This window comes from Tenrec ecaudatus, chromosome 7, assembly GCF_050624435.1.
Source record: "Tenrec ecaudatus isolate mTenEca1 chromosome 7, mTenEca1.hap1, whole genome shotgun sequence".
In the NCBI taxonomy this organism is placed as follows: domain Eukaryota; kingdom Metazoa; phylum Chordata; class Mammalia; order Afrosoricida; family Tenrecidae; genus Tenrec; species Tenrec ecaudatus.
In genome coordinates, this window is record NC_134536.1 from 111,778,462 (window position 1) to 112,931,894 (window position 1,153,433).

General features: G+C 39.2%; 1 protein-coding gene, 3 non-coding genes and 2 pseudogenes across 5 annotated transcripts; 5 read left to right on the forward strand and 1 right to left on the reverse strand.

Moving 5' to 3' along the window:
- The first annotated feature begins 140,653 nt into the window (after positions 1–140,653).
- KHDRBS2 (KH RNA binding domain containing, signal transduction associated 2) lies at positions 140,654–787,100 on the forward strand. Of its 2 annotated transcripts, XM_075554046.1 has the most exons (12): positions 140,654–140,744; positions 252,325–252,452; positions 361,346–361,462; positions 447,078–447,224; positions 538,538–538,665; positions 553,834–554,038; positions 571,395–571,407; positions 635,074–635,084; positions 637,285–637,305; positions 711,331–711,413; positions 758,914–758,972; positions 787,003–787,100. In XM_075554046.1, the coding sequence occupies exons 1-12, from the start codon at positions 140,654–140,656 to the stop codon at positions 787,098–787,100; spliced, it is 1,101 nt and encodes a 366-aa protein (XP_075410161.1). The 2 variants fall into 2 exon arrangements, with proteins under 2 accessions (XP_075410161.1, XP_075410162.1); XM_075554047.1 differs by lacking the exons at positions 571,395–571,407; positions 635,074–635,084; positions 637,285–637,305 and having other exon boundaries at positions 553,834–554,032.
- On the forward strand, positions 223,328–223,417 carry LOC142453952 (U6 spliceosomal RNA; annotated as a pseudogene).
- LOC142454051 (small nucleolar RNA SNORA42/SNORA80 family) lies at positions 374,606–374,739 on the reverse strand. Its single transcript, XR_012785582.1, has one exon. It is a non-coding gene; the product is annotated as a small nucleolar RNA SNORA42/SNORA80 family (small nucleolar RNA).
- Positions 467,065–467,199, forward strand: LOC142454071 (small nucleolar RNA SNORA2/SNORA34 family). Its single transcript, XR_012785601.1, has one exon. It is a non-coding gene; the product is annotated as a small nucleolar RNA SNORA2/SNORA34 family (small nucleolar RNA).
- LOC142453103 (stomatin-like protein 2, mitochondrial pseudogene) lies at positions 544,655–545,553 on the forward strand (annotated as a pseudogene).
- Positions 787,101–847,014: 59,914 nt separating the features above from the next.
- On the forward strand, positions 847,015–847,177 carry LOC142453854 (U1 spliceosomal RNA). The gene has a single exon (XR_012785437.1). It is a non-coding gene; the product is annotated as a U1 spliceosomal RNA (small nuclear RNA).
- The last annotated feature ends 306,256 nt before the right edge of the window (positions 847,178–1,153,433 follow it).

The following is a 1,153,433-nucleotide window of genomic DNA, read 5'->3' on the forward strand; positions in this document are numbered from 1 at the left end:
ATGCCTTTTATTGCAAGTAAGGATTCAACATGAGCACAATGAGATGTTCTGGAATAAACATTCTTCTCAATGTTGTCCACCATTTGCTAATAAAATGCCTCTATATAATAATAATTTTAAAAGCTTGCATTTTTATGGTATTTTCCACTTTGGGACAAGATCCATCTGATGTGAGCTGCCATATCCCTCATACCATATTTTCCTGTGAATCTGACTTGAATTTCTAGAAGCTCTCTGTAAATTAATTAAAGTCACAATATGATACTGCTACATACTCATTAAAATAACTAAAATGAAAAATGGCATATTAATTAGTATGTTCACAAACTGGAAAGTGCATATTAATATAAAGTCTATGAACCTTTTTACCACTTTAAAAGCAGTTTTAATATTTCTTATAAGATTAAAATTACAAACTTGATGCTAGCCTCAGGGAAATATAAACGTATGTTTATATAAAGATTTATATATCCCAAAGTAGAAATAAAGAGAACAATAAAGGAAGGAAGGAAAAAAGAACAAACGAGGAAGGAGGGAAAGAAGGAAGGAAGGCAATGAAGACAAGCAAAATTCCTTGTACTACTGAGGGTTCTCTAGGGAAGCAACCAGTGATACATATGTAAGACGTTTACATTTTAAAAGTGGCCCCCACAGTTGTAGTCGTGGGTAAGCCTATTTCAGACCAGGTCTGTGAGTCAGAAGTGCAGCTGGTGGGTTTTCCTGACTCATGTAGCTCTCTGGACTAACAAACCAAGAAACAAGAAGACAGAGCAGGAAGACTGTGACAGGTGGATGCAGAGGTGGATATATCTAACATTGGCAGGTCAGATTGGCACATTCTGTTGGGTCTGAGGGTTGGCGAGCAATATGGCAGGCAATTGGGGTGAGTTCCAAAAACTAGAGGTGTATGAATCAGATGCAGAATCCAGACAAATATGAAGAAGCCGTCCTCATTTACTTGTATATGAAGTCACATACACACACAGCCAAAAAATCATCAGAACATGATTAAAAGGTTGCAGTGAGCCCTAATCTTCCACAAACTACTTGGCTGCTCATAGTAGAACCCATTATGGAGTTGCTTACAGTATGTAAGATCACCTCATGGAGAGTCCCACTGCCAAACTACGGAGACTCTGGACTCAATCAAATTGACACAAAACTTAATATCATATCTACAAATAAATGAGTGATCAGACAAGTCCTGTTATATTTTAACAATGGATGCTATTGAAAAATAAAAATAATGAATACATTTCTATGCAACAACTTTAGTAGACTTGAAAAAATATTAAGAAAGAAATAATCAAGGTATATAAGAGTTCATACTGTTCATACACATATATATTAAAATATGTAGGGCAGAATAATCTAGTGTGAAAGTAGATGAATAGTTTACCTTGTAATAGATATGAGCATAGTGATTATTTATAAAAGAGCACAAAATAATTACACATTGAAATGAAATAAATTCCATTTATTCATTGTGATGCTATTTGTTTACATTGATATACAATTCAAAATATACATTTCATATAAGTATACTCTATCATATTTAAAAGAGTCCCAGCAATAATTAAGTATACAGCTTCCAACCCTAGTCAGCAATTAGACACAATATAATCAATTAAGCATAAAATATCAAGGATGGTGTCCTGTATGCTGATTGTAGGTTGTTTGCTGTATTTATTCTTTAACCAATGAATTCCCTTTATATATTTTTGTAGGGTCAGTGTTTACAAAATTTTAAAGTTGTTCCTTGTCTAGAATATCTTCATAATCCCTTATATTTGAGGAATATTTTTACTAGATATAAGATTCTTCATTGGTAGTTTTTTTTCTTTTTCTTTTTCTTTCAAGCTTTTGTGTATATCATTCCATTACCTTCTTGCCTGAATCAGTTTAATTTAAAAAATCTGAGCATGCTCTTTTTTGTACATTTGTATAAATGATGAACTTTTTTGTGGTTCCATGGAGAAATGGCCTGGTCATGTTTTATAAAGTTGAAAGTACTATCTCGTTTACTCCCATGAAGCTTATAATCTAGGAAACCCTGAGGGATAGTTCTGCTCTATCAAACTGAGTTGGAATCGATTTGATTGTACATAATATTACATTTAAATTATGATTCATAAAACTGATTTTAAGAAAAAAAGAGAATTCCCAATTTCAATTTGGAAATAATTCAGTTTATGGAAGACGGTTGAACTGATAAAGAAGATTCCAGAAATGTGAGTCCCATGAAACTCTGACTTTTGTAATATTTTTGTGGAACACAGAAAAACTCATTTATCAATATATTGTTATGTTACTTTTGTGTTCAAATAGGATTGCTGAACATTTCTTACTGAGACCAGATAGTCCATAGAGTATAAAATAACTGTTATTATTTTATTATCCTAGGAAAATGTATTAGCCATTTCTGTAAGAGGGCTTCTCTAGCATCCCTATATTTTCTGATTTTAAAATGAAATATGTGATGATGGTTTAGTGAATAGTGTGTGACTCTTGATGATATAACTTCTGGAATAAGGTACTTCAATTTTGTTTCCTGGCTGTGACGATGTATGTAGACTTGGCAGGTTACTTAATCTCCATCTTCGAATGCTCTATCTTTAAAATGAGGACTATAATAGTAGCTACCTTATCGAGATGTTGTCAGGATTCATATCGTCAACATCCCAAGGGAGGCCTGGTGGCAAGGTCAGCTATTCAGACCCACTATTCGCTCGGCCACCATTTTTCTGTTACTTTGTTGTACTGCGGTGGCTTTTGTGTTTCTCTGATACTGGAAGCTATTTTAACTGGCACTTCAAGGGCAGCAGGGCTACCCAAAGTGAACGGGTTTCAGCAGAGCCCCCAGATGAATAACAGCCAAAGTATGGTCTTGAGTAAATCCACATGAATCTTGAGAACAACTCCAGAACAGATTTGATGCATTGAACACTAACGACAGAAGCCCCGATTAAAAATACAATCCTGTGGAAGGACATCAAGATCATCATTTATGAAGAAAACTGAAGATCATTAAAAACTAAAGATCAGAAAAGAAAGGAAACATCAAAGTGGATGTCAGAAGAGACTCTGAAACTTTCCTTAATCATGGAATAACTTGATGGTGCCAGCTATCAAAATATATAGCATCTGGGGGTTTAAAGGCTGAAAGATAAACAAACAGCCATCTAGCTGAGAAGGAACAAAGCCCACATGGATAAAGCACACCAGCCTGTGTGATCATTAGATATCTATGGGATCAAGTATTAGGCATCAAAGATTCAGAACAAAAAAAACATATCAATGTGAATGAGGGGGATGGTGCAGTGGAGACCCAGGATGGCAAGGAGAAGGTGGGGGGGAAAGGGGCACCAATCAAAATGATGAACATATAACCCCCTCCCAGGGGGACAGACAACAGAAAAGTAAGTAAAGAGAGACAGGGGTCAGTGTAAGACTTGAAAAAATATATATATAAATTAACAATGGTTCATGAGGGGGAAGGGTGGGTCGGGGGAAATGAGCTGATACCAAGGGCTCAAGTAAAAAGCAAATGTTTTGAGAATGGTGATGGCAACATATGTACAAATGTGTTTGACACGATGGATGGATACATGAATTGTGATAAGAGTTGTAAGAGACCCCAATAAAATGATTTTTTAATATTATAGAATAGCTAAAGCAAATAGAAGAAAAGATGAAGTCAAAATAGCTGAATAGAAAATATTTCAAGTGTAACTTGAGAAAAGAGTTCACTCAAAGTAGGTTCATGAAATGTGCGAAGACCTGGAGTTAGAAAACAAGAAGGGAGAGCACACTTTTCCTATCTGAAACTAAAGGAATTCAAGAGACTATTCAAGCTTCGAGTTTTAGTATTGAAAGATTCTATGGGCAATATTTTGCATGTTGCAGGAAACATAGGGGGAAATATGGAAAGAACACTCAAAGTCACTGTACAGAAAAGGACTAGTCGACATTCTACCATTGTAGTATGTAGCATAGGAGCAAGAACCAATGTTGCTGAATGAATTATTCCAGAGGTAGTTAGAATAATTCCACTACCTTTTAATTGTCTGTGTTCACAAAGTTTTTGACTTTCAAGCTCACACTGAAAGCATTAACCAAAAAAACAGGACTCTAGGAGTTGATGAAATAACAAGTGAAATGATTCCATAACTCAATGAAGCACTGGATGCACTTGTTTATTCCAGTAAATGTGGAAGACAGCTACTCGGTCAATTGACTAGAAAAGATCCATATCTGTCGCCATTCCAGAAAAGGTAACCCTTAGAGAATGCTCCACCTATAGCACACTATCATTGATATCACATGCATGTAAAATTTTGCTGAACATCATGCAGCAATATTTGCAGCAATACATTGACAATGAGCTGCCAGAGGTTTAGGGCCGATTCAGAAGAAGACGTGGGACATTGGTGATGCCAATAGATCTTGGCTCAAAGTAGAGAATACCAGGATAATATTTGCCAAGTAAGAACATGCTAAATGGGAGTGGGGGTGGAGTGAGAGTTGTCAAGGGTTTTGTCTTTCTTGTGTCCACTATCAATGCTCGCTCCTGAAGGCAGCAGTCAAGCCATCAACAACCATATTGCATCAGGTTCATCTGTAGCAGAGGGCCTCTTTAGAGTGCTGAAAAGCAAGGATGTTGCTATGAAGAGTAAGATGTGACAAAGCCAGCCATGTTATTTTCAGTGGCCTCGTATGCATGTGAAAGTTGAATATTGAATAAAGAAAACCGAGCAAGAATTGGTGCATTTGACTTGTGGTGCTTGAGAAGAATACTGAAAGGAATATGGATGATAAAATCACAGACTGATCTGTCCTAGAAGAAGTATGGGCAGAGGGCCCCTCAGGGCAAGAATGGAAAGACTTCATCTTACATACTTTGAACACGTCCCTGAACAGGGCCATTGTGCTTGGTAAAGTGAAGGGGCAAGAAAAAAGAGTTGTGTTAACACCGTGGCTGCAACAATGGGCTCAGACACAGGAACAATTGTGAGGATGGCACAGGACCGGGCAGGGTTTCTTTCTGTCTTGCATAGTGTTGTTATGGCTCGGAACAGATTTGATGATATCTAACAACAACAATAACAGCAGCTTTTCAGAAGAGATCTAAGGTTGTCTCTTCCTGTAAAGATTGTCTGTCTCTGAACCCTTATGTAGAGACACTTTGACACACTGAGTAAGTTCCACGGTGGTGTGACTGAAGTGGGAATATCATCATCATTGTTGTAATATCATGGTTAAAATCAGTTTTGTAAAATATCATGAAATAATTCCACTACCTTTTAAATGTCTGTGTTCACAAACGTTTTGAAGCCCGCTCAAGAAATAGGAGAACTAAAATTTTGAAATAAAATGTGTATTAAAATGTGTTATAAATATGACGAGAAAGAATAAGGCATAGAATTAAACTATGGTTTTATATTTAATATAATAGTTAAGCAGACATTACTTATGGTGGAGTGAAATTCCTTTTTTTTTTTTTGTAATGCCTACCAAATGATTGGTTGGGAATATGCTAATGGGGCGTGTGTCACACTGATAGAAAGAACTGGTCTGTTTTCCTTACCATCGCCCCGGTGATAAGGATAGCCATCTTTGAAGCAGAGTAGAGGGAGAAGCCCAAGGACCTTGGAAGAGCACTGTCCGAAGTGGCAGAGGCAGCAGAGGATGGCATGGAGACCGGGAGAGGCAGTGCTCAAACTGCCGAGTGCCTTCTCCTCATCTGACCTCACTCATCTGACAGAGGGACAGGCAGGCTGGCTTCCTTGCCAATGGAGGCAAAATCCCAGGATCATGTGACTGAGAGACAGAAGGTCAGGGAGATCGTGGGTTCTAACTTGGGAGGCCAATGACAGTTTCCTCGCTATTTTCTGATCCTAACTTGTGGGCTGCTATCGACTTCCCTCCCCAACTGTAATAGTGAGTAGTGTCTGTGAGTTCTATGTAGCCATTGCCATGAATGATCAAACCCAGCATAGACCGAGTGGGTGAGGAGTGGTTTGTGTCAGATTAGATAACGAAGGATGGAGCCTGGAGGCACACCTCATGGCATTAGGAAAATCAGAGAGGATCAGATATGTTCACCTCCATGACCATTTAACAGAGGAAGGATTGAAGTCGTGAGGGATTTCATCTTGCTTGAGTCCACACTCATACTAATGGAAGCTGTAGTCCAGAGATCAAGAATGCATTAAATTGGCTTAATCTGCTCCACAAGAACTCTTGAAGGTTTTGAAACCCACAGATGTTACTATAAGGACTAGAGGAAATCCAGCCAAGCCATGGCATTCTCAATGATCTCACACGCATGTGAAAGTTGGTCATCGAATATGGAAGACTGAAGAAGAATTGATGACTTCTAATTACAGTGCCAGTAAAGACTATTGAAAGTATCATTGTGTTAGTGTGGGTAGACTAGAGAAACAAAATTATAGACACTCGTGTGTATAAGAAAGAGCTTTACATGAAGAGTAACCGTGCATTAGGAAAGCATCCCAGGCCCGTACAGATCAAGTCCGTAAGTCCGATATTAACCATTATGTCCGATACCAATCTATAAAGTCCTCTCCAGACTCATGAAACACATGCAATGACGCTAATTGCGGGAAGACCACAGGCCAGTGGGTGGGAAGTCTTGTGGATCCAGTGGCTTTATAGGAATCTCAGTGCTGGCAGGAGTCTCCGCATGGATTCTCCAGCCCCAAGGCTCTGGCTGCCATCCACCTGTCTCCATGTGGCTTGTCAATGAGGATGTCTTGTAGGGACTAAGTGTGTGTCCCACCTCACGCGAACTATTTATCTCCTTAGCACCTCCAAATGAGGTCATCAAGCTGCCATCTGATTGACAGGCTAACCTCCACTCCTTCACTCTTTATCTTCTCAAATTGACAACAGATTATGCAACTACCACAGTCCTGGACTATTAAAAGAACAAAGAAATCTGCCTTGGAGAAAATACAGTCCGAGTGCTCCTTAGAAGCAAGGATGGCGAGACTCCATGTCACATATTTGGAAAATATTATCAGGAGAGACCAGTCCCTGGTACAGGATATCTGGGTTGGTAAAGTAACAGGGCTTTGAAAAGTAAGACTCTCAACAAAAGGTATTAACACAGTGGCTGCAATCATGGGTTCTAACATAAGACCAATTTTAGCCTTGGGCAGGACCTGCTGTGTTATGTTCTGTGTGCATAGGGCTGCTATGAGTCAGAACTGGCTCTATGGCACTTAGCAGCAATGACAACAACAACAACAACAACAAATCTAAAAGTATTTTCCTCTCTGTAATTTATTTTGCTACCAAAATGATAAGTGAACTCAAATTTCCAAATAGAGTTTTGAAACAGTTAATATTTTTTAAGTGATAAGAGGTATGTTCTGCTTTTCTTAGTAAAGGACATAGATGTCTCCCCATTTTCTGTTTTAATATTTCCTACTCAAATTCCCGGGAAGAGAATTTTCCATACAATTCCTTGTGTTCATAGAAGATGGTAATTGTTCATTTAAAAACTAATTCAAAGAAGGCTGCTCATCATATGAAATTAATCGTCCACGGTAAAGCTTCATCCTAAAATTGTTACCCACGTGGGAGCACAATGTGCCTTCTTTCTATATTCCTGCTTGGATAGTAAGAACATATTCATATAGATTTTCAACAGTCAAAGCCATGGTAACATATGAGTGTTCACTGTTTCGTATAAAACAATTACACTTAGAAATAATCTTTTGAGAAAACTAGAAGGCATTGAGGTGAATGTATCTCAGAGTGTAATGTTCTGTGCTAATGAAAAAAGTAAGTGACCGATGCTTATACTCTCAAAAATAATGTGTGTAGTAAAATTAGAAATATCTTTAATATTCTGATAGTTGTTCACTGATGGCAAAAAAACACAGATAGCACATATTTCCTATGTATGCCTTAAGCAGACACTGAAACCATATGGAATGACTGCTATGAAGATTAAAATGGGAATAGGTTGCAATAGATGGCAATTCGTTATTTGAAAGTACCAACAAATCTGTGTGAGAGAGATGAGAGAAATAGGATCGTCAGTTAGAGCCTATCAGTAATGGACATTGAAATTGACTCTTGGTACTTTTTTATTTTATAGAGAATTTGAAGAATATTCTAGAATAAATCACTTTAATTGGAACACATTATCTGTAAATCACTGTCACAAATTATTAATTAAAGAAGCAATCATTAGTATAATCACTAATAGAGTAGTAAGATAAAAGTATATCTTATCATTGCTAATTATCTTTTCACACCTTTAGCTTCCAGATAACTCAAGATAATAAATATCTCAATCTTGAGGGTGTGTGTGTGTGTGTGTGTGTGTGTGTGTGTGTGTGTGTGTGTGTGTGAGTGTGTTTGCAGTGCTTTGAGATGTATGAAGAGCTATTAGCTGCAAAGTGTTAGGTTACCTTTCTGTAATTCTGGAATGTTCATTCTTTTCCCTTTTGTCGTAACAGATAAAGTCATGCCTGTCTATGGACCTTAGAATTTTCCTGTTTCCAATATCCCCTACTCCAAAATTCTCCTTTGAAAGCAATCTCCTTAGCTCTGTTTCTCAGCTGTTTATCTGTTCTCTGGCTACTGAACAACGCTTTCTAGTCTATATTATTCTAACCACTATGCTTTTCAACCTTCTTGACTTCTCCCTGGAAAACCTAAGAATTTCCCCCAGTTTGCTCTTTTTTCATTTTTGGGTTTGGTTTTAATCTGGAGCTCCCCAAATTTCTTGCTATCACCATGAAATCAATGCTGTATTTTGATTTTAAAAAACTATCTTCTTCACATTCTTTTTAAACTCTGCATGGCTTTCTATTATACTGTTCACTGTGATTTTACAGGACCCCGCTAACAACAGTAATAATAATGGAAGAACATTCCATAGCATTCACCATGTTCCAGATACTTTATGGACTTATGGGAACTCATTTCATCCCCTTAAGAAGTCAAAGGTGTTTTCCTATAAGGAAGTTAGCTTAAAACGGCAGACAGATAAAGTATTCATCATTTTTAATTTGACTTGATGGCAATAAGTTACTTATTTTCGTTTGTTTGAGTGTGATTTTTGACTCAATTTTTCAGATTTGACTATTTCTATACAGTCAATTTTCTTGCATTAGTCCCATTCAATGAAACTTTTAAAGAACATCTTTCCTGGGTACTTGAGACTTCCTTTGTTTCTTGGAATTCTAATACTCCATTAATTTTCTTCTTATTTTCCAAACATTTAAACTCTTCTCATTCTCCTTTCTTGCATACAAAATGTTGATATCTAAGAAATCTTTGTGCTTAGACCCACTGGATTATAGCAGCCATCTCTCATAACCATTCCCATGCACTTGGTCCACCTCTAACTTCAGTGTGCCTCCTGGTGGACAGTTCAGGCTCACCTTGACTGCCAGTGTCCCACTTCAGTGCTTACTGCCTTTCAGCATTCTGCCGCAGGGCATTTCCTGGTCTGTGTCTAGTTTACTCAGCACAGGAATTTATGGAGAGTTAACCTGTGGGTAATACTGTAATAGTGGGGTGTAGAAACTGGAGGTTAAATGGTCTTGTTTTTGATTATTAGGTGGACATGTGTAAAAGGTAATTTTTGTGCTTCTTAAAATTCCTGGAATGTTTGAACTTCACTGATAATAGCAGCAACCTTGATAACACAATCTTACATTGGCATTCTCTTCTTCCCTGTCTGGCTCCCCTGCTCCCTCTCTTGGTTCCCTAGGGTCTGCACCTAAATGAATGACATGTACTAATTTTCACTGGACTGCTTTCAGGAAAATGGAAACTAAAATAAGGGGTGTATGCTTTGTGGGACCTGGCACTTATACAGGTTAAGAAGGGCTCTTTAAAAAATGAATCAGCTTTGTAAAATCTATTAAATCATTAACTTCTCAGTCTATGTGTGTATCCATAATCTACTTCTGTCTTTATAATTTCTTTCTTAGCTATTATAGCTTCATGAAATGTATCTGATTTTGACCCACCTATCTACATAAATAATTGTGAATTGGAAAATCAGATCTTGGTGCCCTCTGGAGATTTCAAGCATGAGGAGCCCAAATGAGGCACATTTTATTTCTCAGGTTCTCTTCCCAATATATTTTTAACATGTAATTATTTTTACAGATTTTTGAATGACTCATCCTAAGCCCAGGCTTGTTCATCTAGAATAAATTGCTTAGTACCTTTTACCTAGATTTTTAAAATATCCCTAAATAGTGGCTATATATTGCTTAAGATGATGTAGGGGAGAAAATAAATATCCCAAATATAATGAAATGTAATGAATATATATAAAACTAAAATATAATTATAGAGATGCATTTATTAAGCCTTAAATAGGACAAAGACACATTACCTAGATGAGGAATACCATAGGTATGAGACCATAATGGTGTCCAAGGGTTTATAGAAAGATGGACACTTACAGGGAACTACAAGGGAAACTGATAAAAGCATGATTTATGATCGATCACTCCATCAAACTTGCAGGTGGAACTACAGAGAAAGTAAAGGGACCATGATTGGAATGTGCCCATTATTCTAGAGATAAACGTTTGCAAGATTTGTGTAGGGCCTTCTGACTATGGCAGTCAGGATACGGCCCATAATCATGTGCACCCCAGTGCCCCAAATTCCATTAAGGGCCCACCTAGGGAAGTCCTTGAGAGATAGTGAGTCAGCAAGGATTTTTCAGAGTTGAGTCTTATGGCATATTCTTTCCGTTTTTCTTGTCCAGGAAGACTCTTACCCCACAGACTATCTTAATAGACAGTTGGGCAGTGTAGAGTATTCTTCAGTTGGTATTTATTTTCCTTTCATCTTTCAGCAGATGTTACTTCACTATCTCCTTCTCCTTATGGTATCTGCTGATAGGTCTGAGCATATTCTTACCTGAGCGCTGTATGTGACCACCTTTTTATCTCTTGCTGCTATTAAAATTTTGTTTTTTCCTCGAAGTTCAAACATTTCACTATTATGTGCCTTGGTGAGTTCTTCCTGAGGTTTAGTCTAATTTGTTTCCCCTCTGCAGTCTGTATGAATGTGTGATACACGTTCCTTAGAGTGCAGAAGTTTGCTTCCAGTAATTCCTTCACTACTTTAGCTGTTGATTTCTTCATTGTCTTTTTCTGGTAGACCACTTATTCAAATATTGTCCATATTCATAGCATCTGTCCTTGTTCTCAGGTTTACTTTTGCCTTTTGATTATCTTGTTTGACTATCTTTCCTGTTTTTTGAAGTCTGCCTGATTTCCCTTGAGATCGCTGGTATGATTCTCTGCTTCTTCTCGTCTGGTGGTGAGGTCTGCTTTGCTTGTTTTGCTTCAGTTACCCCTTCTATTCCTTCTTATATTTCCATTTGGTGCATGGGCTTCATCCTTTCTATCATAGACTTCATTTGGTGCATGGGCTTCATCCCCTCTATCATAGACTTCATCTGCTCTATAATAGCATCTTTAGTCTGCATTTCTTCTCTCAGATCCTGTATCACTCCAAGTATTATTCTGAAGACCTCTTTTTATGGCAGATCAACCTCTATTTCTTCTAAGAGTGTTATTAGGTTTAGGACTTCTGTTGTTGTGTTTTTCTTGTTGAGGGTGTTTGAGGTATGTTGCTGTTTGTGTGTTGTTTTGGAGGAACTTGGCACCATATTTCTGGGAGACTGAGGGGCCCTGAGCTCTTTCTCTGTGAGACTATTAAATGGTTTTGGTTTGGGGGACTACCTGTGTCCTACTGTGGTAGTGGTTTGAAATACTGTGTGGGTGAGGTGCCACAGCAACTCAATGGCAGGTGTTGGAGGGGGACCTCAGAGGGTGGGCTGTGGCTAGCAGCTATATTTATGCCAATGGGCCGGGTGGGGGTGTACATGGGACAGGAGTGGACTGCCTTGCCCCTATTCACAGTCTTTCAAACCCTTTCTGTGAAGCCCCAAACTGGTAGCGCCAGTGCTGTGCTCCAGGAATTTGGGTTCTGCCTCTCCTGTTAGGGTAATTCTATGTTAATGAACCAGGTTTCTGGTGTCTTAAATTGAAATTTACACATAAGAACATAGCCTGGGGTTGAAAGCATTTGTTTTGTTTTTAATAATGGGCTTGTGGGGTGACCTGGTATCAGAGCTGTACCACACTAATCCCCAGGAAGGTAGACCAGATTAGCCAAGAGGGTCTGGGGAAAACTGAATCTGAATTCCACCTCCTTCCTCCCCCCTCCCCCCACCAACTGCACTCCTATGTCACTCCCAGCTCTCTCTTGCACATCTCTGCAGACTGTACTCCGGCGATCTGAATTCTGTCACATGCAAATATCCAAGGGGCTCTGTAATTCCTGCAAATTAGTGTTTAATTATTTATTGTTACCCATGCTGGAAGGCTCTGGGCTGGGGAGAGGGTAAAGGGGATAGCCGATATAGTCATTTCTTTCCTGCCAGGGGAGGGGAGAGGCAAAACCTGAGAATGAAGGAGCGGGCAGGTTAACAGAGAGTCGAGCTCCTGGGTGTGTTCTTATGGCTAGTTCTCACAGGCTGTCTATGGGCCCGAGACTATGACCACCTTTAGACTGCAGCCTGGGGAAATTATTACACACTGCGAGTCTTGGATCTTGGGCAAAGGAATGGCTGGTGCATGCTGTCCCACTGAACCTGGTGAGGGATTAGTGGAGCCCATGTGCAGACACAGTGAACCTAGAGCATTTCAGTGACTTCTTGAATTGTTCCATGGGTGAAAATTTCAAGGGGATGTCTGAACCAGATTTCAGTACATTGAATCTATTTTTAGCACCCAACCTCCCAATATTGGCCTCCTTACCTCTTAATTTTCTGCTTTAACAATAGGAGCACTGGGAGGGTGATTTTACCCGGAAGCCATTGTGTTTCCTCCCCCATATTATTCATTTGTATATATATCTTTAGGTCTTTTCCCTGACTGAATTTATTTATATATTTACATAAATTCAAATGCAAAGCTGAACTGAAAGAAGAAGTAAAACATAATGAAGCATGCAAAGAAAATGAAAGGTTGACTCCAAGAAGATTAAGTATTTTCTAGAAGACCCCAAGATTAGTAAGAAGATTTAGGTTTAATCAGGGCATGTTATCTGGGAAGGAGTACTCTTCACTCTTGTGCCAATTTTCCATAAATGCCATTAAAAAGAGTTAACTATTTAGGAATTACACATAAATAAATTATATAAAAGGTATGGTACTGAGACATACAGGAAAAACATACATGTTAGTGCCTGAATCTAAAAGCATTTCTTTGGCCTGCAGTTTGAATTCTACCCTAACACTGAAAATGAATGGCTTCTTGAGTGCTTAATCCCCATACTTCTAATCATTGAACTGCCAAAAAAAATCCCAAGGAGATGGGGAGTACCCCGTATCTATCTCCCTGAGAAGTTTAGAAAGGCAGAAATGGACAGTTTGAGAAAGGCAGGTAGGTTTATTGAAATAAACACACAAAAAAGAGTTAGGATGTTTGTTTTAAGGGTGTTTGTTTTAAGGGTGTCTTCCTCCACACACACAAAAAAATCCCTTTTGTTTTTACCATAGAACTCATCTCAAAGAGTTGGATAAGTAATTGCTACTATTTAAATTGTCCATAGGAATGATCTAACAGGTTATGTATACAGACCATTTTTCTTTTATTGTTCTTTGGATTTAGACATACATACAGACAAACGTGACAGCATATCAGTCTGCCTCCCATCTCTTTTTATCCTTATCACAAAAGCCAAAAATGTTTTTGTTTTTCCCACATTATTATAACTTCCTGATCCTTTCCCCCTTGGATACATATTAAGGAGAAATCTCACAATTTCACCAATGCTGTACCAGCAATAACTTGTTCTTTGGTTTTGTGCACTTAAGGATTAGAGCTTCAATTCTGAGCACTGGGCTTATAGAGAAGGCTACCGATTGCACTGAAAGTCTAAAATTAATTTGCAGTGTCCCCCTGTGGATTAAGCCTCTGTTGAATTTCTTCTGACTATGAACTCAGGCAGCGTGCACTAGAAAGTGAAGTACTACCACCACCCCTAACCAGTTCAGGGACGGCGAATCTCCGTTAGGTGTTTGTATGGGTGCGTCCTTGTTGAAGATTACCATGTTGGGGGTGCATGGTCATGAGTTATGCCCTGATTGGTCAGAAAGCCCTAGGTCAATCTTACTGGCTCTTCTGTCTACCATAATATAAGTTTCCCAATCATGGTTGAATTTCCTTTTCTATGGTCCTGCCTACAACTTTGCATATTGTTCTGCCATTAATCATGCTCGGTGACAGCTTCCTTTGTCCACATTTGTTCTAGTTAAGCCTCCAATTCACCATAAACCTATGGATACCATTAAGAGTTGGTGGAATTTGTTTCAATCAGGATTATATGTCTTTGTCTAATCTTTTCCTTTTTAAGACATATGCAATGTTTTCTTTAAATTATATTTGAGATTTGGAGTCTTTATTCTTTGTATACTAAATCACTTCTGGTAAAAATTTGCAGTGCATCTTTAGTCTGAGAATAGATATATTTTATGGGCATGCTGTGTGTTTGGAGAAGTTAGGGGGACTTACGGTAGTGGCGCTCAATTCCACCAAGGGACTGTCAAAATGTGATTATTTGACTGATTGCTTGAGCATGGCAGTGAAGAAGAGTTATCACTGCATTGGCATGACTTATCTACTTTGCCTAGGCAAAAATACTTCACAGTTTTCCTTGAATCAGAGGTAGGTCATGCAGGATGGAAAGAAGACTTGGAGAGTTAAAATCCTGCCTGAAGAGATTGCCTGAGGGGAAGGAAAACTTAAAATGTGAAGTGAAATGATTTATAAAAAGACCCAAGGAAAAAGCATGTGCTGTGTTACATTACGTGCAATAAAATATTACTGGTGGAGGTCTCCAAAGAATATTTGAAAATATCTGCGGGGGCATAATTTTTTATTATTTTTCAATCCCAAAGTGCACAAATCCATCTTATGCCCAAATTTAGCAATCAGTGTAAAAATGTTCCTCCTAGTTTAACTATATTTCCTCTCCTTATTTGACTAAAAATTCAAATTTACTTCCATAGAATGAATTCCACTCACAGCAACATTACAGAACAGGGTGGAACTGCCCCTGTAAATTCTGAGACTGTAACTCATTATGGGAGTAGAAAACTTCATCTGGTTAGAAGCCATGGATATCAAGCTTAGAAAGAAAAAGAGAACTAGGGACACAACTTGGTCACCAAGCGACCAAGAGAAAGAAAGATGGGATTATTCAAACAGATTCAGTTTTGATTATCATTAGAACTGTATATTTTCAATTACTCCTTTGAGACTGTGTTGAGTTTTACTAACTACTCCACTGCCATCAAGTCAATTCTCATTCATACTAACATATATAGGCTTTCCAAGGCAATAATATTTATGGGAGAAAGATAGCCTCCTCCTCCTCCCAGAATCAGTAGGTAGGTTTGAACCACCAGCCTTGAGTTTAGCTGTCCAATATTTACCCAATAGTGCCAATAGATAGGTCTTACTATAGTATAACATTGAAGGAACCCTAGTGTCCCTGTGGGTTAGGGACACTAATGTGTGTCCCATTCAGTTTCTAACTTAAAGATTGATGATTCAAACCCATTGGCTGCCCTTCAGGGAAAAAAGGAAATTGTTTGCACCATAAATATTTACCATCTTGTTAATCCCGTAAACAGTTACTGTGAGTCAGAATCAACTCCATGGCAGTGAGTTGTTTATTTAACATTCATTTGAAAAGTCATAATATCTAAATTAGGGATACCAGGAAACAAGATGAAGTCCTTTTTATGAATAAACCTTATGGTGTCTTACGTAAAATGATAATTCTATATAAACATCTGATTTTCAGTTTTGCATATTTAACTTGTATCCTAAAATATATTCATTCATTCTACTGCATAATTATATATCCAAGATGTTTCTACGTTGACTTGAAAAATAAGAATCTTCTTTTGTCTGGCAACTAGTAATTTTCTTTTGTATGATTGAGGCAAATATCGTCATATGTCCATCTCTGAACCAATACAATTATTTAGGAGAATGTCAAGCACTGATTTGCCTAAATTTGAAATCCGGTATATGGCAAACCATATGTTATTAAAACTAATTGATAGCTACTCCTAAAATTGAAAATCGACCCAACTTCCCAGTGAATCAGATGGGCAATTCAAAAGTGATAAGTATCTAATCAAAGCATCATTATAACATAAGACTTGCTGTTTGGGTTATCATGTAGACTACTCTTACTCATGGTGACCCCATGTGTTGTAGAGTGAAACTATGTTTTTAATTGGAAGCAGCTTGTCAGGTTTACCTACAGGGGCTCCTCTGCATGAGTTCAAAGTGCTTTTGGTTAATAATCATATCTTATAACATAGAGGGCTAATGAAATGGATGCAGGATTTACTCACTCTCTTTTGTCCACTTTGGATCCATTAGAAGTTCTGTTCACTTTCCCATCAGTTGCTTTTGTTGCTGATGTTAGTTGTCATCAAGCTGGTTCCGATTGATAATAACCCCATGTGTTTTAGTGTACAGCTCCTCAAAAGGAAATTGTTGGCTGTCTTATGGATATACATTGGGCTGCTAAGGTAGGCTGATAACTCTAAGGTCAGCAGTTTGAACCTGCCACCATCTATTCAGGAGGACGAAGAGGTCTTCTATCCTGTAAAGAGTTACCATCTCACTGAAGTACGGAAAGCAACCACTCACCTATGGCAAGAGTTTGAAGAGAGCTCCTCAGTGAACAGAAATGGAAGAAATCCACATTGTGTCCATCCAAAGAAAGGGAATCCAATAGCATCTGGAAATAATCAAAGGCTATCATTAATATCACATGAAAGTAAATTTTTTTGAAAATAATTTCAAAAAGAACCACAACCGTAATTGGAGAGGAAACTGTCAGAAATTCAAGTTGTATTGAGAAGAGGAGGTAGAAGGGAAGCTGTCATTGGTGACATCTTATGAATCATGGCTGAAAGCAGAAAATTCCAGAAGATATTTACTTATCTTCTGTTGAAAATGCAACGATATTCAACTGTGTGACTCATAAGAAACAAAGGACCGAAGAAGGGAATTCCAGAACCCTTTGTGGTGCTTTTGGAGATGCTGGGACAGGACTTCAAACAAAACAAGGGGACACTGTATGGGGTAAGGGAAGATGTGCGCCCACCATACCACTCCTTACCCACCAGCTACGCAATGTCAGGTCTCAATGTCCCTCTATCTTTTCAATCACAATTCAGAGTATTTGACACCTTTTCCACACAATTTTTGCACTGAGATTATACTATCTTCCCACTCTGCTACATTAAAGTGAATCTTTTCTCATTTTGCTATATTTGATAAACTCAATGCAAGTAAAGAAAATTAAAGAATCCTTGTGCAGCAAAAATGGTCAATGCACTTGGCAGCTAGCCACAGGTCGAAAGTTCAAATTTATCTAGAGTTATTCAAAGGAAAATCATGGTGATCTCACTCTGAAAAATCCAGTCATTTAAAACGCTCTGGACCCCATTCTACTCTGTCCCAAATGAGGTCGTTATGAGCTAGAATTAACTCCATGGCAACAAGTACTGGTTAGTCCAAAGAGAAACAAATTTCAGAGTATTTAACACCTTTTCAACACAATTTGTGCACTGAGATTGCCATCAAGTCCATGCTGACTCACAGCCACCCTGGAGGACAGGGTCGAACTGCCTTTTTGGGGTTTTCAAGACTTTAACTCTTTATGAGAGTAGAAAGACCTACCTTTCTCCCACACGGTGGGTTATGGTTTTGAAAGACTGACCTTTCTGGTTCCAACCAATGCATAACCACTCTACCACCAGGTTAGAGAAAATCAAAGCACCATCCCTTTGTCAAGTTTCCACTTCCATTTGTATAATACATAGCTGATGATTATCATGTGCTACAGTACTAGTTAAACAACCAGAGGAATCTGATTATAACCATATATAATACTCAGACCTGTAGAAAATTTCATTTCTCTAATTAAAATCTATATGGACCTAATTACTTTGAGTGTCAATTAATAAAAATGCTTTTCTTCAATGCTGTGTTCTATCTTCATAGATATCACATCCCAGTGTCTCAGATAAAATACTACCTAGGAAGTTGTGCTGAAATTTTGGCTTCAAAATCTATTTCTCCCCTTCTTTTTTAAAGGTCTTTCCTTGAAGATGTATTTACTTGGCTAAAATATGACTAGAGATTTACAGCTAATTCATGCAGGAAAATGTGTAGACTAGCTTTATAAATATTCAAGAGAGTAATAAAGAGAAGAAATATAGAGAAAACCTTATATTTCATTAGTGGTCAGTGGTTCCTTTTTACGTTATGCTGTAGATTAAATCCCTTACAGTAGACACAGAAAGAATAGGTTGTTTCCTTTGCATAAGTATAAACTGAATCCTAATGTTTCCATAATCTACATTTTTATATATTTCTCATGCTCTTGGGATTTATATTGAGTAAATGACATGTTCCAATTTTGACAAGTAGGGCTTATTTAAATATTTTGAATTTCCATGTCCCAGACATCTGACAAAGCTTCCACTTAACAGCATTTTTACTTTTTTACACACCATGGGTTTCTAAATTTAAAATGCAAAAAAACCCTTGAAATTTAACTTAGTATATATTAGTGTCTTATTTTAGTATACATTTTTATTGCTCTTTAAAATATGTAGTGTTTTTTGTAAAAGTACATCCATGGGCGATAAATTAATAATCTAATAATCTACCTCAATTATTTTGTTATAACATAGTCTCAGTTTATGGATTCAAAAGCATAGTAAACTCTTGTGTGACTCCTGTTTAATGATGAAGCTTTTGTTGAATACAACTATTAAAATATTATATCCATCAGGGCTTCCTTCCTGCCCATAAAGGAGGATGTATGCCTGGTTTATGTTTACAGACTTGTCCTGCTTACAGCTCAACTTCATCCTTTTACATGAGGGGCAGGGAACTTCCCCACCTACACTCTGGTCATCACAGTAGAGGTGATTTACTTAAATGTTGAACAAATATAACAGGCTAATTTCTGTTGATAATTTTGCATGGTCTGATACAAATATCCTTGGTGAAAAAAATCACCCACCCATCCCTGCGTTACAAGGATCATCCCATCTCAGATTACTAACCTGCCAGCTTCCTCTGCCTTGTTGCTATGGTTTCCTAGCAATCATTGGCTAGGCCCTGATGCTTGAAATTATGCTTAGGCATGTACTCATAGAATTTCATTTTTCCAGCGTGGTTTTGGCAGTTTTCCGTTTCACATAGAGTTGTCATTCAGGGACCCTTTGTAAATAACTCCTGAGTTCAATTGACTGAATTTATATGACTGCAGCCAATTTGAACGAATCCTACACTTTTATTTAGATCAGGATTTATAGAGGCCTGAGTCTTTAATAGCAGACTCTAGTCTTATCAAATCCTAGCTGTCCATGAAGTTGAACAAATCGCATGCTACCCGGGTCTGTTTCGCCATCTTCATGAGTCTGTGATATACTGTTTACCCGATATATTCCAATTGCTTTGAAGTTGTTGGTTTCATCTAAGGGCTTACTTGTTGTTCATTGTGGCACGGTGGAAGTACTGATATTTAGAGTGGCATCTGTGGAAATTGGGGCCTCATCGTCATATTATAAATTGTGCATTACCACCATTCCGTGGGCTATTAGCTTAGCGGGGAACACTGTGCTCTGTGGGTGTTACATTTTGTCAGACAGTCTTTCCGGAAACATGAGAACTTTCGTTCGTTTGTTCGCTGTTTCCTGAATGGCATGCTGTTTACTGATACTCTTCCAAAATAGTAAAATTCAATAATCAATTTTTATTTTTCCATCTCCAGTGACGGTGGATGTGATGATTCAGGCTCTCACCTAAGTTGACGTCAGACTCATAATTATTGTCAACATCATGGAACAATTTCTAAACTTTCATTAACAGAAAATCTACTTCCAAGAGAAGTACAAAATCCAAAGCAAAGTGAATATTTTGATTTGATGTTTAAAATGACATTATTTGTTTTTGACTCGTATTTTTTTCTCCTCAAAGTTAATTTTCACATGATATTCTTCAAAGTAATAGATACTAAACAACAGAGGACACAAGGGGAAATAATTCCAGCTCACCAATGGTCTGCTTAATTTCTCTGAAACAGTCAATTCTTTATGAAGCTATACATGAGCATGCTTTACACATAGCTACTCATTCAACAGATTAAAAACATAGAATTGATTGAAAATTTCCCCTTTCTCTCAAGGATGTCTACCTCCAATTTAGTCTTAGACAAACAACAAATATCTTGGAATTAAATTTACAAGCAAAATTTAGATGTTTAAAACTCGTCTTGCTCATTCTGTCGAGATGTTTGCATGCAGACATGTAGAAAGAAGTTAGCAAATATTAACGTATTAAGTTTTCTGTTAAATCTAAATGTATCTGTCTCTGGGCACTATAAAGGTGAAGCTCTATCTAATTTCATTTCTTAATATAGGAAAAACATTTACCTAGAATAGTGAAAGATTAAAGATTGTTGATTTGTAAGATGTGTATTGTAATCTCTAAAGGACATTTATGAGATAACATTAACTAGAGTATTTATTTTGGAAACCATATTTATTCCACTAATGTTTTAAACATTGCTTCTCTACATGGTAAATTTTACACTATGAATTCCTTTCATTGTAATGAGCCCAAACTGTATAAAAGGGCATTGTGGAATTTTTATCAAGTAGGAGCATTGCTAAAACCCGATTTCTTCTCCTAAAATATAATTTCTAGTAAGCTAAAGAGACAGGTAAAATAAAGCTAGCCTTGAAAATGATACTGGTTCTCGGTTTATCATCATACAGGGCTCTGGGAACTGCACAAAGGGCGCTAACAGAGAACCATCGTTAGACACAAAATCTCAGCATTGAAACAGTTATTTTTAATAAATTCCTGTCAAGAGTGCTGCCTTTTTTATGTGTACCAATTTGTTTTATTTTATATATAATATATTCTGGGTATCTTATATCCACGACTACAGTTTTCATTTCTTTGCTACTTTGAGTCTATTAGATGTGTCACACAAAGTTTGAAGTAAGAGTCATTGGATTGTAGTCTGACTCAACTGCTTACTGACGCCAAAAAAAACAAAAAACACCCGAAAACAAACAAAAAAACCCACTGCCATTGAGTCGACTACAACTCCTAGTACCCTATAGGGCAGAGTAGAACTTCCCCCTTTGGGTTTCTCAGACAGTAATTCTATGAGAGGAGAATGTCTCCTCGTTTACCTGCCGCCTGGCTGGTAATTTTTATAGTTAGCAGTGCAACGTGTAAGCTCTATACCACCGGGGCTCCTACTGCCTCCTCAGTGACTACTAATAAGTTACTTTTATTTCCTGATTTTTCATCTGATAAATCAGGAGCCAATTTCTGACAGTCAAATGGCAAAAAATGTTTGACAAAGTTTTAAACTGTTAAATGGTGACAAAATGTTAATTATTAATGGTGTTTGTTGGGTTTTCTGAGAATAGCATGTGTTTTAGAGTTGAAAGTAATTTTTACAAGAACATAATACCACATTTACTTTAAAATAAACTTAGGTAACATTCTTGTAATCACTACAGAAAATTAAGATTGGAAATATAATGATTTTAAGAGGAAATTGAATATTTTCTTTAATTTTTTTTCTTATTTGCAATCCATTTTTTTCTTTACTTCAAGGTTCCCAATGTAGCATGGGATTTTAAACATTTTAAATGATTTCACCTGAAAATAATTCTGTTCCTGAGAGAATCCAAGTCATCCTTCTAACAAAATGTCCAAAAATGTAAAAGATGTTGCAAAATTATTAAAGGTGGAAGAATTTAGCTGCTAACCGCAAACTTATTAGTTCCAACTTACAGTCTGCTCTTTGAGAGAAAGATGTGGCCGTCCGTTTCTGCGGAAACGTGCAGTTTTAGAAACACAGTGGGCATCCTGTCCCATGCAGTCCATACAAATTGCGCTGGGTGCTAGGCCAACGGCTCATGCTGGTGTTGCAGTTCAGAGTAGGGTCTAGAGAGCTAATTTACCTGAGTTCAGTTAAGAAACTTAGATTTTACTTCATATATTGAAATTCCATTTGTTAGGCTGAAGAGGTAGTGATAGGATCCATATAATATTTCATATGATTATTCTGGCTGTTGTGCAGAGAGAAGATCAGAGAATTCATAGGAGAAAAAGTAGATGATTGACTAATTAGGAGTAATTCTAATATCCTGAGTAATAAATTATGAATGCACGATTTTATCTTCTTACCAAAGAAAATATGCTTCTGTTACAAAATAACAGAACACTGAAAAATAATTTATAAATATGCTGAATAATCGATATACTGAAGGCTCAATTTGCCAAATTTACCAGTTTACTGGAAATTTTTATTTATTCATGAGTTTTACAGATATTCAGAATGAAATGGATGATTTTAATAAACTTTGAAGATGTCTGAGATATTTTAACCAAGCAGTTTATGTCTTAAATTTATCTATTTTTATGTTCAGTTTATTTTTTATTTATTATCAACCATTTCATTCTGGCAAGTCAAACCTATTGTATTCCTGATTTTTAAAAAATATTTTGTTATTGGGTATGTGAATGAAAATGTCTTCTGCATTTCTTGGGCATATAATTAAAAGAGAAGACTGCAAAACATAAAAGTTCCTTTCTACCTTCCAAAGGCTGTCATTGATTTGATTTAAGGTCTAAAATGTAAATTAAACGTATGGAATTTGCACTTAAATGAACTGCGCTGTTACAAACAGGACATCTGTGATACCCAAGGCAACAGTTTCATCCTGTTGTTGTTGTTTTTTTGGGGGGGAGGCTTAGGCATATCTCAGTCCTCAAAATGGCCTTTTTGCTTTTAATGTGTTGTTTTTGTTTAATTTAATAAATCTTTTTATTGGGGCTCATACAACTCTTATCACAATCCATACTACATCAATTTAGTAAAGCGCCCTTATACATTCGTTGTCCTCGTCATTCTCAAAATTCACCTTCCACTTGGGTTCCTGAAATCAGCTCGTTTTCCCTTTTTTACCCTCCCTCTCCCTCCCCGCTCCCCCCTTCCCCCTGCACCCTTAATAGTTTATAAATAATTATTTTATCTTATCTTACACTGTCTGGCGTCTCCCCTCACCCACCTTCCCATTGACCATCTCCCAGAGAGGAGGTTACACATAGATCTCCAAGATCGGTTCTCCCTTTCTACACCCCCTTCCCTCTCGATGTTGCCACTTCCAGGAGGGGTTCATCTGTCCTAGATTCCCTGTGCTTCCAGATCCCATTCTGGTTTATGGGGTGACTATGAGTCTGAATTGACTCACTTGCAGTGAGGCTTTTTAAAAAAATTGTTATGTGTGAATGGAATCCTGTCTGAAAATAGGGGTTTTGAAGCAATGCGAATGATCAGGGCAGAGTGTGTCCTAAGGCGATTTACTTCTGGGTTGACATAATCAGCATAACACAAAGACAAGAAGCACAACTAGAGGAAGCTAAATGCCACCCAAGATTCCTGAAGAATCAGGAGCACCAAGTCTACGGAAACTGACACAATGATCTCAGAGCTCACAGTACGTGAACTGTCCCCCATTCTCAGGGCGATGAATTCAGACTTCTCACTGCCTAACTGTGAAAATGTAAATTTCTGATTTGCATTTCCACCAACTTGAAGTGTTTCTATTGCTACCCAAACATGAACAAACTCACCTGTCCATGCTGACTCCTCCTGACCTCCTGTGGATTTCTGAGACTGTTTCCAGGAAGAGAAAGCCCAGTCTTTCTCCCTGGGCCCTGCTGGTGGCCTCACCCTGCAGACCAGGCAGATAACGGTCCAGGGTGCAACCAGCACACCACCAGGGCCCCATTTCTATTACAGCAACAATAAATTTAATGTAAACTGCTGGAGTAAGTAAGATTAACTGGTGTTAAGATTATTCTGAAGCAACTCGTTTTCAGCAAGCTACAAACTCTTCCAAGTTTGCATGTTAAATATTTTATAAATATGAATGTATTTTAGTGCATTTGCCTTTTGGTAATTAGGTTTTGATGAATTGATTTTTAGACAATCTTTGTTTTACCTAATTTATTTTTTTAAAGGAAACAAGTTTTGGTAAGCTGATTATTTATTTGAAATTCAATAAATTGGCTAGTTAGTGAATTTATTAGTTGCTGAATTCACCATAGTATAGCTATTTGATTTTTAAAAGTTAAAACAATAGTAATGATTTTTTTGCCTACTGGACATAAGCAAACCCTTTTTATGAACTGCTATCAGTAAATTATCTACTGGGGACTTGAACTTTGGTGGTGCCAACACATGGGAGGGGACTTCAAAAAGTTCATGGCAAAAGTAGAATGAAAAGAGACTGGATTTTCAAGCAGAATCCTTGCAGCCTCCTTGTACAGGTGCGCACATACATAGTCTGTACTGTCTGCATGTGTGATTAGGTCGCGATTGCACTACAGCCTTAATGGAGAACTTCTTCAGGGACGCCACTTTGTCGTTCATGTTTGCATTGCTCGTCTCGGCATGATGCCTGGGAAATTCACAGTACACAGAAGTAATTGTTACACTGTGTCTGTACGTTTGCCATATTATTTACAGTAAATTATTTTCACATCACCAGTAAGGTAGAAATACAAATATTGAGGGAACATGTAAGTGAGTCTTCTATATTCAAGTGATAAAAGCATATGATGTCATCCTTACTAGACATTTTAATCTTTGTATCACTTTTTGCTAAGAAGCATATAATACTTGTTTCCCCAACATTTTATGAACCAATCTTGGAACCACATAGTTAAACCACAAATGCTGATCTCAGAGCAGAAAATTTGCAAAAAGACGTCTTTTTTTTAATACCAGCTACTGATCTGAAGCTGTAACCTGCACCTGTAGTGCTTAAATTGATTCTACTCATCTTTGCATATGTCATCAAGATCAGCATGCATTTTAAACCATTACTGAGGATTTTGTTATGAAATGTGGAAGTTGCAGTCTGTGAGAGTTACTGGTTTCTGAAAAGCTTCTCTGCTCATTTGCACATAGACACAAACCACGTGTGAGCTGCTTAACAAAGCCACAAACTTGACATCATGCCATTGAACAAGCAAACTCCTAGAGATCTGTCTATTCCCGAGATTGGAATAGTCACTGAAATAATGGGATGAGATGAGTTCCATTTTGTAAACTAACATAGAGCAATAATAGGATAACACAGCAGAGTATACGGGAGTATAATTTTAGCATGGAATACTAGTGAATCTCAAAGATAAGTAAGCATAAGTCAAAGGATTCATGCTTAAACTGGCCTTAAACATCAAGCTATACACAATAGATTCTCTGGCATTTAAATGTATTGTTCAGGCTTATGATCAAACAATGACAGAATCTTAGTATTGGAATTTTAGAGGTCACTTACCCAAACGTCTACAGTAGCAACAATGTCCTCCGCACGATATCCACAATGATCCTTTGGATTTGATGAGGAGGATGATAGTCATTTTACCTGGTAACCAGGAGGAAAGGTGTTCATTTCTGTGGACTAAAAATGTCTTCATGTTTCTACTCATCAAATCTGCACTTGGCTTATGAAGTCACATGCAAAAAATAGCTTCGTTTTACATAGTGAAATTTGAACTCATTAAGTTAGTTCTTCTCAAACTCTCTTGTTGGGGTGCCGTGTGTTCTAATATTTTAGCCCAACACAGACACTCTGAAGTCTTATTTTTGCTTGCGCCTAAAACTCTGCTGTCTATTGCAGTGGTGGTTACTAGCCATCTAAGTTATTGAATAGTTGCTTGTGCAAGGGAATGCCTGAATTTTAATTTAATTTTGATTTTATATTTATATCTTCTGTACATTTCAGGAAATATCGATACACCTCCAGGACTTCTTATTAAAACTTTCCATCAGAGGAGTTATAAGTGAAAACTGCATACTGAAATGCAACTATCTGATTGATCTTATTTTCTATTGGCTACATGAAAGAAATTATTTGGAAATATTGGTTTAAATAAAATATATTTACCTGCAGGGCTTTTGGAAAATAGTGATCTCAGAGTGAAATCATCTGACTCGCATTACTAGATTTCACCGTTTCCATATTTTTCTGTTGCATATAGATTTATGTGTAAAGTCAGTTTAAACATTTATTTTTCTTTCCTACTTGGCTTTTGGATTTAAGTCACCTCAATCTACCATGAAGGCATTTCTAAATGTAAATCTCTCTCAACTACTTCTAGACTTCTTCAGGGACTCAGGGAACATTCCCAAACTGTGCTGTATTAAACAAGAGGACTCTATTGGGATGTATGTTATTTCCCTAGCCTCTCCAGGCTGCTATTTCTTCTCTAGAAAACTGCTTTGCCTCTCAGGGTCTCTATGAAGAGTCAGCACAAATTCTCGATAAATCGTAAACTGAAAGAAAATTCTCTTTCCCTTGTTCCGCTCCCTAAGGGAGCCCTAATCTGGTGAAAATTCTGCTTTCAGTGGTAGGTGATTATTTACCCCCCCCCCCCACCGCCCCATCATTACTATAATCTCCCCCTTCCCCACACAGACTGTTTACTCCCGTTTCAGAGCGGGGATATTTGCCCTCTCTCTTCTTCATGCTTCTTCTCTGTTGTCGCTGTGCGTGTCTCCGGGTATGTCGGTCTCCTGGCGCTCAGGCTTTGGAGACGTAAGAACAGAAGAATTTACTCCATGTGCACAGTCGGTCTTCTTCTGCTTCATCTCTTGAGATAATGACAATGTTTGAGTCAATTTTGGAGGGAAGGAGTAGGGAAACCTGTGTCCATATTTCAACTTAGTGACAATACTAGTATTTATTACATGAAGACCTACATTTTACTCAAAATTCAGGTCACAAAAGTTCCCATTTATTTGACACTGCCATGTATGATACAACTGAAAATGGCCACATATCAGCCTAATATTTAAATTATTTTGCATTGTTTAGATGCACACTGAGAGAAAAGTGCCAAGAGCACATTGTTGAGAATTAAAAATTAACATTATGAAGCTTACTGTCCATATGCAATATCATTTCTCAAACCCAAACCCACTGCTATCCTGTCATTTCTAACTCCCAGATGTTTGAGACTACAAATCTTTCAGGAAGAGACAGCCTCATCTCTCTCCCATGGAGCGGCTGGTGGATTTGAATCACCAGCCTTTCAGTAAGTAGCCCGAAGCCTAACCCAGAGTACCAGTACTCCTTGATTTCACATACGGTTATATTTTAAATATCTGAAGTGATTGAAATGAATTCCTCTTCTTTATCTATGAATTTGGTGAAAGAAAAAGGATAGATTCATTCAAAGTGGACAAAATAAAATATGACTTTCAGTTTATTATTTTTTAAATATGAAAAATCTATAATAACTCCCATTATCATGGATGGAAAGTTGCATGTAATAAGTCTCTTGGTACCTGGATCATATACCACAGCTCTTCTAAATGGTCTGGTGCTTTCACTCCTGGGTCTTTCAGAAGTGCTAAGCCATCAGATGAAATGTTCCTGCGGAGGAAGAGAAAGATAATTAGTGTATCTCCAGTTTTCAGTCAGCTTATCGCAATAATATTCATGCCTTAATGCCTCTCTACAATTGCAATCCAGGAAAATACATGGAAGGGAAAAAATTCATATATACTTATATATATGTATTTCCCATATGTATTTATGTTATTTATACTATATATAATTCATATAATATATCTATTTATATATTATATATTCAATATAATATATTAATGTGTTATATAATATATTGTTTAACTATATACAAATATCAACTCATAAGTAATTAATTTGAGATATGTGATATTAGGTATTGTGTCAACTTAACCTGACTGAAATTATCTGGTTTGGTTACAATCTAATAACTTCTCCTTGGAAGTGTGGTCTCTTTGATATCTATAAAAGAGACTCTGTGGAGAACCAGCCTTCTCTCTCCATTCTACTGGACTGGATCCTATGTATAGTTTTTTGGGATGTGCATCAGTGATCCACCATATTGCCTGCCTAGCCTGGGAGTTATACATGATCTGCCACAATGTCTGATCTGCCAGTCCACCTCTGCCTACAAGGCCTCTGATCTTCTGACTTCCCAGCATCATAGCTGAGGCAACCAAGAAAATCAGGAATAGCCTTCAATGTAATATATGACAGTCAAATAGGCACACTTGCTTCTGTAATTTTCTGAGCTATTTTTCTTGACATAAACTTCTCTCTTTATATACATGAGCATCACTGGCATGCTGCACCAGACAATCTACCCTAACACAATATGAGAAGACATGTTTGTGTGTGTGAGTGACAGCTATCAGGTGTTCAGCTTACAAACATTAGCTTGGTAAGTTCCAACTTCCCCCACTATTCCGAAGCTCTAGAGAGTTACATCTATCATACATGTGTATGTATGGTTGTGTTTAATTTCATAGATACGAGGGCTTGTAGACTAAGGATTACTTCACCAGGAATGGAAAATTGCAGAGAGAACATGTACAATTCATCACTTAAAATAATGCCTCCAGATCTATCTTGAATGGTGTTTTTGATAGATTGGTATCGATACAGCTTCAAGGAAGGAGGGTTAACTCAGCTACTATTCAAATTCATGTGCTAACCACTAAAGTCAGTGATGAAGAAATGAAAGAATTCTACCGCCTTCTTCAGAGTCCTAGTGACATAGTGGTTATGTGTTGGGCTGCCAACCACCAGGTTAGAAGTTTGAAACCACCAGCAGCTCAGAAACCTGCAGGGGCAGTTCTGTTATGTCCTGTAGGATTTCTATGACTCAGAAATGACTCAGTGGTGGTGAGTTTTTAACTTTGACTAATTTCTTCAGTCTTAAATTACTAAAATGTGAAATCAAGATGCATTGATAATTACTGCTGATTGAAATATGGACATTAGAAATGAAGACCAAGGATAAGTGTAAAATTGGCCTTGGTCATGGGACACTAAGCTAGAAATCACAAAGTAGACTTGCAAAACCAATAACTTCTTTATTGCAATTACCAGGTTTCAACAACGTAAATGGCACCAGATGGGATAACTTAGCACATCCGTGGGAAGGATGCTAAAGTAAGTCAATACAGTCGCCAAAACAAAGCCGGCAGAAACCAAAACACATTATCAGTTGCATATATGAAAGTTTAGATTGGAGACAAAAAACCCAAACTCAAAGCTATTGAATCGCTTCCAACTCATAGTGGCCCATTAAGACAAAGCAAAACAATTTCTAGGACCATAAATCTTGTGTGTGTATGAAAAATCTTAAATCATTTTATTGGGGGCGTATACAACTCTTATCAAAATACATCCATCCATCCATTGTGTCAAGCACATTTGTATATTTGTTGCCATCATCATTATCAAACCATTTTTTCCCTACTTGAGCCCTTGGTATCAGCTCCCCATTCCCCCCCTCTCTCCTGCACTCTCCCTCCCTCACAAACCATTGATAATTTATAAATTTTTATTATTATTATTTCATGTCTTCCTTCACCCACTTTTCTGTTGTCCACCCCCCAGGGAAGGGGTTATGTGTAGATCCTTGAGATTGGTTTCCCCTTTCTACCCCATCATCCCCTTCACCTGCCGGAATGGCTACTGTCATTATTGGTCCTGAGGGGTGTACATCCTCTGGTCTAGCCTGATTTGTAATGTAGAATTGGGATCATGATAGTGGAGGGGAGGAAGCATTAAAGAACTAGAGGAAAATTGTATGTTTTATCAGTGCTATATGGCACCCTGACTGGCTTGTCTCCTCTCCGCTATCCTTCTGTAAGGGGATGTCCAGTTGAGTACAGATGGGCTTTGGGTCTCTGCTCCGCAGGCCCCCCACCTCATTATAAATGCTTGGGACTATAAATCTTTAAAAGAGCAGCAAACTTCATCTTTCTCAAGTGGGTGCTTGTGGTTTCAGAATAATAATTTAACGGTTAGTCATCCAATATATAGCCCACTCTGCAGGAGGTTGAAGAAGAAAATTAAAACAAGTCTACATGAGGAGAATAATAGGTTGAGTTTATCCCACCTACCTGAATTCAGAGACCACTTGAAGAACAGATGTAACACATACAACACTAGTTGTCAAACAAAATAATTAATATCACATGTAAGTAAACTTCTGTTGAAGATCATTCAGCAATGGCTGTCGAAGTATATTAATAGGGAGCTAAGAACTACAGCAGGCTTCAGAAGAGCACATGGAGGCGAGATATGTGCCTGTCATCACGTTAATCTTCACTGAAAGAAGAGAATGCCAGAAAGATGTTTGTGTTTGGTGGGCTATGCAAAAGTATTTGGTGAATCATAACAGATTATGGATAACATCGAAAAGAATGGGAATTCCAGAACCCTTTGGGCTCACATAGAAGTTGTTTGTGGAGCAAGAAGGAGTCATTAGACCAAATAACAACAAAACACTGTATATTGACATCCAGGTGAAGGGGGCATAAGTGCGTGCATCCTTCACCTTAGCTGTTGACGAGGCTGTCTACTCCTACAGAGAATTAAAACGTGGGGAACCCACACGGGCAGTTTACCCTTTGGGGTCACTAAGAGTGAGAATTGACTCAATGGCAGTGAGGTTTGATGTGTCATCTAAGCAAATCATCTGAAACCTGATGGTTCACAACCTGTGATTTGCGGAGGACACAACCGAGAAGTACTTAGTAGTGAATACCCCAAGCCACAACTCAATGTAAAGAAATTATAAAATAATCCACACAACTAGATTAATAGACAACATTATGATAAACCAAGAAGAGTTTGAAATTGTCAAGGATTTCATTTTACTTGACTCCATAATCAGCCCTCACAGAAGCATCTGTCAAGATATAAAACAATATGCTGCATTGAGAAAATTGATTGCAACAGACCTTTCTTAAGCATTAAAAAGCAAATATCTTACTGTGAGGATTACGGGGTGCCAGCCCAAGCCATGGTATTTTCTATCACTTCATATGAACGTGAATGTTTGATAAAGAATAAGGAAGATCAGAGAAGAAATGATGCATTTGAATGATGATGTTGTTGAAGAATATTGAAAATAATACAGAATGACAAAAGAAAACACCAATTTGTCTTAGAAGAAGTATAGCCAGAGTATTTCTGAGAAGCGAGGATGGCAAGATTTATTCTTTTGTGTTTAGGACATGCAATCAGAAAAGACTAGTCCCTGGGAAAGGAAATTGTGCTTGGTGAAGTAGAGGTTCAGTGGGGAAAGAGGAACACCTTCAGTGAGATTGATTGACACAGTGTCAGCAAAAATGGGCTCACACTCTGTGACAATGGCACAGGATTGGGCAGTGATTTATTCTGTGGTTTACAGAGTCCCCTAAAAACAAAGGTTTTACATTTTTTCTTCTTTATTTACATTGAGCATGGTTTCAGTTTAGTGGTGTCTGTCATAGTCCATACTTAACTGTTTCATTTTTTCTCAATCTCCAGAGGTATTATTCTGTGATAAATCACATAAAACAGCACTATTATATACAAAATTAGATCATAACATCTATTTCTATTGGACAATAGTTTTTTCTAGTAATTACACATTACTTTTATTCATGAACTTAATGAATCTGCATCTGGACTTCTAATCTTTTCTGACAAGTCTATCTGTTTTATAAACTTCTTCAATATAGCACCTCAATTCCTCTGATCAAGATTGAGTAACTTAAATATGAAATATTACATTTGAATAACAGTCCTAGATTAGAATAATTTGCTGATACCTTATATCACAGCTCAAAACCAATGACAGAATGGTGAAAATGTAACACTGATGAATCAACAATGAAATAATTTAAAACAATAATTGTGGGTTTGGATGGCGTGCATCTGGTAGAAATTTCTGACAAAATCAAACACTTTTAAAAGTAACCTCATGGTGGCCTATGTACATATATTTATTTGGAAATATACTGAGGAAGTAGACAGACTTTGGGACTCTGTTCAAGGCCCTTCTCAACACAAGAACACTTTGTTGTAACGACCTGGCATCCTGTGACACTCACAATCGCTGATGATAAAATGGGTGAATAAGTAAATATGGTGAAGAAAGCAGATGGTGCCTGGATATCAAAAGATACAGTGTCTGGGTTCTTAAAGGCTTGAAGTTAAACAAATGGCCATCTAGCAGAGCATCATCAAGCCCACATGGAAGAAGCACCCCACCTTGTGATCATGAGGTATTGATGGGACAAGGTAACAGATATCAGAAGACTCAAAACAAAAAGAAAACATATTGCTGAGCCCGAGGGAGGTCGGAGCAGAGACTTCAAACCCACCTGTAGACAACAGGACCTCCTCTCACAGAAGGGTCACAAGGAAGGGATGTTAACCAGGGTGAAGTATAGTACCAATCAGACATACCATATTTCTCTGGTTCTTTGAGACTTCCTCACCCCCCACCATCGTGACCCCATCATATCTTTCAGTTCTGGCTATATCAGAGCACGCCTTCTGGTACAGATAAGAACTATGACACACGTAATGCAGGTCAGATGAACCTCCCAGGAACATAAATGGGAGTAGCGATACCAGGAGGGTAGGAAGAGGGTGGAGGAAGAAGGGTGGAAAGGGGAACCAATTACAGTAATCGATGACTCATTACCCTGCTCCAACCACTCCCAACCCCAGGAGAACTTACGAACAACAGAAATGTGGGTGAAGGGAGACAGTGGTCAGTGTAAGATATGAAAATAATAATAATAATAATATATAATTTATCAAGGGCTCATTCAAGGGAGGGTGAAGGAAGGAGGGGAAAAGGGGGGACTCAAATAGAAAGTAAATGTTTAGAAAATGATGATGGCAACATATGTACAATTATGCTTGATTCAATTGATGTATGGATTGTTATAAGAACTGTAATAGCCCCCAATAAAATGATATTAAAAAAAGGTAACCTCACCTTTTTATAATTTGCTTAGTGAGCATATAGAAAAAAGAAAGGTTTTGTTACCAATTAAAATACATATTTATAAGTCCACCCTTGCCATCATTCTGTAACTCATTGTGCTTCATCAAAGCACACAAAATTACGGATCTGTACTCATTTTGATAGATGTGAAAAATAGATAACAGCTATTATAGGGTGTATGGATTTAAACGGGAATTATATGTTAAGTAGTGATGTTAAACAGGGTAGTTAGCATTTGAGTACTTAACTAAGAAGTCCCTAGCTAAATAGAATTGGGTTCTGCGTTGGGCTGCTAACCTCAATGTCAGCAGCAAACCACCGGCCACTGCAAGAGACAGACGAGGCTCTGTAGAAAATATTTACAGACTCAGAAACACAAAGCAGCAGTTCTACTCTGTCCCGTGGACTCCCTATTAGTAAGAATCAACTCCAAATCGACACTGATTTGGTTTTTTTTGTTTTCTAAATAAAGAAGGTGTGATTGTTGGGGGTTTTACTTGTTTATTTGTTTTGCTATTTGGGGCCAGCACCCCCCTCCCCTTAAGAATATGTGGGTGGCATGTAGTCTGTCAATCAGGTCACAGCTTGATGAGCTCATTCGGCGGAACCTCCAAGGCTTTCTGGAGGTGAGCCACTAACTCTGCTTCACCTTCCTGCTGGTGAGCCACTTGGAAACCTGCGGGAGACCTACCAGACTCTTGGAGATTCATCCACTATCACTGGATCCACAAGACTTTTCACCACTGGAGTGTGATCTTCCTGCACTCCGCATCATTACAGGGGGCTGGGTGGGTGTGAAGACGGATTTATAGACTAGCATCGGATTTACTGGATTAGCTTCAGACTTATGGACGTGCTCTGGACTGGGCTGGGATGTTTGCTTGATATAAAGCTCCTTCTTATACTTACAGCAGTGTCTTCAGATTTGTTTCTCAAGCCAACCCAGACTGACACAAAAGATAATTAGAGATCATATGTGGAGTCTTACTTTCCTTAAGCAAATTAACACATTCACACATATTAGGGATTGTGTTCATTGTACTACTTTTCAAAGCACCATTTATGAGAAATTTTACTTGGTGTTGATAAGTAAAATGAATTTATCTGTGATTATTGGTAGATATTTTATGTACATATATGTTTAAATAAAGTTATTTGTTTCCCCATTAACCAGCTAATTAAAGGGTTTAAAATAAACGGGCTGTAATAGACTTATCTTAATTGGCATTTTATTTACATACTCACAGATTTTAAATATGTTAATGAGAGCAAAATGCTATTGCATGCATTTATACGGCAAGCAAAACTTTTTTGTAGAAAAATCACCCTTCAGAATTAGCATTCTGTCTACGGCCATATCACCCTGAACGCGCCCGATCTCGTCTGATCTTGGAAGCAAAGCAGGGTCGAGCCTGGTTAGTACTCAGATGGGAGAATTAGCATTCTACACAATACATTTTTAGCGTCCGATGTCAGTGGTATGCCAGTGTCATTTTTCTAGAAGCAAAATTTATTTTTTCAATAACATTTCATATTTTAAATGTATATTCATAAAAACATAAAGTAAAGTAACAAAGTTACAATCCAAAATAAGCCATCTCCTGGATTATCCATGAGGATTTATGAAGATAAAACATAAATAATATTAGAAAAATTATTAAATGAACAGTAAAATCCTCTGTCACCTAAAACTATACATCTTTACTCTTTCAAACATAACCTTTTAAAAAATTTCTTACAGACTCATATTTAGGCACGATATTGTATATTTATTTGACTCATTTTGACTTAGTCATCTAGCTGTTTCATACGTTTCAAATGAATGCATTCTATTATTTGATTTTTATTATAAAATGTTTTGAGATTTTCCTAGGTGAGCAGACACAATTTATATTCAGATTATAAAACCACTATATGAATGTGATAGTTTTTGTCTGGTCATCTATTGATGAAAATTTATGATCCTTTTTGTTACTGCAACTTTTATAAGTGTATCTTTTTATATGTATATGTACAAATCCATAGTTAAGCTCCTAATAGTATATCAAATTATGCACATTATAAATGTTTATAGACACTCTGAAATTGGCCATCAAAATAGTTGCCATATTTTACACTGCCACAGTCATGAGAAAAAGCTCCCCGCAAATCTTTGCTTGAACTGAGTATCATATATGATAAATATCAGTTTATTTTCTGTACTTGAGATTGAACATTTTTATAAATCTATTATTCTTATTTTGATTTCTTTTTAACTATATTGTCTATTCACCAAGTTTTCTTTGATTATTTACAAGTTATTGACTTGTAAAACTTATTGATTTGTATACTTTCTTATAAATTAGGGCACTTGATTCTACATTATATTTTTTGTTTTTCCTTTTGAGTTTTCTCATGGTATTTACTGATAAAATGTTAATATTATCGATTAATCTTTCATTTTAGTATTTTGGGTTCCTTTTTACATTTATGTTGCCTACTAAAGAGATACTTCATGGTTAGAATTTTTAATATTTGCCTCAGATCTACAAAGAGATCCCGGTAGTGTAAACTTAGTACCTTAAACCATAACTTTGACACAAATTAGAAAGAATAATACATTAAAAGAAAAGACTCAAGGAAAAAGAAATAAGTAAAAATGCCATATGGATACACTCATTGCCCTTGAGTTGGTCCCAATTCTTGTCCTTGTTAGGCTACATCGAGTTCCTTCTGAAGCATAGCAATTGTGTGTGCAAAGAACAAAACCCTGCAGGCGTCTACACCATCTTTACAACAGTTAGTTTGTGTCCATTGTTGCAGACATTGTGTGGATTCATCTCCTTGAAAGTCTTCCTCTTTTTCAATGCCCCTTCATCCTACCAAATAAGATATTCTTTCCCGGGTACTGGTCTCTCCTGACAACATGTCTGCATTAAACGAGACAGAATCTCAACATCCTCACATCTAAGAAGCATCGTGGCCCTACTTTTTCTAAAACAGATCTGTTGTTTTCGAGATCCACAGTAATTTCAATATTCTGGACAAACATCATAATGTAACTGCATCAATTCTCCCCAGGTCTCCCTAATGCACTTACGTTTTTATGTATATGAAGGGATTGAAATATTATGACTAAAGCCAGGCACTGAGTCCACAAAGTAACATGTTAGCCCACAAAGTGACATGTTGATCTTCAATAATTTAAACAAATCTTGTGCTGTCAGTTTGCCCAATAGAACACATTGTTGGATTCCTTTGCAGTTGCTTCCATGAATTTTGACTTAGATATGAGCAAGATGAAATTCTTGATTGCCTAATTGCTTTCTGTTTATATTATATATTATATTATTATTGATATATTGATCTAGTTGTGAGAATTTTGGTCTTCTTTCCATGGAGTTGTAATCGGTACTGAAGGCCGTTGCTGTTGTGGTTAGATGCTGTGGACTCACTTGCAAGTCACGGTGACCCGGTGCATGATTGAGTGAAACACTGCCTGGTTCTGTGGCTCCTCACCATTGTTCTCATGTTTGAGCCCTAAGTACAGCTACTGGGCCAGTCCAGCTCAGGAAAGGTCTTCCTGTTGTTGACTGTCTGCTACTGTAGCAGGCGTATACCAGGGGCTCTTCTCTGTTGAAAGGCACAATAGTGAAACTCAATATCAGTGCTGGAGGCAGCAGTCCTTCATGTACACCAGCAAATGCTTCAAGTTCTCCTGGTTTAAAGCAAGCACGGTTGTGGCATCTGCATATCATGGGTTCTTAACAAGCTTTTATCTAATCCAGATTCTTTGTTCTTCTACATATAGTCCGGTTTCTCAGATTATTTGCTCAGAATACTGATTGAATTACTATGGTGAAATAATATGATACTAGAAAAATTATGCATTGCATATCTTTCATGATTTTAAATCATGGAGAATTCTATTGTTCTGTTTTTCCTCTTGTTCTGTGTGAGCACATATAATATTCTGGAATTCCCATTCTTCTCGGTGTTATCCATGGTTTTTAATAATCCACACAGTCAAATACCTTTGCACAGTCTAAAAGAAAAAAAAGGAAATATCCTTCTTACACCTTAGCTTTGAGCCATGATCCATCAGACATCAGCAATATCACGTGCCCCATGTTCTCCTCTGGAAGCAATTGAGTCCCACATTCTCTTCCAAATGCAGCTATAGGAAGACGAGGCAGAAAGGTGATACTGGATGCAGGGAGACCACAGGCCCGTAGGTGCCATCATTTGGATCCAAGTTTGGTGGAAACATGGCAGGGCAGCAACAGCTCCCTGGGCTGGGTAGCCCTCAAGGCCGGCAGATTCCCAGTAAGCAGGAAGGCAAAGGGCAGAAAGAGAGGGAGAATTTCTTGGTTTCTCTCTTATAAAAAGGCACAACCTCAATTGTTTGATAGGTTGAACTTCACCTCTAAACTTTCATACAAATTCAAGTTGATAAAAAATATCCAATTAACACAGATTATTAACACATTCTTTTGTGCTACCCTTATTTGGGTATGAAAAAAACGGAACTTTTCCAGTGGATTAACCTGATACCTATCGTCCAAATTTCTTGGCAGAGATGAGTATTCCACTACCTGTTCTATGTAACACTACTTACCATAAACGGATGATTTTTCTACAATTGAACTTTTCATAATTTTCCATTTTTTGTAAATCAACATAATTTTGTAAATCATCCACTTTTTGAAACATTTCCATTGGTATTCTGAAGATTCCTGAAGCCTTGTTTTCCCCTAAAGCCTCCAGCACAGCTTGGACTTCTTCCTGCAGTTTAATTGATTCTTGACCATGTGCGACCTTTTGAAATGGCTGAATGTTGAGCAGTTCTTTTGGGTACAGTGACTGATGCATTTCTTCTTTTTGATGCTCTTAAATGATTCAATATTTGCCCATATAATCTTTGAATATTTCAATTTGACACCTGAGTTTTTCGTCAGCTTTCTGTATGCAGCACATGTTTTCTTCTCTTTATAATTCCAAATGGCCACATATTTCATTATAATACTTTACTTTGTCTTCTTGAACTGCTATTGATAGTTTCTGTTCAGCTCTTTTTCTTTAGCATTCGTTTCCATTTGTTTTTTTGCTACTCTAACTGCATGAGCAAATCTCAGAATCTCTCCTGATAGCCACCTTAAACTTTTCTTTCTTTTTTGTCTTTTAAATAACCTTTTGCTTCCTTCATAGATGATGTTCTTGGTGTCATTTCACAGGTTGCTAGGTCTTCTGTAACTAGACTTTAATATGTCAAATCTGTTCTTGAGATGTCCCAGTTCAGGCGAGAGACACTCATGCTCATATTTTGACTTTTGTGGATCTGTTTTATTTTTTTTCAACTTCGATCTAAATTTTCATGCGAGCAGTGGACAGTCTGTTCCATAGTCAGCCCTGGCCTTGTTGGGGCTGACAGTATTGGGGTTCTCTAGAGTATCTTCCCAGCGATGTCATCACTCTTGATTCCTGTGTATTTTGTCCTTCGGAGGTCCATGTGTACAGTCACCTTTTATGGTGTTTAGAAAGGTATATGCAATGAAAAAATTGTCAGTCTTCCAAAATCCTGTCATCCATTTTCTGACTTTTTTTTAAAAAACAATTTATTAGGGGCTCATAAAAGGCCTATCACAGTCCATACATATACATACATCAATTGTATAAAGCACATCTGTACATTCTTTGCCCTAATCATTTTCTTTTTTTTTCCCCTCTTTTCTTTTTTTACATTTTATTAGGGACTCATACAACTCTTATCACAATCCCTACATATACATACATCAATTGTATAAAGCACATCCGCACATTCCCTGCCCCAATCATTCTCAAAGCATTTGCTTTCCACTTAAGCCCTTTGCATCAGGTCCTCTTTCCCCCCCCCCCCTCCCTCATGTGCCCTTGGTAATTTATACATCATTATTTTGTCATATCTTGCCCTATCCAGAGTCTCCCTCCCCCCCCCCCTTCCCTGCCGTCCCTCTCCCAGGAAGGAGGTCATATTTGGGTCCTTGTAATCAGTTCCCCCTTTCCAACCCACTCACCCTCCACTCTCCCAGCATCACCCCTCGCACCCTTGGTCCTGAAGGTATCATCCACCCTAGATACCTTGCAGGGCTGGATATGGCAGAGGTTGTACACTGGTACATTTTCTGACTTTTATTCTGTCACCAAGGTCCTGTTTTCCAACTGTTTATTGTTCCTTCTTTGTTGGTTCCAACTTGTGTATTAACTCACTATTAATTAAAAGTGCATCTTGACTACATGTTAGATTTCTGATAGAAAAAGTTGGTAGAGTTTTTTTTTAATTTCCTCATCCCTAGCTTGAATATTTGGTGCATAGATTTGAATAAGAGTCATATTAGCCAGCGTTCCTTGTATTCAAAGAGATGTCCTATCAAAGACAGTAATGCTCTTCTAGATCATGCATTATTCTTTTCTATAATGAACGGATCACCAATCCTCCTTAATTTGTTATTCCTGGCATAGTAAATCATATGACTGCCTAGTTCATAGCAGCCCAACTCAGCTCAGTAATGACTAGGGCATCTATCTCTAGACATTCCACTTCATTTCATTTCTGAAAACTTCCAATAGTCCTGAATTTTATACTTTGTACCTTCAATGTTCCATTTATGAATGGTTTTCTGAAGCTGTTTCTTCTCATTTCTAAATCATACTTCATCAATAAATGAGTAAAACGAAAGTTTTACTCCATCTACATCATTACAGTGGACTTCATTTTGAGGATACAGCTCTTTGCCAGTAATATTTTGAGTGTCTTCCAAGTTGAGCAGGTCATTATCTGGCTCTGTATTTGATAATATTCCCCTGCTATTCAAAAGGTTTTCGCTTGATAGTCCCACAGAAGTGAGCAGACTATTCCTTATGTGTAATCTGTTCTTAGTCTGGAGGCTCTGCTGAAACATGTTCACCGTGGGTGATGCTGCTGATATTTAAAATCTCAGTGACATCGCTTCCAACATCACAGGAACCTGCAAGCCACCACAGCATGACAGACTGACAGATAACTAGTGAATTCTATTTCATATGTAAAGAAAGAATATGACCCATATTCTTTCTTTACATATTAAGCTCTCAGTTCCTGGAAATCATGTTGGGAATAGTAGCATGATTCTTCATGATATTTTTGAAGCTCTAAGTCTTGTGGAGAACAGAGACAGCCTAATCAGAATCAGATCAGAGATGCCAGTAAGTAGACATAAGAAGTACAGATAATGAGCTAAGAGGAGGGGAACACACTAAATTGCACGACTGTTTAACTGTTCACCTTCTTTCTGACAGCTCCTAGTCACTGGTATCCTAACTAAAATCCCAGCCACTCTCATCTACAAAGTACTAGTGGGGGACATTGGCAGCCAGGAGTCAGACGAAGGAGATTATCCACGCTGTGAGGTAACGTCTGGGTGACTGAGACTAGGTGGTTTTATGTTTCTGTTTTTAATTCCAAAGGAAAATCTTCAGAGAATGCAAACATCATATAGCTCAGCCTTGAAATGAAGTTCAAAATATGGACCTGTATTTGCAAGAATACAAAGCTTTCTATTTATACTATAGATATTTCATTAATAATTAGAAATAAAATAGAATGATGTGAAATACCCATACTTTTTCTTCAGTGTTTGGTAGCATTATTCTTATGTGTGTTTCATATAGCAACAAATGAGACTAATAATCTTCATTTCTTGAAATAGTTTTTATATCATTTCCAATAGTTTTATAGTTTGTCTTTCTAAAAATCTAGGATATCAAGTAAATTAATTCTGTAAATTACTTTAAGCTCTTCAAATGTACTATCTAAACATATTCTTACTGACCACCCAGGTTCTTTCAATAGTTTACATAAATTAATGTTTCTTACCTTTTGTCATATATACTTGTGGATGAAAATATAAAAGAATACAAATGAATATAAATAATCTGAGTGTTTTGTTTCATAAAATTGAATACTTCCCTCTCTCATCAATTCTTAAGCATTGACTGTAAGCAAGAAACTTGGTAAATTCTATGACATATAAAAATTATACAGTCAATGTAGCCCCTTTTCATAAAACACATTGCCACTAATCTCGTAGTGGCATCTGTTTAAACTTGACTGTTATTGTAATTGTGTAACTGCTCTTCCTGCAACTCCAACCTATTTTGAAACAATCTGAGCTTGGATGTCACCCCTTTCAAAATGTTTCTGTGGTTTCTCATCTCTTAGCCCTCAATTTCACAGCATGCTGTCCAAAATGTCACAGTGTAATTCTAGGCTACTTCTTTAGCTTTACTTTACAAAATACTTGTCTCCCATTATACTACGCATCTACAATACTCTAAAAATTTCTCCATAAAATTGTTTGACTTGTTAATATTCCCTTGACTATATCGCCCTTATCAATTTATAAAAAATCGTATTGTCCATTTCATTCAAATTCAAAGTCCACCTCTTCCAAAAAGGTTTCCCTCATGTTTTCCTAGCTTGTTAAAATATTTGCACGACAGAGGCATCTGATTATCTCTTCTAGAGGCGGAAACAGAATCACCATCAGCATCAGCCCAAGTTGATTCCTATGCATTCGGGAAAAAGACTTCCCAGTAGGATGCACCAAGTTAGCCCCCTTCTCAGCTTCCCTCTCCCGGCTCTCCAAACTAGACCTTGACTCTTCCGAGATGTCTCCAAAGTCTGCCAGCCCAATTAGCAAGAAGTGTACATTACCTTGTAAGACCTCGAATTACTACCTGCAGCTGAATTGTTCCCCTCAAACCCCATTCCCTGCCAACCTAATACTAATGTAACTGCGAGCTGGAGATCCCGAGCAGGCCGCAGATCCATGAGCAGGCCGCAGATCCATGAGCAGGCCGCAGATCCATGAGCAGGCCGCAGATCCATGAGCAGGCCAGAGATCCATGAGCAGGCTGCAGATCCATGAGCAGGCTGGAGATCCCGAGCAGGCCGCAGATCCGGAGCAGAGTGCTTGTCTTCCCGTGGCTGTGGATCCCGAGCTAAGGCTGTTTCTGAGCACACCCTCAGCGGATGGCAGCAGAATGGGCACACTGCAGGCCCTTGCATCCCCTTCCAACCCCAAATATCAGCAATGCAGCCAGTGGGAACCTGAACAACAAAAGAATTATGTGCAAAATGTCCATAATTTCTCTGTACTGATCCTCAAAACAACCAGTAAAATACCAGATACCAAAGGGAAAAATCAGAATTCAGATGTGTCCTCTCTCCATCTCCTCCACCAGTTTTGACACCAACTGCTCTTCTCACAGTAGGCTTGCTGGTTCAATAGTTTGTAGGAAAGACGGCACAGAACTCAGAGAAATAACTCATGAGTATGAAGCTTACGAAGGATGGACAAGGTTATACTTCAAGTTCAGCAATTACTCAGGATGCAATTCTTCAATCAACACAACCTCTTTTCTACTGTTCTGGAGGGAGCCTGTTGACTTTCTGGCCCTTGGCTCCTCACTTAGCTCTGCCTTGCTCTGTCGAATTTTAGCTCCACTCAAAATTTTAGCTCCACTCATAAACCCAGAAGCACCCCACTCTCCTTATACGCCTTGCTCCAAGTGCTCAGCGCTCTCCAGTGGGATGAGTCAGAATGAAGCCGGGGTCTACAGCAGTGAACCCACTGCCGTCACGACCCCTTCCAAAGATCAGTAAGGAAGCCAACAGCACTGTCTCCTGTTGGCATTCTTATTTTAATGATTAAACAATATGGAGATGAATAAATATTTTCCCCTTCAGATTTGACTTTGCATAAAGTAAGGGACCATTTACAAATTATCTGTAATTTAATCAATAAATGTATAATGACTAAATTCAGGGGCAATATAAATTGTTCTGAAAGCCAATTGTCTTCAAAAATTACTTCTTAAGGAATTTTAATTATGAAAGGAGAAAACCTGAGGTGTGTTATGCAGCTTTGTATCGACAACAGAAACCTTTCAAATAATAAATCACTCTGGATGTTTCATGTTTTGTTGAATATAATTTATATTTCATATTAGAAGGGTAGTTTCTGTAAGAACATGAATAATTTCTGATGAAATCAAAATTTTATTAAAGAAAATATTGATTTTATAAAGGAATCAAAAGTTATTTAATCTTTAGTACTTTTGCATGATTATTATGAGTTCTGGCTCATAAGTAAGAAATTAGAAGAGAAAAAGGAAGGAGCACAATTGTATACCAGGCCTTGAGAAATATCATACATAAATGAGTCCTGTTCTTTATCAAGGTGAATATTTCTAGTTCACTTTATGCAGGAACATTTCCAAGGATGATATAATGGTTTTCCATGAAAATAATTTTATAAATATGTTTATGCCATTTGATCACTTTTCATGTACCCATATATATTTCAAATATTTTGAACTTATTAGTATTTTTATTTTGTATTGCAACTTTATCATATTCCACATAGTTATTCCAAGCAAATAAAGTTGAAATAATTTATCAAGTATGTGGATAAACTCGCTTCTATGATGACCATTGATATGCAAAGGCTTATCATTACCTCTGTTTTTAATAAAATGGGCTAATCTAAACAGACCACTAGGAAAGAATGTGGAGAAAGAGAAGCAATTTTACATGCAAAGAGTCACAGTAACCCAAAGGAGTGCTAAGCCTCCTGCTGGGGCTGGAGAGAATTTTCGACTGGAACTAAAATCGATGTGAAAACGTGGGGTTAAATTATGGTTAATAGTGGATGACGACAGAGAGATAAGTGGAAATTCCATACAGAGGAGAAAAATATAACTGAAAGCATGAATTAGCAGTGCTGAAACCACAAGCAGTTCAGGGTTGCTAAGCATTAAGCCATTATGAAGTGGCAGCAAAGAATAAACGGTATTCCTTACGGATTAGAAATAGATGAATGCAGCTACATTTTATGGATTTTTATGTTGAGTCAGATGTTCTTATTTTTTAAAATGAAGTTTTAAAACTGCAGCCATAGTAATTACAATAATCACGACTAACATTTGTTGAATATTGTAGGTCAAGTATTGCACTAAGCACTTTTCACTTGTCATCCAAGTTTATCCTCACAAAGTCACTGAAAAAGGTACAAAACAAACCCCAGTGTGCAGACTAAGGAAATACAATTCAATAAATAAATTTACTTGTCTAAGTTCGTATTGTCACCAATTGTTAAATAAAAATACGTTTAGATGCCATCTCTGAACACTTTAAGATTCTATCGTTTTGAGATAATAATCAACCTTCACTAATTGCATTTTCAAGTGAAGAACTTTTTAAGTGACACATTTTTAGTTACTTGAAATTGCTTGTCACTTGCTCTGTTATCTAAAATAAAGAGAAATTGTCTTTGAAAAATATAACAATTTAACTTTTTCTTGATAAATATATATATTTGGTACCCAGTGATCTTTAACTCGCTTCTTCATCTTTTTTTATTTACTAAATTGCCATTATCCATCCATCACTCAGTAGCACATTATGGCTATCAGTTTTGTAATCCTTCTTGTATTTCTTTTTTGAATTAGAAAGTTTCCAAAAATGGCTGCCTTTTTTTATCTCTGCTTTTTAAGCAGATGACCTGTCTAATATGAAGTCATCATCTTGATTCCATAGCCTCGATTAAATTAACTCTCTAATGTAAAACTTCCCTGTATGTTATTTCTTCCTTGAGTTCAGCCAAAATTAAGTGTTCATTTGTTTTGGCTTCAACTTGTACTCTCATTATTTAATCTTTGAATTGTATTCTGAAGTTTAATGAGAAAATGATAGCAACAATATAAGCAATATCTCTTTGATGTCTTATAATTAATTATTCCCATTCTACCCTAAATTACTTCCTTTTCTACTTAAACCATTACTTCATTTAATCAAAAATATTTATAATGTTTCAAGACCATAACTTATGTTATTTTGCATGCCGTTTAGTTGATTCAGATCACGACAACCATGAAGAACAGATTAGAACTATGTGACACGGTGTCCCAGGTTGAACCCTTGATAGAAGTGGATTCCCAGGAACTTTGCCCCAATGAATTTGAACTGTCAACCTTTTGGTTAGCAGCTGCCCCTTTACCACACTGCCAATGGAATACTTTACCTTATGTTATGAGTATATACTTTCGTAAAGCACTTTCATATTAAAACTTCAAAATAATTTATTTTCATTAATATAAACCAAGACATTACAGTGTAAAATTTTCACCCATATATTGGCATTATGGTGTAAAATACAGTCAGTTGAGTATAAAAATAGTCACTCCATAACTTTTTCTAACCCAAATCCCCATGTGGGGGAGTAACATAATTTCATGTCCACTTGAAGATATATGAGTGTAGGAGTGGAGTTTAGCCTGTCAACCAGGTCACAGCTTGATGGCGACTCCTGGTGGGTGAGGCCTTCTCATAAGGAGGGCCATGGGGACTTCCCCCTCCCTGCCTCACCTTCCCTTTGGCTGACCCTGTTGGCTGCAAGCCCTCTGATGTGGCCAACATTATTGCATCCACAAGACTCTTCACCTACTAGTCTGCAATCTTACTGCATTCTGCATCATTGAGTGTGGCTGTGTAAGTCTGAAGAGGGACTTATGGATTAATATTAGACTTAAGGACTTGATCTGGACTGGGCGGGAATGTTTCCGATATATCATTGCTTCTTCATATGAAGCTCTTTCTTTTACATATGTACATGTCTCTGGATTTGTGTCTCTAGTCAAACTGCCTTAACACATCATGTAGCATACTAGTAATCTGTATCAGCTGTCTTTTTAACTTTAATTCTTAATTGTGTGAAAAATGAGCATTGAAATAATTCACTAAATGAATATTATCTAATCCTACACTTGAAGTCTTGGATATTATATTAAAAACTTATATTTGTAATATATTTCTGATACAGAGAGTCTTAATGTAACAATTTGATTAACTCTTAGCCAATGAATTGTAATTAGATATGTTATTTGGAATTTCTGAGAAGTGTACTTAGAGGGAGTTTAGTAAGCTTGGAAATATTTGCCTGACATTATTTTACATATTTCCGTCTCTGCCTTCAATGGAGCTATCTAGAATTCCAGTAATCATTTCTTATAACATATTTCATGAGAAAGAAATAACGTGCTTGCCTAGAATAAAATATGGATTCATTGTGCCCTGGTGGCACAGTGAAGCCACAATGATATCCTTGGATTGACTGGTTGTCATCAGGCACTTTTAGAATGAGAGATTTCCATGTGATTAAGCTGTTTTTGAGAAGCAGATGTTTGCTGAAAGTAGTCAAACATCCCTCCAGTTTAAACGGCTAGTGGGGGCTAGAGTAGCACCGAGAATGGGGTGGTCTCTTTGACACTGTTGATATTGTTAGCCCTCACGACTTTCAGCTTTCCTTTTAGAGCCTGCTAACTTTGATCATATCCATAACTTCAATCCAACAAATTTATTTTATTTTTTAACTTCCTATCCTCCCCTGTTCAGAATTCCTGGTAAGCATTAAACTCTTTAAATCATCTCTCCTTGAAATATATAAAGTTTTTTTTCAAGAAAGAATAATTACTGTAGAACGTTTTGTCTGTCAGAATATCTGCAAATGCTATGCTTTCACAAAGCTGTGGAATTACCAAATAATCCAAATATGCAACATTATGAAAATAACAACAACTTAATAAAGACAGGATAAAACTACGAAAACAGGAGAAAATATAGTCATATACATGAATGAATAAACATTGTTAACAGGTAGGTGATCATTTTCAAATCGTGCTCCACCTGACCTGACATTATCCTTTTAACTGTAGATAGGGTTTAGTGACGGTAACAACAGGGGGGAGACTCACTATATATTTATCAAATGTAGCCCACTACAGCCAATTATTTTACAAGACTTTACTCCATTCTTCTGATGGCCAAGGGATTCAATATCCAAATGGCTAACATTTCTAAATGAAGAATGACTAAATGGCTCTAAAATTAATGTATGTCCCCGAATAGAGACAGTAAGATGATGGAATTCACCTGTAGAAGAAGCCCAGCAGTATCTTAACTATCTCTTACCAATTATGAGAAATGTGCAAGTAAACTATCAAAGATGATTGAACTGTTTGAGTAGTCAAGAATCCTGGTTTAGTCACGTTTTTTACTCTCCCATCCCAGTGATTACCAGATGACGGCTCAATTATGGAACTTCTGTCTGTGACCCTGGTACAATGAAAAGTACAAAGCAAGAGAAAAACTTATACTTGTTTGCGAAGAATGTCCTCTTGGTTAGAGACGCTGCATGGTCTTGGTACATACTACCTAGTGAGATGAGATGACCACGTATCTCCTGTTTCGGGTAGTGTGGCTTCATAAACAGCTCTACCTGCAGCAGAAAGAGCCTGTGACTTAGTGGTTAAGGTCAGTGGTTCCGACTCACCAGTTCAGGAAGAAAGATCTGGTATCCTATCCCAGAATTATTGCAGCCAAGAAAACTCTCTGAAATCCTTCTGCTCTGTTCTCTCGAATCAGTATGAGTCAGAATCTTTTTGATGATAACAGATGTGTGTACATGCCAGGATGTAAACATTTCTTAATTCACACTGTCTTAAAGAAAATCAACAGATAAATAATATCAGTTATATAACAAGTAAGATCTATCATAAGAAAGTGCCGGGAATGGGTGTGAGGTCAAGATTTACAAGTTAACTTAGAACATAATTAAATCACTTTTTAAAATAAAATGATTTATTTTTACATATTATTCCGCACTCTTAGTTGTAATGTGCGTGGGGGTTAAATGAACTGTGCTAACCAAAGATGAAGCCTTCCACTCCTGTAAAACGACCGTCTCTCACGTGACCAAGTGGGATTCTTTCCTGGGATGCAGGGATGGTTCAACGTACAAAAGACCATTAGTAATATTCGTCACATTGACAGGAAAAATGATAAGAACCAAATGATAATATCTGTAGATGTGGAAAAGCATTCGACAACATCTAACACCCATTCCTGCTTAAGACGCTCAAGATGACAGGAATAGGAGGAAAATTCCTCAATAAAACGAGTCTCAGAAGCCCACAGAGGCACTTCTAGTCTCATAAGGTCTCCATATAATCACAATTGACTCAAAAGCAGTCAGTTTAGATAAACATTACCTAACCAAAGAAAAAGGTATTCATTTTCTCACCATCTTGTAAAGAAAGAAAATTAATTGAAAATTATTTTTAAAGAATTTTAATTTCCTTATGGAAAATAATTTTTGGCTGGTGCATGTTGAAATGTTAATGATATCAGGTTAAATATAACAGTTTTGTTGAGGGAAGGAGGAGGAGAGAGAAAAAAGAACCCCAATTATGGGGGTTTCCATGAGATACTATTCCTGTTTGATGAATTTGGCTGGGCAACTCCGCAGAATGTGTTCTTCCCAAACCAAAATAAATAATAGAGTTAATTTTTGAAAAAGAGGAACAATAATTGAACTAATGAATTATAGTACATGTGTATTACATGTCAAGTGGAGAGAGAGAGAGAGAGAGAGAGAGAGAGACTGAGAGACTCACAGTCTTAAAAAAAAACCCCGATTCCTTTCCCTGGGATCCAAACATTGGTCTGAGTGACCATAAAAGGAGGAAAAGAAAAGCTGTGTGGACAAATAAGGTCATTGCAAACAAACATACAAAAGCATATCTTGTTAACTTTTTAGTTTTTCCTCCTTTATATTAAAACGATTACTTTTGATATCAAGATGGACTTAAAAGTTTGCCTACTTATATAAGATAGGCATGGGAAGCAGGTTTGGGGAGAAAACAGCAGGATCAGTGGTCCTAGAGGGACTTGGGGAGAAGGAGGCTGGGAAGGGAGTGGTTAGCAAACAGCGCCATTGACAGGGGAACAACTAGGTAATTTAAATCAACAACAGGGAGGACATAGAGATCCTGGGGGTGTTGAAGAAACAACCATCTAACTGACAGGAATTACTAGGAGGTGGAAGTAGGGTGAACATGATGGCGGGGCAGGAGGAAGGTAAAAGGAAACAGAGGAACAATATAGGAAGAGAAGCTATGGATAAAGGTTCAAGCATAGGTGTGTACATATGTAAATACATTAATTTGTAAAAGTAGAAGTATTGGACTAAGTAAATATATTTATATGGCAATACACTGAGGTAGTGGATGGATTTAGGGCCTCTGCTCCTACCCTCCCTCAATGCAAGAATACTTTGTCATAACAAACTGTCATCCTGTGATGCTCACCCTCCCAGCACAATAGCTGAAGACAAAATGGTGCATAAGCAAAAGTGGTGAAGAAAGGGGATAGTGCCCGGCTATCAAAAGGTATAGCATTTGGGGTCTTAAAGGCTTGAGGTTAAACAAGCAGCCATCTAGCAGAGAAGCAACAAGCCCATATGGAAGGACACCAGCCTGTGTGATCATGAGGTGTCTTCGGGACAGGGTAACAGGCATCAGAAGACCACAAACAAACAAACAAAACCATAGTTTTGAGAATGATGGGGAGTTCAGAGCAGAGACCCAAAATACATTTGTAGACAATGGAACATCCTTTCACATAAAGGTGACAAGGAAGGGATGAGTCAACCAGGGTGCAATATAGCACAGATGAAACACACAATATTCCTGTTTCCTTGAGGCTTCCTCACCCCCGCTACCATGTGACCCCAGTACTGCCTTCACTGCTGGCGAGCCCGGAGCATGTGCAGAGGTACAGAGAAGAGATATGAGCTCACGACACACAGAATCCAGGAACGGGAATGGGAGTAGCAATCCTGGAAAATGAATGAGGGGGGTGGGAGAAGGGAGGGAGGGAAGGGGAGGAAGGGGGAACTGATTGCAATGATCAACACCCAACCACAAACACACCTTCTCCAGGGGTCAGACAACAGAAACCGTGCAGGAAGATAGGTCACGAGGGTGGGGGGAGGAAAAAAGAGGAGCTCATACCAAGCATTCAATAGAAAGTAAATGTCTAGAAAATAATGATGGCAACATATGTACAAATATGCTCCATACATTTGATGTATGGATTATTATAAGAGCTGTAAGAGCTTAATGATCTTTTAATTTAAAAAGAGGATGGATTTATTTTTACCCAATATTTTGCAAGCAAAAAATTATAGCACATATGTAAAAATGTTAGAGGCTAATGTATAGGTCATTTTATGGATTATTTTGAACAAGTATGCAGTGTTGACGTTCTCATCAATAAAATACCAATGTACAACCTATTTTACAGTGTAATTTGAGATGAAGTATGAAGGGAAAACATGATGTGTATTGTGGCTAGGTGCCATCGACACAGTTCTGACTCACATAAACCTGTGCAACACAGAACAAAACACTTCCTGGTTCTGTTCCACCCACACAATCCTTGTTGAAGCCCATAGTTTCAAACACTGGGTCAATTCATTTCCTTGATAATCATCTTCTTTTTAATGATCTTCTACTTTACCATCAGAATGTACTAAATTACCTATCTATAAATTTTCCCCCCAAGAAATCTGGGGGATTATGACTCAGCTAATATCACATTTGACTTGAATTTTTTTTGACTCTGAATGCATAAAATAACATTCACGATTCTTAAGACTAGTGGTTTTCTTACTAGCTAAAAACATTTCAGTCACTAAAATTTTTACAAAGCATTTTCCAGAAGTGTTTCTTATATTTATTAAATATCACTTGATTTAATAAATGGTGAATGTATTTTTTATTTTATTTCCTTTTTAAGGGAAAATTATCTGGTAATAGTCTTACATTTATGGAAAAGTTACAAAGATAACAAAGTTACAAAGATAACAAAAATAGCTATTATATATCCCCATACTCAGACATTCCTATCATTAGTATTTTATATTACCATCATACACTTGTCAAAATAAAAAGCAAATATAAAAACCAAATTGGCCCAGTGTTATTAATTGAGTACCAGATTATATTTTAATTTCACCATTTTAAAATTTAATTTTAATTTTTTACGAATGCCTTCTTTCTTTTCCAAGATGCATCTCGAGGTAGTGCCTTGCATTGAGTTACTATGTTGACTTATTCACTGGACTGGAACACTTTCTCTGCATTCCTTGATGTACAGGGCTTCACAGTTTGTAGAATACCGGCCAGGTAGCCTATAGAGCATGTTTCAATCATGGTTTTATGATGTTTTTGTGATGATTACTTAGCTTTTGGAAATAATAGCCCAGAGGCGGGTGCCTTCCAGACATACCATATCAGGGAAGCACACTATTGATATTTAAGCACCTAGTACCTTAGTCTCAATGACTCCTTAAGGCAATGTTTTTCCAGGTTTCTCCAGTAGCAAACTCCTGTATTTCACTGTATCTGCATTGATATCACATGCAAATAAAGTTTGCTTAAGAACATCCAACGATGGTTACAGCAGCACATTGACAAGGAGCTACTAGATGTTCAGGACAGATTCAGAAAAGGATGTGAAACCAGGGATTTCATTTCTGATGTGAGATGAATTTTGGCTGAAAGTAGAAAATACCAGAAATGCAGCCACTTGTATTTTATTTACTACGCCAGGCGTTTTGACGGTGTGGGTCATAGCTGGTCATGGGAAGGATGAGAATAGGAGAGCAGTGCGTTGTGCTCAATTGCAACTTGTACATGGATCACAAGGCAGTTGGGCATAATGAACGAAAGGGCATACTGCATGGTTTGAAATCAGGAAAGGGAACGTTGGGGCTGCGTCCTCTCACAATACTTACTCCGTCATCAGAGAAGCTAGCTTAGATGAAGAAGAATGTGGTATCTGGATTGGAGAAGGCTAATTCACAACCTGCTACATGCATGACACACTTCTGCTTGCTGAAAGGAGGGCTTGAGGCACGTGTGGATAAAAATTAAGGATCGCATCATTCAATATGAATTGCACTCAATACGATGAAGAGCAAAATCCTCACAACCGGACCACGAGGTAAGGTCATGATAAAAGGAGAAAAGGTTGAAGCCATCAAGGATTGTGTTTTGCTTGGATCCATAATCATGGCTCATAGAAGCAGCAGTAGCGAGATCACAAGACAAGTTGCGTTGGGTAAATTGCTGATCAAGACCTCTTTAGGGTATTGAAAATCAAAAATGTTACTTTGAGAAGTCAGGTGTGTCTGTGTGTGACCCAAGTCAGGGCCTTTTCCTTTTCCTCTTATGCATAAAAATGTTGGACATTGAACAGGGAAGACCAAGGAAGAATCCATGCATTTGAATTGCGATGCTAAGAGAAGAATATTAACGGTACCATGGACTTCTAAAGGGCCAAACTGATCTGTCATGGAAGAAAGACTGCCAGGGGGCTCCTTGAGCCAAAGATGGCAAGACTTCCTCTCAAGTACTTTGGTCGTGTTGTCAGAAGAGACCAGTTCCCAGGGAAGGACATCGTGCTTGGTAAAGTAGAGGGACATCAGAAGCGAGGCAGACCCCAACAAGGTGGACTGACCCAGGCGCTGCAATATGAGTGCACGCAGAGGAGCCATTGTGAGGAGGGCCCACGGCCAGGCAGCGTTTCCTTCTGCTGTGCCTGGGGTTGGTGTGGGTCAGACTGACGCCACGCCACCTCACAGTAACTGCTCTTTAAAGCCACACAGTACCTGCAGTACCTGCACACAGTTTTTGAAATCTTTCTGTGAAGAAGATGTATATGTTCTCCATTTACTTATTTATCCAATGTAAATATTTTATTAATGGTTTGAATTTACCTTCCGCTTATATAAGAAGGAACTTCAAACAGTTATGGAAAACTAACCATATATACTTGAATATCAGGCGAGGCACCTAATTTTACCACAAAATCTGCATAAAACTTATGCTGAAAAACTTGCTTATACACGAGTATATAGGGTAACTGCACTTTGAAATATTATAGTATTAAACTATTGTTATAAGGACTAGGCATTATATTTTTATTGATTCAGGAAGACCTGAGCACTAGAGATTTATTTTCTTTTTGAAGCAAACTGAAGTCAATTTTATTTTCTATCAGTTATTCTTTATATAAACGATCAATTAAGTTGTGTGGCACCATATAACAATGACTATATTTTTCCAAAAAAAGAAAAACATTTTAAAAATGCTAGTCTAGCAAAAGCAAAAACAACTGTTTCCACAAAGATGAGACTGAAACTGAGACTTGAGTTCAAGTAATGTGTTTGGGAATGTGCTGAGAGGAAAGGAGGACGTAAGGGTGCGAGCCTTTGCTTATGAACATGGTCACTGCTACGGATGTTGGAAGGAAACTCAAACCTTCTGAAGAACTTGAGGAAATGTGTTTCAGAGTTGACTTCCAGTCTCTACCCATCTGCTGACAGAAAATTCATACACTTCCTTTTCACAATGACCACATACATTTCCAGACTCCGGGAGCAGGATGTGGGAGGATCCTTCTAGGCTTCAGATGAGGCACAATCAAGAGTACCTTCCAGAAGCGAGTCAAGTCTGTGGAGGAACTAACAAATCAAAGGCTGGAGTTAGGACGAGCGGGGAGAGAGCAGGATGGAGTTGTCATGAGGTGTCCAGACCAGACCGCATTCCTCAGTTGCGTGATTATGTTGCCTAGCATCATCATTGTTTACTTTGATGCCAATTGAAAAACAGTGTAGTTGAAAATACTCTACTTCTCATAGGCAAGCATTAATTTTCTTATTAGCTTTATTACAGGGTGACTTCAAGAAGCTAATGGAAAAATGAAATGGAAAGATAATGGATTGTTTTCATAAACTTTTGGAAGGTGCCTCATAGTCCCTGAATGAAAAAGAGATTCACTTTACAAATGATAATAAAAATAGGAAATAATTTACTCTTAGATGTTTGAGACTTTATTGTTTTGTTCTAATAGTCCCAAGATGGGCAATACCATTCTCTGGTGTGTGTATGTGGGAGGGCACTGGAATGATTCAGGGAGGCAGCAAGAGCAGAAACTTATACTTTATCCTGGATAATGGGCTACAGCACAAAACATTTTAATACCTGGGTGCACTGTTAGCATCTATCTAGCTATCATCTAGCTAGCCAGCTGTTCTGATGAGGAGGTGGCAGACCAAATAAGTTTGAGGACCTATGTTCTGTAACATGGCTTCCTTATTAAGGCACTGACATCAAGTCAATGCTGACCCGTAGCGACCCCCTGTGGTTTTCTGAGACTGTAACTGTTTAAGGAGTAGAACGTTCCGTCGTTCTACCTTGGAGCTGGTGGTAGTTTTGAACTGCTGACCCTGCGGATTACAGCCCAATGTATAACTATTATACCACCTGGGCTCCTTATTTCCTTATTAAGGCTCTCCTGCCCAATACCGGTTGCCATTTGCTGTTATAGGAATATTTTTGTTCTTCTCCTTTTGAGCAAACCGCTGCATCTATGGCAGCATTTTTAGGAACATTGGATATACTTTTGAGCCTTAGTACACAGCTTTCAGCATTTGGATGATTCCCAGAACTTACTCACAAGCCCGTATGGTTCCTTTCTCTGAGGTAGAAATTATTCGTTTTATTTCTCTGATATGTTTGTTGGTAATTCCTTTGATCTATTGACTGACTGAAAATTTAAAAATGAAACCCATGCCATTGAGTCAGTTCTGTTTTATAGAGACCCTGTAAATCTTTAAAGAAGCAGACAGTCTCATCTTTCTCCTGCAGAGTGAGTGAGTGGGGGTTTGAACTATAAACTTAAGAGTTAGCAGCCCAATGCCTAAACCACATCACTAGCTGGGATCCTTGTTGACCCTAATTACCTCAGTATTATACAATTTCAAAATAATTAACTATCATGACATTTCAGCATGAGCCATTGGTCAGAAATGCATTCTGGTTACATTTATATTTTCACTCAAGAAAATTAGATTTTCTGTGGCAAATAACACTCAAAGTGAACACTGTAAGCAACTTGCGCAGAATGGAGGATGAACAGCTGTGAACTAGCTTTAAATAATACTGCAAAAGCATGAACGGAAGCTAGTTCTTTCCTTGATTTTTCACCTGTTGGGAAAACTTTCCTTGATCTCTTTTAATTTTGTTTACTAGTCCATCAGGGGTTAATCGCAACAATCCTGCATTTGGGGGGACATTTGCCATCATTTTGAGACAATTGATTAATAGTGACAGGAAAATCCATTGTGCCCCTACTCTCTGCTGGACATTATGCTAATGTCACACACACATTACCTCACTCAATTCTCATGAAGACTCAGTAAATAGGGTAATTGAAGCTTGGACTTAGCTTGTCATGTAGTCAATTAATAAGATAAAATAGAGTTTTTTCTGTGTCCATAATCAGAGAGATACATTTAAGCATGGAACATTCAGAAACTGACAGCCTCCATCTAGAAATGGGTGCTTTCATTTGTTTGGTATGAATCACATTTTCCTTTTCCAAATGCATTTATTACATCACGACTTCTAAACTATACAGTTTAGAAATAACTCTGTAACTTTGGTCCACACTACATTGATGTCTCTCTAATTTAAATGTTCAGTCTTCTTTTTCCCACCTGAGTGGAAAATAGTAATTTTTGAACCTATGAATTTAATGTATTACCACCACCCTACCTCTTAGGTATCCTGCCTCTTCAGTACCCTGTTGAATCCTGCTCTTTCTCACTGATAGGCCTAATTATTTCCCTTCTCCACCAATTATTTATTTCCCACATAAACACAACTTTAACCACCTTCTACCTTTTTTGAAAAGGCATTTTATAACAGATATTTCCTTAAAAACCTATAGACTCTTTTTAAGAGTTGAAGGTAAGTAATCCTCTTTCCTATCATTGGTCCCAGCTGTACAGAGCTGATAAGGCCTGAGGCTGAGGAAATAAAATTTAGATTAATCTAGTAAAGGAAAGGGTATTCTATATTGGGAAACAAAATGGATAAAGGAAGAATGGTCCTGGAAAGTCCAGTGAATAATAAAATCATTAGCCTTGATAGGTCAAAAGAGAGCAATTGAGCTTAGTTTATGGAGAATTTCAAATTCCATACTGAGGGGATTTCATTTCAAACACCTGGGAGAGCTATGCTAGGTCCGTGGTGAGGTGGCAGAGAAGTAAAATGTTGAACCTGAAAATGTTTTAGGTGAGTAGGAGAAAGGAGAAAATCAAGAGGCAGGTGGTATAATGGCTTATGAGTTAGGTTGCTAACTGAAAGGTTACCAATTTGAAAGTCAAGTCACTCCACTAAAGAAAGATAAGATTTCATAATCCTGTAAAGATTTACAACCTTGGAAACCCCCGGGAAGTTATCCACTATTCTGTTGGGTCACTGTGAGTCTGAATCCATTGGATGGCAGTGACTCCATTTGGGATTTAGGAGGATTGAGAACCTGGTGGCATTGTCGGAGAACCATTGTTTTGTTAACATCAAGTCAGTGCTTCAAACACGACAGCCTCTCAGCAAGAGAAAGATGAAGTTGTCTACTACCGGAAAAAGATTTACAAACCACTCCGTGTGTGATCTGTAAAGATTTACAAAACTAAATTCCATGTGAGTTTTTGGTTTGGGTTGAGTTTAAATCTTTTCTTGAAATGTTGATGAAATAGTGAGGCCAGGCTTGTAAATATTGAAATCAAGTTAATATATATTGATATTAGACATAGGGCTATGTAGGTTTGGAGGATAATTACACAATTCTAATGTATTCTTGATGGTTCTTATGAGGTGGCATGATTTTGTTGAAATCACATCCCTGAAAACTAATGAAAACATTTCTCAATTTCTTAGAAACAATAAAAATTTGGTATTCAAAAATCGGGGTTTCATTATATGTTTACAATTAAAGTTTTAGGGCACACATACTAAAATGTGAAAATTATCTTATGTGGTAATACATCTGAAACTCTTTAATTTGAGAAAATCACTTGTGTAATCAAATGCAGGATATTCTGTGAATCAATCAATAATTTCAAGGTTGTCCTTTAATATCGACTTTCATTTGCTAGGTATCAAATTTCAGCTTTCCTATCAAATCATTTTTGTTAAGTTCTTAAAAGATTTTTTAGAAGTTCTTTAAAAGTCCTTAAAAATTATTCTATGGAAATTAAAATAAGTTGAATCTTGATGTCTGCTACTTACATATTTATTTTTTCATTAGATGTAATACTGACCCAACGTCTTACCTTGACCACTGAATTAATAGAACCAATGTTTAAGTAACTGATATAGAACTATACCAACACATCTATGAACTCTCTTCTTATCTTGGCTAAATATAAATGTCCTCATTTGATATGGAACCCTGTAGCAATGTTTACATACACCTCTTCTTAATGCATCACTTACTGGTTACTTAAGAGGTGCTAGCGTTGGGGACAGGGCAGTAAGCATGTGCTTTTCAAGGTTGTACTTTAATGGGTAGAAGCTGACAAAAATTAGATAACAATTATGTTATGCAATTTTGAGCAATGCTATACAAGAAGTGAATCAGGTACTATCATACAGAGGGAGAAAAGTCTAGAATGGTCATCAAAGACATTTCTGAAGACAGGATTTTTAAGAGTAAATACATGAATTTCATAGAAAACAGATTTCATAGAATCGATTTTCATAGAGGTCCCTTTTCTTTTATTTTTAAAGGATCAGGTGAAAGCTAATGAAATTCACAATGATTCATTTCAGGAAAAAAAAATGTTAGATGCCATTGAGTTTGACCCCGTCTCATGGAGCTTCTATTTAAACAGAATGAAGCGCTTCCTGGAACTGCAGCCATCCTCATCCGAATGCTGATGTCTGAGCCATTCTTGCAGCCAATGTGTTAGTGTAACTTGTGAGAGTTTTCCTCTTCTTGCCTCCCCAAGTACATTATCAAGCATGATGCCATTCTCCAGGGCCTAATCTCCTCTAATATGTCCAAAGTACTTGAGATGACGTCTTCTCACTCTTGCCTATAGGGGCCATTTCGGTTGTATTTCATCCACCACATATTTGTTATATTGCTGAAGATCATTCTACAATGCATGCAGTAGGATCTAGACGGGTTGCCGCTGTTGTTGAATGCTGTTGAGAGAGCTTGGACTGGCAGTTATTCTATGCATGCCAGAATGGAAATCTGCTGGGCTTGTGCCATGCTCACACTTGTTCTTGTGTTTGTGCCCGTCCCGTTCAGCTTCTGTGTCCACCCATCTTATGAAGGTTCTCCTTTTTCACTGTCCCACTACTTCACCAAGCACGATGTCCTTCTCCAGGGACGATGTCCTTCTCCACGATGTCCTTCTCCTGATAATATTCCCAAAGCACTTGAGGCAAAGTCTTGCCATCCTTGCATCTTAGGAGCATCTTTGGCTGTACATCTTCCAAGACAGACTTCCTTGTACTTTAGGACGTTCACAGTTGGAAGTGCAATATTCTTCACCAGCACCATAATTCAAACGTATAGCTGCTTCTCCTCTCTTCCTAGTTGAATGTCCAACTTCCATGTCCGTGTGAAGCAATGGAAAATACCATGACTTGAGTCAGCTACATGTTCATTCTAAAGTAACATCCTTGTTCTTCATTGTTCCAAAGTGGTCTTGTGCAGCAGATTTAACCAACACTATGCTTCCCTTGATCTCTTGACTGCTGCTTCCAGGCCTTTGACTATGACTACAAGCAAGATAATCCATGAGAATTTCAATGTCTTTCCACTTATCACATAACAATATGTGGGGTCAGTAGTAGGGATTTTGGTTTTCTTTATTTTGATTTGTAATCTGTACTGAAGGCTTTAATATTTACTCTTCATCAGCAAATGTTTCAAGTCCTCCTCACTTTCAGAAAGCAAGGTTATGTTATCTGCATATCAAAGACTGTTAATAAGACATTTTTCAAACTTGATGTCCCATTCTTCTTCATATAAGCCAGCTTGTCTGATGAGTTGCTCAGCATATAGATTGAATAAGTATGGCAAGAGGATACACTCCTAATGCACATGTGCCTTGATTTGAAACTACATAGTTTCAAGTGCCCTAGTTCTGTTTTCACAACTACTCTCAACCCATGTTCCGACTCCATGTGTACACAATAAAGACTTATGGAACTCCCATTCTCCTCAAGCCTACCCATAGTTTATTATGATCCACATGGTTGAATGCCCTAATATAGTCAAAACACAAGTAAACATCTTTCTAATATACTCGATTGTCAGCCAAGGTCAAGTCATCAGCCATGAAATCCCTTGTTCCAAGTACTCTTCTGAATCCAGCCTTCACCTCTGGCAGCTTCTGTCATTGTGATGCTACAACCTTTGTTAGATGATCTTCAGCAACTTGTACTGGCATGTGATATTGATATTCTTCTATAATTTGCACATTGTGTTTGCTCATCTTTCTTTGTAATGGGTACAAATATGAACCTCTGTCAGTCAATTGGCCAAATAGCTAACTTCTGAATTTCCTGCCATAGACAAGTGAGTGCTTCTAGTAGTTCATCATGTTCATTCAATATTTTCACTGATATTCCATTAATACCTATAGCCTTGTTTTTGGCTACTAGTTTCACTGTAGAGTGAATTTCCTTCAGTAACATTGGTTCTTGCTCATATGCTACTTCTTGAAATGGTTGAAGGTGGACTAGTTCTTTTAGGTACAGTGACTCTGTGTATTCTTTCCATTTTCTTTTTTCCCTCTCATAATGGTCAATATTTTGACGATGAAATCTTTCAATATTACAACTCAACTCTTGATTTTTTTCTTGAGTTCTTTTAGCTTAAGAGATACTGATTGTGGTTTTTTTTGTTTTTATTTTCTAACTCTACTGATTTGCACAGTTCATTATAAATTTGGCTTTCTCTTCTAAAGTTGACTGTTAAAATGTTTTGTTTGGGTCTTCTGTTTCACCCTTTCTTCCGTTCCCCTTAGCTACTCTATGATTATGAGCAGATTTCAGAGTTTCTTCTGACATCCACACTGATATATATTTTTTCTTCCTGTCTTTTAATGACCCTTTGCTTTATTTGTATATGATGTTCTTGCTATCATTCAACATGTCCTCCAGTCTTCTGACATTAGTGCTCAGTGTATCAAATCTATTTTTGAGATGTTCTCGAAATTCATATGGGATAGACTCACAGTCGTACTTTGGCTCATATGAAGTCGTTTCCTTTTCTTCAACTTCAACTTACATGGGAACAATTGATGATCTGTCTACAGTAAACCTCTGGTCTTTTTTTAGCTGCTGATGTTGAGCTTCTCCATCATCTCTTTTCACCCAATCAAAAAAGCAAACTCACTGCCAGTATAAATTCTGAGTCATAGGACTCCTATAGAGCAGGGCATAACTGCTCCCGTGGGTTTCTGAGACAGTAATGCTTTACAGGAATAAAATATCTCATCTTCCTTCCATGGAGGATCTGGTGATCTCCACTTCCTTCCTTCTGATTAGCAGCCAGACACACAACCTCTCTGCCGCCAGGGTTCAAGGCTCTTTCCACAGGTTAGCCAGTTTGACCACACGTGTTTTTCAGTTTGTGGTACTGTGGTAGTTTGTATGTTTCTGTGATGCTAGAAGCTTTGTCACCAATATTTTGATTACCAGCCTGGTCTCCCAAGTGAACAGGTTTTAGCAGAGCTTTATTAAGAACAGACTATGTCAATCAATAGACTGTCCAGTTCTGAGGAGTTAGCCATAGAAAATCTTATGGACAGAATAGAAACATTGTCAGATAGTGAAGCGCCCATGTAAGAGAGCTGAACACCTTCCAATATAGTGCCTAAGATAAGAGCCAGAAGGACATTTCAAGGTATATCTCAAAGCACAATGCTGTCTGTTATAAGACAATATCTATCCAACTACAAAGAAATTCAATTGACATGATACATTAGGTGGGAAGGCACTCAAAATATAATTGGAGAAGATGAAAGTGGTATCGAGTGTCATGACTCAGATGTAGTGAAGCCTGTGGGAGTGAAGCCTACGGGTCTTCTGTTTGCTGACGCATCATGGCTGAAAAAGAACAGGCTGCAGACATCACTTAGTAATGGGAACCTGTCATGTAAAAATTATGAAAAACTGGAAGTTGTAAAAAATCAGATTTATATTCTAGGTTTTACTTAGCTGAAATGGACTAGCATTGGCTATTTTGTATCTAGCAATCATAGGATCTCCTATACCAGGGATGACAGATTCCAAAGGAATAACAGCATTCGCTGTGAAAGAAAGATATTTCAAGGATATTCACATCCAACAACTCTGGTCAGAAGGGATTCATCAGTGGTTTGATCCATGTGGGGACCCTGCAAATAAATTGTGGGCTTCCCTTATCATTCAAAGACTTATGAATATTGGATGTTCGCAATTTAATGTCTGATACCATTCACTCCTTTAGATTGAATTTATTATATATCATCCTAGGATCACACAGGCTAGTGTGCTTCTTTGATGTGGACTTAACTAACTAAGATGGCTAACTAACTCCTAACTGAGATGGATGGTTTTTTTGGGGTTTTTTTGGAGACCAGGCTCAAAGTCCCCAGACACTCTTCAGGCCAGGAGCCAGGTACCATATGGTTTCTTCACCACACTTGGTGATAGTGCCCATGTCTTCATGAAGGCAAGATTCCATAAGGATCATCATAGAGGAATGTGCACAGCCTACCTATCAGACAGAGAATATTGTCAATTATGACATATTTAGTTAAATTTAATATATGATACCTTATAATTCAGTCTTCCTTTCAATCCATTCTAAAACAGTTTCAGTTTGTAATAGTTTCTCCTTTCTTTTGACTGAGCTTTTCCTATATTTTGTCTAATCAGTTATATTTATGTTTGTTTGCTTCCTGTTTGTGTGTTTATGATTTTCTACATAGGAAATCCAGCATAAGCATTATCTCTACGGCAACTGTACTGATAATTGCTTAGGGTCCTGGCAAGAGAGGACCAGGTGAAACGGGGAGCTAACAAAGAGTATGCTATGAAAATATCTAAAATTGATTGTGGTGATAAACGCACAGATACTCTTAATATGATGGAACAATTAAATTGTATGAAATATGTGTCAATGAAACTATTTTAAAATAAAGTTAAAAATAAGGACATTTCAGGGTATATTTCAAAGTACAATGCTGTCTGTTATAAGATAATATCTATCCAAATACAAATACATTTGATTAATATAACTATCATTCAAATTTATGTAACAAAAGTTAGTGATGAAGAAATTGAAGAATTCTACCAATGTCTTCAAGTCTGAAATTGATCAAACTTGCAACCAAGATACATTGATATTGGCCATTTGAATGTACAATTTGGAAATAAAGAGAAAGTAACAATAGTTAAAAAATAGAGCTTTGGTGACATCAATGACACCAGAGATGACATGACAGAATTTTGCAACACTAAAGACCTCTTTACTGCAAATTACTTTTTGTAACAACATAAAAAATGACTATAGATCTTGACTTCTTCAGATGGAATACACAGAAATCAAACTGACTACATAAGTGAGGAGAGACCAAGGCAGAGCTCAAGATCAGCAGCTAAAACCAGGCCTGGGACTAACTGTGGAAAGGAAAATGGATTGTTCTTATGTAACTTCAGGTTCAAGTTCAAGAAAATGTAAAACAACTCCATGGTCTGTCACATCTGAATTTAAAAAACATCTCAAGAACAGATGCATTGGAACCTACTGACATAAGCATTGAAGAGCTTTGGGAGAGCATCAATAATATTATACATGAAGAAAATAAAAGGTTATTAAAAATACAGGAAAGAAAATATTATCAGAGTGCATGCCAGAGGAGATTCTGAAACTTTATCTGAAATGATAAAGTAGTTATGACCTATGGAAGAAATGGTGTAGTCAAAAAGCTGAACAGAAAATTGTAAAGGTCATCTTGAGAAGACAAAGTCAAATATTCTATAAAATGTGCAAAGATCTAGAGTTAGAAACCAAAAGGTAAGGAAACAGCCAGTATGCCTTTTTTTTCTTCTTTCAAACCACTCTTTAGTGCCTAACCAAGACATCATACCATTCCATAGTTCAATCATATCAAGCAATGTTGTACAATTGCTGCCACAAATGTTTCAAAACATATTCTTCCTTCTTATCCCTATATCTTGTCCCTATAGATTCATCCATCCTGGGGTTCATGCACCAAATCAAGATAGAAAAATACATAACGGAGTATCAACAAAAATACCAAAAATGACAAAATACCACTGGGATAAACCCTAACATGAAAAAATACGGAAAATATTAAAACCTAGATCAAGCACAAAGTGTATCAAAAGGGAGATCAAATGACTAAGTTTTAACCATTTGAGTCAGATTTATCATTTTAATCGACTATAATTGTCATTTCAATATTCTCTGTCTGATAACCAGGCTATTCCCATCCCTGAATTATAGTCAGAGAGCAATCGCCTGAGGCTTATTCCCTGCGTAGATCCTGCAAATGTATTTTGGGATTCCCCAGTCATCCATAGCACACCAGAATCCCACCATTTAAGCTCTGATACTATTACTGAAAGACCTAAATGAACCATTCAAGCCTCCAGTTACAATATTGAAAGATTCTATGGGCAAAATACTGAACCACACAGGAAGCATTGAAAGAAAATGGAACAAATGCCCAGTTACTGTACCAGAAAGAACTGGTCAGCATTCCACTAATGGTATTGAAGGGAAAAAATTCAAACTGCACTGAAAGCATCAGCCAAAAACAGATCTTCAGGACTGATGGGTTACTCAGTGAGATGTTTCCAAAAGCTGATGAAACACTCATTTGTTTATGCCAGAAGGTTTGAAAGACATCTGCTTGGCCAACTCCCTGGAAAGGCCCCCTTTCTGTACCCATTCCAAAGAAGATGACCCAAGAGGATGTTCAAATTATAAAGCAATATACTGATATTACATAGAAGAAAAATTTTGGTAAAGATCACCCAACAAAGGCTGCGGTAGAACATTGAAAAGGGGTTGCCAGATGTTCAGGCTAGAATCAGAAGAGTACTTGACACTAGGAAGATCATTGCTAATGTCAGATGTATCTTAGCTCAAAGCAAAGACTATCAGAAATATGTTTACTTGTGCTTTATTGACCATATCAAGACATTCGGCTGCGTGGATCATAACAACTTATGGATAGTCATGTGAAGAATGGGACCCTTAGAACATTATATTACACTCATGTAGAGTTTTTACATGGATTAAGAGATGGTTGTTCATACTGAAAAAGGCATACTACTTGGCTTAAAATCAGGAATGGTGTGTGTCAGGGTTGTATCTTCACACGTAATGGTTCTCACTGTATGCTGAGCAAATAATCAGAGAAGCTGGATTATATGAAGAAGGGTTCAAGTAAGTGTTATTGACAACCTATGATAAGAAGAAGACACAACCTTACTTGTTGAAAGTGAGGAGGGCTTGACATACTTGTGGAATTTCAAGAACAGCAACTTTCAGAAAGGATTAAATATTAGTGTAAGGAAAACCAAAAATTCTCACAACTGGGACCATATGTAACATCATGATAAATGGAGAAAAGATTTAAGTTGCCAAGGATTTCAACTTGCTTGCTTCCACAACCAATGCTCATGGAAGCAGCAGCCAAGAGAACAAGCAACGCACTGCATTGGATAAACCTGCTGTGCAGTACTCTTTAAAGTGTTGAAAAGTAAGCATAGTACATTGAGGAATAAACTGCACTTGAACTGAGCCATGATATTTTTAGCCACCTAATATGCATGTGAAAGTTGGACATTGAATAAGGAATACCCAAGAAGAATCCATATATTTGAATCATTGTGCTTGTGGGGAAATATTAAAAGTTCTATGGACATCCAAAAGAATGAACACATCTGTCTCGCCAGAACACTGCTTACAGGCAAAGATGGCAAGACTTCATCTTACATACTTCTGTAATATTGTCCAGAGAGACCAGTCCCTGGAGAAGGACATCATGATTGCTAAGCACTCTGGTTAATCTTCTGACAGTGGTTCTCAACCTGTGGGTCTCGACCCCTTTAGAGGTTGAACAACCTTTTCACAGGGGTCTCCCAATTCATAACAATATCAAAATTACAGTTATGAAGTAGAAATGAAAATAATTGTATGGTTGGGGGAGGGTCACCACAACATGAGGACCTGTGTTAAAGGGTCTTGGAATTAGGAAGGTTGAGAACCACTGTTCTAAGACATATCATTTTGTCCTTTTATCAGTGCATGGTACTCTCAATATTCTTCTGGAATATTTTCAGCTACCGGTTATGTCATCTGCCTACCAAAGGTTGTTAATAAGCCTTCACCCAATCCTGATGCCACCTTCTGTGATGATTTGCTCAGCATGCAGATTGAAAAGGTTTGGTGAGATGAAGCAACCTTGTCACCCACCTTTTCTGATTTTAATCTATGCATAGTCACTTGTTCAGTATTCATAACTGTCTCTTGACCCATGTACAAGTTCTGCATGAGCACAATAAAGTGTTCTGGAATTCCCACTCTTCTCAAAGCTATCAACAGTTTGTTATGATCCACACAGTCAAATGCTTCGGCATAATCCATAAAATAAAGTAAATACATTACTGGCATTCCCTATTTTCAGTCACTATCTATCTGAATCAGCAATGATATTCCTGGTTTCTGTTCTCTTTTGATTCCAGCCCAGACTTCAGTTAATGCAACTGTTGTTGGATGATCCTTAGCAAAATGTTACTTTCAAATGATATTGTATTCTGGCTTGAGCATTCTGCTGGGTCACTGTCCTTGGAATAGGTAAAATATGAATTGTTTCTGGTCAGTTGACCAGATAGCAGCATTCCAAATTTCCTGGACTAGACGAGTAAGTGCTTCTGATACTCAATCAACCTGTTGAAACATTTCAGTGTGTATTCCATTAATTCTTAGAGCATCGCTTTTAACTAATGCTTTCACTGCAGTTTGAGTTTCTCCCTTATCAGCATTGCCTCTTGGTCATATGCTACCTCCTGAAATGGTGGAATGTCAACTACTTATTTTTGGTTCAGTTGATCTTTCCATCTGCTTTTAATTCTGCCTGCATCATTCATTGTTTTACCCAAATCATCTTTCAATATTGCAATTAGAGGCTTGAGATTTTTCTTCATTTCTTTCAGTGTGTGTCTTTCTAAATCTAGATCTTTGAGCATCTCCTTATAATATTTTACTTGTCTTCTTGATCTGCCCTTTGAAATTTTCTATTTAGCTCTTTTCATTTCTTCCATTTACTTTAGCTACAATGAAGAATAAGTTAGAGAATCTCTTCTGACATTTACATTGATTCTTTCTTTCTTTCTTTCTTCCTTGTCTTTCTAAGGACCTTTTACTTTCTTAATGAGTTATCTTCTGGATGTTCTCCCACAATTCATCGCATCTTCTGTCATCAATGTTCAATGCATCAAGTTTGTTTCTGAGATGTTCTCAAAACTCAGCTGAGCTACAAGGGGGTAACTACCTCCCACCAAAAGAACCTGAAAAAAGTTCTGCTAGACAGAGCTTTTTTTGGCATACATTTTTCCTGCGTAAGTGAGCATCCAGCAACTCACTCCATTCCTGCATCAATTCTTTTTTGGTTGCTTTAACTTAGGAGTAAATGCCCAGGGTATCCCATTCCTTAGTTCAATCACATCAAACAGAATTGCGCAATCGCTGCCATAATCAGTCTCCAAGCATACTTTTCCTTCCTCAACTCCTTGACAATATCTCAGTTTCATCTCCTTCTCCCCTCTACATCCCACCTTCCCCGAGACCCTTGTTCTCTTTGCTTTCCCTATAAGCTCAGTGTCCCTGAGTTTCGTTTCCCCCAAACCAGAAAAACGAATAACAACTTCCAGAGAATGACCCCCACAATGGCAAAGTCCCTCTAAGTTACACCCTGTGGTAGTTATATAAGCCACTGTAAATTTGAAAGGGTGAAGAGTGAAGGGGTGGAGTTTAGCCTGTCAATTAGGTCACAGCTGGATGACATCATTTGGGGGTGCTAAAGAGATAAATAGCTCATTGGAGGTGGGACACACACACACAGTCCCTGTGAGACATTCTTGTTGATAAACTACATGGAGACAGGCTGATGGCAGCCAGAACCTCAGAATCGGAAAAGCCACATTGAGACCCCTGCCAGCTGAGATGCTTACAATGCCACTGGGTTCACAAGACTTCCCACCCACTGGCCTGTGATCTTCCTGCACTCGGCACCATTGCATGTATTTTGTGAGTCTAAAGAGGACTTCATAGGGTGTTATCAGACATATCGGCTAATATCAGACTTATGGACTTGATCTGGACTGGGCTGGGATGTTTTATGTATGTACAATTACTCTTTATATAAAGCTCTCATACACATATGAGTGTGTCTATGAATTTGTTTCTTTAGTCCACCCAGACTAACACAACCCTAATATGAAAAAGCATAAAGTAAAACAGAATGGCCATTACAGGGTTGTCAGAATAATAGGTATCTTAATACAATATGTAGGGCGATGATGTAGCAAGATTTTGTTTGTCTGCCAACCTGTCTTGGTACAGCTGTCTTCTGCTTTTTCAGACACCGTGTATTTTTCGACGTAAGTCCTCAGGTTCCAAATGTGTCTGAGGTAGAGGCCAGTTCACTCAGTGGAGCTCCTGCATGGGATCTCAACAATGCAGCACTGAAGCATTCTGTGCATCCTGAAGATGCAGGATTCAGTGTCCCAGTGTTTCACAGCTCCCAGCCTGGGTTTCCAGGATACCCCCAGATTCCCTAGTTCATTGTTGCCCTTTCACACCACGCCTCTAAAAACAATCCCCATTTAATGTTCCCCAAAGCATCCTCAATAACTCCCCCCCCAACCCCCACCTTCCTACCTGGAGGTTAGCCCTTCCTCCCTGCTCCCCAACAGACAGGCACCTATGTACCTTGAAATGTGATTGTTCCCCCACTCCCCTCTCTTATGCTGTCGCTCCCATCAGTAAGCCTTATCCCTGGCAGGGCCTCCCCCCTCTCCATGGGGACTCACCCCTGATCCACATGGCAACCTCTCCGAAGACAGCATCTCCCCAGCCCTTCTCCGAGGAACATTCAATCCCAACTATAGTGAGACCAACGGTGTATGGTAAATTGGCCCTGGTCTTCCTCTTTACCAGACTTCAAGGTCCCTGGCAGAAGACTGGATGGCTCGCAAGTCTGAGCTTGTGCCCCTATTCCTGTTCCTACCACAGGGGACTCATGCAGTAGTTGTCCTTCTGTGCCACACTAACTTCACTCAGCATAACAGACCCCAGATCCCTCCACGTCTTGAGGGGTTTCATCATTGTTTTTTAGGGATGTGTATTGTGGGTATGTACCAGAATTTTGGTTTTTAAATCCAGTTTTCTATTGATGGGAATTTAGGCTATTTCCAACTGCTTGCCATTATGAACTGTGCTACAATGGATATGTGAATCAAACATCTGTTCATGATCCGTTTCTTATTTCTTGGGTATATGCCCAGTAATGGTAGTGTTGGATTATATGGTATTTCAATTGCCATCTGTTTTAGTTGTCGTCAAATCGCTTTCTACAGTGGCTGTTCATATTTTTAAGTCCACCAGCAGTGGATAAGGGTTCCTATCTCACCAGACCCTCTCTAACATTTGTTGGCTCAGTTATTATTCTAAATTGGGCTACACTTATGGGCGTTAGGTGGTATCCCATGGTTGTTTTGTTTTGACTTGTGTTTCCCGATTAGTGGCTACGATCATTTCCTCATGTTTATTAGCCACTTGAGTGTCATCCTCTGTGAATCTTCTGTTCAAGCCTTTTGCCCACCTTCTCAAAGGGTTATTAGTTTTTTCTTGTTGTAGGCTTACAAAATAATGTAGATTGTAGTCCTTTGTCTATTATGTCATTATTAAATATATTTTCTCAGTCTGCTGGCTGTCTTTTTACCCTTTCAATGAAATCTTTCAATGTGTACAAGTGTTTTATTATTAACAGGCACTATTCATCGATTTTATCTTCCACAGAGTGAGTTTGCTTTGTTATTTCTGATAGTCCATGTATTCCCTGCGCTAGGGCTCCCAATTTCCTAATAGATGACCCTGAAAAATGTGGGGTTTATATTTAGGTCTTTGATCCTCCTTGGGTTTGTTTTTCTTCATGGAGTGAGATATGGGTCTTGGTTCATTCTTCTGTATGTGAATATCTAGATTTTGCAAACACCATTTATTGAAGAGGGCATCTGTTTCTCATTTAATGCTTTTTGGGCCTTTGTCAAGCATCAATTGTCTGTATGCAGTTGTTTTTATTTCTGTGTGTTTTTTGGTACTTGTCTGAGATAGTTAGGTTTATTGTGCCAACCTGGCCAATAAGCACATGTGGGATTTGCTGACGGGCAGAGAAATAAGTGGCTCAGTGAGCCTTACCTTTCTAGTTCTTAGGTCTCTTGCTTCCTGATAGTTGGACCAGGGTGCAGCTGCCTTAGCCAATTCCCTGCTTTAGCTGGCAAGGCTCACTTCTTATGAGACATCCCTGAGGAGAAGCCACATGGACCTACCCTGATGCAGCCCTGGGTGCTGGAGGAGCCATGTGGAGACCCCTGCCAGCATTGAGATGCTTACATGCTTACTGATTTGGCTTTCCTTCTGCATTTGGCACCATTGCATGAGTTTTGTGAAATTGAGGAGAACTTTGTAGATATGTATTGGACATATGGGCTAATGTTGGACTATGGCCTTGGACAGCACTGGGTTGGGATGTTTTCTTAATGGATACTTACCCTTTATTTTAAAAAAATTCTCTCATACATATGAGTTTCTGTAGATTTGTTTCCCTAGTTTACACAGACTAACACGTTTTTTTGTTTTGTTTTGTTTTAGATTTATCTTAGGTATTTCAAATTTTGTGTTTTTATTATGAATGGTACTGATTCCTTGATATATTTTTCTGTATTCCAATCACTGGTATATGGGAATCCAATTGATTTCTGTTTGTTAATCTTGTATCCTGCTACTCTGCTAAGCTCCCCTATTGTTTCCTGCAAACCTATTGTGGACCCCTTAGGATTCTCAATATGTAAAATCATATCATCTATAAATAGCTAAATTTTCACTTATTAACCCAATTGTATATATTTGATATCTTGCCATTGTCTATGGTATTAGGTAGAACTTCTAGCACAATGTTGAATAGAAATGGGTTAAGGGACATCCTTTTTGGGGTTCTTTTATTTAGTGAAAATATTTTGAGCTTTTCTCCACTGCATGTAATACTACCTGTTGCTTTTCATATATAGCTTTTATTGTATTGAGAATTTTCCCCCTCTAATCCTATCTTCTTGAAAATCTTTATAAGGAATAAGTGTTGGATTTAATCAAATGCCTTTTCTGCATCAATTAATATGATCATATGGTTTTTATCGTTTACCTTTTTGATGTGGTGGATTATGTTGATTGCTTTTTGAATGTTGAACCACCCCTGCCCCCATAGTATGAATCCTACTTGGTAATTATTTATTATTTTTTATGTTGTTGGATTCTATTGGCCATAACTTTGTTAATGACTTTTGCATCATCTATGTTCATGAGAGCTATAAGTCTGAAATTCTCTGTCTTTGTGGGGTGTTTGTCTGGTTTTACTATCAGGGTTGGTTATGCTGGCTTCATAGAATGAATTTGGGAGTTAGCTATACCTCTGAATGCTTTGTAGATTCTCCTGCGAAGGTTTCCTGATCTGCATGAGGTTTCTTGATGACCTTATCTATTTCTTCTTTTGCTATGGGTCTGTCCAAATCCTTAATGCCCATATGTGTTAATATGAGAGCTATATTCCAGGTATTTGTCCACATCCTCAAATTACTGAATTTGTTGGAATACAGTCTTTTGTAGTACAACTTAATGAATCTTTTTTATTTCATTGAGGTCTGTTGTGACTTCCCATTTCACCCCTAATTCTAGATTTTGACATTTGCTTCTTCGTTTCCTTTGTTTGCTCGTGGTTTGTTGACCTTTTCAAAGACCCAACTTTATGATTTGTTGATTTTTTCCATTGTTCTTCTGTTCCCCAGTTCATTTATTTCTGCTCTAATTTTCTTATTTCTTTTCTTTTTTGTGGTAAGAATTATGCTGTTGACCATTCTAGCTGCAGGAGGTACTGTGTAGGTGTTGACAATAATCTCTCCTTTTTTCAAGTGCTCATTTATTTCAACAAAGTGAACTCTGATTACTGCCTTTGCTGCATTCCATTGGTTTGGGTATGTTGTATTGTCATTCTCATTGATTTCTAGGGCCTTCCTAAATTCCTCTCTAATTTTGGCTCTTACCCATTCTTTGTGAGAAGTTTGTTATTGAGTATTCAAGTATTCGTTGATTTCCAGTTTTATGGTGCTGTGGTCAAAGAATATGGTTTGAATTATCTCTGTGTTTGAATTTTCTCTAGCTTGCCTTGTGTCCCAGCAGGTGGTCTATTTTCCAAAATGAGGCATGCACATTGGAGAAGAATGTGTAGTTTTTGCCATTCATTGGAGAGCTCGGAAAATGTCTAAAAGGTTGAGTTGTACAATTATGTTGTTTAACTCTTCTATTTCTTTATTCAGTTTTTTACATGTTGATCTGTCTTTCATTGAGAGTGATGTATTGAAATCACCTACTATAATTGTCTATCCAGTGATTTCTCTTTTCATCTCTGAGGATTTGGTTGACAAATTTCAAGGGTCTTTCTTTTGGCACATAAAGGTATATTATATTTATGGGTTCTTGTTCTATCAATCCCTTGAGCATTATGTAATAGCCATTCTTACCTCTGCTCTCATCATCATCATGTACCTTGAGGTCTATTTTGTCAGAGATTAGTACTGACAGCTTGCTTTTTTTTTTAATTGCCATTTTCTTGGTAAATTTTTCATCATCCTTTGACGATCAGTATATTTTTGTCTGTGAGTTTGAGATATGTCTCTTGAAGGCAACAGATTGATAGGTTGGGTTGCCTAGTCCAATCTACTACTCCTTATCTTCGAAGAGATGTAGTTATATCATTAACATTCAGTGTAATTAAATCTATACATAGATTACTTGCTGTCATACTATTTGTGTTTGATATTTTCCTTTCTTCCCGTGTATAGGGTGGTTGTGGTGGCAGTGTGTGTTTGTGTGTGCTCTGTGTGTGTGTGTGTGTTAGGAGTTTATTCTTGTCTTTGTTTCTCCATTGGATTTGTAAGTTTTGGGTTTTGTTTTCAGTATGTTGGTTCTGGATGGTGTTACACCCTGTGGTGGTCTCATATTGTGTGCTGTGGTTGTTGCTTTTCTGCATAAAGAACCAGTATTTTTTGGAATGCTGGTTTTGTTTTTACAAACTCTGTAAAACTTTCCTTATTTGAGGATAAGTTTATTTCTCCTTCACATGTGATGGAGAGATTTGCTGGATGTAGGATTCTTGGATTTCAGTTGTTGTCTTTCCACTTTCAGAATACATTGCTCCCGTTTCTTCTTTCTTGCATGGGCTCTGCAGAGAGATCTGAACCTATTATTATCTGTTTCTTTATATATGATAGCTTTATTCTCTTTACCTGCTCTGATTCTTTCTTTTCCCTTGAAATTGTATAATTTGACTATGATCTGTCTTGAAGTGTTTTTATTTTTTTGGTGGGGGGGTTAATTTAATTGTTTTTCTATGTGATTCCTGAATAGTTATTGTCTCCTTCTTAGTGATATTGGGGAAATCGCCCCCCCCAAGAATTACCTTACTATTTTAAATGTGCATTTAGTTATTTCTTCCTGTTTAGACAACCCAAAAATGCAAGTATTGCTTCACTTCATAGAATCCCACATCATCCTCAGGCTTTCTTCATATTAATTTGCTTTTTTGTTTTATTGTTCCTGTTATTTTCTGAATTCTGCTTGATTTTCTTTGGGATTGCTGGTTCCGTTTTAGATTTCTTCCATTCTATTGGTGATCTTCCATTTTAAATAATTTCTGTTATGTTATTTATTAACTCGTGGATTTCACATCCGTATGGGGATTCTAGTACCTCTATTTTTCATTATTTTTCATGATCTATCCTTTAATTTTGTGTATGGATTCTTTCTCTGGCAATTCAAGGGCTGCTTCTTTTGTGTAAACCAGTGGTGCTCATACTTTTCAGCATGTGAGCTACTTATAAAATGATCAAGTCAAAATGATCTATCAACTACAACAATGAAAAACATATATATATTACATTTATTCATAAATGCATCGAGAATTCTTTATATGTACAATGTGTGTTTATGTACCTTGCATAACTGCAGGAGTCCATATTTCACAACACAACACAATTAACTATGCACATTTTTTTGTCATTACCTGAGTTTACTCTGATGGCTTACACTGAATGGAAGCAGCCAGGATGCAGAATCAGGACAGTGGGTGCTGACAGCCAGCCTCAAGCACACTTCCAAATGATCATCAGTCGTGGTGGAACGGTACTTGGACTTAATGATCTTTATGTGGGAGAAGGCTGACTCACATAAACAAGTAGGTCTGAATCATGCAGTCAAGGAGGCAGCACATGGTCTCCTGTTTGGGTGCTTTCCCTCTGCGAGTAAGTTCCAGAACTGTTCATGCGCTCTGGACTTCAGCTGAATGTCGGCTTGTAGTGTCAAAATATCCAAGTCCATATGAAAGTGATACGTTTTTGTCTTCTTACTTGGTCCAGAAGTTATGGTGGTTGGGGTAATTGAGGGGTATGCTGCACCTATGCGCCTACCAGAGTGCCTTATCCACCCTGCATACTATATAGAGTGCAGTCCTTCCATTATTGTACTCAAAGGAACATAGGACCAAGTCTAGCAACCTCTTGGAGCCCACTGTGCTGCATTTTCCAGCCACACCTCTGTCCCAGATCGCTTTCCAGCTAGCTGTGGTTATCTTTCTGTGGATTCCAGTGTACCCCTACCACCAAGGAAGGGAAATGAGCCTTGGCTAAGGACTATCACCAATGGGAACTGTACTCTGCTGGCTGGTACAAGTTCCAGCATTCAGGACCTCCAGGATTCCTCATTGGCTTCCATGGGATGTTCCTGAGGTGGTAGACCATCTTATGCCAACTTCCCATACTGGTAAGCCACCATCCCACACTGCCTAATCATCAAACTTGGTAGGGTGGAGAGGGGAAGTTTCCATTGGTAAGGGAGGCAAGACGGGGGTGGGTATTGTGAAACAGGAATGCATGGGCAGGGTTAAAAGCATGATTTGGACAGCTGCACTCCCCATGGAAGAACTGACACAAGGACCTGGGATGGTGTAAGACCTGGTCTCAAGTCTCAGTGCCCCAATTCGTTATCCTCAACCATACATCTGGGGATCACACAGAAAGCTCTCCGTGCCACCCAGGATGCTAGTTATGAGCATAGTTCTACCACCATAGTTTTACTCCTCCCACTGCCGTTTCGAATGGAGGAGTGCAAGCAGAGTCAGCTCCAGTTTAAGTTCCCAGCATTCCCTCATGCCCAGGAGTGTTTGGGTGTCTTTTTTAATGAATTGTGAAGATGTTGAGTCATAAGAGTGACTCAAAATGTAAGATTTTATCTATTAATGACATCATGTGCTTTATTGTAAACAGAGTATACAATGACAAAACTTTTCAATAATATAAGTATGTAAGATCACATAAAAATGAGACCAATTCATGAGATTCTACTTTGTCTGAGTTTTCTATTATAGTATGATAAATAAATATATAAAAATCTTATCAAATTATTTTTCACATGTTTTCTGTCTCCAGACATATAAAATATTGGTACCAAATAATTTTGTCTCTAATAACTTAATTTTTCTCTCATTATACTCTGAGACAACAAGCATTATAAATATTACTGAATTACTTCATGGTTTAATCCCAGAGGAAATAAGAGATTCAAATTCCCACTTAAGATTTTATTAAAATATATAAAAATATGTGTGAAAATGGATAGTATAAAAATAATTTTAGTATACTGTTTATTAGTTTCATTAAATAAGACATGTAATACACCATTGTCCAAATAGCAGATGTCATAGAAATAAAGGTTGACCATAACTAAAATAATCACACATGGCCCAAAGACTAGGAGTTTATTGATTTGTTTATAATGAGATTTTCTGCAATGAATAGCACAGTCTAAGCAAGTTTTCTTTTTTTTTTTTTTGGTCTTTGTGTATCATTATTTGTCTATCTGCAAACTTATTCTGCTCTAGTTGCAGATTGCCTTTCACTTGCTAATGACCTGTTTAAATTGAACGGTAAAGGGGAGAAGAAGCAAAAGGCAAGGTTAGCTTTTTCAAAACTTTGTTGCTTTGGGATTTGGTGAGTGCTAAGCAAGAAGTAATTATCTTTTGGTTTTTCTGACACGTACCAGCAGCATGGCCACTGCCTCCTGGGACAACTGCCCAAGCACCAAGAGCAGTGTGAGTACACATACGTGATATGCACAGATCACCCCAAAGAGGTCATTGTCACTCTTATCACTTATAAACCAATCTACTGGAAAAGGTAAGGCCAGAGTACTCTTTAGAAGCCAGGATAGCAAGATTTCTCTTACATACTTTGACTACATTACCAGGAGAGACCAGTCCCTGGAGGTAGACTTTGTGTTTGGTAAAGTGGAGGGAAGGCAAAAGAGAGGAAGACTCTCGAGGAAATAGACTGACACAGCAACTGCATAAATGGGCTCAGACATAGGAACGATTGTGAGGATGGCACAGGTCGGACCGGGCAGTGTTTCTGTGGTAGTTACATAACCTGTTGTCAATTTGAGATTTAGGAGTAAAGGGGTGGAGTTTACCTGTCAATCAGGTCACAGCTTGATGACCTCTTTTGGAGGTGCTAAGGAGATAAATAGCTCACTGGAGGTGGGACACACACTCAGTCCCTGCGAGGCATTCTTGTTGACACACCACACGGAGACAGGCTGAGGACAGCCAGAGTCTGGAAGCTGGAGAAGTCACATGGAGAGTCCTGCCATCACTGAGATTCTTACACTGCTAGTGGATTCACAAAATTTTCCACCCACTTGCCTGTGATGACATCATTTGACATCATTGCATGTTTTTCGTGAGTCTGAAGAAGAATTTATAGATTGGTATCTGACACATGGGCTAATAGTGGACTTATGGACTTGATCTGGACTGGGCTGGAATGTTTTCTTAATATTCAATTGTTCTTATATATAAAGCTCTTTTTATACACATATGAGTATCTATGAATTTGTTTCTCTAGTCAACCCAGCTAACACAGTTTCCTTCTGCTGTGCATAGGGTTGTATGAGTTGGGGCCAATGCAAGAGCAACTATCAACAACAACAGCATCTACTAGAATAGGTAAAGGAGCTCTAGTGGAATAGGTGGTATTTGGCTGCTAACCACAGGGTGAGCAGTTTGAAACCACTAGCTTTCTCTGTTCAGGAAAAATGAGGCTTTCTTTCTACTTTCTTTGCAAACTCAGAATCCCACAGGGGCCATGCTACTCTGTCATATCGAGCCACTCTGAGTTGGAATCGACTTAGTTACAGTGATGTTTTTGAGTTAGAATACTTGCTTTCTTCTTCCTGCCTTTCTGGTGTGTGTGTGTGTGTGTGTGTGTGTGTGTGTGTGTGTGTGTGTGTGTGTTTAGAGTCATTTCAATTCAAAGACTGGGTATGAGTTTTTCCCATTGTGATTCCTTTGGAATAGAGTGAAATTCCACCCAAACCAAATTTTGCATCGATGTAGACATTGATCTAGGGGGAAAAGACCCTCAGGTCAAATATAGTTTATTCGAAACACTTTATTAAGTCAAACACAAGACAATGACAAACATGAATTATCCAGATAAGGAGCACCGTCAGCATGAGACCTCAGTGGTATGTGCCTACTTATAGCTGGAAATTGAGTAGGCTTGATGTCAGCTGTCTTTGACTGTTTGGCAGAATTTCCCATTGGACCCACTTAGTACTGGGATATTTGTGGTTGTTGTTGCAGTTGGCAGTTTTAAAATTACCTCTTGGACTTCTTCTTTTGTAATGGGTCTGCTTAAATTCTCTACCTCTTTTAGTGTTCGTTTGAGAAGTGTGAGAGTTAGATTTTATTCCAACATCATGGTACCTGTGTGGAAGAGGAGGTAAAGTTCAGTCTATCAATCAGGTCACAGCTTGAGTATGGCCACTGGAGATGTGACATTTTTATAAAAGAAGCAGAACTTTTCAGTGTTCTCCTTCTTGCCTCTTTTCACTTTCCTGCCTGCTTGGAATTTGGGTCTGACTCTAGGTTGGCACCCTGTGCAGCCTGCTACCCTGGGGAGCTGTGGGGCCCTGCAATGTTCCTGTGGACCTTGCATCCAGGAGACTCGGCACCTACAGCCTGTGATCTCCCAGCTTTTGGCTTTTCCCTCCTGCTTCAACCACCAGTGACTGCTAGAGTTGAATGCGGTTCCAGCCACCACTAGATCCCTGGACTGGAGTTGCCTTGAGTTGGAGCACTTTTGTCCTTTTTAATATGTTGCTTCTTTATGTCTAAAGTGAGTTTTTATAGACAAAAAATGGAACAATAATATTTATTTGTTTTATTTTTATCCATTCTGCCACTCCCTGCTTTCGTTTCAAAAGAGAACCTTTACTTGTAAGGTGATTACCGAAAATGAAGTGCCTACCTCACGCATTTGGCTTTGAGTGCTTCACACCTCCTTTGTCTGCTCCTATTGTCTGGCTTTGTTCTAAGTCGCTGTTTGCTTGTGATGAGCTTTTGTTATTCTCCTTTTCGTCATTCTTGGTGTGTTCTTAGTGTTTGCCTTATATGTTACATTACACAACTTGTAATTACAACATAGTTTAACATATAAACATTTAACAAACAACTTTAACATAATGAATCTATTCCTGATCTATTTCTCCGTCCCTCGATTCTATTGGCATGTTTCTATTAACCTCAATATACACCTTACATTTGATACATTTGCTTTGTTTTTATTTCTTAAAAACGCGATGCTGTATGGTTGGCAGGATTTAATTATTGAGTTTATTCCTGTAACTGCCATATGCTTAGCCCTCCGCTCTGGTACAATAGTGGGAGAGGAGATGAACTACTGAGCATCGAGAAACGACCAGCAGCTCCTCTGGAGAAAAGGATGCTTCTGCTTTGATGAAGATTTACAGCCTCAGAAATGGTTTGGCTGATGGATGTGATCATAGTAAAAAACACACATGGTAGCATCCCTTGTTTGTGTTTCTAGAATATCACTGCTTTCTTTCTGCATTTAAATCAAGTCAGCTTCAAATAAAAAGATGGCCTCTAGGAACTGCTAGCATTCAACCTAACTGGGTTGTCAACACAATGCTAGTCCTTTTACTTTGTCTGGCATAAGAGTTTTGTGTTAACAGGGCATTGGGAACATCATTATGTTAATGAGGAACAAAGAAAAGGGGGTATAATTTGCACATATATCTCCTCTGTTCCTGAGCTTTCTCCATTGTACCTTTGGATGTCACATATAAAACAAGTTGCAAAATGATATTATTAAGAATTTCCAGATGGTGAAAGGAGTCCACTAAAGCCTAGTGTAGGACCCTATGCGATTATGCAGCTGCTGTGCCTGCGAAGCTGACTGGGACTTAGATCCCCCATCCCTTTCCTGGAAAGAGTGCCTCAGGGTCACCCATCATTCACTGAACACATATTTTGTATTGCTTGCTAGCTACTTTAATATCTGCCACATGAAGAAGAAAGGTGGAGCAAGTAGATCATGGATGAAGCTGCTGATTAAATACTTTCTTCTTTCACTCATAATTTCTAACTTTGAATCTTTCATTTCTTACTCAAGGTAGACTTATTCCATATTAATATAACCTAAGAGACTTGATGTAGTGAATTTCTCATTTCTAAATGCTATCTTATTTCCAAAGACACTTTGAGTTTCAAAAATATTATAGATAGAACTTTAATTTTAAATTGTCTGCAATTTAAGTTGGGATAAATGAAAGTGTGAAGTATATACTTTCTCACAAATAGTCAAATGTTTCAAAAAGCTTGTGGACAAATTTCATGATCGTTTCTTTAAACTTTATAAAACACTTGATGATTTAAAACATTCTCCAGGCTGATGGCCATAGTTAGGAAATTACATCCAATCAGAGACTGCTTCAAACAATTCAGTAGTATTTTCTTTTTAGTCTGTGTAACTCATAAACTAAAACCCCAAATCGAAACCATTCTGTCAAGTTGACGGCAACTTATGGGGTTCCTATAGGACAAACTGCAACTGCCCCATAAACTTTCCAAGCCTGGGATCTTTAGGGGAACAGATTGACACATCTTTCTCCCAGGGCTTTGGGGGATTTGAGCTTTGGTCAGCAACTAAGCATTTAAGCACTATGACTAAGAACTGGATAAGATGTATGAAAAACCGAAAGTACTAAAATATCTACCTTTTAAACTTAAAAAAAATAGCTAGGCAAAACAAATTTTCAAGACAAAAGGCATATGTACCATCCTAGTAAAAGAGTTCAACAAGATGCGTCTGATATCAGAGGCTATTAAATACATGTTTTCCATTTGAATCGGGGCTGGAGGACTCATCTATAAAGCAAGATATTACTTGTTTTATTCAGAGCACTAGGCATGCAGGAGCTTTCTGAAAATCGATACCAGGAAATATTAAGATTAAAAAAAAGATAATGTTGGCAAAAATGATCAGGATCCTGTAGTAAAAGAACAGTTCACGTTTCCAACCCCAGGATATTGGAATATTCAATGAACATGACCTTTGGAAAGCTATTCTTTTGGATTGCTTTGATTATTATCCTGACCTCACAAAACTCAAATAAATGTTGATCATCCACTGACATATTTAGCCATAAATAATACTGTTTTCTTCCCTTCTTTTCGCCAAGCGTGCATAAGAAGCTCTCTCCATCTTACTGCGTGTTAGCCAGCAAGGGCATAATTACTTCCAACAACCCAACTACAAGCAGAAAAGTTAGTGTAAGCCACAGTGAATTATTTCCCAATTCCATTTTAAACATATTGCTTCAGAAACTCTGCTCAATTAACCATATTTCTTGGATCTGCTCTAGCCTGTCTGATACTTCCTAATCTACTATATTTTCTGGAGATTGTTATTCCTGAGATACACAGAAATGTGGTCTTTCATGCATCAGTACCCCATTTTTCCTACAAATGATTATATTCCTCTATCCTGCGTATTCCTTTGTTGTGAAATTTCCCAAGAACCTGTCTGTGCTCAGATAGTAGACATATAGTACATAGGCATACTATGTAGTCATTTTTATTTGAGTATATACTTTTATGTAGCATTTATAGAATACAAAATTGACCAAACCAGAGCACCCATTTTGATAAAACCCAAAACTGTTTAAACAGACATAAGAACCCTGACTTGGTAAATGATTCCAGGTAACTCTCTGTGTGTGTGTGTGTGTGTGTGTGTGTTTATGCATGTGTGAGAGAGGTATAAGGAGAAAGCTTAAAGGAAATGTAGAAAGAGCAAGAGAAACATAGTGACAGAGTAGGGAGACATTAGAGGGCAGGCCCAGAGTAAGGATAGAGAGTTACCTTCCATGTTTAGCTTAGTAGAGTGGTTTTCAACCTGTGAGTTACGACCCCTTTGGGGGTCGAACGAACCTTTCACAGGGGTTGCCTAAGATCATCGGAAAACACATATTTCTGATGGTCTTAGGAACCAAGACATCGCTCATCCATCTGTCTCCAACCAGGTCCGCCCACATGCATGCAGATATGCCCACATATGAATACCCAGGGTGAAGTCTGTTACCCATGCTACACCTTGCTTCAAGACAAAATTTCATGTATTTGTAATTAGAAATAAAATATTTCACACTATACAATTACATATTGTTTTTGTGACTAATCACTATGTTTCATTATGTTCAACTTGTCACAATGAAAATACATCCTGAATATCAGATATTTACATTACAGTTCATAACAGTAGCAAAATTACATTTATGAAATAGCAACAAAAATAATTTTATGTTTGGGGTCACCACAACATGAAGGACTATATTAAAGTGCTGTGGCATTAGGAAGGTTGAGAACCCCTGGCTTGGAACAAACAGATACAGAGACCTCATGGAGGGCCTGACAAAGTATGCCTGCCCTTTTCCTAAAGATTCTAGAACACTGGGACTCATTCTAGAACTAAATGAGGACTTATTAGGAAAAATAGACTAAAAACATAAATAAACAGATTCCAGGGGTCAACTGTTAGAATACCAGATAAATTTCCTCTCAGTGTGATTAGTAAAAGGAAGTGCTGGATAATTTACTGAGAGCAGGTTAGCAAGAACAGGAAATAGAGAAGTCTAGAAGGAATTGAACTAGGAGGGTACTTTTCTTTTGTACATGGAGGATGTCATGTCCATAGTTACATTCAGAATTCTCCAAGCGCCTTTTAGAATGGCATCCTTTCCTTATTTGTAGTCACCTTATCCTTTCTTATAATGGTGTATTTTAGGTAATTTGGAAAAGAAATGAATGAAGGTATAGATTTCCCATCAGCTTTTATCTAGAGGGAATCAATGAGAGAGGGAAATGGAGAGGGAAGAAGAAAGAGAGGGTGAGGCAAAAGTAGAAGAAGGGAGGGAAGATGTGGAGGGAGGGAAAGGAAGGGACAGATATTTACACGTGTGTGGCTAGATAGACAGATGATAGCTAGCTAGATAGATTGATAGATAGAGATATTAAAAGAGAAAATGGATGGTCCGCTAAATAATGATTATTGTCACGAGCAGTGTGGTCTTCGGATCAGTGTGAAAGTGGAAGGCATATTTGGTGCTGAGGACTAACTAGGGTAGATGAACAGAAAAGAAATATGGGCTCATCCTCCACAAAGCCAATATAAAGAAAGGTGATCTTGCAGGGGTGTCGAGCATCTTGAGGCATGGCATCTGAAATTTGGGTAGACTAATATTATATAAGTAATTGACTGAGACTTAAATAACTTGCGATCTTAACTCCAAAGCTCCTAATTCCAAAAGAAAGATTATATACAAGTGTCCCTGGGGCAAATTTCTGTGTGCCTCGTAGATGTATCCTGATAGTTTATCATCCTGCCGGCATAGAGGGTATTGCAATGTGAGTCAGCTTATCTGAAAAACACTCATTTCCACAGTGGCTCACTCTGGAGAAGTGACATAGTGGCGGGAACAGGGGACGGGGCATTGCGAAAGCACATTTGTCACCTCTAGACTACAGCTCTGCGGATTCTACGGTACACCTAGGTACACGGGATGAATCAACTTATAGGTGGGCAGAATTTCCTCCTTCAAGGTCTCCATTTTCAATACATTCTATGCCTCATATTGAGAGTGAAAGGCAGTATAACGTACTTTGTTGGTAAAAGATCTGTATTAATTGTTCAGGGGCATGTACTGAGTATGTAGATAATGCAATATTGAATCAACATTACGTACAAAGCTAGGATGGTGGTCCCTTGAGAAATGAAAGAATAATAAAGCCTTGCATTTGTGTTGCATTTGATAAATTACTACGCACGCTCATATGGCTGAGCTCATTTAATCTTCACGGCAACCCTCGAGGAGAAGCCAAGTGCTTCACTATTCTAAACTCCCTGTCCTTGGCCCTTGGGTCAAAAGAAGCCATGTGTCAACACTTACTAAATAAACAAGCATGACCTTATTGACTAAAACCCCAGCCTGGGTTCATCGTACCACTGCTGATCCTGTAGTAGGTAGACAGAAATGGAGAAAAGTGCTGTATTCATCACGAGACTAGCACAAAGCTCACGGGCTACAAGCACAAAGCTCGCGGGCTCTCCACAGCAGTTTTTCTGTTTGCATGTAGTAGGGTTTTATTTAAGCAGCAACAGCTGGGAGAGTACTCTGCTCTAAAATATTCCGGATCTGTCACCAGAATTCTGATAACAAAATAGAATGCCCTGATATTTTGTTTACATTTAGAACATCCACAGATATGGTCATATATAAACCGCTAGAATTGAATCTGAATGGCAACAGCCAGTATTGATATTAGGCTTTCTGTAACTTAAATTGACTTTCTGTGGTTATGGGACTTCATAAAATCATCCTCAATTAATTAGTTAATCAGTGTATGTATTTAACTTTTGTTGTTTTCCCATAATTGAATATAAATAAATGAAAATCTCAACATTGAAATGTAACCTTCATTAGTAATTCATTTCGAATCAATATTCAGATACCAATTTATAGGTGCTCTGGAGTCCCTAATAAATGTGTTTTACATATTCCAATAACAGATTAAGGAGCTGCGCTAGTGCAATGGTTAAAGCATTCCACACCTAACCAAGACGCCAGGTTCAATGTACAGTCATAAAGCGCCAGTCTTTATGGCGCTCTGGTGGCACAGGAGTTCAATATTGGACTGTTTCTGTACAAATGTATACTTTGGAAGTGTGTTAGAATCAGCACACATGTGGTCGCTGTGGGTTGGAATGACCAGATTACAACCACCAACACTGCAGTCATTTCTTAAGTCTGTTATTGTTGCTGGGTGTCTTTGACTCCATTCCTGCAGAGAGCGAGCCTGTAGAACACAGTAGAACGACCTCAGCGAGCTTGCTAGCCTGGTTTCTTTCTGAGAGAACTCTCTCTTCATCCACAGAGCAACTTGTGAGGTTTCTTTAAACTGACATTTTAGAAGCAGTCGAGGACTTAACCACTGCTCTATCAGGGTGACTTCATTCAAATATCTTATTGGGATATGCAAATTAGGTTCATTTAATTTCTATAACTTAGGAGGTTTTTTATTTGCATGTAAATATAATGGTAACAAATGCTATGAATTTATAGTCTTTGCTGGGTCATTAAATTTCAGAATTAAAAGTTTACCTTAACAATATATCTTAGGATTAGCACAATATTGATTTTTAGAGACATTTAGAAGGCCAGGAGCATATTAGATGTTACTTCTTAGAAATAGAACCATGCCTTTGATATATTTGTAGTCCTAGTATTGAACACAATAAATGTTTTATAAATTGAATTAAAAAGGCAATGAATTACCATGTTTAAGAGGTTAGAGGTATGATTTTAGATTATGAGAATTATAGCACCCTGGCGAAGAATAAATCCAGAACCAAGACCACAGAATAAATACTCAATAGTAGTTAACACTATATTGCCATATATCTGTCTAAATGCACCCTTGCCTTTAAAGTCGCAACTTGAAAAGTGCATTACAGTTGTTCAAATCCTATTGAAAAAGTACATTTAATCCAGTTATCATTATGCATTATGCATTGGACAGTGAGTTTCTTAATACTAAGAATTGAAAATTACTCTTATTTGGAGTGTGCTCAAATAGCAAATTATATTTCCCACCATTTGTTATGACGTGGAATAAGCAATTGTTCATCACTGACGTAGTTACACACTAAACTCCAAGAAGATAAGGAGTTAGTGTCTCTATATGAAAGGCTTGCACATATTGGCACACAACAGACATGTGACAGAATTATAGAATATCAAAATTACAACAATATTAATAGTTATTTATAATTTGGCATTTTATGAAATCTAATAAAATATGGTGCATCAATAGTAAAATAGTACATTACACTACTTATTGAGCCATCATTTTGTGTTGAAATTGAACAGTACACTTGGAATCAAAACAAAACAATTATTTTATATTGAACTTAAAGCACATGGGATTACTTAACTGATTCATTTGGCCACATGTTTTGCCATTTGCTAAACATAATGTAAATAGATTCTTTTCCCTTACTACTTTTCAACATGACTGATTGCGATGAGAGGACCCAGATGAATCATTTCTCAGATTCTAGAGTTTTATTTGTGTTGACACCTACTTTCATGCTTTGATGCACTCACTTATTCTTGGGGCATTCTTTAGTCAGAATATGTTGTTGTTGTTGTTGTTGTTGTTGTTGTTGTTGTTGTTAGGAGCCGTTGAATCCGTCTGACGCGCAGGGATTCCATGTATAACAGAGTGAAACACTATTGGCTCTTGTACCAGCTTCACAGTTGTTCTTATGTTTGAGCTCATCAATGCAGCTACTGTGCCACTAAATCTTATTGAAGATCTTCTTCTTTTCTGTTGCCCTGATACTTTCCCACGCATGATCTACTTCTCCAGGGACTGGTACCTCCTGACATTGTGTCCATAGGCCATGAGACCAAGTCTAGGCATCTTTGCTTCTAAGAAGCCTTCTGGGTGTACTTCATCCAAGCTAGATTTGTTTGTCCTGTAGGCAGTTCATGGTACTTTCAATATTCTTCTCCAGCACCATAATTTGAATGGATAGATTCTTCAACGGTATTCCTTATTCAGTGTCCAAGTCTCACATGCGATGAGGCAATTGAAAATAGCCTGGCTTGTGTCATGCTTTTCCATATCCCAAGGAGATCTTCTGCAGCAAGTTGATCTGTGCAATGTGTGTTTTGATCTTTTGACAGCTGCTCCAGGCACATTGGTTTTGGATCCAGGCAAGAAGAAAACCTTGACAATTTCAATCTTTTCTCTGAGTCAGAATTTGAAATTTTTTCTTTGTTATTTTTATTCCTTTTTCCTTCCACTTCAGATCTGAAAACAATCAACAATAAGTACAAATAAAAGCTTTTGTATTTCTGTCCTGTAGTTGGAGTTTGCTTGGAGACACTGACTCTTTGAGAATCTTCCAGAAGAGGACGTTCTGTTGGGGATAACTCCTAACTCAGGCATATCAGCAATGCCCAAGTGCAGGAGTTGATTCCATGCGATCCAGTAATCTATTTTCTCACTTAGGGCTTAGAAGAAAATGAATCAAAGAGATATATCAAGATAGAAAAAAGAAGTGATCATTATCAACACATTAGCATTTCTATAATATACAAATGTTCCGTGAAATGGTACAGAACAAACAATACAACCAACTAAATAAAAAATGTTGCTTAAATAGGTAGTATTAAAATACAAGAAAAAATCTTAACAATAACTGTAGAAGATCAAGAAGATGGCAGCAGGATTTTACAATGTCTGAGGAATCTTGGTGACTCAAGGTTGAGTGGTTGGCTGCTAACAGAAGTGCTGGTGGCTTGAACCCACAGCTCTTTGCGGGATAAAGGCAAGCCAACCTGCTCCTATAGTGATTAAAGTCTTGGAAATTTTATGGGGTAGTTTTACTCTGTCCCATAGGGTTGATATGAGTCACAATCAACTCAATATTCATGGTTTTTTTTTAAATTTGATAATTGAACTACAACCCTAAGGTGACTATCTATAGATAACAGACTATGAACTTATAGATAAGTCCTTCTAGGTAAGGACGCTAAGTTTCTTCTGAGAATGAATAAAAACCAAACATTTTTCATAAAGCAAATCCCCCAAACCAAGAGAACAGGCAAATAAATTAAAAAACCAAAGTAGCCAGAATGAAAAGGAATATCATGAGCGCATCACTTTAGCTAACCTCCGAAAAATAAATGTTTCAGACTTTATTTCTAGAGCTCTAAATATCACTCTGAAAATAAGAACTATCAATAAAACCAATGATATAGAATGTTTAAGTAAAGGAAAGAGCAAGCTATACGAATGGTATATATGAGATTCTTTTCCAACACCATAATGCAAAGGGATCACTTCATAGTTACTCCTCCTGACTCCTTTGCAAATGCATGCAAGGTGACCTCGGTCCTTAATGTAACACCGATGCTTTCCAAACTCGGAAGATATCATGTGGAGCAGATTTGCTCAATGAAATTAGACATCATTTGATTTCTTGACTGTTGTTTCCAACCAATGGTACTAATTGTGGATGAAGTAAAATAAAATCTTTGCCAATTTCAATCACTTCTCCATTAATCATGGTATTGTTTATTGGTGTAGTGGTGAGATTTTTGTTTTACATCCAGGTCTAATACAGACTGATCTTAGTGAGTGCTTCAAGCCATCTTCCCTTTCAGTAAGCAAAGTTGCGCCCTCTGAATATCACAGATTAATGAAACATCCTCTAATTCGGTTGCTGAATTTTTATTCATGCAGTTAAGTTTCTCAGATTATTTGTCCAGTAGAATGATTGAATAACTATGGCAAATGTATCCAACCCTCATAAACATACACACACACACACACACACACCTACCTTTCCTGATTTTAAACTAGTCATTACCCCACTGCTGTGTTTAAATGACCGCCTCTTGACCTACAGCTAAAGTTCATTCATCTGATATCGCTTGGTCCATATGGTCTGTCTTTTACATCTGACCTGAATTTCTGGCAACTCTGTATACATCCCCAACTGCAGCAACTTTTAAATTATCTTTTAAAAATGTTATTTGTATGTGATATTATTCGATAATGTCCATATTCTGTTGGCTCACTTTTCTTTAAAATGGGCACAAATATGTATTTCTTCCAGCTTAGCTGTTTTCATATTCCTTTGCATGGATGTGAGCGCTTTCAGTGTCGCATCCCTTTGGTGAAACGAATCAATTGGCATGCCATCAATTCCTGGAGACTTGATTTTCACCAATGTCTTCAGCTTGAGTTGGACTTTTCATTTAATATCATTAGTTTTGGAACATATGCTAACCCTTAATGTGATTAAATATCAAAATTTTTTATACAGTGACTGTGTATTACTTCCATTTTCTTATGATGATTTTTGCATAATTTGGTACTTTACCCTTAAAGTTCTTCAATACTGTACTTCAAAGATTATACACTTCCTTCTTTCCTTTCAGTTGGAGAAATGGCAAGCAAGTTCTTCCCTTTTGGTTTTCTACTCTAGCTCTTTGCACATTAAATTATAGTATTTTGTCTTCTTCATCTGCTTTTTGAACTCCTTTCTTCAGTTTGTTTACTTTATTAATTTTTCCTTATGCATTAGCTACTCTATGTTCCATTTTGGTTTTTTTTTCTTCTTTTCCGTCTTTTAATGAACTTTTGCTGTCTTCATAGATGGTACCCTTTATCGCATCTGGTCTTCACCATTAGGGTTCAGTGGGTTAAATCTATTTTTGATTTAATCTCTAAATTCAGGGGGAGAATCTCAAGGTCACATATACTTGCACAACATAACTGCCTGTCATCCTGTCTACGAATACCATAGGTGTTCAGATTAGCAATGCACCTGATGATTGCATCACTTTATAGAATGGTAGAAAAACACTACACTGATATTCATGGCATAGCTGTTAGCATACACTTTTGGGTGACACAAGATAACTCATACAACAATCTTTAGAAATAAAACCAAAGCTCTTTAATGGATTATAACTCATCAGGGACATACAGAGATTTACCAAGACTATAAATCTTGAAATATTGTTTTTTAATTATCTTACTGGGGACTCATACAATTGCCATCAGCATTCTCAAAACATTTGAGCCCTTGGTATCAGCTCCACATTTTTCCATTCCCCACTCCCCCATGAACACTTGATAATTTATAAATTATTATTTTATCATATCTTACACTGCCCGACATCTCCCTTTACCAACTTTACTGTTGTCCATCCCCCAGAGGGGAGATTGTATGTAGATCCTTGTAATTTAGTTCCCCCTTTCTTCCCCACCTTCCCTCCACCCTTCCAGTATCACCACTCTCACCACTGGCCCTGAAAGGGTTATCTGTCCTGGATTCCCTGTTTCCAGTTCCTATCTTCACCAGTGTACATCCTATGGTCTAGCCTGGCTTGTAAGTTAGAATTGGGATCATGATAGTGGTGGGGGAGGAGGAAGCTTTTAAGAACTAAAGGAAAGTTGTGTATTTCATCCATGCTACACTGCACCCTGAGTGACTTGTCTCCTCCCCACTACCTCTCAGCAAAGGGATGCCAAGTTGCCTACAGATGGGTCTTGGGTCACCAACCTGCACTCCCCCTTCATTCACGATGATATAATCTTTTGTTCTTTAGTGCTTGATACCTAATCCCTTCAACACCTCATGATCACAAAGGCAGATGTGCTTCTTCCATGTGGGCTTTGTTGCTTCTCAGCTAGATGGCCTCTTGTTTACCTTCAAGCCTTTAAGGCTCCAGACACTATATCTCTTGATAGCCGGGCACCATCAGCCTTCTTCACCACACTTGCTTATGCACACATTTGTCTTCAGCGATTATGTCAGGAAGGTGAATATCATGCAACATCTGTTTAAAAGAACAAAGTGTTCTTGTATGGAGAGAGTACTTGAGTGGAGGCCCAACGTCCATCTGCTACCTTAATACTAAACCTATAAATATATGCAGATAGATCCATTTCCACATCATCATATATAAATACATTTATATATGTACATGCCTGTATTTAGGCCTCTATAGATGCCCTTTGCCTCCTAGTTATTTCCTCTATTTCCTTTTACTTTCCTCTTGTCCCGCTATCATGCTCAGCCTTCATTTGGGTTTCAGGAATTTCTCTTGCATACATTGCCCTTGATCACTCCTTACCAGTCCTCCCACTCCCTCCTTGCCACTAGTTTTGAATCACTTGTTGTTCCCTTGTCCCTGGGTTGGTTAACACCACTCCCTTTCCCCCACCTCCCACTCTCCCATGTCCCTCTGGAACCATCAGTCCTGTCGTTTTCTTCTCCAAATTGTTTATCCAGCCTATATTATCTAGATAGACCTCCAGAGATAATAATATAAAAACAAGACAGCACCAAACAAAGTGGCACAGAAAAACAAAAAGGCGACAGCAACAACAACAAAGAAAGCCTATGCCATACAAAATGAAAAAAAAAAAGAAGAAGAACCTATTGATAGTTCAAAATCTGTTTGTTGACCTTTAAGAGCCTTTAAGTAGGCCCCAAAGTCTACCTTTGGCATTTCCTCAGGACTTCCTTGTTCTGCTCCCCTTGCTATTCTGTTGCACGACCTTAGTATTTCCCCTCGGTGAGGTGGGATCAGCTTGATATTTACGGGAACAGATAGCCTCATCTTTCTACTCGGGAGTGATTAAAAATATTAATATTAAAAGACATATTTTCAACCTCCATTTTAGTAATTTCCCAATTGCTAATTATCCAATACAGAGATTATAGCATACTTTTTTCATTATACAAATTTTTAAAATATATACTGTATATGCTCCACTGGTTTATATGCAATACTTTACAATGTGAAGCACAGGGAATCACATTTGGAGAAAGAAAATGAACAGTCCTTAGACCTGGGACTAATATATGACAATATATTTATTCTACAGAGAATAAACATCATCACAGAACCTATTACTAGAAAAATATTAACTGGAAAAGAGAAAAAAAATCTTGAAAAGAACACTGGGCCTAGGATGTCTATTTGAATTGATATATTAAAGATTAATTAAGGATATGGAGTAAGGCATCCTCTGGGGAAATATTCATTATAAAAACTATTCTAATTATGGCACAGTAACTATCACTGGAATTATTTTTTAGTCCAGATTTTTAGGATTTGGTGTACCCCATAGAGATAGTGCTGTCTTTGAGAGAGCAAACTCTGAAAGATCAGTATCATTGACACATCATCAAGTATGTGAGAGTTATGTTTTATATAAACGTAAGGGGCCAGGCATCCCCATGATACTAAGAGAGTGTAGTTGCATCCCTGATGAGATCTTCTGTGATGAACTCAGCAATTGTGAGAAGGTAGAGTACCACTTCCTTAATCTGGCCACAGACTTGATACAATTGATGAAGTTTCATTCAGTGTGTGGTCTACTCATCCTACAGATCGATCGACACTGAGTGGAAACTAGCTCCCTTCTTCTGGACCTGGGACTTCTCTCTAGTGAATCAACCTCCTGTTACATCACCCGCTGATCCCAGGAACCATCAGCGGACGGCTGACCTTGCATTCATTCAGCTCTGTATCCACCAGCCTGTGGTCTTCCTGCTTCACCTTTGTGCTTCCTATTTACAACATCTGCAGCTACGGTAGTCATGAGAAGCCTCTAGCTTGCATCGTCAATTGGACTATGCATACCCACTCCCACAACAGGGTAAGTTATTTCTTAACACAAATCTATTCCTATATGCTTATATATATTTATACATATGTCTGTCACTGGTTTTATTTCTCTAGAGAACCTAGCCTAACAAAATACGAAAGGAAAGATCTCAGTTCCTTCTATTCATTGTGCGAACAGAGTCACATAAATGCAGTTGTATTGTTTTTGACATTAATAAAAAATTACTTATCAGTCAACAAAATAGATACGGCAGTAAAACATTTACATGTTCACAAGGAAACTGAGAGGATTAAGTTATGAATCACACATGAGAGTATAATTTAGAAGGAAAACTTAAGGGAGGGGTTGAGGTGTAAGAATCCCTTATTAGTGAGACTTTTATTTATTAGAGATGTATTCTTTCTCAAGATTTCAGTTACTTGGTCTCGTGGTGCAATTTATGTCCTTGGTTTGCAAACTGGTTTCTCACTGTGTGTTAACTGGCCTACCTAGGGGACCTCTTGTACCTTGAAATCAGTATCTATAGACCCAAATTTATTATTTAATCTCCAGAATAATCATAAACGTCTAGTGACTTCATGCTTTTATTAATGATAATTGCTGTCTAGAACTTTTTCAGATTGAAGCTTCTGAAACATCCTGGTCTCATTTCTACATTTCTCCTGATAAGTTTCAAAATCCTCATTTACCTCAACAATGCTGCTATATTCTGATTTCCATTTTCATTTTAGGTAGTAATATTGATGATGAAAATACGAGGGAATTTTTCAAAGTTGCTAGAAAAATACTATCACTTTAACACTGTTGTTTTTCCCCATAAATTTTTGTAGCTCCTCATATTTTTTTTCATCAAAGTCATCTGCCAACATGTAGGCACACTCAATTTTCATTTATCCTGACCTACACTGTCAGAAAAGATGTCTGACTCAAATGATGATACTCTTGCATAATACATTCAATGGCTATCGTGGTCTTTATAATTTGGTATGATTCTATCCTTTGGAAATACAAGCTTTTGTTTTTTAACTATATTCTGAGGTGATTACATTATTTTTCTTGCATAATAATTCCTAGAGCCTGTGTACATTTTCAGATCCATAGCTTAGTCTCTATTATACCTTATCCCTTGATCATCACACTGTTGGCTTCCTTCCTGCAATCCTTGGCTATTAAAAGATAGAGTATCTGGGGTCTTAAAGTCTTAAAGGTAAACAAGCGGCCATCTAGCTCAGAAGCAACAAAGTCCACATAGAAGAAGCACATCAGCCTGTGTGACCACGAGCTGTCAAAGGGATCAGGTATCAAGCATCAAAGAACAAAAAATCATATCATTGTAAATGTGGGTGAGTGCTGAGTGGAGACTCAAAGCCCATTGGTAGGCAACCAGATACTCCCTTACTGAAGAGTTGTGAGGAGGAGATGAGTGAGTCAGGGTACAGGGTAGCAATGATGAAACATATAACTTTCCTCTAGTTCTTAAATGCCCCTGCCCCAACACTCATGATCCAATTCTACCTTACAAATCTGGCTAGACCAGAGGATGTACATTGGTACAGATAGGAACTGGAAACACAGGGTATCCAGCATAGATGACTCCTTCAGGACCAGTGGTGAGAGTGGCAATGCCTGGAGGGTGGAGGGAATGTGGGGTAGAGAGGGGGAACTGATTACAAGAATCTACGTATAACCTCCTCCCTGGGGGATGGACAGCAGAGAAGAGGATGAGGGGAGACATCGGACAGTGTAATACATGACAAAATAATAATAATTTATGAATTATGAAGGTTGCATGAGTTAGGGGGGAGTGGGGAGGGAGGGGGAAAATGAGCAACCGATATTAAGGGCTTATGTAGAAGGCAACTATTTTAAGAATGATGATGGCAACAAATGTATATATGTGCTTGACACAATGGATATATGTATGGATTGTGATAAGAATTGTATGAGCCCCCAATAAAATGATTAAAAAATAATAATAAAAAGAAATACTATTTTAAACCAAATCTTAACAATTACTAAATAAGGAGGTTTCAAAAAGTTATAGAAACATGTATTTTCCCCATGAATTTTCCCATGAACTTAATGTATCCCACAGCAGATTTGGGGGGAGCATCTCACTGTGTAAGTCCACACATCCCCCAAATCCTCAGTTGTTGCACAGTAGTCAATTGTGTACAGGGGCTGTTCAAATTATCATGGAGCAAAGTCCAAAGCACGGGAGCTCAGTTCAACTCAGCATTCCAAATTTTATTTTATTCATTAATTAGGATAATTAACTATTTGATTATATAATGAATTGCCCTGGACTGGGCAACAGAAAGGGAAGGGGAATGTGTTTAATGTGAGAAATAAATAATCAAAAGGGAAGTACCTCAGGATCAAGGAAAAATCATAAAAGGAAAAGAAATAATGAAAGTCACTCAGTGGTACAAACAATGGATACACTCAGCTGTTAAACTTTAAATTCTTAATTGAGAGACATATTGGAATAAAGATCTGGTGAGGTACTTAAAAATAAAAGTAATCATTAAAGACATTGTGAGATGTTTCTCTTTTGACACAGAGTCAACATGAGTCAAAATTGACCCCATAATAACTGATAGTAAAGAAAATGATAGAGAAATAAGGAATATGGGCCCCAAAACAGACAAGGGCAGGACAGATGGGCAGCACTATCATATTGAGAAGATTGTGGACCATGTCTGCCTTAGACTGGGAGAGAAGCAGAAATACTGAGTGATGCTTTTGAGACTGTGGCTGTGTAGATGGTGTTAAGAGAGAGGAGTTTTGAGGGAATGGACAGAAATATGTGAACGTCATATTTGATGGCTCAAATTTATGATAAATTGACAAAAAATCATCTTCTGGTATAGAAAAAGAATCAGCAAGATGATGATTGAAAGAAAATAAAATGAGTTCATAATATTTCTGATAAGAAAGTGGATAAGCGGTGCATAAGCAAATGTGGTGAAGAAAGCTGGTGGTGCTTGGCCATTAAAAGATATAGTGTCTGGGGTCGTAAAGGCTTGAATATAAACCATGGCCAGCTAATTGAGAATCAACAAAGTCCACATGGAAGAAGCACACCAGCCTGTGTGATCATTAGGTGTCGACAGGATCAGGTATCAGTCATCAAACACCCAGAACAAAAATCAAATTGATGTGAATGAGGTGGGGGGGGGGGGAGCAGAGTGGAGACCCAAAGCCCATCTGTAGACAATTGGACATCCCCTTTGAGAAGGGTCACAAGGAAGAGATGAGCCAGTCAGGGTGCAGTATAGCACTGACGAAAGATACAACTTTCCTCTAGTTCTTTAATGCTTCCTCCCCACCACCCACCCCCACTATCATGACCCCAATTCTACCTTAAAAATCTGGCTAGACCAGAGCATGTACAATGGGACAGATAAGAACTCCCAACACAGGAAATCCAGGACAGAGAAACCCCTAAGGACCAATAATGAGAGTAGTGATGCCAGGAGGGTGGGGGAAGGTGGAGGGACCAAGAGGGAAGCGATCACAATGATTAACATATAACCCCCTCTCAGGGGGACAGACAACAGAAAATTGGGTGAAGGGAGATAGCAGACATTGTAAGAAATGAAAAAAATAATTTATGAATTATCAAAGGTTCATGAGGAAATGGGTGAAGGGAAAATGAGATGATACCAAGGGCTCAAGAAGAATGAAAATGATGATGGCAGTGTGTGTACAAATGTGCTTGACAAAATGGATGGATGTATGGATTATGATAAAAGCTGTAAGAGGCCTCAAGAAAACGATTTAATTTTTATAAGTGGATAAGAACTCAAAAAAAAGGGGTGTGTGTGAAAATACTGCTATACTGCAATGAGACCCAGCTAAAAAGAAGTTGCAAGGATTTAAGTGACCTTGTTATTATGATTTTCCTTGTTTTATGCACAATACTTACTTATCTGGGTAATTAAGACATTAATTACTTATACAATATTAGAGAAAAATTAAATATAAACAGTACTGAATCTAATGATTAACATTATGCTTATCTACAAATGCACACATATGTTGTTATATATTTAAGTTACATTATAAGTAAATTATAATATAAATGTATTATTATAATATTTATTCTTTTACTAGTAGTTTTATTTATATGTTTTCTATCCATTTTCTTCTTGTTTGCTCTAGAATTTACAATCCAAGTCAATATTGTCTTCAGATTTATACTGATTTGGTTCTAGTGAGATATAGAAATTTTATTCCTAAATAACTCCATTTTTTCCCACACTGCTCTTGTGTTACTGATTTTAGTTATTTTTATTTGTGTGTGTTACTGATATTGTACATAAAATATCTGTGTGTGTAACAAACATAGCAGAATGTTCCTTTAAATTTTATTTTATATAATCACATGAATTCTAAAGAAGGTGAAGAGGAGAGCAAGTATGTACTCACAGTGCTTTTATATGCAAATTATTTATCAGCTCTCATATTCTAACTTTTAAGAAGTAGCAGTTATTTTGAAATTTGTAATTGTTTATAGAAAATGTATGCAGAATAGCAAGTCTAATATGAAGCCATTAATGAACTATTTTAATTTTAAGGGTTTTATTAAAATGATTCATGTACTATACAGTTCAATGGTTTAATATGTTGAAAAGAGATGCACAATCATCATCACATTCAATTTTAGAACATTTTCTTCATTTTTGTACTCATTATTATTAACTCCCCATTTCACCTAATTCCCTCTGCCATAACCCTAGGAGACAATTTGTCTCAAAAGATTTACCTATCCTGGATTGCATCTAAGGAAAATCATATACCCCAAAGAGATCCTAATTGCAACAACAAATAAAACACAGAAAAATCTCAATCCAAATTAAATTGAAAAATTTTAGAAATAGAACAAGTTAAAAATGAGACAAAAGAGAAAACAAATGACAAGGTGTCAAATTTTAACCTAAGTCTACCTGCATTGCTTCACTTTCTGATGCACTATGCTTGCCACCCCTGGTCAATGACCCAAACAATTAAATGGAAGCTCCTGGGCACTCTGCAAATTAATGTTTTGGCTTTTGCTGTCATCAATAGCATTCTACAAGCTGTGTGCTCAGATTCTAAGCTCTAATACAATCCCCTCCACTGACTCAGTGACCGTATAAGTCAGAGGTTCTCGACCTGTGTGTCACGACCCCTTTGGGGATCAAACGACCCTCTCACAAATATTTCACAATATATAATTACATAATGTTTTGTGATCAATCACAATGCTTTAATTATGTTTAATTATGTTCAATTTATAACAATGAAAATACATTCTGCATATCGGATATTTACATTATGATTCATAATGGTAGAAAATTTACAGCTATGAAGTAGCAATGAAAATAATGTTATGGTTGGGGGGTCACCACAACATGAGGAACTGTATGAAAGGGTCATGGCACTAGGAAGGTTGAGGACCACTGCTACAAGTGCACAGTAGAACTGCCTCTGAGTTTCAGAGACTGTAACTATTTATAGAAATGGAAAGCCTCGCCTTTCTCCTGAGGAGCAGCGAGTGGCTTAGAACTTGGATTTTAGAATTATAATACATGTTGTTGTAGTTCTTATTTTTGTTAGGTGCCATTGAGTTGATTACAACTCATAGCGACAATATGCACAACAGAAAAAATACTGCACTACCTTGCACCATCTTTACAATGTCCCCATGTCTGAGCCCATTGTTGCAACCACAGTGTCAGTCCTTCTCGATGAAGGCCCTCCTCTTTGTCACTGCCCCTCCACATTACCAAGCACGATGCCCTTCGCCAGGGACTGATATCTTCTGTCAGTACGTTCAAAGTATGCAAGATGAGTCTAGCCGTCTTCACTTCTGACTATAGTTCTTCCATGAGAGATCGGTTTGTCCTTTTAGCAGTCCATGGTATTTCCAATATTCTTTCTAGCACCACAATTCAAACACATTGATTTTGCTTGAACTTCCTCATTCAATGTCCAACTTTCACATGAATACAAGGCAATTGAAAATGCATGGCTTGGGTCGGGTACACTTTAGTTCTCAAAGTAACATACTTGCTTTTCAATATTCTAGAGAGATCTTGTACAGTAGATTACAGAGTACAACACATCTTTTGATTTTTGACTGCTGCTTCCATGAGCACTGATTGTAAATGCAAGCAAGACAAAATCCTTGGAAACTTCAACCTTTTCCCCACTTATCATGATGCTACCTCTTGATCCAGGTGTGAGGATTTTGATCTCCTTTACACTGGGTAATAATTCATACTGAAGGCTGCAATCCTTGATCTCCATCAACAAGTGCTCCAAGTCTTCCTGGTTTTCAACAAAGAATGTGTGTCATCTGCATACTGCAGGTTGTTATTAAGCCTTCATCCAATCTGGATACTACATTCTTCTTCATATAATCCAGCTTCTCTGATGATTTTCCAGCATGCAAATTGAACAAGTATGGTGAGAGGAAACAACCCTGATTTTAAATGAGGTAGTGGTTCCCTGTTCTGTTTCCATGGCTGACCCTTGATCAATGTTAAAATTCTTCATGAGTGCAATGAAGTGTTCTCAAATTCCCATTTTCTCAATATAGTCGAACACTTTTGCATAGTCAGTAAAGCATTTCCATGTCCTCTTCTGAATCCTGGCTGAACCTCTTGCAGTTCCCAGTTAATGTCTTGCTCCAACTGTTGTTGGATGATCTTCAGCAACATTTTAATTGCACGCAATAGTAATAATGTTGTTTTATAGTTTGAGCATTCGGTTAGGTCACTTTTCTTTGGAAGGAGTACATATATCAATCACTTCTAGTCAGTTGGCTATGTGGCTGTCTTCCACATTTATTGGTATAGGCTATTGAGTGCTTCCAGGGCTTTGTTAGCTTGCTGAAACATTTCAATTGGTATGCCATCAATTACTGAAGCCTTGTTTTTTGTTGTTGTTGTTGTAGAAGCCTTGTTTTTGGCTAATGCATTTAGTGCCTTTTGAACTTCTTTCTTGACTACATTGGTTTTTGCTTAAATGCTACCTCTGGAAATGGTGGACTGTCAACTAGATCCTTTAAGTACAGTGACTCTGTGTATGCTTTCCACATTCTCTTGGTGCTTCCTGCACTGTTCAATATTTTTTCCCATAAAATCTTTCAAGATTGCAACTTGAAGCAATCCATGGTTTGGTAATAATTTCTTTCCAAAGAATTACTATCAGACTAGTCTCAAGGAGTGGGAGATTAATAATGTTCCAAATGTCCAACTCTTCCAAGATGTTATTCAACTCCTTTCTCCCACCCACTTCTCCTGCCATTCCTCCCTTGAGTATAGTCCATCACATGATTGATAGAAATGATTATTGGGAAGTATGAAAATAGAGAGTTTATAAGCCTTGCCTTCAGGTTTTAAATTTTGAATCATTAAATGGTTTTAGGGCAGGCCTACAAAGAAGGCTCTGAAAAGAGAAGGCCCACCCAGTGTCTTGAGTGCTCAGGACATTCAAAGGTGAAGAGACTTACCTAGCGGACTCTGGACAGATAGAAAATAAAATAAAATAGTAACTCCTGGTTTTGTTTCTCTAGAGAACCCTGCTTGACACAAAAACATAGTTACCTTCCAAATGTAATTTGCTTCCGTAATGATTACATTCCTGGAAACCTTTGGGTGAAGGTCTATTCTCTTTTATTAGGTTGTTTTGTGTCAAAATCAACTCAATTATATAAAATAACAATAACCAAACTCACTGCCATCGAGTCAATTTTGACTTACGGTGATCCTATAGAGCAGGTTAGAGCTGGCCCGGTAGGTTTCCAAGACTGTAACTCTTTATAGGAGCAGAAAACCCATCTTTCTCCTGTGAGCAATAATAGCATGTATGTAATGCTCAATTGTATGTTTTATTTCTTTCAAAAGTCATAACCCTGTATTACTTGCTTTATAAGTCTTCAATAGTTTTTATGCCTTTGTAAAATATGTAGCTTGAATAGCTATTTAGCATGAGAGAGTTATAATTCCAGCCAACCAGTTACAGGTATCTATGGAAATGATTTCTCATTCCCCCCAAGTTTCTGCCTTGCTCATTCCTTCTAGAATCCACAAAGATTTCCCCCCTTAAGTTCCATGGCAGGCTTTGAAATGTTCTTTCTCCGATACAAAATTTTGGATCATTTTCTATTGCTTATTTCCAGACCCTGATATTGTGCACTATCTGCATTTCCACCCATCCCCCAAATCCACCTCTAGTAAACCCAGAAGCCTTGCCAGGACCTCCTGTTTTTATCTCCTCTGGTTTTCTCACATTACCATATCCTTTCCTAACCCAAAGTATCTCTCTATGGATCACATTCTGTTTCCTCTAAATCTCTGAAATGCATTATTAATTAAGCATTTTCCATGTTATCTGCCTTATGAGGAAGCTTTTTGATACTTTAAAACTTAACTTCCTAGAAAGGATGAGCTTGCCTTATTTGAAATTGAGGCTAATAGCAAAATGCATAGCCAACTTTTCTATTGCATAAGTTACATGCAGCATATATCTAACTTAATTGACAAGAAGCACTTAAGTGAAATCGAGGAAGTAGATTCAGCTTGCTGAGGAAGGAGAAATGAGGAGGAAGTCAAAAAAGGTTGAGTATAGCTAACTATAGATTTTTTTTCTGTGAAGTATAGGAAAGAAATGTTATCAGATTAAGCACTGATTCCTCAATGGATTTGTTTATGACTTTTCCCCTTGACTTAACTTAATGACTGTGTATTGAGCACCAATATATCCAGAACTAGGGAATTGTATTGGGGACTGGGGGTATCTTAAGGATTTGCCTTCATGGAACTTAGTTGGAGTAGAAGAAGAAAGAAAGATAAATAAGTACACATTGAATAACTATTTGATGAAATAGTGAGATAAGTGAGTTAGTGAGGTCTTTGGTGGAGCAAAGCATTTGTTGTCCAGGAGCTCAAGTTTACTAATTGACCTCAAGGAAGGTACAGCCTGAACCACTTGTATTTGCTTTTATAGTAATAAAAAGGGATGCTTGTTTACTGAGGTCTATATCACAAACAGTGCTCTAAGTTTTTAAAGTATGTTAACTTATTTATTTCTCACAACATCATTCTGAGGAAGAAGCTACTCGTGTTTTACAGATGAGAAAATTAAGGTCCAAATACGAATTAGTTTAAGGCAGCAGGACAATTAAGTGGCAGAACAGACGAAGACACAGATATTACAGAAATTAATACATTTTGAAAAGGTGGAGTAATAATATGAAAGTCATGCAGAGGGAGATTTCAGTGAAAAGGGAAATGACAAGGAACTGGATATTTTATAATTACTCTTCATCAATTTACCTATTTACTTCTAAACACAGCAAATGACTTCCATGTGTAGTTCTAGTTTTATTTAGACAAATGCGGTGTCATTTGAACAATATTGCCTTATGTTTTACCCAAGTTTCAAAAAATAGCTCTAATGTATTTTCTGAAGCTAAGACTTTTAAAATGCTATATGTATATAAGATGCTATATAAAGTGTTTCATTGTTCACATAAAATAAAAATTGGATTAGGAACTGAATTAAGTGATGGTTCACTAAGTAATAAAGCGAATTAAATATTGATCCTGTATACTTTTAGAATAAAAAATACTGTCATGTCTGAAGGTGATATTCAGTATTCCTGACCCTATAGGACACATAAACTAGGATTTATCTAAAATAAATAATACAAAGAAAATACATTTTATATCTTAATGTGATGAGTGTTAAAAATACATCAATTTGCTGCTATAGAAAACCTGTCATGTATCCACTGTTGAGAAACGGTAAGCTGGCAATAAAGTGATGTAGACATTTGAGTGATTAGGAAATCAGGGTGGCAGCAGATGAGTGTGTGAAGGATCCCACTTTACATTTTATATTTGATTGTGATTCCCTCTTGCTCAAGGTGCTGACAGTGGTAGAAGCCAGAAAATACATAGTTTTGGAGAGATGATCACACATTGGAAAATCTAAAGTTGAATAATGTCAAATGAGGTTTTAACTATAAAAGAAAACTGCTCTTTTTTAATGAATAGATAAACGGAAGAGGAGGCAGTACAAGTGGGAGTCCAGGATATTATATGGGTCAGGAGATTATTTCAACATGTAATTGAAGATGACGTCATTAATTAAGAGAGCAGCAAATAAAAACATATGAAAAAACTAAACCTGTAGAATGGGGACCATATGGTTGTGAGTGGATGAAGAGCATGAAGGACTGAGTTAGTGCAATATCACCAAAAAGTATATTGTGATTGACATTTTCTGTATCTTCCGCAAATCTACCCTGTTCTGTTCTCTGTGTTTACCGACTTTAGCTGTCCAGTCATGCGGAAATGGCATGGGGTCAATGTCTGAACTCCTCTGACTTCAGTAGGGAGAAAAAGGAGAATCCAACTCCAAACCAGCCCAAGACCAGTTCCACAAGACAGACACCAGACATGCCTCGGCCCTTCCCCCTTCTTTCTTCTGACACAGACTTTTCCTCCAGGGCATCCTACAGCTCTGCTGGGGTGGACAATCGTTACAGTGGCAACATGGAACTCAGCCAATGCTCATCACCAGTCAGGATCAGAATGGGTTCCAGCTAGAATCTTTTGCCTAAAGTAGTCCTTCTTCTCAGACAGCCCGCAGACCTCTTGCTCTGGTCCCCAGCCTCTCAGCCATGTGGTCCCTTGGCCCCTGCCTTGCATTCTGTCTGGAAGTCCACTGTTCTACTTCATGATCTCACGGTGGCTTCTCTGCTCTGTGTCTAGTTTGAACTTGGACTGACCTGCGGTACCTTTCCTACTTCCATGAATTTGGACAGGGATCTCACACAGGCCCTATTGGTCGCTTTTATTTCTTGATGATTGTGGAATTCCCTGTTTTCTGTTTCTGATTTCAAAACAAAGTCAAGAAATCAAATGGCAAATCTCTTATACTCAGAGGAATGGCAAAACTGGCCAATCCCCCAGTTCGAGTCGTCTACACTTTATTTGCATGCTCTCACCCTAGTGATCCAAATTCAACTGTATGGAATATAACAAACCGTGGGTAGCATTGAGAGGAGTGTGAATCCTGGAACGTTTACTTGTGCTCCTGGGGAATCAGTGTATGGATCAAGAGGCAGTCATTTGAACAAAGGAAGGGGATACAGAATGGCTTAAAATAAAGAAAGGTGTGCATTAAAGCTGTATCCTTCTCTTATATTTATTTAATCTAGACGCTGAGCAGATAACACAAGACACTGGGAGATATGAAGAAGAATTCAGCGTGAGAATTAGAGTAAAGTTTATTAACAACTGCTAATGACAAAGTTGAATGTTCAAGACTACCAGCTTCTCTGTGGTAGAAAGCTGAGGTTTTCTATTCCCATTAAGAGTTATAGTCTTGAGATGTACACTGGTGCAGACAGGAACTGGAAACACAGGGAATCCAGGGTGGATGATCCCTTCAGGACCAGTGGTATGAGTGGCAATACTGGGAGGATGGGTTGGAAAGGAGGAACCAATTACAAGGATCTACATATAACCTTCTCCCTGGGGGATGGACAACAGAAAAGTGGGTGAAGGGAGATGTTGGACAGTGCAGGATATGACAAAATAATAATTTATAAATTATCAAAATTTCATGAGGGAGTGGGGAGTGGGGATGGGGGGAAAATGAGGACCTGATGTTAGGGGCTTAAGTGGAGAACAAACATTTTGAGAAAGATGAGGGCAATGAATGTACAAATGTGCTTTGCACAATTGATGTATATATGGATTGTAATACGAGTTGTTTGAGTCCCTAATAAAATGATTAAAAAAACAAACAAAGAAACAAAAAAGAGTTATAGTCTTGAAAACCCACAGGTGCTGTTTTACACTGTCCTTTAGGGTCTTTATGAATCTTCTGTTACGCCAGGGCAGTGAGTTAGTTTGTTGTGTTGTTTGTTGTTGTTGTTGTTGTTGGATATGCAGGTAACACAACCTTGCTTGGTGAAAGCAAGGAGTACAGGAAGCACTTGCTAATGAAGATTAATGACTGCAGTCTTCAGTATGGTATGCAATTCATATTGCATTAAAAACTAAAAATACTCAAAAAAGGTTAAAATCATGATAAACTGAGAAAAGACTGAAGTTGTCAAAGACTTCATCTTGCTTAGACTGATCATCAGTGCTCATGGAAACAGCAGTCAAGAGATCTAATGACATGAATTGCATTGGGCTATTAGGCTGCGCAAGCCCTCTTTAAAGTGTTGAAGAGCAAAGAATTTACTTTGAGGGCTAAGGTAAGCCATGGCACTTTGAATCATTTCACATACATGTGAAAGCTGGACATTGAATAAGGATGAACCAAGAAAAATTGATACATTTGGACTATGTTTTTGGAGAAGACTATTGACAGTAACTTGGATTGCAGAAAGAACAAGCACAATTATTTTGGAAGAAGTACATCCACAGTGCTCCTTGGAACTAAGGATAGTGAGACTTCTGCTGTATTTTGGATATGTTATCAGGAGAGACTAGTCCCTTGAGAAGCCATCATGCTTAGTAAAGTGGAAGGGCAGTGAGAAAGAAGACTGAATACCTTGGATTAGATACATTGACACAGTGGTTGCAACAATGGGCTCAAACACAATCGCATTAGGTAGCTGCACAGGACCAGGCAATGCTTCCTTCCACTGGGCACAGGGATGCTGTGAGCCTGCACTAACTTGAGGTTTCCTAGCAGCAATTCATCACTGGGTGGGCATTACAGAGGCTTTAGATTGAAGAATCAGGCTAAATGATTGCATTCACTGCAGGTAGGCTTCCCTGTCATTTGCCTTCTTGGTTTCTGCTTCATACCTAGGCTAAAGAAAAGAAGAAAGGAAACGGGTTACTTTGTTTCTGAATTCCTCTCCACAGAGTTGATTTACATCATGACTCTCTCAAGACATCCTCATCAGCTGGACTGTCTCCTTCAGGGATCTAGTAAGCATCTTTGTCCTAGGTCCAAAAGGGTTAATGCTGGTAACAGTCTTCTGCCAATATTCTCGGGTTACTATACTATGACTTATTGCCTCTCTATATTGTACCAAACTTCAATTGTTTCTAGTCTTTGATTATTTTAATATCAGGATCCTTAGAAATGTTATGTTCAAGGTTTTAAAAAATATTTTAACTCTAAATTTTGTCTTTTCAAAAGATAATCAATGACTCAACTTACCTTCCTGCAACTCAACTTCCTTCATGAAACTTTGTTTTTAAAAGGCAGTGACACCATGGGACAGACATACCTAACCTCCTCTGATTTGCTTATTGCCACAAGGCAGAAGTCAGCCATGCCTCCACCCTCCATTACTTCTTTATTAATTTTGACACCAACCATTCCTCCCATGGCACTGCTTCTGTGGTGGGTTCCACAGTCCGTTGCAATGAGCACACAGAGCTCATAGACAACACTCACAATTAAGGAGGTTTATCAGGAAATGAATAGGTCACCATAAGTCAGGCTCAGAAAACAGTACATTTATAGTCATTAGTCCAGAGCTATGCTTCTCCTCAACCAGCCATCAAGCAGCTCTGGTTCTCAGACTCTTAGCCCCTTGTCATTGGCCTCCCTGAGTCAGGACATCAACCTGCGTGTTGATGTGTCTCAGAGTTCTCTAGTCTCAGGCTACATGAGCAGAAGGTACTCCCTACTCTAAGCCTTCTTTCATAGTCTCTGCTGCATCTGGTCTTGACGCTCTCCACCACTTCAGAGAGACATCTTGGAATACTCTTTCAGTGGTCCCAGGATTTCCGTCTGTGTCCCAGAAGGCTCTTATACACTGAGGTAGGCTTTGATAGAACTGTGGTTTTTGTCTTTTAACTTAACATACCCACAAGAGAAACAAAGGATGGAGTCTTAAGTCACACTCTCTAGTGAAGTAGTATTAAAGATGCCCCCAAGGAAACAGAGTATGTGAACCAAGTCTACAAAGATCAGAACTTAACTCCATTGTCAGGCTGTAACAAACAATCCCAACAAAATGGGATCATATCTGGAGGAACAGAGTCCAGAATTGTAATACATTACATAGAGAATTATGGCTAAAAGGATCATATGAATTGATTATATCTCACTAATGACCCCCTTGGAATTGTTGTGCTTGTTGGGTTCTCTCAAGTAGATTCTGCAACAAAGCAACGCTATGAACACGTTGAGAAATCGGCCGGTCTGACATTCTCACCACTATTGCTTTGTTTGAACTCAGTGTTGAAGTCACTTTATCTATCCTTCTTATTGCGGGTCTTCTTGTTCACCAGCACTAAACTTTAAAACCTTTAAGAAGAAAGGAAAGAAAGAACCAACCAAAGTGGCCGTCAGAAGAAGCTCTGAAACTCATTCATAGAGCAGCGACATCAAATGGAAGAAATGATGATGCAAAAGAGATGGACAGAAAATTTCAAAAGGAAGCTCAAGAAAGCAAAGTAAATATTATAATGAAATGTGCAAAGACCTAGAATTATAAACTCAATGAAATGGTGCAGGCAGCACCAAGAGAAGATGGAGAGAATACACAGAGTCCCTGCACCAAAAAGAACTAGTCCACATTCAACCATTTCGGGAGATAGCACATGAACATGAACCAATGGTTCAGAAGAAAGAAGTTCAAGATTCACTGAAAGCAATGGACAAAATAAGGCTTCAGAAATGGATGGAATATGAATTGAAGTGTTTCAAAGAACTGATGAAGCACTGAAAGCACTTACTTATCTCTACCAGGATATGTGAAAGATAGTTACTTGGCTAACTGGAAGAGATCCATATTTATACCTATTTCAAAAAAAAGGGGGAGGCAACAGGATGCTGAAATTTTAGAACAGTGTCATTGATATCACACGCAAGTGTGATTTTCCTGAAGTTGCTTCTTCGATGGATTTAACACTACATGGACAGGGAGCCGCCAGAGCGTCAGGCCAGATTCAGAAGAGACCACAATAAAGGGATATCATTGGTGAGGTCAGCTGGATCTTGAAAGCAGAGGATACCTGAAAACTGCTTACTTTTATTTTGTTGATTATGCTAAAGCATCTGATCACATGAATCAAAACAAATTATGGACATCCTTGAGAAGAATGGGAATTCCAGAATACTTCATTGTGTTCAACTTTTACATAGATCAAGATGCAGTTGTGAAAACAGAGCAAGGGAGTCCAACAATAGTTTTAAATTAGGAACAGTGTGTGTCAGGTTTATATCCTCTCATCATACTTAGTCAAACTGGATGCTGAGCAAATCATCAGAGAAGCTGTCTTACATGGAGAACAATATGGCATTGGAATTGGAGGAAGGCTTATTCACAACCTGCTATCTGCAGATGAAACCATCCTGTTTGCTGAAAGTCAATAGAACTTGAAGCACTTGATGGAGAAGATAAAGGATTGCAGCCTTCAGTGTGGATTACAACTCAATGTAAAGAAAATGAAAATCCTCACAACATCACGATGCATGCAGAAAAGGTTAAAATTGTCAAAGAAGTTGTCTTGCTTGGATCCAAAATTAATGCTCATGGAAGCAGCAGGCAAGAGATCAAAAGACACAAAGCATTCAGCAAATCTGCTGCACACGAAGCCATCTCTAGAGCTTTAAAAAGCCAGGAAGTCACTTTGAGGCCTAATGTGCACCAGATTCAATCCAGGGTGTTTTCAGTTGCCTCATATGCATGAGAGAAACGGGCATTGGGAAGGAAGATAGAGAATGAATGAATATGTTTGAATGTGGTACCAGGGAAGAATGTTGAAAAGTATCCTGACCTGCCAAAAGCACAAACAAATGTCCTGGGAGAAGTCTGGCCAGAGGACTGCTTAGGTGTAAGGATAGTGAGGTTTCATCTTACAAACCTTAGGAGAGATCATTTGACAAAGAATGACATCATGCTTCGTAAAGGAGAAGGGCAACAAAAAGAGGAAGGCCTCCAATTGACCTCCAGGAGATCAATTGAAGTAGTACCCTCAGCAAGAAGCTCAAGCACAGGAACTATTGTGAAGCTGCTAGAGGACTGGGGTGTTTTCTTCTCTTATGCACAGGGTTTTATGGTTCAAATAGACTCAATGGCGCTCAACAATGACAAACTTTAGAAAACTGGGATTGATACCATCTGATAACATGCCCAAAATACATGATATACAATCATGTCATCCTCTTTGTGGTAGTTATTTAATCTAATCGTTTGTCAATTTGAGAGGATCAAGAGTGAGGAGGTGGAGTCTTGCCTGCCAATCAGGTCATAACCAATGAGGTCTCTGTGTGTGCGTGGCCTCCTGAGGACAAAGTATAGCATTTGGGTGAGGAGAAGTGGTTCCACCAAATGATGACCACTGTTCTAATTGTACAGTAGGCAGTTGAAGAGAACCTTAATGTGGAGTTAAAAATAATTGGTTTGTCTTCATTCAACACTAAGATAGATCCACTGAATATAAATTGACCATTTATAAAGGCAAATGATGTCTTTATGTGATAAATTATTGTTCACTCCTCTGGCATAAGCATTAGCAATGAACTAAATATGTTCTAAAGCAAAGAAACTTGTTTTGTGCGATTTAAAAACATACAACATAAACATAAGGATAACATTTTCTTGAATATATTTATTTGTGCCCTATGTATGACTTCCACTAGGATGTGACTTCTTGAGGTCATAAAACACAAATTTTTCTTTTGGATCCACTTATTAACCCACTATATACCTTTTCAAGTAATGGGTTCTCAATAACTAGAAGTACAATATAGCTTGTGTCTTTATAGCTCTTTACGTTTAGATAAACTAAGCTCGGCAGTGTGCTTCATGGTGCAATCTGTGTAGGCAGGAACTGCCTATAAGTGGACTCAACTCTCAGGAGCCCTGGAGGTGCAGTGATTCCACATCTGTCTGTGAGCTACATGGTCAGAGGACTGAAGGCACCAGTGTTCCCACAGGAGAGAGACAGAGCTTTCGACTCCTGTAAACAGACTGTCAGAAACCCACACGGTGGTTGCTATGAGCTGGCATCTGGATTGGTTTGGGAGATAGGAGAAAATGATACATTAATGAGAGGCAGGGAATTTTAAAAAGAAAGAATTGAGGGAAAATAACTTTATGTGCTGTTAAGTTATTATTTTTTTCTATAAAAAATATATTCCAGCCTTCTTCCCAATGGACACATTGCAATTTCTCCTGGAATTGGCAGTCCCCTTTTATTTACTTCCCTGACTTCTCATTTAAATATCATATACTAAATGATCATTCTCAATTTTACTACTTTTTACTGCCTATGGGCTTTTTTAAAACTCATTTAAAAAGCATTATGGTTTGGTAATGGACTGTCTGAGGATGGAACTGAATTATAATTTTTTTTAAAACTTCAATTTAATCAATGCCAGAGGCTACCCAGAGACACAAGGTTTCTCACAAGAAGTTCTCCTCAACTTGAACTCTCTATGAATTGTTCTTTATTGGAAAAAAAATTCAAAGTGTATACATATGAATGTGTGTGGATAAATATGTAAATATATTTGCATGTGTAATTTTTCATGAATAATTAACATAATGACAGTATCGAGGAATCTTCACCAGTAAAAATGCAGCAGATTTAGCATTGAATCTTCTTCTGCCTTTTCCTTGCTAGGGAACCTCGGTGATGTTACATCACTTTGTTGAGGTACCTATCCGGAAAATGATGAAAAGTCCTACAACTAAACATGATAAAGGAGCTCAAAAACATTAGAATTTCTCTTAAAGGAAAATGAGAAATGTAAAATAAAATAAATAAAATTCCTCGTTGTTATATTTTCACCCTAGAACCCAAAACAACCTAAAGAAAATAATATATTTGTACAGTAACTTATGCTACTTATGTGTATCATCAAAGGAAATACAAGCAAATAGATTTAGTCAGAATTGATTGTAGTATTTTGAAAAATTATATTTAATTATGGTTTTGTTTATATACATGTATAAATTTAGCACAGGGTTAAAACAACAAAATATTCAAAATTTCTGAAAAGATAATAAAGTGAACTATTTATTTTCCTTAAATTCTGTTCCTCTCCAATCTTTCCCTTTCAGCATTTATGATGCCAGTGACCAAATGATTACTCAAACTGCATAGTTCGAATTAATTGTGGCATTTTCTTTCGCTGTCCCTCTTAAAAATCCATTGTTTTTGAAAGTTTAACGGTTTCCTAAGGTAAAATAAATGAAGAGGTAGGTTGATTCTTTAAAATTGCCAAAGGATTACTATTAAGTCATATGGGGTTAATGTCCACAATAGGCCTTAACTCTGTCCTCTTCTCAATAGATTGTAACTATGGTACAAACCACTGTTATCTCCCATTAAGGCTATTACATAGGTCTCCTGGATTAAACATTAGCTTCAGTCAAAGAACCATCCAAAACGGCCTTTGCTTTTGAATAGCTAGTTTCTAAAAGAAAATAAACAAAGAGGTAGGTAGGTTCTATAAAGTTGTCAAAGAAGTGTGCAAGCTCACCACTGTCATGTGATTGTTCTGCTAAGGATTCATGATGGCTGCAGGTGATCCACCTGTCTGGGCAGCAGCATGGAAGAAGGACAAACGGATGTGCTCGCTTCCTTTCAGGGGGCAACCAAAAAGTACAGGAGGTACTTCAATTTACATCGTCTAAAAAATAATCACATGGCCTAGCAAGTTATAATAGGGAATGGAAAATACCTTTAATTCAATATCTATAATTAACAAAGGTAGTTCTGTTTTTATTCGGGCCTAATAGAAAACAATATAACACCCTGTTGCAGTAAGTTCCCCATTTGCTTGGAATGCTTCCGTTCTTAAGCTACGTAAGTCCTCCGAAAGGATCAGTCCCTGGAGAAGGTCATCGTGCTTGGGAAAGTAGAGGTTCAGCCCAACAAAAGCCTTTCAAGCGGTCATTGACTCAATAGCTGTAACAGTGAGCTCCGAAAATAGCAACACTTGTGAGGCTGGCGTAGGACTGGGCTGTGTTGCTTTCTGTTGAACGTGGGGTTGCTATGGGTCAAAACCTAACAGGATTTAAGTATAAACTGCTGGATGTCCCACTTCATGATTTTAGTACATTCTACTTGCTCCTCCGTTGTCGTTGTAAGGTGTCATGTTTTAGGTGCTGACTCCTGGTGACCTTAGGTACAACAGAGGAAACACTGCCCGGTCCTCAACCCTCCTCACAGTGGTCAGTCCCAGCTGTTTACTGCAGCCACGTGGGGTCTGTCCATCTTGTTGGGAATCTTCTTTTTTAACTGACCCTGCACTTGACCGACCATGCTGCGCTGTTCCACGGACAGGCCTTTCCTGCGTGCAAAGAATGGGAGAGGAAGTCTTGCCATCTTCATTTCTTATTTTATTTGTTTGTTTGTTTTTGCCATCCTCATTTCTAAGGACCTTTCTGGAAGTACTTCTTCAAGACAGATTTGTCTGTTTTCTGGCAGTCGGGTATTTTCAATATTCTTTGCCAAGACCATCTTTCAAAAGCAGTCATTCTTTTGCAGCCTCTCTAATTTACTGTGCAGCTTTCACATGAACCCGAGGGGTTTTGAGGTCCTTGTTCCCTAGCTTCTCCATTCGTACCTTTTGAATTTTCCTTTTAAAGCGTTCCCTTGGTTAAGTGCTCTGTGATATTGCAACCAGATCCTGCTTCCTCCCAGAATCCAATCCAATGTTGCTCCTTGTCCTCCCTCCAGGGATACCTCTTTTCACAGAAAGTTCCTAATGTGTCAGTGGGCCCGTGTGTTATTCACTACAAGTGGAGTGTTCTTGTTTGCTTGTTCTTACGCTTATCTGACTTCTGTTTACCTGCTTGTCTGGTCTATAAGATTAAGGACCGTGGCTGGTATATAATCAAATGGCCTATTCATGGAGTGGACTTCAACTCATGAAAACCACATGTGTTCGCACCTCTACTCAAGCACTTCCTTAAAGCAAGAACATTTTATTCTAACAACCTGGCATCCTGTGATGCTCACCCTCCTGACACAATCACTGAAGATAAAATGGGTGCATAAGCAAATGTGGTGAAGAAAACTGATGGCACCTGAGTATCAAAAGATATAGCCTCTGGGGTCTTAAAGACATGAAGATAAACAATCGGCCATCCAGCAGAGAAGCAACAAGTCCACCTGGAAGAAGCACACCACTTTGTGATCATGAAGTGTTTACAGGACCAAGTAACAGGCAACATCAGAAGGCACAAAAACAAAAACAAAAAAACCACATATTGTTGAGAACACGTGGGTTCAGAGCAGAGACCCAAAACCCATTTATAGACAATAAGACATCCCCTCACAGAATGACTTCAAGGAAGGGGAGAGGCAGCCAGGGTGCAGTATAGCACCCTGATGATGAAAGACACAATATTCCTCTGGTTTTTTGGGGCTTCCCTAGCTCCCCCCACCTCCCACCACCGCATATCAGGGTCCCGGTCCTGCATTTCCACTCTTGCTGGACGGGGGGCATGTGCACTGGTACAGATATGAGCTCGTGACACACGCAGTCCAAGTGAGGTCAAACCCTCAGGAATACAAATTGGAGTAGTGACACCAGGAGGGGAGGGGGAATATGGAGGGAGGAAAGGAGGAGTGGGGACACAATCCCAATGATGGGGGCATACTTCCCACCAGCCCCAGGGGGACAAACAACAGAAACGTGGGTGAATGGAGACAGCGGTCCGTGTAAGATATGAAAATAATCATAATTTCTCATTTATCAAGGGTTCACGAGGGTGGGAGGTTGGAGGATGGATGGAAAAAAGAGGAGTTGATACCAAGTGTTCAAATAGAAAGTAAATGTTTAGAAATGATGATGGTAGTATATGTACAAATATGCTCGATTCAATTGATTGATTGCTATAAGAGATGTAAGAGCCCCCAATAAAATGATCTTAAAATATTAAAGAAATAAAGAAATTTCATAAGATTAAAAATAATAATAATGAATAAGACCATATATGTGTCAGAGTAGAACTCCACTCCATTGGTTTTTCAATGGCTGAATTCTCCCAGATGAGAATTCCCATGCCTTCCTTCTTTATTGTGGGTGGAATCAACCAGCAAGCTTTAAATGAAAAGCCAAGCACAAACAATTTGCACCACTAGATGCCTGATAAACATGAAAGGAGACAGAAAGGAAGAAAGTAAAAGAAGGTGGTAAGGAAGAAAGTATGAAAATATTGGAATTCTTTTAAAGTTTAAAATGCTAACATATTTTATGTTTTGAATGATGGTTTTATTTTCACCTTCCTCTACATATACTTGCATTATCTTTGTCTTGCAACTAAGATTCAGGAAAAAATGTATTAAATTCAACCAATATTCACTGAGTATTCAATTTAATCTTAAATATAAAAATGATCAGCATTGATCTTACAATGTTTTATTTTGAAGCAATGGTTTGAAAGGAAACCCTGCCAGGTAACATTGAAGCACACAGAATATATCCAAATTTTTTCATCATTTTAAGCCATTGCCTGCTGAGCAAATGTCCTAAAAAGCTTTTGGAATAAAGCTCAGGGCCAAAGGTTAACATACTTCTCTGTAAGTCTCGTCCCCCAAAAAAATACATATAGGGATGAAATTAATGAATGCCTTATAAACTGCCCAGTATGCTACTGCAATTGTTTGTAAGGAAGTAAAGAAACATTAAAAGACCATTTGCCTGTACGGTAATGACTATAAAGATGTTCCACTGCCCACAAAGTCACTTCTTTCCCTTAGAAATCAATCCAATTGGATTAAGTGTCCCTGAGTACCTTGTAAAAGTTTGTCAGTTCTAAGCATCTCTCTTAAATTTGCTTTGTGTTCAACTGTCAATAGCCATTTCTTCATTTTGCCTTTCCCTAAATGACACTTTCACTGTCAGTAATGAGTATTAAAAACTAATTGAAACCAATGTTCATCTTGAATAGTATTAGATTATTCTCAGTGTTCTAAGCCATTCTAGTCTATACTTTGATTAGTTATATTTAAAGATTTGCTGTCATACGATATTGGTGTGCCATTTAAAGATGTCTCTTTTTGAAGTCATCAATCTGCTTTCTTTAGCTTGTCCTATGCTTTGTCTTCCAGGGAAGGTAAATTCCCTTTCATTTTACTTACCATAGGCCATCTTTTAAATACTAGTGCCTTAAAAACAGCCAAACGAGGCTCTATCAACATCGATGAAACAGTGTTCTTCTGGCGATACTTTTAGCTGAGATATATTTTATTTTTAATGAAAGGATGTATTAGTATTCATGAGAGAATATTATATATTTTTAACACAGTCACGTTTCCATTTGGCTGCTTTGTAGAAATATATTTCCCACCTATGGAGAATTTATCAGAGAAGCAGGAACAAACAAATACCAAGGGGTGGGGGGTGCTTTTGAGAGCCATTACCCTGACACTAGCAAGTGAATATAGTGATGCAATGGCCCTCATCACAGGTAAATATTATTTTCACTTTAATAGAAGCCAATTCTTCACTAGCGTTTACAATTTTAGGAGTTCAGACTTAGTGTAATTTATTTGTCTAAAACACGAATATTGATATGGACTAATAGCCACCCAAATTATCCACATCTGAAACCCTTGAGCCAGTGGTGACTGTGAAAGTTTCATTGTATTAGTTTCCTCTGGTTCCTGTAACAAGTTATCACGGAACCAGTAACACAAAATAATAGAAATTGATTATTTTATAATTCTCAACGTTAGAGGTCTAAAATGAAAGATTCCCAGCAACTTGGCACAGTAGATCGACAATCTCTCCAAATGCTCTACAACAGTATGAACAACCAAACGGAACACATATGGATGATAATCCTGGAGCCCTCATATTCAAATGAAAGGATGAAAATTAGATCAAATACCAACTGGAAGAAGGAAATGAATGAAAAATAGCAAACAAACAAAGCCCACATGGAAGCAGCACACCGACATGGTGATCATGAAGGGCCGAGAGGACCAGGTTTCAAGCAACAAAGGAGGGGGCAAAATCATATCATCATGAATGAATGGAGTGCATGATGGGGATCCAATGCCCATCTGTAGACAACTGGACATCTCTTGCAGAGCGGTAGTGGAGAGGAGATGAGTCACTCAGGATTCAGTGTAGCAATAATGAAACTCAAAACCTTCCTCTAGTTCTTAAATTCTTCCTCCCCCCCAATTATCATGATCCCAATTCTACCTTGCAAACCTGGTTAGACCAGAGTATGCACAGCGGTACAGTTGGGATCTGGAAACACAGGGTTTCTAGGACAGATGACCCCCTCAGGACCAAGGGTGAGAGTGGTGATACCGGGAGGGAAGGGGGGGTAGAAGGGGGGAACCGATCTCGGGGATCTATATATAACCTCCTCTCTGGGGGATGGGCAGCGGGAAAGTGGGTGAAGGGAGATGCCAGGCAGTGTAAGATAAGATAAAATAATAAATTATTAAGGGTTCACAAGGGAGGGGGGAGCGGGAAGGGAGGGAGAGGGAAAAAAGGAAAATAAGCTGATTCCAGGAACCCAAGCAGAAGATGAACTTTGAGAATGATGAGGGCAATGAACATATAAGGGTGCTTTACTCAATTGATGTATGTATGGATTGTCATAAGAGTTGTACAAACCCCAATAAAATTATTTTAAAAAGAAAAATAGCTAATAAGGAGGCCAGCAGAACTATGAATTGTGCACGAGTCTGACACAGAGCTGTCATTTTAAATTTTGCAAGCAGTATCTTGTTTGGTTCTGCTAAACCAGGATTACCCCAGCAGCACACCATACCTGGCAACAAGAAAGCAACTGTATCTCTACTGCCCAGCCACGTCTACCTCTGCTGTAGATGCATCCATTGGTGAAGGGTTGCCACATGCTCCTGTACCATCTGATCTGACGGTGGACAGCAATAGCTCCACCAGCCAGGGTAGACAATAAACTGGGATTAACACACATGATATGAACCCTAAACAAACCCTGAAATAAAAGCATCGGAAGAGGAAGAAATCTATGAAACCAAAACTAGGGAAATGATGCACCCATTTGTAAATGAGGGTAACTACTAAACAGACGGTGGGGATGAATAAGGTAGTGCACAACTTCCTGAGGAAAGGGAAGTCAAATAGATTTTAATGTAGAGCAGGCTATTTTAAAATTGTTCAAAATATTAATAAATTACAGAGTAACCTCAAAGAAAATTAATAAGCTTTCTCAACAAAATAAAAAGAAAAACTATATCATTTTAGCAAACACTAAAATATCAGGATTGAAAGTCATGATAACAAAATTCTTAAGCAGCATGATCTCAGGGCAGAAAATATATGGAAAATAAAAGCTTTGGAATAAAGAAGCAACAACTTAAACACACACACACACGCACACACACACACACATAGAGCAATGCAACAGTAAATCCATCCTTATCAGTGATTACACTGAAAGTAGATGGATGCAATGTACCAGGCAAGAGACAGAGAGGACCAATATGGATAAGAAAACAGGACCCATCAACATATTGCCTACAAAAGTTGGTTTCAACACATAGCAACCCTACGTATACTGCTACAACACACCAACCTATCGATCGTGCAGGGCCCTCCCATCGTGAGGTTGGGATCCAGTGTTGCAGTCTTGGTGTCAATCCCTCTCCTTGAGTGCCTTCCTCTGTTTCATTGCCCTCCTGCTTTACCAAGCACGATGTCTCGTCCAGGGACTGCTCTCTCTTGGTAAAAGGTCCAAAGTACACAAGGCAGTTTCGTCATCATGCTTGCTTCAAAGTAGCATGCCGGCTGGACTCTAATTTCCTTTCTCAGAAGGAAATTTGTAAAACATCATTTAAAATAGCCATCCAAAATATTAAATGCTTAGGAATGAATCTAACCAGAAAAACAAAAGACGTTAAAAATGTACAAACACTATAAGAAACCTACAGAAATGGAAGAAGTTTCTGTGTTTATGTATATATTGGAAGACAATATTATGAAAATGTCAATACTTCTCAATGTAATCTATGCATATAATGTAATTCTGATTCTTTGAATTCCACAATTCTACAAAAATGAAGAAAAAAGAGACAAAATTTATGTGCAAAGGAAAAATACCCAGGACAAGCAAAACACCATTAACGAAGGACAAGTAGGAGGGTTCAACTTTCTGATTTGAAACACGATTATACAACCACCATCGTCAAAGCAACCCATTATTGAAACAAAGGCAGATACCTAAATTAATGCAAAAGAAGCAAATCCATTCACCTGTGGAGACCTGATCTTTTTAAAAAGGGCTGAAATTCATAAAATAGGGAAACAATAACCTCTGTAGCACATAGTGATGGCAAACTGGATACCCATTTGTAGAAAAATGAGAAGAGACACATACTTTACACCAAAGCTAATTCATGGTGGGTCAAAAACTTATAAGTAAAACCTAAAACTATGCGGAATCTATTCTTAAATTAGGGACACATCTAGGAGTCAATACATGTCATAAATACATTATCAAGCAGAACTAAAATGCACAAAGAATATAATACAACCTAGATGACTGGCATTTCCTAATGATTCGATTTTTATGCCCACCAAAATATTTCTTCATAAAAGTAATCCAAAGTGCTCACTTTCCTGACAACATGATCGCTGAAGACAAAATGAGTTCATAAGCAAATGTGGTGAAGAAAACTTATGGTGCCTGGCTATCAAAAGATATAGTATCTGGGGTCTTAAAGACTTGACAAGCAGTCATCTAGCTGAGAAGCAAGAAAGCTCACATGGAAGAAGCACACCAGCTGGTGGGATCATGTGGTGATGATGGGATCAGGTATCAGGTATCTAAGACTCAGAACAAAATTATACCTAAAGTGAATGGGGGAGAGGCTCTCATGGAGTGGAGACCCAATGCCCATCTGTAGAAAATTGGGCATCCTCTCATAAACAGTCATGAGGAAGAGATGACCCTGTCAGGGTGCAGTATACCACTGATAAAACACACAACTTTCCTCTAGTTCTTTGGCGCATCCTCCTCCCACTATCATGACTTCAATTCTACTTTAAGATATAGATTAGACCAAAACATGCACACTGCTACAGATAAGAGCCCACATCACAGGGAATCCAGGATAGATACACTCCCCAGGGCCAACAATGAAAGTAGAGATACCAGGAGGATTAGGGGAAAGTAGGGGGAGAAAGGGGGAATCGATCACAAGGATCAACCAATACCCACCTCTCAGGGGGATGAACAATGGAAAAGTGGATGAGGGGCAATGGAGGACTATGTAAGATTTGAAAATAATAATCTGTAACTTATCAAGGGTTCATGAGGGAGGATGGGTGGGGAGGGAGGGAAAAGAAATGGGGGAGTTGATATCAGGGTCTCAAGTGGGAAGAGAATGCTTTGAAAATGATGATGGCAACATATGTGCAAATGTGCTTGACACACTGGATGAATGTATGGACTGTGATAAGATATATGAGCCCCTAATAAAAGTATTTAATAATAATAAAAAAGTAATCCACAGCACGAGGAAAAAAATTTGGCAAGGACATAATAGACAAGATTAATCTCTAAATTTTACAGAAAACATCATTATCTCAACAACAAAAAGACAAATAATCAAATTTAAAAATAGGTGGAGGACAAGACTAGACATTTCACAAAAGAAGGCATTTGGGTGTCAACAAACATGCAGAAATAATCACAATTATTGGCTATTAGAGAAATGCAAATCTCAACAATGAAATATCATCTGACCACTGTATTAACAATATGTTTTCAAAAGAAAACAATAAATTCTGGTGATGCTGTGGAGAGTTTGTAACCCTCCCCCACTGCTGGTGGCATTGTAAAATGTGATAACCACTGTAAGCAACAATATGGTGCTTCCTTTGAAAACTGGAAGTGGTACTATCACATGATCCAGCACCGCCACTACTAGGTAGACATGCTAGAGAAATAAGAGCCATGACAGAGTTAGATACATGCACAGCCATGTTCATCGCACCATGATTCACAATAGCAAACACATAGATATAACTTAAATGCTATCAACAGATGGATGTATAAAAAAGTAAGGTATCTATACCCAATAGAATATTATGTTCAAGAATTAAGATAAATCAGAGAAACAACGTTAATGAACCAGGGAGACCTCATTCTGCCTGAAATTAATCACAAAGGACAAATATCATATGAGCACACCATTTTATAAATTTAAGAAAAAGTTTTCTTTTTTTTTAAGGAAAAGTTTTTCACACACACAAAAAAGTCCTTTGATGGTTGCCATAGTGAGGGAAGAAAAGAGGATACATTACTCACTAGAGAACAGACACATAGTAACTTAGACAAAGGGGAAGCAAAATACAAGAAAATGCAAACATACAAAAGCCAATGTTCAGTAAAAGATTTCGGAAGACAAAGAAGACACGGTAAGAAGCACAGGCATGAGAGGCAGCAGAGATAAGCACTAGAATGTACACAGACCTGGGGTAACAGGAATCATCTTTGCTCCAGCAGTCTTATTTGAAAATAATTGAATTATCGCATCATTCAATAGCTCAATCATTAGGTCATATCAGGGAGAGTTGCGCAATCACGCCCTTATCAATTTGAGAACCTTCCCCTCCCCCACAGTGAAAGGGCCTTAAGAGGATTCATGCAATTACAATCTATTCTAGCGCTCCCTCCCCTCTCCAGTCTCCACTAGTTACTCCTGAAATCCCCTTTCCCTCCCTGTCTCCCCAACGCCACCTCTGGATTCTCTAAATCCCCTGCTCCTCATGTACAAATGGAGACCTAGAGAAACACACAAACCGAGTGCGTGTGGAAAAGAAAAGGGCATAAAGTCGGGGACCTATTTGAGGGCCATCACTCACAGTTGCATGGAAGTTAGATTTCTCTTCAGCTAACTGCACCATAAAGACATTAGTCTGGATTGTCCGATTAAGATTAGATGCAATCAAAAGGGTCTTTGAAGTCGACAAGGGAGATCAGAGTGCTGGCTTAGCGAAGCTTCTTGTTATTGGTTTTCCAGATAAAGGAGTGATCCAAAAACCAGTGACTGCTGACCGCCTCTCCTAACTGTACAGGGCGAGACAAGAGACTCCTCAGGAAAGAATACGTCCTTGCTGGCAGCTTGATTTAAATTTCCAAACAAAACCAAACTCACGTCCATTGAGTCAACTCACAGCGACCCCCCTGTGGGTGTCCCAGAGACTTTAACTGTTTACAGGAGGGAAACAGCCAGTCTTTCTCCAGAGGAGCTGCTGGTGGTTTGGAATTGAAGCCTACCAAGGTGATCACGGCCCAGAGCATAACCAGGACACCACCAGGGCTCATGACTTAAATTCAGTACAATTTAAATCTGACCAAAATGAAAATAGGATTGTTATTTATTTATTAATTAGGCCATTGAAATATCTTTTCAATCTGAAAAGAGACTTCTTGAATTTATGGGATTGTGTTAATGATCATCGTCAGGCTTTAATTAACATTCAAGGAGAATATATCATCTATGAAACTGATTTCACTTGATATTTTTCAGGCATATTTAACCAGAAGTTCATAACTTTTGAATTGGTATTAAAATCCCAGGGAAGCAGAGAAAATTTCTGTTTCTAAATTTCACTGATATTCTGAAATAGTTAAATATATTTAAAGAACTAGACTGTAAACCAAAAAAGAACATATCTTTCTCTTATATGGTACATTTAAAATATTTTTTAAAGTATAGCCTGTATGTCTTTTGACTTGTACTAATGCTTAACAACTTAGACTGTGAACATGGGTAATATGTTTTATTTTAAAATAGGTTATTACAAAGAAGTGACCTTTAAGATAACACTGGCTGTAGGTGATTTGAAAAAGGTTTGCATTTTCAGAAGTACTGGTTCTGTAATTTATTAACATCAAATAGTTCTTAAGTGGATAGACTATATGTGTTCTGATACCAAGTCTTCCAAACATCAGCCTTGAGACTTTGTGAAAATGACCTAACATTCTCATGCCTTCATTTCTCGCCTTTTGCTTTAGAGGTGTTGGTGTTGGTAATAGTCCCCACTTCAAAGGAAATTCAGTGATCGCTAAGAGGACTCACAGCATCTCTGCCTCCGCATATTAGTATCGCCATCAGTTCTGGAAGTACTGCCCATGTCCAATCCTTAGATGTGGCAGGGTCACATGTGTAGTCACTGACCTCCATTTGCACCATTAGATTATGATGGTTTATCAGAGAGGGGTGGCGAGGGAGAAGAGAGAAGGGGAGGGAACCATTAGGGAGAGGAAGAAGGAGAAGACAGGGACAAAGAAACCGAGAAGGTCAGTCCTTGGGGTTTCTTTGTGGTGACACACAAAAAGGTCCAGTGAGTCACCTGGGGAGCAAGGCTTGTCTAAAGTCAAAGTGAGAAATAGTCTGGGTTATTTGGTACATAATGAATGCTCTTCCCTCGAAAAGAATGGGCCAGTGCCTATTAAAATATCTCTATCAAAGAACAATAGTATCACCTTTAACAACACAGTGTTCTTCTTGTGGTATTTATCCACCACATCACACTATCTCATTTATTTCTCCTAGTAATTATTGAGAGGAATCCTGGTGGATCAGGGTAAACCTTGGTCTACTAACCAAAAGGTTGGCAGTTCGATTCTACCAGTTGCTCTAAGAGTGAAAAGTGAGTCCATCCCCTCTAAGAAATACTCGCTGTCTGGAAAACATTGTGTAGTTTCTTTCCTTTGGCAGTGGAATGGTTACTATTAGGCTAACTTTTTAGATATGCTTGCTATCTATGAGACCTGTTTCAGCTAAATTTTATGAATTAAGAATAGTATTCTTTTTTTCTTTTGAAAGGAGCCCTGTTGGGATTGTGGGTCTGTCCCTTCCTTATGACCCTCTGTGAGGGAACATTCAATTGTCTACAGATGGGTTTCGGGTCTCCATTCTGACCCCCTTCATTCACATCAAAATGGTGGTTTGGGGTCTTCTGATGCCTGATATCTGACACATCGACACCTCATGATCACATGGCTTGGTGTGCTTCTTCCATGTTGGCTTTGTTGCTTCCCTGCTATATGGCCACTTGTTTAAGACCCCAAGATGCTATATCTTGTAATAGCCGGGCACCATCAGCTTTCTTCACCACACTAGCTTTAGCACCCATTTTGTCTTCAGCGATCCTGTTGGAAAGGTGAGCAACACAGAATGCCAGGTTATTAGAACAAATTGTTCTTATGTTGAGGAGGACTTTAGTAGAGACTCAGTGTCCATCTACTACCTTAATAATTAACCTATAATAATATCTACATAGACCTATATCCCTATTATCATAGATTAATATATTTATATGTGTACATGCCCATGTGTGTACCTCTATAAATGTTTCTGCCTCCTAGTTCTTTCTTCCATATCCTTTTACTCTCCTCCTGCTCACTATCCTGTTCATCCTTCATTCGGCTATCTGTGCTTTCTTCTCATCTATATCGCATTTGATCGAACCCCACAATGCATTCTATGCCTCCTTCGCCATCGATTTTAAATCTCTTGCTGTTCCCTTGTCCCTGGGTTTGTTGGTTCCCCTCTCTTTCCCCCCTACCTCCTCTTCTCCTTTGCCCCCTGGAACCATCAGTCCTCTTGTTTTCTCCTTGTGATTGTTTATCCTGCCTATCTTATATAGATAGACATGAAACAAAAAGGGGGGATAGCCTATGGACAGTTCCAGGTCTGTCTGCTGACCCTCGTGAATGTTTTATGATCAGGTGTGATGCAATGCCATGCCCCTGCTCCCCAGAGTCTTCAGAATTTCTCAGGGACTTTCTTGCTTTGCTCCCCTTGCTGCTCTGTTGCACTTCCTTCATGTTATGTCCTGGTGTATATGTGTGTGTGTGTGTGTGTGTGTGTGTGTGTGTGTGTGTGTGTACGTAGGGGGCGTGCGTCAGACCAGACACAATTCTCACAAGATGTCTCAGGTGCTTCTCCCCACAGCGCTGTGGGTCAGTAAGGGGGCACTGTATCTGTGGTGAGGCTGACCTGTGGTCCTCTCTGTACGTTGGCCACTCTGAGTGGAATGGCATCCTTGAAGTTTGCTAGGCCAGGATGCTTCTCTCTCTCTCTCTCTCTCTCTCTCTCTCTCCCTCTCCCCCTCCCTCCCTCCCTCCCTCCCTCCCTCCATCCCTCTTAGTTTGCTGCCAGGTGGTCTGGCACTCTCCCCAGGCTGTATGTTCAGTGCTGTCCTCTGTAGTGCATTCTTCTGGGGAGGGGGCCAGTGTAGCCAGCGCAGCTGTGATAGGGACCAGCCCAGCCGGGTCTCACAGATCTCTCTGTTAGTTCACTGCTTCATGTTAGTTCAACCTTCATGAAGCAGGTTTTTCCTTTTGAATCTACTCTGAATTACTGACATTAGTTTGTACACATAAACACCCATACACACACGTACACACATTTATGTCAGTTCTGTGCTTAGAGTTCACCAATGGATGTTATCCCACTCCTTCAGGTTAATGTTTGAGCTATCTCTTCATCTGCTATGCAAGATATGTTTTAAGTGAACATCGATCTAGTTTTATCTGCTGCTATGAGCTAATTTATATATTTTGTTTTATAAAATGTTCACAAACTTGTATATTCTCTTATTTCTCAACGACACCTTTCACAATGCTCTTCCTACAGCCTATAATAACGTGCTCACCTGCAGCACACCTAGTCAGTGTCCAAGCATGAGAGAAACTGGTTCTGAGACAAGTGGTGAAATCTGAGAATAAAGGGAATAAGAAGAGGAGATGACCCTGGCTATCAGTCTAAGGCTGTCACAAAGGATAGTCTGAGTTGGGAGTTGAGGCTCCTTGTCTGGGCAGTGCAACTCAGCTACACTACAACATGCACATGATTTGAAGTATGTCTTGTCCGGTAAACATATCTCATAAATTTCTTTGCTTGTCCCCCCCACTTTGCCACGCCCTACCCTGCTGAAATGGTGAACACGTGTGGGTGATTGCAAGCCTGGTGTGCACGGTTCCTGTTACATTTAATGTCAAACTCCAGAGTGGATGCATTAAGGATTCGGTGTTTTGCGAAAATATGTTATTTAATTGTCACGCAGGGAAAATGAATTTGAGAAACTATTAATAAGGCAGGAAAATAAGGTTAGGTTCAGAAATCTTCTTGAGCATCTAATTGTGGTGAAAGGAACTTCAAAACTTCCCGGCTGGTGATTTGCTGAGTAATTAATACGTGTGGGCAAGGTTTCCAAAGATATCACATTTAGCAAAAATTATGGTCTTAAAGAATCTTTCTCCTCACAATTGAGGACTAATTAGAAATATAATTCAAAGTATTAATTGCCATATAGATAGTATTTGTGATTATTTTTCATTTAAATGATATTGATTCAAAAACTCCTAACGTTAATACAGGGTGACTACAAGATTGGCTAGATGTCTAAAACATTCCCAATCCCTTGTAAGTTTGAGAATCTCATGCAGCGTTCTGGATTTTTTACATGACACTGTTTCAGAATATGTGAAGCCTTCTGAGCTCTTTCCTATAACTAGCGAGCATAGCTTGATGCCATAAGGGCACAAAGCCCAGCCCTTTTTTTCCATATAGGAATAGCTAGGCCTCACAGATGTTTGGCTATATGTGCAAGCATAATTTTAACTAAGTAAAATTCTGTATCTGCTATGACTGAAAAAGCAATCTGAGTAAATGATAAAGAACAACTGCATAAAAAACAAAACAAACATAAACAACTGAATATGGCCCCAGAAATCTGAGAATGTATAATAAGCAAAGTTCTGACTGTTCTCAAACGTAGGCACTGTCATTTCAAAGTGATCTTACAGGACAGGGCAGAGTTTCCCTTGTGGGGTTCTGCGACTGTGATTGTTTGCAGAAGTAGAAAGCTTTGCCTTTCTGCTGTGTAGCAGCTGGTGGTTGCGAACTATTGACCTTGTTGTTAGCAGCCTAATGTGTAACCCACTGTTCCACTAGGACTCTGTTTGAGTTAGAATCAACTCTATGGCAAAGAGTTTGGTTTTTTTGTTTGTTTGTTTTATTGTTTATGATACTACAGCAGCACATTCTGTTCTTAAACACGTACCACAATACATCAGCATCTTTTGCTTCTAAACTTTTGCCACAATAATAAATGTTTACCTCAATAATAAGACAATAATAATTCCTTTACCGTATTACTCATGCCCTCCTTTGCTTCTGAACCAGCCAACTAAATGTATGCCAGGGGATAGAGCGTACATCACAATGCAAAGAAGCATGCTCTGTGTCCATGCTGTCTGACCAATTACATGTACACGGTAGAACCCGAGAGGCAGGTATAGCTTGAAACACTGGCGACCCAAGGTCACATGCAAGAAGCACACAAGCTAAAGGTTTCTTAGAATCTTTCCTTTGGTCATTAAAATAGAGCTGCCGTTATTTCTGGACCCCAGAATTCTAAACGAAACTCTTGCTGGAATTAATTATAAAACCTTGATCCTGTTTTCTCATTTTGTCATCATTTTTACAAATGATTAGTATTTGTAAGAATTCTTTATACAGTCAGAATACATAATTAGTGTTTCCTACCTGGCGATATTATTTTTAGAATATTAAAAGTACCATGAATTGCTCAAAGAATAAACAAATCTGTTTTGGAAGAAGTGCAACCAGAATGCTCCTTAGAAGCCAGGAGAGCGAGACTTCATCTCACATATTCGGGGCATGTTATCAGGAGAGACAGGTCCTCAGAAAAGGACATCATCCTTGGTAAAGTGGGAGGCAGAGAATAAGCGGCAGACCCTCGATAAAATGGGTGAATGCCGTGGCTGCAACAATTGGCTCCAACATACGATCGATTTTAGGGCAGCCCAGGACCGGCAGTGATTGGTTCTGTTGTGTAATGGGCTGTTATGAGTCAGAACTGACTCAATGGACCCAACACCAATAAGAAGAACAACCTGGCCATATTATTTAATATGAGAGATCAGAATTACAAAAGTGACGTCAAACTACACACTGCAGCATTTGAAATCTTTGAATAGGATGATACTCTCTTAATATGTTATTTCAATATTAACTAACCCTTCCTCCATGGTTGGCCATGGTTGTGATTGTTAACGACGCCAAGTCAGTTCCAGCCCATAGTGATCTATGGACAACAGAACAAAACACTTCCTGCGGCTGTGCCAGCCTCACAATTGCTCCGTGTTTGAAACCATTGCTGCGTTCACTGTGTTAATCCATCTGGCAGAGAGCCTTCCTCTCTATATGGACCCTGTACCCAGCGTGATGCTCTTCTCCAGAGTGTTCACACCTGATAACATACCCAAAGTGCATAACAGGAAGTCTTGCCGATCTCGCTTCTGAAAAGGGGGTACTTCATCGTGCTGCACCTGTGTTACCAGACATATGTTTATTCTTCTGGTCCTCTCTGGCACATTGCATGTTCTTCGACAGCACTATAATTCGAAGGTGTCTGTTAGTCGTGCTCTTTGCTATTCCTTGGTCAACTTCCAGGTGCATATGAGGAGTAAAAAGTGCCATGGATTTGGCTGAGCACACGTTAGTTTTCAAAGTGATGTCTTTCCTTGATGACACTTGAAGAGGTCTCCTGAGGCTGATTTGCCCAATGCAATGTGTCGCTTGATTTTCTTGATGTAGTCCTCCATGGACATTGATGGTGGATCAAATGAAATTAAATCCCTGACAACTTCAAACTTTTCCCACTTATCATGATGCTGCTGTTGCTCCGATTGTGAAGATAATTATTTTCTTTATGTTGAGCTGTAACCCATCCTGGAGGCTGTAGTCTTTGATCTTCATCTGCCAGGGTTTCAAGTCCTCTTTGCTTCAGGAAGCAAGGTTGTGTTATCTGTGTATCACGGATTGTTAATAAGTCTTCCCCCGATTCTGGCACCACATTATTCTTCATCTAGCCCAGCTTCTCAGATAGGTTGCTCAGTATACAGAGTAAATAAATAGACTGAAAAGATAAAATGTGACACACACTTTTCCTCGTTTTAAAGTACAGTCTTCTAGTTCTGTTACAACTATTTCTTATTAAATGCATAGAATCCATAGGAACAGAAGTAAACATTCGGCAATTCCATTTTTCACAATGCTATCCATAGTTTGTTATGATCTGCACAGTTGAAAACCTTTATATCAGAGGTTCTGAATCTGTGGGTCGTGACCCCTTGTGGGTCGAACGACCCTTTCATGGGGTCGCTCAATTCATAACTGTAGCAAAATTACAATAATGCAGTAACAACGAAAATCATTTAATGCTTGGGGGAGTCACCACAACTTGAGCCACTGCTTTATATAGCCAATGAAACACAAGTAAACATATTTCGGGTGTTCTCTGCTTCATCTAGGGGCCGTCTGAAGGGTGTTCTACCTCATTGCACGGCCTCCATTGAATCCAGCTTGCATTTGTGACAGTGCAGTGGTATTAAATAAACTTGCATTACGTGGAATTACCTTTCCTTGAATGTGCACAAATGTGGATCTATTTCAGTTGCTTGGACAGGTAGTTGTCTTCCAAATTTCTTGGAGTCGACAACTGAGAACCTCTAGTTTTTATTGAAACATTTCAATTAGGGCTCCACCAATTCCTAGAACCTTATTTTTCTTTATCAAATTGTCAGTGTGCCTTGGCTTCTCCCTTCCTTTCTGCTTCCCTTCAGAAATGGTTGATTGTTTATGTGTTCCTTCTACCCTCTTTAGAGTTTCTGCATCATGCAATACTTTTATCCATAGACTCTTTTAATATTACATCTCAAGGTTTACTATTTTTCTTCAGTTCTTTCAGCATGAGAAATGCCAATCAATTGCTACCTTTGGATTTCTGATTCCAAGTCTTTGCACATTATAATATTTAACATTTTCTCCTCAAGGTATCTTTTGAAATCTCTGTTCAGTGCTTTTACTTCATCATTCTTTTGATCTTGTAAACTCCTCTACATTTTAGAGCACGTTTCAGAGTCTCATATTCATCTGGATCTTTTCTTTTTTACTTGTCTTTTTATGACCTTTTGCTTTCTTCAAATATGATTTTTTGGATGTCATTCCACAACTTGTCTGGTTTGGAGACATTAGTGTTCCAGGTGTCTAATCTCTTCTTGAATGAGCTCTAAAATCAAGTAAGATATACCCAAGGTCCCATTAAAGCTTTCATGATTATTTGGTCAATTTCAAGTTAGTAAAGAACTTTAACTTCCTCTTCTTTGAACAATTCTCCTATTAGCAGGTATATGGTGAATAGTATTAAATAAAATGTAATATTTAATGTGAGGTGTGTGCACGACAGTTGGGAGTGTTTGGGGCTAATGTCCAAATAATTTGTAAATATTTTTATTCCAAAATAATATCAGGTTTACAGAAAAGTTACACAAATAATTTTAAAAATTCCAATAGATTCTTCATCTAAGTTCTTCAAATGATACCACTTTTTTACCACATTTCCTGTATCATTTTGTCATCTCTCCTTTTTTATATTTTATTTTAGATTATTCTTTCCTATTGAAATGTAATTAAAGCTCCCTTCCCTGGTTTTCATATCTGTTTAAGTTGCAAAAATTTTAATGTATTTCAAGATTGTTTTTTTTTTTTTTTTAGTGATTTTATTTTATTTTATTTATTTATTTATTTATTTATTTATTTTTTTTACACATTTTATTAGGGGCTCATACAACACTTATCACAATCCATACATAGACATACATCAATTGTATAAAGCACATCTGTACATATTTTGCCCTAATCATTTTCTTTTTTTTTTTTTTTCTTCTTTTACATTTTATTAGGGACTCCAACAACTCTTACCACAATCCATACATATACATACATCAATTGTACAAAGCACACCCATACACTCCCTGTCCCAATCACTCTCAAGGCATTTGCTCTTCACCTAAGCCCCTTGCATCAGGTCCTCCTTTTTTTCCCCCCCTCCCTCCCTTTTCCCCCCTCCCTCATATGCCCTTGGTAATTTATACCTCGTTATTTTGTCATATCTTGCCCTATTCGGGGTCTCCCTTCCCCTCTTCTCTGCTGTCCCTCTCCCAGGGAAGAGGTCACATGTGGCTCCTTGTAATCAGTTTCCCCTTTCCAACCCACTCACCCTCCACTCTCCCAGCATCGTCCCTCACTCCCTTGGTCCTGGAGGTATCATCCACCCTGGATTCCCTGTATCTCCAACCCTCCTATGTACCAGTGTACAGCCTCTGTCCTATCCAGCCCTGCAAGGTAGAATTCGGATCATGGTAGTTGGGGGGAGGAAGCATCCAGGATCTGGGGGAAAGCTGTGTTCTTCATCGATACTACCTCACACCCTAATTAACCCATCTCCTCTCCTAAGCCCCTCTATGAGGGGATCTCCATTGGCTGACACTTGGGCCTTGGGTCTCCACTCTGCACTTCCCCCTTCATTTAATATAATATATATATACACATACATATATACATATACACATAAATACACATACATACACACACTTATATCTTTTTTTTTTTTTTTGCATGATGCCTTATATCTGGTCCCTTGGGCACCTCGTGATCGCACTGGCCGGTGTGCTTCTTCCATGTGGGCTTATTTGTTTCTGAGCGAGATGGCCGCTTGTTCACCTTCAAGCCTTTAAGACCCCAGACACTATCTCTTTTGATAGCCGGGCACCATCAGCTTTCTTCACCACATTTGCTTATGCTCCCATTTGTCTTCAGCGATCCTATCATGGAGGTGTGCAGTCAATGATATGATTTTTTGTTCTTTGATGCCTGGTAACTGATCCCTTTGGGACCACTCGATCACACAGGCTGGTGTGTTCTTCCATGTGGACTTTGTTGCTTCTGAGCTAGATGGCCGCTTGTTTATCTTCAAGCCTTTAAGACCCCAGTCACTATCTCTTTTGATAGCCGGGCACCATCAGCTTTCTTCACCACATTTACTTGTTCACCCATGTTGGCTCCAGCTGTTGTGTCGGGAGAGTGAGCATCATAGAGTTCCAATTTAATAAAAGAAGGTATTCATGCATAGAGGGAGTGTTTGAGTAGAGGCCCAAGGTCCTTCCGCCACCTTAATACTTGACCTATAAATATAGACACAAAGATCTATTTCCCCAACCTCCTATATATATTTGCATGTACATGTCTTTGTCTAGACCTCCATGAATGCCCTTTGACTCCTAGCTCTTTCCTCCATCTCCCTTGACCTTCCTCCTGCCCTACTACCATGCTTCATTGCCACCTGGGCTAGAGTATACCTCTTCTCTAAGCAACCTTACCCTTGATCATTTCCCACCAGGCCTGCCACTCCCCCTTCTCTACCCTTTGGTGTCCCATGTTTTTCCCTTGTCCCTGGGTTTGTTAACACCACTTCCTTACCCCCCCTGCCCCCCACCCCAAGTCCCCCCGGAACTGTCGGTCCCGTTGTTTTTCCTCCAGATAGTTCATCCAGCCTGTCCTATTCAGACAGACCTGTGGAGTCACTAACATGCACGAAAACTAGACAGAGGGACACAAAGCAACAGTATATAACCGGACAACAAAACAACCAAAACAAACCACTGAAAAAGAACAGAACAAAACAGTTCACAAGAGAAAAGCTTGTAGTTAGTTCAGGGATCTTTGCTGGCCCTTAGGAGCGTTTTCCAGTCCAGTCTGTTGGGGCACCACGCCCTGGCCCCAAAGTCCACTTTCAGCATTCCCTGGGGACCTTGCCACTCCATTCCCTTGCTGTTCCGCTGCACTCCCCCAGTGCATTGCCTCGGTGTGGTGGGATCAGGTCAGGTGCAATTCCCACACTGTGTCTCCGGTTCAAGATTGTTTTTATTGAAGCATCTCTTAGCCATCATTCCCTTATTTTATTTTTAAATCGTTTTATTGGGAGCTCATACAATTCTTATCTATTCCCTTATTTTATATGGAGTACAGAAGATATCACCATTTCACTTGTGAATAAAAAATATGATATTATACTGTTTTACACTTCATTCACACTTCAGTTACACTTTAATTACACTTCAAAAATTCATGGATTGAATTTTAGGGAGAGAGCCTCTAACTTTCACCCTGGAGCAATGGCTTCATTCTCTTCCCCACTAAGTAGGAACTGCTTCTCCAGCACCGTCAGAGAAAGATGAAGCTGTCTACTGTGAAGACTGAAAGTCACAGGTACCCACAGGGGCAGTTCCATTCTGCCCCATAGGTTCTCTGTCAGCGGGAAGTAATTAAATGTCAGTGAGTTTGGGTTTGGGGGAGCTCCCCAGCATTGCTGACCAAAATGTATTCATGAAGTGATTGATCACAGAGATACAATGAAGTGAGCTTGCTTATATGTTAAAATATAGATGATTTCAACATCAGAAATTATCTACATGGGTTGATAGGTTGCTTTGATATTAAGATCAACCTTTCATCTTTACAGTTGGGAGAATTCAGAATAGCAGTTGCCCAAAGAATGTCAGTCCTTTCCCTCTGTCCCTCTTCAATTATTCTTTAATTAGACATTTATATTATTGCTAAGGGAGTGAATGCATGAGATTAGCAAAATTCATGCAAACTTTAAGGTTTCCGATCAGAAAACGTAATTTTCATTTTTGTATGTGGACTGGCTGTGAGTGGTAGATACGCATTGTTTTAGGACATATGAATAGATAGCATACATTTAACTATAAACACATTTCTTATGAGAGATTTCTTATTGTCTACGTTAGTACTGCTGGTTAGAAGGTACATGCCATCCTCGTTGCTCTTTCTTCTCTTGTGCTCCTAATGTATATTATGAAAGCTAAAAAAGAAGCCAAAATAGATCTCATTTCTCTGATTAATGAGAATAAAATAAATAAAAATATTAAAAGTGTACCTTCTATATAATTGGCTCTGTCAGACCACACAAAAACCTTTTTTTCGTTGCTATCAGTTTGATTCTAACTTATGGTGAGCCCAAAAGAAGCAGAGTGTAGCTGCCCCATCGCATTTTCCTGAATATCATCATAATTGAAGCAATCGTCAGCCATTAGCCTAGCAGATGGACATACATCATTTGTACAACCTAGGGATAGAATGGGGCCACTCAGTTCTTCTATGTTTAATTATAATAGGTCCCAGACACAGAGTAAGTAGAGGGTCAAATACATATTGGAAAGTTACTTCTCTTATAATTAGTATATATTTTTAAAAAGATTGGATTGCTCTAATTTTGATAACACATGATTCTTGTTGTGAGTGGCTTATACTAAATCCCTGGCATAGACAGGTCAGGCAAGCAAGGTGTTCTTTTTCTTCTTTTTAATCATTTTATTGTGACCTATTACAGATATCATAACATCCCATTGTTCAGTTACATCAAACAGTATTGTACAATTGCTACCACATCAGTTTCAAAACATTTTCTTTTATATTGACCTCCTTGATATCAGCTCCCCTTTATCTCCTGCCTCCCCCACCATACCACTTAGAAACCCTTGCTGTTGTTTTTTGTATAATAGATTTTTTCTCTTAAGTGTTCTTAAAGTGGGTAAGCACTCTGAAATAAATGGACACTGCATAATGTGTTTGATTATTTCTTATTTTTGATCATTTGTAATATATATAGATAGACCCAATTGTATTCCTTTAAATTTGTCTTTCTTGCAAGAGTTATATGAAAGTATTGAACACTCATTTTTGTGTATTAAGCACATAATATATTCTATAGTGTAAGATCTCAAAAATAAACAATAAAACAACCTTTGGGACACGAACTAATGCTGAAAGTAAGATACAACTTTAAGTTTGACAAACCAATTAAAATGGATTTTGATTATGTAAACGATTAAAAGAGGTGGGCTATCCTTTGTGTATAGTCAAAAAGTGTACATTAGTCAACAACTATATGTAGAGGGCTCTCAATTTATTTACCTTCATGTTTTTAAAACATCTGCAAATGTCGGTTGGATCTGAGAATGTTCAGGTACTTAAAACATATTTATATATAAGATAAATAGGGACCACTTATGACATAGAACCACCTGCTGAAAACAGATTAATTTGATGTTAGATACTTATGTTTGAAAGGACATTAGAGAGATTGTCAGTATTTAATCCTATTCTGTCTAATGAAAGGCATCCTTTCCTATGTCAGTTCTAAAGCACACTCATTATTAAGAGTCACAAAAATTTTCATTAAAAAAATTTATTATTTTATGGGTCATTGGTTTTCTTTTTTGTTGTCATCGTTGTGTTATTTTATCGCTTTGTCTTGTTTTTTTGGTACATATTATTATCTTTGCAGATCTATCTAGATAAGATAGACTGGATGAAGAGTCTGGAGGAGAAAACAACAGGACCGATGGTTCTGGGGGAACATGGGAGAGGGTAAGGCGGGGGTAAGGAGGAATATTGACTACCCAGGGACAAGGGAGCAACAAGTGACCCAAAATTAGTGTCAAGGAGGGTGTGAGCAGCCTGGTAGGGATTCAGCAAGGGCAATGTAACTGAGAGAAATTACTGAAACCCAACTGAAGGCTGAGCAGGATTGCGGGACAAGAGGAAAGTAAAAGGAAATAGAGGAAAGAACTAGGAGACAATAGGTATTTATAGAGGTCTAAATATAGGCATGTACATATGTATAGGCATGTACATATGTAAATATATTTATATAGAATGGTGGGAAAATAGATTTATGTGCATATATTTATAAGTTTAGTATTAAGGCAGCAGATGGACATTGGACCCCCACTCAAGTACTTACTCACTGCAAGAACACTTTGTTCTATTAAATTGGTATTCCATGATGCACACCTTCCCAACACGATCGCTGAAGACAAATGTTTGCATAAGCAAATGTGGTGAAGAAAGCTGATGATGCCCGGTTATTAAAAGATATAGCATCTGGGGTCTTAAAGGCTTTCTGGTAAACAAGCAGCCATATAGCTCAAGAGCAACAAAGCCCACATGAAGAAGCACACCAGCCTGTGTCACTACCAGGTGTAGAAGGGACCAAGTATCAGGCATCAAAGAACAAAAAAAATCATATCAGTGGGTGCCCACCTTCCTGATATGATCACTGAAGACAAATGTGTTCATAAGCAAATACGGTGAAGAAAGTTGATGGTGCCCGGCTTGAAGATAAACAAGCAGCCATCTAGTTCAGAAGCAACAAAGTCCACATGGAAGACGCACACCAGCCTGTATGATCACGAGGTGCTGAAGGGATCAGGTATCAGGCATCAAAGAACAAAAAAGCATATCATTGTAAATGAGGGTGAGTGCAGAATGGGAGACCCAAAGCCCATCTACAGGCAAATGGACACCCCCTTGCTAAAGGGTTGTGGGGAAGAGACGAGCCTGTCAGTTTGCAGAGTAGCAAAGATGAAACATACAACTTTCCTCTAGTTTTTAAATGCTTCCTCCCCACACTTTCATGATCCCAATTGGACCTTACAAATCTGGCTAGACCAGAGGATGTACATTGGTACAGATAGCAACTGGAAACACAGGGAATCCAGGACAGCTGACCCCTTCAGGACCAGTGGTGAGAGTGGCAATACCTGGAGGGTGGAAGGAGGGTGGGGCAGAAAGGTGGAACCGAATACAAGTATCTACATATAATTTCCTCCCTGGGGGAGGAGTGTAAGATGCGACAAAATAATGATAATTTATAAATTATCAAGGGTTCATGAGGGAGAGAGGAGTGGGGAGGGGGTGCAAATGAGGAGGTGATATTAAGGGCTCAAGTAGAAAGCAAATGTTTTGAGAATGATTTTGGCAAAAAATGTACAAATGTGCTTGACACAATGGATGCATGTATGGATTGTGATAAGAATTGTATAAGCCCCCAGTAAAATGATTTTTAAAAAGGGCTTTCTCTTGTATATATAATCATTTTTTTGTTTCCCTTTTTACAACCAGTCATCACCCATTCTTTTGTGTACTTGGTTTCAGTTGGTGTATTCCTTTAGGAAACAATTGTGTTAGACAGGGTTCTCTAGAGAGACAAAACCAGATTGCTAATAATTTTATATATATTTATGAAGAGAGATAGATATCTAACACAAGAAATGAACAGTTAAATTATATACAGATAGATATATAATACAAGAAATGATCTGAAGCAATGCTATGTGGGATGCCATGAGGCATTCTGTAAGTTCACAAATAGTAGTTTTGGCAGAAGCATTACGTGCCCGGAAGGAAAATTCATATCCAGAGTAGGTGTCTATTCCAGTAAGAACAGAACGCTGTCCCCTCCATGATGGAAGTGGCCCAATGTAATCAACCTGCCACCAAGTTGCTGGTTGATCTCCCCGAGGAATGGTCCCATATCTTGGACTTAATGTTTGTTTCTGCTGCTGGCAAATGGGGCACTCAGCAGTGGCAGTGGCCAAGTCAGCCTTGGTGAGTGGAAGTCCACGTTGCTGTGCACATGCATAACCTCCATCCCTGCCAGCATGTCCACTTTGTTCATGTGCCCATTGGGCGATAACAGGGGTGGCAGAGGAAAGAGGAGGACCAGTCTCCACAGTGTGTGTCATCTTATCCACTTGATTATTAAAGTCCTCCTCTTCAGAGGTAATCCTTTGGTGAGCGTTCACGTGAGATACAATTAACTTTACTTCCTTGGCCCATTCAGAGAGGTCTATCCACATACCTCTTCCCCACACCTTCTTGTCACCAATTTTCCAATCATGTTCCTTCCAAATCCCTGACCATCCAGCCAAGCCATTAGCCACAGCCCACGAATCAGTATATAATCTCACATCTGGCCATTTTTCCTTATACACAAACTGAATGGCCAGGTGCACTGTTTAAAGTTCTGCCCATTGGGAAGATTTCCCTTCACCACTGTCCTTTAGGGAGATCCCAGAAAGGGGCTGTAGTGCTGCTGCTGTCCACTTACGAGTGGCACCTGCATATCGTGCAGAGCCATCCATAATCCAAGCATGACTTTTTTGGTCTTCACTTGAAGTATGGTAAGGAACTCCCCAGGAGGCCATAGGTGCAGACTGAGAGAAAGGAGGCAATATGACAGGAGTGGCGACTGTGGGCATTTGGGCTACTTCTTCATGCAGCTTACTTGTTCCTTCAGGTCCTGCTTTGGCCCGATCTCATATGGAGTGTTGCTGCGCATGTCCAACTTTATGATTCTGTGGGTCAGACAATACCCAGTTCATGATAGGTAATTCAGGCCTCATGGTGACTTGGTGGCCCATGGTGAGGCGTTCAGTCTCCACCAAGGCCAAGTAACAGACTAACAGCTGTTTTTCAAAGGGGGAGTAGTTGTCTGCAGAGGATGGCAAGACTTTACTCCAAAATCCCAAAGGTCTATGCTGTGTTCACCAATAGGGGTCTGCCAGGAGTCTTTGGCAGACTCCACACTGCATCTTTATCTACAACTGACACCTCTAGCACCCTTTTAGCCGGATCATATGGTCCCAGTGGCAAAGCAGCTTGCATGGCAGCCTGAATCTGTTGAAGAGCCTTTTCTTGTTCTGGGTCCCACTCAAAATTGGGGGCTTTTCATGCCGCTCGATAAATAGGTCGAAGTAGAACACCCAAGTGAGGGATATGTTGCCTCCAAAATCTGAAGAGACCCACTAGGCATTGTGCCTTTTTAGTCATTGGGGGTGCCAAATGCAATAGCTTATCTTTCACTTTAGTAGGAATATCTCGACATGCCCCACACCACGGGACTCCTAGAAATTTTACTGAGGTGGAGTGTGCCTGAATCTTTGTTGGGTTAATTTCCCAACCTCTTGTACACAGATATTGTACCAATGAATCTAGAGTCTTTGTTACATCCTCCTTAGTGGGTCCAATGAGCATAATGTCATCAATATCATGAATCAGTGTGACATTTTGTGGAATGGACAGGTGATCAAGGTACCTTCAGACTAAATTATGGCACAGGGAAAAAGAGTTGATGTACGCCTACTGGGTGAAGGCAAACTGCTTCTGGTGGTTCTTCGAGACTGGTATTGAGAAGAAGGTATTAGCCAGATCAATAGCTGTGTACCAAGTACCAGGAGAAGTATTAATTTGCTCAAGCAATGAAATCACATCTGGAATGGAAGCTGCAATTGGAGTCACCACCTGGTTATGATTATTATAATCCACTGTCATTCTCCAAAATCCATCCGTCTTCTTTACAGGCCAAATAGGTGATTTAAATTGGGATGTAGAAGGAATCACCACCCCTGCATCTTTCAAGTCTTTGATGGTGGCACTGATCTCTGCAATCCCTCCAGGAATGCGGTACTGCTTTGGATTTGCTATTTTCCTAGGCAATGGCAGTTCTAATGATGTCCACTTGGCCTTTCCTAACATGCTAGCCCTTATTCCACATTTCAGGGATCCGATATGGGGGTTCTGCCAGTTACTAAGTATGTGTATTCCAATGATGCATCCTGGAACTGGGGAAATAACCACAGGATGGGCCCGGGGGCCCACTGGTCCCACAGTGAGGCGTACCAGAGCTAAAACTCCATTGATAACTTGACCTCCATAAGCCCCACTCTGACTGGTGGGCTTTCAAAACACTTTGGGTCTCCTGGAATTAGTGTCAGTTCCGAGCAAATGTCCAGTAATCCCTGAAAAGTTTGATTATTTCCTTTCCCCCAATGGACAATCATGCTTGTGAAAGGCCGAAGGTCCCTTTGGGGAAGGCTAGAAGAAAGTTCGGTGATGTAGCAGGGTCCTCCTTCAAAGGGACCCGGCCTTCCCCTCATTCCAAGGGGTGTGGATCTGTAAACTGTCTGAGGTCTGGGAATTGATTGAGCGATCGTGACTGTCTATTCTGCTGTCCACCTGATCTACCATTCTTCTGCCTGTATAGATCATGTAAATATTTAGTAGGTTTCCCATCTATCTCATTCTTAGGGACACCGTGGCTAAGTAGCCAATGCCAAAATTCCACACAAGACAGGTTGCTTTGATTACTACGGAAACCTTGTTGTCTATCATAATCACTCCCACACTGTCTCTGTTGATTCAGTGCTGACACCTGCCCTCTACCATCACAGGGACCAATCAGCCCCATTGTGGGCAAATGTCAGAGTTCGCTTAGGGCAGTGCCCACTGTTAATCCTGGTACACAAAATAGCAATTACAGGAGTCTAAGAGATGCTGGGGCCCACTTCACACACTTGTTCCTTATGGTTGTGGTAAAGGGTATATCCTCAGGACACCCCCTTTATGGGCCTATGGGAATATCCTGATAGATCCATCCCAACATACCAATTTCTCTAAGCTTTTAGATGCCTTCCTCTACAGTGTACCAAGGTAGGTCAGGTACTTCAAGTTGGTCTAATCTAGGCCATCTGGCAGTCCATGCTTCATTCAACCAAGCAAATAAAGACTTAGATCCTCTCTTAGCCTCTCTCGCAGAGTCTGTGCTTAGGGGTCCCATATCCAGAAACTCAGACTGGTCTAATATTACATTTTGTGCACCAGTATCTCACACCCTTAGTAACCATTCCCAGGGATATCCCCCAGCCTGCTGCTTGTACGCATTTGAAAACTTGAGATCTTTATGAGTATAGCATGCTTCTTCTTGAGTAATCATCTCAACCTCACCTTTATGAACTTTCTGAGACTTCATTTTAGTGACAGGTCTAGTGGAAATAATGGGTGGTGAAGGTGTTTCCTGGGTGCTCTCAGCAACATCTTGTAAGGCATCTCCCTCAGGCAATGCTACTGATGCAGCCCCACCTGGCATATCAGCTTGAATAGTTTGGCTAATCTGCTCAGGTGTGCTCAGGTTGTGAATGAATACTTTCAGCTGGGAGGGGTGGATCTATTGACTGGGGTGGGTCAATTGTTTCTAAGGGCGCAATATCCTCCTCTTCTGGATCATCAGCCCATATGTTCCCATCCCATGTTTCAATGTCCCAACTTTTCCCAATCAATGCCCTTACTTTGGTATCAGACACTGCTCTAGACCTGCAATTCAGCTGCCGTTGTATTTCAGCCACTCCTATAATGAGACTCTGGACCTGGTTCTCAGCAATGTCAGCTCTTTTACTAGAGGAGAGAAGGCTCTCCTTTGTAGCACAGATGGAAGCTTTCACATCTGTTAGTCTGCACCTGAGGGGCGCTTCTGAGGCTCTGAGACCATCCCTCTCCTTAATCACACTTTCCATTGTAAGAAGGAGCAACCAACCAGCTTCCTATACTTGTCATCCTTACAAAATTCCTGGAAAATATCAAACATATGATCACTCAGAGCCTCTCCTTTAACCAGCACCTCATCTATTGGTGGTGCTACTGTAGGTATTACCTTGCTATTTCACACCATGGATTAGTAATAGGAGCCGACTTCCATGCTTTGGGGTGTTGGAGTAGCATACTAGTGTTGAGAGTAATCAGGCTGGAGAGCCAATTTAAGAAGTCCATATTTATTATTTTATTTCTCTAGAAGCACTCCTGGTACCCACATGTGTTAGACAAGGTTCTCTAGAGAGACAAAAACCAGATTGTTAATAATATTATATATATTTAAATAGATAGATATATAACACAAGAAATCAACAGTTAAATTATAAAGCAGTACCAATGGCTCAATGCAACTCACTCCCGTGAGAGAGTTGTGAGACACTGGCGGTCCTTCAAGCCTCTGTAGAGAGAGTCAGGCTATCCCCGCAAAGGCAGCAAACAACAAGGCAGGTCACCAACAGTCAGCCAGGTCACTAACAGTCAGTCCCCAGCTCCAGAGATGTAAATTCCAATTGTGGGGTGAAGTAGGTCTTAAAGGGACCTCAAATTACAGTTACACAGTCCACAGGTTAGATGTCCACAGGTAGTGTAGTTTGAAAATTGAGGCACAGAACAAGCAAGGCAGCCACACAAAGAGCAAGGTCAAAGAATGAGAGACAAGAAAGAAGAGGCTTGCAGAGCCCTTTAGCTCTCTGCCCTTCAATTAATCCCACATGTGTTTATTGGCCAGGCTGGCACAATAAACTATCTCAACAATCTGCAAGATGACAGGGGATGAATGTGTGTACCTCTCACCCACCAGCGTTTTTCCAATTTCTAGAATGATCCCTAGACTCTTTGCAACATTCAATAATATCTATTGGATGCCTACACACATAAAGGATTGATGTACAAAAGGTACACTGAAATCGTATCATCTATGCAATATATTAATCTACATGCTACTAATCAGGTCTGAACTTTGAATTCAACTTCAGCAGAAATGACTGAGTTTTAGGTCAGTGAGTTCTGTCTCTACCTCAGCTTCCACATCTATGGGGACACATGGAGACAAAGACGCAAAAGCACTTGAAATTACTCAAACGTACTCACATTCAAGATAGTCTTCTGGATTGATCTTTTAAAAATGTAAGAGAAAGGGGGTCATGCAGTGTGAGAACTTGGCAAAGTTTCAGCACGGTTTATCTGTAGGGAAATGGACCCCTTGCTTCCCACAGCAAACATGCTGTGTCCCAAACCAAAATCAAATTCACTGCCATAAAGGGGGTTTCTACTCACAGAGAATTAAAAAAAAAAGTTCTTAGGATTAGAGAACCCAAGTCCATGGAAAGAAGGTTCTTTGCAATTGGAAGTACATGGGTGGGTTACATTTTAAGACCCTTGCTAAGGAAGAGTTGGTAAATTATTGTCCCCCAAAGAGCCATGGAAAAGCCCACCGAAACAAGTCAAGCCTGACAGCGATGGGGTCCCATGATTCAGGTAGACTGCATGGCAACTGGTTTTCTTTTTATAAGCAAAGGCTGAAGGATGGGCTGCGCCTCTGAGATTTAATACTGGGAGGATTTGACTCTCCCTTTAAATAGAGGTGGGAGAGATCTAAAGTAGCTCAGCAACAGTACCTGGTAAAAGAGACTGGCACATCTAAAATAAGGAAAAGAGGAACATAACACCAACTGTTTTGCCATTTTCGAGTCTTCTTTACTTCACATAGCTCCCCAATTCTTTCATAAACTGTGAGCGATTGATTGGGTCCCTTTTTTGCTTCTTGTTAAAAAATCCAGCCCTTCTCTTCCCAGCAATCTTTTCCAGGCACAGAAGAAGGCTGGGTGGGAAGGCACACACAACTAAATCAATAACCCAGTGATTGTACACTGGAAGCATGTTGCTTTACAACAATATCGCCCTTGAGCCGCTTTATTTGTTTATCAATGAACATCCTACTGCGTCGTCCCTGAGATGTAGGTCAGTCTCATTGAAAATCCCAGCCGCGGCTCACAGGCGGTCTTCAGCCTCTTTTCGACTCCGTGCGCCCTGATGTCTGTAAATGAGTGCGTCTGAGCCGCGTGAGAGGGGGAAGCCACCTGTGCCTTAGGGACTCAGGTGAAGTCCCAGCTCCATTCCTCAGACTTTCCCTGGCGCTTCCCCACCGCCTCCGGTGCTCACTTCGCATTCCAATTTCCCCTCCGCCTCAGACGGGAGCTGCTCTGTGCGACGGGCGTTTTTCCCGCCCCGCTCCATCGATACCCACCAGGAAGACGCAGAACTAGGCGCGTCTAAATACACCGGGCAGGCTCCGGCGGCCAGAAGAAAGCCTTTGCACCTTCTGCGCTTCCCTCCCCTCTGCAGCTGCCACCTGCCACTCAGGCGAGCCGACTAGCAGCGCGGCCCAATAAGGACCCGCTGCCTTCCCTGAGGCCACGCCTCCCCCGGCCTTCCTACCAATAGGAGCTCGGCGGAGGTGGGCCTCGCGCTGTGCCCGCCTCTCCAGTTAAGGCTGCTGCTGAGAGCCCCGGCGAGACGCGAGCGGGGCCCGGGGGCCGAGGGCAGGGACGGCAGGTGCCGGCGCGGGGCCGTGCAGCCCGACGGCGGAGTCGCAGGCGCCCGGGGCGCGGGCCCGTGAGGACGCGCGGGGACCCCCGCGCCGCTGCCGAGGCGGAGCCGCGCGGCAGCAGGGCGAGCCTGCGTCCGAGCGAGCGGCACCTCGCGCTTCGCCCGGGGCCGGTCGGAAGTCCGCGCTATGGAAGAGGAGAAATATTTGCCTGAGCTGATGGCCGAGAAGGACAGCCTGGATCCATCTTTTGTGCACGCGTCGCGCCTCTTGGCCGAAGGTAGGACTTGCCCCCGCCGAGGTGCAGGGGCCGGCCGCGTCGTCTCGCACGCAGCCGGGCTCGAGGAGCGAAGTTGGGGAGGGACGCGGGTCTCCACCTGCCAGGCCACTGTCCCCGGAATAAAGATGCTCCCTACGCCGCTCGGGCGGACGCTGCCCTCCCAGGAGTGGGCACCTGGGCTCTTTCTCCTCCGCGTCTTAATTTGGGGAAGACCAGCGCCGCGAGACCCATTGACAGCGGGGAGGTGACCTGTTAGGACCGTTGACAGAGAAACCATAAAGTGTGCCGCCGCGGTCTACTGGGACACGTTCACTTCTCAGGGGGAAGGGAAATCCATTTGCAAGTAAATGGTGATCAATGTAGTGTTTTAGGAGCTTTGTAGCAATAGATCAGCATCCCCCCGCCCCCCTGCATGTGGGAAGTGCTTTTGGTACCCTTTGATCTAATTACAGTTTTTCTTACGGAAAGTATGCATCTATATGAATCTCTGCCTGCTGGTGGATGGATGTGGATGTCGCAAGCCCAGGCGAACGTGCTTTTGAATTTATTTGAAGTGTGGTAATTGAGTATACTGGGAGATATTAGTCCCTGGGAACGGTCTACTCCACAATTGCCTAACTGTTTTACCAAGTGTGCATTTTCTTTTGTGCACCTGTAATGATACAGGAGATTCCATTCCCAGAATAAGTATGTCTTGTCTTTTACACTGCTTCGAAAGGTCGTCTAAAAAGACACACACACACACATCACACACACAACTACACAAGCACACGCACCTACTACACTTCTGCATGGAGACATATTAACCAAATGACTCCATTTGTCTTGAAATGCTTCCCTGTAAACTAAAGATTTCCACAACATCTGTGGTGATCTCTGGACACCTTAAAAAAAGGAGTACAGATTTTGGGGGGATGAAAGCTTCCTTAATAATGAATTGCTTCATCACCAAATTGGCTACAAGGCAAATTTGCAGCTTGAGTTGTTGTAGCCGTACCTATATTGCAAAACTAACAGTGACAACTTTCCTCTCAGTCCCCTCTACAGTAAAAGAAAGGTCACTTTTGAGACGTAGACATACAACTAAGGTCATTTTATTCTATGACTTCCTATATGATTCCAATAGACATTAGACTGATTTGAATATTTTATTGAGGGAGTACCTTTTAGAATAACAGTGAATTGTCTTCCATCTTTGCTTGGGAAAGATTTCCAATCACAACATGGAATGTATGATGAAACAAATGAACTATTTTTCAAGAAAAGGCAGGTTTTGTAAAGTGCTAGGGAAGGGAAAAATACAATTATGCTTACTACTTTCTTGGCTGCTGAATGGGAAACAAGAAAATACAAATTGGGAAGTAAAATCTATGAAAAATTAAACACTCTTTATACTTTATTGCAAAAATGGAGACAGGGACAGAAAATAAAAATATCAGAAAAGAATGAAGCTACAAATGTTCAGAATTGTTCAAAATGGGTTTATAATGCAATTAAGCCTCCTCAGCCAGCTTGCTCCAATATGTTTTCCAGAAGTGTCTTCATTTAACTAATAATGTCTTTCAAATGAAGTAAAAAGTTGCAAATTGATCTTTTCCTATGACCTGCTTATTGGAGTTTTCTTGGGACTGCAGCCTCAGTGATTAATTCATCCGTCGTTAATGAGATTTATTGTACTTTGAAAATTGTCAAACTAGAGTATTGCATGTGAGACCCCTAGCAGAGTGCACAGTACTTCCTTCAGCGACTGATAAAAAGAGCCCGAGGCTGCTATGCAATCGCTTCTTGAGCACTTTTTTCTCTTTCCCAGGAACTTGATTCTTGATACTTTAGAAACAAGGTCTGAGGTACTTTGTAATTTGACTTTTTCCCAGTAGGGGGAAGCATACCCTGCTTTTGTAAAGAAGAGAGAGGGGGGTGGGGGGGCAGATCACTGAAACAGGAGGAAAGCATCTAAGTAAGAAACAAAGAGGTGCCCAAATTTCAGAAAAAACAGAAAGAGGAAAAGAAAAACGGAAGAGGTGATGGTGATTATCTTGAGGTCTATGCAAACTTATGCCAAAAAATTCATAGGGCTTAAATTAGGTCTCTAATTGAAGCTAGGACTCTTTCTATGTATTTCATACAACCGAGTCAGAGTGTTGGTGGCGCAGTGGTTAAGTGCTCAGCTGCCTAGCAGAAAGGTCAATGACTCTAACCTACCGCCCTCTCCAAGGGCGAAATGGCAATCGGCTCCTTAAAGATCCCAGCTTTGGGGACCTTTTGGGTAGTTCTACTCTGTCCTCGAGGGTCTGCTAAGCATCAGAATTAACTCCATAGCAATGATTTTTGCTCTAGTTAGGGTATGAGATGATTGCATCCTGGAATCATAGATATTTCATTATGCTTCCAAAGGCTATTTGCCAGGGTTTCCAGGTTTTGTTTCAGAGCTCTATCCTATTGTTGAGATGATTTTATTTCCTATACCTGGAAATGCACTGATTGAAGGCAGTGGCTATAAATAAGCTTGGCATAGATATTCATTTGAAAGGAAGGTGCACACTGAGGTACATTTCAGTCCGGACTGTGCAGACAGCCTCAAGACGGAGTGAGTAATAAAAATGAGCCAGATGATTCGGTTCTTCGGAATGCTTTTCCGGAAGCAAGTGTATATAAAGGCAGCAATGCAAGCCAATGAGCTTTCAAAAAGATTTAGTTTGCTTTCTGATTGGTGATAGATGCAAATCAGGGCTCAACTGTAATGGCATCACTTAGAATTAAAGGCTAGGGAGTCAAAACTACTGGTCTATTGTTTTTTGATGATTTTTCTATAGTTTGTATTATCTCACTTCTTTTTGCTTTGTTTCAGTAGGATTGATTCTGAGAAAGCTATTGGAAAGCCCTATACACCTTAGGAATCTGATTATCGTTTCGGAAGGGAGTTGGATAAAATAATTTCAAGAGAGTTTGTAATATATTTGATTATTTAAAATATTTTTCTCATGATTATAATATTAATGATCTTTTTGCTATGGAAGGTACTTTTGAATATGATAAAGCAGCAAACTCAGCATGATCCTTAAAATTTCACTCAGCCTCTAAATTTGCTTTGCCAGATGAAATTAGATGAAGTTATTTATATCTATGCCACTTCTGGGAAGTGCACTAAATTGTGACTCCAGATACCTGGATTTTAATTTTGCTTTTGGCTAAACTGCATCTTGGGAAACTTCACTTCCCTGGGACCAGTTTTCTTGCCTCTGACACGGAGTTGGATTATAGGATGTAGAGGATCCTTTGCAATAATAAGTGCGTGCTGCGTTAATGCTGATACGAAGGGATAGTATTTGTGTCTTCAGAATTTGAAAAGTCAATAGTTGTACATTTCTGAAACTTTTTGCATTCCTACCTAGTTTAGTGATTGATAACATATTTAAAGCACTAAAATGTACCTTGGGTCATATACATTATTTTATGCACTGACACAAATTTATGTTCATAAGCTTATTGAGCAAAGACTTGCCCAGTAACAATGTACACACATGCAAATATTCCTGTTTGCACTTAGAAATGCCTGCCCAGTGACAGACATCGATCTTTTCATATTTATAGATTCGGTTACAGTTATTCCATTCTTTCATGAGTATTTTAAAGTGTTTAATAAATTCCTGTGCAAGTGAGAATGTTTTAAGTTCTCTGATAGGACTTCCTAACATGAATTCTTTACAAACATTGGTAATTCATCAGTTTTCATTGCTGCATCATAGGTTAAAATAAAATACTGCCAGATGTTCCAGCAGTTCAAATGCTTCTTGAGAAACCCCAGTGGTTATTTTCATAAATTTGTGAAAAGATTTTAGTTTGCCATCTAGGGTTGGCCTTCCTGTTTGCAGATAAATATGTGCTCTTAAAAACCGGAGGGAAACTGTGATTAATAATTATTATGAATACTGACTTGTAGTGAACTTAATTACCTTTAGATTCCCATTAAGAATTTGAATTTAGATTGTGTTCTTTATTTTCCATAAAACTTGGTGAGTTTTTCATCAAAGCAAAGTTTGACTTAATACCTTAAAATAGTTTCCGACATAAAGTAGGATTCATATGACTTTTAAAATAATTTCCCGTTTATTAGTATAATCTAATTTTTTCCCACTAAGAGACCCAGGGTAATCTTATATATTCTTCTTAAAAACAATTAAAACAAACAAAAATACACACTTAAATGCATATTGTCTTTGATCAGCAGTTAAAACAGTACAATGTAGTAGTGGAAAAATACTGGTGTCACAATCAAAACACTTGGGACTGAGAGCTGATGTGTCAACTACTGTGAAATATGGGTCATGTCATATTTTCCCTCCATGATGCTCTGCTCCTTTATATATGTAACAGGAAAAAGAACAACTGGTAGAGTTCTTATGAGGATTCAAAAATCTGTCTGTGCGAACACTATAAAAATATATGATGGAGCTTTTAAGGTGTTTTTTTAAAGCCCCAGTTTACTGTTTGAATCACTTGTGGGTGAAATTTGGACTGAAAAATAACCATGACTTAAATGTATTACAGAAAAGTGTTTCACCAGGGTTTTTAACTCTCCATAGTCCAATGGCGCTTCTCAGTCTTTGGTTTGGGCTTCAGTATCCCTGGCTCCCATTTCTCTCAAGGATCCTTCCAATCCTCCTTAGACTCCTCTTCAATCCCTTTCACTGACAGAATGTGGCCTTTTGGACTCTTTTATTGAGGGAGGGGAATGCATCTCTTATGATGTCCCGCAACCTTCCCACCACTAGAAACTTCTGTCACTATCCTCACTGTCTTTCATTCCTAGAATATCACATTGCTCAAGCTTGACTTGCCAACCAATGTTCACTTTATCTACTATGAACTCAAGCCACAGTTACATCCTTTCTCCCATACTTCCATTGTCTTCCTTATTATCTACTCCTTCCCTGCATTGGTCTCTAAATAGGAGCTGTTATTAACAAAGCATTCACTTCACTTGCCAAAACTAATGAAAATAAAACGTTTAGTGTTTGTTTTTTCCTAAAGACCAGCTCTCTCACTGGGTTTCTGAGTACCATACACGACTGGACGGGTATCGCTCTTCCTCCCAGAGGATGACCCTTACAGGCACCTCCTCCAACCCTCGCCCCTCCCCAGCACACTCTCTGTAGTTGGTGGGATCCATTCAGCTCAAAGTCAGCTTTTTAATAATTCCCAATGCCTATGAGGTATAAATCACAGTCCTTGACATGTGTAGAACATACTTACATCCCCCACAATCCTTGCTAACTTGTTTCTGCTTGTTTTGGATATACTAAACTGCTTGTAGCTCACTCCCTCTCCCTGCTTACTCCCATGACAAGATAGACATATGGAATATGTATTTTTCCTCTACCCTATCCCCATGATAGGAGCTATAGTGACATTGTCTTCGACTGCCAACCACATGTTTATTGGCTCTAAACCACTACCCTGTCCGACAGAGAACGTTGAGGCTATTTCTGTAAAGATTTACAGCCTTGGACGCCTCGTGTATGGTCATTCTCAGGCAGAATTAACTTGATGGTAATGGGCCTCCCCATGATGAACATCGCCAGACCATTTTATTTACAACTATCACTTTATCATTAGCATATTATATCTGCCTCTCTAACTGGATATTGAGCCCCTTAAGAACTGACCAAACAAACTCACTGCCATTGTGTCAGTGCTGTCTCATAGCGACCCTATAGGACAGGGTGGACCTGCCCATGTGGGTTTCTGAGACTCTATCTCTTTATGGGAGTAGAAAGCCTCATCTTTTGCAGTTTTCAGCCCAATGTGTAACCACTATGCCGCCAGGGCTCCTTTGAGTCTTAATCATGAGTAAATCAGTGTGTGTCATAGACACTGGTATATGGTGATACTCAGTAGGCACTTGAAAGTTTTTTCTTTTCTCCATCATCTTTCAGCATCTGGCCCTGTTGACTCTCTGTGACCTCTTCTTCCCGTGACACACACACACACACACACACACACACACCTTGGTTGCCTGCCCTTCTTGTCTCTAAACTTCTATGTACTGGGACCTTAGCCTGGAACGCCTCTTTTATAGCTTATTTCCCTAATTATGATTTTCTATTCTCAGCCATAACTGCGTTTGTCACTTTAAGAATATTTCCCTTAGTAGCTTCCTCATCTACCTCATTCTGGTTTACTTTCAACCACTTCATGACTGGAACAGAACAATGTACAACTCATTGGAACTCATCTGTCCCTCTGGGCTATCTTTGTTTCTTTTTAAGATGGGAGTAAAAGGACAGGCTCTCCACTAGGCATTTCCTGACATCACGTTGACTTGGAGGGCAGGAGGGACTTCCTTGTCAGATGAGGGTGAACAGTCGCTGTAAAGAGGTCTCCTCTGACATCACGTGTGAGGAAAGAGAAAGGATGTCTTAGTAAGCCACCTAATGACATGACGGGAGCTGTCCGGGGTTTCCAAATGGTTCCACTGATAGTTTGGAGGAGCACTTCCTTAATAAAGCTTCACTTCGCCATTTAGTCCTCTCTGACACTATCCCACTAACAGAGGGAGCTTCATTATTGCTGGGCAAGGTTGAAAATATACGCTTCCTATTAAGAGACCATTGAGGGGGTAACAGGTTTGCCTTGTTGTATGGCTCAGGAAGGGTAGGTTTTGTCTAAAAGATTTCTGTCTTGCTAGGCTTCCCTTTTCTTAAGTTTGTTGATAAGGAGCAGGCTTTACTTGGGATATATATATATATATATATGCTTCTGTTTATATTTCTACATTACCAGCTTGTCTAGTATTCAGTATTGCTTATAAGAGACACAAAGAAAATCTACAGAACTCATAGTCTTGCCATTCTTGGGTCCGGCAGTACTCACCATTCTGATTCTACATTCCACCTTTCAGGAAAAAAGACAGTGTGTTTCTTGAGAATTTATATGTTGTATGTTGACATTTCATTAACTAGTTATATAAAAACGAGTATGACCAAGATAAATTCATTCAGATAATGGGCACAATATTTTCTTCTTTCTATAAGGTTTCCAACCTCCAATTTACATACAACTCATAGCTAAGAACCAGTTCCCATAAAGCCGAATAAATTGAAATTGGGGGTATACACACTGATGTGGAATAGGAAATGAGAGCTATGTTGCAATATATATCAAAACATCATCATCACTGTACTACTACGTTAGAAATGTTTTAGCGTATCTGGAAGTATGTCTCTTTTTTATTCATTGGAAGATACACTGAGACAAACATTTGACTGATGCTATATACAAACTACACCTAAGTGTTCCAACTTACGTACAAACTGGGCGCGTAGATAGATGTAGTACCGGCACTCATCTGTAATCCAGGAACTGCTCGTATCTCATTTCAAGGGTATTTGTGGCAGTGTACCAAGTAGTGGGAATAAAGTGATGTCTGATTGCTATTTTGAGTTTTACTTTAAGCACCTGGTCTAAATTAAAGCTGATTGTTCCACCAGCACCTGTCAAAGCAGCACAGGTGATTTTCCAAGACAGTTTTAGAAACTCTTGGAAATAACTTCAGAGTGTCATCAGCTCCATTGGTTAAACACTTGATTTGATCTCTTTTTGGTCTGAATCTATATTAAGAGACAGTACATTTTAATTGCATTACATTATATACACACTGGCCTTATAAAACATCTAATAATAGGATCCCAAATTTCTGCGAAATCAGTTTTTCATTTTATAAGAGCTACTATACAGTGTCAAGATTTAATATATTCATAGACTGAAGTATGATCCTTTTCTGTGCAATAAAAGGATGAACCACAGGTGAATATTTACATAAATGTTGCTATTGAAATAGATTTTTAAAATACTGTATCTACTAATAGCTGATATCATTGACATCAACACTAATAGTAAAATTATGTTAATAAATGCCTACATTATATAACATTCTTATTTTGGAAAGCTCTATGATGGTTGCATATTTGTCAAATAATATTGAACCCAATATAAAATTAAGTGAGAGTCAGTGACCAAACTTTCTATTATTCCACATTATCATTATTTTTGGGGGGGGGAGGAAAACAAGTCATTTTTTAAATATCTTCTCCATTGCTCATATTTGACATATGATTATTATTTCCAAAGTAATTTTAGGCCAGAGAGAGACTAACCATTTAAGAACTCTTGGAGGAACCAAAGTTTTAGGCCATTTAATATATAAATCCCATTGTCATGGAGTCAATTCCGACGCACAGTAACAGGGTAGGTTAGAGGAGAGCTGCTCCACTGGGTTCCTGAGCTGTAAATCTTTAGGAAAGCAGACGGCACCTTACTTTCGCCTGTGGAACCACTGGTAATCCCCAGCTTACAAGCCTGTGTAACTGACTGTGCCACATTATAGTCGAGCTGCTGAGGGAGAGATAAAGCCCGCTGGGAGAGGATTTGACTACATCTGGCCAGGAGCTCACTCATGCTATGAAGTATGCGTTGGCAACATTTTCTACCATATGTGCTGTTGTCATAAGAAGACGTTTGAAATATTTAAGTCTAAAGGTTTATCATCTGTGGGGATAGAACAACATACATACCATGCAAAATCTCCTGGGAGAGTCGGCATTGTATTGAGCCAATAATAAAATAGAGGTTCAAAGACGAAGACCTTTGCTGGTCACTGTGCTACAGAATTCATATTCTTTCTCTTCGTTATCATCATTCCTGTTGACATCTGTTGAGTGTTTACTTTTTGCCAGCAGTGCGCTAGGTGTTTTACATGCATTGCTGCACTTATTTAACCTACTAATTTTATGAAATAGTTATTAGAATGATTAAAATATTACAAATGAGGAGATGTAAAGCATTAAGAAGCTAATTTATCTCTGATCATACAGTCAAAAAGCTGTAGAGCTGAAAACTCCAGGCGGCCTCCCTCAGAAGCCATTACCACTGTACCACACTACCTCTTGTGGAAGGGACTCAATTTCAGCGAGGCCTTGGAAAGGGGGCTGATGTTGATATGCAAAAATTGCCTGGGAGGTCAACATTGTATTGTTATGAAATTTTGAATGATGTTCTTGATTGCAAGATTTAGGTGAATTAATGCACTGTCACATCATCAGGCAAGCATAAGGTGTGTTGCCAAGTGAATTTATAAATGGGGACATTTTCCTCCATACAGAAATGGGTTAAGGATGATGCGGGCAGTCTAATTTTCTGAGTACCTTTTGCAAGGCAGCTTCACAGAATTTATGGGGAAAGTTCATCATTTTTCAAATTCCATTTTCCATGAATTTTTGAAGCCTTTTGCATCGACTATCGTGGCACAGAGGAATAGTCTAAGGCTTTTCTATTATTATTAGTCACAAAGGAATTGAAGAACATCTGTGATTAGCTGAAGCATTTTTCTTGCCATGTTTTTGGAGAGTGCTTACACTTGCTGAATTTTTCTACTAAGGAAGAAAAACTAGAGCCCATCCATAATGTCTTGAGGCATTACAGGCTTTGTTTAAAATTTGGAAGTGAACAAGTTTAACATTTGGCGAGAAACAGAAAACTTAGAAACATGGCTCGACTTAAATGCGTTACACGTGGGCTCTGAGCGTTTATGAGTTAATGACTTTGAAGCAGCTTGGTCTGTATTACTATTATCTGAATGATACAATCAATGCCCATTTCCTGAAAGACATTTATATATTAGACTTTGCTCTCTTAACAGAAAATGGAAGGAGCTTTCTCTGGAGTGTGGCTCGTAGTGCTGGAGGTTTAGATGGACTAATGAGGGACACTGGTTGTGGAAGGAGGGCTTGCCATTACGGGAAGGTCGCCGAGCGCCCGGAGAAGGAAACAGCATCTGTTCATTTTGAAAAGAAGAGAGTCGCGATTACAGTAACAGCTACCATTTATGGAACACGCACTCTGCTCAGCTTCTTATTTTATGTCCTCAGGCAGGCAATAGTGCCCCCAGATTAGGGGAAACCATAAGGGACAGATAGAAGGTTGGGATATCATTTTGGATATGTTAAAGGAATAAATCAGAGATAAGGTAAATGTTGATATTAAAGTGTAAATATGTCCAAAGCACCCATTAAACACCGAGACATTAAAGAATACTAAAGAACATTACTTGTTTAAAAAATATCAATATCTTGCTTTGGAAATCTTTTTCAAGGATTAAGTAACTGTTATCATAGAAGTTATTGTTTCCTTTAACGTAATACTCACTAGAAAACTTAAGCTTGCTTTTTAAATTTTTTTAGAACCTTGATTTGCATGCAGCACTGTTGTCAATGTGCAAGACTATTGAGTGGAAACAGTAAGTGAATTACTAAATAATAAAAGGTAGTAAGATGTTTAGGTATGCATGTATTACAAATGCGAGCATCTAAGTGTGAACACATCGGCTTAAATATCTCTGTCTCCAGACACTCTGAGCTTATTTTTCAGGGAGGCAAAAACTAAAAGTTCCTTTTCTCACTGATCCAAGACGTGGTGGAGTGAAGATTTTATGGAATTGTGCAAAGATGAGAGAATACTTGGTGTGCTGAGGCAGATGGTGTTTTATTAGATGCTTGTAGCTGTGCAGTAGAAGTCAGTATAATAGATGGCTGTATATTCAACTAGTATTTTAAAATTAGTAAAAGATTTGTGATTATATGGTACCCCTACAAAGAAAATCTGATAGAATAAGCACTGTGATAATTAAAAGCAGTTAACATAGTTAGATAAAGTATTAAGTGTACTGAATGAACTACAACCCATTTGTCTAGAATTTGGGGTGTGTGTGTATGTGTGTGTGTATTCAGAATCTCTCAGATGTTAAGCATTTCCTAAATAGAAGGACTCAGTGAGAAAAGAAATTACACACTTGATCTTGAGATCTGTGCTGCCCTTTCCCACATGGGACTTACATTTAGGAAGAGCAGAGGCTGGGGATACAGTCAATTCAATAAGTGCACTGCAAGAGAAGTAAAGATGTATTAGAAGTGCCGGATAGGAGACACAAAGAAATCTTGAGAGATCATAGGAGGCTTTCAGTAAAGTGTCAACTAAGTATATTATCTGAAATGTAACAGGTAAAGTAGGTGTTCTGTGATACACAGCTCTCTCTAGCTTTCCAGTTCTATACTATTCTGGGTTGCAATGACTACCCTGAACTCACACACAGTATTCACGATTCAAGGGTTTATACGGGAAGTTACTAGACTGCAATGCAAGTGAGACATAGAATACAGTTGTTCATCAGGACATGTTCCAAAACTCTTTCAGCGCTGGAAACAAATCACCAAAGGGGCATGCTACTCCACTGTCTCAAGCTAAAGGCATTCCGCTCCACTTCCTCCATGAGCCAGCAAGCTCAGCTCCTCCAATTAAGTACTCAACGGTGCCCAACTCCGCCAGACAGCTTGCTGCCCGGAAGCACTTGGTTTGATTGCTTTCTGGCCTGGGAAGTCCATCCGTCAGTTTCAGGCTCTGGTTCAGATATCTGCAACTGGTCCTCTGACGTCATTGCTAGCTTCTGGATCAAGAAGGTTCACTCTGCAGGACTCTCAGGGTCCAGAAGACACACCATCCTCCTGGCTCTTATTGGTAGTGAGATCCCACCCGCCCTTCCTGCTTCTCAGAGGACTCATTTCATACACAACAGGAGGGCAATCACAATATAGCCTGGTAGCTGTTACTCACACTGTCTTTCCAACCGTCTGCAGCAAACATTCATCTGGTGAACGTTACAGAGACTTTTGGCTGAAAGAGTCACACAAATAATTCCGTCTCTACAGTCGGATACGACCTGGATTAGTTGTGGAAGGAGCTATAATTTTGATAGATTTATACAATGGGTACCTCATACCACATATCCAAAGCCCAAGAAGGAAGAGAACATTTATCTGAATACTCAGATGTGAATTAAATGTAATTGTAAGGTGTAGTACACAGGGAAGAATCAACATCAGGCTAAAGACAAAGGTAAAGCCTTGTCACACATTTCCTATAAACTGTGTTAAGAAGTTTGAAGTTTACACCCCAAACAATGTAAGTCATTAAAAGAATTTAAAATGAACAGGAAGATATCAGAATTTTACTTTGAAAAATTGTGTCTGTGCTGTTGGAGAATGACTTTGACAAAAGATACAGACAAGCCTCTTAGAAACTAGAAAAGATAAGTCAGGAGAAACATTGCGGTGATCTGAATTCGCATTGTCATAGTGTAGTTGGGGATACGTGGGTAAATGTATTGGAAATTAGTACATCAAACGGAGACGTTTGGATTGGAAAAGGGGATAATCAATAAATTATGGTTAATTCCATTGTTTATGTTGCCCGTTGGTAGTTGATTTAAATTAAATGGTGTTGAAACACAGGGGAATTTATGGTGATTTCAGATTTTATGTACATTGAGGGGCCTGTGGGCTGTTCTAGTAAAAATGCAAAGGAGGCGCTGGGTCTGCAACTTGGGAGGAGGAATCCCGCTGCAGGTGGCAGTTTAGTCTTTTGTCGGCTTGTATGTGATTGTAGACCTCGAAATAGAAGAGATCATCTTAGGAAAGCAGATGGAATGAAAGAAGAATGATTTTAGGTCAGAATTCTGAAAAACAGCAGCAATTACAGGAAATGACAAAGGGTTTCTGCATATGTACACTAAAAAGAGTATTCCAGAATATAGACAGGAAAGATCTAGTGAGTTCAACCATCCCTGCTGTCATGGAGATAAATCCAATTCATGAGTTCTGTAGGATAATATCTGAGATTGTAAATATCCCACAGGAGCAGGCAGCCCCATCTCTTTTCCAGTGAGTCACTGGTGGGTTGAACTACCAACTTTTTGGTTAGTAACCCAATACGTATCTGACAGTTCCACTAGGGCCCCTCCCTAAATGAGTTCAATATTGGTTACAGAGGGCCTTTGAAGAGCAGTGGATCTGGACAGCATTTTCTGAAGGTACAGCTAGATCATGTAACACAGGCAGTCCTTTTCTCCAGGGTACATAGAGAGGATAAACAAACGGAGGTAATAGTGAATATAAATCCAGATTTTCAAGGATTGAGGAGAGAATCTGCAGTGAAGTCCTGATGAGAATGAGGTTACAAAGTTCTTTCAGGAACTTTTTTTGCACAGTGGAATAGAGCTAAGATTAATTAACATGTTGAACCATATGAAATGGATGATATTCAGTTATTCTGACAAACAAAAATAGCAATTTGGATGGCTGGACATATAGAATGGGTCAGGAGCATGAAGAGGCATTTTAGTTAAGTGATTAACAACATAAACACTGCAATTAGACTATCTAAATTTATATTTTCCCCTGGTGACTAATGAAGTTTATTAATATTGATACAATCTTGTTTGAAAGTGAGGAAGGCTTGAAGCACTTGCTAATGAAGATTAAAGATTGCAGCCTTTAGTATGGATCACAACTCAATGTGAAGAAAAGAAAAATAAAAATCCTGGCGTCTAGGCCAACAGATGACATGATCATAACACAGAATAGATTGATGCTGCCAAGGATTTTGTCTAGCTTCGATCCACAGGTAACACTCATGGAAGTAGCAGTGAGGCATCAAACGATGGGTTGCATTCGGTATAAACTGCTGCGTGAGATCCCTTTAGAGTGTTGAAAAGCGAGGATGTTGCTCTGTGCACGAGGTATTTTCAGTTACCTCAGATGCATATGAAAATTGGACACTGGATGTGGAAGACGAAGAACAACCCATGCATTTCAAGTATGCTGCTGGTGAAGAACACTGAAAGTACCATGGACTGTCAGTAAGAATAGCAAGACAGCATCTCAACTACTTTGAACCTGTTCTGAGGAAAGACCAGTCCCTCCAGAAGAACACCATGCTGGGTAAAGTGGAGGAGCAGCGAAAAAGAAGATGGATCGACACCGGGGCTGCAATAACGGGCTCAAACGTAAGAACAGTTGTGAGGATGGTCCAGGGTCAGGCTGTGTGTCCTGTTGTACATAGCGTCGCTGGGAGTTGGAACCGACCTGACAGCACCTAGAAACAACAACAACATTAATAGTAAGGGAGTTATGTCAACCTCTCTCTACCTATTTTTTCTCATCTGAGAAATGAAGACATTTTAGTTAGAATGAATTAGCAGTAAGTCAAGTAAGGTAATGAGAGTTGCCCATGGTCATTTATTTTGCTGACGTTAGCTTACAAAGACACTGCTGGAATCTGCACCATCATCTCTGCCTCTTTATTTCTTCCATCCCTCTCACTACCTCCATACCACATTCCGAGCATCTTTGCACAGAGCTTCCACTCAGATCAGAAAAGTAAACCTAGTTTCCTTTGTCCTTGACATTTTTTTCCTTTGTCCTTGAAATAGGCTTTGCTAATCCCGAATCCATTGTATGCCCCTATTTTTTGCTAAGAGACTTGTCGACACAAATTCCTTTTCTGAAAACTCTCTTCTTCATGTGTGTGCCCCTTGAATTTGGGTAGGATTGCACTACTTCCAGTGCTTCACAGTTAGTGTGAGGTGGGATGACTGCATTTGCTGTAGCCTTTGCGTTCTTGGAATTCTGGTGGTGTAGTGGTTACACATTGGGCTGTGATCCACATGGTCAGTAGTTCGCAGTCACCAGCAGCTCCGTGGAAGAATGGGCTTTCTACTCCAGTAAACAGTTCCACTCCCAGAAAACCACAGGGGTCACTATGGGTCAGCAGTGCTTTGGTTTTTAATATGTATGCTCTCAGATCATTAACATGTCTTGTAGTAGGAGCATTTCTCCATCTTGATGGCGATTAATATGAAAGGATTTATGTGTTATTTTTTAATATAATTTATCAATGCTGGTTTCTTTTACTACTTGAAGAAATGATTATATTGGACCTGAGAGCAGAACTGTGTCTATGTACGATTTTAACTGCACAGAGGGGCTTCAAGAATATTAATTTTATCGTACATTTTTACAATTCCAGGGTACTTAACTATAATTTCCCAGGGAGATTTAAATTACTGGAAGAGCGTGTTTTAATGATGGCTTAGGGTTGTTGAATGCAAGGTCAGCAGTCTGTAGCTAGCACCCATCCTCGAGAGACAGAGAAGACTCTCTGCTCTCACAGAGATTGACAAGCCTGAAAAGCCACAAGAGCAATTCTCCTCTGCTCTGAAGGGTCACTAAAAGCTGGAATTGACTAGATGGTAGTGAGGTGGTTGTTGTTTTTTAAATCAACCCCCCAACTAAATCTGCCTAAAAGTAATCTTATAGAACAGAGTAGAATCTCTCTGTGACTCTCCAAGGTTGTAATTCTTTCTGCGAGTAGAAAGCCTCCCCTCTCTTTTATGGAATTAATGATGAGTTCAAACTTCTGACCTTGTGCTTATTAGACCAATGTGTAAACTACTATGATATCAAGGCTCATAATTTAAAAAAAATCATTTTATTGGGGGCTCGTACAATTCTTATCACAATCCAAACATTCATCCATTGTGTCAGGAACATATGTACATTTGTTGCCATCATCATTCTCAAAACATTTGCATTCTACTTGAGCCCTTAATATCTGCTGCTCATTTTCCCCCTCCCTCCCCACTCCCCTCACTCCATGAACCCTTCATCATTCATATATCATTATTATTTTGTCATATATTACACTGTCTGACATTTCCCCCTGCCCTCTTCTCTGCTGTCCCTCCCCCAGGGAAGAGGCTATAAGTAGATTCCTGTAATCAGTTCCCCCTTTCTACCCCACATTCGCTCCACCCTCCAGGCATCGCCACTCTCATCACTGGTTCTGAGCAGTCATCTGTCCTGGATTCCCTGTGTTTCCAGTTGCTATCTGTACCAATGTACATCCTCTGGTCTAGCCAGATTTGCAAGGTAGTATTGGGATCATGATAGTGTTGGGGGGAGGGGGGAGGAAGCAATCAAGAACTAGAGGAAAGTTATATGTTTCATCGTTGCTACGCTGCACCCTGCCTGGTTCATGTCCTCCCCACAACCCCTCCGCAAGGGGAGTCCTGTTGGCTACCTTTGGGCTCTGAGTCTCCACTCTGCACTCACCCACATTTTCAATGGTATGATTTTATGTTCCTTGATACTTGATACCTGATCCCTTTGACAGCTCATGGTCACACAGGCTGGTGTGTTTCTTCCATGTGGGCTTTGTTGCTTCTGAGCTATATGACCACTTGTTTATCTTCAAGCATTTAAGACCCCAGAAGCTTTATCTTTTGATAGCTGGGAACCATCTGCTTTCTTCACCACATTTGCTTATGCACACATTTTGCTTCATTGATTGTATCAGGGAGGTGGGCACCCACCGATACGGTTTTTAGCTCTTTGATGTTTGATAACTGGTCCCTTCTGTACCTTGTGGTCAGACAGGCTTATTTGCTTCTTCCATGTGGGCTTTGATGCTTCTCAGCTAGATGGCCACTTGTTTATCTTCAAACTTTCAAGACCCTAGACGCTATGTCTTTTAATAGCCGGGCACCATTAGCTTTCTTCACCACATTTGCTTATGCACACGTTTGTCTTCAATGGTTGTGTCAGGAAGGTGAGCACCCACTGATATGGTTTTTAGCTCTTTGATGTCTGACAACTGGTCTCTTCTACACCTCATGTTCAGCCAAGCTGGTGTGCTTCTTCCATGTGGGCTTTGTTGCTTCTGAGCTAGATGGCTGCTTGTTTATCTTCAAGCCTTTAAGACCCCAGACGCTAGCTATAGCTTTTGGTAGCCGGGCACTGTCAGCTTTCTTCACCACATTTGCTTATGCACACATTTTTCTTCAACAATCATGTCGGGAAGGTGTGAATCACGGAATGCCAATTTATTAGAACAAAGTGTCCTTGCATTGAGTAAGTGCTTGAGTGGAGGTCCAATGTCCATCTGTTGTCAAGGCTCTTAATTTCATATTCACTTGAGGTGAAGAGAGAATAAAGTGTCTAGTATATCAAACTTTTACCATTTTGTCTGTGTCCATTAGAAACAACAACAAAAGAGTAGCACTTTCTTAAATGTAACTGCTGTTCTAAGCTCAAAGTAAAATGAAAGTTTTAGGGGATTCCCTAGCTTTGTTGAATTGATTTGTTATTGTTTGTTAACAGATTGTTGAATGTTACCTAATAAGGTTTTCTGGTCAGGCAATATTTATGAAAGCAGATCAAGCCTGTTTCTTCCAGGATTTTGAATAATAAGTTTGAGTGACCAATCTTTAGGTCACCTGCTGGACTGCTTTGCCCCCCTGGGGCCATTCTAAAGTTCATTTGGACCCTTACTCTCAAGGAGCCCTTGGCACCCTTCCCATCGCACTTGTGTCGCCCACCCTAATGCATCTGGCCTAGTGGAGCAGATCAGCCACCAGACTTTTCCTGTTTATAATTTGGCATTAGAACTAAGAGGAAGCCAACAAGTTTTGGTGGGTCCTTAATGCTGAGATGATGTGAACTCTGGAGTTATAAGGTAAGCGTCAAACAAATGCAAGAAAAGGTAGAGAGGAGAGAAGACAGAGAAGAGAAATCTCTGAACTTCCTCTAGCTTTTCAAGAACATTTTTCAAGGAGCTCAGCTGACCTTGATCTCATTAAAAACACCAACATTTCCCTAAGAAGCAACTTCTAGTGGATGTTGGGTTTATGGAACCAATTAGTTTGTATTATTTGTAAACAAAATAACAGGTATTCAGTAGAGGGCAATCTTTTGTAAAGTCTTAAATTGAGTTCCCTACAAGCAGAGCTTAAAATTTATGTTACAGCTAATTTCCAAATTAGTGAAACTAATTAAAATGGAAAAGTAAAAAAAATGGAAAAGTACCTTAATTAATGTTTAATATGGCCATTTTTATCTGTAAATATAATTATAATTTCATATAAATAAAAAATAGCTATTTCTAATATATATCCTTGTTAAAACTTTTCTTCCTACAAATTCAATTAATATTAAGGGATGGAAGATATAAGAACAAATACTTTAGCTATTCACCTTGCTCAGCTAAACGGTCATTCCATGATACCCACCTTCCCAACATGATCACTGAAGACAAACGTGTACATAAGCAAACGTGGTGAAGAAAGCTGATGATGCCCGGCTATCAAAAGATATAGTGTCTGGGGTCTTAAAGAGTTGAAGGCAAACAAGCGGCCATCTAGCTTGGAAGCAACAAAGTCCACAGAGAAGAAGCACAGAAGCCTGTGTGGTCACAAGGTGATGAAGGGATCAGGTAGCAGACATCAAAGAACAAAAACCATCATTGTGTGATCATCTTCCCCACATAAACACTGAAGACAAATGTGTGCATAAGGAAGTGTGGTGAAGAAGGCTTATTGTGCCCGGCTATCGAGAGATGTAGCATCTGGGGTCTTAAAGGCTTGAAAGTAAACAAGCGGCCATCTAGCCCAGAAGCAACAAAGCCCACATGGAAGCAGCACACTGACATGTGTGATCATGAATGGCCGAGGGGACCGGGTTTCAAGCACCAATGGTTGGGGCAGGTGGGGATCATCGTGAATGAGGGAAGTGCTGATGGGGACCCACTGCCCATCTGTAAACAACTGGACGTCCCTTGCAGAGGGGCAGTGGGGAGGAGATGAGTCACTCAGGGTGCAGTGTAGCAATAATGAAACTCACAACCTACCTGTAGTTCTTAAACGTTCCCTTCCCCCAACTATCATGGTCCCGATTCTACCTTGCAAACCTGGTGAGACCAGAGGATGCACAGCGGTACAGATGGGAACTGGAAACACAGGGAGTCCAGGACAGATGAACATCTCAGGACCAGCAGTGAGAGTGGTGATACTGAGAGGGAAGGGGGGTTAGAAAGGGGGAACCGATCACAATTATCTACATATAACCGCCTCCCTTAGGGATGGGCAACATAAAAGTGGGTGAAGGGACATACTGGGCAGTGTAAGATAAGATAAAATAATAATTTATAAATTATCAAGGGTTCATGGGGGAGGGGGGAGGAGGAGGGAGGGGAGGGGAATAAGGAAAATGAGCTGATTTCAGGAATCCAAGCGGAAAGCAAGTTTTGAGAATGATGAGGGCAACAAATGTTTAAGTGTGCTTTACACAATTGATATATGTATGGATTGTGATAAGAGTTGTATGAGCCCCAATAAAATTATTTATAAAAAAATACTATAGCTATTTGTGCAGAAGTTATTGCTGTTGCTAGATACTCTCAATCAGTGCTGAATCATAGCAACCCCATGTACAACCGAAGGAAAAACCATCCCATGAGTTCCTTAAAATTGTTGTTAGGTTTCAGTCCAGTGTTGCATCCTCTGTGTCAGTCATCTCATCAAGGATCACTCCTGCTGCATATGATGTCCTTCTCAATGGGCCGCTCTCTTCTGATAACATGTCCCAAATACTTGTTACAGCATCTACCATCCCCTTTTCTAAGGAATATTTTGGTTTTACTACTTCCAAGACAGATCTGTTTGTTCTTTTATCAGCCCACCGTACTTTCCGTACTCCTTACCAGCAACATAGTTAAAAGGCATTGATTATTCTTCAGTCTTCCTGATTCAATGTCCTACTTTCACATGCATGTGGGGCAATTGAAAGTCCCATGACTTGGGTCACGCGCACTTCAGTTCTCAAAGTAACATCCTTGATTTTCAACACTGTTAAGAGGTCTTGTATAGCAGATTTTTGCAATGCAAGGTGTCATTTGATCTCTTGACTGCTGCTTCCATGAGCATTGATTGTGTATCCAACCAGGTGACATCATTATTTTCTCCATTTATTCATGATGTTAACTATTGGTCTAGTTCTGAGATCCATATTTGTACCCATTCCAAAGAAAATGACCCCACAGAATGTTAAAGTTTCAACAATATCATTAATATCACAGGCAAATAAAATGTTGCTGACAATTCTTCAACAACAGTTACAGTAGTGAATTGAGCTGCCAATCATTAGGGTAAATAAACATTTCCTATTTACCCTGCCTTCACTTTGGATGGGATTGGGTTCAAATTATTTAGCAAATTATTTAGCATGTTGTGTTACATTTATCTCCAGAAGTAAACCATGAAATGAAAATTGGAGTTCAAGTGATTTATTTTGTAGATGATGCCAAGAAAGTAGGAAGTTGGACATGAAGGAAAAAGTGAAAGAACAAACTGTTTACTTTCCAAATAATTATGACTCTAGATAATGAATGTCTATGAGATAATTGGGAACCTCTGTACATAGGTACAAACTGAAGGATGGGGGAATTAGGGTATTCACAGTTAACTCTCTTAGCCATTAGTAGAGAGCTGCTTCTAAACCTAAAACCAGTCCCCTTCAAATTTAATTCCGATTCATGAGAATACTGACTTATGTCAAAGTAATACATTTATCTAGAGTTTTGGTGGTTAATTTTTCAAAAACAGATCAACAGGATTGATTTCGCGGTTGCTTTGGGTGGTCTAGAACCTCTAATCTTTCATTTAGTGGCCCAGAATTCTAAGATTTTGTACCACAGACTCCAAGAGAGCTGTTCTTGGGTAGTATTATTTTCTTGACACTTCATACTTGAAACTTAGTGGAGAAGCAAACTCTAAAAACGGCAGTCAGATGCTACCCTCAGGCAAGAGGTCTCTAGGCCTTGGCACTGGGCAGATCAGAATTGAAGTGGTAAGAATGAGGTGGTGAGTAGTCAGACACAGGCGCTGGTAGGCACAGGTCACAGTAGGATTACTTTGAGTTCTTTGGCTGTGCCGGGCAGCCAACCCAAGTGAGTATCCCTCAAGAGCTAGAAAAATGCCACTTAAATAGAGGTGAGGTTAATCTGTCTACCCCACCTCCTCCTGTCCCCATAGGCAATAAACAAGAATTAGTTTTGGGGAGCATCTCCTCTGAACTGTTTCTCTATGAATGAATTTAGAATAATGTTGCTTTTTATTGAGCTTGAGCTGAGGCAAAATATTGTAGCTGTCTGATAACAGCCTGCCACATTACAAATCCCACTCGCAGGTTACACAAGGTGCCTTTAGAAAATGCTGAATGAATTACTTCAAATAGTATGTTTGTATTCAAAAGGGAAATAGCTGCTAGTTTAGGAGTTGACAGTCTTTTCTTTGGCTTCAAAAACCCAATTACTATGCTCTGCCTTTCTATTTGCTGCGGGAGCTGAAAGCCTGTGGCGAACTGGTGACTAGAAGAGACTCCTATTAGAGCAAACAGAATAAGGAAAGACGTTTAGCGACAGGGTCACAAGGTCTCTTGTTCAGGTGGGTTAAAAATGAAATGCAATTGAAATTGATTCTTAGCTGATTTATTTTCTTAATCCTTCTTCTATGCGCTTCTTTTTATAAACACCTTTTACTCTTTCTTGTCCATTTAATTTAATAAATAATGATACATATCAAATAGACTGGGGGCTTCAAAAAGCTTGTGGGAAAATGAAATCAGGAGACAATAGAAATTTTCCATGAACCATTTGAAGTCTCTTCCTACATACCAGTTCCTGTAATCCTGCCATTTCTTCTATCAAGAGGGCAACTAATTAATTAATACAATTTGTAGTTGAGTGGAACCTCAGGTAGCACAGACGGTTAACCACTTAACAACGAGGTAAAGATTTGGGATTCAAATCTGTCCAAAGCTGTCTCAGAGAAAAACCTGGTGGTCTACTTTCAGAAGAGCACACCCATTCTAAGCTCTGTGGGACCCAGATCTAGTCTTAGACTCCTGACTTGGCCAGGAGTTGGTATGGTTTTTCTATGGTAGATGATAGTTATGCATGTCAGGTAGGAGACAGTTCTTCACAGTTATCTGATTTCTTTTGTGCTTCAATATTTAATGTCAGGATCAAATAATATTGCTTTTTTTTACATTTTATTAGGGGCTCGTACAACTCTTATAACAATCCATACATATACATACATCAATTGTATAAAGCACATCCGTACATTCTTTGCCCTAATCATTTTCAAAGCATTTGCTCTCCACTTAAGCCCTTTACATCAGGTCCTCTTTTTTTTTCCCCTCCCTCCCCGCGCCTCCCTCCCTCACGAGCCCTTGATAATTTATACATTGTTATTTTGTCATATCTTGCCCTATCTGGAGTCTCCCTTCACCCCCTTCTCTGCCGTCCATCTCTCAGGGAGGAGGTCACATGTAGATCCTTGTAATCAGTTCCCCCTTTCCAACCCACTCACCCTCCACTCTCCCAGCATCGCCCCTCACACCCCTGGTCCTGAAGGTCTCGTCCACCCTGGATTCCCTGTGCCTCCAGCTCCCATATGCACCAGTGTACAACCTCTTCCCTATCCAGCCCTGCAAGGTAGAATTCGGATCATGGTAGTTGGGGGGAGGAAGCATCCAGGATCTGGGGGAAAGCTGTGTTCTTCATGGGTATTACATCGCACCCTGACTGACCCATCTGTATAAGGCATCATGAAAAAAAAAGAAATATATGTATATATATATATATATATATATATATATATATACACACACACACACACACACACACACCATAGTGAATGGATGGGGAAGTGCAGAGTGGAGACCCAAGGCCCATTTGTCAGCCACTGGAGATCCCCTCACAGAGGGGTTTAGGAGAGGAGATGGGTCAAATAATATTTCTTGTATAAATATTATTTTTGTGTATATGTAAGTCAAAGTCAAAAAGTATTGATACTAGGCATTGGTCATTTTATCACATACTCCCTAGCTTGTTAATTAAAGAAACTATTTCTTCAGTAAAACAAGTCACTAGTTATACTATGAAACATTTGTAAGAAGATTTGAAAATTTTTTGTTGTAGTGTGCAATTAAAAACCTACATATTCATTGGTGAGCGGTGCCTCTTTGTTTTTACCAGGTAATGTGACAACAATATTTTCTAAGCCCATTTTGGAAACAATGAATAGTATCTATGCCAATTACAATTCGTATTTTGGTCTTCTTCAACATAAAAGTAGTATGTTGCAGTCATTGCAATGAAGCTTAATCCTATGCCAGTAAAATCTGGTAGAGAAAATATGCAGTCACTCTTATTTAAAATTACTCTCACAAGATTCAATTGACAATTTAAACTATTGAAAAATTGATCTGATATTACTATTGTCTGCTAGGCCATAAAAATGCTCAAGTGGAGCTATTAAAAATATTGTAAGTTCTGAAAGTCCAGCTTAATTATACAAGTACAGTATAAGAAAAAATTGATATATTTTTAGGGCTTACAGAAATAAATTTACTACTATTGGTATGGATAATTCAAATATATAATATGACAAGTTTGACTAAATTGCCCATTGTTTGAATTTTCTTGCCAATTACAGTATATAATAGTTTAAGAATATCATTTTTATACAATATTTTTGTTTTTATTTAAACTTAAATCCTTGCTTTTTGTGTGCTTGCCTTTAAGCTTTGAATGTTGGTGTGATTGAATGTCAGGGTGATATAGGAAAAATGAGCGAGGCTCCAAGTTTTCGATATTTTCCTTTTTAGAGAGACAATGTAGATTATATTTCTGTATATTTGTAGCCTATTTTCTGCTAAAGTGGATCTAGGAGGGGTACCCCCAAATGGATTTTTAAAGCTATGTATTTACATTTTTATACAAAACAACCTTCTTGTCTTCAAAGTACTCTCCATTAAGCTTAATACCTTTGTCAACTCTGCGAGTCCATTCTTGAGCACGTTTTCAAACTCATGTGTTTGGATGGCTGACAGCATCTCCTTTGGTCTTTCCTTCATCTCTTCTATGTCTCATGTCCCTGGCCTTTCATGTCCCTCTGCACTCGCCACACAGAGTGAGGTCAGGTGAGCAAGGTGCGGGGCGAAAGAGGCATGCTCTACTTTGCCAAAAACTGGCACACTGAGATGGCTGCGTGACGAGGTGCTTGGTCATGGTGGCAAAACCAGTCCCCATCGGCCACAAATCAGGCCTTTTTTGTGGCACACTGTTATGCAATCTTTTCAGAACCTCTAAACGGAAAGCTTGACTAACAGTCTGACCTGGTGGAACGAACTCCAAATGCACTAGCCCCCACACATCAAAAACAAAGGCAGTGAGCATCATCTTGAGCTTTGATTTCACTTGAGGAGCTTTATGTGTGCGAGGTGAAGATTGCGTCTTCCACTGGCGTGACTGATGCTTCCTTTCGGGGTGGGAATAGACCAGTTGCTGTCGCCAGTAACGACTTGCGGGGGAAGTCTTGTTTGCTTCGCTGGTCTTCTTTCAAAGCATGGCGCGTTTCCACTCGACTCTCTCTTCCCTGGTCTGTCAGAACCCAAAGTAAAAACTTCTCAGTGACCCTTCTCATTCCCAAATCTTCTGTTAAAATTCACTGAACACAGCTCCAAGATAGATAGCCCAGATAATGTCCCTATCTCTTCAATTGTACATCGTCGGTCTCCATCACAAGGGCATGCATTTTTTTCTGACAATTTTGTTCATTCTGCAAGTTGATGGACATCCAGAATGAGATTAGTCACCAATGGACAGTTCACCCTTTTTGAAACAAGAAAAACCCCTCATATACTTGAATTTTTCCCGCAGGGCTGTCCTTGTTCAACATCCCAACAATGTCTGCAGCATTTTCCCTGAGCAGGAAGCACAATTTCACAGTCGCACGCTGTTCTCTTAAATAAGCCACCATAAAAAACAAGGTTCGAGTTAAACTGCTTTTATGAAAAAATTCACCGTGACCAGAGAAAATCTTCCCAGGACCGCCCCTGGGTGCACTTTACTCAGAGCGAGCTGCTGAATTCTCACCAGAGAAACACGCCTACTATGACCGCTTGGCCAGGCAGAGCTGGTTTCCTTTCTTGGGTTGGCCCCTGGAGTTTTCTTTTCTTATTCTATACATGTGATTCTAGATACTGGGTGCATTGTCATCGCAATCTAATAATTCAGCAGCCTCTGCTAGATGCTGTGAAGCAAAGATGATCAAGCAATTCTTGCTGAATCCTCTAGGAAATGTACAGATATTTCAGTTTTTAGGTGAGAGCTCAGTTGTAGCTTCACAGGTTCCAATAAAATTTTGTGTGTTCAGACATTGATTTCAAACTTTAAGATATAATTTTGGGGGGGATTTTATCTTTTTCAGTCGGATTTTATTATGTAAATCCATAGGTTGATATGAAAATCCTTTATTTTGCCAGTAGTTATATGGTTATTTCTCAACTATACATAGCCTCAGATGGTATAGTTGACAAATGAGTTTTCAAGTTATTACACTTGACATTAGTTAAACCTGGTTTTATGCAAAAGGGAACTCTCTTTATAACATGATTGATAAGCTCCGATCCTAGAAAAGTACAGTGTTGTTTTCATTCCTGAAGTCTTGGACTCGTCTTTATTTTTGAGATCTGTAATAAAGAGTGCTGTGTTTGCATAGCTATTCCTGGCTGACTTTTAACTGCAAAGAAATACTAGGGTATGCCTCCTGATTTTTTTAAGATCATTTTATTGGGGGCTCTCCCAGCTCTTATAACAATCCTTACAGCTCCTCTTTTTGCCTCCTGATTTTTTGATAGACTACACAGATAATCGAGATAAGATCAATGGTAGTAGAAAATATGGACACAAAGGAGCTATAAAATGTGGGATTATATTACCCTAAATCCCCTTGTAGCATGGGCTCTCTTAATGAAATTCCAGAGCACTTTTGGTAATAAGAATCATAGATCTTAAAAGCAAAAGGATTACATTTCTTTAATTCTAATTAATTAAACAACTTTAGCACATTTATTGAGAGTCCCTACTGTTTTTCAAATCAAAAGATATCACTGTGAGTCAAATAAAGCATGTATGTCCATTTAGAAGCTCAGAATATATCTATATTGCCGTCACTGCATGACCTTCCTGACTGTTGTGTAGCCTAGTCATATAACTACAATGACAAGTAACAAATTACACCCAAATATAATGCTGACCAAGAATATTAGAAACTAGGGTTCCAGGAATGTGGCAGGAAAATAAACACTTTTTTCCTTGTCAAATTGTGAGGTAAAAACATGCCTTTAAAAACTAATTCTTGTTAGAATTTCTATTTGTGACTATATTAATATGGAAAAATTTTTCAGCACTGAGTGGTAGTGGCAATGATGTGTAGAAATATGCCTTAGGATAGTGTTTACTTTTTCCTTGTTCTAGGATCTAGTACCATAAAAATAGTCACAAAATATTCAAGTGGCTGGGTAACCATGTTAGTCCAGAAAAAATGTCTTCATTATTATTTATAGAGAAATGTGCATTTTACAGCATAGTTTATTGATTTATTCTCTCCTCTCCTTTTTTTGTTGGGGGGGTGTGAGTGACAATTTACAAGGAAAATCAGTTTTCCATTCAGCAATGCGCGCACACTTCTCTTAATAGCGTAGCTGCAGTTCCTGCAGTATCACAGCTCCCGTTTCCTGTCCGGTCCTGATGCTTCCTCATCCTCCTTTCCCGCCCATTCCTGCCTTCGGAACTTTCTTTCGGCAGGTGCTACCCTGTGGGCTCGTGGACAGAGTTCCTTCCTCTGAGGAGGGTGTCCCCCAGGAGTGTGACGAACAGTACACGTTGTAGGCCTGTCTGCTCTTTGGCTGGAAAGTGTTCCCACGGAGTGGACTCAGTTCCAGGACTGATGGGCGTCCAAAGGGCATAGGCTTGGGGCTTTCTCGGGTCTCTCGTAGAAAAATAAATGATTTGGGATTTGTTGTCTACATTTCCCTCCTTTTCTCTCCTGTACCTTCTGCGCTCCCAGTGAGAGTGGCCACTATTGGCAACTGGCCACCATCCAGCTCTTTTCTTCTCAGAGGAGAGGAGACTAGAGTCCACAGGGCTCATTAGTCCTTTGGGCTAAATGTTTCCTTGAATCATTTATTTTCTGACCTCTTCTTGCTTCCGGATGAGGACAGACCACTAGGGACATGTACATGGCTGGTCCCTAGCTTTGACGAGGCCACTTGGCGCTCACAGCATTGGGGTGCAGAGTCTTGTCTTTGTGAGCTACATCATGCTGACAGTTTTCTCCTAAGACTGTGCAGCCTCATTGCACAGATGTTTGGTTACGATGCAGGAGTTTTCACAAATTTCCCCCTGTTTTCTCTAATATACACGTGGATATATACATACCACGCATACAAATGTGAATGAGAACTGTCTTCTGCAGCACCTGTATATAGTCATGGGGGTTCCATTCACCTTCCCAGACCTAGTCAGCGTGCATGTGGTCAGTGGCGGTTTGCGGACCCATGGATCCACTCTCAGATGTTTGCCTCTTACTAGGGTTACGGCAGGACAGTGTTTGTAACACTCTCTTCCTTGCCTGTAAGTCTTCTGCTCCTCCCAGTGTCTTCCTTTGTCTTCATCAATTTGTGCAGACTTCCCTTCTACTGTAGTTCATCTTTCCCACAATCCAAGTTAATATTTGTCTGTCCTCTAGTTAGAGATTTTCGATCCTTGTCATTATTACTAAACAACAAAGAATGTTTATTTCTGGGTGTAAACCTTTTCTTGATGTTTTAAAATTGTGGTTATTTTCCTTTCATGATTGAATTATCGCACATAGCCTAATGCCATCCAGGTTCACCCACATTATATGAAGTGTTTTGTGCATTTGTTTGTTATTATGTAATGTTGAATAGCATTTCATCATGTGTATGTACCATAATTTGGTAGTTTCCATATTTTTGCTATTGTGAATAATGCTGAGGTAAACAGATATGCACTTTCTATATCTATTTCTGGTTCTCATTTTTCTATGATCTATACCTCACAGTGGGATTGTTGGTTCATGTAGGATATACTTTTATTTTAATTATTCAACCCTTCCCCCTTTGCTTTTCTAACTATACCAAATAAAGACAATGCTCTCAAAACCTATAACTTATATACAAGGATGTTCATCATATATGAAATGTAAACAATGGAAAGATAAATATCCAGTTGCCATATGATGCCCACCATTAATGGAGCCCACCAGTTGACTGTCCATTTGTTGTACTGTGCTGGCTTCTGTGTGGCTGTGAGATTGGAAACCTTGTCACTGGTATTTCAAAAGCCAACTGGGACACCCAGGCTAAAAACAGACCATGAAGAAAGAATTGACTGTCCACTGCTGAGGAATGAACTGCTGAAAGCTTTAGGGATAGCATCAAAACACTGCCAGGCGCTGGAAACCTAGTGACTAGGAGGAGCACCTTGTCGGAAAGTGGGTGCCTTAGGTCAGAAGGCACTCAAAATATGACTGAGGAAGAGCTGCCCTCTCGAAGTAGAGCCGGGCAGGTTGATGTGGATGGAGGAAAGCCTGCAGGAGGGACGCCTTTGGAACTTTCATTTGTTCACAGGACACCACTCAAAATGAGGTGAACAGCTTCAAACAATTAGGAATCAGAAGTTGGAAAGTGCAGAGGATGCATCTAGGAAAATTGTATGTCCTCAAAAATGAAATGGAGCACATAAAGATTGATGTCCTAGACAGTGGTAATTGAAAGGGATTAGTATTGGCCACTTTGAATCAGAAAATAATATGGTTTACTATGCTAGGAATTACAGCATCGAGAGGAATGGCATCACATTCATCATCCAAGAGGACATTTCAAGATTTGTCTTAATGTACCATGCTATCTGAGATAGGAAAATATCTACCAGCATACAAGGAAATCCAGTTAGTACATTCATTCTCTGAGTTAATGCACCAATTACTAAAGCTAGTGATGATGAAATTGAAGAACTCTACCAATGTCTTCAGTCTGAAATTGATCAAACATTCAGTCACTATGTATTGATAACTACGGGCAATTGGAATGCAAAAGTTGAAAAGAAGTTGATTTTATCTTCACAGGGAAAGAGGGACCAGACTTCATCCCAGTGCTCCAAGATGTGAATGCAACATACGGGCATGAAGCAGAGAACCAATAGAGAGGTCTGAAGGGCCGGCCCCAATCCCAACTACGTAGATAGCCCCCTATGTCCCCAGAAGAATTTACTTCAGAGGACAGCACTGAAGCTACAGCTCAGGGAGAGGGACATGTCTGATAGAGCACACAGGAGCAAGTGAAGGGGGAGGAAGAGAGAGTGGAGCACATCCTGGCCCATCAAGCCCTGAGGACGATATCCTGCTCAGGGGAGCCAATACACGGAGAGGACCATGGGGCTGGCCCCACTATGAGACACTTCCCTCACTGACCCATAGTGCTACACTATGAGGGACAACACTGGAGGCCCAGTGTAGGAAGTGTGCCCAATCTGACCCCACCACACCAAGGCAAAACACTAAGGGTATGCAACAGAACAGCATAGGGAACAGAGCAACGAAGTCCCCAGGGAATACCAAAAATAGACTTTGGTGCCAGGGCATGGCACCCCATCAGACTCAACCAGAAAACACCCCGAAAAGTTAACAAACAGACATTGAACTATTTATAGGCTTTTCCTTTTGTTGTCATTGTTGTTGTGTTTTCTTTGTTGCTTTGTTTTGCTCTCTCTCGTTTTTGTGCATATTATTATCTCTGCATGTCTACCTAGATAAATAGCTGGGATAAGCAATCGGGAGGAGAAAGCAATGGAAGCAGTGGTTCCGTGGGGTGGGAACATGGGAGAGAGGGAGGAAGTGGATGTTAACAAACCCACCCAGGGACAAGGGAACAACAAGTGATCCAAAATTGATGGCGAGCAGGGTGTAGGAGGTCTGGCAGGGCTTGATTGAGAGTAATGTAACCAAGAGGAATTACCGAAACCCAAATGAAGGGTGAACATGATAGTTGGGCCAGAGGAAAGTAAAAGGAAATAGAGGAAAGAGCTAGGAGGCAAAGGGTATTTATAGAAGTCTAATTACAAGCATGTACATATGTAAATATATTTTTATATGATGATGGGGAAATAGATCTATATACATATATTTATAGGTTTAGTAGTAAGGTAGCAGGTGGACATTGGACCTCTACTCAAGTACTCTCTCAACACAAGAACACTTTGTTCTATTAACCTGGCATTCCATGATGCTTACCTTCCTGACATGATCGCTGAAGACAAAATGGATGCATAAGCAAATGTGTAGAAGAAAGTTGCTGGTGCCTAGCTATCAAAAGATGTAGTTGTCTGGGATCTTAAAAGCTTGAAGATGCACTAGCGGCCACTGGCTGAGAAGCAACAAAGCCCACATGAAGGAAGCACACCAGCCTGTGTGATCATGAGGTGTTGATAGGATCAGGTATCAGGCATCAAAAACCCAGAACAAAAAAATCATATCATTGTGAATGAGGGGGAGTGCAGACACAAAGCTCATCTGTAGGCACCTGGACATCGCCTTACAGAAGGGTCAGAGGAGGAGAGGAGCCAGTCAGGGTGCTGTATAGCACTGATGAAATGTACAACTTTCCTCTAGTTCTATAATGCTCCCTTCTACTATTATCACCCCGATTCTACCTTAAAAATCTGACTAGATCAGAATATGTACATGGGTACAGTTAAGAACTGGAAACACAGGGAATCTAATACAGGGAAACCCTTCAGGATCAATATTGAGAGTAGCCATACTAGGAGGGGAATGGGGAGGTTGGGTAGAAAAGGGGATCCAATCACAATGATCTATCTATAACCTCCTCCAAGTGGGATGGACAACTGAAAAGTGGGTGAAGGCAGGTATTTGTCAGTGTAAGACATAAGAATAATAATTTATAAATTATCAAGGGTCCATGAGGGAGGGAGGGAGGAGGAAAAATGAGAAGCTGATACCAAGGGCTCAAGTAGAAAGAAAATGTTCTGAAAATGATGATGGCAACAAATGTACAAATGTGCTTGACACAATGCATGTATGTATGGATTGTGATAAGATTTATATGAGCCCCTAATAAAATGATTAAAAACTAAAAAAAAGAAAGATGAAGGAAGAGTGGTTGGAATATATAATCTTATTTATTGAAAGGAAGCTGGATGTTGCATGATAGAATTTTGCAGGACCAATGACTTCTTCATAACAAATCCTTTTAAATTTTTTTCACAACACAATTAGTGACTAAACTTGTATACTTCTCCAGATGGAATATAAAGACATCACATTGACTGCATCTGTGCGAAAGAAGAGATGACGGAGAAGCTCAATACCAGGAACTGAAGAAGGCCAAGGACCAACTGCTCATATTTTAGTTCAAGCTGAAGTTGAAAACAATTCAAATAAGTTCTTGAGAGCCAAAATACAGCCTTTAGTTTATCCCACCAGATTTCCAGAACATATCGAAACAGATTTGCTGCACTGAACACTAGTGACACAAAACCAGGTGAGTTGTGGCGTAATATCAAGAACAGCATACAGGAAGAAAGCAAATGGCCATCAAGAAGACAACAAATAATGATCAAATCGGATGTCAGTAGAGACTCTGGAATTTTCTCTGAACAGTAGAGTAGCTCAGTAAATGGGAGAAGGAATGAAGGAAAATGTTAACAGAAAAACCAAAGGGCAGCTTTGAAGACACAGTAAAATATTATAATCAAATGTCCAAAGAGCTAGAGTGGGAATGCCAAAAAGAAGAGCGCACACATATTTTAAATGTGGTCAATCTCAAGAGAACATGCAAGCCTCGGTTTGAAAAACTGAAAGATTCTGTGGACAAGATATTGAATGATGGAGTGCAAAAAGGATGAAAATAGTAGACAGTCATTGTACCCAAAAGAGCTAGTCAGCAACCCACCATTTCAGCCTGCACTTTATAAGTGAAAACAACCTTGCTGAAGGAAGACGTTGAAACTCCACTGAAGATCTTAGAGAAAAACAAGGCTCCAGGTATTGATGAATTACCGATTGAAATATTTCCACAGGTTGATTAAGCACTGGAAGTGCTTACTTTTCTATGTCAGGAAATTTGGAGGACAGCTACTTGACCAACTGACTGGAAAGGTCTCTGTTTGTACATATTCCAAAGAAAGCTTACCCAATAGTATGCTGAAGTCATCTAACAATATCATTGATCTTACATGCAAGTAAAATTGTGTTGAATATCACGCAACAGTGGATGCAGCCGTCTATTAACAGGGAGCTATCAGAGGTTGAGGCCAGATTCAGGAGAGGACATGGAACAAAGGATATCATTGTTGATGTCAGATGCATCTTGACTCAAAGCAGAAAATACCAGAAAGATGTTTGTGTTTTTTGACTATGATGAATTATTGAGCTCTGTGGATCATAATAAATTATAGATAATCTTGAGCATAATGGAAATTCCAGAACACATGATCGTGCTCCTGCTGAATTTGTACATAGACCAAGATGCAGTTGTGAAAAGAGAATAAAGGAAAACTGTCTGGTTTGTAATCAGGAAAGGTGTGCTTCCGGCTTGTATCCTCTCATCATAGTTGCTCAATGTGTGTGCTGAGCAAAGCATCAGAGACGTTGGATTACGTGAAGAAGAATGTGGCATTAGGATTGGAGGAAGGCTTATTCACAATCTGTGATATGCAGAAGACACAGCTTTGATTGAAGAAAGTGAGGCGGCCTTGTTGCACATGCTGATGGAGGTCAAATATTATAGCCTTCAGTATGAATTATGACTCAATATAAAAAAGATAAAAGTCATCACAATTGCACTGTGAGGTAACATCATGATAAATGGGGAGCATTTTGACATCGTTAAGAGTTTTGTCTTCCTTGGGTCCACTCGGTGCTCGTGGAAGCAACGGTCAGGATCAAATGATGGGCATGTTGAAAAGAATGTTGAAAAGCAAGGATGCTTCTTTGAGGACTTAAGATGCTCCTGACCCAAGCCATGGCCTTTTCCATTGCCCCACATGCATGTGAAAGTTGGATATTGAAGTGCTTAGAATAATGCTGGTTCTCCTTTCATATCCAATAGGTGGTGACACCATTGTTAATTTTCACCTTTATATTCTGTGGACTTACGGATACAATAACTGAAAACAGAGTTGATGTGTTCAGTAGATTACATAGCATTTGCTGGCCTACCATGAAAAAGTAATAACTGTTCACTGTTTGTATAAAAAACAATCTGTGCCACTCACAAGTTGAAAGATGATATATTTGTAGATTAGATACTACATGTTTTCTTTTTCTTATTTTTACAGTGCTGCCATCTGTGTTGATCACATTTGCATGACCTCAAAAGGAGTTTACTTTACCCTGCATCTCAGCAGAAGATCATGAAACTTAGATTTCATAACCCTTGGGCAAATAGTAATAATATTTTTAAATTATTGATATTTACTTAGGACTTGCAGTGCTCTTGGGACCATGTAACCTCTTAACACTTTAACCTCTTGACAGATAACCTCTTAACACTGCACCATCACAACAGAAACTGTATTGTCATTTATTATCTTTCTGTACTCTCTGGAATCCATTCTTTCAGCTGCTCTCAGAGGTTTCAGAAGTGATGTGATCTGTTATCAATTCTTTTCCAAACCTTCACTTGCCATTGCAATTAGGATGAACTACAAGTTTGTCATGCGCTGTTCTTTTGGTGTGACTCTCTATTTCTTAGACAGGCTCTTGGACCACTTGCGTTCTATTGCTGTTTGTTCCAGCAGTGTCGGTTTCTTATGCTTCCTTGCCTAGCTCCCAAGTCTTTCCAAAATGGGAGCCACTTCCACGTGTTTCCTTTGGTGGGAACGCATTACTTCTACATCTCTGATGTGTGTTCCATCCATAATTATTTTTAACAGTTTTATTGGCATGTAATTTACATATCACACAATTCAAGAGTTCAATCACATTACAGAGTGTTGTTCAATTACCATCACAGTCAGTTTAAAATGTTTTCTTCATTCTTGTACTGACTGTTTTTAATTTCCCATTTCCACCAACCTGCCATACCCCAAAGGAACCATTTGTACAACTATTGTTTCTATAGATTTATCTATCCTCAATTTCATATACCCAAAACCCATACATTTAAAGTGAAACAAAAAAAAACTAATAACAATAGCAAAGTAAAACAGATACAAATGTCATCCAATAGGAAAGCAGAAAACATTAAAAATTAGAAAAATTATAGATAGGTCATAAGGGAGCTCAAATGATAAGATATTAAATTTTAACCTAACTACATCAAGCAAGGCCATGTCATAAGAATTCATTGTTCTTAGATTGGATCTAGAATTAAGTGCAAGCCCCAAATGCATTCACATATCTATGGTTTATATTTGTGTCTGGTTCAGCTTAGAGCCATCATTATCATTTTATGCTAGGGGACATGATCAATGATGGATAATCATTATCAATGATCGATTTCCACTTCCACTGCCATTAAGACAATAGTAACCTATAGGGCAGGATAGAACTGGCCCTGTGAGGCTTCGAAATTGTCAGTCTTCATAGGAGAAAGCTTCATTAACCCCCTCTGAGCTGGCTGGTGGTGCCAATGTATCACAACTACTCATTGATAGTATCATTACTTTAGCCAACAGTGCCTAATTTAAACCACTGTTGAGAAAAAGAATTTATACTAGTATGGGCCTGCTATGAACTTCAATACATGAAGTGTTGGCTAGTAAAAATTAAACTTTTACATGACTGGACACTGTTTACACAACCAACGATGCTTGGTGAGAGGGCAAATCTAACAGTAATATTCACAACCATCCTGTCATTTTGACCTAACAAGAGTGGTCTCCATGGCCACTTGATACCAAGTATCCTCTTCATCTTCCTCTGTGCCATGATCTTTTTGTTCAAAACACATGACACTGGTTTAAATTTATTAACTTAAATACACCCTTGTTTCCTTTTTTCCTTTGACATGTCATCAATTCCATCACAGCAGGCCCCTTTGTTCCTCTGGTTCCCGTATCTAGAGGAGTACTTGGCACGTGTCACACCTTCAAACACTTGCTGGGGGCTGACCGTAGTTTAGAAAGGTTACACAAAGTGCCCGTCACGTCAGCTCGTCAAGTGGCAGACCTCTGTGTATGTGAATCGAAAGTCTCATGCTTTCTGACGTATCAGGGCACATAAAATGCATCAGCAGGAACTGGAACGAGGCTTGAAAAACACGTTATGATGTAACAGCTTTGTGACATTTGTTTTATTTTGTCAACCTTTCTGTGCAAAAGAAATGCCATGTTTTGCTTTCTGCTGCACCTTTACCTCCCACGGGAAGGAGTCTTTGTCAATAGTGCCACTCTGGGTCAGTCCTTCCTTCCACCTTTGTCAACAGGCAAAATGCGTGCCTGCGCTGTTCCCCACAGCTGCTGCCTAAAGAAAGAAACTACCAAAGAGAAGAACAGCTCTGGAATCGGGTCCCCAGGACCTGGAGTCCACGTTAATTCATGTCAGTTATGCTAGAAATAGCAAAGTCTTATTATTGAAGAGTGATTGTGCCAATTACAGTAGATTGTAAGTCTAACACTCAAGCAATTTAAGATCTTTTAAGGAAAGAACTAGTGAAACTATCAATTCCAGCGATCAGGAGTGATATCTTGCTGTCATCATTACTTGCTCTGCTTTCTCTTGCTCCTCCTCAGCTTTTGTATATGGGTTGCAAATTTATTCACCTTTACCTTCATTTAAATAATAAAAATGCCAACTGTATGTAAAGTCACTTAAACTTTATGAAACAATGGGACAAATTGAAAAAAAGTAAATAAATATTGAGCTCAAGCATCTACAGACTATTGGACAGGGTGATCAATGCAAATTCATCTGACATAGCCCCTGGCCTCATGGGAACCTTACTAAGCTGATTGGAAGTGTTAGAATATTTTCAGAATTTTTTTCACCTTTACAATGAGATGAAATAGTTCTTTAAGGAAATAGTAAGGTGGCTCTTAGTGCTCAGATTAGTGGAGAGTATATAATTGTTGTTGAAGGATTAGGAGAGAGGAGCAGTTATGTTACTCCTGCGTACATTTTGATGGAATGAAGGCAAGGCGACCCGGAGAGGACCGAACATTAATAGGAACCATGAAGTGTGAAATGCTCTCCTAGAATAAATCCAGTTCTTGTAACACTGAGTGTACCATCAAGCAATGAATATTATCTTCATTGTTTGTCTAAGCCTATTAAAAATAGCCAAACCTGAGGGAAAGAACAAATTACTAAGACATTTACTATACTTCTCCTCTTATAAATTCAGGCAATAAATATTATATAAAGTTCTATGCCAAGAATGGTCTCTTCCTTTTTTTTTTTTTTTTGTTTTTAACAATTTATTGGGGCTGATACAATTCTTTTCACAGTTCATACATATACATACATCAATTGTATAAAGCACATCTGTACAGTCTTTGCCCTAATCATTTTTTTCTCTTTTCTTCTTTTACATTTTATTAGGGACTCCAACACCTCTTACCACAATCCATACATATACATACATCAATTGTATAAAGCACACCCATACATTCCCTGTCCCAATCATTCTCAAGGCATTTGCTCTCCACTTAAGCCCCTTACATCAGGTCCTCTTTTTTTTCCCCCCCTCCCTCCCGTTTCCCCCCTCCCTCATATGCCCTTGGTAATTTATACCTCGTTATTTTGTCATATCTTGCCCTATTCGGGGTCTCCCTTCCCCCCTTCTCTGCTGTCCCTCTCCCAGGGAAGAGGTCACATGTGGCTCCTTGTAAACAGTTCCCCCTTTCCAACCCACTCACCCTCCACTCTCCCAGCATCGTCCCTCACGCCCTTGGTCCTGGAGGTATCATCCACCCTGGATTCCCTGTATCTCCAGCCCTCATATGTACCAGTGTACAGCCTCTGTCCTATCCAGCCCTGCAAGGTAGAATTCGGATCATGGTAGATGGGGGGAGGAAGCATCCAGGATCTGGGGGAAAGCTGTGTTCTTCATCGATACTACCTCACACCCTAATTAACCCATCTCCTCTCCTAAGCCCCTCTATGAGGGGATCTCCATTGGCCGACACTTGGGCCTTGGGTCTCCACTCTGCACTTCCCCCTTCATTTAATATAATATATATATACACATACATATATACATATACACATAAATACACATACATACACACACTTATATCTTTTTTTTTTTTTTTTGCATGATGCCTTATATCTGGTCCCTTGGGCACCTCGTGATCGCACTGGCCGGTGTGCTTCTTCCATGTGGGCTTATTTGTTTCTGAGCGAGATGGCCGCTTGTTCACCTTCAAGCCTTTAAGACCCCAGACACAATCTCTTTTGATAGCCGGGCACCATCAGCTTTCTTCACCACATTTGCTTGTGCACCCATTTGTCTTCAGCGATCCTATCATGGAGGTGTGCAGTCAATGATATGATTTTTTGTTCTTTGATGCCTGGTAACTGATCCCTTTGGGACCACTCGATCACACAGGCTGGTGTGTTCTTCCATGTGGACTTTGTTGCTTCTGAGCTAGATGGCCGCTTGTTTATCTTCAAGCCTTTAAGACCCCAGTCACTATCTCTTTTGATAGCCGGGCACCATCAGCTTTCTTCACCACATTTACTTGTTCACCCACTTTGGCTCCAGCCGTTGTGTCGGGAGAGTGAGCATCATAGAGTTCCAATTTAATAAAAGAAGGTATTCATGCATAGAGGGAGTGTTTGAGTAGAGGCCCAAGGTCCTTCCGCCACCTTAATACTTGACCTATAAATATCGACACAAAGATCTATTTCCCCAACCTCCTATATATATTTGCATGTACATGTCTTTGTCTAGACCTCCATGAATGCCCTTTGACTCCTAGCTCTTTCCTCCATCTCCCTTGACCTTCCTCCTGCCCTACTACCATGCTTCATCGCCACCTGGGCTAGAGTATACCTCTTCTCTAAGCAACCTTACCCTTGATCATTTCCCACCAGGCCTGCCACTCCCCCTTCTCTACCCTTTGGGGTCCCATGTTTTTCCCTTGTCCCTGGGTTTGTTAACACCACTTCCTTACCCCCCCTACCCCCCACCCCAAGTCCCCCCGGAACTGTCGGTCCCGTTGTTTTTCATCCAGATAGTTCATCCAGCCTGTCCTATTCAGACAGACCTGTGGAGTCACTAACATGCACGAAAACTAGACAGAGGAACACAAAGCAACAGTATACAACCAGACAACAAAACAACCAAAACAAACCACTGAAAAAGAACAGAACAAAACAGTTCACAAGAGAAAAGCTTGTAGTTAGTTCAGGGATCTTTGCTGGCCCTTAGGAGCGTTTTCCAGTCCAGTCTGTTGGGGCACCACGCCCTGGCCCCAAAGTCCACTTTCAGCATTCCCTGGGGACCTTGCCACTCCATTCCCTTGCTGTTCCGCTGCACTCCCCCAGTGCTTTGCCTCGGTGTGGTGGGATCAGGTCAGGTGCAATTCCCACACTGTGTCTCCGGTGCTGTCCCCTGTATCGCCCTTAGTCACTGAGGGGCATCATGTCTCATAGTAGGGCCAGCCATGTTGTTCTCTCTGTGGACTGGCTGCTCTACTCAGGAACATCATCATCACGGCCTGGTGGGCCAGGCTGTGCTCCACTCTCTCCTCCTGCCCCTTCATCTGCTCCCGTGTGCTCTGATCAAATATGTCCATATCCCATAGCTACAGGGTCAATGTCGTCCTTTGGAACAAGTTCTTTTCGGGGGAGGGGCAGGAATCCACTTAATTTATGGTGCTGGGGCCAGCCTCCCAGACCTCTCCACCGGTTCCGTCCTCCACGCCGGGATATTGCATTCATACCTTGCGACACTGGGTTGAAGTCTGGTCCCACTTTCCCTGTGGAGATATAAACCATACCCTCCCCTTGGGTGGATTAATGCCCCATTTCTGTCATGCTGATTGTACTTACCTCAGGGGACTCATGTTGTACCTGTCCCTTTGGGTCTGGCTTACCTCGCTTAACATAATTCCTTCCAGCTCTTCCCATGAAATAACGTGTTTCATGTGCTCATCGGTGCTTTTTAGTGCTGCATAATACTCCATTGTGTGTATGTGCCAAAGTTTGCTAATCCACTCGTCTATCGATGGAAACTTAGGCTGTTTCCAAGTCTTTGCTATTGTGAATTGTGCCGCAATAAACATTGGAGCGCATATGACTGGTCGTGTTTTATTTGCTGCTTCAACCGGGTATATGCCCAGTAGAGGGATGGCTGGGTCGTAAGGTAGATCAATTTCCATTTTCTTTAGGTATCGCCAGATTGCTTTCCACAGTGTCTGTACAAATCTGCACGACCACCAGCAGTGGAGGAGGGTTCCTATTTCACCACAGCCCCTCCAACACTTGTTGCTCTCTGATTTACTGATCTGGGCTAGCCTCAGGGGTGTTAGGTGGTATCTCATGGTTGTTTTGATTTGCATTTCTCTTATGGCAAGGGACTTCGAGCACTTTCTCATATATTTATTGGCCATATTGATCTCCTCTCTAGTGAAAGTTCTTCTCATTTCTTTTGCCCACTTCCTTAGGGGGTTAACTGTTTTCCTCTTTTTGCAGGTCATGATGGTGTTGTAGATTTTAGTAATGAGCCCTTTGTCTGACGTGTCATTACTAAAAATCTTCTCCCAGTCTGTGGGTTGCCTTGTCACCCTCTTGGCAAAGTCTTTCGAGGTGCACAGGTGTTTTATTCTTATTAGATCCCATTTGTCGATTTCCAGATCACCTGTGTGTGTCCCCTTCCCTGTTGCAGTGAGCCTATGTGCTCCCTGGGCCAGTGCTCTGAGATTAGTCCCGATTCCCTCCTTAATGGTCCTGATGGTTTGGGGTTTGACTTCTAGATCTGTGATCCACCTTGAGTGTATTCTTGTGCATGGGGTGAGGTAGACGTCTTGTTTCAACTTTCTACATGTGGATATCCATTGTTTCCAGCACCACTTATTAAAGAGGGCATCTGCTTCCCACTTGACGTTTTTGGGACCCTTGTCGAAGATCAGTTGTCTATATGCTGATGATTTTACTCCTGGGCTTTCTATTCTTTTCCACTGGTCTGAGTGTCTATCATTGTGCCAGTACCATGCTGTTTTGACCACTGTAGCTGTGTAGTAGGCATTAAAATCAGGCAGGGCGAGTCCTCCAATTGTGTCCTTCTTCTTGAGGAGTTCTCTGCTAATTCTGGGTTTCTTCCCTCTCCATATGAAGTTGGTGGTCAGTTTTTCCAATTCTTTGAAGAAGGTTGATGGTAATTGGATTGGTATAGCATTGAACTTGTAGAGTGCTTTAGGAAGAACTGTCATCTTTACTATGTTCAGCCTACCTAACCATGAGCAGGGGAGCTTCATCCATTTGTGAAGGTCACTTTTGGTTTCCTGTAATAGGGTTTTATAATTATGCTTATATAGGTCTTTAGTATTTTTTGTTAAGTATATTCCTAGGTATTTCAGTTTGTTCTTGGCTACTGTGAAGGGTACTTCCCTCTTAATCGCCTCTTCCATGGCCCTGTCCGATGTGTATAGAAACCCTACCGACTTCTGTTTATTGATCTTGTATCCTGCTACCCTTCCGTATTCCTCTATTGCTGTAAGTATTCCAACTGTGGAGTTTTGGGGGTCTTCAATGTATAGGATCATGTCATCTGCAAATAACGATAGTTTCACCTCCTCCTCTCCCAGCTGGATCCCTTTGATGTCCTTCCGCTGTCTTATGTTGTTAGCCAGAACCTCCAAAACGATATTGAATAGAAGAGGGGACAGGGGGCATCCTTGTCTTGTACCCTTTTTCAGTGGTATTGTTCTTGTCTTTTCTCCATTGACTATGATGTTGGCTGTTGGTCTTTCATAGATAGCTTGTATGAGCTTGAGGAACTTACCTTCCAATCCTATCTTCATGAGTGTTTTGATTAGGAATGGATGCTGGATGTTGTCAAATGCTTTTTCTGCATCTATGGATATTATCATATGGTTTTTATCCTTTTTCTTCTCGATGTGGTGTATGATATTGATGGATTTTCGGATGTTAAACCATCCCTGCATCGCTGGGATGAATCCTACTTGGTCGTGGTGAATGATATGTTTGATGTTCCTTTGTATTCTATTGGCCAATATTTTGTTAAGGATTTTTGCATCTATGTTCATTAGAGATATTGGTCTATAATTCTCTACACTTGTGGGGTCTTTTCCCTGTTTGGGTATCAAAGTAATGCTGGCTTCGTAAAATGAGTTTGGGAGCTTGCCGTTCTTTTCTATGTTATGGAATACTTTGTGGAGGATCGGTGTCAGCTCTTCCCTGAATGTTTGGTAAAATTCTGCTGTGTAGCCATCTGGCCCTGGGGCCTTTTTCCTTGGTAGGTTTTTGATGACACTCTCTATTTCTTCCTTCGCCATGGGTTTGTTGAGGTTCTTGATCTCTGTCTCAGATAATCTAGGGATAGATTATTTTTCTAAATATTTATCCATGTCTTCCAGGTTTCTGAATTCATTAGAATACAAACCTTCATAGTACTTTGTGATTATCCTTTTTATCTCATTGGGGTCTGTTGTTATTGCCCCCGATTCATCCCTTATCCTGGCTATTGATGATTGTTCCTTTCTATCTTTGGTAAGCTTTGCCAGGGGAGTGTCAATTTTATTAATTCGTTCATAAAACCAGCTTCTAGTTGCGTTAATCCTTTGCATTGTTCTTTAGTCTTCCCACTGGTTTAACTCCGCCCTGATTTTTATTATTTCTTTTCTCTTGCTATTGGAGGGGTAGTTCTGTTGACTCTGTTCTAGTTGTTGGAGGTTTTGTGTTAACATATCTGTCATACGCCTTTCTTCTTTTTTCATGTATGCATTCAGTGATATCAAGCTACCTCTGATAACTGCCTTTGCAGTGTCCCATAAGTTTTGATATGTTGTATGCTCGTTCTCATTAGTTTCTAGAAATTTCCTGATATCCTCTCTGATCTGGACCTTAACCCATTCATGTCGCAGGAGATCGTTGTTTATTCTCCAATTGGTGACCCTTGCTTTTCTGGGTGCCCTCCTATTAATCTCCAGCTTTATGGCATGGTGGTCTGAGAAAGACGTCTGGATAATATCTATGTGTTTGAATTTACTCAGGCTGGCCTTGTGCCCCAGCATGTGATCTATTCTTGAGAAAGATCCGTGTGGATTGGAGAAGAATGTGAAACCTTTTGCTTTGGGATGAAAGGCTCTATAGATGTCTATCAGGCCCTGTTGCCTAATTACATTGTTTAGCTCTCTGGCCTCTTTGCTGAGCTTCTTTCCCTGTGACCTGTCTTTCTCTGATAGTGGAGTGTTGAAGTCCCCCACTATTATTGTTGTTTCCGTGATTTCTTCTGTCATTTTTTTAATAGTTTGTTTGACGAAATTTGCCGCACCATTATTAGGTGCGTAAATATTCAGTATGCTTATTGCTTCCTGGTTTACTGAGCCTTTGAGCATTATGTAATGTCCCTCTGTGTCTCTTTTTATGTTTTGGATCTTGAGATCCATTTTGTCGGAAATTAAGATAGCCACTCCTGCCTTCTTGGAGTTACCATTTGCTTGGTAAACTTTCTGCCAGCCCTTTATTCTCAGCATATGCTTGTCTGCTTGCTTAAGGTGTGTCTCTTGCAGGCAGCAGATTGATGGGTTATGTTTTCTAATCCAATCCTCCAGCCTCTTTCTTTTAACATATGAATTGAGCCCATTTGTATTCAAAGTGATTATTACAATCTCTGGCTTCATGGTTGCCATATTCTGTTTTGTGATTTGGGTCTTTGCCTATCTTCCTTCATATCAGTGTACTGCGTTTGAGTGGAGGGTTTCTATCCTGTCCTCTTTTCCATCTGAGACCGTGTTGTCCTGGTACGTGTTGCTGGCATGTTGGCTTCTAGATGGAGATGGGCTATATGGTGGTCTCCTGGAGGTTCTAGTTGGAGCTTGATCTTCTGGCCATAGTGAGTCAGCCAGTATGTTCTGCAGGGTCGGGTGACTTGCAGTATATTTTTTGAGTTCTTCCTTGTCCTGGAAGACCCTTATCTTACCCTCTATCTTAATGGATAACTTGGCAGGGTATAGGATTCTGGGGGAGGCATTTTTATCTTTCAGTTTTTGGAAGATGTTGCTCCATTCTCTCCTCCTCTTCATGGTTTCAACTGATAAGTCTGAGCATAACCTTACCTGCGCTCCTTTGTATGTGACTGTCTTCCTTTCTCTTGATGCTCGTAGAATTTTCTCTTTTTCCTCTAAGTTGGATAATTTTACAATTATATGCCTTGGCGTGTTCTTCTTGGTGTTTAGCTTAGCCGGCGTCCTCTCTGCTTCCTGTATGAGAGTCGGATTCTCCTTTGTTAGGTTGGGGAAATTTTCTTCCAGGAATTCCTTTGCTATCTTGGCGGTTGATTTGTGTGTTATGTTGTGTTCCGGTAGACCGATTATTCGAATATTATTCCTCTTCATAGCATCTGTCATTGATCTCAGGCTGTCTTCTGTTTCTTTAATTTTCCTATCTGATTGTTTTTCTCGCTTGCTTCGTTTGGTTTGAGCGTCCTCGAGTTCACTGATACGGTTCTCAGCCTCCTCAAGCCTAGATATAGCTTCTGTGACCTTTTGTGTGGCCTCTGCTACCTCCTCTGTTAGTTTCTGCAGTTCCTTTTGGTGGATAGTATTCATCCCCTCTATTGTGGACTTCATCCCCTCTATTGTGCATTTCATCCCTTCTATCGTTGCATCCTTATTTTGGTTTGCTTCTCTTAGCTCCTGTATTACTGCAAGCAGAGTTCTGAAGATTTCCTTTTGTGGCTGATCTATATCTGTTTCTTCTATGAGTGACGTTAGGTCTGTTAAAGTGCCTCGTTTTTCTGATTTTTTTGTTGGGAGTGATGTGGTCTGTTGATTTTTCCTTGATCCTTTAATAGGCCCCATGCTTCTGGGAGACAGGAGTAACCTTATTGTGTGGAGGCTCAGGCCACTGTGCCGTCTCCTGGGGTGGCTGGGGCGGGCTGCGGCAGGCTTAGGGCTGGCATTGGGGACCCAACAGGGCCCCAGGTGGTGAGAGCTGGCTGGAGCTCACTGACGGCTCCTCAGGGACTGCAAAGTCGAGACCCAGGCTCCACTGCAGGTGGAGTGTTTGATCTGCCCGTTGGATAGCTGCGCAGGCAGCTGCGGGACACTGCAGGGAACAATGGGGTTCGCTCTCCGCCCTTTTGGCGCGAAACCGCAGGGGGTAATGGCGCCGGCAAAGGAGGCTTGGCGCGAAACCGCAGGGGGCAATGGTGCCCTTCCTCTGCTCAGGCTCAGAGTCGCGGCCGCCGGGGTCCCCGCAGCACCCTGGGGAGGGCACCTACTCTTGTGCCTTGCGCAGGGAGGGGCCCTTGGTGGGCAGACTCAGCAGCGCAGGGCGCGGCGCTCTGCGGAAGCTCAGGGTCCGGGACAGGCGCGGGTTGGGCTATGGCTCCTGTTGGCGGGAAGTGCTCAGCGCAGGGTCCCCGCCAGGAGTGGAGCTGGCGCTAGGCTGCCAGGGGCTGGCGGGGGCGGGCGGGGGTGGGAGGCCAGTGCACGGAGGGCAGGTGGAGAGGTCCGCGGCAGCGGTGCGGGCGGATGGTCCCCCGTGCGGGTCGCCAGACAATCCGCGGGTCCGCTCCCCTGAGTTTGGATGAATGGAGGGAGGGACGTGGGCCCGAGGGCAGATAGCTGCCCTGCGGGGAGAGGGGAACTGCGGGAGAGGAAAGCTTCTCTCCTAGTGGAGATCCGCGAGTGGGGAGTGGGGAGTGGGCCGCTGGAGTAGGCAGGGCAGGCAAGCGGCTCTGGGCTGGCGTCCGGTTTGGGGATGGAGCCTAAGCCGGTCGCCAGTGAGCTCACGGCAGCTTAGTGGCCAGAGATGTCCCACTAGTCCGGTCCTCTTTCACCTAGACCCCTGCTCCGGACAAATACGTGGGGTAGGACTGGGGTGCTGTCCCAGGGGGATATTTCACTCACCAGACTCTTACTATTCAGCTACCTGGTCGCCAATCCCGCTTTGTTTGGAGGAGCTCTCAGAGTATGCGGGTGTCCCTGTCGGCCATCTTCCCCCTCTCTCTCTCTTCCTTCTTAATAGGGAAGTTATTCATTCATGCTCAAAAATGCCTCAATTTGAGGTATTATAACTGGTTGTGCCATTCATTTTTACATAACTGTTAACATTTGGTATCTTTTAGAATCCTTACTACTCTGAAAAAAAATTAAACATCAGACATTTTCTTATCTTTTAAACTACATTTTCCCATCCATCCTAATAATTGTGCATCATCAGCAAAAGCATAATGTCATGCATGTCTGTAGAAAGAATCAACTCTTTAGTTGCTTTTAAAATTATTTCATAATACGTGTTTACATCAAATGTCAAACATTAAATCTACGTGTAGGTGGGTGTTTTAGTATCTGAAGATGTTATTAATTAGTCCTACTTTCATCACCTTTGGGATAATGGTACTGTTTCATTGCCATCATTTAAACACATATAAACTTCTCTGAATATTTTTGCAAAACTAGCATTCTATTGTAAAATCTGCTGCACACCTTTTTAGAGTACTGAAAAATAAGAATATTACTTTGAAGGCTAAAGTGCACCTGACCCAAGCCATTTTGAACATTTATGATATTTTCAATCCTCTCCTGTGCACGTGAAAATTGGACATTGAATAAAGAAGACCAAAGAAGAATTGAGGCATTTGATTGACTTGAGGTGCTGGTAAAGAAAATTGAAAGCACTGTGGACGCTCAAAAGGATAAACACATCTGTCTTGGAAGAAGTATGTCCAGGGTCTTTCTCAGAGGCAGGGTGGTGAGACTTGTCTTACATACTGTGGGCATGCTCTCAAGGGGGACCAGTCCCTGGAGAGGGCCATCATGCTTGGCAAAGTAGCGGGCAGCATTAAGGATGAAGGCCTTTGAGGAGCTGGATTGACCCCGCAGTTGCAACAATGGGCTCAAGCAGAGGAACGATGGGGGATGGTGCAGGCCTGGCAATGTGCTGTACGGGTGGGTGTTCACAGCACAGACGGAATTGGAACCTACTCAACGGCACCAGCAGCGACAACAAGAATAGCAACCACATTCTGTGTGTTTCATGAAACAGAATTGTCTTAAGATTAGGAACTTTGGGTCTAGGTTTACAAGGTCCCAATCCTGGTTTTACCAATGATGAGTAATTGGGTGTTCGCTGTATATCTCTTTGTGCTAGTTTCCTCAGTTTTTCAAAGAGCATACATATGACACAGGCGTGTTTTAAGAATTATATGAGTTAGTACATATATAGGTACTTGGAGCATCTTAGAACACATAGAAAACACTCCACATGTTTGTTAAATAAAACAAAATGCACAAAGTTGATAAAAGTGCTGAACTATATTCCTGAATTCTTTGGGTATATCACTGGAAATAATTTCATACTTTCAGAGGAATTATACAAAGAGAAAAAAAACAGTAAGTTAATTTTTATCCAGGTTCACATAATTTTACATATTTAATTTTTCTATGGGACAATTGAGGGTATGTTTTGTTCATAGTGATGTTTTACCCTTAGATAATTCAGTGGGCTATTCCAAAAAAGTAGGATAGACTTTTACATAACCACCATGCAGTTGTCAAATTCAGTAATTTATTATTTAGGCAAGAATTCTACCTAATTTACCATTCAAATATCATTATGTCTCTTGACACAAAAATGCCCTTTTAGCATTCTATCTTCTAGTGTAGGAAGATATCTTCTAGCATAGCAAGATTTGGGTGCAGTAATATGTGTGATTTGGGAAAAGCTTTTATTACAATTCAGTACATTTCTTTCGATGCTGACATTTAAATATAAAACTCTAAGTATTGTGTAGTGCTTTTGAAATATATGGTTTATAATATGAGCAATCCCTGTCTTATGAATTATTTCCATTCCTAAATCTGCTTGTCTCCAATATCAGTTATTTAAATGTTTGTCTTATTATATGTAATATACCCCTTTGTATGCATAGAAACATTTAAAACATTCTTGCAGATATACTAAGACATTTTAACGTAATACTACAGTAATGCTATTAATAAGTTCTTCATGTGTGCCGCAAAGCAACACCCATTTGTTAATAGGAGCCATTTTATGTACTTCACATTTTTAATACAATTGACTTTAAGGGGTTGGTTTGTAATATAAATTGTGGACGTTCATAACCTGGGACTGCCACTATACAGAATCTGGGGAAAACCTACAGATGCAACTTTACTTAAGGATTAATTTTTCTGTCTGATCACTGTGCCTACAAATAAGTGTATAATGGTGTATGAATATAGGCATCATTATATTATTTCATCTATGAGGCAATATCTTCACTGAGAAATTTTACATAAGTAGAAATGTGTAAATTACGTTAGAACATTGTAGATGTCAAGGTGGATACATGGGCAGGGGCAAAGGCTTTCTAGGAGCAGGTCTGGCTGGGAGAGAAAATATTTTTCATCACTAAGTGGCAAAAAACGTGTTATTTTTCTAGAAACACGTGTTTTTTGGCTAAATGTATGTGGTAGAAATGCTAAAATTATTTATTTGTAGGCTAATTTCGTTATAGCTTCTCTCACTACCCATGGCCCTTAAATTTAAATGTCTCCATTTTCTTTGCACAGCCCTTACGGATCTGTTTGGGGAGACTTCAGTTCTCAGGGGCTGTCTCTCCCTGTTTTCACCAGCAACGGTGTGCTATGTTGACTTTGTAATTATTTTGTAATATGTCTTTTGTCCTTTGGGGTTTTCCTCAAGGTAAAATCAGACAATTGAGCTCTGCTAGTCTTTTGAAGTTAACGACAAAGTGCTTTCCTTAAAAAGGAGATTGGACAAAATACTTTTTGTCACTTCCAAGTTTTTAAATATTAGCTGCCTTGATTTTTTCGATTAATTTTATGTAATTCACCAAGTTACCTATGCCCATTTGATAGTCACGACTGATGTGTCGGATTGTTTTTATCATAATGGCAATGGAAGGTAGCATAGACAAAACCATATTTTTATGATAATTCAATTAAACTTATCTCCGCTACAACCCCTCTGAGCAGAGGAGCTCATACCTCTCCTGGAGGCCGATACAGAGCATTGTTAATTTCCTGGTAACTCATTTCCCTGTTAGCAATCCAACTCAAAAATAGAGACCAGCTTGTGAAATGCTCATTTGTTTCAAAAGAGAAATGTAAATATAAGGATTGTAAAATTCACAGAACATTCTGCTACATCCCCACTGAAAATGTATTGAGTTTGAGAAATGGAGAGATCCTCAGCAGTGGCTGTCAAGGAGGGAAAATGACGTGCCTGCCTGTGGGAGAAACGGGAGGCTATGTGCTCCTGAAAGATGTACATCCTTAGAGACTCTGTGTAGGGGCCTCTGACTCGAGAGCAGTAGGTTTGTCTGGGATGCTCTCATTACTAGCAGGAGACATGACAGCATTAGTAACTCCGTGTTCTCATCACCTCCAGTTATAAGCCTATAGGACAGGGTGGAGCTGCTCCTGAGTCTGTGCAGTTGCCCTCTTTCTCCCGAGGTGGTTTCGAACTGGATGCTCGTTTCTGTGCAAAGATTCGTATTTCTTCTCATCACGATTTCCTGTGCAGTCAGAGTTACTGCTTGCTGTGTTACAAGAAAAGGGTCTGTGAGACTTAGTAAGCCTGAGAGAGCAGAGCTACTGAGTGGGAAAGCCGGGCTTAGAATCCAGGGTTATTGTCTAGACCTCCATGAATGCCCTTTGACTCCTAGCTCTTTCCTCCATCTCCCTTGACCTTCCTCCTGCCCTACTACCATGCTTCATCGCCACCTGGGCTAGAGTATACCTCTTCTCTAAGCAACCTTACCCTTGATCATTTCCCATCAGGCCTGCCACTCCCCCTTCTCTACCCTTTGGGGTCCCATGTTTTTCCCTTGTCCCTGGGTTTGTTAACACCACTTCCTTACCCCCCCTACCCCCCACCCCAAGTCCCCCCGGAACTGTCGGTCCCGTTGTTTTTCATCCAGATAGTTCATCCAGCCTGTCCTATTCAGACAGACCTGTGGAGTCACTAACATGCACGAAAACTAGACAGAGGAACACAAAGCAACAGTATACAACCAGACAACAAAACAACCAAAACAAACCACTGAAAAAGAACAGAACAAAACAGTTCACAAGAGAAAAGCTTGTAGTTAGTTCAGGGATCTTTGCTGGCCCTTAGGAGCGTTTTCCAGTCCAGTCTGTTGGGGCACCACGCCCTGGCCCCAAAGTCCACTTTCAGCATTCCCTGGGGACCTTGCCACTCCATTCCCTTGCTGTTCCGCTGCACTCCCCCAGTGCTTTGCCTCGGTGTGGTGGGATCAGGTCAGGTGCAATTCCCACACTGTGTCTCCGGTGCTGTCCCCTGTATCGCCCTTAGTCACTGAGGGGCATCATGTCTCATAGTAGGGCCAGCCATGTTGTTCTCTCTGTGGACTGGCTGCTCTACTCAGGAACATCATCATCACGGCCTGGTGGGCCAGGCTGTGCTCCACTCTCTCCTCCTGCCCCTTCATCTGCTCCCGTGTGCTCTGATCAAATATGTCCATATCCCATAGCTGCAGGGTCAATGTCGTCCTTTGGAACAAGTTCTTTTCGGGGGAGGGGCAGGAATCCACTTAATTTATGGTGCTGGGGCCAGCCTCCCAGACCTCTCCACCGGTTCCGTCCTCCACGCCGGGATATTGAAAAACAACGGGACCGACAGATCTGGGGGGACTTGGGGTGGGGGGTAGGGGGGGTAAGGAAGTGGTGTTAACAAACCCAGGGACAAGGGAAAAACATGGGACCCCAAAGGGTAGAGAAGGGGGAGTGGCAGGCCTGATGGGAAATGATCAAGGGTAAGGTTGCTTAGAGAAGAGGTATACTCTAGCCCAGGTGGCGATGAAGCATGGTAGTAGGGCAGGAGGAAGGTCAAGGGAGATGGAGGAAAGAGCTAGGAGTCAAAGGGCATTCATGGAGGTCTAGACAAAGACATGTACATGCAAATATATATAGGAGGTTGGGGAAATAGATCTTTGTGTCGATATTTATAGGTCAAGTATTAAGGTGGCGGAAGGACCTTGGGCCTCTACTCAAACACTCCCTCTATGCATGAATACCTTCTTTTATTAAATTGGAACTCTATGATGCTCACTCTCCCGACACAACGGCTGGAGCCAAAGTGGGTGAACAAGTAAATGTGGTGAAGAAAGCTGATGGTGCCCGGCTATCAAAAGAGATAGTGACTGGGGTCTTAAAGGCTTGAAGATAAACAAGCGGTCATCTAGCTCAGAAGCAACAAAGTCCACATGGAAGAACACACCAGCCTGTGTGATCGAGTGGTCCCAAAGGGATCAGTTACCAGGCATCAAAGAACAAAAAATCATATCATAGACTACACACCTCCATGATAGGATCGCTGAAGACAAATGGGTGCACAAGCAAATGTGGTGAAGAAAGCTGATGGTGCCCGGCTATCAAAAGAGATAGTGTCTGGGGTCTTAAAGGCTTGAAGGTGAACAAGCGGCCATCTCTCTCAGAAACAAATAAGCCCACATGGAAGAAGCACACCGGCCAGTGCGATCACGAGGTGCCCAAGGGACCAGATATAAGGCATCATGCAAAAAAAAAAAAAAGATATAAGTGTGTGTATGTATGTGTATATATGTGTATATGTATATATGTATGTGTATATATATATTATATTAAATGAAGGGGGAAGTGCAGAGTGGAGACCCAAGGCCCAAGTGTCGGCCAATGGAGATCCCCTCATAGAGGGGCTTAGGAGAGGAGATGGGTTAATTAGGGTGTGAGGTAGTATCGATGAAGAACACAGCTTTCCCCCAGATCCTGGATGCTTCCTCCCTCCAACTACCATGATCCGAATTCTACCTTGCAGGGCTGGATAGGACAGAGGCTGTACACTGGTACATATGAGGGTTGGAGGTACAGGGAATCCAGGGTGGATGATACCTTCAGGACCAAGGGCGTGAGGGACGATGCTGGGAGAGTGGAGGGTGAGTGGGTTGGAAAGGGGGAACTGATTACAAGGAGCCACATGTGACCTCTTCCCTGGGAGAGGGACAGCAGAGAAGGGGGGAAGGGAGACCCCGAATAGGGCAAGATATGACAAAATAACGAGGTATAAATTACCAAGGGCATATGAGGGAGTGGGGAAAGGGGAGGGAGGGGGGGAAAAAAAAAAGAGGACCTGATGCAAGGGGCTTAAGTGGAGAGCAAATGCCTTGAGAATGAATGGGGCAGGGAATGTATGGGTGTGCTTTATACAATTGATGTATGTATATGTATGGATTGTGGTAAGAGCTGTTGGAGTCCCTAATAAAATGTAAAAGAAAAAAAAATGTAAAAGAAGAAAAGAGAAAAAAATGATTAGGCCAAAGACTGTACAGATGTGCTTTATACAATTGATGTATGTATATGTATGAACTGTGAAAAGAATTGTATCAGCCCCAATAAATTGTTTCAAAAAAAAAAAAAAGAAAAGAAGAAAAAAGTTATATAAAACAAGAAAAAAAAAGAAAGATATTCTTCCTAAGAAACATGACTCTCTTTAGGACTGATGGTGAAGCCCTTTAGTCTTTGATCTATGTGTCTCTTCTTTATAATGATCCTTCATTGACTCCTTTTCCCTGTAATAGAACTGTAATCATATGACATAATACTTTCCTGATTACTGTGAATCATTCTAGTGAATTATAAAACTTAACAGAGAAAAAAAAAGAATCCAGGGTTAGTCCCCCCTTTACCCCGCACCATGTCCCCCACCCCCAAAAAGCCCGGGTTCTAATGACTGTTATACATCATGTAACATCTGTCACGATGTAGTACATTTGATTTTTCTATTGAACATGGCCTGTAGTGTTTGAAGGAGCCCTTGGAGCCCTGTGGGAGAAAGTTTAGGCTTTCTACTCCTGTACAGAGTGCAGTCTGAGACATCCACAGAAGCAGTTCAAACCTGTCAGTGGGTCAGAGCTGAGACTTGGTCTGCAGATGCACTGTGTACTAAGCATAGGGCTCACCGTAAAGTCAGCAGTTCAAATCCACCTGCCATACTACAGGAGAAAGATGAGATTGTCCACTCCTGTAAAAATATGTAATCTCTGAAACCCTGTATAAGGCCACAATTATGTCAGAATTAACTCAATTTCATGGCATAAGAGGGGTTATGTTATTTTAGGATAGCTCAGCATTTTTCCCTTCTTTTTTATATAGTTAGAAGTTTTATACTTGTATTAGTTATTTCAAATGGAAGCATGCGTTCTTGTTGATGTAATTTGTACTATAATATCTGTGTTACTTTGAGGACTAAGGTGAGCCTGATCCAGTACAGGGTATTTTCAACTGCCTCAAGCACACGCGAAACTTGGACATTGAATAAGAAAGATCAAAGAAGTATCATAGCATTTGAATTATGATGCTGGAGAAGAATATGGACAGAACCATGGACTGCCAAAAGAACAAACCAACCTGTCTTTGAAGCAGTTCAGCCAGAATGCTGCTTAGAGGCGAGGCTGGTAAGGCTTTGTCTCGTGGACTTTGGACAAGTTATCAGGAGAGACCAGTCACTCGAGAAGGACATTATGTTTGGAAAAGTAGTGAGGTAGCTAAAAAGGGGGGAAAATGATGATGGAGAGACAATGGCTGCATCGATGGGCTTAAACTTAAAGACAATTCTGAGGATGGCCTGGGACCAGGCAGTGTTTGGTTTGTTGTACAAGGGATCACTAGGAGTCCATAGCACCCAATAACAATTGCATCTATTGAGGCAGAACCTACAGTTCAGAATATAGCTTTGTGCTTGTTATAAGTCCTTTCATCCACGTCTAAGTTATTCCATGTGATTGGTCATAGCAAGTCAATTCCAAATGGCTCCAGAAACGTTCACAAAAATAAAGCTCATCAGCAGACTGAGGGCAAAGAGCAAAGACAACCATCACTTCCTTGACCTTCTTAAGTTATCTCCTTGCTTTCTCTCCATGTATTTGTGTTTGGGAATCAGTCAAAGAAGCGTTATCTCCGTAGTGCGTTATGTTTGGTGCTATGGACTGGGTTCCACTCGAAGCCATCCTATGGACAACAGAATGAAACACTGTCCAACCTCACAATCGTTGTTATGCATCAGTTTATCTCAGTGAGGGTTTTCCTTTTTGCTCACCCCCCACCACGGGAGAAAGGGCCTTTCTACTCCCAGGAAAAGTTAGTCTCAAGAAGCCATAGGGTTGTGGGTATGAGTCAGCATGGACTCAGTGGGAGGAAGCGCTACTCTACCAAGCATGCCATGCCAGCCTTCTCCAGGAACTGATTTCACCTGACATGTCCCAAGTAAGTGGATCACAGTCTGGTCAAGGAGCAATTGTAAGTAGTTGGTGAAAATCTTTCACTTTTCTTTTGGCCAAGGACTCAAAAAAGAGTGAAAAATTTCAGAAAACCTTATAATACACTTGTAAGTAGTCTTTCAATATTGGAATGTTTCATGTCTTCTCTACAGAATCCCAGTTTATTTCCTTAAGAAAAAGTAAAGAGCTTAATGTGCGATTGGAGTATTTGTTCAAAATTGAAATCAACCAGCGAGAGTTATAAAAGTATATATTTTGATTTGACAAACTAGATAAAATATTTTAAAAATCAGAAGTCACTAAGTTATATATGTATAGATATACTCCCCTGAAAGCTTCATTAAAGATTCATTTTTCTTTTTCGACTTGGTCAGCATTTGAAAATGCTTCTGTATCTGTGTTCTAAAAGATGACTTTGATTAAATGCTCTTAGTACTATGAAATGAAAACTTTCTTACCACTTCTGTTTTTTTTAAAGCAGGGCATTTAAAGTCTGTCTGCTTTAACTTGCAAAGCACTAGAACAGGACTCCCATTATAGACTCAACCAGTCAACCGAATAAGAAAATCTGGGAAAGCACATTTGAAAAATAACTGGCAGCAGTAGACAATAAAGGCGCGTATATCAGGTTTATTTTAGCAGAGGGGAAAAAAAGCCTTCTGATGTACACAATGGTGTGATTTCAGCTGGACTATCGACCTTGTTCAATAATTCCAATAGATCTTGCCCATAGAAGGGAGCACCTCACCCTGGCCCAAATCCTTGTTCTCTGGCAATTATGCTTTTATTCTCTTTTGGAGATGGTTCGCTATGACCAGAACCCCTTATTTTAGGGCAGATTTCTCCACTCTGATGTAACACCTCCATAGATGTAACACGATAAACATTCTCATCTAAGGGTAATTTTAAGATTGAGTTTTAAAAATATATTAAACAATGGATAGCAGGGGGTTTGGTGAGTGTACGCTTCCTAAAAATTGGAGAATATTGTATTTGGCATATACAGTCATCTGTGTGTATTTGCATGTAAAAGTTTTGAATATGATGTCCCTAGAGACCAGCAGATCCCGGGGGGGTTAAAATGTAACCTGCTTGGCTGCTAGTGGAAAGCAAGGTGTTTGAATTCCACCAAGAGAAACTTCAGAAAACAGGTCTGGCAATCTACGTCTGAAAATTCACCCCAAGAAAACCCAGTGGGGTTCAGTTTTACTCTACACTGAGGCTCACCAGGAACCAGAATCAGCTGCTCAGTTGATTTCCTCCTCCACCAGTCGGCCTTGACATACGCCATTTCTCTATTTCTCACTGAAAGCATGGATTGAATCATGTCGAGTGGTAAATATGCATTGTTTGAGCTCATTCTTGCCAGTAATTATTTCTGTAATCACATACACGTAGGCTAGCGCGCTGCTTTCAGTGGAAGGGAATCCAAGTGGAAACAGAAAGAAAATCAAATGTAATTATTTAATGTTGGGTTTTTGAATGATTTCAGTCACAGTTCTGAATTTAAAGGAATTACATTTAAAATGTTCAACAAAGTCAATTTTAGAGTGATAAAACTAAAATATTCTTTATGTAACATAAGTAGGGTTAAAACGTTAAATTAGGATTTACTTTCTAAGACATCTATAAAACAAGTAATTGTATTTATGGCTTGAAAATGTTTGAAAAGCAGCCAGAAAGAATGTGCTTAAAAGCAGTGAAGACCAGCCCAAAGGAAGAAGACACAGCATTTCTACAATGCAGGAGCTTTCTGAGCTGCATTCTCTGCATTGTGTTCAACTATTTAGTCAGCAGCTTCTAAAAGTCTTTTCTGCTGAATGAAATGTTGCCTGTGTTTTCATTTCTGCAGCTTATGGGGACCTTGAGGATAAGCTGTAACAATCATAAAGGGCTGTCATTCTCATTTCTCCTTAAGCAGAAAGTTGCCTTTACCTCATCAGTGTGTGCAAAGGGTGAACTCGTGCCTTTGCAGCCAGGTTGCTTTTTCCCATCTGTCCATGCCCAGTCTTCCATTTAATGGTCACAAGCAGCTACAGACCCAAGTCCTGACACATGGCAAGGCTCAGGCAAACTGCTCATTTCCAAAGAGATTGCATTTTAAAGAGGAGATTTGGATCCAAATGCCATTGCTCTGATTCTAGAATGAGGGTGATTAGAAAGAAATTAAAGCTATTGATTTAGTAGATCTTTGTACTTATCAAGCAACAGTGGCTCATCCCACAGATACGGTGGCATTTTCGTTTCTGGATGCTGTTGTAACGGAAATACCACAAATCAATGACTTGAAAGCGTAGAAATTTCTGTGCTCAGTGTTTCCGTCCCAATTCAAAGCACTGGCTATGTGAGACGGCACATCCTTACGAGGCTTAAGGGAGAGTTTCTTGTCTCAGCTTCTGTAGCCCTGAACTTTTCAGTTGTTGATCTCCACATGGGATCTCCTCCGCGCTCAAACCCTTGTTTGGACTTGCTCCTGTGTCTAATCTGGTCTTTCAGAAGTAAATAGTTAGAGGACAACTCGTGCTCTGTTTTGACCTCAACAACATAACAAATGAAACTTTATTTCCAAACAGAATGTTACCTACTAATGGAGGGATGAGGACTCTGCCACAGTTGGAAGAGCATGAGGGTGGGGGCTGATCATTGTTCAATCCGTAATACTTGATGACTCAACTTACTTACACAGATAAGAATGTTCCCAAAATCCAAAAGAATGCAAAATTCTTCCTTTGTGCCTGAACTGGGTATGCTTTCCCTCAGGACCTGCCCATTGACTTCAGGTTATTTTCCAAATATTTTTAATTGCCTCTTGACACTGCTCATACATTTTCTGCATTGCCTCATAATATGAAGGCTTGCTGACTTCTTTCTCTGTCTTCTTCCTCTTTGAAAGCGGGCCTGGGACTATGGGTGGACATAGGCAGGTGGATGTCTGCTTCCCAAACATGCAATTAAAAACTTAAAATTGCCTAACTGTGGACCAACAACAAACACCAAACCACAAAAGCGAACCCACTGCAGTGGACTTGATTCTCCCATAGAATAATCCTACAGGTAGGGCTTCTGAGCACACAGTCTCTATTGGAGCAGGAAGCCTCCTCTTTCTCTTGTGAAGAGGCTGATGGTTTAAATCAGCCATGTTGTAGCTGGCAGCCCAGTGCATAAACCTGTGACAGCAACACTGGTACCTAACGAAGGAACCAAACTAAAATCCAAAATCACTGCCACCAGGTTCATCCCGACTCATTGCCACCTTATAGGACAGGGTAGAACTGCTCCGGTGAGTTTCCAAGACTATCACTTTTCACCGAAATAGGAAACCTCATCTTCTTCTCTAGAAGATACTGGTGGTTTTGAACTGCTGACCTGGGGGTTAGCAGCTCAATGTGTAACCACTCTGACTCCAGGGCTCTTTAACAATAGAAAAATCCTTTAAGTAATATAGGCAAGTTGAATTCAAATTTTTGGAATTTTTGACATTTAGGATGTATCAATACTTTCAAAACAGAAAATTATGGAAATACTTAAACTTTCATTTAGAAGGACAAAAATAAACACACAAAAATTAAAGCATAGAAGACATAAGGAAAGCAATGTCATTTATAAATTTAGATGCAAAATACCTAAATAATGTATTAGCAAACTCAGCAGTCTTTTCAAAAGTAGCAGTCCACAGGAGCAAGCAATATTTTGCTTTGTTTTTGTTTTGTTCCCAGAATGACAGCATGACTCAATAGTTGGGTATATGATCTGTATAATTTATTCACACTGATTGATTAAAGGAAAAATAAGGCATAAGCTATTATTGAAAGCTTGAAAAATGCTTTTATTGAAAAGGAATCCAAGAAATTCTAATCGATTCCTAGTATGCTAACCATAAGATAGTACCTTAATCTCTTTGAGATTCATTGTTACTGTTTAGTGGCCATCTGCTGAGGCCCACTCTAGAATCACACAGCCCATACTTCTAGCCACTCATATGGCTGACAATGGAATTGTCCCATTGTAAAGACCGCCACGAGTATGGGCTCTGAACTAGGTTGTGAACTCAGAGGATCTGATCCCAAAGTCTGGGTATTCGCCTCTGCTTTTGAAAGGTATTATTTAGTCATTTAAGTTAATGTTTTCTATGCTACTTTCTATATTAAGTCCACTACATTTGATTGTATCTACTGAGCTGGAGTAAGAGTCAGCGATAGATGTTGACTTTGCAATTGATCCACACGCAACTTTAACTGCCAGGTAACATTCTTTTTGATCAGGTCAGCTGACTACTATAAAGGCATAGAGAAGCAGAGTATTTTCTGCCTTAGGATAAACTAAAAATTTAACAACAGACATGGTCTTAAGATGCTTATGGGTTCTCTTTCCTAACACCTGGCACTCTGTCCAAAGACACAGTGCTGAGTCCTAGATTCACCCATTCTGTCACTTCCCTTTAATTTCAAACTCAGAGAGAGAGACCGATGCAAAGCTCCCAACAGAAGGCATTTCTGAGAAAGTGATATTTCTCCCATACCTTTTGTCATTCTGAGAGGGTTCCGGTTGTGGCCTCTGACAAGCAAAGAAGCATGTCCTGCAGGTGTAATTGATGGGTCAGTTGGGATTGGATTTTAAATTATGTCAGTGCCATGAGGCCAGATGACTTTAAAGTAACAAGTAAAACATCGGTTCCTGGGGAGAGCACATCGTTCAGTGTTTTACTTGTGTTGATGTCATTTATAAAGAAATACATTTTTCTTTCTTCTTCTATCCTTTTGAGGTTGACTCTGTCTGGGTGCAGAATTGTTAGTTAACTCCAAGGAAAACAAGGTCTCTTTTCCTGGAGAATGAGCCACATGTACTGGAGTAAACGGTACAATGTGCTAGTTTGGAGTTGAGGGTTCTATAAATGTCTACTTGTTCTAGTTAATTTATACTAAATGTTATTGATTTTATTTGTAACTATTTTGCCCATCTTTGAAAGTGGTGTATTGAAATCTCTGTGATTTTAGAGCTATTTCTCTATACAGTTTTATTGGTATCAGTTTCATATATTTGGACGTTCCATTTGTAGATACAAGTTTATTTATAATTGTGACTTTTTTGGTTTATAATTCACATATTCACACACCATAAAATTCGATAATTCAATCACAGTAAGAAGAGTCATGCAATTATTTCCACAATAAATTTCAAAGTATGTTTTCTTTCTTGTAGTTATTGTTGTTAGCTCCCCATTCCTCCCATATCTCTCCTTTCCATGATCCGAGGTAATTATTAATCCAGTGATGTCTCTGTAGATTTACCTTTTTAGTGGTAAATTGATTCATCTTATAATTCTTAATGCCTTTGTTTCTTTTGGCATTTTTCATTTATTAATATTTAACCTCATATTAATATAGCCACCCTAGTTGTCTTTTCATGAACAAATATTTACATGAAATATATTTTCTGCCACCTGTTTTGCTTTTATAATGATTGTGACTTTCATTTAAAGTAAATCTCCTATACACAGCTTATGGATGAATCATATATATATATAGATATACGCTGCCTTTTGATTAAAGAATTTAAATATTTATATTTTGAGTGATTAATGGAAGGAAAAACATAATTCTTTCATTTTATGTTTCACTCTATATAGGTTCCTTGTCTCGCTTTACATGTATTTTGTCTATTGTTATATGTGCTTATAAGTTTTTTAATGAACTCTTGTACCTCTTACGTTAGGAGCAAGTTATTTGATCCTTATGGGGATATTCCAAATTTTTGAATGAATCTACTTAATTAAAATTTTGTCTCTAGAATATTGGAAGTGTTGTTTTATAGTCTATTTATGATAAATTGCATATTTTTACTCCCTGTGGGTAGTTGTATATTCTGCTTCTGATCATATTATTTTTAGTGTTAGGTGCCATCAGCAACATGGTGTTTTTTTTGTGGGGCATGAGTTCCCACTTACAGTGATGCAGAACACAGCAATGAGACTGCCTAGTCCTCTGGCTTTCTCCTTGCTGTGGACCTCTGCTGTATTTGAGCCCATTGTTGAAGCCAATTATTGAAGTTCTTCCTCCCTCTTCTTTTTTAAGGTAACTCTTTGCCAAGTAGATTTTTGTTTTTCTGTCTGTAGCTATTGGATACTTCTAATAAAATCTTCATAATATACGAGACAAAGTCTTACCATCCTAGATTCAAAGAATTCTGGCTGCACTTCTTCCAATACTGAGTTGTTCTTTTCACAGTACATGGTTTACTTAATATTCCTTATCTATACCTTAATTCAAAGTACTTATTTCCTCTATGGTATTCTCTATTTATTGTCCATGGGTTGGAACAGGTTTACCTTGGTCCTCAAAGAAACATCTTTATTTTTCAACACGTTTCAAAGGAATTCTGGAGCACATATACCGAATGTACTACTTTGTTTGGTTCTTGACTACTTCTCAAAATACTGATTGTGAATCCAAGTAAAGTTAAATATTTGACAACAACTTCTGATGTTTCAAACTTCATGATGTTTTTCATTGGTCCACTGTCTCTTCTCTTGTATATTGGCAGATATCCTGGGGCAAACATGAATTTTGGGCTTACTTCTCTGGATTTTACTCTTCTTTCAGATCTTGATCTGGTACTTCTAGTTACTTAAATTCTAATTTAAGGAGCAACCCTTGGTTACTTATAAAAGTAATTAACAGTATTAATCTTTGTAAATGGGTAACTTCAAAGCATAAACTCTTTGGATTTTTTAACATTGCCATCTGTGGTACGATACTACTGTATTTTTCCCTTTGGCAGTCATGGTACATATTTAAGGGTTTTTGTTTGTTTGTTTGTTTGTGTTTTAGGATCAGCTCATTCTAACCAAGATATTAACTTCTAGAAATTGTAGAGTAATTGCCATGTCTTTATCAGGCTATATTATAAAGAGTCTAATAAGATACTCTAGCTAAGCACCTTTTATTTTCTGTGCCCTTGGTATTTTCCAATTCTTCTCTTCATAGTCACTATACTTTAATGATAGTTATGCTTGAAAATCAGCTTCTTGATTAAAAATTAATATTGGTATTCTTAGGGTCTACCACAGAATTTGAAGTTCAGTAGACCAATGGCAAATGCTTTAAAAATATAGAAATACAACTTTTATATATAATCAGAAATTTTAGTTAAGAACCTGAAGAAAATACTTAATTTTTAATACAAAAATCACAAACTAGTTATTAAATGTTTCCTTTTATAGTTTATCTGTATTTATTTTTCATCTTGACTGATGTGCTTTACACAATGGATGGATGTATGGATTGTGACAAGAGTTCTATGAGCCCCCAATGAAATGATTTTTTTAAAAGAAGAAGAAAATTAGAAACTACCATGGTGGCAAAGAAAACCCTCCAAAATTTGTTTTAATAACATAATTCTAAAATTTGAAATATTCAACTTTCTTTTGAAAAAAGCATAGAGAAATGTTTACTGCATTAATGTGTTTATGCATTATCCTCATCAAATTGATTCAATATTTGGATTAAATAATAATGTAGCTGAGAATATGATCAGAATTTTCTTCTTTGACTCCACATTTAAAAATCAGATAATCTTTCAGAGGAGATCGGAGGACATCCAGGCCATGCGATGTATATCAGATAGCTGCTATTGACAGCAACCCCTAACTCTTGGCACAGGTCCTGGCTTCCGGTTTCAATAATAGTCCTGATTCGCCAAAGAAAGCCAAAGAGACCTGTGCGAATATTTACAGTGGCAAACTACACCCTTCCTTTGTTCAACTTTGCGTTAGGAATTTTGGCTTCAACTACTCCAATTGACACTTCTGTTGTGAAACTTCATCTTCCAAATCACCAAGCTGCTTTGAAAAGGAAGAAGAACAATGTTCAGATTCTGAGAAGTAGACCCGACTTAATCATTTGGTTTTCTTTTCGTTGTTTTTCAACACCACCACCATCTACCTCATTGCACCATTAAAAAAATCTGTGGAAATTCAGTGTCTGAGAAAACTTTAGGACACATGTCTTTTAAAGGCTTAGGTTTTCTGATTGAGCTACTACGGTTCACTAAACTTTCAATGCGCTATTGCTTTTATGGCATAGTGGACAGCTCTTTGAATTCTATATTTAAAACAAGTACATGATTCTCTGAGAGATTTTAAAGGTCCACAAAATAAATCATTTTGTTACAAATGTTATTGAGAAGTATCACCCAACTTTATTCTGTATTTTATGCTTTAATAAATATAAAAATACAACTTTTATTTATAAGCAGAAATTTTAGTTAAGAACTTGAATACAATGCTTATCTTTTGAATACAAAAATGGCAAACCAGTTATTAAAGTTTCTCTCTTATGGTTTACCCGTATTTATTTTCCCACTGGATGGCCTACTTGTGCCTAACATTTTTAATGCACAATGATCTTAGTACTTAAAAGTTATCTTTTATGAATTCACTGGAGATATAAACCATTAAAGATTTAAAATTTTCACAACTCATTCATATAGGTTAAGGCTAAACAAAATGAATAATATTGAGACTCATATTGACAGCTCATCATGTATGAATATAGTTTTATCTAATTTTCCTTGAAGGGTAGGTGTTTGGATTCTGAAATCTCATATTGGAAAACTCATTGGCTTTTGTACATACTAATTTTTTACTTTCATTTTACTTACACTTAATTACTTATTACTTATACTTTTGTTCTAGTATTTCTCAAACTTTTCTGAATTCTCATATGGAATTCTGCTATGATTGAATCCTCTAAAATATCAACACTAACTTTCAAAGAAAAGAGTTAAGTATAGAGCTAAATTTATATTTTGAATTTTTGAAAACACTATCACTGCCTTGATTTGTAAGTTTACCTCAGTCCTAAAGTTAACTGCATGAAAAAAGGCAATTGTGTAAGAAATAAAGATAACTGTGTAAGAAATGAGGCTGTTGGTCATTGTTGATGAGATAAAGCTTTCTGTTATTCAAATTTGAGAATGTAGTACTAAGTGTTAAAAAAGAGAAAATATATTGCCGTAATCTTATCAGTAGAGGGAAAGGTGTATGTTTATCTGTTGTTCACATTAGTTTTGCTTCTGGGAATAAGATGTGTTTTGTCATAGATACCCTTTGCTTGCTTCATGTATGGTAATCGTATCAGGTCTTTTAGAATTACGTTCAGGGTATCACATATGTTCTTGATGTGATCTCTAAATTCATGTGGATGGACTCTTGGTTGTATATGGATTTGCTTGGACTTGTTTTAATTTTAAAAAGCTATTTAAACTTGAACCTGCATTTGAACAATTGATGAACCGTTTCACACGTGGCCCCTGACTTAAGTTGGTAGATGAGATTGAGCTTCTCCTTTGTCTCTTCCCACCAAACCCCAAACCTCACTCACTGCCATCGTGGTGATGCTACCTCATGCTCCCTCTGAGTCTGCGGCTGTAAGTCTCAGCGGCTGTAACTCTCAGCCGGGCCTAGTGCAGCCCAGTGCTGACTTTGGCAGTCAGCAGCCCAACATGTCACCACCACTGGGTTCCTTGCCGTTCCCCCAGATACAGCTTGTGCATTCTATCTAGCAGCCCCAATGGCACAATAGCTATGCCTTGGGCTGTTAGCCACAAGGTCAACAGTTTGAAACTCCCAGCCAGTGCTCTGTGTGAGAAAGGTGGGGCTTTAACTCTTGTCTAGAGTTGGCTTTGGAAATCCACCAAGGCAGTTCCACACCATCCTAAAGGGTTTCTGTGAGTCAGCAGCGAGCGATGGCCGTGAGGGAGTGTTCTATCTGTGGAAGTCTGTTTAAACAGTAACCATTTATGTTGTTGAAAGCAGGTATTGGCAATGAAAGTCACTGGTCTTGCAAAATTCTATCATGCAATATCTAGCCTCCATTACTGTTCCTTCTTTGTTTCCAACCTTCAAATTCCAATCACCAATTAATAGTGATATGTTTTGATGACATGCTTTAACAATTTAAGGTTAAAGTATTTGTTAGAATTCTTCAGTTTCTTCATCATAGCTCTCATGGCTGGTGAGTAAATCGAATACTGGTTGTATTAGCTGGGTCCCTTGTTGGGCGAAAGACTACCATCTCCTATCGCAGACGAGCTAGGTCTTGAAATGTTCTTTTGATAATGTGCAGAATATAATTCCGCTGCAATTTGTCATTCTCAGAGAAGTAAACCATTTGTCTGACTCAATATGGCCCAAACCAGTCCATTGCAACCCACTGATACATAAAGATATTTACCTGTTATACTACATATTTTATGATGCCCAATTTTCCTAGATTCCTCAGAAGTGGACAGCCTATTCCTTCTTTGTGGCCTGCGCTTAGTCGGAAATACCCATGAAACTTGTTCACCGTACGTGACCTTGCTGGTGTTTGAACCATGAGTGGCACAGTTTCAGCATCCCAGCAGTGTGCTAGTCAGCACAGTGCAACCAACTGGCAGAGGAATGGTGGGGAGGCTTGGTAGATATTGTTAAATATATTTTATGTTCTGGGATATGCCGAAAAATCTACTCTTCCTTGTGATCTTTAGAAGTAGGTTGAGGTCTTCATTTAGCTCCTTCTTTAAAAAAAATTATATCCATTCTTTCTTATCTGAGAGACAGTCTGTCTTGCAATATTTTATTCAACCATTACTACAAAGTAGGTTTTAGCATGGTTTTATAGTTTACCCACCTCCCCCTCTGTAGTTGATCCCAATTAACAGCAACTCTGCCACAGAGAATATACCTGCTTCTTAGGGTTTAGAGACTGTAAATATTACAGACATTTGTAAATATTTCAGCCAGCTGCCTCCTCTTTCTCCTGAGGCGTTGCTGGTGGGTTTGAATCCCTGACTTCACCAATTGCGGTCTAATTCTTCACGCACTGTGTCACCAGTTGTTAGGTCCTGTAACTTCCCATTTTTAGTAAATTTTACCATTTGGGCACAGTTATATATGAACAGATTTCTATTTAATATTAAAAGAAACCCACAAGTCATTACAATATCACACTTACCTGGTGGCCCTAATTGATTTAATATATCTTTCTACATACAGAAGAGTGATATCAAATGTCTATAAAACCCATGGTCAAATTGATTGTGATTCACAGCTACCCTGTTGGAAGAAGGAAGTCTTGCAAGGCTGTAATTCTCTACAGAAGCAGACTGCCACATCTTTTACCAATGGAGTAGCTAGTGGGTTTGAACTTCTCACCTTTTGGTTAGTAAGTGGCTAATGGTTTTCTGTTACCATTGCACCCCAGGGTGACTAGTTGGATTAAAGAAATAAAGGGTCACAGCAGCAACAATATATTTTGTACAAGGGATGCTCTCCGTGAATGCATTTGCTGCAATTTAAATGCTGTCGCAGAGGTAAATAAGTTAAGTGACAAATGTCAGAAAGCAGATTTCAGAGGAACATCTGCAAGGGAGAGAAGGCAAAGCTGTTCTATTTTCTATGAACAAAATCTTGCTGTTTGATAGTAATTTTATAAATAAATTTCATATGTAAATGAAATGCCAAAGCATTTTATCATCATGTGTTTTCTCTTGGCGTGGCACCTAGTTGAGAAATCAACAGACAAAAGTATTGGAATAAGATATTGTAGGGGTTTTCATTCTGCATTTCAACAAGGATACTATTTCGTTTTCTTTTTTTTAACCTACAATCTGAATTTCACTTTCCCTATGATTTTACTAAACTTGTTCTATCAAACAAAGGCTGCCCTTTCAACATCCTCCATCTTAAACGCCTTTCCTACAGTGACTTTATAGTTTCCTTTTCTTTGTAATTGTATCTTTTCACAAGCTTTTATGCACTCCTCGTCTACATATATCAGGTAGGGTTTAACAGACCTCCATTTTCTGATACATTTTTTCCTTCGTATTCTTTTTATGTGACACAAACAAACCAACCCCCCTGCCATCAAGCTGTATCCTACTCACAGGAAGGAAACACAGAGCTTCCCAGATTGTAAGCCTTTGTTCCCTGTGGAGCAGTGGATGCTATTAACCCCATGCAAAGAGCAGCCTAATGCCTAACCCATAGTTGCCTCACACTCAATGGATGAAAAAATGACTTTAACATCTTTCCCCTCAAACTTGTTTCTGCTTCCATTTTCTCCAAAGACAAGAGTAATTAAAATTGAGAGGAGATTATTTTGATGTTCTACCCTTAAGATTCTATTGGTTGTTATTATCAAATAACACTCACTCCTTCTACCCTCTAGGACGGGCAAAGTAGCAGTACTTTTCCTTGCTGGACTATTGCAAGATTATCTAAACATGCTCTTTGAGACAAGCCTTTCATGTTTTACTAAACATTTTATTTATGTGCCAAAGTATCTTTAAATAGCTGATTTCCTAACACAGCACCTGATAGATATTATCTTTCTCTCTTTCTGTAGATATAAATGTATACCTTGTGTTGGTCTGGGTTGGCTAGAGAAACAAATCCAGACACACATATATATAAGAGAGAGTTTCGTATCAAAGAGCAATTATATATTGAGAAGCATCCCAGCCCAATACAGATAAAGTTCATAAGTCCGGTATTAGCCCATATGTCTGATACCAATCTATAAATTCCTCTTCAGACTCATGTCAAACATGCAAACACAGGTGGAAAGTCTTGTAGATACAGTGGCAGTGAAGACATCTCAGCACTGGCAAGGGTCTCCATATGGCTTCTCTAGCTCCAGGGCTCTAGCTTGCCTCCATGTGTCTTGTCAACAGGAATGTCTCGAAGGGAGTGTGGGTGTCCCTCCTCCAGTGAGCTATTTATCTCCTTAGTGCCTCCTAATGAGGTCATCAAGCTGTGACCTGTTTGACAGGCTAAAATCCACCCCTTCACTCTTAAGTCTCAAGTTGACACCAGACTCTGTAACTACCACACCTTGGTACACACACACAGATGTATATATAAACAGATATATTTTTATTTATACACACACACATAGGTGAATAAAGCAAACACATTTTGTCCATTTGAAGATTGCTACCAGCAGCATTGTGACTACCCACGTTGCATTTGATTTTATTTTTCCCTTGAAGAAATTAGCACACAGTAATACACCATTGGAACAGTTGTTTGTATCCGTCTTCATAGTTATCCCCATCATATAATGCTAGCACACTCACTGGCAAGGTAAATACCAGATACTTTCTGCTTATTCAATAAAGTATTTCATCTTTTATTCAACATCAGGCATGTAGTTCAAAATGATATCATAATGCTTCTTTTTAAAATATATATGTATTAACAAATGCATTATTGGTATACATGAGGGGTTATGCCAAAAAAGCTGAATTTTTTTCTCAAAGCTACGTATTTAATTTTTTTTAGAAACCAACTTTATCACCAACAAAGTGCTCTCCATTACGCTTAATACATTAGTCATATCTGAGATTCCACTCTTGGAATCAGTTTTCAAACTCATTCCTTTAGATGGCTGACAGCACCTCCCTCGTTCGCTTCACCTCTTCTATGTCGTCCAATCGTTGTCCTTTCATGTCCCTCTTCATTTACAGAAACGAAAGGAAGTCCCGTGGAGTGCGTCTCACCCTGAGATGGCTGTGTGAGCAGGTACACTGTCTTGGGGGGCAAAACCATACCCCCACCTGGTATAAACTGGGTCTTTTGGTTGCACACTGTTACACAATCTTTTCAAAACCTCTAAATAGATAGCTTGATTAACAGTCTGACCTGGTAGTGAAAAAAAAAAAATCTCCAAATGCACTATGAGTCGACATCTTCGTCCGTTCCGGAAGTTTATCGGCATCCAGAATGGCATTTGTCATCAATTGATATTTCACCTTTTTGGAAAAGAGAAAACCTCTCGCACACTTGAGTTCTTTCTATAGCGCTGTCCTTGTAAGCTGTGTTCAACATGACACCCGTTTCCGTGGCATTGTCCCCCAGCAGGAAACAACATTGCACAGCTGCGTGCTCTCCTTTTAAATTGGCCATCCCCCCAAAAAACAAGAATCGAGCAAACTGCTTTTATGAAAAAGTTCACTGTAGCCAGAGAGAACCTTCCCAGGCAACACCGTTGGGTGCACTGACTCAGAGTGAGTTGCTAGATGCGTGCGAAGCTGGAAAAATGCGTGCCATGAAAACTCCCCGCAGTGGAGTTTTCCTGCTTTGGGGTGGGCATCGCCTTTGTATTAAAATTATACTCCAAGTTTTCCTTTTCTGCATACCACTGGAGACTTTATACAAAAATTTAGGCAAGGAACTCAACTTGATACATGATCCCGTTCTTTGTTGTTATTACTGTGGTTTGTGCCCCGGTGTCAGTTCCAGCCCACACGGACGCTGTACAGGCAGAGCAAACACCGCTTGCTGGCACCGCCTCCCAATTGTCCCTGTGCGTGTGCACACTGCCTCCGCCGCATACTGAAGGGCCGCCCTCTCCTGCTGCCCCTCTCCTTGTCAAGCCTGCTGTCCTTCTCTAGGGAACACTGTTTTCCGACAAAATGTCCGACGTCTGTCTATACTTGACCTTACTCTCTACTCTTTTTTTTTTTTTAACGGAAGAATTCTGGGAGAGGTTCTTAACCTCATCTTTAAAATAATTGAAATAACGTCAGTGATTGTCTTATTTTCTATTGAATCAGAGTGCTAAAGCATTCATAGTCAGGTTCTTGTGACACATGGTGTTTGATCAAGAATTAAGTCTTAATAGGAAAATCACACAGAAATAAGACTTTTCTAGAAAATAGAGACTCTCTTTGCTGGGGACTTACAGACAAACAGGAGAACCTGTCTCTATGTTTCCCAGTGACTAGGAAGTTCTAAATTAGAACTTACGCAAGAAAAGCCTCTTTATAGTTTAGTGTTCTTCCTAATATAGAATTCTTTGATAATCCCTTTTATTACTAAATAAATAAAATACAACTACTTTCCAGTTTTTTTCTTGCTTAGACTAGATGGCACTTTGTATAGTATTCTCCATTTGTAATTATAGTGTGGTGGTAGCAATGTGTATGTTTTTGAGTCTGGAAATATTCCAATATATTTAACTACAAATATAGTATGTTAGAGCTTGTACAAGGCTTGGAAAAATGGGCTGCAGACCACCTACAATGTACTTTCACTAAATAAGATGCTCGGCCTCAATTTTCCTATTTGATTCTTTTCATACCATTTCCTTCCCTTACTTGTGTTTGTCACATATCAGGAAGAGAGCGGACAATAGCTGAAGTATTGAAAGTATTCTTCCTTCCAGGCTTTTCTAAGGAACCATTTACTACTTCATCCCGTCCAAAATCCAGTATCTCTCAAAACAAGCTTTGCCTGAAAGCTCATGGAAACAAAGAGATGGCATAATGCTTAGGCATGTGACAATCAATAGGGGTGACAGATGTCAAAAACAGCTCACCCTCGTGTAGTGATGTTTAGATCACAATCTAGAGCTTTGTGGATTTATTTCATGTTTTCTTGAATTTCTATCATGTGTATCTTTATTAATGACAAAGCTTCCATTGGATGTAAAATCCGCTTTCACAGGGAGTTTCACTGTGGGTTTAGAGAATTGATGAAATAATTTAGATTTTTCCCCTCACTCACCTTCAGGGCCAATAGCGGATAGATCCAGTTTCACTTATCACAAAAACCAAATTGACCTTCCAGCTTATGGAAAACTAGAGGACACAGCTTTGCTAACACATATTGGAGCGCTTATCTTGAATCAAATCAGAACCTTTAAGATTATTGAGTTTAGCCAGACTTGCAGGAGAGGATTCAGATCATGGTAATGTGGCTGCGGGGAGGGGCGAAGCATTTAGGATCTAGAGCAACGTTATATTTGTCATCGTTGCTACATTGCACCCTGACTGGCACTTCTCTTCCCCGAGACCCCTCTGAAAGGGGATCACCAGTGACCAACAAATGGGCTTTGGGTCTCCACTCTGCACCCCGCCCCCCACCCCCGTTCACTATGGTAGGATTTTTTGTTCTGATGATGCCTGATACCTGATCCCTTCGATACCTGGTGATCACACGGGCTGGTGTGCTTCTTCCATGTGGGCTTTGTTGCTTGAGTTAGATGGCCGCTTGTTTACCTTCAAGCTTTTAAGACCCCACACGCTATCTCTTTTGATAGCTGGGCACCATCAGCTTTCTTCACATTTGCTTATTCACCCTCTTTGCCTTCAGCGGTTGTGTCGGAAAGGTGAGCATCATAGAATGGCAGTTTAATGGACGAAAGCATTGTTGCATTGAGGGAGTACTTGAGTGGAGGCCCAAGGTCCTTCTGCTACCTTAATACTTAACCTATAAATATAGGCACATAGATGCATTTTCCTATCCTCATATGTAAATATATTTGCATATGTACGTGTCTTTATCTAGGCTTCTATAAATGCCCTTTGCCTCCCAGTTCTTTCCTCTATTTCCCTTGACTTTCCTTCTGTCCCACTATCATACTCATTCCCCACCAGGGTTTCAGCAATTCCTCTTGGTTACATTACCCTTAATTATGCCCTACCAGACCTCCCACACCCTCCTCATCACCAATTTGGATCACTTGTTGTTCCCTTGTCCCTGGGTTTGTTAACACCACTCCCTTACCCCCACGTCCCCCTCTCCCATGTTCCCCTGGAACCATCAGTCCCATTGTTTTCTCCTCCAGATTGTTCATCCAGCCTATCTTATTTAGACAGACATGCGGAGATAATAACATGCACAAAAACAAGACATAGCAAACCCAAGCAATAATATACAACAAAACAATAACAACAAAACAATGACAGAAAACAAAATAAAATGCAACAAGAAAGAAAAGCTTGTAGTTAGTTCAAGGATCATTTGTTGTCCTTTAGGAGTGTTTTACAGTCCAGTGTGTTGGGGCACCATGCCCTGGCCCCAAATTCAACCTTCAGGTTTCCCTGAGGACCTTGCCAATCCATTCCCTTTTTGTTCTGTTGCACCCCCTCAGTGTTTTGCCTCAGTGAAGCGGGATCAGATTTCGTGCAATTCCCACACTGTGTCTCCAGGGCAGATGAGCCCTTCAGGATGAGTGCTGTGAGTGTGGACACTAGGAGCATAGAGGGAGGGTGGGCTGGAAAGGGGGAACCTATTACAAGGATCTACATGTGACCTCCTCCCTGGGGGACAGACAACAGAAAAGTGAGTTAAGGGAGACATCAGACAGGGCAAGATATGACAAAATAATAATTTATAAATTATCAAGGTTTCATAAGGGAGGGGAGAGTGGGGAGGGAAGGTAAAAAATGAGGACCTGATGCAAGAGGCTTAAATGGAGAGCAAATGTTTTGAGAATGAAGGGGGCAACGAATGTATAAATGTGCTTCACACAATTGATGTATGTATGGATTATAAGAGTTGCATGAGCCCCTAATAAAATGATTTTAAAAGATTATTGAGTTTAATGTGTGAATGTGTAGGGTTCCACTGTGGCTGCTCATCACCGAGTCAAGGGTTTGAACCCACAAGCTGCTCCATGGCAGAAAGAGCCCTCTTTCTGCTCCAGTAAAAATTGCAGTCTTGGAAACCCACCAGGGACAGTTCCACCCTGCCTCCTAGTGTTGCTGTGAGTCAGAGCAGAAGGCAGGGCATTTGCTTTGTTTCTATGTGTGTGTGTGTGTGTACTCTAATTCTTGCATAAATTATTTAAAATATTTTTGATTTTGACCACACAGGTATGATTTTGGTTTTATAACAGTTTTGTTTATATTCTAACAGTATTAAACTTAAAGGTTGGACATGATTAAAGCAAACAATGAGACAAAATAGCTCACAAATAGGAAATGGTATAACTTGCATGGATACCTAACCCTGTGTCATTTAGTGTGGTGTCCTTTTATACATCGTGCTAAATCACGCATGCATGCATATGCATTAGACATGCACCCATAGATGTGTGCGGGAAACCAGACAATATGGTCAGTCTTTTATCCTTGAAAATTACTCAGAAGTTATGGATACCAGCCGAAACATGAAGCTTCTGGCTCAGAAACAACAGACTTTATTGCAAATATCAGTATCAGTAATCAGAGTTTAAGGGTTTGTGCCAATTCCCCAAGACCTGTTTCCACAGAGTAACATAAAAGGTCTAGGAGAAAAACCCCAAGACTGAGGAAACTGAGGCTTTGATAAAGCTATCAACTTTACCTTAAAGGGAGATTTTATCTTTTTATAGTAACTGAAGTACTAACAAACTATTCTGTGTCTCTGCTATCTAGGGCTGTTCCCAAGGCAAAGACCTTTGAAAAATTCGTTTAAAACTAAGGCAGTTAGTGTCTCTGTTCACAATTCATTCAGAAATGCGAGAGAATCGTGAAGATTTGTTTTGCATTAAATACTATATGGCATCATGCTTCTTTAAGTTAGAGAGTCAGCTAAAGTGGCAGCATTTAAGCAGACAGATTGTTCCAGTGTGTACGGCAGTGAACTCAAGCAGCAGTGCTTGTGAGGATGGTACAGGCCCATGAGTAGTTTGTTTTGTTGTGCACAGGGTCCAATTGAACTCAATGGCACCTAAATAAAAATATTCTAGCAGTTTTAAAGTTTTCTCCATGTATAGGATTATTTCTCAAAGATTTTATACATCTGTTTTTTGGTAAGCAAACCCATAGCTACTGCCTAATTTTTGATACTGAAATATTGTTTTTTGTGCCAACTGAACTTGCTGATGCTTCATTCCCTTGGAGCAAGTCCTCAGTAATTTACTGTTCCTTGGCACATGTTAAGTAAGGAGCCCTAGTGGGACAGAAGTTAACTGGAAGGCTGGTGATCTACCTTCAAAAAGTTTAGAGCCTTGGAAACCCTATGTAGTCATTGTACTTTCTCCTCTAAAGTCACTGTGGGTCAGAATCAACTTGATAGGGGATCACAGAGAGTGCCTCATTTTTGATGGTTGTTCTGATCTCTAACTTTTCCCATTAGAAATATAATCTTGTCATCTGTTCCCCCTTTCTCTCTCACCCTCTCTCCACCCTCCCAATATTGCCACTCTCACCACTGGTCCTGAGGGAGTCATCTGTCCTGGATTCCCTGTGTTTCCAGTTCCTATCTGTGCCACTGTACATCCTCCAGTCCAGCTGGATATGTAAGGTAGAATTGGGATCATGAGAGTGGGGGAGGAGGAAGCATGTGAGAAGTAGAGGAAAATTGTATATTTTATCGTTGCTACACTGCACGCAGACTGGCTTGTCACCTCCCTGCAGGCCTTCTGCAAAGTGATGTCCCATTTTCCCCCAGATGAGCCCTGGGTCCCCACTCTGCACTCCCCCTCATATACATATAACCTCCTCCCTGGGGGATGGACAGCGGAGAAGTGGGTTATGGGAGACGTCGGATGGTGTAAGATATGATAATAATAATTTGTAAATTATCAAGGGTTCAGGGGGAAGAGGAAGCAGGGAGGGAGGGAAATAATGAGGAGCTGATACCAAGGACTCAAGTAGAAAGCAGGTGTTTGGAGAATGATGCTGGCAACATATTATGAATATGCTGGACACAAATGTATGTATGGATTGTGAAAAGAGTTGTATGAGCCCCTAATAAAATGATTAAAAAATAAATATAATCTTGCCATATTCCTCCAATATTCCTTTTTAAACAGAACCTGTAAAGCCCTTCATGATCCTGTTGTGATCTACTGCTTCTGAAATCCAGATTTGCATGTGATCTCTACAAATGTCTGATGCAAATTTCCTGGTTACACACACAAACACGCATGCACGCACACACATCTCCTGGTCACCAATTTCAGCAAATTATGCAATTAACCAACTGTGCAAATAAGAAGTGTGGGACTCTTTTAATGTATCCTTTACATCGGTCTCAAATTTAGTTGCCGCCTGTTCATCCTAGTCGCTGCCATCTCTCTCTCACACAGGACTACAGCAGGGGCCTCTCTCTATGTATCATTTTTGCCCTTAGCCGTCTGTCCACATGTATTTCATTCTCCTAAAGATGATTTATTTGAAATTTAAATATGTTTATGTATACTTTTGCTAAAAATCTTTTATAATTTCTATTGCCATGTAGACTTAGAAAAAACTCCGTAAAGTGGTCTGTAAATCCTAGCAAGAGCTGTTTCCTGGTTTCCTTTCCACTTCATCTCACACGGTTCTTCTTGTTTTTCTCTTTCCCCTAACTACACTTTATTCATGGGGCTATGAAGTAAACAGAGATAGGAAATATCTAGGCCATCACAACTTGTATGCTATTTAAATCTGACAAACAAACATCAGAAGATATGATTTAGACTTCTATCTGCAATGTCAACAGTGTGAAACCACCAGGCACTCTGTGAGAGAAAGACAGGCTTTCTATTCCCTTATGAGTTAGAGCCGCAGAAACACACAGGGGGCAGTTGTACCCTGTCCTGTAGGGGTGCTGTGAGTAGGCATGTACTTGATGTCAGTGAGCTTCTGTTTGTTTGTTTGAATAATTGCTGTGATCATGTCTGCCCAAAGCTGGTTACACATGCATGCATGCACCACTCTCCTAGGAATGCATTTTCAAACTCCATCCGCACAATTACTTCCTCTATAAGTTCTCAGATCAAGCATCCTTTTCTTGGAGTAGCTTCTCCTGATGTAACAGATAAGATCCATTCTATTTAAGTTCTTTCAGAACCGTATACTTCTCTTTAAGTAGGACTCATCACAATTGTGACTTTATATAGATATGCTTAAAGTTAATATTACATCTTTCCTACCAAACTATAAGGAACCACTAAGGTTTTCTTGTTCATCATATAATGAGCCTACAAATAATATCACAAGCAAGGCTTTGCTTTGTTTTATTCATTTTTAGTGTCTCAAGCACTTTGAAAAGTGTTGTTGTGTTATATATTTGTTAAATGTGCAAAATTGTATTTCAAATAAGATTTAATTGATAAAAGTTTGGATACTAAAGAGCATATGATTATAATTGCTTATATATTATTACATTTTGCCAGTTAAATGTATATTACATTTATAATATTGATAGTTGACATGTGTGGAAAGATAGAAATTGATAGATAAATAGTTTATGGCTGGTTGGAAGTTCTTGGGCTTGATTTTTTAAATGGTTCATATTTTCAGTGCCTTGTCTTCGATGTCAGAACCTGGGGCAGACAGTCCAGTGAGTTAGGCATCTACATGAGTTAAGCAAAGCTACGCTACCAGTTTAGAGAAACCAAACTATTGGACTTAAGGCTGAGATGCCATATGGTGAGAAGAAACAGATGACCACTATTCCAATTTTATGGTTTGAAAGTCATTCGACTTGGGTTCACCTCTCTTCTTTGGAGGGTGCCCCATAAGTGGCAAATCAAGGCTGCCCTCTGTGTGCTCTGGCCAGAGTCTGTTTGCTGTTTTAAGATACACCTTACTTCAGGTGATGTCCCGCTGCCTTTGTGAAAGAGCGTTACTGAACGTCTGCCCAAGCTCCAACCCTCATTGCTTGTGTAAATAGTGTCCAGTCACTGAAGGATTTTTATCTATGTAGTCAGCAATCTCCATGTGTTTCAGTCTAAATATATGTCCTATATATTTGTTCTTTTGTTTTCTCAATAGTGTTCTATACTATTCTATACTATTGACTAAATTAATGACACTATCAATAGAACATTCAAATTATAGAACAATATTATTAATATTAATATCACACACACACGTATCATTTTATTGAAGATCGCCAAACAAGAGTTGCAGCACTGGATCCACAGGGAACTGCCAGGAGTTCTGGCAGGATTCGGAAGAGGACATGGAGCAAGACCTTTTTAAAGTGTTGAAATGCAAAGATGTTACTCTGAGGACTAAGGTGAACTTGACCCAAACATTGGTCTTTTAAATCGCCTCATATGCATGTGAAAGTTAGACATTGACTAAGGAAGACTGATGGAGAATTGAAGCATTTGCATTGTGGTGCTGGTGAAGAACATTGAAATGACCAAGGAATGCCAAAGAACAACAAGCTGTCCTGGAAGAAGTCCCCCAGGATGCTCATAGCGTCAAGGATGTTTAAACTTTGTCCCACAGTTTTGCCACTCTGTCAATCCAGCTTGTTGAGGTCTCCCTCTTTCTGGCTGATGACCTCCACTTTTCCCAGCATGATGACCTCCTCCAGAGACTAGTCTCTCCTTACAACCTCCCAACTGTAAGTGAGACACACGTTTATCACCTGGTCTCTAAAGCAGCCTCCTGGGGGGACTTCTTCCAGGGCAGCTTGTTGTTCTTTTGGCAGTCCTTGGTAATTTCAATGTTCTTCATCAGCACCTCAATGCAAATGCATCAATTCTTCTTTGGTCTTAGTGAATGACCAGCTCTTACTTGTAGATGAGGGGATGGAAAAGGCCATGGGGTGGGGGGAGGGATTTAGACCAGCTATCCAGCATCAAGCAGGGTTAGAACTGAGGCGTGTGGATAAACGGAAAAGAAAGAGCTATGTACAAAGCATGGGATCTGGAGGACTCCAATCTGATGGACTGAAGTCTCGAGTATATTTGAATCTTGGTTTATATACTCTTCTTACACAAGGGAATTGGTTTTACAAAACAAACATCAAAGAACTTAAACATTCCTAAACTCTTACCTATGCAAATGTTACTTAACTAGTCACAGTTTCTTAACTTTAGAATAACAAAAGCACTAGGTTCAAAGACAATCACAAAGATATGCAAGATTCATGAGAGTCTCAAAGAGATGGTAAATAGCTGAGTTATCTCTCAATGTTTTTAGCAGCAAAGTCACAAATAACAGTCAATTTGGAACGTTTTTGTCTGCAGAGACACAGAGGCTCAGGGGACTAAATAGTCACCCATTAGTAAACACCTTGATCAGCTGGATGCTTCCTACACCATGGTTTGGATCAGTCTCACCACACTCCTCAAAGTAACACCCTCACTTTTCCAACACTTTATGGAGGTCTTGCTCAGCAGATTTGACCAATGTGATGCATGGTTTCATCTTGACTGCTGCAATAATTGTGAGTCCAAGCAAGACACAATCCTTGACAATTTCAAGGTTTACTCCATTTGCCATGATGTTACCTACTCGTCCAGTAGTGAAAATTTTGATTTTCTGTATCTTGAGTTGTAATCCATACTGAGGGCTGTAGTCCTTTATATTCATTAACAAGTACTTCCAGCCCTCCTCACTTTCAGCGAACAAAGCCCTTTCATTTGTCTGTCTCAGGTTGTTAATAAGCCTTTCTCAAATCCTGATGTCTCATTCTTCTTCATATAATCTAGCTTCTTTAATTATTTGCTCAACCTGCTAGTCAATCCATCCCTTAAGAACTGAAGGTCCTGAGAACAAACCATATCAATGCAGTCATTTTTAGATAATACTAACTAAAGAAAATGGGCATCTTTAAAATATTTTATTAGTTTTAATAAAGAAAAAGAAAGCAGAAAACAAAAATCAAGCAGGTCCGATAAATGCTTAATTTCACATCAAAATTCTCCATCTTTGAATGAGAAGATGTGGGAAAGGACTCTCAGGTGAAATTTTTCCAGGTGTATCTCCATTAGAGCTTTTGTCATATATTTCAAACCACTCACAATAAACAGATGCTATCACTCTTTCCTTTAAAAAAAAAAAACAGTGGGAATGGTGGTGTGGTGGGTTACACTGGGCTGCTAATGGCAAGGTCAGCTGTTTGAAACAACCAGCTGATCTGATGGAGAAAAATGAGGCTTTCTGTAAAGGTTGACAGTCTCAGAAACCCAGAGGGACAATTCTTCTCCACTGCGTAGGGCCTGTGAGAGTTGGAATTGACTCCATGGTCATGTTTTGGGCCCTCTTGAGAGTCCATAAACAAAATGCCTGACCAAGCCCCAAACCTGTTATCCTTCCCTTTGTTCCTTTGCTCTTGCCCAACCCACTTCCTGCCACTCCTTGCTTTGGCTGGGCTTTGTCTTCAGAATTGCCATTTTACAATTCTTCAAAATAATAATTCAGGATGTTGATCTCATCACGTTAAAGTTCCTGGTGAAAGCTCTACCCTTGTCTGCAAGTGATCTGGGCATAAACATTTTGCATCCTTCATGCAAAAAATTGCCCAACTTTAATTTTTCGTTCAGAATTGTGTAAACTGAACCGACTGAGATGTCAGCGGTGTAGCCTGCTCTTCCTCCCGCTCTTGGTTGGTCTTCTCAGTGCATGCACACGCTTACATTTTCCCTGGCACCTGATTATGGCGGTTCTGCCACTGCAGGCTGCATATTCCGTTAGTCGTGCCCCTTCGTAAAATATTACCCATTTGTAAACTGATAATTTCTCCAAAACATTGTCCCCATAAACTTTTCATAGAGCATCGAAGATCTTATTTTCCTCTAGCTCAATGCCACCATAAAGGTGGTCTTTGTCTTGCTTTAGCTCTAAAGGAATCCATATTGCTCTGACAGGAGCGCCTCTCAAGCTGAGCTCTCATCAGTCTCAGGACCTCAAACTGGGCTCTGTCCAGGCATATTATAACATGTTTGTATAAGTTTATTTGGTTCAATTCTTTTTAATTCATGCCTACTTTCCACCACCACTCACACTTTCCATAATTGTTGTGTTCTTTTCAATAAAAATTTGTGTTAGTTAGAAATGTATAATTGAGATAAACATAAGCCCTAAATCTAATGATGCTTCTCTTTAATAAAATTGTTTTCAAATAGTTCATGGAAACTACATCTTAAAATATAGATAAATTAATATGTATTTAAGGAAAATGTGGAGTTTTCTTTTTGACCCTAAGTATTATTTGAAGATTCCCATTTTACATATCCATAAGAAAAAATATTTGGAAATTAAAGAGATAGATTATACATTTCCCTAATATTTAGCTCTAATTTTATAAAAGTGCATAACTTTAAAATGTGTAAGCTTGACATGACTAAACAACTATATTTTATAAGAATGATTTCTTCAATTACTAATTTTAGTAATTTTTGATAAGTAGCTTTATATTAGATACTTGTTTTAGATTTATGGCATAGAATATTTTATTCTACAATATTTTTCCAAAGTAAAAATGAAAGTTTTATACGCAGATTAGTTTACTTGTATTAGAAGCATGTGTTTTCTAATGTGTATCTTGTCTTCTATTATCTATATGAGCTGAATCCTATTTATGTGGTGTCTTAGAGTACCTTGGACATTTTAATATGAACTGCACGCTATTGTTCTAAGCATGCTTAAAAATTCACAACCCTTTCTTGCAACTTTCAAAATGTCTTTCAAATGTCTGCCACTACCGCCACATTTTAATTATACCTCTTCTGTTCTATTTTTATATATGCTTCTTTCATCTGTTTCTACAAGCATCAGAATTCTTATCCCTAGTCTAGAAATCAGTATTTATAAATTCATGGACTTTGTACTAGACACACAAGAGGGCTTTCATGTTTATTAGTCTGAAAGACTGGGCTCAAGCAAGCTCATTTTTAATGCTTAGTTGATAAATACTTGAATTGGTAAATATGTGTCTTACGAGAAGAGTAAACTCCTTCAGGACCCATTATCCTTAGAAGCAGTGTTCTTAGAGTAATCTTAAGAAACATTTTCTGTAAATGATTGGTGATGTATTGTATACAACACCATTTAGAATTCATGCTGATTTGATTTAACCACAGTTTTTCCTCAATACAATGCAGGTTTTAAGAAATACTGATTATCTATGCTTAAAGTTGAGTTTGCTGGTTTTACTCGATATTGTTGTACATGTCTTTAGCACATTTGGCTCAGGCTGTGATGCAACTTTAGGAACAAAATCAAAATTGTTAAATTTGCTTATATTTCCAAGAAGGATTTGAAAATACCTATATATGTCAACTTAATTTATTAAAATCTAAGACTATATTTACTGAAAAATTATTTATAATTCATTTTTAGGATTCCTGATGACACAAATAGCTAAGCATTCAGCTGTTAGCTGAAAGATTGGGTGTTAAAAGCTATCTTCGGATCCCACCTGTAAAAGATCTGGCAATCTGCTTCCATGGAGACCTCAGCTAAGAAAACCTTATGGTGTCGTTCTCCTCGGTCACAGGGTTTGGTATGAGTCAAATGTGCTGGCACCTAAAAACAACGAATCGTTGTTCTGAATGCTTTTCCCCATGTGAGAAAAAAACAACAACAACGTAAATAACTGCTTTATTGTACAGCGTCTGTTCTTGGTGACATTTTTATTGTACACAGTTAATGCACAAGAGGATAAAGTAGCTTATGGTAGGACCAAGGTACCAGGTAGCTGGACTTGATGGGATCTTATAGTGGTTTCTGTGCTGTACAGTTGCCTCTAAATGCTTTCTCTGGCCTTGTTTGCCCTTTGGGGCAAAATCATGACCATAACATTTGTAAGGTGCTTGTAGGGCCAAGCGGCTGTGTGGCAACAGAATCCCCTCTTCTGTTGTCTAGAACACACGCTAAGCACCAGTAATCTCTAAACCCCTGTGCACTTGGCTGTCACCTTCCTTCTAGAGCCTATTCAAGTCTGTTCTTTAGGTCCATCTTCCTAAGAGCAGACGTCAGTGCTGATTTCTCCTTATCTAGACCTGATGGGCCCAAGGACTGCCTGTTGTGGATGCATATTTAGGCTTCAGATGTGGACAGACCACACCACAGAGCATGGCAGTGCATGTCTCCATGTGGGGAACATGGTGGTGTGGGATGGATGTCTGCATGAATATGAGCATGATTTCTTGTAATGCTGTCTTGACATGAGTGGCTGTGATTCCTCACATACCCTGCTCTGGCCTCGAACTTAGAGGAGTCTAAGAAATCAACTATGTCAAGCGGTTATGCTGATCAAGCCTGTATATAAACTAAAGTCAGAAGGCCTATTTTCTTTGGTGAGAGATTAGAACTTATTTTATTTAACAGATTTTTTAACCTGCTTTAAAACTTGTAAATATTTAGAGTTACAGTATAGAGGCTTCCTTCTAATGACTGCCCAAGCCCTGGATATGTTAGATGTAGGCCGATAGACGCTCCAGCATTTATTTTTTTAAAAAGTATCTTCCAGAAATCAAATTGGGTTCTTCCTATAGAGTCCAAAAGTAACTTTAAGGGGTGATAGGGTTCCCTCACCCATCTCGATTAGAATCTATTAGATGATTATTCTGTCTCTCTTTTATACTTTTAAACACCAGAAATGCAATTACTTATAAAACGATGCTTCTAATTCATTACTTTTTAAAATTTAAAAATCACTTAAAATATTTGATCCTGTAATTTTCCCACAATTTGTTCTTATGAATTATGACTCATGGTGTTCAATGGTCAGACTAAACCAAAAATCAATGTTGCGGCTATCATTTCTGTACAGACATTTTCCCATGGATTCTCTTTTCTTAATGTTAAGCTACTTTGCATAGTTTTATATATTCTTTTCATTTTTACACTTACCCACTAAAGTTTTATGGAGAGTCTAATGTCCCAGAACTATGATCGTTCCACAACTCAGAGAATTCTTAAAGTGTTGTCATTGTTTTACATATTAATGTCAATTTTGCTATAATAAAATAATTTGTGTTTTATAAAAAATATACCACTTTTCTTAAAGAGAACATTTCAGCGATTTAAAATTCCTCATTTGGGTATTGCATCCTTTGGGTTATTATTAACATCTTTGTTGATTTAGAAGAAACTTCTAACAATATTTTCCCTTCCAACTAGTTCGTGGTGAGAAACAAGGTAGATGAATCATTAAGAAAATATAAATGTCAACATGTAATGAAGAGTACATTTCAGTGAAGCCTAAAGAAATACAGAACAAAAAAGCAAGTTCAGTAAATATTTGCAAGAACCAGTTAGATTTCTACACATCAGCAGTGAATAATCTGACAATGGAATTAAGGAAATAAATCCATTTCCAATACCAACAAAAAGAATAAAGTACTTAGGAATAAATTTAACAACATATGGGCAAGATTTATAAGCTGAAAATGAATGTCACTGGGAATGCATTAAAGAAGAACTAAATAAATAGAAAAGCATCCTGTACTCCTGGCTAACAAAGACCAAGTCTTGTTACAATAGCGGCACAGCCTTAATGAAGCTACAGATTCAATGCAATGTCTCTCAAAGTTCTAGCTGTGGAGGAATGTTGTTTTCCCCCCACAAATTGGCAAGCTAATCTTAACATTCTTATGGACGGAATCTCACGGATCCCAGTCCAGCAAAATCAAGCGTGAAAAACTGATGGACAAATACATTTTAGGACAGTTCTTATTTGAAAGCTTCCTAGAAAGACACAGTAATTAAGACAGTGTAGTACTCTCTTCCGAAGAGACAGCTAGGTGGTTGCTGCTAGATGCTGCTGAGTAACTTCTGATTGCCAGTCACTGGGCCTTCCAGAGAGTGAAACACCACCCCACCCTGCACCAGCCTTACAATGACGTTTACGTTTAGCCCAGAATTGCAACGAAAGACAGATTAATGGACTACAAGAACATGTCTATACATTAACCCTCATGTTTATGGTCAGTTCATTCAATTTATGGACAGACTCAAAGACAATTCAATGGGGAAATAATTGTTTTTTTTTAATTTTATTTCTGACAATTGGCTTTGGGACTATAGCATATACAAAGGCAAAATAAGGAAGTTGGACCCCTAACCTTACATTCCCAAACTAACACAAAATAGATTGAAGACTAAACTGCTAGACCTGAAATTATAAAGTGAGAAAACAAGTATACATCTTGATAGTTGTAGGTTAAGCAAAAGTTTCTTAGCTATGACACCAAAGTTAAGTGACAGAGAGATTAAAAAAAAGAAAATTTAAACTACAGGATTAGAACATTTTAGGGTATAAATAATGTCACCGAGCAATGAAAACACAACACACAAAATAAAATATTTTCAGTTTACTTACATTGTAAGAATTTGTAACCAGGATATATAATACAGTTTTATAACTCAGAAATACAGAGACTAATAACTCAAAAAAAGAAAAAAAAGAATAGACATTTATTCATACAAGATGTACAAATTGCCAATAAACACATTGAAAATGTTCAAAATTATTAGTTAGAGAAAAATGAAAATTAAAATCATAATGCGATACCATACCTACACAAAGTATATAAATACACTTATATCAAGAAAGTGGCTCCCACAATTGTAGGTCTTGTCTGGTTCCAATCTGCGGGTCATATGTCAGGCTCTGATGGCTTTAACAGTGGGCAGGCAATGAATTAGAGTCATGAGCCAGACCTGGGTGCAGTATTCCCCCAGATCCTCTAAGGAGGATTAGGCCACACCCTCCGGAGAAACTCCCTTTCAATTGCTTCTGGACTGTGATCTGAGTCAAGGGGCTGCCCTCCTCCCTAATGTCATTACAACTGCTTGACTGCCTACTAGATACCCCAGCATGTGGTTGATTGTACTTTTAGATCTCATCATGGGGGGTAATCTGCCCCAGTTGCTGAACCACTGAAAATCCTGGCCAAGCCATTGACACAAAACCCAACTATCACAGTAGTGAAAATATATTAATAACAAATATTGATGAGGATATGGAGATATTGCTGTTAAAATTTGAAACAGTGTGATCATTTGGAAACTATTGCATTTCCTTAGAAAGTTAAACCAGTGCTCGCTTCGGCAGCACATATACAGAGAAGATTAGTACGGCCCCTGCGCAAGGATGACACGCAAATTTGTGAAGCATTCCATATTAAAAAAAACAAACGTTAAAACAGATTTGTCTTATGGTCAAGTAGAAAAGTAATTCTACTTTTAGGTATCTTTCAAAGAAATTGTAAACAAATGTCCACACAAAGACTTGTACCCAAATGGATGTATCAGCATTATTCATAACATGCAAATTGTAGGTACAAGCCAAATGTCCATGAACTGATGGCTGGATAAACAAAATGAAGTCTATCCATGTAATGGGATGTTATATGACAATGAAATAAGTGAAATACCGATGCATTTTATAACATGGGTGGAGCTTAATATTATATGATTACATTTATGTGAAGTGTGCATCATAGGCAAATCTTGTGGGTACCAGGGTCTGGGGGAAGTGGAGAATGAGAAGGAATGCTCATTAAATAATGGTGATGGTTATGCAATTTTGAGTATACACTAAAAGCTCTTTAAGCAGTGAATTATATGTTCTCTGAATTATAGCTCAGTAAAGCTATTAATTAAAAAAATGACAAGGATATAACTCACTCATGCTGGAGCTTCATATACACAACTGTTCCTATGTTTGAGCCTATGATTTCATCCTCTGTGGCAATCCATCTTGTTGAGATTATCCCTCTTTTCCACTGATACTCTACCCCACCCAGCACGATATCTTTCTCCAGGTCCGGATCCCTTCTAATAACATGTCACAAGTACTGGGAATCAAGTCTCACCAATCTCAGTTCTAAGGAGCATTCAAGCTCTACCTCTTCCAAGACAATTGTTGGTTCTGCTGGTCCAGGGCCTAGTCCATGTTGTTTGCCAGGACTATAATTCAAATGCCTCAGTCCTTCTTCAGTCTTCTCTTTCACTGGACAATCGGGCTGTAAACAATAACAAAAGAAATCTAGAAAGTTAAATGTTAATCATGTACTCTATTTTTGTGCAAGAAATAATAAAATGTTACATGTGGTGTGTGTTTTGTGGAAATAAGTACAAAGTTTTAAATGTAGTTGTCTTCATTTCTTAGTGCTTCTAGAGCAGAGATACAAGTGAGTGACCTTAACTAAAATATTTTTATTTTCTCGCAGCTAAGGACCTAGAAGCCTGAACTCAGGGCATCAACTCAATGGGGAGGCTTTCTCAGCCCACACTCGTTGGGAATCCTTGTCTGAGCCTTTCTCTCCTCCTTCTTGCCATTCTCTGGAGAGCTCACCTTGGCATCCATGTTCCTCCCAGTTCAGCTTACTTACCTCTCTGCATAAGATGCTCATTTTACATCTCAAAAATCACTAGTTTAAACACAAGCTACATTGACATGTCCCCAATAACATGGCAAAGAAATAGTGCTTTCCAGAAATAAATGTGTCTCTGCAATTAATAACCTAGAGCCATTGTATTGGAAGCTACATAGATTATCTGAAAGTATCCTGTTAGCAAAAGGTTGTCTACTAAGCCTAAATTTGAATTCATACTTGAAATCATGTATTTTGATAACTACTGAGAATAAAAATAATAAATACAAGATACTTCTTGGCTTCAAATAAGTGACTATATAAAGAATAAAATATTTGTAAATACATACATTACCAAATTATAACAAGAACACCATGTGTGCTGTATTTAGGAGGATAAAGTGCTGAGGAGACCTGGGACTAGTGGATGATGTAAAATTAGTATTTGGACTGCAATGGCTTGAAACAAAGTATACTGTTTCAGGCAAAAGAACAAAAGTCATGCACAAAAGCTAGAGGACAAAATATGTTCAAGGAATCTCTGTGACTAGCATGCAGCACATTTGGTTCAATGTGGCACGAAATAAGGCTGGAATATGGCAGCAGGGGAGACTGTCATGGTTAACAAATTTTTAGTGACAAGGAAAAAGTTAAGAATCTAAACTTCAGGGAATTAAAGTCAGGCACAAAGCAGGATAGTGACATTTGTTTATCCAGCAAAGAATTCTGGTGTGTTTAATGGAGCCAGGCAATAAGCACGGTGCGACACTGCACACAAACACGAGACCAAAATATGTAATGCTCCTATCTGTGTTTTATAAAGGCAGCTGGGTGGGAAGATTTGTTATGTAGGGATTTCAGGTAATACGTTGAAAGGTGAAAAACTGAGAGGAAAGTGAGTTGGTGGAGCGTTGAGATTGATTTAATGACTACTGCATATGATGGCACCATGGTTGAAACACTTGTCAGAAACATGGGGCGGTCTACTCTAGAAATCCTTCATCTTTATAACTCTATGTCAGTTCTACTCTGACCTCGAGGGGCACAGTGTTGGAACGGACACTTTGACGAGGAGTTTGTTTTGAGGACCAGGGAACAGAGAATGGCCGTTGAATAAATGGCTAAGGTTGGAGTTTGAGGGCAGTTAAGGAAACGGTGATGCCATTCATTACAAAAGGAATAAAAGCTGTTAATAGATATTTAGTTAAACACGAACAGATTTGGAGAAAAAATGAATTCCAGCCTGAATTTATCATATCAGAACTTTTAGAATGCAAAGGTAGATGAAGAGTGGAAGAGATAAAAACCAAACAACTCAAGCAGATGGTTTGGACTGGATGTGCGATTTATGGAATTAGTGGATGAAATACGAAAGGTGGGTGTGAAAGTGGATCATATTACCTAAATAGACACTTAGCTCAGGTCACCTCAAGAAAGTGGTTTCATCTTAATGATGAATAAAATGCCCCGACTGGCATCAAGCCGATTCTGATCACAATGGCCATGTAGGACAGAGTAGCTCTTTAGGGTTTCTGGGGCTGTCAGTCTTGATAGGAGTAGACATCTTGATTTTTCTCTGACGACTATCTTGGGGGTTTGATTCATTGAGCTGGAATTTAAGAGCCCACTGCTTAAGACGATATGTCACCAGGACTACTTCAAGGATAGAAGGAAAGTGGCGTACAGTATAAGGCTGAACTAGTTCAATTGAAGATAGCCTTCTAAAAATTAAGGTTCCTCGAAGGCATGAGATAGAGGGAAGCATTACATTCAATCCTTTCAACTGTTCTCTATCAATGTTATTATAAACCCATTCTAATAAGTAACTTACTCATTCATATAAAGATCATAGTATACTGTATATATTCGTGTATAAGTTGAGTTTTTCAGCACATTAAAAAAATCATAATTATATATTTATTTAATTTAGCTCCAATTTCCTAATATTTTTCTGGCCTCCAAAGAGGGGTGATCTTTTTTTATAGAAAAATCTCCTAAGAACCTTTCTATTTATTCTTATGATGTTTCTTTCTTTTTTAAAAAAATCATTTTATTAGGGGCTCATACAACTCTTATCACAATCCATACATACATCAATTGTATAAAGCACATTTGTGCATTCATTGCCCTCATCATTCTCAAAACATTTGCTCTCCACTTAAGCCCCTGGCATCAGTTTTTCATTTTCCCCTCCCTCCCCATTCTCCCTTCCCTCACGAGCCCTTGATAATTTATAAATTATTATTTTGTCATATATTGCCCTGTCTGATGTGTCTCCCCACCCACTTTTCTGTTATCTGTCCCCCAGGGAGGAGGTCACATGTAGATCCTTGTAATCGGTTCCCCCTTTCCAACCCATTCTCCCTCTACCCTCCCAGTATCCACAATCACATCACTGGTCTTGAAGGGATCATCTGCCCTGGATTCCCTGTACCTCCAGCTCCTATCTGTACCAGTGTACATCCTCTGGTCTAGTCAGATTTGTAAGGTAGAATTCGGATCATATATTGGGCAGCGGGGGGGAGCATGTAGGAACTAGAGGAAAGTTGTATTTTTCCTCGTTGCTACATCTCACCCCAACTGGTGTGTCTCCTCCCCAAGACCCTTCTGTAAGGGGACGTCCAGTGGCTTACAAATGGGCTTTACATGGATTTGACATGATTTTCAAGAGGCCTGTTGACCCCATCATGAGTCTTTTGTGTGTAAGCTAAGAGACATACCTAAATTTCACATGTGCCTCTGCAAGGGGATCATTTTGTAAGGGGACGTCCAGTGGCTGTAAGGGGACGTCCAGTGGCTTACAAATGGGCTTTACATGGATTTGACATGATTTTCAAGAGGCCTGTTGACCCCATCATGAGTCTTTTGTGTGTAAGCTAAGAGACATACCTAAATTTCACATGTGCCTCTGCAAGGGGATCATTTTTATTGCAGTTTTTGTGGTAAAATTAGGTGCCTCGGCTGATATTTAGGTGGGCTATGCTTGAGTATATACAGTAGTCCATCTTACCAAGCCCAAAGGTTTAAATTTAGTATTCATTTAACTTACCTTCTAAGAAGGAGTGGCAGTTACAGAGCTTCACATCAACCTGAAGGTATATAAAACTATAGGGGTGATATTCAACCTGTCAATCAGGCCACAGCCAGAGTGCCTCATTGTGAGTGTGGTCTATTCAGAAGGAGGGCCATGGGATAGTCCTCTTTTCTATCTGTGCCTACACCTTCCTGTTTGCTGACCTTGACTGGCGCCAAAGCCCTGTAATATGTGCACCAGCACTGGATCTGCAAGCCTTTGCATCCACCAATCTGTGATATTCCTACATTCTGCCATCATTGCTTGTGACTGGATAAATCTCGAAAGGTACTTATGAAGTAGCACTGAACTTACGAACTTAAATGGTACTGGGCTGGGATGTTTTCTTGATCTATAATTACTTTATACAATACTCTCTCTTAAACATATATGTGTCTCTGAATTTTTCTCTCTGGTTAAACCAGCCTCCCACAGCAGGATTTGATTTTGATACCACTGTTTTTCCCTTAAGAAAAAAAAGTTTTTCAGCACATTAAATTAACCCATAAAAGTCCTAACAATGCGGTTTTCCTCTAACAAATTATAATGAAACACTCCCCCACCCAACGGAATACTTAACATTTGCAATTTAAAATTTAGTTAGTGAGATTTTAATAAATACAAAGCTATATCTTTACTGAAAGAAGAGAATAGCAGACAGTATTTACTTGTGTTTTATTGACTACACGAAAGCATTCAACTCTTTGGATCATAAAATCTATGGATACCCTTGAGAAGAATGGGATTCCAAAACACTTCTTTGGGATCAGTTGTTTGAACATCAGAAGGCTATAATCAGGAAAGGTGTGTATTGCATCATTTCACCAAACTTATTCAATGTATACTTTTATCAAATAATCTGAGAGCTATAGTCTGTAAAAAAGACCAGGGTATCCTGATTGGAGGAAGTTTTGTTAACAACTGGTGATATGCAGATGACATAATTTAACTTGCTGAAAGTAAAGAGGATTTGGAGCACTTGCTGATGAATATCAATGACAGCAGTCTTAAGTATGGATTGCGATTCAATGTAAAGAAAGCCAGAATTCTCATAAGTGGACCAATAGACAACATTATAATAAAGGGAGAAAAGATTGAAGTCGTCAAACATTTCATTTTGTTTGGATCCACAATCAATGTTCATGGAAGCCTCAGTCAAGAAATCAAATAAATGATTGCATTGAGCAAATCTATTGTAAAAGCTCTCTTTATGTTGAAGAGCAAGGATGTCTCTGAGGCCTAAGGTGAACCTGACTCAAGTCCTTGTATTTTCAGTTGCTTCGTGTACATGTAAAAGTTGGACAATGAAAAAAATACTGAAGTAGAACCAATGTAGTTTAATTGTGCTGTTGAATAATATTGAAACTACTGTGGACTTCCAGAAGAATCAACAGATCTGCTTTGGGGAGTATAGCAGAATTTTCCTTAGAAATGATGATGGTGAGATCTCACATACTTTAGACAGGTTATCAGGAGAGTCAAGTCTCAGAAAAAGCACATCCTGCTTTGTAAAGTAGAGAGGCAATGAAAAAGCAGAAGACCTTCAACAAGATGGATTGACCTGGTGACTGCAAAGATGGGCTGGAACACAACTGTGCGGGTGGCCTGGTACCTGGCAGTGTTTTTTCTTTTGTACAAAGGGTCACAATGAGATGGAAAAGACTTGATGATGCTTAATCACAATCGCATTTGCAACTCTTAAAGCATCTTTTTTTTCACTAAAAAATTTGATCTGCCTCCTGCTGGTTTCTTCTAGCTTCACTGGTTGGACCTTCTCTTTCAACTGGCTCCTCTCTGTGTGAATCTTCCTCCCCCCAAAGTCAATATGGAACTATCTTAAATAACCATCTTTTTTGGATTTTTGTCAGGTACTTAATATTTTCCATTATTATTTAAAACTCTTATAATCTAGTTTTGTGTACCTCTTTTTTGTTCTTATTGAAGTATCAACTGCATGCAATAATAAGCTAGATTTCTGTTTATCATTTTCTTATACTTAAAACTGTACTTAGGGCAGTGAACCAGTTGTTGAATCCTACACATGACTGAGCACTGGGTAGTCTACAATGTAGAAGTTAGAAAGAGTACATTGCTTCTTGATTGACATCCTTACCTTCAACATCTGTCGCTTTTATCCAACCCTTAGTGACTGTGTGATCTGTTCTTAACCATCTTTAACTGAGGAATAAGGCTACTCATCTTCAGAGGAAGGCCAATTAGACAATTGTCATTGCGCTTGATGTATTAGACACAATTAGGCCATTTCTCTTCTCTGGACATATTCTGTTCATCTTTGAAAAGCCCTCTTCCACTTCTGCTGACGTTGCAGCTATTGTTCTGTGAATATTTTTTTAGCATTTTAAACACTTTCAGGAATTGCATAATTCACTCATAATATCTTGTGGGAATTTGGGGCATGATGCAAAGCTAAAACTAATGACAGCATGTCACCCTCTGGGTGTTGGGCCCTTTTGCTCTTTACGTTATGTTTTTGTTTACTGAAGTAATGAATGCAGAGAAATAAAAAATGTAGGATTTCATCAAAAGTATGATTAGTTTTATGAAATGAATATATATTACCGGGATAGTTCTATAATTTTTATACCCATGGACAGAATGAATATTACTAGGGGTGCTCAGAATATGCTCTGGTGCAAATGAATGTTAAAAAAGATGAATATTTTAAAAATTGTTATTTCCATATAGGACAGCTGCCCAGTCACTCACCTTAGAGTGAACACTGATTACAAGTGCCATTTAACAACTACTTCATCAAACTCAACAAAAAAATTAGGTATTGGTTCTGTTGAACCAGTGTGAACTGGTTGAATCCTACCAGTGTGATCAATGTTTGGTACTCTTCCTTCTCCACTGTAACAAACCCCAGAGAATCAGGCCATTAGTCATATGCAGATGGCTCAACTTTCTATATCAAACTTCAGCTGTCCCCCTGGACTCCAGATTGTTTTATCCTTTCAGTTATTCTACATCTTCACTTAGTACCCCCTGCATATAACACTAATCAAATCATCATTTTACCTGATAATCCTGCTCTTTACCATTTTCAAACCAATACATGTTGAAAATGTTCACTCACTTAATCAAATTAAAAATATGAAATGCATTTCTGATTTGTCATTTATCTTAAACCTACATTTCAATCTACAGTTAATATCTACCTTCAGAATAATTCAACAATTTGACAAACCCTCATTTTTATTTCTTTTCCCTTTACAATTACTGTTCATTACCTCTTGTCTACCTGAGTGCAGTTGCCTCCAAACTGGTTTCCCTTACATGGAATTGCAAGAGTAATGCCTAGAGAACATCAAGCAATAGCAACAAAACTCCCTGCCTTCAAGTAAATAAATCCCAGTTTGTGACCATATAGGACAGGGTAGAACTGCCCCTCTGGGTTTCTGGGACTATCACTGTTGATGGGAGTAGAAAGCACTGTCTCTTCTGCGGGGGATTAGACCACCTATCCCCCATCAAGCTGGGTTCGAACTGAGGCGTGCGGATAATAGGAAAAGAAAGAGCTATGTACAAAGCATGGGACTCCAATCTCATAGACTGAAGTCTACAGTATATTTGAAGCTTGGTATATATACTCTTCTTACACAAGGGAATTGGTTACAAAACAAACATCAAAGAACTTAAACATTCCTAAACTCTTATCTATGCAAATGTTACTTAACTAGTCACAGTTTCTTAACCTTAGAATAATAAAAGCACTAGGTTCAAAGACAATCACAAGGATATGCAAGATTCAAGAGAGCCTCAAAGAGATCATAAATTACTGAGTTATCCCTCAATGCTTTTAGCAGCAAAGTCACAAATAACAGTCATTTTGCAATGCTTTTGTCTGCAGAGACACTGAGGCTCAGGGGACTAAATAGTCACCCATTAGTAAACACCTTGATCAGCCTGATGCTTCCTACACTCTTCAGAGAAACCACTGATGGTTTTGAACTGCTGTCCTTGCATTTAGCAGCTCCATGTGTAACCCAAAAGTCACCAGGGCCCACAGGTCAGATCAATATTAAACATTTAGTACAGAACTAGTCCACATTTTAGCATACATTCGCTGTGGAATTTTTCTACATTTTATCATCATAGAAGACAATTGGAAAGAACTTGTTCCAAAATATAACAATTTATAATGAGCAATGTCTCCAAAATGGGTAGAAGTTTAAGTGGAGGGTTCTGACTCAGAATTCCTCAAGAAGTTACATTCTCCTGAAAGATTTCCCTGGGTTAGAGGAACTATGTTTAGAGTGGCCTCTTCATATACTCTTAGCAGAAAGCTTTAGTTCTTAGCTATTGACAGTGGGCTTCAGTTCCTTACTCTGTGAACCTCTCTGTAGCACTGTCGAAGCATCTTCACCACATTGGAGATGATTTCCCCCATAGCTAGCGCTCGAAGACAACTAGCAAGGAGGATACCCCGATGCCTTTTAAGAACTCCCGCACCAATCTTTCTTCCATATTTTACCTATGAGAATTGAATGACAAAATCCATCCCATGCTCAAGGGAAGAGGAATTAAGATGCATCCCTTGAAGAAAAATGTTTCAAGGAGCTTATAGATTTGAAGACTTTACATGTAACACCGCTTACCTCTTTTACCTTATTATATGCATTTTCCCTCATTCACTCTACTCTAGGCACACTGGTTTTCTTGGGTAATTTCTTTGAATGAAATGAGAGGGGTGGTTCAAACATGGAGGATTGTGAGAATATAGAGAGTGAGTAGCAATGTAATTTTACTCTTTTTAAAAGGCATCGACTCTAAAATTTAAGACTTTATGTCAGCTACTTAGCACAGTTGAAAACAGACATACATTCTTCCTCCTTCCTGGTCTGCCCTTTGTGAAATATCACTGCTTAGATTTAAATGACAATTCTATTTAAAAAGGTAGGCCACGGGGTGATTTCTACAACTTTATTCAAATCCTATCAGTACCATCATTATAACCTAATTGTATTTTTCATTATTTTTCCAAATAATGATAACAACCTGGTAGAGGAAATATTGGAATCTAAGCCATAGCTTTGCCCAAAATAATTAACAATTACCTAGAGACAAGGCATATAACTAAGAAAAAGATGGCAATAAAATAGCATTGACTGCCATGATTTTTGGTGCCACACTGATGAAATAGACTCCTGTAAAGCATCAAGTACAGTCTCGAGTGGAATAAAATAAGATGATCATGTGTGATATTTATCATGCTCTTTATATATTCCAGGCACTGTCCTAAGTCCTTGGAATACTTGACTGATTTAATTCTCACAACAGCTCTCAGAAGTTTGGATCTCCATTTTGAAAGGGAGCAGTATGACAGAGAGAACAACTCCCTGGTACACAAGAAGATGCTTAGAAAACAATAGCAGTTATTGTTCTTATTGGCAAGGGTCAACTCAATGATAAATGACAGACCAATATGCCATTTGTATTCAGGAAGTCTATGATCCCAAGTATTATGATAGTATGACCTTCCTAAGACTGCTTTCCTGTTTTAGGATATATGTGGGTGTGGTGGTTGGATTTTATGCCAACTTGATGATTCCTGTATAGAGATAGGGGTGGAGTTCCACCTGTCAATCAAGGTGAGGCTTGGTGATGCATCCTTGGTATATGGTCTTTTAATAAGAGATACTATGAGAAGGTCTCTCTTTGGATCTTTGCCCTCAGCCTTGCTGGGATTTTGTGTCTGCATCCAGGGGTGGCCCTGAATAGGCTTCTGACCCTGGGAAGGGGTACCCCGCCAGGTTACGACCAACCTGTGAACCATGCAACTCAGCACACACTTGCCTGTGGTCTCTTTCCCTCTTGCTTCAACTTTTGGTTTCGTTGAAATGCAGTTAGGTGAGTCTGAAGAGGGCTCTGGTTAAGTTCTGGACTCCTGGACTTGAGATGGATGGGGCTTGGAGGCCTTATTAATATAAAATTACTTTTTGATAAAATGTTATTTCTTATCCATGTATGAGTGGCATTGGTTTTGTATCTCTACACAACCTAGCCTACCGCCATGGGTGAATGGGGTGGACAGCTAAAGTCTCGAATGTTAAATTGACTTGTCTCGGCTCACAGAGTTAGGGTGTAGCCTTGTGTTATGGTTGGTACCAAATAGAGAAAAACCTAAAGCCCACTGCTATTGAATGATTCTAACTCATAGCAAACCAATGCAGGTTTTATATGACATAAATCTTTACAGGAGCAGCCAGTCACATCCGTCTCCCTCATTTATGCTTAGGATATGGAAGCATTCTATTTCACTTGTAAGAACTTCTAGTTTTCCTAGAGACTAATATATTCCAAGTTGCAGTTAGCAATGGATGTTTGCAGCGGTCTACTTTTAGGAGGCCAGACTCCCCCAGTCCTATTTTGAGTGCCTTCTGAACTTCCTTCTCCTGTAAACAGTTACAGTCTCAGAAACCCACAGGGGTGACCCATAAGTGAGCACTCACTTGACTGAGTTTGGCTTGTTTTTCCCATCTGAGGACTCACATATTTTGGCACTATATCAGCAAGGTTCCATTGCCTTTCATTAGGTTTTCAGTGGCTGACCTTTCTGGAGTCTTCCTCCCTTCCTCATTCATAATCTGTTTTCCTGCTGAAACCTGATCCTCATGGGTGACCTGGCTACTCTCTGTTAACACCTGTGGCTTAGCTTCCAGCATACTCAAAACTCAAAACCAAATTCACCGTCATAATTTGATTCTGTGTTAGTCTGGGTAGACTAGAGAAACAAATTCATAGAAACTCATATGTGTATAAGAGAGAGTTTTCTATAAAAGTAAGTGTACATTAAGAAAGCATCCCAACCCAGCCCAGCCCAATCCTCTAAGTCCGATATTAGTCCATATGTTTGATATCAATCTATTAAGTCCTCTTCAGTCTCACAAAATACATGCAATGACCCTATAGGAGAGAGTAGAGTGCCCCTTTGGGTTGCTAGGATTAGGATTTTTATGGGAGCAGATTGTTCATCAGAGAGGGTGGTGGGTTTGAACCCCTGAGTTCGTGGTTAGCAGTTCAGTTCATAACCCACCCGCTATACAACCAGGCTCCTTTCCATCATCACAACATGCAGACTACCTCGGACAGGTGAGTGGTAGGAATGACTACATATTCTGTGTCAGTCATAAGATAAAGAAAAAGGGGAGTGGGGTTAGATTCCTAATATTTCCAAATATTTAGTAGTGATGTATTAATAATTCTGAAACAGTCGCTAATGTCTTCAAATTAAAAGGAAAATGTAATAGCATGTTCAAGAACAGCTTTTCATCCCTGAACTATTTTAGACTAAGATCTCTATCCAGTGTACAATTGCTGGCTGATTTGAGTTTACGGGAGTCAGTTGTCACAGCATAGTGTTTCTGATGTCACTAGTCATCCTTATTGTTTAGACTCTGTTTTGTAAGGCATCCCTCATTGCTTCCTCTTTGGCAGAAAACACTGATTTAGGCCATAGCCCCTCCCTCCAGTCTTTTCAGACACTGTTGTGCATACAAATCACCAGGTGATGAATAGAATAAACTTTCTGCTTTTGGACTACAATATGGAGAGCAACAGATGTGAAAGAATTATGTCAGAACAATATGAAATAAATGTTTAGAGGGCTACACATTGAATGGTAATTCTCATATTATCATTTGACAGAAGCTACTTTCTTTTAGAAATCTAAGGAGACTGAGGCTAATTCAATTACCCAAAATCTTGAAGCTAACAAGTTACCAAGCTGATATTAGCATCGAGATCTAGCTGGGAAATTCACATAATAGATCTCAAATTTTACAATAGTAGATATTATCAGATTAATTACAAATAATACAGTGTATAAGAAAATTTAAAAATAAAATGGGCGGAAGGACCTTGGGCCTCTACTCAAACACTCCCTCTATGCATGAATTCCTTCTTTTATTAAATTGGAACTCTATGATGCTCACTCTCCCGACACAACGGCTGGAGCCAAAGTGGGTGAAGAAGTAAATGTGGTGAAGAAAGCTGATGGCGCCCGGCTATCAAAAGAGATAGTGACTGGGGTCTTAAAGGCTTGATGATAAACAAGCGGCCATCTAGCTCAGAAGCAACAAAGTCCACATGGAAGAACACACCAGCCTGTGTGATCGAGTGATCCCAAAGGGATCAGTTACCAGGCATCAAAGAACAAAAAATCATATCATTGACTGCACACCTCCATGATAGGATCGCTGAAGACAAATGGGTGCACAAGCAAATGTGGTGAAGAAAGCTGATGGTGCCCGGCTATCAAAAGAGATAGTGTCTGGGGTCTTAAAGGCTTGAAGGTGAACAAGCGGCCATCTCGCTCAGAAACAAATAAGCCCACATGGAAGAAGCACACCGGCCAGCGCGATCACGAGGTGCCCAAGGGACCAGATATAAGGCATCATGCAAAAAAAAAAAGATATAAGTGTGTGTATGTATGTGTATATATGTGAATATGTATATATGTATGTGTATATATATATATTATATTAAATGAAGGGGGAAGTGCAGAGTGGAGACCCAAGGCCCAAGTGTCGGCCAATGGAGATCCCCTCATAGAGGGGCTTAGGAGAGGAGATGGGTTAATTAGGGTGTGAGGTAGTATCGATGAAGAACACAGCTTTCCCCCAGATCCTGGATGCTTCCTCCCCCCAACTACCATGATCCGAATTCTACCTTGCAGGACTGGACAGGGCAGAGGCTGTACACTGGTACATATGAGGGTTGGAGGTACAGGGAATCCAGGGTGGATGATACCTTCAGGACCAAGGGCGTGAGGGACGATGCTGGGAGAGTGGAGGGTGAGTGGGTTGGAAAGGGGGAACTGATTACAAGGAGCCACATGTGACTTCTTCCCTGGGAGAGGGACAGCAGAGAAGGGGGGAAGGGAGAGCCCGGATAGGGCAAGATATGACAAAATAACGAGGTATAAATTACCAAGGGCATATGAGGGAGGGGGGAAAGGGGAGGGGGGGGGAGAAGAGGACCTGATGCAAGGGGCTTAAGTGGAGAGTAAATGCCTTGAGAATGATTGGGGCAGGGAATGTATGGATGTGCTTTATACAATTGATGTATGTATATGTATGGATTGTGGTAAGAGTTGTTTGAGTCCCTAATAAAATGTAAAAGAAGAAAAGAGAAAAAAATGATTAGGGCAAAGACTGTACAGATGTGCTTTATACAATTGATGTATGTATATGTATGAACTGTGAAAAGAATTGTATCAGCCCCAATAAATTGTTAAAAAAAATAAATAAATAAAAGCTAACACGCTGAAAAAAAAAAAGGTACGTTTTGATCATTTATTTATTTCTTAAATAGATTTGAGGAATGTGTTATAATAAAGATGTGTAAAAATAACAATATTTTGATAAACAAACAAAAACATGCTTAAAATTTATTATTAATTGGAAATTAATGCATCTATCATATCATTCCATAGTTAAATCATATCAAGTAGTATTGTACAATTGCTAACACAATCAGTTGCCAAGCGTTCTTTCCATCCTGTACTCCTTGACCTGGTCTCCCTTTTATCCACCCCTCCCCCCCTACTCTGGACAAAGCCCTCCCCTCCCTCCCGTCCCCCTCCCCCCGCACGCCTGATACCCTTTTCTTACTGGCTGTCCTCTAGGTTCATCAATCCTGAGTTTCATATACTGAAAACATTAAAACACAACACTTCAAAAGGGTTACCCCCAGTGACACAACACTTTCTGAGATAGACCCCAATATGAATAAATGCAAAACAAAACAAAAATACAGAAAATATTGAAAACCAGATCAAGTCCAGCATGCACCAGAGGGACATGAACCGGCAATGTTTTAATTATTCAAGTCAGGTTTATCCCTCTGATCTTCTATCCCTTTGATCTTCTATACTCATCTCTCCAATGCACTCTGTCTCATAACCATTTTCCTCCGACCCTCAATTACGGATCGAAGATCAGTGGAGGCGTATTTCCTATGTGGTTCCCACACATGTATCTCGCGCTCCCACTGTCATCTACAGTTTTCTGCAAACTAGAGTCTCACAATTTAGGCTCTGATACTATTCCCTGCTTTGATTTCGGATCATCTGATTTACAATCCTTCATTGAGTGATGATGGTACGCTTCTTCTGTGTGGATTTAGATGACATCTCACTTAGATGCCTGCTTGTTTGGAGACAAGCCATTAAGACCCCAGATTTGAAAGCTCGGCACCATCTAATTCCTTTGACACATTTTGCCATAGCATTTACATCTTCTGTGTCCCTTCCTGAGTATCAAGCAGGGCCAGGAGGAAAAAACTAATTTTTTCTTAAGTTGGAGCTAAGATTTAGTGGAACCCCAAAATCATTCCTAGATTTATTATTTGTTCATTTTGTTTTTTTTTTTTTATCTGCCATTGGCTCTCTTTCAAAACCTCCTTGTTTATTTATTGTAGAGAGTCTTATCAATCATCCCCTTTGGGTATAACGATCTTCAGGTAATACTGTCTTTGATTAGCCTTGGGTAATAATTTTTTAAAGATCTGTGAGAGAGGCATATTGGACCAATGTAGGCTAACTCCATATTTCAGTACCTGAATTACTCACTTGTACAGAATCAATCCTTTTGTGGCTGGGTATATTTATAAAAACTATGGAGTTTAGTGTCAGGGAAATTTACAATGACAATGACTGAGAAGTTCAGTCACAGGTATCCTGAGATATTACCGATCTTAAGATAGCATATAAGACATTGATGTAGGAAGACTATATCCGTCCACCTACCAACAGATCAACCATCTTGGTATAGCTGTCTTCTGCCTCTATTTTCCAAATTAAGTCTTCAGATTACAAGTGTGTGAATTAGAGTCCTTTGTCCAAACAAAGTGTCTGCATCGGATCTCACTGATGCAGCTCTGGAGCATGGTGTGCTCCTTGAAGACCAGGATTCTGGGTCCCAGCCTTCCTCTGCATGCATCCTGGCTCTCCAGGATGCACTAAAGCCTGGGTCATGTGGCCCATTTGGTGAATACCGCCAAACATGCGACCCTCTTGAGTCCCCAACTGCATTTTCAATCATTCTTCCCCACAAGTGGAGGCCGGTCTTCCCTCTTTTCCTTCCAACATACATGCATCTGTGTTCCCGCAGATGTGTTTGCTCTCTTTCCTTCTGACTTGTTTTTCCTGTCAGTATTCCTCATCTCTCTGAGAAGGCTGTCTACCTGTCGGAGGACCCATCGTAGATTTGCATGGCAGCCATTTGGTAGACAGCATCTCCTTTCCCTCCCTAGACCTTTGATCCCAGGTGAAGTGAGACACCCTCCAGTCAAGTGACCTTCAAACCACTTACCTAGAGCAGATGGTGTATGGGTCATTGACACCAGCCCGGCTCTCTACCAGGCTGTGTGATGCCCCAGCCAGCAGACGGGATACCCTATAAGACTGAGCAGGTGCCTGTCCTGCTGCTTGTTCCTAGAGCAGTGGACTCATACAGTATTCGTCCTTTTGTGACTGACTCACTTCACTCCCTATAATGTCCCAGATTCCTCCACATCATGAGGTGTCCCATAGTTTCATAGCTTTTGTTTAAGGGATGCTTAATATTTCATTGTGTGTATATACCAGAGTTTTTTTTATCCAATCTTCTACTGATGGGAAGTTAGGCCGTTTCCAACTTCGTGCTGTTGTGCACTACGCTGCGATGACATTTTAAAGTTGGTAAAATAAATGGAATTGCACCTAAAATCCCTAGCTGAAGGGAGCTAGAGCTGCTTAATGTCACATCTAGTTCTGAGCTTCCTAGACTCAGTTCAGAAAAACAAAACCCTATTCACCATTTCCTGAAAAATATTTCATCCAAGGAGAGATTTCTAAAGGATATTTTAAAGACTGACTTATCATTTTTGTTCACAAACCTATATTGGGAACAGCTCTTATAATGTGAAGACTGTTTTCTAAGTCATTTTTTAAATTGCTTTCTCTGGTATGTAGTACATTATTTCTGTGAGATCTCGTGTCTTCATTTGAACAGTGAGATAATTGTCCCAGTTCCACTGGATTTTGATACTTAAAGATGCATACATCTTATCAAAGTTCCACTGCTATTTCCTCAGGAATGTTTTTCTTAATTAACATTAATAAAGTAAAATGTGTACAAAAGCATTTATTCATATTTTATGTCAAATATCATGACAAATAATTGCATTTTGTTGTGTGCATAGTTCTTTCAAATATATTGTATTATAGTGTACCAGTTGCTAAAATTTTATATGGGAGATTATATGGAATATGAAAATGATTCAATTATGCAAGTTTTAATCCTTTTAGCCTTAATCATTAGGGTTTGGTTGTTAATTCAAACAAACAAAAAATTGCTTTACTTAGTAACCAAAAGGGTATAATTTGAGTGCCAAAAATATGTATATAGGATAATCCTGACCCTGCTATATTAAATACATGTATTTCTTATGTTCCACTTATGAAAATGAGTTCTAATCACTGGTAGTTAATCATAGTTTGTGCTGCATTTAAAGTCCTTTCTAAAAGTTCTATATGCAAATTTGGGATTTGTCATGCTTTTTGCCGTTTAGACTTTTGTTAGGCTCCTTTGAATCAGTCTGACATAGTGCCCTATAGACAATAGAAGGGAATACCGGGAGGTTCTGCACCATCCTCATTATTGCTATGCTTCATCACAGACTGGTTTTCTAAGAGCATTCTGTAAACAAAACAAAACAAAAGATGAAACAGTCATAGGATACTGGCATCATTCTCTTGGTACATATAAAAATTCAAATTTTTATTTTTATTGATAACCCTTTTGATTTCAAAACTATATCCAATTTATTTCATTTTTTTTAAACTTGTGGTGTGCATATATATGGTAATGTTCTTTGTCACCCAAACCAAACTTTATACCATAGGGGGATTCTAGTCCTATAGGTCAGAGGAGAACTGCTCCCTTGATTTTCCTAAACTGTCGATCTTTCCAGGGTGTAGGAAACATCATTCCTTCACGGAGTGCCTGGTAGTTTTAAACGACTGACAACGCATAACCCACTATCCCTGGAGGGATCTTTACTGTCCTTAGCATGCCATCAAAAATAAAGTTTTCAACACTCCTTGATAACTATGCCCTGGCGGTATAATCACTGAAATGCCCAGTTGCTAATAGAAAAGTCCATGGTTCGAATCCATCAGCCAATCAAGGGAAAGGGTTGTGGCCCTCAGCTTCGGTAAGGAGGACAGGTTGGGAAACCCCGTGGGGGCAGCTCCACTCCATCCTATAAGACCTCTAGGAGTCAGCATCCCTTGACAACTATGTTTTTACTATTTGGCATTTTTGGGGGGGTTCTCTTCAGTGATTTTATTGTAACAGAGAAACAAGGCTGCACTAAGCCTAGTTAGTTATAATTTCCTAAACTAGAGCTTATTTATGTACCTACTTTAAAAGTTTATTTCTCAATTTTGTAGAGTTTAGAACTGAAAATTCCTGGAAGAGCATGCATTTTAGTCTCATGAAGTAATTTTAACATAATAAATTCCAAAAAATTAGTCCTGTGTTAGATCACATTTATTACTATTCAGAATATAATTCTAAAAAGACTTATTGTGATTTCATATTTAAGTAAATAAGTATACTCAGGATATGTATAACACCAGGAAGACAAAATGCTAACTAAATCAATAAAATGTCAAATATCAATTGCAAAAAGAAAAATGTGATTAGATGAATATTCAGGTCTCTCATATACACAACACAACACAACACAGAGACACACACTAACTTGCAAACGCCCATACCGGAGCCACTCTCTCTTCTTCCCTTCCTCTCTCTTCTTTCCTTAGGGCACTGTGCCTTCTCTTTAAGATTCATCCCACCTCGACGGCATAGGTTAACTTCTCTCCTTGTCTCCTGGCGCTTAACTCTAGCCTTCTATAATAGCTCCACACATGAGCTAGGTTTATAACTTAATATTTGCAGAGTTAATGAAAGAATAAATATCCTACTGGATTAAGGAGGATAGCAGAATAACGGGCACACATCACAACATGCAAAGTATGTGCTCTCGGAAACATCTGGGAAACATGTAATTTATTTTAGAAAACTTTACTTGAAATTTATAAATGCTCTACTTTATATTTGATCTGATGTTGTGAAATACGCAATTTGTAAGGTGGATTCCCTAGTGGTGCCAGATAATTTTTATTTTGTGTTTGCTTATGTATAATTATATATTTTAATAGCTATAATTATTATTTTGTAATAATACTTTTTTGTGTTTCCTTATGTATAATTATATGTTTTAATAGCTATAATTATTATTTTGTAATTTTAAAATATTCATTTTACATTTTAATAATTACATTTTATATTTAAAATAAGCAATCCAGAGGTGCTGTGGATAGTCACTGACCGGCTAACCACAAGGTCACTGAATCAAACCAGTAGAAGAAAGATAAAGTTATCTATACCCATAAAGCTTTACAGTCTCAGAAACTCCCCAAACGGAGTCTCTGTGTGCTGGAACTCACTTGATGGCTGTGGGGTATATTTTAAATGTGGATATTTAAAATATATTTTATTAAGAGAAACAAATTCAGTGACACTCATATGTGTATAAGAGAGTTCTATCAAAGAGCAATTCTATATTGAGAAAACATCCCAGCCCACACCAGATCAAGTCATAAGTCTGATATCAGCCATAAGTCTGATACTAGTCCATCCATTTCTCATCAGACTCACACAGCACATGCAATGATGCTGAATGCAGGAAGATCACAGGTCTGTGGGTGTAAATTCTTGTGACTCCAATGTTGGTAGAAGCATCTCAGAGCTGAATCCTCTGGCTATCTTAGGGTGGCTTCTCAAGAGGAAGGTGAAGCAGAGAGAGTGTGTGTGGCCTGCCTCCCAGGAAAAAGAAAGGAACTTCCCAGAATCCTCAGTAGAAGGCCACATCCACAAGGAACTGTTATTAGGCTGTGACCTGATTGATAGGCTAGACTCTACTGCTTCACTTTCAATTCTCAGGTTTCCACGAGATTCTGTAACTATCACAATGTGTTACAAAAGCAGACAAAACTGCTATGCTGCAATTTACGTGATGCATCAAGAAACAGTTGGAGCCAAACACAGAAATTTACTTTTTAAAACCATACAGTCACCTATGTTAATATTGTTAGATGCCATCACATTGAGTTAGATGCCATAAAAAAACTACGCCCAACGGAAAGAAACACTCCCCAGTCTGCACCGTCCTCACTATCATTCCGATGTTTGAACCCATTGAATCAATCCATCTCCTGGGGCCTTCTTTTCTGCTGCCCCTCTTCTTTACCAAGCAAAATGTCCTTCTTCAGGGCTGGTCCCTCCTGACAAATGTACGGAGGATGCAAGACAAAGTCCCGCCATTCTTGCCTTGAGAACACCCCCCTTACTTCTTTCAAGACAGGTTCAATATCCCTTGCCAGCACCACAGTTCCAACATATTGATTCTTCTTTGATGCTCCTATTCACTGTCCAGCGCTTGCATTCATATAGGTAATTGAAAATGCCAGCGAAGGGCCAGGTGCTCCGTAGCCCGCAAAGTAATCTCCTCACTTTTCGATCCTCTACACAGATCTCTACCCAGTGCAACACATATTTTGATCTCTTAAATGCTGCTTCCATGAGCATTGATTGTGGATCCAAGCAAGATTAAATCTGTGACAACGTACCCTTGTCTCCATTTCTCATGAGATGTTACCTGTTACTCCAGTTGTGAGGATCTTGAGCTTCTTTACATTGCATTGGGATCCATATGAAAGGCTGTACTCCTTGAGCTTCATCGGCAAGTGCTTCAAGTCCTCCTCACTTCCAGCAGGCAAGGTTTTGTCACCTACATACCGCAGGTTGTTAATAAGCCTTCCTCCAATCCTGATGCTCCATTCCTTTTCGGATCATCCAGCTTCTCTGAATTCTCTTAGAATACATGTTGACTAAATATGGTGAGATGATACAATCCTGACGCACAGCATTCTTGCACATTCCCTTTGTTTTGTTTGTACAATTGCCTCTCGGTACTTGCACCAGGTCCGCATGAACACAATAAAGTGTCTAAATTCCCATTCTTTTCAAGGCTAGGCATAGTTTATTGTAATGTCTTTGCACAGTCAATAAAATACAGGTAAACCTGTTTCTGCTATCCTCTGTTTTGAGCCAAGATCCATCTGACATTAGCAATGAAATCTTTTGTTCCAAGTCCTCTTCTGACTCCATCATGAACCTCTGGCAGTTCCCTATCAATGTGCTGCTGCAAACATTGTTAGATGATCTTCAACAGAATTTTACTGGCATAGGATATTGTTCTATAATTTGAGCTTTCTGTTGGGATGCCTTTCTTTGGAATGGGTGCCAATATGGGTCTCTTGCTGTCAGTTGTCCAAGTAGCCTGGCATAGGCGAATATGTGCTTCAAGGGCTTCCTCAGCTTGGTGAAGCACTTCAGCTGGTATCCATGGACTGGAGGCTTGTTTTTATTAGTGCTTCGCTAGCAGTTTAAATACCATTTTTTTCTTACTCACATGCTACCGCCTTAAATCATCGAATCTTTAATAGTCCTTTGTTGTACAGTGAATGTGTTTTCTTTCCACCTTATTTTGATGCGTCCTGCATAATTCAATAGTTTGCCTGTGTAATCCTTCAATATTGCAACTGGGGTTTGAATTTTTTTTCTTGAGTTCTTTCAGGTTCTCAAATATGCTGAGTGTGTTCTTCCCTTTTGCGTCTCTAACTCTCGGTCTTAGCACATTTCATTATAATATCTGTCTTCTCAAATGCTCCTTTGAAAATTCCTATTCGGTTATTTGACTTCATCAGTTCTTCCAGTTGCTTTAGCTGTTCTATGTTAAAGAGGAAATTTCAGTTTCTTCTGACATCCACTCTGATCTTTTCTTTTTCCTTCGCTCTTGTCTTTTTAATGACCGTTTGCTGTCTTCCTGGACAAAGGCCTTGCTGGCCTCCCACAGCTCATCAGGTCTCTGTCATCAGTGTTCAGTCCATCAAATCTGTCCCTGGGATGTTCTCAAAACTAAAATAAGATCTACTGAAGGCTTTACTTTGGCTCTGTGGACTTGTTTGGATTTTATTCAGCTTTAACCGGAACTTACATATGATCAGTGATGATCTGTTCCAGGGGCAGCCTCTGTCTGGCCTGGTTTTAGCTGCAGATATTGAGCTTCTTCGTCATGTCTTCCCACAGATGTAGTCAGTTTGATATCTGTGCATTCCATCTGGAGAAGTCCCTGTGCATATACACCTTTTTTGTTGTTGATAAAAAGGTATTAGTTGTGAACAAGTCATTGGTCTCGCAAAATTCTCTCATGTGGGCTCCAATTCTTTCTTTCACCAGGAAAATATTTTCTAACTACTATTCTTTCCTCTTTGTTTCCAATTTCTGTGTTCTAATCACCAGTAAATAATGATGTATCTTGATTACATGTTTGATCACTTTTAAACTAAAGATATTGGAAGTATTCTTTAATTTTTTTCATCACTAGCATTTGTGATTGTTGTACACATTTGAATAATAATTGTATTAATTAACTTTTCTTGAAGTCAAATAGATAATATCCTATTATGCTAGTCTGAGTAGACTAGAGAAACAAATCCATGGACACACAAGTGTATAAGGGGGAGGTATATATACAGGAGCAATTGAACATTAAGAAAACATCCCAACTCAGTCCAGTCCAAGGCCATAAGTCTGATATTAGCCCATATGTCCGATACCAACCTATAAATTCTTCTTCAGACTCATGAAACACATGAAATGAAGCCAAATGCAGGATGATCACTAGCCAGTTGGTAGAAAGTCTGGGTCCAGTGGTGTTGTAAGCATCTCAGTGATGGCAGAGGTCTCTCTGTGGCTTGTGCGGCTTCAGAGGTCTGGTTGCATCCATGTGGCTTGTCTGCCTCAGGATACTAGGGGAGTTACATGTGTCTCGTCACCTGCAATCTCTCCAAGGGAATGGCAGAGAGAGAAGTGTCTCCCAGCTCCAAGGAGGAAGTACCGGATTTCCCAAAATTCTCAGGAGAAGGCCATGCCCAGATAGAGGTCTCATTGGCTATGGTCTGATTGACAAGCTAGACTCCACCACTACACTCTTAGTCCTCAAATTGACAAACTATTGTATATCTACCACACCTATCACAGAAAGCATTGTACTTCAAGACAGACCTTAAATTGTCCTTTTTGACGGTGAATGCAATGCCATTCCTCTTGATTATCCACCCTGTAGAACAAACCATATGATGGCAGATGAAAATGGTCAACGCTTGGCCTCTTCAGATGACTAGCCCCTAGGATATGAACATTTATTTGTGCCATTTCACTTTTGAAGACTTCCAATTTTCCTAGATTCATCCTTTGGACATCCCAAATTCCAGTGATTAGTAGGTATTTGCAGCTGTTTCTCCTTACCTTGAGTTGCGCTCCATCAGCAAATGCATTTTCTACTGGCTCCACTTCCACAGATTTTCCCCCAAGCTTGTCATCGTGGTCGCCTCCACCTTGAGAAAGTAACAACTCCTGAGTCACATTCTGAGTACCTTCCGATCAGACAGGCCAATCCTGGGGCACTGTCTCTGACAATATTCTGCTTCTATTTGTTAGGCCTTCTGTATCTGTCAAGGTTTCCATGCTATGCATAAGGTTTCAGTGTCGACTTCCTCTGAATTGGGCAGTGGATTCCGTCAATGTAGTCTGTTCTTGAGCCAGGAAGTTCTGCGGAAACCTGTTAACTCTGGGTGACCCTGATGACATTTGAAATACCACTGACATGTCCTGTCACATCACAGCAGCACACAAGCTATGATAGTAAGATCAACATAAAGCACAGTGGTAGATTCTGACTCATAGCGAACCTATATTTCCAAGGCTATAAATCTTTACTTGAGTAAGTAAACTAAGCCTTCTGTGAATGAGCTGTGAGTATTAAAAACCAACACTTAACTGATAGCACCACCAGGCCTCCTACAGAATTTCATAGCAGATTAGTTACTCTAAAAAATGAAACAAACTCTTTTAAAAGTCAGGCATATACTAGATAGTAGTGTGTGGAAAAATCACAGTTAAATAATAAACACTTTTAAAGTAGGAAGTACTTCAGTATGATTTATCACAGAGGAAATCAAATGTGTTAAGAAAATGTGTTAACATGAACTTATGCCAAATAGAATCCCATTTAGTGAAGTTTTACACATTTTTAGAATTAGGGTTTATTTCCAAAATTTACATATTTTAGCACTACATATTTTTGATAAAATATACTGAAGTATAACCTAGGATATTTTGGGTATTTTTCCTTTAAATTATTAGCAAAATAAAGAACCATTCTTTATTATTAGAATTTTATAGTGCAACTCCTCAGTCTAGCTGATTACTCCTTCCATTTACCTATAATTCTTAATGTACAGATCAGTTTCTCACTTGTTCTTCAGTGAATTTTCTCCTGGTGGCTGTAGTTAAAATAACTCATAGTTTTTTATCAATAAAAATAATTCATACACTTTTTATCAATAAAAATAATTTTAAGCTTAGTTATGTTATGTACAAATTAAATAGCCGGTCACAAAAAGCAGAATTAATTAAATTATTTGGCAATAAGGAAAACAGAGAAGAGGTGAAGTAATCAAAATTTCCTCCATTCTTTCTATGAACTCCCTCTCACACATCTATGAAGTGGTTCAACGTGAATTCAGGTGTCACCAAAATTTGGCTTTGTTATCATCTCTACATCATTATAACACTGTAATGATGGAAACAAAAATTGATCCTGTTACATACAAGTTGGCACACAAAGTATCTCTGGAGGACAGAGTAGACCTACCCCATTGGGTTTCAGATATTGAAAGCAGAAGCAGATTTGCTATATCCTTTTTCTATAGAATTGCTGGTAAGTTTGAATTTGTCCTTTTAGTTAGCATCCTACTGCTTTAACCACAGTGTCATCAGTACTCCTAGTCACTAAAATGCACTCAGTGAATGCTAAAGTATACTAATGATTGGATATATGCCTAGTAAGTAAAATTGTTGGAGATCTGAAAATACTAAAATCCTTGGTATTTAGAGTTTTTTTTTAACAAGAGATAAGTCTATCGCGACATTTGGAACATAATTTCTCAATTATATGACAGCCAAATTTAAGTAGAAAATTTATTTTTTATACAATAGAAAAAAAGACTTGATGTGTCTTCCAGTACTATCCAGTGGTTGCTTAGTGATAATGTTAGATTTCCCAGGTGGGAAGTAGTCAATATTAGATTTCTCGGCTTAGTTTGGGTTGCCCCGGTGTACCACCCACCCGGTTTGAGTTTGACTTGGCGCATGCCCAGTAGTCTTTATGGCTGGCTAGGGGCTTGCCTGATTCTCTTCCCATCTCCTGTAGGGGAACCTTCAGCCATGGAGAGGAACAACCCTTGTCCCTGCTTGTAGCTACCTTACAATACTGTTATGGGTGGGCCTTTTAAAAAAACAATATTTATATGTTATAATACTTCCTTAAAAATCATACAACAATTATGAAATACAAAAAGAGATATTTCTAAATAAAGATGAAAGTAGGATAGGTGCTATATAAATTGGTGTCCCTGGTTTTAAATCCGGGCTAGTCTGGCACATGCCCTTTAGAGACTGCGCACTTGACAAACGTAATTACTCAGTTCTTAGTCCTGTAGATATGTCAGGAAAGAGGAGATAAACACCTTAAAGTATCAGAAGGGCAAATGAAGTGCCAAAATTAAAAGTGCAAAAGTGAATTGAAAAAGCACTGGGAATAATATTTCATTCATCCTTCTTTCAATGATAGGAGAGTTACTGAAATTAATCATTGATTTATCAAATTGCAAACCACTAAAAAGGCTAAAGTGGTAGCTGTGTGAGAAGTAAGTAATGCCAGACAGATTCAATTTCCTTTTATGAAAGAGTGACTAGGGAGAAGCCACACATATACTAGATTAGGAATTGGGAAGGCTTCTTCAGTTTGTTCCGCATTACAATAGCCTTGACCAGCCAGGAATTCCCACATTAGATAGATGCACATAGACAAAGGGCAGTCATAAACTTTCATTGTCAGTGTTAGAGAATAAAAGTCTTCCTACACTGTTGTGAGAGCCCTTAAGGGATTGCAAGCCTTGACTAGAGAATGCTACTCAATACATTAAAGTGACCTGTTAAATAATTTGCCCTAGGAAATTTAAGAATTTGGCTCAAGACCAAAGAACTAGAGGTTATAAGATGAAATTATAAACACATTACCTATAACTTGATTTTGACAGTTCAAGTTATTTTAGTATACTTGTCTTAAGGGAATTTTTAGCATATGGCTGATAAAATACCTATTCATAGCTTGGTGCAAATTAAGCAGTATAGCTTTTATTCAGGCATAATCTAAATAAAGTGATGTATTGCTACTTCAAGGGTGCTTTACATTTTGTACAGATCCAACAAATACTTTTGTAAAAGATTGCTTCTTGGAATATACGGAGTTCCAAATCCCAAGTCCATGAGTCAGTTGTCATATAGGAGATTTCTCCTGTGGGGGTGGTAGGAATGGTGTGGGGGTGGTGAACCTAAGAGCAGCAAGTCAAATGCCATGTTTCTGGGAGCAGAGAGAGTGAATCTAAATCGACAGGTCAGAGTAGGCTGCTGATGACGCCCTGAATGTATAGGCAATATAAGATGCTGCTGGCCCAAGACCAAAGAACTAGAGGTTACATGATGAGTCTGATGTGAGATGTTGATCCAGACATCAAGCTTCCCATAAAATCTTATGGAAACAGGCCACACCCTGAGAAGATCTAATTCTGGGGAATTACGGCTGAATGACTATGAATCTGGCCCAGCCTAGTTGACAGGAAAGTCTAAGTATAATAGCAATCCTTGATGGGCTGGACACCAGACAGGCAGCATCTTATTCCCTTGTGAACGTGCTACCATGAATTGTGGGCCTGCGCTATGGCAATCGACAACAGTACGAATGTGTCCAGTGACCGTTACTGCTTTCTCTCCACTCAGTGAGACAGAAACAGGTTTATTCACTCCAAAACAAACCTCAAAGATGGCACATTTTCATATTAATTTCATATTTAAAATTGCTCTATTTGTCCAAAGACAGAAAAATAAATGTCTGCAAGGAATTTTATGGTAATAATAGCTACCCAGTAGACACAAAGGAAATTAGTAATTAAAAAAAAATTCCTAAACCTACTTCATAAAATAAGTTCTATGAATTAACTGAAGTTATACACATGGCTCTCAACATCTCAGTTTCTACCATATCAGTACAAATAAGCATAATTATTCATCTAGATGATGTTGGTTGGTTTTCTTATTTGCTTGCTTTCTAACGTGATCAGTATTCATAATCAATATTATCTATACAATTGAAGCTCAGACCTAGTAAATTCTTTCCTTCACTCAGAACATACCAATGTCTTCTCGCTGTGTTGTTGCTGTTAGATAGCTTCAAGTTGGTTCTCAGTTATAACGAATGAAACATTGCATACTCTGTCACCGTCCTCACAATTGCTTTCATGTTTGAGCCCATTGTTGCAGCCAGTGCAAATCCAGCTCCCAATTCTTCCTCTCTTTCACTGACCTTACACGTTCTCAGTATAAACCTCAAAACCCAACCCACTACAGTCAAGTCAAATTCCACTCATCCTTCCCTTATAGTAAAGAATAGAACAGCCCCTTTGTGTTTCCAAGGCTATAAATCTAACTTAATAGAGTCACAGTGAAAAGCCAGGAACATCCTGGGGTTCAGTCTATTAACTACCTGTCTATCCATCTTCTCTTCTGCCACATAGGCTTTTTTGCTTCTTGCTACTCGAATAAGAAATCAAACTCTTTCTCCATGTAGAATTAGAGATCTTCTGATAGCTAACTTTTCTCATCATCTAGTTCTGTTTAAACATCATCCTACCAATGTAAAATAATGGCTTCATTCCTTGGCCCTGCTTTGTTTCATGCTTTTGTTTAATTATATGATCTATCCACATAGCTAATTATGTAAATATTATCACATATGTGTGTATATATATATATTTTTTAGCATTTGCCATTTTCCCCACAAAATATCTCAAACCAAAGCAAATCCATCGCTATCAATTCAATTTTGACCCACAGGCTTATAGACTATCGGGCAGGGTAGTACTGCTCCCATGGATTTCAGAAGCTGTTTTCTCTTTGTGGGAGTTAAAAAAAGCCTTGCCTTGTTCTCATGGAAGGAGCCCAGTGGTGTAGTGATTATGTACTGGCTGTGACCTGCAAAGTCAACATTTCAAAACCACCAGGTGCTAGCTGGGAGAAAGACAGGGCTTTCTACTCTCGTGAAGAGTTACAGAAGTTCCCATGGGACAGTTCTGTCCTGCCCTACAGGGTTGCTATGAATTGGCATCAATGGATAACAGCGAATTTTTGGTGTTTCTTTGTTTTTTTAAGTTTTCTCTCACAGAGTAGTTGGTGGCTTTGAACTGATGCCTTGTGGCTAGCGGCCCACCCATGACTATTACAGTTCATAGATGCCACACAAGCACAGATGTTTTCTCTGTTAAGTGTATGTTGAAGAGTAGATCATGCATCACTAACTCAAACACTAAAATGACGACCATTTCGTCAATTCTGACCCTAGAGGACAGAGTAGAACTGCTCCTTATGTTCCCAAAGCTGTAACACACCGGAAATAACTGACACCTCTCACTGCCATGAAGTCGATTCTCATTCATAGTGACCCTGTAGTGTCAAGGAGAACTGCCCCTGTGGGCGTCGATGACTGTAGACAGTCAGTCACAGGAGTAGAGAGCCTGATCCTTCCCCCTCGGGGTGACTGGTTGGTTTGAACTGCTGATCTTGCAGAAAGCACCCAACATGTAACTCACAACACCACCTGGGCTCCTTAGCACATCATAGACTTTCAATAATATTATTGAATAAAGGTTATAGGTTAATATAAGAAGAGTGTACAGCTTTTCAAAACAGACTATATGGGAACTGTCTCATAGGGTAAAATTAATAGCTTTTCTCAAACACCTAAAGAGATAAATTCATGTGTATGAATGTGAATGATAGCATTTACATAATTTCTCCTTAATATTTTCATTGGATTTTGTTTAATCACCTTTAAGTATGGATAAAAATATGAGATACCATGATATGCCTCTTTACTACTATGCTTTAGACAATTGAATGCTTTAGACAATTTCTGTTGTTTTTATTTTCCTAAGGATGATTCTGGTGAAAAATATAACATAACCTTATGTCATATGTCGTTTTCTATTCATTGCTTCCAGTTATGCTTGCTTAGGTGTTTTGAATAATCAAAGGACATATTTTTCTTTATACACGTTTTGAAGCTTTTTAAATTCACAAGCTGCCTTCTTTTGGTTTCACGGAAGACCCAGTCCAATCCTCACTTAGCACTGTGAATTTCAGTTGACAGAGGTCCCCTCTTGTCAAGTAGCAGTGCTCGCAAAACTGTTGAAAGCATGCTGTTTGAATTCTTTCAGCATGATTCTTCAAAATCTTGTATAAAAAGGCAGTAATTCATAAGAACTATCATGTATGATGATTTTTCTCTCATCTCACATACTGTCTTTGTTTCCTTGTGCTTCCTTTTAGAAATTGAAAAATTTCAAGGTTCTGATGGAAAAAAGGAAGATGAAGAAAAGAAATACCTTGATGTCATCAGCAACAAAAACATAAAGCTCTCAGAAAGGGTGTTGATCCCTGTCCGACAATACCCTAAGGTATTGTGTCCATGCTTTGTCCTCACACAGTTCAGAGCAGAGGGAGACAAAGACTTGCTTTTTAGTTAATTCCTTTTTATAAAACACATATTTAAAGTTTTAGCATATTAATAGTATAAGCACTTATGAAAAAGGTTGCTTTTCAAAATATTTTGAGAATATCTTTCAATCCATGCAATGGCATTTTTATCACATGAGCAAGAGAAACATTATTAGACATTGTTAGGTATTTATTTAATATATGAATGAATCATTTGTTTGTTAAACTATTGAGTTGTTGTGAATTAATATGATCCTTCTCGCCATAATTCCTTATGTGGTGTATTAAAGTTATACTTGAAGTTATAAACCCATTTTGGAGGGAGTTCTGTGCTACACTGTGGATAAGATTAAGGTGAGATTCAGTCTTTAACCTTAATAGAGGTGAGAGCCACATTGCACCCTTGGTTTCTGTGGGGGTAATGGTGTGTTGAAAGACAAAAAACATACCACCATCAAAGCCATTCCTGTCTATACGTGCCATCTCAGAATCACAGAGAAAATCTCAGTACCCTCAGACGAAGAGCCACCAGTCTATTCCAGGTCCTTGTCTGAAATGGTGGAGGCCCAGACCAGCAGCGTCCGAGGCTCCAGCATGGAGGCCATGGACGTAGCAAAGAGCCCAGCCCAGACCCGGGACCAACGCAAGAAGACCATGAGACAGAGCACATGAGTGGCATGGAGATGGAGACTATGAGATGAAGTGTCAGAGCAGGCAGACTGTCTGGCCCATAGAGGCAGAAGCCAAGGCACCACATAGCTGAGAGGCTGAGGAACAGAAAGGGATTTGGCTGCTATGTGATGAAATGACAATATTCTTAATGTTTACGGACTACCCATGCCCAACACACACACGTCATACAATTTAAGAGCTCAGTCATATTAAGAAGAGGTGTGCAGTCATCACCACGATTAATTTCAGAACATAGCTTATTTCTTGTCTCATTATTATTAGCTACTCATTTCCTTCCTATTTCCCGTGCCATGTCCCTAAGTTATTCTTAGTCCATTTACTGTCTATACATTTACCTATTATGGATTTCACATAGAGAAAATAATGCCAAACACAGACAAGAGAAAAACAATAATGATAATGGAAAACAAAACACAGAAATACTTCAAGAAAGCAGAAAATATTTAAAACTGAAACAACTTCAAAAGGGAGAGAAATGATAAGGTATTACATTTAAAAGGGAGAGAAAATGAACAGGTATTACTTTTAAACCTAATTATATCTACCATAATCGATTTTACAATGCTCTTTGTCTGATAGAAAATCTATTACTATTCCTTGACTATGGTCAGAGATGATCACTGGATGCTTAATCTTGTGGGGACCCTGCAAATGGACTTTTGTGCTTCCTCTGTCATCCATAGTGTTCCACAAATATGACGTTTAGGAGTTAAGCTCTGATACCATTCCCTCCTTTGGATTTGGATTTTATTGTTTGCAGTTCTTGAATCACATGGGCTGGTGTGCTGGTCTGCTTCTATGTGAACTGGATTGACTTCTCTTAAATAGTTGCTTGTTTCAAGACAATCCTTTAAGACTTCAAAAGCTATACTTTATGATAGCTGGAGCCATCAGGTCTCTCTGCCACACCTGGGGAGAGCACCCATATCTTCAGTGATGTCTTCATAAGGACAAGTGTTGGGGACGGCCATGTCATAAGTTCTTAGCTGAAGCCTACAATTAAAACTCATTTACATATTTATGGTTTACATATGTCTCAGGTTAACTTCAGAGACATTATTATTTTATGATAGAGAACATTATAGATCATACACCAGGAATATAAGATAATTCTCTTGATAATGAAATTAATTGATCAAAGCATTTAAAACACTGCTGAGTAAAGGAAATTATATATGTAGACTAACTTTTCAAACTGAAAAGTTTGAATTATTGATTATTGATTTAAACAGCTAAAATGCTTTAGTGACTAGACACCACATGAACAGTGAGTTTTGGGGATAGGGCAAAACTTCCAATAACAACTATATCTGCCAAACTAACACATGACAGAAAGAAAGCAAAACGAATACTAACATAGTAAATATATGGTAGTTCACTGGCCAATCCCATAATCTTAGGAGACGCATCATCTGCTTCTTCTCACACTAGGGTATTTCAGCCTTAAATCCAAGGTAGTAAGTATTTCAGCTTCTTCAGTCTATGACAGGTGAGTTTAAGGTAAAGCTCAGTTCACTTCGTGGGATTTCCACATTGAATCCTTCTGTTGTGGCCCACGAGGATTTCTGGGTGACTCACAGAGAATGAATTTTAAATACCAGTGGCATGTAGCACACGGCATGGATCACCAAGGGCTGGATAGAAACTGGGTCAAAGTATTCAATTAGGAAATTAGTATCAGGCATTTTTTTGTGGATGGTGGAATGTCCCTCCTAGCTTACCCACCAGCAGCCATGGAATCGCCTTCTCAGAAACAGATATGCTCAACACGACCCCCACCCAACATACCCCTCTTCTAGCTTGACTTAAGTTCCCAGTAATGTTTGCTTATCACGCCTGTAGAGGTATGTATTAATTTGGGGTGATTGTAGAACACTGTTGTATGGCAGCATTGATTGATCTTCTGACCACTGCTGAGGTGAGGCCGCCTCCGTGTAAGTCATTTTTAAGACATACCGCTAAAGAAGGGTTTATACTGTTCATGAGCTCTCTGCCTCATTGCTTAGGAGACCAGATTAGATGATTACTAGACCTGAAGCAGAAGCCTGTCTTCGTCGTGGTGTTTATGTTTGCTCATCTTGAAACGCGGCAACTTGTTAACTTTCCGAATAAATCCCATTCATCGTGCGTTCTGTCGGTATGTTCTGTGTGGCCATTGCAATGAAACATTGAGCAGATCTCTATAGAGGCCCATGGGAGCCACAATGTAAGAACAGGTGAAGAAAGATGGAGGGCACAGGCATATCTGCCTTATGGCAGTAAGGAAGCCGGGGGAAATATGTATGCAAACATGTACATCCAATTGATTATGATTTGGTTCCATTTACAGGTTTAATACAATGGTAAAAGGAGTAGAATGAAAGATACAAAATATGTAGTATTAACAGATCACAAGGGAATATCCAAGAAAGCAAAGTGGTTTTTATTAGACCCTTAGATTATGACCTTTAGCTTTCTGTATTAATATTTGACTTATGAAAATAATTATAATGTTCTTGGTATAATAACATTTCTCCTTAAACTAATTTTTTGGCTAGACATTCTGTAATCATATAAGATCCATATACTTTTATTCATTATAGTAATAAATTCCAAAAACATTTCTTCCTTTGCCCACAAACAATGAAAGGAACTAAAATAGAAAATTAAAGTTTCAAGCTGGTAATTTACTTTCTAAAGAGTGTAACTTAAACAAAAATCATGTAATTATCTTAATAATCCATATTACAGTAATAAATATTAGAGTTTCCCAGTTGGCTTCTAACGGTAAGTTTTAGAAAATATAATTAAGTAGAAGGTTGTGCTTAGAATTCTTTGAAATAGGCATGCGACTGTTGTGGCCCACCACAGCATAGAGTTAGTGTTCAGATATGGTTCCTTGCGTTGCATGAAAGATTGCAATTTTGTTTGTTTTCTGCTGGATATAATTACAAGAAAGGTGCATTCATATAATGGGTATATATTTTGATTCAACTTTACTGGGTTACTTTATAATCCCACACTTATTTTATAAATATTAAATTGGGCTGCCACAGAATACTTTTGCATAATAACTATTTGTGATAAAAATTTCACATAAAATTAAGAAAAATATACTTTTTTAAAAGAATGTGAAAAATTAACCAATGACAGTCTGGGGTTTAAAGTAATTTCTTTAAATCATGTAGATAGTCATGTATGATATTAACAGATATGATTGCCCAGAAACACATTTGCCTATTCTTTGGCTATCAGATAGCTAATGTTAGATTTGATCCCTATTTCTAAAATGCAATGTACCTCAATGTCTCTGATCAAATTAAGTTCAAAGATGGATCTAATCTAAAGTTTTGATTCCTTTTTAAGAGACAGCATAATGGTTTCATGTTGAGTATGACAAGAATCTATATTTAATCAATAATGTGGAACATTAAAACAAACTTAGATAATATTCTATAGTGTCAAATGGTTGTGTGAATTTTTTTCATCAATTTTTTTTTTCCTCTACTTGAAATGAGTTTTATTTATTTTTTTTTTAAATTTGTAATCATTATTTTATTTTATTTTATTTTAACAAATTATTGGGGCTGATAGAATTCTTTTCACAGTTCATACATATACATACATCAATTGTATAAAGCACATCTGTACAGTCTTTGCCCTAATCATTTTTTTCTCCTCTTTTCTTCATTTACATTTTATTAGGGACTCCAACAACTCTTACCACAATCCATACATATACATACATCAATTGTATAAAGCATACCCATACATTCCCTGTCCCAATCATTCTCAAGGCATTTGCTCTTCACTTAAGCCCCTTGCATCAGGTCCTCTTTTTTTTTCCCCCCCTCCCTCCCTTTTCCCCCCTCCCTCATATGCCCTTGGTAATTTATACCTCGTTATTTTGTCATATCTTGCCCTATTCGGGGTCTCCCTTCCCCCCTTCTCTGCTGTCCCTCTCCCAGGGAAGAGGTCACATGTGGCTCCTTGTAATCAGTTCCCCCTTTCCAACCCACTCACCCTCCACTCTCCCAGCATCGTCCCTCACGTCCAGGGAGGTATCATCCACCCTGGATTCCCTGTATCTCCAACCCTCATATGTACCAGTGCACAGCCTCTGTCCTATCCAGCCCTGCAAGGTAGAATTCGGATCATGGTAGTTGGGGGGAGGAAGCATCCAGGATCTGGGGGAAAGCTGTGTTCTTCATCGATACTACCTCACACCCTAATTAACCCATCTCCTTTCCTAAGCCCCTCTATGAGGGGATCTCCATTGGCCAACACTTGGGCCTTGGGTCTCCACTCTGCACTTCCCCCTTCATTTAATATAATATATATATACGCATACATATATACATATACACATATATACACATACATACACACACTTATATCTTTTTTTTTTTTTGCATGATGCCTTATATCTGGTCCCTTGGGCACCTCGTGATCGCACTGGCCGGTGTGCTTCTTCCATGTGGGCTTATTTGTTTCTGAGCGAGATGGCCGCTTGTTCACCTTCAAGCCTTTAAGACCCCAAACACTATCTCTTTTGATAGCCGGGCACCATTTATGAAGAAAATCAAATAATATAAATTCTCTTCCTTAATATAAGAGAAAAACTAAGCAAATTTATATCTGAGAAGTTTTAGAAACATGAAATGCTTATTCTCAAATTATTTGGATTTTATAAATCACAAAGTATATAAAACTTAAATGTTGCACATGAACTAGCCATGAGCTTATGAATTTCTGAAGGCCATATATTTGCTACAGAGTTTCTCAATATTTCGTTAGGTTGATTTTTGCCTAGATTCTTCTTTTATTGTGAACAAGACTTTTTTTTAGTTGATCATACTCATGAGTGTGTGTATTGTGTTTCATGTAAAATACGGAAAAACTCGAAACTTACTGCCAGCCAGTCAATTCCAACTCATCGAAACCATGTAGGACAGTGTAAAGCCCCTCCCTGGGTTTTCTGAGCCTGGAACTCTTTATGGGAGTAGAAAGCCTCACCTTTCTCCTTGGAGCAGGTGGTGGCTTCCACCTGCCGTCCTTCATAACGACTGCTCTGTGGAACATTCTCAGTGAAAAATCCTTGTTTGAGAACATTTATCATTTCATTGTTTGAGGAATCTAAACCCAACTGCTTTATTTTGGAAGAGAATCTTATTTTATACTTCTAGTTTTCACACAGAGGAGACCCAGACTCATTTTTTAGAAAAAGAAAGGATTATTGAAAAACAAAACCCACTGTATTTTGTTTTAAGCAACAAAGCCCACATGGAAGAACACACCAGCCTGTGTGATCACGTGGTTCCGAAGGGATCAGTTATCAGTCATCAAAGAACAAAAAATCATATCATTGGGTGCACACCTCCATGATATGATCACCAAGGACAAATGAGTGCATAAGCAAATGTGGTGAAGAAAGCTGATGGTGCCCGGCTATCCAAAGAGATAGTGTCTGGGGTCTTAAAGGCTTGAAGGTTTACAAGCGGCCATCTAGCTCAGAAGCAACAAAGCCCACCAGAAGCACACCACCAGCCTGTGCGATCACGAGGTGTCGAAGGGATCAGGTATAAGGCATTATCGTCATAAAAAAAAAAAGTCTTACCATAGTGAATGAAGGAGAAAGTACAGAGTGGAGACCCAAAGCCCATTTGTCAGCCATTGGAGATCCCCTCACAGAAGGGTCTAGAGGAAGAGATGAGTCAGTCAGGGTGCAACGTAGTACTGATGAAGAATACAGTTTTCCTCCAGTTCCTAAATGCTTACCCCCAACCCCACTACCATGATCCGAATTCTCCCTTTCAAGTCTGGATAGAGCAGAGGTTGTACACTGGTGCAGATAGGAGCTGTATACACAGGGAATCCAGGGTGGATGATACCTTCAGGACCAGGGGTGTGAGGGGCGATACTGGGAGAGTAGAGGGTGAGTGGGTTGTAAAAGGGGAACCAATTACAAGGATCTACATGTGACCTCCTCCCTGGGGGACCAACAACAGAAAAGGTGGTGAAGGGAGATGCTGGATAGGGCAGGATATTACAAAATAATAATTTATAAATTATCAAGAGCTCATGAGGGAGGGGGGAGCGGAGAGGGAAAAAAGGGGACTTGATGGAAAGGGCTTAAGTGGAGAGCAAATGCTTTGAAAATGATTAGGGCAAAGAATGTACAGATGTGCTTTTTACAATTGATGTATGTATATGTATGTATTGTGATAAGAGTTGAATGAGTCCCTAATAAAATGTTTAAAAATAATATAAAATAATTATAATCAATTTTTGACAGTCAACCCAACCATATTTTATTACACGAGTGGTGATGATTCTCATCTAATTGCTGATAATTGCCCACTTCTCGCAAAAGTGTAGATCAGGCTAAGATTATGATGAGTGTTTATGAGCCGTATTTGATGTACAATGTGGTGTTGTATGAGTCTTTGAGCTATTGACCCAACCATAGCAGTACTTATGGATTTACGGTGAATCTTGAGAATACAAATGTGAAGTGGTTTAGCAGTCAAGGGAGAACATGGGTGAAAGGCCTGCTCTTCACAACGTTCTCTCCCAGACACCCTTGTCTTGTTGCTTCCTGTCTGTTTGAACCAGCAATTAATGCCCTGGTGACATGACTGTTGGAATTCTCTGGAAATGACCTTATCACAACTTCACTAGGTGACCTTTATGGAGAGATTTTGTTTCAATTAATCACCAATTTCAAGTTAATTTGCTGACTTAGTTGATTACTATGAGGAATTGAACAAAGTTTAAGACTTTAAATTATGGAAATTATGAGAATGCTATTGAAGAGCATTAAGAATGATTTATCTAGCTTTTAGTATTTTATGTGGAATGATTTCATTCTGTGCAAATATGCCTGCCTTAAGCTGCGTTCTCTAGGGAAGCAAAGCAAGTAAAGCGCACAGGCGTGAGAGAGAGAGACAGACACAGAGAGAGAGAGATAAAGAGCAATGAGATTGAGATTAATCTCAAGGAAATAGTCTACACAGTCATTGACTGACAAGTCCAACATCTATGGATGAAAGATGACGCTTCTCCTGACTGAGAAAGTTTCCAGGGCTGATGAACCCAAATTGGCAGATCACATGATACCGGGTTTCTTCCTGGGGTTTTGAAAACTGGTACATGACAAAAATGGCAGTTCAGATAGCAGGCTACTAGTTCATGTCCTACAAACTAGAGTTCAGGTGATGATAAACTATATGCATTTATAGGATTCAGAGCTAAGACAGTGTTTCCAGAGAAACCATGTATGAAGGAGCTTCAAGAGTCCATGGAAAATGTTGATTAGCTTTTTATGCAAACTTCCTGAATCCCTCGTGTATATATATTAGGTTAATTATTCTTCAACTTTTCCCAATCACTACCCTTTTCACCGGCTAAATTTGTAACATGGCAAGCACTACCAGGGACACTTCAGATGCATTGCATGTTTGATTGTGAATTGATTGAGGTCATTGCATGTTCAGAAGCCTTTTACTATTGCCAGAGTTTTCTCAGCCCCCGGTTTTAGTTTTGTGACCCCGCATGATGTCAAGACCCATAGCTTAACAAACTTTGTATTAGATGCAGGTCACATCTCCAAGGTGACATCTCTTTACAGTATAGGTGTGATGTGGGAACTGAATAAGGTCTGACTTACATAGTGTCCCTTTTGAATCATGCCCTCTTTTAAGGCTGTGACTCAAGATACTAATCCTGTCTCAATATTATATTGAGGTTAAGATTTACCACAAAAAATGGAGGTGAATTATATGGTATCACAAAATGGAATCCTAGTCTAGGCAATTTGGTGCATACTTTCACAGTGTTGCTTCACTAATGAAAGAAAACAATGTCTTATTATGTGACAGTATTAGTAAAGTTGTGATGATTGTGCACTTTGTGAGAATTTGTAAAATTTTCAGAATCAGTGCAATTAGGTCTTGATGACAAGATCTCTAAGGAGTCTGTATGGAGCAGCACATTCCCACCAACTATGTGTGTAAATACTAGAAAGCCATACATCACCATAACATTATGTCTTTCTTCCAGTATTTTATAGAATACAAGATGTGATTTTTTTTTCACATTTAACATCTCTAGCTGGCATTGTGTTTGCCATTGTTTATTGTTACTCTCAATACACTTGCAAACTTGATCATGGGTTCTTATGTCAAACGAAAGAATTCAGTACCACAGCAGGGTAGTGAAATGGTTAACGCATTCAGCTGTTCACCCACAGGTTGGAGATTTGAGTTCATCCAAAGGTACATCAGGTGAAAGACTGACAATCTCCTTCTGAAAAGAATGAGCTATTGAAGACCCTGCAGATCACACAACTACTCAGATACTGAGGGTTGTCATACAATTGAATCCATGGCAACTGGTTTTAATTGGAGTTTTAGAACTATGCATATTGAGTTTAGTTACTGTTAAAATCTATATAGAAATAGCACCATGATTTAATGTTGACAGAAAAAGCCATTATACACACACACAAAGGAATCGAAACATATCCGAGGGTGTAAATTTTATTTTAATGAAGCCAATATTCATGCTTAGAGGAATGAAAACAATTCCAACATTTCTTGCATAGTAACAATTAAGTGTCTTACAGGCTCTATGAAACAAAGATATTCATAGTTGGCTGAAGCTGTCTTCCTGCTAGGCAGGAACAAGGACTTCTTATCACAACCTGGGACAACGAAGAGAGTGTTGGAGAATGACGAAAGTACCACTCCCATTTTCAAGAGAGTAGCTCTGGTTCCTGTACCTATTTGTCCACCTGGACAAGACAGCTTCTCATGATCTTTTAAAACTATCTTTTTGATATTGCTTTCAGAATTCTCTGAAATATATCAAACCTCTTCTTCAATTAAGTTTTCCCCGAAGCCTCTTTTTTTTCTTATTCAAGTTGAGTTACTGCCAACTTTTTAAAGCAATATATTGCCAGCAAGGTAAATCTGTCCCAAATTTGGCCATTTTAAGATCAAACACAGCCATGTTCCCCAGTGCTGCTTTTCAAATCAATTCCTTATGAAGGTTAATGCAGAAAATTAAAGTTCCAAAATGGGTTCAATAGCATTTCACGTGCTCTCTACTTCTCCTTATTCTATTCAGCCTTCAAGAGAGCATCTGCTTTCTAAATCTACCACTGAAAAATCAGCTATTGCAAACCCTATCACCAGGAGGCTGCTGTGACAGCGGAGGCTGCCCCGAGTTGGAATTCGTCTGGTTGCGTGTGGTTTCTTTATCCAGGTGCAGCCCGGCACATCATCTCCGGTAGCTGGTGCTCTCACCTTTAGTAATTATGAAGAGAAAATATGCAAATCAATCCCCTTGCTAAGTGTTGTTTTTTTAAACTCTCTAGGTAGTGAACTTACGTTTAGTAATATTTTAAAGACACCCAGAGTTGTATAACGTCAAAACTGACCACATTTTAGAAGTAAACATTATTACTTGTAATCTTGGAAGCCTCTCTCTCTCTCTCTCTCTCTCTCTCTCTCTCTCTCTTTCTCAGTGTGATTTTCCCAGAAGCCACTCAGTACTTTACAACTTAAGCCTATTTTGTTATTACAAGACAGAGACCACTGTACACTATTGCGTTTTCCTTTTTCTAAAACAAATGGAAGGAAGGATTGGCTGGGCAATTTATGATTTCAGTTTCATCCATATGAGATTTACAGTGTCTTGGTTATGAATATACATCACAGTGGGGAAAATGATATGACATGGAGATTCACATTTATAAGGAGTGGGGAAAAAGCCAAGTTCTTGTAGACTGCCTTTCCCTCCAAAGGATGGCATCTGAAATGAATAGGCCCATTTTCTAGAAAAACTTTATCATGGTATATTTAGAACTTGATAGTCGTATTATTTTAATACTTTCCTGAGGGTCCTTTCTTTTAAGTAATGCGCATCCCTTAAAAGTTTCATGTATCAATCTTATTTGCCCCATAATACTGAATGGCCTGTGCTTCTCTCTCCACCTTTCTTTTTTATGGGCTTCACACATCACCCACCACTCTTGTGTCACTTTTTCATACTGTTGTGGTGTCTTGCCCTGAAATACCTAGAAGCTGTGGACCACTTGGAACAGGATCACCAATTGTGGGTGGGTTTCAGCAGTGTCTTCACGTGAAGACAGAGGAGGAATGACAATAGTGGAACACTGTCTAATCCAAGCCCATGAGGTGAGCCCTCAGGGTGAAGTATCTTAAAATACAACGGGGCAAAAGCTGCTTCCTCCACACCTAGTCAGCGTTCATGACATGGATGGAGCAAAGCTTCTGAACTTTTATGTTACTGAGGTGACACAACTCCAAATCAAAGAAACAGCTAAGAAAACCATTATTAATCAGAATAATAAATGCATGAAGTATGCAGTCTATGAAAACTGGAAGTTGCCAAAAATGAATATCCTAGGTATTAGTCCACTGAAATGGACTAATATTAGTCTGAGGTATATTGCTAATGTCAGATTGATTTTAGCTAGAAGCAGAGACTACCAAAAGTATGTTTTCCTGTATTTTACTGATGATTCAAAGATAATTGATCTTAAGAAACCATGGATTCATTGTGGAGAATGGGGATCTCATAATACTTGATTGTGCTCATTTGGAAACCACGTATCAACTAACAGGCTATCGTTCGAACAGAACAAGGGATTAAAATCAGAAAAAGTGGTGTCTTTGCACCATAATTATTAAATATGTATGCTTAGAAAATAATCAGAACCTCTGTTATATATGGAATAATGAAGTTTGAAGAGTGAAAATCTGTGATATGTTACAAACTTGTGACACGATACAGATGTTTTTGCTAAGAGTGAAGAACACTTAAAAACTTACTTGCTAAAGATGAAAGAATACAGGCTCCAATATAGATTACATTGCAACATAGAGAAAAAAATCCTCATAACTGGAAAAATAAGGAACATAATATAGTGGAGATAATAATAAAATTGAACACCAGACAAATGGAGAAGACATTCAAGGCATGAAGGGTTTAATTTTACTTAGATCTATGGCTATGTAAACAGCAGTCAAAAGAAATCAAATGACTTATTGTATAGGACAAATCTCCTGTAGTGGACTGCTTTGATTTTTTAAAATGTGTAAACATTGCTTCATGGGTTAAGGTGCACCTGATCCAAGCCACAGTATTTTCAGTTGTTTCGCACATACTTGAGAGTTGAACAATGTATAAGGAAGACTGGGAAAGAACTGATGCACTTGAATTGTGTTGGTCGGGAATGTTGAGCACGTCATGGACTGTCAGAAGAAGGAACAAATCTGGCTTGGAAGAAGTAGAGTCAGAATATTCCTCGGGAGTCCGGTTGGAACTACTTTAGTTCTTGTAATGTGGATATCACAGTGATTCCTGCTACCATTGATACTTTCTTGCTGGCCTCTGTCTCTCTCCACTTTTCCCCATCACACACAGGAAGACTGTTCTTTTTCCATTTACTCCCAACTGGAAGACTGACTCAAAATGCTAGACAAGAGGATGTACACTGGCACAGATAGGAACTGGAAACACAGGGAATCCAGGACAGATGATCCCTTCAGGACTAGTGGTAAGAGTGGCAATACCAGGAGAGTGGAGGGAAGGTAGGGTAGAAAGGGGGAACGGATTACAAGAATCTACATATAACCCCCTCCCAGGGGGACGGACAACAGAAAAGTGAAAGAAGGGAGACAGTGTAAGACATGACAAAATAATAATAATTTATAAACTATCAAGGGTTTGTGACGGAAGGAGGAACATGGAGGGAGGGGGGGAAATGAGGAGTCAATATCAAGGGCTCAAGTAGAAAGCAAATATTTTGAGTCTGCTGATGGCAACAAATGTACAAATGTGCTTGAGACAATGGATGCATGCATGGATTATGATAAGAGGTATATGAGTCCCAGTTAAAATGATTAAATTTTAAAAATCCATAAACAAACAAAAAACCAAGTGCCATTTGAAGTGTGTCCAAATTTATATCCTCACGTAGAGACCCCAGGAAAGTAAAATCATGTTCCACCTCATGCCCCACTCTACAGTCTTGCCATTTTTGTTTGCTTACTTATTAATCTGTTTGTTAATTTAGTGAGTCTCTAGGGCTCAGGAGTCTCTTCTGTCATTTGTCTTATTGTTGCAGTATTGGTTAGCTCTCTGCCATGTCTTGTATTGTTGGAGTATTGGTTGGCTCTTTATCTAGACTCCAGATAAAGAGCTAGAGTGACTTTCAGAGAAAAATGAGGAAAGATCACTGTTAAAATTGAATAACACATTAGCAGATCAAAGGATTCCAAAAGGCTTTTAAATATGTAGAGCACGTGAGTTTAATAAATTTAATCATCAAATTTCTTTAAATTTTTGATATTGTTTTTTATTTTTATTAAAATATTATTCTTTTGAAGGCTGTTACAACTCTTATACAATGCACACATCAATTGTATCATGCATAGTTTAAAATATGTTGCCATCATTCTTTCCTAGATATTTACTTTCCATTGAGCACTGTTTTCCACTGTTTTCCTTCTCTCCCTATCCCCCTCGTGATCCCTTGATAAATCATAAATTTTTATTGTTTTCTTATACCAACCACTGTGCCCATTCCCCCATGGTTTCTGCTGTTTGTTCCCCTAGAAGCAGGGGACGAGGAGCGTTGTGTAGTTATGTGTTAATCAATGCGATTGGTTCCCACTTCCTTCAATTAAAAAAAAAAAACAACCAAACCCTGTGCTATTGAGTTTCGTTTTGACTCATGGCAACCCTGTAGGATGGGAGCGTTTGCCCCTGTGGGTTTCTCAGTCTAACTCATCATATGAGTAGAAAGTCCTATTTTTCCCTTGGGTAAATACTGCCTTTTTGATCTCAAATGGTGGATTATTCTAAGGTGTGCAAACCTCCCTAGTGTATAATTGCATGGTCTCTTTGCCTTATAAGATGCCAATTGACCTTGGTGTCCCTAAGTGTCTTGATCCCCAGGGCCAACAATTCATTCCCATGAGATATTTGGATATGTCCAAGACGTTTTAGTAACTTTGCTATTTGTATGCTCTACAAAGGTCAAGCCATTGTATAAATGTTTTCCGTTAAGCCTGTGTATATTTGTGAGTATGCACCCACTCTCCCTCCTACATCTGTTTGGCCTGCATGCCTGTCCTTACATCAACTCGCAGACCACCATTCTTGTAGGAATGTGGATATAGCAGTATTTACTTGTTGCTTTTTTAACTGTTGCACTTTTTGATTAGTCTCCCCCTGCCTCCATCATTTCTTTTGCTGACCTTTCTCTTACTGTATATTGCCTTCCCCGTGAGCCTTTAATACATGTGTGTACTCTCAATAGTACGGTACTCCCCCCACTGCTTTCCCCACTTTGGACAGCCATCAAAGAATGATTCTTTTGATGTGAAATCGTTTCTTGACATTTACAATTCTGTTCTCCTAAATATAGGTCCTTTTGTAATTGGCTAGTTCTGCGCAGCCTCATATTCTCCAGGTTCATTCATGTTGTGAGGTGTTGTTTTCATCATTATTCTTTAACATTACTTAGTATTCCATTGTGTGTATTTACTATGATGTTTTCAGTCATTGAGAGTAGAAATGTCCTTTGACTCATGAATCTCTTTACTTGGGATATATTCTAGAGAAATTAGAGCAGCAACTGGTATTCTTCCCACCTCACGTCTCTTCCACCCCAAGTCCACCGCATATCAATTCTTAGGAATCTCACCTGTCTTATGGATCAAACCAGAATTCTTGACTTCTCCTTACTCTTCTTGCTTTCTCACATCTTTTCCAACCTCCCAGGCAACCCTGGCGGTCTCACTTTCACAAATATTGAGAACTAAACAACCTTATTCCCACAAATGTTATTCTGTCCTGAGTCCTTATCCTCTGTGGCCTTCGTTACTGTGATAGCCTCTTTTCTGGTCTCCTTAGACTGTTTACAGTCTGTTTTCAACACAACCAAAGTCCTACTTTAACATGGAAACCAGGCCTTGTCATTATTCAGTTCAGCATGTGCAGTGCTTTCCTGTTTTACTCCGAGGAAATAATAGAGACGGAATATTGCCTACCAGGACCATCAAGATCTCGCTGCTCATTAACATCCCGACCTCCTCTCCCCACCCTACTGTTCACTCACTTCTTGCGGCCACTCTGACATGCTTGCTATCCCAAAACTTGCAAGCTGTGTTCCATCTGAGAGTATTTGCACCAGGGCTTTCTCAGTCCAGAATTTGCTTCTTGCAGACATCCAAAAGACTGGTTAATCTACTTAATATGTCTGTTTGCTTTAATAGCAATTTCTTAATGAGTTTTAACTTAAGCATCTTAATTATTAGAACATGTTCTCTAGCCACACTCAACTTCACATATCCTCTCATCCTTCTACACCTTTTCTGTCTTCATAAGCTTTATTATTTTAATAGTCTTTCTAGTTTGTGCTTTTTTATTGTCTCCTTATAGTAGAATGTTATGGAACACTAGTGGTGTAGTGCTTGCTCATTAAGTTGACCATGAGGTCAACAGTTCAAAACTGCCAGACACTCCAAGGGAGAAAGATGGGGCTTCTTATTCACGTAAAGAGTTATAATTCCAGAAATTCACAGGGGTACTTCTACCCTGCCCTGTACAGTCTCTGTGAGTTGGCATCGACTCAGTGGTAGCGAGTTTATTTTGTTGTTGTTGTTTATACTCAAGTGATAGCTATTGCAAAATATATATTTTTCTGTCAGTCATATTACAGTCATGTTCAATAAATCCTTACACATAATAAGTGGCCAATACATAGTTGATGAATGTAGATAGAATGATTTAAAAACTCCTTCTCTAAGATACTGTGACTGTAGGAAAGTCACTTACTGTAGGTTGCTTCTACAACAAGAATTTTCTGATTCTTATATTTTGCCCCTGTCTTGTAATATTTCCAAGAGAATGATCACAATTAAACAGAAGTGAGGTGAGTCTTTCTGGTCCTGGAAAGATTTGCCGTCTCTGAAACCACAGGGAACAGTTCATTCTACTTGATCTTTTAAAGTTGCTTTGAGTTGGAATCGGTCTGATGGCAGGGGGTTATTTATTTTTTCATTTAATTATATGCAATCACCACCGCAGTAGTGATATCACAAGTCTGCTCAAAAGAACCCCAGAGAAACTGTCCGTATTGAAGCCCCGTGCTTCTCTAACTTTGGCAGAGAGGTCAAGTTCAACAATAAGTCATTATTATGTTTGAGCTTTTATTTTTTTTAACTGTATTCTACTGCCAAGGTAATCATTTACTAAGCTTAACTTAAATATCTAATTAAACTGATGCTGAAAGGTTAATACAAGACTCCTTTTCAATTCATTACTGACTGTCAATGTTACCATGATTCTTATTTTTAATAAGGGCAATATATTGAATATTATTTGACCTTTTTACACAGAGGCCTCTCCATCATAAATATTAAATAGGATTCAGTCAGTCAGTTGTTCTAGAGATATTTCTTCGATTTCTGTGCTAGTTATCGAAGCCGTGATGCTGCGGTCTGCGAGGTCAGTGGTTAGAAACCTCCAGCAGCTCCTGAGAGAAAGACTGGGCTTCCTACTCCCTGGAACAGGCAGAGCCCCGGAGACCCACAGGGGGCGCGCAGAGTCAGCAGTGACCCAGCGGCAGTGCGTGTCTGAGTTTGATGATAGGCATTAGGCATTTGGCTCAGATAGACGGATTTTAAAAATGCTATCGTTGCTCTCAAGAACTCCTGCAGTATGCTGTAAGAATTGGCCTAATATAATTTATGGTATATTTTTCTGGTAATAAATATATCTGTAAGAATATATTAAGATGTAGAATTTCTTGAGATGTTCAATAGATTTATGGAAAGACAGTATTATACAATGTGAAAATAATAGATTTTGAATGAACTTATTTAGGTGCACTCGTAGCTCCACCATCATTTAACTATGACCAGTAAGTAGATCATTCCATTAACACCTTCATTCTCCATCTTCATTTTGTCCAGCTGTAAAGAGAATGTAGTCCTGTGTAATGAGGCTTTATCAAGACTGTATGTAAGCATTTTGCATGGCGTCAGCACAGGTGTCAGGTTAGAGCAGTGTAAGCTCTAAGTAAATACGAGAGGGCTTCAAAAGGTGGTGGAAACTCTTTTAATTCCATCCTTCTATATTCTTTTGTAACCCCCCTCTTTTAGTTCCTGTGTTTTGTTTTGCTTTTTCACTTTACAACTAAGAACTAAGGACTTTTTAAAAGTACCTACTCTGTGCCAAGTACTATATATTACGTGATTAAACAGATCATTGGGATTATTTATAAACAATTCTATAATGTCATTCTGGAGGAAAGAGAGCACAGTAGAAAAATTATTAAAATAGAATAAATAAGACAAAAGGGGGTAATGATTACATTAATGGCAATACAGTCATTTATTTGATATCATGTAGATATAAATTAAAGTACAGATAATTAAAATATCCAGTATTATGTAGACATTTGATCAGGATTTAGAATTAAAATGGAAAACCATCTATGTGTATTTAAATGCAATTGGAAATCATTCTTTGTCTTTACCATGCAAAGTTGTGCATATGGTGGGAAGTTGAAGCTCGTTGAAATTTGTGATGAATCATACATTGGAAAGTGAATATGCTGTGTATAATAATAAATTATGAGATGAACCAAAGTTAACATAAATATTGCTATTGTTATTGTATTTTTGTCTGTTAGTTTTTTATTAATATTGTCTATTAGGCTTTTGGATCACATAATTATTGATCATATTGTTTTAAAACATAGCATATACATCAACAGTATATCTTGTTTAGTCTCTGTGTTCCCATTTGAAGTCAGATATTTAAGAGCTAGGAATTGATGCTGCTCTCTATTAGCTGAGAGACTGGTTATTTTTTTTAAAAATATGTCTTAATAAAATAAGAGTTCAGTGAATATCCACAACTGCTTGAATGATACTCAAACTTTTAAATTATTTTAAATTATCGCTGTGCCAGTCATAGATTTTCTTCTTCGATCTGATACCAAAGCACAAACCCCATACTATTGCTTCAATTCTGCCTTACAGTGGCACTACTTAGAATTCCTGAGATTAGAAATCTCCATGACAGTAGACAGATTTATCTGTACCCTCAGGGCCGCTGGTGGGTCTGAACCCTGTGCATGTGACAGGCTATGTAAGATTGTATTAGAAATTAGAACTCATTGTCATGTGAGTATGACCTCATTCCATCCCTTTATCTCCTCTTTTTATAAAATACTGTATTTAATGGAAAGAGTTGTTGCTTGTATCTGTCATAAAATGCTGCAAAAATTTACCCTTGATATAAGAAAGTCTAGTAAACCTTGTTTGCTGGCTTAGCAGTAGAATCTGAGGGAAGAATACACAGAAGAACACTTTCTTGACGACGACTTGGCATAATATGGTTATTGAAATAGAATGCTAATGTTAGTCGAACGCACAATTTCTACTTTAAGCTAACGTTTCAATGAGGAAATATTATTTTCTGGAGCAGACAATAAATATTTTTACTTTCAACAACAAATAAATAAATAAAACTTAAATTCAGGATTATTTTTGCCTACATATTGGGATACATTTGAAAGTCTGGGAATGCTTTTTTCTAATTTTACATAGTTACTTTCTAATCATGAGGTTGGCTTTACTATAGACATTATAAAATGTATCTCATTATTTTATCTTGCTTCCGATCAATTTAAGTCTTATACACTTGTCATAGAAGTGTTTTATTATAAAATTTAATGTAGCCTTTAAAAGTTCTATATGAAACTGACAATTATCACTTCTTAGTAGAAATTAAAATATCAGGGAAAGTGCATAGTTCAGCAGGAACTGGAAAATACTTTTTGTATTTTTATTATTTTTATATTTGCACAACTTGATTTTAAGTTATGAACAACTCTTACATACAGCGTCTCTGTATCTAAACTATAAGGTGAATATTGATTGATTGCAATGATAAAAACATTTTATTTTTCAGTACCGACATAATTATTACAGGAATTCTTCCCCAGGTAATTTATATGAAGTCAATTTAATAAAAAGGCAAAATTCTGCTACCCAAAACTATGTTGTCCAATGAGACAAAGACATTGCTGCAGCGCTCTTCCCCACGCGAGACAGAGAATGAGCCCATTCGGTTGCTGCTTCTTATCTCTGACATTTTGATGGGATTTCCCTCAAGACACCCCAGGGGGTACCGTGTGTCAGTCCTCACAAAGTGGACATATTACGCAGACGTGTTCTAATTTTTTCCCATCTTCTTTCTTCTTACAAATGACTTTGCGAACGCTTGTGGAAGATAGATGGGAATCGCTTGTACTGTGCATGCTCAAACAACTATTTAAAGAAAATTGTTTCAGAGGACATGCCTGGTATTCATGCATTAAAGGGAATCAGTAGCTTAGTATTAGAACTGATTAAAATGATAAATGCATACTTGCTATGCCTTGGACAATGACAGGAGCAGAGTCAAATGAGTGGCCTTAAGATTTTCCACACCCTGGAAAGCCATGGTCATGGTCGCTTTCTCTTACTCAAATCTACTGCCAGGGAGCAAAAAACATTCCAAATATGTTCTTTCTTTAACTCTAGATTTATGTATCCACTAACTTAGTTGATAACTTCACTGGGTGTCTCTGAGGCAAGAAAAGCTGACAAATTGATTCTCTTTTCATTTAAATCTCCCTTCATCTTCTGCCATCATTACCGTGACTTCCATTTTTCCAGGTTGCACAGACACAAACCTGGGACTCATCTTTCGCACTTCTTTGGACATCCCAGTCACCCAATCCTACCCACCCTAATTCCTAAAAGCAGCGCACATCCATTCTCCTGTGTTCCTCTGACCCCGCTGCCACGCCACTAGTTCATGACGTGTCGATCTTGACATTTTTCTCCAGTGTTCTAAAGCTTTCTCTCTCTCCTTGTCATCTATCTTCATGTATGTTCTTAAATAAACATTTTAAATAAGGCCATTCTCTCACATAAGACTCTTCAATGCTTCTTCATAACCTTTCAGATTAAGTCTAATCTCTAGGACACAATTTATATGATTTGAATCACTCCATTCTTCCCCAGTCCTGTCATCAAGCAATTCTATATTGTGGCAGGAAAAGCTGAAATTTTTTAATTTTGGTGGGGTTTTATAATTAATATCAAAATAAAGATGTGTTGTATGGTACTTGGTAATATGAGCATTCAGTTCACCTTGTTCTTAACAATGATCATCTATGAACATCTTACTTTTTTTGTCTTCTCTGCACTTAGGAAATTCCATCCATAGGCATGCCACATATGCATGCCACTGAATCTGGGAACCCTTCCTTCCCATTTCTCTTTCTCTTATGCATTCTAACTCTGATATGGATAATACAAACCGAGGGGCTTTGAGAACATGACTCCTTCTGCCTACAGACAATCAATAGCTATTAAGAGGAGTAGATAAGTCTGAACCCTGCTTCTTTTTTAACATATAGTTTTAGAGCCAAGTTTATACTCCTTTTAAAAATTATTATTAAAATTTCATATAGCCTTCAAGTTTCTTGAGTAGAAAACTTACGAAAATTCAAGGCTTCTTAGTCCCTTTTGCCCATTTCCTTCTTCTTAAGATGATATGATCGTGGGTTCCATGTATGTGAATCTGAATATATATATATATATATATATATATATATATATATATATTCTTAACAAACCAGATTTTTATTTTACTATAAATCGACAATGTGGAATTTGGTCACTTGCTCAGCATTAGAAATCAATGAGCAAATTTGAAATTAGAATTTGATTCTGAAGCCTATTTGGTTTCAAATACTAAGCAGGGTGTTATTCCTTAATGTTCAATTCATTCATAGTTTATGGTAATGAATTTAGGCCTTGGAAGAGAGTGAAATAATCCTTGAGACATGACCTTAAAATATGAAGCCTGATATTTATCCCATTGAGCAGCCTACAAACTGTGAAATAATTTTTCAAAATCCAGAGTTACCCCTCCAAGCTCTGCATTCACATGCATAATCACTGGCAGGCTTCCCATGTGCCAAAGACCTGATGCTATTAGATGAATACAGGGCTTCCTGTCTTTACCCTGCTGTGTTCTTGGAATCCAAATATGCAATTTTAAGAGCCTGTAACCAGTCTAAGATATTCATTTGTTTATTTCAGATCTGAGTTCTATTCCCTGGGGTTGCTTGTCATGCACACACCCCTTCTCAGTCATTCCTGTGTGTGTCTGTGTGTGTGTGTGTGTGTGTGTGTGTGTGTGTGTGTGTGTGTGTGTGAATGACAGCCACCGAGAAGCCTAAGCCTATTTATGCCAGTCGTCTCCCTGGAGTGAGCAGGTGGCAAGGGGAAACATACACCGAAGGAGGAATTTAGTTCAGGTCAAGATTTGAATATGGATTTTCCATCATTGTCTGTCATAGTATTTTAGACAGTCTCCTACATACTTTAGTTTTTATACCTGTATATTAAATGAATACTCACCTATACTAAGAAGAGTTTTTAATATATATATTGATTACACACTTTGACATTCCTTGAGAATTGATGGATTATAAGGTAAATAAAACAATGCCTTTTCTGAAGCAAGGTATTTAGCACCTATTTAGCACCATTTGTGTACACACACACACACACGTACATGAACATTTCATGAATTCCTACTAAGTATCAGGAACTATTTGTATTATTGCAATTAAGCCTCTACATAAATTCGAACTGCTAAATAATGCTCCCGTTAAACAGATAGGACATGGAGGCATAGAGAAGGAAAGTCTATTGCCCAGTTGCAGTTATCAAGCTATGAATATAGGTCTCCAACCTAGAGAAGCTAACTTCGGACCATAGACTTATAACAATCTTTGTTCTACATGCATGAGTGAAAACTATTATTACAAGTCACAGAATAAATATACCAAAATATGACCCTAAAGTTTATTGACATATTCTCCATCTGGGTCTATGAACATCTGAAGTCAGTGTTTGCATCTCTGTAGCCCTTCCCTGAGGAGTTTTGCAATCCTCAATGTATACTATTTCATACTGGAAGTTTTGGATATATTCTAGGGAATCAAGTCACGTTCCTTTGAAATATTCTTTGAGTTTGGGGGAACTAAAAAATCCTGAAGGCACAAGAATAAGGCTGAAATATAGATGGATGGAGTTCCCCAAAGAAATTCTTGTCTCTTCTGAGCTTGTTTACCTTCAAGCCTTTAAGACCCTAGACACTATACCTTTTGATAGCTGGGCACCATCAACTTTCTTCGCCACATTTGCTTTTGCACCCATTTGTCCTCAGCAATCGTATCATGGAGGTGTGCACCCAATGATATGATTTTTGTTCTTTGATGCCTGATAACTGATCCCTTCGGCACCTCATGATCAGAACCCACATGGAAGAAGCACACCAGCCTGTGCAATCATGAGGTGTCGAAGGGGTCAGGTGTAAGGCATCATCAGAACAAAAAATCTTACCATAGTGAATGAAAGGGGGAGTGCAGAGTGGAGACCCAAAGCCCATTTGTTGGCCACTGGAAATCCCCTTGCTGAGGGGTCTAGGGGAGGAGATGAGCCAGTCAAGGTGCAAAGTAACACCGATGAAAAATACAACTTTCCTATAGTTCCTAAATGCTTCCCCATCCCCATCCCCTCCCACCCCCTACCCCCACTGTCATGATCCGAATTCTACCTTTCAAGTCTGGCTAGACCAGATGATGTACACTGGTACAGATAGGAACTTGAAACATGGGAATCCAGGGAGGATGATCCCTTCAGGACCAGGGGTGTGAGTGGCGATACTGGGAGGATAGAGAGAGAATGGGTTGGAAAGAGGGAACCGATTACAAGGATCTACATGTGACCTCCTCCCTGGAGGATGGACAACAGAAAAATGGATGAAGGGAGACATCGGACAGGGCAAGATATGACAAAATAATAATTTATAAATTATCAAGGGCTCATGGGAGGGGGTAGCGAGGAGGGAGGGGAAAATGAGGACCTGATGCCAAGGGCTTAATTGGAGAGCAAATGTTTTGATAATGATGAGGGCAATGAATGTACAGATGTGCTTTACACAATTGATGTATGTATGGATTGTGATAAGAGTTGTCTGAGCCCTTAATCAAACGATTTAAAAAAAGAAATTCTTGTCTTACTAACGTCAGGCATGAGCTCTGATGACATGAGAAGATAACTAGCACAGTGGAACAACTTTTTCGGCGTATTTCTCACCAATTTGTTTTTTGCATCTCATAAGACTTATTCATAATATGCTTCCATAATTGTCCTGTTTCCTGCAAGGAATTTGAACAAGATTACCAAATAATCATCATAACCTCTGAACTTACTTTTCTACCTTGAATTTATCTGGCCCAGGAGAATCCCTCAGAACCCACTCTTTGGGTTACACTTTTTTCTTGGTGGGGGGAGGGGAGGCATGTTAATGAGCCTAAGGTACATACATATGTGACTGAGAGCTTGTTGGAAGTCATCCACTAATTGTAGAACCATGTTTGGGAACATTTTGTTTGGAATAAACCTGTGCTTGTATGAACTAAAACCATAGGTTGTTTTCCTCGAATATACTATTATATATATAAATATATATATATCCTATTTTTCCATTTTTTACTCCTATGCTTTGTGTTTGCTGAATCTGATATATATTCTGTCATACAGTGCCTTTTGCGATCTCCCACTCATGATCTGTATTTGAAATTATATACCAGTGCTGATGCTTTGTTAGGATAGTCTACTGACACATTTGGGTTATATTATATTACCTGAAGTTCTAGCTCCATATGCATGTGTGTGGACCTTCTTTCTTCCTTTTCCGCTAATAGGGACTTCAGTTCACCACCCAGCAGCTTGAGTATCCTGCTGCCACTTCTTTCCCGGCTTATTTAGTGAACCTGTAGCTCCAAAATGTATATATCATTATCCGTCTTAACTTACACAGATTTGGAAAGAGTAAATTTCAATTTTTCTATTTTATAAGCATCAATAACTTCTTTTGTAACCTCATACATTTTAAAGGGAGCTGTATTTATCATTGAATAAGAAAATGTGGAACATAAAAACAACACTATTGTGTGCTATGTTTTCACTAAGAAGCAGTTCAGGAAAATCCCCAGAGAAGAACAGATTAATTCTGAGACTGTTATTGTGATGCATAGAAACAGATGGGTTTTATGTGACAGTATGTGAATTCAATTCACTTGCTTTACTGGAAGAAGGAAGAGATACTGTTATCTATTGATCGCCTAGAAGGAGCAAGCTCCTGTACAGTAAATTTTCACATCCACTTTAGAGATGAGGGAATTGAGGCTAAAGGAAATTAATAAATATCTCAGGACCTCATCAAGGGTTTATAGCTACATCAGAATTTGCGGGTTTTATTTTCAGAGTCCCTCCATGCCCTCAGCCCTTGCCCCACTGTTCCATAACCAAAAATGCAGTAACGATTTATGGAACCAAAACCCCAGTGACAGAGTGAAGCAGAAAGAAAGATTGTCCTTGGGGAACTGAGATCGAATTAAGATTGGGCATGAATTATAAAGAAGGATTACCTTTGGCTTTCTAACTGATGTAAGAACAAGATAAAGATCTTACAGCTGCTTGTCGAACTATACATTAAAATTGTTAACACATCTGCTTGATAACGCCTTTATAAATAGTCAGGGGATTCTGGGAATATAAAGACTTTTATATCACAGACCTCATCCCTAAAGGAGTGATGAACAATTTATCCATGGGTCAAAATATACAAATAAGTGATGAGAGAAGAACCACCATCATCATTTCGGTGCTTGGAAAGTTTTCCACTCTTTAGGATAAAATGTTTTTCTAAATAATTCTGATTTTAATCTTTAGTAGAATATTCAGGGAAAAAGACAGCTTCATGGTTTGGTGTTTGGACCCTGGAATGGAACTTCTCTAAATTTAATTGTCAAATGATCACGTTATGATTTACCTGACTTTATAAAGTTAATAGTACTCCTTAAGGGACTTCCAATCAGTGCACAGATATAAAATGGAGATGCAAATGGTACCAACCTTATGGAAGTTTTCCTTTCTTCTTGTTGTATGAATGAGAGGAGACAGATCAATGTTGATCACATTTTTTTTAGACTGTGATAAGCAAGTCCCCAAATTATGTTATGTATTTAAATAATCTAAGCAGGGCCCTTGTACCAACTGCCACCTGCCACATGGTGGCAGCAAACATATCGTGAGGGTCATTGCTGCCACCGTCCCAAGAAACAAAACCAAATTCAGTGCCATGGGTGGATGCTGAGCCATGGTGACCCTATGGGGCAGGCTAGAACTGCCTCCGTAAGTTTCTGAGACTGTACCTCCCTATTGGGGTAGAAAGCCCAAACTTTCCCCAGAGAATGACACTGAAATGTGGCAATGAGTGGACCAGCCCAACACAAAAGGAAGAGAAGGAAATGGGCATGGATTCCTCATCTGTCACGCCAGCCACAGGCCTAAATTATCTCCATATGTTCTATTGAATACCTGTATGATGTACATCTTCAAATCTTCTTCACACGTCAACAATGAATGAAGTTCAGTTGGATTAAGTCATTTGCTTTCTCTCAAGTGTTAGTTCATGTTGGATGTCAAGGGCTGGAACACAGCCCTTTCAACCCGGTTGGAAATTCAAATGATAGGTGTCCTCAAATCATCATCAAGGAGTGTATTTTACGGTGTCATATTTCTGATTTATCTTTGATGGGTGATACCTTTTCTATTTTCATTTTTGGATTTTATAGACTTACACTTAGTATTCTAAGTTCAAACACACCCCACCACAACAGACTTGACTTTAAAAGAATAAATGATGGTTGAATTTGTACAAAATTCTAGGCCCTGCACTAATTATATTTTCTCAGTTAATCTTCATAGCTGTTTTACCTAAATTTAATTTATATAATCAATCAATATTTGTTGAACAAATAACTCGCATCATCCTTTATGCCAGGAATAGGAATTGCAAACACTAAGAGTTGCTTTATGTTTGTTGGTCTTTTAAGGCTCATGTCCTTGAAACAGCTTTGCCTGGGAAGTGATGTGTCAGCAGACCACTAGCATACAGTAGGGGTAGAAGGACCTGCGGGTCAACTGTTGGTTAGCAGGGGAGCAGATGAGTGCGCCTCTGTTTTAAGATTTTAGAGTTAAGAAGGGTTTCTCTGAGGAACAGAAGGATATTTAAGAATTAGTATGTACAGGAGGAGGGATACAAATATATGAAAATAATAATAATTTATCATTTATCAAGGGTCCATGATGGAGGAAGAGGAAGAGAGGGAGGGAAAAATGAAGAGCTGATACCAAGGGCTCAAGTACTGAGAAAATATTTTGATGATGATGGTAACACATGTACAAAAGTACTTGACACATGGATGAATGGATGGATTGTGATAAGAGCTGTAAGAGCCCCCAATAAAGTGATTTAAAAAAAAACACAAGGCAAAACAAAAGGGTAGTGGTAAGGGTGATTCTCAGAGGCAGGCATTGGCAAATTTTCGAGACAGAAGAGTCATTCCTGTCCCTTACCACTATTTAAAAATTATTTAAGAACCATAAACATAAATTTACAAACAAATGATATCACTAATAGCTGAGTAGTATCCTTTATAAGTTTTCAATTTTATTTCAGAGCCACAAGTACATGCAGCTCAAGAGTCACAGTTGGCCGACCCATGGTCAAGGATATTAACAGAATGCCTCTGGGCCTTTAGATTGCTGCCAGGATGCTCTGAGCCAAATTGAGTCCAGATGAGGGAGCACTTGGTGCTTCCTGTTGTCCCGCTTGTTCCCGTTGTCTCAGTAAACCCTGTGCTAACGCATCTCATCAGCATTATCAGTCTGAACTATAATCCTGGCTTAATGGACAGTGTCTTATCTCTTAGACATAGGGGCTTATTGAGGCTAATGACTGTGTCTTACTACCATTTTCATCAGCTGACCCAGTGTCAAGCCCAGAATTCCAAAAATCCAACCAGCAGCCTTGGAGTCCATTCCAAGTGGTAGTAAGCTCCTGGGTGCTGCTTTCTAACGGCACGCCACATGCTCTCTAAGGCCATGTCGTTTCAGGGAGCAGTCAACTGGGCCTTTGCTTCCAGATAGGTGAGTCTGAATGAGCAACCTTTTGGTTAGTAGTTAAGCTCTTAAAAATTTGCATCATATAGGAACTTCTAAGCTCAAGATAGGAAACCAGAAACATGTGGGTAGATTAATTTATGTCCCTATTCCAGGGTTTTTTATTTTTCACAAATAAATAGTAGACCAGCTCAGTCTATTGTCAGAGAATGGAACATGCGTTGCTTAAAATGTGAGCAACATGACTTTGGTCTTATTTATACAGATGACCTACAATGAATTTTAAAATCTGGCCAAACATAATCTAGTTACAAATAACATTTTATCAATTTCCAAGTATATTCATGAATTCAGTCTGCTGTGGAAACATTAACATATAAATGTATCTCAACACCACTAGCTTGGCGAGTACTTTTTCAGTGTGTTGGCTTCAGAACATTAAAAAAAGAAAAGAAAGGGTTTATTTATTTATTTAACATTTGATGGAGGTTGGCATTATATATTTAGTCTTAATTCCAACATGGATAACACATGTGAAAGCCCTGTAGTGTCCTTGTGTGTGCAGGGTGTTTTTTGTTTGTTTTTTTTATGTTGAAATGAATGACATAGCCACTAGCTATTTGACCACCTCACACACCAGTGCCAATTGTAGAGAAAAGCAAGAAACTATTGGTGGAAAAGTAAAGTTAATATTATCAGCATTATCACACAGATACACAGGTGCTCTTAGCAAGATGCTTCACATACATATTTCCATGTTATTCCCAGACATTCTCGTAGAAAGTGTCCAGTTCCGGTATTTTAAATATTGTTTGAGTTCTTTCTTACTTTCCTTTTCTAGAGTGTTATCATTGTAAGGATTCTCTGAATTACAGCTACTCATGTCATATACTCATCGCCACAGACTCAACTTCTCTGGATCGAAAGTAATAGTAAATAGATAAATAAATAAATAGATAAATAAAATGCTGAAGGAAGGAACTGAATAAAGCAGGATTAACCAAGGTGCAATGTCCAAAGTCTCATGGGAAGTTGTATATTTTCTCTTTTTCTATTTAAGAGATACATTAGTAATGTAATTCATAAAATAAGAGAATCAGTGTGTGCTAAACATATTGTCAGTTTTCTGGCACATCTAAAGAAACTCTTCAGCTAAATACAGATTTTAAAAAAATCTTTGAATGTCTAAGATTGAATTCTCTTTGAAATTGATGCTACACCATAAACTATTAAACTTATAGAACTAGACAAGTTCAAATATCAGAATGTGAGGGTGTATGCCCCCCAAACAGATAAAGCTCAGCTGAGTGGAGCTTTCGTAGTAGACGTTTTACCCTATAGATGAGCATCCAGCGACTGCTCTGAGTAAGTGCATATTGTGGCATCCCCTGGGAAGGTACTCTCTTGGTTACAGTGAATTTTTTCATGAAATCAGGTTTTCATGCAAACCTAATTTTTTGTGATGACTGATTGTGAAATTGTTTCCTGCTCAGGAAAAATGTCACAGAAACGGTTGTGATGTTGAACACAGCTTACAAGGACAGCACTATGGGGAAAACGCAAGTGTATGAGTGATTTTCTTGTTTGAAAAGCGGTGAAATGTCAATTGATGATAAACCTTGTTCTGGTTGTCTGTCACCTTCTCAAATGGAGGAAACTGTAGACTTGTAGTGCATTTGAAGTTCATTCCACCAGATCAGACTGTGAATCAAGCTCTCTATTTAGAGGTCCAGAAACGATAGCATAAGAGTCTGTGACTGAAAAGGCCTGATTTGTGGCAGAAGGGGAACTGGTTAACCAACATGACCATCTACCTGCTCATGCAGCCATCTCAGTGCGCAAGTTTGGGGCCAGATTTGGCCATGTCTCTCTTGCCCTATGCATCTGACTCACCTGATCTTGCTCAGTGTGATGTCTTTTTGTTTCTGTGAATGAAGAGGGATATGAAAGGACAGTGATGACATAGAAGAGGTGAAGAAAAAAATGGGGAAGATGCTTTCAGTTCTCCAAAGAGATAAGTTTGAAAAACGTTTATAAGCAAATGTGGCGAAGAAAGCTGATGGTGACCGGCTATCAAAAGAGATAGTGTCTGGGGTCTTAAAGGCTTGAAGGTAAACAAGCGGCCATCTAGCTCAGAATCAACAAAGCCCACATGGAAGAACACCAGCCTGGGCGATCACGAGGCGTCAAAAGGATCAGGTATAAGGCATCATCATCAAAAAAAATCTTACCGCAGTGAATGAAGGGGAAAGTGCAGAGTGGAGACCCAAAGCCCATTTGTCAGCCACTGGATATCCCCTTGCAGAGGGGTCTAGGGGAGGAGATGAGTCAGTCAGGGTGTGATGTAGCACCAATGAAGAATAGTTTTCCTCTAGTTCCTAAATGCTTCCTGCCCCGCCAACTACCATGATCCGAATTCTACCTTGCAAGTCTGGATAGAGCAGAGGTTGTACACTGGTGCAGATAGGAGCTGAAGGCACAGGGAATCCAGGGCGGATGATCTCTTCAGGACCAGGGGTGTGAGGGGCGATACAGTGAGGGTAGAGGGTGAGTGGGTTGGAATGAGGGAACCGATTACAAGGATCTACATGTGACCCCCTCCCTGGGGGATGGACAACAGAAAAGGAGGTGAAGGGAGACACCAGACAGGGCAAGATATGACAAAATAATAATTTATAAATTATCAAGGGCTCATGAGGGAATGGGGAGCGGAGAGGGAGGGGAATAAGAGATGACCTGATGCCAAGGGCTTAAGTGGAGAGCAAATGCTTTGAAAATGATGAGGGCAAAGAATGTATAGATGTGCTTTACACAATTGATATATGTATGCATTGTGATAAGAGTTGTATGAGTCCCTAATAAAATGTTTTAAAATTTTTACCATAGTATAAACTGTTAGAAAGAAAAAAATAGAATGGAATCATAGATTTTACAAATATATTAAGTGTTATGGAGAGTACTTTGAAAGTGATAATGTTGTTTTGTAAAAAAAAATAAATGCATAGCTTTGAAAAACATTCAGTTTTCTTGGAGGGGATCCCCCTCATGTAACTAAGTGACACCCAGCGTTTCATTTCTTACAAAAAAATCCGAATGTTGAATGAGTGTGTGTGGGGACAAGTGAATGTTCTTCTGTGTATCATTTTTAAAATAATTATAACTGTGAAGTTTTATTTTGGGGGACTATTAAGAGTTTCATACAAATTGGAAATATAGCTTACTTAAAAAACAGATTACTGAATTCACTATGAAGGAGCAGAAATGCCACCAGTAAGATAAGGGTGGAGGGTGGGCTGGGTGGTTTCTGGGGCCTCCTTTATACCCACTGGCCTTTCTTATGCATTCGTGTAACCATTTTTTAAAAGGAAGAATTGTAAATAACTCACTCACTAGATGTAACTTGCAGGGTTGACCTCTTGAAGTGGGAAAATTTTGTATCCAATGCCATTGGGGGTGGAGCTCCTTGGTGCAAAAGTTACTCCCTTTTCCTAGTAGAGAACACTATCCTCACACATGTACAAAAGAACTGTATCCTCACATACATATTTTACTATTTACATATTTGAATATGTAAATACATCTACTGGTATATCCAAGTCTTTGAGCACTGCAGTTAATTCACTTAGCTTCTTAACAAACGGTTGTTTGTTTGGGTCCAGTCAAAAGTACCTTGGAAGAAAGGTCTAGCTGTCCACTTCTGAAGAATCAGGTAATGAAAACACAGTTCTACTCTTACACACATAAGCTGGCCAATAAGTGAAGGTAAATTTTCAGCAATAGGATTGGTAATTGATGTACTAAAAGCTGGCATTTGTCTTAAGTGTAGACTTATTATTTGTTCACCTTTGACTTGGAGATATAGCAGAGGAAATAAATCTGACTTTTCTGATTTTATCACATAGGACCATTGTCAGTCTTGTGCTTCATTGTGATAATCAAGTTGGAAATACTTATGAAAGAAAAAATATGATTTCGGAGACAGCTCTCTTTTAGTCACCTTACAAATGTGGGCACATTAATATAGTCTTAATGTACGTGTCTCCCTCTATTTTTCTTTTTAGGAAAATAATTTATTACTCTGAAGATAAGAGACCTTGACAGGAAATGAATCACATTGTCGTTAAAAATACACTTTACAGAAATGGGAATCAAGTTTATAGAAATATATATGAAAGACATACTTCTTAGTTGAAGAGTGTATAAGGGAATTTAGTTTATTTTGAATTTCAACTACACTGAAGCTCAATAAAAAAACAAGATTTAATGTAGTAAGAGAAATTGAAGAAAAAGTCAACAACTATTCACATTTTAAGTATTTTCCTTTGTTTTAATAAGTAGGGAAGTTGGTCGTTCAAGATGCAATCTTGAAAACTGTGTCAGTTCTGGGACACATCCTGCACACAGTGGAAAATGAGGAAAGCTCTAATTTACAACAGATTCTTTTTTTCTAGATGATATTAATCCATAATTGTCAATAATCTTCTGAAGGAGAAGTAAGCAGTTAGCCTGCTAAGCAGAAATTGCTTGGAAATGCTAAAGATAGGAAATGTGAAAATATCATCTCCGTGAGGTCAGTTAAGGCAGAACCCCAGGTGTGGGGGTGAGGGTGAGTGGGGTGGAGGTTGACTCTTGGGTTCTTTAATTCACTGACCCAATTGCCAAACCCCACTATCCCACTTGAGATCTTTTACTGCTGTGCAAATATGGAAACTACAGGAGAGATGAGTTCCTACCGTATTGTTCTTGTTGTCGGGTTCCATCGAGTTGAGTCTGCATTATCGAGCAAAACCCTGCCCAGTCCTGCGCCTTCATCACAGTCGTTCTTACGTTTGAGCCCACTGCTTCAGGCCCTGAGTCAGTCTATCTAGTTGACCTTCTTCTTCATCAAGCACAAAGCCCTTCTCCAGCAACTGTACGCTCCTAAAGGCATGTCCAAAGTCCATGTGATGAAGGCTGCCACCCTTGCCTCTCTGGAACATTCTGGCACTGTTTCTTCCAAGAGAGTTGTTTGCTTTTTGAAAGTCCACTGTACTGTAAATATTCTTTACTGGCACCATAATGGGAATGCATCAATTCTTCTTCAGTCTGCCCTTATTGAATGCATAACATATGCATGCATATGAGGTAACTGAAAATATCATGGCTTAAGTCAGGCTCACCTTAGTCCCCAAAGTAAGATACTTGCTTTTGAACATTTTTTTAAGTTTAGAATTTTTCTATTTCTAATTTCATATTATAATTTACGTACTCATAGGTTTTTGAAGGCTTTACAAAAATATCACAGCATATGAAATATCATAGAAACATAAATAATAATGTGTTTTAAGAACATTGCAGGATCTGATGTGATTGGAGAGCATATAAAAGTATACAAACATTTGCTTACTGGACAGTTAAATGAAGATTCAAGAATGAGTGTGAGATATAAATTTTGGAATTGTCAACTGGGTGGCTGCACTGTCTGATAGGCCCTAGATGGGTAGCCACAAGTTTGGTGGTTCAAACCCACCAGCTGCTCCATAGGGAAAAGATGCAGCTATCTGCTCCTATAAACACTTACTGCCTTGGAAACTCTATATAGTGTTGCTATGAGTTGGAATTGGTTCATTGACCCTGTTTGGGGTTTTTTTTGTGGACATTTTGAACATTTTAAAGAGATTTTGTGCAGCAGACTTACCTAATGCAATGTGTTTTTTGATATCTCCACTCCTGCTTGCATTAACACTAATTGTGGATCCAAGTAAAACGAAATCCTTGACAATGTCAATCTTTTTTCCATTTATTATAATGTTACCTACTGGTCCAGTTGTGAAGATTTTGGTATTTTATACATTGAATTGTAAATCATACTGAAGACTGCAATCCTTGGACTTCATCAGTAAAAGCTTCAAGTCTCCTCACTTTCAGCACACCAGGTTGTGTTACCTGCATATAGAAGATTGTTAATAAACCTTCCTCCAATCCTGGTGGCACATTTTTCATAGAATCCAGTCTCCCTGATTATTTGCTAACATACAGTTTAAATAAATATGGTGAGATGATACTACCCTGACACTTACTTCTCCTGATTTTAAGTCATTCAGCATCATCTTGTTGTGTTTGCATGATTACCTGTTGAAACATGTGCAAGTGCAGCAGAAGCAAAATTAAGGGCAAGTTCTGGAATTTTCATTCTTCTCCAGCATGATGTACATCATTGAATGCCTTTGCATTTTCAGTAAAACATAAGCTAATAGATTTCTGGTATTCTGTTTTGAGCCAAGATTCATTTGGTATCAGCAATTATATATTTTGTTCCATATCGTCTTCTGAAACTGCCCTGAATTTCTGGCAGCTTCCTGTCAAGGTGCAGCTGCTACCATTGTTGGATAATCATCAGCAAAATTTTACTTTTATGTGACATTAATGATATTGTTCTATAACTTGAGAATTCTTTGGGGTCACCTTTCTTTGGAATGGGTACAAATATGGATCTCTTCCAGTCAATTGGTCAAGTAGTCTTCCAAATTCCATTGTAAAAAATACTGTGTGCTTCCGGGGCTTCATCAACTAGTGGAAGCATTTCAATTGTTATTCTCTCAGTTCCTGGGCCCTTGTGTTTGGCTAATGATTTCGGTGAATCTTGAACTTCCTCCTTCAGTACCATTAGTATTACTCATATGCCACTTTCTAACATGGTAGAACCTTGATGAGTTCCTTTTGGCACAGTGATTCTATTTTTTCCGTCTGCTTTTGATACTGTCTGCATCACTCAGCATTTATCCCACAGAGTCTCTCGATGTTGCAACTCGAGGCTTGAATTTTTTTCCCTCAGTTCTTTCAGTTTAAGGTGTGCTGAGCTTGTTCTTCCTTTTGGGGGTTTTGATTCTAGGTCTTTGAACATAGAATATATAATGTTCATTATAATGCTTTACTTTGTCTTCTTGAACTGTGTTTGAAATTTTCGGTTGCACCCTTTGACTTCATCCTTTCTCCCATTCACCTCAGTGAATGGATGATTAAGAGAATGTTTCAGTCGCCTTGGAAATCCTCTGTGACCTTTTCTTTCTATCCTCTGACCTTTTGCTTTCTTCATGAACGATGCTTTTGATGTCTACCCGTAGATCTTCAGGTTCTCTCTCATTATGTACATTACATCACATCTGTTCTTGGGATGTTCTTTGAAATTCAGGTAGGATAGACTCAATCAAGGTCATATTTGGGCTCTCGTGGACTTGTTTTAATTTTCTTCAGCTTCAATCTGACCTTGAATATGAGCAACTACGTCTGTCCTGTAGTCTGTCCCTGCCCTGGTTTTAGCTGCTGATATTGAGTTTCTTCAACGTCTTTTTTCACAGACCGGTTTCTATGCATTCTGTTGGGAGAAGTCCATGTGCATAGTCAATGTTTGTGTTGTTGAAAAGGGGCATTTGTTATGAAGAAATTTTGGTCTTCAAAATTCTATCATACAATCTCCAGTTTCATTTCTATCATGTAGATCATATTTTCCAACTACTGTTCTTTCCTCTTTGCTTACAACTTTCATATTCCAGTGACTGGTGATTATTGATGCATCTTGACTATGTTTGATTCATTTCAGACTGAAGAAATTTAGAAAATTCTTCAATTCCTTCATCACTGGCTTTAGTGGGTGGTGCACAAATTTCAATAATGGTTGTATTGATTGGATTTTTTTTGAAACGGAATAGATATAATTCTATCACACAGATTTTGCAGTGTTCTTTTTGACAATGAATGAAATTCCATTCCTCTTGATTATCAACCCAGGATAGCAAATCATATGATTGCCTGAATCAGAATGACCAATACCGGTCCATTTTTGTTTGCTAATGCCTAGGATATCAGTATTAATGCCATCCATTTAGTTTTTGATGACTTTTGATTTTCCACCATTCATACTTTATATATCTCATTTGAATCTTGCTGTATCAGCAAATGGAGGTTCTGAAGGCTTTACTTCTTCAGTGTAACTCCATTCAATCATGACAGCCAACTCTACTTTGAGCACACATAGTCACCAGTCTTATTTTGTGTGTCGTCTGGCCTGAGGGCCTCATCTTCTGCCACTACTTCTTAAAATGTTCTAATTCAATCACTAGGCCTTCCGCATCTGACTGACTGTCTCCATACTGTGCATAAGGATATGAGCTGCTAATTCCCATGCAGTAGAGAGTTGATTCCTTCTTTGTAGTCTGTTCTCAGTCTGGAAGCTCTGCTGAAAACAGTTCACTTTGCTTGACCATGCTGGTATTTGAAATAGCAGTGACATAACTCCCAGCATCATGCCAGCCCATCAGCCACCACAGTGTAACAAAGTGACAGACAAGTGGTGGCAGTTCCTAGGTAGAATGGAAGAAATATTTTAAGCTTGAGTCCATAAGCCAGAATCAATTTAGTGTGAGGAAGCCTTGTATACCATGTTTGAAAGACAGAAGGCTGAACAAAAAAGTTGGAAACACAAAGGAAAAGAAACAGGTACTGTCTATTCTGCACGACATGTACTAGGTTTTTCACTCTGAAGACATCACAGCTATCTCCCACAATCCAGTTTCTTTTGAGACGTGCCAAGTGGAACAGAGGAGAAAGAGAGGGTTGGTGGTAATGCTAGCAAAAGTCTGTGCATTTATTAGAAATCATTAAATTGTGTCTCATGGACAGATGTTAAGGTTATGTAAGTTATTTTAAATAAATCTATTTGACAAATATCACGACAACTAACTCACACTGCATAAATTTGATGCAACTGTTACATAAAACTTTGGAGTTATAGTTAATATTTTTTGCACGTCAACCTCTGAAATAAGGTATACGTTTTTAAATTCCAGCTATAAAATAGCTACTTAAAACAATATTTAATGTAGAAGATATATTAGCTGAGGGAAGAAGCAACAACTGATAACTTTTCAATGTTTTCATTTGTTTGGACAATTAGGGAATCTGTGGTGCTAGCTTAAATACTGTGCCAGTTCTGGGGAAGATCTTAGATACAGGGAAATAGTGAGGAATGCTCTAAAACTCTGATTGGTATTCAGAACAGCAAGCAAAGGAAACAGAAGGAGAATGTGTGGTTTTTCTAATTAGTCAAGGGATATAATAAACAAGCAGTGTTCTGTAGGAAAAATCTCATTCTTGAAATGGATAGATTTTTAAAATTATAATTGTAATTACAGTTACAATTTTATTGATAATTTATTGATAATTTCAAATTATCAGAAGAATAGAAATATTATTCACAACTTTCATATGTATATGACATCATATTTGTTGCCATATGCATTAAAATAAACAGAATTCTAGATCATATCCACTAATGTCACTCAGTTTTTTACTCACCTTACAAGAGACATACTTTATGTACAGTGACCCATAAAGACCATTTATCAAGTAATAGGTACATAGTAACTTAGAGAAACAAAAATGAAAAGGCAATTTTAATTCAAGTTATTTAGTGAGCCTGTAGTTTATTATGTAAATAAAAATCAGATTAAAAGTGGATATATGTAATTACCATGGATTTTTATGCCCAGAACAATATAGCATCGAGGATATTCAGATATGAAAGAAACTAATAAACTGTAGGTATAGGGCACAGTTTTGGATTTCGTATAGCTTTTGACATCAAATGAAATAAGATGCAAATATTAAAAAATAACTGGAATTTTCATTGTTGCTGAAAATATATTGCAAAACTCACAGTAGTTCAATAATTTTACATTGTAAATTCAGCAACATTGATTCCAATCTTTAAATGGTGAAATCCTTCTTAACTTCCTTTTCTGAATTATTTCTACCATGTTAAATTCATATTTCTACCTAACTCTTTTGAGTTGCTCTGTTAATTTGTTCCCATACAGACAGTAATTCTTTAAAATAAAACTAATTTTTATTTCAAGATTGAAAATAATACTTTTGGTTTAGGGTTAGTTTACAGATTATTCTAAGACGTTTATGTCAGCGGATCATCCAGTCACAGTGCTGGATGATTATGCTGAATTCCATGAGAATTTTAAATTTATTTCCACATGTTTTTTTTGTTGGTCAGGGTTCTTCTATTTGCACACAACATTCAGTCATGGTTAATTTAGCGTCATCCTCTCTTGTGGTCAAGAGGAAATCCAGATGGTGCAGTGGTGCCCATTGGGCTGCGATCCCCATAGTCGGCTGTTTGAAACTACCAGAAGCTCCCTGGGAGAAAGATTTGGCTTCCCACTCCCCCAAACAGTTACTGCTTTGGAAACCCACAGGGCGTCACGAAGAGTCAGCACTGATCCTAAGGTAGGGGGATGGAAATGGGTTTAATGGCAAAGGCACTTGTTCATGGAGTTCAAATTAGCCACAGATTTCATCTCCTCCTCTTCTTCCAGGGGATGTTGCTTCTGTTAGATTCTGTTGAGTCACTCAGCTCTACACCATGGACATTAGATGACCACTTAACCTACCTGCGCCATCCTCGCAATTATTTGTCAGGTGGATAGTGACCACATGTTATGCTTTGGGGGACTCTTGCAGTCTTTTAAGGCCCAAGACAATGTGCAACAAAGTAGAATGTAGAACAGAGTATTGAAACACGATTAGGACAATTAAATGGATGTCTTATGAAATCATGACCACAAATCTGTAATCCAATCAACCGAATCCCATATGTTTGGTTGTACTTAAGCAGACACTAGTTTATGATGGTCACTCACGACCACACACTGACCACACACTGACAGAGGCTCCCTCCTAAGCCAGGATCTCCAGGGCAACAGGAAAGCAATGCAGTAAACCTCACATCCGTTCTTAAAATTCCTGAGCACCAGCAGCTTTTGGGTTCAGGTCACAGTTTACTGTCCAAAGTACGAAATAGCTCCAAGCTTCATTTCAAAGAAGTCAATGACTACGACCCTACCAAGTGCAGGAGAACAGGAATATTTCCAAACAACTCTAATGGCCAATACAAAAATACACCAAACCGAAACCAAACCGGCTGTCATTGAATCAATCTAGACTGGGGGTGGCCCTATTCAGATTGACCAAGGCTTTCCCAAGTTGAGCAATAGCTGGGGTCGGAAGTCGAATGGTTACCCTGTAGTGCCATCAGAGCACCACCCAAAACCTACAGATAGTGCAGAATGATAGAAAAATTGTCGAGCAGCTTTAATGAAGTAACAAACAACCCAATCCAAAAAATAAAAAGAAAGAAACCACTGGAAAAGGAAGCAATGTCTTAGGTTTCTCTGGGCAATGATCTACTCTGGTTGGTTGCATAATTTGTACGTAAGTTGCATGTAAAATACAGGCGTCCCTGAAGGTAGCACTGCCATTGGATTAACAGATAGCTATATAATTTGCATTCTCACCTAACTTATATCAAATGTGTATGCCTTGTACATTGTGCTCAGTGACAGGAGTCAGTAAATACTAAATTCCTCTTATCTGTGTGTAATTTCGATATTCCGCCAACTTCTTGCTAGTCTGCCTTTGTGTCTTTGTTGAATCAGCCTACAGACCAGAGTGTTAATGAAATGTTGTTGTAGAGGAGTTGTTGAGAATTGGTATATTATGCACGTATTCTATAAAATGTAATTAACAAAAATATACAATTATAAAAAATGAAGTAACAAGCATTAAACATCCATTTTTAATTTTACAAGCTCATTGTAGTTAAAATAAAGTTTGGTAAAATTATGAACAACTTGTATATTTATAAATGTTTAGGGAGAATGTAAATTATTTCAACTTTTGTCAGGCCATTCAGTAATACATACAAAAGTTATTCAATGTGGCTAAAGGTAATAACTAGATAAAGACAAAAAGATGGATGCATAAAGGCGGTCCATCACAATCTGTTATAAATTGAGGAAAAAATTAAAAATAAACAGGGATCAGTAAAATTGATAAATTAATATGAGTCCATTAAAAGGAAATTTAGAGTTAACAGATAACACTGAAGATACTGAATTCATACTAAAATCTCTATAATTGATTGAGAAAGATGATGACAATATACTTCCAAATGCAACTCATAGCTTACAATATTATATTTTTAATTATTACTAACAATCTGCTAACCATTTTACCACTTCTAAACTGTAAAACTAATTATCCAAAAGGTAACTAAATTTATTTACCTATTTAAAATGTCAAAACATTAAAATGTCAAAATTTATTTTTCCTTTTCTAACAACGCTTCTATACAATTTGTCCTTTTGTGACTTGAAAAACTTTGCTCAACACAGTGTCCTTCAATAATATCTTTCCGTTTCATCGTTATTCTTCAATGATATGTGTTATGTTAGTCCATTGCGTGTATGTGCCAAAATTCATTTATCCATTCTTCCACTGATGGGACCTTGGGTTGTTTCCATCTTTGGGATGGAGCCTGGATTCACATACGTCTGTGCGAGAGTTGGTTCCAGTTCTTACTACGTTGTGTTACAAGTCTTACTACTTTAGGGTGTGTGTGGTGTTTCCATCCCCAGTTGCTTGAGGAACTGCTCTGTTGCTTTCTACAGAGATTCCAAGGTTTCTGGACTCACCAGCCACGTATGAGGGCTCTCAGCTCCCTGCGCCCTCTCTAGCATTTGTGATTCTCGGGTTCTGTTTTTTTTTTTAAATTTTGTTATAACTGCTAAGTGTGACGTGATGTCTCATCATAGTTTTGATTTGCATCATGAAGTCTTGTCACACATCATCTCTTTTACAAAAAGTAGTCAGTGTCATCTTTTCCAAATAGAAACCATGAATTCTACTTAAATCATGAATTCTACTTAAAACAATTTAGTGGTTCCTAACTACTAAGAAAATGTTCCTAGTTCTTAAACAAGATCTTTTGCATGATCTCGCAACCTATCTTTAAGTACACACATTGTGTACATGCATTTCCATGTCAACCTTTCACTGCTATTGAGTCTATGCTGACTCATAGTCACATTGTAGGACAGGGAAGGGCTCTCCCTGCATGTGTTTCCAAGACTTTTTCATGGGAGAAGTGAGACCTGTCTTTGTTCAACAGACAGGCTGGTGGTTTTGAACTGCTGACCTGTGGTTAGCTTCCCATCCTATTAGCACTTCGCCATGAGGGCCACCAGGAGTCCTATACCTGTCTCCCTTACATATTATAAGTTTTCATCCAATGCACAACCTGGTATGTATGCTCAATCTTACCCAGAGCTCTCACATTTCCGGTGCCTTTCTGGGATGCTTTTATACTCACACTCAGAAATCAGACTCATGTCATTGAGTCGATTCTGACTCATAACAACCCTGTAGACCAGGGCAGAACTGCCCCCATGGCTTTCAGAAACTAGCCTTTATGGGAGTAGAAAGACTCATCTTTCGTGCATGGAGACACTGGTGGATCTGAACAGCTGACTTTGTGGTTAGAGCCCAATGGATAAACACTGTGCCACTAGGACGCCTCATTCTTTCTACTACATGGCTCTAAAAACAGATTATCCTTGAGATGTCAGCTTAAAACTATTTTTACAAAGGGGTTTTTGCTCTCCAAAACTCTAAACTCAATTAAGTAAAACTTCCCATTATTAAAAAAAAAAAAGCTGGAGTGACTATTGACTGATAAAATAAAACTTAGATCCAACAGGTTGAATACAATTGTAAAGAACACAGCTATTTCCCATGTGGTCTTGCCCCCTAGAGCCAATAGAGTAATTATTTCTCCAGGTCTTGAGGGAGCTTTGCAGTAAGATTATTGAAGCATGGTCGGTGTCCGTGGAGGAAAAGAAACATGAGTATCAGGAGCTGTTCTGAGATACTTGATATCGACAAATGTCTACTGATTTCTTCATACAACATAGGCAGATCGAGCTTTCAAACAGATGGGCTGACTTGCCATCATTCCTTTATGCTATTTTAAGAGTTTAGTTTAAAACATATTTTGTTAACATCGAAGTTCGAGGGAACAAAATGTGATTATGAGTAATTGGCATGGGTTTTCTAATTGTAAATCATGTCAAACTAGGTTTTTAGACAGGAAGTGTAGGATATTTAACATTCATTTTCAGCATTTACCAACTTCTTTAGTGTACATATAGACAGAGAAATATGGGACACATATCCAAGGGGACTTGTAAAAGTTAGTGGAAAAAATTCCATTATCTTTTCATTCTATTTTCCCATGATCTTTTTGAAGCTCTTCATGAAAACAAAGGTGGCTGATTGGAATAGCATAGTTGGGCTTAATTGTTTGTTTTCAAAGACCTGTTTGGTAGTTTGCTATAATTTTGTGGTCACTACTTTATCACTGGCTTGGATGAAACATTGGGGGCAAACTTAGTTTTTATTGTGATTCCCAACTATTGTGTGGGATAATTGAGTTATGACATATGATTTGTATCTAAAATTAAATATATATATATGTATGTATGCATATGTATACTACTGTATTTTTCCACCACATCTATTCAAAGTACTCCACCACAGGTAGGACTGTAATGTAGCAGCATGTAAATTAGAATAAATATGTCATTGGTACTCTTTGGTATTACTCAGGTTTTTAAAAGAACAGCATGTCCTGTTCTGAGCCTCACATTCTAAAATAGAGAGAGAAAAGTGAGAAGAATAAGAATAAACATCCCTGAGACGAAGCCAGGAGAGAATCACACTCAGCACGGGGGTGTTGAGCACAATCACCACCTTGCAAGAAGAGTGCGTAGAAGTGAAAATTTGTCTTGGAGAAGAGAAGACTGAATTACTACTGGAGAGTGGCTTTAACCCAGAGAACTGTGTTCTCTCACTGCCGAGAATACCAGAAGGGAGAGTGTAGGATGCTAGCTCCCAAATAAGGCTTTCCTTTCTGTTGACTCCGGACGAAGAAACTTGGTCCTTGGTTCCTTGATGATCTTCCTGTTTGGGGCATCTAACTTCCCCTGTCTCTGCTCTGGTGCTGGTTTATTTAATCTCTTTTGTACCTTTGGAGACATTGATTTAGGACATAGTGTGCATTAATATGTTCTAATTAACGTAATGAAAACAACTCATTTCCAAATGAGAATTTAACTATAATGTAATTAGCATTTATAATATGTATTTTGAGGAAACAACATTCAAGCCATAGTATCCATGAAATGGGAGAGCGGGGAGGCAGAATAGCAATCTTCAAGTTCTTTAGGATGATACTGTGTCATGGAATTGATGTGCTAATGTAAAACCTGTCAATAAGAGTGCTTAGTGGTTGGTTTTCAGGAATCTATTTGTGCCTTCTTTACAGGGTACCTCTCGGTGGTCTTGACAACGTTTCTGTTAGTAGTCAACTGATGGCCTTATGCATTCACCAGTTTTGTACTTCTAGGAACATATCTAAGATGGAGACAAAACCAAAATTGAATCAGTAACCATTAAGTTCATTTTCACTCATAGTGACCCTACTATTATGTCATTGAAATATATGTGAAGAATGTTGAAATGGAAAACGTTCCATTATATATGCATTTACCAGTTAAAAATAGAACAACACTGTAAATTTGACTTTTCAAGGGATATATGCAGAAATGTAAGAAAGAAACTAAATACCAATGAAGATGGTTTTGCATTTGGGGGCCTAAATTTTTACAATTTCAAATTATATTTCAAATCGAGTTCTCCTTGACACTTTTATCATTTATCTGAGAAGATCACTATCTGTTTCACATCAAATATGGGTTTTCCCTGTCTCTACTTTCAGGTAAAGAATCTTTCTTGTTTTGAAATCTGAACCCTGTGTATTTTTCAAAAAAGAAACAAGCAACAATAACAAAAAGAAGAGAGTCTTATCTACAGGAGGAATGGTCCCCAAAACTAGTGACAGCTTACAGTTTTTGATCACAGACAGAAAAAACAATAGTGAGAATCTTATCACCCTGCCTGAGATATAATAAAAAAAATGTTCCAGGTAGTTGAAGATAGCTAAAATATAGGTAGAAAAGCAACTGGAGCGTACACTGGTGGTAATCAGTGTATCCTTTTGAGATTTATTTGGACATTTCTTGAATAATAGGGGATTTCTCAAAATGGGAAATGAGGGAGTAGTATCATATACACAGCACATAGTACAAAGAATATTATGTATATTTCAGAGATCTTATGACTTTTCAAGTCATTAAGTGGCTATTTGGTTAAAAGCCCTTATTTATCTTCTGTCTTTAGCTACACATTGATGACCCCGAAGTTTAATTTTATAGGTTTCCTGCAAAGTTCTACCATGCGTTCTCCATCTCATTCTGTGCTCAAGGGCCGTGCTCCTCATGCTCTGCCTGCTACATATTTCTCTTGCCTCAACAATTGTTATCTCCTGACTGTAAATGTATTTTTTCCTTTCATGGGGAATGCACTGTATCACTTATTTCACCTCATTTGTCTTATTTAATTAATCTAAATTTTTGCATTATTTTCTATATTATTCCTAAATGATTTCAAGTCCTTAATGAACATCACAAAAAATCAAGGTGTTCAGATTAAATATGTTATTATTAGGTGCCACCGAGTTTATTCCTTACTGTGGTGACTTTATGCACGACAGGAGGCAACCCCGCTGTGTGGAGCCGCTGCTGCAAGGAAGTGTCAATCCGTCTCCTGGAGAGCCTGCCCACGCTCTCTGCCCTCTGCTTTAGCAAGCACCATGTCCCTCTCCAAGGATCGGTCTCCCTGACAATGTGTCCAAAATTGGTCTTGTGGAAGGGGAATAATATTAGAGGCAAAATGTCCTGGAAAACTTTGTTAGATCTTTAAATTATGTAATAAGATTAGTAGATCATAGAATTGTGGTAAATTTTCCTTATATCCACATTATAAATAATACTCCAAGCAGTTACTTGTAAAATACAAAAGTCAACTAAGTGGAGGGAGAGTGATGGTAAAGATGAAATCTGGCACAATCTGAAGGTTGAATTGGCATTAGAGGGCATTAGAGGGCAGCAACAGAGCATCAAACCACTGCCTGGAATTCTGATCTTAAAAGAATTGAGTTAGCTTCTTGAGTTCTCACCAAAACGTCAGTGGTTAAAATCCACCAGTCACTGAGGGAAAAAGGTGAAGCTGTCTGCTCCAATGGAAACCAGGAGGAATATTTCTACACACAGGTCACTCTGAGTCAGACTGACATGAGGAAGGAGCCCTCAGACTTGATTGTCTTATAATGAATGATTATCTCTTGACATTCTGGTTTAAAAGTCATTGACCTTCTCATTGTTCTCGTCCGTATCTCAGATCTCTGAATAAGTATCTATCAGTGTTTCCCACAGTGGGTGATACTGCGCTGGGGCTCAGGGGTTGGAGTGGGCGGGTGCTGGAACACTTATAGTTAATATGTTTCTGATATAGCTCCCTAATGAGAACTAAGTCAATTTGATAAGTATTTAGGATATGATGCAACATAAATGGCAATCTTCCTACTCTGTAATTATATATAAATAATAAAGTAACCTATTATCACAGTGGCCAAAGTGTGTGCCTGGAAATGGAAATGTTAATGATTTGAACACACCAACCAGAAAAATATGTGTCAATCTATCTCTGAAAGATCACACTCTTGAAAACCCAATGGGGCAGTTCTACTCTGCCCTTTTATAAAGGGTCTTTATTAGTATAAAGAAATTCATTCAAGGACAATGAGTTTTTATGGGGATGTATATAAATGACAACCTTCCCCTCTCCCCACTCACAATTTTCTATTGGTATTTCAGAAAGGAATGTTAGAAAAGAATTGTAATGTTAGGATGTATTTTCATATATTCTTATTTCATCCTTACGTAAAAGAAATAACATCTCACTGATATTAAATCAATGCTGCCGACTCTTGATGACCCTATGGGACAGGGTAGAATTGCTCCCATGAGTACCCAAAATTGTATATTTTTATGGTAGTTGAAAGCCTCATATTTCTCCTACAGAGTGGTTAGTTGTTTTGAACTGCTGACCTCACTATTAGCAGCTGAGTAACCACTACTCCTATAAGACTTCTTATATAGAAATGATTAAATTAAAAACAAAACTCCAAAGATTTTGTTTTTCCACTGCCTTCCACTGAAACTTGTTTTTCCCTTAAAATGTGTATTGATGGTTTTTGGAAAGTAATACAATTTGATAATATAAGTTTCAAAATTCTATGTTCTATTTTATATGTTAAAAACCTTCAAGTGATTTTTGCCTGACATTGCCCATTTTGGAATAAAAAGAACAGCTTTGTATTTGCTAAAGGGAAAAAGCACATTGCAAACAATAGCTTTGACTTGCCAATGGCCATTTTCATACACTGTATTGGAATAATTTAAAATATCCAATTTTATACTTATCCTATAAAAACATGTTGGTAGCTTGCTAAAATAATACATTAAAGACATGGGTTTCTTTATGTTTAATACTACTTTATACTTTTTTGTGATAGCAACCTGTATAGTTTTGGGTGGCATCTCTATTTTCTTTACAATTGTCTTGAGGGAGTAATCCATGTAAGTCATCTCTGCAGAGAGTGATGGGTTCGTAAACTCTAGTTCACAGTCAATTTCACACTGAACTATCTCTAGGTTTAATCAACCTCCTAGATGCTCTTGACAAGCTTCAGTTATTTTGTTATTTCTATTGTTTGGTTACAGACTGCTATTTTAGGATTACGTGAAAATACAATAGGAGCAACTCACTGTAGAATCGCTTTTTCCCATCAACTTTTGAATAATCACAGTCATAGCAGATACCATTTTTGGTAATATTTTGCATAAGTGAAAATTTAGAAGCACACTTGCTTTACATATAACAAGAATCTCGGTTGATAGTATAATATTCTCCTGAAATACGGATCCGTCAAAATACCAAATGACTCTTCCTAATATTGGTTTTATTGCAGAAGTGGCACTGCATCTTCAAGTTCTCTGATTATTCAAAAGAGAAAATGCATTTCCAAGGGCACAACAGTTGAAACATGCTGGCAATTACAAGATAATTGAAGCTTGTCAAGATCACCGGGATGCCTGAAGAGGCGTCTATGATAACCCTTATGCATACAATATTTGGAATCACGAAGACAGAAGGTTATTGAGTGATTTTGCATGCAATTGCTTTGAACTCCAAGTCTGATTCAGAGCACAGTGATCAATCATGGCCATGCATCTAGATTTCAGAAGAGTCAGCCCACAAGTCGGTCATTAACATCTGTCAGTGGCGGAATTGGGTGATGAGGAAATCGGAAATGCACAAGTGAACAGACCAACAAAACAGCCATGCAAAGCATCAAACATGGAGGCACAACACGCTGTACAACTTCTGGTGTGATTCCAGAATCACAGCTAATTCTAATTAAATAGTAATTAAGGCAATTCAAGAAACTTCTGTTATTTAGTTGGGGGAACATCATGATCTGAACTCAGCCATTTGAAAGACTTAATGTATTTGTAAAGTGGTAGATGGCCTTGAGTAGCATAAGCAATCCTTGGAGTATTTTTTAAACAGCATATTATAGACAAGGGTTTCCCATAATTTCTTTGCTTTAAATATTGTTTATAAAATCAATTAGGAAATAAGGAAATATTGGGATGTCATAGCCAGAGGCTGTTAATCCATTGGTGGGAATTCAGTGACACTTGTCTTTCAGAGAACCATGGTGGCATAGGGGTGACAAGCTGGGCTTTGATCCACAGATGAGCAGTTTGACAACCAGCTGTCCCTCGGGAAAAAGATGGGGCTGTCTGGAGAAATATGGGGCTTCCTATTCCTGTCAAGAGTGACAGCCTGGGAGACTCACCGGGGTAGGTCAACTCTGTCACATGGAGTTGCTGTGTGTGGACATTGACTTGAAGGTAGTGGGTTTATTTTTGCTTTGGTCTTTCAATAGGACATGGCCTATGCAGTTTGTCTGCCATCACTCCTCCCGATTGTTCACTGGCACTGAGGCCAAGTGTCATTTGCCGTTTAATATAAATCTTGAATTTTAACACTAATATTTTATATTTCTATTCACTACCACTAGTGCATTGCCCTGTAATCCCTGGCTTAATCCCTGGATTAAAACAAAATTTAAATTTATATTCTCATAAGGAATGAACCTAGATGGCTAAAATTAAATACCAGAAGTTTAAACAGCAAAGTAATCTGGTATAGAATCTGAGAATCTCATTGCTTCAAGAAATATAATGGTCAATAGATGAACATGGTTATAGAATATTTTAAATCAGGATAAATTTATAGACTGTTCTTTCTCAGTGCATTTTTATTCCTCAAAGATACAGGAAGTCCTCAGGTTAGCCTTTATATTCCTAAATGTGAATTTAACTTGACGCTGTAAATAATGTGTGTGGGATTCCCAGGAGTCAGAATTGACCCCATGGATGTGATTTTTCGTTGCCTCTTTTTGCTTTTGCTTTTGTGAAAGAAAAGGATCGAGGTTTTTTGTTTTTTTCTATGAGTGAAAAGCTGTACCTGCAAGAAAAAGTAATTTTGAAGATTTTGCTAAGTCAGGGTGGGTTCAATGTCTGCAAAGTGAGGGAAGCTTAAGTAAAAATTCATGTCCAGTGCATGGAACAGGCATAAGGTTTCTTGGAATATTTTATAAATATCATATCATAATAAACATCTAGAATATTGTCTTTGTGGGATGATTAAAACTTACCTGTATCCTCCTGATTCTCCAGAGTGGTAGTCTCTTGACAATCAGCACAATGTTCTAGCCACTTGTGACGACCAAGCACTCAAAATGTGGCTGGTGATTAAGCTGCAGTTTTCTAAATTCAACAACGTAGTAACTTGGTTTGTTGAAGGTTGTGGTCTATATTGGGAGTCTAACTCAATTTTAGATCTTGGCATAACTCAGACTCCATTTGAATTCTTTCTGACATTTAATTATCAATATGATAAGTTTACCTAGTGGTTGAATGTAAATTATAACTCCAGATGAGACTATAAAGGTGCAGTTTTGCTCTCTGGGTGTGTTCTCAAAAATGACTTCGTGGTGTGTAAAATCTGTAATCCTGTTGGCTATGACTCAGGACTACCCGATCAGGTATCATAAGCCAACTGCCACATGTGCAGGTGATTGACTCTCCGGAACTAACCCTACAACTTTAAAACATCTACATTGTGTACATATCCCATTTGTGATCCTCTGCCAGCAGTCATGATCAGGTGGAGATTTTCCTTGACTCCCTAATCATATATATGGGATCGATCCCCTGGCTGTGAATCAGTGGATTCCGTTTTGCCCTCCTTGTGGTGTACATGCTGATGGTTTACATCATTCTAAGATAGGTATCTTTGCCTGGTCTTTATCCTGTTTAAGGCTCAACAAAAATGTTTCTATAGAAAGAATATATTTGAATGTGGGTAATATTTTCCCTTAAAATGGGACCAAGGAATTGCATGTTTATGTTATATCATTTAAATTAAGCTTAGTCATATTCACTACTCCATTAGGCAATTCTCAAAAACAAATAAAAATCAGGAAAAAAAAACCCTCTGGCATTGAGTCAATTCTGACTCAATGAGTCCTAGAAGGCACACTGCACAATATTCTTGCCATGGCATCTTTTGCTGAGATATTTTTAAAAGATTTCAAAATACGTGATTGAGTAGTGTTTAAAGTCAAAATGATGAAGCCTGTTAAGGCATTGAAAAAATTAGGTCTTTGTTATTTAGGCTCTCTTTCGATTGCTGCTTTAACTTAGCCAAGTGTCTTAGAAACATAGTCATTTATACCCTTATCTATATCTCATGCCTTATTTTCTTTGTTTAGCTGTTGTGTTGTTCCTAATGATGTTTTTTTCCACCTTGAAACTTTCGTCTCTGTGACTGTGATAGATGCTCCTGGGCCACTCTGATCTAGAAGCAATTCCTTATGAAATCATGGCATTTCACTATAAGAACACAATTCACTGTGTCTTCCAGAAATACTTAATCAAGTGCATAACTTTCTGTGGGGTTTTCGTAAAGTTGTAGACATAGGAAATGTAAAGCCATTATTGCAAACTGTTTTAATCCATAAAACATGGAGAAGTAGTTGTGGCTTTTTACATCTGCAGCAAAATAGAGTAATTTTAACAAGCGTTACAATAAATACATTGAATATGATACACATTATTCAGTTGAGTCTGACATCCAACTTCATGAATAAAATAGGTTCTATTTATCATGCAATGATAATCACAGAGATCATATTTATCGTGACTGTAAGGGGGTAAGCTAGTTCCTGAAACGCTGTTATGTTGCTACTTAGGAATTATATAATTATAACCATATTCTGTATGATTTATTTTAAATTTTATATTAATATGTATGTTTATTTGATATTGTTTTATTTTTTAATTAAATCATTTTACTGGGGGCTCATACAATTCTTATCACAATCCATACATACATCCATTGTGTCAAGAACATATGTACATTTGTTGCCATCATCATTCTCAAAACATTTGCCTTCTACTTGAGCCCTTAATATCTGCTGCTCATTTCCCCCTCCCTCCCCACTGCCCCCTCCCTCATGAACCCTTCATCATTCATAAATTATTATTATTTTGTCATATATTACACTGTCCAATGCCCCCCCCCCCGCCTTCTTCTCTGCTGTCCATCCCCCAAGGAGGAGGCTATACGTAGAGTCTTGTAATCAGTTCCCCCTTTCTACCCCACATTCTCTCCACCCTCCAGGCATCGCCACTCTCACCACTGGTCCTGAAGGAGTCGTCTGTCCTGGATTCCCTGTGTTTCCAGGTGCTCTCTATACCTATGTACATCCTCTGGTCTAGCCTGATAGTTTTAAATGTTAATGTCCTCATTATTATTGTTAGATGCCCTTTAATCAAATCCAAATCATAACATTCCTATATATTACATAAAAATAGAAAAAGCATAGGACAAAAACACTGTTCAATTCTATACCATCCTCATAATTGTGATTTAAGTCCATTTTTGCAGTCATTTCATTAATTGACAATCTTTCTCGTTTTCATGAACTTTCTACTTTACTAAGTCTGTTTAGTCTATTATGAAACATGCCTAAAATACTTGAGAATTCAGGCCATCTTCACTTCTAAGAAGTTTTCTAGTTTTACTTTCTTTAAGAGAGATTTGATGGTTCTTCTGGAAGTCTATGATATTTTCAACATTCTTCCCTGTACCCCATTTCAAATGTATCAATTCTTCTCCAGTATTCCCTTTTCATTGTCCAACCTTCCCACATATCTGAGGTGATTGAAAACCCTATGGCTTCTTGGGTTAGACACACCTAAGTCTTGTTAACAACCTCTGATATGCAGATAACACAATCTTGCTTACTGAAAGGGAGGAAGAATTGAAGTACCTGCTGATGAAGATCAAGGACGGCAGCCTTCAATATGGACTAAAAGTTAATGTAAAGAAAACAAAAATCCACATAACTGAACATGCTAAAGTTAGAAAATGTTGAAATTGTCAATGATTTTATTTTACACGAATCCTCAGCCATTGCCCATGGAAGTAGTCATGAACAAAGCAAATAAATAACTTATTGCCTTGGGCAAATATGCTTCAGAAGACCTCTTTTAAATGTTAAATGGCAAATAAAATATATCACTTTGAGCATTGAGATCACCCTGATCCAAGTCATGGTATTTTCATTCACCTCGTATGCATATGAACAATGGACAATAACTAGGAATAATGCAGAAGGAATTGCACAATGGAATTATGGTTTTGGCAAAGAATATTGAAAGTACCATGAACTGTCAGAAGAAGGTAATCTGTCTTGAAGAAAGAACAACCAGAATACTCCCTAAAATCAAGAAAGAAGAATTTGATTTCATGTTCTTTGGACATTTTATTGAGACCGGTCCTTGGAAAAGGACGACATTCTTGATAAAATAGAGTTTCAACATCAACGACAAAAACCAGAAGGCCCTCAAGACGATGAATTGGCCCAGGGTGGCTCCAAATGATCTGAAACTTAATAGTGGTTGTGATGAGTTGCCCCACCAGCCAGGGTTCCATTTTGTTGCCCATAGGATTGCTGCGCCCAACTGACTCGATGGCACCCAACAACCACAACAATGGCTAGGAGGACATCGATCGTGTGTGTTCCCTTTTATTTTGGGTGACTTTCCATTTTCCTATGCTCATATTCTGTTCACTCCACATACTGGTTTTTATCGAATGTTTGCAGTTGCTTTTCTCGATTTCAATAGCATTCCATCATGAACTGAGGTCTGAAAACGTTGCTCCTTCCTTGTAAAGTTCACCACTCTTATGGGGAGACAGCTCCTCCCCAGTCCTGTATGTGGATTGTCTTCCAGTCTCAGGGATTCCCTTCCTGTCACTGTACAGAGAATGTTTCACTGCGATTCATAAATCGTACAGGGGCTAGTCCCTCAGAAATGGAGGGCACATTTATTCCTCCCTGTCTTTCGTAGTCTGGAAGCATGACTGATCCAGCGTGGGTGGTCCACTATTTGAAATACAAGTGAACCAGCTTTCAACCTCATAACACTCACTGAGCAGCCCCATGCAGCAAAGTGATATGCGAGTGGTTTCTTATTCTCCTTAACGTGCCATAATTCTTTTCTTCCTGAGAAATGGGGTATTCACTCCGGCAAGTTTACAAATGTCCTTTAAACTCTGTTCTCAATTATATCCACCTTAATTTACTAAGCTATATGGAGTCACTCACCATCACTGACTTTAAAGACAATTATTATTTTAAGAGTGAGTGTTACTTCTCCATAAAATAGAAGAGCATTCAAGATTAACTCAAAGAACAGAAATAATTGAGAGTGTTGAAATATTTGGCTTAAATTATATCTGGGTCCTGATAATAATTTATTCAACCTTTCGCTTAATAAACTTGTTTAAACACATCCTTGAAGAAGAAAGGAGCCCTTTGACTTTATTTGCACATCTGTCACTTGATTTGGAGTGCCATGACATTATCTGAAGATTTCACATTGAGAGAGACGTAAGACTATTACCTCCCTTGATGGCAGAACACGTGTGAATATAAAGCAGATGATGTCACCATTCCTTTACGGTAGAAGCGCTCCAGTCCCCACAGTTCAGGGAGCCTCATTCACATAGTCCTCCAAGTACTCAACTCCTAACCAGATGGTCAGCGGTCCACATTCACCAGGCACTCGTGAGGAACAAGATTTGGCACTTGGCCTCCATAAAGAATACCTTGGAAAACATGTATAAATCGCACTGTGGAACATATATAACATGATCAATGGCTTGGTCAAGCAATGAATAAGAGGCATTACAGAAACTAATGCTAGTATATTGAAGTTCTTTTGAAATGTTGTAAGGACAGTAAAATTGGATACAAACTTAAAGATAATCTTCTTCCTAGTAAAATTCTTTGAAATATTTAAAGGTATAAAATATTTACTTTATATGTTCCAGAGGTTAAATGTAAGACAAATTACCAGAAATTAAAAGGCAGCAAATTTTGACACAAAATATGAAAGGCTTATTTAATGAGCTCCCATCTGTATCTTAATTTATGACATATAAGTAACATTAGGGCAGTAAAATTTTTTCTACTTTTCTAATTGTATAGATACAAAGTATCTCCTAAAGTCCATGGAAAACTTTAATTGATTTTTAATTCCATTTTTTCATAAACTTTTTGAAGCACCCCCTTATTTTAGGCTATCATTTGTAATATTTTAATATTAATATATTAATGGATTTTATAGTTATAGTTTTATTTGATCAATTTAGAGATAAGCTTAGCAAATTTTAAGTCTTTTGAATCATGTACCAAGATGTTTAAAACTGATTTCTTGTGAATAAGATTGAGTTTACTATTTTGAGAAATTGTTTTTATTTGTGTATGTCACATAGCTTGACAAATTGCTTATTGTTTCAAACATCTACATCTGTTCTAAGGAAGCTCAGAAAACCATTTAAAAGTAAATTAACTTATAAGCAAATGTGTTCTAAGTTTTGCTTGTGCTGCTTAATTATCACACTCACTAGCCATTGAGTCAATTCCAATTCATAGTGACCCTATAGGACAGAGTAGAAATGCCCCTGTGGGTTTGTGAGACTAAAAATCTACTCGAGACTAGGCAGCCTCTTTTGCCTTGCAGTTAGTAAGCCGTTCCATAGCCCACTACATTGCCAGGGTTCCTTCCAACTTGTCAGTGGCGACAGTGTAATCACTGATAATTGGGAAATCTGAATCCCAACGTTATTTGCCAAAGGTGGTTTCTTGTCTTACTTTTTTGGTGCTGCTGTACAAATTACAAGCAGATGTTTTTAAAGTACAGATATTTATCTTCTCGCAGTTTAAGAAGCTAAAATCCAAATTCAAAGGTTTTCTCTGAGACAGCCTTCTTGTCTATTTTAGCTTTCAGCTGAAATAGACAAATCGCTAGAGTCCCAGGTTCTCTGGATACTTATAAGCTCCTGTCCTCTGGTGTCTCTCAGTGTCTGCTCTACTCTGGATGATGTTTCAGACCCACCCTACCTGCGCATGGCCTCATGAACATAGCAAAATTAATTTATTTCCAAACAATACTACGTCGATCTATCTGACTCTAGTATCCAAGGCATGTATAGGTGGCGGTGAGAGAGAGGATTCCATCCATCACACCCATGGGCTGCCATAAAGGACTTAAAAACAAACAAAACAAATAAATTAAAACAACACCATCCAGCATTCCTTTAAAAACGCAAGTGATTAAAGGAGGCCCACTAATTACGTTGAAGATATAATGGTAAAATGTATTATCATATCTTTTGATTCTATTTCACCACTTGAATTTTGAGTCACAATATATATGAAAATAAGTTCCCATACTTTAGGAAATAGCGGTGCTAAAGCTCAGGTGAGGTTTGGAAAGTCCCCTCTCTAAGTGAGCGATCTTGGAAACAAGCACCCTCCCCACCCTCATAAATGTATGAAGCTGAAACAATCGGGTCTGAAAATAATAGAAAACTGTGTTGTGGGAAAACAAAAGTTGTTTATAGAAGATGCATTCTTCTTAGGAAGGAAATACAATATGCCAGAGACTTATAAATAGTAATTAGTTAATTAAACAATGCAAGTACCTAACGTTGTTGTGAAAGTGTTGGATTGTGTTGAATACTTTTGAATTATAAATAGAAATTTTATGAATCTGAAATGCAAGAGGGATGCAAAAGAAACCATTAGGCAAAAGCCCATTGATAGGTAACACACTAGAATAGCACAGTTATTTTAACCAAATTAAATTATTTATGGATATCATAGTTTATGTGGATATGAGTGTTTATATGACTCAGACATCAGTGCTAAAATTAAGCATCAGAGAAAATATTTATGACTGTGGAGCATCTTTTTGTCATAAGCAGGTGCCTGGGTGACACTCGGTACTAACTGAAAGGTTGGTTCTTTAAACCCATCCAGTACTGCCTGGAATTAACTTACATCCCATGGACTGCAGCTCTAGTGGACACAAATGGGGCACCATGAGTCAGAATCAATTCACCCGAAACTGTTTTGTTTTTCAATGCAATACCACTTAACTACATGCTTGGATAATGAGAAGCAATAAAAGCCCAGCCTGTGGCCTTCAAGGGCTTTCGGGAAGAGAAGGAGAGGGCCCGCATGCACAGTCAGGGTGCAGTCAGAGTGGTCCCCCGAGGATATTCAGGAGAAAAGAGCCATTTCTACATGGCGAGCTTAGGGAAGATTTCGCAGTAGAATCATCCTTAAATTGGGCATTTTTCGCATTAAATCAAGAGGAGGATAGTCCAGGAAGAAAGAAATATGTAAATAAACTACATTGTAAGTGGCTGGAAGTGTCATGTGGGCCCCCATCACTTCATGCAGACTGCCATCAGGTAAGAGAAAGAGAGAGGAAAGGGCAAGAGCCCGCCAGGACACACAAGAGCCAAGCCCCCATCTCCAAAGAGATTGCAATTTTTATTATAGACACACAGAGACATGGGTGACTGCCACCTGATAGCAAGTTGTGAATGATTGAGGTGAGTGCACAAAATTGCATCCTGGAGTACATATTTACTGGACAGTAAGTAGTTAAAGCCAAGGAAGTGAATGAAGCATGTCAGTCTGGAAGGACAAGAAAGTCACTCACGGGAAACCGACACATAGTCTTCATGGCTTTTGGCAAACAGTCAAGTCAGAGGAACAGAAAGTGTCCATCACAGTCAGTCATTTGGAAGTCACTTGCAACCTTTGCCAGAGCACTTCAAGCATACACATTTGAAAAGGGCAAGTATGTGGAAGCAGATCAATGCATCAGAGTGATATTGTTTTATCTATCCAGTATGGTATCAGGACTCCAAAGGGCAATTGTTTTTCACAGAGAGATGTCATGTGGTTGTGTTTTAAGTGATAAATGCAAACAGACAAACAATATTGAATGTAACAACAGCAACAAAAAGGAACCATGTGCCTAAATGTCCACATGACCTGATTAGATAATTTTATCAAATATTATCATTGAATGTACATACCTAAATACCTACCATACATCTCATTGAATCATGCCAATCGGTTCCAAATATTCTCTAATTTGTGAGCAAAAGAAAATGTAAGCACAGTTTTTTAGTAGAATTGGTTTATTGAGTGGTACACAATATAAGAAAAAGCAGTTTGAAACCACCAACAGCTTCCTTGGAAGAAAGGCCTTTCTATTCCCATAAACAGTTACAATCTCAGAAACCCACAGCGGTCGTTATGAGTCAGCATTGACAGTGAATTTGCATTTATTTTTTATTTGGAAATTGCTGCAACTTTACCAATAACTTGCAGAACGCAAGGCAGCAGGTTACATCAGCACACCACTTTCCTCTCTCATCAATTCAATTTCTGCTGAAAGACTGGGAACTACAAGACGAGTGAAAGTTATTGCGTTACTTAGGGGTGTGGGGTTTGTTTCACATTCTGTTTTCCCTTATCATTTGGTTGTCTGATGTTGGGAAACTCCTTTATCCTCTTACTCTCAATACATTCCTATCTGTAAAATAGACAGTAGCTCTTCTGCCTCACAACGTATTCTAACATCAGGTATAATAAGCCTAGGAATGAGGTAACTTTTATTCTCCTCTCTGTGACCTAATATTGTGTAGACACCAAAATCACTTGTGGTGCGTATTCATCCATGCTTCCCAGGGTTAAAACTAACTTTCAACAGAAGTGAAATGGAATTAAAAGTTTAGTTTTGGAATGGAGAATTTATATTCCTTTGTAGAAGTTTTTCAAGAAAGAGAGAGACTCTAGTAATTCAGAATAATCTCATTCCTCCAAAAAGAACCAGTCCTAAATAGATTGACAACGGATAAATAGTTTTAAACATCTTATATGATTTTTTCTATTAAATATTTATGTTCTTAATTCTTTTAAGTATATTGACTATTGACTGTCCTTCCTTCAATGGCTCCTGCCTTGCTGCTTTTTCCCAGTTTGTGTTTGAGATCTGCATACAGCATTTCAAACATTCCAGATTCTGACCTGCCGTTGATTCTTGAACTTTACTCAAGCTGACTGGGTTTCCTGTCTCACACACAGAAAGATTAAGTCTCCTCTTCATCCCCATGTCTGCATGGGAATCTGTACTCTTGTAGTGGAGTTCCTGGCTTTATCATTCTCACTGTGGAGTAAGTAAAGAGGAAGGAGGAAAATCTTCATTAAAATTTTATTTTGTTTTAAATTTTCTTTTGTTCTCTTCTCCTTTTTATTGAGAGAGACTGTGAATGGAGGAGGGGGGTATCCTGTTTCTGCAAGATCTATAGCTGCTGAAATCAGCTTTCCTGTTCATTAAATAAACTGTTTTTTTCACAAAAGTAAATAAAATAGTATTGTTATCCAGGGTTCTACATTTATTACAAACAAAAAATGTTTAAATATGTCTCTGCTATTGGTGGATGGCTGTGTTAGTCCGGGTAGACTAGAGAAACAAAGTCACAAACACACATAAGTGTATAAGAGACAGTTTTATATAAAGGGTAATTGTACATTAAGGAAACATCCCAACCAAGGTCAGTCCAAGCCCATAAGTCTGATTAGCCCATATGTCCAATACCAATCTATAATGTCCTCTTCAGACTCACAAAATGCATACGACACCATGTGTAGGACGATCACATGCCAGGGGGTACAAAATCTTTGGATCCAGTGGCGTTGTAAGCATCTCAATGCTGGCAGGGGTCTCCTCATGGCTATCCAAGTCCCCAGGGGTCTGGTTGCATCAGGAGAGTTCCATGTGGCTTCTCCAGCTCCCAGGGCATATAGCCATGAGTCTTGTCAGTAGAGCATCATCTCAGGGAGTGAGAAGAGATAGCAAAGTGTCTCCCGTCTCCAAGGAGAAAAAATACAGGAGTTCCCAGAATTCTCAGGAGAAGGCCATGTCCACACAGAGGTCTCATTGGCTATCTCCAGATTGACAGCCTAGATGCCACCCCTTCACTCTTACTTCTCAAATTGACACCAGATTCTGTAACTACTGCTGTGGCTATAGCCAAGGTCTTTCTGTAATGCACTTGTCTTGGTCTTGTTAGGGCGCCTTCAGATCAGAGGTCAATTACAAACTGTGGCTTCCTAGAGGATATTCTGGACCAGTTGAAGTTCAGTGGCATTACCTTGGGAAAGTCTTGGTGACTTGAGGGGCTTCAAAGACAAAATCTTTGATAGAGTTTCTCAAGGACAAGGGACAACCAAAAGGGGTTATGATGAAGTTTTAAGAAAATTGTAAATAGCATTTGTCAGAAATAGGACAAGACAGTTGTGTTGAGTACTGTTTTCTTGCACAACAACGTGCACGCCCATTTTCCAAGGGTAGCAAGGGATATCCTAGGAAAACTTGACGGGTCAACCTCACCCCACTTATCTGTCACCTCCACACCACTCTCTCAGACTCAGTTTGTTTTTCAAACACAAAGAACATTTAAAAGAAACAGTTTCTTCCTTTAAGAAAGTCCAAACAGCTTTTTTGATATAGTGTATATCAAAGAGGGCAGAATTTTTCAGGGAAAGGATAGAAATACTGTACTCAAATTTGTTTACATCTCAACATCAGAGAGAAACAATAGTTTTACATTTGGGAGTTTTTGTTCAGTGAATGTTTCTATGATGCATACAGTAGTTTTTTTTTCTTTTTCTAACCCTAACCCTAACCCTAACGCATACAGTAGTTTTTGAAGAACCCTTATACTTATAAATTCAGTGCTTCTGATTTATGATCCGTAATGAGTATAGTATGACAGCTACTGAGTTATAGATATGGTGTCTGGCACTGTCTTGTATGTGATATTGTTAGTTATCATTGTCATATTAATAATACTATGACATGCTGGCATCATTTTGGATATAATGCAAGTAGATGATGGCTGATGTTTGTACAGAAACGGGTTTTAAAACAAATTTATGTGTTTTATTCTAGTTAATATTCTTAACCTTACTATTAGTATTGTTATGATCCACTTGTTTTCAAACAAGCAGGCTCAGAAGGTATAATCATGTGCTAAACATCTGCAATACACTATTTCTTTTATGTGACACTTTGGAGCAATATTTTGAGATATTTTCCCTCTCAATTCTGAAGGATTGCCTGCACTCTAGTTTCCTTCCCCCTTAGGTTTTGTTACTTTGGTTCATATTGACTAACATTTCCTGGGTAAAATTTGCACAATTTGGTCTTGATCCAGTTTGTCTGCTCCTGGGCTGCCTCTGGCCTTGTGGTTGGAATGTGCCATTCAGGATTTGGCAGTAGCCAAGGAAAGTATCCAGCTGTAGTCCTAGCCATGACAGATGAAGGCTCAAGAGGAACCTGTTTTGAAGCAGTCAAAATGTTGGCGATGCTGGGAGGGTAAAGGGAAGGTGGGGGAGAAAGGAGGAACAGATTATAGGGATCTACATATGGCCTCCTTCCTGGGGGACAGATGGCAGAGACATCGGACACTGTAAGACATGACAAAATAATAATAATTTATAAATTATCAAGGGTTCTTGTGGGAGGGGGAATGGGGAGAGAGGGGGACAAATGAAGAGTGGATACCAGGGGCTCAGATAGAAAGCAAATGTTTTGAGAATAATGAGGGAAACAATTGTACAAATGTGATTGACACAATTGGATATATGTGCGGATTGTGAGAAGAACTGTACGAGCCCCTAATAAAATGATTTAAATAAAAAAACAATAAAAATTAACTGTAATTATAGAAGAAATATGTAAAAGAGTGGACTAAGTGGAAGACATTGCTGGGCTGGGGTGCTATAGCCAAACCTAATGTTCCTTAAAACTTTAACGATGCTCATACACTGAGAGGGACTCAGAGCAAGGCACAAATAAAGTAAATTTAGTTAAAGTCCAGAATGGAATCAGCCTTGGGCTGATCTTGATTCACATTATCCTTCCTGAGATTTCTCAGACAATATGGCTACTGCCTTCACCACCATTTTAAGATCATAAAACTCTTGCAGAAATAAGTCACTAAAACATTGTTTCTTCCTTTAGTCAATTCATAAGTGAAGTAATTTTCCTTATGACAAGTAAATGTTTCAGACAAGTGACACTGGATTTGGTCACTGAAGCATTTACAGGCCCTGATTAATTCCATAGAGCAAGAATCTTGCTGTCTTGTCAGCTCGTAAGAGTCCTTATCAACTTTGTGTATTGTGATAATGTGAGGGTTTGGGATTTGTAAATTCCCTGTTAGTGTATATAGTTTGTCACATTTCTGATCCTTACTGCTAACTTGTCAGGTAGCTCCTCTCAACTGATAAGTAGCATACAGGTATTTCACACATTTGAAAAAGTCTCTAGAGAGAGTCAGATGTCCAAAATATGACGCTTGTAATGAGCTCAAGAGCCAGGCAGTTGTTTTAAGATAACATTTGGGGAAATATGAAGGGTAATAAGGTTTATTATCTCCACAGAAAGGTAATGGTATGATGTATCTCTGCAAGATTTTAAAACAAAGAGAAATAAATATTTAAAAAGTATTTTTCTCTATTAAATAGGAAGCCAAAAACCATTTATCAAATTACCATTTTATAGTTTTTGTTTTATAAGTATTTATAATTATCTTTTTATCTACTTAAAATAAAGAATAAAGAAAAAGCCTGCCATGACAATTTAAACTCGACAGTAAATTTGTTGGTGCTGCCTTCAAGTCTGGTCTGCTCTGAATTTATATAAAATGAAAATCAGTGGCCATCCAGTCAGTTACAATGCACGTCCACCGTGTGCCGGAGCAGCACTGCGCTCCGTGTGGCTTCCAGGGAGACGCTTGAGGAAGCGATTGCCCACTGGGAAGTCTCCGACCTCCAACCACCAACAACTGAGCGTGTTCAGGGTTTACAAAGCCCGGGGACTGCTGAGTGTCAAGAGAAGTCCGTAGTGTCTCCACGTCTTTTGAACAGAAGCCTGAACAATGGTGACAGAATGTGTGCCTCGAGAACATGCATTCCTAATGAGAAGATTCTTCTAGGCTTTTTACTATGTGATGTGCGTGTTAGGACCATGGTAAGAATAGCTCGCATTAGTGAACATGAATTGACTCCATACCAATGACCAAAATACACGACTGGATGAGATATTTGAGGCAATCGAGAGAAGATATATATATATATATAGTGGTAGTTTACCTACGGAGATGGATAGATGGTTGGTAGATGGATGAACAAGTGAATGATGGCTTATGGATTCAGTTCTCACAATTTGGCTCGTGTTTGAGTACCTGTGAAATAGTTCCCAGGAAGTTCTCTGACTAAAGATACATTTCAATGCAACAGTTAGTTGCTCAATGTTTGTATTTCACCATTTTTCCACAGGCAAAAATCAATTGGATTATTGAGCAGACACTGATCTTTTTGGCACCTGCAAAGTATTTTACATTGGTGAGATAAAAGATACACAGGGAGCTTACCCAACAATTTAACATCTTCATTTGGTTTTTCATTACATAACTGCTTTTGTTTTTACAAAGGATCTTCTTATATATGATAGGAGATTGAGTTTATGACCACTTTCTATTAAGGCCTGCTCTCCTAGTTGACCCTCCTTCTCTTGGAACTCGTGGATAAATCCCAAAGGAGATTTCCTATTTATTTCATCTTGCCTAAAGCTTGTGTCCAAAGGGCTTCTCCTAGTTTCTTTGTTTGGCTGTGACGTTTTAAGATTCTTTGGGTAGTGATAGAGGTGGCTCTATTGTCAAAGAGGCCCAAGCACACAATAATCATTTGTCCCATTAAAATGGCTTTACTTGCTTCCTTTAACTTACTTCCATATGTGGAGATTCTAAAACTTTCCTTCCAATCAGGTGGAAAACATTAGGAACCGCCAATGTCAAATTTAAAAGCATTTGCTAAGTTCAAGTGCAGACTTGCAGGTTGTAATTGAGAAACATTATGAAGTGAGGGCAGGGGAGATTTGAAGTGAATAGCAGGGGCTTCCTCCAGAATTCTCTGTCTGTCAAGATATTACATTACTATTTCTGGGTTTAAATGATAACATTCATGATTCACATCGCTGTTAAAATGATTTCTAATACATTAGTGTGTTTCAAAATATGAGCCACCTGCCAGGAGCTTCAGCCTCAGTTAGGAACTTCCTATTGCCAGGTGTAATGTAGTTCCTTCTGCCCCGTAATCACCCTACAACCAACGCAACGCCACGCCGTCTGGTCCTGGACCATCCTTATACTCATTGCTTGTTTGAGTCCATTGTTGCAGCTATTGTTTCCGTCCATCTATTTAATAATCTTCTCTTTTTCACCGACTACTTTGGCAGGCATCATGTCCTTTGCCAGGGATTCTTCTCTCCTGAAAAGAGGTTAAATATCTCTATTAGACTGGATTGACTAGAGAAACAAATTAATTTGAACTTACATATGTGCAAGAAAGAGCTTTATATAAAAGAAGTAATTGAATATTAAGAAAGCATCCCATCCCAGTCCAAATCAAGACTGTAAGTACAATGCTAGTCCATAAATCTGATAATAGTCCACAAAGACCTCTTCAGACTCACACAGCCACAGTAATTGATGCAAAATGTAGGAAGATTACAAGCCAGTGGGTGCAAAGTCTTATGTACCCAATGGTGGTGGACACATTCTCAGGGCTCCAACAGGTCTCCAGCAAGTTTCTGAGTGGCTCACCAGCAGGTAGTTGAATGAGAGAGACAGACAGAGACAGATACACACACACACACACACAGAGAGAGAGAGAGAGAGAGAGAGAGAGAGAGAGAGAGAGAGAGAGCTGCCTCCAGCTATTTATCACAGCGGCACTACCAAAAATGGTCAGCAAGCTCCAACGACCTGATTGACATGCTAAAATCTACCCATATGTTCTTATGGGTGCCATGTTGTCACAAAAAAAACCACATCACAATACCCAAGAAGAAATCTCACAATCCTCTCTTCTTGGGAGCATTCTGGCTCTACTTCTTTCAAGATAAATATGTTTGTTCTTCTGGAAGTCCATTGTACTTGCTGTATCCTTTATCAACACCATAATTCTTCCTTACGCCTTGTCCAATTTTCACATGATTATGAAACTATTGAAAATCCCATATTTTGGGTCAAGTGGAACTTTGTCTACAAAGGGGCATCTTTGTTTTTCAACACTAGAGAGGTTTGTGTGGCAGATTTCCCCAGTGAAGTACATTGTATGGTTTCTTGACCTTGGCTTCCAATAGCATTGATTGTACACTCAAGCGAAAGGAAAACCTTGCCAACTTCCATCTTTTCTCCATTTATTGTGATGTTGGCTTTTGGTAGGTATAAGGATTTTGGTTTTCTTTACATTAATTGCAATCTATACTGAATCATTTAGTTCTTGATTTTTCATCAGCATGTGTTTCAAGCACTCTTATCTTTTCAGCAAGCAACATACTGACATCTATAATATGTTACTAAACCTATAATATGTTAAAATGTCTTCCTCCCATCCTAATGCCATATTCAGGAATTTCTTAGAAAGCAAATTCTCAAAATTGAGCCTTGACATCCTGATTCAGATATTCTCCAGGTTACTCTCATGCAATTCAAGTTTAAAATTAATTATAATAACCATTTAATTAAAAATGAAACGAACTCAAAAAGCCAAGCTACTGCCTGTCATTGAGCTGGTGCCCACTCGGAGGGACCTGATAGGTCAGGGCAGAACTGCCCCCTGAGAGCTTCTCAGACTCTTTACAGAAGTTACCAGCAGTTGATGGTTTCAACCAGGGACCTGGAGCTTAACAGTCCAATGCATAAACACTACACAGCCAGGGCTCCTGTGAATGAAACCAGAATTGTCGAAATTGCTAAACATACTGTCTAATTCCATAGAATGCTTGCTAGACTTTTCTTTCAAATTATTCTACATAAGTCATATCTATACAGAAGCAACCCACTGAGCAGGCAATCAACATATTTTGTTGAATAAATTAATGGATTCTGTGCAGCCTTACATACCTCATATAGATTAATAGTGGTATAATGATTTAAGATTTTTTTATAATTTGTAACATATTCAAATATTGCTATCTACATTTTAGAGAAGTGTTAATGCATTCTACATTTCCCCCAAAGTCTACTATATATAGATTATATTATGAGTTCTAGATGTTTTTGCTATTCTTTAACTTATAAAAGAAGCATAAAATATCTTCAAAGTAAATGGTATGAGAAAAATAATTAAATTTAAGTAATTAACATATTCCAGGCCTTTGTCATCACAGTGTATAAGCAATGATTTTCATTTCTTAGCTATCAGAGAAGTAGAAGACATTTGCTTCATATAATTAATGTAATTATTACTATAATTAAACTTCATAAAATTAATGTGATTATTATAAAAGTCCATCACACTTATAAACAAGTTCTAAATGTTAACGCATACAGCCTTAATACAGTAGACTATTAAAAATGCCCCCATACCATTTTATTTTATTTATTGCTTTTGATGTATGATTATGTATCTATTCTCCCTCTCTTTTGAGAGCAGTTTCCCCACTAACGTAAACTTCGTATCAAGCGTTGCAAGGTAAAGGTAACACACGCTATGTCACTAGGTGCCCTTGGATCCGTTTCCACTCCCAGCAACTCCGTGCTCAACAGAATGAAGACCCCTGCACCACCCAGCGTTAGGGTCATGGTTTGAGCCCACTGTGGCCACATGCAGGTCATCTCATTGAACTGAACCACCACCAAGCAAGGTGTCCTCTTCCAGGGATAGGTCTTTCGCTGAAAAGATTTCCAAGCTATGTGAGTTGAAGTCTCACCAGCCAGGCTTTTAAGAACTCTGTTTACACTTTTTCCAGGAGAGGTTTGTTTTTTTCTGACAGCCCATACAGTACTTTCAATACTGTTTGCCAACATCATAATGCAAACACACAAATTATTATTTACCTCTCCTGATTAGTTATCAGACTCGCACATGCATATGAGGCTTTTGATTAAAGATATCCTGACTTGGGCTAGGTTCTAGGAACGCTGGTGGCAATGTAGGGTAAGCACTGCTTTGCTAAGTGTGAGGTCAGGGGCTCAGACGCACCAGGGACCCTCAGAAGAAGCATGGGCTGCGTGCCCCTGTAAAGATGTGCATTCTGGAAACCCTGTATCATTGCTCTCAGTTGGAATTGATCTGATGTGAGTGGTTTGAGTAAGTTTAGTTCTGAAAGTGAAATTTTTGATCTTCAACACCTTAAAAGGTCTTGTGCTAAGCTTTCAAGTTGTTGAACACAAAACAGATCATCTAAATGCAAACACCACCTAATTCACCCATACATACAGGTTTTGTGCAGCGTATTTGTGCATTGCCATATTTTATTTGATTTCCTGATTGCTGCTTCTTCCATGAGCATTGATTATGGATCTAAGTAAAATTAAATCTTTAAAAACTTCAATATTTTCTCTATATTATGGTACTGTCTATTAGAACCTAGTGGCCAAGTGGTTGTTCATTGGGCTGTGATATAAAGGTCAGCCGTTGGAGGCCACCAGCCACTCCAAGGGAGAACTCCAGGGCTTTCTACTCCTGTAAACAGTTACAGACTCCGAAACGTAGAGAGGCAGGTCTACCCGGTGCTACAGGCTTGCTGTGTCTGCACTCAGGGGTCGTCAGACTTTTTAAACAGGAGGCCAGTTCACTGTACTTCAGACCCATTGAAGGGCCAGAGTAGATTTTGAAATAAAAAAACAAAGTTCAAAAACACCCCCGGGCTGGATAAATGTGTGGCCCGCAGGCCATATGTTGAGGACGCCTGGTCTGCATCAAATTGATTGCCTGGAGCCTATTGGTCCAGCTGAGAATGCTTGTTTTCTTTATGTTGAGTTACAATGCTGAATTCAAACATACTAATCTGCAGATAGAAGTATCTAGGAAGTATTGTGTCTGGTTAATTTTACTTATACACACATCAATGATACAGTGACTATAATTCAGATAATGACCATATCCATAGTCCACACAATGTTCCTATCAAAAATATTTTTTTGGTGGGTGATCCCTCACTCTTGCTTTTCTCCACCTACTAGATCCCCAGACAACCACAAATATATTTCAGTTACTATATGCTAGTTCGGATATCCTCAAATTTCACATAAGTGGAAATAAAAAGGAGTCATACAGTATGCACTCCCTGACCCCTTTGAGCTATTTTACTCCACATGGATTTTCTTTCTGAAATTTATTTGTATTGTATACATTAAAGCAAAACAAAACCTCACTGTCATAGAGTTGATGCAGACGCAGCAACCATTTAGGTTAGGGTAGACCTGCTCTTGTGAGTTTCTGAGGCTATCCATAGATAGGGAATTCATTTTAATTGTGGGTAGCAATCTATTTTATGGCTAAACCATGGGTTTTGTTTTCATTCACTTATTGAAGAACATGCAGACTGTTTCCACATCAGGCTATTACAAATAAAGATGCTAGGAACACAGACTACAAGTCATTGTTTGACCTCATTCATTCATTTATTTTGTGTACATTCCAATACTTGGAATGGCTGCATCATGTAATAAGTGGATGTTTGGCATGTCCTTTATCATGAAACCAGAAGTCTGTGTTGTTCTTGGGCTACTATTTCTGAGCATTTTAATCAAAGATTTCAGAGAAAAACCCTTAACCAAAGGGCTAAGATGCAGAAGACAATTTCATATTTCCATGGACTCTAGGCTTTATGGAACCAGAGATATTGGATGGATCTCTGAAACTATGCCCTTGAAATCATCTTCAAACCTTAAACCAACAATTTCACCTGGAGTGTTTTTAAAACCAAATAATATTTTAATGTACTTAATAAAAAAGTTTGCGTTGAGCATTATGATCTTTCAAAATCTGTGTATATGGTTCAAAGTGGCAACAGACATGGAGAGATGATAGAAACCTTGAGGGCAATGGGTTTATGTGAATGAGGGAGAACAATTCAAAAGAGGGGAGAGAATGCTTGCACCACTCAAAGAATGTAATCACTATATATTCTTAACAATAATAACAAAACCAAGCACATACTGATTTTCACAGTGGTTGTACAGTTAAACATTCCAATCATCAGTACAAATAACAACTCCAATCGTATACATCCTTACTAACACTTTGTATGGTTATATCTTTTAATTTATCCATAGATCTTGGTATTCCATTTTGACTTCACTTCTCATTTCTCAAACAATAAAAAATATTGACTGCATTTTCATATGCTTACTTGCCATCTATATATCTTCTTGATGTAACATCTTTTTCAAAGATTTTAGTCTTTACAATTATGTTGTTACTCTATTATTAAAATTTGAGTTTTTAATATGCATATTATGGATATAACTCATTTATTAGATTTATCCTTTGAAAATAGTTTATCCCAGTCTGTATCTTGTCATTTTGCTCTTTTGTCACTGTCTTTTGAGCAACATAAATTGAAATTTCGACGAAGTCCAGTTTTTCAGTGTTTTCTTTTCTGGATCATGTTTCTGCTTTCTTATTTTATATAGATTTTACATTAAAGCATGATCTAGGTTGATTAATTTTGTATGTGATGTGAAGTTTTACCTAGAATTTCTTCTTCATATAGATATAAAAATTTCCAGAATCATTTGTTGACAAGTCTATCTTTCTTCACTAAATTGCCTCAGATTTCATAAATATGTCATTCCCTTGCGTTCCCATGAAAACTTTAGAGTGTATTTTCCTATTTCTAAGCCCCCTCCAGGAAAACATAGAAATAAGATAACAACCATGATAAAAATAGGCAGTTTAATTGGTATTCCATTAAATTGTAGATAAATTTGGAGAAAATTGATATCTTAAAACATTATCTCCCAATTCAATATAGCTCCCCAGTATTTAAGTTTTTAATTTTCCTCCACAGGGTTTTATAGTTTCCTATGCCTATTTTCAATTTTGTACCTATGTAATTTATTATTTTGAATGTTCCTATAAATAGTACTTTGTAAATGTCAATTTTATATCATTTACTACTGCTAAAGATAGAAATTTATTTTTTTTAATCTCATGCAATGGAACCTTGCTCAACTCACTTATTTGTGTGATTTTGGACATTCCATTGAGATTTCTAAATTGCTGACCACTTCATCTGTGTATAAAAATAGTTTGTTTCTTTTAAACTCTGTGTGCAGTTTTTGTCATTTTCCTGATCTCACTGATTCAAACCCTAGTTCAATCATAAGTAGAATGATGAGACCAAGTCTCCTTATTTAAACCATCTTCTCCATTTATTATGATACTATTTGTCATATTTTAAGAGATACTAGTTATTAAAATTAATAATTATTTTTCCATTTACTGTTTGGTAAATAGATGAGTTATTTAGTGCTGCTATAACATAAATATCACAAGTGGTGAGTTTCAACAAACAGACATTTAATATCACACACTTAGTAAGGTAAAATTATCATTTAGGAATTTGAATTCACTATTGAAGTTATCTTGATTTTGAATTTATGAGATTATTTTTTAATCCAGTTCCTTGAATTGACATGGCTGTGTACATTATAAACTTCTTCTTACTAAGCCACGGTAATTTGCAATTTTCAAGATATTGGCCATTTCTTTGTTGCCAAATTTATAAGCATCGGTTTCCCTTGATATTTTATTATGTTTCATTTATTGCTTGAATTTATGCTGATGCCCCTTTTTCATTCTTGAAATTGATACATTTGTCTTCCTTTTCTTTTTCCTGATCTCCTTTGCTGGAAGCTTATCAGGTTTTTTTTCATATCTTCTTAGTACCATTTGTTTAGATTCATTCATATTTTACTTTATTTTTATTACATTGTGTTATTAATTTCAATTTAACTTTCCCCCCACTCTTTCTTCAGGTGTGACTCAGTTTGTCCACCCCTCTCCACCCCAGGTTCTTATACAGGAAGCTGAGATATTGAATTGAAGCCTTATTTCTTGTTTTTAAAAAAAATATAGGCCCTTGGTGCTATCAATATCTTCAGAAAAATTACTGTGGTGTCATCCCCATAATGCTGATATTTAGTATTTACTTCCATTGAGTTTACAATACTTCTTAATTTTCATGTTTTTTTGCCATTTTAACTCATAAGTTTTTTGGAAGTTTGTTATATGCTTTCAGAATATCTTTTTACACATAAATGGACTTGATTAAGGATCAAAGTAAGGTTTGTTTTGGTAAATAATCTATTATACTGGCAAAGAATGTGTATCTTGCTGTTGGATAATAAATACTTTATATAATTATCCTTTACAATTATCTTAATTTCTATGTAGATCCATATTTCCTTTAGTATCAGATTTTTTTAGCCAAAAGACTATTTATATTTTTATAGTAGAGATCTGCTATTAAAGAACACCCTTATCTTTGTGTGTCTGAAATGATTTTATTTCACCATAATTTTAAAATTGTTATTTCATTCTATACACAACTCCAGTTTAAAAGTTTTATTTTTTACAATATCTTGCTTAATTTATCTCACTTGCACTGTTTCTGATAAGAAATGCACTATTATCAACACTGTTTTTCCAATGTATGTTTAATGTGCAATTCCTTTTAACCTTTTCTTTTTCTCTATATCGTTCCAATTTTAGTTATGTTCTGCCGAAGCGAGCACTTAAACTTTTCTTGTTATCACTAGTTTATCAATTTAATTGACACATACTCGTATACTTTTCCTAATTTTTTGGTGTTGACCTGCATCTTTTGGTAAATAATTTCCATCAGATTTGAACAATGGTCTGCCATATTATCTTCTATTTTTTAATCCATCTCACTTAGGACTCCAATTACCTATATACTTGAGGCCTTAAAGCTATCCCACAGCTCACTATGTTTGTTTTTATTTACTTTTAACTTTTCTATTTGTTTTCATTTTAGGTAAGTTTCTCACCTTTTATTCTACAATGTTTACTCTGATGTTATCATCCAGTATATATAATTTTATGCCGGATATTGTAGCTTTCATTCCTAGGAGTTAAATTTGGTCCTTCAAAATGGTTTATGCTGCTTTCTTTTTTAAATATATGACATCCAGTTATAGAAACTATGTTTTCATATATTGCTTTGCCTAAATTTATTTGACTGATAATATTCATTGTGGATCATTCTTTCTTGCTTCCTTACCTACGGGGCAAGTCTTGATTTGATGCCAGCTTATAAATTCTACTCGCTGCTGGTTATTTTAATGTTTATTATTCTTGAGCTTCGTTTTGTATATTTACAGAGCTGTGGTTAAGCTATGTGGAGACAGTTTCAGCCTTTCAAGGTCGGCTTGTATGCAATGGTAGACACTCCCAGAGCAATTCTAAGTTCGTGGGCTAATTATTCACCATTACTGAGGCATAGCATTCCAGTATACTCTATCCCATGCTTGTGAATCTGTGTTTCTCTAGACGGACTGAGGAAAAGTACTACTCCCAGTCCTTTAGGAGTGCCGGACACTCTTTCCTTTAGTCCTTTTAAGTGTTTATTTTCCTAGCCTCAGGTCGTTTCCTTACATTTTTGTATGTGTGTACTGATCTATCTTATACTGAATCATGAAAAAATTCTCAAAAAATCCCTGAGGTTCTGTCTCAGTAGATCTCTCTCACTTCCTCCAATTCTCCCTTGTAATGAACCCTGCCTCAATAGATTGGTCTTCCCAGGGTCCGGTTTGTCTCTAAAAGTAGGGAGTGCATTGCATACTCCCTGGGACATATCCGACCCCACAGTCTAGATTCTGACAAGCAGTAAAAGAGGCTAATCTAGGTTTTCTATTTCTCTGGCTTTGCTGTCCTAGCCACTGAGTCAATTATGACTCATAGTGACCCTGTAAACGGTTTCTGTGGCTGTGAATGGTTACAGTTAGAACTGTTGACCTTGCAGGTATGGCGCCACACTTTCTGCGCATGGCCACATTAAGAATAAATCCCATCTTGACTTGATTCTAAAAAAAATAAACACCTCCCTGTATCTCTACCTTTTTCGCTAGGCTTTCCGTCCTGGTGGTGTTTTGTTCAATATGTAGGAAAACCAAGATAGTATGAGTCACCATATAATATGCTCTGCAAACAATTTAATGTTCTTCAAACCATTTTTGCATCACTAATTGTAGATTTCCTTGTGTTGTCCAGTAGGCATCATACTTGCCCAGTGTCACTGGATTAAGTGGATTTAAATGGCATAGCTCACAATTGCATTTCTTTCTCTCTCTTTTTTCAAACTATTTTATTAGGAGCTAATTCAGACATCATATCATTCCTTAATTCAAACTCTTCATACAGTATTGTACAATTGCTACTACCTTCAGTTTCAATACCCTTTATTCCTTCTTGAACCCCTTGAGATCAGTTCCCCTCCGCCATACACACACCTCCACAACCATACCACCCAACAACTGTTAATGAGGACTTTTATTTTTATTGGCATAAATAAAATAATTTAAATAGTCTATCTCAGTGAACAGTCTATATCATTTTAGTATATTGAGTATATAATATAGCTTAGTTCATATTATATTTTACAGGAAGGGGTTACAATTCTTGACTGGATAAATTTCGTTTAAAAACAGAAATGTTTTATAGCCCTTGTAGTACTGCAAGGTGCTCTGGAGGTAACAGTGGGTACATTTTGGGCTGTTAACCACAGGTCACCTGTTAAAAACAGCAGTCAGTCGTTCCACAGAAGAGAGGTGAAGCTTTCTGCTCACTTAATGAATTACAGTCTCATGAGCCCACAGAGGCGATTCTCCTCCGCCCTAAAGGGTTGCTATGAATCAGTAGCCGCATGATCGCAGTGAGTGAATGAGTAAGTGTGGGCATTGTGTTACCTTTGCCTTTAGTCCAATTATTGTATCTGAGGGTATGGAAGAAGTTTGAATATATTTGTTTTTAAAAATTATCTGTTGTTTCAAGGTAAAATTTCTAAAACTAAAAATGAAATGAATGTTTATGAAATCTTAACTATTCAATTATAAATATTCACTTACAGTGAATTCTTGAACATGTCTCCAAAATTTTAAAGCTATAAAAAGTATCAATTTAACTAATATATAAGGCTAAAGGATACTACATTTTTAGAGCCAATTATGTAATTAGTGAAGTGTATATAAGAATGTTACACTGCATCATTATCAGTTTGTGAACATATTTGGAAAAACACAGGAAGGCAATTTTTTAATTTACTTTTTCTAATTAAAGAATTTTGCTGAGTATCTGAAACAGTGACCTAACGGGTGCATTTGTACATATTTCAAGTCTTATGGAGTCAGGGAAAAAAGTGAATTACTGTGAGTAAACATTATGGTATCCCTTTAGTGCTTGTATGTGCCTTTTAAAGAAGATCCAAATGCTTTGTTTTGTTTCTATGATTGTATTTTGTTTGTGATTTTTACTACTCTGGCATGTATGGAAAAAAAGAATGCTGCAGAGACCTGAAACAAAAGCCAAATGGTTCGTAGCCTGAATTTTAAAGGTCTTTCTAAATCACAAATGTCCTCCACAATGGTCTTTCCCATGTGAGCATTCGTATTTCCACATTAGCTAAGCTGGGGCTGCTGAATCTCCACTCCGTGGTTTGCATTCTCTCCTAAGTAGCCTTACTTAAGACACCGCACACTGTGCCAACTCGCTTCTTCCCACTACTCGGGACAAAAGAACTTGGGTCATTTTTTCAGGCGCTCCCTGGTATTCTTGATCAGAAAACACATCCAGCTCTGTGTACAGAACACATCTGGAATCCAATGGCTTTTGCACCAGGGCTGTGACCTTGCTTGATCCTCTATCATCTATCTCTTGCCTAGATTTTGGTAGTGGCACCTGAACCCAGGTCCTTGCTCCTCTCTTTTTCTCCCTACATCTACACTCAAAAAAGCAGCCAAAAAGATTCTTTTGAGAGTGGACCATACCCTTCCTCTGCTAAAAAAAACTATAGTGGTTCTGAAACAAAATTGCTTAGAAAGTTGTAAGATTATTCCAATCCTTTAAGGTCATTGTGTCAGAAATATGATTGTTGATTTTTGTACAGCTTCGCATTGGCCACTACATCCAAGAGCATACATTTTAAGAGGGCATTATCTACGTTATTTATTTGGTGGTTTTTATTGTAGAAACCCAGATTTTCATGCTTTGGATGATCCATTTCCCCTGTATTTTAAATACAATCCAACTATCTGAATCTTTTAAACTCAAGGCCACATTATGAATTACCTATAGTTCTCCTCATCCTGCAAAAATGATTTTAAAAGTCATATTCTTTTATTCACTAGAGACAGATTTTTCTGTCTGTGAAACTATTGGAAGACTGCTCTGAATAGCAAGTTTCTATGCTCACATTCCTGTATCCAATAAAGACAGCAATTAGTGACTACGTGAATATTTAGTAATATCTCCTGATCAGATGAAGAGCACATTCAGATTAATATGAGGGGGTTTATCATGGGCACCTGTTTTATTTAGAAGGTCAAAAATAATTTCTCTGCATAAATGAGATTTGAACTGAGATCTGAAATATGAGAAGAATATAACTGCGACACTCAGAAAAGTGAGAAAGGCAGATAACAGTGGCTGCAGAAGCCCTGCCGCGGGAAGACCAACAGGCACTGCAGAGAAGCTAGTGTGGCAGAAGAAAGGGCATGGGCACGGGCGGAGAGCTCGGCAAGAATGGAAGTGTGTAGACAGATAAAGGGACATGTTGAGGCCTCATAGGCCACGTACAATGTGAAGTCCTTCTTCATATTACACTGAGAGACATTTCTTTATGGGAAGGATACCATATTATTTCTACTTAAAGTAAAACAAGAATGTCACTCAGAAAGCCAGGCGCACTACACTAAATTAAAAAGAAAAATAATGAAAGTGATCAAGAAGATAATTCAAGTAGTAGCCCAGCTTAGAATTTGGGTAGTGGCAATACAGATGGATAAAACTGAGAAAAGAGATTTTAAAAATTTAAGCAAGGTGTTGGGCAGGGTTGAGTTGGGTATGGCTGAAAAAGAGAGAAATATTTCAAGAGCCCGTGCTTGTTTGCTTTTTAACATGCTCAACTGCTTGTAGAGGTGGGCCATTGACTGCGTCAGAGAACATTGGAGGGGAATCTGTGTGAGCCAATATATTGACAGATGGATATTTTTTTCTGACTTTTCGAGAAACCTTTGTTGAAGACATAAATTTGGAGGTTGTCATGTTCTATTGCTGTTAGGTGCCATTGAGTGGGTTCCAAACCCTGTGTACAACAGACTGAAGCATTGTCTTCTTGTTAACAAGATACATGGAGCTACAATAGACCTGGAGCTGAATGAGCCACATGGAGTCTCCTACCAGTGCTGAGATGCTTCCACTGTCACTAGATCCATAAGACTTTCCACCCACTGCCCTGTGATCTTCCTGGATTTGGTGACATTGCATGTTTTACATGAGTCTGAAGAGGAATTTTTAGATTGGTATAGGACATATGGGCTTATATCGGACTTATGGACTTGATCTGAACTGGGCTGGGATGTTTTCTTAATATACAATTACTCTTCATATAAAGCTCTTTCTTATACATATATAAGTGTCTATGGATTTGTTTCTCTAGTCAACCCAGACTAACATGCATGGCTTGGGTCAGGTGCACCTTATTCCTCAAAGTAACATCCTTGCTTTTCAATACATTTTAAAAAAATCCTTTTATTGGGGGGTCATACAGCTCTTATCACAATCTATACATGCATCCACTGTGTCAAGCACATTTGTAATTTGTTGCCCTCATCACTCTCAAAACATTTGCTTTCTACTTGAACCCTAGGTATCAGCTCCTCAATTTTCCCCTTCCTCCCCGCTCCCATCTCCCTCATGAACCCTTGATAATTTATAAATTATTATTATTTTGTCATATCTTACACTGTCCAACGTCTTATGCAGCAAAGTTACCTAATGCAACATGTCTTGTGATTCCTTGACTGATGCTTCTATAAGCATAGGTTGTGGATCCACGCAAGACATAATCCTTCATAATATCAAGCTTTTCTCAACTGATCATGATGTTACCTATTGGTCCAGTTGTGAGGATTTTGATATTCTTTATATTGAGTTGTAATCCAAAAGAAGACTTCATTCATTTAGACTGTAATAGTTTCCAAGAAATTTCATTTATAAATAGCACGAACTGGAGGGTCTTTAAAAATTGAAATATATTTTCTCAGAGTGCAGGGGGTTTGTGTGGATTGTTTCTGAAGGTTCTGAAAGAGGAAGTTTCCTATCTCTCCTTGGAGCATCTGGTAAATGCCAGTGTCCCTTGTTCCTTTGATGTGTGTTTGCCACTGCCATCTCAATGACATGAGGCCCATCCCCCTGTTGTGTGTGCCTCTTTTTCTTGTTCATGCCTCCCTTGTTATAAAGCACCCTCACAAGAGTCACTATGAGTTGGACTGAATTTGATAGCATGATGTTCGGCTTGGTTTTGGTATTCAGTCATATTCCAGTATGACTTTATTTAATGTAAATCACAAAAAGAAAATCCCTGCTTCCAAGCAAGGTTGCATTCACATATGCACGTCAGCATATCTTTGGGGGGACATAATCTATAATTCAAATCTGAGGACATAATTCATATTGTAATTAGGTGAAATGTCTGAATACTAAGTAAAAATTGCTATGTACAAATTATACTGTATTTCATTTTAAATAAGAGAACTTTTTAAACTTTCCTTTCATAGGGCTGTTAACCATAAGATCGACAGTGCAAAACCACCCGCTGATGCACAGGGAAAGCCGAAGCTTTCTATTCCCATAAAGATTTACAATCTCAGAAACCCACCTCGGCAGCCCTATGCTGTCCTATAGGGTCACTATGAGTAAAATCAGCGTGGTGGCACTGAGTCGTGTTGCTGTTATTCATTTATACTTTATTTCAGTTATAGGAATTTTCCTTTTTAGTGGATTCTGACGATGAGCTTTCAAGAAAAATCCCTATCTGAGGACTCAGCCGTCATTGGGCATACCTCTTCTATTATTGAGGAGCCCCGGTGCACAGTGTTTACATATTGGGCTACTAACAGCAAAGTCTGTAGTTCGAAACAACCAGCTATCTCCTTGGAGAAAGATGAGGTTTTCTGCTCCTGTAAAGAGTTCATCAGAGAAACCCCAAGGAGAGTTCTGTCCTACCCTATGGCGTTTCCCTGGGTCAGAATTGACTTGATGGCAGTGAGAGAGCCATTCCACTACTGAATGGGATTGTCTGACTCTTCTGATAACATTCAGGAGAAATCGCTTAAGAATAACATTTACATGCTTGGGCAGTTCTATGATTTTGCCATGCCTTTATGGAATGGGGAAAAATTTGCAGGTGTAAGGTTGATTTGACAACAACTTTCCTAGGATAGTAAGTAATTCTCTTAAAATGTCAAGGAAATATGCAGCCTATAGAAAGACTTGAATTTTGTGCTGTTGTTGTTTATGGGAAGGAATGTGGATGTTACAGATAAAAGTATAATTCTTAGAAAACAAATGTTTTAGAATTTCTTGTTTTCTACGTGAACATCAGTGATTGATAAGATGGACAAGTGATCTACACATTCTTCCTTTATTCATTCATACTTACTATAAATACTGTATATATGTATATATATGCATAGTATATTTTTCCCATTTTGTGAATACAAATTTACCAAGAGCTTTAATATACAATTGGATCCACTCTTACTCAGAAAATCTCTTACATTTTCTGCTTTTATAATAGAATGTCGACCTTGTTCTGTATAATTGCTGCTGGTGTGTGTGTGTGTGTATGTGTGTGTGGTGTTCCCAGTTGATTGTGATCATATTGACCAACTGGGATAGAGTAGAACTGCTCTATAAGGTTTCCTAGACTGCATAATCTTAGAGGAGATTTCTTATCCAACTGCTTGTCAGATGTTATAAATTCAAATGCACTATCAGAAACCCAACAGATATATTTACAAAATTGTCTGAAGCTTGTCAATTAATGCAGGTGTTCTAAATTTTACATTTAGAGTTGAGGAATCTATCTGAGACTCCTGTTTGGTGTACTATTTTTTCTCTTACTTTAGCTAACTAAGACCAAGGTAATATATCCACTTCCTTATTTATCACCTATGCTATTATATATTCTGAAAACTGAATTTATTAATTTTTCATGAAGTTGTGCCTAATTAACTGAATACAAGATAGAAGTTCATACTTGTCTGATACCCATATTTGAATGGCATATGCAAATAGGTAAACAGATATGTACATAAAGCTGATCGGTATAAAGTGGCCGATTTTTCTATTTATTACCAAATATTAAGTAAACCAAAAGTGTAAAACTCTCCAAAATGACCCTTGTATGTTTCATCTCAATTACCACCAGAATTAAAACTAGAAAAAGAATTAATAATCCTTATTTTATCTTTATTTGGGACTTATACAAGTTATAAATAAAGTAGCAATCAACCTTAAAATTATGTTTTTATGACAGAATAAAGGACAGCTGACCCTTTTATTGTCTGTCACTCTTTTCACCTTAGCCAATGAATTTAGAGTCAGAGAAGAGTGGGTTATTGAGAAATTTATGTCTATTTTGGTGACAAAAGTGTTTTAGAAAAATATACAACAGGAGAATTACAATAAAATGTATTTGCCTCTTCACTCAGGTAGGCGGTTTCACTTAGCATACAATGTCTGTATGGCTGACAGACAGAGGCCGAAAGAGAATGGAGTAAAATGCAACACACATTCATTCCAAGAGCTGAGCATTGTTGGGGACATGTTTAGACTCCATTAAAGTTGTTTTATGGAACGTTTTTGACACTTGCTACATACAGCCCATCCTTTATGATGTCAATTGGAGCCTGGAGAAAACAATTGAAATGGATCACCTATTCTGAGATGTTTATTTCCTTAAAATGATGATCCATTTCTAAGTCATAGGTATTGACTCATTCTTAAGAATATGATTTTCTGGGTTTCCTTGTGGTTCCTGTAGTGTAGTAACTGCCCTTGCAGTGAGTTATGCAGTGGAGTGACAGATATCACCCCTCAAACCACGAGCATGGCATGGAGGAGAATGCATATGAATCTCAGGTTTGGGAATTCTAAAGGATGTTGGGAACAGAGAAGCAGACAAAAACCCCCGAAGAACACAAGAAACACAATTTAGAAAATGTGCAGTTGATAGAACTAGAGAAAAGTAACAATGAAGACTAGTTATTAAAAAAAACCAGAAACAACCCTCAACGACAATTAGTCGATTACAGCCCTAGCTTAGCTTTGTTTCTCCTGTCTGTGCTGGTTGGGAGGGGAACAAGCACACGGGCTGTGCGTCTGTCTGTCGTTGTTATTACTATTAGGTGCCATCAAGTTGGTTTTGAGTCATATCGACCCTATAAAACAATACCTGGTCCTGCACACCCTCATGATTGTTGCTGCCCTTGGAGCCATTATTACAACCACGGTGTCATTCCATCTTGGACCTCTTCTTTATGGAGAACGATGGCCCTTCCCAAGGTCTGTTCTCCACTGATAAGAGGTTTATGAGTGAGTGAGGTTAAGTTTTCACATCTTCCCTTGTAATGAGCATATGGCTATACCTCTTCCAAGACAGGTTTGTTTCTTCTTCTGGCGGACCTTGGTACTTTCACTGTGCCTGACCAACACTATTATCCAGTGGTTTTCCTTATTATTCTCTCACTTTCACATGCATATGAAGCAATTGAAAATATCATGGGTCAGGTGCCCTTGAATCTTCGATGTGACAACCTTGTACTTTAACACTTTAAAATGTCTTTTGCAATCAATTTATCCCATGCTTATATTGCTTGATATGTTTATTGCTGTTTCCTTGAGCATTGGTTGTAGACCTGAGTAAAATGAAATCCCTGACAATTGCAGTCTTTTCTGTGTTTTTTTTTATGATGGCTCAGATGTAAAGAAAATAAAAATTCTCACAATACATCCACTTATCAACTTCTTAATCTAGGCAGTTGTCATTAAAATAAAACCTGTTTAGTAATTACAATCAATATGCATTTAATACTTATCAGGTACCAGACACTATTCTAAATGTATGGTGAATAACTGTCACTGGAAATATCCTGATATTTACAACCTTAACTTGGTGAAAATATAATGGTGTAAGAAAATTAAGTCTTGGTCAAAAGACTTTTTTGTAAAAGAACAGAGATTGATTGCAAATATTCTTGCTACAGCTTCTATAAACTTCGCCTATTTTATATTTCCTAATAATCCTGAGATGATATATAGATGTTGAAACTTACTGATTGCTAATCCAGATAGCTGATTTATGTTACGAATTACAACCATATATAATTCAAAATATTTGGGAACAAATACAAAGGAATTTTTTAAAATGTCAGTAACTTCTATCATGATGGAATGAGATACTTAAGCCCATTAGTTTGGTAGCTTTCTATTAAAGGTGCAGCTAGAATTATTGCTTAGTATCATTACTATTATGGTCTGTTTTTAGAAATTAGCGGAACAATGATTAAAAAATTCTTGCTATTTCATACTAAGAAACTATTCAAATTTTAGGATTCTGTACCTACGTCACCACATAATTTAAGTAGAGACTGATGCAGTGATATTACATAGTAACATGTACGTGTTTGGAATAAGTGATCTTGAAGACCTCTTCTAATGTGAGATTACATACTCAGGTCATTAAGGTACTCACTCCAATAGGGTCATTGAAAAGCACTGTCAAGCAGGTTCAAGCTTATTGCAGCTCTGACCCATTGAGAGGGTTTCTGTGCTTCCAGTCATCCAGACAGGCGCCTACGTGCATTGAAAGTTCTTTGCCGTGGCAGAGGAACATCTGGGTTGCAGTGAAGGATACGACATCTTCTGCCATTCCCAATTACTGTGTTACCCATAGATTTGGGGAGAATATTGTGCTTGTGGTAAGTTTATTTCCCATAGCACAACCTGCCGCTTGCACCCTGCTGAGTGGTACTTAAAGAGCTTGTTATACAATATTCCTTGTGGCATTTGTTAACATCGTGTACCTAAATATACCTCAATACTATGATGATGTTTCTTCCTTCATGTAGGGAAACTGGAAATAAAATTGAAGTCGGTAACACAGAACTATGAGTTCTTTGGGAAAAAATATTTAAAGGCAGAGTAACATTTGAAATGTGCATTTCATTTTAGTACTTTTTAGACCCTAGAAAAATAAGAAATGGCCCCTCGACCCTCTCTGGTACCCAGACCTGTTCCGTTCTCTTTGGAGCATCGTGCATGACCACTGCTCGTTGAATGTTAAACAGCCGCTCGCCCACGACCACTGAGGGACACAAGCTTGTAAAACTTTGCACCTGTTCCTTTATTCAATTCATGCACCAGGAAGGGATTTACTTTGCAACCAAATTATCTGCCAATCTGATGCACTTATATGGCAAGGCAATGAATGGTTGACTAAATATATATTGGTTGGTAATAGTTGTTAATTTATTCTGCTTACCTGAGATAAATGAACAATATCTATCTTTAGAGCCATTCTCTCTCTCAAGACCTTAATAATTAGCAACAGTGAAAAGTGGAAAAGCCCATTGGCATTTTCCAACCTTCCCAAGGATCAATTTCTTGAATGCAATTGATGAGCTATTTACTTAGACAGTCCTTGTTCATGTCCATTCGATCTGCAATTTTTAGCTTTTATTACTCTTGGTATTATTGTTTTCTTTGTTAAAAAGTCACATTTTCATCTCTTATACCATCCTCGATCAGACCTAGGAGATAAAAACACATTTTCTGAGGAAAATCTCAAAGTAGAGGAATTTTGTCTGCACCACAATACTCACCGCTTTTGTAGAATATAATTTTGCTTAAGTTGATATCTCAGTCATCACCCAAACCTCTCAGTTCCAAGGCCATCACTATTTAGGAAAAACTGGTGCATTTTGAACTGTGATGTTGGAGAAGAACATTAAATATTCGGAGGCCTGATATAATAATGGATCATTTGGTTTTAGAAGAAATAACCCAAGAATGTTCCTCAGAAGTGAGGATGGTAAGACTTTAGCTGCGTAATTTTGATATCATCAGGAAAGACTAATCATTAAAGAAGGCACCATTGTTGTTAGTGAGACGGCAACAATGAGATAAATCCTCAGTAAGATAGATCGACACAACCACAACCGTTGCAACAAGAGTTTTAAAGGAACCAATAATTACAAAGATGTCACCAGATTCAGCGGGACTTTTTTGTTGTACACAAACACCACGAGGCAGAGCCAACTTAATGGCAAATAACAATGGCATGTTGGTATACACGTTTTTCTGTGTTTATCCAGAGGGTCAATGAAAAAAGCACACATGTTGACCTTGATGGAGTGGCGCAATAGCTGCGACAAAGGTCGTAAACCAGCAAAAAGTGTGGCGCGAGAGCGAACTCTGTTTCCTTCTGTTGTGTGTAGGGATGTTAAATATCAGAAACGACTGTATGGAGCCTTTGCAACAAAAACAATGTGTGTGTGCATGGTGTGTGTTTGTGTATAACATATAGGAAATTAATATTGTGAGACAGACCCTTGAAATTACCATCCACTTACAGCAAGACGATTATACCCAAACTCTAAGTATGCCATCTCACACAAAATCAAGTGCCTCCTGCTCAAATTAACAACTATCCTATCACTGATAGCAATTTTTGTTTCCTATTTTGACATTCTTATACTTCTGGATCAGAGCTGGTGGTGGAGTGCTTACACATTGGGTTTTGATCTGAATGGTTGCCAGTTTGAAACCACCAACAGCTCCATGGAAGAAAGACTGGGCTTTCTACTCCAGTCAAAATTAAAGTCTTTGAAAACCACAGGGGGTCGCTATGAGTCATCATTGACTCCATGGCCATGAGATATTTTTCATTACATTATTAACTTTAAAATGTTAAATCCATGACCTTAAAGTTTACCTTGGCCCATGATATTTATTGTAACCCCCCCCCCCTTCTTTTTTTTTAGTGATTTATCTACTGGGGGAAGCATTTGATTATAGAGTCAGTTCCAGCCACAAAGATTTACTTGATTTCCTGTCCCTGGTGCTGTGCAGTGCATTTCCCTGACCCTTCGATTTGTACTCGGTATCAGCTGGATTCCCAGACATTCTCAGACTCAGGAGCATCCTTCGGTAGTGTAGCTGATTCTGCTTTTATGGCTTGTATTTGTTGATGGCCAATGTCTGGATTTCTTAATGTTCCATATTCTCAATAACTACTTTTTAACTGCTTTTACACCATGAACGTTTACGTCAGCTACAGATTTTCGAATGGCTCTACCTCTTCCTATTTTTTCCAGTTTCTGTGTGCTTTACTATTAAACCAAAATAACGGGATTAATCAATCCCCTTAAATTATTCAATAGAATTGTCAAGTACCTAGTTTCCTTTTCCCGAAAAATTCCTGTCAAAGTCCTTCCATTCTTCCGTTTCCTTGCATGTATCTACCAGGCATACTGAAGATTGACAACTTGATTTGAGAATTAAATTTGAGTCTTATGTCATTTATCTTATTTGTCTTCATTTGCTTTCCCCATTCAAGTTTCTCCTTTGTTGTTGCTGAGGTACATTTTACTCATCATGGTCTTGTGTACAACAGAATGAAACACTGCCAGGTCCTGTGCCAGCTTCTCTATTTTAATTATGTTTCATCCTTGTAGCCTCTATGTCAATCTATGTTTCCAGACCACGTGCCTGTCAGTTTGTTGTACTTTGCTGGTGTGTGTGTGTGTGTGTGTGTGTGTGTGTGTGATATTGGCAGCAATATCGCTTATATCTCAAATACCTGTAGCACCACCAAGAGAGAATAGGTTTCTGTGGAGCTTCGAGAATAAGAACAGTCTACAAAGAAGGAATGGATTTCCACTTCAGAGAAATTAGTCACTGGAAACCCTATCAAAACCTTGTCAGCCACTGAAAATCTAATTAATAGAAGCAGAACAACAACACAAAAAAGAAACAGAACATTGTCAGAGTTAGTGCCAGAGGCTGAGCGACTTGGGTCAGAAGGTAAAGGAAACACGACTGAGGAAGAATTGCTTTCTCAAGGAGGAGTCTGCCATCATGGTGCGGGTGGTGTAAAGCCTGTTGGAGTAGAGCCTGTAGGACTTTACTCGTGCTGATGAGCATGAGTCACACTGAGAAGAAACAGCTGCAAACATCAATGAATAATTAGAACTTGGAATGCATAAAGTATGAAGCCCCTCCTTAGCAAAACCAAACTTATCTCATCTTCCAAAGATCTGTAGCCATTTCTCTCAACCTTTAGTAGATCTCCATTTGCACTAATTTTGATATAAAATATAGACTTTGTTAAATTTTTTTCTCAATTCCAAATATTTAATTCTCAATTATGTCTTCTCAATTCTAATTCTAAACTTATTGTAGTAAATTCTTTCTTCCTCCCCATGTCTTCTTTCCAATGACCCTTTTACATTGCTTTTTTCAATAAAAATTTTTCGTAACCATGAAACCTTTCAATTAACATAAAAATCTATGATATTCAGTCAGTCCTTCTATATTTCCATTCAGCCATCAACCCAAACCTACAAGGTCTTTGCCTGCCTTAAGTCTGATGAAATTACATCCCTGTTACTCTCTAATGTTATCTCTGGTCAAGGATTTTTTCCTCTAGAACAATTTGTCTTTAAAGCAAGGTTTTATTTTATTGATTACATTAATTTGTTGTTGTGTAGAGGCTGATTTTGGACAGACTCTCGATTGCTTATTTTAGAACACATCAATGAAAGTCAAAATATGAACTTGTGTATATCTTAACTGAATTTGGAGACCAGTTTAAGATTAGCTGTGATGCACTGAGCACTAATGGGGTAAGAGCAGGTGCAATGAAGGATGATATGAAGAAGGCAAAAGTCATTAAAAAGTGTGTGAGAGGCGGGGAAACCAAAGCAAGGGTCAGAAGAAACTGTGGAGCTTGCTCTTCAATGCATAGGAAGAAGTGATGAAGAAAAAGAGATGAACGAGATGTCCATGGGTGGTCAGAGAAGATAAGGTATGATGAGAAGTGCTCTAACCTGTTATTGGAAAACCCAATGAGAAACAGCTAGCGTTTCTCAACCTGAAAGTACCACAGGAAAATGTCAGCCTTGAATTGCAATGCTGAAGGATTTTAGGAACAAAATCCTGAATATGGCACAAAAAACATCAGAAGATGAAAAGAATGCAGTTACTGTACAAAAAATAATTTGTCATCGTGCCTCCGTTTCAGGTGCTACCATGATCAAGAATGGGTGGTCTTGAAATATGTTCAAACTACCTTGAGGACTTTGGGGAAAAGCAAAACTTTAGTAACTGACATAGCTCCAAATTGAAATCTTTGAGCAAGTTCATGTAACACTAAAAGAATTCACTCATTATTGTCAAGAAATTTGGCATGCATGAATTTATCTGGCCAACTGATTGATAAATATCAATGTATTCCTATTCCAAACAAAGACAAACAGATGGAATGTGGGTATTTTAATTAATGCAACTAATAATATAATTAATATAATATACAAGTAAACTCATGCTGAAGATAATTAAAAATTGGTTACAGTAGCATATCTACAGAGAATTACTAAGCATTGAAACCGTGTGCAGAAGGCACCTGGAATGAGGGTTCTTGCTGATGTTAGATGGATTTTGGCTGAATCAAAAGAATACCATAAAGTTGTTTACCTATGTTTTACCCACTATGAAAAGGCATTCAACTGTGCATATCATAAGAAATTATGGATACCTATATTAAGAATGAGAATTTCAGAGCCTGCAATTGTGCTCATTTAGAATCAGTACACATCCAAGAGGCATCCATTTGAACAGAGCAAGGGGATATCGATAGATTAAATCACAAAAGTAGGGGATCAAGCTTGTGTCTCCTTGCCATACGTGTTCAATCTGCATTCTTAATCCATCGCTGCAGAAGCTGAGTGTATAAGGAGGACAATGCGTGAAGACTGAAGGAATGCTCATTAGCAACCTGCAGCCTACAAATGACACATCCTTGTTTGCTGCAAGCCAATGGTACATGCTACAAGCCAAGAAGGTTTGCTGCGAGCCAAGCAGTCCTACTGATGAAGATCAAGGAATGCCACCTTCAATATACGTTGCATCTCAACACAAAGAAAGCGACAGCCCTCACAACCGGACCAATAAGTAACAATATTTAAAACAGAGAATAGAGTGAATTGTATAAGGCTTTAAGTTTACTTGAATACACAATCCATGATCATAGAAACAGAAGTAGAGACAAATCTACAAATTTGCACAAGCTAATAAAAGACCGATTTAAAATGCTAAACAACAAAATGTCACTTAACACTACAGTATGCCTGATCGTAACCATGGTATTTTTCAATTGTCTCATATGCATGCAAAGGCTAGACAATAAGTAGATCAAACAAAAAATAATGCATTTTAATTATGCCATTGACAGTGAATGTTGACTATACCATGTACTTCAGAAGAATGAACAATTATGTTTGGGGCCAGCCATCTGAGGCCAAGAATCTGAAGGTGACAGGTCAAAGGACAGGTTGCTATAGCTCCTAGAATCCTCAGGGTGCCTGTTAGAAGTGAGAATTCATATAAGTTCCTCTCATGTATTTTGGACTTAGGATCAGGAGGGACTGGTCCCTGGAGAAGAACGTGATACTTGGTAAAAGATTGGTGGAAAAGAGGACGTGCCTCCATGGCACAAGAGTGGGCTCATAATATGAGTGATTGTGAGCACAGTGCATGACTGAGCAGCTTTCCCATCAGTTGTCTATTGTGTTGCTATGAGTCTCCCCTGAATGGATGACACCCAGCAACCACAAACATTAAGGTTATGGAGTATTTGGAAAATGATCATTTCATTCACTTGCACATTTTTGTTTTGTCTTGAGACACTCTGCTTCCTTCACTGCAATATCTCCTACTCTTTTCAGTTAATGATGCTTCTCTTCCACTGATTAACGCTCAGCTTTTGGTGACTATCTGTATTCTTTCCAATGATTGTTTCTCACTCTACTTATTCTTCCTGAGTTATCCATTGAATTTATGTCAGTTTTCTATACCATTTTTTCATTTCCTTAATTCAGAACTTGATTTTCTCTGGCTCACAGTATTTTACCTAACAACTACCTGTATCTCAAAAGAATATGACTGTTGATTGTTCAACATAATGTTTCTAGTGTCTCAAACACACAGCTCCCCTTAATAGCATGAGTAGTCACCTAAAAGTACTGCTTTAAGATATTAAAGAAGGGAGTATTGTTTAAGTTTAATGTTTAGGCACTTCAGATAATTTTACAAGGTCACTTTCTAGCTGGGAACTGCCTGGATGGAATTCTTATAAACACTAGCATATGTAGAGTCACCAAGAGTCAGCACTGACACCATGGCAACTAACAACAAGGAAGTCCTCATTTACAAGTGAGAGAATTCACACGTGCATTCTCATACCCCATGCAAATGAGTCACTTATCTTTCTGGAAAGAAGAGGAAAATAGTTCTAATTTAATTTGTCATGAAAAACATGTTTCTGCAATAGGCAAAATAAATTTAATGAACTATTTAATGGGAGTGTTTTTCCTAAGCGAAGAACATTTTGAGAAATGTGAGGAATCATGATTATAAATCCACACAATACTTCATTAAGACTGTTTACAGAAAACACATTTTTCATCTCTAATGGTGCAGCATGAATGATGTCATGAATCTTTTCTTGAATCTTTGTCATTCTATGGAAGAAAGCGGACTTGCTGCCACAGAATTGTTTCTGACTCACAGCAACCCCAGAGAGCATGGTAAAATTGCCCCCATGCATTTCCAACACTGGAAACCCTTTTCAGGGGTAGAAAACTTGATCTTTCTCCCATCTTTGGAATTAGTTCAGAATGAACGTATTATTTAAAGAAAAAAATAAACAAATAGTATACTTTTCATGTCTTGTAAGAGTCATTTATAATCCTGTTGTCTTAGACTGTTTTTTCTAGTGAATGAAAACCAGTGATGCTTATTTATGCATCTATACAGATATATCAAGAAAATGGCTTACCTGGTTGTAGAAACGATAAGTAGGTGTCCTGCATGTTGCAAGTAACTGGGTCAGAGATTAGGTTGGAGGCATCCCTTAACTCCAGTAATTGTACGGACCTTGTAGGAAGACCACAGGCTGCTGGCTGCAGAGGAAGGCACATCAAGATCAATAGGTCAAGAGATAGAGGCTTGAAATCTAAAGTTGACAGATCTAATGCAGGTTGCTGATACTCCCGGACTCATCAGTCAGTGGGACAGGGCATTGGCTCAAGTCCAAAGAAGCAGAGGTTGCTAAAGCAAATGCAGGATTCAGACACAGTAAAAAGCAAGCATGCTTTTTCAGTGTCCACTTATATAGGAAGTGGGCCACACCAAAGAAGGAAATGTAATTGCATCAGAATTGTGACTTGATAAGGGTTTGCATTTCACCCAAAACATCCCATTATGGCAGCTTGCATTATGATGGTGTGGGATTGCCCTGTATTAGGTTAGGTCATCGGGAACTAGTGGGTGTTAAATTCCAAGCCATTGAGAATCCTGGCCCAGCCAAGGTGACACAAAACCCAACTATCATGTCACAGAAGCAACTGTATGCTGTCAAATCCTTTCTGAAGTGTGAGAGTCGCATGCATGATGGAGTAGAACTTTGCTCTACAGTGTTTCCATCAGCGTATGCTTTGGGCGCAAGTCGCAATACATTCCTTTTGAGTTGCCTCTGGGTAGACTTGAACCGCCCCCTCTGTTGTTTCCAAGCCAAGCAGATATCCGTAGTATTTTAAGAACGAGACTCTGAGTTCAGGTATGCAAATATTCTTGGCATCGTTGTTCCTCTGGACTCATGCTAATTTCCAAAGAGTTTTCTCTCCCGTGTACCCAGAGCACTTTTCTCCCAGCTCGATCCCTTCTTGGGCCTCTGCTTGATTCCACCTGTAAACACTGAAAAGGTCTGTCTCCAAAACTGATGGGGCCTCTTCACCAAGACTCTCTAGTCTCATGACATAACCTAAAATTAAAAAGAAAGCATTATCTCTGATTTTTGCTTGTAGTCTTTTGCTCTTCAGATGCTAAAATTCATCCCATGAAGATAAGTAGGGCCAGACTTTACACATTCTCCTTCATTTTCTCCCTGTGGCCGAACACCATGTAAATATGAATCAGCGGTGACAGCCGGCTTTTCAGGCCCTCGTATCCGTTTATCTTTAAGGCCTCCCCTTATGGAACTAATCACCACAGAGATCTGTTTCATCAGAGGAATACAAGAAAGCAGTAAAGCATATTTGGTTTAATGTCCATCTTTAACATATAGGGATTAAAAAATGCAGTTGATTTAGTATCATTTTTACATGATCGCATTTAGTATTGCCATATTTCATGATGGTATCTAATTTTATCTCACAATGGTTTCCAGTTGTGCCATTAAATTTAACAAGCTACTGATTTGATTGTTTTGTTGGTAGACAGCTTATCACAAACCTGTAAAATATGAAACCTGAATAAAAGAATATTTTATTCTTTATTTGTCAAAATTAGTTAATTGAAAATGACAGAAATTCAAACAGAGCTATCTTAATCAAAGGGAGGATTCATAGATTCTGTGGGCATGTCATACAATTGACAATCAGGTTTGGAATCCAGCAAGGCCTAAAAAATATGATGAGACTGTAACAATAGGAGCACTCCCCTGTGTGTGTTTTTGCTTGGTTTTGTCTTAGTTTAAGCTTCATTTTCTGTTATTAATGCAAATAATTCATGGTTATAATAATCTAACACATTGTTGACTCTGAATTTTATCTTTATATCTTATACCAGTTTAAACATAAAGAACCTGTTTGGCATGAATCGATTCAAGTGTCAAATTATGAACCATTCAAATGAGGGAAGGTCAGGGATATGAAATGGGTTCCACCAAAATAAAAGTTACAATGTTAAATACAAAGAGACAATAGTTTCTCTTAAGCGTTCTAAATATCTATCCTTTCCTTCTTTAAAACTAGATAACAGCAAAAGGAACTTATGAATAAATGCATAGAAAAACTTTTTCTACCAAATTTTCTGTAATTGTTAAACTTTTGTGCTTGCACTCATCCACATGCCACATGTGCAGCATACATGGAACACACACACACGCACACGCACACGCACGCACACACGCACACATTCTGCATTAGCTCCCTAAATAACCTAAGGGAGTTTTGGGCTCATTAGCCAGCCTGAAGATTGATTTTAATCATCGTTAATGATTTGTTTGGTAATTTTTCTTTGTCTCAGATTCACATTGGGCAATAATGCAACACGAGTCTTGGAATTCCAATAGTTCCATTTTACGAGGGGAGTCTGCCTTTGGCTCACTCTTCTCCTAAAGTGACTCTTTAATGATGAATTACCAGTTCCCACTGGCCAAACAACAATTTCCTTCCTTCTAAATTCTTCAATGCATCCCCTCTGGTATTTGTGATGCATTGCAATATTGCAATTTAATTTCTTGAGTTATTTCCAACAATGGAAACAGCAGTTTCTATTTATTCTTGACATTATGCTTATACTAGGAAAAATTGTCTGGCTCTCCAGAGATAAAAGGTAAAAATACAAATGATATTTTCAATATATTGTTATTTTTTAAATTTTCTTGACCACGTGCAGATCAAATTTCATGAACACATATATTTTAGCAGTAAAATAGAAAAAAAATTTAAAAACATTAATGACTGTATACAGAGATGAACAATGGAACAATTTAATTGGAGAGGTTTATTTATCCTATGAAATTTACATAAATGCATTGTCTGAGTTAGGATATTTTTGTGGAACAAATTACCATTGCATATATTTTACTCATTTCTGAGGGCCCGTCCCTTTCTGGATCTGATCTGTCACACCATTTGATTTCATCATCCTGGTTCAAGTTTAGTTTAAAACAGTTCCACTTAAGCAGCTTCAGTAAATTACGGCCCGCCATATTTTCTTCCTTTGACAGCCTATGCATTCGGACATTTCAAATTTCTTGGGCTGCTTAGTTTCAACTTTAGTCTCCAAAATGTATGATTTCCTATTAGAGACTACGCTTGTTTTGTTAGCGGCCAAGGAGAGGCTCTGTTTCACACGTACCCTATGTCCAACAGCATGTGTCAATCTCAAGGCCTGTGTCCACGTCACAGCTGTGTTTAAATTCAGGGTGGCAGCCACTGTGTCGAATTCATCTTTCTGAGGGTCTTTCTCTTTTCACTGCCCCTCTGCTTTACCTCCCAGGCTACCCTGCTCCAAGGCCTGATTTCTGCTGGAAACATGTCCGAAGGATATGAGAAGTCTTTGTATCTCAGGACCTTCCTGGTTGTTCTTATCCCAAGACAGAGTAGATTTGTCCGTGGTGGTCCATAGCACTTTCACTATTCGTCACCAGCACCATAAATCAAGTGCATTGTATTTCTTGGTCTTCCTTATCCAATATCCAATTTTTATATGCAGATGATGTGATTAAAAATCCCATGGCTTCAGTAAGGCACACCATGGTCCTCAAAGTAGCCTCCTTGCTTTTCAGCATTGTAAAGAAATCTTGTGCAGTGGATTTAACCAATGAGTCATGTCATTTGGCCCCCTAACTGATGCTACCATGAATATTGATGGTGGACCAAAAGCAGGATGGAATCCTGACAACAATCTTGTCTCATTGTATCATGCTACCTCTTGGTCTAGGTGTGGGGATTGTGGTTTCCTTTACTCAGGGTTCCAATCTGTACTTAAAGCTGTAATCACTGATCTGCATTATCAAGCGCTTCAATTCCTCCTCACTTTCAGCAAGCAACATTGTCCCAGCTACATACTGAAGGTAGTGATAAGCCTTTCTTCAAACCTGTTGCCATGTTCTGTTCCAAATCGTCCGGCTTCTTGGATTATTTGCTCAAAGTACAGAGTGAATAAGTCTGGTGAGAGAATACAACCGTGACACACACGTTTCCTGATTTTAAACTGTGCATTTTTCCCTTTTCCTATTTGCAAAACTGCTTCTTGATCCATGCACAAGTTCTGCGTGAACACAGTAAAATTTCTGGAATTCCCATTTTCTCCAAGCTATTAATAATTCGTTCTGACCAACAAAGTTAAATACATTTGCATAATCAATGAAACTCAAGTAAACTTTCTTTCATTTTTTACTTTCAGTCAAGATCTGTCTGACATCAATAATGTTATCCTTTTTCCCACGTCCTCTTGTGAATCTACCTTCAGTTTCTGGTTCCCTCTCATTGTACTGCTGCAACTGATTTTGAATGATCTTAGCACAGTTTTATTTGTATGTAGGATCCATGACATTGTTCCATTTGTTGGGTTACCTTTTCATGGAACGGGTGCAGGCACAGCTCTGCCGTGGCTTATGCGAGCGAGTGTCTCCCGTGCTTCAGCAGCTTGTTGAGTTATTTCCGTTAGTATCCCATCATTCCGTTTCATTTGGATCACCAAGCCTATATTTTCTAATTGCTGTTGCTTCCTCTTTGGTTCAAACTTTGGCATGCTAATAGCCAGTAATTATCATGAAGTTTTATTGCATGCTTTATCAATTTCCAATAGAAGAAACCTTCAAAGCTCCTGGTAGAATTTTTCAATTTTTTCATCATTAGTTTTAGTGGATGGTACATTAATTTGAGTAATGGTTGTATTATTTGGATTTCTTTATATGTAGATATATATATTATATTATCGCAGATTGCTTCGTACTTCCAGGTAGATCTTTAAATGTCCTTATTGATGCTGCATGTTGTGTCATTCCTCTTGAATTTCTCATCCTAGCATAGTAAATCATATGACTGTCTGATTCAAAATGGCCAATACCAGTTCTTTTCAGCTCACTGATGCCTAAGATATTGACCTTTATCAATTCCATTTTATTTGTGATGATGTCTAATTTTCCTAGTATGTCTAATTTACTTATGTTTCATGCCCCAAGTATTAATAAGTGTTTATAGGTGTTTCCTCTAATTTGCATATTAGAAAAACTTTTGAATCATCTCTATTCTTTAGGTTATGGTTGAAACACTATTTTACCTAAAAATCTTTCAAAAGATCACCACCTAGTATGATCTTGTTTATAGTTTCCTTTTATCCCAGTGTACTCTATTTTTAAATTCCTTTAGTAATAATTGTAGCTAAAATTAGCATGGCCTTCTATTAGTTAACGCAGCTTTTAGGATTCTTCAATTTCACAAAATGTTTCATTGTATAATAAATGGTTTAAAGGCTTTATTTGTCACTCTTGCAAAAGGAAATTGATGGTATATGCAAAGCAACATTAAAAACAACCAAACAAAAACACTAACAATGAAATTTCTATCCTTACTGACATGGAGTCAATGCTGACATGTAGTGATACCTTTGGGTTTCTGAGACTGTAACTGTTTACCAGCGTGGAAAACCCACTCTTTCTCCTGAGGAGCTGCTGGTGGTTTAGAACTGCTGATCATGCCAATCTCAAGGTTCAACACAGAATCATTACACTGCTAGGGCTTCTACTGGGATAGCTTTATGACACATAAGCCTAAAGGGTCAAGAGGAGAGGGAGGAGAAGTCAGTCACTATAGAAGAGGGTGGTCAAAGAGAAGGTGCTATTTAACACATTCAGTGCCAAAGAGGAGACCAGCGAGAATGGACCCAGGATGTCGTGGGTTTTCTCACTACACAGCTTTCCTTGCATTTAGGCTATTAGAGTGTTCACAGGCAATGCAGTAATTCATATCTCAACAACAAAGTACATCTCAGTTCCCACGTCTTCAGTTTACGGGAACTCCTGCATTTAGTGATTTGATACAATGAGGAGAGTAATAAAAATATATATGAGCATATCTTCCAACTTGTATTGTAGCTATGTGTGTCATTGTGAAATTGGAATGTCTGACTTATCTTTGTCTCTTAAAGCACAGTAATATTTGTCAAATTGAGTGTGTATCTCTCAGTTCTGTGACACGAATTCCCATTCTTTGTTGTCAAACCCCATGGGAATGGAAGCTTGAGCCAGCTCAGGGTGCATTTGCACCGGTTTCAGTGAGAATATATTTTTTTTAATTTTTAAGCTTCAAATTCAGCAAATAAATCCTGTACCATTAACAATATTATGGAATGATGTATGCTGCTTTTCTATAACAATGCAGGCAGAATTAAATTGGTCTTAAAATGCTTGATACTGAAAATAATAATAAAACACAATTGAAACCTTAATTCTTAATAAATATTACTATATGATCTCAGTAAGTGTTAGTGTTAAGTCTGTACTAGCTGCTGCAAAATTCCTAGCTCACATTCCACATATGATTAATTAAAGGAAAGCCAATCTTACTTTAATGACAATATTTAACAAAAATAGTAAATAGTGTGTTAATCTGAAAATAATAGTAGTTCCTCTATTAATGAGATTAACATGTTCTATATAATTTTTTTCAGAATAATAACATAGCATACTAAATAGAGACATAATGAAACCCATATATTTACACAAATAAACCCAAGATCTATTTTACCACAGTGGACAGACAGTTATGGATTATAGTGAATTATAGTTTCTATTTAGTACACAATTAAGAGCAGTTGTTTTCAAATCTGCTGCAGTAATTTTTCTAGTACACTTGTCACATGGGTTGATGTCCCTTTGTAAGACAGTTCGAAATACATTGCTCACATGGAGATGCAAGGTATTATAATAAAGAATTTGAAAAGAAATTATTTTAAAATATAACAGGCCCTTTCTCAAACTCTCTCAATGATGACACGCAAAGTGCATTCTATTTTAGTAGCAGATACAGAAATTGTTGTTGATAAAGTATGTAATTTGCCATTTTGCTTCAAAGTACTTTGAAGCCTTTTAACACCATGGAAGTAGAAACTAAAGTACTTTAATTTTACTCCTGTAATATACTTTTTGGTAGAATATTAGATCTTAGGTAGAAAATAATTATGACATTTTATATATGCCTCTGTTAATTTAGTAGAATTTATTTTCACATACCATGACTTTGATGGTATATATAAGCACAAAAGAATCTTTTTTCTCAATCTTATCTACATTAAATGATGCGTTACACTTATATTCTTGAGAAATTAGTTCTACAATCAACAGTTTCACTTTTGTTTGTAGGATAAAGATCATAAAGCTCTACCTATCTATAGATGAAGTGGTATTTAGGAGTCGCTACTGTAATTAAAGCCATTGAGTCCATTGTGGCCCAGTGTAGAACAGAGCGAAGTGCTGCCCTGCCTTGGTCCATCCTCACGGTTGTTCCCATGCTTGAGCCCATTGCTGCAGCCACTGTGTCCATCTCATTGAGGGCCTTCCTCTCTTCCGCTGTCCCTCTGCTTTACCAAACATGATGTCCTCTAGAGACAGCTCTCCTAAAAACCTGCCCAGAGTTCATGAAAGGAAGTTCGAACACCCTTGCCTCTGAGGAGCACTCTGGCCTGGCTTCTTCCCAGACAGATGTGTTTGTCTTTTAGAAGTTCATGGTACTTTCAATATTCTTCGCTAGATCAAAATTCAAACGCATCAATTCTTCAGTCTTCCTTATTCAGTGTACAACTTTCATAGGCCTATGAGGAAATGGAAACCAACTTCGCTTGGGCCTGTCACAATTTAATCCTCAAAGAAAATCCTTGCTTTTGAATACTCTAAAGAAGTCTTGTGTAGATTACCTGATGCAACTTGTCTTTCGTTGTCTTGACAGCTGCTTTCATGAGCATTGATTGTGAATCCACGCAAGACAATCCCCTTAACAATGTCCATCTTTTTCCCATTCACTATGATGTGACCTATTGGTCCAGTTGTGAGGATTTGAGTCTTCTTTATATTGAGTTGCAATCCATACTGAAGGCTGCAATCCTTGATCTTCATAAGTGAATGCCTCAAATTCTGCTTACTTTAAGCAAAAGTGTGTCATCTACATATCTCAAGTTGATCGTAAACCTTTCTCCTAAACTGATGCCACATTCTTCTTTATGTAATCCATGTTCAATGATCATTTGCTCAGCACACATATTGAACAAATATGGTGAGAGAATACAACCCTGATGCACACCTTCCTAATTTTAAACCATGCAGGATTCTCAAGTTCTGCTTGACAATTGCCTCTTGATCCATGTACAAATTCTGCATGAGCAAAGTAAAGGGTTCTGGAATTCCCATTCTTCTCAAGATTATACATAGTTTGTTCTGATCCACACATTCAAATGCTTGGGCATATTCCATTAAATGCATGTATACATAATTCTATTCTCTGCTTTCAACAAAGATCTATATGATCTCAGCAACATTATCAATGTTTCATGCCTTCTTTAGCTGTTCTGAACTTTTGATAGCACCCTGTCAATGTGCTGGTGAAATCTCTGTTGGAGGATCTTCAGCAAAATTTTACTTGCATGTAATGCAAACCATCTTGTTTTATAGTTTGTGAATTCTGTTGGGTCATTTTTATTTGGAATAGGTACAAATCTGGATCTCTTTAGTCAGTTGGTCAAGTAAGTGTCTTCAGATTTCCTGGTATAGACATTAGGTCCTTCCATTTCTTCATCAGCCTCTTGAACCATGTCGGTGGGTATCCATTCATTCCTGGAGCTAAAGTTTCTGGCTAATGCATTCAGTGCGGCTGGAATTTCTTCCCTCAGCACCACTGATTCTTGCTCAGATGCCACCTTAATATTTGAGAGGTGACTAGTTCTTTCTTACATAGTGACTCTGTATACTGTGCCTCTTTCCATGCCTCCTGCATCTTTAAATGTTTTGCCCATTGACTCTCACTGTTGCAATTTGAGGCTTGAATTTTTCTTTAGTTCTGTCGGTTTAAGATATGCTGAGTGTTTTCTACTTTTTGGTTTTCTAATTCAAGTCTTTACACCTTCCAATATAATATTTGACTTTGTCTTTGGAGCTGCCTCTTGGAATTTCCTATTGATTTCCTTGACTTCGTCATCCTCCCACTTGCGTTAGATACACTATGATTAACGAGCAGATGGCAGAGTCCCTTCTGGCATCAACTTTGATAAGTCCTCTCGTCACTGTATTTTTATTGACCATTTTCTTTGCACGATGTTCTTGATGTGATCCCACAGCTCAGCAGGCCCTCTGTCAATCGTGTCTATCACTTTTCTGTCAGTTTGTCATAATGTCGTGGTTTGTGTTTTGCTATGATGCCGAAGGCTGTGTCACTGGTACCTCTCTCACATGCCGGCAGGGTCAGCCACAGTGAGCAGGTTTCATCGGAGCTGCCACACTAAGTACAGATGATGAAGAAGAAATCCACTGCCCATTTCCAAGGAAGTAGACACGGAAAACCTTACCACCTTCTTATGGGGAGTAGAACTTGAGCATTCAAAGCCAAAGTACCTTAACTACTTACTATAATAAATATTTTCTTAATCCTGTGATAATGTTGTATCCAAACTGTTAAGTAGCTTGAGAAATAAAAAGAACACATAGGAACACACATTTTCAAATATGTACATACACATATGCAATCAAAAATATTATTATCTCATAGTTTGTCATTAATTTTGCATTTGTTTGTATCAATCATTTAGGCACTTCCAGACATTTCTCAATCACTTGGAATTTATATTTAGGGTCTCTTTATGTTTATAAAATGAACCAAGGCATTATGTGGTCAGAGTTTATTACAAAACTGCTGGAGAATACAATAAATTATTTTTCAAATAAAGTGATTTTTTTTACTCAGCAGCATTAAATGACTTTGAAAACAACAGAAACCCGACTGAAATTAAGCTACATGTGCATCACCAAATGCATAGAATAGAATACAATTTTCTTTACATAATAACGGTACTTAGAAATATAAATGTGCTTTTAAATACTTCCAATTTCAGAGGACATTTGGACAAGTCTAATGTATGCTATGTGTCCAGTCTCATATTGTCTTATAAGATGTTATTCTCCTTACTATATTACCACTCATTCATTCATTCATTTGTTCAATTTAACTAATAGAGCACCTTACTGTGTGAAGTGGCTGTAACATGTTAACAAGTGCTGTATATTTTGAGGCTCTTTAGGAATAAAATTTTGGAAAACCCTTTTTTTTAAACAAAACCTAAAGAATATTCTCCAATGACAAATTATGTAAGTGATATTAGTGGTGTTGTAATATCTTCAAGCAAATCTTTCTTTGCATGTTTATTTGTTTACTCATGATGCAAACAGCAATTAAGCACCTGATATAATTTGGTTCCCATATCAGAGCCTGGAAAGATAAAAACAAATAAAATAAATATCATTTCTAGTTTAAACCTACTTAAACTAGAAGTTCATAAAGCTCCAAAAATAAAAATTAATCAAACATTTAATGAGGCTATCAAATACCTCAGTTGTATGAACTAACCCTAAATTTGTAGCCATAAAGAACTCAATGAACTTCTGAAGGCAACCCGGTCCCACACGCCACCAAAGTCCCCATGACATTTCATGGTCTGGTCCATATGGAAGGTCTGTTTTATGTACTGTGGTTCTCTTGAACCTTTCATGAATAGCTACATAATTCTCAGCCTGACATTTAGACACATGTATTCATTTTCAAACCGCTCAGCCAAGAACGGTAAATAAAGTTTATCCAGAAAGGGATGGAATAAGGGAAACTATCCCTATTTGCAAATTACATTATCCCAGTAATGGCATAAGAAAGTTACAGCACATTATGGTATTAACTCCACAAGAAAGGGATTGGAGCTAATAGAGCGATTCAGTGATATAGACTAGTGGCAGGATAGAAAATCAACGCAAACATATCATTAGGTTCTTCAACACCAAAAAGAAGAACTCTATAAAGTAAATCAAAAGAACCAGACCATTTACAGTAGCCACTCAAATGGAAAAATACTTTGGGATTAATATAACCAAGCATGCAAGCAACTTATACAAAAGTACTAAATAAAATATTACTATAAGGAAATAAAAGAAAACTTCATGATTAGAAAAACTTTCTATGCTCATGGATTGTAAGACAACTTGTGAAAATACCGACACTACTTAAAGTGATATAAAAATACAATGCAGTCTAAATCCCAGTCCTTCTGTTGATTTTCAGGATTGGTTTGCTGCATGAGAGGAGTTGGGATTAGAGTCGCACGTGAAGGTTAATCAAATATTTGATAAATGACTGAGTATTGCAATTTTACAAGTGGCCGTTCAAATTATAATTATAACTACAGTTCACTACTTTTCTGGAGAAAAAGAGAAGCCAAAATCAAAAGGCTCAAAGGAGACTCAAGACCACAGGACCAATAGCCCACATCAACCACTATTTTTCCTAACCTGAAACCAGAAGACCTAGATGGTCCCCATATGCTATTAATGAGAACACAATGTAAAATTGTGGAGACAATATGAGAGAAAAGATTAGCAAAATTCAAATCACTTAAAAAACAAAAACAGCAACAACAAACAGGCCTACTTGAATGTAGAAGCTAAGCGAAATTCTGAGTTCATTGTTCTAAGATACATTTTAAACTTGGAATCTAAACTACACTGACATGTGATCTTTCAGCCACCTGATAGATTGACTCATAAAATAATAAACAATAACACTCCTAAGCAAAGTACCCTCTTAAACATTTGATTATGTGAGACAAAACAGTCAACATTCACCCAGAAGCAATACTGAAAAGGCAATAAGGAGAAAGAAAGAGGAAAAGAAACACAGCAAAGAGACTAGAAATTATGAGACAGCCAACCCATTGGAAAAATTGTAATCAGTGGTACAAAACAATATGCATAGAAATTGCTAAAGGAAGCTTAATTTTTTTTAGGTAAATGCTTTTCAAAAGCAAAAATATATAAGCTAAGAAAATGTTTCACAATGTTTAATTTTACTTTTAAAAAAAGAGAAAAACTAAATAGTCAAATAAGTATTGATGCCCTCAATATTGATGACAATTTCAACCTACATTTCCAAGCTATGCTGTGAACTACCCTTAGGACAATCAGAATGAAATGTAAAACCGAACCCACTGCCATCGTGTGGTCCAGACTCATAGTCACCATATCAATATGGTTCTCTGAGACTGTAAATTTTTACACGGCAGATAACCTCATCTTTCTCCTGCACAGCAAATCGTAGATTTGAACTGCTTACCTTCAGGTTAACCTAATGCTTACCTGACAATGACACCAGGCCACATTAATTACAAAATGTTGAAAAAATTCAAAACAATTTTAAAAAGTAAACATACGTATACTCTTTAATAAAATGAAACATGGAAGACTGGCAGGGATGAAGTGTGCTGAAGATAAAAACAACTGAAAACGTAAAGGAATCTTGTGCAAAAATTGTCTTTCAAAATGAAGGTAAAATTGAAGAATTCATAAATAAAAGTATATTTTACATTCATAGGCCTGACTTACAAGAACTACTAAAGGGACATTTTCAGGCTGACTTCAAGTGATGCTAGGAAAGAATTAAAAAACACACATGCACACGAGGCACTGATAAAGATAAATATGCAGATAGTTTGAGATCATATAATTGCATATTTATTCTCTTTCTCTTAAATAGCTTAAAAAGAACTTTCATAAAACATAAGTAATTTTATTCTTGGGATTGTAATTTTCTACATATGTAGTACTTAGGAAAGTACTGGTAATCAGGGAATTATTGGCTACCTTGGGCTATTAACCGAAAGGTCAGCGGTTCAAATCATCAGCTGCCCCTGGGAGAAAGGGGAGACATTCTCCTCTGGGAGAGTTACAGTCTCTGAGCTCTCGGGGACGGCGCTGCTCTGTCCTGCAGGGTTCCTAAGCATCAGAATTGACTCAGTGTCAGTGAGGTTGGTTTTGAGTTTATAGTACCTGAGATACCAATTTATCAGTAGAGGAAGACAAATGTGACGTGGGTTTTTGTTGGTTTTTTGGAGGGGCAGGGGGTGCATTCTCAGGTAAAACTGTCAATCGTTCAGTATTGGTCAAAAAATGGGGACAACTAGCAGCTAAATAGGTTGCATTTTTCAAAACTTCAGCATGAATCCTTACATGCTTTGATACTGTGATGGAACTAGCAAAGAAGGAAATGGAATCATATTTCAAAGCGCAAATCCTTTTTCATTTCAGTGTAGTGGTATCAGGAAAATATGAGAGGTGCTAAATAGTTGAAGGGACATGAAACTCACTGGCTTTTCTGCTTGAGCTTGCTTCCTTTGAGAGATTGGACCCCATACAAACTAGACGTGGTGGTGAGGCTCCCACTGATACATGAGAACTTTCCATTGTTACCCGGACCTCACTTTACAATGTGTTCCTCCAAAGATACCTTCAACTATTGAATCTGTTACACTGCTTTTAGTGACGCAGTCTATACTTACCTGTTTAAACCACATGATTTATTTTCGTATATGCTCAGTGCTGTTGAACCCATCACTCAAATATATTTTTAACTTTCATTTCTCTATAAAAGATACCCCACAAGCATCAATTATCGCTCCCTAATTCATTCCCACACTGAGGAAACGGCAGATAATCCTGGATTGTGAACATTTGACTCACATACAAACCATAGTTCTGAAAAAAGCCACATAAAATTTATTCTATTAAACTTCCAGGATGCATTCATAAAGCGAAACAAGACAAAAGCTCACGTTGCTTCTTTCGCTTGGCATGATGTTTCTGAGATTTATCTACGTTGTAGCATGGGTCAGGACTCCATTGCTTTCATGAAAGCATATGGGTTGTGTGAATGTATAGCATTTTTAAAATTCACTCAATAGTTGATGGACATTTCAGTTGTTCCACTCTTGGACTTGGATCATTAATGCTGCTGTGCACACTTGTTTGAAACATCTTATTAGACACGTCCCCCTCCCCTGGTGTACAGGTAGGAGTGGAAGTGTAATGTTAAATAGAGCATTTGGAAGGACCACCAACATTTTTCCAGAGTCCCTATGACATTCTGTTTAGTTTCTCTTTGAATTCTCATAGCACCTGTTTCCTCCTATGTTACATTTCCTCTCTTTTATGTTCCTCTTAGCACTTCATATGCATACTTTTATTTCTTCAATGGAGCATTCCGTTTTCTAGAAGAAGAAAAGCAGCATTAATGTCTCTCTGGCAGTGTTGCGGGTTACAGAGTTAGGTTGTGAACCACAAAGGTAGCAGTTCAAAACCAAGGGTGCTCTGCAGGAAGAAGTTGAGGCTTTCTACTCCCATAAACACCGACAGGCTGAGGAACCCACAGAGGCAGTTCTATAGAGTCACTTTTTGTTTTTGTTTAATTCCATCTACTTACATGGACGGTCTATATATTAAACACATATATTCCAAAGTTATCAAATTGATTCAACACTTGATTTCATATAAATATATTGCAGAATAAAATTTGGTTTATTGTAGTATAACTTTAATCATTTTAATGGCTAGTTCTAGAATATTCTATTTGCTTCCCTGTGTTCTTGAACACATCATATTGTCAAATTAGTAAAATTGGGAGTGATTTTCTGTGGTACAGTCCTCTGTAAATTTTAAAAGAAATTATTTACTTTTATAGGTTAGCTTAATGTTTTTTCAATTAGATAAAACACTGTGCCTATTCTCTTTCTAAAACCAATGTTCTTTGGTAATTGCAAAGATGAGTACCTGATGGGCCATGTTTTCCTCTATAAGAAAAAAATATCTGTTGAATTTCAGTTATGATCATGGCTTGTGCAATCTGCCCAAATTAGCTTTACTTTGTTTTAATAGCAGCAAACACAAGGATAAGCTATTAAAAGTGTATTTAATATTGAGTTCCTGAATCACAGAGCAATAACTCTATGAAGAAGAAGATGACTTCCAAATTTTGGAATGGGATGGAATGAAAATCGGATTCAAGTGTTGTCAAGTGTGTCAAGAGGAATTCGATGATCAGGAACAGGGAAGGTCACTTGTGCCATATGAAAGGAAACATGAAGTGAGACAAATGATTGAATCAGGCAACGTGGGGATTTTACACAAGTACCACTAGTGACCAACATTGACCGCTCATCACAGCACTGATAGAATCTAAGATACCAACAAAGAGAAATAAGAATAGATCAGTTGCTTCTCCTATTAGAAGAAACATGGTTTCTGAAATTACTTATAGATATTTGCTCTTGCAAAATATGACATGAGAAACAAACAAAAAGAGGTTTGCTTCACATGGTAATAATGACTGTTTATTAATGGCATTAAGGAGCAAAAAGTAAAAGGTGGGAGGCAAGAAATAAGGAATTCTGAAATGTCTTATATTTGAAAAATGATTTGGTAAAATTTGAAATATTTAAAACTAAAAATATCAAAGTTTGTGACCCAATGTCAAACTGCAGTTAGACTCCTAACATTAAAAATGTTCCTTTTTTCTTAAATTAAAAAAAAAACTATATTTTTTAGCATTTTCAATAACAAATTAAATAACTAGGTTTTTTTGTTCTGTATTTTTTAAATTGGTGTTTGGGTGAAATTTAAAAATGCAAATTAGTTTTCCATTCAGCAGTTTTATATGCATTTTATTTTGTGGCTTTGGTTATTATCTCCTCACTGTAAAAGCACAATGTGATTCCACTTCCTGCCTCAGTTCCCTGTGCCATTCTTCCGCTTTCCATGCTTCTTCGGCTCCTAGGTCTCACATGGTTGATTGCATTGAGAAGTATATTCTCTTCTTGTGAAATTATTCACTTTATAGGCCTACTCGTTGTTTACTTGAAAATTGCTTCCAAGGTATGGATTAAGTATAGGCTATGGTCCACAGCCTTAGGGTTTCCACCCTTTTCTGTCACACCAGTAAGTCTAGTATTTTTTAGAAACTCAATTATGTTCTACAATATTTTTATCCTTTCTATCCGGTCCAGCCCTTTCTATAGTGGTCCTAATTAGAGTTGTCAGCAGCAGTAACTGCGCACCATAGTTCCATCGGTCTCAGAGTATGGTAGCTAACAAACTAGATTTTTAAAAAACTTTTAAAATTATGAATTAAGTGAAAGTGTACAGAACAGGCATCGATTTCCATGTAATAAGTAATACATATTTTGTTTCATCTCACTGATTGCAAGCTCCTCAAGATACCCACTTCCTCCCTGTGTGTCTTATTTCCCATCCTCATTCTTAGTCCTTCTGTACTTGGTCCTCAGTCCTTCTGTACTAGGTCCTCAGTCCTTCTGTACTTGGTCCTCAGTCCTTCTGTACTTGGTCCTCAGTACTTCTGTACTTGGTCCTTAGTCCTTCTGTACTTGGTCCTCAGTCCTTCTGTACTAGGTCCTCAGTCCTTCTGTACTTGGTCCTTAGTCCTTCTGTACTTGGTCCTTAGTCCTTCTGTACTTGGTCCTCAGTCCTTCTGTACTTGGTCCTCAGTCCTTCTGTACTTGGTCCTTAGTCCTTCTGTACTTGGTCCTCAGTCCTTCTGTACTTGGTCCTCAGTCCTTCTGTACTTGGTCCTTAGTCCTTCTGTACTTGGTCCTTACTCCTTCTGTACTTGGTCCTTGCATAAATGAGTGAGTTCAGGGTAGAGGCCATTGTTGTACAAAGGCAATCAACCACGAGTTACCACCACATCCCAGCATCAATTGAGAAATTCACAACAACAAACAAACTCAGGGAGCAGCAACTCCTAGAAGGAATTTGGAGAGAATAGAACCATCATCAAACTCTGATGGAAGAATAAAATGGTTCCACCACTGTGAGAAGTAGTATGATACTTTTCAAAAAGTTTTGGACAAAAATACCCTGTGACACAGAAATTATATATATGTATATGTATGTATATATATATATATATATAATTTACAATAACAAAGAGTTGGAGAAACCTAAATATGCCCATAGTGGAAGAATAGACAACCTGAACATTTGATAAGTATTTAATTTGCTACAAATTAAATCACATTTCAAGTCAGAATATTGTAATGGATTACTTTGCTTAATTTAACTGTGGGCAAAATTTAAATGATGGCTTTTAAAAATTTAATATATTAGCAAAATCACTCAAGATATTTCTTGAATATTAACATTATTACAAAGCAACTTTTCAAGGACTTAAGCAAAAATTAGAGTTGTGAAAAAATTAGATGGTGCCCAAGTACAGGTAAAATATTGTCTGGGGTCTTCAAAGCTTGTTTCCAAACACAGCGCCATCTAAGTGAGATGTCAGCTAAGTATACACAAAAGAAGCACGCCCACATCAGTCACTGAAGGCTTGATTGTCTAAGTCGAAGGAGTGAAAAGTATCAGAGCCTAAATTGTGAGAATCTGGTTTGCCAAAGGCTATGGATGACAGTGGGAGCCCGAGAATATATTTGTGAGACCGACACAGGAAATAAGCCTCCCGTGAGCCCCTCTAGCTGTAACAGAGGGACGGAAGGAAAGTGGTTACTTAATAGTGTATTGGAGAGATAACTATAGAAGATCAAAATGATAAACCGAAATTGAATGGTTATAACCTTGTCAGTCGACGTCCCACCACCACCCGCCCCTCCAGTACATATTATCTCTGATCTGGTTTTCAACATTTTCTGTATTTCAGTTTGTTTGTTTGTATTGGGGGTTTATCTCAGATGCCTTATGTCATTGGGGGGTCACTCTTCAATTCGTATTATGTTTTTATGTTTTTCAGTCTATGAAACGCAGGATTGATGAACCTACATATCCATCCAGCAGAATAAGGGTTTATGGGGGGTACAGTGGTGGGTGGGAGCAAAATGGAGCTGATGTCGAGGATCTCAGGAAGGAAAAGGATGTTTTAAAACTGCTTGTGGTAGCAATTGTACTATACTGGTTAAAGTGATGGAATGATGGACTGATATATCTGTTTTAACTCCCAACAAAATGGTTTTAAAAAGTAAAACAAAGTAGCCATTTTCTGTAATTCTCAACCTAAAAAATACATTTGCACTTAAATATGTAATTTCTTTAAAGCGTGTGGATAGAATATTTCAAAAAACTTGAAGATATTTAACATGTCAAAAACAGCTGTGTTCATTTTATTCAGTCTTAATCTTAGAGAGTTTCAAGTTAGTAAATTATGACTAAATATACATTAAAGAAATTGCTGAAATGTTTGACATATTTTATATGTTTAAAATAAGTTTGTATTTAAGAAAAGTTAGAACATTTTTCTCTTTAATAACACTTAATTCCATACGTTATTATAGCTTTATTATCTAGAAACCTAGGTCATTTTACTGATTTATGTATATTAAAAAGAACCAAAACAATTGGTTTATTGAAATACAAGGGGGTAGCCCCCAAAACTGGATGAAAGGTGGAGCTTTCATGGTATGTATTTTTGCCACTAGGCAATCATCCAGCTACTTGCTCTGAGTTGGTGTATCCAGTGGTGTCACCTGGGAAGTCTCTCTCTGGTCACAGTGAATACAGTCGTAAAAGCAGTGTGCTCCAACCTAATTTTTTGTGATGGTCAATTTAAGAGAACAGCATGCAGCTGTGAAATTTTATTTCCTGCTCAGGAAAATTGTCACAGACACTGTTGTGGTGGTGAATACAGCTTATAAGGACAACAATATGGGGGGAAATCAAGTGTATGAGTGGTTTTCTCATTTCAAAAAAAGTAAGAAATTGATTGATCACTGTGGTAGTTATATAATCTGCTGTCAATTTGGGACTTGAGAGGATTACTAGTGAAGGGGTGGAGTCTAATTTATCCATCATATCGTAGTCAATGAGGCCTCTGTGTGGCCATGGACTTCTCCTGAGAATTCTGGGAATTCCTGGATTTTCATGTTGGACACAGGAGACAGACTCTCTCTGGGCTCACTCGCGTGGAGACTCTAGCGACAATGCTTACTCCCTGAATGACGCTCTACTGACGAGACACATGTCGCTATGCTGAGAGACCCCACACCCTAGGAACTGGAGAAGCCACATGGGGACCCCTGCCAGCGTTAACATGCTTACAATGCCACTAGATCCACAATACTCCCACCTACTGGCCTGGGATCTTCCTGCATTCGGGGACATTGCATGTGTCTCATGAGTCTGAAGGGGACTTTAAGGATTAGTATCAGACATATGGGCTAATGTCGGATTTATGGACTTAATCTGAACTAGGCTGGGCTGTTTTCTCAATATTCAGCTGCTCTTGTATAGAAAGCTCTGTCTTATACACGTATGAATTTGTTTCTCTTTTCAACCCAGACTAACACAGATAGCAAACCACATTGTGGACATCTCTCCCCTTCCGGAACAATAGAAAATGTCCACTCATAGTGCAGTTGGCATTCATTCTAGTTTGGTCTACCAGGTCAGCCTGTTAATCAAGCTTTCTATTTAGAGGTTCAGAAAAGACTGAGTAACTGGGTGTGACAAAAAAGGCCTGATTTATGGCAGAAAGGGGACTGCTTTGCCACCACCACCGCACACCTGCTCACGCAGCTCTCTCGGCGCACCCGTTTCTGGCAAAATAAAGCATGCTTCTCTTACCCACACACCTGACTGGCCTGACCTTGCTCTGTGCAACGTCTTTTTGTTTCTTCAAATGAAGAGGGACACGACAGGACAAGGATGTGAGGATGCAGAAGAGGTGAAGAGGGAGGTGCTGGCAGCCATCCAAATAGATGACTTTGAAGAATGTTTCCAATAATGGAATTGAAGATGAGACAAATGTATTAAGTGTAATGGAGAGTACTTTGAAGGTGATAGTTTTTTTAATTAAATACAATGTTTTTGGAAAAAAATTTCCATTTTGGGGTGTACCCCTGGTATAGTTAACATAGCATATAAGTCAATGTTGTAAACATATTAAAAAGATTTGTGCAGTCATCATCACAGCCAGTTTTATTGTGTTTTCCTCCTCCTTGTCATCATTGTCACTAGCTCCCTATTTCCCCTCAACCTCCTGTGCCATAACCTTAAGAAATTATCAGTCTAGTTACTGTCTCTATAGGTAATCTATCTTTAATTTCATATAAAGAAAAATGTACCAAAGAGGCAAACAGCAACAATAACAATATACAACACAGAAACACCTCCATCCAAAAGAGAACAGATTCCTATAATTGCATTAACATAACTGACCTGCCATAATTATGTCTATTGATTTCGTTTGGGGATTGGGAGGAGGAAATAAATGTGTTGGGTGCTACAACAATCTATATGCTGGATGTCTTCAGAGACATTTTTAAAATAAAATTTCAGTCACTAATCACAGTATCCCAAGTATATAAATGGTACTTGAATTACTTCTTATGTTTACCTTATCAAGTGAAAATGCTACAATTCAGCGATGACTTCTACACGCCAGTGTTGATGTTATTATGTAGGTGCTATTAAATCGATTCCAACTCAGAGCAACCTTATATACAACACAGCATTCCATTCCAGGTCCTGCCCATCCTCAGAATTGTTCCTAAGGTTAAGCCCATGGCTGCAACAACTGTGTCAGGGCATCCTGTCAGACTGATGTGCTGCTGCCCCTCTACTTTCCCAACCACGGTGTCTTCCATCAGGAACTGGTCTCTCCTGACATGTCCAAACACATAAGAGGAGTTCTTACCCGCCGTGCCCACAGCGCATCCTATCCCAATGGCTTCTAAGACAAATCTGTTTACTCTTTGGCCGACCGTAATCTTTCAAGATTCTTCACTAGCATCGTAATTGAAATGTCTCTTGTCACGATGAATGCAATACCATTAATCTTGAATCTATCATTCCTGACCTAAAAATGCGTAGGATTTTCTGATTCAAGTGGCCAATGCCCTTTCATTTCAGCTCACTAACACCTAGGCTAGTGATCTGTATGCATTATATTTCTGTTTTGATGACTTCTAACTCTCTGAGTTCTGATTATTAATAGATTTTTGAAGCTTTATTTTCCCTCCCATTTTGAGTTTGGTCCAATCAGTAAATGAAGGTCCTGAAGGCTTTACTCTGATGAACTTTGCTTCATTTGGGTCATTAGGGCCCAAACCACAGTTCCTTCATCATGTTTGAGTGCCTTCTGGCCTCAGAGGCTCATCTCCTATCGCTGACACTTTCTGCTTCTGTTCATTAGACTTTTGATAGCTCTCAAAGTTATAATGTCATCCATAAGGTTTTCAGTGGCTAATTCCCCTGAAGTGGATATCCTATTATATCCTCGGAGTCCGTTCCTATGCTGGAAACTCTTTGAAACCTGTTCACTTTGCCTGATTCTGTGGATATTTGAAATACCAGTGATAGAGATTTCTGCATCACAGCATTGAGTGTGCCAGCGACCACACTAAAACATGCTGATGGACATGTGCTGCAAACCTTAGAAATTACCAGAGTGACACTATCACATACTCACACACAAGTAGACACTAGGAGGACAGAACCTTTCTTTTGGTAGATTGTAGAAAGTGATTGGAGCAGTCAAGACAATGCAGAAATGGACAGTGTTTTGTTCTGCTATATGTCAGAGCAACGCAATGGCACCTAGGAACAGTAAAAGCAGACAACTATATATTTGCAAATCACACCCATTGGCAAGGATATTTACTTATATAATGAAATAATGTTAAAATAATGTGATGTAAGAGACACATTTTCTTCGTTTGGAAAATTAAACCTCTGAGTACATAACATCTTCATTCTTTGGGATTCGGGGGGTTTATTTTAAAAGGTGGCCTTGGTGAAATAATTAAAGGGGAGCTGTCTCATACTTCAAGGCAAGTCATTTTCAAATACGATGTCAATTTAAAATGAAGCTAGTGTATTGAAATTAAGAGCTAGGAAGTGTATCTGCCACAATAATCAAGACAGAAGAAGAAAACATTCTGAGTGTCTCCATCTGTTAATAACCGACCCAAATGAAGATTGTGTGACACGCTGTTCTTCTTCTCAAGTCAAAACATTCCTCGTGGATTCACACTGAGTGCTTGTGTGACACAGCCATTAAGCGTGTGCCCGTGTCCACGCGTTAGACCCACTGTCAGCTTCGTCAAAGAGAACATGGCAGATGGCTTCCGTAAACCCCTTCTTGGTGTGGAAAAGAAGAGCCGGAAGAAGAGGATCCTGCCTTAGAGAGTGCTGACCCGAGCACTCTCCAATAATTGCTTAATTTTGTGCCCCCTGCTCCAATTTAGTTCCTCACATTCCAGCCCTTTGTGTTTTTAAATCTCATTTAATGGAGGATGATATGAAAGACAAATTGAGACATTTAGGGAGAAAATAGTATTAGAAATATTAAATATACTAAACGGATTTGTTCTAATTCACTCTTGTAATGTTTACTTATTTTATAAGTGTTTAAAGCTTCATTAAACATATTATTCACAGAAAACCACAGAGGGTCACTGTGAGGCAGCATTGACTCAATGGTACTGAATAGTTTGGTGTCTAATATATGCAGTGACATTTTGTTATATATGCAAGCTGATTTTAGGGAAAACAATGTGATTTTTTTAATTAATAGGATTTTATCTACCATAGTTAAGTTTTACTACTAATGATGATTAGGCCCTGATGCAGACAGACTATAGCCCATGGAAAATCAAGTTGCTCATTTCATAGTTGCCCTTTGACAATGTTGTTATTTTATTTTGGAATTAGGAGCAGATATTCTGGGGGAAATGGGTGCCGTAGACTGTAGGTGTCTGAAACATGTTTGTTTATATATGAACGGCATAACATAATTCCCAATAGTAAATTTGGAAGAAACCCATCAATTATGGTTGATGCGAGTCACCCCCTATCCCACCTTATTATTCTATTGATTTTGTTTCCTAGTTCAATTTTGTCGGGAAATTGCTTGGTCCAAGAGGAAATTCCTTGAAGAGACTACAGGAAGAAACAGGGGCAAAAATGTCTATCCTAGGCAAAGGATCAATGAGAGATAAAGCCAAGGTAATAAACTTTGATTTTGATATCTGACATATACAAGCGGTTACCTGTAATGCTGATGGTCAAGTGTGTAAGCACATTTTAACTACTCCCCTGCCATTCCCTGCCTGTCTCCTCTGGGATACCCATGTCACACTCTGATGTTATCACCGTCCTCATAAAAGTTCATTATTGGCCTTTCCCCAGCACATAAAGTTCTGCGTTTTTATGCATTTTGTTGCTTTGTGTAAGTTACTAACAGATCTTTTTTTCCCTTCTGTATCCTCTACTGGGTGTTTCCTTGTGTGCTCATTTTCTTTAGTTCCCTAACTGAATCCCTTTTCTTCTATAATATCACCTACTCATGTCCATTGTCTCATGTCCTGATTGTATCTCTCTGCTCTATTTCATTTTTATCCTCTTACAGAAGGAATGTCAAATCCCTATCTACAAATGTAAATAGTTATAACTATTAGAAGACATTCATTCATAAATATTGTTTAAATTATTGAAAGGGGGTAGAAGTCTTATGTAGTACCAGTTGGTCAGGCCATACGTATGTTTTGATTTAATATGATACCAGATAAAATTATATATTTTCCTTAGAATTTTGTCCCTGAAGTATTATTGATCTGTCTTGCATAAAGGAATGTATAATGAGTCATGTCACTGAGCTAGTGGATAATCATGAAAACATACTTTTGTTATTGTAATGTGTCTATATTTGTACTCTAAGGACTTTATTCATTCACCACTGGTACAGTAGAGGCTTTCTCCCATGGAGCGGCTAGCAGGTTCCAAATGCTTACTTTGGGTCGCGGTCGTCCGCCGTGTAACCCACGTGTCACCAGTGCTTGTAGATGTGTTCTTACACTGACTGGGCCAACAGTCAACTCTCTGAGTTACACTAGGGGAAACTTTTGACAACTTAAAAAAATTTCAGGTAATCTTTGAATACTCAACTGTGCCTTTTCAGAAATAACTACCATCTTGCTAAGCCTTACTTCCTTTAGTTTCTTTGACAAAAAGAAGAAATGTTTGAAAGCTGGTAACACAGGCACCTACACATTACAAAAGGTGTGTTTTCCTGTTCTCACAAACCAGCTTAGATTTTCCTTGATGGATAAGGAGAAAATGACATACAATAACTCAAAATTGTATGTTCCAATATTGTTGACTAGTGTGTTTGCTATACTCATTTCTCATATTCTCACAACACAACCTTGTAGTGCATGCTTTTATACATTAATGCATTCTGCAAAATAAGGGTTCCGTCAGGCATCGTCTCACCAGCAATGTTTCATGAACCCCGAGAAGAGGCTAAAGCTCCTCATATCACATATTCAACAAAAAGCGCTAAATGCATGTCTTAGTCAGCGTTGCACCGAAATACTTTGCCTCTACTTAGTCTCTGCATATTTTAAAGGCAGATAGTTATATATTTTTCATCCCATATATTTGTGAATTTTCCCCTAGTCATAAGATTTTAATTGGGTTACTATTTACTTGGAAGCTTGAAAGATGAACACTTGAATATCTAGTGGGAAATGAATTTGATGCTATTAAAATTACATTAAATTTCATTTGCTGATATTACCTGTTACCTAAAGCCTGTATTTCATTGGTTAGTTTTCTGGTGGGAAGTGTGGTATGGCTATATTTTGTGTATTTTCAGATATTTTTCTTTTCAAGATAAAGCGAAATAAATATTTGAGCCTTTTGCTACAAATAAAGTGTCAGTCCATCTCACGGAGGGTATTTCTCGTTTTCACGGGCCTTTTCCATGTCAAGCATGATTTCTCTGTCCAGGGACTGACCTCTGCTCATAACACACTCAAAGTCTATGAAGTGAAGTCTAATCATCCCAGCTTCTAATTTTGATTTTTGGTTTCATTTATTCTTTTATTTTTAAAAAAGTTTATTGGCATATAATTCATGTGCCATTGCAATTCAGTGGCTTAAATGAATTTTTAATTATGTAATCATCACCGCAATAAATTTTATAACATTTTTTTAATTATTAGCTCCCCATCCCCCACAACCTGCCATGTCTATTTACTGTCTCTGCAGATGTACCTACCTTGAATGTCCTATAAAGAAAATGCCACTACCATCCTCCAAAACTCCAACAGCAACAAAATAAAAATCCTCCTTACATTATAAAGCAGAAAATAATAAAAGCTAGAACAAATTTTAAAAAGAAATCATTTGGGTATAATGCTTCCAAAATAGATGCATTTGTTATTACAGCAGCCCATGGTACTGTCAGCATTCTTCACCAGCACCGCTATTCGAATGCAGCCATTCTTCTTGGATCTTTCTAGTAACTGCTATCTACAAGAGCGGCAGTTCTAAACCATCAGTTACCCCTTCAGAGAAAGAGAAGGCTTTCTACTCCCATAAATGTTTACCGCCTTGGGAACGCACAGAAGCAGTTCTACTCTGTTCTAGAGAGTTTCCTGGAGTCCTGAACGAACTCAATTGCAGTGAGCTTGGATTTGGGTTTTGACTAATTGCGGTCTTTGGTGATAAGCCCTAATAGAATCTCCTTTCTAGGAAGTAGAAACATGAGTTATTTTTCTGTGTTGTACCTGTTGTGAAGTCACTACAGAAGGTGCGCCTTTCACGTGCCCTTTGAAAACCAAATCCACCGCGTGGAATTGATTCTGGGTCCGCAAGACCGTAGAGGACAGAGTACCACGGCCCCCACAGTTTACACGGCTGTATCTTCCCAGAAGCAGATTGCTGCCAGTGTGTTTGAACCTGCAACCTTTCAGTTATCAGGCAAACACTTACCACTGTGCTGCTTCACTTAGTCTACCTCATGATACAAACGTATTGAGAGAGTTGTGTGTGAAATAGCATCTCAGAGAGACTTGCTTCAGATATGCTTTGTGTTCAACATCACATTACATTTTATGAAGGGGAGGAAATAACAAATAGACAAAACCCAAGCCTCAGAAAGCTTGTAATTGAATGGAGCATGATGATATATTACACATTGTCTTTAAAAGAAATTTTACAACAATATATCATTTGTATTGGTATAGAAGCTAGCATACATAGTTGTCTTTGGTTTTTAAATTTTTATCAGAAACTGCTGGTTAAAAGGACAGCCCTGGTAGTTCAATCATTAAGTCCCCGGAGTCACCCAGCGACTCCACACGCGAAAGTCTTAGGGTGTCTGTTCCCATAAAGGTGACAACCTAGAACATCCTATTGATCAGTCTACTCTGTCGTATCAAATCAGTATGAGCCAAAATCGAATGGATGGCGCCCAACAAAAAAAACAATATGGAACATTTCAAATGAAATTTTTTTATTTGATAGTTTCATTTGTTCTTTTCGGTTTGGGTAGTAGTGGGAAGAGATTCCTTTAGTGCTTCGTCAATAAGCCATAATGTGAATAAATAAAAAATTGGAAGAAAAATCATATAAAAAATGAAAACATAGTAATGCAAAATTAACATCAGTAGCAAAATCCGACTTTACACCTAAGATTTCACTCCCATATTGCGAGACTATATTGCCTCGCATTTGTCCCCATACTGTCCAGGAATGCTCAAAATGATCCTAATTTTTAAATGGGAAGGATAAAAGGTAGTCTCAAAGAAACCTACAAAAGGATCTCTATTATATGGTTGTAATGTTTCTCAACACCTCAGGCACTTGTAGTATTTCTTTAAAGTCTAAGCCTTCCGGACACCATATGGTCGGCCTGTTCTAAAGAGCCAAGCAGCTGTCGGCTTCACCAGCCATTGCTCTCGAAGCAATCTTCAGGAGCCGCTTACTGTAGCTTCTGATAGTCTTACTATTTTTAGTCGCGCTGATGGCAAAGCCTGGTGAGGGAGAACAGAGGAGGCAGTGGTTACACAGGCTGATCTTTAAAAAGGGTTAAGAACAAATGTGGTATCCACTCCTACCCCTCAAATAAAAACATTAAAGATGGAAGAGAAATTCTGAATGCGACAGAACACGCAGATGCGTCTCCATGAGAAAGTAGCAGGCGAGCATGGAGGTAAAGCTATCAGAAATGTTTGCATATTCCTTACATGGAAATTGCAATGCTGTATATACGTGACGGTAAATAAACTATATTTTGCACTTTTACTAATAAGCCTGTTTAAAATGATGGAAGAGGTGGTTTTAAAGCATGTTAGTAATTTCATGTTAAAAGTAAAGTGCTTTTTGGTGGAGTTTTATTTAAATGTGCCATAATTCTCAAGGGAAGCTTTGCCCCTTTGATGTGCTAATATCAGGTGCTGTTTCTATTTTGTAATATATCTCCTGTACTTGGTAATGGCCACTTCAGTGAACCTTTTCTGATTTCATGGCATGACTGATTTTCATCAACAACCAAAAATCAAGCAAAACACTTCAAAGCAATGTGACTGCCGGATGGGCAAGTGAGTGTGTGAATCCTGCAGCCGTTACCAGTGTCTCATTTTGCTTCTGGGCTTTGCCCAACATCAAACAGCACAGCAGTCTCTCAAATCCTGGAGGGATGTACCTGTGCTGCTGCTTGTCAATCAGGCTGTAATTGGTTACATAAACTCCTGTTTCAACTGTTTAATATCCTGGGCACCAAAGCAATTTGTAATCTTACAAAATCAGACCTCAGTCATTCTCAGTTTATTTTCGCTCTACCCCGCATCAACTGCACAGTAAATAAAAAATAGTTCCAACTTATAGTGACCGTACGTGACATGAACTGGCCTTTGGGGTTCCCAAGGGTATAAGTTATAGGGGAGCAGAAGGTCTCATCTTTCTCCCACAGAGTGGCCAGTGGGTTCACACATCTAAAGTGGCAGTGAGCAGCCTCACACATAACCTATTGCACCGCAAGTGATACAGCTAAGTACAATAGTTCACTGCATGAAGGCCAAGGAACACTTCATTAATACAAGATAGGTGAGGGTTTGTGCACTACATTCATTTTTTTCCCTGATCTAAATTTTGAGGAACAAGAATAACACACTAAAGATTCCCATCTGAACAGTGGCAAATATATTTTGAATCAGAGTGTAAAAAATCAAACACAGTCTGGTGTCAGTTCAAATTCATGATGTGTTTTGTAAAATAAGATGCTTTAGATGTGTTGAACAACCATGTTTAAATATCAAGAAATAGCATTTACTGATTTTTTTAGCTCTATCTTGTTTAATAAAGTTTTGTGTCACTTGGCAAAAATACATAGATTCTAGCTCAGTCACTGATATCAGGTCCACACGGATTCATAGCAACCCTGTCTAGGACAGGGCAGAACAGTCCCAGGGGATTTCAGAGACTTACTATTTAGGGGAGTTTAAAACTCAGTCTTTATCCAGAAGAGTGGCTTGTGGTTTTGAACTGCTGACCTTGTGGTTAGCAGCCCAACATGTAACTACCTGTATTAACTAGCCAAAATATTGGGACAATATTGTGTTTCACCTAATGTGCCTATCAAGGCATTGTAGGGGTTAAGTAGGAACATAGTGTATAATACTGTCTATGTGCCATATTAATACACTATAACTATATACTACTGTATGCATAGGTTAATATATAATCTGAATTTCCTACAAGTGAAGCCTCTGGGCTAACAGCACATTCGGTGAATAAGGAGGCTATTGTGTAAGACATCAAACTAACAGTGACTTACTGTCTATGCACTGTTTAGCTCTAAGGACTACAATGCTTTCCTTATTTTATTTCTATAAACTAAATTTAGTCAACTTTGTAAATGTTTTCTTATTTTTGAACTGATGCATTTAGAAGTTTATTTTAAAATTTTACTTTTCTTTCACATTCTAAACTCTTACATAAAGATTTAGGTAGGCAATATCACACACAAGTTAAAAAGAGGGTCAGAATCACCCACGTCGGGGTGCTTAACTTGCTCATCTCACGGTGTCCCCTGGAAGAGCTTCGGGCAGACAGCCCTCCAGTGATGAGCTACCTATGGCTCACAGCAATGATACGACCCTTCCGGGAATGCTAGCACACCCTGCTGAGGCTCTTTGGTGGAGGTGTTGGTTTCCTTCAGAAATATTTCCAGAGCTGTTTGCCTAATTTGCTTTTTGTTTCCTCATATATGTTTTTATATCCGGCAAACACTGCCTCAGCATTTCTTTGCATCAGTAGAAAGCACTCAGAGTCAGGATCCATCACTGTTGACCCTCTTCAGCAACCTGTCAAGGTCTAGTGAGGATTTCGTTGGCCCTTAAAGTTAGCACCTGTTCTCCTCCAGTTATTTCCTTTCCTTTGCCTCTTCTTCAGTTATTCCATCTGGCTATAGCTCTAGCAATTCTTTATGTGTTGCTCACCTCAGGAAGGTTTTCACTGCTTTCGTCTTCTATGCTTCTGTTTAGTTTGTGGCTTACCATGTCAGCAATAGTCCTCTTCATCCTTGAAATATTATCAGACTTTTCGCATCCTTCTGTGGGCCGTTCATGCACCCTTTGGTCACATCATTTTAAACCAAAACCAGGCTCTTCATTCAGTAGTAAAAACAGTCATCCTTCCAAATTCCAAGACATCAGTGTCATTCAAGTGTCATTTGTTTCAGAATGACCTGGAAAAAGGTCTTCATATAATAGGCCTTGAAGGTTGCAATAGCACTTGGTCCACTGGCTAGACTAGAGAGGTGATGATGCTTAATGAGAAGAACATATTTTGATGTCACGATGGAGCTCACCAATAAAAGGAGGTGTCCTGGAACATTGTCTACAATTGTCAAAATTGTGAAAGGTATGACTTCTTCCCACCACGATTTATCCATTTGAGTGCAACGATATTGAACTGGGCACCACATAACAGCACATATGCCATTCAGGACTTATTCTTGCACCTGTGATAAACTGGGAAGGTGTATTTGTGAATGTTCTTGAACACCCTGAGATTTTCACTGTGTCCAAGAACAAATGACTTCCTTGTAGTCACCAAAACAACACTGCCCCCTGATTTTCCACCTTCATGTTGTTTAACACTGTCACTCTGTCTTAAACCCTGAAATCCTGGGGTTGAATTGGCCTCCTTAGAGAGGAGTGTCCTTTCCGACACTCCACAATGAGGAGTTTTGACCATATTAACAATTTGCTGGTCAAATAGCCAACCTCTACACCAAGGTTGTTCTCTTTCACATCAGCGCTTGCAGACTCATCAGTCAGTTTGATACTATGTGCAAAATGTGTTGTTTAAAATACTTGAAGCACCCAGAGATAGAGGTGACCACATTGCTATAGTCTGGTCTTGCTTTTTCTTTAATCATCTCCAATGGTATTTGTGCCTTATCAGTGAAAGTACTGAGAGAGCTTCACTTCTGGGTTTCTCCATATCTGATATAGGTCCCTCTCGTGGGCTTATTAACCTCGTAGGTTTTAGTGGACCTGAACCTTTAACACCTTGGACAGAAATGTTGTCCTTTTAGGATCATTGTGTAATAGACCCAAATCACAAGCCACATACTTACTAGTTTTCCACCTTCATTTTGTTTTAACATTTTGCTTCACTTCCGACTTCTCCTTTGCCTCCTGCTTCTACCACGAGCACTGGTTTTGCTTCCTTGGGGAAATGTGGTTCACTTCACAGCAGGATTTTCAATAGATTAAAGAGAGAAGGTGTATATGCTGCAATGGATGGTGCCGCTCTTTTCAAGTTGAAGCATTTAATTTTTATGTGGTAAATATTTTACTTATCACTCTGAAAGGCTCACATTAAAATACTAATAGGAAGTGCCATACACGCGCATATAGCTAATAACATAGGAGCTTGTTGTGACTATCTGCATGCATTGTATAGCTTACAGCTGTACTACTTACACTCAATCAATCCTTATAGAAGAACCCTGAGATACCAGTACTGTATGGGGAAACGCCCTTGCATTTCATGAAGATGCTACATTGCTGTATCCCATTCCCTAGTGAGGATTTTGGGATGGAGTCATACTCTTATGGGACCTCAGACATATGTCAGATGCTGCCTGCACATATATTATGTGGTATATCACTGTATGTATTTTGTGAGGAGACAAGGAACCATGTGTCTCATTTTATAAATAAAAAATTATTTCAGGTTATGATATAGTTGGACATTGAAGTGACCAATTAAAGAGAAATATATTACTTTGTGCTTCAGAAGTGATTTTGCATTCACATCTTCATTCCTATTATGAATATTAATAATGTGTCTATAAGCACAGGGTGCTGTGATCTTATTTGAAGATCAAACGACCAAAGAGAAAAGCAAGCAAGCAAAGCAGAAGCCCCAAAGCCATACATCTATCGAGGCTCCTTTCTTAAAATACTTTGATGAGCGATCTTGTGATGGTAATGGTTGATGTGTTGCAGATCTAAGTTACGTATTAACTTAAATCATTCTATCTCGTAGGCTGAGAATATTCACAGCTAAATAGAGTTGTTTACATTTTAAAAATTAAGATGTATTCTTTGAGCACTTTCACAGATCCAACGTTGCAACCATAAGCGAAAGTGTACATATCTTTCTTAAGAGAGACTAAATGCTACTGGCGGGAATAAACAACAACAAAAGCAACAAAGCCCACACTTCCATCCATCTAATTCTTAGAGTGTTTTATACATTGTTGGTTTTACTAGCTATTTGGAGTGGACGCCTGTTATCTGCAAGAAGTGAAATGAGAGTATCACAAAGTCTGAATCTCGCTACCTTGCTTCAGGAAACATTTTGGTAGGCTATTGAGGAAATAAATGAATGAAAACAGAAATTTCTAACAAGCATTTTATAACTTAGGACTACAGTAGTGTGTCCCTTTCTACCATTGAGGAAAGCCTGCCCTGTTTGCATTGAGTGATGCTATCTTAAAACATTACCACCCAAATCCAAATGAAATATGTCCTCATCTTTAGGAAAACACATCCCCCAGCCCTGCATCCTCATCATGGACATTGGTGCAGTTAAGCCCATTGCTGTGTTATTGTGTAGTGCCTTCCAATAGAAGATACGCATCTTTCAGAACTAATCTGCCAATGCTCCTGTAGCAATTTTTTTCAAATATTTTTATTGGGGGCTCTTACTTCTCTTACCACAATCCATACAGTCATCGAGTGTGTCAAGCAGGTTTGTATACATGTTGACATCATCATTTTCATTCGACTTGAGCCCTTGATATTAGTTCCTCATTTCTACCCTTTCCTCCTCATCCCTCCCTCCCCCATGACCCCCTGATAAATCATAGATCACTATTTTCATAGGCTTCCATCGTCCTCTGTCACCCTTCACCCACTCTCCTCTTGTTTGTCCCCCTGAGATTGGATTATATGTCGGTCCTCGGAGGGGCAGTACTTACTATGCGGTACAATTATACTTCCCTTCTAGAATCCATCTAGAACTTCTGATAAAATGCAGAGACTTTTTATTTCTGACTTAACAGTGTTCAGAATTCTTACAGAGAAATTAGAATTTCCTAGCCAAGTGACCTTGAATCGCACCAGTCATCCACAGGTAAAGAGGAGCCATTTCCACCCCGTCAGGTGTGCGTTGGAGTGCTAAACCTCCAGCTGGTCTTTCAAGGAGTCAGTCATTATGTGGAAGATGGATGACTCCCTCTGCCCCGATAAAGATTTACAGAGCCTCAAACCCCAACCTAAGGGCTCTCTGATTGGAATGGACTTGATGGCAGTGATTTTGTTTTTGTATGAATTTATATAAGGGAAGAATTTTAAGCACAATTCTGAGGTGACTCAGTTTGTTAATATATACTAATGTATTAATGGTATACTTTATAGTATTTAAAGGTTTTGTATATCTGTGTGCATGTATATTGATACACAATACACAAAATCATATGTGTGTATGTACATATATATATATACATACACACATATAAACTCAAACTCGCTGTCATCAAGTCACTTCTGGCTCACAGTGACCTTACATAGGGTTTTTGAGACTATAAATCTTTATGGGAACATATAGTCAACAAATTGCCCTGTCTGGGTCTTGCACTGGTGAGTTTGAACTGCTGACCTTTCGGTTAGTAGCTCAATGCCTAACCCACAGCTCCACATAAATATACATATGCCCATTTATGCATATATATGTATGCATAGTATTTCATTTAATTCATTCATAAGCATTATTTAACAAATAAAAGTATTCTTTCTACTTATATGGTAAACAACTATAGAACTAATGTAATTTCTTTTAGATGTTCTATATTTAATCCTTAAAAATATGAACATTTAATTCATTACTTTATTTTGAAACTTTTTTTTTCTTTTGCTCAGAATCTTAGTAAACAAATAGCACCAGACCTCCAGGAATGTGTCATTGTTCTATTCAGGGAATTACTTATTAGCAAATTTGGTAAATATACTTTGCTTCACATGAGATTTATTGTATTTTGTTACATTTTGAATTATTATAATGTCAAGTTAAAGGAAATGGTTATCTCAAAGTGAAACAATAATATTTGATTTCTGAAAAATGTTTTCATTGAAAGTTTTATTTTTATGTTTTGAGAAAGATGCTGTTAAAGGATTTTGGTGAACATTTGAAACTTGACCACACTATGAGCTGTGTTCTTTGAAGAGAAATTGGACAGCTTGGTCTAGCACAGCTGGGGGAGTTGGAGGTACAGTTTGGAGGAGGATGGGCCCAGAATGTGAATGCTAAAGAGAAAAATTCTGCACTTAGCACAGTGCCCCATCAGCACTAATTGAGATTGTGAATTTCATTAGTTGCCGTGATGTTTGTTTGACTCAGTATTCTCTTTTCTCCTTGCCTGTTTGTGGGTTTTTGGTAACTTCATAAACCATTCAAGAGCTAAATGGCAATTTAGTGTGACCTTTCCTTATTATCTGTATCTTTTCTTAGCTTTGTAAAATTTTCATGAATGGCGGAAAATTTGTTTGGCTCTTGACAACCCTTGGTTAAAATAAATAAATAAAATGTTATTGTTAGTCCAACAAATGATGCCTGACTCATGGCAATTTTCTGGTTCTGCTTACTGTTGCTGTAGAGCCCAGAGGAAAACAGACGTCACCAGCCCCAGGCCAGTGGCTAACATTACTGACCTCACTTTCCCTGTTTAGATGTGTACTGCTTCACCTACAAGGAGGTAAAAAACGCTGAGGAACATCAGAGGGCCTAGGCACAAAAGAGGAATATGCCATATTTTGCTAAACACATAATTGACTGATCCATTTGCCCCTTTGCAGTCAGCACAGAATTCTGTACTCTTTCAAAGATGCCATTTATGAAACTTTCTATGTGAATGGTGCCCCAGAATTACCCAACTGACTAATACTTAAGGTATCAGAGCAAGCACACTAAATACCAATAATCGAAATGTGCGTAGCAGTTTATATTTTCATATATACATACATATATATGAAATCAATAGCAATATTGATAACTACATTTATTTCCCAAATGCTCCCAGTAATGAAATTTATTAGTTTGAATATGTTGATTTATAACAGTATTCTATTTCCATTTTGGACATCATGGCATTTAAATCTCTACTGTCTCAAGTCCCAGAGAGTTTTAGATGACTGGAAGCTGTTCTGCCAGAGCTTTTGCCTGTTGTTATTTTTCCACCTCTAAGCTGTGGGCACATAATTACCAACGTCGACCATCTAGCATCCCTGTGGCAGGGAGGGAGCAAGCACAACGTGGTCCTTGATGCAGAGAACTTGGAAGCCTCCAGAAGCAGGAGGGTTTTCATTTCTGCGCCACAAATGCCCTCCCTGTGCTGCTTCCTTCTCCCCAGTAGTGGGCGTTCTTCTCGCGTTCTCTTCCTTTTGGCCATTATGTATGTTGCCCAAGATCGTGTTCCATCAGCCACTTCTCTTTTTCACCATGTGCTATGCTGGTCTGAACTTTTAATAGAGAACCTAAACAGTATGCATTTCTGAAGTATCATTTTCTCCAGTTTTAACAGCATCACACGTAGCAATACTGAGGGCATCCTCCTGTGCTTGCTAGTGTTCCGTAGGGGTCCTAGTACTGTGAGTTAAATGTTCTACACTGCTTTCTTAGTTTTCTTCCTTTATCCTGTTCATCTTTAAGTTGCAATTTAAGTACTATAATTAAAAAGATAGAAACCAATTTGTTTTTTTTTCCTCTAGAAGTTGAAACCCTGAATAATGTTCATTTTTCTTTTCTTGAATACTACTAGACTGTGTTTGGGATATTTATCTCTGTGGGAGCACCACAAATATATTTATTAAAAAAATTAAATCAAAAGTCAACACCCTTCAATTGGTGCATAAAGAATTAAAAGTAGGATGCTAAGCGGTAAACTGAATAAACATGTACTAAGGAGCCCTGATTACATAGTGACTACTTAGGAAGTACTTTATAATGTACTTCCCCTAAAAATATTACGACTATAGGACCCTTATAAAAAGAAATAACACCAGTGGGCAAGTATATTGCAGATAATCTTATTGTGTAAATTGCTCCTATATGTAAATTCAACCATCTATTTGAAAAGCTAAAATATGATTGATGAAGCAACAAAACACTGAGCAAAGGCTCTTAGCACAAAACCATTATATGATGGGGGTGCTCATCTTAGGCAAAACAAATCTTCAAAGATTAATCTTGATCAAAAAGTGGGATAAGTAAGCAAATCTGCGCCTCTTCTGTTACGGAGCAGGACTTTCTATGTGGTGTATTTGTACTTACCTAACTAGTATCCGGTGAAAGGTCAGCAGTTTGAACCTGCATTCACTCTTCAGGATAAAAATGGGTTTTCTACTCCCATAAAGAGTTACAGTCTCAGAAACTCACAGGGCAGGTTCTGCCCTGCCTATAGGATCACTATGAATGGTCTTCTACTCGATGGCAGTAAGTAGCAAAAGTACCTGTGTTGAGTCAATATGTTTTGGTATCCTAGTTCTTTGAAATAGAGATAAAATGTTTATATCTATATTTATTTAGTCACTACGATCATCATCATCTGAAATAAGTTATGCAACCATTGTCAACAATCTTCTTGTGCTCGTCTTAGGAAGGTTCCGGTATTATAAGAAAGACACAGCTGTGTTCTGCTGGCAGCTGCGTAGCTTTAGCATGGCAATTCAACTTGAGCAATCTCCTTTCATCTCAGATCATGAGGAGGGTAACTCAGGGTTATGTAAATGTTCATCCAACTGACCTGCCCTCTTGCTACTATACATATAGTGCATTTTTAAAAAATTTCATTGTGCAACCCGCTTCAGTGCCTTAAGCCCACCAGGTAAAACCAGGCAATGGTTTGGGGTGACAGTTTGCTTTGGCATGGGACACTGTGAGAGGCCCATGGGATCGGACCTGCCACAAATCCAAACCCATGCATCATAGTGCATTTTTATATACAATTTTAGACTTGGCAAGAATGTTAAAAGTTATTAGTTCAATTTATTAGTTTTTATTTCTAGAAATAAAATTGCTGAGAAATTTAGTAAGATGTACTTAATTACCAAGCATAGAAAAAAGAAAATAAAATGTATAGTTTTAACCATTTGTGAATATATATTATAATTGTATACTCATATGCAACAAAATATTTGATATTTACAAAATTCTGATAGGTAAATTTCAGTGACATTAATTATATTCATCCTGTTTTTATTCTTTATGTTATTTTATAATGATTATCACACAAAAAGAATAAAATGCATCCAAATTTAAAAAATATTTCTTGATAAGATTGCATATGAGATATGTAATTTTATATCAGTATCATCTGCTAATTTTAGGAAAAACCTTCTGTAGTAGTCCATTTCTGTACACAGCAAATAATCATTTCTAACTCGTGTTCAGGTGAATATTTTTTTCTAGAAATTCCCTAAGAAGATTCCAAAATGTAGGAATAAATGAGATTTTGCTTCCCTACTCAAACAGTGTCTGAGAAATGAAGCCAGCTGCATCCGTTTAAATAGTTCCAACAAATTGACTTGTGGAGTGCCTAATATTTCCATGTAATTAGCTGTGGCATTTTCAAAACTCTATAACCCGGAGGAAAATTTAACCTTCTCTGAAGAATTGCACACTCAGGATGGATACTTTAGAAAATTCTATTGTTCTAAGGGAATACTCACAAAAGAATTACATCAGACTTTGAACAGATGCTACAAGATCCCTGCTTTATTACTGGCGCAGCGGAGTGGGGATATTAAAAGTCTTCATCTCCTCCCTCGCATCTGATGTTAACGCAGATTTCCCATTTCTCAGCTCTGACAGTTTAGCGGTGAATCTCTTGTGGCTGTTCCCCAAAATTCTGCTTTCTCTTTTCTTTTCTTCTGTATTGTTAAATTAGACCCTGCTCGTTATGTTCCATATAGGTTTTTTTATTGAGACTCTAAGGAGTAATTCTTTTTTCCTAATGGAAGGTATCAAGCTTACGCCAGATGATAATATCTGTTTTCCTCCCATCAAAATTTTATTTCTTAGTAAAGGGGTTTATGTCTACATATGCACATTCTTTTAAAAATAAATAAAAATGCAGTCTCTGTGTGAATATTAATAGAATTTTATGTATGTCATTGTAATCCATGAAGTTCACATCTCACATAATTGCATTACTTGAGGGAAATCATGGAGATGGATTTGTTATGAAATCCACAGAACTGTTAATATGCCTTGCTCAATTTTATTTTATTTTTGCCTGTAAGACTTCTGCTCATTCTCTTTTTTGTACTTTGTTACTGATGCTGAATGTAGATGAATCACTCAGCTGGCTTATGTAATGGAGGGTCGGCATGTTTAGATAATTGATTTGCACCAACTCTTCCACAGCCTATTACTGCGTGAAAATTAGAAATTAATTCTTGAAGCTAGCTGTTTCTGCTCATATCACATATATCTTGGACATTTATAAAGATGATAACCCACTTAACCAACTGCTATCCAGTGGACTCTTATTTGTGGTGACCCTTTAGAATTGAGCATAACTACCATTCAAAAGATTAGAACCTTTATGGGGAAGTTCTACACTATGAGTTGGAATGTCTCAATGGTGGGAAGTTTGGATTAATACTTACTTAAGCAGAAAGAGTTCATATTAAACAAGCAGTTCATTTTTAACTTAATCAGGCAATCAGAACGAGGTTAAATCATTTCATGTACATGGAACTTTAAGTATTGGGTTTTCAAATATTTTTATTGACATACACTACAAAAAGTCAATAGATATAGCATTAGACTAAGTACACATCTTACCAGCACCTAATAACAATTAGCATAATACTCCTCAGTGCCAACTCCTTACATAAATAACCCATCTAGTTTTGATCGCTCATTCAATTGAAACTGAGATTAGAGGAAAGAAATAATCCAATAGACTATATATTTCCAAAGTGAGTGGTTAGGTGAGCGGTTCCAATGTGATAGACAGTTCTGTGGTATCTGATATTCTAGATTAGTCTATAATTTATTTATATTTTATAAACATACATTGGATACTTTATATAATAAGTAGTTTATATATGCTATTCATAGAGCAGTTAATTTTTAAATAAGTAAAAATTCCATAATTAGAATTAGAGTTTACCCTCTCTTTGAAATTTGAACATCAAATGAGATAAAATTAGAAACATGTATTTGTATGTATATAACATTGCATATAAGAAGATAGACACTGTATATAAATAGAATAAATAATATAGCAAAATTAAAAGTATTTATTAACAAAATAACTTCCATACTTGAACTAAGTGACTTAGTCTCCACAAATCCTAAAAATATAGGTGTGTGTGGATAAACCACTGACAGGTGTAAGATCCATGTGCATCACCATAGTGTTTGGTGTCCCATGAGTCAGTGGACATTATGGCAGAACACTGAGAAGGATTTCCTTAGATTTCCTTAGATTTGATGCCTGAGTTTGGTCAGTAGGTCAATATTAGGATTTGAAGGTTCTGGAGAATCTAGGTCCTGCAAAGTCTTTACACTCCCAGGATAAGGCCAAGCAGTGTAAGAAACTACTAGTCCTAATAGAAAACTGAGACAAAAGGGTGGAGACAGGTTCAAAGTAAGGGAAGGATTAGCATGAAATGGGGCCAAATTTTTATTCATTTGAATAACCACCAAAAATAAAGGACTTGTGTTCAGGACAATGAAAACAAATGCAGGAAATCTCATTTCACTGAAAATTAGCAACAGAAAAGGATTGCTGATAAAGCTCACAGGGAAAAAAAGCTCACAGAAAGCAATTTTAATAAAAATTTTGAAGGAGCAAAGAGAATATTTTTAAAAGCAGGTACAAAAACAAATTTAAGATGAACATCTATGGCAAGCTAAAAGTAAAGTAGCAGGAGTACTGAAACAACATCAGAAAAAGAAAATTTCAGAACTATATTTGGATAGAAACAATATTTGCAAAGAAATGTAACAGTATTAATATGTAAATAAAAGAAAAACTACTTCAAAAACAAAGGTTAAATTTAGAGCAACAAAAAGCAACTAAACACAAATGTTCATGTCTTAAAATTAATGGGAGGTGAAAAGATTTGAAATATAAATTAAGAAATTGCTGATAGGATTTGAGGAAAAGTCTGATGGATATAGGAAACCGTATGGACAGTTGGTTCTCTAAAGAATACCAAAGCAAGGTAATAGAATAAACACTTAACACTTTTATGGAATAAACATTTCCCAAAATTGAAAATAGACCTGTAAATTACTTATAGCAGATGCTCAACATGTATGTAAAGAAATTGACCAAAAAGTACTAGACATCGCCCAGTACATCAATTAGACTTGGATGTTTTGTTTTGTTTTTTAGTATGCAGGTAAAGATATGAAAACCTTTTTGTGTGGGGGAGAATAAAACACTCTCAATCATCTTTCTTTCAAAAGACAATCAAGTAACTTATAGAAGATACTTAAATAAAACAATGTGGATCACTAATTGCATAATGATCTAATCTTCATATATCAAATCTTTGGATGGTTGTTAAAGTGGAAAAACTCAGGTGATATTGTTTTCTGCAATCCTTTCAGAAGAGTTCACTGAAGAATGAGTGTCAATTAACCCACATATCTACAAAGAGAATGAGAGGCCTGGCAAACCCATTGCCATCATGTCCATTGTGATTCATAGCTGCGCCAGAGAGGGCGGCCACGGCTGTTAAATATTAAAGAGGAGAGAGCCTCATCTTTACCCGGAACCTAAGACGGAATGAATGCTCTCATATGCTGGACAAACTTAAATTAGCTGGAGCAGGGGCCATGATAATGGTGAGAACAACTGGAAAGTCAAACTCATTTCTGAATGGCTTTTAATTATGACCCTCCCACTGCCAAGGAGTCGGTTCCAGCCATAGCTGCCTTATTTGACATAGTAGAATTTCTCCATGGCATTTCTGGGACAGTCATTTTTTTTTCTTTCCAAAACAACTTTATTGGGAGTTAATACAGTCATCATATAATTGTACGGTCAATCCCATCAAGCAGTTTGTACAGTTGCTACCACAATCCGCTTCACAACAGTATTGTCCTTCTTGAACTCCTTGACATCAGCTCCCTTTACCTCCCTCACTACGACCACCAACAGTGTACCCACAAGCCCTTCTTCTGCTAGGGGTCCTCTAGGTTCACCAAGCCCAAGTTAGTTTACTGAAAACATGAAAATTCAAGAGGGGGACCCCAATTACGTAACACATTGGAGGTAATCCCCAATATAAACAAACAAAAACAAATAATATATAGAAAATGTTGAACATCAGATCAGGCCCAAAGTGCATCAGAGCGGTGTATCAACTGACAAGGTTTTAACCCTTCAAGTCAGGTTTGTCTTTTTGATCTGTAGTCATCCTTCCAATGCACTCTGCTTAGTAAACACTTTCCTCCAATCCATCTATTGTGGATAGAGGCTCATTTCCTGTGTAGATCCCACAAATGTATCTTGGGCTCCCACTGTCAGCCATAGCCTTCTGCAAACCAGATTCTCACAAATTAGACTTTGATACGAGTCCTTCCTTTGACTTTGGATGATATGATTTACAGTCTATTGATAACTGATGATGGTGTGCTTCTTCCACATGGAGTTAGTTGACTCTTTACTATATATTAGCAAGCAGGTGCTGAAAGGGAGCCAAATGCAGATAAAAACAAAACCAAAACAAACAAACAAAGGGGAGAGCAAATGCTTTGAGAATGATTGGGGCAGGGAATGTACGGATGTGCTTTATACAATTGATGTATGTATGGGTATGGATTGTGGTAAGAGTTGTATGAGCCCCTAATAAAATGTAAAAAAAGAAAAGAGAAAAAAAAAGAAAATGATTGGGCAAAGAATGTACAGATGTGCTTTATACAATTGATGTATGTATATGTATGGATTGTGATAAGAGTTGTATGAGCCCCTAATAAAATGTTTTAAAAAAAAACAAGCAAAACTATAGACTTAGGAGTGGATTTTAAGCTTGCTCTAAATCCTAGCTTGATTTTAAGAATAATTAGTTGTTAGACCACTGCCCAGCTCGATATTCACCCTCAGGAAGGGAACACAGAAGACATGGGTGCTGTATCAAAGTGTGGTGAAGAAATTAGATGGTGCCCAGCTTTCAAGTAAACTAGTTGCTGGATGGTTACCATTTAAGTAACCATCTAAGTGAGATGGTATCTTTATGGAAGCATCTAGATCCATCTCTCTAGAGCAATGACTGGGTTTGAACTGCCAAACTTGTGCTTAGCAGCTCAATGTCTAACCCACTGTATTACCAGGCCTCTTTATAATTATTAAGAATATATAAAATAAATAGAACCTAATATGATGGGTTACTATCAGCAAACCAGTTGTTAGCGAGTTAATTCTGACTTATATGAATCATAGTCAATGTGTATTACTCATGTGTCTCAAAGGAGAATTGCATTCCTTGAAATGGTCAATTGTTGCTTATGCATCCTTTCAGTTTGCTTGCTGTTTGGACCACAAGGGCCTCAAAAAGTGAATAATAACTAAATTTTCTATTCATATACTAGAAGTACAGTGAGCTATTTACAAAAAAATTGTAGAAATGGGGGCTGAGACTTTTGGTATAAGTTTATAAAAATAAGAGTAAAATTATTTTTATAAGGCTAAAATAATCTATAATTAAAAAAAGAAAAATATATGAAAAAGTTATATAATTGACAGAAAAAAACTACAGAGGAAATTCCTGGATGAATAATGAGTTTTAGTCATAAATCTGTCTTTAAATCAAATGTATTCATAAATCAGAACTATCCGGCACAGTTCATATCTAACAAAATGTTTTGATCATACCATATCAAAGGTTTGTCTAAGCATACATAATATATCTTTTGTGAATGAAAATTAATAGAACCCTTATGATAAGATGAATTATTAGGATATAGTTTGAGCTTGAGAAACGTTATATAAGTGACTAGAGCCAGATCCAAAGATCTCAGGGACTATCCAGAAGTGTCTCCCTCTCTCTGAAGACAAGATCTATGAAATATCAGAAAAAACTACTGAGCATCCCAAAGGATCTTTTCAATGTATAAAATATTTTACATTTTATAGCAAAGGCACACAATGAAAGATACCTACTAATTTTCCTGAATCCAGATATTAGATATAATTATAAATGCAATTTCAATATAAAATAAATAAATAGATGAGAGCATCATTTTAACTCTCCTACAAATGTTTGCAATCTGCAACACCTAGGGGACCAGTTCTACTCTGTCTTCTCTTTTTGCTAAGTGTCAGAATTGATAAGTTTGTCATTCCAGAGTTGAAAAGAAGCCAGTAACTTTAGCATTACTTTCATGGAATCTTAAAGATTATGATTGGAAACTAGTAATGAAATGAAATCACTAAATTTGAGAAAATTGAAATAGTGGAAAACATATAAAAGTAAAAATCACATTCTGAGACAAAATGTAAATCACCATGAGTAAAGTATTTTCAGAATGGCATGCCAGAGCCACGCTGTCCATTTGGGTTTGATACTGTGATAGCGCCTATCAAAATTAAGTGCTGGTTTCATTAAGTCAGTGAGTTTGAAAATAATGGTGCAGTGGTGACACGTTGGGCCGCTAACTGCAAGGTCAAGGTCAGCAGCTCAAACATCAGCTCCCTCTGTGCGTGGGAGAAAGACTTATACCATGGAAACCCCCAGGTGCAGGTCTACCCTGTCCTAGCTGGTCACGATTACTTTGGAATTGACCAGATGGCAGTGGATTTGATTTGGTTTGGAACACATTTAAAGAAACTAAGTGTTCATTGGAATAATTTTCTTTAAATTTTTATATCTAAAATAATTTAATGTTATTAACTTATGTAAAATATAGTTTTTTACTTAACTCCTATTTTAATTGCTTTTGTTCTGGCTGTTTTACATGTAGACAAATGGAGAGAGAGTATTCTGAATTATTTCTACTGATTATGTATCCCAATTTTCTATTCTTTGTGTTATTGGTACTCATGAGGATCATGATAAATACTTTTAATATACTTTAATGGGTTGTTGTTAGAAGAAATTTTGCATTGCCACAATAGAGACAGTGTTTACATTAAATTAAATTACAGGGCTTACAATTAAATAGAATGATGAAAAAAATAAAAGCTCATAGCAACAATTCTTTGGAGTCTAGAGAAATTAGATTCCTAGATAAGCAATTTGCAAAGATGATAAACAGGTTTTAGATAACTAAAAAAAACCCAAACATTTTTTCTGTAATATCACTATCAAAGATTAATGATCCCTTGTTTAAAGATATTGGTAAGTCTATAAATTATTTTATTTTGATGAATTGCAAGAGTAATATATTTTGTATCAATGAATATCTATGGTGAACCATTTCAATTTTGAAGTTATGATTTTAGATAGGTTCATGAATGAAAATAAACTGGAATAATTTATTGTATTCTTTAAAAATTAGGTATTTCAAGATACTGTGCTTGAGCTGACTTGAGTATGCTTAGGAGTAAACATGTCATAATATATTTTAATATTATGAAATAAATCTCACGTTACAAAAATGAAATGTCTATGTTTCAAGTAAGTATTTAGAGACATTGATGCTTTCTACTCCCATAAAGAGTAGATGGCAGTGAGTTTGTTTGTTGGTTTGTTTGTTTGCTTGCTTGCTTTGCTTTGGTTGATGAATTATTAAATAATAGATTTGGTTGTTTTGTTTCTGAAAAGTGTACACATACCTGTGCTCACTCTCAGTTAAAAAAAACTGAGCCACAGATGTTCAAATTAGAACACAAAGCTCAAAACCAATTATGAAATATGTATCCTACATATTTCAATTATTGATTATAGTCATGATAGCTACAAAAATATTTAAATAGCACTTGTTGAGATTAAGATTACCATGTCCAGGATGTAAATCAGAGCATGTGGGAGTAATGTGACATTAGGCATTACCAAGGGAGCATGTGAGTGAATTTCATGGCAGAAAATTGGAATGATTTAAAATAATGTACACAGTGAAAACCAAATAGAAAATTCAGAGTTGTGAAACAAACTTAGAGATCAAATATAGACATAACTGAAGTTGATCAGAAAGGAAAGTTGAATGTAGAGGCAGATCTAGAAAAAGGGCTCTCGTTGCTGGTCTGGATGACGCTTGGCTGAGGGCAGGGCATGTCAGATAGCTGTTCACTCGTGTTTTACTGAGGAACAATGACCATCATCTGGGTGGCTCAAAGCGAACTCTGACAACATTATGCAAAATGGAAACCCTAGAAAAGCATGTGGGCCTGTACCGAGACCAAGATGAAATATTGCAGATCGAGAGGGTGACTGCGTTCCAGAGGGCTGAACATCAGGAAAGGGCTGTGTCAGGGTGGGCGGCTCCCCAGCTCATGTTGAACACATCATCTGAGCAGGTGGACTCCGGGAAGAAACATGAGGTCTCAGTTTGGGAGGAGGGATCCTTAACAGCTTATCGCCTCGTAAGCAGATGGCGCGAACTTGCTTGCTGAGAGTGAAGAGAAGTTGAAGAATTTACTCATGACGATGAAAGAGTACCCGTCTTCAGTGTGGAATACAACATGTTAGGCTGTAATCCCTAGAGAAGCAAAACCGGTAACATACATGGAAAGCAAAGAAAAAGAGAAGTTTATAACTAGAAAAACGACTCACCGAGTTATAGAAGCAGAGAAGCGAGAAGGTCAAAGACCAGTGGAGGAAGAAATGGGTTGGTAGAACACATGTAATGGACAGCCTCCCAGTATCGCCAGACAATGTTTCAGGCCGCTGGCACACAGTCTAAGAGTCTAGTTGCAGGATCCATGCTGACAGGATGCAAAGGAGAGAGAAAGAACGTTATCCTGGTACATCTTTTATAGATTTCAAATAGGCCACATTCACAAGGAGATGTCATCAAGCTGTGAGGTTTTGGTGGATTTACTGCCATATAGAGAGTCCCAGCAGACCATGATGACACAGAATCTACCACCCAATTTAATGTGAAGACAACCCAAATCCTCACAACTAAACATGATCATGTTAAATGGAGAAATATTTGACATTTTGAAGGTCGTCATTTTACTCATATTCACAATCCAATCAATACTCATGGAAGTAGTATCAGACAATCAAATACACTGTTGCATTGAACCCAAGAACTCATTGAAGCGTTGAAGAGTAAACACGTCACTTTGTGGACAAAGGTGTGCCTGACTCAAGTCATGGAATTTTCAGTTGATTCACATGCATGTGAAAGTTAGACAATGAATAAAGAAACCCATAGAACACAATGTATTCGAATTATAGTGTTAGCAAGACTATTGAAAGTACCAAAAGAACAAAATTCTGTCTTAGAGCAAGTATATCCAGACTGATCCTCATTAGAAAGGATGGTGGACTTTGTCTTCTTTGGACATGTTATCAGGGGAAAGGAGTTCTGTTAGTCTGGGTAGACAAGAGAAACAAATCCAGGGAGACTCACATGTGTGTAAAAGAGACCTTATAAACAAACCTCCAAGAAAACCTCCAAGCCCAGTCCAGATCAAGTCCACAAGTGCAATTTTAGCCCATATGTCTGAAACCAATTTATTAGGTCCTCTTCAGACTCACAAACGCATGCAATGATGCCGAATGTAGGAAGATCACAGGCCAGAGGGTTGGAAGTCTTGTGGACCCAGTGGTGTTGTAAGCACTGGCAGGTGTCTCCATGTGGCTTCTCTGGCTCCCAGGGCACAGGGTCTATCAGCGTAGTGCCATGTGTCTTGTCAGTAGAACATCTCTCAGGTTGTAAGCAGAGAGAGCATCTCCCACCTCCAAGGAGGAAAAACCAGAGTTCCCAGAATCCTCCGGAGAAGGCCATGCCCACATAGAGGCCTCATTGGTTATGACCCAATTTGCATATTAGACTCCACCCCTTCATTCTTAATTCTCTCAAACTGACAAATGATTATATAACTACTCCATACATCTCAGGAAAGTGCCTCCTGGGAAAACTAGTAAAACAAAAGAAAACAGGAATTAAATATGTCCATGAGCTACAGAAACATGTGGGGTATCGCATGACCTGCTTTGACTGCTCAAGGAAGAAGAATTCAGTTCCACACTAGCCCAAGGCCAATTTCCACATGCCTCCATCCTCCACCCTTCTTTACCTATCCTGACACCAATTTTACCTGGGCCCTCTACTTCTCTCTTGAGTTTAGTAATCCATTAGCGTAACCACACAATCACAGACAAGATCCGTGTTTGGGGGATTTTTTTTAGGGATGTTAAAAGTTCACTACAAGTCAAGTCAGAAAACATTGATCCAATCAGTTGTCCACAGTACTACCTCTTTTTGACCGTGTGCTGTGGACCTCAACCACACTACCTCTTGCTCTCTGCCTTGCTTCGTGGGTCAGAAAGTCCTTATGGTCTTGGTGCTGAAACTCTGGGGCCTCTGTCCCTGCAGACCGTATGATAGATTTCATTCGATTTGGCTGCACCAAGATTCTCCGTAGGTAAAAAATTAAGACCTAGCAATCCTGAAAATGCAGCCTAATCAAATATAATCCCTTCCATAATGGCCGGTATAAGCAGCCTATCAGTTGTAAGAATCGCTTACTAATTTATGCTAAGATCACTTAAAATTTTTCATTGCTACTACACTGTATCATTCACTAATTTACCCACTAAGTATTGAACATTGAAGAGCCTAAATTGTTATCATTCAGTTGTTGTTTTATTAATATAAGTTGTTGGGTGGCCGAGATAACTTTTGACCACTTTTGTATGACTTTCTAATGTACTTTGCCAAATACTATATATTTTTTCTAAATTTCAAAAAATATTTTATCTCTGACATTCCTGAGTTTCAGAAATGAAGACATAATAACTTATGCTAAATCAGCAGTAATAAATAATCCATTGTAATGTAAATCACATATTGTTGCATTGAAAATACTGATCCAGTTTTACATTTATTTTCTTTTGTATAACTCTGATGCTTTTAGTGGAACAGAGTACTAGCATTTTAAGCAGACTTATTTTGTGGGGATTAGTAATTTTCTAATAAAAAAAATTGTGCCTCTTCAGTAGCTTGCAGTGGTAAAGAAGGTTTAATGTTATAATTATAAGAATTGAATTAATATATTAAAGGTGCTATAATTTTGCCCCATTTTAATAATTCAGATTACTATTCTGAATTTATGCTTTGAATCTGTCTGCTGTTTTTCTACACATGCACCTTTTTAAAAAGAAAAAAGTTTATAATATAAATTTCTATCTAAATTTTAGGGCTATTCATCTCAATATATACAAATATTTCTGCACATTAAGAAATATTCATATTGTTATCTACAAATTTCCTTTCAGTAAAATTAAAACAAATTAATACTGTAGTAATTCTTTTTTTATTTTTAATTAAACGTCTGCCATTCTTGTTGATAGAGATAGATATTGCCATATCAGAATATAGTTTTAAAGAATCCACCCCCCCCTTATAAGATCCACCTTTGCTTCAGAGTTTTATGAAATTTATTAAATAAATTTCTTCTACTCTTGTTCTTAAAGAATTCATCAAATTTTGGTGGAAATCTGATTTTTCTATTTTGATTGTCATTAGATCAGTGCTGTATAGAGTAGGTTTTACCATTCCTAGTGGTGTAGTGATGACAAATTGGGCTTCTGTCCAATCTCCATGCTCAGCAGTTCAAAACGACCAGCCACTCCAAGGGAGAAAGACAGAGCTTCTTATTTCTGTTAACAGTTATGGAGTAAGAAAGTCATGACAGGTGCTGTACCCTGTCCTATAGGCTGAATTTGCATCCACTTGATGGCAGTAAGAATTTCAAGGTGGTAATGAAATTCACTATTTATATGTGATTTTGACATAACTTCTTACAGGTGTAAGGCATCCCGAGGACGCACGCTACTCCTATCTCTGTTAGTAAAATTCCTTGCTCCTGCTTCTCAGCATGCTCATTTTGTGCCCAGCGAGATGGCAGTCACTTGAGTCCTGTTAAGAATTACTCATAAGTGAATCCTCTCAGTGTCTGTCCCACATTGTTACCCAGAATGACTATTGAGAAAAAGATTGTTAGTGGGAATTAGAGTGACTTTGGGTAGAAGACCCATGTTAAATAATTCACTGCCTGTGCAGGGAGGTGATTCTCTCACGTAGTAAAAGGAGAATAAGAGAAATGAAGACTTCACATATCTGTCATGATGAGATGGGAGACAGGTGCTTACAAGTGAAGACATGGTATTGAGTCTAGCATCGAATGGAAATGCGGGCGACAGGGAGCATCTCTTTGATTGCTCAGTTCCCAGCAACATTTAGTTGGTACACATGACAGATTTATATCATTACCCATGTTGTATTAATTCTCTAATACTAAATGCTATTCTTTTTTTTTAAGTTTTTTTTTTTTACTAAATGCCATTCTTCATCAGATACCCAAGCTGTGGCATATCAGCTAGATAAATTCTTTGCTTGCATATACACCTGCGCATGAGTAGCTCATAACAAAACATGAAAACAATTCAAAACATAAGAATGCCAGAATACTGGATTGTGCTGATGTGGATTCTGTAGGAAAACCAGGAGGCATCCTTTCAAACAACAAGTGAGGGTTGGGTTTTAAAAAAAGAAAGAGTGTACTTCAGGATTATAAACGTCATCATACTTGTTAAAATGTAAAATGAGAAATAATCCCATAATCTCGACTATAAGAAAAAGAATTCCCCATCAAGGTGGGAGAACGACATTAACAACCTGCACTGTGAGGCTAGCAGTGGCATGGCTGGTGAGAGCGAAAAACTCAAAGCATTTGCTGGTCAAGTTCAAAGGCTGCAGACTTCAATTTGAACTGGAATTGAAAAAAATTAAATCCTTACAACTGAACTAATAAGCAGCATGAAGAAAATTGACATTACCAATGATTTTACTTTAGTTGGATCCACTGTCAATTAAATGACCTATTACATTGGGGAAATCTGCTGCAAAATACCTATTATTAATGTTAAAGAGCAAAGATGTCCGAAGTTTCAGCATATACATGACCCACGCCATTTTATTTCCTTTGTTTTGTATACATGCAAAGGGTAGACAAAGAATGAAAATCACTGAAGAAGAACTGATTCCTTTTGAATTATGAGGTTGGCCAAGAATATTATTTATAAATATACTTTGGACTACCAGAAGAATGAACAATTCCATGTAGGAAGAAATACAGCCAGAAGTCTCCTTAGAAACAAAGATGGCAATGTTTTTGTCTCTTAACAGGAGGTACTAGTCTAGGAGAACATCATGCTTCATTAACGAGAGAGCCAGACAAAATGAGGAAGACCTTCTGTAAGCTGTGCTGATGTAGTTACTGTGACATTGTGCTCAAACGTAGCAATGCTCCCGAGGACTGCACAGGACCAGGCAATGCTTCGTTCCGTTGTATGTAGGTTTGCTCAGAGTTGGAACCCTCTACCAGCGGCTCTCAACCTGTGGGTCACAACCCCTTTGGGGGTCAAACAACGCTTTCCCAAGGATCACCCAATTCATAACAGTTGCAAAATGACAGTTATGAAATAGCAAGGAAAATAATTTTATGGTTGGGAGGGTCACCAACATATGGGGAAAATTAAATGTTTCATGTGTAATCTCATGAAATCACTATAAAAATAAATTTCTAAAGGTGCAGGGAATTTAAATGGAGAAAAATATAGCCTTTATAATTGTCACTATCTGTGTTTCTTCTTTCTTAACCTGTCTCATGATATTTAATTCTTATTTTAAAACTATAAGCCAACTTGAGAAGAAATATTAATGACTCTATATGTAAATGGCACCATTTATGATGACAATAGAATGAAATTATTAAAATCAACAGAGCAAGAAGAACAATCATTAAACTATGTAGCCTTTGTGATTAAGAGGGAATATTAATAAAGAGAAATCCAGAAATGTCATTAAATCTATCTAATTTTCTGATCTGAGTTTTGTCTAGAACTTTGGAACTTGTCCCTATGGTAAAAGGAAATCATAGGACCTTTGAGTGAAAGGCTGTTTTTTTAATAGACTTATAATGATTAGGACTTTTTTAAAAATAAGGATTAGGTAGATATATTAGACCAGATAGACAAGAGAAAACAAACCCCAGGGCACTCACATATGTGCAAGAGAAAACTTTATCATCAGAAGTAATTATTTATCAATCAAACATCGCAGTCTAGTTCTGTTTAGGTCCATAACTCCAAAACTACTCCATAAATCTGATACTAGTCCATCAGTCCCTTTGCTAACTCATACACAATGATACAGAATGCAGGAAGAACATAGGCTGGTGGGTGCAAAGTCTTGTAAATCCAATGATGTTAATCCAGTTCAATGAATTGACAGGCTAAACAGTGCCTGCATGTTGCTAAGGGAGCCATGTTGACACACAAAACTATCGGTAGAACTGCATATTGATGAGTTAGAGCACAGTGGCTGACTTGTGAGCAGGCTGCAGCACCTTGAACCATATTCCTACGACTCCATCAAATTTTCTTGACTCTTAGGAATCAAAGAAGAGCAGGAAGTGGGTTCTAGGCTCACCCCAACTATTTCAAGATGGACAACTTTTAGCGAATCTCTTCATATTATTGGGCTGCTGTTACTTATCTGCAAAACCCAAATAGTATAAACTGTATAAATGTTCTTGTAACATATGCTCTATAAGTATTAGTCTGGTCATATATGTTCTATCTGTATTATAGCACTTTAGAGTATTAAAAAGTTAATATGTATGTACTCATGTAATTTGGAAGGTAAAAGTTTAAACAAGAATATGATTTGTCTTCATAAATGTCCCCAATCTTTCCTTTGTGCATTTCAAATGCGTTTTGCCAAAGCAAGAGACCATCAGTAACAAGACCAAGGTTGGTAAGTGAAAGTAAAATAGATTTGTAGATGTATTTTTGTAAATTATTAGGATATTACTAAATGAAGTCAGATTCTTATTGCTTTCTTATAGAATATGATTTACACAATTCATTAAATATATGGCATTTTTATGACCAACGGTCAAAAATAATTATATTGGAAAAAAATATATCTAATATTATACACCTAGACAAAAATAAAATCTAAGACTTTTCATTTCAGTGAAGAATTTATTTTCAAATCCACATCATGTGTTGAATATTATTTAAGACTAAGGGATTATCTTGTTAATATTTGTCATGCGAGAAAATTAGGTAGATTTCATGTTACTTAAATTACAGTTTTATGTCTTTCATTACCGATATGAATTAAATTATCTTCTCCTCCCCCACCCATCACACATACTCTCTAGTCAATAATGTTATAAAACATTAAAAGAAAATGAGATAAAGCAATTTGTTATGTCTAGACTTCTAGGTAACTTAATTGCCATTTAGTTATTTAGAGAACAATTTGGAACTTGCATTTTGACAAATTATAGAACTCTCTTGATAAAGCTAGTATCTTAATTAAAAGATTCAGCTAAAAAGTCTAGGTAGGAAACACCCTTCTAAGTCTTGGAAAATGTGAAACAAAATCTTCAACACATTTATCCCATATTTAGGAGAAGCTAGGAGAGACAAATAAGAATTATTGGTTCTTAATAAATATCTATTAAACCAAAAATTTGGAAATTGGGGGAAAATATATGAGATCTTATTCAAAGCAAACATGCCACCTATGAAATATATGGAGAAATGAGCAATGCTTAAATTATTTCAAAAGATTTTCTACTCTTAGTGTCATAGTGGTTGATAAAAGCGTGGTCCATTAGTCCTTTGGAGTATTTATTTCCATGCCTCTTAGATTCCTTAACCCTTCGTTCCATTGGCTAATGAGATATCAGTTGTTAGTAGATGATGCCAGGCTACACTAGCAAATGCTGTGCCAGAGATCACATTAGAAGGTCCTGGATAGAGTGGGAGAAAACATGGAACAAAGCTCAAAATCAGAAAAATGTGTAGGCCTACTGGTTGGCTTGAGACTTGTGGAACCCCCAATCCTAGGGTATTTATTCACCATTCAGGTGTGGAATTGATTTCACCCCCATGGCTCAGTTTTTAGCTAACAAGTAGACTGATCTGTACGGGGAACAGTGAAACTAATGAGGTACATACAGCCTAGCATAGACAGCTATTTTAAATCAAAGTACAGCATTCACACATGGATGAAATTTAGAAGAGGTGGGGAAAATGCCAACTGGAAACACAGGGAGGAAGACTACAATGAATGAGATGAAATAAAATAAGAATTGCTGACTGTAAAATTACAATATGTTCTGAAAATCTCCAGCCAATTTACAATAAATTAAAAGAAAATATTTTATAGGATACACACAACAGATTTAATCCATGGAAATATTAACAATGAGTAGTATGGTAGAGCGAAATTTGTTAATACCCTGTTTCCCTGAAAATAAGACAGTGTCATATGAATTTTTGCTCCCAAAGATGTGCTAGGTCTTATTTTCAGGGGACTTCTTATTTTTCCATGAAGAAGAATGTGGTACACATTTATTGTTGAACAACAAAAAAGGAAACTAGTCAACTGTAGACGGTACGGCAGTAGTTGTCATCACAAACCAGCACCACCAGACAAACTGTGAAACCTACAGTATTGAGAATTTCTTGTTACCACCATTATTCCCATGTACAGCAATCTATGGGACATTTACTCATAATCTATGATACATTTACTCATAATCTATGGGACATGTACTCATAATCTATGGGACATGTACTCATAATCTATGGTACATGTACTCGCACTTCCTGTCTGCTCCGGCTGTGCTGCAGCCAACATTGAGCTGTGCGGCGGGGCCACGACTATAGTCCAGAGTTGCTTCAGGAGGCCTTATGTTTGGGGAGGTCTTATTCTGGGGGGATGCCTTATATTTCAGTGAGAGGCAAAACTATAAGTGGTTTTATTTTTGGGGGGATGTCTTACTTTCGGGGAAACATGGTATGGTTCTTCTATCTGAGTCTCTGTGACTCCCATCACATCTTAGGTGGGTGCCAATAGGGTGTGTGCCAATAGGGTGTGTGCAACACTGATAGAGGGGATTGACCAGTTTTCACTACCCACCCACCCTTCCCCTGCCACATCCACAACCCCCACACCCCCAATTAATAGGATGCATCATCTTTGAAACAGCTGTAGAGCAGAGAGAAACCCCAAGGACCTTGGAACAATATATTCAAGATCTCTGAAATGACAGAGGAAGCAGAGAACAGATACAGCATCAATTGTTCAGATCCATCCATCCAAACCCTCTAATAGCATTCTGGGCATCTATAACAGTATGTTCATGCAGGGAACAAGTCTAGCTGTGTGGGACAGTGTGAAACACTTCTTCCCTTGTTGTTGAACAATGCTCTGACCTGTTCCTGGTTTGGGAATCCTGGTCTGCAACTTATTCATGAATTTTGGTAAAAGGTTTATTCCCATTGTGCTCATAAAGACAAGAGTACTTGCTAGTTTATGTGAAAGGTAGTCCAACCTCATCAGTTATTATAGGATTCAAATAAGCTAAATGTGTGAAAATCCAGAGAACGGTGTCTGGCTAAGAGTAGGGACATAATCAAAATTGTCATTGTTGATGATGTTTTCCTTATGATATCCAGAAGTTTGGACACTGGAAATAATAGGACAGGAGACATAGCATCCGGTTAGCAAGGTCTAGCATTATATATATATATATATATTTTTTTTTCTCGTCAGCTTTTTGAGTTCCAAGTTCAATCAAAAAGTAAAAAAAAAAAGTTTGAAATGTGTTGTCTCAGAACTATTTGAAATATTTTTGTGAAGAAAAAAGAAAGCAGTTTTTATTGCAAGAGCCTCAGTGATCTTATAGTCCTAAGTCTAAACAAAACCAATGTTTGATTTTGAATTTTATCTGCTAAGGGGAAGATTGGGAAAATACAGCAGACTCTAGTATGTTGGCCCCTCTATACCCAGCTCTGCTGCACTCTACTCTGACAGCTGGGAGCTCACTTTTGAACTAAGCCAAGACTCTCTTGCAGCTTGGAATGTGAGCACAAATTACCATATATACTCGAATATAAGCCGACCTGAGTATAAGCCGAGGTACCTAATTATTACCTGGGAAACCAGAAACACTGATTGAGTCGGGTAGAAGCCTAGGGTGGAAAATGCAGAAGCTATTGGTGAGTTTCAATAATCAAAACAAATGAAAATAAAATTACTAAAGATTGAGACCTCAGTGGGGTAATGTATTTAAATATTTATTTTAAATAAAAACATAAATAAAGGGACAACAAGTCATTTAACATTAGTAAACCAGCACAGTAAGTGGAAAATAGGTTCAACAAAAGCAATAAGGTATCAACAATGAGACCTTAAGAGGACTATTCCCTGAGCTCAATCAGCAACCAAGCTGAAATGTAAAGAGTTAAAATCCTTCAAAACTGGATTCCTCATCATCATCCGTATCCCAATGCAGAGCTTCAGCTGGTGTGAGGTCATCATAGACACTGTCCTCACTGAGATCGCCGTCATCACCATCACTGCTGTCATTTTCATAGAAAGCGCAGTCTTCACTGCCATCCATAGCATTACTAATACTACATTTCTGGAAGGCACATCGCACCATGTCTTCTGGAATGTCTTCCCATGGATCTCGAACCCACTTTGCTATTAACTCTATGTCAAGCTTCATGAGATTTCCTCCTTTTGTTAGTTGAGCTTGACCAGATGACATCCATTCATGGCACATCCTTCGCACACGGTCTTTAAAAAGCTGATTCAAAGATACACGTCATAGGACAGCTCTGATTTGTTAGATGTGAGTTAACAAACGTGCAAAGCCCTGCAGTGTCAGCGGGGCTTTGAATGAACTGCGTAGAAATGGCAATCACTCGCAAGATAACAGGGCGCTCGTCCCATTACCTCGCTGGGGTACCACCCGTGTATAAGCCGAACCCAAAACTCGGTTTATACACGAGTATATACGGTACACTCCCATGAACTCAGTGTGAAAAAGTAGCTTTGGAGATGTAGCCTCGTGGGGTGGGGAGGTTGCTGGGCTTTGGAGGATGGCAGTGAAGTTTCTGTCAAAGCCTTGTGAGTGTCAGTGCTCAGTGCTGGAGCCAGTAGCAGCTTCACCACAACAACTGAGCGGCGGCCAGCCTTGTTCCTTGCTGTGGCATTTCACCGGTTCTCTGCTCTCCTTCAGACTAAAAACTCCCTGTCATCAAGTTGATTCAGACTCAGTATCCCTGTGCGTTTCGGAGATTTTAACTCTTTGTGGGAATAGGCAGCCTTGTCCTTCCCCCTCCAAGCAGCTGGTGATTTCAAACTCCTGGGCTGTGGTCAGCAGGGATTATAGAACCACTGGGTCACCAGGGCGTTTTCTCCGAGGACCTTCAAGTAGTTAACAATGTTGTAATCCCACCCCCAGAACCACCTGCAACCTTGATAGTAGCTAGCTGACAAGCTGACATGGTGGCATATAAGCATGCACACACACACACACACGAGAGAGAGAGAGCACAAAATTAAACGTTGTGTTGTCAACTTAAATTTAAGCTCCGTGTGTGAAAAAAGGTATTTTCAGAGCAAATCAACACCTGATTCTATTAATGTTTCAATTCATTGCATTTAGTATTAATGTTTACTCAATATGGCAATAAAATAAATTTTGTTAAAGAAAAGAGATCCCCCTGAACAAGCTTAATGTGATGCATGGAAAAAACAATTTCAGTTGCTTACTGGCTGTATCATGTTTTTGTTTGTTGTCATTTAAATATTTTTGTTTTCTTTTAGTGGAATTATTAAGATTATGTGAATGAATTCTTTGACCCAAAAACTGGCTAGATAGAGCTTCAACTCTAAGTAATCAGTTAAATCAAGATGCTATGTTTCACAAAACAAGTTTATTACAATAATGCTTAGTTAAACCTATTCATTAAATAATGTCCTAATAGTAAATTAATTTAAAAACCAATCATGGAGTCCACCATGCGTTAGAGCAGCAGCTCTGCATATCAGAGTAAATGCTGATTCATCAAGTGTTCAATGATTAGTTTGAGGGAAATAGTAAATCAGGAAGCATTTCTTCTTCTTGGTGTTGACTTAAACCTCCAAACTATTGGCTGCCAATCAAGTGCATTCACCATTTTCAACAATTCAGGGACTCGAATAATATGAACTACATTCTATTCAGGACTTCTCTCACCAAAATGTTCACCATTTGAACCCACGCACCAGTTCTGTGGAAGCAAGGACCTACTTGTCCCCAAAAAGAACTTCTGGAAGGCAGGGACATCCTGTGGAGCAGTGCTGCCCTGTAAAACTTGGGCCGCCAGGATGCCAGGGTTGAGTGCCAGGCAGCCAACAACAGCAACACTGCATACGTGCCGGAGTCATTTATAAAATTGTACATGTGATCTAGTTTAATCTTCACCACTTGATGTAAAATGCCTCTAACTTACAGAGGAGAAACGCTGGACCTTAAATACCATAGAAAAGTTAACCATGGCCTCTGGGATTGCTAGACTTTGTGTGAACTTGTGTAGGCCAGGATTCTAACTGGTTTGGACATCAAAATCCCAAACCAAAAGCAACTGATATCTACTTGATTCCTATGTATCATGACTCTTAGGGTTTCTGAGGCCATAAATCTATAGGAGTAGATAGCCTCAATTTTCTCCTGCAGAGTAGTGGGTACGAACGACTGACCTTGCAGATAGCTATCTAAAACTTACCCAGCAAAGCCACCAGGGTTTGACACTTATCCAAAACAAACAAACAGATAAACAAACTCACTGATATGGTGTCAATTTTGGCTCATAGCAGCCTTACAGGACAGGGTAGAATTGCCCCTGCATGATCAAGAGACTGTAATGCTTTCAGGGTTTAGAAAGCTTCCCTTTCTCCCGAGGAGCAGCTGATGGTTTCAAACTGCTTACCTTGAAGGCACCTGACAAACTGGACAATGCTCTGGCCCCCATGTGGGACCTGTATGAACATCCCATCAATTTTAAGATAAGGGTGGGATACATTACCCTTGGTCCATTCACAGTTCTGATGTAATCAATTAAAAGGGAGTTTTCTCAGGAGTCTAGCTTGCTTCTATTCTAAGTGCACCTGTGGAAAGTCCAGTTGTTTTTTGCTGGCTCTGGATCCTGTGGCTGGCTCCTCTTTGTACATGAGCCAAGAGCTTGCCATTTTGCTGCCTACTGCTGCATCTTCAGTGGCCTCTCATCTGATCTACCAAGCTTGGATTCATCCTTCTCTGCAGCCACCAGCTGATTATCTTCTTTCTGATTTTGGCCTCATCAGCCCATGCAGGCATACCAGTCAGGGGATGTCACCAGCTTAACATCCTACTTACAGAATGGGATCTTGTCTGGACTTGGACTTACTGTTTCATAACTATGTGAGCCACATTTTAATATAAACATAAATACAAATACATATATATATATATACATGCACCTAAGCAATATGCTTTAAAATAATAAAATAACACAATGATAATTATCATGGTAATCTGAATAAAATACATTTGAGTATGATTTTAAATTGTGATAAACAGATCATGTTTGAACAACAGTACAATGATAAATATCTTTGGGGGTAAAATTTAATTCTATTATGATTTAATTTATATTGAATTAATATTTTGAGAACTTAAAATAACATGCTTTCAGTGGAATTTGATCATATTTTATCAATAATAATTTATTTAAGTTCTACTCTATTTGAAATAATTTAACTAGCTTGTCAATTGATTTTGAAAAAATCTATTCAAGTTGGGGAAGTTCTTTGGATAAGTTGTATTCAAATTTGTGACGACTTAGAAATTGTATTTCCTAAGTTTGGTTTGTGTCTTATAGCTTTCCCTTATGGGTGCTGGAGGGTATGAACAACATTTCTGTGAGTTCACAGATAATGAAATCTTAGCAAATTTATCAATTAAATTAATTCTATACATTCTTCTGGATATTAAAGGTTGTCATTCACCTTTCAGCTCTGTAACAAACTTATTTTCTAAATTAATGAAAATGGGCCCAATTCTGTCATTTCAGTTTCCAGTCCTTGTTCTGTCTCCCCATCCATTAACTCTTTCAGCCGACATTCATCAACAACCAGCCATGCTGCAGAACTGTTGTAAAATGTAGGTACTTAAGATAAAACCCGGACAAAGCAAAAGCCTTCCCTGCTTTCACTCAACTGAAAGTTTAGTTTGAGTTGGAGTACAATAAACAGGAAGCACACCAGAAAAAATCAAATTGTAATAAGCGTCATCATGTTACTAGTTTTGAGTTGACTCGGACTCATGAAACTTTGTTTGCCAGAATGAAACATTGACAAGCTCTATGCCATCTTTAGATCATGGATATGCTATATATGAGTCTGTTGTTGTACCCTTTTAATCAATCCATCCCATAGAGAGTTAGTTCAGCTAATTGTTGATGGCCCTCTATCAAACATAATATCCCTGACTAACAATCCGTCTTTTCTAATGGCATGTCCAATGTAAGTTAGGAGATGTCTCACCATGTCCATTTGTAAGAAGATTCTGATCATATTTAAGACTGGTATGCATATTCCACTACATGTTCAGTGTTTATAACCGACACTACAATTGGAAAGGTGAGTTCCATGTTGGGAACACAACTAAGATGAGGTGATAGGAAAGACTCCCCCAGATGCTGTAGTGGTTGTTAAGGTGCCATCACATCAGTTATGACCCAGTTGACCCTATGAGCACCAGAAAGAAGTGCCACTTGCTCCTGCACCACCTCACAATTGTGATGTTTGAGCCTCTTGTCACAGCCACTGTATCAGTTCCTGTCATTGAGAGCCTTCCTCTTTACCGTCCCTCAAGCAAACCCAGCCTCATCTTCTTTCACAGGGACTGGGGTGTCTTGTTCGCAGGTCCAAAGTTAGCGAGACAGAAGTGTAGCCAGCCTCACTTCCAAGGAGCTTTCTGGCTGCACTTCTTCCAGGACAGATTTGATTATTCTTCTGCTAGTCCGCGGTACGATCAATGTGCTTCCCTGGCTCCACAATTCAAGGGCATCCATTCTGCTTCGGTTTTCCTTATTCAGAGCCATGCCAGCTTTCACCCGCTATGAAACAATTGACAATACCATGACTTTGATGAAGCGCAATTTAGTCTTCAAAGGGGCATCTTTGATTTTCAACATTTTAAGGACGTCTTTTGTTGCAGATTTGTCCAATGTAGTGCTCCCTTTATGCCATGGCTGCTACGTCCATGGACATTGTTGCAGACTTAGCCAAAAGTAAATAAATCCTTGATCACGGACATCTTTCTCTATTTGTTATGATCTTATTCAGGTGCAAGGAGTTTGGTTTTCTTTACATTAACTTGGCTATAATGAAGGCTGTAGTTATAGATCTTCTTCAACAAGTACTTCAAGTCCTCCCCACTCTCAGCACGCAAAGTTGTGTATCTGCATTTCATCGTGTTGTACCATCATCACTACCATCTGCTTTCCAATTGTTCGATCATTGCTATAAGATGTTCAAAACCATCTAGGAAAGAACTCACTCTATTTTGGGCACATGATAACTGTATTTCTCCATTGAGTATGATGCATATAACGTATATACTCGTGTATAAGCCAAGTGTTTCAGCACATTTTAATTCAGTTTTTGTGGTAAAATTAGGTGACTTGGCTGATATTCACTTGGCTTATACTCAAGTATATATGGTAAATACTGTTCAGAAGGGGGAGTGGAAGAAGTATATATGCTAGCAAGAATAATTTAAATTTTATTGTATTTGAACCCATTGGAAAACTAACTTTCTTAAAATAATTTGGTATGGATTTTGCAGTAAAAGAATGACTATCATTTCCTCCAGGAAGATTTGTCACCCTTTATACAAGACCAAGCCCCATTGCCCGTTACCCATTGAGTTGCTACCACAAAGCCAGCCGTTCAAAACTACCAGCCACCCCTCAGAATTAAGACAAGGCTTTTTTGCGCTTTGGAAAGCCACAGGGACGGCTTTATTTTGTCCTATAAGGTTGCCATTTTAGTTCTTTTTAAAACAAGTATATAATTTATCATTTAAAAATACTTCTAGTTTGTAGGTTCTAATATCCATTTTTCCACCTCAAAGGCAAAGAAGGAAACCGTTTACTGGAAGCCTCACCTAACTCTCAAACTTTCTCAGTACACACTGGCACTGGCTCCTACAGTTTCAAAGGCTCGTCATAGCGTGGCTGGTGGATTCAAACAGCCAACCTTGAGGTTAGCAGATGAGCTCAACGAGTGCACCAGTAAGGCCTCACAGCTCTCATGTGATTAACCAGAGCTAACCCTATGACTTATACATAATTAACTCAATAAATATTGTTCAGCCTGTGTTCATATGACAAAATGATTAATTATGCACTTACATGCCTTCCTTTTCATTGCTTTCCCCGGAAACCAGTGAAAATCTATCAATTACTTTATCTCCTTTTACTATGATATGGTGGCATGAGGAATGAAAAAATGATTGGGAAGGTTGACTAAAAAATAATTTTAATTATTTCACGATACAATTTATTTAACATGGAATTTAAATGTGAATAAAAACCTTATTTTCACCTGATAAACAATTAAGTTAAACATGCACTGTTTCTATCATTATGTGTTTGGCACTGAATGTCATAAAACTATATAATTGTTTATTTTCAGTTTATCTCCATGTTTATTGTGCTATTGTTTTGTGCTGTTGATTTTAATTTGGTGTTCATGTTTGCCAACAATGTCATTTGATGTAAATTTATGATGAGTGGGTTAGCGGTGCAGGAAGAATTCTCAAGCTGGCTCTACCTGTTCGTCCTGCCTTCCAGGAGCTCTTGACCAGCATTTGCAATTCTGAACAGATGGCAGATCAATTCTAATAATTTTCTTCACACCAGCCTGGTTGTACATTTTTAGAGGAAGTGTAAATTATCAAAATGTTGCTGTCATTATGTGTCTGCTTGTTATTTGATTAGAAACCACAAAGTGAAAACCCGTGTGGGCAAATAAAAAACACACAGCACTTTAAAGTGTGAATGAGAAAGAAGAGGAAGGGATGTGTTTGGTTTGGGAATAGTAGAGGTGGTACGTTCAGGCCTCCTTTCTTGTTGCTGTAAAAAGGTTTCTCCTCTTTCCTTTTGAAAGTTGAAAATAAAAAGGCAAACATTTTGGAGATCCATAATGTCATCATCCACTTAATTAAAATTCATGGATTAATTCTTTAATGAAGATTTCTAAGAACTTCCAAATGAAGATTATTAAAGGTTATCTTATGCTTTTCTATGATTAAAATTCATGGATTAATTCTTTAATGAAGATTTCTAAGAACTACCAAATGAAGATTAATAAAGGTTATCTTTCGCTTTGCTATGTTGTCGTATGTGTTTTCTTAGTGTTTGTAAAATATAGTGTTTGATTTAAATTTAATTTATATGTTGGGTGATTTTCCATTTTGCATGTGTATGCTTAGGAATAAGATACATTCAAATTTCATTTTCAAAGATTTGGATTATGTTTTACAGGTTATCTAAATGTGATATAAAATTAATTACTATCAGGTTTAAAATATAGAAACTCTAGTCTGTATTTTAATAATGCCATATATTTTTCTTAATACATAATGATTCATGTAATTAATCTGAAATAATTTTGAGGAAAGATTTTATGGAGTCAGAAGTCCTCAAACACACCTGTGGACAGGTGACATTCCAAGAGTAGGCGCTTCCCGATGTTCATGCTCCTCCTCTCTACCTCAGCTTACACCTCAGAAATATTTCCCAACAACCGCAGGCTCTAATCTTTCCATTAAGCTTTCTCAAATATTTAATTAATTTTTATTTCTATTTAAATTTCCTTATAGTAGCTAGCAAAACAATTAGCACTGAAAATAATTTATGTATAGAAATTAGTGCCCTAATTACATTTGCCATGTTGTAAACCTTGTCAACTATCCATTTACAAACACGTTTCATCATGTTAAACAGAAACTCAATACCCCTGAAAAAATCAACTCCTTTTCACTTTCTCTCGCTCTCTTCAGTTCCCGGTAATCTGCTTGCATTTTTGTTTTCTAATTATTCCATTATTTCTAAATATTCCATTGTTCTATGTGAAATCATACACTGTATTTGTCTTTTTGTTCTGTAATGCAATGCATTATTTTAGGTAGTTTTTCCAATCATAGTCTCTGTAATTCCCAGCAAACTACCCTTTCTACCTTTTCCTGGTGGATCTGGTTATGAGAAGGTGGGAGAATATACAACTGAAATTCAGCAATGAATACGTGTTAATCAGATTCATTGTGATTGCCATCCTGCTTGGTATAAAATGAACTATCTCAGAAGCAGTGAGAGTAGATTTCACTGCTTACAAGAGAAAAGAGTCAGAGGGAGACCTCATCATTGGCATCCCGAAACCCCCATGTATTGAAACACCTTGATCCAGTAGACAGTTTTGAATCACAGGGGACAGATCATAAGACAAAGGCTGGTTTGTGGAGTAGTGTACCTCTGGGTACTTTATTGGGGTGGGGGGTGTGTTTGCTGACTCATACAGGTAGAGCTGAGTGCCATTGAATTGAGAATTATAGAGGAACGGCATGTCTCCTGGAAATTATTGGCAATCCTCTCTAACCCCCACTCCCTTCAAAAGCAATGTAACATTGCACAAGCAGGGCAGAGGTCAGGCCAAGGGGCTGAGGACCAAAAATGGATTCCTGCCTATAGTCCTGAGCATTTCTCACCTATATTGAAACTTATTAACATAACTATTCACTAATAAACCCCACAATCATGATTATTGTCTAGGATCTGGATGACAGTTGCAATGAACTATCAAGATTTATTCGTGTATCAGAACGGAATTTCTCTATGTCTTAGGAATAGTCCATTTTTCAACTCTAACACACCCACTCCTCTACTGATGGACACTTGAATGATATCTGAAGTATTTGTTTGACTTGCTGCTCTTAAGTTTTTTATAGCTTCCAGTGATTATTGCCCCTCAATATGAATAACTACATTTAGTATTCCATCAAAGTGGGAAAACCTGATGCATTTAATGTTTAAACCTTGCTGAGGCAAGTTATACTAAGTTTATATTTTATCTATATTAGAAGACTTTGAAGGCAAATAATATTATTTCATAACTGAAAACTCTTCAATAATATTGTGCAGCATTTCAATCATACTTTTTGCCACTGCGTTTATGGGGAGGGTCCTATGTTTACAGATGGTCAATTCTGGTTAGTTTTAATATGCAAATTGAGAAAGTCTCTTGTGTTTAGTATTTTAATAACTGTTTCAGGTTGTTAACTAGTTTTTTTATAACAATGAAATATAGTGACCTTAACATATAGATTCCACTCTTATTGTTTGTTAACCTCAAATATGCTTTATATTTTCTTTATAGAGACATGAAGATATAAAATAGAAAAAAATAAAACTCAATGTATTTTAATATTGAATTAAAAGAAAACCACTAGTTTACAGACATCAGACTTTCTGATGTTGAATCTTAAGTTATCGTCCCTAAGGAGTGGAGCATATAATACATGTTTTCTCCTTATTAACAGTTTGGGGGATGCTAGTTATACTTTAAATTTTGCTTTCTATTTTTGAGAGTTACAAATTAATTCAACAACTTACAATTTGGATGATAATATAACCATAAATAAACTGGGGTCTTGGAATCCGTTTTTGTACATTTTTGTTTGAGAGTGATTCCAAGTCCCAGTGAAGGAAGTGAGAGCATCAAACTAAGTCTATTTTGAAATCTATTACCCTAGCTATGGAAGTTCGATTCTGTTGAAAATCACTTGTCACCCCTTTTCTTTAATTTTCTTCAATTTACTTTACTTCAAATTTACTTCAAACCTTTTTATATCCCTATACTGTAATCAAGAGAAAGACAAGGTTTATACTGCTGTAAAAGGTTACAGGAGCAGCTCTGCTCTGTCCTAGAGGGGCTGCATGTCAACGAGGTTGCTGTGATGTGTGAGTTTTGTTTTCTTGTGTGTATCAAAAGGAAGTCACGTTTTTTTTAATGGATTCAGCAAAGAGATGTAATTACACAACAAATAAAAAACAACCAGATAAAATAATAATGCATATATGTCAAATAATCAAAAGGTAAAAGAATTGTGAACAAAAACCAGAAATTTTTCAGTAACTTTGAAAAATGAAGCCAGAGTAAAACGACTATGAAAGCCTTCCACAGCTATTGATTATAAAATTCTGAGCCAAGTGTTTCTGTTTGTTTCATTTTTATTTAAGCTAAATTAAAAACACTAGGAAGTATTTAAAAATGAGCATGTTGCCTTCTTGTTTGAAAAGTCTCCTCAATTTCAGTGAAGCAAGTAGTATTCTAAAACTAAACTATTCGTACTACAATAAACATAGCTATGCAAGTTTTGTTTAGGTTAAATTGACTTATTATAATATTTTCTATTTTTTTTACTTTGAATATTTTATATACATATGTTATAACCTCATTTTTCATTTGTAAATAACAAAAAGCTATAATCCAAGAAAATCTGCTTTATAAGGTAGGATTTCATATGTATGTTTATTTAGATATTTAAGCATGCTACCGCTATCTTTTTTAGTTAGCTCAATTTTTTCCCCTTATTACATATATTTTGTTCCCTTTCTTTGAATTTATTGAATTTTACTACCTTCGTTAAATGTTAGAAAGTTAAATATTCTATGTCATATTTTATTAACAGATATTTAAGCATTCATATAAAAGATAAAGTAAGTTGTTATTTTAATCCTCCCATTAGAAATAAAAATATATATATATATATATATATTTCTGAGCCCTCCAATTGAGGCTGCTTTATAGCATCTAGGTGAACTAATAACAGACTTCATACTGAAAGGATGAGACCCAAGATAAGCAAAACAATATCAAAAACGATATACAAAGTAAAATGATTCACATGTCCTGGCCTAAAAGACAAATATCCCACTATACAACTACAGTAATCTAGGTAGCATGATGCTGTACATTGAAACAATGCATAGATAAATGTGGAAAATGAAAATCTAGAAGTAAAGCCTCCTTTCTATAGACAGCTGTTCGCTGTAAAACAGCCAAAAATCTATTAAATGATGAGGTGATCGTTTCTCTAACTGCAGTGCAAAGCTGCACATCCACTTTCTGTAAAATGAAAGAAGATCCATATTTCTCATCATAAAAAACTGGGGGAGATGAAAACTAATTATAAAACCTAAAACTGTAAAGATCACTAATGTAAAAAATAGGAGTAAACTTCCATATAACTAAACTTACTAAATAGGAAGGACGTACTACACGACATGACTACACTATGACACCTAGCTGCAAATGCACAGACAACAGAAGCAAACCTTGGTGACAAGGGCCTCCTACCGATTATCTACTCCATATATATCCAGAGATCTCACCCAGTGAGCAAACATAAAACTCAAAGACAACAGATAATTTTTTGTTGTTGTTGGACAAGGTCTTAGCCTCCAAATTTCACATAAAAGTTCCATATCTTACCAAGGAAAAGACACTCCCACCACCAGTCCCGCAAAAAAAAAAATGCAGTTTAAAAAGGGGCAGAGGAAATAGTCAGAAACTTCAATCAAGAAGATATGCCGGCAGCCAACAAACACATGAAGAAATACCCTCATATACTAGCCATGAAAGTCATGCAATTGAAAACAATAAGGAAATAGCATGTAATTCCAGCTTTAATTGGAAAGTTTAAGAAAGCCCAGGAAGGATATTGGAACGGTGATGAGAAACACTCCTGTACTGTGAGTGGGTGGAAAGTGGAACACCCACCATTAGGAAATGGGGTTGCACTTCTTTAGAAAGTTGAAAATAGATGTACTGTACGATCCCCCAAACCCTTATTATGTACATGTATACGTCCTAGAGGTTTACGAGCCATGACAGAAATAGATACACACGTGTCTGCTTATTGCAGCAGTACTCACAATGGAGGGAAGATGGAAACAACCTAAGGGCTCATCAATAGTTGAATGGCTCAACAGATTCAGACGTACGCACAATAGAATGCTCGGCCAAGTTGGAGAACAGCGATGGCTCTCATAGCAGGGATCAACCTGGACGATATCTTGCCGATTGTAAATAATCACATGCAACACTTAGGAGCCCGCTATAGTACAAAGTCAAAAATTATTTCACACAGGGATTTTTCAAGGGCAGACGCGGGGAGGAAGTGGGGCTGGCTGGGTAAAGCATTAATGAGAGGGTAAACACATAGTAACTGGGATGGAAGTAAAGGCAATATTTAATAAGGCTAGTTCACACCTCAGTGATAAAGATGGAGGGGGGATAGTGGGAGGAGCACAAGAGTTTAAGGCAACAAAGGAGAATGTTATTAGCTACACAACCTGTCAATAAAAGAAGTACCAGGAATCTACCAGCACACGTAGCATTCCGCAAACCAGTGTTCACAATGTAAGCTCTGATACCATGCCATTATCATTTGCAACACTTAATTACACAAGCTGATGAGCTTCTTCCACGTGGACTGAGCTGGTGTTTCACTCCCACCCAGGAGCCATTCTTTGAATGAGCCAGGCACCGTCACACTTTCTCCTAGCAAGCCTATCTCCAGGAATCTCTCCAGGAGGGTGGGTACCAGTTTCCAGAGATTTTCAGTTTTTAGAATGCTCGTCATTCTCTCTTTTTTTTTCCTATGAAAACTTTAATAGAGCATACACCCCTTTTTAGTCTACATTTTAACTAATTTCCCTTAATTCTGCTATAAATCCTTTATCTTGTATATTTGTGTAGCATTAGTATAACTTTTGTGCCTTGTTATCTCTTAAACACTTTTTTATTGCTAGATTGTCCTATTGAGTTTCAAATATCACTTTATTTATTTTTTATTTTTATTCATCATTAGTTGGGAGCTCTTACAGATATCATAGCATTCCATAGTTCCATCACCTTAAGCAGTATTGTACAATTGCTACCCACAATCAGTTCCCAAACATTTTCTTTCTTCTTTTTTTTAAAATCATTTTTGGGGGCTCGCACAACTCTTATCACAATCCATATATCGATTGAATCAAGCGTGTTTGTACATCTTTTGCCTTCATTCTTTTCTAGACATTTACTTTCTGTTGGGACCTTGGTATCAGCTCCTCTTTTTCTCTCTCCCCTGCCCCCCAGAGTCCCCTCATAGATTGTACATTGTTATTACTTTCTTCTCTCACAGGACCGCTATCTTCCTTCCCCCATATTTTCTGTTGTTCTTCCCCCTGTAGAGAGGTGTATGGTTATGTGTCAATCATTGCGATTGGTTCCCCCCTTCTCCCTACCTCCCCCTCTCTTCCCCCTACCGTTCTGGTATCACTATTCCCACTCCTATTCCTGGTTTCAGTGCATTATGAGATCCCATCTATTACCTACACCTGTGTACATGTTCTGGTCTAGTCTGAATTGGGAAGAAGCTCTGGGGTCATGGTAGTGGGGGTGAGGAAGCCTCAAGGAACCAGAGGAATATAGTGTGTTTCATCAATGCTTTACTGCACTCTGGTGACTCATCCCTTTCCCGGGGCCCGTCTGTGGGGAAATTGTTCCATTGTCTACAGATGGGCTTTGGATATCGGCTCTAGCCCCCCTCATTCTCAGCAATATGTTTTTGTTTGTTATGTATCTGCTGATGCCTATTACCCAGTCCCTATGACTCCTCATGATCGCACCGGCCATGTGCTTCTTCCATGTGGACTCGTGGCTTCACTGCTAAATGGTGGCTTGTGTAACATCAAGCCTTTAAAACCCCAGATGCTATAGCTGGGCACCATCCACCTTCTTCATCACATTTGCTTCTGCAACTGTCTTGTCTTCTGTGATTGTGTGGGAAGGTGAACATCTCAGACTTCTGATTTATTAGAACAAAGTGTTCTTGTATTGAGGGATGGTATGCGCAGAGGCACAAAGTCCATCCCCTACCTCAGTGAATTTCTGTATAAATATATGTACATGGGCCAATACCTCTATTTTTGTGGATAATGTACTTACATATGTACACCACCATATTTAGACCTCTGTCCATTGTTTTGCTTCCCAGGTCCTTCATCTGCTTTTTTTTTACCTTCCTCCTGCCCCACTGTCACTTTCCCCTTATTTCTGCCTTTGGGTACCTGTTCTTAGCTAGTTTGCTATTGCTCCAACCCCTCTCCCACACACACTTCAGTTCCCCATCTACTCCTTGTTATTGGCTCCAACACCCCAGTTGTTCCCCTGTTCATGGCTCTGCCTGCTTACTGTCCCCTTCCCCCACCCCCCTCACCTCCCAGGTCTCCCTGGACCATTGGTTCTGCTCTTTTATATAGGGAGGTACACTGTCTATGACATATCCCAAACGGATATAAAAAATGATAATAGTAAATAAGAAAAAAATATTTTTTACAAGGGTGAGAAGAAGCATACTAAAATCCTGGATCTGTTCACTGGCCTTCAAGACTGTCCAGTAGCTGCCCCTCCCAGTCTGGAGCTTCCCCTTGGGGGTTCCTCAGGGCCTTTGTAGCTCTGCCTTGCTCCAGCTGCTGGTCTGGTATGCCCCCTTCTTGGTTCAGACCCCACTGCCTCCCCACCATGTGACCTCAGAAATGTCATCTGTCAAAGTCTGCTCCATAAGGGGACAGCCTGACATGTTTTGTTGTCTCTTACCCAGTCCCCTCTGTGTCCCATTAGCTCCCACAGGGACATCATCCTCAGAGTCTGCTGTACCAGCTTGGGGTCCAGTCTGGCTCTCTTTCTCTTCCTTCCTCCTGTCTCTACCCTCCCCCCCACCATCAACCCCACAGGGGTGTGGCATGCTGGCCCCTCTCCCCAACCAGTAGGTTCAGTGGCACTCTCCACCACCCCCACTTCCAGGGAGGGCGTCAGTTGGCTCTGGTTGGGGCCAACCCTGTAACTCTCTCTTTTCAAGCAGTCTTCTTTGTGGCCACGCTGTCATCATGGTTTGGTGCATCATGGTAGGGTATGCATGTCCACTCCTGATTCTGTGGAGACAAGACCAGTGCTCTCCCCCTTGGTGGGTTAGTGCCCCGCTCCCTCCGTCACTATTTAATTTATTTTTTAAGTTCTAGTTTGTATTTTTAAAAGCTGCTTTGTCAGTTTTTTCTTCATTTTTACATTTAGAAAATTAACTATATAGTTATTTATATTCTATGATGATTATTTGAAGATCAAGATACATTGAATTCTGTATACATACCTCAATTTAAAAATTCACTCACAATGCATTATTTTCCTGAACACTTATCAATATTTAGTTATGGGTGACTTTTGTAAAGTTGCCTTTCTTTCTAATAAGTCAAGAAATGCAGTAAAGAGCAATCCATGTGCATATTTTGAGAAAATAATTCTTCAAATTATAATAATCACGATAGCAGGTGTTGTTGCTGTTTATAATCTCTGCTGAATCCATTATGACTCTGAGAAATCCTCCGTTAACCAGAGGGAACTTGGCCTAGTTTGAGCCCTGTTCCTACCCATTGATGTTTGACCCCACTGTGTCAGCTAACATGCCAACTCCTCTCTTGTTTTCCTCGTTTTCCCTGAACCTCAACTTTGTTACGAATGCTGTTCTTCTCCATATACTGGTCCTTCTTGATAACACGCCCACAATGAGGGCTAGGGAGTCTCACAACCCCTGATTCCAACTAGACTTCTTCTGAGACAGAGTTATTCATTCTTCCAACACCATAATTTCAAAGGCAACAGGTGTTCTTTGGTCCCTTTTCATTGCCAGCTTCCCTTCTCATAGTTTGTGACTATAAACCTCAAGGCTGGTGTTAGATACACCTTTGTTCTCAAAATGTTTGGCTGCTTGTAGCATACTTCAGAGCTATTTTGTAGCAGTTTTGTCCTGTGTAAATACATTGCTCAATTTCTTGTTTCCATGGTAGCGGTAGAAATAAACATTAAAACTTAAGGGTTAATAATAACAATAGTGTTATTTATTTGCATATGTAACTTATTCTCTCTTGAAGTAGCCCATTTGCAAAATTATTTTATTTATTACAAGAGCAATGGCTTAATAAACAGCACACTACATTTCTATACATATCTTATAGTTTACTAACAATTAATAAAATATTTATAGACCAAGGATATCAAGAAATTGTATTCAGAGTTTCAAATATATTAAGTAAACTTTAGAATGCACGTTTGCTTTTGTCTATAATAAAAAGATGTAAGCATCTTTTAGTTTAGCTATCAAGAATAATTTTCAATTGAATAAATTATTTTTATGCACAATATATTTGTGAGTACAAATTTATTAACTGAAATTGAAATAGCTATATTTTATAGAGTGTTCATAATGATTCTATTTTGATAATACTGATTTAATGAAAATATAATAGGATTGTAACATAGGAACAATTAGTAATGTATTCTAGTAATGAATGCTACATATTATAACTAGTGCATTTTTATAAATTGAAGAACTTCAGAAAGCATTAATTCAATGAATGTTGCGTTTGTTGTCTATTTCTTATTTGTGGAGTATTTTAAATCAAAGTTATGCATTATATCTATTTCCATATTTATATGAGAATTTTTAGTATAATTTGGTTATGAAGAGAAAATGCAAATGGAATAGGGTTGGTGTCATGAATGCTCCACAGATGATAAATATTTATAAATATAAATGTTAACTCAATGAATCTGCGAAAATGTCTATTATTTTAATCACTGACAACATCTGGAAATATATCATTCTCTCTAGGGTGAAATTCTGTGTTAAATGAGTCTGTTACTCATGAAACTAAAGGAATATTCTAACATCCTAATATCTGAAGACTAGTTAAAAATGGCAGTGGAGTAGGAAAAAGAAAAAGTGACCTAATAAAACTATCAAGATACATGTTCTTCATTCTTTTCTTCCATCAAGATTGGAAAGTTTCTTATTAAATATTCATTTGGTTTTATTATTTTCTCTTTTAGTATTTGCAATGCATTTTAACAATTCATTCAACAGATATTTGAAGGGACTCATCATGTAGAGAGTATGCTATTTTTGTTTAATTCTAGTTATTAGGTTGTTTTTGTTGAGAATTTAAACAGCAAAACATTGACCAACTGAATAGATTTTGTATACAACATTCAGTGATACTGATTACATTATTCTTATTGTGAAATTTTTTTAATCCTCATTTCTGGATTGTTGAGTCCCACTAATATAAAGTCACGACCCTTTAATGTTCTTATCTAAACTTTCAACTTACTGTTGTCAATTTGATCACATGTAGCATTCTTATAAGAGCATAATTTTCAAAGCAGACACCTTTAACTACACTATAAATTGGTTTTAAGACTATTTCAAAGGTTGTTTTTAAAAAATTTTATTTAAAGTCTAATATTTTCTGAGATAGTAGTCTCAAAGGTTTTTCCAGCCTCCATGGCTCCAGAGAGGCTGAGGTTCATGATAACTTGAATTTTGTTCTACGTGTTCCCTCACTGATGCAGATTGTGCCATACCATCTTTGATCCCAGTGTTCAGTGATGGTCCAGACATTCTCGTCCCAGGGAGGCAAGAAAGCACATATTCATTATTTACTTGCTATTTCTGACTCTCCTTCCTGTATTGCTTCAGGCAAGAAGAAACCAATTGTTGTCCCTTGGATGGTAGCTTGCAAGATTTTAAGAGCTAGACATCAAACTAGGAAGTAAATAAAATATAAAACTGTGAGTCGGAACCAAGTCAAGGGCACTTCACAACAAACACCAGCCATGGTTTCAAACTCTATCCACATTCTAGCGGATAGCCACACTTCATTTTCCTTCCTGGTTGAATAGGATTCCATTGTAAGTATGTCCCACAATATATTTATGCATTTGTCTGTTGATGGACATTTAAGTTATTTCCAGCTTTGGGTTATTTCCTCAGTTTGCTAAATTGAATAAGCATTATCAGAAACTTATCTGATAGTATCCTACATTTAAAGTTGATAATATATACTCACTGCATGAAGTCAATGCCAACTCAAAGTGATCCTGTAGGACAGCTAGAACTGTCCTTATGGGTTCCTGAGAATGTAACTCTTCACAGGAGTAGAACTCTAGTTAAGCATTTTTAAAGATGATATATAGAATACAGTAATGATTATCAAGAATTAATTTAATGACACTTTAAGAAATGTAATCAATATATGTGTTGGGCTGCTAACCATAGGTCAGCAGTTGAAACCACCAATCGCTCCGTGGGAGAAAATGAGGTTTTCTAATCCTGTAAACAATTATAGTCTTAGAAAGCCAGAGGGCCAGTTCTACCCTGTCCTATAGGATTGCTATGAATCAGCATCAACTCAATGTCAGTGAGTTAATCAGACTGAAATAGAATTATTAAAACAAAATAGATTGAGATTTTTTAAAGTCATTACAGTTTCTTTTTTTTGTAATTTCTATTGATTCAGTGAAAAAATAAAATAATTGTGATTATTGTTTGAATATTAAATAGCATTTTCCAGGTAAATAATTTTAAATTAAAATGATAGCTGTAAGGAAATAGAGGAAAGAACTAGGTGACAAAGGGTATTTACAGGGGTCTAAAGACTGGAATGTACATATATAAATATATTAATATAAGAGTATAGGGAAACAGATCTATGTGCATATATTTATAGATTTAGTACTAAGGCAGCAGCAGATGGACATTGGGCCTCCACTCAAGCACTTACTCAATGCAAGCACACGTTGTTCAATTAAATTGGCATTCCAGGATGCACACCTTCCCAACACAATTGCTGAAGAAAAATGTGTGAATAAGCAAATGTGGTGAAGAAAGCTAATGGTGCCTGGATATCAAAAGATATAGCATCTGGGGTCTTAATGGCTTTAAGATAAACAAGCGGCCATCTAGCTCAGAAGCAACAAAGCCCACGTGGAAGAAGCACACCAGCCTGTCTGACCATGAGGTATATACGGGACCAGTTAGCAGACATCAAAGAACTAAAAATCATATCAGTGGGTGCCCACCTTCCTGATACGATCAATGAAGACAAATGTGTGCATAAGCAAATGTGGTGAAGAAAACTGATTGTTCCCAGCTATCAAAAGATATAGTGTCTGGAGTCTTGGAGGCTCGAGGATAAACATATACCCATCTATTTCAGAAGCAACAAAGCCCACATGGAAGAAATACACCAGCCTGTGTGACTGCAAATTGTCAAATGGACCAGGTATCAAGCATCAAGGAACAAAAAATCATATCATTGTAAATGTGGGTGAGTGCAGAGTGGAGACTCAAAGCCCATCGGTAGCCCACCGGAGACCCCCTTACTGAAGGGTTGTGGGGAGGAGATAAGCCAGGGTAGCAACAATAAAACATATAACTTTCCTCTAGTTCTTAAATACTTCCTCCCCCACACTATTCATGATCCCAATTCTACCTTACAAATCCGGATAGACCAGAGGATGTACATTGGTACAGATAGCAACTGGAAACACAGGGAATCCAAGACAGATGACTCCTCCAGGACCAGTGGTAGGAGTGGCGATGCCTGGAGGGTAGAGGGAATGTGGGGTAGAAAGGGTGAACTGAATACAAGAATCTATGTATAGCCTCCTCCCTGGAGGATGGACAGCAGAGAAGAGGTCAGGGGGAGACGTCGGACAGTGTAATATATGACAAAATAATAATAATTTATGAATTATGAAGGTGCATGAGATAGAGGTGAGTAGGGAGGAAGGGAGAAAACAAGCAGCTGATATTAAGGGCTCAAGTGGAAGGCAAATGTTTTGAGAATGATGATGGCAACCAATGTACATATGTGCTTGACACAATGGATGTATATATGGATAGTGATAAGAACTGTATGAGTCTCTCATAAAAATGATTTTAATGATAGCTATATAATTTTAATTTCATGTAAAATATTTATGTAAAATTGTGTATTAAAATAGACTTATGATATTCTATAAATATAATACTGATTTTTAATACCAAAAATGGTAGAGCTGGTAATAATGATAATACTAAGTTGGACTGGAAGAATCATTGTATCAGAAACATTCCCCAATGTCAGTTGATTATAGATATATCCTAAATAAATCAGTTTAGTTTCTAGCTTACTATATCTAACCGTAACAATGTGACAAGATAAGCACTAATATTCAGTATGACCATTTTATTTTATGATGGTACATCTTTCAAAACAGAAAATTTTGGAGACTCATGAAAAATATTAAACCATCGATTGAATTTTAAAATATTATGATGAAGACTGTTTTTTATTTGAGAAATTGAAGCTGAAATGGTAAAACTGAATGACTTCAATAGCACTCACTTTCTGATTGATTATTCAAAGGAAGTACTCGAACCATTCAGAGAAAGGCTTGCAGAATTCTAGGGGTCTTACACCTGCCTTGCTTCATCAGAATGAAGACACTCTCATAAAGTGCTGAAATTTAATGTTCCCTTTCATCTGTTTTGCAAGTTCACTTGCTTCTTTCAAAGAATTTCTCGGATAACATTTTTTCTTTAAAAGCTCTGCAAGATAATCCACTTCTCTTCAACCTGCAGATGAAATCGATGTGTCAGTAGTAAGCACAAAGAAAATTGAATCAGAAATCCAATAACTTTTCACCTCTGAGATTTGTTCACCTCAACATTGTTAGTTCATCTTTTATATGTATCATTAATATTTGTACAGACCCTGACAATTGTGTTTCATGGAGAGACCAAATTATTCCATTTGATATTTATCCAATTGAAAAGGTAATACCATCAGGGTCTACGAGTGACTTGTATTAAGATTCAGAAATGAATGTATTTCCTGAGTGTCAGAGTATTAATCTTATTAAGATTTGGTCCCTGCTACTCTCACTAAAGTGAACTTGATATTACTGTTGTAGATCTTGGTTTTCTATATTTTTGTCTCACCCTGAGGATTTTTAAATTAGCTTTTATTATCTCAAATATGTCTTGAAGAAATATTAATTTTAAATAATTTTGGTGTGTTTAACATTGTATAATTGTAAAGATACATCTAATTAAATCACCGTAAGCCTTTCAATTCTATGTATCTTATTTACATCGTCAACTTAGAAAAGAGATTTTCTTATTGATCATCTACTCATAGAAAATTAGTTCATGCTTAATTTGTTGATGAAGCTGGGTATATCTGAGGGTTTTGAAACTTTAAAAGAGTGATTAGTCACCCATTAACTCCACAATAAAGCAAGAGCCTGATTTACATGCTTCTTAAGGTCTTTGCCCTGGCGTTGCTTGTCCACTTTAACATTTCACTAATCATTTAGATTGCCCTCGGGTAAGGTAGCCGAAATATACTGTCCCGCCGTACTCGCATGTTCTGACTGATTCAGAACGGAAGGGCTGCCTCACTCTCAGGCGCTGACTCTTCTCAGACACTTCATGTTTTTTGCAGCTTACATTTGTGTTAATAAGTTTTCGTTTAACATTTGGTATGTTTGATTGTATACTGAATGTTCTGCTAAAATTTAGGTTGAAATAATAGTCATTAATAATACAATTTTTTCAATAAGACCCTTGTTCATTTTTTTATATTGAAAGCCTGTACGTTCTCAATTTGAAATCACTTGACAATCATTCTAAACCTGTACTGTTTACAGATCTCATCATACAACCTCCCCTTCCAGCACGAGTTCGCGCGATGACGCTTGTCCTTCCCTGTCTTTCTATCGCCGTTACTCAACCCACGATTTTAACAAGTAGTCTCTCAGCTTACTTCTAAAGACCATTGTCTAGTTTTTTAAACAACTGTGAACTAATGAATATTTGTAAAAACCGTCCCACGTCTAAATCCAATTTATATTCTGTCGGAATTTGTAATTAAAAAAATCTGAGTTTGTATCTGAAGTTAGCAAAAAAAGGGGGAGGCTAGCTTTCATTGCCCTACATAACGTGACTATTATTGAGTCTTAATAGGTGTTTCTGATTGTTTTTAGCACGTCTTAGTAGATGTCATTTTACATCATGACCCCACATACGGCGTGTCGCATGCATGCTCTCACTCACGGCACATCCCCAAAGATATCCATGTCTTAGAATTTGTGCTACTGCTACTTTAACGGGGTAAAGGATATTTTTACAAATTGCATTATGTTTAATATTTTGAGATGGGAAGAGTATCCTGGATGATCTAGGTGGAGCCTGTGCTTACAAGCAGTCTCATAAGAGGGAGCCAGGAGGATCAGCATCAGAAAAAGGAGACGTGAAAGTGGAAGCTGAAGTTGATTTGATGTACTTTGAAGACTGAGGAGTAAATGCAGCTTTTAGAAGCTGGAAAGTATTAGAAAATGGATTTCTCCCCTGAAATCTTCATAAGGAATAATGTTCCCTGCTGGTACATTGATTTTAGACTTCTGGCTTCCAAAAGTGTAAGAGAATAAATTCATACTATTTTCAGCCACTGAATTTGTGGTAATGGACTACAGCAGCAGTAGTAAATTAAATGACATTATGAAATTGAAACAAATTATATCAGACAATATTTAACCTAACTACATGACATGCTCTTTGTTATTTTTATTCTATCATGGTTCATTCTGTTTTACTTATTTAAATGCAGAAAAGGGAAGTCTTTCACTTCCTTGCAGTGGGTCTTGACCTTGATCTTGACAAAATAATGTATTGAGTCCTGGAATTGATTTAGACATACATCTAAATCTTCTATTTTTATTTTTGCTATAAAAATGAAAATGTAAGAAATGCTATTTTATGGAAAACTTTTTAAACATCCAGTATGACTTAGTAACCGTGTGAGGTTTCTCAGAATTTAGTGCTATATTGCTCTACCAGTTTATATGTATGATAATATTTTGATACTCCTTAAAAGGCTTTATAGTTTGCCACAAACTTCCTTCCAAAGTCAAAATCAACTAAATATATTGAAGAGAAAATATATCCCATTTAACACTATTATGTACACAATAATTAAGCTCCTCTATGTTTATTCATACCTTTAATTCAAATTTTAGAATATATTATAATTGTTGCATTCCTATACCAATGTAGTTGCCATGTTGAGTATCAGTAATTTAAATACATAAATTATTGTGGACATTAGTTTCAAATCTGTGTTTAAACCCTTTTTCCAATAGAACTTAGCTAAAGCCTACATACTGGACAAGGAAGAATTAAGTTGGGAAGATATTCATGAGAATAATTCTGCAGGCAGATGCCTATCTTTATATCCTAAAGGGCTTTTTTGAAATGAGGAGAATTTATACTTGGATGAACCATCAAAGTGCTAATTTAATAGATTCATGTAAGGCTCTAAATTGAGGCAAGATCATTACTTCAGTGGACTTAGATGGGAAGGTCAATAGCATGCTCGCCAAATACGCACAGATAGAGAGAGAGAACTCAGAAAGAGATGTTTCAAACAAACGTAAACAGATATGGAAGGTGAGCTGCATTGAGCTGGTTCTTTCAATTAAAAATTTAACAGCTAATTTCCAAATATCAATGAGATTACTTGTCAATATTCAACCATACATATGAAGTAGTCCTAGAGGTCTTTATTGACTATAAATTAAAGAGTAGTCCAGGCTAGGATGCTCTATGTTAACTGTTATTAATGTAACTTTCACCACAAACCAATAGAATGTTAATTACCTTTCACCCTAATGTGATAAGAAACAAAGAATCATCATTTTTAAAAGTTACACTTTAAGAGGAATAATAGCACAAGGGTCCATAAAAATGAAAGAGACCAGGAAAGTTGTGTGAAAACATGGTTTAACTTAGGAAAATCAGTGATGCAAAATGGTGTAGCTTTAAAATTTTGTGTTTGTCTTTTTACTATTGGAAAACTTGTCATCGTGAATAATTAGGTAGCTGAAGAGAGCAATGAAAGCAACAGGTAGAAAAAGAAACCAAACACTAACTTCACCGGCATGGAGTCACGCTAATTCACAAAGACCTTATAGGGCAGCATCACAGGATGGATCTATCCCTGTGAATTTCCAAGCCTGTGTCTCTTGGTAGGAGTAGCAAGCCTTATCTTTCTCCAGTGGAATGACAGGTGGTTTTAAATTGCTGTCCTTAAGTTTAGCATCCTAATACTTACAAAAACAAAACAAACTCCATTTCCTATGCTTGTTGTTGTTTTTTCATTCTGGTCCTATTATATACCTAGGAGGACTTAAAAGATGCAGAAATGGACATGCTCCCTCCCTCAAAAGCAACCCACTCAATCTCTGTGTCTTTATAATATAGCTCTCTAAATTAAGTTAAACTCGAGAACATTTCAGTTCTGTCAATTATTTTCCTTGCTCTATTGTCCTTAAGGCAGTTTAATGGAGATAGAATACCTTTTAAAAGTGGGATGACACTTCTATGGAACACATATGTAATAAAGGAAATATGTCAAAAATAGATTTTTTAAAAAAGGTAAGAACAACAAAAAACCAACCCTGTTGGGAAAATGTCAAAAATGCTGAACAGAAATGTCACCAATAAGATGACATATGGCAACTAAGTACCTGGGGAAAAAATAAAAAAGCCCAATACTACAAATCACTAAGAAATTATACATACAAACAATAAGGGCTGCAAGTGCACACCTATTACAATGCCTTAAGCCCAAAACGCCTTCAGCACACAGATGTGGAGCTTTTGGTGTGGAATTTCAGGCAAGATGTGGGAATTAAAAATGATAGAGTCACTTTTGAAGATAGGCAGTTTTTCTTGAAGCCAACACACAGACATACCATATTATCCTGCATTGTGCTCCAAATCTTTAACTAATGAGATAGAAACCAAAGCCCACATAAGATCAGGTGAAGAAATAGATATACAGAGTTTCATAAACATATCAAATATTCATAATTTTGTTCAAGCCTTTATTCATAATTGCGACAAAATTAAAGTAAACAGGATATTCTTTAATAAATGAATGAATTATAGTACATCAATACTGTGATAATCTTGTGTCCACTTCATTAGTTGTTTAATCAAACACTAGTTTAGATATTATTATAGTTGTAGTTTATGAGGATTTTAGTTATTATTTTGGTTTGTTGTTATTATAGGGGTACTTGTATGGGATTAAATCAGTTGGGCGAAGTAAGTAGATTATCATCCATAATGTGGGTAGACTTCCCCCAGTCAGTAGAAGAACTTATGATGACAAAGGGGATTTTCGTCGGGAATATCCTACTTTCAAATAATAAATAGAACTCTGTCATCACCTGCTATGCTAATATTGGAACACAAAACTGTCACAATTTTCAGTTTATCACTTCAACAACATATCTTGGATTTTCCAGCCTAAATATTGTGAGCCAATTACTTACTCCACAATAAATCTACCTACTTAATCTCTCTACCCATCCATCACCAACCTGTCTTACTGCTTCAGGTCTTCTGGAGAACAATGAGGCACATACTGTGGAATATTATTACCAATAAAAATGTGGGCAAATGGAGACAATGGATGGTGTATGATGTGAAAATAGTAATAATTTATAATATACCTGGGGTCCAGAAGGGGGGCATGGGGGATGGAGGGAAAAAGGAGCTGATATCAAGGGCTCAAGCAGATAGAAAAAGTTTTGAAAATGATAATGGCGACATATGTACAAATGTGCTTGAGATAATTGATGAATGGATCCTTATAAGAGCCCCCAATAAAATGATTTATTATTTATAAATAAGTAAATATATTTAACAATTACTAAAAAAAAAATAAGAACCTTAAGTCACTATTTGAAAGGGTACAAAGCTAGATTGAAAGGCTACAGACTCTGCAGTTCTAAGTCATTGACTTCCTGGAAAAGAGAATTACAAGGACAGTAAAAATATCAATGGTTCTGCCAGGGTGGTAGGGCTAGTGAGAACCGAGTTGGCGGAGCACAGGGCATTTGAAGGACAGAGCAGCTATTCTGTATGATACTGCAATGGTACAGTCTCTTATATGACCTCATGGATGAGCAAAAATCCAAAGGGCTGGGTAAAATGAAAAGAGAACCTTAATGTACTGTATATGATGTTGTTTACAGTACATTACAGTTAAGGGCGGGGCTCTCATTCCAGTTTAGTACAGAATGCTTAAGTCTGTCAAGTCGGTTCGGACTCACAGTGACCCTACGTACAACAGACCAGAACACTGCCGATCCTGTGGCATCCTCATAATGGTTGCAGTGCTTGAGCCTATGATGGCAGCCACTGTGTCAATCTCCCTGTTGAGGCTCTTCCTCTTGTACGCTCCCCTCGACTTTACCAAGTATGGTGTCCTTTTCTAGGGACTGACCTCTCCTGACAACATCCCCAAAGTCTCACCGACCTTCCTTCTAAGGAGCCGTCCGACTAGATTTCTTCCGAGACAAGCTTGTTTGTTCTTTGGCAATTCATGGGACTTTCAATCTTCTCCATTCGCACCTTAATTCAAATGCACCAGTCATCTCTATTCCATTTCCAACTTCTATATCCATAAGAAGTGATTGGATGTACTATACTTTAGTTAATTGTAATGTATAAATATTAGTTTACCTATAATATCAATGTACCACAGAAGGGCAAGGTGTTAATAATAGGAGAAAAGTGTGCACTATTTTAGGTAATTTTAAAACTCCTATAAAAAAACAATGGGTCTAACCAAATAGAACATGCTTTATGTCTTTGAATTCTCCACATGTGCGCCTATATGAGTTTAGTAGCTCCTCTACTTCAGATCTGCTTCTACTTTCTACATTATTCTGTATACTCAGACCACACTAGCTTGCTTTTTATTCTTGAAGCATCCACATTATTTTTTCATACCTTAATGCATTTGTTCTTGATTTTCTTCTCCCCTCTCTGCTCTCCATCACCACAGGCTCCCTGCTGCTACATACCTTCTCCCTCTTTAGTACTAAGAACACGCCCGGATGCCCTAATCAAATAATAATCTCTCTCTCCTGGATTTCCTTTGTTTCTTTTATCACACTTACAATGCTGTGGTAGAATATAAAAGCACATATAATTTTTCATCCACTTATTATTTGTCTCCTTCCACTATAACTTGGAAAACAAAGTTTCCTTGTTGACTGATGAAGCTCCATGTTGAATGACCACTCGCACAGAAGAGAACTTCAATAAAGATTGCATGGACCCATGAATAAACTCCCTCGAACTCTGATGTGTGTCCTCCAGCAGAACCCATTGCACATGCCTTTCCATGTAGAAGATGAACACTCTACTTTCAGGGTGCACTGCCAAAACGAACAGCCAAGTTGTCATATGAAAGTGGATGTTAATGCTTACTAGATGAATAGTTTAACATACAAGTGACTAGGACATAGCCATTCATGTAAATTTTCAGTTTTTCATTTTTCAGACAAGTTCCTGTGGTCTTGAAAAGAAATGGCTAAAAGAGTTTTTAAAATGTGATAAGATTTCTTATGATTAATGTCTGCCTCTGGAATAAAACTAATCTTCTGTCGATCCAGGAGGATATTTAGATGTGAGTTTTACGGAAATGCCTACACTCTTTGCAAATGGACTGGATCTGAAAGATGGAGGTCACCATAACCTTGGATCACACTTTGCAGAAATCCCCCCTTGTGAACCAAATGCTTATTAGGATTCTTGTGAATTCTGCGAATGGGGAAGTTGTCGCTTTTCTTGTGATGTACACTTGACTCACTAAGAGACTTGTTGGTACAGCGATCGCCATGACAGTCACTCCAGCCAGCACCCCTCATAGATGGCAGTGAGGTAAAAACTTACAACCAAGGTGCCTTGAAACTTGAAATACAGCCTCGGGCTTGAGTTTACTATCTATTTTGCGATACGGAGTAAGATATAATTATCAGCTGTGGGATTGGCAGTTGTCATTCACACAAACATTTGAGCTAATCAATTTCTTTTCTTTCTTCTTTAAATAATAAATCATTTTTGGTGACTCTTACAGGTCTTATAGCAATTCATATATCAAGGTCAAAGAAACATCATTTTGTTTACAAATTTTAATGGTGACACTATTAACCTGTTTAAACTTTCAACAAAAACAGAAGTGAGAAGAAAATCTAGAATAGTCCTATCTAACATATTTTGTGTATCGTCAATATATATGGTGTTATGAAATCAAAGGAAAAGACACCAGTCATAGCTCTTTATCTTTGGAATTTGTTCTCTAATATGTTGGTCACTGTTATTTAACCATAACCATGAACATGCTTGCCATTGAAGCCAGCAGTGGCCTGGAGACGGGGGCAGGGGTGGGGCGGTGGTATGTATAATGTTGAAAAAAGGTTCTATTAGAAGCCATGGTGGCATAGTGGTTCTCATAGACCTGTTAAATACAGAGTGGCCAGTTCAAAACTACAAGCCCATCCTCCGGAGAAATATGAGGCTTTCCTCTGGCATACACGCTCACAGTCCCAGAAACCCACAGAAGCAAATCTACCCTCTCATCTGACAGTGAGTTTTGGTTTTGTTTGTTTGTTTTTAATTATAAGATGTACAACATCAAAATATTTGATGTTGGGCAAAACATCTGTTACCTTAAACTCTATGGTTCCGCATCCCCTTTCTGTTAATATAACAGTCAAGGGCCCTTGCGGTCCCGGGAAGATAGATGGGGCGTTCTGAGAGAGTTTTCTGGTGGCATGGTGAAAATGAGAAACACTCTTCAGGGTTAGGGGGGAGAAAGTTTCTCGACTGAAAAGCCATTTTAGGGGCCATGGGAAGCAAGATGAAGCCACAAATACCATGAGCCCCAGTGAGACCCATTCCAAAACCTCAAGTAACCTCCCTCTTCTGCCTTACACTATTCTCGCCCCCAAAACACCGAAGCAGGATTGTCAACAACTTTTAAGGAGGCATTTTTACTCAAAGAATAGTTTGTCGCAGCCCCGTGTCATCTGCCCGCGCTGAGCTTGCTCTTGAGCAAGGACGCGAGATTTAAGGAGAGTGGGGTACAAGAAGGCTCTCTTTCTGACTGCACTCTAACTCTTGGATTTCTCTGAGACTGAGATGGTGTTTTCTAGTGTTGAGAGAACATATTGGAAACAAGCCTACAGAAATACTAAACGGAGAAAAGCTTGATGGAAAAATACTTTCAGAATCTTAATATTCTCTTAATGCAACTTTTGTTTTCCACAGGCAATCTATTTCTTTGAAAATGGAAAAAATTTCGATATTCCCCTCAATGCTTTATCAAGGGTTTGTGAGAAACTTGCCTCTTGATAATTCTGATGTGGGGAGGGGCAGGGACTTTTACATGACAAGAGATCACTGTTTTTAAAAGATCTAACCATCCCTCCCATCTTTCATACTCATCCTGGGAAGTGCTTATTATCCAGGGAACTGAAATCTTAACTGTTGTTTGTTTTTTCATTAAAATAAGCAATACTAATGTATTTGGGGATGAGATCTTTAATAAAACTGTTTCATGAACACATAATCCACCGATCATAAACTTCAATAGTTCTGTCTAATCAGGAAGACTTGTGCAAGTGGCGCCACAATCAGTTTTAGAACATTTTCCTCTGCTCATCGTTATTAGCTTCATATCTCTACTCAACCTTCCCTGTCATTCCCAGGAGAAGCCTGAATCCAGTTACTGCCTCTAGAGGTTTGCCTCTCCTGGATTCCATATGCAGCAAAGCCTACAGAAACAGCAGCAGCAACCAAACTAACAACAGTAAAAAAGTAAAATAGAGAAAAACCTCAAATGAAAAGAAAGTTGAAGGTATTAAAAACTAGATATCTTATTGACAAGTTGGTTATTATCAAAAAGGCACCACTAACTCTATATGGTGTTTTGATGTCTTTCTTCATTGTCTTGCACCTCTCCCTGTCTCATTCAGGTCTCCCTCCTCCTTCTCCTGTCTTCTCACTTCTAGCTCCCCCTCCTCCCTCTCCTCCTTTTTCTTGTTCTTCCCTTACTCTCTGTTATTCACACACGCACACACACACACACACACACACACATACACACACACACATTATGGAGGGCATACATCAACAGTAAAAACATATTCCCTGCTTAAGAGCATCTCGGGGTCAAATATTGGAATGTGAAAATTTCCCTATTTGTAATATAATAATACCTCTCTTACATTCCAGAAAATGTTACATTTAAGGTTCTATAGGGCTAAACCAGAAAAATAGTTTCAGGCATTCATTCAGATTCCATGTCTACACCAAATCTGAATTCCATGTGAATTTTACATCATGTTCTGAATTTCCCCCCTTTAATCCCGGCTTCTGCTACAGAATCTTTGATCAAAAGGATCACTGAGGATATCCAGACACCATCCAGCTCCACTAGTCTCAGGACAAAAGGGGCTCATCCATTTCTTCCTTCTGGTCCCGGTGTTTCTTCTTACCATCTTGCTGCAGTAAAACAGAGACCAATTGTTATCCCTTCCATGACCATTTGCAATCTAATAAGACTTTACACTAAGCAATATTCTCAAACCCAAACCAAATTCACTTCCATATACTCAATTCTGACTCATAGCCTCCCTGTAGGACAGGGTAGAACTGCCCCCTGTGGGTTTCCAAGACTAACTCTTAAGGAAGACTAGAAAACCTCATCTTTCTCCCTCAGAGAGGCTGGTAGTTTTGAACTGCTGACCTTGAGACTGGCAGACAAATGTGTAACCCTTTATTCTGTTATGGAGCAAAAGCACTAAATATATTGTTAGTGCAATTAATTGGAATGACCCTTGAAATCATGACTTAAAACTCAAAACCAAACCAGATTTCATGTGGCATTGATTATACATAAGCACCTCTACAACTTCCCCTTCCATAATTGCAAATACATCCTATAACTTTAAAGCCGAGTACTTTAAACATTAAAGGAAGTCTGCCTTGAGCATAATGTTCTTTTAATATCTACCTATGTGGGATAAACTAACCACAGCATCTAGGACGATTACATAGAGACTTTAAGGAGCGGCAAAAGTAAGACCAAACAAACAAACTTTCTACCCCCGACTTAGTTCCAATTCACAGTAACCCCGTAGGACGGAGTAGAATTGCCCCTTATGGGTTTCTGAGACTACGGTTTTAAGGGAGTAGAATCTCCTCTTTCTCCTGGAGGAACTTTATAGATGTGTTAATAGGGGAAAACAACAGAAAAGGAGGGGGACAATGATTGCAATTCTCGAAAAATATCGAATCACTGCCACTGATCTGTACATGTAGAAGCCATTGAATTGGTGTACGGTTTGCTGTGTATGTTCTCGACGTCAACAAAAATAAATTACATCTAAAATGATTGTCCCCATCGAGCAGTCGTTTCACAGTGCTGGCGGTGTGGGTTCTAGGTAAATAAATATGATATGATGATTGAAAGAAGAGGAAAGATCCAAGGAATTTGAAAGAGCACGGTAATTGCAAAGAAAAGGGAGCATTTTCTTATAATTAGGAAAGAATCTCTGCAAAGGGAAAGCAGAAGATGAACTGGTGAGTGAGCCAGTACTGTGTTAAAAGGTTCTTGAATGCACTGTTGGGATTTTTGAAATTTAGGCAAACAGAATGTCAGCTGGATGCTTGTAAGCAGGAATTACTATAATTGAATATTATGTCCAGAAAACTAAAATTAGCAACATTATAGGTTCAATTTTTCTTCTCATAGCAGCTATGGACTTTGAGTACAGGCTATAAATTTGGATACTTTTCACACAGATTCCAAATATATTCTAGTCGGTGGTTAGCCACTGTATTGGCCCTAATGGCATTTTCTTTTCAGTCTGGTTGCCTGATGAGCAGCATAATCCATTCGTTCAAAGTGAAGCACTCACATCTTGTCACCAAGGGCCACATTGATGTCTCTGCTGCCATTGCATTCCCAGGGCAAAGCATCTGCGCAACTTTGCCGGGTCATCTTGCAGTTTGTGGCTTGATTCTGTTCTTGTTCCTCCTTCCCTGGCCTCGTCCCTGCACCACAGCATGCTGGGCCAGTGCTGTTTGATATCCTTCTATTGTCTCCTCCACATGTCTGGTTGTGCAAAATATCCTCCCACAACGGCTATTCTAGTTCTCATTTTGCTTTCAGGACCTAGCCCTTGGCCTGTTGCTCCCTGTCAACTGGGACTCACTAGGGTTTGCTTGTTTCATTTTTGCTTTGCAGTGATGATTTGCCCTTTCAACAACATGAAATTCAGCCTCAATTCTGCCAAGATCTATCCGGTTAAAGATTATTGCTATCCCCTCACCCAGCTTACTTGCCTTCTTCACTTCTTAATTGGTTCGCAGGCTTTTATTTTAAGCACGCCTTTCTTCCTGGGTTACATGACAAACTCAAAAGCTGCCTGACTCCGATTTTATTAAGGCCTTTCTTTCTGGAAGATGCCTCTGCTTGAAATGGAAGACAGAATTCAGGTATCTTAAAAACTAGCATCCTACATAAAGTAATTTATAAAATAATGTCTATGATTACTCATGTCCTCACCCAACATCTTTTGTTTCACTTATTGTTTTGTGTGTATTCACTAAGTTCATTCAAATTCACATCAATTCTAAATTAATGAGCCTTCTTGGAAGAAGGTCTCTATTTTTGGTATGAATGAGAAAACTTCAAGAGGCATACAACTATGCAATCTAAACATTATATATATTGGAGGAGCAATTTTAAGCACTCTAATTGAGTGTGGAATGGTTGACATAATGAAATAGCATCATAGTGAAGCACAGATACGCATTTCACTGGGAACTCTGAAGTTTTACATTTCTCAGTGCTTTGCAAGTGTTTTTGAGTGGTCCGCATCATTGTTGAAACAATACATAAAATTAAACTTGTTAATCACTCAGCACAGAGCCTTGAAATACCAAAGTACTTATCTTATTGTTTATTTTCATATTCAGTTTTTTACACAAATTCAAAATTTTGTAGATGAAATATCTAAAGGCAGTCTGAATTCCGCGCCTTACCCCCACCCTCCCACCACCTCTAGGTAATGTAATTCTTTCTGTCTGGAAACTTGTAAGACTTTGTTTGTTGGCTTGTTTGACTGACATTTTCTTGGTGCAATTTACTTAAATTATAGTATTTTACAGACATATACTCCAGTGTGGGGATTTTCAGTTCAGGATGAAATTAAGTGAGCTATTTTTAATCTGAGGACTAGGTAAAATTTTCTTCTGTTATTTTGTCTTCTGTTATCTTTGTTCCACTTTTTGTGAAATTTCTCCAATGGGGAGCCTTCAAAAAATTCATGGAAAAATCCCATTTACTCTCAATGTTGCTTTTCCAAGAACTATATTAACCCCCTTGTTGCTTACCTATTAGTTTTCCTGAACCCATCCTACAAGTCTCTGACATTTCCTTCTTGATCTTTATTTACTCAATTATTTTATTGCATTTAATCTTTCTGCCCTCTCCCCTTTCATACCTCCATACCCCCAAATGTGATTCCCACCACCTTCTCCTTCATTTAATTTAGACTGGCCCTGTGGGGTAGGTGTTGGGCTGCCAGCTGCAAGATCACAGTTCAAAACCACCATCTGGTCCTTGGGAGGAAATGAGGCTATGTGCTAATGTACAGTTTCAGAAATCCCACAGAGAGAGGCTAAGAGTCAACGTCTGCTTGATGATCATGGGTTTGTTGCAGTAGGCGGTTTGAGTAATGGTCCCCCATGACACCCGCAAAACACAACTATGGGTTGTTTTTTTTTTGGATAGAGATGCCCTGTAACCCCTTTGGAAAAATGAGGCAGTAAAACAACAACATTAAGGAAATCAATAAAGCATGCATTCACTGACAAGTCTAAACTGTGAACTCCTGGAGCTTCATCCCACTGAAGCACCCCGAGAAAGGAGTAGCTGTAGGTTAGCGCACCCCAGATGGAGTGAGACGGTGTATAAGTGCATGGTGGTTTCTAATCTCAAGGTTGGCTATTTGAATGCAGGGGACTCTGTCTGAGAAGAAATGAGGCCATGGACTTCCATAAACACTGTAGCCCTGGAAATGCGACAGAGCAATTCTGCTCTGTTTTCCTGGGCTGCTATGAGTCAGAACAACTTACTGGCAGTGTGTATGTAATTTTTAAGGAAGCAGACTGCCATACCTTTCTGGTATAAAACCACTGGTACATTCAAACCGCCAAGCACGGGTTGGCCTCCTGATCTTTTTCTCCCACACTCTCACTGCCAATGAGTCTATTTCAACCCATAGCAACCCTACATAGAGATTCTGATGCTGTAAATCTTTACTGGAGCCTGAGCCTCATCTCTCTCCTGCAGAGTAGCTGGTGGGTTTGAACTTGGAGTTAGCAGTCTAACATGGACACTTACCAGCGTCAGGTCCAGTGCACACTACCGAAAGAATGCATTGTAATTGAGTCAGCTTAAACTCCTAGCAACCCCGTAGGACAGAACTGGCCCTTTGAGTTTTATGAGGCTACGTATCTTCATGGGAACAGTGACTTTATATTGTGGAGCAGTAAGTGCTGGGTGTAGGGAGACATTAAGACAATCGTGGGAAGAATTACCCAATAAACAGATAAACACAGGCCAATTTATGCCTACTTTTTAGTCTGTAGTTAACATTATATTTTTTAACTAGAAGACATGGTTAAAAAAAGTGAAACAATTCACTACAAATTAATAAGTAAACATAAATAAGTTTGTGTTTGCCCTGCTTGCTGGACACTTGGTCTGTATCAGGATGTGTAAATTTGAATTGGGGCTTTGATTCTGTTAGAAGGTTCTGTGGGGGCAGTGAGAGACACATGCCAGCCATACCTAAAATCAGAATCTTTGATTTGATGAAAAAATATAAATTTGTTCGCTACTGAATAGTAAGTAAAATACTAAAAGTAAACCTGGGTTTACCTTGCTTACTGGGTTATCTGACAATGGGATATGGGTACTCTATAGTTTCTATTCTCATTTTGTTAAATAAGAAATCACGTTTTTAACATTGTAAAGAAACTTGCTTCTATTATTTTTTATTTCACTAAGTGTATGCAGTATGAGGGAATACATTCTGCAAACTCTGGTAGCTAGAGACTCGCCCTTCATTGAGTTCTTTCTGAATGTTGACTGGCAAAATAAAAAGATTTGGCCTTCCTTTGGTTAATAATCTGGTGCTCAACTTTGTGTTACTCTGTGACATTTTTCCTTTGAAAAGTGATATAGCCTTTTTACTTACTGTATTGATACACCCTCCTCATTTTATCAGACACCAACAAAAAACAAGACACTTTTGAGAAGCTAGCCCATATTTAACATAACGTGCTGTGTGCCTTCCATTGAATGAAGTCTAGCTCTCCCAAGTCTGAAAGCTAGAGTAGAACTGCCCATGTGATGTAAAAGTGTGTTCTTTGGACGAGCGTATTCTGCCGATTGTCCCGTCTTTTTATCCTGTGCCCAGCGATTAAAGCGCTTGGCTGTTCAGTGACAGGTTGAGCACTTTGAGCCCACCAGCCACTGGATGGACGAAAGATAAGAGTGGCAGCCTCCTTCTGTAAAGATTCCAGTCTTGGAAATCCTGTGGGGTAGTTCTGTTCTGTCTGTAAAGTCCATCTGAGTTGGAGCTGACTCAATGGCATTGGGTTTGGTTCCTGTTTTCTCCTGTACAGCAGCTTCTGGTGCATAGAAACCAGCTGACATTAGTGAGCTTCAGACCGTGGTGCCACCAGAGCGCCTTGCGTGCGATCCCAGGGCAGGAATCCGAGGGCAGTGCCGCTCTCCTCTGGTCAGTTGTTCACGATGAGTGGGGATTCACTTCATGGCGGGAAACAGCCACAGCACATGTTCACAGGAGCAGATTACCCTTTTCTGTTTGTTTGTTTGTTTTATTTGCTGGAGCAGTTGGTGGGTCTAAGCATTTGTCAGCCATCTGCTGTAACCATTGTGTGACACTAACTGCATTACCTCCCAAATCAAGCTCATGCAATCCTGAGCCACTCTGTCTGTAACATCATTTTTGTCCCCGATGATGCTTCAGGTCGCGTACTCTGTAGGAATATTAGAGGGGTGGGAATACTAGGAATGTGAAAGTTATCCCATTACTGATCATTGATTAGAATACGAGAGACCTTAACCAAGATCTTTTGCCACATTCAGGTTAAGAGAAGGTGAATTTGATGAAAACTTGAGACACTGTAGAGGATCTATGATGATTTTATGTCCATCCATTTGTACAAAACACCTTGTGTGTGGACAAACTAAGTGCAAGTCATTTATACAGGCATAAAACAATCCCCACATATGCCTGCTTTAAAATGCTTTTACATTCAGAAATTCAGATGAATCCTCTTCAGGCCAAGGTATAAATAATAAATGTGTTCTTGTTTGGATTTTTGATGGTGGGGAAAAAAACTATGTAGACAATAGACTTATTTTTTTCTGAAGAGAATTTATGCTTAAAGAAAATCTCCTGGGGCACTAAGAAGAAAAAGACAGCAGAAAGCACTCTAGTAAATTATAAGTCTGAGGATAAAATATGATGATAATAATTGCTAAAGTAAAGCCCTATAAAACTTGCATGTGCTTTATGTTATGATTTTCCAACTTGTTATTATCTAGTTTATTCCTGTCACAGAATAGCTACTCTGGGAGATTAATTGGAGCATCTGAATGCATTAAATCTTTTCTTTCATGTATAATTTAATACATAATATTGAATGTGTACTTTTTACTACAATAATATTTAGTAATAGTATTATTTGATTAATGCTTACTGTGTGAACGCTATTAAAACTATCTCTATTTTTCAGACGAGGAATTCAAAGCCCTAAATAGTGAGATTACTCACCTGCATTTATAGGAGGGGGAACCCCCAAAATTGTGTGCTCATTTGATCTGTGAAACAAGGGAATGTACATTTGGAGTTTGTTTCACCAGGTCAGACTGGTGATCAAGCTTTCTATTTAGAGCTTCTGAAAAGATTGTGTAACAGTGTGAGACAAAAAAAAGCCTTGGTTTGTGGCAGACTGGGGGATCTGGTTTTACCACCACGCCAATGCACCTGCCTTTGCAGCCATCTCAATGCGCCAGTTTTTGGCAAAAAATAGCATGCCTCTCTTGCCCCACACACCTTATGCACCTGATCTTGCGCTGTGCAACTTTGTTTCGTTTCCATGAATGAAGATGAACGTGAAAGGACAGCGATTTGACAACATAGCAGAGGTGAAGGAAAAAAGGAGGGAGGTGCTATCAGCCATCCAAACAGATGAGTCTGAAAAGTGTTTCCAAGAATGGAGTCACAGATTTGACAAATAAATGAAGTACAATGGAACGTACTTTGAAGATGATAAGGTTGTTTGGTAAAAATATTTAAATATATAACTTTAAAAAATTCTATTTTGGGTGGGTACCCCTTGTACAATACTAAGTGAAAGAGCTGGAATTTTAATAGTAGCCAAATAGAACCTGGGCCTTTAACTACCACATGCATGGGCTTTGAATGTTATATGGTGCATGACATACGGTAGACAATAACCGTTAAAGGTCCCTTTGACACTTCCACAATCAAGACAATGTAAGTGATGTTAATTATTTCTTTTATTTCTATAAAACACTTGATATTTTGACTTAGAATATTTGTCAAGTACAGGTACTCTCTAAATTACAACATATTCAAGTTACAATGAGAAGCACTTATAACTGCCTGGTTTATGTACATCTAATCATTAGTAATATGTACTGCATACAATGATAAATCACATCAGTAAGTTTATATATAATGTTTCCAACCCCCACAGATAAAAAAATCAGATTTATGACAGCACTGATAAGAAAATACAATAGTAGTAAAAAAGAAAGTAGTACTGATTTTTTTTGAAAAATCATTTTATTGGTGCTCGTACAATTCTTATCACAATCCATACATGCATCCATTGTGTGTCAAGCACAATTGTCCATTTGTTGCCATCATCAGTCTCAAAACATTTGCTTTCTACTTGAGCCCATGATAGCAGCTCCTCATTCCCCCCCCCCTCCCTATTCCCCCTCCCTCATGAACCCTTGATGATTTATAAATTATTATTATTTTGTCATATCTTGCACTGTCCAATGTTTCCATTCACCCACATTACTGTTGTCCATCCCTCAGGGAGGAGGTTATATGTAGACCATTGTAATTATTTCCCCCTTTATACCCCACCTTCCTCCACCCTCCAGCGTCATTCTACCACTGGTCCTAAAGGGATCATCTGTCCTGGATTCCCTGTTTCCAGTTCCTATCTGTACCAGTGTACATCCTCTGGTCTAGCCAGATTTATAAGGTAGAATTGGGATCATCATAGTGAGGGGAGGAAGCATTTAAAAACTAGAGGAAAGTTATGTTTCATCATTGCTACCTTTCACCCTGACTGGCTCGTCTCCTCCCTATGATCCTTCAGTAAGGGGGTATCTAGTTGCCTATAGATGGGCTTTGGGTCCCCACTCTGCACTCCCCCTCATTCACAACGATATGATTTTTTGTTCTTTGATGCCTGATACCTTATCCCTTCGAAACCTTGTGATCACACAGGCTGGTGTGCTTCTTCCATGTGGGCTTTGTTACTTCTGAGCTAGATGGCCACTTGTTTACCTTTAAGCCTTTAAGACCCAAGATGCTATATCTTTTGATTGCCAGGTACCATTAGCTTTCTTCATCACATTTGCTTATGTACACATTGTCGTCAGTGATAATATCGGAAAGGTGGGCACCCACTGATATGATTTTTTGTGCTGATTTTTATCAGGACCAATTCACCAGGAAACCCACCATAACTCAGGGACTAACTATGTATGTTCTCTTTGTGTACAATTACACATTTACATTAAATTAGTAATAATTAAACCAGCAAAAATGGGTGCATTTTTTATTACCTCAAGGCAGCATTTTACCTGAAATGTTTGTAGTCATATCATGGTATGTGATTTTCATGTTCTTACAAGCACCTGTTCACATAAGAGTGTTTGGATTTAGGCAAGTAGAATTGAAATGTCATATCTGCATATTCCTAACCAAATTTCTCATTTATGAGAAAAAAACTCACATTTTCTCAGTGTACAGAGTGTGCAAGGCACTGGGTTTGTGATTTAGCTATTTCTACCTCTATATTTCTACCTCTAGATCTCTATCATCTCTCTCTCACTTTAGATGATAGATAGACTGATAGATTATAGATAAAGAATAGATACACAGTTGGATGTGTAACCCCCCCCATAAAAAACGATGCTGATTTGAGATTTGATATGAGGAGATAGTGCATTCGGAGTTTGTTTCACCAGGTCAGACTGTTGATCAAGCTTTCTATTTAAAGGTTCTGAAAAGATTGTGTAAGACTGCAACCAAAAAAAGCCTGATTTGTGGCAAGCAGGGTCTGGTTTTGCCACCACGACAATGTACCTGCTCAGGCAGCCATCTCAGTGTGTCAGTTTTTGGCAAAAATCAGCATGCCTCTCTTTCCCCATGCCCTTACTCACCTGACATTGTTCTGTTGGCTTCTCTTTCTTTCTGTGAATGAGGAGGGACTTGAAAGGACAAATACTTAATGACATAGAAGAGGTGAATAAAAAACAGATGAGTTAGATAAATGTGTCCAAGAATGGAGTCGCAGAGTTGATATATGTATTAGGTGTATTGCAGAGTATTTTAAAGGTTTTTTTAAAAAAGTTAAATACATATTTTGTGGGGGAATGTAGTTTGGGGGTTCCCCCCTCATTTATATTTGTATATATTCCCTTATGTGATATTTACATGAGACCTAGAGTTTCCTATTTGTAGAGTAAGAGTCTAATGCATAAATTAAGTGATAACTGCCTCAACAAATATAGGAAATAAACATCAGAATTGTTGATTAATTCTGGATTTCTAGGAATCTAAATCTTTTTATTTTATGTTCTCTTCATTCCACTGCTCTCAAAGCTCACCTAAGGGTTCCATAAAGATTAAATGATATAACATGTATAATATCTCTGCTCCATTCAAGGTGCTCAAGGATTAAAAAGAAGGTATGCTTAATTTTAAATTTCCTGATACTACATCTTAGAAGAGAGTCTGTTTGAAATAGCAGACTTTCTTAAATTAAAGCTCTAACTTGTAGAAAGCCTATAATGGAAATTCATATGATATATTATAAAATTGGAATGCGATTAGAATCCATAATTATCATCTTGTCTACTATTGTCTTGTTTTTTACTTTCCTGAGTTTTTATGTCAGCTTCTTCTTACTTGGCATTTTGATATCTATCCAGCACCAAGTTGAACTGATACGATGGAATGGAAGAGTGCTAAGCTCTTTTTAATTCAAGTTGATTCCTAAGGTACCTTTCAGGAAATCAGTAGCTCCAAGGAGCACCATTTGAAAACAGTATCTTTAGAAATGCTTTTTCTTTTTGCATTTGAAGGTACGAAGGGTCACAAGAGCCAAATAATTTCCTGCACTTGGTGCAGCTAGTCAATAGTGGAGCTGTGATTAAAAGGGCCATAATGTTATGTCCCCAAGTCTTGCTGCTATAGGCATGTGAGAGCTGGACAATGAGTGGGGAAGAGGGGAGAGTCATTTGAATTATGGTATTGGTAAAGAATGTTGAATTTTTTCCCCTTGAGAGAATTACATCTAGAATACCCCTTCGAATCAAAGATGGTAAGATTTCATGTTAGTTTGGACACATTATCAGGTCAAGATACAGCAGTCCCTGGAGAAGGACACAATGTTGGTAAATGATCAGCCAAAAGAGGGCATAATACGTGGTAAAGTATAGGAGACAGGTTGACATAGTGGCTGCAACAACGGGCTTAAGCATAACAACAGTTGGGGGGATGTCACAGTCCTCGGCAGTGTTTGTCTGTGACACATAGGACCATAGTGAGTTGGAGCTCATTCTAGGGCAATTCTTGCCCTGGAGTCTAGACTACATCAGAGTGTCTACAACAAAGCACTGGTTAGTATTTTATTCTAGGATATTAACATATTGTTTTTTATAAACCGATTGCCACTGGGAAAATTTCAACCCATATTGACCCAATATTGCAGAGGCGAATTTCCCCATAGGATTTCCAAGGCTGTCACCTGACAGTAGCAAATAGCCTGGTCTTTTCTCTGGTGAAGTTGCTGGAAAGTTCAAACTCCAGACCTTTAGGTTATCAGGTAAGCACGTAGAGATCCTAATTATTCCTCTACATCGCAGTGTTTCCCGGAGTGGAAGACAATATCCCCGGGAGGGCGCTGGGATATTTAAAGGTGCTGCAAAAGCAGATACCTACGCTGTATCCCGAATCGTGGACTGAGTTTCCAATTGTCAGGGGCACTGAGTTTTGTTTTTGTGTCTCTGAAAAGGGAATAGTAAGTCAACTGAGACTAGGAGCAGGTGCCATCTGTAGTCATTGGGGTCACCCCTTTGAAGTTGAGGTATATGCTTTTTGTTTGGGGAGGTATGGAAACGAGGACTGATGAACCTATAGAGTCAACAAGTGGAATAAGGGTACTGGGGGAAGGAGGACACAGAGGTAACACAGCAAGCTGAAGGGGTGGTGACATCATGAGGTCCATACAGGAAAAGAATGTTTGGAAACTGGTAGCAAAGGTACACTTCTGCTGGACATGATTGAAATAGGGAATGATTTAATACATGTATTAAGCCCAATTAACACTAAAGATAAATAAAATAAGCTACCAAGACTGGAAAAAAAGAATTTTAATCTTTAGGATGTGGGAGTTTTTTCTAAACTGTCATAATACAGTACAGTGTCCAGTCATTGCGACCCTTTGTCTAACTTCATAGGCTCTGGGATAGATTCCTGACAGGTGCAAAAGATCACAGCTCTTTTTACACATCTATTGATTAACCTGAAGCCTCGGTGGCATAGTGGTCATGTCAACCAAAAGGTCAGCAATTCAAATCGACAAGTCACTCCTCTGGAGAAAGTTGAGGCTGTATACTCTCATATAGAGCAGGGAGGGAGGGGGGAAATGAGGGGCTAATGCCAGGGGCTTAAGGGGAGAGCAAATGTTTTGAGAATGATGAGGCCAACGAATGTATAACTGTGCTTTAAAAAATTGATGTATGTATGGATTGCGATGAGAGTTGTATGAGCCCCCAATAAAAGAATTTTTTTAAAAAGAGTTCTAGTCTCAGAAACCCACAGGGAAGTTATACCTTGTCCTGTAGGGGCTCTGTGAGTCAACTTTGACTTGATAGCTGTGAGAATAAGAACGATAAACTGTCATTCTCCTTATCCTGTTATTTCATAAAATAACAATCCATACCAAATCAAGCAAAGAAACAAATTGCCATTAAGTCAGTGCTGACTCATAACTACCCCCCTGTGGTTTTCAAAGAAGGTAGCTGTTTACAGAAGTAGAAAGCCCAATCTCTCACCCTCAGATGTGCTGGTGGTTTCAAACTGCCAACCATGTGGATCATAGTCCAACTCATAACTACAACACCAGCAGGGAGGGCTCCAAGGAGAGTCCAAATAGGAAAGACTATGAGGAATATGCTTGTTTCTCTTGGCTAGTTTACGAGCACAGAAATAACCTGAATCACAAGCTTCTGGTGTTTTGTTTAGTTAAATAACCGCAGATAATTGTATTCACAGATTTGATGTAGTACATGTTACACTTGCATCATTACTTGATTTCAACATGAAGTAGCCCTGAATATGCATTTATGTATTAGAAATGTATACATGATTCTTCATGTCTCGTGAGACATAGTAAATGAACTAATAATTTGACAAGTTTTCTTAAACTAAAAACATTATTAATATTAAGCCCAGCTCATTCCATTCCAAGATTTGAAGTTATCAATGGCTGAACAGTTGAAGACAATCACATAATCAATAAGTTAAAGATACATTTTGATGCTAGAATTTTTCTTCAATAAGAATACCTGGACTATTATCTATGCAACTTAGCAGCCGCATCGTATATGAGATAATATACCATTGGGGTCTACAAAAGAGATGAACTAGAAACATAATAAAAGAAAGGATCTTAAAATAATATGATAATGCTGATACAGATGTAGGAACAAAAGATTGTGGAAAAAGCATATGAAGGAATTCTTAATATAACTACAGAGCAATGTGTAAATAAATTATATGTCTTGTAACCTACATTATTTGTGTCTGAAAGCTTTTGTATAATGAATTGATAATTGAAAAGATAAGTATAAAGCATGATAAAATATAATATGGAGTACAAACGCAACTGGTCTAAGCAGGTCTGGGAAAAAAGATCTCTTAGTAAGTACAATTTAAGTGGTGACGGCCAAAAGAGCTGGTGACAATAGAGCATCAGGGACTAACTTGAGCAGCAACGTCGTCTTAGACCATTTTGAGAAATTTTACTAGATGGATAAACATTTGGTTAATCTGATTAAGTAAGTAGGTATCAGTTAAGAATAATTTTACTCTAAGTATATATTGAGAAAACTATATTGTATGTGTGTTGCATGTTGACAATTTCCATTCAAGTAGCACATATATATTATTTCTTGCATTACGAGTATGTCTATATGAATAAACGTGTGTTTCCAAGGTGGTGGGGAGAGCATCAACTGTCAGGGCATGGCGTTCCTTCTGATGGGGTGATGGTGGCAGTACGAGTCTTACAGGAGAAAATAGAAGTTCACATGTCCGACTCTGGAGTCGAGCAAGTAGGAATCCCTAGTGTGGGTCGCCTTTGGAACAATTCATGAAACCTTATTTAAAAAAATCCCAAAGTAGGTGGCTGCCATTTTTAATTTGGCAAAATGGAAGCATTATTTTATTAGAATCCCTCTAAAAAGAATAGTCTTTGTGTATGTATATATAAAATCTTAGAAACTTTGCTTAAAGATGGAGATATGACTCCAAACTTTTACAAGTCACAAGTGATAGTCTCCTAAAGAGAGTAACTCCAATTAATTGAAGTCCCTCTTTTTCGCTGAGCTCCATAGCCAGCTGGTCTGGTCGAGCTAGTCTGGTTGGGTAAGCCTGAAAAGTCGCACTGAATAACTAAATTACTCTGTGTCATTGAGGTGAGAGGAATTTGAACTTACCTGGGAAATTCCAGGTGGTAGAATAGAATAAAATTAGGGAAAGGAGAGAGAGAAGTAACAGAAGGTAATGAAGAAGCGAAGGCCTTTCAGAAAATAGAATAAGAATTTTATTTTGACATGTATACAAGGGGTTATCAATGTAAACCCTTTATATCTCTTATTTATTTTATTTTTTATGTTAACAGTTTTATTGGCATCTAATTCACATATTATACAAGTTAATAGTTTAATCATATTAAGAAGAGCTGTGGGACAATTGCCACATCATTTTAGAACATTTTATTCTTTATCGTATTCATTGTTACTACTAGCTCCCCATTTCCTCCCAACCTCTTCTGCCATACCCCTAAGAAACCATTAATTCTGTCACTTTCTCCTGTCTCTATTGATTTATCTATCCTGAATTTCATATACAGAAACGCACACACAAAAGAAAACATTAGCATGAGACAAAAAACACAACAATAACCAAGTAAACAGCAAAAATCTCCAATAAAAAAGAAAGCAGAAAATCTGAAAAACTAGAAAAAAATTAAAAATGAGACTAATGGAAAATCAAATGATAAGGTGTTGAATTTTACCTTACCTGCATCTGATTGCACTTCGTGTACTAGCCAGGCTGCTCACATCCCTGGCCTAAGGTCAGGGGGATTCGCCAGACGCTTAGCCACCTTCACTTAAAAAAAAAAAAAAAGCTGAAACAACTTTAGAATGGGTCAAAAGGGAGATTAAGTGATCAGATGTGGCATTTTAGCTTAACAAAGTCTACCATGATGACTTTACAGTGCTCTTTGCCTGATAACACAGCTATTCCCATCCCTGAGCTCTAGTCACAGGGAATTCACCTGAGGATTTTCCAGCCTGTGGACCCTTCAAATGCATTTTGGGCCTACACTGTCATCCACATCTTCAGAGTTTAAATTCTGATACCATTTTCTCAGCTTTGGATATTTTTAATTTGCAATGATTGGATCTCATAAACTGGTGTTCTTCTTTCATGTGGCCTTAGAGCAGCACTTTACAACCGGTGGGTCACGACCCCTTTGGGGGTCCAACCACCCTTTCATAAGGGTTGGCTGATTCCTAACAGTAGGAAAATTACAGTGATGAAGTAGCAGTGAAGTTAATTTTATGGCTGGAGGGTTACTACAACATGAGGAACTGTATTAAAGGGTCATGGCATGAGGACTGGGAACCACTGCCTTAGAGGATGTCTCACTAAAATGGCTGTTTGTTTGAAGAAAGGCCTTTAAAAACCCAGATGTTATTCTTTCTGACAGCTGTGCACCATCTAGATTCATTGACACACTTTGCTACCACACCCATATCATCAGCAATCTCTTCATGATGTCTAGCATCAAGAAAGGCCATGCTATAAGAGCTAATTGTTCTTAGTTTGGAGCAGGAATGACATGTAAGCCCACAATCCACTCATATATGTACGGCATAAATAGATAGACATATAGATATAGATATGTAGATATATATATAGATATTGATAGAGATAGATATCCTTAGAGACATCATTGCCATTTTATGTAGAGAATATTATCAATATTCCCCCTAGGGCATAATGTAATTCTTTTGATAATGACATTCACTTAGCCAATGGTATAGAATTTAAAACACTCTTAGGAAAATGAAACTATACAAATATAGGTCAACCATGAACCTCGTTGCATGAACTGTTGACTTGTACAGATTAAACTAAGTGACTGAACAATGGCAGTTGGTAATAGGACAATAGTTTCAATAATATTTATTCACAATGGCAGAACCACACCTCCCAGATTAATCCATGTCACGAAAGCAAGGAAGGCATGACAATTCATATGGACCTCAAGGAAAGAGATCTGATCCAAAGACCAATGACTGCCAGGCCTATACCCTTCAGAGAGCAATGAAGTCAATATAACTCCTAAATAATTCAGTGTGAGTAGATCTTTGGAAGTATTTTCATTTTGGGGGCAGTTGTTTATGTCCAAATTTATAATTAATCAATCTAATGACCAAATTACCATACCCAGAAGCCAGGCTACAAGGCATCATATGGTGCTGTTTCACATTTTGGGAGATTTGTTTTCAATCACATGAGATGAGGTGAAGGACCAGGTTATGATCTGACTTGAGTTCTCACTCCAGGACATAATTGACAGGATGGAGGGGAAGGATCCTAACTACTCTCAGAGAGGATGACCCGGGACGAAACAAACAGTTTGAAGAATAAAACTTGCACATTTAAGAGAAATCGTGAACTCAGATCAACCATAAACATGTATGAAGGAAAGAGATATAAGACAGGTCACCTTGAAAAATGCTACTTTCACGCATTGGCCAAGGGGCACACAGGCTAGAGAGGAATGAGAGTCTTTTGCAGGAAGAGAAAGGAATCTCGTGACTGATGTGCTGGGTGAATAAACGCCCGCGAGCTGCTACAGGAAGCTCCAGAGACCATAATGCTTCGTGGGACTGGATCCTGACACACTGCTAGCGAAGGGAGCGCAGAAATGATACATGGCTTTGGAGACTATTCCAGTCTCTATAACAAGTTTACATATACTTAATGATCTTTAGGAGCCCTGGTGGGGTAGTGGTTACAGGTTGGGCCACTAGCCACAAGGTCTACAGTTCAAAACTCCCTCTGTGGTAGAAAGATAGGGCTTTCTACTCCTGTAAAGAGTTTCAATTTCAGAAACGCACAGGGGCAGTTCTACTGCATCTTACAGGGTCGCTATGAGTTGGCATCACCTTGACGCCAGGGAGTTTGGTTAGTGTGTTTGGTTTCTGCCAGTCTACACATGATCATTAGCAGCTTGAGCTGTAGGATTAAGTCACCCGGACTTTAAGACAGCTCTATACTTTATAGTTTAGTTCTCAAAAAGATGATCTGTTTTGGAGATCTTACAGAAGCGAGGAATAACATTATCGGGCATAATGTGTAATTATGCAGATAAAATGAGACAATCTGTGGGAAGTACTTTGCATCCTCGTCACCAAAGAAACAATACAAAGAGTCCGCCATGTTATTGTTTTATTATAAAACAAGTGACAAGAAGAAAGTGCCCCCAAGTGGCATGTGTGAGTCTAAGTTCAGGATCACTTGTTTCTTTAATCTTTGTACTAGGATGTTTCTTTTTTCTGTTCTCCATGATCAGTGAATATGCAATTTGAATTGAGGAGGAAATTTCATAATTGTCCTTTTTAAAGTCAAAGCATTATTTTGTGGAATGTAATTGACAAATGATAATTCCTAAGAAAATGTTTCCTTTAAGCAACACCAAATACTTTAATGTAACCCAAATTAGACTCTCTTTAGTGCCACACTAACTCTGTATTAAAACTGAATAAAATTTTTATGTTGCCCCTAAATTTTACTTTAGTGTCTAAACCTGGGGTTGAATATTTAGGGTTATACAAAGTCACACTTGAAGTTCCCTAGTGACTTTATCTAGAGTTTCTTATGTTTTATGTTTAGCAATTAATAATTTTAATTAAAAGATAATAATTAGGCTCCAATTCATTTCACGTTGTAGTGCCAAGACAATCATTTGCCTGAAACTCAGTAGTTGAAGCAGATAGTCTCAGTGAAATACCTTTTACATGTCAGATTAAATAATTTAAACCGTGTAATCCTTTAAACAAAATTTTGCATTATTTCAAGTATATTCGACTTCAGTTAAGTGTGTCTTATATTATTTTGATGTACTACCCATTAGTATAGTTCTGTGGCTATCTTAAACGGAGCTACTGCTGGAGTAGCATTAACTTTGGAACGATTCATTTCAATTTTCACACAAGATGCTTTTAACACTTTAAATCATTTACAATTTTTTGAAACTCTTCCTGCTATTTTGCCTCCAGCTCTATATGGTCTAACATTTCAGGGAATTGTGTATGACCTTTATTAGAAAACATGAGAAAAATCATTGGACATAGCTTGATTTTGATACTAAATATCAACATTAGAACCTTAAGACCCCATCCGCAATCAAGTGATTAGATAATGCATTTCTTATCAAGATAAGTCCCACCCTCAACGATGTATGTGGAACTCACATTTAAGGAACATATCAAGATTAAATTAAATTACTAAAAATCTACTTGTTGAGGCATTTGTGATTTTTTTTTTTTGGTGAGGCCACAATATCTGGACACTGCCATACAAACAGTGGAGCATAATTCAATATGACAAACTGAATGTTATAGTATTGCTTTTGAAAAGAAAACCTGGCTATTTTGGCAGATACCCACCAGCTGTTATTTACCAAAATGAGATTCAATAGGCAAGTGTCTTTTCAAAGAGCTCCAAATGAGAGCTGAATGACAGAGGCCTCTCACTGTTCTGCAGAGTCTCCTCTCCCTTGTCACGGTCAGCATGGCAGCCCAGGCTGTAAATAGACTGGTCAGCCTCAGACTACCATCACAACTTCCTTTTCAAAAGGGCCACTGTTTGCTATGTTCTTGCCAAAGGACGTGAGCAGAAGTCAGGTGTAGAACCTCTGGCAGGCTCCTTGAATCGAAGTAGGCCTTGCCATGTACTTTGCTTTTCCTGTTCCCTTGGAGTGGAATTTCCAAGGGAAGGTGGGCTGCTTTCTTCATCAACTCAGAGGAGTGTAACCTCCCAGGGACGGTTCAATCTAAATGCAAGGAGTGACTTGAACTCTGATTTAGATTTCAGAGAAGAGCTACCCACCCTGCCCCCCCACACACACACTTTTCTAGCTTCTACATTTCTTTCCTGAGAGGGAAACAGCTCTGCTCCTATTGAAGCCACATTTACACAAGCAAAGAAAGAAACAGAACAGTTTCTACTGAGTTGATTTGGGGGGTGTATGGGAACCCAGCGTGTATCAAAGTAGAAGGGTATTCAATCGGGTTGTTAAGATATGCTGTTAGATGCCTTTGTGTCAGTCCAAACTCATCTGTACCCTTCCTACAATGGAATGAAAAAAAGTCTGGTGCTGCATTGTCCTCCTCATTGTTGCTCAGCTTGAGCCATAGTTGTACCCATTGTGTCCCTCCAAGGCCTGTAATTCTTCCTCCTTTGCCATGGCCCTCTACTTTCCCAAGCATAACAGAATGAATGACTGTTGCTCTATTGGAGACCATGGTTGTAGTCATTGTGTAAATCCATCTCACTTCCGTACTTCTACTTTTTCAGTTAACCTCTACTTTCCCAAGCATGACTGGCCTCTCCGTAGTATCTCAGGTAGTTTATTGTGGCAGCCTGGCCGATGAACACATGTGGGGTTAATTGAAGGACAGAAAGATAAATGGTTCTATGAGCCTTGCCTCTAGTTGTCCGGTCTCTTGCTTTCTGATGGTCAGACTAGGGTACAGCTGCCTTAGCCAGTTCCCTGCTTCAGCTTGCAAGGCTCACTTCTTGCAAGATATCCCTCAGGAGAAGCCACATAGACCTACCCCAATGCAGCACTGGGTGCTGGAGCAGCAGTATGGAGACCCCTGCCAGCGCTGAGATGCTTACACACTCACTGATTCTGCTTTCCTCCTGAAGTCAGCATCATAGTGTCTGTTTTGTGAGATGGAGGAAGACTTTGTGGATTGGTGTCAGACATACAGGCTAATGTTGGACTTGTGGACTTGGGCAGAACTAGGTTGGGATGTTTCCGTGGTGTGCACTTACCCTTTATATAAAACTCTCTCTTATACATGAGTTTCTGTGGATTTATTTCTATAAAATACCTAGAGTAAGTCATATATACCAGCGATGAAGTATCCAACTTTATTTAAATAATATATTATTAAGTGAAATACATTATTAAACTTAATTTTTGAAATATAGTAACAGAAGATCTTCAACTTAACATTTGGGGAGCTGCTCGTTTGAAGGATAATTGGGAAAGAAATGGAAGCGACCGCATCTTAAAGTGGCACAGCCTGTGTTCATGGGCATTAGCTCCTTGGCTCAACTCCTGGGTGCTATTTGGATGATTTGATGGAAAATCTATATAATAATTGTTTCCAATCTTTAATTGACTCCTGTGCATCATCTTCTGTGGCATTGACAGGATTTGGCTATCACGTGACTAGCCAGAACCCTGCTTAGGAAGGGTCAGTGTCCAGAATCCTCTGATTCAACTGCCCCAGCATCTTGCTCAAAGTTGCTGGCCTCAGAATTATCATGCAGCTTGCATCCCAGCCAGATCAAAAGAGGAAAGAGATGTTTACACTCCCCCATGGGTGCATTTCATTCAATCAAGTGCTGCTTCTCTTCCCCAAACTGAAAATTGCACACTAAAAAACCCTTTTGAGTAAAAAGCCCTACTTAATGATAGAAAATACTCTTGCAGAAATGAGTGAATTCTACATTGAAAACTCCAAACTCACAGTCTTCCTCTCAACACCCATTCATAGAGACCCAATAGGACAAAGCAGAACTGCCCATTGGGTTTCTGAGCTTCATTCTTCTCTGTCACAGACAGCCCCATCCTTTCCCTGGGGAGTGGCTGGGGGTTTGCGTTGCTAACTTTGGGGTTGACTGCCCAATGCACAACCCACTGTGCCACCTGAGCTCCTTTTTACATTGGAAGGCACTGCTATTAAAGAGAGTTGAGCAGGGAATGCTGTAGAGGAAAGCATGGGCAACACCGTCTTTTCTTTTGTTTGAATGGAGACTCTAGTGAGAAACGTGAAGCATTTCTAATCAGATCAACACACATTAGCATGGGCCATGCATTTGACCCATATAAAATCAATTGAAAATTTATTTTGGTTCAGCCAATTGAGATCTAGTCATGTTACTAAATCATCACATCAAACTGACAAATATTTGTTTATTTTTGTCCTTTGTGAATGACTGTTAATTTTTTGGAAGGAGGAGATTCAAAAAGGTAAAATTTTATTAATAGTATTAATATTAGCTTTTCAAATATATTTTGAAACTTGGACATTATACACTGAAATTCTAGCTGAAATATAAAAGACACTGGTTGTGAAATCAGAATTATTTATGTATGGATCACATTGCTGAAATCCCTTTTAAAATGGTGTGTATGTGTGCATAAGGTTACAGATGACAGATTTACGTTCAACAATTCAGAAACAATTCTGTTTCGACTCATCCACTGCAGTGTCCTCACCATGCCTCACTTGCACTACTTTCTCTCTGTGTTTTGTTTTCGCTCCCCCTGCTTTCCTAACCCTCTGAACTTTGCCTTTGAGTAAATGCTGCCTCTTAAAACTCTTAAATGACTGGTTCAAATGAGGGTCAAACATGATACTGGGACAAGAAGAAAGTGAAAGGAAATAAATGAAAGAACTAGGGGAAAATACATTTACAGAGGTATAAATGTAGGTGTGTATATAGGTAAATTTATTAATATATATTGATAGGGATATGCCTATGTACATATATTTATATGTTAAGTATCAAGGTAGCAGACAGACATTGGGCCTCTACTCAAGTCCTTTCTCAATGCAAGAACACTTTGTTCTAATAACCTGGCATTCTGTGATGCTCACCTTCCCAACATGATCACTGAAATCAAAATGGGTGCATAAGCAAATGTGGGAAAGAGAGCTGATGGTGTCCGGCTATTAAAAGACACAGCATCTGGGGTCTTAAAGGCTTGACGTTTAACAAGAGGACATCTAGCAGGGAAGCAACAGAGCCCAAATTTAAGAATTACACCAGCCTCTGTGATCCCAAAGTGTTAACAGGAGCATGTATCAGGCATCATAAGGCCCCAATCAAATAATCATATTCTTGGGAACGAAGGATATCAGAGTGGAGACCCAAAGTCTATCCATAGACAATTGGAAATCCCCTCAGAAGGGACACAAGGAAGGGACTAGTCATTCAGGGTGCAATATAGCACCAATGAAACACACAACATTTCTCTAGTTTTTTAATGCCTCTCCCCACACCCCCACTACCATGACTCCAGTTCTACCTTACTGATTGTGCTAGGCCAGAGTATGTACACTGGTAGAGATAAGAGTTCTTGACACACGGTATCCAGGACAGAGAACCCCCTCAGGAATAATAATTGGAGTAGCAATACAATGAGGGTGGGGAAGGTAGAGGTAGAAATGGGGAACCAATCACAATGATTGGTGTATACTACCTCTCCCCATCCCCATATGGGACAAACAACAGAAACATGTGTGAAGGGAGACAGTGGATGATGTAAGATATGGAAATAATAATAATTTTTAATTTATCAAGGGGTTATGGTGGTGGGAGGCTGGGGGAGGAAGGGAATAAAGAGGAGCTGATACCAAGGGCTCAAGTAGAAAGAAAATGTTTGAAAATGATGATATACAAATATGCTTGATACTTTGATGTATGTTTGTTATAAAAGCTATAAGAGCTCCCAAAAATGATTTTTAAAATTTGATTATTCTAACTTGGGTTCAATTCCAGACCTGCAGGGTGACCAAGGATCAACATCTTGGTGGTCTCACCAGTATCTATTTGATCAGTAAGTTAGGTCTCTTTTATGATTCTGACTTGGGTTGCAAACTTCCCCATTCCATCAAGGAGCTTCTAATGCGATCCCTTACAGAGCAGTTGGTAGGGGTAGCCCAACACCACCTAGATTGTGTTTTTGGTCTTGGTCTTGGGGTTGTAGAGGCTGATTTTTGTGGGAGGCATTAGTCAATTGGACTAATACTTTCTGTACTTCTTTCAATTCCCATGTTTTTCTTTCTTCTGGACAGGAAGAGATGAATACTTGTATTTTAGAGGGAATTCACAGGTTTTTGGTGTGTTAGTTTGTTTTTAAAATCCCAGCCTTACTAATTTTCAAAGTAGAGTATAGAACATTATTTCTGTTGACTGTATTATGCCAACTGACTTTAGTATCATCTGAGACCATAGACCAAATGCTCCAAAGCAAGAATTCATTCTTTTAAGGTGTTTGGTAATATCTAGCAGTGTGTTAGTCTGTGTAAACTAGAAAAACAAATCCACAGAAACTCATATATGGATAAGAGACAGTTTTCTATAAAGGGTAAGTGTATATTAAGAAAGCATCCCACCCCAGTGCTGTCCAAGCCCATAAGTCCAACCTTAGTCCGTATGTCCGACACTGATCTACAAAGTCCTCTTCAATCTCACAAAACACATGCAATGATGCCGACTGCAGGAGGAAAGTCGAATCAGTGAGCATCTAAGCATCTCAGCGCTGGCAGGGCTGCATCAGGGTAGGTCTATGTGGCTTCTCCTCAGGGATGTCGCACAGGAAGTGAGCCTTGCAAGCTGAAGCAGGGAACTGGCTAAGGCAGCTGCACCGTGGTCCAACCATCACAAAGCAATGGACCTGAGAGCTAGAAAGGCGAGGCTCACCAATCCATTACCTCTCTGGCCTTCAATTAATTTCACATGTATTTATTGGCCAGATTGGCACAATAAACCTTGATGATCTCAAGCAGTTTTTATAACTTTTCCACCTTTTGCTACACCACATTCATGGATGTATTGAAGCAAAGGTAAATACACAAATACAAGTATGCTCTGTCAAACCTACATATAAATATTGGATTATATACTCCCATTTCCCCTCCCATACTTGTTAAATCTGCATATGTATCCAAACCTCCGTTCATAGGTCATATACAAAATTTTGCATATAAGAATAATTATTTGTTGCCTTTACTTCTAATTCTTGCAAGCCTCTGATTGTCTTTTCCTGCCTCCATAATTTTTTGCAAATGTTCACTTACTGTTGGCTAAGTAGAAGAGATATAGATTAAGGAAATCCATTGTCAATATTATGATTAAGGGCCATGCCTGCTGTACATTCTTGTTGACCAAAAAGTGAACAAATTGTATGAGGTGCCATAATCTGGGTCAGTGGAAACCTAGCCTGAGAGAGTGTGTCATGGTTTATAGACTTATAATCATCAACAAAGGACCTTTTCACAGATGCTGAAAAAGTACCTGAGAACACCCTGGTTTTTCTTAAAGAGCGCAGGAGTAATCTTGGGTTTAATCTCTGAAAAAAACATGCTCATCAGACACACAGATTAATTATTTTTCAGAATACAGTTGTGTGCACTAGCTTCCAGAAGTTAGTTGTGTGCTAGATATTCATGACATTTCTATTTTTCCCCACTGGAATTTAGCTCTCTTCTTTTTCTGATTAGTGTCTGTTGTACATTATAATTAAGACATTAAAAATGCAATGCTTAAAATGATTTTAAAATCTTTAAATGGTTTGTAACAGAATTTTATTTCTCAAAGGGTTTCTACTTAGGTAAAATCTGCTTAGATTGTGCCCTTTTGTCATATGCTTGGTAAATGTTAAATCAATGCAAAATGAGTAGATTTGTATTTCTAAAAATAACCTCTTTCACAGGAAGAAGAACTAAGGAAGAGTGGGGAAGCCAAATACGCACACTTGAGTGATGAACTTCATGTATTAATTGAAGTGTTTGCTCCGCCTGGGGAGGCTTATTCACGTATGAGTCATGCGTTAGAAGAGATTAAAAAATTCCTGGTTCCCGTAAGTGCTTTATACTTTTTATAAATGCGTTTCTCATCCATTTCTATTAAAATATGATTTTGATTAGCTTTTTGGAGTTAGTATCTATTTATATGGTTGATATAAAGCTGAAATAGAACAGGATATACAAGATGCTTAATCTGTGTTTGACAGCAGTCTGTGTCTTCAGTATATTAAATGTCTTGTTCTAGTTCACAGCCGTGAAGTAAAATACAATAAACTATCTAAATACAAATAGAAAATTGAAATTGTACACTTTTTTCTGTTTCCTAATCACTGGATAGTTGACATATATATATATATATATTAGTAGCAGTTGGTAATTAATAGAGAAAGCATTTTCAAATAAAGTGGGAAAATAAAGAGATTAAATTTGTAGTATTTGCAATAAGACAATGCTAAAATCATACTGGGTAAAGTAAGGTGTTCAGTGAGATGGACTGACCCAGTGGCTTAACAATGGGCTCATCCTTAATACTAATCGTGTGGAAGGAGCAGGACCAGGCAGTGTTTTTTTCTCTAGTACATAGCTTAGCTGTGTGTTGGAACTCTATGGCCCCTAACCATCACAGTAGTATTATTTAAAAATATAAAATCATTGTTTATATGGTATTCTGTGAGGGTCCCTATTTTTAGGGTCCCTGGAGTTATTGACCAGTTCAAATGCACAGAACCCTAGAGGTTTGGGGGTGTTCAAGGTCAGCAGTTCAAAACCCCAAATCACTCTGAGGCAAAAAGATGAGGCTTTCTGCTCCAGGAGAGACTCGTAGCCTGAGAAACCGTCAGAGGCAGCCCTGTTCTGTGCTATGGGGTGGTTATGAGTTGAAATTGACTTCATGGCACTAATTTTAAAATCATCTGTATTAATAGGTGCAAATATTTTATTGGAAAATCAGCCGTTGCATTCTAAAGTGACAAAGAATGTTCAGTCTAAGATAGAAAATTCAGGATTTAATATTTAATAAAATTCTCTTCTGAATTTCTAAGAAAAATAAAAGAAGGTTGGATGAATAAAGTTTCCCTAGGTGTTGACACGTGAGCATTCTAGGAAGAGGCCATTCAAATGGATCTCTGGGCACCAGTGTTGGAGATGGGGATATGATCGTTAGAAGAGAATGCTCAGTAAGGTTTTCTGGAAGGCCTGGCTAGAAATATTGGGCATGAAGAGAGAAAGGGGGAGGGATTCGCTAAAATTAGTCTATGCAATGAAGAAGCATCACAGATAACGAAACTCAGCAATAAACTCAAAGGAAAGGGTCATTTGATTGGCAAAAAAAAAAAAGTTACTTATTTGGTAGTGGTTTGGAGCATGATAAAGGAAAAACAAGTTTAGGGAAATGTCAGAATATAATATTATGACCTAGACAGATAATCTGTTTATGTGTAGAGTTTAAAATTAACTACTGTCAAGACAAGGTTCTAGAATAATCTGATATCACTAATTATCCTCTACCTTCATATGGACAATTGATTACCTGGTGCTTATCTGAGCACCTCCTTAAATAGGCTGCATATTTCTTAAGAATGAGGATGTTATGTTCTTTCTTCCTTTGCCTCCAAACGAAATGCTTTTAGCTGTTGGGTAAAGAGTTTTACTATATTTAGCTCAAAGCAGACATCTAGGATTGCCTACATTACTAACTCATTTCCTGACTGTAGACAAGTCATTTAAATTTTCAGAGCTTCAGCTTATTCCTCTTTAAAATGAATATAACTATAAATGACCTCTCTTACAACTATTATGAATATCATTAGGCGGTAGATAAATCACTTGGAACATTATCAAGTACTATATGTATATATAGATACATATATGTGTGCATATGTACAGATATAGAGGCATACATGTGGAGGGTTTTTAATCTATGCTAATATTATAGTTCATAGAATATTGGAATGATTGTGTGGAGGGATAACATAGAACACAAAATAATATTTCATTGTTGCCTAACCTAGGACCAAGGCTCCAGGAGAGGTTAGTTCTCCTTTATTATAAATGTCAAAGATGCATTTCACATATCACTTTTTAGACCTCAGGATACTTATGACAATTTTATTTAGCCTCCATGGCAGTGAGTTTATTTTCTTTTTCGAGTACTGAAATAGATACTCAGTGTGGGCATGATTGGCTATGTCCCACCTAGTCAACCCTGCACCCCGTCATTTAGCCTGGCACCCGACACAGTAAGCATTTAGCAGACTGGCTGCTGCAATACTTGGCTAAAGTTGGCAGGTGTGATGCAGAGGGAGAAAGCAGATATCGGGGTAAAATTTCGATGTGGTGGCACAAAGATTGCATGGTCGGCAGCTAGCTGAACTCACCTGTGTCTCTGCAGGAGACAATCTACTTCCATAACAAAAAGACAGCCTTGGAAACCCACTGGGTTAATGTACACTGCCTTATAGCTCCTCTGAGCTCGAATGGTCTTGGCGGTGGGAAGTTAGGCTTGGGTTTTTGACTCAACTGTCAAGAAGGTTCAGTGGTGCAAATGTGTCAGCTGCTAATCAAAAGTTTGGCAGTTCCAACCTAACCAATGGCTTCATGGGAATCAGACCTGACAATAAACTTCAATTAAAGATTACAGTTAAGAATGCACCATGAGATAGTCCTCCTACAGGAAGTGACTAGAAATTGAAACTGATTCATCGGCACCTAACTACAGCAACACACAACAACCAAGATGCACTGCAGACACAGGCACGGTTGGAAATTACAACTATGGGTCAGACTTAGGAGCCACAGCGATGCAGTTGTTAAACGCTCAACCTCTAACTCTAGAGTTAGCTGTTCAACTGCAGGTTGGCTGGTTCAGCCTGATCCTGCCTAGCTGTGTAAGTTTATTCTGTGGAATTAATCATTCAATATGTTACAAACATGCTGGCCTTGGGCTCACTCCTCCCTAAGACTCTATAATTTTCCCCCAAAATATTAATATAGTGTATGTGTTGCCTAAGGCTGCTATAGCAAAACTATCATAAATGGCTTTCAAGAACAGAAATTTAATCTCATTTCTGGAGGCTAGCAGTTCGAATTTAGGGTGTTGGCTAACATCAATTCCTCTCGTGCTTACTGTCATTGTCATGTCCCTTTGAATCAATTCTGACTATAAAGACCTCATGTAACAGAGGAGAACTACAGTACAGAGTCTCCTAGGCTGCAATCGTTACTGAAGCAGGTCCTTCTCCTGAGGAGCCACTGCGTGGGTCCAACCAACAACCTCTCAGTGAATAGCCAAGTGCTTTCACCGTAGCTGCAATGCCTGGCGTTTCTGAGCTAGGAGCTTTCATCTGCCTCAATCATCACTTAGTGCCACATTTGCTTGTCTCTTTGCCTATGCCGTCCTAATGAAGAAGAGATTAGGTTTCAGATGCACCCTAAATTTTTATGTCCTCATTAATATTCAAAAACAAATAAATGAAAGACCCCCCAACCAACTGGAACACAGGTCCATTCAAAGATATAAGGGTTAGTGTTCTAACACAGTACAATTCATAAAGCATAGCTATCCATCTCATTGTCGTCCAGTACTAACCTCACAGATGTCGGCATGATAGGAAATTCTTCCCCAACTACATAATCTAAAGTATTTCCTGTCCTCTCATTGTCACCTATCATTCACTCCTGTTGGATTGTGTCCAGGTTTTTACTGACCATTTATTTAAGATTGCAAATTATTATAGGATCGCTCACTCACCTCTAGATTGCTCTACTAATTTATTTTATCCAGAGCTCTCATCCCTCTCAGATATATGAAGGAGCTTCAGAAAGTTTAGAGAAAAATGGAACTAAAAGATAACATTTTACTTCCTCCCCCTTCTGTCCAAAGCTTGTGTGTCTTAAACTGCAGACTTTGAAACCTGAAGCTCCTCATGAGAAATCTTAATGTTTTAGGATGTGGGGAAACAACAAAGTTTTAGCACTTTAAATAAATTGTCAAAACAAATGAATTATTATTGCCCAGGATGAAAAATTCTGGTATCTATTCAATCCCTAATATCTTACCAAAACAAGAAAAAAATCACCCTCTCCAACCTACATCCTACCCTTCCCTGGTAGAATTAATAATTTTGGACTTCTATGCATTTTCTAATTTTCTATGAGATTATATACTTTCCTTCTGTGAATGGCGTTTCACTCAGCACATTGCGTTCAAGGATCATCTCTGTTTTTGCAGGCGTTGGGACTTCGCTTCTCTAGATGCTGGAGTAGCACATCTCAGTGTCAGTTACCATTTGGACAGGCATTTTTATTTGCAGCAATTATAAAAATACCTGCTCTCTATTTTGTACATTAAAAACGTAAACCTGACAGTACCATCACTGAGGTGCGAGGTGACTGTAAGTGACAGTAGCACTGGTTGTGCCAGTTAAGTTTATATGTCAACTGACTGTGCCATGATTTTTGGTACTTCGGCAATTATCTAATGGCATCATTTTGCAGTGGTTTAACGAAGTCGTTGTCAACTATGCGTTACTTTGTGATCATCTTACATTTGCACCACAATGCTAGCTTTAAAATAGCTATCTGGTTACTGGACCCGAACTATGTTGACAAGTGAGGAGTGAGTGTACAACTTTTGTTTATCCGTGTTCTTTATTTCCAGTGATTCTCCAGTTTGCTGTTATAGAATAACCTGTGGTGGATCTTATTATAGAAGGGGTCGATTTGTGTTCCAGTGTTCCCTCTTTGTGTGGGTCCATTCCTAAGACAGGGATTGGTAGTGACACAATATTTAAATGCTTTGCTGCTAAAGGTCAGCAATTCAAACTTACTCAGTGTCACCAAAAGAAAAGGAGCTAACAGTAGCCTCGTGTAAACGTTACTGTCTAGAAACCGTGCGGGGCAGTTCTACTCTGCCACCTGGGGTATACAGAGTCCAAAAAGACAACTCAGGGCCACCCAACAGTAGCGAGATAGGACTTACATAGTAACCATTTTGAATCACCATCAAACTGTTTCCTGAGGTGGCTGTACCATTGTACATTTTCAGTGGTTTCTCCACACCCTAACCAACACTTGTTTCACTTTATTAATGATCACCCTTCTAATAGATGAGCATAGTATCGTGTTGTGGCTTTGGTTTGCATCTCGCTAATGGAGAATAAAGGAGCCCTAGTGGTAATGTTGGGTAAACCTGGGACTTTGAACAGCCAGGTGGGCAGTTCACGCTCACCAGCTGCTCCACGAGAGCAGAGGAGAGCCCCAGCGCAGGTAAAGGCTTGCAGCCTCAGAAGCCCAGCGAGAGTGGTTCAGAGTTAGAATCAACTCAATGCCATGACTGTCGCCATGGTCACTGTTGTTAAAAGCCATCAGGTCCCTTGTGATTCCTAGTGCTCCTACACACAGTATAAGACTTCCCTGTTTTCCGCTGCCCTTCTCCAAGGACTAGTCTCTCCAAAGAATGTGAAACAGAATTTCCCCAGGTTTTCCTCTATGGAGCTCTCTGGCTAGATTTCGGCACAAATGTGTCTGTCTTTCTGGCAGTCGCTGCTCCTCAACAGTCTTTTCCAACACCACAGTTCAAATGTATTGATTTTCATAGACCTCCCTTACTTTCACATGCATATTAGCTATTGAACATGCCAGGGTTTGGGTCAGCCATACGTCAATCCTCAAACCAACATCCTTGTTTTTCAACACTTTAGAGAGTCCTTGTGTAGCATATTTAGCTAAAGTAATAGTAGGTTGGGTGGGTATTGGGTTTTGTTGTTAGGTGCCACCAAGCGGTTATGGCCATCTTCACAACGGTGCCTACGCATGAGCCCACGGTTGCAGCCATTGGGTCAATCCGTCACTGCCCCTCCACTTTACCAGGCAGCATGTCCTTCACCAGGGACTGATCTCTTCTGACAATATGCACAAACTCTGTAAGACTAAGTCCTGCCATTCTTTCATCTCAGGAGCACTGTGGCCCTATTTCTTCCAAGACAGATTAGTTTGTCCTTTTAGCAGGCCCTGGTCCTTTCTATACAGTTTTTTCCCAGCACCACAACTCAAATGCATTGATTCTTCTTTGTTCTTCCTTAGTCAATGTCCAAATTTCACGTGTATTTGAGGTGATGGGCAATATCATTGCTTGAGTAAGATGTGCCTTAGGCCTTAAACAAATAGCTTTGCTTTTTAGTACTCTACATAGATTCTGTGTAGCAGATTTACCTAATTTAATGTGTCTTTGGATCCCTTAACTGCTGCTTACATGAGCATTGATTGTGGATAAAAGCAAGGCAAAATCCTCGACAATTTCTACCTCTTCTCCATTTATCATAATGGTACCTATTAGTCCAGCTTCTCTGATGATTTGCTCAGCATCAAGATTGAACAAGTACAGTGAGGAGACACCACACCTTTCCTGGTTTTAAATCACTCAGCATGGCCTTGTTCTGTTCCACGACTATCTTGATCCACATACAAGGTCCTCATGTGCACAGTGAGGTGTTCTGCAGTCCCCATTCTTCAGAAGAATGTCAGTAGTTCAGTATGGTCCACACAACCGAACGCCTTTGCATAGTCAATAAAGCACAAGGAAACATCTTGTTGGTATTCTCTGCTTTGAGCCAAATCCATCTGATATGGACTATAACATGCCTTGTTCCACCTTCTCTTCTTAAGCTGGCCTGAACTGGCAACATGCCTCATTCCACCTTCTCTTCTTAAGCTGGTCTGAACTGGCAGTCCTTTATCATTGTACTGCTGCAAACACTTTTGTATCAGTTTGTCAGACGGTGGTGGCTTGTGTGCTTCTGTGACGCATTGTGCTAGTTGTGCATTAGCCAGATCACGTCAAGTGAACAGGTTTCAGTGGAGTTTCTAGGAAAAGGACAATGAAGAAGGACTCAGGCTGCGGCTTTGAAGAACGTGGCACTGAAAACATGTAGCATTTCAACACACAGTCAGGTGCTGAATGCCTGAAGTTGCAAACCGAACATGGTTGGCAATGGGTAGCGGCAAGTTCATTGCTGCATGGGGGATACAGTGGGCTGAGTGTTGAGTTACTCACTGAAATGTTGTTGGTTCAAACCCACCAGCTGATCCTGGAAATTAGTTGAAGTTCTGTGCTCCCATAAAGGAGTACAGTAGAAAAACCCCTCTGGAGCCGTAAGCGCTATCTCAGGGTCAACATGAGTTCGAATCAACTTGACTCCCATGGGAAATGTAATGGCTAATTCCAGTGAGTATCTCTGCATATGCTTGATGATGAATTCATTAGCCATTTTGGTGAAATGTCTGCTCACACCCTTTGCTCATGCTTTGATTGGGTCTTTTGTCTTTTTGGTTAAGTAATCATAGTATCTCATGTACTGGGCTTCTAGACCCATTTCAGATATATGATTCCTGAAAACTTTCTCATAAGATATAGGCTTCTTTCACTTTTTGCCACATTTTTTGATGAACGAAAGTACCTAATGTGTATGAGGTTACATTTATCTGTTTTTTCTTTTACTACTTATACATTTTTTGTCCTATATTATATCCAATTCTTAAAAATTAGATCCTGTAGCCAATATTCATGTCTTTTATAGTTCAGGGAGCAAAATATGACTTGCAGGTTGTCTGCTTGTGAATGCTACTCTGTAGGGTTCTCTTAATATAACTTACCTATTCCAGCCCAAGATAAGAGAAGCACTGAAAATAATGATATTGTTTACTTTTCCTAAATTAGGCTTACTCTCATATTCAATTAATCGTTTCATTAACATTTACCAACTCATGATTGAAGCATAACGTTTTTCATAATGACAAATTTTGCAGTATCCAGCAAAACTATATTATTTGAATGTATGCTTATATACACTTTTATTTTTTACAAAAATTAAAGGAGGAATTTTCATAGAATAAGTTTTACTTGGGGCAGGGATATAAATATATTACTTAAATTCCCCCCTTAAAAATAGTAGTTGTTATAACTTAGAAATCTTAATACTTCTTTCACACAAACTGTCATGGTCCAGAAACTTTTACAACATGGCTGTATAAGTAATCATAATTGATAAAACTTGAAAACTATTTGTCATGCCTTGAGTCTCTAATGATCATTAGAAGTCAATATTGTTTAAAATTGATGGTCATATACCTAGAAGGTAGATATTATATATTAGTGATATATATGGCTGTACATGTATACATGCACTTGTATCCATCAGACTCATATAAAATTTTAAATCAATTCAACACATAAAGTGAATCCTCTAAGTTGTTTATTTTTTCCTGCGTTAGATATTTTCTTGTTGAGAGAAATTATTCTTGAAGTAGGGATAATTAGAGCATATTGTATCATATGGCATTTAGATATTGAAATCTCCCTTAGAAAGTCTACCAAAAATCTGACTATGATGGGAAAGTAACAGTTTTCCCCTTTATGATAAAAGCAAATAAACACATTCTGACTTTTCAGGCTTCAAAGACTCTAATCCTAGCTCTGAAATGGGAAAATGGCACTGATTGGTAAGAGAAACCACCCAGATAAGTAGGTTGATGAAAGAAAATGAAAAAGGAATTTTTTCAGTCTAGGAAATAGAAGAGAATTTATATGTTTATACATAGAACATTTTATGAATATATTCAAAGATAATAAACATAAAACATGTTCCTGAAATCCATGCTATAATCCTAGAAAAGGTGTTTGTTTGGTGAAAATCTCTTATGCAGATGAATATGTAGGAAAACAATATGTTAAACAAAACTTATCAGGAAAAATAGCCACTACAAAAGGCAGGCAATGGCAGGAACACTGTGGCTGCTTAAGGCAGGACTCCCTCATATTACTATCTTCAAAACCAATTCATTCCCTGTTCTTCCCTACAATTAACCATATTCTAATAGTGTGGTAGCTAATGGCAGTGATCACAAAGCCACATGTATTTATGCAATTGGTGCTTGCTCAAAATGTTTCCTGTATTGCTGTAGGGCTACAATCAGATGAAGATTTTATTTCAGAAACTTGAAAACATCCAAATGGAGTGCTCCATCTTTTCAGATGAGTAGCAATGTGGTGAGCGGCAATAGATAATCCATCCCTGTTTCTTACAACTTACTTCTCTTGGGCCCATTCTATCTCCTAGTGAACCTCCAGGACACTGTAGAACTGCTTCCTCCTGTGGGTTTCCCAGACTGGAACTCTACCTTCTGAGACTGTAACTCTTTACTAGAATACAAAGCCATGTCCTTCTCCTTCGGAGGGGCTGGAGAAAGACATTGTGCTTGATAAACTGCAGGGGTAGCAGCAAGAAAGAAGGCCCGCACTGAGATGGACGGCCACAGTGGCTGCAGCAATGGGCTCAAACAGAAGAACGATCGTGGGCAATCCAGGTGCAGGTCTGGCATGGTCTCCATCTGTTGGATATAAGCTACCTTGCGTCCGACCCACCTTGATTGTACCTTATGATAACTTATCTTAACACTCAACTAAATGCACTTAGTAAATAATAATAATCACTTTTACTTTTTATCAGTACTATTTGATGATTGTTTTTGTTGTTGCCTTGTTTTTAAAATAATTTTATTGGGGGCTCTTACAACTCTTATCACAATCCATACGTACATCCATTGTGTCATGTACATTTATACATTTGTTGCCATCATCAATCTCAAAACATTTGCTTTCTACTTGAGTCTTTGGTATCAGCTCCTCATTTTCTCCCCTCCAGCACTTCCTCTTCCCTTCCTCATTAACCCTTGAAAATGTATAAATTATTTTTTTCGTGTCTTACACTTTCCGATTATATGTAGATCCTTGTGATAGGTCCCCCGTTCTACTCCACCCTCCCCTTTCCATCCTGGTATTGCTCTTCTCATTGTTGGTCCTGAGAGGTTTATCTGCCCTGGAATCCCTGTGTTTCCAGTTCTTATCTGTATCAGTGGACATCTTCTGGTCTAGCTGGATTTGTAAGGTAGAATTGGGATCATGAGAGTGTGTGGGAGGGATGGGGTTGGGGGCAAACATTAAAGAACTAGAGGAAAATGATATTTTTCATTGGTGCTATAATTCACTCTTTCTGGCTCATCTCCTCCCTTGACCCTTCCTTTCTAATATGGGATATTCAGTTGCCTACAGATGGGCTTTGAATCTCCACTCCACACTTCCCTTATTCACAATGATATATGTTTTTGTTCTTTGATGCCTGGTACCTGTTTCCATTGACACTCATGATCACACCAGCTGGTATACTTCTTCCATGAGGGCTGTGTTGCTTAACATCATGTTAATACTATACCTATTAATATATGCACATAGATCTATTTCCCTATCATCACATAAAAATTATTTACATATGTGCATGCCTGTATTTAGACCTTTTTAAGGTCCCTTTTCGTCCTAGTTCTTTCCTCTATTTCATTTTACTTTCCTCTTGTCCCATTATGATGCTCAGGCTTCATTTGGGTTTCAGTAATTCCTCTCAGTTACATTGCCCTTGATCAAGCCCTCACCATGGATTTTGGATCACTTGTTGGTCCCTTGTCCCTGGGTTTCTTAACACTCACTTTGTTTTCCCGCTTGCTCTTCTCCCATGTCCCCCATAACTTTGGTCCCATTGTTTTCTCCTCAAAGATAAACTATCCTGCCTATCTTATCTAGATAGCCCCGCAGAGATAATAGCATGCACAAAAAACAAGACAAAGAAAAACAAAGCAACAAAAGAAAACAAAACAACAGTAACAACTATGACCCCCCCAAAAAAGAAAGGCCTATAAATAGTTCAAGGTCTATTTGTTGACCTTTAGGAGTGTTTTCCAGTCAAACCTGATGGGGTGCCACGCCCTGGAACCAAAGTCTTTTTGGAAGGCAGCTGTGCTCACCACTATACCACCAACACTCAGTCTATTTTTGTACTCCCTCAGGACTTCCTTGGTTTGCTCCCCTTGCTGTTCTGTTGCAAGTCCTTAGTTTTTTGCCTCGGTGTGGTGGGTTCAGGTCTGGCACCATTCCCTCATTGTTTCTCCAGTGTTGTTCCCTGTAGGGCTATGGGTTTGTGATGAATGTTCTGTCTCACAGTAAGGCTGGCCTTATGGTCCTCCCTGTGCATTGGCTGCTCTGAGCAGAAATATTGTCCTCAAGGCTTGGTGGGGCAGGATGTGCTCCACTCTCTCTTCCTCCCTCTTTATTTGCTCCTGTGTGCTCTGATCAGACATGTACCTCACCCTGAACTGTAGCTTCGGGGCTGTCCTCTGGAGTAAATTCTTCTGGGGAGTGGGGTGGCTGTCCACGTAGTTGGGATTAGGGCCAGCCCCTCAGACCTCTCTGTTGGTTTCCTGCTTCATGCCTGTATGTTGCATTCACAACTTGGAGCACTGGGCTGAAGTCTGGTCCTTATTTCCCTGTGGAGATGTAAACAATAAACATCTCCTTGGGTGGGTTAGTGCCATGTTCCCCACCCTTTGTGGTTGTTTTTGTGAGTTAAAGGCCCACAAACTAAAATCTCCAATGCCATTCTGACTCATAGCAACCAGAACTATACCCTTGTCAATTTCTGGGCCTGTACATATTTATATGAGTAAAAAATCCCATTGGTCTTTTGGATCAACTGGTGGTTTCTAACTGGTAGCAACGAGGTTAGCAACCTAACTTGCAACACATTATGCTACCAGGTTGCCTTGTTGTTATAAAGCGAAAATACTCATTGCCATTGAGTAGATTCCTACTCCTCATGGCACAGTAAAAGGGTCCCTGAGTTTCCAAAGCTGCAGCTCTTTACAGGAAAGTGAGCCTCATCTTTGTCCTGTGGCGTGGCTGGTGGGTGTGATCTGCTGACCTTGGAGTTAGCAATGCAGCGTATAAGCCCTGTGCCACCAGAGCTTCTTGTTGTTGTTTATAGTAGTCATTATGATGATGAGTGACATGCAAAACCACACTGATCTAGCTGAGTAGCTGACATAGCCTGCGATACAGATGGAAAGGGGCGATAACCATGACTTACTGCAAACCCTCAAGACTCCTCACCGCTCTCCTTTGGAGATAATCACTGAACTAAGAGTTATGGTGCATCAGACGACTGTACGTTCAGGATGTGATTGTCTGCTTCCCAATTTACAGAACAAATGATCACTAATTATATCTGATCCCATTTGCTGACAGAAATTTAAATTCTCCAAAGAAACTCTTGCCAGGATCTTCTACTGCTCTTTCGGTGTTCTGCATCATTTCCCCATCTCTACTAACATCTTGATTTCTTCTTGATGAGTTCCTTTTCCCCACTAACTAACATTATAATCAAAGGAAATGCTTTTGCAATTCATAGAGTGTCTTAATAGCATGAAGGCTTAGTGGCATATCTAACAAGTTGTCTGTGACATTAAAGATCTCTGAAACCTAAGAATACAGGTTTATTCTTCAAGAAAAGGACCTCACCTCTAAATTGTATTAAATTCTAGTGTAAAAAAAACCCAAAGTGGCTAAATAGATATTTTATACATACTCAAAATATATTCTCAATATTAAATATCAGTATTTACACAAACTGATAAATACTATAAACAATGACTACAGGTACTTTTGTATTTGGAAGAAACAAACAAAAAAATCACGATTTTTGAAAAATATTATACAACATGAAACACTAAGGATTGAAAAAAATTAATTAATACTCACAATCTGTTAATATATACTTTTGTAATGAGTACAGAACTTAAAATAAGTTTAATAAAATGAATACTAATTAATGTAATGGGAAATCTTTATTTCAGTTAAATTCAACAAATATTTTCAGCCACCCACAGAGGAATTCTACTCTGTCCTGTAGGGTCTCTCTGAGTAGAAAGCACTTCACGGAAATGAGTTTGTAATAATTTTCATTTGGGCATTAAAAAGGCCAAACCCACTTCCATGGAGTCAATTCTAACTCCTAGCAACACTGTATCGACTTCTGAGGCTGTGCGCCCTTGTGGAACCCTTTAACTCCAACTTTCTTCCATGGAGCTGTTCTCAGATATGGGCTGCACAAAAAGGCAAGCAGATCAAAGGTGCACACAGGTGTTTATGGACTGGAGGATAGAGACCTGCAGTAAAAGCCTACAAGGGGGATGTCACAGAAACCCGTGTCTCCATGCGTTAAAAAGTTAGCTACTTTTAAGACTGGTGACTTTGTCAAGAATAGGTCTGTCTCTTGTGGCAAGGTTTCTCCTTTCGTCAGTTTGTGCAGTCATTTGGGTGTTTGTTTGTTTTGTTTACATGCTCTTTCATTGGGCACGTGCTCATCCTTGGTCCAAGTTGGAACAGGAGGATTCACAATGGAGTCGGTAGCAACAACACCTGGGTACTTAGCATCGCTGCTTGGACATGTGCACAACTCCAGTATTCTTAGATGAAGTCCAGCCTTACAGCCGGAACCGTCATTTTCCATTACTTAGTGATCACAAGTGTTTTTCCATTGCATGCCTCTTAAACGAGTTGAGCTGGGTCTTTTAGGAAGAGGAATTTTAATCACAAAGAACACTGAAGTATAGATTTTAGAGATTTCATGAGCTGTTTTACAAAGTCACATTGATCATCCTGCTCCTGCTAGTTTTTGTTACACTCGCTTTATGACATTGGTTCTGAACCCTGTGTTTTCTCCAGATATTGCGCATTTTCATTGGTTAATTTAATTTGTATAGTCATTATTTCCTCTGCATAGTGTATGCTTTCTTCAACAGCTGGTGGGTTTGAACTGCCCACCTTGTGGCTAGCAAGTCCCAAGTTTTCCTCAGGCTTCGGCTGGAGAGTAGAGGACATTCTTGTACTGCTGTCTTCTAGCGTCCACTATTGTGGAAAATATTTGTTCCTAATAAAATGTAAAAAAAGAAAAGAGGGGGGAAAAGAAAATGATTAGGGCAAAGAATGTACAGATGTGCTTTATACAATTGATGTATGTATGTATGTATTGTGATAAGAGTTGTATGAGACCCTAATAAAATGTTTTTTTAAAAAAGATTTGTTCTGGGTACCTAACCTGTCCTTCCTCTCTAAGAATGTGAAGATTATGTTATCCATCCTCAATCTGACATCTTATATGTCAGAGTAGAACAACTCCACAGGATTTCCAGTGGCTACTTTTTCAGAAGCGGATCTGTTGGCTTTTCTCATGAGGCTGTACAGGGTGGACTTTAACCACTGCCCTCACTTAGCAGCCCAGCACTTAATTGCTTTTGCCACCCAAGAGACCACCTCGCCTTTTGTGTTCAAGAAATTGACTATACATACTATGCTGATGCCTAGCACTTTCTCAGTACCCCAGCCTGAAATAAGCGAGCCTTTACAAATGACAGCATAAGGTCTTCTATTATTTGTCTAAATAGTTTCTCTTCTGCATAATTTCCTGTTTCTCCTTTTGTCACTCCTGTTACTAATGAGAAGCTCCTGGATCTATTGTCCAGTTATCTTTTTCTGACCATTCTCACTCATCTCCTTTTCATTTTCCTGGGGACACACGCTCTCAGTGCAAGCTCATGGTCATTGCAACCAGAAAAAGCCAAGACTTAGTAGTTTGAGTTGTTTAAATTGTTACTGTGCATGCCTTTTATGTTGTATTTGTTTTGTTGGTTTGCTTCTTCTGAAAGTACTGTAAATGAATAGTGTTTGATGTTTCTCTTGTTTTTCTATCCCAGTTGTTTTCTGCTCTTTCTGGCAGATTTATTTCCCTGGGCCATTTTATGATTTCTCTCACTTGCTCTGGCTGTTCTTCCCTCTGTGTGTGCCTTGTATTTTCTTTCTTCGTTCTAATCTATTTGGGTGGATGGAGGTACCTTGAGCTACCAGTCTTTCAAATGGTATACAGTAAAATAATCTTCTCTGTCTGGGTAAATAATACAAAAAAAAGCAATCATTTAGAGAGAAACCTGAAAAACTCCATTTGTTTGTCAATCTCCTTCTATCCTCCCAGCCTTGAGGACAAAGAAAATAAACCATTCATGTCCTGCTTGGTCTTTCAGTGCAAGCCGAATAGGCATTCTGTGGGTGATTGGTAGATGTTATCTTTTGTTATTATCACAAATCTGAGAAGGATGTGTTATGCTTAGGGCACACTCACTGCCACAGAAGAGATGCCAACCCATAGCAAGTCTGCAGGACAGGGTAGAACTGCTCCTTGAGTTTCTGACACTGTAACTGCTATGGGAGTAGAAAGCCATGTATTTCTCCCACGGACCAGTCAGTGGATTTGAAATGCTTGCTTTTGAATAAGTAAGTGATTTTGAACTGCTTATTTTTAGATCTCAGCCTAACATGTAATTATTACACCTTAGTTCAGAAAATTTAAGGTAAGACTGAGTGATGACATTAAGTAGAATCTCAAAGATTACACATTATAGCATTCTGACCTTAAAGTCTGTAGTTTTCTCACAATAGCATGCTTTGATCCACACTGGTCAATAGAAAGGAGCCCTGGTGTCAGGGGAGCCAGCCCCTAACAAATCATCACAGGCCTGGCAGGCACAATTGTAGGTGATAATATATAAAGATTAGAGTAAAGTCACAGAGAACAAAAGAGATCGAAGAGAGAATAAAATGAAGGAGTCAGGCACATTTCATGGTAGCATGCTACCTTCAGCCCCTCTTGGTGGTCCACATGTGGACATGGACGGTGGGAATGGCAGGGGAATAAAGGGGAAGAGTGGACAGGGGAGAGGGAGACCTAGGAGAAGGGCCTGAGCAGAGGGGATTGGGGAGAGAGCTTCTTTAGGTTTGGGGGCTATTCTTAGGTAGTTATAAGACATATAGATTCAGTGGTTACATGAGTCATAAGGTAGGTGGTAATCACAGTAAAGTCCCTGAGCTCACAGGTGAGGAAACCTTGTAACTGCATTGGGGGAAGGCCATGAGTGGGGTGGGTAGCTCCCATGGGAGGAGACAGTGAAGGACTGTCTGCCTCTACAGGGAGACAGAATCAGCCATGGGCTCTCTTTACCCCCAACTTCAAGAGTTCAAAATCACCAGCCACTCCTGGGGAGAAAGATGAGGCTTTCTATTCCTGTAGGGAGTTAAATTATTGGAAACACTTAGGGACAGTTCTACCCTGCCCTACAGGGTTGCTATGAGTCAGAATAGACTTCATGGCAGTGGGTTTCATTTGGTTTAATCGAGTCAAAATCAACTCAATGACTGTTGTTTTCTTTTTTTGTTTGTTTGTTTTGGTATTAGAAGAAAATTGGTTGGCTGAATTAGAAATTTACATTTAATTCCAGGGCTGTTGATAAATGACACAGATTCAGTCAGAATAAAAATGAGAAAATATCACCTTTGTATATTTCCATTTTGTGTTTTCCAAGTGAAGTTTGAGTTTTCCTTCTGTTTAGAGATAAGCTTGATCAGTAATTGATATCAGAGGATCATTATTTACCAATGGAAGAATGATATTACTGATTGCTTTTTTTAAAGTCTAGTTATATCTCCTGGAGTTATGTAATCTATGAAACTAGACATTTTAGAAAAATTAGTTATGCTGATATTTCTCTTACTGATTACCTTTTCTTCATTATTTCATTTTATAGTTACTTTTGTTTTCAAATAAGATATTTTTGCATCAATAAATTTCACTTGAAATAAAGCAAATTAAATATAGGACAATCAATAATGAAACAAGTAGGTAGGAGTTAAGAGTTCTAATTTAATTAATTAAATCATTCTGTATTCAACAATAGACAGTAGATTTTGGCATGCAGAGTGTAAAAATATTAAATATTTCACTAGCTTTATCTTTGTTTTATCCCATGAGATTAATAAAGAATAATAATGTTAGTGAGGATTGCTTAAAATGTCAGTAAGATATACTGAAACTATGGAGTTGTTTTTTGATTAGTCAGATCTTTATTTGGGAATAAGGGAAAAAAATCTCTAAATAAGTCAATCAAGTAATTTTGGAATGAATGTTTGAATTATTGCTAAAGGATAATGGTATTACTTTTTGTTTTTGAATAGTTAATAGTTCTCTAAGGGCTGATGAATTATATTAGTATGAAATCATCATTTATTGGTATTACTATTCACAACATAAGTCAATTTTTCATTTATGTTAATTAAGTTTTGAAATGCTTCCTTTTCAGTGTGAAGTTCTATTATGGTTCTTGGAAACCTGTTTTCTAAAGACTACTGTGTTTGTTTGGGTTTTTTTGGTTGTCTCATGTGTCTTCATTCTCAATTTTGGAGTTTAAATTTGGAGTTTTTAGAGGTTGACTTCTATAACATGAACATTTATACACTCATATAAATATAACAGAAAATTAGAATTTTAAGAGACTATTTTTATCCTGCTAACCAGACTACTGTCAAGCAGGAGTCTACATTCTCCAATTATTAATTAACTTGGTTTAAGTAAATATAAGTGGAGAACACATGGTTTGGCAGTTACATAATCTGTCAACTTGTGAAGGGCTAGAGTCTAGCATGTCAATCAGATAACAGCCAATGAGGCCCCTGTGTGGGCATGGCCTTCTCTTGAGGATTCTGGGAACTCCTTTCTTCCTCCCGGGATGAAACACATGGAAACTCTACATTGTCTTTCCTGCTGACAAGCCACATGGGACATACTGATGGACCCAGAGCCCAGGAACTGGAGGAGCCACATGGTGACCCACGCCAACACTGAGATCCTCGCGCCACCACTGGATCCACAAGACTTTTCACCCACTGGCCTGTGATCTTTCTGCATTTGGAATCATTGCATGGCTGCATGTGTCTAAAGAGGAATTTGTGGACTAGTATATGGGCTAATGTTGGACTTATGGACTTGATCTGGGTGGAGCTAGGATATTTCTCAATATATAATTGTTCTTTTATATACAGCTCTTTCTTATACACATATGAGTCTCCCTGGATTCATTTCTCTAATCATCCTAGAGTCATACACATCATCTGCCATCAAAAGTATGGAGATAGACATCCCTACTTCCTCTGACTTTCCTATTACCATTAAGCAAGAATAAGACACATCCCATTCAGGCTACATTATATTTATGCTAGGTTTCATAATTCATTGAAATGACCACACAGAGCTAATACACAAATCTCACAATTAAAGAGATTTATTAGGGAATTTAAAGGTTTTCACAAGCCAAGTTCTGAAAACAAGACTCAACATGACTCTAGAATTCCCTCTTTGGACTTCCAAGGCTGTAAATCTTAACTGGAGCACATTTCTTCCACAGAGAAGCTAGGAGGTTCAAAATGCTGACTTTGCAGATAGCCGCCCAGTGCATAAATACCAGTATGCCAACACTGAGTCAGCAAACATCCTTGGTCTTCTCAGCCAGCAGCCACCTCTCTCTCTGTTCCGCCATCTCTCAGACTTGACCTCATAAGCCTGCCTGCCACTCTGTTCCTTCCACAGTTCCATAGTTTCTGGCCAGATGGGGACAAGTTTCTGGCCAGAGGGGGACTCTACCCAGAGTCTCAGCATTGCCCCTCTGATTTTTCATGCCGCATCTCTGGTGCATCTGGTCTCAGTGGCCTCCTCCACTCAGACAAAGATCTTGAACATTCTCTTCCAAGGTCCTTGGGGTTTCTCCCTATGCCCTTGCTTCAAGGATTATTCTTCCTTATCGCTGCAAGGAAGGTAAGAAAAACGGACCAGTCCCCCTACTAGTGTTGCACGCACTTTGTTTGCACAATACCACACATTCATTTTGGTGGGAGTAACAGAGACTTGAGTAGAAGAGCTATACTATAAAATTTCACTCGACCACACAATTCTTTGCAAAAATCACACCCAAGCTCACTGAAACCATTGGCATGTTTTAGCATGGTCTGAATTCACCCCACACCATCACAAAGCAAAGACCTGGTGATCTGCTTTCATTAAGATCAAAGCCACGCAAAGCCAATTGAACTTGAGCGTTCTCAGACAGCTCGATGCTGCAACACATGGGATCACCATGAGGCAGAATGAGCAGCAATGCATTTGTCTTTGTTTGGGGTTTGGCACATTTTCCTCCATTAGAAAAACAAACAAACAAACAAACACACTGCCATTGAGTCGATACTGACTCGTAGCAACCGCATGTAGGTTTCCCAGACTGACTTGTTTCCAGGAGTAGAAAGCCTCGTCTTCCTCCCGAGGAGGAAAGGAGCTAATGGTGGGTTGATCATGCGGATCCCACAGCCCAAGACGTAACCACTATCCCACCACGGCTCCTTTTACTTACCTTGAATTTTCTTCTTGTCTGGCCTTGTTAGTCTGAATATACTTTTTATCTGAGAAGTTGGGAGAGCTTTAAAAAGCAACTTATAAGGAAGGATGAATGTGAGAACATGTATAGCTATTCTCCTTCTTATATTCACAAACAAACAAACAATCTACAGGAAGGACAAGATTTCAATTAACTACAGTTCTGGTGCAAAGTATAGTCATCATCTTATCTCAGACATATTTTCAAATGCAAAAGAAAGAAAAAATAAAAAACACTGTATAACGTGTGCTTTAAAATGGATGTGGTCATGATTGTACAATTCTCCTTGATATGACTGAGCCATTGAACTATTGAATTGTATTTATAAGGTATGTGCCTGTAAAACTGTTGGAGGAAAAACAGAGTATATGTATGTGCTTGTGTATACACACTGAATTGGGGGGGGGGGGTAATGCATAGCTAACAAGTCATCAGGAAGTCTGGTGCCACAGTGGGTCGTGCATTGGGCCTCTCACTGCAAAGCCAGCACTTTGGACCTCCTAGCTGCTCCATAGAACAATTGTGAGGCTTTTGATTCATTTAAGATTTACAGCTTTGGAAACCCAAAGGGGGAGTTCTAGAGACACAATGAGTTGGAATTGACAAGATTGCAGTGAGATTTGGTTTTTATTTTTGGATTAAATGGACAAGTTTATGTTTTAAGGAGAATATTTCATTCCAGGATTATGTATCGTTATCAAAAGGTGGTAAGCCCTGAATCAAGACCAATGGTTTGCAGTAGCTTTTGGTTTCAAACAGGAGCCAAGAGCCATGTCTTCCTGTGGTCTGTTGGCTATTCCGTACCCCAGAGGGGAGTGGCCAGTTCTGTTGGAAGAAACAGTCTATAGAATAAATGCCTTTTTGTTTGTTAAAAAAATGGTGTCTAAGCACATATCATATTTGTAAAAATCTCAATGTTGACCTTATTGGTTCTACAGGCAAAGGTAAACTTAGATATTCTGCTACCCTGACATTAGATCCAGCCCTCTTTGTCACAGAAAATAATTTCCAGGTTAAGACTTTTTATATAGACTCATTCATACAATGATAGACTTATAAGGAATGTTTAAACTCCAAATAATTAGTAGGTTTCTAGGATAATTTATATCTTTATGATTAGGGAGAAATATTTCATTTTTGACAATCCTTAAAGAATTTCCAGAGTTCCCGATTCAGAGAGTAGTTTGAAAACTGTTGGGGGGACTACAACCCTTGTTTTCCCAAAGAAGAACCACAAAAATGGTATGGTTTTCTGAACTGCCTGACATCAGGATAAGTAACAGTTCCCCTCATCAGGAGCGTTAGGAAAAAAATATGGACTCCCAGATGCTAGAGCCTCTCTCATCCTGTGTGCGGGAGCACTGAGCAAGTTAACCACAGTGATGATTATTGTGTAATTCTCATTGTGATACTCCGTATGGAGAGCTCATATAATGCCTCTTTCTCATCACATAGACAGTCCTGGACTTACGATCTTTAAATAAGCTTTTTGCCAATAGTCTTTTTGCAGGTAAGGCAGGTGCAGTTTTCTTGCTTTTCCTGAAACATTCTTTTTTTTCTCTAATAAATCAATAAGAAGTCTGTTCCATTTGGGGACATCTTGTATGCTTTCCTGCTTTTATTTTCATGGTAAAAAGGAATTATATACCCTGAGGGGAAAACACTTCACAGTTGTTTTAAACCAAAGTAAAAACTGTGTCACTGACTTCTATGGTTCCAGGATACATAATAAAGTAGCATATTCTGGAATTTCACATTTCTACTAAACATTCTAAGGAAAAGCAAGGCTTTTCTAAAAGTAAGTTGATGCCTCTTAGACTACACTGTGTTATTTCTCTCAGTAAATAGTAACAGTACAACACTCAGGTGAAAAACAAAATTCATTTACATGGAATTAATTCCAACTCACAGTCAATCCCAGTGCCCTCTATGGGGTTCTTACTAGAGCAGACAGACTTATCTGTCTCTGAGCCTTAGTTGTGCAACTGCCAACACACAGGACCATTAGGATTCCTTATTTAGAAATGAGACTGCACAAGAAAAATAGACTGTCACAATAAAAAGTGCATACGTTGGTAGTCTCAGGAATAATTCAAAACAAAACACTATCAACTTTAAATTGCCATTTTGGAATTTCAGGGTTCTCTTAATGAGCAACCCACACACTATGACAACTTATTCTGTTTTACTTAGACCCTTTTGTTTCCAATGTAAAAGGAATCATTTACACGGGATCACAGAAGCATGTGTTGTACAAACAGGCACGTACGTGTATATAGAGGGAGAGAGTTAGAGGAAAGGAAGACCGAGGAGAGAGAGAGAGAGAGAGAGAGAGAGAGAGAGAGAGAGAGAGAGAGAGAGAGAGAGAGAGAGAGGAGAATGCTGTTGGAAAATGTTAAACTAAGAAGAACGGTAAGGCAGGGTCTCGTTGAAAACTGTGTCGTTGGTCCCTGTGTGTGTATGGAATCTGAAAAGTAGTGAATGTGGTATAACCCGGATGCTTCGATGTGAAAATGATCCACCTTTCTCTGTGCGTTTGTTCAGGTCTCCATTTTTTCCTACTGACCTCCTTATGCCCCGCTCTTGTTATCGGCCATGCCCCCACTTCCCCAGTCTCTGCCTCTGATCTCCCTCATCCTTTCATGGCGCCTCGAGGTCTCTCGTTCTGTACAGTACCCACTGCTGCCTCTTCTCATCCTTCAATGTTTCTATGACCATTGATCCCAGGAAACAGCTTGGAAAGTTGATTATATATATTTCAAAGCACTTTCAAATGAATCTAATTATTATCTACCTAGTATTTTACTGATAAATTGTTGCTTTTCTATAGTACTGCCCATTGATTTAATGAATGTATATTTGAATTTAAGTAACAAAATATCCAAATATAGTCAAGTTATTTCAATTAACTTGATTCCTAGAAATTTAATAACTAAATGACATTTGGTGATTGGCGGGGGATGGGGGTAGATTGTTTTAAAACAGAATGAAGAGAAACATAAAAAATGTGTCTGACTAAAAAATGTTCTCCTTATTCCAATGGTTTAATGGAATCTCAGGACCCTCAAATTTCACCATACAAGAAAACGAAGCCAGGGTTCAAATAGTTACGGAGTATTATTGAATGTTGTATGGCTACACTATAGGGAAGCTTTAGAAAATCCATGTAAAAATGGAATATAAAGATCATGGAATTTTTCCATGAACTTTTTGAATACCTCTCTTCTTAGGAATAGGACTTCCGCATTCCATCGTGGCGTAAAAGCTTTCACTTTTTGAAGTAGTGTACCATTCTTCTTTTCTACCGTCAGACTTCATCGCATTAAGATTGCTGGTTGCTCTGAGAATCAGATCGAGCCTCCAGATACTCAGCGCAGAACAGAAGTGCACAATCACATTAGCATTTTCCACAGGACAGGCGGTTCACGCTTATCAATCCCAGAGTAAAAAGCCATCCAATCCAAATACCAAACTCTTACTATGAAAGAAGGCAATATGAAACGGCATGATTGAATCTACCTTAAAATGCTAAATGTTTTCTATATTAGAAAATGAAATGATTGATATTGGAAAGCCGAGGTCATTTTGCCTCAAACTAAATGAAGATGCGTATAACATAAAAGTGAGTTTTCTTACCATTGTCTTCTTAAATGAATGCATATTTTATCCAACCACGAGGTGATTTTACCACCAAACTCTAATTCGTTACTTTCCAGCACAATTCCCACTTTAAATTTCACTGTAAGCATGTTACAAATGCTATATCAATTATAGCACATTTAGAATGTATTTCACTCAGAGATTTCCTTTCCCCCATATCAGTCAGAAGATTTGGTCTGACGGGGCAGGAATAAAAGTCGGAACACTCTGAATAAATATGAGGCTTTAATGTCTATTGCTGATTGACCCTCTAACTTCATATCTAAGTAATAAAATCAGGGAATATAGCCCATTCTGAAATAAAGACTCAAGGGTAAAAAAACTGGACTTTTGGCTGCCTGATACAGACTCAATTACTGCAGTCACTCAAACGTCCACTTCCAAATGAACTGATTCCCCAAACATGAACCATCAAAATAGTGTTAGTGCCATTTCTCTCTCTGGTCTCTTGAAGAAAAATACTTTAATGCTTCCTCTAAAATAGGAAAACTTTACCACAGTTAAAATGCATAGATTTTTAATTTTTTCATATTTTTCTGAATTTTTGAGAATAAAAAAATAATTGTATTATAGAATCTAAGAAATGTTAATTAGTGGCCAGAGTGATTTTTTAAGGATGTCGTATTTTCCACTCCTTCACATCTACCCCATCTTGGAATTTTGGATCTCCTCTAATTTTTGACTCCCGCATGAGTTATAGGAGAAAAACGTAAATCACAGCAGAAAATACAATGTTGACGTGAAAGCCAAACCTATTTTAAAATCCCACTGGACTTTTATTATGTGAGGCCAAACCCTTACATCAGGAAAGGGCAGGGAGCCTAATCCTTTGTCTTCTTCCTCTGTATAGGTTAGGCCAATCCGCAGGCATTCTGGAAGCCAGGGCTTTGTCTCTTGTCAACACTTTCCCTACTCATAAGGGCCATTACTGAGTGGGGGACTCAAATTTCTAAGTGTTCTGAAACTGATTCCTGGCACATGATAACCCCTAAGCCTTCACAGAGGGAAGCAGGAAAACCTCTGGGCTTTTGACTTGATTTCAACATGTCTTTATTCTTTCCATTTCAACTCTAGGAAGCTAACCTAAAGTGGCCTTTTCCAAACAGCAATAAACTTCACTTACATTCATGCCAGAGCTAGGCTCCTAACTTCTTCCTAATTCTTATGTGGAAAGCATAAATGTGACATAACGCAGACTATTAAGATATCCAAATATGTCTAGGTTTCCAGATGTTTACTCATTTATAGAACAAAATATACAGGTTCTTAGACATATTTTTTTCTTCTTATTGACAGACTCTGTTTTTTGCCTAAACACCTGTGTGGAAATCTGCTTAAGTGGTTTTCATGAGAATCACATTTCTACCACTACTGTTTGGCTCATTCATCTGTTATTTATGTAACAACTCAAATGTCAGAATCATTTTGAAGTTAGAGCAAGAAATAGCTCCTTTATGTTTGTTAAACCTCAATGACTATAAATCATAATTTCTAATTATATTCATCCGAAAAATTTTAAATGAAATTAAAAATAGTCGCTGCAAATGATAATACACCGTTACTCTCAAGGAGAAGGAAAACAATGAACTGTTGGACATTGTCATGGTGCATTCAGAAATGAAAAACATGTATCTCCGTGCCAGCAGCCTTGGCGATACAGTGGTTAAAAGCACACGGCAACTCAGCAAAGAGCGGTGGTTGGAAATGACCACCTGTCTGTGAGAGGAAGGTGTGACAGCGTGCCCTGTAAAGATCACAGACTTGGAACTGTTGTTGTGCAGCTCTCGCTCCTCCCAGAGGATCAGATCAGTGTGAAGCAGAATCACCTCACCTGCTGCGGGTTTGGCTCGGTGTACGAAGGGCAGACCTACTGTGGAGCGTGGCTTGAGAAAGTAGGCAATGCTATTTGCATATGTGTCTACCAAGTTTCCCTCACGAACCCCAGGTCCTCGAAGTCAGGAATCAGAGCGACATCATATTTTATAAGTCCATGCTGCTTGACACTACTACATATCTGTTAGTCTCAATACATATTGATTGATTGAAATAGCCTCTACAATGTGCAAAGGTTAAGCATGCTTACCTGAATTTTTGACTTTGTCAGAATCTCGTCAAACACATGGAGTATATGTACATAGAGATGTGTCGATTTCTGAAGCACCGTGATTTGTCGGAGTTGGTGCTGTTTTTTAATAGCACCAAATTTGATATGCTGAATTAGATGTTTTAGATCATTTAGCTTCATCTGAGATACTTCCTGCTAGTGAATTGATGTGGTAATGAATTGCTACAGGGGATTCAATATATTGTGTTGCTGTGGATTCCTGGGGGGGGGGTTATAGGGGGGGGTGATATTCGCAGACCGATAGCCTTCCATTGTAGCCCTGGTGGCATAGCAGTTACATTTTGGCCGCTAACTGCGAGGACAGCAGTGTGAAACCACCGACTAACTCCTCCTCCTCTGGAGAAAGACAGGCTGTCTGATCTCATGAAGAGTTACCATGTTGGAAATCCACTGGGGACATGCTACTCTGTCCTATGGGGCCAATGGGAGGCAGAACCAACTTGATGAGAGTGAGCTTTTCCTTGTTTTTGTTTTGAGCCATCAATGACATGTTATTGAGTTTTATGTCAACTTGAAAAGCAATTAAAGTAGATATTCTTAAAATATTGTCTTTTTAATAGAAAGACTGATACAGTTAAGAATAAAGAAGCCCTTTTCTACAGTCTTATTTTTAAATGCTGCTAAGAAATAATTCTAATATACAGATACCAGTACAAATGACAAGAAGCAGCCTTTCATGTGGATTTATCAGTGAAAGCATAAAAGCTTTCACATAAAGAATGAGAGTCAAGGACAGCTTCTAAAGTTCTATAAGCTATATGCTACAATTAGATTACATTAGGGACTTTATTTCATTTAGATTAGCTTAAAGTATCATTTTTCAACTTATTCTGTGGAATATTCCTTTCACATAATGGTCTGTGGCCAGGGTGGTTCCTGTGTTCATTTATGTGAAGAACATGATGCCTTCAAGATTTTATTCTTAGAAAAAAAATTTATTCTTACAGTTTTAGAGCACAGGTTACGACTTTTAAGATCTGAGCTTTCCTAAGACAAAGATACAGCAAGATATCAGGTTATGTAGAATCAAATTCTTAAAGCAATGCTGTGCACTTTGTCCTGAAATTTCTTTGTCCCTTGTGTTCTGTAAGATTATTAAATACCTTAATTAATTTGCTCATATCGGTTTATATAATATTAAGTTTCTTAATTTCTAATTTTATTAATCCATCATTCATCTCATCCTCAGAACATTACTAGGTTCCTGAATTAACATGATGTCTTATTTCTCTTCCGATAGCATGTTCAAAGCATGTGAGACAAAGTCTCACCAACCTAGCTATGAAACATTCTGGCTGGCTTCTGCCAAGGCGGATTTGTTTGTTCTCAGGCAAAGCAAGGAACTTTTAATACTCCTCCACCAGTACTGCTACTCACATAAATCAGTTTTTGTTCATTCTTCTTTATACATTGTCCAGCTTTCACATGGATATGAGGTGGTTGAAAATATCATGGCTTGAGTCAGGTTACCCTTAATCCTCAAAGTCGTACTTTGCACCTTTGCAAATTAAAGACTAAAGAGATAGAAATACAACCCTCAATAGCTTACAGTCATAGAAAAAACATCAAGAAACAATAGCTTTATGTTTTATTATATAAAGGCTTCAGTGATTTTTGTAGAAATTCTTTTTACTTACCGTTGTGTAGCACTTAATTTCTTGTCTGTTGCTTCCAAGTGCATGATTGCATTTGGAACTAAATTAAAATTTAATTAAATATTTGACTATATCAATCCTTTCTCCGTTTACCATGACCTTGTTTATTAGTCCACTTATGAAGATCTTTATTTCCTTTTTGTTGACGTGTAATCCACCATGAAGGGTACAGTTTTTGATCTTCATCAGTGTCCCAAGTCTTCCCTCCAAGGAAGAAAGGTTAAATCATTTACATATCACAGACTGTTCCGGAGTCTTCTGCCAATCCTGCTGCTCTCTGCTTTATATAATCCATTTTGTGGGATTATTTGTTCAGTGTAGACATTTAATAGGCATGGAGAAAGGATTAGATCCTGATTTACACCTTCTCGATGTGAAAACATGCAGCATTCCCGTATTCTCTTTAGATGACTGCCTCTTGGCTTGTGTTGAAATTTCTTATAAATCCAAAAGATGTTCTGGAACTCTCACAGCTTACACTGCTGTCCATGCTTTATTGTCACGCAAAAGTTGAATGCCTTTGCACAAAGAAATGCAGGAAACATCGTTCCTTTCAGCCCTTGTCCATCTGCCATCCGCAGTGAGAGCATACATTCTGGTCCTTCCTCTTAATTCAACTGAAATCCTTGCTGGTTGCCTTTCAATATATTGCTTCAACTGTATTTGAGCCAGCTTCGGTAAAAAACAAAACAAAACAAAAACCTCTAGATCTTTCTGTCAGGGCAATTTCTTCCATGAAGTTTCTACTTCTCCCTTTAATGCCATGGGTTCTTGATTGTGGTATACTTCTCTGAAAAACTTAAAAACTAAAAGTTATTCTTGGCACCATGATTCTGTTTATTCTTTACACTTTGTTTTTATGTGTCTTATGTCATTTAATATTGTGCCTATAGGATTCTGTAGTACTGCAACTTGAAGCTTGGCATTGTCTTTAGTTCTTTGAGCTTGAGAAATGCTGAGCATGTTCCTCCCTTATAGTTTTCTAATTCCAGGTCTTTTTATATTTTACTACAGTATTTTACTTCAGCCTCTAGAGCAGTGGTTCTCAACCTGTGGGTCGCGACCCATTTGGGGGTTGAAAATCCTTTTCATAGGGGTCGCCTGATTCATAACAGTTGCAAAATTATAGTGGTGAAATAGCAACGAAAATAATTTGATGGTTGGGGGTCATCACCACATGAGGAACTCTGTGAAAGGGTCGTGGCATGAGGAAAGTTGAGAGCCACTGAGCTAGAACCCTACTTTATCATCTCTGTTAAGCTATTTTATGTTATCATCTCTTGCCTTTGCTTTAACTACTCTATTATCAAGAGCAAGTTTCAGAGTCTCTTTTGACATCCATTTTTTTAAAACATTTTATTAGGGGCTCATACAACTCTTACCACAATCCATACATAAATTGTATAAAGAACATCCGTACATTCTTTGCCCTTATCCATTCTTTCTTTCCTGCTCTAATAATGACTTTTGGTTTCTTCATGTATGATGTTCTTAATGTCATGCCACACATCATCTGGTGTTCAGTATACCCAATCTAGTTTTGAATGGGTTTCTAAGTGTCAGTGCCTTTTTCGTAGACCACACAGCAGTGGTTGATACTCAAGGTATACCTTCACTCTGGTAGATATGCTTTAATTTTCTCAGCTCCGACTTCACTTTGTATATTAGCAAGTAATGGTCTGCTCTGCAGTCATCCTCTAACTTGTTCTGACTGAATCTCATGGTCTCTTTCCACTGTTGTACCCATTTGAATTCTGTGTATCCCATCTGATGAAATCCATGTGTAGTCCATGGATTGGTGTTGAAATATGAGTTTGCAAGAACTAAGGCATTAGTCTTGCAAACTTCTACTCATGCAACCTCTGGAGTCATTTCTATAACCAAGGCCACATCCCAACAATTGATTCTTCTTTATTTGCAATTTTCATGGTTCAGTCATCATCAATATATATTGGCTTTATCTTCAGTAAATTTGAAACTGCATAAGTTGGTTAAAAAAAGAGCACAACTTCAATTACCTCCTCTGTGGCATAAGGAGTTAGTGCATATATTTGGATAAGTTTTAACCAATCTTCCTTGTAGTCAGTTGGATATTATCCTATCAGGAATGGAGTGGTACTCCAGGATATATCTTACAATGTTCTTTTTGCATGAATGTAATCAAATCCTTTTACAATTTGTCATTTCGGGCATAGTAGACTATATGATTATATGACCCCAAATGGCCAATGGCAGTCTTCTTTTTTGCTTTATTAATTCACTAATGCTTAAGGTGAGGAGCCCTGGTGCCATAGTGGTTACCTGTTGGGCTGCCACCTCACGGTCTGCATTTCAAAACCACCTGCAGTCAGGGAGAGACAGACAGGTTTGCTGCTCCCTTAGACAGTGACACTCTCAGAACTCTACAGGGCTCCCTGTGTGTCACCACGGACACTGTGGCAGTGAGAAAATGCCTAGGCTATTGATCTCTGTGTGCTCCATTTCATTTTTAATTATTTACACTTTTCCTAGATTCGTATTTTAGATATGCCATATTCTCTTATTAATAGGTGTTTGCAGCTGTTTGTTCTTAGTTTGAATCATGCATATACAAGTACTTATCACCATTCAAATCACTATATATATATATAAGTTATAAGTCATTTTTCTTCTTCTTAATTTATCACTGGGTACCTCTAACTAAAATTTAAGTTCTGGGAATATCTGTCTGTTTTATTCATTGATGTATCTATAATTAGAGCAAATAAATTGCGTAGTTCATAATAAGCATTTTGTAAAAAGCAGTTGCATTAATCATTGAATAAGAGTGGACTGTAAGGCTCTTACTGAATCATAGAATAATGCTACCTTATTGAAAATTCACAATATTTTTTCTCAGGCTACGTTCTCCACTTCAGTGTCCATTCCAGGATATAGACTACCTGCAGATGCAGGAAAAAATTATGATATTTCTAATCTTATTTTTTTAATTATGGGCTTATGCCTCAAACTGCCTGCTATGTTTAAAGTTCTGTTGTTGTTGATTTCAAATCATGACAATCTTCTATGACAATAGAACTGCCTTCTAAATTGCCTTGGCTGGAATCTGGATCAGAGCATAGCTCCAGGTCCGTTCCTAGAGGTACAGTTCTAATCGAAACCGGAAATAATTGCTCGTGCATGTTATTTATGCATTTAGTGGAGAAATGGCATGAGCGTGCTTATTTCATCTTAACTTGAACTTGAACCTCCCTGGCTATTCACGACTTACAACCTACCTGCCATTGAGTAGATGCCAAATCATAGTAACCCAGCAGGTTTCTGAGACTGTAACTTTCTATGGAAGAAGAAAGCCTTCTTAGTCCCCCATGAATCGGCTGGTGGTTTCGAACTGCTAGCCTCCTGGTTAGGCAGCCCGACTTGTAATGAGTTGTGTAGTTTCAGCACTTTGAAACCACCAGCTGATCCATAGAGAAGGATGAAGTTTTCTACTCCCATAAATAGTTAACATCTCAGAAACCATCAGTGGAGATTAGTTCTGGCCGATCCTGTGCAGCCATTATGAATCAGAATCACCTTATGGCAGCAACACTGAATTGGTTCCACAGGAGACTCAGTTTTTCATTGTCAAATTTGCTGCCAAATGTATGTAACTCTGATGAAAAGTTTATACAGTGAGAAGAAAATAGACCAATTTTAATCTCTTCATAAGTACAATCTATAAACATGCTTAGAATAGTTTTATCTGTAACTGATTTTCTAGGTAGTACATGGAGCGATATCTGTTGAAATGTCTTTTGGGTTTATTTTTGAAACTCATCAGTGCTAAGTTATTTATATTTTAATTGCTGTAAGTTTTAGTAGCCTTGTTCTTCTGAATCATGCTGCTTTATTTTGGCCATTGAATATGGAAAAGTGTGAAATCGGGTACAATTGTGATTGTTAATAATTGGTTAAAATAAAAACCTTACTGCCATTGAATTGGTTTAAATTCATGCATAGTTGAGTTGAAAATGTTTTCCTCATTAGATAGACTTTTCCTATGTTGCTTCACAAATATAAATTGGAAATGTCTTTTTATATTCTTATTTTTAATCATATCAAACACAGTAAAAGTGTAGCAATGATCTTTTAAACAGTCTTTACATATTACTCTTTGAGACTTTACACACAGACAATTTCCCAATGATTTATTTTTCTTCTTCATATCGTATCATTTCATGATATAAGGATTATGGGACTTCTGTGTGATTTTTTTTGTCAATGGATAGCTTTCTCATAACAATCTCAAAGTCTTTAGAACTTGTGTACCTAATTAATTACCTCTTTGAAATTACATGCAGCAAAATGATTTCCACATTATTTTAACTCTGAATTTGACTGAGCAAAGAGTTCAGCTTTTTCAGAATGATGACCTCTAAGATGGTTGTCCAATATTATATGTCCAAAGCTTAAGATGTGTTGTGTTGTGGGGAAAAGATGTGTTGTGAAAAGAAAATTAATACATATATGAAAATGGTCTCTATCAATTGTACTAATATTATTTTCATCCATTTTAATTTTTCATCAATTTTCCAAAAGTTATGTTATTTGCCTTTTAAAATATTACCTGAGCTTTTCTTCCATTTGTGTGATTTAATAGGAAACAATGCATTTCCTTTATTATGAAATTTTACTATAGTAAAAAAGAAGCCTTCTGTTAGGCTTGTCTTTGTTAGCTAGTGCTGCAATTATTTCCCAGCTCTCTTTCCTCTGTTTTTATTTCTAAGAAGATAAAGAGGAAATATAAGTCACACCCCACGGAAGTTCCTATTGTATTATATCAAGGCTGTTACATAATTCAGAGTGTAAAAATCTCACCCTAAACCCCTTACTTCCTAATTTGCATTATTCCATAATGCCAAGCCATTCAGACCCATTGCCCAGCCAAGGTAACATATATCATAGGGTACCCAATTCAGTCTATGACATTTGAATGTACTGGAAACATGGTTCTAATTTGCATATATTCTGTCTTACCTTTATGTACATTTTATTTGGTGTCTGTTGTTTATCCTAGGTTACTACTTTAGGCAACAGTACCATAAATCCTGTCTGGATTTGGGTAGCTCTTGCTAGTTGCCTCAACAGTGATAGCATGAGACAATTATGGAGAGACCAGGGGCATAAAGAAGAATGGACTTTATATATCTAAGATTTAAGAAGCCAAGAGAAATGTATACCCATAAACATGAAGAGAGTGATGGAAAGGGGACAGATGCCCTAAACCTAGCGGAAAGGGACTGTGTGCAAGGGACAAGAGAGCAACAGAAATAGAGTGTACTAAAAAGATATTTTAAAGAGGATGCCTGCTAAGCTCTGGAAGTCATGCAAAGAATGATGGATCCAGGCAATGTGCCTGAAGAATACAGCAAAATATTGGGTAACAAAGTCACAAAAACTAAGCAAAATGACTACTATTGGACAATCTTGATACCAACAAAACTGTTTTCTGGGACAAGAACTCCTCTTTTTTCTTCTCTTTCTTTCCTTGTAAAACAAAATCAGAAGTTAGCGTTGAGTGGATTAAAAAGGTAAAGATGTAAACTGCAATAAGGAAATACAGAGGCAAGGTCCGAAGCAATTCCTTAGAGGCACGTAAATCTATTTAGTATATCAATATACAGCTCAGATTTTCTCTTTAAGGGAACGGTCCCTTCGAATTTTTCTACACGTATGACAGCAGTTGAACACAAACTTGCGTTTGTGTTGCATTTTCCCTATCCAATTACTACCTTCCTATTGTTGCTTGCTCTTGGCAAGGTCTACTTTCGATTACATTTTCATTTTATTCTTAGTCCTGCTATATAATTAAGAACAGTAGAAGTATTAAGGAGCTAGACTGTATAATCTCATGAAACCCCTAATTGACTTTCCTATTAACTTTTCCAATTTCCCTGCAGAAATTGTTTCTATCGATATTTTAATTTCATGTGAGCCGAATGACAGGAAGTAAAGAGATTTCAGCAGATGGTTGCCACAATCTACATACTACATTTTAGAATTGGTCTACAAAACACTGCAGCTTGGCAGTGTGTGGTGGATCATTTTACTGCCTGTTAATGCCAAGAGAAATCTGGCTGAAATGTGTGTGTTTTTCCATTTAATTTATTCCCTGACTTTATTAAGAGCTACCAGACTTGATTTACTTGCATCTGACGTACCCATAAAATTTAAATTCAAGAAGTTTCTCATGTGAATGTTCTCCATTTGCATTACTGGTAACTGAAATTCATGGAATCTTTCCCTTTGCTTGTATATGTAAGGTAAGCGCAGATGAATATCTGGGTTTGCATGTGCAGTATTGAAAAAAAGAAAAAGAGGACCTGATGCAGAGGGCTTAAGTGGAAAGCAAATGCTTTGAGAGTGATTAGGGCAAAGAATGTACGGATGTGCTTTATACAATTGATGTATGTATATGTGTGGATTGTGATAAGAGTTGTATGAGCCCCTAGTAAAATGTAAAAAAAGAAAATGATTAGGGAAAAGAATGTACAGATGTGCTTTACACAATTGATGGATGTATATGTATGGATTGTGATAAGAGTTGTATGAGCCCCTAATAAAATGTTTAAATAAATATATATATATGTATATATATACACACACACATAGTTAAGTGTGAATGTGTATGTGCTGTATATAAGCAGGTATTTTAAAAGCACATGGGGGAACATAGTTATGGACATTTGCTAGACATAACCCAAAACCTCACACTATTATGCTACTAGGTTTGCATGTTTAGAACTGTAAGCTGGGGAGGCAATTCGATGAATTGGCAGACCATTGCTCAGGAAGATAATGCTCTTCATCCTAGCCCCTGGGGCCTTTAACATGTGTAAGCAATGTTTAATAAAGAACGATTGACCACAATGGTGGGAAGACAAAGAAACCCATAGGCTCACAGAAGAATCTACTCTGAGGGATTAATCCACAAAACCAAACTCACTGCCATCTAGTCCATGCTGATTGATAGCAACCCCATGTGGCCTTTCTGAGGCTGTAACTGTTTAGGGGGGGTCCAAAAGTCAGTCTTTCTCCCTCAGAGTTCCTGGTGGTTCTGAACTGCCGACCATGTGGATCACGGTCTAACTCATAACACTACACCGCCACCATTTTTCTCCTGTTCACCTGTTGCAAGGATTTCAACTGTGTCCACCTTTTGGCTTTTGTGAAAAGTGCAGCAATGAATCTCAGAGCACACGCTTGTTTGCAATCTTGACTTCACTTCAGAATATAATGAGAATCGCCACTGATGAGTTAATTCTCCCTTTATTAGTCTAGCTTACTTCTCTCCCTTTATTTTCTCATCTTTAGTCTAGGGTAAATGTGGGCCTTTAAGACTCATTAAAAAAATTTTTTTTACAGAAACACGGTATTCATATGTGATATTTAATGGTCTACATAAAGTACAGCCTTACCTACCTTGAAACCATATCAAAATAAGATAGCTGGCTATCACGACTTACCATTCCAACCAGGGACATAATCTGTAGTCCTGAGTGTAATAGGAGAAAAACAGAACATAACTCAAATTCCTAAAAATCCAGAGTCACTGCACCAGTAGAGACTGGAAGAACCTCTGAGCCTTTCACCCTGGGACACTCATTAAACCTGGGTTGAAAGTGCGCCCAGCAGCCATCTCTCAGCCGAAAGACGGAGTGGCTCATAAAGTAGATATCACACATCAGTAGTATGTTCTGTAAACAGTCATTTAAATGAGACCTAATGGCCCCATTTAGCCTCTGCCGGGGATGAGAAAATAAAGAGAGATGCGAAAGCCAGGCTAATGATCACAGAATCGCCAGAATGGAAATCATGAGAATGGTGACTAAAGAATGTGCCAATGTCACTCAATATAATGTACAGAAATTGTTCAATGAAAATCATATTTTAATTCAAATGTGCTCCCCAAACAAAATTAATTATTTCAAGGAATCATTAAAGAAACAGATAGCATTAAATCTACCTTTTACATTTTTCATTCAGCTGGACATATTATGGAGGCTAAGATAAAGTTCAACTCTACCCAGAGTTGAGGCTTGCATCCAAAGGTTTGTTGTCTGAATAAAGAGCCAAGATAACAGAAGGCATTTTCAAGAGCATGGTTTGAGTTATAGAGTATATGATCAAGCTCAACAGAGAAGCAATTAAAAAAAAGAAGACAGGTTAAAAGAATAAATTATATGTAATAAGGGTATTGTATCAAAACCAGAACAGATGGATGGGTAAAAATACTTAAAGAGTAACAACAACATTATGAAGCAGGATTGGAGTACTTAACTGGACAATGTCAGAGGTGAAGCCATTTTAGCTGATTCAAAGGTCAAGAGTGTGAACTCTGAAATGGGTCACTGAAGTGGCATAGGAATAAATGCATTCTAGAATAGGGCTAGGAAAATGGACCGGCTTTCCCTGTGACCCTTTGAAATCTTGTGATAATAGTCTGCTAGAATAAATCACATTTTAGTGAAAAAAAATTGTATCACAGAGGTTTACAGACCACAAGATGAAGAAGGGCTCTATCGATACAAGTTTAAATAAACAAACAAACAAAAAACCTCTGAAATAGGGAAGCAAGGGTTTGGAAATTACTTTGACGAGAAGGCAAGGAATCTATTCCCTTTTTTGACCTTCAGAAATTTGAGAAGCAGCCTTGCAGAGAGGAGAGAGGTGGCCAACGATTAGGAAAACGGGCGCTTTATTTGCCACGAGATGCAGATCTAGGGGATTTCGCTTTGTGGTGTCATGTTTTAGAACCTGAGTGGGAGTACAAAGATAGAGAGCCTGGGAAGAGCAGAGATGAAAGCAGGGATCAAGGTGGGTGGCAGTAATGCTGCTGAGGATGCGAAAAGAAACACCAACTGCTGGATGTAGGTGCCAGGGATTCTGCTAAGTAGCTTAACCGAGGCCCCAGAACAACCAGATGAGGTCTTAATTTTTCGATGTAAACATACGGTTGCACACCTGGAGGCACAGAGAGCTTGAGAGCCTTCAATCCCAAGCCAATAAGATTAGGATTTCCTTTTGCTCAGTCGTGAAGCATGCAGGGACCTGTAGTGAATTTACCTGGTCCTGGGAGCACAAGCAAACGGTACTCTCATATTAACCTCAGGTGCATGGAGAGGTTGAGCCGGAGGGGATGGAGCTGGGTGATCACTATGCTGCACACCGATCCTCTCACCACAGAAGAAGTAGCAAAGGATGAACAAGTTGTTGTTGGAGATGACTAAATAAAAAAGCCGTACCTGGGACCCATGAACGCATGGACGAGAGAGAGAGAGAGAGAGAGAGAGATTGAATTTATTATTTTTATTCCAATTTCATGAGCCAACTATATAATGTTTAGCAGTTTATATCTGATGTTGTCCTCGAAATGTACTGGTTATTGGTGCACCGAAAAAGCCAATACCGTAATCCATGAGAATCAGGGTTAGTATACTGGGAAAACAATAAAACATTCCATACACTGACCCCGTGTGCTTTTAACACATGAAGAGTGTGACATGTAAAACCAGACTGCCTGCGTTTAATTCCCTGCTACTTCGCTTACCTGCTGTCACTGTTGGCAATGTGAACTGCTCTGGGCCTTGCCTGTCTCTTCTGGACAAGTGAGCATAACTACAGACTCGTGTCCAGAGGATCTTTCTGAACGTTCCTGTAGGTGCTGACTAACACTTAGAAGTACACCAAATGTACGTAATTGTCACTAAAATTGGTGTACGTTTATCAAGAAATGTAAGTGCCTAGGTAAGCGCATACGCACAGATGCGTACAGCCAAGCACAGATGCACAGGTTGCCTGCAGTGTGACTTCTACATGCTGAGTTCTGACACTGTGGTCATAAGTGAACACTGAAGACAGGGCCAGCACTTGGCAGGTATTTCTGGAATCTGTGACAGATCACTGAAGCGTGCTCCTCAGTGTCATGCCTGGCAGCGCTCTGAGATGCCTGTGAAGTTCCCTCTGCCAGAATATTTCTCTGTTACTATTTGACAGACCTGGATTTTATGGCAACTTTGTTTTGATGTCTTGTTTATTTACTTGTGGTCTTTCCTTTGTCATCTGTTTCCTTTCCCGGCTGTATTGTTACCCCCTCCCCAACACCACCAATCTAGAAATGTGTTTAAGTCGCTGCCTGTCTTGTTGACTGGCTGCTAAGTTAACCATAATACTTCGCTTGGGTTTTACTTGCTTGTGGCCCATGGCCTTCCCCTCACTCTTTCTGAATCAGCCTCTAAATTTGTTCTGTCTGGGGCTGACTTCTATCTTCTTAAGTGGGCAGAGAGGTCGTGGCCCTCTATCTCTCCAATACCAGCACCAAATTGCTTTGATTTCTAGAGCATGGACTGGTCATATGCTTTTTTTGTTTTCCTACAGACGAATGGATTTATTTCATGAACACCGAGAGAGAGAGAGAGAGTTTCTTTCTGTTCTTTCTTTTTTTTTTTTTCCTACGCTGTGGCTGAGAGTAGTTCTGAGTGGTTCTGGGCGCCAGCCCTGCTTTTTCAGTTGGTGGCTGAAGGGCATGATTGTCATGAGATACAAAGCTGTGTGAAAATGCTCGCCACGCTAAGTGGGGTTCTGCGCTTTCTGGAAGAGCTGAGGAGGCATAACTGGATCTACCCTCAGACAACTACATCTTACAAATTTTAATGATGCGCCTACATTCAATTTACCTTTTCCACTTTAGATGATCTGAGGTGGGTTTAGCTACGAGAGAGAGAAAGAGAGAGGGAAAAGAGACAGAGCTTGAAGTATTAACCCCTGGGAGGTAACTGTGGTTGTGGCCTTGTGTGAAAATACGGCTTTTGCAGATGGACTTAGTTAATGTGAGGTCACATTGGAACCAAGTTTCTCTAACCCAGTATGTCCCATGCCCTTTCAAAGAGAAGGGACACACAGAGAGAGACAAATAGAAAGAAGGCCGTGTGGAAAGGCAGGAGGGGGTAGGAGTTGCATTGCAGCAAAACAAAGGACACCTGGCCCTCCAGGACTGGACAGAGGCAAAGAAAGCTCTTCCCTTAGCCTAGACCCTTCAGAGAGCATGGTCCTGCCAACACAGTGAGACAACCATTGTCTGTTTTTCTGGGCTAAGAAATGACTGTAGATGGTTCCAGCTTGCACGCTGATTAGTGTACGTATGAACAGGCATAGGGCAATTGCAAAATCCCTCGCCACTCTAAGGTTTCTTTGTCTGGTGTGCATACATGTGCATACCAAAGATTTCTTCTCCTTTGAAAATCACAGCACATTGTTTTGGAGCAGTCCGTCACACTGGACTGGTTGGAGGTGTCTTGCCTGAGTGGCGTCATTTAGACCCTGACTTCCTCTTCTTGGAAAACAACCAGCACGACAATGAATTCGCAACCGGTCGCTAGATCCTGGTGAAGCTCTGATTTTCTCCCATACATGAACGTGCTTGTAAGCCCAGAAGCACAATATAAATAAAAAGGGGTGGTTAGCAATGGGATGCGGAACACAATTTGGGACCTGTCTAAATCTGTTTGGACAGGTTTTCTTAACAGTTTTTTGCTTTCTTTTAAACTTTGAGTTAATTTCGCTTTGAGTCAGTATCATTGATATATTCAACTTATTTACAAACATCACAAAAGGAAGTGACTTCCAAAATATGTACCCTAGGATAGATATGAACATGACCTTGCTGCAGTACCCCCGTTCCTCTCTGGACAGCGCGCGGATGGAGAAGAGAGGCAGCCATCCACACTGATGTTGTCAGGAGCAGTCTGGCAAAGCCCTCGTGCAGGGTAGAGTGTGTGTTTTATTTGTTTTGTTCAGTGTTACAAGTGGCAATTATGAGTCCTGATGACTGTAGGCACCTGTATAGTGGACTTGGTCTATTCCTCGTCGCTGTTGTCCTGGCATGCGGTCCTTGTCAATGTTGACTTACAGTGACCCCCCCCCCACCTGACAGAACAATACCACTCTATCGAATTTTCTAATGTGCAATCGTTAGACTCGGATCGGCACATTAACAGGTCTTTCTCTTATTGAGCTTCAAGGTAGATTCAAACGACCAACCTTCCATTTAGGAGCAGAGAATGTAACCAATGTGTTACAGATCTATTGATCTACCAAAAAAAAAATGGTTGTAAAGCATACCTGTATACTTTTTAATATTTATTATTTTCCACTTAGAAGACTGTAGCTGGTAAAAGAAAGTTATTTGTAGAATATTGAAGATGGATGTCAGTCATGGGATAATGTGTTAGTTTATAAAAGAAAACATGCTGCCATGTGGTATTTATTGTGAATGTATATTTTTTGCCCTTCCTTACTGGATGGTTTCAAAGGCAAAATTGGAAAAATAAAGACATAATTGTGATAAGATTATCACCCTGAAATATTTTGTGACCCCCGTCTTTGTAGAGTCAATGGCATATTGCTGCCAGAGCCCTGTGCCCGGCCCTGTCCCCTTCTCTGTGATGCTGACTGGTTCACAGCCTTGCAAGTCTGTTCTTCCAAGATTAAGCACTTTACTTGAAAATCTCTAATTAATTAAAAAATAGTTTTAATCCTAACTCAAATTTGAAAAAATAATGGAATAAAATGGCCCCTATATATTGTTCTTCTTAGTTACAAGTAAAAATATATGTTACTAGATCGTTTAATATTATTACCTTGCCTTAGTTATGATCATCAATATATATATATATATATATATATATATATATATATATTCCCTGATGGCAGTTATATTGTTATTCCACAATCCAATACTGAGTAGGATTACAGAATTCTGGTAAACAGTTGTTTTATTGGTCTAAGGAGTGGTTTTCTTTGATTGTAGAGATAATGTTTTATTTCACTTTAGCAAGGCAATTTAAACTGCCATCGCTATAATTATAGAGCCTTTGTAATGTGTTTTTTGAACTCTGATAGTGTGCCAAAAATAAAAATTAAAAATGCATCCTCAACAAGAGAGTGACAGATTACTTACGCAGACACTGATGTGATAAACACTTTTATTCACTTCAGGTTAAATTGAGCATTTTCAATATGGCTGAAATAGCTCTGCCAAGGCCACTTTACGGCCACTACCTCCAAGATCATGCATCCTACAAAGTGTTTAGTAATTTACACTGTATGTTGATTTTCCACACTTGTTTTTCAGTGTTTTCAGTACCTTTCCTGACAGGCTAATATATTTACAAGAACTGGGTGGGTGAACAATCAAGACATATCAGCTGGGCAGAGTGTTGAACCAATGCCCTATATGCCTGACCATTATGTGAGGAGACAGACTGGTAGTGTCATCATAAGAAATGCTTGTGATTAAAAAAGATAATCAGAGTACTAGACCGTAGTATATTACTCAGAATAATTTACTTTTAAAGAGCTAAAATATGCTGTCTCACATAGATTTGAAAACAACAACAACAATAAAAACCCCATTGTTCTCAACCCCATATGTTAACCCTATGGCCAGCCTATGTTACGGAGCAGAACTGAGCTCCTGGAGTTGTTGCCCTAACCATGTGGACTCCGGTCACCAGCCCTTTCTTCTGTGGTCCCACCAGACCTTAATAAGCAAACAATTGCTGAGCAAACTCTATATTCGAAAACCTCTCTACATCCAGCCCAGGAACTCCATCCTCAGAGACTCACTGCCTGTTCCCACATGGAGCCTCTTGCCAGTTTCAAGTCACCTTTGCAGAGCAGAAAAGCCCCACCATGCTTGTAGCAAGTGTGTGGCTCTCGATGGCTTCCCTATGTCAAGAAAAGCTTCTCTCGCCTAAATGTTCGTCCTGGTCTGGCGCAGCTTTGGTCCAGCTGGGGAGAGGGTGATGGTACCACATCAGTGCTACGCCCAGTTCAGACTAGACCGAGATGCGTACACAGGCATAGAAAGGGATGGGAACTCACGGCACATGGAATCCAGGAACCGGAGTGAGAACGGTGATACCAGAAGGGCAGGGGAAGAGGGTGAGAAGTAGGGAGAAAGAGGGAACCGATCACAGTGATCGACACATACCCATACACCCCTCTACAGGGGGGGAACAACAGAAAACACGGGGGAAGGGAGCCAGCGGTCCGTGTGAGAGATGAAAGCAATAACAACGTACAGTCTATCGGGGGTGGGAGCGAGGGGGAATGAGCTGATACCGAGGGCTCATTGGAAAGTGAATGTCTAGAAGAGAATGAGGGCAACATATGCACAAACATGCCTGATTCAACGGATGTATGGATTGTGATAAGAGTTGTATGAGCCCCAATAAAATGATTTTAAAAATTAAAAGGAAGAAAAAGAAAGGTTCCCTCTTATTCCTTCTAAACAAATTTTGAACAAAGTTTACTGTCTTGTTCCAAGAAAAGAACTACAGAGTGAAATTGTCAAGCAGTCTCCTTGTCACGTCATGCCCCTTATTCTCGGGGTGAAGAAATCCAAAGCACATGGATTACTAACCGTAGGGCATTTACCTAGCCTGATGACATTATCAATTACCCCAGATGTGTGTTTAGTAAGATTGTTCCCTAATGCTGAAAAATAATATGAATCCTGGAAGGTGATCATTTATTCCAAGGAGCAGCCCCCAAATCTTTCAAGTCCCTAGCACAGTATACCTATAGACAAAGGACCACCACCACACAAAACATGAAAATGGAGCGCAGATCACTTGTCTTTTTGAAGGGGAAATTGACAGTCAGCCTGCCCTCAAGGAAAAAAATCAGCTAAAAGGACAATGTCACTTAAAACCCTCCAAGGATAGATTGTCTTACACATTCTAAATCTAAGTAAAGAATAATACTCCCACTCTGGGGAGGGTGATACACCACAAGTCAGCACAGATGAGAGAAATAAGTCAATATTGTCATATCATTCTAAGTAAGTGGTGTACAATACCAAGAATCAAGAATCATACCAACACCATTGATTGGGGAAACAGAAGGTAACTCAAACTATATGAAGGGGGAAAAAAAGGAAAATCTGGGACTGAAAAAGTCTTGGAACATCTGGAATGCTAACTTACAGTGAGCATTTTAACACTCCACTGTCTTACCTCACGAAATTCATTTCCTAGCATCTGTTTCAGAGGGAAGTTGGTGATATCAGTTGTGATTACTACACAATCGTTTGCACTAAAGTAATATATTGAGTTTTCAGCATCAGCACTTACTGTTAAATAGCAAGCCATTCAAGTCTTGGAGTTGTACTGTATCCAAGGGATGGAAATTAAGATGCAACAAAATAGCAGTTTTACAGAGTCTTTTCTGACAGCAGATCAGCTGTCATCCTCCAAGCTTGCCAAAGACAGCTATTTGCCAACACACAGGGCTTTCAGTCACACAGCCTCCCACTTTCTTGTTGATTCTGTTATTAGTCTTTCTTCAAAGAAATAACATCAACAACAACCAGTGTATTTGATTTCTTTCAGAACCCCCAACTATAATAAAATACCACATATTAGTTTTAAATGTGATGCTCATAAATTTCTGCTGACTCAAAATAAACATCTCATTGAGTTTCAACAAGTAAACTAACTATAGGTATAATATTGTCTGTTTTCATTCCATATTTAAACACGAGGTAAAAGAAAATGGCAGGGAAGTACAGAAATCTATATGAATTTTTGCCATTAGGGAGGATATTATATATGGAAAATCTTTACAGCTGAGAATATAAATTACCTTTTGGGAGGAAGAGTTATTCTTTTAAAATTAAATCTGGATGATGCTTATGTAAATAAGCAAAACTATCTTTCCCATAAATGTGCATCTACACGTATATTGCAATCGAAAGTAAATACTTGAAGTGTTATTTGATTTCTGGCTGTTACTACTTAACAAAGACAAAACTAATGATTTAAGAAGCAACAATATCTTAAGAAAATTTTAAAAGTATATTTGCCTTAAAATGATAATGTTTGCTAATGTTAACAAGGATGGGTGCCATTTGTTTTATTGAATATATGTAGAAATGCCTAATTGTGAGATATTCCCTATCACGTTATAACAGCCCGATGGCAGCTATATCCTTCTGTGTCTAACTAAGGGTGACTATTCTTTAAGGTGGACAATGCAATATGTAATGGCCGTAGCACTGGACAAACTTAATTACCACACTGTTGACAAACTTAAGACCCAAGTAAATAAGCTTTCCTTCTCCTTCTGAGTTCAGCACTTATTGAGAATCAAGTCACATATCAAAATAGAACCAGTTTTATTGAAGATACACTGAGCCACTTTAAGTCTTTAACCAAAGGGGTTTGATAACATTCGCCTCTAATTAAACAGAATTGCAGCCCAATTAGTGGGGGAATCAGGGGCCTCCCCTGCTGGCCCCTCTCCTGGACAGTTACAGCAGGGGAACACGAGATAGGCCTCCTGGAGAAAGGGTGGTTCAATAAAAGAAAATAGAACAAAGAAAAACCCGGAACCGGAAAGAAGAGGCTGACCAAATAGTCTCATTTCTTCTCACAAATCTACTGAGTCCTTCTCCCCTCCTCAGGCATGTTCATAGTCTGTGAAACCCTCCCTTCCATGTGGAAAGGACAACACCAGGGCTGGCTCCCTCATGCTCTCCTTCTCGCCACTCCCACCAAAGCCATCCATTTATAAGGAGTTTAATCTGTGACCCCCAACCATCGGTTAAGATCGCTGGACTGTGGTAGTTTGCATACTGCTAGGAGCTGGAAGCTGTACTATCAGTATTTCAAATAGCACCAGGGTCCAGCTCGGCAGCTAGATTCATTGGAAGGACAAAGTCATGGAGAACAAGGTGATCATCGCCAATGAAAATCTATAGCTAATGATGGAATGTTGTCCAGGATGGGATTGCGAGTGAAGTTCCAAAGGTTCAGAAGACACTCAAAGGACCCAGTGGTCTGAACGATGGACCCATATATCAAACAATTATGAAGATGGCGCGGGACTGGACAATATTTTATTATGATACACGGACACTCACCCTGGGTGAGAGCTGTCGCGATAGCAACTAACAACAATAATGTGTGAAGTATGAACCGCCTACTCTGAGTGGTTTCTCATGTACTCCTTCAATTGACACTTCATGACCAGAAGTATTGTTTGTATTTCACAAGAAAAATATTGGTTGACAGAGAAGTTATGTCACTTATTTGTTCAGGGAAACACAGATGATATGCTAGACTCATCCCTTCCGGAATTATTAGATAATGCTTCTGTCATTTAAAGAGGTGGTTGTTAATTGATAACATTGTCTGTCTATTAATATTGAATGCAGTTTTAACAATAGAGGAGAATTCTGGATTTTAAATCATCCTTCCAATGCCATTATTACTGGCCATACAACAGAACACGATGGCGGAGGCTCTGGGGCGGGGAACAAGGAGTACAAGAAAGAAGAAAATATCCTGAAACTGATTGTGGTGGTGATTGCACAACTCTTTAATATGTTTAAACCAATGAATTGTATGTGATGTTTATTAGCTCTCGATAAAACTGCTAAAAATTTAAAAACTGATCATACGCATCACACAGATAAGTTAATAAGTGGTAAAGAATTTTAAAGTTAGAACCAAAAGCCATTTTGCTGTACCTGTACACTGTTTGGGTTTTTGTATAAATTGCACTTCTTATGGGCATCTACCTTCCCAGAATCATTTCCTCCTCAAATATATTTGTAATATGAAAATTAACTGAAATTTCAACCTTCATCGGTTTTGTTTTACAACCCTTCTTGGGACGTATTAGCAAGTTCATTTCTTTTCTTAAAAAGCTTCCTGTGGTTTTTCTCTGCGAGTATCATTAGTCTTCATTTTCTTATTTTTTTCCACGCTGACACGAAGTTATTTTTTAAAATAGCTGGAATAAAGGGGATACCCATCCAACTGGCATTCTGTTAATGCGAGCTTCTGCTAGTGAACCTGATTCATGGTGGTCTCCTACATAATGGGGTCGGGCTATGGCGATCCACAATATTTTTTTACTAGTTAATTTTTGCTAGAAATTGACTAGAAAAATTTTACTAGTTAATTTTCAGAAGTAGCTCGTGAAGTCTTTCTTCCTAGTCTCACTTGCTCTGAAAGCCCCGGTGCTGCTGGGAACCCCTGTCCGAGGAGGTGGCTGCACAATTGAGCTGGATGCTCCTCAGTCAGTTGATGCGGATTGGCACAGGGGCTAACAGAGCACAACCACCGCTAAAGCATCACTTGGAATGGACGGCACGGGATGATCTAATTTCACTATTAAAGACGTGTCTGAATCTTTACACAATTCCATTGACATTCATTTCCAGAGTTTCTGTTTCTGGCACTGTCCCAGCATAGATGAATCACTCGCTAAATAGTTCCTGAAGTGAATTCACAGCTGTCGTAGATGGGTAGTTTTCAAAAATTTGAATGGAGAGGAAGGTAACTGAGAGAAATTACTGAAACCCAAATGAAGGCTGAGCATGATAGTGGGACAAGAGGAAAGTAAAAGGAAATAGAGGAAAGAACTAGGTGACAAAGGGTATTTAGAGAGGTCTAAAGACTAGAATGTACATATGTGAATACATTTATATAAGAGTGTGGGGAAACAGATCTATGTGCATATATTTATAGGTTTAGTATTAAGGCAGCAGATGGACATTGGGCCTCCACTCAAGCACTTACTCAATGCAAGAACACATTGTTTTATTAAATTGGCATTCCACGATGCACACCTTCCCGACATGATTGCTGAAGAAAAATGAGTGCAGAAGCAAATGTGGTGAAGAAAGCTGATGGTGCCCGGCTATCAAAAGATATAGCATCTGGAGTCTTAAAGGACTGAAGATAAACAAGCGGCCATCTAGCTGAGAAGCATCAAAGCTCACATGGAAGAAGCAAACAAGCCTTGTCTGACCACAAGGTGCAGAAGGGACAAGTTATCACACATTAAAGAACTAAAAATCATAACAGTGGTGCCCACCCTCCTGATACTATCAATGAAGACAAACTTGTGCATAACCAAATGTAGTAAAGAACGTTGACGGTGCCTGGCTATCAAAAGATATAGCATCTAGGGTCTTAAAGATTTCAAGATAAACAAGTGTCCATCTTGTTTAGAAGCAACAAAGCCCACATGGTAGAAACACATCAACCTATGTGATTTCGAGCTGTTGAAGAGATCAGGTATCAAGCATCAAGGAACAAAAAATCATATCATTGTAAATGTGGGTGAGTGCAGAGTGGAGACTCAAAGTCCATCGGTAGCCAACTGGACACCCCCTTGCTGAAGGGTTGTGGGGAGATGAACCAGTCAGGGTGCAGGGTAGCAACGATGAAACATATAACTTTCCTCTAGTTCTTAAATACTTCCTCCACCCCACTATCATGATCCCAATTCTAGCTTACAAATCTGGCTATGCCAGAGGATGTACACTGGTACAGATAGCAACTGGAAACACAGGGAATCCAGGACAGATAACTCCTTCAGGACCAGTGGTGAGAGTGGCGATGCCTGGAGGGTGGAGGGAATGTGGGGTAGAAAGGGGGAACTGATTACAAGAATCTATGTGTAGCCTCCTCCCTGGGGGATGGTCAGCAGAGAAGAAGACTGGGGAGACTTTGGACAATATAACATATGACAAAATAATAATAATTTATAAATTATGAAGGGTTCATGATGCAGGCGGTAGTGGGGAGAGAGGGGGAAAAGGAGCAGCCAATCTTAAGGGCTCAAGTAGAAGGTAAATGTTTTGAGAATGTTGCTCGCAACAAATGTACATATGTGCTTGACACAATGGATGTACGTATGGATTGTGATAAGAATTTTATGAGCCTCCAATAAAAATGATTTTTAAAAAGATAGGCATTTTATAATGTGATTTAGTACAGACCCATCTATATGAAGCAAAAGTTTCACAATACCTGTGCTGACTTCTTGTGCAGAACATTGAAAATTATCATTCCGTGTTTCCCCTTTAAATTTCTTTTTTAAAGGGCTCTTCAACACACATCAACTGATGTGATACGGTGGTTACCCATGATGCCTGTGGCCCTTAACAAGACTTTCTGAATTTCTCGGCAGGACTCCTCGGCCTTTCTGTCCTCTCTTGTCTTGCCCCCTTCATCATAGAACTCAGTTCTTCTTAAGAGTACAGAACATCCCCCTACAGCATTCCGCTCAGGAAGTACTCAGGGACCTCAGCCTCGTTATTGTGAGTATGCCAGGGCAGACCGTATGCAAGTGAATACCTACAGAACTCTGTAACGTGCAGGCAGTGTCTTCAACAGTGAAATTGGATCGCCTCGTGCAGTCTTTTACAATATGGGGGAGAGACTTGGGGATGGTTGTGCTCTCTTGGTCTTTTTCGTTGTCAATCCACAGCAACGGGCTGATGAGCACTTACTTCAGTTTAGCAGATGTCTTACAGTGGTTTCAGGTACAGGTGCTTGTCAGTTGTCTAGTGCCAGTGGATGAGATATGAAAGCCAAAATTGACAAACAGTTTTAGATAAGAGCTTTGGTCAAATCTTCCTTCTTGATTTTTACTCCCTTGATTTTGTATAATTATAGTGAGAGATAGAACGGTGACACATATGCATGTACATGGTGCCAACTCTTTATGTATGGTAGAGAACATTGGTTCTGTGATCGATGAGCTGCTGTCTAGATCACATTTGGTGACTCTCCCTGGTACCTTTACCTACCTAGTTTATTTCCTAGTGCACGTGTAAAAGCATGAGCATCATCTCACCTCTCTTCACCTTTTCTCTGGCTCTCTCTCTCGCAGACACAATGTGTACACATACATATGCATATAAAGACCCATACTCATAGAAGGGTAATACATTCTTGTGATTTATAGGGACGGAATTATCCATTCTTTATTCATCTGGATTTCAGTATTCTGCATGTAATTTTAGTACTTTTTCCAACCAGGACCTCATATTTGTATGAATAAGTACTTGTTATGAATGGATCATACATGGATTTTGTGTAGCAATGTAACTATTCTTGGAAACCTGTCTCATTGATTTTTGTGGTTTATGTTTAACAGTTTTAATTCTCTTTTTTATACCTAATGAATTTGTACTTATTGTAAAAAGGTGTTATTTGGCTAAATTTATGCAGCAATAATGGAAGGAAAATTAAAATCAGGTGCAAGGAAATCTGGTTTCTAAGGAACATGTGTTCCCCTTTCCAAACTAACAAACAAAGACTTTGAAATAAATAAAATTTTACGTGAAAAGATTTTTAATGCACTTGGGTATTAAAATAAGTCAAACATGCAGATGGCATTCACATTTCTCTCATAATTTGCTACCAAATAGAAATAAAGTCCATAAGGATGGAGAGACTAGTAGCGATGGAGAAGTGGTAATGGAGTCTGCCTTCCGGCTATGCTTAGCACATTGTTTTGTAAACTAAATATTTGAACAAAATGATTTACTTGTAAAATATGTTTAACAAAGTATTCTCTACATAAAGTGTTCCTATTTTCATTTCACAAAAGTTTTTCATTTTAAAAATAGGATTTTAAAGAATTGCGATGTTATTTATTGAGAATATTTTTATTACTAATAAAACATACCTATTAAAGATAAACTTGAACAAGAAGAGTTTTGTTCTTACCTTTCTATGCTGAGTTGTATGAAAATTCATGGAGCAAACCCGCTTTCAATTCACCCTTTTGGGTAGGTGTCATTATTTGTCGTTCCCACAAGGTGACATCACTTATCTCACCTCTGTTCTGTATCTCAGGGTCTCTTTCTTGCTGAATCCTTCTGAACTTAAGACCAGCCTTTTCATGTTTAGTCAAATAATATGTCCCAGTCCATGTCTGGGTGTTGCAGTGCAGTGGTTCGTTATTAACGTGCTGCTAATCGACAGCGAGGTGACTGAATTCCGTGTGCTTCTGTGAAAGTGCGCCACCTTGGGAACCACGAGGCCATTGACTCAGCTCTTCAGGGTGCTAACAAGTCCGAATCAACTCGGTGGTACTTCTTTATTTCACTACATCCCATATAGGTTGTTGATGATGGTTAACACACCTGTTTTTTGGAACATCCACTTACTATTACACAATTATCAGACTTTTCTACTACAAATATTATATATCAATCCTTGATTAAATCTATTTTAATTAATACTTTGCTAACAAGTGTGTTTTAAATGATTTAGGTAAAGGCTTCATAAATTTGAATGTGTGAAAGCCTATTTTGGGAAATAATATGGCCCTTAGTTTATGAACCTAATAGGATTGTGACCAATACCATGTGTGACTAAAAATGTGTACATCTTCAAAGAAATTGACACTGGAGGAAACGTGTGGATTTTGAGAAGGTTGAATGTCATGAAATTAAAGTATTCTTCTAACATTTTTTTGGAAAAATATAGAAAAGTGCAGAAGTGCTAGAAAATTGACATGTGTTTAGCTAAAAAATTGTGTAGCCTGGATTGTATAGCTATGTGTAGTTTTTGAATAATGTTATCACCTTCCAAATATCTAGTGAACTTATATATCTTACAATTATTTTAGATACTGTTTTATATGATGATTTGTAGCATTAAAGAGTTCCATCACATTTGTTCTTTAAAAATAAGTATAACCTTGGAATCTAAAACTCAACTTTTTAAAAATTTTCAAAAATATATCAGAAAGATAATGTAGCCATATCTCCTCTACTGTTCCCTAAGTTTATTAATTTCTAGTTGTTAACGATTTTAGATTACTAGAAATCTGTATGTTTCTGACTGACAATTAGCATTCCTAAGTATTTAACTTCCACTGATTTGGTGATGAGAAATGTCTTTTAGCAGATTTACAATGATCCCTGAGCTGATTACGTTTGTGCAGTAGCTAGAGTCAGGGCGAGGGGGGCGGTTTAAAGAAAGAAGATAAAAATAATCACGGTAAATAAGCACTCTAAATTTGAAATAAAAGTAAGAAATTTTTACTTTGATAAGTACGCTGTATTATGGTGTGTTGGCTATGCAACTCATTAGACTACGTTGAATGTCATGCTCCGTAATTTTACTGTATCAATGTATTTCAAGAAAATGGTAGAGCAAGTGTAATTTTTGCTTCCCTGAGAAACAATTGGGTAGACACAGTCCATTATATTAATCAATGTACATTAGCACATCTCAAGTCCAGCCCTACCTATTGACATTTGGGCCCGATAAAATCTTTGCTATGCGGACTTTCCTGTGCCTTATTGGAGAGTTAGCAGAATTATTTGCCTCTACCCACTAGAAGCCATCACTTATCCATCTGTATGTCATACTGTACCGTGAATAGTTCCAGGAACCATGTCACTGGTATTTTCAATATCAGCAAGGTCACTAAAGTGAACAGGTCTCAGCAGAGCTTGCAGAGTAAGAACATAGGAACAAGAAGCAAAAGGTTGCCCACTTTGAGGGATTAGCCATAGAAAACCTTATGAAAGTAACAGAACATGATCAGGCATAGTGCCACAAGATGAGCCCCTCCTTGAGGGGCACTCAAAACTCCACTGAGGAAGAGCTGTCTATCAGTGACCATACTGATGTGGATGGAATAAAGCGCTCAGGGCATCCATCTGTCGATGGGAACAACTTAAAATGAGAAAAAGGAACAAAAAGCATTCATTAATAATTTTAATATAGAATGTATGAAGCATGACCTTAGGAAAACTGAAAGTCATTTAAAGCATTACTTCCACTAGAATTTCCATGGACAGAATTCATTTACAGACTATCATCTTACCTCTAAAGAAAACACACAAAAAATAGTATTTTGAGAGTCGAGAAAGAGAAAATCGATGCAGCAATGCCTCCCAAGTCTCTCCGTTTGGGGTCCTGTGGTGACTCGCACATCCTACAGGTATTTCAGATACTAGTGGCATCACCTAAGGTGTGCAGGGATCTGAGGAGGTTGCAGACTAAGAACAGGCGATCAAGTACAGTTGTGCACTTGTGAGGAATTAGCCACTACAATCTATGGTCGGCTCAGAAGAGAAGACCAGTGAAGAGTTGCCTCCCCAAGGTAGAGTTTCCCTTAATGATGTCAACGGGGCAAAGCTGTCAGGACCTTCATTTGCTGATGGAGCAAATGTTTTTGCTCACATGTTACTTACAAAGAGTAACAAAATGGCAAACACTTATTAATAATAAGAATATGGAATATATCAACTATGAATGTAGGAAAATTTGAAATTGTCATGAATGACATGGAATGCATAAAGATTGAGACCTGGGTATCAGTGACTGGAAATGGACTGATCTTGGTCATTTTGAGTCACAACCATTTGGTTTGCAATGATGGAAATTATAAATTTAAGTGAAATAGAGTCACCTATATCATCAAAAAACATTCAAGCTCTGTCTAAAGCAGAATGATGACTGAGAGGGTAATGTCTCTCCACGTACAGGGAAGCTGCATTCACGCAGCCGTTACAGCCACTCACTGAACTGTTCACAAGAGACACTTAAGCCAGTGATGAAGAAGTCGGAGTATTTACCAACTTCTTCCGTCTGAAATATATCACATATGCAATCAGATACATTGATAATTACTAGAGACTGGAATGCAAAATTTGGAAACAAAGAGTTGGAAAACATGACCTTAGTGATAGAATGGAAGATGGAGATCAAGTGATAGAATTTGACAAGACCAAAAACTCCTCCATTGCAAATACATTTTTTCAGCAACATAAATGGCAACTGTATGGACCCTTTCCTGAAATGGATGCCCAGAAATCAAATTAAGTATACCTCTGAGAAGAGATGATAGAGAAACTCAGCATCTTCAGCCGATATTAGGCCAGTGGCTGACTGTAAAGAAAAATCAAATAAGCCCATGAGAAACAAAATATGACCTTGAGTATATGCCACCAACATTTCAAGAACCTCTCAAGAACAGATTTGATTCATTGAACACTGTATTCCCAGATGATCTGGTGAGCTGTAGTAAGATCTCAAGAACATCATATGTAAAGAAAGCAAATATTCATTAAAAAGACAGGAAAGAAAAAGGACTACAGTGTATGCCAAGATATTCTTAAACATATTTATAAACAAAGAGTAGCTAAAACAAATGGAAAAATGATGAAGCACATGAATTAAATGGAAATTTCAAAGTGCAGCTTGAGAAGGTGAAGTAAAATATATATTCACATATGAAAAGACCTGCAGTCCAAAAGCCAAAGAAGAAGAAAATGCACAGACTGTCTCAGGCTGAAAGAAATGAAGAAAAGCATTCAGGCCTCAGCTGCTATTTTGAAGAAATATGGGGAAAACACTAAGTGATGCAGGAGTTATCAAAGGATGTTGAAAGTAATACACAGAGACACGGTAGCAAAAAGTACATTCACCTATTTTAAGAGGTGGAATATTATCAAGAACAAATGTAACTGGAGGAAGAAATCCAAGCTGTACTGGCGGCACTAGATAAAACAAGGTTTCCCAAATTGACAGAAACCTATTAACACGTTTCAACAAGCTGATTCAATATGGGGAGCGTTCACTCATCTATGCCAAGAAATTGGGAACCTGACAAATTGACTTGAAGAGATCCATGTTTGTACGCATTCCAAAGACAGGTGACCACACATAATGTAGAAATTACAGAACACTAGCAATATCACACAAATGTAAACTTTTGCAGAAAACAATTCAACCACAGTTGCAGCAATACCTAGATTGGTAGCAGACAGAAATTCTGGCACATGGGATATCATTGCTGATGTCAGATGGATCTTGACTGAAATTGAAGAATACTGAAAATATGTTTATTTTTGCTTGCTCATCTGTGGAAAAGTATTCATTCGTTTGAATCATAACAAATTATGGATAGCATTGAGAAGAGCAGAAATTCCAGAACACTAACTGTGGAACCTTTACATAGAGCAGTGCTTTGAACAAAGCAAGAGGCTATTGCGTGGTTTACAATCAGGAAAGCTTCTCATCAGGGTTGGATGCTCTCTCCATACTTACTCAGTGTGTATACTGAGGAAATGATCCAAGAAACTGAGCTATATGAAGAACAAAGTATCAGGGTTGGAGGATGCTTGATTAACACCCTTGTTTGTGAGGTGATACAACCTTGCATGCTGAAAGCTAGAGACACCTGAAGCACTTGCCTGGGAAGAGAGAGGATTCCCGCCTTCAGTTTGAATTAAATTTAAAGTACAGAAAACCAACATTTTCACAACTGGACCAGTAGACAGCATCATGATAAATGGAGGAAAAAATTAAGGTGAAAATGATTTCATTTTGCTTGGATCCACAATCAATGCCTATGGAAGCAGTAGTAAAAATAATCATTTATATTGGACATAAAATGACTATAAAATTTCTTTAAAGTGTTGAGGAGCAAGGATACCACTTTGAGGACCATGTAAGCAAATTACATAAACCCAGTAGAGACAAAATATGACCTTGAGGATATGACACCAGAATTTCAAGGACATTTCAAGAACAGATTTGACTCATTGAACACTAATGACAGAAAATCTGATGAGCTGTAGGCAAACATCAAGAATATCATACATTGTGTTAGTCTGGGTACTTTAGAGAAACAAATCCACAGAAACTCATGTATAAGAGAGAGTTTTATATACAGGTTAAGTGCACATCAAGAAAACATCCCAACCCAGTGCTGCCCAAGCCCACAAGTCCAACATTAACCCATATGTCTAACACCAATCCACAAGCCCTCCTCCATCTCACAAAACAGATGCAGTGATGCCGACTGCAGGAGGAAAGCTGAATCAGTGAACGTGTAATCATCTCAGCACTGGCAGGGGTCTCCACACGGGTGCTCCAGCACCCAGGGTTGCACCCGGGTAGGTCCATGTGGCTTCTCCTCAGGGATGTCTTGCAGGAAGTAAGCCTTGCCTGCTAAAGCAGGGACCTGGATCAGGCAGCTGCACCCTGGTCTGACCATCAGAAAGCAAGAGACCTGAGAACCAGAAAGGTGAGGCTCCCCGGACCATTTGTTTCTCCACCCTTCAATTAACCCCACGTGTATTTTGGCCAGATTGGCACAATAAAATTTTAGCAACTCATACATAAAGCAAATGGTCATTAAAAAGATGGGAAAGAAAGAAAGGGCAAAAGTGAATGCCTTTCTACTTGGTGTACCTGACCAACGCTTTGGTATTTAGATGGAATACCCCATATGGATGGAAAAGTTGGATGATAAATGAAGAAGACAGAAGAAGAATTGATATGGAGTTATAGTGTACTGGAAGACTATTGAAAGCACACCATCGATTTCTAGAAGAACAAGCAAATCTGGTCAGAATGCTCTGTGGAAGTAAGGACAGAAAGGTGTATCTCCAGTATGTTGGACACCTAGGCAGCGGGGGTCGTCATGCTCGATAAGGTAGAAGGTGAGCAAGAAAGAGAGGAAGCTCTTCACTTAGGTGGGTCGATACAGCGCCTGCACCATGAGTACAAACAGGACAATTGTGAGGCTGGCCCAGGATCGGGCAGTGCTCAGTTCGATTGTACAGAAGGTCATTATAAGTTAGACCTGACCCTAGGACACCCAACCACCACTCACTGGAACTCCCTCTCCTTATTGTGCCAAACAAATGTAGCCCTAGACAAAAGTTCCCCGGGGCAAGATGTCACTGAGTTGAAAATCATTAATGAACATGATCCTTGATCCTCCCCCCAAATATAGGATTAGAAAAGCTCTACCTGTTTGGGTAGGACACTGCCCATGTCTTTGTGTGTGCATTACCTGGTGGGGTCCCCAGTCCATAACAACAATAATCCTGTGTACTTACTCTTTCTACCATCCCATCTTGTGTGTATACATTTTTTTGTTGTGGTTGTTCTGAGAGAGATCCCAAGTCCTTTTGAAAAGAGCTGCATTTAGGTACATTCTGCTGCCTCTGTCAGATTACCTGTTGGTTTATACTTTCATTCCCCGTCTACCTGTTTGAGCCCTCACCCATGCTCAGTTACTTTTGCAGTGGCCTTCTTGCCTCGGTTCCCCTGTGCCGTGTTGTTGATACTGCCAGACTAACCTTCTCACAGCAAGCATTTCATGACAATACTCCTACTTTAAACGTCCTCAGTAAATAAAGTTCAGACTTTCAAATAACGTTCTTTCAAATCTGATTCAGGTCTATTGCCTCCAATATACTTATTCTAGAAAATGCAGTAATAATCACTATGCCCTCCACCTTCCAATAATTTACTCCTTTCCACACTGCCCTTTTTTAATGCTTTATTGACATATAACTCACATGTCCTACAATTTAATAATTCAGCCACATCAAGAAGAGTTGTACAATCATCACCACAAACACTTTCTTCATTCTAGTACTCTCTATTAGCTGCTGCCAATCCCACAACCCCTCCGCCCCACCTCCCTGCCATGCTTCCAAAGAACCACTGATCATGTTACTTTCTTTGTAGATTTTCCTATCCTGGATTTCACATATAGAAAACATTTTTAAAAAACAAAGAGGAATAACAAAATCAAAAATATAAAAGCCTAAATCAAAAAGAAAGCAGAAAATATTAAAAGCTAGAACAATTTTAAATGGATCATAAGGAAGATCAAATGATAGCATACCCTCTTTTTGTTGACTAGGGACATTTCTAACTGTAACATCCCTCCATCGATATAAATTTATAAGAAGTTCAAGTTTTAACTCTACCATGAAACAACCATATGCCATTCAATCAAAGCGATGCGTCACCTCCTGAATAGCCATACGTTTTACTAGAGAATTGTTTAATTGATTTTGTGATTAATATACTTGATCTTATTTAACTGACTCCGAGATGATAAATTTACTGGAGAAGAGCAGAAAACCTTGTTTCCCTTTATGCATCAGTTTACAGACTCTGCTTTTGTAATTGCCAACTCTCTGTCACTCTGTCATACTGTACTGACTTGTAAATTGAGGTGGTGATGGAAATGATCATCATATCTTCCAGTAGGGTCACCCACAGTGAATGTGTATCAGCAGAGCTTCTAGCCTGCCGAATTACAAAGGCCTGATAATCTACTTCTAAAATATAGTCAGCAAAAATCTTCAGCATCCTAAAAGAATACTCTCAAATACAGTTCGGAAAAGCCAGCCTCCCCTCCGGTTGAAAGACAACAATGAACTCAAGGATGGGGTGATCCCGAGGATGGAGAGCCGCGGCAGCATTCTGATCTATTACACCGGTGGTCTCCGAGAATGAGTCAGTTGGATGGCAACTAAAAACAACAGCATGTGTAAAATATTGAGAACATGGAATAAATGGTTGGTGGTTTCAGCTGCTTGCTTGCACTTACGGAAAGGATGCTAGAGGACCTCTGGGGAAGAAGACAAATGCGTTGAAAAGGAAACAGCCACTCATGTTCCTCTCCCATAGAAAAATTAACCTGAATAATTAGACGTAACACAAAATTTAAAGTAAGAAAATTAAATCTTCCAAAAATTAAGAGGAAATTTATAGCAGAATGTAGGAGTGGGGCCACATATATCATGAGTACAAAGCTATTTCTATTGAAACCTTAGGGGATTGTGTTTAATTGTGCTTGGGAAGGGAATAGATTCTACAAGCCTCTTGCATGAAACCATTACTGAATCTGGGTTTCCTTTATGAACTCAGTTACAGGATAAAGGAAGTCCCTGTGGGAAACTTCAACCCATTGCCCCAAGGCTGTGAATTCAGAATCAAATGGAAAAACTGTGATTTCTAGCCTTACAATTAACATAAGTGTGTGACCTAAATTCACATCTGGCAGAAATCCCCAAAGAAGGAATTAACAAAATCTGGTCCAAAATGGGTGCTCTCAGTAAATTCAACAATAATAATTCAACAATAAAACTTTACAAGTAAAATAGAGAAATAAGAAATTCAGTGACATCATGCAAAAGTACAGATATTCTGATTTTAAACCACACTTAAAACGCTCCAGATTTGTTTGTTCAATATATCTTTTCATTAGTAATATGTATAACATAGAGCATAGCGGCCATAAGTGCTGATGTTCTCATTCTCAAATGTAATGGTCCCATGTCCTGATGAAAAATAAAACAGAAGCCAATAACTAAAACTTAAATAATTAGACGTATGACTTATATCATGATCTGTGTAGGATGGAAGCATCAGAATAATACTCCAAGGTGCACTGGGATCATCTATAATAACAGTTAAGAAACTTTGTTGTTTAGTTAAGAACTTAGATAAGAACTTAGTTAAGAACTAAGAAACTTAGTTTCTTAGTTAAGAAACTTAGGACTCTGACAGGGACTTGATATTTTTCAGGAATACAAATAATAAGAATTTATTAGTAGCCGTCTTTTACTGATGGAACTATAAGAATACACTTTATCTGAAAGAAAAATAAACATCTAAAATGATAGACTATAAGACACAAGGATGAGGAGTTAAAAATTGCTAAAACATGCTGGTCAAATTTACAATATATTGAATTAGAGGAAGGTGGCATGAAGTCTGTCCACAGCTGAAATCTGAAAAGCTGAGGCTGTTGGGAAATCTGAGCGGTCTGGGGAGTAAGGTCGTCCAGTGGGTGCCAGGACCATGAACACGTACGGCCTTCGTAAGTGCTGCATGGCGAGCCCTGTGTGGGCCCGCTGAAAACCCGTCATCCTGATTGAGCTCAAACTACAGGAGCGGAGGGAGTGTTCAAGGATTCTGACATTGACAGGCAGCTGATGGTGGGACACTCAGAGACAGTAGCAGAGAGCCAGAATACCGCTGCTGAATCTATATCTGAAACAACCGCCTTGAAGGTGTGGTCTTCGGCAGCAGTGAATGTCCTTTCAGGGTGGTTTTGCCTTGCTAGAGAAGGTACCTCATGTGTCGTCCAAGCATTTTGACAGGCCGTGCTGGTCAGAGGATCTCTATGTGCCACTTAAGATATATCAGAACTCCCAAGCAGGTGACCATGAGCTTAAAGTGCAGATTGGACTACCTGAAGCCAGAATCACTGTGTCCACCACAGAGTCTCCATAAGAAGGGAGTGATAAGCTATCTAATATAATATTCAAGTACTAGGAACACAGTCTACAGATGGAAAATGAGAGCTTCCCATTGGTTCCAAACAGCTCAGCAATTATTTCAATAATTGCGAACGTATTCATTGCATGCATGTATATTTGACATATTTAGGGACCAACTGAAAACAAACTCTCAGTGACTCCTACAGCATAAGCTACTGAATTAAAAAATAACCCTGAGAACACTTGGGACAATAACTAAAACAAGGCAGAACTAACATATAACACTTTGATGATAAATAAAAATTGCACTTCAGTACAGGAATAAAGTCCAAATTTTATTATCAGAGAGTTCATTGAGCACTGTGATGCCCAAAGGAACAGGCTGCAAATATTCATAAGGATTAACCTCTATTGGAGCATTGAGCCCATTTACAAGTTAAAAATATGTAATTATGATAGTATCTAAATTATTATAATGCAAAAAATGAACTTGAACTACATAATAAAAGGCTAAAAAGAATGGTTCCATGTACAAAACTGTATCAACCAGTGTAGGTAGAACTTTAAAAACGATGCTGAATGAAAACAGCAATTGACTAAATGATTAGGAGAATATGTGTTGTTTTATATCAACCTACTATAGACAGATGAAAAACCACACATTAAAAATTTTAAAACAAAGCTGGTTAGAAGTGCTCCTCATCTGACTCTAGAAAAGGAAGACATATGTAGATTTGAAGAAACTGAAATTTTCTACTTTAACAGTATTATGTAAACTAACTAAAATCAGCATAACAAGAGACAAATGGAGAATGTTCTAGAGTTCTTGGTTCTTAATTTAAAAAAAAACAAAAGAAATTGCATTGTGAATTAGGTGAGGTTTACATCTCGATCATCACTTTTTATATTCAACAACTTAAACTACTTGTCAGACTCTAAGTCCCCTCATCTCTTACCTGCCCTGCCTACCCCCCCCCCCCCCCGGTTTTCTCCTCCCCTTTGGCAGAGGCCCAGTCCCTTGCTCCAAAAAAAACACATCCCCCCATCCTACCCTCTAGCCTGTAGGCCATCTGTTTCTTGGGGATCAGTCTTTGCCTTCATTCTTCTCCCCTTTGAGACAGTGATTTCAGGTAATGTTTGGCCTTACAGGGTTGCCTGATTTCACTCCTTCTTCTATTGGTGAATCTGGTTTCCCAACTAATATGAGGAGTGATCCACTGTCATTCTGGTAAATGGCCATCTACCTTACTGGTCCTCGAGGTTCATCCATTTTAAAATCTGTAAGTTGCCCTAAATTGTCTCAAATTAGGCTCATTCAGTCCTAACACACTGTGCAAAATATAAATAATATTGTGGACCGAGCAACATTGAGAAAAGTGCTTTCACTAAGGGGAACTTGCACCCCATTTGAAGAAAATGTCACGTAATTTCTATTATAGCATGGTAGGACCTCGGCTCATATACTCGGAGACTGTAATTTTCTAGGTAATAATGTATTAAGTCTTCATTCTGACTGTCTTTAACACAGGGTGGTGTGCACAATGCCCGCTGAAGAACTCCCTGGCTGAGAGTGTAATCTCCCTTCTCAAGTTGCCCCTGGGCTGGCTCTTGCCACTGTTTGCTGCTCCTTCTGCTTCCTGGGTACCCTTTAGCCATTATCTCCATTCTCCCTTTACCCTATTTTAATCCCTCAGAGAAGAGAGTGTGGCAGAAATAGCAATAAGGAAGTAGGAAATGTGAACTTTAAACATATCTTACTCTAAATACATTTTTGCTGTTGCTAAGTCTTTGAGCCACCTTTTCAGCCTTACTCTCCTTGGATGGGCGATCCGGGGAGCATTGCTCTGTGGCCAGAGTGAGGGTACAGGTTTCCAGTGGAAACTTCTCTTTTTGTCACCTTTTAGATAGCATGATATTGGTTTAAAGGAGAGTGACAGAGAAAATGTTACTATAACAGTGTAACCCTGTTATAACTTTTCAAGTAAAAAGAAAAGTTGAATTGGTCTAAAAGTAGAAATAGCAAGAAAAAGAGGAATAAGAAATTAAGTAGTTCCATTTTTTTAAATAGTTGATCAGAAGACTGAGGAAACCCAGATAAAGACAAGCTTAAGATCATGCAAAAAAGTGGTAAAGATAATGATTTTACTCGATCTCATTGAAGATATTGTGTATCTAGCTATGATTAATGTATTCATTTCCCTCTGTTACTCAGTTAAAGATTTGTTTAAGTGCAAATATGTACTCTTGGCCTTTTAGTTTCCTGCTTGTCACCAAACTGGGATTCATCGAGTGATTTTTGTTACATTTCCGGTTAATGTTAAAGGATGAAATCACATCATGGAGTCCTGCTAAATGTATCCATCTTGTCCCTCCCTGGTGACACAGTAGTTCTGAGTTACTAGCCCCAGTGCCCTCAGCTTTCTGGTCCCATCAAAGGTCAGGTCTCTGAAACCCAAAAGGGCAGGTAGTTCTCCCCTGTCCTATAGAATCCCTGTGAGTCAGAATCGACTCGATGGTCCGGGACTTGGAGTGTGGTGTTACATTCAAACTTACTGAAACATTTCGTGTATCTCTCCATACCACCCCGACTCCCCACTGCACAGCAAATAGAAAGTGAGTGGTTTGAGGGATCTTAATACACTGTAGGTGTCCAGATGGTAGGACATGCCTTTAGGCAGACTCACATTATGTTCCTACTAAGATGACTAAGTGATGAAAATTAGGTGCTGTGGAAAATTTTCCTCAAGCTAACTTCATGCAGATAGAAGAAGTGCTGCTCCTTTGATTTTGTCTCCACCCACACCTGTTCAAGATAACTGAATCAGTCTGAGTATTTTGATTTAAGGTGCAGCCACCAGCCAAGTGAGAATCTTCCTCTGAAAGTGTTTTGCTGGTCATTACAGAAAGGGAAGAGGCTCCATGATCTTCAGACTCCAGCAGACAGGACATCAAGTGAGCACGCTTCTCTGAGCATCAGAGATTATTTTAAACACTTATTCTTTAGCATTAAAAAATATCAAACCGTTGGGTATTGCAAATGAAGAATAAGACGTCCAAAGGTCAAAGGGAAACAAATGTCACTGTCATCTAGAATTATACCACTATACAAAAGTTTGATGCAGTGAAGCTGGCCAAACTACTACTATTATAGAATAATAATACTTACCTGCTTAAAAGGAGAGGAGACACTTAAGGTTGACAGGGACTTTGGGATTGAATTTTTAAGAAAAACTTTTATAAATAAATACAGTGAAACATTATCATTCACTGAAGTACAAGTTGGTGACAGACGGGGCAGTTGTTGCTCACGCAGGCTCTGAACTGACTCTTGTTAGTCTCAACTGATAAACACCTGCATTCTAATTTCTAATCCCCCTTCACTATTGCTTTATGGTTTCCCACATGAACTCTTCTTTCCGCTTTGTTTTCTGGCTATGTTGGGGACCACACAGGGGCAATAATGTACTGCATTTAACAATTTCGAACACTGATCCTGTGTGACCTTCTGTCAACCAGTTGTGAAGATGATATGCATGTAAAAGCTTCCAATTTGTTCTTAATTGCTTAAATATATTTGAAAAGTAGTGATACCATTGGCTTTCAAACTTCACTACCAAAAAACTGCCAGTGGTCTTAAAAACATAATGATAGAAATGGAAAAAAGGAATAGAAATAAATCGATGTAATCCTCCCCTAAACCTTGCTTTCATTATCTTTCCATAGTATCATGGAATCTAATTTTTCATACAAACATAGAGTCTCGATAATAAATTATCTTTAGGCCTGTAGGCAGAAATGATAAGCATGATAAAACCTAAGAAAATATATATGCTCTGTAAAAACAATTGTTCTTTCATTAAAAGTAATGATCAGACTATAGTTCTCTTTTGATACTGTGTTACATAGCATTGCTCACTAAAGCGAATATTTGTGTTGAAATCACTTTAAAACATGCTGGAAAGTATATTGTGAATACTGCTGGAGTAAATATATAAATTAAGTAATTGTAGGAGGCTTTTGATCACGCTGAATAACAATACCAGTAATTTAGAACCTAAAATACTCAGGCTTCTACAGAATCATACAAATAATAGGCTCATGTTTCCTTTTCACTAACCTGTTTCCACAAAGCGATTTTATAATTTTACCATAAAAATGGTGTTTTTCTCCTGTGAGTACTGGAGAATTGCAAATAAAGAGGTGGGATAGGAATGATTTGCTCTTGAATTCATTCAGCTTTCACTTAGTACTTTACACTACAAAAATTCTAGTGGCTACAATTACTAAGAATGTATAAATTTGAAGGTATATGCCCAAAAGAATCACTGTATTAGATATTCAATTCACAAAGACAATAAAAAATGTGGATTTATAACAGCAGCAAGGTTTTCTAAAGGAAACTTTAGTTTGTCTTGGCGAGTTCTTAGCATCTTCTTTAATGCAGTACATTCACAAACATGATTTGCTCACCTGTGCTATCAATGGGTAGCCAATGTTGCCCCAGCAACAGATGCACTTCAAGTATAGGAAGTTTCCAACACTGTTGCTCTCTTTCTCTGCAACCAAACTTCAAGACCTGTCTGCTCTTGTAACCTGTCTGCTCTTGATACAAACCTATTAGACGTGATAATTTTATTGCGAACTGAAAAATTCCACAATAACGTTTAAAATGAATATCTCTGTATTTTCCAGTTTCTGTGCTGCAGCTGCGCATTATACAGTAGTATGGATGCTAACATACTTTCATTTGTGCATTAGGAATTGTGTCAACCTGTGTTTTCAGCAATGGGTTATAAATTTGGTCACCTGACCCCCTTTGAGCGCACAATGTGTCAGTGTGTTCAAGAATTAGATTGGGGAGTTAGAGCAATTAATTATTTTCTTTAAGAATTTAACTGAATTTAACTTTTGAGTTGGGAGAATGGTAGCAAATTTATTTAAAAAGTGAGTAGAAACCTGACATGAGTTGGCTGGAGATGTAGGGAAAGCAGCTGTTGGCTGATTCTGTATAACCCGCGTTGCTACGGAATTATGAACACCTACTTGAGAGCGTGGGTCCATGGTGGACTGCGTCCCTGCTGTGGGCACACCTGGGTTCAGTTCTTGGCCATTGTAACTCAGCAGCAGCCACTGTGCATGTTGCTAGGAAGCTGAGCCGATTTCAGGGGACCTCCGAGTTTTATAGGGAAGTCTGTGAGCATGAAGTTAGCAGGAGTCAGGGCTTACGTCCATGCCAACTACAGAGGTGAGAGGGCTGGTCTTACTGTTAGGGTCCGTGGGGCCCATTTCTACTCAGAACAAACTCATGACAAAAAGTATAATTGCCCCCTATGGTTTGCCAGGTTGTAATCTTTATGGAAGCAAATTGTCAGTTCTTGTCTCCATGCAGCCACTGGTGATTTTGAACCACTGAATGCTTAATCACTGCACCACGAGGAAGCCTTGAACTTAGAGTATCTTCAACTATTTATGACTACCTTTGGTTTGATGTTCTCTATGTTCCACGGTGTTCTGTGGTGCCTTTGGCTCTCAAGCATTCCTGTCAGGAGCAAAGCCTTTGTCACCCTTCTGAGTCACCTTGCTGTGCTTTTCACAACTTGATGACAACTGATACCTCCAACTTCAAGTTACCTTCCTGAGCTTTAATGCACAATCTCCTTATCTCTTTCACTCCACAGGATGCTAAGAATATCCACTCCACCCCTAGTAATCACTTTCCCTTGCTGACTCACTGAGATGCCTTACACAATCACAGTTGTGTTTTCTGTAGTCCCTTGAGTGCTATGAAACCCTGGCCAGCAGGCCATCGCTCTGCTTTGGGTTTCAGTCGTCAAAATTCTACTCTGAACCAGCCCTTGCTTGCTTTCCATATTTCAGCATGTTTTAGTTTTGACCTAAGGATAGAATTTGGTGAGCTTTCAATCTATTCTTTCCCTTTACACTACGTATAATCCACACACACAAAATCAACATAAGCCCTTTGCCCACAAGATCCATTTTAGCTCCTAAGCATGACTTTTACACAATCTGCTTAAAACTGCTTTGCCGAACTCATCTCTCCCCACAACCTCCTAAGCTCACCCACACCCACACCCACACCACTAACCACTCTGTAGCTGTGACTAACACTTCTTACATAATTACATTTAAAAAATAGTTTTACTGTTGCATATGCAGATCTTTAAGCTAGTCATGTTTTGTGGCCTCCTTTCTGTCTCCCCAAATCCTTCACACATGCTTTTCATCAAATACAGCTTTTATATGCCCTCAGGCCTCATTCTATAATACAAGAGTGCATTTTCTCTAACACCAAAGCCTTTTCATCATTATTTCTACACAAGTGATCATGGCAAAAATTAAAATTATAATCATTTTACTTGCAGACCTATTATTTGTTTTAAATGTCAGTTCTGTAGTTCTTAAAATGAGAATAATATCACCAACAAAACATACAACGTTCCTCTAGTTCTTCAATGCTTTCTCCCCACCACTATCATGACCCCAGTTCTACCTTACAAATCTGGCTAGACCAGAGAATGGACACTGGTACAGATATGAGCTTTCAACACATGGTATCCAGGACAGATAAACCTCCTCAGGAATGGTAATTGCAGTAGCGATACCATGAGGGTAGGGAGAAAGTGTGGGGAGAAAAGGGGGAGCTGAGCGCACTGATTGACGTGTAGCACCCCACCTCCACGCCCCAGAGTGAAGAGCAAAAGAGACACAGGTGAAAGGAGACAGTGGAGGGTGTAAGATAAGAAAACAATAATAATTTCTAATTTATCAAGGGTTCACAAGGGTGAGAGGGTGGGCGAGGGAGGGAAAAAGAAGAGCTGATACCAAGGGCTCAAGTAGAAAGAAAAGGTTTTGAGAATGATGATGGCAACATATGTACAAATGTGCTTGACACAATGGATGTATGGATGGTTATAAGAGCTGTAAGAATCCCCAATAAAATGATTTACTAGAGAAAAATGACAATAATAAAGATAGGAAGGTTAGAGTTATAACAAATACAAAGCAACATGCCTAGTGCTAATAAGTTTTCAAAAATTACTAATATACTTAGTATAATATTTAAGCAATGGATATTTTTCAGGAAAATAATATCTTATTTAACTTCATAACTAATTAAGAGCCTATGATAATTATGAGCACATAGTTCATATAATTAGTCTCCTGTTATACCTGAACATCTCCAATAATTGGAAAAAATTCAGTATCATCCCTTTAAATGACAAAAAATGAGAATAATTTGGAATGTAGGTGGAAGACTTCTCAATAAAATAATTTAAAATCAATTGTAATGGTGTATATAAAATGAGCTTCAAAAATTCATGGAGAAGGTATATTATAAAAAATAAAAACTATTGATGATTTCAAATGTTTTGGACCAAAATTTACTCATAATAATTCGTTGCAGCATATCTGAACAGGATCTAATTTGAGGCAGTAAGCAGGATAGGAGAGCCATCAGTTTATAAAGAGACTATAAAAGCAACATGGTTTATCCTAAAATTTAAGTAAAGGCAAATATCAAATTTATGATGAAGCTTGGATGGAAGAAGAATGAAATAATTAAAACCTTATTAAAATATGGGGATAATTCCCCAATGAAATTAGCAGTTTACAAATGGATAGCGTATTTTAAGGAAGTATGAGACAATGTTGAAAATGAAGTCCAAAGCAGATGACTATCCCTGTGAATTTGCTAAGAAATAATTCATCTTTTCCAAGACCTGCTTGAAGAGGACCAATGATTAACACCAGAACTGATAACTAATGCGATAGACATTTTAATTGGTTTAATTTACACAATCTGACTAAAATCTGTACTTGACAGGTGCCCAAATGACTGCAAACAGATCAGTGCAGGGCAAAGCTTTCAATAGAAATGGCAACACAAGTGAGAGAAAGACCCTGAAGCATTTCTTCAGTGAATTTCAACAGGAGATGAAACATGGAGTTACCAGTACAATCCTCAGGGGAACACAATAGCTTTCGAGTGGAGGGAGTGGTCTAGTCCAAGTGGGCCAGTCCAGAGGGCAGGTCACAGCTGCAGTTTGGGGGTATTCAAGGCATTTTGCTTTATGAATCTCGGAAGAGTCCACAAACAACTTCTGCTTACTATGAACGTATTTTGAGAAAGCCAAACTTTAGCAGAAGAACGCATGGGGATCTTCACAAGACAGGGCTTCTCCACCGTAGCAAGGCTCCCCTGCCAATTCTTTTCATCAAGCAAGGGCAATTTTGTGAGAATTTCTCTGAGAAATCATTAGGCATCCACCTAACATTCTCGATTTGGCTCCTGACTATTATTTGTTTTCTAATCTTAAACATTTTCCTCAGTGAATATTGTGAAAAAAAATACACTTCCCAGGCCCCTCCATTATTTAGGAATGAACTAAACTGCTGATATCCTTACTTACAAAATTTTCTTGACTTTTATGGATCTTGTGTGGAGAAATAAAGATTTTATTCAAGTTTTTTAACTTCCATACCATTTTAATGAATGTTTAACGTATTCTGATGTATACCATGACCAAGTGGGATTTACCCCAAGAGTAGAAGAATGGTGACCACAAGAAAATCAATGTAATGACCCACATTAATAGAACAAAGGAAAACAAACTATATGGTCATCTTAATCTGACACAACCCATCACTCGTTCATGGTAAAAGTAATCAACGGATTGGTTTGTTTTGCTTTCGCTATTGTTGTTCGTTTTGCCTGCTTTGTGTACATTTGTCTGTGTATGAAATCCAGGATGGGGAAATCTATAGAGACAGTAACTGGATGAATGGTTTCTTGGGGGTGTGCTGGAAAATTGGAAGGATTTAGGAGCTAATAACCAGGAGTGCAACAAAGAAGAAAATATAAAATTGATTCTGGTAGTGATGGCACAACTCTTTTTAAGATGGCTGAACTATTGAATTGTATCATATGTGGATTATATGCCAATAAAGCTTTTTTTGTTGTTTTTTTAAAGTACTCAACTAGGAATAGAAGGGATATTCTTCAACATGATAAAAGGCACTTATAAAAACATACAGTCAATGGCCTCGTCAAGACCGAGAGGCTGAAACCTTGCTCCTAAGGACAGGAAAAGGAGAGTAATGCCCTCTCTCATCATTGCTGTTTAAAATGAACCTGTAATTCCTAACTAAAGTAGCTAGGCAAGAAAAAGAACTCTTAACATAACAAAATATTTGATCAAGAACAATACAACAAATGACATAGGGTGGCGGTGCTTGGCTATCACGTATTTAATAAAGCTCTATGTACAAAATATAAAAAATAAATCCTACAGCACAACAGAAAGATAATTAATTCAATTTTAAGATGGACATAATATCTGAAGAGACATTTCTCTAAAAGATATGTACAACTTCCCAATATGCATGAGAAATGATGCTTAACATCATGAGTTATTAAACCCATTGCTATCAAGTATATTTCAACTGGCAGAAACCCTATATGACAGCATAGACCTGCTCCATAGGGCTTCTGAACCTTTACATGCTTACAGAAGCAGACTTCTTCATCTCTGTCCTGCAGAGTGGCAGGTTGATTTGAACTACTGGCCTTTGGGTTAGCAGTCCTTAGGGATATGCAAAGCCAAACAATGAGATACCATTCAACTCTCAGTAGGATAGCTAATATTAGAGAAAAAAATCACAAATGCTTCTGATAGTGTGTAGAAATTGGAACACTCCTGCTTTGCTGGTAGGAATGAAGATGGTGTAGCCTTGGTGGAAAACAGAGAGCTCTTCAAAATGTTGAGCAGATAAATACCATATGGCCCAGGAGTGTTACTCCTCATGATATGCCCTAAAGACTTGAGGTAAGAAATCAAGCACGTACTTACACACCATTCCCTCACTTAATACATACAAGTTTTTCTCCTCCCTGTTTGATTTATTTCTCTGCATCTGATTTTTCTGGACACCATTCTCATGGGCTCAATATAAACAGGTTATTATAATTACCTAATAATTGTTCTTCCTGCTTCTGCCTGTTCTGCTTGCCCACAGCCAGTTATCAATATAGCAGTAGAACCAGGGTGGGGCTTTTAAACCATCTGTCATGTGACTCTCCTGTTCTAAACTCTCCTCCACTGAGAAAAAGACCCGAGGCTGCCCAAGTCCCTTTGGGCACGCTGATATTTCACAAACAGGACAGGCACATTCCTACCACAAGCCCTTCGTTTGGTTCACCTGCTTTAGGCTTTCGCTCCCAAGTAACCTCCTGAGGATCCTCCTGGCTCACCCCATTTAAAATTGAAATTCCTATCACCTCCAGAATTTCCTAGTTTTTTCCCATAGTTATTTATTTTAAAACAGCACATTTTATCACCTGATACACTTTTGATTCTGCTTTATTTGTTCTCTATGACTTTTTCAGGACTAAAAGTTGAGCTCAGTTTAGGCTAAGATTTTTCTCATGATGGTTCACCCTTGGAGCCTCATTGGTGATACGTTCTTGGCATTCAAATGCACAGAGCCACTGCCATTGAGTCAATTCCTTTAGACAGTAACCTCTAGAAAAGACTAGAGCTGCTCCTTAAGATTTCCAAGACCACCAGCACTATCTGTCAACCACAGAGGGGCTGGTGAGCTAGACCTGATGACCTCAGAAACCTCCATGAGTAAAAGGATGGCTGAATCTGCGAACCTGGTCTCACTGACTTTGAAAAGTGCCCGTCATCTGTTCCTCATTTAAAAGACCAACTTGCCAAGAGACATAGACAATATAACAAAATGCTTACTTCCCTTTAAAATTAGAAGGAAACGAGCATGCAGCCAGTAAAGGATCAGAGCGCCCAGTGTGGACTACGCATGTTTTTGGAGCTGAGTATTGCTTTTCTTTTAAACTTTTCTTTGGTGCCCTATGTTGGCATAACCAGTTAAATGCCGGACTACTTGCCAAAAGGTTGGCAGTTCAAACTCACCTAGAGGGACCTCAGAATACAGCCCTGACAATTGGCTACTCGGAGTGAGTGTAAAAGGCAAGTGGTGAAGTTAAAAATTAACTCAGAAGTGAGGTGTAATTCATTCAAAGACATTTCTGTTGACTTCTGTGCCCTTCAAAGATCTAGAGTTCATCCAAGACGGACCCTAATCATTAAAAAAAAGATTAAGTAACCCTTCTGTATAGCAGCTGCCAGGAGAAGAGTGTTGAAACATTCTTTTCCCTCCTTTAGATGAGGTATAAGAAAAAAGAAATTCGGTGGTGTGGTTGAACTTGTGTTTAAGAAAGCCGTGAGTGACCCTACGTTCTAGAACACCGAAGAGGAAAAAGGGTCCGAGCCCAGTAACACGGTGGGGAAGTTCTCTGCACACACGCCTTCACCAGGAGGAGGGTGTCCCTGAAGGCAACTAACAGCAATGGCAGCACTCTTTTCTCCCTCGTTTTAGTTTCGTTTTTGTTATAAAATTCCTGTTTTCAAATCAACAATATCCCTGCCCACTCAGTAAAATAGATAGTCAGCGGAAAGGGAGAAGACCTGCAATGAGTGGCTGCAACAGTGGCCTCAAACAGCACATTTTGTGAGGATAGCCCTGGACAAGGTAATACTTTGCTCTGTCAGCCAGTGCATGGCTAGAAATGGAAACTGATTCGGTGGCACATGGCAGCAGTCCCCTGCATAGCGACTTTAGCATAGACTGGCCTTGGACTGGTTTCTGCTTTTATGGAGCAATTTCCATGAATCTTCCATTTCTTCGTGACTTTCAATTTACTTTCTAACCCAGCTGCATGACTGCAAATCCTTCTTTTGAAAGGCAGTGTTTGCATGTGATTGGTCATCCACTGATCTACACATCCTAGTATGAAATTAGGATCACTAAATTGGAATTTTCCCAGACTTCAAACTCTTCGATGGGATTTTTCCCAACCACTCAGGTCAGAATAGCTTCAGACGTGGCTGCTGGGGAACTGTCCTCTGCAAAGGATCAGCCGCAATTCTTCCTGACGTCATCAAAGAATTAGGTTCCTGTGTCATGTTCTCCTCTGTGACCTTAAACTTTCTGGGATAGATAACTAAAAATGTTCTTTTTCCTCACATTTTGTAATTTACTGAGTCCTCACATTCTCTCCCAATTTAGATAAATATAACTACATATACTTAACACTTCAGGATTACCCTTTTGCTAAAATTCATCCCCCCAAAAACCCAAATTACCAAGCTTACTGAATCATTTTGAATAGTTGGTATGTCAGAATAAGGAACTCATCCAATGTGTAATACCATATGGAAATAATTCTTAATGTTTATCAGTGCAGAGAATGTCTCAGACACCATCTTAAGTGTTTTGCATATGTTTAATTTTGAAATTGTCATGGCAGTCATACTGTTTTATTTATTACTAATATTATTTTCAGCTATAGATAAGAAAATTCAAATCCCAGATGGATTAGTATAAGCAGAGAGATACTAAATGTCAGTTCTGGCATGTGATCCAAGCAGTATAACCACAGAGCTATGTTCAGAGTTGATAAATTATTCTGCCTCTCCTGAGTCTATCAGATAATTTTTATTTTTAGCTTATAATTAAAAAAAATTAACTCTTCTTCAAATTGACATGAGACGTGCTAAAATTTTATCATGAGATTAAGCAACCTATAAGTTACTATTATATATTTACTTCTTGTAAATTTGGGGGGATTCTGTGCCATTGTTAATAGTTGATTTCTATTACAACCCCAAATACCTAAACATGGTTTCTCACTCTAGTTTTGGAGTTGCGGAGGGAAGGAGACAACATCCAGGTGATTCTGCACTCCCTGCGCCCTGGGACAGCCCGTTGGTTCAGGGTGATGTTTCTTCTGTTGTATACATGGTGGATCATCGGGGGCAAAAGATCACTGTCATTGAGTCAATTCTAACTCATAGTGATCTTATAAGACAGGAAAAAGACAGGCTAGAACTGCCCCTGTGGATTTCTGCGACTATAATTCTTTCTGAGAGTGGAAAGCTCATCTTTCTCCCTCTGAGCGGTGGGTGATTTAGAACTGCCGACCTTGTGGTTAGCCGTCCAACCACTCTGCCACCAGGGTTCCTCACAAAGGGTGGCTAAAAGTCAGACAATAGAACTCAGGATTTTACAATTCCCCATAAGGGTCTGGCGGAATGCTTGTATTCCACTTAGAATACCCTCCCCGATTTCCAGCCTAGGAGTCTCACGCGTGACACCAGCCCTCAGTCGGTGGAGGTTCGTGTGGTAGCATGATGCTGAGCAGGTTTGTTATCATCCTGCTAGGAAGGAGGATCTGGCGATCTACTTTGAACACTCAGCCCGTGATCCGCCTGGAGATCACTGTCCAATACACAACTGATCATGGGTATGGAGCAGGGCAGCAAGTGTGTCATTGTTTTGTGACCGGGTTAACATTGAATCTGGTGGTTTTCAATATGTGAAACGTTCTGATGGGTTGACAGTTCTTCTAAGATTGTAAGAAACAGCAGTCAACATGGTCAAAAAAAGTTTCAAATGGGGAATTTAGATGAATGAATGCCTTTCAGAAAAGAGACTGACAGAAAGATCATGCTTCAGCTATGTTTCTTCAGAGAGATGTTATGAAAAAGATATGTAGCCAATATAGCACAGCTAAAAGAAAAAAATATGGTCTTAGGAGCCAGCTGGTTTACATGAATAATTTTGGCATAACAGTTTCAGCTAATCACGCTCAGAATTTAGATCTCATCAAGCTTTGTACAGTCAATTTCCAACGTACAAATAAATGACCATAAATGACCGTGTTGTCATTTATTGCCCATTTTCTTATCATGTGAGCTACTCAACCCTATTTCTCTTGTGCCTTGGTCACACTTCCATTGCTGTTGTTAACCCTTTTCTGATACCCCAAGTTTTCTTTTTTTTCTGGAATCACACGTTTCATATCAATCCCACTTGGTTGCAAGTCCAATTTTCTTTGTACCCGATCCTAACCATCAATTTTCATTTTCTTTCTTAGTATTGTGAATTCAAATATGCATAAATGTAAATGCCTGAGAATGATATGTGTTTACCAAGAGACTTTCAGTTAGCCAAATAGTATAGTTTCCTTTCGCATCCTATCTCCAAAAAGCCGACTCAGGTCTAGCTTAACTCCATTTTCTGAAAGGAGGCTGGGTGGCATAGTGGTTATGTTTTAGGCTATGATCAGAAAAAGGTCAGCAGTTCAAAATCACCAGCTGCTCCTCAAGAGAAAGACAGGGCTTTCTACTCCAGGAGAGAGCCAATCCTGGGAAACTCACAGGGACATTTCGACCCCCATCCTGTCAGGTCTCTATGAGTTGGCATTGACTCAATGGTGATAGGATAGTAGAGAGTGCAGAGAAGAAAGATGTACTGTCACACAGTCAGACTCTAAATTAGAATGTAGCATTCCTGTCTCTAAGCCTAGAAAGTAGTCTAATTCTACATCTGCTTGCCTTTTCTTAATTAATGTGTAAAACTGCTGAATTACACACAGGTTAAACAGATGTCAAACATACATGCATAGACGTCACCTATAACAGCAGAGATACAAAGTTAGCAACAAGGAAAATGTGATAACCTTTGATTTCCTTTTCTTTTTCTCAGCAAGAACACATTCATTCCTAAAAATAAGTCCCAGGAAGCCTCTTGTTACGTATTGAGTAACGGCATTTGAGCTCTGTTTCAGGAATCTGCCCTCTTTGGATTCTAGTTTGTTTGATTTCTGGATAGCGCTAGACTAACAATGTCAGAACAATAGGAAAATAAAAAACGAATAGATTACCTGGGATAAAAATGAAAAATGCATGTCATTTAAAATGTTTTCAACCTGCAGATCCCGGCTTGTGATTTATCTCATGTTCATCACTTAACATGAGAGTCCATAAATGGCGGTAATAATCTTCCAACCCTTCATCTTTCAACAGGGTGCCATAAAGATGAATTGAGCTGGTTCATGGTGCACTTGGGGCTCCTAGAAAATCGGCAGTGCATATGGATGAAGTTTCATTAGACCTCCTATCCTAGATGATGAACAAAGTACTTATGCCACACCATCATTTTTTTAAGTTTCAGTAGGTTGTTTGAACTTGATGAGAATGTTCTTTGTCTGATAGCACCATGCTATCAAATTTATAACCTGATTAATATTCTGATTTAATCTGCTTTCATATAACATAATATGTGAAAGCAAATATATATAAGGCAGGGCTTATATGTATATATATTACTTTTAAGGCAGTATTTGCAGTGATAGCGATGGTGGCCATACTTAAACTGCTTGTTGGGCCTTCTAAGACTGCACATTTTGTGGGGATCAGGTCACTCATCTTTCTCCCTTAGAGTGGCTGGTTGGCTTGAATGACCTGCCTGGTGGTTAGCAGCCCAGTGTTCACCTCATAGTGCCACCAGGGTAGGAGTGAGAATCTTCACTTACACACTTTACCTGCACAAAGATCAACAGCTTAAGATAAGAGAAGTTCATAGGCTAAGAAGATTTTCCAGATGTATTTCTACTGTTTCAGGACAAAAACTGAGTTTCAAGCCTCACAATGGTTGATTTTCAGACATCAGGAGAATTAAATGTAGAATTAATTTTTCTCTAGCCACCTTGGAAAAGCAAATCCCCTAGAAAAAATGTGTTTCTGAATTATAAAAGAAAAATCGGGGTATGTATACCTAATCTATAACGTATCTGGAGGGTAAGAGAGGCAGAAGAACCATAGATCTGTTCTGTACTTACTGATAGTTTAGAAGTAATTTCCGTGATAGCGGAGAAGACCGCCAATTAATGGCTTTGGTGGTTTGCTAAATGCCTGAGTAAAATTGAGGTGTTTTATAACCACAAAAGCCCTTCACTGCCAATAGATGCCTCACACTCCAATCACAATTCATATTCCATACCAGCATTAAAACTGTAACAAAAAATGAAAGAGAGAACTGTCTTTTCAAAGAACATTCTCTTTCTTTTGAGGAGGGTTTGTTGGTCTTAGGTTTTTCCTGAAGTCAAACTGTATCTCAAGTGAGAAAATAAAGTAAGCGCAATGTAACTCATTTTAGTTTCAAGCGTCCTCTCCATAAGGAGATGAGGACCACTCAGAGTGGGGTACTCACCTGCAAAGGACTGCTCATCCTGGGAGCCCTGCAGGGTTGGGCTGGGGGCCCGGGAGCGGGAGCCGACCTCTGCAGCAGAAGGACTGGGGAAAGTATATGGAATCATTCCAACAGTGGCCCTCTACCTTCGTCATGCTGCCACCCTTTAATACGGATCCTCGTGTTGTGGTGCCCCCCCCCAACCATAAAATTATTTTTATTGATACTTCGTAACTGTGATTTTGCTACTGCTATGGATCAGGTGACCCCTGTGAAAGGGTTGTTAGACACCCCCCAAAGGGATTGTGACCCACAGGTTAAGAACCACTGATCTATAACATCATAGAAAAAGTGGTGTGTGCACAAAAAAGAAATGAGGCAAATAGACTTGACAGTAGGCACGATGGGAGATAACTAGAAGGGTTTAAAAAGAATAGACTACCTGGCATTTATAAAAAAGCATCTTAAATTGTTAGAAAGCATATATTTTTATCATTTATTACGGGCTCATACAACTCTTATCACAATCCATACATACATCAATTGTATCAAGCACATTTGTACATATGTTGCCATCATCATTCCCAAGACACCTGCTTTCCACTTGAGCCCTTGGTATCAGCTCCTCATTTTCCCCTCCCTCCCCGCTTCCCCCTCCCCCTAAACTTTTGATAATTTATAAATTATTATTATTTTGTCATATCTTACACCATATGACATCTCCCTTCACCCACTTCTCCACTGTCCGCCCCCCAGGGAGGAGGTTATATGTACACTTTGTATTCTGTTCCCCTTTCTACCCCACCTTCCCTCCACCCTCCCAATATCGCCACTCTCACCACTGGTCCTGAGGGGTTCATCTGTACTGGATTCCCTGTATTTCCAGTTCCTATCAGTACCAGTGTACATCCTATAGTCTAGTCATATTTGTAAGGTAGAATTGGGATCATGATAGTGGGGGGAGGGAGGAAGTATTAAAGAACTAAAGGAAAATTGAATATTTCATCATTGCTTCACTGTACCCTGACTGGCTCATCTCCTCCCCACAGCCCTTCTGCAAGGGGATGTCCAATTTCCCATAGATGGGCCCTGGGTCCCCACTCCCCCTCATTCATAATACTATGGTTTTGTTTTTTTTTTAGTGGTAGCGGGGGGTTGATACCTGATCCTTTCGATGCCTTGTGATCTCACAGGCTGGTGTGCTTCTTCCATGTGGGCTTTGTTTTTTTCCCAGTTAGATGGCCCCTCATTTATCTTCCAGCCTATAGGACCCCAGATTCTATATCTTTTGACAGCCGGGTACCATCAACGTTCTTCACCGTATTTGCTTATGAACCCGCTTTGTCTTCAGCGTTTGTGTTGGAGTAGGTTGATGTGCTTCTTCCATGTGGGCTTTGTTGTTTCTTAGCTAGATGGCCTTGTGTTTATCTTCAAGCCTTTAAGACTTCAGATGTTATATCATTTGATAGCTGGGCACCATCAGCTTTCTTCACTACTTTTGCTTATGCACCCACTTTGTCTTCAGCAATCGAGTCGGGACAGACTGGTGTGCTTCTTCCATGTGGGTTTTGTTGTTTCTCAGCTAGATGGCTGCTTGTTTATCTTCAGGTCTTTGAGACTTTAGATGCTATATCTGTTGGTAGTCAGGCACCATCAGTTTTCTTCACCATATTTGTTTGTGCACCCATTGTCTTCAGCAATCGTGCCAGGAAAGTGAGCATCTCAGACTGCCAAATTGTTAGAACAAAGTGTTCTTGTGTTGAGGGAGTACTTGAGCAGGGGCCCACTGTCCATCTGTTATCTTAATACTCAACCTATTAAATATATGTACATAGATCTATTTCCCCCTCGTCATATAAATATATTTACACCTTAATATGCCTGCATTTAAATCTCTATGACTATCCTTTGCCTCCTAGTTCTTTCCTCTATTTCTTTGTACTTTCCTCTTGTCCCACTATCATGTTCTGCCTTCATTTGGGTTTTACGAGTTCCTCTTGGTTACATTGCCCTTGATCCATCCCTCCCAGACCTCTTACACCCTCCTAGCCACTGATTTTGGATCACTTGTTGTTCCCTTGTCCCTGGGTTGCCTAACACCCACTTCCTTTCCCCGCCTCCCCTACTCCCATGTCCCCTGGAACTGTCATCCCATTGTTCTCTTTTCTGGCTTGTTTATCCTGCCTATCTCTTCCAGGTAGACATGCTATGTACCATCACAAGACAGTACAAGGAAGCAACAATAGAAAGTAAAATAATAGCTACAATGACAACACACAAAACACAATATAAGTAGTTCAGGGTCTATTTGTTGTCCTTCATGGGTGCTTTCAGGTCAAGTCTGATGGGGTGCCATGCCCTGGCACCACCTCTATCCCTGGGGACTTCATTGTTCTGCTTCCCCCGCTGCTCTGCTGCATGCCCCCAGGGGCTGGCTTCAGCGGTCGTGAGCTCATGGAGGGTTTTATGTAACTTTTAGTGTCTACACAGAAATATCTTTAAAATAATTAAATCACAATGAGTTACTAGTTAAGAGATACCAGTGCATTATGGATGTTTGTGTGTATTATGTAAAAAACTCTTGATACTATTTTTTTCATTTTGTTTTTATTTTCCTTAAAGATTTTGCAGCCAAGAAATACATTAAACCGTGGTCTTTAAGGCAATGCGTTTTTGTGAGTGGGTTTTGTGATGTCATGACTTAATAAGCAGGCAAAAGTCACATTTCTTTGTGCACATTGCTCCCTAATCACTTTTGTTTCACAATCACAATAAGAAAGCACAAACCCAATCGCCTTTCTTCCACTTAATATTTACAGTAGCAGTTTTCATAAGAGTGCCTTGGGAAGACACCTTGGGTGTTATTTAGTTAGTTCATATCATAGTGCCTTCTCATTTTTTCAGACTTGGAAATGAATCTAGGGAAAAACAACATGTCCAAAGAGGTGCAACTAACAATGAGCAGAACATGATACTGGCTGTCAATTAAGCTTTTTGTTTTTTCTTAGCTTGCCTTCTAAAATAATTTTCTACAGAACTGGGTATACCCAAATAAAATAACTGAGTGAAATCTTCCAGCACCTCCTCTTTGTTCTCATATTTCTGAAAGGGACCCTTCCTAAGCCCATTCTCCACCATGCCAGTCTGTGAGCATTGATTGTCCTGAGAATGAGCCCCAGACCAGTCTGTGAGCATTGATTGTCTTGAGAATGAGAGCCCCAGTCTCTGGATTGGTGTTCCATTTACACAACTACTTTCTGCCTACCTTAGGCACAATATGATTAGAAAAATTGAGTTATTAAACCTAACCAATTCTCTATCAGATCACACTTGTATAATACCTCCCGGATTTTACTCATAGAAAAAAACAAATGGATTGTTATTGTTCCCCTTTAACCAAAATTTTCCAACATGTCTTCAATTTCTAGACATCTACATACAAAGTGCTTTCACTTTCCTTTCCAGGATGCATATGAATGCGTTCTTAGGCTAGAGTCTCACGTGGAAGAGCCATATCCAGGAGACAGACAACACAGAAAAGAATATGTCACAAATGAAAATATTAAATTAGAAAGACTTAGTGTTTTCAGATCATACTTGATGTTACTTTAAAAAATAACAGGCAACATTTTGTCAATCAGAATAGTGATCACATATCATTGGTGCTCTTATTTGCATTTCTCTAATGATCATGAATACTTCTTTCTATGTTAGTTGGGCACCCTGATGCTGAATTTGGTGAACTTTCTGTTCATATTTTCTGTACATTCTTTATTGGATTATTTATAGTTTTGTTGTTGGTGTGTTGACATTTTCTATATATCTCATGATATTGCCAATTTTCCTTAAAAATTTTGAAATATAAATACTATAGGTCCCAACCCTTGTTCTACTTGGTCTATTGCCTAGAGAAAGAATTGTTCTACTTGGTCTATAGCCTAGAGAAAGAAAGAAATATATGACCAGCCATGTTTATTGTAGCACTATTAAAAATAGCAACAAAACAAAGAAAGTTGGAAATGACTTAAATGCCCATCGATGGTGTAGTTGTTAAGCGCTGTCCACTTAAGTGACCCTATGTACAACAGAAGGACATACTGCCCAATCCTGTGCCACCCTCACGATTGGTATGGTCGAGCACGTTGTTCCCTTCATTGTGTCAATCCATCTCCTTGAGGCTCTTCCCCTTTTGATTTTGCCCTCCCGTTTTACCATGTATGACGCCCTTTCCTAGGGATTGGGCTCTCCTGATAACAAAGGCCGAGTAAGTGAGATGAAGTCTGGCCACACTCGACTACGAGGAGCCTTGTGGCTGCATTTCTCTGAAGACAGATTGATTTGATCATATTTGATCATTGCTTGATCATATTTATTTCACAGTTCTTTCGATATTATTTGCTGGCACCATAATTCAAATGAATCAGTTCTTCCTCGGTCTTTCTTATTCAAATTCAAATGACAAATGCATATCAAGCAATTGAAAGTGCCTCACTTGGGTCAGGTGCATATTAGTCCTCAAAATGGCATTGTTGCTCTTAAGTCCTTTGAAGAGATTTTGTGCAGCAGATTTGCCCACTTCAATGTGTCTTTGATTTTTGGTCTGCTGAGTCAATTGGCATTGATCATAAATCCAAGAAAGATGAAGTAATTGCTAAATTCTATATTTTCTCTGTTTTTCATGATGGTACCTATTGATCCAGTTGGAAGGATTTTTATTTTCTTTCCACTGAGTTGTAATCCACTTAGTCGGCTGCATTCTTTGATCTTCTGCAACAAGTTCCCACACTCAGCAAGCAAAGTTGTGCCATCTGCATATCGCAGGTTGATAATAAGACTTCTTTCAATGCTGATACCGTGTTCTTCAGAAAATCTCATACAGATTGAATAAGTATGGCGATAGGATACAACCCTGATACACTTTTTCTAATTCTTTTGCATGCAGCACTTCCTTGTTTTGGTCACAAGTCTGTTTCTTGATCCATATATAAGTTCTGCATGAGCCCAAAACAGTGTTTTATAACGCCCAGTATTTAAAATACCCACACAATCAAATGCCTTGGCATAGTCGGTAAACCATAAATAAACATTTTTCTTGTATTCTCTGCTTTCATCCAAGAGCCACCTGACATCAGCTATGAAATCCCTTGTCCCATATGCTGTTCTGATTTCTGAATTTCTGACAGCTCCCTGTTGATATACAGCTGAAATCATCATTGAGGATAGGTCACCTGTATTTGAAACAAGTGCAAATCTCTTCCAAATAGTTGGCAAGGTAACTGTCTTCTAAATTTCTTTGCATAGATGAGTAAATTCTTCCAGTGCTTTGTCAGCTTGTTGAACTATTTCAGTTGTATTCTGCTAATTCCTGACGTCTTGTTTCTCAGTAATGCCTTCAATAAAGCAGAGTCTTCTTTCTTCGGTACTATAGCTGGTTGATCTTATTCTACTTCTTGAAATGATTGAATATTGACTAATGTCTTTCTTGCCAAAACAAGTGAATAAAAAAGCAGAACAAGAAAACCACAAGTACTAACCACTAAAATTATGCTGATACTATTAGTAATACATGGAATAGTTTTATATAGAAAAAACAATCAAAGCTAGGTCACACATGCATTGATGCAGGAAGTATTAAGTTGCCCTTTATCCTTAATAAGATATTTATGGAAATATTGTTTCAATTAATGCTTATGATTAATTTTCGTTAGCAAGTGTAGGAATTGCTTAATCTACACGTAAGGGACCTCCATTGACTCAGGGGCTTTTCTCCACTGTATCCCACCTCCTGGTGTAGTGCTTGGCGCTTGTACTCTGCTCACAAATATATGGAATATTAAGTGCAAGGATGATTTATTAGCAGAATTCCTCTAGTCACTTAAAAACTATGGCTAGTTGTGCCCGTTAATATCTTGCGTATATAAAATTTCCATGTCCAAAGAAAAGTGTAGAACTGCAAGGTGATTAAAGTCATCCGCAAGAGTCATACCCCATCGACCTTTTCCAGCACAGAATGTGCATAGTCTACTTTAACTGGATCTTATCCGCCAGGGTGCATGTAATGATGGTGCCATCCTTGAGAGGAGGTTGAGCCCAGAGATGAGTGTACCCTCAACCTTCAGAAAATGATATTTCAACCAATAATTCATTTTATATACATACCAATCGAGGTGCCTATTTTTATGCCACAGTTTTAAATCAACAACCTCATTTGACTTAAAGCATGGGTAGAGCTCCTGAATAATATCTACCATAAGTCGTTAAGAAAATTCACTGGCTAAATTGTATTCATTTTGATTCTACCTTGACAAATGGAACTTGATATGTTTAGAATAATAGCTCAAATCTGTCATTGGCCATTACAGAAATATATACCACTACTCGGAGCCTACCCTGGGGGTAGTGCCTGATTTTTCAGGTTAAAATAGGTAAAGATATAAAACCTAATGCATGAGTCTTTGCTGCTCATTCCAAAATTATTGATTTCGGATCTTGTATTTAGATATATAGTACTAATTACATAAAAATACATTCCCACAATTCTGCCAAATAGACAATACCTGTTATAAATCTTATTTTCCGATTATGTTTTTATAGTGGGAAACATGAATTTAATATTACGGGGTGAGGAAAACACCCTTACCTTCTAGCTGGTCAAGACACAAAGGCCATCATATTTTGACTCTGATACTCGGTCTCCTTTGATGCATAAGCCTCACAACGTCTTTATAGAACCAATATTCAGAGTCATAATAAATCTTAATAAATAATCCTAATTGACAACTTTTGTTTGAGTTTTTTTGGTTGTTGTTCCAAGCCAGAGCGGATTAAAACATCCTGTTTTGGCTCATAGATGCTAGTTGACAGCTTAAGATACTCCGTTAACTAATATCCTGCACAGCACACAAATAGCTCCCTACCAGTCCAATTCTGTTCCCGTTTGATACTGACATACAACCCACTATCTACCATCCTTTGTTGCTTATTACAGTGCCCTAACCTAACTATGTGATGGAGCCAAAGAAAGCCCAAGGGTTTTGACATGACTCAGATAGGTTAGGGTCTGTGTCTCATTCTTCCGTGAACTCTTTGGCATTGGCAGAGCCAAGTGTATGTCTGTGTGATACCAGTAGTAATAATCACAGTTTTAAATGTGCGGTAGCAGTTCCTCTCAGAGGCTCTGAAGAAGGACGTTGGCAGGAAAATGGTCCCTCACTGTGTCCCCAAGAAGCCCTGTTCACACCTGTCATTACCTGGCATCTATACACATGTGAAATAATCTCAATTTGTATTTGGGCAAGATGCCGTCTTAACAGATGGACTGAGTGTATGGAACTGGGAAATCGTGCGTATACATTAAGTCTGGAGACTATGAGCATGGGTCCTTTCTGAGAGCATCTGATCATCTGTGCCCTCGGTGTTTCGTGTCTGTAGTTCACCCCTAACCCGTCCCGTGGGGGGCCTTATACCAGAGGCAAAAGGAAGCACTTGGGAATTTCACGGAAAATATTTCAAAGGCTACATTTGCCTCATTGTGGGCAAGAGGAGTCCATAAAAGGTCTGTGAATATAGTTGTTTTTATTTTAAAATTAGCAATTGTAGTCACCATTTTGAGCAACAGAAAAGCAAAATATGTAAATATTACAGAAACCAAATCTGATGAATTTTAATAATGCCCATGTATGGCATACATGCCTGATTTAGGTTTGCTGGATTCAGTTAAAGCTTGGAGATTACTTACTTAAATCTTTTCTTTCTTAAACCCAAGATGTAAATCAAGCCAATCAACATTTTTAAAGAAACTCGATATCTCGCCTTGCTAAGCTACTATAAATTCCGAGACTTAAAATCTTATGGAATAGTTTTAGTATGTGTATGTTGTGTTCACTTTAGACATATCCCAACATAGTAAACCGTTGTTTGATGTATGAAATTTTTTGTAATTTAGAATTATGCTAGGGTTTACCCATAAATATAGTAAAATTGTGCTCACTGATAGATGCTAGTAAACAGCTCAATACGCAGAATCATCATCTTGATAAGGACTGTCCTGATTTTTGAAATGTTTCGAATATTCCAAAGTGTGAATAAAAACTAAAAACATGCAAAATCATCTTTTCTTACTGATCCATTTTAGAGATGACCCTAAATGAATTTTCTCCCATTATATTTATTTTGAATAATCGTAACTTTTCCTTGGTGTTTAAGTACTTTTTCACATATTTTGCTGTTTCTGAGATGAGTTTTCAAGGCTGTTTTGATTCTAGCGTGATATGCAATATTAATGTGTGAAAACGAAATTTTATCATTAGTTATTAATAAAATTAAGGAGCCTAGTGATGTGGCGGGTTTCAATTGGACTGATTACAGAAAGAGCAGCCGTCAGAACCCCATATTCATCCCACTGAAGAAAGGCGGCGCTTTCACAAACCCCACAGGAGAAGTTCCACTGGGCCCTGCTGCTGCTATTGTTCGGTGCAGAAGGGTCCGTTCCCACGCATAGCAATTAACCCGACGCACAGCAGAAGCAAACGCTGCCCAGTCTCGCTCTGTCCGCATAGCTGTGCGGGTGCTGAAGCCCATCCTTACAGCCGTGCTGTCAACCCATCTCGTTGATGGACTTCTTCCTTTTCTCTGCCAAGCATGTCCTTCTCCAGGTCGACGTGTCCAAAGGCAAAATACATGCCTCGAAGGAGGATTCTGGCTCTACTTCTTCCAAGACAGATTGGTTGGCTCTTTTGGCAACCCAGGGTACTTTTAATATTTTTTGCCTGCACCATAAATTCAAACTCATTGTTTCTTCGCTGAAACCACTAGCTTTTCAGACTGAAATGAACATACAGGGTACCTGCTTCCATTACGATCTGCAGTCAGTACTCCCTACGGCGTCGGTCTGTGCTGTGGGAAGGATCACGGTGGTTGGCATATACTCAGTGGCTTTGGGTCTGACTTACTCAGAGCCCAACTTTCACATGACTATGAGGTGATTGAAAGCACCATGACTTGGACACGGCACAACTGTGTCCTTAAAGTAACCTCCCTGCTTTACAACACTCTTAAGTTTGTGCAGCAGATTTATCTAAAGCAATGCATACTCTGCCATGTAAGAGCACTGTGGGACAGAATCAACTTGATGGCACCGAGAGCTGGAGATTTCTAAACCTGTGTATTTACTTTTCAATGAGTAACCATTTTAGCAAATTGGGCTTTAAAAGGATATATGTTCTAAGACTAAGACAATCATTTAGATATAAAATTATTACGTGACTCCAGAGTCTTAGAAAGGTTACTTATGATGCAGTGGGTTTTCCATGGACTTGTCTCTCTTGATAATATGTCCAAATTATGTAAGATAAAGTCTTGATCTCCATGCGTTTAAGGAACACCCTGACTGTACTTCTTCCAATACAGACCGGTCAGTCCATTTAGCAGTCCATGGGACTGTCAATATTCTTCCCAAGCACCACAACTGAAGTGCTTCAACTCTTCTTCTAAAGTCTTTCTTATTCAATGCCCAACTTTCACATGTGTATGATACAAAGGAGAATACCTTGGCTTGGGTAAGGCGCACCTTAATCCTCAAAGTAGCATCCTTGCTCTTCAACACTCTAGAGTCCTGTGCAGCAGATTCGCCTAATGCAATGCATCCTTTGATCTCTTGACTACTGTTTCTATGAGCATTGATTGTGGATTCAGGTAAGACAGAATTCTTGACCGCTTCAACTTTCTCTCTGTGTACCTATTGGTCCAGTTTGAGGATTTGGGTATCTCTTAGAATGAGTTGCAATCCACATTCAAGGCTACAATCCTTGATTCTATAAGTAAAATATTGAATGATCCAGGAAGGATCCACAAGAGAGAAAAAAAATACACAGTCATCATACCAAAAAGGATTAGTCAGCATTTACTATTCCGTGATGTAGCACACGATTAAGATCTAATGGTGCTGAAGGAATAAGTTAAAACTTCACTGAATGCTTAGACTAAAATAAGGTCCCTGGAATTGCAGGGATACCTATTGAAATGTTTCAGGAAGCTGTGTAAGCATTGGAAGCACTCACTCGTCTATGTCATGAAATTTGGAAGACAGCTACTTGACCAACTGACTGGCAGAGATCCATATTTGTGCCCATTCCAAAGAAAGATGACAGAACAGAATGTTAAAACTATAGAATGATATTGATATTATACGCAAATAGAACTTTGCTTAAAACCATTCAACAATGATGGCAGCAGTACACTACAGGGAATTTCCAGAAGTTCAGGCCAGATTTAGAGAAGGGCGTGGAAAAAGGGGTATCACTTCTATTCAAATGGATCTTCGTTCAAAGCAGAGATTCCCAGAATTGATGTTTCCCCGTGCTTCATTGACTGTGCAAGGGTATTTTATTGGGTGGACCAGTATTCAATCGTTCAGACTATTGGGAAGAATGGAAATTCCACTTCATTATGCACCATCAGAACTTGTACATGGATCAAGATATAGTTGGGTGAACAATATAAGGGAATCGTGCATGATTTAAAATGAGGAAAAGTGAGTGTCGGGGCTGGATACTCTCACTATACTTATTCAATGTGTATGCTGAGAAAATCCTCAGAGAAACGGGATTATATGATGAAGAGTGTTGCATCAGAACTACAGGAAGACTTTTTAAGAAAATTATTAATTGGGAGTTAATACATGTATCCTATCATTCCAAAGTTCAATCAGGTCAAGGAGTTTTGTACAATTGCTACCACAGTCAGTTTTCAAATATTTTTTTCCTTCCTGGACTCCTTGACATCAGCTCCCTTTTCTACCACCCCACAGAACCACCACCACTGTACCTCCCCCCCCAAAACCCTTATTCTACTCATTGTTTCTATAGGTTCATCAATCCTGGGTTTCACACACACAAAAAAAACCCAGAAACATACAACACAGCTTCACGTGGGTGCCCCCCCCCCACAATGGCATGATACCTCTGAGGTAAACCCTAATATGAACAACAACTAAACCCCAAAACAAAACAAAAATACAGATAATGTTGAAACCAGATCAGGTCCAGCGTGCATCAGAGGGGGATCCACAGAAGAAGTATTAATGTTCAAGTCAGGGTTATCCCTTTTCTCTTCTCTACTCATCTCCCAAAGCACTCTGTTCAGTCACCACTTTCCTCCCAGCCTCCATTGTGGAGAGAGGGAGTTTGCCAGAAGATTAGTCCCTATGTTGTTCCCACAAATGTATTTTGGGTTCCCACTGTCATCCATAGCCTTCTGCAAACCTGATGCTCACAGTTTAGGCTCTTCTAGGACTGCCTGCTTTGACTTGGGATTATATGATTTACAGTCTTTTGGTGACTGATGCTGGCGTGCTTCTTCCATGTGAATTTACTTGAATCCTCCTTTACATGGTTGCTTGTTCATAGACAAGACTTTATCATTCCAAATCAATCACATCAAGCAGTATTATACAATTGATACCATAATCAATTTCAAAATATTCTCTTCCTCTTTGAACTTCTTGTTATCAGTTCCCCCTTACCCCCTACCTTGTCCCATAACTCTTATTCTACTTGCTGTCTCTATAGGTTGATCAATCCTGAGTTTCATACACAGGATTTTTCATATATGAAATATATATATAAATATATTTAAAAAAAAAGAAAAATATATAACTAAATTTCAAGAGGGTCACCCCCAATTAAAAATACATCTGAAGTAAACCCCAATATCTAAAAGAAAACAACAATCAGAAAATGTTGAAAGCCAGATCTGGCCCAACATGCATTAGAGGGGGAATCAATTGACCAGGTTTTGACTGTTCAAGTCAGGTTATTTATTGATCTCCTCTAGTCACCTCTCCAGTGCATTCTGTTTGGTTACCAGTTTCTTCCAATGATCTATTAATGGATAGAAGGAACTCAGCACAGGACAGTGCCCTATGTACATCTCACAAATTTTGGGGCTTCCAGTTTCATCCATAGCCTTCAGCAAACCAGATTCTCACAATTTAAGCTCTGATACTAATCTCTCCTTAGATTTAGGTTTATATGGTTTACAATCCTTCCTTGACTGATGTTGGTGTGCTTCCTCCATGTGGACTTCATTGACAACTCACTTAGATGGCTGCTTGTTTGGAAACAAGCCTTAAAGACCGCAGATACTATTTTATCTGATAGCTAAACCATCTAATTTCTTCACTGTTTACTATAGCACTCATATAGTCCCCTTGTGAAGGACAAGTATCCAGCAGGGCCATGATGTAAAAACTAATTGTTAAATTAAAGCTATGATTTAGTGCCAGCCCAATGTCAATCCCTGGATCTATGTTATTGTAATCTGCTTTGGGCTCCCTTTAGAGCCAGGAGGAAGGCTCACTAACAACCTGCAATATGCAGATGGCACAATCGTGCTGGCTGAAAGTGAGGAAGAATTGAAGCACTTGCTGGTGAAGATCAAGTTACACTTGGAATACTTGATTACTTGTATCTTTAAGAGTTAACAATACAAACAGCCATGTGTACAACAGTTAAATATTCTACAGGAGATATAGTTTTACTAGCTTCATGTACTAATAAAAAATAAGCACTGCAGAACAATTTGTAGACTTTAGGGTTTAGGAAATTTGTATTTATGTTCTAATAAACGCTTAAAAACAAACACTACTGTCAAATTGATCTTAATTCCTAGCAACCCTATCTAGGGTTTTGGTGACTGTAAATCCATACTAGAAAAAAAAAATCCATTCTAGAGCAGACAGCCTAATTTTTCTCCCACAGAGTGGCTAGTGGGTTAGAACTGCTGACCTTCAAGTTAGCAGCTCAGTACTTATTTCATAGCACCACCAGATCTTCTCGTATGTCCCTCTCATTGAGCACTTAGAAAAGTTGTTTTCAAACATTTAAATGGCTCATTGCTATACATAATACTGACATATTCTGCAGCTGAGCAGTATCTCATTAGAAAAACTCATCTTTAAAGACCTGGTCCTTTATCACTGAATGGTGAAAAGACTGCAATTACTGAGTCAATTGTTTTCATATTATCTTTGACTATACACATTTTTCATGTAAAAATTAATAGGATTTTTTCACCTGTACCTGGTTGTTATTTTTCTCCTTCAGTTTTCACAATTGCATATGACACTCAAATTTACTGTTCCCCAAACTCAAATCTGAATTTCTAAGATACCCCTCAAAATCTCCCTAGCTCTTTAACTTTTGACGATCAAGTATATAATCCTCAGCGCTAAACAGTTTTATTCTTGTGTTTCCCCCCTTATTTAACAAAGTCATATTCATAATCATTTCTGCACCTAAAAAACCCTTTTATTCCTAACTATAGCAATCACAACACAGATTTCTCACGACAGCACTCGTAAGACTCCATGTGGCTTCCCGTCTTGTCTCTCAATGGCACACCCCCATGACAGGCAGAAGCACACGAGACTTGTCACCGTTGTCACAGTTCCTCTGGGGGAAGCAAAGTGTTATAATCTCTGGCCCTAAATATAGTGTATACTTACCCACCTGTATGAATTTTAAAAATATTTTCTTATTAACTTGTTTTCTATGAAGTGTTTTCTCACTTCTGGAATCTATTCTACCAATATAATTTATTTATTTATCTTTGGGTCATTGGCAGCAAGCAGCACAATTTCATCCACATAGATATGTTTTTGATTAGCAAACATTTAGTCTGAATTTTAATGAACAATACATATTATCTATTAATAAATGGATATTAATTAAATTAGACACATGAAAATTTATTTTCTTAAAAAACATTGTTTCATGATTAACTACCCATACCTCCTTTTAACTGAGTGAATAGAAAATTGCATAATTTAACCTTTAAATCAGAACCTTTGCTGTTGAGTAGATTGAAATTAAGCTTACCTTGAAGTAATGAATGGTTACTGGTTAGGCTGCTACTGAAAGATCATCAGTTCAAACCACCAGGCACTATGCAGGAGAAAAACAGGGCTTTCTACTCCTATAAAAAGTTATAGTCTTGGAAACACATGAACAGTTATACCCTCCCTGATAGGGTCCCTATGAGTGGGCATTGACTCGATGTCAGCGAGGTTGGTTTTGAGATGTTTGTCATCTCAGATATTCATACGAACAGGAGTAGCAGCCGCTCCCCTTGTGGGAATTCTTATTAAAGGAGCTGAGTTCCAATTCGCAATTGGCTCGGTGATCTTGCACTCTGAGCAAAGCTTTCAGTAGACAGTGCAAACTTTAATGATGTAGGTTGTGACATTTTATTAGCTGCACCTATATGTTTAGACTACCCAAGGCCCCACTAAATGCCTGGCAACACACACCAGATGTCTGGGAGGTATCATGACTGCAGTCTCCTCTCTTCGGGTTTTCACACTGTAAGGCGAGCCGGGAAAGCATTTTTGAAGTCTCTGTTTTTGTGAACTTTGTTGTCTTACTGACTAAGGCAAATTACATGATCAAACCAGCGCCAGTATGTTAAGAATTTCCCAAGGACGTGCAGACAGGTAAACCTGAACAAATCGGAATCATTACCACCTCATCGTCCAGTTAGTGCTCTCTCCACCCTTCCCTTCCTCCTCCTCCTCCTCCTCCTTCTCTTTCTACTTCGTTTTTAAAAATCGTTTAAAGTTATTTGAATAAAGTTTTCAGTGGCTATTTTTTTTAAAGTAGCTTGCCAGCCCCTTCTTCCAGGCAATAGAATTCCCCGCCTTTTATGGCATACTGCTTGTGTTAGCCATTTGTACCACACAGGGACTCCGCTTTTACATGTATTTTACTTTATCTGCAATATATTGATTTATGCTTTAGCTTTCAAATGTTGCCAAAAATAACAATAGTCCTATGTTTTACAAATTATAAGACCCAGAGTATAAATAGGTTTCCTTAGATAAATAACCAAAACAGATGGTCTTTTCGAGTTTGGAATATGACATGGGATTCATTTTACATTTTTATATTGGCTGGTCACGTCACACATAGGTAGCAGGTCACCATATCCCTAATTCAAATCAGTAGTAAACATGTTTATTCTTTAGCTTAGTTGTTGCTTGAAAGTAAGAATTAGAAGGTAGAATTGGAATAGTATTTAATTTGGTAGAAACTGTAGTTTTCTACAGTTCGGCTTTTCTGTGCACCAACTGTGTCGGACCGAGGACCATTATTATCCACAATCAGGTCCCCAAGAGATAAACATGAAAGAAACATTTGAAAGTAAGGACATAAATGCTTTGAAGTGACTTTTGCTTGTAATCAGGGTGGTTTCTGGCACATGAAGCGTTGATGTGCTATAAATCAATCTAGGCTGGAAACATCCCTTCCATTTCCTAGACAGAGATGTATGGGTGAATGTGCCCGGCCATTGTTTGGTATTATCGTTGTGTCCATAGGTAGAGCAGACTAGCATCAGAAGAAGCAGATGATGTGCTATTTTTAGGGACTACACATTATTGCTGTTGGTGTGCCCTCTACAACTACTAGTATTGACCTGTAGACCTCTCTTATGCACTAGAAAATTTCCATCCTAAGAAAATGATTTCAGGACCACTTTATTAATAAAGTTAATTTGCAACTTTGTGCATAGGAAGTGTTTGCTTGTGAAACTCATTCTTCCTTTAAAATTAACACAATTTAAAGATCAATTTGGGATAGGCCTATAAGAGACACACTGAACCTTAAAAATCATAACTGAAAGTAGCTTATTATACTCCTCATGTACTCAAGCTATCTTGATGAATATGTAATCGGTTTTTTAAATGATTATATGAAGTCTTTAATACAGCATTTTCATTGCTTTATATTTCTACAGCTTTCCATGTTTGAACAAGCCAAAGGAGATGGTGATCATTTATTCTGGCACATTTAATATTTCATTATATGACTGCCCTTGAAATTATGGATGGCAGAAATATACCAACTCGTGTTTGTCACATGAAGTTTTTTTAAAAATTGCTTGTTATTATTGTTTAGGTCACAGGCTTCTTCAAGAATTACTTTCCGAACTTAAGTTTTCCAGTAAAGGACCACTACGAGCATTATTCCATTTCTTGGTAAATTTCATGGATCTCATTCTCTCTTCTCTGTGCCCGAGATCCTGGTTTTGCTGATGAAATTGCATTTCATTCTTGGGGTTCTTTTATGTAGTCAACCACTATATCTGTACATCGTTACCCATGCCCACAATGTGTACTCTATTACCTGTGCTGGAAACTTCCCATCTAACTCTGGACCACACGATTTCCTGAAGACCCTTAACTACTAAACTCCCAAATCAAAAGAAATTAAGTTTCTTGTATGCATATCTCTTTTCTCCTCAAATGTAAGTTTCTTAAGGATGGAGCTTTGTCTACTTATTCTCTACCCCTTTATGGTATAATGCAACACCAATTATCTGCTTGCTCCTGGGTGACTGTTTATTGAAATAAATGCACAGTGGCCAGAAATAATCACTCTTCAAACTTTAAGTTCTGTGTTTGGCTGCGCAAGTCAGTGTGCAGCAGACATTGGCGACTTAGTATCCAGAGTATTGGTGATTCCATTGCTGATCAGAACCAATCAGAAATATGCCCACAAATAACTTTAAATATAATGAGCCACTTGGTTGTCACTGTATTTTTCTGTTCATTAAAATAAGGTCAATCCATAGTCTTCCTTTCTTTCCGCAAGGATTTACTTGTTAAACGAGGGGAGTGTATATGTCATGATATAAATCTGTGCTCCAACAAACTCACTCGGTACTCTCCAATCCATTCATCAAACCGTACCAAAGTCAATAGCCAAAAGAGGTAGATCACTGTAACCACCCATGCAGTCCCATTGAGAGTTGTTGAATTTTCCTTCGTAACTCATTTTGTAACCAAGTTAAGTATATTGTACTGTCAAAATCAACGGATGAATTTCACTTGAAATTATGTTTAGAAAAGCATAAACAGATCAGTCATCTGGCAAAAATAATGTTCCATGATTTTGTACTATTCAACCAGGTACGTTTTTGTTTGTCCCCAAGACGTACTCCTGACTATATTTGTAAAAGAAATAGCAGACTAAGCTGGTATTTACATTTTGAAGATAGCGTTTAACTTAGTGAGCAGATCGACTTGTTTGGACATATTCGACCGGCTGTTATATTTTTGCACTGATGTTTGCTAGAGATAGTGGCCTTGACTTTCAACCTCTGGTGTGGTTATTCCAGTGAACGTCAACTCCTGGCCTAGCTTTCGTTTTCTGTCAACCCAATGAAAGGGTGCAGAGAGGAACCTCTGTCTATATCTGTTGCCCATTAGGTTGGATTTCATAGTTTCCTGATTGTCTGAATCAGTGCTGTTTATCGTCTGTATATCATTATAGTTTTAACTGGAGTTTTAATTGCATCTACCTGAGCCTTGCGAGGTTGATTTTTTGAAAGCTGCTGAGATTTCGAGCCGTCCTTCGTTTTCTGCACATATTCATCTCAGTAGGTCCTTCTTTCAGTAACCCTCATATCACCATCACAGCCGTGGTATTTTCCAGGCTCTTGTTTCTTATTGTTATCTCCTCATGGCTAACGCATGAAATGATATCCCACGGAATCTAATCTGGTTCCTGCTGAGTAAATAGCACAATGGCAAAATAAGCAACTTCAATTTTTATTCATGCAAATGGATATGAAAATATATGCAACTATACACTTTCAGATTTTTGTATGTAAGACCCCAGAAAAATAAATGTGTCTTCTATATCTATAACTTTTTAATTCCCATGAAACCCATGCTCCAGTGTCATTAACCGAGGCTATTTTTAATTCTAGGATTACAATGACGAAATTCGTCAGGAACAACTTCGTGAGTTATCTTACTTAAATGGTTCCGAAGACTCTGGTCGCGGCCGAGGGATCAGAGGCAGAGGGATCAGAATAGCTCCTACAACTCCTTCAAGGTACATTCATTCTGGATTTAAATTAACAGCAAACAATGGCGTCCAGTCTTATCTGCCTTATTCAGTGCCAAGTTCATAGTTTGAAATAAAGAGAAATAAGGAAAATAAACGCAAAATGAATGCTTAGATAGTATGTAAGAACTTTAAAAATGTTAACACATTTAATTCTAAATTAAAATGTTAACACATTTAATTCTAAACCCCCTTAGGAGGAAATTATTATTTACAGGTGATAAGTCAAGGTGCAGAAAGGTAAAAGGAGTTTGTCTAAGGCCTTTGTCTAAATCCTAAATTCTGGCTTCACCATTTGAGACTTTAGCAACTTCCCTAAGAAAATTAACATCAGGAAATCTGAGACTTCCTGCTTTTAGTTCTAGATCAAGACTAAATCACATAGATGATATAATCTCTGCCTCATTGAACCAAGATGACCTTATAAAAAGTTATGAATTTTGTCTCTGCCCTAAGTGACCTTTGAATTCCTAGGAAATAAGTAAGTAGGTAGATAGATAGAGAGATAGAAAGAGAGAGAGGATAGATAGAGAGATTAGATAGATAGACAGACGTGAATGATGAGTGATATGATGTCTAAATTATTTCCTAATAAAATAGTTTAGGAAAAAAAACAGAAACAAAAACAAAGCCACTGCCATTTAGTTGATTCTGACTCACAACAACGTATGTGTGTTTTTTGTGGCTGCAAATCTGCATGCGAGCAGATGATCTCATCTTTCTTCCTCACCAGACTGATGGGTTTGAGCCACTGTGCAATTAGCAGTGCAATTTCCTAACATAATCAAGGAAAATTACACAGAAGATGTTTAAAAAAATCATCATACAAATGAATGAGGAACTAAAATAGGGTCCAATAAACAACGGCATATATAATTACCCAGAATGACTGTGATAAACTGTTTCATAACTATTGAATACTTATAAGAAAATGAAAAAGTTTCACCTTAAAACAAATGGGAATTGTATTCAGCCTCCCATGTATTCCCTCTGAACATAGACCAGGGAGGTGGATGGTTTTGCTATCATGCAGAGAGAGGGCAATGGGAAGTGGGATTATAGCAGATGTAGCTAGGTTAAAATTTAGCCCCTTATCATTTGATCTCCCTTTTGACTTATCTTAAAATAGTTCTCTTTTTAAATAAAGTCTGCTTCCTTTTTGATTGAGGTTTTACTGTACTTTGTTGTTGTTTCTAGCTTTGCTTGTTTCTTGTGTGTGTGTGTGTGGGTGGGTGTGTTTATTTTTCACTACATACGGAGACAGTCACAGGATCAATGGTTCCTGGGCATCTGGCAGAGGAGGCTGGGTAGAAATAAGGAGCTAATAACAGGGAGTACAAGAAAGAAGAAAATGTTTGCAAATTGGTTGTGACAATGATTACACACTCTTCTGCATTTAGTAATTGAACGAGTTAATTGTATGATGTGTGGATTATGTCCTGATAAAACTGTTCATACAAAACAAGCCCATTGCCATGCTACTATATGTCTTCTCTGCAGCCTGGCTGATAGGTTCCACCCCCGGCCTTTGGCTTAGCAGAGTGTGGTTCCTACTGTGCCCCAGGACTTTCAGGTAGATAGTATCTAGGCCTCAGAGAGCAGGATGCACACTTCTTTCACGACTGTTGATGAAAGTATTTAAAGTTAGGATGCATTTGACATTGAACTTTCATTGGTGATGAAAGTAGTGATTGATGTTTATTAATCTTTGCAAAGACATTAAAATCTTTTGGATCAAATTTGTTTTATAGGACTCCAAACTTGTCAAATTTTTATCAGAAACCTTGCCTTCAACATAGATTATGTGACTCAGTCACTCTATTCACCCAATTTCAGTAGGACTTTATATCTTTAGGAACATAGATCTAGAATATTATTTCACATATAACATATAAATGATGTTAAAATTATTGAGATAGATTTTAGATTAAATTTGATCTTTTTAAAACTTAAGTCCCAAATATTTTCAACCTCTACTGTCAAAATACCACTATTTTTAACATTAAGCCATAGCCAACTCAAGTTTCACGCTTGTCAGAATTAAGAATGACACATTTTCAAATGAAAAGCCTTAATTTAAATATCTAGTCTGTTTAATAATTTAATAAGGAAGTGAGTATTTAAATATAGCCTATTGAAATTCTGGAAATTAGTTTTGACTAAAAGAAAAAGTTCAGAAACTCTTCTAGACATATTTTATATATTTAATTTTAAGGAATAAGAGATAAAATGTAATGCTATTAAGTGGCTAATATTTATTGCTAAGAATTAATATAGGCATTCTGTTCTGTGGAATTAGACGTTTATGAAATCTTACACATTTCTAACATCTTTATGATCAATTATGAATTGTATCATTTCTGGCAAACTAAAATGCTTTGTATCACATAGGTTGAATAACACGAAATGCCAGTTTTATAGTTCAAAGACTGACTTGGAAGTTCCATGTGGTGAAGACTCAATATTGATGATACTTGTAGAAGAGTTGGGTTTGTTATATTTTATGTTCCTTGGATTTTTGACGAATCCTTTTCCATTAAGACATATAAATGCGTTTGAAAGTACAAACGCATGGTTTTGGTGTCTTTTGTTTAGCTGTTACTGTTCCAAAATGTGCCATTGAATTGACCATATTTGAATGGTCCTTATAAGATTTGCATTTCAGTAGTGCTTTACTTTACATATTCCAGCTGTTTAACAACTTAATAAGCAATCGTTAGTTGTAGCCTGCATTTTAAGTCACACCCCCGTCTGTCACTTCGTCATACTGTGGTGGCTTGGGTGTTGCTTTGATGCTTGAGGTTTTGACACTGACTTTGGAAATCTCCGTGAGTCACCAAAGTGAACAGGTTTGAGCAGTTTCCTGACTGAAAACAGACTATGAAGAGGAATAGGCCATTCACCTCTGAGGAATTAACCACTAAATATCAGCAGTTAAGCCCTGGCCATCATAAAGACAGCCATTCTAGGTGTTATGACCTGAAATTGACTCGCATTGGGCATTTTTTAATCAGCATATTGCCTGGTTTACTATTCTTAGAATGACAGTTTCAATAGGAATTATTTGGCATTCATCATCTAAAAAGGATATTTCTTTTTTTTTTTTTATTAAAAAATTTTTTTTTTATTTTAACAATTTATTGGGGCTCATACAATTCTTTTCACAGTTCATATATATACATACATCAATTGTATAAAGCACATCTGTACAGTCTTTCCCCTAATCATTTTTTTCTCTTTTCTTCTTTTACATTTTATTAGGAACTCATACAACTCTTACCACAATCCATACATATACATACATCAATTGTATAAAGCACATCCATACATTCCCTGCCCCAATCATTCTCAAGGCATTTGCTCTCCACTTAAGCCCCTTGCATCAGGTCCTCTTTTTTTTTCTAAAAAGGATATTTCAAGACCATTCTGTCTGTGATAAAATAAAATCTGCCCACATACAAGGAAGCCTTGTCACCTATTGTGTAAAGCTAGTGATGCAGATATTAAATAAGTCTACCATCTTCAGTTGAAATTGGTCAAATGTGCAAACAAGATACATGGACAATTTTTGGATATTGGAATGCAAAAGTTAGAAGCAGAGAGGAAGGAAGAGTAGCTAGGAAATATATTCTTGGGGACAGAAATAAAGCTGGAGACCGAATACTAGAATTTTGAAAGATCAATGAATTGTTTATAACAAATATATTTTTTGACTATATAAAAGGCAACTTATACATTAGCGTGTCCATGTGGACTACACAGAAATCAAATTGACTACTTTTGTGGAAACACGTGATGGAGAGAAGCAATATCAGCAGCTAAAACCTGACCAAGAGCCAACTGCGGCACAGAGAATTAATTGCTCACATATAAGGTCAGGTTAAAGCTGAAGAAAATTAAAACAAATTATTGAAAACCAAAATATAAATTTGAGTATATCCCACCCAAAATTTTAGTACATCTTAAAAACAAATGAGGAGCTGATTCGAGGAACCCAAGCGGAGAGCGAATTTGGAAAATGTCGAGGGCAACGAATGTATAAGGGTGCTTTACACAATGATGTATGTGTGGATTGTGAGAAGAGTTGTATGAGCCCCAATAAAATGATTTTAACAAAAGAGTACTAAACCTATAAAAGAAAATTTGCTGCATTGAAAAGACATGGGTTTTGAGGTGAAAATTTTTAAAAATCACATATAAAGAATGCCAAAGGTCATTCAAAAGAGAGGAAGGAAGGAAAAGGTCAAAGTAGATGTAAGAAGAAAGTGAAACTTGCTCTTACATGACAGGCAGCTAAGGATGAAGTCAAAGAGCTGAGCAGAAAATGTTAAAGGGCAGCTCACGAAGACCAGGTCAAGTACTATAATGAAATATGCAAAGACCTTGAGTTAGAAATCCCAAAGAAAAGAACATGCTTGGTATAAGCTACACTGAAAGAATGGCAGACAACATTTTAACCTGGAGTTGCAATAGTGAAAGGTTCACTGGCTAAAATATCAACTGATACAAGGAGCATCAAAATCATATGGAACGAATATATCGTCACTGTATCAAAATGAACTATTTCAAGAGGCAGCATATGAGCAAGAAGCTGCCGTAGGAAGAAGTTCAAGCTGAGCTGAAAGAATTAGACAAAAGCCAGGCTCCAGGAATTGATGGGGCGCCAATTGAAAGGTTTCAGCAACCCAAAGAAGCACTGGAAACACTCACTCACTGGTCTCTGTCAGGAAATTTGGAGGATAGCTACTTGGCCAACTGACTGGAAGAAATCCATATTTGTACCTATTCCGAAGAAAAGTGACCCAACAGGATGCTGAAACTGTAGAACAATGTCACAGACATCACACACAGGTAAAATGTTGTGTATGATCATCTAACAATGGCTTCACCAGTCCATTGACAGGAAACCACCAGAAGTTCAGGCCAGCGTCAAGAGGATGAGGTTGGATCTTAGTTCAGATCAGAGAATGCCAGAAAGATGTTTACTTGTGTTTCATTGATTATGCAAAGGCATTCAACTGGGTGGACCATAGTAAACTATGTATAACCTTGGGAAGAATGGGGATTACAGAGCCCTTCATTGCGCTCATTCATAACTTTTACATGGATCAGGAGGTAGCTGTAAGAACAGAACAAGGTATAACTGTATCATTTAAAATCAGTGAATGTGTGCATCAGAGTTGCATTCTCTCACCATACTTGTTCAATCTATGTGCTGAGCAGACCAGCAGAGAATCTTGATTATATGAAGAAAAAGGTCACATTAGGATTGGAGGACAGCTAATTGACAACATGTGGTATGACGTAACCTTGTTTACTAAAAAGCTAGGAGGAATTGAAACACTTGCTGATGAAGATCAAGGATTGTAGCCTTCAGTGTGGATTACAACTCAGACCAAGGAAGCCCAAAATCTTAACAACTAGACCAATAATCATGATAGAAGAAGTGCTCAAGGATTATGTCTTGCTTGGATCCACATTCCGTGCTTATGAAAGCAGCAGTCAAGAGAGCAAAAGACACATTGCATTAGGTAAATCTGTTGAACAAGAGTATTGCAGAGCAAAGATGCTGCTTTGAGGACTAAGTGCACCTGCCCCAAGCAATGGGATCCCCCAGTGCATCCTATGCACGTGGAAGTTGGACATTAAATAAGGAAAACTTTAGAAGAATCCATGCTTTTGTATTGCGGTGCTGCTAAAAATATTCAAAGTACCATGGAGTGCTGAAAGAACAAACCAATCAGTATTGGAGTAAGTAAGGCTGAATGTTCCTTACAGACAGGGATGGCAAGACTTTAGCTTACGTATTTTGGACATGTGTGGTAAGGTGAAGCGGATACCAAAAAAAAGGAAGCCCTTTAATATGATGGATTGCCACAGAGTTCTGGAAGCCTCGGCCGCCTTAGGAAATGCTGGCGTGTGTGGCATGGGAGACTGTGGTGTTTTACTGAGGGGATTTCTGTGGGCTCCCTTGGTACTGTTCCTGCCACTGCAGGAGCCCTGGGAGGTATAGCAAATGGGCAGGTTCCACTGGATCCTAGAGCCAAGCTCCCTGTTTTGGGACCGAATCTGATATATATGCAGACTCTCAAGGAGATAGTCATCAATGAACCTGAGCAGTTGACCATGACTCTGCAGAGCAATGGAGTCTTATACCTGTGCATCACGGACACTTACTAGGCAAGCTATGGTGGGGAAGACCCTGAATATACTGTCACCCAACTAGCTCAGACGGCCATGAGATCAGGATTTGGCAGTCTCTCCCTGGGAGCGGGGGTCCCTGAATTCCAACACGGGATGCCATCAACCAGGCTGCTGACTCCTGGGGCATCCCCGCTGCCTCCGTTATGAAATCAAGGATACCCTTGTGCTGCCCCAGTGAAAGAGCCCATGCAGATGCAGACGGAGGTGGAGCAGGGGAAACGGGCCTTTCTAGAATCTGAGGGGACCCGAGATTCGCCCTTCAGTGTGGCAGAGGAAGAAGAAAGCCCAGATCCTGGCATGTGGGGCAGGAAAAGGCTGAGCAAATTAACCAGGCTGCAGGAGAGGCCAATGCAGTTCTGACCATGTCCAAGGTGAAGGCCGAAGCTATTCTAGTCCTCACTTACAGTTCTGACACAACACAATGGAGATGCAGTGGCCTCACTGACTGTGGCTGAGCAGTTTGTCAGTGCCTTCTCCAAACTGACCAAGGACTCCAACCCCCTCCTCCTTCCCTCCAATCATGGTGATGTCACCAGTCTAGTGTCCCAGGCCATGGGTGTTTATGTAGCCCTCACCAAAGCCCCAGGACCGAGTTTCCCTGGAGAGCACAGATATGCCCAGGCCACAGATGCACATCTTAAGGAGGATCTCGGTCAAGCCAAACTGAATTAATGATGCTGGCTGGGTTTAGCCATGGAGACTGGTGATCAGAAAGTGGCACTGCCAGACTTTGGCTTTGTCCTCCCTGCCAGAATGTTTATTTATTATATTTTTTATTTGAACTGTAATCGTGTAATAAAGACACCATGGCAAACCAGAAAGAAAGGATGGATTGACACAGCAGCCGTATCAATGAGCTTGGGCACAGGAACACTTGTGAGTATGGGGAGGACCGTACAGTGCTCATTCGGTTGTATTTAGTGTTGCCATGAGAAAGAGCTATGGCACCAAACAACAAGCAAGTACGTTTTTGTAGAATCTCATCTAACCATAGTTGCAACAGTACATTGACAGGGAGCTGACTAAGGTTATAGCCAAGTTCAGATGAGAAAATGGATCAAGGATTTCACTGTTTATGAAGTCATCCTATTCTCATTTGCATCCTGTGCATGTGAAAGTCAGACATTGGATTAAGAAAACCATATGCATATGAATTATGGTTCCCAGGAGGAATACTGAAAGTACCATAGACTGCCAACCACAACAACAAATCTATTTTGGAAGAACATCCAGATTGCTCCTTCTAGACATAGGTGGTTGAAACTGACTCTCATATGTTGGACAGAGTGTCGGGAGAGACTAGTCCCTGTCCCTGGAGAAGTCTGACTCTCATATGTTGGACACATTGTCGGGAGAGACTCATCCCTGTCCCTGGAGAAGTATATTGGGCTTGGTGAAAAAAAAGAAGGGCCACTGCAGAATGGATTGACATGATGACTGCAACAATAGCCTAAAACATGAGACCAATGGGAGGATGGTGCAGGAAGCAGCCTTGCTTGGCTGTGTTGTCCAGGGGTCGCCATAAGTCAACACTGACTTGACGTCATCCAACAATGATAACATCTTAAATATGTAATAAGAATGTTGGCCTTATGATCCAATATATAATAGACATATAATAGTATGTGCAGTAAAAAGAATAGAAAGCATTAACAGTCAAAGCACGCCGTTCATGCACGTATATATCTCATTTATGGAATGAAAAGGACTAGGCAACGAATGGAGCAGACGCTGTTGTTTTCCATTTCAAACTACATGTAAGACTATATCATAAGGAAGATCATATTGATTACAAATCTGGAAAGCATGAGCTCATATTATGCTAATATGTCCGTATTGAGCCCTCGTGGCTCAGTAGTTGAATTGTTTGGACATTAATTGAAAGACTAGCAATTTGACCCAAGAAAAAAGATGTGGCAGTCTACTTCTGTAAAAATTTATAGCCTATTGCCAGTTTTACTTTCCCCCCATGTATTTATTGTTTTTAATTTTGGCAAAAGTATATGCATCAAAACATCCTCCATTTCAACAGCTTCTACATATATAATACAGTGCCATTGTTGCACAACTTTATTAATATCCTTTTTCATATTATTTCACCACCGTTAGCATAAGATCAATGCAGTTTTACTTCTTCCTATATGGTTGGTATAAGTCAGAAACAAATCAAATGGATGGCAGTGAGTTTGTTTTTCTGGATTAGAATTTACACATAATATGTATAAAATATGTATAAAATGATTCTATTACATTATTCAATTACACTTGTTAAAAAAGAATGGTCCCTGGAACACTTTAATCCTCTGTTGGGTAAACATTTGGCAGGTAACCACAAGGTCAGTGGTTCAAACCCAATCAGTTCCCAAATAAATTTATAGCCTCAGAAACCCTATATGGCTTTGATATGAGTTGTATTGACTTGGTAGCAATGGACTTATAAAATTTTATTGAAAAATGTTGATTTAAAGGAATTTAAATGTAAATAAAATATATCTGATAACTATCAAATGTCTTCATTATAAACAATTATAAATTAGAAAAAACATCATGAATATTTAGTAATTTCTATCACATAGTTATATAAATAATATACATGAAATATAATATATACATGTTGTAGCATGCTTACTCAGTACATTGAGTAGATAATTTGAGAAGCTGAAACATGTAAACAAGAACAGAGCCCGAGAATTGGAAGAAAGCTCATTAACTGCCTGAAAGTGCTAAAAATACAACCTTGTTTGTGTAAGCAAAGAAGACTTGAGGCACTTACTGATGAAGATCAGAGACTGCAGATTCCCATATGGATTATAACTATTTGTAAGGAACACAAAATCTCCACATCTGGACCGATAGGCAGCATCGTGATAGATGGGATATCACTGAAAGTGTCAAGGATTTCCTTTCCTTCGATAGCATTCAACATTCATAGAAGTACTCGTAGAAATCAAAGGACCTATTGCAATTGAAAAAATCTACTATAGAATGTCTACTTAAAAGGTTAAAAAACAAAGATTGAACTTTGGGTACTAAGGTGTGTCTGACGCACATCACAGTATTTTCAGTCACCTCATCTGCATGTGAAAATGGAAGAAAGTTCGAAGAAGAAGGGAGAACTGTTGCGTGTGAATGAAGGAATTGTCCAAGAATACTGAAAATAGCACGAGCTTCCATTGAACAGAACATGTCTTGGAGGGATGGCCGGAGTGCACGCATATCTACTGTGTTGTCAGAAAGTGGGAGAGTCTGGAAAAGAGCATCATGATCGCTTAGGTCGATGGGAAGTGGAACAAAGACCCTCAATGAGGTGAAGCGACACTGGCTGGAACAATGTGGTCAAGCACGAATGACAGAGAACTGGGCAGTGCCGCTCCGTTGTCTACAGGGTCACGTTGAGTTGTAAGGGACTTGATACTTGATGGACTCCAGCAACAACAACGGCATAATCATTGCAGCGAGGGGGGGTGGGAGGAGTAAAACACTAGTGGCAATTTTTAAATACCATTGTTTATTAGCACCACACACTAAATCTAAACACACTACAAAAGCCATGTCTGACTCAGACAGATCCTATAGGACAGGGTAGAACTGCTCCATAAGGTTTCTGAGACTATAAATATTTATGGTAGCAGATATAGTCCACTTCCTTCTATGTAGCTGCTGGTGGGTTTGAACTGCAGAGCTTATGAGTAACAGCCCACACCTAACTACAGTGCCATCATGGTACCCACGGGAAGAACTACTGTAAGGAATGAGTGGTGTTTGTTAAGAATAGGCATAAATGAGATCGGACTCTAGGAACGAGCTTCTAAATTGCCATTGAGATAGAAGAGAATTAAAGTGTTAGAATGATAAAGTGACAGGTGAGAGACTTGACTCATGGCAGGGAAGACAATGAAAAGTCAAGATATACCAAAGATAACCATGAACCCTTTTGGGTCTTGCTAATGAGTGTCAAGTTGTAGGAACAGATTCAAGCACAACCAAACTCACTACTGTCAAGTTGATTCTTCCTCAGAGCCACCCCGTAGCACAGAGTAGAACTGCCCTTGTGGGGGTCTGAGACTGTGCCTCTACAGGACAAGAATGTCTCCTTCTCCTGGGGATTGACTGGTGGTTTCAAACTGCTGGCCTTGCAAGTAGCAGCCCAACCTGCAACCTGCCATGCCAAGGGGGCTCCTAAGAAGAGATTAGCGATGGGCATTTATAGGAATTAGAATTAATTTTCTTCTTCTTTTTTGGCTCTATCAATTAGATACTGAAGAAAAAAGATTGACTTATAAGATAAAGATAACTTGCCTAGTAAGGGATTGATGGTACCATCACCTATAATTAGATGATGTATCACTTTAAATTAAGAAATTAATTATTCCTATAATTCATTCTGATAAATTCCCAAGGTGACCTTGGGCAGGTGATTTGTACTTTCAATGCCTTGTTTTCTCAAACTGTAAAACAATCTAAAATTACATACGTAGCTCATTTTTTGAGATTTTTTAAATAGATGATGCATATAAGCACTGTTTCCCATACTTTCACATGGAAATTCCCAGAGGCCTTTGAACCATTGGTGCCCGTGTCCCTCTTGCAGTGATTGTGGTTTAATTCCTGTCGCGTGGTCAGAGGGTTGGGAGTTTGAACCCACCAGCTGTTTTATGGGAAACAAATGTGGCAGTTTACTTGCAAAAGGGTTAGGGAAGAACTAGGAAGTAAAAACTATATTTATAGGTATAAATATAGATATGTAAATATTGGGTATATTTATCAGTATATATACATATGTAAATACAATACAAAAGCAGACGGACTTTGAGTCTCTACTAAAACCTTACCTCAGTACAAGAATGATTTGTTCTGATATTGTGGCAAAGTATAACAATCACCTACCTGATACCATCGCTGAAGACAAAATTGGTGCATAAGCAAATGTGATGAAGAAAGCTGATGGCCCCAGCTATTAAAAAATATAGTGCCTGGTGTCTTAAAGCCTTCAAGTTAAACAAGTGTCCATCTAGCAGGGAAACAAAAAAGCCCACATGGAAGAAGGACACAAGCCTCTGTGATCATGAAGTGTTGATGGGAACAGGTATCAGAAGTTAAAAAACAAGCAAGCACATTGATGGGAAAGAGTGTGAACAAAGTGGAGACCAAAAGCCTCCTGTAAGATAAGTGGATAGTCCTTCACAGAATGACCACATGGAAGGGGTGATATACCCATGGTGCAGTACAGCCCTGATGAAACACATAACTTTCCTCTAGTTCTTTAATATTCACCCCTCACACTATTATGGCCTTTGCTTTGCCTCACTAATCTGGCTAGACCTGCATATGAATACTTGTACAATCAAGATTTTTAGTTGCACGAAATCCAAGATAGACAAACCCCTTAGAAACAGTAGTGGGGGTTAAGATTTCCTGAGGGCATGGGAAGAGTGTGGGGGAAGTGGAAACTGATAGCAATGATGAATGGATAACCCCACTCGAGAGGAACATACAACAGAATTGTAGGTGAATGGATATAGTACATGTTGTCTGATATGGCAAAAAAAATCATATATAATATATTAAGGGTCCATAGGGATGGTAGGATGGGGGAGGGAGGGGATAAAAGGGAGCTAATATAGAGAGTTCAAGACGAAAGAAAATATATTAAAATAATGATGACAGCAATTATACAATTATGCTTGATCCAATGGAACTATGGATTGTAACAATATCTGTAGAGCTCCTAATAAAATGTTAAAGAAAGACAGAATAGGGAATGTAAAACATAAATACAGGCATAGGAGCTCTATAAGGCAGTTCTACTCTATTCTATATGGTCAAATTGAGTGGAAATCCACTCAACAGCAACGATTTCAGACCTTTAATTTTTTTTTAGTTTTAATTTTATTATTATTTTTTTTTTTTAGAATGTGGCCTGGGTTTTTAAGATACCCATAGATGACTCTATTATGTAGACAATCTAGGGAACTTTGATATAAAACATATACCCAGAGCAAGAGATGTATTGGAAAGGAAACAGATAGGGACTGCAGGGTTCAACCAGGAGAAAGAGGATCAAGTGGAAAATGATGACACCATCATTCCAAAGCTGACCAATGAGCAGAAGCCAGGAAGAGCATGGGGAGAGAGAGGGAAGGAGAAAAGGAGGGAAATCAAAGCCTTAAAAGTACTGAAAAGGTCTCTTCCAGACGTGGACGATGGGTAGTACATAGTGTTCAATAGCACATCAGAAGCGCAGGCAAAAGTTGGTGTCCAGGAGCTCAAGAAGGAAAAGAGAATTTTGAAACTGACTGTTATAGCAATTTACGAGTATTACTTGATGTGGTTGAACTATGGAAGGGTATGACATCTGTATTAAACCCCAGTAATATGGTTTTGACAAACAAATTAAATTAAAATGATTCACGGATAGAGGTACAAAAAACTGTTCGTGCTAGGTGTCATCACATTAATTTCTATTCAGAGTAACAGATTAGAACTCCCTTCTGGAGTTTTCTGGGCTATAACCTTTGAAGAAAGAGCCTTCCTGGTACAGAGGTCAGCTTGTACCTCTTGCCCTAAAGGTCAGTTTTCAGAAACCACCAATCGCTATGAAAGAAAGATGTGGCAATCAGATTCTGTAAAGATTTATAGCCCTGGACCTTACCTGTTGCTATTCTGCCCTAACGGGTTGCTATGAGCCAGAATCAGTTCAACAGCGATTGTTTTGAGTTTGATCTTTACAAGAGCAGATCACCAAGTCCACTTGTTCTCCCACAAAAGAGGCTGAGTGGCTTGAATCCTCATCTTTTCATTTAATAGCCAAATGCTTGACCATTGACCCACTAGGGTTCTCGGACTACACAGAAAACTTTAGATTTGAACATAAGTCAGCCCTCAATGATCTCAGCAAGAGCATTTTTGATAGAATGGTGAAGATACTGGACCACATTCAGTTGTAAATGAGTAGGAAGTGAAACAATAAAGATGAAAACGTTTCTTTCAAGACATCAGGGAAGTAGAGGAAAGAGTTTTGTAGTGAATTTAGGCAGGGATAGTCTTCCAAATAGTTGAAGTAAACCTTGAGTTTAGTGGACGAAGGAAAAACAAGTCTGGACGCAGGCTGTAGCATATAGGAAGTAATGAGTTAGATGCAAGAGTCCCTGGTGATACAGTGGGCTAAGCCTTGGGCTGCTAACCAAAATGTTGGTGGATTTGAACCCATAGCTCAGAAACCTTCCCAAGCAGTTCTACTCTGTCTTTTAGGATTGCTATTGACTCAGTGGCAGTGGTTTGTTTGTTTGTTTTTGAGCTAGGGTCAGGAGGCAGATTTGCTGAGGCTATGTCTTGAGGTCAGTTGATGAAGAAACAGATGAGAAATTGGTTTTGGTGGCTGTATTACATAATTTTAGGAAAGAAAAATTCTGAAAGATTTATAAGTATTATTTTACTGTTTAAAGAAAACAAACTCAAAACATACCACAAGTTTAGCAAGTTACTGTGCTTCCCCATATATTTCATTGGTAGGGAATTTAATTTAGAGTAGGATGACCATAATTCCATTATCCACACATGGATCTGTTTCAGAGTGGCAAGACACTAACACAGAAAATGCTAGGACAACACCTGTAAACCAGAAGGATTCTAAACAAACCTGGACATATGGTCCTTCTGCTATGAGCACACAAATAGGGGTTTGGAGGGCGGGTACAATTTTGCTTCGCTTTGTCAGTCCACAGATATGTTTTATGTAACTGTAATAATTCAGAATATTGTGCTTCTAACCGTCATAGTCAAAGCTAGCACTAAACCTTTGAGGTCTTTTGCTTTTCACCTTCTCCCAACCTAAGAGTGCTTGTCTGTACACATTAGACTCACAACAAGTTCACACCGAAGAAATCTCTGAAATTTTTCTATTCATCATCTCTGTAATCTATTTAAAACTTTAAAAGCTTCACCAGCACTCTCGCTGTTCACTTGTAAAAGCTCATTTTCTGCAAGCAATAAAGAACCAGCTGACTGCTATTCATAGCAGGAAGCATAACCTACATCCCCCATATGTGGGCACAGCCAAAAAGTGTGATTGTTGACATCCCAATGATCATCATTTTCTCCAAAGCCTTAGTGTTCTGCTGAAAGCAGTGCTTTCGGGAGGCCAACCTTTCAGACATAAGAAAAAGTGACATAGCTGTGCTGCTGCCCACAGACTTCACACAAACACTCAGCCTTTCCAGAAGCCTCGGAATCCCTGAAAAGTTGGCTGCAACCATTTGATATTATGCTTTCAGTGCTAGGTACCTTTGTGTCAAGCACTGCAATACAAAAGATTCCGTCTATTCTTTTTATTACAGAGTACTAATGCATTCCACTAGAGCCACGGTGACCAGAGGAAAATATGCTGGGCATTGTCCCCACTCATGGGGTTACATCCATGACAATAAATCTGTGATTTCAAGTGACTTGAAGCATAAGATACAATAATAAACAGGATGAAATGGCCCTGGTTAGAGTTCCACATTTCATTAAAGGGCAGACAGATCATTTTTTTTGGAGATGACAGCATTGCACATCACCGTCAATAACTCCCAGTGCTGAAGGGAGATTGACATACAGCAGCTCCGCTTTGTGGATGGTCCATTGCGTCACAGATCAGATGATCTGTACTTTATTGGCAAGTTTGGAGCAAAATAATATGTATTTTATTTTAATGTCTTGCATTGGGTTTTAGATTTATCTATGAAAATAAAAACTTTTCTTGGTTTTCAAGCACACTAAATCATAGTACGTATTTGTGAATGTTGTTTAGCTGTAGAGGTCAGAACATTTTACACTCTAAGTGATATCAGACATGTATGTGCCTAAATCAACTCGGATTCCTTCCCATTGTATGTGAAATGGGAGCTTTATCTAGTATCGTCCCCTTCTCTCTTATTTGTTTTTCATGTATATATAATCTATCTCCTCTAGGGGTCGTGGGGGTGCCATCCCTCCTCCCCCACCACCTGGAAGAGGCGTCCTCACCCCTCGAGGGACCACTGTGACCCGTGGAGCACTCCCAGCGGCCCCTGTGGCAAGAGGGGTCCCTGCCCCAAGGGCTCGAGGAGCCCCAGCTGTACCTGGATACAGGGCGCCGCCTCCTCCAGCCCACGAGGCCTATGAAGAATATGTAAGTGTCCTCAAGGAGGAGAGCCATTGAAAAAAGAAATGATATCTAGCTGTCTAAGAGTTCAATAGATTTATTAGCAAGCTAAATTCTATATATACATATATATATACATACATACACACACACACTATAAGCACAGATATAGGTGGATATATACAAGGAGCACAGAAAAAAACGTTCCTGAGAAAAACAAATGCAACCAGCTTTAGAGCAGTGCATTTAAGTGGAAGCATTTTGAGAAAACGCTTCACTGTGCAGAGGTGGTTGCTGCTGTGAAAAGCAAACTCCAGAGACTTCCGAGTCAGGTGCGACTCACAGTGACTCCATGGCACGGGGTGGCCTGCTCCTGGGGGTCACTGACGGGAGTTCCTAGTGAAAGAGCCCGCTCCTGCTTTCTGATGCCAGGCTGCTGGTGATTGCAACGGCTGACCTTGCAGTTAGCAGCCCAACGCTGATCCACGAGTAAAATGGCCTGAATTTAAGAATCAGAGGGTCATGGATTCCATGTTGTGCTGCTAAGCGGAAAGTCAGCAGTTCAAACCCACCAACTGCTCTTTGGGACAAAGAGGCGACTTTCTACTCTCATTCACAGTTCCAATTTCAGAAATCAATAAGGGAAGTTCTACCCTGTTGTCTGCGGTCACTATGAGTAAGATCTGACTGGATGGCAGCATTTTTCTTATCTGTATCTGAGAAATTCAGAATCTGTAGTTCAGACAACAGCCTGTGAATTCTTCCAGTCTAATGTCCCCAAATCCACAGGTAACAACAACAACAACCAAAAAAGGTAAGCAACTTCTGGCAAAATGTCTTATTTATAGTCTGAAGGTCATAAGTTGACATTGTAAAGAACCCTACCTGTTTGCTCTTAAGGCCTTCAACTAATTGGATGACGCCCATCCATACTGTGGAGAGTAGTCAATGAGTATTGCTTAAGACCCACTGTGTCAATCCCGTATAACTACTTCATCACATAACCTAGGCCATGTTGGAAGGAACAACATGCCACCCCAACCCAGCTATATTGACACCTAATATTAACCATGATACCATGCAGTATGAGTTTTCCCCTTCTGTTTTAAGTACTTATTCTAATTGACCTATGCTAAGCCTCTGTCATATCTCAGGCGCTGTGCTGAAGATCTGAGGAATATAGCTCTAAACATAATATAAAGCTAATATCATAGCATGAAAAGACAAAAAAACAAGAGTAGCAATAAAAATATATGAGTAAAATCATTTCCTAGAGAAATGGAGAAAGGTCACTGCTGGAACGTGGGAAGTTGGAGGAAGTCGCGCTGCAGCAGAACCTTTTCAGCCCAGGGCTGAATACCGTGAAGGTCTAGGCTCCTCTGTGAAGAGCATCTCTAGTAGAGGAAATCGCAAGTGAAATGCACTGACACTATCAGGGGATTGTGAATAACATCTGAAACCTGGAGCAGGGAGTGTGGGGAGGCGGAGGGGGTAAAGTGAGGGCGGTTTGGGGTGCTGTGTCCGGGCTTGGGGCAGTGGGTAAGATGATAAGGTGTATGCTTAAAACGTTGACTTCCTGTTGTGTTGACGATCAGACACGGAGAGTGGACTTGACTCTGCCACACCGGCAGGGAGTCCACAGTACAATCCATTTCAATATGATGATTTAGAGCAGGGGTTCTCAACCTTCCTAATGCCGTGACCCTGCAATACAGTTCCTCATGTGCCTGTGACCGCCCCCCAACCATAAAATTATTTTTGTTCCTACTTCATAACTGTAATTTTGCTACTCTTATGAATCAGGCGACCCCGTGAAAGTGTCGTTGGAGCCCCAAAGTGGTCACGACGTACAGGTTGAGAACCGCTGATTTAGAGGGATGAGAGGGTCGGATCCTGAGTACACTGAGAAGATAGATCGGTAAGGAACTGATGTCAGGGGTTCAAGTGGAAAGAAAATGCTTTGAGAATGATGATGGCAGCATATGTACAAATGTGCCTGACACATGGATGATTGTATGGATTGTGGTAAGACATGTAAGAGTCCCCAATGAAAGTATGTAATTAAAAAAGAGATTTGATCATTGAATGGGATTGGAGTGGGGGGGCGGGGGGAAGAGAGCAAATATGTGAAAAAGAGAAGGATCGTTTTAAGGCTTTGTTTGATTAAACTGAGTAATTTGAGATTTCATTTATCGAAATGATAACTGAGGCTGAAGAGTTGCAGGTTTAGTTTCAGATTCTATTGAACATGTTAAGCTGTCTCTTACACAGCAGCCCGGGCAGAATGTATGCCTTGTCAACAGAAACATTCTGCCCCAGGTTTGAACCTTAGCTCTGTCACTGGCTGTGCATAAACTGCTTTGAGGCTGGGTTTCTCTGCTGTAAAATGATGATAATCTTTTCAGGCTTACAAGATAGTACTGAATATTAGGAGTGAATAAATATGCACAGGCACTTAAAACCGAAGAAAACATCAATACCTAGAACATTGTAGGCAATAAATAAAAAGGTAATTATGGTACTATTTCATCACCTCATATATAGTATATTTCTTTTAATTTCTTCCCAGAATAAACTGTGAATCTACTGAAATCACAGGCATCTTTGCCTACATTTGTGGATTAATCAGGCATTAATTGATTGCAATTACAGATGGCATTTGAACTTACTGTAAAATTAAAGAAACATTGGGGCCAAGAGATGGTATGTAAATATTGTTGATAATGATGATCAAGTCAGTGCTGACCTCTGGAGACCAGGTGCGCAGAATCCAAATCCCGTGTATAGTTTTCCAGGCTATGAACTGTGGGGAAGAGATAACCAGGCCTGGGGTCTAATGCACCTCCCTCCGCCTTTCAAGTAGCAGTCAAATGCTTTACGATATTCTCCACCCTTGGAGTTCTTCTTAAACAAAGAGATCCATGGAGGCCAGTACTAGGAAGCCATCAAGCTTAAGAAATGCCTGGCCCAAGGAACCAGCAGTGGTATCTTGGTCCTTTCCTCTATCTCATTGCTCTTTCTATGTTTGAATTTTAGCCACACATTTTTTGTGTGTAGCATTTTTTATTCACATGGCTCAACATATGGCGGAACATGGTCACCTGGAGCTGCTAAGTTTATGTAGGTCATGTCTAACAAATGACACAGAATGACTGGCTGGCTGACTCGCAGGGTTCATCCAATCCCCAGGTGAGAGAATAGCATTCAGCCAGGCTTGTCAGTCTTCTAGCACGACTTAGTCACCTGAGGGTACACAGCAGGAGGCATTGGAAATTAGGTCTGAGATCTACTGCTCAACAGTTACCGAAGGCAGGGATAGGGAAGATGAAGTGTGACACAATACAGAGGCAGCTATTGAGAACCGACCCCTAAAGATAATATAAGGTGACACCGGTGTCTAGAAATTGAAAAGGAATATGGGCAAGGCAAACCAAATCAAACCAAACCACAGCCATAACCCCCAGTGCTTCAGAGTAGAGCTGAGTTCTGTACAGCTTCTTAGCTATAGTCATTGTGGAAGCAGATCACCAACCCTTTCTTACGGGCACCCCTAGGATGGAATGAAACGCTTATCTTTTGGTTTGTAGACAAGAGCAAACCATTCATATTGCCCAGGGGACACTACAGTTGCAGAAACCCCAATTTTTATCAATTATAACATTATTAATAATATGAAAAATGGTACAGATACTGCTTTTAAAGACACTTAAACTTTATGACAAAATAGACATTTCATATTTTACTTAATCTTTCCATTAATACATCTAGCATCTAAAATGTGGATGCTAAACTGCAAGTGGCAATCTCTGGAAACATCAGTGCCAAACTCAGATTAATACTCAAGAGGTGCTTCTCTCTGCTCAAAGTTTAGGTTATCGATTCCCCTGTAAGGGGTAAGAAAAAAGTTAAAGTGTCTCAGTAACAAAATAATAACACCACGCTGAGTTAATGGTGAGAATCTCAAAGGAGTTCTTTGCTTTCAGATGAAATTTCTAGAGAAGGGTCCCTTTGTTATAAATGACACTTGGAACCAATTCATTCTGTAGACTTTTCTTCCCCATCTACTGAGTCTCAGCATTAGGCTTCTGACCACATAGAGCGTTTATAGGTAATCTAAGCCATGCCTTGCAGTCTGCCTGACAGGAAACAGTTTACTGTAAATGAAATTGCTGCTTAAAACCCTCATGAGTGTTAGCTAAGTCTTAAAAAAAATGGGGGGGGGCTGTCATAGTTTAATTGTTACACATTCTAATTCAGACTTAAAATCTTTTAAAATGCGTTTTCACTGGTCTTCTGCTAAGAAGCATACATTGATATTGTATAGATCCATCATCCTGACTGAAGTAGATTTGGAGAATTGGAAAGTAGATTTCAGAAAACCTGCCAAGCAACTCAATGTTATCACACACACACCCCGTCCCAGTGGATAATGTATATAAACTCAAACTAAAAGATTTGAATCCCTAATGGGTCTCAGTTACTTTATTTGAATCCATGTAATCCTACATTAACACCACAAACTAGTTGTTCATTCGATTAACCCCCAATTTTCTGTATCTTTGGTACATTGGGTTTCTTTTCAATAAAGAAGTATAGCATGATGTCCTAAATCATGCTTGTCTCACAGAGAATTCACATCCTCAACTCCAGGTCATGTTCACTCCATACCTGCCGAACAGCTGAGCCTCCAGCTACCTCCAACTAGAGAGCGCAATCCCTTCAGGACCTGATATTGGGAATATAAAAATGTGCATAACCAGACGCCATCTCTACTCTCACACGTATGCCATCAAGGGGGGAAAAGGGGAGTTCTTCAGAAAATTAACATACGGAGGATAATTGTTCTGTAGCCTCTTTTTGTACTCTAGCCTATAAGCCATGTTTGCTTTGATCTCCTCTCACTGATAGCTCACAGACCCTCAAAGCAGAAAGTGTTTCTTGGATTTATTTATACCTTTGCAGTTCTTAGTGGGGTGCTTGGGAATAGCAACGTGGTTGAAGCGACTTGTGAGAGTGTGGCTGTGGCAGTGTGCGGATACACATTCGCACCCAGTGCTGGTGGTGCAGTGGTTGGTTAAAGCCCCGGCTGTGAGCCTAAAGGCCAACAGTTCAAACCCACCAGCCTCTCTGTGGGAGAAGGCTGGGCAGTCTGTCTCTAAAAAGGGTCTAGCCTGGGAAACTATACAGTTCTACTCTTGCCCATGGTCATGGATGAACTGAAACGGACAGGACAACAGTGGCCTTGGTTTGAATATAAATAAACAGATGACCATAAAAGTTCCATATTGCTAGAGAGCTGCAACCGTCTTGGGGGGAAAGCCCTTATCTTTCAGGTCCATTATCCAGGAAATGTGGAGGCTCTGTATAAGGGCCAAATTGAGACTATCTGTACTACAGTGAAGGGAATCATAGTGATGGCTGTTTCCTAGAAACCTCTACAAGGAGAGAGAAACATCGTCACCAGGCCAAGAGGAGTTGGGTAGCTGAGAAGCAGAGAGAACCAGGAGGCTACCACGCTGAGCCACTGAGAAGAGCAACGGCGAGTGACGGGACCTGTAGGGCAAACCCAAAGAATCTAGGGCAAGAACGGAGTGAGCCAGAGAGGAATGTTTAAAGAAAACACTGAGAAAGTGCAGAAGGACAGATACTCCCCTGGCAGGTGAGCGGTCCACTTCCTAGAGCCAAAAGCCAATGGAAAGCTTGGGAGAAGATCAATGTTTGGGGAACTTTTATGAAACTCATTCGCCTGTGGTGGGTTGGAGAAGTGAGTAAGGGTAGGGTAGAAGGTTTGCAGAGTTCATGACGTGGTGGAGGCTCACCCAGATGTGCTCTCAATAATGAGGACCACAGGAGGGGTGAAAGCGAGAGGGGCTGATGACAAGTGCGTGGAGGAGCAGGAAAGGCGTTGAGGCTCATTCAGGGGTACCCGTTTGGAGAGCAAGGACCACAGAGAAGACAGAAGCTAGCAGGGAAATGTTACCCTGGAAGCTTTCAAAGACTCTGGCAAAAGTCTTATAAATGTGAGCACGTGGTCATTGTCAGATCTTTATTGCAAACATAAGACAGTTTACCTGTCATCAGTTGAGAGCTCCATCTTTTTGCATTTTCATGACCCCTCCCCCCACCTCCACACAGCCACACCACGCGCCTATTGTTTCTCCCCTTGTGCCAAGCAGTGCTAGAGGGACGATTGGAGACTGAATTGTATCCCTCATCCTGCAAATAGGTTTTGACGGGCCATTCATGACCTTTGAATGTGGTTCTGTGTGAAAATAGGGTTTTCTTTATGCTGAGTAAGTCACAGCAGAGCAAACCTAATCTCCTCGGAGTTATGAAAAGAACCAACTAGACTCAGAATGCCACGGCACTCCAGGGACTACCAGGGAGGAAGAATCCCCACTCGCCCCCGGCCTACTGCTATGCTCTGATTGTCAGACGTTTAGCTTCCAGAACTGTGAGGAAATCAGTGCTTGTTCTGTAAGGCCATGCACTGATGTTTTATTGCGGTCATCCTTGTTCATATACCAACACTAGGTCACCCAAGACAGTAGACCTGCTGTGTATGACAAGTGAAGTTCCCCTTAGAAATTCATTTCCTGGATTTTTAGTAGAAATTTTTCCTAGGTGCAAGTCAGGCCTCTCTGTGGAGAACCCAGTGAAGCACTCCACTAATAGCCAAAGAGAACAGACCTAGCAGTGCCTTGGAAGATGGGTGTGGTGATATGCTTCTGACAGATCAGGCCTTAGAAGACCCGCCGGCCCACTTCTGCCCTGCGCCTATGGGGTTTCCACTAGTCAGGATCACCTAACAACAATGTTTTGTTTCCATGGTTATTTCAGAAAGACTCTTAGCATATCCCCTGGTATTGTGACACGACTATTTACGGTCGAAAGCCTTCCTGCTATTTAATTGTGACCTACAACATTGACATTTAAAGTGTTATTAACCCACTGCTCCCTGATCCCTATATGGTTTCAGAGGCTGAAACTCTTTCCAGAAGACTGCCTCAACTTCAACCCTAGGAACTAGTAGTGGGTTTAAAGCATGAGCCTATTGGACAGCTGCCCAAATATCAATGCAGTGTGCCTCCAGAGCTCCTGTAGGATGCTGTCAGTGGGGAGGAGAGACTGACTGCTTTGGACGGGACCAGGCTCTAGGCTGTAGCATGCTCTTCTATGTCATCCATCTAAGTTATCAAAGAAATTCAGCAATGGGTTCCTCAGCTTTGTCATCTGGGAAAACACTACTAACAACCTATAATGTGATTGTAGTATATTTTAAAGGTAAAAGGAATATATCAAAATGATCAATTGCATATTTTTCTAGCAACCACCCTAGAGGAAAAAATAAAATCTCAAGTTCTTTCATTTTTTTAAAACCATTTTTGGGAGGCCCATATAGCTCTTATCAATCCATTGTGTCAAGCACATTTGCACATATGTTGCCATGATCATTTTCAAAACATTTTCTTTCTACTTGAGCAGTTGGTCCAGCTCATCCCCCACCCCACACCACCTCCCTCATGAACTCTGGATAATTTATAAAAAATTGTCATGTCTTACACTGACCACTGTCTCCCTTTATGTACTTTTCTGTTTTTCATCCCCCTGGGAAGGGGTTATAAGTCTAGCTTTGTGATTGGTTCCCCCCTTTTGCCCCCACCTTCCCCCTACTCTCTTGGAATCACTACTCTCAGTATTGGGTCCTAAAGGGTTTATCTGTCCTGGATTCCCTATGTTGAAAGCTCTTATCTTTACCAGTGTATGTGCTCTGATCTAGCCAGATTTGTAAGGTAGAACTGGGAAGCATTAAAGAATTAGAGAAAAGTTGTATGTTTTAATGGTACTATGCTGCACCCTGACTGACTCTTCTCTTACTTGTGACCCTTCTGTAAGGGATGTCCAATTTTCTCCAGATGGGCTTTGGGTCTCCACTCCGAACTCCCCCTCATTCACATCAATATGATTTTTGTTCTTGATCTTTGATTCCTGATACCTGATCCCATCTACACCTCATGATCAAACAGCCTGATATACTTCTTTCCTGTGGGTTTTGTTGCTTCTCAGCTAGATGGTCATTTGTTTATCTTCAAGCCTTTCAGAACCCAGATGCTATATCTTTTGTTAGCCAGGCACCATCAGCTTTCTTTACCACATTTGCTTATGCACCCATTTTGTATTCAGTGATTGTGTCCGGAAGGTGAGCATCACAGAATGCCAGGTTATTAGGATAAAGTATTTTTGCATTGAGGGAGTTCAAGTTCCTTTCTTATCTTAAAAACAAACAAACAAAAAACCTTATAAAATTATTGTCATGTTAATATGTAATAAAATAGTTTGCCTTCACCAATATAAAGGGAAATAAAATATAGGAGTGTGTCAAGCACTTGGGACCCAAGTGCTGCTGTGGGTTAAGCTTTGGACTGCTAATTGTGAGATCAGTGGTACAAACCTATCAGCTATGCTAAAGGAGAAAGATACATATTCTCAGAAATCACATAGAAGATTTCTATGAGTTAGAATCAGCTCGATGGCAGTAGGTTTTTATTTGTTTGCTTTTGTCAAGCAATTGATATAAAAAAATTATGCTTTTCTACATTTTGTGATCATAGTATTTATAGCTTTTTAAAAGTTCCAGTTGATCTTAAAAGGAAATGTACTGTATGCCCTGACTTATATGAAATAAACAAATATATGGAAAGCAATATATATGGATGAGAGATAAGGAGAAAGGGAGGATTTGTCTAAATAAACAATCTAAACAGAAAGGGAGGATTTGTCTAAATAAACAATCTAAACAGTCTCCTGTAGCCCATATATTGGTGTCCTTAAAAATAAAATAAAAGCAACACACACACGGGGTGGGAGACATGGGGGAGTGGACTTGCAGGTACATAGGTATGCAAAGCAATTTCTAGTTTCCAAAGGCATAGGTCCAATTTACTTTTAAATTACCCCATATTACTTTTAAATTACCTCATATTCTCCCCAGCAGTTAGTATCAAATATCAATGACACATACCTCATTGCAACAATACAAGAAGAAATGTAATTAAAATTCAGCTCAAGGCTACATGAGAAAATTTGTCCTAGTATAATCAATCATGTTAACCTAATTTATAAAATTAATTTGACATATTTTAAAGAGATTTTTCTTTTCATCAGTCTTAACTATTCCTATCAACATTCCAGCCCATCCTATCATCTAATTCAGACTCTGAGGCAACCTTCTAGTAACAAGAGAGAACTAGAAAATTTGCTGGTAAATCAATAGTCCTTAGAAGTTTCATAAATGAGTTCAGCCTGCCAACCTTCAGTTTCAGGTGTATGGAACATTTTTTTGACAGGAGAGGGAAATAAGTATTAAATGATAATTGAAATCAATTCTTGCACCATTTTTGTGGAAGGAAAGATTATGAGCCTGATCTATAATGCATTTTGAGGGGAGCTCTATACTGTGGCTTTCTGTGTAATGCCCAAGAGCTATCACCCAAATAAGAGAATCTTTTATTAGAGTTTCTAGATTGGATATTTGTCTTCCATTAAACATTCTTGTTTGTGTTTCATGCTCAAGTCTCCACTTAGTAGAGACTGATTTACCACAATGTGTTGCAGGGCTTGGTTTATGGGCATACAGTTCATATTTCATCGAACCAAACCATGTGGGGTTAATGAGTGGTATTTAAGTACTGTTAATATATTAAAGTATTTCTCTAATGAATTTCAGATGATATCTTTAAAATAATGTGTATTTTTCTCTGATGTTCAAGTTGGAATAAATAATCCTTCCTCTGGCAACATGGTAGGGTTTTTTTTGTTTTTGTTTTGTTGTTGTTGTTGTTGTTGTTTTAATTTTAAGTCCATTTAGAACAGATGCAGAATCTCCTGTTGGCCACAACACTCAGGCTTGTATCCAAACCTGTGCTTGATAATTGCTATGATGACTAATGGCTTTTGTGACACTTAGTAGGATGAAAGTAGGTTCGCTCTATGTGCCTTTTTCAGATGACTGCTGGCTCTGGGACTGGTATACCCTAAAAGCATTTCCAGAGGTCCACATTCTATTGGAAGGGGTCGTGATCTCTCGGCAGTTGTTGCCATAGACACAAGGAGGAGGAGCGTGGTGGCAAGTGTGCCTCTACTTTCCATCCCAGCCGTGGAGGGTGCCACCATTCTTTATCTCTCACAGGGTTAAGTTACACGCTTTTAAAGCCCGATGTCTGTGTACACGACGAGTGCTTCAAACCACTGGAAAGTGAAATCTAAAGCCCTTTGTTTACATTCCTACTTATTGAATAACATAGCTTAAATGTTGGCCTTCAGACTCAAAACTGAACCTCACTGCCATTGACCTGATGCTGACTCAGAACTGGCCCTGTGGGTCCAAGACTGTGCATCTTCCGAGGAGTTGAAGCCTCATCTTTCTCCCGTGGTCTTCATCAGTCCGGGTCACAACCCACTATGGCAAAAGGCTCCAAAACCGTGCACCATGAATAACTAATCAGAGTAGTAACCCAAAATCACTGCCATCGAGTTAATTCCGACACAGTGATCCCGTAGGACAGACTAGAACTGCCTCTGTGGGGTTTTGAGGCCGTGAATCTTTATAGGACTAGAAAGCCCTGTGGAGTAGCTGGTGGTTTTGACCTGCTGACATACTGTGAATCCGAGGGAGATGGATGGCAGGCAGCCTGACGTGTAGCTGGTTCAGCCGTATGGAACCAGGTTTCAAGCTTTCCGTAAATTTATAAGGAGTAGATGGAAAACATGGCTATGTAATGATATTGAAGTTCTCAGCACAGGAGGATCACAACTGAGGTTTGTGTGGTCGAGATTTCTTCTATTATCTTGTAAGAGACTGACAACAATCCAAATCACACACACACCATGCATACACACGTGCACACATGCACACAAACATGCCCTTTCAATTTCACTGTTTTAATGATCTCTGCTCCCAATGAAGCCCCTGGTACTGCGGCGGGCTTAAGCACTGGGGTCCTAACAGTTCGAATCCACGAGCTGCTTCTAAAGAAGTAAGAAAATAAAAGCAATCTATTTCCATAAAGATGTACAGTCTGGGAACCCTGATGGAACAATTTGGACTTGACCCCACAGTCATGGATTCTGCTTTGTGTTGGTTCCCAAGTTAATGAGTGTTTGATCAGAGCAGATCCATTGTGGACACAGAATTTGTGTCAATTGTGTAACTAGACCCTTTTCCCAGGTGTCTCTTACCTACTTCTTTGGAAAACGGCATTTAGCAGTAAAGTATTACAACTGCAAGCACATGAAAATTGTTTACTATAATGTAGAAAACATATCGTGAGGTCGGAAAAGTCTTCAAAAAATAACTCTAGAAATTTAATAGGGATGAAAATGGATATTTACTCATTAAGCCAGAAATGTCCCCGTCCATGTTTGAAACTGGGGTCTTGGTCAAGGCGTCTATTCTGTTTTATAACCCAAGCATACGTTTGTCTTGTAAGCAATAAATAAATTTGCCAGAAACCACAATTGCATTAATAAAGTTCTAAATGTTAGGAAGCAAAAGACATCAGTTAAGATGTTTTGTTTTGCAAAAGATTGTATATGCATGCACTTGTTGTGGGTCAACAGGTTAATTATAATGTTTTCACATCAAATATTGAAATCACACTTGATTCTTTCGTTAGGCTGATCGCCAAATTCAGATAAAATTCTAAATATCTCTCTCCATTGTTAAGAAAACAATCTCTCTTCCTTTGCCCACATAAAATTTAAGCTTTTTGATTTTATATATGTGAGTTTAGGAAGACAACGATAGTTTTAAGAGTCTCTGTTAACAAATGATATGTTCAATAGCTTCGCATGCAGGTGAAACAGGAGAGAGTGGAAAACAGCCTGATACAGTCTAAGTCAAGAAGACTGGAGAAGGAGCGAAGCATTTGAACTTTAGTGTTGGCAAAGAGTGTTGAAAACACTATGATTACCCGTGGGAACAAGCCAATCTGAAGGCAGGCAGAGAAGTAAAGCGAGGGAGACTTCATCTTACGTATTTCGAACATGTTATCAGGAGAGAGCAGTCTCAGAAAAGCACATCATGGTTGCTAAGGAAGAGAGTCCCTGAAAAAGAGAAAGAGTCTCCATGACACAGATTGATGCAGCCGCTCCTACGGAAGGTTCAAGCATAACCTCACTGTTGAGGATGGCACAGGTCTGGGCAGTGTTCTGTCCTACTGCACACAGAGTCAAAGATGACGCACTGACATCTAACAACAATGTAATAGATTAGCAAATATATTCCATTCTCAAATGAGAATTTGACCAAGAATAAAAAGAAAGTAGATGCACAAGGTAACACTTCCTAATTACTTATAGCCAAAGCAGGCAACAGTAACCTTGCTGTTTTAACATATGAAAACATATTACACAATCTTATTCCACTTGATTTAATATTTATTGAAGTTCTAGTCCATGTGTTTTTTTATGGACAAATAATGAAAGTTAATAAAATTGTCACATGTATTAATTGCCTGGTATCCACTAAGCTTTTATATCCATAATTTTACAACAGCAATGAGGAGCAAGAGGTATAACCCTTACGGTTTTCATTAAAATATTGTGGGCTGTACGAGATAAAGACCTTCGCCGTGTATCTGATTTCACTGCCAGATCAGCCTTTCTTTAAAGCTAACAACTTGGTGGACATAAAGATATCGAAATCTCTAAAATCAAAAGGGTCACAAGTCAGACACCTGGGAAAATACAAATCTCTGAAGTACCGGCAGGAGACAGTTTGTGAAGAGGAACCCCAGACTTTTTTATTAGACACATGTAGATGCTTAATGGAGCCTAAAATCGCATCTTATATGTAGTCTATAATTGGCACGTGCCATTGGAGGGTTGCTATGAGTTAGAACCGACTAGACAGGAACCACAACTGCAACAACGGCCCCTATTGTAAATCCAGTTTAATAGTACACATCTGTAATGTCTTTAACTGGCTTTCCTTCCTCTCAGAAAATGTACTGACGATATCATTGCTACTTATTTGAGATAGCAGAGTATAGAAATTCTGGGAGAAAAAAGCAATAAATAATCTTCAATTTTTTTAAGAAGAAGGCATTTTATTTATTTATTTATTTTTAATAATCATTTTATTGGGGGCTTGAACAACTCTTATCACAATCCATGCACAAATGCATTGTGTGTCAAGCACATTTGTATATGTGTAGCCCTATCATTCTCAAAAGAGGTGCTTTCTACTTGAGTCCTTGGTATCACCTCCTCATTTTTTCCTTCCCTCTCCACTTCCCACTCCCTCAAGAACCCTTGATAATTTATAAATTATTATTTTGTCATATCTCTCAGTGTTCGATGTCTCCCCTCACCAACTTTTCTGTTGTCCATCCCCCATGGAGGAGGTTATATGTAGATTCTTGTAATCTGTTTCCCCTTTCTACCCCCACCTTCCTTCGATCCTCCCAGTATCGCCACTCTCACCACTGGTCCTGAAAGGGTCATCTGTCCTGGATTCCCTGTGTTTCCAGTTCCCTGGACCAGTGTACCTCCTCTGGTCTAACCGGATTTATAAGGTAGAGTTGGGGTCATGATAGTGGTGGGGGGGGAAGCATTTCAGAACTAAAGGAAAATTGTATGTTTCATTGTTGCTACGCTGCACCCTGACTGATGCATCTCTTCCCTGTGACCCTTCTGTAAGGGGATGTCCAGTTGCCTACAGATGGGCTTTGGGTCCCCAATCTGCACTCCCCCTCATTCCCAATGATATTATTTTTGTCCTTTGATGCTTGATACCTGATCCCTTCGAAAACCTCATGATCATACAGGATGGTGTGCTTCTTCCATGTGTGCTTAGTTGCTTCTGAACTAGGTAACCGCTTGTTTTACCTTCAAGCCTTTAAGTCCCCAGACACTATATCTTTCGATAGATGGGAACCATTGGCTTTCTTCACCACCTTTGCTTCTGCACCCATGTTGTCTTCAGCAATTGTGTCAGGAAGGAGAATCATGGAATGCCAATTTTATAGAACAGAGTGTTCTTTTTTTAAAATCATTTTATTGGGGGCTCTTACAACTCTTACCACAATCCATACACACATCCATTATGTGTCAAGAACATTTGTACATTTGTTGCCATCATCATTCTCAAAACATTTGCTTTCTACTTGATCCCTTGATATCAGCTCATTTTCCCCCTCCCTCCTTGCTCCTCCCTCCTTCAAGAACCCTTGATAATTTATAAATTATTATTATTTTGTCATATCTTAACTTGGCCGATGTCTCCCTTCACCCACTTTTCTGTTGTCCATCCTCCAGGGAGGGGGGTATGTGTAGATCCTTGTTATCAGTTCCCCCTTTCTACCCCACCTCCCATCCACCCTCCTGGTATCACCACTCACACCACTGGTCCTAAAGGGATCATCTGTCCTGGGTTCCCTGTGTTTCCAGTTCCTATTTGTACCAGTGTACATCCACTGGTCTAGCCATATTTATAAGGTAGAATTGGGATCATGTTAGTGGGGGTAGGAAGCATTTAAGAAGTAGAGGACAGTTGTATGTTCATTGTTGCTACCCTGCACCCTGACTGGCTTGTTTCCTCCCAGCGACCCCCTCAGTAAGGGGGTGTCCAGTTGCCTGCAGATGGGCTTTTCATCTCCACTCTGCACTCCCCCTCATTTACAATGATATGAGTGGTTTTTTTTGACGTCTGATACCTGATCCCTTTGACAACTCCTAGTCACACAGGCTGGTGTGCTTCCATGTGGGCTTTGTAGCTTCTGAGCTAGATAGCTGCTTGTTCACCTTCAAGCATTTAAGACCCTAGATGCTATTTCTTTTGATAGCTGTGCCCCAATGTCCATCAGCTACCTTAATACTAAACCTATAAATATATACACATAGATCTATTTCCCATCCTCATATATAAATATAATGACTGAAGTCGCTAGATACATACTCAAGTTTGTTGAAAGGCTTGAATGTTTTTTAAAAGGAACTGAAATAATAATGATTCTAGCAATAATAGTGCTAGTTTTTAAAAAGTGTAACATTAATTGAATTCCTACTATGAGTCAGACACATGCAAAGTTATTTACTTCCAAAATTTAATTTTCCTACAATCTGTTTATATTGATTTTTGCCCACTTTAAAATTGAAGACACTGGGGTTTAAAGAGATTTGCAACCAACTCCATAACTCTTTTTATTCCTGGTCAAGTGTAAGTGTAAGTTGCAGAGCCAATATTGTTAAATTTTATTTCAAGGGCAGCATTCATAGTCCCTCAGCTATAGCAATGCCGTGTTTAATTCGTGGCATGAGCTTGTGTAAGCACTTTACACATATGGACTCAAGTTCTCCTCTGGGCCCCTCTGTGAGTTAAGTACTATTACTATCATCAGCATTCCCATTCTATACTTAAGGACGTTTATATACAGAGGGATGAAGTGGCTCCACCGACATCATTCACGGAATTCGCTACAGAGTTGGAATTCAAGCCTGGGTCCAGTGGCCCCACTCTGGTTTCAATCCACCCTACTCTGAGGCTATCCGAAGGATCGTTCAGGTAGTCAGTCCCAGATGGTAATGGTGCAGAAGAAATACACGAAACACTTCAAGGCATCATTTAGGAAGTCTACCTGGACTGCAGCACACAAGTATAAACAAGGACGCAGTTTGGACAGATGAGTTGGGGAAAAGGATAGAATGGGTTGTGAAAACAGAAAGAGCTGAGGAGGAGTTAATGACATTGCTTGGTCTTGGGCAGTGGGTGAGTGGTTCTGAGAGGACTGAGGAGAACTTTGCTTCATGAAGATTAATGTGGCCATTCACAGCAGCAGGGGTAGGGTGGATAGGAAACAGAGGCAGGAAAGAGTGTTGAAAGTACATGGGAAAGTTGACATGGAAGCTGAATCAGGCAGTTCAACAAAGGGATGCACAATGGAAAACGTAATAACTGAACTGGACAACTTTCTGGAAGTCATTGCAGCATTGCGGTCATTGTGAAAAACATTTTATGTGATCTAAAAATAGATGTACTTCAATACAGTTTCTCTATCATACTTCCTTTTTCACTGAAATTCTTGCCAATGTGTCTACTTTTATAATGCAGTCTTTCTGGGGAAATATTGGAGGCAATTGGTTATGAAAACTGCGATCTTTACATAAGATGTAAGGAAAAGCTTTAGATGGAAAAATAATATCCCCTAATCTTGACTTATATGAATATAGGACTCTTTATAGCCAAATATTTCAACCATTTTCTAAAGAGATTGTTTTAGGCATAATGTTATTAGAAGCTGCAGCACAATGGTTTGTACACTGGTTTTTTTTTAGAGGCACCTACCTGTCAAAGGCAATTTTAGCCCTTGTTCCACTTGCACGATAGCAAGGAACAGTATATATATATATATATATATATATATATATATATATATATATATATATATACACACACACCACATATATATATATACACACACACCATATATATATATATATACACACACATATATACATATAAAATGTCTTTATTCTTTCTTAGAACTAGCTTCCCTCTTTTCAGGATCTCTGCAGCATCTTGAGAGAGCAGTAGAGACCTGTGTACCGCACCGAGCCAAAAGGAGAACGGGCTTCAAATGCAATTAGAGTAAGACAGAAAGCAAGAAAACCAGTACTTTCTGATTACAAAGAAATAACTGCTTCCTCTACCGTTAACCTATTGCTAAATTGTCTATTACCACTACCAGAAAGGTGCTAAACTTTTGAAAATGTAACTCTTCATTGTCCCTTAGGTGAAAGCTGACAAAGCGCCCTGGTGCAGTCTGTTTCCTACCCTTGGTTGCAATGGTCTCCCTCTTGCAGCAGCCCTCCCCGCTTCTTTCTGGGGTTCACTGTTGCCGTTCACTCTCCTTTCCTGCCTCTTCTTTTCGTTAGAGCTTTACCCCTAGACGGATGCTACTCTTTCCATCTTCAGCGGCTGGTTGCCCTGAGGAACACATCCTCCCCTCGTGTGACCATTCGCCTTATCTAGCTGTCTATTGTGTGGCTAAAAGTTGATCCACAGAGTAAATTCTGCTCCAGGCTTGAAGGAAGAATAAAGATGATAATTTAGAGTTCCACTAGTCTCTCTCAGGATGGTAAGCCTGGTCTTTTCTTATGATTTTGATTTTTGTCCACCTTTTTTTTCTCACTCTGACACAGCCTTCAACCGTGACTCTTTTAAGAATGATCCATAATTGCATCTGCACAGCATCTGGTCTCAGCCATAGACTGAGGTGTGCTTCGTTCATTATTCCTTTTGACTCATTGATGTTGCATGCCTCTTTGCATCAGACTGGGAGACACCGAGAGCTGCACGTGAAACTTCTCACAAGCTTTAAGATCCCAGCTGCCTCTATCAAGTCGTGCCTTTGTGACCTCTTGTGCCAATTGGCTTTGCTGCCCCTTGAGGCCCTAGGCAACCACGTCATCCCATGAGTCATTCCATCAGAGTGTTGGTTATGGCTAGGAGGTTTGTATAATTTTGATGCCCGTGTGCTGTTAGATGCATGGATCTATGTGCAGTACTTATACATACATGTGTAGAAACAGCGCCTGTTAAGCCGATAGGCATTTGGGGCTAGAGTCCCATTCACCTCCCCACACCTGCTCAGCTGCGTGCTGTCTAATGGTCTGTTCAGAGATGACTATGACCTTGACCGCAGGGTTGTGTGGGATGAGCATTCACTGTGTTTTCCTTAATTCTTGTGCTCTTGTTAGCGTCTTCCTTCGCCTCGATCCTACGAAAGGCATTTAAATGACGTATTAGGAGAAGCCGTGTGATTTTTTTCCCCACCCAACATATTTTCTGGATGACTTGATCCTTCCGGCTGTCGTCTGTCAGCGTGGTCCTTCAGTCAGATCAGAGGCAGGCCGTGCACATAGCATAGCAGACTGCTGGTCGGCTGCAGGCTCAGCGAACATTTCCTGCACTTAGTCAGCACGTTGGCTGTGTGGGCAACGAAACTTCTGTCATTACGAGGAAACGCTGCCAATAGCTGAAAAGCAGCCACGGATAATAATCCAGCGAATGCAAGTGACCATCTTCCAAGAAAACTTTACTTACAAAAACAGGTGGAGGGGCAGATTTGGCACAAAGGGCTTAGTTTAATGACTCGTGGCCTAATATGTAGCATCCCCTGCATTTTGGTCTCATGACAGATACCAAAACAATGGCAAAAAATATTCCGGGGTTTTAAATTCTGTAAAATTGCTCAGCTCACTTATTCTCTTTCCTTCGGTAGCTGTGCATCAAAGGGGAGGGGGAAACATTACAGAAAGCCTTGTTGACTTGAGTGTATCGGGTCTCAGAGAGGGCAGTCTGTGTAGAATTATTTTCATAACAAACCCCTTTGATTTATAGATATGTATTTGATACAGCAAATTTGCTCAATACAATAGGTGGATCTCTTTAAAGTAAAAAAAAAAAACAACTCATTTCAGCAGAGCCTCCGAAGGCTGGGTAAAGAAGGCACTGTACAGGAGTGTCTGGCTAAATGATAAATGAACTTGGATCCTCATATTTTTTAGAAGAATGTAGGTACAGTAATACCAATATTCTATAAAACTACCTACTTCTGATGATGAATTCTCCCGTGTCACCTCACTGGTAGTACTCCGTTGCTGCCATTTGTAATAATCTAGTATTGTGAGCCACTGTCAGATAAATATTCACACAAGTACACTACTTGTTTTCTTCTCAAAGAACCTGTTAGCTATCCTGCTTTAGACAGACTCAAATTTAATGCATCCTTTAAAAAATGTATCTGGCAATAAAAATGTTGTGGAAATTGATCTTGTTATAAAATTTAGCACCTTAGATTTGACGTTAAGGCCACTTAGAGACTTCAGCAATCAGTAAAGCAGAGAGGGAACAACTGAATTTCAAGGTAATGGCTTGGAGGCCATAAAGTGAGAAATTGAAACACGTTACAAAACCTAATATTTCAAGTTGGTCATTTATTTGTCAGCTACGCCTGCTGCAGGATACTTCAAGTACACCAAACCCAGACCAAACCTATTGTCATTGACTGTATCCCTACTCATCCTCACCCTTTAAAAACAGAGTCAAACTGGCTCGTTGGCTTACCAAGGCCACTAGACAATATAAGTGCAGCACAGGATGAATACCTGGTGGGTTCAAACTGCTGACCTTTAGGTTAGTAAGTGGGTTGCTTCATATAGTATGTAAATGAATAAATAATGTTTTATTTTTATCATTTTTTAAAACTCTGTGGAGGAATACACCCAAATATTTTGAGATGACTCCATCTTCACATGAGATCCACAGGAAAAATTAGAAGCATGCTGAAAATTACATCCCAAAAGAAGATCATGTTGTTTTGGAACAAACACAAATAATAAAGTAATTATGATTAAACTAAAAGTTAGGGAGCAAATGATGACTACATAGCTAGTTTTGCCTCAAAATAAAGTAATTTAGCATCACTGAGTCACTCACTGCCACTGGGTCATTGCTGGCTCACAGCAGCCCTCTGAGTATGGAATGGAATGGCCTCGTTGGGTTTCTGTGGCTGTAAATCTTTACATTCGCAGAAAGCCTAATCTTTCCCCTGTGGAATATCTGGTGCGTTAGAACTGCTGACCTTGTGGTTGGTGGCCCATTGAGTAACCCACTGTGCCAGCAGGGATCCTTAGAATTAAATCATAAGGGCATGCAAAGTAAAAAAAAAATATCAAGTTAACAAAAAATGTGAAGCCAGTGCCTGCTGGAGGTGATGCCTCCTAGAAGCGTGAATGGCATTACCTGGGTAATGGTTGTGGCACCATTCAATAGTAGATATAATATTTCATCAAATTGTGTGAAGTTCCTTGTTCAAGGCTCCCTCTGATCTATGAAGGATGGAGAGTTAGGGAGAGAGAATTGCAACTGATTTTTCAGTGTTAAACATGAATCAGTCTTGACAATGTAGATTGACCTATCTCTTGAAAAGCATCACTTTCAGACAAGAGTGGGACTGAGTGAAGCTGATTAAAGGAGTCCACCTATTTTCCACTGAAACATGCTTATCAGATTTTGGTTCCTCCCCCTCTGCACTTGGCTTCGAAGGTGAACTTGATGTTATGCTCTTTTCCTTCCATGAATCCTGGTTGCATGCACTCTATCTGACAGTGCTCTGATATCGTGTATATTTTCATATCACCTTACATTTGCCCCACATGCAATTCATTTTACTATTTAACCAGTTTCTCTCTGTCCTTCTGTCTCTCTCTCTCCCCATCTCCATTTTGACCTCTCCTCTCCCTGGATAGAAACAACCTTTCAGGTTCCCAAATCAGAATTTATGCTGCCTTTCCATACAGCCAAGTAGAGCTCATCTGCCTCCAATATAGCTCTCAGAGCCATGGAGTTGAACCTGACCCGCAGCCACCCTACAGGGCAGCTCAAACTGTGCCTGTAGGGTTGGCAGACTGCAAATCTTTACCAGAGTTGAAAGCCTCATCTTTCTCCCAAGAGGGACTGCTGATGGTCTCCAATTTCAGACATTGTGATTAGCAGCCAACACGCAATGCCCTCTGCCACTAGGGCTCTGTGGCGCCACACTATTCTGACTCTTGTGCTCAACTGGAAATGCTGTTGAGGGCAGGCTGGGATGACTTTAGCAGTCTAGCCAACCAGCTCAAATAAGATAGGGAATTTTTGCATGGAATCATTTTAAGAAATCTGGAGACTACTTTGAATCATGGCATGAGGAGTTCTGACTGCTTACCACCCTCCCCCAGCCCCTCCATGAGAGAGGTAAGGGGGCAAAGATTGTGTGGTCAGAGGCACCGAGGCTAACTCCCACTTAGGTTCAGAGTTGATTGTTCAGATTTATGTGATTCTGGTTGCTGAAATCTCCAGAAGCATTCAGCTGTGGTGCTTCTCACGCATACTGAGCTGGATATTCTTGTAACATGGCTTTCTGTACTAGGATCCACATTGCTATGGAGACAGAAGGATTCAAAGGAAACCTAAATATATATTGACATACTGATTAGGTAAATAAAATATTTACTTTGTAATAATTACTGGTTTGGTGGAAAGGGGGAAAAATACATGTACACATCATTAAGTAGGAGGTAGCTAAAGAGTAATCAATTAATTCCTGATCTAAATTAGAGACTACTTTTGTGCTGGTTCGGCTAGATGTTCTGTTTAAATAGTATGGGTTCTTAAGGGGTATTGAGAAATATTCTGAGTAAGGTATTGTCTGAAAATAAAAGAATGGGTAAAATACACCATTACTTAAAAGTGATTTAAATCCTCACCATTTATTTTTGTGGACATTTATTATTAGAGTTATTTTGTGTGTGTATGTATAATAGCTGTTATTATTTATGTGAAAATTGATAAATTCCTCTGCTACTTCATATGGATGTAAGGTGATGCAGCTAAAAACAATGTTCAAATACTAAAAGTTCAATAATCTCCTTTTTTTCCATAAACAAGCCACTCCCATCCCCATTGGGTTGATTCTCGCAGAGAGCAGCCCTTACTTCCGGTGCCCAAGACTGTACGCCTTGCCAGGAGCAGATGGCCTTGGCTTCTGCCCCAGTATTAGCTCACGGGCACCAACTGCAGACTTCTCAGTAACAGGTCAGTGTCGAAGCCAGGCAGTCACTGAACTCACTGCCATCAATTGCTGTGACTCATAGTGACCCAGTAAGACAGGGACGAGCTGTCCATGTGCCTTCCTGGGGCTGCAAACCCTCCCAGGAGCTGAAGCTGCACTTGTCTCCGAATGAGTGAGTGACAGCTGGGTTTGAACTGCGAGCAGTCCTTGCAGTCCTGACTGCTGCTTCTGGTCATTGTTCTTTATTACTATGAAAAAAGCCACACATATAGGATGTTATGGCATTAGTGAGTACAACTTTTAGTATATTAATATTTATGAAGTTAGCATACACAAAGCATTCTGAAAATAAACCATTGCAAGCCTGAAAGCCTCCATTCTTTGTACTGTTTTTTCCCCCAATTTATCTACTCTCAAATAGAAGATCCCAAACTGAATGATAATCACTATCTTGTTTTCTTTTTCATTTTAAAACATACTTATGTATCTCAAACAGCATTTTCTTTAGTTTCGCTTGTTTTTCAACTTCATATAAAAATATTCCGATGATATGTAGTATTCATTTGAACAGTTGTCCTACTGATTCATGTAACTACAGTCTTAATTTTCACATCTGATGGAATACATTAGAATCGGTAGTACCCATTTTGCTGCAGATCTGCATTTGAGCCATTTCTCCCGCCTTGCCCTCCTGAGAATGCTTCCATGGACCTCCTTGCGCCTGTTCCCTCACGCGTCAGCATGTACCGGGAGAATGCAGAACTTTTCCAAATAAATTCTTTTTCCAAGTAGATATACTAAATGACCTAGTACATTATAGTTCTTATTACTCCAGGTTCTTGTCAACTAATCAAATGTGAAATCAAATTGTATTGTGTTTTTTATTCGCATTGTCAATTTTATTATCCTTTCATTTATTTCTTGGTTGCTTCTAGATGCTCTTGTAGGAAATGTTTGGGTGTCTTTTACCTCTTTTTCTATTGGTTTGTCTTTTGTATTTATTTCCAAGAAGTCTATATATTAAACTATTAATTATTTGTCATATATATATTCAACTGGCTTGTGATTCTTGCTTCTACTTTTTACAATTTTTGGCCATTAGATATTAACAAATACAGTAAAATATATCAGTTTTCCTCCTACAGAACATAATTTTTAACACTCATTTAAGAAAATCTTTTCTGACCTGAGGTCGTAAAAAGTCTCCTAAATTCATACTTTTGCCTTTCCCTATTAATCCACCTGGAACTAATCACACATGGGTGCAAGATATTTAAAACAGATTTAAGTTTCACTATTTCCCCAGCATGAACTATCAAATACATTTCAATGTATTGAATGGACTATTCTTTCCCGACAAATGTGTAATACAAAGTTCTTTCTAATGTATCAAGCACTTTTTACCTGTAATACAACAGCAGTCTAGTTTTCCTACTTTTTGTATTGAAAGTTGATAGCTGATTGAGTAAGAATTTGTGGACCTTCTTCTCCCTCAGAACTGTGTTGACTCTGCTTAGCCCTGTGTTCCTTCATGCACAACAAACCCCTGTGTGATTTGGGACTGAAGTAGCAACTTCCTGTTAACCACTTTCCCTATCATTTCATAGGACTTATTACTCTATTTAATTTTCCTTTAATTGACCTAAATAAGGTACATATTTTTCTATGTGGATATCTACCATGTTCAGGCCTGTGTTTCATATTACACATTGCTTTAATATATAGCACATGTTACAACTTAGTTATTCCAAAATTTTATATATTTTTCCATAACCTTACATTAAATTTTATATGTGAAATAATGTCTGGCAACAGGCTACAGCTTCCTAATTCCCACACCTTGTCAGGAGATGTTTTTGGCCTTCCCTTGTACGCAGTCTTATAAAAGTAACATCCTGTGAGGATGGCATGCCTTTTCTTCATAAGTCAGCTTCTTGGATTGAATCTTCAGCGTATCGATTACATAAGGATGGGAAAAGGATGCAACCCCGACCAACAACTTCGCTGATTTTAAGTGGCCTGGTGTCTACTCATCTGTTCCAATAATTGGCTCTTGGTCCATCAGCAGGTTTCTCAAGAGCACAATGAGGTGTTCTACCAGTCCCCTCCTTTGAAAAGTCAGCATGATGTCTTATGATCCACACGGTTGGTTCGATGTAGCTGCATAATCAAAAATGCATAGTAGCACCTTTCTGCTGAGCCATTGGGCCTGGTCAACGACATCTCAGATTCCAAGTCCTTTTCTGAATCCAGCTTTAATTTCTTGAAGTTCTTTATTAATGTACGGCTGGAACGGCTTTTGAGTTACCTTCACAGATTTTACCTGCATGTGTTGTTGTTGATGTTGTTCAACAAGGTCCACATTCTATTAGATCCCTTTTCTTTAGAATGGGGACAGGTGTATTTTCTTACAGCCTGCGAGTCAGGTGGATCCCTTTTACATTTTGGCAGAGATGAGTGGGGGCTTCCCTCGGTGCGCTGTTGGCTGAAGCAGCTCGGTCGGCATTCCGTAGATTGTTGTTTGGCCAGACCCTCCAGTGCAGTTTGGACATCTTCCTTCAATGCCACTGATTCGTGATGAGATGGTGCTACTGGAGTGCATATTAAAAATCCCCCACTTGTACTAGTAGTCCGTTATACTTAAACATACAAGTTTTTCATCTATTTAATAAATAGAACATTTTATAACATATAATTTATTCATTGGGATTTAATACATATATCATATCATTCCGTAGCTAAACCACACCCAGCAGAATTGTGTAATTTTACGACAATCAGTATCCAAACATTATTTTTCTATATGGACTCCTTGACCTGATCTCCCCTTCACCCCCACCAACACTGTGCCCTCCCCCCCTGCCCCCTCGTAACCCTTATTCTATTTGTTGTCTCTACAGGTTTATCAATCCTGGATTTCATATACCCCAAATGTTAAACTGTATAGCACAAATGTTAACATACATAACAAAAATATATGACATGCCACCTCTGAGATACACCCCCACATTCTGTTCTTTGTGTACCAATTAAAAAGTTATATCCTCTTTTACCTATAGCCCTACAAAGGTAGACATGAAGGGAGTGCATTTAATGTAACAAAATATATAACCTATCAATAATTTTAAATACTTTCCCTAATAACACAAGGAAAGCAGAATGCTTTAATTCTAATATCTGTTATATTGTTTTGCCTTCTCAATTTCAGAGGAGATTCTTGGAAATAAAATATTAAGTCTCTTAGTTTCAAATGATTATCAAAGGGAATGTACAACAATTAATAAAGTGAGTGTTTCTGATATACTAACTTGCTTGTGTCAATGATAGAAAACCAACCTTGTAAGCCCAGTTGTTTGTCAATATAGCTAATGTGAGCCTATTTTTGATGCCAATCTTGAATACATTTAGTTACCAAAGTCAGTCCTTATTTCTTGACCCATGAGTGTTTGTTGCTTTCAAAGTATTTCAGATGTCATATAAATAAAAGAGATATAATATATAATATATGATAAATAACAGAGCTATCAAGTTGCAAAGATTTTTCATGGACACAGAACAGCACCACTATCAGTGAGAAATTTCCAATATGTTGTATTCTATCTTTCAGTGAAAGAGGTTATTGGATACCATGAATTTCAGGGTATTACAGAAAGCAAGGGTTGCCAGGGATGATCTATAATCACACCAGCCTTGCCCTGCTGGAGGCTTATGAGATCATACTGCTCAATCAATTCTGAAACACTAGGAAGGGGAGCTCATGTATAGAACTGGCTGAGGTTCACTTTGGCAACAATAGCCACATGTAATGAACCTGGCGATTAAAAAAAGGATACTATGATGATTTGTTGTGTTGTTTCTGTTGTCTTTAATGTGTGAGTAATAAGTACATTCTTTGCTATGTAGGGGAAGATTCAATGTAGGTTCTATCAGAATCCAGAGATTAATTTAAATGGGCATGGGAAGGAAACAAAATTCTTATATTAACCTTTTCTTTAAAATTGTACTTTGTTTCTCTATAGTACATAATCAATTCCTTATCATAACTATGACTTGACAATTCATGACATATTTTAGCTGAAAGCTAAAGTAGAATGGGTGACTTACACAACAGCATGCAGGCACTTACATTTATAATCTTACAAAAAGGACTCTCATAAGAAAATCAGGAAATTTTAAGATAATTAATAATTCTTTGAAGTTACAATTTTAACTTCTTTTTTAGACATAGACAATTTAAGAATATATCAAAGATTTATCCAACATATAATTTTCCATTAATCTCTGAAATGTGCAATTTCAAAAATTACTGAAATGGATGCCTGTAGAAAAGGAAAAGACAAGAAAAATGAGCACTGACTACTTGAGGAAAGTCTCCTTCATCCTGTTATTGCAGCAATTACTGTATTATATCAGGAGTAAGTGTGCCCCAAAGCAAAACTAGTCTCTTTACATGGACTCTGTACGTTGCAGCTGCACTCAGCTGTACAAAATTTCAGGAGCGCAGCCTCCTGTCTTTCTCTAGTATCCCTGGCAAAGAAACTCTTGCTTCACAAATTGTTCCACCAAAATTATGTGAACACATGCAGGAGGATTAACAAAACGATTGAATTATAGAGCTTGCTCCCCTCTCCCTTCAGCAGTTCCAGGAGCATGTGCCAGTTAAGTGCCTTTAAATCTTTAAAATCATTGCTTTGAAGGCTTAGCAGGAAAATACTCATAAATCCACTGCCAACAAGTACGTTCTGACCAACCGTGACCCTAGAAGACTGAGTAGAACCGGCCTGTAGGGCTTCCCAGGATGTCAACTTTGGGGAAGCAGACCATCACAACTTCCTCCCACAGTGTCACCGGTGAGTTTGAATTGCCAACCTTTCTGTTAGCAGACGAGTGCTTCGCCATGCTGCCGCCAGGGTTTGTTACAGGAAAATATACTCAGGGAAAAGCAGAGGAGACATGAAGACAGCTTCACAGCCTAGCACAGCACAGGCTCACTTAAGAAGAATCCTTCCAAATCTACCTTCTTTCAAAACCGAGGCAGCAAGAGGGGTTTCCAAAATAGAGCTCACCTCTAAAATAAGAAATACTTCACAATTGCCTTTTAGAATCAAGAGTCTGGAGCATGAGCTTTGTAATATTTCCAACAGCTTGATTCTATTTTCAGGTAAATTTTAAAATATGGCATATCTATACAGGTGTATGAAGACATGGCGTAACTTTCTTCAAACTCAGCCATCTGCCTTAGGTAAAAATAAATTGATTATTACAAAAGAAGTAAAAGTAAAAAGGACTTTGTTTCTGCTATTAGTGGGTGAATATTTTAGCCAGGTTAATACTGTACGTTCTCCACTGTGCTAGTCTCAGCTGCGTCAGTGGGCTCAAACATGTCACAAATTGTGAGACTGTAACAGGAACGGGCGACATTTCATTATGTCATACATGGGGTTGCTATGACAACACAAAAGCTCCTGACAACAACAACAAACCCTGCCTGTGAAGTGAGACAGGGACTCCTTTGCTGATACTGGTTGTGATAAGAGGAAGAGGTGAGAGATTAATTTAAGTATCAAAATATAGAATAAAAGAGGAAGCCAAAGGCCACTATGGAATGAATCCGGAGATGATAGTGAAAAGTGATAGACAAAAAAGCCCAGGTGTATATAGTAGTAGTAAGATTTGCCTTAGTTATTTTCCTGTCAGCAACGGGGCCTGATACAAATAAACTGGTCACAGTTTATTTAAGTGGTGATTTCAAGGACCAACATTTAGGGAGTAATCTGATGGAACAGAAAAAAGGCAGAAACCCAGTAAGGTGTATGCTAATGAGCTGCAAGTTCTTGAGAAACTTGAGCTCAGTCCCCCTGGGGATCCTCTAAGGAATTTTGTGGAAGCCACCTTCAAAGTGTCCCACAGAAGGACAGGAAGACTAAGACTTTTGTCTAGGAACTTCTGGCCTCCAGGACATAAATGCCCCTTGATTCTGTGTGGGGTACCTGTGAGCATGGAGTAGGGGTCCCAGGTTTCAGGAAAGAGGCGCACCATCAAACCAGCACTTTGGTGGTGGGGCCTTGCCTGGACCAGCGATGGCAGCTGGTCTGAGGTCAGCTGGGCCACGTTTGTGGTTTCCTGTGTCTAATATGTGATGAGCAGAAATGAATGTGGGTTCGTCCTTAAAGGACGTGATTATCTCCATTTTCCAGAGATGGAGGTTCAGGTATGTAGCCAATGAAGTACACAGAACACAGTCCTTAATTTGTGAAGGATAAAACAGTGACTGACACAGGTAGGATTTGAAAGAAAATAATCATTTCCCACCATCTCTAAACTTACTCCTTACTTATTAACTGTCCCTTAAAAACTCACCGAAATCAAATGCTCCCAAGTCATTTTATAAATTTAGAGTATGGAGTTAGTTTCCCTTCGGGAAATGGCAACTCACACAAGAATGTCTACTGACTGGCAGGACCAAGCTTAGAGAGAAGAAGGGCACATCCCCATTTCAACACACGGCAGCCGTTGGATGAAAAATGAATGAGTGCTGTCTTATTTATGCTTGCTAAGAGACACTTTATTTATCTTTTAAAGAATGTGAAGATGAATGCAGAAGACGATCACTGTCATTTCATTGGGAGTTTTATCAGTCCTACATGTAAATACAAGTTAACTCCTATGGGAACTGTTGTTTCCCTTTAGATTGCTTCCTGTCCTTTCACATTAGTAGCAGCGTTGGTACATGGCCTTCCAGGGTCTCCTGTACTAATAATCTAAAACCAGGAAGGGGTGGTCCACCATTTAAGATTTATTCAAGTTATAACAAGTCATACTTAGGAGCCAACTGACCCTTCGGGGGTTTGTGGTTTGTTTTGTTTTGTCTTTTTGTATGTCTTGTCATTAGTAATAAGGAGCCTATATAAGTAGGCCTACCTGTAAGGAGGCATTGAACTACTAACCACAAAGTCCATGATTCAAAGACAGTGGTTACTCAAAGATGAGGCTCACTACTTCCGTAGAGATATGCATTCTGTGAAGGCCTACATAGGATCTCTGTGAATCAGAATCGATTTAACGGCTGTAAGCATGTTTCATTTTTCTTATTCTTTAGTAATGATATGCACCACTTACAATGTTAAAATATATCTTAAAATTTATGTCTAGTGTTTCCAAACCACAGAGGAATTATAATCAGATTTATAAAGATATTGATCATAAAAGGCAATGATAATGAAACAAAATTAAAACTGATACCAAGGATTCAGGTAGAAAGGAAATGTTTTGAAAATGATGATGGCAAATGTGCTTGACACAATGTGTGTATGTATTGTGAGAAGAGCTGTATGATCTCCCAATAAATCCTTAAAAAGAAATAAAGACATTTTATTTAACATAGAATGGGCTATGATGGAATCAGCAGAACAGAATCCAGTACCACTTGTGTACATGTGCCAGTGATTTATACAACTACTGGGCTCTGTCTTAAGACAGCAATGGTTTTCAAAGACTAAGTTAAATTACTTGACTACTTTAATCCAAGAAAATTATTTTTTCATCTAAATATTTTCAGAACATTTTATTATGAGTTCATCTTGAAAGAAAATAATGTTCTAAACACCTTTGGTATTGTTATTAGAAACTTAGCATCTAAAATCTGAATATTTTAAAAAGAAGAGAGAAAATCAGATTTTGATTAACAGAAGTTGTTTAAGTGAAAGTGTGAGGTGTGACAGACTTAGTGGGAAGTTAACTTTGATCCTATAATGTGTCAATTCAGCTGATTGAGGGTCTGGGTCTTTTTCATTGCTAAGCAAGATATCTTTGTCCAGGAACGGGTGTCTCTTGACAGTATGTCAAAAGTGCAAAGAGACAAAGTCTCCTCATCCTGGCCTCCAAGGAGCTTCCTCGCTCTATTTCTCCCTGGACACATTTGTTTGTTCTTTGGATAGTCCGTGGCACTTTCCATATTCTTTGCCAGCAACATAATCCAAATACATTGGTTCTTCCTCAGTCTTCCTTGTCCACTGGCTTCCCTTCATAAGCGTACGAGGAATTTCACATATAGTGGCTTGGGTCAGGTGTACTTTACCCTCAAATTGACATGCTTGCACTTCAGTGAGGTCTTGTACATTAAACAGATTTACTTAAGGCAACGTGTCTTTTGATCTCTTGGCTGATGCTTCTGTGAGCATTGATTGTGGATCCAAGAAAGACAAAATCCATTTTATCATGATGTTATCTATTGGTCCGGTTGTGAGGATTGTTGTGTTCTTTACATTGCGATATAATCTAACCTGAAGGCTGCAGCCCTTGAGTGTCATCAAGTTCTTTAATTCCACACTCACAACAAACAAGGTTTGTCATTTGCATACAGCTGGTTGTTAATAAACCTTCCCCCAGTCCTGATGCTACATTCTTCTTAATACAATATAGTTACTCTGCTTAATAGCGCACCCTGCAGATGTAATAAGTATTGTGAGAGGATACAACTCCAAAGCACACCGTTCCTGATTTTAATTCATGAAGTAGTCCCTTGTTCTATCTCCTGATCCATGTACAGCTTCTTCACGAGCACAACAAAATGTTCTGGAATTCCATTCTTCTCAAGCCTCTCCATAGTTTGTTATGATCTACAGAGTTGTATGCCTTTGCATAGTTAATGCAAGAATGCAAGTAAACATCTTTCTGGTGTTCTCTGCTTTCTGCCAAATCGACGTGATATCAACAATTGTATGAAATTCTGCTCCCTTAACAATGAAATAGTTCAAGTCCACCACATACTCCATGGGAGAAAGATGAGGCTTTCTGCTGCCATAAATATTTACAGTCTTGGAAACCCTAAGGGACAGTTATATCCTTCCCCTGTGGTAGTGGCTTTCGTGTTCGGTTTGGTGGCCTATGTACTGGTTGTGGGGGTCATTTAAGAGATGGTTTTATAGGCACTTGCTACAACAAAGATTCTCATGGTGTGTATGTGGAGGGGGAGGGGGAGTGTTGGGGTGTTGGTAGGGGGAGATGGGGATTGTAGGGGCAGGTCTAGTTCTAAATTTTCCCTGTTATCCTGCTGTTCCCTTAGGACCATATGCTTTCCACTACAACTCTCTTAGAAGCATTGCCTCTGCCTGAGCTCAACGGCAGGAATGTACTAGGTAATTGTCCATTTGAAATCAGACTAGTGCCTAAAATGTTAATAATTCCAATTGAACAGTGTTTTAAATAAATTTTGTGTCAAATGACCCATACAATTGGCTCCAAACTTTCTAGAAAGCAGGTGTTAAAATGTTTACAGAAAATTTTATTGGTATAAATTATGAATAATTATTTTAATCGCCTCTACAGATTCTAAACCAACACTTGACCAGTTAAACTGGAAAAATTAAGAGGAATCTTCATTTGTTGTAAACTAATTTGTCACAAGTAAATTTCTCCTTGATTATTATTTACCCACAATAAATACAAATTTCTTTCCCAATGATCTAAAAGTAAATGAATATTTTTTTTCTAAATATTAGCTATTTACATAGTCTAAGGGTGTTGCAAACACCCAAATGCTCCACCACTAGCTGAGAGGCTGGCACCTCAGAAGAGTCCTGGCCACCTGCTTCTGAAAGGTCCTCTCCTTGAAAAGCCGATGGCACACTTCTATTTCAGGAGAACTCACTGGGTCTCCATTAGTCTGAGTCAACTCGATGGCAACTAAAAACAACAGGTATTGCAGTGAAATAAAAATAGAGATTAAGTGTTGTCCCCCAAAAAAGCAGATGTTAAAGGAGTTTGTAAAAGAATCACCCAGCTACATTCAAAGTCTGACTCGTAGACTGGGCTTTGGATCAGGTGCTTTTACCTGCCGTTCGCAGTACAGTTGATCCCGCTCACAGCAGCCCGACGTGTGGGAAGTGTAACTGTGCTCCTGTGTGGGGCTTTCGTCAGCTGTGACCTTTGGGAAAGCCTTTCTTCGGACTATTTGTGGGTGGCCTCAACCTCTAACTGTATTCATCAACCATATGCACACCCAGCGGCTCCAGTGTCGGTGTGAGTTTTCTTATTTTACCCTGTAATAAAGTCAATAAAATGCAGACTTCTCTCGCCAACCTACCTGTTAGGTTACAGGAGGATGACAAGTTAATAAAGCAAGACCTGGATTTGTCCAAATCGCTACATTCCAAAACCTGATTTCCTTCTACTGTGGGACTTCCGTTCTAGAAAACATTGCTGCAAACTATTACCTTCTTTTATATTTCAAAATTCTGGCAGTTTAAGTTAACTAAAATGATTACAAATTAATTGAAATTTGCATGGTCAAAAATAGGGTTGTGTTGCTTCATTCTTTTAAGTGAACCATAAGATCCATTTTCTGGGATGCCTTTTACTGACAGCTGAGCATCAGGCTATTCCCTGTCTCTGCCATAAGGTTAAGATTAGTTCTCATAAACCTTTCTGCACAAGGGAAATCTTAAAGGATCCTTATCCACAGTAAAATTTCTACTGAGGCTTAATCATGGTCTGTAGTTCATTTTAATAGTGTTTTATGAATCTCATTGAAAGCTCCTTCTGTGTCTTTGGGAAAGATTTAGTTGGGAAAAAAAATAGTCTTTCTCAGAGGGACACCTCTCATCAGACTACAGAAATCAAAGGCAGTGCTAAGGACAGATGCATTTGCTTAGACTTAGCAAATGATTGTTAAATTACTTTTTATCGATAATAAAAAGAAGGTTTCAGCATATATATTTTAACAGTCATTATCCAGAGTTTTAGTTGTGCGCCTATTTATTTTTATTAGAGAAAGGTTTACATATGACAAAACGTTTGGTACTATGCACATTATCTCTAAGGGCTGTTTTGAAACCACAAATGGTTCTTTTAATAATAAAACCTTGGATAAAACTTTTGCTTTGAAATACACAAAATCATTATCACCTTTGGGCAAATATTGCAGGAATCTGTCTCCAAGATTCTTTCACTTATTAGTTAATAGGGATAGCAGTGGGCCCAGTGGCAGTGATTAAAGGATTCACATTCCAATCAAAAAGTCAGTGGTTCGAGCCCACTATTGCTCCACAAGAAAGAGACGTAGCAGTTGCTTCCACCTAGATTTCTGCCCTTGAGATCAACAGCAACGAGCAGGAGAAGAAAATGTTCTGAATGTATTGTAGTGGCCATGGCACAAATCCTCTTAATGTGATTTAATGATTAAATTGTAAGATATGTGAAGTGTATGCCAGTAAAACTTTTTTAAAAGGATTTATAACTTGGCAACCCTATGGATGCATTTTCCTCTCTTCCCTAAGAGAGCTCTGTGTTGGAATCTACTTGATGCCAGTGGATCTTTGGTGAGATCCACTATTATCAGTTCAAGGAGCATTAAGGAAATTTGAGTATTTATAGGCAATTTCAACAAGATATGTTAGGATAGAATACAAGCTGGTTAGCTACAAAATGGTTAATATTGAATAGGCTATTGAACTCTAAAGTCAACTGTTTCATCAGACAAAGAGCCTGATGATGCAGTAGGTCTAAGTGCTTGGCTGCAAATGGAAAGGCTGCATGTTAGACCCATCGCAGTTTCCGCCCGAGAAAGCTCTGGCAGTCTGCTTCCATAGAGATCACAGTCCTGAGGACGCACGGGAGCAGTTCCACTCTGTCTTACAGAATCCCTGAGAGCTGAAACCGACTCCATAGCAACGAGTTCAGGTTTCATTCCTTTTTGTTGTTCCACCAGATTATATTTGCATTTCTATTAGACAAAGCCCACAAGGAAACAAGTGGCTTTACTAAATCTGAAGCATTTAATGGAGAGCAAACTAAATACACACCAGAGGCGATCCTTGGCACCTCTGCCCTGATAGGATTTTAGAAGAGTGAACTGCACATTTTCCTCCAGTATTACAAATTGTGGAATAATATTTCTGGCAATAAATGCTTAAATTGAAATGTCTGTGAAGATACTTTTCAAAATGATAGATCTTATGCCTGCTCTTCAACTCAACACAGAGTCAAAATATAGACAATAAGTGTCCCCTGATGTCAAATTACATGCAATATAAAGGAAAGGGAATAAACACATTTACATAGCATGAGAAATATGAAAAAGAGATATAAATAAGTGAAGTGATTGGGGCTTTCCAGTTGTGATGATCAGGGATATTGTATTACTTAGAGAGACCATCTGAGTTATAGTGAATTACAGAACACATAGACTATATCTCACTTTCTTCAAGTAAACCTACATGTACTTTCAAATCCCTGCAGGTGCATATCCTCCTATTTTCCATCCTAGGTAGGTGACATGGACAAGTAGAAATCAGTATACAGGCAAAAGGCAATATCCCTTGTCGCTTGCATGTATCTTAAACTAGGAATTAGGACAGAGAAGAAAATGGAGACAATGTAGTCAATTTTAAAAAATGATATTCCATAAAATGTGAGCTACTGTCCACCTATATCCAAATTTGGAGACTTGTTTTAAATAGATCTATGTGTCTATATTTATAGGTTTAGTATTAAGGTGACGGAAGGACCTTGGGCCTCTACTCAAGCATGAATACATTCTTCTATTAAATTGGCATTCAATGATGCTCACCCTCCCGACACAACTGCTGAAGCCAAAGCGGGTGAACAAGTAAATGTGGTGAAGAAAGCTGATGGTGCCCGGCTATCAAAAGAGATAGCGTCTGGGGTCTTAAAAGCTTGAAGATAAACAAGCCACCATCTAGCTCAGAAGCAACAAAGCCCACATGGAAGAACACACCAGCCTGTGTGATCGTGTGGTTCCGAAGGGATCGGTTAGCAGGCATCAAAGAACAAAAAAACATATCATTGGCTGCACACCTCCATGATACGATCACAGAGAACAAGCAGGTGCATAAGCAAATGTGGTGAAGAAAGCTGATGGTGCCCGGCTATCATAAGAGATAGTGTCTGGGGTCTTAAAGGCTTGAAGGTGAACAAGCGGCCATCTAGCTCAGCAGCAACAAAGTCCACATGGAAGAAGCACACCAGCCTGTGTGATCACGAGGTGCCAAAGGGATCAGATATAAGGCATCATAAAAAAAAAATCTTACCATAGTGAATGAAGGGGTAAGTGCAGCGTGGAGACCCAAAGCCCATTTGTTGGCTACTGGAGACCCCCTCACCGATGATTCTAGGGGAGATGAGTCAGTGAGGGTGCGATGTAGCACCGATGAAGAATACAGCTTTCCCCCAGATCCTGGATGCTTCCTCCCCACCAACTACCATGATCCGAATTCTACCTGAAGGGCTGGATAGGGCAGAGGTTGTACACTGGTACATATGGGAGCTGGAGGCACAGGGAATCCAGGGTGGATGATACCTTCAGGACCAGGGGTGTGAGGGGCGATACTGGGAGAGTAGAGGGTGAGTGGGTTGGAAAGGGGGAATCAATTGCAAGGATCTACATGTGACTTCCTCCCTGGGGGATGGACAACAGAAAAGAGGGTGAAAGGAGACTTCGGATAGGGCAAGATATGGCAAAATAATAATCTATAAATTATCAAGGTCTCATGAGGGAGGGGGGAGTGGGGAGGGAGGGGATAAAAAAAGGAGGACCTGATGCAAAGGGCTTAAGTAGAGAGCAAATGCTTTGAAAATGATTAGGGCAAAGAATGTACAGATGTGCTTTATACAATTGATGTATGTCTATGTATGGATTGTGATAAGAGTTGTATGAGCCCCTAATAAAATGTTTTTAAAAAAAATAGTGACTGGGGTTGGGGAGGGAGGGAAGAAATGAGCTGATACCAAGGGCTCAAGTAAAAAGATATGTTTTGAAAATGATGATGGCAATAAATGTATCAATGATAAGAGCTGTATGAGCCCCCAATAAAGTGATTTAAAAACAATGAACTTACAAATGTAAGTAAAATGGCAGCAAAACTTTAATTTTAAAAGTACTTTAAAAGTATGATATATGGATTATATCTCAATAAAAGTGGTGTTTAAAAGTTAAAAAAAAAGGTAGGCTCCTGAGGTAATGATCTTGTCTTGCACCTTCAGCATCTGTGTCACGTGGCATGTGCTGTGTGATACTCAAGCAATTGTTGGTGAAACTGAGTAACAGGAGCTAGGAGAGTAGCATACCGAGTTGCTTGAGGAATTGGTGATTAAAAAGCATGCGCAGTCAATAAGCCAGCCCGAGGAATGCAGAAGTGTGCACAAAGTACCAGTGACGGGTAGCAGTGGCGTATCTACTTTAAGATGCTACGAGAAATGGGCGATGCAAAGTGGAAGTCGTATTTTTAAATGACTCCAGGTTGCTGACTACAAGGTTAGCAGTTAAACTGACCAGCCCATAGAAAGGGGGATTCCTGCTCTCTGAAAGAGTCGCAGCCTCAGGAACCCAGGGGGGAAGCTCTACTCTGCTAGAGGGCCAGGAGGAGTCTGAAATGAGTCCTTGATGGTGCGTTTTAAGTGCATAGCTGCTATGGCCCAACCCACGGCAAGTTCGGTCCGTGGAGCAGAACCGCCCTCCATAGTGCAACAAATCTCTTGGCCTGTTTTCAGAGGCCCCTCAAGATGGGTTTGAACAGCCAACCTTTCATTTAGTTAACTAGTATTTAGCCATTTGTGGCACCCAGGGCCACCATGTTAAGTTTCAACCGGCCAGATAAATATGATTCATTGAAAACAGTTATGGCACTGAAATTACTTATCTAGAGTTAATAACTTACATATACAAGGTAAGCATCCAGAGAATCTTTGTGTAATCTCATAAAATGGACTACTTTCTTCATCTGAGTAAGTTTTGTGGTTGATATGAAATGCCCATAATACATTCTACATAAAATGAAATTTTTACTCATCAATGCTTGAAACTAAAGTACAGCTTTCAGGGTGAAAGAGTGTGCTGACTATAGCTTACTTACTCATTGGCTCTCCGACATGAAAGAGTCATCCTACCTGAATTGCCTAGCATGATTTCACTTGAACAGAATAATATTTTTATGTGTTTATAGGGAACGAAGAAGAAATTATTGTAAATGTAATTTTAAAAATGTTTTACACAACAAATTATTCAAAAATAGTCTAGGTGTTTTGTTTTTTGCATGCGTGTGTTTTTGTTTTTTGCAAGGCATTCTCTGATATTTTTAGAACCCTTAAAATTTGCAATGTGTGCAATTTAGAGTTCTTTCCTTATGCAACTAAAGCCCTAGAAGGAATGTCAACTAGTTTTTAGATGAACTGAATTATAAATCTCTAATTATTACAGCAGAGGGAATTGAACCAAATATATGCACAAATAATGTGTGACCAGTATAATTTCATGTAACATACAACCATACTGTAATATCTTAAATGTAAATATTCTCAAAGCAGTTTTAATGGCAAAACCCAACATTGAGTAGACTCTTTCTTCTGAGCTCATTTTCAGTAAGCGGACATCAGCCTTACACCAAGAAGTCAGTATAACATGACATGGGATTTGTCCACGTCACTCTACAGAAATTGTAGCTGTTTGGGGAGAAGGGGTAGAATCTATGGTTTAGATTCTCAATTATATCAAGTAAAATTTACAAATAAATGACTCCCCATGTATAATATCTTTTGATCAATAGTCTGTAATCTGGATAGTTTACCCGTATCTAGAAATGGTAGCGTCATAGAGTAAGGAAAGGTGATGTACACCTTCCAGGAGACCCCACTGTGCCTTGGAATAAGTGATGGATGCAAAGGCTGTCTCGCAGTTCGAGGCACACTTCTACCACTTCACAACCTCTCAGCATCATAGCTGGTGGTTAGTGAGAAATGCTCCTCCTTTGGATCATCTTTGTCCCACAGGAAACAATATCTGTCTCCGTCACTGAATTGGAATGGAGTAGTGATCGCTTCTGCTATTACATACTATTTTTAAGATAGGAAAATGATTAAATTATGTCTATTTGGCTTTAAAAGCCATATGTATATATATATATGTGTGTGTGTGTATATATACATATATATCTGTAAGACAATAGACCAATCACACTTGTTTTTCCCACCTTCATGCATCTACTGGATTCTGACTCATATGGACCCTTTCCCAGGTTTCCAAGACTGTAAACCTTTATAGGAGCACACAACCTCACCTTTCTCCTGCAGAGTGGCTTCTGGGTTTGAACTGCTGACCATGCCATTAGCAGTTCAGTACTTACCAGCCACTTCACAAGAGCTCCTTATAGAAGAACAAAAATCCAAACCAATTCCACTGCCGTAGAATCAATTCTGAATCATAGAGTCACCATAGAACAAAGTAGAAATGTTCCTGAAGATTTCTGAAAGTGTAAATCGAGCAGATAACCTCATCTTTCCTCCACAACTCAGCTTGTAGGTTTGAGCTGCTGACATTTGGGTTGCAGCCTCACCATATGGGGTTCCTCTCCACAGAGATAGTCAATAAAAATCCAAAGTAGCCAAACAAATCTGTTATATATACAATTCTGATTTAAAACTAAACAATTAAAATACCTAGAATTTACCTTGTGCATTCTCAAGATTTTATCTCTATAAACATGTGGAAATTATGTATTCTGTCAGGCAAAAAGCAAAAAAAACAAAGCAGATACAATATTTAAAGTAAAAATATTGTTCTCTGTTGATTAACTCCAATAGGGACAGGAGATTACAAAATACAGTATTAGAAGGTACAGGAAATAAGCAAAAAAAAAACCACAAGGGAAATGTGTTAAATATTTAAAAACAAAAATATTCAGAAATATGTGTAAATGGAAAGCATTTTTCTATGATTTTATAAGAAGAGAATATTTCAGTATCAGAAAAATTTTATAGAAGCTATTACTTCCCTTATTTTACTATAAATTATTTTTTATTACTTATCTATTTACTGAGCTTCCACTCTTTGCCAAATACTGTTGTACTCACTGAGATTAAACTATGTAACAAGACAAAATTATATGTGACATATTTGTGGCATAATTGACATGCACCTTCATACATAAACAGAATGTCTGCCCAGTTGCTGTTGATTTGCCCTGTTTTTCAGGGTAGAAATGTACTCCTCAAAAACTCTAATGGTTGTTTTTTTGCAAGTGGATCACCATGCCCTTCTTTCTAGTCACTTGTAGACGAACTTGTGGATGAACCAGAGAGCACACTAACAATCTGTACTGTCCAGGGCATGTTCACAGTAGTGTGCACAGAGAATTCCCATGTGGTGAGAAATCACCAGAATCACAGCAACAGTGTGTGGCAAAATAAGAAATAAGAAGGAATCTACTAGAATCCACAGTGCGCCTATGAATTAATGGGGTATGGGGTGGGAAAGCTAGACATACCATCCTGAAAACACTAGTAAGATCGGTAGGGAAGTGATATTTATTGAAGGATTTTTGAGGTGAGGCTCATGTAACAAAGTGTACTTTAGTTCAGATTAAATGTGTTGGATACATTTGAGAGGTCAAGTCGGATGTTGGGGAGTCCATTTAAGAAATCATTTTTATAGACCCATGAAAGGCAACAAAGTATCTGCAATCATGAGATAGATTGGAGAACAATAGTCATTTGAAGGCTTTAAATTGTGTTTATTTTTGTCAGAGGGACAAAAGTGGCATATCCAGTAGTCTTCTCGGCATAAACCCCAGAGTAGAAATAGCTTCCTTCTCTTCCTAGGTCCCTGACAGGTGGTTGGAGAGTTAAAGAAAATACCTTAAATATCGCATGGTTGCAAATATAAGTGATGGGCTAATTCCTATTATTGAAGCAGAAAATGATTCTCATGTTAAGAAATTCAAACAAAGAAAAGTAAGGGTTCATTTAGTAAAAAGAAAGTTCAGATTTATAGAATGTGATACATCAAATAACAATTAGATACATCAACAATTTTATTTAAAACTGACTCCTGGATTTTATGACAACGATGTAGAATAATCAATTCCTTCTTAAGAGACATTAATCCAATTAAAGATTTTTTCTTCACACGTGGAAAAATAATAGCTTGCTGATGCCCGCTGCTTGAATTGCGGCGTTGAAACAATTATTATAAATACAGTGGTCTGCCAGAAGAAAAACAACAAAAATCTGTCTGGAAGAAGTATAATTATAATGCTCCTTAGGAGCCGGATTAGCAGGATGTCTTCTCCTGTATATTGGGCCTGTTACAGGCAGAGCCCAATACCGGAAAAAAGACATCTCGCTTAGTTGACTAGCCGGTCAGCCAAAGTGGGGACCCTCCCAGAGATGGATGGACACAGTGGCTGGGACCATGATCTCAAACCAGACAGGGTGAGGTCGGCGCGGGGACAGGCCGTGTTTTATTACATGGAGGTTGCCAATCCATGGTACCCAATTAACAACAGAAATTCCTAGTTCGAGGATGCCTTTCGCAAGAAAATATCAATAATATCATGTATATTTTAGGACAATTTATATTCCATATAATCACCCCTGTAGATCGGACAATTCAGTAGTTATTCAGCATGTTCAAAATCCGTGCAACCCTCTGCACAATTTAATTCTACAATAGTTATTTAATCGTCATAAAAATAAACCTTAAACGCATCAGCAATCATTCTCCATTCCTCCCTCCCGCAGCCTCTGACAAACACAAATCTCCTTTGTTTCTGTGGAGCCTCCTCATCCAGACCTTTCTCATTAATAGAATCAGAGAGTCTCTGAGCGGTTGACTGTGGCTTTTTTTTAACTCAGCATCGTTTTTTTAAAGTTCATTCATAACACAGCATGTACTTCGTTCCTTATATTGACTGAACACTCTTCTCTTGTTGTATAGTCCTCGCTGTGTTTTCCTGCTTATTGGATGACGGGCAGTGGGGTTGTTTCTGTTATTTGGCCTGCTCTGACTAGGACTGCTATAAAAATCCACGTCCGAATTTGGTGTGGATACATTTTGAGATCTTGTGAGTATAGTCTCAGGAACTTTCAGGGGTTGTTCTGCCTTGTTCTATAAGGTTCTATAAGTGACTCTTTAAGTTGGTTTGGTGAGTATATGTAGAGGGTATTACCTAGTAAGCCAAGAAAGCACAAACTGACTTGTGGTTACGTCCTAATCTGTAGTGAAGAGTTTCACGTGTTTTTCATTTGTCTGTTAACCACGCCATGAAAACCATGTGAAACTACTCACTGCAGATTGGTAAGTAATCACAGCTAAGCCTGTGCTTACCTTGTTTTCTAGGCACTCTAGCCCTCTCAGGGGCTGTCAATTTAAACGGAGGCTTTGATTCTGGAGGAATGTGCTGTGGAGCTGGGAGACAGATAAATGGCAGCCCTCCCTGAAAAGGGCATCTTGGAGACAGGGGCGCAGGGAAGTTCGCCCGCCCGCGCGCCCGGCCCGCGCGCCCGGCCCGCGCTTGCTGTAGTTCTGGGCCCGCTGACACTGGATAAAGTCCGGAGTGACATGGGCGGGCGGGCGGCCACAGCGTCACTCTGTGCTCAATGTGTGCAGGAATCACCAGACTGGTTTCCAGAGTGGCTGCACCGTCGCCCCGGTCCACCCTCACTGTGTGAGTATCGCGCTTTCTGCACGGCCTCGCCACTCTGTCCCTGTCTCTCTGATAGGCGGCTTTTTGGGAGCAAATTCAGGAGCACACAAATGCTGTTTCCCGTTGTGGCATTTCAGCTCGGAAAATACGGGCAGTGTTTCAAATCTTTCCCCTTGTCTGGGGGGATTTGTGTCAGACAGGAAAAGGTCATATAGATTGTCATTATTCAAGACGGGTTCTGAATGTGAATGTGTAGGTCTCGTGGAGTAATGAAAACGTGTCGCACAGTGAGGATGGCACGCCGTGTCAGGCTACGCACCAGTAACAAGTTTGCTCTGCAGTACATGTCCCTGAAATACTGCGTACGTAGTAGATATCAGATTCCCGTTCCGAATTAGTGTTCTGACCTTATGTTGTCAAAGCTGGGAGCAGAAAGAGCCTTAGCAGTTTCCAGGGGGGGTAGTAGGTAAACAGTGCTTTCCGTTAAGATGCAGCAGGAAAGTAAAAAGGCAGCGATTTCGGATGCCATCGAAGGCAAGGACACGGAGGGTGAGGTGCATTTTCTTTACGCAGCTATGAATATAAAGGACAGATAGTCTTCATCTGTCAGCTCACCGAGGAAGAAGCAAAAAATGGTTTAGCATTGCTTAAAACTCATAAGCTGCAAGCATAAATCTGCAAAGTAGTTAATGATTGCCCCTGGGTAGTGATACATGATGGAAAACAAATGAGGAAAGGTACTCAAGCATTGCACATGGTAGCTACTGAAAAAATTAAAGTTCCATCTTCATAAAGAAAACTGTTTCAAGGCTGTTATAAAGGACTGTGCCCTCATAGCAGAACAATTACTGTTTCAAATGAGTATGTTTTATAATAAATGCGACCACATCAGCTGAGCTTTTCGGCGCTAACTGTTGTAAATGATTCATTCTGTTCCCAGGAAGATGCAGTTTGGGGCTCACGTGGGAAGATACAGTCAATCCGATTTTAGCAGGCTGCGTAGAAATAGCAAGTGTTTGATCCACAGTACCAGACAAGGGCCATGTCATCAGTGAACACACAATAAATATGTATTAATGAGGCTGTTAATATTATCAGAGAGTAACATTAATCTTGGTAAAGCCAAATTAATCTTCTGGATCTTGTTTACTTTCTGCTTTTACGTTATAGCTTTATTTTAAACCTAATGAAGGGATTTTAAAAGTTTATAATCTTTCATATTATAAATGTATTCAAGAAGTATTTATCAAATGTTTTCCATATGCAAAACGCCCCTGGAGGAAAAGAGAGAAATTTAAACATGAGGGGCTTGCCCTCGGAGAGTTTAGAGTCCAGTAGACTGCAAAACAGTGCTGAGAGCTTCTAGGGTCTTAACCCTCCCCCGAGTAGACAAGTACGTAAGTGGCAGTGAGGAGAGTCTGTTGAATGCTTCAACTGTGGCCGCTTGATTCCACGTAGGGCTTGTTAGATGCGTGGTTTACTTTTTTTCAGAAATGCACAAACTACCATTTCTTTTGATGAGTGTTAGCAGAATGCCAATACCCTGAGATGATAGAATCTTACATAGACTTAAAGAGCACTTAAAGTTATAAATTTAAATTTCTTTTGATAAAAGTCTAAACTCTAAAATTTAATTCCAGAGCATAATATGCTGGCAAGAAAAACCGATGGCCCCCAGTGGTCCGCAGCCCATTTGGACTGGGCATCTCCATTTCAGTTTATGAGGATCATTGCTGGGTGATGAGGGAATGAAATATGAGGGCCTAGGAGAGGTAGAGGGCTATTTTTCTCCTCCCCCATAGACGTAGGTAAGAATTTCATTTCTCCTTGGGTTAAACCTCAGAGGAGCATAGGGAGGTTAATTGGGATGCCAGCATGGGGGATTCGCATAGACTGAGGCCAGAGCAGGGACCTCAGTCATGTCCTGTGCTGCAATTTGCCACCCTCCAGGCCCCTTCAGAGGTGAACGGTGACTGCCCCTATGTCTCCGTGGACTCCTGTAGCTATTCTGCTCGGCAAAGCTGCACAGGATTTCTAAGACTGTTTTGTATAAGCTGTTCCTAGTCTTGTTGTCAGTTGTTGTATCTTTGTGATATTTGGTTTCAGGATGCACCTTGTCAAAGAACTAAAAGGGGCTTGAACGGTTATTTGTAGTGTATTGATTATTGAGAAAAAGGCGCTGTTCTTCTGTGGCATTCAATAATACTGTTACGTTTATCTGTGGGCTATAACTGAATCTTCACTCACCACCAGGGAGTCAACTCAGACTCAGAAGGACGCTGTAGGCCAGGGGGGAACTACCCGTGTGGGCTTTTGAAACTCTCACTCTTTGCATGAGTTCAGGGCCTCATATTTCTCCAAGGGAGATGCTGGTGGTTTAAAACTACTGACATACAGTGGATGGATGGATGAATTGTGATAAGAGTTGTACAAGCTCCCAATAACATGATTTAAAAAAAGATACGAATCATATACTTGGGCAAGACCTGAAAGTCAATATGCAAACATGACATTGTGTTGGGTAGTAAAATTAAAGGGAATGTTCCTTGTTTTAAGACTAAACAAACAAAAACTGACCTTGCTGTTTGCCAGTGCATAGCCCACCATACTATCAACACTCCTCTTAGATGAATTAAGTCTTAGAATTTGAGTGTGATGTTGAAAGCAGCTAAGCAAAATGATTCTACAAAATTAAAAGTTATTTCTGTTGTTGTTTACTTCTTGGTATTTAACTTTTTTACTTCAATTAGGTCCAATTACTTGGTTACAGAACAGTCCATCAGTTTTTCCTGCGACCGTTCATAAGACATTTTGTTTGATCGGTCCATTGTATAAATCATCACTTAGCTCACTTCCTCCAGGTGTTCCCTGTCTCCAATCCACCTTCTTCCTTAACCTTTTATCTTCTGTCCTTAGATAAACGATGCCCTTCGGATCTGAAATCATTGATTATGCTATCACAGGGTGAGTTCGGTTCCAGAACTGAAACCTAACTAAAGGACACATAGTCTTAGGGGACCCAAAATTCTCTATAACACCAGAAAGATCTCATTTAGGATTTGGGCTTTTATTCCACATTTTCCTTACCTTATATTCAAGACCTTTTGATTTAATCCTTTCTAGAGCAGTTGTTATGGACACCGTCCAATTCTTGTGGTCTTAGGGTTGTGGAGATTAATCTTTGTGTGGTCTCTTAGTCCATTGGACTAACTGTTTTTATAAGTTCTTTAATTTTCATCACTTTCCTCTAGATCAGTGGTTCTCAACCTGTGGGTCATGACCCCTTTGGGGTCGAACAACCCTTTCACAGGGGTTGCCCATTCATAACAGTAGCAAAGTTACAGTTATGATGTAGCCACAAAGATTATTTTATGTCTGGGGGTCCCCACAACATGAGGAAATGTATCAAAGGGTCATGGCATTAGGAAGGTTGAGCACCACTGCTCTAGATGAAGAGAGAGCAATTGTTGTGCCTTAGATGACTGCTCATAGCTTTTAAGAGTCCAGTCAATACTCACAAAAGTAGGCTGAAGAACATTACCATTGTTAATTATGTTGTGTCAGTTAACTTTTGTTCCCTCTCCATCCGCTTCCTCAATCTGCAGGACTATGGTCCTGATCCCCTAGGCCCACCAATTCATTCCCTCAAGGTGTCTGGTAATAATACCTAAGAAGTTTTTATAATGTTGCCCCTGGATGTTCCACATTCAGGGATATATTTGAAATCAAGGTAAATGTGCATAAATAAATATTCTTGGTCAAATCAACATATATTTGTGGGTGTTTTCCCAATCTTCCTCCCACACCTATTTAGTTTGCTTTTCTATCCATTTATCTGTTGGATATTGTATTATTGTGTACTTCTGTTGCCTTTAACTCTTGCAAGACTCCCAATGTCTTGCATTGCTTCCACTATTTTTGCTGACCTACTTCTTACTGTATGTTGCCTTCCGTTTCACCCACATTAACACTTTGCTGCTTATCCTGTGAGGTTCACCAACACTGTTAGTGGTGAACGTTTTATAATAGTGGCTTCATACAATACTTGTCCTTTTGTGATTGACTAATTTCACTCAGCAAAATGTCCTCCAAATTCTTCAATATTGTGTTATTTCCAGGTTGATTGTTATTCTTTCACATTGTGTACCATTCTATTGCTTGTGTGTACCATTGTGTTAGGCTGGTTTTTCTTGAGAAAAAACAGTGTTGCTCATGTATGTGTAAAAGAATTTTATATCAAGAAAATGTTTTATGTCAAGAAAAGTGCCCCAAACCAGTCCAGCTCAAGTCTATGGGTCTGATGATAGCCAGGGCCCTCTGCAGACTCACACATCTACTGGAGGATGAAGTCGGAAGGTCGAGCAGGGAGCTGAGAGATCAGAGAGTGATGGGCGTAGAGTTAGTAGATCCAAGCTACCAGGGTCAGCAGGCCCCAGGGAGTTTCTCTGAGGCAGCTGTGCAATGAGGTAAGCAAGAAGGGGGAAAGTGCAAAAAAGCAAAGTTCCCAATTCCTCTCTTATGAAAAGACATACCACCAAGGAAGCCTTGTCAGGCGTGTCCTGACTGAGAGTCTGTACTCTACCCCTACCTCCTCACAGTTACCATCAAGGTAACATGGAATCCAGCCATTCGTTCCTCCATCGATGGGGATGGGGATGGGGATGGGGATGGGGATGGGGATGGGGATGGGGATGGGGATGGGGATGGGGATGGGGATGGGGATGGGGATGGGGATGACGCTGCCTCCATCATTTTGTGAATGCGAATAGTAAATATATACCACATGGAGGACTGACTGTGCCGTATGATATTTCATCCCAAGCTTTGTCAGGAAGGTGCCATACTGCTCTCCAGCGTACGCGTTCCATTTTGCAATCCCATCAGCAGTGGGGGAGAGTTGAAGCCCCTCCGTGCTCTGGCCAGCATGTGCTGCCATCTGCTTTTGCACTTTGCTACTCATGCTGCAGTGAAGTCGGAGCTCATCAGTTTTCGTTGGCTTCGCTGAAAAAACTAAGGATAGCAAGCATTTCTCCATCTGTTTATTGACCTCCTGGCTGTTTTCCTTCAAGTACCTGTTCATGTTCTCTGCCCATTTTTTAATTGGGGTATTTGTCTTTTTCTTCTTGAGGTGATGAATTTTTCTGTGCATTTAGAGTCCCTTGCTGCTAGGTCACTGCCAACTTCCTTTCAAGTCTGTGGTTTCTCTTTTCAGTCTTGGTGAAATATGTTTTATGCATAAAAGGATCCAATTTTTAGGAGACCCCAGTCACTTATTTTTCTTATAATGTCTGTTTTCCGTTATGTTGGATAATGTATTCCTACCTTATACCAATCTCTAGGCCTGCCCTTGTATTTTTATTGATGATCTTTCTAGTTCTAGGTTTTACATTTAGATCTTTGATTCATCTTGAGTTAATTTTTGTATGTAGTGTGAAATAAGGGTTCTGTTTCATTCCTCTGCAGATATATATCCATTTTCCAGTGCCATCTATTAAAGAGACTATTTCTTTGCCATTTTATGTGCTATGGCCTTCATATCCATTCCCTGTAGGAGGATGGATTTATCTCTGAGTTCCCAATTCTGTAACATTTGTCAATGGATGTATTCTTGTACCAACACTAGATTGTTTTATCTAGCTTTGAGATGAGGAAATGAGAAGTCTCCTACTTTGTTTTTTTTTACTAGTAATCCATTTATCTGGGGTCTCCATCCTTTCCATACAAAGTTGGTGATTAATTTTTCCATCTCTATAAATAATGATATTTGTGGGTGATTAGACCAGCTATCCCGCATCAAGCTGTGTCTGAAATGAGGCGTGCGGATGAGAGGAAAAGAAAGAGACATGTACAAAGCATTGGATTGGGAGGACAAGTCTGATGGACTGAAGTACCGAGTATATTTCAAAGCTTGGTTTTTATACTATTCTTACAAGGGAATGGTTACAAAAAAAACATCAAAGAAGTTGCTTTAAAAAACATTCTGAACCTCTTATCTATGCACATATTACTGAACTAGGCACACTTTCTAAACACTTGAATAATAACAGCACTGTATTCTAAGATAAGCACAGGACATGCAAGTTTCAAAAGAATCTTAAAGAGATCTTCAAGAACTGAGTTATCTCACACTGCTTTTAGCTGCAAGGTAAACAGGCACAGGGGACTAATTAGTCACCCACCAAGAAACACCTGGACTAGCCTATGGTCTCCTACAGATATTGATCTCTGAGTCAGGATTATATTTATTGTTGTGTAGTATTCACATTTTCACCATGTTCAGCTTTCCTATCCATGAACATGATGCATGTTTCCATTTACATAGGCCTCTCTCTGTGTCCCTCTTTTTTGTAGTTCTCTGGTTCTTTTTTTATACAAATCTTCTGTGTCTCTGGTTATATAAATTCCAAGTATTTCATCTTTTGTGTTGCTATTATTATGGTATAATTTTGCTGATTGAGTTTTCAGAACTCTATTAGTATAAAGGAATCTGTCCAATTTTTGTAAGTTGTTTGTGGACTCTGCCACTTTGCTGAATCACTGAATTAATCCTAACAATTTTCTTGACAAGTCTTAGGGATTTTCTCTACATAGAAACATATAATATGCAAATAGAATTTTATTTTTTTCTTTAACAGCTTGGAAGCCTTTAATTTCCTTTACTTGACTGATACCGCTGGCCGAGACTCCCAGCACAACATTGAACATTGTCTGATTCCTGTTCAATGGATATTAAAAGCTTTCATTTTTTTTTACATTTTATTAGGGGCTCATACAATTCTTATCATAATCCATACATATACATACATCAATTGTATAAAGCACATCCATACATTCCCCGCCCCAATCATTCTCAAAGCATTCGCTCTCCACTTAAGCCCTTTGCATCAGGTCCTCTTTTTTTGTTCCCCTCCCTCCAGCTTTCATTTTTTTAATGATGTAAGAAAATAAATAAATAAAATATCTCCCACTAGTAGTTTGTCACAGAAAATTAACATGTTTTAAATATATGCAGTGATAATATCAAGGAGCCCTTAAGTGGTTAGTGCTGGGCTACTTCAAGGCCATCAGCTTGAACCCATGAGAAGCTATGTGGGATACAGTTAATGCATACTGCTCCCATAAAAATTTACAGGCTCAAAAATCCTAAAGGAAAGTCCTATTGTATACAATAGTATCACTATGAATCAGATTTGACTTGATGGCATTGTGTGAGTGTCGATATCATATTTAAATGCCATTTTTTTGTTTCAAGTTTCAATTCAGTTGAATTGGGAATCATTTTGTGAAAGACCTTTGGAAGTTCCTTTAAAATGACTCTTTATTTGAATGCATGCAAATTTCTTTTTTCCACTTGTGGTAATTTAAGATGAATCTTATTATATAAAGGTAAGGAAAAATGAACATTTTATTTTCACTGGAAACATGGTACACAATCATTAATGCACAAAAATCTTTGTATACTTTCATTCTAAAGCATTTACCCTCTGGGAAAGGCATGGCAAAGCTAGGAGCAATTAATCACTAACATCTACAGTTGTCATTACTCCTCCATATTATTCTATCTTTCCCCCATGCCTCCTTTATTTGATATTATCATATTTTTTCCTCTTCTCTGGAGAAATCATTGATGCTTTTTTTTAAGTCTGACTCAACTTGATGGCAGGGGGGTTGGGTTCGGGTTTGGGTATGGTTTTCTGTTCCCCATAAATGTGCCAAGCAAAGCAGAGGAAACAATCATGGAGTGGAGTGATATAGAAATTCCATGAAGAATTACAGAAATAAATGCGTAGCTATAAGCTATAATCCATTTTCTATTTGAGAATATAGGAAGAGAAAAGTTTGCCATGAGACAATATTAGGTTAGCACCACTTTGGGACTGAAAGGAAGGACATAAAAAGGACATCGGAAGAGCACGAAGAGACAGCTCAGTATTAAACAGCAGGGTCACAGCATTCTAGTGAAAAGGAAGACCATCTTCATTGTCTCTGAGGGGAGGAAAGCATTGGCTGATTAATCGAAATCTTCATTTTCTTGGGCATTCGTATTCTGGAAGGAGTGAAATTTACCCTGGAAAATTGCCCTGAAGAACTAGTTATTTTTCAAACTTTAGACCACAGTATTTTTTTAAACCTTAAGTAATAGGAAATCTTTGAAATTTTTAATAAAAGGACTGTATGACCCCATTTCTACCTTTAAAAAAAAACTGGCTTATGTTTAGCATAGGGAATGAATTAAAGATGAGACATTGAAGAAATAGGGACAAGTCAGGATTCCACTCTATTAGTACAAGTGAAATATGATAGTTGTCTGCCTTCCTGTGGTGATGATGAGATACAGGAAGAGAGTTTTAAGGTGTATTTCTATTTACAATCAATAACAAGAGATTAGATAAATCATAAATATTTCCTGGGCTTTGGGATTTCCTTTATATCTTTCTTGGACACTATTTTGCAAAGAGGATGAAAAAGTTAAAGTAAATTAAGGAGCTTTGATTTCTAAGAAAAACTATGGAATTTCTAACATTGCATTATAAAAATGATATCCACAAATATTTTTCAGATAAACTGTATGTGGAAGAAATATTTCTAAGAGCACGAGCATAGCCAATTCCCAGATTATGAATGAGAGCCATTCATAACTAGCACTTTAAGTCTGTAAGTGGCATTTGTAGCTGAGTTGAACCAGGTTCAAACCATTCTCATTTAGCTTTATCCTCGTACAAGAAAAGGTTTTGGAAGCCTTTTCAATTATTTAAAAACTACACGTAAAGCAAGTGAATGTGATTTTGATGGAGAATTTTTGGCAAACATGAATTGGTTCACGGAACCCTGATGGCCCTGGGGGTTAAGCTATGGGCTGCTAAACAGAAGGTCAGGAGTTGGAACCCAGCCACCATGCCCGGAACAGAACACGAACATGTCCGAATAGGATTCTAATTAGTCAGAATCTCTTTCGTGGCAGTGCAGTTGCTTTGGGGGCTGTTTCAATGAGTTCAAAGTTATGGAAATTTAACTTAAAATTAAATTAGGGCAACTGTGACTTGTTCAATTCCATGAACTGCCTTTCTGAAATGAGAGCAGAACTGTGTGGTGCCTGGATACCATTACCAAGCATTATGATCTATGGTTTTTTAGTGAAATTGATGTCAAATGCTCATGGACTTCCAAATTTCTACAGCCATGCAGGGTTGTTGAATCTCCGAAACTATTGCCCTAAGCTAATCTTTAAACCTTAAATTAAATTATCGCCTTGAGTCTTAAAACTAAATAATACTGTACCTTAACTAGTAAAAGCTATCTGATAAAAAAATTATGCTCTGTTAAGAATTATCTAAGAGGTATCAAATTAACACTAAACACTCTAAATGTTCTGATAGAAATCTTAGACTGCAGTGACTACATTAACGAGAGCGGAATTACACAGAACGGGAGGGGAGCGATTGCACAACTGGAAGAATGTAATCAGTAGCATTGAATTATACATGTAGGAACAGTTGAGTTAGAATATATTTTCCTGTGTATTTTCAGAACAATAACAAAACACATTTTTTAAAAAGGATAAGTCTTACCACAATCTTCATTTGTAGAAAGATAAAATATACGTAGTAAGTGATAGAATTCTATTTTTTCTTTATTTTTGTATATATAACCTTAGGCGTGGACTCTACTATAAGTGTAACTTAATTTGAGGATAGTTTTATTTGGAATGCTCAGAAATTTAGATATACAAAGTACTTGTATATATGACTACATAAGCTTTTTAAAACAAAACTGAAAATGAATTCCCAACTTTTTGACCTCACAAGCTATATGTAGCTTGCATTTTAAAGAACCATTATATGACAACTCTGAACGCAGAGTACCTTTTATTAGGCCCTAAGGAAAGTTTGCGAGGCCCTGATGGTGTAATGGGTTCAATATGAAATTGTTTACCAACCACAAGTTCTGAAGTTCGAGTCCACTCACTACTCTTTGGCAGAAAGGTGAGGCTCACTGCTCCTCAAAAGATGTACAGCCTCAGAAACCCAAAGGGATAGTTTTATTCCATCCTGTAGGGAGACTATGTCCTAGAGGGACAATTTGATGTCAGTGTTTTTGTGATTATGGGAAATTTTACAGGATTAATTTAATAACAGTATCCTTCTTTGGTGCATTCCCCAAATTGGTTTTCTTCATTGTATACAATTCTGAAATGAAGATGGTTATTGTTTGTTTCTGAACCAACTCCTACTCATGACACCACTACCAGGTAGAGCAAAATTGTCCCATAGGGTTTGCAAGACCGTACTCTATTGAAGGCCACTGCCACATCGTTCTGCAAAATGGTTGATGGGCTCAAACGGCTGACCTTTCGGTTATCAGTCAAGTGCTTTGCCACTGCACCCCGAGGGCTTCTTTAAGATGTTTGCTGCTTTTAATGTCTTTCTGATTTTCATCCCTCTCCTAGAAGTTGGTTTGTGTTGTCACTGTCTTGGCTGGATGGACGTCTACAGGTAGAAGGGGCATCTGCACACTTCGACAGGTTGCCTCTTCGCCTCCTGTCTGACTTGGGAAGTGGGAGAGGTGGTAGACGTTTCCTGAACCGAGTTCCAAGAAGTTGATCAAATTAGGTGTTCTTATACAAAAACAAGGTTCTGCTACATTTTATTGATTGTTTGTCTTTCCCAGTCAAAACTTGAATGGTAACTGATCATACACTCAGTTTCCATATCATTCCTATTGCTGGAAAAAAAAAAAAGTGACAGGAGGCCTTTGACTCTAGTATGCTTTGAGTCTGAGGTAGTTCGTTTATTGTGCCAACCTGCCAATAAAAACATGTAGGTTAATTGAAAGGCAGGGGGATAAATTGCTTGGTGAGCCTCACCTTTCTAAATCTCGGGTCTCTTTGTGATGGTCAGACCAGGGTGCAGCTGCCTTAGCTCACTTCCTGCAAGACATCCCTGAGTAGAAGCCCCATGGACCTACCCCAATGCAGCCCTGGGTGCTGGAACAGCCATGTGGAGACCCCTACCAGCGCTGAGATGCGTACACACTCACTGACTCGGCTTTCCTCCTGCAGTTGGCATCATTGTGTGTGTTTTGTGAGATGGAGGAGGACTTTGCGGATTGCTGTCAGACATATGGGTTAATGTTGGACTTGTGGGCTTGGGCAGCACTGGGTTGGGATGTTTCCTTGATGTGCACTTACCCCTTATATGAAACTCTCTCTTATACATGAGTTTCTGTGGATTTGTTTCTCTAAAGTTCCCAGACTAACACAGAGTTAGAGACCTAACATTCCTCACTTAAGTTCACCTACCATGTCATGAAATCAATGGTGCCCAAGGGAGAAAAGGCAGGAATACTTAATCTAAAATTAAGCCTTTGACCTTTGAATATTTGCATCTTACAATCCTTTTGTATTTAATATTCACAAACCCCTGCTTTAAAATTTTTGTTTTGCTGTGACTCTCTCCCTCACCAAACAATATTTGACTCATGTCTAGCTGTTAGTACCTATAGAAGGGATATCCGTCAGAATGAAAGCTCGCTGATCACATATGTATAATGTCTTGTAGAAACATGTTACAATGTTTTCCTGTCGATGATTATTGTAGTTACTAGTAAAACATGGGACTGTAGTATGTACTCTGACAGATATGTGGCACAGCAGGAGTAATACCTTGTATTCACTTAATAATGTGATGAGATACGTATTGACTTGTGAATTATAGTGAATTATTTAGCTTTATAAAACTTTCAATAGTAGCAACATAGATTGGTTAGAGTTAAATGAACAGTACAGTCTTTAGTGCACCTTATTTTATATTTAAGATCTTTGTGATGACCCTTTATCCACCTGATCTAGGAATACTATATCACAGAAGAATGAATGTTGCTGCTCCTAGTGATCAAAATACAAATGTTTATATTTCACATAATTTATTCTCTAGTGTATAAATGCTTAAAGGAAACATAGCATCCTATTTGCACAGCATGATGGAGGGTTTCTGCTTAGTCTCTTGTGACTCCCAACTAATTGAAGCTTAATAATGATCTCCTAAAAGGAATACAGCGATTTAGTGTTACTTAACCTTTCATTTTTTAATTTATTATATATATATATGTTTTATGTGCTTATATGCATTTCTATATATGCATATATATATATATATCACCTTGGATTTCTATCTAGTAGATGTAACACTAAGGACAGCCACAGTGTCATTACTTTTAAGCAATTGACACTTCATCCTTACTAAATAATTGAAGAGACGTCCTAGACATTCGTTTTATTTCTCTAGTTAGTTATATCACTGATGTCTGAATGCAAATTAGATTCATCTGTTGCACGTAACACAAAGCAGTCAAAGGATTTGTCAGGCTGCAGGCACATTTTTCTTCTATATTAGGACCAATAAAATATGTCCCACCTAATTGTATCCTAGTAGATAGACAATAAACATGAAAAATTTGATAAAGTTCAGAGAGAGAGAGAGAGAGGGAGTAGGGCGCCTACAAGGTCTTCCTGTAATTTTGGCAGCTATTCAACCAACCCAAACCCATAAGGCATGTGTCTTTCACATGGAATTGAAGTCTGTCCATAAGGGATGTCTGAGAATGCACGTGGGACATATGAATTAGCACTACTCTACTGATTTCCAATGGAGCTACATAGGGAGAAAACTGGTTCAGAATAGTTTGAATAGCAACTGGAGCTCAAACAAAATGGTGGTAATGATCAGGCAATGCTAATTTATTTTGGGGGACCAGTCACATAAATTCTCAAATTAGTTATAATCTCTGTCAGTAAAAAGTAGTTATAATCTCTTTGAGTACATCGTGGAAGGGAAATGAGAAAACACAGTTATTCTAGCTCTGATCCTGATGAGTTAGGTAACCTTGCGGGCAGCATGTAATCCTTCTTGAAGTTCTCAGCCTTTTGTCTTAAAAACTAAGGTGAGAAGCTTGACAAAAATGATTTACTAGATTTGCTCATAAGGTGTGTCAACCTGTAACGCATACATGCCAAAGAGTAAAATATTGAACAACACATGCTCCTGCATCCAATGCTGAAGAAATAAACAATTGTTCTGAAAATTGTAAAACTGTAGTTTACTAATAAGATTTCACCATATTCTTAATTTTATTAGTACCTTAAATATTTCTATTGAAATTCATCCATGGAGTGTCTTATATGTTAGGTGTGAGGACTAAAATTATGCTCATATATGCATTGTTGAATTCTAGAAACAGGAAATTGGGAATAATAATTATTTTAGGACTGAAACAATTCAGTGGTTTGGGAAGATGTTATGGACATGCTGTGTTGAAATAATAATAATCCTTGGCCTTTCGACAGTACCCTGTGCTGTTCCAAGCTGCTTCGTAACTATTCTCGATTTAGATCTTGGCAGTGACACTGAGATGGCTCATGCCGATGGGTGTTAGCTCTGTCTATGAAAGAAAGCAATGACACTATGATGAATAGCTGTGTCCACAATTCACACAACACAACTGCTTAATGAAATGCCCCCGGCACTTAGTCCCAAGCTCTTTCTAAACCTCACTGTTGCTGCAATGAAAAGGCATCAATAAGAAACATTTAACGCAGAATTACTTCCTAGGAGTGACAAGTCTTAAGGAACCTTCCGCACGTGTCAGTCTGAGTTGTCATCTTCTTCTGCATTAGTCAAACTCCCAGCTGCGGGATTTGGCTGCACCCCTACAAACTTTGCTAATCTAATTAGAAAACTTAAAACCCTGGAGACAGTAAGAGAAGTCATCAGGGAGGTGTCAGCATGGCAGAAGAATTCCGGTTACAGCGTCTGAAAGTGCACTTCATATCCCTTTGCTCTCCTTGGAGTGGGTGGGGTAGAAAGAAGGAAGGAGGCACCACAAATGCAGGAAGGAAGAAAAACAGGATCAGCAAGAGGAGGAAAGAAATGGTGGGAGGAAGGGAAAGATGAATGACAGAAACCCACCGTTACCTAGAAGAGGCTTGTACAGTCTTCTAAAGAATTATCCTTTTACCAAAATAATATACCTATGCATTAAGATGTTCTCTACCTTAGACTGCTTCCTTAGGAAATGAGATTTGTGTTCAGCATATCTGTTATGGATTAAATTACGTTCTGTAACATGTGGAGGAACCTATTGTGATCCCCGTGGATATAATTTTGTTTGAAAATGGGCCTTTCAATGTTACGTTCATTAGGTTGTACTCAAGCAAATGGGTTCTAAATCTAATTGTTGACATATTAAAAGAATACACTAGATAGGGGAGCGGTGTGAATAAATGCCAAGTGAGGCTCACCAAGGAACACCTGGTGCTACCCTCTGGGAAGGAATGGCTACACCTGAATTCTGATTGAGTTTTGAGCCTCTGGAATTTTGTGAAAATAAATGTGTTCTTTAACGTCATCTACTATTTGCAATTGGTACTGAGGAGGCAGAGCTAGGACACAGGTAGTACCTTTCCAAAGACCGGACATTCGTGGTAAATCCACTAACTGTCACAGGAAAGCAACCAAATCTCCCTCGATTCCCATACCTCGGTGTGTTGGCACCGTGACGGCTTTACCTTGGCTTCTAGTGGAAGAAACATGTTTTAATGCAAATAAAGTAGATGCCCTTAAACCAAACAAATTAGCTTTAGAGAGCATTCTTTATTCCAATTATGATGAAGAAAATTAAACCAGAATAAGAACTACCAAAGGTGAAAGAACTCATCCTCCCTGCTGTTAATTAGTTTCAGAATGCTAAGTGATTGCATTTACATGTTCACTTCATTATGTGGTTTCATTGTATCTTATATTTCATATGCTGATTAAACCTCTATTTTTGTTTTAACTAACAAAATTGAAGAAAATAGGTGGTGGGGGGACTTTGGTCTTTGAGTTCCAAATACTAGGAAAGTACATTGGGAGGCTCAAAATAGGACTCTTTATTTGATTAATTCCAGGTAATAGTGTTTGTTTCTTAGAAGTTATTAATATTTAGTAATATGCACTGAAATGATATGCAGGGCTATAAATAAAAGCAAAATAGAAACACTGCAGTAAATAGGAGTGTACATGTAGACTATGTTGCCATTAAGAAATGAAAGTAACTGTCTCAAACAGTTAAAACCGTGTCACTTGATTCCTCCTCTAATATGCTTAGGGCCCGATCTGGTTTTCAGTGTTTTCTTTGTGTGTTGTGTGTTGTGTTTGTTTTTTTCATATTGGGACTTTTCTCTGTTTATGTTGCCATTGTGGGTAGCCCTCTCAAATCCTTATGTGCTTTTCCGTATATGAAGCCTAGGATTGATGAACCCATAGAGACAAGTAGAATGATGGTTCATGGGGGGGGTATGGGGAGGGTGGTAAAGAGGAGCTGAGATCCAGGATTTCAGGAAGGAAGAAAATATTTTAAAACTGTGGTAACATTTGTACAATATTGTTTGATATGCTTGAACTATGGAATATCTGTTTATTAGTTCTTATTAAAATTTTCAAAATAATAAATGAAGGTAAAGTGATTTCCCCTTTTGAAAATTCTAATAGTACATAAATGCACATCAGGGTTTTAGCCTCTCACCACGCTCACTCAGTCTGCTGCTGAGTAAATAATCTGAGAAGCTACATTACACGAAGAATATGGCATCAAGAGGAGCACACATTAACAACCTGCAGTGTAGTGTGCAAATAAGGACACACACTGCCTGCTAGAAGTGAGGCGGTTCTGAAGCATTTGCTGTTGATCAAGGATTACAGCCTTCAATATGGATTACAACTCAGTGTAATCCTCACAACTGGACCAATAGGCAGCAATGAAAAGGGGACAGACTGAGGTTGTCAAGGATTTCATCTTGCTTGGGTCCACCATCGATGCTTACGGAGGCCAAGCCAAAGCCACACTCACTGCCCCTGTGCAAATACCACTCCTCACAGCCCTACAGAACAGGGTAGAATTGCTCTGGGCGGCTTCCAAGACTGCAAATCTTTATGTTTGTTGTTTGTTTGTTTTGGATCATTGAGTGATGGGGTGCTTTTATTTCCCCCCCAACAGTTTTATTGGCATGTAACTCACATTTCATATAATGCAATCGTTCAATCACATCAGGAAGAGCTATACAATCATCACCCCAATCCGTTTTAGAACTTTTTTCTTCATTCTTGTACTCCTCGTTATTAGCTCCACTCCCCCACCCTCCAGTGCCAGATCCTGAAGGAACCAGTAACTCTTCATGGGAATGGAGAGTTACCCCATCTTTCTCCCTCAGAGCAGCTAGTGGTCGTGAAGTGGAGATCTTGCTGTTCTCAGCCCAACAGAGGCAGCAGTCAGGAAGTCAAACACCACATTGCATCGTGTGACTTTGTTGCACAGGAGCTTTCCGAAGTATTGAAGAACAAGAATGTAAGTGTGAGGACCAAGGTTCACTTGACCCAGCCAGGGTACTTTTGAACAGCCTCCTGTGCGTATGAGAGTTGGATATTGCAAAGGCGGGGCCAGGAAGAACCAGTGCATGATTGAACTGATGCCAATCAAGGCATCGTTGATGTGAGTGATTATGCTGGTGAAAATAGTGAAGGCATCATGAACTGCCAAAAGAACAAATGCAAGTGTCTTGGAAGACATACAGCCAGAGTGCTCTTTCAAACAAGATGGACAGATTCGTCTCACATCCTTTGGACACATTAACAGGAGAGACCAATTCTCGAAAGTGTATCATACTTGGTAAAGCAGAGGGACAGTAAAAAATGGAAGACCCTCCGCAAGATGAACTGACAAGTGGCTACAATAATGAACTCAAATATAACATTGGGAGGATGGAGCAGGACTTGGTAGTGTTTCTTTCTGTTGCATTTGGGGTCTCTGTGAGTTGGATTTGCTGAAGGACACATTACAAGAGCTAATACAAATCACCTCTGGAATGTGTATATTTAAATATTCAGCTTAAATCTATTTATAGAAATACTTGTAAAAGAGTCATTTGAGAACAATTCAAGTGAAGGACAGAGGTAAAGAGGTGAATGGGAAGAAGAGGGAAACAGAGTGAGAACATACTTTTTCATCTGAAAGAAATTGACAAAAGTGTTTAGCAATTTTGTGTTATGCAAAGTTCTCTAGAGAAATGAAACCAGGACATAATTAGATAGATGGATAGATAGATAGATGATAGGTCTGTACAGCGAGAAGGAATAAAACAGTTAATTAGTCCACACAGCAGTACAGAGGGTTCAGTTCAACTCAGTTCTGTAGAACTGTTAATATACTGGAAGTCCTTCAACTCATGTGGGCTGTAGGGTCCAAGGTCAATGAAGCAGACAGCAGAGTAGACAAGGCAAGATAGACAAGGCAAGGAAGCAGACAGCAGACAGACAAGGCAAGTAGAGTCTGCCCACAGGCAGTAAGCAGGTGGGTTGGTCACCAACAGTCAGTGAGGCATCCGAATGGGATGTCGAACCCAAGCAATGCAAGGCAACAGAATCCACTAGCCACAAGCTCAAGTGATGGAAGTGCCAGCAGTTTGGCAAAACAGGTCTCAAAGGGGCCTCGAGCTCTAGTGACATGATCGACGGATTGGCCTGGCCCACAGGTAGTGGAGCTCACAGGCTGAGGCAGAGAACTGACTCTAGCACACTCCATTATGTTCCAGCATGCACTGATCACGAGAGGGTGAGAGAAACAGGTAGGGCCTTGCAGAACCATTTATCTCGCCCTCCAATCCAAGTGTGACCTGATTAATCCCACATGTTCCTATTGGCCAGGTTGGCACAATAGACCTACCTATCACAGAGTTTATGATCTTTCTGTAGGTTTTTTTTTTTCGCACAGTTTCAGAAATATATTTTGCTGGAGAGAAACTGAGCAAAAGTTCATTGTAACTATAGTATTTTTTTCACACCACAATACTCGGAACTGCATTTGCCCAAGCTTTTCATGGCATTAAAACCTGTCTTTTCCAACCACCTCGGATGATGCATGATAGAGAAGTATAGGCTGGGGTTTCATTTAATTTGTATCTAGAAAGAATGTTATATAGCCCATGACCAAATGGCTTCCCAGTAAACACCTTGATGACTGATGTGACGCATTATGAGACAGAAGGTTTCTTGAATTAGGAATATATGATAGAAGCTGAACATATGGTTCTATATAGGAAAAGAAGCTCTTCCAGAATGTGTGAATGAAATAGCATTTTCAAATCTATTTAGGAAAATATTACATTTTGGAGATGTTAGCAATTGCCTGGCCTAGAATTTAATCAACAGCAAGAGCTTTGAAAAAACTCCAGGACACAGAATGTAGGTAATGTGAAAAATGTCACTCAGGCCAGAAATCGTTGCTGACAAATTGGTATGACTCTGCTACAGACATCATTCATATCAATGTCAATAATGGCCCCACAAACTAATTTCATAGATATGCTGAGATATAGCTAATGTAAAACACCTGCCTATTTTCTCCTTTAAGCATCTGTTCTGGAAAAGCACTTTTAAACCTCTTAAAAGAAGCCCTGTTTTACAAGAAGGTGGTAAGAAAAAGAATTTGTCCAATTGTGACTATTGTTTGTGATGAAGATTAGCATAAATTACATCTGTTGAGTCCAGAGGAAATTAATAATTTGTTCATATTTTCATGAAAATTTAATTTTAACCAATTAAGTAAGTTTAAAAATGTTAAAATATGGAAACTTAATCAGGAGCCATATTGGCATTGTAGCTTGGACGTTGAGCTGCTTACTGAAAGGGTAGTGGTTCAAACACACCAGTTACTCCATGGGTGAAAGATGAGGCTTCTCCCATAAATATTTAAATCTCAGGAACCCTATAAAGAGTAGCTGTGAGTTGGAATCTGCTCAATGGCAACTTGTGAGTTTTTTCTGAGGGGAGTGTTATATTTATATTTTAGATTTCTGCAGTCATAAAGGTAGTCACAATTAAATCAGTACCATCTCATTTAGATACCAAGAATGATAATCCAACCATTTTGATGTCTTTCCAGTTCTAGACATACAAGAATCATCAGAGCCAAGTCATGCCTGTGAGCAAACTACTGTATTTTTCCATTTAGACTATTGTTTGGATGTTTGTTTATCAGTCAACAAAAACCAGAAAAATAAAACCCGACCTCTATTCCAACTTGTAGTCTTAATAACAGCCCAGTAGGTTAAAGTACAACAGCCACATGGAGTTTCATGGAAGCAGACTACTACATCGTTCTTTCTCAGTGACTAATGGGTTTGAACTGTTGGCCTTTTGGTTAGCAACTGAGCTCTTTAACAACCGCGCCATCAAGTCTCCTCTGATTAGTAATAGCTCCTCAAACTAAAAAACGAACACAAAACAAAACCCATTGCCATCTTGTTGATGCCAACTCACAGCGACTCCACAGGACCTGGCAGAACTGCCCCTGTTTGTATCTGAGACTGTAACTCTTTACAGGAATAGAAAGCCTGGTCTTTCTCTCATGGAGGGCCTAGTAGTTTCAAACTGCCGACCTTCCAGTTATGAGACCAGGGCATCACCACTACACCACTATGGCTCTGAGGGGGCTCCTACTCCTAGGGAATGCTATTAACAAACTATGGTACGCTATAGTTTAACATAGCTTCTTGAAAGCATATTCTTATTTATTGCTCCTAGACATCGAAGGTATTTTAATCAAACTATCTCACTTGAAGAAATCAAGGCCACGGATTACCCAGAAGTGGGAGCTTGATTCAGATTTTCAGAATTAAACTGCAGTCTTGATCTACTTAATCATATTAACTCTTTTGAAACTATTTGAAGCTTTTGAGAGGCTCTTAAAAGCCCAACATTTTTAGATTAAACCATACATAGGTCAAAGGTCAAATCGCTACGGTGACCAGAATTCTAAAACTCGTCCTAAGCATATTGTCTATTCATTGTAATGCTTGGAAGCAATTAGTACATTAGCAATTTTCTTATTTTTATTAATTTATAAATATTTTCACTTTATCTTATTATTTAATATCCCTACTATTTCTTAGAGTATGGTTACAATTTATTGAAGCAAACAGTCCCCTTGGAAATTTTTATGAAAAATACTCATGTAATTAAGTTATTCTTTAAGTTATTTCATATTGCTATGTTTTCAATAGCTAGATAATTTCATTTCTGTTGATCCATAAAGAATTTAATTACACTATCACTAAGATTTATAAATATTTTTGAGAAATTACAGATAAGTCTATTATTGGCTATGTTTTATACATTTAACATCCAGCAAATATATTCCTGATATTCATGAGCTACAGAAAGCCCACAGCTTCAATGTGGACTATGTCTTAAATTCATGTTGCAGTTAGTTATTTTGCTTGGATTCAATTTTCCTCAGGAAAATTATGATATAAATATTGACTAGGAATTCAAATACCCTTTGAATGTCTGCTTAACTCACAATATCGCCATAAGTTTCAATGGATTTTTTGGGGAACTAAAGGAAATATGTAGGCAGCAATAATAATATGAAAAACAATTTATTGTTAATTATAACTCGTGGTACATTCTAAACTCTGATTCAAAGGAACAATGTACAGACAGTTTTCTTCTGTGCCTTCAAGTATGCTTTGCTATTACAGGAAGGGTAAATAAATATGCTACATTTGTATCATTTGTGGGTTTTTGGTTCATAATATAATAGACTATTGACAACTGGCCATTATCCTTTGATAATTTTCCTAAATGAACCACCAAACAGCTCGTGACCGATGGCCTTTAAGTCTATCAGTTCCTTTGATACACAAACTATTTTCTTACAGAGATTTAAGGATCCTCCATGCTAATAATAGAAATTTACCAACTTTAAAGAGAAAAAGCGGCTGACCTGCCATTGTTTGCTCAGTGAACTTTTTTTTTAGTATCAGGAGTAAGAATAATCTAATACAATTGAACTTTTTCTCAAATTCTCAGAAAAAGAGATTTAAGGATTCATTTGGAGGCCTTGGTTTTTCCCTCACTGAAATTTTCAGCCAGGAGCCTCGCTGGTCTCACGGGGAAAGCATGGTGCTTCTCCCGCAAAACTGGCTGTTCAAGCTCACCAGCCACTGCGAGGCGGAGACAGGATCAGGCCAGGGCTTAAACGAAAGATGCTGTAGATATTTACTCATGGTAAACCTAGGTAGCAGTCTTCTCTGCCCGACAGGATTCCTAGGAGTCAAAGTCAACTAATAAGCAATGAGGTTTTTGATAGCATAGGAAAACTCTCTCTGGCACTGGGTGCATGTGGGGATGCTAACTGGAAGGTTGACAGTTCAAACCCACTAACACTTGCAGGAGAAAGTCGAGGTTATCTGCCCCCCTAAAGATTAGCAATCTGAGAATTCCTACATGGGGACCCAAGTGGTAGAGTGGGTTATGACCTTTTGCCAATCCCAAGGTCATTGGTTCAAAATCACCAGACACTCTAAAGGAGAAAGATGGGGCTTTCTACTCCCATAAAGATTTACAGTCTTGGGAACCCACAAGGACAATTCTCCCCTGTTCTACAGGGTTACTGTAAGTATGACTCTCCTCCACAGCAGGAAGTGCTTGAGATAAGTCAGAATCCACTGATTAGCAGTGGGTTTGGTAGGTTAGGTTTTTCTTATCATTAAGCAAAATAAAATGTTATCAAATGTCCAGTTTATCCACATCTCTCATAGCATTTCCATTTTATTATGGTGATTAATTTAAAATTTTAGTGTGTATTGTTACCAATTAACTCAAGCATGTAATCAGCTTCTACTTTACCTTTGGCTCAAATGTTGAATGGCAAGCTAGCTTTTACTGGGACCCAGGCCATGACATTAAGCCTACACACGAGAAGCCAAAGATAGACATGCCAAGTTAAAGCAGACAGATTCATGAGGAAAGAGTAGACTGCCAGCCTTTTTTGTTGGGGAGAGGAAGGGAAAGGGAATTAAAAATTTCATAAATTCTGCTTAAGGAATGCAGAAATGCAAATTAAAGAATTATCGTGATTTCAACATGAATTTCTACCACGTCAGGAAAAGTTGCAGATGGGCTGCCAGTTTTCTGCTGTGCACTAATGAGTCTTTCCAATTTCTTCTCATAAATAGAGAATTTGGAGTAGATTAATCTGGAGAAGACTTAAACAGAGGTTGAAACAATTCTCTAACAATTTTTGAGTATATAATTCTCCCTCTGTGATACCATTTTCAACTCTGGATTTTCCCTAAACAAAGGGGAAATTCAAAACCACTCAAATCATGAGGAGGCTGTACAATGAGTCTACATTTCTTTATCATGGGAAGTGGTTCCACCCACAACGATACACCCTCAACCTTCTTGTATTATGTGCTTCACACATTTAATTGGAAAGGATGAGGGAGGAGAACTTCCCTTGTTCAACATCCTGCATCTCCTTTTCTTAAGGCTTCTCAAAACTTATCTATTTTTTTCCCCTCCAACTTATTCTAGACTAGATTCACATTAGTAAACAACTTGAGTGGGAATTGGAAGGAAGCCCCTTGAAATTATTCTAAACATTTATGGGTGAGCACAGGAAAAAACAAAAATAGATTTTAAAATTTGGTTTCTTGTCTCCATACTGCTTTCCAGCGAGATCCTTCCTGTTCCAACTCTGGTTCTCCCACTCGAGGAGAGCTCTCGCTAGATCATGCATCATGGGTCCCAATATGTGTCCTGACCACTTAAGCTGCACTAAAGACTCAACCTGCAGCTCTGGTGGAATAGTGCTTACACATTGGTCTGTTAACCTCAAGGTCAGCAGTTCAAAACCACCAGCCACTCCTCGGGAGGACGATGAGGCTGTCTGCCCCAGTGAAGGCTCACAAAGGCAGTTCTTCCCTGCTGTATTGGGTTACTCTGAGTCAGAATTGACTCAGCATTTTGTTTTAATATTATTTTTTATTTTCAAAGGCTTAACACTCTGTGTATCTATTTTTAAATGGATGCCTTGCTATTAGATTTTGTGAAAATTATTTGGTATGTGAGTTTATGGGAATCATTTCCCACTTTATTACTACTGTTACCTTAATTCATTATGTAACTATTTTACTCAGAGTCCTTAATAAATCTGTAAATAAATAGATTTGATTGGTCTTATTCACCCAAGATATCACTTTTCTTTTATTTAAATACTTTAAAAAGGTTGGTTGAAATTGATTAAAATTGTTATTTATTTGGGAAATAGATACATAGCATCACTTATATCCCAAGTATAAAAGATGAAAAAGTAAATAAAAATATATAAAACCAAATGAAAAAACAAAGTTAAATAAAACACCATCTAACACAAAGGCCCTAAAAGTCAGCAAGAAGGCAGAGAGTCAGTGTGATAGAGCTGTAGCACAGTCATATCCTGAGATGAAGAAAAGGATAGCTTACTGAATTATGGAGTTGGTCACTTCCTATCCCTGGGGAGAAAGCTGAGGCGTGTAGAAGAGAAACCATTAGAGCTAAAATGTGAAGAATGAGTAATACTTTTAGAGACTTATATTTGGTAGTGTTCATTTTGTTGCTAAGTTAATAAATATTGTTATCAAATGTGCTAATAAATGAAATGGAATTGATAAAATATAACTGTACAAAATATAATCAAAGAGAATTTATCAAACAAAAACAGTATTTTAAACTTTAAAAAACAACCGTTATCCCAAGCCATAACAGTCAGTTAAACCTGAATTTATTTGGTATGCTGATACTAATCTTGAAGCCACCTTCTCACAGAAGCCTTCTCTGTCACCTAAATGTCGATTGGCCCCATTTGATACACTCCTAAGATATCCTGCACCTTTTCTTCACAGTGTTTTTCTTAATTTGTAATTGGATGATATTGTGTGCCTGCACAGGTACTGCCCCCTCATTGGATGGTTGAGCTAACACTTAAAAAAACATACTCAAATTGGATCCATGAGCCAGAGATTATACCTAGCATGAAGGTTTACCCACAATTTCAAGGATCCATATAATTCAGTCGTCAGGTAAAATGTAGAGAGATTTGGGATAGGGAAGGAAGCGCCTTATCTTTCTTCCCATCTCAGAGAGACACATTTAATCTTTAAGTATGCTGCCCTGGAGAACCTTACAGAGCAGGGAACATTTAAATTATGAAACCTCTTCATTCTATGCCCTGAGATAGTCGTCAGTTATGTGACCATCTGCAGAGAACCAGGCCTCTCCACTGACTCTGGATTTTCTAACTACATATAAGGAGCTTTTAGCCTAGCCCTTCCCATAGACCAGATCCTCTTCTCCCAGCAAGGAGGTGTCTACTCAGCTGAGTCTTGTAGACAAAGGAAATAAACCAGGTCTCCTTGATTCTTCTCTTTCCTCACTGATAAAACCAACAATCAAACAATGAGAGAAAGAGACCACATACTTTCTCCCAACTGTCCCCTTGATGGAGACAGGGACTTGCCCATTTTGTCCAAAAGAGCATTGAACATTACCCAGCACAGTTACTCATGGAAGAAATAAATCCGCAGGCTTGCGTGAAGCTATAAGATACAAGGGCGCCTTTTAATGTTCATGCAAAATGGTATTAAAAGACGGAGGGTTTTTCCACTAACTTTTTGAAGTCCACTTGTTTGTGTTAAATAAGCTTTTCTGATCTCCTGAGAGGTATACTCTATCACCTGTACTTCGCAATTAAATTTATCAATGAATTGACTCTCCTGTTTTTTCTAATGAAGTAAGCAAATGGCTTGATTTTATGTAGCCCCAGTTATGCCTTTCCTGAAATTGAGCTCTGGTTGATGTAGAAACAAGGAAAGAGCCCAAGTTCTCGTGGTCTTTCTCTGACAGGCATTTCCTCCATAGCATCCTATGATGGCCACACTTTTGAGATTACCTTGGATTCTGTGACTCGCATCTTGAAAACTCTGCTTCTGAAATACTTGCCAAATTTTACGCCAAGGGTATATACGAAAGCAAAATGTATTTTGAGAACAACTGCATGTTAAGTAAAATCATGTTCAAAGGCAGTGGGAAAGAGTACATTATCCTATTCTTTGGAAACTTCCGCTTCAGGCAGGTCCCGGAGGTTCAGATGTATAACGTTTGATGAGTTCAATTTGTACAGGACGTGTTATGGACATTACATACAGAAGCCACTGAAGAGTACTCTCTATGTGGACTATATCAACAAGGGATGATGGAGCAGCAAGTGTGTAGTCCCACCAGAAAAAAAGTAAATCCTTTCCTTGCATGGCCAAGCAGAAGTCATGGATTGAGAAAGCAGTCGTGTGAGAGAGTGACTGTCCTGTGCTGCTGTTGTTGTTGTTGTTGCTAGGTTCCATCAAGTCAGTTCCTACTCAGAGACCCTAGCACAACAGAGCAAAGTCCTACCCCGCCCATGGTACTTGCACCCTTATTCACCAGCACCGTCATTAAAATGCATCTGTTATCCTTTAGTCTTCCTATTGAGTGTCCAACAAACGTGGACATGCTTATGAGGCAATTGAAACTATGGCTTGGCTCAGATGCACCTTCGTCCTCAAGGTAACACCCTTTCTTTCTTTCCGACACTTTAAAGAAATCCTGTGAAGCTGCTTCACCCAATGCGATGCTTCCTTTGATCTCTTGACTGCCACTCCCATTAGCATCCAATGTGGATTCAAGCAAGAGGAAATTCTTGAAGGTTTTAAGTCATTTATGCTGATGTTACCTATTGGTCCACTCTGATAACATTGACTTACAGAAGAGAGAAGAGATGGCACTGTGGGCAAACATGAAATGAAATATAAGTCATCTCTCTCTATTTCTTCCCTGCAGTTTCAGACAATGACTTCCCTGACCTTACTTTGAGAACCATAGGTGGCCAGGGAGTCTGAGTGAGAGAATCTAAGATCATCCTCCTGAGCTTAGAGTAAAGCTGGCTCAAGCAAAAGGACCAGAAAACAATGATTATAAAACCCCTAATTAATGTCACATCTGACATGAAAGTCTGGGAAAAAGTCAGGGGACAAATAACATTAAAGAACAACAACAGCAATTGTCTTTAACCATTTGCAATACAAAGCAATCTTAACATTTATTTTGTCACATACGGATGTTCTATTTTTATAAGGGAAAGAAATCTCTCCATTAAACCAGTCTTGTGACCCAGTGCTTACCCGTTGGGCTGCTAACCAAAGGGCCAGCAGTTTGAAACCACCAAAAGCTCTGGGGAGAAAGAGGCTTTCTGCTAGCATCAAGAGTTACAGTGTCAGTAACTGACAGGGGCAGTTCTTCCCTGTCCTCGAAGGTCATTCTGTGTCGGCATTGATCCTATGACACTAGGTTTTCTTTTTTGTTTAATCTCACACTGTTCCTTCAAATATTATTTGATAATCAGTTTTATAGAGACAGATGTTGCTCTAAAATGTTGACAAATCCTGATTTGCTCATTTATATAGCCTCCATAGTATGAAATAGATTCCATTCTACTCCCTCTTGTTCAATGTTTGAGGAAACTGACACCCAGAGGTGAAGTGACGCCATGATTTTTATAGACATTTTGTGCAAATGTAGGTGGTTGGGTGTTATGCCAACATTTGGATGAAAATGTTGGGGCTACGGTGTATAAGCGCCAAACCAGGTGTCACCTCTTTCAATTGGGTTGGCTGGTTCGATGACCATATTTTCCAGTACAAATAAACTTTAAAATTCTGACATGTGATCATATCAGGAATAGTTATTTCTTTCCATAAATTTTCACAACTCTCTTACTTCAAGGAATTTTAAATAGGATGCAGTTCCTAATCATAATCAAACCAAATACAAAAATCATTCATGATAATTTTGGTGTAACTATACATGGGTTGGGGTGCTATTTGTCATAGCTAAAGTTTTAGAGGTATATTAGGGGATTAAGTCTTATTAGAGGCTACAGAATTATGGCAGATATTTCTGCGATGAAATCCTGTATGTATATCATCAATCCCCAAGACTTAAAATGTGTCTGTGAAAGCACTATTTTAAATTGATAATTCATTTTATTTTCATAATAAATAAAAATTTGCACATTATCAAATGAGAATTATTTGACAAATATAATATTTAAAAGATATCATATAATTTTATGGAAATATCCTTTTAACATACATAAATTCAATTTTCAGAATCCAGATTATAGCTATTTTACTTGCTTAAACCTAATGAAATAATTTATTCTTTGATTTCAGCTAAAATAAAATGAATATTAAAATGAGTACTAAATGATATGACTATTAAAATTTTTAAATTAGAAATTACATATATTTAAACTGCTGTCACAATAAATTTGCTTAATTTTAATAATTATGACTACTGGGAAAGTGGACACCTATTTGCACTATACAACTATGACTTGTGCACTAATAACATTTTAAAATATGTTATAAATTTGATTGCTAGGAAGTGTTTGATTCCCAATAAATGCCTGGCAAGTGTTCATAAGCAGACATTTTCAATCTACTTTACAACCAGATTTGTACCACATCATGGCACCATCAAAACTGGACAGAAAGGATTTACTTCCTTATTATTAAAAGTAAAATAAAACATTTTCCCAGTTGTGTGTATTGCATAGAAGTTTCAAGGAACTTTAATATTCCAGAGGAATTGTACTTAAAATTCCAAGATCTATGTCTTCTAGATATTCTAGGAAGAATTTAGAATCCTATGCTTCCAATAGTGGTTAACTGGAAAGATGATGGAGCCCTGGTAGCGTAACAGTTAAGTGCCTGACTTTTAACTAAATGTTGGTGGTTCAAACTCACACAGTAACGTCACAGGAGAAAGATCTGGCAAACCGCACCTGTAAAGATGCTGCTCTATTTTGTCACCTCGGGACACGATGAGCTGAAATTGAGCAGCAAAATTTTAGGTCCTAAAAGCAACCGACTGGATGAACAAAATATAGTAGACTAATATTTACTACATAGGGTTTTGTCTGCCTTACACACGAGTGCTTAATGATGCTACAGTTCTACTTGAACTTTTAAAAGTGTATATTACTTGTATTTTTCAAATTAGATTAAAAAAACTGTCTTCTGGGGAAACTCCGAAGATAAAACTAAATGTGTGTGTTTTTTTTTTCACATCACCATATTAAGAACAGATTGATAGTAAACATTTCTACATTATTTAACTTATATTACAGATCTGATGTTATGTAGCATGCTATTTCAGGCACTATTTCTTCATTAGGAGATTCATATGCTTGCTTTATTAGTCCCTCGTTTCTCAGTTTTAATTCCATACTCTTCAAAATTTGCAAGAGCGATATGTTTTTGAAGACTACACATTTGAGCAACCTTTACTCTCAACTTAAAGTCATTCAAAGCACACGTAAATATTCCATCAGCCGAGTGTGTTACAGGAAAGGACGATTAATCAATACCTCTCAATAGGCAGGAATAGAAATAATGAGAACCATTTTGAGGTAATCACCAAACTGAGGGGGGGGGAATCATAAAATTAAACTAATTTGTTTATAATATACTTCACCACCTCAGAGGAATAACCCAACATTCTAGAAGGGATATCTTATGTTTGAGTTTATTTACTTGGGACACTGGATCTTTGACCTATAACTGCCAAGCAAATCGACTCTCTGTATAATGCTTTTTAAATTTTATTAAGAATAGGAGCTTTATTAAGAATGATAGTTTGGACAATAAACTAAAGCCACTTGCTTTTATGAGAACAAAGTCAAACTCACTGCCAGCAGGTCCAGGCCGAATCCTCAGACACCATAGGGCATGGTAGACCAGCCTCTGTGACTTTCCAAGACCAAAAGGCTTTGGTAGTAGAAAGCGTCATCTTTCTTCTTTAGAGTTACTGGTGGCTTTGATCTGCTAACCTTGTGGTTAAGAAGCTCAATGTGTAACACACTATGCCACCAGGGCTCTTATGATTAAGATAACAAGATTTATGTTATTGTTTTTTTTTCCTTTTTCTTAGTGATTTCTTTTTTTTTTGCATTTTTCTTTTTCTAATCAGTTTATTGGGGGCTCATACAACTCCTATCACAATCCATCCATTGTATGTCAAACACATTGTACATATGTTGCCATCATCATTTTAAAAACATTTGCTTTCTACTTGAGTCCTTGGTATCCGCTCCTCATCTTTCCCCTCCCTCCCCTCTTCCCTCATGAATCCTTGAAAGTTCATAAATTATTATTATGTTGCCATATCTTACACTGTCTGATGTCTCCCTTTACCCACTTCCCTGTTGTCTGTCTCCCAGGGAGGAAATCATATGTAGATCCTTGTAATCGGTTCCCGCTTTCTACCCCACCTTCCCTCCACATTTTTAGATATGTTAAACTAATATTTTAAAATGTATACAATTCCTGTGAAGGGTTCTAATGTAAGCTCTCGATGTCACTGTGCTAAAAAGCTGAAGGGGACCTCGGGTGAGAGGGAAGGGATAACAGCAAGGTGACACAAGTCTCATTCAACCTGAATTCTTTACGATGGTCTCATGGCTATTGAGCCACTCTACCTCATTGAAACCTAGAGGACAAGGTAGAACTTCCCCCTGTGAATTTCCAAGATGGTCATTATTTAGGGGACGAGAAAGCCTTATCTTTCTTCTACCAAGAAGATGGTGAGCTTGAACGACGGGCCCTGATAGTAGCAGCTAGCCTAGAACAGTTATGCCAGCAGGGCTCCTCCAGAACATGGTCACACCCACTGCCCTTGAGTCAGTGCTGACTCAAGGACATGGTGTAGAAGATAGCCGGTGGCCTCGATCGATCTTGAACATGGACACCTTGTGGTTCGCAGTGCAACTCCTAGCCCACTGCATCACCACGGTGGCTAAATTAACCTATTTCTTGTATTTTCAAGATTTGTAATGAGAAAAAATATTACAAAAATATATCATTGCTGTAGGAAAACCTTCCATCTCCTATCACTGTAGCAACTTACAGAGTAGGAGCATGATCAAGTTGAGATGGAAAGAGTTAACGTGTCAATAAAATTTTCCCCTTTCCTTCACAAATAGCTAATCTGAAGGTGCCATTTAACCTTTCGTGTGCACTCATCATTTGGGAATCATTGAACCTCATTGAAAAGCTTAAGCTGGATCAGGCTGTGGCCTCATTTCTACCCTAAGTCCATTAATGAGACAACTGTATGCTAACTGGTCTATTGACTGGAGGATGTTGGCCTATGGACTGGAAAAGACCCCTATTTATATATTTTCCAAAGAAAGGTGACCCATAGGAATGTGCAAATTAAAGAACAATATCAGTACTGTCACATGCAAGTAAATTGTTGCTGAAGATCATCAAATAATGGTTGCAGCAGAGCATTGACAATAAACTTCCCGAAATTAAGGCAAGATCCAGAAGAAGATCTGGAACAAGGGATAGCATTGCTGTCCTCAGATAGATACTGGAGCAAAGCGGAGAATACGAGAAAGATGTTTCCTTATGTTTTATTTACTATGAAAAGGCATTTGGCTGTGTGGACAATAACAAATTAGGGACAGCTTGGAGAGACATGGAATTCCAGGGCACTTTATTGTGCTCATGAGGAACCTGTGCATCGAATGAGAGGCAAAAAGAATAAGGAGACGCTGCAAGGTTTAACATAAAGAAAGATGTGTGTCGGTTGTATCTTCTCAGCATCTTTACTCAATCCGTATGCTGAACAAATAATTAGGGAATTGAATGACATGAAGATGAATGTGGTATCAGCTTGGGAAGAAGGCTTATTAATAGCCTGTGGTATGCAGAAGGTACGACCTTCCTTCTGAAAGTGAGGACTTGACCCACTTGGTAATGAAGATGCAGGACTGCAACCTTCAACACGGATTACAACTCAATGTAAAGAAAACTGAAATCCTCATAACTGGATAACCAGTTAATATCATGGTTCAGAAAATATTTTTCTTGCTTGGATCCATAATTAGTGCCCTTAAAAGCATCAGTCAAGAGACCAAATGAAGCACTGCACTGGGGAAATCTGTTGCCCAAGATCTCATTAGGTGTGGAAAAACCAGATGGTATGTTGAGGAACAAGGTACAACTGACCTAAGCCATGGTATCTTCAATTGCCTAATGGACATTTGAAAGTGTTACATTGACTAAGGAAGTCTAGTGAAGAATGGATGTATTTGGACTAAGGTGCTGGTAAAGAATATTGATAGTATCATGGACTGCCAAAAGAACAGACCAATCTATTTTGGAAGAAGTACCGCCAAAATGCTCCTTAGAAGCCAGAAGCATGGTGAGATCACAGAGCTCACATACTTGGGCATGTTATCAGGAGAAACCCGTGTCCGGGGAAGGACATCTTTCGTAGCAAGGCAGAGCTGCTTTGAACAAGAGGAGGCTCCTTGACAAGATGGATTGACACAATGGCTGCAACGAGGAACTCAAACCTAAGAATCATTTTGGGGACGTCTTGGGACTGGGCTGTGTTTCATTCTGTTGTACATAACTAGTTACATGAGGAGGCTTACGTTTCCAGTGACCTTGTGGTTGTTTCCATCGTCCACTGTCAAAATCTTCTCGTGGCTATTGAGCAGCAGCTATATAAACTATGCAGTCTTGAAGTGTATCTCACCTCATTGTCCACCATCCAGTGAGCAGATCCAAGTTTCCCATGTGGTTTTCTGGCCTGTAATCTTTAGAGGGCGCTTTTCTCTTGTCAAGCAACTAGTTTGTCCAAAGAATAAACTTTCTGGTTAGTAGCTGAGTGCTTAAGTATTATGCAACCAAGATCCTCGTACTTCATCTATATCACCCCCAAAATCAAACTGCTAACTAGTCAATCCCTGAATATAGTAGGGATATAGATATCCCTACTAGATACACACTATACACACACACATGCATGCCTATAGGTCAAAGAAGAACTGTACCATAGGTTGTCTAAAACTGTAATTTGTATAGAAGTAGACTGGAGCATCTTAAACCTGTTGAGCAACTGATGGATTTGAACCTCCAACCTTTAATTCTAAGTGTCTTCTCACTGCTTTACCCACTGACCTACAAGACCACCTTTGCAATTTATTTCTAACTAAATTCACCATGATTGAGTCAATTCTATCTCATCATAGAACTGAATGCAACTGTCCCTTTGGGTTTCTGAGACTTTTAATCTTTACAGAAAGATACAACTTTTGCTAGGGGTTATAGAGGAAGTAGGCTGGAGGTGGGAATAAGGAGGGTGAGGGGAGGTGGGAAGTAAACAATGCAGGATTTGGGATGGAGCACTAGAACTGAATGTGATTACACAACTCGTTTTAAAGACAATTTAACCATGACCCCCAAAAAAGATGTTATAAAATTGATTGTTATAATGATTGTACAATCAATTCTTCTCAATATGATTGAAATGTATGGCATGTGGATTATGTGCCAATAAAACAGAGAGAGAAAGAGAGAGAACATTTCATCCTTCTTCCTAGGACCAACCTCATAGTAAGGAAGCATCCAGTTCTCTCTGCAGGCTCTCCTTCTTCTCATCATCTTAGACTGTCATTGCAAAGTTCAATAGCCTTGTAAGTATGTCTAACATCCCTCTTTGTTTCATCTTTATTTCCCCTGACCCCTCTGGCCCATTGTCCCAGGCTTTCTCTTCACGATACATTCCCTACTTCACTTCTTATTTAACGATCAAAAGGTTTTTTCAGCCGCAGAGAGAAAAATGTCCCTTCTAAATTGGAACTGATGTGAAAAACAATAGTCTCATCTTATTTATCACAGTAGGTAGCATCTTAGAAAGTGGACTATGAAATAGCAACTGAAAATCCTATTGTTAGTTCGATGGCAATTTTAGGGATTTTCCTTGTGACTCAAGTTCCTGGGTTTGGAGATGGGGGAAGGGAGAGCATATTGCAAATTTTAATGGTTTTAATCTGTGGAAGTTGTCAATCAAAATCTAGGGCTCCACATAGATAGCCTTAAGCATATCAGCACCCTAATTACCGAAAGTCTGGCTCATCACAAATGTTTTAACACTTGATTTATTTCCTGTTCAATTTGTCCAATAGAGCCAGAGTTAATTGGTTTTCCAAATGAGAGTTAAAAAATGTAAAGATCTAGTTTCATTAGGTGGAGGCTGTACTTATATGCACTGGTGACTTCTAAGTCTATGGAAAGGTTAGTAGGGTGAGATTTGTGGGCATTGTGTACAAAACCACAGCTTGGACTTGGTCCTACTACAGTTGATAACCAATAAATATCCAAAACCACAATTGCTGCTAAAAAATTGAGAGGAATTATATTAAGGGAAAATCTTCTCCAAACCCAGTATGTTTTAAAGGCTACTTTAAAAGAATGGCTTTTCAAAAAATCTAATTTATTTTTTTTAGGAAGAGGTATTTAGATGTTCACTATAGATTAAAGGTTGTCGACATATATGAGTGACTGTCTAGCACACAGTGAGTTTTCTAATACAGTACTTAGAATTTCTATAATTATCATTCTTCTTTGGTACAGCAGGGCACTTGATGTGTTATTTTGACACCCTAAGAGACAAATGAAGGATAAAACAAGGAAAACGAATGCATAGAGGGATAGCTCTAGACTCCTACACAGGCAAAAGAAAATCATAAGGCAGCGATTTCCTTCTTATCATTTTCCAAAATGAGTGCTGTTTATTTTTTAACTTGAAACCATCATCAGTAATGCTGGTTTTCATTACTGTTAAATGTATTTTTAGAGAAATATCATCACAGCTCAGTCATCCTTCAGGGGGCTACATTTACATTCTTTGTAGAAAAACAAGAGGATTCGGTTTTTGTTTGGAAACCACTTTTCAGAGAAGCTGCTTATTAGCCAGATGAATAAATACTGATCTCACACCCTTGTGCCTCTACATAAGTTTCCAGCAGCCTGCACCACACCCCGTGTTTCCGGGGTCTGTGGGCTCATGATTAGGAATACAGTCATCAAGAGAAACGCCAGCGTAAGACTCTACTGACTTCTGGGTGCTTATCAATTGCAAAATGTGTGAGATTTCAGTTAGGACAGCCTCTATAGGTTGATGAGGAATGTTTTGCACACAAAATGTTAACATTTTAAAAAAGTAAGTGGAAGGGACCAAAATGTCACCTAATCAAAAAAGAATTTTTCATTTCATTACATAACATCCTACCCTCCCACTTTAATTGATTTGTAGAGTAAATTCACCTTGTTTTGGTGAGTTGAATTGCAAGATTGACTAACACTGTTTTGTACAAGTCTTAATAAACGATAAGCATTATGTGCAATTAGCAAACATAATTGTTTGGGGAATGGATAAGAAATCTGACAGGTACATCATAGCATCTCTCAATGAATGCATCTTTGGATGTAGGGGACTGAGACTGGATTAACTAAAGAGCATTTTATATTCATAAACAGCTTAGCAGAGCAATATGGTGAATGTGACAAGTACTTTCCAACCGGTTGGCAGGCTGAACCTACACGGTGGCTCTGCAGACACATACGGGATTAATTGAAGAGTGGAGAAACTGGCTCAGTGAGCCTCGCCTTGCTAGTTCTCAGGTCTCTTGCTTTCTGATGGTCAGACCAGGGTGCAGCTGCCTTAGCCATTTCCCTGCTTCAGCTGGCAAGGCTCACATTCTGTGAGATATCCCCAAGGAGAAGCCACATGGACCTACCCCAATGCAGCCCTAGGTGCTGGAGCAGCTGTGTGGAGACCCCTGCCAGCGCTGAGATGCTCACACACACACTGACTCGGCTTTCCCCTGGCAGTCGGTGTCCCTGCAGAAGACCTGGTGAACTGCTTTTGTAAAGATTCCATTCAAGAAAACCCTTTGAAGCAGTTCAACTCTGTACCATTTGAGGTTGCCAAAAGTTGGCAATATTTCCACATGCACTAACAACATGGTCGAAAACTCCTATTTTAATAATATATATGTCACGTCTTTACCAGTTTTCTAATGATAAGGTGATGGAATTGAACACCTCTGGACCAGGTTCTTTGTCTCAGGTCCATGGCTATTGACGCTAAGGCTAATTTCAGTCAGACTCCTGGCAATTGGGGAGTAAGTCATCAGGAACAGGTCAGAAAAGATCAGCAAGAACTCACAGCTGTTGCCAAAATTATAAATTACAATGTATATCTAGCTATTTATGGGAAGTAATGGCATTTGAAATGAAACAGTATTTTGTTGTATAATTTGTTGTTATTCACCACAGTCTCTTCAACTCAAGCAATCACAAATAAATGCAAATATTAGGCTAAGCTAAAAAATAAACCTTTCTATTCCCCAAATCTTAAAACCTTGGAAACCCAAAGGAGCAATTCTACCTTGTCCGATAGGGTTACTATGAGTCAGAATCAACTCTATTGCAACAAGTGTGTGTTTAAACTTTACTTAACACATGCACACACTGTGTTAGTCCGAGTAAACTAGGGAAACAAGTCCACAGAAACTCATATGTATAAGAGAGAGTTTTCTATAAATGGTAACTGTACATTCAGAAAGCATCCCAACCCAGTGTTGTCCAAGCCCATAAGTCCAACATTAGCCCATATGTTCCACACCGATCTACAAAGTCCTCCTCCATCTCACAAAACACATGCAATGACACCAACTGCAGGAGGAAAGTCAAATCATTGAGTGTGTAAGTATCTCAGCGCCAGCAGGAGTCTCCACACGGCTGCTCCAGCACCCAGGGCTGCATCTGGGTAGGTCCATGTGTCTTCTCCTCAGGGATGTCTTGCAGGAAGTGAGCTCTGTCAGCTGAAGCAGGGAACTGGCTAAGGCAACTGTACCCTGGTCTGACCATCAGAAAGCAAGAGACCCGAGAACTAGAAAGGTGAGGCTCACTGAGTCTAATTCATGGATACCCTATAGAACAGGTAGAACTCTCCCTTTGAGTTTTCTGGACTGTAATTCTTTATGGGAGTAGAAAGCTCTGTGCTGATGGTTTCAAACTGTTGACCTGTGGTTAGCCTCCCAATGCATAAACACTAAGCCACTAGGTCTCCTACTAAACCTTTAGCGCTGTGCATATAATTTCAATATTGCTCACTTCTCTCCGGTTGAGCTGGAGTGTGTTCATTTATTTGTCTTTCAATCACCATGAATTATTACATAATATTTAATAAGGCAAAAGATCTCAAAGTCCTGATTTTTCTTAAATAGGCAATTTTACCCTAAAGACTCTATTTGTCTTCTTGTTGATAAAGCTTCATATAATCATAGACTCTAGCATATGAATGGAATGTGAAGTTTTGCTAGGATACATTCATCCAGAGCTTCATACAGGAATGAATAGTTTCAGTGATCTTACTAGTGTTGATACAAACTAAAGCGAGGATCTAGCCCTTTGTTGTAGACATTGTGGCAGGGCAGGTGGTTGGAAAGATGTGGATTGTACTAGAATGAGGAAAGCAGGGCACAATTATAGAAGTGGAGTCACTAATGAGTGCCATAGTGTTAGCTCTCTGTGAGAATTGGAATAAATGCCTAATTGACCTCCTCTCACTTCCCTATTGCCAAGAGGAAGGGGAGAGCCATGCTGCCATACTCTATCCTTATTTGTCCATTCTTGTTTTCTCTTTTAAAATGCTTATTTGCCATATCTTCTTTTTTTAAAAAAATCATTCTATTGGGGACTCATACAAATGATCACAATCCACATATGCATCCATTGTGTCAAGCACATTTGTACATTTGTTGCCATCATCATTTTCACATTTTCTTTCTACTTGAGCCCTTGGTATCAGCTTCTCATTTTTTCCCCTCTCTCCCCACCCTCCCTCATGAACCCTTGATAATTCATAATTTTTTTTCATGTCTTACACTGACTGATGTCTTCTTTCACCCACTTTTCTGTTGTCCGCCCCCCTGGGAGGGGGTTATAGATACATCATTGTGATCGGTTCTCCCTTTTCTCCCCTCATCTTCCCCCTTAATCTGCTGGGATAGCTACTCACATTATTAGTCCTGAGGGCTTATCTATCCTGGACTCCCTGTGTTTCCAGCTCTTATCTTTATCCACGTACATGTTCTGGCCTAGCCAGATGTTTCAGGTAAAAGTTGGGGCTATAGGGGAGGAAGCATTAAAGCACTAGAGGAAAGTTGTATGTTTTAATGGTGCTATACTGAATCCTGACTGGCTCTTCTCTTCCTTGTGACCCTTCTGTAAGTGGACGTCCAGTTGACTACAGATAGGCTTTGGGTCTCCACTCCATTCTCCTCCTCATTCACATCAATATGATTTTTTGTTTGGGGTTTTTTGATGCCTGATACCTGTTCCTATCGACACATCATGATTGCACAGGCTGGTGTGCCTCTTCCATGTGGGCTTTGATGCTTCTCAGCTAGACGGCCGCTTGTTTGTCCTCAAGCCTTTAAGACCCCAGAAGCTATAACTTTTGATAGCCAGGCACTATCAGCTATGCACCCACTTTGTCTTCAGTGATCAAGTCAGGAAGTTGAGCATCTCAGAGAACCGGATTTCTAGAACAAAGTGTTGTGTTGAGGGAGTACTTGAGTAGAGGCCCAATGTCCATCTGCTACCTTAATACTAACTCTATTTCCCCATCATCATATATAAATATATTTACATATGTACATACCTGTATTTAGACCTCTCTAAATGTCCTTTGCCTCCTAGTTCTTTCCTCTATTTCCTTTTACTTTGTTCTTGTCCCACCATCATGTTCAGCCTTCATTTGGGTTTTAGTAATTTCTCTCAGTTACATTGCCCTTTGTCCAAGCCCTAACAGGCCTCTTAGACCTTATTTATATATGCTGACAACAACCATTCTTTCCCTGGCACTCTGTTGCCTTGCTGGGTTCAATAATTCATTGCAATGGTCACACAGAACTCACATAATTTACTCATGATTGATTTTACTCGGGAAGTGTATAGGTTGGCCCAAGTCAGGATCAGTGAACACTACAGTCCTTGACACAGAGCAGCGCCTTTCCTCGGCCAGAAATCCGCCAGTTTCTCTCTTGCCTTCAATCTCTCAGCCATGTGGCCCCTTGGCTTCTGTCTTTGTTGGCCAGGAAGACAATGCCCTGGTCACTCTGCCTCACAGCCCCATAGCCTCGGCACTGTTTCTGGTGCCCCTTCTCAGGCTCTGCCATGGCAGACAGAGATCTAAAATGTGCTCCTACAAGGGTCTTGGGCTTGAGCTCTCTACTCCTACTTCAAAGATGGTGCATCCTTTTCGACAGGAGTGGGTCGGGATAAGGTAATAAAAACTGACCAATTCTCTCTATTTGTATTACACACATCCTATTTTTATAGTCACACCCAACCATTTGGTGGGAATTACAGAGACGTGGTCAAAACTTCAAATTCACTGCTAATGAGTTGATTCCAACTCACAGGGGCAGTATAGAACAGGGAAGTGCTGTCCTGTGGGTCTCCAAGACGGTAGCTCTTTATAGGAGTAGAAAACCTCATCCTTTCCTCTGCTGAACAGCTGGTGATCTTAACCTACTATCCTTGTGGTGAGCAGCCCACTGAAGAACTACTGGGCCACCAGGACCTGCTAACCAACACATGAGCAGAAGAGCTATAGTAATACTTTTCTCTCTACCCACGAGGTCAGCAAAGAAGGACAAAATCTGCCTTCCTTATACTTAGGTGTGCTAGAGTTCATTGCTGAACCTGAGTTCATTTCATTTATCTCCTAGGGGATTTGACTACACCCATGTAGGTAAAGTAAAAGCAATTCTGTCGGTAGCTAGAATCTAAAAATGAAATTTCATATAGAAACTATACTTTTCAATATTACATTTCTTCACAAAACAGATAAACTGTTCTAAATGATGGTGTGCAAGGCATCTATCTAAACTAAGATTCTTTTAATGTCGCAGACTCACTTTACAAAATTTAGTTCCAACAATTCCAGCGTATACAGATGGTAGCTCCCTGGGTTTGTTTAACTCTAGCTAAATTCCTGGTGGGGAGAAAGCTCTGATACTATATTAGCAAAAATAATCACATACAAAGATTGCTGTAGTGTGGCCAGAGTTACACTTCCATCTAAATAAAGTCATCATTCACTCGAACCTTCTCATATTAGTTTTCTCTCCCTGTCTCCTGTGATCTTCATAATATGACAATGCCTTTGACATTCTAAGTATTTTATTTAGTCTCAGGTTTTATTTTATTTCTATTATATTTTCTTCTCTCTCAATTCTTTGTTCATGAAAATTTGATATTTAAGCATATACAAATATGTTTATTAGCACGCATGATACTAATCTACCCAAATCATCTTACAGGCACTATAGTAATATCCTTGGAGCAATTCTCTAGTGTGACTCAAGGTTATTTTTTTATTATTGTCGTCTATGAAATTTCCTCTCTATTATGAATTATTCTTTACAATGACAAACTAAAAATACCCAATGACTCATATTTTCTCCATGATTTATATGACTAAATATTAGTTAGAATATAAAAATTGTTGCCACTCTTTATTCACAGTCTCGCTGTGATTGAAAAGAAGAAAGTGTCAGAATAAGGTCTTGATAAGCATGTGTCAAAGGAGCCCCATCACATTTGTCATTTTTTGAGGTTGACATTTTCTGGGCACAATAGCTTCGCTTGACATCAGTTTGCAAAGCTTAATAAAAAGATTTTGTAAACCACATTCATTCAGGTATCAATAAAGCATTGGCTTTAGGTTTTATTATTGACTTGACATCAGCTCAGAACAAAGCAGGAATTTGAAGGTCAGTGTTTTCTTCGGGTACTTTTTCAAGTACCTGTAATAACTGGCTCGGCTATTGGAATAACAGTGTTTCATGACTGTGTGTAGTAATATCCTGTTACACGAACAAGTGCCCAAGTCACTGACTAACCAAATGTCAAAGCGCATAGTTGGGCAGTAAACTAATTGGTAGCAAACCTCATTAAGAATCTGGATGCAGTGATAGCTTTTCTTCAATTGCCTCTGCCTGTAATGAGAAGCAGAACAACAGAAGCCACCTTACTGGCCTGACAATTTGTTGTATTGATTTATATGCCTGCTGAACCACCATCTACATGAAGGGACTACCAACCATTAGAATGCTATTAGTACATTTTGACTTCTGGAAATATAATCAAATGAGGCTAGTTCCTAAATGTGATATCACTACTTAATAGTTTTCTTCTCAGTGAACTCCATTGGTTAAAATTTAAATAAGGAATGTGTATTTGGGAGATAATTATAACAATTTTTCCATTCTAGATATGAGAAAATAGAACTTGTAGATAAGAAATTGTTTTAAATATATCTTTGCAAAATTTCATTTCATTTTTGAATGTTCATCTTCTTATCATTCATTTTAAGGGAATGGAATTAGTATGTTACTCCAACCAAGAATGATAAAATCAAAAAGACAAAAATTTTAAAAACAGAATGTATGAAATGTCACCTGTTCTTTATATTCATGTAATTTCTCATTTTATTTAAAATCATGTATTTTTTATTCTCATTATAGTTGTAATAATAAAAATATAAATGTATACCATAATTCAAATCCAAAGTAAAGAAGTCCTATAGAAAATGCATTTCTAGCTTATGTATTTTTCAGTGTTTTCTCCTTAATGAGCATATCCTCCAAAAATGTAACTATGACAATGAGTCCTTTGGTGTCATTTGGCAAAGTTACAATTAGGAGAAAATAGATTGTGTCACTGAGAGAAATCTCCTTTGTCCTTTGATCGATATTTCTCTAGAAAATTTAATGCTGTAGCTCAATTTTATTGTAATTACGCTGCTTCAAGTGAAAAGCTTGTTGAATGGAGCTAGAACTAGAACACTGGATGCACGTTCTTGTTTATTACATAATAGCATCTAAAATATAAGTGTTCTACTTTGTTTTAAGACATATGAGAATTCAAAATTCATGCCAATAAATTAGTATCATTTTTGTGTCACTCTAAATATACAGAAACTGAGTAGTGTGATTGTCCTCTAGAAAATAACTCAAATCTCAAATATTTAATCTTAATTGTATACATTTAAAATTTGAAGAGTAATTAAACTTTAGCTCTCACATTATTACTTGACATATGTATACAATCATATGACTAAAAACAGTCAATCAAGCAATGATCAAACACATGTCTATTTTTGTTTTCAAGTCCTCTTTAAATTCTGTATTAAAAATTCAAGGTACATACAAGGGGCTACCCCAAAACTAATGTGTTTTCCAAATGTTCTTTTTCACGAAGACAACCTTAGTACCTTGAAAGTACTCTTCAACACACTTAATATATTTGTCAAATCTGTGATTCTATTCTTGGACACATTTTCAAACTCATCTCTGGATGGCTGGTAACACCTCCCTCATTTTGTTTTTCACCTCTTCTTTGCCATCAGTAACTGTCCTTTTTTGTCCCTCTCCATTCATGGAAACAAAAAGAAGTTGCACAGAGTGAGGTCAGGTGAGTAAGATGTGTGGGGCAAGAGAGGAATGCTATTTTTTTGCCAAAACTGGTGTAGTGAGATGGCTGCATGAGCAGGTGCATTGTTTTGCTGGGTGGCAAGCCTGTCCCCCTTTTGCTGGCAAAACAGGCCTTTTGTGCCTCACACTGCTACATAATCCTTTCAGAACTTCTAAATTGAAACCTTGATTAACTGTCTGACCTGGTGGAACAAACTCCAAATGCACGAGTTGACATTTTCATCCTTCCAGAAAGTTGACACACATCCAGAACGAGGTTTGTCATCAATTGACATTTCACCTTTTTTAAAATGAGAAAACCACTCATACACTTGAGTTTTTCCCATAGAGCTGTCCTTGTACATTGTGTTCAAGATCACAACATTCCTGTGGCATTTTTTCCCATGAATGAAACAAAATTTCACAGCCACATGCTGTTTACTTAAATTGGCCATCAAATTAAAAAAAAAGAGACAGGTTGAAGCAAAATTGCTTTCACAAAAAACTTTCATTGTGACCAGAGAGAACCTTCCCAGGTGACACCAGTGGGTGCACTAATTCTAAGTTGCTTGATGCTCGCCTAGCAGGAAAATTGTGTGCTATGACAGCTTTGTCCAGCGGAACTTTTTTCCTGTGTTTTTTTTTTGAGGGGGAGTAACCCCCTTATAAGGTGATTAATAATAGCAAAAAGGCATTATTTTTATTGCATATCAAGACAATATTGTGTTGAAGATTTTTTTCTTTCTTTTGATGTTTTTATGGATACAAAAGTACCCTATGTGCTATGACAAGTATTTGACTTACATATTAGATGGGAATCTTTCCTCATTGTTCCAATTAAGGTGAAAATTTGACTTGATGACAGATTTCAGAATGCAACTCATATGTAATGGAGGGATTGCCTGTTTATAAATATAGTGTTTAGAGAACATCCAAATCACATAAAGTCCTGTTCACACGCACATTGTGGACGTTAAATGACGCATAACTGTAGTTAAATTCATGTAGTAAGTTTGCCAGTGGGAATGGTCTTTCTCAAATAAGATGCCCACAGAGTTGATGAGATGGTGCCTACTGAGTAAGCATTCAAGCAGTTTCTTTATTTGCATGACTGAATGGGAATTTAATTTGTTTCTCAAAATTCCAGTAGCATGACAGTTGATCTAAAGTTGTTATCCAGGAGCCTGTGGCAGGATTATTCATAGTGCTCTGTGGTTTCTCACTCACAAAGTAGAGGACGTTTGACGCAAAAGATATTTTGCAGGAAAGTAGAGCATTTTTATCCTAAAGAAATGATTTGACATAGAACATAACAATTAGTAAATTATATTCATTAAAATGTTGGGATTTTAAATAAACGTTTTAAACTAGGCAATAAGGCACCTATAAAATAATTCTGTTTCCACATCAGCAAACAAGTTGATAAGTTACTTTGTTCCCAAGTCACACTTGTAATGGAAAACTAAAGACTTGCTGAAGAGGAGGTGGGGGAGGAAGCAGGGCAGCCTGATTCAGGAGAGACTCCTTCCTTGAAAGAACCTAAAGTGATGTTGACTGTCAAGACTGACACCATTGTTGTCATTTTAATTATCACAAACAAAAGAGGGACATTGACACCACACACAAGCCTATTTTAACTGAAAAAGTCAAATTGAGTACAGCCAACATCTTGGACCTGGGTGTTCATTGCTCATCCAGGGTCATTGTAAGGGAAAGAGACTGTGAAGCAGATGGATTGCCGCTGCAGCTGCAGCAATTGACTCAAACATAGCAATGAATTATGTGGATGACCAGGATGGGGCAATGTTTTATTTTGTTGTCCAGAGTGTCATTATGAGCCAGAACCGAGAAAGTGACCCTGAACAGTAACAACATTGACTCAAAAAATGAAATCTGAATCTGTGAAGCAAAGTGAAGATTTAAGTTAAATCAATAGAATAGGCATCCAAAAATGGTCATGAGAACTCTCCATTTTTCCTGCTTTGATCATTATATTTTGAGGGTTTCAATTCATACAAAAATTATTTTTACTGGTTTTTAGCAGGTTGGGATACCCATAGCTGTCTGTCTTTGTAACACATATTGTTGCTATCTCTGTATCCGCATACAACATGGCCATATATATCTAATGCACCTCTTACTCATTTTCTGTCTACTGTTGCAAAATGAGACAGGCAGTAGGACAAATGCAGCTATCCAGTGCTTCTCTTCAACACTTAGCCCGATTTTGACCTAAGGGGAAAGATCTTCCAGAGCTTTACAGAATCTTGCTACACAAGGTGGCTTAGTCTGGGTAGACTAGAGAAACAAATCAACAGGCACTCAAATGCGTATAAGAGAGAGTTTTATATAAAGGGAAATTATACATTAAGAAAGCATCCCAACCCAGTCCAGTCTAAGCCCTTAAGGCCAATATTAGTCCCTATGTCCAATACCAATGTATAAAGTCCTCTTCAGACTCCTGCAGTACATGCAGTGATGCTGAATGCAGTTGGTTAGAAATCTTGTGGATCCAGTGGTGGTGTAAGCATCTCAGCACTGGCAGGGGTCTCTACATGGCTTTTCCAGCTCCAGAGGTCTGGTTGCATCAGGGTAGATTGATGTGGCTTCATCAGCTCCCAGGGTGTAGCGCCATGTGTTTTTTCAGTAGTGTCTCCAAGGGAGTGTGCAGAGAGAGAGTCTCCTGCATCCAAGGAGGCAAGACAGGTGTTCCCAGAATTCTCGGGGGAAAGCCATGCCCACACAGAGTCTTCATTGACTATAACCTGATTGACAGACTAGACTCCACCCCTTCACTCTTAATCCTCAAATTGACTCAGATTATGTAACTACCACACAAAGTAATTAGAAAAATGTATAAAACTGCTTAGGAAAATTCTTAAGAAAGGAAATATATAACTTCTACTTCACCTTAAATGAAACTTGGAACAAATTCTAAATATTTCCTCATTCAAACTTATGTGGTTGTAGCATCTAGTTCCTCATTTCAGTACAGTCTATGTTCAGTATATGGTTGCAGACAGAGCTCATTCTCAGATCCCAGAAACACCCATATACCTTGCTATGTGAAATTTTCAGTCTTCAAAACCAGTGGCAATACCTTGAATTCTTTCATGTTTGGCTACATCTGAATAATTATTTATCAGATCTGTAAAGCCTGATTTATAAGACTGGTGTGATTATTCTAGGCTCTCAAATGTAATTTCCCTCGATTCAATACCTAGAAGAAAATATGAGAACACCAGGAATCAAGAATCTTGAGACCCTATCCACCGACCATAACAATCAAATGCGATCAAGCCTATGAAGCAATAAAACGACTTTAGCAAACTGCGTGAATTATGTAAACACACACATGGTGTTTACTATCATCACTATCACCATTGTCATCCTGCCATCATTGTAATCATCATAAACAAATGAGGAAATGTTGTCATACTTCAAGTCTGTTTTGACTGAAAAAGCCAAATTGATTACAGACAAAATTTTGCTCATGTGTGTTCCTTCTTTATCTCTAATGCCTGATACGTCCACATTATCTATCTAATGTGAAATCATGAGGCTTTGTTGGTGCAATAATTAAGTACGAGGCTATTGATTAAAAGGGTGCTGATTCTAATCCATCAGCTGCTCAGAGGAAAATACAATTGGCGATCCGCTCACAAGGAACTCTGTGGTGCAGTTCTACACTGTCCTATAAGATGAAAATGAACTTGTGGGCACCTGACGGCAGCCTCCAATGTGGAAGTGTTGTTCTTGTTGTTACGGGTCATCAAGTTGGTTCCAGCCATGGTGGCACAACAGAACAAAACACTGCACGATCCCACACCCTCCTCCCAACTGCCCCTATGCCTAAGCCCCTTTGTGCCCTCACTGTGTGAGTCCATCTCTCTGAAAGCCTTTCTCTTTTCGATACCCCAGTGCCCCTTCACTTTATCAAGCAGGACGTCCTTCCACAGAGACTCATCTCTTGACAAAATGACCAAAGTATGTAAGATGAAGTCCTGCCATCCTGTCCTCTAAGGAGCGCTCTGGCCTTACTTCTTTCGGGATGGACTGGTTTGTCCTTTTGGCGGTCCATGGTCCTTTCAATATTCGTCTCCAGCACCACCATTCACATGCATTGATTTTTCAGTCATGCAAATAAAGAAACTGCTTGAATGCTTACTCAGTAGGCACCATCTCATCAACTCAGTGGGTATCTTATTTGAGAAAGACCATTCCCACTGGCAAACTTACTACATGAATTTAACTACAGTTATGCGTCATTTTTCTTCCGTTTCCTTATTTAAAATCCAACTTTCACACGCATATGACATCATGGAAAATACCACGACTTGGGTCAGGTTGGTCCTCAAAGTAACATCCTTGTTTTTCAGTACTCTAAAGAGGTCTTGGGCAGCTGATTTGTTTCCACGAGTATTGATTGTGGATCTAAGCAAGACAAAATCCTTGACAGTGTCAGAATTTTCTCCATATAAAATGTTCTCTATTTTGGTTTTCTTCATATTGAGTCATAATCCACACGAAGACTGACATCCTTGATCTTCATCACCGAGTGTTTCCTGTTCTCCGCACTTTGGGCAAGCAAAGGTGTGTCATCTGCACATCTCAAGTAGATGACAAACCGTCCTCAATCCACATTCTTCTTCATATAATCCTGGCTCTCTGATTATTTGCTCAGCCTGACAGATTGACCAAGAATTTTGGGAAGATACAATCTTTCCTGATTTAAAACCATGCAGAATTCCCTTGCTCTGTTTGCACAACTGCCTCTTGTTCCATGTACATTCCTCATGAGCACAATGAAGTTATCTGGAATTCCCATTCATCTCAAGACTATCTGTATTTTATTATGATCTACACAGCCAAATGCCTTTACATAGTCAATAAAACACAGGTAAACATCTTTCTGGTATTCACTTCTTTGATTCAAGATCCACTTGACATCAGCAATGTTAGCCTTTGTTTCGTGTGCTCTTCTGAATCCCGCCTGAACTTCTGGCAGTTCCTTATCAATGCATTGCTGCATTGTTCTTGGATTCTCTTAAGCAAAATCCTACTTGCAATATGATATCAAGGATATTGTTAATATTAATTTTAATATTCACATATAATTATCAGTACTCATAACATATTTGTCATAACATATTTGAACCATAGTGGATTTATTGGAAAGTACTTAGATTAGGAGGTTGAGGTAAAAATAAAGAAAGAATTATCTTAAAAAAATTTTTTTAAACATTTTATTAGGGGCTCATACAACTCTTATCACAATCCATACATATACATACATCAATTGTATAAAGCACATCTGCACATTCCCTGCCCCAATCATTCTCAAAGCATTTGCTCTCCACTTAAGCCCTTTGCATCAGGTCCTCTTTTCTTTTTTCCCCTCCCTCCACGCTCCCCCCTCCCTCATGTGCCCTTGGTAATTTATACATTGTTATTTTGTGAAACAATTATCTTTCCAAGCTCTCTTTACTTATAAATATTGGATTAAAATGTTCTAAAATTTATGGTGGTGATTGTACAACTCTTCTTGACATAATGAAACCATTGAATTGTGTGATATGTGAATTATATGCCAATAAAATTGTTACCAAAAAATAGCACAACTAAACCATTAGATTAATACGTTCCATACCTGACCTGAAAGTATATGACAATATTCAGTATCATGCTAGCATTTTTGTTTTTTTAATGTCAAGGTATTTATTTGATAAACTCTCATTTTAAAGGGACTAAGTGAAAATAGTGTAAAAGAGCTGATTATGTACTTTAAAAGTTTTTGACTTTACATTAGAAAATTCTAACTCATCAGTTTGTTTCATTAAGATGCCATAATGATGACAATATTCCTTGATTATATTATTGAAGACATACGTTACTCGCAAAAACCATGAGCTACATAAGAAAAAAGACATCAAGATTAAAGATGAGAATACATTTTTTTCCTAGGTTAGAGCAGTAGGAACCTAAAATGAAAAAACCTCAATATATTGAAAATCATGAACACAAAGTAAAAAAGGACAGTTATATAGCTTATCTCTCTGCCTGCTAATATCCCTGACTGCCTATTTCGTCCTTTTTAGAAAAAAAATGTATAATATCTTAGAATAGAAACCTTGGGAACAAAAGCTACAATGTTAAAATCCTTTTTTTGATACCCATTTCAAATATCAAACCCTCTATTGTCAAGTCAATTTTGACTCATAGTAGCACTGCAGGACATGGGAGCTCGCCCCCAGGGTTTCCAAGGCTATAACTGTTTCTTCTTCCTTAGAGAGGTTGGTAGACTTCAACTACCAACCTTTGGGCCAGCAGTCAAGCGCTTTAACCATGGTGCCACCGCGGATTATCTTGGTACTTTTATTACACTGTAATTCAATGCTGCAGAATTACTTTTTCACCTGTTCATTTTGCTGCATTTTTAATGGCTATGAAATCTTTCCAAAATTATGGCTTAGATATCAGTTTTCATCATCAAATATCTTAACTTTTTATTCAGTTCCAATGTGTTTTAGCAACTAAATGTTATTGTTGTAAAATGATATATTGAGGGGTTTTTTTGGTTCTCATTCAAACTTTAATATATATAATGTGTAAATTTGTGTATATGTGTATGCAAATGCATTATATTTTACTCTAAAAATCTGCAGGTTTTTGTTCATGACAAAAGCCCTTTGTAGAATAATTTCACTAAAGGTATCTTTTTGAACTTTTCCCCTTAAGTATTAAATAAGTTTGAAAATACCTCATTACCCAAGACATGAACATTATAAGGAAAATATGATTATTTGTTTTTAGAGCTTGGTAATGACCAAGTGTAATAACTATAAACTTTATAATTAGAAGTCATTCTAGCATCTTAAAATTTTGAAGCTTTTTAAACATTACTTTGACATAAATGCATATATACTGAAAAATATTTATATCTGACTGTGTTAGTTCAGCTTGACTAGAGAAACAAAATCACAGACACTCATATGTGTATAAGAGAGACCTTTATATAAAGAGTACATTAAGAAAACATCTTTATATAAAGTGTACATTAAGAAAACTTAATGTTATATGAACATTAACAAAACATTAAGAGTACATTAAGAAAACATCCCAACCCAGTCCAGATCAAGTCTGTAAGCCCAATATTAGCCCATATTTCCAATACAATCTATACATTCCTCTTCAGATTCATGGAACACATGCAATGACACAAATGCAGGATGATCACAGGCCAGTGGGTGGGAAATCTTATGGGTCCAGTGGTAGTGTAAGCATATCAGCAGTGGCATGAGTCTCCAAGTGGCCTCTCGAGCTCAGGGCACTGGTGTAGTTCCATGTGACTTGTCAGCTGCAATGTCTCCCAGGGAGTATGTGTCCCACCTCCAGAGAGCTGTGTATCTCCTTAGAGCCTCCAAAATGAGTGTCAGGGGAAGCCAGCCCCTAACATATCATTATGGGTCCGGTAGGCGCAATTGTACAGCGATAATAAGTAAAGATCATAGTAGAGTTACTGAGAGCATGAGAGATAGAAGTATTGAAATAAATGGGAGTCAGACATGTTTCATGGTAGCATGCTCACCTCTGCCCCGCATGATGGTCCAAGTGGAGGGAGAGAGAGAGAGAGTTTAATGGTAGCCCTGGCCCCTTTTATGTTCTCTGGGGACATGCAAGCCCCCTAATTACAGGTGAGGACATACGTCACAGGAAGGGGTTGTACTATAGGTAATACAGTAATCAGAAGGGGTGGTCTACGGGCATACACACAATAGGAAGGGGAGGGATTGGGGTTATACATGTGACAAGATGGGCGGACCCTTGATTCAAGATGGCAGCCTAACCTTGGTCATCCTTGGGCGGGTTTAACCTCTGGGGCCTCCTACAAGGAAACAGACAACTACTATCCTTATCAGAAGGGAGTGGGCCCTGTTTGTTGTGGGATAAACAGTGGTGACTACTTGCTCTAGATGGCTGATAGCTCTCAGGGAGAATAACCCCTGACCTACTTCCGATGGCCTCCAAGTATAGTCATTCCCAAGCAGCTGTCTGGCATATATTTGGGGGAGACAGTTTGGGAGAAATCCTTCTGTATCCCACGGGTCAGCAAGCTACAACCTGATTGACAGACTAAACTCCACCCCTCACTCATAAATCTCAAATTGACAACAGATTATGTAACTATCACACTGATACTTACACATTCCCTTTAGTATTTTTTTACCAAACTAACCACAACTAACTGATCTTTTCCAATGAAGTTAAATGACTTTAAACAAATGCATTGGTACAGACTATGTCCTCGCATCCCACTGTTTAGCTTTGAATGTTAGAGCACAGATTAGGCACCTCCATGTTCAAGACCATTGAAAGTGAGATCATTCAAATTGCAGAAGAATCTTTGTTTCTGCAGCATTGTATTCCCTGCTGTTATTTGACAATGAGCTACACATGCAGCCTCAAAATACTGTGAACTGACATGCTCACTCTGCCTTGAGATGTTTTTCCCTACTGAGGAAGGAGATATTTATCCTTGGAGTCTACAGGCTGAAGGCATGGGGTGATAGCATATGCATATTTACCATCCCAAACAGCCGTGTTGGTAAAGTCTCTCAGTTATCCTCAGGGCAGAGGTGGTTGTGTGTTAGGAGTCCTGGCTTGCATGCCAGAGGGCCCAGGATATTTGGACAATGCCCGGCAAGCACATATCAGTGGAGGTTCCTGAGTTATTATGGTGCTGAGTAGTTTCAACAGAGTGTCTAGACTAAATTGGACCACAGGATGAGGCCTGGTGATGTACTTTCAAAAATCAGTCCAGGAAACTGATCCCTTTGTGCATAGGATTGCCATAGAGTTGGGGAGTGGCTTGATGGCAACTGTTAAGGAGAGTTGTGTGTGTGTTAGGAGACAGCTATGTTGAAGTGTGTGACTGTTGATGTTAGGTTACTGTGCATGGAACACATGCACAGAAGGTGGAACTTAATGGAGTTTCCTCAGAATGCCCTGTGTTTAATAAGTGTCTAATGAAATGCTGTGACATGAAAATGTTGAATCTTGAAGGTCAATTACCTTTCCCCCTTGTAACCAGACAATCACTCTCCTCTCATCTCTTGCCGGTTAAAGATTCTGATTTTTGGTGTTTTTGGTGATGAGGTTGGCCATGTGAATATCCCATAGAGGTTATGATTAATAATTAGGATAAGATACCTGACATACACGTTAGGCACTCTAAGATTCCTGTTTGCAAAGATGGGAAATCACATGACACAGGACTGTGGTTGGTACCCTAAGTCATATCATTCCTAATAAACATTTCCCTCTATTCTATTACTCCTTGTAAATGTTATATACATAATAGAATCCCTATTTTTTTTCTTCTACCTTTATGGTAAAAACAAAACATATTCAGCCAGGTAGAATTAGTGTCAGTTACTTGCTGATTTATATACTTGTTTCTCTTCAATTAAAAAGAAATTACTTAAGACTAAACTAGCATTGCTATGTTAAACTTATATCTATATTAAAAGGCTGCTTAATGTTATTCTTAATCACTTGCATAATATATAAATTGTTTAGTATATTTACATAGAAATAGCTTTCAGACTCATGTTTATTATCAGAATTTTATAAAATAATTTAAAATGCTCATTAAGTAGTGAGCAGTCTTCATACACCAGAACACCTTTTTTAAAGTAATCATATGTTCTCATAAACTATTACTGTAATAAACAGTCTCTGGAGTTAAATCATATCCTTTCAAATTGTACCAAAATCAGATATAAGTTTTCTTGTGAATGTATCTAATATACTTTTTTAATTATTAAGGAAATTCTATGCATACATGAACATTTGTGAGGATGGCGCTGGAGTAGACAGTGTTTCACTCTGTTTTGCATAAGGTGGTTATGGGTCTGAACCAGCTCGATGGCACCTAGCACCAAAAACAACAAAATGCATGAATGACGGCGCGAGGTTCAGAGTGCACACCCATAACCACTCCGAGGGAGACGCTTGAGACTGTGTGCTCCTGCAAAGATTCCCAATCTCAAAAAACCTTCGTAGGGTCACTGTGCGTCAGGATGGTTGACTGGCAGTGAGTTTGGTTTTAAGGAAGGGGGCATATGCATAAATAAGGGAGCCCTGGTGGCATCGTGGATTATCCATTGGGCTGCTACCTGCATGGTCAGCGGTTTGAAACCACCAGCAGCTCCGATGGAGAAAGGGCTCTCTGCACTGTATAGCGTTACGGTAAGAAACTCACAGACCCTTCAATGTAGGGTCTCTTTGAGTTGGCATCTATTGGATGGCAGTAAGCTTAGGTTTGGTTGGTTTAGGCTTAAATAAAGGCGCTTTGGTGGCACTGCCAGGTGAGCATTCGACTGCTAACTGCAAGCCGCAGAAACACTGCGTGTGGTCATTAAAAGTCAGAGCTGACTGAGTGACGGTAGGTTTTGGATACATAAGTAAAAGTGATATCCATACTGGGTAGTAAATAATTTTCAAGAACCCTAAGCATTTATGTAGATTACTGATCGTTTTGTACTATCTGAGTATTTTCAAATTGTATAGCTACTTTCTTTAAATGTAATCATTCACTAATAGTCTTCTAACTATTCACTAGTAGATGATTGACAATCAGGTAACATTTGTTGACTAAAAAATGAAACACTAACAGATATATGCAGAATTATATAGCTCATCTATTAATAAACATTATCTACTTTAAAATTATTTAGGCTCTTCAAATAAAACTAACTTTCAGTTACTTACATTAATACCAAAGTGCTGGAAAATTTTAAGTTTTATATTCACTTCAGATAATAATAACAAGGCCAAGCAATGAAGATATCATTCAATAGAGAAATAATGTTACTGTCCACCATGTTCCAGATAGTGAATTTTCATTTTAATTAGGTCTCAAAACAACCTTAATCTTATCCTCATTTTGTAAATGAGAAGCCAAATGTTTCTGAGATCCCACTGCTCAAAGCTACAACTGAAGTCCGTTCCACTTACACCAAAATTCCCAGTTTTTAACCAGTAGACTATATTATCCATCCCCTTTGGAAGTTCTAACAGTCGAGTATCCTATTATAACGTCTTCACTAACTCAAGAAAGACATACTCAAGTGTATTGGAAAATACAATTATTGAAGTAAATCAGGCCAAATAAAAACACTAATTTTTACTATTACTTACATTGTTTCAGAAGTAAAATTATTGGTAAGTGAATCATACATGAAACTAAAGGAAAAGAAATTAAAAAATAGAAGACAATAGCATCAAACATACGCACACATTAGTGAGAACTGATTTTTTTAAGAGAAAATTTATATCAATTAATTAATTGTGCTTGCCTCAATAAAGCAGTGCCTCAGAATGTGCGGTACTTGCACAAGCGCAGTTCTGAGCGGGCTCCGTCACGCTTGTATTGGTGCACTTTGTCCAACAGGAATGTACCGTTGTGGCTCCGGAGACAGGCCTCCCTTGTAGTGCATTTGCTTGGTTGGTGTTTCTGTTTCTTATGGTAGCGTCGATAGAGCTGCAGAATTGTAAAGCATGTCGAACCAATTTTTCCCTCAGAAGTTCCTAAGTGTGTACCCCTACTCTTGTGAGGACGGCACTGCTAATATGTATCTAACAAGAGAGAAGTAGGTGGATACAACTCGGAACAGAAAGCATGCAAAGGGGGAAGGGAATTAACCTTTTTCCCTTTGAGTCCTGGAAGTATTTGTCAGATTTATCAAAAAATCTCCTGAAACATTCTTCAGGGACAGACTTTTAAAAATGCATGTACTTGTGCCTACAACAAATTTCTAAAACATGTAAGGGCCTACTATGGTGAATTAGAGGAACTTGTGATGTGATTTCAAATTTTCAGTGGTTTCAGGATTTTTCAAGCTTCCACCGTTCTTATCCCATATTCTTTGCTATATTTTAATGAAGTCACAAATATATTAAAAATAAAACATGATTTCTAAAAAACATTGATTCATAGCGCCTCACCTAATTAAGTAAAAGATACTCTATTTACTGGGTTATTTTTAAATAATGCTAGATAAGAATTGGGTACCACTACAGCACTCAGATGCTGCAATAGAAAAACTGCAAGGGGCTAACCTGCCATAGAAAACATTGTTTTGTTTTCCTGGAGAATACAACTTGGTTGATAATCATAAATATTTTGTTAATTATCTGAACTTCAGAATAACATTGGGCTTCATTTGCCTGGAGCTACCGCCTACTCTGTTTCAGGTGCATTATGGAGCAGTAAGCCTTGGTTTCAGTATCAGTGAAATGGGTACTAATGTATCTCCAACCGTCTCTGTGCTTATTCAGGGGCATGGTAATATTTGGTACTATGATCCAGCATATAGCAACCAAACCAAACTCACTGCCATGAATTTCAACTCCCAGCGACCCTAGAGAACGAAGTAGACCTGCCCCGGTGGATTACCCACCCTGCAATTCTTGACAGGAGTAGAAAGCGTCACCTTTGTTTCCACCCTCCTCCCCTCCCCCATAAATAAATAAATAAACTCCCCGCCATCTAGCCCATGTTCACTCATAGTGACCCTGTAGGACAGAGCAGCACGGCCCCTGCTAGTGTCTGAGATTGTACCTGTTGGCGGGAATGAAAAGCCTCTTCTTTCTCCCGCGAAACAGCTAGTGGTTTTTCACTGCCTGCCTCGCACATCAGATCGCAGTCCCACTTATGACCCCTCCGCCCCAGGGCTCCTCCATTTCTCTCCCATCATACAGTAAAAACACACGAAAAATAATTCCCTACCCGCAGTCAACGCTGACGCAGAGTGACCTGTAGGACTCAGTACGTGGAGATTTCAATTTCTCTTAGTTTTACCCAAACTTTAATTATTCTTATTTGTATGCTTGTTTTTTAAAGTTTTATATACTGAAAATTTTCAACTATGTACATACTAAATTTGTGTTACTCTCCTGATGGCATGCCAAATTTGAATTATGAAGAAGTAATAAACTCATCACTTAGGTAAATTGCCCTTTCCTTATGAACTGTTCTTTTTGTAACATATAGAATTAACACTCTCATAATTCAAAGGTAATGCTATTGCTGTTGATGATTATCATCTTTTTATGAGGTAACATCTGGAAAAATCAGCATGCATGCACTAGGAACAAAAATATTGTATTCACGTAACCATTAAATAGTATTTGTTTGATTTAGTTTATGATATCTGGTAAGTTTTGTAAAATTGATCTGATTTATAGATTGATTTAAGGAGGATTAATATCTAAATCTCCCCACTTACATTTCCCTATTCATAATATTTTACATTAAATGTTCACATTTTTATTACTCCTAGTGACTTTTAAAATATTACAAGGGAAGTATTTTAAATATGTTATTATTTTTCTATTTTGTTGTTATCTTCCAACTTCTCATGAGGAACAATGAACTCCTAATGACACGAATAATTTTTTAAGTGACAAAATAAAGCATTGTTAATCTAGAATTACATACCAAAAGGACATAAATTAAATTCTATTAGCTTGCACCTCTGTTCGAATATAAACTGCAAGAGTAAAACTTCCTTCTCTGACCCTAACCACCAGAACCAGGCTACAAAGTCCACAGGCTTTCAGATGACCAGTGTGCCCAAGATTTCAGACACCAATTTCCAAATTTATAGAGAACAAAATTAAAATAGGAAAATTATTTTAAATAGAAAAAAAGAATGTGAAACACAACTTTAAAAAAGAAGGACATTAGATCTAATTTAAATCTAAATGAAAAATATATCAGTAATTACAATAATTCTGAATGGACTATATGATTGCCAAAGAATAAAAAATGCATGACAGAGTTCACAGAAGAAAATATATTTAGTCATGTCAATATCTGAGAAAAGTGAAAGTAGGTGAAAAAAATGAATTCTTCTACCCAAAATAGAGGGTAACATCATAAGGATAAAAGCCTCAATATACGTGTATATTGTAATGATTTCAAATGTTTTATGCACTTCACTGAACATCCATATAATCTCATTCTTTTAAATATGTAGAAAGTGTTTATAAAACTAGCAATAGCAATTGCAAAGTAAATGCATTACATGTGAAAAAAATGATTACACAGAAAGTATTTTTTCAAATATATTTAATCTCCAAATAAAAAAGAAACATGTTCTATATAATCAATGTATTTGGAAAAAAATCATAATAGAAATTAGAAAGTATTTATACTTTGTTGATAGTGAAAATGCTATATTAAAACTTGAGAAATATAGTTAAAGTAGCTCTCAAAAATAATTTGTAGCCTTTAAAGCATATTAAGAATATTGACTAAAATTTGATAAACTAAGTAAATATTTTAAGAACCTGAAGGAGAAAAAAAAGCCCCTAAAACAGGGTAAGAAAGTAGAGAAAACAGCCGAAACTGATGAAATAGAACCCAACACTCACTGAGAGGCTCACTAAAACTAGAATTTGATTCTTTTGAGACCTCATGATGCACATTAAAAGAAAAATCTATATCATAACTTTATACCAACAAATAATATTTTTAGATAAAAATAGGCAAATATATTCCCATAAAAATACAATATAGCAAAACAGATTCAAGGACTAGAAAATGCATGTGATCCCGTAACCATTAAAGAGACAGTGCTACTAGTCACCAATCTTTTCCATTTATGAAAAAGCTCATCCCAAATGTGATATTTGAAATATTCAAGGAGTAAATACATGTTCGCATGTATTTACAAATTATCCCCAGGTATATAGAAAAACAAAGTGAAAGAAAACACTCATGTACTCATGGTTTGAATCTACATAACTTGAACACCAAAACATGATAAAGACAAGGTGCAGACTCTCTCGTAATACCTGTCATAAGCATGAATGTAAAAATCAGAAAGTTTTAGTTAACTATATTTGGAAATCAACATAACAGCAACAAAAATGCCCCAAGGGCAAGTTAGGTTTATCCCAAGAGTAAAGAAAGGGGCAGTTTATTTTGAAAAGAAATAAAAGAACTCAACCAATGAAGAGAGTAAAGGAAACGAAAGTATTAAATTGGAGAGCATTTGAGGAGCAGGTGATCGGCTGCAACATTGGTGTTGAATAACTGTTCAGGAAATGGTTTTGCCTGGGATGCTTTTTTTTAGCCTGTGTAGTTACTCAAAGGATTCTAGGTAAGGCATATTGTGAAAGATTTGATTAATGTCCTTAGCAATTGCCGCTTTAAATTGCGTGCACTTAAGCATCTTTCAAATTTAATGGCTTGGAAATCTTGAAGAAGCAAAAGGGCAACTACTTCAAAATAAGAACAAGGAAAGGTAGAAGATGTACTAGTGATCATCTAATGAGGAAATCCTGGTGGTATTTTATTTGTACAGTTTTATTTATTTATTTATTATTCCTAATAAAGACATCTTTTGGAAAACACTCTTATTATAGGAAGTGCATTTCTCAGTTTGGTCAGTACAATCTATAGTCTTGTTCTGGATATAAAATGCCATTGATTTTACAAGTGGCTATATGCTTGAATCAATTGGGTAGCATCCACACCAAAATGAATAATAGACTCTTTATATCGCCTCTTTAGAAGACATCAATTTCAACTCAAACTTGCATAAGCACAAATTCTGCAGATGGTCTGCTGTGCAGGCAGCCCCTGGCCCTTTTCTGATTGATGATATCAAACTTCTCGAATTCTCTCTTTTCACAGAAGTAGCTAATTTCCATCCTATATATTTCAATCTGGTGAGATCCAAAAGTATAGTTCCCACTTAGGTTGCTAAAAAGGATATTTCCAATGAATAGGTCATTGGTCTTCTAAAACTCTATCGTTCTGTCTTATATATTGTTTCTATCACTAACATAAATTTGAATTAATCTGTCTTTGTTTCCAACTTGCACATTCCAATCATCAATACTATCTAAACTTGTTGAGCTCATGTTTGATCAATGTTATACCGTAGACTTTGTTCAAAATCTTCAATTTCATTATCTTTGTCATTTTTTTGTTGGTTTGTAAATTTGAATAACTGGACTTCCTGATTTGAAATGAGCTGGTATTGGCTATTCTTTATCAGCCAATGAAGGCCTAGAAAATGATGTATTCTATATTTTATTGCATGTTAACCTGGGCTCATCTTTTAGCACTGTATTATATAATGTTCTACTATAATGCATAAGGTTTTTCACTGGCTATTTTTTTCCCAAAATAGTTCATCAGATTCTTCCCCCCAATCTGTCATAGGCTGGGAGCTCCCCTGAGACCTAGCCACCATGGGCAAGCATGCTAGCATTTGAAATGTAGATTGCCTAGATATCACGTCGCAATAGCACACAAGGCACCATAGGATGGAAAGTGACAAGTTGAGACTTTGAGAGCAAAGTCCAACTGTTAGTCTGGGTTGACTAGAGAAACAAAACCTGAGACACTAGAATGTGTGTAAGAGAGAGCTTTAGATAGAAGAGCAATTGTATATTGAGAGAAAATCCCAGCCCGGTCCAGATCCAGTCCTTGAGTCCGATATCAGACCCATGACTTATATTAGTCCAGAAATTTCTCTTCATATTCATGCAGCACATGCAATGATGCTGAATGCAGAAGATCGCAGGCCTGTGCCTGTGGCTGAAAATTGTTGTGGATCCAATGGTAGTGGAAGCATCTCAGTGCCGGCGTGGATATCCACATGGCTCCTCCAGCTCTCTGAGTGTCTTAACACACAAATGTGAAGGAAAGAGAGAGAGTGGCCCACCTCCAGGGAGAGAGGGAAGTTCCCAGAATCCTCATGAGATGGCCATACCCACAGGGAGGCAAGGCATCATCAGTCTGTGACCGGATTGTCAGGCTAGGCTCCACCCCTTCACTGTTAATATCCTCAGGTTGACAGGAGATTATGTAACTACCACAACAACCTTGAGTATATCCCACCCATATTTATAAATCATCTCAAAAATGTATTTGACTCACTGAGCACTAATGGCAGAGGACCCAACAAGTTGTGGGATGACACCATTCATGCAGAAAGCAAGTAGAGAGAAAAGACCAAAATCAATATCAGAAGAGACTGTGAAACTTGTTTTTGAACAGAGCAGATAAAGCTGAATGAAGAAATGAATTAAAAGAATTGGACAGAAGATTTCAAAGAGCAGCCAAAAAAAGATAAAGTAATATAATGAAATGCTTAACGACCTGGAGTTAGAAAATCAAAAAGGAAAAAAAAAAAAACATTAGTCGGCATTTCAGTTAAAAAACTGAAGACTTCCCTACCCCCAGCCAGTCCTGGGACTTTGGAGCTTGGCTCAAGGGGAGTCCCTCTGGGACATGGGGGTACAACGAATGGTATGACCCTTTGCTGGGCATGCCTACACAGTAGGGTATGCTGGGCCCCCCTAGGGTTTCCCGTATGGGCTCCAATAAATTTCTTTCCTTTTGTTAAAAAAAAAGAAGAAAAAATATTCAAGCCCTGAATTACAATATTGAATGATGATGGGCAAAATCTTGAATGATACACAGAGCACCAAAACAAGATGGACGAAATGCAGCGTGGCTGTACTAGAAAGAACGGCTTGACACTCAGCGATTTCAGGAGGTAGTTTGCGATGAAGAACATTCCACATAGTTCCCTTCAACATAGCACTGAAGGGAACGTTTCAAATTCCACTGACGGCATTGGCGAAAAACAAGTCTTCAGAAACTACCAATTGAAATGTTTCAGCAGATGCAATGCTGGAAATGACCATCTGCTGGGCCAAGAAATTTGGAATATCCAAATTTGGTCCTGGCCAACTGACTTGGCGAGATTCATATTCATGCCCATGCCAAAGAAAAATAATCCAATAGAGTGCAGAAATTATCAAATAATTAAATTAATATTGTGCACCGTTTTTTTGCTGGAGATTAAAAATTGATTGCCATAGTATACCAACAGGGAATTGACAAAAACTCAAACCAAATTCAGGAGAGGAAATTTCTTAGTTAACCGTGCTGCCATAATAGAAGTATCGCAAATGGGTGCCGTTGCTTAGAAATAGATATTTATTCCCTCAGCATTTAGAAAGCTGTAAGTCTGAATTCATGACACCAATTCTAGGGGAAACTTTTGTTCTCTGTTGGCTCCCAGATAAAGGGAAAGATCCTCGTCTCCTTCCAGCATCTGTAGGCCCAGCATATCCAGAAGCTCCTTCTGTATCTTAGCATCAATCTTATTTTGCTTAGGAGGTTACCAGTTTGGGGACCTGATCCAATAGATGCACTCCATTCGTATCTCTACTTTCTTAGTGATAGTGGGGACCTCTGATCTCTGGTAGCTCCTGTCTTTATCTCTTATGAAATAAAAGGTGTTTCGAGTCACATCTCAGGGAAATTGCTCTTATTAATGATCAAAATTGTGAGGGGAGCGAAGAATGTTGGAAATTACTCTTAAACCTTTCACAAGTGATTAGTTCACCACATCAGACCACATAGGGATCATAACCCAAATGTCAAATTACATCATTGCATAACTGCCACCCTAGAGAATCATTATCCAGTCACGTTCGCACATATTTTGAGGGAACACAATTAAATCCATGACTGTATAGAATAAGCATGGTCTGCCCATGTGAGATGAGTTTTGTTGAAAGCAGAGAATACTAGAAAGCTGTGTTCCCTTGACTATTTTTCTAAACTGTTTTTTATGGACCGTTTAAAGATTTTTGACTATGCGGATCATAAAAATTATGAATAACTATTTGAAAAATGGAAATTCCATAACACTTAAGTTGTACACATGTAAAATTTGTGTGTAGGTCAAGAGACTGTTATTTAAACCTGCCAAGGGGATATTACCTGATTGAAAACCAGGACGAAATACTGTAGGAGGAACCAGCCTTTGACAGCATTGGAGGGGTCATGGGAGCAATTGTAAGGCAATAATATATAAAGATCATAGTAAAGTCATAAATAATAGGAAAGGTAGGAGAGAAGATAAAATAAAAGAGTCAGACACATTTTATATTAGCATGCTCACCTACCTCCTGGACGGCCATGATCTCAACAGCCAGGTCCAAGCCTGGAGAGTGGGAGGAGGAGGAGAGAAGGGTATATTTCTAACCAAGGGTTATATATACTTAGGAGCATGCAAGCCCCCCTGAATGCATGTAACCACATACATCACAGGAAGATGTTGTGCCTTAGGCAATGCAGCAATGGGAGGGGGACAATCTAGGGGTGAGCATGCAGTAGGAAGTGGAGGGATTAGGAGTATGCATGTGGATCCTAGATTCAAGATGACAGCCTAACCTTAGTTGTCCTTGAGTGGGCTTCACCTTTACTCTGGTAGCTCCAGGGAAACAATCACTATCATTATCAGTAGGGTGTCAGCCCCACCTAGGCTGCATAGACAATAGGGTGTGATTGCTCTACATGGTTGAATACCTTCAGGGAGGATATCTCCAAGCATCTGTCCTCTCACCGTGTGCTAGCAAGCAGCTTAGCATATATTTGGGGGAGACAACCTGGGGAAAAGCCTTTTTTGTATTCCACAACATACACCAGCATTTTATTTTTTCATCATGTTTCTTTAATCTTTATGCTGAGCATATGATATGAAAAGCTAGAAAGACTAACAAACTGACATAGACAGATGAAATAAGCTTTACTGCTGAAAGTGTTGAGGAATTGAATCTCTTACTGATTAAAGAGGAATCTTCAATGTGGGACTACAGCTCAACACAAAATAAGAAAGAAATCTTCACATCTGGATAGGATGTGATGCAATATTATAATGAACTGAGAAAAGATTGGTATTGTCAAAGATTTGACGTACTTGCCTGCTTAATCAAGAGTTGAAGAATCTTTAGCTGGCTCTCCTACCCATGCCTCCCACCACTCATCTATCAGTATCAAATAATTCCATCTTGGAAGGAGTGCTGTTCTTTAGAAGCAAGGATTGTGTTGAGTTGTATGAGCCCCCAAGACAATGATTAAAAAAGAAAACAAGCAAACAAAAAAGAAGCAAGGATAATGAGACTTTGTCTTACATACTTTGGACATGTTGTCAGAAGAGACTAGTCCCTGGAGAAGGATATCATGTTTGGTAAAATAGAGGCCAAAGAGGAAAACCCTCTACAAAATGGTAGACAAGGTGTCTGCATCAGTGGGCACAAGCATAGAATCCTAATGAGGATGGCCCAGGACCATGCAGTGTTTTGTTCTGTTGAAGCATGTTTTGAAGAAAATCATGATTGCGGCCCACGGTATGAATAACAATTCAATGTAAATATGACCAAGATTCTCACAACAGGGCCAATAGGTAACATCTTGATAAATGGAGAAACCGTCAAGGATTTACTCTTGTTTGGATCCACAATCAAGGTTCATAGAAGGAACGGACAAGAGGTCAAAAGACACATTGGGTAAATCTGCTGACCAGGACCTCTTCTGAGCATTGAAAAGCAAGGGCGTTTGAGGACTATGGTGAAAGTTGGACATTGAAAAAGGATGACCAAAGAAAAAATTAAAAACACACTTGAATTGTGGAGCTGGAGAAGCATGTTCAAAGTACCATGGACTGCTGAAAGGACACACAAATCCACCCTGGAAGAAGTGAATCCCGAGTGCACCTGAGAGGCAAGGACAGTGAGATTGTGTCTTACATAATTTGGACAGGTTGTCAGAAGAGACCAGTCCCTTGAGAAGGACATCATGTGTGATAAAGTAGAGGCATGGCTAAAAAGAAGAAACCCCTCTGTGAAATGGGTCCAGCCCCCCAGTGGAATGGTCCTGCTGAGTGACATGCACAGTTAAAGACAATGACAGACAGCAGAGGGCAGAGGACTCGACTTCCTTCTTGGGAGAGGTGAGAAGCAGAAGAGCTCTCTCTACGCATGCAGGCCTCTTGTAATACATACACATCAAACAAATAGGCAATTTATTAATCATGAGTATTCCAGGCCCCAAGGGGGGACTACTTCAAAGGAAATACCAAGCATTCATGAGACAAAAACACTCCTTAAGGTATGTCCTTTGACTGGGGATGTGAGGCGTCAGGTGTCTGTAGGAGACAGCTTTCTATTAGCATTGGCTGGAGGGGGAGAGGGAGAGGAAGGGTAGATGTGCTAAGGAGAAACAACCTCCCTGGAGATGTGAATTGCAGCACGTTTCCCATATTTTGGACTGCGGAGTCATGCCTCACACTAGGGCTAGCGTGCCGAGCTCTGCTGGAGGTCACCCACAGACATGTCCTCCCAGGTCCTCAGTTTCCTACAACCCTGTGGCTGCAACAATGGGCCCAAGCCTGGGACCATTGTGAGGATGGTGCAGGACCCTGTCATGTTTTATGTGACTGTACATGGGTCACTATGGGTGGGAACTGACTCAATGGTACCGAATAGCGCCCATGTCTTTGTAACTCCTATCAAATGAATGGTGGAGCTATGCAAATAGAGTGGATATAACACTAATAGAGGGGATTGGTCAGTTTTTATTACCACCCTAGGATACGCCAACTTTGGAGCAGGAGCAGAAAGAGAAAACCTAGTGGCTTAGGAGTGGAACACGCTGGATTTGTCTTCAGGAAGGGCAGGTCAAGAACAGGCACCAGAGACTGTGGCTCTGGGACACAGATGAGCAGCACCGAGTTTATGGGGCTCCTTTTTCTTAGCTCTGATACAGAACAACAGGTGGCCTTGCTGGTCCCTGGAGGCAGAGGACAAGGGGTCATGTGACCGAGAGGCTGAGGACTGAAGAGAAACGTGACTGCTGACTTAGGAGAGATGTTGCTATGGACCACTGACTCTATCCTTCATGCTTTATGACCCTGACTTGTGAGAACCTGTTAAGTTCACTAATCAATTCCCTTAACATGACTATGGTTTCTGAGGTCTATAGGGCCCTTACAATGTAGAGTGTTGTAAGAGGAACCATGAAGGGCAAAATAAAGTAAAGAACAATGGAGAGTGGAGGCATATCTGACCCTTGCCTGAAGAGGTCAGATAAGGGCATCTCCATTGCAATGCCCATGGCAGAAGCAGTCAAGCTAGCAAAACCTGTGTTATTGGGCAGATCTGCTGGCAAAGACTTTGAGAGCTAACCTAACCAAAGTCATGGTATGTCAATCACCCCGTATGCATCTCACAGATGGATATTGAATAATGAAGACTGATGCAGAAAATATACCTCTGAAGTATGATGTTGGTGAAGAATATTGAATAGGTCATGGACTTCCAAAGGAGGGAACAAATCTGTCTTGGAAAAATGGCAGTCAGAATACTCCTTAGACTGGAGAATCATCAGACTTGCTTTCTTGTATTTTGTGCGTTATTTGGAAGAACAAATCTATGAAGAAGAACATCATAATGAGTCAAATCGAGGATCAGAAAAAATGGGGCACATTCTCAGCAAGATGAATCAACACAGTGGCTGCAACGAGGGGCTCCAGCAAAGCACTGGCTGTGAGACTGGAGCAGGTAGTCTGTGCACATGGTCGCCATGACCAACTTGCTGTCTCCTAACCAGAGCGGTAGCATGACACATCAGATGTCATTTCCCGAGGGCTTCACACAACTTTCAAATAAGGTTCTCTTGGGACTTAACCATTCACAAATAATAATAGACACCACCCTTTGTTGTTTGAAAGTTGAATCGTTACTGGAGTCTTCTCGGCTTTTGTTTTCCGGTTTGAGCATTCCTCTCTTGGAGTTGGGTTACTGAGGTGCCTCCATTACCAGATATATATATATATACACTTTAATTTCAGATTAATAATGATTTTAGAACCTTTCAAGTGTTTTCTTCCCTTCTTCCATTTTCATTGTCCGAGATTTCTGTACTGCCTAGCATCTTTCTTGTGAGTATTATAAAGACCTTGTGATGTTCAAAGAAATGACTTCAAAGAAATAGCTTAGATGTCAACAGGCAGAGCTTCAAATCATTGCCTTTGCCATTTATGAGCTGATGAATTTTGAACACATAAAGAAAATAAATCGTGTTCCCAACAATAAAGTAAGCCTAATGGTGCCTTTGCTGGATTCTTGTGAAATGTAGATAAATGTATGTCAGGTGCTGGAAATGGTGCCTGGTGCATCCAGACATGCAACAGAGTGCACTGGGGAAAATGCAGCCTTTCTTTCTTCCAGCTTGCAAGTTTTCTATATGTTGATTTATGGTTTGAAGATTGACTATATCACATTTTCTTGTATTGTAGAAATACTGTAAGCTTTGGAGAACACAAACACATTTCCCTGGATTGTTCATATGCTACTCTAACGTCTGTGGTAGGTTTTTGCTGGTTACAAGTATAGCTGTGATCCAGCACCCATTACAGTTATTTCATATCCTAACCAAACTCTCAAACTTAAGTCCAAGGAGATATCGTGAAAAGTTGCTTCTCTGGTCACCACATACTTAAAAATTAAGAAAATTGGGCAATCCCAGCACCATGTTAAGAGACCAGTCTCAAAGCCTGGTCTTTAGGCTTTTAGAAGCCTATAAAACGTAATGTTATAAATATTATCTATCAGATATCTCATATTGTTTTTTATTTTTACTTTCTAACTACATCACATCAGTCTTTAATATTGAAACTACCAGGAAACACTTGAAAATGCAAATGCTGAAATGTGTTTTGTTGCTTTGTTTTTAGCTTTTAACTTTTTGTTTGTTTAGCCATTCCATTCTTTTAATTTTTCAATTCTCCACAATTAATAGTAACCTGTATTATAACATAATTTGATTTTTATTTCTGTCAATTGTTCCAATTACTTTTTCACGATACCACACTTTCCTCCTATTATTTTTTCTACCTTTGAGATACCAGATTTTCTCTTTACTCTTTCAGTTTGTTTTCACAAATATCTGATATTAGCATTTACTCTTCCAATGGATCCATAGAAGAAAGGCCTGGTAGCCTGATCTTAATAAATATTAATACGTAGGGAACCCAACGGGGCAACTCAGATCTGTTACGTAAGGTCACTGTGAGTAAAAAATGATCACATGTCATCCAGCAACCACAGCAGCAGTCTGCCATACATTGGACTTTCAATAGATATTAATTCATGACTGAAAGTATTACTTAAAAAAGTGAGGTATTATGAATATGTTATCAGGTTCCTGGTTAAAGTGAACAATTTGCTTTAGCAGCTAACCCAATAGTTAACAATTTGAATACGCCAAGAAGGGCCATCAAAGACAGACCTGGTGGGTGAACAGAAAAGTGGGTGAAGGGAGGCATCTGTCAGTGTAAGACATGAAAAAAAAATTATAAATTATCAAGGGTTCATGAGGGAGAGGGGGTGGGGGAAGGAAGGGGGAAATGAGGAGCTGATAACAAGGGCTCAAGTAGAAAGGAAATGTTTTGAAAATGATGATGGCAATAAATGTACAAATATGCTTGACACAATGGATGGATGGATGGATTGTGATGAGTTGTAGGAGCCCCAATAAAATGATTTAAAAAAAAAAGGCCAAACCTGGCGATCTGCTTCTGTCAGAATTAAAGCCGATCCAACGCAATGGAACAGCTCTACTCTGTAATCTAGGGTCATGATCTCGGTGCCGAAGAAGGATGTTGAAAGCCCCTGGGACTACTAAAAGGACAGCTAGTCGGTCTTGGAAGAAGGACAGCCAGTGTGCTCCTGAGAGGCAAGGATGGCAATGCTTCCACTCACATACTTTGGATAGATGGTCAGGAGAGACACACTCTTGGTAAAGTGGAGGGGCAGTAAAGGCAGGGAAGCCATCGGCAAGATGGACTGATGCAGTGGCTGCAACAATGGGCTCAGGTATTGAAACAATTGTGAAGATGTCATAGGACTTGCACTGTTTCCTTCTGTTGTGCATAGGGTTGCTATGGGCTGGAACCAATTCCAAACCTAATAACATAAATCATAACCAATTCTATGGCAACCAGCTAATTTTTATAATATGGTGTTACTATTTTTTTGAAAGCTTGTAAAGTTTTAAGCACTCTTCTCTTTTAAATCTATTGCACGTATTCTTATTCTAATCCTTTTACGGGTAAAAATGGAATTATAAAGGGTTTAAGAATGTGAACAAATCATTCAGTAGTACATTAGTGATTTGTGTTTAAGAATTTAGAGTACAAGCTGTATTGTTAACAACTTCACACAACTGTATCTCTAGTTTATTTTCATCATATTTATCAGAATACTTATATAAATATTAAATGATAGTTTTGTATGCATTTTTCAACTGTCAAGGTCTGTAATTTCCAAAAATGTAAATTATAGACTTTCCGTCAGCCTACATTGCATAAGTTTTAGTTGACTAGGTTTTAGCAAAATTTCTCATTCAAAAGTATTTGCCATGGAACAGCACCCTGGGGCACATTGACACACAGAAACACACACACACACACACATACAACCTTGGTAGGTTTCAGTAAAAATATAACTAGACTATCTATATTTACTCTGTAATATTATTTAGCTTAATTATATTTGAGCTGTCTATCTTTGAGTTGAGAACAAGGGGATATTATATTTGCATTGAATATGCAAAATATGTTTTAAAACATGTTTTAAAAATAGAGAAATATATGTGAGATATAAGATAAGTATCTCACAATTAGTTACAAAAACATAGTTACTATTTTTCTTCTCAAATTAATAGTTTGCACATGACTTAAAAAAATCATTGGATGTCCAGCTGGAGGGAAAAAGAAAAATTTTCCCAATGTGATTGCGATACAATGTTATTAAGCAATTGATATGTTTGAGATGACATTAAATGCACAAATAATCACCACTGAAACTTCCTCTACAAGCTGAAAGTGTATGCACTTTTAGTAATAGTGTTTCTGATATCTTTTCTTTAGTAATAGATGACAAGGCCAGAGTGAAAAAACCACACCAATATTTCACAACATAAAAGCAGCTGAGTAAGGTATTCTTTATCAATAATATTTAAGAGAGTATTTGTTTCTTAATAACTTATGAGGTCATTTGTTCATTTTTTAAATAGGAAGCAAAAAAAACATTGATCAATATTTTTTATAGCACATACTTAGAAAAATAATATTTCCAACAGGTATATTTTGAGAATTTAATTAAATATAACACTTAGGTAATGTATGAATGTGTTTCTGGCAAAACTATATGATGACAAATTGCTCACATATATGTGTTGCGATTCAGAAACCTAGCAACTCAATGGAGATAGGAGGCTTTCAGGAGATTTGCTTTGCAGATGTTGAGCTCAGCTGAGATTATGGTAAAGCCTTCCCTGCTAAATTCCAGTCTGCTTTTGAATACTCATCTGTACAATTAGCATTACAAAGTCATTTCCAAGTAAGAAAATAACTTTCTGAAATGCATATGGTACGACAAAAGCAGGAAATGTGCAATTATCCAAGTTGGCATTGGACCAGAATATAGGTTAAGACCTTGACATTAAAGAGGAATACCTGGCCTTTTAAAAATTAGAATGGGTCAGAACACTTACAAAAGGTTAGCAAAAAAACAAAACAAAACACCTTAATAAGAGAAATTATAAAGTGCTTAAAGGTAGGTTTGATTTTCTTTTCCTTGAAAGCAGTAGGTGATGCTGAGTAATCATTTTCTGGAGAAACAGACTATGGCTTTCATCTGTAACGAAAAACCACAAGAGTTAAACTGTGTAAATTATTCATCGTCTGTAACAGCATCTGTCATATAATATCCTCCAAAAAAGCAAGATTTAAACTGTAATTACAGTAAAGTCATAAAAATGCTCACTCATAACTTCTCATTAATAGAGATGGACACCCATTTGGAATTAATTTTGTCTCTAGAAATAGATCCTACTTCGTTAATGAAAAGAGAAGTCAAAGCTTTAGACACACGGGTGTTCATCACCGCACTGTTTGCAATGGCCAAATGCGGAGAGCAAGCTGAATGTCTAATAAAAAGGAACTAAATGCAGTAGGCCAGGAGGAGGCCCGGTGGTGTCCTGGTTAGGCATCGGGCTGGCGTCCGTCTGCAAGGTCAGCCGGTGGAAACTGCCAGCCCTCCACTGCAGAAAGTGCGCCCTCTCTAAGACCAGGAAAGAGTTACTGTATTGGAAACTCACAGGAGCAGTTCTACCCTTTCCTTGAGGGTCCCTTTGATTGGGTCTCCACTGGAAGACAGTGAGTGAAGAAAACATAGATCATTGTGGATCTGTAACTCTCCCATGAATCTCTGTAGGGTATGTAGGAATAAGGAATAAGAGGGCCAGTTAGTCGCCCTAGCATCATGGAGAAGAGACCACAGGCACGCTCTCAGGGTAGGACTGTCCTTTGTGGGGTTTCAAGGACTTTTTTTTGAAGTCGTTTGATAGGTCTTTCTTTCAAGGGACCCTCTGGTTAGAAGCCAGCCTCCACCTTTCTGTTAACAATCAAGAACATGCATAGTTTGTAACCATCAGTAAATATATACGTACAGGTTTCCAAAAGTATGTGGGAAAATTCCATTATCTCTAAATTCAAATTGCCACAATCTTTTTGATGCCCTTTATATATGATTTTAATTAAAATTTTAATCAAAAGGAAGCCAGGTATAAATTATTAGTGAATATATTTCCCCGATTCAGTTCAATTTAATAAAATTGGAAGAAAAAGAAAGAGAACAAAGCGAGCAAGAATGATTTACTCAGAGAGCCACATTAGGTACAGTGCACGGTCAGTGATGTAATTTAAAGACAAACGTGTCTATAATTTATTCTATTGTAAATCACAACTCCATCTTCATATGGAATTTTTCATCTTAAGGGATGCGCTAAGCATGGATAAAACATGGGAAATATTTCCAATGTAACTGAATATTTTAAAAGATAAAAAGCTTCTGAACCTAGGATCATATTTTTTCCATAAGTTTCTTCTTTAAATGATGTTAAGAGTAGAAGCCTCCAAGTTATTATCAACAAAACCTATTACATAAAATACGCTGTCAGTGAGTGTGTAGCAGAGCAGTGAGTATACGGCAGAGGCTGCAGGCAGAGGCCTTGGGACACAGCAAAGTAGCCACAATGAGAACAGAAGCTGAGTCAAAGAACCATAAACAGAGCAGAGGAGTAGCATCCAGACTGAGGTGGTGAGACAAAGCCAGAGCTGGTCTTCCTGGCTCACTGAGGCAGTGGAGAGGGGACCACGTGGTTGAGGGGCTGATGGATCAGAGAGAGATTTGGCTGCTGGCTGCGAAGAGGCACTGCATGAACAAATGACTGCCTCCTTACTGTTACTGATTCTGAACTCTGACCACCTGTTAAGATCTCTAAGAAGCCCCATACTCTTGAATATTGTTTGTGAGTTCTATGTAGCCATTGGAACCAATATCAATCCCAGCAGAGAGGTGGAGCACTGTGGGAGGAATGATGGATGTCGAAAGGAGGAGGTGTGTCTGACCTCTGTCTCCTGAAAGTTGGCCTTGGGCAGACTAGGAGTTGGATTCTTCTTCCCCTGCTGAAATCTGAGCAAGTCAGAAGTGGCCTCTGATGTTGACTCCAAAGTGTTTGTCTTTTGAATCTTTCACCACCTAGGGAGACTTCAATGGGTGAAAGATGGGGCTTGCTACTCTGGTGAAGATTTACAGGAAAAAAGCCTCATAAACCCACAAAGCAGTTTTACTCTGCCCTACGGGGTTTCTGTGGGTCAGGTCAACTCTATGGCACTAAGAGTGACAGTAACTTAACACATCCCCCTGCCCCCCCAAAAGAGGTCCAATTGTACCTTCACCTAAATATATTCATGGGCTAGAGTCCTATAAGTATATAAATATAAGGTAGGTATATTCTTAAATTTTGTCCAGTAACCCTTCAAAACAGTGTTTTTTAAAATGTAGTATCATACCTAAGAATAAGATTATTATTTTCCCAAACTTAACTGGCTGCCATCAAGCCAGTTCTGATGCATGGAAACCTGTAGGGTGAGGTAGCTTTGCACCCGTGGCCTTCCGAGACGGTGCATCTGCGTGGAAGTGGAAAGGGTCCTCTTTCTCTGGAGGCTGTGCCTCTAGGGCTCCACCCTGTCCTAGGTTTCGATTCATACTGAAAGGTTTTTCATTTGTGTGATTTGAAAGATAGTTTTCAAAGTGGTAGTCCATTTTTATTTTCAAACTGGTAGTCCATTTTTTTTTATATTGAAAAAGTTTATATTTAGCATTAGCCAGCTGGGCTCACTTTAGATGATTCCAATTTTGTTGGCAACATCTAAAGCGTCATAGTCAGGAGCCAGTCGAACATATGCCTTCTTCTCCCCGTCAGGCCTGATCAAGGTGTTGACCTTGGCTACATCAATGTCATAGAGCTTCTTCACAGCCTGTTTGACCTGGTGTTTGTTGGCTTTGACATCCACAATGAACACAAGTGTGTTGTTATCTTCGATCTTCTTCACGGCAGACTCTGTAGTCAAGGGGAACTTGATGATGGCATAATGGTCCAGCTTATTTCTCCTGGGGGCGCTCTTCCGAGGGTATTTGGGCTGCCTTCTTAGTCTCAAGGTCTTGGTCCGCCGGAAGGTGGGTGACGTGCGGATCTTTTTTTTTTGTGGCTGTGGACGCCTTTCAGCACGGCCTTCTTGGCTTTTAAAGCCTTTGCATTGGCTTCCATTTTGGGAGGGGCAGGAGCTTCCTTCTTTGCCTTCGGTGCCATCTTCGTGAAAAGGGTCCTGGTAGTCCATTTTTAATGCGCTGCATTTCTCTGAATATTTGATATTCTGAAGAGCATCTTTTCCTTTTCTGTTTTGTGTCTGTTGATTCGCAAAATTTTTTAATCTGATGAAAATGATAGGATAAAATCTTAATGTCAGTCATAATTAAAAAGTGGAGTACTAAAATTCATATATGAAGACCTCTGATGATTTTATCTATTAGGTTGAAGCATGTAAACTAACCATTTTACACATGAAAAAAAATTGTGTTACCAATTCCAGTTGGGTGGGCCCAATATATCCAACTGTTTACACTCTTCATGCATTTGTGCATTTAATTGCATTTAGTGTACATATATATATCACATATCACTCTAATTTCTAGATTTAATTAATTTATAAGATGAAATTAATTTATGGTAAAACGAAATCACATTCTGGAACGCTGCACATTTACTCATATTTTGACTTATGTCTCCAACACACTGTATTCTTGATAGTGATAGTTGTTACCCCTTCAGTGATTGAAGACTATAACCTTCATAGAATTATTTAATAACAAGATGAACTTCTTGAAAAATGCAAAAGTGAAATAAGTATTTTTAAAACTATAATACATAATTTCATTATCAATGACTATATTTCATGATCAGTTACTATAATCATTAAAGTCAATAATTTTTCAGATCCTTAATGAGAAGCTGTATCCCTGACCATGAGGTAAAAATTGCGAAAACACTGAAAATCTTTGGGGATATAAGTATTTTCAAATTAAATAATTCATATTTTAATAAGTCCCTGGTACCAAGTAAGAAAGTGATTTGGCTTTGGTTATCATTTTCAAAAATTATTCCTAGCTGAGTAGTTTATACTTATTTCTAGATTTAATTTCCTGTTGGCATTTTTCTTTCTTTTTAACAGAATGAAAGGAAACCTTTGATAGTCCTTGTAAGGTTTGTTTTCATACTTCTTTAATGAGAACCGAGTGCTGTGATTTAATTGCTCCAGTGATTCACATTTTGTAATTTTAAAAGGGTGATGTCTAATATTATCAAGTAATCCTTAACAGCCATTCATAATATTAAATGTTGTATAGAACTTCCATAGCAGCAGTTCCATAGTTTACATGTGATTAACAACAAAGCACGGACAAGTACAGGTAATGGCTACTCATTAATTTTCTATACATTTTATGTTTCTGCGGAAAATAAAAATGTAATTTATTTATGAAACAAAACAAATACATTGCTTTAAAGGCGATAAAAGGGTGCTAATTTTTAAATGGTTAATCTACTGAATTATGAGATTTTTATTTCAGCAAGAACATGTTTGAAGTTATAATTCAAATTCCTTTGTATAAAATTATTGCACAGATATGAAATTTTAGTGCTTGGAATAAGAGCTTTGAAGGCAGGAACTATAGCTCTTTTTCCTTTGTTTTCACTTCTTTTCCTTCTTCAGTAAATACATAATGAGCACTTGCTATGCATTAGCTGCAGAGGTACAAGAGACCCAAAAGAGCTCGTAGCTTTCAAAGACTAACATAGATCATTTAAATGCAACAGCAAAGGTGCTGGGCTGGGGGAGAGTGTAATGAGATTTTGTCTCCAGGAAAGAGATGTTGAAGTCTTAACTTTCTGTGCCTGTGAATAGGAACTTATTTGGAAATATCGTCTTTAGAGGAGTTGTCTGTTAACATAAGTCAGACTGGAATCAGATGGATCCTAATCCCCTATCAGGAATATTATGGATTCATATGGTGACCACAAAAGGCTCAAACATAGCAACACTTGTGAGAATGGCCCAGGACCAGGAAGTGTTCCATTCCGTGGTCCATAGGTTCCCTGTAAATTGGAACTGACTTGGGGGCCCCTACCAAGAACAAGAAGGAAGAGGCATAGGAGGACTGATGAAGGAATGTCTCCCTGTGGCACAGTTACGTTGTAGCCGCCAGCCCAGGAGCACTGGAGTCTACCAGAAGTAAAAAGGATGAGAGTCTAAAGAGGATTGTTCTCTAGAGTCTTCAGAGTCAATGGACCAGAACCACAAATCAATAAACGCCTTATCTTGTAAGTCACCCATGTTGTGGGATTTTATAGCAGCAGCTCTAGAAAATAAATGCATGTGTACATGACCCCCAATAAGAAATGCCTAATAACTCTTCTTATATCCTGATGCTTACAGTGGGTTGAAAGAATAATAGAGATGTATTGGGTTAACAAAGATAAACAAAGCATTCTAGAAGAAACAATGATAATAAATGGGAAATGGATATATATAACAGTTGACTACAAAAATATTGTAGGATATAAAGAAGGCAATTCTTTTAAACAATGTGATTTTTTGTTGTTAAAAGTTCCGTTTAGCTCCCAAGTGGTAGTTTTGGGTGTTATTATGTGACGTTTCATCAAGTCATTTCTGACCATGGAAACCCATGTAGAACCGAATGAAACACTGCTTGGTCCTCTGCCACCTTCCCAATTGTTACTGTGTTTGAGCCCAGTGTTGCAGCCACTGCCAATCAATAGTGTTGAAGGTTTTGCTCCATTTCTTTACCGGTCTACTTCACCAAGTGTGGTAGTTATATAATCTGGTGTCAATTTGGAACTTGAGAGGATTAAGAGTGAAGGGGTGGAGTCTAGTCTGTTACTCAGGTCAAAGCCTATGAGGCCTCTGTGTGGGTATGGCCTTCTCCTGAGAATTCTGGGAATTCCTGTTTTTGCTCCTTGGCGGCGGGAGACACCTTCTTCTCTTGGTTCACTCCCTGTGAGACATCCCTGTGAAGAAAATGCATGGGGCAAGGTTGTTGGAGCCCGAGCTCTGGAGCCAGAGAAGCCACGTGAAAGCCTTGCCAGTGCGGAGATGCTTACCACACCACTGGATCTGTAAGACTTCCAACTCACTGGCCTGTGATCTTCCTGCATTCGGTGTCATTCCATGTGTTTCCTGAGTCTAAAGAGGACTTTATAGATTGATATAGGACATATGGGCTAATATCTGATTTACGGACTAGATCTGGACTGGGCTGGGATGTTTTCTCAATGTTCAATTGCTCTTGTATATAAACCGCTTTCTTACATACATATGTGTATTTATAAATTTGTTTCTTGAGTCTACCCAGGCTAACAAACCAAGCATGTTGTCTTTTTCCATGGACTGGCCTCTACTGATACCATGTCTAAAGTACTCGAGTCAAAGCACCATCCTTGATTCCAAGGCACATTCTGGTTGTACTTCATCCAAATAGATTTGCTTGTCTTTTGGCACTTCATGGTACTTTGAGTATATTTTTTTTTGCCAGTACCACAATTCAAGTGCAACAGTTTTTCTTCAGCCTTCCTTTCAATGTCCAACTTCCACATGCATATGAGACAATTGAAAATATCATGATTTGAGCAGGCAAACATTAGTAACATCATTGTAACATCATTGCTTTTCCAAACTTTCAATAGGTTGTATGCATCACAGCTATCCAATGCGATGCATCACCATGATCTCGACTGGGGCTTCCATGAGCATTGCTTGAGGATCCAAGCAAGATGAAATCCTTCACACAGTTAACCTTTTCTCCTCTCACTGTGATTTTACTGATTGGTCTATTTGTGAGGAGTTTTCTTTATATTAAGTTTTAATCCATATTGAAGTCTGCAATTCTTGATCATCAGTAAGTGCTTCAAGTCCTCCTCACTTTCAGCAAGCAAGGTCGTATAATCTTCATAGTGATAGTTATTCATGGGTCTTCCTTCAATCCCGATGTCTCATTCTTCTTCATATAGTCCAGCTTTTTATTATTTGCTTAGAATACAGATTGAATTAATGTGCTGAGGGGATAAAACCCTGACGGACACCTTTCCTGATTGTAAGATAGGCAGTGTTCCCGTGTTCTGTTTGCACAACTGCCCCGACCATGTACAAGTTCCACAGGAGCACAATGAAGTGTTCTGGAATTCCCATTCTGCTCAAGGTTCCCATTGTTTGTTATGATCCACACAGTTGAATGCCTTGGCATAGTGAATAAAACACAGTGAATACCACCCTGGTATTCTTTGCATTCAGCCAAGATCCATCTGATATCAGTAATGATTTCCTTTGTTCAACAGCCTCTTCTCAATTCAGTTTTAACTTCCGGCAGCTCCCTATCAATGCATGTTTTCAACCATTATTAATGAATGATCTTCAGGGAGATTTTACTTGTATGTGCTATCAGTGCACTATATTGTTACATAATTTGCACATTCTGTTCTATCACCTTTCTTTGGAATGAGTATAACTATGGATGTCTTCTGACAGTTGACTAAGTAGCTCTCTGATAGGTTTCCTGCCAGAGCTGATCGAGTGCTTTCTGAAATTCACCAACTTGTGAAAACATTAGTTGGTATTCCACCAATTCCTGGAGCCTTGTTTTCACTAATGTTTCAGTGCAGGTTGGGCTCCTTCCTCCAGTGTCTTGCTCTTAAAATTGCTGAATCTTAATAGTTCTTTTTGGGATAGTGACTCTTTATAAAGCCCCATATTCTTTGGGGGCTTCCTGTATCGTTCAATATTTTTCTGATAGTATCATTCAAGATTGCAATTTGAGATTTATCCCCCCCCCATTGGTTATTTCAGTATAAGATACGCTGAGCATGGGCTTCTTTTTGGTTTTTTAACTCCATGTGTCTGCACATTTCACTATAATATTTTACTTTGCCTTCTGGAGCTGCCCTGTGGAATGTTCTGTTCAGCTCTTTGACTTCATCCTTTCTTCCATTTGCCTCAGTCACTCTACAAGGATGAGGAAGCTTCAGAGTCTCTTTGACATCCACCTGATCTTTGCTTTCTTTCCTGTCTTTTTAATGGTCTCTTGCTTTCATCATGGATGATGGTCTTGATGTGTCCCCGCGGCTCACTGTGTCGTCTGTCATTAGTGTTCAATGTGCCAAATCTGTTCTTGAGATCGTCTCAACATTCAAGTGGCATGTATTCAAGGTTATATTTCGGCTTTTGTGGATTTGTTTTCATATTGTGCTTGTTTAATTTTCTTCCGTTTCAATCAGCATCAGAGCAAGTCCACATTTGACCCTTGGTTTGGTTTTAGCAGTTGCTATTTAGCTTCTCCATTGTCTCTTTACAGAGATGTAGTCAATTTGATATCCGTGTATTCCATCAGGAGAAGTCAACTTGTATAGTCTCTGCTGGTCTTGTTATACTAATAAGTTATGCTAATTTATTATTTTGTAATCCAGATTTAAATATGAGAAGAATTCAGACCCAAAAATTCCAGGATAAGGCAAAAAGGGTAGGAAATATCTGAAAAAGAATTAGGCACGAGGGACTTCCAAGGAAAGCTGTCTGTGGAGCCATGGGGGTTAATTGGTTTTCCATTAGCTGCTAATTGCAAGGTTAATGTTTTGAACCCACCAGTCACTCTGTACCCTTTCAAAGATTTACAGGCTTGGAAATCCAAAGGTGCAGTTCTTCTCCGTCCTGCAGAGTCACTGCACGGTAGAATCAATTAGAGGGCAGTGATTTTTCTTTTTGGTGCGGGAGTGTCTGTACTATATACGGAAGCTGTATGTTGGATGCTGCAAAGCCAGAACACAGCTTGAGGAAAGTGAAAAATAAAATTGAAAAGGCATATATATGGAAGGTGTGAAAGCAATTTAGAGTGTCAGCAATGTAAGACTTCATAACAATTTGCATAAAATATTTTGAAGATTAAATTTCTTCCTTAAATTTAACATTTCAGAACACATTTGAATATATAAGTCAATGGATATTTCAGTTAAATGTTTCAGATGTGAAGCTGACTCCAAGATTCTGTCTAAGGAAAATTATAACTTTTCTTTGAAGACCTTCGGTGTACAAGTGGCAAAGTTGTGCCATCTTATCACAAGATTGGAACATATTGATTATAATAAAGGATTTGGACTCTGACAGACATGTTTGGGATCTCAGAACATTTGAATCTATTTATTGTACCAAACTCACTACTAGTTGATTATGACTCTTTGTGACCCTGTCAGGGAGAGTGGAACTTCTGTAGATTTGAGTCAGTAAATCTCTGTGGGATCAAAGAGTCTCATTTTTCTTTTGCAGAGTGGCTGATGGCCTTGAATTGATGACCTTGTGCTTAGCACATAACCCACTAGGTTATTAGATTTCTTTATTTATGATATAAAAGCCAAAATTCTGGTCCTTTTTTAAGATAACAAATTCAAACTTCCTGCTATTCAGTTAATAAAAAAGGTGAAGTGATAATTGGGGAAAATTCCAAGTTCACTTAATTTGCATTAATCAAATATATATTTGGATCAAAGGAAACCATGTGAAGTATAGCTTGACCTAAATATTTAATACAATATAAACAACTTTAAAGACAATCCAGCATGCATTTCCATAATCTCATGCTAACAAACAGTACATTAAAATATGCTGACATATTTGTTATGGCTCATGATTGTGAAGAGCGTTATACAGCATCTGACTTTTATCCTACCAAGTAGACCTGAGAGGGGAAACTGGTGCCGCTTTTGGAATCTGCAGGTCAAAAGTCCTCCGAAACAAGTCTAACGTAAAAATGTGTGTCCTCCAGTGTAATCGACGCATCTTGACTGCACATTTGGTCAAATTCTTCAATGTCTGCATCACCACCTCTGGAGGTTGGCGGTACCTCTAGTTCAATTGTTTGGCGGTCCCTCTCTTAGATTTGGAAATGGTGTCGTCATTCGGAATCTTTCCCATCAGCAAGGGAAGGCCTTGAAGGCTTTCCTCCTGGACATTCGAGGTCACCCGTGTCAGTATGGCCACGCCCGCTGGAGAAGGCAGCCCTTCCTCAGTCGCACTTGCAGTGCCCGCCACCCTGGGGCGCTCCTCTTCTGGCGCGTGGTTGGACCGCACTCTGCTGCTCTTCAGGGGGTTTCAGCATCTGAGGATGTCACCCTGATACTCACAACTTTTCCGTCACCAATTCCTCCGAAGTGGACGGGCTGCTGCCTCTTAGTAGTCTGTTCTTATTCTAGAAGCTCTGCTGAAACCTGCTCCTTTTAGTAACCCTGTAGGTATCAGAAATAGCTTCCAATGAGCTGCCAATTGCTATGCCAAATAGCTATGCCGAGCTTCCAATGTCCCAGCAAGATGAAAGGCAGCACAGTAGGGCAAACAGGCCAATTGCGGTAGTTTGACATGCAACTGTGCCCTGCCATTTAGTAGTCTTTAATGCATATGATGTGGTGGCCAGCATGTACATTTTTTTTTACCATGTACATTTTTACCCTTTGCTTAGTCATGTTCCTTGTTTTGGTCAAGAGAATGTGGCTGTGGGCCACAGAGTTGATTTTTCTACTCAGACTGACCCCATTTGAAAAAGCAAAATGAGCGCTAGGGTGTTTAGGTAGCAGTTTTTGCATCAGCAGAGCGCCATGTTGTTCTCCTGTAGAATATCAGGGCACAGCTATCCATGTTGCTAACCTCTTAGATATCAGCTAACCACTAATGTGTAGTGCAGCCAGGGCTCTGGAACAGGTGCGAGTGTACACAGAACAGGAAAAGCCACGAGGTGTGCGTAAGTTCTCTTCTACTTCTGCCTTGCAATGCCAAGAATGTGGGTGAATCTTTAGTCCAATAAATGTAAGACATGTGAATGAAGCCCTCAAGTGATGTCAGGCCAGCTTAGACTAAGTCTGCCTAATCTCAGACACCTGCAAGATGCAGGACTGAAACCACATGATTCTTGCTGTATGCTACTGCGATTTTATGATGTTCGTGTGCACTAATAGTTGACTGATATGTAATTTTGTATATAAATGGTCAGTGGAAATTTGTTGAAAGGAGGAATAAATATGATTCATCTGTTATAGCTGTGTAGGAATTGGATTTATACAGACTTGAATACCATGTCAAACAATAACAAGATTCCTCTGGAATTGTAAAAACAAATATTCTAGAGCAGAAATATATTTGAGGTCTACATAAGTGGCATATCATAGTTTATAACAGAACCATCAAAGTACCAGCTCAAATCAATTGATCAATCTTAAAATATTTTTCAAAAATGCTCTGGAGTTTACTCTAACTCACAGTGGTCTTAAAGGGCAGAGTGGAACTCTCCCTTAAGGATTGCAAGGCTGTAAACACGCAAGCAGAGGACACATCTTTCCATGTGAAGCAGGTCAGGGGTGCCAATGACCCACCTTTCAATGAACATCCAAGTACTTAACTATTTTGCCACTAGGACTTTTTCCTTAAACTCCTGGAGATGGCAAACCCTGGCGTAGATGAAATCAGAAGACAGGGAGGCACACCTGAATACTGCTAACACCATGATTCAAGTTGAGGTGCATTGTTTATACAGCAACTCGTCTATGTAGGAAAAATAAATACATCTAGCTCATTGTCTGTACCACACCTGACCCATCAGCTATCTCCCCGGACCACTTGTTACAGTTCGGAGCAGCTAGAGATTATGGCTTTCGAATGTGTGGATGAAACTGAATTTTCAGCTCATTCTAATTTCTCTTCCTGCTCATGTTTCCTTCAATCTGCCCTTTCCCTTGACCAACTTTTGTCCGAAATATTTAATTGGTCACGGCTGTCGTCCCCCAAATATTGGTCACATGAAACTGCTAGTGTTTCATTTTGCTTTGCTGGAAATACATTTCTCCCAGGACACAATTATTTGAAATATTCTGCTCACACACCTCCTCTTCTTGGAAGCCAAAATCTAGTCAACTAGTTCTCTTGTTATGTTTCTTCGCCCTCCCTGTGTCCCACGGTTAGTAGTCTCTGTGTTGGTCAAGGTTCGTTTTGCTTTTTATAGCTCTCCTGTTAGAGTGAGCGGTCTGGGGAGGGAATGGGGCACACAGGACAGTGGAAGGGATATATATCTTTTTTATCATTTTATCATTTTTGTTCATTTTATTATAACCCATACATCAATTGGACCAGCATGTTTCTGCATGTGCTGCCATCATTCTTTTCTAGACAATTACCTTCTATTCCTCTTTTCCCACCCACACACTCGTGAACTTTTGATAGATTATAAATTATTATTATTTTCATATCTCACACCGACCACTGTCTCCCTTCCCCCATGATTTCGGTTGTTTTTTTCCCCTGGAGGGGTGTGGATGCTTATGTGTTGATCATTTTGATTGGTTCCCCCTCCACTCCCAGGGATGTGTATCTTAAAGAGATTTTTTTCTAGATATGAGAGTGTACCCTCCCCCCACAAAATGGATTCTTTCTCAAAGCTATGTATTTTAAATGTTTTACAAAACAATTTTATCACCTTCAAAGTACTCTCCATTACACTTAATACTTTTGTCAAATCTGTGATTCTGTTCTTGAGAACATTTTTCAATCTCATCTGTTTGGATGGCTGACAGCACCTCCCTCCTTTTTTCTTCACTTCTTCTATGTCATCAAATCGCTGTCCTTTCATGTTCCTCTTCATTCGTGGAAACAAAAAGTCACATGGAGCGAGATCATTTGAGTCAGGTGTGTGGAGCAAGAGAGGCATACTGTTTGTTGCCCAAAACTGGCGCACTGAGATGGCTGTGGGAGCAGGTGCAGTGTCCTGGTGGTAAAACCATTCCCCTGCCTGCAACAAATCAGGTCGTTTTTTTGTGGAACAGTGTCATGTAATCTTTTCTGAACCTCTAAATAGAAAGCTTGATTAACAGTTGGACCTGGTAGAACAAACTCCAAATACACTACAAGTGAATATTTTTGTCCATTAGGGAAGTTGATGTACATCCAGAATGAGGTTTGTCTTCAATCGATTGACACTTCGCCTTTTTTGAAATGACAAAACTACTTGTACACTTGAGGTTTCCCTGCAGTGCTGCCCTTGTAAGCTGTGTTCAACATCAGAGCAGTTTCTGCTCATTTTTCCCAAGTAGGAAACAAAATTCCATAGCTGCTCGCTCTTCTCTTAAGTCAGCCATCACAAAAAAAAAAAAAAAAGAGCTTCCACTGAAACTGCTTTTGCGAAAACACTCACTGTGACCAGAGAGAACCTTCCCAGGCCGCACCACTGGGTGTGCTCACTCAGAGGGAGTTGCTCAATGCGCACCTAGCGGAAAAATGTACACTACAAAAATTCTCCACCTAGTGTAATTCCGGGTGTTGTTTCTTTTTTTGGGGGGGGCCTGTTATCCCCTCGTATAGTTCATTAATATTTCTGTTATGCAAATGCATTCAGTTTGGGACCATAAAGAGGACTGAAGGACATATCATAATAAAATTCCTCTTTCTTTCCTTCTTCCTTCCTTCCTTCTTATACCAGGAGCATCTGCAGTCTGGTTTTAAAGGTTTGGGTTAAACAACAATGATAAGAGGAAATTTCTAATATGGAAAATACTACATTGGCTCATTTGTCTGTTCACCTATGTATATCTTTACTTACAGTTGCTTTTAAGTAATAAGTTTCATTGATAGCCTAGAGGCATCTATGCTTCATGTCATTTTAAAAAGAAACTTACAGGAAAATATTATTCTGGGTTCATAAGCTTGTTTTCCCCCACCATTCTTTTTTATGTTTTAAAATAGAGATGCAGGTACATTGAGACTATTGCACATATTGTATCAGTGTGTCCCTAATTGCAGATTCTGAAAAAGTATTTCCTGTAAACATGGAGTTATGAGTTACTGTGGAATAAATTATAGACAAATTTGCTTTAATATGTGATCACTGATTGTACAATGCAGGGAGCTACTTAATGTGGCCCTTTGGGCTGTCTTTGTAACTGTCATGCAATATGGGCTGCACCTATGCAAATAAGGTGCTTGTCGCCAACCAAAGAGATTGGACAACTGGCTGATAATGCAAATAGCATGTACTTGTTCAGGTTGTGGGTAATATTGACTGGAATATTGTTTTTAGTGGTTAATCTAATTAAAATTCATTTTGGGATGTGTTTTAAATTCTACCCAGTATGTCTATGATTATGGTCCCATTGGGGACTAAGATGTCCATTACATTACTAAAAATGCATTAGGGATTAGGATGTATCTTAGGTTCTACCTTACTAGAGGAAAGGGTATGACTCCAAACTCCCCTTACCCCTGCCACTACACAGACCTCCCTTATTCACTTCCTTGCAATGCTGGGAGACATGGCTAGATGTGATACTCAAGGAAAGGATGTTTCCTTGAGGACTTAATCTACATCTAATAATATGAGTACTCTGGCAAAGCGCTCTCTTTCTCTGGATCTGCATGTCACCATCTGACCTATGATTCTTGAGCCAACCATCTGCTCTGATTTACCAGCTTCTGCAGCCTGGTGAGTCAGCAGCTTTTCTTTTGACCTGCCTATTTGTGTTGTCATCCTCTACAACCACGAGTCTGGAAAAGTCTCTTTCTTGAGCCAGACCCACAGATTTGGAACATGCTAGCTTCCAGCAGTGTGCGAGCCCTTTGGTTGATGGCGTGTATGTTCTTTGGGAAGTTGCAGTGATCCATGAAACCACAAGGTGGAAAGGTACTGAGAAGAGAAAAGATACTTGGTAATAGAGATTATAGAGTGGTACAGCAGCTGAGACAATGTGGACATTGGAACATTTTTCATCTCCACCTTGTAGGAAGCAGCTTTGTACTGATTCTTCTAACATAATTTTTCCATTCAAATGTCTATAGATAGAACAAAAGGGATGTTGATCTATATAAAATAAATTGAATTTCTGTGTTATTAGATCCTGAAAAATGTATTGTACATATTTTTTCTCAAATTTGGAACATATGTTTTGGATGTTCTGGTTTAAAATGTTGCTTCATAGCTTACTCGGTTGTCACTTCAGGAACTTTACCAGGTGCCTCAAAGTATATTGCTAACATCTGCAATAAATGACACTTAAATCTGCAATAAATGAGACTAATATACAGGGAGAGGCCGAAATGCCTGCTAAACCGGGGAGATGTATGAAGAAAATATCGAGAAAACAAGCTGGTTCCAGAATGAAGCATCCACCCCACAGAGAAGCTCCCAAAGGCAGACACCCCGCTGGCGTGTGATTGCTTCCCACGTGGGGCCTCGGGAGCGCATAGCAACAGGCGTTCACTTCTGGAAAATGTTTGTTCTTCTCCTACAGAGCTGACTGTTTCAGAAAAAAAGATTTGTAAGTATCTTTAAAATGAATACTCTTCATTAGAAGGGAATTACTAAAGAGACATGTCTAAATGCACTGAGGGATAAAATTGATCCTCAATGGATTCAGTAATTCAACAGCAGGAATATAAGGCACGTGTGGTAGAATTTAATGTTAAAAAATTTCAAAATCAGCAGGTGTTGTGCATTTTTATAATGAAGGTTTTTTAATTTTAACATTTTGTATTGAAATTTTTACTTTAAAAATTTTGTTATTTATAATTGACATATCACACGATTCAATCCTTCAGTCATTTCAAGAAGAGCTGTGAAGTCGGCACCATAATCAACTTTTGAATCTTTTCTACCTTCTTTTACACACTGATATTGACTCCTCAGTTTCTCACACCCTCCCCTTCCATGACCCCAGGTAATCAGCAGTCCAGTTATTCTCTTTGTAAATCCACCCATCGTGATTAGTACACAAGATGAAGGCAGACAGCAAACAAGGATCCATCAACAGTGACTAGATAAAGCCTATAGAAACCTCAATCTAAGAGAAAATAGTAACTAATACAAATTTAGGGGGAAAATTTCTTATTAGGTCCAAATGACAAGGATATTTAATTGCCAAAATCCACGTTATCATGCTCTTTGTCTTGTATCTGGGCAGTTGGATAGGTTGCTGATAATACACACAGTGTGATCCAGACGTGAATCTCAGTATTAGCTCTCTTTAGATCACGCGGTGGGTGGGCTTCCTCCGTGTGACGTAGCTGAGTCCTCACTTAGCTTGCTGCCAGTTTTGAGACAAGCCTTTCAAACTCTGGGCATGTTTCCATGGCAGCCAGACCCCAGGGTTCATTACCACATTAGGCACACATGTCTTCAGGGGTCTTCTCCGGAGGAGGAGTGCGAGGAAGGACCATGTTGGGAGAACTAATTGTTCTTATGTTCGGACAACTATCAAGTGAATGCGCATATGCCATTCTTAAAACCATTGTTTCTCTAAGTCCCTGGTTCAATCTTAGGAATAAAGTTGCATAATATCATAAATTATCACACACACCCCGGGTTTTAAAGTGACTCCATTATCTAGTATCATCATTTTGGTTAATAACATAGCATTGTTCAGCGAAGAACATCATACATGTGTAGAAGTTATCAGACTACATGAACAGTTAACTGGCATCTCTCCGAGACATGGGTGGCTGACTGGATGCTAGTTGTGAGGGTTGGGGATACGGCAGTCCTTTTACTACCCCTCATCAGTGAGGGCAGAAGCCTGTAGGGTCGACTAACCCTGTCATATAAAGGCAGAGGAGGAGGTGGGGGTGGGGGCGGGGGCGGCCAATCTATATCGGTCCTGAATCATCATTTGATAGGCACCTTCAGAGTAATAGGTCCCAACCCACCCAGGGACCACTTGCTCCTTAACCCTGGGAGAGTGAGCGAGCATCTGCTTCATCTTCCACTAGGACATCTCAGTTTAAAGTTCCAGGGGGATATTTCCATTCTTGCATTTGGAAGATTTATATCTCTTAAATGTTCACTATTAAACAAATATGCTAGTTATTACCTGATCCCTCTTACATAATTGAGCCCTGTCGTGGGTTCCAAGTGGGCCCGCCAGCAGTAAGGGCGGCGGATTAGAAATATCAGTTCCTTTGGGGGAAAGAGGTGAGTCTCAGAACCTCCCCCCACCGGGCGGGAGGGAAGGGGGCATTCTACTCTCCCAGCGGTTCTCAGCCTGTGGGTCACCACCCTTCAGGGGTCGAACGACCCTTTCACAGGGGTCACCGATTCATAACAGAAACAAAAGTACGTTATGAAGTAGCAACGAAGAAAATGATTTGACGGTTGGGGGGTCACCCCAACAGGAGGAGCTGTATTAAAGGGTCGTGGCATTAGGACTGGTGAGAACCACAGAACCACGAGTCTCCGAGAGTCAGATGCAGAGAGTTTGGTTTGGATATATTGCGTAGATGAAAACGCGCTGAGACTACCTCACATTTTAGAAGCACCTCGATTAGGTAATAATTCTCAGTTTTTCCGGACAGCATTCTTGTACTGAAATGTATGCTGGGGCGGGGCGGGGGATGGAATGAGTGTAATTTAGTGAGTTTCTTTTATTTGCACAGTGTTTTATCATTTTTTGTACTTTCTTACCCTTTAAGCAATAATACTTAGAACCAGACAGAATCGTCTGGTTCTTAATTCCAAGCTTGACACACACTAGCTGTGTAATACTGAACTCTGTTTCAGTTTTTGCATCAGTACAGTGGGGACGAACATGACCTACTTCGTGCTCTCGTACTCAGAGTAGGGACTGTTAATGTCAAATAAGTATCATAGTCCTACAACAAGGCACGCATGGAATGGTGGCTTTTATTAGAATTAGAATAATGGGTCAATTTAACCAGCTTATTTTATCTGCTCCCATATTTTCTGAGAGGGTTATTATATGAATGGGCGGTTTAAAACACTAAGCATTTTACACACGTTTTGGTCAAACTTTGTGCTTGGTTACTCTTTCATTTCTTTTCTAATTTAATCCATTCAAGAAAAATATCACTTGGTAGTATCTTCCACAGCTCAGCCTCCATCTTTCTTCTTATGTTAATTAAAATTGTAGTGAACCACACATTTCAAAACAGCCTTTTAATCCAACTGTTTCCATACTGTCTTCATATATATATTATTGCCACATCCATTAAGACAAATGTCTAGCTTTCACCATTGTATTGTCCCACACCATAGGCATTCAAGGGCATAGGTTACTGAAACTTCTCATGGGAGTAAAGTCCTGAGTTGAGGAAATTCAGATATTTATAGAAAAAAATAAGAGTTTAACCCAACATTCATTTTGTACATTTTTCATTTCATTAAGTTAAGTAAAAATTGTTATACTATATATATTTAAATTTGTACTGCATAAGTCCTATTTGATAGTCTTATTGAATAGACTAATGCCAAGATAAAGGATGCTTAGTTTAAAAGCTAGGCTTAGGTTAGAGAAAATATCTCACAGTACCCAAAACTGTCCAATATCCTAAGTGTTCTGTTTCATCTCTATAAATCAATCAGAAACTTGAGTACATTTGGAGAATGACTTTAATAGAGAGAAAGGAAACATCAGTGTGGAAATTCATTTGACACTCAGGGTAGGCAAGGAATGAGGGTTGGATATTCAGTGAGTAAAATATCAAAATCTAAGTATCCAGACGTAAAAAGAAAGAATAAATTCAAAGGGTTTGGTATTGAGACAGAAGAGTTGAGCCTCCAGTCAATAGTCAGTCTGTTCTTTCTGACACATTGCCCTTATTACTTGCTGAACAAAGAGGTCAAAAAATCCAGGCACTCCCCTTATCTGTTGGGACACCAAGAGAATAAAGAAAGAAAGAAAAACCTCAAGGCCATCATCCTGTAACTGGTAAAGCCCAGTCTGCCTCCCACAGAGCTGCTGGTGGTTTTGAACTGTTTACAATGAGGATCGCAGCCTAATGCGAAATCTCTACATCTCCACCAGGTTCCTTTATCAGTGTAGAATAGGCTCCAAACTGCCCAGAGGATGCCTGAAGCCACAGAATTTTAAACCTTACATGTGCTATACTTTTCCCTGAGCATACATAGCAATAATAGTTTACTTTATAAGTTGGGCACAGTAATAGATTAAACAATGTATAATGGGTATAGAAGATCAAAGCATCAATCTGACCTGAACAGTTACAATTTGTCAGCACATCCCCCTGATGCATCATAGGGTGCATCGACTCTACATACTACTATACATCAAAGGGGGGTCTGCTGGACCTGAGCAGGCGTCTTAATTTTCTGTATTTTGGGTTTGTGTTGTTTGTTCATATTAGGGTATTTCAGAGGTATCGTGTCCGTAGAAGTCACCCTCTTGTAGATCTGCTATATGCTTTTCCATTATTGGTTATATGAAATCCAGGATTGAGGAACCTATAGGGACAGCAAGTAGAATAAAGGGTTCAGGGGGAGGAGGTAGAGCCACAGGGGAGACAGGGGGTGTGGTGGGCAGTAAAAGAGAGAGGACATCAAGGAGTTCCTGTAGAAAAAGAATGTTTGGAAGCGGATTATGGTTGCAATTACACAATTCCACCTGATGTGATTATAATATGGAATGGTATATGTATTAGATCCCAAAAACTATCACAAACAAAAGGAATTATCATCATCATCATAATAAAATTCCATGCCATTGAGTCTATGTTGATTCATAGCAACCCTATATAGCAAGATAGAACTACTCTTATGGGTTTCTTAGACCTTAAGTCCTTACGGGAATAGAAAGCCCCATCTTTCTTCCTGGGAAGGACTGGTGGTTTCCAGCTGCTGACCTTGCACTTAGAACCCACTTCATAACCACCACAGCAAAAGTTACAGACATGTGCTCTTACAAACTCAGCATAGGACTTTATTCCCCATTTCTGATTAGATGGAGAACTTTTTTCCTTTTCGAGTATAGAAAATAATTTAGGATGTGGGTGGTGGGGTGGCTATCTGATTGCCATTATCACTACCCTTGTACTTTGATACTAAATAGAATAAAGGTTACTTGAACTGTTGATCTGATAACATAGGTTGCTAAAGGTCTAAAGGGAGGTTTTAGCATGTACACTGATGATATGTGGACCCAAAAAAAGAAGAAAAAAATGGTGATTCATGTACCAGGCAGGATGAAGCAGTATAGCATGAGATCTCATCATGCTACTCACAATAGCATTTTCTAATAATAATAATATAAAAAACTCACTGCCATCAAGCTGATTCCTATGCATAGTGGCCCTATAGGACAGAGTAAAACTGCCCTGTGCATTTCTGAAACAATTTTTTTAACTTAGCTTAGAGTATAAAAGGAAGTAGAAAGCCTCATCTTTCTTCCATAGACGAAGATTTCTCGTGGTGTAGTGGTTTTGCATTCGTCTGCTAGCCAAAAGGTTTACAGATCAAAACCACTAGCTGTTCCACAGTAGAAAGACGAGGCTCTCTACTCTCTTCTACAGTCTAGGAACGCCACAAGGGCAGTTCTACCCTGAATCGACTGGATGCAGCGAGTTTGGTTTAGGTTTGTCTGTTAACGCGGGGCCTCTGTGAGTCTTGAACTCTTGGCATAACCCCTACTGCACCAGAGCTGCTGCCCTTTTCATGTGCCTGTATTTTAAACTGCACAGAGAGAGATTGCTGACATGGGAAACCACTTGACTGTCAGCTTGTCGTACTGTTGTGGCTTCAGTGTCTCTGGATGCCGGGAGCTAACTCACTGGTATTTCAGAGTGAACAGGTTTCATCGGAGCCTCCAAACTAAGACCAGACTACTAAGGCGGACTCTGCTGCTCACCTGGAGGATGCAGCCCCTGAAAACCTTACGCACAGCTTCCAAACACTGTCAGGTACAGAAGTTCTACTGAATGGAAGCAAACATTATTGAAGAGAGTGCCAGAGACGGGCCCCTGAGATCAAAGGGCACATATAATGTGACTGAGCAGAAGCTTCTTTCTGAAATAGAGTCACCCATGGTGACCTGACTTGAGAGAAGCCTCTGAGGGGAACCTTCAGGGTCTTTATTTGTGGGTGGGGCACGACTCAACATAAGAAGACACAGATGAAAAAAATCTACCAGTAATCAGAACCTGAATGTACAAAGTATGCCTCTGTGCAAATTGGAAGTCATGGAAATGGAATGGAATACAGATCGATGTCCTCGGCATTAGTGAATTGAAATGAATTGGTACTGGTCATTATGAATCAGGAACTCATAGGGTTTGCTGGACACCGTCAAGAAGAACAACGTTGCATTCATCTTCAAATAGAACATTTCAAAATCTTTCTTGAGGAGAAGTGCTGTCTATGTTTGGGTTGAGTCTATCTGCCTTCAAGGAAATCCAATCAATACAACGATTATTCATATTTATGCACCCACCATGAAAGCTAGTGCTGAAGAAAATGAAAGAATTCTACCAGTATCTCCAATCTGAAATGGATCGAACATACAATCAAGACGTGTTGGTAATTGTTGGTGATTGGAACACAACCGTTGGAAACAGAGGAAGGAATAGTAGTTGGAAAATATTGTCTTGCTGATGATCGAAATGAAGCTGGAGATTGCATGATAGAATTTTGCAAAAGCAATTACATTTTCATAGCCAATACCTTTTCCCAACAACATGAAAGGGAATGGTGGTAGTCACCTAATCTGGTGTCAATTTAAGAATTGAGAGTGGAGGGGTGGAGTCTGGGCTGTCAATCTGGAGATAGCCAATGAGACTTCTGGGAGCATGGCCTTCTGAGAATTCTGGGAAATCTGGTACTTCCTCCTTGAAGGTGGAAGACACCTCTCTCTCTCTCTCTCTCTCTCTCTCTCTCTCTCTCTCTCTCTCTCTCTCTCTCTCTCTCTCTCTGCTATTCCCTGGGAGACATTGCAGAAGACAGACCTCTGAAGCCAGAGAAACCACAGAGAGACCCTTGCTAGTGCTGAGATGCTTACAATGGCACTGGACCCAAAGACATCCTACTTACTGACTTGGGATCGTCCTGCATTTGGTTTCATTTCATGTGTTTTGTGAGTCTGAAGAGGACTTTAGAGATTGGTATCAGACATATGGGCTAATATCAGACTTATGGACCTGATCTGGACTGAGCTGGGATGTTTTCTCAATGTTCAACTGCTCTTGTATATAAATCTCTTTCTTATACACATATGTGTGTCCATGGATTTGTTTCTCTAGTCTACCCAGGCTAATACAGGGACTATTCACAAGGACTTCTCCAGATGGGATTTCTGTGGAGAAATCAATTTAATTACATCTGTGAAAAGAGACCATAGATAAGCTCAATATCTGCAGCTAAAATCAGGCCAGATTCTAACTGTGGAACAGACCATCAATTGCTCATATGTAAGTTCAAGTTGAAGCTGACAAGAAATGAAACAAGTCCATGAAAGTCAATATCCTACCTTGAATCTATCCCACCTGAATGTAGAGAACAGCTTAAGAACATATTAGATGCATTTAACACAAATGGCAGAAGACCTGATGATCTGTGGAAAGGCATCAAGAACATCATCCATCAAGAAAGGGGAAAAAAGTCACTAACAATATAGGAAAGAAAGAAACAAAATCAAAACAGAGGTCAGAAGAGACTCTGAAACTTGCTCTACATCCTAAAGTTGCTGTTAGGTGCCATGAAGTCCTCTCCAACTCGCAGTGATGCCCAGCACCACAGAAAGAAGCCCTGCCGGGTCCTACACTAGCTTCACAATTGCTCCCATGCCTGAGCCCATTGATGCAGCGCTGTAGCAATCGGCTCTGTTGAGGGCCTCCCCATTTTCCCTGCCTACCTCCACTTTATCAAATATGATATCCTTCTCCAGGAACTGGTTTTCCCGATAACATGTCCAAAGTGTTGGAAAATATAGCCTTGCCAACCTTTCTGCTCAGGAGCATTATGGGCGTACCTCTTCAGCACAGATTAATTTCTCCTTTTAGCTGTCCATGATCCAACATTCTTCACCAGCACCACATGTCAAAAACATCAGTTCTCCTACAACCTTTCTTATTCAATGTCCAACTTTTACATGTAAGTCTTGTGCAGCAGATTTAGCTAATGCAGCACGACTTCTGATCTCCTGACTGCTGCTTCCATGGACATTCATTATGGATCCAAGCAAGACAACATCCTTGACAATGTTGACCTTTATCATGCTGTCAGGTTGTGCAATCCTTGATCGCCAGCAACAAGTACTTTAAGTCCTCTGCCCTTTCAGCAAGTAAAGCTGTGTCACCTGCATATTTTTCTAAAACAGCTCAATGGGTGTTCAAGCGGAAGAACATGATTGGCATATCTTAAACTTAAAACCCTCAAGAAAAAATTCAAGCCTCAAATCAGGTGTCCCTGACCCAAGCCTTCCTATTTTCAAACACCTAATGTGCCTATGAAAGTTGGCTATTGAGGAAGGAAGACTTTGGAAGAATTGAAAAGACACCGTGCTTGGTAGAGCAGAGGGGCAGCGAAAGAGAGGCCCTCAGGGAGATGGACTGACACACAGGCTACAACAATGAGCTGAATACAGGGTCACCGTGTTGAAACCGACTGCACTTCACAACAACAACACAGTGGACACAATGAGTGAAGTCCTGCGAACTGAAAGATGGCCAGTTGGAACTCACCAGCCTCTGTTTATGAAAAAGATGTCCAAGTTTGCTTCGATAAAGACTTACAGACTTGGAAACCCCGTGGGGGCGGTTCTCCTCTGGACTATGGGACCTCTGGGAGAGTAGCTTCAAGTGAGTCCTCATGGACTCTCAGAGTGAGTGGGGATAATCTGATGCTACCTCAGTAGGTTTGGCATAGATCCTTTAGGACTGACTGTGATGAATGAAGAAATAACAGAAGCTACAGTTTACAAAACATAAAACTGATGGGAAAATGGCACTGTTTCAGCAAAGAGAATTTGTCTATGCTTTGTCCAACTTTAGAAGTTATACTTTATGGTTGTCCAGGATACTTCTATCCTTATCATCTTGCTTTTGACCTTTTATTCTTAACTGTTTATTTTATAATATTACTCTACTTAAATCACATTTAGTGTGGTTGGGAGCTCTCTGTTTTGGAAGAAGCCCTGCATGGTGGAAATTGTTAACGTTCTCAGATGCTAACCAAATGTTTGGAGGTTGGAGACCACCCAGACCTTCCTCTATATACTTTGTAAAAACCTGTTATTGGAAACCCAGCGGAGCACAAATCTGTGCTGTCAGAGATGGGTTCATTATGATAGATCACTCACTTCACAGCAGCCAGTTTTGTTCTGTCTGGAGAACGGTGTGGTACCTGAATTTGCGGTCAGATAAATGAGCTGTGTTTTACTGGGTAAAGTATCATCACTTCTCAATTTCTTCAGCTGTAATGTGTTGGAGACATGCTTATTTCTTCATGCTTTGGGAAGATCAAGAATGAGATTGCATCTAGCACAGATCTGGGCGTAATAGACATTGTCACCTCGACTCAAACGCCACAGAGTGAGCTCTGTGGTGACCCCTCACTCACTGCTGCTGAGTTGATTCCAAGTCATAGTGACTCCCTGGAGCAAGGTAGAATGGCTCCTTGGGTGTTTCCGAGACAGTGACCCTTGACTGGTGGGGATAGGCTGGTCTTTATATCCTGAGCACCTGGTGCTTCCAAATGCTGACCTTGCAAACAGCAGGAAACAATAAGCACTTTGTCACCAGGCCTCCTTGTGGTAAGTAACCCAAGGCGTGAAATAAATCCTCAAAGGCCTGCCACTTGGGGCTAGCAGTAATGTATTGTATTAGTGTCTCACTGTCTCAGAGACATGCCCTGGTAAATGGTTGTTGCTCAACAGTTTGATGGCTGAAATTATATTAAAATCCTACAAATCTTTCTTTTTAGAGTTATATGATATTATTTCATACCCTGAAGATAAGAGTGCTGGAATCCTGGAAAGATACCAGACATATGTTATTATACTCTTTCCCACATTAAAGAGGTTATTGCCTCTTACGTTTCCATCACCAGCAGACATAGATCTTCTGGGATGTTGTTGCTCGTGTGTTTGTTTTCTTTCTATCTCTCTACACTTTGAGGTGTTTGATACGCTCATTGTTGTATCACTTTATGATTTCACTACCATTTTTCCCAAATGAGTAAGTAATGGTTAGAATGATTTTTTAAAGTATTTCCCCCAGGGTTTCTTGCATTCCAGTCAATGTTCTTTTGCAAATAAGAAACATAATAACTTCATTACTCTTTTTCCATATTGGCAACAGCCCCAAATGTTGCTGGCTCTTGTCAGTGGATTCATATAGCACAGAGCGGCAAATTAAACTTATTTTCTCCTTTACTTGGGGCCTCTTCTATGAATAAAAACTGGGAATTTAGACTTTCAGTCAAAACCTTTGTAATTATTTCGGTCATTAATGTTTTTCAGAAACCTCCATTTAACATCAACCTAACATAATTAAATGTCCAAGTAATTATACAGTGTCCTTATTCTAAATAAAAATCTATAAAGACTGGCTAGAAATCAGAGAAGGCAAGTAATATGATTTATTTACAGATACATTATGAATTAATAAAGAATTTAAGGTACATCCTGTAGTTTGAATCAAATTTTTAAACCATAATTCACTGCTTTGTTATTTGTAGCAATTTTTAAAAATTTAGAATCATCTCTAATATCTCTTTTTTCAATCCATCTGCATGATAAAGTTTTAAAATAATTTAATCTATATTTTTAAGGTTTTGAAAAAATTTAAATGTAAATTAAGATATACCAGAAATATAAGAAAGAAATATTAACGAAGAGGTAGTTCTTATATACTTAATTAATAATTTCCGCTGGCCTTGGAAGAACAATCATTAAATAAGCTGGGGTTTATAGATAAGTTCAAGGCAGTAACAGTCTCATACACTTTTGGTGGAAAAGATGTGCCACTCTATTGGTATTGGTTTCATTTTAGTATTGCTTAATTTTTCATTTGTTTTTATTTTGTAAAAGTAGATTGCCCTAGTTCTTGTTGTTTTTGTTTTGTATTTTTAACACACATGTCCCATTTTTTTAACAGTGAACAGGCTACTAGCAATCTCATATATCACTAGTCATGGGCTCATATTTAAAACCAATTTAGTTACACATACTTACTCTTGGCCAGAACAAATTCTCCAGGAAATTTTGGCTTCCCATTGAACTTATATCCCCCTTCCATCTGTGTTCAGACAGTTATTAGAATAATAAAATCAGAGAGACCTGCATATATTCTACCAAATAAATAGCAGTTGAAGACACAAGAATGTTGGGAATCAAATGTTAATTCATCCAATTATTTATGTACTCAATAAACATTGATTGAGCACACTTCGTATGCCAGTTCCAAGTAGAGTAGAATACATTAGAGAATGCAAACACCTCGGCCGTCCTGGGCCAGCCAGCTCTCCGTCTCCACTCCCATAGCTAGCAAGTTCCTTGGATTGCCCTGGTCCACCGCGGTCTAATTGTGCCAGAGGTCGTGAAGGAAAGTGGCAGAATTTACACTCATATATTAAGAATAAAACAGCGCGGAATTACTCATGAAAGAGTAGATAGACTTGTGTCCGAGAGCAGACTATGGAGAGAGGAAAAGACAAGGAAGAAGTGAGAAACAACACCTCCCCAATTTCTAACCCCACCACTGACTTACATGTTTGAGCAGTTTGGTGAAGGGAAAAAAGATGAAGCTGCCTTATGATTTAAAAGCTTTGTGAAAAGAGCTAGATAACCAGGGTTCAGAATAACTTTCTTCTCTGTGATATATAACCTCCAATTCTACCTGTTTGAGAAATATTTAATGTATCCTGGTGTTTAATAATAGGTGCGTGATAGCTCCCAGTCAAGGTATCTTCTGCAGAGCCACCACCTACCCATCGGGCAGTGAGCGTGTGTGTTACTATGAGCCTGAACTAATTTTAGCAGTGCCTCTTAACTAAGGCAGACTAACAAGGAAGACCATGCAATCTACTATGTTAAATTAATAAGTGAGAGCCATATGACTCACACCAATCCAATTTTCAAGTGGCCAGGATTGGGCAAGTGTTTTGTTCCATTGTGTTTGGGACTACTTAGTGTTGTGGTTAACATAGCTAACAATAAAGCTCTCCCAGGCTGTTGACATTGAACCCATGCTTCTACTTCTGTGTCATCAGCGTAAGACCTATAAATCGTCAGCTGTGCTTTGGTTGGAAAGTGCAAGTTCACAAAGAACTCTGTCTAGGCTAAAACTAAAAAAATTGAGGTGAAAAAATTACTTGACTGATTCCTCAACTCTTAGATGAACTCCATGGTACTGTGTTGGGTTTGTTTTTACATTTATCTTATCAATGAGAAATGATTATGGAGAGGTTGTGCCAAATTTCATAATTCCAGAGCCTTTTGCCAAAGAACTCAATTCCTGCCATTATTATAAATTGTGTCCTTGATCTATGGTAACTGAATTTATGAAATTAGCTTAAATCACCCCCTTTTCAGTTTAAACAACTTGGTACTGTAAAATTTCTATTTTACAATGAAGACTACTTAGACTATCCTGCTTATTGCCTTCATATCAAGATAAATCTATGCTTTATTTGTATTATCATATTCCATACTTTATATTATATGGAATCTAATATTTTTATACTAATAAATCTTAAAGAAAAATCTTTTTAAGTCAACAGAACAAAATGATTATAGAAAAATTAATTTTATTGAAATTTAATGGTATTAGTGGAAGCAGGATTGGAGAAAGACTTATTACCAACCTGCGATACACAAATGATACAAGCTTGCTTTCTGAACGCTGGGAGACTTTAAGCACTTGGTGATGAAGATCAAGGACTTCATTCTTCAGTGTGGAAGAATACAAAAGGAACTCAGTGCTCACCACTGGGCTAAGGCATATAGCATTATGACCAATGGAGACAAGATGGAAGTTGTTACGGGTTTCTTCCTGTTTAGATCCACAATCAGTGCTCATGGAAGCAGTTGTCATGAAATCAAAGAATGCATTGCATTGGGGCAGGATCGGGCAGTGAACATAGTGCAATATTCTAAAAAATTGAAGAGCAATTATGATGTTTTGAGAACTAAGATATGCCTGATCCAAGCACTGGTGTTTTCAATCACCGCCTATACATGTGGAAGTTGGACAATGCATAAGGAAGACCAAAGAAGACTCTGTATATCTAAATTAGGGTGTTGTGAAAAGAACACTGAAAGTCTCATAGACTGCAAGTAGAACAGACATCTGTCTTGGGAGAAGGTCACCCAGAATGCTCCTTAGAAGCCCGGGTGGTCGAACTTCATGTCATGTACTTTGGATAGGTTTATAGGACACACACTAGTTTCTGGAAAAGGACATCATATTTGTGAAAGCAGAAGGGCAGGGAAGAAGTAGAAGGCCTTCAAGGAGATGGACTGACTCAGGGCTATACATGGGTTCAGATATGACAGTACCCGTGAGCATGAGGCAGGGCCACACAGTGGTTCTGTTTGTTGAGCATGGGGTCGGTAGGGAAGGGAGCCTCCTCTATACTAACTAACAACAACAACAACAGCGGAGGATACCTATCTAGTAGTGCAGATTGATCTGAACACCCAACCCCTCCTCCCAAGACATACATCGCAAAATAAGACAGTGTTACATCTAAAACCCTCCTCAGTGTTTATCTGATGTCAACGTCCATAGGTTTGTGCTGCGTCGCATCGTGCCTCACAAAGTTGTTTTTCAATATGCACATGCAATGGCAATTCCACTTAGTACATATGCATTTATGTCATAGAATTTTCACCAGCAGGCTTAAAGAGCCTGTGCTAGGTGATGTTTATTTGACATTTATGGTCCCAGTCGCCAGACAAATTATACCAAATGCCTTCATGTAATGGTCTGCAATTCCATTTTGTAAATATTCAGGAGCATATTAGTTGGTGTATACAAAAAATCTTCTAGATTAAAATGAACCATTAGAATTTCATAAGCTGATATCACTAGCATGTTATTATTATAATGGAAAACATAAACAAATGCTGGTGTCAGTGGCACAAAATCAAATAGGTGTCTATCGGAATTGCTAAGCAGATGTCCTTGTTTTCCAAACTGAAACAGTCAATGTGTCAGTGAAATTCAAACCCAGCCACTCTGATTAATTCAAAAGGAGGCCAATCTCTGTGACTGACATCCGTTTTCTCTAATCTTCACCCTCATTTGCATAATACAGACATTACACCTCTTCACTCAACACACATTTTTAAAGCTTAAAAACAGTTTCTCTGGAAAATCTTATCTAAAACCCAACAGAAATAGCTGTTCCTTTAGCATATGAAAGTATCTACTAAAATGCTACAGGGAAAATATTCTGGAAGCCAAGCTGTTGAAATTGCACTGTCGACACCTTTGAGTGCTATGTACTACCATTAAATTAATCTTTAATTTTAGCAATAAGATGTGGAGTAAATGCAATTGCCTTTGCAACTCCATATTTTAGGGAATTTTCAAAGCTATTTATGTTTTTTCTTAGAATTTCCGGAAGTATCATATAATAATCCCTCTTGTGTTACATTGTTATGTCAGTATGTTGGTTTTTTGTTGTTAGATGTTTGTCCATTCCAATCTATAGAGACTCTGTGCCCAACAGAATTAGACACTGCTCATTCCTGTACCATCTTCACAACAGTTACAATTGAGCCAATGTTCCAGCCACCGTGCCCATCCATCTGGTTGAGTGCCTTCCAACTATCGCTGCCTCTCTATGGAGCAGAGAGTCCTTTTCCTGGGGGTCTCCTGATAACACGTTCCAACTATTTGAGAGAAAGCTTTGCCATACTCTGGTTTTCTGGAAATCCAGGCTACTTTCAATATCCTTTGCCAACACCATAAATCAAATGCATCGATTATTCTACTGTCTTCCTTATTGATTGTCCAACCTTCACTTGCATATGAGGCCATTGTAAATACCATGATTTGTGTCACATGCACTTTAGTCCTCAAATTAACATCTTTGCTCTTTAACACTTTCAAGAAAGAGGACTTGTGCAGCACATTTGCCCGACATAATACGTCGCTGGATTCCTTGACTGCTGCTACGATGTGTGCTGATTGTGAATCCAAAGAAAATGAAATTATTGAGGATTGCAAGGTTGGCTCTTTTTAGCATGACATTAATGATCTGTCAGTAGACTTGGGCTTTATAATGAGTATAAAAGTGCTCTACCAATATATCGCTTTTCTGAAAACTTTAGCGATTGCCTGTTTTTATTTTATATAAACTAAACCAAGAGTGTGATGAAATGTTGCCGAGGTTTATCATTCTCTACTCTGGTCATTGCTTCCCTTCTGTACATGGTCATATCCAGAGCTCTATTTGGCTTTCTGGTATCAAGAATAGTTCTTTTGTTTCTAAATTGCCTACGAGAACAATACAAATACACTTTTAAAACAATTTCACATGTATTGAATTTTCTCTTGGGCTACTAACCACAAACTTAGCAGTTTGAAACCACCACCTGCCCCACAGGAGGGAGAAGGGCTTTCTACTCCCAGAGAGACATGCAGTCAGTGAAACTCACTACAATAGCTCTACCTTGTCCTCTTGGGTCACTATGAGTCAACATAGGTTTGATGGCAGTAGATTTCTTTTACATAATATCTTCAAAATGGTTAGGAAGACCATGAATAATTCATTCATTCAAATAAGATAACATACATTTGGTGGCGTGGGGTGGTCATACTTTTTGTTTTTGTTTAAGATGAAAGCCCACATTAGGATTTTTAAAAACTAAAACCAAACACTTTCATTGCCATCAAGTGGATTCTCATTCATAGTAACCCTAAAGACAGGGTACCCATGTCCCTGTGAGTTTCCAAGACCATTACTCTTTATGGGAGTTAGAAAGCCCCATTTATCCCTGTCAGAGCTGTGGTTTTGAGCTACTGACCTTGTGGTTAACTACCCTCCATGTAACCACTAAAGCTCCTTTTTTTAAAGCTAAAATATAGCTTGTTTATTTTTGTTTTGTTTTTCCTTCATGAAGTTATTGGGTGAATAATGAACAAATACATGTTACCAGAATTCCCTAGAAAAGAAAATTTGCCATTTTGTGCCTGCCCAAAGGCCCAGACCTTTAAAAAATCTGGTGGCCAGACTTAAAAGGCAGCAAGTTCTAGGCAAAGACTAAAGTGAATTAAACCTGAAAGAGCAATCCTTTGCACACATTCTTGCTCCTTTAGGCTGCTGGTGATCCTTAAACTTTTGATTAGCCAAATCCCGTCATTATGATGCCCGTCAGTTATATCAGACAGATCACCAGCTCACTTTAACTTAAAGCCAAAACGTGCTAATGGGGGAAACGAGATAACTAAATCCTTTCCAATGTAGTTTGGTGTTTGATATCTATGATCATTTATCATTTCAACAGTCTGTGTGTATACAGTTCATTGGCATAGTTACATTCATCATGTTCCTCGACCATTACCATTGTCCATTTACAACTTTCACCACCACTCTTAGCAAAAACGTAATGTCTCCTAAGCAGTAAGTCATCACTTTTCTCTTCCTCCAAGCCACCCATGAGAACAAACTAATAAACTTTAGCCACTGTGGCCTTTGGCAATTGATTTTAACCCTTGTGTGTTAGAGAAATGCATAAAGGATTGGGTAGCAAACCAGCTGTTGGACTTAAAGCAACACAATAATATATACACTTTTGTGTAAAATTGGTAGCTAGCTCATGCTTTTTTATCTCCCATAGCATGCACCATAGGTAATCTGCATACATGATGCCTAGCTAAGAAAATTGGTTTTACTTTAGTGCTCTTTCTAGGATTTTTAGTGTTAATTCTTTTAAAAGATTAGAGTCATCTCAAGATAAAACTTTCTATGTGTGAAGTTATAGTTTGCATTTCTATTAGAGACACCCCCGGTGGAAATAATTAGGGCATATGGATACCACAGATGTGGGTATCATAGAATATAATTCACCAATAAAGATGGAATTTCATATACACCCAAACATGGATGAATCTCTAAATAAATTAGGCTGAGTGAATAAAAATAAGTGAAAAACAGTACCTACTGTGTGATTCCATTCACATAAATTTCCACAAAATACCAAATATTCCGTGATGATACAAAACAGTCTGGGAATAATGATGAATCTGCTCATTAACTGCGTTGATGGCTTCACTAATGCTTACCTCGGTCAAACACTATCGCATTGTACTCGACAACTATGTATTTGACGTTTACCATACAGTCACCTTAAGCTGCAAAATGTTCAATAACAAGATTTTAGAGTAATAGGAAGAATATATAATTATTTAATAACTTACTGTTTATAGGCTCCCATTTCAATAAAGTGCATTGTTGTTTATTTATTAGCTGGTGTATTCAGTTTTGCATTATTTGGTAATGAGCGGTGGTCAGGAAATGTTATGCGACAAACCCGAGCTATCCAAGAGTTCAAGAGACATATAGTAAGGGAGTAATAAATATTTGATGAATGAAAATTAGTCCCTAATCATTTAGCATATTCTGTTTTCTCTGTAATTCTATTCATACTTGTCAAAACTATGTGTCTGGTTTAGAAAATGGGTCATGCATAAACTTACTTGGCAAAAGCTACTGTAATGCACTAGTAAATAGTGATATGTTAAAGACTATAATTTATCTCATTAATATAGATGGCACCCTTACAAATGTTCCTCCTGAGGGCAATGCATTAACCAGAAGATGTAGCTTATGCAACTTAGAGATGAAATATCTCAGGACATGGTCTAATTTTCAAATCACAGCATTGATGGTCCCTAAGTCCTCCTATTGGCCCTGTGAATATTTATTGGGCCATAACCATTCCCTCATTTGTTCCAATTGACATTGCAAGAAAAACTAATTAGTTCGCCATATCTTTCTGCGGTGTGTATATTAAATCTAATGCTGAATATGCATATATTCCAGTTGATGGCCTCTGAGAGGTTCTAGGATTCCATCGCTTTTCAATTTTCTTCTACAACGTGGTTTTTGTAGACAAGTTTTGTGGATTTCTTAGTCTTATTAATAATTGTCTTCCATAGTCTGCTCTAAGGCAGTGGTCTCCAGCCTGACTTTTCATTAGTGTAATCTGTGCAATTTTAAGAATGTAACCATGTATACTTCCCAGTACGGATGAGTTAAATAAAGATCTCTGAGGATGGTGACCAGGGAGAATACAAAGAGATTTCATTAAATAATTCATTTTGCCATTTGATTTCTAAAACACTTGTTTAAAAATTCTTTATACTTGCTCTCTGTTCTATTTGCACACATCCTCCAATTCAGAAATATTAAGCCTCTTCCTGTCAGACTTGATCAGAGAAGGAGGTACCTGAAAGCCACCTTTATATGATTCCATGATATAGAGATTGTTCTATGTTTAAGAGATAGGTGTTGACATCAAAAGTGTAATGAGAATTTCTAGAGGAAAAACTTGGCATTGAAAATCTTCCATCCATTAACTATATACGTTGAAAATCACTGCTATTATTTCCATTTAGACAGAGAAATACCTTCAGATTTACAGTTTCAAAAACGTTTTCCTAAATTTATGTGCATTTGTTACTCATTTCTGTATTCTTTTGCTTTGGCTTGAATCCATTTCAAGATCAGTAAGTACACTCCACTATCAAGGCTGCATTGCTTTATAGAAGTAATTAAGAAGGTTTGTTAAAATTTTGTATCTGGAACTTCATGAAGTGGGGAGGGGGGCTGATCTCAAGACACTTACGGCAGGATTGATACCCTTAAAGAAAGTCTCTTTATGATCTCATGGAATCCTGATTTCTGTAACCAGGTCTCAGTTCTCAAATGTGTGTCATAATTTACAGAGAAACAAAAATACCTGGAAGCAGTAATCGGTTCACTTGCTCGCTTATGGAACTTTAAGTCTGCAGACCCTCTAGTGCCACCCACCCACTGCCTCAGAGTAGGTGCCAGCTCATAGTGACCCTAACGTTGGGTTTCTGGGGCCCTATATCTTGGCCATTACACATAACTTTATCGTTCTCTCAAGGAGCGGCTGGTGGGTTTGAACTCCTGGACTCAAGTTTAGCAACCCACTGCTTACCCATCAGCACCAGCAGGGTTCCTTAAAACTGAATATCTCTAAGCTCTCACACCTGTGGTGTTCTGCTCCATAGTCATGAACAATGGGGTAGGTTATGCTCCATTTCTTGGGGTTCCATTGATGCCCTGGATAAATTGCTTCATTTTAATGCAGGTACTGTTGGGTTCACAATTTGCTGAAAAATCCAGTTAAATTGATACCCTTTTGCATTTCTCCATTTGTATCAGTTTCCTATGACCACTATAACAAATTACTATAAATAATACAAATTACTATGTATTAATGATAAGAAATATATTCTCTGATAATTGTTGAGACTAGAAATGTGGAGGCAAATTGTAGGCAGCCCATGCTCCTTAAAGAGCCTCCAGGGCAGAATCTGTCTTGACCTCTTTCAGCTCCTGTCCACATACCTTCATCTTGACTACCTCTCTCCAACCTCTGGTTCGTTCTACGTGTCCTCTTTTCTCTGTGTATGTCTAACTTAGGTATGCCTCTGCTGTGTAAAGACACATGTGATAGCATTCAATTCAAGCAGATAATTGAGTATTCTCATGGCAATATCCTAATTTAATTACATTTTCAAAGATCTTTTTTCTAAGAAAAGGAAAGAGGTAACATTCACACATTTCTCGGTTTAAGACATGGAAACATCATTTTACAACACCTTAATTATAGCGATAACTGAGAGTTGAAACCTTTTCTGCCATGCCATATGCTGCCACATTTCCACCCTCTCCCCATTGTCAATAGTTTCTGGAAGGGAAAAAATTCCAGCACTACACACGTATAAACAAAAGATGCAAAGTGTGTTCAGTGTAGCCCTCATTGACTCAGCCAGTGGGGCTCATTTTCAGTTACATTCCAGTGTACTGGTCTGCGTACTTTAGAGAAACAAATCCACAGAAACTCATGTATAAGAGAGTTTTATATAAAGGTTAAGTGCACATCAAGAAAACTTCCCAACCCAGTGCTCTCCAATCCCATAAGTCCAACATTAGCCCATATGTCTGACACAAATCCACAAAGTCCTCCTCCATCTCACAAAAGAGATGCATTGATGCCGACCGCAGGAGGAAAGCCCAGTCAGTGAACTGTAAGCATCTCAGTGCTGGCAGGGGTCTCCACATGGCTGCTCCAGCACCCAGGACTGCATCAGAGTAGGTCCATGTGGCTTCTCTTTGGGTATATCTTGCAGGAAGTGAGCCTTGCCAGCTGAAGCAGAGAACTGACTAAGGCAACTGCACCCTGGTCCGACCATCACAAAGCAAGAGACCCAAGAACTAGAAAGGCTAGTATTTCTCCCGCAGGACTGCTGGTGGTTTCAAACTGAGTACCTGGAGGATCAAAGCCCACAGTGAATCCACTGTATTTCCAGGATGCTTAGAGTATCCCGGTTCCTTCTCCATTCATCTCCTTCTCTCAAACAGGATTCCCTCTAGCTCCTCTTTGCCGAAGGAACTCTCCATCAGAGGATGCCAATTCGGCTAATCCTCCTTCACGTTTGTCCGGAGGAAATCCAGCGCCACTCAGCATCTAGGTGTTGGGCTAGTGAGAAAATGGCCCATGCTCTAACGCATCTCAGTTTAGGCTGTGTCACTCAGCGATGGTCCAGTGCTTCTTTCCCCATTTCTACTCCGGGTGTAAAGTTTAGAATCTAGCAGTATGATACGACTTCCTATAAGTCACCCCTAAGAAATGCATTGAACCCCCAAGAAGTATCGCTTTGTCATGAATAGACTTTCTGCCAAATTGAATGAACTTCCTGAGACCCTGAAACTCCAGTGAAGAAAAGCTCAGGCTCCTTATCACTCACTCTTTCCATTCCACAAGAGCAGGGAGGCCTGCCCCCGGAGATTCAGAGACTGTCACTTTTTTACAAAGAGCGGCGTTCGAGCAATAAATTAAATAATGTATGTAAAGCGTGTAGCACAAATCATATAATGTACCATTCAGTTCCATTTTGTGGTATACTACGAAAGTAGGTATGGTTTTTGTATAGTGCTAGCATTTATTAACACCATGATAGTTAGCAGTTTATTTTGTTCGTGATATAGGCATAGCATGACTTTTATGCACACCACTCAATATAAATTCAGCCACCTAGACATCCAGCCTTGGAAGGGACTACACCACTGATCAAAGTTGACTCCCCAGGTGATGACGGCTTGCCTCTTACCTCTTTTGTAAACTCGTGCATGAGAAAAAGAGAGAAAGAGTTCATCTCTGGGTGCACAGCGAGCAAAAGTGAGAAGACCTGCCAGGTGCAGGCACAGACTCCGGACTTGGAAACGTCTGGGGGCACCCAGAGGTGGTGAGCAGAGCATCCCTGTGAAGTCCCCAACCGAAGTGTATAACTGGCAGTGCCTGTGCATATGAGTCAAGACTGTGATGTTTCCAGAACAGCAGAGTCCAGAAAGGCAATGCCTACTGTGTGTGAAGTGTTCAGACGTGTCTAAGCCAGGGAGGCTAAGACAGATATAAACTGGTTTATTCCCCTAGTTGATCTCTGTATTGGCCAGTCATTGTACAGAGCACAGCACCATCATTCTGCTCCGTTCATTTCCATTACCACCTGCCATGGGAATAAAAATCATCTTTCATGGAGGAGCCTCAGATGTGTCCGTAACACCAGTTAAAAACAGAAAAGAAAAAGATTATTCTTTCTCTTTAGGCTCTTTTCAGCCTTTGCTTTCCTCTGTCTTCAAGACCTTCTTGTGGTAACAATGCTGTTCTGTCATTTTTGCTGCTTTAAAAGAACATGAATTCTAGTCCATAAATAGTTCTGCTATCTTCCCGGGTCTCCACGCAGCAAGCTTAAATATTTTAAAAACAGTTCCTTATCATTAATTCTGAGAGTGCCGAAGGGCCATCAGTGTAAAATCCAGCCGCCATGCTGCTAGTATCAAAAGAAATCCTAATAAAGAATGTAGCAAAAATGGCCACTCTAAAATAGCAGTCTTTAAATCATCCAAGATTTGAACACACGACGCAATTTCGTCTTTTGTTGATTCTTTAACATGATTTAAAAAGAACGTATGTATAGGATCATGAAATATTTCTCATCTTTCTTAAACACACTGCTCTTTTGCTGTTTGTTCTTTGTATGTTTGAAAATCAAAAATTTCCCAGAAGTATCAGAGATGAACCCATCCACCCACAGCCAATTTTGATCAGAGCAAGAAGCTGGCGTTTTGCTCCCTGAGGGGGGTTGTGTGTCTGAACCTGCTCACATTGTGGTTAGCAGCCTAACGTGGGACTGACCACACCACCGGGGACCTTTTTAAACAAAGATAATTATGTCATTCAGAATTTCTTCAGTTTATTACGTGTGTAATCCTCAAAAAGGAAGACTTGCACTCCATTTCACTCAGTGCAGAGTAAATCTGCCCTTATAATTACAAAGGAGGAAATGGAGAGCTATTTCCACAATGGGATGAGAAAAGATGTGTGGGGAAGGGACAGTGGGTTCCAAAATATGTCTGTACTTTTACAACTAAAAGCTGTCATTCAAAAAATCCAACTTCATTGTCTTTTTCTAACCCTATGGAATAAGTTTGAACTAATAAAGAAAACAGATAATAAAAACACATCTGGTTAAAATAGTATAGAAATCTAGGAGACAATGCCTTTCACTGTCATCCAGTTGATTCCATTCATAGTGACCCCATAGTACAGAGTAGAACTGTCCTTGTGGGTTTTAGAGACTTAAATAAAGTCTCATCTTTCTGCCAAGGAGGGGCTGGTGGGTTTGAACTGCTAACCATGCAGTAGCAGCTCCACTCTGAACCCACTATGCCACTAGGGCTCCTAGTAGGAATGTGGATGCATAATAAAAAAGACAAGGCACATTAACATTTGCAGAAGAGATCCAATTAAATATACAGATTATCGTCTGCTTGCTTAAAGTCATCAGCTATAAAATAACTCAAGTACGTGTGTAAAATTGTGAATTCTATAGAATGATATAATATTTGTTTATAGAAGTAAACAAAGAAACAATAACACCAGAAACCCTTTCTTGATTCCTGTAAACCAGTTTGGAAGAAAGTGAGGATCGTATGTATTTTGCCAATTTATGTTTGGTCCATGTTTCCTAGAGATCACTTAATTTTTTTTTTCCTGGATGTGCCAAGAATGCCAGGCCCTGATCCTTCTTCAAGGGAACCGTTTCTCAAGACTGATGATGCAGCTGGGAATCTTGAGACGCTCCATCCTCAATGTGCCAGCCCTGTAATTAAATGTACTGAATGTGTAGACAGATCCCTGGACTTGACTAGCATGGGGACACACAGGAACCTGCACAAACCAATATAAAATTCTGGGTATTTCTGTCAGGAACTTTAAAATCCTTTTTCTCTGAGCCTCATAGAACCTTCAAGTTAGCATCCCACTTCTGCTCAGTTATAGGCGTTTGTATTTTTTAAATACCACATATTATCAAGGCTACTACACAAACCTAACAAAATCATAACCTACATTTTTAAGGGACTGTCTTTGAGTCTTCAAAATATTTCCACCTTTCCATATTCATACTTAAACAAATATGTGTCTGGCTTGCCTGTCGACCGCACGACACACACGTCTCAATTTATGGACACTGACGACAGAACAACACGGTTCTCTTCCTGTCTCCTGTAGACAAGTTTTCTTTTTCATCAGATTGTCTAACGTTTTGTTATCATTTCTTTTCTCCCCAAAGTTTCCCTCCTGATGCTCCTGAGAAAGTGTAATTGCTGTCTTTGTGCATATAAATAACAAGCAACCTTTGAGGTTTCTCAGGCTCTGTAGGTAGTGGGCTCTGGAGATTGCTTGCTTTCAAACTTCACTTCTACTGCTTGTTTATTACCTCATCTTGGACAAGTTACTTAACAACCCTGGGTCCTAGTTTCCTCATCTGCATAATTCATTGGTTTCAAAATATGATAACTTACAGATGTACAAGTATAGTGGTACATTTAGATGGTTGGCCTTTAACAACAGCTCAATATATTTTAAATGCCATCAATTTAGACTCTGCCTCTTCTCTTTCTTCTGCCATTTACAAAGCCTCATTCCCACCACGGGGACCTGTTTCCAGCACGAGAGCATCTCACTGTAATCAAGTCAATTCTGATTCACAGTGACCCTATAGGACAGGATAGCAGCGTCCCCATGAGTTTATGAGACTGTGTACTTGAGCAGAAGGCCCCATCATTCCCCCATGGAGCTGCGGGTTGTGTCGAACTGCTGACCTTTCAGATTGCGGTCCAATGTGTAACCACCAGGGCACCTCCCAAAAGGAGGTGTAAAGAAGTGTAAATCTGGCATTGTTCAGCTTTGCCATCGCGCTGAGTGAATATAAAGTGAGCGACTTCAGAAGAGGAAATTCAGCACTGTCAAGAAGGAGCCAAGTGCTCAGCAGAGGACCTAAGAGTTCCCTGCCGGAAGCCTGGGCTGCAGCAACGGAGAGCCCAGAGCTCGAAGCACCAGGACCCCATGAAATGAATGCAGTTGAGTGCCTTCAGGCAGGAGGCTAGATGACAGAGTGGGGTACCTTTCGGGTTTTAAGAAAATACTTTTATTGGGGGCTCTTACATCTCTTATCACTATCCGTGCATTCATCCATTGTGTCAAGTACACTTGTCTATGTGCTGCCATCATAATTTCCAGAGCATTTTCTTTCTACTTGAGCCCTTGAGCTCAGCTTCTTATTTCCCCCCCTCCCACCCCTGCCTGCCCTCTCTCATGAGCCCTTGATAGCTTATAGATTATTATTTTCACATCTTACCTTGTCCTTTTAGCCCTTGGGCTTTGTATCAGTGCAAACGGAGCTCACACCAGGCCTAGATGAAGGACCCCAGTGGCGGAGAGTCTGAAAGCCAGAGATATGCCTGCAGGCAGGGGCAGCAAGAAACTGTTTCTGCAGACAAAAGGATTGTGTTCTTCTAATGTTTGTAGATCCTGACTTCTGAGTTGTTAACTTCCAGAATTAACCACCGTAATCACCAGTGTTTTCCCTGTGCGTTCTGTGTGGCCAATAGAACAGAAGAATAATAGAGTGCTGTAGGAGGGGTGATTGGTGTCACATCTGCCTTATGGCAGTCAACCTTGAGCTAGGTTCTCATTACATCTTTTGTAGCCAGAGGTCAGATGTGTCCTTTCCACCTCAGTACTGTAATAGCTAATACCTTGTGTTAGTCCAGGTGGACTAGAGAAACAAATCCATTGAAACTCATATGTGTATAAGAGAGAATTTTATATAAAGGGTAATTGTATAGTAGGAAAGCATACCAATCCAGTCCAGTTCAAGCCCATATGTCTGATACCAATTTATAAAGTCCTCTTCAGACCCATTAAACACATGTAATGACTCCAATCACAGGACAATCACAGACCATTGGGTAGAAAGTCTTTGGATCCAGTGGTGGTGTAAGCAGCTCAGTTGCTGGTCGAGGTCTCCACAAGGCTTCTCAAGTTCCCAGGACATGAGGTCTATCAGCTATCAGCATAGTTCCATGTGTCTTGTCAGTATAACATCTTTCAGGGAGTGAGCATTGTCAGTAGAGGGTCTCCATGGGAGTGAGCAGAAAAAGAGGGGGGGAGAGAGAGTCTCCCACCACCAGGAATTCCCAGAATTCTCAGGAGACCATTCCCACACAGAGGCCTCATTGGCTATGATTTGATTGAAAGACTAGACTCCACCCCTTCACTCAATCCTCTCAAATCCCAAATTGACACCAGATTATATAACTACCCAAAGTGTAATTTTATTACATACAAAAATTATGCAACTCCAAATACTTCACAATAATCATGAGAATTGTGTTCTACCATTAGTGATTTAGGCTTTCAGTAAAAATAACCAGAGAATAAGATTTTAAGTAAGAAACTGTCAAAAACTGATATATTTATGTCCTCTTGAAAGCTATTTAACTCAGTTTCTTAATCTGTAAAATAGTTATGGTTCTGCAAATATAGATTTATATATAGTCAATGTATATAAATAGATTAGATCAGTCTATGTAGATCAGTCTATCAATGTGGATTTCTAATGAAACATTGTAATCATAATCATATCAGATAACGCATTTGGTGCTCATTGTCTATGAATCGTAATGTCTCTCTCAAGAAAGCAGTCCATTAATTTCATATTTGAATATATACGACTTATAAATGCCCCTGCTCTAGTTTGTTATTCAATTTTACCGGATTAATTTAAAAGTTAGAAGTAGCTTCCCCTGAGCGTAATTTTGTGTCATAGAATTTTGGGTTGCATAGCATGGCTATCAAAAATGGCCTTGTGGGTTCTTGGAGCATTTAATTTCCAAAGCGGCTAGATCTCTGAACTATTTTGGCATCAAGTATGCACATATATAGTGAATCTGTTTAAAATCCCAAATTATATCAGATATAGAAATATTATAGAATAGAGCGCTTCATTCATTTCTTAGAAAATTTCAAAAATGCAAGTGTCTCTTTGCAGCAGACTTAGACTGTTTTGTGTAGTGACCCCACTACCACTCTGTGGACCTTTATTTTGTAGGATGGTTCTGAACACAAAATGACTCCCCACATCAATACAATAGCTTCACACTCGGGGATACCCACTGCCCTGCTACTCCAAACTCACCAGCACTTAATCATAGACTGCTATTCTTTCAGTGAGAATAAGGGGTATTCTTTCAGTGAGATAAGGGGATGGAAGAAACTTTAAAATTATATTTACAAGAAATTCAGCTATGCTACATCAAGTAGAAAATGTGTGATCAACATGTAGGGGCATATTCACATAAAAATAGAACTTTTAACAAAAGAAATATTTGAAAATATGAATGCCCACAGCCAAGTGGACACTGGACATAGCATATACATTGATGACGTTACACTCTAATGGAATAGTGACTAATAAAATATTGGCATTCTAGGTTTAGTTTTGTTACAATGATGTTTCAAGATCTGTATTGTATTGATACTGACATTGGTTTCCATTATTATCATGAAGTGTTTGTAGTAATAAGAAATAGTGTATGAAGTGGACATTCTACATATTGTATGGCTTAAATCATTAAGAAAGTGAACATATGTTTAATAATTAACCACACTTCATAAAGTAAGTTAAATATCAAGCTCACATCTGACCTGCTAATTATATTTAATAACAGTAAAGGGCAGCATTTGCAAATTGCTTCTTGCCTAGCATTTTAGTGTTTGGTGACAAATTTATGATCTTGACCCTCATAAAAAATTACTTAATTCTAGAATGCTTTATGGTTCTTGATTATTATTGCATACTTGACTTTATTTTTATTTTGTCTCAATTATAATAGGAAAATCACATTATATCCTTTTATCTATACATTTTCTACTTACACTCACTGGCCTTTCACAGAAAATAAAACCCGACATGAGAATATTAGCAGAACCATAAATCTGTCACAGACACCTGTTAAACATCTTTGAAGTAAACGGTGGTATACCTGTATGGTCAGAGTGATTTTTAAAATTCCCAAATAATTTTTCTGGAAGTCAAAAAAATCATTTACCAACCTCACAGCATTTTGATTTCTTCTTAATTGACAAATCCATGTGCATTTAATAATTTGTAATATTAGCATTAGGCTAAATCATAAGGTAATAAAATTTGAGCATTTTGATGAAGAAAAGATGGCATTTTCTTATGATTTAACTTCACTTTTATATAATACATTTGTTACTACAAACCGTTGACCTATTTTCAATAATATAAAACAAGATTTGGAAACACTGATTTTGAGAAGTATGTGGTAAGAGAATCTTCTAAAATATTTTGTGCGATGACTAGCATTTCTGAGTTCCTAGAAGTCTTAAAAAAGATCACCTCAGCAAATTGATGGTAATTAGACAGAGTTTTGCATTTATACAAAAGAAATATGTTCAGATGTGTAAGAAATTTTGGATTTGGGGTATAATTTACACAAAAGGGAAGTGAAAAATTCTCATCGGTTCATGTTAAGAAAAAAACATTCACTTGGGATTTTATGACAAATACTTTATATACTCGTGTATAAGCAAGAAATGTGCTGAAAAACTGGTGTTCGGCTTATACACGGGTGAGTGGTACCCCAGCAAGGTGTAACATCTAGCAGATGATTGCCTTTCCTCCACTGTTCATTCAAAGCCCTGCTGACACTGCAGGGCTTTGATGTTTGTTTACTCACATCTCACCAATCAGAGCCATTCGATGACGTGGACAGCTCAAATACTCAGAAGCACCCATAGTGATTCACTTATGCCAGTAGCTGAACTGGTAAGGATGTGTCTATGGCTGCGCTCCGTCTCTCCCCTCTGGCCTCTGTGTTAATTCACATCCTGCATTTCCCACCCTAGGCTTACACTCGAGTCAATCAGATTTTTCTGGTTTCCCAGGTAATAATTAGGTACCTCAGCTTATGTTCTGGTCGGCTTATATTTGAGTATACACGGTAATCTTTTCCAGAAATTAAAAGTTTGTTTTTTTTATAAATCTAAGGTGGGTTTTCTTATGAATGTAGGAATTTCAAAACATTCATGAAAAGATTGAATTGAAAGATAATGGAATTTCTCCATGAACTTTTTGAAGCCCCTCTTGTCATGAGATCTTCTTGTAGAAAACATGGTTATACTTCCTACAAGTGGTGTTTGAATCTTCATATGCTAGTGAGATAAAGACCAATTAGATTGGAGCAATGTGATCTGTGTTCTTGTGCAAAGCTTCTTACACTGGTGAGCTCATTGTCATGTAAGATTTTATAACTGTGTGAGGATAGGGAGAGATTTGGCAACAGTAAAATATTTCCGACTGCACAACGACCAAAAATTAATTAAAAATAATACTCGTAATCGACGTGGCCTATGAATCTGGCAGCGCTGGTCTGTGTTGCAAAGTTCTCAGGCAAAAAGGGGTTGAGGGGTGGAAAAGTTTAAGAAGCTTCATGAACATAGTGTTGTAGACTACGTTTTTCTTTGTAGACAAAAATCTTTGCGTGATAATTATTATTGCAATAAAGTTATAGCTTGAGGCCAAATTTCCTTAGCTCAGGTCTCTGGACCCAAACCAAACCAAAATTGTATCTAGGTGATTTATTGTCCTTGTAACTGCCTGTTAGAAGAGTTACTTAAGCTCTGTCTAGGCTTCTGGACTGGGAGATCTTCGTTCTTGCTTTGCTGCACTGAAAGAATCCATGCAGCATGTTGTAATCCAAGCGACTTTCAGGAGGAACGTGGAAGTTTCGGATATTACCATCTCAAAAAGTATACGCTGTTTCTGTAAGGTGACCAGATTTTAACATTGGCAAAGTGGGACACTATTGATCAGGGGTGGTGGCGGTGGCGGTGGTGGTGTTCTTGATTAAAGATCATTAAAACTCTTGATTAAGAATTCTAACTGATCAACAATGCGGACTTTGATAAGCAGTTCTCGATAATCAGTTCTCAACAATTATTTGTTATTATTAAAGCTTCACATTATAAAATTAACAAAAAATAATATAAAACTCATATCCTGGTGAAATAGACACGTGGCAGCCGAAAACTGTATATTCCCTTCCTGTTCTCCCGCCGTTCCCTAGCTTGTGCATTCTTTCCAAAAATCGGGACTTTTTTAAAATGCCGTGGGACGGAGGACCAATTGTTGAAAATCAGGACTGTCTGGTCATCTTATGTTTCTGGAAAGGCTGTGTGGGCGTTCGCAAGTGAATGCAAAAATCCACATGGAAGGAAGACAGGAATAGGAGCACAAATCCATGCTTGTGGAACCAGGAATCCCAGGGTTCAAGAGCAGGTGCAGGGCTGTGAGCCCTGTCTTATTCCCTCCTCCCACACTGACTGACTGTGTGATGTCATGGAACTAGGTTGAGGCTAGCTTTGGTTTCACCTGCGCTTAGGTGGTCCTAGTCTGTGCATGCTCAGTTTGGATCTTTCCATAGATGTTTAATGGGTGCTTAATCTTCTACCCCTCCCACCCTCCTTAGCCTTTACTCCCTATTCTGACTACATAGAATTAAAAATTACCTTTGTAATTCTTTTAAACCATTTTCTATTTGTTATTTGGATTGCTTGAGCCTTTGTTAGTGTGCTAAAATTGAGTCTTGCTGGCTGATGAAAGCCCAGTATGCTTTGTTAAAGAATTTTCTGTACTGTTGCTAAAAGTTATTGTTAAAAATTAAATTATCTAAACAAAATAAATTAATGACAATTGAAAATACTAAAAAATTCATCACAATCGAATTATTCTATTACAGTCTATTCTCTGTAGTTGATTCATGCCTGCTGTACGGAGCCCTGTCAACACTATAGGTTATGTGATGTCCTGCTAATCAAGAAGTTGGTGGTTCAAATCTACCAGTCTATCCCTGGTAGAAAGCAGAGACGTCCCACTTGTGAAGATTTAGTTTTGGAAACCCAAAGATGCAGTCCTATTTTTCACTCCAGGGTCACTGTGAATCAGAATTGACTCAAAGACCATTTATTTTCTTTGTTTTGCTTGGTCTTGGTAGTGGAATAACGTATAGTAGTGTGCTTCTCCTCATGATGTTCAACTGAAGGTTGAAGATCAAGAGGAGGACCTCTTGATCTTGTTTTGAAGATATAAATCGTTCAGTACTATTTTTATATAATAAGCATATAACACTTTTTAATGGCTGCATTTGCATTTTAAAACCTTTTGTTGTGAATTAGGAGAGTTTTACATTCTTCACACAATCAACATTGTAAATTACTTATCAAACTTCCCCAATCGACAACTTCCCCTATCCCATGTTTTTTTCTTCTCCCTCTTGTTGAATACCATCCTTACCTTGATATCCATTAACCTTCTGCTTTCCCTTCCCTTTTTTTTCCTTCCTACCGCATTATAACCTGATCTGTTTCCTTGGGTATGAAGACCTTTGACTTGATTTACACATAGTCACTGATATCATACAAAACTGTATATCTCTGTGATTGACTAGTTTTACTCACCAACGTGTTCTCAAAATCCTTACCAGGAGATGTTTCACAGGGCTGCCATTATTATTGGGGGATGTGTAGTATTCCACGGTGTGTAAGCATCAAAGCTTGGTTACCCATTCTTCCACTGCTGATCACTTAAGTTGTTTCCATCTTCTTGCAATTGTGAATAGTGCCGTGATGACCATGGGTGTGCATTTATCTCTTCATGCTATGGCTATTACTTCTTGCAGGCGTATATCAAGTAAAGGATCGCTGGGTCATATGTTATTTCTTTCTCTAGTTTGAGGAAGTGCTATTTTTCACAGTGATTTACAGTCTCGGTAGTAGTGTATGGGTGTTCTGCTGGTTCACACCCTTTTAGATATGTGCTAACTTCAGTTTCGTTGTTGTTTTCCTTAACTTTGCTGTGAATGCCTTCATAGGTTTGTTAGCCGTCTGGTTATCTGTTCATGTCCTCTGTCAGGTTTCTTATGGATTATTGATCTTTTCCTTTTGGAATATTGCAATTTTCTTTACAATTTAGAAATATGGCCCTTGTCCAAGGCATTATTGCCAAAAAGATTTTTTTCCCAGTCTGTGAGTTCTTTTATTTCTCTGTGATGAAACACTTTGATTTCCATAAGAGTCTCATTTTTAAGGAGTCCCATTCATTGATTTTGTATTCTGCTGTGTGTTGTGTTGTTTGTTATGTCTCAGAGTGTGTTGTGTCATGAATTAGAGCAGTGTTTAATACTTTTATAAGTATAAAGATTTACTTTAAAATATTTTTAATATTCACACATCATAAAAATCACTGCTCAAAATCCAATTAGGGCTATCGATGTTCAAATGGGAAAATTATCCTATACCGTGGATCAAATGTATGATAAAATAGAAATTATAAATGAAAAACCCGAAGATGGAAGTTAGACCCTGGAAATTTAATATATAAATGAAAGAATCACAGGTGGCATAAAATAGTAGATCGAGGGGCAATGAAGAATTGAGAGCAGTACAAAAGAGTTTCTTTGAGTTAATGAAAACTTTAACCTTCAAATTAAATCAAATTAAATGGAATTAAAGTTAGGCAAGATTAAGCAGATATTTTTTGCTTAACTATCTGAATAAGATGAAGATAGAGATTAATACGACTCCAGACTGTGAGGACGTCATGGATTGCTGGAGCGGGAGTGGCAGTGAATTCCATAGAAAGAGCTACTATGAAAGGTCCACAAGGAAAACAAAACCAAACCTAAAGATTTGTCCAGAAGTTGGGAGTAATCTAGATAGATGGACAAGGCTTAGAATGAAGTCAGTGGCCACAAGGAAATAAAGCTAAATCCCTCACATCGTGATTGATAAAGTACACAGTTGCTACCCTGCTTCTACATTTACCATTGACAAATCTGCATTGTTTTTGTAGCAGATAACACAACTCACAACATGTATTAGTCTGGATACTTTAGAGAAACAAATCCACAGAAACTCATGTATAAAAGAGAGTTTTACATAAATGTTAGTGCACATCAAAGAAAACATCCCAACCCAGTGCTGCCCAAATCCACAAGTCCACCTTTAACCCATATGTCCAACACCAATCCACCAAGTCCTCCTCCATCTCATAAAGCAGATGCAAAGATGCCGACTGCAGGAGGAAAGCCAATTCAGTGAATGTGTAAGCATCTCAGTTTTGGCAGGGGTCTCCATATGGCTGCTCCAGCACCCAGGGTTGCATCGGGGCAGGTCCATGTGGCTTCTCCTCAGGGATGTCTTGCAGGAAGTGAGCTTTGCCAGTTGAATCAGGGAACTGGCTAAGGCAGCTACACCCTGGTTTGTCCATCACGAAGCAGAAGACCTGGGAACTAGAAAGGGTACGGTTCACAGAGCCATTTATCCCTCTGCCCTTCAATTAATCCCACATGTTTATTTGCCAGGTTGGCACAATAAACTAACTCACAACACAACATTATTTACATGATATAAAGTCATAAAACACACAACAAAGTAAGTTACTTATGTCATGTCTTTCTTTTATACTTATTTTTTTAGTAATGATTACATCTTCTTAAAAATTAACAAGTGCAAAGGACTTAAGTGGAGAGCAAATGCTTTGAAAATGATTAGGGCAAAGAATGTACAGATGTGCTTTATACAATTGATGTATGTATATGTATGGATTGTGATAAGAGTTGTATGAACCCCTAATAAAATGTTTTTTAAAAAATTAAGTTTCCAACTCTCTGTGATAGGGACAATTCTGACTTGTCGGCAATAATTTAGAGATCCTGAATTTCATAATTTCAGTCTTAACATAGAGTCTTATTAGAGACAGAAAAAGCTCCCAATGAAATTTAAAAATAAGTGTCAGAACTAAAAGGTCCTCACAAATACAAATGTTCTTATCTACTCATAATATCTCCAAGAGAAAAAAAATTTTTGCAATAGTCTTCATTAGTATATATCAACACTCAAAATAAACCTAATGTTACTACATATTTTGATGATGTGCTGAGTTTGAAGAACAAATATTAATATCTGATCCATGAACTATTATTACTCATGATAATGTGGGAATTACTCATGTATAAAATATAATGCAGCCTAACTAAACATAAAAGTAAAGCAATGTCCTAGTGTGTAACAAAAAAAAAAAATCCATGCACCAAAACCAGATCAAATTTCATTAGGTTGATTGCTAATAAGTTTTTGTACCATTTTCTGCCTCAGGGGTATGATGACAGCTATGGGGGTGAATATGATGACCAGACTTACGAGGCTTATGACAACAGTTATGCGACCCAAACACAAAGGTAAGGCATTTGCTGTCTACAGCCTCCTTCCCGGAATTGTCTCTGAGCCTGATACTTCATGTCTTGACCCTGAATTTCAGTCTTGTAAATTTCTAGTAGTGTTTCTTCTTCATTATCTTTCCGAATGATCAAACCTGTTACTACACTGTGTGAGTTAAATGATAGTGCTCTTGCAATGGCTAACAATGAAATAATAGTGATGAAGTATCATTTTAAGATTGGGTGATTGTAATGAGTTTTATAACCAACGACTCGTTTTCAAAAGCGTATATTTAAATAATGACTCGTTGTTGTGTGCTGAGGGTGCAGTGGAACTGCTCCTGGGGGTGGGGGGTAGGGGGAGACAGGCTTTCTACTCCCAGGAAGAGCTAGTCTCTGAAACGCATAGAGCAGTCCACCCTGTACTCTGGGGTTGCCTGAAGTCAGCATCGACTCGATGGCAGTGAGCTCTGTTTTGGTGTTTGGTCTGGTTATGTTTGGTGACTCGGTAATCCAGAGGTGGAGTGGGATGTGCTTGGCTTCCAGCAGAAAGGAGGTTCAGACCAGCGAGGCACACAAGGGAGAGCGTGGTGGCGGTCTGCTTCTCTAAAGGTTCACACTTTAGACGCCTACGTAGCAGTTCCGCTCTGTGCTGCGGGGTCTCTGAGTTGTAATAGACTCAGTGGCAGTGGTTTAATTTCTGGCTTTGGGAATAATTCGGACACAGTGAAACAAAGCACTAAGTTATTTTGACTTTTTTCCCCCTGAAAAACATAATTTTCATTTATAAACAAACAAAAAGAAAACCCTATGGGTACTTTGAAAAGAGACAAGTTCTTACAGAAATATTTTAAATTCTCTTTTTTTCATAATGGATTTCTTAAAATTACTGAGTATGCTTTTTAGATTGGTCCCAAACTTGAGACCAATGTGTTTGCTTTTTTAAAGTCAGATTATATCGATGCATTATTTATGTGCAGTAAACTTTGTATGAGTCTGGCAGATCCATACCGTCATAAAACCATAACCCAAATCAACTGATAGAACATCCCAAAACATTCCTCTGTGGCCCTCTGTAGTCAGCTCATCCTCTGCCTTCAGGCCCTAGAAACAATGATCTGAAATTGTGTCCCTGTATTTTGCTTTTTCTAGAACGTCATATTAATGAAACCAATATAGTACCCAGCTGCTTGTGCCTGACTTCTTTCACTCAGTATACTGCAGTTGCTATTCATTCACCTATCACTACGTGATGTCGTTTTATCACAGTTATACTTTCTTCTGTGAGTGAAATACAGGCCGTGTCTTTGTTCACAAGTTAAAAGACATTTGAGTTGTCTCTATTTATTTATTTATTTATTTATTTATTTATTTATTTATGCCTATATGAATGAACATGCTATAAAGTAAATGTAAACTTTTAGAAAAAACAACCACCCAGATGTCATACCGGAAGTTACAAATGTAATAGGAATATAAGTTGATCCCCTTGTCAGTTAATTAATCCTTTGATGTGAGTGGCAGGAACCATTTGCAAGGAATCACAGAGAAATCCTTATAGCATTGAGAGTTGACTGCTAGGCCTTCTTGGCACCCAGAGATTCTTAAATGCTGAGGGAGTGAGATCTGAGGAGCTAAGAGGAGGGCAAAGAAAGAAACGACTTTCAAGTGATCTGTGGAGTAGAGAATAGCTGCATCTACTGCATCAGTGCAGATTTTTCATGACCTGAGGAGCTGCCTGGTAAAAGCGTTGAAAATAATTTCTATGTATAGAGAATACTTTGGGCAATTAGGATAAAGATAAATGTGAACTGATAGGTTTTAAACTAAGCACAACTTGTGTTAGTGCCATGGAAATAAACATCCTCAACTTTGAGTAATTACTCAAGAGGTTAAGTAGAGAACCTTCATTAGCCAAGAGCTTCCGCTGTGGGCAATATCTTAATTGTCCCAATCGCATATTGAAACACAGCTTACACAGTTATTTAAGATAATGAGGATGCACTTTTGCCTCACATCGTAGTCACTAAACAATTTGTTTATGTAAATCGGGCATATATGAATAACATCTGCTAATATTTCCAATCCAATTTCATCCCTGAAGTCAAAAAGTATCGATACGAAGGTCCCAGTTTATACATGCATGGACTTTTCCCAAATAAAAATGTTTAAATCGGTCTCCGTGATACACGAAGAGCTGCAACTAAGTCCCCGCTGGAATACTGCTGTCTTGGGCTCAGCAGAGAGCTTGCACCAAGAAAATTCTCCAAAAGAAAGAATGGCTTTCAAAGGGCTCTTTGAAAGGGCCAGGTACGTTCAAGGCAGAGAGGTCCACTCGGGAAATTATGGGGGCTGTTTCCTTGGGGATTCTAATGGGCTAATATCGATGTACTGTCTCAAAGGGCAGAGACAGCTCATGAGAACGTATTAGGAAGAAATGTTGACAAAATTGTAAACTGCGATGGTGAAAGAAGAGGAAAATGAAGCCAAGGAAAACGTTTCTGTCAGATGCACCTGTTCGTTCTTCAAGGGTACCACGGGCTGTCCTGGGAAAGCTTCCTCCACCCACCCTCCTGTCCTGAGCTTGCCCCTTCAGACTTCCTGTTGCCACCCAAACTCTAAGAACAGGAAAAAGGAACAAGATTTGAGTTCATTGAGAATGGCCAAACTGCCATTGTGCCAGGGCGTCAAACAGTCAGACTCTTAGAGGAAAGGACGGGAACACTGCCTGCAGTGAGGTGTAGACCTGGATGTGGAATATGTTGAGAAGCAACAGCTTTCCATTTTGATATTTTTGTTTAATTTTTTTAAAGCCTGTCTCATAATGGTTACTCATTTAGCTACTGACCACAAGGGCAACACTTTGAACCCCCCCACCCCCACCCTCCGGCTGTTCTGTGAGAGAAAGACTTGGCTTTCTTTCTACCCAATAGCAAATGTCACAGTCTCAGAATCCCACCGGGGCTATCAGTCTCTGCCTTTTAGAGTGAGCGACTCTCAGTCGACATTGACTCGATAACCGTGCGTTTGGTTTTTGCTTTGTTTAACAAAGGTTTCTGTGATGTTTTAGCTATGCTTTTTAACTTACTCTAGCACACTAGGACACAAAAAGTGATTAAAAAATTATCTATCACTTATTTCAGAAACCCTTGAGTGAAAACCCAATCACTATCAACTCAAATACAACTAGGATAAAATAAAATAATTCCCTCATGGAGTTTGTACAGCATATTTAACTCAGTAATGACAATATGGAGTAATTTGGGAAAATAGTTATTTGCTATCATGGCATGTAGGCGATATATAAATGCAGATGTTTTTTTCACTTCTGTTGTATTTCCTTTGTCCTTTCTTATTACTTAATATTCCTATTCTTTCAGAGGCATAATCGAACCTGTTCTTCAAAGGAAAAACAAAAATCTCTTTCATCTTTTATTTGGATTAACCTGTTCTTCTCTGAATACAACAGCATCTTATCTTTACTTCTCGAAGACACCTTTCCCTTGCCTTGATGTTGGGATTGTTTGTGGACACATATCCCTGTCATCCTTAAGAGCTGTTCAAAATTGTTTTCTGATATACCCGATGTCCTTCCCATTGCCTAGTATTGGATTTTCATGGCGTCAGTGCTAATGGTTGAATACATTAATGTCACAAAATAAAAATCTCATCCCTCAAAAAGAATACAATCTGGAATATATTATATCTGCTGGAAAAATATGTATGCTTTCTTGGATAATTTGATGCTAAACTAGAATGACTAAGGAAACAAGCCATATGATTATTCGCTGTGTTAGTCTGGGTAGACTACAGAAACAAATTCATAGACACTCACATGTGAGTAAGAGAAACTTTATATCAAAGAGCAATTTAAAATTAAGAAAACATCCCATCCTAGTCCAGATCAAATTCATAAGTCTGATATTAGCCCATATATCGATACTAGTCCATACATCCCTCTTTACACTCACACAGCCATGCGTATAATGCAGGAAGATCATAGGCCAATGGGTGGAAAGTCTTGTGGATCCAACGGTGGTGGAAGCATCTCAGCAGTAGCATAGGTCTCCATGTGGCTCCTCCAGCTCCAGGGCTCTGGCTCCATCTGTGGAGCTCCATGTGGCTTGTCAGCAGGAAGACAAAGCATAGAAAGTGCCTCCCACCTCCAGAAAGGAAGATAGGTGTTCCCAGAATACTAAAGAGAAAGCCATGCCCACACAGAGACCTCATTGGCTAAGACCTAATTGACAAGCTAGACTCCAGCCCTTTGCAAATTGACAGGAGATTATGTAACTATCACAGTCATAATGTAAATATTCTATTGTACAATCATTATAAAATATAGATTTTGGTGAAAATAATGATCTCGATACTAAAATCAGAAGGTTTGGGGGGGAAATGTCAATGTCTTTTTATCCATTTTACTACAAACCTTTTAAAAGTCCCATATATAATGTTTGTAACACTATAGGTTCTCAATAAAAATTTGTTGAGTAAATTAATGAAAATAAACTAACTCATTAATAAATTAATGAAATTACAATTATTGTAGAAAATTGTAAGAATAATTGTTTAATGTAATAAAGATGCATTAAGAAATTGATAAGCCCTTAAAATATTAATAGATCAATATGTCAAATCCATGTCTTTAAGTTTCTGTGGATCCAACTTTGACTGCAGAATTTAGGGTATATAAATATTAAATTTATTAAATTAAATTAATGCAATGGGTGATTACATGAGACAAGTAGTAAAGTATACTAACTGCAGAGCAACAATATTTTATTTTCTTATATATTTGAATATTGAATATCGACAGTTTGATGAGAAGACCTTTGCAAAATGTATGTTTATTTAAATAAATGTGTCTCAAGTGAAACAACTAGAAGATAAGAAAGTGCTTAGAAATTGAGAGGTAGCTAATTTTCTGTAAAAGTCATCTAGAAGTGTCTATTTTAAGAAAAGGCTCTTTGAACTTTAAAAAGTAAGATTTAGGTTGATGGAGTGAGGAGATATTATTAAAAAGAAATAGAATAAAGGGTAACTTAAAAGCATACATTTCTTTCTCCATTTACAAATACTACAGATACTACTTGATATTGCCTGGGTTTGTTGCAGTCTAAATCAGAAGAAATGCTCCTTTCAAAATCTTGAATTCTAAAAAACAGACTATGTGTGATTTAGCATAATTGAGATAAAAGATAAAAATCTTTGGACTAGCGAAGCAATCATTAATTGACTCATTGGTGAGCATGGGCGAATATAGAATTTGTAGACATCTGAAAGTCGTAGGTGGAGGGTGCCTATGTGGAATAATTGTTTCATCCTCAGTAAAGATTCTGAGCTAGTTCACAAGGTAACAACTCTGCCCAGGGTCACCTGGGGTTCAGAAGCTATAACAACTTGAATGTGTCCCCAGGTGTCTTGTAAGGTACCATTAGTTCTGGGAAATTTCAAGTGAAAGAATAAAGGGCTTCTCTAAAAATTCCTCAGCAGTGAGCTCAACTGAATGACACATTAATGGTGGGCAAAGATGACAATGAACAGGAGAGTATCCAGCCACATTTTCCCTTGCTCCATGCCTATGGGGAGTAAAAACCAAGAAATAATTTCCTGATTTTATTATACAGGTTTCTAATTATGAAATGAATATTGGCGGCTTTAGGGAACTGAACTCCTTGAAATCTTTGGCTGAAGGCACATTACAGCTTATGATTCACAGCTTTAACTGAGCTGCCTCACTGTTAATGTCGTCCTCAGTGGCGTTAACATTTCCAGACAGCGATCTTTCGAAATCACACACATTGATAGGTCTGGTCAACCTTTTCAATGCTCAAATTTTAGCTAAATATTCACACTAACTAAATCAGAGATGGAGAAAATGTAGCGCTCTTTGTTATGGTTGTGAGTTATCGGGTTAATCCAGACTTACTGTGACTCCACAGCTCAAGAGCAGACCTGCTGCGCCCATTGGCCATTGGGGTTCCTAGCTTGTGTCTTCATGGGAGCTGATGGCCAGGTCTCTTCTCCCACAAAGATGTTAGTAGGTTCAAACTGCCAATCTCCAGCTAGTAGTCACTTAGCCATTGTGCAGCCATGACTTCTTAATTCTCATTTACTTAATTACAAATTATAATCTTGAAAGTGAAGGTCAACAGATCAATTCTGATGGTGAGCTCTAGTGGAAATTTAGTTTGCAAGTGAAATGTTAAGAATCTATCATTTCCCTGTAAAATTGTGGCTGCAGATGGGCACAAGGGACAAACAAATGTGAATGGAAGGTTTTGCTTACCTCGGAGTGAAAATCAGAGAAGAAACTCACACAACCTCAGAAAAGATACCTTTCTGTGATTACTTAAGAAATGTAAGGGGTGTTCAAAGGCACAGCTCCTTCTATTAAGTAGGGTAGTAGTTATCAATAGTTTCTAAAATACAAACTTTTGGAATATTTCTAATTTGGAGAAGCGTTCCATAAAGCAACTGTTTTCAGTGACAGGTCAAGGGCAACCACAGAACAGAATGCAGTCCCCTGGGTTGAGTGTCCCTGAGGCTAGGTGCTCTGCCATGGAAACGAAAACTGAAAGGGAAACAGAGCAGTGAGTGGTCACTGGCAAGAGCTGAGCCTATTGATGCCAAAAGGCGGGGCCACCACACAGGAAGCTGCTGAGGGAGTTACCGGTTGGACCTCATTCTCCTTCCTCCAGGTCTCCCCCTGTTGTGCCTTACTGGGAAACATCCTTAGAGTAGAGGGCAAGAGACCTAAAAGATGCAGTCTCCATGGGGCAGATTTGGGCGGGGAGAAGGAAGGTAGGATGGCACATGAAAAAGTCTAGCCCCACATCCACAAATGTATTCACACCTCAAAACCCAGTACTTGTCCATGTATCAATTGTTTGCATACATAAATAATGACATAGTGTTACTATGGAAACGGTAGTGCTTTTACTTACGTTTGTGTTTTGTTACTGAGAGTTGCATCTACATGGTAAAAAAGAAGGTCAGAATATGCTGCATGAGGGCTTGGTGAACAAGTGGATTCTCAGTTGTTTGGTAGGGATCCTCAGATCCCTAATAGAACTTCTTAGCTCCTGAAGAATCAGCACCCACAAGATGGTAACTTCATCTCTGTTGTTCAGTGACTGCCTGCGTCTAATGGCACTCAGTAACTAGCATTAATTTTGTGTCAGATTCTATGCGTTTGGAGCACCTTATCTTATTACACTCACCCAGCTATTGTTGGAAGGTCCTGTTGTGTCTCCCATTTACAGAGAGAAACATTGAAATATAGAATTCTAAGTTCATCCAAGTAGTATTGGGTTTGAATTCACATCAGCTGACCAGAGGCCTTAGACATACAGACTAATAAATGTCATCAAATCAACGGACCTCTGTTACGTACTTACCTTGGCCAAGTGGAGCATGCATTTACTATAATAAAAATGTGGAAATTGTCTAGCAATATTATTAACATAAAATGCAAGTAAAAGTTTGATGAAGATCATTCAATAGCAGCTACAACAGTGTATTGACAGGGAGCAGCCAGAAATTCAAGTTGAGTTCAGAAAAGGATGTGGCACAAGGGATATCATGACTGATATTAGCTGCATCTTGGATAAAAGCAGAGAATACCAGAGAGGGGTTTACTTGTGTTTCATTGACTACGCAAAGTCATGTGATTGGGTGGATAGTAACAAACTATGGATAACCTTGAACAGAATGGAAATTCCAGAACACTTCATTGTGCTCATGTAGAAACTGATCATGGAACAAGAGGCAGTCATTTGAACAGAACAAGGGAGTGCTGCTCAAACAAGGGCTTAAAACCAAAAAAGATGTATGAGGAGTGTATCTTCTCACTATATTTATTTAATCTATAAGCAAATAACCTGAGACACTAGACTATATGAACAAGAATTTGGCATTAGGCTGGGAGGAAGGCCTAAAGGTTTTGATGGCCCAACCTGCTTGCTGGATGTGAGGAAGAATTGAATCACTTGCCAATGGAGATCAAGGAGTGAAACCTTCAGTGTGGATTACACCTCAAGGTAAAGCAAACCAAAAGCCTCACAAGTGGACTAATAGGTAAAATTATGAAAATGGAGGAAAGGTAGAAGCTGTCAAGATGTTCAGTTTGCTTGGAACCATAATGCTTGCTCATGGAAGCAGAAGTCAAGAAATGAAAGGACATATTGCTTGGGGAAAATTTGCTGCACGATGCTGGTGATTAGACCAGCTATCCCGCATCAAGCTGCATCTGAAATGAGATGTGCGGATGAGAGGAAAAGAAAGAGACATGTACAAGCATGGGATTAGTAGGACAACAGTCTGATGGACAGAAGTCCCGAGTATAAAGGTTGGTTTTTATACTCTTCTTACAAGGGGATGGTTACAAAACAAACATCAAAGAACTGTAAAAACATTCCTAAACTCTTATCTATGCAAATGTTACTTAACCAGTCACACTTTCTTAACATTTGAATAATGAAAGCACCAGGTTCTAAGACAAGCACAGGGATGTGCAAGATTCAAGAGAATCTTAAAGAGGTCGTCAATGACTGAGTTATCTCTCAGTAGTTTTAGCTGCAAGGTCATAAAGAACTGAGTTATCTTGAAATGGTTTTAGCTGTAAGGTCATAAAGAACTGAGTTATTTTGCTATGCTTTTGTCTGCAAAGACACAGAGGCACAGGGGACTAATTGGTCACCCATCAATAAACACCTTGATCAGCCCAGGCCTCCAATAGCACAAGATCTCTTTAAAGTCTTAAAGAGCAGGACCTTGAAGACTAACCTGCATGTGACCAAAGCCATGGTATCTTTGGTCTCTTGGTGTGCATATGGAAGTTGGACAGTGCATACGGAAGCTACATTTTAATTATGGTGTTGAAAGTTCCACGGACTGGCAGAAGAGCCAAACCTGTTGTGCAAGAAGTACAGTCAGATGCTTCTTGAAAGTTAAGGTAGTCAGACTTCATCTCATGTACTTAGGACAAATTATCAAGTGAGACTAGTCCCTAGAACAGGAGATCATTCGTGTGAAAGCAGACAGTCAATGAAAAGAAGAAAGCCAAGCAGCAAGAAGGACAGAGGCAGTGGCTACAACCAGGAGCTCAAACATGATTGTGAGAACGACGCAGGGCCAAGCAGTGTTCACTATGAAGGGTTGCTATAAGCAATGCCACGGCGCCGAACAGCAATGACATAATCAGAAGGAAGGAATCCTGGTGGCACTGTGGGTTAGGCATTGGACTGCTAACCACAAGGTCAGTAGTTCAAAACCATTAGGTGACCCATGGAAGAGTTATCAAGCTGTCTGCTCCCCCAGAGAATTAACAACCTCTGGAACCCTATGCAGATTCTCTTTGAGTTGGTGTGGACACAAATGGCAGTGGGTATAAAAAAACGTAAAGAATTATTTGTATGCATTTGAAAAGGTTCTAATCAAAGGGTTCATCTAAGTAAGAAATAAGAAATTATTTAGCAATTATTTTCAGTTATGCACTTAATGTGGGCTCTTGTGTGGTGTGACCCATGAGAACCAGAGCTCAACAGGACTGCCATATTTTTGAGGTCTCAAATGTTTTCCTCCTTAGACTGGGTGCAGTATTATTTTAGTGAAAAATATTTGAGTTTTCCTTCTCTGACATGTTACCTCCTTACATAATGTTCACCTTCCACCAATTTTACTGAATCTGGCAATAGAAGGCTACAGAACCCCGTCTAATGAAAATGTAGATGAAGGCTTTATAATTTAATAAATGTTATAATATTAAGCTTGTCCTATTAATTTGTGTCGCTATTTTCTATAAAGTGACTCACCGTCATTTTATAGTTCAACAATGTTGTCTCTCTTTTTCAATGTTGAGATTGCATTTACAGAAGTGGATTGGATTTGAATACTTTCCTATAGTTATTCTACATGTTACGTCTTTTTATTCATTCTATATGTTGCAAAGACATCACATTCAATATTGTTTGAATTTATCTCAACAGAATTAAAATCTACCTACAGATACTCACGTAAAATTATACTTTTTTAGTCCTCCTTTGACATATGCATTGTAAGCAATGAGGATAACTGCTGTTAGTTTTAGAAGGAAAAATGTGTTTCCTCAAATTAATCATTGCATACCCCTTGTATTTGTTAATGATTTTTGATAGCTAAATCACTTTCCTGACTAGTCTATTTATTTTGAAAAACATGTCATTGCTACATTTTACATTTTAAAACTCTATTTAGAAGAGTTAGAATAACAATTTCCTAGTAATAAATGATGAGTCTCCCAAGGGAGCCTATGAAAATGGTAAGTTAAACTTGTCTGATCATTTCTTGAGGTCAGAGCATGTCAGTGTGCCAATCATGTCTCGGCAGCGGATGAGTTTAAAATTGGAGGCGTCCTCAGACAGGCGCTGGGTAAATCATGCATAAACAGAGTTGCAGGGAAGAGTTTTATAGTGTTTCAGAAATTGATAAGTTACCCAAAGGCCAGTGGTAAGGTCAGATAAAGAACTTAAGATGAAATCTTGGCTTCAGTTTTAAATGTAGAAATTTAGATCTGCCATTGGAAAGAACCTTATTTAGTGTCTAATAAATCCCTTACTAGGGGTCAGGTAATATTCTTGACTGTATGGTTGTCAAGGTATAGTTAGTAAGGGACGTTAGAATATAAGGCAAATCAAAAGTGGACATCTGTTTAAAGCAACAATCTTTTCAGCTTTAGGGTATTGTTGCCATGTAGTTCATTTATGATAAGAGATCTGGTATACTAGATTATTTGCTCATATTTTTCCAAAGAAATGCTGGGAAGTATAAGTTTTCTGGTTAATACTATTGCATGACAAGCCACCCAAAATCTCAGGGACATAAAACAACCTCTCTACTATGCTTTCGGATTCTATGAAACATCAAAGCAGGAACAAGCTCATGAACAACCCAAGTCAAACCAAATGCACTGCCTTCAAATCGATGCTGACCCACAGCAACCCCGTCGGACAGGTAGAACTGCCTCTGTGAGTTGCAGAGACAATAGCTCTTTATGAGTAGAAATCACTCTTTCTCCCGCAGAGGGGCTGGTGGTTTCAAACTGCTGACTTTTCAGAGCATGGCCCAATCATAACCACTACTCCACCAGGGCTCTTAAGTTTATAGCCAGATAATTCATACTTTAAATTATTTAAATTTTATAAAGGCAATAGAATTCATATACTGTATGATTTATTTCACACCCAAGTAGTCCCTGGGCCAAAAATATAGTAACATGAATCTGATGAAACATATACAAATATGCACTAAGTGGGTGGGGTAAATAAGTCAACTCCAGCCAGCTCACTATCATGGAGTTGCTTCTGACCCATAGAGGTCCTATTTAGAGTTTTCAAGCCTGTGAATCTTTATGGGTGAAGATAGCCTCATCTTTCTCCCTTGGTGCCACTGGAGGATTTGAACTGCTGAACTTGTGGTTTGGCAGTCCAATGCTGTAGCTTCCTAGTAATGAAATAAAGGCATATGGATACTTTTTTTTTATCACTTTGGGTCAGACTTTGAGAATAAGTGATGTGGACTTGTATTATGTAATACGCAGTTAAGATTGAATAGCAGGCGATGGGTCAAGAAAGATTGAAATAATAGAGGAGGTCAAAGGAGTAGGCAGAGAACATGAACCCTCGCCAAGAGTAGCAAGCTTATCATAATAAGATACTGAGTGATACTGAATATTTTCGAAGAGTCCCTGCTGGTACAGCGGTTACACATTCACACGCTCATACCAAAGCCAGTGATTTGAATTAACCAGATATTCCATGAGATAAAGAAGTAGCTACCTGCTTCTGTAGAGACTTACAGCTGTGGAAACCCCATGGGACAGTCTTATTCTGTCCCATGGGGTCATTATGAGTCATAGTCAACTCAGTGGCAACAGTTGTTTGTTTGTTTTTGAGATGCTAGTATTTTCTTTGTGATTGTAGCATTTTCTATGTGCCAGATATAAACACTGATAAATATTACCTCATGCAAAAATATCCCCACTTTACTGTAAGAGAAACTAGCATTCAATGTATATTGCCTACGTGTGTGTTGTACAGTATGGAACAGTGATATTGTGGTATGTTGTACCGGATGAGGGTTGTTGAGTGCAAAGAAGTGTGACTGTTACATCTTGCCACAAAGCCCTTCAGTACAATCAGACTGTATGGTTTTCTTAAGTGTCTGTGTCACATAATTGGATTTTATTGAACTTGTTTTCAGTGGAAAACCTAGGTCATTTTAAAATGAACTCCTGTCAGGCTGTTCTAACGCCATGCTGCATCTTTGCCATTGATTTTTTGACCTAAATGTAGAAATGTACATTTATCTCTGTGACATTTTACCTTCTTGTTTAGGCCTTGTAGTATTGAATTTGGAGCTATCTTTTGAATACTAAATTCTTGAAGCAAGTTCAGTGGTTACATGTCCTAGTTTATAGAAGATTTCATAAGGACATCTTAGATTTCTTTATTTAGGATTAATTTATTTTGGTAAAACAGTGAATACCAAGGACAGAATTTATTAGCAATCTTTAAGTTGGGATTGATCACTGATTAAAATTATGTGAGGACAATTGCAGACGTAACCACAAACCCACGGTGCTGTGATGTCAGTCAAGTTACAACTTAGTCACAAGAAATCATGAACTATTTTAAAGTCATCTGCTCATTTATTCAATAAACAATTAATACATATCATCCTTTAGGACCTATGTATATATACATGAAGAAGCCTAGCCAGAATGTTAACTTATTAACAGTCTGCCCATTTTTATGTATTCATATGTCTGATGCAGTTGCTTCTTGGTCGGTAGCTTTGTTGTTGTTTTACAAAGTGTGAACCGGGGCCTCTGCATTAGAAGCAAAGGGAATTGCAGGTTTCTGGGCCCTGCTGAGACCAGCTGAATCTGCAGCCAAAGGCTGAGAAGCAGTAATCTGCATTTCTCACACAGCACCCTTGTAATAATTATGCTCACTACATGTTGAGAATCGTTCTGCTGGCAAACGAGATGTAAAGATGAAGAGGGAGCTCCGGAAAACCAGAGGCGCTCTCCGTGAAGGGTTTGGCAAAGACATCAGGAGGCAAGCGTGAGGCTAGCACCTTGCCTCCGAAGACGGGAGCAAGCTTTCCTGAAAAGCTGGCCCTTGAGCTGGTTCTCAGCAGGAGAGGACATTCTCCTGAGGACAGAAGATTGCCACGGTCACTGGCATCATGAAAGAATTTGGACCATTCAGAGACATCCTCCTTTGTACAGGTGTAGGGTGTGCAATAGAAGAGTGATGGAAAGAAGGCTGGGTGGGCAATTACAAAGTAGACTGGAAAGGGACTTGGATAATCGTCTAAGAATTAGGGGTGGGCATAGTGGGTTAGGCATTGGGCTGGGCACCACAAGGTCAGAGATTGGACCCCTCCAGGGCTTTCTGCTCTTGTAAAGATGTACTGTCCCAGAACTCCACAGGGGCAGTTCTCCTCGGTCTCAAAAGCTAGCTAGAAGCCAGAGTCCCTCTCTCTATCTGGCAACCCATCGCCATTCACGTTTAGCAACAAGCAGCTTGTATAATGTGTCTAAGCACAAAATAGTTAAAACTGTTCCTGAAGTAAGTTACTTGCTGAGAGGTCCCCAGTAAACCCAGCCTCTCATAGAGAGCGTCCTTCTTAAAATGGAATCTTTGCTATCAATTCATACATTCCTTATTCAAATTTCTAAAGACTGGTGTATGGTTGTCAACCTTGAACAAGTAATGAGTACTTTGGAACCGTGCAAAGCAGGTGAGATTCCAATTGTGTTTAGAACGAGGAAGAATATAAATCACGGTTAACATGTTGCCATAGTTCATCTTGCACCAATGAATTCAGACTCAAAGTCAACTAGATGAGAGTATTGAAATAATTACAAATTATATTGATGTTTACAACTCTGAAATCTTACTGTTACTGATGAATTATGACGCTGCCAAGGAAATATGTGTATCCAGTTAAAATTATGGCCATTCTGAAATAGGGTTCAATAATTTTTATGTATTTGTACCAGAGGCATGTAACAGTTCATTTAATCATGTCATGTACCACTGAACCTAATTAATCAGTCAGTTGAAGGTCTTATTTATAGAAAATAATTGCTATGTTCTGATGATAATTCCATGCAATAAAACAGAAGATTAATGTTTTTGTTATAAAATTGCTCACCCCTCATTTATGTAATGAAGGGTCAAAGTAAGCAAAATTGCAAGCTGGATTAAAAATATGTTATGAAGAGTGCCTAGAAATAGAAATATTTGCAGAAATATATGCACAGAGTTGAATCTGGAAGACAAAAGCGTGCCAGCTATATCGCTCTCTCATTGGGGGCACGCGCTTCCATTTTCAAAACATCCATTTTCTGCAAAGAGGATCATTGCAAAGCTGATCATAATTCTACTCTAGATGCCTTCTATAGATCATCTATCTTGATCCTTAAGCTATGAGCAGAACAAACATGTCACTCTCCTCATGAATAATCAGCCGATATTTCATCCTGCAAACATTAAATACCCTCAACTGAAACTTAAGTGGGCATGTATGGTTGCTTCGTGCCTCAGAATAATTCAAGAAGATGAAATCTATACCAGTACTCTAACCTTCACAAATATGAAAAAGAGGAGCTTTCTGTCTATATCACCATTGATTGGATGATGGCAGATTATTAATATTTATTGAGGACCTGCTATGTACTAGGCCCTCATCATGGTGCCATCACAAGCCATCTCATTAACCCGAGGCAGATATTATTATTGCCTTATGATGGTAAAGAAGCTGCAATGCAAAGCGCTTCAGTGGTTTGGCCCCCACCTTCAGTGACATGATCACAAAGGCACACATTATCAGCTCTAGGTTTTAATTTAGGTAACTCTTTGTAGTTGTTTTGTGTATCATTTTCAGGAGAGATGTGATTTTTTGCTACAAATGGATTAGAGCAGTGGTTCTCTACCTTCCTAATGCCGTGACCCTTCAATACAGTTCCTCATGTGGTGGTGACCCCCAACCATAAATTATTTTCATTGCTACTTCATAACTGTCATTGTGCTAGTGTTAGGAAACGGGCGACCCTGTGAAAGGGTTCTTCGACCCCAAAAGGGGTCCTGATCTCGAGGTTGAGAGCCGCTGGATTAGAGGAGGGAGACTTCCTTGCTCTTCCCCGTGGAGAGTGGAGACAGTGGTGAGTTATGGGTGAGTGGGAAGATTGCGTCTTTGACCTTGCAAAGCCTCACTGGCCAAACAGCTGCTGGAAGGGACTGGGTTACTTTTCTCTCAACCTATTTGTGCCTTTAGCTAAATCTAGTATATGTAATCGGCCAATTAATTTTGGTAAATCAAAGTTATATTTATAAACAAACATGGCTACTCTAGAATTTGATGCTATCTATGAAATTCTAAGCAATAAATGTTATAAATCAATGGATTCATAAATGCAATAAAAAGTGGTAAAAATATTTTTAAATGATTTATGCAGTCTTGTAGGATTAAAAGAGACTATTTTGGAGCTCTCTTATACTATCTGAAACATGGGCCTTATCCTTTGTCCAAGTTCTGTTACGTCACGGATATTAACATAACAAAGGATATAAGCTTTTTATTGAAACGTACACACCATAGACAACGAGGTCATTTAATATTTTAACTACATATATATAAAAATTTTAATAACGTATTTAAGGGTTGAATGTCTTAATGTCCATTTTGATTATTTCCTTACTTAAATATATAAAAGTTATATAGAAGTGCTTAGGGTTCATTGTCATATTTCAGACTTTCATCAGGTTTTACTTACTAATGTTGCATTAATAGCAAACTCTCAACAATACAGTGATAGCATACGTGAACACTAATAGCTACTTATCAGAAAATTTAACTTGCTTGGTTCAGTTTTCTGATTGTCTTCAGAATAAAGGCCGGGTTTTAACTGGTAAAAAATTTGGATGCAAAAGGAGATGTTTAAACTATGTAGAGACAGCATGTTGTATGTTGGACTGCTAATCTTCAAGGTCAGCAGTTTAAATCCACTAGCTGCTCCCGGGGGGAAAGATGAGGCTTCTGAGACTCCCATAAGACTCAGTTTTATTCTGTCTTATAATGTTGCTGGGAGTCAGAATCAATTCAGTGATAGTTGGTTTGTCTTTGTTTTGAATTTTTTTGGTAATTGTAGAGGTATATATTTTTCATATTTAAACCTCTACATCATTTTGACATTTATAAGTATTCATTTTGTCAAAAAGATGAGATTATTTAAGAATTTTAGAATATACATGAATTCATCAATAATTAGCAGTTGTGTACAGTATGTGTTTTCTTTCCAATGCCTTTCTGTTATAACTGAATATATCATATTTGAGTTTTACACCCATTCCTTTTTAATGATTCAAAGTAGTTCACTTCGAAACCCTTGAAATTAATCAAGAGTGGTCCCGTAAATATATGAAAGTTCACTGCTCTCTCCTTAAAGCATTAATCATCGGAGTGCACGCAGAAGCCACCACCCGTTTAGACAATTTAGTCATCAAAATCTAACATTATTTTGCTTTCAAATAAATTAACACTTTATCTAAATGATGCTGTTACTTTACATTTAACGAAACTAATTAGCTTAGAATCCTTGGACGAAAAGAATGTATTTTTTAACCTTGACAATCTTATAATTAGTAATTTGACAAAATAATTATATTTGACATTAACTTGGGGCACTGTTGGGTTAGCATTGGACTGGTAACTACTAGATCCAGGGTTCAGAGCCACCAGCCTCTCACAGGGAGAAAGTTGAGGGTATCAGCTCCTATGAAAATGCATAATGTCCGAAACCCCCCACGGGGTCTTTTGCTCAGAGATTTTTACAACTGTTATTTTCATATTGGGGATTTATTCATTGACGTTATCTAATGTGTTATGAAAGCCTGAATAGATATGACATAAAAAGAACAGGTAAAGAGCATAGAGAAATTGGGAAGTTAGCTTAAGACACACCTTTGAGAGTGACTACACTTAGGTATGTACCCTGGTGGGGCAGAGGGTGATGCATTGGGCTGCTTCGTTCAAGGTCAGCAGTTTGAACCCAGCAGCTGCTCCACAGGAGAAAGACTGGCTTTCTGATCCAATAAAAATGTACAGCCTCACAGCCGCAAAGGGGCAGCTCGACTGTGTGCTGTGGCGTTGCTGTCAGTCAGAACTGACTCGTGGCAATGATTCTGGCACTCGGGGTGAGAAAGGGAGAGAGTCTTGTCTCACCCGCCTCGTGAACTCATCTCCTGCCCCTCTTCCCCCGAGCTTCCTCGGTTCTGACACTCTGGCTTCTTGTCACTAGTTGACTACCGTAACCACACGACGTATTCAACTCTTGCATTTCTGTTCCTTTTGCTTGCTTGTGATCAAGAAACACCAGTCAAATTCCCAAGGCCTGCTCCTTTATCTCTTCCAGGATTCTGTTCAATATCACATTAGCAATAAAACCTTTCTAGATCATTTTTGACATAATTTTGAGCCCTAGCTGGTGTTTTCTGATAAGCTTTGAACTACTAATAAAAAATTGTTTATTCAAAACACCAATTGGTGCTCAGGAGAAAGATGGACTGTCTGCTTCCATAAAGATTTACATTTGGAAGCCCTCTGTAGGGTCTCTATTAGATAAAATCAACTTGAAGTTTATCCAAGTTCACGATACCCGATGCAGTTTCAAAATGTTCCTTAGCTTTTCTCAGTATTTAACTTAATCTATATTTGAATCCACCATGTGTCTGTCAGTTTGTACTCCTGTGGTGGCTTGTGTGTTGCTGCGAAGCTGAGAGCTATGTCTTGGGTGTTCCAAATACCAGCAACATCACCATGAGGGAACATTTCAATGGAGCTTCCAGGCAAGGAACAGACGCCCAAAAAGGAATGTGCTATTCATGTCAGAGGAATTAGCCACGGAACACTGCACGGATGTCACACACACAAGGCCAGTAACTGAAAACACAAGGAACAGAAGCAGAGCATGGTTAGACAGTACCAGAAGATGAGCCCCTGAGGTCAGAAGGCTCTCAAATTATGATGGAGAACTATCTTCTCAAAGCCGAGCCCACCATGTTGACATAGGTGGAGTCAATAAGGCCTTGGGGACCTTCATGTACTGATGGGACACAGCTCAAATGAGAGGAATCAACTGCAAATAGCAGTTAATAATTGGCAGTTGGAATGTAAGAAGTATGAATTTAGGAAAATTGAAAGTCTTTAAAAATGAAACAGAACACAAAAAGATCGATATGCTAGACACTGGTGAGCTGAAATTAACTGGTATAGGCTACGCGGAAACAGAATATCAGACAGTTTACAGTGCCAAGAATAGCACAAACAAGAGGAATTGCTTTGCTTTCATTGTCAAAAATGATACTTAATGATCTATCTGGAAGTACTATACTGTCTGTATTGCACAGTTCATATAAGGAAATTCAATCACTACAAATATTCAAATGTATGCACCAACCATAAAAGCTAGTGATGCAGAAATTTAAAAAATTTAACACCTTCAGTCTGAAATTAATCAAACATGCAATCAAGATGCATTGACAACTACTGGTGATTGTAATACAAAAGTTGGAAACAAAAAAGAAGGGATAGCAGTTAGAAAATATGGTCTTGAAGATATAAAGTTGGAGATCGCATGATAGAATTTTGCAAGAGCAATGAGCTGTTCAAAGCAAATATATCTTTCAACGCCACAAAAGGCAACTATATTCATAGTCTTCTCCAGATGGACTACACAGAAATCAAATTGACTACATCTGTGGGACGAAATGGTGGAGAAGCTCAATATCAGCAACTAAAACCAAGCCAGAGGTTACTATGGAACAGACCATCAGCTGCTCCTATATAAGTTCAGGCTGAAGCTGAAGGAAATTAGAATGAGTCCACAAGAGCCAAGTCTTGGAATTGTACAGGGGCACTTCTACTTTGTCCTGTAAGATTTCTATGAAGTTCAGATTACCTAAATTATGTGGAATAAATTATGAAGTCTAAGGGTTGAACAGAAACTTTTAAAGAGCAGCTCAAGAAGACAAATTAAAATATTATAATGTAATGTTAAAAGATCTGGAGTTAGAAAACAAAAAGTAAAGAATAGGCTCAGCATGTCTTAAACTAAAAGGAGTTTTAAAAAATTAAGTCTTACATTGCAGTAGTTAAATATTTTATGGGTAAAATGTCGAGTAATTCAGGAAGCCTCTAAAGAAGAAAGAAAGAATACACAGAATAGCTGTACCAGAAAGGATTCGCCAACATTCATTCATTTCAAGAAGTAGCATTTGAATAGGAACCAATTGTAATGAAGGGAGAAATTCAACCTGAAAGCATTAGTCAAAAACAAGGCTTCAGAAATTAATGGAAATGTTGCAACAAGTTGGAAGCACTCACTAATCTATGCCAGGAAATTTGGGGGGGGAATGATTTGGCAATTTCACATGTGTGCCCTTTTCAAAGAAAGGTGACCAAACAGAGTGTTCAAATCATAGAACAGTGTTATTGATAGCACACGTAAGTGACATTTTCTGAAGATCATTCAACAACTGCAGCAGCACACTGACCGTAAGCAGCCAGAGGTTGAGAAGAGGACATGGAACCAGGGATATTCACAATTTGTAGTGATCCACACAGTCAAACGCCTTGGAAGAATCAATCAAACACAAGTAAACTTCTTTCTGGCACCCTTTGCATTGAGCCAAGGTCCATCTGACGTCAGCAATGACATCCCTGCTTCCATGTCCTCTTCAGAAGGAGCTTGGCTGAATATAGAGAATGCCAGAAAGATGCTTACCTGGGTTTCATTGGCTCAGTCAAGCCATTTGACGATGTATATTATAACAAACTACAGATAGTCTTGTGATTGATTCCCCCTTTCTCCACCCCACCTTCCCCTTCCTCTCCTCATAGCTCTATTCTCATTATTTGTCCTGAGAGGTTTATCTGTCCTGGATTCACTGTGGTCTGGGCTCTTATCTGTAGCAGTCAGACTTGTAAGGAAGAATTGAGGTCACGATAGTGGAAGGAGAGGAAGCATTAAAGGGGAAAGTTGAATGGTTCATTGGTGCTATACGGTGTCCTGAATGGCTCATCTCTTCCTTGTGACTCTTCTATAAGGCGATGTCCAATTGTCTACAGATGGGCTCTGAGTCTCTACTCTGCGCTCCTCCCCCGTTTCACATTAGTATGATTTTTTTTCAGGGTTTTTGATGCCTGATAACCTGATCCCTTCAACACCTCTTAATCACACAAGCTGATATGCTTCTCCATGGGGGCTTTGTTGCATCCTAGCTAGATGATTGCTTGTTTATCTTCAAGCCTTTAAGTCCCCAGACACTATATGTTTTGATAGGGGGAACCATCAGCTTTCTTGACCACATTTGCTTATGCACCCGTTTTGTCTTCAGCAATCGTGTCAGGGAAGGTGAGCATCACAGAATGCCAGATTATTAGAACAAAGTGGTTTTGCATTGAGGGAGTACATGAGTCAAGGCCCAATGTCCATCTGCTACCTTAATACTTGACATATAAATATCAGTACATAGAGATATTTCCCTATCATTATATGTAAACATATTTACATATGCGCACGCCTGTCTTTAGGCCTCTACATCAATATAAATGTCATTTGCCTCCTCGTTCATTCCTGATCTTTCCGCTGTGCATGGCACTTTCAATGGTTTTCGCCAGCACCTTAGTTCCAATGCATCCATTTTTCTTTGGTCATCTTTATTCAATGTCCAACTTGCACATGCATATGAGACAGTTGAAAATACCATGGCGTGGGTCAGGCACACATTAGTCCTCAAAGTAAAGTCCTTGCATTTCAGCACTTTAAAGAATTCTTGGGCAACAGATTTACATAATGTCTTGCATCATTTGGTCTTTTAATTGCTGCTTCCATCAGCATTGACTCAGGATTCAAGAAAGGTGAAATTCTGGATATCTTCTGTCTTTTCTCTGTTTATGGACCTATTGGTCCATTGGATTTCTGTTTCCTTTAATTGAGTCGTAATCCACACTGAAGGCTGCAATCCTTGAAGACATCAAGTCGTTCAAATCCTTCTCATTTTCAGCAAACAAGATTAGGGATTCTCCATTCTCGGGTTGTACATAAATCTTTCTCTCCTTCTGACGCCTCATTCTTCTTCACACAATCCAACCACTCTGGTTATTTGTTGGTATGCAGATTCATTACACTTAGTAAGATACTACCCAGATGCAAACCTTTCCCAATTTAAAACTATGCACTATTCCCTTTGTTCTGGGTAAAGGGAAGGTGGGATGAGAAAGGAAGAACCAATCACAAGGATCAACATATAATAACCACCACCACCACCCCATGGCGATGAACAACAGAAAGTGGGTGAAGGGGCCCACTTTACAGCAGATGGTGTAAGATATGAAAATAATAATGTATAATTTATCAAGGGTTCAGGAGGGAGGGAGGGAGGGAGGGGGAAAGTGTGAAAAAATGAGGAGCTGATATCAAGGGCTCAAGTAGAAAGAAAATTCTTGGAAAACAATGATGGCAACATATGTAAAAATGTGCTTGACACAATGGATGGATGGATTGTGATAAGAGTTGGAAGATTCTCCAATAAGATGATTTAATAATAATAACAGAAGAAGAAGAAGAACAAACAGATCTGTCTTGGTAGAAGTATAGCCAGAATGTTCTTTAGGGGCAAGGATGACAAGACTTTATCTCGTGGACTTTGGAACAGTTATCAGAAGGATATCTTGCTCAGTCAGTGGAGGGGCAGCAAAAAGAAGGAAGAGCCATAACAAGATGGAGGGACACAGTGGCTGCAGCAATTGGTTCAAACGTCAAACAATTGTGAGGATGACGCAGGGCATGGTGGTGTTTTGTGCTCTTCCCCCTCATGTTGTTCTGAGTGGTAATCACCTGGCAGGTGCATAACAACAACAGCAACAACATAGTTTATGGGTTTTCAAAAAATATTTTATTGGGGCTCATACAACTCCTATCACAATCCATACATACAGCAATTGTGTAAAGCACACTTATACACTCGTTGCCCTCATCATTCTCAAAACTTGCTTTCCGCTTGAGTTCCTGGAATCAGCTCCTCCTTTTCCTTTTTTCCCTCCCTCTCCCTCCCGGCTCCCCTGCTCCCTCGCATAGTTTATGTTTTTATCTTTGCTGTTTGCCATGGGGTCATGGACCACGCACAGTGACCCCATATGTAACAGAGCAGCACTACTGTGCTCCTTGGGGCTTTTCAGAGTTGACACGCTGGTTTTTGGTTTGGGTTTTTCCCCAAACTCTAACCCTTTGACACTTTAGCAGCCGTCGCTGCCATTGACCATTGCCCTGCATTGATGGCATCAACCAAAGGAACAGACACATTGCTTTTGTGTGCTTTAGGTGTTTCTTCATTTACTTGTTAATTTAATGAAGTCAGGTTTTGTCTCTTTTGTTCATTTCTATACCCATAACACTTGAAATCGTGTCCAGAAAGCAGTAAATGTTCAATATATTTTGGTTGGATAAATAGAAAGAAGAAAAAGTATCCACGAGGGGGAAAGGAAGTGGGTGTTACCCAGGGACAAGGGGACAAGAAGTGACTGAAAATCAGTGACAAGGAGGGTGTAGGAGGTCTGGTAGGGCTTGATCAAGTGCAATGCAACCCAGAGGATTTGCTGAAACCCACATGAAGGCTGAACCTGAAAGTGGGACAAGAGGAAAGTAAAAGGAAATAGAGGAAAGATCCAGGAGGCAAAGGGCATTTATAGAGATCTAAATGCAGCCAGGTACATATGTAAATGTCTTTATAGATGACATATATTTATAGGTATAGGAAGCAGATGGACATTTGGCTTCTATTCAAGTACTCCCTCAACACAAGAACACTTTGTTCTAATAATCAGGCTCTCTGGGATGCTCACCTTCCCAACACAATCACTGAAGACAAAGTGGGTGCATAAGCAAATATAGTGAAGAATGGTGATGGTTCCCGGCTAGCAAAAGATATAGCATTTGGGGTCTTAAAGGCTTGACGACAAACAAGTGACCATCGGGCTGAGAAGCAACAAAACCCACATGGAAGAAGCACGCCAGCCTGTGTGATCATTAGGTGTTGATGGGATTAGGTATCAGGCATCAAAGACCCAGAGCAAAAAAATCATAATGTGAATGAAGGGGGAGTGCAGAGTGGAGGCCCAAAGCCAATCTGTAAGCAATTGAACATCCCCTTACAGCAGGGTCTCAGGAAGAAGACAGACCAGTCAGGGTGCTGTATAGCACCGATGAAACCTACAGCTCTCTTATGGTTCTTTAATGCTTCTCGCCCCCACTATCATGACCCTAATTCTGCCTTATAAATCTGGCTAGACCAGAGCATGTACACGGGTATAGATAATATCTGGAAACACAGGGGGAATCCAGGACAGATAAACCCCCCAGGACCAATATTGAGAGTAGCCATTCCAGGAGGGGAAGGAGAAGGTGGGAGGAGAAATGGGGAACCGATCACAATGATCTATCTATAACCCCCTCCCAGGGGGCTGGACAACAGACAAGGGGGGTAAAGGTAGACATCGGACAGTGCAAGACCTGAAGAAATAATAATTTATAAATTATTGAGTGTTCATGATGGAGGTAGGGAGGGAGAAAGAGTGGAAAATGAGGAGCTGATACCAAGGGCTCAAGTAGAAAGAAAATGCTTTGAGAATGATGATGACTACATATGTACAAATGTGCTTGACACAGTGGAGGTATGTATGGATTGTGATCAGAGGTGTACAAGCCCCCAATAAAATGATTTTAAAAAGTATCTGTACTATTTGTCTGCTTACTTTGCAAAACTATATTTTTATTATAATATACCTAAATTTTCTTTAATTCTGTGGTATATAGCCATTCCTCTTTGTATCCCCAAATGATAACTGGAATTCAATACATATTCACTGAATTATTTAAGTATTTAAGTGGTCACAATTCTTTAGGTGTGTAGGAGGCAAAGGTTATGATCCTTAGTCCCATGAGAAGTAGAAAAGGAGAATAATAAGCTTAAAATTTCTGTACTTTAAACTCAAGCCTCAGGGACCTGGCATAGTTTAAAAGCCTGCTGTCGACATCTCTCCTAGTCTATGCCCTACCTCTCTGCAGTTGAGTGATGTCGTGTGTGTGTGTGTGTGTGTGTGTGTGTGTGTGTGTGTGAGAGAGAGAGAGAGAGAGAGAGAGAGAGAGAGAGAGAGAGATTTGTCACCTAAGAGGTGGCTACCTAAATGCTAAATCAACTTTTCCTGATGCAAACATCTCAGAACCTTTAGATTTGTCTATGTACATTTTTGACAGTTTATATCGTTAATTTAATATAGTAGCTGACATTTATTTAAAATATTATTTGACAGTTTTGTTGATGGCTTTCTATTTGCTAGGAAGTATACATGGTGGGGTATTTTGTGAAAAAACATACAGATGTCAAATGCACACACACACACATATATATCAAAACAAGTTTACGATGTACAATTCAGTAACCCTGATTAATAAATGGATAGCCATGATATCCATCTATTTCTGAATTATTCCACTATCATTACTATAAAGTCAGTGCTCCTTAAGCAAAGACTTTTCCCCTTTTCTCTCCCTAAAAATATTTGGTCTCTATACATTTCATTATTTCATACGCCTATTTCATATAAGATCATACTTTATTAGTGGTGGCATGATGGCTACATATTTGGCTGTTGACTGCAAAGTCAGCAGTTCAAGACCACCGGCTGATCCTCGAGAGAAGAAGTAGGCTTTCTGCTCTTTTAAACAGTCTCAGAAACGCACAGGGGGTCGCTATAGGCCAGCACCGACGATGGCAGTGTGGAAAGACCTGCAGTCTGGGAAACACAGAGCACTTGTCCTCCGTGCCACAGGATCGCTGTGAGTTGGGATTCACTCAATGGCCGTGAAATTGGGTTTTTGTTGCTGTCTTCTTTCACGCTGCACAATGCTTTCAAGATTCATCCTGTGGCATGGGTCTGGACTCCGTTTACCTTGAAGGCCAAGTAATAGTCCATTGCCCAATACATTTTGAAGCATAGTACGAGAGTTGGCATTGAAGCTAAGGGACAGAGTAGTCCAGCAAATGGGTACAGGAAAATGGGAAACTAAATTCAAGGAAACTGAATTTTTCAGGGCTGTTAGCAGGAAATGACATTGGACACCCCAAGTAGAAAGGTGAGCCGAGGTGAGAATATGTAAAGATCTCTGAATGGTAATCAATTCAGTGAATCTCGGAATGTGCCTGCAGCTTAGATAATGAGATTTCAAATGAAAATAAAGAGCAACAATTTCATACTCACTTATTTGATTGATCTTTGTTGAGCATCTATTATGCGCCAATTCCTGAGAATCTTATGACAAGGGAAATTGCACTATTTTAGGAAAAGTAATATTTTAATTTTGAAGGGAGACTAGTAAATAAAAACATAAAAGTAAAATTACCACAGCAAAGTGCCTTATATGGGACATAGGAAGCATTGTGGGGACTCACTTTACGGCTCTTTGAATTCTGAAAAGACTTCCTGAGGACAAAACTGAAAAGGATGAGAGGACCTTGAGAATTGTTTATTTTTGCACCGGGCCCTTGCTCTTGATGGCGGTTGTGGTTTTTCTGAGAGTGTAGAGCAGAGCTCTGCTGATCTTCCTAATCACAATTCACCCATGATCATATGGACTTAAAGTGCTACTTTTCTCATCTTTCACTTAGTATTATCCAACTAGAATTGAGACAGATAATTTGGATACATATAATGGACCAGATAAATCATAGGTTGTCCATCTATTATCGGGTGTATCAGATTTCAGATCCTAGCTCCAACACAAAATAGTTTGGTAACCTACAGCAAATAATTGAATTTTAGTAAATCATACGGAGCTCTGCTGGTGTAGTGGTTATGATCTGTGATATACTGGGCTGTGCTCCACGTGGTCGGCAGTTCAAAACCAGCAACAACTTTGTGGTAATCCCGTTACAATCTCAGCAACCCTCAGGGGGTTGCTATTAGCCATTATTGGCTTCATGGCAGTGAGTGAGAGAAATAGCTATTTGCCCTTTTGTATTTGGACTAATTCTAGCAACTCAAAAAGTGTTATCATAATTAAATAAAACAAGGTATGTATTCATGTAAGTGTTGTTTGGTATGCAGTAAGTGCAAGAGAAGTATTAAATATTTACCTTGTGGTTATTATTATATCTAGGAGGAAAGAAAATAGGAAAGAATTTCAGAGACCAATGATTTAATACCTTGTCTAAGGTACCTGACCATTTTAAGCCTCTCAATTCTAAAAATATAAGGTAGTAGAGAAACTCCTAAGGAGGAAGGATGAAATATTCAAATCAATAAGGGTATAACATTTAATACATGTGGATTCTGATTTTCAGTACAAGTCTCTCCAAAGCATTGCTTTTGTTGTTGGGTGCCATGAAATCTTTCCAGCTCATAGTGAGCCCTTACATCCTACAGAACAGAATATTGCCCTGTCCTGTACCCCCTCACCATTGATGTGATATATGACACGATTGTTACAACTAATTATTTCAACCATGGTTGTAGGCAATCGATGTCGCTGAAGGTCTTCCTTTTTGTTGCTCTCCTTCTACTTTCCCAAGCATAATGTCCTTCTCCAAGACTGCTCTCATTAATACATGCCCAAAGTACTTAAGACAAAGTCTGATTGTCATGGCTTCAAACGAGTATTCTGACTGTATTTCTTCCAAGACTGATTTTTCCTTCTTTCATTCCACAGTATGGTTAATAATCTTCAAGAGAGCCATGATTCAAATGCATATATTCTTCTTCTTTGGTCCTCCTAGTCAATCAATGTCCATCTTTCTTGTGTGAATAAAAATACCCTGGCTAGTGAGGTGAACCATAGTCCTCAAAATGCCATAGCTGATCTTCAGTACTGTAAAGATGTCTTATGCAGCAGATTCACACAAAGTAAGGCATGAATTGATTTCTTGTTGCTGCTTTCATGAGCACTGCTTGTGGATCCAAGTAAAAGGAAGTCCTTGACCATGCCAGTCTTGTCTTAGTTTACCTTGATGTCTATTAATCCAGGTGTGAAGATTTGGTTTTCTTTTCTTTGAGTTGCCATCCAAAGTAAAGGCTGAGGCCTTTGATCTTCATCAGTATGATGATCATATCTTTTAGATTGATGAGTACTAGATTAGTCCCAAGGAGGTTGATATTAATGATTTCATAAACGTCAAATGTGTCTAAGATGTTAGACAGCTCCATGTTCCCTGATGTTAGCCCCCACTCCTCCGCTTAGCATTTTCACTCACATTCCTCTCTGGACTTTGTCATTCACTGCAAAGCCTGACAAAGCTCATGCAACTTTAGGCAAATGGCTCATGTGATTTCAAGTGCTGTTATTTCTCATAGGCAAAGTTGAAACATTTGTCTGCAGGAGCCTTTCTCCCATAACACTGTGGAATCTGGTGAAAGCAGACCAAGGGATAGCCTAGGAACCAAGGAATATACACAGGCGAGCCATATTCAAGGTCCAGAGCCAGGAGCCCCAAATGTCCAAAAGTCAAGACACGTCTTCTTGCTTCTACCAAAACTCAGTCTGGAAGTGGAGGTCACCAAAAGGAAGGTTTAGCTGAAGGTGTTTTGTTGGGTTTTTTTGGTCGGCATCCCTGGTGGCTTTTAACCCTAAAGTCAGAAGTTCAACGTTACTAGTCAGCCATTCCATGAAAGAAAGACTAAACTTTCTCCTCCCCCAAATAGTTACTCTCTCAGAAACCCTGTCCTGTCCTATAGGGTCACTGGGCGTCAGAATCAATTCAACCGCAGTGAGTGTTAAGATTTTTAATGTTTTGTTGTTGTTGTGTCCCAGCAGAAAAGGCACACAAAGAATACAAAGGGTGGTGACATGAGTCACACATTCTCATAAGGTGGAGACTCAGAATATATTCGCCTTAATTCCGTAACCAAAAGATGTAGCTTATATTCAACCATTTCAAGAGGTATCCTATGAGCAGGAACCAAAAGTACTGAAGAAAGAAGTCGAAAGTGTATTCAAAGCATTAGCCAAAAACAAGGCTTCAGGGACTGATGGAATGCCGATTGAAATGTTTCAATAAGCTGGTGAAGGGCTGGAAGCTCTCAATGGTCTATACCAAAAAATTCAGAAGCCAGCACTTGGAAGCCAACTGACTGGAAGAGATCCATAGTTGTACTGATTCCAAGGAAAGGTTACCTAATACAATACATAAAATATAGAACAATGTCATTGATATCAATGCAAGTACAATTTTGCTGACAATCAGTCAACAACAGTGGACAGGGAGCAGTACATTGACAGGGAGTGACCAGAGATTCAGGTTGAAGTCAGAAGAGGACACAGGATATCACTGCTGACATTTGATGGATCCTGTCTGAACAGGGGGTGTGAGAAAAATGCTCGCAAGGGTTGCATTGACTATGCAGAAGCATTCGACTGTGTGCATAAAAATGAACTATGAATAGTCATGAGGAGAACAGGAAGTGCAGACACTTTATTGTGCTCATGTGGAACCGATGCATGGATCAGGAAGCAGCTGTGTGAACAGAAAAATTGAAGGATGCATGGTTTAAAATTGGGAAAGGTGTGCTTCAGGTTTTACCTTCTCATGCTTATTCAATCTGTATGCTGAGCAAATAACCAAGAAACTGAACTTATATGCAGAAGAACACAGCATCAGAATTGGAGGAAGGCTTATTAAAAACCTGTGGTAAGCAGATGACACAGCCTTGCTTGCTGAAAGTGAGGATTTCAAGGGCTTACTGCTGAAGATCAAGGATTGCAGCCTTCATTATGAATTACAACTCAGTGCAAAGAAAAAAAAAACTTCTCACAACTGGACAAACAGATAACATGATCATAAATGGAGAAAAATATTGAAGTTGTCAAGGATTTCATCTTGCTTGGAACCACAGTCAAACTGTAGTCAAGACATTATTGTGTTAGGTAAATCTGCTGCACAAAACCTCTTCTTTAAAGCATTTAAAAGTGATGAAGTTACTTTGAAGACTAAGGTGTGCCTGACCAAAGCCATAGTATTTTAAATTGTCTCATATGCATGTGAAAGTTGGACACTTAATAAGGAAGACCAAAGAAAAATTGATGCATTTGAACTATAGTGTTGGTGAGGAATTGAAAGTACCATGAACAGCCAAAATAACAAACAGGTTCATCTGAAGACGTACAGACAGAATGCTCCTTCAAGGCAAGAATAGGAAGATCTCATCTTGAAGATGTTACCAAAAGAGACTAATCCCTGGCAAAGGACATCATGCTTGGGAAAGTGGAGGGGCAGCAAAAAAGAGGAATGATGGTACTGTTACGAATCAGGTGCAACAATTGGCTAGAACATAACATCAACTGCAAGTATGCCGCCACAGGACAGGAGGTATTTACTTCTTCTCTACATAAGAACGTTGTAAGACAGAACCAATTCAATGGCATGTAATAACAACAAGAAGACAAAGCTTGCAACAGAGAAGTCCCCTCAAAGTGGAATTATAAAGACAAGCATAGAGGCTAGAACTTACAATACATGAGAAGAAGGAGTATGGCTAGGAAGGTCATATTAAGTAAATGACTACATACTGGGTTATCCCCTGGTTCTTCTAGTCCAGTGGTCCCCAACCTGTGGGTCATGACCCCTTTGGAAGTTGAACGACCCTTTCACAGGGGTCACCCAATTCATAACAGTAGCAACATTACAGATATGAAGTAGCAACAAAAATAATGTTGTGGCTGGGGGGGGGGGCAGTCATCACAACATGAGGAACTGTATGAAAGGGTCACGGCATTAGGAAGGTGAGAGCCACTGCGTCCTTAAACCATTCACACAGTGGCATTCACTTCTCTCTTCAATTGATTTTTTAATCACAAACCAATTTATAATTTGTCCAACTGTTTGGCAAGGAATCCTTAGGACCTAGTTACGGAGGTGTCAGTGATTTACGTCTGGTGTAACTTTCCAGCATTCTGGTTGTGGTCGTCAAAAACTTCGCTCTATTTCACTCTTCCTGTCCCTTGATGAAATTTTTAAAAAAATCTTTTTATTGGGGCTCATAGGGCTCTTATCACAATCTGTACATACATCAATTGAGCAAAGCACCCTTATACATTCGTTGCACTCGTCACTCTCAAAATTCACCTTCCACTTGGGTTCCTGGAATCAGCTCGGTTTCCCTTTCCCCCCCCCATCCCCCTCCCTCCCCGATCCCACCCCTGGTCCCTTGATAGTTTATAAATAATTATTATATCTTATCTTACACTCCCCGGTGTCTCCCCTCACCCGCCTCCCCATTGCCCATCTCCCAGAGAGGAGGTTACACATAGATCTCCGAGATCGGTTCTCCCTTTCTACATGCCCTTCCCTCCTGGTGTCGCCACTCCCACCGCTGGTGTTGAGGGGTTCATCTGTCCTAGATTCCCTGTGCCTCCAGATCCCCACTGCACTACTGTACATCCTCTGGTATAACCAGGTCCGCAAGGCAAGGTAGGATTGGGGTCATGATGATTGGGAGGGGAGGAAGCGTTCAGGAACTAGAGGAAGGTTTTGAGTTTCATTGTTGCTACACTGAACCCTGAGTGGCCCATCTCCTCCTCACTACCCCTCTGGAAGGGGTGTCCAGCTGTCTACAGGTGGGCATTGGGTCCCCATCATGCACTCCCCCTCTTTCACGGTGATGTGATTCTCACCACCACCCCACCTTTGATGTTGGAGACCTGGTCTCCTCTGTCCTTCATGGTCACCTATGTTGGTGTGCTGCTTCCGTGTGGGCTCGGTTGCTTCTGGGCTAGATGGCCGCTTGTTTGCTTTCAAGCCTTTAAGTCCCCAGACACTATATCTCTCAGTAGCCGGGCACCATCCGCCTTCTTCACCACACTTGCTTATGCACACTTTCGTCTTCAGCCATTATGTGAGGAAGGTGATCACACAATGATTGTTTTTGTTCCTTTGTATCTGCTACATGGTCCATTCAACACCTTGTATTCGCTTAGGCCGTGTGCTTCTTCTCTGTGGGCTTTGTTGCTTCTGAGCTAGATGGCCGCTTATTTGCCTTCAAGCCTTTAAGACCCCAGACGCTATATCTTTTTTTGATAGCCGGGCACCATCAGCTTTCTTCACCACATTTGCTTACACACACGGCTGTCTTCAGTGATCATGTCGGGAAGATGGGTATCCTGCAATGGCTGCTTAGCCGGGCGAGGTGCTATTGTATTAGGGGATTATGCATGAGGAGGCCCAATGTCCATCTGCTACACTACTACTGAACCTATAAATATATGCATATGAATCTATTGCCCCCATAATCATAAATATATTTACATATGTACATGTCTGTATTTAGGCTTCTCTGTATGCACTTTGCCTCCTACTCCTTTCCTCTATTTCCTTTCGCTGTCCTCCCGACCCATTACCATGTTTAGCCTTCATTCTGGATTCAGTAGTTCCTCTCAATTACCTTGTTCTTGGTCACTCCCTTCCAGTCCTCCCCTCCCCTACCTCCTCTGGTTTTGAACCACTCGCTGTTCCCTTGTCCCTGTGTTGGGCGACACCTCCTCCCTTCCCCTACCTCCCACTCTCTCATGTCCCTCCAGGACCGTTGGTCCTGTTGTTTTCTTCTCTCATTATTTGTCCAGCCTATCTTGTCTAGGTGGACCCAAACCAGGTCTCTTTATAATTAATGCATTTGAAATTCGGCAACCAGAGCATCAGACTTAACAGATATATTTTCAATATCTTTATAACCTTCTAAAATTTTTAATTGCTCACAGTAGTCCAGAATGACCTATTCTTATCGTTTCATCTTACCCTTTTATCTCTGCAAAGTTGTGAAAAATACTTTTAACAGTTCAACCTTCAGATATTGAAAGCAACAGCTAATAAAAATGAAATGATGAGTTATGTTCATAAGTAATTTATCCCACTATGCAAAATTTTGACACACTGTTTTAATTTTACAAAAGCCCAATCTTCTAAAAAGGGAAATAGATATATTAAAGACTAAAGGTAGATAGTAATTATGAAAAGAACTATTCATTTATCAGTCGATTACTTACAATTTCATTTGTTCAATAAATAGTTATTGATACTGTCGTGAATTGAATTGCATCCCCCCCAAATGATGTGAAATCCCAACCCCTATTCCCATAAGTATGCCCTTGTGGGAGAATAGAAGCCTTCCTCTTCTTACATTTACGAGGCCACAGTGGAATAAAGGAAGTCCTAAACTTGATCATTTCTGAGTTACAAAAAGAGCACAAACAACCTAGCCAAGGACCCTCAAAAGGGTCTCCCTCGAGGGCCACACCTTTAATTTGGACATCCAACTCACTGAGAGGGAGAAAATAAATTCTTGCTTCCTAAAACTATCCTGTGTACTATTTGTGCTACCATAGCACCAAGTATTTAAGACAAGGACCTCTATGTGCTGGAGAGTGTGCCAGGTACTGAGGAGACAGCAGTGTAAATGAAAGTCACTACCAACAGAGTAAGCCATTGAAGGCAAAATATAATCATTTCTCTTCTCTTCTTCAATCCTTCCTCATCTCCAGACTCTACGGATAAAATGGAAACTGTTTTCAGCGTGTGTGTCTACAGCATGGTCCCTCAAGATTCCATTTCTGCTTCTTTCTCAAGACCCAGGGTTGAGTTCCTTTCCCCTTTATGCTAATCCCCCGGCCATTCCGCTGCCGCCCTTCTCCCTCTTGTCACTGTCTTCCAATGGTGACACCTTGCCGGTGACGTTCCTTTACTCTAGATTTCTTTGTGACCCTGACTTGTTTCAGAGCATAAGAATTTTATGAATTTAAAATAAAAATAAAGAATGAGTAAGGCACTATCAGTTGTTGAATGACTTCCCTGCTGGACTGCAATTTCCTATGGTAACCTGGTTTGTTTGGTTTTCCATGGTAGCCAAGTAGACTAATGTAGCCATTATGCTACAATTATTATTTAGAAAAGTACATAAGAGGGAAGATATTTGGGGGAGAGATAAAGGGTGAAAGATAATTGTAACTATTTTCTATGAGAAGGTAGTTTTTCCTATAGACGGCATAGACAAAGTAATCTTAAAGCCCTGTTTGTAAATAAGCCACAGTCTTAGGGTTCTCTAAAGAAAAAAATATATATATATATATACATATATGTGTGTGTGTGTTGTAAATAAGCCACAGTCTTAGGGTTCTCTAAAGAAAAAATGTGTATACATATACATGGGTGTGCGCACGCACACACACGCACACACAATGGGTTAATCATTGGCTGTTAATCGAAAGGTTTGTTGCTATGAACCCACCAGCTAGTCTGCAAAGATATAGCACTTTGCTTCCATAAATACCTATTGCCTCAAACACCCAATGGAGCTCTTTTACTCCCTCCTGTAGAAGAAGGGTGACATTTAAGGTTGTGTGTCTACTTAGCTGGGACAAGATTCTGTGGGTTGGTTGCTGTGATGTAGACCTCCTCTCATAGTGTAATTACCTCCATGATGTGTTTTCTTAAGAGCAATCAGTCAATTGAAAGGGAGTTTCCTCTAGTCGGTGGCTTTCTTCCAAGGTCATGCGGATGCATGGGCAATGCTTGCTTGCTTTGTACTGGATCAACTTCCTGCAATGGCTCAACACCCAATGGCTAGTTTTCTGGACTTGTACCAGAAATCTGCTTTATTGCTTGCCAATCAGGAACATGCTATCTTACCTGTTAACTTTGCATTCATTAGTTTCTTCAGCCAGGAGCCTGCCATTTGAGCTACCGATCTTGAGTTAATCAGCCTCTAAAGCTAGGTGACTCAAGAGAAGTCTCAAGCATACTCTGACTTGAACTTGTCATTGTTACAACTGAATAATGCATTTCATTGAGATAAATCTCTCTGTATGTGTACCCATATATGCTTCATTGATTTTGCTTCTGAAGAATCCACCCTAAGGTGGTTGCTATTCATTGAAATTGATTAAGTAGCAAGGGAATACATATCTATCTATCTATCTATAGACACACACCTATATATGTATGGAGAGATAGAGTTAGAGAGAAGAATAGATGATAGATAGAAGATAGATAGATAGATAGGAAACAAGACAGAGGAGAGAGATTTATTGATTGTTGGGAACTGACAAGATAACACAGACTGGGTGATAGGGAATATTATGAGTGACATCATTCTTGGAAAATGTACATTTATAGTCTGGAAATAAAATATGTCTTAGGGAAGCTATCTTTTTGTTCTTAGAGTCTTTAACTTTTGGGTGAAGCTCATCCACATTAAAGAAGGAAATCAGCTTTATTTAAGGTCAACTAGTTTAATCACATGCAACTACTTTAAAACAGCAACTAAACTAGTGTTTCAAAACATCTGAAACCAATTTGACATGCACTATTAACCATCACAAGCACATTTTTTCATTATGCTGATTTTGGTAGGTGAGGGCAAGTTGAGTCAGACTCATGGCAGCCTTATCCACAGCAGAACAAATCCCTGCTCGGCCCTAGCCATCCTCACAATTCTAATTATGTTTGAGTCCATTTTGGAAGTCACTATGTGAATTCATCTTTTGGAGGTCTTTTTATTAATTTTTGTGGCCCCTTTACCAAATATGGTGGCATAGTGAGTTATCTATTGGGGTTCTAACAGCAAGATTAATAATTCAAAACCATCACCCTGTCTGAAGTCTTGGACATGTTATCAGAAGAGACCAAAAGTTGTAAAAGTTACCAGAGATAATGGACTGCTTAAAAAGACACCAAACCTTGCTTCCAAGGAGCATTGTGACTTTACATTTCCTAAGACACCTTTCTTCGTTCTTTTGGCAGTCTGGTTACTTTCAATATTCTTCACCAGAATAATTAAAATGCTTCTGCTCTCTTCCCTATTCCATGTCCAAGCTTCACATGCACATGAGGAAATGGAAAATACCATGACTTGGGTCAGGCCCCTTAAATACTCAAAGTTAAATCCTTGCACTTCAAAACTTTAAAGAGCTCTTATCAGATCACAACACAGGGAATTCAGAGCAGATAAACCCCTCAGGACCAATAAGGGGAGCAAAGATACTAGGAGGGTAAGGGTAGGGGTTGGGGAATAAGGGAGAACCAATAACAATGATCAATGTTTGGCCCCACTTCCAGGGGGATGGACAGCAGAGAAGTGGGTGAAATGAGACTGTGGTTGGTGTAAGATATGGAGACGGGAATAATTTATAAATTATCAAGGGGACAAGCGGGCAAGAAGATGTGCGAGGGAAGGGGTGAAATGAGGAGCTAATGCCTGGGCCTCAAGTAGAAGGAAAATGTTTTGAAAAAGATGGTGACAATATATGTACAAATGTGTTTGGCATAATGGATATATGTATGGTTTGTGATAAGAGCTGTAAAAGCCCCTAATAAGATAATAAAAATAAATAAAGTGCTCTTGTAGAGGTAATTTACCCCATGCAATGTGTCTTTTTGTCTCTTGACTGCTGCTTCCATGAGCATGGATTGTGGCAGCAAACAAGAAAAAAATCTTTGACAACTTTCATCTTTTCTGTATTTATTGTGATATTTATTATTGAGAGATTGTGAGATCCAATTGTGAGATTCTTGGCTTACTCTATAATCCATATAAAGACTTTAGTTCTTGATCTTGATCAACAAGTGCTTCAAGTCCTTCCCACTTTCAGCAAAGGTGTGTCCTCTGCATATCACAGCTTCCACTCCTAATACCACATTCCTCTTCATATAACCAAGCTTCTCGAATTGTTTGCTCGTCCCACAGATTGAATAAGTATGGTGAGAGGATACCACCTCAATGCACACCTTTCCCGATTTAAGTCATGCACTATCTCTTCTATTCAGACAACTGCCTCTTGGTCAATGTACAGTTTTTGCATGAGCTCAATGCAGTGTTCTTGAATCCCCATTTTTCTCAAGGCTATATGTATCATTTGTTATGATTCATGCAGGCAAATATCTTTGTAGAATTATTGAAACACAACTAAACATATATCTGATATTCTCCGCTTTCACCCAAAGTCCAGCTGAGATCAGCAATGTTCTCCTTTGTTCCAAGTTTCTTTTGAAGGTGGCTTCAACTTCCGGCAGCTCCCTATCAATCTGCTGATGTTGAATAATTTCAACAAGTACTTACACATGATGTCAAGGTGTTATTCTGGAGTTTGAGCATTCTGTTGTCACATTTCCCTGGAACGGTTATAAATATCTCTTTCTCCAAGCCAGTTGACAGAATTCTTCCAGTGCTTCATCATCTTGTTGAAATATTTCCGTTGGTATATTCAGTCAATTCCTGTAGCCTAGTTTTCCCTAATTGTTTTAAGGCAGCTTGAATTTCCACCTTTGGTACCATGGGTTCTTGATCATACACGATGCCTTGAAATGGTAGAATATCAAGTAGTTCTTTTTAGCACAGTGACTCTGTATTTCTGCCATCCTTTTTTGATGCTTTCTTCACCGTTCAATATCTTGCCTGTAGAATCTTTTACTATTGTAATTTGCTAAGTAGGGGGGTGGGGGTGCAGTAAAAGGAGAAAGCCCCTCCTCGAGGCAGAGTGCCTCAGTGGCTGCAGCAATCAGCTCAGGCAGAGGAACGTTGTGATGGTGGTACTGGACTGGCCAGGGTTTCCTTCTGTTCTGCGTCACATCCCTGTGCGTTTGGACAGACGATGGCACCTAACAACAACCATAACATCATACCTTTATTTGCCTTTTCCAGCTGCCCTGTCCAACAAGGCATACCGTTTATCCTATGTGGTTTACCATCACTCTCCGTGCTGAAAATAATAGGAGAGTCCCCAGGGGAAATCCCAGTAATAACTATCAGAATTAATCGGTGATAATAAATAATATTGTGATTTGGAAAGAAGCTGTAGAGGATTGTGTAATTTGGTGAAGACACCATTTATCCATGACATCGCCATGTGGTTAAAGTCCTGAATAATATTGAGGGAGAATTGGTTCGTGCATTTCTTCATTGTGCTGATCAATTTGCATACTAGCGTTCCCGTTTGCAGATCGCAGTTCCATGGGGCTTTCTGAAATTTAACAGAAGAATCTGATCATTGTATAACCCATAGCCCACTCACTGCCATTGAGGTGAATCTGACTTGTAGCCAACCTGTAGGACAGAAACTTCTGCTTGTTAGCTTTTCTGATGCTGTAGATTGTTACAGGAGCAGACAGCCTCATCTTCCTCCAGCAGAGTGACCTGTAGGTTCGATCAGCTCACTTTTCCAAATGCCTCTTTGAAACTTCATGATGGGATCTGAGCTGAGAGTTTCTTATTTTTTTTAACAAGTATCACTATAAATGCAGTCTACCAAAGTTCCATTATAAATGCTTACGAGACCAATTTTTAAGAACATACATTTTAATGTTAAAAATAGTTGGGAAGTTATAGGCCTTCATATAATCAGATTTATCAGGTTTCTTTCCCCTCTCTTCAATTCAGAATATAACGAATAATGTTTTACCTGAATCTTACTCTCATTTATTTATGCACATGCCTTCAGCTTAGTGAAGATTCAGAAAAAGGTTGAAATGAAAAGCAGCGAGCCTGACACTGAATGCCACTGGAAATTCTGGATGTGGAAGCTTTGATAGGATCAGGGTCAGATCAAGGTGCAGTGTTCATTGTTATCTGGCTACTTGGAAAATTAAGCCATGTTTTCACTTTAACAAATTGTGCCATCTATGTTTTCTCCAGTTTATATCACTTTAAATGCTTTGACTTTATAAACATATCCTATAGGGATGTTTCCATTTATATTACTGCCAGTATTTCATTCTTTAATAATCAATCTCTAAATGTGCCTTCAATAAATTTATTTACTTTATGAACAAAGTTTCTTTGATTTCTGAGTAGGTCCACTACACTGTGGGGCTTCTCGTATCACTTTATGAACATGAGTGCTAAGTTATGAAGCACTGGATAAATCTAAGTGGATGATGTCACAGGTGAATAATGTGTCCACAATAATCAAGCTTGGTAAAAGAGTTTATAGTGGATGCATTATTTCATTTCTTAGAAACCAGCTTTCATCTGTTTTTTTTCTGTATGTTTATGTTCATTTAGTCAGGTGCTTTGGGGTAAAATTCCCCCCTCCAAAAAATATAACTGAAAATTTTCATCTTTGATTTATTTATAGTTTAATACAATACAATTAATACACTCATAATTTTTCTTCTTTTTATCACTTATTTGTTTGTATGTTTGCCTTCAAATATTTAATTGTAGTGACGGTCTTTATGTAGAGTAGCCAAATGCTCTGAAGAATTTTACTAAAAATGAGTTCTTGTGTAGTGAGTATATCTAGCTAACACGTTATATCCTGATTTATTGATGTGTCAGTTCCTGGAAAATTATATCTGCTATAACCACCTGAGTAATTAAGTTCCAAATAGCTGATAATTGTCATAATTTTAATTAACACCTCTGTAATTATAATGGTGTGTTTAGGAAACTGTAATCACTGTATTTTCTAAAATATCAGGTGGAGCAACAGTACATTGAAAACTAAGTAACCAGGTGGTATTTATACTGAATTCATGTGTCCACTCTTTAGCTTGATGAACATGAGTGAAATCTAATGGAATAGGAGCTTTCTAAAATAATGACATGAAAGCCACAGAGTATCATTATCTACTCTTTATAACTCTTTATTACATGCTTAACATGTAATAATTTATGTATTTTTTAATTTACAAAGGAATGTGAAAATATAAAAAAATATACCTGCTGTGTTCAGATACATTATTTTTAAACTTTTAAGCTGAATTTAATATATACCAGAAGGTGAATGCCTGAAATACAAGTAAGTAGACACATCTTATGAAGGATACATCAAACACTATATAGATATTGTTAGCAAAAAGCATGGTCATATAAAATGATCTCTCCTTTCATTCTTCCTGTACTCAATAATTTATGCATTCAATTAATAAATATTTTCTGGATTTCTACAAACTTCAGGAAATTATCAACTGTGTTACACAGGGTATGGACTAAGTCTGTGTAATTAGAAGACAGGAAACCTCTGTAAGTCAGTGGCTTAACCCATGTGAAAGTATGTTTCTTCCACATTCATGAATAGAATTGGTCGTTATACTCTTCTCCATAATGCCATTCAAGGACACAGGCTAGTGGGATGCCAGATTTCAAAGTGGCTTTATTCATTGTGATTTCTAGCCATTGTTTGGATGACAGGAAGGAAATGGAGAACAAGAAATTGACTTTCAATCAAATCATAAATAGTATAGATATTCATATATATCCATATATATGCACATATATCACTTCTACACGTGTGCATATTCAAGTGAAAGAGAGTGTGGACAAGATATTCTTGAGCTGGTTAGCCTCTCTTGTGGCTCAAGGGACAAAATAAATTTGACAGGAGGCAACTTGAAGTCTTCCTTAGTCCTATCCTCTAGTCACTCACATAGGAGTAAATATCTTCCTGTCCACTAAAAACAAACAAGCAAACAGAACCTACCTTCTCCCCTATAGAGTACAGCAAATTTCTCTTTTTATTACCACCACCATCTCAAAATCCAAGATCTCTGGGAAATATGTCCACCTCATTAGATCTTGATGTGGTTGGCTGCAGTTTGGTAACGTGTAAACATGCAGGTCATCTGTCTCACTCGCAGGGCCCTCCAACCTCCACACAACATAACCAATAAAAATGGTAGAAAGTGAACAGGAAAACCGCCCTAGTCACTGCCTTCGGGGAAAAGGAGACAAAGGCCAATATGGTCACGCGATCATGCTGTGACAAGGTTATCACGGCGCCTTGCAACAGCAGTGACATAAGTTTCTCCATTAGTGAATCTGGCCACCTTCATTCTTTATTCTGTATATCTGTACACCAGATTTACTGGAAGGTTCTCCTTTATTCTCTATCACTCCTGACCACATCTAAATGGCACAAGGTGGAGACCATCTTCATTGGAGACTTCGCAGCGAGTTCTGGCTGACACGTGCTTGAAGGCGGAGCATGGCTCCAGGGAGCACATCTGGTAGCGAGGGCTGACGAGACGGGGTGAGGAGGGCTGGACGCCACACTCATCTTCTCCTGATCTTTGAATCTGGAAGCAATGGACTTTCCTACATCTTGGAAGTCCCAAATTCGAGGCCCTCTATCAATTTAAATTCTAGAACTGAGATGTGAACCAGGCACAGGCAGCCTCATAGCAAAATTCCCTTTTCCTTCTTATTTTCTTACAACTTAGCTTGTATTTCCACTTACATCTCTTGCTGTGGTTTCTAAGCCAAACTCACGGGCACTCGGGCCTCTTCCCACATTTCCCCATAGCTGCCTCGGCTGTACCCTGCAGTGGCCCAGCAAAGGTCTTCTGGTGACCACTTTCCAGTCACTGTTCCCCTTGCATGCTCTATCCTGAGACCAAATTAATACCGCTTATATTTAATGCCAGCTCCACACTTCTAAATACTCACTTCTGTGTTCGACTAACCTGTTATTAGAGATTCAGACTTCTATAATTCAGTTAAAATTAAAAATTCATTTCTTCAGTGCTATACTGTACCCTGACTGGCTCATTTCTTCCCTGTGACCCCTCTATAGGGGGATGTCCAATTGTCAACACATGGGCATTGGGTCTCTACTCCATGTCCCCTTTCCCCCCATTCACCTTGGGTATGATTTTGTTCTGGGTCTTAGATGCCTGGTACCTGATCTCATTGATGCCTCATGATCACACAGGCTGGTGTGCTTCTTCCATGTGGGCTTTTGCTTGTTTACCTTCAAGCTTTTAAGACCCCAGATGCTATACCTTTCGATAGCCGGGCACCATTAGCTTTCTTCACCACACTTAACTTTTGGACCCTTTTTGTCTTCAACGATTGTATCGGGAAGGTGAGCATCACAGAATGTCAGATTGTTAGAACAAAGTGTTCTTGTGTTGAGGGAGTACTTGAGTCGAGGTACAATGTCCAACTGCCACCGTAATCCTTAACTATAGAAACACACAACTTTCCTCTAGCTCTTTGGTGCTTCCTTCCCCCCACTATCATGACCTCATTTTTACAAATCATATTGCAGTCAGACATACACACCGCCACAGACAAGAGCCTGCAATACAGGAAATCCAGCATAGACAAACCCCCAGGGCCAGCAATGAGAGTGGAGATACCAGGAGGATTAGGGGAGGGTGGGGGGAGGAAGGGGGAATTGATCACAAGGATCAACCTATAGCCCCTTCTTAGGGGGACTAACAATGGAAAAGTGGGTGAGGGAAGACAGAGGATCATGTAAGATATGAAAATAACAATCTAACTTATCAAGAGTTTGTGAGGGAGGGTTGGCAAGAAAGGAAGGGGGAAGAAATGGGGAGCTGATATCAGGGGCTCAGGTGGGAAGAGAATGCTTTGAAAATGAAGATGACAGCATATGTGCAAATGTGCTTGACATACTGGATGAATCTATGGATTGTGATAAGATAATGTAAGAGCCCCAATAAAAGTATTTAATAAAAAATTATTTTTCTTGCTTAACAATTCCAGAGATAGAAGTATAGAATAAGGAAGAGATCATTTAGAGACAGTTGGCTCCCATGATGCCATTTTATGACTTTCTGCAGTATCAGTATTTGCTCAGTAAAAGCAAACCCAACCTAGTGCCAGCCAATTGATTGTGAGTCCTCGGGACCCTGTATAAGGTTTCCGAGTGTCAATCCTTACAGGAGCAGACAGTCTGCCTCATCTTTCTCCCACGGAGCGCCTGGTGAGTTGTGCTACCTATCATGAAGTTAGCAGCCGCGTGATGACCGACCCCACAGTGCCCCCAGGGTTTCTTCCATTGACACTGACTGATGCTCGATCGGCACTGCATCCACATGTTGCCAATGTAGGAGGGAAAGAGGCAAAATCCAAGGATAGCAGCTTGTTTTTAAGTTGGAAATGACCTAAGGTTGCCCTATTCGTTGCGGCTGATACCCTGTGCTCCGCAGGTTAATCATAGGGGCTGCCGGGGCAACTTGGTGATGTACTTCCTGGCTGTGCAGCCATTTTCCAAATACATTGTTTCCTTTGCAAGTGACGTGAAGTGATAGTTGAATGAGTTAAAGATACAGAGTCTGACAGAGTCCATTATGATTATCACTTGTTGTTAGCAAATATGTTGTGTCTCATGTTTCCATTTTCAGAGTTCTGAAAGGTAAAATTCCCTCTTGGTGTGTGTGTAGAACATTTATGATAGACAGTGACTGGAGCTACTTTATTATGGTCTCAGTACTATTTGTTTGCTCTCCCTTGTCTCGCTCAAATGAAATGAAGATTGTCACCCAGTGAGAAACATGGTGTATCCAGAAGACAGTGCTCTGTACGGCTGTCTTCATGCAGTGTGCCTCGAGAAGTATAATCAGAGGCTCACACACAGCAAAATTGATGTGCCAAAGGCAGGGAAAAGCCTCTGCGAAGGCAAGCATTTTTCTTGACATCCCCTAAACATGGGCGTACCATTTGTCAAATCATATTGCATAATTCATAACTGGCATTTCTTGATGATCCAGGGAATCAATGTAACAACTTTCAGGACCGTGCTATATGTGGGTTCTGAATCAGATTGAATCACTTCTATTAATATAAGTGCATGAAAAAGAGACACTTCCAGGTCCTTATATAACTCATATTCTATTGGCTTAGAATTAAGTTTCTGCAAATCTCAATTGAAAGGATGAGGAGAAAACATCTCACTATACTTTTTCTCCAAGATAGATTGTATGTAAATACCCTGGACAATGAAAGCTGAGCTACGTAGTGGTTTCTCTAGTGTCCTTACTCTAAACTGAAGTCAGTACCTATATGTTAGTCTGGGTACTTTAGAGAATCAAATCCACAGAAACTCATATGTATAAGAGAGAGTTTTATGTCAAGGGTTAATGTGCATCAAAAAAACATCCCAACCCAGTGCTGCCCAACCCACAAGTCCAAGATTATCCCATATGTCCAACACCAATCCACAAAGTCCTCCTCCATCTCACAAAACAGATGCAGTGATGCCGACTGCAGGAGGAAAGCTGAATCAGTGAACGTGTAAGCATCTCAGTGTTGGCAGGGGTCTCCACACTGATGCTCCAGAACACAGGGCTGCATCGGGGTAGGTCCATGTGTCTTCTCCTTGGGGATGTCTTGCAGGAAGTGAGCCTTGTCAGTTGAAGCATGGAACTGGCTAAGGCAACTTCACCCTGGTCCGACCATCATAAAGCAAGAGACCCGAGAAGTAGAAAGGCGAGACTCACCGAGCCATTTATCCCTCTGCCCTTCAATTAACCCCACATGTGTTTATTGGCCAGGTTCGCACAATAAACTAGCTACGTCAACCTATTTTGTTGCCCAAGAAGATAAAAATACCTAAAGTCTGTCTCTAACTCTTTTCATGTCTATTATATGTTCACACATTTTTACTCTCTTCCTTGGTTCTCTTACCTGGCTGTCAATGAGATTCCAAGAGCTTCATACAATGGTACCTATGCAATACTGTGAAGGATGATGGCCATGGCATCCAAAGAAACATATCACTTTGTTTCTACTGTCTTTTGTTCCGACCTAACACCGGCATGTATAAAATTCAATAGTTGATATTAATTCATATTACTACAGACTTCTATGTACCTAACAGTAATTTAAAATCTTGGGATAATTTATAAACTAGAATTACAGTAGAGCACAATGGTTGCCTGCATAAGGCTGGGTTTATGGAGAAGTACAGCTAGTGCCCTTATATTTGGATGTGTATGGAAACAGATTTATGTAAAGAAATGGCTCAAACTGTTGTAGAATCATGTAAGTACACTTACAAAAATTTTTGTTAGTGTACTCTTTTTCAAGTCCATGGTCCAGATGAATAGCTGGAGGGTTCTCTTGACACAGACAGCTGGGAGGCTGATGAAGCAGGAAGCTGGGAGACAAACCTGAAAGGCCAGGAGCTCGGGAATGTAGAGTCTTAGGAATCTAAGGTTGGCAGGGCACTGATGGCTCCTGGGATCAGCAGGCACTATGGCAGGAGGTTGACAAACCAGATGCAGGATCCGTGTTGAAGATGAGTGATGAGCTTTCCCAAGGAGTCTATTGAAAAAGGAGTAGACAACAGACCCTGAGAAGTCTTTCTTGAAATTGGATCAAGACTCTGACCTAATCAAAGGGACTTCTTTCACCACAATGACTAGCTGCTCACAGTTGATCACAGTATATTTGATGCCATCATGGAATTGATTACAAGAACCCCGGTGCAGCCAAGTTCACATTAAAACCTCACTAACATGGCCTGTCAACAAAAGAATTGAACTTGAGGAAAACATTTATATGTATTCAAAGTTTATAGATTTCCAAGTAAGATTTTAAAATGAATTTACCACCTAACTACTAAGTCAAATTAAAGTAATTTTCATTTTTCATACTGTTGTTAGGTGCTATTGTGGGCCTGCGTACAACAGAACAAAATACTGCTCCATCCTGTGCCGGCCTCACTGTGGTTACTCTGTGTAGTAGGATAAGAAATTATGTCTATTATTGTAGACCAGTCATTTTAATGTCACCCAAACTTCCTCTTCGCAATTTATTTTTATTTTTTCTTTATAACTTTATTGTGATTTGGGTGAAAGTTTACAAATTTTTCCGCTTTCAACAATTCATATACGTTTGATTCATGGCACTGATTGTGGTCTTCGCCATGGAAAATCACTTTTCCCTCATCTTCCTTGGCTTGTTATTTCCCTTTGTCCTTTTGTCCATCCCTTTCTGCCTTCTGAGGGTTATCGCAGGGTAAACGCTGCCTTTTGCGTGTTGCATGATTGGTTTTTAATGGGTGTGTATCATCTCACTGGTCTTATCATTCACTTTATTGACCTATTTGTTCATTGACAAAATGCTGAGCCACAGGGTTGAGTTGGGATCCTCGTTTGAAGGGTTTCTAAGGGCCATAGCCTCCCCAAACCTCATTGCTACTGAGTCAATTCTGACTCGCAGCAACCCTGTGAAACAGAATATAACTGCCTCATAGGAGTCCCGAGGTTGTCAGATGAATCAGGCAGCCCTGTTTTTCTCCCACAGAGAATTGGATTCAACCCACTGAGACGTTGTTGTTGATAGTAATTGAATACTGAGCCACTGCAAACTGAGGTCTCCTAATTGATGAATAGCTAGCTTGCATAAGTGATCTGAGGGAAAGACCTCTGAAGTGCCATGACATTCTAAAACAAAGTCATAAGTCATGTCATAAAGTGTCATGATGTTCTAAACAAATGAGAGAAGTGCAATTGGAGATTTAGGTAAAGCAAGTACCAGGCAGCTGGAAAATCAAATGACAAGGCCTTACACCAGTGATGTGTTCGATATATTCAAGGAGCAGTGGGGAAAAGAGTGGTCGCTAAGCATAGTGGGCTAATGGAAAGTGGAAGATGATGAGATCTGAGGAATATTAAGAGTCCAGATTGTGTAGGCAATTTCAGATTTTCCCCTAAAAGATATGAGAATGTTAGAAGGACTTAGATTAATGTCTATATTTTACAATAGAAGTGAAGCAATTTTCTGTTGAATTAAACATTAGGTGTGAGAAAAGGGGGGAGACTCCAGTGCTTTAACATGAAAAATACTAATTAATTCATGTATTCCTATCAGGAAAATAGCAAAAATTCATAATTTATTCAAGTATTCCTATCAGGAAAATAGAGAAAATTCACAATGAAAAGTTAGAAGTAAAGGAAAATCAATTTTTTGTAGTCAAAATGTTAATGTTGTCATGAAAATGGAAATGTCCAGTAATCAGCGGATACCAGAGTATAGTGCAGATGCCAAGGGAAGGACTCTAATTTCCAGGACAACAGAAGAGAGACGGCACTAGCTCCACAGGATCCAATGTAATTGCCTGTGGTGTGAGTGGATTAGAACAGAGAAGGCTTCCAATAACTGAGTCTATGTGGTGTTAAAAGCTGAGAAAGCGAAAAAGCTACCAACAGAAAAGAGTGAGAAAAATAAATAAGTTAAGAGAATTTCTTATCAAGATCTGGAGGCAAATGAAGTGCTTGCAATGGCCAGGGATGATCAGTGGGCTAAGTGTTCCTAAGAGAATGAGAAAAATGAGTACCAAGAATTGACAAGTAGACTTGAAATGGTTGAGGTCTTGACTTGGAGAAATGGGGATCAATTGACTGGTTGGGATGTGTTCAAGAACGTATGGAAGGAGAGAAGCGAACAAAGTAGAGTCACTTCAAGAAATTTTTCTGTAGTAGGTTAGAGACAGCAGCTGGAAGTCTGTGGCATTAAGACTATGAGACACACAGTATGTCTGAGTAATCATCCACAGAGCCCCGGTGGCGTAGGCATTATGCCTTGGGCTGCTAACTGGAAGGTCAGCAATTCAAAACCCCCAGGGACACTGCTGGAGAAAGATGGGCCTTTCTATTCCCATAAAGAATTATAATCTTGGGACTGCAAAGGGGCAATTCTAGCCAGTAGTATAGGTCAATATAATCAGAATTGGCTCAATGGCAGTGCATCTGATTTTTTGGTTTTGATATTAATCCACTTTCTCTTAAAAGGGATTTTTAATGCTTCAAGATAAAATTAGTGTAATGAGAGGAGAAATTAAAACTGGCCACCTTGAACAAATTATACTAGCCTCAATGTTTAGGAGCCCTGGAGGTGTAGAGGTTACCTGTCGGGCTGTGATCTGAAAGGTCAACAGTTGGAAAACACCAGCCACTCCAAGGCTTTCTACTCCCGTAAAGAGTTACAGTCTCAGAAACCCACAGGGGCAGTTCTAACCTGTATGGTCACAGTGAGCCAGAATTGACTCGGTAGAACTGTGTTTGGTTTGGTTTGAGTTTCTCAATGTTTACAGTCCTGGATTTTTATTAAAATAATACCAAGGGCACTTTGTTTATCTAGTGCCATCTTTCTTGAGTAAGAAATGTAGGGGAAATGGCTTTTTGTAGAGTTACTGAAGTGCAGAAGAAGCATCTAACAAAATACTGGGTCAAGTGAAATAGCACATATATTTTGGAAGGGTAGAGGGTACTGTAAATATCATTTTAATGTTAGAAAGTAAAGGTGAAATTGATACACACTTTGTAAAGCAACTGCGTTAAAGAGTCAGACGCGATTGACCAGATTGTCATCTTATGTTGTACTTATTCTTGCAAATGGACCTTTTATAACTCATCTGTTGACAACTTTTGGAGTATTTTACTTGTGTTTTAGGGGAAATTTGATTTATAAAGATGAGGTATGGAGAGAAAGAAGTCCTAAAGTAGTGCGAGGAAATCGTAGCACTACTTTTTCATAACCTGTATTATTCGTACTGAAGATTCACTTAGGATTGTGTTTCATGCCTAGAATGTCCCACAATGTGCCTTCAGGGTCCGTATGCGTTGCTGGGTTGCTGCTTCCTGGTTGCGGTCCCATTGACTGCTGTCTAAATCTGTTGCAGTGTGCCTGAATACTGTGACTACGGTCATGGAGTCAGTGAGGAGACCTATGACGGCTACGGTAAGACCTTTACTTTACTAACCTGTGAAATCAGAACATCCATCAGTCCCTGACAACTCCGAAATTACTTCTATCTTTCTCTCCCCGGATTTTACAGAAGTCCAGACTAAATTGATTTATGTAATTCCAGGGTAAGATTTGACTTACAGAACCAGGGCCAGAAAATTGGACAGATCAATTTTGATCAAAACTTCAAAAGCCATTAATCGCAATCATAGATCACGTTCAATGGCAACAGTGAGAGGTTTGAATACTGTTGTAAATGTTGCGCTTTGTTCATTGCCTCAGTCATTTATTTAGCAACCATGCTGTATCTTTGTCGGCTCTCAGATTTGCCATCAGCATTATATAAATTTAAAATACTTTAATATTGTTAAAGGGCAGAAATTGTGTGCCTTGGGTTATTTATTTGCTGCCCAGACCGTAGAGTGGCGCAAATGAGTAAGTGCTTAACTACTAGGGAAGAATTGCAGTTTGACTCACTCAGCACATTCTTCTTTTTTTAAATAATCATTTTATTGGGGACACTTAAAGCTCTTGTTACAAACCATACATCAATTGTATCCAGCATATCCGAACGTGTATTCCATTGTTCTTTTCTACTTGAAGGATAGGCCTGGTAATCGGCTTCCAAAAGTTCCCCATGGTTTGAATGAACTCAGTGGCCATTAACAGCAACATCATTCTTAAAAGTGCCTCCCAAATTCTTAACTCACTACATTTCATAATCAAGTTTTAAAATACACTGTTTTTTTTTAAAATACCACTTAACATGACTTGGAATACAGTTCCGACAGATTCATTGAATGCCTAGGTCATATCAACACAGTACCTCACTGTTGAGGTTGCTTCTGGTTCTTAAAAACACATATGGACTCACATTCAAATACATGTGAATACATTTTTTACCACCCCGAAAACCATTGGACTACTCTCAGTGTTTAGGAGCCCTGGAGTGTGGAGGTTACTTGTCGGGCTGTGATCTGAAAGGTCAACAGTTAGAAACCACCAGCCACTCCAAGGGTGAAAGATGAGGCTTTCTACTCCCGTAAAGAGTTACAGTCTCAGAAACCCACAGGGGCAGTTCTAACCTGTATGGTCACAATGAGTCAGAATTGACTTGTTAGAACTGTGTTTGGTTTGGTTTGAGTTTCTCAGTGTTTACAGTCCTGGATTTTTATTAAAATAATACCAAGGGCACTCTATTTATCTTCATGGGGAGCAGTACAGGAGACAAGGCAGGTTGGCGGTATTGATATGCCACAGGATGAAGACATACTGCCCTCTCAGGTCGGAGAAAGGAAGGCGCGGGTCTGGATGTGAGCAACCATCCTCCAGCTCCTCTGGATGGGCTATCTTGAAGTCAGCTTGCTACACTGAAATATCAACCGCCAGCAGCATTCTCATCCATAAGCTGGTTGCTTACATATATATTGTTCCAGTAACTTCTTTATAGTAAATCAAAATATGATGTATTTTATCTTCATTTCATAATGAAGATAATGAGAAACAAAGGCCAAGTCAGCATGAAGGCATAACTGGTGAGGTTCAACTTTTGTTTGGAAACTCTTATCAATGACTGGAATATTAACACTAGTTGCTACCACACATGAAATACTTAATGTAGTTCTGAACCAAACAACTTATGTTGAAGGCTAGACTGTAGAAATAATCCTTCTTAGAAACTATTGTACAATTATATAATCTAATCCCTATTAGAATTCTACAGTCTAAATAGTCATATTGTCATCTGTATTTTGTAGATGAGGAATGTAAGTCTAAAAGTATTAAGTAAATTACTTCAATTCAATAATTTACAAAGGACAAATTAGAATTTGAAGTCAGGGTGTCTAATTGGTCTTATTTGTTTGTTTTTAGTTTTATTTCTTTGGGGTTTTGTTTATTTGTTTATTATTTGCATTTTTGATAGGTGAGGGAACCCTGGGAAAAAGATGAGGACCAAGTACTATAAATCTGAATTTGTTGATGATATTTTATAGAAAGACAGCACAGAAAGTCAATTCCAAATAAGCACCAGGTCCTCTCTTTGCCAGACGGACCCACTCCATGCCAAATCTGCTGCCATGAAGTCAGTCGTGACCCTAGGGCTTCCTGGGCTAGAATTCTAAAGAAACAGACAGCTTCATCTTTCTCCCAAGGAATGGCTAGCAGGTTTGAACCACTGACCTTGCAGTTAGCAACCCAAAGTCTAGCCAACAGGCCATCAGGACTCTCCTACCTTGCTTTCCCAGCCCCAGTCAAATTAGCCTACTCTTTCACTGCTGTAGCAAATAAGAACATTTCCTGACTATATTTCCAGAGATTTTTTTTCACAAGAAAAATATGATCAGCAAATGTACACAGACCTGGCTCAGTTGGTAAGTTGACATAAAAAGTGTAGCTTTAATTTTGTTATTTATAGATTTTTCACTTGTTGAAAGGAGGACATAGAAGCATCATGTGGTATTTAAGATGCATAATTATAACCAAATACTTTGAAAGCCATCTCAGTAAATCAGTTAGGCCAGGAGAAAAAGATACCTTGACCTCCCAGGACACCCACACCCACACCCACAGTCCTCTTTGTTTATAGCACAGTGGCATTTCTGTTCCTCCAAGCATATTCTTAACCAAACAAGAGTCAAACCACATGCCCTGTACTATTATTTACTGTAGCTGATAGTTGAATAAGATGTAATCCAATCGTCTCTTTAAATTTATTCAGATTTCTGCACATAGATGGCTTTAGAAATATGATAGTATCCAAGGTAGGCATCGCCTCTTCCTGGCCCCTGTTTGTCTACTGTGGAGAGATTTTTGTCTATGTACATTTTAAATTCTGAACGTTGTAAAAGATTTGATACAATAGTTGTAAAATGTTCAGAGACCATGACTCATTTAACAGATACCTATTTAATGATTAAAACATGAAAGCCATCTTTCTCAATCCTGGAGCAATCTCTTGGTACACACAATCTAATCAGAAGTTGTATTATTATTTATAAATCACTTAGAAAGATAGAATTTCCATTTGCACGATCCATCCATTATTTTTTACCCTAGACATAAGTTTGAAGAAAATCACACTGATGAACTTTACTGCACATCATTTCATGCACTGAAATCAATGCCAGAGATATATTTTATATTTAACTGGGTAGCTGTTAATAATAGATGAGATTTCTGTTTCTCAATTATTTTTATTTACAGTGTTAAGACCATGTTCATCAATCGATAAGAGTGTGTGCATGTAAACTGCTGTTTCTCAGAACTTCCAGGGGAGATTTAGAATCAGAAAAGTCCGGAGTGCAACTCCATCACGCCAGGCATCTTAGTGGACTCTGATTGTCCTGGTCTCTTGTTGCAAGTGCTAGAGGGAAAGCGTTTGCCTTGGGAATTCACACCTGCCCACACCATCAGCTTTGGGGTTGTTGATTTTTTTTTGGTTTTTTGTTTTTCATTTTTATTCTGGGCCAATTTCCAATTACCAGCAAGGAATTTATTGCACACAGAAAACAACTGATAAATCCTTTCAGTAAGAAATGAAGAAAATGCTACAAAGGTTTTGGCTACCTGGGCTAAGTAAATCTGATACAGTCAGGCAGCAATCTTTACTTATTAATAGTTTATAGTAGTCAGAATATTCTTGGCAATTATAAATGTTGTACTATATAGCCCCTAATCTAGGCGAAAGCAATAGGCATTTTCTTTTGAAGCTCCCCTGCATCATTCCAGTTCCCCACTAGGGGCAGTAGCACTCCTTTTGGTAAACACCTGATTAGACCAAACTATGGTCTAGGGCCAAAAATCTTTATTTAGCCACTAGTATTGGCTGTAATTTACTAGCATCTTTGTGTAAATATTCATTCAAAAATATACTTCACATTTAGGATATCTTTACTCTTTATTTTAAAATGTAGCTATGTCAATCTTTGATCAATTTTACTCTGGGATATATTTCTTGATTTTCACATCAGACAGAACCATAATGATTCAGGACAGACTTTATGGACTTACTTTGTTGGGATCAAGAATTGAAGCAAAGAGAACTAATATTTTTCAAGCTTTTTCATGATACACATCTCATCATAAGTAGCATAAAGGAGTTGTTGGCAGAGATTCCAGATCCCAGCAGCCTGATGCCCTTCCTTCTCCCCATAATCCTCCAGGCATACCAGAGGTCAGCACTGGACCACAGAACAGGAGCTCGGGACTCTGAACAAAAGCACCTACATTTTGTTGTTGATATCCTATAACTGTAATTGACATGCATCAATTAAATAGTTTCTCTATGTACCATCAGTGACAGTGATCACATTATTTGAGTTGTGCATTTTACCCTCCTTTTATGAGCTGTTCCTTCCTCATAAACATCAATGCATTGCGAATTGAGGTTCTTGTCCATTGTTTTTTAAATTTTCAATTTGATCAAATACTTTTTCCAAAAGCAGACTTTTTTTTCATTTTTGCTGATTAAACTAACCTATTTTGTGATTATAAGATGATTTCAGGAGATTCGATTCATCCAATCATCATGACTCCAGTAAGTCTATACTATATTCCATGAGAATTGTCAATTTTGTTCTCATTTTCCCTCTTTTGATCACGATTCTCCTATGGAATCTTCTATCAAAATATTCATTAATGGTAGTTGGGTTCCATTCAATTCCAGTCTCGGGGGTGGATTGTTCAGGGAGAGAATTAACTAGTCAATGCACACCATCTTCCTAGGTAGCCTCTTTTTCCTTCGTTGCTCCAGGACATCAAGGCCAGGGCTGCTTACAAGATTTTTAGACCCTTGGAAATACACACTAAACTAAGAAGTAGAATTTAAGCACTAAATATGTTTTTAAGGCAACAGGCCAGTGTGTCCATCAATTCATGACCCTAAGCCTCCAAAAAGGGAACCAAATCCCACAACGTCTTAACTGTGCCTCGCTTCAGCAGCTACCTTGTTTGTGTTTGCCAGTTCAAGCTTTCAGGCACGTCAGAACCCAGCTTGAATCTCTGGCCATTTCCTATACCACTATAACCATTGTTGAGAGATCCTTAGCAAAATTTTGCTTGCCTGTGATATTAATGATTTCTTCTATCATTTATGCATTTAATTGGGTCACCTTTCTTGGTGATTTTTACAAATATGGATCGCTTCATGCACTTGACCAAGTATCTTGGTATTAATAAGTGCTTCTTCAACGTGGTGAAATATTTACATCCCTATTCCATCAATTCCTGGAGTCTTGCGGTATTTGGTTTGTTTTGTTTTGCCAATACTTTCGGTACAAGTTGGACTTCTTCCCCCAGTACCAGTGATGCTTCATCTTAATATTTGAATGTTGCCTCCTCTTTTTGCTGCAGTGACTGAAATCCTTCCTTTGTCTTCTGACGCTCCCAGTATCATGCAGTATTTTGCCATAGAATCTCTCTGTATTGCAAATCAAGGCTTGAGATTTCCCTTCAGTTCTTTTTGCTTAAGATATGCTGAGTAGATTCTTCCTTTTCGGTTTTCTAACTTTGGGTATTTGCACTATTTCATTTTAACAACTGACCTTTTCTTCTTGAACTTCCCTTAGTAATTTTCTGTTCAACCCTTTTCCATTTGTCTTAGGTACTCTATGATGAAGAGTATGTTCTCGAGTAGTTTGACATTGACTTTGACCTTTCTTTCTCTCCTATCTTTTTAATGAGTGTTTGCTTTCTTCGTGCACGATGCTCCTGGTGTGCTCCCACAGCTTGTCTGGTCTTCTGTCATTAGTGTTCAATGAGCCAAACCTATTGTTGAGAGGTTCTCAAATTCAGGTGATACGTACTCAGATTCATATTTTGGATGAATTTGAACAAACTCAATGCTTGCTACTTTATTCTGCTGAGCTTGTTTTTATTTTCCTCAACTTCAACTTGCATATGCAGAATGGATGGTCTATTCCACAGCCAGCCCCGGGCCTTGCTTTTGCTGCTGAAGAACTTCCACATTATCTCTTCCCACAGATATCGTCAACTTGATGGCTGTGCAGTACATCTAGACGTGTCGATGTGTATAGGCTCCATGTATGTTATTGTAAAGGTGTTTGTGATGAAGATCCCTATTGTAGCATGTATCAATATGTGTTCTTTTACTGGCTAAGTAGTATGAAGTCATGTAAGTAATACCATTTTCCTTATGAACTCATTTCTTAATGAACACTTAGGTTGTTTCCACCTTTTAGCTGCTGTGACTAGTCCAACAACGAACACTGGTTTATAATTCTCTGCATCTCTGCTTTTAAGCCTTTTGAATATGTACCTACCAGCAGGATTACTGAGGCATATGGTAGCTGTATATTTAGGAGGGATTTTTTGTGGGTTTTTTCTGGGACCACGACACTGCTTTCCTCAGCTCTGTCATTTGGAATTCCTACCACTGGTAGATAAGTATTTCACATATCCAAGATCCTCAACGTTTGCTACTTTTTTTGTTGTTATTTAACCTTATACATCTTAGTGGACGTAAACTTGTATCTCACAGTGTTTGGGGTTTGTATCTCTAAAGGCTAATGACTTTATATTTTGTGAAATATCTATTCAAGTTCTTGGCTCATTTTATCTTTTCGTTATCAGGTCTTCAAATGTATATATAAATATATATTTGATTCTTGTCAGATCTATATTTCCTAAAATATCATCCCAGGAGGTAGCTTGTCTTTTCACTTTTAGAACAAAAGTTGTGAAAGCCTTTTTATGAAGTCTTTTGTTCGTCCTTTGCTATGTATGCTCTTTATGTTGTTGCTGTTGGCTCCCATAGAGTCGGTTCCGATTGACAGCAATCCTGTGCAACACAATGAAGCCTGCCCCGTGCCATCCTCCCGATTGCTCTTGGGTTTGCACCCATCTCTGCAGCAACTATGTCAGTCCATCTTGTCAAAGGTTTGCTTTATCTTCACCCCCTGGCTACTTCACCAAGCATGGTGTCTTTCTCCTGGACTGGTCTTCCCTGCCATTTCCAAAGTATGTGAAACAGTCTCGCCATCCTTGGCAGTCTCACGGTACTTGTTCGAAGACAGACTTGGTTGTTCTTTAGGTAGTTGATGCAGCACAATTCAAATGAATGCATTCTTCTTCCGACTTCCTTATTCAATGCCTTCCACGTGCATAGGAGGCAATTGAAAATGCCATGTCTTGTTATTAGAATAGATCATCATTTTTACAATGGGACCCAGAAGCATTGCTCCTGTTTTCTCTTTCTGTTCTGTCATTGTAGTTTGCTCATTTAGGTCCTTAAAACATTTTGAATTTGTTTTTTGTATCATTTTATATGGTTGGAGGTATTTCATTTTCTGCATGTGGAAATTCCATTTTCCCAGCATCATTCAATGCAGAGGAGCCTTGGTGGTTCAGTGATCACAGTTCGAAACCACCAGCTGCTACTCTGGAGAAAGATGAGCTTTCTACTCTTGGAAAGAGTTACAGTGGAAATACACATACGCTGTTGTAGCCGGTTGGGATTGACTCAAGGGCAGTTAGTTTTGAAGAGAGGCTTCTTTCCCCTAGAATGGATGTAGCACACTTTGGAAAAAATCACTTGACTATAGAAGTATGGGTCAAAATCACCTACATTTTAAATAAATGGTGCTCACCTGAAAAAAAAAAAGGAATTCTTTTTTGTCCCAAAGTCTCAGGAATCTGAGCACATAGCTAGATCTGATTAGCCTGAAAAAGTTTTCATAATCTCATATTCTAAAAGTAATAGATATATACTCATAATAAAGAAACATGTGAGAAAAAAGGACATTTAAATCACGCTGAATTACACTACTATATTCATTCTTTACTTTATATATCTTATCAGTCTTGTAGTCTATCCTTTTATATTTCATTTCATAACAGAACACAACAAATACTTTCAAATTAGAAAATCATTTATACTATTTTAGTATCCTAAGTGGAAATAATGTTTATTTTGACTTCTGAATGATTAGGATTACATTTTGAGAAAATATATAATTCATTAATATGTATATAGTTGCTATGCGTTGAGCTGCAATATGCATGATCTGCAGTTCAAACCCACCAGCATCTCCGCAGGAGAAAGACTGGGCTTTCTACTCCCATAGATAGTAGAAAACTACAGGCGGTCACTATGCGTCGCCATTGACTCGATGGCTGGGAGTTTGGTTTGAGAGTGGTAATTAACCAAGAATATGTTCAGTTGAAAAGGGTAGTACCTTTTTATATAATCATATTTAAAATACTTGTATGACAATATATGTAGCTATAAGAGTTAAAATTTGAGAATTGCCCTGCTCTCCTATCTTCTATAGAAAATTGAACAAAGCCCAAGCACAGAATTAAAAATAAAAGTCCAGAAACATAACCTTGAAACTTAATTAAATTAATATGCATTTACATACTCAGGCACTAATATTAAGTACCATAACTGGAGTGCTAAGTAAAGACATCTTGTTCATAGATGGAAGATACTGTGATACCCGAATGGCTATATGATAAAAATTAAAATAAAATAAATATATGTGGAAGAGCGACTTTCAGTCTCATTCATGTAAATATAAATTGATGCTTTTATCAATTTCCACGTCTTGCACATATATTTGTGTTTATTTATGGTTTTATCTTTAAGAAACTGCACATAGTCTGTTAACATCATCTGGAAACATTTTTTTAAAGTATAAATCATGGGTGTTTACTTATTCTTCCACTTCCACTGGGAATGAGTAAATCTTACCTCTTTCATTCTGATGGTTCAAATCTATCATTGCTAAATCACAATGGAACATCTGTATTTTGCGTAAAATGAATAACCTCAATTTTCAGTTTCCTGAAAACACCCCAGGCTTTGAAATTTATAAGAACATAGTTACAGTCAATGGTTCTGCTCTACTGTCAAAGGGAGGCATTGAGCGAGGACAAAGAGTGCTAATGGGTCCTTGACTTGAGTCCCACATGGACTTCTCCCCCATTTGACAGTCCAGTCACGTAGAGTGACACTGTACCCTGAATCCACATACACCGGTGGCTTGTTTTCATTGGCGGCGGTGGTGGTTTGTTTTATGTTTGGAATCATATTTGTCTCTCCGGAGACAATATTTTATTTGTGAAGTGAAACCATGAGGGTAATCACCTCTAAATTATTCAAGATATGCCCAGAATATTTTATATCAAATTTAAAATGATGTTTCTTACAACTTAATATAAATACTAAATGTCTTGTGAGCGATAGCATGGATTTATTTTTAGAATATGAAAATTTGAGTCAAGAGAATATACCAAGCCAACTTCTACATTTTCTGGATATTTCCTAATTTTCCAGAGTCATTGTAATTATTTTGGATAAGTCTGAATAGTTCATAATTAAATAAGGGTGAATTTTAAATACAGCACACAAATTAGCTTGGCTGAGCAATGCTTCATATGAGAAACACCCTCTAAATTCTCTCTGAGACTGACAGCGACGAATGGACAGCCATAGTCTCTTCTCGGAGAAAGGAACTGTTTATTAAAACGTATTTAATGTGTGAGCTGAAGAGCTAATTATGCATCCATTCTTTAGTGACATTTTAGATGACAGCTGTGTGAAAGCAAGGCAGATAATATTAATACACTGTCTTGAAATGAATGAAAGCAAAAAGAATTTTTGTGCCTTTTTCTAGGGCATTTGAGTGCCTCACTTCACGTCGATTGCAGAACACGAACACATTCATCTTGTGTTGAGGAGCTGAAGTGATTATTACCCCAGTGTGAACATAAGCCCCACATTGATTAATCTGTGAAAACAGCAAAGGAAACGGGAGCCAATTGGCAATTGCTCCAGTCACGTGACCCAAGCACCAAGATGGTCCGTTTTTAATAGTAAATGGAAACAGAAATTAAGGGAAATATATTTCACAAATGGAGATGACAGAGCTTTCTTTATGTGGACAAAGATTTGTCAATCATTTAGAAAAGCATGTAGGCAAGCGGCTGATGCTGGAGAATTTCTAACATCGGTTTTATTATATGGTAGAATATTGAGAAAAAATGTAACTGGGTTTATTTGATTTTTAATAAAGGTTTCCAAATTTTAACTTTTAATGACAGCTAGGTGACTTAGTGAACTGCTACATCTAAAATATTTTTAAATTCAGTTATCAGAATTCTGTTTTAAATGAGATTATATGTATTTTTACCTCCCTCATGATGAGAGTTTGCAATTAGATGCAGGTATCTAATCCAACTAGTCTTGGTAATAAATGAAGACCATGTTGTCTCTGCAAAAAGAGCAGTGTTCCATTAGTGCACTGTGTTTATTGCTAATTTTAGGTTAGATGCATTTATAATTCCATTCTTGCTGTGAATTACACACTCCCAAATCCAACAGGTTTAGTCAAACTGGAACCAGATTTTAAAGATTTCATGCCAAGACTCTTAGCTTTGATTACACAAATTGTAAATACCTGGTGTACTTAAAAAACGATTGATATCCAGTTGCTTCCCCAGCTCAGCTCCATTGTTACCTTGTGAGGGGAAATTTGGACCTTGGGGGTTCTGAAACCCTTCCTGGGTTCACAGATTCTACTGTAAGCAGAGGTTAGGGAGTCAGTTTCAGGTGTATATGTACATAGTGGTAGGGAAAAGGGTACTCTGTGAACTCAGTCTATAATATCCATCCTTTGATAGTTTTAAGAAATAATTTCTCTTGTAAAAGTATACCCAAAATTTTTCTTACAATCGCCTTCTCCCATCTATATCTGCCTCTCATGACTGCAGGAAAAATGACTGGTTAAACTGTGCCAAGTGTTTGCATTGTTGAATATAACCTACAATTTAGGTCTAGGATGCTTTTCTAATGCTGGGTATTTTGTAAGCAAATATGTTGTTGTACATAGAGCCTGATATTTTAAAGCCACTTTCAGGGGAAAAAAAACCTGTAAGTTCATGTAATGGAAAATATAATTTACTCCCCTTTTGAACAATTTTGGATTGAACAGTTAAATTCCAAACTTGATTTTCTCTAAAATTTACCCAATAGATAGACAGTTCACAAAATATTATAGCCCGCCTGCTTCTAGCAGCTCCTGTTGAGACAATAAAGGAAGCTATAGGAATGCCCTTTTATCATTTTGTTTTCTGCTGAGTTAATGGCGCTATCATTTAACTGAGGAGGGATGGAGAGGTGAGTGATTTACTGTCAGATTCATGGGGTGAACAGAATAAGTATACTTTTAAAAAAGTATATCCGATAGAATATAGATTTATAGTTTAGAAGATAGATAAAAGGAATTTAGTGTCAAAACACAAGTACAGAATATAAAATGTAAAGCTGGAAAAATATTTGTGAATGGTTTGGCTTACTTTCCTCGTGCTGCTGCAGCAGAAACACCAGGAAGGGGTGGCATTACCATGAGAATTTTATTTGTGTGCCATTTAGGAGATTGGGGTTTGCATTGAGAATGCTCTAGGGACAAGCTTCCTCTCTGTGTCAGCTCTGGAGGAAGGTCTTTCTCTCTGAGAAAGCCATCTTTTCACATGGCTTGGCTTGTCTCTAACAATACCTCTGCTTGTGTAATCTCTTAAGATTATCTCAAAAGAGATTAACTCAAAATATACCCTCTACTGATCCTTCCTCATTGAAATAATCAAGAAAACCTAATCCCAAACTGGACTGTATCCACAGGGTTACAAACTAGGGTTTGCAAAACATGTTTAGAGGACATAATTCAAACAAAAATACACACATATTTTATTAGATAACTATATATATGTACATATATAATATAAATCTGGGGAGATTTTTACCTTTATTAAAAAAAAGGTGTAGGTGCAAAGAAAAAATAAAACCTAAACTCAGGCACACTCTTGTGCAATGGGTGTGCTTCATTACATGTATCTCACATGTTATAATTTTGTAATGTCATAAGTTAATAGATACACAGAAGAAGCAAACAATCCCCAGGAAAACAGCTGATAGGTCTGAGCCACTGACCTTGAGGTATACAGCTTAACAGCTAACTCACAGTGCCAGGAAGGATTGTGTTGTCTTTAATTCTGCTTTCCCACGGTTCTGTGGAAAACTGGAGTCTAAAGGTAGTATAATTTTCCCATGAAAGTCTTGAAGCCCCTTCATATGTGATGATTCCCATGGAGTCATTCATTAAAGTGTGTGGTTGTTTGCACTGAAAAGATATAGAAAGACACATTTCACTAAACTATATATTCACTAATATATGTATAAATAAACATCCATATATGTGAATATTCCATTCTACTCTATATAAAGAGTCACTGGGTTACTATGGGTAAAAACATTGGACTGATAATCTCAAAGTCAGAGCTGCTCTGTGAGGGGGGCGGGAAGATGAAGTTATATGCTCCCACAAAGATTTTTGTCTGGGAAACCCAAAGCCAGTTCTACTTGTCCTATAAAGTCACTGTGAGTGGCTGGACTCAAGGGCATGGGGCTTATACTATATATAGGACAAATGCAAGAAAACTGCCCACTTGAAACCATAATAAAATTGTCTGTATCATATTATAACAGCCAATGATTTAACCTTACTGGAGCATTGTCAAGTCCTTAGCTCATTTGGTAACAAAATGTGCCAGGATAAAAATGATCAAAACAAATAAAAATCTAAAGGGTTCCAGCCTTGCAATTGTCAGAAAGTTACCCGAAGCAGGACCCTCATTCCCAGAGCTTGGTGGAGCCAGACGGTACAAAGATATACCAGTGGGTTTTGGAATATGAGCAAGGAGATAAAATCGAGGCTGCTGCTAATACTTAGGAGAACAAAGGGACTAGGTGGAACTGAGGCAAGAGCCATTGGCAAAGCTGGAGAAGTAGGCAAACACACGTAAGAATCTAGAACAGGACAAAGGTCAAGGTAACATGTTCCTAGGTTAAGGTCCAATTTATTTGGCTCCTATAATTTTTGATTTATCTGAGAACACAATCTGAGCTCATTTCTGTTCTTAATACCCTTGCTATGAAGTAATGTCACAAAATCTACTCCTTAGCTGAATTAAAAGAATTTAGTGCAGAGTTTTGAGAATAAAATTATATTTTATTATATCACCATTCTTATTCTTCCTCCCATTTTTTTCTCATATTACAAAGTACTTATTAGCTCTTCCCCCAAAAGTCAACGTCAGACTTTTTGATTCATTCAGGATTTTGACAGCAATAAGAATATTCTTTAGATTCAAGTAAGAGCAAGATTTTACATCGCAGCTAATCACACTACCATTTTAAAAAATCTTTTCACTTTGAAACTCTTTTCTCCAACTGCCTTATCTGGCCTCTTTTTCACCTAAATTATATCTTAGGTCTAAAATAAGACAAACACATATTTATTTACTAAGGACCACTGATCCATATTATCTTAACAGTCTTAAAATACTATACAATGGAGTCAAGAACAAAATAATAATTTAAATTATATCTAAATTAAAGGATTTATCAATAATTAATTACTGTATATTAGAAACAAAATGGTACCAATAGAATCAGCTTATTAATATAGGAGAAAAAATAAAAAGTAGACAATTTCAGCTACTTGAGAATGCTTTTTTTTAAACCCTCCTAGATTAAAAAGAGAAACCAGAAGAGGATTTTAACTCTGATGTTACAAAAATCAGCTCTGGCCATATGCACATACCTCTGAGCGCAAACTAAAGGCAATAGAGAACTCTCTAGGTGCTAGATTCTAGCACCACCTAGTTGTGCCACAGATATGGTTCAGGATTTTACCTTCAACTATTAACAAATGCTATTTCATTACAGATTAGTCATATATTTATTTATCATATTCCATTCTGAAACTGCCATTTATATTTTTACTCTGTACCATATTTTAAAAGTCTATGCATTTTGTGCAAAATTTTCATTTTGGTGTTGATTTCTATTTGTTTCATCGTCCAAATGTGTGGGAAGCCGCAGCTCTCGCCGCCATTACAAGATGGCGCCGGGCAGTCAGGGCGTTGGCCCATTAAGTGGTAAACAACCACTTGAGGCATGCGCACTGCTTAGATGACGTAGTCACAACTCCGCCCTGGAGTATGCAAACGAGGGTTCTGGCGAACTCACCAATCAATACATGAGGTTCTGGTAAACGCACCAATCAAGGCACAGCACGTCCCCACAGAGCGTATATAAGCAGCAGCAGTTTGAGGCTTCGGGGTCTTTTTTCCGCATTTGAAAATTAAACGCCTGTGGAAGAATCCTGTTGTGGCGCGTCTTTTCTTGCTGGCGAGACCTGGCGCGACACAAATGGCCAGTTGTAACTGCCTACTTTTCCACTGGGTAAACAACAACAAAATACCTCACTACCGTGAAGTCAATTCTAACTCGTAGGAAGCTAACGGGGATGGAGGCCATATTGGACCTCTTCAGGCTACATAAGGGAGAAGCAGAAGCAATCTCAACACCAGCGCAAGGCAGAGTGTTACAAGGGGGGAGGCACACGTGCCTCCACGCTCCGTCCTTCTCTTATCCTCGTCGGACACCGTCTGTTCCTCTCACAGAGCTTCTACTCCTCTGCTAGATTCGATGACGCGTCTCAGAGGGACATGCAGAACTCAGAGACAACACTTTCAATTCTGAGGGTTTATTAGGAAAGTTAACAGGTTACCCCAAGTCAGCATCAGAAAATATTAAGTCTACAGTCTTTGGTCCACAGGAATGCCTCTCAGCAGCCAGTAGGCAAGTCTCACTCTGTGGCCCTCAGTTTCTCAGCTTCATGGGCTATTGGCCTTGTCCATGGTCCTAAAAGCCCAATAGTGACTGCATCATAGTCTCATGGTCTCTGATCTCATTGCTACAACCTGTCTACTCTGGTACCTCTGGTCTCAATGTAGCTAATGTGGCATGGTCTCTGCTGCCTCCACCACATCAGGCAGGGATTTCAAAAGAATGTCCTCCTGATGGCTCATCTTCTTTGATGGTCCCTGGAATTTTCTCTGTTCCTGCTTCTGAAATAGCTCTCAAATCCATTTGGATGGCAAAATGGACCAATCCACAATTTAAAGTTCCCTATACTTTATTTGCATGGTTTCATCCAATCTTTTTATAGAGAAAGGGCTATGAGGACCATATTAAGAGAATTTGCTTTATTAGATGGGAGCAGACAGCCTCATTTTTCTCTTGCAGCAGGGTTGGTGGGTTTGAATGGCCTATTCTTCTGTTCTCAACCCAACACTTAGCCACCAGAACTTTAGAAATGCCATCTAAAAACATTGTTTAGGAACTTGCTCAAGACTAAAATGAAGTGGGCTGATTTTTTTAACAATTTATTGGGGCTCATACAATTCTTATCACAGTTCATACATATACATACATCAATTGTATAAAGCACATCCATACATTCCCTGCCCCAATCATTCTCAAAGCATTTGCTCTCCACTTAAGCCCTTTGCATCAGGTCCTCTTTTTTTCCCCCTCCCTCCCCTTTCCCCACTCCCTCATGTGCCCTTGATAATTTATACATCGTTATTTTGTCATATCTTGCCCTATCCGGAGTCTCCCTTCCCCACCTTCTCTGCTGTCCCTCTCCCAGGGAAGAGGTCACATGTGGATCCTTGTAATCAGTTCCCCCTTTCCAACCCACTTACCCTCCACTCTCCCAGCATCGTCCCTCACACCCTTGGTCCTGAAGGTATCATCCACCCTGGATTCCCTGTACCTCCAGCCCTCATATGTACCAGTGTACAGCCTCTGCCCTATCCAGCCCTGCAAGGTAGAATTCGGATCATGGTAGTTGGGGGGAGGAAGCATCCAGGATCTGGGGGAAAACTGTGTTCTTCATAGGTACTACCTCGCACCCTAATTAACCCATCTCCTCTCCTAAACCCCTCTATGAGGGGATCTCCATTGGCCGACACTTGGGCCTTGGGTCTCCACTCTGCACTTCCCCCTTCATTTAATATGGTATATGTATACATATATACATATACATATGTACATATACATACATATACACATACATACACACACTTATATCTTTTTTTTTTTTGCATGATGCCTTATACCTGGTCCCTTGGCACCTCGTGATCGCACTGGCCGGTGTGCTTCTTCCATGTGGGCTTTTTTGCTTCTGAGCTAGATGGCCGCTTGAAGTGGGCTGATTTTGAGGATATGTTGGTATTGGGGCCATGTTGTTCTTGTGGACAGTGGTTATGTATTGGGCTGTGACAAGCAAGTTTCACAGTTTGCAACCACCATCTGGTCCTTGGGAGAAATATGGGGCTTTCTTCCCATAAACAATTATAGTCTCAAAAAAAAATCACTGGGGGAAGTTCTACCCTGTGCTATGGGGTCATTATATGTCTACATTGATGTGGTGGCAGTGAATTTGTTAATTTTTTTTTCAGTCCCAGTAAGCAAGAGAAGGCCCTTCAGCAGTATCACAAGTCAGTCCACCCAGTGGTTACACTGAAGAAAAGACCCGTTGTTCTGCTTTTATAAAGATCGGGGTCTAGGTTTATGGGAGCCTTGGTGGTGTAGTGGTTACATGCTGGGCTGCATTGCACAAGGTATGTGGTTCAAAATCACCAGCCACTCCACCGTTACGGTGAGAGAAAGATGGGGCTTTCTAAACCAGTAAACAGTTATAGTTTCAGAAACCCATGGGTGAATTGACATGAACTCAACGGCAGTGCGTTTGGTTTGATTTGACCTATCATCATCATTCTTATGATTCATAACACGAATCAAAATAGATAATCAGAAATCTAACCTATGGAAAAGTCACTAATTGTAAAGGAAATGTAAGATTTTGCTCAATACATTAAGCTAAGAGAGATAATCCAACGGTGAAAATTTAAGAGACGTGTAAAAGTTTGTGGGCTTTTGCCCTTAAAATCTTTAAACTGGTTTATTCTCCTGGTTCTTTCTTCTAATTTACTCTGAGTAAAATTCATGTAGAAATAAGATGACCATCCTTTGGGGGAAGAAAAAAAACGATTAAATGTGTTAACATTGCCAACAATTCTTATATTTAGGTACTCTGGAAATGGTTTTAATTAGTAACACGGAATGCCTATGGACCTATCACAGATCAAGAGGCAAGACTTGGTGATATTTTATATTGATTTATCTAAGGGGAGAGGGGATAAGGACAAGCCCAAGAGTTTTTGATGGGTAACTAGACAGATTTCATCCTTCACTGAAATAGGGCGCTCAAGAGGAGAGTTCAGTAGAATGGAGAACATGCGGAGTTAACTTTAGGAGCAGCTGTCTTTGAGGTGCCTGGGGAGGATGGGTGTGAGTAGTCTGGGCAGTAGCACATGTACGTCTGAAGCTCAGAATCATTCGTGGCAATTAAAATGTGCCAGCCATCACGACATAGGCTGGGACATGCGCTGAAGGAGTCTTTTGAGAATAAAAAGGTAGAAGCAGACCTAGCTCCAGGACTCCTGGGATTCCCATTCAAAGTGAAAGGATTCAACCAAGGGAAGTCTATGATTTCTTTTATATGAAGATATAAAATATTAAACTGTAATTAATTTATTCAATAAATAATAACCGAGTGTCTGACATGTGAATCCTAAGAGTCTAGAGTTACGCACAGAGTTTTTAGCAAGACTTGGTCCTTTGTTTCTCTCTAAATGGATTATCCAAGTGTTATTTTTCCCCCATTGGAGAATATCAAATTAAAATTTTGAAAGATTGATAAAAGCTTTAACTGCTTCCTAGAAGATGATTAGATTCTCTCTGAGTATAACCAAGAGTGAACTGAAAGTTAGCAACTCTTCTGGAACATAATTCATTATGTCCCTCTGTGAAAACAGACGCGGGTCATCTATGTTTCTCTGTCACACTGCCTTGCATCTTTGGCAATGAACTTCAATTCCAGAGAGTGAGGATACAAAAAAGGCAGGTGAAGTGACTGAGCCAGTGAGTTCTAAACTCCAGAGCAAAGAGAAAATCCCGCCTCCCCTTGGACACCCAGAGGTGCAGTTTAACAAATGCAACAGAAGTAGGCCGCCTTCTGATGAACCCAAGAGAGACAAACTCTGTGGCTCTGAGGCAGAATGGATTTAGTCAGTGGTGTATGACGTCATGAGAGGAGCCCAATCCAGCGGTGTATGATGTCATGGGAGGAGTCCTCGTGGCGCCGTGCTTATGCATGGGACAGCAACTTGCAAACTACCGGCCCTCCAAGGAGAAGTCGGGGCCCTCTGGTCCCAGAAACACTTACCGTTTCGGAAGCTCTAGAGGCAGTTCTACCCTGTCCTACGGGGACCCTTGGAGTCGACGTCGACGCAGTGGCAGTGGGTTTTGTAGTATGGCACCAGGGTCCTCTGATGTGACTGGCGAACCAAAGACACCAGGGGTTTGTGCAGTGGAGGTTCATTTAGGTACCTGCTTTCGTTGTGGTTTTACATTTTGATTTACATCGTACCAAAAATAAATATCACAGCCTGCCCTTTTTGTTGTTGCTGTGCATTCAGAAACTATTTTAGGGATCCTTTCTCATATTTCAGAAATAAAGATAAGCAGCCATCGAAGGCTGGCGACCTGTGAGCATGATTGGCCTTGACTCAGTAATCTCAGTGGCTCGACAGATCCTCTCCGAAATGATAGCATTTTAAACCTACATATGAAAGGAAAACACTGAGGTTTGCATTCCAAGTTCTTAAATAATACTGATTTTTTCAAAATTGACTCCTTGTTTTTATGCCCCGCCCCCCAACAGTCTTTCATTCTAAAATGTGTCTGAGACTATTAGAGGATTCAGTTGACACAAGCCATCCAGACTCTGCTTCCCCTGCCGAGTGCTCCGAAGGATGTAGTCCTGCCACCAGCTGAAAGCACATTGAGGATTGCGCATGCGCACTAGGCCCGATGTGTTTTCCGTCAATAAAGCAACATTAATGAACCCATAAAGTTACTTGGGTCATTTGTACGTAGCCATTTAAGGAAGACAGGAGCCCTGGTGGCAGAGTGGTTATGCATTGGGCTGCTAAATGCAATTTCAGCAGTTCAAATGCACCAGCCTCTCCGCAGGAGAAAGACAGGGCTTTCTACTCCTGTGAGAAGTAATAGAGATGCACTGGGTGGCATTTCATAAAACTTGACTCGCTAGTGGAAAATAATTTAAAAATTGATATATATTTCAAAGATCTACAAAATGACAACCTAATTTCCAACAATGTTTCTCTAGATAAGAATCAGGTTGTATTCCATTGTATGGTTCATTTTCAATTTATTGTAATAACACTATTTATTTAAGTGTAGATTGCAAGTATTTAGCCCATGCTTACTGTGTGTCTATCTAGAAAATTCTACCTCTGATAGATTTTTATATACAGTTTAAGGAACAAGACCCAACGATGTAAAATAATGACTACGGAAGTCTTTTATAAAGAGATTTCTCATAAACACATCCAACAGCACCTGCATTCTTATGTACACTGTTTGCCGAGAAATGCCATCCTGTGCACTAATTTAATGGCAGTGCTCAGTCATGGTATCTCTCTTCTCTATGTCTTTCCTAGTATTTTCTACGAACATTAATTATGATGGTTCTGTAATCCATGAAATCCCAAATGAGTGTTCTCCTGTGGACTCCTTACATAGCTTTAAACCATCCCCATATGACAGGCTTAACACAATGGTTAGTACACAGGAAATATTTTTATTGCTGTGGTTAGATGCTATCTAATTGATTTACAGAAAAATGTAGAAAACAAAAACAGAATTAAACAACAACAAAAAACCATAATAACGTCAAACAGATTGTTTTAATTTCCTTCCACTTCATTTTGAACTTGCACATAGGAAATGTATGGCCCCTGGGCTTCTCTTGACTGGCGACACTGAGCGTTTCTGTTTTCTCTTTCTACAGATATAGTCAATATAGTCCACTTGATACTGTGTATTCCGTCTGATCAAGTACACGTGTATAATTGTTGTTTATGTGTTGACTAAAAGCCGATCCTATGTTGTTGACTAACAGCATATTTGCAAGGAAAAGGGCATATGGTGATCTTCAGCAGGGCCCTATTTTCCAACTTCTTATGCTTCCTCTTTGTTTCCTAACTCCCCGTTCTAATGACCAGGAACTGTTGAGGCATCAGTGTCAGACTGACGAGGGTTGAAATTCTCAAGTATTTCTTTACTACTGGTGCTACCAGCTGTCAAAGGCCTTCCTTTTTTTTTTTTTTGGTGGCTCCTCTACTTTACTAGGCATGACATCATTCTCCACTGACTGGTCTCCTGACAACATGTCTAAAGTTTATGAGACAAAGTGTCACCCTCCTCGCCTCTAAGGAGCATTCTGACTGTGCTGCTCCTACGACAGATGTGTTGGTTCTTTTAGGAGTCCATGGGACTTCCCATTTGAATGCATCCATTCTTTTTCAGTTGTCCAACTTTCACATTCGTATGTGGTGACTGCAAATACCATGGCTTGGAGCAAGCATACCTCAGTCCTCAAAGTAACCTCTTTGCTTTTCAACACTTTAAATAGATCTTGTGTGACAGACAGATTTACCCAATGCAATGTGTCCTTGGATCTCTTAAGTGCTGCTTCAATGGGCATTAATTGTGGATCCAAGCAAGATGGAATCCTTGATAATGTCAATCATTTATCCATTTACCATGATATGAGGTTACCTCCTAGTCTATTTGTGAGGATTTTAATTTTCTTTATATTGAGTTATAATCTATAGTGTAGACTGCAATCCTTGATTTTCATCAGAAAATGTTTCAAGACCTCTTCACTTTCACCAAGCACGGTAGTGTCATCTGCACACCACAGGTTGTTAGGAATCCTTCCTGTAATCCAGATGCCAATTTCTTCTTCATATAATCCAGCTTCTCCGAGTATTTGGTCAGTATACAGATTGAATAAATATGGTGACAGGCTAAAACTCTGATGCACACCTTTTCTTATTGTAAACCATGTAGTATTCCCTTGTTCTGTTCACACAACTGCCTCTTGATCCATGTACATAACAGCATACCATTGCATTCTGGGATTCCCATTCTTCTCAAGGCTACACATCATTTGTTATGGTTCACATAACATAGCCAATAAATCAGAAGTAATCATCTCTGTCCTATGTTCTGCTTTCTGCCAAGATCCGTCTGATGGCATCAGCAAAGATATCCCTTGCTCCAAGTCCTCTTCTGAATCTGGCCTGAGTTCCGGCAGCTCCCTGTCAATGTACTGTTGCAGTCGCTGTTGAATTATCTTCAGCAAATTGTACTTGCACAGGATTTTGCCAATATTGTTCTATAATTAAGGGTTATGTTGGGTCACTTTTCTTTGGAATGGTTACAACTAAGGATCTCCTCCAGTCACTTGGTCAAGTAGTGCTTCCCAGTTTTCTGGCATAGGTGAATCAATGCTTCCAGTAGTCCATCAGTTTGTTAAAAATATTTCCTTTGGTAACTATCAATTCCTGGAGCCTTGTTTTTCTTCCTTATAAATGTGTCAGCCTTCTTCTTTATAGTCCTATCAATATAATCTTCTTACAGACAATACTGCACTTCAAAATAAGTCTTGAAATGGTTTGTTGGTGCTAAATGCAATGCCATTCATTCTCCTTGGATGTATCTTTTTTAAAAAAACATTTTATTAGGGGTTCATACAACTCTTACCACAATCCATACATATACATACATCAATTGTATAAAGCACATCTGTACATTCTTTGCCTTAATCATTTTCAAAGCATTTGCTCTCCACTTAAGCCCTGTGCATCAGGTCCTCTTTTTTTCCCCTCCCTCCCCGCTCCCCCCTCCCTCATGAGCCCTTGATAATTTATAGATTATTATTTTGTCATATCTTTCCCTATCCGGCGTCTCCCTTCACCCCCTTTTCTGTTGTCTGTCCCCCAGGGAGGAGGTCACATATAGATCCTTATAATCGGTTCCCCCTTTCCAACCCACTCACCCTCTACTCTCCCAGTATTGCCCCTCACACCCCGGTCCTGAAGGTATCATTGGATGTATCTTTCCTTACATATTAACCCATATGATTGTCTGATTCAAAATGGCCAATCTCCATTCATTTCAGCTGAGTAATGCCTAGGATATCCATCTTTATGTATTCCAGTTCACTCTTGATGACTTACAATATTCTAGACTCATACTTCATATATTCCATATTCTAAATATTAATGGATGTTGGCAGTTATTTCTTTTTGATTTTGAATCATGCTCCATCAGCAAGTGAAACTTGGGAGGGCTCTGTTGCATCCGGGTCATGAAGATCGATGATACGTGGATGAAGGCGCTGTTCTCTGGTCATCCTTTGAGTCTACTCCTGCTGGAGCATAGCCCGTCGCGTGGCACACGGAATTACAAGTTGGGCACAGACCATAAGAGCAGCCGTTACTTAGAAACCTCCAGACTCTCCCAGGGAGAAAGTGGGGAGGTTCTTCCCCGGTCAAGATTTGCTGTCTTAGAATCCCATAGGGGCAGTTCCACTGTGTTCTATAGATCGCTATGCGTCACAATGAGCTCATTGGCAGTGAATTTGGTTTGAGTTGGGTTCCATCCTAAGAAATTCCGGTTCAGGCACTGTATTGCACAATGGATTCAGAAGATTTTCAACGGCCAATCCCTCAGAAGCGGACCATTCATCTTAATCGGTTCTTATTCTGGGAACTCTGCTGAAACTTGTTTGCCATGGGTAACTATACTGGTATTTGAAATATTAGTGGCCTAGCTTCCAGGATCACAGATATATACAAGCCACCATAGTATGACAAACGGACAGACTATTATGGAGGACAAGCTTAGCAAATATTTGTGTAGTGCTTGGCCTTCCTCCTTCTCTCATGCACTGCATGATGTATTAAAATTCAAATTAGGAAGCCAAGAAATGGTGGGAATTTAATTGAGTCACTTATGCTCTATTTCTCATATCCTCATCTGATATTTCCAGATCCACAGCTTTATTCCAGGATTTTCAATTCACAATTATTTTTGCACCTTCGCTGAGTGATAATTTAATACTTATAAATTTGATTCATATTCCTGGTCTAGATATGGCTTCTCATATTATAAGGATCATCATATTGATGGCAATTACCTCCTTTTTCATTTTCAAACAGGACAAGGAGAAATCATCTGCCTCTAAATTATCTACAATGACAAACAAATATATTGATGCAAATGATGGGGGTTGGAGTGAAGACCCAAAGCCTATCTGTAGACAATTGGATAATCGCTCACAGAAGGGTCACAAGGAGAGAATGAGGCAGCCAGGGTGCAGCACAACAGAGACTGAACACACAATCTTCCTTTAGTTTTTTTTAATACTTCCTTCTCCCCACTGTCATGACCCCAGTTCTACCTTACAAATCTAGCTAGACTGGAGCGTGTACACTGCTACAGATAAGGGCTCTCAACACATGGAATCTAGGAGAGATAAATCCCTCTGAACAGTAATAGGAGTAGCAACACCCTGAGGGTAGGGGGAAAGTAGGGGTGGAAGGGGAAGAAACGGGGAACCGACTACAATCACACACAATCCCACCCTCCTCTCCAGGAGGACAAACAACAATAACATGGACAAATGGAGACAACGGGTGATGTAAGATATGAAAATAATAATAATTTATAACTTATCATGGGTCCATGAGGGTGGGAGGGGGGAGGAAGAATAGCTGATACCAAGGGCTCAAACAGAAGGAAAATATTTTGGAAATGATGAAGGCAACATGTGTACAAAGGTTCTTGATACAATTGATGTATGGATTATTTTAAGAGCCGTCAAAGTCCCCAATAAAATGATTTAATTATAAGAAATAAACAAAACAAAAAGATTATCTGCAATAAGATTTGAAAATAAGCCATCCTTGATGACTTCATGGAACTAAAAATCCCATTGCATTGAGTTAATCCTGACTTATATTGACCCTGTAGGGTTATAAACTCTATGCAGAACTGACCTTGGCTGTGCAAGGCTGTAAATCTCATGGGCGCTGAAAGCTTCATCTTTCTCCCACAGAGTTGGCTGGTCAAATCCACCTGCTGACCTTGTGATTAGCAGTCAGAAGTGTAGCCCACCAAGCATCCAGGGCTCTGATCTCCTGTCAAGATTTAAAGCCTTGGAAACCCTATAGAAAGTCTCTGTGAGACAGAATTGACTTAAAGGCAGTGGATTGAATCATGGGGTCAGAAACTCCAAAAGCCTTAAATTATTGGAACTTTTTCTTCTAAACAAGGAAATGCCAAGAAGGGAGATAAATTCACCAACCATTCATGGACAATTCTAACATTATCTTTTTTATCCTTTAAAAATTTTTTTATTAAAAGATCATTTTGTTGGTGGCTGTTACAACCCTTATTACAATCCACACATCAGTTGTATCAGGCATATTTGTTCACATGTTGCTATCATTCTTTTTTTAATCATTTTATTAGGGGCTCATACAACTCCTATTACAATCCATACATGCATCAATTGTGTAAAGCACATTTGTACATTCATTGCCCTCATCATTCTCAAAACATTTGCTCTCCACCCAAGCCCCTGGCATCAGGTCATTATTTTGTCATATCTTGCTCTTTCCGATGTCTCCCTTCACCCACTTTTCTGTTGTATGTCCCCCAGGGAGGTCACATGTAAATCCTTGAAATAGCTTCCCCCTTTCCAACCCACCCTCCCAGTATTGCCACTCACACCACTGGTCCTGAGGGTATCATCCGCTCAGGCTTCCCTCTGTTTCCAGTTCCCATCTGTACCAGTGTACCTCTTCTGGTCTAGTCAGGCTTGCAAGGTAGGATTCAGACCATGACAGTGTGTGTGTGGGAGGGGGGGAGGGTAGGAAGCATTTAGGAACTAGAGGAAAGTTGAATTTTTCATCTTTGCTACATCATTGCTAACATTATCTTTTAAAGAAATCTCACCAGGAAGGTCCTGATAATTATTCATTTCTTCTGTGCTTGAGTCTTTTTCATTCTCATGGTTCTATGGTAGACTTGGGTTAAAATACGGAGTGTCCCCAAATCAATGCTCTCTCTGATGCTTGCAGTAAGGAAACCATACAAGCTAGATATTGTTGGTAATCAATAATCATATAAAACCTAATGATCATGTATGGTGGTGATAAGAAAGCATTCATTCGGTCAGTACCCCGTGTATCAGATTTGGGGGTGGGGTGAGTGGGGTTAGTATAGAACACTGAGAAAATTTGGTTTGGATTATGCGGTTGTTGTAAGCATACGATTATAGGTAAACATTCTGACAGATCAAGAAAATTTCACATAATTAGAAATTATGCTTTACAGTCAAGGTTTGGATTTAATGCAATAAATTCCTGATTCCCTGTGTTAAAAGTAACGAATCTTAAGTTTAAAACTCACCTTTGCATCCACAGGAGTTCATGTTGACCGCTCGTTTGCCTTTCTAAAGCTATAATCATCATCGTACTGTGGGCACACTATGGAGCCCTGGTGGTGCGGTGGGTTAAGCGTTTCACTGTTTAGCGACATTGACAGTTCAAACTTACCAATGGCTCCCCTGGAGAAAGATGAGTCTGTCTGCTTCCATCAAGCTCTAGAATCTCAGAGACCTTAGGCAGGGTGTGTATGCGTCGGAATTAACTAGATGGCATTGGTTTTATGCACACAATATTTTTCTAGCCTCCAGGTAGGAAGTATATATTAATTCACATGCAAATGGAGAATTAGAATGGCACAATTTTTATGCAATGAAATATGAAGTTGAAAAAGTTTTTGTAATGATATTTGGCCGCAATTCTTCCACTGAATCTATTAATGAAGTACTTTCTGCCATTTGGTTCCTAGATTTATTCATTTATTCCTCCTTTCATTCATGCAGTCTCTAATGCTTCCAAACCTCACAAGGCAACTGCATTTTCCTAAGCTCTGGTGGCACAATCTCTCACCCTACTGGCACAGAGGGTTGCTCACTGGGCTGCTAAGCTCAAGGTCAGCAGTTTGAAACTCTCAGCTCCACAGAAGACAGATGGGACTTTCTACTCCTGTAGAGTTAGAGTCTTGGAAACCCCCAAGGGCAGTTCTACCCTGTCTTACAGGGTTGCTATAAGTCAGGATCCCCTCGATGGCAGTGAGCTTCTGTGTTGGTTTGGTGGTACCATGGTTAAGAGTTCAGCTGTTAACTGAGAGGATGGCAATTCAAATTTACCACCTGCTTGGGGGAAAAAGATGTTTGGGTCTGCTTATATGATGATCACTACATGTGAGTCCGAATCAAGTCCATGGCAGTGTGTTTGGTTTGGGTGTTTGGGTATGGAACAGTGAATGGTAACACTGCCCATGCTAATGTTGGTCCACAGTTAGGAAGTAAAGGGCTTTAGTCCATTACTCAGCTGCCCTACCGCTTCTGATAAAGTCAAGTAAAGCAAAATTGTGAGTTTTCATTAAACACCTAAGTTCTCGGTGCCAAACCCCCCAGATTATGACAGTTTAACTTCCTAACAAGACTGAGGCTGGATGCTGGCAGCTACTTTGGCCTCCTCCTCACAGTTGTGTACTACTTTGCATAAGCTTTCAGACATATTCAGAAACATTCCGAATCTGAGAAGGGATGCAGGACTTCCATTCCTTAGGAAAACACAAAACCTCTATTATTTCAATTCGGAAATCCCATTGAATATAACCTAGGGATTCTGTAATACTCTAGAATTACTTAAAGTTTAAAAAAAAGATAGAATGTCTTTGGTAAAAGAGATTGTTAAATGGACTAAATATTCCTTTTCAGTGGATAAGAACACTGATACATTCTTGATTATGTCATAGGCAAAGGGTAAATAGTCTTATTGTATAAGGCTAAGCATACTTTTAGACTTGCAACTCAGTTTTGTCCTTTAGCGCATCAGAAAAAGATCAAAAGATAACTGGTCCCTTCTGCACCTGGTGGTCAGACAGGCTCATTTGCTTCTTCCATGTGGGCTTTGATACTTCTCAGCTAGATGGCCACTTGTTTATCTTCAAGACAGCAAAGAGCTGAAAACCATATCAGTGGGTGCCCACCTCCCTGATGCGATCAATGAAGCCAAACATGTGCATAAGCAAATGTGGTGAAGAAAGGAAAGCAGATGGTGCCCAGCTATAGCGTCTGGGATCTTAAAGGCTCAAAGATAAACAAATGGCTATATCGCTCAGAAACAACAAAGCCCACATGGAAGAAACACACCAGCCTGTGTGACCACGAGCTGTCGAAGGGATCAGGTATTAAGCATCAAGGAACATAAAATCATATCATTGAAAAGGTGGATGAGTGCAGAGTGGAGACTCAAAGCCCAAAGGTAGCCAACCGGACACCCCTTGCTGAGGGACTGTGGGGAGGAGATGAACCAGGCAGGGTGCAGGGTAGCAACGATGAAACATATAACTTTCCTCTAGTTCTTAAATACTTCCTCCCCCCACTATCATGATCCCAATACTACCTTGCAAATCTAGCTAGACCAGAGGATATACATTGGTACAGATAGCAACTGGAAACGCAGGGAATCCAGGACAGATGACTCCTCCAGAACCAGTGATGAGAGCAGTGATGCCTGGAGGGTGGAGAGAATGTGGGGTAGAAAGGAGGAATTGATTACAAGACTCTACACAGAGCCTCATCCCTGGGGGGGGGGGGGGGAACAGCAGAGTAGAGGGCAAGGGGAGACGTCAGACAGTGTAATATATGACAAAGCAATAATATATGAATGATGAAGGGTTTATGAGGTGGGGGGAGTGGGGAGGGAGGGGGAAAATGAGCAGCAGATATTAAGGGCTCAAGTAGAAGGCAAATGTTTTGAGAATGATGATGGCAACAAATGTACATATGTGCTTGACACAGTGGATGTATGTGTGGATTGTGATAAGAATTGTACAAGCCCCCAATAAAATGATTTTAAAAACATTTTTAAAAAGATCAAAAGAAAGTCTGGTTTAATTCCAATTCGTTCTCTTTAATTCCATAATATATCATTGTATTTCAAAATGAAAGGTTTGGGGATCCATGCCATCACGTGAACCATGTGGACTGATCGGTACACGCTTGTGTCCGAAATGACTGATTCTGATCATGATGAAGCCTGTGTATGTCCTGTCTTTCCCTGTTGACAGCACCAGAAGAATGGACCACAACTCGCTCCAGTCTGAAGGCGCCACCGCCAAGGTCAGCCAGAGGGGGATACAGGGAGCACCCCTATGGTAGATATTGAAGGTCCTTCTCACCTGGGAGCTCACCTCAAAGACAATTCATAGCCTGTGGTCTCCACATAAACAGCAACACGACAAGTAATAGTCCTTTTTTTTCTCTCTCTCCTATTTTAGGGCTAACTGCTCGTGATTATTCCCATATATTTCTTGTATTTCCCCCCTATACTGTTGGCGTGACATTAACACTAATATTATTTGACAAAACGGACTTAAAAAGACATTGGCAAGCATTGTCTATAACCCATTCAGTAGGATGATATTCTCTTGGTTGTTTTTCATTGTTGTGTGTAATTTTATTTTATTTTATTTTTTAATGAAAAAGCATGAATCTGTTCAAAGACTTTGAGTCTCAACCAACTAGCAAAAGTTTTGTTTAGGGTTGCTAAAAGACTGTAATATGATTTTTGAACTAGCTGATAATAAAGTTGTAGATAAGATGTTTTAACCTGTCTTTTAATATCTGTTAGTTAGATGAAGATGTTCAATATTAAGTTTGTAAATTTAATTTTAAATGCTGTTTTAATGGGGTTGAAAACAAGCAGCTACTGTATGTATGTAGCTAACTGAATTTGTTCAGTGTTTTAACCTGTATTTGTTAAAAAAGAAAAAAACACAAAACATAAAGTTCCATGTGTAAGCTTCTCTAAATAGGAAACCACAATTTGTCAAATATGTTTGCCATAATTTGTCAATAAAGCTGAAAATTTTTGTAAAACCTAAATTTGGAATTACTTGTTTTCTAGCTTTAAATGCCTGCTTTATTTCTTCTTCAAGAGATGCCTAAAATGTTTTCTATTTAAAAACTACAAAAATGAACCCAAGCTTGTTTTAAGATATCTGTGTAATACTTAAAAATGTATTAATAATTATGGTTGTTAAATAATTTAAAAGTTAACAAACTAAACTGTTACATGAATCATGGTTAGTCAACACTCATGTATAACATGTTAATGGAAAAAATGGATTTAGAATAATAAATGGATTTTAAACTATCCTCTAAGCTTTATCTTGCTAAACACAAACTCTGACTGACTTGTTTGCATTAGCATGTCTCTGGTGAGAAAGAGTAACGGAGTATAAAGAGGTAAGAGTGCCGCTTACCACTGTCTAAATGCCTAGTTCTTCAACCTTTAAGTTTCCCCGCACATTAAATACCCCATCTAACATGTAAGCATCGCGTAGATTCACTTTCTTGTTTTCACTCAAAGGAGTGTGTGGACTTCATTTGCGCAGTTTATAACAATTTGTTTTGACAAACAAATCATCAGTGTCACTGGCCACTTGTTGCTATTCAACCTCAAAAACTTTATTTGTAATTTTCAGTGCTAAATATCACCGCCCTTGAAGGCAGTTTAGAGGGCTGATATTTCTTTTGAGACTATCAGACTTGATGGCTGATGATTATTAAGGAAATATGTCGCAGGAATCAAAGGATGACTAAACGTTAAACAGGTAACACTAATAGTAACTCTGTAATTTTGCATATGCAACAGAAATGTTAAATATTCTCAGTTATTAAGTTCCTGATAGTTAAAAAAGTAAACCTACAAAAACATAACAAATAGGTCTATAGGTTATTAAAACAACTAATTAACATTAACTAGAGGCACCAAAATTATTTTACAATATATAACCCTCAAGGCAATAAACAGAACTAAAATTAACATTAATAGTAATGCAACTCTTGCTAACATCAAACGTGAGCCTAATTTTGATGGGGAAAAAAAGAAAGAAAGTGAAAGACGATGGTAGGGAAGAATACCAAAATTGTTAATCTTTTAAAACCAATTTTTTTTGTTTATGGTGGCTTTTTGTCGATGTGATTGGTTTACTTTTTTGCTGCGAACCAGCTTAGGCATACTGCTGTCCCGTTTCTCCTGCTGGCGTTGCATGCTAATAGTTTTATGAAGTGCGTGTCTGTCATCAATTGAAATTGTAAATATTTGCCTTTCTGAAAATGCTATTGAGTTATATATAACTTCTTTCTTATTCTTTCTCACTATTCCAGGTACCCACAAGCAAAAGAACACAAAATTGGTTAGCAGATGTGATGGGGTAAGGAGGATGGAGGTAAGCTTATTTTTGTCTTCTTTGAAATAGGCAAGATACTTTTTACCAACATGAAGGCATAGCAGAGAGGCAACGCACCCAATGTTGCTTGTTGAACTGTTAAAAAGGTTGATGTGGTCATCAGGAAACTGAGCTCTTTGTAGCTTCTTTGCAATAGAGCAATCTAGCTGGATACTCTGTAGCCAATGTTTTCTACGCTTATTCACAAGGGATTTGGATTAGTTCAGCCACGACCTTCTTCTTCAGTATGAATGATAAGCTCTCTTTCCTTAATTGAACAAAGAAAGAGGGCTGCACCCATGAATCTGAAGAGATAAGAGAAGGAAATCACAATCACTTGTTAAAGTGAAGGGGAAGCAGACCCCCAAGGAATCCTGTCAAGAACAAGCTTAAAAATTTTCCCCACTTATCTCCCTGTTTTCATCAAATGACTTCTGGTTTCCTATCTGCCAACCTGTTTGATTTCACAAATAAGTACAGAGCGCAGAAGACAGCTGATCATTGCACCGCGATCTCTGTGCACGCCAGGTAGAACACCTCCGTCAAATGAACCTCAGACAGCAGCAATAAAGACCCTTAGTACATCCACAGAGAATAGAAACGGCCTTGTCAGAATCACTGAAAGATTGCTCTCCTGGTTGGTCCCATCCCCTTTCTACTACACAACAGTCTGCAAGGCAGTTTTATCTTTAAGGAATGTCAGGTGTGTGATACAAGAGCAAGAAGAGACTCAGCAGGTGGTCGGGAAAGAGGCTGAGGGCGCCATCTAATTTGGACCTGAATAAAGAAAACGCAGCTGGCCTAGCTGAGAAAGGGTGTCTATCTGGTGAGGAGAATCTAGCTCCACATCTTAACCTATGGTGACCCCATGAGTTTCAGAGCAGCGCTATGTGCCAGAGAATTTTCAAGTGCTAATTTCTCAGCAGGAGATAGCCAGGCCTTTCTTTCATGATGCTTCTGGGCATAGTTAAGCCTCTTATTGTTCTGTTAGCCACCAAGTACATTAACTTCATATCAGCCAGGGATTCCAAGCTTGTTCAGGAAGGCCCTGACTAAAAGTTCAGTCTGGAAAGGCAGGTCAAATGAGGCGTGTTGTTAGGTGGTGGTGTTAAATGCCAGTGAGTCGATCCTGATCCATGGAGACCCGTCGGCACAGCTAAAGGAAACACTGGTCCTGCGCCATCCTCACAGTTGTTCCTGTGCTTGAGCCATTGTTTCAGCCATGGGTCAACCCTTCTCCTTGAGGGCCTCTTCCTTTTCACTGCCTTTCTAGTGGACCTGTACTGGTCTCTACTGACAACTGTCCAATGTATGTAAGACAAAGTCTCACCCTCCTTGCCTCCAAGAAGTACTCTGGCCGTTCTTCTTCCAGGACAGACTTGTTTGTCCTTTGGCAGTTCACTGCATGGTCAATATTCTTCTCCAGCATCACAGTTCAAATGCATTGCTTCTCCTGTGGTCTCCCTTATTCCATGTCCAACTTTCACATGCCTATGAGGCAATGCAAATATCATGGCTTGGGTCAGGCAGATCTTAAGTCTCAAAATAATCCCCCTGCTTTGGGACACTCTAGTGAGATCTTGGGTCGCACATTTGCCCAATGCAGTGTGTCCTTTGATCTCTTGCCAGCTGGCTCCATGAGCACTGATTGTAGATTCAAGCAAGAGGCCATAGCCCTCCTTAAGGGTTATGTTGAATGGTTATTTTTTATGAGATGAATAACTGGGAGCCACTGTAGATGTTCCAATAAGGAATGGCATAATGAGAGTCTTCAGGTCACTATTCCTAGGGAACCAATAGGCAATGGTACCTGAGATATGAACGTGGCTCTGAGTCACGGAGTTGCTGCAGTGGACCCGCTACAGAAGTGATTCTGGGGAGAACAGGAAGATGCTTTGGCTAAGTAGTATCCAGGGTCTTGCAAGTGGCCATCTAGGATACAACTGTGAGTCTCTAATTGTCCAAAGCAAATAGGAAGAAGGAAATCAAGGGCTCAAGAAGAAACCAGTGTATAAGACTAAGGAGCTACATGAACCACCACCTCGGTACCTTGAGACCCAAAGAACTCCAGAGCGTTCTGCCCAGGTACATAATAGATGGTCCGGAATTAAAATAGAAGAGTGCAGAGCAAACTCAAATGCTGCATGCAAGTCAGACTTCCTGGAATGCCAGCGCTGAGGCACATCATGGAGACTGTCATGCTGGAATACCCTTTAAACGCAGAACTCATAGCATGCAGAAGTCACTTTTCAGGCAAATGATAAATGGATCCAAAATAAATGACACCCCCATAAGTACCATATGGTTCTACATAATAACTTAATATTATTCTAAACCAAAGATGAGACGTAGGATGGACAGGGAAGTTAGATCAATAGAAATTAAAAACAAAACAGCAACGGTGGGAATGAGCATGCTGACATGATAAAAAAAAGGTAACCGATGTCACTGAGCATGTAAATTGTTAAATGAGAACCTAATTTTCCATGTAGACTTTTACCAGAAGCACAATATGGTTTTTTTTTCTCAAAAGAAGCTTTAAAAAGCATGTTAACCTTAACATTAGCTCTCCCTTTTGACTCATTTTAAAAGTGTTCTAGTTTTTCATGGTTTTTGCTTTTTTATTGAACTGAGGTTTTTTCTGCTTTATTTTATTTGCTATTGTTGTGCTTGTCTCTTTGGTTTTCTATGTTCTCTGTATACCAAATCCAGGGTAAGTACAGCTAGCGCGATGCTGACTGGATGAATGGTGTCTTGGGGTCTGGCAAGCCTCGGGGGGCGGGGGGACAGGGTGAGCTAATAGCAATGAGTGCAAGGAAGAAGAAAATGTCCCACATTGTTTGTGGTCATGACGCTACAACTCTTCATGATAGGAAGGGACTGGTGGATTGTATATCTGGATTCTGTGACACATAAAACTGCTCAAAAGAGTGATAATATAAATTAGTAAATAAGAAAGGCATTGTCATTCCATTTTACCGATGAAGGTGTCAAAATACAATGAGGTCATTAATATTTTGTCCCATAATAAAATTGTATACTCAAATATGATTAAGGAAGAATCAATTTGATGCCTGTTAAAAACTAAATAGTTCTTTTTGCTTGTATTTTTTGCTATTAGATAATTTTCACTCTTGGTATCGAATGGCTCCAAGGCCATGTAGCTTAATAACAATAGAAGCATGTCAAGCTTTGAATAAACTTGGCAGGGGATGCTTATGGTACACGTTTCCAGATTTTTAAAAAGCAATTCTTTTTTACACTATGCTATTAAGATATTACTTTGGCTCCTTCGCTCTTCACTTAGAACGCAGGCAGAAGCACGTGTTTTGGGAACCACGAACGTCCTTCCAACAGATCACCTTTCAGATGGGGCGCTCTGTTTCTCTCTCTGCCTCCGTCTGCAGGTCTTTCTCTCTCTTCCTCACATTCCATTTTAGTCATACAGAATTTTGTAGATTTTCAAAATCAGGACTTAGATTTGTAACCTAATGTGGCTGAGATAATTTCAATACCCGAGGGTCTGTTATTGAAAACTCTGTCCATTTACCACAAAATATATATATAGGAAATCATTGAAAATATATAGTACACAATTGCCATATAATTATTTGTATAAATCTATACTATTAACAATAATAATTATTTTATGGCCTACTGCTACCTTGTAACCCACTAAAACATCAGGGTATTAAAATTTTATGTAAAACATCTGCAATATTACAGCAACAGTGTTAAGAAAGTATAAATTAACCCCATTTGATAGATGAAGGTGTCAAAATACAATAATTTAATTAAGAGTACAGTATTACAATGTAGCAAAAATAGCATTTAAAACAAAGTCACATAACCCACACAGTTTGTAAGATGCCATATATTAATATCCAACTTTGAAGAAATTTTATTGAAAAGAGAGTCTAAAAATACATACAGCTCAACATAATTTCTATTCCATAGCAACGAGGGATATTGACTAATAAAATATTCGAATAAAGTATCTTAACTGGAAGTTTGGTTTTACTTAGATCTTTTCCCAAATGTATCGTTCTTTCAAATATTCTGATTCTATCATCGACAGATGTAGATGAAAGCAGCCCACATGTGTCACAGAGCATGACTACAGTCTTTTGTAGAACAAATGAGTCCATTTATAATCTAAATTCCATTTTGACATTAGGAAAAAACCCAACATTCACATGATTAAATAAGCATGAAAGCAATTTCAGACTTTTATCCTTTGATCTATAAATCACAACTGTGCTTTAAAGAATAAGGGTCAATTTCAAACCAGAAATATCTTTGTATAAACTACGCAGTTATGTGTTAAGCACAAAATGTAAATGTGCTATTCAATGTTAAATACATACTTAGAAACAAAGCATTTCTGGTGGCCTATATGCTAGACAGCACTTTTTTCTGAGTACTCAAGTTTCACATTAAATTATCTTAGTTAATAGGAAGATGGATTTTCTTGTTGACTGACAGGCACCAGTCTTTTATGTCCATCATCAGGATTAATTTCTTACTCTCATTATATAGAACATATTAAGGGTCATTCTACTTTATATGCTATTTAACATCTTCATCCCTTATATATTATTTTGAGTGGAATTGAAAGAACCAGAGATGTTTTCTGATTCATACAAACTCCTTAAAAGCACCTTATCTTTTTTTTTAATAAACGTATGTTAGTCTGGGTAGACTAGAGAAACAAATTCATAGATGCTCATGTGTGTATAAGAAAGAGCTTTATATACAAGAGCTACTGAATGTTGAAAAAACATCCCAGCCCAGATCAAGTCCATAAGTGTAATATTAGTCCATATGTCTGATACCAATCTATAAATTCCTCTTAAGACTCACACAACACATGCAATGATGCTGAATGCAGGAAAATTCACAGGCCAGTGGGTGGAAAGTCTTGTGGATCCAATGACAGTGGACGCATCTCAGCGCTAGCAGGTTCCTCCACTTGTCTCTTCCAGCTCGAGGGCTCTATCTAGGGTAGCTCCATGTATCTTGTCAACCGGAAAATCTCATAGTGAGTGTGCCCCACCTCCATTGAGCTATTTAAGTATCCCTGTAGTGCCTCCAAATGAGGTCATCAAGCTGTTACCTGACTGACAAGCTGAAATCCACCCCTTCACTCACTCCTAATAGTCTCAAGTTGACAACAGATTACATAACTACCACAAAACTTTAACCAACACACACATATACACACACGTGCACATACAAAGGTAAGTCAAAAAGTACGGCTACAAAGTCATAGAAACTTGTATTAAATACAAACATCAAATGTGATGCTATTGTTTCTCAACATAGCCAGCATCTAGGTCTGTCGACTTCCTTAGGGAAAAGACAACCAAAACTTTTTATTGTAAATTAGATGGACATTTACACTTCAGATGATCAACTTTGCGTGCCACAGTTCAAGCTTCGCTAGCTCCAGGAATCTACTCTTCCCCAGCTTATCTGCCCAGCCTTCTTCCCGGGAACAACCAGCATCCTCGTCGAAGCCGGCGGTCCAGCCCAGTGTTCCTTCCTGCCTCACTAGCGCAGCCCTCACTACTCTCAAAGAATAAGCAGATATATTTGCCTTTTTTTGTGGGGGGGGTGGTTTCCTTTGTGCCACATTCTGGAAACTTTTCTCACCAAAGCAGTTTCCAATTTTCTTAAAATCCTTCATAGTAAATTCTATGCTTCCCTGGGTCCTTTGGCATCTCTCAGTACCATCGGTACCAAAGTCCATTGTCTTGCCAGCTGAGCTCCCTATCTTGAATTGAACTGGCCCAGCAGTTCCATTCCGAGGCCAGTTTTGTTTGGAATTCTTTTTGAAGGTTTACTAATGAAGCTTAGACGAGTGTTTTATGAGAGATCTTGTCAGTAACCATCGTAGAATGACTACACATATGGCATGTGGATAAACGTGTGTGTGTGTGTGTGTGTGTGTATGATAATACTGGAACCCTTGTAGCAATACTTTTTTACTTACCTTCTTGGAAATATAACTACCGTAAAAGTTTGCTTCTAATGTTGCAGTGTCTGTTCCACAGTGTTTTGTAATTTACACTGGCAGCGAGTGAGTGATCTGTTTTCACAAGAAACTTGGAAACGATTGAGTCCTCACAGCAGGACCTTTCTAGGTCGGAGCAAGTTTTCCCTTAAGTCTGGTGCCTCTCGGGACAACTTTTATCAATATGAGAAAGTTCCCTCCGCTCTGTATCATTCACCATCACACCTCACACATACTTATTATTTTCTTGCCACTTCTTTGGCATGAGGTAAACTTTCACCTTCTCTGATCGATCTTGCCCCTCCCTTTGCAGGGTCCTCTTTGCTTGTTCCAAGGTGGTGTAAGAAGGTAAGGAGACGGACCACGGATGACTGATGGCATTTGGGGAAGGAGGACTGTTGAAGCTATTAAACATCAACAAATCTTTATTTCGTTAATGACAAAAATATGTATATTGCAAATTTCAAAATTAGAAAAAGAAGTCATATTTAGTTAAAATGGAGAAATAACTTCTGGTGTTTGTATATAACAACTGTTAAAAAGATTTGGGTGTTTTAAGAATATGTAGTTAGTGAGGATATTCTCTATTCTAATATTTTCAAATATAAACCATGAATATTAGAAGTAAACTTACTTTATGGCTTTCATTAAGATTCAGCAGAAAACAAAACAAAAACACTGCTATCAATTCCAACTCACAGTTACCCAATACCGATTTTCAAAGACTATAAATTTGACAGGAGCAGACAACCCCGTCTTTCTGGTTTGGGACAGCGGATGGTCTTAAACCAATGACCTTTCAAGTTTTCAAAGCCTCTAACCAGGAAAGGTTATATAGTCACAGGTTGCCTAAATGTAATAGAGTTGGTTTTGATTTTTCACATTGTATTACCTATTTGGGTATAATAATGTAAATTGTACTAGATATTGTGTGGTGGTTACATCTTGGGCTGTTAACTACGAGATCAGAAGGTCAAAGCCACCAACCTCCATGAGAGTTACAGTCTCTCAAGCCATAGGCATAGGTCTACTTCGTCCCCGTAGGGTTACTGTGAGTCAGAATCAAGTCAGGGGCAGTATATTTGTCTGTTTTTTTAAATTTAAGAAGTTTTTTTTAAAAAATAGGTAATGCCACATTTTGATCAGAGAATCTTTGGTTATTGGTGAATTCAAGTTAAGTACATGTTGATTTAATCTTTTTAAATCATTTTATTGGGGGCTCGTACAATTCTTATCACAATCCCAACATACAGCCATTGTGTCAAGCACTTATGTACATTTGTTGCCATCATCATTCTCAAAACATTTGCCTTCTGCTTGAGCCCTTAATATTGGCTGTTCAGTTTCCCCCTCCCACGCCACTCCCCCTTACCTCGTGAACCCTTCATAATTCCTAAATTATTATTTTGTCATATGTTACACTGTCTGACTTCTCCCCCCACCCTCTTCTCTGCTGTCCATCCCCTACGGAGGAGACTATATGCAGATTCTTGTAGTTGGTTCCCTCTTTCTACCCCACCTTCCCTCCACCCTCCAGGCATCACCACTCTCACCACTGGTCCAGAAGGGGTCATCTGTCCTTGATTCCCTGTGTTTCCAGCTGTTATCTGTACCAATGTACATCCTCTGGTCGGACCAGATTTTCAAAGTAGAATTGGGATAGTGATAGGGGGTGGGGTGGGTAGGAAGCATTTGAGAACTAGAGGACAGTTATATGTTCCATCGTTGCTACCTTGCACTCCGACTGGCTCATCTCCACCCCACAATCCTTCTGTAAAGGTGTGTCCTGTTGCCTATCGATAGGCTTTGGGTCTCCACTCTGCACTCACCCACATTTTCAATGATATGATTTTTTTGTTCTTTGATGCTTGATATCTGATCCCTTTGACAGCTCATGGTCGCACAGGCTGGTGTGCTTCTGAGCTAGATTCCCACTTGTTTGTCTTCAAGCCTTTAAGACCTCAGATGCTATACCTTTTGATAGCTGGGCACCATCAGCTTTCTTCACCACATTTGCTTATGATTTGGTTTTTTAAATATCAATTTTTGTAGTGAAAAAATCATTGGAGTACACGAATGTGTACTATTGGGGTACTATGTCATGACAGAATTTTTAGAAAATTGTGTGTGGGGGGGTATGTGTGTGAAGGAGAGATGGCGGTATATAAACAATGCTCCTAAGACGGTTCTGAATCATAGTGGCTGCACAAGACCAAGCAGAACCATTGCATGACATTTCTGAGACTGTAGGTCCTTTTCAGGCACAGACAGTCTCATCCCTTTCCCTCTCGGCAGCAGGGGGGTTGAACAGACAACCTTGCAGTTAGTAGCCCAATGCTTAAATCACTGTGCCAGCAGGCACTTACAGTGCTATGCGTTTACACTGTATACATTTCCCTGGTTACAAAGTGACCCGTACTCTTAGTGTAAATGTAATGAAGTCAGACCCGGGTCTCTCTAGTCCTGCTTCACGGAGATAACTGCTAATGGAGCCGGTACATGCCTGGTGATTTTCGTTTTCATCTCTTTCTTCTGTACTTCTTTTCTCCTTTCCTCGGCGCTTTATTACTTATTCAATTGAAATGGGATTCCACTAAGTATGTATATGCAATTTTAATTTCATAGTCAGCTATCTGTTGTTTCTTTGTGCAAAACTGAGTTGACATCGATTACCATATATTTGAATTTTATGTGGAAGATTTAACTTGTCTTCTATTATGGAAGTTTTATTCAAAGTACATGCTCTAGAATGTGAGCAAAAGTACACCTCAGAACTTCAGTTTTCTTGGTAAACGTGATAATAATAGCATATACTTATAAAATTATAAAATATATAGTCAAATCAGAGAAATGTTTTTTTTAAACAATCCAAACCTACTGCCATCGAGTCAATTCTAACTCACAGCATATACAGACAGCCCGCCGTTCATTCCTCACTGTGTCTGTCTTTCAGCAGTTGTAGGGCAGTCAAAACAGGTACATAGAGTGGTGCAGTAGTTAAGGCACTCGCTGCCGAAGGAAATGTCTGCCATCAAAACCCACCAGCCCTGCTGAGACTCGGGGGCAGCTGAAGCAGTCAGCTGCCATGAAGATGTGCAGCCTCGGGAGCCCTCTGGAGCCATTCTAGGTCTTAGAAGGTCACTGGGAGTCGGTAACAACTCCCAGGACTGGGTTGGATTGTGTGAAAAGTGAGGGCAAATTGGGAAACCAGGAAGCAGGGATTCAAGAAGATGGCCGGCCACGTGGCTGGCTTTGAATATGTGTGCCGCTCTCCTCAGTCTTGCATTTAATCCAATCTCATCAATCAGACTCCTGAAAGAAGCTTCTTTCAAATCTCCCATTTTTTCAGTCACCGAATTGTAAAAATTCTGTTCTGTTCCAGTTTTATTTCTTCGGCCATGACCAACTGGTGCCAAGCCCCACATTGAGAAGCAAGTAGGAGTTGTCTGTGCATCAGACATTGAGGAGCTCCCTGTGAGGTAACACTTCCTGTTCAACACGGAAATAATCGGGAAAAACAGGAAATCAAGCTAAAATTTGGTACAATTAATGTATAAGTACAGCATAATGCATTTTTAGGATTTACCACATATTTGTTTTCTCAATTACTCTACAAAGTCTATTCTATCCCCATTTTATAAATGGGAAAACTGAGGCCAGCAGAGACGTAATTGACCCAAGCATCACTGGTGAGAGGGGTGGATTCCAGAATGAGGCAGTTGCAGTAAACTGTCTTCCATCTTCCAACAGGCCTGGAAAGCCCTTCGTAGTTTGGAACTTGAAGAAGCGTATATCATTCTGACGTAACATGAAAAGGAATTGGAAAAAAATCTTATAAAACAAATGTTGCCAAGTTCAGTGCTAACTTTTGGTGATAAATTTCTAAACACATTATATGCATAAATTAAAGGAGTCAGAATATCTAATTCCCCTTGGTTTTTCAGAAAACAAATCTTGCCCAGTAACTTTAAATTCTAAATATACTATAACTAGCTAGATTTGTATGCCCACCTGTCAGCATCACCAGAAATACCAAATTGGAATAGACCAATTTAGTCTCTTCCTTATCAACTAGATTGACTATGAGTTTCTCTGAATACAGAATCCAGCCTTCATGGGAGTTGAGACATCCTAAATTAAAAAAAAAAAGTTCAAAACTGCAAAGGAAAAAATACAAATAAACTGGAAAATGATGTCAGTTAATTTGTTGAGTAAGCATTGGACTGCCCACTGCCAGGCTGCTGTTCCAGCCTTGCAGCAGCTTCGTGGGAAAAGGCTGAGGCATCTCCTCCAGTGAAGAGTGACAGTCTTGGAAGCCTGGGCTCGCCCTGAGTGTGCTCCATGGTAGCGGGTTGGGGTTTTGGTAGCATGCGCTGTTGTATGATTTATCCTAATTGGTACGATGTCAAAATAGAAAGTGACTTTTCCATTTATTATATCTTGTTTTATATACGTGGTGCACAAGGTTAAAATGTATCTTAAACTTGGGATACCAGACTGATGTGGAACAAATAATGGAAAATAATAGATGTAGAAAGATAAAAAACACAGCTAGAAGGTTAATAAAAACCCAGTAGACACAATGTGATTATATAAACCAAACTCACTGCCATCAAGTCATTGCTGACTCATAGCGACCCCTGTGGGTTTCGGAGACTGTAACTGTTCACAAGAGCAGAAAGCCCCGTCTTTGAACCATGGAGCTCATGGGTGGGTTCAAACTGCTAGACCATGCAGACTGCAGCCTAACGTGGAGCAACTGGATCATCCGGGCTCCTTGTGAAATTATATAGGTACAAGAAAAGCAAAGGCTGAACCATCCCTTACATTCTTAAAGGAATATATTGCCCTGGATGTTCTAAAAATTATCGTAAATCACCATCAGGTGCAATTGATCACTCAAGCCAATGACCTTAGAAATTTAAAAATCTGCACATCCCTTTCAACAAATAAACATTAAATTATCTGAAATTGTTATCAGATTGAAAACAATTTTCTTGCCACTTCTACCATCATATTAAAAAAATTCGGGATATTTTTATGCATGGAATGTTGAGTAAAAAACACAAATGTATACCAACCAATCACCATACATCAATTGTCAATTTGTGCTTTAACAAAATTTTAAGTTACTGCATGTCATGCACTTTTAGGATGTTTAGCATGAACTATGAACTAAGGGAACATCAAAATATGTTTTATCAAACTGCTTTCTAGGTATATTTGAGATATACTCTCCTTTAGCCTATATCTTAAGTATGTAGTTAGGAGTTTTACATATTGTGGTGAGGAATCAGTGGTGTGAATAGACCCCGTTAGAAGCATTAGTTCTGTCAACCCAGACCTGTTATTTTTCAGTTTATTCTGAATCATAGCAACCACATAAAACAGCGTAGGATTGCCCCGTTGAGTTTTCCAGACTTCAATACTTATAGGAGCAGATGGACAGGTCTGTTCTCCTACAGAGTGGTTGAGTGTATTTGATCTGTTGACCTTTTGGTTAGCAGAGGGATGCTTACCCACTGCCCCACCAGGGCCATTAGTTCTATCTGTAAGTGTTCCCACTAAGCATTTGAGTTTGTTGTGTTTAGATTATGAAGTACATACCTACCATTGGATATTAAAAAACATTAATAATTAAAATCTGGTGAGGAAAAGATTGGATTTCTCCAAAGTCAGAGAGGACTGTGAATTATTATCTCAGAAGTTAAGTCCCAGATGTTTGTATATTTTAAGCAATATCCAAAGCCGTATAGATTCCACATAATGTCCCAATGCCAGTTCTACCAGTCGATCATACCCAGGAAACACATACCTTTAATCTTCAGATGACAATGGAAATGACAGTCTGAGACTAAAAGAAACAGGTCAAAAGGGAGGGTTTGGCCCCTCGACAATGTATAGCCAAACATATTCAGAAGATCCTAAATAGTGTGCTGGCTTAAACATCTGCTACTTGGTACATCAAAAAAATGTCATGAAGTACAGTATTTTGGCTTAAGGATGTCCAAGAAATATTTTGGGGGAAAGTAGTCAGGCTTTTTTTTTTAGTGGTAAATTTTAATTGCAAAAATTGGACCCCTGTTGCTAAAGGCTAAATTTACTATATTTCGACTACCATGTGGTTTCACAGTGATGAGAGGCATTTATCAAATGTATTTAACCAAATAACTATCTATCAACTTGCCTGTATCTTCTTGTTTTCTAATGTTTTCTATACTGCCTGTGATATGAAGGATCCCCGTGGCAGAATGGTTCAGCACTAGGCTGCTGAGCAAAATGTCATCAGTTGAAATCCACCCAGCAGCTTTGCAGGAGGAAAAACTTGGCCAGCTGTTCCTATGAAGCAGTGGTTCTCAACCTGCCCAGTGCTGCAGCCCTTTCATACAGCTCCTCCTGTGGTGGTGACCCCCTACCATCAAGTGATTTTCATTGCTGCTTCATCATTGTAAAGGAATCATAATGTAAATATCTGATATGCAGGATGTAATTTCATTGTTACAAATTGAACATAATTAAAGCATAGTGATTAATCACAAAAGCAATAGGTCATTAGATATTGTGAAATATTTACACAATTTTCTAATTGTGAAAAAATTACACAATTCTAATAATAAATAAATGGCATTTTGTCTTGAAGCATGGGGTAGCAGGGTACTCGTAGGTGGGCGTATCTGCAGGTGGGCAGACCCGCCTGGAGACAGAGGAGCGGTGTCTCGGTTCCTAAGACCATCGGAAATGTGTTTTCCAATGGTCTTAGGCGACCCCTGTGAAAGGGTCGTTTGATACACACCCCCAAAGGGATCGTGACCCATAGGTTGAGAACTGCTGCTATTAAGATTACAGGCTGCGAAACTCTATGGAACAGTTCTACTTCGTCCCATAGAGTCACTGCAAGTTGCAATCAAACAGACATACAGCTACAATAACATGATATATATGTGTGTGTGTGTGTGTGTGTGTGTGTGTGTGTGTGTGTGTGTGTGTGTGTGTGTGTGGTGTGTGTGAAATATATTGGTTTATTTGTAAGATGCTAATACTCTTAACTAAACTCTCTGGCACTGAGTTGATTCCAACTCATAAGAACCCTACAGGACGGAGTGGAACTGCACCTGTGGGTCTCTGAGACTGTAACTCTTTACAGAAGTAGAAAGCCTTGACTTTCTCCCAGGGACCAGCTGGCGGTTTCTAACTGCTGACCTTGCAGTTAGATATAAAGGAAGGTACAGTGAGGTCATGGAAGAATTCCTTTATCTTCCAATTCCATTTTGCTATGAAGGTTTGAAGACCTATTGCACCTACATACGTGTATCTCTGTGTTTGTACATATTACATATATGTGTGTGTATATACACTGATGTTTTTAACTGTTTTTATGTTATTTAGCTAGGGCAATGGAACTGTAACAAAAATGGTATACATTCTTGCTCTCATTTTAAAGATAAGGAAAACATTTCAGGAGACTAAGAGGTTTTTGTCCAAGGTCAAACGAATTCTAAATAGTAGAATGTAAACTGAAACAATAACTTCTCTAAGATTCCAACCAGTCTCTTTTTCATAAGGATTAAAGTGTATATGGTGGTGGAAGAAAGACCAATCATGGTTTTATTGGAGATAAGCTTTTCATGTACAGTAATTATCAACCAAACACATTCAAAACTAACAAAAAGTATTGGGATTTATTTTTACATATATACATTTACATATAGTCTTAATCCTTAATATTTTGATGTCTCCTCAAGGCATACCCTAATTTTTAAAAGTAGCACACTGCTATCAGAACCAAACTCACAGTCATCGAGCAGGCATATTCCAATGGAACATGGAAGAACTGATTCCTATGACTCTGGGACTATAACTCTTTAGGGGAGCAGACACCCCCATCTCTCTGCCACAGATGGAACCACAGGTTTGAACTGCTGACCTTGTGGTTAACAGCCCAACTTGACACTCACATCATGATGGCGTTATGCATACAACGACTCAAAATTAAGAGTCTCATGATTACAAAAGTGCATACTAAACTTGCTATATGTCAATTGATATTTTTTATGTTTTAAGCCAAAAAATAGTGGAATTAAAATTTCTGTGGGTTTGGTTTGGCTTGGGGTTTTGTTTTTCATATTCTGGGTTTGTCTCTGTTGTATTTTGTCATTGTTGGTACCTTTCTTGGCGCTCTGTTATGAGTTTTTCTGTGTTTTCAGTATAGGAAACCCAGGATAGGTGAACCTATAGAGAAAACCATCTAAAATAAGGGTCCCTGGGGTACACGGCAGGGAGGTGCCGGTTAAGGGGGGCCTGATATCAAAGAGTTCAGCAGGGAAGACAATGGTTTAAAAACTGATTGAGGTAGTGATTGTACAACAATGCTTGATATGATTGAACTATGGAATGGTACGGCGTCTGGGTTGACCCCTAATAAAATTGTTTGGATTTTTCTTTTAATTTAACAGCAATTAATAAGTCCATTGCTATGGATGGATTTGATTCTCATTTATAGCAACCCTATAGGACAGAATATAAGTGCTTGATAGGGCTTCTAAGGCTGATCCCTGGTCCCAGTTGGGCTGTGGTCCAAGAGGTCAGCAGTTCAAAACCGCCAGCCACTTTTTAGGAAAGAGATCGGCTTTTCACTCTCATGAAGAGTTAGAGTCTCAGAAACACAGAGGGGCAGTTCTACCCAGTCCTGTTGAATCACTATGTGTCAGCATTGACTCGATGGCAGTGATTTTGGGTGTTTTTGTTTGTTTGTTTGTTTGTTTGTTTTTTGGACTCAGATGGCCTAATCTTAAAGTTACCAACCTTCTGGTTAGTAACCTTAACCAATATGCCACCAGTGCTCCTTAAGCAATACTTTAAAATGTCAAAAGTCAATTAAAAATATAAAACATTTACACAGAGATGTCTGGTCAACTGGTGTGTTTCCATACAAGTGTGCAACAAAAGGAACTAGTGGAATGATTTCCATTTTAATTTATAATATATCAAAATTAGGGTGGCCTTATTTTCTCATAATCTATGATTACAGGAATTTTAAAATAAAGAAAACTGGATGACTCACATTTTTACAAAGAAAAAAATTAAAGTAGTTTTCTAATACCAACCCACTTTCATCTTAAATAAAAGTACAATTAAGCTCTTGAATGTTTTAAATTTTGAAGTATAATTTAGTCTTTGTTTTTAGTTTTGAGAAAAAGATCCCAAAGTGTTTGATCCTAAATTAAATAAATGACCAGTTTACCTTAATTTGCTCAGCCTTTTGGTGTAGTGCTGCAAACAGCCACTCCAGTGTGAGAGTAGTCATCTGGAGACATGTTGCTATTTGAACAAAATCATCCCTGTTTACCTTTATTGAAAAAATGCATTGCAAGGATACGGGACACGTGTTTTGTCACAAACTGAATATTGACAAAATGCATGGGAAATCAATAGAGATTGTACTGCTGTACAATTACCCACTCTATTACCCACTACTAAAAAGTTGCTATCTCCTTTCCCCAAAAAGGACCCTTAGTGGAGTGGGGGGTTACACTTGGGCCACTAATCTCAAGGTCAACAGTTGGAAACCATCAGCCGCTCAGTGGGAGAAAGATGAGGCATCATGTCCCCTAAGATTTACAGCCTTTGAAAACCTAGCGGGCAGTTCTCTGTGCTGTCGGATTGGTGTGAGTCAGAATCGACTTGCTGGCAGTTGGTTTGGTTTGGGGTTTGAAAATAAAAATCCTTTCAGAGTCAATAGCTTATTCAGTTTCTAGCTCAAACCTCATTCCTGAATTTAATTGTGATTTCTGAATCCTCAATAATTCAGTGAGAGACCTGATCGGTGTGAAACGCTTTATTTTCTAGTATTCTCTCAGGCTGTTGGCTGGCTAACTGCCGTACTCCTGCACACACAATGTACAGCAAAAGGCAAGTGTGCTCCTGTGTTAAACATAAGTGATTAATGAAATATGCTGTGGTATGTGAGGAAGATCGAGCATCTAATTTTCAAATGCCCGTATTTTGTGATGAAATGATTTCCCCCGAACTGCCCTCTGTCGCTGCCTCCGTGTGGGGGAAAGCAGTGTAACTGAGGGAGGGCATTTATTAGGCCCACGATATCTGCACCAAAAGAGAAACAGTTTTGATATCCTTCACCTTGTCTCCTTCACAGAGAATGTGCTTATTCTTCAAGACAAGTTATTATGTAGTAAATATGTAATGGGAAAGGATTTTCTTCTCTTCAGAGGTTGTATTTCTTTTTAGAAATGTGGAACTATAAGTGCTTTAATTTTATTGACATTCTAGTTAAGCAGTATTTTTACTTCAATAGACTTACCAATTTATGTAAAGTACACATATTTCAATTCTGAAATTACTTGTATAATATGTCATCCAACTGCATCAAGTTGACCCCAATTCTTACAGCTCGTTTTTATCTTACTTAGACTATCCTCCACTCCATGTTATGAATCAGAGCAAATGCAAAGTCGCCTAACAGCACTAACACCACAGTTTTCCTTGACATTGACTTGACTTTAACCCAGAGCAACTCTACAGGCCAGAGTGGAGCTGCCTGCATGGTTTCTGAGGCTGTAGTTCTTTAGCAGAGCAGCACCCCTCGTCTCTCCCCAGAGCAGTGGCGGCTGGGTTTGAACCTCTGACCGTGAGATTGTAGTTGTTAGCTGTAATCAAATGTCCAACTCATAGCTACACCATGCACAACAGAATGGAGCACTGCCTCGTTCAGTGTTGCAGCCACTATGCCAGTCCATCTCGTTGAGTGGCTGCTGCTTTTTCACTGACGGTCTGCTTAGCAAGCATGATGTCCTCGTCCAGGGATTTCTCTCCCTGGTAACGTGTCCAGAGTGCATGACCATAGTCTCGCCGTGCTCTCTCGAAGGACAATTGTGTGTCTGCTTCTTCCAGGACAGATTTGCTCGTTCTTCTGGCAGCCCACAGTGCTTTCCATCATTTTCACCAGCACCATCATTTAAATGCATCCATTCTTCTAGCTTCCTTATTCAGTGTTCATTGGCTAAGTGCGCCTTAGTCCTTAAAGTGACACGCTTGTTCTTCAACATTCTAAAGAGGTCTTGTGTAGCCGATTTGCCCAATTCAATACATCCTTGATTTCTTGACTGCTGTTTTCATGAAAATTGTGCATTCAAACAAAATTAAATTTCTGACAACTTAAATCTTCCCTCCCTTTATCATGATATTTTCTATTGGTTCCCTTGTGGGAGGTTTAAGGCCACAAACCTTGATCTTCACCAGCAAGTGCTTCCAGTCCTCCTAGCTTTTAGCAAGCAAAGTTGTATCATCTGCATATCAAAGATTATGAAAAAGCCTTCTTCCAATCCTGATGCCACATTCTTCTTCAAATAAATCCATCTTCTCAGATTGCTTGCTTGGCAAACAGATGGAATAAATATGGTAAAAGAATACCACCTTAATGCACATCTTTCCGGATTTTAAATCATACAAACGATATAAAAATGTAATTATTCAACTTTTCAGATTATAATTTCCTAAATATAGTAGGTTTTCCCTTTCATTCCCATCAATGTATGAAACGCAATAAAGCAAACCTTTACACTGAAATTTTAAAACATGTACCGTCTTGATGCTTTTTCTTTTTGATGGACTAAAATTTCAAAATGAAGCTCATAGTAAAAAAAGAAGAAAGAAAAAGCTTCGAATAATCTTTAAACTAAAAACCAAACTCACTGCCATTGAGCTCCACGTCATAGTGGCCCTATAGGACAAGGCAGAACTGCTCCCCGTGGGTTCCCAAACTGTAACTCTTTCCTGGAGTAGAAAGCCCCATCTCTTTCACCTGCAGACTAATTGGTGGTTTTCAACTGTTGACCTTGAAGTTACCAGCCCAGCACTCAAGCACCACACCATCCTGTCTCACTCTGTTTTATCTATCCTACAACCCTGATCTTGCTTCCTTGTGCTTCTTTTTGTAGCCCCCCCCCAAAAAAAAATTAAAATAAACAAACATGAGTGAAGTCCCTCCAAGAGGCCAGACATGCTGTTTTGACATGTAAGTTGAAGGGCACAGCTTTCCTGGTGAGAGGGTTAGGGTGGAGGATATGCTGAGAACCACCAGCTTCCGTTTTATATATCTTGTGTAGTAGAGACTTTATGATATTTTGACACACCTTTATATGCTATAGAATATACATTTTATAACATCCTTAATGCTGCATATATTTGTTCTGTCAGAAACTTGCCAGACCTTACTAGTATTTAAATCAGTTAATAATGTTCTCATTTAGACTTTCATACAATATTATTTCTGTTTATTTTGTATTTTCCATAAATGTACCCAGCCTCCACATTTTCTGTTTAGGTAGTTTTACAAGATTTGTTTGTTTCTACCTTAAAACAGTAAAGTTTAAAAATAAATAGTATATAAATAGTTGCTCATATATTGAGAGTATGAGCAACCTCAGTATCAGACATTTGTCAAAATAACCTGACAAATTATTAACTCTGTCTTCCATTTTATCTTTGTGGATGGTACATGCATAAATTATATTCAATAAACTTCCTCTTACTTTTATGAATCTACACTTATTGTGACATTAATAGAGGAGGAAAGTGTAACATTAAGCACAGTGTTTCCAAGTAGCTCGGGTTATATTTAACATCAGCAATTTATGTCTTATAGCATATTAGCATAATCAAACCCAAGCCTTATTCATAAGACTTAATTTCCTGTACTATATCACCATATAGCACAGTGTGTAAAATTATTCTTGTTATAAGACTTGCTTCTACCCTAATTTTTGACACATGGAAATTGGTCATAAAATGCCTAGGAAACATGCTGGACTTTTTATTGCAAGTTAAAGGAGGATGTGCCCCTTCATAAGGACTCAAAGTTGACACTGACTTCAAATACTACTGAGAGTATATCCAGGAAAGTTGCAGTACACTTCATTTTAATGACACATTTTAAAAGTATCATTAAAATAGGTCAGGTGCTTTGCTAAAATGCTTCTTAATGTTGTGTGACACCACGAGCCACCTGTATTTATTATAAATCATAAAACTGTAGTGCTAAAGTAATTGAAGTCAAATCAATTCTAACGCATACTTTTCCGTGAAAAAGGTGTTGAAGACACAGCAGATGAAATCAACTAAAAAGTGAAAGGCTCGTTGCCTTATCATCAAAAGCGGCCAGCTTTAAACGTCAGCCAACCCTGTGATACGGTTGCCATTTCTCAGTCGGATTCCTGATGGGAAGACGTCAAGAACGTTCGACAGCTCTTACATTTGCCATCTCGTTTGTCCCATTTTCTGATCTGCAAGTTGATATGCTAAACCAAAGGAGGGGAGAGCAAAAGACGACTTTATAAAACAATATTCACCAGCACTTGCAAATACTATGCATCACATGAAAAGATCACTCTGTTTCCTTTCTCCGCTTCTTGTTGCTGCTCGACCCCACCCCACAACTGGTTTCTGAACCTAATCGTGCCGAGTTCCATCAGCGTCAAAGGGATAATACTGATTAACTGCCCTCGTGTTGGAAATGTCAGGTTTTAAAAAATATATTAGAACAAAAAGTAACATACATGTATTTTTATATGCACACGTTATCCCCTCTGCTATAATCCTCATATGCATGTGAAAACTAGAGAGTGAGAAAGAACCCCCACGAAGAACGGACACAGTTGCATTGTGGCTCTGGCAGAGAACATTCGCGACGGCTGCCAGGAGAGGAACAAATGAGCTTGGAGGGAGTCGAACCAGAATGCTCCGCGGCCGTCAGAATGGGGAGACTTCATCTCATGTGCTACGGACCCTTGATCCGAAAGGACCCGCCTCGGGAGAAGGACCTCATGCTTGGTAAAGTAGAAACCTCACTGTCATGGAGTTGATTCCAACTCATAGCGCCCCTCTCTCAGGTCTCCGAGGCTGTAGTCTTTACAGCCTGCTCTTTCTCCCTCTGGGTGGTTTTGGGTTCAACTTGCCCACCTTGCAGTTACTGGCTCTCTGTCAGTGCCACCAGGACGTCCTTTGAGTCTCAATCCACACTTTACATTCCCTAGCTGGTCGTCTGTGATACTTTAATGATCCTGGAGATTTTTCTTAGTAGTTGAGGTGTCACTAGACTTGGTTCTCAAATGCCTTTAGAGTTTGTTCACCAAATCATTCTGGGTGTAAAAGGAATGCATAAACATTAATTTGACAGTCATAAGTAGTGTAACTGTGTTTTGTGATTGCTAGAGGACATAAGGCTTCATACACTATGGTGGAAAACAATTATGTCTTATGATGACCGTGCTATTAAGTACACTTAGGCCAGTTTCACTTTGCAAAATTAGAATCAGCTATAGTCAGAAGCCTGCCTAAGTCATAGGAAGTAATTTTTTACTGCCATGTCGTAGCTGCTTAGAAATATCGTAGTATGCCTCCTGCCGTATGCTAATGGCAATGACTAATGGTTGCCATTATCTTCATTCAGTCTCATAAAAATCTTCCTCAGGAGAGACTAAGCATAACTACAATGCTACTTAAAGTTAAACTGTTTTTCTAAAACAGAATGTTAAAAGCACTTACGTATAAACTAGCGGATGGATAATTAATTTTGTTTGGAGTATATTAGACAAATGCTGCTGCTGTGAAATCTTCCGTGAGCGGAATTGATATTCCATATGGGAATGCCTTTTAGATGGCTACATGTGTGAACACATAATACTTCAAAGTTTTTCTGCTCCCATGGGACTGCAGGTGAAGACGCAAGATAGAAAAACCAACAAGTTGGAATCAATCTGACACTGGCTATTTGGAGACTCAATGTTGCTAACAATGACGGTGAGTCCTCTCATCTCTTTGTGATTTCATTTTTGAACTCTGCTTACATGACAGGTCCAAGATACTTTGTTATACGCTCAGACAGAAACACTTACCTGGTTGAAGCAGCTCTTCAGATCTGATAGAAGGTAAATGGGACATTAAATTAAGCTAAATAGGTGAGAAAGTCTCCTGGTCTTATTCTACATTGTAGTGGCTTGGCAATGATATGTCCATTCATATGCAGACAGTTTCCATGTGCATTCTAGCCTCAGAAGTGATGTTATGAATCCCTATCATATGAATTAAAAACAAGAAATGATAAAACAAAACAATCTAACTGAGGAAGTATTTTTCGTTAAAATATTACAATGCACAGTAAAGTTTGCTATTGTTTTAACTCATGCCAGTGCAAACCTTAAAAATACTGAATACACAAATGTTGTGTTATAGATAGTCTTACTATTGCTGATGAGAAGAAGGTTGGTAATAAAAAACTGAGATAGGAAATGTCCATTATACAATATGGATTTTAAATACTGTTTGTCTAGAGAATGATTGCATTTGCCCTTTTTGATTTATCACCTTTTGTATTAAAGAAATTATAGGAGAGAGGGCTAGCATAGAGTGGGCTTCCAGTAAATGTTTGTAGAACAGACGAGTACCATGGAGCAGCGTGGAACCGAACATGACCTTTTATTCTCTTGAAATTCTGTCTAAAAACACTATAAAATGCATATGTATGGCCAGGTCAAAAGCTTGGCCATGAGTTTCAGAATTGTTTTTGATGGTAATTAATTGAAATTTTCTATTTTTTAAAATTAAAGTATATTTAAGAAAGTTATTTGTTAAGGTGTAAGTATGGTGGAAACAGCACACCTCCTTCTGTATTTTTGTTTGTTTGTTTGTTTTGGGGGGGTGGTGTTTCTCAAAGAATTTTTGAAGAAGGCAGCACCATTCTTTCGCATTCATCTTGAATCAGCCTGTTGTGAGTAACTTTCCCACCTTGTGCATGAGGTCGCCTGCACAATGCAGTGCGTCCTTAAGAATCTGTAGAAAGCACTGACATGTTATGTTTTATGCTATTTGTCCCAAGGTAATTAATACCACCACCTGCCACTCTCAGAAGTGACCCAGTGTGGGTGACAAATGATGGAGTTTTATCTATAAATAACTGCAGAATAACTATAACCAATAACCTTCATTGAAAGCTTCCTATTTGGCAAAGATGGTGAGATGTTTTGATGTACTATCACGTCTTCCCAGTAACCCTGTGCATCGGGCATTGCGTTGCCCGCATTTCAGTTGGAAAAAGTAAGGGTTAAGGAGGATGAACAGCATGGTCTATGTTCATAGTGTATAAGACTAGATCCAAATGAAAGTCAAATTCCATAACAATCTATGCCCAAAGAAAATGCACCACCTTTCTGTTCCCTGGTTGATATGATTAACTTGGCTTCGTTGACACATTTAAACATCAAGGGTATAAAGTCTGTTATTCTGTCCAGTTGTCCTATCTACCTTTTTATAGGAACTGCATTTTAAGATGCAGGAAAAGAACCCTGACCTGATCTAAAAGGTAGCAAACTTGGGTTGTAGTTCAGGCTGTTACTATGACGAGGTTCATAACGGGCCTAAGTGTTTGCTGACAAGCCCCTTGTGGTTGCGTGACTATGCTAGTGACAATTCTGATGGTTCCTGCTTATCTCGCTGGCCCTCAAACATACCTGTCAATCCCCTTAGTGTCAATGAGCCACTCCGGCCAATACGCTTAAATTGGCTCACAGGTTGAAAAGTGAAGATTGGGTCTTAAACCGTTTCAGCAAGACTTCTAGATCTGGCATTCTTTGACTAGATGTCTCTGGAAGTAGCTGATCATTGGGTTATAAGGTATAGACCGAATGCTGAGACTTCATGGAAGCAAAGGACTTCTCAAACACCACACGTGTCTGTGAACTCTCATTTATTGAGTTCTTACTAAGGCTGGTGCAGTTACCTTTTATCCTTTATTTCACTCCTCTCCGTATCACAAATAAGAACAGAACGATGAGATGAGCCAATGCAAGTCTAATCCTCCTACCCTGCCGAGAGTATCCTTCCCAGAAAATTTCCAGAGATTACCCTAATTTAGATAGCTTTCTGGAAAGTAATATGAAATAAATGAGAATAAATGCTATTTTCTCTTAGGCCTATTTGTTCCACCACATTATAAAGACTGTGAATTGGAAATCAGATATGGAAAGTATTATGTAGAGATTGTTCAAGGAACAATCCTTGCTATTCTCTATGAGTTTATTGTTAAACATAAAGTGTGGAGATTGTTTCTAGGGTTGTGTTTTCTGCCCTGTGCTGCAGAGCACCAAGTGATATAGACAGTGTCTACACTCAAAAGATGTTCAGTTTTCATAGGATACAAAAATATAAATGTACAAGTCTGGATATGTTCTATTATCCAGAGATGCTAAACCATAGAGCACAATTTTAACTGGGGGTATACGATAGCATCCCTTTTTAAATCATTTTATTGGGGACTTGTACAATTCTTCTCACATAAGTACATCATTTGTGTCAAGCACACCTGTACATCTGTTGCCACCATCATTCTCAAAACATTTGCTTTCCACTTTAGCCCCTAATATGAACTCCTCATTTCCCCCTCATTCCCTGCTACCTCCTCGCTCATGAACCCTCCAAAATTCATAAATTATTTTTTTTCTCATATCTTACACTGTCCAACGTCTCCCTTCACCCATTTTTCTGTTGTCCATCCCCCAGGGGGTTATATGTAGATTCTTGAAATCAGTTCCCCCTTTCTACCCCACCTTCCCTCCACCCTCCAGGTATCGCCACTCTCACCACTGGTCCTGAAGGGATCATCTGTCCTGAATTCCCTGTGTTTCCAGTTCCTATCTGTACCAATGTACATCCTCTGGTCTAGCCAGATTTATACAGTAGAATTGGGATCATGATAGTGGGAGGAGGAAGCATTTAAGAAGTAGAGGAAAGTTGCATGTTTCATCGTTGCTACCCTGAACCCTGACTGTCTCATCTCTTCCCCGTAGCCCTTCAGTGAAGGGGTGTCCAGTTGCCTAGACATGGGCTTTGGGTCTCCACTCTGCAATCACCCTCATTATCAATGATATGCTTTTTTGTTCTTTGATGCCTGATACCTGATCCCTTCGACCCCTCGTGGTCACAAAGGCTGGTGTGTTTCTTCCATGTGGGCTTTGTTGCTTCTGAGCTAGATGGCAGCTTGTTTATCTTCAAGCCTTTAAGACCCCAGACACTATATCTTTTCATAACTGGGCACCATCTGCTTTCTTCACCATTTGCTTATGCACACATTTGTCTTTGGTGATAATATTGGGGAGTTGTGCATCATGGAATGCCAACTTAATAGAAAAAAAGTTTTCTTGCATTGAGTAAGTACTTGTATTGAGTAATGTCCAATGTCCATCTGCTGCCTTAATACTAAATCTATAAATATATGCATGTAGATCTATTTCCCCACCATCCTATATAAATATATTTACATATATACATATATGCAGAACTGTATGCAGACCTCTATAAATACTCTTTATCTCTTAGTTTTTTCCTCTATTTCCTTTTACTCTCTTCTTGACCCACTATCAATCTCTGCCTTCATTTGGGTTTCAGTAATTTCTCTCGCTTACATTGCCCTTGCTGAATCCCTATCACATCTCTCACACCCTCCTTGCCACTAATTTTGGTTCACTTGTTGCTCCCCTGTCCCTGGATTGATCAAAACCACCTCATTACCCCCCACCTGCCCCTCCCCCAAATTCCCCCAGAACCATCGGTCCCGTTGTTTTCTCCTCTGGACTGTTCATCCAGCCTATCTTATCTAGACAGATCTGCAGAGATAATAACAATGCGCCACAAAACAAGGCATAGCAAGACAAAGCGACAAAAGAGAACACAATGATGACAACAAAAAAGAAATCCAATGACCCATAAAAGAATAAATTAATTTTTAAAAAAGACAAAAAATTGAAAAAGGAAGAAAAAACTGTCACTAGACCAAGGTCTGATTTTTGACCTGTAGGCATGTCCTCCAGTCAAGTCTGACGGGTGTCATGCTCTGGCCCCAGAGTCTGTCCTTTGCCCTCCTTCCTGAGCTCCCTGCTCTGCTCCCCTGTTGCCCTAAGGCACGCCTTTAGTGTGTTGCCTCAGTGTCGCAGGGTCAGTCCAGGCCAATCCCGACATTGTGTCTCCAGTGTTGTCCCCGTAGGGCCCTGGGCCAGCGAGGGACAGCGTGCCTCAAAGTGGGATTAGTCTTATGGTCCACTGTGCATTGGCTTTTCGGAGCGGGGATATTGTCATCCAGGCCTGTTGGGCCAGGCTGTGCTCCACTGTCTCTTCCTCCCCATTCATTTGCTCCCATGTGCTCTTATCAGACATGTCCCTCTCCCTGAATTGCAGCTTCAGTGCCGCCCTCTAAAGTAAATTCTTCTGTGGGGAGGGGCAGTATGACAGCATCTCTTATAGTTTGTTTTAAAAATAAGGATGACAGGAAGCTACCAACACTGAATAAAGCAGTCTATCAGATGGAATTAGAAAATGGGCATTTAAAAAAAATTAATAGGGGATTCTTATATTCACTAGGAATAACAACGACAAGTCTAAAATTTATCCAGGGCATTTTGAAACATTAATTATGCAGATTAAAAAAGAATTCATAAAAGTGAGATTTGAATAAGAGTTCTGATAAGGACAGGAGATAGGAGACACATAACTTTATTTTTCCTTTTCCTTTTTAGTTCAAAATGAAATTATGCCTTTATGTTTCTTTCTGCATTTCAGATTCCTATTTGGACTGGTCTGGAATAGATAATAAAATGTGTAATGTACATCTGAAAACTTTCAATTATCTTTTAGTATACTATTACTACATGAAAGTAAGATTTAAAAGCTTGGTTGAATGGTTGTATAATAATATAAATTAATCCCCACAACACAGAAACTTAATCATACCTACTAAATTCAATTCGATGGCTAGCTGTCAAATAGCAAGATCTGTGTTTTATTCATTTGGAGTCTCACCTCTTTAGCATCTAGAACGTGTGTATATACTTGTTGAGTGAATGAGCTATTGGGATTTACCTAGCTTATTCAGTCTACCTTGCCTGTGGGAGAGGTTTCAGTGGGAAGAACCAAATTCTTTTACATATGAAAGTTTATTTGTTTGTTTGCCCGGGACCAGAGAACTGGCGACGACGTTATTAATTGTTGGTTTGGAAATGCCTGGGAGGTGCAGGCAGTCAGTGCTTTGGACTGGTCATCAAAAGGAGAGGGGTTAGAATCCATCCATGGTTCCCCAAGAAGAAAGGCCTGGTGATGCATTCGGAAATCTCAGCAAGGGAAATCCCAATGGAGCACACAGCCCCTCTGACACTGGCAGGATTGCCGGGAGTTAGGTCTGACTTGACAGCAAGCGGTAGGGGTAGTGGTAGCTCTCAGGGTGCCCCTTTAGACTTTTGCTTTCCAAAGAAATGGCTGGAAAGAAAGGAAACAATGGTGGAAAAGGCAAAGGAATTTCAAGCATCTGAGAAGCAGGAGGATTTGTTCACATGTAGGCCAGAACGGCTGGGAAGACCCTGTCTTAGACAAGTTGCTCTGGAGCCGCTGGTGGTGGTTGGTTCAAGCTCCAACGACCAGTGCACAATAGAACCAGACACTGGGCATCCCTGCCCCATCCTTGCAGGTGTGCCCCTGCCTGAGCCCATTGTTGCAGCCATGGTGCCAATCCATCCCGTGAGAGCCTTCCTCTTTGTCACCACCCTTCCACGTTACCAAGCATGATGTGCTTCTGCAGGACCTGGTCTCCCCTGACAACAAGTCCAAAAGCCATAGGGCAAGTCTTCCCATTTTGACCTGTAAGGAGCCCTCTGGCCATATGTGATCGAGAGCTATATTGGTTTGTCCTTCCAGCAGTCCATGGTACTTTCAATATTCTTCTCCAGCACCACCATTCACATGCATGTCTTCTTGGACCTTCTTTGTCCAGTGTCCTACTTTCACGTGCAGATGAGGCAATGGAGCCTACTTGGCTTGCGGCAGATGCACGTTAGTCCTGAAAGTAACATCTTTGCCTTTCAACACTTGTACGAGTTCTGGGGCAGCAGTTCTGCCTAATGCAATACATCTTTTGCTCTTGATTGCTGGTTCCATGAGCATTGGTTTGGGATCCAAGCAACACAAAAGTCCTTGACAAATTTAACCTCTTCTCCGTTTATCATGACGTTACAGATAGATCCAGTGGTGCGGATTTGGATCTTTTTTTGCATTGCATCATAACACATACGGAAGACTACAACCCTTGATCTTCATCAGCAAGGGATTCAAGTCTTCTTCCCTTTCCGCAAGCCAGGTGGTGTCGTCTGCATTCCACAGGTTGTTAATCAGCCTTCCTACAATCTTGAGGTCACATTCTTCTTCAGATAAACCAGCTTCTGTGATGACTTGCTCCGCATACAACTGAACGAATAGGGTGAGAAAATATACCCCCGAGACAGACCTTGACTGATCTGACGCCATCTAGTGCTCTAGAGCTGGGGCCAGCAAACCGTGGCAAACCAGCCACATGTCTCTATATTAGTGTGTGCACCTGCCTCTGCAGTCCATTTGATATATTTAAAGAATATTATTCAGATTATGGTGGTTTCATTTTTTTATGTAAGAGTCATACATATGTTTTTATAAATTGTCATGAAGGGCGACCCCGCCTCTAAAGGAAAGAGGAGGTCAAGTGTCCCAGCAGGCCTTCACATGTCCTTCCAAGCCCTGTCTGTAGGCTCGCATTTGAGCTAGGTGAGGTGGTTTTTTAACTATTTCTGTTTGGGCTGTTAGTACTGAGTTTTAAAAACCTGGTGACCAAAAACGGTCACTCAGGATCTCTCTCTTACTGAGTTTTAAATCCCCAGTCCCAGTCAGACTACACTGCCTCGGTTTTATTTTTTTGTTTGTTTGTTTTGTTTCAGGGAGATTCATATTCTCAAAAACTGTTGAAAATCATTTCACATCGTGAGAAGAAATAACAAAAAACAAGAAACAAAACACAGCTAGGAACAGAGTCTGGTGAGCTGATAACAGAGAACTTTGATTGTAAAATTCATTCTGTGTAAAGCGGTTCGAGAACATAAGAAGGGAGAGGCTCTATGCGGTAGCAAGTATGGAAGCAGCTTGCCTGCGACATATATGTTATATGTTGTCCAACGTTTTCAGTGAGAGACAGCTTTGATCATAAAGACAGTCACTGACTTCGGTAAGAGAGAGGGGGCCTTGAAATCCAGCCGGTGGAGCCAAGACACTAACAGTTGCCACAATGCAGATTCCGTGAGCTCGGTCTTGGTGCGACTCAAGAGAATTCACCTACCCATCTCCACTGAGAGCATCTAGGTCAGTTGGCATGGCTCTGGGTTGGTGGTGGTGGCGGTGGTTGAGTCAGCTCTAACGGTGACTTCTTGTACAACCGAATCAAAGGATGCCTGGCCCTTTGCCATCTTCAAGATTATTGGCCAGAGTGATCTCTTCTGGTATGCAGTTTTGTTTTCCAGTTTCAGTTACCCCTAAAAGGACACCTCAAGTGCATTCAGCTCAGTAGCACGATGGCACTCCCTACCATCCTCCCTGCCAGGGCAGAAACTAGGCTCATGGAGCATAAACCTGGCAGATACAATTGGGTGAGAGGCTGTGTCATCCCTGTTGGCATCTCACAGGTTAATGCTGCCTCTCTGAGACACCCTGGATATGTGTCCTATGCATGTACATAAAAACAAATAATATATCAAAGGACTTCAAAGGTTCGTGGGGACGTGGAACCAAAAGAAAATGGATTTTTCCACAAATTCTTTACACTTCCTCCTATATAACATTCTGATATCCTGCAGGCATCCACCAAGAGCTTAAGAAAATGTCTCCTGCCAATAAGAGGGACTACTGTATGTACAAGCCCATTGTTCTGGTCACCGTGTCATTCGAGTGTCTTCCACCTTCGAGCTCAGCTGCCAGTGTTCTGTTAGATTAGAGAATGTTCTCTGTGAGCCAGAGGGTTACGGACTGTTCCTCAGAAGTAGCTCCCAGGCCTGTAGTGTGCTGAAAGCTGTCTGATGGAGCCTGTGGGAGTAGACTGTGGACATCCTTTCTCAACGCTACATCCAGTGACCTCATTTTGCCAGTTCGAGTGGATGTTGGTAGAACCACAAACATGAGTAGAAATAACAAAAGTCAGGGTTTCTTTCTTTTTGCAGAAAGCCAGTTTTACCAGCACATGACAGAAGTACACACACATTTTAAAGTAAGAAAAAGATCCAATATAAACGTAAGACCAGCTGCCACTCAGTCAGCCTGGATTCATGGTGGTGCACGTGTGTCTGAGTAGAATAGTGTACACCTTGGTGAAACAATGATGAGTGGACTCCAAAGGTCATTCTTTCGGTTAGTAGCCAAGTACACGGCTCTACCCAGGGACTCCAAGAAATCATACATCTTGGTTATTCTGTGGAAAGCAAAATGAACAATGGTGTGCTTACTTAGCTAAATACGTAAGGACAAAACCGTGTATTGTTTGACTGCTAAGGCTCAATATTTTATTAACTGTCAGTTAACCTCCCTGTCTTGGTCTTCAAAATTAAAATGAAGCAAACTCAGCGCCATTGAGTTCATTCCAACTCATGGTGACCCTGTAAGACAGAGTAGCACTTCCCCTGTGGCTTCCCAAGACTACCCATCTTTAGGGGAGTAGAAAGCCTCATCTTTCTTTTGGGGTTGGTGGTTTTGAACTGCTGACCTTTCAGTTAGCAGCCTACTTCATAAGTCACGGAGCTCTTTTCCTATTCTTAAAATGGGAATGAAGTAGTACTTGCCTCATAGCATTGTCCTGATGAATAAATGAGTTAAACATTATTATACGAAGAGCTATGGATTAAAATATGACCTTATATTTTATTCAGTTTTATATTATATATTAATTTGTTACACATTAATATATGCTGCCCTTAGAAAAATTCCTGGCACGGAGAACGTAGGCATTTCCTTTCAGTGTCAATAGGGAAGGCGGCTGTACAGCTGTTCAGCCTCTCCTTCTAAAAGACCGTCTGATTTTAGTGTTCTTGTGCTTGTTGGGCTTTCGTATCTTTTAGCATGCCATTCCGAATTCCACAAATTTTGTGAAGATCTGTTAAATGAAAGCACATCGAATCACTCTGAAATGCATCAAGCACTGTGTAAATGAAAGGTGGAATAATTATGTTAACGGCATCATCTTGCATTTTGTTTATACTGCATCTTTGAATCGAGCATCAGTTTTTTCTCTAGGCATTTACTGCTCCGACAGAAACAAACACAGATGGTGCCCAAACTTCCTACTGAATAGTTTTAGGCGGTGGCATTTATCAAAATACCACAGGTCACTGAATGTACAAAGACTCAAAGCAAACCCCAAATCTCAGTGTCAGGCCAGCATGGTAATTTACGCAAATAAGCCTTTGTTGGATAATTCAGGATTTTCTGAGGTGTAAAATGCACTAGCACAACAAACAGAATCCTACATGTGCACAAGTTTACAAAATAGGAGATTAAAGAGCAATTTCTTTCAAAGGGGTGGGGGGAAGGGAGCCATGTGTCTTTCAGATGAGAATTTCTAGTCAAATGAAAACTAATTTGTTGGGTATATATGCAGATGTTCCCATTTTCTGCTGACCTCTGACCAAGCAAAGCTGAGAAGAAAGAAAACATGTCATCAAGATACTTGGCTATATTTAAATCTTCTCCGAACTTAACCTTGAGAGTACAAAACCCCAGAAGAGAAAACAGTTGCTGTCTTTTGACCTTCAACTCACTGCATCCTCAAGGGCAAAGGAGAAGGGAGTTTGGGAGGACTCGCAAGTCTTCTGCCTTGCAGGACAGGGTTGCCGGGCCTTTCTTCCGAAGCTTAAACTGGTGAGTTTAAATTGCCAACCTTTTGTGCTAGCCAAGGGCTTTCTTAGGAAAGCCGGTTTCCCTCCTTTGGGGAGATTGCTCTGTGATTTCTATACCTTAACTCTTTATTTGGTCCTGGACCTGTTTGCTCTTCCAGCATTCTTTGCCCTTTGAGGCTCAATAGAGGAAGAGAAATGTGACCCCATGACCCCTTTGTCAGACAATAGCTCAGCTGGAGTCCAGCTGGAGGGGACTCTGGTAGAAGACTGGATGAAGACAGAAAACAGGGGATTTTCCCTGCATTCCTTGCCCCCTGCACCATCAGCATCTGCACCCCTTCCAAGTTTCACTCCCACCACTCATGTCTGCTTAGGCCCCAGTTCCAAAGAAGGGACCCCAGCCAGTGTCACACTTCCACCCCCTCCTCCTGTGCCTCCTGCCTAGGGCAACCGGTTGTGGCTCTCTCATCTTGCTAGTGTGTGAGATGCCTCATTTTTCTCTACTTGGCTTCTCCCTCTTTCATTACCTCTTTCCTGCTTTAATCACTTCTGAGAATCATGGTTGCGAAACTTAAATCCTCCAGGTGATTCCTGCTTTCCTGATTGGACCCTGATGGAGCCATTGTCTACCACGGGCCACCTGCTCATACTGAATTCTACTTGGCAGCATGGGAGGACTGGCAAATATTAGTACCCTTTAGAGAAAGAAACTCACAAAGGATGGTGAAGGCCACCAGATCCACTTCCACATGCATGAATAAGAATAAATAAATAAGCCAAACTCCTGCCATTGAAGAGATTTTGACTCACAGCAGTCCCATAGGACAAATTAGAACTGCCCCTGTGGGTTTCTGAGACTGTAACTCTTTACAGGAGTAGAAAGCCTCATTTTTCTCCCAAGAGCAGCAAGTGGTTTCAAACTGCTGACCTTCGGGATTTAAATATCTCTGTGAGCTATGACAATTCTTAACTTACATTACTTCAACATAATTCCCAAGGAAGGTGATCTAGGCCACAACACAGCTCTGTAGCTTCAATTTAAAATTCTATTAATAATCCAAGCTGGTAAAACAAGGCTTGTGGTGTTCCATGCATTTGCTAAACTTATTTTGGACTGGTGGGAAAATACATTGGGATATGCATTAACTCTGAGTCTTTAAAAGCAATGTTGTATAAAGATTTTTTACATCCCCCTGTACCCTGTACCACTGCACACCTCTCACTGTCCCCCTTTCCTGCTGTCATCGTGGCCCCATTCACGTCGTTGGCGTTGTCCTTGGGTTATGAATTCTCCTACTTCCTAGGCATGTTTCCGGCGCTCTCTACTCTGTGTTGGACAATGCTGCTCTCGCCCCCATTCAGGACCCCATAGTGTGTTGGAAGAAATAATCGGCTTCCATGCGTCTTTATAAGTGATTGTGTATTCCTTAGCCCAACGCGACAACGAAAGGACGACCTCCTAGCAACCGCAGTGCTGGTGATTTCCTTGGTGTTTGGAAGTGCAGCGAGCGTTTCTATGAAAGCATTCTGAAACAGCTCTGGAAGGTCTAAGGCTGCTCGTGGTAGGTAACATTTAAAATTAGAACCTCAAAGAGAAGTTGTGCTTGTTTATTTGTATTCGTTTGGTGTTTAGAATATGCTGCGAATGTAAGACCGTACCAGTACCGATTTTCCTGGCATGGAGGCTGACACACGAGGATCCCAGGTGTGTCAGAGTAGAGCGGTACTCCACAGCGTTGATAGCAGCGGATTTTCGGGTCTTGCTTCAAATGCCCCTGCGCATAAACACAAGCCTGCAAGCGTCTGGTTACCACTCAGGCACAGGGGCCCTCTGTGGTACCTAGGGGCCCTAGCAGACAGCAGACATCGGGAATAGCACAAGCTGCCTAGTGTCTGAGTGTTGTCGAGCACTGCCAATTAACAAGGAAAGTGATACACGTTTAGAACCAAGCCTCCCGGCTTGATCCCTTTTTAATATTCTCTTTCCCTACTAGTTGCTTCTCTTTCTGTGTGTACTTGTCTTCCTAAATGCAAGACCTTATTTTCAGTGTCCATCTAAACATGTTCTCCCTGCCTCCACCATCAATTACGTAAATGCCATGTCTCTAACTCATTTCCTTTTAAAAGGACGAGCTCAACCATGCTCTGCTTATTCCATTTCTAATGACTCTCTTTGCACATTTTGGTCCATTGCCTCCGGTGTCATTTCGCATGCATCTGTTTATTCTACCCAATTAGACGCAGAGCTCTGTGGTCAGAGGTGCATCTTCTTTGACATCTCCTCACAGTATGTGCACCACGTAGGCTCGTGAACTAAATGGCTTCTAGATTTCACCGGTATTTGCGCTGCCTGGTCCAATGGCAAGGTGCCCTAGTGGTGCAGTGGGGAAAATGCTCAACTGCTAACCTGAGAAAGGCCAGTGGCTTGAGCCCACAAATGGCTCCGTGGGAGGCAGATGTGCCAGTCGACTTCTGCAAAGATTTGGAGCCTTGGGTGTTGTCTGTCGTCTGGGCTTGTTCGGATTGGCCTCGATGTCAGTGGGTTGTGTTAAAGGAATTCAGTGGAGTGTGCACTGAGTGGCTTGCTTTGAGGGCACATGTGCTGACACGGGGCTCAGCCCCAGGTGGATTCCAGAACAAAGGTTTTGCCAACTAGGCAGCGCAAGGATATCAGGGCCCCTTTCCTGCTTGGTTTAAAGCCAGGGATATTTGCAAGGTGGAATTGGAGGACCCATCTTCCCTTCCTCCTTCTCCATCAGAAAGGAGTTTATACTCTTAATCTGGCTATCTTAGTTCTAGATTTCTGCTATAATAGAAGTATCACAAAAGGATGTCTTTAACAGAAGTTGATTTTGTTTCAGTGTAGGAGGTTACAAGTTCTATTTCAGCATGCTTGCTTGAGGGAGTGGTTTTCTCTCGCTTGTCACACTGGAGGAAGAACTTAGTCCCTTCAGTTTGCTTTCCTGTTTCCTTGGGGATCTCTATGTGGTCTGCCACCAATATTCCTCATATCTCCCCTTAATACCTCGCTTGGTTAATCTCGTTTATAGCTCAAAAAAAAAAAAGATTAACTCAAAATCCAACCTGCTCTAACCCTACCTCATTAACATGACAAAGATAGTCCATTCCCAACTGAGATGATAATCATCGACATAAAGTGACAGTTTACAACACATATTTTGGGGGTACCCAATTCAATTCATGACACTGGCTAACACTAGACCATTGAACGCGCATGTTTTATTCCACTGGGGAAGAGCAAACTCATTGCCATTGAGTTGATTCTGACTCATCGTGCCCCTGCCTTGTGGGCTTGAGAGACCGTAACTATCAGAGTACCAAGCCCCGTCTTTCTCCTGTGAAGCAGTTGCTTTCAAACTGTTGGTCTTGCACTGAGCAGCCAGATACATATCCCACTAAACGAAGTAAGGCCACTAGTTCCATGCAAACTCCAGATGGCATCATGCTGGAATCTTTTTAAAGTTTACTTTATTATTATCTTTAGAGAAGAGTCAAAGACACTAACAGTTGTCTTTATAGAACCCCTTCTTATGATTTCAACACTGTTCCCTTTTGTCTGATGTTCCGTGAAGAGCATAAATCTGGTTTAAGCATCTGATCCACACTCAAACCAAATTTACTGCCACTGCGTTGACTCATAGGGGCCCTATAGGACTGGGGGGAAGTGTCCCTGTGAGTTTCCAAGAGCGTAACTGCTTATGGGAGTAAAGCCCTGTCTTTCTCCCATAGAACAAGTGGGGGCTTGACCTGTCTGCCTTACAAAGTCAACCCAAAGAGGAAACACCACAGCACTAGGGCTCCGGAGGTGAGTTAAACCATTCTTTATTTATTTTACTTAAATATGTGTTCAAAATTCATAATCTGGCCATGGAATACAGAAACGAACACTCAGTGATCGATGGCATCCTTTCTACAGCATAGCAATTTTAGGACGAAGCCAGAATAAGAATTGATCAGTACGTTAGAGCAGAACACCAAAATGTGGAATGAATAGAGCATCCTGGAGGGTAACTGAGTGATGTAAGCTTATATTTATACACGATCTCGGGACCCAGATGACCTCCACCTCCTTTATTGAGAAAAGTTGGTTATGAGATATAATCACTTGTAAGATAAACTACATATTTAATGAATAATTTTTAGTATAAAACTTTTTACAAAACAGAATCTGGGGGCAATTGATTGTCAGAACATCCTGATTTCAAAACTTAAAAAATCCAGAATTTATTTGAAGAAAACTTACAAAACCCAGTGTGTCAGAGCTAATGTCTAAACAAAATAGGGCAGGAAAGAATGGTTAATAAACATGTTAGAGTTCTGTCCTTATTTAATAATCTATAACCAAGTATAGCTGTTGATAACTGCATAGTAATTAACTTGCATGTGCATTATGTTTAATTGACCTGTTGGTATCTGTCTGTGAAAATGCAGCCTGAGACTGTCCTCTCCTTGCAGAGTTGATAACACAGAGTACGATTATAAAGCTAGGTCTGAAAATCCCCCACACTAATTTATTATTTCTCCTCCCGGGCGACACGTTTCCCTAATGACTTGCCACTCACAGAGCACTTCCAAAGCCATTTGCACAGCGGTGTCGCTTGGTCCTTAGGCTCTTAGCTGTGTGGTTATAACGGCGACATATTATTTACTTAGATCCGTGCCATATGCGTTCATTTTCTGCTCGTTTTTCCTCAGAAAAGGTGAGATGCAAGACTCCAAAGTTAACAAAGTTTCTTGTTGCCTATGTGAATGGAGGCCACGCACCGTGGTTGCTGATTCACACTCACGGTGATCTTGTAACCCAGTGTGGAACCACTCCACGGGGTGATCTAGGTAGGAACAGATCATCAGATCTTTTCTCCGGAGGGATGCAGACTCTGACCTTGTGGTCCGTAGTCAAAGCCTTGCTCACTCCGCCATGAGGACTACTTGAACGCGTTGTAAAGAAGCGCGGACAGCGTTCTAGCGATGCTGACGCATCACCTTCAACCTTAAGGTCCTTTAGAAAATAGAAGTGATAGTCCAGTTTGACTAGAGAAACAAATTCATAGACACTCATGTGTAGAAGAAAGAGCTTTCTATACAAGAGCAGTTGTATATTAAGAAAACATCCTACCCGAGTCCATCAAGTCTGATATTAGAGCATAGGGCCAGTCTATAATTTCCTCTTCAGACTCACATAACACATGCAATGACGCCGAATGCAGGAAAGTCACAAGCATCTCATCTTAGCTCTGCCTCCATCAGTGTAGTGTAGCGTAGCTCCATGTGGCTTACCAACAGGAATGTCTCCCAAAGAGATGAAGCAGAATGTCTGTGTGTCCCACCTCCAGGCTGGAAGACAGGAATTCCCAGAATTCTCACAAGTAGGCCATGGCCACATAGCGGCCTGTGGCCTGATCGACAGGGGTAGACTGTACCCCTTCACAAGTTGACAGATTATGTAACTGTCACAATAGCATGTATGATTCCGATGCGTGCAGACCCCATGTGTTGAGGCTTTCTACCCCCATAGAGTGTGTCTCACAGTCTCACCGCAGCATCTCTGGCCTGTCCTGGAGGCCTGTGAGTTTGTTTTTGCTTTAGTGTTTAATCTTTACAGAAGCCTTTGCCTGGCTTTATTTCTGCAAGTCCACTGAGTCACAGCCTTTAGGTTAGTCAGCAGTTGATTGCAAACTGCGTGTGAACCCCCCCACCCCTGCTCTCTCATGGTTCAGTGATTGCCTTGACTTTTTAACCAAGCTCTTGCTTGCTTCCTTCCATGCCACTGGCTCCCTTTAACTCAGGGCTCGGAACCCGAATACTGAGAAAATAAAGCATATCTCTTAGGATATGGGGAAGAATTAAACAAAACAAAGCCTTCTATTCAATAATATTGACTTGGTTAAATGAAGACAGTTAAATGTGTACACAGATTGTACACTTCATCTAGTTATTATGAAATCTCAAACCGGACTCTGGGCCGCAAGTCATGTGACACATAGCAGCCCTTTAGAACAGGGTAGAACTGCTTCTGTGTGATTCTGAGACCAGGCCTCTTTGTGAGAGCAGAAGCAGCCTCTCCTTCTTCAGAGCTGCTGGTGAGCTCTAGCTGCCAACTTCAGGAAGATTAGCCCAACAGGTAAGCAGATGTCACTTGTTAGTGTGGAGTACTCAAAATGCAGAGTCACAGGGACTTTTCTGAACAAGTATAAGAGCCAAGTTACAAGTACTCTATTCTTCACAACTTTATAAACCAAAGAAACTAGAACAATGACTATCTTTTTAATAATTGAAATCAACAATATATATTGAGGCATCTTTCCATAATTCCAAATTCTATATTTTTTTCACAACCAAAGGAACACCCTGGTACATTTTTGTTTGTTTAGATGTTGTTGTTTTTTCTGTGTCTTACAGACAAGGACTGCCAGCACCTCAGTGGGAAAACTGTAAGGCTGGCTGCTTCCATCGACATTTACAGCCTCAGAAACTCACAGGGACAGTTCTGCCCTGTTGTACAGGGGTCACTGTGAGTCAGAATTAACTAGATGACAGTCGATTTGATTTTTCTTTAGAGAATTCATGTATTTTTTTAACCCACAAAAATCAGGACAAAGGGAAAACACGGGCATAAATTATAAAAGGAAAACCAATAGTTGTTCTTTGGGGCACCAACGTACACTGTGTACATCTGACCCACTGAGCATCCTCCTTCTCTAGATCTGGAAGCCAAGGGCTCTAAGCCTCGTTGGGTTAAGGCCCTTGCTGCTCTAGAATTTATTTGGTGCCCTTTCTAGAAAGAAGTACCTCTGCTTATAGCACTATGTGTTCATTTACCTATTTCTGTGTTAAGCCATGTCTAGCTAGATTTACTAACAAGTAACAAATAATACCATCACAAGGAAAGAATGGAATTGGGTAGAAATATTATTTTCTTATTGGTATACAAAACATGGCTCTATACCCTTTTCTTAAATTAATTCAACAACCTTACAAATAGATATTACTTTGTACCTATTTCATGAATAAGGAGATGGGAGGCTCAGAGCGAATAAACAATTTGTCATAGTTAAGGCAATGTGTAAACAAGTAAAGCCATAGGATCATGTTCACAACAACACTGAAAAAGCACTGTTTGAGGCACACAAGCATGTATTTTACTGGGAAGGCTGCTACCACCATCATTGCTCCATGGGAGAAAGATCTGGCAATTTGCTTCTGTAGAGATTATCATCTTGGCCCCTACAGACATTTACCCTGTTCTACTGGGCTGTATGATTCATCATCACCAGAATCACAATGGATTTGTTGTTGCTGTTTTATAACTGCCAGAACAATAAGCAACCTCAATGAAAGGACTGTTTAAATTGGAAAATTATCTCAATTGAGGTTGTTAGTAAAGATCACAAAAAAGAAGTGAAGAGAGATCAATTATCAATGAGCTGGGATGAAAGGTAAGCATCTACCTCCCACGCTCTCCATCAAGTCGTTTGTGGTCTTCAGTTGCTCTCAGGCTCCATAAATCTCCAAGATGGCAGGTAGCCGTTTGAATCTACCAGCCATTCCGAGAGAGAGAGAGAGAGAGAGAGAGAGAGAGAGAGAGAGAGAGAGAGAGAGAGAGAGAGAGAGAGAGAGAGAGAGAGAGAGAGAGAGAGAGAGACTGGGCTTGCTACACCCACACACAGTCTAGGAAATACAAAACGGGCAGCTCCACCCTGTCCTGTAGGATCACGATGAGTCAGCATTGACTTGACGGCAATGAGTTTTGTGGGTTGTTTTTTTTTTAGTGGACTAACTTTTTAAGTAATCTCATAATGGTGTCTGCCTTTTAAGATAAAAAGATTTCTGTAAAATACCAAAATTATTTGGAACAGCTTTTTTTACATTAATCATTTTATTGAGGGCTTTTACAAATCTTATAACAATCCATCATTCAGAAGTATTAAGCACGCTTGTACATATATTTCCATCAACATTTCCCAAACAATTTCTTTCTACTTGAGTCCTAGGTATCAGTTCCCCTGTCTTCCCCCGCCCCTTGTGAATCCTTGGTCAACTATATATTATTATTGTTATTTTGTGTCTTATACCATCCATTGCCTCCCTTCACCCACCTTTCTGTTATTCCTCCCCATGGGGGTGCATCTATATATCCAACCCTGTGACGGGTTCCTCCTTTCTCCCCCACTCACCCCTGCAGCCCCCAAGGTACAAGTTTGAATAATAACTATCTACTAAAGAGCCCTGGTGGTAGAGTTATGCATTGGGCTGCGATCCTCATGATCGACAGTTCAAAACCAGCAACAGCTCCATGGAAAAAAAAACAGGGGTGACAATGAGTCAGCATTGATTCGATAGCTGTGAGTCTGGCGTTTGGGTTTTGGAGTACAGAGATAAGGAGCCCTGTTGGCAGAGGTAATGTGTTGGGCAGCTAACTACAAGGTCAGAAGTTCAAAACCAAGGGGAAATGATGGAGGTTTCTAGTTCCATGGAGAGTTACTGTTTTGGAAACCCACAGGGTCAGTTCTACTCTGTCCTATAGGGTCACTTTGCATCAGAAATGACAGAGTAGAAGCAATAGAGCCCCTGCCTGGTGCAAATTGTTTAACCTCAACTAGTAACATTAAGATCAGCAGTTGAAGCCCATCCTGCAGGCTGTCATCTGCTTCCCTTAAGATTACAGCCAAGAAATTCCACAAAGCAGCCCTCCCCTGCCCTACGTGGGCTCACAGTGAAGGAGCATCAACTTAAAGGCAACCATTGGATTCCTCTTTTGGTTTATTAATGAGCTAGAAAGACAGTGGTGGTTGAGAGGCCTAGTTCTTGCCTTCCCTGCAGAAAACCTGGGTTCGATTCCCAGACAAAACACTCACCTCATGAGCCGCCTTCCCCATCTGGCAGGAGATGCTTGCATGTGACTATGATGCAGAACTGGTTCAGCAACACTTCCTGAGTAAGATGACTAGGAGGCAAGCCTGGTGTCTACTTGCAAAAAGCAATCAATGGATAAACCATGGATCACAGTAATCTAATCGATAAACGGATCAGAGAGATAGTACAGGACCTGTCAGGGGGTTTGTTCCTTTGTGAATGATGGAGTAGTGAATCGGGGCCAACATGACTGCAACTAACAACAACAAAGTAATGAGATGGATTTTTCGTGGTTGTTAGAAATCCAAAAGAGCGTTGTAAGGTAAGTGTGAGAACATGGTGGTGTTGTTTAAACAGGCAGCTGGGCCTATGACATCACCACATTGAGGACGTAAATGCAGTTTCTAATTTTTATTTTACAGTATTCTTATTATGTTAAGCAAAAAGTTACATATATTCAATAGACCCCTGAAAGTAATGTTTGAATATTAAGCAATCAGTACTGAAGAAAATAACAAATAAGATATTCAAAGTAAAACAAAACTATAATTGCATGAAATAAGCAAAAGAGAAGCCTACCTATATTGTTGAAGTATCAAATGGGAATAGAAATTATCATCTGTTTCAGTCTTTCTTCTGAAGCATTTGAGGGATCTATCCGTTGTGGTATCTCTAGGTACATGTAATTATAGAAAAGAGACTAAGACTTCAGAGAGGCTTGAATTTGAATCACAGACAGAACATGTACAGCCACGTTACTTAATCTCTGAGAGTCTGTTTCTTCATTTATAAAGGTACAGGTTTGTAAAGGACTAAATGTGACATTTCAAAGAATACCCTTAGCCTGATGCCCAGCACCTCCCAAATGAAAGTGCAATAAGAAGTACAAAGGTAGGTAGAATACGCACCCAGTAGCCTTCTGCAACATGCAAGGGAGGAGTGCATTATGCAAGCAATAGAATGTCTTCAAATGGTGAAATGATTCTAGGGGTTGGATAAAACATTATACAGTTAACATTAATTCATGGTTTTATAATTTTATTGTTAATATACTCAATAACAGAAAAATTACTCGTTTATGAGAATCTGCCGCACTATAGCTCATGTCATCATGATATAAACTTTTAATGAAAATATTAGAGAACTGTAATATAATGAGCACCACATGCCCTTCACTCTGCTTCAATCAGAAAACCAAACCCACGGACATCCAGGAGACTGTGACTCCTAGTGATCCTGTAACGCAGAGTAGAACTGGACCCTACAGGTTCCGAGACTGCGAACCTGGTCAAGAGGAAGTGCCAACAGCCTCGCCTTTCTCTCACAGAACCTATGTGGTGCCCCGGACCTGGAATCCAACACAAAACATAGCAGCTAAGAGTGGCAGATATTAACCCCTAGACTGTTGGGGAGCTTAGGACTCTACCAATATTTTGCCAAATGTTACTGCTTTTCTTTCTCATCTTTCTTTTTAAAACAATGGGAATACTCTAACACAAATGCCAAGCATTATATCATTTGTTGAACAAATAAGAACCAATTTGACATTATTATTATCACTATTATACCATTGACTTAACCTAGCTTCTTAATATAATCTTCCACACATTTCATCTACAGATGTCTTCAATTGTTGCAAAGATGCATCTTTAGGCTAGTTTGTCCAAATCTGGACTCAGAAAAGACTCAATAACTTCTAAGGGTCTTTTATTCTTTAAAAGTCCTCCCTTCATTTTCCCCCCTTGGCATTAATTTATTGGAGAACAAATTTTATTTAATATTTTATAAAAACATTTTCATACTCTTTTCTGCTTCTAAAGTAAAACTATAACTTATTCAGCATTCACTCAATTATGGTATAATTAGAAATTACTGTATACAAGATAGTGTACCTAGGTGCTGTTTATGATTAAAAAATATTCATAAATCATTGCCCTAATTTCCAAGATAATAACAATACAGCACAAGCTTTACGGCATGTCAGTAGAGGTTAGTCCTTTTATGTTTCAATTCTTTTCTGAATTGCATATTTTTGCTGATACCACAATTTTTCATTAATGGAAGGCATGCTGTTAAGCATGTTATTAAATATGAATTTTATACATATTATATAGGATACATATGTCTCTTTGGACCTTGGATGTAGGATATTGTGGGACATATATGTCCCTCTAAACTATAGAGTAAGATTATGTTGGATACATTTATTTATTACTCCAGTTTGAGCATAAAATTATGTGGGATACGTATGTCCTTCTGGGGGCAGGCTAGTGGGATACCATTGTCTCTTTGGGCTCTGCACCACATTTTACAGTCCATCACATAGGCATACAATTTAGGCAAACTGAAAATGTGACTTTCATTCAAATATGAAATCTTTATAATAAAAACAACTTTCAAATAATGGACTAGGACCTGGAAATATACTTACAGATATTAACTTCCAATAAAATATCCCAAAGAGGCAGGTGTTTTGCAAAATCATACATCTGGATGTGTCACCTGAAAAAAACCCTGTAATTTATGGCACTTTTTCCATTTTAAGCAGACACGTCCATTGTCAGTGGGCAGGCAGCTGCCCAATACCCCCTGAGGCAGCAAGGACTGCGTCCATGATATAATCTGTAAAGCAAGGGGTTAGTTAGCTAATTAAGTGGTAGAGGGCATTCCCGTCTCAAAAGCAGAGGCATGTGGGGGATGATGAGTTTGCAGGTAGAAGATGGTATAACATGGCCAAGATTTAATGAAGGCTGAAGTGCGCAGGGGGATACAAAGAGAAAGTAAGTTCGCAGTTAGATAATTTAGATAATATTGTTTTTCAAGAAAAGAAACCAGTAGGGAAAGTGAGAAACACATTCAAGAGATTATAAATAGTGGTGTCAAACTGGAGACATGTGGTAGCATAGCTAAATCTCACAGGTAAGAAGGGGTGGGGTGGCTTTGGGACTCTACTCAGTGAAAAGCTAAACATTTTCAACACTGGCCTCTGGAGGAAGAAGCCATTTGTTTTTGGAAACATAGATATCCCATTAGTAAGCAAAATGCATCAGTTCATTCTGTAAGGGAACTTGAAAAAATGTTTATGTATTCTAGTAGCAATCGTTTTCAAATATTCATAGCAAATTGGCAAGATAATTTAATGTTTTATTTTGCCCAACAGCTAGATGCCCCACTTAGAGAAATGGAAACAAATCGGATCTGATTTCACCAGCATTCAGTGTACAGCCGCTGAGAGACCGTCATAAAGCAAGGATTAATTGTTGGTGCCACATTATGAAACAGCAACAACTCAACCATAGAAGAGGCAAGGGGACTTCATTAGCGACAAGCATAAGCCAAAAAATTCCACTCTAAACTTTCATCAACTGTGACTTTTGTAATATGTCTGTTTTTTGCCTACTTACTACAAATATATATATATTGACCGATTGATTCTCTCTTTATCAGCACAATGATAACTCACAACATGAAAAATCCTCTGTGGCATCTTAATTGTTGAAGTCAGAAAAGAATGCATACTTGAACTTAATGTTGCTATACTGGTAAGTTCTTTTTTTCTTCTTGCATGCTTATTCTTTAACGGATGACAATCAGGTGTCTTAATAGCATATGTGGGTGACTAGAACGAAGACAAATTCATTTTTCTCACAGTTTAGGAGACTGAGAGTTAGCGGTCTGGGCACCAACAGTAGGGAAGGGGGGGTGTGTGTGTGTATGTGTCAGAGAAGGCCCTTATCGCTGCAGCATCTGCTCCTTGGCTCTGTGGGACAATAGCATCTGTCTTCTCCTTGTCTCTGCTGCTTTGCCTAGTTTCCTCCTTTCATACCCCAAAAGATTGACTCAAGTCACACCCTACACTAATACTGTCTCAGTTACGTAACATAACATGATATGACACGTGCCAAACGAGGATTGTAACCCCAGGGATGGGAGATAGGATTTACAATACATATTCTTGAAGGACAACAGAATTCAATTCATAACTCCGGAAATGCCTTCCCAGGAGTGACAGTCAAAAGGAGCTCCAGATACTACCTAAAGTGGGTCCCCAGTTGCCTCTACGTTTTCACTGCTGGATTGGATACAAAGTCCTATGTGCATTTTGCTAACAAGGGTAACTTTCCGTTAGGAAAATCGGGGAAAGTTCACAGGGGTGGTGAAAGGCACAGGTCTGACCGGTGGGAAGACAAGTAGAGACATATAAATGAGGCTCAGGAGTCCTACTGCATTCAGCCTTTGGACGATGATGGAGAAAAACCCAGTAGAGCCAAAGAGCAATCAAACGAGAGAGAGCCTTAGGTATAAAATAAGGATGATGCTTTCGTTTTGTGCGGAAGTCATTTGAACATGGTAATGAAACAAATAAAGCATCATTTGGGAAATGCTCATTTGGCAGTTCTGCACAAAATGATCCGGGGATGTAAGCCAGCGTATTTTACAGATGCGACTAAGTTGAGCCATCGTTTGGAATAAACAGAGGAAAGTGTCATGAGCTTTCTACTTCCCAATGTGGGACAAGGACGAAGAAACACGCGCAAATGTAAACCTGGTGTTTGCTTCTGTGTTTGACCTTGTTCTTTCTGTTTTTAAGTAGCTTCTCTTAATAATATTAACACTTCTTAATAGAGCTGGTTCTCTGGGGCCTCCGGGAAGTGGAGATTTGTAATCAATTGAACAAAACTGTGAAGCCAAGCACGGCATTGTTTTTAAGAATCACTTCACAGTAACACAGAGACTATGAGTCTAGCTAGACTTTAAATGGTCTTTTTAATGACAGGTTGTGGGTTTAAACTCCAAGGCTTGCCATAGAAAAGCTACTCGGTGCTTCCCCACTGAAGAAACATCTCTAAAATGAAGGCTAGCTCACAGGCAAGTTCTCTCCACCTAAACAAACTCCTGCATGTTTCTCTCTTTCTCTGGTACCTATTTTTTTGGGGGACTTCTGAGTTATCTCCATTTCCTCATTTGCAACATGAAATATTGGGGCAGGACATGATTAAATCTTATAAGATATGAAACTACAATACTAGTACTCTAGATAACACTAAGAACTAGGGCTAAAATATACTAAGTGAGTTTATTCAATGTTCTTTTGCTCTGAAAAGATTTACTATCTCTAGACTACTAAAACTTCCATATATACAAGAATTTAAAAAAATTAAAAAGGCAACACCACCACCACCATCCACCCAAACTAAACTCACTGCCATTGGGTTGCTTCAGACTTGGAGGCTATGTTGTTAAAATTAGAAAAAGAAGCAATTCTCCAATGGAAGGCTTTATTACTCATCCTCCCTGCTTTGTGAGCCCCTACCCATCTTATCCCTCCCGCTTGCTTCCACTGTGTCCCAACTAGCTCAGGCTTTAATGCAAGGAAATTTTCTGAAATAATAATTTTTAATCTTCTTTTGTCAATGGGTAGAGTGTTTGTTTTAGGTAAACTTAATATTTTTAGTTTATGACCATATTTGGCAAATATAAAAATGCTTCAATATACTTTGTAAACCACCAATTTTCTGTCAGAGGCTGAAGCTATGTCACTGGTATTTCAAAGGCCAGCAGGAGCATCCAAAGTGAACAGATTTCAGGTTTTTAGCAAATGCAAATTCAGTGAAGTAACAAAAAAATAACTAGATAGTAAGACATGAGAATCGAGGAAAATTGGAGAAAATTTAACCTTAAACACCGGAATTTTTGTTAAGTGTATTAAAAGCCAAGAATGTTGTTTTTTCCTTGCCAGGTAAAGATAAAATGGTCAAGAATGAGAAGAAACATAAAGAGGTGTGACAATTTAAGAGGCTACTGTAAGAATCCCGATGCTCATTTATCAAAATGAAATTTTAAGTATCACAGAATTAATGACACTTTATCAGACACAAATTAGTCCACATTTAAGCTGGAGTGGTGACGAGAGATAGGGAAATTATTGAATATTAATTACACTATTAAGCCAAATGATTAATTCATTGTTTCTTGAGCCTTTTATTCCTATACTAGTACTTACTAGACTATTTATTTCAAACGTATTCGTTGTTTTGGAATATTTCCTTACAATGTACGCAGTAAGAATGGTGGACAGAATTATGTTAATAATTACCAACCAACTGCTTGTCAGTCTTTATCAAGATGACAACCTTGTCTGAGTTAAGCAGCTACATCTGTCTTAGGCAGCTCTAAAGACGAGGAGGGGAAGAGAAAGATTGTCGGGAGAAATGCAACCCCCTCCAGGCTTTATCAAAGGCTCCATTTCTGTCAGTCACCAGAAATTGAAATCCATCCCAGGCCAGCAAGAATACTTTTAGTGAGCATGCTCACTAAAAGAAATGAATGAAACCAAATGGCTACAATTAGTGATCTTTTCTGCTCTTGTGGCTTTCCACTGGAAGTGGTTTTCAAGGGTCTCTAAAGTTATTTCCCGTTTTGTTTGTCCCTAGTTTGATCAGTATCTATGTGAATTCAACGCATTCGGGTCATGTCTGATCACCCAATTTTCAGTGATCATTAGTGAATCAGAGAGGTCCACTTAGAGCAGTGGATTCTCAGTCTGTGGATCGTGACCCCTGTGAGGGTCGAACAACCCTTTCACAGGGTCGCCCAATTCATAACGGTAGCAAAATTACAGTGATGAAGTGGCAACGAGAGTGTTTTTCTGGTTGTGGGTCACCAGAACATGAGGAACTATATTAAAGGGTCACAGCATTAGGAAGGTTGACTACCACTGATTAGAGGCTTTATAAATCCCCTTATATACATTTACCTCGAACTAAGTAAAAGGACAAAATTACAAGAATATTAGAAAACTTGATTCTAGTACCAACTTTGGCTCAAGCGTGGATCATTGTGAAATCTAAAATTGTGACTGAGAAGCGAAATTGTCCATTCGTTTTCCTGTTTATCAATGGCACGTTTATCAATGGCACGTTCACCACCTGGAATTTTTAAGGGAATATTAATTATGACAGGTGTATGTGGTATTTTATAAACTCTTAAATGTTATAAATGAGTTTCCTTTAAGGTAATATGTGGAAGCATAAGTTATTTAAATTTGCTCAGTGAACATATTGGTCTCCATTAAATGCTTGATAAATATTTTTAAAAGACCTCAATCAATACATTACTTACATGAACTCCTTTAAGATGAATTGCCCTGGGGATTCCATTTTTGGCTTCTCGTCTCTCGTGAAACATTTGTTGATTCACTAGGTGTCGTACAAGACTGGGACCACAACGCTGTGAAAGACAGTGTTCTCTGTTTCCAGCACGTGGTATTTCAGTCAGGGACAAAGTATTCTACTTCGGGCAAAAAATAAAGTGGCAAGTGTTACTATAGAGGTGAACCTTTAAGAGACTGTCTAAGTCAGGGTTACCAGTTAAGCTGCTATTGTTGCCCTTTCTATTAGCAGTATGCTTACAAATCTGACAAAAATCCTAAGCATTTTCTGTGAAAAATGTCATCATATACAAATGTAGACTGTTGTATAGAGTCTGTAGGAACCTAACAGTAACTATGATTTTTTAAATATAAATTTAGCAAACTTTCTAATACTTTGACATTGGTACAGGCCAAAATGACCCCGAGATCATATCTGACTCCTTCTGGCTACCCAAGGGAGGTGGGGACAGTCCACCTCCAGTGGACTGGGAGATCAGACCAGCCTCTCCCCTCCATCTCCTTCACGGTATCTTAGCACTGTTTCTCTCACAGTAATTTTCTTTTCTGACAGATTTGATCATTCATTGCAATGGCCACATAGAGCTCTCCGAAAGGACTCAAAATTATGGGGGTGATTAGGGAAGTTATAGGAGCCTTGGTGACATAGTGGGTACCTGTTGGACTGCTAGCGATTAAGGTCCACAGTTCAAAACCATCAGCCACTCTTTGGAAGAGAAAATACTTTGCGCTCTCATAAAGAGGTACCGTCTCAGAAGCCCACAGAGGCTGCTCAACCCCTTGTCCTATAGCACCGCTATTCATTGGCATCGGCACATGGCAGTAGGTTTGGTTTTGGCGTATTGGGGAAGTTAGCAGGTTACCTCAAATCAGGATCAGCCAATAGTAAGGATGCAATCTTTGGTCACAGCCACGCACCTTCTCAGCCTGCAGCCTCTCGGCTCCCTGGTCCTTCTGCTTCTGCGGGCCAGGAAGCCCACTCGTTGCTCCATCTCACTGTGCCCTAGTCTTGGCGATGCTCCTCTATTCTGTGCCACAGCCTCAGTGTCTCTGGTCCTGGCTCCAACATGCTCGGCTGGGACTTCACCTTCTTTGATGGACTAGGCCTTGTCTCTACACCTTCTTTGTCTTCGACCCAGAGGATTAGCCTTGATGGGGTCTGGTTTGGGTCTTTCAATGCACCATGTCCCCACCAACACATGGGCTGGTGACTCGGGTTGCATCCTCTATGAAGTCTCAGAATACATCCACAGTAATCCTGTCTGTTAGCAGAGCAGAATTCCCTCCAAAATGGGATTATAACCACAGGCATAGAGACTAGAATTTATAATAGGACAAGAAAGGATTAAGACTAGAAGGACCTTATTAACTGACTATAGCTCACTACAGAATATTTTTAAACCAACCATATTTATTTTGGGGTATATCTTTGAGTGAAAATTCTCATTTTTGTTTATTTCTTTCCCTGAGTTTTCCTAAGAAAGTCTAGGTTTTTTTCCCCTGATAAAAATATGATTCATCTTCTTTTAGAAAGAAAAACAATATATACACTGAAAAGCTGTGGTGTATTTTCTGCTTCAGTAAGTGGGTCACACTTTGTCAAGTTCTGAATACATTAAGCTTTTGTGGTGTCCTGTTTTTCTCAAACACTAGGTTGCTGCACTGTGTATCAAAGGGTGATTTAGTTTGTTATAAGTAGATTTTTACTGAGCTCAATTTTATAAACCTCAAATCATTAATACTTCCAAAAAGATAACTCAGAGATAAATCAGAATGTTTAAGGAGTAGGATATTGGCTTTTGCTTATATTTGTGCAACTGTATGGAACCCATCATCCATGGAGCTGAAAATACAGTGGCCTGAGATCTGTACAATGTCTGCTATGCTAATTGTCGCAGTGAAGAATTGGGAATGAGCCATTCCAGAGAAAATGTGCAAATGGCCTGCCAGAACATACCTTTGCAGAGTCGGGAGGTACAAGTTTACCATCTTCTTAGGGCCTGTACCTAGAGCAAAGGTACTGATGCGTGCAAAGACCTATAAGCAAAGGTAGAAAATGCATAAAATCAAGAATATGTCATAACCTCTTAGTGGCTCTTCAACTTTAAATTCTTTTTCAAGATTGTATATGCTATATTCTTACATGTTAGGATGCATACTATGGTTCTTTTATATTTCCTAACTAAAATGATAAAGTGTGATACACACGGCATTCTAATTCAAGAGATGTATTTTTCCCTCCATAAATTAAGCAGCAGTGTCTGGTATATCATAGGCGCCCGTTCCATGTATTCTTTCTCCTGTTACCATGAATCTTATCAGGATAAATTATTTTGGTTTGGTTAAATTCTCATAATGAAACCAAGTGCCACATGACACACATTCTTCTAAAGATCACCTGGTGTTAAAATAATTGTTACTGAGTATCTTTGTAAAATCACTACAAGTGATTCTCACCAACCAGTTTGGTTAGGCCTTCATGATTTGGTAGCAGGCTTTGCACAGATGATCATTATTATCTTAAGACTTTATCATAAAGCTGATAAAACAACCACCACTGTGCTAAACACAGGGATAAATGGCCATGCGCATGGACACTGGTGAATCCCTTTATGTGGAGACCTTTCACTTCTTGCAGAAGGTGCCTTGGTGGCCCAGTGAGTCAACTGTTGGGTTGCTAAACCCAAAGTTGGTCATTCAAACCCAGCCACCACTGGGCAAGAGCACGATCCAGCAGTCTACTTCCATGGGGATTCACCACCTCAAAATCTCTAGGAAGCATAGCCCTTCCATGCTATCAGGTAACTGAGTTGCAATCCACTCAACAGCAGTGTTTGCCTTTGTTTTCTGATAAGGTTGTTATGAATCAGAATTGGGTTTTCTGTTTACATCTATTTTTATATCCTACAAAACCTGCATTTACATCTTCAGAACGTTTCATAGAAAATACTCTTGAACCTGTGATTATTTGGGTGATTGGTTGATAGCATTCTTCTCTGGTGCCAATCTGATTTCCTGAGGAGGAAACATTGGAGGCAAATCAGAGTCCAGTCTCCCATCTTGATAATGTCCACTTTCTCCACCGCTATTAGCCGAGCTGCATTCCCCGTGGCCGCACCGTTAAAGCCTTGGCAAAACAAACACTTGTTTACCTGCCCCGACTCTTTTCATCTGATTGCTTAGAAGGGTTTCGGCAAAATTGTGGCTTCCAGTTCCGGAATGTAGATTAGCTCCCATTTCATCCAATCAAACTTCCCCAATTTGATATTCAAGGTGAAATACAAACTCATCTCTGAATTCCACCGATTTAATAACTTGCTACGACCCTCGCAAACACGTACATAACTATGTGGACTTAACTCAGGCACTGCCACTTTGAACATGGTTCTTATAAGGCCCCGTCTTCATGACAGGGATCAGGCTTCCCTCTGTTCTTTTCCACAGTACACCTGGCATCTGCAGCACAGAAATGTAATATGCTGTATTGTAATTTTTTTCTCCTTTTCCTGTGTCCTCATTAAGATATGGGTTTCTGGGAGGCAGAAAGCATTCTCTGTCATTATGATTCTAATGCCTAAGAGATAACTGGCATTTAGGAAAAGCTCGAAATATGATTGCTGAGTGAATGGCATCTCCTGTTAGCTATGATGCTTCTGATTTCGAAAACATCGTGCGCGCCTAGAGGAGAGGCTAGGTCAAGTGTTTCTTCCTTTCTCTCTTACCTCGTTTCTTTTTCCACCTCCCAAACTTAGATCAAAGCTGAAGTCTTTGGAAATAGATGCTCATCAGACTTCCATCTTGAGGCTTATAACAATTCATTCCCCAAGCAAACCTGCGTCTCCCTCTTGTTCCTGTTGCTTGATGCCGTGGGGCCATAAGGACCCAGTGGACAGCATCATGAACCCCGGGCGGTCCTGCCGCCGTCTCACAGTGGTTACTGTGGTTGAGCTCATTGTTGGAGCCATTGCTTCAATCCATGTCGTTGAGGACTTCCACTTGTGCTCTGACCCTCTGCCTTTCCGAACAGGATGTCCTTCTCTAGGGACTAGTCCCACCTGAAAACGCACCCAAAGGACATGCAACAAGGTCTCTGCAGTCTTGTTTCCAAGGAACATTCTGGCTGTCCTTCTTCCAAGATTGACTTGTTTGCTTTTCTCCCATCCATGGCCTAGTCGATATCATTTGCTGACATCATTATACAAAGGCATCACTTTTGTATGGGCTTCCCCAGTCACTCTGCCGCCTTCACGGCCACTGAAAACACCATGGTCAGGTGCACCCGGGTCCTGCAATCAATCTATTTGCTTTCTGGTGCTTCTCTGGAAGGAGTGTCTAAGTGACAATAGGAGAGAGTGTGCAGGCTCACACAATAAGAGCTCATCTCTCAATTGAGCCCCAGAGACACACACAGCAAGAAGCCCTCGTGCTTGGGGATGCTTTGCATCTCTCTTGTTTAGAGCCAAGGAGCCCTGAAGGCCTAGTGGACTGGGTTGCTAACTGCATGCTCAGCAGTATGAAACTATAAACTGACCTCTGGGAAATGGTCAACAATTTGAAGCCTTGGAAATCCACAGGAGCAGTTCTATTCTGTCCTATAAGGTTGCCGTGAGCCAGAATTAACTCCGTGGCAGTGATTTCAGGATGTTTGTTTGTCTGTTTGTTTGTTTGTTTTGTTTTAGCCCTGCCTCCTCCCACTTGAGATTTCCTCCCTGAACACTGTTCCTTTCACTACATGATGGCCACTTTCTGGTCCCAATGTCCTGGGACCTTTAAGATAGAAAACCCATATTATTGGCACCCCTTCTTCAGGAATCGTTTAGGAATTTCCTCCGGTTGCATGCATGCACACACCCCACAACTGCCACAGCACAACCCCTTTTTTGCAGGTGAGAAATTTCCCAAGAAACCTTTCTCAATCCAGGTACCTCTGCTTTGGTTCTAGGTGCTTTCCTCCGAGGACAGTCTGATCACCAAGGAAGACACTGGAACCTCCTGGCGTTGAACTTGCAGGCCTTGACCAGAACAGCTGTCATTCACCTGTCCTTTTGCTCTACAACAAAAGCACACAGATGTGTTCATTGGCCTATCCTGAATTCTAGTGTGCTCTTCAGTTACAAGATGCTAACATTTATCAAACTTGAAAATAAAGTAGTATATAAAGTATGTGCATGTCTCCATTCTTTCAACTAGTCTGATTTCTTACCAACTCAACAATACATTCAAGAAACAGGAATAAGAAAGTAAAAATAATTGTGTTTTTCAGCCACTGTCAACTTGTAGATTATTATATGAGTATGTACTTGTACTCTCCCCTGAATTGATAGGAGTTACTTTAAATGTGGACTGACCCACAAACCTATAAATGGTTGAAAAGTATGATTGAGAGATGCCATTAACTCAGCTGAAGGTATATGGAACCACGACATGATTGTATTTGGCAAAGCAAGATGTATAAAAATGTATTTCCATTGACAGTAAGCAAAAATAATGTGAGACCTTACAAAGGCATTTGCAATTTGTCTGATAAAGCTTTGCAGATAAGTTTACACTTTTCCTTTCATCTTCCTTTCTAACCACATTCATCTTGATTCCCAGATTTGGTGCAGGGCACTGTACAATTCAGCTTTATAACATCCTACTTCTTCAGTCTGATTATTGATCAGTCAAGTCTGGAGCACATGCACCTCTTTAAAACAAATGTAACCCTAATGCCCTAAAGACGTAGTCAACTCCCAGGAGTCACTTCCATATTCGATTTTAACCGTTGTGTTTTCTAACAGAAAAGACCATTTCTGCCCAAGGCCTGTCTCTATTCAATAAATGTTGAGTTGTGTCTCCTTCCTGATTAGTGAGATTGGAGTCTTAGCTGGTTTGTTTGTTTTCCTGTTCATCATAAAATGAAAAATGTAAAGGATGTTAATATTTATAGTCTCTTTTTAAGTTTTTGGATAAATGGAATCAAAAGATCATGGAATTTTCCATGATCTTTTGAAGCCCTTTCACTTTGAGAGAGAACAGAAAAATGAAAGGGAAAAAAAAGCCTGAGAAATAGCACAGTGTATTCTGTTTTCTTGATTTCAATAATAATTGGGGACATGATTTTGTGTCTCTTTGGGTAGGACAAGGGTCTCCATCGATCACATTGACAGTGCATTTTTGCTTATTTCCAAGATCAAGGAATGTGATGTGAGTCTGGTTGCCTGGCGACTAGGCCGAGGGAAGCTTGGAGGAGCACAAGGAAGTGAAAACGCACACACTCGCCAATGAAAGACAGTGGGTGAGATTAGTGTCTTTCATGTTGCGCCTAGGCAGAACAAATATGGACAATACTGGTTTCCCTCCTGTCAGTTCCACCTCCTGGTGACCCCAGGTGTTTCAGAGTGGAACTGTGTTCCTTAGCATTCTCAAAGCTAGTATCCGGAAGGAGATGACCAGGCCTTACTTCCCAGGTGCTTCTGGATGACTTGAACCTGCAACCTTCCGGTTAGTCGATGGGTGTGCTAACTGCACCATTCAGAGACACTCCCCCACCCCCGGGGGGGATAACACTAGTTCTAGAATTTCAAGGAAATGTACATTTAAAGTAATGGATTGATTTCTCTAGCTCCAGAATCATTGCCCACCTTCTTTGTTATTATTTAGCAGCCTGGTCCGTCAGAAGTATACAGATTTAAAACCAGTAGCAAAATCAGTGGGTACACCTGTTTATAGTCCTTGGAATCACTCCCACTCCCACACACAGACAAATTACATTTTCTACTTTCAAAAGAAGAACTATGGTCTAGTTTTCAAAGGCATGTGGAACAATAAAAGACAAGTAAAATCCCAGATGGCCTACTCAACGCGTTGCCATTGACTCCATTCCAATGTGCAGTGGGCCTGTAGGACAGGGTAGAGATGTCCCGTTGGGCTTCCAAGTCTGTAACGCATTAGAGGAGTAGGAAGCCCTGTCTTTCTCCCACAGGCAGGCTATACTAGAGCCGGATGCATGCGAACTGCTACATACAGTCAAACAATGCGCATTCCACAGGCACTAAGCTCATTCAAAGAAAAGCCTCCCTCGGAATGAGGACGTCCCAGAGGGATCACAAAAAAGATGAAGTTTAGGCCAGAGGACAGGGAAGCAGGAAGCACTTACTTCGAGATGCAGTTTCTTCTTTGGAATGGAGATGGGCCCATATGCCTCATTTGAGACTCAAGCAGCAAGGAAATCGGGTTGGAACAAAGGACTCACAGAAATAAGAAAAGATATAGTTAGATTGTATAAGGACCAACTTATAGGGATCCTGGAAATGCTGGCGTTCGGACTGTCTGCCACCACTGATCAGTCGGCGGGGGGTGGGGGAGGCTTATTAACCAAATTTTGCTTAAGCATCTGTCTTTCCACTAAGCCACCCTTCGCCTGTCAGCCAACAATCCCTTGAGAAAGGCGGTGGTTCTCAGGTAAAGCATCCTCTGATTTACTATCCGATTTGACCACCCCTGCGCCCCTTTGCCACACCCACTGTCTCCGTGGGAGACTGTGTCAGAGAAAGCAGCGCTGGTGGTTCGCACTGCCTGTGGTTGGACCCACCACCGCTCGGAGGGGAAGAGGTGCCAGACTCCGCTTTGTGAGGAAGACCAAACACTAGCCTGTTTGCCACCCACTTCTACCAGGCAGAACAAAACTGCTGCAGAGGATGCCCAAGGATGTAAATCTTGATGGAAAGAGAATGCTGTATCTTTCTCCCAGGGAGCGGCTGGTGGTTTCGAACCACCGAGTTAAACACTGAGCCGCTGAGTATTTATCCACTGTCTCATCAGCCTTGAACACCCTAGAGGGGCTGGGGAGGGTTGGGTAGATCTCTGCCCAGTAAGGGCACCATGAGTCAGAATCAACTAGCCGGCAGTAGGCAATCTTTCCAGAGCACTCTCCAAGCCTCCTGTTCTGCAGACCGGATGATGGGCTTAAGCAACCTTTGGGTTACTTAACCATTGCCCTGCCAGGGCTCCTCTGCATAAGATAGCCTTGTTTATTCCCAACTCTCTAATAGAAGGCATTGCTATGTGGCACAAATGGTTAAGCATTTTACTACTATTCAAACGGTCAGTGGCTTACACTCCCCCACAGATGCTCTAAAGTGGGCTGCATCCCCTCAAAAGGCTTACCTTCATGACAGCAACTAACTCTAAAAGAAAAACCCCCTTTGTTCACCTGTTGAATTGAATGTGCTGCTTGTCTTTGGGTTAGAGCAGTCTCTCTGTCACAATCATCTTCCTCTCGCTGCAATAATCTCTTTCTCCCTTGCAGTAATTATTTTTGAATAAAGTCTTTCACTACCTAAATTGGGGTAGGGGGCAGAGGAGAGAGAAAGAGGAAGTTCAGTAGATAAACTGGTTGGCTCTGGGGAGATTATACTTTAGGATGCAAAGAAGAAATCTGAAATAAGTCTAGACTCTTTCAGGTGAAACATTTGAAACTCCAAAAGAGAGACGTGAGAACTGGAGAAGTGCTTTTGGTACAAAGAGAAAGGTCGAGGTGCCATTCAGTATCCATAGCCACTCAGTGAGGGCTGTGGTCTGTGAGTAGAGTCCTTAACAAGAGAGCAGGCATAGAAAAAGCAACCCCAACATGTACAACGTCTGTCCGTGTACAGTGTATTTTTCTAAAGAAATCAACGTTCAGTCTGATACAAGCCTCAGGGTGCGCAGAAACAATTCTTTTTGTGTCTTCTTTCGTAGAAAGATGCCTAAAATAGATATACTTTACAAGCACCTCAAACAAACCCCGAAGAAACTGTGATTCAATGATGTGCAACTTCAAAATGGACACAACGGGCTACTTAAGTAATTCTTTATTGCTAACATTTGCAAAAATGGTGAGGTCCACACTGCTACTGCTCCCTGTGTTTTTGGCATGGCAAAGCCATGTAAATTTAGCTGTGATCCCTGTGCTATGACATGTTCTCATTTCAATTCATAGTCCCAGATTTAGTTGTACTTCCACTCTCTGTACTTGCACCAGTACCGGAAGGCATTTGCCCTTGAACATGATTTTATACAAGTAAAAGGTTATCTTTTTTTCAGGAGTCACTGAAACTACACAATAGATATTTTCACCTGGATTATTTATTGTTCCATTTTTGAATGATTAGAGATGAATTTCAGACAAGTGTGTCCTCCTTTAAATATAATTTCAATAAAAAGAAATAGATGTTTTATTATATACTATGATGCACGTGAATTTTGCTTCTGTATAATTCTACAAGTGCCTATAGATAAAAGGGTCTATGGTAAACATTAGACGTGAGTGTTTCTGTAATTTCAAATCAATAAATTACAAGAATGCCTCTCGGTTATATCCTCAGATTTTATGTGGTCAAACTGCCCATAGCTCTGTGTTCAGGAAGCATCAGAAAATATCTTGAAAAATAAATAATTCATATAAATATTAAAATGTAACTGGAATGATAAGGACATTTTACCGACACATTTTGAGTGGTAAGGATTTTAATCCCCCACCCGTCATCTGTCACTGCATGCCTGTGACTGAACGCTCCTGTGATGCAGGACGCTGCCCAAATACCCACAGTAGACAGGTTTTAGCGGAGCTTCCAGACTAATACTGAGATGAGGAACCTGGTGATTTTCTTCTAGAGTTTGGCTACAGAAAACAAGAAATAATAGCCAACGATGGTCTCACAGTGTGTCAGAAATGAGATCTTCAGGCTAAAAGATACTCAAAGGGTTGTTGGAGAAGGGTTGCCTTCTTACAGCAGAAGCACCTTTAATGGTAAGAATGGGTTACAGCTTTGGGGACATTCATCTGCTGATGAAGCATAACTCAAAAAGAGAAGAAACAGCTACATACATCCATTAATAATGTATGAAGTATGAACCTGGGAAATGTTGAGCCATCAAAAATTAAGTTGAACACATAAATATGGATATTGTGGGCATTAGTAAGCTAAACAGACTGGTATTGACCATTTGAAAACAGACAGTCATATGGTCTATTATGCCAAAATGATAAATGGGGTCACATTCATTGTCAAAAGAATATTCCAAGATCTATCCTGAAGTACAAACCTGTCAGTGATAAGATAATATCCATAAACCTGTAAGGCACATTAACTAATGTGACAATCATTCAAATTTACACACCAAATTCTAGGACCAATAATAACACAATTGAGAATTTTACCAACTTGGGAAGACTGAAATTGATTAAACATGCAATCAAGATACATTGATCATAAATGTGAAGACTGGAAATAAAAAGGAAGAGTCAGCAGTCGGCAAATGTGGCCATGATTATAGAAATGACAGTGGAGATAGCAAGAGGGAGTTTTGCAAGATCCTCCAGGTATGCATTGCAAACACTTTGACAACCACAAAATGATGGCTATCCACCTATCACCAGAGAAAATACACTGTAATTAAATAGGACACACTTATGGGAAAGAAAAAAAAAAGAACTGCTCAAAATTGCTGGTCAGAATAGACCCACGGCAAGTGTGGAACGCAGGGTCAATGGCGTGCATGTAAGCTCAAGGTCAAGAAAATGCAAAGAAGGCATTATATAGCGCTTGAGTGTAACCTCCTTGAACTTAGAGACCCTCTCCAGAACAGATCTGATGAACTGAAAATAATGACCGAAGACCAGACAGCTTGTAGGGATGACATCAAGGACATCATAGATGAGAGGGGAAAAGGTCATTGAAACGACAGGAAGGGGTAAAAAATCAAACTCAGTGTCGCAAGCAGCTCTGACTCTTTAATAGAGTAGCTACAGCCAATAGCAGAATACTAAACTGAAAGAAACGAACAGAAATGTTCAAAGGGCTCAAAACAACCAAACCAAACTCACTGCCACGGAGTCAGTGTGAACTCATGTCAACCCTACTGGACTGGGGCCAAGTGTCCCTGTGGACTCTGAGACAGGAGCGCTTTCCAGGAATAGAAAGGCCCTGTGGAGTGGCTGGCACTTTCAAACTTGGCAAATTCCGGCCACACGTGTCCCCCCTGGGCCACCAGGTTTCCTTAAAAGGGCAGCTAGAGCAAAGAAGACAGTACTTACCTGGCAGGGGAGACACCATGATCAGGAAGGTGGTTTTCCCAGGGCGGCGCTCATCCACTGCACCCCGATGTGTTGACCGCTGCAATTTCCCCACATGTGGGAGACTGGACTGCATAGTTTGTGGTAGTGGGGGACTGCGTTCATGCTCTCCCCTGAATAAAAACTAAAGAAAAGAAAAGAAGATGAAATAAAGTATCTTCGTGAAATATGCAAATACGGGAAGGGAGAAACATACCAGCATTTTGCAACCTGAAAGAATGGAATGAAACATTCACATTTGGTTGTAACATTGAAGGACTTAAGGACCATGCATTAAGTGATACTCACCGCCATCTAATCAACCTTTAGGCCAGAGTGGGCTCACAGTAACCCTTGGGCCAGAGTGAAACTGAATACGTGGGTTTCTAAGGCTGTAAAGCTTATCTTTCTCTCTTCTCTCAGGGGTGGGGGGGGTCAGGGAGGTGGGGGGGGGGGGCTGAGCTGCTGAATTTGTGGTTAGCAGCCCAACTCATCCTCCGCTCCGCCACCTACAGGAAACAGAAAAAGACAATGGCAGGAGTGCACAGTCCCTGGGCCAGATGGGCAGCAGTCAACCCTCTCAAGAGCTAGGAAGTGATCAAGAACCACTGGTATGGAAGGAGTAAATCCAGGCCCCACTGAAGCAAAGCATGAGGCTCCGGAAGCAGAGAATGTTAAGTGAAATACTTCAGCAACCTGAAGTAGCACAGAAGGACTCACGCATCTGTGGCAAGAAATGTGGACATCCACTACCTGGACATCGGGCAAAAATAGATCCTGCTCCTAAAAAAGGCGACCTAATGTAAGGTAGAAATTACCGATCAATATCACTAAGATTACATGTGCATAAAACCTTGCTGAAGATCATTCAGAAATGTTTGTAGAAGGAAGCTGCCAGAATCCTACCACAATGCGCTGAAGTCAAATGGATCTTGGCTGGACACACAATCAGAAAAAAAAATGTTTCCTCGTATTTTATCGATTTCATAAAAGCATTTGGCTGTGAGGATCATTAGAAACAAAAGAAAACAAAACAAAAAAAAACGAGGTGTAACTTTGCTCATGTGGAACCTGGACAAAACCCAAAGAGGCAGCAACTGCAAGAGAGCAAGGGGACACCACGGGGCATAGAACTAGAAAAGGTGTGCGTCAGGGTGGAACCGTTCGGCAGACTTATTCAATCTGTCTACTACGATGCGAAGCAAGTGATCAGGGCAGCTGGCGTCTGCGGAGAGGAACTTGGCATCAGAAAGGAAAGGAAGCTTATTAACAGTCGGCAATATGCACACAACACACTGTGCTTACTGAAAAGCAGAAGCACTAGAAGCACCGACCGATGAAGAGCAAAAACTGTGGCCCTCGGTAGAGGTTGCCACTCCATGTCAAGAACCAAAATCTTCCCAACTGGACCAACTGACAACATGGCAAACAGGGAAGCGACCAAAGTTGTCGAGAATATCACTGTGCTCGGGTACGCAGACGACGTTCATGGAAGCAGAAGTCAAGAAGTCAAATGACACACAGCACAAACAAGTGCATCTTGGGAAACGCACCGCCTGCATGCTCCTCCCTTTCTGGGCACATGTTACCAGGAGGATGTAGTCGCTGGAGAAGCACATTATACCCGGTAACGTGGAAGCCCCGTAAGAAAAAAAAAGAACCTCAATGAGATGGCCTGACACAGTGGTCGCTCCGACGAGCTCCACCAGAGGCCACACTGCGAGGGTGGCTTTGGACCAAGCTGTGGTCTGGTGTGTGTACCCTGGATTGCTGTCATTGGGACCTAACAGGTGCCCTCAGACTTTGCCCTTTCCCTTACTCTGAAGAGGCACAGTTTTCTAAGCACTTCCCTGATCAGTTCTGGTCTGTGGAGAGAGCCACCACTGCAGTTCTTGGTGATGATAAAGCTTATCCCATTAACACATTCTTGATGGCCTCCAGGGATGTTGTATCTCTGGGGCCTCCCCAGGCAACGGAGTTCGTTGGTGGATCTACTTGTACCAAACAATTATACGTACTTCAGCATGCCTAGATCTCTGAGCTTTTAAAATAAAATTTTTTCTCTATGGTATATCAAGAGCTCTCCATTACTTTTGAAGGCTTCTAAGAGACATCTGACAATGAATTTGCCCTATTTCCTAGTGTTATTGGCATGGTGCAGACTCCCGCTGAAAACAAACAAACAAACAAACAAAAAATGAGCGCAAAAGTCAATAGATTCTTGCTAACTCAAACTTAAAATCTGACTTGTCAATCAAGCAACCTCAAAATCCACTCCCATTAGTACTCCATTGAATTCAATTGGTACAAACTATCTCATCTTGCTGGATTTTGTAAAGAAAAATGCATCATCAGGATTGGAGGAAGGCTTATTAACAACCTGCAACACACTGATGACACATTCTTTCTTGCTGAAAGTGAGGAGAGATTGAAGCGCTTGCTCACAGACAGTAACTTTTTTCCCCACTAAGCTTTTTACAAAGCTCAGAGAAGGGAGCATGCTGAAGTATCTATATTGAACGAGACCGCAGCTTTCAGTATGGGTTAGAACTCAATGGAAAGAAATCCAAAATCCTGAGAAAAATCGAAGCTGTCAAGGATTTTGTCTTCCTTCGAAGCACACTCAGTGCTCCTGGCGGCAGCAGTCAGGAGAGCAAACGATGCGATGCACTGGGTAAATCCGCTGCCCAAGAGCTCTTCAGAGAGTTGAAAAGCAAAGACGTTCCTTTGAGGACTGGGGTGCAGCTGCCCCATGCCATGGCTTTGTCCATTGTTTCCTGTGCGTGTGAAAATTGGATATTAAATAAGGAAGACCAAAGAATGAATGCTTTTGCTTCACGGTGCTGGAGAAGGATATTGAAAGTCTCACGGACTGTGAAAAGAACAAACAAATCTCTCTTGGAAGGAGTACAGCCAGAATGCTCCTTAGAAACCAAGGTGGTGAGACAACCCTCAGGTACTTTAGGTATATTGTCAGGAGAGACTAGTCTTCGGTGAAGGCAACTATGCTTGATAAAGTATAAAGGGAGCAAAAAGGGGAAAGGCCTTTACTAGGTGAACGGCCCAGTGGTTGCACCAGTGAGATCAATCATAAGAACAAGTGTGAGGATTGTATATGACCAGGAGCTGTAGACAGAGTCCTCTGAATGTAAACCTACTCCGGGCCGCTTACAAGCAGCTGATTTTTCTCAATTCTGTTGGCTATGCCAGAGTCCCCTTCTTCCCTTCACAGGCTCAGTTCTCTCTACCTGGGTTAGGCTGATTTTTAACCCCTTACTGACCACCGGGACAACCGGAGAGGAGTTAAGGACGTTTCTGAAGAGCCATCTGTTGCCTCCAGGGGACAGGCCTTTACCACTGTCTTCATCAATACGGAAGTGCTAACTCTTAGTAGAGAGAGGTAGGCATTTTTACAAGCAATTAAGTTTTAAAAGAGCCTACAGAGTCTTATAGCGTTTATTGATGTATAAAAGCTATGCCACAAGCAGTGGCTTAAAATTATATACATCTAGTATTTCCAAATCTTGATAGGCCAGATGTCTGAGCAGAGTCAACCTGGGTGCCCTGCTCACATCCTCACATGGTGTCTTCTGGTTTTGCAGCCTTGACTGGGGACGCGTCTGCTTCCAAGCTCGGTTAGGTTGTTGAGAACAAATGACTTCATTGTGGCTCTATACCCAAGGCTGCCAGTCTTCCCAGCTGTCAGTTAGAGGCTACCTTCAGGTCTATAAGCTCTCCCCAAACTCCCTGCCATATGGTCCACTCTTAGATAATTCAGATGGGGGTTCTTTGTTGCTTCAAAGGGCAGCAGGAGAATTTCTATCTCTAGTCTGCTAAAATGGAGTCTTGCATAACAAAACGTTAAAAAAACAAAAGGAGTGATACACATACCTTTGCCATTTAAATTAGCTTAATCAAGAAATCGCCACCCCATAATGTTTGCAATATTCTCTATGGTTGAAAGCGTGTCTGAGCTATCACCCCAACTAAAGCGACAAGGGGCTACAAGGGTGTGTGTCAGTGAGATTTAATCTCAGGATATGTTCATTTTAAGTGTCAAAATATTTCTGGGAGCCTCTGATGCTTCCAATATTTCAGTAAACCAATGTATCCCAACATAGGATCCTGATGTAAGTTCATATATAACAAATCTGCTGTCATTGGGAATTTTCCTAAATGTCTCTGGAGTTCAAAATAAAAATATTCTAACGATCATATCTCCAATCCACTACTCAACCAAAATGAGATAAGAACCTTATTTCATAAAGGTCCATAGGCATGAAACACAAAGCCATAACTATGTATTTACTCACCCACTCAGTTTTCTCATGAGCCCTCTACAAAGTGGTTACAACTCAGTAATAACCAGACCATTCCACTGTCTTTTGGCTGTGGATGCTACAGCTTTCAGATGCCCACATCATCCTGTCAGCACGGGTGTTTTGTTCCCCCAGCATGGTTACCCTGAGAGACACCTTCATCCATCCATACCAGAGATGATCTGCGATTCGCATTCAGCATAGGTCGATGATCTCGTGCTTGTTGGCAGAAAGCAATCCAGTTGCCAACCTCTGTCTTACTGCAGCTCGAAACACTTGTGTTTTCTCAATGTGGCAGTTCCAGTCCGACTAGGAACAGCTGCCAAGAGAGAAGTAGACGGCCCCGAGATAGCCATGAAGGATAAGAAGAGGGAGCCAGAGCAAGAGAGCCATCAGGGTCTCTTTGTTAAGTGATCATACTGGTGACAGGAGCGGGGTAAGGAAGATCTCACAGCACAGGTCACGCAGTTGTGAGATAGTTTCAGCAATGACTGAGGAGAGCTTGGTGTCCCTGGGTGGCACAAAGGGTTACATGTTCTGCTGCTAACCAAAAGGTTGGCAACTTTAGTCTATTGGGAAGTACCTCAGAGGACTGGCAAACTGCTTTGGAAAAATCAGCCTGTAACATGCAATGCTACTCTGACACACATGGGGTCTTCATAACTGAGTCACTGTACTCGGTCATGAAGAGCTGAGAGCAATCATTGTCCTTCAGCAAAATCCTGATTTTGAAATAACCTGTGTCTATTTGTATAGAGTTACTGACCGAATACTTAAGGAATGAATAAATGACAACTCATGGTGCACACAAGGACGAGTGATGTGGAAGGGACAGGAGAAAATTTAAAAGCAATGGCCTACCTCTTGTCCACTTTCTGAGCTCAATTATAAGCTGGCGGTAACCTGGAGAAAGGGTGGTCTCCGGGTAAATATTGAGTTTGATGGTATAGGAGGCGGAGGCTATTTCCCCACTATCCTCCTTTCAGTAAATTTTCCTGAAGGGAGATGTAAGAGGCAAAACTTTTTGATCAATGCATCTCATTCAATCTCCAAGAGATTTTGTAACTGTGATGCTCAAGAAGACAGCAATAACTCCTCCGTCACCCATCCAATAAGCGGTGGCGCTACAACTAATTCAAATCAGTCTCGTTCCAGGGGCCATTGCTCCCTCCCCAATAACAGACGGTAATTACTTACTCTGAACGTTCTTGTTCAGCAGAAGGACTTTAGGAAGAATAAGATACAGGACCAACTTCCATTAAAAGAGTAATTTATAATTATGCTAAGGAAATAGACTTGTGTCTTTTGGCATTGAGTCCCTAGCTGAACACCAGAGAAGCAAAGAAATGTGGGCACGCAGAGTGTGAGGCAGAAAGAGGGGAAAGGGGCAGGAGAAAATGGAAATGCTAAAAAAACTTAAATATTCAAGAAGTCACTATTGCTGTTATGTTAATTAGGATGTTATCAGAACCCCCAGAGACCATCAATGTTAGGAGTAGTGTTTTATATTCACAACACAACTTATTATATTAACTGGTTGTTTGTGTGTGTCTAATACATGTGTAAAATTAGCAAGACAACCAAAAATCAGTGCCAATTGAGGAAAATTCAAAATAAGAGAAATGAAAATGTGTATACAGATGCAAAACAACTCACTTTGCCAGATAATTGGACTACTGGGATTTAAAAATACATCAAAGAGTATAACTGTTCTGGTTAGATAGATGTTATTGTTGCTTCTACTTTCACCTTTCATGACCCAATTATTTTTCCTGCTTTGAATTTTCTGTTGCTAACATGTATTTTCATTAGCGGCAGGCATGCTGAATCAAGGAGCATTTCAGAGGTTTTGCTATGAGATATGGATTTGGGTACATATTACTTAGGCACACATGTCCCTCTTGGTTCTGTGGTAGCCTAACGTACGCCAGACTTGTTATTCTGGACCCTGGGAGTACAGTGATGTGGGACGCATATGTCCTCGAGACTATGGACCGCGTAGACCTTTTCATAGGTGCATATGATTTAGCGGGTGTAGAAATGTAGTGTTCATGCAGATGCAGAATCATTGTAAGAGAGGCAACTTCTAAGGAGTGGACAGGAACCCAGAAATATACTTAGAACGCTTATCTTCCAGTATAAAAAGCCCCAGGACAAAACTTTGGCAAAGAAATAGCAGCAGCAGGCATCACCACATACCACATCCTTTCATTTGTGGCGGAAACCCATTTCTTGCATTTCTAACAATTCTGCAGGTCCCATCTGGACCACTGCATGGACTGTCTGTAGGAAAGAAGTTATCCGATAAACGTCTGAGGGGAAAAGCGCAGGTGGATGCTCTCTACCACACAACTAGCAAGCATTCCTTAGACCCACTAAAACTAAGTCATAAATCCATTCCACATTTTAAATCATAGTATCTGTACTGTTGTGTACATTTGGAATTTAAAGGCCGATGCATGGAGAATCTGTTAATTTCAGCTTTCTGAATGCTTGGTGTGATGGTCTGTATATATTGTAGGTTTTGATTTTGAAAGATTCGTTATGCTTTGTCCCAGAGTGTGTCTCATTGTCCCAGCTAGCATCTTATTTTGATGGTGCTCTTTCTAAAATGCTACCTATTATTAAAGTAATTATCTCTGATTATTTTGTTGCAGCAATGCTTTATAATATTCCAATAGCTTAGGAACCACATTTGTTTTGACATGTTAGACAGAGGATGTGATTAGAATTAAATGTTCAAAATACAAATTAAGGAGAATGTTAATTTATTTTGTTCTGAAGGCTTATTAACTGAAGAAGACTCTGATTTTTTATCTATTGTGAGTATCTAGTGTCAGCAATATCATGTTCATAGTACACCTCATTAAGTAAAGTAATTTTACCAAAAAAGTGTCTAAATGAATGTTAATAACTTAGAAAGCACAAATAAAATTGAATTTGTATGAAGAAGTATTTGCTTATGTCTAGACACGAGGTAATCGTTAATTTTTCACATATTCCCAAGAAACAATTAGAGAATTTTATCAAGCTTTGTGTAATCTTTGGGCTTTCAAAAATATCACATTAAATTTGTTTAAATATGAGCAATAAATGTTAACTCTTTGCCAAAATTTCCAGCTTTTCTAAGAAAATGATAGCTGTTTTAGATCAATTTGCCATTTTACATTATTTTCATGTTTCCATGAAGTTTCATATCAAATTGTTCTCAGTCATCAAAAGAGGATTTTTTTCTATAAATAGAAAAGAATTTCAGCCTGAAGAGAAATACATCAGTAGCAGTGAGGACACATTAAACGCATAATCTTCCATGCAGCTACTCTTGAATCAATCAATCAATAATTATTGACTCTACCACATTTGGGACATTACTTTGAAACTAGTTTAAGAGTGTTGCTTGTAGTCATCTTAGGGGTGTAGCCTTTTGTACAAGAGGGTCTTCCCCAAACCACCTCACTGCTGTCGAGTTGATTTGGATGCATGGCAGCCCTACCGGGGAGACTAGAACTGCCCCCATGCTTTCAGAGACTGCAACTCTGTGCGAATAAACAGCATCATTTTTCTCCCAGGGCATGGCTAGTGGTTTTGAATTCCTGGCCTGGCAGTTAGCAGTCTAATGTGTAACAGAATAAGGCACCAGGGCCCTGGTGGTCTTCAAGTTAGGCAAACATAGCCCCTGAAATTAGTCTCTCATGAAGCAGGGGTTGTTCGCTTTCTAGACCATGTGCATAAGACGGATTTGCAGGGAACTCAAACCTTACTACTGTCAAGTCACTTCCAACTCATCGGTTCTATGGGACAGAGCAGAACTGAGACCCCTTGCAAGGCTTCCACGACTGTAAATCTTTCCTGAAATAGACTTTCATCTCTCGCCTGCTGAGCAACTGTGGGATGAAAACCACTGACCTTGCTGATAACAACGAAATGCTTAACCCACTGCCCCACCAGGGAGAAGGAAGATTTTCATTTTGAACTTACTTTAGTGTTCCCATTACACTTATCAGAGAAACAAATGCTGATCTTAATGCGTACAAGTACTCTGAGCTAGACCTGGGCACCAGGGGGTGGGGACTCATAGTGGGTATCGGCTGACGAATGTATATCTGACTCTTCTTCTTTATCATGTGTCACCCCCGCTGTGAAACCTCAACCCATTCACTTGTTTGTCTGCGGGTTCTTGGCTTCTCCCACTGCCGTGCAAATTCCATAGGAGAGCAGAGGTGTTGATCTGTTGTGCTACAGTCTTCTGCAGCACTTTGAAGAAATCACTATCCTTGACCTTGAAGAGCTTTTTTTCCCCCCTTTTTCTTTCATAATAGTGAAGACTGAGCTAAATTTGGTGAAGTGGGGGATGAAAAAACCCTAACATCTTCAGCAGAATCAGTCCTTTCCAGCAGGAGCACCGGGCTCTTTCATAGGAGATGACATGTGCGAGTATGGTTGGGCGATCAACAAGATGATCTTTACAAAACACTTAGGAAAGCACTAGATCCCATTGTTGGCCATTTCCCTTCAAAACTCCAATTTTGTTTTTCCTGGACCAGATTGATTTTAATGTTTAATAATTAAATAAATTTAACAATAATTAAATTTTGAGACAGGCACACCAGAGGGCTCTAGGGGTTTGTCTCTTGCTTCAACTATGCTTGGAGAGAACAAATCCAAATACTCCCCACTTTCACCTCAAACCACCTTCTGCCCTCTTCTTGGCCATCCCTAATTCAGGAACCACCTAGCATTGAGGGTTTTTTGTGGTTAGTTCTTTCATGACTCATCAACGATGAGCTCCCAGACCTGTCAAAATGATTTGGCTGAAGAGGGGCCACCAAAAACCACTTAGTCAATATAGGCCTCTATGTCCAGTTATATTTTCAAATGCGTTATTAAATCCGAGTGGTACAATGACTCTTGGAGAAGTCAGTTAATTAATTGTTTTGCCTCCTCATCTACATATTCTTTTCTCTTGTTTTGAATTGTCCTCAGCTGGCACTACCCTCTCTCGAATTTTCTATTGACATTAAACACACTAAACATACACAAACTCACAACTGCTCAATAAAAAAGTCATGCCTGAGACTTAAAATATTTATCCTGACATGGATGGTCTCAGTAGGTTCCGATATGGAGTAACAATAGTGATTTGCCTTCACTGTGTTTCCATTACTCCCCGTAGGTCGGGAGCACAGGAGTCAAGGGCTTCTCCGTGGATGGGACTAACTGGCCTGTGGGGCTTACAAGGTCTGGACAGCTCTCAGTAGGATTTTTAGGACCAAGCAAAGAAAGTACAGCAATAAGGGACTTTGTATATGTTCAATGTATGTTAGTTTAGCATTCATATTTAGCTTGAGCATATGACAAAGATCCGCTCTATAAAATCGGGCATATTAATTAGATTACTCATCAGCTACAAATTTTCCAGAAAACAGCATATGTCATAGATAAGTCTTTCAATAATACAAATCGTTTGTGCTTAACTAATACCCTGAAGGTTAGCCGTTCAAACCGACCCGGTGGAGCCATAGAAGAAAGGCCTGAAACTGCCTCCTTAGAGATGGCAACCTTGAACTCCCTGTAGGCCAGTTCTCCTCAGCAACGCGGGAGGTTAGCAACGAGCATGCACATAGAGCAGAAAGCACTATTTTATACGGACCCTTTGTCTCTTAGCTTAAATGTTGCTATGGCATTCTTACTATACGATCATTCCGCTTCACCTCCACCCCAACTACTTTCCTCAATCCCACACACCTTCCCACGGAATTCAGGATCAAATACTGTAATAGTTTTATAACATCGTCATATGCCATATTCTTTCAGCAAAGTGTCCAAATGATGGGGGCTTTCATAGAGTTTTAAACAAACAGGAAGCTTGGTTATATGTTTAAGACTTCGATGTTTTTGCCACTGAACTCGCACCCCTATCCTATCCATTGCTGCTCACTGATGCCTCTACGGATACTTCAGGGAACCCACGTAGATTTCTTTGTATTTCTTTACAGCCAGCTCCCTTCAGTAAGAAAGTGGCATTTTGAGACAGAACTACGAATCATGCAACCAGAGTCTCGCTTCATAGAAAGAAAAAAGTGACAACCTGAGCAAGGAACGATTCCCCTTTACTGTGTCCCGGCAACAGCACTCGCGTTCTCTGATGACTTCTATGGATTCACCGGCATTGAACTTAGCCAGGCGATGCTATAAAGGCTTCTGAAAATAACATGAAAATACCAGGCACCCATGTGAACCATACCCCGTTTCTTTCTCTGATAGGAAAATCAATAATATCTTTGTTTTCTGTGATCCCCGAGAAACTAGCAGGGGCATCTGAATTTGAAGATGCAAGTAGATGAATTATAATAAAAACAGTACTGTCTTTATCATGATCATTTTCTCCATTTGAAGATGAGAAAACTGGGATACCTTACTGTTAACTTGCTAAGCTCCATTGTCACAAGATGAAGAACAAACTAAGGTTCCATTCATCTGTCTCTGGGGCCTGGGGCCCTAACACATGTGCCAAAGAAAGGTCACTGTGATTTAAATTTTACTGTGATTTTAAAGATTGTGATCCATTTTAGAACAAAGCAAGGGACAAACTTCAGGGTACTCTGTGAAGAAAATAAAAGACTGTTGCTCTTGATATACCTCTTCCAATCATTTTACCTGGAAGAAGAGAAAAGTGGACCGAATCTAAATCTCCTACCTGGTCGCCATCACCAGTAACTTTCTGGGGATAAAATGAAGTTGTTATGCAGCTCCACTCCTACTACGGAGATTAGGGGGAAATTGTCCAATTGACCTTTATTTCTTTTCAAGTTAATGTATGCTACATTTGTAATCCCTAGTATATTTGGAATTCAACTGCTTTGCTATGAATAAGATCATAATACCATTTCACCTGACCTTTATCCATTTCCTGAATACAAACTTCATGTAACAAAGAATATCATTAATGGTCAAGAAAATGTAATCCCTGCCCCAAAAGACTAGACAGAAAGGCATTCGGATACTGCATACGGTCTCGTTCCACCAATCAAACCATTACATTTAAGCCAGGAGAAAAAAGAGATGAATTTTATCTTGTAGTGAATTGGCATTGTCACAGTAAGAAATCTTTGGAAATGTTATGCCCGTCAAAGAAGTATGGCACATGAATCGATAGCTGAGCCAGCTTGATAATTTATATTGCTATCAGAATCTGCTCCCCACTCACAGACAATGATACCATCTACAACATAATTAGCGGAAAAACACAGCAAATTGTTGTCACATCCTGGTTTTGCTACATAATACGTGACCAGACCCACACTCACTCAAGTCTAATGTGGGGCTAATGATGCTTTTTTTGGGGGGGATGCATGAAATAATATGTTCTTAAGTATCAAGCATTATTTCTGGGTTAAAATTCTTCTGGCCTGAAAAATAATTGCTACAAATTTTCTTTCTAATTTTGGTCAAGATCATGCTTCAGGCATGAGATAGGCCAGTTAATAGATGTAGAGATTGAACTGTGGTCAGAAAAGCCATGTGATAGCTTGCTTGAGTTGAAAATACCAAGTATTGCTATTTGTTGGTTTCCACATTCAAGGGAAGAAGTGCAAACCATGTACCACAGTGGAAAACCACACCTCTCCTGTTGGCATATCCCTTGGGATTTGTTCCTCCAGTTCTTTGAAAAACAAAGTTATGCTACTCAATTGAAAGAACACTGGCCAGAGTAAAAGAATAACTTGGTTTAAAGCTAGTTAAGTACACTTAAAATTTAAACGCTAATGGTTTAGCAGAGCTAAAGGAAAACAGCTTCCAGGGACCATACAATGATATAGTATAGCACAGATGCAAGGAGAGTAGGAAAACCTGTAGATAAGGTCAATATTCTGCACTCTGACAGACGTGGGAGCCAGTTCCTCTTCTAAATGCTGCACCAGTTAGCACTGTGATTTTACACAACGGACGAGGACTCAATATGCACAGGACACGACCTTGTTAGCTCAGAGTGAGGAGAACTTGAAGTACTCGTTGATGAAGATCAAGGATTACACCCAGCCCTTAGTATGGCTTATGGCGCAATGTAAAGAAGACCACAATCCTCACAACTGGACCAATAGGCAACGTGATACATGGAGAAAGATTGAGGTTGTCAAGGATTTCATTTGGCTTGGATCAACATTCAATGCTCATAGAAGCAGCAATCAAGAGAGAGCTCTAAGGACTAGTTACATTAGCTAAATCCGCTGCATAAGCGCTCTTTAGTGTATTGAAAAGAGAGGATGTTACTTTGAGGACTAAGGTGGGCCTGACACAAGCCATGATATTCTCGATTACCTCATAGACATGTGAAAGTGGGATATTGAATAAGGAAGACCAAGGCAGAAATGATGCATTTGAATTGCGGTGCTTACTGGTGTTGACTATGGAAAGTCCCATGGACAAACCACTCTACTTTGGAAGACAAATGGCCAGAGTGCCTCTGAGAGACAAAGATGGCAAGCCTTTGTCTTACATGCTTTGAACATGTCATCATGAGAGATCAATCTCTGAAGAAGGGCATCATGCTGGGTGAAGCAGAAGAGCAGGAAAACGAGGCAGCTTCTCAGTGAGATGGACTCACACAGGGCCTACAACAATGGGCTCAGGCACTGCTCCGTGGTGCAGATGGCACAAGACCAGGCAGTGTTTTGTGCTGCTGTGAAAAGGGTCACTATGGGTTGGAATGATTGATGACACCTAACCACATGGTTATCTCCCGGGGTCTCAGATGCCTTCTGTTAAAAAAAAAATGAAGGAAATGGACACACTAAGTGGAATTCCAAACATTTTATGACTCTGTTATGTTTTAACAAAAAGCTCTTGTAGAATTAAATGTTACCAAGTACAGTCATTCTTTAACTTTCACATCTAAGGCATATTTAAAGAGCTTATATTAACTGTCAGACAACATTTCAGTAAGAGAGTGTAGCAAGAAATAAGTTCAACAAGGTTCCTGTGCTTATGACACTCTACTCAAGAAGGGTAAAATGTTTTTAGCTTTATAAGGAACCCTGGTGGTGTAGTGGTTACAAGTTGGACTGTTATCTGCATGGTTAGCAGTTCAAAACCATCAGCTGCTCAGGCAGAGAAAGATGAAGTTTTCTACCCCCATAAAGAGTTACAATCTCAAAAACCCACAGGGGCAGTTCTACCCTGCCTTATAAGGTCATTATGAGTTAGAATCAACGCAATGGCGATGAGTTTGTGTGTATGTGTCTGTGTGTGTTTCTTTATGATTAAGCAAGAAGAATTAACCAGAGAACTGTAGAATTCCTGAGATCTGAAAGCAAATCTCAACCATTCAGCTTTTCTAATCAACTCAACAGCAGTGAGTGAGTGAGTGAGCCAAGGCAGCTTTATGAAGAGATTATAACCAGAATGCTAGGCCACTAAATATGGAATACATAGCAGAGCATGAGTCTTGGACGGTTAGGAGCATGCAACTTTCCCCAACTGACAGCTCCTTAAGAAACGAGAGGAATCTTGCTGCATTATATCCAGATTTCCCTGCTCCACAATATACCACTGCTTTTTACCAGACCCTGACACCTCCATAACAAGTGAACTGAAGACATGAATACATTCCCAGGCCAGCTATGGCTCAAGGCCCGAATACCTTTTAGCCCAATCTTCTCTCTCCTACAATGACATTGCCCTTCCTTCATTTATCCATTCCTTCACTGAATATTCCATTCACTTCAGTGCCATTAACTGAGCCCTCAGAAGGAACCCACCCTGTGTTACAGGGTAGGTATTTTCAGGAGAGAAGCCTGGCTAACCGCTGATCAGAGTAATATGTGGATAACTGAGTACTTGGTCCAGGGTTAGCCAAGTCTGTATGTTGCCTCAAAGTCTTGCCTGCAAATGCATGGCAGGCCCTGACCACTGAACCACATTGCTCTGACATTCTTGAGCCACAGACTATATAACTTGTGTTGTCCCAAGGGATTATTTTAAGACCAACTAAATAAATATTTTCCCCTAGAAGTTTTCATATAATTTCTGAACTCCTAAGCGTAAAATATAAGAACCACCGTGTTCTAAATTTTTTCTTAAAATGTATTTTTGAGCTGGAACAGCCGGGGAAGTTGGTGGTCGGAAGAGCACATGCTGAGGAAAACCATCAAAGCACCCCTCAGCGCTGTAATCATTTGCACCACTTGATACTTTGAAAGGTGATTTTCATGTCTCTTGCTCAAAATAGCCAAAGGTACCTTAAAACCAATCCCATTGTGAATCTTTCCTACTTTGATGAATCAGGAGTTAGTCTTTAAAACATTGGCATAGCCTAACCTCCCATAAAGGGTTGCTGAGAAACCTGTGGCTGCAGGATGTAAACATGTGAAGGACTGACGAGACGCTGTCATTGCAACAGCACAAACATTATATTCCCTAGCAACAACCTTGGGAAGATATTCAGAAACATTATCAACAGCAGGTAGAACGATGATGCTTCCTTTCTCTTCTACTTTTCAAAATGCCAATAATGTTCCTAGAAGAATGTCATCTTTCAACATGCTTTGGGATTTGAAAGAGGGAAAACCTGGTTGCCATTATACTGTGTGATAGAGGCTGACTAGAAGAGCCAAGGGACATGGAAAGGACTGTTTATATTCCACTGTTGAGGGGCAGGGGGTGGGCTGGGGTGGTTATAGACCTCCAGGCAGAATGCAACTAAGAGATGATTATTTTCTAACATAGGCATTTCTCTTTGCCAAGACCACATCTCTGCAGCAACTAGAACAATCTGTAGCTAGAAGTTCAGGCTAGATTCATCTGCAAAACCTTAATCTAAAATATTAATCTGGTTATAATTGTGTTTTCCAATTTAGATGCAGGTAATGCAACACTCACTAGAGCCTTGAAGGAGGTTGTCGCTCTTGCTAAGCTCGAATGGCTTCAGAAGCAGAGCAAGCAGAGAGGGAAAGACAAGGGAATAAACCGCAGCTGCAGTGAATGCCCTCATTAGCTCACTGTTACTTTTAGTGCTATTAACGTAATTAACCACTTATATTTCCATACAGCTTTATCATTTACATAGCATGCATAAATAGTAGTTATCTGAATTGTAACAGAGAAAGTGCCTGTAAAACTCTAATAAATGGACATGATTTAATGGCAGTGGAAGTAGGAACCCCCAAGTCATCCTTTTCTGCTGGTTTAATGATGGTGGTGGAGTCTTTTCGGGTTGATCAGGGTGAGGCCTTTCTTTTTCACCAGAAAAAATACTTAATAAACATTTCTATTTACTAAATCGATGAGAAGTTGATGATATGGAAAAGAACAAAGAAGGGGAGTTCTACCCCTAGTTTTCTAAGCAGCCATTCTCGATGGCAAGCTCAATCGCTGCAGGGCAGTTAGTGGTCGATTACAATGATAGACATGCTCTCTATGGCTTCAGGGATTAGTGCACAGGCTGCTGAGAGAGGTACAAAAACAGGGAACATTTAATATCACCATACAAGAGATTTCAAAAAGTTTGTGGGAAAATCCCATTCTTTTTTCAATTCTATGACTCAGTGAACTCTTTGAAGCCCCCTCATATGCACTGTAATCTGTGAGTTCAAAGTGAGCACTCTAATCTGTGACTTGCGAGTGAGCCATTGCATTTTTCTGATAACACTTCAAAGACCACAATCTGTTACATCAAAGTGCAAGTCACGCTCAGTCTGCCTGAATCGTAGTTCACTAACTTAGTGTGCTGTATTGGATTGATCCTGGGTGGAGGAACCTTGGGCATCCTTGCCCACTTTAAGATTATCTAAAAATGAAATGAAATGAAACAAAGTTTCCCATAAGACAAGAAGCAGAATAGGGGTTAAGTGCAGTAAGCGAGATGCACGCATACGATGATTGAGGCTGCATATTCCTGTTGGAATAGGCACTGGTGCTTGGCGCTGTCCTAAAAGTCATTTGAAGAAGAATAAAGATGGAGATGATGTCTCTTCAGCCTCTCTAGTCTCAGCTGATCACCGCTGGCCAACAAATTTATGGTGAGATTTCAATTAATCAACTCACATTCAAGCTAGTATGTTGATATGGCAGTTCCAAAAGAAATGTGTACTAAATCTAGTTTATAGAAGACCCAAGCTGTGATAGAAAAACCAGCCATGGCTAGATCCTCATTAGGCGTCTTTCTATCAGGAGAGCCATAGACAGCACCAAGCGGGGGTAGGGAGGGAGGGGAGGGGGGCTGTCATCAGTTTCCCAATTCCAGGAGAGCATCAAATGCTGAGAAAATAGAGAAGGGAAATGACAACGGGAAAGTGAGGTGAGCAGGTGTGCTGCTAAGTTAGTCAGGAAGCATCTTTTCTGGCCCAAACAAGTTCAAACAAGTTTATTTTACATGGTATTTGCAGGGCTTTGAACAGGTTCTTCCCGAATCAGTCACAGTCAACAACATGAAACTGCACGAACTTGAATCTGTACAAGGCAGCTGAACCGGGTTGGTAACTGGAGAGAAATGTTCCAGTTCAACACCTCCCTAATAACTCCATGTCCCTCGCAGCAGGCAAGAGCGCCGTGCTGGTTGCATAGCAACCCAATCTATGGGCCGGCAGCGTATGAAATGATGGCGCCTCACTCAAAGACAAGGGGCGACCGCCGTATCTTTGAATGTGTCACTCTCCATAGTCCTGGCAGTAATCCAGGCTCTTGTCCCAGAATTCTGAAGAGGCTTGGGGTGTCTCTTTTTAGTCTCTCATTCCAGGGCTCCAACCTGTAATATTTCCATGGTGGTTCTCATTGATTTTCACCCAAAATTAAAACATTGAAGTCTGTTCCAGTCTGCTGTCAGCCATGATTGAACTGGTCCGAATGGTGTTGAAGTCCGGACACTAGACAGAATTCGGGAATGTGGATGCCCTCCTCCGCTGTCTTAACTTCCAAATGAGATTACAAACCCAAAGAGCAGAGGTGTTCGAGGATGAATGAAGCTAGCTTTAGGCATATCAAGCATGCTGGTCTTGAATGCCGTCATTGAGCCCCCCCTCCTTTCCCATTCTATTCCTTTCTGGGGTGGCTTTGTTGCATGTGAGCTTCTGCTGCATGTGAGCTGCCTTTTAAGGGACGGGAAAGATAGCCAAGGGCCAGCCTGGACTCAACTCTTGCCAGCCGCCTAGAACTTCAACTCACGGAGACGCTTCATCTTAAAGGCCATAGATTTCTATCAAGAAAGCATCTGGTTTTTCTTTTGAGCTTTAAGTCCAGCTTTGGACTAGGGACTCTGCCAAGAAATTTGGGTTTTCGTTTTGCCCCCCACTCAGGAAAGAAAAAAGTTTGGGCACTGCCAAGACTGTCCAGCATTAATAGAAATAGGAAGTTTTTTAATACAAAGAACAAAAACTCAAACCAAATTAACTTAGAGAATAAAGGAAGTTAAGTAACTGAGAATCTGAAGATTTGGGTGTCTTCTGACAAAGCCTGAATGTGGAGCTCAAATCAAATGAATAAACCCTCTTCTTATTCTTCATTTTTCAGCTCTTTCCCAATGAGCTCCCTCTGTTGATACCAAGATTCTGTTAAGAGCTCCCAAGGTGTCATGTTTTCTCATTCATGATAAGCAGAACAATAAAATTCTCTAATTCCAAACAAGAGAACTGGGTTTGAGTCTGAGGGAACGCAGATCATTTTCCATACCCACATAAATTGTTCTGATCAGAGAAAGAAGAGCCTCTCCATCATTTTAAGTTTGAGCGCTCAGCATCATCCTGAGGCAATCGGCTCGTTGGGGAAAGATGAGTAGCTGACAAATACAAGAGGGGCTTCAAACGCATTCATGGAAAAATTCCATTAATTTTTTGGGGGGAGCGTATGTTTTACTGTATGTATTCAGAGCAAAATAAATAAAACTAGGAAACGAGAATCCTAGGCAGCGTCACTTATTGGGTTGTTACAAGTTGTGTTTAACTTAATGACAATTAGCTTGCCCTTCGAACTCACCATGAACTTTGCCTTGATTATTTTGGGGAATTTTTAAAAATCATTTTATGGGGGGCTCAAACAACTCTTATCACAATCCATACATCTGTCCGTCCATTATGTCAAGCACATGTGTAGGTTTGTACATCATTTCCAAAACATTTTCTTTCTACGCGAGCCCTTGGAATAAGCGTCTCATTTTTCGCCTCCCTCCCCCACCCTCCCTCCGTCATGAACCTTGATTATTTATTTTAAAAATTTCAGGTCTTCTACTGCCTGGTTTCCCACCACCCACTTTTCTGTTGTCCATCTCCCTGGGAGGGGGTTATATATAGATCATTGTGATCGGTCCCACCTTTCTCCCCCACCTTCCACTGACTCTCCTGTTATGGTTACTCTCAATATTGGGCCTGCGGAGTTTATCTGTCTTGGATACCCTGTGTTTTCAGGTCCTATCTGTACCAGTGTACATGCTCTGTTCTAACCAGATTTGTAAGGTAGAATTGGAATCATGATAGCGGGGGGAAGAAGCATTAAAGAACTAGAGGAAAGTTGTGTTTCAACAGTGCTACACGGCGCCCTGACTGGCTCGTCTTCTCCCCACAACCCTTCTATAAGGGGATCTCCAATTGCCTACAGATGGGCTTTGGGTCTCCACTCTGCACTCCCTCTCATACACACTGACATAATCTGGATCTTTACCTTTTAATTCCATTTCCATGAATTTTCTGAAGCCCCACTCATATTTGAGGGCTGTTGCCAAGACGAGAGTAAATGCTGATAGACAAAAACAGCCCCCAAAGTACAAGCCCTCTTTTCTAAATTTCTCATTTTACAGGATGAGAACGTGTCTTAGCAAGATGAAGTGACTTCCCCAAAGCTGCAGTTCATTTGTGCTACAATTGAAATTTCAAACTTTCCCGATTTCTGGTCATTGTAGAAGGACTACTTCCATCAAATTATTACTACATGGATTTTGTGACAGTGTAACATGATTCATTGCTGGATGATGGCTTACAAATGATGGAATATCATGTTTCCTTATTTTATATTTTGAGGCCTTTCAACAAAGCATAATTCTATCTGGTGATTTCTACTTTTGATAAGCTGTATTTTCATCCCCCTTTTATGCACTAGATAAAAGAAAGTTCCAGGAAAAAAACTACAATGGCTTTTAAGTAAGCATGATTAGTTTTGTGTGGAAAATATTACATTAGGGTTGTTTTGCTCCAACTTCTTTGTATGCACCATAAAAATCACATGAATTATAATGTCTACATTACGTAACTCATTTTCCCAGGGAGTGAGTGCCAAAGAGTTCCAAAGGAAATTTATGTTTTTTGTATACATTTACACAGAAATACCAAAAAATTTAAACTATAAATGTACATATAAAAAGAGAATTCTCAATAGGATTATAACATTTGCTTTAAAGATTTCATAAATGGAAACCATGGCTCAAAACAAGTTTTTTTTTTAGATTATGATCGCTGGCATTATCATAGCTTCTCAGAATTCTATCTTGAATTCTGTTCCCAAGAGCTCATCAAAGAAGTTTGAAGAGGTGGCCAGACAAGCAGCATATATTCTTGTCCCAAGAATTCGAAACATTCCCTAGGCGGTGTATTCTTAAGCACCATCACGCATTCAACCCCAGTTCCAAGTTAGTTACTCTCCTCAGTGCACTTGTCAATCGCCTTGGGCCTGAAAACACAAACTGCAACAGTGGTTTCATTCCCTCAAAATGCCCCACTGCTCGGTTAGTCGTTTATGTCTGACCTCATTGTATCACTATTCTCCCTTTCTTCTCATTTTTTGTACATCGACTCCTCCATCTCACATTATTGAATACATTCATATTACACAGTGTCCTCCATGGCAAAAATATTGTCCCACATATAAGCGGTCTAACTTCTCTTTACAAAAGCTAATGGAAAATCAATGTATTCTATAAAACAGAATCAGCATTATTGTATTTCAATAGACAAGTTTCACAATATACAAATCTACAAATTTTTCTAATTCTTTCGAATGCAAAATATCACACTTTTCAGATAAATCTTTATGACATTGAACTCACATTTTTGTTAGTAAAAGTGTGCAAAAATATTTATGTTGCCACTTCCCACACATGTATAAAAATCATACGTGCTTTAGAATATAGGAAATGAAACAGCGATACTTCTATTTTGTATTTTCATATCATTAAGCTTCTAAGGAACCCTAGTGGTGTAGTGTGTTTTGAGTTGGGCTGCCACAGAGCCAGCAGTTAAAAACTACCAGTAACTCGATGAGGTTTTCTATTCCCATAAAGAGTTACTGCTTTTCAGAAACCTACAAGGGTAGTTCTTCCTGTCCTGTCGGGTCACTATGAGTTGGAATCAACTTGATGGCAGTGAAACTTTGAGAAAGAAAGAAAGAGATCTTTTTCATATTTAAAAATTTAAGAGTAATCATCTTTATTCTCAGGAGCAGCTGCTTGGTTTGAACTACCCATCTTGCAGTCAGCTGTTTCATGCTCACTTAGAAGCTCCACCAGGGCTCTGCATGTCCATATTAAAGAGTCTTTAAAATTCCTCTTTGAAAAATACGCCTAATTATTGTTATTTTTCCTAAATAATAGAAAGGCTTTATGGTATTCACACCATTTGTAATCTTACCACAATTGGCTTTTGATAGCTCCTTATCGTCAATGATTAAATGCAATTAATCTTCTCGTGCCTTAGACTCTGCATTCTCAGACACTAATGTATTTGGGCCAATATTAGTGTGGATTCATCGGGTTGTATGGGATGAGTTTAAGTTCTCAGAGACAAACTAACAAGATGGGATTTTGCAGCTTGAATGTGGTAGTTAGATAATTGTCAATTTGAGAGGATTATGAGTGAAGTGGTAGAATCTAATCTGTCCATTGGATCATAGCCAATAAGGTATCTGTGTGGGTGTGGCCTTCTCCTGAGAATTCTGGGAAATCTGGCACTTCCTCCTTGGAGGCAGGAGACCCTTCTCTCTCTCTGCCACTCCCTGGGAGACATACCGTTTCCCCGAATATGGTACACATTTGTTGTTTATTGTTTTATTAATAGAGACCTCGAACTTCCTGTCTGCTCCAGCTACACTGTGGCCAACAGTGAGCTGTGAGGTGGTGCCTGCCACTATGGTCCAGAGTCCAGAGTTATGGTAGCTTCGGGGGGCCTTATTTTCGGGGGGGTCTTATTTTCGGGGGATGCCTTATATTTCCACGAGAGGCAAAACTGTAAGTCGGTCTTATTTTCGGGAGGTGTCTTACTTTTTGGGAAACAGGGTATCAGCTGACAAGACACATGGACCCACCCTGATGCAGTCCTGGGTGCTAGAGAAGCCATGCAGAGACCCCTACCAGTGCTGAGATGTTTCCAATGACACTGGATCCAAAGAATTTCTACCCACTAGCCTGTAATCTTCCACATTGGGCATCATTAAATGTGTTTCGTGAGTCTGAAGAGGACTTTATAGATTGGTTTCGGACATACAGGCTAGTTCTGAATTTATGGACTTGTTCTGGGCTGGGATGTTTTCTCAATGTTAAATTGCTTGTATATATAAATCTCATTCTCATACACATATGTGTGTCCATGGATTTGTTTCTCTAGCCTACCCAGACTAACACATTGAAAATGACCAGAGAGCTGCTATCTCTGTAATTAATGACGTCTTAAAGACATGGGTTTCTGCTCACTTTTCATTTCCATCATCTACAGTGTGTGGGCGAGGATATCTGGTGATGTCTTGGGCTACCCATTGAGCTGCTGACCATGAGGTCAACAGTTCGAATCCTTCAGTGGCTCAGCTCGAGGCAGATGAGACTGCCCTGCAGTGTTATTAACAGTAAGAATTGACTTGATGGCAGAGAGTCTGTTTGCTTCTTTGCTTTCTCAAAACCATTTTATTAGTGTCTAATCCAGACAGCATACCATTCCACAGTTCAATCAGAGTTTGAGTTTTTTGTTTTCTACGAACTATGGACAAAGTTATGTCTAAAGTATGGCAGGTACAAACATGACCTGGTGCCACTAAAAGCAGGAGGCGTTTGAGTGGTGTCTATTAACCCTGCAGTTCCCAGCAGCAGCTGGGAGAGATTCCGCACATTAAACTAATGTTCTGTATCTGAGAACCTCCATGGGTCGAGTAAGATTTCTCTTGCTCTGCTGAGTGTAGGAAGATAAGAAACGGAGAAAAGAATTACTTGAGCACCTCACAGACCAATCCTCATCAATGAAAGCAAGAAAGATTCGTTGCACTTTTCCTGCAGTGTCGCAATGTGCCAAGTAAAGGATTAACATGCTGGATTTACATTAAGAGTTATCTGAAAAATGAGAGTCAGATGATTAAGAGTGTTGCTTGCCATAGTCACCCTGTCCACAGACGCACCTCTGGGGATGGCCAGCTACATGCTGATAAATATCTCCAGTTGTTGTAAGATCTGATTCACTGTGTCTGTCCATTGCCATCAAATATATACATTCTACCATGGCCAACTTCAGCTACAAGCTACAGCTGAACTCAAACTTGGAAAGGGGTGCTGAGTAGCAATGATTGATGAGAGCGTATTTCCACCAGGCAGATACAATAACCATAAATGACTCTCAGGAGTACAGATATTAATAAAATTCGAAAATTTGTGAAATCATTCAGAAGCAATGTGTTTCACGTATTAGTGATTTTTGTTTTTAATTTAACTATAAAACAAGCAAGCCCACTGCCAATGAGTAGATTCCAATTCATAGCACTCACACAGGACAGAGCAGAATGGCCCCATGGGATTTACAAGGTTATCAATCTTTGAGGAAGCTGGCTGATGAGCCCATCTCCTGCAGAGCTGCTGGTGGGTTTGAATTGGAACCTCTGGGTTAGCAGCCAAGCCCTTCACCACCAGGGCTCTTTAATATAACTGCGAATGTATGGAACTTGAGTCTTGATTTAATTTAACAAAGTTCCTGCATGTATAACAATCAGTTGTCACAAACTCACGTGAGCTGAGCACACCTCTGGGTGTGAACTTCGTCCAGACCTCTGAGAACAGATGTGGGCCTCGACAATAGACATCTTGCCTTCTACACGGGTGACTTGTGTTAAACTCCTGTCCAATGTGCAGCCTCATGTGCCGCCACCGTCTGCCTGTCAGTGGAGACTTGTATGGTGCTAGGCGACTCCTCAGGCTTCAGCAGAGCCTCCAGCCTTCAACAGGGCTATGTCTGAAAAGCAAACCTAATCCGCAACAGATTGAGGAAATGGCACAGGACTGGGTCCTGTTTCAGTCCATTGTGTTGGGGCCTATTGGGTGACAGCAAACACCACAGAAGCTCCCTCCCTTAAATCCAAAATTCAGTTAGCAAGGATCCAAAAGGAAGACAAAGACGTACATCCTCTGTGTACGAATCCTCTCCGGATGCTGCTCACTTCTGTCACCTTGCAGAAAGTGAGTTGGGAATTGTAGTTATTATTCTGATTCCATAGGTTCGATTACTAGGGAAAAATTGACACTTGGGGAAGAAATAAAGGATTTAAGAGAAAATATAATTATTTATGATTATGGGGGCAATAGACTTATGTGCATATATTTATAGGTTCAGTAGTAGGGTACCAGATGGACATTGGGCCTCCTCATGTATAATCCCCCAATACAATAACACCTCGCCCTGCTAAACAGTCATTGCATGATACCCACCTTCCCAACGTGATCACTGAAGACAGACGTGTGTGTAAGCAAACGTGGTGAAGAAAGCTGATGGTGCCCGGCTATCAAAAAGATATAGCCTCTGGGGTCTTAAAGGCTTGAAGGCAAACAAGCGGCCATCTAGCTCAGAAGCAACAAAGCCCACAGAGAAGAAGCACACGGCCTAAGCGAATACAAGGTGTTGAATGGACCATGTAGCAGACACCAAGGAACAAAAACAATCATTGTGTGATCACCTTCCTCACATAATCGCTGAAAACGAAAGTGTGCATAAGCAAGTGTGGTGAAGAAGGCTGATGGTGCCCGGCTACTGAGAAATATAGCGTCTGGAGACTTAAAGGCTTGAAAGCAAACAAGTGGCCATCTAGCCCAGAAGCAACCAAGCCCACACGGAAGCAGCACACCAACATCGGTAATCGTGAAGGGCAGAGGAGACCAGGTCTCAAACAACAAAGGCGGGGTGGTGGTGAGAATCACATCACCGTGAATGAGGGGGAGTGCGTGATGGGGACTCAATGCCCATCTGTAGACAGCTGGACATCCCTTCCAGAGGGGTAGTGGGGAGGAGATGGGTCACTCAGGGTTCAGTGTAGCAACAATGAAACTCAAAACCTTCCTCTAGTTCCTGAATGCTTCCTCCCCTCCCAATGATCATGACCCCAATTCTACCTTGCAGACCTGATTATATCAGAGGATGTACAGCGGTGCAGTAGGGATCTGGAAGCACAGGGAATCTAGGATGGACGAGCCCCTCGACACCAGCAGTGGGAGTGGCGACACCAGGAGGGAAGTGGGTGTAGAAAGGGAGAACCGATCTTGGAGATCTATGTGTAACCTCCTCTGTGGGAGATGGGCAATGGGGAGGCGGGTGAGGGGAGATACCAGGGAGTGTAAGATAAGATATAATGGTTATTTATAAACTATCAAGGGACCAGGGGGGAGCGGGGAGGGAGGGGGAAGGGGAAAAAAAGGGAAACCGAGCTGATTCCAGGAACCCAAGTGGAAGGTGAATTATGAGAATGATGAGTGCAACGAATGTATAAGGGTGCTTTGCTCAATTGATGTATGTACAGATTGTGATAAGAGCTTTATGAGCCCCAATAAAAAGATTTTTAAAAAAAAGAAAATGTGGTGAAGAGAGTTGATGGAGCCTCGCTATCAAAAGATATAGCATCTGGGGTCTTAAAGCCTTGAAGGTAAACAAGCAGCCATCTAGCTGAGAAGCAACAAAGCCCACATGGAAGAAGCACACCAGCCTGTGTGATCACAAGGTGTTGAAGGGATCAGGTATTAGGCATCAAGGAACAAAAAAATCATATCATAGTGATTAAGGGTTAGTGCAGAGTGGGGACCCAAAGCCTATCTGTAGGCAACTGGACATCCCCTTACACAAGGATCATGGGGAGAAGATTAGCCAGTCAGGGTATAGTGTAGTAAAGATGAAACATACAACTTTCCTCTAGTTTTTAATGCTTCTTTCCCCCCCACTATCATGATCCCAATTCTACCTTACAATGATGAGTGCAACGAATGTATAAGGGTGCTTTGCTCAACTGATGTATGTACGGATTGTGAGAAGAGCTGTATGAGCCCCCCAAAAAAGATTTATTAATTAAAAAAAAGAAATTATAGCATCATATCAATTCATTCTTATATTTGGTGGATCTTGTTTCTTCATTATAAATGCTTCCAAGCATACATGCTTGAATACTCATCCAGGGTTCTAAAGACCGTACTTCTTTAGGGGAGCTGATGGGCTGGAGGATTTGAACCATCCACCTTGCAGTTACCTGACAGGGCCACCAGGGGTCCTCTGAATACTCACACCCATCCAAGATACTCAAGTTCCTTGGCAAATGAGCAATGTTAACTCTTCTTATGTTTCCAAACATTATCTAGCAATGGGAAATGCCTGGATTTTTCCCCTAGCCTCTATAAATGTCTGACAGCTTTACTAAATGCTCCCCAGCCATTGTACCTCAATAATTCCAAAGTAAAGTCATTATTACAGTCTTATTTAAAATCACTTGATTCAAGTTGATTTAAATGAACGTGCAGAAGGTTTAAAGTACATTGTTAGACTCTTCAAGACCAACTGCTTTTCAACCATAGGATGGTGACATGATCTCAAGAGGTCTAGCACCTGCTCTCCTCACACAGCCAGATCTACAACCAGAAGAAAGAACAGAGTGCTCGCCTTCAACATCTTTTATATTTTTAGAACAGAATACTCTTTTCTAGAACAACCCCAAGAGATTTCAAGATAAATAACTGGAACTCATGCTTGTTTCTGGTGGTAAGCAATACTGAAAAAGTGAGCGTTGGTATTTTTAGCATCTTTCATAGACTCTCAGTCAGCCTGTAAGGAAGAAACCGGAGGAGAATGGCTGTCTTTGGTCACAAAATGTTATCTAAGTCAGTAGCTGTGCCTATCGTCTCCCTTTTTCATACCATCCATACTCTACTTAATTTATTCTTAATGCTCTTCTTCAAACTCATGCCAATCTAATTTTACAGCACCATTTATTCTACCATTACAAGTACTTCACGCTCAAGTCTGCTCTCATCAACCACTTTGGAGTTGGTTAGGCCTTCATCGTTTCCAGTCTCAAATACTGAAAAAGATTTTTTCCTTCCAGTTCATCTTTCACGGTTACTTCAATGATCTGTCTAATGCAGATATACAGGCACGTGATGCTGTCATGCATTTGCTTGGAATGCTTCAATGACTTTTGCTCACTTTATGTGCTAATCCTTGAACTTTGGAGAATTCGCCAGAAGATGAAGGCCCTCTGGTATGACCTCTGAGGAAATAGGATTCTTAAGATGTTTTCTCAGGTGGCAAATGAATTCTCTCCTTTACTTACTTCCTTGGAGACATGTAAGTTTAAATTTTATTTGATTTTTGCCTTTATTTCTTTTTTCTTCCTCTCAGGCATTGGTTAGGTCATACTTTAAGATACAATTTAAACACATGTCAAGAATTTTTTGAAAATTAGTCAATGATTAATTGACTATAGTTTCAGTAGAGTTATAATTAATATCTCCACACTCCTGAATTTATGAAGATTTTATAGTAAAGAAATATCAATAAAATAAATACTTTTCTTTGAAATATTATTATATATTGATTAATAATACTATTTAATACTGGGATAATTGCAACGGTATTATTATAAGCAGGAAAAACATTCATAAAATGATTACTGTAAGGTACCATCGAGTTGGTGCCAACCGAATGAGACACATTGTCCTCACAATCTTGGGCAAGCTCTCACTCATTGTGACAGCCACTGAGTCAACCCACCTCCACCAACCCGTTGTTTTATGAAGCATGATGGTTTCTCTAGATGGGACTACTCTTTCCTGACATCATGCTCACACTCTTGCTTTGCAGGCTCATTCTGGTCGTACGTCTTCCAGGACAGATTCCTTCAATGTTGTAACAGTTTGTGGTATATTCAATATGTTTCATCAACACTATAACCCAAATGCATCAAGTATCCTTTAGTCACCCTTGTTCGTTGTTCAGAATCTGAATTAATATGAACTAATTGACCATACCATCACATGGGTCAGATACACTTTAATCCTCACAGGGACAGCTTTACTTTCTATTATTTCCAAAAGGTCTTGGATAGCAAGTGTGCCCAATGCAATATGTCATTGGTTTTCCTGACTCTTGTTTCCCTGGACATTGATTTGGGGTCTAAATAAAATAATGTCCTTGACATCTCCAATCTTTTCTCCATTTACAATGATGTTTTTTTGTTCAATTCTGAATTTTTTTGCTTTCTTTATTACAATAAAATTTTAAACCATATTATTTGACATTATGAGTTATATAGCTCTCAAATATTAAATATCAGAAATGTACTATGTAGTAAATTAAAGATATCATTAACTGCATTAGACAAGAATTCGCTCAATATGTCTTTAAAATCTTTGGGATCTGAAGCAAGGATATCATCACCTTTCCATATGACCTTGAAATCATTAGTCTTGGTGACTTTTAAAGCGGATAAGTAACAATTCTACTTTGATTTCTTCTCTTGTCTGTGTAAACTTTCAAATAGCTCAACTAAACACCAAGATGGTTGGGCAGTCATTTTCCTAAAGATGATAGTGTGTGACTGGTATGTGCAGTTCTAAAACAATTAATGGTACGCGAGCGCACAAATCCCCTCTCCCCACCTCCCCCAAAGAAAACACTTTACAAATAATATGAAGTTCAAAGTAGTATAATTCTATGGTGACTATTATTTGGCTTAGTTTTGAAAGGAGAAAAATAAGTATCCAACTTGTAGCATATTTATATTCTTTAAAATACAGCCTTAAGTGAGCATAAAAATATTTCAAAGTGATTTATGATTTTGATAATTTTCTTTTATTTATCACAGTAAGATATATCATTGTTTTCTGAGGGAGAAAATTAAGCCAGGCAACTAAATTTTTAAAATTACCTTTAGAATGGTAAACTTTCCTTTAAAATCTTCACAAATAGAAGCCCAGCTATTTATCTAAATCTTCAAATCTATCAAAAGATTAAAATACCACATGCTGTGTTTTGGGGGTTTATTTGTTAGCAATAGGAATGATGATTACACTCTGATATTGACCCTTTTCAAAGTAATTAATTCTCAAAAATAGTGAGCACTAGTATGATCAATTTCATGCCATTTAATTTGACAATGTAGAATAAATCAAAAATGGTCTCAACGATACAACTTCCACAAACTGACACTCAAACAAACAGAAAATTAATCATTTGTGATGGTTGGGTTTGGGGTCAACTTGGCTGTGCTAGGATTCTCATTGTCCCCATGAGGGGACCTAAAAGAATGCAATCAACTCCACAGTGTGATCTGCTGTGAGCAACTAAGCAGATGTTAGCAAGATTAGGGGGACTGCAATGAGTTAGCCCAAAGTCCTGACCCAGTCAACAGGAGGCTTCCTCGGTGTGTGGCCTACTGCCTTTGTAAGCAGCCACTAGGAAAGCCCAGTGCTTTCAGCTGGGTCGGGATCCTGCATCTGACTTGTCACTGCTGGTTCTTTGGACTTGCGTTAACAGCCTGCAGAGTCCAAAGGTTATCAGTGATCTGCTCTCTGACCTGCCAAGAAATCTGCTGACTTTGGATTATTCGATCCTTCAGTCCAAACCGAACCTGCTCACTTGGGATTCTTCTACCTCTGGAGCTTGGTATCAGCCTAGATTCTGTTCCTGTTGATCTTGCGTTCATCAGACCCCAGTGCGAGTTGGGAGAAGCCCCCAGCTTAGCATCCGACAAGCGGACTTGCTAGTTAGGGCTTACTTGCGCCCACAACAGCGTGAGCCATTTTCTTGTTATAAATGTTTTTCTATGTGTGGGTATGTAAGTGTGTCACTAGTTTTGTCCCTCTGGAACTCAGCCTAATGTAGTCTCATGTTCATTAAATCAAAGGAATTTATAATAAAACGAATTTGCACCAACAAAATTCTCTAAGTTGATTCACTGATGCATTGTGTCAAATACTAAATGATGAAACAATAGCAATCAAAAAGCACAGCCTTCTGGGAAATCAGAACAGATACAACACTTCCCAAGTCATGAATCAGGTCACTAAAAGCCTGAAAGTAAAACCAGACACAATCATTACAAGAAAATAAACGTGAAAGACAGGATTCCTTATCAGACATGAAAAAAAATCAATTCTTAACAAAATGTGAGCAAATCAGATGCAGCAATGCATGTCTTAGATCCATACCATTGTTATACTAGGACAACTATAAGTCGAAGATTTAAAGAACAGACATGTACTGCACTACAGTTCTGAAGGCCAAACTTCCAAGAGAGAATTCTGACTCTGTTGATTTCTACCCAATCTGCTCTTTTTGTAACTCAGAAATGATTAGGTTTAGGATATACCCTACACTGGCAAACCCTTATTAACGTAACAAAATAAACCCTGTTTTGAATGGGATTACACACACAGGTATGGGAATCAGGATTTCAAGGCATCTTTTTAGAGGATATAATTCAATTTAGAGTAGCAGAAAAATTATCACCCTCAGATTAAATTATAAACATATATAAATCAGCCAGTGCCATTCATATCACAATGTAGATTAAGGGATGAAATTTCATAGAAATAATTCAATAGGTATTTTTAATAAAATAAATTGCCTATTAAATGTAAAACTCTTCAAAACATGAACCAAAGAAAACTTCCTATTATAGAAAACGCGTTGCTCAGTGTGATCACGTTGGCTCTGGCCCCCAGTGCTCCCACATTCAGCAGAAGGAAACCCCGCCTGGGTTCTGCACAGCCTCACGAACGTTGCTCTTTGGCACCCACTGTTACAACGACGAGGAGCCCTTGTGCCATTGTGCTATCGGTTGGGCTGTGACAGACAGACAGGGCTTCCCACTCCTGTACACCGTTCCCGCCTCAGAAACTCATAGAGCCAGTTTTACCTTGTCCTAGAGGGTCGCGATAAGTCGGCAATGACTCGATGGCTGTGAGTTTGGTTTGTTTGATTACAACTCCCGTGTCAATCCATATCAGCAAGGGTCCTCTACTTACTGTCTGACCCTCCACTTTGCCAAGTATGGTGTCCTTTTCCAGAGACTAGCCTCCCCTGATACCATGTGTCCAAAGAACATAGAAAGAAGTCACCATCTTTACTTCAAAGAACCATTATTCTGGCACTTCCTCCAAAACTGATATATTTGTTCTTAATGGAAATTCTATTTTCAATATTCATCAGCATCATAATGAAAATGCATTAATTCTTCAGTTTTCCTTATTCATATGAGTGATCATCAATACATAAGTAATACTTATGTATACATATACATAATACTTATGTCAGGTGCACTGTGTTAGGCTGAATTTTCTAGAGAAACAAATAAATGTATATGGAAGAACTTTGAATCAAGGAAGAAATGTGAATCAAGAAAGCACCCACACCACTGGAAAGGGGGAAAACCCAGTCTTCCAGGCCATGGGTCACATGCTAGCTGGAGACCCTTCTTGACGCATGTACCAGCCAACTGATGAAGCAGGAATCTGAAGCAAGAGGCAGGAGGACCTAGACCAGTGGAGACAGTCAAGTTACTCTAAGGCAGCAAACACAGCAGTTTATCTACAGCTCCTCAGGGCCAGCTGTGGACTCCATGGTGGCCACTAGTCCACGACCCAGGATCCAAGCTAGTAGGAAGAAGAGAGGTGGGTTCTTCATGATATCTCTTTATAGATATCAAACAGGAGACATCGTTAGCCTTTGATTTGAGTGAGAGGTTGCCAAGTTGACATAAAACCTATCGCATGCACTTTAGTCCTCAAATGGACATCATTGCTCTGCAATACCTAGAACAAGTTAGAGTTGATACGTTAATATCATTCTTAGCAGTGAACTATTAAATGTTCTCTATAAGATCAGGAAAAGAAAAATATGTCAACTCTCATCATCTATATTCAACATTATGCTTAAAAGAACAGTCTAATAGGACAAGAAAAGGTGACACAATGGATATAATGGGGCGGAGCTGTGCAGGGAAGAAGATCCTTTATATGGCAAGGAAGATAACATGGTTGAATATTTAGAAAGTTCTAAGGAATCTATAATTAATATACTAGAATTAATAATTAAATGTATCAAAGTTGTAGAACATAGTTAATTCATAAGATTAGTATATTTATACATAAAAATTAAACTTTTCAAAATGCCATTTTAAATAGCACTTAAAACGTAAAACGTTTAAGGATAAATTTAACAAAAGACACCTACACTGAAAACTATGAAACATCTTTGATTTAAAGAAGACAAGAGAGTCAGGCATATCCTAAATATACATGGATTCAAAGACTCAATACCGTCAACATATCGATTTTCCCCAAATGAGTCAATGTATTCTATAAGATCAAAATAACAGCAAGCATCTTTATAGAAATTCAAAAGCTGATTTAAAGATTAATTTTGTAAAACAAAGGAAATGGAACAGGCAAAACAGTCTTGACAAGGAACAAATTTGCCCACTGGAGGGGATGAATAACAGATTGTATGTGAACGGATTCATTGGATGGTGTAAGATATGGCAAAATAATAACACTATATGATGTAGTAATAAGGCTTCTTGGGGGTTAGGGTGTGGGAGAGAGGGCATAAAGGGGCCCAGATGTCAAAGAGTTCAAGATGAAAGAAAAAATTTTAAAATGATGGTGACAGCAATTGTACATCTATGCTTAAGCTAATTGAATTATGGATTGTTATAATATCTGTAAGAGCTCCCAATAAAATGATGAAAAAAGGAACAAATTGAAGGTTGCATTCTGACTTCAGTCTTACTATAAATCTACCACAATCAAGTCAGTGTGTCAAAAGAATAAAAAAATGAGACAATGGAAAAAATAAAGAATATGGAAATATACATGAACCAATATGAGCAAATTGTTTTCAACAATGGTATCAAAACAATTCACAGGAGAAATGGCTATGTCTTAGGTAAACAGTGTTGAGAAAATAGATATCCATATTTTAAAATCGTATTTTATCTACACTATTCATAAAAAGTTTTATTCATTATAGCTTCAAACTGGAAACAGCTTAGATGTGCTTCAAAGAACAGATAATTGCATCATTTTTATAAAGTGAAATACTACTTGACAATGAAAACAATTTATACATGCATCAATATAGATGAATCTCAAAATGTTTGTGGAATAAAAAGAAGCCAGACCAAAAATAGCATATAATGTTTGATCCTATGAAACTCCAGGCGAAACAAATCAACAGTGGCAGAGAGCAGATCAACGGTTACTTCAGTGGTTGACTGAAGGGGGCTGGAGAGAACTTTTTTGGGGAAAGCAAAACAGTTGTGCTTTTTGCTGTGTGTCCCTCTCTCACATGAGCGTGAAGGTCGGAGAGACAGGGAGCATATGAGAACCCCAAGTACGTGCCAATGTGGCCACATAGTAACGGGGTATAAAGCTCCCTGATGGCCATAGAAAGTCTACCTCCCTATCCTTACACTTGGCTATGGGCTTGAAATGTATATTAAAAAAAGGCATTGCTTTGTTTTTTTTTAGAAAGTAATTAATTTTGTCCAAATTTCATTCTGCAAAGGATTTGAGAAGACTTACAGCAAGAAAGCACACAAAATCGTAATTATACAGTAGGTATTCCTATAATAAATTATAAATTAAAATGTGAAAAGAGGTTTAGAAGGAATTAGGACCAAAGGAAGGACAACCACATATCAGAAACCCTATATATCTTTGAGCTTTACATTTATCTCTGAGCTCCAAAAAGCTCAGCCAAGAAACCAGGTCGCATCGTAATTATCATAAGGCATATGAAGACTTTTATCTGTGTCAGATTATGAGTATTATGCCAGTTTTATGAAAGTGTAAAAAGAAGCTCTCGTCCCTCCTTTTTTGAAGTTATAGAATATTTTGTATAAGAATTTTGTTCTTAAACATTTCATGGGATTCAAATGGATCCTGTTCTGGAGTTCATTCTACTGTTGGTATTTTGAACATTAGCTCAGTATATTGTCTGTTTTATGGTCTGTTGAGCCATTGTATTTTATTTGACTCTACTAAGGTTATTTCTATTTTTTCAAGAAATGTATGTTTTTATTTTTCATATCTATTGCATTTATTTTAAAAAATATTATTGATTTTACACTTCCTTCCCTGGCTTGGACCTCTAGGTGTTTTTCTTTTATTTAAAAACAAAAAAACTTTTAAATCAATCTAGCCTTATTTACCAAAGCTACTATATTTCCCAATCTAAATAATTTGCTGCTTTTGTACTTGCTTTCCCTCCTATACACTGTTCTTATATCTGATCTGTTGATTTTGGTATACTTCTTTAAATTGAATGTCTCACTCATGTATTTTTACACTTTCTCCTTAATATAAAGGTTTCTAAGGCTACGACTTCACTACTGATTCATTAATTATTTAATTTGCTTTTTTTTCTTAAATACATTTCTGGAAAACACCAGTGTTATTTATTTATTTTTACATCAAGATGTTTTAGTCTTAGGTTTTGGGACATTTTCCCACGATATTTTTCTTTTTTTTTTCTTTTTCCCACGATATTTTTCTGAGTCATATTTGTATTTTCTAGTAGTTAGGGAATGTGGTCAGTATAGATCATAAATTTTCTCTAGTGTTTTAATGGTATCGTTTTAAGAGTTTCATGGCTTTATCGTTTTCACTTACGCATGTGAAAACTCTTGACTTTCAATTAAAGTTTGACATAATGTTTGCCATTTCTGTTTTTTTTAATATATTTGATTACATACCCAATTTTAAAATTGGGGATGTAGGAGTCAGAGTTACATTTGACCAAGATAAATAAAAGTAGGAAATTGCATTAGGTGATACTGAAGTGTCATATAGAAGAATTCCATCACCAAATCACTAAAAGTACATGTGTAGCAAACATCCTATCTTCACTTTGTAGTTCAGCAAAAGTAAAATCCTGGAGGGAAAACTCCGACCTGTAATTTGGAACACACATGCTCCACAGCTTGACTGAGGCAGAGAATCTGTGTTGGGGATGACGGGAACTTAGGGGATGTGAAATTGGGTCACAGAGGTCTTTGAACTAAAGTATGGCTTGTTTCAGGTTGTCAGCCACTCCTTGAAAAACTTCTCTTTAATTCCTCACTATCTCTTCAGTTCACGCACACATGTATTTATGAGCTAATATAATGTAGCTAATATAATGTCAGTGAGGTGATGGGCTCTTAATGACCCGTTCAGCAAAAGAAGCCGGGACTGATCCTGCGCCAGCTTCACAATTGCGGCTTTGCTTCCTTCCCCTCTGTGTGGCAGCCACTGTGTTCATGTGTGTCTTTGAGGGCCACGGGCTGCTTGATTCTCCACTTCTGCAGGGAGACGCCCGTGCTGCTAACATGCCCAGCGCTGCAATAAACGCAGTCGCCTCGCTTCTCAGGAGCATCTGCTGTCCTTCTTCCAAATTCTACTTACCTGGTTTTCTGGCAGTCCGTGTCACGTTCAATATGATTCGTCAGCATGGTAATTTAGATCCATCAATTTCTCTTCAGTCTTCTTTGATCAATTCTTCAGGCCTGTGACGAGGCTACTGAAAACACACGACTTAGCGGAGGTACACCTGCGTGCTCAGGTGACATCTGCAGGAGGTATCGCCAGTGCACTCTGCCGCTTGACTTCTTCTGTGCCGCTTTCATCGACATGGGTGGTGGATGCAGGCAAAATCAAATCATCGACAACTTCTCCCTTTTCTCCACTCATCACGATGTTGTTGCTTATTGGCTTGGTTGTGCGGATGTTTTAAAATAATTTTCTTGATGTTGAGCTGTAATCCCCACTGAAAACTGTAGGCTTGTGCATTCATCAGTATGTGCTTCAAGTCTCCCTCCCGTGGAGTGGTCCAGATCTCCTCTCATATTCATAGCCCAGCTGGTTAACAAAGCTCTCTCCAATACTGATACCACACTCTCTTTCACTTTCTAGGATTGGTTGCTCAATGTACAGATTGAATACGTCTCATAACAGGATATACCCCTGACACATGCCTTTCCTGAATTTAACCACACAGCATCCTCCTGGTCTGTTCCTGCTACTGCCTCTTGGTTTACAGAGAGGTTCCCCATAAAGCACAATTACATTCTCTGAAATTCCCAATATTCAGAATGTTATTCACAATGTGTTATGCTCCATGCAGTCAGATGCCTTCACGTTGTCCAAAAAATACAGATACATATCTCTCTGATGTTCTCTGCTTTCAGTCAAGGTCTAGCTGACATCAGCAATGATATCTTTCATTCCACGTCCTCTTTTGAAACTAGTTTGAATTTCGGGCAGTTTTCTATCTATGTGCAGCTGCACCAGAATTAAGTATCAATGTTCCAATCATGGAGTCCAGTGGTCTGGCTCTCATTTCTAAGGACGGGGTGAACTGAGGTCTTTCTATGAGAAGACCTGGACCCACAATTGTGAGCCTAGAGAGAAAGCTCAGACTCTATACTGAAGTGACATCCACGGTCCCTGACAGGGCTTAGAAACAGTTCTCTTTACTGTCACTAATTGCAAGTCTGCGTTGTTCTCTCCTACTCCTCGTTCTACATGAAAACTTAGCTTCAGCAGCCTGCCTTCCTCTCTGCTTGCTTCAGGAGCCGACTAAACCTAATATTCTGTTACATGCTATCACGGTCTACCCTCGTTTAGTAGGGATAAAACTATTACCAACTTTCCTCCTGGACCGAGAGAGGAAATTACCAGTAACATACACATCCCACGGAGAGCGCAAGGTGTTAGATGCAAATGGAAAGCGCTAGCTGAGTGTTCAAAGAGGGCAGGGGGGAGGGGAAAAGGAGCTCCTCTTCTTGGTGTCCTCAATAAATGGGAGTCTCTCTTATGGAATGGGCACGGATAGCTTCACTGTCCAACAACCTCACTGTAACTGCTTTACTAGGGACAACTCTGCAAAAAGACAACTGATCACATTTAAAACATCTCATCCCTCCCACTAGGACCCAGATGCAGCGAAGCAGCCACGCTTCTCACTTGATGAAGCCAATCTGGTTTTTAAAGGGGAATTTTTACTGGCGGATCAAAGCACTGTTAGAGGCACTGTAGAACGCAAGGGCGATGGAAAGCTTTGTCTGAAGGAAACCTTTCCTGCCCTGCAGACAGGCAGCTGACCTAACACAGCACGGACTCCAGAGTTCGTTCTATAAAATAGGAAGTTTAACGGTCACACTGCCCTGAAAGTGCCAAATGTTCGCCAAAGCTGCTCACACACGTGTGTTTGATTCTGCTCTGGTTTTTCGTGATGTCTTCGAACTCTCACGTGAAGATAAGTAACGGATACCACAGCCACTGAAAAAAATGTCCCTGCAGTGTCTCACAGCTGCAGAGAAACTCACCTTCTCTCTGTGATTTCAGATCCCCCTCCACCCCCCCGCCCCCATCATCTTCGGCTTGCATCCAGGTAAGGCCGTCTTGCATCTTGTTTGAGGCGCTCCCAGTCCTCTTACCTTGTCCGCTCAGGTCCCCTTATGGACCAGAGGTAAAAGAAATATGGATTTCCTCAGAAATATATAAATAGTGAAGTCTTATTAATGAAGACAGACTTTTCTTATGAGTACGCCTCAAATGTCTGTCTGTTATACTTGATGTCAGCTTTGCAGTTAAGTTTAGTTTTGAGAAATAATCAATCAATTAAAATGTCTGGAGGAAATACCCGCATGCCTTGACTAATATTTTTATAACTTTCCATTTTGACAGGTTGGGGTTTTAAAACTGAAAGGAATAAAATATTTTAGTTGCCCCAGAAAAGTTACTTACTAACAGTTCTCTGCTTAAGAATATATATTTTTATATTCTATGCTCAATCATGAAAAGATATATATTTCATTAAGGTTACTGTGCAAAGAGCATTAACAGGATTATTCTGGTTTTTATATTCATTCATCTGCATGGCATTTTCTGGTCAAAGGTCATACATTTGGAGAAAAAAGTAAATATGTGGCTTGTAAAAATACTCATATTAATCACATAATTCTTCAAAGTCCTCTAAGCGGTTTTTATATTTGCTTTTATTAAAATCAAAACTGTGTGGCTGAGGCAGGGAATTCTTTGGCTCCTGTTGGCTCGGTGGCTTTGCCACACTGCTAATGTTCCTAGTGCTTTCTAGACATTTCCCTGTTTATCACAAGATGTCTGCTCCAAATCCGAACATGTTTATCCCTGCAGGTGAGGCTGAGAGCTCAAGGGTTTCCAATGCAAACCTTTCTAGCTGGAGCTGGGGGGTGGAGGGAGGGGTGGGATGGGGAGAAGACGACAAAGAATAAGTCAGAAAGACCTAGCTGTGTTCTGCCCCTATCAACCTGCCGTGGTTTTGCCCTTATAATAAATACCCCCAATAATTATTTTAAGCAAACACCGGTTAAAATCAATGAAAGACAAAGTTAATATTAGAAGAGTGACACAACCCCAAATAGTTATTAATTCTAAGCAAATGGATGCAAAAACAAACTAAAGAATTTAAAACATTACCAAAGTACATAGTTCTTATTAATAAGGAATCACTATCATGGTTTTAGGCAGTCCTGTGATTAGAACTAAGAAGGTTGGACTCACTGCTCTGTGGGAGAAAGAAAGATGTGGCAAAAGCCCTCTGTAAAGAGTCTAGCCACGGAAATGCAATTGGAGAAGTTCGCCTCTATCAGTTCGAGTCTCCATGAGTCTGTCTACTCAACACCAACAGTTTTTGTTGTTGTTGTTTTAATTTGCTTGTTTGGTTAAACCTATCAACTCATTCAATGATACCCTATGTATTGAACCTAATTTTAATTTCCAGATTTTGTTTTAAATTGGCAAGCTGCTTCTGTAATTTAGATAGAAAACTAAATGAGGTAGATCAGCTAAGGAAATTCTGAAATATTTAGAATAGCAAAATAAGACTAATTGTAATTCTATCCAACATCAGTAATTTCCATCAGATCACAAAACTCAGCTCTCTGCTCTTCATCTTCCTCCTTGCTGGTACTTCACTGGTACTGTCCCTGTATCCGGGGGCAGATATATGGGTCCACCCAGCCCTGACATTTATCAGAGCCCCACCATGTTTCCACTGACCTTGGATCCACTGCGCCTCTGCACCCATGGGCCTAAGTCAGATCTTCCTGCTTCCCATTGCACTTTTCTGCATCACTGGCCAGCAGCTATGTGAGTCTGAGGATGACTCATGCTAGCATAGGACCCATGAACTATGTTGTACTGGGCTGGCTTATCTTCTTGATATAAAACACTAATTGAATAATAGAGATCCAAGAAGTACATGCAAATGCACACTGGGATTTAGGGTACAGTTTAAAATGATATACTTCAATACATATTGCTAAGACAATAAAGAGCTACGAGGGTATGTACTACCTATACAATGAATGATATTGGGACACATGAAGGGCTATTAGTGTTTGTGTATTAGCTACTAGGGAGGACTCAGAGTGAACCCCTGTGCGTTTCCAAGACTGGAACTGTTGATGGGAGGAGAAACCCCAGTTTCTCCTATGGAGCTGCCAGTAGTTTTAAACCATCAATCACATGGATCACAGCCCAACAAGCACCCACTATACCATCAGGGTTCTACCCCTTCCACGTAGACATGAAACAAGAATCCGAAGGATAGTGACATCAGGCCATAAAAGACAGTGATCTCGCAGACAAGAGAACAAAGGGAGGCAAGCCTTAGTTTCTCTGAGGTAAAATTAGAAAGCATTTTCAATTGAAAGTGAAAACAAATATGTCAAAGATTTTGTGAGGCTACTAAGGAAATCCTTAATGGGATTGCAAGTGGACAGGAAGAAATAGGGTTGATAGAAAAGGTTCATGATTTTGACCAAGTTGTTGATGTCACAGTTGTATGCATACATCAAAACTTAACAAAGGATACGTTCTACGCATGTGCAGCTTATGAAGATAAATGTACATCTGGCTTAGGAGCCGGAACGTTTTATTAGAGATGTCAATTATTGTTTTCAGGTGCCACTGAGTGGGTTCCGACTCATGGTGATCACATCCACAACAGAATTCAACATTATCTGACCCTGTGTCATCGCCACATCTTCCAGTTTCAGCCTTTGTTGAAGCCACTGGGGCATTCCATGGCCTGGATGGTCTTCTTCACTTTTGCTGATGCTCCCACCAAATATCATGTCCTCTTCCAGGACCTTGTCTCTCCGGATATGTCCAAAGGACCTGGGACAAATCCCCCAAACTTTCTTCTGAAGATTATTTATCCTTGTAAGTCCTCCAAGACCAAGTTATTTATTTTCTCTGGCATTCCCTGTGCCTTTCAATATTCTGCATCAATACTCTGACGTAAATGCTACAGACCTTCTCTGGTCTCCCCCCTCCCTGGTCTGCTTTCACGCGCACATGAGGTGACTGACAAAGCCATACTACGCCAGGCACCCGCAAGTCCTCAAGAGACAGCTTTGCTCTCTAGTACATTCAAGGCTTCTTATGCAGCAGATTTGCCCAAAGCAATGTATCATTTGACTTCTTGACTGATCCTTCCATAAAATTGATTGTAGATAGCAATAAAATTATACCTCAGCAAAACTGTGAGAAATGCATTCTCATTATATAAAGAAAATCAAGTGATTGTATAAAATTAGCATAAGCAAACTTAAGGAAAATTCTTGTTGGAGAATAAAAATGTTTTGAATTCATATCTCAATTATAGTCTAATTTCCTTAATACTTAGAAAGCTCCCATAAAGTAATAAAAATACTGATAGTAAAAATGGACAAAATGTATGAATGGATAACTTTAAGAGCAAGAAACAAATATAGGTGTTAAACAAATGAAAATATATTGAAAAGTGTCCATAATAGGAAAATGAGAGACTGCATTGTGAATCCAGTCAAGAACTCTGATAACAGAGTGATGAGAATTTAAGAGAACCTCGATCCCCACATACGGTTGTCAGACTCTAATTAACATGGATGTTCAAAAGGCAATTTGATGATACAGGTAGTCCTAACTTCTGACGACAAATTTTCCTTCTGACAACTTTGTTCTAAGTCAGTTATGCTGTAGGTTTAAGTCTTCATTTTATTTTTTTAGCTTTTATTATTTTTGCCTTTTATTATCAGTAATAAATTCAATCTCTATTTTGTCTTTAGGGTTTGAAAACTTATATATAAATTTATAGATATGTCTTCATACACATATACTCATACATAAAATATACATAAATCTTAAGAATTTAGTCCAATAAAGAAGAGTTGGGCAAAGTTGACCTCCTGTCAATTGCAGTAATAGTTCCACTTGTGGAAGGTTCTTGATCATCTTTCTAGATTACTTATGGGAATAAGACTGGCATTTCTAATTAATGAATTAATGATAGTTTTCTAGATAGGCCTTTTATTATTATTATTATTATTATTATTGTTTCCTGAATCTACCTATCAACTTAGGCCAAGGTGTGGGCACTTGACTCCATGCTTTTAAGCCCCTGAAGCCCCTAACTTCATTTAGAAAATACTTCAGTGAACTATTTCCCTGAAAAATTACTAAAGATGAGATTTATAAAAGTTGGGGAAAAAAGGCACAGATAATCAGTAAGCACATTTTTATCTCACAAATTGAGTACTGCATGCATTACTTATTCAAAAAGTGAATTGTTTATAGAAACCTCTTTTTTTAAAGTAAATTTAAATACCATGGAAGCATTTCTTAATTTACATAACAATTAAATTTTTATTTGTACATTGCCAACTTATGTAACATATTACACATTAATTGATAAAATAATGAAAGCAAAAATATTGGACAAATATAAAATGCAAATTTAGAAATCATTAGCTTCAACTCATATTTATACAAAAATACTTTTCATTTTAACGTACAAAGAAAATTAATTCTCTTGTATTAAAATAAGTGGCACCATAAATGCCTATAAATATGACTGGAAATATAGAATGCAACCTATGAAAATACTTCAGAAATGGACTGAGAAAAAATTGTATAAAATTATACCTTCAACTAGTAATCAAAGTTATTGTGAGTGACAGAAAATATTTCTGGAAAACTCATCTGTGCCAGCTTGAAATATTTTATATTTGGTTTAACTACTAGCTGATGTGGTAGAAATATGAGGAGTTTTTGTTCTATATCCAATTTAGAAAGACTATGTCAGAGAAAATTCCATGCCATTTGTATATGAAGCCAAGGACAACTCCCCCTCCACCCCCAACTACATTCCAAAACCAAGCTCACTGTCCTTGATACTGACGGAGTAAAATTTATGAAGATAAATACTTTTTTTGCTTTTCTTAATTTAAAGGATACCTTTCTACCAAAAGTTCTTACCCCTTATATACGGACACTAAGTCAATTCTGTCTCAGCTTCAGAGTTTCCAGTTCCTTGATATCAAGTGAATTCTGCCTCATAGCCTCTCTAGAATAAAGTGGAACGTCCTCATTTGGGGTTGCCTGGCTACAAACATTGAGGGGAACAGAAAGCCTCATCTTCCTCCCCGGAGCAGCTGGTAGGTTACAGCAGTTGACTTCGGAAACAGTACCCCAAATCAGAGTGCAATACATTCCAGGGTGCCTCATTCTGACCTTATCCAGGGGTTCTGAGTTTTCAAATCTGTCCAGGAGTAGACAATCACATCTTTCTCCCCACAAAGCTGTTGCTGAGTGTAACCTGCTGACCTTGCAGTTAGCAGCGCACAGCCTAACCCCTACTACCTCCAGGACTGCTGGCCAACACTTCTAGCCAACGGGAAACTTTCTAGCATCTTGTCTTTAAGTATATCCCTTAAAATACCCTCCCATTTCTATGCATCTACTTCAACAGCCACTTTTTTGTTACATCATTTTATTGGGAGCTCACACAGCGCTGATCACAATCCATCACTGTGTCAAGCACATTTGTGCATTTGTTGCCATTACTGTTCTCAAAACATTTTCTTTCTACTTCAGCCCTTGGTATCAAGGCTCCTCATTTCCCCCCTCCCCCTCCCTCCTCATGAACTCTTGATAATTTATAAAGTATTATTTTTTTCATGTCTCACACTGTCTCATGTCTCCCTTCACCCACTTTTCTGTTCTCTGTCCTCCAGGGAGGAGTCATATGTAGATCATTGTGATTGGTTCCCCTTTCTCCTTCCCCATCCCCTTCCCCTCCTGGTATCTCTACTCTCCTTATTGGTCCTGAGGGGTTTATCAACAGCCATTTTTAAGCACTTACATTTTCCCTCCGAAGGAGACGTTGACTTACCTAGCGATTCAAATCAATGAGATAATAACATCATCAAAAATAATAACTAATACCATGTGTTTCCAAATTTTCAGTCTTTTGTCCTAAAATATAGGATTGACAGATGCATGATTTTAAGAGTTATAAATATTAGCTTAATAAGACATGACAAATGAATAAAATAATTTTGTCCTATAAAGTTCATGCATTCATCAGTACAATATAGCTTGTAATGTTCATAGTATAAAGGACTTTTCAAAACAACTATGGCATTTTAGAAGTTGAGAAAGGAGAAGGTACTAGATATAGGAATGTGGATATTGTCCTACAGAAGTTCAAGAATCATTATTCTTCAGATGAGGCAAAATGTAATAAAACAGAAATTTAAGTAAATGCATAGAGATGAGAATACCAAAGATCCAATTGTTCCTTAGGTCCTCCAGCACTGCATTCCATACCTGTATCATCTAGAATTTCTAGAAGCTTTATTTAGCACTTGGATTCGAAGAATTAAATATCATTATCTTATGATTGACATCTTGACAAGATGTAGTGCCATCGAGATTCTGCTGCTCTAGCCAACATGACCAACAAGTGAAATAAAAGAAATCCACGATAGTGTTGTTAGCTGCCCTCAAAGCAGCCCTGACTTGGGGTGCTTCCGTGTTCAATTGAAGAGCACACAGCCTGGTACAGCTCCTTGGTTGGTTGTGAATCAGAATGTTGTCATCTAAAGGGTTTTCATTACTGACTTCCAGAAGCAAACCCACACTCCTTTATTCTTAGTCCATCTTAGTCAAGAAATTCCACCGAAACCTGTTCAAGATCACAGCAATGCACAAGTCTCCATGGACACACAGGTAGTGGCTTCACATGAGATGCATGGACAAGGATTCAAAGTAGTGTTTACTGCATGTAAAGCTAGAAGTCTACCGCTGCACCATCACTGCCTCTCCTAGTCATTAAATAAGAGGCTCGATATCAGGACTAGGAGAGAGCTAAGGATTTCTTTTTTATAATGCGTTTACAGCACTCAAATTTGACATGACATATTTGTAGTACAACTGAGACTCATATGAAAGACGAGGATTTTAAAAAATCTGGTATTTAGGTATATATTAATGCATTGATACATTCACATTATTTGAAAATATTTATTAAGAATCTATTATGTGTCAGGCGTAACAGTAGGAAAAGGAAAGATTTCAGCAAAGTATTTATATTGAAATTTTAAAAATATTGTCCTTGCGCCACCTTCACCACTCTGTGTACTTGCCCTTCTCTGTTAGTCTACTCAGTTATTCAACCCGCGGCATGCTGGCAATGCAGTGTGTACTTGTTAGCTGCTAACCACAAGGTCAGCAGTTTGAAACCACCAGCTACCCAGGTTTGCCACCCCTATAAAGTGTCTCAGAGGCCTACAGGCGCAGCGCTACTCTGCTGTCGCGGTGCGATCAGATTGGACTTGCCGGCAGTGCGGTTGGTTTTGTTTACTGTCTGAACTTCAAGAACATCTCATGAAGAGATTTGACTCATAGAATACTAATGACTGAAACCTTGATGATTTGTGGAGTAACAGGAATAACGTCATGTATGAAGAAAACAAGGGTGGTTAACAGGAGAGAACACCAAGATCAACGTGGACATAAGCAGACTCTGACATTTGCTCCTGACTGTCGAGTAGCTAAAGCAAACGGAAGAATGACGAAGGAAACGAGCTGAACAAAAAATTCCAACGGGAAGCTTGAGAAGACGAGGTATTGCCATGAAATGTGCAAAGACCTGGAGTTTAAAAGCACAAAGGAAGAGTACATAGCACATCTCACGCTGAAAGAACCGAGGAGAAAAATCTAAGCCTCAAGTTACGGCGCTGCAAAGCTCTATAGGTAAAATATTGAATAATGAAGGAAATGTCAAAAGAAAATGGATGGAAGGCATCGCATCACTGTGCTGAACAGATCTGGTCAACATCTGACTACTTGAAGGGAACATGGGATCAAGACGAAGTCCAGACTGCATTGAAGGTACGAGGGAAACCCACGGCTCCAGGAATCCACAGTAAAGCAGTTGAAATACTTCAACAAGATGAGGCCGCAAAGGAAGCATTCACTGGTCTATGCCGAGAAACTTGGAAACTAGCCAACCAGCTGGAAGTAACACATATGCTTATTTATTACAAAAACGTGACACACATGATGTGGAAATTATTAAACAATATGATTAATGTCATAAAAAGTACAGTGTGACTGAAGACTGTTCGACAATGCTGTACATTGTAGTACACTGATAGAGAGCTGCCAGAAACTCCAGCTGGATTCGGCAGACTTGGCACGAGAGGTGTTAAGGCGGAAGTCAGATGGCTCTTGGATGAAAGCAGAGAACATCAGGAAGGTTTTTACATGTGTTTTATCAACTATGCAAAGGCATTCGATTGTGTGGATTATAACAAATTATGGATAGCTGAATATGCTAGTGGGCCAAGAGGAAAGTAAAGGGAAATAGAAGAAAGAACTAGGAGGCAAAGGGCATTTATAGAGGTCTAAACACAGGCATGTACATGTGTAAATATATTTATATATGATGATGAGAAAATTTATCTATATACATATATGTGTAGGTTTAGTATAAAGGTTGCAGATGGACATTGGGCCTCTACTCAAGTACTCCCTCAAGGCAAGAAGACTTTGTCCTAATACGCTGGCATTCCATGATGCTCACCTTCCCGACACGATTGCTGAAGACAAAGCAGGTGCATAAGCAAATGTGGTGATGAAAGCTGATGGTAGCCAGGTATCAAAAAGATATAGCCTCTGGGGTCTTAAAGGCTTGAAGATAAAAAAGTGGCCATGTAGCTGAGAAGCAACAAAGCCCACATGGAGGAAGCACACCAGCCTGTGTGACCATGAGGTGTCAGTGGGATCAGGTATCAGGCATCAAAGACCCAGAACAAAAATCATATCATTGTGAATGAGGGGAGTGCAGAGCCCATCTGTAGGCAATTGGAATCCCCTTACAGAAGGGTTGTGGGGAGTAAACAAGCCAGTCAGGGTGCAATGTAGCACCAATGAAACATACAACTTTTCTCTAGTTCTTTAACGCTTCCTGTCCACCACTATCATGACCCCAGTTCTACCTTACAAATCTGGCTAGCCCAGAGCATGTTCACAGGTACAGATAAGAGCTGAAAACACAGGGAATTCAGGACAGATAAACTTCTGAGGACCAATATTGAGAGCAGTCATACCAGGAGGGGAAGGGGAAGGTGGGGGAAGAAAGGGGGAACTGATCACAATGATCTACATATAATCCCCACCAGGGGGATGGACAATAGAAAAGTGGATAAAGGGAGACATCGGTCAGTGTAAGACATGAAAAGTTAATAATAATTTATAAATTTTCAAGGGTTCATGAGGGAGGGAAGGAGGGGAAAAATGAGAAGCTGCTACCAAGGGCTCAAGTAGAAAGAAAATGTTTTGAAAATATTATGGCAACAAATTTACAAATGTGCTTGATACAATGGATGGATGTATGGATTATGATAAGAGTTGCACGGGCCGCCAATAAAATGATTTAAAAAACCCCAAAGAATGGGAATTCCAGAAGACTTCGTTTGCTCATCTGAACCTGTACAAGAGCCAGGAGACAGTGATGTGGACAGAACAGGGGAAGACTACAGGTTTAAGAGGAGAAAAGTTGTGCATCGGGTTGTCTCCTCTCTCCACACTTGTGCCATCAGTATACTGAGCAGGTAATCCGAGAGGCTGGACTGCATGAAGAAGGTAGTCACAGCAGGGTTAGCTGAAAGCTAATCAGCAACTTACAATACGCAGCTGAATAGAACATTCCAAAGGGCAGCTTGAGAAGACAAAGCCCAATATTAGAAAGAGATGCTCAAAGACTTAAAATCAGAAAGTGAAAAGGGAAGAACACACTCCGAATATCTGAAACTGAAAGAACTGGAGAAAAATCAAGCCAGTTTCAATCGAACATTCTATGGGCAGAGTATTAAATGATACGGAAAGCATCCAGAGAAGATGGAAAGATATAAAGAGTCGCTGTACCGAAAGAACTAGTTAACATTCCATCACTTCAGGAAGTAGTGTATGAGCAAGAACCAATGGTGTTAAAGGAAGAGGTTCAAGCTGCATTGAAAACATGAGCCCAGAACAAGGAGGAATTGAAGCATGTGCTGATGGAGATCAAGGATTGCAGCCTTCAGTCTGAATGTAAAGAAATCAAAATCCTCACAACGGGACCAATAGGTAACATCACGATAAACAGAAAAGAAAGAAGTGGTCGATGATTTTGTCTTGCTTGGATCCACAATTACAGCTCATGGAAACAGCAGTCAAGAGATCAAAAGATGTGTTGGTAAATCTGGACTGAGGTGTGCCTGACCCAAGCACTGACATCTTTAATCGCTTCATCTGCTGTGAAAGTTGGACATTGATAACGGAAGACAGAAGAAGAATTGATTCATTTGAATTATGGAGCTGGTGGAAAATGTCGCCAGTGCCATGCCTGCTAGCAAAGCAAAGACAATGGTCTTGGCAGAAGAGCAGCCAGAGTCCTCCTGAGAAGGAAGGATGGAGCAACTTCGCCGCAGCGACTTTGGATTGGACGTACTCCAGTCCCTGGAAAAGGACATCGTTCTTGGTCACATGGAGGGCCAGTGGAAAAGAGGACGGACCCCGGTAACAAGGATGGGGAAACGGGCTCAAGCTTAAGAACAATTGTCAGAGGAGCGCTTGCCCGGGTCGGGTCGTGTCTCACTACCTTGTCCGCTGGGTTGAAACTGACTCAGTAGTACCAAACAAAAACCACAGCAAGCCTCAGTGCTGTCCTACTGATCAGCAAACACGAGGGAAGTATCCAAGAACTCAAATTGCATCTAAGGCTTTTTTTCAAGCCTGAAAATGGAGCCAAGGCTCCTTCACACTTCCTAATCGAAGCCCCTGATACATCATTTCAGGACGCCCAAAGCCCAAAGCCAAACTCATTCCTGCTGAGTCCATGACAACTCACAGCGATCTCATGTGACAGAGCAGAACCGCCTGGCGGATTTCCAGGGCTATCAATCACTATGAAATCAGACTGCCCCACCCTTTTCCTGGGGCACTGGGTTTGCTCCAGGCAAGCAATGGCCTGGAGCAGGGGTCCTCAAACTATGGCCCACGGGCCACATGTGACCTGACAAGGACATTTATCCCGCCTGCGAGGTGTTTTTGCCCCCACTGCCTGTGTGCATAGGAATTTGTTCACAGTTCTGTTTTGTTTTTTAACTATAGTCCGACCCTCCAACAGTCTGAGGGACAGTGTACTGGGCCCCTGTTTTAAAAGTTTGAGGACCCCTGGCCTGGAGCATAGGCCATATCTGACATCCTCTGGCTTCTCCATTACCATGAAGCACGCTCAGACAAGCGTCCACTCCTGCCTTCCCCTGATCAGACACCAACCATTCCTCCCATAGCACCCTCCCATCCCGTGTTGCAGACTCCATTGCAATTGCCATGCAAAAACTCAGTTTAATACTCACATCTCAGGAGGTTTTCTAGAGGAGGTAACAGATTAAGTCAAGCCAAGATCAGACAACAGTAAGTAAGGATAGAGTCATTGGTTTACCACATCTCTCCTCAGCCAGTAGCCAAGCCACTATCTAGACGTCAGCCTTGACTTAAATAAAAGTTTATTGTGCCAACCTGGCCAATAGACATACATGGGGTTAATTGAAGGGAAGAGAGATAAATGGCTCTGTGAGCCCCACCTTTCTAGTTCTAGTGTCTCTTGATTTCTGATGGTCGGACCAGGGTGCAGCTGCCTTAGCAGTTCCCTGCTTCAGCTGGCAAGGCTCACTTCCTGCAAGACATCCCCAAGGAAAACCCACATGGACCTACCCCAATGCAGCCCTGGGTGCTGGAGCAGCCGTGTGGAGACCCCTGCCAGCGCTGAGATGCTTACACATTCACTGATTTGGCTTTCCTCCTGCAGTTGGCATCATAGTGTGTGTTTTGTGAGATGGAAGAGGACTTTGTGGATTGGTGTCAGACATATGGGTTAATGTTGGACCCGTGGGCTTGGGCAGCACTGGGTTAGGATGTTTTCTTGATGTACATTTACCCTTTATATAAAACTCTCTCTAATACAGATGAGTATCTGTGGATTTGTTTCTCTAATGTACCCAGATTAACACAAGACTGTCAGCCACATTGCCCCTTGGCATTTACCTCCATGAGCCAGGGAACCAGGCTGCTTCAAAGTTTCATCTCAGTGCTGCTCCTCTGTGCTATCTCATGGTCTCCTTGCCTCAGCCTCTGAGGCCCCTGGTCTCTGCCTCTGCGACTGAGACAGAGATCTCAGACGGGCTGAGCTTCTATGTCCTGAGATTCCGCTCTCATCCTGCCTACATGGTTCTTCCTTCTAGCCAGGGCAGTGGGAACTAAAACTGACCAGTCCCCTCAATCAGTGTGACACACGCCCTATTTGCATGGCCCCAATCAATCATTTGGTGGGAGCTACAGAGACAAGGACAGAAGGGGCCTATTTTACAAAGCCACTCCACCACACTAGGAGCCACCAAGGTGCCAGCTAGGGACTCCCTAGGGGAAGAAAACCAAAAGACAACTCTCTTTGGCCCCCCAGGCCAGAGCTTCAAAGCGGTCGTCCGTTTGTACTAGCAGGGGGCCTCAAACTTTTTAAACAGGGGGCCCGTTCACTGTCCCCCAGACCGTTGGAGGGCCGGACTATAGTTTAAGAAAAAACTGTGAACAAATTCCTGTGCATACCGCACATATCTTATTTTGAACTAAAAAACAAAACGGGGCAAAAACACCCGGCAGCCTGGATAAATATCCTCAGCGGGCCGTAGTTTGAGGACCCCTGGCGGCAGACGATCTCGTCTTTCTTTCTCAGAGCAGACGTCAGGTTGGAAGCAGCACCCCTCTGGCGAGCAGCTGAGCTCGCCTCTATTGCTCCACGAAGCCCCTTCGGTGGGGCGAAACACACACGCCAACCCAAACCAGGCCAACGTGTTGCCCTCGAGACAAGTCCAGGTCATAGCAGCTCTGAAAATCCTGGGGGACTAGGCACTGATAAATTCTTATCCACGTGTTTGGCAGTTCTAGACCAGCCTCAGTTCCGAGAGAGAAACACTGGGCTGTCTACTCCCGTCACCAGTCACGGTCTCAGAAACCCACAGGGGAGTGCTAGGAGTCAGCACTGACTCTGTGGCAGCAAGTCTGGGGTTGAACCTTAAAGCCCACTCCAGGAGACAGGGCCCAATGAGACTAGAAGTTCACCTGACATCTGCCAAGGTCAGAGTAAAGCAAGTACCAGGCCTTCCTTGCCATTACCCACCCCCTTCCCCCCAGGCCCCTGTGGTGCTTACCTGTTTCCATAGGTGAGAACTTGTGTAAAAGTAAGTTGTACAATTTAAAAGTTTCCTGTGGAGCACAGTAAGCTCTTAAGAAGAGAGGAGTTATATCAATTCCATAATGAGTAAATATTTGATGACTCCTGTAGAGGCTGTCAGCGATGCTGCTGTCAGCTTGAATAAAATAAACATGCTCAGGAAACAACTGACCCAAAGGGGGTCACTCCCAGTCACGTCATAAATATGTAGGACTCAAGTCGACAATAATTACATCATCCTCTATCATATCCTCAGCTCAGTGTCCTCCTCGTTTCTTTTTTTATTAAAGCAGCTCTTTGAAGCAAGAGACACATACCGTTTGATTACTGGTGCGTGTGGGCTGTACAGTGTGTTTCCAGCGCAGTCACTGCATAGCAATGCACACAAGGGACAGAACATTCATCTTCTCTTCTTCCTAATGGAAGAAGAGGTTTAGGATGCCCCGTGATTCCATTGAAAGTCAAGGCTATAATTTATATGCTTTGTGCCGCCCATCCTTGTGCCCTCTCCCACCCTGTTGTTGTGTTTGATTTTCTAAGATGGAAAAACGAAAAGGAAGTTACAGCTGAATTTCCATTAGCAGCACAAGGCGTTTTCATCTCTGGCCTCCTTTGATGGGGTGGCCATGTGCAAAGCATAGCCATCATGTAAAATAATATCTGTGTTCTTGTGTAGAAAAGACTATGTGAACACTTTATAGTAACTTGTGCTAGAAATGGGCTGTTGTTACAAGAAAAATGTGCTCAGTTTCTAACTTAAAGTTTGAAGGTTTGACTCCACCCAGAGGCACCTTCCAATAAACATTGGCCATCTCTTTCCGAAAAGCAGCTACTGAAAACCCTGTGGAGATTTTTATTTTTAATTTAAAAAGAAAAATATGCTCTGTGGTGTATAGTTCTCCTCTGACACATGATTGATGTAAGAAAAATGTGCTTTCTCCTGAAGCAGAATATGTTTAAGAGATGTCAATTTTATCCAAAGGTATCACTTTACTATGCAACTAAAAATTCCTGAAAGAAGTTGGAATCACCGAGGGCACTGTCTGATTAAATTGGTTATCCAGAATGGCCGTGACGTCAAGCGGCTGGGAACTATGTGGGAGTACAAGCGGAGGCATGGGAAGACCCGGGAGAAGTCCATAGTCCGCCAGCACGCAACAGTGGAGTAAACCATGAACTGGCAAAAACACCACAAACGTCTGGCAGATAGAAACTGAGGACACAAAAAAAGAATCAAGCAAAGGGAGATGGCGGAACTTGAATAGAAATAAATATTTGCAGGATACTAAAGGGCAAATAAAGCAAGCCAGACACTAAAGACCAATGCCTTTTGAATAAAATATTTTTTAATTAAAGGATTTTATTAGGGGCTCTCACAGGTCTTGTAACAATCCACGCAGCAGTTGTTTCAAGCACATTTGTGCATATGTTGCACCATTCTTTCCTAGACATTTACTTTCTATTGAGCCCTTGGTATCAGCTCCTTTTTCCCCTCCCTCCCCTGACCCACCTTTGTGACCCCTTGATAAATCATAAATTATTATTATTTTCATATCTTACACCTACCGCTGTCTCCCTTCCCCATGGTTTCTGTTGTTCATCCCCCCTGGAGGGGGGTGATGTGTGCTTATGTGCCCATCATTGTGATTGATTCCCCCTTCCTCCCCACTTAGCCTTCTGGTATCACTGTTCCCATTCCTGTTCTAGGATTCAGTGTGCCGTGAGCTCTTATCTCTTCTCTGTACCTGTGTGCATTCTCCTGTCTAGCCCGAAGTGAAAGGCAACACTGGGGTCATGATAGTGAGGGATGCGGAGCCTCAAGGAACCAGAGGAATATTGTGGGTTTCCTCCGTGCCTTATTACACCCTGATTGACTCATCCCTTCCCTGTGACCTCTCGACGAGGGACGTCCCATTGTCTACAGATGTACTTTGGGTCAATGCTCTGACTCCCCCGGTTCTCAACAATATGCTTTTTGTTTGTCTGTTTGTTTGTTATGGGTCTTTCATCTTTCATAGAGATGAAGCAAGGGCATGGAGCCCATATCTGATCATACAAATGGTAAGAATTTAACTCTATTGCAGCCCAAGGCCAGCATCACCAGACATAAGTTAAACATGCCTCCATCTTCTCCTTCTGTTATCCTATTCTGAAACCAATCCTCCCTAGTTCTTATTCGACTTCTGCGCTGAGTTCAAATCACCCTTGGTAATGGCCACACAGAACTCACAGATAACACTCCCGATGAAGGGAGTTTATTTGTGAAGATACAGGTTACCACAAATCAGGATCAGAAAGTATTATAAGGATACAGATATTTTGTCTGCTCTGTCCGCTCTCAGCTATGCTGTTAAGTAGGTCTCTCTGGTCCTCCACCTGTCAGCCATGTGGTCCCTAGGCTTCTGCTCTGGTCTGGCAAGGGTTACGAAACTCCTTTAGCACTGATAGATGTTCAAAGGGCACTTGACTGCAAGCCTGACTCCTGTCCCCAATGCACTCAGCATGACTCTTCCACAGCTGTGGGAAACAGAAGGATTTCTCCCAAGTTGTCTCCCCCCAATATATGCCAAACTCAACTGCTTGTGAATGACTAGACACTTGGAGGTCATTATGAGTAGATCAGGGGTCATTCTCCCCAAGAGCTATCAGCCATCTAGAGCAAGCAGACACCACTGTTTATCCCACAACAAGCAGGGTCCACTCCCTTCTGATAAGGATAGTAGTTGTCTGTTTCCTTGTAGGAGACCCCAGAGAGGTCAAACCCATCCAAGGATGACCAAGGTTAGGGTGCCATCCTAAATCTAGGAACAGCCCATCTTGTTACATGTATACCCCTCAATCCCTCCTCTTCCTATTGCATATATTTCCCGAGACCACCCCCTCTCATTGCTGTATTACCTATAGAACAACCCTTTCCTATGACATATGTCCTCACCTGTAATTAGGGGACTTGCGTATCCCCAGAGAAGATAAAAGCCTGGGCTAGCATTAAAGATCTCTCTCCCTCCACGTGGACCACCAAGTGGGGCTGAGGTGAGCATGCTACTATGAATTGTGTCTGACTCCATTTATTTCAATACTTCTCTTCTATCTCTCATGCTCTCTATAACTTTACTATGATCTTTACTTATTATCACTGTACAATTGTGCCTACCGGACCCATAATGATGTATGTGTTAGGGGCTGGCTTCCCCTGAAACACCGCCTCACATTCCCTGCTGTCGCCACTTCTCTACACAAGGGTCCAGGAAAAGAATGGCTCTTCCTTCTGCTGGTCATTAGATGCTCAATGCCTGTTTCTGAGATGGCTCGTTTAATATCCAGCAAAATGGCAAAACTGACCAACTCCCACGAGTTAGAGCCTGCTACACCTCGCTTACAGGCTCCCACTCAGTCGCTTGGTGCGAGTCACAAAGCCTGTGAATAGACAAGCCATCGCAAGTCATTTCACTATTACTACAAAAGAAAACATGTCATTTAAAACTTGGAAGAAATCTATAGGTGTGTGTATTTGTGGATAATATATATATATATATTTGTGGATAATATATATATATATTTGTGGATAATCATATATATATATATGTGGATAATCATATATATATATATAGTCTGTATATAGAATCATTAGAACACAACAAACAAAAGGAAACATCACATTTATCCTGTGTTTATGATGACACTGTTCTAAGTACTTTACATTTGTATTATGTCTAATGAACCAGCTTGATCACTGTATACTCAATTAGAGAAATGTCTTCCTTTTTACTGGAAGAAAACTTAAATGAGCCCTATGAATTTTCTATCGGGGTAATAAAAAGACTTGCTGTATTTTTACATTATCAACATGACATTATTAACTCATTTTGATAAATAAAAATACTTCCTTGTAATAAAATAATCAAATTTCCCAACTTGATAGGTAAGAATATTGGTGTAGAAAGGTAAAGAGGAAAATTCATATGTAAAAACAATATCTTAAATTAATCCTCTGGACACACACACACACACCTCCCAAATTAAAAAAAAATTAAAAAAAAATTAATCCTCTGTACTCTGCGTTGATTTGGACTCGCACCTGACCTTGCCCATAGGGTAGTTCTTGGTCACCCTCCTGGCAGGTCCCGAGTCTCCCCAGATTCTTATCCTTTCTCTTCAGCTTCTAAAATCCATTGGCCCATTTTTTATCTTCTTCTGTGTGGAGGTTTTATTTACTCCTGCAATAGCCCCAGGGAATCTATCGCTCAGCTCAGCACGTATCAGTCTGGAGCCTAGACTCTTGCACACCGTGTTATACCATCTTCCAGAACATCCCTCTGAAGATCAAAATGGAAAGCAAAGGCATCAGCAGCCTTCTTATACCACGTCTGAGGGTAAAACCCAAACTGTCCTACAGCAGTGTATGTTTGGCTTAAGAAAGTGATCGTTTTAACAAGGAGACGGATGGTATCACCCAGTCAAGCATATACATTTTCTGAGATCAAATGAATGATAGCCCCGCCCCCCATGTCTGTCAGTTTGCCATCCTGCGGGGCTTGTGTATTGTGGTGATGCTGGAAGTCACTGGTGTTTCCAATGCTAGCAGGGTCATCCAAATTGGACAGGTTTCAGAGAATCTTCTACACTATGAACACAATTGGCTCCCTACATGAGAGGAAGGAGCCACTGAAAAACATATGCATAGGATGGAAATACTGTCTGAAGGCTCAATGAACGTATGTGGAGCAAATCACCAGAGAAGTTAGATTATATGTAGATGACGTGACATCAGGATCGGGGGGAAGCTAATGCAGAAGACACAGTTTGCTTGCTGAAGATAAGGAGAACTTGAAGCGCTGACCGATGAGAATCAAGGACGCAGCCTTCCGGATGGATTACAACTAATGTCAAGAAAACAAAAATTCTCATGTTAAATGGGGAAAAGATTAAAGTTTTCAAGGTGTTCATCTTGCTTGGATCTACAGCCCATCCTCATGGAAGCAACAGTCAAGAGATCAAAAGACGTGTTGCATTGGGTTACTCTGTTGCACAAGACCTCGTTAGGGTACTGAAAAGCAAGAATGTTACTTTGAGCCCCAAGATGTGTCTGACTCAAGCCATGGTATTGTCCACTGCCCCATATGTATATGAAAGTTGGAACATTGAATAAGAAAGACTGAAAAAATATCATTGCATTTGGATTATGGATCTGGTGAAGAATATTGAAAGTGCCATGAGATGCCAAAAGAATAAACAAGTCTGTCTTGGAAGAACTACACCCAGAATGTTCCCTAGAAGAAAGTACAATGAGACTTCATCTCACATATTGTGGACATGGTATCAGGAGAGACCAAGCACTCGAAATGGATGACACGCGTGGCAGAGTAAAGCAGCAAGGAAAGGATGATGGCCTTCCACATCATAGACTGGCACAGTGACTTCAAACATAGGCACCCTTGTGAGGATCAGGCCACGTTTCTCTCTGTTGTTCTTGGGATCGCTAGGACAGGGAAATGACTCTACAAATCCTAACAACCACCCTGTGTCATTTGCTTCCCTTCGTCTTTCATTCTGAACCCTTCTAACAAACTCGTGGGCAGACACCTAAAATATGCCTACTGGTCTCCCTCTGTCCCGAATGAAGAGGAATGAAGAAGATCGAAATCTCATGGAAATAATTAGTCCAGGGGACTATTAGACCACCCACCAGTCCCCCTGACCGGGATCAGAAGAACTAGGTGTTACCTGACTACCATTTATAGACCAATCTGAAAGGTGTCACATAAATAAAGTTCTGAAATGGAAGAAAAACGTGAAACAAAACTCAAACTCATAAAAAGGACCAGTGTCACGGAATGGATAGAGACAGGGGAAACCCCAAAACCTCTTTTTTTCTGGAAATGAGGTCACACTCATGACTCAATATTCAGCCACACAATAGATGGGTCTCTCAGAGGAACAATCACACGAGTGAGATGTGCACCCCTTAGAGTAATCACCATTTGAGATCAACCTGGTCGCACTGACCCAAGATTCAGAACGGAATCTGTACAGAGTCAGGAATGGTTTACTTCCATGGAGCCATTAGGTGAGTTAGAACTGCCAGCATTTCAGGTAGCCCAACTGGGACCTTGTGGACAACCAGGATGACGCTCTGGCGTGGGAAACTTTTGCTTTGTCACCCAGGAGCTCTACTTCCTTCATAGCCTTGATCCCCCCACCCCACCCTCCTCTGGAAAAGGCTGATTTGTCCTTTCTTGAATGTCTCAGTATTCTTAAGTGAAACTGCCTGGCTTTGAGCCACTTTTTGCTTGCACCTGTCCTGGCTAAAATGTCACTCATAGGCAATAGCAACCCAATACTGACCTATCAGTCAGAACCAAGAGCAATCGTATGTAATCAATGTGTCTTCATGATTCCTAGAATATAGGTGGATTAATAACCATCGAGTTCTTTTTTATATTATAACGCATAGCTCTTAGTAATTTCTGAAGCATATGGTAGATTTTGGAAAGTGTTCTTTAATTCCAAATCTTTCTTTTCAAATGTCTCTTTCTCAAATTGTATCCTGAACTTGAATGAATGAGGCAAATACAATGCACTGGAGTTGGGCGTATCTGATGAATAATATCTTAAGCAAGCTGTTGTTAATTCCATTCTGATACCAGATGGTCGCATCAACAAGTGTTGGAGCCAGTAGTCCATAGGGCTTCAGTGGCTGATGTCTCCAAAGCAGACAGACACATCTTTCTGCTGAGGTGACACTGGCGTTGGGCTAAGCAGTGAAGGGCATTACCAATGGTGCCATACAGGGACTCCCTACTTTTCTTTAGCATGTTTGAAAGGCAGACTTTAACAAGTGAGTGCTAAGACCCATTTATTCCCCCTAGAGCTATAGCTGTCTAGACCACGGAATAATTTACTGGAGACTTAGTCTAGTTGACTTTTAAAAATCAGGAATTTTTATTCTTTTCTATTGCACGGTATCCATGGAAGGCAAGTCTAAAAAGGAAGCCATCATTTCAGCCAGGTGAGTCTCAGCTCAGTACTAAACCAATCCTCTAAATGTTTCTGGTTCATCATTTCGATAAGTTCTCTTTTAACAAATAAGAAGAAAGATGATTACTAGTTTTAATTCTCTTGGAATTAAGATTTCTAGGGTCCATGGAGTCGGGATAACCCAGTGAAAAATAATTAGTACAAGGCTGGTCTCGACGAAGTGAAAGCTAAAGATACTCCAAATGTTCAGCTAATCCAAAGCACTATACCACTCCATTATTTGTGCTATCGATCAACACTCCTCTCCTCGGTGGTTGTTGTTCACTCATGCCCCAAGGTTCTGCAACTCCCTGGGACAGCTCAAAGAACTCACAAACCATCGAGGAAATGGCTGCTGTAGTTGTGGAGGCTGGGAAGTCCAAAATCCACATTTCAGACATCCCTTATTGTATTCTCCCTGTTGACTCCAAAGCAAGCTGCTGATTCACAAGGCTGGTGAGTGAATCAGGTCCGCTGATAGGCTGCCTGCTCAAACCCCAAGAACTGGAAGTTGGGGGGAGGCCAGATAGTTTCAGGATCTAGAGCACGGAAAAAAAACGTTTCTAAAGTTTCTCAGCATAGGTTAAGATGGGTAAGAGGCCTGTTGTTAAAGCCATGTGGCTGGGCACTAATCTTCAGTGCATGCTCAGGCAGGAAGCAGGGGCTCTGAATCTTGCTTGAGTCTAGGGATATGACTGAGAAGTGGTTTTTTCTTTCTGCTGTCAAAAGTTTGGGGAGGGGGGACGGTCTAATCCCTTCTGCACAGCTCAGGCAGGCCTAGTCTAGCCATAGCTAGTTCTATAACCCCAGCCTTCTGCTTCAGTCAATTAAGTAAGACCCTTGTGGTTTGCCTCTTAAGGAAACAGCTTAGAACCAGAAATTAGTTTGGGGTGTTGTTGTTGTTGTTTTTTTTTTTTTGTAACAGAGATATAAAAAATGAGGGCTAACCAGCAGATCACACGAGCTAGTAAACCAACAAAAGAGTGTAGTTCAAGTCGTTGAGGCGGGGGCTCAAAACATACCTCACCTTAACCCTGCCGCACGAGCCCAGCACGTAACACATTCCAAAAGGGGACTAGAACCACAGATGTAGAGGCTAAAACTTACAACATATCACAAACCGGAGGGCTACCCCTCGAAGGGTTCTATGAAGTAATTAATTACACAGCATGCCCCAAGAAGCACCCCGGGGCTGCTAACCACAAGTGCAGCAATTCGAACTGCATCGCCTTAGAAACCCAGAGGGGCAGGTCTACCTGTCCCATAAGGATGCTCTCAGTGCGCATATCCTCCATAGCCGCGAGCTTGGTTTTCTGAGTGAATTGTCACTAAAGCCAGCAGACGTCCCTTGATTTGAACCTCCTAGAAACTCGTTCTGAGAGTCACATCTACACCAAGCAAATCCATTTCCATGAAATCCAGTCCCACTTGTTAATTATTAAGGTCACTTTTTGTCTTCAGAGTTGTGCTCTATTGATAAATTCAGTCAATTTTGGGAAACAAACACTAGGATCTGACTGGAATCTGTGTTTTAGGATAAATTTCTGTGTATAAACATTAAAACCCAATTCCATGAAATGTTGAATATATATGAGATATGAATTTTCCTTATCATCTCTGCAACTTTATTTGAGGAATTTAAAGGTTACCTGTATTGCAAACTGTATCTCAACTAAACATAAATTATATTCTAGTTTTTGGTATCATATTATTTCTTTTGTTTAAATGGAGGCAAGAGCACATATTTCTTGCTGTCACCTTGAATTTTTTCCCTCTGTTTCCCAGGGTCATGATTATATGAGGGCATGTCAAAAGATATTTCAACAAGACCATAGAAACTTTTATGAACAAAATTATCAAAAAGTGAAATCACTGTTTCTTGACATTCTCGTTTAGGGCTCTCCATTCTGCTTCCATCCATCTAACTCTCCCCTGGGGCATTCTACACTCTTGGTTTGACACCACCTTGAGAGAGCAGTTTTGCCATCCTGGAGGGAGGGAGTAATCCTGTTAAGTGGTTCTTAATTGGGGGGAATAAATAAGGAGTCTGACTCGACTGGAAAGCACCATGAAGGACAATAAACAGACCCTGATCTATTTATATGTGTGTTGTTTTAGCTATTGTTTTACTTTCTGTTGTTGCTTCATTGTACTCAGTCTTGTGATGGTACATAACATGTCTACCTGGAAGGGATAGGCGGGATAAACAAGTCAGAAGAGAGAATAACGGGATGGCAGTTCCGGGGGGGACATGGGAAAGGAAGTGGGTTAACAAGCCCAGGGACAAGGGAACAATAAGTGATCCAAAATCAGTGTCAAGGAGGGTGTGGGAGGTCTGGCAGGGCTGGATCAAGGGCAACGTAACTGAAAAGAATTCCTAAAACCCAAATAAAGGCAGAACATGATAGTGGGACAAGAGGAAAGTACAAGAAATAGAGGAAAGAACTAGGAGGCAAAGGGTAGTCATAGAAATTTAAATACAGGCACACAAAGATGTAAGTATATTTATATACGATGAGGGAAAAATAGATCTATATACATATATTTATAGGTTGAGTATTAAGGAAACAGATGGACAGTGGGCCCCTGCCCAAGTACTTCCTCAACACAAGAACACTTTGTTCTAATAGTTCGGCAGTCTGAGATGCTCACCTGCCTGGCACGATCTCTGAAGACAATGGGTACACAAGCAAATATGGTGAAGAAAGCTGATGGTGCCTGGTCACCAAAAGATATAGCACCTGAAGTCTTAAAGACCTGAAGATAAACAAGCAGCCATCTAGCTGAGAGACAACAAAACCCACATGGAAGAAGCACACCAGCCTGTCCTATCTTGATCGCTGAGGACAACAAGGGTGCATAAGCAAAAGTGGTGAAGAAAGATGATGGTGGCCAGCTATCAAATGATATAGCATCTGAGATCTTAAAGGCTTGAAGATAAACAGGCAGCCATCTAACTAAGAAACAACAAAGCCCACATAGAAGAAGCACACCAGCCTATCCTGACATGAAAGCTGAAGACAAAGCAGGTGCATAGGCAAATGCAGTGAAGAAAGTTGATGGTACCTGGCTTTCAAAATATATAGAATCTGGGGTCCTATAGGCTGGAAGATAAACAAGGGGCAATCTAACTGAGAAACATCAAAGCTCACATGTAAGAAGCACACCAGCCTGTGAGATCACAAGGCATCGAACGGATCAGGTATCAGTCATCAAAGATGAAAAAAAATCATAGCATTGTGAATGAGGGGGAGTGTAGAGTGGGGACCCCAGGCCCATTTGTAGTAAACTAGACATCCCCATGCAGAAGGGCTGCAGGAAGGAGATGAGCCAGTCAGGGTACAGTGTAGCAATGATGAAATATGCAATTTCCCTCTTGCTCTTGAATGCTTCCTCACCCCCCCCCCCCCCGCCACTATCATGATCCCAATTCTACCTTACATATCCGGCTGGACCGGAGGATGTTCACTGGCACAGATAGGACTGGAAATACAGGGACTCCAGGACAGATGAACCCTTCATGACCATTGGAGAGAGTGGCGATATTGGGAGGGTGGAGGGAAGGTGAGGGCCAAAAGGGGAAAAGATTCCAAGGTCTACATATAACCTCCTATCCAGGGGACAGACAGTGGAGAAGTAGGTGAGAAGAGACATTGGATGGTGTGAAATATGACAAAAAATAATAATAATTCATAAATTATCAAAGATTCAGGAGGGAAGGGGAAAATGAGGAGTGGATGCCAAGGGCTCAAGTAGAAAGCAGGTTTTTTGAAAATGATGATGGCAACATATGTACAAATGTGCTGGACACAATTGATGTATGTATGGATTGTGATTAGAGTTGTATGAGCCCCCAATAAAATGTTTTTTTTTAAATGAGTCTATGGGAGTAGGAGTAGAGTTGTATAGCAGATGGGATAAGGTTTCTCAACAAACTCTCCTGGGATAGTCTTGCTACCCACAAAGAATGAGCAGGTACATGTATCTTCATGACAGATAAAAATATTCCTTGGTACAAATTTTTGGCTTTTTTTCCCCCTCACCAATGTAGGTTTCAATTTTCTTAAAATGTCTTCATGAAATGCCCATGATCATGTTACCTCTAATAAGAGTCTGTATCCTGGAGCAAGTGCACCAATTCACTAACTCCAAAGCAGAGAGTGAAAGAGAAATTCATCAGAAGGTGACACCAGCAGAAAAGCTAACAGTCATGCAGGATGTCTTGATAGAATATTGTTTGAAATCAGAACACACAGGGATTATATGTGTTTGTTTGTTTATGTACCTATTTATTTATTTATGTGTTAGTTTATTGCTCCAACCTGGTTAATTGAAGGGAAGAGAGATGTGAGCCTCGAATTCTCAGTTCTTTTGCTTTGTGGTCAATCCAAGTGCAGCTGCCTTAGCCAGTTCCCTGCTTCAGCTGGCAAGGCTCACTTCCTGCAAGACATCCCTGAGGAGAAGCCACATGGACCTACCCTGATGCAACCCTGGGTGCTGGAGCAGCTGTGTGGAGACCCCTGCCAGTGCTGAGATGCTTACACGTTCACTGATTCTGCTTTCCTTCTGCAGTTGGCATCACAGTGTGTGCTTTGTGAGATGGAGGAGAACTTTGTGGACTGATGTTGGACATATGGGTTAATGTTAGACTTGTGGGTTTGGGCAGAACAGGGTTGGGATGTTTTCTTGATGTGTACTTACCCTTTATATAAAACTCTCTCTCTTACACATGCATTTCTGTGGATTTGTTTCTCTAAAGTACCCAGACTAATACATATACTTTATACTTTGGAATTCATATTTTAGAGGAATCACTTATGTATTTACATTAATTCAAGTTTCAGATAAATCACAGGATGTAGTTGTTGACTATGAACAAGCAGACAAGACAGTAAGGTAAAGTCTTATCTAGTCTTAGAATGTCTCAGTTGACTAGCTAACAGGGATTAGCTTTGGAGGATGATTCTCAGAGTTATCTGGAGGATATTTCATTAACCCTCCTGTTTGCCTCTGAACCACATAGCAAGTTATGAACATTCCTAGGAGTCTGGGGTAGGGGTCAAGGAAAACTTGTCATGAGTAGGCTAACTGCAGTAAGTAATGTAAACTGAGGTACAATCATCCTGTGTCTTTTGAGAAAATCTGTCAAGATTATGCTTTTGGAATTCTCCAACAGTATTACCATAATCTTCTTGAGCAGACTTCTCTACCTGGAATTTAACTGGCCAACTAGATCCCCTAGGAAGCCACTGGTGGGATATGATTTATTTTCCCCTAACAGTTTAATTGGCATATAATTGATATATCATACAATTCAATAGTACAATTACATCAAGAAGAGTTTTACAATCATCATTGAGAACATTTTCTTCATTCTTGAACTCAACCTTATTAGCTCCCCATTTCCTCTTAACCTCCCTTGCCATGCCGCCAAGAAACCATTAATCCAATTACGATCTGTATAGATTTACCTATCCTGGATTTCACGTAAAACACAACATTAAAAAAAAACCCAAACCACAATAACAAAGTAAAATGTAAAAGAATCTCAATTAAAAAGAACATAGACATTAGAGCCCCCAATAAAAATATTTAATTGAAAAAAAAAAAAGAAAGAATGTAGAGTAACCAGAATGTTCATCAAATACTACTGGATGTAAAACCCTGTTTTAACTATTTAACTGATATGCTAATAGTTTATGTTAAGTTTATGACAATTATATTTAAGCTTAACATACACCTATTATTTAACCTAAGTATTATTTACCCAGAGAAATAAAAGCATATGTCCACACAAAAATAGAAAAAGAAAAAAGAGAGAAGGAAAAAGAACACAGAAAATATTGAAAACTAGAACAAAATTAATTGGATCATCAGGGAAATCAAATGAGAGTGTGCTGAATTTTAACCTTTTGTTTTAGTCACCCTATCAAGACCAAGAAAAGTGCTAAGAGAACTTGTCCTGCAGCTGTTCACTCATCATAGAGAGATGTTTAAATTCATTTTATTCGGAACATACCCATGTATCTATAAATTGGATCTCTAGGAGCAATATTTTTTAATTTCTCCTCATACCTTTACCTTCTGAATTAACACATTATTAAGTTCTAGAAGAAACTAGATCAGATATTTTATTACACAAATTTATACTTGGCCCCACCTAAAGTAGTGTTTTAATGTACAAAGGAGACTCTGTATCTCAAATATAACTTGAGGATATTAAGTCTTGAACAAGAAAGGTCAACACAAAGGCAAAGACACATCATCCAGATGAGGGAGACCATTAGCACGAACTCAAAATGACATCCAAGGGTTTGTTGCGATTCAGGGACTTCACAAGGACATAGAGGGCAAAAGAAACTGTTACAAAAGGACGAATAATGGAAGATCAATGCATTACAGTTACAAGTGAGACAACAGAAGCTAGCAAAGGACCATGACTGGGACATATAGCTTAGAGTCTTACGAGATTGATCCAGGACCTTCCAACTAAGGCAATGAAGACATAATGCATGACTATGCCACATTAGTATAATCTCTAGCAATACGGAGCCCTGGTGGTGTAGTAGTTAGGTTGGCAGTTAAAAATCGCAGCAGCTCCGAGGGAGAAAGTCTGGGCTTTCTACTCCCTTAAACAGTTACAGTCTTGGAAACCCACAGGGGGTCGCTATGAGTCAGCACTGCCTTAATAGCTAAAAACAAAACTCACTGCCATCAAGTGGATTGCAACTCATGCCGAACTAATAGGAGAGAGTAGAACTGCCTCTGTGGGTTTCAGAAACTGTAACTCTGTACCGGAATAGAAAGCTTGATCTCTGTCCTGGAGCGGCTGGTGGTTTTGAATGCTGACTGTGCAGTTCACAGCCCAGTGCATAAGCACTATACCAGTATGGCTCCCGGTTGGATTTGGGGCTTTCACTGTTGGCCACAGAATTCTGTAAACCAGTACTCAGAATCTAAGCTCTGATAGAGAAGATACTGCAAGTCTTTACTTTGTACACAAATAAAAGTTGAGGAATATTTTTTCCTGGGATTCTGCTTATTTTCTTTTTTTTTTCTTTTTTAATTATTTTTTATTTTTTAACAAATTATTGGGGCTGATACAATTCTTTTCACAGTTCATACATATACATACATCAATTGTATAAAGCACATCTGTACAGTCTTTGCCCTAATCATTTTTTTCTCCTCTTTTCTTCTTTTACATTTTATTAGGGACTCATACAACTCTTACCACAATCCATACATATACATACATCAATTGTATAAAGCACATCCATACATTCCCTGTCCCAATCATCCTCAAGGCATTTGCTCTTCACTTAAGCCCCTTGCATCAGGTCCTCTTTTTTTTTCCCCCCCTCCCTCCCTTTTCCCCCCTCCCTCATATGCCCTTGGTAGTTTATACCTCGTTATTTTGTCATATCTTGCCCTATTCGGGGTCTCCCTTCCCCCCTTCTCTGCTGTCCCTCTCCCAGGGAAGAGGTCACATGTGGCTCCTTGTAATCAGTTCCCCCTTTCCAACCCACTCACCCTCCACTCTCCCAGCATCGTCCCTCACGCCCTTGGTCCTGGAGGTATCATCCACCCTGGATTCCCTGTATCTCCAACCCTCATATGTACCAGTACACAGCCTCTGTCCTATCCAGCCCTGCAAGGTAGAATTCGGATCATGGTAGTTGGGGGGAGGAAGCATCCAGGATCTGGGGGAAAGCTGTGTTCTTCATCGATACTACCTCACACCCTAATTAACCCATCTCCTTTCCTAAGCCCCTCTATGAGGGGATCTCCATTGGCCGACACTTGGGCCTTGGGTCTCCACTCTGCACTTCCCCCTTCATTTAATATAATATATATATACGCATACATATATACATATACACATATATACACATACATACACACACTTATATCTTTTTTTTTTTTTTTGCATGATGCCTTATATCTGGTCCCTTGGGCACCTCGTGATCGCACTGGCCGGTGTGCTTCTTCCATGTGGGCTTATTTGTTTCTGAGCGAGATGGCCGCTTGTTCACCTTCAAGCCTTTAAGACCCCAAACACTATCTCTTTTGATAGCCGGGCACCATCAGCTTTCTTCACCACATTTGCTTGTGCACCCATTTGTCTTCAGCGATCCTATCATGGAGGTGTGCCGTCAATGATATGATTTTTTGTTCTTTGATGCCTGGTAACTGATCCCTTTGGGACCACTCGATCACACAGGCTGGTGTGTTCTTCCATGTGGACTTTGTTGCTTCTGAGCTAGATGGCCGCTTGTTTATCTTCAAGCCTTTAAGACCCCAGTCACTATCTCTTTTGATAGCCGGGCACCATCAGCTTTCTTCACCACATTTACTTGTTCACCCATTTTGGCTCCAGCTGTTGTGTCAGGAGAGTGAGCATCATAGAGTTCCAATTTAATAAAAGAAGGTATTCATGCATAGAGGGAGTGTGTGAGTAGAGGCCCAAGGTCCTTCCGCCACCTTAATACTTGACCTATAAATATAGACACAAAGATCTATTTCCCCAACCTCCTATATATATTTGCATGTACATGTCTTTGTCTAGACCTCCATGAATGCCCTTTGACTCCTAGCTCTTTCCTCCATCTCCCTTGACCTTCCTCCTGCCCTACTACCATGCTTCATTGCCACCTGGGCTAGAGTATACCTCTTCTCTAAGCAACCTTACCCTTGATCATTTCCCACCAGGCCTGCCACTCCCCCTTCTCTACCCTTTGGGGTCCCATGTTTTTCCCTTGTCCCTGGGTTTGTTAACACCACTTCCTTACCCCCCCCCTACCCCCCACCCCAAGTCCCCCCGGAACTGTCGGTCCCGTTGTTTTTCATCCAGATAGTTCATCCAGCCTGTCCTATTCAGACAGACCTGTGGAGTCACTAACATGCACGACAACTAGACAGAGGAACACAAAGCAACAGTATACAACCAGACAACAAAACAACCAAAACAAACCACTGAAAAAGAACAGAACAAAATTTGGATATTGAGTTTATGAAGGAGAGAAAGTTTGTCTTCTGCTTCCCTTATATTTTTCAGCGTACCTGACAAAAGCACGTGGTAAGCCACAGTCCAAGTCCACTGCCATCAAATCGTTTCTGACAGATTTAAGGTTTATATGGCTGTAATTCTTTCCACAAGTGACTCGCTCCCAACAGCAGCTGGTGGGTTTTTGAACACTGATCTTGCAGCCATCAGTCCCAAGTTTATCGGACAGCACCACCAGGACACCTCAGGTGTAAGGCAGGGACTTGATAAAGCGTTCAATACATTGGATTTTAAGACCTGTTTAGCGAGTTTTGAGATTTTGAGAAAGAATTTCTCTGGAAACATATGTAAAGCAGCCAAGTAGGTGTTTCCTCCATTCTAGTGAACTTCTAGTCCCAGAATTCACAGAGGTACAGAAAATCCTTCTACTTGACCTGAACTCAATGACAATCACATGGAAAATATGATAAACTACTGACTCTAGGAGGCAGTCCAAGGGCATAATCAGTACTTCCATTTCCCTATTATTATATGTTTCAAAACTCTAACACATACTAGTATAGGAGCAAACTCTTCATTTATGTGCAAATGACCCTCAGAATGCTTTTTCTTTTGCTGCAATGAGTTCCTTTGGTTCAAGTTCCCCATCCCATTATTTCTTAGGCTCTAGCAAACATTGTGTAATGTACTTTCTGTGACCGCGTCTCAGTATGAATAGCTTTGGAATCTATTCTACTAGAAATTTCCTATACTTATTTTGTGTAGAAAGTACGACTCGAATTGTGTTTAAAAGGGAACCTTTCAGTAGGCAAGAGGGTAATGGCTTAGATGATCCTTGATTCCTATAAACCCATATTGTATCGACTATAACTTATGTGGACTGCCTGTCCCTTCCTAGGAGTCCTGGTGTACAAGGGTTACACACTGAGCTGTGACCCACAAGCTGAAACCCCCGGCAACACCTTGGGAGAAAGATAAGGCTTTCTACTCCTTACATCTCGAAAGCCCACACGGTAGGTCTACCCTGCCCTATACACTTTCTACGAGTCGCAATGAACTTGATGGCAATGAGTTTGGTTTTATGGAGGGTTTGGAGCCTTCTTTATGTTGCTGAAACATTAAAATGCTAATTGCTTTATTAATATTAATAGAGTTCACATTAGCAATATTGCTTAAAATACAACCCAAGATTAGAAATTAACATTTACTCTCAAGTGGTGTATGAGGCAATAATTAGAGAAATTTAGATACTATTTGTTTTATGCCTAAAATTAAAGAAGCTTAATAATGCCCCCCTACTTAAGAATGCAGAGGTGGGGAATCCTAGATAGTCATTTGCAAAATATAGTTCTATTTAAATCACTTGCTACCATTGAATCGATGGCATCTGCTGACTCATAGCGACCCGCTGTGAGTTTCCCACATCTAAGTGTTTATGGGAGTAGAAAGCCCCATCTTTCTCCCATGGAGCTGCTGCTGGTGGTTTCGAACTACTGATCTGGTTTTAGCAATCCAAAGCACAACTACTATGCCATCATACAAAATACATTATAAAGTTAATTATGGCAAATGTAGTTAGGTTAAAATGCAATACCTCCCTCATCATTTTATCTCCCTTTTAGCCACTTTATAGTTGCTTCCATTTCTAATATTTTCTGCTTTCTTTGTAATTGAAGTTTTCTGTCTTGTTTTTGTTATTATTGGGGGGGGGTTTCTTTGCTCCCTGTTTATGTTTGTGCACATGACTGTAAATGAAATCCAGGATAAATAAATCTATAGTCAGTCACTGGATTAACAATTATCTAGAGGTCGGGCAGGAAAAGATGGAGGGAAATAGGATCTAACCACAATGAGTGAGAGAGGAAAATTACTGACATCGATTGTGGCGATGATCGCAGTGTGATTGAACAATTAAATTGTATGATGTGTAACTTACATGCCAATCAAACTACTTTATAAAAACTCCCTGGTGGTGACATGGTGAAGCACACACCTGCAGATGACTGACAGGTTAGTGATTCACACCCACCCAGTGTCTTTTTGCATCAAGATTACAGCCTAGGAAAGCCACAGGGCAGTTCTGTTTTGTTCTACAGAGTCACTAAGAGTTGAAATGGACCCCACAGCACATAGTAATTCAGGTTTGCCATTTTTCCACCTGGTTTTCCTTTTATATAGTCAAGTGGATATAACCTCTTTTTTATACATGTTCTCAAAATGAGTACATTATCCTTAAGTCAGAGGATTTGACGGCACCATATGTTACACATGTTATTACTGTTGTTAACTGCCGTCAAGTTGGCTGCTGATGCCTGGTGACCCCACTCACAACAGAACCATCCTCCTGATCAGATGTGTATCAGGCAGCCACCACCCATAGGGTTTTCAGTGGTTGATTTTCAGAAGTAGATCCCAGGGCATTTCTTCCTACTCTACCTTAGTCTGGAAGGGCCACTGAAACCGGCCCACATTGGGTAGTAAATGATACTGCTGATTTTTAAAACACTGTTGTCCATGGAGACATAGAGCTGGCCAAGAATGATCGCCAGAAGCTAGATTATCAGTCCAGCTGGGTCTCTGCCCAATATATGAGGTCAGCTGTTCTCACTTTTCTCCAAGGGGCTTCAGAAACTTGATGGTTGGTATTTTAGAATCACTGTCTGAACATGTGCTTTCATTGGTTTGTTTGTTTCTTAACATTTTAATATGAATTGAGTGAAGGTTTAGAGAGCAGCGCAGTTTTCCATTCAATAATCCATACACATTGTGCTTTGTATTAGTCTGGGTACTTTGGAGAAACAAAGCCACAGGAACTCATGTATAAGAGAGTTTTATATAAAGGGCAAGTGCACATCAAGAAAATATCCCAACTCAGTGCTGCCCAAGCCCACAAGTCCAACATTAAGCTATTAACCCATATGTCCGACACCAATCCACAAAGTCCTCCTCCATCTCACAAAACAGACACAATGACGCCAACTACAGGAAGAAAGCCACGTCAGTGAATGTGTTAGCATCTCAGCGCTGGCAAAGGTCTCCACATGGCTGCTCTAGCACCCAGGGCTGCATTGGGCTAGGTCCATGTGGCTTCTCCACAGAGATATCTTGCAGGAAGTCAGCCTTGCAAGCTGAAGCTGGGAACTGCTAAGGCAGCTGCACCTTGGTCGGACCATCAGAAAGCAAGAGACCCAAGAACTAGAAAGGCGCGGCTCACCGAGCCATTTATCTCTCTGCCCTTCAATTAACTCCACATGCATTTATTGGCTAGGTTGGCACAATAAACCAACTCATGCTTACATCACATATCCCACCTCCTCCATGTTTCCTGTTTCCATTCTTTCTTCTGTCTAATTCTTCTGAACTCTGTCCTTGTTTAAATGATGCCCTTTGGACCTCAAATGGCTGATTATTCTAAGGTGAGGATGCCTCTCAAGTGTTACAGGACCATCTCCGGTTTGGCTGAAAACTGAGGCACCAGGGTGAGTTCATTTCCAGATTAAACATGTGACTAAGGGCCCTCGTTCTGGGATCCCACTAGTTTCTGTCTGATCAGTAAGTCGGGCATTCTTTACAATTTTGAGTTGTATTCTACCTTTCCCCACTCGGTCCAGAACCTTCTAATATGGTCCTTTTCAGAGTACTTTGTAGTGGTAGCAGGGCACCATCTAGTTATTCTTGTCTTTGGGTCACAGAGACTCATGTTTGTCCTTTGGACTAATTGTTTCCATGTGACTTTGCTTTTCTTCACTCATCTTTCTTATGAGACATGGAGAGAACAATAGTTGTACCTCAGATAGTAAGAAACCATGATTAATCTCATATAGTAATAACAATCTTATTTTTTATACTTTCACAATTTCCTAGTCTCGCTGGAAGCTAGAGCATCCTAAGAACTCAAGTTGGACCAATAAGATCTAAAATTAAATTTTCTGATAATGTTTCTAAGAAAGCATTTAATCACCTTGCAGAAAGAACAGACGCCTTCCATAGCCTCTTGCCATTTCTTCATTCTACCTTCTTTGAATATAGACCTGATTCGGTATCAGCAGCAGCCATCTTTTGACAAGGAACCCCAAGCAAGGTAAAATGTCATCACTGAGTAGTTAAAAATAGGCTGATATGTCCTATACAGCTAAGGGGTTCCGAACGGTATCAGGCTTTATATTTGCAACAATTTGTCATTCATGATTTATTAGGATAAACTATTTTGGTTTGATGCATAATTGCAAAGTACGTGATGCTTAGACCCCAGAGCAGCAGTTCTCAACCTGTGAGTCACGAGCCCTTTGGGGGTGCAACGACCCTTTCACAGGGGTCACCTGATTCATAACATTAGTCAAATTACAGTTATGAAGTAGCAATGAAAATAATTTTACAGTTGGGGGGGTCACCACCACACGAGGAACTGTTTGAAAGGGTTGCAGAATTAGGAAGGTCGAGAACAACTGCACTAGAGTCTTAAAAATGATTTCACAGAAAAGTTAATAGCTAAATGTTTCTTCCCCCCTGCACTCCCCACTATCATGATCCCAATCCTACCTTACAAATCTGGCTAGACCAGAGGATGTACACTGGTACAGATAGGAACTGGAAACACAGGGAATCCTGGGCGGATGAACCCTTTAGGATCAGTGGCGAGAGTGGCGATACTGGGAGGGTGGAGGGAGGGTGGGGTAGAAAGGGGTAACCGATTATAAGGATCTACATATAACCTCCTTCCTCGGGGGTTGGCAAGAGAAAAGTGGGTGAAGGGAGACGTCAGACAGTGCAAGATATGGCAAAATAATCATTTATAAATTATCAAGGGTTCATGAGGGAAGGGGAGCAGGGAGGGAGGGGGAAAATGAGGAGCTGATGCCAGGGGCTTAAGTGGAGAACAAATGTTTTGAGAATGATGAGGGCAATAAATGTACAAATGTGCTTTATCCAATTGATGTATATGTGGATTATGATAAGAGTTGTATGAGCCCCTAATAAAATGATTTTTTTAAGTAAATAACTTTTGTGTTTTAGGATAAAAAAGGTGATTTTGCTTTAAAAAATGGTTAAGCACATTCTTTTTTTTTAATGTCAAAATGTTTGCCAATTGTCTCCTTCAGGGGCCCTGAAGGAACACTGGTCTTGTAAGGTTTCTCAGGTGGCAAATGCCTCAGTCCTTGACTTTGCATGAGAAAGAATTCATGCTGACGCCTAGTTTGTGATCCAGTGGGTTTTTATAGAGGATAGAAGCCGTTTCAGGCGGTACAGTAAGCTGAACACAGGCACCCTCGAGGCACTGCACAAACACATGCAGTGGGCTGAGACCAGAGAGAGAAAGAGGGACCAGGATCCAGCTGAGCGAACCACGGCCAAGCTGAGCAGAAGGCGGAGGAGCAGCTGGAAAAGAGAGTGTTGGTCTCCTGGTTCCGGTTTTTAGGGCCTTGCTGGGAAGCGTTGTCATGGCACTGGCTGACCCCATTGGCTGAATTAAGCCCACCTGGCCTAGATGGGGCCAATCCAGGTGTACTGCCCCCCTAGGTGTACCACCCCCACCCCCACTCCCTGGCTCAGGGCCTGAATGGGTGCATGCCCTGTGGACACCCTGGTCCCTGTTCTGCTACCTAACAGTTATGCCTCAGGCTACTAACCAAAAGTTGGAGGCTTAAGGTTACCAAATGGTTCCTTAGATGAAAATCTTGGTAATCTACTCCCATAATGGTAAGATGATAGATAGATAGATAGATAGATAGATAGATAACCAAACTCATTGTCATTGAGTTGATTGCATAAAGTTTACTCTATAGGACAGAGTAGAACTTCCTGAGAGGTTTCCAAAACTCTCACTCAAACTCACAGTGCCATGGAGTTGATTCCAACCTGAGACAGGGCAGAGCTGCCCCTGTGGGTTTCCCAGACGGTACCGCTTTATGAGAGTAGACACAGTCTCAGAGTGGGTGGTGGGTTCAAACTGTTGTCCTTTCAATTAGTAGCCAAACTCTTAACCATTTCTCCAGCAAGACTCCTTCAGTCAAGATCCCAGTCTAGGAAACTCTATGCGTCAGTTTTACTGTGTCAAATGAACTTGCTGTTAATCTCAAAGGATTCAATGGCGCCTGGCAATAAGAATGTCATTTATTCATTGTTGGATCTGCAACAATCATGTCATTTAAATAATTATGCTTCTTTTTAAAAAAGGATCATCAACATTATAGAGCAGTGGTTTTAAGTTAGTGTTAATTTGCCATCGACAGTATGTGGTGACATATTTAGTTGTTATAGCTCCAGGGGACGGTCCTGATATCATGTGGAGAAGCAAGAAACCTTGCTAAATATCAGACACAGCAAAAGATAGCCATTCTTATGCATTGACCTGTGGCCCCACCCCAAAAGAAGTGGTGCATATCCCAACTCCTATGCCTGGATTTAGAATCCTGTTGGAGAATGGGCTTTTTTGGTATGTTAATGAGGCAGTATTCCTATGTGGTGTGTCTTAAACTAATCTCTTTTGAGAACTAAAGGGGAGGAGTGAGAGGTGACCATCCACACAAAGTTCACCCAGGAGTCAAGGACTCAGGAGCCAAGGACTTTCCTCTAGAGCCAACGGAAAGACATCCCCTAGAGCTGGCCCTCTGGACTGGATTCCAACCTTCTAAACTGTGAGACAATGAGCATCTGTTTGGGAATGCCCCCTATTTGCTGTGCTGCTGTTGGAGCAGCACTGGTAAGAAAGATGGCCACCCAGTCCCACCCATCCACCTACAGAGGACCGTCCTCCCCAAACAGATCATTACCCAGGCTCTGGAAGGTGTCTACTGTGAATGTTATGTATGAATTGTGATAAGAGTTGTATGAGCCCCCAATAAAATGATTAAAAAACAAAAACCAAAATAGAGAGTTGGCTTTTAAAACATCTTCATTAATTAAATGATTTCCTATGATTAGGCATATTTAAGGGTTGCGCTCTAATTGTGACTAAGTCCTTATTAAATATCATATCTCGTGACAACTTATTAAAATGATGCCCATTTCAATACCGTTTTGATTCTGTGGATGTACATGAGGCAAGGTAACCAATAGTCAAAATCTGGCTAAATCAGACCACGAGTGCCTCCTGGTGTTATTATAACAGGCGTCTACTCCTCTGACCAATAAGAACTGTCAACATTGTGCAACGTTATCCCTTCAAAATCTCAAAGTTTTGTGATTCGATAAAATAGTTTAAAGTTATTTGGGGGAAAGCTCACACTTTGTGAGTATTATGTAATAGCTGATCTTTAGAATATGGTTATTCGTATTTAAATTTCAAGAGAAAAAATAGAGACAGTATAATGATCTAATGCAAATCCAAAATTAAAACCCCAAGCATGGGGATCAAGTTGGCAAGTTAATTTATTCTATTTCCTAAGATACACATCTTTGGGCAAGCATTTTTCATGATTTATTTTCAGATGTTCCATCCATTTCTGTACATTTCACTGTTTCTGGAGTAGCAAAATAGGCCATTCTCACCTTTCTGGAAAAGCTTAGCACAGTACAAAGTCTAACTGCTTTTTAGTAAGGATTTAGGCCAAGGCCGCCTTTCATTATTTGTGACCCTGGAGCTGCACTCTCAGGCTGTTGTCTCTTGGAGGTTACAATAAGGATTAAATGAGATTATGTAGGGAGAAACTGTTTAAAGTTGCTACCAGGCACAAAAGGCGCTTCTCAATAAGGCTAAGATACTTCTCCCCGCTGTGGTTAGTGGCAAAGACTCAAGGTTCCCAGTTAAGCCCTAAAACCTACCTTGTTTTCATTGAGTAGCATCCCTGCTTTGAAGAAGAAATAGATCCCTGAGACCCGCTTTTTAATCTATCAACTTTTATGTTATTGATTTTGAGTATTCTGCTCATTAGACACAGACAATGTACTTTTAATTGCCTGGACATGCTTTGGATTAAGCAATAGAGTAAGACACACAGACTCGCTTTAAACGAGAAATTGGAATCCAGCAAGCTGAATTGACATTTACAACAAAAGGGTGAACAAAATCCTACTTTAAACTTGAAAGGTCTTTTCTTTACCCTCAATTTGAGCCATGACTGGTTGCCCTGCTTCATATTCAAAAGAAAAGATGAACCTTACTATAATCAAGTCCATTACAATCCTTTCAGAAAAGATTTTTTTTACATTGTTTACTTCAGAGGTAATTTACCTGTAAAGCAGAGATGAAGTTAAGTAAGTTACTTATGAAACTACTTACAAGATTTTTTTTTTGTAAGTTAATGTTTGGTTTTTCTGTGGAATCTGGGAAAAACCCTATGTCGTGGGGTAAACTGAGAGAAGCCGAGCCGGCACTAACCTAATGATTAAAGAAGGCCAGCCGGCTAAGACCTAATGAGAAGACCACGTGAAACACCTGCTTGTGTGCTAAGGATGCTTTTATGGCGGAGAAAAACATGACTGAGAGTAGGCACTCCACGTGTGTTTGACGGCCGATGGGAATCTTGTCTCGCTGGTACGTAGCAACAAGCCTTTCAACAGAATCCAGGAGCTCTAACTTCGGAGCAATAATGCTTATTTTACTTTTTCAGTAGGCTCATAATTCTGTGATTCACACATGACCTCTCCCTATCTTATGTTTAAGCTCGATCAGATAAAGCACAAAATTTCTCTACCATCCTATGGGGCTTTGAAAGCCCTCATTTTAAAAAATCATTTTATTGGGGGCTCATACAACTCTTATCATAATCCATACTCACATTAATTGTATGAAGCACATTTGTACATTCGGTACCCTCATCATTCTCAAAACATTTACTCTCCACCTAGGCCCCTGGCATCAGCGACTCATTTTTTGCCCTCCCTCCCTGCTCCTCCTTCCCTCATGAACCCTTGATAATTTATAAATTATTATTTTGTCATCGCTTACACTATCCGACGTCTCCCTTCGCCCACTTTTCTGTTGTCCGTCCCCCTCGGAGGAGGTCATATGTAGATCCTTATAATCAGTTCCCCCTCTCTACCCTTCCCTCCCTCCACCCTCCTGGTATCGCCATTCACACCACTGGTCCCAAAGGAATCATCCGTCCTGGAGTCCCTGTGTTTCCAGTTCCCATTTATACCAGTGTCCATCCTCTGGTCTAGCCAGACTTGTAAGGGAGAATTGGGATCATGATAATGGGTGGGGAGGACACATTCAGGAAATAGAGGAGAGTTGTATGTTTCATCGTTGCTACACTGCTCCCTGTCTGGCTGGTCTCCTCCCGGCCACCCTTCTGTAAGGGGATGTCCAGTAGCTTACAGATGGGCTCTGGGTTCCCCTCCACACTCCCCCTCATTCACAGTATGATTTTTGTTCTTTGATGCCTGATACCTCATCCCTTCAGCACTTTGTGATCACCCAGACTTTGTTGCTTCTGAGCTAGATGGCTGCTTGTTTACCTTCAAGCCTTTAAGACCCTAGATGCTATATCTTTTGATAGCTGGGCACCATCAGCTTTCTTCACCACATTTGCTTGTGTGCCCATTTTTTCATCTTCAACGATCATGTCTGGAAGGTGAGCATCATGGAATGCGAGTTTAATAGAACAAAGTATTCTTGCTTTGAGGGAAGCCCAATGCTATCTGCTACCTTAATATTAAACCTATGTATATATACATGCACATAGATCTATTTTACCATCCTCATATATAAATATATTTAAATATGTACATGCCTTTATTTAGACCTCTATAAATGCTCTTTGCCTCCTACCTCTTTCCTCTATTTCCTTTGACTTTCCTCTTGTCCCACTATCATGCTCAGCCTTTATTTGGGTTTCAGCAGTTCCTCTCAGTTACATTACCCTTAATCATGCCCTAAAAGGCCTCCTACATCCTCCTCACCACCAATATGGATCACTTGTTGTTCCCTTGTCCCTGGGTTTGCTAACAACACTACCTTTCCCCCCACCTCACCCTCTCCCATGTCCTCCCAGAACTGTCGGTCCACTGTTTTTCCTCCAGATTGTTCATCCAGCCTATTTATTTAGATAGACCTGCAGCGATAAAAACATGTACAAAAACAAGACAGAGCAAAACCAAGAAACAAAAGAAAACAGAACAATAATACCACACAAAAAAGCCTGTAACAACAACAAAAAACCCACAACACAACAACAACCAAAAAAGAACCGCTTGTAGTTAGTCCAAGGACTGTTTGTTGGCCTTTAGGGGTGCTTACAGACAAAGTCTAAGCAGTTTCCTTCTGAGAACTAGAAAAGGTGGGTGGATTTTTCTGTTTGGTTTTTTTTTGTGTGTGTGTGCTTCTTTTAAGGTAAGCATAGTCTTAGAGATGCACACATATGTTGTGGCTATAAACAGGCAAAATCTCTCAGCAGAACCTGCTTGGAAATAAATTCAGAGATTTGTCTAGATTAAATTCAGACCTGCCTGCAGATTCAAAGTCACCCCATGCATTCCGTTTCAGAATCGCCTTCTTTGCGGGTCGTGATGTGGATCAAAGCCTGCCTTCTGGAAGAGTTTCCTTTCCCTTCTTGATATGCAAGGGACATTTTCCTGTTCATCCGAAGAATGAAGTAAGCCCGATTAGATTTGTTCTCCATCTGGGAGCAGGAAATTAACTTCGAAAGTGATTTAAATCTCCTGCCAGGCAAGGGACTCTCACTACCCCGAGTTCAATAGTTCAATTTGACAGCGGACTCTGCCACATTTCCAACACACGTACATGTTTCTGAATGGCCCCGTTCTGACTGCATCTATGTTTATGGAGGAATGCGGTTTGATTTTGATTTTTTTTTTAAGAGAAAGCAGTTCTGGTGTCGTTTACTCTTTCCCCGTGGTTTAAGGAGCGCACCCTCAGACAGATGCAGCGCTGACACCCGCGGGACACGCGTAGGTAGGCGAGGCAGGGGCCATGCCTCTGAGCGCAGGTTCTGGTTTTGTCTAAGCGGAGGCAGCAGCTGGGCAGCACCTGGTGCTCAGGCTGGCAGAGCAGTGGCTGGCATGCTTTACGGCCGCCCGCTTACTTCCTCTTACTTTGCTCCTACTGCCACTACCAGTTGTGTCAGCCTCTGCCCGGAGCTCTGGCAGTAGGAGCACCGGCAGTGGGATGAGGGCAAGCAGAGCAGGCTGGCCATAAGGTTAGAATGTGGTGTTCACAAACATCCAAATCATTTAACATCCTAATTCACAGAAGGAGCTCTGGTGGCATAGTGAGTTAGGCAGTAGGCGGGTTCAACCTATCAGCCATTCAGCAAGATAAAACAGAGGCTGCCTGCTCCTATAAAGGTTTCTGTCCAGAATCCCTAGAGAGTAGTTCTACTCCGAGTCCGAATGCATTCCGTGGCAGACGGGTTTGGCTTGTCTTGGATCACTGACATGAACGGATGCACCCCTGTAGATAGCTGTGTTTTATAAAAGATGAAAATTAGGCTGGTTACACTTCATTAATCAAATTCTTGTATCAAAACCAGTGAATATTTTAAGTCGCCATATATAAATAAGAGGAGCAATCTATCATTTTGCACACTGAAAGAACATCTGGGGGTCTGGCATACAAAGAAAGTGATTCTGAACCAGAACGTTGTGGTTGTTAGGTGCCTTCAGTTCTGTTCAAATGCATAGAAGCGTTACGGACAACAGAATGGAACACTGCCCAGTCCTCCCCAATCCTCACAATTGGTCCTCGGCTTGAGGCCCTTGTTATAGCCACTGTGTGCCTCCGTCTCACTGAGACTTTTCCTCTCTTTCCTGCCCTTCCACCTTAGCAACATGCTGCCTTTCTCCAGGGCCTGATATCTCCTGATAACATGTCCAAAGTATGTAAGATGGAATCTTGCCATCCTGGCCCCTCAGGAGCACTCTGACCATACTTCTTCCAAGACAGACTAGTTTGTCGTTTAGCAATTCATGATACTTTCAATTTTCTTCTCTTGCACCAATATTCAAATACATTGATTCATCTACAGTTTTCCTTATTCATTGTCCAATTTCACATGCTTATGAGGAAATGGAAAATACCATGACTTGCTTGGGTCAGACACACCAAAGGCCTCAAAATAACATCCCTACTTTTCTTTCTTTCATTTTTATTTTTCAATCGTATTATTGGGGGTTCATACAGCTCTTATAACAATCCATACATCCATGCATCATGTCAAGCACATTTTTACATTTGTTGTCATCATCATTCTCAAAATATTTTCCTTCTACTTCAGCCCTTGGTATCAGTGCCTCATTTTTCCACTCTCTCCCCCACCCTCCCTCCTTCATTAACCCTTGATAATATTTGAAATTTTTTTTCATGTATTACACTGACCGTTGTTTCCCTTCACCCACTTTTCTGTTGTCTGTCCCCCAGGGAGGGGATTATATGTAGATCATTGTGATCAGTTTCTCCTTTCTACCCCCACCTTCCCTTTACCTTCCTGGTATTGTTACTCTCATTAACTGTCCTGGATTCCCTGTGTTTCCAGCTCTTATCTGTACCTGTATACATGCTCTGGTCTAGCCAGATTTGTAAAGTGGAATTAGGATCATGATAGTGGAGGGGGGGCGTGGGGGGGAGCATTAAAGATCTAGACTCTAAGAAAGTTTTATGTTTCATTGGTGCTATACTGTGCCCTGACTGGCTCTTCCTTGTTACCCTTCTGTAAGGGGATGTCCAATTGTCTACAGATGGGCTTTGCGTCCCTACCCTGCACTCCCCCTCATTCACATTGATAAGAGTTTTTTGTTCTGGGTCTTTGATGCCTCATAACTGATCCCATTGACACCTCATGATCACACAGGCTGGTATGCTTCTTCCATGTGGACTTTGTTGCTTCTCAGCTAGTTGGCTGCTTGTTTGTCTTCAAGCATTTAAGACTCCAGTCCTGTATCTTTTGATAGCCGGGCACCATCAGTTTTCTTAACTACATTTGCTGTGAACCCATTTTGTCGGGAAGGTGAACATCAAGGAATGCCAGGTTATTAGAACAAAGCATTCTTGCATTGAGGGAGTACTTGAGTCAAGACCCAATGTCCATCTGCTACCTTGATATTTAACATATAAAGATATGTACATACATCTAATTCCCTGTCATTATATATAAATATGTTTACATATGTACCTGCCTGTATTTAGACCTCTATAAATTGCCTTTGCTTCCTAGTTCTTTCCTCTATTTCCTTTTACTTTCCTCTTGTCCCACTTTCATGTTTGGCTTCATTCGGGTTTGAGTAATTCCTCTTGGTTACATTGACCTTGGTCAAGTCCTACCAGACATCCTACACCCTCCTCGCCATCAATTTTAGATCACTTGTTTTCTGTCCCTAGGCTTGTTAACCCCCTCTTGCTTTCCCCATCTCGCCTTTCCCATGTCTCTAACTTTCTTGCTTTTCAATATTAGAATGAGGTCTTGTCCAGCAGATTCACCTAATGCAACAAGACTTTTACTCTCTTGACCACTGCTTCCATGAGCATGGATTGTGGGTCCAAGCAAAATGAAATCCTTGACAGCTTCAATCTTTTCTTCATGTACCATGATGATATCTATTGGCCCCGTTGTGAGGACTGGTTTTATTTACACTGAGGTGTCATCCATACTGAAGGCTGCAATCCTTGATCTTCATCAGCAAATGCTTCAAGGCCTCCTCATTTTCAGTAAGCAAAATTGTGTTATCTGTGTATCGCAGGTTGGTAATAAGTTTCCCTCCAATGTTGATGCTAAATTCTTCTTCATATAAGCCAGCTTCTTTGGTGATTTGCTCAGCATAAAGATTGAATAAGTATGGTGAAAGGACACAACGCTGATGCATGCCTTTCCTGGTGTAAAACCAGAAAATGAATGCATGAGGTCATTTTGAACAAAAGGAGATCTTAATTGAATCTAGAAGCCCTTGCAGAGTTGGGCAATGTTCTCCAAGAGGCTGCATATGCTCTCAACAGTGGCCAATATATGGTGTGGTGTCTCCAATACCTAGTAATCGTGGGTCCAGGAACCAAGGGCTAGAAATAGAAGTGGAATCACTCACTACAACACCCAGTTACCCCCTTGTAGCATTTTTGCTGTGCTCTTCAGGTCTGGGGGTCCTATTTCCATAGAAAAGAATACTCGCTAGAAACACAGCAGTGATTCCACTGAACAGGCAGATAAGAATTCCCACTGGCCATTTGGGCTCCTCGTGCTTCTGAATCAACAAGAAAGGTATTACGGCATTGAGTCATGTAACTGATCCTTATTACCAAGGTGACATTGGATGGATGTCACATGATACAGTAAGTAAGAATATGTCTGAGATCACTTAGTTCGTCTCTTAATATGACCATGTCCTGTGGTTAAAAATCAATGGCAAAATACAGCTCTCCAATTCTGACATGACAGCTAGCATCACGGACACTGAGGTACCCACCTCAAGGTAGAGGAAACATAGAAAGGATAGTAGAAATAAGTACTTCTAAATACCAGCTGCAACCACGTGACTAGCTGCAGAAATGAGGAGTATTGTATGAATGATTCCTATTTGTACATATGCACCAAATATTTGTGTTTTGTTCACTTCTAAAATATGAGAGGGAAATGAGATTAGTGTTTTTGGTTGTACACACGCTAGTTGTATCATGGGCTGCTAACAAAGAGGCCAGCAGTTCAAAACCACCAGCCACTGGGTGGGAGGAAGAGGAGGCTTTCTTTTTCCATAAAGAGTTACAGTCTCGAAAACTCACAGGGGCTGTTCTTCCCTGCCTGCTAGAGCCACTATCAGTTGGCGTCAACGCCATGGGAGTGAATGAGGTTTGATGTCGGTATGATGAAAGACTTATGGGCAGGTAGCAAGTTGACAAGGAGTGGTCTGTGATGGTTAGGGATTATGGCAACTAGATACTCCCAGATAAGGATAGGGGCACAGTTCAACCTGTCAATTTTATCAGTCTGATGACACCTCCTTTGTGTCATAAGCTTTTTTGTATAAAACAGAGACAGAGCAAAGCTGAATCCTCTTTGTCCCTTTACCTTCTGCCAGAGTTGGAACATGTGGCTGGTTCCTAGATCTCCGATTGTATCACCTGCCAATCACTAGCCATCAGCACACCATTGATCGTGGATTCCCTGGACCAGCTTCAGATCTCTGCATCCACCAACCAATGGTGCCAACTGGCTCTGCTTCATGATCCCTCTTCCTGGTCATCAGCTTCCATGAGTCAAGACTTGACCTGGACTGTCCTTACCTATTTCTACAACTGTGCAAACCAATTCTTCATATAAACATCTTTATATACAACACAGACAAGTGTCACTGGTTTTGCTTCTCTAAAGAAGCCAACATACACTCCCTATAATTATTTCTTACAGTGTGAGCACAGGAATAAGCAGCATAAGGCCCACGTAATGAAAAGTGACTGTACAGTTTTAACTTTAAATTGTGTAAGAAAATAAAATGTATAGTAACCTTAATTAGACATATTCTAATTGTTGGAATAATAATTGTGCCAGAAGAGAAAATGTGCTGAAAGGTGATGTGTTTACATAAATAACTTTCTTTGGTATTTGGTAGATCCAGGCTAAGGCAAAGTTTAGATATTGTTTTCTTACAATGTATATTTGAATACTTCTGCAACCAACATTAAGGACAATGTTATTTGTGAATATTAACATCACTATAATTTGTCAAGCCCTCACACACACAAATATTAATATACCAGTCTAAACCAACTCACTGCCATCGAGTCAGTGGTGACCCTCTGTGGGTTTCTGAGCCTGTAACAATTTATAGGGGCAGAAAGTCCAGTCTTTCTCCCGCAGAGCAGCTGGTGGTTTAGAACGGCCAACCCTGCTGATCTCAGCCCAATGCATATCCAGTGCATCACCAGTGCTCATCAGGTCTTATTCTCTACAAGTGGATTTTCATTGTTTGAGACCTTTTGTTCATATTCTGAGGATAAAATTCCAAATTTTCCTCCATTCTATGTTCCCCTCAAATTGAGTTCCTGTCCAGCATTGGCTCAGGAAGTTTAGGGCAACTGAAATTGTAGTAGCAAATGCCTCTGAAATATCTGAGATCTACAAAAATAGAAAAACAGGAAGAAACGATTTCTTTTTCACATTTTATGTCCATCAGAGAATATTGCAGCTCGGCTCCCAATCAGTTTCAATCCAAGGCCCAGGCTGACAGAGCACTGTCTACCTGCGACATTACCAAGTTTTACAGAGAAAAGAGTAAAGGCAAAACCACAAGAGGACTTTCTGCACCTTCTGCTTAGGAGACACATCACTTCCCTCATAGTTAATTGGCCAAATCATGTCACACGGCCTAGCCCAATGCCAATGGGGCAGGAAATAACCATTCTGTACCAAGGAGTGGCTTGGCATATAAAGGACTCCAGATAGTTGAAATAAAAAGACTGCTGATCATGATAAAAATATATAATAATGCTTCATGGCCCACTCCATATATCTATACATGAACCAGTGTGGTGGCTCAAAAAATAGTAGGTGAATAAATGAATAAATACATTTGCAGGAAAGAATTACCATATGATGCGCTGCTCTGTTTCTATCCTACTGTCTCCCCTTCTATTCCAGGTGTTAAAGGGCTGATCATGACCTGCCAGGTCGATTTCCAAATGCACAATTTAAAACACCAGTCTGCGAGCAGCACTTGAGGGCAATATTTCCAATTCCTCTTCACATCTTCTGCTATGCGGACATGATAAACATTTATTGGGCACCTTCTCTGTGGTAGGTGTGTGCTAGCTTTGGTGTCCAAGAATAATTACAAAGAGACAAAGGAGACACCAAGAAGCCCACAGCTAATAGTGAACACAACTAAAGAAACATCAATGGTGATAACTCCTAGCAGAGAGGGGTGAAAACCAAGGGAGATCTGAAAAGCTCTCCCAAGGGGGTTGATGTTTAACTAGGTCCTTCTAATGAATAACTGGACCTTGGGAACCTAACAAGGAAGAGAAACAATCAAAGGAGGAACACCTACAAAGAACCTTCTCAGTAGCCTGATTGTTGGTGGTTAAGTTAGAAGAGGGTCCATTGATTCAGCCTAGGATACGGCAGAAATGGTGGCGGGAAAGAGGGGGCCCAAATATCACCGACTAACTTTTCTTCAACTATCAAATCTATAAGAATGCCAAATTTGCAATTTTACCTTGTCTGAAGGAAGAGAAGGGGGAGCAGGCAAGTTGTGGAAATTCGAGGTTTGTTTCTGTAAGGAGATCTGATGAATGGTCGGCACGCTCCTCATTCACATAGCTAGCTCGTAGGTGCGTTTTGGGTGCCTTGCAAGTACACTGCATTCGTGCTATTCTTTTCTAGATGTCCCCAAGGTGAATTTTTTGATTTGGTCTTTAGAGTTTTATTTGTACAGATTAATAATGCTCAATTATAAAACTGTATTAATTTATCTAGGGGAAAAAGCTCATAGTACTTGACATTTATGTCTTTTAGGACATACAAATGAGCTCAAAGACTACATGGAAACTTTGTTTTACCTTTTAAACCCATTTTTCTCCCAAGTTTTTAGAAGTCTCCTCATGTATTTGGCAGTATGTAACCCCCAAAATGATGTCATTTTTTAAATAACCTGAGAACCTTCGGCAGAAGCTAGAGCAGGGAGAGAGAGTCAAGCACGTAGAAGCCGCTGTGTGAACCTCGTTAATATGCCCTCACAGTCACACATTAATTGCTGCACCTTACTGATCCCTCATGCACCAGCAGTGGTGGGGGTAAGGAAAAATTAAGGCAGAGAAGTCAGCTCAGGAGTTATGTGACGATTTGGGGGAGTCCAGAGAGATAATCTTGATAGTTTTCTTGATCACCACAGGGTTGACAAAGGGGGCTTCTTATGAAAACATCTTCAGAAAAAAATGAAAAAAAATCCAGGACCCTCATGTCTAGAAATGGATTTTCACTACAGCAATGCAGCTGCTCATTCTTCAAAGGTGCCAGGGATGTCCTATGAAAATGTCCCTTGGAAAATGTTGCACCAGTCACCCGACACCCCTGATGTCACACAGCCAGACCTCTCTTGATCTACAAATCCAAGGAACCGTCGAGAGGAAGATGGTGAGTCTCTGAAGGATGCAAGATGTGCATTTTGATGTGGTGTGAACCAAAGAGCACCACACCTACCTGGAGGATATGTGGAGAATTAATAACCATGTGTTTGGGTATTTTGTTTAATAAAGATCTCTATGATTTGGGTGGTCATTTCCTGGAAAACAACTGACAATATTTGAGCTTTCCAGCATATCTTACAATTTCAAAATACTTGTATTTTCCACCATTAGCTTGAGTGCTTCCCAATCCTTACAGACTGTCTGATGAGATCACTGATAATGTTATTAAACCTGATTTATTGATATGGCATAATGAATATGCATAATGATACTGCATAACTACTTTCCAAATCATCAATACTTGGGAGTTACAAAATCATACATGAGTAAAATATTCATTTAACTTATAAGATAGGCCAATGTATTTCTTATAGAATTTTGAAAGGTTCATTAATATGGTTTCTTATAGAGTACTTGCAAGGCAGAACCTAAAACCAGTAATTGTCAAGTTTGGGTGTAGAATAGAGAAAAATATATTTAATAGAGAAACAAAAAAAATTCTCTTTCTCAAATGCTTATCTGTATATGCCCAAATAATGTCCATATATTTAGTCTAAAGTAACATATCATGGCAGAATAAAAGCAGAAGCAAGTGGGAGGTCCCAACTAGAACTATAAACCAAACATCAGATTGGGAAACAAATTGGGATTCTTCCCATGATTTTTTAAATCATTATAATTATTTGTCACAAACAATAGTGGTTTACTATGGAATGGGTTTATTATTGTTTATCTACACATATTATTTATTTACACGTACATAGAGAGATTAAAGTTTCTCAGTTTACATTTCAAATATGACAAACATTGAAATGACCCTAAACATAAAGAAAAGGTTTGGGGATTTTCAATAATTTTGAAGACCGTAAGATGTTTGTGAACCAATGCTACAAACAAAACCACAAAAGTCTATCATTTAATGCTTTGTCATTATTTAATTCAGTGTAAACATTGATCTATTTATTGCTTTTGTGGTCCTATGCACTTTTTCCTCCCTTGTAATATTTATTCTCACTGCTCAATCAGAAGACCACGATGTCTTTAGATCCATAGTCCAACCCACGGTCAAAATGACATCCTTCAGCTCTCCTCCCCACTTTTTCTTTAACTTGAAAATCCCGTTAGAGCACTTTTCATTGTTTGACAGTATGGAGCCATTTTCCCTACACATCTGTGCGAGACAGGCAGAGCCATGTATCATGGTAAGCTGGGAAACTGACTCTGTGGGAAGGAAAAAAAACCAACCCAACAACCACCATATTTGACATCACTTTACAGAGTGTTGGACTTGCAGTAAGGAGCTCTGTGGGTGCGAGGGCTAAGCACTGGGCTATCATTCAAACAGTCAAAGGTTTAAACACAGTAGCCTTCCTGTAGGGAAAGAAGTGTACTCTGCTTCCATAAAGATTACAACCCTTGACAGTCTGTAGAGCAGTTCTGCTCTGTCCATTGTGGTTAGATGCATTGAGTTGGTAGAGGCCCATCGCACAGCAGAAGCAAACGCTGCTGGGTCTTATGTCATCCTCACAATCGTTGCCAGGCTGGGGCCCAGTGTCGCAGGCATTGTTGAGGGCTTCCTTGTGTCACTCCACCTGTTGAGGGCCTTCCTCTTTTTTTGGTCCCTCTACCTTCCCAAGCATGATGTCCTTTTCCAAGGACTGGCCTCTCCTGACAACATGACCAAAGTACCTAAAGATGAAGTCTCGCGATGCTTGGAGCATTCTAGCTGTTCTTATTCCAAGACAGAATTGTTGGGGCTTTTTGGGTAATCCATGGTACTTTCAATATTTCTCACCAGCACCCGAATTCAAATGCATCAATTCTTCTTTGGTCTTCCTTCTTCAAAGTCCAATTTTCAGGTGAATAGGAGGCAACTGAAAATTGGGTCAGGCACACCTGAGACCTCAAAGTGACATCCTTGCTTGTCAACACTCTAAAGCGGTTCTGTGCATCCAATTCAACGCGTCTTTTGACCTCTTGACTGCTGCTTCCGTGAGCATGGGTATGGATCCAAGCAAGGGAAAATTCTTGACAACTTCAACCTTTTCTCCATTTATCAAAATCTTACCTATTGGTCCAGTTGTGGGGATCTTGATCTTCTTGATATTGTGTTGAAATACACACTGAAAGCTCCAATATTTGATCTTCATCGGCGAGTACTTCAAGTCCCTCTCATTTCAGCAAGCAAGGTTATGTCATCTGCATACCTCAGATTGTTAATAAGCCTTCTTTCTGATGCCACCTTCTTCATATAAGCCAGCTTCCCCCATGATTTTCTCAGCCCGGAGACTGAAGGAGTATTGTCACACGCCTTTCCTGATTTTAAACCACCACGATTCCCTTGTTCCATTCACAAAACTGCCATTTGATCTGCGTACAAGTTCTGCATGTGAACAATGAAGTGTTCTGGAATTCCCCTTCTTCTCCATGCTATCCATGGTTTGTTATGATTCACAGTCAAATGCCTTGGCATAGTCAACAAAACACAAGTAAACATCTTTCTGGTATTTTCTGCTTTCAACCAAGATCCATTTGACATCAGCAATGATATCCCTTGTTCCATGTCCTCTTCTATTAACCTGGCTTGACACTGGCAGCTCCCTGTAAAGGTACTGCTACAAATTTTGTTGCATGATATTCAGTAACATTTTATATGCATGTGATATCAATGATATTGTTCTATAATCTGAGTGTTCTGTTAGTTCATCTTTCTTTGGAATGGGTATACATATGTATCTCTTCTAGCCAGTTGGCCAAGTAGCTGTTTTCTAAATTTCCTGGACTAGACAAGTAAATGCTTTCCATAAGTTTCCAGCCTGTTGACACATTTCAATGAAGATTCTTTGGGTTCTGGAGCATTGTTTTGGGTTACTGCTTTCAGTGCAGCTTGAACTTTTCCCTTCGGTACCAGTGGTTCCTGCCCCTGAAATGGTAGAATGTCAACTAGTTCTGTTTGGCACAGCGATCATTTATTCCCTCCACAGTCTTGGACGCTTCCTGCATCATTCAATACTTTGCCTGTAGGATCTTTGAGTGTTGCAACTCAATTTTGCCCTGTAGGCTCACTTTACTTTGGAATCAACTCCTAAGCAATGGATCTGGGGAGTGCCCATGGGAGCTGGGGATTGCCATGAAAAGTACGAGTGATTCCAAGACCCATGCCAGCAGTATAGATCGGTTATCCGTGTGTGTTAGTCTGGGTACTTTAGAGAAACAAATCCACAGAAATGTATGCATAAGAGAGTTTTATATAAAGGGTAAGTGCACATCAAGAAAACATCCCAACCTAGTGCTATCCAAGCCCACGAGTCCAACATTAGCCCATATGTCCGACACCAATCCACAAAGTCCTCCTCCATCTCACAAAAACCCATGCAATGATGCCGACTGCAGGAGGAAAGTCGAATCAGTGAATGTGTAAGCATCTCTGCGCTGGCAGGGGTCTCCACATGGCTGCTCCACACCCGGGTTTGCATTGGGTAGGTCCATGTGGCTTCTCCTCAGGGATGTCTTGCAGGAAGTGAGCCTTGCCAGTTGAAGCAGGGAACTGGCTAAGGCAGCTGCATCCTGGTCTGATCATCACAAAACAAGAGACCCAAGACCTAGAAAGGCGAGGCTCACTGAGCCATTTATCCCTCTGCCCTTCAACTAACCCCACATGTGTTTATGGGTCAGGTTAGCATAATAAACTCACTACCTCACTGTGTAATCTTTCCATTTTTAACAAAAGCTAATTTCACAAGTTTCTATTTTCATCTAGAATTTATTTATGACACCTATGTTGACATTACTGTCAAAAATTAAAGGCTGTCAGTCAGCCATTGGGACTATAGATGGGGTTTCAGTTCACCTGACCTTATGTGAAAGTGTAAACTCTGCTCTTAAAGATCCAAATGGATACAATGCACCTCAGTTCAGAATTTGACTATTTTCTGGATAATTTCTACAGGTAGGGCATTAGTGATGAATAATTTGCCTTTCCACTCAAATTGTAGTTCTTAGACAGGCAATTCCCATATTCACAGGGAACTTGTGAGGAATGTAGACTCTCAGGCTGAGACCAGACCTAAACAAAGCTTCATTTAACAAGGTCTCCAGGTAATTCTTATGTATTTGGTTTTTGATTATTGGTTTGGAGTAATTTGAGCTTTAATGATCTCAGCTTGCTGCCTTGTAATTGGCAAGTTATTACCATATAAATACAACCTCTAAAAATGAGTTACCTGTCAGAACGGTTGTTGTTAGCTGCTGCCAAGTCGGTCCACACACCTGGTGAATCCAAAACTTACCAAGTAGGCCTGGTCTTGGCTTGCAGTTGTTAAACATGTTCATGCCAATCTACAGGTGGACCGTTTGAACGCATCCAGCATCTCCATGGGAGGAAAAGCTGCCCCCAGAAAGATAATCGCCGGGAAAACCTTAATAGTAATTCTGCTCCAGCATGTAGGCTCGCTGTAAGTCAACGTGGCTTTGCTGGCACTGAACTACAACAGTCTACAGCAGCAATTTTCCAGGCCTTTCTTCCACACAGCCACTGAGTACGTTTGAACCATCAACTTGTATGTGAACCGCTGATTGCAAGCCATTTTCACCATCCAGGTGCCTGCCTTGTGTTAGCCAAAACACTCCATCTACACCATTTCTGAGATTGCCCTCGGTTCCTTTTCTCTGTTCATTGAAATCTCTGCTCAGTTGTTGAGGGGGGGCGGGGGAGTCTGCACTTCTGTAATCCATTTCTTAAAACACAGCACTTCTATTTTCTTTTGAAGCATCATTTTCATCACTTCAGTTTCTATTAGATTTTTGTCTCCTTGAAAATATTGATGTATACATTCTTTGTTCTGTGGAATGCACAGCTGAAGCTGGTACATTTTTTCCTCCCTTCTCTGTTGATTTGGAGATTCACTTTTATGTGTTACTAAATTAGTAACGTGTTAAAATGCTGCGCCTCTGAATTCTGTGACGCATCCCCAGCCCTTTGGCTATAAAGGCTAACATAATTTACCATCATATAATTCAAGAGCTTGACAGAGAAATTGGACATTTTGGATGGAAGAAGAATGCATATAAAATGTATTAACACATTTATAGGGATTTAAACAAGTGCCTCTAGGGCAGCTGATCTCACCTTGAATGTGCTTTAGAATTATCTGGGGAGCTTTTAAGAAACCCTAGGACCTGGCTCATCTCTCTAGAGGCGCTGATTTAATTGTCCCAGGGTTGGTTCCCGGCATCGGTTTTTTAAAAAATGCTCCTCAAATAATGCAAACCAGGGATTTGTAGTCACTGCTAAATTGGGTGGCAACATCATGAATAAATAAGCCTTTGCCATCCCCTTCCTGACGGGGTCCTCTTTCCTTCAGGGGCCTATTTGTTACGAATACTAGTTCAAGAGCAAGAACAGCATTTGTCAGCTGGGTCCATCACGTTCAGTGACATATGTTTGAGAATGTTTGTTTTTAATCTACGCAGAGAGTGAAGATGATTGAGGTTATCCTCGAGAGTCTAGAGGAACGTATAATGTTTGACAAATGACTAATTTGCAGTTTAATGTACATGCAGCAAACTAACACAAATGGAAGGGTGAATGTGCACAGCAAGTTTCTCAAACTTGTCCTTCAAAAGGAGACAGAATTTCAATCCACAGTCTGAGTCTCATAACAGAACACAAGCTTGTCTAGTACAATCACCTGAAATTATTGGTATAATAACTAAAAGAAAGAACACAAACTGGCCCACTACAATAACCTGAAGTTTTATTTTTCTCAAACTGTCATGTCAATTTGTATTTAATAATAGTACAGTTAATGCAGGAAAAAGATTTGAATTCTGCTTATTAATATGTAATCCATACTACCATCTATAATATTATGCTTAAAATTTCATTGGGCACTGGATCATGTCAAAGTCATAAAATCCATCAATTAGGGACACTTGGAGATTGTAAAATGAAAGTGTCACTGGCAGAGAGCTGGCTGGGATTCCATACACCCAGGTGTGGGAATTATATAACCGATTGTCAACCTGAGACTATTAAGAGTGAAGGGTGGAATTTAACCTGGCAATCAGGTCACAGCTTTAAGACCTCATTTGGAGGCATTAAGGAGATAAATAGCTCACGGGAAGTGGGACACACACACATACTCCCTGTGAGACATTCCTATTGACAAGCCACATGGAGCAAGCTGATGGAGCCCAAGCCCTGGAGCTGGAGAAGCCACATGGACACCCACACCGACGCTAAAATGCTTCCACTGCCGCTGGATTCATAAGACTTTCCACCCACTGCCCTGTGATCTTCCTGCACTCAGCATCATTGCATGTGTTGTGTGAGTCTGAAGAGGACTTTACAGACTGGTATCAGACATATGGGCTAATATCAGACTTATGGACTTGATCTGGACTGGGCTGGGATGTTTTCTTAATATACAATTACTCTTTTATATAAAGCTCTTTCTTATACACACATGAGTATCTATGAATTTGTTTTCCTAGTCCACCTGGACTAACATACCAGGTGTTCTACATAAGGGGTTAAATGTCATCTGGTGGCTACTTGTCATTTGTGGAAACCAAGAAGTGTCTCAGGGAAATATCAATAAAACCCAACCAAAAACATTAAAAACAATTGAAAATATTTGTTAAGAGGACATCCATTGCTGCTGTCTGTCTGGTTCTCCCTTCTCTCTTCTGGTAATAGACACCTCATGCCTCTTTGCTATGGGGAATACAATTTTCAATATCCAGGTAAAGTTCGTCTCCCCAACCACTCCTGGCCCTGCAACCTGATACCACTGTAAGATGTGGCCCATCTCTGCTAATTAGAATGTTTCATTCCTTCAGCGGCAGTTAATAATCTAGGTAGAAACATGTACTTCAAATACCACCAATCAGAGGCCTTTGTAGAACAATTGTGTCAGATAGTTCAGGGGGTCTCTCCATGGTGGATTTGGAAGCTTGTGGATCAGAAGCTGAGGTGGTCATTATGTCTGCCAAGATAGAGATTGTGTCTGAAAATGATGCCATACAAAGACAAGACCAGCCATGAGATTTTTGGAGTCCTAGACCCCACTGTTGACTCAACTTACAGGTCTCTCAATGACGTGGGACCATAAATACCTTTTTCAACTGGAATGCTTTTAATGAATTATTTTTCCTTGGAATTGAAAAGGCCTTAACTAAAATTTTCATCACCTAAAGATTGAGGCTCAGAAAGCTCAGTCTCTTCTATTTCTATATTTTGCTTTCATTACCAAGGCTTTTCATGAAGTCACAATATTCACAGCATTACTTTCGGTTCATATTGAGAGTATTCTGCTGAAAAACGGTTTGATAAATAAGTTTCCTAAGCTACTGTTTATCTTTCAAGCAAATGGTAAATTTATTAATGATATGCAGAAAACTTTTACCTTTTTCCTGTTATTTTTTTCCTCAATAAAAAACATATGCACCAGCCAACAATTCTGTTCAGAGTCTTTAAAATCTAATAAGCAGCTTCCTCCAGTTAAATAAGAGGAATGATGGATTAAGTTTTCCAAGTAAGTGTTCTGTATCCATATACTCACTCATGTTTTCAAATGTACAAGCATTTTAAAATAGATTTGGGAAATCAATTTTAATTTATCATACACTCCTTTCTCACAGAACATATAAGGGCAGAAATATTATTTATAAATATGTGTTTATGTAGGCATGTGAAAATTAGAAAAAAATATATTAGAGGAGAAAGCAAGTGCAAGAGAGATCAAGATTAAGTAAATATGATATGGGTATCTAGGAGCTGAAATACAGGAAGTCCCTAGGAATAACCGTGACTTGTTTGTTGCTATTCAAATTTTCACTCGCTTTGGAACATTTGAACGAACCTCTACTCACAACCAATTCTTCATCACAATCATCTTCAGATAGTGCATACGCAGCTTTTTAAACAATTCAAAAACCTTAGAGTCATTTCTTAACTCCTCCCACTCCCCCAAATCAAACACACTGTCATCAAGTTGATTCCAATACACAGTGACCCCGATACATGTTTCTAACACTGGGCAGTTTTACAGGGGCAGGCGTGCTTATCTTTCCCCTGGGGCTGCTGAGTTGGAACCACCCACCCTGTGGGCTAGCAGCCCATCATTTAAACCACAGCACCACAACGTTAAGGCTAAATAAGAACTACACATACTTGTCCTACCTAGCAGCCATCCCAGTGCACCAGTTGGGGGAAAAAAACCAGCAGGCCTCTCTTGCCCCACAGACCTTACCTTACCTCACTCTGTGCAACTTCTTCATTTGTTTCCGCAAATGAAGAGGGACCGAAAAGGAAAGTGATTTGATGACATAGACGAGGTGAAGAAAAAATAAAGGAGGTCATGATAATTGGGAGGGGAGGAAGCGTTCAGGAACTAGAGGACGATCTTGGAGATCTATGTGTAACCTTCTCTCTGGGAGATGGGCAATGGGAAGGTGGGTGAGGGGAGACGCCGGGCAGTGTAAGATAAGATATAATAATTATTTATAAACTATTAAGGGACCAGGGGGAAGGGGGCAGCGGGGAGGGAGAGGGAGGGGTTAAAAAGGGAAACCGAGCTGATTCTAGGAACCCAAGTGGAAGGCGAATTTTGAGAATGACGAGTGCAACGAATGTATAAGGGTGCTTTGCTCAATTGATGTATGTATGGATTGTGATAAGAATTGTATGAGCCCCAATAAAAAGATTTATTAATTAAAAAAATGAAGGAGGTGCTGTTACCCATCCAAACAGATGAGTTTGAAAACTGTTTCCAAGAACTGAACCACAGATTTGACAAATTTATTCAGTGTAATGGAGAGTACATTGAAGATGATAAGGTTGTTTTGTAAAAAATTTCAATACATAGTTTTAGAAAAATAAAAATCTGGTTTGGGGAGGTTAGTGTAGCTAACCTATGAACACAGGATTCTATTTTCCATGATAATTTCAATTGCCTGACATGCATGTGAAAGTTGGGCAATGAATGTGGATTGGAAAAGAATTGATGAACTTGAATTATGGTGTTGGCAAAGAATATTGAAAGTATCACAAACTATCAGAAAAACAAACACATCTGTCTTGGAAGAAATACCACAGCCAGAATGCTCCTTAGAAGCAAGAATAGCAAGACTCCTTTGGCTATGTTATCAGAAAAAAGTGTATCATGCTTGGTAAAGTCCAGGGGCAGTGAAAAAGAGGAAGACCTTCGACACAGCAGCTGGAGCAATGAGCTCAACCAGGCCTGTAGTGGTGAGGAGGGCTCACAATGGGCTGTGTTGTGCTGTACAGAGGTAGACTGAGTTGGAGTTCATTGGATGGCACCTAACAACAACAACATAGGCCCAATGACATATTATGATATAGAACATGTAATGGGTGTAATGTTAAGATCCAGGAACTGAATAAAATGTGAAGCACATTTTTGTGTTTTGTTTTTTATCACAATAAAATAATTCTATGGAAACACTCCCTTGGACTTAAGGATGAAATTCCCTAGTGTGAGAAGAACCAATGACTGCTCTGCCAATGTTATAGACGTAGAGGTCATTGGACTGTGGTTGGGATCTCTTGCTTTGAGAGCACTCAGTTAATGGCAACTCTGAACTAGTATGTATTTTATATTTTCATGCTTTCTTTAATTTTTTACGACATGCCTTAGACTAGCATAGTCTGCTCTTGCGAATGAGCACTATTGAACGTTTGCTCTATCTCCAACCCTCGTCCTTTTCCTAAATAGTGTGGGTGATTTAAGGTTTTGAACTGTGCGGGCCAAAAATCCACATATTTACATCTAAAACACTGTCCTATGCTTGTTGCATACTTTCCTTTTCGAAGATGTCTTAAAATCTATGCCATTGACTAAATTAATGATTCTATCAACAGAATTATTATATGCCCCATGGGTGTTAGTGATAATGTTCCCCAATAAAAGGATAATGACTTCTCTAAAGTTGCTCAGGGACATATTTAGAGCATAGATACCTGAATGGATCTTGAGCCCACATTTAGCCATAGCCCAATCTAAGAACAATTAGATCTTATGACATGGCCTTACTGGATCCTTGATCTTATGAAGAGATCACTGAAGAAAAGGGTGCTATAGCAAAGTGTGAAGAGGAAATCAGTGTTTGGCTATCAGAGAGAATTGGGTCTTGGGTCTTAAATGCTTGTCTTTAAATAAGCAGCCATCTTAGTGAGGTAACAACCAAATCCACACAGCAGAAACATAGCAGCCTGTGTGGTCCATGGATTGTAAATAATAAAACCCAAGACTGGAGGAGGGAACAGTTTTGGAGCTTATATTCTGAGCACCTAGTTTTTAGAAGGCCATGGATGACAGTGAAAGCCCCAAATTAATTTGCAGGGTTGCATAGGGATTAATCTTCCCCTGAAACTTCCCTGACCATAAAGCAGGGATGTGAATAGCCTATCAGGCACTGCAAAGTGGACAATATAGATGCAGTTAAGTTAAAAAGTCACATTTTATCTCCTTTTTCACCTGCTTTAAAATTTTCTAGTTTTTATTATTTTCTATTGTATTTTCAACTAATTTATTCCTATATTTTATTTTGTACTTGTTTTATGGTTTGTTTGTTTTGTTCAATTGTTTTTTCTTTCCCTTTTTGTATATTTTTCTCTATATGAAATCCAGCACAGGAAAATCTATAGAGACAATACTGGATTAATAGTTTCGTGGGGTTTGGTAGGGGAGGTAGGGAGTGGGATGGGGAGCTAATAATGAGTGCAAAAAAGGATAAAATGTTTTAAAATTGATTTTACTGATGATTGCACAACTCTTTCATAAACTATTGAGCTGCATTATCTTCAAAATACATGTCAATAAAACTTCCAATTAATTTATGTATTAAGATAATAACATTATTGTGAGAAAAGCACTACTATCAATAGCATCAAAATATTTACTGAATATTATATACACAAAAAGGGGGGTGTTTTAGTTGTCTTGTGTAAATGGCTAACACTTATTCTCAAGGTCACATCACACAGCATAGAAAATGGAATCATCCAGACCTCGCACCCAGAGATAGCCTCGCTTACATTACTACGAATGCCCCTGTAAGTATCTATTTATGTGCAAATATGAATGCACATGTTGCACATATGAGACCACGATTTTTAAATTTGATTGATTTAATTTAAGCTAATATACACAGCTCTAATAACCAGAATGCAGGTTTTTCAAATGTCTTCAAAATAGAATTCTATACCTTTAGCCTGAAGTAGATAAAATACCTTTTCCATCTTCTACATGTTCCATTTTAAGGACAAGGCACTTTGAATTAGTCAGCTAAAGTAAAACTTAAAGTCAACTTGAGTTTACAGTTTATAAGAATTATATACTACCACTGGGACTGGGAACTACAGAAACCAAGGCAGTGAGTGAGCCAAATCTCTTACAGATGCAACACGGGCTTTCAAGACAAGACCAAACATCAGCTACTTAGCACATGATATGTACATCGAGAGAGAGGAGTGGGGTGGGGTGGGGAGAGTAGTATCTGGCCATTTTAAATCACAGACTGTCTTTGTGGTATCCACGAAATAATAAAAAATTGGATATATGGATCTAGATCTTAGTAAAAAGATGCTAAGCAAGGTAGACCAGTTTGCTCCATGATTTGGACTATAGGTAGTGGTAGGATTCAACAAGTTCACACTGGTTTGGCAGAACCAGTATCTATTTTGTTGTGGTTGTTGATGTTAAGTTCCGAGAACTGGTTGTACATTGGCACTTATAATCAGAGTTCTCTCCAAGGTGGGCAGTTAACCATTTACAACATGAAATTCAAATTCACGCTCCTGACTCTTTTATAAAGTTCATACCTGCAACAGCATATTCTAAGTGTCCACAGTAATACTCAGTCCATACATAAGTATAAGAAATCAGATGAAGCTGTTCTTGTAATACTGATTTATTCATTTCATGAAACTTGTCATACTTTTGGTGAAATACTACAATTTTATTCCCTCACATTGGTTACTTCAGCAACGAACACAGTGCAGAGAGAGGAAATGCCAAACAACCAGGGGGTGGCACGCTGTCATTCATTCAGCTTTGTGTTATGCCCCAAATTCCCACGAGATATTATGAGTGAATTATGCAATTCCTGACCATGTTCAAAGACCTAAAAATACTGTCAAAACAATTGCTGCGAGTTCAGCAGAAGCAGAACGGAATTTTCCAAAGATGAGCATAATGCGTTCAGAGAAGAGAAGTTGCCTAACTGTTTCTGATCTGATCAACACAAGTACTATCGTCTCCTTGGTTTCTCTCTAAAGGAATGGGATCCGACTCCCCTCCAGTGAAAAGATGGTTACAGATAAATCACACAACTGATGAAGCCTGGACAAAAGTGAAGATGACTGCAAGTGAGGGTGACGATCAAGAACCAATATGAAACTATCTTAAATAGCAGTTTTATTGTTTGGGTCAGGTATTATTTCACTTTTTTTCATTGATATTTTAAAAAATTTTATAACATAACATAGTTTTGTACCTTTTTATTTTTCTTATTTAAGTATTAATGGTATGAAACAGTAAACTACCTCTTGGTATATCTTCTATATAGTTAAAACAGTCATTAGGGTAGCAAACTGGTTGTTAAATTAATTGAATCCCACCCCTGACTATAGGCTATCAAACATGCTAAGTATATTAACTGAATAATGTGTGAATAGTAGAACAAATATGCAAGGGCTTCAGACGGTGTGTATAAAAGTAGATTTAAAAATAATGAAATTTTACAATGAGCTTTTTGAAGATTCCTGTTTATGCAGAAGTAGATAAGGATAAAATATCTACATCTGAACTGTGACACAGTACAGAACATTTAAGAAAGAAGTCCTTTGGGGGTGTACCTAGTTAAAACTTTCCGCTGTCTGAAAGGTTGGGGGTTGGAGTCTACTCAGAGTTTCCTTGGAGGAACCTTACAGACTACTGTTCTACTCACAGATGTGCTGTTGCCATGAGTCAGAGTAGGCTCAAGTCAGCTGCTTCATCTCTTTTTCAACAAGAAAACAAAAAGATTGAATAGCTAGATGGAAGACATAATTCTCACACTTTCACCCCATCATAACCTCCCCTCTCCTACTCATTAGCTAAATGAATGTGACCAGAGCTCTCTCAAATCTCTGTTCCTTTATTCTTTCTGTTGTTAAAACACGTATTCTAAAGCTAAAGGATTCCCATACCATTCTTCAGTGACGTTAAAACCCAACAGTGGCCATCTACAATACTCTTCCAACGCACAGAACACATGAAGCCGATGATTCTCAGGCCTATGTTCATTTCAGTAGCTTAATTCCGAGACTTGTTTACGTTCTTCATATATGTTCTTCATATAAGTCTTATCCTTACTGCCATAAGTACCTCCCTGGTTTTATTGCTGTCCATTTCTCGAACCATCAGAAGTCCCAATATTGAGGGCAGAGACCCATCTCTTACTCCGCAGTCTGAGTGTCTAACACAGTACAAGGCAGGGATAGGCAGGAATAATACCAACCCACCCCATCAGATAGTAAATCCACTAAGTGTGAGAACCACATCGATTTATCTTCATACCTCTCACTATGCCGTTAGCCAAATGCATTATAGTTTCCTCAATAAATTCTTCCGGAATTCAAGGGAAGCAGTGATAAAGCTATAAAACCCTACACTCATTTGAAATTGGCATATTATATTTCAAGTGTGACAAAATGGGTATAAATGAGCCATATGTTGATTATATATGGGAACAGAATATGCCATCAAGCGCACATATGGTCACAAGAGCACAGCACTACTGTACTAGTAAATGTGGATCATATTAAACTAATATGACAGCAATGAAAGTTAATTAAACATTCAATTAACAATTTTATTCTCCTTTGAAATTGAGAATGGCTTGAAGGATATTACTTAGGTCTCTTAAAAGCACTCTCTTGGTATATTTAAATAAGTATTCTTTTCTCGCCATTAATTTTTTTTAAAGTGCATCAAGAGCAGCGATATTATTCCATTGACTTAAAGGTTTAGTTTTTTTCCCCCCAAAGCTTTGCAGAGCATTAGTGACCCCACATACAACTATGAGCAATCTATCTTGATTTCTTTCTTTCTTCAAATTTGCCGATTTTAATGGAATTTGCAAACAAGACTATTTCACTCTTGCATCTTTTCAAGTGATTTTCCCTTATATTTGTCCTTTACTTTTCCTGCTTGGCAAGATTTGGGTTTCCATTCGAGGATCTCTTCTGCTATCTTTGCTCAGTCTTAGCCCAGTGATACCCACTTTGCTGATGTGAATGCCCGTGTGGACAATTGTGCTGTTAGCTTTTTTTTCCACTGCGCCCATTCAGTGCAGATGGCAGATTTCTCCCTGTAAACCTGGACCACTTTCCCAATTTGCTGATCTTTTGGTAGTGTCCTCACCCAACCTGAATGTCACCATCCTAGTGGATGGGCATGGACCGACCACCATATTTCTGTCCCAGATCCTTGGAAAGAGGGGAAGGCATAATCTTCCTGAGAACATCCAGAGTCACAAATAAATTGAACTTCATTTTGTACTTTGCCTCTCATGAACCTGTTTTAATTTTGTTCAGCTTTGGTCTGAACTTGCATGCGCATTTGATGGTGCGTCTTATTTTGACCAGTGACCTTGATCTTCTCCATCATCTCTTTCCACAGATGTAATCATTTGGATTCCTAAGTATTCCAATCATCATGATCTATGTTCAATGAATGGAAGAAAAAGCAAAGCCTCAAATTGCATAATTGAAGGATTCCTTGGGGGACGATATTTAATGTTGTTGTTCCTAGGCGCTATTAAGTTGGTCTGTCCAGTTCTGCAACACCTACACAATTATTCTTCTGTTCAAGTTCATTGTTGCAAACTCTGTGTTAATCAATCTTGATGAAGGCCTTCCTCTTTTTCATGGACCTCTACCAAGCATGATGCATTCCCTAGGAAAGGGTCTTTCCTAATAACGGGTCTAATGTACATGAGAAAACATTTCACCATCTTTGCTTCCAAGAATAATTCTAGCTGTACTTCTTCCCAGACAGGTGTTGTTTTTATTTTTTGACAGTCCATGGTACTTTTAATATTGTACTTTCTTTGCTAGCTCTATAATTCCAACCCACCCATTCTTCTTCCATTCTTTTTCAATGTCCAACTTTCACATTCATATGAGGCCATGGAAAATACCATGACTCGGGTCAGGTGCACCTTAGTCCACAAAGTAACATCCTTGATTTTCAACATTGTGAAGAGGTAGCTCTACCCACTGCACTGTGTCATTTAGTCTCTTGACTGTTTCTTTCATGACCAGTAACTGTGGATCCAAGCAAGAAAAAAATCCTTCACAATGTCAATATTTTCTCTTTTGATCATGGTGTCACCTATTGTTCAACTTTTGAGGACTTTGGTTTTCTTTACTAGAGTTGTGGTCCATACTGAAGACTGCAATCCTGATCTTCATCAGCAAGCACTTCAAGTATGACTCATGTTCAGCAAGCACGTTGTGTCATCTGCATGCTGCAGGTTGTTAACAACCATTCCTCCAATCCTGATAGTGTACTATTCTTCATATAATCCAGGTTTTCTGATTATTTGCTAAGCATACAGACTTAGTAAGTATGATGAGAGGCTTCAACTCTGAAACACACCTTTCCTGATTTTAAACCATCCAGCATCCCCTTGTTCTGTTCACACAACTGCCTCCTGCTCCATGTACAGGTTGATCATGGGCACAATTAAGTATTCTGAAATTCCTGTTCCTCTCAAGGTTAGCCATGGTTTGTTATGGTTAATATAGGATGATGTAGGAAGCATTAAAAATGACTGAATGAATAGTGGGGTTTCTGTAGTAAAATGAACTAGTCAACATTCCCATCCTATCAAGAGGTAGCAAATGAACAAAAATTAATTTTATTGACAAAAGAAGTCCAAGCTGCAATGAAATCATGGTAAAAAAATAAAAGCCTCCAGAATTCACAGACTATCTACTGAGATGTTTCCATAAATGGAAACAACACTGAAAAGTGTTCACCCAGATATGCCAAAAAAATTGGAACACAGCTAATTGGCCAACTGCCTTAGAAACAATTCTCTAGAGAAGCCAGGGAAGCCTTTATTATATGTACATTGCTGTGGTTGTCAGGTGCTTCCAGGCCATTCTGACTCATAGGCACTCAGGTAAGATGGAATGGAACACTACATTTTTCTGTGTCACCTTCAAGATTCTTGCTATGCTTGAGCCTGTGTAACTGCCACTGGTCTATCCATCTTTTGAGCCTCCTCCACTGCTTTCCTGGGCTAAATATAAGTGTAGATATACAGATATTGAGGTTTATAGGTTTAAAGTGGCTTACATGGCTAAAGAGGCTGGTAAACAAGTTCATGGTTGGAATGTCAAATGGAGGATTTTCTTGATTCATGTAGCTACACAAGTTAATTAACCCCAAATTGGCAAGTCAGGTGGCAGGCTGCTATCTGTAGAAGTAGATGAATCCTGCAAGGTAGTACCGATGAAGATCACAGCTTTCGCCCAGATCCTGGATGCTTCCTCCCCCCAACTACCATGATCCGAATTCTGCCTTGCGGGGCTGGATGGGGCAGAGGTTGTACACTGGTACATATGAGGGCTGAAGGCACAGGGAATCCAGAGTGGATGATACCTTCAGGACCAGGGGTGTGAGGGGCAATGCTGGGAGAGTGTAGGGTGAGTGGGTTGGAAAGGGGGAACTGATTGCAGGGATCCACATGTGACCTCCTCCCTTGGAGAGGGACAGCAGAGAAGGGGGAAAGGGAGACTCCGGATAGGGCAAGATATGACAAAATAACGTTGTATAAATTACAAAGGGCACATGAGGGAGAGGGGAGCGGGGAGGGAGGGGAAAAAAAAGAAGACCTGATGCAAGGGGCTTAAGTGGAGAGCAAATGCTTTGAGAATGATTGGGGCAGGGAATGTATGGATGTGCTTTATACAATTGATGTATGTATATGTATGGATTGTGATAAGAGTTGTATGAGTCCCTAACAAAATGTATAAAAGAAAAAAAAAGAAGTAGATGAATCCAAGATTAGTAGGCAATATGACAGGCTGCTGATTCATAGGCTACTGAGGTTTATGAGTCCCAGGATCAGCAGGCAATAGAGCAAGTTGCTGACTCAAGTTCAAAGAGCTGGACGTCAAACTATGATGAGCCAGATGTAGGATCCTAGTCTAGAAAAAAAGTGAGCAAGATTTTCCAGAATGCTTATATATGTTGAAAGCAGGACAGATCCCTTAGGAAACTCCTTCTGATTGACTGACTGCTTGTAGCTGATCTCATCATGGGAATTATCACATTATAGCACATCTCATCATGGGAGATGCCTCCACCATAATTGTCAAACCATTGAGAATCATTGCCCGGAAATATTAAAGCACAACCTTAACTATGACAATATTCAACAAAAAGAAATCCAAATTTGTATCTATTCCAAAGAAAGATGATCCAATACAATGCAGAACTTATCCAAAAATCTCTTTAATATTACATGTGAGTAAAACATTGCTAAGATAATTCACAGTTGAAACAGTGTGTCAACCGTGAACTGCCAAAAACTCAAGCCAGATCCAGTCATCAGGTGTGAGGCTGGTGGGGCATGCAAGAATTCATGCAACAAGAAATATCATTTGTGACATCAGATGCATCTTGACTGGAAGCAGAGAATACCATAAATATGTTTATCTGCTTTTATTGATTAGACAAAAACACTTGAATGTGTGGATCACAAAATATATGGATAACATGTGAAGAATGGGAGTTTCAGAACATTTCGCTTTGCTTATGCAGAACCTGTACATAGACCAGCACTTCTCAACCTGTGGGTTGCAAACCCCTTTGGGGTCAAACCATCCTTTCACAGGTCACCCAATTCATAATAGTCGCAAAATTACAGTTAGTAATTTTCAACAAAAATAATTTTATGGTTGGGGGACACCACAACATGAGCAACTGTATGAAAGGGTCTCAGCATTAGGAAGGTTGAGAACCAATGACACAGACCAAAAGGTAGTCATTTGATCAGAACAAGAGGATTAAAAAATGGTTTAAAATATGGAATGGTGTGTGTTAGCATTTTATACTTCACTATGCTTACTCCATCTGTATACTGACCAAATAATCCAAAACACTCTACTATATGAAGAAGAATCCAGTATCAGGATTGGAGGAAGATCCATTAACAACTTATGATATGCAGATGCACAACTTTGGTTGCTAAAAGTGAAAAGGATTTTAAATACCATTGAATGTCAAAAACAACAGTGTACTGTGTAGATTATACATCAACATATCACAAAAAAACCTTAAATTTGGATGAATAAATAGTATCATGATAAATACAGAAAAGATATGAGTGGTCAAGGATTTTATTTCACACACGCAATGCCCATGGAAGCAGTAGTTAAAAAATAGATTTGATGCAAAAAAGTCTTGTTCATAATCTTAGATGTTACACTGAGAACTGAGGGGTCATGATATTTTTATCACTCATATGCATGTGAAATCTGGACATTGAATAAGAAAGTTTTGAGAAGTATTATTGTATTAGTTAAAATATTGAATATACCATAGACTCTCAGAAGAATAGATAAATCTGCTTTTGAGGGAGTACACTTTGTCTCATACACTTGGACATGTTATTAAGAGGTCCCGTCTACTGGATAAGGACATGATGGTGGGTAGAAGATCAGAGAAAATGAGGAAGACTCTTTATGAAATGAATTGATGCAATGATTGCGACAATGGGCTCAAACATAGGAATGATTTTACCCTGGACTGGGCAATGTTTCATTTAGTTGTACATAGGGCCACGAGAACTCATAACTGACTTAATAGCACCTAAAACACATGTAAAACATGTTTGGAAGCACCCCAAACACCTACTCATTGTTATTGTTCTTTCTATTGCCTCATTCTAAATATAGGACATAAGAGCTATATAGGATAACTATGAGTTGGCATCAACTCAATGGTTGGTAAATAGGTTTGATAAATTAAAAAACTCACTTCTCTCAGGTCAATGCCAACTCATAACAACCTTGTAGGGCAGGCTAGAACTGCTTCCTGAGTTTATAAGACCGGAAAACAAAATTATTGCATTCTTTGAGGATGCCAAAACTGCCATTTTAACAAATATAAATTGAATAGCATAGAATTCTTGAAGAAAAGATTACAGTGCTGGAAATATTATGTCTTTGGGAATGTATAGACTTGTATGGAGGCATGTCAAGAAAAATAGTGTCACACATTGATTTTTTAATAAAGATTTCTATGATTTTGTAACCATATTTTTTACTTAAACACATATATCCATCATCAATCTCTATCTATCTCTTTCTTATCTATCTACCTACCTGTCTATCCAGTGTACATCGCACATAAGAAAATAATAGCATCAAAGTTTTCAGAACAGACACCAGAGCTTTGGAGATGGTCCCAAAGACTATAGTGGAACACATTTAAAATAAATGTCACCTTAAAAATGCTCGTGATTTCATAGAAAACCATATTTTTTACATAGAACATGTAGATATGAACAAATCAGATTTAAAGGGATACGGAGTATTGTCCTCTATAGAGAATGCTGCAGGAACTGATCCTAACTTCCAGTGATTTCCCAAGTGGGAAGGGAATTCAAAAAGCATCAACCTCAGACTGATTCCTGTGAGGCTCAGTTGGACATGCTTTCACATTCCAAGTCCCCTGACCAACGCTAACATATACTGTCCTTTTCAAGGCCTTCTGCTTCCCTTATGGATCCAATAATGTTTCACCAAGTCACACAAAACTCAAGCAACACTCACAATTACAGGGTTTATTAGGCAACTGAACATGGCCCACTTCAGGCTCAGAAATACTCAGGATATTGTTCTTCAGTCAGAATAGACTCGTACAACCCCATGCCCTCATTCATCTAGTTTCTTAGCCACAGGACTCATTGGTCTCTCCACTACTCAATGTTAAAAATCAGTTTTGGTGCTCTTGATAAAATACCCAAGAGGCATGTCACTGTACCAATAAGCTTCTGCCCAAAGGATCTTAGTTCAAACTCTCTGAGTCAGCAAATCTACCTCCGACAACTGCATTTCTAGAGGTACCCCCCTGCAAGCAAGCCGCTTGCTACTTGGTCTCTGCATCAGGAGGCCTACTGTTCTGCCTTGGGCTCTGGCTCTTGGTTCTGCTTCTACTACTGCTTTTTCGCTCCTCTGGCTTTCTGGCTTCTGTCTTCTGGATTGAGAAGGGTCAGCAGGCAGCGCTCTTAATGTCTATGCTCAACTCTTTTTCATTGATGGTAGTGATATCACTCCTCTTATTCTAAGATGGCTCATTTTTATACCCAGCAGGAAAGCAAAATTGACTAAGCCCACATTGGAATTACAAGTATTTACACTCACAGAGAACCCTGATAACAGTCAAGCACAACTAAATCATAACAACCTTCTGAATCTTCCTCTATAATCTTTTTATGCATACTAAGCTGGAAAGGGGGAAATACCACTAATCTGTCCAGTCATTGGGAATTTTAAAAAGACTTTTGCTAGAAGAGTTATAGTAAGTAAATCCTATACCACATATGCTAAGCCTAAAATTCTTTTAAGCTTAATTGGTAATTTCATTTCTCCACTTTTCTGTCAGGTTGTCATACTGTGGTAGCTTGCATGCTACTGGAAGATTTGTCACTGGTATTTCAAATACCAACAGGGTTCTCAAAGTGAATTGTTTTCACAGTAGATTCCAGACTATGAAGAAGGCCTAAGTTTTCATCTTCGAAGAGATTAGCCACTGAAAACCTTATGAATAGCAGTGGAACACTGTCTTGTTCTATTAAAAACCCATGGGTGAGAACAGAAGATGGTGTGATATAGATGCCAGAAGACGGGTCTCTCAGGACAGAAGGCACAAAATATTCCTGAGGGAGATCTGCCTTTTCAAAGTACAGTGAACCATAAAGATACAGATGGAACAAAGCTTGTAGGAACAAAGCCTTTGGGGCCTCCATTTCTTGATGGGGCACAACTCAAAAGGAGACGAAAGAGCTGCAAACATCTATTACTTATGAGGGCTTGGAGTGTTCCAAGTATGACTTTACTAAAATTGGAATTCAGAAAGAGAGAAAAACATGGTTAAGTTCTTGGCAACTATAAGAAAAATCAAAGCTTCAAGCTCACCAGCAACTTCCTCAGAGTAAAGAATTGATCTGCTGCAGTGAAAGTCCAACCATGGAAACTCTATGGGCTAATTCTAACCTATAGGGTTAACTGTGAGTACGAATCAACTCAATGACATAGAACAACACTCCTCTTTTAAAGGGCTTTGGAATAAACGCAGGGAAGCAAAGATAAAAGAATACAGCTGCCCTTCATTGTATGCAGATTTCATAGTTGCTACACCACCTGTTTGCTGAAAATACTTGAAGTGTTCCCCATCATTTGAAGACACGATTCTGTGCAGAGTGGAAAACAACTCCAAGCTGAGATCAATTCCATTTACTTGACAGTGCTTTGGGGATTGTAAGTTCTTATGCCCTCCTTCCTCCCTCTCCTCTTCTGGTAGGTTTAATTTTATGCTTTCCCTTGTTCCAGTCTTTCATCACCGGGAAAATCCCCTTGAAGTGTGTCTGTGTTGTTCTAGTGGTAATTGCAGTTTCTAACTGGGGTTTGTCTTCGTGTTTATGTCTCTGTAATGTAGCCTATGTTTAATGACTCATCTTCTCTATCCTTGCTCGAAATATGATGATTATGATCATGGTGTGAAATTAAACTTTTTTTGCAGCCTAAATAATGATTTAATATTGGCTACTTCAGTGGTTGAGGGAACTTTATTGTACCCAACCATCATAAGCGGTGAGGACAACTCTACTACCCACGCAGCTGGACTACCTAGAAGCTGCAGTCATATTTCAATTTGAGTGGCACCTGCTCTGTTCTAGCACTCAGTCCAGAGAAAGTATCGGGTTATGCTCCCCAGCTTCACTGCCATCAATCAATTCTGACTCATAGAGACCCTGTAATACAGAGTAGAACTGTCTCTGTGGATTTCCGAGACTGTAACTCTTTACCTAAGTCGAAAGCTTTATCTTTCTCCCTCTGAGTTTATTTTAAAGTAGTAAAATATGGCCACTGTGGTTGCTTTACACCTCTTCCAGCACCCACAGCAGCCTTTCACTGTTATAAAGTTAACTCAGACTGACTTTCATGACTCTACATTTTCCATTTCCTCTGCGTTGCCACGCCCTCTGGGATTCAGTCTAGCTCTAAATGACTCAGGCAATGAGGCTTCCATTTCTTCCCCTGGGAAACTAATGTACAGTCTAATAGACTGTTAGGAAATTGTTTCTGATATTCAGCCTACATATTCTTTTCCTTAATTGCATCCCATTACTACATTCTAAACAATTTTTCTTTCTCCTTTATACCCTACAGATTCTTGTCTAGAACCATTTCAATTTGGCCAAGCTTTGTAAATTGGATTGTTTTTGCTGTTTGTTTCAACTTGGAGTCAAACTTTTTTTTCATTTCTAGTTTACTTGCTTGATATTCTGTAAATTCCCTCACTCTTGGCTATTAGGAAGACACTCAAAAGAGTACTATTTACTAAGGGTGGGCTAACCAGGCAAGCACAGGAAACATTGTAACCTTTTTAGTCAGCATGCAAAAATTCAATTAACATCATGTAGATTTGTATATCACCATTCTAATTTATTATAACCAGAGACGCCCCCAATCTGAATAACTGTTTCCATCTACAGATAAGTTTATTAAATTGATCATCTTAAAATTGTTTATCATACCCTAAATCATGTTTATTTCTATTACACATTTCTATATTATTTTGTATGATTCTTTTTCATGTTTCTACAGCTTATCTTTTTATGTTCCCTGCATCACAATGAGCATCAAATAATTGCAGCATTGCCGGATTTTAAGGAGCCAAGGTAGCATAAAACAGGGCTTTCTACTCCTCTGAAGAGTTACAGTCTTGGAACTCACAGGGGTAGTTCTACCCTGTCCTAAAGGTTTCCATGAGTAGGCATTGACTCAATGGCAGAAGGTTTGGTTTGGTTATTGGTGGCACAGTGATGAAGTATTGGGTTGCTAACCCACTGGTCAGCAGTTCAAAATCACCAGTCTCTCTATAGGGAAAAAATAAGGTTTTCTACTCCTAGAAAGTATTTCAACCATGGAAAACAAAATGGGGGCTCATACCCTGTCCCGTAGGATCACCATGAGTCAGAAAGGACTCAATGGCAATGAGTTTGGGGGACTTTGTCTTTGTTTGGTTGAGCCTGATTTTAATCCTAATTCAGTAAAACATAAGTAAAGCATACCCTGCTTGTAAACAATTTAAATATACCCCCGAGCAAACATCATTAATCTCAAAATTGCTAATTGTTCATTTTTTCTTATTATATTATAATGAAAAACATATAGAATATCTTTTAATGCATACTACTAAATATCATATTTATTACTTTAGTGACCCTCAATCTCAGCTCCATGACAGTTCCATGATTATTTTAGTTACAAGAAATTGTTTGTTGCTATGCAAAGATTCACACACAACACAAACGCCTGACACCAAATTAAAATATGTCTTTTTCATTTTTTATTATGTATCTCATCCCTAAAGATTATCAAATACGGGCACACTTTATTTCCTTGTACTTCAATTTTTTGCACTTTGAAGATACTGCATGTTTTACAAATTGAAGGTTTGTGGAACCCTGCCACAAGCCAGCCTATGGATGCATTTTTTCCCTAACAGCATGTGTTCACTTCTTTACTTTGTGTCACCGATTGGTAATTCTCCCAATACTTCAAAGTTTTTTATAATACTGTTGCACACTTAGTAGACTACACTGGAGAGTAAGCATAACCTTCACATGCACTGGGAAATATAATACTGTGTGACTTGCTTTATTGTGTTCATTGCTCTATTGCTGTACTCTAGAATTAAATCTGCAATGTCTAAAACTGAACCTGCAACATGCCTGTATTATTTATGATAATCTCAACTTGAAATTTGTCTACTCTCGATCATGAACTATTATGAAGTATTCTTAGATTGCATTCCTGCTATGAAATAGAAATAGATTAAGCAAAACCAACAACCACCCAACCCCCGCAAAAACATTAAAATAATAAAGAAAAATTCTAATTCTCATGCAGACCAAACTCCCACTGGTTTTCAGTTGGTGGCACTGTAGTGGCTTGCATGTTTCTCTGGATGCTGGACTACTGGTATTTCAAGTATCAGCGAGGTCACCCATGGAAGACCGTTTTCAGTGGCACTTACAGACTAAGACAGATCAGGAAGAAAAACCTGGTGACCACTTCTGAAAATTAAAGTGTAAAAATTTATGGACCCAAACAACATTATCCCCTTCACTTAATTTGGACAGGTCATCAGGAGAGCTCAATATATTATCAGAAAATAATGAACTTGAATATGCCGTGAGCATGAAGTTGACAGAAACCCTGTTGGCATGGGCAGTTTGAACCTCCTAGCTCCTCTGTGAGATGAGGTGAGGTAGACAGATTATGTGAAAAATGTGGACTTCCGGCTAGATGGAAACCAGGTAGGCAGCCTGCACTGGGAACTATGTGGATATCAGTGAGTAGGGATATCAGGAGGCACATTGGAGGTCTGAGGCTGTCATTTAATCTAGGTGACAGCCAGGAGCTGTTCCCAGAACCTAGAAGCAAACTTCACCCCATCTCCTACACCTGCTGCAGATCCCACCTTGGCCACCACCACCCAGTCACCCACCTGTATCCTGACCATCTCGTGGCAAGCTTGCAGCAGCACTTTGACCCCCAAACTGCCACCATTAACTCAAATCTTCCCCTGCCACTCTTGAGACCCTCCCTCCACCTGCTGGCAGCTTCCCCAGCTGCACTCAGCACTCTCCTGCCTTCTGATTATGGCCTCTGCCCGCAGCACCCAGAGCACTCTGGATGCAAGTGTGTGACTTCCCCTGCTACATCTGGCACTCTCCCACAATCCTCGTGCAGAGCTTTAAAAGGCAGTTAGCTATAGGGAGCTGGTGGAAGCATTCTAACCAGCCTCCCAAAGAGAGAGCCCAGGGCACTAAAGCCCCAGAAAATGGTACCAAACTCCTCAAAAACAACATGCTGACAGCAACTAGTCACAACAAGCTCAACAAAATAATAGGAGAAACAAAACAATTTCAGAGGAGGTCCCAAACCTAGCAACATGCGTAAAAGAAGCAGAAGTTGATCTACCAAAGAAAGAAATCTTCAGAATGTTACTTGGAGTCATCCAAGATATGAGTGAAGCAATACAGAAAAGGGATGAAACAATAGAGGAGATAAAGACCTCGCACCAAAGGGAAATACAAGAATTAAGGGAGGGGGTAACAAAAGCAAATAACTAGTTAATATACCTCACCAACAGACTAGAAGAAGCAGAGAACCATACCAGTGACCATGAGGATAATCAGAAAGACTTCAACAAATCAGAGAAGCTGAAGAAAAGCTGAGAACAATGTATGATACTAAGAAGAGGAACACATGAGAATAATTAGATTTCCAGAACAAGATACAACCATGGGCATATGGGATTCATTCTAGTGATGCAGGGATGGTTGAACACCTGAGAGTTCAACAGTATTATTTGCCACATTGACAAGAAAAAAGATAAGAACCACGTGATAAATCAATAGACACAGAAAAAGCATTTGACAACATCCCACACCCATTCCTGTTTAAGACACTCAAGAAGATAGGAATGGAAGGAAAATTGTTCAATATAATACAAGTTATATATGATAAAACAACTGCCAATGTAGTATTCAATGAAAAACAGATAAAAACAATCCCATTGAAAAAGGAGACCAGGCAAGAATGGCCCTTGTCCCCACTTCTATTTAACGTACTGGAGGTCCTAGCTAACAACATAAAGCAAAAGAAAGACATCAAAGGTATTTTGTCTGGGGACAGAAGAGGTGAAACTATCATTATTCGCGGATAATATGGTTTTATATATGGAAAAGCTCCACAAGATAAGTGCTGGAAGTGACAGAGGAATAAGACAAAGTGGCAAGATACAAGATCAACAAACAGAAGTCTATCAGACTGCTATATACATCAGACAAGACCATGGAAGAGGAGATCACAAAGGTAATACCATTCATAACAATCAAACACAACTTGAAATAGCTAGGAATTTACCTTGCCCCAAACCAAAAGATTTGTATGAGTAAACCTACAGAGCACAATTACAAGAAACCAAAAGCGGCCTCTACAAATAGAAGAGTATCCCATGCTCGTGGATTGGAAGATTTAATATAGTAAAGATGTCAGTCTTACCCAATGCATTATTTAAGTTTAATGCTATCCTAATACAAATACCAACATCTATATTCAAAGAGTTGAAAAAATTACCAATTTCATATGGAGAGGGAAGAGTCCTATAATTAGGAGAGAACTCCGTAAGAAGGACAAAGTCGGAAGGCTTGTTTGACTTGACTTTAACATCTTTTATACAGTCACAGTGGCCAAAAGAGCATGGTACTAGTACAGTAAAGAACTGAAATGTCAGCAATGAAATCATCAGCATACAGACAACTGATTTTTGATAAGGGTCCAAAAAATATCAAATGGAAAGTGGATACCCTCTTCAACAAGTGATTCTGAAAAAAAATGGATATCTACCTGCACAAAAATTAAACAAGACCCTTAGCTCACTCCATGCACAAGAATAAATTCAAGGTGGATCACAAACCTCTACATAAAACCCCAAACTATTAGGGCCATCAATGAGGGAATTGGGACAAACCTGGAGGGAATTCATAGGCTGTCAGAAATATGGAAGGACACAAACACAGAGCAAGTACAAATTAAACAAGTGGGATATCCTAAAGATAAAACACCTATGTACATTGAAAGCCTTCACCAAGAGAGTAGTAAGAGAGTCCACAGAGTGCAAAAATAGCTTTAGCAAGGACACGTCAGACAAAAGTTTCATTACTAAAATCTGCAATACTCTGCTCTCTTAAAAAAAGAAAACCCAATAGTACACTGAGGAGGTGAGTAAAAGACCTGAACAGAAGTCTCGCAAAGGCAGAACTCTGAATGGCCAATAAACATGAGAAAATGTTCCTGATCATTAATCATAGAGCATATGAAAATTTAAACAACTAGGTTATACCACCTAATACCCTAAAATAATCCAATTCAAAAAATCAGAAAGCAACAAGTGTTGGAGAGAATGTGTTGAAATAGGAGCACTCTTACACTGCTGGTGGTACTTTAGGTATGTGCACCTATTATGAAAATCAATTTGGCGATACCTAAAACAAATGGAAATCAAGCTACCATATGACCGAGCAATCTGCCTACTGGGCCCGTACAAATAAGAAGAAACAGGCTACAACCAGATATCAGGATGCCAATGTCCATCACGGCACAGTTCACAATCGCCAAGAGATGAAATCAACCTAAATTTCCGTCAATAGACATATGGATTAAAAAAAACTCTGGTACACAATTACCATGGGGTAATATGCATCCCTAAAAAACAGTGATGAACACATGAAACACATTGTCGCCTGGGAAGAGTTGGTGCAAATTATGCTAAGCAAAGTAAGCCAAGCGCAAAAGGACAAGTACAACATGAGTCCACTGAGTTAAGCTTAGAAAGCATAGTGGGGAGGTGTCAGATCCAACCCAGGGATACATATGGCAGTCAATTAAAAAGGTGGGGAGAGAAAAAAAAAGGACAAGGGTAGTGGGGGAGCAGAACACTAACTCACCCAGTGGGAAGGTATCATTTCGATCTCCACAGGACGGAGAGAGAGGGACCAGATCTCAACTCGTTGCACCAAGCCTTGAAGGCAATATACCATATGGAGCAGTGAAATAACAGAAAGGTCTGCAGGGTCAGCTCCTTTCCCAGCTACATTGACCCTCTCCCCAAAGTCATGTACTATAGAGGACAGCAGTGAGGATACAGCCAGGGGAGAGGGACAGATCTGTCCAGACCACATGGGAGCAAACTAAGAGGGAGAGGGAGGGAGGAAGGGAGAGAGAGAGAGAGAGAGAAAACGAATCAATGAATACTACATCCTGGCCCACGAAACCTTGAGGATGACATTCCTGCTTGGAGCAGTCAAGGCACAGAGAGGACCACAGGGCCCACACCACCTTGAGACACAATGTACCCTCACAGCTCTATAGGAGACAGCATTGGAGACAGTGGGGGAATGGTGCCTGGCCTGACAGCCCTACCCTCACCCCGACACTGGGGGGAAGCACAAGGGAGTACAACAGAGCAGCAAGGGGAATGAAGCAATGACTTCCCCCAAAGAATTCTGATAATAGACTTCTTACTCAGAGGCAGGGCTTGGCATCTAATCAGACCGGATCGGAAAATATTCATAAGGGTCAGCAGACAGGCCTGGAATTATTTTTAGGGTTTTTTGTTTTGTTTTTCTTTTATTTTTATGTCTATCTATATAAATGTGTTAGTCCTGCATTGATTAGAGAAATACATCCAGACACTCGTATAAGTAAGAGGGAACTTGATATCAAGAAGTAATTTTGCAACAATAAAACATGCCAGGCCAATCCAGATCAAGTCCATAAGTTTGATATTAGCCCATAAGCACAATATCAGGCCATGGATTCCTCTTCAGACTCACACTGCACATACAGCGATGCCAAATGCAGGAAGATCTCAAGCCGGTGATGGAAAGTCCTGTGAGTGTGACGGCAGTGAATGCATCTCCTGGGCTCCGGCTGCCATCTCCATGTGGCGCGTCAACAAGAATATGAAGCAGAGAGGATGTGTGTCCTGCCTCCCGGGAGGGAAACAGGAGTTCCCAGAATGCTCAGGAGAAGGCTGTGCCCACACGGAGGCATCATTCACTATGACCTGATTGACAGACTAGACTCCACCCCTTTAGTCAAGTTGATAGGAGAGTATATAACTGCCACAAACCACTCCTTGTTAACTTGACACTTTTATACAACTCTTTAGCCAGATATAATTTTCAACACAACAAAAATAAAATCACATCTGTACCTAACAGGATAAAACTAAAATACATACAATTTAGTGTGTGCAGCCTCGGTTAAACATAATATCCTATAAATGAGCAAAACAACACTATTCTGTGCCTAACAACTTCAGTTAAGTGAACACCTCCACCATAATGCCATCATCCTATGAGCATATTCCCCCACCCAGGACAGTTTGTAAGGCAGCCACTTCATGCCTTTATCCTCCCCATTTGGGGTATGCAGTTTCTACGCTGCCCACTTATATCAACCCAGTGCTCTGAGAAGACAAGCATGTTCTTTGATGTGAAGAATATTCATTCCAGTTGGAAGCTAGTGAGTTAGGATTCACAAGCAAAGTCAAATCAGGACAGGACATCTAGAAGGTCAGCAGCAATATCACAAATTCAGAGGCTGAAAAAAATCTTTTCATCTGGTCAGGTTCTGGTCACCTCAATGTGGGCCACCTCATTTAACTTCGCCAGTGTGCCCGTTGGTCACCTTGTCTTTAGACCATGGGCAGCATCATACATTCTCAACAACCTCAGTCCTGTTGGGCTAGGTCATGAAGTTCAGACCATCCAATCCACTCTCATCGTCTCCTCTAGTCACTGTGAATCAGCTCTATGGGTGTCAGAGACCTGGCTTAACCCACCTCTTTATTGTTACATTTCTCTCACGTCCCTAGACAAGTAGATCCAGGTGGTCGCCTAGTAAGCATGTCAGGCTGCCCACAAGCTCTCTTTAACATTCAGTCCTAGAGAAGAGAGTTTCTTCGTGGTTCCAGATTTTTTCAGTCTCCTCACCTTTGAACACCCTGAGTACTCCAGACACTTGGTGGGACTTTTCATTGCCTTCCTTGTAGGTGTGCCCTAGACCCATTTAAGATTCAAATTAATGGCTGAAACAGAGCTTACTAACTCTCTAGACTTCCCAATAATCATTTCTATCAATCATTGTATCAATAACAATAGTCCAAAGAAAACAATATAAAGGTAGTACAGTCAGATCTAAACTCAGTTCTTAAAGCAGTCAAGTTCAATCTTTATCTTATCTTAATCCTTATCTAAACTATTCAATTGTCATAAAGTATGACCTTAGGTCTCTGACTGCTTCAAGCCAGGGTGGGGCCGTCTATCAGCCATTTTCAATAAGCAGCAGGATCTCTGAGGAATTCAAAAGGTGATTTTGCCCCCTGAGCTCAAAATATACATTGATCACATTCACTTTCAACATTTTGAACAACCAAACAAAATAATCAAACTTTAACTTCCCATATTCTTCACAGAAATCCACCCAGTAAACTGTGCGGGCACATGTGACCTCTGGCTAACCAAAGAAGAACTACACTGAGGGAGAGACCAGACCAGCATCTGCTCTCCATTTGCATGATTTCTTTCTCTAGTACCCCACTCCCAAGTATCAATATGTGTTAGTTCAGGTTGACTAGGGAAACAAATCCAGAGACACTCATAGATATGTAAGAGAGAACTTTATAACAAGAAGTAACTATGCATCAATAAAACATCCCAGTCCAGTCCAGATCAAATCCACAAGTTTGATATTAGCCCATAAGTCCCATATTAGCCCATGAATTCCAGTTCAGACTCACGCAGCACATGCAATGATGCCGAATGTAGGAAGATCAGAGACTAGTAGGTGAAAAGTCCTGCAGGGCCGATGTCAGTGAACACATCTCCAGGGCTCTAACTGCCATCACCATGGCTTTTCAACAGAAATGTGAAGCAGAAGATTGTGTGTCCCACCTCCAGGGAGGAAGACAGGAGTTCCAGAATCCTCAGAGAAGGATATTCCCACACAGAGGTATTATTCACTATGACCTGATTGACAGGGTAGATTCCACCCCTTCACTCAAGTTGACAGGATAATATGTAACTGACACAATAAGATAGGCAGGATTAACAATCGCAAGGAGAAAACATTGGGGCCGAAGGCTCCAGGGGAACATGGGAGAGAAGGAGGTGGGAGAGAGAGAGAGAGGAGCCAACAAGCCCATGTTCAAGGGAATAACAAGGGATCTAAAATCAATGGCAAGGAGGGTGTAGAATGTCTGGTAGGGTTTGATCAAGTACAATGTAGAAGAGAGGAATTACTGAAAGTCAAATGAAGACCCAATATGATAGTGGGACAGGAGGAAAGTAAAATAAAATGGAGGAAAGAACTAAGAGGCAAAATATATTTATAGTGGTATAAATATAAGTGTGCATATATGTAAATATATTAATATATAATGATAGGGATATACATCTAGTGCATCTATTTATATATTGTGCTAAGATAGCAGACAGATATTGGGCGTCTATTCAAGCCCTCCCTCAATAAAAGAACAGATTATTCTAATAACCTGACATTCAGTGATGCCCACCTTCTCAATAGGATTTCTGAAGACAAAATGGGTGTATAAGCAAATGTGATAAAGAAAGCTGATGGTCCCTGGGTATTAAAAGATATAGTGTGTGGGGTCTTAAGAACTTGAAGTTAAACAAGAGGCCTTCTAGAAGAGAAGCAACAAAGCCCACATGGAACAAGCACACCAACCTCTGTGATCAGGATATGTTGAAGGGATCAGGTATTAGACATCAGAAGATCCAAAACATGCCATAATATTAATGCGAACAAGGTGTATCTGAGTACAGACCCAAAGCCATTTGTACACAATTGGAAATCCTCTACAGAAGGGTCAAAGGGAAGGGAAGAGTCAGCCAGAATTCCTCTGCTTCTTTAATACTTCCTCCCCACCCACTATCATGAGCGCAGTTCTACCTTACAAAATCCCGCTACAGCTGAGCAAGTACAATTGTTCAGATAAGAGCTCTCCACAGGGAATCCAGGACAGATAAAACCCTCAGGAATAGTAGTGAGAGTATCAATACAATGAGGGTAGAGGGAAGGCTGGGGAAGAGGAGAAAGGGGGAACTAATCACAATGATCGATGTATAACACTTCCCGGGGACAAATGAGAAATTTGAGTGAAGGGAGACAGCAGACAGTGTAAGACAGTGTAATTATTATTATGAAAATAATAGTAATTTATAATTTATCAAGGATTCATCTGGGTAGAAGAGTGTGGGAGGAAGGGGAAAAAAGAGGAGTTGATACAAACCAAGGGCTCAAGTAGAAAGAAAATGCTTTGAAAATGATGATGGCAACATATGCCACACAAATGTGTTGGACACAATTGATGTTCTATGGTTTGCTATAAGATATGTAAGAATCCCTAATAAAATGATTTTTAAAAGGAAAAATGGACAGTCTTGGATAACCTGAGTTATACTCTGTCCCATAGGGTCACTACGACTTGTAAACAACTCTGTCAGTGAGTTTGGTTGGGATTTTTGAGTTTTAAAAATGATTTCTATCTCTATATATTCAATACAATACAATACATTAGATCTGAAAGCTTGATTCAGTTTGGGTTTTTTAATATAAATATAAGAGTATATGAGTGTGTGCTGGTGTGTATGGTATATTGTTGTTGTTGCTGTTACCTGCCCTCAATTCAGCCCGGACTCATGATGACCCCAGGCAGTGCTCCATAGGGTGTTCTTGGCTTTAATATTCATGGCAGCAGATCACCAGTTTTCTTTATGGGAGTAGTAGAAAATCTCATTTTTCTCTCTTGGAGCAGCTGGTATCTTTGAACTGCTGACCTTGCGGCTGATTCCCACTCATATATACCCTAGAGGGCAGAGTAGTACTGGCCCCTGAGAGTTTTTGAGACTAAATCTTTGTGGGAGTAGAAAGCCTCATCTTTCTCCCAGAGAGCAGCTCATGGTTTTGAACCAATGACCTTGCTGTTAGCAATTCACTATGCTACCAGAGTTCCCTAAAAAATAGAGTAGCATTGCCAAATTCATATCTCAAGGGCATCTTCCCATGTTGTTGCCATGATGTATTCAGAAATATACATTTTTTTGCTCCTATTTCTGCCTCTTGAGGCCAAACATGATTCAGAAAGTCATCTTGCCTTTACTCCCGAGAAGTTTGCAGAGCTTTGCAGCCTTCCCAATCAATGCTCTATGTGTTTAAAATTGCATTTTATGGTTATAATATATTCTGATATTTTATCTACGGACCACTCTTCAGCAGTCCCGTTTGCTCAATTTAGATCTGTATCTGACAGCCTTTTCCTCAAGTCGTCTCTGTCCTTTGAAAAGGGACTATTTGTTGGAAACTTTTTGGGATTCTTGAAGGTTTAAAATGCTTTACCGATTGCTGGGAAGATGGCAGGCCAGGGGACCCACATACTCTGAGAGCTTTTACGAACAAGGCGGGTTTGGTGTCCAGGTAGCTGAGTGGTAGGAGTCTGGTGAGTTAAATATTCCCCCGAGACATCACCCCACCCCCACCTCCACACATTTGTCCTGAGCCGGGGCCTCAGTGATTCGTGGGACATCTCGGGTCAGTAGGCTTCTGCCGCTGTGGCCACAACTACCTAGAGCCCCACTCCATCCCCAGACTGGGACCCCGTGGCCAGAGTAGCTTGCCTGCCCTGCCGAGACATGTAAAGCAGTGGTGGAACCCCCTACAGCAGATGTCCACTCAAAGACCCCACTAAGAGAGAAGCTTCCCTTTCTCGCGGTACCTCTCTCCCCACCTGGCACCAATCTGCCCTTGGGTCCGTGTCCCCTCTCCATTCATCCAAAGCCCGCGTACCTGACCGGCAGGCTACCGGGGGCAGCCTGGCTACCCCCATAGGGACCATACACCTCCATTGCTGCCAGGGACCTCTCCACTGGCACCTGCCTTGGCCCAGCAGCCCGCCCCCATCAGCCTAGCTCCTGATCTACTCTTGGCCTGGGAAGCAGAGCTGCGCACTTCCCGCCGGTGCTAGCCTGCAGCCAGAGGCCATCCCACTTCTACCCTCGACACTGCAGTTCCACCGGAGCCACTTCAGGCTGGCCTGCACCACTGCAGAGACCCATGCCCCTGGCCCGGAGCGCTAGACCTGCCTGCCGGGGAGTGCCCCTGCCAGCGCTGACAGAGCCAGGCATTAACAGTGGGCACTCCTCCCTATTGGCAGCACGAATGACAGGGCCTTGCATGCTTGCCGGACTGACTTTGCCCTCCCTGGTGCCTTGCGGGATTTCCAGCGGCTGGTGGTTCCGAGCTCTGAGCCTTACAGGGCACATTCCTCCCAGGGTGGAGGGCAGGCGCCACTGTCCCTGTTTCCCATCAGAGCCACCGCTGTCTGATCCGGTTCAGCCCACATCACTGAGGATCCTGCGGAGCTCACAGGGCCATCCATCGGCTCAAGCAATAAAAGCCCGTCTGCTAGGGAGCCTAGGACGTGGCTTTGCGGTCCCCGCTGGAGCTGTCTATGAACTCTGGCTGGCTCTCACCACCGCGGTGCCCTGCGGGATCCCCAGCACCAGTTTCTAAGTCTGTCGCAGCCCTTACCAGCCGGCATAGGAGGCGGGCACTGCGGCCTTTGCCAGCCTCAGCACCCCTTGCGGCCCCAGCCTTTTCTGGCTGGTGCAGGAGACTCACCCCTGCGGTGCTGTGCCTGCCTGTGTAGCCTCTCCCCATAGGCTCAACTATACAGGCCTGCAGGGACTTGGGAGTGCTTGCTGATCTGAAGAACATTCCAGCCCGCCCCGCCCCACGCCCCCAGCAACAATAACTAGGAAAACAGGGTCTCAGATGGAAAAGAAGACAAGATAGAATCTCTCCACTCAAACACAGCACACTGATATGAAATAAGTAAAGACCCAAAACACAAAACAGGGTATGCAACTATGAATCCACAGAGTGCGATATTAACTCTGAATTGCAATGGACTCAATTTGCACGTTAAAAGAAAAAGCCTTGAGAACTGGCTCAGAAAACATAATCCATCAATCTGTTGCCTGCAAGAGACACATCTTAAGCGCACAGACAAGAATATGCTAAGAATAAAGGGTTGGCAGAAAGTTTACCAATCAAATTGTGACTCTAAAAGGGCAGGGGTGGCTATCTTAATCTCCGACAAAATGGACCTCAAGATCCAAACCATAAAAAGGGACAAAGAGGGACACTACATAATGCTCAAAGGTTCAATAAACCAAGAAGCACTTAGCATATTGAATATTTACGCTCCTAATAAAGATGTGGCTAATTTCATCAAATTATTAAAAAGATGAAAAAAGAAATCATGGACTCAACAATCATAGTAGGTAACTTTCACACTCCACTATCAGAGAAAGACAGATCACTGGGAAAGAAGCTCAGCAAAGAGGCCAGAGAGCTAAACAATGTAATTAGGCAACAGCGCCTGACAGACATTTATAGAGTTTTCCATCCAAACGCAAAGGATTTCACATTCTTCTCAAGTCCACATGGATCTTTTTCAAGAATAGACCACATGCTGGGGCACAAGTCCAGCCTGAGTAAACTCAAACACATAGATATTATCCAGGCATCTTACTCAGATCACCATGCCATAAAGCTGAAGATTAATAAGAGGATATCCAGAAAAGCAAGGGCAATTAATTGAAGGATGAACAATGAGCTCCTGCAACATGAATGGGTACAGACCCAGATTAGAGAGGATATTAGGAAGTTTCTAGAAACTAATGAGAATAAGAATACAACGTATCAAAAACTTATGGGACACTGCAAAGGCAGTTATCAGAGATAGCTTGATATCATTAAATGCATATATAAAAAAAGAAGAGAGGTATATGACAAATACGTTAACACAAAACCTCCAACAACTAGAATAGAGTCAGCAGAACAACCCCTCCACTAGCAAGAGAAAAGAAATAATAAAAATCAGGGAAGAGTGAAACCAGTGGGGAGACAAGAGAATAGTGCAAAAGATAAATGCAGCTAAAAGCTGGTTCTATGAAAGAATTAACAAAATTGACAGTCCTCTGGCAAAACTTACCAAGGATCGAAAGGAGCAAACATCAATAGCCAGGATGAGGGATGAAAGAGGGACAATAAAAACAGACCCCGATGAGATTAAAAGGATAATCACAAAGTACCATGAAGGTCTGTATTCTAATGAATTTAGAAACGTGGAAGACATGGATAAATATTTAGAAAAACAGTCTCTCCCTAGATTATCTCAGACAGAGATCAAGAACCTCAACAAACCCATAGCAAAAGAAGAAATAGGGTCATCAAAAACCTACCAACAACAACAACAAAAAAGCCCCAGGGCCAGATGGCTTCACAGAATTCTACCAAGCATTCAGGGAAGAGTTGACACTGATCCTCCACAAAGTAGTCCATAACATAGAAGAGGATGGCAAACTCCCAAACTCATTTTATGAAGGCAAGTATAGAGAATTACAGACCAATTTCTGTAATGAACATAGATGCAAAAATCCTTAACAAAATATTGGCCAATAGAATACAAAAGTATATAAAACATATCATCCACCATGACCAGGTAGGATTCATCCCAAGGATGCAGGGATGGTTTAACATCTGAAAATCCAACAATATTATATACCAAATCAAGAAGAAAAAGGATAGAAACCATATGATAATATCCATAGATGCAGAAAAAGCATTTTGACAACATCCAACACCCACTCCTAATCAAGACACTCATGAAGATAGGATTGGCAAGTAAGTTCCTCAAGCTGATACAAGCTATCTATGAAAGGCCAAAGGCCAACATCATAGTCAATGGAGAAAAGACAAAAATAATCCCACTGAAAAAGGGTACCGAGACAAGGATGCCTCCTCTCCCCATTTCTATTCAATATCGTTTTGGAGGTTCTGGCTAATAACATAAGACAGCGGCAGGACATTAAAGGGATCCAAATGGGTGAGGAGGAGGTGAAACTATCCCTATTTGAAGGTGACATGATCCTATACATTGAAAACTCCAAAAGCTCCACAGCTAGAGTACTTACAGCGATAAAGGAATATGGAAGAGTGGTAGGATATAAGATCAATAAACAGAAGTCAGTGGGCTTTCTGTACACATTGGACAGGACAATGGAAGAGGGGATTAAGAAGGAAGTTCCCTTTACAGTAGCTAAGAACAAACTGAAATACCTAGGAATATATTTAACACAAAATACTAAAGACCTATACAAGGAAAACTATAAGTCCCTACTACAGGAAACCAAGAGTGACCTCCACAAATGGAGAAACATTGGAAGGCTTAATATAGTAAAGATGACAATCTTACCTAAAGCACTTTACAAGTTCAATGCTATATCAATTCAAATACCATCAACCTTTTTCAAAGAACTGGAAAAACACCACCAATTTCACATGGAGAAGGAAGAAACCCAGAATTAGCAGAGAACTCCTCAAGAAGAAGGACACAGTGGGAGGACTCACCTTACCCGATTTTAATGCCTATTACACAGCTGCAGTGGTCAAAACAGCATGGTACTGGCACAACGACAGACACTCAGACCAGTGGAAAAGAATAGAAAGCCCAAGAATAAAACCATCAGCATATAGACAACTGATCTTCGACAAGGGACCCAAAACCATAAAGTGGGAATCAGATGCCCTTTTTAGCAAGTGGTGCTGGAAACAGTGGATATCCACATGTAGAAAGATGAAACAAGACGTTTACCTCACCCCATGCACAAGAATAAACTCAAGGTGGATCACAGACCTAGAAGTTAAACCCCAAACCATCAGGACCATCAAGGAGGGAATTGGGGCTAACCTCAGAGCACTGGCCCAGGGAGCTCATAGGCTCACTGCAATAGGGAAGAACATACACACAGGTGAACTGGAAATCGACAATTAGGATTTAATAAGAATAAAGTGCCTGTGCACCTCGAAAGACTTCACCAAGAGGGTGAAAAGACAACCCACAGACTGGGAGAGGATTTTTAGTAATCGGACAAAGGGCTCTTTACGAAAATCTACAACACCATCATGACCTACAAACAGAGGAAAACAGTTAACCCCTAAGGAAGTAGACAAAAGAACTGAAAAGAACTTTCACTAGGGAAGAGGCCAATATGGCCAATAAGTATATGAGAAAGTATTCCAGCTCATTAGCCATAAGAGAAATGCAAATCAAAACAACCATGAGATAGCACCTAACACCCTGAGGCTAGCCCAAATCAGCAAATCAGAAAGCAACAAGTGTTGGAGGGGCTGCAGTGAAGTAGGAACCCTCCTCCACTGCTGGTGGTCGTGTAGATTTGTACAGTCACTGTGTAAAGCAATCTGGTGATACTTAAAGAAAGTGGAAACTGATCTACCTTATGACCCATCCCTCTACTGGGCACATACCCGGTGGAAACAACAAATAAAACATGACCAGTCATCTGTGCTCCAATGTTTATTGCGTCACAATCGCAAAGACTTGGAAACAGCCTAAGTTTCCATCGATAGATGAGTGGATTAGTAAACTCTGTCACATACACACAATGGAGCACTGAAAAGCACAGATCACATGAAACCTGTCGTTTCATGGGAGGAGTTGGAAGGAATCATGTTAAGCGAGGTAAGCCAAACTCAAAAGGACAGTTCTAACATGAGTCCCCTGAGGTAAGTACAATTAGCACGCCAGGAATAGAATAAACATCCATCTCACAATAAATGGGTAGAAGCATAGATAGTTGGAGGGAGGGCAGGCCACACCTAGGGAGGTACATGAGAGTCTAACATGAAGTGGGGCAAGTGGAGGAAGAAGTGGGGTGGGGAGAAACTGAGTTGTTGATACGTGGGGAACAGGGCACTAACCCACCCAGGGGAGAGTATTGGTTGTGTCCCCACATAACTGGAACATGCATACAGACTCCACCATGACACACCAAACCAGGAGGGCAACATAATGCATGGAGGAATCTACAAAGAGATTGGACCATACACCAGCCATAACCAGAATTAGCCTGACTCCCACCATCGAAGGGAGTACCACAGAAAATGAAATAGATCATCTGGTGTATGAAAGGAACTGATCTACCACACCACACCCAGAAGGAAGCTGAAGCAAAGGAAAGAGGAAGAACGGAGCAGAGCACACCAGGGCCCACCGAGTTCAGAGGACAATAGCCTGGCTCGAAGGGTCCAATGTACAGAGAGGACCATATAGCATGCCCCAAAGCGAGATGCGACATCCTGCACTGACCCTTGGCCCTACACGGTACAGCACTGGAGACACGGTGTGGGATGTGCAACTAAGCTGACCCCATCACACTAAGGCAAAACACTGGGGGCATGCAATGGAACCACGGGGGAAGCAGAGCAAGGAGGTCCCGAGGGAGTATACAGGATGGACACTGGGGCCAGGATGTGGCACTCCATCAGTCTCGTCCAGAAAACACTTCTAAAGGTCAACAAACAGATCTTGAACTACTAACAGGCTTTTTTCTTTTTTTCCTACCTTTTGTTTTTTTCTCTTCCTTAAAATTTTGTATGTCGGTGGCTTTTTTGTTTGTTAGCTTGTTGGTGTTGCTGCCGTCGTCGCCATGTTCTTATGTGCCACTTTGGTGCTGTCAAAGCCATCCCCAATTTTATGCACATATTAATATACCTGCAGGTCCACCTAGATGAGATAGGCTGGACAAACAATGTGAGAAGAAAATAACGGGACCAACAGTCCCAGAAGGACATGAGAGTGTGGGAGGTAGGGCAAGGGAGGAGGCATTGGCCAACCCAGGGACAAGGGAACAAGCGGTTCAAAACCGGTGGAGGGAGGGGATTGGGGGACTGGTAGGGAGTGATCAAGGGCAAAGTAAGTGAGAGGAATTACTGAAACCAGAATGAAGGCTGAACATGGTAGTGCGACAGGAGGAAAGCGTAAGGAAATAGAGGAAAGGAGTAGGAGGCAAAGGGCATACAGAGAAGCCTAAATACAGACATGTACATATGTAAATATATTTATGATTATGGGGAAATAAACCTATGTGCATATATTTATGTTTAGTAGTAGGGTAGCAGGTGGACATTGGGCCTCCTAATGTGCATTCCCTTAATACAAGAACACCTTGCACAGCTAAATGGTCATTTCATTATACCCACCTTCCCGACATGATCACTGAAGACAAATATGTGCATAAGCAAACGTGGTAAAGAAAGTTGATGGTGCTCGGCTATCAAAAGATATAGCATCTGGGGTCTTAAAGACTTGAAGGCAAACAAGTGGCAATCTAGCTTGGAAGAAACAAAGCTCACAGAGAAGAAGCACACAAGCTTTTGTGAACACAAGGTGTTGAAGGGATCAGGTTGCAGACACCAAAGAACAAAAACCATCACTGTGTGATCACCTTCCCCACATAAATGTTAAAGATGAATATGTGCACAAGTGTGGTGAAGAAGGTTGATGGTGCCCAGCTTTTGAGAGATATAGTGTCTGGGGTCTTAAAGGCTTGAGAGCATACAAGTGGCCATCTAGCCCAGAAGCAACAAAGCCCACATGGAAGCAGCACACCAACATGTGTGATCATGAAGGGCCGAGGGGACCAGATTTCAAGCACCAAAGGTGGGGGGAAATGAATATCCTATCATCATGAATGAGGGGAGCGCATGATGGGGACCCAATGCCCATCTGTAGACAACTGGACATCCCTTGCAGAGGGGTAGTGGGGAGGAGATGAGTCATTCAGGGTTCACTGTAGCAATAATGAAACTTACAACCTTCCTCTAGTTCTTAAACACTTCCTCCCCCCAACTATCATGATCCCAATTCTACCTAGCAAACCTGGTTAGACCAGAGGATGCACAGTGGTACAAAAGGGACCTGGAAACACAGGGAATCTAGGATAGATGAACCCCTCAAGATCAATGGTGAAAGTGGCAATACCGGGAGGGAAGTGGGGCTAGAAAGGGGGAACCAATCACAAGGATCTACGTATAACCTCCTCTCTGGGGGATGAGCAACAGAAAAGTGGGTGAAAAGAGATGCTGGGCAGTGTAAGAAAGATAAAATAATAATTTATAAATTTATTAAGGGTTCATGAGGGAGAGGGGAGTGGGGAAGGAGGAGGAGGAGAAAAAGGAAAATGAGGAGCTGATTGCAGGAACCCAAGTGGAAAGCAAATTTTGAGAATGAGGAGGGCAACGAATGTATGTGTGCTTTACACAACTGATGTATGTGTGGATTGTGATAAGAGTTGTATGAGCCCCAACAAAATGATTTTTTTTAAAAAACTGCTTTGCCAGGACATGAGCATCAAAGACAGTGTTTGAGAATTTCTTCAGCTGTTTTGTTTCCCCTGCAAATTAGCATCTCTGTGAAATTGTCTGCTTCTCTGGTTCATCTTTACTTACCTAACTTCCCTGGTTGAGGGTCAGCAAGTTCCCACTGTATTCTGAAGCCCGTGGGAATCCAATTAATAGATTTTCTTGAAAATTTCAGATTGAGCTTTTGTTTTTACTATGTGAGTTAGTTTATTGTGCCAACCTGGTTGATAAGCCTAACTATGGTTAATTGAAAGGCTGAGGGATAAATGGCTCGGTGAGCCTTGCCTTTCTAGTTCTCGGGTCTCTTGCTTTGTGATGGTTGCACCAGGGTCCTGCTGCCTTAGCAGTTCCCTGTTTCAGCTTGAAACAATGACTCTTTGCAGGACATCCCCAAGGAGAAGCCACATGGACCTACCCATGTGGAGACCCCTGCCAGCGCTGAGATGCTTCACAAATTCACTGACTCAGCTTTTCTCCTGCTGTTGGCATTGTTGTGTGTGCTTTGTGAGATGGAGGAGGACTTTGTGGATTGGTGTTGGACATATGGGTTAATGGATTAAACTTGGACTTGTGGGCTTGGGCAGCACTGCACTGGGATGTTTTTTTGATGCACACTTAACCTATATATAAAACTATCTCTTATACATGAATTTCTGTGGATTTGTTTCTCTAAAGTACCCAGACTAATACATAACCTGGTTCATATTTCTTGGTTTTTTTTTAATCAGGGATTCTGAGATTGGAAAGTTGATTTCACTTGCCATATTGTTCCTCATAAGCCAGCGGTTTTCAACCTTCCTAATGCTGCGACCCTTTAATACAGCTCCTCATGTTGTGGTGACCCCCAACCATCAAATTATTTTCATTGTTACTTCATAATTGGATGACCCCTGTGAAAAGGTCATTCAAATAATGTTTTTGCTTTTTCTTTCTTTTGTGTGTGTGTGTACAATATTTATGTGGTTGCGCTACAGAAGAATAAGGAATAAGTGTTATGTCTTCAGACAGAACTTGACCATGAGAATCAACTACGGCCAGGTTAAGACATATTTAATTAAATAAGTAGCACTTTCATATAACCTTGAAAATCAATAGAATTCCCAAAATATGGTTTTGAGGCTGTGAGTGTAAATATTCTGGGAAAAGCCAAGGCAAAGGAGTAAGAAAAATGAGTAGTAGCTAGATGTAGATGTAACGAACTCAGAGAGAGCCTTTGAAAATGTTATTTCCGATCATCAGAAACAGACATTTAATAATTGGTACTCTTATGTTTTAGTAGCATATAAATTTCTCAGTCCCCATTTTATTGAATAGCAATCTGTAGTTAGAAGAAGTTTAAGTACCTTATTAGTTACTGAGAAATTTAATAAAAATTTCATCCATATTTGTTCTACCAGTTTACAGGTTAGGAAATAATATACTCAATGGCATAAAGATCTGTAATCTGCTTTGGAAAAAAATGAACATTAATTAAGCAGAGGTAGACTCAACCTAAAATGTTATTTATTTATTATATAGGTATTTATTGAATATTTAAAAATTTCAGCCTCCTGCTATGTGAGTTATAATTTTCTACAGAATTGCAGAAAAATCAGAAAAATTCCCCATCTTCAAGCTGCTCTAAAAGTAATAGCTATTTACAATTATTGCACATTAGAATGAATAGTTTTTTAGAAAGCATATGCCTAGAGCTCCTCTCATCAATTAAGTCATAATTTTTAGAGGTGGGGATCCTGGATTGGATATTTTTATAAGTTTCTTACAATTATACTAGTAGATAGTACGGGAAAGACAGGAGGTGGGGGGATACTCTTTTATACAGATTATTGATATATAAGTATTGGAATCTATGTCATTTTTCATTAGCTATATCCACTATTCAAATAGCAGTGGCCCATATCTCTGAAGGAGCTGGCTTGGTTTAAAAGTGCATCCCACAGTCCTGGAACATCATAAACATCATTGGCCTGACTCTTGACCTCATTTGCCAGAAAATTTGGTTGATTAACTTAGACTGAAAAATTCCGACTTTAGGACAAAGTGCTAATGAGGCCACGGTCACAAACTATACACATAATTATTTTATTCTATTCACTGGCCACAGAATGTTTCTCAATATTCAAAATATTTCGTGTTAACCCTAAAAAAATCTTGACTAATAAAAAGGATCAGGCAACTGCAAATTCATCATCCCTCTTCCAAGCCTACACCACTTGTCTGTTCATTTGCTGTACTGTGGTGGCTTCCCTGTTGCTGGGACTCGAGATGCTATGCCACTGATATTTAAATTCTGACAGAGTGCCTCGTGATGGACAGCTTTCAGCAGAGCTTCCAGATGAAGAGAAACTAGTCATAAGAGATTTTCTATCTATTTATATAAAAAATTAGCCAGTGGAAAGTTAGTGAATAGCTGGGTAATACTGTTCCATCTAGTGACAGAAGATAAGTCCCTTGGCCTGGAAGACACTCAAAATAGAAATGAGGAAGAGCTGTGTCCCCAAAGTACAGCTGACTTCAATGAAGTGAATTAAAGATTTTAGTTCTTCATTTTCCAGCGTAGCACAACTCAAAATCAGAAGAAACTGCTGTCAACATCCATAACTAATTAGAATGTAAGTTGTCTGAAGGGTGAGTTGAAGGAACATGGAAACCATTAAAATGAAATGCATAAAGATTGAAAGTGTGCTAAATGGAATGGTATTGGCCACTTGAATCGTTTGGTCTACTACACTGGGAGTGACAGAGGGAGGAGGAATGATGTCGAAAGGAGCATTTCAAGATCTATCTCAAAGTACAGTATTATCACCGATAGGATAATATTCATACTCAGATGATGAAGATCCGTTAATGTGGCTTCTATTGAAATTTGTGCCTCAACCACTAAAACCAAGATGAATAAACTGAAGAATTCTATCAACTTCTGTAGTCAAAAACTGATTGAACATGCAATCAAGATGCACCGATAATTATGAAAATTGAAAAGAAGACAGGTCAGTAGTTAGGATATAAGGCCTTGGTGGTACATTCAATGAGATATAGTCATTGCAACTACATTGTTTTTCAATGTAGGAACTATACACATGGACCATACTGGACAGAATACCAATGAGCCAAATTGACTACCTCATCGGTCAGACTAAGTCTAAGGGATGCCTGCAGAACGAACTTGCTCATAGGCAAGTTAAATCCGTGGACAAAAACGAAAATAAGTCCAGAAGAGTCCGTGTGATCTTGAGCATATCTGAATATAGAGACCATCTCAAGAATATATTTGAAACAGTGAACATTAATGACCAAAGACCAGATGAATTATGGGGCAAACCATGACATCACACATGAAGAAAGAAAAGATTCATTAAGAGAGATGGGAAAGACCAAGATGGATGCCAGAAAAGCTCTGAAATCAGAGTAGCACAGGTAAATCAAGATGTGGTCAGTCAATGTGGTTGTTCATCACACTTCCTTAAATGGTATATCATAATTCTGGGGCTCTGATCCCATTTTGGAGAGTGTACTCTGTTACACGACTGTGGTGGTGTTAAGTCCTGGCCTTACTAGAGATTGTGAACCAAGTCACATCCTTTGTTTCCTTGGAGGTATCTTTAAGACTTCTTTATTTGGGGGTATGGTGGGCTAAAGGACAAAAGCCACACCTTCATCAAAGCCATTCCTTGGTGTATAAGAGCCACTGGCACACAAAGAGAAGTCCAAGGACTTTCTGCCCCAAATGGTAAAGTGGGAGAGGCCACCAAGACCAAATGCACCAGAGAAAATGGGACGGGAACTTAAAGGAGCAATATTGAGACTATCAGGAGTCTACTCTTTATTTGGCCCAAGACTACAGGACTGTAAGACAAAGCACCTGGCAAGCTGGCTTCCTGATTCACAGAGGCAGAAGCCAAGGAACCACATTGCTGAAAGGCTGAGGGACAGAGAAAGACCTGCTACTAGCTGAAGAGAGGTGTTGCTCTGGGCCAATGACGATATCCTTGCAGAGTATTGATCCTGACTTGCAGTAACCTACTAACTTCCCTAATAACCCCCCTGTGAGTAGTCTGAGTTCTCTGTGGCCATGGCAACGGAATTACAGAATGAGCATAGATGTAGAATGGCGTGGGAGGAATAGTTGCTGTCAGGATAGGTGAAGAGTATTAACTGTGGATGCATGTCCAACCCATGCCTCATGGCAACATGGAATCCAGGGGCAGTTAGCTATGCCACTTCCATGCCATTCGCTGCATAAATACTGTTATATATATATAAAATGCTGCAATATGAAGATACATGAGCCACCGAAGACTAAATATCAAACCAAATTCACTGCCACCAATAGATTCCAACTCATGTGACTCTATAGAAAAGGCAGTACTACTTCTACAGGTTTCTGAAACTGCAACTCTTTATGGGAGTAGAAATCCTCGTCTTTCCCCCAGGGCGTGGCTGGTGGTTTGTAACTGAGGGATGTCTGGTCAGGAGCCCAGCATATAAGCACGTTGCCACCAGGGCTCCTCCTATTGATGGATACACAGGCTAAAGGAATGTGGGCGGTGGACTGGGACTGTTGTTGTTCGGTGTTGTTGAGTCGATTTCATATCAACTCCATGTATAGCAGAATAAAACACTGCCCGTTCCTGTGCCAGCCCCACAATCACTTTTGTTTTAGCTCAACAATGCAGCCACTATGTCGATCCATCTTGTCGAGCTCTTGCTCTCTTTCAAAGGCCTGCTACTTTCACAACCATGATGTCCTTCTCCAGGGACTGCTCTTCCTGAAAACACATCCAAAGTACTCGAGGTGAAGCGTCATCCTAGCCTCTATGGTGCATTCTGGCTACACTTCCAAGACAGATTTGTTTATTCTTTTGGCTGTTTGTGATCATTTCAATATACTTCACCAGCATCATAATTCAAACGCATCAGTTATTCTTCAGTTTTCATTCTTCACAATCTAACTTTCACATACATATGAGACTATTGAGAATACTTAGATCAGGTACACCTTGGTTCATGAAGCAACAACATTGCTTTCTTTTCAACACTTTCAAGAGGTCTTGGGCAACATATTTACCCAATGCAATGCAGCATTTGATCTGCTGTGTTCATGAGCATTGATTGTAGACCCTAGCAAGTTACAATCCTTGACAGCTTCAAATTTTTCTCCATTTATCATGATGCTACCCACTCACCCAGTAGTGAGGATTTTGCCTTTCTTTACACTGAGTTGTAATTCATACTGAAGATTGCAATCCTTGATCTTCATCAGCAAGTGCCTCACTTCAACTCCTCACAGTCAGCAAGCAATGCTCTTCTGCACATCACAGGTTGTCAATAAGCCTTTCTCCAATTCTCCATTCTTCTTCATATAATCCAGCTTCTCTCATTATTGACTCAGCATACAGATTGAATAAGTATGGTGAGAAGATACAACCCTGCGGCACGCCTTTCTGAATTTTAAACTATGCAGAATTTCCTTATTCTATTCACGCATTCACCCCCTGATCCATGTACAATTTCCACATGAGCAAAATGTAGTGTCCTGAGAGTACCATTTTCTCAAGGATATCCATAGTTTGTTATGCCTGATTGAATGCCTTAGCACAGTCAAGAGAACGTAAGTAAACATCTTGCTGGTATTCTTTGCTTTCAGTCAAGATGAGTCTAACATCAGCGATGATATCCCTAATTCTACAGATTCCTCTCAATCAGCCTTCAACCTATGACAGCTCCCTGTCAGTGTAATGTTAAAAGCATGGTTGAATGATCTTACACAAATTTTACTTGTATGTAATATCAATGCTATTGCTCTAGAATTTGAGCATTCTGCTAGTTCATCTTTCTTTGGAAAGAGTATAAATCTGGATCTCTTCCTGTCAGCTGGCCAAGTAGCAGCCTTCCAAATTTCCTGGCATAGATGACAGTACTTCTGGGGCATCACCAGTTTTTTTGAATATTTCTATTGATATTCTATAAATTCCTTGTTTTTATATACTGTTTCAGCACAGTTAGAAGTTCCTTTAGCACCATTGCTCTTGCTCATATACTACCTTTTGAAATGGTTGGATGTCAACTCCTTCTTTTTGGTACAATGATGCCATGCCTTCTTTCTGTTCTCTTTTGATCTCCCTGGATTGTTCAATATTGTGCCCATAGGATCTTTCATTATTGCAACTCAAACCTTGAAATTTTGTTTAGTTCAACTGGGATTCTGATAATAAATACACATGAGACTAACAAAAATATTTCTAAATTTTTACTTAGCTATGCTGCAAAGATATTCAATAGTAGAACATACAGGTGGCAAATTTATAAAAACTCAGACATAGCCAAACAAGTGAAGAAAAGTAATCATGGGGACTGAGGTTTCAAGACCATTGTCTTGGGAGCCATCAAGGTCAATTGTCATAGCACAGTTTACAAAGATAATGTTCTATATTCAAATTTGATGAGTAATGACGGGCCTAAAAGCTCATATGCAGTTATTTAAATGGCAAATATTGATCTCTTCTAGTCTGGAAGAAAGAAGAGTGCAGAAAATGAAAACCAAAAACAAACAAAACATAAAACCAATTGGTCCAACAGACTAACGAGCCATGGTAACATCATCCTTCATAAGCCTAACAGCACAAGAACTAGTTGATATCTAGCTACAACTATAAACTCTTTGGTAAGGAATCACAGCAGAAGATGTGGATAGAAAAAAAAGTTCAAAATCACTGCCATGGAGTCAATGTCGATTCACAGTGAGCTAAAAGCCAGAGCAGAACTGTCCCCGTGAGTGTCTGAGACTGGAGCCCCTCACAGGGTACAAAGCATTGCCTTTCACCCATTAGAGCCGGCTGGTGTTTTCAAACTGCTGACTTTGCAGGTAGTAGCCCAATGCATATCCACTGCACCACTAGGGTAGAGTGGGAGAAAACTATGGAACAAAACCCCAAATCATAAAAAATATCAGGGTTTTGGATAAAGAGACTCGTGGAACCCTTGAATCTATGCCCCTTGGTCACCCTTTAGGACTGGAAATAAACTCACCCCCTTTGCTTAATTTTCAGCAAAACAAAAAGAGGAAAAAATAACACTAGAGAAGAATGCACAGTTTATAGTTATCAATCATTTCATCTCAAAAAAGCAGCATTTACCCAAAATTTCTGAAGGGTTAAGGAATGCCCCTGCCAGCTGAAGGCAAACTGCTTCTGGCGGTCCTTCAAGACTGGTATTGAGAATAAGGCAGGGGCCAGTTCAATAGCTACATGCCAAGTACCAGGAGAAGTATTAATTTGCTCAAGCAATGAAATCACATCTGGAATGGCAGCTGCAATTGGAGTCATCACCTGGTTAAGTTTACGATAATCTACTGCCATTCTCCAGGAGCCATCTGTTTTGTTTTTTTATTTTACAGGCCAAATAGGTGACATAAACGGGGATGTGGTATGAATCACCACCCTTGCATCCTTCAAGTCTTTCATGGTGGCACTGATCTCTGCAAACCCTCCAGGAATGCGGTACTGCTTTTGGCTTCCTATTTTCCTAGGCAATGGCAGTTCTAATGGTGTCCACTGGCCTTTCCTAACACAATAGCCCTTATTCCACATTTTAGGGATCCAATATGGCAGTTCTGCCAGTTACTAAGTATGTCTATTCCAATGATGCATTCTGGAACTAGAGAAATAATGACTTGATGGGTTGGGGAGTCCACTGCACCCACAGTGAAATGTACCTGAGCTAACACTCCATCGATAACTTGACCTCCATATGTCCCCACTCTGACTTCGGGCCTTCAAAACATTTTTGGTTTCCTGGAATTAGTGCTAGTTCAGAACCAGTGACCAGTAATCCCTGACAAGTTAGATCATTTCCTTTTCCCCAATGAGCAGTCACTCTTGTGAAAAGCCACAGGTTTAGAACATATACAGTCTCTTGGAAAATATTGCCCAGACCCACAAGTTGTTGCCACCTGTCTGGTGCTGTAAGTAATGGTGGCTTTAGGTTATTCCATCATTCTAAAAAGCCAGCTGCCTCAGGATGATGAAGAACATGATATGACCAGTGGATTCCATGGACATGGGCCCATTGCCACACTGCATTTGCTGCACATTGTGAAGGAGTTCCTTGATCTGAAGCAATGCTATGTGGGATACCATGCCGGTGGATCAGGCATTCTGTAAATCCACAAATGGCAGTTTTGGAAGTAGCATTGCATTCAAGGAAGGTAATCCATATTCAGAGTAGGTGTCTATTCCAGTAAGAACAAAATGCTGTCCCCTCCATGACAGAAGAGGTCCTATGTAATCAACCTATCACCAGGTTGCCAGTTGATCTCCCTGAGGAATGGTTCCATATCTTGGACTTAATGTTGGTTTCTGCTGCTGGCAGATGGGGCATTCAGCAGTGGCAGTGGCCAAGTCAGTCCTGGTGAGTGGAAGTCCATGTTGCTGTGCCCATGCATAACCTCCATCCCCACCACCATATCCACTTTGTTCATATGCTCATTGGGAGTGGCCGAGGAAGGAGGAGGACTACACTCCACAGTGCATTTCATCTTATCCACTTGATTGTTAAAGTCCTCCTCTTCAGAGGTAACCCTCTGGTGAGCACTCACATGAGACACGATTTTCTTTACTTTCTTGACTCACTCAGAGAGATCTATCCACATACTTCAACCACATTCCTTGTACCATAGTGTGTTAAGATTGACTAAAGAAAAACCCAGGGAGATTCATAAATGTCTAAGACAAAAATTTATATATAAGAGCAATTGAATGTTGAGAAAACATCCCAGCACAGTCCAGATCATGTCCATAAGTCTAATATTAGCACATATATCCAATACCAATCTATAAATCCCCTTTCAGACTCATGCAACACATTCAATGACACTGAATTTAGGAAGATCACAGGCAAGTGTGTGGAAAGTCTTGTGGATCCAGTGGCAGCAGAGCATCTCAGAATTGGCAGGAGTATCCAGGTGGTTCGTTCAGTTTCAGGGCTCCTAACATAGCTCCATGCATTGTCAGAAAGCATGTCTCACAGGGAGTATGTGTCCCACCTCCAGCAAGCTATTTATCTCCTTAGCTCCTCCAAATGAAGTCATCAAGCTGTGACCTGATTGACAGGCTAAACTTCACCCCTTCACTCTTAATACTCAAATTGACAACAGATTATGTAACTACCCTAAGGAAGAAGAATGATTGGAGTCATAGATAGAAAGTAGGATAAGTGTGTTACATTGTGGAGATTGCAATCAATGACATAAATATATGTGTATACATATTAACATATATGCATATATAACATTATAAAAGAAATAATAAAATTAAAGAACTGAGTAGAACATTACAAAGAGTTTCAAGAGAAGAACAGCATTTCCATGATGTGTGAGAACTCCTTGAGGGAGTAAGCCAAAAGTGAAGAACATGCTTGGCATGGCTCTAGCTGACAGAACTGAAGAAAAATTGAAGCCTCCCACTGCAATATTGACCAATTCAATGGCATAAATACTTAATGACACTGGAAACATCAGAATAAGATGAAAGGAATGTACAGATTCACTGTGCCAAAAAGAAATATTTGGCATATGATCAAGAACCAATGGTCTTGATAGAAGTCCCAGCTACATTGAAGGCTTTTGGCAAAAAATAAACATCCAATTATCAATGGAAAACTAATTGAGATATTTCAACAAATAGATGCAATATTGGAAGTGCTCACTTATATATGGCAAAAAATTTAGGAAACAACTACCGGGCCAATATATAGGTCAGAAAACATTCATATTTGTGGCCATTCCAAAGAAGGGGATCAAACATAATACACAACTTAATGAAAAACATGATTAATATCTCACACAGGGAGATTTCAGAAATACTTGCAGCAGTACATTGGTCTGGAACTGCCATAAATTTAAGTTGTATTCAAAAGAGAACAAGGATCAAGGGATAGCATTGCTGGTGTCAGATGGAATACCAGGAAAGTGTTTGGCTGTGTTTTATTGCAAAGGTACTGCAGTAGATAGATTGTAAAAAAATACATAGATTAAAATTCAAAAAAATGAGACCAGAAATTTTAATTGTGCTTATGTAGAATCTGAACATATACCAAGGAACAGTTATTTGAACAGAGGAATGATATACTCGATGATTTAAAATCAGGAAAGATGTGTGTGAGGGCTCTATTCTTTCTTTATACTTGATCAATCTGTAACCTGAACAAATAACCCAAGAAGCTGGATTATATGAAAAGATTGAAGGAAGATTCATTAACAACCCAAGACATGCAGATGACACAACTCTTCATTGAAAGTACATACAACTACTAATGAAGATCAAAGACTACAGCTTTCAGTATGAATTACATACACCTCAACACAGAAAAAAAGTATTTTTCTCAAAACTGAATCAACAAGCAACATTATGATAAACAGAAAAAGACTGAAGTTATCCAAGATTTTATTTTACTTAGATCCATAATAAACACCCATGAAAACATGAGAAGTCAAATTGTATATAATATTGGGTAAATTAGCTACCAAAAAAAAAGTCTCTTTAAGGTGTTCAAAATTAATAATGTCCTGGCTGGTGTGCTTCTTCCATGTGGGCTTTGCTGCTTCTGAACTAGATGGCCGCTTGGTTACCTTCAAGCCTTTAAAACCCCAGACACTATATCCTTTGATAGTCGGGCACCATCAGCTTTCTGTGCCACATTTGCTTATGCACTCATTTGTCTTCAGTGATGGTTTTGGGGAGGTGAGCACACAATGATATGATTTTTTTGTTCTTCAATGTCCGATAACTGATCCCTTCGGTACCTTGTGATCACACAGGCTGGTGTGCTTCTTCCATGTGGGCTTGGTTGCTTCTGAGCTAGATGGCCTCTTGGTTACCTTCAAGCCTTTAAGACCCCAGACGCTATACCTTTTGATAGTCAGGCACCATCAGCTTTCTTCACCACATTTGCTTAAGCAACCATTTGTCTTCAGTGAGTATGTCAGGAAGATGAACATCATGAAATGCCAGTGTAATAGAACAAAATATTCTTGCATTGAGAGAGTACTAGAGTGAAGACCCTATGTCCATCTCTACCTTAATACTAAACCTATACAGATATGAACATAGATCTATTTCCACATCCTCATATATAAATATATTTACATATGCACATGCCCTTATGTATAAATATATATAAATATATTTACATATGCACATTATCTCCATAAGTGCCCTTTGCCTCCTACCTCTTTCCTCTCTTTCCTTTTTACTTTCCCCCTGTCCCACTATCATGTTTGAAGGGATCAGTTATCAGGCATCATCAGAACAAAAAATCATATCATTGTGAATGAGAGGGAGTGCAGAGTGGAGACCCAAAGCCCATCTGTAGGCAACTGGACATCCATCCCCTTACAGAGGGGTTGCAGGGAGGAGATGAGCCAGTCAGGGTTCAGTGTAGAAACGATAAAACATACAACTTTCCTCTAGTTCCTAAATGCCTCCTCCTCACACCCCACTTGCCCCCCAACTATCATGATACCAGTTCTACTTTACAAATCTGGCTAGGGATGTACACTGGTACAGATAGGAACTGAAAACACAGGGCATCCAGGGTGAATGATCCCTTCAGGACCAGTGGTTAGAGTGGTGATACTGGGAGGGTAGAGGGAGAGTGGGTTGGAAAGAGGGAGCCGATTACAAGGACCTACATGCGACCTCCTCCCCTGGGGCACAGACAACAAAAAAGTGAGTGAAGGGAGACATCGAACAGTGTAAGATATGACAAAATAAATATTTATAAATTATCAAGGGTTCATGAGGAAGGGGAAGTGGGGAGGGAGGGGGAAAAATGAGGAGCTGATGCCAGGGCCTTAAGTGGAGAATAAATGTTTTGAGAATGATGAGGGTAATGAATGTGCAAATGTGCTTTACACAATTTATGTATGTATGGATTGCGATAAGAGTTGTATGAGTCCCTAATAAAATAATTTTTAATTAATAATATCCCTTTGAGGGCTAAGATGTGCCAAAGTTGCATTTCCATTCACCTCCTCCACATACAAAAGCTGAACATGAATAAGGAATGTTAAAAATGAATGTTTTTGAGTGAAGGGTTTGGCAATAATATTGCATATACCAAGGACTACCAGGAGGACAAACAAGTTTGTCTTGGAAGAAGAGTAGCCATCTATGAAGAACAACATAAGGTCAAAAATGCTAACTAGATAAGTATCTCTGGTTTCTAAATAAGCCCAGGAAAAAATCTCCAGCTTCTGTTTATTGAAAGTCTCTGACTCTAGCCAATATCACAGACTTAACTTGGGACTTATTTAGAAATAAGAAATCTTGGTTTTTGTTGAAGATCCACTGACTCAGAACCTGACTTAGGAAGACGCCTTGGTGATTCGTATGTGCCCTGTACGTTGACAAGCGCTGTGGTGGACATGTAATCACTTCAGCAGCCGCTCTCACATCTATCAGATCATGTCAAGAACTGTCATATTATTATTAATAAGAGAAAAAAATATCTCCCCAGAACAACAGAATCAAGATTTCTTCCTTGATAAGTAACAAACACCCAATCGACATTTCATCAGAGTCAGCACAGACAACTATTTTGATTTTTGTTTTATTGTCCTATATCTGCTAGTTCTAATTTCTATTGTATTATGGATATGTGAGATAATTGATATCATTGACTTTATATAAAGTCAATTAAAAAATATAAATTGTTTTCCCCAAATACCGCAAGACGGTAGAAAGCAATTGCTAAATGGCTTAGTTTAATCCACTATCTAATTCCTTTAAGTACTGTGTTAGGCTGGGTTCTCTAGAGAAGCATATGTATGTATATAAAAAGAAATTTATGTCAAGAAACCGTTCACACCGTTGTACATTTCTGGATATCTAGTCTAGTCCAAGTCCATAGTACAGATGATAAGCTGGAAGCTTCTCTTGGCTTGTGTAACTGCGGGTGCTAATAAAACAAGAAGCAAAATGACAAAGAAGTCCACAGGCTGGTAGATGCGAGGCTGAATGGATTCAAGGCCTGCTGATGGCTAATGGGATCGGCAAGCATTATTATGACAGAAGGTCAATGAACCAGATGTAGGATCTAGGCCCAGCAGAAGGGTAAGCTTTCCCACAGAATCTGTTTTAAAAAGAGCAGGCCACACTGTGTGGGAGACTTTCTTCCAAGCGCATCAAGACTGCCCTGATGCAAGAGGCTGCACTCCGCCACAAGAGCTGGTTGCTCACAGATCTGGTTATCAGGGAGTTCATTACGCAGATCCTGGGAGATCACTGCTAAACTGCTGAGAACCATGACTCAGTGAGGTCAACACAAAACCCAACTTTCACCAGCATCAACCATTGTAGAACCATTCCACTGATAATTATAGTTTATTTAATACACATTGTTAGCTAATGAGCCAACTTTGTGCCATCCTTTATTAGAAAGGTCCCAATCATTTCCTTTTCATTAAATATTTTTTCTTATTGAATATCATTTAAAGAAAAGGACACTGTATCCGAATTATTTAATTGCCTAACTCAAATGAGATTTGCATTATTCTTTCAGAAACAAATTTCTAGCATATTTGGGGGCAGGGGAGATAAAACTATTAACACACATACAGAATCATATCGACAGCTTGTTTTCCTGCGACAATGATGCTATATTTTCTGAAACTAGATGGACTCTTATTTGGTATCGGTTTAGGTAATGAGACGAACAGAACAAAATTCTGTTTTAACACACTCTTCTCTGTGTTGGTTCACACTCGACTGCAGAGCCTCATTGATACCCTCCCTGATGTAATCTATTAGTGAGCATTTTTACCCTCCACTTCTGAATGCTCTATCATTTAGCTTGCACCTCTTTCTACAACTCACTCTGATTTTATTGTTTTAATAGTCTTATATAGTGAGCAGTTATCTCGTCTCTCTCTATGTATCCATAGCTGTTTTGCTTTGTTTTCAAAGATGTATTTTTTGAGTCCCGTGGATTTGGCAGTTAGACAGTGTTCAGTTAGATGAAAAACTGGGAGAGGACCGCTTCAGAACATTGCTAGTGATCGCCATGCCTTGGTGTCTTCGGTTCAACTCTCGGTTTCATTTTACTCACTCCTTATTTCAGACCCATTTTACACATCTTACAGTTTCCCCTTCCGTAGCTTTCATTACGACACTTTATCTTAGAACGTCTGCCTCTTGGGGGATTTTAACCAATTCCTCTTTCTTCTCCATTATGTTGACACATGGAGTTGTCGATTCCAGCTTCATTGTGCTCATGCAGAACCTGTACATAAATCAAGAAGCAGTTGTCTGGATAGAAAATGAGATGCCGAATGGTTTAAAATCAGGAAAGTGTGTAACATGGCTGTATCCTTTCACCATACTTTTCGGTCTGTATGCTTGGTAAATAATCAGAGAATCCGGACTACCTGAAGAAGAATACAGCATCAATATTGGAGAAAAATTCGTTACCAACCTGCAATATGCAGATGGCACAACCCTGCTTGCTCTAAGTGAGGTGGAATTTAGATACTTGGCTGATGAAGATCAGAAACCACAGTAAGCAGTGGGATTATATACCTCTATCTACAGAAAACACAAATCCCCACATCCGAGCCAATGAAGAGTACCATGATGACCAGAGAACAGGCCGCAGTTAGCGAGGATGCACTTGGATCCACAGTTAGCCCGCGAAAGGAGCAGTCAAAAAATCAAGCAACCTGTATAAACTTGGACACATCCACAGAGAATAGATCGATGTCACTTAAAGGACCTGATAGGACTCATAATACTTCCAATAGCTTCACATGCACGTGGAAGCTGGATAATAAATAAGGAAGAATGGATGCCTTTGGATTATGGTGTTTCCTTAGAGTATCGGAAGTACCACAGGCAGCCAGAGGAGCCAACAAACCTGTATTGGAAGAAGGACAACTAGAATGAACCTCAGAAGCAAGGATGGCAAGACTCTGTCTCACATACTTTGTATATGTTGTCGGGAATGGTTTTTCCTGGAGAGAGATCGACAAAGAGACAGATCGACAAGGAGACAGATCGACAACGCTGCTGCAATAATGAGCTCAATTGTGCAACAATTGTGAGGACCTTACAGGACCAGGAAATATTTTGTTTTGTTGTACCTAGGATCTTTATGAGTCAGAGCCAACTTAACAACACCTAACAACTGCATAGCACCTACCAGCAACAGCACCCACAACAAGCAGCAGCATCTAACAACCCGACAGACCGACAAACAGCCCCTCCAGGCTGGTTTCCTTTTCTTATCAACACTGATTGCCTCGGGGATCTCATCTAGCTCTATGCTTTAAGTTCTACCCACATGGAGGTTCCTCGTGTTATACTCCCTGCCCTCACAACTCCCTTAACCGAGTGCATCGATCCAATCAGCAACTCAACATCTCCTCTTCTATAGCTGATAGGCATCCTAACATTATCATATACCAAATCCAATTTTTTTGCCCTTAAATACATATCTTTTCTGCCCTTCTGTACCCACATGATGTTCCCTAAACCTCAATAAATATAACTTATACATATAACCTCAAAGATCTTAGAGACATCCCTGACCCCTCTTGCTCACAACCCACACCCATTCCATTGGTCAATCCTTTCAGTTCTATCATCGAAGTAAATCTAGAAATTTCATCACTTCGATCACTTACCTGCTGTCCCTGATGCTCAGATTGCCATAATTCCCACCAGGCCTCTTGCAACAGCCTTGTCAAGCGTTCTTGCTGTTTCTAGCTTGACTTCTAAGCGCTAGTCTCAACACTGCAGCTTTCCTTAGACAGCACAAGTCACATCTTATCATTCTTCTTTGCCATTGTCATGCAGAATATTTACAAGCTTAAGTCAAAAAGTACCACCACCAGGGTTTCAGTTTATATATGCATCGGTGTAACACACACACACACACACACACACACAGCATGCTTACACGTGTTTTTTCAATGAATGGCTGTAGAGCATTCGCTCAGTCATATGCTTACCTGAGACATACTAGTGTGTCTACTGGAAAAGGACACGTTTCTAGGATGCGGGGAAAATTTATGTTGAGGTTATGGCTAATGTGAGATTTTTAACAAACCTCCAGTGGCATCTCCACAAATAACTGAAGTATTCCTACAAATGTATGGGAATGGTACTCTACATAAAACAACACTTTGCATGGTTCAGGTATTTTAAGGAAGGTCAGGGAGACCTCCAAGATGAGCCAGGAGAGAGAAGACAATCAATCTCAATGAATGAAGAACTTGTGACTTAAGTACAGAAAGTGATGGAAGAAAACCATCACAGATTGAAAATTCCTCTGGATCCCATAGCTACTGAAGTAAGAATATCATATGGCTTGGTATTTTTTAACTTGAAGTGAAAATCTTGGTCTTCTCAAGGGTTTTCGCTGGGTGCATGCTAAAAGTGTTGAGTAAAGATTAACTAGGTCAAGGAGCTAATCTATCCATAAGACTTTTAAGCATGACAGAAACTAAAGAAGGCAATCTTATGGAACCAATCATAACTGGGGATGAGTCTTGGATTTACCTATCTGATCGAGAGCAAGGTCCATGGTTCTAGAGAAGAATCATGGCTTCTGAGGGGATCTCCTGAGACAATTAAAATCAAGGCAGTGGGATCAGCTCAGGAGGTTATGGTGAATGCTTCTTGGAGTTCCAGAAGGGTAATCTTGAAGGACTCAGGACAATTTTCTTGAAGGACACAGATAGGAACAAGTTGAGTAAAATTGATAACGATATTGGTGATTTTTTAAAAGGCCAGGGAATTTGATTCCTATTACTTTAATTAATCTGCTCATTCTTCTAGTGTAGCAAGGGAAGTCTTATGAGAATTCCTTTGCAAAACCTGACCTCATTCATCTCCAGTACTGATTTTTCCCCTTGAGGTTTACATTTGTTCCCAAACTCAGAGGGCATTTCTAAGGAATATGACTTGAGTCCTTTTGGGAGGACAAGACTGCTGTTTGACATGATGTAAATGGAAGAGGGCAGAATTCTTCAGAAGGTTAGAGATATGGAAACATCCCCTTCAGCAATGTGCAGGCCTAGATGAAGGATATGTCAAGATATAACACCTTCAGACTCTGACATTTTTGTCTAATAAAGGATTTTATAGTAATACTTTTTAACTTGACTTCATACAAGCCATTATGATCATTTAAATGTCTTTCTACATAAATATACTAATATCTCTGCAACTTCACCCTATATCACACTGTCTACCTCCCTCAATCCGATATAACTCAAGGCCTTCCTTGTTGTAAGAACCGGGCATGCACCATCCTCAGTGACTATGCATTTGTTATTCTCTCTGTGAAAAATGTGTGCAAGGGCCCTGGTTGAGGGGCATGCATAGTTTGTAAGAAATGTGAATGATATTCGAAGCTGGCGATGACTAGTAGACTTCAATAAACATTGTACATAGTCCTAGGACTTCTCTGAAAACCTATTTCAGCAATTTTGGAACTAGATTTTTTTCACGTTTTAAAAACAATGACACCAGTTGTAGGTCAAAAACTACTTCGCTGTTGCATGCCATTTAGTCAAATTTGATTCACAGAAACCCTTTATGATGACAGAATAGAACTTCCCCAAAGGGTTTCCTTGGCTTTAATTTTTACAGGAGTGCATTCGCCAAGTCTTTTCTTGTGTAGAATTGTTGGTGGATTCAAGATGCCAAATTGTGCTTAACCATTTAATTGTATAAGGTCTGCTAAGTTTCTATTGTGTAACAAGCCCTGGTATTAAGTCTCATCACTAAAAAGAGAACTCAAGCACTATCTAACAACAAATTTAGGAGGACCTTGGGTTGGGGAGAAGCCCTAGTGGTGGAGTGGTTAAAGCATTTAACTGTGAATCAAAAAAGGTCATTGGTTCAAATTCCAAGTATGACTGTAGATAATTATTAATTTGGGATAATATTTGTGACTTGTAATGACATATATAGACTCCTGACAAATAGGATTTCAATAAAGATGTGCAGCCTGAGAAATCCTGTTTGGTGATTCTACTCTGTTCTAAATAGTTTCAATGAGCCAAAATAAACTCAACGGCAGTGGTTTTGGTTGGTTTTGAGGTTGAGCTGGGTGCTATTTAGTATAATATCAAAAGTAATTACATATCACAAATATTATCCTGGATAAATAATTATCTACAGACATAAAATGTTCTTCTATTATTTAGGATCTCTCATGATCTTTTCCCTATGAAAGTAAAAACTTTTATAGATTTGAAAAGCCATTAGAAGACTGATCTAGAACTCTTAGAGTTCCAGATCTTAAAATAAGCCAAGAACATGCATCTATCAACATGACAGGTTTGATATGGACTTCCAATAACACTCTGTTTCCTCCACCGTTCGCCTCCTAATGTCATCCCCGCACTTCAGACTTTTAAAGTAGCTCATTCATATTCTAATTTGGCTAAAGAGAAGATGAACTAAATCTAAAGTGTCCCATATAGTTGTGCTATGAATTTATAACAGTAGCTCCATAATTTATGGGTTGATAGGACATATTTCCAAAACAACCTGGTATGACTAATGAAACAGTGTGTCAGAGTTCAGCAGATGAATAGGTAATGTAGCTACAAGGTTTTATTTCTGAATCACTGAACTCATCATGAATAGATGGGAGAGCCTGAGTCTCTCTGTTATAAAAATAAAGATGAAGGAGCAGGTGGTAGGAACCCAAATGACATTAAGGTTAAATAGCATGTACCAAATAATCATTTGAGTTTGAATAAGGATATCTTTTTCTTTTTTGGAAAATATGTGAAACAGTTTTAAATAACTCAAGTGATAATAACAATAATAACAGTTACCATTGATTGAGCATTTTCTATGTTCCATGCATTACTAAGAACAAGGGTTTGCTAATTGCACTACGTTATCCACAAAACTAACAGAGTATTAGTAACTCCATTTTAGACATGAAGAAACTCTGTTATGCAACTGAATGACCTACTTTCACAGCTCCTCTTGCACTCACACATTTTTATGTTCTTACACTTGGCCTTGTTCTCTTAATTAGATCTATGACTTTTTAAATAAGCCTGTAAACTTTTTGAATTTCTGGCTAGGGCTCATCATTTTTCTTTTCTCTCCTGAAAACTTTCATTGCCTCCTAAGCTGTATTAGGATAGTAAATACATTATAATTAAAAACCAACCATTAATTTAATCTTGCAACAGAGAATTCTCAACCTAACCCCAATTTGAAGGGTGATAATTTATCATATAAAATGATACATAAATTGTGTGTGGTTAAAACTCTTATCATACGCATAAAATACAGCATATACTCCTCTTTACCCCAAATGCCATTCCTGATCCTCAAGCCAGAAATCGGTATAAGGAAGTATGTAGAACTATCAAGGGAACTCGGTGGAGAACACCTACAAGATAAATAAATTTAGAATTAATTTATGATCCTATTTAGAATGGAAGCTAGAACCAAGAAGGATCACTTAATAAACAAGGATAAGATCTGTCATTTTGGTAAGCATAATTTAATCCCTTTTGATAGAGGCTCTCGAATGCCAGTTACCAAGAAGGACATGCTAATAACATTCCAAATGCCTTAATGTTGTATCGGCAACTAAGGATGCTAATGAAAGAAATCATCAGAATCCCAAGTTTGTCCTTCAGAATTCCATGCTACACATTAAATAAAGAAGGGCTATCTATCTATCTAGTCAAGGACAGAAAATCTGTTTCTTCTAAAACAACCCACCGTATTTACCCAGAGAAAGTGATTGTTCATACACGGGGCAAAATTGAAAATATCCTCTTTTACGGTGTTGACTGATTTTGATTGAAAGAAAAATATATATATTATATCAAAGAGTAGCAAATCCTAAAATATTTTACTAATAAGTTTATTATTATTATTATTATTATTAAATTAGTTCACCCCTGGCCTACAAATGCAAGGTCCTCATGATCAAGCCAACAGAAGCAGAAGTTCAGAAAGCAGACTGCATAGATGGAAAAGGAACTTTAAAGCTGCATAAGTGACAAGATGTTCATAGCACAGAGAGGATTAAAATAGGAGTACTGAAATAAAACACAGCCTTAACAGATGTCTGTTTTACACAACCAATTAACAGTTTTATAAGCCCAGGGAGAGGTTAAAAGACTCATAGTAATAGGTTGTTTATAATAAATTCAGCCCTAAAACACAGACATAAGAAAAATTGAATAGTCTTTCTCTTAAATTTTATGGACATGGCTTAAAAAATGTAGCCCTGTAAATAGATTAAAATGAAATAGTATAGTTTAAAGAATTTCTAAAGGTTCTAGATAAATAAATAATAGTAAAAACATGTATCAGATATGGTTCTCCTAACAAGAAATCATAGGTCCAGGTAGTATTTTTAGGCTCATTCTAGACGTAAGATAATCGATTTTGAGGTCAAGTAATCTGCCTAAAGCCACAGAAGTAGCCAATCTTTAGGTTATGGTCTTACTCCATACATTTGACTCTGGAATGTAGAGGTTTTCTACTTAAAAGTAAATCAAGAAATTACTTAATAGCAAAGGGCAAATAATTTTTAAAGGGTATTTCAATACCTTTTAACTGCAAAGTTCATGCTGAGTATTTCTTAGGCTACAATATTTAATACTTGTTCAAATACATAACACTTTTTGCATAATATAAATCAGAGTCAATAGTGATTACTTTGCCTGTACCATTCTGAGGGCTTTATACAGAATGGCTAAATCATTCCAGCTGCTCACAACTCCGTAAGATGGATATTATCTTAGTACATATTTTTATAGATGAGGATTAAAATCTTAACAGACGTCATGAAATCTGTTGGATGACACACTAGTGAGTGATGTACAATTCAACCTAATCAGCCTGCCTCCAGGGTCCAAGTTTTGGGAAAGCACGTTATGAGTAGTGTTTTCACAATGACCTAACAATGTCTAAAATTTTGGATCAAATCATTATGGACGTCATCCACCAGGTTATTTAAGCAAAAATAAAATTCAAATCAAAGGGAAAATGCTGTTTATAATCAACAATTTTTCTATATACTCAGTCCCTTCCTAGAATTTGGCAAATCTATACATCCATCTCTACCATCTAATTCTCACCAGATTTCTTACTTTTCATTAAAAAAAGACATTTCCGTAAGTCATTTTAATGGTTTAAAACAATTGGATCATTTGATTTTATTTGGTACTCTTAATTGTGATGTTAAAAGTCCACATACATACTCATGTGGAAAAGAATATAATCTTGAAAATAGGGTTATTGCCTGCATTTTTTAAATGCCGCCTGAGTGTAAAAATAGATATAGCGACCTTTCCAAACTACTTGGTGTTGTCCTGTTGAACAGACTGCAAGAGTAACCTAAGATTTTCCAGAAGTCACATTAAAACAGTAAAAAAGCAACCGGTGAAAATAATTTTAACATCTTTTATAGCCAAAATATAATCAGCAGGAAAAGAATCAATGAATTCAGTTCATATGTGGCTGAAATAGAGTAGAAAACCTGAATTAGCAGAAACAAGACACGTACAGTCCCATAGGGCCAATGTGTGGCTCAGGAGCCAAGGAAGCAATCAAAAACAGCAACAATAATAATTACGCAAAATCGCGTTCCACTATAAATCCTATAGCACATAGGAAACCCTGAGGGACAGATTTCACAGAATCGCCTGGGATTCAGTTGGGTCAAGCCTGGGCCAGGGAATCTAGAGGCTGTTAGGTGCCGTCAAGCTGGTTCCAACCCATGGCGACCCATTTTGTCACTGCTCCTCCATTTTACCAAACACAGTGCCCTCCTCCAGGAACTGGTCTCCCCTGACAATAGGTCCAATATACGTACAACAAAGTCAGTGTCTCTGTCTCTCTGTCTCTCTCTCTCTCTCTCTCTCTCTCTCTCTCACACACACACACACACACACACACACACACACACCGGCCTCTAAGGAGCACTCTAGCTGTACTTCTTCTCAGATGAGCCAGCTTGTCCTTTGAGCAGTCCCTGGCACTTTCAATATTCTCCACCTGTACCACAGTGTTAATGCGCTGCTTCTTTGGTCTTCCTTATTCAAGGTCCAACGCTCACATGCATAGGAGGCGATAGAAAATGCCATGGCTTTATATCCCACGCATAGTTCAAGTACATATTGTCCTCTGACAAGGCGTGCCACCCTGCAATGTGTCAGCATGCTTCCTATCTCCTCCCTGGGCTCCCTCTCACCATCTGTCCGGTTCCCTTGCCTCTTGCTACAGTGTCCTCTTCTGAGCAGATGTTGCTCTTTTGGTCTGTCAGAGTTGGTTGTGCTAAGGATCATACTCCTCCAAAAAATTAATTCAATGTCATTGAGTCAATGCTGACTCATAGGGAGCCCCTGTGGTTGCTGAGACCGTAACTGTTTACAGGAGAAGAAAGCTTAGCTTTTCACCCTTGCGGGTGCTAGTGGCTTTTCATATTCCTCCCAAGTATTGTTTATTTTATAGGCCAATCGATTGTTTGGCTGAAAGTTGATCTCTCAGAGTGGTGTCAGTTCTAAGCTAGAAGATAATCTTAGGCAATTGTCTCAGAGGTTTCCTGAGTCTCTGTCAGACCAATATGTTTGGCTGGTTGGTTATTTTTATGAATTTGAATTTTGTTCTACAATTTTCACCCTATCAACTTTCCTTATGTTCCTGATCAGAGCAGGCAGTAGTGGTGGCTGGCTAGCTTCTGGTCTGAGGATAAAGGAGACCGTGGCTCATGGGAGTCATTAGTTCTTTGGACTAATTGCTTCTGTAAGCCTTCACTTTCCCTCATTCTTCTTTGTTCCAAATGGGAAGAAACCAAGAGTTGTGTCTTAGATGACACTCACCAGCTTTTAATACTCCAGGTGCTACTTAACCAAAACAGGATGTGGAACATTATTTTTATGAACTATGCTATGGCAATTGACCTTTATGTCCCCAAGGGTCAGAATTTGTAACTTCCAAGACCTGTAGCTCAGTGTACTGTGAGGTGTCCGGCTATGTCTAAGAAGTTTCCAAACCTGTTTCTCCTATGTGGCCTATTATACGTATGTAGAAAAATCCACAATCATGCTTATGTATAAGGTGACTTGCAGAGTTGCCTTGCAAATGATACATCTGAGAAGCAAGAGGGGAAATTTCAGTCTCAGTAACAGCCTTTATGAGTAATGGTGTAAGCCCAAAATACATCTGCAGAATCTACACAGGAAATAAGCCCCAGTGAGTTACTCCCCTCTAATCATAATTGAGAGATGGCAGCAACCTGGTTATCAGATTAAAATGATAGATCTGACTTGAATGGTTAAAACTTTGTCATTAGATCTCCCCTTTTGATACACTTTGTGCTTGACCTGGTTTTTAATATTTCCTGGTTTTGTTTTTTTTTCCCATATTGGGGTTTATCTCTGCTGTATTTTGTCATTGTTAGTAGCCTTCTTTACTCTGTTGTGGATTCTTTTTCATGGTGTTCCGGATGTGAAACCCAGGATGGGTGAATTGATAGAGACCATGATGATAACAAGGGCTCCTGGTGGGGGGGCCATCAGGGAAGGGGGGGCAGGTTAAGGGAGAACTGATATCAAGAAGAAAAAAATGTTTGAAACGAATAAACCTCATTAAATTGTTTGAAAGCAAGCATAACATTTAATAATTGTATCTATATAAATCAACAAACAAACGATAAAAAGAGTTACAGTCTCAGAAACTCACAGGGGCAGTTCTTCTCTGATCTTCAGGTCCATATGGGCAGGCATCACATCGATGGTAGTGAGTTTGTTGTTTTTGGTTTGGGTATGCATTTACTCCCACATGGTCTCCCACATCTACTGAATACGTGCATTCACCTTGGTATCAATGCCTAATTTAATGTTTCAAATGATCATTGTTACAGGATTATATATATTAACTACTTAGAAAGACCCTTTTATGCTCTCTTGATGGGCTTACTGGCTTCCCACTGCTGATCTTGGGGATCCCGGCCACCTCTCCACAGCAACGGAGGCAGTGTCTTAACAGCTGAGCCTCAGCAGCCTGGCACCACACACCACACCTCACTGTAAACACTGGGGCTGTTTTCCTGATTTTCCAAGGGAGCACCATCAAAACTAAAGAGTAAGAAGGGTTTCTAAAGGCATCTAGGTAAAATATCTCATAGAAGAGATAAATGGAAACCCAGAGAGTTTAAATGGGGTGAACAAGATCGCATGGCTAATTGGAAGTACAATTATGACATGAGCCCAGTCTCTGTTTTGCTAGTCCAAATGCTGCGTCTTTCACAGGAGGGCCATACTTGAACCTTAAAGCAACTGTCTTTATGGAAATGACTTTGATTCTTAGATTATGTAATTGTGAAAAATCTATGTAAGGAATGCAAAAAATAATTTCAAGAACATGCCTGTTTGCTTTTCAAAATAATATTATTGTAAATTAAGTGGAGGGTTACATTTTAGATCATCAACTGTGCATTCAATAGTCCAACCTACTAATCAAACCCTCCAGTAGCCACCTCTATCCACTCTCCGCCCACCTCTCATCCTCTCAGCCTCCATCTCAGCCAAAACAATGCCCACAAATAGGCCAGCCCATTGGTTCATTCCCCTGTACCGCTCTCCCTTTCCCCTTCAGCAACCCCCTCCAAAATCTGCTCCCTTGGTTCTGAAAGTCTGTCTCTTGTATTTTTCCCCTTTATCCCAGCGGTGCCATACACTATTTGTGCTTTATGATGGGTTAAATTCACTAAGCACAATGCTCCCCAGGTTCACCCATGTCACGGTGTTCTACCGGATTTTGTCATTGGATTTCTGTGGTGCATAGTATTCCATCATGTGTATGCACCAGGGTTTCTTTAGCCAGTCTTCTACTGAGGGGCAATGTTTCATCTTCCTGCTATTGTGAACAGTGCTGCAATGGACATGAAACTGCACATGTCTGTTCATGTTACGACTCTTCTTTCAGCTATGTATCCAACAGAAGGATTTCTGGATTGTATCGGATCCTTATTTGAATTTTTCAAAGTAGCACCAAGTCTCTTTCATAGTGGTTGTTCGTATTTGCAGTCCCACCACTAGTGGGTGAGGTTCCAATCCCACAGCCTCTCTAGCATTCGTCTTTCATTTTCTTGTTTTTAACCTTGCTGTAAATGCTGGTTTCAAGTGGTATCTCATTTTTTTTTACTTGTATCCCTTGAGTGGCTAGTGACCGAGAGTATGAAACAGCCTGATACTGGTATAATGATAGACGCATAAACCAATGGAACACAACTGAAAACCCAGAAATAAATCTACCCACCTACAGAAACTGATCTTTGACAAAAAGCAAAACAAGCAAAAAATGGGAAAGAGATAGTCTGTTTAGCAAATAATTCTGGTAAAATTAGATCTCCTTTGGAAGAAATGAAACAGGTCCATGCTTCAACCCATGTATAAAAGTGAACTCAAGATAGATCAAAGAACTAACTATAAAATCAGAACTACAAAGGTCAACACTGAGAAAATACAATATTAAGAGCACTCGTGTATGACACAGACACAATACCAAAGATAACAAAGGAAACACACACAGTAGATAACAAAGTAGATGACTAGAAACTACTAAAAATAAGACACACAAGACGTACATCAAAAGACTCCACCAAAAGAGTCAGAAGAGAACCCCTGGAGTGGGAAACATTTTCTGACAATGACACAATGGACAATGGATGAATCTATGAAACCCTATAGAGAATTTCAATCATCAATAAGTAACTGGGGGACAAAGGACAATTACCAACAGTTCACCAAATATGGCATCTAAAGTGCCAATACACAAGAAAAAATGTTTATGATCAATATTTTTAAGTAAATGAGATTGTGAGACTATTTAGATTTGCTTGCTCTTTGCTGAAAGGATATTAACTTTTTCAGAAAAGGTTGGCACTGTTGGGCTAATAATGATGTTCAACCATAAATTAAACTACACCGAACATAGAAATGGGCATTGAACACAGAAAGATTGAGTTTAAACGACCTTAAAATATTTGAGAGTCAGTAAGCAAAAATAAGAATGTGAAAGGGCACATCATTTTATTAATCTTCAAAAATGGCTTAGTTTTCTCCACATTACTAAGCGGGGGGCATATGCATAACCCAAATATAACTTGGATCTTTTTGCCTTTTCTGGAGTCAGTTTCATCTACTGTTATAATAAAACAAATAAACTGCCGAAAGCATTTCTTTGCAGACTTTCAGAAAAAAAGTTACAGACAGAAAAAAAAATGAAGTTATGTAGCACTGAATAGTGCACATTTTCCATATGTTTTGTATGCTACCTGAGGTAGTTGGTTTATTATGCCAACTTGGCCAGTAAGCACATGTGGGGTAAATTGAAGGGTAAGGAGATAAATGGCTTGGCGAGCCTAGCCTTTCTAGTTCGGTTTCTTGTGTCTCTTGCTTTGTGATGGTCAGACCAGGGTGCAGCTGCCTTAGCCAGTTCCCTGCTTCAGTGGGCAAGGCTCACTTCCTGCAATATATCCCCAAAGAGAAGCCACACGGACCTGCCCCGATGCAGCCCTGGGTGCTGGAGCAGCCATGTGGAGACCCCTGCCAGCGCTGAGATGCTTACACGCTCACTGATTCAGCTTTCCTTCTGCAGTCGGCATCATTGCGTGTGCTTTGTGAGATGGAAGAGGACTTTGTGGACTGGTGTCAGACATATAGATCAATGTTGGACTTGTGGACTTGGGCAGCACTGGATTGGATGTTTTCTTGATGTGCACTTACTCTTTATAGAAAACTCTCTCTTACACATATGAGTTTCTGTGGATTTGTTTCTCTAATGTACCCAGACTAGCACACTACCACTCTTTCTCAAAGTTCCTTAATCTTTTAGAGCTGCCCAATCAGTGTTTCTCTGTTTCTGATCTTCTGATGGACTATCTGTTGATTTCTATCTCTCAATGTCTCTGCCTCACTGTCTCTCTCTCTCTCTCTCTCTCTCTCTCTCTCTCTCTCTCTCTCTCTCTCTCTCTCTCTCTCTCTCGTCTACTTATTTTCCCTGGCCTTATTTTTAAGAGCCCTGTACAATGTTCAATGCACTCATCTGCTATCAGAAGGCTGGGGGTTTGAATTCACCAGCAGCTCTGCAGGGAAAAGAGGTGGCAGTCCACTGCCATGGAAAGGTTTACAGCCTTCAAAGCCCTCTGAAGCAGTTCTATTCGCTCCTACTGGCTTGCTATGGGCTTGGGTCCTTATGTTTAACTTCCGCAGATCTTTCTTTCTCTCCTTCCTCTCTTTACCCGATTTCAAAAACCTAACTGAACTAAGCAAAAAGCCATTGTGTAGAGTCCCTTCCAACTCCTGGTAACCTTGTGTGTCCGAGGAAAAGTGTGCTCGATCGGGTTTTCAATGGCCATCTTCAGAAGAAGGTTTTCAGCCCTTCCTTTCGAGGTGCCTCTGGGTGGACTTGAACTTCCAGGCTTTCAGTCAGTAACTGAACACGCTAACCATTTGTACCACCCAGGGGACCACTCCCCTCCGTGTCGCATGCTTCTTTCACGCATTCTCTACCTTGCACTATCTCCACGCCACCCAGCGCCCTTTCCACACCCCTCCTCCCACGTGAATCTGTCTGCACTGACTGCTTTGCTCCCAGAGCGCACACGACTGAATTTCTGTCCTCGTGTAGTGGATTTCTGGAAACACAACTTCCCACCTGGTAATACAAGAAAACTTCCAAATAAAATCAATATTTCATTGGCTAAAATAAGAGCACGTATTAATGTATTGTGGCATTCTGCCTCAAAGTGTCTTTCAATGAGATGCAAAATAATGACTCACTGGGCATTTGTGCTGAAATCTGTTGTAAAATCAGCAAGAACACACACGCACGCACACACACACATTTTCCTTTTGCCAGCACAGAAGTCATTGAGTTACTTAAAATGAGTACACTAAGCTATAAAATAGCCTTGATCCTTCTTCTATTCTCTCTCTCTCTCTCTCTCTCTCATTTATTTATCTATTTATTTTACTATTACTTATAGCACTTGTTAGGACCTCCATACACAAAAACAGCATTACAGGAAGACATCCTGGAAATCACTTTCTCTTTAAAAATGTTAAAGTTTGGCAGAATTGATAGAAGTATGTCAATTCATCATTTATCCATATTATAGATTAATAGAAAAAAATAATGCTTAAAAGATTTTTTTTCAAGATACAAAGTATTTATATAATGAAGATTGACATCGGATAAACCTTGGATTGTTAAATAATGACAATTGTTGGGTTAGTGGTTTTCCAGTGACGTCGTGTTTGCTTCAGCCACATATTGATTCCAAATTTTCTGGCTGATAGGGAACTTGCTCATCAAAGACTCAAACAGAGCATCACCTAATGGTGACACTGACTTTTTCTCCTAGTGTTGATGTGATTGAGTAAATCCTAGCCACACGCTGCAATTGTTTATGTACCGTTTTCGAGGCCAGGGCCAAGTGTCCCGATACAGTACAAAAATGTTAGTCTGAGAAGGGGCACGGATCCGGGAGTGTCAATTCTGCTTTCGAAATGCCTTAGAGAGAGTTTGAACCAAGTTACCCAAGAGGTATTTTTAATGCATTGAGCATGGAGAGTTTTTTCTTTGTTTGCTTCTGAAAATCTCTCACTTTTGGAAAGAAACGTATCTAGGAGACTTCAAGGAAAAGACATGTCTCCCTTCAATGATATAGTAATGGCTAAATTGATAGTTTGACATCTAACCCAGATCCTATAACTCAAATCATTATTACTTAAATTGCTCATAATTCATATTATTCGCTTGTACATTTGTGAAAGGTGCGTTGTTTGTACACCTTTGAATACATGAAACAAGGTCACTAAATTCATTCACATCGGTGGTGGCCATGGAGATTCTCACTCACGTGAGGACTCGGTGTAGGGTTGCATTCCTTGAAAAGACACGCTTGCACACTGGGCACGCCAGAGTGGTCGAGTTGAGCCACACTTGTCCCGAAACAAACGGGCCATGATGGCTTGGAGACTGACCGTCTGCCTGGCGAAGATTTCTTCAGAACTCACCTACAACTCATTTATCTTCCTTCTGTCACCTTTCACGGGCATCAGGCCTGCATCTCAGTCGGAAGGCTCTTGCATTCTACCCTGCTCGCCATTTTCATCCTGTGCAGGCTTTGCCTCAGTGAATTTCCTGCTCGGGAACCCTGTTGGAAGGGGTGACCTGGAAAGGACTGTCACTGATGTGGCGCTTCATTCAGGAACATGTTCCTCAAAAGTCCCTGACATTTCCTTCAACCCACTTAATCAGCCTCTATCATTTGAGTTTACTTTATTTAAGTGTAAATGTAGGCTCACGTTGGGCTGCTTAAATTATATATTTATGGAAACTTAATTTTTCTAGGTGAGGAAGAATTCTAGCCCCTCTCTTCTCTCATCCATGTAATGATACCTGCGGCAGCAGTGGTAATTGTAGAAATAGTATTCATAGCTCTTACACTTATTAGAGCAGTCTAGGAGCTAGGAAATCCTACAGCTCATTTAATCTTGTCAGTCCTCCATGAGGTCGATCTAGACTGGTTCTGTCCTGTTCAGTGTCTTAGTGTAAGTTGGAAAAATTCTGTTCTTCCTCAAATTTAATTTCCATCTGCCAGAATATTACTGCTTTATTCTTATTTTTCGTAGCATAGACATTTTACTGCCATCTGCTGGAAAAATCGGTTGAAATAAATATGCAAACTATGATGTTTATAGTGTGATTGGAACATTGCTAAAGGTGGTACCTTTGTACAGTGTACAACCTGCATTGCTGCACACAGTGGCCTTAAAGTACACGCTATTATCTCTTAAAGAAGCATTTGCTTCTCCTTTATCGCCATGTCTGCAAAAGCAATAGAGTGCTGAGTAGTGTGATTCATAAGGTCAAGGTATAACATTTGTATCAATTTAGTGAATTCAAAATATTATGCCAATGATATATGCATAACTAACTTACTGGTTTTCATTCCAGGTATGGCTAAGAAAAATAACTCACTTATTTGTTAATCTGCACATTAGAAAAGTTTTAGCTTAAATGAATGCTTGCAGGTAAATATTGTGTAAGTCAATTAGTTCCAAAACTGGAAATGTGATGAATTATATTATCTCATAATAAAAGTGTATAGAACGATGTGACCAATTTATCATGCTAGTTATCAAATATGACCATCTGCAGCATATATGAATTAACAGTTTAAAAAACATTTTAACACAAGAAGTGTACTGGGCAATATTTAATTCACACTTGAGAAGGCAATTCAGTATCTTGTACTATCTAGAGTTATTTTTATTTACATTATTTACACTTAGATAGAACTAGGTCTTTTATAAATGTAGGAGAAATATGAAGCTATCTGGTCCTGTAATTTTCCATCCCAGAATCCTATACAGGGTTACGACTCATAGAAATCAATTCATCGACGATGGGTATATTAAAAATAATTGGATCCTGACAGTGACACTTTGTGACTCACAACATTTAAAAAAATTATATTTTCATTTGAGTATCCCCAAACAGACAGATGTTTGAAGTGAGCAAAACCCAAATTTAAAAGTATCTAGAGTTTCAATGACAAAGTATGAATGAAATTAGGAAACAAATAAGTGATATCAATGGGAATACGCAGATTCCTCCTTGCTTGTCATCTGATTTTCCTAAGGATTTGTATTTTATGTTACCATGTGAACTTGAAACAAAAATATTTCTGTAAGACTTCTGTAGTCTCTTGCCTAAGTCCTGATCAGAAGCAAACAATTTAAAATTTATTTTGAGACTTAAATTTTAATTGCTTATTCTTGTCTAGTAATCTTTAAAGTTACTTAGAAATGCTCAATATCTTGGATAATCATCTTCATCTTCCCCAAGCCCTCTTCCTATGACGGCATTCGGATGTCAAGGGCAGAGAAGTGCGGAGTGCATGTCCTCCTGAGGTTGAGTGAAGGGAGTGGAGGGAGCACTGAGGGGCTGTTCTCCACTGGGCACTGAGGCAGTGGTCACCGACCGCCAAGCGAAGGAGTGTCAGGTTGACTTTCTCTATGCGAGTCTTCAGATGATGACCCGTGATTCCTCCCGTGGCCCAGACACTGTTTCTAGGATCGTTCCTGCTAAATGTGACTTTATCTTGGCCACTGCCATCTAGTTTTGATTCCTATTCACTCATAGCTGCAGTGTCTTCTCCATGGCCAATTCTGAAATTGCTTTGCACCAGCGCAGTAACCACTTTGGGAAGTTTCCTAACTAGATCTTTGCTTACTTCTGGGTCTTGATTTTCTGCCGAGCCAAAAGTATTCTACCAAGCCTGTTCCTACAGAAGCTGACTGAGAGTTAAAGAACTTGATTCTTGTATACTCTGAGAAAGCAAATATTTTTCCCTTGAATGACCTTTTATGATTCCATGTCACTTTAACTTGTTATTAAAATAGGTGAAAAGAAGAGGCGAAGGAGCATGTGATTCCACTCACGGTGGATCTTTCCAGGCCCCCCTGGAATTAATTACTGGAAAAGTGCACATATAGCAATTAATTCTATGCAATCCAGCACCATCTGTAGATGCACTATTTTCATTCAAAACTAGTAGAATTTGATATGAAATCATTAAGAATTTTAAGAAAAGAAATTTGTGTCTTTGTTTACACTGACCATTTAGACAAGGAAATGACATATTTTGGGGGAGAAATGGTTAGAAATTGCTGCATAAATTACCTTTTCGATGAGGAAAAATCATCAAATCACAAATTCAACATGTTGACCTTTGCAGAAAGGTTAGACTAAGAGTGATTTTTTTAGCCATAACGATGTATTTCTGTTTCCATAATACTGTACAGTTGTCACAACTCTGTGGACTCATAAGTTTCTAAAGATCTTGCAAAGTTTGTGTTATACCCATCCGTATGTAACAACCCCCAGCTACTGGTCCCTTCGCACTGGTCTGCAGAGGACCAACATCCATCCTCCCCTTGCACATACACTCCAGGTGTCACTCCCCAGCGCCCAATAGAAAACTAATCAAAAGAGAGCATGAAGAGGGAGTAGAGTATGGTGCTCATTTCTGTAAGCCTGCTCCGTATTAGTTGTGCTTTCAAATGCTCGTGTATACCTGTCCTAATTTATTGTAGGTCTTCAGCTTGTGCATCAGTAGTTTGCTCCTCATGATAGGATAGCCCTGCTAGAACAGAGCCCACTGTGACACAAGGTCTGAATTTATCAATCAGCAACATGGGCATATACATTCCTAGATTTATGAACACCGAGACGAACCAAAGCAGCTTAAGATCAAGGACACTGCATTGTGCTATATGCCCCTTCTGATGGGCAGTGAATCATCACTGTGAGGTTCCAGAACATATTTTCCCCAGAACATAAAAGGTTTGTATGACCAACACGCTTTTAAGGTCATTCTATGGTAATAACTGCGGTGTTATAGGGGAAAGAATGGAGTTCGCCCAGATATGCTCTCTCTCACTTCTGGTCAAGCACCCCTACTAACGGATTTGATGACTAGGGTAGCAGTGCTAAGCCCCAACACACAAAATTATTTCTTAATATTGAATTATCTGTATTTACACCACAGGAAATAATAGTAATAACAAATTTTAAAATTCGCAGGCAGATATATCAATTTGTACAGGTACAGAATGCATATCTTGAACACTTATCTTTAACAGTAAAACTGTATTTTCAAATTCTTAAAAATATGTTTTATATCTGCTTCTTAGTTGGTAAGCTATACCTGCCTCCACAGGCTGTGGGATGAGTTGCCAGGGCAGGAGCAATATATGGCTGTCACCACCTTTAAGAAAGATAACATTGCCTTAAAGCTCCTCACAGAAAATGCTATATTCCATTTCTTTATGTTGAGGAGAAAAAGCCAAGGGAAAAAAAAATTAAGTGATTGGCTCTGGAAAAAAGACTCTTGTCACAGAGACTATTTATAACATCCTCACTAGTTACACTAGTTCTTTGACGACTACCTGCATGCGCCTTTCACAATCATGTTAATTAAATAAATCTCACTCCTGATAGTGTAAAGGTGCTACCAGAACAATCTGGAGGCTCTGCCGGCATTTAGTCCCACAGGCAAAATAATTCACAGCAATTCAAATGCCATTCTGAGCAAGAGAAAGTCACGTGTCTGGGACATTGATTTAACTGACATTTATGGTGGGAAATTTCACCCAGCAACCTTAGGAATGTGAAAACATGGTAAGTCATCCATTTCCCTTTCTTGCACAGGTAATTTGATCCTTATCGCTTCCCTTCACACTTCAATTCTGGAATGAAGTCTTTGTACTATCTCAAGTAAGTGATAAGACGGAAAGAAGCAAAGTCAGAGGCTCTTACGGCCAATTCACATTGAGAGCTAGATAAAATCATCCAAGACGAAATACTGTCCCTGAACTAACCTGGAAAAACTTAATAGTCATTTTGGCATCAAGAGACTAAAATTTATGAAATATTTTATCTTTAAAGAGGAATATGCCATCTCTGATTATAATATACATCTTGAAAAAATTCTCAGTGATTCACATATGTGTTTATGTTGAGGTGTTGTTAGGTGCTAATCGAGTCAATTCCAACCCATAGCAACTTTATGCACAACAGGATCAAACAGTGCTCAGTCTGTGCCCTCCCTACAACCGTTCCCAGCCCCGAGCCCGTTGTACAATATCAAACCATTCCCTGAGGGCTCTCCTGCTCCATTGCTGCCCGTCTGCCCTACCGAACCTGAGGGCCTCCTGCAGGGACTGGTTTCTCCTGACCACAGGTCCAAAGCACGTCAGAGGACGGCTCACCATCAGTGCCTCAGAGGGGGATTCGGGCTGCACTTCCTCCAGAACGGACCAGTTTGTCTTTCGAACAGTCCATTCTACTTTCAATATTCTTCTCCAGAACTCAAATTCACATGCATCCATTCTTCCTACATATTTCTTTATCCAATGTCCAATTTTCACATGCACAGGAGGCATTGAAAATACCCTGGCTTGGTCAGGTGCACCTTAGTCATTTATATATATATATATGCTATAGACACACATATATATTGGCTATAGACATGTATATAATAGCTATAGACATATATAATAGCTATAGACATGTATATTATGGCTATAGACATATAGCTATAGACATATATTATAGCTATTATATCATATTAATTATATAATATAATAACTATATAATATTATACATTATATAGCTATTACATAATGTAATAGCTATGTAATATATTTATTGTATAATTAAATAATATAAGTATATATATTATATAATATTGCTATGATATAATAGCTATAGACATTGGTTACCGATTTTCTTTAGTATATTTTGACTCATTGTTTTTTTCAACACCTCAAGATAGACTAGGAAGCCACATTTTAAACTAAAACTGTTCTCATATAAAACTGCTTAAAATCTTCCTGGGCTAGGAGAACCGTTTAAAATTCAATTTTAAAAAGATGCTCATGCATTTGGTGAGATACTTTATTTCCCTTTTAACACGTTTCCCTTTACACATGGTAGTTATCCCTCTTCTGCATCCTCCAGAGCCTTACCAAAGGAGAGTAGTGGGTTAAAATTGATATAAAACGGAACAAATAAAAGAGAGAGAGAGTGAGAGGTAAGCAGCAAGGAATTTGGGAAGATAGAAAACTAAGAGATAATTGAAGTTGAAAAGCAAAGGAAGGAAATAGCTAGTGCCCAAAGAAAGAGGCCGCCGTGAGAGACCAGCCACTGCTCCCCTTGCCTGCAGGGCCCCTAGCAGACAGAGTCCTGTGAGATGTCAGAGACCACGGAGAGAGAGCAGGAGGGACCGGGCTGAACAGATCAGGACTGACCTCCAGGACTTCCCGTTCCTTGTCCCAACCCTCTATAGGAAGTGGCTCCCTCTTCCCAGGCATCGGAAACCTGCGGCTGGCCCCATCCTGATGGGAACTGAATAAAGTACGTAATGAACACAGAGATACTAAACACAGCAAAGTGTGCTTGGAAAATTCGAATTCCACAGATGGTTACGTATATAATGCTGAGACTCTAAATACAAGGGGGATTTAAAAGGTTCATGCAAAAATACAATTATCTTTCATTGCGTTTTTCCATGAAACATATTCTACCAAAAAAAAAAAAACCCTCATAATATCCCTGCCTATAGCCACTCTGACTTTAGCATAGGAGACCAGGGAGTGTTCTATGGAGTAGCTGAAAAATTCAAGGGAGAGAAAGATAGACCCTTGGCAAATGAGAATATCCCCAAAGCCCAAATGTGAAAAACTGACCAAATTCACCCTATCAAGTCTCTAGTATACATTCATCTCCCAGCATACAATGCCAATCAGTATCTTAGTGATATCAAATATATGAACAAAGTTATAAGATGAAATATAGAGCCCCAAATCAACACACACACACATACAGAGAGGACATTTGAGATGACATGTACAAGAGTGAATAAAAAGAGCACAAGTAAAACCAGCAGTCTAGAATGTCAAATATTAAATCTATGAAGCAAAGATAGGATGCTATTTAAGACACTTAAAATATGGATGAAATGCATTTTTAAAATCAGTGAACTGACCAGAAGACCAAGAGACTAGGGAATATTTTGAGAAAATCTCACTGAAAAAGAGAAATGAAATCAGAAAGAAAATCATATAAAAATTTGAGACTTATATTAGGATATTTGTAATGGATAATATTTAGGACCTCCTGTATATCCATAGAATACAGGAAAATTGTGGGGGAAATTAAGAAATTATATACAGGAATTATGCTCAGAGGTGAACTGCTACCTACAAGGTCAGTGGTTAAAATGCACCAGCTACTCTGAGAAAGAGGAAGCCCTCTGCTTCTGTAAAGATCAGCAGCCTTGTGACAAATCAACAGTCTCTCCATTGAAATGAGAGGAGAACCTTCGGGAAAATTAAGTCAGGACCAGGGGAGCATCTCCATTTCAGAGGAGGCCCTGGTGCTTCTGTTGGTGGGTATGGCACACACATAGGGAGGAGCAACCTCACACCGGGAAGTGGTGCTAAACAATAATTGTAGGAACCTAAGGGGAAAATAAACCTAGTTTTATGGTATACTGAGTAGAGATTTCAAATACGTTTCTCCCTAACCCTCAGTGAACCTTACCTAGACCATACACGATGATTGCATTACACACTGACCTTACAGGGAACATGGCATCCCCTAAGGGCCACACCAGAAGGACTCAGTATGGCTCTAACTCAAAGCAACCTATACCCTTGGATTTAGGACTGAAATGCTCTGATGGGAAATCAAGCAAAGGATGACCTCCCAAGACTGTGTAAAGGGCGGTCATTGAACCTTGAGTGGGACCTCTAGCTTAATGGATATACAATGAACGTGGATCCAGAACCACCACATATTTAGTACCTCAATGCGCACCTTACATTAATATGACAGGTTGTAATCTGAGAGACAAGAGTCTGCTCTTATAAGAAATGAAACAGGAACTGTCCCCCTAGCACCAGCCCCCATGCTCCATTTAAACAGAGTTCCATCAATTAAGTAATCAATCTGTACAAAGCAACAATCACGATTGCAGCTCTCGGACTCTAAATGCATAAACTCCTCCTATCAACAGTGCCTTAAATTCTATGCCATTGGATAGATTACTGATGTTATCAGTACAATTGCCTTATATCAAGGGGAATGATTAACAATATTTTTCTTTTTTGTTTTGTTGTTGTTGTTTGCTCTTTGTTTTTTATTCATAATATGACCACCACAGTAAATCAGAGTAGTTCATAAACTGAACACATGCAAATGGATTCTGGGCTCCCACTTAATTCTAGCCTCAATCCAAGAACAGTTCATTCTAATTGTTTGGCCTTGTTCCATACTCCCCTACCAGAAGAGATCAGTGAAGAGAAGGGTGCTACAGCAAAGTGTGGTGAAGAAAGCAGATGGTGCCTGGCTATCAATTGAAGTAGTATCTTGCATCTTAAAAGGTTTGTATTCACACAAGTAGCCATAAGTGATGAATCAACTAAGTGTACATTGAAGATGCACATCAATCTGTGTGATCCAAAGATGAAAATAACATAATCCAAATGCAATGAGGGGAGAAAGATCAGAACTTGAATTGTGAACAATGTGTAGAAGGCTTTAGAGGACAGTGGGAACCCAAAATCTATCTGCAGAGCATCTAGTCAGATTAAGCCTCTGGCAGATCCCGTCTGCACACCGGCAAGTAACTTCAACAGCTTTAGTCTCAGACACTATACTCAGAGATTATTGTTAATTTGATTACAATGGATTGAACCATAATATACTATGATACTTGGTCAGTTGACCTCCCTCTTAACCCAACATAAATTTGCTCTAGGTTCAAATATTTCTCAGTTGTTCCAAGACAGAAATTTCTTCTCTGAGGTTTTAAATATTGCTGGTGGTTTTCTCTTTCTTACTCTTTATTTTCATTTTAACTCTACATTATTTTTTTAAATCATCTTATTGGGGGCTCATACAATTCTTATCACAATCCATACATATAGCAATTGTGTCAAGCACATTTGTACATTTGTTGACATCATCATTCTAAAAACATTTACTTTCTACTTGAGCCCTTAATATCAGCTCCTCATGGTTTTTTACTGGTTCATTTTGTTTTGATTTTTATTGCTTCTGCTAGGTTTCCCAGTAAATGAAGCACAGATGTTGTTGCACAGAGACAGTAACTTATGCAGTTGTTCATTGGGAACAGGGAGCGTGAGGGAACTGGGAAGCAATCAATGAATGTAGGAGGGGAGGCATCATTAGAACTGATTGTGATGGTGTCTATACGGCTCTTTTTTAATCATTTTATTGGGGGCTCATACAATTCCCATCACAATCCATGCATACAACCATTGTGTCAAGTACATATGTTGCCATCATCATTCTCAAAACATTTCCCTTCTACTTGAGCCCTTAATATCAGCTCCTCATTTTCCCCCTCCATCCCCACTCCCCGGCCCTCATGAACCCTTCATCATTCATAAATTATTATTTTGTCATATGTTACACTGTCTGACGTTTCCCCCCACCTTCTTCTCTGCTGTCCATCCACTAGGGAGGAGGCTACACATAGATTCTTGTAATCAGTTCCCCCTTTCTACCCCACACTCCCTACACCCTCCAGGCATCGCCACTCTCACCACTGGTCCTGAAGGGGTGATCTGTCCTAGATTCCCTGTGTTTCCAGTTGCTATCTGTACCTATGTACATACTCTGTCTAGGCAGATTTGTAAGGTAGAATTGGGATCATGATAGTGGGGGTAAGAAGCATTAAAGAACTAGAGGAAAGTTATATGTTTCATAGTTGCTACCCTGCACCCTGACTGGCTCATCTTCTCCCTACAACTCTTCAGTATACAACTCTTTTAAAAAGCAATTTAACTATGGATATGTATGATATGTGAATATTATATCAAGAAAACTACTGAAAGAAAAGGAACCAACCTTGTCCTATAGTTACCATGGGAGAAGGCAGAAGTGTTTGCTTAGAGGGCTTTGAGTGTATTTTAATGGTGGTGGACAATTTGGAGAGAGACATTAATAATGGTTGTACAATATGAAGAGTATAATCAGTGGCACTGAGTTATACATGTAGAAATTTTTGAAGGGGGAAATGTTTTGTTACGTATATTCTTCCCAACATTAAAAAAAATAACTACACAAATAACAAAGAGTGCACAGAAAAATGTTCTAAAATTTATAGTGGTAATGATTGTACAACTCTCCTTGAACATTTTGATCAACGGGGCTTGTGCCCTAAGTAACACGTCTTTTGATTTCTGGGCTCAAGGATTTCATATCAATGGTATCCATACTCTATGCTCATGAAAGCAGCAGTCATGGAAAAATAGAAAAATAAGCCCCCCCAAATGCAAATGCTGACACAAAAGTTACACAAGAAAGAAAGAGCAAACCTATAGCTTGACTCAGCAAAACAATAACAAATCTTACGAAGTCCTAGTAAGCATTACCAAAAAAATTCAATTAAACAAAAATTAAGGTATTGGGAAGAGGCAAAAGGTATATGGCTTAAAGGAACAAAAATCTATCGTACCGCACTGGAAGACAACAAAAATGTCTAAAATGCAGATGTTAAAATTAGAGCACAAGTTTATTAACTAGAAATATTAATACTTAAAGTTCTGCAACTTTGGAAAGAACTAACTCATTCTCTTAGAGCTAGCTGGTTTAGGTTAAAATTGTTTTAGTGTGATGTAACTTTTTAAGATCAAGTACCTGTAATACTAATATAAAAAATATATATTATTTATGAAAAAAGATAATTCTAACTTTATCTTAAGAAAAATATAACACAATGCATATTATTATAAAATGAAACCATTTTTCAAGACTGCTTGTGAGAATTTATAGGTATATTTAAATCAACTTGATAACAAGGCAGTGAATCTGACGTTTTGCTTTAAAATGTATCTTAAAAAGATATAACTCATATTTCAGATCTGGCAATAAATATACTGCTTAGAAGGGGGAACATTATAGAATTAAATCAATTGGTTATAAGGAAAAATGATGTCATTGATAAACATTCAGCTCTAAGCCTTCCTAACCAATTGGGAAAAAATATGTACCTAAGAAGAACCAAAATGGGTTATTTTGGTATAATTCCCGACCATCATTATGTTCGTTAACTAGAATAGAAAACATATCAGGGGAATAAAAGGAGAAATCTTCTCACTTACTTCTCAGATGGTCACAGGAAGAAAATGAACACTGTTTTCTGATCGCGCTAATTTTTGTTTTTCCATGAGTCGATTATCTCTCAAATGTGAACTTCAGTCTGCTCTTGCAAAGCCCCCTTCATGCCTAGGGAAAAAAAGGTATAAATAGAGTGAGATAATCATAAGCAGAAATGCTCATGGATTCCATTCAGTCTCATAAAATATGATTCTCAGTATGAAAAAGAAAATGAGGGAGCATGCTTTAAGCGTCTGACATGTCCACTTCTAGATATGTTAAAAATAAAATGGAAAATAAAATAAAAATGGAATAACCCACAATACAGCTCATTAAAGTCTGGTACAGCTTTGGGTCTGTTGAGAGTAACTGAATGTGCTAAGCAGAATAATGGCGTGTTTTTATGTTTATAAAAAATGCTTTTTTGTGCTTCTAAGTCATCCTCTTTGCCTGGCAGCTCGGCAGTCTTTGAATTTTACAGAGCAGAGGGGTGAACGCGGGCCTGCTGATTTACACCAAGGCTCACTGCACTAAAGCGACCAACCCAAATCCAGGCCTTTTGTGACCTGAGACTTTTGCCATCACTTTTTCTAAAATTTGAAATGCGGGAACTTGCTCCCAATTTAATAGTGACGTGATGACCATTTCTTAATGATGTCTGTTTACAAGCTAATATCCCCTATCCAGTTGTATTGAAACATTCTGCCTGATAACGTATAAAAATAAGACATAGCTTGAACTTTTCAGTGATCTTAACCTCAGTTAAAAAATGAAAGGGTAAATAGGAAATAAAAAGCTCAGATAGTTATGTATTGAATTATGCCCCCATAAAAGATATGACAAAATCCGAAAGTCTAAATCTGTGACTGTGATTCAGAGTGGAAATAAGTTCTTCAAAGATTTTACCAATTTAAGTTAACACGAGGCCACACTGGATTGCCTTAAATTACCAGAAGCTAGAAGACAGTCATGGGCATTTTTCTATCAGACTCCTCAAGACAAAATCAGCATATGCCTGGTCTGTGGTCAGAGGGGATGTGAACGGCTTTGCCATCATGCAGAATGCACTGGAAAATGATTACTGCAGATGTGCTTAGGTAAAAATGTAACACCTCATCATCCATCTCCCTTTTCATCCATTTTAAATTTGTTCTAGTTTTTAATATATTCTGCTATCTTCTCAATTGAGGTTTTCTCTGTTTCACTTTGCTGCTGTTACTTTCTTTTTAAAATGTTTTTCTGTATATGAAATCCAGGATACGTAAATCTATAAAGTAACTGGATTAATAGGGGGTATGGCAGGAGAGGCTGGGAGGAAATTTGGAGCTAATGATTACAAGAATGAAGAAAATGTTCTAAAACTGACTATGGTGATGATTGTACAACTCTTCTTGATGTGATTAAACTATTGAATTGTATGACATACAAACTATATACCAATAAAACTGTTAAAACCCCTTTTTACTGAGCCACATGTACTGCTTTATAGATTAATTAACTTTGTTTTCATCTTATCTACAGAACTATATATAACTTTTTTAAAAACCTTCTAAATAAAAAACAATAAATACAGTTGATACCCCAATTTGGACTTCTAGCCTCTACAACTGTGAGGCAATAAATTCCTGCTAGGAGAGTGGAGGGTGAGTGTGTTCGAAAGGGGGAACTGATTACAAGGATCCACATGTGATCTCCTTCCTGGGAGAGGGACGGCAGGGAAGGGGGGGAAAGGAGACTCCGGATAGGGCAAGATATGACAAAATAACAATCTGTGGATTATCAAGGGCTCATGAGGGAAGGGGGAGCGGGGAGGGAGGGGAAAAAAAAGAGGACTTGATGCAGAAGGCTTAAGTGGAGAGCAAATGCTTTGAGAGTGATTAGGGCAAAGAATGTACGGATGTGCTTTATACAATTGATGTATGTATATGTGTGGATTGTGATAAGAGTTGCATGAGCCCCTAATAAAATGTTTTTAAAAAAGGAAAATGATTAGGGCAAAGAATGTACAGATGTGCTTTATATAATTGATGTATGTATATGTATGAATATGAATTGTGCTAAGAGTTGTATGAGCCCCTAATAAAATATTTTTTTAAATAATTAAAAATATAAACACACGAAAAATAAAAGAAATCTAATAGATGGAATTTTGTTATGGCAGCCTAAAGAAGCTAGAACAGATATATTTTTTCAACCAAAGTTGCTACCTTTGACCTTTTCTGTTATTTAGCAAAAAGAGTAAGAACGACATGCACATAACATTTCCCAACACTTGATATATTTTATGCATAAAAATAAAAAGGTGGTTGAATGATTTGCTTATGTGATTATTTAAGATCCTGTTGGATAGAGACAACAGGGAATAAAATGAAGGTTAGCTAGTGTGTTATGTGGCATAGTCTCCAAAATATATGCATAAAATATATTTGTTAATTATGACAAATGGCAACTGCAAATGTTATGCTAATTGAATTACGTTTTTAAAAATCACCTTAAATGTAATTATTATAGATTCACCCTAAACCATCCATAAGTCAAATGTGTACTACTACAGTGAGAGTCTACTCACTTGGCTAGTCATAATTCTGAGTGGTTTTCCAGCTATGTGATGTAATTTGGAAGTTATGTAATCATGTGGCCGATCTCCATTTTGTGAAGTGACGTGCTAGTGGCCTAGCAAGTGAAATCAGATCCAAAGGTGAGATGTAGCAGGTACAGAAAGTATCACTTGAGGCAGAGAGCGCAGGCAAAGCCACACCATTGCTTCTCCCTTTGCACTGCCTTCGTGTTTCCTCCCCCGCCCCCCCATGCCTCTGGCTGGCCAGACACAGTGGGAAACCAGTGGCAAGAGGGCCCAGGAAATACAGTCAGCTGGTAGCGGCATCACAATACAGGGCAGACGAAAAGAAATGGAACAAGTCTAAGGGCAAATAGATTTTTAGTCTTGAATCAAACAAACTACCACTATCTAGTATAGAAATTTGGATTGGTGTAATACCGTCTTCCAATGGACAAAGCATATTCTTCCATGCCGTTCTTCAATTTCATAGAACTCAATTTTTTGAAAACCACAATTCTATTTTATATGGGGAAAAAAAAGTATAAACCAGCACTCAAGCATAAGGCTGAGCTTTCATGGGTCAGAGAAAAACTCTTATATAAATTATCTTCAGAGAACAAATTGTCCTATGGTAAAAGAGAATGGCATGTGATGTGGAAGTGGCATTTGATGTCCTCTCCCTTCAGAAGGGGGAAGGAAAACCACCATCGTCTACATCAGCTGATTGCTATCAGGCTGAGGTCTGACGGGCCTCCACCCTCCAATCGTCCTTCCCAAAGAACTTACTGCTTCTTCCCCGGTTTTGAGCATTCACTGGGTTGGCTACACAAACTCACATACAATGCTCATGTTTATGGGGTTCAGAAGAGAGACCACTGGTTACAAAGGTTCAGGATACACAAGACAGCTTCTTCTCAGCTATGCCCACAGGCAGGCCTCTCTGGACTTTGGCATTTCAGCTGCAAGGTCCATTGGCTTTTGCTCTGCTCATGCAATATTACACAGCTCTTCAGAACTGCTAATAAATTCTCAAAGAGCATGAGACTGTCATAAACTGCAACCCGAAGACACTCAGCTTTGGCTCCATGGGCCAGAAAATCTAGCCGCACCCCCCAATTAAGTGCCTGGAGGCACCCTACTCACAAGCCATCCTCTAGCTCCAAGGACTCAGCTTTACTTGCTATGTGGGCTAGGAAGTCCAACACTCTATCTCATGAACTAGGTCTTGATTGTGCTGCTTTCTCTCCTCTGCTACTCCTCTGGTACCAAAACTGATTCCTGGTTCAAGGAATTTCAATGTACAGGGATCTCAGGGTCCAAAGGAAATAGTCTATATCTGGTTCTTCTCCTGTGCTGATAGTGAGAACTCCTCCTTCGTTCTTCTGACATCATTCTTCTTTTTTAAAAATCATTTTATTGGGGGCTATTACAACTCTTATAACAATCCATACATCAACTGTATCAAGCACATTTGTACATATGTTGCCATAATCATTTTCAAAACATTTTCTTTCTACTTGAGCCCTTGACATCAGCTCCTCATTTTTCCTCCCTCCCCCTGCCCCCATCATGAACCCTTGATAAATTATAAATTACTGTTACTTTCATATATTATACTGTCCGCAGTCTTCCTTCACTCATTTCTGTTGTTCTGAACCCTGGGGGGTGGTGGTGGTGATACAATGATACAATGATACACCGATCATTGTCATCAGTTCCTCCTTTCTTCCCCTCCTTCCCCCTAACCTAATGGTACTATGGTACCACTACTCTCATGACTGTTCCTGAGGGTTTATCTGTCCTGGTTCTGTGTGTTGAGAACGCTTATCTGTACCAGTGTGTATGCGCTGGTCTAGCCGGATTTGTAAGGTAGAGCTGGAGTCATGACAGTGGTAGGGGGAAGAAACATTAAAGAACTAGACTAGAGGGATACTGTGTCTTTCATATGTCCTACTTTTCACCCTGGCTAACTCTTCCCTTCCTGTGACCCTTCTGTGCTGTGAGGTCCAATTGCCCACAGATGGGCTTTGGGTCTCCACTCTGCTCAATATCACATCGATATGACTGTTTGTCTGGGGTCATCTGATGCCTGATACCTGATCCTGCCAACACAATGTGATCATACAGACTGGTGTGCTTCTTCTGTGTGGGCTTTATTGCTTCCCTGCTAGATGGCCACTTGTTTAACTTCAAGCCTTTTTCAAACCTTTAAGACCCCAGATGCTATATCATCTAATAGCCAGGCACCACCAGCTTTCTTCACCACATTTGCTTATATACCCGCTTTGTCTTCAGTGATCGTGTAGGGAAGGTGAACATCACAGAATGCCAGGCTATTAGAACAAAGTGCTCTTGTGTTGAAGGAGTACTTGAGTAGAGGCCCAATGTCCGTCTGATACCTTTATACTTAACCTATAAATATATGTACATAGACCTAAGTCCTTATTATTATATATAACTATATTTGCATATGTACATGTCTCTATTTATATGACTCTAAATGTCCTTTGCCTCCTAATTCTTTCCTCTATTTCCTTTTACTTTCCTCTTCTTTTTATACCCAGTAGCATTGCACTAGCAATTAACCCATAAGAATCATTCATCGCTAAATCATATGACCCTACCTGTGTATTCTCCTCCATCTTCTTACTCAGACTAAGCAGGAAAAAGTCATTTGGTGAACCTTCTATAGACTATGATTAGAACAGCCATGTTAATTCGCTGCTCAGCATCCACCTATCTTAAGGCTTGAACATAAATAACTAAACAAATATGAATTCTTTCTTGATTACTCACCCATTTATTTATGCAACAATTCTTTGTAATTACTTCCTTTGGGGAAAAGGGTATGTGTAATCTGAGAGAGAAAGGGGAAATAATATATAGATGGGGACTCCACCATGACAGTTCATATTAATAGTCAAGACTTTGGATTGTAGTTGGATATTTGTGGGTGAGAACAGTGTCCCCATCGTTTATGTACTGTGTGTTTTCTGGGATGTTTCTTAATTCCATCTTCCCTCCCATTTAGTATAATGTAACAATATTTGCCTCTTAAGAGTTGTTATTAGCACTAAATTTGATAAGTGAAGCTTCATTTTTAGTGGAGCATTTAATATAATCACCCTTTACTTGCTATTTCATTCAGTAATCTTTACCACCCAGTTGTATTAAACATAAAAAAATCTGAGCATAAGTCCCCAACAAATGTTAACTATTATTATCACTTTTTCAGTGATGAGCAAGACCAGAATCTCTCTAAGCGGTGTATGGTTTATAGGGGACAGAATTAACATAAACTTAATTATACTGTAATTCAAGAGTACTAAGTACATGGAAAGAGGTTCAGATGGAGTACTATTCTTATATGTTAAAGATAGGAAACAGTGAGTTTTGCTTCCAGCTTGGATTACCAGAGGACCCTAAGCGGTGTGTGTGTGTGTGGGGGGGGGGTGGCCTGGATTGTATTGTGTAAGAGATGTAAGCTTTGGATAGCCACTCACAGCACAGAGGGAACTATGTGAGCAAAGACATGACCACAACACTTTGAACTTGCTGGGGATTGGTTGGAAATGATGAGTGGTCCATTCAAAGTGGAACATATAATGATGTCAAAGGGCAGGTGGAGTCAGATTTGGAAAGGCAAACTGATTTCAGATCACAGATCCAAAAAGCCATCAAGGTCTAGTTATAAAGTTTGGACTTTTAGAGGCCAGCCGCTGTGCTCAAATCTACAGCGGGGCTTCAAATAATGGCATCAGTTGAAAAGTATGAATTTGAAGATAAAAGAAAGACAGGCAGCAAAATATGGGATGCCAAGAATAGCAGCACAGAGTTGAATGTATGAGCTGTGCTCATCTGCCCGGAGTCTTGCTCATTTGGGTAGAGAAGAAAAGGCAGGGAAGTGACGCTGGCCCCTGCAGCTGCACTTGAGGGATCGATATTCCAATCCTGAGCTGCTCCCAGACGCTCCTGTGAGGCAAGGCCAGACAGGTCTCCACCTTCCCCTCTACTCAGACACGCATCACACCCCTCACCGCACTCTCTTCTCCACTGGTTTGACTGCGTACCACAACAAGCGCTCCGAAATCACAGACGATGCTGCAGTAGGTTGACCTGGAAGTCCACAGGTTGCAGAACGGTAAAGATGCCATTCTTTGTCAGCAGGGCCCTTCTCAGTTGTGCTGGCTGCATGTCTCTTTTTGAACCTTGGCCTCTCAACCATGTGGTCCCTTGTCCCTGCTTGGCTTAGGCAAGTATTACAAAGCTCCTTTGGGGCTGATAGATGTCCTAGGACAGCCCAATCTGCAGACTCACTTCCGCCCCGAAGGGTCTCAGCTTTATCACTTCTGGGATTTAGGAAGCCCACGGCTTGGTCCTGTGCCCTCAGTGGGCTCTTCTGCTCTATCTCCTGGGTTAGGTAGACCCCTGGTGCTTCTGATGCCTTTACCTCTTCGGGCTGGGAGCTGTGTGCTGCTAGTGGCTCAGGTTTTGATGGTCAAGGGATTTCTCTGGTGATGCTTCTGAGAGGGTTCACACAGAAAAATGTCCACGAAACCTTGACCACTATGAGAGTGCTCCTCCTTGGTCCTCTCACCAAACAAGGGCAATTTTCTGAGTTTCAATGATAAATCATTAGGCATTAAACCTACCATCTTAATTTGGCCCTTCTAACTTTATGTTGCTTCCTTAAATCTCTAAAGGGTACCTATTTTTCTTCAATTGATAATGTAAAGAAGATTGCACTGTCTTGGTCAATTTCCAGGACCCTCAATTTATAAATGAGGAATTTTGGGGAATGGACTAAATTTGGGGTAATGGACTAAATGGCTGGTATCACTGCTTACAAAAGTGTCTTGAACTTGATAGAGCTAATGTAGATAAATGAAGTTTATATCTTAAAATGTTTATCCTTTAATTTCATTTTCCACACACTTTTTTGAAGTACCTTTATGTAACCTAATTTTGTTTTCTAATCTAGAGCCCGAATTAGTACCTGACAATGAGTATTAGTCACTGTTTGACCAAAAAAGAATACTTACTTCTATTAAATTGGCACTCTATGATGCTCACCCTCCTGACACAACTGCTGAAGCCAAAGAAGGTGAACAAGTAAATGTGGTGAAGAAAGCTGATGGTGCCCAGCTATCAAAAGAGATAGTGTCTGGGGTCTTAAAGGCTTGAAGATAAACAAGCGGCCATCTAGCTCAGAAGCAACAAAGCCCATGTGGAAGAACACACCAGGCTGTGTGATCATGTGGTCCCGAAGGGATCAGTTATCAGGCATCAAAGAACAAAAAAATCATATCATTGGGTGCACACCTCCATGATACGATCGCCGAGGACAAATGGGTACATAAGCAAATGTGGCAAAGAAAGCTGATGGTGCCCGGCTATCAAAAGAGATAGTGTCTGGGGACTTAAAGGCTTGAAGGTGAACAAGTGGCCATCTAGCTCAGAAGCAACAAAGCCCACATGGAAGAAGCACACCAACCTGTGTGATCACGAGGTGCCAAAGGGATCAGGGCTAAGGCATCATAAAAAAAAATACCATAGTGAATGAAGGGGGAAGTGCAGAGTAGAGGTCCAAAGCCCATTTGTCGGCCACTGGAGATCCCCTCACAGAGGGGTCTAGGGGAGGAGATTAGTCAGTCAGAGGGCGATATAGTACTGATGAAGAATACAGCTTTCCCCCAGACCCTGGATGCTTCCTCCCCCCCCCCCCCCCAACTACCATGATCCGAATTCGACTTTGCAGGACTGGATAGAGCAGAGGTTGTGCACTGGTGCATATAGGAGCTGGTGTCACAGGGAATCCAGGGTGGATGATACCTTCAGGACCAGGGGTATGAGGAGCAATACTGGGAGAGTAGAGGGTGAGTGGGTTGGAAAGGGGGAACCAATTACAAGGATCTATATGTGACCTCCTCTCTAGGGGACGGACAAAAGAGAAGGGGGTGAAGGGAGACACCGGATAGGGCAAGATATGACAAAATAATAATCTATAAATTATCAAGAGCTCATGAGGGAGTGGGGAGCGGGGAGGGAGGGGAAACAAAGAGGACCTGATGCAAAGGGCTTAAGTGGAGAGCAAATGCTTTGAAAATGATTAAGGCAAAGAATGTACAGATGTGCTTTAAACAATTGATGTATGTATATGTATGGATTGTGATAAGAATTGTATGAGCCCCTAATAAAATGTTTTAAAAATTAAAAAATTTGGAAAGCAAAAATAAAAGAATAGAATGTTAAGTTTGATTTATTCCCCTTGTACTTGCTGTATTTGATTGTTTAATTAACTTTTAATTGCAGATTTTAATAATCTAAGTGTTAAATGTACCTTTTATTATAAAGTGACTCAAATTATCTTAAGAATATGAGGTATAAATTATACATTCTACATAAATGCTGATTATCCAGCCATTTTTACATATAGAACTGTTGGAAAATCCAGAAACATTTCTCTGAAATAAGGTCAGCTTTCTGAATGGTCCATCAGTGATAGGAATGACTTACGGCGGCTTTACTAAAGAGCAATAGAAGCTGTTGGTGCAGGATTTTCTACCTGACCCAGTTTCTTGGATTTTGACAGTACCTCCAGAACTGGAAAAGAAAACTCCAAACTGAAAAACTGCTAATTCTTTTATGAAGTTGAGATAAATGTTATAATACCCTAAGTGTCATATTTTTCAAGGTGTGTGTTCACTAAAAACTGAAGAGGTGAAAGAGACACAGTAAAGATAAGGTAGAAATCCAAGAACACATCATACTGTCCTGTCTCTAAAGGGGGCGATTCTGAATGCTGCAGGTGGGTGGGATAGGAAGATCTTGAAGATACATGATGGATGGTATAATAAAAGTGGACACAAAGGAGAAAAGTAAAGGGGGAAATAAAATTAGGATGATTGTGACATGCAGGGGAATGATACAGGGATACAATATGGAAGAGGATAACAATTCAGAAAAGACAGATTTTTCAAAGGGAGCACAGTGCTAAACACCATGAGGGAAAAGAAACGGAGACACTGGAAAGACATTTACTTATGTGATTAATAGAGAAAGTATTAAGCTCAACGAGAGAAACAGTTGTGGGTAATAAACATTTTTTGACATCTTTTTTTCCCTAGTGACTGTGAAATCTCAGTCTTTATTAGATTTCACAAAAATACTTTTTTACAATTTTAAAACAAATTTTAATACAGTAACTAAAATAAATTTAAGGTGCCACTCACTTTGGAAATTAGCAAACCTATTTTCTAAGTGCTTCAAATTGAACATATGGTATATTTTATCCTTTATTTTGGGTTATAAATGCTTATTAAAGTTTTCATTCATTCCTATATATCCTAGAAACTGTCTGAAAATCCTGCACTTGTAGGCAAAGGTCTATTCACAGTGTGGCCATCTGCCATGTCACCACCATGCCTTCCTCTGTGGAGAGTGGGGCTTTAAACTCTCACGAAAATGCCTAGTGTGATAGCACAAAGCCTCCATCACTTTATTCCAAGAAACATTTAAGTCACGTGTCTATATTCAAGTACGGTAAGTGAAAACATGACATATTCTACAAAATCCTGGTATCTTTCTCTGTGTTCTGAAAAACTATGCATGGCTTCTACTTTACAATGTACCTATAAGAACTCGAAGCATCCAAGCTATGCATTTCCCAAATAACAGGAGAAATGCAGTATTTTCCTGCCAACACTTCAACTTTCTTACAATGGACAGGATCAGAGCATCTTGCCTCAGTGGGAGCAGTGAATAGTATCATGGCTGAGAATGATGTCTAAGACAATAGGGGGAAACAAGGTCTTTTAAAAAGTAGCCATGATAATTTATAAATTATAACCCCCCCACCCACCCATGTCTTACAGTGACTGCTGTCTCCCTTCACCCGCTTTCTGTTGTCCATCCCCATAGTCAGGTGTTACATGTACATCATTGTAATCCATTTCCCCTTTTCCATCACACCTGGTATCTGTATTCTCATTATTGATCATAAGGTGTTTATCTGTCTGAGGGAAGGAGGGAGGGAACAAGCATGAGGGAGGGGAGAAATGCGGAGCTGATACCAAGGCCTCAAGTAGAAAGAAAATGTTTCGAAAATGATGATGGCAACAAATGTACAAATGTGCTTGACACAATGGATGGATGTATTGATTGTGATAAGAGCTATAAGAGTTCCCAATGATTATTTTTAACATTTTATTAGGGGCTCATACAACTCTTATCACAATCCATAATATACATACATCAATTGAATAAAGCACATCTGCAAATTCTTTGCCCTAATCATTTTCAAAGCATTTGCTCTCCACTTAAGCCCTTTGCATCAAGTCCTCTTATTTCCCCTCCCTCCCCTCTTCCCCTCCCCCTCCCTCATGATGATTTTTTTAAGTAGCCAAAGGTACCAGTCTGAAGTAAGACTTTTTCTACAAAGTCACCATCAAAGGCTGAAAGACAAAGCATTGGGTTGCTTGCTGCAAGGTCAGCGGTTCAAGGCCGCCAGGCATGCTGCAAGAGACAGATGACGCTATGTGCTCTACTACAGATCTGCAGCCTCGGGAATCCTAGACAGCCCCACTCTGAGTTGAAATGACTCACTGGGTTTGGAGGTATCATTTGCATAGAAATGAAAAGAACTTTGATTTTGAAACCGCTTTAGATCTTTACTGCTCTGTAGCACCCTTACGTACAGACACAAAATATGGGTCATTAAGTGATTGGCAAGACCGCTTCACTATGCATCCCCAGGACACACAGAGATACAGAACACTGGACCGACAAGCTGTTCAGAAAAGAACAGGGTGCTCCAGTGACGAGGAAAAGAATTCTCCAGAAGAGGTCATTTAAGGGCAGAGTCCCATCCTCACAGCAGGGGGACTGCAGGAGCAGAGCAGAGGTAACTTTCATGAACACTTTAAAGATCAAACTAAAAGAGTTTAAACTGGCCCCTGGCTCTGGCGAGGCGGCGTGTTCCTTGTTGGTCACCTATTAGTAAGGCTGGCAGTCTACTCTCCCCCCACTCTCTACCCTCACCCCCCCCACCCCCAGCCACTTGTGAGTGAGAGAAAGCAGGTCTTGCTGCTCATGGAAAGATGTACAGCCGTGGAAACTCTATGGAGCAGCTCTGCTTGTCACAGGCTGCAGTTTACCTGACCGCCTAGTTGAGCGTCATCCTCAGACTGCAATCCCCTGGCTGGAGGGTGCCTTACCAGTCGTACTATGCCTGCCTTGTCTTGGAAGAGCACTGCTTAATCGACTGCTTTAACATCAGCCACTGAGCCACTGGACTTGTCTCTGCCATTTCTGAACCTGAGCACCCACAGCCCCCTTGGGACGCTGTACCATCCAGCCTTCTTAAAGCCGAGCACCTCTCCGGACAGCCAGAACGATTACATCACAATCTGCATTGGAACAACATCCCTCAGATTATTTCTATAAACATTAGAACCTGAGAACCCTACTTTGAACTGAATCTCTTTGATTTCTATGCCATCGATAAGAAAAGTGAACCAAGTTATTTGTACTGGTAGGAAAAGGAGAGAGAAGTTTCTCTGACCTTAACATTTCCCCAAACCCAACAGCACCGTTCCCATTTGGACAGATAGTGTATATATTCAATAAACACAATTTAATGCAATGAACTGTAAATCATCACCTACCCCATGTCCTGACCTCACACTCAGAGGACTTTCCAAAGGAAGGACTGATTTTTAAGGCATTTCTGTAGTTTGTAGAACATGCATCCATCCTGTCTTCTCACCCCTGAATTATACATAGGTATTCACAGACATTCTTTATGATACTGTCAGAGGAAAGTAAAAACACCCATTTGTTGAAGCTGTCCCATATCAAGGCTTCACTGTATGTGGCTATGTTTTAGGAGACATGATTTGAGCTGCTGTAAATCTGATTTTGTAAAACAGTATTTTAATGAGGCCTTAGACTTTGTGGAAAGTATAGAAGAAGATACATAATAACAAGGAACAAGAAGGTGTGACTATGTAACACAAGTGACTAGAACCGCCAGTTGTGTAAAAAGAGGAGTTTTAACATTTTGTGATTTATTACCAGTACCTTCAAACATGTACATCAAAGAACACTCATGTATATTGATCAAATCATCGATGAAATTCATTTTTTCACCTCTTAATGTTTATAAATCAGATGTTTTCATTAACAACTAATAAAAATATCTTTGTCTCATGCTTTTTTCCAGATGAAAGTTAGTAAAAGATTTTATTATGACAAATATCTATAAAATATTGACACAATCTTTTATAAAATTTAGATAATTACATTTAACATTGAATGAAATAATTTTATAATATTCTGGATTTTAAAAAATCAGACAATATTAATACCTCCTTAATGTCATAATTTCTACTTATTAAAACATCAATCTAAATAATTAGAAATAAATAATAATCAAGAAAACTCAGCAACACTAAATATTGGAACCTTGAAATATTGTTTCTCAGATAAATTAATTGGAAAGGTAGTTGCAGTTAACAGATTAATTGCTAACACAGCACTGACTGAAGCTCACATTTTTACAGAATTACAATTTATTAAAAATTAGTTATATCACACATTGATTGATGCAAACATTTTTTTACTCATTTTATTGGGGGCTCTTATAATGATCCATCAATCCATCTATTTTGTCAAGCACATTTGTACATATGTTGCCATCATCCTTTTCAAAATATTTTCTTTCTTCTTGAGGTCTTGGTATCAGCTTCTCATTTTTTTCCTCCTTCCTCCACCCTCCCTCCCTCAGGAACCCTTAATAAATTATGAATTATTATTATTTTCATATCTTACACTGATTGCTGTCTCCCTTTCCCCAGGTTTCTGTTGATGGCAGGGGGCGATTATGTTGATCAATTCCCCTTGCTCCCTCCCTCTTCCCCCTATCTTTATAGTATCACTACTCCAGTTATTGTTCTTTGGGGGAGGTTTATCTGTCCTAAATTCCCTGTTATGAGAGCTCTTATCTGTACCATTGTACATGCGCTGGTCTAGCCAAATTTGTAAGGTGGAATTGGGGTCATGATAGTGGAGGAGAGAAAGCATTGAAGAACTAGAGGAATGTTGTATATTCTGTCTGTGCTATATTTGCACCTTGGCCGATCATCCCTTCCTGTGACCCTTTCATGAGGGATTTCTAATTATCTACAGATGGGATTTGGGTCTCTACTCTGCCCCACCCCATCATTCACATTACTTATGATTGTTTGTTCTGGGTCTTCTGATGCCTGATACCTGACCCCATCGACACCTCATGATCACACAGGCTTGTGTACTTCTTCCATGTGGGCTTTGTTACTTCACAGCTAGATGGCTGCTTGTTTATCTTCAAGCCTTTAAGACCCCAGATGCTATATCTTTTGATAGCAGGGCACCATCAGCTTTCTTCACCACATGTACTTATGCACCCATTTTGTATTCGGTGATTGTGTTGGGAAAGTGAGCATTACAGAATGCCAGATTATTAAAACAAAGTGTACCTGTGTTGAGGGAGTGCTTGGGTAGAGGCCCAACTGCTACCTTATTATTTCACATATATGTACATATAGCTATGTCCATATCATGATTTATAAATATATTCACATATGTACATGCCTGTATTTATACCTCTATAAACGTCCTTTGCCTCTGAGACCAACGGTTCCGAGGGGACATGGGAGAGAGGGAGGTGGTGAAAAGGTATGGAGAAGCCAACAACCCTAGGCACAAGGGAACAACAAGAGATCTAAAATCGATGGTGAGGAGAGTGTAGGATGCCTGGTGGGACTTGATCAAGTGCAATGTAGTTGAGAAGATTCACTGGGAGCCGAATGAAGGTCAAACATGATAGTGGAACAGGCGGAAAGTCAAAAAGAAATAGAGGAAAGAACTATGCTAACATTTCTTATGAGTTTCAGTACGACTCAAATCAAAGAAGAATTTTTATCTCAAAAAAGACCTCCAGCCCCAGCACTCACTCCCTGTCCTCTAACAGTCTGCTTTTCTAGGGGAGAGAAAATCTATGGTAATATGGTTTCACTCTGAGTTTTCAGAGGTAAGTGATGATCTTATTGAGTAGACGGAAAGTCAGAAAATCCCCTAGAGAGTTACTTTGTCCTCCAGAGATTTCCTTCAGTGTACATACATCCTTGGGGTACTCAATATACATTTGTTAGAAGTTACTATTATTGACTAGTTCTTAATAAGACTGAACAACCACTAAATAACAACTTAGAGTTTAACTGGGACAACTCCATTTTCTTACTCAGGTAGTTGAAGTGTTATTGATTTTTTTAGGTTGCCTTGAAAAGATATATTGCTGTAAATATTCTTTACATATAGCCAATTTAAAATGGAAACTGTTATAATAGAAACATTCCCAGGAATTTATAAACAAGGATCTATACAGAGTAGCTATACTGTATCTATTTAGATTAATATTTTATTGAACCTACAAATACAGTTGTCAGACAAATACTTGGGAAATAATTCAAATGTATTAGAAATGTCCCTATGTACATAACTCTTACAGCCTGATGTATATTAACAAAAATGAGATGATTCTACTATTAGTTTTAAATTAGGCATTACAAGAGAACAACACTCACTATTTTAAAATATATTGTCTTTAAAACTGCAAGATACTCACACGGGAGAAAACTCACACAAACTAGAAAGGTTAGACAGAAGACCAGCACTATGTGGTGACAATATATGATCAAGTTGAAATTTCAAAATGATAGAAACAATAGATTTCTCAATAAGGAATCTTAGCATAGCATATATGTAAACCAATATTCACCTTATATATTACTCAAATATTAATGTTACAAAATATTTTTAAAGTTATAAAATGACAAATAATTCAATTATATTATACTGGCTTATTAAAAATAATATTTCTGAAGTGAGGACAATTTCCTCAGTAAAGCATAAATCCCCAAAGGAATGAAATATTTTGGCAAATTTGATTTTCTAAATTTTGTAAACTACTTCATGATAAAAAATGTAATAAAACACTTAAAAATATGCCGAGAGAAAATACAATAAATATAGCAATTGGTTAATATCTCATTACAAAAGCTTCCACATATAAGTAAGATAAGATGAACAATGCTCTAGTCAAACCAAGTCACATAAAAGAGCAAATATTTCATAGAGAAAAATATACTAATGATAGTAAATGTTTAAAAAGCTGCTTCTTCTTACTCTAGTTATTCGATTTATGTTCAAATTATAAATCAAAACAATAAATTCAATATCAAGTATACTCTATTGATACACGTTTTTAAAGGTGCATGGGTATTGAAAATACATATTTGAGAAAATTGCTGGAAGATAATTTAATAATATCTATTACTTTTTAAAATGTTAATACTTACTACACAAAGATCTAGCCCAAAAGAAAAACAAATATATAGAAAGAACAACACCAAGGTTCAAAGCAATATTATTTGCAAAATTAAAAATTGAAAACTTAAACTTCAGTGATAAAATAGTTAAATCAATTGTAACACATTCAAGCAATAAAATATTATGTACACATAAAAAATGAGCTACTGATTCACAAATAAATCTATAATTTAGTCAATAATATATTCCTGCAAAACATTTAGTAATTACTTCTAAAACTGAATATATGTGTACTACATTAGCATCAATAAAGTCAATTCCAACTCATGGTCACCCCTATGTACAGAATAGAATTGTCACCCCTATGTACAGAATAGAATTGCTTCTTAGAGTTTTAAAGGATTTTTTTGACCCTGCAGAAACAAATTGCCACATCTGTCTACTGAAGTCTCGTTGATGGAGTTTGAACTACAAGCCTTTTGCACCTAACAGTTTTCACCATCTAGGGAATCCAATAATACGTATAACAGAAGTTGCCTTAATAGGTGTATATCCAGAGAGCATTGAACATTTCTGGAAACTATTTTACCTTTGTCAGTGATTCTTTCTGTGTCCGAGTATTAGAAGGAAAATAAGAGGTAAAGATATTGACGGCATATTATCTTTAATCAGTTAGATCATAGGACTTTTAAAAACTTTTTGCTGTTTCTCAGATACTAAACTAATCAATCCAATGCTGGAAAATAAGCCTCTGACAAAATTCAAAAAGAAAATAAATTATTGCACACCTCATTAATAATCACACCATGAAATATACAAAGTATACACCTGGAGAAATGGAAGTTTGTCAAAATGAAATGGGATGCAAAGATGGATCCTGCAGGCATTTATAAATGAAAATGGTTGCGCAGTGACCGTTTTTAATTAAATCGGCATTTGGTCCACCTTAACACAAACAACAAGTAGAAAAGGAACGGCATCGCGTCCATCACCGAAAAGACGATTTCAAAGTTTCTTGAAGTACAATGTTGGTAGTAAGAGGGTGACTACTATCCATATGCCTACCAGGAAGAATAGTTCATATGACTACAATTCAAATATACGCACCAAACATTAATGCCGATGATTTTAAAACATTGACTCTTTTTACCAACGTCATCCAGCATACAATCAAGAAGCACTGCGAAGCCAATTCCCATTGGAATCTGAATGTTAGAAACAAGTCTCTAACTAGACAAAGTTTACTTAGCGACAGAAATGATATGAGAAACCCTGTGCAAGCATTTTTCACGATAAGGACTTATTCATTTCAAATGCCATATTTTCCTTTTTTTTAAATTGTTTTATTAGGGGCTCATATAATTCTTATCATAATCCATACATGCATCAATTGTGTAAAGCACATCTGTACATTCATTGCCCTCATCATTTTCAAAGCATTTGCTCTCGACTTAAGCCCTTGGCATCAGGTCCTCATTTTTCCCCTCCCTCCATGCTCCCCTCTCCCTCATGAATCCTTGATAATTTATAAATAATTAATTTGTCATATCTTGCCCTGTCTGATTCTCCCTTCATCCACTTTTCTGTTGTCCGTCCCCCAGGGAGGAGGTCACATGTAGATCCTTGTAATCGGTTCCCTCTTTCCAACCCACGTTTTCATCAACAGTAATGGTACCTACACTCAAGGACCTCGGTAGAGGGAATTTCTCTGGAAAACGATGTTAGAAACTAAATACCATCTGTTAGAATAAGGTTAAGGGCTGACTGTAGAAGAGACCATCAGTAGTTCACATGCAAGTTGAAGTTGAAGAAAATGAAAATAAATCCACAAGAACTAAAGTATAGCTTTGAGTATAACCCATCTGAATTTAGAAAGCACCTCACTAAAAATATGAAAAAAAGAAAACCACAATTAAACTGTGCAAGAAACCATTAAAAACTAGAATAGGTTTGACACATTGAACACTAGTGACCGAAAACCTGACAAGGTGGGGGATGGCATCAATGACATCACATATGAATAAGCAAAAGGTCATTAAAAAGACAGAATGGAAAGAAAAGGCCAACTCTGATGTCAAAAGACACTTCAAAACGTGCCCTTGAACGATTAGTAGCAAGAGCGACGGGAAGGAATGATGCGAACAAAAGGTGAACAGGAGATTTCAACAGGCAGCTCTAAAGAACAAGACTATTACAATGATGACATGTACCAAGACCTGGAGCTAGATGACACAAGGGGAAGAACATGATCAGTATTTCTCAATCTAAAACAAACAAACAAATCCAAGCTTTGGGTAGCAAACTTGAAGGAGTCTCTTGGGAAAATATTGAATGATACAGAATGAATCAAAAGAAGATAAAGGAATATTCAGAGTCACAGTATCAAAAATAATTGCTTGATGTTCAACCATTTCAGGAAATAACATATAATCAAGCAGGGATGGCAGTGAAGGAAGAAACCCAAGCTGCACATAAGGTACTGGTGAAAAATAACGTGACAGGAGTTGATGGAAAAGCCATGCAGATGCTTCAACAGATGGATGAAAGCACTCACTCATCTAAGCCAAGAATTTCGTGATGGAGCTATCTGACCAACTCATTCAAGGAGATGCATATTTTGTGCCCACTGCAAAGAAAAATGATCCAATAAAATATGGAAATTGTACAGTTGTATCATTGATATCACACAGATGGAAAATGTTGCTGAACATAATTTAAGGCCAGTTGCAACAGCACATCAACTGGGAATGCCAAAACTTCAAGCTAGAATCAGAAGACAATGTGGAACAAAGAATATCATTGTTGATGTCCGATGAATTTGGCAGAAGAATATCAGAGAAATGTTTGCCTGTACCTTATCAAACAAAGGATTCAACTTTTTTTTATCATAACAAACCAGGGGTAACATTGAGAAGAATGGGAATTCCAAACATTTCATTGTGTTCATGGGAAATCTTACATGAACCAAGAGGTGGTCTTTCAAACAGAGAAAGAGAATAGTGCATGGTTTCTTTTTTTCCTTTGTATTAAGAGATCATTTTATTGGGGGCTCTTATAGGGTTTATAACAATTCATATATCAATTGTATCAAGTCTATTTGTACCTATGTTGCCATCATTCTTTTCTAAGCATTTACTTTCTATTTGATCCCTTGGTAGGAAAGATGTCCATCAAGTTTGTCTATTTCATCACACCTATTCCATCTGTGTGCTAAGAATCCAAGAGGCTGGACTTAATGGGGAAGAACTTGCCATCAGGTCTGGAGGAACTTGGCTCCTGAAGTACCTGCAGTATACAAAAGACACAACCTTGCTCGCTGAAAGTGAAGGGCGTTCGAGACACACACTAAATCAATCAGTATGTTTTATACGTCAACATAAAATGAACTACAATCTGCACAACTGAGCTAACAAACAACATCATGATAAACAGAAGATGGAAGTTGCCCGATAGTTCCTTTTATTTGAATCCACAATCAATGCCTATAGAAGCAGCAGTCAAGAAAGTCAATGTTCAGCCAAAAAATGAATATTTTTAAAGAAAAGAAATGAAATGTTATAATCACCTGGAGAGCTTTTTAAAAGGGACTGCTAGGCCCTATCCTTTCTGACTGAGTAAGTCTGGTGTGGTGGAGAATTCGCGTTTCTCCCAAGTTCCCAGGTGATGCTAACGTTACTGCTCTAACGGTCCTATTTTGAGAATGACAGTCTTACTGCAACTGCAGCGATTGCAAAGTAACAGCATTTCTCACATCCCCTCGAAGCCAGAGATCTGGATAGGAGTCAAGTTCCATCAATCAGATGCCACACTCTGCGATTTGGAGAAAGCAAGCAGGCGTGGCCGTGCTCTTTCGGACTGTCTCCTCCCCACAAAGGGGAGTATGGAGGCTTGGGCAACCGCTTTTTACTGTTCCCACTCCCACCCTTGACCTCAACCACTGCAGTGAGAGATCACCCTAACTACAGAAGCCGCCTGACCCAAACTTCCTGTTCTCTGGATCCCGCTTTCTGGAAGGAGCTTCCTCTCCTTCGGGCTTTCTGTTACCTCATCTGCTGAGATGGGCAGACCTATGGACTTCTGGAAGCTAGGCTGGATCCTTGCTCCCGTAACCATATTAAGGATTTAATAAACATGTGATTTACTTACTGCTTAAAATGTTTCGAAGTGGTTCCTGTCTCCTATATGCTGATTTTGGGTCTTGACATGTAAAGATGTCAAGAAAAAAATATTCAAGAAAGGCTTTCTGTGATTCATTCACGTGTAATGATGGGCAAATCACAAGACTACCTCATTTAGATAAATACACATGGTCCTAACTTCTATTCTTATAGAGTCCTGTGAGGGCAGCAGCACAAGCCCTGTCAGTGTTTTATGCTATTGCCAGGGAGTTGCTGGGTTGGAACCAAGTCAATGGCACCTAAAAACCCCTACCAGCGAGTTGCCATTAAATCAATTATGTCACATGGTCATCTCTTCGAAAACAGAGTGGAAAGGTGCTCCGCAGAGCTTCTAATGACAGATTTCTAAGAAGCTATCTCCAGGCCTTTCTTCCATCACTCCTCTGGGTGGATTTGAGCCTCCCACCATCAGTTATCAGTCAAGTGAGTTAACCATTTACCCCACCCAGGATCCTCTGCCATAAATCTAACAGAAATGTCTAGCAATTTAAATAAGAAAAATTTCCCCCAAACCGAACTGCAGTCTAGTTTGAAATCTCTCTAGTTATAAAATAGATGCTAGTACTCAAGCGACAAACTATTAGTGCTGAAGGGGACCTTCGAGATTGGGTAGCCTCATTTCTTCCATGCACCCCTTCCCTTCCCTAACACAAAAGGTCACCGCGATTCAAGAAACAGGTGCAGGATATGCCCAAACCCAGGTCTTCTCCAATAACCATTAGCAAGAAATAAGTGGACTGTCTAATTGACTGCTGCAAATAATTTCTACCTTGTGTGCAGACATGCTAGTGTGTTCTCCTTACATTAAAGCCGTTTGGTGTAGTAGCATAAAAATGTACTCTATCAGGTGACTGGATGAGACCGTAAGGATAATATCAATTATATGCATTTCAAGTTGATAGTATTTTATATATCATTAACTCATACATAATATTCCTTATCTCATTAGCTCATATACTTTTTTTCCACAGTCCTATGGCTACTAGTTTAATTGAGGAGGACCAGAATGAAAATCAATCCGCAGATTTTATCTACTCTATTAGAGGCCCCAAATGAGTACATCTCACACCGAAACTGGTTGAGGTTCTTGGAGAAGAAAAGCATCTTACAAGACAGTCACAGCAATGCAAATTTATTTTTTATCTATGTGATATCCATTTTTAAAAGAAAACATAGTTATTCTAAATGTTTAAGAATCCACTTAGGTGGGGAAAAGATCAGGAAATGTGAAATCATGTAAGTCCTTTGAATCAGTATAGTTAGGGTCTATCAGATACCCGTGGGCTCCGAAATTACGTGTTCAGGAGAGAAAGCACAGTTCTGGAAGCCAGAGCTTTGTTCTCCAGGAAAGAGTCAAGGCAGTAATCAAAATGAAATAAAGGCACCCAATGAAGATTCCCATAGGTAACACTGCCTCCTAAGTGGATGCTTGATTGCTCTCAGCTTCTCCTTTTATGTTCATCTTTCTACCAAAAGAGCCCGTTCTCTGTGGCATTTCATAAGGTTGCTGATGATTTACTGTTGGAAGATGCAGGAGACTAGAGAGGAGGTACACAAAAATAGCACTTTAAAAAATATATAGGAATGTTGGACAGAAATCTGTTTTAAAGTTCTTGTCCCATTATTTCCATTTGAGATAAAAGAGTGTTTTCCTTTATTTGTTCAGGTTAAGGTAAATCTATATGTTTATGTTAATACATGAGTGTGATTATAATTATGTAGATACCTGTAGGTAAAATGGTGAGGAAGACATTTTTACCTTAGATGTGGTCTTACCTGTTTACCTCTTCTTGTCCCTAAAGCCAGCCCCACTGTCAGTGCTACTAATGGTATTGACTGTGAAAAGTGTTTTACATTCCAACTCCCGGTCAATGCCACTGTTCCCATCTTTATTCCTTAAGACTGATCTTACCTATGTGGTAAAATAAAGATATCTGTATACACAAAAGCACAACTGAATAGTGCTTCCCATACATTTCAATCTTTAAAAAAAATCACTGAATAACCAGATGAGTCTCAAATCTGTGAAATTGAAATACGGGCAAAAGTGACTAAAAATGTACAACAAATTCAGTGATTAAAGGAGTTGGGAAACTTACTTAAGTAAATAGATATCAGATTATAAAATAAAAATAGTGCGTCCGTTTTAAAGAAGCATAACCAGCAAGCAGCCTGTTTAAGAGTTTGAACTGGCCTTTGAGGTTGCTTGCCAACCATAGGAGGCAAGAATTAAGCATCATGTTAGGGGAGATTCACGTTCAACTATGAAACAAAATAATTTCTTATTTTCTATTTTACATTTAGTTTTAGTCTGGGCCCTTTAGAGGAGCAAAGGCAGTGAAAGCTATTTATATACTTCATACTCGCGTGCAAGCGCACACGCACACACATACACACACACAAGGGTCTTCAAAATTATAATGGAAAAACTAAGATATACAAATCTGATGATCTGAAATGTAAACTCCCACCTAATTTACATGGGAAAATGATTACAATCAAGAAAACCTAATGAAAGAAGTAAGAGTCGTAACATGAACACGCGTGAGTATGCATACCTATGTGCACTATAGCTCTGTTCACGGTACCAGGAAGATGGAAACAACCCAAACACCCATCAGTGGAAAAATTTATATAGAAATTTGGTGCATAGAATAGAATACTAAGCATCTCCTGGAATGGATCAGCCTGGAGCAGATTACTCACTGCTGACTCTCAGTGCCCCCCTGTGGGTGTCTGAAATTGTAAGTGTTTATGACACTCGAAAGACCAGTCGTTTTCCGGGGAAGCCGTTGTTGATTTTGAACTGCCAACCATGAGGACTGCAGCCCAATGCTTAACCACTACATCACCAGGAAACCACTGGAGAATATTGTACTGAGTGAAATTATTCAATGACAAAAGACTAATATTGTAGGAGGCCATTGTTATAAAAAAAATTAAAACAATCCAAAGACTTCCATAGCAAAGGAAACAGACTTTGGAGTCCCCAAGTGGAAGAGAGTGAGGGGGCGGGGAAAGGAAGGCAGCGGCCAGACCAGGGCCTGCGAACCATGGTCCTGTGGCCGCGCATGCTCCTTTGGTAGGTTCATGTGACTCTCAAGTAAAAATGGGGGGGAAAATAAGGATATTATTCAGATAACAGTGATTCAACGCGTTTGTAAAAATATATTTATAACTCTCAGGTAATTTTTAAATTCTTAGAAGGACAGGATAGGCTCTGCCGTCCCAATAGTTTGCCAACTGCTGGGCTCCAGGGTTGCCAGGAATTAAGTGGGTGAAAGAGAAGCTAGGAAACCACAAGAGTTGAGAAGCAAAATCTAAGGAGGTGGCTAGGGGAGGCTGATAAGTGGTTTAACGAGTACAAAATTAATGACCTGAAATGTAAATCCTCACTTACTTCTCATACACACACACACACACACACACACACACACACAGAATTCTTAAATAAATCATTTTAAAAATGGAATTTTCCACGAACCATTTTCAAGTGTCATAGATAGGTAGATAAGTATTTATTTCAAGGAAATAACTCCTACAATTACAAGGAAATGGCTGACACGATTGGTGAGTCTGGCGGGTCGCAAATCCATGGGCCAGGGGGCAGGATGGTTATCTCTGCTGGATCACAGGGCTGCAGGGGCTGGTGGGTCTGAAACATGCAGATCACAAGCCAGGCCAGAGAAATCTGAAGCTGATATGATCTTGAGGTCATATGACAAAGAGTACAGGGTCAAGAGAGTGACAAGGCTTGTCAGAGCGTCCATTTATGTATTGGCGGCAGGCTAAAGCCCCCAAAGGCACTCTTTCCATGAATTTCATCCCAATGTTGGTGACTACCAATGAGAATCGCAGCCTAACCAAGTTCATACCACCATTGGAATTACATGTCCCAAATCTTAAGAAAAAATGTAAAACACTAGACTGTTTTTGATATATCCTTTAAATGCAAAAATATAAAAATCAGCATCCGATAAATCTTCTTAACCTGATTTCGGTAGAGAAATGCAGTCCTTTAGCCTGAGGGAGAAAATGCCACAGGTCATGAATTCTCCTCAAACAAAAACTCCTTTCTTGCAGGGATTCAGAATTTTCCCTAACGAATCCTTCAGATAATACTTCAGGGGATGTGGTGATGCCACTGTAATCTAAACCCAAACCAAAGCAAACCCTATGCCATGACATTAATTCCAACTCACAGAAAACTACAGAAGTAAGTCATCTTGCCCGATAAGGTTTTCAAAGCAACAATGAGAGGTGCAGACCACCGCATCCCTCTCCCACAAAGCTCCTGGAGGGGTTAAACTACTGACCACTGAATTAGCAGCCAAGTGCTTTAACTAGTGTGCCACCAAGTCTCCTTATCCATAACCGAAGTTGAGCAAATCCTCTCTGCAGGATATTCAATATGCTAGATCTCTGGAGCAAATCTTTTACACTCACATAAAAGGTGTCTCAACTATAGGAAGGCATGATTGGCACTGGTTTCTGGACCCTGGTGTTTCTGAGTTCCCGCGTGTGCCTCACAGATCACTCTGTGAGCGCTCTCTCTCTCTCTCTCTCTCTCTCTCTCTCTCTCTCTCTCTCTCTCTCTCTCTCTCTCTCTCTCTCTCTCTCTCTCTCTCTCTCCAGGTCAGATCAACTCCTGCTACCTCTGCCCTTCCCAAGACCACCCTAATTAATTCATTCTCCAAAGGAGCAAAGCCTTCTCAGACTATCATTAAAATTAGGGGAACTAAAAAATGAAGGTGAATTGCAGAGAGGAGAATTCATCAGAAAATCATTGGGAGCTCTTATAGCTCTTATCACAATCAATACATCCATGCATTGTGTCAAGCACATTTGTACATATGTTGCCATCATCATTTTCGAAACATTGGCCCAGAAAATATTGTGGGAAATGACACTTTAATGTTTATAAACCCTTGTTCGACCATCCTTTGCCCTCATACGGTGAGGGCAGATGATTTTTCTTATATTGCTGGTCTCATTTTTATTTTCCTACTTCTTTTCAGGGGCTTTCTCGCTCCTCCGTTTTCCTCTTCTAAACCTCCTGACAGATTCATATTTTATTATGAAGAGTAGTTTAAGGTTTGTCTTCCTCCCTGCCCATTCCTCTTGTGCATGTTTATGCCCCATGCTTCACAAACAATGTCTCCTCAAAATATTTGGCAAAAAAAAGGCAAATAAGAAAATTTATTCCTTTCCTCTAGGTAACAGAAGCAAATATATTAATTTATGGTTTTATTAAATGTATACATATATTTCTCTTCCAAATATTTATGTGTATAAATATCAATTTCCATATACAAATACAGAGACATAACTATATGTATATAAGTACATTTAAAATTCTAATTTAACTCATTTCATATGAAGTTACTATAGAACAGTTAATAATATCTAACTAAAGGTCTTCATAATTTTACATACTGAATGATTTCACTGACTCACTGCTGTTATACGAAGGAGTACCAAACAAAAAAAAGGAAAAAACTCCACTGGGCGGAGCTTTGGTAGTACACATTTTTCCCACTGGATGAGCATCCAGAAACTGACTCTGAGTTACTGCGACTAGTAGTGTCACCTGGGGAGCTTCTCTCCATTCGCAGTGAATTTTTCATGAGAGCAGTTTCACTCAAAACTCGTTTTTTTGTTTTATTTTTGTTGGCCAATTTAAGAGAAGGGTACGTAGATTTGAAATTCTGTTTTGTGTTTAGGAAAAATACTGCAGAAACTGTTGTGATGTTGAACACAGTTTACAAGGACAGCACTCTAGGAAAAACTCAAGTGTATAAGTGGTTTTCTCATTTCAAAAAGGGTGAAATATACAACCCTCATTTTGGACATCTGTCAACTTTCCAAACAGATAAAAATGTTGACAAAAGTCATACACTTGTGCTCAAAGATGGCCAATGGACCATTGATGAATGGGGAAGTTATCTGGACTATCTTGGAGCTCAGTTCAGCACATTTTAATAGAAGATTTGGGAAAGAGAAGGTCGCTGTGAAATTTATGCCTCAGGTTCTGACTGCCCAACAAAAAGAGCAGTGAGTTGAAAATAAGCTGACACCAAGGGCTCAAGTAGAAAGAAAATGTTTGAGAACCATGATGGCAACAAATATGCAAATGTGCTTGACACAATGGATGGATGGATGGATGGATGGATGGATGGTTTGTGATGAGAGTTGTACGAGCCACAATAAAATGATTTAAAAAGAAAAAGAACAGTTCTGAAGTGACCCAGCCTTTTTCTTTATCCAAGCCCATTACTGGAGATGAGACATGGTGCTCTTCTTGGGACCCTGAAAGCAAACATCCACCAAGCCAGTGGAAGATGCCATTATCACTTCACCCAAAAAAGCTCACCAAGCCTCAAGCGGCCATCTAGCCCAGACACAACAAAGCCCACATGGAAGAAGCACACCAGCCTGTGTGATCACAAGGTGTCGAAGGGATCAGGTCTCAAGCATCAAAGAACAAAAAATGATATCTTTGTGAATGAGGGGAAGTGCAGAGTGGGGACCCAAAGCCCATCTGTAGGCAACTGAATATCCCCCTACAGAAGGGTCATGGAGAGGAGATGAGACAATCGGGGTGCAGTGTAGCAACAATAAAATGTACAACTTTCATCTAGTTTCTAAATGCTTCTGCCTCCCCCCCCCCCCCATCATGATCCCAATCCTACCTTACAAATCTGGCTAGACAGAGGATATACACTGGTACAGATAGGACCTGGAAACACAGGGAATCCAGGACAGATAATCCCTTCAGGACCAGTGGTGAGGGTGGCGGTACTGGGAGAGTGGAGGGAGGGTAGGGTAGAAAGGGGGAACCAATTACAGGGATCTACATATAACCTCCTGGGGGATGGACAACAGAAAAGTGGGTGAAAGGACATATGGACAGTGCAAGATATGACAAAATAATAATTTATAAATTATCAAGGGTTCATGAGGGAGGGGGAAACAGGGAAGGAGGGGAGAAAAGAGGAGCTGATCTCAGGGGCTTAAGTGGAGAACAAAATGTTTTGAGAATGATAAGGGCAACGAATGTACAAATGTGCTTTACATAAGTTATGTATGTATTGATTGTGATAAGAGTTGTATGCGCCCCAATAAAATGACTTAAAAAAAAAAGCTCATCAAGTGAAATCAAAGATCAGGACATTGCTCATTTGTGTTCTTATGTGAGGGGGATGGTGCATTTGGAGTTCATTTCAACAGGTCAGACTGTTATTCAAGCTTGATATTTAGAGGTTCTGAAAAGTTTGTCTAACAGCGTGTGACAAAAATGCCTGATTTCTAGCAGATGGGGGACTGATTTTGGTACCACGACAATGCACCTGCTCAAGCAGCCAGCTCAGTGTGCCATCTTTGAGGCAAAAAAACAACATGTCTCTCTTGCCCCACACACTTTACTCACCAGACCTCACTCCTTGCTATTTCTTTTTGTTTCTGAAAATGAAGAGGGAACATGAAAGGCTAGTGATTAGATGACTTAGAAGAGGTGAAGAACCAAGGGAGGTGCTGTCAGCCATCCAAACAGATGAGTTTGAAAAATATTTCAAACTATGGAATCTCAGATTTGACAAATGTATTAAGTGTGGTGGAGAGTACTTTGAAGGTGATAAGGTTATTTGGTAAAAAAAAAATTAAATTTATAGCTTTGAAAAAAATTCCATTTTGTGGGAGGGTGCCTCATCACACTCCTATTCTTCTTTTATTAGTAAGATAATTATTAAAATCAATATTCTAAAGCATGATAAAATTTTATTGCTATTCATAAAATAATTTCAATGTGCCTTGGAATTCACAGAGTGTCTTGAAAGAAAATTCAATAAATAATGTTGAGTGGTTAGTTTATTATTAAACATCATGTTTAACCAAGTGAGCAGCATTTAAGACAATAGCCAAGGGCAGTTTCTGGAATGTTTTCATTACATGTTCTTCCCCAACTAATTGAAAGGTAGAAATAGCAGCTTCCATTGCATCTGCTTTTGTAATAAAAGGTAAGGAAGAAAACTGAATGAAATTATAGAGGGCACATCTGAAAGTACATATTATACCAGGAAGTTTTATATCACGGAACTTAAATTCAAAACTGCATAAGACACACTTAGAATCTTAATTTTTTCTACCATCATTGATTATTACTTATCAATGCAAATGGCAAAGAAAAATATTTTAATTAATGTGCATATTAAAGGGAGGAAGGAACTATGCCTTCATGACTAATGTTCTCTATAAGAATAATTGCCTCATTAACCTTACAGCATCAACTCCGCCTCATTATGAAGGTCAAATAAATGGATTTATGTATTTCTGAGTAGCAGAAAATTTTATAAAATGTATTGAAAGTACTAGCAACTCATTTGTTACAGACACAAAATTAAATCCAACGGCCTTCAAAAAGTTTGTGGAAATTTTTCATTTTAATTTCATTCCATTTTCCATGACGTTTTTGAAGCCCTTTTATCTCACAGCCAATTCTGATCCATGGCAACACTATAAAAAAGAGTAGAATTTCTCCTGTGGGTTTCCAAGTCTGTCAATCTTTACAGCATCAGAAAGCCTTATCTTTCTCCACAGAGTTAGTGGGTGGTGAGTTTGAACTGCTTGACCTTGTAATTAGCGGGCCAACACATCACCTACTTCACCACCAAGGTTCTCAAAGCCCCCTTGTACTGTACTAAAAATGAAATAAAATATAAATAAAGACATAATGTATAACAGAATAATTACTACCTTTATATGAGTTGAATAGGGAAAAAAAGATGTTCCTACGTGACTTTTTAAATAGACACTTCAATTAACCAACATAAACCCATGCATTCTTGGACTAAGGCATCATCAAACTAAGCAGTGGCTTCTTTGTACCAGATTTTAAAGGTACAATCACAGAAATCCTAAATACAGAGGTTAGAATATAAGATGAGATGTAACCATAGCTGTGGCCATAAAAACAGAAAACAATTAGCGTGCTCTTTTTAAGACAGATCATGTGGAGAAGTGTCAGGGATTCTGGCCTGACTAAATAATCATGCCAATATTATTTCCTTTTTTAAAATGTTATCATACCTCCCATTGGTGCTAACATTCACCGCAACAAATTAAGCATGAACAAGACAATTTTCACTGTAAGTGCATTTCCACATTAATAGAAATTACACAAGAGTAAGGAGCCCTTGATTTAATTTTTAAAAGCTAAGATGCTGATTAAACCTTCTGATTTTCAAAGGCCTAGAGAAAAAAAACCAGCTCACATACTTATATTCTACACAATCTACCATTCGCTAACAGTCTTGGTCATTGCTGTAAAACAGGAGAATCACACACATCTGCTCACATCCAAGTTTAATTTAGTCTAAATAGGAGAGTATTTTAATGTAGTTGGATTTTAAAAAATATTTATATTAACTCCTAATCATAGAATAGCTACAGGTGTGCAGAAAAGCTGCAAAGAATTCCCTCTACCTTGCTCCTAGTCCCCTATTACATACACCACCTCACATTACTATGGTACATTTGTCCCAACTAATGAACCAATATTGATATCTATTGATCCATTCTTTGTTCAGATTTCATTAGGTGCTTTTTTCCCTAATGACCTGTTCCTGTTTAGGATCCCATCCAAGATACCATATTACATTTAATAATGTCTCTGCGTCGTGAAAGTGGCTCAGAGTTTCCTTGTTTCTGAGGACCTTGAGGGGCGCTGGTCAGGTATTTTATGGAATTACTGTCAGTTTGGTTTTGTATGTTGCTTTTCCCACAGGTATACTGGAGTTAGAGGTTTTGAGGTGGAAGACTGGAGGACATCTTATATCACGTGACTTTCACTGATGATGCTAAGCTTGAGTCCATGACCTTGGTTTGCCAGGTCTCTTCATTGTACTTTGTAGCTGAATGTTTAATACAGATGAGCACGTGTCGCAAGACACTGGTCTTCGTTTGATAAACAGGAAAGACACATACCCAGAAGTCAAGTAAGGATGAGGATGACTTCTGCCTGGGGTGATTCCAAGGACAAGGAGATGAATTAAGAAGCGTCTCAAATTCTCTTCCAAATTTTCATTTCTACAATAGTAAGCTCTCTGTAGCCTCTGGTTAATAGGATCTGGGTAAATGGAAGTTCAATGTTATAAGAAAATTGATGGATGGAGCTAATTACAAATTTTTCAGCCAATAACTAATTGGGACCCCACACTGTGAATTTGGAATCAGGCTGAATTGACTATAGTCTTCACATTTTATTTGAGGAATGCTTTGTAGAGTTCAATAGCATCTTTGAGGAAAATTATGACACAAATATAATTTTTAACTCACAAAAGTAGATATCCTTCAAGCTCCAAATACTTCAACAAGATCAAATAAAACGGTGAGCAAAAAGGAAACAATTATGGCAGAATGAGGGCAGAGTAGGGGGAGAATGGGTTCTCAGAAATTTATTTTCAAATATATCAAAGTCATAGTCCCGCAGAAATACAGTTTGCTAGACTTTTGTAAGTTTGCCAAATTTAAAATTGGTTTTGAATTATATTATCACTCTGGTTTAAAAGCCCCTTATCTTTAGAGGTTTAGAGTCTATGGAAAGAGATGGGAAATCTGAATAAGGGACATAATCATAAGAAGACCGATGGCATTGATGTGACAGATGGAGTTGGGTCCAAAAAGGCTCTATGAAAGAAAATATTTTGGAAAGAAAGGAGAACTAAATTAAAAGGTAAAATAGTAAATCTTCTGCAAGAATTGCTCTTCTTGGGTGCATTGTGTAACAGAATGAAATGTTGCCCAGTTCTAAATCATTCACACAGTCACTAATGCGTTGGGTCCACCATTGAAGCGACTGTGTCAATCATTTCATTAAAGGTCTTTTTCACTGATGCTTGCTTTATCAAGCACAATGTCCTTCTCATCAATTGGCCCTTCTCATGACATGTCCACAGGAGCGTTCTGGAGTGCTTCCTCCGAACCATATCTATTCATTCTTTTGACAGTCCGTGGTCTATTCAATATTCTTCCAAAATCCATGCCCATCAATTCTCCTTCAGTCTTCCTTTACACACATGGCATCCAGCTTTCAAAAGCATAGGGCCAAAAAAATTTGGGTTACATTAAATGAAGTCTTTTTTTCCAATGACATTCCCCATATGTTCTCTTTGTTTGTAAGAAAGTAACCCGTTTGGTCTTATACTACTGGTTGTCAGGACATCGATCTCACAAATAGTGTGATTTATTTTTGTGCTGCTCTGTTCTTTCACTCAGATATGATCTCAGAGGGCATGTTTGGTTCTAGAGTTTCTTGGGGACTTTTTTTAGTTAGAATTTGAGTTCCACTCTATATTTTTCTCTCATTCTCATGGGGACCAACAATTGTGTTCTAGATGAAGAGAAGTCTTTGAAAACTCAGACCCCAATGTGGGGTAGAAGTGTTTGATGAGGTCCAAAATCTGCAGGCAAGGCAGTATATTTTCAAATACTCCCTGCTGCGGAGTCTTTTCTGACTCAGAGACCCCAGAAAACACAGCATAAATTCCCCGTGGGGTTTCAGAGATGATTAATCATTAAAGGAGCAGACTGCCTCCTCTTTCTCCCATGGAGCAGCTGGTAGGTTTGAACCAGCAGACCCATAGTACCCATAGTACCTGACCCATAGTACCACCAGAGCTCTGTAAGCCAAAGAGATGACATTGAAAGGTAGTTTACTATTTGATTTTTTACTTCAAAAATGGAACATTAGACTGTCCATTTAATTAGTTTTCCAAAGTTGGGTGGTAGATCACAGTCAAAAAAATATAACTGCCCAGAAATATATTCTTGTATATTTCATGCTAAAAAATATATTTTACCCATGACTTATAATCACTAGATTTGTATTTATTCCAAGGTTGATTCTCCATGGTTGTTTTCTCTTTCCAATTAACTAAGCTACGTATGAAGGATGTGACTACCTTTCTTACTCCTATTGCATCACTATTCTCTTGTAACCAAGTCTATGATGCTTTAGGTGAACTGGACAGCGCTGTAGATAGAAGGACGTACAAATCTATGCAGAATACGTAGCAGGGAAACAGGGATGTCCAATAGAGTTGCTAAATGAAAAGAGCTTGGACATCTAGATGAGCTGTAAAAATATAAACTACAACAATCCTCTGAAACTACCAAAAAAGGTCAATATGCATGTAGTGATGGCTCACATGAGCCTGGACATCAAGCAACAAAGATGGCAGTCCCTGTGAGACCAAAAGCAAGTGAGGAATGTGCTACAGCCACCCAGCTCTCTGCCTTGATAGAGTTTTCCATTCACAGCACAGGAAGGGCTACTCTAGAAGTTCCAAGTGGATCCTCTGAGTTGAGGGGATGCAGATGAAAGTCTAAAGAGACAAAAGCAATGGACGTTCTCAGGGCAGCTTTCCAGGAAGAAGAGCTTGCACAGAGAGAGAACTCCCGAGATCATGAGCTGAGTACACATATTCCGTTCAATGTTAATCACCACATGCTTGTAAATAGGGCAGGGAAGGAAAAGTGCAAGGTAATTAAGGATAACAATATTCTGTGCTCATGTAGGGCCAAGAATAGTGTTTTTTTCAAAACTTCCATGAGATAAACTTCTGAGGTCTTGTTGAGAAAGAAGTTGCTTCGGTACCTGGGGAATCATCAGCTTCAGAGTAAGCACTGCTCCATAATCTCCTAGCGAATCATAGCAAGAACCCCAAGGATCACAATGACAGGCGAAAACAAAACTCAAGCATATTTCCTTGATTACTAAAGTGTCCTAAACTCAATGTTTGGTACCATATCAAAGATTATCTATCAGGTACAGAATGAAGTGGGAAAATATGTCCCATAATGACAAGGGGAAAAAAACCCTGAAAAGTGATCCAGAATTGAAACAAATGTTAGAATTAGCAGTCAAGGATAATTGGGAAAAATGACATTCGTGATTAAAAATATAAAGGAACTATAATACATAAGATAATAAATAAACTAGGTGGAATTAAGTGCACCACAGAAGAAAGTATGATCAAATTTAAAGACAATGCAATCCAAAATTAAAGCATACACACAAAGAAAAAAGAATTTTAAAACAGGTAATCTGAGGTTAAGTGAGCTGAGCGCAATTGAATATAACTCCCAGTCGCCTAATGTAATGATCTCCCCCAATAGAAAAGTTAGGAATAAAAATATTTTAAGAATGGAAAGAAACAATTACATATATAATAATGGCCGAATTTTCCCCAAATTTAGTGAACATTATATATACAATGACCCAGTAAACTCCATAAATCCCATATGTAGAAAGTGCGTAAGACACTGAAGTGGAAAGAAGGCTGGTATATCTTGGGCACTGCAATCAGTGTATGAATTGCTGAATGGAAAACCACTTTACTCTGTAAAGTTCTAAATCATAAAAAAAAATTAAAAAAAGAAACTGCATAAGGCTTATCTCAATTATACAAAACCAACAATTAAAAAAATTAAAAGCAAAAGGATAAAAAAGACATGTTATACTTTAAAAAATAAAGATGAAAGCATCTTTCTTTTTTAAAAAATGCAAACAAGAAGGTGGTTGAGTAATATCCTTAAAATAACCCCACTCACTGCTGTAGGAAGAAAAATAATGTCAACACAGAAGTAAAGAACTAGTAAATATATTTTTCAAAATGAAGAAAAAAATCCTTGTGCAGGCATACAAAAGCCAACTGAATTCATCAACATCAGATCTTTATGGTGCAAGGAAAATGAAAGCAAATGGAAGCATCTATAATATTGGGCTGAAAGAGCATTGGACATAGAGAAATAGCTAACATATATTTTAATTAAAACTTTTGAAAATGTAACTTTAAAAATAATGAATTTTGGAGATTATAACATATAAAAATAAAATGCATTGAATAGCATAAATTTCAGGAAAGGAGATTCTTGTACAGCTTTTATTCTATTAGTAAAGTAGTAAAGTATAAATTAGAGGTTGACTGTTTACTATAAATTCTGAAGACACATCATGCATGTACCATGAAACATAGTTATTAAGAAAACAAAGGAGTTAGAGAACACATGAAACATTCTGTTATTCCAACAGAAAGCAGAAAAATAAGAAAAAGGAAACAAAAGAAGCACACCAGCCTGTGCGATCATGAAGTGTCGGAGGGATCAGGTATCAGGCATCATCAGAACAAAAAATCTTACCATAGTGAATGAGGGGCGGAGTGCAGAGTGGAGACCCAAAGTCCATTTATAGGCCACTGGAGATCCCCTTACAGAAGGGTCTCGGGGAGGAAATGAGCTGGTCAAGGCGCGGTGTAGCAACGATGAAGCATACAACTTTCCTCTAATTTCTAAATGCTTTCCACCCCCCACTATCATGATCCTAATTCTACCTTCCAAGTCTGGCTAGACCAGAGGATGTACACTGGTACAGATAGCAACTAGAAACATAGGGAATCCAGGACAGATGATCCCTTCAGGACCAGTAGTGTGAGTGGCAATACTGGGAGGGTAGAGGGTTGGAAAGGAGGAACCAATTTCAAGGATCTACATGTGACCTCCCTGGGGGATGGACAACAGAAAAGCAGAGGAGTGGGTGAAGGGAGACATTGGACAGGCCAAGATATGATAAAATAATAGTTTATAAATTATCAAGGGTTCATGAGGGAGGAGGGAGTGGGGAGGGAGGGGAAAAATGAGGAGCTGATGCCAGGGGCTTAAGTGGAGAGCAAATGTTTTGAGAATGATGAAAGCAATGAATGTACAATTGTGCTTTACACAATTGATACATGTATGGATTGTGATGAGTTATAAGAGCCCATAATAAAATGATTTTTAAAAATGAGTCCCTAGAAGCAATAGCAAGAGTATGAACATAAATATAACCATAACAATTATTCAATTAACTACAAATGCTCCAAATACCCCAATGACTTGAAAAAGTTTCTAATACTGGACAAAAATGTAAGACCCAACTCTTACGTAGACAGAGATGGACAAAGGGAGAAGAGCTGATGCGTGCAGCAATCTGGCAGAAATCTTCACACGAAGGAGAGGTAGAGACGTGCTTCCCCACCTACCTCTCCGGCACAAAGGAAGGTGAAGGACAGATAGCTGAGACGCATTTTTCTCATCAATGGAACAGACTGGAGATAATGACAAGTCTAGGTGGGGAGAGGCAGGATGTTCACACTGGCACCACGGTGGTGACATAGATGCTTGAGTTTGGGATCTGGAGACATGGGCACACAGCATGAAATCTGAGGTGCAGGGTAAAGGGACACACTTTCTAGGAAAGAGGAGACACATCACGCAGAGGCAGCCAGACTTGACCCACGTTATAACCGCCTATAAAATATGATGTTTTCTAAGTGTGTTTTATCACATGTATCAAGCAGTCCTCCAGCTTTTACTACCTGTTTTCCAAAAAGACAGTGGAGTAGGTATACCAGCGGTTCTCAACCTGTGAGTCACGACCCCTGTGAGGGTTGAACAACCCTTTCCCAGGGGTCGCCTGATTCATAACAGTAGCAAAATTACAGTTAAGAAGTAGCAGCAAAAATAATTTTAGAGTTGGGGTCACCACAACAAGAGGAACCGTAAGAAAGGGCCGCGACATCAGGAAGGGTGAGAACCATGGGTATGCAGAGGAGTGTACCAAAATGACCCCAATAATGACCCTCATGGTCCAAGCACAGAAATGACTGTCAGAAACGCGTGAATTGTAGTCCAATTTCATTTCATAGCTCTGGGCAATCTAGATGGCCTCTCTGTTTCTGTTTTCTGAAGTGTTCGAATGGAAGAAAATACTATCAATGACATTAAATAAAATATAGATGACTAGCCGCCTATAACTCAAATAATTAAACTCAAGAGATTCTCAAGTTTTCAGGAGCTGATTACTGAACTTGCATTTCTGGACTCCATTTGGTTCCCGGCCCTCAACATTCCCGTGCTCATTAGCAATCACCGCTGCGAGCAGGCATCTAAACGAGAGGAACGTATTACTCGTGTCAATCAATTGTGACATTTTTTACTAGCTCTGCTCATTTCTGGTAGTGAAAGAAAAGGTAAGGAGGACAGGCACAAGTTACCACTGTGATTATATTGAAATAGAAAATATAGCTCACCGACACATGCAGACTGAATATGACTATTACATGCGTGCTTGTGGACTAAACGAGCAGATTTGGATGCATGTCAATGATCTAAGGGGGAGATTTAAAGTAGTCTTAAAACCAGTACATTGTCCTTTCCTTTCCACTTATTCTTCTCTCTTCTTTCCCTTCTTACAATTATAGTTGAGAGCACATTACTTCACATTGTCACTGTACAGTTAGCTCCTTGTTACTGTGGTTGGATGTCACAGCGTCAGTTCTGACTCACTGCAACCCTGTGCACAACTGAACGAAACACCGCCCTGCCTTGTGCCATCCTACAAGACGTCTGTAGAAGACACTGACAGGGATGCATTGAGAGAAAAGCAGGATTGGCAGGGGGACCACTAGACTAATAATGTTACTGTAGCCAAGTCTCTGCCAGGAAAGATCGCCTATTCAAGGAAGCTCTTCTTGGGCAGAAGGGATCAGGCCATTCATCCACGTTCTGGCTGTGTTATTGGCTAGGGGTGAGAAGTTGAGGTGAACCTATAGGAGTTCCCGTCAGCTAACTCCTGTGTCTGCTACAGTCATGTCTTTTAAGTCTCTTCTGAAATAGAGTCCCTCCCTTCCTTCCCCCATTCCCCATGCTACTGACTCAGTGAAAAGGAGACCTGGTGGCGTTGTGGGATGGCCCACTGCAAAGACGAAAGGCTCGAACCCATTACTGAATGAAACTATTGGCTCCTGTCAGGCTTTCCAGCCTCAGAAAAGCTACATCAACCTATAGAGGTTCACTATGAGTTAAAATAACAGGAGGTTTGGGTTCATTTGGGTATGGACTTAATAAAAGGTGATTGCAAGTCATAGCAACCCTAAGAACAGGGTCCAACTGCCCCTGTGGGATTTCCAGAGCATAATCTACTATGTCACCAGGACTCCTCTTTAAAAGGCTGCAAGCTAGGAACTCTTCGTTAGACTACAGGCCAATGATGTTGGCAAAAATACTTCCTGGGTGGTGAAATTCATACAGTATCCATGTGTTCAGAGACTAATTTGTTATTTTAAAGTTATCAATCACGTTTTCAAAATCATTTTCAGTATATACTTATGTATAAGCCGAGTTTTTCAGCACTTTTTTTAATGCTGAAAAAGCCCCCCTCGGCTTATACTCGAGTGAGGGTCCCACTTAACCTGTTGTCCGGGGCAGTGCGGGTGTCCTCCGGTGTCTCTCACTCATCTGCGGGCGCCTGCAGCCTCTGTGGGTGGTCCGATAACTGATGATATCGCCGCTCGTCTTTGCCTGCACGCCGCAGCCTCTGTGTTGTCCGTGCCGTACTGGGAAAGAACCTGCCCGCTTCTGTGTGCTGGTCCCTGGGGCGCACCTCATCCTTGTCAGATGACTGTCAGATGCTGCCTCTCTTCTCCAGGGCTGTGACCATGACATAGCCATTACAGGTTTACCTGTGCTTGGTCACGCCCCCTTGCTCTGCGCAAGCATTGCTGAATACAAGTACCGGATATACATTTATGTACAGTACTTATGCCACTATATTTTGTTTTCTTATTAACCCCTATCTGGACCCAGTGTTGACTGTGCTTGCATAGAGCAGCCTGTATTAGGGCTCAGTAACACCGTGCATACGTGATGCAGCAGCATGTCTATGATGAACCCTAACACAGGCTGCTCTATGTAAATAGTCATGTCATCACATTCTGGAATATCATCAGCTCGCGTTAGGTCTAAAACTATACAAGCTGCACTGTGCACATACGGTAAAGCAGCGTGTGCAGTTTTGCAGTGCATGCAGTAACGCAGCGCCTAGAGTTATTGTTGACACCATATTGTTTTGTTGACGCGCTTTCCACTGACAGAGTTAGTTCACTGTTTTTCTTTGAAATATTCAAAACCATTTAACCTACTGATGCCACCATTAATGTAATTTTATTGGTATCTATTTTTATATTGAATTTACCAATAGCTACTGCATTTTTCACCCTGGGCTTAGACTCCAGTCAATAAATTTCCCAGTTTTTTTGTCGTAAAATTAGGTGCCTTGGCTTATAGTCAGGCCGGCCACTACTCAAGTACATACGCACAGTAATCTATTTGTGCACATTGTTTGTTGTCGTTTTCTTAGTTGTGAGTGAGTGCATTCCAACAAACAGTCACCTTGTGTACAACAGTAAAAAACACCCCTCAGACCTGTGTCAACCTTACAATTGTTCTTATGTCTGAGCCCATTTTGGCAGACACTGTGTTAATCCAAGATTCTTCCTTTTGTTGCTGCCCTTCTGCTCTGCCAAGCATGATGTCCTTTTTCAGAGACCAATTTCTCTTGATAACATCTCCAAAGTCTCACCATGCTTGCCTCTAAGGGGCATTCTGATTGTACTTCTTTGGAGAGAGATTTGTTTTTCTTTTGTCAGTCCACGGTGATTTCAGGATTGTTTGCCAGCACTGTAATGCAAATGCATTTTCTGGCAGCAGTTTTACTCCAGAGAGTGCATCATTTGCTCTCTTGACTGCTGCTTCCATGACCATTGATTGTGCATCCAAGCAAGATGAAATCCTTGACAATTTCAATCGTCCCTCCTTTTTTAATGATGTTATCCATTGGTTCAGTTGTGAGGACCAATTATGTTATGGGTTATCGTATGTTATTACCCACTGCCCTCATTAGCAACTATAGAATCATGTGTTATAATTCTATCATTTCTTCTGCCTGTATTGGATGGCACTATTCTACCAAGAATGGCTTTCTTTTTTATTTTCAGGGCCCTGACTACCCTATACTGGAAGTTGTTCCCCAAAAGGCATAATCAATGTTTATTTTTATTCAAATTTCTAATTTTTAGAATAAGATGCTGTATGACCAATGAGTAGTTGGTTTTGAAAATATACCGTTTTTAGTAATATTGCTTTGGTTTTTCTCTTTTTGTGCAATATTATGATTTCATGTGTATCTTCTAGCCCATATTTGAGAACAGATTTATTAGCTTTACGATTTAAGTATACAGTGCAAATTCCCTCCAATTTGTTCTAAATTACTCTCCTGAAATAGTTATAAAAGCAATAAGCCCTCCCCCCCAAAAATAACTAATAATTTCAAAGGTAAACAGAATTTTATATACATTCATGGACCTTCTACCCAAATTAAGGTGAAGAATTTTTTCAAATAATTTCATTACTCTGTAAACAGTGTATATTCTCTTGGCCAATTACATAATACACAGCCACGGTCCTACTTCTCCATTGAGAACATCTACTTTTTTAGTACTTTTTAACTTTTACACTCACTTTGAAATAATTTCCGATTCACAATTATAACATGATACAAAGAAGTTATAAATGTCTTTCACTAAACTCTTCTGCACAAAAAAATGTATGGCTATTTGGAAGCACATGACAAACTCAAGGAGGGGAGCAACTAACTTAGGATGCCCAAACCCAAACCAAACCTACTCACAACTTGCTTCCAACTGCTAACAACCCTACATTGGGCTTCTGAGACTGTCGGTCTTTATGGGAGTAGGTAGTCTCATCTTTCTTCTGCAGATTATCTGATGGCTTTGAACCATTGACTTTGCGGCTAGCAGTCTCACACCTAACCCATAAAATCACTCCAACCACAAACCTGTGACTATCTTTTATGTCGATTCTTACCCATAGCATCCCTATATAGGCTTTCAAAGCTGTAAATCTATATCAGAGCAAATAGCTTTCTTTCTCTCTCTCTCTCTCTCTCTCTCTCTCTCTCTCTCTCTCTCTCTCTCTCTCTCTCTCTTGGAGTGGAGTGGGTTTGAACCACTTACCTTGTGCTGAGCAAGCCAATACTTAACCACTACCAGGGCTCCATACAAGGACACTAAGGCTTCTTAACTAAGGATAGTGACACCGGAAGACAGACAATTGGAAATGGATGGCCGCGGAGCTGACAAAGAGTTGAGTGCTGCCTGCTTCTGGACTTCCTTGTGAGAGAAAAGTAAACCTAGCCACTACTTGGAGTGTTCTGTATATTCGGGCTTATCTCAACCTAACTTATAGCTAAGCCTTCTTATATTGCCTTCCCTTTACTGTTATACATTCATCATCTCTATGGAACATTATTCCATAATACTACGGGGAAGGAGTTATGTTTTAAGAAATGGTTTCTGGATATTCATATTAAACCTTCTATAATCATTTTACAGTTTACAACTTTTAGAAACCAATGGACAGGCAATGAAGTGCAAGTTAATTATATGTAATCCCTAGCCCAAGTCCTCTTTGGATGACATTATATATTCTTTACTTTGAAATTAGATGGGTTTTGATTATTCATGAGCTGTTTAATTAAAATGCATCATAAACTCCCTATATTTTAATAGTATCATTTTATCATAACTATCAGGTTGTGAAGAGGATAAAAAGTCATGCAAATTAAGTAAATAAACAATGACTAACATACTAAAATGATTTTCTCATGGTCTTCCTGCTGATCAATTACAGAAGTAGAATTAGACAACATTGTGTCTGGTCTCTGTTCTATATATAATGATTATTTTAATATGTAGCAGAATAAACATCTGTGTATAATAAATTCATGTGAGATACAAGGAAAATAAACTTATGATAAATTTTAAATCCTTTAAATTATATTATTGGCATAGCAGGTTAGGTGTTGGGCTGCTAACCACAAGATTGGTGAATAAAATCTACCAGGTGCTCCAAGGGAGACAGGTGAAGTCAGGTGCTCTCATTCACCTGTGTCCTATATGACTGTTATAAGTCAGAATCAACTTAGCGACAGTGGGGTTGATTTTTTTGGTTTAAAGGTCTGATATACAATTAATTATTTAATATATATTTTGCATACACACATAAATAAATACATTTTCATTTACAATAAATAACTGAGTTTTTAATATATATTGACAGCATTATCTCTATAACAGAAAAGACATTACATACGTCTATTTATTCTACTTTTTGAATGGTTACTAAAGACGAAACCAATTATTTTTATGTTTGTAACCAAGCTGTTTTTATGAATTCCCCATTTCACTAAGATAATTGTGACTGATATAATATCACTTATCCAAAGTAGTTTCTTTATACCCGGAATTCAATGTAATTTTAACAACAAATATCACTATGGCTCATGTTTACTTTTTGCCTCTGATTACAATTCAGAAGTCACAAACAACATTTAAAATAAATTCTGTTTGTCTAATTTGCAAAGCTGTTTAGCCAAGTGTCCAAGGTAGGCTGTAACAATAACAGAGCAACATTTTCACTAACATAAAAAAATAGGTAAGTTGATTTTATTATAGCAAGACATGCACATATAATCAGAATATTCTGTAACTAAACTAGAATTTATATGTTTACTTGGAAATGAGATAATTACTCTAGTATTGCCATGGCAACAGGACATTTTAGGGCAGTTACCATTGAATCTTTATGACCATTTATGTTACTATCTCCCTATGTTTCATATTTGCTTATGTAGAAATGTTGCTAGACTGCTCAAATAATTCACAAATTATTACACAGTTATTACCTTGCAGTTGGTTCCCAGAAATGTAAAATTCATGCCAGCAAAGAATATTTCTAAGAATTTTTTTTCTTCTTTTACCATGTGCCTGGCAATGTAGCAAGAACCTTTCTAGCATTTACATGCAGGGAAATGATGTAGCATACACATGAGTTTCTTTATATAATGCTTATTTTCCTGGATTTTGTTTGTTTTAATCACAATGAGCTATAGGTAGGTACTAAGATAGCTTGACTGATGAACTGCCTCCTTGTTTCCACTACTGTGAATTCAGAATGAAGGAGAAAAAAGTGGGTGTGGGGTGGGGGTTCCAACTGCCATTATTTCAAAATGAGTTGCCAGCATCTTACAGAAAAGGGCAAAATGCTCAATACCAAGGTAAGCACAGACTGCTTGGGTTACTTACTAATCTGTAGTGAACAATTTTATGTGGCTGTTTTTTGCATAAAAGACGTACTTGAAAACATGTGAAAATGGTGAGGGCAATGAATGTACAAATGTGCTTTACACAACTGATGTAGTACGAACTGTGATGAGAATTGTATGAGCCCCTAATAAAACGATTAAAAAAAAGAAAATGTTTACTATAGATGAGTTGATCAGTCCATGCTTGTCTTGCTTCCTGTGTAATCTATTCCCATCAGTGATTGAAATTTGAAATGAAGCTTTGATTCTGAAGGAAGGTACTTTGAAGTTGAGAGAAAAGTAGGTGCCAGCCATAGTTAGCAACAATCTTTGATGTGATGAAAAAAAATGTCAAGTTGTTCACTGTAGATTAGTAAGTAAGCACAAGTAAGCCCATGCGTACCTTACTGGGTAATCCAACACTGCTTAGAAAATGGAATTTCTCTTGCTCCAGGGTAGCACCTTTCAAAAAGATAAATAAATGTAAGGTTTGGAAGACATAGTGTGAGAAAGAGAGACAGATCAGGTACTTGGTGTTTAAAAGAGTGGAAGAAACTTGTGGCGTCTCTGAGCTGGTTAGCACTGTGTTCACTTGCACCTGCCCAGAAGCGGTGGGGCCTTCCCACAAGGTGAGTGTGTTGCTGTCTGATGCTAATCGCCATGTTTGGGAGTCCAGGGAAAGACACTGCACTGAAATTAGACAAGGGGAACACGTGCAATGTTTCCAGAGGAACCTGGTCGTCGTTGGACAAGAGGGAAAAGTAGACGGAATCCAGAACGGTAGCCACTACCTACGTGTAACTATTAAAAGTTCAATTTAAATGGATTAAATAAAATTAACCATTAGGAAATGAATTATTCGGTTCTGGAGTCACACAAGCCAAAGGTGCTCAATAGCTGAACATGGCTAATGGCCATCACATAGAAGTGCAGAGAGAAAGCATTTCCAGGATCGCACAAAGTTCTCCAGCTAGATCTGCCCTGGGCCTTAATGCCATAGAAAGCTCACTGGTGTTGAGTTGATTCTTACTGATGGAAAAAAAATAAAATAGTGACATTTACTGGACTCTAGATTTGAGGACAAATTTATTGTCCCAATTACATTTCTCCTTATTACTCTAGCCCTTTCCTTTTCCCTCTTTCTCCTTTTTCTCTCCCTCAATATTCTTTTCTATAATTCTCAAAATATCATGCAGAATGTGCTCTCAGCAGAAAAATCCAACCCCCAAGTCCATTTCCACTGAGTCAACTGTAAAGTCAAAGCTACCCTGTAGGACAGGGTAGCATCACCCCAGAGGGCTTCCTAGGCTGGACTCTTCATGGAAGCAGACTGCAGCATCTTTCTCCCACCCCTCTGCTTCTACAGCCTTCTAAGTATGAGGATGGGGAAGCAAGGTTAAAGTTCATGGAGCACAAAAGCGGAGATGTCCTGATAAACACTGCAATCTTTCCATGAGAACCACAATGAGACACAGGCTAAGCATAAGAATGAAGCATGGATAAGACCTCCACGGGCAGTATCTCAGTTTACATTCAAGTCTTTTTTATTAAATGTTTTATTAGGGGCTCACGCAACTCTTATCACAATCCATACATACATCAATGTGTAAAGCACATCCGTGCATTCATTGCCCTCATCATTCTCAAAGCATTTGCTCTCCACTTAAGCCCTTTGCATCAGGTCCTCTTCACCCCCCCCACTCCCCTTCCCTCATGAGCCCTTGATAATTTATAAATTATTATTTTGTCATATCTTGCCCTGTCTGGCGTCTCCCTTCACCCACTTTTCTGTTGTCCGTCCCCCAGGGAGGAGGTCACATGTAGATCCCTGTAATCGGTTCCTTCTTTCCAACCCACTCTCCCTCTACCCTCCCAGTATCGCCCCTCATGCTCTATCCAGACTTGCAAGGTAAAATTCAGATCATGGTAGTTGGGAGGCAGGAAGCATTTAGGAAATGGGGGAAAGCTGTATTCTTCATTGGTGCTACATCACACCCTGACTGACTCATCTCCTCCCCTAGACCCCTCTGCAAGGGGATCTCCAGTGGCCGGCAAATGGGCTTTGGGTCTCCACTCTGCACTTGCCCCTTAGGGTAGATTAAGGTGATCTAGAGTGACTAATGTTCCTGGTCAGGTTACCTGTCCCCGCCCCCCTAAAACTAACAATAAATGTTCTTTGGAGGAATGTATCATTTTTCTAAGACTTACATTTTCTCTATAATTCCCTCATGTAGATTGATGAACTTTTATTCACATTAGTCAGGAATACAATTAGACAAAACTGTGTCCCTAAATTATTTCCTACATAATTTCAATACAAATGCCTAAAAATAATGCTAAAATTGTGGCATCAGGCATACAATATATAAAGATGTACCTTGTGACTGCAACTTAGAGGGAGAGATGGAGATGAAGAGGAACAAAGTTGTCCTATGATATTAAAGCTAAACTGTTTTCAATTTAAACTAGATTGTTTAGACTAGCCCGGTCCTGTCATGCCATAAGCTAGTACGAGGGTGTGGGAGCTACATGTAGCTTCAATAGTTCTACACAGGAGAGAGGTTTGAAAGCTAAGGAAACATATATACAAATCTTGCACATACCTCGTGCTTAATTACAAACACAGAGATTAAGTGTAAAAGTCCTTTCCTAAAGGGAGAGCCTCCATGGAAATTTTACATGTGACCTTTGTCCAGTCAATGACCTGAGCGCTAACTCGTTACACTCATGATAAGTAGAACTGTAATGTTTTATTGTGATGGAATCTTAGGAGTAGGGGATTATTTGTTATAGAACTAACACAACATAATGGGAAATCTGCTCTTATACTTGAAACATATTCATATATTCACTTCGTCATTATGATTATTGTGACATATTTTTGTACTTCTTTTACAAATAAAGGAATCAACTTAAATAGTTTATAAAAGTCTCAGGATCAAGTTCCACCTAGATTTACAAGGCTTCAAAAATTGGACAAATGCTAACTACTGAGTCAGGTAAAAGTTAACTTCAAAACAGCCATAGACAAAATAAGAGTCCAAAATATGCAAATACACAGACAGGACGGAACAAATCAAAACAAAACAAAAATGCAAACTCAATGCGGAGAAGCCGATTCTAGTCCATAGTAACCCTGGGGACCAAATAGAACTGACCCTTAGGCAGCAAACACTTGCAGAAGCACACTGCCATATCATTGTCCGCCAGAGGCTGGTGGGTTTGAACCACTGACCATTGCAGTTAGGAGCAGAGCCCTAACAACTCCACCCCTACATCTGGCAGAAGATATCAAATAGAGGGCTAGCATGGGCCAAGGAGAAAAGATAGTCTGCCATTTCCCCAGTATCTTGGAACAGCAAAGGTTTTCAGCAGCTGTTGTTATTGGGGGTCATCGAGGCAGTTCTGACTCATAGCTCCCCTACAGACCAGTTTGAGTCCAGTGCTGCAGGCAGTGTGTCGATCCATCTTGCAGAGAGCCTTCCACGTTTCTGCTGCCCCTCTACCAAGCATGACGTCCTCCTCCAGGGACTGGTCTCTCCTGCCAACCCGCCCAAACTACGTGTGTGTGATGAAGTATCACCATCTTTGTCTCTAAGGAGCATTCTGTCGATACTTTCTCCAAGACAGATTCCTTTGTTCTTTTGGGAGACGATGGCATTTTCAATATTCTTTGCCAGCACCATAATTCAACATATCAATTCTTCTTCAGTCCTCTTTATTCAGTTTCCAACTTTCACAAGCATACGCGCCCATTAAAAATACCATAGCTTGAGTCAGACCCATTCTTCTTCATATAATCCAGCTTTCTGATGATTTGTTAAAGCATGCAGACTGCATAAATATGGTGAGAAGACACTACCCTGACATACACCTGTCCTGACTTTCAACCATGCAGAATTCCCTTGTTCTGTTCACATAACTGCTTCCTGATCCATGTATAGGTTTTGTATGACACAATGTCATGTTTGGGAATTCCCATTATTCTCAAAGCTATCCATAGTTTGTTATGATCCACATACTCAAATACAAGTAAAAATCTTTCTGGTAGTCTCTACTTTGATGCAAGATAACATCTGACACCAATGATATCCCTTGTTTGATATCCTCTTCTGAATCCAGCCTGAGCCTCTAGCAACTCCTTGTAATGTATTGCTGTCACCTTTGTTGGATGATTTTCAATACAATTTTACTTGCATGTGATATCAATAATATTGTTCTATGATTCGCTTGTTCTGTTGGGTTGCCTTTCATTGGAATGGGTACAAATACATATAAATCTCAATCTATTAGTTGGAAATTTGCTTTCCCAATTTCCTGGCAAGGACGAGTGAGTGTTTCCTGTGCTTCATCAGCGTGATATTGATATTCCATCAATTCCTGGAGCCATGTTTTTGGCTAATATTTTCAGTGCAGCTTAAACTTTTTCCTTCAACGCCATTTATTTTTGCTTATATGCTACTTCCTGGAATGCTAGAACTAGTTCTTTCTGGTACTATGACTCTGTGTATACTTTCCAACTTCTTTAGTTGTTTCCTGCATCATTAAATACTTTTGCCCATAGAATATTTCAATATTACAACTCGAGGCTTGACTTTTTTCTTCAATATATCCATTGAAGATATGCTGACAGGATGCTTCATTTTTGGTTTTCTACCTCTGGTCTTGGCATATATATTTCAATATTTTATTTTGTCTTCCTGAACTTCCCTTTGAAATTGCTGTTCAGCTTCTTGACTTCATTGTTCTTCCATTTATTTGCATTTGCTACTCTATGATTAAGGTCAAGTTTCAGATTCTTTTCTGACATACACTTTGATCTCTTTTTTCGCCCTGTCTTTTAATGACCTTTTACTTTCTCAGTGAATTATGTTCTGTCCCACAGTCAGCTACTGGCCTGCTTTCGGCGCTGATACTGTGTTTCTCAAGGCCCCTTTCTATAGATGTAGTAAAATTGATTTCTGTGCTTTCCATTGAGAGAAGTCCACACATATAGATGACATTTTGTCTTATTGATAAAAGATGTTTGCTATGAACAAGCTGTTGGTCTTGCAAAATTGTATCATGCCAACTACAGGTTCATGTCTATCAACATGACCATATTTTCCACTGTTCCTTCTTGTTTCCAATATTGGCATTCCTATAGTTCTCAATACATTTTGATTGCTTGTTTGATCTATTTCTGAATGAAGACATTGGTAGAATTCTTCAATTTCTTTATCACTCGCTTTTGTGATTGGTGCATAAGTTTGAATAGTAGGTGTACTGACTGGATTTCCTTAAAGGTGGATGGATATAATCCTATCATCACCAATACTGTACTTGAAATATCCTTTCTGACAGTGAAGGCAATGTCATTCCTCTTGGCTGTGTCATTCCCAGAATAGCTAACCATATGATTTTCTGAATCAATACTAGTCCATTTCAGCTCACTTATCCCTGGGGTTGTGATTTTTAGGCATTTTAATTAATTTATTTATTTTGATTTTTAGGCATTCTATCTCATTTTCATGACCTTCAATTTTCCTAGATTCACACTTTATACATTCCAACTTCAAATTATTAGTAAATTTTTGCAAGTGTTTCTTCACATTTGAGTCATGCCCATCAACAAGTGGAGGTCCTGACAGCTTTACTCCCAATGGCTGTACTCCGGGCATGTCGTTATGGTCAACTCGACTTTGAGCAGGCAGCTGTTTCGCATTCATCTTTTGATTACCTTCTGACCCAAAGGGCTCGTTTTCTGGCACTACCTCTGAAAATGTTCTGCTTCTACTCATTAGCCCTTCAGAATCTCACAATGTCACACTGCAATCCACAAGGTTTTCAGTGGCTAATTCCTCCGAAAAGCCTATTCATTTTCATAGTCTGTTCTTAGTCTAGAAGGTCTGCTGGAACCTATTCATTTTTGCATGATGCTCAGTATCCCAGCAACATTCAAAGCATCACAGCACAACTAACTGAGGGCCAAATGGCAGCATGTTAATACAGCCAAAGGAAATGATACACCCGGAAGGGCTGCTCCTTCCTCGTCAAATTAGGTCAAAGGTATTGCCCTTCTTGGAAACACTTAAGTCTACTTTAAGTCTCAGACCAGGCATTCTCAAACTGCATCCTGCCGAGGACATTTATTCAGCCCACCAGGTATTTTTGCCCCACTTTGTTTTTTTACTTCAAAGTAAGATATGTGCAGTGTGCATAGGAATTTGTTCATAATTCTAAAAAAAAACTATCGTCTGGCCCTCCATCTGGTCTGAGGGACAGTGAACTGGCCCCTGTTTAAAAAGTTTGAGGACCCCTGTCTTAGACTAAAGAGAAACTATCCAAACAATCACTGCAGTCCCAGGCACCAGACTAGTCAATCAGCCCTCCACAAAGTCTTAAGTGCTTCTCTTTATACCCCTGTAACATCTGCACTCATGGAATAATGAAGTTCAAAAGTCCTAAAAGTATAAAATAAGAGCTCATTTATAATAGATAGCAGTTTGAAAAGGTGGGGGAGTTAATACTGCTGGAGACAACACTCAGTCGTCATCAGAGGCAAAGTCTCCAGCTTCCTGTCTTTCAGCGTAGCTGTTTTAGGAGGTATTTTGAACTCTTCCCAGTCCGGATGGAATATGGACCCTGTGGTTGAGGATATTGCTCACTGCCATGCAGTTGATTCCGGCTCAGAGTGACCACATAGGACAGTGTAGAGGTGCCCTTGGATTGTGAGACTGTAAAGCTTTCAGAGAGAAGTAGATGCTTATCTTTCTCCTGGGGAGCAGCTGATGGACTCCGTTAGTAGCCCAATATGTAATCCACTGCACTGTGCTCTCAAATAGAAGACTCAACCCTGAATCCTTAAGCTGTGGGCTTTGCTTCTTCTCAGCTACACTTGCTGTGATCTTTTACTCATGCCTCCTGAGGGCCTGCCCCACGAGTTCTCCCCCACCCTCGATATTGGGGGACACTCACTCTAAGATGATACATTTAAATTGTTCCTCTTCTCTGTAGACTACTATTAATCTAACAGAAGTTTTTAAAAGATTAAATCAAAGAAATTTGTCATTAAAGAAATTGACTCATACTCCAAAAGCACAAGATCAGTAAGTGATGGGGGTGTCACTTAAAACTGGATTCACCATGATACAAATTCTGTGCTCTGGATGCTGTACCATTCCAGGTAATCTGTCTCTTTTCGGTTCTCATAATCTCTGAATCTATACATACATGTGGGTACTTCAAAAAGTTCCTGGAAAAATTCCTTTATGTTTTCATTCCATTTTCCACGCCCCCTGATAAACATGCATTATTTTTTATCCTATCTGCATTACGTTTTGAATGTCAACAAACATATTCCCAAGAAGACAGATACATACACTGGTATGTTTCTAATATTTTGTAACATTTCAATAATATCTTTTAAAAACATTTTTATTAGTCTTCTGAGACAATCCCACCAGTATTAGAGTTTTCAGCATAGATCCCTGTAAACTGAAAGTAGATGTCTTAGTCTTTCTCCCTGATGTCAAGAGCAATAAAAAATAAAGATGATGTTGGCTATGAAATCCTCTGAGATTTACACCCTGATTTAAACCCTGACCTTGCCCAATGATTATTTGTGCTTTGCTTTTCTATATTTGCTCCAAACTGAGAGATGAAAGGGCACAAGAGAAATATTACCCAATGGCAATTTATTTCAGCAAAAATGGAGTTTGTAAAATATCATTTGAAACACTCAAATCTCAATCAAGTCTAATTTATCACTGCCATAATCAGCCTGATGGTGATTCTGGAAAGCTCCTGTAGCATTTTCTGAGATAGTGAAATGAAAATATCCATTTTCAATACCATCTCGGATTCATTTTAAAGTGCATGACCACTCAGAGAACAGATCTAGTTTATTTCATTGTTGCTGTTTCGTTTTAAGTTCTACGCCAGGTATGTTTTATACTGTCTAGAGAGTTATAGCTCCTAGTTTTCAACGGACTTTGTTGAAAGATACAAGAAGTCTCATGAACCTGGTCCTTGTTACCACAAGTCAGAAAGATGATGTTATATTTATTGTGTAAGTATAAATATATGTATTTTTATAAACATGTATTCATTAAATATATTTATAAATATAATTATATTTAATAATTAATTGTCATCATTATATCATGATATCTTAATACTAAATATATTTAATTAAATATATTTATATGTCTCAAGTGATCACAACTTGTACAGAGCTGAATTACCCAGTTTCTGCTCCTACATGTATTTCTATACTTCATATATATTAACTACCTGACTACTTATTTCATCTCATACTTTTCCTTGTTCTAGTCATTGCTCTGTATTTCAAACAATGATTTCTTGACCTTCATCTAGTTGCTACCATTCCAGCAACTTCATGGTTTTCTTTGTCTGAGTATTGTCCCCTTTTCACCACCGGGTTTAAACACAGTGACAATATATAATTTTTTCCTGAGTACAGTTGCATCACCCCTCTGTTTATGATCCCCTTTCATCTACTAAAGTGGTCTCCTTGAAGTGGCAATGACACAAGGGTTGCACCTATGGACAAGGGGGGTGGCTCGTTAGTGAGGAAAATGATGCCTCTGCTAGGCTGTTTTGTTGAGACTTTTATGTATTGAATAACTAGCTGAGAAAATAAGATTTAAAAAATAAGCTAATTCTTTCTGTTTATTTGCTTGTTTATATGTCTTTAATATGAGCCTTAAGTGTTAAGTGAAATCAGAGCATAAAAAAGTAATACTATGAAGATGATAGTCTCATATTTTATTGATTTATAACCCCACCATCTTTTGAAAGATTTTCTGAAGCTTACAAGCAGAATATGCACCAGACAGTTCAAACAGAGATAAAAAAAATAGACCAGAAACCATATTGATGAGAACTATTTTCACATATAAAGTAACAAAAATTCAGATGCCACATCCTTAAGATTTACCTTTCAGAGAGACCTGAAAACATCAACCAAACCGATCAGGAAGCACATGTCTAACTTAAACCACTAGTGGGCAAGGCTGAGTGGTTATCAGTTGATGAGCGTATACCTATAGTTAGAAATTAATCTACTACAAGGAAAGTTAACACTGTTAGCGCTCTGTGGGTTGATAAAGGAAAACAGCATCATGAAAGCAGAAACAGTGGAGAGAACTGACCTTTGGAGCAATCTCTAAGGACGTCCTCTAACCCCGGATGGTGTATTCCCCTTCCTACCCTGAGCACACTGCTTGACGTCTTCCCCTTCACACTGTGATAGTAGCTGGAGGTTCCGAATTGGTATTCAGTTGAATGAAGTTTTTGTTGTTGTCACCCATTTTTAAAGCACAATTAGGAAGGTTTTAAATAATCATTAGACTTCTTGAACTGCACACAGGGTAAAATTCCATATAAGTTGAGAGGTTGGTGGCTTGAACCCACCCAGAGGCACCTGGCAATCTGCTTCGGAAGGTTCACAGCCATAAAAACCCTATGCAATTTCTCAGCCTGAGGTCCCATGAGTCTCCAGAGCAACTGAGCTCAACAACAAAGAATCATCAGTCGCTACACTGTACTTTGATTAGTTGGCTTGTGTGCTAAGAATTCAATGTTTCCTAGTAGGGAGATGGCCTTGAGGAGGGAGTGGAAGCAACAGGCAAACAGTCTCATATTTAGTGCTGCTGTAACAGAAATATGTATTAACAAACATACATCTATTTTCCCACAGTCTAGGGGACTCTCACTGCCAACGCGCTGATGCTGACTCATAGTGACCCTATAGAACGGCGTCCATTTACCCCTGTGAGTGGCCAAAACTATTTATCAGAGTAGAAAACCCCACCTATGTCTCTCGGAGTGTCTGGTGGCTTCAAACTGCTGACCTTGAGGATTGTGGCCCAATGCATAACCACTATGCCACTAAGGGTCCTATGTGAAGCCAAGGTGCCGACTTCAGAGGACCTTCTCTGTGGGCTCTAGAAACGGTGCTTTACTACTGGAATGGCTGCTGCTGACTTCGCTCTTCACCCACCTCTACTTGCTAGCTTGCTGGCTTTATCTCCTTTGAAGATTGGTGTAAAACAGCCCTTACATTAATCCTGCCTTTTTAAAACACACACACACACACACACCATTCCCAAATGGATAATAAATATAGGCATACCAAAAAAAAACTTTTTTTAAAAAACACTGCCACAATATTGACTTCCAAGACTAGGAATCTTTATGAGAATAGACAGCCTCATCTATGTCGTGTCTGGAGTGGCTTGTGTTTAAACTGGCCACCTTGGGGTTAACAGCCCAATGCCTAATCCACAGTGCCACCAGGCCTCCTTAGCCCAGATACAGGAGATAGAATTAACAATACATATTTTTGATACGCAATTCAAACTCTAGTACTTGAATTAATTAATTTTACATATTCTCTCTGTCCTCAGTGTTTCCTTCCTTAAATCAGCCCAACATATTACATCAGAGTAATCTCAAATTACAGTAGTCATGCCATAGGTCTTAAAACTGAAATAAATTAAATAATACAATTATGTACACATTTGTACATAAAATTAATTCACTGTTTTTTTATAAAAAGTCAGGTTCTCTGTAACTAATCTGGCTTATAGCCATCTTTCCAGATATTTGATAATCATCCATCTTCATCACATACAAGTCCAAGACCAGCATCATCAGCACAACCTGAAGTGATATTTCAGGTTGATGTCTAAGGTCCTACCCGAGATTTAGTAAATCAGAACTTCTAATATGGCACCCAGAAGTATGTATTTAAACAAGTCATAGGTGATTCTGATGTAGATAGACTTTTAGAGCAATTGCCTTATTTTATGCATTCTGGCCTAAAAACCTTTTTTTTCTGTGTCCTTTCTTTTTGCGAGTACTCTTGTTCCTATCTTCTACCGGTTATCTTCTAAGGGCTCACTAAACTTCCCACCTGTGTGAGTGGTGCGCTGTACAATGGGACTCTATGGTTGCTGGGATGTGCTGCAGGTGCTTCCTTGAGGACAGAGGTCCAGTAGCCTTCCCATTGACCGACTGAATAACATCTTTCTAGTAGGAGAAACCCATTCATGTATTATTAACAGAGGCAATGTCAGGGCATATTTTAAAACTCTGCTTATCTGTCTTATCGTCGAAACTCTCTAGGTATTGATCTTAGAGTTTAAGAATCCTTGGGTGGTAGTCTTCACCAATCTAAACAGTATTTTTCAAATTTTAGTTTTAATCTGAATCACCTGGATGGCTTATTATAACACATATTACTGGGCCTCATTCCCAGAATTTCTGTCACAGTGAAGCCTGGTATATGGCTTGAAAGTTTGCATTTCTAGTAAGTAAATTGGGTGAAGCTGACGCTCCGCTCATTTGGGAATCAAAAAATCTACCTAATATGGCAGAATTTTCCAAATTGTTCTAATCATACATAATTCACCTGAGGTACCTTTAAAATGTATATAATTCCTTTTATACCATAAGTCCCCAACCTTGGCTAATCATTGGACTAACTTGAGGAGCTAGTGAAACTACAGCTTTCTGGGCTCTACTTTCAACCTAATAAGTCAGAATCTCTAGTGGAAGGAGTCCAAGGATTTGCAGTTTCATCAAATCCCCAGGTGATCAGCCAAGTTTAGGAACTTAGAGACTCTGACTTTGGGTTTGGTTTTGGGTCGGGACCAGGATGTGATATGCGTACTAAGAGCCCCACATAATTTTAATAACTGGGGAACAATTATTATATACAGTGTTGCTTTTCAAAAGGGCTTCAAAAAGTGTGCAGTGGTTAAAAAATGCAACTGCTAACCAAAGTGTCAGTGGTTGGACTGGACCAGCCGTTCTACGGAGAAAGAGGTGTCTATACCCTTAGGCGCAGAAACTCCTGAGGGCTGTTGTGCTCTGTCCTATGGAATATCTATGGATAGAAATTGGTTTTGAGTTTTAGCTACTACAATTTTTTACTATTGTCTCTATTAATAAGGAGTCCTCATTATATACTGTGATAAGTATTAGACTGTTAAGCTCAAGGTCCATATTTCAGATTCACGGGAAAAATATGAGGCTGCCTGATCCTGTAAAGAGATATAGTCTCTAAAACCTCAAAAGCAGTTCTTCTCTGTCCTATAGGATTGGTATGAGATTGATAAATGGGAATTATTAATTCAATGGCAGTTGCTTTGGTCTTTATTTGTATAGCTTATTTATTTGCTATAACACTGAACAAAGCGGGGCTAATTTTTAACAAGCAACTCCAATCTTCCCTGTCTAAAGTCTGGGGTAATCTTTATGACTGAATACATCTCATAAACAGGTAGTACACAGGTACACAGAAGGGAGTATTAGATTGTTTAGAATTCAACTCCTCACCTGACTTCTGATAATCAAGCCATTAATTTTCACCATAGTAATCAAAATTTAAACTTCTGGAGAGTAGAATTTTTAATTTATGCATACACAAAAATATGCTAACCTGACGATGTTCATCAATCTTAAAATACTGGTTGCAAGAAAAACATGTATCCTTTATCACACCCACAGAGCCCTCTGAAAATTGAACTTATTCATTCTTTAACAGGCATTTTCTTTAAAAGACACAATATGTCTTGTGATAGTCATTTAATCACACTTCCTTTAAATATTTTATTCTGTGAAAATTGTGCCAGGGTGCCAGTTCATAAATCCATTTTAGGCTAGTTTTTGGAGGGCATAGTTCACTGTATTGACTTTTTGTCAAAAGCCAGTCACCGCCATCAAATAGAATCTTGCTCATACCAACTGCCGCTGTGGGTTTCGGAGACAGTAACTCTTTACTGGAGCAGAAAGTCTCATCTCTGCTCTGCAGGGCAGTTGGTAGTTTTGAAATACACCTCGTGGTCAGGAGCCTAATGTGTAACCCACCGCAGCACTGGGGCTATTTAGTTATGCCAAAGACTGCTGCCTTTCTGGCTTGAAAGGGAAATCCTTGTTCCCTCCACCCTAACCAATCAGCCACATTCTCGCTGAGAGTGAGTGACTTACCATCCCATCATAAGTATCATTCTGGTTGTCAAACACTATTCATTGGATAAAAGATGATAGAGTTTAGTGTTAGAGATACTGAATTAGAAATCATTGGGATGTCATTGTTCGTGCCATTGAGTTGGCTCCAATTCATACATGGAATGAAATATGGCTGGCCCTACACCGTCCTCCGAATTCAATAAAATATTGAATAATTTGCCTCGATTTATTGGATACAAATACCCTGTAGATGTAATACAACAACTAGTCAAACAGTGCTATTCATAGATATACCCATCCACAACCCCTAAAGTCCATTGTTACTATTTGCTTCCTCATTGGTCCAAGCTCATAGTGACTCTATGTACAACAGAACAAACACTCCGTCCTCACAAGTGTTGCTGCATTTCACCCTATTGTTGCAACCACTGTGTCAATCCATCCCCTTAAAAAGTCTTCCTCTTGAAAGTAAAAGGAGATAGAGGAAGAACTAGGAGGCAAAGGGCATTTATACGGGTCTAAATACAGGCATGCACATATGTAAATATATTTTAATATAATGATGGGGAAATAGATATATGTGCATATATTTATAGGCTTAGTATTAAGGTAGCATATGGACATTGGGCCTATTAAATTGGCATTCCATGATGCTCGCCTTCCCAACACAATTGCTGAGGATAAATGAGTGCATAAGCAAATGTGGTGAAGAAAGCGTATGGTAACCAGCTATCAAAAGATATAGCGTCTGAGGTTTTAAAGGTTTGAAGGTAAACAAGTGGCCATCTAGCTCAGAAGCAACAAAGCCCATATGAAAGAAGCACACTAGCCGGTGTGATCACATGTCAAAGGGATCAGGTATCAGGCAACAAAGAACAAAAAATGCTATCATTGTGAACGGGGGGAATAGAGATTAGGGACACAAATCCCAACTGTAGGCAACTGGACATCCACTTACAGAAGGATCACGGGGAGGAGACAAGTCAGTCAAGGTGCAGTATAGCAAAAATGAAACATACAACTTTCCTCTAGTTCTTAAATGCTTCCTCCCTAGCCCCACTCCTACCCTCACTATCATGATCCCAATTCTACCTTACAAATCTGGCTAGACCAGAGGATGGACACTGATACAGTTAGGAACCAGAAACACAGGGAATCCAGGACTGATGACCCCTTCAGGACCAGTGGTGAGAGTGGTGATACCAGGAGGATGGAGGGAAGGGCAGGTGGAAAGGGGGAACCATTACAAGGATCTGCATATAACCTCCTCCCTGGGGGATGGACAACAGAAAAGTGGGTGAAGAGAGACATTGGACAGTGTAAGATGTGATAAAATAGTAATACGTTATAAATTATCAAGGTTTCATGAGGGAGGTGGGAGAAGGGAGGCAAGGGGAAAATGAGGAGCTGATATCAAGGGCTCAAATAGAAAGAAAATGATTTGAGAATGAGGATGGTAACAAATGTACAAATGCACTTGACACAGTGGATGTATGTATGGATTATGATAAGAGTTGTGCGAGCCCCCAATAAAATGATTGGGGGAAAAAAGTCTTCCTCTTTTCTGTTTACCCACTATCAAGTATCATATCCTCTTCCAGGGACTAGTCTCCCCTGATAGCATGTTCAATGTATCTGTGTTAAAGCTTTGTCATCTTGGCTTCTAAGTAGCATTCTGGTTAGTTTCTCCAAGATAAAATGTGTTTGTTCATCTGGCAGTCCACAGTACTTTCCATCTTCTTGACCAACACCATACTACAAATGCACTTATTTATCTTCAGCCTTCCTTATCTGTTCTCCAGATTTTACATTGGGGGGGTGACCCCCCCTCCTCAAAAAAGGGGGAAAATTTAACTGGACAGAGCTTTCATAGTACACATTTTTCGCACTAAGAGAGCATCAAGCAACTCACTCTGAGTTAGTACACCCAGTGGTGTCACCTGGGGAAGGTGAATTTTTTCATAAAAGCAGTTTCACTCAAACATCGTTTTATGTGATGGCTGATTTAAGAGAGCAGCATGTAGCTGTGAAGTTTTGTTTTCTGCTCTGGAAAAATGCCACAAAAACAGTTGTGATATTGCAAGGACAGTGCTAAGGGAATAACTCACATATATGAGCGGCTTTCTCATTTTAAAAATGGTGAAGTTGATGATAAACCTCATTCCAGATAGACAAATGCATTAAGTACAATGGAGAGTATTTTGAAGGTGACAAGGTTATTTTGTAAAAAAATATATTAAATGCATAACTTTAGAAAGAAAATCCAGGCTTTTGGGCAGTGCCCCTCATATGTATTAGTGAAATCTTTGCTTCTTAAAGAGGCATTATATGGTAGATGTGCCTAATGCAATACATTGATTTCTTGACTGGTGGTTTCATGAGAGTTCATTGAGGAGGCAAGTACAATGAAATAATCAACAGCTTCCATCTCTTCTCCATGTATCATGCTGCTGTCCATTAGTGAGGAACCGGTGTTCTTGACAGGGAGCTGTACTCTCTCCTGAGGCTGTGTTCCCTCGTCGTCAGCGGTAAGTGCTTCATGTCCCTTCCTTTTCAGCCAGTAAGGAAGCATTCTGTGTGGATCACAGGTTGTTGATGAGCCTCCTGGACGCCTGGCGCTGCATTCTTCTTCAGAGTTCACATTGTTTGCTCAGCAGACGCACCAGATAAGTATAGTGAAGGACTACAGCCTTGGCAGCCCCCTCTCTTGATCTCAGACCCCTCAATAACCCTTTGTTTGGGTTGAAAAGCTGCTCCTTAGCTTATGTACAGGTTCCATAAGCACAAGTATGTGTGCTCTAGAACACTAGTAGAGATCATGCCACAAGATGAACCCCTCACACTGGAAATTACTCCAAAGAGGACAGTAGGAGAGCGGCCGTATGGAAGTAGCGTGGACCGTGATGACATGGGTGGAGGAAAGCTGTGGGGAGTACCTTTTAAGGCCTTCATTTGCTGATGGGACACATCTAAAAACAAGAACAAAACAGCTACAAAAATCTACTAATACTCTGAATTTGGAGTGTGCAATGGATGAACATAGGAAACTTTGACGTTATTAAAATGAAATAGAACACATAAAGATTGATATTGTTAGGTGTTAGTGAGCTGAAATGGACCGTAATTGGCCATTTTCAATCTGAAAAGTATGTAGCTTACGATGTGGAGGAAAATGAAACAATTGAGAGGAATGGTGAGGCAGTCAGGAGGGGGGTGCCAGTGGGGGGCGGTGAGCTGATAGCAAAAGCTCAAATAGAAAGTAAATGTTTAAAAGATGATGCTGGCAATATATGTACAAATATGTTTGATGTAAGGAATGTTATAAAAGAACTGTAAGAGCCCCAAATAGAAATGATTAAAAATATATATATTTCAAGGTCTAACTTGAAGTATAATGCTGTCAGTTATAGGATAATATGTGAGGGAGTACACAAGAAACCTGGGTTATTTTAAAGTTATGTATTTTTAAAAAACAAAACAAGCTTATCACCTTCAAAGTACTCTCCATTACTCTTAATACATTTGTCAAATCTGTGATTCCATTCTTAGAAACATTTTTCAAAGTCATCTGGTTAGATGGCTGACAGTAATTCCCTCGGTTTTTTTTTTGTTTGGTTTTTTTTCCCTTCACCTGTTCTGTGTCATAAAATCATTGTCCTTTCATGTCCCTATTTGCAAAAACAAAAAGAAGTCACATGGAGCATGCTGGGTTTTTCCCAAAAGTGGCGCACTGAGATGGCCGCATGAGCAGGTGCATTGTTGTGGTGGCAAAATCAGTTCCACGTCTACCACAAATCAGGCCTTTTTTGGGTCACATACTGTTACACTATCTTTTCAGAACTCTAAATAGAAAGCTTGATTAAGTGTGACCTGGTAGAACAAATTCCAAATGCACTATGAATTGACATTTTCATCCATTAGGTAAGTTGACGGACATCAAAAATGAGGATTGTCATCAATCAACATATCACCTTTCTTTGGAAATAAGAAAACCTCTCATATGCTTGAGTTTTTCCCATAGCACTGTCCTTGTAAGCTGTGTTCAACATCACAACAGCTTCTGTTGGCATTTTTCCTGAGCAGGAACCAAAATTTCACAACTGCACACTGTTCTCTTAAGTTGGCCAACACAAAAAATGAGGTTCCAGTGAAACTGCTTTCACAAAAAAAAGTTCACTATGATCAGAGAAAAACTCCTCAGGTGATGCCACTGGGTGCACTGACTCGACCGAGTTGCTCAACGCTTATTTAGTGGGGGAAAAGTGTGTTCAAGGAAAGCTCCACCCAGATGAGCTATTTTCTGTTTGTGTGTGTGTGTGTAGGCGGGGGGGGGGGGGGTGTATCACCTTGTTTATGCCTATAAAATGATATCTAATTAACATAGCTATTATTCAAATTTATATACCAATCATGAAAGCCAGTGATATAGAAATTGAAGTATCCTGCCAATGGCTTCTGTCTGAAATTGATCAAACATGCATTCAAGATTAATTGATAATCATCGGCAATTGTAATGCAAAGTTGGAAACAAAAAAGAAGAAACCATAGGTGGAAAATATGGTGTTGGTGATAAAAACAAAGCTAGAGATCACACAATATAAGTTTGTAACACCAACACCTTCTTCATAGCAAATACCTTTTCCAACAACACCAAAAGCAACTATAAACATGGACTTCCCCAGATGGAAAATGCAAAACTCAAATTGACTATCTCTACGGGATGGGTGAATGGAGAACCTTAGTATCAGCAGCTAAAACCAAGCCAGGGGCAGATGGTGGAACAGATCACCAACTGCTCATAGGAACGTCTATGCTGACGTTGAAGTGAATAAGAACAAGTCCCTGAGAGCTGAAATACAGCCTTGAGGTTACCTCCCTTGAAGTCTGATAACATCTCATGGACAGATTTGCTGCATTAAACACTAATGACAGTAGGAGGAAAGCAAAGGTCATTTAAAAGACCAGAAAGAAAGATCAAAGTGGATGTCAGGAGAGCTTCTGAAACTTACTCCGAATCATAGAGTAGCTAAGGAGCATGGAAGAAATGATTAAGTCAAAAAGTTGAACTGAAAATCCCAAAGAGCAGCTCAAGACGACAATGTAAAATATTATAATGAAATGCCTAAGACCTAGAGTTGAAAAACCAAAAAGTAAGCTCATGCTCAGTGAGGTAGTCAGTTTATTGTGCCAACCTGGCCAACAAACACATGTGGGGTTAATTGAAGGGCGGAGGGATAAATGGCTCAGTGAGCCTCACCTTTCTAGTTCTCGGGTCTCTTGCTTTGTGATGGTCGGACCAGGGTGCAGCTGCCTTAGCCAGTTCCCTGCTTCAGCTGACAAGACTCACTTCCTGCAAGACATCCCCAAAGAGAAGCCACATAGACCTACCCCAATACAACCCTGGGTGCTGGAGAACCCATGTGGAGACCCCTGCCAGTGCTGAGATGTTTACACATTCACTGACACTAGCTTTCCTCCTATAGTCGGTATCATTGCGTCTGTTTTGTGAGATGGAGGAGGACTTTGTGGATTAGTATTGGACATATGGGTTAATGTTGGACTTGTAGGCTTGGGCAGCACTGGGTTGGGATGTTTTGCACATTTAAGCTTTATATAAAACTCTCCCTTATCCATGAGTTTCTTTGGATTTGTTCCTCTAAAGTACCCAGACAAATGCCCTCAGCAAATCCTAACCTGAAAGAATTTAAGAAAAATTTCAAGCTTAACTTTGCAAAATAGAAAGGTTCTATGGGCAAATTAACCTATATTGCAGTAAACATAAAACCAAGATGGAACAAATACACAGGGTCACTATACTTAAAAAAGTAGTCAACATTCCACCATTTCAGGAAGTAGCATAGAAGAACTTCTGGAAGGAAGACAGTCAAGCTGCACTGCAAGCATGAACAAGGCTCCAGGAGTCGATGGAGCACCGAGTGAAATGTTTCAAGAAGCTGAGAAGCATTGGAAGCACTCGCTCATTTATGCCAAGATTTGGAAGAGTTACCTGGCCACCTGCCTGGGCATGATCCGTATTTTAATCCATTCCAAAGAAGATGACCCAACAGAATACTTAAATTATAGAACAAATCATTGTTATCACATGCAAGTAAAATCTTGCTGAGGATCATCCAACAATAATTTCAGCAATACATTGGCAGAGTGCTGCTGGAGGCTCATGCTGGATTCAAAAAGGAACACTGAGCGGCAACGACATTGCTGATGTCAGATGGATCTTAGTTTTAAGCACATAATTCCTGAGATATTTTCTTTTGTTTCACTATCTCTGCAAAGGCATTTGGCTATACGGATCATAAGAAACTATGGCTGCCCTGAGAAGAACGGGAATTCCAGAACATGTAAGCGTGCTCATTTGTGACTTGAACATGGATCAAGAGGCAGAGCTGCAAACAGAACAATGGAACACTGCATGCTTGAAAACCACAAAAAGTGTGTCAGGGTTGTATCCACTCATCATATTTATTCAACCTGTATACTGAGCAAATCATCAGAGAAACTGGATTATATGGACAAGAATGCATCTGTGTACAGATGACACAACCTTGCTTGCTGAAAGTGCGGAGTACTTGAAGCACCTGCTGATGAAGATCAAAGATTAAAGCCTTCAAGATGAATTGCAGCTCACTGTGAAGAAGACCAAAATCCTCACAACTGGACCAATAGAAACGTCACGACAAATGAAGAAATGGTTGACGATTTCGAGGATTTAATTTTGCTATATGCACAATCAATGTTCACGGAAGCAGCTATCAAGAGATCGAGTGATGTATTGCCTTGGGCAAGTCTGCTGCCGAAGACTTTGTTAAAGTGTTGAAAAGCAAGGGTGTTACTTTGAGGACTAGGGTGCGCCTGGATCCATTTCATAGTATTTTCAATCACTCCATTTACATGTAAAAGTTGGGCACTGAATAAAGAATACTGAAGAAGAATCACTGCACTTGAAGTGTGGTGCTGGCAAAGAATATTGACAGTACCATGGACAGCTAAAAGAGCAAACCGGTGTCTTGGAAGAAGTACAGCCAGAAGGCTTCTTAGAAGTAAGGATGGTAAGATTTTGATTCACACTCTTTGGACATATTATCAGGAGAGACCAGTCCCTTCAGAAGGACATCCTGCTTGGCAAAATAGAGAGGCAGAAAACATAGGAAACCAGTGGACAAAATGGATAGCCACAGGAGCTGCAACAATGGCTTTGATATAAGAAAAATGGGAGGGTGGCACCATAGCAGGCAGTGCTGCGTCCTGTTCCTCGTAGGGTTAATAAAAGTTGGAACCAACTGGACATCACCTAACAACAGTACCGGACAGGAGTCCATATCATTACACATTGTTAAATGGCTAAAACCAGTCTATTCAGCTCCCTATTGCTCACAGTGAGATGTTGATCTTGAAGCGTTCCATTCTTTTTTTAATTTTCATTTCTATTTGTAAAATGTTTCAATATTCCTAGATTCATACCTTGTACATGGCATGTTCTGTTTATTAATCTATTATAAATCTAGCAGCTGTCTCTTCCAGTTTTAATCATGCTCCATCTGCAAATAAAGATCCTGAAAGCTTGGCTCCATTCGTGTCATGAAAGTCCTTTATAAGGTGGCAACTTCTCCTTATGAATATCAGGTTGCCTTCCAACCTGAGTGGCGCATCTTCTGCCTCTAGATCAGACAATGTTGTCTTGCTATTTGTGTGAGTCTGGGTTGGCTAGAGAAACAAATTCATAGACACTCACGTGTGCACAAGAAAGAGCTTTATATACAAGAGCAATTGAATATTGAGGACACATCTCAATCCAGTTCAGATCAAGTCCATAAGTCCATGCCCAGTACCAATCTATAAAGTCCTCTTCAGGCTCACAAAACTCATGCAATGATACTGAATGCAGGATGATCACAGGCTAGTGGGTAGAAAGTCTTTGAATCCAGTGGCGGAGTAAGCATCTCAGCCCTGGCAGGGGTGTCCACATGACTTCTCCAGCTCTGAGGCACAGGCTCCATCTGCATAGCGCCATGTGTCTTGTCAGTAGAGCATCTTTCAGGGAGTGAGCAGAGACAGAAAAATGCCTCCTGCCTCCAAAGGGGAAATAACAGCATTCCCAGAATCCTCAGGAGAAGGCCATGCCCACAGAGAAGCCTCACTGACTATACCCAAACTGACAGGCTAGATCCCACCCCTACACACTTAAGCCTCACTATGACACCAGATTATGTAACTACTACACTATTCATAGGTTTTATATGGTTATTCCCTGTGGTACTTACGTACTTTCATGTCAACTTCAAGAGATATGACAGTGCAGGGTGGTATTGAACCTGTCAATCAGGTGACAGCATGATGGTGCCTCCTAGTGGGCATGGCCTTTTCATAAGGAGTTGCCCCGGGAACCTCCAAATATTTTAAATAATGGGTTTTGCCCATATACATTAGTTATTTTTCCCCCAGAACTGTTTTGTTCTTGCAGTTGAATGAACCAGAACTATAGTTAATAAATTTCATGAGGAGACCTTATTTAATTAATAATAGACTTATTTAATGTGGTTGATAATAGGTAGAAAAGTAATTCTAATTAGGGACATACAAGCAATGATGCACCAATTGCCTAGGTGAATTCATGTAATCTACTATCGAATGATCTGACTGAGTGTGCACTCATGAAAATCTAAATAAAGAAAAATCCTGTCCAGCTATTCAAAAGTCTTACATGTTTTCATTTTATGAAATGAAATAGATTTTCATGAAAGAAAAGCAATATGATGTACCCTATTTATCACAAGTGCTTTGTGCATATTCTGGCATATAATGCCAGATGTATTAATTTATTTAAGAATGCTTCAAAATAAAATAGATGCTGTTGTAGAAAAATGATTCATTGTTTGTAAAATCATGAACCTTAAATCATCACAAACTTCTAACAACATAAAAGTTATTGGAAAATAAAAATGACTCATTGAAATTCATCATTTGCTCACATATGAGCACTAAATCAGTAGACTATATGTGTATTTACTAAGGTAATTTAAAACTCTATGAAGGAAGCTGTTAACTAGCTCCACAAACCATCCTCCACACACATAAAGACCACCATCAAGTCAATTCTGCCTCATGTCAACCCTTCCAAGACTAAGTATTTATTGGAACAGACAGCCTCATCTTTCTCCCGTGGAGCAGCTGTTGGGTTTGAACAGCCAACTATATCGTTAGCAACCCAACACCTTAACCATAACACTACTAGGGCTCCTGCCATTTAACCCATGAACCATGTTGTAGGGACATGAGTTAGCACTTCAAATATGGCCACTATCTCTGTGTCCTTCAGCTCACCTAAAAAATAACATGCTTCCTACACAGATACAGATCACCAGGACACAGAGCCACTGGGAAAGTTTCTTGTCATCTACCCCTCCCCCACCCCACCTCCTTCTCTGAGTTTCAGGTATGTTAGTATCATGGTGTTAATGATGTGAATAATTTTTGGTAGCCCACCTCATGCAAACTATAAAAGAATCCCGCCAAAACGACTCTCCTCACCCCACCTACCTCCTGCAGCAGACACATTCCTCTCCGGCTAGCCACTAAAAGCAGCAGTATTGAATCGTTGTTTGTATGCCCCAGAAAAATAAATTGATGTCTCTCAGACTGGCTCCAGGTTAGTTCTCTAATATCTGGGTACCTATATACAGAGACAGTGTTTCCTCTTCTTGGGGGTTATTTTTTATGACATAAAGGTGATCAACATTTGCTTATTCACTTAGAAATGCCAAGCCTTCTAAACGAAATGAAGTCAAAACTCTTTGTCATGATGATGTAGTTTTATTCCTCCAATTATTTTTCACTCTTTGACTTTCCTATCCAGAATTCTCTTCTCTTCCAAAATTGCCACCCTTTCATTCTATCTCCTCTTTGTGTCTTTGGTATGGAACAGTGCATACCGAGCTATGATTGCGGAAAGCGAAATGGAGATCGCTCCTTGTGCCTAGGACACTCCTGTGCTTCTTCCTACATTGACTTGGCACATCAATCCTTCCTGGTGTGTGTTGAAAGTCAGTGCCACCGGGCTTTTCTTCCTCAGAGAAAAAGAAGCTAGCAGGTGTCTCCAGAGTGGTTTGCCACCACAACAGAGGGAGCGACATCCAGAAGACAGTACGAAAAGACAGTAAGTAAGGGGAGCAAAGCTACAACAAGCAAAGTCAGCGACAACCATGTAGTGGACACTTCAGAACTTAAGGAAACGGATGGCATCTAGGGTACGGCATTGGATTTTATATTCCTGATTAGAGCAGCTACTCCACAGAGAGAACAACATGGCTGGCCCCACTATGAGACATGATGGCCCTCAGTGACCAATGGCGCTACAGGGGACAGCATCGGAGACACAGTGTGCGAATTACACCTGACCTGATCCCACCACACCGAGGCAAATCACTGGGGGAGTGCAGCGGAACAGCAAGGGAATGGAGCGGCAAGGTCGCTAGGGAATGCTGAAAGTGGACTTTGGGGCCAGGGCATTGTGTCCCAACAGACTGGACTGGGAAACACTCCTAAAGGCCAACAAACGATCCTTGAACTAACTACAAGCTTTTCTTTCTTGATGTGTTTTGTTTTGTTTTGTTCTTTGTCAGTGGTTTGTTGTTGCTGTTTTGTTGTCTGGTTGTATACTGTTGCTTTGTTTTCCTCTGTCTTGTTTTTGTGCATTTTATTATCTCCACAGGTCTGTCTAAATAAGACAGGCTGGATGAACTAACTGGAGGAAAAACAACGGGACCAACAGACAGTTCCGGGGGGCCCTTGGGATAGGGGGAAGTGGGGGTAAGGAAGTGGTTTTAACTAACCCAGGGACAAGCCAACAACATGGGATCCAAATTGGTGGTGAGGGGGGAGTGGCAGGCCTGGTAGGGAATGTTCAAGGGTAAGGTAATGTAAAGAAGAGGTATAGCTGTAACCCAGGTGGGGACGGAGCATGGTAGTGGGGCAGGAAGAAAGTCAAGAGAAATAGAGGGAAGAGCTAGGAGGCAAAGGGTATTTACAGAGGTCTAGACAAAGACATGTACATGTATATATATATATATATATATATGGATGGGGAAATAGATCTATGTGTCTATATTTATAGGTTTAGTATTAAGGTGGCAGAAGGACCTTGGACCTCTACTCAAGCACACCCTCAATGCATGAATACTTTCTTCTATTAAACTGGCATTCTATGATGCTCACCCTCCTGACACAACTGCTGAAACCAAAGCGGGTGAACAAGTAAATGTGGTGAAGAAAGCTGATGGTGCCCGGCTATCAAAAGAGATAGCCTCTGGGGTCTTAAAGGCTTGAAGATAAACAAGCAGCCATCTAGCTCAGAAGCAACAAAGCCCACATGGAAGAACACACCAACCTGTGTGATCGTGTGGTCCCAAAGGGATCAGTTATCAGGCAAAGAACAAAAAAAATCATATCATTGGCTGCACACCTCTATGATACAATCGCCGAGGACAAATGGGTGCATAAGCAAATGTGGTGAGGAAAGCTGATGGTGCCTGGCTACCAAAAGAGATGATGTCTGGGGTTTTAAAGGCTTGAAGGTGAACAAGTGGCCATCTAGCTCAGAAGCAACAAAGCCCACATGGAAGAAGCACACCAGCCTGTACAATCACGAGGCGTCAGAGGGATCAGGTATAAGGCATTATCAGGAAAAAAATCTTACCATAGTGAATGAAGAGGGAAGTTCAGAGTGGAGACCCAAAGCCCATTTGTCGGCCAGTGGAGATCCCCTCACAGAGGGATAGGGGAGGAGATGAGTCAGTCAGGGTGTGATGTAGCACCGATGAAGAATACAGCTTTCCCCCAGTTCCTAAATGCTTCCTCCCCCCACAATTATCATGATCTGAATTCTACCTTGCAAGTCTGGATAGAGCAGAGGTTGTACACTGGTGGAGATAGGAGCTGGAGGCACAGGGAATCCATGGTGGATGATACCTTTAGGACCAGGGGTGTGAGGGGTGATACTGGGAGGGTAGATGGTGAGTGGTTTGGAAAGGGAGAACCTATTACAAGGATCTACATGTGACCTCCTCCCTTGGGGACGGACATAAGAAAAGGGGGTGAAGGGAGACGCCAGATAGGGCAAGATATGACAAAATAATTATTTATAAATTATCAAGGGCTCATGAGGGAGGTGGGGAGCAGGGAGGAAGGGGAAAAAAGAGGACCTGATGCAAAGGGCTTAAGTGGAGAGCAAATGCTTTGAAAATGATTAGGGCAAAGAATGTACAGATGTGCTTTATACAATTGATGTATGTATATGTATGGATTGTTAAAACATAAATAAATATATATATGTTTCACTGCAAAAAAAAAAAGTAGCAGACCCCATTGGCTTGCCTCTTTCCCTATCTTGCATTCCCATTGGCCCTTATTCTTGTGTCATGGTTGGTCTTTATTCTAGGAATGGTTGGTGTCTTCATCCACTGCTTGTGCCCCTCAGTAGCATGTTGATAGGTTACCTGGACAGAACCTCTGGAATGGATGATACTGAGAGGGAGATAGATTATAGATATGGGGGATTATCTCCACCTGAATGCCTGAGTTAGCAGAAATCGGCTGGCAGGGTCATGATAAAGGGTTGCAGGAATGTCAGACACCCATCTGACCCCTAGTGGAAAACACCTAGGCACTGTTGCTGTTACATCACACAGGTGCATCTGAACGCAGGCAGGGAGGTCAGCCATGCCTTCACCCGTGCCTTCCCAGCCACTGGCCATAGAGGGAAATAAATGTCAGACTGGGGGCAAACCACTTCCTCTTGTCCAGGTGCTCTCTTGAATGTTGGGAGTGAGATTCCTCCAGCCTCTTCTCTCTTTCGATTTCCCGCTCTTGGGTCCACATGCTTGGATTTGACCTCCTGTTCCACTATTCCTTTCATGTGGGTTTTTGCCCGGAAGTGGCCATCTTCTGTCACCAACTTCCCCATGGCCCCGCCATGTGGTTTTGCACACTTCCCAGGGATAATGGGTACTTTCTGAGGGTATAATACCTGAAACTTCCCTTTTCCTCATAAAAGTGACTTGGATTTACAAAAGTGCTTCTGTCATGAAATTCTATCAGTGTTGAGATGCAAGAACTCAGGTGAACCACCCCTGAAATCCAACAATGTGAGGCCATTTAGGGTGGGTCATCAGACCTCTTCTTGTCCTTGATATGACCTGCAGATGGATCCTGTGAAGCAATGCAGGAGAAGTCATGAGGACCTGATAGGGCATCTAGGCTTCTATGGACCCAGCACTTCAGATGGCAAAGTTAGTCATCATCTCTGTTAGGTAGCCAGATTGGGATTTGTCCCTCTCCATGCCAAGGCACCCCTACAGGAGGATGCTGCAGAGAATCAGGTGAGCCCAGCAGGCCATCAAGGCAGAGGGCATGCACAAATGCAGGCCTTTGAGACTGGAATCCAGGACATTTGGAAGGGCCCCAATCTAGACCAGGTGGGCTTAATTCAGCCAATGGGGTTAATCAGTATCATCGAGTATGCCTCTGAGTAGAGGGCCCTGAAAAAGGCAGAATCTGGAGCACGCCCACCTCATTTCCAGCAGGTCCTCTGCCGAGATGCGGTTTCTCTGGCCTCAGGTCCCCACGTGTGGATATGAGGTGCCCAGGGGGTGCCCGTGTTCTTCACTGTAAAACCTGAAACTTCTATTCTTTGTAAAACTCACTTGGATCACAAAACAGGCTGTCGTGTGAAAGAGATGCCAAAGACTCAGGCATGTCCCACCTAAGAAACTTAACATGTTCTCTAGAAAGTTCTCCCTGACTCTTTCGATACTGAATTAAATAAATATCTCTTACATGTATTCTGTTACCTCCCTCATAACACTTCATGCACAGGAAGCCAAACCCAATCCATCCAGTTGGTGCTGACTTGGAGCAAACCTACCAGATAGGGTGGAACTTCCCCGGAGTTTCTGAGACTGTCACTGTAGTGGGAATAGAAAGTCCCTTCGTTCTCCCCAGGTACTTAGCAGCTGGTGGTGGTGTTAGGTTTCTGGATTGGTTGGGTCACTTCGGTTCTTGCTTCACCAGGCTGAAAGAATCTCCCAAACAGAAGCACTGTTTGTAATCCAAGGGACTGTTAGGAGGAGAAGGGAAGTTTCAGGTATTGCAATCTCAAGAAGCACACGCTCTTTCAGGAACGTGTGTACGGCTGTGCAGGACTCAAGCAGGAGTCCGTGACTGAGTGCAAAACCAAACCAAACAAAAGGCATGTGGAAAGAATACAGGAACAGGAGCAGAAAGCCATGCTGGTAGAACAGAAAATCCCAGGGGCCAAGAGAGAGGCGCGAGGGAGCTCAAGAGTGGTGCATGTGAGCCTGCTCATGGGACAGATGCCCACTCTCTGCCTGGCAAGTATGCCCCTACTGAGGACTGCTTTTATCTCTTGGGCTGGAGGCAGCAGCCAACCTTATTGGCTGAATTTAAGTGCACCTGGGTGACGTCATCCTGCTGGTGCTTAAGGTGGGGTGTGCCCAGGTAGCTTCTGCGTGGGCCTAGGGGGCTGGTGTTTGACTGAGCATGCTCAGTTTGGATTTGTTCCCATAGATGTCTAATGGGGCCTGATTTCCATGCGGACCCTCAACTGTGGCACGCCAGCTAATCTTCATTTAGCATAGGCATTAGGGAACAGTTTCCAACTACGGACCTTGTAGACAACAAACAGCCAAATTGTAACCACGACAGCACCAGGGCTCCAGACACATGCACAGTAAGTGTTCAGATGTTTGCGTCTCTCCCTCGCTCCTACAGACAGGGTTTGTGCTACCTCTGAGGGCCGTAAACCATAAATCATAAACCATTACAATATAAATCAGCTCTATTCAAACTAACTCATACCTACTGGGTGGACAAGAATGGCTTCTGTGGGTTTCAGAAAGTGTAACTCTTTACTGGGCCAGAAAGTCTCTTCTTTCTCCCTTGGCTGGCCTTGCAGTTAACAGCCCAGTGCTTCACTACTACACCATCGGGGCTCTCCATGTCGTCACTAGGCGACCAACTAATATACAGACATGGCAAATGCAAATGAAGTGGCATCGCATCAATCACCCAAAATGAACAATTCTGCTTGTGAAAGGATAATATCTACTGGCTTACCAGCAAGGCTAGTTAATAAAACATATTATTCAAATCTACAGAGACCTAGTTAATTAATATGGCCCTTTTAGCTATAATTTCTTATGTGAGTATTAGAATTCTGGATTCTGTGCCTGTGGCTAGAATCCAATTTAGGAAGGAGTTATTTGCTTTGCTAATAGACCAGATTAAGGTGGGATTATGTTTTGCCCTACCTAGAGGATGTGAGCCAAATCCCACCCACATCAACTGGATGGCAGTGAGTGCTGGGTTGGGTAGCCAAACTACTGGATCTGTCAACTTTGGCAAAAAGCCCAGACCCAGAAACGTTAAAATGCTACGAGGAGTTTTCATATGCTAATCAACCCCAGGCCTCCTGACCTTTTGAGACGCAAACAGTAGGTAGTACTCTAGATATGTGAAAGGATACCAGAAAAATGACTGGAATTCCGGTTCTTATCTTACCAAGTGATTTACTTTGGGAGGACATAGGACATCAAAAGAGAATTATATTTACAAACCCCTAGGATGAAAAAATCCTTACCAGCCAGCAAGTCTGCCCTTGGTATGTCTTACTGCCCACGAGCGTCCCCAGCAAATGTAAAGGCTTCCACAAGAGATTCTCCAGAACTTCCATCAGGGGTCATAAGGAGTTCTGAGAAATGTAGTTCCATGATATTGTCACAGACTCTGCGCATGCCCTGTCCAAATCTCTACCTTCACCCCATTGCCCTATCTCATTTATAGTTTTTCCCTTGTTTTGTTTCCTTATTCCTTCTTTCTATATAAATTTACACCTGTCCATTATCTGTGGTTAGCATTTATGAGGACAATCCCATATAAAAACATAGTTATTTTGTAATCCACAAAGCACTCAACTACAGTTAAGTTACTGTGAAAGCATTTTCTGGTGGCCGGTTGTCTAATAAAATCCGTTATCTGTCTCTCTGTTTGACTACATTGATCGATTCAATCGCTCCTGAGCAAGGATTACACATTTAGAGATAACATGAACTACATAGGGAATTTTCAATAAATATTGATTGAATAAATACATATTATGCCAGAATATTCTTCCTCTAATTCTGCTTAAATTATCTAGTTACAGTTCTAGTTACATTTGCTTTTCATGATATAAACCCCCCATGGTATAGAGGTTAAAGCACCAAGCAGCTAACCAAAAGGTGAGTGGTTCAAATCCATCAACCTCTCTGGGGGGGAGAAAGATGTGGCAAGCTGTTTGTGTGACGATTACAATCTTGGAAACCCTATGAAACGACTATACTCTGTTCCTCTGTCCCGTAGAGTTGCCACGAGTCAGAATCAACTGGACAGCAATAGATGTTTTTCCTTTGTTTGGGCATATTTGTTTTAAGGGAAGTATTGGAAATGGATGGACTTTGTTTCTAGATACTTAATTATTTTTCTGCCAAGTGATTTACATGACAGAACAATGTCTGTTACTTGCTATCTTGGCACTATTTGAGTAAAAAGATCCAGATTTGATGGAAAGTCTATTTAATTTTTAAAATGTTTCAGCCTTCCTACCCCTTATTGAATGTTGTAAAGGTCTTTACATTGTAATTGAATAAGGGTGTCCTGATTAGAAAACAATGACAGAGAATAAAAGTAAACTAATGAGATAATTAGATTGATGGTGATTGACTACTATTCCTAATGTTACATTAACCAGTTGTTTTCCTGCTCTAGGAAATGAACTAGGCATTCCTTCCAATAGTTTTGGTATTCACACAATTCATTAGCCCATCATCTCCAACTGAATGAGGAGGTGCTGGCTAATCTAGCCAATACAGTCTATTTATGAAAAATCAGATGTCTACTACATCACAGAACTTGGAATTAATAGTATTGAGAAAAAAATTGGTGAATAGTCTAGACTTGGAACTCTTGAAATAGTTTGTACTTTTGTTTAACCTGGTCTTTGATAAAGAAATGCTTTCGGTTGGTAATAACATTACCCTTGGCAATCTTCCTTCTATTCTTCCTTGAAAATGTGCACATAACTCTGTTCCATCCATGGGAAAATGCCTTACCACTAGTGTCACAAGATAAACAATGATGGAAAAAGGAACAAAGACAGTCCATGTAATCAGCAGATTATGAATGACTTTCGGCTCCTAGTACAACAAATAAAACATGATTCACCCAAATTCACTCTGAAAGACCAGGGGTGCTTAGCTTGGGAAATATAGGATGCCTGAAGTCCCTGTCTCACATTCCTCTGAGATGCCTCCATTTCACATAATACTCAGCCTCTGCTAAGCAAGTTGTGTTCATACTGGTAGCAAAGAAGCTTTTCGAAGCTAAGAGTTGCAGGAACTCATATGCTTTCCAGATCGTACACCTCTGGAAATGTTTCACAGGTAGTGATTTTCAGTGAAGTACACCAATTTATGAATGAAGAGAAGCGAAATGAAATTTTCTTTCCTATTAATTTGTCACCAACCAAATCAGTGGCCTTCAAGTCAGTTGTGACCAATGGCAGCACTGTGTGTCCCAAAGTAAGGAGGGTTTTCATGCCTACGGTCTTTGGGATGCAAATCACCAGAGAGTTCTTCCTAGGTTCCTTCGGGGATATTAGAACTGCCAACCTTTCAGGTAAGGTTTGTGATACTCAGAAACCTAAAGACCGTTGGAAATATGGCTAATCTATTCATATTCATGCCAATGGGGACGGCAGTCACTGACAGAAGACATTGCCTGGTTGTGGTGTTGGAAGTAGGACACAGTGTACAGAGGAAATAAGTGCTGTCAAAATTAAATTATCCCAGGCAATACAGTTTGGAGAAACCACACGCAGCAACGGTGCCTTGAGGGGAGCATCGCAGACATGAAAAGGAACAGGACCGGCAGTGACATTGCAAAATAACTCGTGAAAACTACATAAAGTGTCTACCTCAGGTGATTCCAAGATCATCAAGTGCTCCCTCTTCAAGGACTGAATTCAACTGGTTTAAGAGACACGCACAGCGACAACCCCCGTGAACTCAAACTCACTGCCACCAACTCAATGCTGGTTCCTAGTGACCCCCCTAAGTCAGGATAGGGCTGTCCCTGTAGGTCTGAGAGTGCTACTGCTCGCTGGAGTGGAAAGCCTTCCCTCGCCCCAGGGGAAGCTGGTGGTGGCTTGAAGCTGCCCAATGACTAACCCACTACATGGCAGATTTCCCTGTTGGAGCCGGCCCTGCACTGCCACTGGCTTTGAACTAAGAAGTCACGTGCATGTCCAACCAGTTACTCCGAGTATCCCACACACCACTGCTACCGAGTCCAATTTAGACATTCGGCCTCCAACGTGGTTCAATGTCAAGCATGTACTCACTGAACAAGCAGGCCAAGAATGAGCTCTTGAAAGTCCCACAACCAGTGGGATGATTTAGCCAGTTCCAACAGGTGTGGCAGAACCTGTTATCAAAATGGCACTTGTAATCAGCATTCTCTCTAATGCAGAAATGACAGATTTACATTTTTTACTCTTCGTTAACTTTCATCTGTGCAACAGCGGATTGTGAGTGCCCACAGTAATGTCCATTCTGTCAATAAGCATAAAAACTTAGATGGCAACATACTTGTAGTAAAAGCTAAGAATATTGCAAGTAAGGATGCCAATTAGAAAGCAATATAAAAACATGTTAAATAACAGGGTATTTTTGTTTTGGTCAGGTGTTATTTAATATTTTTTTCATTAATATTTGAAAACTCTTTCTTATAATCCAGTTTTGTATACCTTTGATTTTCTTATTGAAATATTAACTCGAAGGAAAAATAATAAATTACACTTCAGTTTACATTATTTTATACTTAAACAGGTCATTAGGGCAATGAACTGGCTGTTAAATTTTTTTAATCCCACCATTGCATACACCTCTACAAACTGCTTAAACCGGACACACTGCTTCTTTACTAAGGGGCAGCCTTACAACCCCGTGCCTGCTGTATGCTGGAGGAGACGGCTCCTCTCCTGCCCATCTCTATCACAGGTCTCCATTCTTGGATACATGCCTTAATGCGACCTTGACTTTCCAGTCTAGTCTTCTTGCTCACACCCATCTCTGGAAACTGATTTCTCTAGCGCCTAATACCCTCCACTCACCTATGCTGGCGATACACGATCATTGTCAATGTAAGAGCCATTGGCACAAAGCCTCATTTCTATAAGATATTTGCAGAGATGGGTAAATAGAAGCAATAGTTTCCTGCATTTAGTCAGCATCTTTTTTGCGTAACGTGATGGTATTTTACAAAGTGGTAACTGGTAGCACATCGTTACGGTGCTCAGCTGCTAACCTAAAGATGGACAGTTCAAACTCGCCAGCCGCTGCAAGCCTGGACGATACGGCAGTCTGCTTCCATAAGGATCACGGACTGGAACGTGCTGGGGAGCAGTTGTGCTCTCTCCTGCACGGGTGTGAAGAGTTGGAATTGTCTGCCTGACAATGGGTTAGCAGGCAGAAGTACAAAGAAGGAAGGAGGACCTACTGGTATGGTTGCGGTGGAGGTCGCTAGCTGTCCTCAAGCCAGTTCTGACAGAAAAAAATACCACCAATCATGACCCATCTTCACCAACAATTCCTCTTCAGTCTTCCTTATTCAATGTCCAAATTGCACACGTACTGGAGGTACTTGAGAATAACAAGGCCGAAGGGCCCCTTAGTTTTCAAAGCGGCATCCTTTCTCTTCAACATTTTTATATTAATCATTTTATTAGGGGTTCATACAACTCATCACAATCCATAAATACACCAATTATGTAAAGCACATCTGTACATTCATTGCCCTCATCATTCTCAAAACATTTGCTCTCCACTTAAGCCCCTGGCATCAGCTCCTCATTTTTCCCCTCCCTTCCCACTCCCCCCTCCCTCATGAGCCCTTGATAATTTATAGATTATTATTTTGTCATATCTTGTCCTGTCCGATGTCTCTCTTCACCCACTTTTATGGTGTCTGTCCCCCAGGGAGGCGGTCACATGTAGTAAAACGGTCATGTGCAGCAAATTTCTTGACTACTTTTTCCATGAGTATAGACTTTGGGTCTAAGCACAATGAAATATTTGACAATTTTGATCTGCATTTATCAAGATGTTGTCTATTGGTCTAGTGGTATCGATTTTGGCATAGACAAGACAGTGATTCACCAGCTTGTTGAAACACTTCAACTGTTATTCTGTCAATTCTTTAGTCTTGCTTATCATTAATTCTTTCCAAGAAGCTTGGACTTTTTCCTTCAGTATCACTCATTCTTGGTCAAATTAGGCACTGTATGTTTATTTCTAAGTGTTATATTGTGCATTTACCATAAATCCAAAACCAGACTCGCTGCCATTGAGTAGATTCTGACTCATAGCCACCCTATAGACCAGGACAGAACTGCCACCTGTGGGTCTCCAAGATTTTAACTCTTTAGGAGCTGAAATCTTCATCTATCTCTTGTGGAGCAACTAGTGATTTCAAACGGCTGACCTTATAGTTAGTAGCCTAGCGAGTAACCCAGTAAGCCACCAGGGCTCCTGGCATCTACCATATTCGATTTATTTTTTTACAAAATCCCTTGAGGTTAGCATTAACACCCCTGTCTTCCTTTCAACATTAGAAACTTGTGCTGAGAGATGAATCAACTACTTGGTTCAAACTCCCACAGTTTGGTATTCAAATACAGGTCAGAGAGGTTCTGATGCCCCAGATACTCTCTGCTGTCCATGCTGTCCCCCTAAAGGCCAGCTATCTATGATATTCTACTCAAATTATCCTCCAAGACAAGAAAAGATGTAAATCCTCTTCATAGATTAAAAAGGAGAAATATTCCACACATACAAATTCACATGCACATTTGTTGAGAATTGTTAGGGGGTCACTTTGTGGTCTTCCATTGACCTCTAGGGCTTCAAGCTGCAGCTCGAGCCCCAGATTAGTAGCTCTTTTCCCTTTGTTCATTATTTAATAGAGCTTCTAGTATATTTCTGAGTTTTTAATATTCATCTTTGTTAATTTTGCCCCAAACCCATATGGGTGGTTTCTTGGATCATAAACAGTTTTTGATATGTTCACATCAAATAGTGTCATCAAATAGTGTTGACTCAGTATTTGGTCCAAGCCTAACTTCTGGAACTACGTGATAAAAAATTTAATGTCCTATATATACAAACCCCAAACCCTGGATGTGCTGTGGGATACATATTGGGTTGCTATCCTTAAGATCAGGGGTTCAAATCCATTAGCTGCTCTTCAGGAGAAAGATGAATCTGCTCCTGTCAAGGTTTATAATCTTAGAAATCCTAAGTAGCAATTCCACTCTGTCCTATTGGGTCCTATTGTCAAAACTTACTCGATGCAGTGGTTTTTCACACATAAAAACAGAGTCTCTGCTATAAGCAAGAACATGAACTGTGAAAACTGAATTCTTTCTGCTTATATGAATATCGTACCTCTTTCCCTCCTGAGAACTTAATAGAAAAAAAGGTATCCTCATTTTAAATTTTACTCTTTTGATATATGAATAAATCTTTCCTCTGCCCAGATAATCCCAGTGTTTCCATCTTTACAAACAAGCTGTAACACCAAAGTTGCAGGCCTTATTTTCCTTTGAAAGGTAAACACCTACACTGAGGTCAGGCAAATCAAGCCAGAATTCTCACGACCTGTCATTGGTGTGGGGTCATTCCAACTCCTACTGACCCCTTGCATGGTGATTAGAACTGCTCCATAGGCTTTCCATGACCTCTGGAAGCACATCGCCTAAATTTCAGAGGTGCCTCTTGGTGAATGTTAGTCCGAGTAGAATAGAGCAACAAATCCAGGGAGACTCATGTGTATAATAGAGAACTGAATATCAAAGAGTAACTGTATATTAAGAAAACATCCCAACTCAGTCCACATCAAGTCCGTAAGTCTGATATTAGCCCACATGCCCAATACCAATCTGTATAAACTCCTCTTCAGAGCCATGCAACACATGCAATGACGTGGAATACAGGAAGATCACAGGCCAGTGGGTGGAAAGTCTTGTGGATCTAGTGGTGATGGAAGCATCTCAGCACTGGCGTGAGTCTCCATGCAGCTCCTCCAGCTCCCGGGCTCTAGAGTGGCTTCATGTGTCTTGTCAGCAGGAAGACAAGCAGAGAGCGAGAGTGCATCTGCCCTCCAGTGAGCTCTTGGAGGTCATCAAGCTGATTGACCTGATTGACAGGCTAGACTCCCCTCTTGGCAACTTGACAGGAGATTATGTAACTGCCACTTGAGGGTCTTCTAATTGCCAAACTTTTGACCAGTAGTCCAGCCCTTAGCCATTTAGTTTCACCACCTGGGATACTGTTATTAACTATATGCTTTCCGTTACTTGCAAGTTTACACTTGGGTCTCAAGTTCAGAAAGCTTCAACTTTACAAGAGCACAAAAGTAATCTATTTACATGTCATAATTTCACATTGAATAATAAGTCTTTGTAAGCCTATCTGTTCTGCTTATTTTTTTAATCCCTCTCTGTGATGAACTTCTTAAATAACAAATGAAGAGCCTTCTTTGTAGCTTCAGAACACCCTAGTACTTGGTGCAAAGTATATGCTTTGCAAATAGATGTGAAATTACTTTCTCGTGGCTCTCCTGTCCATGTCTTTGTAACTCCCATCAAAATGATTTGGCAGGACTAGGCAAACAGAGTGTGAAACACTAATTGAAAGGATTAGTCCATTTTGCCATTCCACTGGGTATATCAATGAGCCGTGTCAGAAGCAAGAGGAGAGCGCACCCCATGACCATCAAGAAAGAAGAGCGAACAGCAGAGCACATGCATGATCCCTCTCTGAAGACGTGGAGCCAGCAGCACCACGCTCAGGAGACAGAGCAGAGGACAACTGCTGAGACTATGAGGCAGACCACGAGACAGACCGCACGAGCCCCACTGGGGCTATGAGGAAGAGGTTCAGGCTTCCTGGCCTATGGAACGTGGCAGAGACCCAGGAACTCCGCCAGAGGTGAGAGGACCAGAGAGAGATATGTCTGCCAGTGACGGCATGGCTGAAAAGTGGCAAAGAAAACAAAGGAACTGTGTCCTTAGCATCGTGCAGCCTGCTAACGCCTCTCATAAAGCCCAGAATTGTGGCTACTGGTTGGGAGTTCTATGAGGTAATTGAGACAAATTATCAAATACAGCAAGAGGGTGGAGGCAAGTGACTGCGGTCTGGTGGGAAGCCGGGCTTTCCTCTCTTGTATAACCAGATGAAATTGGGCACGACAGCCACACCGTTCCCTCACCTCATAGCCCGTTTTTGTCTGACACATTCCCTAATTTACTTCTGTTTTCCCAATACAGTTTTTCTCCATTTCAAAATGCCTTGAGCAAATGCGTATGTTCAGGAATGCTGCATATACTTGTGTACGTTGCATGTCCAATTCAGTCACCTTTTTATCCTGCCTCGCCACGTTCTCGTGCACACATGCACAACCACACGCAAACACATATACATTTGTATGAACCGTTTGAGGGTAAGATGTAGGTATCATTGCTTATTAATCTTCAGCACATCTAATGAAACTGGCTTAAGAATAGTTTCTTATACAACTTCAGTAAAATAATCGAATTCAAATAATTTAGCATGGCTTTACTAATATTACCTAAGAAGCACACATTGAGAGTTTTACTGCTGACCAAATAATGCATGTTGTTGCATTGCTTTTGAATTTGTTTAGTTTTTCCTGCAGGTTCAGTCTCCAATCCAGTTCACACATTGAATTTAGGTGACAGGTCTCTTTTGTTTTCTTTAATCTGGAACAGTTTCTCAGTCTTTCTCTGTCTTTCATGATACTGATCTGGCAACTATTTTAATGGCTCCCCTTTCACTCTCCAAGGTGTCCTGGTTTAGACAATAAATTATATGACACCTTATTTATAAGTGTTAGGAAACCCTGCTCCGTGAATAATTTTCAGTTTCTGCACAGTCCAGGCTTTCTGAGCCAAGAGCCGTGGCACCTGAGGAAAGGGAGGATTAAACAGCAACCTTAAAGTAGAATCTTCGGGAAGATGTCAAGATGTAACTAACAATACAGGGGCGTGCAGCTCACAGCTTCCATTCTCTCCCCAGTGATCATTTTTTAAATTTCAGAGCAGAGGTTCACTTCTTTCCTGGATGGGAGGTTGGCAGACCTGCCACCCACCACCCCACCCCTACAGAAACTCTGAGTTTCCTGGTTCAGGGTTCCTCTCCTTGTCCTGGCAAACAGATACCACTGGGACATGGAGGTTGATGCAAGATGCTCTGTGAGTAACAGTTCTGCTCTGGGTACATACACAATGGAGGCTCGCGGATGTGTTCAATTACAAGCAGCCTAGTTCCAGACTCTGCTACGCCCTGGGAGTAGCTGAGGGCACTTTGGGACTCCACAGCAGAGTCTTCTCTTGAATAAACTCACTTGTTTCACTTTTCTCTGCCTGTCAGAATCGTGTCCCTTTGCCTGAATCCTTTCTTGTGAGCAGTGGGGTGAGGGACAGGGGGGGAAACCACCAAGTGGGGAGAGACTCAAAATCTTGAGTCTCATGCTGCTAATACCAGTATTCCAGATATTTCCATGGCAGACTTAATATTTTGCCACTATGCATTTTATCTAAAATACATTAAGGGACACAAAAGGCAGAGGCCTGATCCACTTACTACCATAATTTCCAAGCTCCCAAGAGGTCAAGAGACCAAGAGTGCCTGGTCAATGTTCCCTGCCTTTATTCTATCCCACCCCCTGCATGGGGGAGGTGTGGGTGAAGGCATGGGCTAATTCCATTGGCTGAGTTCATGCCCACCTGTGTGATGTTACCAGCCAAGGTGGCTGATGGCTTAATTTACACCTGTGCTAGGGGCTTTTTTTGCTCATGCCCAGTTCTGAATTTCCTATAGGTGTCTAATAGGGTGGCTGATTTCCCTCCAACCCCATTACATGGTCCTTTGCAGGCATGGGAGGGATAACCCACTCCTTTGTCCCTAAGCTAGCTGCCTAACACACCCAGTATCCCTTGTTCTGTTGGAATGATTGTCTCTATGGTTATATATAGGTTCTGCAAGAACACAATTAGGTGTTCTGTAATTTCCATTCTTCACAATGTTATTCATAGTTTGCTGTGATCCTGAGATGTAGTAATTAGTATGGTCCTTTCAGCTACAATCCTTTTTTGATGTATTGTAAATTCTAGCCAATATACCTGTGATTATGATCCTTTTGGGGAGAGTTCTATTGTGGGATTAAATCTGAGTCACATATATTCTGAGACTCTAGTAGAGGTTGTGACTTAAGTAATCACTTTTTGTTTCCTTGGGGGAAGTATTTGCTGAAAGACAAATAAATAGACCCCCATTTTAGAATGAACTGCATTTCAATTATTGTTTGTGTGAAGAATGTTGAAAGAACCATGAACTGCCCAAAGAACCCACAAATCTACGTTGGCAGAGACATGGACAGAATTCTCTTATAAGCAAAGATGGTAAGACTTTCTCTCCAATGTGTTGGGCATGTTATCAGGAGAGACTTATCCTTGGAAAATGGCTTCCAGCCAATCGTCAGTAAAAAAAAAGGTTCTCAATGAGATAGACACATGCTATATCAACGAACTCAAACAAAGCCACAATTGTGAGGATGGCACAGGACTGGGGATTGTTTCATTCTGCTAGTCAAAGAGTCACTGTGAGTCAGAGCTAACGATGGAACCTAGCAGAAGCAACATTTTCTTACTGAATAAAGAGTCAGGGTGAGATAGTAAAAATTAATAGAGCGAATATTCTGCCCCAGAGAAAACTAGTTTGTAGTACAAGACTTCTGACAACACATATATATTCACACAAATATTTTAATTTTTATACCTCTACAAATTATTAGCACACACCAATTTTAATATGTAGTTCCATTATACATTTTATATTACTGGGTTGTCTACATATGTTTTGAGAAATGGATGTCCTTGATTCGTATGCAATAGTATAAATGCACAATAGTTAGAGAACTATTTGTATTTCAGTCATATATTTAAAAGATAGGCATAGAACCATTAAGTTCCCAGAAATAGCTATATTTGGAAAATACATATATTATCTTAAAATGCATGCAAGAAAATTGAAGCTGTAGTTTCATATATGAGATAATTTAAAAATTCATTATATAGAGATTATTATACATTATTGGACAAGGAAACTGTTCCACACATATATATGAAAGGAAAGTAAAATGGATAAAAAATTCAGATATGAAAAGTGTGCATGATGCAAACAGAATGAAACTATTGCAATGATAAAATCTGATGTGCATAAAATATTCTAATATCAGGCTTAGATATTTATTTTATTCTATTTTTAAGGTATAGGAAAAGAAAACATTAAAATCTTAAATGTTAAGGCTAGCCTAGATATTGTGTAAAACTTTATAAGAAAATTATCTTTTGGAAAGGTTTCATCACTGGTATTTTAAATACCATTTCATGACTGATATTTTAAACACAAATTACCTAAATAATATGTTACAGAGACAAAAATTGAGAAATACAGTCTAAGCACTATGTTGATGGAGGACATAAAGTAGAATCTTGGTGGTGGGAGCTAAAAAATCCAGCATATATTGTTCTGTTTTTGTTTTTCCTCCGTAGAATAGAAGAGCTTTATGTATCATCTGTAATTAACTCATTTTTCAATACTCTGTAGTTATCATTTACATTAGAGTGTACTTAGAACCCTTTACCTCCCTAGTCAACTGATTATGGAGGAAAAACAAAACTGATGAACAATTTTTATAACATAAATAGCTACTTACAACCTGTTTTATTGGGATGATTTAATATTATATGATTGAAGTTATGGGTTGTACTTATTTACTTAAGTCTGGGAAAAAAAGAATGAAAAGCTATATACTGTGAAACTTTCATAAATGATATAAATGGTGAGAAAATGGTTAAAGGAAATAGTGGACAAGACCAATCGTAATGGTTTCCTGTTGAAAGCAGAGAAATTAGGTCTCTGACAGTGAAAGACAATGTGAAAAGTCAGAGAAAGAGAATCTTTTACAAACGTCCACAGTTCACTGTCCTTGAGTCCATTCTGACTCCTGGTGACCCTATGGGACAGGTAGAACTTCCCCTGCAAGTTTCTGAGACTGTAACTCTGAGTGAGTAGAAAGCCTCTTCTCTTTCCCAAGGAGCAGATGGTAGCTTCAAACTGTCGAGCTCACAGTTAGCAGCCCAGCAAATAACCATTATGCCACCAGGGCCCCTTTTATATACTTACAGTGAGTTAAAGAGAGTCCAGGGATAAAAGAGAGAAGGTGTCACCAGCATCGCCATTCCTTTAAGGAAGTTCTACTTTCAATTTTTAAACTGCTCAGGACAAGTCTCTGCAATATCAAGTTAGTGTTTCTTGTATCTATTCACCGCAAAGGCTTCCACATCTCCTGAAAGCAGCAACATCTTGAGAGATGCCCTAAGGCCTCAGCTCCCAACACTCTCCACTATCATCAACTTTTTCTATGCAGGCTAAACCTATTTGTTCCACGTTTCTGTCTCGCATGTCTGTCTGTCTGTCTGTCTGTCTCTCTCCCCCCCCCCATCAGTTTATTGAATATAAATTTCAAAATACACACATATACACAAAACATTGTGTTCCATAGGATTCTCTTGTCTGTAATCTATTATCCCTGGCTATTATTTATTTATTTTAACTTTTTATTGTGATTTGAGCGTGAACATTTACAAAGCAAATTGGTTCTCCACTCAACAATTCACACACACATTGTGGTTTTGTGACATTGATTGCAATCCCTATAATTTGAGAAAGGGGAAAAGCAATGATTTTCTGTTCTTCCAATTGCTGCCAGAATTTATTGTGTCTTGTGGCGGCCCTAATTTCAGAGTAGTACTGCACTCTAAGGCAGGATACCAGGACTTTATTCTAAAAAATCTCTGGAATGTGTAGAAGTATGAATCTAGGAAAAGTAGAAGTCATCAAAAATGCCATAGAACACATAAAGTTCAATATCCTACGGGTAGGTGAGCTGAAAGGGACTGGTACTGGCCATTTTGAATCAGGGAACGGTAGTTTCCTGTGCTGGGAATAACACAGTCATGAGGAATGGCTTGACATTCATTGTTCAAAAAAGACATTGCAAAATCCATCTTGTATTACAATGTTATCCATGATAGTATTGTACCTACCCACCTTCAAGGAAGGAATCTGGAGATAGAATGATAAAATTTTACAAGACCAACAACTTGTTCATAGCAAAGACTTTTTCAACAACACAGACTTCTCCGATGGAACATATAGGAATTAAGTTAACTACATCTGTGGGAAGAGGGACTGAAAAACTCAATATCAGCAGATAAAAGCAGACCAGAGGTTGACTGCAGAACAGACTATCAATTGCTCATATGTAAGTTCAGTTTAAAGCTAAAGAAAGTTAAAAGGAGTATGATATCCAAATATAATCTTAAGTCTATCCCACCTGAATTTCCAGAACGTCTCAAAAACAGGGTTGACATATTAAACATTAAGAATATCATACATAAAGAAAGCAAAAGGTCATGAAACTCACATGAGAGGAAGAAAAGATTAAAAGATGTCAGAAGAGACTCTGAAACTTGCCTTAATTGTAGAGTATAGTAAGGCACATGGAAGAAACGATGTAAAACAGCTGAACAGAATATTTATAAGGGCAGCTTGAGAAGCCTAAGTAAAATATTATAATCAAATATCAAATATCAAAGCACCAAAAAGGAAGAAGACGGTCAGCATATTTTAAACTGAAATAACTGAAGAAACATTTCAAGCCTAGAATGGTACATTGAAAGATTCTATGGGCGAAATATTGAATGATGCAGGAAGCATCAGAAGATGATAGAAAAAATACAGAGTCACTGTACCAAAAAGAACTAGTTGACATTCACCATTTCAGGTGGTAGCATATGAGCAAGAACTAAAGGTGCTGAAGGAGGAAAGTCAAGCTACCCTGAAGACATTATCCAAAATCCAGGCTCCAGGCATTGACAGAACACCGATGGAAATATGTCAAAGGTCAAAAAAGCACTGGAAGCACTCACTAGACTAGTCTGTGCCAGGAAATTTGGAAGACAGCTCGTTGGCCAACTGACTTAGAGAGATCCATATTTGTACCGATTCCAAAGAAAGGTGACTCAACAGAATGCTGCTCAATCTATAGAATATCATTGATATCACATGTAAAATTTTGCCAACAATCCACCAAAAAAAGGTTACAGCAATATACTGACATGGAGCAGCTGAAGGTCAGGCTGGATTCAGAAGAAGATATAGAACGAGGGATATCATTACCAGATGGATCTTGGCTCAAAGCAGAAAATACCAGAAAGATATTTACTTGCATTTTATTGAATCTGCCAAGGCATTTGACTGTGTGGATCATAACACACTGTGAATAACCTTCAGAAGAATGGAAAGTCCAGAGCACTTCATTGTGCACCTAGGAAATATGTACATGAATCAAGAGACTATTATGCAAACAGAACAAGCGAATATGGCACATGGTTTAAAATTAGGAAAGGTGTGCATCGGGGTTGTATCCTCCCATCACACCTATTCATTCTGTATGTTGAGCAAATCTTCAAAGAACCTTGATTACATAAAGAAGAATGTGGTATTAGGATTGGAAAAGGCTTCTTAACAAGCTCTGATATGCAGATGATACAACTTGCTTGCAGAAAGTGAGGAAGACTTGAAGCACTTGCTGATGAAGATGAAGGACTGAAGTCTTCCATATGGATCACGATTCAATGTAAAGAAGACCAAAACACTCACAATGGGACCAATAGGTCACATTATGATAAATGGAGAAGAGATTGAAGTTGTCAAGGATTTCATCTTGCTTGTCTCCACAATCAGTACTCAAGGAAGTGATAGTCAAGACATCAAAAGACATGCTGCACTAGGTAAATCTGCTGCACTAGATCTCTTTAGAGGATTAAAGAGCAAGGATGTTATTTTGAATATTAAAGGGTGCCTGACCCAAGCCATGGTATTTTCACTTGCCTCACATCCACGTGAAAGTTGGACATTAAATAAAGCAGACCAAAGAAGAATCAATCCATTTGAATTGTGTTGCTGCCAAGGAATATTGAAAGTACCATGGACTGGTAAAAAGGACAAACAAATCTGGGCAGAAGTAGGGCCAGAATATACCTTAGAGGCAAGGATGGCAACACTTCATCTTGCATACTGTGGCCATACTGTCAGGAGAAACCAGTCCCTGGAGAAGGACATCATACTTCGTAAAATGGAGGGGGTAAGGGAACTGTAAAAAGATGAAGGTCCTCGCCCAGATGGATTGACACAGTGTCTGCAAGAACGGGCTCAGGCAGGAAACTATTGTGAAAGTGCACAGGACTGTAAAGTGTCTCCTCCTGCTGTGCCTACGATCACTATGAGCCATACCCAACTGGATGGCGCCTACCGACAATACTGTAAATATGTTTACTTTTATTAAGTGATTTATATATAATAAATCATTTAGTAAGTGATTTATTTATCCAGTTATTATTCACCAAGTATCTACCATATTCAAGACCTCATGTGTAGGCCATTGTTGCTGCCGCTGTGTCTGTTCATCTCTGGTAGGGGCTTCTTTTTCCCCGACCCTCTATTGTAGCAAGCACAATGTCCTCCTCTGGGGTCTCTCCTGATGATGTTGCTGTGAGGTAAGGGTCTAGGACTGCCTGTCACTGTTTCAGCCAAGGACAGAGCCCAGGCTGATTAGAGAGCCTTCTGCAATCGGGGTTTGCTACCTCCTAACTGCTTCAAAAATTCAGGGAAAATCAAGCAAATTATCTACCCCCAAATCTGTGACAAAAAACTGGCTATCCATGATCACAGGAAGAAAACAATTGATACTTACATTTCTGCAGGGGTTACCAGCCCACCATCCCCTGAGGCCCCATACCCCATTATTTATCTAAATGGGTGATGGCTACTTATCTTATGGCCTTCCTTACTGCCAGCCTGAGCTAGAGCATCCCTACTGATTAAACTTAAAGGGGACTTTTGCTTCAAGGAAGAGGGTTGTTTGATTTTGTATTTCCCAAAAAGTAAACCTTAAATTATGTTATATTTATAGTATTTTGATTAACAACAGCTAATCCCCCCTACCAATAATGCCCAAAATATATGAAAGGAAATCTCTCTATTCTTGATCCTAAGGAGAATTCTGTTGGACTTCTTCCAAGACAAAGTTGGTTGGTCTTCTGGCAGCCCATGGCATACTTAATAGTCTTTGCCATCGCCATAATTCAAACGCATCAGTGCCTCTCCAGTTTTCCTTATTCTCTGTCCTGCTTATACATCATACAACACGATTGAAATACTATGGCTTGGGTCAGGTAAAGTTTAGTCTTCAAAGGGACATCTTTGTTTTTTACACTTTAAAGAGATCTTTTGCAGCAAATTTGCCCAAACTGATGCCTTTTAAAGTAATAATACATTATACCTTCTTTGGTAAACACTTTCTATTATATTGCTAAGTTTAATCACAAGAACCTTAGTAGATAGATGAATTCTAATTACTATTGTTTACAATGAAAAAATTAAGAAAATCAGTGACAGAAGCCAGGTTAGGAGTCAGGCGCTTGTGACTAGCTGCCCTGACTAGCTGTCCACTATCTCCCTCATTATCCCTTGCTACTTCTGTTTTTGTATTGTGCAAATCTTCAGTCTGGTTGCATTTTGAGAGTGTAGCAAAATAACAAAGTAATGGTTAAGTGCTTTCATTCTTTGGCTTCAGCACTGAAGAGAAGCCTTAGGCATTCTAATGGCCAGTGAAGGATCAGCAGTTTGCAAATCAGAGCATAAAGGTAATGAACTTGGGTTTTATTAAATTGTCCTCCCTCTTCCTGTGCTCTAGTAAAAGTGTTAAGCAACAGGTTCCTCATCCAGAGATCCAAGATATGGACAAATGGACACTAAGTAAAGAGTGGCATTTCTGTCTGAAGTATGATGGCTCTATTAGGAAAAAGACGTGATGATGTAAGGTGGTTCTGCCAAAATCTAATAAACAACAAAGCAAGAACTAGAATATACTGATTCCTCGCTTTTCAAGTATTTCGTTATCCCATATTTTGCATTTAAAACAAAATAAGAACCCCCTATCTGACTGTGAACCCCAAAGCCAAGGCAGCAGTCACTCTGGGCTGTCGTGGTTATGGCTGAGTGTCATCTTGTCTGGGCCACGCATCTCGCTAATTTGGCCATTAGGTAATGGTGAAATGGACTGTTTTGTAGGGATGAACTTTGGTTATATCATGGTGTAATGTGGCAGTCAAGTAATGATGTCATCTTCCATTTTGGGATCTAATATGGTCATCCTCCATAAGTATAAAATGAACCTGGTCTTTGAAACCTCGCTATGTCTATAAAGATAAATTTAAGGGTTAAAGAATCAGTTTTACAACCAATATAACTTAAAGACATATTATATTATAGAATTGCAAAAAACTACTTTTCAAAAAGTTTACCAGGGTCCCATTAGCCAGAGAATAATACAAACTTATCTCCACTTACTTTTATTCTAGTTTCCCCACAAGATATTTGTCTGAGGCCACGATAGACTGCTGATAGAATTCAGTGAACAATAGCAGCCTCAGCAGTGCACTCTTCTCAACCCTGGGTGGACATACAGTAATATTCGCATTTTTCAATTAAAACAGAGCACAAATAGACTTTTCCAATGTTGTTAGCAAAAGCCATTGCCTGTAGAAACAGAAACAAATGTAAACTGACTTGAGAGGAATGTCTCTTGGTGAGCAGAGTGAACAAAAGAGACAAAAACAGGAAGCGAAAATCCTAGCTTCTTTTTGTCTTTTTGTCTCTTGTCTGTTTCAGAATTCTAAAGCGTGACTGCCTTACAATTACCTTGTGGAAGATGCGCTGGATGTGCGAACCGGCAGGATCCCATGGCTGCTACCTGTCAGCGCCTGGATTTAAGTCAGCTGCAGGCTCTTCCCTGGAGCATTAGCACAAGAATGACTTGACTTCTGTATTTTCAATGGATGCAAATGTCAACCTTATCACCAAGGAAGACATATGGTACCCAGTTCTGGAAGCTGAATTCTATTTCATAATGAGTTCAAATCTCCTGCTGTGATCGGAACTTGGCGCAGGGGAAGGCAGAGGTCAATGTGCCTCAAGGGTTGCTTCCCCCACATGGTGCCCAGACCTGCCCGAAAATGTCAAATTTTAGAATATATTTCTGTAAGATGCTTTCACAAAAAGGCGCAGCTACCAAAATAAGAAGTAGAAAATTTCTCTCTTGCTGCAAAGCAACTCATATTGTAGCTCAGTCTAGATCGAAGTAAATTTGGATATTTCTATGTTCCTTTTAGTTTGCTTGTTTTCCCCCAAGTATTCAGAAGGAAATAAATTGTTGAGTACATAAACTGAAGGTAATGTCATCATGGTGTCTCACCTATTGTGCTTGGGCTGTGCTCTGGGCTGTCTGGTGTTACATAGATGTTAATGTAGCTGAAAGCACTTGCCCTCAACCTACTGATAAACAAACATCTGAGAAACCCCACTTTCTGCCCGCAGATTCAACTAAATTGCTTTCTCTCCAAATCCCTGGTACTGCAGTGGTTACACGTTGGCCTGCTAACTGCAAGATGAGCCGTTTGAAGCCCCTGGATGCTCCTTGGAAGAAGAATGGTGCTTTCCACTACCACAGAGTTAGTCTCAGAAACGCCCAGGGGTAGTTCTATACTGCACAGTATATACACTGTTCTGTACAGTATGTGTGAATTGGAATCAATGCAATGGCAATGAGTTTGGTGTGTGTATATACATAAAATTAAGTTCCCTAAAGTGTTCTGGGAGTGAAATGATTAAGCAGGAGACCAACTGAAATGTGTGAAAGACTATAAGATGTGATAGAAAACCCACTAGCAAGCTCCCAGCCACCCAGCTAAGTGCTAGTCATACGGACAAAGATACCTTGAGTCCTACAGTGCCGGTCAAGCTATCTCATCCAACAACAACTGAATAAGGGAATCTACTTTGGGGAGAAAATAAAAGGCCTGCTGAACCCTACTCAAGTTGTAGAAATGTGAGAAAAAAATTATTGCAGTCTTTAACTCACTCAGCTTTAGGTTAGATACACTCAGCTAGAAATATTTTACACTCTACAACTCTGTGAAGTACCATAATATTTTATTTCTAACTTTTTTTGTGGAACATTACTTTCTACATGCAGTGCTGAATGAAATATCTCTCTGACTAAACTCTAGATAACTTTTTGTAGAAGAATCTACTGTTTTATCTTCTTTGTATTATGCAACTCAAACAATATTTTCTTTTGTGTGTCTCATCAAATATGTTTATGCATGCATCATTATATGCATAATGTATATAATACGTATGCATGTTTATTATGTGCCAATTATACACATGAATTGCACATGATTCAATAAGATGTGACAATTCCTTCTTTACCCAAAGCAATCAAAGTCTTCTTTAGCACCAGCGAATTGCTGCATCAGCCCAAGGCCATGTTGCACGATTACTAATACTCTCTGTATTTGCTGTCTGATAGCTTCAGCTATTGAAATTGTCTTAACCACTACAATGCATTTGATTTCGGGTTTACCTTCCTATAGATACATTTTAGAGTGAAATCACTGTCTTGAAGTCCATTTTCCATTCTTTGACATGTGAATTATTTTCCTGTGGATTTTCAAGTGTTCCATGGTGAAATGGATCATTTTCTCCCACCACCCCCCCAAATATCCATTTAGTAACACTGATGACAGCATTTGCATTGGTTTCCAGGAGATACTTAGGACACCCTGTAGCATAGCACTGTATGGGGAACACACAGGGAATAAAAGAGAGACTATGTAGCAAGCCCTGGTTGGGAATGCTTACTTGCTGGGTTGCTAACCACATCAGCAGTTGGAAGCCACCAGCTTGTGGGAAAAAGATGAGGCTCTCTACTTCTGTAGTTACAGTATTAGAAACCCACAGGGCCAGTTCTACCCTGTCCTGTAGGGTCACTATGAATCAGAATCAAGTCAATTGGTTTCGGGTTTTTGTATGACAAGGAAAATACAAGAGGGGGGTAGGGGGAATTAGCAGTAAAGAAAATTACAATAAAGTCCCAGGGAAGAAAACCTGGCCCCAGTGTAACTAAAAACAACTGTCAGTAATGATGAGTCAGGGCAAAGAGCAAAGTCTTAGCTTGAATAATGTGCAGCGGTGTTACGCAATCCCACTGCTGTGGTACATTAATTAGATGTAAGGGATGAGAGGTAGAAAGTAGAAGTCTGGCCATGACACAGCACTTGCATGACACTCATAAACAAGGAGGAGTCAGCACCTTCCAGGGAGGTCACAGCCCTGCCTGCCCCCACATGCCAGATGAGGAATGCTTGATGGACTGTTCTTTGTACGCTGAACTAGACTGAGGGTTAACCTGTCTGCAAGCTGGCTTCTAAACGAATGCCTCCAAAATAGCAGGCTTTGTGATCAGATCCCACGGCCCTCAGGCTCGAGGGTATAGAGGAGGAGAGCACGATGACTGGGATTCATAATCACCACAGTCAGGTTGCTCGTACATCCACCCAATTACCTGCTGCTCAGTATCGGAACACAGAGACCGGGTTGATCCCACAAAGCCTCCATCATCTCGAGAGCTAGCATTGTGTTCCAAAAGCAGGCTCCGCGGGGTCAGAAAAGAGAAGTCTCTGGGGGATGGGAACTGTTGCCAGATGAATTACACTCAGTCTTCAACTGGGATTGAAACCTAGGTCAATATGAAATCTTTCCTCCACAGCAGCTTGAGAAATGTCATGCCCAACATGATGAGCACCAGATTTAAGGGAAAAGGCAAAAAAAGTAACACTTCCAATAAGAGAAACTTAACTGAGGAAATGCATGCATGTCAGGTACCAGTCATCAAAAGATCCAGCACAAACAATCAAATCATCGCAAACAAGGGATGAGGTGTGTGGAGTAGAGACCCAAAGCCCATCTGTAGAATATTGTGCAGATGGGTCACAAGGAAGGGACAAGCCAGCCAGGGTGCAGTATAGCACCCATGTAACATACAACATTCCTCTAGTTAAGTGGTTCTCAGCCTTCCTAATGCCATGACCCTTTAATACAGTCCCTCATGTTGTGGTGAACCCCAGCCATAAAATTATTTTCATTTCATTGCTACTTCATAACTATAATTTTGCTACTGTTATGAATTGTCATGTAAATATCTTATATGCAGAATGTACATTTATTGTTACTAGTTGAACATAATTAAAGCATAGCTATTAATCACAGAAACAATATGTAATTCTATATTGTGAAATATATTTTCTAATTACAAATAAGTTAAATGTCTTGAAGCATGGTGGAACATGGGTAACAGTTTTCATGCTGGGTACTCATCTGAGGGCATATCTGCATGTGGGCAGACCTGTCTGGGTATGGATAGAGGAGTGGTGTCTCAATTCCTAAGACCATCGGAAATATGTTTTCTGATGGTCTTAGGCAACTCCTTCAAAAGGGTCATTCACGACCCACAGATTGAGAACTAGTTCTCTAGTTCTTTAGTGCTTCCCACCCCCCACTATCATGACCCCAATTCTACCTTACAAATCTGGCTAGACCAGAGCATATACACAGGTACAGATAAGAGCTAAACATGGAATCCAGGACAGATAAACCCCTCAGGAACAATAATGGGAGTAGCGATATCATGAGAGTAGGGGAAAGGAGGGGAGAATGGGAGAACCAACCACAATGAAGAACATATAACCACCCTCCCAAGGGGGATGAACAATAGAAAGGTGGGTGAAGGGAGATGGCAGTTGGTGTAAGATATGAAAATAATAATAATTTATAAGTTATCAAGGGTTCATGGGGGGGGGGGGAAATAAGGAGCTGATACCAAGGGCTCAAGTAGAAAGAAAATGTTTTGAAAAGGATGATGGGCAACATATGTACAAATGTGCTTGACACAATGGATGTATGGATTGTTATAAGAGCAGTAAGATCCCCCAATAAAATGATTTTTAAAAGAAAGAAATGCAGGTATGTACACATAATCACCTGCAAACTGCTTTTAACCTGATTTAGACTAGTTCTGACTATAGACCTAGACATAGGCAACCTAATTCATCATTCCCAGAGAAGGGAAAAATTGAACTTGTTCACTTAACTCCTGTGTGCATGAAAGTGTGTACGTGAATCTGACTTGCAGTAACATGGAAGAATATTTTTAAATACTATTGCTCTTTTTTCAGGTTGGCATCAAATGACATCCTGAGTCTTCAAATGGTGCCTATCTTCATTTCTTTTAGGAAATCCCTATGCCTTCAGAAATCAACTCCAATATTAACTATTTTAGTGTTTAAAAGTATGCACTTTGGAGCCAGGTAACACTGGGTTTTAATCATGGCTCTCCTATTGAGTAAGCCCTTTAATTGACTCTCTGAGACTTGGTGTCCTCATTTTAACGTGATACTGAACTCATACAGTGCTCCTGCCCCTGCTACTGCCACCATTTCTATTATTGCCACTATTGCTCTAGTAAGGGCAACCACCTAATGGCTTCTTCAGACGGAGTGACTTCTATGAGATAAACACTAGATTAATTGTTGTGTATACCACAAACTCTGACAAATCACCATGCCATCACTTTAAAGAGATACTATTATTTCCCCTTTACAAATAGGAGGAGGAAAAGGAGCTGTGTTAGTCTAGGTAAACTAGAGAAACACATCCACAGAAACATATATGTGTAAGAGAGACCTTTATATACAGGGTAAGTGCACATTCAGAAAATATTCCAACCCAGTCCAGTCCAAGCCCATAGATCCCAAATAGCCAATATGTCCGACACCGATCTACAAAGTCCTCCTCAAACTCACAAAACATACATAACAACGCCAACTGCAGGTGGATCACAGGCCAGTGGGTAGAAAGTCTTTGAATCCAGTGGCAGCATAAGCATCTCAGTGCTGGCAGGGGTCTCCACGCCGTTGCTCCAGCACCCAGGGCTGCATCAGGGTAGGTCCATGTGGCTTCTCCTTGGCGATGTCTTGCAGGAAGTGAGTCTTGCCAGCTGAAGCAGGGAACTGGCTAAGGCAGCTGCATCCTGGCCCAACCATCAGAGAGCAAGAAACCCAAGATGCAGGAAGACAAGGCTCACGGAGCCATTTATCTCTCTGCCCTTCAATTAACCCCACGTGTGTTTATCGGTCAAGTTGGCACAATAAACTGTAACTATCTCAAGAGTGTATACACCAAGCACTAACAAAAAATATTTAAAAATTGAAGAACTCTATCAACTTCTGCAGTCTGAAATTGATAAAGAATTAAATCAATATGCACTGATAATTATTGGTGATTGAAATGCAAAAGTTGGAAATAAAGAGGAAGAGCCAGTAGTTGGCAAAAACAGTCTTGCTAGTAAACTACATTGGAGATCACTAGAATTTTGTAAGACCAATGACTTCTTTATTTCAAATATATTTTCCAACAATAAAAACTGTAGCTATGAAAATGAATCTTGCTAAATAAAATACACAAGTTTCCCTTCAACCACATCTGGGGAAAGAGACAATGGAGGAACTCCTTATCATCAATTAGAACAAGTTCAGATGCTCACTGTGTGACAGACCATCTATTATTGATATGCACGTTCAAATTGAAGGTAAAAAAAATTAAAATAAGTCCACAATAGCAAGACACCATATTGCGTATATTCTACCTGAAGTTAGAAACGATCTCAACCTAGGTGGCACACTGACTACGAATGATCAAAGACCAGAAGTGTTGGCAAATGACAACAAGAACATCACACATGAAAAAAGTAAAAGGTCGTTTTAAGAAATCTGCAAAGAAAGGAAACATAAAAATGGATATAGAGGAGCTTCTGAAACTTGCTCTTGAAACTTGAGATGGTAAAGCGACATGAAAAATGATGAAATAAAAGAGATGAACAGAAAATGTCAAAGGGCAGCTTAAGAAAAAACTTTTTGTAACAATAAGATCTACAAAGACTAGTCAGGGTACAGGGTAGCAACGATGAAACATACCACTTTCCTGTAGTTCTGGTTGTTGTTTCTGAACTAGCTGGCTGCTTGTTTATCTTCAAGCCTTTAAGAGTTAGAAAACCAAGAGAGAAGAAGACACTCAGCATTCCTGAAGCTGAAAGACCTAAAGAAAACAATTCAAGTCTCAAGAGGCAGTATTATAGGATTCTATGGGCAAAATATCAAAAACACAGGAAATACCAAAAGAAGGTGAAATGAATAAACAGTCACGCTACCAAAAAGAATTGGTTGACATCTAACCATTTCAGGATGTAGCATATGAGCAAGACTCAATGGTATTGAAGGAAGAAGTCTAACCTGCTCTTTGAAGGCACTGGGAAATAACAACAACAACAGGGTGCAGGAATTGATGGAACACCGATAGAATTGTGTCAACAAACCAGTACAGCACTCGAAGTGCTCGTTCGTCTTTGCCAAGGAATTGGGAAGACAGATACTAGCTGACTGAATGTAAACGATCCATATTTGGACTATCTATATAGAATCATCCACCACTTGTCTGCCAGTTTGTCTTACTGTGACTTCTTGTGTGGGGCTGTGGTACGAGACGCTATATCACTGGTATTTCAAATACTGCCAGAGCCACCCAAAGTGAATAGATTTCAACAAAGCTTCCAAACTAAGAGCAGATTTTGAAGAAGAAATGAGCCGTCCACTTCAGAGAAATTAGCCACTGAAAATCTTTGGGAATACAGTGGAATATCATAAGATGCTGAAAACCTCATGAATCACAGGTGGGCCTTATCAGCGGTTGTGCCAGATGAACCCTTCAGGTCAGAAGGTACTCAAAATATGACTGATGAGCTGTAAAGTAGCATCCTCCACAATGATGTGGATTGGGTAAAGCTGCAGGAATAAAGCCTTAGGGACCATGACCCCAAAGGAGAAGAAACAGCTATAAACATCTATTAATAATTAGAAGTGAGAATGTGCAAATATAAATGTAGAAAAATTGGAAGTCATAACAAATAAAATGAAAATACATAAAGATAGATATTGTAGGCATTTGTGAGCTGAAATTGGCTGGTATTGGTCAGTTTGAATCAGATAGCATTAGAGTTTACTGTTCTGGGAATGACAAACAAAAATAGCACCTCATTCATCATCCAAAAGGACATGTCAAACTCCATCTTGAAGCATAATACTGTCTGTGATAGAATACTATGTATCTGCATAAAGGACATCTAACATTATAACTATTATTCAAACTTAGACTTAGATCATAGTGCTAGTAATGAAGAAATTGAAGCATTGTATCAACACTTTCAGACTGAAATTGATAAAAAGTACAATTAAGATCAATTGATAATTATTGGCAATTGGAATTCAAAAAGTTGGAAATCAAAAGGAATTCACTCACTCCCTCACTCACTGACTCATAGTGACCCTACAGAACAGGGGAGAAATTACCTTGTAGGTTACAGGGACTGAAACTCTTTAGAGGCATAAAAAGCCCTGTTTTTCTCCTGGAGAGCGGCTGGTGGATTCAAACTGAGGACTCTGCAGAGAGCAGCCCAACTCTTCTTTTTTTAAATCACCTCATTGGGGCTCTTACAGCTCCCATAACAATCTATACATCCATTGCGTCAAGCATATTTGTACATTTGTGGCCATCATTTTTTCAAAACATTTTCTTTCTACTTAAGTCGGCATCAGCTCCTCAAAATTTCCCTCTCTTTCCCCTCCCTCCCTAATGAACCCTTGATAATGTTCAAATCATTATTATGTTCATATCTTACACCAACTGCTGTCTCCCACATTTCTGTTGTTCGTCCCCGTTGGATGGGGTTGTTTATACATCGATCATTGTGATCAGTAACCCCTTTCTTTCCTCACCTTCCCTGTCCCCTCATGGTATCACTACTCTCATTACTGATCCCAGGGGGGTTATCTGTCCTGGATTCCCTGTGTCTAGAGCGCTTATCTGTACCAGTAGACATGCTATGGTGTAGCTGGATCTGTAAGGCAGAATTGGGGTCATGATAGTGGGGGGTGGGGGAAGTATTAAAGAACCAGAGGAATGTTGTATGCTACATAGGTGCTATATGGTACCCTGAGTAGCCCAACTCTTTAGCACAATACCACCAGGACTTCTCGGGAAGGAATAGTCGTTGCAAAATGTAGCCTTGGTGATAGAAATTAAGCTGGAGGTCACATGATAGAATTTTTGCAAGACCAATGACTTCTTCATTGGAAACACTTTTCTTGAACAACGTAAGAGCTAACTACATATGTGAATTTATTCAGATTCACTACACCAAAATTAAACTGACTACATCTGTGGGAAGAGACAATGAAGAAGCTCAACATCAGCAGCTAAAACCAGGCCAGGGGCCAAGTGTGGGAAAGACCATCAATTGCTCGTGTGTAAGTTCGGGTTAAAGTTGAACCACTCCATGAGATCCCAAATACAACCTTACATCTATCCCACCTGAAGTTTGAGAACATCTGATGAACAGGTTTCACATATTGAACACTAAGGACGGAAGACCTCATGAACCTTGAGATGACAGCAAGAACACCGCAAGAAAAGAAAGCAGAAGATCCTCAAACAGACATGAAAGAAAGAAAAGATCAAAGATGTCAGAAGAGTCATGGAATTTCCTCTTAACTATAGAATAACTAAGGAAATAGAAGAAATTACGAAGTCGAAGAGCTGAACAGAACATTTCAAAGGGCAGCTCAAGAAGACTAAGTGAAATATTATAATGAAATGTGCAGATATTTACATAAAGCAATAAGGGAAGAACACATTCAGCCTATCTGAAGCTTGAAGAATTGAAGCAGGAATTCAAGCCTTGGGTTGCAATATTGAAAGATTCTATGGGAAACATACTGAATGATGCAGGAAGCATCAAAAGAAGGTGGAAAGAATACACAGAGCCACTGCATTAAAAAAAAAACACACAAAAAACTAGTAGGTACCAAACCATTTCAAGAAGTAGCATGTGAGCAAGAAGCAATGGTGCTGAAGGAAGAAGTCCAAGCTACACTTAAAGTATTAGCCGAAGCAAGGCCCCGGGACTTGTTGGAACACCCGCTGGTAGGGCTAAACAAGCTGATGAAGCACTGGCAACACTTGCACATCTATGCCCATAAATGTAGAAGACAGCTACCTGGCCACCTGACTGGAAGAGATCCACATCTGAGCACATTCCAAACAAAGAAGACTCAGCAGAATGAGCAAATTAGAGAACAATATCAGTGTTGTCACATGCAGGAAACATTTTGCTGAGATCTTTCAACAACGTTTGAAACAGTGCATTGACAGAGAGGTGCTAGAAATTCCGGCTGTAGTCAGAAGAGGAGGTGGAACAATGATATGATTGTTGAGCACAGATGGATCTGGGCTGAAAGCAGAGAACACCAGGAAGATGTTTGCGTGTGTTTCATTGACTGTGCAAAGGCAAGTAATCTGAGAAGCTGCATTTTATGAAGAAGGATGTGGCAGCTGGTTTAGAGAAAGACTTACAACCTTTGATGTAACTGTCCTTGCAGAAGCTGTAACCATCCTTGCTAAAGGTAAGGGACGTATAAAGATCCAGGATTGTAGCTTTCAATATGGATTAGATTCAATGCAAAGAAAACCCAAATCCTTACAACTGGACCAACATCATGAGAAACAGAGAAAAATCAGTTGTTGATAATCTATTCTCATAAATGTAGCTGATGTGTTTTGGGGGGGTAAATCTGCTACAAGACTTCTTTAAAATATTGAAAAAGAAGGATGTTTCTTAGAGGACTAAAGTAAACCTAACCCAAACCATAGCAGTTTCAATCAGTCTACCCATCTATCTATATCTGAAACCTGAATATTGCACAAGGAAGCCCAAAAGAAAAAAGTTGCATTTGGATTATGGTGCTGGCAGTGAATATTGAAAGTACCATAGACTGTGAAAAGAATAAGAAAGGATGGTGAGACTTCATCTCATGTCCTTTGGACACATTCTCAGGAGAGCCGGTCTGCGAAAATGGACACCATGCTTGGTAGAGGAACAGCAAAAAAAAAAAAAATGAAGAAGAAGGAAGAGGAGGAGGAGAAGAGAGGGAGGGAGGGAGGGAGGGAGGGAGGGAGGGAGGGAGGGAGGGAGAGAGAGAGAGAGACAGAGAGAGAGAGAGAGAGAGAGAGAGAGAGAAAGGCCTTTGACAAGATGGCTACAACAAGGGCTCTGGCAGGACAGCCATTGTGAGGATGACCCCAGACTGGGCGGTGATTTTTCTGTCGTACAGAGGCTTGCTCTGAATAGGAACTGTCTAGGTGACACCTAACAACATAAGGGGTCAAAGGAGCTCGAGTGACATTGTTGGGTAGGCTTTGGACATGTAACCAGAAGGTCAATAGTTTTAAACCTTCAGGCACTCTGGGGGAGAAAGTTGAAGCTATCCACTTGCATAAAGATTGCCTCACAAGCCCTATACGGGGTCTTTATGGGTCAGAACCAACTCAATGTCAGTGAAGGGATATGGGATCAAACTGACAACAAAAATAAAGTACCTAGTGAACCCTCACAGAAAGGAACAACTCAGAAAAGTTGTAATAAATATCACTAAATAGTAACTGTTGAAATTGTTGAATTGGTGCATGCTCTTAACAACAAAATTAGTAGAACTTAGTCCAACAGAAAGGATAGCTTCTGGGATCTTAAAAGCTTGTTTTCAAACAAGCAGCCATCTCAGTGAAGCATCAACGAAGCCCATATGGAAGAAGCCCTGCAGCCTGCGTGATCCAAGGATTGTAACTAATATAATCCAAATATAAGGGAGGGAGTGGCACTAGAGCATAATGATGAACACTTGGTTTGTAGAAAGCTGTGCATGACAGTGAAACCCAATATCCATTTGCAGGATCCACACATGAATTAAGCTCCCAGTGAAATCCTTCTGATCATAGTTGAATAGTGTGAATAGTCCTGCTATCAGACAGGGAGAATTATAAAGTCAATTATGGCAGACATAATTAAATCAAAATGTAATATCATTTGATCTCCCTTTTGATCCATTTTGAAGTTGTTTCAGTTTGAAAAAGTGAAGGGCAAACATACTTGAGCTAACCACCTGGTGAATTCTCTCTGACCATGGACCAGGGATGTGAATAGGCAAGCTAACCTGCTCAATGAATGGGAAAGCGGATTGTTGCAGGTGCAGTTAGGTTAAACTTTAGCACACAATCATTTGATTTCACTTATGATCCATTTAAATTTGTTCTACTATTAAATATTTTCTGCTTTCTTTTTATTGAGGCTTTTATTTGTTTTATTTCATTATAATTATTAGGTTTTTTTATGTATATGAAATCCAGGCCAGGAACATCAACTAAGACAGTAATTGGATTAGTGATTCATTGGGCGTATGGTAGGGGTGGGTATGGGAAAATGAGGAACTAATAAAGCCAAGTACAAAAAAACAAAAATGTCCTCAAACTGATTGTAGCAATAATTGTACAACTCTTCTTGATGTGGTTGAACTACGGAATGTATGTGATTCCATGCCAAAAACTATCAAAAATAATAAAGCAAAAATATTAGTATAATTTAGAGGGGGGGGAATCAACAACTAAACAACCCCAGGTTCGTTTCCAAAAGTTTCAGAAAGTACTCTTAGCCTGGAGGTCAACGAATGAGCTGCTGCGTTTAAGAGAGGCGACTTCTCCACAAAAGACATTTGAAGCGCTTTTTCTTTTTCTGTAAAGGAATCCTTTTCTCTCCTCCCTAGAGAGAGCACTCAGAGTATTATGCACATATCTTTATTAAAGCATCTTTCTTGTTGCCAATAAGTGCACATCCGCCTGTCCACCAGACGGTGGGTTGCTAAAGAACAATAACCTATGTCTTACAAGCCCACTTTACCCCTGCAAGTCTCACTTGCCTTCCCAGGTAAGTGTTCTCTTTCTCATTCAAAACCCTGCTCTGCTTTAAGCATATCTAAAATGACTTGCAATATGCAGATCATACAATTTTTCTTACCACAAGCAAAGGGGACTTGAAGTGCTTGCTGATGAACATCAAGGACTAGGACGTTCAGTATGGATTACAACTCAATGTAAAGACAACCCAAATCCTCACAATTGGACCAAGAAGCAACAAGTGGTGACAAGATAGAGGTAGTCAAGAATTTCATTTTGCTTTGATTCAGTGTTAATACTCATAGAATCAGCAAACAAGCAATATAACGATATACTGTATTGGACAAATAGGCTGTGTAAGGCCTCTTTAAAGAGTTGATAAAGGGTTGGTCTGCGATGATATCACTTTGGAGACTCCAGTCTACCCCACTCACATCATGGTATTTTCATTCATCTCAAATGCATGTGAACGTTGTACAGTGAATAAGGAGGGTGAAGAAGAAATGGTGCATTTGAATAAGGGTCTTGGTGAAGAAAGTTGGAAGTCATATGAGCTGCCAGAAAAATGAACAAATGTGTTTTAGAAGAAGTACAACCAGAATGCTCCTGAGAAGTGAGGATGGGGGAGACTTTGTCTAACGTATTTTGAGCTTATTATCAACAGAGACGAGTCCTTGGAAAAGGACACCGTGCTGGGTAAAATACAATGGGGTGACACAGTGGCTGTGCGGCAACGGGCTCAAACGTAAAAATCATGAGGCTGGTTCTGGATGGGACGCTGGTTTCCTTTTGTTGGGCTGAGGGTTACTAAGAATCCAAAGCAACTCTGCAGGTACCTAACGTACTTAATGCATTGTAATGTAATGCCAGTCAGTGGAGATTACCCAGTAAACAGGGTAAACATGGGCTTATTTATTAACCTGAAGATGATAGTTTCATAATTCTACATCAGATCAAAAATTCTACTGCTACAGTTAGCCTTTGCCTCTTTCAACCCCACAGCCATTTCCTACAGAATCAAAGGCTCTTTTCAAGTTTGCTATCCTTAACAGGGCCCAAGAGCCCAGTAAGCAAGGCAAAGATGAGCTTCCTTGTATTTATTTACTAATCTGTACTGAATAATTTCACAATATAGATTTACATGTTGTTTTTGTGACCAATCGCTATGCTTTAAGTTCAATTGGTAGCAATGAAAACATATCCTGAATATCAGATATTTATATTACGATTCATAACAGTGGCACAATTACAGTTATGAAGGAGCAACAAAAATAATTTTATGGCTGGGGGTCACCACAACATGAGGAGCTGTATGAGAGGGTCACAGCATTAGGAAGGTTGAGAACCACTGTCTTAGAGGATATAAGAAAATATATTTCATGTATATGATTTTCAAAGTGATGCTCTTGTTTCCTTGTGGTCAGTGAGGAAACTAAGCCTCTGAGATGGGTGACGTGATTGCAGCAGGGTCCATGGGTCGACAAGTGATACCAAAGTACTCATGTCCATTGTTCTGTTGTACAGTCGGTATTGTTGCATACACTTTAATTACCTTACTTGATATGTTATAACTAGAAAAAAATATGGAAAACTAGACAATTAAAGAAAATAAAAAGATTTTTCCCCTTAAAATTTTCCCAGGTCCTCTTTGAGGACCTGATGTAAGGGGCTTAAGTGGAAAGCAAATACCTTGAGAATGATTGGGGCAGGGAATGTATGGATGTGCTTTATACAATTGATGTATGTATATGTATGGATGGTGGTAAGAGTTGTATGAGTCCCTAATAAAATGTAAAAGAAGAAAAGAGAAAAAAATGATTAGGGCAAAGACTGTACAGATGTGCTTTATACAATTGATGTATGTATATGTATGAACTGTGAAAAGAATTCTATGAGCCCCAATAAATTGTTAAAAAAATTTTCCCAGGTAAAATCATCCACTTTAACAGTTGCATTGATGGTGTGTGCAAATCCAGCAGTCTCTTTTCTTCCTTCCGCCTGAGAGGCTGGGGCCTTCACTGGCCGAGTCTGTGACAGAGATGATCCTCAGTCACACAGACTGTGGCCAGGCATCACTGACCACCTCCGGGGCCAACTCGATAGCCACATATAAGTAATTATTTTCAAATCCACATGGTGGCTACTTAGTAATTATTGAAAAATGGTCTCCATCTGTTAAACTCTGTTAAAAACACACCTCTCCTTTAAACCAGCAACTGTCTAGCTGGACTGGTGAGCAATGTCTGCCACAAGTCTTGAGCTCTTTTAAAGTACTTAGTCCCTGGGATCACATGCTTAACAACAAGGAGGAAAGCTGGAAAAGAAGGGGGGGAGGGGGACTCCCAGGGGGGTGGGAAGGCTGCACAGTGAGAAGAACGTAATCAACAGCCCCGTAATGTACACGTATACACTGGTGCATTCGTGTATCATTTTAACAGCAATGAACATGTGTTTGTATATATACAGACACACGCATACACATATATATCAACTAAACGTATTATATAGGATAATAAAGAATTCCCCAAACACATCAATTTATTCAGTGGTAAACATTACCATCTAGAAGCGACCAGAGAGAAACAAACCATTCTGGAATATAAGAGGTCTCTAAAAAGTGTGTAGGGAAATGGGATTAAAGACAATGGAACTGAGATGAATAAAAATATCAAATAAAGACAATGGAACCCTTTCACCGACATCATATTCAGGCCCCCTCTTACAATACCTGGAGCCCTGGTGACTAGTGGTTATACCTTGAGCTGCTAAGTGCGAGGTCACCAGTTCAAAATCACCAGCTTCCCATGGAAGACAGACCAGGCTTTCTACTCCCCAGTTAGTCTCAGAACCCTACAGGGGCATTTCTACCCAGTCCTGTAAGGTCACTCTGAGTCAGAAGCAGTTCAACGACAGTGAGTCATGTTATAGTCAGGTGCTATAGAATTGGTGCTGACGCATGGAGACCTGATGCACAACAGAACAAAACCCTGCCCAGTCTTCAGCCATCCCCACAAGTGTTATATTTGAGCCCATAGATGCAGACACTCTTTGTCGATCCATCTGGCCTAAGGGCTGCCTTATTTTCATGACCCCTTTATTTTACCAAGCATGATGGCTTTCTCTAGGGACCAGTCTCTCCTGAAAACTTGTCCAAAATACTGAAGAGGAAGTCTCCCTACCCTTACTCCTAAGGAGCATTCTGGCTGTACTTCTTCCAGGACAGATTCATTTGTTCTCTATTCCAACACTGTAACTCAAATGCATCGATTCCTCTTTGGCCATCTTATTTAATGTCCAACTTTCACATACCTGTGAGGAGATTGAAATTACCCTGGCTTGGGTTAGATGCACCTCAGTCCTCAAAGTAACATCCTCATTTTTTAACACGTCCAGAAGGTCTTATGAAGAGGAAGTGCCCGAACAAAATGATTTTAATCCTTGAAGATCAGCCTGTGCAGCCTCTAAGTCATTTGACTCTTTGAAAATTTAATAGTGAGAATGACTCATCTCCCCATCAGTTAATCCAAAAGCCATTCTTGCCAGAGCTGCTACAAGTAGCCAGTAGTTCTAGCTTGTTCCTTTGTCAGTTTTAAATACGAAAAGGAATACAGGAAATCTGAGAACACATGGTTTTCCTGTAATAATACAGCTCACGTTTCCAAGTCTCAGGTAGTTGAACAGAGACACACCCTAGACTGTGACCAAAGCAAATAGAGAGCACACGTACTCTAGAATGACCGAGTACGTTTACAGTTGGAGGTTAGAATGGCGGTGGCTAGAATACACACCTGCGCTCTGCATTTGTCACATCCTAACAAGTGTACCAGGCTAATTGGTGAAGGTGGTGATTTTTATTCGGCAACATTTCAAACCATCAATTTGCAGCACAGAAAAAGCATGTTTCTGCCTGTGCTACAATTCTTATCCTGGATCTCTAATGCGATGCTTTCAACCTGTGCCTCCACACATAACAATATGCCCAGCATTTCTGGGCTGCTAAGACCTTCTAAGATGGTGAATTTTGATGTTGTTGTTGTTGTTGTTGTTGTTGTTGCTAGCTATTGCATTTCTCCCCCTTTAAACTCATGCTCTGCTAAGAACCATAGCTAAACTGACGTGTGTAGAGATTAAAGGTACATCTACTGTGGCGTCTTAACATCAAACGGTCAGAGTTGTGCATGACACAAGTAAATTGCACGGTACTGACTCTTTCTCTTTTGCCCCACTTCCCCTCATTCTAGAAAACTCTTTGTTATCATCCCTGGTGTGACTGCTCTGCACCACTCCTGATGCTGGATACCGACCAGCAGAGATAAACACTCTCCCCAGAGAGTGTATGATCTAATCCACAGCACAGGGGGACAGAAGGAAAGGTGAGAGAGGAGAGGCGGAGGAGAGAAGAGAAATTTGAATTGACCAATGAAAGCTTTTAGAGAAGGTTACATGTATATCCCTAAAGAAAGCAAATAAACCCTGTTTATAGAAACAGTTCTGCTCTGAATCCCAACAACTGATTATAAGCATGATCTGCGTTTGATACAGTTTCTCTGTATTAAAGAAAGATTCCTATGGAGACTTAACCTTTGTTTATGAAGGAAAAATAGTGCTAAAACTCAACTTCTTTAGTCAGATATAGTTTACCACTGATCTTCAGAAGAAAAAAAAAACCCATCTGGTAACCAAAAAAAAAATGTAAAGAATATTTATTCTGACACAATCCTTGAAACCTTGAAGCTGAAACCACAAAATCGGTGCGGTTATTTCCTAATGAGTCCCTGATGCTACCCACGGAGAGGCCATGTCCTTGCTCAGACACATGCATGTTTAGTTTCTCAGACAAAATGCAGGGAAGGAGGTGTTCTTCTGTGTACCATGAATGCTCAAATGCTGGTGAGGAATTAATCGACTGAACGAGGAATTGTTTCCTGTAAGTCTTATAGGGAGTCTAAAAATGTGAGGAAAGAATCTTTTCCCATTGTGGAAATTCCCAGATTAACCTCTTTCCAATTAGCGCCTCATTGGCAAGACTTCAATTTGAAGCCAGAGAATTAATCAGCTTATAAAAATCTATTGTTTTCTTAATATTTCTGTGGTGTTGCTTTATGTGTGTGCTCTGGATTTTCTCTAATCCTGGCTTAGTCTTTCAGGTTTTTATGCCATTGGATGAGCACGGGGAATCCTGACTTCATCTACTTATCCTCCCACTACCCTAGGCACTGGCTTTCCATCTATCTCCACACTAAAAGGATGGAGATTAGCTGCTTGCTCAGAACTCTGGACTTGTCGCCTCCCCTGCCTCTGCTGCTCCTGCATTTGCTCTGCACATCTCACCTGTGCAGAGAAGCCTTCCATCGGGGTTGCTCCTTATCCACACGCAGGTCTGATATAACTAGAGCCAAATGACATAGGCCTCCTGGGCATGTCACAGCTGGAAGTAGCACTAACTTGATTCTAGGATAAAGCTATTGCCTCCGTTTTCTAGAACGAGTGGTAAACAATGTGAAGTCATGAGATAAAAGGAAAAGTATTTATGTATCACCTTGTCCCTAGGTACATATACTTCCAAAGCCCCACGCCAACCGAGTTGCTATTGAGACGATTCTGAATCATGCTGCCTTAAGCGTGTGAGTGTAAAACTGTGAGCCATAGAGTTTTTGGAAGGAGATCGCCAGGCCTTTGTTCCAAAACACCTTAGAGAAGACTCAAACTTCCATGCTACCAGCGAGTAATCAGCACATAACCATTTGCACCAACCAGTGACTCCTTGTATTCACTTAGCTCAAGATAACAACCACCCCTCTACCTAAAACAATGGCTAGTATCAGTAGAAGAGTGGGCAAAGAGATTCTGATACATGCATACAGTGGGATACTATGAATCACATAATGCAGAAACCCTGAAACACCCTGTGACATGGGTACACCTGGAGAGTCACATGCTGAGTGAAATAGTCAAGCACAAAATGACAGGTATTATATGAGACCAGTGTTATGAGGGAAACGATATTAAAAACTAAGATGAAGACTTTCATCCCGAAGGGAACAGATTTTGAAGACTGCCAAGAGGGTGGAACAAGGAAAGAGAGAAAGCAATGGCTTAGACCATCGAGGAGTGTTAACTGTAACAGAAGGAGGAGAAGGGAAAGTTAGAAATGGGAGAAGAGTAAACGATGAGGGGTTGAGTCATGGTTTAAAGTGTTGGATATATGTAAAAGCAATGATCTGAAATGTAAACCCTCCCCTAAACCAACAAAATGGTCAACATGGGCAAGTTTTACAGTTCATCACTGAGAATGCTGTGATCTGGCGAGCTTAATGCTTAGATGCCACAACTGCCACGCTCTTGCATATTCTTCCTAGCCTTAGTTCAAGTTCCGAAATGCAGCCTAAGCTGTAGCATCCTAGGAAACCATCTATCAATCACCCATCCTCGAGTCGGTGCTCCCGTTGGCTAACTTTAACAAGCATTTCCCCCACGACTTGCCTGTGCAGCCATCAGGACGTTCAGCTGTATTCAACACATTGGAAAAAATCCTAAGAACCACAATGTCCAGAGACAAGCCTGACAGCATAGAAACCCTGTTGAAGAAGTCATGTACATACAAGAAATGAATTTCATACAGGAATGCTACTGTTTTTTAATGTTAATTTAACGTAAAATCTCATCAGTTGAGATCTACAGACACATGGCTTCCTGAAAGTGCAGTAGTGTACTGCAAAAACTAGTGTGTGGATATGCCTCTGAATCACAACTCCAGCTATTATTGGAAAAGCACTCTATTCAAGTCAGGCGATTTTCCCCATTCATCTTTCTAAAAAATTGTACAATATATTAGTCTCTACAAGGGTTCATTTTTAAGTCTAAGAGAAGTTGTTAAGATATCACTTACAGTACCATTAAAGTGCTCACTGCTGAATCTGTAGCCTTTGAACATATACTGAATTATGGCTCTGTCAAATGCAGCGCATCCCAGCCAACGGGCAGGAAGGGGAGGGAGCCAGGGGAATGCAGCAAAGTACCCCGATCTATATTCATTTGTTTGTCTCAGAACTTAAGTTGATTTTAATGTCAGAGATTGCTTACACTTTTTAAACTGTGTAACATATTTCAAAGGGGCAGACTCAATTTTCAAGTCAAACAGCAGATAATGGCATCAGGGAGACCTGCAATCACACAGGAAATACACATAAAAAGGGCAAAATGTAAGTTCAACATTTGAATAAGCAGCCAGATGGATATGTGACTTCAAAGGGTCCCCTTACTGCCTCAACCTTGCTTAGCACTGTATGTTTTCAAGATACTTTTTAATCATTAAAATCACACAGCATTACTGTTATCTCCATAGCACGTGTTCATCAATCAGTGAGAAATAGAAATAGTAAGTAACCTAACTTACTGGAGTCTACTCACCAGGACTATCACAAAGCCATGGAGTCGCCTCTTCAGAGAAGCTAAAACACTGTGCTTGTTTTACGAGAACCAGTTGCCTTGGAGTTGAATCTGACTCATGGCGAGATCATCTGTGTAGGATTTATGCTGACACTTTTGTCAAAGATTATCTCCAAACCTCCCAAGTAGCTTCTAGGGCAGCGGTTCTCAACCTGTGGGTCATGACCCCTTTGGGGGTAGAACGACCCTTTCACAGGGGTCACTTGATTCATTATGGCAAAATTAGAGTTATGAAATAGCAACAAAAATAATTTTATGGCTTGCGGGGGGGGGGTCACCACAACAGGAGGATCTGTGTTTAAGGATCACTGCATCTGGAAGATGGAGAACCACTGTTCTAGGGGGGACTCAAATCGCTAATCCTTCTAACTGAAAGGTCATGCTAACTGTTTTTACTACTCAGGGCATTTTTGCTCATGCTCAGAAAACAAACCGGCCAGTTGCCATTCACCTGAGTCTGATGCGTGCGTATCAGAATAGATTTGCCCATATAGCTTCAAAGGCCATTACCTTTCAGAAGGACAAGGCCAGGTCATTTTTCAAAGCTGGGTTCAAACTGCAAAACTGTTATGCAAACCAAGACCATGGAATTCATTAAATACCCAAGACTGAGACTCAGAGAGCCTAAGGAAATTTAGGTTTGAATGAAAATGCTGTAAGAACAAAAGCACAGTCTGCCTTATTTACTGCTCTGTCATTAACATCTAGCATTATGCAAGGTTTTTCATGAAATAAAGAATGAATGAATGAGTCAATCAATGCACTAATCAATAAGTAACAAATGGAGGTGTCTGACCTAAAGAAACTTAATGAGCAGATGCAATCTCTTTAAATTAGAGTTTTAAGTAAGAATCTAAGATGCCGGGAAAGAATGGTCTCTAGTGTGGGCTTTCCCAACACAGTAAAAATTTGGTTTTTAATTATCATCACAGGTGAGGTGGACTCTACGGAACTACTGTAAAAGGACAAGCTCAGTGGGTACAAGGACAGGTATAGAAATTCATGAGATGCCAGACTGGATGGCAGAGCAGTTGTGTGACACTGAGATGTCCCGAAGGAGCTGTGGGAAGATGGCGATGGAGTAACACATACCAGAGGGACTACGCAGAATTCAGCCTAGCAGAGTTGCTTAGAGGGAAATTCAACACTGCTGGAATGCAGGAGGAGCATCATAAAGATAAGTAGGCACTGACCCATGGGATTTTGAGGGGCTGGAGGCTTTTGGTTTACCACAGTGGAGGCTGGCTAGAGCTTGACCTTAGCCCCAACACTGTCTCTGCCAGACCCAGGACCATTTGGAGCCCATAAGGGGGCTTAATATCAATATAGCCACAGTTTGGCACCGCCTACTTCGGGACAAGGACTAAAGTCTTGCAGCTCCATGGGCAGGGATCAGGGTTCAGCTACATTGTTTGTTTTGTTTCCCTATCTTCTTAATATTCCTGCACAGTCTCAGCAGGATTACTTTTTAATTTTTTTGGCCTCTTTGTCCCTTTCATGTTCTCTCACATTCCACTACTGACCTCCAAACCTTTCCCCTCAGCCTAGGGCATTTACGCCTGTGCCACACACCTAGCTAAGTGAGCTCCACCCTGTGCAGCTAGCGCAAGGCTAGGGAAAGCCCTGCCGACTTCCACCAGGGGATACTATGCCTACCTTCTTACTGGGGCATTCCTGCCTGTGTCCCTGGGGAACTAAGGCCACTGGGCCAACACTCATCAACGTTCCAACCTGCTGCAGGAACCGCTGCCCAACCTCCGCAACACCAATGCAGGCAACCCACCAGCCTTCTGGGGCACTCCCCTGAGACGGAAGCCACAGGAGGATAAAGTGGTAAGTTAGTTCCATAGTGAATTAGGCAGTTCTAAGAATCATTACTACAAGTCTCCCAGAGAGAGCCAGTGCTCCAACTCCCTGGAAAATGGCACCTAGCTCCTGTAAAACAGCACAATGCAAACAGCCATCAGCCCCAACGACCTCAATGAAAAAAACAGGAGAAACAAGAGGCCATAGCAGAAGATGTCTCAAACATAATGACATGCATAGAAGAAGCAGACATTGAGCTGCCACAGAAAAAAATTTCAGAATGCTGCTTGGAGTCATATAGGATATGGGGGAAACAGTACAGAAAAAGGATGAAATGATAGAGGCAATAAAGGCCATACACCAAAGGGAAATACAGGAGCTTAGGGAGGAGATAACAAAAACCAGTAGCAGAAACATTAATCTCAAGAATCGACTGGAGGAAGAAGAGGACAGCCAAGCAGACTTTCACAAACACGAACAAAAATCTAGTAAAATATCAGAGAAACTAAAGAAAACTTAAGAGCTATGTCTGATGCTATGAAGCAGAGCCATATTAGAATTACTGGCTTACCAGAGGAAAACAAAACAAAGAAGACATCTGCAAGGAAAATGAGAGAATTCTTGAGGAAAACTTCCCCAGCTTAATGAATGGAAACCAGGCAACCATTCAGGAGGCTGAAAGAACACCAGCAAGACTGAATCCCAAGAAGAAGTCACCAAGGCACAAAATAGTTAAACTATCCAACTTTGAGAAAAAGGAGAAAATCATGGGAGCCGCTAGGGAAAACAAACAATAACATATAAACATTCACAAATCAGAATATGCTCATACCTACAATCAGAAACTATGAGGAAGAAGAGAAGGTGAAGTAACATATTCCAAAAATTGAAGGAAAACAATGCAAACTCAAGAATACTCTACCCAGCTAAATTATCTATCAAGATTGTTGGAGAAATAAGAGTCTTCCCAGTCAAGGAAAAACTCAAAGAATATGATAGAAGAAACCCAGCCCTACAAAAGATCCTTGCCGACCCAGTATGGGCAGAAGAACAACACCCACCAAGCATAAATAAGAGACTGTCACATGGAGCAACCTCACTCAGAGGGCAACAGAGAGAAAATAAACCCCAACATAGCATTGGCTTAAGGATGGAAAGAAGTCAAGAAATATATGCACACGTGCAAACACACTAATGAGAATGGAAAGTAGGAAAACACCCAACACAAAATGTACAAGATGACATCGCAGAGTCTGCAGATTGAGATAATAACTGTGAATATAAATTGCCTGCACTCAGGCATTAAAATACTGAGACTAACAGGCCTATCAATCTGCTGCCTACAGGAGACACATGTCAGGCTACAGGCAAAAATAGGCTGAGAATCAAAGGCTAGAGAAAGGCATACCAAGCAAACAACAATTCTAAAATAAGCAGGGGTTGGAATCCTAATCTCAGATAAAATTGACCTCAGAGTGCAAACCATAAAGAGAGATAAGGAGGGACACTATATAATGCTCCAGGGAATAGTAGATAAAGAACCACTAAGCATTGTAGACATATATTCCCCGAATAAGAGACCTGCTGAATATGTCAACCAAACACTCCAAAAGAAGAAAAAAGAAATCACAGCCTCCACAATTATAGTGGGTGACTTCAATACACTGCTCTCTGAGAAAGACAGATCACAGGACAAGAAACTCAACAAGGGGGCTAGAGATCTAAACACTACAATTAGACAATTTGACCTGATAGATATTTACAGAGCTTTTCATCCAAATAGAAAAATAAAATCACATTCTTCTCAACCCCACACGGCACATCGTCAAAGATAGACTACATGCTGGGGCATAAAGCGAATCTACATAAATTTAAGGGTGTTGATATCATACAGACCTCTTCCTCTGACCACTGTACCATAACGCTGGAAATCAACAAAAGGAAGATGAAGAAACAAGAGCAAACAATTGGAGGATGAATAACTCAGATCAGAGATCAGAGATGAAATTAGGAAATTTCTAGAAACCAACGAGAATGAGCACAGAACATACCAAAACTTATGAGAAACAGCAAAGGCAGTTATCAGAGGAAGTTTCATAGCAATACATGTACACCTGAGAAAGGAAGAGAGACTTATGGTTGATATGCTAGCACAAAATTTACAACAACTAGAGCAGAGTCAGCAGGACAATCCTACTAACAGCGAAAGAAAAGAAATTATAAAAATCAGGGCTGATATTCAGAAGAGGGAAAATAAGAAAACTATGGGGGGAAATGCTGCTAAAATTTGGTCCTTTGAAAGGATAAACACTATCGACAGACCGCTGGCAAACTTAAGCAAAGCAAGGAGGGAACAAATTTCAATAGCAAGAATAAGGGATGAAAGAGGGAATACTGCAACAGACCCTAATGAAATCAAAAGGATAGCTACATAGTACTACAAAGGATTGTACTCCAATGAATTAAATAATTTGGAAGACATGAAAAAATTCTTGGACAAGACTATCCTTGATGGACATCAAGAATCTCAACAGATCCATAGCAATAGAAGAAATAGACAAGGTTATCAAGGAATTACCAATTTTAAAATCCCCTGGACTATATGGCTTCACTGGAGAATTCTACCAAGCATTTAGGGAAGAACTACCACCAATCTTACACAAACTGTTCCAGAACAAAGAAAAAGGTGGCTAACTCCGTCTATGAAGCTAATATAACTCTGATACCCAAACCAGGAAAGGATCCCACAAGAATTGAGAACTACAGACCAATATCCCTAATGAACATCATTGCAAAAATCCTTAACAAAATACTAACAGAATACAAAGTATATAAAACAAATAATTCACCACGACCAAGTGGAATTCATACCAGGAATGCAGGGATGCTTCAACATATGAAAGACCATTAGTATTATTTGTCACATTGGCATGACAAACTTTAAGAACCACATGATAATATTGATAGATTCAGGAAAAGAATTCGACAACATCCAACACCAATTCCTGTTTAAGACACTTGAGAAGATAGGAATGGAAGGAAAATTCCTCAAGACAATACAAGGTATATATGAAAAACCAACAGCTAATGCGGTAGTCAATGCAGAAAAGACTAACACAATCCCACTGAAGAAGGGGACCAAACAAGGATACCCCTTGTCCCCACTCTTATTTAATATCGCGCTGACGGTTTTAGCTAACAGCATAAGGCCAAGAAAAGACATCAAAGACATTTGTCTGGGGAAGGAAGAGGTGAAACTCTCATTATTTGTAGATGATAGGATTTTATATATGGAACATCCCAAAAGTTCCACAAGGGGAGTACTGGAAGCAATCGAGAAGTTTGGCAGAGTGGCAGGATACAAGATCAACAAACAGAAGTCCATCGGACTGTTATACACATCAGCTAAGACCACAGAAGAAGAGAACAAAAAGGTGATGCCCTTCACAATAGCCAAACACAAATTGAAATATCTAGGGATATACCTGACTAAAAGAATAAAAGATCAATACGAGGGAAACTACAGAACACTATTACAAGCAACCAAGAGCAACCTCAACTAATAGAATATCCCATGCTCATGAATTGGAAGACTCAATATTAGTCAAGATGTCAGTTCTGCCAAAGGCACTATACAAGTTTAATGCAATCCCAATACAATTACCCTCATCTTTCTTCAAAGAAATGGAAAAACTGATTACCAACTTCATATGGAGAGGGAAGAAGCCCAGAATTAGCAGAGAACTCCTCAAGAAGGAGGACACAGTGGGAGGGCTTACTTTACATGACTTTAGCACATACTATACAGCCACAGCTCTCAAAACCGCATGGTATTGGTACAATGACAGAAACTCAAACCAATGGAAAAGAACTGAAAACCCAGAAATGAAATTATCAAAATACAGACAACTGATCTTTGATAAGGGCCCCAAAAATATCCAATTGGAAGCAGATGCCCTCTTTAACAAGTGATCCTGGAAAAAAAATTTATATTTACCTGCAGAAAAATGAAACAAGACCCTTATCTCACTCCACGCACAAGAATAAACACAAGGTGGATCACAGACCTTGAAGTTAAACCCCAAACTATTAGGGCCATCAATGAGGGAATAAAAACCACCTTGAGAACTTTGGCGCAGGGAATACACAGGCTATCAGAAATAAGGAGGGACACAAACACAGAGGAGGCACAAATTGACAAATGGGATATACTGGAGATAAAACACATGTGTACATCTAAAGAATTCACCAAGAGAGTAATAAGAGGGTTCACGAACTGGAAAAACATCTTTAACAATGACACATCAGACAAAGACCTTATTACTAAAATCTATAATACTCTGCTAGCTTCCAAAAAGAAAAAGACTAATTGCCCACCGAGGAGGTGGGCAAAGGACCTGAACAGAAGTTTCACAGGGACAAAAATCCCAATGGCCAATAAGCATGTGAGAAAATGTTCCCAATCTTTAGCCATAAGGGGAATGCAAATTAAAACAACAAGGTACCACCTAACACCCTCAAAGTTAGCCCAATTCAAAAAATCAGAAAGCAACAAATGTTGGAGGGGCTGTAGGGAGACAGAAACTCTCATCTACTGCTGGTGGACCTGTATGTACAGCCACTATGGAAATTGATCTGGTGATATCTAAACCAGATGGAAATCGAGTTACCATACAACCCAGCATTCCCCTTACTGGGCATATACCCAGAAGAAGCAAGAAAGAAACCAAGGCAGACATCCGTGCTCCAATGTTCATTGTGGCACAGTTCACAATTGCAAGGAGTTGGAAACCACCCAAATTTCCATCAACTGACGAGTGGATTAAAAAGCTGTGGTATATACATATAATGAAGTACTATGAATCGCTAAAAAGCAGTGAGGAACATATGAAGCACATCACTGAAAGGGAAGAACTAGAGGAAATCATGCTAAGCGAAGTAAGCCAAGCACAAAAGGACAAGTACAACATGAGTCCACTGAGGTAAGCTTTAAAAAAAATGCCCAAGGGGTACAGGGAAAAAGGCTACTGTATACAAACATTCCTGGGGTGACGACCAGGTAATGTGGCAGGGACTAGACCAAATGCAGGGATATATATGGTAGACAACTAAAGAGGAGGTGGAGAAAAAGGAAAAAAAATTAAAACACATGGTTAACAGGGGTACAGGACACTAATCTACCCAAGGGATGGCTATTGTTTATATCTCCACAGGGAAAGAGGGACCAGACTTCAACCCAGTGCTCCAAGATGTGAATGCAACATGCCAGCGTGGAGTCAGGAACCAGTGGAGATGTCTGAGGGGTTAGCCCCAATCCCAACTACTACGTGGAAACCTGCCCCTACCCCTAGAAGAATTTATTTCAAAGGACGGCATTGAATCTGCAGCTGCAGGAAAGGGACATATCTGATCAGAGCACAAGGAAACAGATGAAGGAGGAGGAGGAGAGAGTAGAGCACATCCTGGCCCACCAGACCTTGAGGACAATGTTCCTGATTACAGCAGCCAGTCGACAGAGAGGACCATATGGGCGGCCCCACTATGAAACATGATGTCCCTCACATAGCTCTACAGGGGACAACACTGGAGACACTGGGAATTGCAACCTATCTGATCCCGCCACACCCAGGCAAAACACTAAGGTGGTGCAACAGAACAGCAAGGGAATGGGGCGGCGAGGCTCCAAGGGAATGCTGAAGGTGGACTTTGGGGCCAGGGCGTGGTGCTCCAACAGACTGGACTAAAAACATTCCTAAAGGCCAATAAACAGTCCTTAAGCTAACTATAAGTTTTTCTTTCTTGTTGTCATTGGTTTGTTGTTGTTAATGTTTTCTTGTATATTGTTGCTTGGTTTTGCTCTGTCTTATTTTTGTGCATGTTATTATCTCTGCAGGTCTGTCTAAATAAAATAGGCTGGATGAACAATCTGGAGAAGAAATCAATGGAACCGACAGTTCTGGAGTGACATGGGAGAGAGGGATGTGGGGGAAAGGTAGTGGTGTTAACAAACCCAGGGACAAGAGAACAAGTGATCCAAATCGGTGGTGAGGAGGGTGTAGGAGGCCTGGTAGGGCGTGATCAAGGGTAATGCAACCAAGAGAAATTATTGAAACTCAAATGAAGACTGAGCATGATAGTGGGACAAGAGCAAAGTCAAAGGAAATAGAGGAAAGAGCTAGGAGGCAAAGGGCATTTACAGAGGTCTAAATAAAGGCATGGACATATGCAAATATATTTATATATGAGGATGGGAAATATATCTATGTGCATATATTTATAGGTTTAGTATTAAGATAGCAGAAGGACATTGAGCTGCCAGTCAAGTACTCCCTCAATTCAAGAATACTTTTTTTCTATTAAATTGGCATTCTATGATGCTCACCTTCCCAACACAACTGCTGAAGACAAAGTGGGTGAATAATAAAATGTGGTGAAGAAAGCTTATGGTGCCCGGCTATCAAAAGCTATAGTGTCTGGGGTCTTAAAGGTTTGAAGTTAAACAAGCAGCCATCTAGCTCAGAAGCAACAAAGCCCACATGGATGAAGCACACCAGCCTGTGTAATCACAAGGTGTCGAAGGGATCAGGCATCATCAGAACAAAAAGTCATATCCATAGTGAATAAGAGGGAGAGTGTGGAGTGGTGACTCAAGCCCATTTGCAGGCCACTGGACATTCCCTTACAGAAGGGTCTCAGGGAGGAGAGGAGGAGTCAGTCAGGGTGCGATATAGCAATGATGAAACATACAACTTTCCTCTAGTTCCTAAATGCTTTCCCCTCCCACCCCCACTATCATGATCCCAATTCTACCTTACAAATCTGACTAGACCAGAGGATGTACACTGGTACAGATAGGAACTGGAAATGCAGGGAATTTAGTGTGCAGATCCCTTCAGGACCAGTGGTGTGAGTGGTGATACTGGGAGGATAGAGGGAAGGTGGGTTGGAAAGGGGGAACTGATTACAAGGATCTACATGTGACCTCCTCCCTGGTGGCAGACAACAGAAAAGTGGGTGAAGGGAGACGTCGGATAGGGCAAGATATGACAAAATAATAATTTATAAGTTTTCAAGGGTTCATGAGGGAGGGGCCTGTGGGGACTGAAGGGAAAATGAAGAGCTGATGCCAGGGTCTTAGGTGGAGAGCCAATGTTTTGAGAATGATGAGGGCAACGCATGTACAAATGTGCTTTATACAATTGAAGTATGTATGGATTGTGATAAGAGTTGTATCAGCCACTAATAAAACAATTTTTTAAAATCTCAATAAATCTAAACTGAAAAAAAAGGAGTACTAAGTGAAGTGTAATTGTGCGAAGAAATGGTCCTGAGAATGGCCAATTTCTTAAGGTCATTATTGTAGTTGAAGCTTGAGACCTTTTGGGTACCAAAGGTACGATGAGTTCATTTGAAAGATGAGTTAATTATCTTTATTATCAGTTCCTATGTTGATGGGCAACTGCTTACAAAAGGGTTAGAGAATGGGTCCTATGTGTTCATGAATGTTTCTGCTTCTCTGTACAAAGATTCTATGGGCAAAATATTGAATGATGCAGGAAGCTTCAAAAGAAGGTGGAAAGAAGATACAGAGTCACTGTACCAAAAAGAACAAGTTGACATTCAACCATTTCAGGAAGCAGCATATGAACAAGAACCAATGGCACTGAAGGAAGAAGACCAAGTTGTACTGAAAGCATTAGTCAAAAACAGGGCTCCAGGAACTGATGGTATACCCTCTGAACTGTTTCAACAAGCTGGTGAAGTACTGGAAACACTTACCTGTATATGCCAAGAAATTTGGAAGACAGCAACTTGACCACTGACTGAAAGAGGTCTATATTTGTACCCATTCCAAAACAAAGTGACCCAACAGATGCTCAAATTTTAGAATAAATCATTGTTATCACATGCAAGTACAATTTTGCTGAAGATCATCCAACAATGGTTGTAGCAGTACATTGACAGGGAGATGCAAGAGATTCAGGTCCAGTACAGAAGAGGAAGAGGAACAAAGTATATCATTATTAATATCATATGGATCTTGGCTGAAATCAGAAAATACAAAAAAAGGTGTTTGCTTGTGTTTTATTGACTATCCAAAGGCATTCAGGCATGTGGATCATAAGCAACTACGGATATTGGTGGGAATCCCAGAACACTTCTCTGTGCTCGGATGGAACTTGTACATGCATCCCGAGGCAATTGTGGGGATATAACAAGAGAATGCTGCATGGTTTAAAATCAAGAAAGATGTGTGTCAGGGTAGTGTCCTCTCACCATATTTAGGCAACCTGTATGTGGAGCACATCATCAGAGAGATTGGACGAAATGAAGAAGAATGCAGCATCAGGGCTGGAGGAAAGCTTATTAACAACTTCTCATAAGGAGATGCCAAATCTGGCTTGCTGAAAGCAAGGACCACTTGAGGCACTTGCTGATGAAGATCAAGATGACAACTCCATGTAAAGAAAACAAAAACCCTCACAACTAGATCCATAGGTGATATCATGATAAATGGCAAAAAAGATCGAAGTTGTCAGTGTTTTTAATCTTGTTTGGATTCACAATGAATGCTCATCAAATCAGCAGTCAAGAGACCAAATAACATGTTACATTAGACAAATTGCCTTCATAAGACCTCTTGAAAGGGTTGAAATTAAAGATGATATTTTGAGGACTAAGGTGAACCTGAAAGAGAGATTTTGTCTCACATACTTTGGACATGTTCTCAAGAAAGGCCAGTCCCTGGAGAAAGACATCATGCTTGGTGAGGTCAGGGACAGAGAAAGGTAGGAGAGGCCTGGAGAACATAGACTGACACAGGGGCTTCAACAATGGGCTGAAACATAAGAACAATTGTGTGGATGGTGGAAGACCAGGAGGTGTTTCATTTCATTGTACACGGAGTCGCTCTGCCGCTGAACCGACTCATCAGCATGTAACAACACAATAGAACCTTTCGAGAATCTGATGAAAATTCATTCTAGAAAAATGTACCTATAAAAAGCTCCTATTTCTTTTCCAGAGGTTCAATCGCCCGTTAAGCATCCTTTCAGGAAACTTGGACTGCTGTACTAGATGTCTACAAAATCCCTTCCATCTCACTGATGCTATAAAATGCATTTGGAACCTGATGACATGTCTGATGTATCTTGAGAGTCATGCATATCATCAGGTGTCACTCCCTTCAAAGGGCTAGCACTAATTTTTTTTTCATATATTTGGTTGCTAAACCAAAGACCAGAGGTTTTCAATTATACATTGTTATGTAACTATATCAAACTTCCTATATCCTCGTGGAATGTTGATTAAGAGTAGAGTCTGCTGTCAGATTGCATGACTTTGATTCATTTTGTATTCACTATGCGACCATGAATAACTTATTTGTATACTCTGGAAAAGAGAAATAATAATGAAACAAATATGTTGTCCATATGAAATGTGTTCTAAGAGGTAGACCATTTACAACAATGTATTTTGCTTTTCAGTGCGTGTGATCGTGAGCAACATTTCCATCGTTCTCTTGGGATATCACTAAGATATGTAGAGTAACTGCCTGACTTTGTGCAGGTGAAGGTCCTGTGTAAGGGCCCCTGGTTACGGGGCCTATGTGGTGATACGCACAGAGGTGCTCCCAAACCTCCAGACAGGTCATATCTTCTCTTAAGCCCTGTTTCAAAATTAAGGTTGGAGTGTCACATCTGCTACCTTCCATCTTTATGCTGTTATGAAGCCTAACGCGGAACAAGCTGTGATTGCAATGATATGCCCTTGCCCTCTGGCATCGCCCCTGAGCCTAATTAGTGTCAGTTTAGCCACCCTATGCATCACTTTAAAAACACAGAGTAAATGAGCTTGGTACACTTTCCAGTGTGTGCGGTAATTACTGCTCTGCTACCTACTTTACATTAGAGCTGTTTTAGCTACTGACTGGGATTTGAGGACAGCCCAGAATTCATTTCACAGTTGGAAGGATAACATAATGTGGAACACTCAGAAGGTGTAAGACACTGTGAATATTGTCTTCACTCTGGCAACCTAACCCCTGGTACTAAAGCACGTGACCAAAGCAGGAAGTCTTTGTCTGAAACCCTGCTGCCACGAGCTGACTCCACAAACATGCACTTGGCCATGCTCCCTGGGTTTGCCATTCTGGGTCGCCAGTAAACAGATATCAATCCAAGCTGCCTTCGCTACTCCCGCCACGCCTGCTACTGAACAGAAGACACAAAAGCAGCAGTTTATTAAATGATTTTGAAAATTTCTCAGTGTTATTCTTGGAAGATGATGGTGATTCTGAAAGGGTTTCAATGTGTAAAATTAAGAGGGGCAAGAAAAGATTATAAACTTAGCATCACAATTAGTTGTTATAAGCATATAAAAATTACATGCAAATTATATAGTAAATCATGGGTGCTGACTATTGTGAAAAAAAAAACACCTGAAATAGTTCATGGGTAGAAGAGTCAAATGGCTCTATATAAACAATTAATTTTCTCAGTGTCATTTGTTTCCTCCAACCAAAACTGCAAGGTCCCATGTTACTACTTAAATGTAAACAAAGTATGAATCATGACAGTAGATTCCAAGACACAGATGACTGACTGGTAATTGTGAAAATTATCAGAATATAACCCCAAACTGGAAAAGTGTGTTTAAGCAGCATAGTGGAGTAGTAGGACAAGATCAGATAGCTCTTCTGATTGGAAATAAAAATGTGCCTCCACAATTGTCGTTACCCCTTCCTTGAATGTTAGCACTTGAATCCTTGGAAATGATGACATCCCATGTTCCTAATTCCCAACCCCATAATTTAGCCAGTTTTATGGTGTTTGAAAGACCTTCATTAAGATCTTAATTTCATTAGCATGCTTTTGCAGTCTCTCCCAGATCTTCAATACAGGCATTCTAGGAAGCCAGTCTTCTGGCCGCATAATAGCCACTTCCACCAGACGCAATCGAGGTTTATTTATCAGCAATCTTTGTGGTCTCTCAATCCTTTTTATAGGGGTTTTTAATTCCTTATAACTTCTGAACACAATGAAGCCTAGAAAACCTTCCAAGAGAGGAACAGTTTATCTCGATTTAAAATAGACTTTTAAATTGCTGACTTTTGCGGTTTCATTGATCTTTCCCATCTCTCCTCAAGATATCTCTCTAAAACGCGAAGGAGTGTTCTATTACAATCAAACTGAAAACCATCTAATGACAACAGAAGAAAACTTTAAGCTATAGACAGGTAGTCTTAAAGAGGTTAGAAGATTAACTGGTATCACTCCAAGGTCAAGTCATTCAGACTGCTCACACATATAATAGTTCCTTTTCAGATTTTAATTATCCTAAAACATTATATCCTAATTACCTCTATAATAAATCTGATTTTGAGATAAAATAACATATTAGTTAAAATTAATATTTTTTGCAGGAAAAAGAATTGCTAAGCCAAAATACTATTTTTTCCTACTGATTGATACATAGCAGTTACTCAATAAATTATTCAAGCAAACTGGAGACTTTCAATACAGATGTAGTTAGGTAAGATCCTATAAAATAATACTCTGTATTTATATATATATCACTTAATGGCTTTTTAAATTTCATAATGAAATGCTAAGTATTGGCTAAGGAAAGTTGCCCAAATAAGCACTTGCAAGAAAATTTTTCCCTACACTCACACAAAATTGCATAAATAGGTTATCATATCTAGTTTTAGCCAACAAATTCAAACAGCAGAAAGGATTAAAATGTACACAAATATGTCAAGCATATGATTAAAAGGAAAGCTGAAGGAAATTAATCCTAAAAAGAAAACTACATGGTGCAGACAAAAATTGTTTTCCTTGTACCAAAATGTCTTGAATGTAGCAGTTGTTAATAGATATATGTTAATCATGCATTTTGTAATGTGTTTCTAACACTGACCAATACAAGTTTCTCCAGCGATTTGAAAGTAGAGTTCTCCTATGATACCTTTCTGCAGCTGAAGAAGCCACTACCATGAATTTATAAAGGGAATTTTTTGGAACATTCCCAGAGTAAAAATATTCTACTAGCCCATACCCAATAACAGACAAACTCTAAACTAGCACTAGTGTAGAGTGTTCACAACCAGTGCAAAGCTATGATGGCTTGAGATAAAGATGCTGGGGTGTGTAGTTCTCGGTAAGATTGACGAAGCCACTAAACGGGTACTCCGGGCATGTGTTACATCTTCAATAGCTGATTGCAAAACAAGTATTGAAATCTAGTTTCGCTTTGGGTCATATATTTTATCTTGCACAAAGATGACAATCTTCTTTGGATTTTTTCCCATTAGCGAAAAGAGGTACTCATACAAATCTGTTACAAGAGCGAACATTCAAACAGTGAGTATACCTGTATTTGAAATAAGGTTTCAGGACACTGAGTAGGGAAAAGCAAATTGGCCCATGGGCAAAAGTCTTTGGCTTCAATTGGGGATTCCAACCCACCGATCCTTAGGGAGTCACAATCACAGATATGTTGCAGCAAAGGGACATTGAATGGGAAAATAATATACATTCTTGAGTGAAAGGGTCAGTCTCACTCCTTGCATACCATGACAGTATATAATTATACAACTTTCAAAACAAAACAAATAAAAAATAAAAAACTCTGAAAATCGATATAAGTAAACTGAAAACAAACTATATGAGACAGAGTGAAATTATGCTACAAATTTCATAAAGCAGAATATTTAGAAGCATTTATATTTTAACATTACTTTTAAAAATTCACAAAAGACATTCGGATTTCTCTTGAATAAACAAAACAATTTTAAAACCAAACAAATGCTGAATTGACATTTTTGAGTTATTTTTAAGGAGCTTACTCAATGTTCAAGGATATAAATTTCTCAGTATAAATAATTTAACTATACACTTCTTAACATTTTCTTAAACCTCCCAAGAAAGTTTTGATAGATGGGAAAATATTTCATAGCACAGGTAAGGTCAATCTAAAAATGTCAGCAACTAAATTAATCAAATATGTTTCATGGCTTAGAGATGTTTTCAGATGATAAGTGCCCCCTCTGGTGTTATTCCGAGAAGCGGTATATCATTTTATGGGCTTATCTCTGGGTAGCATAAACCACTCAGAAAGGTCCGTATCTGGAAGGGGAATACATTCTGCTTAAGTCAAGCTCTCTCTGGTGTCCTTTTCACCCCATCCTCCCCTTTTCAAGGTTTAAATAAGTTTTACGAGCACTAGAACGATTGAATAAATGGAAAGCTATACCATGTTCCTGGAAAGAAAGATTCAGTAAAATGAAGCTATTAATTCCCCACAAATTAATCTATGTTTAAATGCAATTCCATTAGGATGTTTATCTGACAGCAATCAGGAATGTACAGAATTAATTTTATTTTATTTTGAAGGTAGAAAATTAATGTTAAGGTTCCTCTTCTGCTTTAAAGGAAGGGGTAAGTCCTTGCTGTCTTCCTATTAGAAAAATCTGCCCTACCTAATAATAATTAGGAGAAAATGGGCTTTCCCAAATTAGTTACAAAGATGCAATTCTATTTTTTATTAAAGGTCGTGTTTTTAGTTCCCTTACTTCAGTAATTTACTCTGATCATGTCACACTACTCCATGTATTCAAATCCTATCTTTCCCATTGACCTAAAGCTACAGGCTCCTCACACTGCACAGGATCAGCTGTATTCTCCACTTTTGCTCCAATGAGTTCTCTATAATTAGAATATAATTAGCATTGATCATGCACAGATGTAAATACTGTACTTGATGGTGAACATATAAATTATGTCAGCCTTTTCAAGAGTTATTTGGCAGAATCGATCAGAATTTTACCTTTTGATGAAACACCACTCAAATCTAGAAATCTGACAGCTCCTATATACTTAAGTGTGTTGAGTATAAACACTGTAAATAAATTAAGTGCCAAGAGGATAAAAGGTTGAGCAAGTTTAAAAATACGTATTATACATTCTTCCTGTTGGCTGCTGACCCCGAGGTCAGCAAGTGCTCAGTGGAAGAAAGAGGAGGGCTTGGCTGAGGCGGTCTACTCTCACAAGCACTGACAGCCTCAGAACCCCCACGGGCAGTTCCACTCTGTCCTGTTGGGTGGGCATCAACTCCATGTCAGCGAGCACAAACTTTGAGTATTTTGAAGCTATTTCTAAGATGTTTTTATGGGTGAGAAAACCGAGAAGCAGAGAAAAAAATATAATCTTATTTTGGAAAGCAAATGAATGACAGAAATACACCCATATTTATTATATTTACATATTCTATAAATTTTTTTAAATGGAGCAAATTGCTGAACACTGCATATTTGACTGTTAACATTACCTGGGGGGAAAGGAAGGGTAATGTGAGGAAGAAGGAAGTCAAGCGAACAAACAGGAATAAAGGCTGCATTTAAAATTAACTTTCATCTATCAATGTAGTTTACTATCCTAATAACTTTTTTTGGTAGTTAAACCCTTTTGAGTTCATAGATAAATAAGTAACTATTATTTTTATTCAACACTAAACTCGGTTTACTAATATTTTCTTTGTCATATTTTTTCTTGGGTGACATTAGTGACCTAATAGGAAAATAAAGCATGTCACTTACATAACTTTAAGTTTTATAGTAGCCACACTATGAAAAATAAAAATAACCAAGTGAAACTAATTTTAATACAATTAACTCAATATATACAAATGCCATATAAATATAAAATATTTAATGAAATATTAATTTTTTGCCCTAAAGTTTCTAACTCTATGTTTTTAATACCTAGAGTACATTTCAATTCATCAAAAAATTCTTGATCTATGGAACAGAACACGATGGCCTCATAAGTAGTTTCATGTTCTGTGGTAGTTACATAATCTGTTGTCAATTTGAGACTTAACAGTGAAGGGGTGGAGTTGAGCTTGTCACAACTTGAGGACCTCATTTGGAGGTGCTAAGGAGATAAATGGCTTGCTGGAGTTGGGTCACATGCTCACTCACTCTCTGCAAGACATTGCTGATGACAAGCCACATGGACACTCACTGATGGAGCCAGCACCCGCAGCTGCAGGAGCAACGTGGAGACCCACACCAGCACGGAGATGCTTCTACTGCCACTGGATCCACAAGACTTTCCACCCACTGTCCTGCTCCCTTCCTGCATTCAGCGTCATTGCATGTACTGCGTGAGTCTAAAGAGGAATTTACAGATTTGTATCAGACACATGGGCTAATATGCAGTTGATCTGGACTGGGCTGGGATGTTTTCTTAATGTATAACTACTCTTTATATGAAACTCTTTCCTGTATACATTTGAGCATCGCTGAATTCAGTTCTCTAGTCAATCCAGACTAACACATGCTCCCATTACCTACAAAAATAACTCAGAAAAGTCAAAACCTATAGTTGGTGGAATCAACAGTCTCATAACCCTGGAAATGCATTGCTGGACAGGTGTCTCAATCACATAGTGGTGCTATAACAGAAGAAAAATGACAGGTGGGTGGCTTCAACAAACAGAAATTTATGTTCTCACAGGTTGGGGGCCTAGTGGCCTTAATTCCTGATGTGACTCTAGAGAAAGGATTTATCTCTGTTGGCTCTGAAGGAAAGTCCTTGTCTCTTTCTAGCATCTCTTTCCGGGTTCCTTGGAGATCTCAAGTGGTGCGGCATCTTTCTTTCCACATCTGTGCTTTTTCCTGCTTTGCTTGATTGGCTCTTTTAGATCCCCCCTCCCCCCAAAATTGACTTAAGACACAGCCTACAGTAATCTTGTCACATTAATATATAAAAAAGAGGCTCTATTCCCAAATGGGATTAAAACTACAGGGTGCTAGGGTATACAACACATAGTTGGGGAGAAAGCAATTCAATCCATAACAAAAGGTTATAGCAGCCAAGCAAGCACAGTATAAAAAAATATGTAAAGCTTTTGTTCTCCATCTTTGCTCTCTCCCTGGCTCTGGGCAGCAGCCTGGTTTGAAAGTGGTGCCAGTTGGCACTCACAGCCAGGGAATCTGGTGGTGAAACGGCCACAGCTGGTGCTCCTAAATGGGAGCCTGGTATGAAAGCAGCAACAGCTGGCGGAGAACTTGGTATTGAGGTTGTGACAGCTCAAGAAGAAATAGAAGATCTCAACAGACCTATAGCAAGTGAAGATACGGCATTGGTAATCTATCAAAGGAAAGTCCAGGACCAGATGGCTTCATTGATAACTTCTTACCCACGATCTAAAGAAAATGAATGTCAATATTTTTCAAACTCTTCTGAAGTTATAGAGGGGGAGAGAGTCCTCAAACTCATTCTATCAAGTCAGAACTACTGTGGCACTAAGGTCAGATAAGAACACTGCAAGAAAAGAAACCACAGACCAATGAATGACCAATACAAATGCAAAAGTCCTCCACAAAATAACAGCAAATCAAAGTCAACAGCACAATAATAGGATCATATATGATAAGCAAGTGAGATTTATCCCAGCAATGTAAGTGCGGCTAGATATTAGAAAATTATCCATTGTAATATATCACATTAACAGAACAAAGGAAAGGCCTAATAGGATTATCTCAATGGATACCTAAAATGGATTTTACAAATATTAACATTCTTTTGTGTTTAAAATGCTCATCAAACTAGGAACAAAAGGCTAAGTACTTAACATGATAAAAGATATATATGAAAGTTCAGGGGTAATAACTCACTCAATGATAAATGATTAAAGCCAGGGAGATAAAAGACTTGTGCATTAAGCATTATAAAGCTTTGCTAAAAGAAATTAAATAAGTCCTAAATCAAGAAAAATACATGTCACATTCATAGAGTAGTTTCCTTAGCATTACTAAAGTGCCAATATTATCCAAAAAATATCTACAGATTCAATGTAATCTGTCAAAATTCCAACAGCTTTATTTGCAGAAAATGCCAACTCTCAATTTCATGTGGAAGTACATGGAGTCACAGTTAACCAAAAGAACCTTGAAAGGAATATAGGAGAATGACTCGATACTTCCCAATTTCAAATCATATTGTAAAGCTACCATAATCAAAACAGTATAGTACTTATACAAGGATAGAGATACATAAAAATATTAGATAAAGCATAGTGGTAAATTTTAAGATCTTGTGGTGAATGATTTTTAGAAATCATGACAAAAGTGCAAGCAACAAAATAAAATATAAATGGAATTTCCTCAAAATGAAATTTTTTGTGCATCAAGAATTTTATTAAGAAAATTAAAAGACAACATTCAGAATGTGAGAAAATGTTTTGGAATGATCTAGATTGATAACGACTCAAGATCAAGACTATTATAGAAAGAACTTTTACTATTCAACAAACAAACGAAAAACCAAATCTGCTGAGTTTGAATCAATTCTGAGCTGCAGTGACCACATAAGTGAAAGCGGATCCACATGTCCTACGGAGTGCCCAAGACAGCAAATCTTAACAGAAGGAGACTCCCCAAATCATTGTTCCGGGCAGTAGTCGGGTTCAAATCATTGACCTTGTGGTTAATAGCCAAGAGCTTTAACTCTTCTTGTGCCATCAGGGAAATGCAAAAAAAAAAAAAAACCCTCAATGAGACATCACCTCCCACTTCTTTTAGCATGACTAATTTCAGGAAAACTCAAAAAACTAACAAGTGTTGCCAGGGACATGACAACTTGGCCTCTGTGCATTGCTCGTGGGAGTGTGAAATGATACAGCTACTAGGGAAGACAGTTTGATGGGTCCTCAAAAGTTAACCACATGTATCCTGCTTCAGAAAGTCAAATCTAAATGTATACCCAAGAGAAGGAAAGCACTGACTCAAACAGATATGCATACATTAATGTTCGCTTCGGCATTGTTTACAATAACCCAAAGATGGAAACAGCCCAAGTGTGCACACACAAACTGTAGTGCAGGCATTCACAACCCAAACCCACTGCCTTTGAGTCCACTCCACTTCATGATGATCCTATGCAGAGTCTCCTCTTTTGTCCAGAGAAACTGGTGGGTTTGAACTTGGAACCAACAGTTCAACACTGACACAACAGTATGGCCAGGACTCCTTGGTATATGCATAATGAAATATTACTCAGTCATAAAGAAAAATTAAATTCTGACACATGTTTTAACATGGATAAACATTGAACAAATATACTAAATGAAATCATTCTGTTACAAAAGAACAAATAGGTGTGCTTTCACCAATACAAAATATATTAAAAACAGGCAAGAGCCTGATGGGTCAGAAGACAATGAGAAGGATTTTTATGAGTCAGAGGAGCAATGGAAAAGGCTGACCAAGAAGGAAACCACATGCAAGTTCTCCTTCAGAGACAGGCTGCTGCCGTATGCCGCAAGCAAGAATGTGGCAGGATAAGAAAACCTTTATGAGAAATAATCGACAGACTTCCTTCAGGGGCCCTGGGGGTGCAGTGGTTATGCGTTGGGCTATGATGCAGTAACCACTCCATGGGAGAAAGACAGGGCTTTCTACACTGGGTAACAGCTAGAGTCTCGGAATTCCACAGGGACACTTCTACCCTGTCCTCTAGAGTGGCTATGAGTTGGCATTGACTTGATGGCGTTGAGTTTTGTTCCTTTATGAATTTGAATACATTTATTTTAGAGGTGGTTAAATGACCTAAGGTCAGTAAAAACAAGTCTTTCCTTTTGAGTATAACAGTGAAGTATTTGTTGGTTAATTTATATACTAAACAATGCGATACAAACCCAAAGTCACTGCCATCAAGTTGATGTCCATTCACAGGAGCCCCGATGACGTAGTGATTATACTGCTAAGCACAAGGTCAGTAGTTGGAAACCACTCATAACTCCAAGGGAGAGCAGCAGGCTTTCTACTCCTGCAAAGAGTTAGTTTCAAAATTCCACCGGGAGAGTTCTGCCATGCCCTGTAAGGTTGCTATGAAGTGTATGAAAATGTAATTGGTAGTTGAAAATACAGTGCAGATTATGAACTATAGTTCAGGGTTTGGTGGCAATATCTGCTTTGGTACTTTAATGCCCAGTGGCTTTCAGTTATTTTTCTGTTGTTTATTAATTGGTCTTTCCTAAGATGTTTTACAATTGATTTGCTTAATTAATGGTCTTACAACAACAAAACTATGCATATTATTATTCAGTATATTGTGATCACCGTTGACAGCTATTGATCTTGTTTCAGTTCATTGTAACAATATTTGCCTGGTAGCATTCTTAAGAGACTAAAATATTGAGGAACAAACCACCTAGCACACACAATAAAATTTAGTTAGTGGTAATAGCATTTAAATGAAATTTATTTGCATCATCCGTTTGTTTGTTTTCTCTTTTTAAAATTTTAAACCACTCATATTTCAGAGAAGAAAAATGAGGCTTTCTATTCTCTAAAAAATAATTGTCAGCTTTGGAAACCCACAGCGACATTCTACTCTGTCTTATGAATCAGAATCGACTTGATGGAAGTAAGTACATGCTGAACAAGGAGCTGCAACAATTTATATCTATATGTATATATATATATATATACAGATATATGATACAGTTAAACATGAACACAGACTAAGCTATAAACTTAAATGGCTTTGATAATGCTATTAAAACAAAAGGAAAGGTGCAAAAAGTAAATTAACCAAACAAGTGAATAAGCTAGAAAATGAAATAAATAAAATATTTAGTTTTGGAAAAGATCACTTTAAATAAATAAACAAACAGAGATATATAGCCTATGCCAAGTCTTTAACAATAATATTGAAAATGAGAAAAATTTAATTAATCAACATTATTAACAGGATAGCAAGATAAATTCATTAGAAATAGTATCTAAAACTTTCAACACATTATGTCTATTTATATAGCATACTAAGAATTCTGAAGGAAATGAATACTATTCTTGCATAATATAAATTACCAAATCAACCTCCCCTCCCTTAAATATTACTGCTCTGAAGTACAATTTTAGACTGCTTTGTCAATGAGTTTCACGTTAAGTCCATATTTCAACAAATTTTTGAAGTTTTCTAAGTTTTGTTCTTATTGTTGTTGTTATACAAACTACTCCACACCATAGAAAAAGCTTCCTAGCACCAAAAGTACATTTTCCAAAGCTAGTCTAATATCATTACTATAACATGATAGAGACAAGACTAAAAGAACAGGTACAGAAAAACTTAAAGTATAAAACAAAATTAAAATATTTTAATATCCTGACAAGATGGCAAACTAGGCAAAAATGCTACACTGACCCTCTTCAACAAAAACAGCAGATACTGAATGAAATAATACAGACGATAATTCTGAAACCCTGAGTCTCAAAGGAAAGGATAGAGAAATGGATTCAGTATAGACTTGAAGAAGAAGTTAAACACAAGTGGCCAAAGAGGAGACAAGTGTTGGCTATCCTGATGTAAAGCAGTCATCTTGCAAATACTTCGTCAAGAGTGTGACCAGAATTTACGAATACAAATCAGTGGCTGATGACAATAAAAGTGGGTCTTTCCTTGTATCCTCTAACTTCCTGGTGGCCAGAGGAGTAGCCAGATCCCACTTTCACGAACTAGTGGTTGGTTGTACCCCCAGTGGCACCATTCCTGCTCAGCCGGAGGTGAGGATTGGATTATGCTCGTAGGCCACAACCCCTGCATGTGGAGGCACATGAGTTTCGCCTGATCAGACAGAAGAAAGCACGGTGCCACCTAAGCAGCCTGTTACCAGTCACCCTGGGTAGACACAAACTCCTTCTATACGAGGGAGTATGCCCCCAAAAAACATTGGTTTTTTTCCCCCAAATATATATATATACAAAACAACCTTACCATCTTCAAAGTAGTACTCTCCATTACACTTGATACATTTGTCAAACCTTCAATTCCATAATTCCATTCTTGGAAACATTTTTCAAACTCATCTGTTTGGGTGGCTAACAGCACCACCCTCTTTGTTTTCCTCACCTCTTCTATCTATGTGGTCAAATCACTGCCCTCTCACTTTCCTGTTCATTCATGGAAACAAAAAGAAGTCACAAGGAGTGAAGTTAGGTAAGTAAGGTGTGTGGGGCAAGAGAGGCATACTGATTTTTGCCCCAAACGGGTGTCCAGAGATGGCTGTGCGAGCAGGTGCATTGTCATGGTGGCCAAACCAGACCTCCATCTGCCACAAATCAGGCCTTTCGGGTCTCATACTGTTACACAATTGTTTCAGGGCCTCTAACAAGAAAACTTCATTAGCAGTATGACCTGGTGGAATGAACTCCAAATGTGTTATCCCCTTATACCAAAAACAAAACAAAATGAATGAGCACTGCATTGATCTTTGATTTCACCTGGAATATTTTTTGGGGTGAGGTGCTGATGGCCACTTGCTTGACTGATGCTTACTTTTAGGGTCCTAAGAATTGCATCATGTCGTTACCAGTATTGACCTTGGGGAAAATATCTGGTCACTTCAGCGCTGTTCTTTCAAAGCATGGCATGTTTCCACTTGATACTCTTTTTCCTGGTCAGTCAGAACCTGAGGGACAAATTTCAAAGGCTCCTTCTCATTCCCAAATGCTCCAATCAAATTCACTTAGCCAAGTTTAGTCCCTAGAACTCCCCTTCTCTCCAATAGTCTGTTTGTTGGTGTTTCAGCACAGCAGCACAACTTTTTTCAACATTTGCATACATTCAATAAGTTGATGGACGCCCAGACTGAGGTTTGTCATCAATCAACATTTCACCTTATCTCTGAAACAAGAAACCAACTAGTACACTTGAGTTTTTCACACAGCGCTGTCCTTGTAAGCTGTGTTCAACATCACAACAGTTTCAGTGGGATTTTTCTCAAGCAGGAAATGAAATGTCACTGCTGCATGCTGTTCTCTTAAATCAGCTATCAAAAAGAACAAAGTTCAAGCAAAACTTATTTTACCAAAAAATTATCTGTGACCAGAGAGAATCTTCCCAGGCTACACCACTGGGTGCACTAACTCAGAGTGATTTGCTTGATGCTAGTGGGAAAACTGCGTAATACAAAAGCTCCACCTAGCAGATTTTTTTTGGAGGTTTGTTTGTTTGTTTGTTTTGAGGAGTCATACCCCGTGATAAACACCACCCTACCTCCAACTGTCTTTTGGGCTGGAAAGAGGACCTTGTGGGTGCAAGCACCTTGACCACAGCCACCATCTGAGTCTGTTCTAAGTCCAGGTTAGCAACTCCAGGTTGCTATAACATCAGATAAGAGTTGGCCACATGTAACTCCATCCAAGAGGAGACTTCCCATTCCTTCATAATTTCTCCACTCAGTTAGCTCCGTGGCTAGTGGTAGGGACCAATCCATATTGGTACCTTGCCCACAAGAGCTTTCTCATTTCTCATTCTTGCCATTGTCCCACTTTTGCCTTCCTTTTTTTCCCTTTAATTTCTTTTTACTAATCTCTTTTTTATCCTCTTTCTATTTTCTTCTTTCTCTTTTCTTTTTACCTTTGATTTTTTATATTATTATTATTATTTTAGTTTTTGCATTTCTTCCCATCCTGAGGTTTGGTTATTGTGTTTATTTTCTTTCATTTTCTCTCTTTCCTTTCCTTTTTTAAACAAAATTTCTCATTCAAATATGCTAAAGGAACAATCAGAAAATAGAACTTAAATTTTGAAGCCTAAGGATTATATGGAATAATATTAAGAGGAATAACTAACATGTGATCACAATCCTATAACACGAAGAGACAACAAAACGGAAAGAGAAAATCATCAAATTGCTGTTGGAGGAAAACTTCACTAAGACCCTCAATGATATGAAGATAAATATTCAAGGGAAGAATCCTGAGAAAAAATTGGGAAAAATGAAAAGTTACCTGGAAGGGAAAAATATTACTCACTGCCCTCCAGCAATGAAAACCTTTTGTACTATATCCCAGAATCCAAGATACAGTGCAGATCGGTTTTTGCGGCTCACTTGGTCTTCCCAGTGCTATCAGGAGAGATCAGTCCCTGGAAAAGGCCCTCATGCTTGGGACGTTGAAGGTCATCAACAAAGAGGAGACCACTGGAGAGATGAACTGACCCAGTGGCGGAGGCGGTGGCTTCACCGAGTGAGGATGGTGCAGGGCTGAGCAGGGCTGGTTTGTTGGGCTCAGATGGGTATGAGCCGGTCAGAACTGACTGGGTGGTTCCTATCCACAACAACTTCCAGAGAGAAAAAAGTTACATTGTTTTCCCTTATTAAATGTTCAAAAGAGCTATATAAAGAAAAGTAAGAGGTGAGAAGAAATAAAATGATTCGATTTATATTTCACGGAATAGCCAACATGAATTACAAAAGTTCCATACATTGGTACCTTGGCTGTCAAATAGCTCCAAGCTCAAGCTTTCCACTCCTTGAACAGAAAAAATAGAAAAAAGACCTGCTTGGTGGTCACTTCATTAGATAGTCAAACCGAAAATCTGACTTGAAAAATATCTGTACAAGCAGAGTTGTGTCTCCCCAAAGACACCAAGGAGTGATGCTCCAGCCTAAGTCCTGCTCTCAGAAAACGGGTAGTGCTGTGTTACCCATTACAACATTTGTCACTGTGCTTTTTCTGTGCTCTACTTGTGAAAGGATCCAAAGACAGTTAGTGATACAGCAGAGTAAGCTAAGAGGAAACCTGGAGACCACGACAGAGTTAGAGAAAGAAATCATTGCAAATTTTCAATCAGGTCGCAGCTTGTATGATTTGGAGGCTAAATACAAACATGGCTACGTCAACATTATCAGTATTTGGGGGGGGAGTTTTTTTAAAGCAGCCAATGTAGTGAAAGGTGTGAAATCGTTAACCCCAAAGCAAAGAACCCAGACCATGGAGAGGTCGAAAAGTTACTTTCAATTTGGACAAATCAGTTACAACTTGATGACAGTGGCATTTCTGAGAGTGATAGACTTAAAGTCCTGAAAAAAATGAATGTTTACTTACATTCTGGGGGCCTCAGCACCAGTTATTTGGTTTTCTAATATTTCTTATGGGAAAAATAGGTTTACTTCTTGAAATTGTTGGTGATATAATAAGAATTTGGAACAAATTGAACTCAACAACTGAGATATCACTGTACTTAGATTGCATGGAAAATGCTACGTATTTGGCTAGAAAAGTATCTTCAAGTTTGATCTTAAATGATAATCAAATCATGTCATTTTGACTTTACCTCACGCCTTCCCTACCTCATTTGAAGTTTCCTGTTGATCTTAAACATAAAATCCTTCAAATCATTCATAAGACTTGTCCGAGTAGATTGTTTTTATTTTTAACAGTTCTCTGTATTCTGGAATGCGCATCTCTTCCCTTTTTATCGATCATCACTTCTTCAAGGAAGGCTTTCCTGACTTAGTTGACTAGTTCAAATTCCCCAATAGCCAATCCAGGCATTGTATTTGCCTTTATTTTACAGCATATATTCCAATTTTTATTTTGGAAATGACCTCATGTACAAAGCTGTTGTAAAACTGCTGTCCTGTAAACTTTATAAGTAAGTGAACTATTCTTTTCTTTCTAACTAGATTTTATTTTTGTGATTGATGGCTGTAATTTGGTAGTTGAACAATAAACAATACTTGAATGAGTAAACCCTAACTGTTGATTCTTAAGTTATGCAGGGGGTGCCCACGATCCCAGAAACAGTCGGTGGTGCAAAGGACAAGAAAGAAAAGGCACGAAGACTTTGATCAAGTAGAGCTCAGTTTGAATCCCCAAGTCAGGATTCCCATCTTTCACCACCCAGCATCACCAAAGAGGCTCATTTCTCTTCAAATTTCAAACACCCAGTTCCACTTGTATTAAAAGCCCTTGATGAGCCTCCTTTCAACTGTATGCGAAAAGTAGTACTTGAGTTCTTCGGCTACAGTGCAGACTCTACACAGAGAACAATCACCTTCATGACTTTGTCTTTTCTTACAAGTTGAAAGAGAGCAAAGCAAAGTGCGATGAACAGAGGGTCAACTTCTTTATGCCTGTACCATGAGCTAGACCTCGGGTTTGCTTTACACCCACTATTTTCTTTTCAGAGCACCACAAGATATATGCCATGGTCACTGTTTTAAGGAAGAAACAAAAGCCAGATGCTTTAAGTACATGGCACAAAGCCATTTAGCTAATGAGAGAGGAATCCGTTTAACTCCACAGACTGTACTTTTCATTGAATGGCTGATAGATAACTTCTGAAGTCTCATAAAGCTGTCGAAGGACCCTATGCTGACTAGCAGATGTAATGACAGAGGAAAAGCTGAGAGTCTCTTGTATAATGTGGGTAAGGAAAAGGATAGAAAAAATTCACTTGAGAAACAATTTATTCACAGAAGGCAGGGAAGATGTATTTGACCTGAAGCCACATGGACTAGGCAGGTGGCTTCTCACCACAAAATTGAAATACTTCAAACATTTACATTCCTGGAAACTCTATTTAGGGTCAGTATGAGTCAGAATGGACTCAGTGAAATAGGGGTTTGAGTTTTGACAGCTACATAAATCAAATTCCCAACTTTTATTTTTCTTGTGCCATCTTCTTGGAAACTTTCCAATTGTAACTATCTCTCCCCATAGCTGGAATCCCAGTGGCAGATCTAGACTTGGGAGATCTTCAAAGGAGCTTTTCCTTGGAAATGCCATAAGTCAACAGGGATTTGGAAAGCTATTCAGGTATAGAATAAGTAGTTTAAAAGACCGCATTGACATGGCCTGGGAATGTAACCATTGCATAAAATATCTTCTCTTTCGGAAAACACATCAAAGTTCCAAATAATGAGCACATTTAGAAATAAATTTGTTCGTTTTGAAAAAAACAAATGTCTTAGGAACATCACCTTGTGTATACGTCTGAAAATATTCCGAATAAAGACCAGAATCCTTAACTAAGGTAGAATCCTCATCACTTGAAAAGAATACCTTTTTAAAACTATGAAAGCACTAAGGAGCTTTTAGCTTACTCTGTGAGTTAAAAAGTAGATCTATAAGCCTGAAACTAAAATGTATTCCCATATCACTTTAATTTTTCGAAATATTACAAAATTTTGATTATTCTTAATAATTTTAGTAAAGTCAGTTACCAGAAGATGTGCATATAGCTTTATCTGCTTCAAGATTAAAGCAAAGAAACAAAAAGTAAAGTATGTCCTGAGTGTATCCCACCCAGATATAGAGACCACTTTAAGAAGTGATTTGATGCATTGAACACTAATGACAGAAAACCAGGTGATTTGTGAAATAATATCAAGGACATCTTACACGAAGAAGCAAAAGGTAGTTTAGGCAGAAAAGAAAGAAAATATTAAATTGATCTTCAATGTAGAACATTCTAAAGCTTATGGAAGAAATAATGATGTAAACAATTCAACAAATTTCAAAGGGTACAAAAAAAAGACAAAGAAAAATATTATGATGACATGTGCAAAGATCTGGTGTTAGAAAGATCAAAAGAAAAGAAAAGAACATGCTGAATGACCTGAAGTAAAAATTCAAGTTCCTGGTGCCCGGCTATCAAAAGATATAGTGTCTGGGGTCTTAAAGGCTTGAAGGTAAACAAGCAGCCATCTAGCAGGGAAGCAACAAAGCCCACATGGAAAAAGCACACCAGCCTGTGTGATCACGAGGTGTCGAAGGGCTCAGGTATAAGGCATCAAAGAACCAAAATTACATCATTGTGAATGAGGAGTGTGGAGTGGGGACCCAAATCCCATTAGTAGACACTGGACATCCCCTTACAGAAGGGTTGCGGGAAGGAGGTGAGCCAGTCAGGGTGCAGTGTAGCAACAATGAAACATACAACTTTCTTCTAGTTCTTAAATGCTTCCTCCCCCCACTGTGATGAACCCAATTCTACCTTAAAGATCTGGCTATTCCAGAGGATGTACACTTGTACAGATAGGAACTAGCAACAGGGAATCCAGGACAGATGATCCCTTCAGGACCAGTGCTAAGTGTGGTGATACCAGGAGGGTGGAGGGAAGGTGGGAAAGAAAGGGGAAACCAATTACAAGAATATGCATATAACCCCCTCCCTGGGGGATGGAAAACAGAAAAGTGGGTGAAGGGAGAAGTCAGACAGTGTAAGACATGACAAAACAAGAACAATTTATAAATTATAAAGGGTGCATGAGAGAGGGGGAAATGGGCAGGAAGGGGAAAATGAGGAGCTGATACCAAGGACTCAAGTAGAAAATGTTTTTAGAATGATGAGGGCAACAAATTTACAAATGTGCTTGAGACAGTGGATGGATGTATAGATTGTGATAAGAGTTATAGGAGCCCCAAATAAAATTATTTTTAAAAGTTCAAGCTTCCAGTTAAAATATTGAAGGATTCTGTGGATAAAAATGGATTGACACACAGGGGCCATCAATAAAGTACAAAACAAAAATGCCCTGTACCAAAAAGCTTCGGTCAACTTTCATCCATTTCAGGTGGTAACAAATGATCAAGAGTCAATATTATTATTATTATTATTTTATGTTTGCTCCACTTGAATTATCTTTTTTTTTTAATTTTTACAATTTATTGGGGCTGATACAATTCTTTTCACAGTTCATACATATACATACATCAATTGTATAAAGCACATCTGTACAGTCTTTGCCCTAATCATTTTTTTCTCTTTTCTTCTTTTACATTTTATTAGGGACTCAAACAACTCTTACCACAATCCATACATATACATACATCAATTGTATAAAGCACATCCATACATTCCCTACCCCAATCATTCTCAAGGCATTTGCTCTCCACTTAAGCCCCTTGCATCAGGTCCTCTTTTTTTTTCCCCCTCCCTCCCCATTCCCCCCTCCCTCATGTGCCCTTGGTAATTTATACATCGTTATTTTGTCATATCTTGCCCTATCCGGAGTCTCCCTTCCCCCCTTCTCTGCTGTCCCTCTCCCAGGGAAGAGGTCACATGTGGATCCTTGTAATCAGTTCCCCCTTTCCAACCCACTCACCCTCCACTCTCCCAGTATCGTCCCTCACACCCTTGGTCCTGAAGGTATCATCCACCCTGGATTCCCTGTACCTCCAACCCTCATATGTACTAGTGTACAGCCTCTGTCCTATCCAGCCCTGCAAGGTAGAATTCGGATCATGGTAGTTGGGGGGAGGAAGCATCCAGGATCTGGGGGAAAGCTGTGTTCTTCATCGATACTACCTCACACCCTAATTAACCCATCTCCTCTCCTAAACCCCTCTATGAGGGGATCTCCATTGGTCGACACTTGGGCCTTGGGTCTCCACTCTGCACTTCCCCCTTCATTTAATATTATATATACATATATACACATACATATATACATATACACACATACATACACACACATATCTTTTTTTTTTAAATCATATCATTGACTGCACACCTCCATGATAGGGTCGCTGAAGACAAATGGGTGCATAAGCAAATGTGGTGAAGAAAGCTGATGGTGCCCGGCTATCAAAAGAGATAGTGTCTGGGGTCTTAAAGGCTTGAAGGTGAACAAGCAGCCATCTAGCTCAGAAGCAAATAAGCCCACATGGAAGAAGCACACCGGCCAGTGCGATCACGAGGTGCCCAAGGGACCAGGTGTAAGGCATCATGCAAAAAAAAAAAGTCAATATTATTAAAGGAAGTAATTCAAGATGCTCTGAAGACAGCTATGAGAAACAAGGCTCTGGGAATTGATGGATAACCTACCGTTATGTTTCACCAAACCGATGGAACACAGCTATCTGGCCAAACATCTGGAAGAGATTCGTAATTCTGCTCATTCTAAAGAGAGGGACTCCAACATAATGTAAAAATTGTTGAACATTATAATTAATATTAAGCATGAGTAAAATTTGGTTGGAGATAATTTTTTTAAAAGATACACCATTAGATCAATAGGGAACTACTAGAAATTCAAGCTGGATTAAGACAAGAACATGAAAAATGGAATATCACTGCTGATGTCAGATGGATCTTGATACTAGAAAGATACTTCCCTGTGTTTAATTGATTATGTGAAAACATTCAATTTCATGAATCACAATAAACTATGGATAACATTGTGAAGAAAAAAATTCCAGAAGATTATTTATCTTATGCAGAACCTGTACATTGGTCAAGATGCAGTCCTTTCAGCCGAACAGGGAATCCTGTGTGATTTTGAATTGGGAAAGTTATGTGTCAACGTGTCCTTTCATAATTCTTATTGAATTTATATGCTGAGGAAATAATTCCAGGAGTTGGACTACATGAAGAAGAACATCGCTTCAGGATTGGAAAAAGACTCACTAACCAAACCTTGCCTGCCAATAGTGAAGAGGATTTGAGCTAACTATTAAGAGCATGGATTGTCAGGACAGTTTGCATCTCAACATACAATTGAAAAAAAATCGCAACTGGATGAATCAACAGTTTCTTGATAAATGGAGGAAATTGAAGTTGTCAAAGATGTCATTCTACTTAGATTTACAATTAAGGCCCATGGAAACAGTCAAGAAATTAAACTGATACTGTTAAGGTTTATTGTGCCAACCTGGCTGATAAACATGTGGGGTTAATGGAAGGGCAGAGAGATAAATGGCTCTGTGAGCCTCTCCTTCTGCTTCTCTGGTCTCTTGCTTTCTGATGGTCAGACAGACCAGGGTACAGCTACCTTAGCCAGTTCCCTGCTTCAGCTGACAAGACTCACTTCCTGTAAGACACCCCCGAGGACCTGTGTGGAGACCCCTGCCAGCGATGAGATTCATACATGATCACTGGTTCGGTTTTCCTCCTACAGTCATTGCATGAGTTTTGTGAGATTGAGGAAGACTTTGTAGATTGGTGTTGGATTTACGAGCTAATGTTGGACTTATTGGCTTGGACAGCACTGGGTTGGGATTCTTTCTGAATGTATACTTGCCCTTTATACAAAACTCTCTCATATATATATATGAGTCTCTGTGGATTTGTTTCCCTAGTTTGCTCAGACTAACACAAAACCTATACACAACACTCTACCAATTGCATGTCAGTTTATCGTGCTGTGGGGGTTTGCATGTTGCTGTGATGCTGGAAGATATGTCGCTGGTATTACAAATGACAGCAGGGTCTCCCAAAGTGAAGGGATTTCAGCAGAGCTTCCAGACTAAGAACAGATTAGGAAGAAGGAATTGGAGGAAGTAGCTGCTAAAACCTAATGCATAACTTTGACACTTGTCAGATATTGCTCATATGTAATTTCACAAGCTGAAGAAAATTAAATTTACCCCTGGAGAAGAAAAAAAATATGACATTGAGTATATTTCACTTGAATATCAAGAATATCACAAGAACAGATTTGATTCATTGAACATGAATGCCAGGTATGATGCTCTCTAGGAGGACCTCACAAACATCATTCATGAAGAAAGCAAAAAAGTCAGAAAAGATCTAATAGATGTCAGAAGAGACTCTGAAAACAAATAGGAAGAGAAAGAAGTGATAAAGTAAAAAGGCTGAACAGAACATTTCAAAGGACAGCTCAGGAAGACAAGGTCAAATATAAAGAAATATGTACAGTTTGAAAGTTAGAAAATCACAAAGAGAGTCCCTGCTCAGCATACCTTAATTTTAAAGAACTCAAGAAAAAAATTAAGCCTCAAGTTGCAAGATTGAAAGATTCTATGGACAAAATATTGAGTGATCCAGGAAGTATCAAAAGAATATGGAAAGCATATAAAGAGTCACCGTACCAAAAAGAACTAGTTGACATCCCACCATTTCAGGGGGGTATATATGAACAAGAAACAATGGTGCTGAAGGAAGACGTTTAAGCTGCACTGAAAGCAGCTAAAACCAAGTTTCCAGGAATTGATGGAATATCAACTTAAATGTTTCAACAAGCTGATGAAAGAATGAAAGCACTTACTCATCTATGCCAGGAACTTTGGAAGAGAATGGCCTGATCAATTGACTGAAAGAAATCCCTATTTGTACCCATTTCAAAGAAAGTTACCCAGCAGAATGCTCAAATGATAGAATAATATTAATAACATCATGCACACGCAACATTTTGCTAAAGATAGTCCAGTAACAATTACAGCAGTACATTGACCGGGAGCTGTCCAAGGTTCTGGCAAAATTCAGAAAAGAACATGGAACAAGGGATATCATTGCTGATGCCAGATGGATCTTGGTTGAAAGCAAAGAATTCCAGAAAGATGGTTACTTGTATTTCATTGAGTATGCCAAGGCATTCGAGTGTGTGGACCATAACAAACGATGTATAACTGCAGAGAATGGGAAATCCAAAACACGTCATGGTACTCGTTGCGAACTTGTGGTGTGACTAGAATAAGAGAATACTGTGTGGCTTTAAGTCAGGCAGCAAGGCGTGTGTCAGGGTTGTATCTTCTCACCACACTAATCCAATCTGTACCATCAGAGGAATTGGGTTGTATGAAGAATAATGAGGCATCAGGATTGGAGAAAGGCTTATTAACAACCTGAGATACGCAGATCACACAATTTTGCTTGCCGAAAGTGAGGAGGACTTGAAGCGCTTGCTAATGAAGATCAAGGTTTTCAGTCTTCAGGGTGAATTAAAACTCAATGTGTAGATGTGTTAGTCTGTGTAGACTGGATAAAATTTCATAGCCATACTCACATGTGTATAAGAAAGCTTTATATACACGAACAATTGAATACTGAGAAAACATCTCAGCCCAATTGAGATCAAGTCCATAAGTCCAATATTAGCCCATATTTCTGATGCTAATCTATAAAGTCCTCTTCAGACTCACAAAACACATGCAATGATGCCAAATGCAGGAAGACCACAGGCCAGCGGGTGGATAGGCTT

What these genes read in the sequence shown, in the direction of transcription:
- KHDRBS2 (XM_075554046.1), top strand. Translation starts at nt 140,654, where the DNA reads ATGGAAGAGGAGAAATATTTGCCTGAGCTGATGGCCGAGAAGGACAGC. An exon ending in CTGTCCGACAATACCCTAAG is followed by an intron (nt 252,453 to 361,345) that starts GTATTGTGTCCA and finishes TTTGTTTCCTAG; the next exon opens with TTCAATTTTGTCGGGAAATT. An exon ending in TATGCGACCCAAACACAAAG is followed by an intron (nt 711,414 to 758,913) that starts GTAAGGCATTTG and finishes AATCTGTTGCAG; the next exon opens with TGTGCCTGAATACTGTGACT.